Consider the following 1,153,433-nt stretch of genomic DNA (forward strand, 5'->3'; position numbering starts at 1 on the left):
CGCGCATGCACAGCTGTCAGCACCAAGGACAGCAGCCGCTCATCCCGGAGCAACCAACCCGCAACGCATCGGTTGGAGCAGTCCAGACTTGGGCCGCGGAGAGGAGGCTGGACAGAGTCATATAACCCCGGGAGGAGGACATTTAGAAGCTTGGACAATGGTTTAATACGTTTTCATTTATTTTTCTCTCTAACCACACAGAGGTTCGGGCAGTTCTGCTGAGAAAACGCATGAACAAAGCGGTTCGGATGTCTCTGGTTAACTGAGTGCCCCTTTGCGTGAACATGCACATTCCTCCGCATTGCCCATAACCAGCTATTTTTTCACACTTGTCTTTCTTTTTTGGAGAATTCCTCTTCCTTTTCTGGCCTCTCCTCCCGCGCTCACGCCGCCCACCTGGATCGTGTCTGCATTCATCTATCTGTGCCGAGCCGACCCGCCACCGGGGAGAAAAGCGACCGGGCTGCACTGTGCTGTTTGGCGATCCACGCCATGCGTCTGTTTCTGCTGGCGGTGCTCTTCTCGTGCTCCTGCGCGCGGGCCGGCTGCGAGCCGAAGATTGTCAACATTGGGGCCGTTTTGAGCCAGAAGAGATACGAGCAGATCTTCAAAGATGCCGTGACTCAAGCCAACCTGATCTACGGCAGAGATAAGTTCAAGCTGACCGCCATCTCGGTAACGCATAAACCCAACGCCATCCAGATGGCTCTGTCCGTGTGCGAGGACCTCATCTCCAGTCAGGTACAGCACATCGCCACCTCTGCATTTGCGCTACCATACGCACACTGCCTCATTCATCACTGAAACACTATATGACACCAGCTGCATGTGATCCGAGTAAAACTGCCTTTAATTGTTAGTTTTACAGGTCGGATTTAGGATGTTTTGGATGAAAATCAGACTGAAAATATTTGCTCCTCCTCAAATAAAGTTGGAGCTTTCAGGAAAATATCTACCCCATCACTAATAGTGTGTTGTTACCCTATGGCTATTTAGGAGTATAACGAGATGATTAACCTGAGCTCTGAATTTATCCTCAGTAAACCCATATTTCTCCCAAAACCTTAATTACAGACTCTACAGGAAAATGGATTTGAACCTTAGATATACTCTTAATACAAACCTCCACATATTTATCCTCTTTGCATTGAACTCCCCACAGATCTTTCTGTTTACATCCAAAAATAGCCTTTTGGTTTGAGGCATATCTCAGATGATGGGGCAACTGCACATTTCTGGGCACACAGCTGCAGATCTACTGAAGTGCAAAGGAGCAGGTCAAGGGTGAAGAAGCATGATATGTCATTCACGATTAACGGCTGTTTGGGCTGTTTGTGCTGCATGAGGAAATTTTGGCGAGAAGATTCGGAAATGGTTACAACAGAAGGAATAAATTTATGCATGTTTTCCATTGTATACATCAGTTACTTTGGTTGCAATGTGCGAGATGTTATACATAGAGCTGTTTTTGTGTAGTATACTTCTAAAAACTCACACTAAATGTGCTTCAGATGCAATACACCAAACATATCCCATAAGTAATGCATGATGAGTGAGTATGCACCCCTGAGAGTTGGAGCTCTCTGAAATGCACCAACCATCCTCTGATGTGATGCTCAATGCTGTTTTTTAAAATGCACCAACATTATGTCACAGAATGTTGAGGCGTGAAGTGTCTCTTGCTCCTATCTCTCCCACTCACATAATTAAGCTTCATACAAAAAAAAAAAAAAAAACACCCACAGCTTCAGTTCTGCTTTCATGTTCTTGGTCCTCCACTTGTTGTAACGGCTCTAATTGATGCAGCCTTGTAGAATAATACTGTCACATCCAGTCTTAAGCATGCAATCCACCCATAAGGTTGCACAAATGACACCTGCACTAGCTAATACACAAATACACATGCGCCTCTCTTGTAAATAAGACTAAATCCCAACTAAACTAGACAGGAAGTCTATGGGATGTTTAATCAGATACGATAAGCTTGTAGGTGATAGCAGTTGCTGCAAAGGACAGTCTGTGGCAGATGGAGGAATAGCTGCCTGCGAGCAGCCCTTGGAAGATAGACCTCATTTTTGACCCAACCATACGGACTGCTCGTATCCAATAATCCATGCCTGCACAGCCGTGCCAACTTTACTCCCCTTCCTCCTCATCTCTGAGGCATCTCTCAAGTCTGGGCTCGCACACGTTCATTTTTAAAATGGAGTAATTGGCCTGCTTTGGTACTAAACCTAATCTGCAACAAATAATTATTATTCTGCCTGCCCGCACACTAAGCATCATGGGAAAAGAGAATTTTTGTGTGCTCCTCTGCAGCTTTGCCGTGGTTTATATATGTATATATATATATATATATATATATATTACCCAAATTTAAAGTATTTCTATTCTATTCTATATATATATATATATATATATATATATATATATATATATATATATATATATACATATATATATATATATATATATATATATATACATATATATATTTATATATATATTTATATATTAATCTGATGGCTGCAGCTGTTAGAGAAAATTAATAAAGTACTCTATCTATCTATCTATCTATCTATCTATCTATCTATCTATCTATCTATCTATCTATCTATCTATCTATCTATCTATCTATCTATCTATCTATCTATCTATCTATCTATCTATCTATCTATCTATCTATCTATCTATCTATCTATCTATCTATCTATCTATCTATCTATCTATATTTATATGTATCTTTTCTCATCTAGTGTCCGTTGCCGGTGGCTGTGGTTTCTAGATGTTGGACCATCATGGTGTTGCCCTACAGACTAACCTGTCATATGTCTGAACAAATATAAAGTTCTTCACTTACGAGAATGTGTCAGATCATGAGTGGCGGTCATAATGATAACACATACATGCAGATGTCAATTTTGGCCAGTTACACGATGTCCCTTTAAGTAGGAAAGATATAAAGCATATAACAAGTTATCCACCTCCCTTCGAAATGTTATATATTAAAACAATGAAAAATGCAACCTCATATGGACAAATTAGTAATTGTGCTCACTTTTTATTTATTTATTTATTTATTTTTAAACGACAGTTCTATCATTTTCACATTTACCAAATTCATCCCGCAGGCCAGATTGGACCCTCTGGTGGGCCCCAGGCTGTATGTTTGACACCCTTGATTTAAAGCATTTTTTTAAAAAGCTGCAGTAAGAAAAACAATAATGAAATTGTGGAATATGTCTGTGAATCTTGGGTTTACTACTCTGATATCTGCAGACTGTAAGTTCATGCAAAGGCACATTAAGCAATAAACTGCATTTCTTTTGATACATTACAGAGCTTATAACTGCTTTTACCATGTTCTGGAAACTCCTAACATAGCACACATATATGTGATATTCATGACATTTCATATGTATCATTAAATTCCTTGAAACAAGAAGTTTGAGTACACCACATTTTGTTAATCAGTGAGGTATAAGGTCTTTCTGGCTGCTGTAATAATTTTATCCTGTCGCTGTCAGAATGACAGAGTGTTCTTCCTCTGTGTCTCTGCAGGTCTATGCTATCCTGGTGAGTCACCCTCCCCAGTCCAATGACCACCTCACTCCGACGCCTGTCTCTTACACTGCAGGCTTCTACCGCATCCCCGTGGTGGGGCTCACCACCCGCATGTCCATCTACTCTGACAAGGTGACTGATGGATGAGAGAGATGAATACAGAGGGATAGGGAACGATGAAGAGAAAGAATGCATAGTGAGAAAGTGAGAAGCTCTCCTGGGACGGCTTCAAAAGCTTTCTAGATCAAATGTCCCCGTCAGTGTCCATTAGATGAGCTGTGATTAAATGGGTTTCCAGCAGAACTTTGAAAGACCATCATTAATAGTGCTCCGAAGGTGAAATATGAAAACAAAACATTAGATACAAAACTTAAAAGGAATCGCATAAATAAAATGCTAGTGACTTAAACATAAAAACTAAGTAATCAAAGCGATAGAGCTCATAATCATGCTAATTAAGTGAAACCTAGAACATTAAAGATTCAAGGAAGTTTGAAGTGTCTGAGGATAGCTCAATTAGCATGCTTTTTTACATGACAACCACTAAGTTTGATATTTACCAACAAAAATATATATTTATATGTGAAAAAACCTAAATGCACCCAGTAAATTATCTCTAACAAAACAATTATCTCTTTCCGTTAGCTTTGCTGCTAACCTAGACAGCTTTTTAAGCAAATATGTAAATTTTGTATTGCTCATGTCTCTTAACATATTGTAATGGACTGGGTCACACATTACATGTAACTGTCATGTTAAGAGGTTACCGTGTTCCCAAAGTCAGTACAGCTAAAATAAAATCATGGAGCTGCTGTACTGATATTAAGAAAGTACCAGTGAAGATTTTAGAAGCTTGGAGATAACAAAACCTGTCAGTTACTGCAGTAAACTATGACACATCTTGTTTATGATGTCTGACTGGCAGTTGCTCTGTTCTGTTCATTTTTCCCTTTCTGTGACTGTGTGTAGAAAGAGGATGGAATGAGTTGGCACGAAGCTGATGTTGCAGCTGTTTCCTGCTGGCTGCAGAGCTTTCTTTTTTTGGGGGGGGGGGGGGGCTTAGCTACAGCCCACAGAAGGCAAAATAGCTCCATCACTCCTTAACAAGGAAGGCAACACTACAATGATTACAGTGATTTTTCATTTGGCTGAAAATTTTTGGTGCCGCCTTCCTGGCACCCCTTTGTACTTGGTGCCCTATATGCAGTGAGTGATGAGTGTGGGAGCAGTGACTCTGCAGTAAACCTCTCATAGTTATGAATGAATGAATGAATGAAAAATACTTTATTAATCCCAAAGGGAAATTCAATATTGTAGTAGTAGTAATTTTTTAGTAAAACAATCACATTAATTAATTAAGGGCTTTGTTCTTCAGCCTGATAGCTGCTGGAAGGAAGGATCTTCTGTATCTCTCTGTCTTGCATCGGACTTGAACAAGCCTCCCACTGAACACACTCTGTTGTTTCGTCACGGCGTTGTGTAGAGGGTGTGAAGGATCTTCCATTATCTTCGTCAGCTTGTACAGAATTCTTTTTTTGATGATCAACTCCAGCGGCTCCAGAGTTACTCCAAGCACAGAACCAGCTTTCTTGATCAGTTTGTTAATTCTTTTCAAGTCTCTGGTTCTGATGCCGCTGCCCCAGCAGATTGCTGCAAAGCTGATTGCACTTTCAACAACAGACCTGTAGAACATTTGCAACATTTTGGTGCAGACGTTAAAAGATCTCAGCTTCCTTAAGAAGTAGAGTCTGCTCTGACCTTTCTTGTAAATGTACTCAGTGTTGCTTTTCCACTCAAGTCTGTTGTCCAGCTGAACTCCAAGGTACTTGTATTCCTCCACCACCTCCACCTCCTCTCCCATGATGGAAACACTTCTATGTGTGTTCTTGTTCCTCCTGAAGTCAACAATCATCTCCTTTGTTTTCTTGGTATTCAAGATGAGATGATTGTCACCGCACCATTTCACAAACTGACCGACCAGTTCTCTGTACTCTGCTTCTTGTCCATCACTGATACACCCAACAACTGCTGAGTCATCAGAGTATTTCTGCAGATGACAGAACTCAGAGTTGTACTGGAAGTCTGAGGTGTACAGCGTGAATAGAAATGGTGAAAGTACAGTCCCTTGTGGTGTTCCAGTGCAGCTGACCACCATCTCAGACACACAACCTTTCAGTCTCACAAACTGTGGTCTGTTTGTGAGGTAGTCGTAAATCCAGGTGGTTGTGGAGGGATCCACCTGGAATTTCTGCAGCTTCTCACACAGCAGAGCAGGCTGAATCGTATTAAAAGCACTTGAGAAATCAAAGAACATGACCCTCAAAGTGCTGCCTGACTGGTCCAGATGAGAGTGGGCTCTCTGAAGCAGGTATATGATTGCATCTTCAACCCCAAGCTCATTACGGTATGCAAACTGTAATGGGTCCTGAAAGGTGTTTACCTGCTTGCTGAGGTGAGCCAGTAAGAGTCTCTCCAGGACTTTCATGACGTGAGATGTCAGGGCGACTGGTCTGTAGTCTTTTGGTTCAGCTGGTTGTGGTTTTTTAGGCACTGGAACAAGGCAGGATGTTTTCCACAGCACCGGGATAAAAAACATATATATATATACTGTAGTTTAGAAAGAATTGAATCACTAATATTCTACCATGATTTTGTTCAATGTTTTATATCCAGACTCGGAAATCTGACTACTAATTTAATATTTAAAGTCAATAACCACCAATTCTGACTTTAAATTAGTCATTAAATACCAACAATACTTTTTGTTTGATGAATTACCCAGCAAAAATTTTCAACCTCCCCACCGTTTCATCCACCTAACTCAAGACTCTTATGATGCTAAATGTGGTGCATCTCAAAGTGAGTCAAAAGTCCTTAGTTTTTAACAGCGAAGCAAAAACAAACAGCAAAGCAAACTAAAGTATTTGGTATAATTTCTTTTATCCGGATTAAGATAACTTCCCAGCTGGCCTGTGTGTGACTTCAACATTTCTTTATGCAAAGGAAAATGAAGTGTTTTAAATATTAAACTCTCAGTTTGGTGTGTGATAGTCTGAGATCAGTTTGCTGTGTGGTAGTGTGAACTTTTAGACTATTTATAGTACTTTTCAAGGGTTACTGAGTGCAATTTGTTCCCAAATATTACACAGTGAAGCTGCAGGAGAAATCAAAATTAGGGCATGCTTTGAGAAAAAAAGATTGTTGTAAAGAAAAGCGCTAGAAATGAATGGTTTTAAAGGGAACTGTTGTACTGTATGTCTGAGGTATTTTAGACAAAGCATTTCACAGACATTTCGTTTACAGTTCAGGAAAGTATGTCAATTTCCAAAAGGGCAAAAAGTGATCAGGGTTTTGTGGATGTTCAATATATTATGAAGAAAATTAAAGTATTTGCAGTAGAGTTTTGGGACTTTTTAAGGTCCCGTGAACTTAATGAGGTTTTAAACTATTATCTTCAAAGAAAATCCAGAACATTATCTGTGAGGATTAAGACTTTGTGTAGGATGACTCATATGTGAAGGCTGGGCAGTTCTAAAACTATGAGCTTTAATAAGATGCTGTGACAAACCCTGTTCCTCTATTGCATTATCTTCTTAAGCTGACAGAGAATCGAAGCATGAGGGTATAGTTTCCATTTAAGGCTCATTGTCCATCATGAAAGACAGTCCTAAAGGAAAAGATGTCCAAATACTTATAGCTTGATTTTAACAGTTGCCAGTTTGACTGACTTTATGTCCTGCTTGATGCTTCTCAGAGTATCCATTTGTCCTTCCTGCGGACAGTGCCCCCCTACTCCCACCAGGCCCACGTTTGGTTTGACCTGATGCGTGAGTTTAACTGGAACCACATCATCCTGATCGTGAGCGATGACCACGAGGGGAGAGCTGCTCAAAAGAGGCTCGAGACCCTCTTGGAGGAGAGAGAAACAAAGGTGAGACGCTTCGACTACCGGTCATCCCCTCCCTCCTTCTTTTTCCCTCCTTCCCCCGGGTGTATGAGCTTGAGAGTGTGAATGTGCAAGGCTTTTAAACCTCAAAGGTCTCCTCTGTGTGTAAGTGTTTCCCTTTCTGTTGTCTGGACACATCTCTTTCTCACCATTGTGTAAACATTGGCTAACATTCCCAGAGACATCAACAGCGTCTAATGTGGTCTAATCTGACAAAAGTTTGTATGTTTATTTGCTCATCTTCACGTTGCTTTTCACCATAGTCCAAATTATCCTGTGTCTATCCACACTGGGAGCCAAATAGAGGACTTTAACATGGGGCTTTGCAAATCATCACAGACAAAAGTGTTGAGGTGTTTACATCGGGGATGTAATGGAGGTCAGGTGTTTCTTGGCAGGTGTCGTTACTGTACACATGGGGCTTGTTTTTATTGCAAGCTTTTACACCATGTTCACAAGATGTGGAAGCTGTTTTCGCTTGTTCAGGTACCGCTGAGGCATCCATTTTAAGTCTGGCTCTGAGCTGTGTATGTGGGTCAGCGAAATGCTGAACTTTGAGCCAAAACACACCCGAGACTGCGATGATGTGTGCCCTTTAGGAAAATGGATAGAGTTGAAAAACACTGAAAGAAAAGCAAACAAATGCCATCCATTAAATACAATAAAATCATGCTGGGACTTTTTTCCTTTTATTACTCTTTGGTTCTTGGTTCACTCTGGGACTCTTTGCTGTAATTGTGTGGTCAAGTGAAATGAGTCCTGATTATGAGGTTTAATTAAATCAGAAGATGAAGAGTCTGTGAGTATGACACACACCCGAGGCCATTTGCAGAAGGCAGCTACAGTTAAAGTGAAAGCTGCTCAAATTAAGCTTATGAGATCAGCATCAGTCACCGCCAGGAAAACACTTCAACCTTTCAGAAAAATCCTTTTGGATCAATTTAAACAAAAACAGCGACAGTCAAATTGTCTAAATGTGACTCACGTCCCGTATAAGAAAAGAAAAATTTGTATATTAAAAGCCTTTGATGGGAATCTGAGCACTGTTTTTATGCTTCCTTAATGAGCCCATCTGTGCATCCTATTCGGTGCCATAATACACACAGAAGTTACTGCAGCTCTCTCTGCGCTTAGGCTGTAATTATGAATATATTTAGACATGACTGCAGTGCCAGTGTGTGCATTTTTTGGGGTGGTGGTAAGATTTATGAAAATGAGTCCAAGTTTACACGGTGACTCTTACACCAAAGACCTGCAGAAACACAAAAGAAAGAACTGCCATTATACATTTTTTCACCATCATCAAATCCATGATCCCACTGGCCTGCTGAAGGTAATTATATAGATTATAGATAGATATAGATATAGATAGAATTTGTCATTATCCATTGCTGAAAATAGACCAAAACAGATGCATGAAATGGTTTCCAGCTATCCAAAAATAATAATAATAATAATACTAAAAAATCGAAGTAATATACTGCAGTATATTATTGCGAAGGGTGAAATGGGCTGAGACATTTAGACAAGCTAGAGATGTTTTAAATTATTGAGAGATGAACTGTACTGGGTCTAGTTTATATGCTCTGCTAACAGTAAGACAAGTTAGCTTTTTCCTGTACCTAGAAGATGCCCACAACTAGTTTTCCACCTGACATCAAACATCAGAGAGCTCACCTTTATATCACTAGAAAAGAGGAGGGTAAACACAGGAAACAATCCTATCATGAAAAACAACCCCAGTTCTCTTTCCCCAGTTCTCTGACATCTCATCAGAATAACTCATCTGTTGTCAAATTATTTGGATGAAGTCTGTAAAAGACTTTAGCTATACACTCACGTTGTGATTCTTAGATTCAGTATAAACATACACACACGTTCTTTATCGCAGCAGCAAAGGTTCTCTGGACATGGTGGACTCATTCAGAGAGCAAACGTGACCAGCACAGTGTGAAATATTAATGTCTGACAGCACATTTAAAAATAGAGCGCTCAGAAAAGTCATGAAGGAAAAAAGACAAAGCCACTTTTTTCTTTTCCAAAATGCTTTAAGAGCATTGCACAGAAAGTCTATGCTACACTTCATATTGGTGGTTAAATGACATTTACAAACTGTACAAATATTATTTGTTTTAATGAAGAAGTTCGTTTAAACTAAACACAATGTAGTGTTCAGTGATGACCTCTTAACATTTAGAATATCACATACTTAAAAATTTTCAACACATTTGGTCCCTCTATAGTTTAAGGTTGATGTGATTTGTTGAATGTTTTCCCATCAGCTGAATATTACATTGATGTGCAGTCAGCCTCAACTTTGTGAAGGGAAAGAATTGGGCCCAAAGAGCACTGATGTGTGTGCTTTGAAGCCAAGCAGCTGCGCTAGAACCCTGTGATGCAGAAAGATTTAATATTTTCCAACAAAATGACTTCCTGTCTTACCCAGAACACCTCGGCAAGGAAACACAATTTGGCTAGAGTAAAAAATTTTGCGTGAATGTGGTTTAAGCCAGGATAACAACTACTGTAAGGTCTTTCTGTGTCCCACTTTCATCCATACATGAGGTATTGCTGCTGCTTTACAGTAATATGTGCTTTAGGCATCATCATATTGTTACCTCCACTGAAAGCAAAATGTATCTCTAAATATTTTAATACTTCATTTAATAATCATAACTTACATCTTTGCTGTAATGTGCAAGTCCTGTGCAATAAATTGTGTAAACAACAACAGATCTGAAGGTCAGGTGTTTTGAGTGCACAGTATGTTAAATTTAGTCACTCTTCCAGTGTAGCCAAAGATCCTCCCAACCAGCTGGGAACTATGCTGCATGAAACTGGGGCACAGCTTTGGAGGGTTTGTTGGAATTTTCAGGAGAGAATATCAGAACATGTTTTGCTTCTACTTTAATTCGATTTCAACACAAAAATTGTTTGGGCCAATTTTAGACTCTTTTAATTAAAAACCATTTTATGACTTCCTGAATGGGTTTAGTCAAATTTTAATGCTCATTTTAATTTTTTTTCAGCTGAGATCAAGTTATTTTGTGTGGTTGCTCACATAATAATTAAAAGGCGACTGCCACAAGACCCCAGTATGAACAGTCTATGGCTCTGAAATTACCCATATGTGCAGAAGATGTGACGTCGCATGCAGTCAGCTGTATTTACAGATAAATGTGAATGCTACACATGTTAGCATGTCTGTATCAAATGTGAAGTTGGAGTGCATTGGAGCAAATAAAATTATAATATAATGTTGTTTTGCCAGTTGTTTACATTTGATTCTTTCTTCTTCCTCTGGTGCAGTATTTTGATCCGTCTTAAGGCTCTTTAGGATAATCACATGCTTGTGATAATCTGATATGACGAGTCTATATGCACTTCTGAAATACAATATTTGAAAGATTATTGTCTACATTCACCAGTCCATTATGAGATTTGTTTTGGAGTATGTATGTGTGTTGTGACGTCTCTTCCAGTAATTTTGAAAACATTCAGTGTTTGTTGAACATGACAGAGACCACGGTTTTAGCGTTGGCTGCTAATGTGATGCAAAATAAGCTGCTAAATAGTTTACAGGTGAATGTAATCCAATGCAATTACGTTTGACCACTGAAAAGTAACATCATTGGATTAAACACCATACATGACCCAACGGTGAATTAAAAAAAATATGAATTTACCATTATCTCAGCAAGAAAAGCTGATTTTGCATGTATAGGTACCTTGTTGCAGCTGTAAACATAATCCACCAGAAACCATTTATCCTCCTTATTTATGACGTTTCTGATAGTTTTCCAGCCTTACATTTTTATGCCTCCCTACCAGCCTTAGAATTTTTATCATCAGGTGTCCACATAAAAAATTATTATGAGTGTTTTTTTTTTTAAAAAAAAGCGGCTGTAGCTCAGGAGGAAGAGCAGTCGTCTTTCGACCGGAAGGTAGGCGGCTCGATTCCAGGCTTCCACTGACTACATGCCGAAGTGTCCTTGGGCAAGACACTTAACCCCACGTTGCCTCTCGATGTGCCTATCAGGGTGTGAATGTGTGTGTGAATGGGTGAATGTGATAAATAGTGTAAAGCGCTTTGAGTGGTCAAACTGACTGGAAAAGCGCTATATAAGTACAAGTTCATTTACCATTTAAATCCAAATTTGGTATTTCGGTGAGAGAAGCTGATTTTGGATGGAAACAACACAGGAAACCTGTCAATTGTGTAGATATGCTAAGTAGTAGTGGGCTGATCGACCCAAATATCGCTAATGTTGCTGATGTGTGATCAAAACTTTAATGCAAAAACCAGCTTCTCTTGCTGAGGCAGTGTCAAATTCAGGTTTTTATGATATAATTAATAACTTTCTTGTTTATGTGTTGTGTTAAAAATTAATGCATTAATTCCACAGATTAACCCTGTTGCATTAATGCATTATTGTTGACAGCCTTATTAAAATGTATCAGTACTGACTATACCAGCCCTTTATTAACTTGGTATCGGATTTATACCAAATCTTGCAGTATCACCTTTCTAAAGCTAATATGTCCCCAAGCATTGGTAAGTCACGCAAGAGAAGGAAAAAAGTTCTATAAACCGATTTTGGATTAATTGAATATGAATGGATTCCAATCGATTCATTGATTTTTCTTTTATTTTTTTTGCCAATTTGCTAGTTGCCCTTTGTCATACTAACATGTGTTATGATGACACATTTTCACTTTTGGTTAAGTGAAATCAATTTCATCACTTGTTTGGGGTTAGAAATTACATCTACTTGGTAAGGGTTAGGAAGACATCATTGTTAGGACTAAAGTATGCCATTTTGACACTTCACAAGCAGTAGCTCTCAGCACCACAAGATGTCACATATTTTTGTTTAATATAGGCTGTTATTGCTCATATAAACTAATGACCCCTGCGGTAATTTTTGAGTGAAAAACAGTCTTCAAAGGATTAACAGTAAGCGCCTCTAAAGCTGGAACATCAGGTTAAACTTGAAGTTGTGTTTTTGTTTGTTTTTAAATCTCCCTAAATAGGACTCAAAATTTCTTAACATACACAAGGATTTAAAGATGCTTTTAATCACTGATGTTCTTTGCAAGCCCCACTGTTAAAGATCCCAATTTGAAGCAGAAAAGTGGAGATTTGTTGGAATGCTTTACTGCCCTCCATTTTCAACTGTTTATAATATTTTTCTGTGTCTGCATATTTTCTCTGTGCACATTACTCATCAGAATAAAAAAAGGAACTATGAAAACCTCGACCAACTGTCCTATGACAACAAGCGAGGACCTAAGGTATATTTGCATGGTCAATGCACGCCGCCCACCAACTTTTCCAAACGTAGCAACTAGAAACCAGCCCAAACCAGTCACCAGCCGACCCAGAAATGTCCCTCTCTTGGTAGCACGTGTTTTTTTTTTTATTAATTTTTTACTTTGAGACATTCCCCCATGATTTTGAAACAAGAATGATTTTTATTTTTTGTTATGAAAAGTCTATAATTTTCGGTCACTACAGAAAAAAAAAGAAAACAAGATAACTGCGCCCCGCTTTTATCATTTTCATTTTCTCCTTCAATAAAGGAATGCATGTATTCAGAACACACACTCACACACAAAAAGAGTTTGCAAGTTCATTCCTTTGTGGAGAACTGGTAGTGTGGGACTCAAATTTCCCAGATGCTACTTCCTCCTGTTCTGTAGCACTTCCCTAATTTTCAGCAATTTTTTTGTTGAGGGCAAACGTCCCCCTCACTCCCTTTCACCTGTTTTTAGTTATTGGTTGCATTGACCTTCTTCTTCCCCCCTACCTAACACATGCACGTTCTTCTTTGGAGCCTTGACAACCCTCAGTTTGCATGCGAACAAATGCAAAAGTTTTTTTTCCCTTCAAGCTTTTTCTTTTTTTAGTTCAGCCGGTTCCCCTGGATCGCTTTCCTTTTTATCTCTGTCTCTCGTTTTCAAACAAAATCGGCCCAGCTCAAACCAAGCAGGTAAAGAGGCAGCATGGTGTTTGAGGTAGGGAAAAGTAGCTGGCTTGACCTTTCTTATGCCCCAATCACAGGCAGAGAAAGTCCTCCAGTTCAGCCAGGAGACTAACTTAACTGCCCTGTTGCTGGAGGCTAAAGAGCTGGAGGCCCGAGTCATCATCCTGTCTGCCAGGTGAGATTTTCAGCTGCACATACATTTAATTAAATTTTCATGCATGTTCGTGCCACCTGCTGAAATATGCTCAGGAGATTCAGCTACACTAATGTGGATCAGGGCTGCTGCTAACCATTTTAATGACTTAAGCACATTGTAATACTCCCATTTTTCCTAAATCTAAACAGGTATTACGAAATATAATTATGCCTTCTGAAATGTTTGAAGTTTGTTTTTGAGAAAAAATTAATTTGGTAACCACCAAAATCAACGTCATGACAAGACTATGCATAAAATGCTATTAGATAAAATAGAAATTCAATTCTAAAATTGATGGGGAAAAAAGTGTCACATGCAGTAACACAGCCAAAACAATAGCCAGATTTAGAGGAAAAAATTTCCCTAAACTGATAAGAAAATGGTCACCTACCTTGTGGTTACAGAGGTGGGGTTGGGTCTGGAGGAAATGGGTTCAAGGGGTGGCAACTGAAGTGAACCACTCTGGGCCCCTGACCAAGGCTCTTAAACCCCTAGCTGCTCCCTGGGCATTGAAATCTGGCTGGCAGCCCATTGCTCTTCATGTCATTAGGATGGGTTAAATGCAGTGAAGATTTTTTTTTTCAGCGGGAATTGATAAAGTGTGATAAAAAAAAATGATTTATAGCCCATAACCAGTAAAACCAGTATCACAAAATCACCCCATAGAACTGTAAGATGAGAAGATAAAATCTTAATTAATTAACAAAACTACTTTTGCAATGACAATGTCACCAAACATTAAATAGATAAATTAAAAAAACTTAAAGATGCCACAACCATAACAAAACAAAGGAAAAAAGAGAAAGATGTGTGCAATGTCAGAGCACCGTTGTCAACTTTGAATTTGAGGCAAAATCGTAGTGATCATAACAGTTTGGTGGGTGGGACAGGCTCTAGTCGTGTTCATCATGATCAATAATAAACAGTTAATATATTAGTTTTGTTTGGTGAACACAGTTCATTTTGTAACAGACTGTGGCATATTACATAAAACTATCATGTTAAGATAGTTGCCATGCTTACAAAATCAGTTCAGCTGAGATAAATATTTTGTCACTGCTGTTGTGGTGACATTTACAGAGTGTCATTGAACATGTCAGAAGCTCAACCCTAACCCGCAGCAGTCTCTTTGTCCTGTAATAAATCATCAACACTGATCACACTTCATCATTCAGACGGCTGTAAAATTTGTAACTTTGGATACACCGTAATTATTATAATGACTAATCATGGACAACCCCCCCCCCCAAAAAAAAGAAAAAAGATGGAAAAGAAAAGGAGAGTAAAAATGTTCTGTAATGTTTTTCCATTTTAATTAAGCTTTAGAGAAAACATTACAGAGTTTTAGTCACACTAGTTTGAGCTTAAGTCAGATGAAGACTCAGGAGGACTGTCTGAACTGAACTGGATGCCAATTAACTAGAATAAATCAAATATAACTGGATTGAATTGGAATGTATCTTACTGGGTTTATACTGGAAGTGTGTATTCTGTCCTTTAGTGCATTTATTGTGAATTGAATTGAAATTCACTGAATTTTATTGAATTTGATTGAATTGAGTCTAGCGGTTAGCAGTGGTAGCTCACAGTAAGAAGGTTGGGACCTCTACTGGGGCCATTCTGGATTTCTCATGTTCTCCTCCATGCATGCGAGAGTTTTCTCTATGTACAATCCAAAATCATGCTAGGTTGACTAGAGAGTCTAAATTGACCCTAAGAGTAATTGCAAGTGTGAGTGGTTGTTTGTCTCTGTGTTGGCCTTGAAATGGACTGGTGACCTGCACAAGGTACATTCCATTTCACGCCTGATAGCCCCTGAGATAGACTCTAGCACCCCTGTGACCCTGAATTGGATTAAGTGGAAATATAATATTGATGGGTGAATGAATTCAGTCAGTGGCTATAGGAACTTTAGAGCTCCCCGGAGAAAGACATACCTCCAAAGACTGGCAATTAGGAATGCTGAGGTGATGTAATAGGCAGGAGAAGACTTAAATCACACTGTAATTCTGCTGCCATAAAAAGACTGGATAAACTGCTGTTTCACACTGCATTAATTTCCTTGTTTTATCCAGGTTTTTAGAGGCCAGTGTTGAGAACGACTGCTCACGTGGCCAACATTTTACTGATTTTTGCTAGCTTTTGTTTTAATATGTGCAGTGGTAGTGTAAGATGAGATAATTTTTTTCATTACTGTTGAAGTGAGGATTACCTTTAAAGAGAGGGAAGAATGTAACAGATTAATTTTGCTATGTATAAACACAAGCTACACATTTATTCTGCATTGTATTACTGCTGTATTGGAGAGCAGCATACACTCGCTGTATGACTAGAAGGAGAGAGCTGCTTTGCAACCTGGTAAAAACAAATACAATTCTCAAGCTATTTCTTTCAGCCATGGCCCCAGTTGATTCAGTTCATAGTTGAATACTGAATATAGCGATATAACTGGTTCTGGTGTTACATGATAATAATTTAACCATACATCATTTGACCTATTTCATCATGCTAGATCTCCTATTATAAAGTAGGAGCTACACCACACTCAATAAAAGTAGCCTTAGAACTGCAATAAACTGTAGATAATTAGGTACTGACTCAAAAAAAATAAAGGAAACTGTCTTTAATAATTTATAGAGCTCTGAAAAGAGTACTGTGGTCTGAAAACACCTATAAACAGTGACCTAGCTTGTTGCTGCTAGTTGCTAACAAACTATGCTAATACCAGCTCGCTCTCCTTTGCTAGCTTTGGACTGCCATTCACTTTTTATTTTTGTTCTGTACCAACTCTACTGTGATAGTTTAAAGCTCAGAAATTAATAGACATCTTTCCCCTTCACAAAAGAAGTGTGAAAATAGTTCTCCACGGTCGAGAACTACGTACATGAAGTTAATATAGTCCAGATTAGACATTTGGCCTTAAAAGAAAAGTGCATTTTTGGGTAAAAGAAATCTTTTCTTTCAGTTATCTTCTGTCTGTGCTGTACATCAGGGTAAATTTTAAAACAATTTAGAAATGTGTTCAGAAATATTCAAAAGTGTGTGCTGCAGACAGCTTGATTTTCCTCTAAATGTAACCAAGAAGCAGGCCTTTTTTTTTCTTTTTTTTTCATTGTTCAAGACAACAGTTTAATACAAGTAGCAACTGAGGTCTAAATATCATCACCATCATACTATGGTTACTAAATAACATTTAGTCTGTTTTCAACATGGTAAATTTCAGCGAGGAAGATGCTGCTGCAGTGTACAAGGCTGCTCGCATCCTCAACATGACGGGCTCAGGCTACGTGTGGCTGGTGGGCGAGCGGGAGATGACGGGTAAAGCCCTGAGTGAGGCGCCAGATGGTACGTTCATCCAGCATAGATCAACATTAACCCTGGCTTCATTCAGAGGCCAAGTATTACACATACAAGATTAGAGAGATTAACAGTTAATGATGGATATTACACATGATTAACTGTATAACTGTTTGTTGTGTCGATCATTTAAATGTTCAGGCATATCTACTCTCTGATACTGATACTCTGATAAATGTTTTAATGTGGTGTGTGCCTACAATCAATTTTTCTGTTTAAATGTGTAAACCATATATTGATTAAAGCTAAATTCATCGTGTTTTTCTATCATATTAATACCTTGGCTTTTAATGAATTATATTAGGTAATCAACAGATATCTGATAGAATGGTAAGCTGCATCAACCCTCTTTTTTGTCTCTATTTACTCACACGTGTATATTTCATGTCTCTGTCGTCACAAATGTCAAATGTCTTTCCCTTGGGCACTCTAACACAAACAATCCCAGCAGAGCATTTGTTGTCCTTTCCATTTTCAGTGTTCTCCACATCCACTGCAGCTTCTGCTTGGAGTGTGCAACACTGACAAATCTTGTTACAATCATAAAGCTAAGCTAAACTTGGATTGATTTCATCCCGATGGTGTTTTTTTGTTTATTGTTGAAATCTTTGCTGAAAGGGCTGAAAAATACAAATGACTATAAGGGAGTGTTAACGCATAGTGGCAAAGATTAATCACCAGATCCATTTATTTTATTTTTATTACCTTTTTTAACAAATTACATTTTGCGAGGCAGTCCTTTTAAAGTTTTAAAGAAGAAGAATCAAACAACTGGTATCTGAGATTTAGTCTGGATGTGCAAACTGGTTTAGTATTTACTTTAAACATTGGAAATGGGTCCACACAAGCAGCACTTTGCCCAGGTTGGTGATTATCTCTGTTGTCAACCTGGTCACAGGTCTGATCAGCCTCCAGCTCATCAATGGGAAGAATGAATCGGCCCATATCAACGATGCTGTGGCTGTGGTGGCCCAGTCCATTCAAGAGCTCTTTGAGAAGGAGAATATCACAGAACCTCCAAGAGGATGCGTGGGCAACACCAACATATGGAAAACAGGACCCCTTTTCAAACGGTAAGTGTTTTTTAATTGACAATTTGCAATTACTTTTCTTGTAGAGGCTGTGATGGACTGATGACCTGTCCAGGGTGTACCCTCCCTGTCACCTGCTACTTGCTGAGATAGGCTCAAACTTCCCTGCAACCCTGAAATGCTCACCTTTTCTCAAAGAAATGAGGAAGAAGCTGGTGTCGCTCATTTCATTTTCTCAGTGTCTGTTTACCCCTTTGCTTCTTCTGTTCATTGCCAGATCATCGTTGATTCCCTATTATCATCTTTGTCTTTGTGACTTTACTTATTAGTTTTATTTTTGCCTCTCCACCTGCATTTGGGTCCTTATCCTCCACACACAGTGACAGATTCATTAACTTTACCACACACATACTGAATTGAGAGCTGAGTGATTCATGCTGGAATATTATATTCCGAACAGATAACACACAATATGTTTACAAGAACATATTCACTTTTATAGCACACATAATGGCTTTTATTTGCTTGCCACAGGGTGCTGATGTCATCGAAGTATCCAGAGGGCATGACGGGACGTGTCGAGTTCAATGACGATGGAGACAGGAAGTACGCACACTACAGCATACTCAACTACCAGAAGACACGCTTAGTTCAAGTCGGCATTTACAATGGAACACAGGTAATTTACAGACGGGGGCAAGTATTGTATAATGAAAAAATGTAAAGAAACTTAAAGTCACTTCTGCGTGACTTTGTGTGTGACAATGCAGTCAATTTTCTGATTTAAAGTAAGCATGAAAGTATGCAGCTTTCTATCTATAGCACTATGCAGCCAATGTAGGTCAATTTCACGTTCCGGAGTCAGCTGCTCAGCCGAAGCTAACGTGATGCCACAGCTGTCTATCATAGTATAGTTTTTAAAAAAGACATTTTGATCACTGCATCACTTACATATTATATTACTGCATACTGACATACTTACTGCATCACTTACATATCACTTACATATTATTACATATTATATTATTTCATAATGTTTTGAGAGTCATGGTGCATCCTAACTGAGATGATTACAAAAGCCTTCTGGGCCCAGGAGCCCAAGGAGTATAGAGCAAATAAATAGTTTTAATGTATATAGTTTATTTCCCAGAGAGCTGCACAACACTGCTAAACTGAGATGTAAATGAAGGATTTTTAAATGGAGAGATGTAAAATGGTTTAAATGAGGCAGAATGGCTACAAATACATGCAAAAAACAGATTTAATCTCTCTGCTCCAATAAGCAGAGAAAAGGTGTGATTCTGTAAACAAGACAAAGTGTGACACACAACAACCAAGAGTAACAGGATGATTACAACTGAGGCAAAGATGACTCATGTAAGCAGAAAAGCAACCATGAAGTGATGCAAAAGAAGCAGCTCTGATATGACATTGACATGAAATAAACACATATTTACTGAATGAAAAATGTGACACAAAAAATAACCAGGATAAAAATAAAAAACAACAAAATAAAGAACCAAAGTGATGTAGAATGATGCAAGCAAGTGCAAGATGCTCAGCTGAAAAACAAAAGACTGTGCCTGAGAAAACGTTACTCTTAAAATTGCTTAAACTATTTCAGCTTTCTAGAAAAGCCATATGGATGTCCAGAAAGCAGATTGTATGATGTAATCTTGATGTTTTGTTTTTTGCAATAGTTTTTTCCTTGATATTTGAATTTAACTGAAAATTAAAAATTATAAACAGAAATTGTACCAAATCCCTAATTTATATTCAAAATTATTTTGATCTGATCAAGTTAAAATATTATGTTAGGTGTGTCATCGACATGGTATTGGTATTTGATTCTTTTAATATCACAATTATTGTCAATACTAGAATCAATCAAGCAATCAAATCAAAGTCTCTTGTTGTCAGTCTCTGTCTCACATGCCCACACATACAGAAATCCTCTGATTTTAATCTAAAACTAGAGATGATGTAAATAAAATAAAAACATTAAAACAGACAAAAAAGTGAAATAAAATTATTTAATAAAATAAAGTAGTAAGTATAATGAACATAGTATAGTAGTATATTGTGACACATTAACATTTCTCCACCAAATATGCGATTCAGAAGCTCCAAAAAAAAAAAAAAAAATTCATTTAATTTCATTTAATTTTGATGCCTATTGGAAAACATCATTTGTGAACAACTGTTTCTGGCCTTGTTTTACTTTATTCTTTTTATTTTATTTATTCATTTAATAGATTTTTTTTAATTGACTGTTATTTATGCATTTAATTTATTAATATAGTATAATTTATTTACTATTTAACTTAATTTTAGATCAATTTTTTCCTTTTATTTCTTTGCACTTGCTGCTAAGGATTTTATAACTTATCGGACCTCAGAAGACTAAAAGCCCATTTATGCTCCCTTATGTACCTAAATAGTGATGTCCTTTTCAAACGTTGTCATACGTCACCATCCTCATTCTTTTATGTGTCTTTTGGTTTTTATTGTTATGAAGTCAATTCCTCCACTAGTGGGAAGTGTTGAGTTCAGAGTTCAGACCAAATCCGACGTCAGTTTTAGACACCGGTTTTCAGCAATAGTGCTTTGCTATAATTTTCCGCCCAAGATGCTCTAAACACTTGCTTAGCCTTTCTTCAAAAGCTTGCACAATTTCTGAAGTTGTAATTCTCATCTTCTTCTGCTTTTTTGTTCTCTTCCTTATCATCTTCTTCTTCTCTGGTTTGTTTCTTTCACTGGTCACATGTCAGCTGTTCTGCTCAACACTGTCCTCATGATTTCTGGTAGTATTGCTCCGTTTTCTGCGTCAAGCGACGGATAGCTAAGTTGCAGGAAAACGGACAAAATTATGAAGCCGGAGACATTTGAAACTATCCGTCCGTCTGCATATCCATCTTTTGCGTTGTGCATAAGTGGGTCTTAAGAAAGTGAAGAGAAGAAGCCAACAACTACAATCTTGTTATGAAGAGCAATAAGTTTGACTTAAATGCCTTTGTTGAAAATTATATTTAATATTCTGAAATCTGACAATTTCTATTATGCACTCTGCTTCTGTTGATAAAGATGAGAAAATGCAGCTTAAAACTCCAAGAGAAACATTTTGGTTGTCACCATGTCTCACTAATTTTGAAAACCTCTAATTATTGCTCCCTGTTATGGTGGCAGTTTAAATAGGCCAGACAGATTGGTAGGACTGCTAGCATCAGCACTTCAGTTTCCTGCTGGTAAGTGTAATAAGAGTTCCTTAAACCCTCCGGTAACATACATAAGTTAAAGGTTGATGCAGGAGACAAAAGAACCGCTGACTTGTGGTTATATAAAGCTGAGTCATTAACGATGCTCACCCGTGGTGTTGGAGTCTCATCAGCAACATGCCTTCTGTCAGCACTCACCTGTAATACTGCATGTGTTTGGCATCCCTGCAGGTGGTAATGAACAATCAGCGGAAGATCATCTGGCCCGGGGGAGAGACGGAGAAACCTCAAGGCTTCCAGATGTCCACTCGATTAAAGGTGGGGTGCCTTCACAATGCTGCTGCAATGCGACAGACATGTCAACACAGATAGTGTTGACCTGAGCTGATGTACTCTGGCTGGACAGCGTGCTAACATTTCTCCTCCACATGGGAGTAAAGTTAAAATGTGTTCGAGAAGGCAGCACTGATTTATATGCTATGACTTTTATCCCTTCATAGCTGTCATAGGCCTGCAAAGAGCCGCTCATCTGTGACTTCATCAGTAATTCACCTGTCAGTCTTTGTGTGTCCATGTGTATCAGGTTATTGCTGGATATTTCTCAGTATTTTGTTCTCCCTTTGTGTCATTGTGAAGGGTGACACAATGAACCCAGCTCTCTACGATATAAACAGCTTTATGTCCCATCTGTTATAGATAGTGACGATACACCAGGAGCCATTTGTGTACGTGAAACCCACGATGCCGGACGGAACATGCAAGGAGGAAATGACATTAAATGGAGTCTTAATTAAAAAGGTTATCTGCACTGGGCCCAATGAGACCATCCCAGGTAACACATCAGGGACGTTTATAATATCAATGTGCTTTTAGCGCACTCGCCACCACAGGAGATGCATACATATATATGCAGTAGGTATCTATATATGTATGCATGTAGCCATTCAGAATGAGTGATTGTTGGGGGCTGAATGTGCCTTGTCTGTGTGCTGCCTTGAATTTGTGTGGTCTGCAGTGAACCATTGTGTCACGCATTTGTTCAGTCTGCGTGTGCCGCCTTCGGATTTTCAAAGAAAAAAGATCTAACAAATTTCCTCCACAGTGATCGTAACTTGCAACCACTGCTGGTTTTGTTACAGGACGCCCAATTGTACCCCAGTGTTGTTATGGATTCTGTATTGATCTCCTGATCAAGTTGGCTATGACCATGAACTTTACCTATGAGGTACACCTGGTGGCTGATGGAAAATTTGGAACTCAGGAGCGGGTTAGTGTTAACTTGGAATAAATACTATATATTTTATAACTTTGCATGAGACACAAATTATCTTTAAAAAACCTGAATGTTTTTTATTGTTTTTTTATCCTGCTGATGGCACTGCTTTTACTGACTTTATAGAATTAAGCTGACAAGCAGGCTCAGAACACAAATCCGCAGAGATATGAAATGTCTTGAGGAGGGAGTACGCTCTTTGTGATTTATCTTGTCAGTTTTTGAATGTCAGCAGTTGTTATTTGAAAGTCAAATACTACCATATAAAACCAACATTAAACAAAGAAATATATTTCAAACAAAACAAGACGTACCTTATCTTCTCAGTCTCTTTTATCTCTGACTTCAGCCTCACAGATTCCCTGAACAAGAGGAGTATATGAAAAGCTTTATATTGATTAAATATGTAGTGACCACATGTAAACGTGATCAATACTACAAGACAAACAGCAAGTGAAACAATATTACTGTGATAAAAATATAAATGTGATGTAATTCGGTATTTATTTAAGAAGCAAACTCAGATTATGGACAAGTGATATTTAAAATTTCTGTTAATTTATCTTCACTGAAAATTCAGATTTTTGCAAATTTAATTATTTGTAGTATTATTTGTGATTTATTTTATCTGCAAATTAGACTCATCTGGTCTGTCTTGTTTTAAATAAAGACACAAAAGACTGAGATTTGAAGTTAGATATGATCTTGGAATCAGATCGTCTTGAACTTTTTCTTTTTTTAACATGAACGGGCTGTACCACTCCCTGATTGCACTTTTACATCACCGCTGTCTTTGCTGTTCTGTGGTGCATGTAAATGGGGGAGATGCATTCTCACACACCATTTACGTACTGAAGAGTTCTTGTTTTGGCAGGGCTCATTCATTTTCATCAAAGCCCCTGAGAGAGGATTTGTCTTTGTGCAAGTAAAATAGGACAGATGCTAGAATCAGCTAAATATAACCTAACCTTGTGATGCTTAAGTGGGACACCTTTATGAAAGTCTGGAACCAGACTGGCCTTGTTACTCTGTTTAACCATGCAGTGAATTAAAAATGGACTTGCTGACATTGCCCTTTCTTCATTACAGTTTATCTGCACAGTTTGCTAATTTATCTTCCCACAAGAAAATGGGAAATAGTAATAAAAACCTAATCTATCATGATATGTATCCACAGACTAGTTTAGACTTTTTTCCCACATGACTAGAAAAAAACAAAACAAAACAAACAAAAAAAACAAACTCCACAGAGATGCTACATTGTGAAATACACATAAAACAGGCATTATGTCCTATTTAACACCTGACACAAGCCTAGTGCGAACTACATCACGTACATGCAACCTAATTTCACAAGTAGCTTTTTGAGACTAATCAAGTGTTATACCTACACCATTAATCACCAGAAGAGGGTTGATCTACAAGATTGAAAACCAACTAAGCAAATAGAAATAATATGAAAATATGTTTTAAAGATGTTACATGCTAGATATTCTACAAATGCAACTCAAAATATATCTTTGTCATTTGACCCGATGATATGAGTGAAAAACATAATTTAATCATTAGAGAAAATTGCAAGAACATTGCAGAATCCAAAGTGGGTGAGTTGGAGAAGGTGACTGCTTGTAGAAGACAATTTTATGGGCATTTGCCAGGATTTTTCCATAGTTTTTATATGTAATTTTGTTCACAGATGAATTGTTCAAGTTCTTTATTCTTTTCTTTTTTTATTACCTTTATATTGGATTCATGAAACAGCAACAACGTGAGTTCAAGGGGTTTCTGGGTTAATAATACTTGTTAGCAGAGAGGATAGGGCTGAGCATGATGCGTAGCTTATTATTAAATCAAAAAGCTGTGTAGATACAATGTCACTCACAATGAAGAATGAATACATAGTGGACCCAATTTAATGCCTGGCTGGGCCACATGCATTCATTGGTTTAGCTGTAGATTTTCCACTTTGTGCTGCAAGCTGATTTCAGAGTCCAACCACAAAAATCCTCTTGGGTTTTAGTTGGTTTTTAGTGATGAGTGGGATCAAAGTAAAGGGTTTTATAATAAATCTTGAAGGACTTCCTGTCATCCATTTTCTTAAGTGCTCAAAAGAAAATCCAGCTGTGAAAATAAAAACCTTTAGGGACGTTATTCAGACCGACTTTATAAACCTCTTTATATTATGGGCATACATGTTCTTAACCCTACCACTTAGTTGTATGTACAAGCTTTTACGTATTTGTGAATTTTTATTTCTTATTTTAAATGTACTAATCATGCAAACCTTCACAGGATTCTATAAGCTAAAATCCTGTATTGATGGAGCAGACTGTTTATGTCTAACCCCCAAAACAGTGGTCAGTAGTTAAAGCATAACAATACTATTCTACATAATCGGTGTTCTGAAGTGAGCAATTTTAAATACAGCAGGCTTTCTTTTTCCTGTAAAAGACAGACATTTGGCACATTCTTTGCATTTATATCCCATTTTGGCTTAGCCCAAATCCTAAAAGCCTAAACAAAACATTCTGCTGTCTAGACGACAGCCGGGCGATTGCTGATTGTCATGTTAACACATTCGTTTCTGGCCTTCAGGTAAACAACAGTAACAAGAAGGAGTGGAATGGCATGATGGGAGAGCTCTTGGGGGGTCTGGCTGACATGATTGTTGCCCCGCTGACTATAAACAATGAACGAGCCCAGTACATCGAGTTCTCCAAACCCTTTAAATATCAAGGCCTCACTATCCTTGTGAAAAAGGTAAGTGATATTTTAAATTCGTCAGTGGTGCACCCACAAAATCCAAGGTTTGGCCAGCTGCTCTAACTGTGAAAACACAGAGAAATGTGTGTAATAGACTATACAACTGAATACAATTGATGAAAATATACCTCTGGAAGTGGCTTACAAAAAAAACTATTAGCAGTTTTGAGCCCTCGCTTGTAGCCATTTTAATGCAAATTTTATGTATTTCACATCACAACTAAAGAGTTAGCAAATAATATTAGGAGAATATAGATCCACTGGTCCAAATATCCTCTGGATTCCAACCATTTACATGCGTTATTTAACTTTTAGAGTGCACTAATCTGCATTCACACTAAATACTTGTTATTTTGAGGCAATGCAGGCTGTCAGTGTTACTTTGACAATAATGAAAGCCAGTCTCATAAGTTTAAAGAGTTTAAGTTTAGAGTTTTAAGTTTAAAGATAGATTTATGATTTCCATTCCATAGAGTCAAATTAGAATGTTCCTCATTATTTTAAAATATGAACCAAAATAAGCAAAGATTATCAATGGATAATCATCTTTGATGTTTGTGTTTTTAGGAAATCCCTCGCAGTACACTGGACTCGTTTATGCAGCCGTTCCAAAGCACGCTGTGGCTGCTGGTGGGTCTTTCGGTGCATGTGGTGGCGGTGATGCTTTACCTTCTAGACCGGTTCAGGTACAAGAGGGACCTGTTTGTCCATATGTGTGTGTAGATGTGTATTCAGCGTTAAGTGTGTGTGTACATACTATACCCTCCTGAGCACTGCAGATTTTCCTCCAGTGAAGACAACGTGGCAGACAGAGAAGATTGGCTTGGATCATCCCATTGCTCTGTCCGTTTTTAGCCGGTTTCTTTTCTCAGGATATTCTCTGTCTCGCTTTGCTCATTCATGTTCAGTTCCCTTCTTTGGCTGTGGTCGCCAGGGTTTTCCCTTTCTACATGGTCTCAGCAATTTCTCATTATGTCTTCTGCAACCCTCCCAATTTCTTCCCTCTAGTCCATTTGGAAGATTTAAAGTAAATAGTGAAGAAGAAGAAGAAGATGCCCTCACCTTGTCATCTGCCATGTGGTTCTCCTGGGGGGTGTTGCTGAACTCTGGAATAGGAGAAGGTGAGACAGTACCCCTGCAGAGCACTTTGATGTCCCTGGCGAAAATTTTTAAATCAGCACATCTGGAAAATTTACTTTGTTTTACCTAAACTAAAACAATCTAAATATATAAATTTGTCTGCCATCAAAAGAGTGCTTCTACAGCTTAAAGGTGCAGTGTGTGAAAGTAACATCTGGTAAAGATGAGGATAGAAATTACCTCCAATGCCAAAATTTTTCCAGACATAAACGAGTGGATCTAGTAGCTTCAGATGCAGTGACAACTGCACTACAGGTAACTACTTCAAAATTGTGGACATGTGTATTGTCTTCTATGCGCCTTTTAAGGTATTACTTATCCCAAAAGGTGCTCTAGCACCAATTAAAGAAAGCTGGTACTGCAGTTTTAAAGTTCAGAGGGGCTTTATTCACACACAGTTTTTTTTCCATTCGGAGACACCATAGTAAAAATGGTGGCACAAATATGGTAGCTGCCTTGTATGTGGACCCACCACGAGTAGATACAAATGGTTCATTCTAAGAGAATAAAAAACATAACAGTTATTTAAATAAATTGACTAGACATTAGAGTCCTTAAAGAAGGTAATTAAACTCTGACTGTGGCAAAAGATGCTGCTTGTTCCCAGTCAGATGTACAGTGTGGAGCAAGTACAAACAAAATGGGAAGGTTGCAAAAGAGAAACATACAGGTTCACCAAAGAAGACGTCAAATAATCAGGGGGAAAAAAGAAGTATCTTATTCTCATTCACTACACAAGGACATCAGCTTGATGGTTTATTACAAAAAGTGACATCTTAAACAGATATGCATCTCTGTGAGGTCTCCGGCCAATTTTGAGAATCCCCTTGAAAACGTGATGCACCCTTATATACCTTTCAGACAAAGACATTCCTTAGTCCTAAATTGACCAATTCTATGAAAACACATTTGTTTACACAAATGGTGTTGTGTGCTAAATCTAGTCTTCAGGGCATCTAAGACCCTAAGAACCTTATATGGTAAAACCTCTGTCAGCCTTATATCAGCCTGTCTCCACATGGAGTCTAAAATGCCCTACTCTTAGCAAATTGCAGTCTGCTTAAGCTGCATTCCAGAATAATCCTAATCTATGTAATATTACTTAATTCTAATTGTGAAATGTTGAGAATACGATACTTCAAAAACAAAAAAACTCAAAGTATGCCTTGAAAATAAGGAATGCACAACAAAAAGAAAAGAAACTAGCCAAAGGAAATGGGATTACCAGACAGAAAAGCCCAATTTAAACCTCCACTACACCTACAAAAAAAGAAAAGAAAGAAAGAAAGTTACAGTCAGCTAAGAAGAAGAAGTCTTGGATGGAGTGGATGAAAGTAATTTTCATTGGGGAATCTGCACTGAATAACAAAATGAAGCCAGAACTTTTGTTTAGTGCAGGCCCAATGAAGTGTACTGTATAAATATGAAAAAAGCCCAGCTAATTTCCTCAGTCATTGGGGGGTTAATGCCAGGTAAAATAGCAGGGGAGATGGCAATCATTACCTCTACAGGAAATGCACAAGTGGCCATTGAAATGTCTTAAATTTTTTCATTTTGTTAATTGATTATTGATTAATATTATAAATTTTCTTAACAACTAAGTATACTTCTTATAGCCAAAATGTTCACCTATTATTTGTCATATCTGTCATGAATGAACATCCTCCAAATGTGGGGAGTCCATAATCTTTCACAGCGGTTGTATTCTTGTTTCTGTTTTTAAAGGACCAATATCAAGGGGGTTTAAGCTCCTGATGTCATGTTATTCTATGAGGACTGTAAATGAATCCCTTTCAAGTTACTTTTTATATAGACGAGCCTTAGTGAAGTTTGCTTTTAGTTTCTAATTCTTACCTCTGCATGTGTCATTTGTCCTCAAGAATATTTCCTTTTCATGTTTGACTTTGGCTCAAACTAGTTGTTAGAGATATTTAATCAAGGACTAAATTGCTGAAGTAGGAGCTTTGAGATCATATGAGAATTGAAGTCAGGGCAAATCTATAACATTTACTATTCTGAAAGGCTCACAGTTACTAAGGTGAAGACTTGTCAAACAGGTGCCCCGCGTAGCTTCTCAGCGAGAATCCTGGGCATGGTGTGGGCTGGCTTCGCTATGATCATTGTTGCTTCCTATACTGCCAACCTGGCTGCCTTCCTGGTGCTGGACCGGCCTGAGGAGCGCATCACTGGCATCAATGACCCGAGGGTGGGTGATGGAAGCATTATTTTTTCAAATAAATTGACACAAAAGTGATAAAAGTCAAGAGAATTCCTCAACATTTTTCACTCAGTTGTTTGTGTCCTGTCCTTGTCTTTGCACAGCTGAGAAACCCATCAGACAAGTTCATCTACGCCACGGTAAAACAAAGCTCTGTGGACATCTACTTCCGGCGGCAGGTGGAGCTTAGCACTATGTACCGCCACATGGAGAAGCACAACTATGAGAGTGCTGCCGAGGCTATCCAAGCTGTGCGTGACAAGTGAGTCTCGGCCAGGATGGGCCGACCAGAGCAAGTGTCGGCCGGCTGCTTGATCTGCTTTGCGCATAGGCTAGGGCCAATCCCTTTATTTCAGGGGGGAGGGACATGGACCTCTGGACCAGGTGGAAGTGGCAGGTCTTACTGCGATGTTCCCTCTGATTCAGGTCCATCACCTAGCCAAGACAGTTGTTGAGGGATAGTTGAAGATGTGGAAGTGTCAACAAGCAGTGACACCAGTGTGAGGTTGAGCTAACACTGAGTCCAGGAGCACCCTTTTTCAGGTTGTACCCAGAGGAACATCTATGAGATTGAGGGAATCCAATGGGGGACGCGCCCTCACCCATCTGGCATTGGATTTCATTTGGGACATAAGCAGCGGTAGAGATTGCTGGTAAACGCTGAATGACACACACGATTTGGCGTGCGAGAGAGAGAAAGAAGGGTGGGAGCCGTAAATGTGTATGTAAATCATTGTACTGTTGCACCGTAACCCCCTCCTTCCCCTCCTCCTCCTCCTTCCTTCCTCCTCCAACTCCTCCTCCTCCCTCCCTCCCTCCCCCTCCCCCACAGCAAGCTGCATGCTTTCATCTGGGACTCTGCGGTGCTGGAGTTTGAAGCCTCGCAGAAGTGCGACCTGGTGACCACGGGAGAGCTGTTTTTCCGTTCGGGCTTTGGCATAGGCATGCGCAAGGACAGCCCCTGGAAACAGAATGTGTCCCTGGCCATTCTCAGGTCTGTCCCAGCGGAAGCTGCGTTTCTCGTATGAATTTTTTTTTTTTTTTTTTTTTCTTATCAATATGATTTCCTGGTCACCTATTGACCATTTACAGCCATTCAATTCATTGCCTTATGTCACATCTCTCTCTGTATCTCCCCTTTCCTGCTCTGTTTGTCTGTCTGTCTCTGTCAGGTTAATGTCTGTCTGTTAGTCCAACCGTGCAGTTGTCTGTTTCATTAATGTTGCTATCTGGGAGTAAGCGGCTCGACTGTTCAGTCATTCTTCTGCGTTTTTATTAACTTTGTTACTTCTCTCCCCACCACCCCCAACCCCCTGCAGTTCTCATGAGAATGGCTTCATGGAAGACCTAGATAAAACCTGGGTGAGATACCAGGAGTGTGACTCAAGGAGCAATGCCCCAGCCACACTCACCTTTGAAAACATGGCAGGTATGGTCCTTACGGCGTAGATTAAAAGCGTTAAAAGTGATTGGACAAAAACTGCAGTGGTAAGGTACTGTAGCCCTTTTTTGTCCAATACCTTTGCAATATCGTTGTTTTAGTGTCAGCGTGGGTGCTCTGTGGAAGTGTGGCGTACAGTATCATGTGCTGTGATTTTGTGCAGTTGTGGTCTTCTATTAAAGCTGTGTGGTTTGCAGCCGCTGTCGTTAATAGGAGCTGGTTAAGAAAGGAGGGGTGACCACTTAGGATTACAGGCAGACCATGCATTCGTGCTCAGTGGGAGCAGCAAGATACTGAACCAGCCACTCACATATGTCTTTCCTCTGTTTCCGTACGTCTGTCCCTCCCCAACAGGAGTCTTCATGCTGGTCGCTGGAGGCATTGCGGCAGGGATCTTCCTCATTTTCATCGAAATCGCTTATAAGCGCCATAAAGACGCCCGCAGGAAGCAGATGCAGCTGGCCTTTGCGGCCGTCAATGTTTGGAGGAAGAACTTGCAGGTAGGAATGATTGCCTCTACCTGCTTACACCTGGGGTGGAGGGGCCCAAACCAGGTTTCAATAGAGCCCCCCTCTCAAGCTTGTCATCTTCTGCAATCCAAGATCCCTGGGAACTTTCTAAAGAATTAGGAGAAAATGCTCTTTGATACTTGCATATAATTCAAGACTTCTTAGGGTGGCCAGCTTGTGGGTCCGAACAGTTTCCAGAGGCCAACTGCACCCATATCTCTTGTGTGTGCCTGCAGGACAGTAAGGAGACCTCTGGGAGTCAAGCGGTGGCTGGGACACCCTCTTTAGTATGTTGCAGAGCCATTTCCACTCCCATGTCACCGCTTGCTGTTAGAGAACCAATAAAAATAAGTAGTCTTATGACCCTCTTACATGATAAATATCTAGTTTTAAACTTCACCACATTTGTCTATAGCATGATGTAGTAGTTATAAGCTGCTGCTGTGGCACTATATGCTTCATAAGGTCATATGATGCATAGACAGAAAGCCCACAAAATCAATCAAATGCTCTGCCAGGGACATTATATAAACAGTAACAGCAATGATTACAGTGGAGTTGGAACTTTGATCATGCCACTATCGATTGTTTTTTATCTGTTATTGCAGCCAGAAGCCAAACATACAAATAGAGCATAAAGAACAAAATCAATGCCCTGGCACAATCATACTGCAGTGACACTCCCAGTAGCGTTGACACAGTGTGATATTAAGGTGTAACGTTGCAGTGCACAGCATATATTCATATCCACTGCAGTGTCCAGAATATAAATAGTAACATGTATCAGTGAAGCTTGCATCCTTGAGGCTTTGTTTGACTCAGATTTCCTAAAGACATTGACTATTTAAAAGGGTCAGTTCACACAAATTAAGATAAATGCCTCTGTTTTTAAAGCAAAGAGGATTGTAATAACAGTTGTGGCTGAGATTCAGCCAAAATTTTAGAGGTTTCTCTTTGTAATTTGAGTACATATCCTGACTTCGGCTATAATTAAGCATAAGCAATAAGTTCCTTTGCTCAAATCTTGCAAATCCATGAACATGATTTGCCCCTTTACTCATATGCAGTCAATTCAACTGTAAGGTGTCTCAGCACCTCTTTCCCACAAGGCTTTACTCACACCCTGATTGAGAAGCTTGGAGGTACAGGGTTCCCACATTTAATGGTCAATCACACCAGGAGTCTGTGATATGGCCCTGGCAGCATGTCTGCTGTGCCTCTGTAAGCCTTGAACCAAGTGTTTTATCCCTGCTGAATCCGACAGCAGGGCTGGAGGAAGGTACAGTATAAAAATCACAAGTGCCTGTCAGCAAATCTGTGTCCTTCTATTGGGTGTCTGCCATCAAACTGACAACTGTATGTAAATGTTGTGAGTGTCCTCATATGGATGTATGTTCTGTAGGCGGATACAGCAGGCGAATGCATGCAGGGCGGCATTACTCAGAGAGGAGAAGGGTCACATGAAACCGCCTGCAGACCAGTGTAATTTATATCCATGCCAGTGATGATCATGTTGTCTGCACTAGTGAACATGGATGGCTCATGCTTGCTCACCCTGCTTATTGACCGTCACTGTTGGACCTAAAGCTAAAATAACAGACACACATAATCGTCACTGCTCTTAGAATAATGGCGTTCAATTCTTTTGTGTGAATGATATTCTGAATTTAGGCAGGATTGTTTGATTACTTTCCATTATCTAACTTTCATAAATTGAAAAAAGGAACTTGTCATGTTATGCACATGATCATCATGATGGAAAGGCCAAGATCAGAGGTTGTGTGGCCTCCTCCTTTCTGAGTATAGCAAACATTTAAACCTGCAAACTCATTGTTTGTATCATTTTGACTGCTTGTATGTGTGTTATATGTAAATATGTGTTTATACTGCCTCAGGTTGCTGTATCACACAAAACAGTGTGGAGGAATGTGCATGCACATCCCTTCAGGCATAAACATAATTTCAGAGAAGGTGCACATCTGACTAAATCTGTCCATGTAGTAAAGGCCTCATTCTATGCAAAATTATATTATTTCTACATATCATTAATGCTCAAAGCCCTCAAAGCCCATAAGTTTCTTAATTGTTGCACCAACAGCTATTGCTTTAAAGCCTTTTAAAATGGAAGAAACGGGGGAAAAACAAAAAACATGCTGTTAATGCATGCCTACAGTCTGCTTTAAGAAGCTGCAGCAGCACAGATGTAGAGGGGAAAAGTCTACTTGTTTTCTTTTAAAAGTAATATAAATCCTTATTATCCTATTTGGTTTAGTCTTTTTTTTTTTTTTAATTTGCAATTAGCTAAGCTAGTCAGGATGTGCAGTATCGGGAGACACAAATGCAGGCTGACACATGAGTGGCAGGCTAGTGAAGTAAACTAATAAACAAACCAAAAGCCCTGCAGTGGCAGGGTGTCCAAAATCATAAATCCAAAATACAGTGACAAGTGAGGCAGGAACGAGACAAGGCTTGACATCAAAGAACTACACAACAAACAATAATCAGAATTTTACATGGATCAAAGGAAAACTGGTGGTATATAAACAGTGAGCTAAAGACTTAAATGATGCAGGTGTAGCAACCAGTAAAATAGCAGGGATAAGAAATAAAAGGATAACTTGAGTTTATTTAAACATGATTATTTAAGAACGTGGTGAATTGTTGTTCTCCATCTCTACTTGCTGACAGTGGTACATGAGAAACAGGCGATTTTGCTGTAAAAGCAATACCACGCTTAGTAGCTTCTGCAAGTCAAACGCAGCGCTGTAATTTGCCATTATTGTAGTTGTTGATCGGGTTTGCACATGCAGGTTAAGGGAGAGGTGGGGCGATCACTGGATCAGGAAAGATGAGTATGCATTGTAAACAGGGAAACTAAATGGTGATGTTTTCAGATTTATTCATTTTAGGATCCTGTTAAAAATATTAGCATTTTTAGGCATGCAAAATACCGGTTCCATATAGATGAAAATACAAGTAGGTAAAAAGCAGAAACTAACAGAATACGCAAACAATACTAAGAAATCCACATTCACAAACTAGAGCAAATTAAGTACATAATCCAAAACCATGAGTCTTTGAATGTCAGCTTCTCCGTTTCCTCACTTAGAAACAGAAACCAACGCATGTTAATCCAAGATTACACAATGTTCTTGTTAACTCATACACAAGTTATACATCCAAAGACAAATTAAAATAATATCACTGTTGTTGGTCACCAAAACAGAGTTTAAAGAAAAGCTCATATGATTTTTGCTACCTGGCTGAAGGCATGTATTTGAAAGAATGTTAGTTTTTCTTTGTGTCTTTTGCTCACAGATGTTTGGTTCCTTCTGTATCCAAACAACTTTCATGACAATAGTTTTGTCGTCACAGCTTGTTTCCAAGGAATTTAAGAATCCAAATGATCATCAATATTTTTTAATTCACTGCAACTATCTAAAGTCACCATAATCTTTTGGCAACACTCCAAACATAGTTTTACTTGAATTTAGTCATATTCGGCGAGAACTGCACTATACTGTATGTACCATACTAAAGGCAGGCAAGTAAAGGAAACCAATAGCTTTAATAAACAAATCAATCCTTTCAACTTTGATTGTGATGTGTACATTTTGTGTTCTCAGCTTGACTCCACAGGCTTCAAGTATCCAAATAATTAGATATTAATGATTTCAAAATCATTGCAACCATGTCAAGTTGCACAAATGTTATGGTAACACGTCCAACATGAGATGAAGTCATGCTAACAGGGTAGCACAATCATGATTATATTAAAAAATATATGCCTTTTGTGCATCAAATAAGTATTTGCAACTTGTTCCTAAGTAACTATAGTATGTCCTTTTACATTTCTGGTGCTGTGCTGTTAGCTTTGCTGACCACTTTCCTGAGGCTACACATGGTTTATGCTTCTCTTTTCAAGCATATGTTACTCAGAGGTGCGCCGTCTGAACAAAACTGAAATTAGTATCATTTTAGGACGGCAACTAAGGCTCAGAAACCCCACTGAATCATGATAATGATTATGGTGTATAATGATGCCGGACTATGGCAGTTTGCTTCCATTTCCAACATGAAACAGGCGGTTGATTGCTGTGCATTGTGCAACTCCCATCCCTTGCTTCAACTGAAGGTTCAGCATGCCCAGCATGGCCGGGACTGTGCACACGCAGCGCCTCATCAGGGCTCAGAGCGGCCAGGCTGCACTCTTTGCAGTCTCAGATGTGTAAGAAATGGGGGAAAGTAGAGGGAGCTGATGTCACTTGGGCATTGATTTTTCATGAACCAATACCAATACGGTGCATTACTAACCCTTTACTAACATGAGATGTCATCTTCCAACAGGAAAAAAAGATTTAATTCACTTTTTACCTGCAATAAATAAGCAATGTCACTCATCACTCCTCGGCCCACTCTCTTCTATATCTGCTTGCCACCTAATATATGCCGTCGGGAGGGGAGTTTAGAGAAAAGTGCTGGTTGGCAGGATGGTGGTGACTCAAATGTGCCCTGAAAGAGCCAAGTCATGTGACCTGATGAAAACTGATGTACTGCGGGGCCAGTGCTGGCTGGATTGATTTGTCATGCTATTTGTTTTGTGTTTAATTATTCTATGTTTTCCTCCCTTATCCCTCCTCTCCATCCATAAAATGTTTTGGCATGTTGAAATTCACACCACACTGCCCTGCCCATACTAAGGGCCTCCCTTGCTGCTGCTGCTGTGCAGCAATCCACTACATGTTCTTTATCAGCATCCATCTTAATGTTTTTTTAAGTAGCATCTTTTAGCCACCATGTTGCTGATATTATCATGAAATCAGCAACATGGCAACTGCAAAATTTTCCTTTCCTTTCCTTCTTTGTTTTTTATTTATTTATTTATTTATTTATTTTATTTTACTTTTGCACATTAATTACAGTAGAAATATGGGTTTGCTGCTGCAGTAGGCAAACATTCCAGCTCTGTATTTTATATCTTAATGCCATACTTCATGTCATTTCCTTGTGTGTGGGGTGAATTTCCGTTATACCTCTTTAAGGTATAATGATTTTAAATGGGCTTCAATTACTGACTTTTGTCGCTACTGTTTTCCCTCTTTGATATGCACTTTAGTGGCATCCAATACTGTAGCTTCTCAGTTTTTTATACCTGCCTGGCTTTGGATGTGGATGTTTGCTTTGCTAGTTTATTCTTTTTTTTTTTTTTTTTTTTTTTATATATATATATAAATATCTGCCCTTTTTGGTTCCCTTGGCTTTGCTTAAGGATCTTTAAAGTAATAATCAGGTGGATGGAAATTTATTTTATTTTTCTTTTCTTCCCCAATGCAGCCCTCTTCCTCTCTAGAGACTCAGGATGTAAGAATACCTTAATATGAGTTGTTTCTTTTTTTTTTTTTTTTTTTTTTTTTGCACACAAATCATGCAGTCATTGTGAGAGTAGCTGTGGGGCACTCTGAGGGAGGGAGGAAACTTGGTTTGCCTTCTTGGATATGGTAAAGAATATTTATTTTGGGGGGAGGGGTTTATTTCGACAGGTATTGCATTTGGAAATGTTTTCTACAGCTCTGACTTGTAGCAGAACTGAGTGCAGATTAGATTTTGTAGCTCCTTTAAGTTAATATTTAGCATGTTTGGTTGACTCATTTCAAATTTCAGATTGCTTGTGTGTGGAGATGAAGAGTGTGTGATGAGGCGATAGTAAGTATTTTAGATGGTTTAAGACAAGTTTCACAGCCACTGACATCTTTGCTAGTCATCACTCATTCCAGTGCATTTCTAGGGGGCCAAGTGAATGTGTGAGCACATTTCAAAGGGAATACTGTGCTGTCGTGTGCAGAGTGTGATAATGTTGCATAAAATGTAGCCAAACGCCCTCATATCAGACTGAGCAGACTATTTCCACACTCGCATCTAACAAGCTTTATCCCTTTCTTTCTCCCTCTTTTCACATCTTACATTTCCAAATGCTGTAGTTGTTTTTTTCTCACAAGGACCCTCCCTATAATTAGATAATAAAGAATAAGGTAATCTGCCGGGGTGATGGTGGTGGGTAGAGAGAAGGGGGTGAGACTGAAAGCATAGTTATCGCCCCAGCCATAGAGCATGAATAATGTTTCTACATATATTCATTTTAGGATAGGAAAAGTGGTAGAGCAGAGCCCGACCCCAAAAAGAAAGCCTCTTTTAGGTCCATCAGTACCACCCTGGCCTCCAGCATCAAGAGACGTAGGTCCTCCAAAGACACGGTAAGGAGCCAAAGAAGCAACAACTTCCCTTGTTTACTCCTCTTTCTCCTTTCTCTTCTCCGCCTGATCTGTCTCTACTTCCACCTCTCTTCTTTCTGTCCTCTCTGTTTACATCACCATATCCGACCACGAAAGAGCGCCATGTTCAACTCATTCATTTCCACATGGCTCCGCGGCCTCTGCCAAGTGTCTGTCCCTTCACCATCGATCAGCCATCACCATTTAGGGTTTATAGTTCCTCTACAGCCAGGATGTAATCAGTGCAGGATTTCAGGCCAAGAGCTGGGCCCTGATTTTGGGAAGTGTCCAGGGTTTGTTGAGATTCTGGCGGGGTTAGTGTCTTTTAGAGGACGGGGGCGACAAAAGCAAGGAGTCTGCGAATAGTGTTTTGTCTTGGGCTGCTCTTCTTTCCTGCCTCTGGTTTGGACCTATATTCTGGCAGTTGTGTCCTTTTGGTGGTGGAGCTGTGGTGTTTGAGTACCGTATGTGAGCGCGTATCTGTTTATGTATATTTGTGGTCGTGCCCTGTTGTTTTGACTGCCTGATCCTGTGTATATCCATCGTTTCTTTGCACCAATTCCTGCACTTCCTCCGTTTGGGTTTCAGCCGCTGTTGGTTTGCTTATGTTTGGACGAGCATGCGCTGGTGTTCTATCATTTTTCCAAAGGTCCATTTTCAAGGTAGTTGTGATGGCCAACCCTCCTGAGAAGAAAACTAATGCTTTGTTATTTACCAACTATGTCTATTTCAGGATTGCACTCATGGATTTCTATTAATAAGTTTACTTTTTGCTTTGTCATATTTTGTTTGTCATAATTCTTGTTTAATTTCCTTCTTGTCCTTGTGGTCTGAACTATGCATGCATCTTACAGGGTATATTTCCAGGTGGTGACAGTTTTTCTTTTTCATCTTTGAAATATCTTACTTAATGAGGTGATAAACTCTGTAAAGCCTTAGACTCTCACTGTGTTAGAAGGAAATCTTTTTTCCCCCCTTTAATCACATTCCAGCAGTCAGGAATGATCTATAACTCATCTGTGCTCCTCAAAGTTTTGCCATTAACAAAAAAAAAAAAAAAGAAAAAAGAAACTCTAACCCTATAAAGGGCTTGGGTATGATTATTCCTTGTTCAATAAAAGGAGATCTGCAGTATGAATGTCTTAATCTGGCTATACCTGCCTTCCAGATGATGACACTACCTGCTCTGTTTATTCTGTCACTTGCAGAAGCCAAAAGAGTCTAAATTGACCATCCTTACCTGCCATCCAAACCACCACCTGACATTTATTTTACATCAGCCTGAGGTTTAATTAACATAGTCACAAACACCACCACTCTTTAAACACCGGAGGAAGTTATTTTACCCTATAATGCCAAATGTATTATATTTAATTAGCGGTGGGACTTTAACATATTAATTATGATTAATTAATTACAAAGAAATAAATGCCAAGCGTTAGCTTTTTAAACCCCACTGACCCACTTAAGGCATGAAAAGTTACAGACATAATCACAAATTATAGAAAAGTAATAAAACAAAACTGTCATATTTATTTGCTGGTTAAAGAACCTAAATGGTTTAGATCATGTTTACTAAACAAGACCAAAATTGTATTTTAGTGCGAACATTATTTTTTTTTTTATTATTTTAGTTTAAATGTTTATTTCATTCTCTAACCAAACAAAACAATCTTTACATAATGCCATAAATCTCAAATTACTGAAAATGGAAAAATCTTATATAACATGCCCCTCTTACACAAATCATTAATTAAACAAATATATAACAGAATTTAACTAAAACAGCAGCAGGACATGCCACAGATTAAAAAACATATACTTAATTTTTTTTTATACCTCATTCACTATATTCACAACACATCACTCCAACATTAATTCTGAATCTCATTTGTTTTTTCTAAGTATCTTGCATCTTTTTAAATTTTGGATTTTGAATATTGATTAGTAAATTGAGCTTAATACATCACCTTCAGAACACTTTAATAGACTAGACAATTTCAAAATTACCTGCTTACTCTCATGTAGGGTGGCAGGGGGCTGGAGCCTGTCTCAACAGCTACTAGAAGAGAGGCAGGATACATCCTGGACAGGTAGCCAATGTTTAAAGGTTCATTAAAAAGAGAATTACAATAGATTTTTCTCTATTTCTTACCAAATCAAACTTTATTTATATAGCACTTTGCAAAACAAATTATGTAAAATGCTTAAAACAAAGCAACCAGGTGCAAACATATACACACACAGTAAAAAGCATCTTCTCCAAGCAAGGAGAAGCTGCTCCATTATTCCTAATGGAAGGTGTATAAAAACTGAAAGCAGCTTCTCCATGTTTGATCCATGGAAATAGAAAGTAAGCCTGAATATGATGATATAAGCTGCCTGGCGGCTTTATAGTACACCAGGCTTAGCAGGGTTACAAGCTGGTTGTGTTGTAACGCCTTTATCGCATGCCAGGCGTCACTTTGGACAACAGGCATTTCTGTTGAATTGTGACCCTTTTAGCTTTTTATAGGCTTCTTCTTTCTCTCAGTCTGCAGCTTTCCCAGCCTGCAGCTCTTCAGACTCACTCAGCTCCAGACCAAGAAAGCTGCTTGGCCTTGATTTGACTGTCTTCCCCCCTTAGCTTGTCTTAACATAACGTAGCTTGTACTAGCAGCTCATGTCTTTGGTTACTCACAGTACATGCCATAAGTCCCACCAAGAAAGTTGTCAGGATTGGTTCTTCTAGTATAATTGTTGAAGATTTGGGCTGTCTGACTTTACAGAATCAAAGCAGAAATCCTCAGCCTGAACACTGATGGCTAATTTTGCTCATGAAACTGTACATGTGAATAAGATTAAAAAACCTCATTTTTACACAACTTCTTTAACTATGCTTGACTTCTTCTTCTTTTTTATTTTATTTTGCAGCACAATGAGAGTTTAAGGTTTTCTGCACTCCTTCACAGTTGACTTGTAAAGCTCTGCTTGTTGCGAATGGGGGATTGTGCTGCACAAGCTTGCAGTCCTCTAACAAAGCAGTGACCCACAGTAATGTTTAACCAGTTGCACCACTGGACCACATATTGCCTGGGCTTCTATAAAAGAAACAAAAACAAGGCAAATCTCTGGAGTGCAAACACCTTTCCTTGCTAACACTGTATTTTCAATGTGTTTCTCAAGGCAGATGTGGCCTTTGCCAGTGAAGATAACAAGTTGTAAAGTAAAGAAAAAAGAAATTCTGTGTTTTTCTTTGATTTCCTGTCTCTCTTTCTCTTGTGCAAACTGTCTTTTTTCATGGCTTTTTCGCACTGAAGCAAATCACCTTTACTTTTCTCCGGCAGTTTTGCAATAGAGTCGATTTCATTGCAAGAGAAGAAGAGTGGGATCACCATTGTTTATGTCTTTATGAGCGTTTGGATGCTGGTTTGTGAAAGAAAAAGCCTCCCAGAGGAAAATAAAACAGGATTTAGCATGATCACACAAAGATGCTCTAAATGAAAGACCTACCATCTTCAGTCTCTGATCATTATTTTGATTTTATATCAGTGTTCTTTCTTTATATTAATGGATTTCAATGGACTTGAGTGTCAGTGTCCCTCACCCACATGCCACACTGCTCCTCTATCCCTTTTTTCAAAGCATGCTGATAACTTTAACTGTCATAGATGTAGAAACAGTAGAAATAATCTGTAGATGTGCCGTAGTCACATTGAATAATTAGCTTGAAAAGCAATAAGTGTGGTTGTGATGTCAGTAAAGTGTCTCTTCTGCTGGTCCACTTGACCCCAGTAGGGTGTGCTGTTAGCAGACTCTCAAGGTACAAGACATGAGGAGAACCCAAACGGGGGCTGTAAGCTATATGATGATGCAACTCGTGGGTCAAGGGGATGAAGAGCATCCATTCTGATTAAAACAAAATGTATTCAGAATGGATGTTGCCTCATCTTTCAGCATGTTAGTTGCATCATAACAGCTTCTAAATGTGAAACGCTTGAATGTATTGGCTGAATCAGATCAAACCGAGAAGCACAGAAATGGTCTAATCTTGCTTGAATGAGAAAGACAGCGATGACACATTAGATGGGCATGCATTTCTTCTTATGATTAATCTGTAATCTGATGGTTTTTCTGAACATTGGATTTAATTAAAAGATGTTTTTTTTTTCCAAACAGAGCTGTTAGTAAGGTTTATGATTGGTATGTTCAGCTGGAACATAACAGACTGTTTACTCCGCCCAATCTCACTATGTTCCAGACCATGCAACTTTTCCACAGAAAGCTTTTTTTCTTTTTGCTTTAGCTGATAATACCTAAAATATCCAACTACTTATTGTGTCATCAGGTTTTCATACTTTTGCACAAAAGTATAAAATCAGCCACCTCATTGTCAAAAAAATCCAAAATCTGAAATGACTGTCAAAAGCAAATTGCTGTTACCATAGAAACAAAGCACTTGCATGATATTGGGGTCTTGTTTTCCCCTCTCTCCACCGTATAAGCCTATAATTCAATGTAGTTTTATGGAAGCATGGTTAATTAGGACGGAAGGATGCAAGAGTCTCACAACAGCACTTTGAAATCAGTCAGTAATTTATTCTTTTCTCCTGAGCTACTGAAATTAGAGAAGCTCTCTGTCTGCATACACAGAAATCCCTTCACAGGGAAAATGAGATGTGATGGCTAGAAATGATCACAAAGTCATGTTACTGAGTATGAAGAATAAATTAATGCTCCAAAAGTGACATTGTTGAGATTCTGCTTCCGGCTGGCCCCCCTCAGGCACAAACTGCTAATGTAATAGCGACACCATAGGCTGCCTGAGAGGGGTTAGAGCACCTTCCTGCTCCTGCAGAATGAATGTTTAGCTTAAACAAAAGCTGCTGAAACCTCACCTTTTCTCAAGGAATGACCCCATTTTATGTCTCTGGTCGCCCTTCCCTATCCATGTTTCTTGACTTTTGCAGCAGTACCCACCCACTGACATCACAGGTCAACTCAACTTGTCAGACCCGTCTGTCAGCACTGTGGTGTAAAGAGAGGGCGACGCTGAAGGTTCGCTACCCAAGGAGAGAGGAAAGGAGACGAGGAGGGGAAGAGATGAAACAGAGGGGGAAGACTGCCAGCTCCCCTTCATGGCCAAAGCCGAAACCACAGAGGGTTTTGGGAGGAAACTTTGTGCTGAAGAAATGTCCAACAACACTGAACCTGCACATTTTTTTTTTCTTTTTTTAAAGACAGAATCACCTGGTCTTAGATGTCTGTAGGGACCCTGAGCATGCACAGAATAACCCACCTGACTCACATATACAATATTTTCCTTCTGTATATTATTATGTACTTATTTAATCTTCTTTTGTCCTTTTACTGACAAAACCTTAATATTTGATGTTTTTGGAATATCTGAGCAGGTTCCAATATCTTTTTAGTAAGCCAGGTCTAGTTTGGTTAAGTTTAGGGATAAGTTGGTTTTGGTGCACATATTGCACATGACATATCACTTCCAATTAGGGCCTGGATAACGCAGTAAAAGTTAATATTTCTTAAAAACATTTAGTGCAATACATGATGTACTGTAAGCCTCAATGGAGAAGAAATATTTTTATTAGGAACTGTGTTTTTATCTACACTTTAAAGGTTTTTAGATAAAATCTCTTTATTGGGAAGCACTAATAATAGCACTAAAAGTGAACTTATGGCTTAAGTTGAAGAAAGCATGTGCGTGCTTGTATATAAATAAGAGCTTTATGTATCTAAATATTTGTTATTTTGTAAGCTATATAGAAGATTCTGAAAATGTTAAAATCATCTTTCCCCTTTTAATTTGCACTAACAGGCCAAAGGCACTTATTATGAGTAATGACTCAAGTTTCAATTCTTACTAAAGATTTACTTCTTTTGATTGCAAGAGGTAAAGATATATGGAAGATTATATATTATTCAGTAATTTGATTAATTGAAGTGTTTTTTTTTTTTTATATATATACATATATATTTAGCCATGACACAAGGCCTTTGCATTTGGGAAAACTCTCTCTCTCTCTCTCTTCCTCTCTCCTGCAGCAGCAGTCTTTCTCATTTCTACCATTTAAGGGGTTGCATCAAAGGGCCAGGTTTTTCACCCAACCAGCTCTCGGTCTTTCCTGCAAAACCCTCCCAATCCGGAGACTTTTACATGAAGGCACCAGAGTGACTTGAGAGCTCGCCACAGCTTGTGAGCTTGCGTGCAGATCTTGGTTAGTTGCAAAAACAGGCCGTTTCCCATTTTCTGGAGGTGAGAAACCACTGCTGTTTATAAGATCATATCCTCTGTGGTGTCTGGCACTACATTGCACTTTATGCAGAGAGGTCTCCCAAAAAAAAAAAAAAAAACATACTGCATTACCAACGAACTGCGACAAAACGCTGACATATGTTTTCATTGCAAAGTGTTTCACAAATTCTCTTTATTTTACTTTATTATAGGAACAGTAGGATTTACAAAGTCTTTCAAATGTTACATTAAAATGACCACAGAAAAATATTGTTTTTTTTTTTTAGACCAAGAGGCTGCTTAGCATACCCTCATTTAGGCCTGTGCATGCTTAAGTGTTAATTCCAGTGCTTTAGTTTGTTTTGGATGTATGCTATTGACATGTACGGTTAGCTAAGCTGTATGGAGCACTCAAAGAGAATGAAATGTAAATAGAAAACAGTTTTGTGTATGAGGAGTTATACTGCACTTGTACTGCGACTGCAGCTGAGAATGTCTTCGATTATAGTTATAAACCCACACAGTAGTCATGATACACAGGCATGCATCCACACACACAAATTTACACACATGCACATTAAAAAACCCTTAAAGGAGGATTTACTTGTTTTTCTTACCTTTTCCAGTTGAAATCTCGCATTGAATCATTTTGTTTATAAGACTGTAAATAAAATATGCCAACATTGCTGAAATGAACTAAGCTTGTGCTTTATTTTAAAACAGCAAATAACATTTGCGCTCCATATGTGTTAAAGCTGTCTTTGTAAGATACATTTGTGTGTTTGTAGGATTAAAAGACATCAGTAAATGTTGATAATCACTCTAAAATGTCAAATTTATGTTTACTGAATTATGGTTCAAAACTTTATAAAAGAAAAAGAAAAAAGTTGATCAAGATGAAAAAAAACATAAATAAAGGAAATAATTATCTTGCTTAACCATACTAATAATAAACAGTAAGAGAGAAGGAGAGGAAATTAATCATATGAATAAAGAAAAAAACAGGCCTTAGCATCCATATATGCGTGATTGATATTTTTTTATTTAGTTTTTGTGATATATATATATATAATTCAGAATTTTATTGAATTTATTGAATTTGAATGGGAATTACAGGACATTTAACTGAATTCACTGAAATTCAGAGAAATTCATTATTATCACATATCAGTAAGAATGTGATATTTTCTCTAACCCTAACCCAGTTTAAAGACTTTTCATATTTTACATAACAGCTGTAGCAAGTTTTTATGGTACACACATACTACTACTGCCTTCAGGCTACTTTCCTTTCACATGATCTCAAGATTCATGATTAAGACTTGCACAAGTAAACGTTATTGTATTTTAAAGATAGTATGGGACAAGGTAATATATCACATATTTCAAGAGGTGGGTAAGGTGTAATGTGTTACTGATTGACTCACAGTTCTCATTGCAAATACATGTCATGGTCAACAAAATAAAAGCCATAGTATGAATCTGTACACTTACTTGGAGGTAGCATTTGAAATTTGGGCTAGCCTTTATGGAACCACAGATTGAAGCACTGCTGTAATTGGAGATTTCGCTGTGGTTTCCAATTGTTCTGGGAATTTGCTCAAAATGAACAACCACAGATGTCCTTTTATGTTATTTTCTGTTTACTGTAATAACCAAAAAAAATAAAAAGTATAAAACAGCTCTGACCCTTAATTAGCTTATTTCACCTAAATGTCCAAAATCTTTGGACAGCCATTTTGAATACTTGCAAGGTATTCTGGGAAATGAAGTGCTTTCATATCATTTTCCAAAATTTGAACGCTATTACAATTTTGATAATCTGTTTTATGGAGTATGTTTTAAAATTTGATTTGTGGTTAAAAAAAAAGCCCATTTACTATAATAAAGTATTGTGTACATAAAGTCATAAAGTACATAAAATCTCAGTTCATTCAGTGTGTGTGTGTGTGTGTGCGTGTGTGTGTGTGTGTGTGCTGCCCAGCAGGAAGCAGCAGAGAGTTAAAGTAACACACTGTGACGGTAGCTTTTTGAACTGTGAGGCAATCAATGATGAAGTTAAGTGGATAAATGAATCTCAGTTTCTATATTAGTAATGCAGAGAACAGAATAACACTAAGCTGAGTCTAGATATGCTTTCATCCTTACTTCTAATAGTGACCATAAAACATGACACACAGTGGCATCATCAGTGTGAGTATGAAGAAAACCTAACATTAACATTTAGCTCATAGAGCCTTTGGATTACATTGTCACATATCTGTAACTGTAACTAACACTTGTCAATTGATAGGTCCAATTATGTCCCATAAAAAGAGATTCACTATAAAAATAAATTAATTAAAAAGATCTCTGGCAAAAAATATAATTAAATACTACAAAACAATATTGTTATTATTATTATTAGTAGTAGTAGTAGTAGTAGTAGTATGATAATCTTTACTTTAAATATTTAAAGAGTACATGTTACAGCTTCTAGCAATAGCTGGGATAATGACAAGCACAGGACTAACAATATCAGAAAAAGTTTAGACACAGCAAAACAATGTATCATGGCTTCAGCTGTACCTTTACAAAGACATACTTGTCTGTACAGCATATGCGGAAGAAGCTGTAAACAAAGGCTGTCTATTATTAAAAGAGACAGAGAGAAAGAGAGAGGCAGACAGATTTTGAGACATAATTGCTGGTTTAACAGATTACCGTGAATTTGTGCCATAGGTCTGAAGATATTTATTAACCACATAGATTAACATAATTTCATCATCTGAAAATAACTGTGTCAAAAATTTAAAAATAATTTTAAAATATGTGTATTAAAGGTTAGGCAATTAGTAGCTACACTTGGATCATGGCAATCATTGGAAGATCAACGTATTCAAGTATTCGTTATTTAATTTATTAACACCAGTTTCCACAAATAAAAGAAACTGTGTGTTGGCGCATGGCTCATGGCTGCTGCGGCAGGTCGTAAAAGATAAAACTACAATGAAGTTTCACTAACGGGGCACTAAGGGGTCCATATTTGTCAGTGCTGCGTGTTTGTTAACTTAGTCTATTAAATTCTCCAATTGATGCACTTGATCCATTCAGTTTCTCCAGTGGTGTAGTCTGGTTTATTCTAGTGGGTATACTCTGATCCCCCCAAGGTGCATAACAACCATTCCTTTCCTCATGGGGATCCTTCGCCCCAGGAGCTTTGCCTGCTTGGACTGGGGGATGTTGCCATGGGGATTGCCCTTGTCCCAGTGGCTGGGGGTTCTGCACTGTAGTCCTACAGCTGTGATGTGGACTCTGGACTCTGATCTGGGCGGTTGCTGTGCTGGCCTCTGTGGAAATGGGTGGGCTGGCTCTTGGTGTGATCGGATCACCAACATATTGTTTCCTCACAGCGGCGTCAAGCCAGATGTTTATTACTTTTATTATTTTTGTACTAAGAAACAGAAACTGTGGAGTTCTTGTTTGTGTATAATGGAGGGAGGGGGGACTGATCTGTTTGTGCGTGTATGTGGACGTCTGTTTGACTGTGATAGAGTCAATGATGGGTGTGAAATAATTTCATACTCCTTAAATCAATGGGCTTACTGTTCAGTGGAGTACATAATGTCAATGATGTAACAAGCCTCAGATCAAAATAACATGGCTGTAGTAGCTGCAGATGGCAACAGGTGCCTGAGAATGTCTGTAACCAGAAGCTGATGCTGCTGTCAGCTAGCTCCTACTGAGCTAATGTGTGATAAACTTCTAAAAACAACGAGTTGTAACTTCATATCAGCTTCATTTCCATTTCAGAGACACTGAACGCTGAACATTTAACAAAAATTACTCTGAAATCCAGGTCAATGTGGAGGGTAAATGGCTGGTTATGAATAATTTCATCAACACTGACTGGAAACATTTCTCCGCTGCATCCCATATTCCCAGACACGTCAGATGCCTCCTCCTAAAGGAGAACATTAGGGAACATTTTAACTGAGAATATTTACATTTTGTGAAAAAAAGAGTGCTATGGTGGTTAGCATTAACTTCACAGCAAGAAGCAAGAACCTCGCAGTCTTTTCCGAAGCTCTTTTCTTTCACCTTGTTGGAAATCATCACAGGGTTAAAGAGAAGTGCTATGATGAGTTGCCATCCTCAGATCTTTTTTTTTTTTTTTAAAAAAAAAAAAAAAACATCATTACTTAAGTATAACAAGTTAGCAAACCTTGTTATCTAAGATAATCATTTGTGTTTATGGAGGTAAATATGGATGCTACACTTGTTAGCATGTGTGTATCAGTTTCAAAGTTGTTCTGCAATAAGAGCCAGAAAGCAATTATGAAATAATATTGTTCCGTCCATTGTTTCATTCATTCATTTCACCAAATAAAAGCGATATTTCTAAAACTTTGACAAAGTACAGTTGCGATTTGCAGGTGTTTCCATTAGACTAATTCTTGTAAAATCTTGTCCAACTCCACTTTGAGGAGGATAGAGATGTCTAATTCCTTGTAAAACTCTGCTTTCATTGTTGTTTGCCATCAAGGATGGTGGTTAATTTTTTCTCTTTAACTATTTGTAAAAAGATTTCTGTCTCCTCTTCTGCCTAAACATACTGCGCCATCTTTATTTCAAGTGAACTGGGCATGTGACCTTCGTACGGAAGCGTGGAGCTGTCACCCAAATAAAAAAAAAACTGGGACTATTTCACGCTGTAACGTGATAACTTTATTGCAAAAATGTAAAACGTATCACTGTCAGGGAGCTCAGCCTCCTGCAGTCTCCTGCAGTTCCCTGATCTGCCACAGCTGGTCCTGATCAGTTCATCTTCATCAGGACCTATTGGATTCACCTGTCCCACAAGATATACAAGGAGGCTTTCTGCTCTTAGTCATTGTGGGATCTTAATCAACGCTCTCAATGGACTCACCCCTTCTCTGATGCAGATCCTCATCTCCAAACTGACTCATTCAGGTCTGTCTCCATTCAGACCTTTCCTTGTATATGTGTGTTCAAATAAAGAGGGGTAAAGCTGCCTACGTCTCAGTGGAGTCCTGGGTTACAATCACGCTATAATGTGATACGTTTATTGCAAAAACGTGAAACGTATCACGTTATAATGTGATACGTTTATTATAAGAACATAGCCTGTACTGTATGCAGATGTTTTTGCGACCTATATTGGAGAAAAATACATATGGAAAATATACTCATCAAGCAGAAACATTTCAGTTGTTTTTGACAATGATTAATTGTTCTACTCTGGTTTATTGTTGTACACACAGGAATGTGGGACAGTTATGAGAAACACGGTAGGTCACCTGCCTGCGCACAGTGAGACGGTGCGTGCGTGTGTGTCTGAATTGCCATAGAGCAGGCATCCCCAACTTGGGTCCTCCTGAGCCAGTGTCCTGCAGGTTTTCAACATGTCCGTACTGCAGCACACCTGACTCAAATAATGGGTCGGTAAGCGGCTGGTGCAGAGCTGGTTTATTATTGTACACATGACAGTTATGAGCAACATGGTGCGTCACCTGCCTGCGCACAGTGAGACGGTGCGCGCATGTGTCTGAGTTGCAATAGAGTGTGTGCGCTGCTTTTAGTTAATAACATGTTGTCTCCTGAAAATAAAAATGAAAATTATAAAGGCTATATGCACCGCTGAGACTGGGAGAAAAGAGTTGCCGACACAAAGACATGGTCCTGTCTGCTTTAAAGGTGCAACGTCAACAATATTAGTGTCCTCCAAGCTTCATCAAATATCTCCAATGAAGTAAAACTTAATCCCATTTGGTAAATTAGGCATTTCTCTGGACGTAGCATACACAGTTTCCCCATTCAACGACAAATGTAGTTTATAGTCCACGTTTTCACATTTTTACATTAAACTTATCACGTTATAACGTGATAAGTTTCACATTTTCACAATAACTTATCATGTTATAATTTGATAAGGTCCCATTTTTTTATTTTGGTGACAGCTCCATGGTTCCGTACCTACGTCACGTCAGGTGACGTGTAAATGCAGGAAAAGTGCTCCTACGCTTTTGCAATATACGTCTACTGTATATCACCATGTCTGAAAAACTACCTCATGAAAGCATAAAAACTTTTTAGCAATATTTGAGATGTTTTTCAAAATGTTGGTGTTTCTATTACCAGTTTTCTATTGTGATATTTAGGTTTTGCGCAATTCTAGGGGTAATAGAAACTTAGCTTGTCTCACTTCAGTTATGTAAAATTCAGATGAAATACGACATGACTGTTCAGACTGAGACTTATTTGAAAAGATTGGAAAAGTTGGGTGGATTAGAAAAATTTGGATTAGTGCTGTTTAGACTGTAGTAAAAAGAACCGATTTGGGTCACATATGGGCAAAAAAGTCAAATTTGAGTCACCTTTGCCTTCAGAGTAAACGGATCATTTGTCTTTCGGCTGGCCGGACAACACCTCAGGATTCTCTCAGAAGAGCTGGAAGAAGTGAAAAGTGCTCTCCTCTTAAGATCCTGCCCCCAGGACCCAACCTTGGCAAAAGATAAATGGATGATTCATTTGGAAGATTCATAACAATTAAAAAAAATGGACTAACTGTGATTAATTTGCAAGCATAGATTAATTAATGCAGTAAATAGCGATTCAAATTTTCAATTACCTGACAGCCTGAAAACATGTTTTTGATTTGAACATTTGTGTTGTTATGAGCTTGAATTGTTTTCTCTCCCGAGCTATGTTTACGTGGACAAATATTTTATCTGATAAAAATCAGTTGTGTGTTTAAATGGCAAATTTAATTTGATCGAAACGTTTTCGACATGTGTAAAGCGTGCTTTTTCGGAGGAAACCTTTTTTTATTATTCTGAACCTTTTAACCGTTGAAATGCTAAACAATCCTTGACTCTTTCAGTTTCAAACAAAAACATTGTATCTGCCAGGGTCCCGTTTTTCAAGTCTTCTTTGTAACTCATTTCATGGCCTTACCCTGATGTGGTTCAAGCATGCACAGAAACAACATACACCACAGAAACCACGAGTACATGGTTGTTTTTTCGAACAGATCTGATTGTAAAAAGGCTTAAAGCACTCATCTCAATCGGATTGAAAATTTGTTTTTTCTGATTGGATGTTTGATGGGATAAAAAGGGCTCCATGTAAATGCAGCTATGGTCAGATTCATCAGAATTTCCATCACTCCCAACAACCAACTATAGGATTGATGTGTCAAAATGTACTTAAACATCTGAGAGCAGATTCATGATCTATTTAGTTAGAAATGCCTTTTCTTTTAGATCTCTGTTGAAATAAAGGTCAATACACCCGCTGTGTTTTGATGGAAATACAAAGACTGGAAATACAGGCAGGATTGATGAGTACAGAAAAAAACCTGTGGCAGCAAGTTTCATTGTTCTACACAGCCTATGAAAACAGACCTGATGGAGAATATCAGGATTATTCTCCTAAGACTAAAAATTTATTTAACACCGATGTGACGACCTGAAGGGATTCAGTGTGGAAAACATGGAAATTGAATGCTTATCCAACAGGAACTCCACTGGTAATGGGGGATTAAGACATTTGAAGCGAGGCTTTTGGGCCACAGTTTAACATGATTAAGTGGTGACACTCACATGGGATACTTTAAACATCCAAAACATATTTTCAATCATATTGGTGTATTTAATTTCACTTTCAGCTGCTACACTGCTTAATTAAAAAATATATTTCTTCTAGTGGCCACTACTACTGCTGCCATCCAGATTATCTAATGGCCAGTTTACGCTCCAGCACCTGCAGCTGTATTTATTTAGAGCAAAACATCAAAGCTGAGAAGCCACATGGTAATCATTTGCATATTCAACATTTAGGTAATCCCATTCACATTATATGGTGGTCTGATATGATTATTTTTACTCTAAAGATAGCCAAGCCCCGTTTAAAATACAGGGGGAGGGAAAAGATGCATTTCCATGTCTGTAGTTATTAAAGCTTATTTTTGTGGTGTTTAGTGTGCATCTCATATTTTAAGGGGTCATAATTTGTAGCATGAGTGAACAGAGGTATATTTACATATTCCTTCTGTAAAACCTGCTAAATTTAGACATGGCAATGCAGGTTTTAAGCAAAAATAGACATGCACAAAGAAGTTGGCCCCTCGAGAAAATTTATTTCCTTGCTTTTGTCTGTCTTTCAAATGAGGATAATTTGCAAGTTAGGCTTAAAGCTAAGCCCATTCATATGCAAATAGAGGATGAAAACAACAACCATCTTTTCAGAACTTTACTCCACTATAGCTTGGACGTCTTCTAGGTCAACCATTTATGCTGCATCCCTATTATTATCTCAAAATGAGTTTATTGTCATTGCTCATATAAACAAGGAAATGATTAGAAAGTGGTTTAACAGTGGCTCCACCCCAGCCCTGACTCTGAATGTAAAATAGCAGCTCAAGCCATGATAAAGACATTTTTCCCTCCCTGGCACTTGTAGCCTTGGAGCCGTTTCCATTCAAACCAAAGAGAGAAACCTTCAGGCGCACAGGAGGAGACTTTTTACCCTGAACAGAAATTTAAACCAAGCCCTGCTATCTCAAGTGAAATGTCAAACCGGGAAGCAGGCAGCAGGTGAAGCGTGAGCACGAGCGTCCGTGTCAAAGGGAACGCATCAATCACTTCTTCCACTTGGCCGCTGTTAAAGTGCGCGTTCATATTTCCAGGAAGCTCGAGCGCTATTTCTTACTTTCGCTCCATGGCTCAGCGCTGCGCTCTTCCTTGCGCCCCCTTTGCGCTGTTGGCGTTCGGACTTGTTGCAATCCTCCTTCTTACTATCCCCACCGAGGACGTCCAGGAGGTGCCGGGGTTCATGGTAATGTAATTTTTGGATGAGTGCTTATGTTGCGTGAAGTTGCTGGAGACGGTGTGTATTACCGAAACTCTACGGGTGGCAGACGGGACCAAAACGGTATTATCCCGGAAAACTCAGTTACATTAACACCTGGATAAAGGTTACTCTTAGTTGTTTTCGCTGACTTCCTCTATCATGTTATGTCTTTTATTTCATATCTACTCAGCTCATAAACCTTAAATCTAAGGAAGTCAAGTATTGTCAAAATTAAATAAATTAAAAATGATTTTATCTGCCATGTAATTAAGAGTTATTACTTAGCAAATGAGGTGTTCTGAAAAAAAAAAAAAACATTTGTCAAATTAATAATTAGTTTTCTCAATATTTTTGTCCCTTTACTCATTTGATTTGATCAATAGAATAAGGGTTGTCAACGTGTATGCAATTATAACAATGCATGTATATATATAAAAGAAACTAAATATGTTGTACATAGAAGTGAGGGTATGGTTAGACTTTCTGATCAATGACCCACGCTACTGCAAGTTGTATTGTATCAGAGTGGCATATAGTAAAAAATATAATAATACAATAATAATACAATAATAATAATAATAATAATTAAAAGGTTTCTTTGTCTATTTTGAATTTGTGATTTTAGTCATCACATGAGTTCATCCAGCCTATTGTTTCACATGCAAGTCAAGCTTACATTCAACACCAGCAGTGTGACAGTAGGCCTGCAAACATCAGCTTAGGGCATGCATGACTTACAATATTGACTTGAACGCTAGAGGCACGCATGCTAACAGTGAGGTCAACACAATGATGGACAGTTTTGAAGAGCACCTTAGGACCTTGTTTGCAACTTTTGGGATCTTTATGATTTTTCCTCAGTGTGACAAACAGTTGGCAACAGATTTGAAGCGTTTTGGGGGTTGATGCCAAAAAATGCCCCAGAAATTCAATGTGGCCTTTTCGCTATTTCAGAGACCGAGTGTTGTGTCCTGCCCCTAGCGGTGGCTTCCAGTATTGGGCGTTTTAGCTATGTCATGCAGCTCTTGAGCTGCATCAAGAATATACACAGATGGTGATGAATATTGACAAGCATGTTTTCGTATACAGCAAGTATATCCCAGACCTTACTCACATGAGAATTATGTATCTCAGCCTAAAGCTGGGTATGTGGTTTCCATGTCCAGAAATTCTGTGCACAAACCAGTTGGGGCTCCGTTGATGTGCACCTGGTGCCACCATTCAGGTTTCAGGTCAGCTGTGGTCTACAGTATCCCACATCTCTCATCTCGTTTTTGTTGCCTGACAAGTTGTTTATGTGAATGGAAATTAAATCAGGTGCATGAGCTGTCAACTCCATCAGCCCTATTGGTTACTGATATTTTGGATGCAGCAAGTCATTCGCAGAGGGAACTGGATTTCTCCTGTGGACTGCCGGGAATGATAAATTTACACCACTTAGGCCTCACTGCAATGTGGACATCTAAACCATGAATTTCCAATAAGGAGCCTGCTGTTTCTGCCACTGCATGGCACAATGATGACTTGTGCAGGTTGGGGAGGATCTATACCCAAGGCAGCTTAGTGCTTAATTAAATTTTAAGTTAAATTGCATTTTTTGCATAGAAGATAAATAAGTAAGCAAATAAATCAATAAATGAATAAATAATTACAGCATAACGAATGTATACATTCTAATCAACTTCTTAAAACATGACATTACTGTATGTCCATCTTGGACTGAATTGGCAAACCTGTAAACCTTGTAAATTTGCAACTCTTAACCACGGTAGGGATATTTCTGTTTTTAGGATTAATGGCTTTACTCTCACCAAGCTTAAAGCTGGGAGCTTGGTTGAACCAAATGATGTAAGAGGAAAAACTTTATATGTAATTTATGTAATTGACCTATATTATTAGCTCAGTGTTTATTTTTTCCTCATTTCAAGACAAACACACATGTTAGGAGAAAGGAAACATGTGACGTTAAAATAAACTTAAGCTGGTCAAAGATATGACCAATGTCTGTGTCCCTGCACATGCAAATAAAGCTTCATAAATGCAGAGCACTGGAGGCTCTGAAACAAATGAAGACAACACTGAACTTCCATATAAAACTAAGCAGCAGATTCCTGGAACTCTTCATTAAAATATTCTTTATGCCTCATTTGACCCCTTACATTGGTGTGATCAGATCACTTTCACTTTTCAAAGTACCGTGACCAAAAAAAAAAAAAAACTTTACTCAGAAGTGTAGATGTGAAAAACTGTCCCAGTTATTGTTAAATGTCTATAGTCCATGTAAACCTGGAGATATAATGACTTGATAGTACAAATATTTGCTGTGCCCAAAAGTGGGATGTGATGAACTTGGATGACATTTCTTTCAATATTGCCTTCATTTTTTCATCTTTTAGTCAAAGAAAGAAGTGATTGAGTCAGTTGATACTACTCCAAATTTTTCTTTAATTGGGATTTGTTTGTTTTTGTGTATTTTGGGGCTTAATGTATTAAAAAGGTATTTATGTCTTTCCAGATGTTAGTCATCCCTCACAGTATCAATATGGACAGTGTGCTGCTGTAAAAGTTTTATCAGTATCATAACATACTGATAAAATGCCCTTGCTTCATTTCACAGATTATGCTAAACTTCCCCTGACATAACGACCAAGTTAATAAATTACACTTAAATCATTAAAAGATGTTTCACACACTGATGTTGGAACAATGTGACTGTAAAGACTCATAAGAGAAGAAACTGTAGTTCTGTGTTGTTTTGGCATGAAGGGCAGGATTGTTACGCTGGTTGGCTCTAGCTTCAGTTGCCTCTGTTCCTGCAGTTTTTGTGCTGCTAGCTAGATATCCCATGGTTCCTTTTTAGGTATAATGAAACTGCTCTTTCACTCAGTAACAATACAGAGACTGGTCACACACACACACTCACACAAAAGATTTGGCCTCAAGACGAATGCATCAGTTCTTCTGATGCATCAAATGACAGATCAAAACATCACATTAGAAGAGATCATCATGTTTCTGGCTAAATGTCAGTTCTTATACCTGACTGCAGTTATAGTACAAATTAGAAAATATTACCAAAACAGCAAAACAGCACTGTGTTAGGAAGCTGTTTGTTTACAGATGTATGGCTGTGGATGCTTATGTGTGTCTACTTATTTCTACATTTGGATTTACTACTGTAAATTTGTTGTGGAGGAAGGAATGGGTGTGTGGGGAGGTCTCTTTTCTTTTGGATTTCCACCCACATGTTTCGTTGAATGGCTGGGCTTCAACACTGGCTCTCCAGGTTCTTTTTAACGCAAGAATGAAGATTTGTAATCCTACATTGTGTGGCGGGTGGAAGTGCTGACAGGGCTGGAACAGGTCCTTCATTAGGCTGAGCAGGCTTTAAAGAAGAGGAATAAAATAACAGTAGCATACCTCTGCACCTAATTTAAAAGGAAACTTACAATGGTGTCATATTCTTGTAATTATGGCCCCTTATGTTTTAAAAAGCTCAAGCATCCAATTAAAAATATCTTGTAGCATCTAGGGAATTCTTTTTTGATCTGGTACATAAAATTGTGAGGCATGGGCTTTAATTATAAGAAGCTCAAAGAGAGGAAGACATCTTTTTTCACTTGATCAGTGTTTTCTTACCAGCATATAAATGTGACCAGTAAATGACTCCTTTAAATGATTGGGGCTTATTAGTACCAGATTTACATCAAAAACTCTAAAATCTTTGTCCTTGTTTTTATTGTGAGAAGGTGTGGATTTACAAAGAAAAAATTAAGACAAGATGTTAAGATGTGATAAGTTATACCCACATGAAGGAAAAAAAAACAAGAGAAAGAAAAAGAGGAAAATTAATGTATATACACACAGATAATAATGATTGTAATTTGTTGCAATTAGGATAATAGTGACAACGAGATGTTAGTAATATTAATATCAATAATGACAGTAGTAGTAGTAGTAATAATAATAATAATAATAATAATAATAGTGCCACAACAACACAACAGCAACACGTACATGCCACACTTAACCTATGTTTGAATTTGTTTTTGTCTTTTTGCCTGTTTTAAAATAGCATGATGCATTAAAAATGGACCCATTGCCTGTGCCCCGCACCCCGCATGCAGCCAAGTAGCAATGTTCCGACACCATTTTTTTCTGTTTGATACCAGTTCTAATAAACACCGAGGACCGATCTGACACCCGTGTTTTTTTATATACGAGGTATATAAAATTTAACATTGAAATAAATTATATTTAGTATAAATTGTTATTCAATGGCCTAGCATTGGTTAAACTCCAAAATATCAAATAGCACATAAAAACAAAGATTGTTAGAGAACTTTTTAAATTATGGAGTAGATAAACTCAAATCAAAGAATTTATATTAAGAAAATCTTGGAATTGGACTTAGAGGGAATTTTTTTACACGAGGATAGGACCTGGTCATCCAGGACAATGAATTTTAAACCTTTGTCTGTTATTGCGGTGGCTTTCTGGCTGTATTTCACTAATTTCTTGTGTTTTTTTTTTTTTTTTAAAGCATTTGCCAGTGTTGGTTGTTTTTCTGGCTAGTTGCACTATATCTTTAATCCTTTAAAACTAGAGTTGCAACAGAAAATTACTGACATTCTATGAAATACAGTAAAGCTTTGACCATTTACGCTATCAGCGTAATTCCAACAGATTCCGAAAGCTAAGAAGCGCAGCTTTGCATCGAGATAGACAATATGTCTGTGGTACTGCTACCACAAAAGCTTTGTACAGTTGCTGGTTTTAAATTTGGCAGCATTTGTGCTGCCTGTGGAAACTTCAGCCCTGCATATTAGGCATGTTGCTATTTTGCATTATTATCATTAGCTTTTGTAATGAGTAGTAATGCCTAATTGCTGACATAATGCTAATGCTAAATGTTAGCACAACAGTGAGTCATGAGTAGCTGCTTCTCCACCTACCAACTCAAACCAGTCACCACGTAAGATTGCTAAACTTCCAGTGTCTGTGTGTGACAGTGTTTGTCTGGAAAAGAGAATTATGATTTAATTTCAGTGGTATAGGATGATGTTAAGACAGAAATATAAACCAATACCCTTACTTTTGGCAGGATCAGGGAGTATTTCAGATACTAGTATCGGTATTGGCGCAACTCTACAACCAAGCAGGGGCTCTGCCTCAGGGACTACCCATCACTGGATCATTTAATTTATTTTTTTATTTCTAAAGTATGTACCATAGACTGTATATAAAAGACTCCAAGCTGCCTATAGCTAAGAGCTAACTGAGCTAACCCCCAGCAACAGTAGCTAACCAGCTAACGGAGGTAGGCGGGCTAAAGCTAAGGCGCGCTGTTAGCCAGCTAAAAACCGTGGTTGTACTGCACTTTCCCTTCTTTCCGCGGATATTGGATACATGTCAATCTAAAGGACACACCCCTAATTATGCTGAATTTCAAGATTAAATACCATCCAAACTGATGAGGCATTATAATAATTTTTACTGGAGTTTCATTTTAACATTGTCCTTTGTATATCCACAGCCCTAAGTTTTAACAGTGCATACTGCTTCATTTGGACTTGGTCTGCATATTTAAAAAAAAAAAACACTGAAATATGACTTGTTTTAAATAAATACTTCTATATGTTGTTATCTCAGGTGTATTAATACACAGAAGCAAAACTTCTAAATGGAATGCAACCCTGGGTTGAGCTTATTTCATGTCAAAATGTCTTTTAATATTAATACTGTGGATTTTGCGATAACCATAAAGTTTTGATATATTGTGTAGCCCAAATATTGACCAGTATTGCTATGAACAAATCACATTTATTTTCAGGGTTTGCTCAACCCAGAAGGAATATGTAAGTCTTATACAATACAGTTTAGTAAACACAATACCAAAAATATACATACATACATACATACAGATAATTAGCACACAGAGTGCACACATGGAGAAATATTTTGTTCTTTAGTTTCTTCTTCAGTACGATGAATATTAAACACATTTGCAAAGTGAAAATGGTTTTGCCAAAATTTCAGACCAAATATCTTCTGATGGAAAATGCAAACTAAACTCCTGAAAACTACTGAATCCTGAAAGCTGCATTTTCAATTTATATTTAAGAACAAATTGGGGTAATCAAGCTGTGATAAAATGAAAGCTGATGTGCACTTATCTAATCTCACACCCAGAAGGCTGTTTTAGAAGATTGGCAGTACTAATCTGCAACCAAAATGCTGCCCAGATGCTTAAAATTGAGGTCACACACCTCTAATGAGAATTGTCTTTCATGTCCTTATGTCTCATTAACTGGAGTCTTCAAAGCTCTTTTCAGAGTTTTCTTTTGAAGAAGCTCTTTACAACAGTTTTTTTTTTTCTGCATTTTCTCTCTGTAGTATGGTATTGTCCTTGATGCTGGATCTTCACACACAGCTTTGTATATTTATAAGTGGCCTGGAGATAAGCAAAATGGCACCGGCGTGGTCACACAGCACAGAGAATGCCACGTGAATGGTAAGTTTCAGCTCTTTCTCCACTAAAACCAGTGATTTGCATGTCAAATACTACTTGAGTGTACTCCTGTAACTCATGCATGTGACAGCACATCCAACAGCAAACCAAAATTCACCACATTTATTTTACATTCATAAATATTATTAACTAGTGCAAAGACAGCTGCCAGTCTTTCAACAAGTTGATGTACCAGCAAGTTTATCCAAATGTGTCAGACCAAGCAGTGTTAAGAAAACTGCAAAAGGTCAACTTGTGCCCAGATAAAGCTTTTTTCTGAGTGCCAACACAGTTTTTTGTTTTGTTTTATGTTGTTTTCAGTTGTACCCTACATGAACATACTGCCTTACAGAGTTTTCCTTTTTCTAGGGTTTTAAAGTCTTTGAACCTTTCAGCAAGGTACTGGAGTCATCATGTAACCCAGTAACCAAAAAGAAAGAAAGCTTGTTTGTGAAAGCAGATTGGACGGACACTAAATGTCATATTGATAATGTGATAACAAGTTCAGTAACAGTCTCTTATTAATAAAGCAGCACTACTGAGCTTTGACTGATTTTCCAGATTTTCACCCGCTAATTCGGCATCCATCTTGCATCCTTTCTCTTCTCAGACCTCTCTACAGGAATAAAAATCAGTCTAATGTTGACTCTTGACTTATCTTATTGTAATTTCTATGGTGGCCGGGAAGAGCAAAACAATATTACATCGAGTTAAACACTTTTTACGCTTTTGCAATACAAATTTACATAATAGAAACCGTATTTACATTTACAAAACAAAAGTACAATGGCAAAAACATTTTTGCCTACAACTTTACATTTCTGAAAAACAACTGTACAAAACGTGAAACACTTTTACAATCTTTGATGTAAACTTACATGTGTAATTGTAAAACGTTTTTTAGGTATAATAAAGTTCAGAATACATTACTGAAACACTTTTACATACTTTTACATATACATTGACGCGAAACACTTCAACAAGTTTACCAAAACCCTATATATATATATATACATATATATATATATATATATATATATATATATATATATATATATATTTATATATATATATGTGTGTGTGTGTAAAGGGTATTTTGCTGCTTTATTTATTTCTGTAATGTTACTGGAATTTTCCTGTATTAAACAAATACAGGAAAAGAGTTTGAAATATTACAGGAAAAGCTGTAATATTCGAATTTTATGTTGCAGCTAAAGCTTTGCTACAACAGTGTTTTTGCAACAAAAACACAATGATCCCAATCAAAGTAGCAAATTTGCAGAATGAGTGAAAATAAATAAATAATAAGAAAATAAAATAAATAAAAGAATTAAAATGTTGCAGTAGTCCAGACAAAGTTCAGGCCTCGACCCGGCTAAAATGTTGTCAAAGGATCTCTTCCTGCTACCCCCTGCTGAAGCCCTAGGTGTTGTTTGGCCCCCGTCCCTTATGCTTCCTCTTTAGCTACAGCCAGAAGCTGCCTTTCTCTGCCAGCTCTATCACGGCTTTCCAACACCTTGCCCCTATGCATCCCATGTCGCAGAGTAGGCAAGCAGTTGATGAACCAACGAAGCCCCTGCACCACACTTTCACAGGGCATGTAATGACTTTCCAACCAGCTTCCCTGCACTCACACAAACGCAACTAGGTCTCCATACTTGGCTTGCTTCCGCTCGTTAGCAGCCTCCAACTCCCCATGAGTTTGACCAGAAGGACTGTCTTGCAAACCTCTGACCACATGACTAAGTCTGGCTAGAGCAATGTTTCCACAATCTCCCTGGGGAACTGGAGCCAATCCCAGCTGAGGGATTGCAGTGGCAGTACTTGCGCGTTTCTGCCGAAGAGGCCTACGTCTGACAGATATTTTGGCAATCCCTGCCACTTCCTGATAAACGAGTTTGCCAGCCCGTCCACCTTGTTTACCACTGAGGAGGGGATTTCACTCATCTTAAGAGGTTACATCACCTGCTGGTACATTACGGACTGGTAACACCATACTTTGTTCTTTTTGGGGAGCTGAATCTGATTCTGGCCAGGCCTTCTGACAACAGCTTCCTAACCATCTCCCCCATCTGCCTGTCAGAGAGCATTGCTGTGGAGGCTCAACCCAGGCTGCGGACGGGTTGCATTGCCAGTAATGGGATATCCTCACTACCTGCAACAAAGATGGTGTTGTTGCTTCTGTCTCCTTTCCTGGTAAACAGATTGCATGATTTGGAGGGATTGCTCTTCATCCTTGCTCAGCTCATCTGTCCTCTTTAGCAGCCTCGTTGTACATGTTGCTGTATGGAGTATGGTGGTGTTATCATCCATATACCCTCTCACTGCTGGTAGCCTTTGACGTGAAGGCAGTTTCACTCCTCCAACCATCTATGTAGCCCTTATGAGTATTATCTCGAAGGCTGCAATAAACAGGATAGGGAAGATTGAGCATCCCATGGCAATGCCTACTTCCAGCTGTTGCCAGCCCGTTGTGAACGCCTGGTGGACATTGACATCTTGTATGTATCAGTTATCAACGAACCAGTTAAACTCTGTGGTTTGCAACTCCTATTCAGCCACAGTTTAACTCTTTCTAGAAATAAATTAGTTTGAATTCTTTTGAACATAAAAACAAAACATAAACAATAATTTAAACAAAAGAAAAGCCACAACATGATTCACAATAATGTTAACAGCTAACATCAAAATCCATGTAAGTAAACAGATAAAGAAAACCGTTTTTCCCAGTTAGTCATGAAGCCAATGTCCATTTTGATCATAACAGCAATATGACCTCTGACAGAAGGATTGGTTCATTTTCAATATAGGTTTCTTGCCATTTTTAGTCTCATGGGAGTGACTGATTTGCACTATGACACATATTACATATACGTGTCATGACAGCTAATGGATTTTTATGTGAACCTGAGAACATGTTTCAACAGATGAATTATGTAACCAAACATTTTGCTTGTATTACTCTGTTTAATTCCTCCCTCAGGTGGAGGGATCTCTAGCTATGCAGGGCAAACGGGGGCAGCAGGGCAGAGCTTGGAGGCATGTCTGGACCAGGCAGTTAAAGATATTCCTAAAGACAGACACCAGCTTACACCTGTGTACCTGGGAGCCACAGCTGGCATGAGGCTCCTGAAGTGAGTCACTGTGTTTGTGTCTGTGTCACAATATTGTCTGTGTTTTGTTTTGTTTTTATTGCACTGTTTTTGTCTAATCCATATGATTATGTGATTACCTTTGTAACTGTGGAATAGAACTGAGTGTGGATGAAGGAAACTGTGATGGGCAGGCTCAGAAAGAAGGAAGACCGAAGGGTTAGCGTGACTGATGGGATTGATGGCAAGAAGGCTGGAGGCTGTTAGAGGTAGCTGTAAATGTAGTGAGACCTAGGAGTGATAACAACGATAATAATAAGTGGCAACCTAGCTAGAGGGCTGGTGGAGCGGGTGGAGCAGAAAAGAAGAGGGTGAGGAAGAGAGCTCCTCTGGCAGGATGAGTTGTGGGAAAGCTGTTGGCTGTCGAGGCTAAACAGAATGAGTGCAGAGGAAGATGGCTGAGCAGCTGGTAAGCAGTTGGTTAGGCAGGGAAGCAAAGGAAGCAAGTAGGATTGGAAAACTAATCATCTTTTAAAATTATCCAGTCAATTATATTAATACAAAAACTACTGAATGAATTTGAATTTGACCCAGGGTGAGACTGGATGGCTGTGTCAGAATGCATTTTCTACTCCACTGGCTCTCCTCAAAGATGTAGAATAGGATAGGAGGGACATATCTTACTTGTGTAGTTTAAAAACAACTGTCATGGTTCAATTTGCCATGTTGCACATAATGCAAGTTGAAATATTTTTCTTATTCTGCACAAGGAGTGAAAATTGCTGAAAATCATTTTCAGCTTTTTTTTTTTTTGTATGTCTGCATTTGCCAACAAGCCAACATGGAAAAGTCTGCACAATAATACTGTATTTTAATTCACAACAGAGGAAACTACATAAGCTCTGTAATTAGGTTTTGGGGGTAATATTGGTATTGATTATCGGCCAAAAGTCCAGTATCGTGCATCTTACTACTTTCTATACACAAACAACTGTATGAGTCAGCATGAGAACAGGCACATCCTTAAAATTACAGACGACACATTGATTGGCTGTGCAGTGATGAGGACAAGCAGGGGCCTGTGGTGGATGGCCAGTAACATTTCCAGTAACAGGTAATCTAACAAATGACTATTTTTTATCAGCATTGAAATGCCATAACAATAAAATAAACAAGCAAAGAATAAAATGTGGAAAATTACTACTGTAATTAATCATGCTGAAGCTGCCTTCATTTGACTGGAAGCTTAGGGGGCAAAACAACCTTATAAGTGATGATGATTGGCTGAGAAAGAGCAAAATGTCATGAAAGCCAAAACCAAATAAAGGCAGACATGGACATGTGTGCACACCCAACTGCACACACACAAACAAACAATGACTCTGGAAGGAGCAGTGGTGTAGTCTACGTGATACGCAGGTATACGCCGTATACCCACTAGAAAAGGTCACACATTTCCATATAACCACTAAAAAATGCTCAAAGATGCAGATCAACATGTTTCGTGACATAACTTTCACTTTCCCGGTCATAAATTAGCCACGAAGTCGGCGCATTTAGACCATGAGGAATTCCGTCAAAAGTGACATTTAGCTGCCGCAGAGAGAAAGCAGCTTGGATTTAGCTGAACTCTGACGTGTGTCTCGATTTAATTGGTGTACCAGAATTGTTTGTTTGGAATGCAAACTGATTAAATGCATTAATTCCTTTTAATGCGTTATTTTTTTGTAATTGATTAATTGTAATTAGCGTGTATGAGGTACCAGCTCTAGTTGTTTGCATTAATGGGATGAGGAAGTGATTTACAAGGTATGCCAGTCTTAATTGCTAAATTTTTGTCCTGAAAATTAGCTTTTGCACCAGAATTAATCACCTGAGAGGGTTTGGTTAAGAAAAGTTAGGGTCGCATCCATTTTGGGTTTTGGTTGGGGTACCTGAGGATTGGTCTGCCTGGCTCATCAGCACTCCAACACTCACTGACGAGCCCCTTCTTTGGGATTCACGAAAATGGCTCAATATTCCAAAGTAAAGGCACTCACGCATCCTCTGGCGTTCGGCCTCATAGAGATGGGCTTTTCCCAACTGCATGAGCTCATCAGCTGTGGTGGAAGCAGGGGAGAACGTGGAGGTGACAGAGGAAAGAGGGTATGGGGCTGTCTCAGAGCTGGTGAAGAACTGGAACCTTTTCACTCTCTAGGCCTTTCCCTGAGATAACGAGATTAACTCATCCGGGATCTTGGGGAGGTCTCTGGTGGCTAACTCATCCTAAAACCTCAGTATTCCATCTGGAATCTGCATCAAGAGTACGGAACTACACAGAGAACACAGCCACACTAAAGGCTCCCTGATGTAAAGACATAAGTCTTTTAGCTGCCTCTCTACCCCGATCGGAGTTTAATTTCTTCAAAGAATTTGCTATATGTTAGAGTACTAAGAGATTCAGTCTCTAGATATGCCTCTGCCCAAGTTAAGGCCCTGGAATAAAGCCAACTAATCATGTAGGAAATGTTGGATCTGTCCGAAAAGTAGGTCAATGGTTCCTGGTCAAAAACAGGTGAACATTGGATAAGGAAACCTCTGCATTCGCCCAAATCACCAGAGAATGGTTTTGGATCTGGGATGTGAACTTCTAGGTACTGAGAAGACAAGGGTGGTGCAGAAACAGGAGCTGAAGCTGTAGGCAGGGGTCTGTTAAAACTGGTTAAGCAAGGCTGTTATATAATCCAGCTGGGTTTGCATGTCTTGCTGATGAACTCATTCTAAGGTACATACATAAACATGGGAACATACCTGCACCCCATACGAAGTAGAAAAACAAGAACAAAGCAAAAGATAAGAAACGAAACATATGAGTAAGGGGGAAAATAGAAGACAAATTAAAATATTAATTAATTCATAAATGTAATGTAGTAATGTAATTTTATAATGTATTCGGTCATGTATTCAACGGCGTAGGTTTGTCCATCTGTCTGTCTGTTATCAACATAACTGAAAACGTTATGGACGGATTTAGATTACATTTGCAGGAAATTTCAGAAATTGAATAAAGAACAATTAATTATATTTTGGGGGTGATCCGGATCACTGCCTGGATCCAGGAAGTTTTTTAAAGGAATCTTTACTTTGGGGAGTTAGGGATCATTTTGCCATTAGAGCTTCTAACTAAAAAATAATGCCCACAATCATTGGAGAAAAAAAACTTACAATGGCTTGGCGGAGGTCTGCACTCTGAGTTCTTCTAGTTTATGTATTAATCATATGTAGTATTCAGTTTTATTATAAATAACTGACAATTTAAGTAAACTTCTATTAAAGGGAACATATTTTAACAAATAAAGAGGAAAAAGTAATGGAATAGTTACATTCCTTGGTAACTTGTTACTTTTATAGTGCTGTAACTCTGTGCTGTACTTTGATGAGGAGTAAACTAGTAACTATAACTGATTCTTTTTATATATAGTAATGTGCCCAACACTGGTTGCAATTATACAAAAAGACATAAATCATTACATTTGCATCTGAAAGAGCAAAGCAGAGGTAGTGACAATACATTCATGTGGACAAAATCACAAGGAAGCACCAGTGTTGGAAGTGCAAGCCTTTCAAATAAAGAACCAAGGATGAGAAACACTTAGGACTTGATAATGTATTCAAATATACATTATATTAACAAATAAAGGTCTGTGCAGCTTAACTCATGGAACCGACAGGTCTATTTACTCAGTCATGTCTGTGTGTAATTGAGCTACTCAATGCAAACGTATCCTAAAGTCATCTTTCTTCTCAAGTGTTTGATCCTCATCAGTTCTGCTTAAAATGTTAAAGCAGTATTTACTTAAAAATGATAATCACCTTTCTCTATTACTTATCGCTAATTTCAGCTCAGACCTTTCCTTCTACCTCTTAGACATTTTGAGTTGCTGATTTTACAAACATGTTAATGAGATTTGGGTATTTGAGATCTGGGTAAACATCGTTTGAAGAAAGGAAAGTACTTGTCAGGAATTTTCCAGTGATTTAAAAGATGCACATGTAAGATAAAAACCTGCCAGATGTGCACATAAAAAAACTAATTGACAGATTTTGTGTTCAGCTGTTTGTCCTGTCTTGAAGAATTTCATGTAGTCTTCTGGGCTGGTTAAAATCTTTATGAGGTCAGAGCTTCTGGTCCAGCAGGCAAACATGTGTAGCTGATTTCACCATGAAATGTTCAGTGACAGCCCTCAGATCTTGTTACTATAGGTTTTGAAGGCTGGAGTCGTAACACCCTGAGAAAGAAGCAATGTACATTTAAAATTTAGTTTGCTTAAATTTATCTTGCTTCTTGTTTGTTTATATGTATCGATGGGAACTGTAAAGCTATGTAGTAAAATTTCTCTTTTAAGTGTTTCCAGCCCAGAGCTGTCCAGTCAGATTCTGCAGGAAGTGGGTCAAAAAATCCAGTCCTACCCTTTCAACTTCCAAGGAGCAGCAATACTGAGCGGACAAGAGGAGGGAGCATATGGCTGGGTCACCGTCAACTACCTATCAGAGAACTTCATCAAGGTATGTCAACTTGATGAAGTTTTCACATAGAAATCCCTTTTACTTAAATTCTGTTCCACTTTTCCTGGTGGTTTTTCTTTGTAGTATGGTTTTGTGGGGCACTGGTTCAAACCCAGCAGACCAACAGTGGGAGCTCTTGATTTCGGTGGGGCGTCCACACAGATAACGTTTGCTACTCAGGAGCCAGTAGAGGATGGGCGTGACATGAAGAAGCTGCTTCTTTATGGCCAGGAGTACTCTCTGTACACACACAGCTTCCTGTGCTATGGGCAAGACCAGTTCCTCAAGAGACTGTTGGCTCATATCGTCAAGGTATTCACTTTCATCAACAGAAAAATTACACATCCAGTACATAATGACTTTTGTTGTGGTTACAGTCCAAATTACATTTTAATCATGATGCGCAAAGTCAATTCAGTTCAGTCGTATTTATATAGCAGCAAAACACAACAGAGGTCAACTAAAGTGTAATAACAAACAAGCTAATTCAGGCAAAAATCTGCTTCAGTTAAAACCAGTTCAATCCAGTTTAGGCTATACCAGTTTTAAAAAAAAGTAGCCTAGCTAATAAAACCAGTTGATTGGATCAAATCTTACATTTAATTAAATGCTCTACGCTGAGCTGCATTGTGGGTGGTAGGAAAAATGTAAAAAAAAAAAACGGGGAAAGACCAGCAGAACGAGGCCAGACTTCGGCCATCTGCCTCGATCAGATGGGGTTGATAGACAGGGAAGAACAGAGATACAAATAAACACAGAAACATCAGTACAGGGATATCTGCGCCTTTTAAGATGTTTTTTTTAAAGCTACTGATACCTCGTAGAGATTATCTTTAGTCTTTATTTGGCCTTTTAAGAACATTTAATAAATAAATAAAATGCACAAGTAATTTGCATATATGTATGGTTTATTACCATTTGAAATGTGAGAAACATTGCAGTGCATAAGGTATCCACCAGGGGGCATCAGATTGTATACAATTTTTTGAGCCATGTTTTTACCATAAAGTGATGCAAAAGGTCTCCGTCTAAAACAGAATGAATTGCATATAGTACATTAAGTGTTAAAGGGTTAAGAAAAATCTTTAAAATATTTTTTTTAAAGTTGCTTGAAAACTAGATCTTTTCAGTGGCTCTTTCAGAACAGGATGGTAAACTTTTTAAAACCATATTTACACTGTAAATTTTCAGCATATTTATTAACTAACCAATGGCTTTTCTCAGTTATTGTGTTGCACTATTTTACTTCATGGAGGTTTGTGAGACTAAACCAACACACATTTAAAACAAGTTGAATAAAAACGATGGATGAAATCTGCTTGAATGCAGCCAGTGATAACACAACCCCACCAATACTTGCTGTTCTATTATCATTAAAGCTGAATATATCATAACTCCTATTTGTTTTAATTTAAGTGTTTCATTCCTTTAATATTTTTTACAACTGAAACACAAGAAATAACAGTACACTCTGGTGGACAAAACAGACAACACAATCCTTGTCAACATTGACTACAATGTAGTCATCACATCGTGAAAGGCTTGTAATCCTAATTATTGTATTATTACATGATAAGATGTGTCAGCCACTCTCTTTGTCTCTCTCAGTCACAGGGTTACTCGGAGTCAGTCACTCACCCCTGCTACCCTGCAGGCCACAGCACAGAATTAAAAATGGACCATATATTTAACTCTCCGTGCACAGCAAAGCACAAACCCAGCTCCTACAACCCTCAGGCTGCTTTGACAGTACGAGGCAGTGGACAGTATGAGCAGTGTGTGGGCAACGTTTCCGAGATCTTCTACTTTGACAGCTGTCCCTTCTCACAGTGCTCATTTGACAAAGTCTTCCAACCAAATGTCACCGGTAGCTTCATGGTAAGTGCCTGAGACTAAGTTCTAACATCATAATCTAGAGGTCAGCCTTCATGCTAAAGGTACTGATTTGTTAGATTTTCTTAACATTTCACTTTGTAGATATGTCACTGAATGTAATGTATTTTCCTGCACACTAAATATAAATGATAAAAGATGGGCAAATCTAGGCAACTTCAAAATCTGTGCTGCATAAATAAATAAACTGATTAAGTATAGTACATAAAGAAGGAATGGGGTATTATTACAGTTTCTTTTTGGGTTTTAGGAATGTTATGTGGAATATTTTCACAGCATAAACAGGCAGTCATAGCGGAAGAAGTAGTAAGTACTCTGTGTCTAACACTGAGCTTATTATATTGAAGCAGAATTAAAACACTTACATAATACCAAAACTGTTGATAATTATTGTTTCAAAACAGTAAAAAAAATTGATAACCAGTTCATAAGACGCATATTGATAATATCACGAAGTGATGTCAGTTAAGTTAAATAAATAAAATAAAGTATTTCTATTCTATAAATACATAATTAATTCCAAATTGGGTTTTTTGTACAACTTTTTTTTATTATCTTGCTGTTTATTTTTTCTTATTGTAAGTCATATAGTAAAAAAGGTGGCAAAAACAAAAGTAAACATATATATTTTTTCCATTTCTATTACATCTTTTTTGGGAAACCTTTTCATGTAGTTGAAAATTTAATATCATGAGAGCTTAAACCAGTAATCACCTTCAAACTTCCACATACTGTATTTTTTTTCTTTACACTCAAGATGAAAACCAGTAATGTTTAGGCTGTGATGTTAGTCTTAAATCTCGGTTTTAATACAGTCATCTGTCCAATATACTGACTGGGAGGAGTTGCCATTTAACCAGCAAAGACAACCACACGTCACAGGTCCCTTCAAGGAAATAAACCACCACATAGCCCATCATAGACTTGTAAGATGCCATTGGCCTACAAGTCCTACATTAAAAATGTACTAAAGTACATGTATTATGTATACAAGTATTGTAAGAATGAAAGAAATGAAAGGACCGTTCAACCATGCAAGTATAGAAAAATATGGAAGTCTTAGTGGAGCCTAAGTACGTGCTGTATGGTGTTAAAGTGCACAGAAAAACACAAACAGGCTTTGTTGCAGTAATTGTGATCATTTTGTTCTTCGACTGTTTTAAAACATTTTTTTTGTGCTTTGAATTACCCGTGACAGAGTTATATTTCACCCACTTTTCTATATTACCAGGCATTTTCTGCATTCTTCTACATTCACTCCTTCCTGCAGCAAGTTACTGGGATCACTGTGAGAACTCCACTACAACTGGAGGAAGCAGCCAAAACAGTCTGCACCATGACTTTCAGTCAAGTAATGGTCTTTATTTATTTATTATTTATTTATTTAATAACGCCCAATTCTGATTCAGACTTCTTATCACTGCTCAAAGAATTAAAGGAACACTTTTCAATCGGAGTATAGCATCAAGGTAAACTTCTCAGGCATCACTGTGTTCAGTTAAGTAGCAGAGGAGGTTGTTAATCAATTTCAGCTGCTTTGGTGTCAATGAAATCAGCAATGGGGCCTCTAGAGGGGCTGCAATGAGACCATCCTAAAAAATGGTTTGCATTAACAAGGGTATGTCACTACTGGTAGCATGAGGTAATAAATTGGACCATACAGAGGTTGCACAGCAGTCCAACTCCTCCAAGGTGGTACGTGACTATGTGCCATTGCTAGGTTTGTTGTGTCTCTCAGCACAGTCTCGAGAGCATAGAAGAGATTTCATGAGACAGGTAGTTAGTTATTCTAAGAGCGCTGGACTGGGCTGTAGAAGCCGTTAGCCCAACAGCAGGACCAGTATCTGCTCCTTAGTGTGAGGACGAACAGGATGAGGACTGCCAGAGCTCTACAAAATGACCTCCAGCAGGCGACTGGTGTGACTGTTTCTGACCAAACAATCAGAAACAGACTTCATGAGGGTGGCCTGAGGGCTCACTGTCCAGAACCCTGGAGCTTGATTGATATTTGCCGTAGATTACAAGAAATCAACCACCAGTCCACCACTGGCACCCTGAGTTTTTCACAAATGAGAGAAGATTCCTTCTGAGCACATGTGACAGGCATGAAAGGATCTGGATAAGCTTTGGAGAACATTATGCTTCCTGTAACATCATTCAGCATGACCAGTTTGGTGGTGAGTCAATGATCGTCTTTGGGGGTATATCAATGAAAGAACGCACAAACCTGTACAGCCTCGACGTTTCCCTGACTGCTATTAGGTATCAGGGTGATGTCCTTGGTTCCAGGTTCCTCCTTGTGTTTGACAATGCCAGGCCTCATGTGCCAACAGTATGCAGGCGGTTCCCGGAGGATGAAGGAACTGATACCACAGACTGGCCCCCACACTCACATAGACTAAATCCAGCAAAACACCTCTGGGATATTGTGTATTGGTCCATTTTACACCACCAGTTTGCACTACCCAGGGGCTCAGTGATGCCCTGGTTCAGATCTGAGATGAGATACCCAAGGATACTATCTGTCATCTCATTAGTAGCATACCCAGATGTTGTCAGGCATAGAGGCTGATGGCAGCCAAACAGACAACTAAATAAAATGTAGAGTTGCTTCAGTGAAATTTCACTAAAAGGGACAAACCTGCTGCATCTTTTTTTCACATTTGTTTTTTTTTAGTAGAGTACATTTATGGAGCATTATTATTTTAAACATTCATTCATTCATTCTCTTGAGCGCTTATTCCATATGGGTTGCGGGTGAGTTGGAGCCTATCCCAGCATTTCAACAGGTGAGGTTATTTTAAACAATAATCCTTTATTATGTTTTAACTCATTTTGTTGCAGATGATGCTTCAGGCTCCAGATCAAAAGTTGCGTTTACAGGACTACTGTGCTTCCTCTGTGTTTGTCAAGATTCTCATGTTGAGAGGATACGGCTTCGATGATACATCATTCCCACACATTTCCTTCCAGAAAAAGGTACATTACCACTTTCTTAAAAACAAAAAGAGAGCAAAAGAAAGAGAGAGAAAAGACCGGACTGTTTGATGCAAATATTAGAGCAAATCAGATATTTCTAACACATCTGTATGTTTGTGCTGCTCCTGCAGGCTGGGGACACCTCGGTGGGCTGGGCTCTGGGCTACATGCTGAGTTTAAGCAATCTGCTGCCAGCAGAGGAAGTGGGGCTAAGAAAGGCCCTGACCCCAGGAGCATGGGGAATGCTCATCGCTCTCTTTGTTTTGCTCCTCACTGCTGTACTGGTCTTCATTTTCCTTCGAACCCGAAAAGGAAAGACAACTGAAAGTAGTGAAAATGTAATCTAGGTTCAGCAAACGTGCCCAGTGTACATAGGAAACGGGGATGGAGTGGTATGTTTTAATTGGTTTAGATCAGTGCTTCAGACCCTTTAATCAGAGGATGAGTATGTTACAGTTTGGTATGTAAGAATATTCACTTATGATGAGCCCACATGGAGTAAGTTAGCACTTTTTAGCATTTCAGTCCCAGGTCGAAGTGGAAGAACAGTAATCCCAAACATGGACTGTACAGTTTACTCACAGATTTTGATTTTGACACCAAATACATGAAATGATTGTGTAACTTACTTATTTACTTGTCTGTGTAACTTTATAACTTCATCTTCTTTGTGGTTAAGTTTATGTAGAAGTAAAATGCTGTAACCATTAAGGAAAATAACTGATGTTATCATTGTTCATTTTTAATCCAGAGTGCTGAAGAACAGAGGCAACACAATGAAAATGTGTCACTGGCCAAGTCATGAACAGAGCGCAGGGCTTTGAGCCCATTTACACAACCACAAAAATCTGATAAATGGGAGTAAACCGATCATTTTAATAATTGGATCTGATGTGTTTACATACACTGCAGAAATGGGAAAACCCAAAGACATTGTTTACATTTTTCAGTCCATTATCAGATATTTTTTATCCTTTTATGTTTTACGTTTATACACCATGAGAAGAAACAATGGTTCATATCTGTCCTTGGTCTTGGCGCCCTAGGTCTTCCACTTTTTTGTATGTGTTCTGGTTTTTCCTATTTGTTTTTTTTTGTTTGTTTGTTTTGATTTTTTCTTACTTGTGATTTCATGATGTAACTAGAAGCACTCAGAGAGCACAGACCTCCGCTAAGCCATAGGCTCACTAAGAAAAACCCCAAAAGACTGAACAGCCCAATCAGCACCCCCTATATTTATAACCTTCTGGATCAGATCCAGAACATCAACATGATTCTGGTCAAACAATGCAAACATTGCAAGTTATTAAATATAATACAAAAGAGCACAGCTAGTTGTATATTGTATCAGAGATACATTTATGAAATTTTTATTTGATTAATATGAGATTTTTATATTGTCGTTAACTTTTAAGGCAGATTTTGCACAACAGAGATGGTATTTTAAGGCTTTTATATTCTGTAATTATGTTGCATTTATTACTGCCCCCTTCAATTTATGTGCACATGCAGACACACACTGAACTGTAATATAAAACAGAAAAAACATTCAGTATCCCTTAAATTTTGATTGAAACTAAAATTGAAGTTGTCATGAAAATTTTTATTTGTTATTACAACCACAAAGTCTGTTGGCATCATTTGTGTTAAATAAAGAATCAATTAGCATTATTTCAGTGTCTTTTCTGATAATTTTATACATTTAAGATACATTTAAGGCTGACTATCACATACATAAACAAAATAGGAAAAATGAAAGAATACTGCAAAACCATTGCAGTTATTCCACAGTGCAAATCATGGTTGACCAAAGTATGACTGACAACTTTAGTTTTCTTATGGCTCACATTTGACTTTGATAGATGCCATTAACTCAGGGTGACTGTGTGACTGACTACATTTAGTCAAATTTTCACCAGACAAAGCTCAAAGCAGCATTTCTTTTAGGTTTGGGGGCCATGTCTGGCCCATAACCCAAGTCATAACATTTGGGCCAACTCTGGTGAATACAATGTACTGTGTGCTATAAACCAGGTTATGCTGGCTAATATACCACTACACAGTGCCATACACCTGCACAAGCAACAGACAGAAACGCAGTGGTGTGTAGAAATATTACAGCGGGGAAACTGAAAGCAGCTGCTGTACAGGTAACCAACCCACACCCGTTGGTGGAAACTAGGCTAAGCTTTAAGAGGCTGATCGCCCACGATAAAAAAAAAAAAAAAAAAAAAAAGAAAAAGAAAATGGTTTGTTAGATTTTTTTGTCCGACACCTGTGGTTTCTATATCTTTTGTCAGAGGGAAGGAGGCTGAAGAGAGTCTGGCCCGGGTGTGAGACATTGTGAGTGATCACAGCACAGTTTGTGTGTTTTCCTAGTCACATTAAAACGGTTTGTAGTTTTTAACCATACAAAATTTGTCATTTGGACTACAACTACCAGATTGCACTTCCTCCCACAGGTTCCATTAAAATTAAAAGCATAAAAAGTCATCTTTATTTTGACATTTTGTAAAACTGTTTACTGCTGTGTTATTCGCAATATAATTGTCATAACATCTAAATAAACATTATGGTCATTAATGTATACCTCTCAAAAACTGAAAGGCTTTCTAAAACGTTTAAAGTTTTCATGTTTATTTATTTTGGAAGCTTAACCGGAAGTAACGTCGTTAGCAAGCTGCATCATGGCGGAACAGATATGACTATATGGAAGCCGCTTTCTTTTTCATTAATTTAATCATTTTTCATTTACTTTTGCATTACATAAAAAGCCCGTAAGCTGCGTAATAGCTGCACATACCGACACGGAGCTTTCTGAGAAAATACGGGCCTGTGGTTTGTTGGTTTGTTTGCTGGCGTTGTTGTTAAGAAGTTGGGAGATGTGCACGCAGACGAAGGCTGCGGCTCTCATGGCCAACATACCCCAGGCAGATATTGACCCGTCCGGAGTGTTCAAATACGTCCTGATCAGAGTTCATAGCCGAGAAGAGGGAGATGATTCGGAGGTGGATATAGTACGAGGATACGGCTGGGCAGAGTACCACGGTGAGTAGGGGTACCCCATCACAACATGGGACATATAAACAATCACAGCCATAATGCTGTCCTTTACACGACCTCTGTCATATCCACTACTAATATGAAGGTTTGATGTTGAGTGAAACATCTATAAAGAGTAGCTGTAAACCACACTGCATCACCACACATCCAGCAGTTATCAGTTCTGCTCCAGTTAAATGACCCCCTCTTATTTGGCAGTCCACATGATCAATCTACCTTCTTCTACATTTCTCTTCTTTAAAGTTTAGAGCAACTTGTGCTACGTAGGATCAGACCTTACATGCAAGTCTTCTCTCCCTACGCATTTTGGCAACCCTTGGCTGTTCCACATTTATAGTATCATGAGACATTTAGAAGATGTTCTAATTTGGTTGTCCAGCTATTAAGTCTGACCTGTAAGGTTTATTCATGATCTGTTTTATTATTATTTTTATTTTTTTTCTTCCAACACATCAACTTAAAAACCTGGATATTCTCTTCTCTTGTAGCTGATATCTATGAGAAGGTTTCAGAGGAGCTGGAGAAAGATGGCCACCTGGACTGTGAGTGCATTGGAGGAGGGAGGATCAAGCATGATCCACAGACCAAGAAGATTCACGTATACGGGTACTCCATGGTAAGAGAATCCAACTGAATAAAATATTAACTTTCATGAAATGGATAGAGAAATCATCTATTTCCTCAGCTTGAATCAGATATTGTTTTATGACTGATGGAAAGTTGATGTTTTCCTTGTCTGTGCAGGGATTTGGTAGAGCAAACCATGCAGTGACCACTGAGAAACTGAAGGTTCGGTATCCAGACTATGAGGTGACGTGGGACAATGAAGGCTATTGAGATAGACCGAGAAAAACCTCTGCTGGATTTCCTTTTTCCTGGACTGTCTAATATTTTCTGTAGCCCTTCATTAGATGGCAGAACTTCATATTAATTCTGATAAACTAGCTTCTTAAAACCCATCAAATGTCCAAGACCAAGACTAACTCACAGACCATATGCAATACGTTTTTGTTGTTGTTGTTTTTTAATGCAAGAAACTAAGTAGGAAATGGCTTTTTATTATTATTATTATTGCTATTATTTGCATCCCATTTATATTCACTTTAATTTCAAATCAAAACATGTCTGCCATAATAAAATGTCTTATTTGTAAGTATGGTATCTAATTTGGAAACACGTTGGTTACAAAAGTTTAGAGGTGGACATTCAATCTGGTCTGTTTTGAGTCATGTGACCCAGAAATTACCTCTGTTCCCTTTCTACTGTGACGACTACACGTCCAAAGTTGTGTTGAACTTATTCGATCATCATGATAAATCCAAACAGAATGCAATACTTCCTTACTTTGTTTGACATGTGCATTAAGAAAACCACATAAAATCATTTTATGTGTTACAGAATGTTTTAGTTTCCAGGTGCATCTGTAGATACTGAGCAGTTGGATAAATGGTTTATAGTCAGCCAACAGTTTTCTTCATCTATGTGCACTCACTGCTCTTCAATATGAGTTGAATCTACAATTTAACTCTGATATGTTACATAATATAAGCTTTCAGTGTGATTTACGATGCACCCGGAAGGATGAATGCTCAGAAAGTTTAAACCGGATCAGTGATGTGACAATAGAATCTCTGACTTTCAGCTTGTTAAGCCATTGATCTGTCCTTCTGGGTGCATCATAAATCACACTGAAAGGTTATATTATGTAACTTATCAGAGTTAAATAGTTGATTCAACTCGTGTTAAAGAGCTGCAAGTGCACAGATGGAGTAAATTGTTGGCCAACCACAAACTATCAATCCAACTGCTCGATATGAACCGATACAAGTGGAAACAAAAACGTTCTCCAACACATAAAATCATTTTTTCTTTTGTTAATGCACATGTGAAGCAAAGGAAGGAAATATTAAATTCTACATGCGTTTGTGTTTTCATGATAATCAAATGAGTGTAACACAGCTTTGGACGTGCAGTGAACACAGCGTATACTGAGCAGAGATAACTTCAGGGTCAAGTGTTAAAAAACAAAACTAAATAAAATCTATGGGTTCACTTTTCGTTTTTTCCCATTTTTGTTGAGAGCACAAATGGGAAAACAGACAACGGCTCATTATCCAGTTTTTACCTTTTTTTTAAAAAAATGAAAGTAAGAAAAATAATTTTTTTCTGTTTTATGTTTTTCGTTTCAAAGAAAAAAAAAAACACATACCTGAAAGTGTACAGACCCACTCTGGCTTGTGTTAGTCACAGATTCTGATAGATTTGACCCAAGATCTAAGATGTGTTGGAAATGTGTCTTTAGTTTTTTTTTTTTTTTGTGGTGTATGAGTCATAAATTCTTTTACAATTTTTGCTTTGAAGATATGTACCATCCCACCTTTGCAAAGAAATAAGATGAAAACATCCCTGTGTGGTTGTATATCTGTTTTTCCACTCAGACAGCTGATGATTGTAGTGGTCCCAGTTTAATGTGGGTAAATGAGAACTTATTAACTTGATATGACCCTGGAGAAACACATGAATTATTTTATCTGGTGATGCAAACATCACAATATTTTTAAGACATACCATCATATTTTTAACGAAAATGGAAGTGTGAAGGCAAATTTAGTCATTTATAACAGACCTGAGGGTGTAACCTCTCAAATTTATTGATTTTTATTTCTTTTTTGCATATTTCTAATTTCTAAAGATGCTGAGGAGTAAAGTTCTCTAAATGGAGGTTTTCCAGTAAACCAAGACCAGCCTTTGGTCTGAGTGGGTTAACATTGTGGTTAGTAGATACAAATATATTAAAACTATGATCTGCTATATTTTCATTCATATGCACAGATTTATTGTACTGTGCAAGCCAGATTTCAATCAGCACAATAACTGTGAACAGCACTGACCGTGTCACTGTTAGTAGCCCCTATGCTAGCAGGACTTTAATTATTTACAAACATTAAGGTTTTATTTTTATCTACTGTCTAGACTTAAATAATATATTTACTCAGTGTAGTTCTTTTATTCTTTTTCAGCACCTAAGAAACATTTCTTAAGGCATTATTTAGTTCAACAGCTAGTTAGTAACTTTTATGCTAACTTCAGAGCAAACAATAACCTTTTCTAAAGCTTACACAGCTGTAACCTGTAATGAAGTTTCCCTAAAGGTAACAGTTGTGTTGCCAAGTTTAGGCAAATGTTAAAATTGATGTTCAGGGAACATTTTGGCTGGGTTGACTGTTACAGTTTGATGCAGAACAGCTGCTTGCCAAAACTCAAACCATTACAACTAAATTATATGAACCTGGTTCTGGTCATGATCTAATTTAGAAGAAATAGCTTAGTAAGCACAAAAGCCTAAAGCACAAGGACAAGGTTAGCTTAGCTTGGTTAACAGTAGCATGTTATCCTCTGCAATTATTTAAAACTTTAACATTTATGTTATACAGTAGGTAGGTATTAAAAAGAAATAGAAATCCCAGCAGTTTGGTTATTGAGCTACTGAGCAGTGTCTAATATTGGACATAACTCAAAGCTTCAAAAACCATTTGGCAATACATTAGCTGTTAAGGAAAATAGGGAAAATATTTTCAGTCATAGATACACAGTGTATTATTGTAAAATGTACATTTAACATTTGTTAGATGGATTAAGTCGACACATTATTGAGTTTAACTAGTGTGTTTAGTCACTTTAGAAACTAGCTAGCTTAAAACCTAGCTTAAGGACCAGTAAGATTTTCATGATATGCGATACCAGTCATGGATAAATATATCCAATGAACAGAAGTAAAACACAAAAACATAATAAAATAAATAAAATAGTAATTGGATGATATACAGGAAAACTACAAGTTATGATTATATACCATTATTGTGATATTAATTTGGGGCAGAGATGTGATCACCTCCTACACAAGGAAGATTCATTGTAGTGTACAGGGTTATTGTAAATAAAAGGAATGGGGATCATAGACAGTGACACAACTTTATGATTGGTACTGTAAATGTGAGGGTATCATTACTGTAGTTTTACACAAGTTTTCAGAAATAGATGAAGAGAACATCAGGTGGATATCCTGTTTTATTCAAATTAGGTTAAGGATGCTTATCAAGATGCAAATAAAAACTCTTTATATTCTTGAAGGCCTCAGAAATAATTCAGTTTACCATCTAGTGGAAGACGTAATTCTGAGTCGCACCTGGAAAATATCAAAACATGTCAATGATCTGAACCTGAGCAGGAAGTTGGTCATGCAGGAAGACAGCAACCCTAAAGACACAAGATGGTATATAAAAAAGGACATAGACAAAGTTAATGCTTTGGAAAGGCCTAATAAAAGTCCTGTCCTTTCTCTAATGGAAATGTTGCAAAAGGGCCTGAAGCGAGTGGCTCATGCGAGGAGACTCGCAAACATCACAGAGTTGAAGCTCTGCTGTATTAAAGCCAACAGGACTGATAACGATGCTGTGACTGTTGATAAGCCAAGAGACACTGGTAATGTTTACTTGTAGTAAGCACTGTATAAATGATGTGTATTGAATATTTTCCATTAGTATAAGTGACCAAATGGAATATATTTGTCTAATTTATAGTGTGTTTCTCTATCACACTGTATATCTGTCTAATCTAATTTGAAGGAAAAGTTTTAGGAGTGTTGGCTGCAGTTGCATGCTGGCTGATTTTAAAGTCCGTCTGTTATCTCTTGGAAATAGAGTTCAGAGTCAACTCGTAAAGTCTCTCCAGTCTGTGTTCAGACGTTCAGGCTGATACTGTTAACAAAGGAAAAAAGATGTTATATCTGAGGAGCTCAGCCCTCCTTCTGCTGTTGACTCTGCAGTGGGGTAAGAAAACATTATAACACTGTTTATTATAACATATTATAACACGCTAAAAAATGCTTTATTTTTGGTATTATTCTAATCATAAAGAGAAGTTATGGGTTAAATTTTACCTGGCTCCAGATATCTAGAAAAAAACTATTTTAGTAAAATTTTAGTTCTTGGCCTCCTCCCCCCCCGTAAAATTTTACCTGCTGGATACATCTAATGTTTTTCAAGGTCAAGGATAATTCTTGATATGTGTATATGTGCATTACATCTTGTCTACCTTTTCTTGTATGAACCACGGATAATAATTTCCATGCCAAATTTAGAAGTAAATTAAGAAAGGATTTTATAGAGAGAATGTGTATTAACTTAATTTCATAAATAGATGTATATAGATTTACAGTACAGTGCAGTGTTTTAGTACATTCTGCTCCACATTTAACCTAAAAATAAAAACCTATAATATTAATATGAATACAACAAAATGTGTTGTTTTAAAAAGCATGCTTTTTAAACCTCCTAAGACTTAGCCACATTTGTGTTTGTCTGCACCATAATATAAATTCTTTATAACTGAAACTTGGTGTACACAAATGTGGATACTTTGATAGTGTCAGAAAAGCTTTTTTTATTTTAAATTAAATTTATATTTAGTCAAAGTAAAGCTCAGGTCTCAGGGGATTAAAAGATTGTCTTCTATTTTTTTGCACTATGGTCTTGAATTTTATTGGAGGGAAGGAGATTGTGCTTCGGGAGTGTGGAAATATCCGTTGCCAAATGCCATGTCTAATTTCCAGCTGTTTGGCCTTTACAGCAAAATGTCTTGAGTGTTAATCAGAGACCTTTGGCTGGATGGATGACATTTGGCTGGCGTTAACCTGATTATTTCTGTCTGGCCTTTGAGCCTGTTGGTGTAAGTTGGGCCATAAATCTTTGACAGTAATGTGTCCTGATAGTAGAGTTTGGGGCAAAGTCATCTGTGGGGTTTTTGCAGTGTGAAATTCAAATAGAAGCAAAGAAGAAAAATATCTTCTTTAGTTCTACTAGTTCTCTTTCTTTTAATGGAAATATATGTTTTACAGCACTGCAAATGGCTGAAGTTCATCGGGATGTTTGTTTCAAAGCTGAGCATTTTTAAGGCTGACTGTTTTTACCTTTGAATACAGCAGTTTAAAATAAATGTCTAGTCAAGGTCCACCCATGCTCTTATTCTGGGATTCTTGGCCAGATCCTTGCAATGATCAGTAGACAGAATTCGCTCAGTAGTCTGCATCTTTATCTTATTACAGCTGCTGGTTCTCTGGCTCCTCTGTGTCAGACGCCTGAAAGCGAATGTGATTTTATCTGTGACTGTTCAGACTGCAGTGATGAGCAAAATTGTGGTAAGTTAAAGATATTTATCAATTATTGGTAAAACCTCTCTGTTCAGATCTGCTTGCATGGTTAAGTGATGCAGACAGCTGACTATTGTTTCATTTAAACTTTTCAAGGTTATAAAGAAAAAACGTTTGAGTGCGACTTTGAAGATGCAGGAATGTGTGGATGGACTAACCAGTCTACAAGTGAAGCATACACCTGGGAGAGAACTCAGAGAGGGAACACGTTGCCCGACAGTGGGCCATCTTCAGACTACACCACCGGCACAGCTAAAGGTATGGTATAGTGTTACAGGCACTGCAAGCTCTTATTGTTCTCTTTGTTAATGCCAAACAGACAATAATTGCAGGTTTAAAATAAGTAGACAAGAAGCTAAAAGGACTTCTGTAGCCAAATGGAAAATACAAAAAAAATCCTTTAAAAGTCATGCATTCTGAAAAAGATCAATTTTTATTTGTTAGTGTTAGCATCTTTCCTTGCATGTTCTCCAATCCAGTTACAAACATTTTTAATTCAACATGAAGACTTTGCAGCTTAATTCCTTACTTTCCATCATCAGCGTTTGGTTTTATTTGACTATTTAGAGTATGTTGTGTAGATTTAAAATATGCAGACCGAGTGACATTATTGATGTAGGATTGGAATGAAAGCGTACTGTTAAGCATGACACCCAAGCTCTAAATCTGAGGGACAGGGAAATGGAAGTGTTCCCATTTGTGATGAAAAGGTTAGTTCATGAAGACAGTAGGTGAGAGAGGAAGGTGAAAAGATGGAATTGAGTTTACTGGAATGATAGAGGTGGGTGACATCTGTATAACAGTGTAAATCTACATTTACAGAAAATTTCGTCAAAGGCAAAAAGATAGATAACAAAAAGAAAGGGCCTCAGGACAGTTCCCTGGGACACACCAGTGGTAACAGGAGAAGGCTGAGAAGTGAAAGATTTGAATTGGATGAACTACAGCCTGAAGAGGAAAAATTTAACCCAAAACAGTCGAAACAGTAAAGTGGTGAAACAACAGACAGGGAACAGAAGTCATGCAGAGGTCAAACGGTGCCGTGACACAGACACAAGATCTGCACCTGCAAACCATGTAATAACATGTAATAAAATAAACTACAAATGGTGGTGGTAGGGGACTTATACCATGGTAGAAATACATCATGTACAACATGCTCTTTGCCTGATCCTCCAAGAGGAAGAAGAGGCTGATAGTGATTTGGAGGAGGATGTGTAAGAGTATAGACAACATGGAAGAAAAAGAAAACTGTGTTCTTTGTTGGTCTTCGCACAAGAAGTCAACACAAGGGGACAAAGGAGATGTAAACACGGAACATTAAATAATAAGCATTTTATTATTTATTGTTTTGTGTTTAAGTGATACATGTTAAATTAATATTGATAATCATGCCGTGGGGTTAAGCTTAACTGGTTGAACCGCTGCCTCCTGTGTGGAGGCTACAGCTCTTCGACAAGGTGCGTGGTTCCACCTGAGGCCCTTTGGTGCACATCTAGCCCCCTTTCTGACCCCTTTTTCTGTCAACTAACTGTAAAAGAAAGACCACTAGAGCCAAGAAAATGAAAAAAAATATATCATTTTGATTTCTTATGATACAGCAGTGAAAACTGTTTAATGATTGTAATAAGTAAACATGGTCATATTCTAAATTCTAACTTTTCTAAACTAAACCAAAAGTCCATGCCATTATTAAATTAAATTAGGTAAAATATGTACGTATAAGTTTTATAGCTTTTGTGTTTTTATGGAAAACAGGGCATGATATTATGTAATAGTGTATGTTTTTCTCCAAAACCAAGTGTTGTAAAACCTAAAAAATAAATGTGTCCTGCCCTTTGAAACATTTATAAAGATTTAATCATGCATATGACTGTGTGACAAAAGCTGTTTAGACATTCTAAATAGATCTGTAGTTCAAAATTTGGTATAAACACTTATTAGGAAGGAAAGACACAAAATGAAGGTACAAAACATAAACAGTATTTAAGGGTTAAACGACTCTAAAGGGATACATACTAGATATAAAATGAATTTTATTTTATATAAAGTACAGATATTCAACTACTTCCCCAAAGCCAGCTGACTATAAAGGTAGCAAAAAGCTGGTATAAAAGAGAACCAAGTTCGTTTTTTATTTATTCTTTAGTTATTTTTCCTCAATAATTTGTACTTAAACAATCTAATTTCCTTCTGCAGATTAACTCAACTGAATTAATTTAGAGAAAGTGGAGACCAAAATCAGAGTTTGATGTAGCTAATAACACAAAGGATACTGTTACTGTAATATCTGCATGTAACTATGCATAGTGTGCACACAAAAGATGTATTAATATATGCCTTTAGATGCCAATGTTTCCCAAAATTTTGTAAAATTAATTACATACTTTGGCCCTGCTGGACTGGATCAAAGTCAAAAGTCAAAGTCAGCTTTATTGTCAGTTTCTTTCACATGTACAAGACATACAAAGGCATCAAAATTACGTTTCCCACTATCCCACAAGACAGGACATTTAAACACTGAAGTAACCATCAAAATAAAAAGTGCACAGACACAACAAATATCTGACATAACACTGACTGATAATAAATAAAGTACAAAGATTTAATGCATATACTAATCTTGAGGCTAACTTTAACAGTTAGGGGTTTACAGTTTTTTATTTGAAAGTAGCAGCAAAGTTGTATATATAAGTTGTAAGTTCTATATACAAGCAAAGAGTTGTCTGTATATACAGACTGAGATAAAACAGCACCCTGCACTGAGCTGCAGTGTTAATAACTTAAAACATTTATTATTGCTCCACACATAGGTTGGTTCATGGCAGTGAGTGAAGTGAAGGCGGAGTCTCTCCATGCAGCCTTAGTCTCTCCAGAGATGCAACAGTCTTCACCAACGTGCCGCCTGCGCCTCAGATATTTCCTGTGGGACTCAGGTAACGGCACAATAGAAACAGCCTACTCAAAGACAGGATTTTTTTTTTTTTTGTCTTTACACAAAACCATGCTGCTACATTTACTGCTACATTAACTACAGGTCACACCGGTCTGGGCTCTGCACCTCTGTGGATGTCCATCCTTCATCAGGACTCTCAGGAGGCTGTAGTATGGCGGCCTGAGGCCTCCAGCATCCGTGGCTGGAGGGAAGCCACCATCTTTCTGGGCCGCATTCCTTCAAGCTTTCAAATCCGTCTTCACTCACAGCGCTCAGAGGGACAAAGAGCAGATGTGGCCATAGACCAGCTGGAGTTTCTGGACTGTGCTTTGCCCTGTGAGTCCATCTTCATTTTATTGCATCATCTGTCTCATAAGCATAACAAATGAATTTACAGAACAAATTATGATTACTTTGATATCTTTCTTTTCCTCCTTACATTATCAGTACCACTCCCTGAGCAAGAGTGTCTGGCAGGGATGGTGAAGTGTACACGTGGGGGCTGCGTGGAGCAGCGGCAGGTCTGTGATGGCAGCGATGACTGTGGCGATGGGTCTGATGAGGAGCGCTGCGGTAAAAAATCACACATGATCTTATTCGTGACCCCAACTCTACATTTAATAGGAATCTGTTGAAAGATGTAAAACATATGATACTCAAATAAAATTTCCTTGGCCTACAATGGTAATTATACTGGACATAATAGCAGTTTTTTCTTGAAATAGAACTGTATTTCTTTTTTCATGTGGTCAGAGAATGAGACATTCATTTAGTTATGTAGCTGCTGATGAGATTATCAGACAATGTGGGTTTTTGTTGTGTCTCCAGACGGATATCACCATTGTGACTTTGAGGATGACCTGTGTGACTGGGACCTCAGGTCATTTTCTAACCTAAAATGGAACAGAACAAATCAGGAGCAAATCTCCCAAACAGAGCCTCTGAAAGGTCCAGGCAGAGATCACTCCAACAACACTGCATCAGGTATCATCTTCAGAAATATAACAGCACACTTGCAGATGGAAGCAGGCTATTCAGACTGGTGGTCAGCCAGTCTCCCTATGATTTTCTAAATCTTTTAGGAATATCCACATTAATAAATAATAAGAAGAAGAACAAATTTAAATAATCAGAAAATTATCATGGCAGGTCACTTCCTGTATGTCACTGTCCCGGATGAGGGTCTCTCAGATGACTGGGCAGCTTTCCAAAGCCGGTCACTTGAACCCACCAATAGTTCACATCCTTGCAAGGTGAGCTGCAAAATTATCATTATTATTATTATTATTATTATTATTATTATTATTATTATTATTATTTTTTTTTTTTTTTTTTTTTTTTTTTTTAGAGACATTTTTGCTTTTACTCTTTACAATATGGTAAGTTTAACAACAAGAACAAAAAACACATGACAAAATGATTAAACTGAGAACTGAAGCACAAGTTTTGTTTTATTTTATTTTATTTTATTTTATTTCCAATTATTTTATATTTAATATTATTTTATATTTCTAAATATTTTATTTATTTATTCACTCATTCATCGTAGATGGTGATGTACACGCACCAGTTTGGGCCGAGGTCCGGTGGTTTGACGGTGTTGGTGGTAGATCATCAAATCACCCCCGTGTGGGAAAGAGGTGGAGCCCTGGGTGACCTCTGGGTGAAGGCAGAGGTCGAGATTGTAGCCGACTCAGTTTTCCAGGCAAGTTCTTCTCACAGCCTCATAAAAATACTTGTTTAAGAAAACCTACCAAGCCACACGTTTCTTCAGGTGAATCATGTACTGTAAATATTAGGACTAAAGACAGACAGTACGAATTATTCAGACAAATAACCAAAACAATATGATGTTTATGGTGAATGATAATGCTTATTGTTGACAGAATATGATTAATGTTTTAGAACAAACATGCAAGACAAATGAGATGACACAAATTTTCACATAGTGCTGGCAGAGGACAGTTTAACTTATACAGAGTAAAGTCAGCAATTAGTACTTTTGATATGTAGATTTTCCTTCTGTAGATGTGAACAGGCACTAGTGTATATGACTAACTATGTGAACTGATGTATTCAGATATACCATGAGAAAATAATGTATTGCAGTGGGAAAATAGGCTTTTTTTTTATTTAAATAAAAATAGAGCTGCCTTATTCCAGAATTGGAGGACAATTTGAGTATAATACCTTTGGGGAAAAAAAGCTTTTTATATAAGTATTTTTTGAATATAGAACATAGAAAGAGGAAAAATATGAGATGTGCAGTTTGTAATGGGTTGATGTCCAACATTGTGTAGATGTAAACAGCTCTGACTCAATATGGTTTGCTGAAGCACTTCCAATGCATGAAGAGAGTATTTAGGATTGTTCAAGATTGGTTTCAGTTTTACTTAAGCTAAGTACTCAGAGTGGATTCATGTTTGCTTGAGTTACAAAGCATCCAATTTTACTTCAGTTTCTTCAGATTGGTTATCTAATTGAAATCATGCACTTATGCCCAAGTTGATATTATGTGATGAAATCATGCACTTATGACCAAGTTGATATTGTGTGGTGAAATCCTGATCCTGTATTTAAATAAAATTACCAAAAAAAAAAAAAAAAAATTTATATGCACTGCACTAGCACTACATGACAGCACCTGGGTCCAACTGGACTCAAAAGCAGTCTGACTATCACTTAATTATGACGTCCCATCTTGTTTGAATTCATGCTTGTGTTGTTCTTACTCTCAAATGTAAGTCGCTTTGGATAAAAGCGTCTGCTAAATGACTGTAGAATAGAATAGAATAGAATAGAATAGAATAGAATAATTATAGAACTGTGCTTCTTCAGTGGTCCTCAGTACTTGCTGATTGAGCATAAAGACAAAATATCAAAACTAGATGCATCTCAGTTTCCATCCACAACCTACCCAGGGTTAGATCATGTCAGACATTCAGTGTCTGTGGCCGATTTGTTCTGCTACTACTTTTTATGAATACAAAGCAACATTAAATTTTATTTGGGAATTTACAGCATATTATTAGAATGGATGTAATGTTAACAAAATAAGAAAATCTAATCAATATCAGGAAATTTAATATTACTTGGATCTAAATATGAATCTCAGGTATTATAAAATATATTTTATGCTGATCTGTGAGTCTTTTGTGTTTGAAGTGCTATGTTAAAATTACATTAACATTAGTTTACTTCTACTCTGTTGAAATTCCCACAGATCTTGATAATGGCAGCAATCAGAGACTTTGAATATGGAGGTATTGCTGTTGACAGCATCATATTGTCTCCTGGATGCCGTTTGTCAAATGGTATGCTTTTTTTTTTTTTTTTTTTTTTTAATACAAAACAAAGCAATTGCCCCTGTCTAAGAAATGACAAATCAGTAACCTCTCCTGTATCATAACATTCTCCTTTTGAATAGTGAACAATAGCATGGAGGAAATCCCTAAACCTCCGAAGAACCCATGCACTGACCCGGATAAGATGTGTGACTTTCATGTTGACTGTGCAGAAGCAGAGGATGAGAACAAATGTGGTGAGTGTGTCTGTCCTGCTTCAAAGTCAAAAACCAAAGTCAAAAGCAAGTATGTCAAACCCCTTGTGGCAGGCCCAAAAACATGCATCTAAAGTGCTCGGTCTAGTGGGAAAAAATATACAGATGTTGGTCTTAAAAACAGAATATCTGATTTAGCTTGATACTGCTTTTTAAAGAAGCACCTATGAACTTTGGTAGATTTTCTTAGTGAGGTACGCCCAAACAAAGGCTAATTCTGCATCCATCCTGCATCTTGTCTCTTCTCTGAGGTCTCTCTGGCCAGTAAAAGTCAGTCTGGTGTTGACATTTGTCTTAACTCACTTCCTCCGATAATGTCCTCCTGGGGTTTTTTTTTGCTGAATAGGCCATGGTACCTGTTCAAAATGGCCAATGTGTTGATATCTAGGTGCTAGCATGTGATGCCAGCAGCTGTCACATGATCCCTGGGGCTGGTAAAAAAAAAAAAAGAAGAAGCTGTGAAAATGTGATTTTTCAGCCTCAGAATACTGCAGGGCAGCAACGGCTCCAGGAATATAATGAATGTCAGTGTGCCATCAAAATAAGTCAGAAGCATAAAGTTTTATGGTCAGGAACTTACTGTATGTAGTGCTGGTTTAAAGTAGCACTATGTAAATTCTGACCTTAAAAAAGTAACATTCATTATATATATTCCTGCAGCCATCACCACCCTGTGTCACTGAAGTTTTGCTTTATGGCACCACATCACGCGCCAGTCGTTACGGCGCTATGGCTGATTCAGGAAAGAAAGCGAGAAAGTGACTGAGAGTGTGAGATAAGACAAGAACCAACACTGAACTGACTTTTACTGGCTGGGGAGAGCTTTGAAAAGAGACAGGAAAAACAGATGCTGAATAAGCCTTCACTAGGGGGCGCCAAAGTACAAAAATCTGCCAAAATTTAGTAGTGCAGCTTTAACCCTCTGATGCATGAATTATTAAAAAAAGACAATGCCACAATTTTTTCACATGCAATATTTTACTTCTACAAACATGTGCAGTCATGCTGTTCTTTTTTTTTTATCTTATTTGTCTTTTTATTTATTTGATGTATTTTTGGCTGTTCTAGAAAAACATTTATATTTATATATCTGTTGTTATATGACAGCTGTTGCTGTATAATTTTCTTTTCTGTTTTATCACTGAGGCAAACTTGCTATTTACAGTGTGTGTGTGTGTGTGTGTGTGTGTGTGTATGTGTGTGTGTGTGTGTGTGTGTGTGTGTATGTGTGTGTGTGAGAGAGAGAGAGAGAGAGTTGTACTGTATTGCATGACTCACTAATGTCCAGTGAAGTGGCTAATTTGTAAATATACCATCTACACCCATGCATGTACTACTGGAAAACAGCCTTTACTGTAGTTTACTGTATGTAGTGGACAGTATGTATCAAAAACTTAAAAAGAAAATCAAGCTTATTTCTGGTATTAAATTTTGATCAGATTTTTATAGTGTTTTCTTTAACCCATAAGAGCCCGCTATGACATATTTGTCACATGCAGTTTCTGAGACATTTTGCTTCAATTTATGGTATAAACTTTGCTTAAAATCCTGTTGAACACAATCTGATACTTGTCTTCTGGTAATCACATGGTAATAAATGGTAGATACCCCCTCCAAAAAATGTTAATTTTTTGTTAAATTTTGTTAAAGGGCCAAATAAAAACCTCATATTTAAAAAATTGACTTTTCTTGCCATTTGTTCATGGGTCAGGCCTTTATGGGTTAATTTTGAGTGAGATTTCTTGCATCATCTCTCCAGGGGATTTCTCCTACACTAAAGGTAGCTCAGGCTGGACCGACACCAGTACTGGTAGTCAAGGATGGATGCTGCATGAAAACTCCACAACTGAAGGTGCAAACACTTTAATCTATTAATGATTTACTAATAAATAAGGATTACAATAACTTTTTAACGTTTGTCTGTTTCTGTATCTCTTAGAGGTGTACTTGTATGTAGCTGAGGCTCCAGGCCAACAGCTGACAGAGGCCCAGATGAGGACTCCTCTCCTGGGTCCCACTGGTCCGGCCTGTAACATCAGCTTTAATTATATGCTTGCAGGGAGTTCCGATCATATCGGTAACTTATCATCCAAAATGTCCAATGTGTTGTATTTTTTCCAGGACAAACGCACACAGAAATGCTGTCCATGTCTCTGCTTTAGGTGAGCTGTCTGTCAGGGTGATGGACAGCTTGCTGGGCATTGGGCCTAAATTGTGGGAGTTCAGTGGGAGGACGGGAACAGAGCAGGAGGCTTGGCAGCATGCTGATATTCATATTGGAGTCAGAAAATATCGCTTCCAGGTCAGCTGAAGTCTGGGCTTTTCTCCAGTCTTACTTCTTATAAAATCATTATTTTGTATGATAATTTTGTGTTAATGTTTGAATTACTCTTGTTCTGTGAAACTTTGGTGATTGTGCAACTCTCACATCCTAAAATGCTTCTAACCAACTCAAAGAAGATTGCATATCTCTTCACTAAACTCCCACTGGGCATTTTATCAGTTATAGTCGAGTCTTGGATTCAGGAGTAATCTTGGTTATGCAGCACTTGACTCTGTACTCCTGCAAGTATACTGGGGGGTACCTGGAAGTTTTCCAAACCAGTCTTTTTGAAATGAAAGCGTGGTACACATTTCTGCCACCAAACCAGACTGGCTGCCCTGGTCACAGATTCTGTTCACAAACATAACTGTAAAAAGCCAAGGGACGCTTGGTGTTTTCACCCCTTGGCTGTCCTGTTGGCCTGTCGAGCACAGACTGCATGGTCTGGTTGTGTTCTTGAGTCAGGAAAGGGAGGATTAAGTGTAGCCTGACCCAAGAAAATAATGGGCAGATTTTTTTTTAACCAAATTCTTTATTTCTTTAACAAAATGTAAAACAAAACAAAACAATTTGCATGATTTGCAGTTTATTTGATACAACAGAATTTTTGTAATGCAAAAAGTATCCACTAGAGGGCAGAAGACAAACGTCAGATTGTATACAACTGGGTTTTGGGCAAAGTTTGTACCATGAGGTGATGAAATGGGTCTCAGAAACAGTATGTATCAAATATTATTTGCATGGCATTAAAGAGTTAAGTATCTCAGGGCTTTCCTGATGAATGAAAGTAGAAATGGTGTACCATTTTGTCATGTTTAAGAGAGCTAAGCCCAAAGATAAAACTGCTGATTTACCAGTCAGATCATGAACGCTGGGTAGCTATATGAAAAATGATCCCTCTGAATGGTGGCTGGTCTTAGCTTTAGCAATAGGGTGAAGAGTTTAGTTATCTGGAGTAGACTTAAGTGTAGATTTGCAACTCTTCTTCACATCAAAATGAAACAGAATGTCTTCCAGATGCCTGTTTAAGTCAACCAGAGGAGACCTTGGGGCTGACCCAGGACTTATTGGAGAGATTATATTTATCTCTTGACTGGCTTAGAAACACCTCAATGTGCTCCTGGATAATGTCTGATATTATTATTATTTATTTATTATTTTTTTTTAATTTGATGAAGGCTCTTGGACAAAACTGGTTAAAATCTACCTAAAGGTTTCAGGTTGATCTTAACAGAACTTTTCTGTTTTCTTGTTTAATCTTTACCAGCTGATTTTTGAAGCTCAAGCAGAAAAACTTTCTCCACATGCGAGCATCAAAGTGAAGAACGTTCGTTTCATCAGCTGTCACGCTGACTATTTTCAATCATCAGGTGAAGTCCATGACCATTTCTGCATAGTTTAACTTTTAAACACCTTAGAACTTAGAATAAACTTTTTGTTTTTTGGGAACCAGAACTGTCCTGTAACTTTGAGGATGGACTGTGTGGATGGTATCAGGACAACAGTGACAACTTTGACTGGACAGTGCTTAGCGGGTTGGACCACACCATCGGACCTGGTAAGCTCAATTAAAGTCAACATAAATTAAAAAAATTAAATATATATGCCAGTATTATTTTTTTATTATTAAATGTTATTACTTATTTGGTGAAATAAACTCAACCCCACTAATTATTTTATTATGGTGTTTCTAAATTCTGGTCCTTGAGGACCCCTGTCCTGCATGTTTTAGTTCTTTCCAACTCCAGCACACCTGATGCAGATAAATGAACTTGCTCGTCAAGTTCTTTGCAAGCCTACTAATGAGCCATTTATTTGAGTCAGGTATTTCAGGTATGGACACCTCTAAAACCTGCAGGACAGCAGCCCTCAAGGACTGACTTTGAACACCCTTGATTTAGATAGAACAACACTTGTATAACAGATACCATCTATTAAGATTTTCAGGTGTTATTTTCCTGATTTTTGCTCAAAACACAATGTGAAAAGTATAACATGAAGTTGTCCCTATTGCACTTATGACCTCAAAAATTATTTCACACATTCTCTGTGACAAGTCAGGGCTTCATGAAGCCAATCCAGTACCAACACCTGATTTTTTCTTCAGCCTCAAATGTTTAATATATAAATAATTTTTCCCCAAGTATGGCTGGGTGTTAACATTTTTCACTGATTGACAGAGTAATTAATGGAGTAGATTGGCTAAGAATAGCCTATTCCATTGTCATGAGGATTAATGTCCCCAGTATCACAGTATTTCTCCACAGAACCATCCCTTTGTCTGTATGGATTGTGATGGTGTTGCTTTTCTTGTTGCAGCTAATCGCTCATGACATAACTTAAATCTTGTCAGGATTTGCAATAAATAATTGTTTGGTCCAGATTTGACCTTTAAAAAGCTAAGTATCTTTAGACAACAGATATGGCTCCTTATTCTCTCATGCTAAACTTCAGCGCTTTCTACAGTTTCACTTTCTGACCTTACTTTATTCTTTTTCACCTCTCAACACTTCCAATAATTAGGGATAAGCATATCGATATCCTGGTATTGATACTTCAATATCCACCAGTCAAAATATCAGATTTTATGTGAATTTGAAATGCAAAAGCATTATATAAAGTAAATCTAAGAATAATTTTTTTGTGGTTGTATATTTGGGCATGACTGTGACTGCAAAAGAAATTGTATATATCCAGAGTCCATTTTCTCTGGTGATATTAGGCTTAAGTTCAAAACAATTCTATATTATTTGTCTAAAGCATTTAGATATACAGATTTATTTTTATGTCTAGCATTTGTGAATTTCCTCAGCCGTCTCCTCCGATACTAAAACTACTCTGGCAGGTTTATTTTAGGTAAAGCAGACTTGTATCAGTGACAATACTGTTGAATTTTACTGACAAAATTCTTCCTCATCTTTGTGTGGATTTCCAGGTAGAAGCCTTTCTGTGGACATGTGGAATCCCTCCCTCCGTGGGGCATATGGGCGATTGATATCATTTCCACTGTCACCCAGTAATACAGAACACTGCCTCTCCTTCTTCTACAAACTCTACGGACCAAATACAGGTGATCACATATTAATGGAACTGGATACAAATGGCAATGTCTTGATTTGTGTTTTTACATTGTGGGGAAATTTAAATCTTTTCCCAACTAGGTGTTCTGAATGTGAAGCTGACAGATAAGAACGGTTATGAGGTCATCTTGTGGACCCACAGTGGAGCTCACGGCAACATCTGGCATGAAGCCCACTGCCCAGTGCCTCCCCAGCTCACAAGATTTCAGGTTACTACATTCATTTAAGTTTTTGGAGAAATTCTGCCTCCATGTGGTAAAACAAAATATAACAGCAGCTTTGAACATCCACTCAAGGAGAATCTTTATCCTCTAATTACCAAAAAAAAAGGTAAAATGAGTTTTTATCCTCCTTTTAAAGTCACTCTGTTTGAACTCAACAGTTGGTGTTTGAAGCAGTTCGCTCTGGATTTGACGGGCGTGTGGCTATTGATGATGTAACTTTCTTGGCTGGTCCGTGCACCACACCGAGGATGTGTTCCTTTGAAGGCCAGCAGTGTGGGTACAGCAGCTCCGGTAAGGTTAAGTGGCTCCACCGCAGCGGACACAGCAGCCTGATGACTGGACCCAAAACTGATCACACTCTGGAAACTGAACTCGGTCAGAATGTTGTTGGATAGTAGTACTATTTGAATTCATATACAGAAAATTAAGATGGAGAGGACATCATTTTTCTGGTCTGTTTCCAGGTTTCTATATGATGGTTCACACCGGAGCAGACATCCTTCCCCCTGATGCTACATCAGTCCTCACCTCCACCGTTCGCCAGGGAAAAGCCAAAACAGAGTGTGTGCAATTCTGGTATCATATAGGAGGAGAAAATCCTGGTGAGGCTTTACATGTAAAAAAAAAAAAAAAGAACATGGAAAACTACAGTTATGTGAAAACGTTTTAATTTAATGGTTTTACAGGAGACATTAAAAATAATCTGGTTCTTACCTGGGTTTAAGATTAGGGAAATACAATCTCACACACCTAACATGAATCGAGCCTAATTGCTGAAGCAATGTGGGAAAAACTACATATTCCACATTATTTGGTAGTTTCTAGGTTCTCCTACTGCAGCAAAAACTTAAAGTAATTGATTTCTGTATGAGGTTTTTTTTACAACGTTGTTATAGTGCATTGAGGTTTGCAGTACTTTTTTATGCACAGCTCTCTTAAAGTCCTACTAATGCATTTAAATTAGGTTGTGTTCTGGACTTTGACTGGACCACTGTAACATCTTGATTCCTTTATTTTTCAGTAATTGTGTTTTGCTGCTGTGTTTGGAGTCTTGTCATCTTGTCTCTCCAAACAACATTGTTCCTAAAGTCTTATGGTTTGTTTAGATACATCTATGCAAACCTGCACTGCCATGTTCTTTTTTTAGAGATAAGAGGCTTTCTCCTGCAACCCTTCCAAACCTACCATACTTGTTCAGTCTTTTTTCTGATTGTACTGTCATGAACCTTAAGATTTAGCATGCTAACTAAGGCCTAGAGAGTCTGAGACATATGTCTTGGGATATTTTGTACTTATTTTGAACATGACAGTCTGGTGTTGGACTGAAGTTGCTGGGATGTCCACTTCTTGGATAATTGGCTGTCTTTTTCACTGTTTCTCAATTGTAAACAATCTTTCTTACCATAGAATGATGGACTCCAGATAATTTGGAAATTAAATTTTAGGAGATGACCTTCCCAGACTGATGGGCAGCAACAAACTTCCTCTAAGATCATTGCTGAGGTCTTTCCTCCTTGTCGTTGTGTTAACATGTACACGAATGCCCCACACCAGCAAATTGACAGAACATCTGCTCACACTGATGATGATAAACTGATCAAGTACATTTGGTTAGCAACAAGGGTGTACTTATCTGTTCTACATTTTTATTTTTTTCAAATAAATTATGACATAATGCAATATTTTTTGTTGTTTGTTGAGATTGTATTTACATCTTTTTAAAACCACTGCAGATCCTATAAGGAAGATTTATTTTCATTATTTTGTCCTAATATTTAAAACTTTTGAACTGAAAGAGGGAGTACTTACTTTTCACCTGTATGTGTACCTTGCAGGTTCTCTGACAGTGTATATGAAGCCTGTTAAGGGAGAGAGGGTAAAGCTCTTCTCTGATAGCTTGAATCAAGGAGATGTGTGGCGCCATGGCAACGGCAACATCTCCAGCAACCTTTTGGACTGGCAGGTACAGTGTGGAGGCTGGCACAATTATAAAACAATTTCTTTTCACATTCACTTTCATGAAACTATTGTATAAGCTTTGATTTTTAAAAAATAATTATATAAAATATGACTTTAATTAGCATGTTCTGTCTGGAGATACACTTAGTGTTACTCACAGATGTCCAAGCAACCCAAATACTTTTAGATTCTCGTTGTAGAGTCTAATCAAAGCAGCTTTAGAGAGTTGTTACAAATTAACTTTGATAGTATGGATCTCATGTTGGTTATTTAAGCTGATGTTGGTGAAATCTTACTTCACAGTTGGAGTTTGAGGTGATCGGAGCTGGAGGCAAAGATACTCACGTTGCAGTTGATGACATCTTCATTTCAGCTCACCCATGTGAAAGTTTAGGTTTGTATTCATATGAGGTGGGACGTCAGCTTAAATGTTGGATTGTTATTCTAAACTCGTGAAGAATACAATTTACTTCAAATTTCAGATTCCCGTCCAATAAACAACTACACAAAGCATTATATAACATCTTGATCAGTTTTTTTTTTATTTTGTTAAACATCTCAGGTTCCAGGTGCAGCCTGGAGCGAGGGATGTGCAGCTGGAGCAACACTCAAAACGTCAACATGGACAAACTGGACTGGGGCCTTACGAGTTCGGAGATGGAGCGGCACTACCTCATCCCATCTGAGGACCACACTCTGGGCACAGAGAGAGGTGAACCAGAAGACAAACTGCATCAGGACCACTTTGTGATTGTTCATGTAAATAATTACATCCACTTTTCTTCCTCTCAGGCCACTTCCTGTTCCTTCCAAGCAGCAACAGGACAGAAGCCAATCAAAACGCTCAGCTGCTGAGCCCACACCTCCCACCAACTAAAGGCACCTGTCTGAGATTTTGGGCCTATAAACCCGATTCATGTAAGGATAAATATTCAAAATTAAACTTCACACATCTCACATGTATAATCCATCATGCTTTTTTTTTAAATTATGTCCAGCGGACTGCCTGCTGAAGGTGTGGAGGCTCTCAGAAAAGGATCTCCATCAGCTGCTGGTGGTGAGCGAGCTGCGGGCGCCATGGAAACGCTTCGATGTGAACATCACTTCATCTGAGGAGTATAAGGTCAGACACAGAACACGAAACTGTGTTTATACTCTATATACCTCAGCCAAGCTCTGTCTTCTGGACGTCATTGTTCAAAAACATCCCTACCACCATCTGCAACACTGATTGATTGGTTGGTTGGTTGATTGATTGATTGATTGATTGATTGATTGATTGATTGATTGATTGATTGATTGATTGATTGATTGATTGATTGATGTGTTTTATTTCGGACACTGACAAAACACAAAATAAGACATATCCTGTCACATAGAGGAACAACAAAACAAATGTAACAAAAACAAATTAACACAAATAATCAAGCCTTCAAGGTGTTCCATCAGCCCCTTATGCTTCATTTTCTAGTCCTGAAAGGAGTGGGTAGATGAATCCCACCCCCTATCTGTATTCTAATGGGTCAGTCAGTTTATTTGTACAACTCTTCTGTGATCAAAATGCTAAACAAAATAACAATAATGTTAAAGACAACCAATAATTTGCATTGCAAATTGAGTAAAAACATCATCTCATGTTTGTTGTTTATAGATTGTGTTTGAGGGAATTAAAGGAACATCAGGAGTTTTTGCTCTGGATGACATCGAGTACACTGTTGGGATCAGCTGTGCAAATGAAGTCACCGATTTACCAAGTAAGAATGAATATCACAAATTCTCCACTAAATATCACAGCTTGTGTCAGAGAATGTTTTTGATCTTTAAGTTTGGAGTTCATATTTTCAGTTTCTGAAATTTAAAAAAGAAACATCCTGTTTTTATCTGATTTAATTCAATTTAATGCAAAAACTATGCCGTCTTTTTCTGATGTAAGAAAAGAAAAAAAACATTAAAGTTCCATTAAAAATCCTCAAATGATGAAAACAGTAAAAAAATTATTATTTATGGCAATTAAATTCAGACAGAGACTGATAACATCATACAGAAAATTAAATCTTCAAGTTATTACAGTGGGTTGACAGGTTGCTGCACAGTGACGTGCGGTCACCTGTCATGATAAAGAAAAAAAAACATAAAATAAATATTAATATTTTCCACTGATCTGTGTTAAAAATGCCTTTTTAGTATGACTCTAACACGTTTTTGACAGTTTATTAAGTAAAAATCCCCGAATTTGAGTATTTCCTGACCAAATACAATGCAAAAACCCAGGTGAAGGCACGGGCGAGCTGTGCACCCTCTGACTGCGCCACCAAACTGGGTTGCATGACACGTGCCCGTTTCTGTTCCTCAGCATATCGCAAATATGAACTTTACAGAAATATTTGTTATACACCATGACTCTCTACAGTCTGTGTAATGTATTTAATGTATTTGTGAGAGAAACATTCCTGCTTATCGTACAATAAAGTGCAGAGAAAATCAGCAGGTGAGGCAGGCAGTACTCTGCCTCACCTCAAGGGGGCGCACACACCAACACAGTGTGTGAGTGTTGCCAACTTAGCGACCTTTTTTTGTTTGTTTTTTGTTTTTTTTAAGCAACTATCAACAAATCTAGTGATTTTTTCTAGTATTATTGGAGACTTTTGGAGACTGACGTATATGAAGGTAGTTTATTATTTTCAATGAAGAATGGGTGCTGCGCAAAAGCAATCAGAAGAGGCTTCACGCAGCAGCAGCTCCCAGCTGCATTCAGAGCAGGAGATGATCACCTCTGTTTCATGACCAGGCTGAAAAAGAAACATACAAAGCTGCTGCTGGATGATCCCGCGCTGGCTTACCTTCAGATAGTAACGTCTATTAATGAAGAGTGTGGAGGAAAACATTTAGAAAGTTAAAAGTGTTGTGAAATGTTGCATACTCCTAATGAGATACAACCTACACTTAATTAATTTAACCAAAACAAAAGAAAATATTAACCAAAGAATTTGTTTTATTTTTATTAGTTTTGCCTTTTTGAACATTGTTAGCTTGTCTTTTCGTCCATTTTTGCCTTTCCAAAGACATTCCTCTCCATGGCAGCCTTCATTACTATGTATGAATGAATATTGAATTAAGATGCTCTTTTCAGTTCTTACAATTGTAAATAAGCACCTCACCAACCATAAACTTCACCGCACGTCACTGTTGCTGCATCATGGGGTGTTTTTCAAATTCCACACACTGACTGCTTTTTATTGTTAATGTGTTATTCATTTTAGTTTGAATAGATCTCATTTTAAGATCCTCAGAGGAGATTTTTATCCACATACAAAGAGCACTTCCCTGTAGTTACTTAATCAAAATCAAATGCTTTTTTTTCAGAATAAAGTTTTTTAATTGGAAAATCTTTACTTAAAAAGCAACCAAAATGAACAACCGATTTTTTATTGTCTCATCATGCAAAATCAACAAATACATGCTGGACTGCGTTTTTAACTGTGACGTCTACAAATGTTTAATAAATATAGATTATTGATATTGTCATCAAAACATTACTCTACTAAAGCTGAAGACTAAAAGTTTTTTCTCTCCTCTGTAGCTTCACACAAGGGAAGTAACGCAGGAGGCATCGCAGCATCCGTTATCGTGGTCCTGCTGCTGATCGGCACATTGATCGCCCTGCTAATCTACTACCTGAGATCCAAACCAAGAAACAACGCCACATCTCAGTCATTATCTTCCTCAGCTGGTTTCAGTAATGAGACATATGAACCAGGGCTCACAGTGAGTTAAACCAACACCAAACTTTTCCAAAACTCATTTATTGCTGTTTTTCTCATGTCCATGTCCATGAATCATGTCCATTTCAACAGGACCATGTGACTGTTCCTCCGGCACAAAACCATCCAATGGAAACCGGCTTCAATCATGTCTCTGTGAGTTCATACTTTTTAAATTTGGTCTTTTTCTCACATCCTTGAGAAGATTTCCAGAATCTTAAGTAATTATCATTAGAAAAAAACGTGTGACAAAGCTGCACAGTAAAAAGATTCCATCATTGACCACAAGAGGACAGCAAATAAACTTTATCTGACTTTCCTCACACATCCAGCAAAGGAAAAATAATAGGATGCTAATAGCATTAGCTCATGTTCCTATCAAATAAACAGTGTAATTTTTTTTTTTTTTTTTTAGCTAAAAGCCACTGTTAGACACAATATTCACTTTTTAATTTTAGGCTTTAAACTAATGAATTAATCAGGGGAGCTTTGCAGAAAAGTTCCCCCTTTCAATGATAAACTTGCAGTTCTTCTTAAACAGCTTGATGGAAAAATTAAAGTTGCTCTGATGTGTCTTCCTGCAGCTTTCCGATGAGTTCAGAGAGAGGGAGGAGGCGTGACACAGACATACTGGGGTGTCCTGCCACGTAAAGGTGGCTTTGCAAAATTGAGGTGACGCCACAGCAGAAGAACTGCTTGTGTCACCCTGAGATCACACACGCATACACATAAACATGCAACAAAAAATTTAAAAATCCATTCACAGGTCCACAGATCTGGACGAAGCTTTCTAGGGTCTCGGCTCTCAGCCTGTGGATGGTCAGACAGAGGATGCTGCTATGTATCATGGATGGAAATTAGAGTAACTTTGATAACCACATTCTCACAGCAAAACGTGAAGTAGTCAGGCTAACACAGTTTATTTCTTTAGTTCTTTCATGCTACAGGAGATTATATAACATGAACACTTTACCAGTGAAACAGTCGCTAAACAGCAGCTGCATCACATTAAGCGGGTTAGATTGCTGGGTAGTGGAATCACACAGAACCATTAATACAAATGAGAAGAAAACTAAGCACTTTGTTGAATTGATTTGGTGGATTCATATGTGTCATATTCTGTGAGGCAGGGAACTCTGCATCTTGCTGTTATATTTTACATTCCCAGCTGGTATTGGTTTGCTTACATTGTGTCAGAAACCATGGCAACTATTACACAAATAAATGTGTCTTCACCATTTTTGCAGCTTTTCTCCTCATTGTCAAATCTTCATAGTGTCAGGACATTTCCTTCTAAGGTCCTGACCCAAAGAAAGAAAACACAAGTTCTTGTGTTACCACTGGTTTTAGAAATAAAACAATAATTAGTTAATATTAAATTTAGGTTAGGTTGGTTAAGGTTAGTCACATAAAGTGACTTGCATTAAAACAGATACCATAATAACCATGTATCTCATCTTAATATCATTTTCATGGATTTCTGATTGCAGTGTATGCCCCTTGAAACAGAATGCAAAGATTTGCTAAGCTCATAAACCCATATTTAATTCTCAGTCAAACATAAACAATATATCAGATGTTGAAACTGAGTCCTTTTACCATTTATTGAAAATATTAACTTGAATTTGATGGCAGCAACACACCACAAAAAAAGTTGGAACAGAGGTAACAAAAGGCTGAAAATGTAATTAGCACAAATCCAAAACAACTGGAGGATTATTTGACAACTAATTAGCCTAATAAGCAACAGGTCAGTGACTTGACTGGGTATAAAAGGTAAAAGTATTTCAGAACCTCTCAGATGTAAAGTTAGCCAGATGTTCACCAATCTGCTACAAACTGGATCATTAAAATTGTGGAACAGTTTCAGAAAATTTTATATTGTTCCTCAATGTAAATTTGAGAAGACTTTCAAGGTCCCACAGTCTACAGTGTAGAATGTCAAAACATTCAGAGAATCAAGAGGAATCTCTGTGCGCATGGGACAAGGCTGAAGGTCAAAACTAGATGCTCATGATTTTTGGACATTCATGTGGCACAGCATTAAAAACAGGTAACTCAAAATGTTTCGTCCCTTATTGTTACTGAAGTGTTTAACTTTACCCTGTTATTAAAAAAAAATTAATTATGCTCTATTAAATAAGGTTAATGATGGAAATACTAATGTGGGTGTTTTTGTCCATTTCGTTTCATTTGGCCTCACGAACTTCAGTAAATTAGAAATTAGAATATTGAGCAAAACTTCATTCATTTCAGTAATTCTACTTAAAAAGGTCAACTAATATATTACTCATTACATGCAAAAGAAGACATTTCAAGCATTTATTTGTTATAATTTTGCCACTTACAGCTTATGAAAACCCCAAAATTAAAATTTCAGAAAGTTTGAAAATTACGTGAAATCAATACAAAAAAAAAGGATCTTAAATACAGAAATGATGACCATCTGAAGAGTATAGTCATGCACATGAACTCAGTACTTGGTTTTAGCCCCTTTTGCTCCCTCAGTGCGGTGTGGCATGGATGTTATCAGCCTGTAGCACTGCTGGGGTGTAATGGACGATCAATACTGGCTTTCTACTCTTCTGCGTTGCTCAGTCTCGTGTCTCATCTTTCTCTTGGCAATGCTCCATAGATTTTCTGTGGGATTCAGGCCAGGAGCGTTTGCTGACCAATCCAGCACAGTAATTCCTTGGTCATTGAACCAGGTTTTGGTTCTTTTGGCAGTGTGGGCAGGTGCCAAGTCCTACTAGAAGATAAAGTCAGCACCTTCAAAAAGCTTTTCTGCTGAAGGAAGCATGAAGTGCTCTAAAATCTCCTGGTAGACGGTTGTATTGACTCTCGACTTCATTAAGCACAGCGGACCAACACCAGCAGATGACTCCACATCAACACAGACTGTGGAAACTTCACGCTGCACTTTAAGAGTCTTGGATTGTTGTCTCTCCATTCTTCCGCCAGACTCTGGGACCTTGATTTCGAAATGAGATGAAAAATTTGCCTCATCAGAAAAGAGCACTTTGGACCACTGCTCAACAGACCAGTTCACGTTTCCTTTAGCCCAGGTAAGATGCTTCTGATGGTTGACAAGAAGGATACGATATTTGAAGCAAATGTCCAGGATCCATCTGTGTGTGGTAGCTTTCGTAGCACTAACTCCAGCCTCAGCTTATTCCTTGTGAAGCTCCCCCACATTTTTTAAATTGCCTTTTCCTGATGATCCTTCCATATATCAGCCAGCCTGAACCATTGATAGAAGTCAGGATGGATCCATCCTTTCATGTTGTTTCCATCCATTTCTGACCCTACCATCTGCATGTGGAGCTGAAATGGAGACTCATCAGACCCAACAACGTTTTCCATCTTCTATTGTCCAGTTTCGGTGAGTCTGTGTGAATTGTAGCCTCAGTTTTCTGTTCTTAGCTGACAGTTGGTGGTCTGCTGCTGCTGTAGCCCATCTGCTTCAAGGTTGATTGTGCGTTCGGTATGGTATTCCTTAAGCTACACACTGTATTATATGAACTGGCTTGTACAGATATTAGAAACTGAGCTAATTTGGATTTGTTTTAATCTTAAACAACTGGCTTTAGTTGACCATGTTTATAAAGTGCCTTGAGATTACTTTGTTATGAATTGGTACTATATACAAATAAAGCTGAACTGAATTGAATTGAATATTCTGTATAACTTGGTTGGAACCAGTGCTTTTTTGACTACCTATTGCCTTTCTATCATCTACAAACAGTGTGCCCAGTCTCCTCTGACCTCTGACATAAACAAGCCATTTTCATCCAGACAGCTGCTGCTCACTGGATCGTTTCTCTTTTCAGACCATTCTCTGAGATGGTTGTGCCTGCAAATCCCAGTAGATCAGCAGTTTTCTGAAAAACTGAGACCCTTTTTAAATACCTTTTCTTCCTCATTTCGATGCTGAGTTTGAACTTCAGCAAGCCACAGTGACTATGTCTACATGACTAAATGCATTGAGTTGCTGCCACGTAATTGGCTGATTAGCTTTTTGGGTTAACAAGCAACTGAACAAGTGTACCTAATAAAATGGCCAGCGAGTTTCTATCTTCAGGTTAGAAATTTGAGGAATGTCCTTTAAAAGCTGCCAGACTATGAAATGAATATAGTCCTACAGATGTTGCTGGGGATTTGAATTAATCATTCAGCAATAATGTCAGTGATTGCCCCTCATGTCAGTGAATGGATGAAAGACCAAAGCCACGAGGACACACTCATGCGCGTTCCTTTATTGGTAGAAGGGATGATGACATCATGCCCTTAGCAACGGTGGCGTCTCTACGGCAACATCATCCGATGTCCCTCTTATCTGCTGTCTCTGAGGAAGGGTAGAGGGGCGAAAAATCGTGGTTTCACTCAAATGAGTCGATGATTTGGAATAATGGTGCATTGTCATGGATGCAGCGCGAGCGACCAACAGCCATTGGCGTCGCGCGACTTACAGTAAGTGCTTGAAGTTGAAGTGGACACAGGACAACTTGCTGCTGTTTATTGATTATCTGGACCTGTCTTTTGCGCACCAAGACGTCTCTAATCCGGCGGCGCGTGCGCAGCTGAATGGATCCCGCCGTGCTCATCTTCCTGCTGTACGTGATGATCGCGCACGAGCTGGTCTGCGGCTTGATGCAGCACCGCAGACAGAGTGCCAAACCCCGCAAACGTGCCGCCGGACCACTGCTGCGCTCAAGGTGTGTGTAGCTGTCTGCGCGTGCATGCGAGCGGATGAATGGATCATTCAGTGTTTGAATAAAATGTGGTCAATTAAAGTTTGACCTGAATGTGGATTAATTGAGCTTAATTGAACCGTGAAAATTAAATTAGATTATTGCTGTATGTTTTTGACCAAAAGAAAAAATGTAAACTAAAATAAAAAAAAAGAGACCAAAAGATTTGACCATGCAGTCACCATGTTCTCCAGCTCAGATAAACCACCTGTTATCAAATAATTAGGGTTCATCTGGATATAAATGTCCAAAAAAAGTTTAATATTTTCTGTCTAAAACGATTAAACGCATGTTTGATTTAAAAAAAAAGACAATAGATTGTCTTCTGAAAGGGAAAGCAAACTAAATCTGAATGGCAAGCACTTAATAGTGAATGCTTCTTCTGATTGGTTGTGCATTATTTTTACTTTGACCTGTCTCTTCCAAGATATTAATTCACGTTTAGGATTGGGTCAAGGGTCTGCAATGTTTACTAATAAAAGAGCCATTTTTACCACCTTTCCCACCAAATGAACCAGTCACAGAACCTATAACTGAGGATGAAGAAAATTGGTAACATTTTATTGCCTTTTTGTGTCATATAATTACAAGACAGCACTGTCTGTCTAAATTTTTTTCTACATTGCACAAGTGAACACAAGTGATTGAATCTGGAACGGAATCAGTTTTTTTTTAATCGTGATGTTTGTTGTTGGTTCTGTCCTTGACAGTCTTTGCAGACAGACATTTTTCTCTGAAGTCCAAAAATAGATGCACTGACATGTTAAAGAATGATTCTTTTGATCATTCTCCGGTTGTGAAATGCTTTTTGTGTCTTACTATCTCTTAATTTGCCACAAAACCTGAGTTTGGTGTCTTGATCCACTTCTTTGACCCTCCTATTAGCTTCAGATTTTCTAACATCTTTTATCTTTGGGATCAGTTTGACTTCAGTGATTGAAACCTCAAGAAATTTTATATAATTCACCTTTTTACCTAAGTTTATATGTTAAGTACTTCATGTTTGTTTGTTAATAACATCTATTTTGTTGTTTAAGTTACAAGTTATTTATTAGAAATTTTTGATTATCTTTATCATTTGGAATTAAAAAGCTATTTCTGGTATTAACAGCATATTATGTTCAAGGTCAGTTTGACCATAGGGGGAAAAACCCTCAATTTAAAATAAATCATGTCTTCATGCAAACCTAAGTAAGGATTATATAACAGTTCTATATATACAAAAAAGTATATAAAAACAAAATAAAATAAAAAACATTTAAGCATTGCCTTAGGGATTGTTCTAAGCTATGTATGCAAACGTGCATGAGACTGTCCTTTGCAACAGTTATATCAGCTCTTGATGCTCTTGAAAGGCCTTAACTTTTCAGATATTAAGTTTTACCAGATTGTAATCCAGGTCCTCAAATCCTCCATTTTGCACTGTTCTTCCTTATTTCACTCCACATTAAAAAAGCACTTTAGCCACATATTAATGATGTAAGAAAATAACCCCAGGCCAATCCTGAATGCTTCAGACCAGCAAACTGCTGAAACATCTGCTCTTATACAGGTATCAATACTGAGGATGATCAATTGATAAAGTCTGATCAGTAGCACCTGGATGCTAATTCCCATGGAAGCAGTCCTGTGGGAGAACATATTTGGCTTTGCTTACAAGATTATTGTCACATATAAACAGGAAAGGCAGAAAGAAATAGTTTCCATAAAGTTGAAGCACACCCAAAATCAAACTGTAGTAGCACTGAGGTTTCCTATAAAAAAAAAAGAGAACAAAAAATTGTAAGAGGCCACTATCTGCCAGTGTTCTTATGTCCTCTTCCTACCCGAACTTGTGTGGTTTTGGTTTCCTGTTAATCCAGTTGTGCTTCTCCTCAGTGCCCGGGTGTGCCAGGGAGTGTGGGGGACGAGCAGCCTGTCGAGACGGACCAACAGAGGGGAGAGGGACTTGAGGAAAAGCAGCCGCATCGTGAGAAAAGCATAATGAAGAGCTCAGATAGACACTTTGAGTTTGGACATTTGTTGAAGCGTGATCAGACAGTACACTGGTCTGTAGGTCTGATTCCGTTCATCGCAGCTTTGATTCAGCTGCTCTTTTGGGTATTTAAACTGTTTATTTCTATGTTCATAAAGTCTTTGACGTATTCACCTGAAGGGCTTTTTGTCCGGTGTAAAACAGGAAACAGAAGTTCAAACTGCTGATGGGAGAAGCTGAAAAACAACAGAGCATTTTCATGTCAGTCAAATGATGTTATTTTTTTCTATACTTAAATTGTTTTTAGTGTAATACTGTATAAACCCCCAAAAATAACTCATACATGAGTAATAAAGCAAGTTGTAATGGTGAAAGGTGCAACAACATAAAAAGGCTTGATCTTATATGAGTGGAAGGTGGTTTATATGAATCCTTTTTTTCAACATTTTGTGCAGCTGACCACTTATAGTTTAAATATGTGCATAATGAAGATTGTTTGTCAACCTGAAAAGACAAATGAGGCACACTGCAGATCATGCTGATCATATGTGAAGTTTTCAGCTAATAGTATTTTGGAATCACCTTATTCTGCAAAACTACAGTAAATGTATCACAAAAATAAAGACATTTGTGTTTGGTCGATTATTTTTCTCTTTTAATAATACCAACTGGTGTTGCATCATACCTCACTGGACAGCCTGATTAGTCACCGGTACAGTGAGGTAAATTTGCAAGGATTGTGCATCTGTGAAATGAGCAACACAGCTGTGTATGTAGTGCCCCCAAAATAATCTGCAATATCAGTATTCACTTTTGTTATGAGTTTCTTGGTGGATTGGGTGATAGTAATAAGGAAAAACCAACACATATTGGCCATTTTTGTATGATTTATTCATTTTACACTGTCAGGGACCTCAGTGTCATGTAGAAGATTCATACACAGCCTCAACAGCATGGCACCTCCTCCTCATGCGGTCACCTGTCTGGTTACATTTTACCATGAGATGGCATCCCATTCCTCAAGCAGGAGTTGTTGAAGGTCAATCAGTGTGGTTAGTTTGGACACTCTTCCTACAAGTATTCAATTTGGTTGAGGTCTAGACTCATTACAGGTCATCCCCACTCCCAAACTCTGGAGGTACTCTGTTATGATCCTGACTCTGTAAAGGAGAGTGCTGTCATCATGGAGGATGGAGCTAGAATCCAGATTCTGGAGATGTGGGATCAATTTTGGCTCCAGGATCAATCAGGGGCCAGTTGTACATCTGTGACTGACACAAATCTGGCAGCACTTGAATCTCATAATAAGAGTGAATACTAACAGGAGAATATTTTGGGGGATTTTGGCACATTTTCTGGGCATTACTCACATATTTACCTGTGTTGCTCGTTCCACTGAAGTACGATCCTTAAAATTTTACTTAATTTTATTTTGTAAAGGTGACTAATCAGCCTTTCCAATGATGTATAATACAACACCAAATAGTATTATTAACCCTTTAAGTACTGTAATTATGGCAGTCCGCCTGGTTGTTTTTGTTTTTTTTTTCCAATAAAAGTCTCAGTTAGAAAAATGTCCTTACTATAAATTCTTTTGCCCATTTTTTCAGGACAACTGTACCTTTAAAAAATCTGGTAAGAATTTGTCATCTTTATATGTTATAAATGCTTATAACAGTGTGTAATTACAAAAAAGTGGAAAAAAAACAGATTTGAATTTTCATCAGGTTTTGCTTTATAAACAATTCAAATCACATTAACAAAAATTCAGACATCACAGAAATTAAATTTAACATGTTTTACATCATAACCAACAGTTTCGTGTAGGATGTTTTTTTTTATTTTCTGAATGTTTAGCCGTTTTTTAGCTGCAGTGGTAGGTGATGAAGCAGTTCCTGACCAGCTGAAGACAGAGCCCAGCCTTGCACACCGTACACAAGGAGATAATTAGTCAAATAAATATAAATTTTCTTACTTTTATGCTAAGTTTATTATTTTATTTCTGTAAAACTCTGTTATCTTGGGCATTTTACAGAAATTATAATAAACTATATTCTTGCGACAGGATGCTTATACAAAAGTGCTTAGAGTTACAATTTCATATCAATTTTTTGCTCATTTGTCCATTATGTGTAAAAAAACAAACAAACAAAAAAATAGTTAATTACTTCAGGGAAATGCCTTTTTATGCTTGAATGATGAAAAATGAATAAATACATAAATAGACAGAGAACTAAATAAATGAAGAAACAAGTAAATTAATAAATGAAAATTAAAAAAGAAAAAAAGAAGTAATACAAGTGAAATAAAGATAAAACAATTTTTCTGACGTTTTGAGAAGAAAAAAACATTAAGACCTTGAGAAAATCTAAAGAAATATTATTCAAGATCATCTTTAAAGAAAGTCTGGTTGCTTGGAGGAAAATTATAAAGAAATTATTCATTTTTCATGAGTACTGCAGATGATTCTAAATTTGCCCACACGAGACAGTCTTAAACTTGATTTCTGCTTTCTATTTAATTAAGATGTGGAAATCCGTTTTTACCATACAGTTTATATTCACTGCTGTCTTTTGAATGTCATTCCTTATAGAACAGGGTTGTCCAAACCCAGATCTTTCATACTACAGTCCTGCAGTTTTTAGATGTTCCCTCGTCATTAAAGAGCTTGTGGAGAACTTGAGTACAAGTTGGAGACTAGTTTATTTAAATCAGGTGTGGTTGAGGGGGGAAAAATCTACAACCTTTATTTATCTTCATTTTTAAAATACATATTATGGTTTTACTAAATTCACCTTAACACTGAGCAAACCAAAGAAAAACAGGTGTTCACACATGAGCATCAACCCAGGGTCTGTATTTTGCTTATCATGTTGTATTTATCTCTAGCTTCAAAAACACTTCCATATATTCAGTATTCCTGCCTTCTTCTTTGGAGAAACAGCATGTGGAGTCCATCCTAGGTGCCAATGTGTCCATGCGATGCGTACATCTTCAACAGGTCGCCAGTACGTGAAATTAATTGGGAAAAACCCACAGGAAAGAAATGCAATGATGACTTTCCAGCTACTAACCCACTTGGTGGATATTTAATGTAATCTACACTCAGTGGTCACTTTATTAGGTTCACTTGCTTGTCAACACAAATATTTAATTAGCCAATTGATACTGCAGCAACTCAATACATTAAGTAATGTATACATGGTCAAGATGACTTGCTAAAGCTCAAACTGAGCATCAGAATGAGGAAGAAAGGAGATTTAAGTGACTTTGAGCGTGGCATGGTTGTTGGTGTCAGATGGGCTGTGGTTTCTGCTGGGATTCTCACACACAACCATCAGAGGATGGGCAGACTGGTTGGAGATAACAGAAAGGCAACAGGAAGTCAAATAAGCTCTGGTTCCAACAAAGTATGCAGAATAGAAAATTATAAAAAAAAAAAAAAAATGTGTACAGAATAGCATCTCTGAACACACAACATGTCCAACCATGAAGCAGATGGGCTACAGCAGCAGAAGACCACACTGGGTGTCTCCTGTCGGCTAAGAACAGGAAACTGAGGCTACAATTCACACAGACTCACCAACACTGAACAACAGAAGATGGACAGATGTTGTCTGGTCTGATCACCATTTCAGCTACAACAATCAGATGCTAGGGTCAGAATTTGGTGGAAACAATATGAAAACATTGTTCATTCTACACTGCATAAACATTTCAGGCTGCTGGTGGTGTAATGATATGGGGGATATTTTCTTGGCACACTTTGGGCCCCTTAGTACCAACTGACATAATTTTAACACCATATCTGTGTATTGCTGCTGAACATTTTCAAGCCATCTTCTGATGGCTACTTGCAGCAGGATAATGCACAAATAAACATTATTCACAAACATACCCCATCCATAATTAAGGCTAATATTTCAATTTGTTTATTTTAGGAGCCCCTGATGGGTCTTGGTTACCTTGTTTGTATATTTGGCAGCTTCTGTGTCCACAACATTCATCTACACCAGGGATCACGAGGACCGGTGTCCTGCAGATAGTGGAGGTTTACCTGCAGCAACACACCTGATAAAAAATGAAAGGGTCATTAACAGACTTGTGCAGAACTTTACAACAAGCTGTTGGAGATCCATTTTATTTTAAGCAGGTGTGTTGCAGTAGGGAAACGTTCAGTACCTGCAGGACACCGGCCCTTGAGGACCAGAGTTGGTGATCCCTGATCTACACCCTCCCAGTCTGACTCCCATGTCACTGCTCCTTTTTCTGTAGGAGTTGTTGAATTTCTACCCCCCTGCCTGATCTCCGTATAGCTAATATGATGGAAACTGAACATCCAAGCAGCCTTTTGTCTCTTAATTGTGCTTAGTAAGAGTCTCTGTTCAGCAAACATAGAGCAGGTCCCCATCAGCAGATGTCCCCAGCAGCACAGGTGGGTGCTCATTATGACCTCCCGTAGGAGTTTAAAGTTGCCTCAGCTGTTCGTTGGTTTTGCTTGATAGTTTAATGTGAAATAAGCCACAGAATGAGATAATTGATGCCCAGGAAAGTCATTTTATGCTGTGCTTAAAGAGTCTAAAGAAGCTGTAATAAGTTGTAATGAGGCGGCAGCTGCTCATGAAAACAACACACCTTATGCAGCAAACACAAAAACAAATGAAGCAGCAACAACCACGCCTACGCCTCCAGAGAGCCTTTGTTAATCTCGTTAGGTCAGTGGCACGTTTGCGTATCAACAACTTGACTGTTTACATTCTAGTTAAATACCAAAAACAGGTTGGGGATCGTCACTCTAGCAGTTGTTGGACTCTGCTTGAAGCCGCTTTTCACACAGTAAGTCCATTTAAATTAACATTATTTAGGGATTAAAAAATGTTATGATGGAGCTTTAAATCTTTCTGAGCTCTTGTCAGCTCTACTGTTCGAGTTACTTGAACTAACCAGTAAATATGGTCTGAAATCTTCATTTTAGTCAAGCAGCATTGCTTTAAGTATTCAGAAGTTAAAGCTGAAGGAAGGAAAGAAACTTGTATGACACTCTAATAGTTAAAAATACAGGCTAATGAGCACAACTGCACAACAGAAAAAATATATAATGGAGCATAAATCTGACTTAAGTTTGACTTACTGGTTATTTGTGTTTTCGCAACACAAACACAAAGGTGACATTACTACCCATAATAAAGAGAGTCTAGCCTCAGTGACCAGAAAGCTTCTGTAAGAGCACATCCTTTTTTATTTTTTTATTTTTAAAGAAAAACAACCAAATTGGCTTCATCTTCAGTCAATGTTAAAACACAGTTGTTTCTGATGTTCTACATATCATATAATGTACCATCCTTCAGCATTTTGCCCCTATCTGCTGCATCTGACATGTGTCACACTTTTGGTCCACAATAACACAAAGCAGCGCATCTAATTTTCAGCTGTCAAGAGAGATAATATGTGAGACTCAACAGTTAAAATGAATAAGGAAGCACAGAGGTAGCTGAGGATTATGTGAACTGATTGTAAAACAAAAGAAGATTGGAATAAAATGAAAGTGAATGCATTGAACATTAAGGTTAAAATGTCACACGAGGTAATGGAAACATCTCTGACTCGTCTGGCTGCAGGTGAACATGGCATCGCTTTCCCCGAGCTCTCGTCTCAACAAGGTCGTGCGGCAGCAGTACATGAGCCTGCCTCAGGGAAAGAAGTGTCAGGTCACCTACATCTGGATTGACGGCAGCGGAGAGGGTCTCCGGAGCAAGATGAGAACTCTAGATGCAGAACCGACAACTGTCACAGGTAGAAGTCTGACGGGCATGTGTACTGCTGGAGGAAAAAAATCTAGATACTTTTCTATTTATTTAAAGGTATTTCTTAACCCCTTTTACTGTGTAGCTTGACTTTGTCTTCAAATATAGAAACAATAGGTAAAAAAAAATCAAATCCAGAGATTAAAAGTTAATTTGATTCAACTCAGCTTAATTGTAATCCAGCTATAATCTGATTAAAACATATTCATTATATGATCCACATTAGTCCAATTTATAATAACTGTGTTTATGCCAGTTTATTAAAATTGAGGATCTAAGGAAACCAATGGATTGCATGAAATATTCTTTACAATTCAAGAAGGAAAACCTCCAGTAGAACCAGACTTGGGAAGGGCAGTTGGGAAAAAGGGGTCAACACCTGTTAGCTACTGAGAAAGAAAAAGAGAAGCACCAGTTAATGACAACAAGGTCAGATATTCATACATGGATGTCTCTCAGCAGCCTAAGTCTGACAATGTATCTAAAGGGATGGCTTAAGGTCTCCAAAGAAAACTAAGTTTTATAAAAAAAAAAAGTAAAGACGAAGATAATTGCAAAGATTATAAGACATTTTAAAGTTCCTGAAAGTGGCGCCTGTGCATTTTTACACAGTTCAGTTCTCCCTCTAATTCTGCCAACACTGTAGAGTAAATGAGCAAAGCCCAATTTATAAATAAGAATTTAAGCTACATGTTAAGGTTTTGATGATTAAATCTTCCCACTCCAAGTTTGGTCTGTTCATAACTCAAACTACAGTGTAAAGCTAAAGATACCGCCAGAGGATGTTACACTTCAATTAAAATACTAGAAAATTAGCCTAGTACCTCTATAACTCACAAATTCACATTTTACATCATCTTTGTTTAATTTATACAGCATATGACACAAACAGTTTGTAAATTCCAGAAAAGTGAAGACTAGAACAGAAAGAATGTACATTATGGGAAATTGTCTCAACAACATTTGTGTCAGTGAGTCTGATGTGATTTCAGGTGCAGAGATAGTTACAGATCCGGTTTGTGACTTCAGAGACGTTTGCATCCAGTTTAAGGTTCACCTGTTTCCCATCAGATATTCCTGAGTGGAACTTCGATGGCTCGAGCACGTATCAAGCCGAAGGCTCAAACAGTGACATGTACCTCATTCCTGTGTGCATGTTCAGGGATCCGTTCACCCTCGACCCCAACAAACTGGTCCTCTGCGAGGTCTTCAAATACAACCGCTCCCCTGCAGGTAAATTCTTTCTGTTCATGTTTTTACTCTTGGAATCTAGTTCAGTGGGGTCTGGAGAAACGAGCCCGGTGGCTTTTTTTCTCTGCTTTTTAGAAACGAACCACAGAGCGAGTTGCAACGAAGTGATGGAGGAGGTTAAAGAGCACCACTTGTGGTTCGGCATGGAACAGGAGTACACTCTTTTAGGAATAGATGGGCATCCTTTTAGCTGGCCCCCAAATGGATACCCAGCACCCCAAGGTGAATCATCTCTCACTTTTCTCTCCTTTTTGTATACTTAACATGGTTATATAAGGGAATGGTAGCAGTATGATAAAGTATGGCTTATAGTGTTTTAATAGACAAACCGGATCCCTTCACTGACTCCAACTGACTTGACAGTTTATAGCACTATTTCAACAAGTTTTGCATGTACTGTGTCTTACCAGTTTCCTGCCTTTCCCTCTGCTTTAAGGTCCTTATTACTGTGGTGTGGGAGCAGACAATGCATATGGTCGGGACATTGTGGAGTGCCACTACAAGGCCTGCCTCTATGCCGGGATCAAAATCGGTGGCACCAATGCTGAAGTTATGCCATCTCAGGTAGCTTCCCACCACTGCACAGTGTAAAGAAGCATCCCTCATGTTGGCAAAACTCTTAAATTTCTTGTTTTTACCTGTAATACTTTTGTCTTCTGAGCTCAGTGGGAGTTTCAGGTGGGCCCCTGTGAAGGTATTGAAATGGGAGACCATCTCTGGGTCGCTCGCTTCCTGTTGCACCGTGTGTGTGAAGATTTTGGAGTGGTGGCAACACTTGACCCCAAACCAAAAGAAGGCAACTGGAATGGCGCTGGTTGTCACACTAACATCAGTACCAAACAGATGAGGGAACAAGGCGGACTGCAGTGAGTTAAACTTTTTTAAGAGGAGACTCAAAAAAGGGGGTCTCCTCAGGCAGATCCACTGTTTTGAAGTTTTTACTGTAAATCCTGCATCACCTCTGGTCTTAAATGTGTGGAGATTGGCTTCTGAACAATCTGGAGATGACTGTTCTAAGAGGCTAGTTCAATATTTGACACATAAGAGATGAAAGTGTCTTAAATGATTTCTGTCTTCATACTTCAGAAATGTTTATCAGTTGATACTGATATGATTGCTTTAATGTTTTTATGTGCCACTCAATGACTCTAATCAAACCAAAACAGGTGTTCATATTCTCAAAGTCAGCCAACAAACAGCAGGATTTGTTTAACCACTTCCTGGAAAACTACCCGTCTTATTTTCCATTTTGCTTGAAAACTTTAAGGTATTCATATTCTTAATTGTGGTTGATAGCATGCAGGAAACAAAAGATCTGAACTCCTTTGTGCTCGAGGGGGTTCTCTTTTAAAAGTCTCAGTGTGATCTGTTTGATTAAACTCAAACAACATACTTAGCGTTGAATGTTTTTTGCAGTAGAATTTGGACAATTATGATGCTAAAATATTCTACATCTGTCAGGTTTCTTGGGTCGGAGAGTCATCTAGTCTGTCCAGATTTTGTTCAGAAGTCCAGCAACTTCTGCACTCATGCAGCCATTTATCATCACACTCCCACCTCTGTGCTTTGCTGTCAGTATTATGCATTCAGTATGTCAGTCCTGGGCAGGTTTCTTGCAGAGGCTGATAGTAAGTTGTGTCCTTCAGAAAGACAGAGCCGTCACAGAAATTGAGATTTCCACTGACAAAAACCCTTTGCCAAGTATGTGAAAGCAGTATACCAGCTGTAATCAAAGATTTGGAGTGGGCCACTCTACCTGAGAATAACACCACTACAGCTTCATACCTTTAGATTTCTGCTGTAGCTGTGTTGTCACTTTAAATTGGTCTCTAATGTTCCTGCATCCCATGAAGACTTAAAGATAATTTTCTCTCTTTGTCTTGTGATTCTTTGGTGAAGCCAAAACACAGACACACAGAAATACATATTAAAAATCCCAAACTGAGAAAGATCTGATGTCCACAGCTCATTTTTACAAGCACACTCATACAGTTAGACTAATGGGTCACACATCTAACTGTCTCCAGAATGTCTTAGTTCAGGCTCAAAATAATTCAACCAACTCTTTTCTCCTCTGATTGCAGGTATATCAAGCAAGCCATTGATAAACTGAGCAAAAAACACAAAGAGCACATCAGTGTGTACGACCCACATGGAGGCAAAGACAACATGAGGCGTCTAACAGGTCTGCACGAAACCGCCAGCATTAATGACTTCAGTGCTGGAGTGGCTCACCGAGGAGCCAGCATCCGCATCCCACGGCAGGTGGGCCAGGAGGAGAAAGGCTACTTTGAGGACCGCCGGCCCTCAGCAAACTGTGACCCATACGCAGTGACAAAGGCCATTGCACACACCTGCTTGCTTAGTTCAGAAGAAGAAGAAGAAGAAAGCTAATAGATGAAAAAGGTACAGTCATGTCTAGGTGTAAATAGATTAGTGAGCACAGGCCCATGGCTTCAAAAAACCTCTGTGATAGTTAAGACTTCCTGTAGACAGTTTAAAAAACCACAACACAGAAGAGATGCAAAATTTCCCAACACATCTATACGGACCCAAAGAAAAAACAATGATGAAGAGACCAAAAAGAAACAAACAGAAACAAAAAGACCTAAATGATCACATATGTAAAATAACAGCATAAACATCAGAAAGAGATGCTCCAATTCAAGCATATACAAAATGTTAATTTAATTAAAAGCACAAATAGCACAGCTGCTATTATACACAAAAGGATGGTGAAGAAGTATACAATGGGATGCCACATGAACACAAAAAACAGTAAAGAATGATGATGAGGGAGAAATAGGAGACTGGAAGAAAAGAGTATTTAGTACACCAGCACTGACACATCTGGAAACAGATATTTCTTGTTTTAATTGTTTATTTTCTGAGCTTACATGCAAATTGTGAGTCATTAAAACGTAAATCTGTTCATCTTTATTAAACTGTTACATGTGTCTGTTTTGGAGCAAGTTCACATTTATGTAGTCTCTGACACTGTTCACAAAGTGTCTATAATGTAGTAAGAAAATCAAATGACAAAAATAAAACCTTCTAAGTAGACTACAGCTGACAAGATCTCTTCTTCCTAGGAGTGCTGGTTAAGATGAGAGTATTACATAAAAAGGAGATGTTAGTACAATTTAAATTACACAAGGCCTAAAATAAAAACTAAATCCAACACATTCTCCTCCAATTAAAAAAAAGAAATCATCAGCTTTGTTTTAGGCCAGTATCCTAAAATACAACTGAGCTTGAAGGTGATTCCATACATAAAGAGCGCATGCAAAGAAAACAGACATACATCCAAATCTGAGTGGATTTGGTTCAGCTTGCCAGGAAGTGAACAGAATATCACACACTTACCTCAACTTACTGCTATAGATTCTGACCAATCACAACAATTATACACTAGATTGCAACCCCGATTCTTAAAAGACCGAGACTCTGTGTAAAATCTAAATAAAAACAGAATGTAACGATTTGTTAATCTCATCAACCCATATTTTATTCTCAATAGAATATAAATTCTGACATTTTTACCATTTCACAAAAAATTTTAGCACATTGTGAATTTGATGGCTGCAACACATTTTAACGAAGCTGGAACAAGAGCAACAGAAGGCTGGAAAAGTAAATGGCACCAATTAAAATAAACTAATTAGTTTAATAGGCAACAGGTCAGAAACTTGACTGGGTATAAAAGGAGCATTTCAGAGAGGCAGAGTCTCTCAGATGTAAAGAAGAGCTGAGCTTCACCAATCTGTGGAAAACTGCTTTGTGGTCTGATTAATTAAAAGTTGAACTTCTTGTTGGAAACCACAGACGCCGTGTCCTGCAGACTAAAGAGAAGTCACTTCTGTCAAATTTAGTTTAATTGTTGAATCAATTAATCAATCAATGACCTTTTAGTTAGCTCTGACAATTAACAGACCAAACATACTGCAGGAGTGCAACTACGCATTTGTGTAAAGGATGTAAATCTTGCTTTCATTTGTCCACAAGGTGGAGCAATTTCATTAGTTTTCATGTCACAGCAGATCACCTCACTGTGACCCCACTGTACAGAAAAAAAAGAATACAACTGTAATTCACCCTTCACGTATCACATCCCTTCTTACAAAACAATGACACAGTTTGTAATAAAGCATCAAAATCCACAATCAATAGAAATGTTTTAAGATGTTTGCTGGTGAGAAATGAGTGAGGTCATCCAGTCATTATGCCCATACGGGCATTAATTCATGTCAGCATGATGCATAGCATACCTGACATATGGTATTAACTCATCCTCTGTTCTCACCCTGCTACTACCTAATATATGATACCCTCACTGGCAGCTTCTCAGCATCAACATGACTCATTATTCAGAACATCTAAAGAGAGGCCTTTGAAACAGGAGTAAACAAAACCAACAAATACCACAAGAAATAAATAGTGGGATTCTTTGGACCACATAAGATACCCCCCACATACCAGATCCCATGGATACAAACAGTCTCTTGGTTTTTATGAACTGGTGTTTGTCTGTTGTCATGGGAACATTTGTCATGTACTAAGACAGCCTGCAGATGATGAAGTAGAGAAAGAAGAGAGTGAAACACTGTTTGTCTCTGTTTGTATGTTTTGATTTTTGCTTTGTGGTAAAAGGAACTTATTAATATTGCATAATCAACAAGCCACAGTCAAGAAACATTGTTTGTCAGCACTTTATGCTCAACAGCAATCATAATGTGTATACGCACAGTGTAGCTATTGATGCTGCACATTGACAGGAAGTGCAATCATAGACAGGAAGTACCTTCAGAGACAGGATGTATGCAGAAAAGGGGAGGATTTTTAAGGTGCTAAAAAACCTTTGCTGACAAAAGTGGAATTAATGTGAAGCAGAGAAAGTAATGAAGGAAGACTCAGCCACAGAAGAGTGAGAAAGCACGGAACAGCAGGGCAACACATCTGAGACACCAAATTTGTAGTTTTACCCATTTTGAAGTTCAAAAACAAGTTTTTTGGGGGGTAAAGACAACTTTTTCTTCTTGTGCAATACATGCACTTTCAGAAAATGTGCAGGGTTGCTTGGATTTTGCCTGGTTTCTGCTATAATATAGCACTTCAAGTAAGTAGACTGAGCCAATTAGGAAAAATGGAAATTTCTGAGATGGGTTTTCTGAAGTAGATTTGTCATTTCATGCTTTGCAATGACAAAATCTGCACATCTTTTTTGCTGTTCAGCACAACTATCAAAGTACTTAATTTAAATTTGAATGGAACGTGTGTTTCATGTTTACATTATCTTTAGTATATTTAGCTAAGGGGACAGGATGTAGCTGTAATAATCCACGAAAATGATATTTTGATGTGATACCTGATTACTCGATAAGCTATAAAGCAAACTGTAATGTCTTTTTTTTTATAACTGCGGAACATGTTTATATAACAGAACAAGTTATAAGTTTTCGGTTGGAATAGATTCAATAAAAAAAATATGCTCATTTGACACTAAATTTGACAATAAAAACCAAAACACCATTAACAAACATACAGTATGACTATATAATTTTATACTATTTTTTATGTTATTTATGTATGTACTTATTTATTTATTTGTTTCTGTTTAGTCATTAGTTTAAATATGCCCTCAAAATATAAACAAAAAATTATAAATATTAATCCAGATTATACAAAATAAAATAAAACATAACTATGATTAAATGTAATGCTCCACATGGTAAAGTTTTAAAAACTTTCCTACAATAATTCAGATGGTTTTCTCTATGTTTTTATTATTATTCTGATTATTATAAAATATATGGATCTTAAATAAACTATTAGTTAATGTCTTTACATATGTGGTAGCTGAATTTTTGACAGTATGTCCGTTCTCAGACCACAAAGCCTTTGAGCATCTGTAATCCCTGCCACGACTTCCAGCGGTCAAACTGACGTCACAGGTCGCTATGGAGGGAGGGAGGGAAGGAGGGTGAGCTCGCGCGGCGGCAGGTGAGAGCGCAGCAGCACATACGCAGAACGGCAGAGTAGCGGAGCGGAAAGGAGCCATGGGAAAGCTTCAAGAATTTGACATCACTTTTACCAACAACAAGGTCGTTTACAGTCCGGGAGAATCTATAAGCGGAACTGTGAAAATACGAACCGGCCACGCGCTGCAGTATAAAGGTAAGCCTCGCTTGCTTTTAGCACAGTTTCAACAACGGAGGAGAGGAACAGTTGCTTGTGCCAGCGTGTCTCCACCACCGTCGCCGCCACACCGCCTGGCTCAGCGGCGCGCGCGCGCAAGCGGAAGGGATCGACGTAAATAAACTTTTGTGTTGCGATGGAGGATGTTGTGAAGAATTTGGACCTAGCGAGCCACCTTTTATATTTGTTTTCCAGCTGATTTGGCGGCTCGTTTTTCGTGGCTCTTGTTGGGAATTTGGTGCGGACCATAGCGCGTTGTGGCGGTGCTGCGCAGGGAGTGGACGTTGGAAAATAAAAAATAAAAAAAAGAGGGAGAGAAAGAAAAAAACCCGCTCTGCACGAGCAGCCGTCGTTTGCTAAATTGTTGCGCCGTTTTGGCTAGTTATAGACTGCCTGAGTCGGGCCGTTTAAACCCATATCCTTCACCATAACATGTTGCTTCCTGGTCTTGTCTAAACCGTAAGAGGCGCTCGAAAAGCGGATCATAAGGAACAAAATGCTAATTTCTTGATTAATGTACTAAATTCATGTATATTTTCATGTACTGCCCAATATCAGGTAACAACTCCTTGTTACAGTTAAATATGGGTGGGAGAATTAGGTGAAGGGCAGCTTCTGGTTCATACAAAGAACCCATTGTATTTAGTTATCCTTGTGGGATTCTTCTCTGATAATAAAGGACTGCTATGTTTACCTGAAGCGCCTCTTCACTGGGAGTAGTGATACAAAGACATGATAATTGTCAGGGTCGAAAAAATAACATAATGGGCTGCAGGAACACATGCAATGTCGCAGCATCACTGACATTACAAAAGCACGACTTAATATTTTACTGTTTTCTAAGTATCTAATGACAAAATATACATGTGTGATCTGACACAGTTGGGTTAACTTCCCATTATGCATGATCTGACCAGAAGTAGAAGAATACAGCAAAAGTCAAATGTCCTGCTGAGCTTTGTAAACAGGGTAGGGCATCATAGCTGTCACCTCTACTTACAGCAACTCCTAAACTAACTGTGCTTTGGCAAATGTTAAAGCAGATAGACAGCAGACAAGCTTCCTGAAGTTTAATGAACTGCTCAGTTAAATCACAAAAATCATAAAACAAAAGAGTTTGAGCTCAGATTTCATGCCTGCAGCAAAATGGACCGCATTATGCTTTTAGTTGTCTGCACTTAAACCGGTTCAAAGGAGGATTTTTGTTTAAAGCAAATAGTCTTCTGTCATGATCAGTATGTATTGACTAACACGCTGCAGAGTTTGTAAAAAAAAAAAGAAAGCAATTTAAAACTTATTTTTGCCAACTTTTGTTTCCTATTCAGGATGACTGATTGACTTATTTGCAAAACTACTCCATCTTAAGATAGCTGAACCTTCTCTGCACCTGTAATGAACTGTAATGCATTATAGCTGCCCGCTGACATCCACTCTATCAGCAGCAGCAGATGACTCTGCTTTCTTTGAACATGGTAATTTCCTGTTTTTCTGCCCTAAAAAGAGACTCCAGGAGAGTTACTGGCTTCTTCTTAAAAGTCTGTATATATGTTGCCTGGACAGTCAGAATAGGTAGTCCATTTTCTGTATGTGTTTGATCAAGAATTTGTTTTATTGAAGAAGACGATGAGTCATCTAGATAATGCTCTGGCCATTTCCTCAAGCTGTACATGAAATGACAACAGTGATGCTGATTAAGAGCAGAAATAATAATGGGACTATTTGTTTTTGTTTGTTTACTGTTTTACAAAATGAATGGTAACAAAACATTTTTAAATAAAGGGTTTCTATGCTAATTTTTTCATCATGCACAATAGCCTTTACCACCATTGCCTTTGTTGCAGCACATTTTGACCACCGTGCTAATTAGGCTAAAGTTAGTCTGCAGCATTTCTTCAGGTTCAGTCAGCTGTTCCTTTTCTCTTTGTTTCAGTACTCATAAGACCAGCTGCTTCCTGCCACCAAAAAGCACCCACTAAAGAAATAATCCAGTTTTGCCAGTCTTGTTTTTAACACACCGTTAACATGAAGTTAGAATTAACAATATTGTTTTGGTTACTGTGTTTTCTATGTTTGTGCTGAATGGCTACTCATATGTTATCCATCACACAGATAACACTAGCATATGATCTCTATGGATCTTTATCTTTTTTTGTTCTAATAATAGTGCAACAGGAGCTCATTGTGTACAGTTATCAGTCTGTATGAATTATGTTCACAATGACTTTGATAAGCAAATGCATGTTTTCTAAAGTCCTGAATGTTTCTGTGGCCACATTCGGAGCCTCGCTCCATTATTGATGATGGAGTCCATTAGACTGCATTTCTACTTACTACTCCTTTACAAAGATGGTGATCAAAGCAAAGTCAGGTATCTGTGATTCAAATTGCACGAATACACCACATTAATTACAAATAATGTTGAACCTGAACCACAGCCAGTTTTAACCTGCAGCCAAAAATGATTCATAAGTCATGTTATGTTAAATAAGCCTGTTAATATGTAAATATTAACATTAACATGGTACTGACACTGGTAATAAAATGGACTCTTTACAAAAGCTAAATATTGACCACTTATTACCTACTATTGAATAAGATGAAAAAAGTGGAATAAAGTTCATCCCCACTGATTCCAGAGACTGATAGCTTAATTAAAAAATGATAAAACAAAAGAAAAGAATTTAATGTCATATAAGGGGAATTAAGTTTGGCCGTAAAAATGCCGTTTGTGTTGTGAAAAGGTGCAACTATTAATCAGAGTTTTAAAGAGCATAATGAGGACTGTTCATCCAGGTTGCTCTTATTTTCCTGCCTGGCCATAGAACAAGGAAGCATGTGGTATTATTTTTTTATTTGATGAAATATCACTATTTTTGGCAACAGTGCTGTTAATATCACTATTCTAGAATTTAACACAAAATATGCATCCTGTTTCCAAGTCAGAGCATTGAAATAAAACTGAGTGCGAGGCAGGTGGTGCTTCTTTGTGGATTAATGAGTTATAGATCTGAAGTGGAGGGCAGTCGTTCTGTTCAGTTTAGCCTCCACTCTGTCTGTTCCCCTACTTTTAGTAGCATTTACAGTCACCTGATACAGGAGATGCTGATGTATGAGCCTTTTGTATCAGCTTCCATGAACACTTTAATACATTAAAACATTTATTTACCTGGATATTGACTGTTAAAGTCAGGCTCCAACACAAACACACAGCTGAAGGTTTTGTTGCTTCATTACAGAAGCAGTTGTGGAAAAGCACAAATGCTTCAGTAGGACTGGAAAAAAGTCACTTCACATTTAAATTATATTGATATTTTTATTCTCATTGTTTTATATCTTCATGGGCTTAAAACAAAGTACAATAATTCTTAAAAGTGTAAATTTGTAATTATGTATTCAGTTTCAGGTGACACACAGACAAGCTTTAAGCTCCTGTGGGTTTGGATCACATGTTGAGTCGCTTTGTTTATGACTAATGATCTATGACTTCCGCTATTTTTCTGCACACCCGGCAAAATGATTTTCCCAGTCCTGGTTAGTCCTCATTTCAGTCTTTGATTAAGAAGAGTGAGGTTTTCTTCAGTAGATGTGGATTTCAAAGCCACATGCTCTTTCACTTGTCCACAAAGCAGCTATAGGTTGAGTAAAAGTACTCAGTAGGTTGCTAAATAAAAAAGTAAAACTGAACACATAGTGCTTGCTTCACCATTTTATCTGTGATGTTGGGTGTATGTTTATTTTTCTTTTCCATGATTTGCCCTGTCATCCCCCATGAATTATTTTTTGTACTTTAATTGGCTTTAGGAAAGTTGGATATCTTCACACAACAGACCATTTTAAGGTCTAAAATTCAATGAAAAGCACGTATAAGTTTGATTGAACTGAGGTTAAACTGCAGGACAATGCTGAAAGTAAGGTTTACAGTGCACCTAAAACATAAAGTCTGTTCAGGCTTTGGAGCTTGAGGTGCCATCATATGGTAGATAGTGAGATCTAGGAGGGCGATTTACTACAAGGAGCCATTTTTTTAAAATACATACACTTTCTTCTGCTATTATGAATGTTGCCTGAACTGCTGCAACTAGCATTACCTGCTCAAAGCTGTCACTTTTATTGCTCTGCTACTGTTGTCTTTACCTTCAGTAGCATTCTTACAGCACATGGAGAAAACTCAGATTAGAAGAGAGTTTTTCTTGGTTTTCAGAGACTGCCGTAGCCTTTCATCAGACCATTTTGTGCCTGATTATTTTTTTTCTTTTGTCCGTGGTGTTATATGAGACTTGGTTTTTATAAAAGACTGAGTACACGAACTTTACCCAAAGGAACAGGTTTTAATCCCTCTGACTTTGCTGTCTTTTGTCCTGAAATGAGTTACGTGACATGTGATTACACAGTGAGAGTAACAGTGACTCAGAGCGACTGTTCTCTGTGATGCCCTTCAGTGTGGGCGGGTGGCATTGATCCACATTTACTTCATCATTTGCCTGTACTGTGTCTATTGAAGGGGCTCTGTCAGCTGGAAGTCTTGGCACCAGCTGCTCCTCTTCCTCATGGATTTAGTCATGTTAATTATATCTCTCCTTTGACCTCCATAACCAAAGCACTGTCCAGCACCACAGCTGTTTTTTTTTCTGTTCGTAAGAGGATTGTTTGTCTCTTCTCCCAGTCGTCTGTGTCAGACACTTGACCTAACTAGCTGACACGCACCCCTGTCAACAATCAATAACATAGATCCTTACGACCTCAAAGCTAAGGAATGGAGCTTCGATGCTACATTACTACCTCCAACCTCATCGCTGGACATAACAAGCTACCTCGTTTATGGTATCTGTGTTTGGACGTATGAACAGTTCAGAAACTACAAATCTCTGGAAGCTCACGGACATTTCAGGAATGGCTGGATGCAGGATCTGTTCACATTTCCACCGCAGGACTGCACAACACAGTCTCACTGCAAAGGTAAGCTAACCTGCTGTTAAGTGAAGGTTAGGGTTACTTTACTTGTTTTGTCTGATTTCTCTACTTATTTAAACTCCGAGCATAAATGATTAATATACATTACAATATTGCAAAAGAAACAACTTCATATTTATATTACATAACTCAGAAAAAGTTTTAAATGATCTAATAATCCTACCACATGTTCATACAACATAATTACTCAAGCTAACATGTCAGTCTGGCATCAGCCTGTAAACCAGAAACTGTAATAATATAAACATCCTTATAAATGAAGCTAAATATAGCAAATGGTTGAACACTGTTGTAAATGGTTGTTGTCTGTCTGTCAGTGTGTCTGCAGGTCCTGCACTCCCAGCACCTGACTGACTCTTCACTGAAGCCCTGCTCATCATGGAGGTCTACAGCATGCAGCAGATAAAGAAGACTTCTGGATCTGCTCTCATTGTTCTTCTTGTTGACAAAGTTGCACATAATTTGCAGTTTTTTCTTTTTAGCACAATTGCACGTTATATTGTTTCAGTGTTGACATTGCCATGCAAAGATGTAAAATTCACTACATTACTTGAAGATATTTTGCCACAACGTCCGTGTTTTTATTATATCATTTCATTATATCATGTGCATATTCTGTATTTTCTTTAATTGAAATATCTGTTTACCATTGTGCTGATACTATGTATTCTGACTGATAATTTCAGTTAAAAATTATTTTAAAAAGTAAAACTGTTAAGCTTCTCATCTGGTTAACAATCATGTTTTCTATTCAGTGTTTATCTCCACAAGATTTTTTAATGTAATTAAAATTTAATGTAATGTAATTTTCATTATCAAAACTGACACTGGTTATTTATGTGCTTATAAGGCAATGAAAAGTCAAAATACTTCAAAAATGCCTTTGACACACTTTATTATTCACGTTTAAGCTCTGTACAAAAAACAAAAATAATTCACATTTTTGCTGCACAAATAATATAAAAAAAAACTTCCAACTGTCTGACTGTACACATGCATCATCATCCTCTGTGATCAGCTGATCATCATCTTCTCCAGCCTTATGTGTCTCCTCTCTGGTCTGTAGCACTCCAGTGTCTGCATCCTGGTGGACCTCCATCTCTGCTGCTTGCAGCGTCTCTTTCCTCAGATGATCCCATCTACTTCATTTGTGGGTGTAACTGATGTGTCCTAGAAGCAGGGATGGTGCACAATCTGAGCCAACCTCCATCATTTCTTAAGCTGGCTGACCTGCAATCACATGTTTGGTGTTATTAAAAAACTAGTTAATGTTTCTATTACATTTCACAATCTTAACCACTTAACCCAACCAGTTAACATCCCATCAGGTCTCACAGAGCACTCTTGGTATTTACCTGTATCTGTAAAAACATTCACTCTGACATTTTGATATAAGATGATTAAATAAAATAAAAACTGATCAAACACAAACAGATGAACCCATTTCTATTTCCCTCCCTCTTTGCCTGTAGTTTACAAGTGAAGGTAGCCAATGTGAATATAACGACTTTAGAAAGCCAAATAAAGCATATTTATTAACATTACAATAAAAACAACAACAACAAAAGACTCTCCTACTTGCCTTAATGAAAATGCCGAGGGTAAACACGCATGAAGGGAGATGGTGGTGGACGTGATGTTCTTCCCTCACCGCTGCGACCCAGGCTGTCCGACGCCTCAGTTACATCCTAAACCTGCTGTCCAAAGCCTTGTTTACAAGTGGGAAGCTGAAAAAATTTAACGTTGTGGCCGACTTTTCTACCTTTTATAATCATGTGACTTAGTATGGCGGTCTTTCACACAAAACGAGACTCGCATTTTATCAAAGATTATAATGCAGCAAAGACGATGCACAGCTGTTTACAATGAGGATGCAACCAACATGGCGATCGACTGCGGCTATCCCGAGTGTGACGTCAGCTGACACAGACCGATAATCAAGGGCCCACCCCTGATCACTCCCTCTCCTCCTCTCTTGAAAAACGCTGTTCCACTTCCAGTACTTCAAAATTAAAGAAAAAAAAAAAAAGTTAATCATCATGCAAAAAATGTCACTTATATGTGGAACAATATGTCAGCTAGTGCATGGTGATAAAGATAGAAAACCTGGTATCTGGTAGATAAAAAGGTTGTTTGTGGCATATTGGTGTTCACAAAGGCTTCACAATTTTAGTGCTTGGCCACCTTTAGCAACTGTAGCTCTAGACCTGGGATGAACTGATAATCGACATATCATTACCTCTGTTAAGTCCACAAATACAGTAGCAAATAAACCAGATGGAGCAAGCAAAGCCCTGACAGAGTCCTACAGGTCAGCATCTCTGTGGAAGGGATAAATTGGAAACCTTGATTTAATACATCATATGATAAATTTAAATGTCAAGAAAAGTTGATAACTGACCAATTTTTACTTCATTTCAGTCCTATCTTCTCCAGTTATTTCACATTTTTCTTAATAGTTTTAAAAAAACCTGTCACTGTTTATTAGTTTTGAATGAATTCAGAACCACATTTGGAACAGTTTTGTTCCTGAAACTGTGCTGTGAATCAGGTCAATGCAGGACAATACTGATTGTCCTAAGAGAGTAGTAATAGCTTAAATGTAAGTCTCTCCTGACATAGATATCATCAACGGTAATCCTAATCTGACTAAATGCAGCAGCCTCACACGTCAGGCCTAAAACAATGAAAGAAAAGATATACCAGCAGATTGTAGTGCTGGGTGACAAAAGTACACGTCACTGTATTTTTCAAAATTGTACCATTTCACAGTATTAGATTAGTTTTTTTTCATGCATAATTTATTGTTAACCACATTTTCTACCGATTGCCAGAATTACTGCTGTAGATTTGCTCAGAATAACCTGTGAGAACGGCACATTGTTCAAAAATTCCAAGCATTTTGATGTCCACTGTGTCTTGATCACAGCCCAGAATCCATTTCTCACCACAGTAAGCCGAACCATGCCTTTGGCTGTATGGATTGTGGTGGTGTTGCCTTTTTTCGATCCAAAGCTTACTTTTTTGTAGACAGTACCTCAAGCAAGCTTCTGACTTGAGTGTTCTCCAGCTTTTTTTCTGTTTTAGCTGAAGATGATCCGTTCTTAGTTTCATACATTCTTGGTACTCCAAAGCTTGTTTGCAGATTAGGTGGTGTAAGGAGGTGTTGCCACCTCTGCCAACAGTTTATCTAGACAATTTTTTTTTTGTAAATTGTTGGTCCACATTCAACCTTTTAAAACCAAAGTGTCTCCAGACAAAAGATACAGGTTGTTTTTTGGGTGAATGTTCTTCTGTGTCATCATGTTCAACTTCCACATCTGCTACAGGTTTACTTTCTGAACTTTCTCCATCCACTTTCATCCTCTCCTCATCTCCAATGAAACATGTGCTCTGCTACTTGCATGTTATGTGGTGCAGCAGGGTCAAATCTCCCATTTTTTTCTAAACATTCCTAGACCATGTTCATATGTGGTTCTAAATTGGAAATACATCAGATATTTTTCAAAGGAACCTCGTCTGAATAGTGTAGTGTTTCATCCAACTTTCATTTCTCACTGAAGTGAGACAGACGTCACAATTCCACGCCGGATAAGATGGAACTCAGCAAGATTAAATGTAAATAATGAAACCACCAATTATGTCTGCTCTGATTGCACAACAACTTAAAAGTTGATACACACACTCCAATGTGTAGCATCCATATTTACCTCCGTACATAAGTGTGGTGTGTCTGAGGTCGTGCCGTTTTCTGTGCATGTGCTTCACTTCAGCACTGTAGACCGTTCATACCGGAGTCTGATAGAGTTTGCCTTTAAATTTTAATGTCAACAACCATGCAAAAAAAAAGGAATCAGGTATGAGCATTTTTATCTGCAATGTTACTTTAACCGAAGATATTTATTTTCTAAGATTTATAATTACTTCACAACATTATTTTTATTTTTTTATGGAAGCACTTTTTTCCTCAACAAATCTCAGCTGCATGCCATCACCAAAATTTTGTTGAGTCGGTTGCTGCTGAAGTTAGTTGCTAGAATAGCTTGATAAATAAAGAGAAACATAATGCATCAAAACTCCAAAAAGAAAAAAAATAAAATCATAAAATGTACTTCTATTTTTTGTACAATTTTCTCCTTTTTTAAACAGGCAGACTTCTGCAAAATACAATGCAACTACTTATTTTATTTACCAGTATTTGCATTGGAATAAACCTTTATATGTCTAACCTTCTTAGATATAAAACTCTACCCTGCTATCAGGGTTATTCATACTATGTTTGCAAAACCCACTTCATTAAATCAAATATTAATAGTTTTTTTTCTGTATTTAAAAAAATTTTGAATTAAAAATCTAATTGAATAAGTAAAACCTTTAAATCAAATGAGATTCTTGGAAACACCAATCTAAACATGACTCCCAGTCCTGCTGTCTTGGTTTCAGCTTACAGCAGTGAAACGTGGAAAATTTATGTCATGACTAGTAATGTAAGAGCGGATATGCAGAGTACAGATTATGCATCTACTGGTTTTATGATGCAAATGTTGAAGGGGTAAGCTTCTTACACATGCATGCAAACATTTTCAAGGTTGGTGTGTCCTACATGCAGAAATAGTCAAAAGCAAACTTTATAACCTGTAGGGTCATGTACAGTGTGCAAAGCTCGCTTGTATTTCTTCATTTCATTTTAGTTTTTCTCACAGAAGCAGCTCACAAAGCAGCATTTCTGTTTGTAAAAGCTAACAGAGGACATGTTTGAACGAACAGAGCCGGCTCTGTGTAGCTGAAGGGGATTTCCTTACAGTTGGGAGTGATAGATCATGAGATCAGGTGGCTCTGCTTGACATGCCTCACTGAGAGGCATTAAAGAGGGGAGATGCAGGAAAAGTGAGAGGGACTAATTGTTTGAAGTGCTTAAAGATTTAATGAAGGTAGTAAGTGTAGCATTGGATTACTGGGCCACCCTGCAATTAAAAAAAAAGTGTGACTTTTAAAGGAAAACCAAAAGCTTCTTGCTTTATTTTATTTTTTCTTATTTCTTTTACACAAAATCCTTTGCAATAGTTAAGATTTGAACATGCTAGATTGTTTTTTTGTCAGTTTATTGCAATAAACCTGTTTCCAGCTGTAGCCCCTATCAAAGCATTATTTATGGCAGTCCAGTCTTACCACACAAACACTACTGTGGGAGTTTCCATACCTCATTATCCTGGAATGTATCAGTGACGTTCAGCGGGCTTTAAACTGAGGAATGTCAGATCATTTCAGGTAATTCAGACTATTCTCCTGATTCTCTTTGGAAAATAAACCATTGTTGCTGTGAAGACACATTTCCTCCCCAGATTGTTTTGTCTGAAAGGCTGAGAGGGGTTTTCTTTTCAGTTCGCTTTGTTTCTTGTAAAATCCACACCTCAATCAAACCCACTGAGGCTCCTTTGTTCCTCTGACTGTCCACAGAAGCCCTGAACTCAGTCTAATGACTGTAAATGAGGAACTAGCCATCAGCCCAACTTCCCTGCATGTTTCGCCCTCAAGAACTTTTTTCCCATCTATGCTCTTAGTCGTTTTATCCCAAGGTCTGTAAATGCTGTTGCTATTGTTATTTTGTCACTTTTAGCTTGTATGTACGCATAATTTTTTTGTAAAAGTGGATCATTTTCATGTTCCTTGTTTGGAATGCCTACTGGGCAAAGCAAACAGAACTATTCCACAAGTTGTCAATTTCCAGAAAACAATAGCCTGAAGGAAAAAAATCCTGCAGAGGGAGTTTACTGTGAGTCACTGATGGAGACAAAGTTTTCTTATAGGAATATTAAAGACTCTATAGAGTAGTCAGCAAACATTATGGTAATTACAGTAAGTTAATATTTGAGCCACTGGAACTACTTTCTTTTAGATAAGGATCCAGTGACTCTTCTAACCTACATCAGGGCGTGCTTGGGCAGCTAGATTTGGAAACAGTCTATGACGTCTTCTCTGTCTGGCCACATAGTCCAAATCAGTGCAATCCAATGAGTAGTAGCACCGAGATTATCACTTCTCACACTTCTCAACTGTGCAGGAAACCTGGACACAATCCAGCATTGGCAACAGAACCGGGCAGCTGCTGAGTCAGAGCATGCTCTCCTGCTGGTTTCCATCGTACTACTGAACGCTTGCTTCCTTCAGGCTGCCTGTTGTGGGATCGTCTGTGGAGAAATTTCTATACTACCTATTAAAAAATTATTTTTATAATCTTGTGGGCATAGATTTCAAGAAGGCTGTGCAAGAACTTCACATCCTTAAAAATAGCAACTGTTTTCTTTTGTTTAGGACCTGAGACAAACAGGAGCTGCATGGCTTTGAGTGGTGGTGAGAGTAGAGGCTGTATCTTGGCTTCTGAATAGTTACACCCCTGATCCCCACACAGGGAGTTTGTGTGGATGTCTTTCTCTGCACACTGCAGCTCAGTGATCTGTCAGTTACTTGTCTTATTCCTCCCAGTGATAAGAATCTGTATTTCTGTGACACGAATGACATATTTGCTCATTGATATAGGTGCGGCTCACATGTTAGAAAAAAATCTTTATTATAAAGAACAGATGACAATCAGACATTCTTTTCTAAACATAGTTTCTCATCATGGCAGACAGGCAGTGGAGCTAAAACCAGTCAGACTTAACCAGAAATGTCAAGCTTTGGAAATAATACATAAACTTTCTTATCTCTTTCACTACTTTTCTGTCTTGTGTCCCCTTAAAGTTGTACAAGGTATAAAAAGCTTTTATTGATACTTTTACTGATTATCTTTGCTTGGCAGCCATGTTCACCAATCAAAGTCCCTGTTATTGGAAGGTGAAGTGCAGAAACGAGTTCTTAGACATTTAACTCGAAGGGGAGGCAATGCTCAGAGAGGAAATGAAGATGATTATCTGATGTTAACAGCAGCCTCGTCCCACAAAGATGACAGTCATCATCTCCACTGTTGTTTGCTGTGGAAAATAGATAAGATTAGGAAAAAATAAATAAATTCTGTAAATATTTATTGTTTAACTTCTTGGTCTTAGAACTTTTTACTTGTTTTGTCTGTCGTCATAGCAAGCAAAATGATATTCTGGCTGCCATGTCAAGACAAACAGATTTGCTTTGCCAAGAGGAACTTTGTGGATTTGAGTTTCCGCTTGATGCTTAAGTATTGTTCTTTATTTTGATTATTGCTAAGTTATGTGATTCAAGTTACATAATACAATTTTTTTTCTTTTAAATAAAATAAAATCCACACAAAAGTATAACTCAAAGCAAATGGTGGGATGTCATTAAAGGACAAGCTTTGGTTTCGGCTGCTTCCTTTCATCATTTTTGTGGTGGAATGTGATGAAAACATCATCCACTTATCTGGATGCAGGTCTCATCAAACTTACCATCACTGATACTTCTCCATCTGGCTCCATGTTTCTGTGGAGAGGCCTGCCATTATTCAGCTACAGGAAGCCAGCTTCTCTCTTGTGACAGAACTATTCACATTCAGCTCTGCTGCTGCTGCTGCTGCTGCTGCTGGGGATATTAACAGATTACCCCTGCTCTGACCTTTCCTGGGCTGAACTGAGCTCTTTGCTATTCCACAACAGACAGATGTAAACAATGTCTCGATGCAGATATCTGCCTGTCTTTTCCATCTTTCACTGCTTTACATTTTCCCTTTTGCTGCTGCAAAGGTCGGTGACTCCAGAAAGCTCCCACTCTGCAGTCTGTCTAATTCATGGAAAACAATAATACCAGTCTACTCCACATTACTCCACGTTAACGCAAAGTTTAATTAATGACCAAATAAATGAACGTCAGTCTGCACAGGCCAAGGGCTCCGCCTCATTTCGTGAGCAGCAGATTTTTTATTTTTTTTTACCGGCAGAGTAGGCTGGTCCTCTTAGTCGAAACTGTGCCAGCAGCCCTGCTGGTGCAGAGCTCTGCCATCTGCCACATTGAGTGCGTGTCTTTGTGTGTGTGTGTGTGTGTGTGTGTGTCAGTATACCCCGTCATGCCAGCGCAGAACTCTGCATGGGTGTGACTGTGTGCTTGGTCAAACCCAGTCAGTGGCAGGGTTGTTGTTAGATGCATCTGTTTATGGCCCTTTTTTTTTTCTTTTTTTTTTCATCAGACAGGATCTGCTTTTTTGTAGGAAGTGTGTTCAAATTTGCATTGTGTGGCTACTTTTTCATATTTTAAAGAGGTCATCTAATGAATTAAATGATATGAAGTTATATAGAAATGCTTTAAAATTTTAAATGCAATGATAACTTTTATAGCCAAGACCAAGAGCTTACTCAAAGCACCCCTGAGCTGCAAGAAATATTAAGTTTTTGCCAAATCCTTGGCATCATTCTTGGTCCTGTTCAGTTTTAGGATGTTGTTGGGACAACATTTGGCTTTATTGATGTTGAAAACAGAAGAAATCTGAATTAAGCATGAGAAAAAGGACAAAGCCCAAAAAGTCAAGTGCCACCACACGACTGTTGGCATAACATCTACAACAATATTAGTCCTCTCTGTCTTTGTCTGCTTTTCACATAATACAGAGGCTGCACCATCTTTCAGCTTAATCACGTTTTTTAACTTGTGTTTGTGTTTCTGTGTGTTATCATTTCCTCACAGAGATAGAGAGACAAGGGGAGGGGGGATGACAGAGAAAGAGACCAGCGATGTTCACGCTGCAGACTGGATGCTTACTTTAACATTTTTTTTCCTCAGTGTAATGTTGACGTCAGTGGCAGTTTCGGTGTGAAGACTAAAGATGATATCCCATCGAAAGTTTGAGATAAGTGTGAGAAAAAAAGTAGCTGCATGGGAAACCGTTTTTTTGCTTACCTAATCTGAATGAAGGATTGGCTGAAGGAAAAGAGCATGCATGGCAGTCATCTTTGACTTCAGCTTTATCTAATTTGCATCTAGAAAAAATGTAGTCAGAGCATATCCAATGTTGCAGTCCAGCCCAGTTAAGCAAAAAGCATCCATGTTTTTATTCATGTTCTTTAGTCTAACAACAGCTCCTGACCTATTAAGGTTACTCCTCCCATCTGTTGACACACACAAACTCCTTTCACTGCCTGCTGACACAGATTATTTATTACTTCAGTGCTAACAGCAAAGGCCCACAATGATTTAATGTGCTGTTCCTCATAAGATATTTTCATAGTCATAAGTCTGTGTTGTGCTGCTGAGGTGAGTCTTTTTTTGTAGTACCCAAACTAACTGTCGTTCAAAATATAATTTAATGTGAATAACAGGATTTAGAGAAAAAAAAAAATACAATAGGTTTTTGATGTCCATTAAAAAATGTTAATTAAACACATCATTTTAAAGAAGTTCTGTCTCTGATTCAACTCCTTCAAGGACTATGAGTTTAGTTAATGAGTCAATGGTGCTATACATTCACCAGGCCGCTTTACTAGGTACATCTTGCAAGTACTGAGCAGGACCCTCTTTTACCATCAGAACTGTCTTCATTGTTGGTGTCATAGATTTAACAAGGTATTGGAAACATTCCTCAGAGGTTTTGCTTCATATGACAGCATCACACAGTTTCTGCAGGTTTGTCGGCTGCATCCATGATGAGAATCTCCCGTTCCACCACATCCCAAAGCTGCTCTATTGGATTGAGATCTGGTGACTGTGGATGTCATTGGAGTCCAGTGAACTCATTGTCATGTTCAAGAAAGCAGTTGGAGATGATCTGAGCTTTGTGACATAGATCTGTTGGGTACACTGTGGTCATAAAGGGATGGAAATGGTCAGCAACAATACTGCGGCAGGCTGTTGTGTTTAAACATGCTATGTTCATAATAAGAGGCCATGGAAATTATCCACTGGCTGCCGCCAGCCTGAACCATTGATAGAAGTCAGAATGGATCCGTCCTTTCATGTTGTTTCCATCTATTTCTGACCCTACCATCTTTATGTGGAGCTGAAATGGAGACTCATCAGACCCAGCAACTTTTTTCCATCTTCTTTCCAGTGTTGGTGAGTCTGTGTGAGTTGTAGCCTCAGTTTTCTGTTCTTATCTGACAGTTGATGGTCTGCTGCTGTAGCCCATCTGCTTCAAGGTTGGTTAGACGGTATTCCTTAAGCTATTTCATGAATTGGCTTTTATGAACACAGACATTATAAACTGGGCTAATGTGGATTTGTTTTAATTGGAACTGGCCTTACTGGCCTTAGTTGATCATGTCTGTAAAGTGCCTTGAGATTACTTTGTTGTGAACTGGCGCTATACAAATGAAGCTGAATTTAATTGAATACTCTGTATAACTTGGTTGTAACCAGTTCTTATTCGACTTCCTGTTGCCTTTCTATCATCTCCAACCAGTCTGCTCATTTTCCTCTGACCTTTGACATGAACAAGCCATTTTCATCCACACAACTCCAGCCCATCGGATCTTTTCTCTTTTTCAGACCATCTCTGTAAACCCTAGAGATGGTTGTGTGTGTGAGAATCTGAGTTGAAAAACCACAGCCCATCTGGCACCAACTACCATGCCACATTCAAAGTTACTTAAATCCTCTTTCTTCCTCATTCTGGTGCTCAGTTTGAACTTCAGCAAGTTTTTTACATGACTGTCATGTGATTGGCTAATTAAGTGCTCAATTGGTAAATGGACTGTACTTTATAAAGCACTATTTCAGTCATGTTGACTACTCAAAGCGCTTTATAATACATGTCACATTCACCCATTCACATACGCTTTCATAACCCGATGGACACATCGGTAAGCAACGTGGGGTTCAGTGTCTTACCTAACCTTTCTAGTTGGTGGATGACTGCTCTTCCTCTTTAACTACAGCCGTCCTTAACACAAATATCTCAACAGATGTACCTAATACTGTTTTGTCTCTATATCAGAAATCCTCTCATGGTAGCATTAAAGCAGAAAAATAAAATCACTCAGTCATGTTGTTCTGCAGGCTTATCAATAAAGAAAATACTACAAGATAATAACTCATCTCTTTATATGCTTATTGGTTTAGTCATTGTAAATACGACTACACGTCTTAATGTATTTCAGACAGCAGACTGACTCTTCCTGTCTCTTCTCTCCACAGCCATCAAGGTGAACTGTCATGGCTCATGTGGAATCTCCAACAAAATGAACGACACCTCGTGGAGTTTGGAGGAGCAGTATTTCAACAGCATGCTGTCTATTGCAGACAAAGGTGATTGCAATAAATATATTACAAATATTTTCATCTAAAGCCCAACAACAGAAGTGCAACATTATTAGCATTACAGTTTCAGCTATGGGATTGCTAATGCAGAGGACAAATCAGTCCTGTTTGAAAAGAAGTTGTAAATGGATAAGCAGAAATTTATAACTTATACTGGCTGCAGGAAACTTAAAAAAACCTGTGTTTTTTCTGCTATTCTGCTAGCATGCTGATGCAGTTGAAAATAGTCAAAGGGGTTCTTATGCAGCTCAGCTTCTGTTTTTTTTTTTTTTTTTTTTGTGGAAGTGAAAGCAGGTAAATAATATGAATAGACATTGTTTAGATCACACTGTAGCATGCCAAACACTTCAAATCCACCAGCTTAAATTTCCCCCTTATTATCACAACACTACACCACATGATTAAAGCCTCATTGCTTTAACTTTCAGTTAATAGGAAATCTACTGGAACAGGTTTTCAGTCCTCTAGTGAGTGTTTAAAGCCGTAACCAGTCAGTCTAGTAGCTCCCTGCAAGGAGGCGAGACATGGTATCCAGGGGTGGAAACAGCTGGACTTATTCCACATGCCCCACAGAACACAAGCTGATTACAACGCTGATGTCTCACTCAGCTGCAGAAATGCAATATTCCAACATCTTTTACCCTTAATGTGATCTTCCATCTTTTATGCTACTGATACTACCTACCTACAAAAGGTAAAATGGGCAATGATGCATGAAATCTGCTGTAAATGCAATCACTCTGGAACTTACCGGCAATCATTGGAGCATGTAATCCACACTGGATTAAAAACACCATAAAGTGTTTCTTTCACACAAGAACTGTCTTTTAACTTTCAGCCAAGGTGCTTTTAATTGTTTTTATGCTACTTTATGCTTTAAATTTACTACAGCTCCTAATGTAATAATTGCATTTATTTATCATTTTTAGTCCTGGGATTAATCATCTCTTTCTTTGTATCAAATTATTGATTTAACCACCAACTACAACGTGTTCTTGTTTCAGCATACATTTAAATTGTGCTAGTTAAGACCTGATAGTAAAAAGTGTGATTAATCAGCATTGAATAAATGAGCTGAAAGTAGTATACAAGCAAATTTTCCATCAAATTCCTTCATTTTTCCACAATTATATAGGTTATAGAAACATCTGAATACTTTAATACTGATGTATTTTTTACTTTTGGGCTCTTAGGAACATGTGTAGGAACACTACTGTAAAGGACTGATAACATAGGACAAAATTAAACCATCATTATTGTCAGATGGAAATCTTGGAGAAATAGTCTAATTCAACATGTCACTACCCACACAGTGTAATTAAAGGATCAGACACCAAACAAAGTAGGGTGCAGTAGTGATAAAGTACTCACAGCACAGCCCCTGTCTGCTCTCCCCCTTATCCTTGCTGTGTTTTCCACATCCTGTTCTCTTCCCAAAATGGGCTGCTTGGTCCCTAAGGGTGAGTGTGAGACAGAAAGGGTGTCAGAGGATCGCCACACACACACATACTTAAACAAAGCAAGCGACACTCTCTGTGGCTGACTGATAATGTGGTATGCCACAGATGCTCGACGGTTAGAGTGAAGACTGGTGATGTCAGTCTCGGCTCGTCATCCTTTTCACTGGTCTCACTTCATGATCGTCTGCCGCCTGCAGCTACGTCCAGTCGGATTGTGGTTCTACCGGAGGAACCTGATTCAGCTTGATGGGTCATCGGCAGGCTTGTGCAGAACTTAACAACAAGCTGTTGAGATCCATGTAGTCTCAGTCTGTTGTTGGAGCAGAGTTAGCCATCCCTGATTTACACATTTCTGTAATATTCCTGCTTAAATAAATCAATTTAGTTACCAAAAAAGCAACTTGGAAGTAAAACTATTTTAATGTTATTGGTGACTGGTCCAGAATAGGAGTAGTTGCAAGTTTTTAGTGTTTCCGTTTCAACATTGAGTCACTGAGCAGAACCTGATAAGCTGAGCAGGGAAACATCTAAAACCTGCAGAACTGCGGCTCTCTACACCTACCCCTGATCCAGACAGTAGCATAACCGGACGTTTTTTTTTTTTTATATATATATATACGTTTCCTGTGACAACAGTGACCCTGTTGCATGACTTACTGATGCTTGGTGAGATCTTAGCATATATACACAGTTGAAAGTTTGCCTGTGTCACTTTAATTCCAGATCAGTTTCTCTCAGCCAGATATACTCATAACTTCTTTCTGGACACCCGATGATAAAATTCTAAATGTAAGGCTGGAAAACTGTCACAAATTTAATAAATAAGGAAGATAAAAGGTTTTTGGTGGATCATGTTCACAGCTGCAACAAGGCACCTGCAACAAGGCACCTATATGCCCAAAATCTGCTTCTCTAGCTGAGATAAAGCCAACTTCAGATTTTTTCATTCACCACTGGATTATATTCACCTGTAAACTATTTAACAGCTAATTAACTTTCACTTTAGCAGTTAATGCTAATACTGTGGGCTCCGCCATGTCAACAAACACTGGCTGTTTTGAAAATAACAGGAGGAGACGTCGCCACACATGTATACTCTGAATTAAATCCTATAATAGACTGATAAATGTAGACAACAATTTTTTGAATATCTTTGTCTGTTAGCTTAAATGAGGATGTGCAGCAACAGTATGGTGTTAGTTAAAAGTATGACTTCCTTCTTCTACCAGAAAACATGATGCAAATGAACACACACACACATGTAGGCATAGCCGTGTGAGCACTACCCCTCCCCCCAGGAAACTTAAACTAATGGAAAAAGTTGCACCCATCGCTAATGAGGTGAGACATGTTGCTGTCTGGAAGAATTTAATTGGGCTGTCAGTTAATGTAGAGAATTAATTAGCTGGTTGGCTCAAGCTGCTCTGAGTGTGACAGGTACAGAAAGGACCTTACAACATCATCATGCTACGGTTATCAATTTAACTGTAGTAAACAATCCATGAAGCTGAAGCAACTAGAAGCAAAATGTATATATGTATTTTTTACCCTTTTATAGAACTTCTTTGGAAGATCCCATGACCATTTCCAGGTTTTCATAATTGTGTTTGTGAAACAGAATTTGGTGTTTTGGATAAACCAGGAAGCACTCTGTCTTGTATTAAGTTACAAACTCAGCAGAGTAATTTTACATTCTGGGTGTAGTGCTGTAGTCAGCTGTTCTTGTCTTAGACTACTTTAAACAATGTGGGCATCAAACAGCAGTTCAAGTTTAGAAAAATTAGGCTTTCATTTTTGTACCCAAAGATACAGCTCTAAGAAAAATATCCTGTAAGATACAGAAATGTTCCTTCAGGCAAATATTGTGGATCTTTGTTTATTTTCAAAGTTAGAAAATCATCCCTTATATCTAAGTTATCTAAGCTATCTATCTTTGAGGCTTCTTAAATGCATGTCCTCCTTTTTAAGTGCTTTGCTGCCAATAGCGCAGGAATCTCAAACCCTGGTCCCTGAGGGCTTAGATCCTGCAGGTTTTAGATGCTTCCCTGCTCCAACACACTTGATTCAAATTAAATGGATCCAACATCATAATGACCCATTCATTTGAGTCAGGTGCGTTGAAGCAGGGAAGCATCTAAAACCTGAAAGTCAGTGGCCCTCGAGGATAATAGCGGGGTGTCTCAGAAATGTGGAATAATTTGAAGTTTTATCTTCTCTTGGTTGTGTTGGTATGCAGTTGTCAGTCTCTCAGACTGCCTCTGCTGTAGAGGAAAAAACAGAAAAAATCAAAAGTGGACACAGATGTGGACATAATTAAGATTGTACAGCTGTTTTCATAAAGCCCGTGGTTTTGTACAGTGTTGCTGTATTTTGTGTGGAGGAAGTGTCGGATAATGTGTAAAATGCTTCTAATTATGAGTCTGAAGAGAAGCCTGATGTATGATAGGAAGTTCAGAATAAGGAAGGCAAACTCAGAGTTAAAGTTTAGGTTTGATCAAACCGCAAACATTAAGTAAATCTGGCTGTGTTGAACTTGATTCTTAGTACAACCCTCTAGTTTCTTCCAACAGTTCAAAACATCCATGTTAGCTTAACTGTTGATTTTAAAGTGATTGTACTTGTGTTTACTGATTTAAATGAAATTGTTTCTGTAAAGTAATGTAAAGGTATATTTTCTCCTTTTGGGTCCAGAATTGATCATCCAGATATTGAACTTAGAAAAATGCAGTGTTTGTGCAGTGCTCACACCCTACAGATGTACCTTTTTTAAGACCATTCATCCACATTCATTTTTAAGTTTCTACTCTGTGTACTGTATTTACTTTTTATTTTGTCAGTGGTACTTATTAAAAACCTAAAACCTACAATCAAGCAATTGTACTATCAAGTATTTATTGAAAAGCCTGAGGGCAGTGTAGTACTTTGTTGTCTTCTATGCTCTATTGTAGCTACAAATGATTAAAAAGACTTCAGTGAATCACACTGGCACTTGTTGACATTCTGTATAGGCTCAACAAAGCACTTAATGTTTATTAATTTGCATCTGACAATAGTTGTAATCAATTTCACTAGGGGCAAATTGGCCTGAATGACCCAGACAGGATATTAATCTTTTAATCTTTTCACTAGATTTATTGGCAATGAGATAACATAAAACAATGTTGATCCTAACTTGTCTGAATGTAAAGACTTTGCTAAGTGAGGGTGACATGTGGATGCAGTAGCAGTACAGAAGAAAAATTCTTAAGGCCTTATTTCATCAGTTGCGTTTTGCAAATCATTGCTCAACTTTGCAGAGAGAACCCTGAACTTTATCAGCTACTACACACCAAAACCATTTATCACTGTGACGCTGGCTGATTGGTTTTAGTTGCTGGTTTCTCTTACTACAGAGGGTGGCTCAGCTCAGTTAGCTTTGAACAGAAAAGCCTGTTTGTGGCAGAAACTCCATCCACTGGGGAGACAGACGAGCCCCAAAGGCACAGTACCTCACTCTGGATGTCTGATGTTTATGCAGCATGTTTATACAGGTGTGTAGACACAAACCATGGGAAATGTGACAACATGACTGTAAATGGGATTTACATGGCTTTCCTTTTTAGTGTCTGCCACCTGTGTAGCTGACTTAAACCATTCTGTTTTACAGGAACTCTGGCACCAGGCGAACACAGTTTCCCTTTCCAGTTTCTCCTTCCAGGTGAGTGTAACCCTTGCACTCGAGCATGTTGGGTCACGCCCTCTGTTCCTGTAATTGTTGTCTCACATGCTCGGTGATGTCAGTGGAAAAAATGCAGGTGATAACCTCTGCTAACTTGTTAAGCTCATAGACCTTTCACTCTAATGTGGCTGAGTCACATTCACATCTGTGATACCAGAAATGTGTGGAGAAACAAAACTTAGTTAATGTTTAAAAGATCTAGAGGTGGATCAGGCAGATAATGCCTTTTTACTGCATTTACACAAACTTCTAATACAGTTTTATCACATTTGTTGTATGTTAATAAAGTACAAAGCCACAATAAAGCAGAAAATACAAAGACTAGAGCATGACTGGTACCTGTGAGACCACAAACTGTGCAGGGTCTGTCTAGTATCTTACACTCATGTGTGGGCTCAAGCACAGGGGGTTTGGGTTATTTTTAGCCCCCTATCCTGTTGTGCAGCCACTGTTTAATTGGTCTTCATGCCTCCATGCTTCGTCCTTCCCTCCTCACTAGCCCCTAGTTGAGAACATCAGCACAGGGCATGTTAAGTACCATGTAGTGATAAGTTTCTCATTGCAGAACCAAGTGTGTTGCCTGCTGCCCCCTGCTGGCACAGCAACCAGACCTCCTACAGTACTGTGCAAGTATTTCTTTTTACTGTATTACCAGAAAAAAACAGGGAATAGCTGCAGTGATTTATTGAAATGTAAAAAACATAAATAGAAAACAGAGCATCTTTAAAGTCAGTATTTGGTAACCACCTTTATTCTTCAACAGTCTGAACCCTAAGACTTTCTAGTCATTGAAGAACTTTCCAAAGCTCTGCTTTGGCTGCCTTTTGTTCTCTTCTCCATCAAGATGATCCCACACTGCTTCAGTAATGTTGACGTCTGGGTTCTGTGGAGGATTCATCAGTCTGACCTGTTGCCACTGATTTTAAGTCCCGTGTTCTGTCAAAACCTGCCATTGTGTTAAAGCATCCTACCCAAAGGCTGAATTTATAGTTCTATCCGTCAATTTGTGTTAGATAGGACGTCTTTATGGGATAGAACACCGGTCCTTGTGTCATTTAGAATATCTATGTCTTTTCTCCATGTTTCCCCTCCTTATGAATGGCTTCTTATCAGTCATCTTTCAATGGAGACCATTTCTGATGACACCACTTACTCTTTTGTCCTCCACTTGTACAGTTTTCACATTTTTCTTAAAACACCCTGCACACCATACTGAGATATGTAAACATAACAAAATAAATATGTATGTTTGAACCAGGTGTGTTAAAGCAGGGAAACATCTAAAACCTGCAGGACTGTGGCCCTCAAGGACCGACTTTGGACAGCCCTGCCTCAGATGCGAGTCTGCAGGAGGCAGTCTCCCAGTTTGAGAGTTACAGGCCTTAAGCCTCCGTTTAGATCTGGGACCATTTTGAACTCCACTTTCTTTATCTGTCCCAGCCACCTGGACTTCTAGATCTTGTGACTGTCTGGTTTTGTGACTAGCAGTAGCATACCTTTCTGGAGCTCTTTTGTTCCACAAGATGTTATCTTTATTGTTTTCAACCACTTGTAGTATCAGCAAAACTTGGACTTTTCCTTATTTATGTCTTTTCTTAGATGGTCTCTGTTTCATTCCAGAAAGTGACCATTATAGTCATTAATCATCTGGCTCATGTTTGTGTTGGAAGAAACTCAGAATCCTGGACACCATGCATTTTACTAAGTTTTTTAACTTGATGTTATTCGCATCTATCTTATGTTTTGTCTTGCCTACTATCCCAGCTGGCTATCTGCTGACTGCTAGGGTGTATATGTTGATGGTTTAGATCTCATACTTCTACATTGCAGAGAGCAACCTCTTCAAGATGGTTTCTTAACACTTTGGTGTTGAAATTGATTTTCTAATCTTGCTTAAGGTGAAAAATCTTTAAAAATTGTAGCGGTGTAGGGTAACTTCAAACTGTCAACAATTTAATCCATGTAAAATGTTAATCCACAAATGGGGAAGAGCCCCAGGACTCACACCTACACTCACGGTGGCAGAGTTGTTCTGTTGGAGTTGGTGCTAATTTGCATTGATACAATGCAAAATGCTTGTCTATAATGATCAATAAAAGCTGTAAACTACTTCAAAGCTTCACACTGCTGTCACAAAAAATGTACTTTTGATAATTTGTTTGGCTTCATACATGTAGATATTCAAGCCATTTTGAACAGCACTGAACATAAACCTTTGATGAAGTTTAGATTCAAAGACTGTAGCATTGGACAGTTTTTAATGGAATCCATCTATTTAACATGCAGCTATAAGTATGTTTAGTAAAACATTTAATAAACCTATAAATAAATCATGAACCAGTGCAACCAACAGAATATTCTTTAAAAATGTGGTATCTTGGATTAAATAAAGTTATTTTCTATTTTCGTTTACTTTTTATTAAATTCATATTTTAATGAAGTTATGATAGTAAGGGAGTATAACATAATTTCTTGTAATAAGTGCTGCTCAGTCATTTTGAGTGAAGGCATCGGGTATTTTTCCTGCCTATTGTTTCTCACTGAGGGAACAAAGAAATAGCAGAGGAAGAGGAAGGCATGGGTTCAGACACCAAAAAACAAGGACGCTTGCAGGTTGGATGAAATAGCAGATGGCCCTATTCCAAAGGGGACATTTAAGACTGGCAGTCTTTCCTCTTGTCCTCTTTAGGTTAGTCCCTGCACGCTGTCTTTTTGTTTAGTCTCAAATAAAAAGAAAAACCAGTGAGTGTCTGATTATCTGATTCTCTTCCACATGCTGAACCTTAAAAAAGATAAATGATTTGCCCCTATACAATATGTGTCCTCAATATGTATAAAAATTTAGAAGATAACACCATGTTCAGATGATTTTTAAATTTTCTATAGATTTTATCCAAAAGTTGAATATTCAAGGATTCAAGGAACTTTATTGTCATACCAGCTCACATTTACATGTTTATGGTACGAAATTAGAACTGAGGTCCCGGTTTGAGCCATAAAAAGGAGGGCAATATGTGAAATAAAATATCCCTAACTTTTTGTGAATAGTGTATGTCCACTTTTGGTTAGGGGTCTAAAAGGAACGTGTCCTGGACCACGTAGAACCACCTTCTGATCTGATGTGGTCCCAAACGAACAATGGACATGTGGCGCTACAGAAGAGGGCCCTTCACTTTATTGCAACAGAGGTGTTAATCGAACACTAAACAAAAAGAAACTAAATAGTGTAATGTTTGTTTTGATTGTTTTTGGATAGACTGTATCAACTATGGTCAGTATATTGTAAAATGCTTCGGGACCATCAAGTCACAACATTAATACTTGTAGAATCATTGCTAGACATGATATTTGTGTTACTCAGGTAGCTGTGTGATGCAGCCCATGTTTATTTGTGTACTGAACTGGTAGCTGGGATCAGATCATACATGGGACACATGTGGGGGGTGCTTTGTATCGACAGGTGTGAACATGCCTGCTCACTGCTGTCCATGTATAATTAGGACACCCAGGACACATTAGCACCAAATGTGAAGAGACTTTTTTTTGCAGCATATTTGAAAGATGATCATGATAATTTAACATGCACCAAAGAACTGATATATTCTGAAATATGAAATATGCATACATGACAGGCCACATCTATGGAAGAGTAGCAGTCCTGTGTTAAGGTTCCACTGGAAACGTATCAAGTAGGAATGATCGTCATGTTCATCCTATATGTTGTTTGTTGATAATGTGCCGAATGTGTGTTTTATTTGAGTTTTTTTCTCAGCCACTTTCAGCTGACCAGTGTTACGTTTCTCCAGGGAAAGTTAGCCTGCTACATTTGTCCATTCCCTATGTGAGCTGCCAAGACATTTGCAGCGAAACGGCTACAATCCATCTCTCCCAGTTAATTGTTATTGACGGCAGCCAGAGCAGCCGCCATCTTCCTGGAAATTAACATCTGAATGAGGATCAGAGACACAGGGAACCCTTTATAATCCTGAGGGAGACGGAGTTGCTCAGTTGAGATTTTGACAGCACATTAATCACCTTCTTCCACACCTGTCTGTTTATTTCTATGTAGATTACTTGTTTGGAGTACCAGAAGAGGTTTTAAACTTGACATGTTTCCTCTCCTCTGGCTCTAAGCATCTCTCCTGTTGCCTGTTTGGCTGCTTCCTTCCCAAATAGTTATTTTTATCCCACTATTCTTAAATTTCCTACCCCCCAGCCCCACACTTCCACCCTTTCTTTAACAGTGTGTTGTTTGTGCTTTATGCTGTAAAATGAGCATCAATTAAACAAGTTCACATCACCCAGATGCTTCCTTTATGCACTTGAATGTATAATTTATTTATTTATTTTATGCAGGAAAGAATTAAAGGCAATCAGGCTTGACTTGCCAAAGCTGATTATCAGCAGGTTCCTGCTCTGCAGCAACACAGGCAGACAAACAACACATCTTCAAAGACAGAACTATCACACAGTCTTACAGAGGGAGAAAGCAGCAGTTGGAGGAGGCTGTAGGGGCACATCATTGGTCAAAGCAGTAACTATCCACCAAATGGTGGTTGTGAGTGGTTTTAAACAGTCCTGGTGATGTTATAGCCTTGATATGATGCAGAATGTTGTTCCAGGCTTTGATCAGCACATAAAAGAAAGATCTTTGTAAGTGATCAGATCTGGGGTTAAGTCTTTGCACTAAGGCAGCTAATGCTGCAGATGGGCATCTATTGAGCTGATGGAAATACAATTTAGTCCCATGATTAAAACTTTTATATTTTGAGGGGTTATTCTGACCTTGATTTTACATTTCAATATTATAATGGTTTACTGGGTGATATTTATTGGCTAAATAAATCAATAAATGACTTGTAGCAGAGTAATCTGCCGTCTGGTCAGTTTAGATTACTGTGTTGTAATATCCAAGGAATTTAAAACCAATACTTCTGCTTCATCTTACAGCATTTTGTAACAACGCTGATCTTTGGCTTAAACTTACGAGTGTACCTCTCCTCTGAATTACAAAAACCTCTAGAAGAACATGGAAATTTATTCAGATTAGTAAATATTCTTGTATCATACAAAATAACTAAGACTTTTTATTGCTTACCAAAATCCATCTGGACCTACAGTGTTGTAAAAAAAAACTTTTCAAAACTAATATAACTTATGGATGATTTTAGAGAGCAAAACAAAGTTACACACTAGTACACACTTATGCATTCGAAAAACCTTAAAAATCAAATTCAAAGAAAAAAAAGCTTGAAATCACTGTGAGACATGAATGTCCAGATATTTAAATTTATTTAGATCTAATACTTATAGGTCTAATAAATATTTCTAACATTACTAAACACAAACAACTGTTGCTAACATAAATGCTAACATTAGGCAGCAGTGTTACAGTAGGGTGTTGTAGCGGATTGGATGTGGTGCTCTTCTACCAGTATGCTGCTCTTTTATTTGTTTCATGTGTGAAGTTTTCATACCCAAAAAATGTAATGAAAGGCGGGGCAGCAACAGCTGGATCTGTGTTTGTGTAACATTACGTCAGTGTTACATCTGGAGAAAGAATCACTTGCAGTAGGCAGGCGATCAGACAGAGAGGAGATCATGAAGAAACATAAAAAATAAATGTTTACGAGTCTCAAATCGTGAGTCTGAGTCAGGTCTGTAATTATTGTGTAAGCAACTAAAGTGCAGCTCAAGTCCCAAACTCAAGTCCCCATTTCTGACTTGTCCTATTTTTCTTTAATCCTAACCCACCCTGCAGCTGCTGTTCCCACTTCTTTTGAGGGACCCTTTGGGAAGGTTATTTACTGTGTGAAGGCAGCCATTGACACACCGCGTTTTTCTAAGGATTACAAGATCCAGAAGTCCTTCTACATGCTCAACTTGCTCAACCTCAATGAGGTGCCCAACATTGAAGTAGGTGTTTGGTTCCCATTGATGCTCATATTTTATCATTTCTGTTGTGTTTTTGCTGAGTGACACAGGGAAATGATAAATGAAGGGGGAAGAATCTTAAATGCTTTCCATATTCAGCATCTTAACTGTGTTAATTAATCAGCCAGTGTATCCTTCACACTACTAACGTCGCAAATAAACATTTATCCCGTGACTATGTCCCTGCAGGATCAGAGTTATGCTGTGACCACTAAGAAGTTCAGCTACCTCCTGGTGAAGACAGGAACCCTGATGCTGAAAGCTCGTAGTGACCTGAGGGGTTACGTCCCTGGTCAGGTCATTAAATTAGCCACTGAGATCCATAACAAGTCAGGGAAGGACACTGGGTGTGTGCTGGCCAGTCTCATACAGGTGTGTTTGTTTGATCCATTGAAAAGGAATATTTCTTCTTGCCAGCTTCTTATTGGGAGTTCGGGAAGTGGTCACAAATAACTGTCACATATTTTATTGTCTGCATGTTTGTCGCATCAGAAAGTGACCTATAAAACCAAGAGGCCTGTCTTTGACCTGCGGACCATTGCAGAGGTAGAAGGAGCCGGAGTGAAGGCAGGAAAACACGCCGAGTGGAGGGAGCAGATCATCGTCCCTCCTCTTCCTCAGTCAGCACTTGCTGGCTGCAGCCTCATAGACATTGACTATTTCATCCAGGTCAGTGTGTGTGTGTGTGTGTGTGTGTGTGTGTGTGTGTGTAATCTTAGAACATTTTTCAAAGCTTTGTAGGACTATAAATGAAGAGGTTGTTATAAAACACTGGTACTGATACTCTGTGCATTTCCAGCTGCTTCTGGTTTATTTTTTGAGGGATCAGACATCCACGTAGTGGAAAATAAGATCCTTCTGTAGAGTATTGATTTAAACTACTGAATCATTGATGATATACACTCATAAAGTCACTCTAGAGTACTCTGTTATTTATCATACTATTATTATGATTATTTACGACATTCTTTACGTTACTGACTTATTGCCTGATTGCACAAACATTGTACAGTTGCTCTGCATCTCTGCGCTGCATGACTCCCTTCTCTCCTCCTCCTCCTCCTCCTCTTCTCCTGTTGCTCCCAAGCGGCAACCTCTGCCTGTAAAATGTGAATCCTATGCGGAAGTGCAAAAAAACTTGCAGTTCACCCCTCATCCGCTAGGGTCTGGCTCCAAAACAGAGCAAATCCCCATAGACTCCCATGTTAAAAAAGGCCAACTTCACAGCAGAAATAAACATGTTTAAAGCCTGGTACAAAAATCCATTTTAGGATTAATAGGTCAAGTTTACCTTCATGACAACTGAGGGGGGTGAATTTTTTTCTAAGTCATCCGTTCAGATGTTATTTAATCTTGAAATTTGGCATAATTAGGGGCGTGTCTTCTTTATTGACAGGTATCCAATATCCGTGGAAATAAGGGAGATTGCAGCACAACTGCGGTTTTTAACCGGCTAACGGCATACCTTAGCTTTAGCTCGTGGTTAGCTCGGTTAGCTCTTAGCTACAGGCAGCGCGGAGTTTGATGGTTGTCAATCATTAACCTACATGCGCACAGTTCCCCTCTCAGCTTGACCTCTATGCCCATTTTTGGATTTTCCGGGACTAACGACACGCGTGACGCCTCCAAGATGGCGACGGTGGGAACGCCCAACGAGCTTCACTTTTGCTCTTCAGAAACCAACGGGTGACGTCACAGAGGCTCCATCCATCTTTTATATATAGTCTATGGTTGCTCCTTAAATCATGTAAGGACTGTCAGTGCTCAGCTGATCTGCTTTTCTGTCCCAGTGTGTCGGAAGAGGAAACTAGCAGAATGTTGATGCAAAACTGTAGCCTGTTTCAGCTAGATAGCCTTTATTTGCATTATTTTATATTATTATTAACTAACGTTTGCTGGTGACACAGCTATAAAATCTGCCAGATGGATCAGGTTCAGATATCTAGCAAGTGTCAAGATTAAACAAGGGGTGTCTTCTCTAGATCTTAGTAAATAATTAGCTGATAATTAGAACTTAAGTGATCTTCAAATGTTCAATTTGGAAAACCAACCAGCCAATGATATTTTTCAGTGTAGAATGTAGAACAACATATAGAAGTGCATTTTATGCTGCATTCACTGACACTTGGGACATCTGAAGTTTACGTAAGTGAAGGTTAGTTTATACTTAACATTTTTTAGCAATTCATTACCCTCAATTAGGGCTGGGCGATATGGCCATAAATGGTAATAAATGTGGTAAGGTATTATATGGTAATAAATTAACAAAAGTGGCCAACCGTACCACCTTACTAATGTGGTAGGTTCAGAAAAAAAAATTGACTTTGTTCAGCAGTGTGATCATACTGAACCCCCACCCACCCACGCACACACCCTTTGCACCCCCCTGCCCCACCACCACCACCACCCGCCAGTGCCCAAAACAAAACAAACCACATCCCCCACACTTTTTAAAAGCTTGCTACAGCCCTGCAGTCTTCTGTATTTTGAGTTTTTGACTTCTTTAGAATCCAAATTTAACATGTCTAAGCTGAACCAGACCACAAGTAACGAGTCTTTATTTGTGATCTGTTACAGGTGTCGCTAAAATCCCCAGAAGCCGTCGTCACTCTGCCCATCTACATCGGTAACCTTCCTGTGAACTTGTCTCCCTCGAGGCCTATACCCACCAGTCCGGTGGCACCCTGTGCTGCAGGGGTGACACCCAGCGCACCACCAGCAGAGGAGGAGCCAGAAGACGATCTGTGTGCAGGAGGGATTGCTAGTGAGGAGATTCCTACCAAAAGTCACTCTCAGCAGGACTCCACGGGGCAGCCGGTCACGATGTCCCCCAGCGCTTTCAGCCACGCACCGGGCGCAGTGCTGCCTCCCGGCCACAGACGACTCGACGCGTCCGCTCCGCTGTTCTGTGTTTCCACTGGAGCCACCATACCTTTCTTCACCGAGGGAGATGTGACTCCAGTCCCTACTTCCTGTTCGCTCATTCTCCCTCCAGAGTACAGTAGCTGTGACTACCCTCATGGTTAGTGCTCAGAGTTTTCATAGTCAAATATGTAAAAGGGCTGTCTGAGGTTTTGTGTTGGAGTTTAATCGGCAAAACTCCGGCCTATTATGATTATTTTGAAAAGGGTTATAATTGACTGATTTAACAGATTTAATTGTTTGGGTTCTATAAAGAAGAGATGTTAACTGCAGCTCCGTAAAAATGGAGCAAAAGTGAAGCCCCAAGTATATGAAGCGTGCATGTGCTAGAGAAATAACAATGTTACATTCAGTTTTCCCTTCATATGTGTTTGTTTTTATGTCAGTGTTCCTCTCTGGTGTGTGAATGCAAACACAGTGAAATCATGTTGTCATGTTATGGTGTCCTTTGGAAAGCTCCCCTGACCCCATAACCCTCAGATACCCCTTATATGGTCTAAATCTAAGTCTGTCATGCAGCTTTCAACTCCTGCAAATGTCTTTATATCCATGTAAGAACAAATTTGCCATTTATTTATTTATTTATTCTTGTAATTGTAGATTTATTTTCCACAGTGGCCTGTAATCCTGATGGTTCTTCCTCAGTGGGAAACCACATTAAACTCATAAATCAACATGATATGAGTGAATACATAAAATCTGATGCCTCTTTACACTACCAGTCAAAAGTTTGGAAACACTTTCCCATTAAATCTGATTTGAAGCTTTTTGATAATCAAGATTTTATCCTGCCATGAACAAGGTATTTACAGAGTTTCAGTGTGATTTTAGACACATATGTCTTCACTTCCATTAGCCATTCTAATTAAAAGGTCCTCGCTAACTACACATCAGCACCATTTTAGTTAAAAAAAAAGGATAATATATTAAAATCAACTAATTTTCAGCCATGAATTATTTTAAAAAAGTCGATTTGTTGTAAAGGGTCACTGTGGAGGCCACTGGGGGAATTTTGTGATTGACTTTACTCTTACTAAACTTGTATGAGATTCCTGCTGAGAAATGGGAAAATCACAGCAAAACCTTTTAATTTAAAGGGGGTGGCGAGGTAAAACAAAAAGTCTTTATAATGGAAGTATTTGCTAGAAATAACTGTTGTAACTAACAGTCACAACATAACTTTTTGTTCAATCTGGCATAATACAAAAAGTATTAATGCATTAAAATCAGTTCTGTCGTGTATTAATCAGATAGGTCAGCTGGTTAAACTAATAATAAAGTCATATTTGTTTTTAGAATATTGAATATTGAATTATAGTGTAATTTTCTAAATGGAAGCTAGTGATATATGATCAAAATTGGCATATAAAGGGTTAATCTGTATTTGTGATTAATGAAATCATATAAATAAGACAAATCAATGAAAGAAAAACTGGACTCTGCTTGAAATGAAAGCAAATACTGGATGAAAAGAAACAAAAAGTGCTTCCAAACTGTGTAACCGATCAACCAGGGTTGCACACGATTAGCAGATTTAGCTCTGGATTAATGTGTATGAACATTTTCAAACTGAAATCCAGCATATAGACTTCAGGACTCTGTTACTGACCTGTCTGCCTTTGTGTGTTACAGAGCCTCCACCCACTTACGAGGAAAGCTGCAGCAGCGTAAACTCAAGCTTTAACAGCGGACAGTAGAAAGCAGAGAGATCGTGAAGCATTGCACCCACCCACATCTGTCTGCACTCACCTCTCCACAGATCCAGGCGTGCTGGATGAAAAAGGATGAACGAGAACTCTAAAAAGGGATTATTTCTTATTGTTATAAGAATTTTAATTTCACCTCATGTCCCACAGATAATGTCAGACAGAACAGGTGAACATCACTGTGCCTAAAAGGAGTGTTTGGAGTCATTGCACGGCGCTTATGATGTTTGGTTGGACATCTTCGATTATTGGAATAAGGAAAACCTTTTCCTGTGATTCTTTTTTTTCTTTCAACAAATTGTTGCATCTGTGATGCCTTTAAAATAATTTTAGCCACTGATTTCTTTTGAAGATCTTTCAGTCTAGGCTTGTTTTTTTAGTGTAGGTCTAAATATGCCCTTAGTTGTGTTTTCATGTCTCAGCTGTCCTCATTAAAGCCATGTGACTCTATCCATTCATCCATCTCTCTGTCTGATAGCAAGGTGGTGCAACAACAACCAAACTAAACGGCGAAGGGAAGAATCTTTAAAATGAACTTCTATGTGGAGGATATCGCTGATTATTGCATCTTTTAAATAGCATCACAAGTTATTTTTAATTTTTGCAGTTAAACCAACTTTTTCCACTTTGTTTTTTTAAGAGCAACATATTTGTTTGAACAACTTCAAACAGTTCACACACGTTTTGTAACAAACTGCATTGAATAGAAATGGACATATTTTTCTCTGTGCCACCACCTTGTGTTGGTTTTAGGTTTTGCATCAGTTAGTGGTAGCTGGGATAGGCTCCAGCACCCCAGTGATCCTGCATTGGAAAAAAAACACAGGTATAAAAAATTAATGGATGGCTGGTTTTCCATCAATACTACTGTATTCACAGGGTCATTTATCTGCGTATGAGCCTCAGCTTTCCTGCAGCTGGGCAGCGCCCTCTTGTGGTGAAAACTGAAACAAACATTATCTCATCTGGGGGCTTAACACAGTTATCAATCATTCAGACTGATCCCTGTCGTGCACCAGCTGACGTCTGCAATTGATGTTATCAAATTAAGTTCTTGGCTGTTGTGTGTTGTGTTTTGTTTTAGCTCTCTGGATTAAATTGAGGGTTTTCAGGGTTTTTTGTCATTTCTGTTGCCTTAAATTTACAGTAAGTAGTGTCACATTAGTGAGATCAGTGCAGATGATGACAGACGTGCACAACACAGCACTTTTTAACATCGTGAGGTCATGCATTTTGAGCAAACACATCTACTGCATGGGTGTGCATGTATGTCATAGTGTGTGTGAAATCATTTGTACTCTAACATAACTTCAGATCTACTGATTCAGTATGTGTTGAAATGTGTGCTGGATACTCTTAACTTTTTCTTTTTGCCTGTGTACCACAGCTAAGTAAAACCACAGTAACCATGATCTAAACGGACTGTCTCTGCAAACTTCGTACATTATTTATAGACAAAAAAAGATAACTAAAGTTTTTGTTATGCACATATAGTTTATCTAACATAATTCCTTAAAGGGGGGAAAATCAGTTTTTTTGTCTGATTTTTTTTGTTAGATTTTTAACATTTGTTATATTGTGTCATTGATGACCAAAATTATTCTTGTTTATGTTGTGATGATTTCTGCCATATCACCAAGGCCTGCTGTGTTATAAAAGCATTTATTGTCCCCTCGTATGTGGGAAACTACCACTGAGAATCTCAAGCACAACTGCTGTACTGAATGTTCTCATTACTCTTTATGTGTGTCATTTTCTCACCATTAAATTATCAAAATCCATGGTAAAAACAGTCAAATTAGATGCACAGAACGATAAACGATCACAGGCGCGGGCTTCATATGTTGCCACATGTTTCAGGATTTTTTTTAAAATTTGGTTTTCCACAGGCAGACAGCTTTGTCGCCCTACTAACAATGCTGTGTCGCTCCATTAATGTGACAACATGCCTTAAACGACCTGGATTCCTGACGCCTCTTGCATGAGCCTGTTATGGACCTGTTTCTCTAGAGGACATCTGGTTGTGCTCCTCCTCTTTTGTCTTTACCGGACTGTGCCAAGTGCACTTGATGTATACAGATGTAGCTTCTATAAAAAACAGTGAGACACTGGACCTTCAGATCTGTAAAGTTTTTGTATTCTTGTTTTAAAAAAATAATGTGCAATTCCTCTTATTTCCGTGAGCACTGCTGCAGCAGAAGCTCCCTGAACTTTTTTCATGTTGCCTTTTTTTCAGTCCTCATTCAGTTGATTTCTGCACCAAAAGGTACTATAGCTTTATGGAACCTCAGTGTTCTGTTTTTCCCTTCATTCTTTTCCCTTCACATACTGATGAGTGGTGTCTTGATTTGTATTTTTCTACTTGAAACCGTTTACAGGTGTAGTATGCATATACCAATAGTAGGACCTTGACCATTACATGTAATGTTTTAAGTTACAGTGCAGAATCAAAGTTGTACTGTAAAATATGATAATAAATGATATGACATGTTTTTGTGTTTGTGTGTGTTAGCTGGTCGAAAGAGGGTTTAACAAAAAAGGAAAGAGGCTTGGATTTTTTAGAGTGAAGTTGATTAAATAATATAATAATTACATTAAAAAGGCAAATGAAGTGATCATTTCACAGGCATATGTTTCAGGTTGTAGTCTGCAAAGTGCAATAGTGTCCATTGGAGGACTTGTTACAACAATCCAGCTTATAAGAGATGGGACATAACTTTACGGCTTAGACCAGCTGAACAAAAATAGGCAGAAGTTGTTTGAAGATTCTTTTTAATGTGCGGTGGTTATCTACTAAACTTAAATAAGGGCCATACATCAGCATTATTTATCAAGCTGAAACATTTTCTAAGTTTATCTTAAACCCACTCATCAGTGGAAGTGAAACTTTGTAAATCAACACATAAATCCTATAATAACTGGACTTGGCATTCTAAAAATAAACAAGCATAAGGCAAAAACAGTGAAACAGCAACATGCATGAACACTGATTCTGATTAAATCACCTCTTTGTCTGCAGTTGTAATTAATTTGTTAAAGAACTCGCAAAAGCATACTTTCTTTGTTTATTTAGACATACTGTCACTTGAATTGTCTTGCTATGTCGGTTTTATACCGACATAACACCCAAATTGAGGGACACACCTTTAACAGGCTGGGTACGCTCTAGCTGCTGTCTAATCAGTTTCTGGCAGACGATCACTTTTTGGCACGACACCTGTCTAAATAGTCAAAAACTCGCACGGAGTGTGACATAAATAGAGCGGATCCAATGATTCGTTTTAGTTCGCGAAGCCAAAATTGAACGGCCACCCTCGGCCGTCTCCGTCGGTCACGTGACCCAGGTCCTAACAGTAATGGTGTAAACCAAAAAATGGTCATTCAAAATTAACAATGGGTAGCGTCTGTCTGTAACTTTGGCTCCTGATAATTTATTAAGAGAAAAAAATGTAAATTAATCCAAACTTGACGAAAACGTTTAATTTTCCGTACGCCCTGAAGGATAGTCACTGCAACAAAAAAAGACTACATTACCCATCAGCCTCTGCTCATTGACTGAAGTCACGAGGTAACTTTAGCTACCGTTCAGCTGCACTCACTTGTATAGCTGGCTCAGTAGTTGTTGCTGCAGCACATGGAAGCAATGGCATTTTGATAGCACAACCGAACCCCTGTCCGAGCCGTGATGGGAACTGCTTGAACTGTGATGTGAAATTGGTGCTTAGCGTACAGTCAGCAAGGCCACCATGATGTCCGTAAGTGTTCTGTTTGTAGTTGGCTTTGTATTGTTTAGCTTACATCGTACCTGTAATAAAAAAAAATGTATAAAATATATATAAAATATATATAATATTTCTTCATCAATATTTGATATCGAGTTAATCAGTGCGTGACTTTAAAATTGACTTTAAGCAGCTTACCGTGGTGGTTCTGTTCTGACCCACATACATGGTGTGCTGTCTGGGAATAATAAAGTAACTTGTTACAGCTTGCTAAAACTTTTAATGTAGATGTAAAGGGTGTGTTTGATATAAGACACTAAAATCACATATATTACTCCTTAAAAAAGGCCTAGAAAAGATTTCAGGTGTATCTTAAATGCTTTGCCCTCATAAAGAAAAATAAAATGTTATAAAGATCCAGTATAAATCAGTCAAATACAAAAACTATAGTTAGTGTAGTGACCATCAGACAAACGCAGTAAAATCAATGCTTCTTTTGGTATATTTCAAAGCTGAACAATATCATGTGTGTAAAGCTGGATTGTTTATTTTTTTAAGTGTAAAAGAGAAGCTGGTGATGGTGCAGAATACAGCTACTAAAGCACTTGATAACGTAATGAAGAACTTTGCTGACATTTACCACATGCATACATGTAAAATGCTGTGCAGAAGTTTTGAGCCAAATCCTTATATCTTTATATATTGCCAGGGTAACTGGAAATATGTGTTCAGTCATGAATTGTAAAGACATCTATAGCAAAATCAGACTTTCTGATTGTCTTGAAAGTCAGTATTTGTTGTGACCACATTTGTTCTTCAAGAAAGCCAGAACCCTCTGTTGTGTCCCGTCTAGGGGTGGTCAAGACACAACATGAATATGACTCATTATCTTGATGTCTCAATCAGCTACAGAGACAACATTAAGGTAGAACAATATGGTTTAATTTACAAAGAGATATGGAATCACAGAAGTCTAATTGCAGTTGACTTACTTCATTGTGGGCCAGGGCCAAAAATCCAAAGCAAATCTACCTGAACAAAAGAAGAAGTGGTCAATACCAAAACAAAATGTGACTTACTTCCCTTGTGTGACCAAAACCGGTAAAAAGGGAATGGCAAGAAATGGGAAACCTATCCCTACAAACTCCAGGATGACCGTACATGAAAATCGCTGCAAACTGCTGAAGTTTAGACAGGGTGTGGCTGTTTGGGAGGAGGGAGGCATGAGCTCAGGTCTTTACAGGGAAGCCATCTTACATGAACCATTCTCTGACGAACTGCTAGAAGGCACGCCAGTCATAGCACACTAAAATTACTTAAGTAAGAAACCACACTAGTCATAACACCTCTTTTATTCCCTTCCCTGTCAAGATGATCCCACACTGCCTCAGTCATGTCCAGGCTCTAGGGAGGAGTCATCGCTCCAACAGACCTCTTGCAGCTGATTGCAATCTTTAATTAAGAATTGTCTCTTGAAAGTAGGTGGATCAAATGAGTCTCACAGCTTCTGTATCAGGTCTTTACTGGATTTCTTCTATTTTTGGATTTGTTTCTATTTCTAGCCGTTAATTTAGGTCATTCTCTTTACTTTTGGTTTCCTCAAAATTTTAAGGAGTCACCAAACAGCACTCTGAGATATACCAAGTATTCAGCTAATATCGCTTGAGAGTCACCTTGTTTGTACAAAAATAAAGTTTTATGTCTGTCAAAATGTCATCTTTGGTATTAAAAAAAGACCCCAAAACTTAACTATAATTATGTGTCTTTGAAAGACTGATGAAATTGAAAATGAGGCCTTTGCTGTGTTATCTGATATGTGCAGATAGAAATAAATAAATAAAAATAAAAGATGTGTTTATCTCTTGATTTAGGTGCCTTTTTTTTTAAGTGTCTTGCAAAAACAAAAACACATTTCTCTGAGAATAATCAGTGCTGGAGTGAATATCTATGGAAAAGAAGTCAATGTGCAAAGAGTTTCAGAAAGCCTGGAGAACCGTCCCTCATGACCTTTTTAAAAGATTACTAAAGTCTGGCTGCTTGGAGCAAAATATAAAGAAAGGAGGGCTGGCTCAAGACTATTGTGTATCTGAAAAGTTAATCATGAACACATTGGACCGATTTCTCAGCAACAAAATTTTTTACAGGTCATACCTGAAACTTAGTGGCATGCTCAGAAAATCCTCTGTATGAACGCAAGTTTGGGTTTGAAACAACAGATAAAACAGTGTTTGCAGCAGAAACATTAATCTCACAGTTGTTAACTTTGACCTTCACCAGGCAAACAAATTTTCTCAAGCGTCGCCTGGTTCCTCTTTCTAGCTAGCAGTTAACATAAAAATCCTAACCCGGTTAATGTAAAGCCATATTTTTGTGGGATAGATCATCATTTCAGTGGATGTGTCCTCATTTAATTTAAACAAAGCACAAGTTTGATATTTGTATGCACATTGAGGACAGAAGTGTAAGACTCAGACTCAACAGGATCCTTTTAGCTTATCAGTGTGCAGCTGGTGAGAGATCCTCAGCCTGGACAGGTGGTGAATTACTGGGGAAGGGAGGCAGAGAGTTGGCCTGCTGACTGAATAACACGCACTCAAACACACAGTGCATTCCTCTGTCAGTCGCATGTCCACACCAGCAGGGAGAACAAAGTGTCCTTCTGTGGGACAGTCAGTCCTCTAGTTGTGGGACGAGATGTACTGAATAGATATTTGTCCAAAACGGTGTAATTTAAATTCTTTTTGTAATGCCACAGAAACGAGAGTCGAACATTGAGAATTCCAAGTCGAATCTTTTAACCTGTCTGTGTTTTTGTTCTTTTAGAGTATGTTTATTAGAAAAGAAAAGGAAAAAAGCGTGAAGTTAGATCTGTAATCATAGATGCTCTGAGCGTCATTGCATCTACAAATAAGAGCAGAGGCTCTCAGTTTTTGCACATTAATCTTGTGGTTCAGGTGAATAACATCAGTGTTGTTGGGGCTGTTTGCTCCACATGCGCTTAGCAGGATTTTCATTACACTTGCTAGTAGCTTTGTGACATGGTGCATTATCCTGCTGGAAGTAGCCATCAGAAGATGCTACACTGTGGTCATAATGGATATGGTCAGCAACAATAATCAGGTAGGCTGAGTATGATGCTCACTTGGTACTAAGGGGCCCAAATTGTGCCAAGAAAATATCCCCCAACTCATTACAACTCAACAACCAGCCTGTGTCTGTGTGAATTGTAGCCTCAGTTTCCTGTTCTTAGCTGACAGGAAGCACTCGTGTGGTCTTCTGCTGCTGTAGCCCATCTGCTGTAAGGTTGGATGTGTTGTGTTAAGAGATGCATACCTTGGTGTTAACTAGTTATTTGAGTTTGTTTCTTTTTAAACATCTCCGGCCACTTTGTTCATTTTGGTCCAGACAACTGTAGCGCACTGAAATATATATATATATATATATAAATATATATATAAATATATATAAATATATATATATATAAATATATATATAAATATATATATATATATATATATATATATAAATATATATATATATATATATATATATATATATATATATATATATATATATATATATATATATATATATATATATATATAATTGGTAGCAATCCATAGGCTACATACAAAGCAGTTCTTTAGCTAAACACAGACACTATTCATTTGGCTCTGTTAAAAGAAAACCACAAGTTAAATGTTCATGCTGACATGTTAAAGGCTTATTTGAATCCACTAAAGCACCCCTTGTTTTAGTCATAATAAATGGTCAATAAAACAAGTGGCTGCTGCTTTGCATCCCCTTAGCAAGATGATTTGCAAAGTGCCATCAGCACAGCATAAAATCCATCTGTTATTTGCACAAAAGGCCAGAAGCTGCCTGACAATTTTACATATTATGTGTGATCCAGCTCACATAATATGTTTAACAAGTTTTCGAAGTTTGAAGCAATTACTTTTTCTAAGTATTTTAAATCAGATCATCAAATCTGATTTGATTTGACAAGTTCTAAGTCTACTTGTTTTGTATAAGTGTGGCCAGTAAGATGTGTGTGTGTGTGTGTGTGTGTGTGTTTTTTTTAATGTTATGTCGACTGCAAGAAAATGTGAATTGTAAACATTGTAATTTTTGATTTTATTGTTCAAATATTTATCACTAATACAATGAAAATGAAACAAAATGTGAATATTTGCTATGCAAGGTGATTTCAGTGTCTGCCCCTAAATTATCTGCTTGCGCTCCTAAAATTTAAGTTAGGGGCCACTGTGTTCCTCGTAAATAAAGTTAGTCTGGAGCCCTGGTCTGGTATATGTAATAAACTTTACAACAACCCATGGCATGTTACTCAGTATTAAACAACTTTCAACCATTTGGAGAATGTAAAAGTTCTCTTGTTTTTCTTTTAGATGACCTTTGGGGTGTCAAGCAATGTGACGTTGCTGTTTAAGTCCTGGGATGTGCACAGCCCTGCAGGTAAGCCACAGAGGGTTTAAAAGTACCAGCAGAGCAGTACGTCATGTCTGAACCATCCCGTTCAGCAGCTCCTCAGAGCCACTTCATGTGGTAGAAACTATTGTGCTGTAATCAGCGGGCATGTTGGTGCTCTGCTTGCTCAGGAGAGTACTGCCGGGAAATTTTCGACATGTGTAATCTTGAACCTACATTTCAGTCATAGACAGGTGTGAACAGGCTCCCAGGTGGGCAGCTTGGATTCATACTCACATGAAACCTGTCTGACACCTTCTGAACCAAAAGCCACATTTTCACTGCCGTTCACTGTAGACAGAGCTACAGTCGACCCTGACCAAGGAGTTTTGGGGCTATTCAGAGTTTGGTATTTTGTCATGAGGGTCGATAAGTCAGTTTATTCTACAGCAGGGCTACTCAATTCGGTCCTACGAGGGCCGCAATCCAGCAGGTTTTCCATTTATCCCTGCACCAGCACACCTGAGTCAAATTAATGAGTCATTGTGTAGAACCTGATTGGCTGTTAGAGCCCCCTAATTTGACTCAGGTGTGTTGGTGCAGGGATACATGGAAAACCTGCTGGATTGCGGCCCTCGTAGGACCGAATTGAGTAGCCCTGTTCTACAGCTTCATCTTGTTTAGCTTATCACTCCGTGCTCACACCCCAGCTAGAAATCTGTGGTCTGCCAACTGGTTTCTTCTAGTTGTGACCAGAACAAGGTAAAAAATAAAAGGTGATGGAAACTTTGCAGTGTCTGCCCCTGAACTGCCCATCACCTTGCTTATAATCACTTTTGTTTCTTTTTCGTGATCTTTTTTGAGTCACTTTTATCACGTTACAGATTTTATTATTGTTTTTGTAGTTGTGGGACTACTGTTCCCATGATGCTTTGTTCCCCACAATGCTTTGCATGTTGTAATGTTGTATGAGGCTACAGTGAAGGCAGAGTAAAGACTGTTCTTAAAAATTGTATAAGGATGACTCTGTTATCAGTTTTTGTTGATTTCTGTGCCTTGCAACACTTTGATCAACCTTGGTTGCTTTAAAATGTGCCAAACAAATAAAGGTGACTACAAAAACCACAACAAATAGTGTTGCATTAATTATGAATAAGTTTTAAAACTTAAATTAATAACATGTTAAAACTTGTTGCCTTACTTGCAATGTTTACTACGTGACTTTTAGCGTTTCCTCACGTCTAATCAGCGAAGTACATCATGTTTGGCTGGATTCTTTTACCAATTAGTTTACTTCATCATAACTGCAAACACTGCAGACATGCAGGCTTGCAAAATGCACACACATAGGACAACCACTCTTTACCACTGACTACTGCTCTTAAATCCAGTTTCATTTCTCTTACTATGCAGTTTTTTCCTCATAACTCAATAAAAAAGCATTTTGCTGTTGGCACAATCTTAATGGGGGATGGCTGTGCAATCAACCAGCCAATCAGCACTCTGCAGCTGTAGGAAGTTCACCTCTTTCTGTTATTATTGTCTGTGTTTAACTTGTTGGGTGTTGGACTGTTTATAAGAGTAGAGCTGATTTTATCAGACTGGTTTAATAACATTGATGTATTTCTCATATATCTGTGTTATGATAAGAACAACATGTACAAACAACATTTCTAGAAAAGTAAGGCTATTAGTTCCTGGTGAAAGTAAAAAATGCTGCTCAACACTGACAGTATGTGCTGATTGGCCCCTCAGATTAATACTGAACAAAGTTCTACCCAGATTGTATTTCAATCAAATAAACTGGAATTATCCAGCTAGACGTTTAATATAAGTATTTATGTTTTTCACTTGGTTGTTTTTTGTTGTATTTTTTGTTGTTGTCCAGCATCATGACAGCAGAAGGATGGTCTGGCTGCCTTGTTGTCCTGAACAAATTTGCTTTGCCAACAGCAGCTTAATGGATGATACAAGGCTTCCAGTGGTACCTGATGATTATTCTATACTTTGGATATTGCTAAGTTAGATTTTAATGCTGGACCTGACAAAGGGAAACGAGAGAAGGGAAGTCCGAAGAGAAGAAAACTGAGACCGAGATGTAAAACCCAATGGCAACAACACGAATAACATCATAAATAACAGCATAACTGAAAACATAACTGTATTATAACAAAGAAGTTTGGTCATATTCGTTCAATTACATTTAGGTGTTTAGGTGTTTTTTTTTTTTTCAGTCGTTCTGTTGTGAGCATACTTTTTTTTTTTTTTTTTATTAGTCTGTGTTGAACTTTAGCACTTAACATGCTGACTAAGATCTGTAGAATTGGAGATGTCTTGGGGTTTTTGCAGTTCCTCTGAGCATAGCTCAGAACTTATTGTGTCGTCCACTCCTGACAGCTGTCATAATTTCCACTAAATAATCTTTCTCTCTTTAGAATGATGGACTCCAAATAGTTTGTAAATTGACTTATAACCCTTCCCAGATTAATGGGCAATTAAAAGATCTGTTAAATGTCCAGTCTGCTTTTGTTTTGGTCAGTTTTGATAATAAGTTAGAGTCCTTCTGCTTTTTTACATTCTGTATAAATAGGATGTGTCTTCATTTATCTACATAAGGGAACTTCTCATGTTGCAGCTGGAAGAGGGGAAGAATAAAATCAAGAAACAAACATCAGGTTAATGTTCTTGTGCACTTGAGTCTGGATGTGTGTTGATGCTTTCTGTGGTGTTTCTGTTTCCAGGGATGGTGCTGTCGGTGTTTGTCGTCTTGCTGCTGACAGTCTTTTATGAAGTGCTCAAAGTGTGGAGGGTGTGGCTGGGGAGCAGCTCCAAGCTGGCCCAGCCTCCGTCCCCGTACGCCGCCCCCCCGTCCAGCCGCAGCGAGAGCAGCTCTGTGCTGGACAGCAGCCCCTCTGAGTCTTCCCTCACCCCTGTTGAGACACCTCCTCAAACTCCAAGCACCAGGACCAGGTCAGGCCTTCTCATGATTTCTCATTGAAAATACAAATATTGGAATTTAGGTAGAAGAGGTGGAAACATGGGTGATTTTTTATAATCCCAGATAGCATAAACAAGTCTAAGTTGGCAGTATTTAGCTGAATCAGGTGATGTTTTATTAAATCTTCTCCCCCGTCCTCTCCAGCTGGTTGCTGCATGTCATCCAGACGGTCCTCCACGTGCTGCAGGTGTCTCTGGGCTACATGCTGATGCTGTGCGTCATGTCTTACAACACCTGGATCTTTCTGGGGGTCATTGTGGGCTCCGTCCTCGGTTATTTCATCTCTTTCCCTATAGTGGACCAGATGTGACTGTATGGACTGAACATGGATCGTACCAAATGGAAAACCGTTTGACTGGTTTGTGTTTTCTTCCAATGGATTGGCACAGAAGAGTGGATTCATGCGTACTGTGGAATGATCTGCAGAACTGATTGAATGAATTGGATGTGGAAACTAAAGTTTGGATCAGGGTGTCTCCAGAGAGGATGATGTGGTTCTTTTTCATTAAAGGGGTCTGGTTTTTCTCAACTTTCTCAAACAGTTGATTGTGTAAAAAAGTTTTTTTGAGCTCCGGGAAGACGCTGCTGTTGGCTTTAATTTCTCTTTTTTTTTAGTCTAACAAAGTGTAGAGGATTTACAAAAAGAGAAGTGCACTTTGAATCACGCACAACAGAAGTGAAGCAAATATCAGAGACGAGACTCACAGCTCACAAAGCCTTGTGGTTCTTTTAAAAAGTTCATATTTGAGGGACTTTATGATTTTGCTGTTAGCTACTTCTAAATGATCTCAACTTTAAGCAATTGAAAACTGAGGTTTAACATTTCTGTAGGTTTCATTGATGTGAAATCTCAATGTTTATATGGACATGGAGCAGAAATTCAGAAGTTTGAGGAACTGACTGTTATTTTTGGCTCATACAAACAAGATCTACAAACTGATGAGTCATTTTCACGTGTCACAGAGGAAGGTCCTGTGACTAACCATAAAATGAAGAATAAACTGCACTGTCAAGGATTTTACATTTCTTTGTGTTCTCTAGAAACAGAATATTTACAATAAAAGCATCTGATCACTTGACTTGATGTACTGACAAAGAATAAAGCTGATGAACTATTTTTATTCATTCATTTCAACCTATATAAGTCAAGAAGACAATGTTTACACGTAGAAAAACAGAAAGCGGTAACACCTGGAAGTTACTCACCACACAGGTTGTAAAATAAATACACAGGGCAAGGAGACATTTCTCTGGAAATAAGTGTCAGAATGACAGATTTATGAAGGAATAACTTTTCTCAGCATTTATTTGAGGTTCAACTATGAATATAACTCACCGACAGACTGATTACTGCTGATAAGAACATGACTTAATTTACACGAAAGAAGTATAACTGGACCCTTATTTTATAAAAATGTGCTTATTTACAACCTCATATTTTAATCTAATCTTTTAATTATGTAATTTCTTTAATGTAACACATGGTATACATAGACTTGAATGACTGTTCTCCATGTCGTATTTGGTACCAAATTTAACCTCTTAAAAAAAACAAAGACTAAGCCATTGTACAGCTGAGATGAACTCTCAGGCAAAAGTTTCAGACTGATGTAATTCAGTAATTAAAGCTTCATATTTATTTTCCCTTTCATGATTTACAATGAGATCATTGTCTTCAACATGAACACGGATGCAAATCTGTCACTTAGCTATTGGAAATTAATTAAATAAGGAACAAAATGATATAAATAGACATTGTACTATTTGATTCAATATACCTACAATGAAGCTGAAGTAATAGGATGGAGAACAGAAAATCTAGCATGTAATGATAAATACATCAAACCCTCCCACACTTAACGCTTTAAACTAAATGTTTTTGGTTATTTCTGCCAACAGATATAAAAACATGAAGAGCCACTGCCTTTACAAAGATGTATGAATCATTATTAGACTGTTTAAACATAGAGGGAATATGCAAATATGACAAAAGCTTATAAAGTGAGCTAATTAATTTTTATCACTCAAATAGCAGAGACTGAAAATGTGACCATTAAAATAAAGGGAAAAAAGTCAAGTTGTCCTCCAGCGCCCCCTGCTGTTCAGATACAAGAACTGAAATACAGTGTTTCAAACTTTTTAACATAAATGTGAGTCTGACTTCCTGATATATTACAACGCTGACGTAGATGAGTCGTAAATACCTGAATGTACAAATAAAAAGATTTAAATGGAGCATAAACCTATGGTGGGTTTACTGTTGATGCAAAACATGAATAAAACTGAGAACCAATCACTGAACAACAGATAATAGACTTGTTTAATCCCTTAAATAAAACCCTCCTCTTACATTAAATATAATGGGAGGGTGTTCTGCATTCCTACGCTAAAACAACCTCAACTTCAACAGGATCAACAATTTTGTCCTCTCCATTCAGGCCGTTTGTGATTGGCTGAGGCTCACTCTCAATCAGCCCGTCATTGGTCGGCGACTGGAAGCCGCTGTCATAATGAGAGCCAAAATCTGCAGCCAGTGGTGGTAACTCACAATCTGATTCTGCTGCCAAGGCCTCTGCCATCCGCTCACTCTCCTCTTCCTGCACTGCCATCTCCATTTCCTCGATGGCTTTCCGGATGGCTGCCTCCTCCTGATGCTCCTTATCAGCTTCCTGGTTCTTGTTTCCTAGCAGCTCATGCAGGATTGACTCCGGGGACGTCTTGTCTTGCAGTGATTTCCTGGGGACATCCTCTACGACGGTGGTGACGTGCGTCACGTTTTCCTCTAACCCGTCCTCCATGGTGACGGTGCCAGTGGCTAATTGTGTCCCATTTGTCACCTCGCTCAGTTCCTTCTCTGGCACCGGCAACACCATCTCCAGCACCGGGTTGATCAAGTCCCGGATTTCATCAACGCTGTCTGGAGACTTGGGAACCTCAGACGGACCAAAGTCCTCCTTTTCCTCCACTTGGTCTTCCTTTTTGCATTCGCAATCCTCGCTGTCCTCCTCAGGAATAAGCTCCACCCCTGGGACCTCCAGACAAGACTCATAAGGAAATGGCAACCCATCCAGCTGTATCATGGACACCACCTGCTTGCGTCTTCTCCCAGATCCCCTCGCCTCAGCTTCGCCTCTAACAGAACAATCTGGTTCATCACCCCCAAATTTGGAGGCCCAGTCCACCGAGGGTGTTTCCCCGAGCAGATGCAAGTTGGGATCACTGTTAGTCAGAATGATGCTGTCCCTGTAGAGATTGTGTCTCCTCTGCACGGCTGCCTCCTTCACAGCTGGAAAAAACAAGAATCAAACATAATGTTTGCAGGTGAAGCAGATTATGTACTTTAATGATACTTAATCGCCATGGAAACAGCTTCTAATCCTTGGCATTTCTTGCTCTTACCCATCATTATGTCTTTGGTGACAGACTGCAGGACCACCTCTTCGTACATATTTTCCACCAGGAGAAAACGGGAGAAGTCCTCAAAGATGAGCTCCTTAAAGCGAGGCAGCTCCTGGGAAAACAGTGGAACAGTAATTAAAGTTGCAAAACTCTCAGCATTCAGATGTCCAGCAGGTTTTTTAACCCAATCATGAGACATTTAAACATTTCGTGGACAATATGAGCTCATTTTAAATTTCATGGCAGCAGCACATCTAAAAAAGTTGGAACAGGGGCAACAAACAGCTGGAAAAGTAATAAGGACCAATCAAAGAAAACTAGAGAAGTATTTGACGAATAATTAGGTTAACTGGCAACAAGGTCAGTAACATGACTGGGTCTAAAAGGAGCATTTCAGGGAGGCAGAGTCTCTCAGATAGAAAGAGGTTTTCCATAAAATGGTAAAATGTCTCAGTTTCAACATCTGATATGTTGTTTATGTTATAATGGGAATAAAATATGGCTTTATGAGATGTACAAATCATTGTATTCTGTTTTAATTTACATTTTACTTAGTGTCCCAGTGTTTTTGGAATTAGGATTGTAATTCTTCTGTTCCCTTTAGTTTGCACACAAGTTTGACCAACAAGTGAGGAGGGAAATCCTGACAGTGAAACATGCTCTAGGTAGTGTTCTTTAAGGAGTTTTTCCTGCTCCTTGAAGAACATGTCCCTGACTTCATATAAATACAGTGTTACTTACAGGTGTACAGGATGGTGAGAGCTGTTGCAGCATATAGGGGATGATAATCTGCAGCAAAGCTTCTCTGAAGAACTTCTTTCGCACCGTGCTGCTGTCATAATCATATTTCTGACAGAATGAGAACAGAAACATAAACATTATATATATTCAGTCTATCAAGGTACTGTTTAATGAATCTGTCAAGTACAATAAAAGAATTCATACTACTTTGCTGGTTCTGTTATACCTTGATAACCCTGTCCTGGCATCTCTGGATGGTCTTACACATGTTATCTTCCCCCTGAGCCTCTAAAGACTGATGGAGCAGCTGTTCAAATGTGTACACTGCATTGTCCATTTGCTGTCAAAAAAGGATTCACAAAGCTACTCAACAGCACAAAGAATCTGATTAGAAAACATAACCAGACACCACAGCTTAACAATCTTTAGAGCTGCCATACTCTTTTTGTCCAGCAGGTGGAAGTAACAGCTCTATCACATGCAGGGTAGTTTGCTATTTATTTGTTTTGAGTTACTAGGAATTAGGGAGTGTTAATTAGCACAGTGACGATTGTGAGACTTCTGACGCTTTTTGTTTGTCTTATCCAAGAAGAAAGTTGCACCTCACCTCCCTCATGAGGATCTGAGCCCTGCTGATGAACACAGAGGGGCTAGAAACATCGAACCTCTGCTGCAGCCCCTCCAGGTTCAGCTCCTCCATCTTCTCATAACAGCTCTGCATCTTCACAGGGTGAAAGGCCAACATGGACAGCCGCTCCAGTTGCTAAAGGAGAGATGGACATTTAAGCATCATTTAAAGAAAATTAATACCAAAACAGAAAAAAAAGAAAAAAAACTGAGCTGATTGTGGTAGTTTAGCGAGTGACGCTCAGTTCAGGGACACTCCCTGACTTCTAATTTAAGACTTGTACGAATGTGGCCACACATTCCATTTCATGATCTCTATTAATGTCATTAAACCCACAAACAATGCTCTTCACAATGTCACTCACATCTCCCAGTTTTTCCTTGCCCCTGCCGTTAAGTGAATTCTTGCTGATCTCCACCAGCTCCTTGAAGAACACGTCCCTAACTTCAGAGAAACCTCGGCTGGTGGGCTCCATCAGGGCCTCCAGGATGGAGCTGATGTAGGGCTGGATGCTGGTCCGAAGGAGCTGCTCTGCTTTGGGCAACACTAGAGCTGCATGTCAGCAGCAAAACAGAAGAGGAAACATTAAATGGGAAAAATCTAAACATACAGTAGCCTTGATTTTTAATTAGAAAAAAAGCTAGCTAATATACATCAATTTCTGCCTCTCGTGTGCCAAAATGTTGCCTTTCCTTCTAATAACAAGCTTTTCTGGCATTGAGGATACTGAGTGATAGCTTCAAGTGTTGTTTTGTCCAGATTTAAAGCAACACAACATAACTTTCTCAGTTAAAACACCTATATTTATAATACACATTCCTGCAGCCGTCATTGCCCGGCAATATCTGCACTCCAGCCTGAGGCGTCACATGACAACTGCTTTTTCTTTACAGCACCACATCATGTGCCAGCAACTGGATATCAACACACTGACCATTTAGAAAACGTACCATGGCTAACTCAGCCAAGAAACGTACATTATCCGAGAAAGAGAAGAAAAGAAAATGAGAAAGTGACATAGCAAGACATAAGACAAGAGTCAACATAGGACTGACTTTTACTGGCTGGAGAGAGCTCAGAGTAGAAGTAGGATATAAGATGAATTAGCCATGGTTAGGAGTGTGTGAAAATCTGCCTAAGTTCAGTAGTGCAGTTTAAGGTCTCAGTATGGAAACAGCTAAGATTACATACAAGTTCAACACTCTAAGCCTCTTCTTCCTCCGCTACACCTTTTAAATGTGTGCAGTATGTGGCTTTGCATGGTCTTTTTTAAAAATGCATGATGCTATTACAAAAGTGTTAGCTTTGCTAATAGCAGATACAATCTGATGCCTTCACAGAGCCTGGCTTTTCATGTAAGACCTGGAATACTGATTGGTCTGGGACTGTCCCTGAACACCTCAAAAAAAAACTTGGACATGATTGACGTAAGGTTATTCCTTTGCACCATAATGTTTTAAAAGACAATTGTTAATAAAACACTGTTCCGTGCTTTAGAGATGTGCTTTCCTGCAGAAATCCCTCACCCGTGCTGTTATTTCAAGTACTAAAGGATGACGGTTATAAGGCAGGACCCTCCGTGGGGCTGGAAATTACAGGTGTCTGTCATGGTCTATGGGCTAAGGTTTTGGGGTTTTTGTATTCTGGTCTATTTGAGTTCTGTCAAGTTGTATTTTGTAGTATTCCCCTTGTGTCTTCTGTTTGGCCTTCCTATTCGTCAGCTTACCTTGGTTTTCCTACACATGCCTGCCTCGTCACTGTGACAGCGTCCAGCTGGCTGACACCCTTGCTTTGAGAGACCAATGATGTTGTACATCTTAGAGGAAAATTATGCTCATTTCTATCAGTCTTTCTTTGCTTAACATTGTCTTCAAACTCATCACATTTGAGGACACCTCTTCTGTATCAAGTCACAATTACACTCAGCTGTGGTTACTTGTTTGAAATAACTAGCTTTAAATATTCACACTCAAATCATTATAAAAACATGTTGCAGGCCTGAATTGGAAAAAACTGATTTAGATAAAAAATTAACTTAATGTGAAAAAAATGGTAAATATCTTGGGTTAATAAAGTTAATATAAGCCAAAGTAAAAGTAAGAATCAATGTTTCATGCATTTTTCATACACTCAACTCTTCTGACTATTTTTTATCTCCCGGTTTATGGGGGCCATATGTGTTAATAATTAAGTTAAAAATACTTGCTTTCATTGTTGCTCACCAGATTTTACAATAATTACCTCTGTCAAACTCCTGCATTTGCCTTATGTAATGTTATTTACACTGTTCTAACAAGTGACCCATGGGTTTGAAGCTTATCTGTGCCATAGGGTCAGGAATGGTCCACACAGTGCTGGAATGCAGTTTTACCACATCAGCTAGAGAGCCATGAAAAGAATGAGCACCCTGTCCTAACTTAATTATGGAAGAAAAGAAAAAAAAGAAAGAAAGAAAGAAAGCAGGCTCACTGCTTTTTTAAATACAAATGAAAGTTGTGAAGGAGAAAGGTGGTAAAAGAGGAATACAGATGGATGTTTAGTCACAGATGGAGAACTGTTTTCGTGCCAAATATCCAAAGTTCTCAAAACCTTGAGCACTGTTGTTCTATTCAGGCTGAGAGCCTCGCTGTGCCAAATGTTCCTGAACCAGAGAAACTGCAGCCGCATTTCACAGAGGCAAACAGTGGGTGAACAAGGGAAAGTGCACTCAAGGTTGAGGAGATTATGTTGCGTGATGCTCAGAGCAAGAAGTTTTGCATGTAATTGTCACAGGTCATTTTGCATGTAAATGTGTGAGAGATAAAAAAAAAATGTGGGCAACATTTTTAAATGTGTTCCTTAAAAGTTCCTGAATTCTTAAGTTTTCTGTTTCTTTTTCACGTCGCTCTCAGACTGCAGGTTTGCATGTGGTTCCTGGAGTTTCTACAAGTGGAATGGAGGGCAGAGTTTTCAGGTATTAGGCTCCTTTCTGTGGAAGCAGCTCCCAGTTTGCAGTCTAAGAAAAGTCTGTAAAAATATGGCCCGAATGTACCGTAAAAGTTTTTAGGAATTTTCCATTGTAGCTTTTTATAGTAGTTTTACCAGTTTTTTACATTTGTGAATTGCATCTTGGGAACAAGAACTTCTTCTCAAACTTAAACATATCTGGAGTCCTGTGCTCTGGAGTCATGTGAGATAAGGTTTTTACTTTTCTACCAAAGTTCTACCATAATTCAGTTTCCTAATGATGCACTTTTCTCCAGTTTCACAGATCCATAGAAGCAAATGTGCAAAGGCTCAGCAGGAATTTAACCATTTGTAACTGTTATCCTCGAAGTTTGAGTTATGTTTTACTGCCTGTGTCATGTTAACATTTAGACAATGTTGTTGGGATGTTTAGTTTGGTCTAAATGTTGGAACAATGAGTACAGTGGACAGTACAGGAAGTGACACCCACCACTAGCTTTAAGCCATGTGTTTCACAATTTAATGTTAGATGACAGTAAAATGCCCCGGTTGTGTCTAGACTTATTTGGGACATCTTAAGACCAGAAAAAAAACAAAAAAAACAAGGAAAGCTGTCTAACAATTTATTATTTTGGACAAACCAGCTGACCAATTAGAGTAAATGTACCTTTGGGGAGCAGTCCTTAAAGAGACAGGAGTTTGAACTGTGTGTAAGACAGACTTTGACAATGTGCTGTAGTAATGTACACAATGGGGGAAAATGAAGTGTTTCTCTAACATTTAAGTGTGTGAATCTCTTCTACACAACACCCAAAATTATGACCCAGTAAATCAGCATAATATGGACTCTTTTAAAAGCTATTTGTGGTATTGCTGTCTTCACTTTCTCCTACTGTGGCTCATTGCTTTCCAATTTACTGCCACATATTTGCTATTGCCTAAATTATTCATGAAAAACACAACTTCCAGGCAAGTTCATAGAGAAATAATAATAATAATAATAATAATAATAATATCTATTTTACCTGTTTATAAATTGTGTGTACTTATATAACTACAATTACTGTTGACAAACTAACGGTAAATTACAATTTAAAAGTCATGTTGTTGCCCACCTTTTATCTTGCTGATGATATGTTCTTTTGATGTGACAATCTGGTCCATATCAGTCCGCAGTCTGGCGTCTAATGAAACCCTGTGGGCCTCACAGGCTTCCACAAGCGCTTCATACTGACCGGTGGTCTGAGACGACACCTGCCTGTACACTGCATCAGAAATCTGGAGAAGAGATATTCAGGAAGAAAAGTGGCATAAACATGTTTGACTTGGTATTCACACAGCATGTCTGACAGAAACTCACCAACATCCAGTTCCTCTGCTTCTGCTGCATCTTTCCCTTCAGACGGGGGGCGATCACATTTCTTAGCTCAGGGTGGAGAGTCTCCATCACGAGATTAGCTAAAATCTGTACACACACATTATGAGATGCTAAGCTAACAAAGCTTGACAAACACTAGTTAATGTCTACCATTCATAAAACTGAAACCTTAAAATCCTTTACTCAGTGGTTACATGGATTCAGTTGGGTGACTGAACTGATGCACAGCTAGAAACAAAGCAGCTGGATGGCTTGTATTAGTGGCTCTGCCCTCGCAACACATAAAACTAAGCACCTCCACCAGTTTATATAAAAATTCAAATATTTAATAATGTCATCATTAATGTAATTTTACCCTATAATAGTTTGTTAGCTTTTACAGGGAGGCTTCAATTAAAAGCAAAATGTCTTCTTTTATATAATCACTGCAAAGCACCGGGGAAACTAATTTAATTAACTTTGACTCAGATACGTTAAACATCCCAATATACATTTACATACAAGCTTATACAACTGCTAGACATTCAGTAAATAAAATGAAGCCATCAGACTGTGCTTTTACAGTTGTACTCTGTGTTTTAATGCCCAGGGTTTTTAAACAACACCACATTAAGATAGCCTAAGAAGGTGATGCACAGTAGCCTTTCATTACTCTGCCAACAGTCTGTTTTGTTGTCCTGGACTGTGTTAATGAGATTTAATGTCTAGGTTGTGTCTCCTTTCGGATTTAAACAGCAGTTTGAAGTAGTGGCTGGATGGTTTTCTTTTACCCATGTTTGTGTTTGAGACTGCAATCAGCGTTAGCCTCCTGTGTAGTGTATCTAGTGCTAGCATGCACTTGTCGTGATCTCGGTTTATGTTGTTTCATGTTCTGGGTTTTTAGTTTTTTTTTTTTTTTTTTTTTTTTTAAACCTGTCTTGTCCAGCATTGTTGCAAACAGAATGAGATTCCTGTGTGGATGTGTTGGAGAACTCGGCCACACGGCGACGCAAAGACTGTGTGGAGACGTTCAGGAAGGAGTGACCATGCAGAGTGATCATGCAGATGCCACCTCACTTGAACAGAGGCCAGAGTCAGGCCAGCGGTCCCGAGACCCAGGCCACCAGCCCCCCCGCAGGCAACAGATCCCGACCGGTCCACAGAGACGACCACTCGCCCGCCCAGGAAGGCAGCAGCAGGAGAGGGTTAGGGGTTAGGGTTAGGAGTTCTGGGTTTTTAGTATTGTGTTGCTTTCTATTGCCTGCTCGTTAGTTCACCTGGTCTGATTGTTCATTCACCTCACCTGTGTCTAGTTAGTCCTCTGTGTATTTATACCACTTGGTTTCAATTTTCCTTCGTCATATCATCTGTTCAGTTTTTCCCTGTTGTGTGTTTCCCGAGTTTTTTTGAGTTTACAGTTTATGGATTAAACCGTTGTACCTGAATTCCATCTGCCTCCTGCCTCTCCATCTTGCATTTGGGTCTTATTTCCACCAAACCGTGACCGATATATTCTTGGGGTGGTGTTTGTGTAGTTGTTATAAAGTGAAAAGCTTCTGCTACTTGTTTCTGCTAAATTAATCGAGATGTCTTTCACAGAAAAGACATTCAAAGAAATTCAAGTTATATCAAGTAGGGTTAGGGTTAGGGTTAATCCATGACTGTAGCTTTTATAGAAATATGGATCAAGAAAGTGATGACTGATGATAAACAGGTGTGTGCAGTGGGAACAGAACAGTTTTAATCAGCTAAAACCAAAACAGGTGTGTAAAAAAAGCAAAGTAACATTAATAAACAAAAGACAAAAACAGTTCCCAAATAAAACAAAAAACAGACTGTTTTGAGATAAAACAAAACCCAAACCAACACAAAGGAACTCTTTCAAAACTAAACTAATTTAATCTTTGCACAAGCTGGAACCTTATGCTTAAAATAGACCTGCAACATCACATTTAATTGTGATTCACTGTAAATTGTGGGCAGCCTTCTCTGTGTACTTTTTGTGTATTGTTTACGGCAGAATAAAGAATATAACTTTCAGGAAACTAAAGATAAACTGGGCTACAGTCGGGAAGGAAAGAGCTTTATGAAGAAAAGGTGAATGACATAAACACAGAGGAAGTAGTAGGCTTTAACAGAGAGTGAAAGGAACTTATTCAGAGGGGGATTAAGTTATATGGTGGATGGTTTGTGAGATCCTGACCTGTGGTGGCACTCCACACATCATTTCCCAGGTCCCATAGTGTCCTTTTGCTTGTCTGTAAAGTCTTACAGAGTCAGTGAAGGCGGGTGTCTGAACAGTGGAGTCCTCTGGCAGACCTGTTCGACCAAAAAAAGATTCAAGCAGGCCCTTTAGAAACAGTTTCCATAACAACTGTGTCACCCTGTGTTCTAAAAGTATAATTTAGGTTTTACAGTCACAGTTCCTAGGGCAGTGTGATGCATGCACATCATCGCATGCATCATACACAGTTGTGTCATCCCTCAAAACAGGAAGATGGCCTTTTGGAGGACAGATTTAAAATGGTTGCTATAGTTACTGCCTTCCCATCTGACAGGACAATAGAAGCAACTCGGAAGGTGCTCAGCAGTATGTGCACAGTTTTAGGAAGTTTGTTTATATATCTGTAGCTGAAGTCAGCTGTTTGTACTCCTTGAGTGCCAAAAGAAAAATGTACTTTAATAATTTATGAGGAAATAAATGCACCACAAAAACAGATTTCCTAACATTACAGCGATGTTTATGATGTGGGATGACATCATTGATGAGATCCCTATGATGTGGATGGAGGTGGAAATAAATAATAGAAATGCTGATGTTTCCTGTTCTGGAAATGGAAGTTGAATGCCTGAATGGTGATTTGTTTGCTGTATGTAAAGTCGGTCATGCATAAGCACCACTGAGTTTGTGAATGCCTGTGAAGTTGCTCGGTCTGTGGCTGTGAGTGTGTGACTCAGAGGAGGCTGACAAAGACAGGAAGCGAACAAGTACTCTGGAGGGGAAGAACCAGAGCCAGACGGGAAGCCGTCTTTACTCCCAGCTCTCTGCTGAAAAGCAGACATTTGGACATTTTTTGGGCTTGGCACTTGTTTTCAGGGTAATTAAGGGTAATGAAGTTAGAAGATCAACAGTGAGAGTAATAGTACAGGCAGCTGTCATGTTGATAGGTATAATGCCATCAGTGAGAGGTCAAATCAAGTTAAAACCATCCAAAGGATACAGCAGACTTTAAAATTCCACAGTTAATCACTTAATTATCAACACCAGAACAATTGGCTTTCTTAGTGTTTGACAAAGTTTCTCACTCATGAAAGTATTTTTACTTCCTCTGCCAAAACCAAGGCACTGTCTAAAAATGAAATAACTTCTCAGCTTGCATGTCAAATATACATGCACAGGTTTTTTTTTTAATAAGCTTGCAGGACTTTCTGAAAGAAGCCATGCAGAACATCATCACAGTAAAGTTTGTGTTCAGCCCAACATGAAAACATGGATCCATCTTGCTTTGGATTAACGCTCCAGGATGATAGTGGTGTAATGGTGTGGGGGGTATTTTCATGTCACACTTTTGGTCTCTTGGCACCATCTTAACATCAGTGGAAGACCACAGTCTGCCTGAGTATTGTTGCTGACCATGTCCATCCCTTTATGACCACAGTGTAGCATCTTCTGATGGCTACTTCCAGCAGGATAATACACCATGTCACAAAGCTCAAATCGTCTCCAACTGCTTTCTTGAAATGAGTTGACTAGCCTCCAACGGCCTCCACAGTCACCAGATATCAATCCAGTAAAGCAGCTTTGAGATGTGGTGGAACGGGAGATTCTCATCACGAATGTGCAGCCGAAAAAAACTGCAGCAACTGTGTGATGCTGTCACGTCAATATGGAGCAAAATCTCTGAGGAAGGTTTCCAACATCTTGTTGAATCTTTGCCACCAATAATTAAGGCAGTTCAAGGAAAAGGGGGTCAGACTCAGTACTAGCAAGGTAACAAAAAAAACTAAGAAAATCCTTCAGAGCACCATTAAACTCATTTTTTGAAAATACAATAAATATAACACCACAACAAACCTGTAGACCACCAAAGCTAGAGGGGTATTTGGGCTAAAAGAGTGAATGAAGAGACTATAGGTAACAATGAAGGAGCTTCAAAGTTCCACAGCAGATTGCATTATCTGCCCGTAGGACCAGTTTGAGCTGTGGAATTGATAAAAAATGGTCCTATGAAGAAGTGACTATTGCTTGAAAAACAATCCATAAATGGAGTTCAGCTAAAGGCAGAAAATCCTGAATAATTAAATCTAATAAAGAATCTGTAGTATGGCTTAAAGTTTGCTGCAGACCAGTAGAGCCAAGTCCTCTGTGCTGGAGCTGGAACTGTTTGGTGTGAAGGAGTGGACAAAAGAAAAAAAATTCCCATGGGAAAAAATGTACCAAACCTAAAGCCATACCCCAAGAGACTTGCAGTTGGAATTGCTACAAAAGCCTTACAGTCATACCACCCTCAGCATGCCCAAGCTTGTTTGATCTTGGAAGCTACGCAGGGTTGAAACTGGTTAGTAATGAACATAGTTGTTGCAGAAGTAATGTATAAAGAATTCACTTTGTGGAGGTGACTACATATGCATGCTCAGGTTTTCCTTTTTTTTAATGCCTTTTTTCTTCTTTGTTTCATTGTTGACATTGCACCTTCAACAAAGCAGACTAGTTGTGCTGTTCAAAAGATGCAAACGTGCAAAAATCCACATTGATTCCAGATTGTAAGGCAACAAAACAGAAGAAATGCTAATGGGAATGGATACTTTGAAGCTGCAGAGTCCATTCTGTAAAAATTTAGATGAGATTTTTATTTTTTTCTTTTAAAGGACATATTAGTACCAGATCAGCAATGAGATTTTTTCTGCCCTTCTATTCTGCGAGGACTGTAAATGTCGAAACATTCTCCTTCTGTCTGAACCAAGTTAGATCAAAGAGCAGATTATAGTCCCTTTGCTCTGTCTGTGTGTTTGTGTGTGTGCTGTGTATTAATAGAACATGTGGCAACACTTACCACAGTCTTTTTATTTAAGGCATTTCCCTCCCTGCCATTCTCACTGCACTCTGGCTTGTGGGGCTGCAGCATCTGTCAGGGATGAGTTACCAAGACTTCACCTCCGCAAACATTTCACTCTTTGTAGTTTATTGTTACTTTTGGATGTCAAACATATATCTGGTCTAACCTCAGTTTTAGGCCACCTGCTTTTATAATAAAGCAGGTTTTATACACTTCTTCCCCTCTTTCACTCACACTGCTGCTCTCATTGACATGCATGAGAAGGATTTCTCCATATGGTGCAGCCCTATGGAACCAGACCCAAACTTTACCCACTAAAACACACCATCAGCTGCAGACATCACAACCACAACGGAGCAAGTCCTAACATGCAATTTTAGCTCCCCATGTCCAAGAACGAATAAATGCAGTAGACCCTGTCTTTGATTTATGTGGTATACTTGTACTGGATTAAATGTGCTAATGGCACCAGAGAGTGCATGGTGTCAGAATTTTTAATCAAATGGCATGCTGCAAAACACACATGCTGCTCAAGCTTTATATGTAAGATTTATTTCCCTCTGGATTTCTACACCAAAGGTCTCCTCATGTTGAACAGAGCAGGGGGCTGGTTTTAGAGGCTATGGGGGTGGAAATCAGCCATGATTGATAGTTCTGTAGTTTGCTACCAGCAGCTTAGAGCAGTCATTAACTGCAGCTGGGATGCCCTGCAGAAAGAAAAAGACTGGCTGTTAGAAACTTGTCTACTGGGGAAACAGAATCTTCATTCAGTCTCTTTGTTTGTTTAAACTAATTTAGGTTAAACTGCTTGTTAAAACAAGCATCTAATCAGCCAATCACATGGCGGCAATGCATTTAGTCATGTATACATGGTCAAGACTACTTGCTGAAGTTCAAACTGAGGATCTGAATGAGGAAGAAAGGGGATTTAAGTGATTTTGAATGTGGCATGGTTGTTGGTCTGAGTATTTCAGAAACTGCTGATCTACTGGAATTTCCACACACAACCATCTCTAGGGTTTACAGAGAATGGTCTGAAGAAGAGAAAATATCCAGTGAGCAACAGTTGTCTGGACCACAATGCCTTGTTGATGTCAGAGGTCACTGGAGAATGGGCAGACTGGTTGGAGATGATAGAAAGGCAACAGGAACTCAAATAAGCACTGGTTCCAACCAAGGTCTGCAGAATAGCATCTCTGACCACACAACCTGTCCAGCCTTGAAGCAGATGAGCTACAGCAGTGGCTTTCACTTCATGTCACAAAGCTCAAATCATCATGACAATGAGCAATTCATGACTATGTGGTGTGACAGATTGGGAGATTCTCATCATGGATGTGCAGCTGACAAATCTGCAGCAACTGTGTGATGCTATCATGTCAATATGGAGCAAAATCTCTGAGGAATGTTTCCAACACCTTGTTGAATGACAACAAGAATTAAGAGAGTTCTGAAGGAAAAGAGGGTCCAACCCAGTACTAGCAAGGTGGTAGAAAGTAGGAAGCGAGTGGACTTAGAAAAAGTAATTGCTTCAAACTTCAAAAACTTGTTAAACATATTATGTATGCTGGATCACACATAATACGTTACACATCTATAAATTGTCAGGCAGCTTCTGGTCTTTTGTGCAAATTATATATAACAGATGGATTTTATGCTGTGCTGATGGCACTTTGCAAATCATCTTGTTAAGGGGATGCAAAGCAGCAGCCACTTGTTTTATTGGCCAGTTATTATGACTAAAACAAGGGGTGCTTTAGTGGATTCAAATAAGCCTTTAACATGTCAGCATGAACATTTAACTTGTGGTTTTCTCTTATCAGAGCCAGATGAATAGTGTCTGTGTTTAGCTAAAGAACTGCTTTGCATGTAGCCTATGGATTGCTACCAATTTATACCTAATAAGCATGAAGTGCAATGTGTGGCATGTGTGTAAGCTGACTGAAAACAACAGCAGAGAAAGTCCAGGTCAGGTCATAAAGCCATTTATTGCTCTCAGGGGAAAAGGAAAAGCCTCCTGCTGGTTCTGGTTTTCCTACTGTGACTGAGGTGAGACAGGGTGTGTCACCATAGACCAAAAGCATGAATGCCAATTTACAGAGAGTAATGAAGTTTACCTCCACAAGTCATGGTGACAGTAAAACAGCAGCCCAGGCTCTGTTGTTTGCAAAATACTCCTGAGGCCCAACCTCATAGCTGGAATGCACAATGAAGAGTCAGCAGTGTACTGAACATGTCCAAACAGATAGTGATAAGGAGTAATAGGTGAGCTAGACCAGAAAAAGAGAATAGTTATTCAAATCTAATCAAGTTACCTTTGTTTTGTTTACTACAAATTGGCTAAAATTAGCATGCAGGATAATTTCAAATAGCTTGCAGGCTCTCTCATGTACTGTTAAGCACCATGTTTCAATTCATGCAGCATGCTTGGTTGACACAATAGCTTGCAAAGTAAAACCACGGCTAAATCAGGTTGAGCAACTTTGTCAGCTCATCTTAGAGGTGTTTTATTCACTATAAATGAAAAGTCAAAAACAAATATTTGTTCAACTTCAGTGCACAGCTGAGCATCATTTGATTTGTTACAGATGACTTGATGATTACAGTGTGACTGTGGATTACAGTCCACCCCAACACTCATTTAAAGCATATTTACAGATAGTTTAGCCTCCCATTACATATGAGAATGGTTGTCCAAGCCTCAAAGAGTGCATAATTATAATTGCATGTATGTGCACACCCACAGGCGTGTATAGTACAACAGCATAATAGTATCAGCTAGTAAAGTGAAAGTGTTCTCTCTGTGTGTCAAATCTTCTAACTGCCAAACAATATGTGTTTCTAGAATGTCCAACTTGGTATTAAGAGGTAATTTAGCTGACACTTAGAATAAGTAGTTCAAAGCTAAGTGTAAAGCGGTTGGGATGAGAAACAACTCTAAATTCGGGACCATGGTCCTAAACTGGGAGAATGGAGTGTCTTTTCTGGGGCAGGCCCCAGGTGGAGGAATTCATGTATCTCCAGTTGTTGTTCATAGTTGGGGGGGAAAAATGAAGCAGGAGATCAACTGGCGGACCCAGAATGCTATGGTTACTGCATCTGACTGTCTTGGTGAAAAAATAGCTGATCCAAAAAGCAAACCTCCTGCTTTACTGGTCAGTCTGCCCCCACTTATAGTCATGAGCTGTGGCTAGTGACCAAAACAACCAGATCACAGATACAAATTAGGCCAGAATGAGATTCCTCCCCAGGATGTTTGGAATCTCGCTTAGAGATACGGTGAGAAGCTTAGTCATCCTAGAGAAGCCAGATCAGGTAGCTCAGGCATCTAGTTAGGATGCCTCCTGGAAGCCTCCCTGATGAGGTGTTCTGGGCATGTCCCATCAAAAGGAGACCCTGACAAAGGCTCAGTACACACTGGAGGCAAGGCAAGTTTCATTGTATAGCACACTCCAACGACAGGGGGATTCAAAATGCTTTACAGAATACAAGAAGCATAATTTAACATTAAAAACAAAAATAATGACTAAAAAGAATGAGGGACTATGTCTCACAGTTGGCCTGATAACTTTGACTTTTAGAATAATTTATCTATATAACTATATAAGGACTATATAAATATAACTATTCTCCACTTTTCACCACAATTCTGTGCAGTCAGTAACACAAGATCACTCATCATTCAGAGGGAATGAGAAGCACAACTTCCAACCCTACACATAGTAAAGACTTCTGGTTTAGAGTGGTAGAGATGTTAGGGGGGGTGTACCATTTGTAAGGCATGTCATGGAACAACAAACTATAACAATCTAGACTTTGACTGTCTGTTGCATAGGAATGGCAGTACTAGGAGATTATTCCTGTGAGAACCACAGTGATCAAGAAGGAGCATAAGGCTTTTGTATTTGCATGACTTTAGATATGGTGAGTATATATAGCTGGGAACAGACCTCACTGTCTGTTTGTAGGGAATCTCTTGTAACTTGCATTTGATTAGAGAAGTAATGCATAACTAGCGCAGTTCATTGAGTTAAAAGCTGACATTTTCAACTCTTCGTTGGAGAGATCATCTTTAAGGATTTCACCTTATAATGGGGAACACTGAATTTCTCTAAGAGCATTTATGAAAACATATGGCAGATTTGTGAAACTGTGACATTGATTTTATGTTAGATGGACTGATTAGCCAACAGATGTTTATGCACCAAGTTCAACTGGTGGAAATGTAAGGTACAGTTGTGTATCATCTGCATAGCTGTGATACAAAAAGCTTTGCACCCAGGTGAACAAATCTGAGGAAAGTTTTTTCCAAGGATACACACACACACACACACACACACACACACACACACACACACACACACACACACACACACACACACACACACACACACACACACACAAACATTTAGGCACCCTTTACTTTGTTTTTTTTATTAATCAAAACAAGCCATTCTAGCATTTATGTATCTATCAATATGTTAATCAGAAAGGACATGTATATTATAAAGTTGTGAATTATCTATACTTGATCTACAATTCACTTATCAACCAAATAATCCAGCTCATCTCAACCTCAATCACTATGCAATCACAAACAAACATAAGAGATCATTCTACAAAACTGTAACTCTTTACATAAAGTTATACTACAATATTTTACTTTAAAGAAACCTATCAATTAAAACTAGAAGAATTAGTTACAGTTAAAAGTAAATGAGTCATTATACCACATCTATACAACGCCCAAAGATGTCGCACACTGCTATCTTGCCAAGACTGAGGTAAAGTAAGACACATCATGAATGCATCACATTATGTTTGCACATCCTCCAGCAAGTCTCGGCCTTCTGTGTCTCACAACAATGAGACATGAGTCATACAACTACAAGAAGCGACAGATCAAACGTAATTCCTTACCACAATTAGACAAACATCATATAATGTGGGACCAAACCTCCAAACATACCACTAATTCTCAAATTCTCAGACAAAAGCTCTGAAATAAGTCAAATGAAAAGGGGAAGCAGCAGTTGACGTGTGCTGTAATGTTTCAATGGATGGAATTAATTGTCAGTCAAACAGAGGTTTGTCATGTGGAGTCAAACATGTGCATTGAGACTTGGCCAGACTAGACAAGATACAAGTTATATTATCTGTCCTAACTACCAGGTAGCTAGAATCTAAATTTTGAGAATATACAGTATCTTAGAATGTAATTCCTTTAATTATCAAATTGCCTCCTCTTGGAAAAAAAACATTTCCTTTTAAAGTATTTTGACAAAATATTTTGAAAACATAAATTTAACATATGATACTACAAAAGAAATTTTCCCCAGTAGGACTGGTAGAGCTCAAACAAAAGTTTAAATAACATTCCCTTTTTGCATGTAAATGTGCCTCATGTCTACAAAATCCCTATTTTGAATCCTTGGCTATGTAAACAAATTTAGTATTGTGTTGCCTACATATTGGTTTAAGTCAGCTAATGTAACAGCACTTGAGTCCAAGCATCCCATTCTATCCTATCCTATCCTATCCTATCCTATCCTATCCTATCCTATCCTATCCTATCGCTCTGTTTCATATCATATCGCATTGTATCGTAGTGTATCATCAAACTATTCTGTGTATTCATATAGGTGGAGCAAGGCAACTTCTGTAAATTGTTTTCATCTTGGTAGCACTAGAGTCTAAAGTTGTCAGCATGTGAATAAAGCCAGGCTTTTCCACACCTTTATCTTTAGCAATCTCTAACGCGACCAAATCCGTGATCGCTTTCCCCCTTTTCTTATAATACAGGATACACTGTAAGAATGTTTCCCGCTAATGTGGGTCAGCTCTTAGTTTATGGGCTGCTGCTGTCTTGTCCATCTTGTAGAGAGCAGCATTTATTCCTCTCGGGGGCATGCTTCTGGTTGAGGTGTTGAAATAAACTGGTTGTGCTAAATCCTTTGTTTGCAATCACAAATTTTGTTGCCTTAGTGCCCTTTTGGGATCGGGTTTGACTTGACAAAAGTAATTTATTTCCCAGCCCTAATAGAGACTGCACTTACAGCTCAATATTTAATTTTACAAATTATCCAAAACATATATTCTTTTTCATCTGTCCATATATTTTCTGGCATTTATGTTACAGAGGCATAAAAAATACAATCATTTCATTTGAATCAGGTGTGTTGCGGCAGGGTAACATCTAAAACCTGCAGGACACTGTCCCAAGAAGTCCAGAGTTGATGATCCCTGATTTAGAGAAAAACCTAAATGTTGCTGCATTGGTATGTTACCTTGCAACCAATTTATATTTCAACGGGCAATTTATGTAAGTTTGTGTTGACGTCCTAACATCTTTCTATTGTTTATTTAGGGAAACCACAGGTTAAAATGGAGTCTGACAACTTAACCATCAACTTTCACGACCAAATCTTCAAGATGTTTATGCTTACTATCTTTTAAAGTCCACCCACTTAGGTTCTGGTTAAACTGGTGTAAACGTGGGCCAGTTTGCCAGAAAGCACTTAGACTGAGACTCAAAAACGGAGCTGGAGCCAGAACTAGAATTGTGTCTTTGTGAAAGCCCTAAATGAGATACAATCTCTATGGTTGGTTCTGGGTCAGATGACTAGACCACATTTTGATGCAGGTCAAGGTCAAGATAAACTTTACTGTCCACAACTCTAGTCTCCCCCTAGCCTGAGGAGTTTGGCCAGTCTTTCACTTATTACCCAGACTTCATGGACAAAGGTGAGGGTTATATTATAGATCAGCTAAACTATTTCTCTACTCTCTTTTCACAACAGATCTGTCACAACATCAGCTACTATGCAGCCCAGTTTGTCCTGATTTCAACAGAACAAAAAAAATCAAGAATGCAACCTTAAACTAACCGAACTATAGACCTTCTGCCCTCTTTGGAAACTGTGCTCTGCAAACAACAGAAATGTAGAATAGGAAGTAAATACTGCTGATGTGGTACAAATGACCTAACATGTAAAAAGTTTAGCATGCAGCAACTAAAACCTTAAAAACAGAACACACGTCATTCCTGGTGCATCCCATGTTTACAGCTCATTCAGATGGCATTTAACAGTGTGACACACACACCCACATCTGAATCACAACAAAGGTGGAGAAGAAGATCGGTGCACTGAGTGATCAGGGTGCAGCTGTTTAAAATGTGTATATATGTGCTGTGAGCTCCACACCACTCAGTTTATCATCATCTCCTCATGTACTCATCGCAATTTCTTCCTCTTTGCTCTCGGAGGAGACAGTGAGTAATTTCTTATTTGACTTCCGTTTTTTTTATCTGTGTGCATAGTTACCATTGTTGCTGTGTCTGACGCAGTCCTGGAGGACAGCGTGCCACTTCTTCTGCTCCTTCTCGGTCATCACGCAGAAGTAGTGATGGCGAGCGTAGGGATGCCACAGGATGAGGGGAAACTGGGTCGCACACTTGATGAAGGGACTGTTGCTCGCTTTGGCCTTGACACCTGCAAAAAGTCCAATAACAGAGCAAAAACTAAGAAAAGAGACAATTCTAAAAGGGATTTTAGATTCTACAAAGAGAAAAGGGAAAACCTGCTATAAATAATCCCTTCATTAACCTGTTCAAAATGTCTTACCCACAATAAATAGAATATGTCTTCAAAACAAAAAGGGCTGTGGTATGTGGGGGAAATTTATATTGTCCAACACCTCATAAATTTACACATATACACATATTTACAGTAAGATAAGTAGTTAAAATGAATAAAATAAGTATATAAGTAAAGATTAAAGCGATATAAGAGTAACAGTTCCCCATTACAAGTTATGAGGAACATTTTGGAAGTCATTGTTACAGTCTAAAGGCTGTAGGGACAAAAGATCCCCTGAACCTGTCAGTCCTGCAGCATAGTGAGATCAGCCTCTCTTTGCAGAGCTTCTCTGGCTTGTCAGTGTTATAGAGGCAGTTTTGATAATTGTCCAAAATTACTATAGAAGTGTCAGAATGTTGGTGTGTCTGAGGAAATTCACCTGAGACACAGTAGAACATTAAACTTTTATGCACTTCTAAAAAAATAAAAAACACCACATTACTGGGAGTGACAGCCAGGTTCCAAAAAGCAAACCTGAGTAGTATTACAGATGTTTTAATACACATATGTTCAAGCAGAGCCACCAAATGTGCCAAATGTACCCTCCTCAGGTGGCTGGGAAACTAAACTAAAATACATGATACTTATGCAGTCCTCTGTACAAGGTCTCTCATGATGAAGAGGTATCAAATACAGCACTTCATCAAATGTTTGCATAGACAGATTTTTGAACTTTGGGGAACAAGTTATTTCAGCATCTGCCATGCATCATGTATATTCGCTCCAGCCAGTAAAAGTCAGTCCGATGTTGACTCTTGTCTTAGCTCTTGCTCTTTCCCTTTCTCTCTTTTTTTCCTCGCTTCAACCGGTAACGTTCTCTTGGGTTTTCTTTGCCAAGTAAGCTATGTTCAAACCAGTCAGTGTGTTTTGGAGCCATTGTTGCAGGATAATGTGCATATCCACTGCCAGTGCGCCTTCAAAGCAAGTCACAGAATATTGAGGTCAGAATGCTATGAAGTACTGCTTTACATTGGTTATGAGTCAAATTCCAGCAATGCCATGTTCGTCATTGCTCCACATTTGAATACAGAGACACAACAAGGTCCCAGAGGAAAATCATATCTCAAATACAAGAAATTGCTTCTATTATTGCAGCTGGTTATGTTTTATTGACAACGTTTTCCAGACTAAGATGCAAATCACAAGTCTGATCACAATACAATATCAATTTCCTGGATAATAATGTGTTGTACTAACAATCAATATAAGATGATTTCACACACTGATTTAATACAGATCACTTCTATTTATATCAAATTACAAAAATCTACTAAAATATCACAATACTGTTTATTCCTGAGCTCAATCAAACATTTAAATGGAAAATAATTTGATCTTTTACTGACTGACACATTCTTCATGTTGAGCTTTAAAACGTTCACATCACGTAAAAAAACTCAAAGAATAAACCTCTCTTTGTAGACATTAAATTAGGATTTAGTATAAATTTTACATGTATTTAGAGTCAAGCTGAATATTTTTAAAGCTTAGTTATAATAACCAAGGTAGTATAATCTGACTTCATCATAGTTACACATCAGGCGCTGTAAAGTGTGGTTAAGGCTGCTGAAGACATGACTAACAACAGCCTCCCCTCTTTAGAGGACATTTATGTCAGCAGATGCATCAAACATCATATTGGACCCCACCCTACCTTCCCATGAACTCTTCATCCTGTAAGGCTCACAAATTCTGTGCTTTAACCTCTTTTTTTTATGTAATTAAATGAATAAATGAATGAATGAATTAATTAATCCTATTTATTTTTTATATGATTTTAGGTGTTTTAGGTTCATTAATTCTGTTTTATACTGTATTTAGTATGAGATATTTTAATGCTGGGCCTCAGAAACACATTTTGTTCTTTCGTGTTTTACATGTTGAAGGACAATAAAATGAACCTTTACACCACAGCTTTGGATATCAGTAATTTCCATATTAAATTAAATTAAATTAAGAAATTCTAGTTGTTAAAACCAAGCAAACACTTCCACATGTTTTTACTGTAAAAAATCTCTTACAAATTACTACTGTCTTGATGTTTCATCAGTATTTTCAATTTGGATCAATGCTATTGGATCACTGACCACTGAATTATAGATATAAAATTACTGTTCTACCTCTATTAATTTAAACCTTCAGATAAACCAGGTAAATATCCCATCTCTATGACGATAAACAGCTGAAAACCAATACAGAATGGCCATCATTTTTGATCGAAGCTCGTTCAGTGGTGTGCATAACAGTCTAAAAACACAAAAACTTACTTGCCCTTATTCCCTTATGCTCATTATTTCCTTCTTTACTCATTTAATTTTCCCTTTTAGTCAAATTCACCTCATTCTTAAAGTGGCGCCACTGGCCCCATCATTTTTCAGAGCAATCAGCCAGTTCCCCGTTCTTTAAATCTCATTTCTGCTCTGGCATTCACCCTTCAGCCTGACTTTCACACAACTTCCTCCCATTCCTCCACCTCCATCTGATGCCCAGGGGCCTCATAGGAAGTCCCTGCCTCCTCTTATCAGTTCATACACCACCAGCGTCTAGACTCTGTTGTTGGACTTCCATCATTGATTTGTGGTGGGAATCACTTCTTTAAAGCACTGCCGGTCAGCATAGTTTGCAGCTGCATCCATAAATGCACCAATCAAAGAAAGAAACTCATATAAACTCCAACAATGCTGCTACCTTTTCCAATTTTAAATGGAATGACATGAAGCAGGAAACTGGTAAAAATCATCACCATCAGCTCCAATGCTTTTAAAACATGTTACTGGCTTGAAATCATTGCAGTCTGTTTTTATTTACACCACTATGATTTTTCCATTATGCCTTCACCACCATCTGTCTGTTATTTTCCAACCTGGAAGGCTGCCATTGATCAGCTCCAGGTACTCCTCCATGGAAGTCAGGGCCTTGTAGCCGGCACAGTTGATGGTAACCTTCGGGTGAAGCCCTCGTTCATGTGCCTGTAGTCAGAGAGACGACTTTAATACAAGTGTCAAATTCATCATAACAGACAGAAGTTCAGTCTGATCCCACATCCACTCACGGTTTTGCTCTCATAGAGGCTGATGGTGTAGCTGTTTGGCACAGACACGAAGCGATTCCTCCACTTCCGGTTCTCCTCCAAGTACTGGAACAGACTCCCTGAGAAGATGGAGCGGCCAGCCAGGGGGTCCTGAAAAATCACACCCACACTCAACACCAAAATATGACCCCACAATACATAACATCCTCTTTTCCACAACGTACTATAAAACACCCAGTAACAGTGTAGGTGTTATATCAAGGAGACATTTGGGTTTTACTTCTCTCATAGAAGATTTGTTTTGAATTGTGCAAGAGTCTTAGAGTCTAGTTGGAGTCTCCAAACATTCAGGGGAGGAGAGTTTTACCTACAAGTGTTTACACAAGGATACACACCACCCACTTTGTTTTCGGATTTCTGGCCTAAGATCAAATAATCCCTGCTCAGAGAGGAAAAACCGAGCAAGACAAGTTGATAAAGAAGCTTTTAGTACAACATAATGTTTGCTGCAACATGTTAAAATAATTACCTCAGAAGTGTTTGTTTAGCTCATATTTTGACTGCTTCCAGTTCAAATATGAATTAAAAAAATCGGGTGATACATTCTTCATTGTGCAGAAATAAAACCCAAAATACAATTCAGCTTAGTGGACATACAAGTATCCTGGATTTCTGTGCTTTTTCATGCTTGTTCATGTGTGAGATGTGCTCCACTTTCCCTCCAGTAATTAAAAACACAGAAAAAAACACAATTTGTCAGTGCATTCAGTGAATAAAAAGGATGCAGAGAATACAAAGCACACTGAAAGTAGACGACTCCATCATTAGGTAATGATTCATTCATGCATTCTGTGTAACATGATGTTCAAACCACTGCAGCGAGAGGCAGCAGTCGTGTGTGAATGATTCAGTGAATTCTTGTTTGACCAAAAGTTTAATAAAGGACAATAGAATGAATGTTTTGAAGGAATGAACTTTAAATACTTATTCTAGTAGTATCTAGCAGATATTATTTGTATATTATGCTTCCTAAATATACAGGAATGTTCAAAAGTCTTTAAAAGACTTTTAAAGTGGTTGTCAACACAGGGGCGAAGCTAGAGAACACCACCGGTACCATCTCAAGTGATCGAAAGGTTACTGGAGGATGAGGACAGAAAGGTCTGTCCAGACCTGCATGGATCACTAGTATCACACATCAGTTTGAAGCAAATTTTAAAGTAGTTTCCCAACTAGTCATCCTTAAAAAAAATATTCACATTTGGTTGCATACTTCTAAGACAGATTTAGTCCCTGTGCTGCTACAGCTATGTTAAGTAAGGCTGTTAACCTGATGTTAGCATGAAGCTACATAGCGATGCTTATCTAGTTATATGGTAGCACTAGATTAGCTTTGAGATAATGTGGGGAAACCATGTCATCTAGTTTTCAGTAAGTGTATTTAGGGACTACACATCAGCTCGGTTAATCAAGATTTTTACATTGGAGCAGATAATAAACTATAAAGATGCTCAAAGAGTACCCTAGCAGTAGGCCTGTCACGATAACAAATTTAGCTGTACGATAAATTTTCTCAGAAATTATCGGGATAAACGATAATATTGCGCAAAGCGCTAATGTGTCATTTTGAGACCATTCTCAACTAATATAATGACATATGCCATAATAATGCAAGTACACATTTTCAAAGATCAATAAACTAAATAAATAAAAGCGCCTTTTCACATATGCCGGGACGCCGGCCCAAAAGTAATGCGGAAGAATCCTCCCAAACCTCTCGATTAGCCGGCATTGCTCTTAATGTGTATTTTGTCAAATACGCTAGTATATAGGCTGACTCTATTTGCGTAATGTGCCTGCGGATTACAGGGGTTATTACGGTAGACCAGGAAGTGGGGGCTTTGTACTGACGTCGTAAGCTAGAATGTGTGTGTTCTGCTTACATGTGGGGAGCAGCGAAATGATAAAAGAGGAGGTGCTTGCATCTATTATTTCTCCATTCGACTTATTTACATATTTCAGCATGAGAATCGGAGGTTTAGCGCAAGAGCATGAGAAGCCACTTAAATGCGCAAGTCTCACGGCCATTGCGTGTTGGCAGCCCTGCAAAACAAATGCGGCTTACCGGCTCGTGCTGCAACATGCTGCTGTCAAGTATGACACCAGAGAGATCACTCCGCAAGAAACCAGAGCGTTTAGTCGAAATACTCCATAGTGAAACCTATTGTCATACACAGTCTATGGTAAAGGGGGGACTAATAAAAATTATCGCGGCCGGCAAACTTATCGTGCTCTTATTTTCTTATCGTTCAATTAATTGACTTATTGCTTATCGCGACAGGCCTACCTAGCAGTAACTTAGTTCTTTAGCACTGACTTAGCTTGAGCTATCTGATCCAGGTTCATTCAAACAGGAGGCTAGCAAGGCTGAGACTTGATTTTAAAGTAGCCATGGCATGAAACTGTGAAAAAATATGGCCTGTAACCTGTCTTATGTTGTATAGGGAGATATAAGAATAAAGAGAAAAGCAGATATTTCAGAGATTTTTTTGTAAAGAGGAAGGACATAGATCAGGTTGAGAGGACCACGGTCATTTCCTTTCTTGATACATGTCCCCATGACAAAGTCTTGCAAGAGATAAGACAAGACTCAACATCAGACTTTTACTGGCTGGAAAGACTTTAGAGAAGAGACTGGATGCAAGAGAAAAGCTGAATTAGCCGTCGTTAGAGGGGGCCAAAAGTGAAAAAAAAATGTTCAGTAGTGCTGCTTTAAAGCCCCACTTCTGAACTTTAGACGATTTCATTAGTGAGGTACATAATAAATATCACTGTGGCATCAAAACTAGTGAGAAACAAAAAAAAAAAAGAAACAAATATTTTTAAGGTCACAAAGTTACACAGTGCTACTTTAAGAAATATGAACAACTCCAGCAAAGACCTGACACAGGCCCTGAGAAATGTATCTGAACCTTTAGTTGTTGGCTGAGGCCTTATCAGAGATGGTACATGGAAGGCTGGCTGTCAGGAAGCTATTATTAAGGATGGAAAACAGGGAGAAAAGGTTGAAAATCAGTAGCAACATGGAGTGATGAATCCTCCCCAGAGCAGAGACCTCAACATTAATGAAGCGTTAAGGGATCAAAGAACTGAACAAAAAGCAGCCAACATCTAAAGCAGAGCTTTGGTAAGTCACATTTTTCTTTTTGTGTTTGCATGTTTCAATGAATTGATGAATCTCTTTCTAGTGAATGAGGTGTGGCTATGGCACAGTTCTGTAAAAAGGCCAAACTAAAGGGGTCAAGAAACCTGAGCAGCATACATGTAAAGATGTTTACTTTAGTCAAACGTAAGACAAACTTGTCTGTAAAGACTGACTGAGCAGAAACAATGCAGCACTTGCCTTTCTGTGAAGCAGCTGTGACTGCGTTCCTCCTCCTCCTTCTATGTCGAAGCGGACGCTGTTGAAGAGCGCGACAGCGTACTGCTGCTCATACACATCACTGAACTGTTTCATCACATCTCTGGTCCGAGCTGCAGGAGGGGAAACACACACACACACACACACACACATGATCAGGACACAGCTGTACAATTAACACAACATAATACGTGCAGAGGACAGAAAATGCTCTGTTATTTATACCTTTTAGAGTCAGAAAGTTTAGGTTTAAAATGACCAGTTCATTTCAGTTCTCTAATAAGATAAACCTGCTCATGCAGTCATTTCTGTCCTCTCCAGTATTGCTATTTAAATGTCTTCATTAAATATTAACTGGATCCAGATGATTGGCTCCAATCCTCCCGTGAAGACATTTCATCTCTTTCAGGTGCTTAATTTAAAGTCCTTCAGGTGAGCTATCAGCTCTTTATGAAAACTGTCATGTCATAAAATTTAAAAAGGACATTTTATGCAGCAAAGAGATACCTCATATCTTATCAGCTCAAACTGCTCTGTGTGTTGTAATGTTCATAGTTATATACGTGTTTACTGTCAAAATCAGTCCTATTTTAATTTACCAGTAAAAACGAATGATTGTTTCTAAGGATGGACAATATCTACAGTATTTAGCAAAATCACAATATACACCCAGCAACTACTTTGTTAGGTCCACCTGTTCAGCCAATCACATGGCAGCAACTCAATGCATTTAGTGATGTAGACGTGGTCAATATGATTTGCTGAAGTTCAAACTGAGCATCAGAATGAGGAAGAAAGGGCATTTCAGTGACTTTGAACATTCACACACAACCATCTCTAGGGTTTACGGAGAAAGGTCCGAAGAAGAGAAAATGCCCAGTGAGCTGCAGTTGTCTGGACCACAGTGTCTTGTTGAGGAGAATGGGCACACTGGTTGGAGATAACAGAAAGGCAACAGGAAGTCATATAAGAACTGGTTCCAACCAACGTACAATGAATAGCATCTTTGAGGACACAACAAGTCCAGCCTTGAAGCAGATGGGCTACAGCAGCAGAAGACCAGGTTCCACTCCTGTCAGATAAGAACAGGAAACTGAGGCTACACAGACTCACCAAAACTGGACAATAGAAGATGGAAAAATGTTGCCTGATTTCATGAGTCTCCACATTCAGATGGTAGGTTTAGAATTTGGTGGAAACAACGTGAAAGGATGGATTCATGCTTCTTTGTATGAACAGTTTTGGCTGGTGGTGTTGTAATAGGGTGGGGGGTATTTTCATACACACTTTGGTCCCCTTAATACCAACATGGCCTGGTTTAACCACCACAGCCTACCTGAATATTGTTGCTGACCATGTCCATCCCTTTATGACCACAGTGTAGTATCTTCTGATGCTACTTCCAGCAGGATAATGCACCATGTCACAAAGCTCCGATCATCTCAAGCTGCTTTATTGAACATGACAACGAGTTCACTGGACTCCAACGGCCTCCACAGTCACCAGATCTCAGTCCAGTAGAGCAGCTTTGGGATGTGGTGGAACGGGAGATTCTCATCATGGATGCAGCTGACAAACTGGAAGCAACTGTGTGATGCTGTCATGTCAATATGGAGCAGAACCTCTGAGGAATGTTGCCAAGACTTTGTTGAATCTATGACACCAAGAATTAAGAGAGTTCTGGAGGAAAAAGATCATCTGCATTCCACCTACACGTTCTGGTTTTTGTGTCTTTAACACCTTATTAATACAAATGTGTTTATGTATCTCAAATCATATCATAATCTTTAACAATACTGCTTATCTCTTGCTTTCCTCATATTTTTTCCCTGGATAACCTTTCAGCATCCCAGTAAACACTCGTAGGACCTGCTGAAAGAAAAAAAGTAGGTCCTGGAGCCAATCAGTGTAGTTCGGCCCGGTCAGCGTCAGACGGTGTTGACCATGATCTGTTTATGGAAGGAACAGCACAGGAAGGAGGGTGCCTGGCTGCAGTGGGAGAGCAGGAAGGAAAAAGCTGACAGGACAGGAGAGACAGGGAGAGAATGTGGAGGAGACAGAGGACAGGGACACACTTATTAAAAACACCATGCCCCGGCAGGATGAGATGGGAGGACGGATCTTAAGGATGGAAGATTGTGAGTGAAGCAACAGCAGCTTTGCTTTTGCTTCATAGAAACACTGATTGCTTTAGACTAATCATTAGAAGATATTTGCTTTTGAACAGAAACTCTTTGTGTCATGAGTCAATTTCTAGATAAGTGGTGGTTAATGTTGCCTGCAGCCCAAATATGCAGGGAGTTGGTACTTTCCAGCGACCGTCCTGCTGGGGCCAAAGTCAGCAGACTGGGAAACCTAGCTGGCAAAGACTCTTAAAACAAAGGTCAGCAAGTGGGACACACACTCAGCCCTCCATTTTTACTGTATGTGAGCCAGACGGTTATTTTATATATATTCCTCTATCTACTCTGTCACATGCTGAACGCTTTTTTCCTTGTGTTGTGCAAGAGCTGCAGACATGCTATCAGGCAGTGTCCCTTACACTGACCCACAAATTCCTGAGATTGCTGCTCCCATAACGCTGCTATTAACTCAGTCTTGCCATCCATTCTTCTCGTTTATTAAAGTAATTAATACATCATCAGCAAATAACTAAAACACAGATAAAAATGCTAAATAGAAGGTTCAAAGGCACACTTGCACGGTAAAACTTCTGGCTGAAGTGAGGTTTTTCTGCACTGTAATAATACATTCAGTCATGTGGGAAAAACAGTGAACCTTCTTTCAAGTCCCAGGCTTTACATCTAAGGAGTAAATTACATAATGCAATATTATACCGATTCAGTGGATAATGAAGCAATGTGTGACGATATAAATTCTGCATTTTTAGTTTGATTCAATTCAAGAGCCAACCATCAATTAATAATATTACATGACGATTTAACACAACCACTTCAATTCATATGAAATCATAAAAAAGAAAAAAAAAGCTAAAATATCAAAACAGAAGCAATTAATTAAACATTTAACTCTTTAACTGCCTGCTTTATTGTTCTGTTGCAACCATCTTTTTAGACAATCACCTCCTTATCTATCCCTTCAATGACTTCCAGCAGCACCACTTTTAATCTTTTAGAAATTGAGCTCCTCTAATTGGGGGACTTTGAGATTGGATGGAGCCAAAATGGCTATTTTGGAGACTCCACCTGAACTAAAACTTCTCTAACTTTGTTCTGCTTCACTTGATCAGACTTGGCCTTTGTAGGGATAATGTTCATATATTACACTATGTACTTTGATAGAGGTTTAGAGCCACATCTGCGTCATTCCACAGAAATATATTTATATTCATCTTGAAATAGTTTGTTTTTGTAGTCAAGCCTGAAACCATTTTTATTTATGCTAGGTGCCATCTTCATTTGTTCTTCATTAGTAACACATATATTACAATATTATTTACACATTTTAACAAATCTCACAAGTTTTCCTTTTACTATGTTTCCAAAATCATTCAAACACACATTTTGGTTGCTAAAAAATGAAGATTTCATTATGAGGATGCAGTTTTCGAGCAGAGGCTTAAAACCAGGCACATTGTTCAAATGGTTAAAGTACTTGGATTATTTGCATGTAATGCTGTGCCATTGAATAATCACGTTTTTTATCTTGATGGCAAAAATATCTTTGACTCTTCTGTTAATAAGTCTAACATAGAAACATCAACATGGACATTTCAGTCTATAAACAACATATCTAGTGTTGCAATTAGCTAAATGTCTCATTACCGTATCAGTGTTTGTTTGCTATTTCATAGAATATCGACGCTGCATTGACGTAGATCATTATCTATTTTTGAAAAAATGAGCCAAAATACTTGAAAATGTAAATGCACCCTCAACTTCTTCTATAGGAATTCATTAAAATGTGCTATGAAGAGAAAAGTGCTGACAGGTACAATCTCTTTCAAACTGGGAGTTTTTCCAGGAGATGGTGACCTTCTGTCCACTGCGAGGCCAGCTTGTCATGAAGGGGACGAGGAGGCAGGTGGTCCGTCTTATGTAATCCTGTTACGTTTCACATTGGAGTGTCTGCTGAGGTCTGATTGGGTGTAGAATAAAAAGGCTTGACCAGCACCTGGTGCAGATCTGCATGTATATATTGGATTTTGGATGTCAGCTAATATCTGTTATTCCTGCTTCTGTTGCAGCGTGTTGCAAGCTGCATGCATGTTACATGTGGTCCATGTGGGAGGACGTGAGCTTAGAAGAATGTGACCAAGCAGCAGCGATGGAGAAACCACCTCATAGGGAGTTATATACTGTATGTTACTCCTCAAACAAAAAAGGTGAACGCCCACGACTAAGTCAGAGCTTTAATGCTTTTCAAAGCTACTTTAAAGGGCATGCTGCTTGTTTTGCTATTGGTTCCCACATGCAAACCAAGGAAGTTTACAGAGTCAGTAGCAAAGACAACACTAAAGGAGGGTGTGTGAGAGGCAGACAGCAGTTGTAGCTGTTGAAACCCTGTGACATGTTCCTACCTGCTGCACCTCAGCAGCTTTACTCCTATCCTTCTCCTAACTTCTCTCTTCATGAAGTTCTTTTCCTCAGAGCTCAGAATCAGAAAATAAACTGCACTATTGTAGGATTTTTATTCATTTATTACCAGAAAAAACAACATTTTCTTCTTTCTTAAAGAAGTAAAGCATAACCTGTTCTCCAAAATAAGACAAAGTTAAGAGATGACACAAAGGTTTGGATACCCTACATGAATTAGGCCATAGTAATACTGCCTTTCATTTGTTATTTAGGTGGGTTTTGTTTATTTTTTCTGCAAAATGTTTCCATCTTTTAGTGATGTTTAGGTTAGGAGGCTGTGAAGATCACGAACACCTTCAGTTTGCAGCTCTCAGGGCAATCAGATGTAGATTGTAACTGTATTTAGGATTATCATCCTCTTGTAGGAGCCATCCTCTTCTTTTTGAGTTCATAAATGGTGCTTGACTTAATCCAGACTTTCTTCTACCAGAGAAAATGAAATCGCTACCAGTGCAGATAGATGCATCACAAGCCCAAAGCATGATACAACCACTGCCCTGCATCACGCAATGGCAGCTCAAAGCAGAAAATATATTCCATGGGATTTATTTATTTGTTTCCAAAATTCATAAAGTCTATTTAGATGTTAATTTGAACACTTCTGAAGCTGAATTCTGTGGTATTCAAGACAGATTATTCTCCTCAAACGGTTGTCATTTTTACAGTTAAATGTGGACAATTTGCCTTTTTTGCAATCCTAAAAGCATAGTTGAAAGTTTTTTCTGCTCCTCCATCATAAACTGTGAAATCAGCATTTTAAAACACTTCTGTTCCAGCCTGGATCATCATTTTACTGCACGATCACACGTCAGCAACTGGATATGATCACACTGGCCGTTTGTGCACTACAACTGATTCAGCAAAGTAACCCAAGAGGAGCACATCAGTAAGAAGATCTGCCAAAGTTTAGTAGCGGAGCTTTAAATATCTACAGAGCTAGAAGTCCCAGTCTAAGTATATAACTTCACTCTCAATTTCCTAACTAAAATTGTGAAAGAATAAAAATTCTCAGATCTCAAATCTCATAAACTATTTCAACATGTGTATGTCCCATTCCTATTTTTGTCTAAAGCTCATGTTTTGGTTTCCACCACCACCTTCCACAATGTAGATTTTGCTGTGTCAGAGTGGAAAAATCCCTCATATGACGTCACAAGATGATCCAAGTAGGAAGATCATATGTGCCTAAAAACTCCAAAAATCTAAATGGGTATTGTTTTGTTGCACATCTATTCACATGCAACATCTTAACACGTTGAGGAGAATTCATTGCTTCAAGAAGCAACTTCCAACAGGGAGTTTCTTCCCTTTTTTTCCGACTAAATCTAAGAATATTTTCCTCCCTGTTTCGTCTGGACCTCAAATCCTTCCCACATGCAAGCACTGGCACAGAAACAGGCTACAACCCAGAAAAGAATATTCCAGCTGAGGCTAAAATGTCACTTTTTCTAACACAAAGTCTATTTGCATCATCAATCTACTTGTAGCCTTGACATGACTCTTCTGCAGATTGATGGAAGTGATTTCATCTTCAGCTTCCCCCTGCTCCAGGCTTTGTTGAAATAATGGCTCAGACTTGCACAGCTCTCAGTGTGTGACTCTGGAGCAGCCTGAGACTTAAATAGCGTGCAGTCCCAAACTTATGCAAACATGCTCCCATTTGGGAAACCTGCTTATTATCTGAGAAACAGACCCACAGCAGAGCTGGGATTCAGAGGAGCTCCTCAAAGCAAAACTGGTTATATTTGTAGATTCCTTAAATACAGAAATAACGTAATATAATCTTAAAATAAATGAAGATATATTTATTAACTTGTTTTTTTATTATTATTTTAACCTTACCTGTAATCATCCCCCGCCTATTCTCATCCAAGTGAGAGGAAACCACGTCCCCCATGGCTACAGGTCAGCCTCAGAGATCCTGGAGGTCTCCTGGTTATTCTGAAAGTATCTTGGTAATATTTCCAGGAGTCTCCGCCGCGAGGAATAAACTTGTCGGTCCTCCTGAGAGGCGCGCGGCTCTGGCTGTGCTGCCTATCTTCCCTCCAGCTTTCTCCAAAAACCCCAAAGGAGGAGGAGGAGGAGGAGGAGGAGGGGAACTAAAGGCAGGCTGGTGGCAACTCCCCGCCGGAGAGGAGGAGAGAAACACTGCTCTCTTTCACAGCGGCAGGACACACCCACTGGGAGTCATCACCGGTCCAACGTGTTCAGTCGGCACTGCTACGGGTGTGGCCAGAAGCAGGAGCCCGGGAACACGTTTTTAAAACATCAAAATTATTCTCAATTAAAACTTTGTTTTGCTTCATCATTTGAATGAATGGGCCACATGAACTCCATTTACTGAGAAGTTTAGTGACCTACCTTTAGTTTTCACTCTACCTGAGGTTGGTGTTTCTTATACATGGAACAATGCTGCCCTCTTGTGGACGATATGTGTTACTGACACTTCCCTCATTAGTCAGTATAGAAAATACAATTTGTAAAATAAAATGAAATATTAGCCCCATTAATGACTGCAGTGTTCTAACTGGATGTAAAATCTGAAGATTTTGGCTGTCTTTTGTTCTGTTCTCAGTCAACATAATCTCACACTCTTTCAGTAATGTAGAGGTCTGGGCTCTCTGAGGATTCATCCCTTCATCAAACTTGTTGCTACTGTTTTTCAGTTCAGTTCTTGTGTCATTTAGCATACCTCAGCCTTTTCTCCCTGTTTTTCTGCCTTAATAATGGCTTCTTGACAGCCACTCTTCCATGGAGACCATTTCTGATGAGGCCTCAGTGAGCAGATTTGGATCAGGTCTAGAAACATCTCTCAGGTTTTTTATATCAAGTCTTTTTTCCCATAATGTTTAAGGACATCACATGTAGCGAATTTTAGGCCTGACACGCCTTCTTTTGTCCTCCTTGTCATGTCTTCATATTTTTGATAGACACTCCACCATGCTGAGGTGTGACACGTTTACAGCTAATAGCTCCTTGAGAGTCTTATTATTCTTTACTTGTTTAAAATTCTGTTGGTTTAAACATTTTTGAAGATTCAGCTAAACAAATGGGAACAAACTGTATTTTTGTGACAGGCTGCTAATAAAGTGTCTAAAGATACAGTGTAAATGGCTTCTTTGCTAAGCTGTTTGTACACAACACTGGTTCGTTGGTATCTTTTTCATGCTTGAAGGATTCATAGGTCAGAATTAAATGGATTAACATAGAAACTCATTCATTTGAAAAAGGTCAGGTGCTGGAATTGGACTGCAAATAACAATGTCAAAATGTCAATGTAAAAAAAAACTAAAAGATTTTCATAAAACCTTAAAAACTATTACTGTAAAAGTTAAAGGAGAAAATTCCTTTAAATATTTATCGTACATTTGGCCCTATTTTTATGGACTTTTCTTATAGTGTGACCTTTACGTTAGTAATCCTCAGGTGACCAGGTGCAAGTGAATACTGTTTTACATCAACACTACCATGTTCATAATGCAGCATTTTCATGGCATCATCTCACCAACTACTCACGTGGGCAATAATGTTTGTCTGTTGACAGTTTACATTTTATGAAGAGGATGTAAAAGTCATAAAATCACCTGATGTGACGACTGTGCAAAGTTAAATGACCAGTGATGCTGAAGAAACACAGATAAAATAGGATTTGGCTGAAAGAAAGTTTTTTTTTCTCTATCTCTCGTTATCAACAAAATGTTTCTGCAACAGTGGTTAAAATTGTTTTTGATAATTATTCCATTAATTCCTAAAATCTTGACCCTGGTTGTTTATTTTTTAAAGCTCCCATTAACACGTGCCATCCTTTTCCTGGTTTATAACCCTGCCTGGTCTCCCCCCCCCCATAAAAATTTTCTAGACCTGCCCCTGCTTAGAGGATTTTTAACCTTCTTTTTTATTCAAAGCTACAGATATGTGTAATATGACACCCGCACACATGTAAAACGTACCTTTCAGGCATATATTGGTCAATTATTGGCATAAAATTTGGTTTTCCACAGTGAAATATAAGTAGCCTGAGCTGATGAGACGCAGTCCAACACCACCCATTGGGGTAGATGCGGAAGGATACGTAGTGACGTTTCCAACTGGAGGCTCCTCCGCTGCGGTGTGAGATGAACAGTGAGGAGGGAGGAGGCAGAGGGTGATCATTCGGTCCAACACTCAGCAGCATCATGGCACCTATCGGATTAAAGGCGGTGGTCGGTGAAAGTAAGACTTTTTTTTCTTTATTCTTTTTATCAGAAGCTGATCTGGGTCCAAACGCAACTGTGCGTGTGTGACAGAAAGGTTGCGTGTATTTCTGTTGCAGGATGCGGATGGTTTAAAGTGCATCCGATTGATGTTGCTGCCTGTGATGATGATGATGAAGGCGGTGCTATGAGTCTTCCATTGTAGCTCAGTGTAAAGCGCAGAAGTGTAGTGAATGTCCTGCAGAGGCTGGGCTGTCCCTCTGGGCGCCTGCGACGAAGATGCGCAGCCGTATTTCAAGCAAAATCATTTTAACAAGCGATTATGTAGCCAAGTTACACATCACGGAGACATCCTTCTCAAGCAGCAAATCCTGCAGGCAAACATACGCCCTTTTAGCCACAATCAGCATTTAATTTCGGAGTCATCTGCGCTGCATTGGAGCTGCGTTATTGCTCACTGCTCTCACACCCTGTCGTGTAATGTAATATAATTTATTGATAAGTCAACACATAATCATCGGGATTCCCTGATTTGGATCGGCGCCTCACCCTCTGATGGATCAGAAATCAGCTGCGTAAAATCCACCTTTCTCGGATACAAACTGCGCCTTGCTTTGTTTTAACATAAATGGCGCAATATCAAGTCGACAAAGTTATCACCTGGTTATGAGTCACCTTTAATAAACGCCCGCGCTTTTATTCTCATCGTGCCCTTTGGTGATCAAACCCTTAATGTGCCATTCTCCATCACTCTTGACCCCACAACCAAGCATTTTTTTATTTTATTATTTTTTTCCTGCGTTAGTGTGTGTGTTTGCGTTACTCAGGCCTGAATGTGGAGGCGCAGCTTCAATCTCCGCAGGGTCAACAAGGTACAAGTATCTGCGGTCTTTATAATATCAAACAGGCCTTTTTAAGAACCATAATTTCATTTGCTGCCATGTGCCGTCATGTCTTTTTTTCTTTTTTTTTCCCCGTCATGCCATTTTTGGCGACGTGCGCTGACCGTGGTGCAGGATTTGCTTCGTTTGCTCGTCAGTTGCCTGATTGATTCGGTTTCTCATCTTGGAAGCACAAATCCTCACGCATGCACTTTTGTGGTCTTTCTGCTACTCAAACGGCTGATTCCTTACATTTCTCTAAACTGAATTACACCAATTTTGTGTTCGGCATCCAGGTACCTGCTGCAAGATTTTGGCCCACACCCCATCCCATCACACCAAACGTGCAGCCTCGTTTTTATCTGCGTTTTGACAGAGAAGTCAGATCTCTGTCTTGGCTCGCGTTTAGCCCCCTGTGTTTATTTCTAGTAAAGACACATTTTCAGTATTCCTGTTGTAGTATTGTTATTGTTGATGTTCTTCATTATAACTGGGGTATATGGCTAAAAATGCACACCATAGCACATTTTAAGAATAGTTTTATAATAATGATCACCCTAGATGTCACAATATTTAGAACTGAGAGAGTGCAGAAGTCTAACTTAACCATTTCACTGGCAGCTCTACAGTTTGGTTTCAGTTACTGTAATTAATATGTTTTGAGAATTTGTGGAAATAAACCTGCTGTGCTCATCTGGTTTGTGTATCTAATGCTAAAAGAAATGTTTGTTAATCCATTACAGTTTGAAATGGGACCATTTCACTATTGATACTATATTATTAACTGTTATCTCAACAACTTGAAATTGTTTCTCTTTTTTTCTTCATTAAAGGGTAAAATTTTATTTGAAATAATAGCTGTACTATAGAGTTAATCTGTGCACAGGTGATGAGGAAATATAATTTACTTGATGCTTTTTTGTAGCCTAGGTGAGAATTAGCATGTGCACGCAGCCAGTTCCTGCATCTTCTATGAGAATCACATTGATTTGAGGCCACAAAGCTGAAATTAGATGTAAATTCTTCCACCTGAACACCTATAATACACAACACAGGGTCACATGCAGATTATTATCCTTGCACGGTCTGCAGTCTTTAATTATTTAGGCATTGTAACTGTCACTTACATAACCCAGTTTGTAAAACTGAAGGCGGGCCTTTATTCGGGCCCTCAGCGCTTTAGTAAATCATCTTTTCCAGAACAGTGTAAACACGAGCGAGCATGTGTTTGATTTTAAAGGTAACAGCAGGGACGCAGGAGGCAACACCTGCACTGTGTTTGGCTGAGGTGGAGCTGGGATAGGATTGGTGGAGGTAGTGGTGGTGGGGGTAGAGATGAGAATGAGGGGAGGGTGACACCATCATGGGCTCTCTCTGCAGTAGTGTATGTAGCAGCCGGGTTGAAGGGAGAAGAGGGGGGATGGGCAGTAAGCTGAGTTTCACCCTCTGCTTTTCATGCCTGAATGTGAGCATCATTTGCAGGAAGCAGAAGAGGGAAAAATAAAGTCAATGGCAACCGGAGCTGCTAGGTTTTTATTTATAAATTCTTCTACTGCCAAGATTGTCATTGAAACTGAGGAAAACTTCGTTGTGAAGTGTAATTGGAGGTCAATATCAATATGCTTTGCAACTAAAATATGGAATTTTAGCTCTGATTTATTTTTTTAGATCCAAACAAAATTTAATTAATTTATTAATTTAGATGAAGGATAAAGGTGAAATCTTTTTATCACCATATATGCAAGCGAAATGTAGGCTAGCAAACCAAGTGAAATACAAACCCGATAAATAAAGCTACATCTCTGTCCAAAGCCTGTAAATTCAACTGTCATAGGATCTACATTCAATTTTTAGCTTTTTTACTCAGGCTCATACGGGTCATGAAGGTTTGTTAAATTGTCACCAAGCTTTTAAAAAATCCAGCTTGAAAGACGATTTGTATTCACAAAGGTTAGCCGTTCCTCGGCTGAGACAGTGAATCACAATTGTATAAGTTTATGCATAACAGAGAAAATATGCTTCATGTAGAAAAATCATAAAGCTAATTTGCCATTTAAGATTCAATGCAAGCAAATCTCAAGACACTTTTACAGACATGGTCCAATTCAATCCAATTCATTATAATCCATTTATAATCTGATAAAACAAATCCATCGCCTGTCCCATTGCATGCAAATCCACATTATTCTAATTTATAACAGTTTATATTTATAAAAAAAAGAAAGAAGAATGAAATAACTCACCAGAGAACATGTAGGCTAGTTAACATTTACTCTCTTGTAGTGTCACAAATGGCAGTGTATCCCAAGGCTTTTGCTTTCTGTCAATGACTGTGCCTCATAAATATGGAAATATGTAGGTCATAGCCATGTAGATTTTTGTAACTGTCTAACTGTGTATTTCATAACATGTAGATTTAACCATGTAGGCTACATTAACCATCTACAGGTATAACCATGGCAGAAAATTAAGAAAAAAGCATCAACCGTGGAAAAGGTTTTAAATCAAGGGTCTGTTGCATGAAGGTGTTCAGTGTTACAAATTAGCACCTTCTGCTACCTTTCCCCCTCTTTCCTCTTTATATACATTCATAGTTGATTCAACACTAGCAAGATGTGGGACGTAGATATCACTATGTAGAAACAGAGGAAAAAATATGTAATAGGTGTACAACCTTTCAACTTTTGGTTTAACAGTACCTGTCCTTGCATGTTTAGTCATAGCATTTTGTTCAGTAGCTGCTGTCGTAAAGTGCTTTATAAATAAAGTTGGCTTGGCTTGGCATTGTTGTAGAATATACTTCATCATAAGATCAAGTTAAAAAGTGTTTCATTAGTGTTCCTTTATGTCTGCAATGTCCACATTGTGCAGAGTAGCAGCAGCTTTTGAAGCATTAAAATGAGATTTTTATCATTTAATCGGATGAGTGTTTGAAAGCTGACAGTATACCTGAACAGGAAGGTAGAAGATGAAAGGTAGGCCGATTTTTGGCGGAGTTGAGATGGGTGTTTAAATATAACCTTGACTTAAGGTGGGAATGTTGCAGTCATATTTTTGAAGACTAACTGGAAATCCATTGGTAGTTCTGGATCAGGCCTGTGCTGCTATGCTTTTATGAAGATAAACTAAAAATGGTTGCAAAAAATACAACAATGGAAAAAAACTGGAAACTGTGTCCTAAAACTACGAATTGTGAGCACAGATTAGACTAATTAGCAACTGCCTGTTTGATTGTGTACTTTGAACAGAGCCTGATTGTTTACAGCTAGATGTAGTCTTTATGCTAAGCTAGGCTAATATCCCTTCTTTAGGTGTGTATTCCAGGGCAAAGTCATGTGATTGCAGTCTTCTTACTGGTCAAAGCTGAATCATGCACCTCCCAAAAGGTTAGACTAAGTCAGTTCACTCTTGCTTTGAAGTTTCCGAATGCAAGGAAGAGAGGATTTGCACCATCGAGATAGGGGAGTAGGAAAGTGAACAGAAAGGGCATGCATACGCTTTGGTGCACACACACGAAAGCCTCACACTGACCTTGGAAGCATCATTGAACCACAGCATCACACACCCGTCTGGGCTCCAGTGTCTGACGCAGTCCCTGCAGCCCTCCATAAAACAAAGCACAACAACAACAAATACGCATACATGCAGCTCACACACTCACAAAAATAAATTCATGCTAAAATGTCCGGTCAGTTTGGCTGCAGGGCTCTCTGAAATAGAGCTCTCTAATACTGGGTTACAGTCGCTCATAATCTCATTGAATTTGCCTTCTCTCTCACTATGGAAGAGTGCTGTGTCAGAGCTGGCAGACATCCTTTTCTTCCCACTCCTCTCAGCAGCATGTGACTGCTCTCTCAGTCCTCCTTTTGCATGCATACTCTCACACATACAGTGGAGACATATTTAAGGGTTACAGAAGTATCTACTTATGGATGATTGCTGCATTTTCAGAGCCAAGCAGTGCTGGCCAAGAGATCAGTGAAAGGATAGGATGATATATTAGTGATGTATTTAGTTGTTACATTAACAGTGAGAGGATTTAACAGCCAAAATAGTGCTATATTAGCTGCTACTGAGCCAGAAGAGACTGCAAAGCATGATAGACCCAAAGATTGTTGCATCAAAATAATTCCTCATAGTTTCTCCTATTCTGGGTTCATTTAATATATTTTCAAATCTATCTTTATTTTAATTTATATAGCGTCAAATATACCCGCTATGATCATCACATAGCGATGTGGTGGAAGAAAGAAATCCATATGGAGCAACCATTTTGATAAATGATTACATTTTAGAATGTGTGATTGTCTTCAGCTTCTGAATGTGACAGATTTCCAATTAAAATGGTAAATTTGGGGTAATAGTCTCAGGAGAGTCAGTGTAATTTGGAGCTGCAGTGCACAGCTAGTCTCCATCCATGCCTACATCACCCACGTTTTAGATCGACAGGAGGAGGAGGAGGAGAAGGGACATATGAGTACATTTCAATAATATTCCTCTGGGATTATAAACAGGTTGTAGCATATGGCACCCAAACGCACACTTTTAGTCTTCTACTAGATACAGTACTTCATGCAATAAACCACAAGTATAGATGTCCTAAAGTGTGATCATTCAGTTTGTATATTGAATTGTATATTAGATATATCATATTGATGTTTTGACAGTGGGATGCAGCCTCAGACTATTGAAAAACATCATACTATATAAAACCTGAAAAAAATGAAATACAAATATAAAATGATATGAAATAAAATTATTCAAAATGAAAATGTAAATAAAAAGAAAACAAAAGCAACTACTTTATTCCTACTTTAAATATAGTTAAATGGGCCATGTTAAATAAAAAGGTAGTTTTTTTGTCATTTAATGACTAAATTATTTATCGGTTATTAAGATATCTACAAATATCTTTATAATAAAAACACTGCTTGGCCAAAAAAAAAAAAAAAGAAAAAAAGAAAAGAAAGGTCAATGCAATCAAATTCAATTCAGCTTTATTTGATATTATTTTATAAACAGTAGGACATGTGATAACAGATAAACTGGACTATGGCCTACAACACTGAGCATAAAGTGACTTTTCAACAAACTGGTTGTGTGGCTGACAAGGTAAAAAGAAACTTCATTTTGTAAAAGCCTGTCACCATAACGTTTTGTTCTAACATTTAGTTTAGGAGATGAATGATTTGTCATGAACAAGTGTAGCTACATTGATGTTTTTTATTATTTCAGTACAATGTTTCAGTTCAAAGTACATATTTTTGTGTATGAGTGTGTGTATGCATCTGAAGTGTGAGTGTTTGTATGTCAGATGTGTATTAACAATTGCACAAGGTAATATTAAAGTCAAAAGTATTGTGATGGTTAAACAAGTGTCAAATGGTGAAAAAAAACTAGCATGAAAATGGGGGTTTAAAAAATCTAATTTGTATATTTGTGGTTTAAGGAATAAGATGAATGATATCTCAGAAATTTTACAGAACACACTTAGATTCAACTATTTATAGTCCCGTACTGAACATAGATGGCTATCATTTTTATTGGCAGGACAGAAACTTGGAGGGGAAGTAGCTTGTTACGTTCAAATCAATATTCAAGTTAAAGTGAGAAGAGATCTTGCTACACCAGGAGTTGAACTAACATGGCTACAGCTACATTTACCATATGTAAGGCCTGTCCTTATCGGATGCTGCTACAGACCACCCAACGTTATTGTAATGTCTTGGATCAAATATGTGAAATGTTGGATAAAGCATTTTAAATTGGAAATGAAAGTGTAGGGATACACATGTTGTGAAAGCAAGCCTACACGTCAATCTACCGGTCACATTGTATTTCTGGGTCATCAACCCCCAAAACGCTTCCAATTTGTTGCCACCTGTTTAGGGCATGAGTGTTTATCACTGTGCAACGGGGAGGAAAAATCATAAAGATGCTGTTAGTTACGGACAAGGTCCTGAGAGACGTCTTCAGAACTATCCGCCATTGTGTTTACCTTGGATCAGTCGTGTTCATGCTCATGTTTACGTGAGTGCCTCTAGCATTCTAGTTAATATTGCAACTCACGCACACGACACGTTACCTCGAGCGGCCCACATGCCAAACGAACGCTAGGAACGCATGGCAGCCATGATACGTACACAGACGCATCACTAACAGCAAGTATATGAGCCCTTAGGATATTTTATTAGTGACTGGAAGTCTGCAGATTGTACATCAAAGTGTAAATTATTTTCTTTAGCCAATACTTGTTGTCTGCCTTAAATAGTTAGGGGTTATACAAGAGTAAATTTAAAATCTAATGTCACATATTCAGCAGGTTATTTATTTAATTTTTACCAATGCAATAGGCTTGTGTTTTATGTATGCTGCAGTCACCAGATTACACAGCAGCAGAATCCAAGCAGAGCTGTGGCCATCTTCAACAACTTGAGAACTAGGGTTATAGACAAACATGCTCCTATAAGAAAACAAACTGTTCGAAATGTCTCAACTCCATGGCTGGATCAGGAGCTCAAGTAATATATGAAGCAAAGAAATCAAGTCAAAGTGGAAGCAATTAAATATAATGACTTTTGTGGGCTCAGTGGAATAATTATCATAAATTAAGAAATTATCTGACTAAATCAAAGATGCTGGAAAGGACAGTGCAACGGTATGGAGTACACTGAATGAATTAATGGTAAGAACAACAAAAAAAAAAGACATCTTTTGATGCTGATGGGATATATCTGACTAAACCAAAAGAGACTGGCAGCTATTTAAGCAACTGTTTTAAAGATTAAATACAAAAAAATAGACAAACTATAGAGTTGGGACAAGATAAAAAATTTCATCTGAACTGATAACAAACAGTATAATGACAACAAAAGAGTGTACATTTAAATTTAAGATTGTAACAGAGGACATTGTGAAAAAAAATAAGCAAGTGAAGATAAACCCAGTGGAATAGACAATTTAGAGGGTAAGTCGCAGATTTCATTGCTTTGCCCTGTTTTCAAATCATCAATCTGAGTTTAGTGGCATGTGTTTTCCCTTCACTATGAAAAAAAGCAAAAATGATACCTTTAATTAAAAATAATAAAGAACAGTTTTCATGTCAGAATAGCAGATCAGTACATTTGTTACCAGCGGTAAGCAAAGTTATGGAATAAGTTGTTCATGATCAAATACAAAAGTATTTAGAAGTAAATGGGTTAAACACAATATATTAACATACTTAAAAGATGGGTCATTCCACAGCTACAGCACTCACTCAATCACTGATCTTTGACTACAGGAAACTGATAATAAGAACTTGGTGGGCGTAATATTTTTAGACCTAAGTGCGGCCTTTAAAAAAAGCTAGTTTGTTATAGAATTGAACCATCTGTTGTTAAATGCTTTGAAAGCTATCTTATAATTGTGAGTACACAGTCTACTTTAATAGTATCTATTCTGAGGTTGAAGAGATGAGTTGTGGGGTACCCCAGGGCAGTTGTTTAGGACCCCTTTTATTTTCAGTTTTCACAAATGATTTTCCTTTTGTAATTAAACATGCAACCATAGCAATATATATAGATGACACATATTTATTGGCAATGTAGATCAACTTAATAACATCTTGAATAAGGAGTAGGACTTTGTCACATAATGGATTACTGATAACAAATTAGTCATCAATGCAGGTAAAACAAAATGTATGGTAGTCGGGTCAAAATATTTCTTTAAGGTGTCACCAACAACATTTAAGTACAGGACAAAACATGATTCAATAAGTAAAAGTAGCTAACTTACTGGGTGCATTTCTGGATAGCAACTGTCTTGGAACAGTCAAATAATACACACTGCTCAAAAAAATAAAGGGAACACTTAAACAACACAGTGTAACTCCAAGTCAATCACACGTCTGTGAAATCAAACTGTCCACTTAGGAAGCAACACTGATTGACAATCATTTCACATCCTGTTGGACAAATGGAATAGACAACAGGTGGTAATTAAAGGCAATTAGCAAGACACCCCAATAAAGGAGTGGTTCTGCAGGTGGGGACCACAGACCACTTCTCAGTTCCTGCTTTCTGGCTGATGTTTTGGTCACTTTTGAATGCTGGCAGTGTTTTCACTATATGAGACGGAGTCTACAACCCACACAAGTGGCTCAGGTAGTGTAGCTCATCCAGGATGGCGCATCAATGCGAGCTGTGGCAAGAAGGTTTGCTGTGCCTGTCAGCGTAGTGTCCAGAGCATGGAGGCGCTACCAGGAGACAGGCCAGTACATCAGGAGACGTGGAGGAGGCCGTAGGAGCGCAACAACCCAGCAGCAGGATCGCTACCTCCGCCTTTGTGCAAGTAGGAACAGGAGGAGCACTGCCAGAGCCCTGCAACATGACCTCCAGCAGGCCACAAGATGTCTGCTCAAACAGTTAGAAACAGACTCCATGAGGGTGGTATGTGGGCCCGACATCCACAGGCGGGGTTTGTGCTTACAGCCTAACACCGTGCAGGACGTTTGGCATTTGCCAGAAAACACCAAGATTGGCAACTTTGCCACTGGCGCCCTGTGCTCTTCACAAATTAAAGCAGGTTCACACTGAGCACATGTGACAGACGTGACAGAGTCTGGAGCTGCCGTGAAGAGCGTTCTGCTGCCTGCAGCATGACCGGTTTGGCAGTGGGTCAGTAATGGTGTGGGGTGGCATTTCTTTAGGGGGCCGCACAGCGCTCCATGTGCTCACCAGAGATAGCATGACTGCCATTAGGTACCGAGATGAGATCCTCAGACCCCTTGTGAGACCATATACTGGTGCGGTTGGCAAGAAAATTTTCTTAATGCAAGACAATGCTAGACCTCATGTGGCTGGAGTGTGTCACCAGTTTCTGCAAGATGAAGGCATTGATGCTATGGACTGGCCCGCCCGTTCCCCAGACCTGAATCCTATTGAGCACATCTGGGACATCATGTCTCGCTCCATCCACCAGCGCGACGTTGTACCACAGACTGTCCAGGAGTTGGCGGATGCTTTAGTCCAGGTCTGGAAGGAGATCCCTCAGGAGACCATCCGCCACCTCATCAGGAGCATGCCCAGGCGTTGTAGGGAGGTTATACAGACACGTGGAGGCCACACACACTACTGAGCCTCATGCTGACTTGTTTTAAGGACATTACATCAAAGTTGGATCCTGTAGTGTGTTTTTCCACTTTCATTTTGAGTGTGACTCCAAATCCAGACCTTCCATTGATAATTTTTGTGTGATTTTGTTGTCAGCACATTAAACTATGTAAAGAACAAAGTGTTTAATAAGAATATTTCATTCATTCAGATGTAGGATGTGTTGTTTTCGTGTTCTCTTTATTTTTTTGACCAGTGTATATTGCAAAAAAATGGGTTGTAGTATGGAAATAATCAGCCATAGCAAGAAATGAATTCCCCAATGATTGTCCAACCAAATGGCTCAAATATTAGTATTATCTCATCTCTATTATGCATTAGTTGTTGGGTCAAGTACTAATGAAAATAATTTACGCAAATTACAAGTTGCACAGAATAAATCTTTTAGAAACAATCTTTTATTATAATTTATTTGTAATATTATATCAACAAAAAGTACTGAAATTATTTATCTATTGTAAGAGTTAATAAATATTTTACTTGATACAATAAAGAGAGTTTATTATTGTCATTTTTTTGCTGATCAACATAATTATTGCACAAGACAAACCAGTGGAACGTGGTGTTTTCCTGCCATTAGACAGAACAAATAAGTTTCAGCAAGTTTTTTTTTATCGGGTCATGTTTACATGGAATGGATTGCCAAGATTTCTGTTATTGGAATAAAACAGAAAATGTTTTCAAAAGAAATAAAAATAGTTTTTTGTTCATACAATAGACATGATACTGACAGAGGATTAATAATAGTGAATATTGCCATATGATTTGTATCAGAGAGCTAATGTTTAGTAAATGAGTATAAATGAGGAGCAGTTTTTTTCTTTTTTTGTTGTGCGCTGTTGATGTTGTTTAGCTCTGCACACGCTATCCAGCTATGGTACAGAAGTCTGGGGAAGTGCAGGTAAAACAGTTAAACATTCAGTTTTCATTTTACAAAAGAGAGCCATTAGAGTAATTAGAAACCCTTTAAAGAGCCAACAAATCCTTTGTTTTTAACATTAACTTGTTAAAGGTTTGAGAATTAGTGAAATGTTGCATTTTGGGAAACATATTTAAAGCCTATAAAAGAGCACTACCAAACAGACTGCAAAGCAGATTTAAAAATAGGGGAAGTTGTTATAATTTAAAAGGAATAGAGATATTTGAAAACCAATATTTAGGATAAAACTGAGGGAATGCTGTGTTGCAGTGAAAGGGGTCACACTATGGAATAACTTTAATAAGGAAATCAAAACAGTACAAATTGGTGTTGTCTTTAAGAAAGCGATAAAAGAAACTGTACCATGCAGAAATATGAAGAACTGTGTTAGTTTAGTAGCATGTTTACCACCAGTAAGCTGGATTAATGGATGATTTTCTTACAGTTATGTATCTTTGTATGTTGAATATATGATTGATTGTTTATTGATATGATCACATGGTTGATCATGAAAAAGAATGTAGATGTGATAAAAAAAAAGCAGATATCAAGTTTGTTCTTGCTTCTTCTCCTTTGCAGTATTTCACTTTATTGTATTATTTTGTGTAATTAGCTTTTAATTTTGTCAGTTGGCTGAAAACAAAATAAAACAAAGAAAATAAATAAATAGCAACTGATGTTTCAGTTGCTAATGGGGATCTTAATAAATGGAATTAAATTTGTTTAGCGCCAGTTCACAACAATATCATTTCAGGGCCCTTTACAGACAATTAAGTTCGAACCAATTCATAATAAATAATAGCTTGATTAGGGAAAACCAACAGATTGCATTAAATCTTGACTTTGATGCAATGCCCCATCCTGAGCATGGGGCGACCGTAGAATGGAAAAACTCCCTTTTAACAGGAAAGAAAAACCTCCAGCAGAACCCGGCTCAGGGACTGGTTGGTGTAGGGAGGACAGCAAAGAAAGAGATCAGGAAAACGTGCTGAGAGAGAAGAGGAGAAATATATTAATGATGCCAGTAATGTCATAAGTTGACACACATTAATATTTCTTTGGACCGCCTTTAGCTTTGATTCTCTGTGGCATTGTGTTGATAAGCTTCTGCAATGTCATATCACAATGTTTCCATCCAGTGTTGCATTATTTTTTCACCAAGATCTGGTATTGATGATGGGGGAGTCCAACCACTGCTCAAAGCCTTCTCCAGCACATCCAAAAGATTCTCAATGGGGTTCAGGTCTGGTCTCTGTGGTGACCAATTTATATGTGACAGTGATGTCTCATGCTCCCTGAACCACTCTTTCACAATCTGAGTCCAACGGATCCATTAGTGGAATAACCTGGTCATTTAGTATATTCAAACAGTCAGCTGGCCTTTGCATTGTGGGTGTGGAAATGTTCTTACTTTCACCATTAAACATAGCCCTGAGTTCTGCTATTATTTTTCTTTGTTTATCTTTCCTTCCAGTTTTAATAATGTATTGGACAGTTCTTAATCCAGTTTTAGTAGTTTCTGCAATCTCCTTAGATGTTTCCATACTTGATGCATACAAATGATTTGACCCTTCTTAAACAGACTAACATCTTTTCCATGACCATGGAATGTGTCTTTCCACATGGTTGTTAAAGAAATGAGAAGCTACTCATTGCATCAGTTTGGATTAAATAACTTGTTGTCAGCTGATCGATAATGTAATAATAATTATTTAATCGGATATTGGGTAGTAAAGCTGGGATTTATTTTGAAAACAATTCATGTCCCTTCAAGCAAGAATTCTATTGTTATTTTTACACTACATCTTCTGCATCAGGCTACCTGAGAATGTCCATGTAGCCAGGGACCCATTCTAGGAAATTGTCTGATGAGAAAAAACACTGAAATCCACTGTATGATGAAGTTGCTATGAATTTGTTGAGGTTTGAGTTGTTTCAGATTAATGGATAAGGGTTCTTTTACAATTAGTTTTAGTCAATCGAGCTTTACAACCTGGCATCGGGTCTATTTTCACGAGATCATGAGTAAGTGCATGAGAATATTTGCGTATCAGCGGTATTAGTGGTTAAGTAAAGTAAATTAAAATTCAACTCTGAATTTTCAGTATCGCAAAGCTGGTTTCTTACCAGATTGTATCACCATGGAAACACATGCTAAAAATATATAACCTGTACAACCTAAGCAGGTTAGGGTTTTTTTTTGTTTGTTTGTTTGTTTTTTTGCCATCATTAGGAATCCCAGCAGGGATACTTTTATTATCACCCACCAGTTTTTCCATTTGGTTTTGATGTATCAGAACACAAAGACCTACAGCTCACATGTGTTCCAAAATTTCCTTTGCTATTGAAGCCAAATTCTCAAAATTAGTTTGTTACTTGTTTCATCTCCTAAAGCTCCTTTGAAAGGAAGTTAAAAAAGTTTTGAAAGACTAAGACATTCAGCTAGAATCTGAAAGAAAATTATCAATGTTGAATTCACATTCAGATCACTGTGGGTTTCCTAAACCTAACTGATCAGATTTGTACCTAAACCTAAACAAACAAAAGTTGAGAGTGAAGAGTGAAGGTCCTTTTAACTTGCTTTTACCCTCTGTGATGTGTGTGTGTTTGATGGGAAGGGGTGGGGGGTGGGCTTGCTGCTATTGGGTTGGGGTTCTGGGGGATTTTACTCTCTGTAAAGCACCTTGAGTTGCTATTTTTATGTATGAAAGGTGCTATATAAATAAAGTTTGATTTGATTTTGATTTGATTTGATTTGAATGGTTTCAAACTAGACTTAACAGTGCCCCAGATGCATTTTAAAGAAAACAGACTAATGTTTTGCATTTTGAACTTACTTATGTGAGCTTATCCCTTTGACTAACAAGGCTATGCATCTTGCAGATGCATTAAAAAGGCATTCTAGATACTGTATGGTCTCTAGAAACAGAATTAAAACACATTACTTTGACGTGATGGAGATTTCTCAGAAATGGCCACAACTGAGTATTCCTCCAAAGGAACCCTTTACTGTAAGATTAGTAGAAGCTGCAAACAGCTTTATAATGCTGTACACATATGTCTGAGACAACAGAGTTCAGTCCACTGTTAGTGTTTTCAGACAGCAACATTTCTGCAGTCAGGTCTCTTCATTCCTATAGATCACCTCCCACAAACTCCCAAACGACCCTCTCATATACAAGCCTCTGTCCTTTGATTGGATTTCTACTGGAGGCCATAAAGGCTACAAACCCATGATCCCTTTCTGCTTTGCTTTGAACCAGTTTGTGCTGGTTGAGGCTAGTTACTGTGTTATGCAACTCAAGGCAGAACAGCAGGCTGTGTCACTCTAGTGCAGTATTTTCTAGGTTAATATTAATTTAACAGTTTATTTAACAGCAGGAAACCTTTAGGAGTTTTTTTTTTTGTTATTATTTAAGCCCAACAAATTTAAATTTACTTTCAGAGCTTAACAAAAAAAGTTATCATTTATGTTTATTTTAAGACCATTGTAAATTAATTTCCAGGTGTTTTGATCGTCTTGTTTATAAACCTTTGGGACTGAGGAGCAGTGTGGGCCATCCTCACGTTGCAGTATTGCTCTGCTGATATATGCCTGTCTCTTTAAGATCAAAAGTGTCAAACGCTCTCGGGAGTGATGCTGCAGAGAAGCTCAGATCCAGAGAAAAAGTGGGTCATGGACTCATAGGTGTAAGTCCCTAAAGGGGGAGAACCATGAGGCAATGGGAGAAAGTCTTAGCCCTTTACAGCTGGATAGTGTGTGCAGAGTTCTGAATGGGTGGAGAGGATTATCTTGACCTAATGCAATATCGTGTAGCAGCACATCACAATGCTTGTTGATGTGGTTAAATGTTATTACGTGGGTGAAAGGCAAATAGAAGTTTGTGTCTTACATTATTTTTAATCTTATATGTCTATTGTTCATTACTTCAGGAAGGAAAATGCTAGTAATATATGATCAAACCATTTAACTTTGATTATTTATGTGATGTATTATTAAAACGTAACATGTAGTTTCCCGTAAAGTGCAGGATGTAAGACCAAAAGGAGCATTTTTGATGTATTGTCATTTAAATTTAAAACATTTTTGTAGTATAAACTGTCTTCAAGTCTCAACTTTTACTTCTTACACAAACATGAGGATGTTGCATCCTGTTAAACTGGGTGGAAAGGAGCTTATAAAGCTGCTGAGGAGTATGTGTGTGTGTGTGTGTGTGCCTGTTTGGTTGACACAGCTGTTGCGTTGTGTTTGTTCAGGTCCCTTCCTTTCTTTCTGATTGGTCTGTTTCTGTGTTGTTGTACCTCTATCAGGAGGTCAGAGAGGAAAAATCTACACAACTGTTTCCTGATATAGTTTAGGTTTTTATTTTCACTCGTCAGTTACGAGAGCATGCAGCGGCTGTTTCACTTACCTCACTTTTTGTATGGTTTAGAGGAGATAAACATTCACAAGATGAACGAGAAGAGCGAGGAAAAGTGTAATGACAAAAGTAGTTCAGATACTTTTTGTCATTTTCAAACAGTTGTCATGGGAACTCCACACTAAAAACCTGACTAAGCACGAATATCAAAAAGTGTGTTTTTGCTTATTGCAACGCTCCAAGCAGTCAGATTACTCCTAAAAGTCATACAACACGTGCCCATGCATGAAACATTTACATGCTAATGAAGATTTACCATATTTTTTCAGATTACAATGTGTTTTTGTCAAATATCTTAAGGTGACTAACTGACGTGTCACCATCTTCTGACCTTCAGCATAAACAGAACAAAGTTATTTGCCTAAGGAAAACAAGCTCTGCTGCTCCCTGAGTTCATGTAAGTTTGCTTTCAGAGCAGCCATGTTTTTGTTTGTTAGCTTGACTGTTGATATCAAATTTCTGACACATGAAAAATTTGTACATTTTATGCAACACGGTGCTTGAAATCAGTTTGGTCTAAAGTTTGAGCAGAGATTCTGCTAAAGTTATTGTTCCATGGTGCTTTATATAGCTTGTGCTTGCCTGTCAAGAGACTAAAGATAGAAATTAGCTCTGGATGCGATCTGACATAATGTGTTTATATTTTTATGTTCATTGATATGCATCATCACTTTTATAAATAAATAAAGTGAATGAAAAATAACTAATTTGTAAAATTTGGCCCATACAAATTGATGCCGAAATGGCCATTTTAAAGACCTTGCCTGAATTGTCTGAACTAAAATCTCTATTCTGCTGGACCTGATCAGAGTTGGCTTTTGCAGAGTTGGCTTTTTCACATATTTAATAGATGTTTTGAGCTACAGTCGCAATATTGCAAAGGAATATTAATATTCATCCTGAAAGTGTTTATTTGTTTTTTTAAGCACAAAAAAAGCACTTTTTTCATTTGTGGCGTGTGCCATTATCTCCAATATCTATATCGATTTGTCCAGTGAAGGGTTGCGGGGCAGCTGGAGCCTAACCAAGCATTTAGCAGGTCAGAGGCAGGGTACACCCTGGACAGGTCACCAGTCCATAGAGAGACAAACAACCATTCATACTTACACTCACTCTTAGGGAGATTTAGAGTCACCAATTAACCTAACATGCATGTTTTTGGACGGTGGGAGGAAGCCGGAGTATCCGGAGGGAACCTTTGCATACACGGGGAGAACAAGGGTTTATTCTGTTGGTGATGCAAGATTGCAGACATGAATCATGTTGAAGAAAACCAATGTGTGACAAATTAATAAAGAAAACATTTTTTTCCTCTCTGTTTTTTAAAATGTTCACTTGAAGTCTAAGTGGTTGCTATTTACTGGCAACAGAAAAAAAAAGAAAATGATTCATAAGAGGATAAGAAAGAGGTGAGAATAAAACAAATTTTAAAGTTTGATTAAACTCTAATATAAGGTACAAAACCAGAACCATTAAAGGAAAAAAAATTATGATATGTGAAACCGTTATTATAGAGGAAATGGAACAATACATAATGAATTGAATAACAGCTTAAATAAAATCAGGGAATACTTGAAAAACTGTTAAAAGTATGTTTTGAGAAGTGTTGACTGACCTAATTTTCTTGGGTAAGGGATGTCCAGAGCCTCAGAGCCAAGACTGAAAACACTTTATTGCCTGTAGATGTCAGTCGGATGTCCAGGAACCCTAAAAGGCTGCTGCTCAAAGAATGTAAATAGAGAGAAGGACAGTATGATGGCTAGGACAAAAACCAATAAGTGCTTCAAAAGTAGTCAATAAAATCTTATAACCAGCTGAAATGTGTTGGCAGCCTACGTAAGGATGCTAAAACAGGCGTGATGTGAACACATTTTCTGATTATTATCAGCCTGGCAGTGGAATTCTGCACCATCACCATCCTTTGCTTCAGAGAAGTAATAAACAATAATAGAAGGAGAAATGGAGCTACCTATCCGAACATGGCTGCATGTGATCATGATTCACTGAGCGTGGGCTTCTGTCAAAATGACAAATCTAAATTCAACACTCACTGTCCTTTTAGTCAGCTCTTGGAAAATAGATCAGATGATCTGTGAAGCACTGTGTTGGAGCTGAACAGGTCATTTAAAGCTGCAGTTTGCTTCTTCTTCTTCATTGTTTTGTTTTTTGCTACAGGGTCCTTCCAGTTTTAAAAGATAAGTTCATTTTACCCTTTAAACACCATAAATACGTTTTGGGATAATTATACATGTTGACTTGAACTGCTTTTAGAAGAGGAAACGTGTGAACTGCTGCAGAGGAAAAGGGAGAACGAGTCACGGAAATCCTCACCCCTGCTTTGTTTCCAGCAGTGTATCCTCCTGTCCGTGTGCAGGATGAAACAGTTTTTAGAAATGAGTGAAAATAGTTTAATTTCCTTCGAGCATTTTGTCAGCAGCTCTGTGATGATAATATTGGCTCTCTGATAAAATCTGAAGCTCATGTTTTAGTTTTTTTTTGGCCTTGGTTTGTAGAGACTGCTGCTTTGCTGACAGGACAAAGAGGATGCTGGAAATAGACTGAAGCTTTGTCAGGGAATCTCTTTGTCACAACGTTCTTACTATTCCAAGATCTTCTGTCCCACAGGAGGTCAGATGCAGTTCGTCTGATTCACAGGAGGTACAGGCTGAGGTCTGTCTGTGTTTCTGGATTCATTTCGGTCTAATTTCAGTCAGTAACAGAACATTCAGTTTGACAGACCATTTATCTCATCTGTAGTCACATCAAGAGCCATGTAGAAGAAACTGGAAAAATGGATCATTTGCTGTTTTGGAGGCAGAAACCTTCAACTCATCATCCCTGGCCTTTATTCTACGTGCTCTTTGTAATCTTTTGTTTGCATGAGCCCTTTTTAATCTGTGGTAATCCATCAGTATTTGTGTGGTCACAGGTCTTAGTCAGGATTGAGGAGCTTAGCAGTTTATATATTCACAGTGATACAGCGCGATGTTCAACAGGGATTCACCCTAAATGGATTTATTCTAATGCGGCTGGCAGATGGTGGACAAACTGATCAGGCCAATATCAGGGCTGTGGATTAAACATGGCCATCTTTGTTGGTCAGTAACTTTGCTGCAGACCACACCTGCATTTTGGTTATTTTGTCCTCTGTCGCAGTGATCACATTTTAGTAAAGTATTGGCTGTCCTCTGTTGTGATCAAGCTGGATATAGTACAGCTTAAGATGGACAGCAGTTACCAGGAAGGATGCATCTTAATTAAAAGTTCAGACATTTTTAGAAATGATTCACACTGAAGGTGTGCCTCCCACCTAACTGAACATTCTAACAAGGAACAGCTGTTTAAAACTATTAAATTAATTTATATCCAGAAAATTCCCAACTTTTCCAAAATGCCAAAAAGGAATGTAAACATTTTATATCTTCTTATTAATGAGTTTACATATTCATATATAGAGTTATAAATGTCCAAATATCTGTTGGGCTTATTTTCTGAGCCTTTATCTTACTTAACAAAACATTTTCTTAAACTCTAAATTTATTTGAGTGTATAATGTGTTTGAATTTCTCTTTTTTTAAATTCATAACAGCCCTAAAGTGAAAACTGCACAAACTTGACACCTTAAAAAACATATTTTGTACTGAAAACCTGGTAGAGACCAGGAGTGGACTCTAGGACGGTTAACATTTTGTGCCTCACATCTCTACAAGCTGCGTAAAGTCAAGCTTACATATGTCCACCTTGGCTGTCTCCTTAGCAATGGAGCTAACTGCTGTGATTGACCATTACATCATCTTTTGTGCCTTCTTTAAGCTTGCAAGAACAAACAAGTGATTCCTAAAACATAGAATCCCCTTTATTTACTCATTTAGTATTAGTTCTTTTATTTTTTAGCATGTGTGATATGAGGAGGTTAAAGCCTTCAGTTATCAAGGTTTTTCTGTCAGAAAGTAGATCCTTTACCTGTGTTTGTGTGGCTTTCTGTTCATTTTCTGTTATGCATCTGCTCATTCAGTTGTCATAGATACCTCAGATGTCTTACATAGCTTTTTTTATTCCTTTTCAGAGATTATGAATGATGTTATCAAGAAGGTGAAGAAGAAGGGAGAATGGAAGGTGAGAGGTCCATTGCCTTTCAGAGGTCCACACGGACTACAGTGAATCTACTTCTTAGAGAGTTTAGTCTAAATGATTTGATGCACACATTTAAAAATACAAACTGGCAGTAACTCTAGTCATTTTAAGTTATTTTAGGTAGTTGTTAAGAAAATATATAGAACAAATATAAATAAATATGCATTTACAGGATGGATGATGTTATTTTCATGGTGACCTGGTGCAACAATGATTTTTAGTCTTCAGAATAATAAATTTAATGTTTTAGGGTTTTGACATTTTGTTTGATAGAAAAAAAAATTACATGGCATTTGTTGATTTTTTACTATTAAGCTTATTGACCTAGCTGCTAGTATTCCTGGTTCTGGTCATTAGGCAATATTATGAAAAGTGATAGAAACTGAGTACATTAAAATTCATATACTTCCACTCGCATGCAGCCTTTCTATGCACAAGGTATAACTGCAGTGGCTTCTAACCTTGCTAGTATGTTCATAAGGTTTAGAAGGTCCTCCTTCATGAGAATCATACTCTATTTTATATTTGTACAGCTGAATTACCCCATTATTAGCTTAGTGTAGCACAGCCAAAAGGGCAGTCAGTGTTATTTGGTGGATTTCATACTTTCTTTCCTCTTCCTGCCAGGCACTGATTGTGGACCAGCTGAGCATGAGGATGTTGTCGTCCTGCTGCAAGATGACGGACATCATGACAGAGGGCATCACCAGTAAGAGACCACTGCATCTACAGTTGTTCTATGTTGTCAGGAATTCTTTTGATTTATTTGTGTGCATGTGTAACTATCTGTCTCATCTAGTTGTGGAGGACATCAACAAACGGCGAGAGCCTCTCCCCAGCCTGGAGGCCATTTACCTGATTACACCCACAGAGAAGGTAAAATTTGCTTCTGTAGCTGCAGGTCTTTTATTAGAGAACTGAACCACAATGAGGCTGTCTATCCTGTTAGTCAAGGCACATCACACATACACAGTCCTACTGTAGTAACACACTTGCACTTAGATAAACATACTGAATTGAATGCAACTGTTTGACTCCTTTTCTTTAGTCCGTCCACACCCTCATCGGAGACTTCAAAGACCCCCATTCAGCAAAATACAAGGCAGCCCATGTTTTCTTCACTGACTGTGAGTAACGCAAAGACTTCTCTTTGTATTTTGCCTTTTTATCATTTTGTTTGGATTTTTTATTTCTATTTTAAAACATCCTGATTTTGTTCTACAGATGTGATAATTTAATGGACTACAGAGTCATAAGTACCTTTTCTACTGTGTACTCCTTAGCTGTATTGTAAATAGGGCTCAACCGTCTCAGTAAAGTCTGAGTAGAGTGTTAACGAAGGAACAAATTGAAAGGGTTAGTGTCCACCAAAATTAGGAATCTACAGCTAACAGATATAATCTAGTCTTTACAGATTTAATTACACTTTGTCAGGATTTTACAGTTGTGTTGAGTGCAAGCAATGATTTAAAGAAGATATAATTATTATTTCTGTTCTTTCCAGCTTGCCCTGATCCTCTCTTCAATGAGCTGGTTAAGAGCCGAGCTTCCAAAACCACCAAGACTCTAACGGAGATCAACATCGCCTTTTTGCCCTATGAGTCTCAGGTAAACATCAAGCAATACTGTCTGTGATGGTTCTCATTCTTCCAGGTCATGGTGTCCAATGTAGGTTAAGTCAAGTCATCTGGACTGAGTTTAGTTTCTTTAAGACGTTTCGCTCTCATCCAAAAGATCTTTATCGGTTCTAACGGAGAAAGTGGGAGATTTCATGTAAAAAGTCCATGAAACTGCAAAAAGTCGTGGCCTACCCAAAGTCTTATTAAACTGACTTTTGTCTCACGTTAAGGCTGCACGTGTGAATAGATGTCATCAATCTCCTTCGCATAACTGAAAGGTTTGGATTATAGGTGGGGGAGAAGTGATGTGACAGTCCTCAACCACAATGCAATGGTGGAAGAACAAGGTAGTCCTGAACTGTATCAGTCTGAGCCATTAACACTGTTGCCCTGGCATATGTGTGAAAAGCTATGGCAGGCTCTGTCAAGCTGGGGTGATTCGTGACAGGTTGTGGCAGCTGCTGGAAGTTGCCCCTGCCATGATTTGAGCTGCTGTCTGTTGCCAGATGAGGATCAGCAGGTAAAGAATTAAGTTAGTTGGTCTGTTATCAGTTGGAAGCTGCAGGAACACTAGTGTCATTTTACTCAGTATTGTTAGTTTTACATTTTAATTGATTGAGAAGCTGCTTCACCAAAACAGAAACCATTGCACCAAATTCACCATAGACAGACTCTCCCCAACAGAGTCTTACTTAAGCAGCTAAGAAAGTTATGGAGTTCCTCAGAGTTCTGTGCTTGAACCTTTTTATTTTATACATGCTTCCATTTAGTAATATATTATACAATTTTGAGTTGAATTCAATTTAAGCCATAATGAAAATAAATGCTGTGTCACCTAATGACAGTCAGCACATATGAAGCAAACATTAGTGGTCCAAACACAGAACCCTGCAGAACTCCAAAATAATTAGCAGGTGACGCTTAATTATAAAGCTGGATAAAACCATTTAGATGGTAAGTCTACAACGAGGTTTGAACCCAAAGAGTCACCGTCAGCTGAAAGGACATCAGTCTGGATGGTCAGGAACTAGTGAGGTCTTGGTGGGCCATCAGCTGGAAGCTGCTGGAACACCAGTGTCATTGTCCTCAGTAATGTCAGTTTTACATTTTAATTTACTACTGACCTGTGTTCACAAAAAAGAAACTAGATTAACCATCGACTCAGGATTGTTTTCCCCATCTTACTGTAATTTTCCTGTCTTTAGTCTTTAAAGCAGGTCTTAAATAAATAAAATGTGACTCCTTTTATTTCTGAGGCAGAGAAAGAGCCATACAAAGCTTGAGTAACAGCAGCTAGAGATCAATAATAGCAGGTGGGAGGAAAATGAAGATGCAGAGGACATGGACAGGAATAGTAAAGGTGAGAATATTGGTTGTTTTGTTCAATGATGGAAAGAGGGACATAGAGAGAGATGAGAGAGAAACACAAACACACTCAGGTGGTGCTCTGGCACATTGCTGCTGACTCACCAGTCCCTCCGTTCATTGCCAGACTGTTCCAGAAAGACTCACATTTGTCACATTGACCTCACCCTTCCTCATTCTACGCCCTTGCTGCATTTCCACAACATTGCCTCCACCATAACCTTTTCTCCTTCCCCTTTTCATTCTGGTTTCTTACATTATTTTTATTTTTATTTCTCCATCACCTCGACTCTTTTTGTTCACTGCTCTGCTTTTATTTTTTTATTTTTTTGTGGTTTACATTTATTCATCCCTCTGCCCTTCGTCTTCTTTATCTCTCCTTCTGTCCGTCCTTTATTCTCCCACTATCTGAAGATGCTGCATGGTCCACAATGCCTTGCTCCCTTCCTGTCAACTGTGATTAATTCAGACTCAGTGGCTCTCTGCTCCAGGCAAAATGCTGCCTCACTGTCCCGCCTCTTCAAGTGGGTTGCTCCCGTCCCATTGGATGGGCCAGTATCCACACAACAGGCTGTAGCCAATAGTTGCCGGGCCAACGCAGGGACCCTTCTGCGGTACAAGCGTGTGGTCATGTGACTCTATACAGATGGGTTGGGAGGAGGGAGTGGTACAGTAATGCAGAAGAGGAGGGAGAAAGCAGACAAGGACATAGGATGAAAGGAGAGCTGACATGGAAAGAGGAGGAAAACAAGAGGAGCAAGGAAATGAAAGAGGAGATAAGAGAGGAAAAGTGAAAAGTTCGCTGGGATTAAGTTAGGAGGCAGAAAAGCTGGAAAAATGACAAGAAGAGAAGATGGTGATACAAGTGAAACTCTTTCAGGCTTCACATTTGAGATAAGGGAAGAGAATAAAAGCACAAAAGTATATGAAGGCTGTGACACTTAAATCACAAAGAAAAGGAAAACCCTTTTCTTTCTGTTGCCTTTATTCAAGCTCTTAGGATTGCCATGACCTGGATGACTGAGAATCTACTCCAACATAAAACCCTTTTATTTGTAGCCCATTTTACATTTGTGTTTTTGTGTGTGTGTGCAGGTGTACTCTCTGGACAATCCAGATGCCTTTCACAGTTTCTACAGCCCTCATAAGACCCAGCTGAAGAACCCAGTTATGGAGAGGCTTGCTGAGCAGTTGGCCACGCTCTGTGCCACCCTGAAGGAGTACCCTGCTGTCAGATACCGAGGGTGAGCAATAAGGGGTGCTGCAAAGAAAGCAGATTGCTTCTCAAACTAAAGATTGAATTGGTGTTTTTAATGTTTATATTTATATGATTAACAACATTCATGTCCTAAATGGCCCTTCTTGGTTATAAGGGGCATCTAGTTTAGCAAACAGTAAATGAAGCTTTTAGCTTTCAAGAAAACAGCATCACCTCTTGTTTTTTTTTTTTTTTTTTTGTTTTTTTTCTTCATGTGACAACATAAGGAACAGTTAACAGGAGCAGGAGTATCTACCATTAATAACCAACAGAGTCTTCCTCAAACAGTGGAGAAAGTTATGGCATTCCTTAGGGTTATGTAATTAAACTAATACTTTTTTAAACAAAGTTTTGAGCAAATTTTTTACCATAAAGTGATGCAAAAATTCTAAAAAGATAACAACTAATAATAACTGATCAAAATAACTCAGATTAATTGTAGTGCTTTCACAATGCTTTAATCTTATTCTGACATTCATGCAATTTTGGCATTTAATGTATGAATGTGGGTTATATTTTTTTTTTCACTTTGCTTGTGTTGATGTCTTCTCTTTATGAGTGTTTTTCTTCCTTCTCTCCCTCACATTTCTCTGTCCAGAGACTATAAGGACAATGCCACCCTGGCCCAGTTGGTTCAGGACAAACTGGATGCCTACAAGGCTGATGATCCCACCATGGGGGAGGTATGTCTGATAGAAAAATCCCCCACCTACTTTAAACTGTGAAATGTGTGTGACTGTCATATCTCATGTTTATTTCCTTGTTTAATTCTTTTAGTTATATCATTGTATATTTAGATTGAGGGTTAAACATTATTTTCATCTCAAGTTTGGGCAATTTTACAGCTTAATTTATGCATCTCTTCTGCTGCAGGGTCCAGATAAAGCTCGCTCACAGCTCATCATCCTAGACAGGGCCTTTGACCCCGTGTCACCTGTCCTACATGAACTCACCTTCCAGGCCATGGGCTATGACCTGCTGCCCATCGAAAATGATGTCTACACGTATGGGGAAAAATAAACTGAAAACAAACCCTATTTCAATATAATCTCATCAGTTTCAGTAACTTAACAGAACCTAGATGATTATATATTGAGCTAAAATAGTGTGTTGTTTTACAGATATGAGACCAGTGGCATGGGAGACTCTCGTGTGAAAGAGGTCCTTCTGCATGAAGACGATGACCTGTGGGTGAGCCTGCGACACAAACACATAGCTGAGGTGTCCCAGTGAGTACCGTTATAAATATTCACTCAGGCTTTTTATACCCAGATAAGAGTTGCTATTGCTTATTTCTTTTTTGTTTTGTCATCAGGGAAGTGACACGCCAGCTTAAGGACTTCTCTGCCAGCAAGAGGATGAACACAGGAGAGAAGGTGAAGAGAAACCTGCCGAAAAAGCTATAGGGACTAAAATTCACCCAGATTTAGATTTATTTGTGTGTTATCGCTTTCATTATGCAAATGAAGAGAGTCTGGAGAGAGTTTGTAACCAATCCCAATTCCAAAGTAGTTGCAAAGCTGGGCATAATGTTCATAATAATTAGGTTAACTGGCATCAGATCAGTAACATGATAAAAAAGGCACCTTAAAGAGGTAGAGTCATCTAGAAGTCAAGATGGGTAGAGGGTCATCCATCAGCAAACAAAAAAACTGTGACTACAACTTGTGGAGCAAATTTAGATGTTCTTTAGTGTAACCAACTACGTTAATGTTGGATCTGGATTGGTGATCTTTGGGCCCCGACGTGGCCCCACAATAACATATAGCTAAATTAGAAACTTATAAATAAAATCTTGCTAATGGGTTTATATCAAAACAAGCTAATTTTCCCTTTTTGCCAGCAATAAAAACATTTTCTTGATAGGATATCTCAGACTAAGCCAGGCTGTCCAACTGTCAAATACCTCAATTATACACTATATTAAATATGCATATTTAACATTTTACATATTATGTTTTATGATCATATTTCAGCCTGTTTTCAGGGAATTTACAGATGTGTATGTAGATGTAAGAAAAGGACCTGTACCACCAGAAACCGCTGTTGAGCAGCATAGCTCATATGTGACATTTAAAAAGAACAATGAAGATGAAACTGCAATAAATTTAATGTGGGGACAGACCACCACCATCTACTCTGCTCTTTTTATGTCACTTTCTGATAATGTGCATTATCATGATCTCCATCGTCGCCAAGTCGGCTGTTGTCTGAAACTGATGTCAGAACTCAGAAGTGAACTCTGAACTCTGCACTGCCCTCTAGTGGATGTATTGCCTCACAACCAAGCCAACATACAGTATGCATGGGAGTAAATGGGGAGTGACATATAGCAACAACGTGGACATACATTTTTACATACATAAAGGAGCATAAATAAATAATAAATAAAGGAGTACTCCACACACTTGCACCTCCATACCATTAACGATGCAAGGTTTTGAACTGAACAGTGAGAACAAGCCTGAAGCCCGTTCTCCTCCTCAGTCCAGAAACACAGCATCAATGATTCCCAAAAAGAATTTCAAATTCCTATTTGTCCGATCACAAAACAATTTTCCACTTCGACTCCATCCATTTTATGAGCTTTGGTTGGATCATGATGTATTCTTTTTGGATGGTACAACAAGTTGATTGCAGACAATGATTTCTCAAAGTGTTTCAAAATCTTTTCTCATCCCACACTAATGTTGCTGGTGGACCTTTCAGGGGGAATCATTGTGTAATCTAACATTATTTGCTTCTATTTCAACAGACCACAATGAGGGACCTGTCCCAGATGCTGAAGAAGATGCCTCAGTACCAGAAGGAGCTCAGCAAGGTGCGTGCATGTTGGCATATATATGTAAGTGTGTCTTTATGTGGTCATGAGTCTGTATGCTTATTGTGTGTGTTTTGTCTTTTTTCAGTACTCCACTCACCTGCAGCTGGCTGAGGACTGTATGAAGCATTACCAAGGAACAGTGGACAAGCTGTGCCGTGTGGAACAGGTGAGAGGGATGAGAAAAAAGTAACGAGAGGATAAAAAAAAAGGAGATGAGAAGACAAATGAGAGCAATAGAAAAAGAAATAAAGCTAAAGCATCATATTTGGAAACACATTCAGTAAACATAAAATACATTGGGCACTTGAAATGTGTTCGTGTAAAGATGAAATAAGATTATTGGAGCTATTTTAACATCATTCTTTATGTGAGACTTGAGCTTCCTGTTGCAGGATTTGGCTATGGGCACAGACGCTGAGGGAGAGAAGATCAAGGATCCCATGAGAGCCATTGTGCCCATCCTACTGGATGCCAATGTCAGCACATACGACAAGATCCGCATCATCCTGCTGTACATCTTCCTCAAGAATGGTAAGCAGGAGGTTGCGGGTGACATACAGAAATCACAATCTGAAATTCTTCTTTATGGATATTTGATACAGTTTTTACATCTTTGATGTGTGTTTGTAAAATGAAGATGTGGGAATGCATAGAAAAACTAATCTGCAAGCACAAGATCGTGTTCAGAAAATGTAACTTGCTTATTGCTACAGCACAGTGCTGGTAGGTGAAATAAAAAATTCAGTCTCAAAGGTAAAGTTTAAAAAAGGCAAACTTATATATTATTAAACCCAGAGGAAAATAATACAGAATAATGAAACTTTTTGCCTTTAAACAACAAAATAATCTCTCATCTAAGAGCAGCTCATAAACAGAAGATATGAATAGCATACGTGTGTGTGGGTGTCCAGGCATAACGGAGGAGAACCTGAACAAGCTGATCCAGCACGCTCAGATCCCGCCTGAGGACAGTGAGATTATCACCAACATGGCTCATCTGGGCGTCCCCATCGTCACAGATGTAAGATTGTCTCATCTTATTGTTTGGATATTCCTCAGTCTTTCACTTTATGTTCTCATCTGATGTGCTTTTTCAGCCTTTTCACCTCTAGATCAATTTTAACTTGTCTTCTTTGAATACTTTAAATACTCATTTGAAATAATGGGTTGGGTAGCTTTTTTTACCTTGGAGGAATGGTAAGGAGCTTGTGTAAGATATGTATTTTGTCACAGTGACATAACAAACTACATCCGCTTTGTTTTACAGTCCTAACCTTCTTCTGTCTCACCTTCACACAAAACATAAATGCACCACTCTGGGAGTCGTTGTCACTTGATCCAGATTATCTGTTTCCTCACTTTGCTCTTTTTCATTTCCCAAACTCCTCTATCCTTCATCAGTCCACCCTCCGCAGGGGGAAGAAGCTGGACAGGAAGGAGCGTGTGAGTGAGCAGACCTATCAGCTGTCCCGCTGGACACCACTGGTCAAGGACATCATGGAGGTTTGTTTGCTTTGCTTCCTCAGGATTTACGAAGAAGATTCAGTATTTTTTACCCCTGAAGAAAAGCTAACCTGGATTCCAAAAATATCATGCTGCTAAAACATAACTTACCAAGTTCCCACAGCAGCTTCAGTCAAACATCAGCATAGTCGTGAGCAGCTACATCTTCCCCTTATTTGTGGAGAACTTCATACGTGGTTGCTAAGAGATGGAACACAACTCCGAAGTCTCTCTTCCACTGTATGTGTTTTGTTGTTTATTTTTTCTTCCTGCAGGATGCTATTGATGATAAGCTGGACACCAAGCACTACCCTTACATCTCCACCCGCTCCTCTGCCTCCTTCAGCACCACTGCAGTCAGGTAGCAAGACACACATGTAAATACATAAGCACACGGCATCACATGCTGGCTTTTTTAAATAAACAGACTGAAATGGTTGTATTCAATCAGTAGTAATTTTGGAAGGGAGCTATAAAGATACAGTGCAACACATACACTACAGACTTATTCAGTTTACCTGCCTGTATAATTTTCCAACCAAAACATGAGCAAACTGACCAGAAACAGTAATTTTGCACAGCAGGCGGAGTGTGATGACACTGCAGATTTGTATTTATTATACCATTCCTCCTCCACACAGATTCACGCACACCCTGCACAGTGAACCCAGTTAGGTTGCTCACAGGTAACCAGTATGCAGGTTCTGACTTTTTAGTCTGTATTCATACTTTGTGCACCTAAACAGAGTGGTTTTGGTAAACTTTTCTGATCACATGCTACTGTTTCTCTTAGATTCTTAAAGTTACCGGCCAGTCATTGTTTTCACTTGCCAAACTTTTTTTTTTTTTTTAATGGGAGAACAAACCAGATTCTTATTTTTTTTATTCTTATTTTTTAATCATACATGCTATTTATGGGACATGTAGTGATAGCACTGCCAGGAGAAATAACTGAAATGGTTTGCTTAATGCATCACCTGCCAGACTGACCAGTAAGTTTTCATGTATACCTGTTAAAATGAATTTTAATCCATATGTGATGAGTTAGTGAGAGTTTAGAGCCCTTTTTGGGTTAAATTTTAGTAGCAGTCATTCAAAGAACAAAGACTATTTTCTTACCTGGTAATTCTGCTGGGTTACAATGTCTCCAAGTGAGCTTAATTCCCTTCTGTAGTACTTCATCTTTGGTTAGGACAAGAAACCTTACAGAATGCACACTTTTGTGTCTCACAACATTTTCCTCCTAGCTTCTTCTTTACCCAGCATATGCTAACTTCTCCTGTAGCTTTCCCTGGCTTTTGATTTCATTAGCTCTTTCCAGAACATGAACATGTAAAGCCCCACCTAAGTAGTCAGTATTGGTTTTCCAAATAATTACTTTGAATTTTTAGGCTGTTGGTAATGCTCTTCAGATTCAAAGCACAAATCCCCAGCCATAATGTTGATGTTAGTATTGCTCATGTGTCTTGCAACATATAAAAAACATGATATGCACAGATTAACAAAGTTATCACCTTTAAAAGCATTGAAAACCCACAAGACAGACAGACACAGTTAACATCTGGCTGGTAAACAAAGTCAGAAAACAAGCAAGTTATTATCTTTTCATTTGTCACATAAACATTTTTCTTCACAAAATTGTTGCAGCAAGTAGGAAGATAAATAAAAAATAAGTCTTGTTCTCTTTTCTGGCAGTGCTCGGTATGGACACTGGCACAAGAACAAGACACCTGGAGAGTACCGCACAGGCCCACGGGTCATGGTCTTTATTATCGGCGGCGTGTCCTTCAGTGAGATGCGCTGCGCCTACGAAGTCACACAGGCTAATGGGAAGTGGGAAGCCATCATTGGTGAGTGGTGCAACATAAGGTGCCTCAGAGCGCAGATGAGCAGCCTGTAAAAGTGGTTACTCGAAGACACAGCTGCTACAGCCTTAAAGAGGCTGTGTTTCTGAGTGAAGATGAAGGGAAAGTGTTAAAGCTGATTGTACCTGTGTCCTAATCCCAGAGTCACTTCTTCTGAAGTATTTAAAGAGGCGTGTGACCTTCAGATCCCCAGAAGCATCTGTACTAGGACAGAGTTAAACAACAAAGATGGAGAGAAACAACTTTAACAAGTGAACTGAGAGGACAGTTAACAGTTGCACCTTAGTGCATAAAAAAAAAGATAAAACTCTCTCAGGATAGATTGAATCTTATATACTGGTGAGAATCAGCTTTTTTTTAACTTAAGAATGAAATGAAATTCAGTAATGTTTCGTATTATACTAGTTTCTAAGTGTTGCTTTCATAATCACATAATTTTATGAAACAGGTTTATATTATTTTGACAATGAATATCACAAAAGAAAGACATCACAGTTTAGTTTGATGACAGAAGAGCTTTGGTCTGGTTGGCAAAATATGATCCAAGTAGGGCACAGATAAAACACAACAAATGCCATATCACATATCGCAACACAATACCATGACACCATCTTTACGACTATGACAGTGAAGCAGTTTAGATGTTTCTGGAAGATCTGCATTCAGATATTTTTTTTTCCAATCTGTCCCAGGTGGGAGGCGTAGGGGTATGAAGGGGGAAAAATAGATTTACAAATCTAGAAACAAAAATCCAAAATTTTAGAGAGTGAAGCAGAGACTAGAATCACAATAAAACAAACCATGAATCAGTGGTGAAAAACATGCAAAGAAAACAGTGACGTAACAACTAATGACTAATAACAACCAGGTGTGGATTGTAGGAACAGAACAGTGGAGTGACCAACTAAACTCAGCAAGCTAGCGTAGAAAACACTGCATTCTCTTTCACTATCCAAGCAAATTAATCTTTTTTTTCACTTTTTAATTTATTTTAAGCTCTACAAAGTTGCCATGGTGTACATTAAAGGTTTTGAGACCCGGAGCCTGATTCTGTAACAGAAACTGCAGGCTAATGTTAGCTATCTTTCTAGCATCACAACATTAGCATGCTCACATCTTGCTTTACATAAAACAAAAGCATTACAGATCTTAAGAAATAGTAAAAGGCAGCAACACATAGCAAGAATCACAATAAAATAATAAAATTACATTAAAATGATTAAATGCAAGATGAATTAAAAAGTTACCGTGCAGATTTCATGTATAGGTGCATGAGAAAAGAAATGTTTTTAACCTGGATTTAAAAATGTCTACATTTGGTGAAAGTTTAACTCCACTGGCAACAGAATCCACAAATTCTTAAAATCCTGAAAATCTGAAAAACCCAGAACAAGGAATCCAAAAGACACAGTAATACTAAAATACAGCAAGAAAGACTATACAACCCATAAACACATAACAAATCCCATTACACACAACCTACTTTTGAGTGCAATGTGTAATATTATAATCCTTTATGTTATGGCCCTTTGTACTGTTTATTTTATGTCTTTAAGCTTCGCTAATCAGTGGTCCTGTGTAATAAATGGAAAGTGTCATTGTTTTGTTGTGCTCTGCTTTAGCTGTTGTCTTTCAAACAATTGTCTTTAAATTGCAGCCACGCCATGTCTTCTTCTGTCTGTGTGTGCCAAGTTTGTTTTTGTTTCTTCTTTGTGCAACATGGCGATTGTATGTATCTGTGTGGACTGTCAGTGGACGGGTGTGTCTATGTGTGTTTGCTCTGTGCGACAGGTTTGCTTGTTTTTGACCCTTTTGTTTTTGGAGAGAGTGGGGGAGGAGCGTGGCATGTGCTGTGAGACGAGTGGTGAAGCCACCTCTGTTCCTCCACAGGTTCCACCCACTTGCTCACCCCAACCAAATTCTTAGCGGACCTGCAGCACCCCGACTTCCGAGAGTCCACTAGGGTGTCCTTTGAGGACGCAGACGCCTCAGCCGAGTGAGGCAGAGACAGATTGGGAGGGAGGGAGAGAAATCTCACAGAAAAAAGTAAAGGCAGCCGCACAAAGAAGCCCTTTCTGAACCTTCACAGCACAAGGGCTTCCTCCTGGTTCCTCCCTCTTCTTTGAACACTCAGTACTGTGCTATGTTAACACCACCCTCCTCTTCCTCCTTGTGTCCCTCAGGGATGGGCATTCCCGACCCTTCCTCATTGCACGGACTGCTCCATCAGGCTCCACTTCCAGCACAATAATTATCTGAAACTGATTTGAGACTACAAAATTTTTTAATTGTTCACAAATTTAGAATATTACGTTCAGAGCAATAAAATATATATATATATATATTTTGTCAAAGAATTTGTAGGATTATCTGCAGATGAGACAAATTGAGAAAAGCTTAAAAAGTTCTTCATCGTCACAGTCTGTGCTGATTGGCGGCCATGCCTGGGGAAGTGGTGACGCCATCCTTGCTGCCTCCTCCCATCATCTCAGCTGGGTGGATTAAATCACACCTCGATGGCCACCCAAAGGCCCTTTGAGACTGTCTCACACCTTCTGCAGATTTAATCTACCCCAGCATCTTTATCAGTTTTTATTGTTAGATTATTTTCCTAGTTTACTTAGAACGTCACCTTGGTTTGTTTGCGGTTTTTTTCAGGCCAGGTCCTAGAGTTGGTGTTGGATTTTAAAGCTCTGTTCTTCTTTGTGTGTTTTTTCTTTTTCTTTCTTTCTTTTGACCCCTCAGTCTTTTGACTGTGCCCACTCAGCCCACCATCACATGCTTACATGGCTTTTGGCTCATCTGCAGAGGTGGCTCATATTTTAAGAGCACCGACACACAGGGCAAATTTGAGGAGTAGTTTGACAGGAAACACACAACTAAACCAGCAAGGATCCATTTTAATCCAGCTAAAGTTTGCCCTGTGAATCAGTGCCTCTCAATGAGACCTCTCTGCAGACAGAGTTGGACGATGTAGCATCGTTCTACCTGATATGCTTTAGCAACCCAATTACAATGAAGATGTCAAACATGCTAAATAGCAACTTTATTATAGATTTTTTAAATCTTATTTTCAAAAAATTATTATTAATCTCATGATGTAAGAACACAAATTATTTAAATAAATACTTTCAGAGTAGCCTCTTAAGGACAAGGTCTGGGCATACTTACTCCAAGGATAAATTAATTAATTGTAATGAGTTAGTTTTTGAGGTAAGAACGTGCAGTTTTAAAAACAGAAATGGAAAAAGAGCTCAAAATTTATCTTAATTGTTTTGAAACATAAGTTAGATAGAAAAACATGCTTTTTGTTTACATCTTGACTGAGAAGCTCAAAGGTGCAGCGTGTTAACAAATCAAAGGTCAATGGCAGAAAAATGTAATTAAAAACTGTGTTTCATTGGGTATCTAATTACTTTACTAAAATAACTGTTATGTTTTATTCTCTTAGATAAAGCTATTTATATTTACTTGCCATGAGTCCACATACATGGAAGCTGGCATATTTGTGCCACCATTTTCACTATGGTGTCTCTGAATGGACAAACAACTCTGTGTGTGAAGTGATAAGCTTCTGAGCTTTAAAACCACAGTGCCTGCTCTGTTTGAAAGGTGCTAGAACACTGTTTTGGATAAGTAACGCTCAGCATTTGAAGTCATTGCTATGCCCATCTTAACCACTAGATGTCAGTAATTCTTACACACCATACCTTTAAAGGCAAAAGTGCTGCAGAAATGCTTCATAAACTGACTAAAATCCCTGCTAAATCAAAAAATTATTTAAAAAAATTTAAGGTTGCATATTGGTAGTGTTGAAAATTTAACTTTTGGCTGAATTAATAATGACAATATGGAATCGTATGAATATCCAGTGTTTGTCAAATTTTACACACAGTACATTGTACTTTAAAGCTGCACCTGCTAAAGACATAGACGTGTGGGGCATCCATCTCATTCATGACTAACCTGCTAAAGCAATATCGTTTTTTAAACTAGTAAGCAACCCCTGCATACTGCTACATTAAACACTACCCAAGCAAAATGACCATCACTTACTAAAACAAGTCTGTTTTTACTTAATGCAGTCATTTTTAATGATTTCCTGGAGTTGGAAATCAAGATCACAGTGTTGTTTCTGTGGCAAAAAAGGCCCGTGAAGCTGTGTGTTTAGGGAAGCAAAGAGACGGAGGCGAGGTCAGTCTGTTGAGCCACACTAAACCCTCACTCACAATCCCAACACTTACGACTCCCACATCACCATAACGACTGATATTCGAGATGGGCTTGCCTCTTTCTCTTTTGTTTTTTCCCTTCAGCCATTTTCACTTCCTGTCGCAGCCTCTTGTTGGATCAGGTTTTGCTTTAAATAAGGTAAAGAAACTGATCTGGCCAAATTGGTGGAAACATGCAGCTTTGCCATAGAAACAAACCAGTGTAAGTTTGATACTGTTAGTAATGTTGAACAGGTGTGAGGAGTAAATCAAAGCATCTGTTTGCCTCCTGTAAGATTATCCATCAGTAAATCTGGTGAAGCTGGCGAAGAGTTTGCTTTACTCCAGTCAGCACCGTTCAAGGTTGTACAATGTCTGAAATGTGTCTTCAGCTGTTCATCCCTGTGTCATTAGCTTTATAGGGATTCAAATTTTTATTCACTCACATTAAAGACTTAACTTTGCTTTTAAGATTTCCAAAAAACATGTCAAGAGGATATGCTTTAGCTTTTTCTTTCTAGAAATGTTGCATACAGTGTTTAAAAACAGAACCAACAACAACAAAATAAAAAACAGCTTGACAATCAAATAGAGCCATGTGCTTCCTTTATGTTCAGCTGCATGTGATTTAATGCAGCTTAATGACTACATTTATGGGTGAACATGGTCCTTTTTAGGAAGGTCGATCAAAATGAAAATCTAAAGTTTAAAACAAGAAATTAAGTGATTTTTTTTTTACCTTTCTTTTTAAATAATAATGCGCAAAATTCTTATTATTTAAGTAAGTTGTGGCTGTTAAATGTGTTTAATATGGTATAACTCTACCTTTGATTTAAAAATGTTTGCATAGTTATAGCTGTATCTCTGCAGTTAAATGTTATTACTAAGGCAGTATTTATCTATGTAGAATACAACCTCATTTCCAAAAAGTTTTATATAAAAAGGAAATAAAATTTGTTTCAATAATTCAATTCTTTTATTAAAATTATAACCAAGATTATCAATCAAATATTAAAGCCAAGACATTTTCTTTTGTAGATACCCGAATTTAGAATACAAGTTTGTAGTGAATTTGTTGCCAGCGACACCATTACAAAAAAGTAAATCAGTAAATCAGTGAAAGGCACATATTTAAGTGGAGCGCTTAACAGGAGCCCAGACATTCTGTTTTCATTATGCCTGGGTATGTACTGTATATTGGGTTTTATGAGACAGCAGCGCAATAAAAGAATTTATCACAGAATCATATTTGTATTTAACGCAGTGCTGTCTGAGGTTTCCAGACTATGACTATTCCATAAGATTGCGATAGACTGGTGACCTGTCCAGGGTGTACCCTGCCTCTCACCTGTAAATGCTGGGATAGGCTCCAGCTAACCGGCGACCCATAATGGACCAAGCAGTACAGAGAGAATGAGTGAATGACTATTCCATTTTGGTTTCTGATCTTGTCCTTCATGAAGAAACATGTCTCTAGACATTTTGAATCTGGGTTTTTTGGTCCACCTCTGATTATAAAATTTCCATCTTTGCTGCTAAAAAACTTTAAAAACCTCAACTTTTTTTGTTTGAGCCATTTCAACACACCCTAACAATGTGTTGGCGTCATATATTCAAAATGAGTGAATATTATTCAAATAAATTATAATAACATTTCTATAGAAATTTGTCTCACACATTATTGTATTTTCATTTGATTTCCAACTTTTTTGGAAAGGGGATTATATGCAGAGAGATAAAATCAACTTAAAAGTTTAATATACAATATTTTACACGTGAATAGAATAGCACATTTGCTATGTGAAAATACAAAACTGCAGAGCTGTTCGTACCAGAGAGCAGTCTCTTTCTTCCTTCGCATTTATTCTCTGATGTGGCAGCTAGTTCGCCTACATCTTCAGTGCATGTAGTCCATGTCAAGTTGAGCAAAAGATCACTTTCATTTTTTATTCCTCTGATTATAGTCATATTTGTGTAAAAATCATCCTATAAAGAGAACCATACGACCAGAGCCCTTACAATAAGCTAAACAGCGAGTTAGGTTTCAGTTTTGTCCTGAGATGCTGCTCTTCTAGTGCAACATATTGTGGCGTTCTAATGTTGTATATCGGACCTTTACTTGGAAGTACTTCCCACCTTTAGCATTAGTTTCCAAAACTCTTTGATACACTATATATTTCAAATTTGCTGACTAACTGATTATATTTAATAATTCTGGGCTTATATTTTTTCCTGGCTGCCATCGTCTAAAAGTAGGCATTCATAACATGAGCTGAAAACACATTTTTTACAAATTTGTTTCTTTCTCAACGTGCAGATCTGACTGTATGTTTGTGTGTGTGTCTTGTGTATGTGCGTGTCTACAGGATCAACCCACATCTTCACTCCCACCAGCCTGCTGGAGCAGCTCAAGGCCATGAACAAACCAGATGAGGAAGTGACAAGCTAAAATCCTCCAATCACATTTCTCTCATCATATCCTCATCGCCCCGCCCACACATATTACCTCCATATCCTACCCAACCAAATCCAATCCATCAATTGTGTATGCATCTTGCTTGAGAAAAAAGACATCTTAGATGATAAAAAAAATAAATGTTATATGAGAGAAAATCGTTCAAAGTATTCACGTTTTACAATGGATGCAACTAAATAAACTTATTTAAAAAGGATTAAATATCAGAACAGAAGGCCATTTAAAATGGAAAGTAACAAAATGTCATGTTGTATGCTTTGAACCCTGCTAGAGTAAGTAAAGGATAAACATGTTCTCATTTTTTTCCCTACTTTGGGTAACCTATGGTGTGAATTTTACTGGAGGCAGGTGGAGGGGGGATGTGCACTTCAAGGGGTCCACATTGTAAAATATTATCAGTCATCATGCAATATATGTGCACATAGACTTCATCAATGAGGAGCTCCACCGTGCCATTTGAGATGTTATTATTCAGTAGCATGCTTGGACTTGTGTGAATTGTTCTGTGTTTGTATAAAGTGTGGGTGTACTTAGCACAGGAGTTAGCATTTAGCTATTTCCTAAAATGTTGAGGTTGAATACTCCACCAGAAAAATTTGTTTTGAGTATCAAAAAGTAGAAAGGCCTGCTTAGAAACTTTTCTAATCATTTATTTGCTACCCTATGCATTCTCCGTGACTAAATAAAAGCATCATAGCTTTACTGAAATCTAAGTTAGCGTAGTTTGCAAATTAGCTTGAGAGATGGGCATGGCTTTGCCTTGCGGTTAGCTTGCTAAGCTAACTTCCCAAAGATGGTCTTTCAAGCATTTTGTGATGCAAATGTTACTGTTTTGACATGCTAAGCACATAATTGGACAAGCGAGGACAACAATGCAACATAAATGGACTTTAGAAGTTTATATGGATGATTAAATAGATTTTATTAAAGTTGAACCATCATGTTGCTGCTGCTCTCTGCCTATGTTTTCTCTAGTTTGTTAAAGTTTGATACTCAAAACAAGTTTTTGGTTCAAGTATTCAGTTAAACGACTGAATGAGCAGACGAGGAAAATAAGAGAAATTCTGTAAAAGCTAAAATCCTCCCTCCTCTGGCTGCCCTGACTGTATATTCTTGCAACAACCTTTTTCCATTCTTGGAAGGACTTCACGTTTCAATGTTTAAAAGGCCATTGCTTGCTGATATGTAATGAATAATATTAAAAAGGGCCAGTTGTATTTCAGTATTGTATCTTGTCAGATTAAGTCTCATTATTGGTTAGTAATGTTTAATTGGGCCATGCACTGAGTAGTGTTGTGTACGCCATATGTTGCTGTTTTAGCGTCTTACTGTTGAATGGTGATTTTTCTGACTGTGCTGTAGTGATACTTTTCCTTTAAAATGCCAATGTGAAGCCGCCATGTTTGTGATGTTTTAGCTGTAGCTGTTAGTGGTCTACTGGGAAAAATATCAATATTTTCTTTGTCTGTTTCCTCCTCTGGTACAATGTAAAACCCTTCAGTGGTGAATGGCTTTGCAAAGAAAAAAAACAAAAACAAAACAAAACCAAACCTAGATCCACTTCACTTTTATTTCCTTCCACCTCAGCGTCTCTCCTGGCCAAAGTTTGCACTATAATGCGTTTTCTGTGATGCAAATGCTTGAGTTTGTTTTTTAAATTATAATTTGCTGTTGTATAGGGTTTGTCAAATCAGTTGATTTATATCAAGATTATTTATCAAAGAAAAATAATATTGAAATATTAGTGTCCTACAACTGTCTCACTTATTGGGATTGTATGTTTGCGAGTGTTGAAGCACAAACAGTACTTCCATGTGTACCTACTATGAACCAAGGCTGTCTAATAAATTGGCTTCCATTATATTGAATTGTTTCCTAATCGTTTATCATTCCATGCCCCAAAAAAAACCACATCAATTTTCCATCTAAGCTACTACCTTGGACAACTTGTCAGTGCATCACATGACTAGCACAGTGACAAATCAGTCCAGATGCATCCCGAATTATAGCACACATTTTTATTTAAGTTTCCTTCATTTAGCTCATTACGGGTAAACAAAAAGATTACATGCAAAATGTTGCGGTTAAAGAAGTGTATTTTTAAAAAGTAGCAAAAATAAATTCAATAAAACAAATAGACACCATCTACTGGCTTCAACCAAACCCATTGCATGATTTAAATCTGTAAGTATTATTATTATTACACAGTTGATGGTCCACCTGTAAATCCAAATGGCTCCACATTAGCAAAATACAAAATACAATTCAGTTACAGGCTTCACTATTTAAAGGTTCAGTGTGTAGGACATCATTATATATAGCAAACTGCAAAGAGAAAGGGAGAAAAAAAATGCACTTTACTCCCAACAGACAAATATGGACCTTTAAAAGTATAATTTTTGCACAGAAAGGCTTAACACAGCTCAATAAATTATATTTAAACATACAGTACGTGATGGTAAATAATTTAAAACTGAACTCAGCACAGGCCCATTTAATCTACAGCATTAAATTTTACTCTTAAAAAAAAGAAAGAAGAAAACTTTTAAGCAAACTAGTTTTTTGATATCTAAAAACAAGAAAAAAAAAAAGTCATGATCAATAAATATTTGAAAACAGAACTGAGTTATAACACCTACCAAATCAAGACTGTTCATTTCCATGTCATATAAAGTAAATATACCTCGACAGTACCTCAGGAATATGAAAATCAATATGATCTACAGTAGCTCAACACTGAGAAGTGAGTCATTTTGTCAGCACAATTTTCATATAAATATTATGTCAACTCCATGTTCATTAAAACTTAAAACATTTGCATTATAAACATGTAGAAAACCAGCAGCAGCAGTTTTTGTAAAACCACGTGAATTAAAGAAAACTTACAAAGAGGAGGATTTTAGGTCTTTATTCATTTTGGTCCTGCACTCAGTCTTTTTTTTAATCCTGGCAGTGTTTACAGGCTTATTTGCCAGCTGTGCCAGTTGAGCTCCTGATACTGCAGTCCTTGGGCCAGGGAGCGAGCCATGTGTCCGGAGGTGTGTTGCATCTGTTGAGCGGCTCTGATGGCTCTGTCCAGAGAGCCGTCCAAGGAGCGTCGCTTGTCAACCGACAGCGAGTGTCTCCTCCTCCTCTCCACAAGGCGCCTGGCCTCTGAGGATGTCTCTGTGATGTTGTGAGGAGACATGATGACAGGTGATGGGTACAACCTGAGGAGGAAAAAAATAAAAAAATGTAAAAACTTTAAGGTGTAAACTTGGAATGAATAGTTTTGTGGGAGTTTTTGAAATCTGTTTACAACATTTAAATACATTTTTCTATTTCTGCAAAGAGAAAATTAAGGATGTGTACACTAGTAGTTCACTAGCACTTTTATTTACATCTACAGTCAATAAACACTAACTGTTATTTATCAATCATTAATCTACAACTTTGGATTCATGACAAAATGCGCTCACACGTAAAAATATATGGTCTTTCTTGGCCACAGTATCAACAGAAATGTATGCAGGAGGACAGATGAGGCTGTCTGATAATAAAAACATCCATCAATTTGTCAGGAAATGAATTCATTTTACAAGCAGCATTAACATGATTGGCAAAAAGACTTTCAGAGGGGGCTGGAGAAGCCAGCTGTTGGCCCAATAAACTTATCAGACATCTGATCTTTAAGTAAATATGAAGCAGATTCAGTTTTAACAAATAATAAAATTATGCTGCAGTGAAATCATACAGTTTGTTTTGTCTACTTTCTATTGAAGTGGTTGTCAAGTCAGGATAACTGAGCTAAAGCTCAGTAGAGGCTGAGTTAACTAATAATGACCCTCAAAATCCACCACAGCACAGATAGACTTCTCTGTGCAAGCTCTCATACCTCCAGTGAACAGACAAAACAAAATGGTTTGTTATGCATGCAGATGTAAGACAATGTCAGATTATTTAGCTCTTGGTCTAATTTCAAGCACAATAACCTTAACAAGTTATGTGATAGCACAGATACTTTTTTTAAGCTTTGAACTGGAGAAATGTTCATTAATTCTGTTCCCTGACATCTCAAACTATTTGGTGCTTTAGAAAAGCTTCTACAGAGCCAAGCAGAAGAAAGCATGAGAAAGCTTGGAAGCCTAGAACTCCTTTGTGTGTGGATGGATGAAAGCAGTTGGGATTGGGATGAAGAAGAGGTAACAAGATATAAGATGAAGTTCCAAAACAAATTGCTTATAATCAAACCTCGGAAAATAAGACAGGTGGGGGCCGGCAGAGGAGATGCCTCTGGCCAATATTTGGAAACTGGTGCAGCTCACTTACTGGGAGGAGCAGATGACTGGATACCGGGTATGATGCACTAGAACTGACTGCAGAGTAAGGTATGTGACAATAGTTTTTATTAACGAATTAAAACTTTCAGCCCAGGACATATTGATCAAATAAACGTGCCTTCTGTGGCACCTCTCATTACGTATGTGGTGGCCGCTGTGTGCATTAATGGGGGCGCATTGCAGCAGACACTCAGCAGCTGGTCTTTGCTGAATCTGGGTTGACGATGGGAAAATTTAGAACCTGTGAAGTTCCTGAGTGGAATCGGGTTAAAATTCCCATCCCTACTACCACTTCATGTAATATCACGAGAAAGACCCCTGAATGAAATCATTGTACTGGTTTACCATGTGTATACGTACAGGAGCTGAGGTGGACACACTGTCATGCACTGCACAGGTGGAGGTGCCTCTTCAGCTGCAAAGTATGTTCTGCCGGCTCTGTCAGGGGACCCGGCTGCTTGGCAGTTTGGGTGTTTGGGGGGGGCTTGTTTGTAAAGGTCTGTAAAAATCAAAGTGTGTCAGGAGATCTGTTAATATTTCAGATAATTCCATCATATAGAACATAATGAGATTAATGCTACTGAGGCAAACTCAGCTGTCTGTCCTGGAGGAAGCTCTAAAATTTCTGGTGTGTTTTAACTTAGTTACCTGGTTCAGTGCATCTGTGAGGTTCACTGCATCCACAGTGAGGACAGCGATGACAGCAAGGGGAGGGGTGGGTGCTGCTGATGCAAACTGGTTCTAACAGTTCAGACAGACCAAAGACAAACTTGATTAAAGTCAGTCAACAACTCAATTGGTACAGTCGAAGTGGACAAAGACAGGGAAAACACTTTTTTCCATTACATGCTGTATCGTCTCATTGTGGCCGAGACCGGCTGTTGTTAACCAGCTAATGATACGGTACCATGTAAGGGAAAAGCACTAAAGAAAGACATTCATCCCTGAAACACAAACACACACAGAGAAGGTAGAAGAGACATTTGAGGGACAAAACACATTTAAAATGGAAAAAATATATATTTATTTTGTTTTGCTAGAAGGTGAATCAGACAACAGAACGTGAAGTTTTGAGTGACTGATGTTCTTACGGTTCTGTGTTCTCCTGCTGTGGAGGGTGCTTGTGTGGGAACAGCAGCTTTCTGGTGCTGCAGATGTTTGTGTACATCTGGCCACCTGAGACTGAGGCTGAGGTTGTGAAGTTGAGGTCTCCATATTTGACGCTGGCACTAAAGATATGATAATCGGATATATAAGGCAACATTAAAACCACACAAGCTTTCATATGACCAGTGTGACAATCTTTACCTGTGTGTCTAAATCAGACCAGATACATGCTTTATACGGTCAGTAACATGACGTTAAACTGTGTTATGATTGTGTTATGATGATCAACAAGTTTTTGATTTTTTTAGACCAAACCCAACACGTGGAATTTAACAGAAAAATGTTAAAATAATGACATACTATTGCAAATAAAAAAAAACTATTGCGACAGGACAGAAAATGAACAAGAAAAAAAACCCAAAAAAACCTCCCAAAAAGACAATAGTCTTACATCAGCAAACGTGTTTGGGAAAAGGCGCAGATGATACGAATAAAACCATTATAGGTTCTTTTAAAGATATTTCTTATCATCGTTATGCTGATGATATTCATATTTTTATTTCTTTTAAACGTCAGGATGTTTTTAAGATTCAGAGCTTGCTTGGTTGTTTGGATGACGTCAGGAGCTGGATGAATGACAACTTTCTTCAACTTAATGATGCAAAAACTGAGGTCCTTGTTTGTGCCCGATAGATTTTTTCCTAAGATAGCTGAGAGTCTTGGCCCACTTGCCTCATGTATTAAGCCCTCGGTTAGGAACTTTGGTGTAACTCTTGACCCTGCACTGTCTTTAGATGCTCATATAAAATCGCTTGTTCGCTCTTGTTTTTATCATCTCAAAAACATTACCAAGCTGAGTCCAGTTGTCTCACCAACTGAGATGGAGATGATTGTCCAAGCCTTCATCTCATCCAGGCTTGATTATTGTAATTCCATCTTCAGATGCTTAAGCAAAAAATCTCTTGACCATCTCCAAATTGTTCAGAACGCTGCTGCAAGGCTAATAACAAAGTCTGCCCTGGCTTCCCATTTATTACAGAGTTCATTTTAAAATTCTGGTTTTAACTTATCAAGCCCTTCATGACCAAGCACCTGAATATATCAAAGAGCTTCTACAGCCCTACGTGCCCAGCAGGTCCCTGAGATCAAGTGATCAAGATGTGCAGGTTGTTAAGCCAACACAGCTGAAAACAAACGGTGACAGAGCCTTCGCAGCAGTGGCTCCTTCCCTCTGGAACTCCCTTCCTCTCAGCCTGAGATCTGTGGACTCCATGATCTCTTTTAAAAAGCAGCTAAAAACACATCTTTCTAAACTTGCTTTTACTTTATTTTATTTCTTTTTATCTTCTCTGTGTTATTGTGTTATTTTGGGTTCAGGTTTTGTTTTTGTTAAGCACTTTGTGATTTTTATCTTGAAAGGTGCTATATAAATAAACATTTACTTTACTTAGTAAAGGGTCAGGTGTAAATGAAGTTGAACTCACAGAAATCCTGTTGTGCTCTTTGCATTTTTGTAGAAGCAGATCTCTTCCTTGTTGGTCTCAATGCACTTCCCTCTCCAACCTCATCAGCTGTCTGACTTTCTTTTTTTCCCTGACTGGCATCACTCCATTGCTGCCCAGAACTGAGCAGAAGAAACATTAGCCAACATATGAACAGAAAACAAACAAAGTATACATAAACACACTTTGATAAATTTTCATTATGCTTTCTAAGCTCTGAGATTTTCAGTATATTTGTGGTTAAAGATGAAAACTAACCTGATGCGAGGTGTTGGGGTGGTGTAGTGAGAGCAGCTGCTCTGAGCTGAAGGAGTTGCTCTGTTGTTTTTCAGACAGCTTTCCAGTTTCTCCTTCAGCAAGGTTATCTCTGCCTGCAGTGAATGGATCACTTGACTATAAAGAAAAAAACAAAAAAACAAATAAAACAAAAAGAGATGTGTAAAACTCACAAAAAGCAATCAGGTTTGCACTTTTCAGTTCCAGGCCAATGCAAGCACAGTCCAAGAAATGTAAGCAGCAAAGTGCTCCACTGTGAAAAACAGGCAGCTGAATCAAGAGTCTATACAGGTGTCAGTCCCAATAAACACACACACAAACACACACTCTGAAATGAGTCATGCAGCACCACATCATGCAGGGAAACAACAGAGGGTACCTCCTAATGTGTAACCTTATTCAACAGCAGCTGATTCTGTAATAAAATTTAAAACAAAAATAAAAACATGAACATTCAGAAGCCGCTTTTAGTAACTTGTTCCTGTCCATCTGAAAATGTGTGTGTTCTCTGCAAAGTTACAACTCTGTTGGTGTGTTTTCTGTGTGGCAACATGGCCTGTTCAACTCCCATCCCAGAGTCTCTGCAGCAAGACTCTGCCTTGTTTGCACATCCACTGCCATGGCAGCTGCAGACACACACTCACTTTACAGCCTGTGCAGGGCTCTGTGCGCTCAGAGAATCGCCATGGCGACAGCGTGCGACTGGTGAGAAGTTGGAGCAGGAGCTGAGGACAGAATTGATGGAGTTGGCATATTCTGCTTCAGACCCACTGACAGCTGTTAGGAGGAAGAAATCAAAACAAATTAATAAAGTCTTAATGTTATTTTTTACATATTAACACATAAATTGGCAAAAAACCAAAAAAGTTTTTCTTTTGAATCTGAAAACAAATTAAGAGACTCACCGTTGACACTTTCCAGTCTAAACTCACTGGTTCCGCTATCGATTCTGTTCTGTTCTTCCTCAGTGATCCACTCCTGTAGAGAGTAGGATGATCTGGGTCTCCTCTGCTCCTGTCTGGCTCTCCTTGCCTGCTTGGAGCCGACTCTGGGCTCCTGACCCATGTCACTTGGTGATGATGAGGAGAAAGGACATCCTGCAGCAGCTTGGCCTGCCTGAGGTCTCCTGGAGCTTTCCTCGTGAACCCCTGAAATGCTGTTGCACCACAGCAGAACATAGGGTCAAATATACGGTGCAGTAAATGAAGTGTGGAGGTGGAGCAGCAGAGCGGGTCTTCTCACCTCTCTGAGGCCCCCTGGTGGAGAATGCTGGCAGCTGCTGGAGGAGTCAGGTGACTACCCTCTGAACCAACAAAGCCACTGTCCGTCTCTGGAGAGATTATACCATCCTGGTCATCACAAAACGAAAAACGGGTGTTCATCTGTATGAATTCTACTTTGTTTTAAACCTGGAAGCTTTTTATGAAACAAATACATCACCAGTTTAATTGAAAATAGGCTTTATTAATCACTGCTTGGATATCTTTCATTTGGTGGGTGCATTGTACTAGAGCAATAAATTATGATAAATTATTATTATTTCAATAATTCATTTTCAGTTCAATTAAATGCTTTTGAGTGATTAAACCAGTAAACAATCATTTTAGAGAATCAGCTGAAATTTGAATGAGAAGACTGGTTTGCAAATATGATGTTTAACTCTATTTTAGTAGGCTGCTGGGGACTCATTTCCAAATATGAAATTACATCAATGCACCTGTTAATCTAGAGGTTCCAGTTTCAAGAGGGAAAAAATGCTTTATCTACTATTAAATGTGTCATATTCCATGCACAGCCCTAAAAGTCATAAAGGAAATTTATTGCTCTCGGCCCAGCTTTGCTTTCAAATAAATGAATGAAATAAATAAATGAAATAAAAAATTCTCAATTTAATTTATCAAATCTAAACTGTGTCAGAACTCTGGCTGGAGAACATTGAGCTGTGATAAATCACAGTTTTCTGGAAATGGTGGGATAGGAAGTGGTGTTTTTATGAGTTAAATTAAATAAAACTTTCATTTAATAACTCATTTATATATTTTTCATTATTTACTGAAGTTCAGACTTTACCAGATCACATTTTCAAACTGAGTTAACAGAATATTTGCATTTCCATCAAGCTGTTTGTGAGAAACAGTCTGCACAACCTTCAGGAAAATTTAAAGGAAAAAATACATAAAATAAATAAGGTTTCTGCACCAGGCTGATGTTGAATAAGCATTAAAAAAGCAACTAGTCTTTCTGGACTTGTCATATTAATTAATCCCCAGTTTGTCTTCTTTTGTTTGAGATTTGACTATTTCCTATGAACTATATTAACCCTCAGAATTCCTGTTGGTTGCAGAATGAGTATAAACTTATGTCATCTCAGCGTATTGCTTGTGTCCACAGATCTTTTTTCTTTTATAAGAAACAGATCATTTCTTTTTCCCTTTAAGCAGGGTGTATGTAGCACCTTGCAACCACCTTGGGAAAAACAACAACCAAAAACAACTGCACTGCATGTCATTTTCAGTGCACTTTGCCATTTTTATGCAGCTGCTTTGATTCAAGGATTCAAGGATTCAAGGAACTTTATTGTCATACCAGCTCACATTTACATGTTTATGGTACGAAATTAGAACTGAGGTCCCGGTTTGAGCCATAAGAAGGAGGGCAATAAGTGAAATAAAATAAGAGAAAAAAAAAGAAAAAAAATAGAAATATAGGCTAAATATAAATAGAATATAAGCTAAATACAATAGAATATAAACAGCACAATTTTAAATAAAATAAAAATAAAAATAACAGTAAACACTAAAGAGCCCAGTTTGCATGTGCAGCCTAGATACATATGTGCAAGTATGTATGTGCATGAGGTAGTGGTAGTCCAAAGTATAACACTTCTGATATTAATATTAGTGATATTGCACTTATATGGACAGCAGGTAAACATGTAAACATGTGGACAGGAACTCCCCTGGGGGGGGTAAAGTGTTTGCAGTGCAGGTCTGTTTGTCGGAGTGGGGGGGGTGGATTCAGTTTAGGATGGGGATGGGGGCAGGGCAGCAGGGTTTGGGCTGGTGTTCAGAGGTGGGGAAGGGTGGGGTAGGGTGGGGAGGAGTCTACAAGGCATGGCAAGAGTTCAGCAGTCTGACAGCTTCGGGGAAGAAGCTGTTCCTGAACCTGGTGGTCTTGCTCCTTATGCATCTCAGCCGCCTGCCTGAGGGGAGGGGTTGGAAAAGTCCATGTGCTGGATGGGTGGAGTCCTTCATGATGCGGAGGGCCCTCCCCCTGCATCGTGCTGTGTAGAGGTCTGAGGTGGTGGGAAGGCTGCTCCCCATAATCCTCTGTGCAGCCTTTACCACCCTCTGCAGAGCCTTCCTCTCAGCGGCGTGTGTGCAGTCTTATGAGATTTATTTAGATTTAAAGGTCCCATATTATACACTTTATTCCCAATCTGAGACCATTCATTAATATCTAAATGAAATATTTCCGCCATGGTATGGACAAATCGACCCTCAGTTTGAGTGCAGCGGCTTCTCTTCACCTCCCTCTTTTTAGCAGCTTCAGAAATGTGCCGTTTATGGTGGGCGGAACCCTGGTGGAGCAGCTCAGCTGTTGGCTCCGCCCATCGCATCGCCCGTCATGAGGTGATTGACAGGTTAATATATTTTCAAGCTATCAGACTAATAAGGCCGAAACGATAAAATAACTGCCAGCTCTTACCTCTCCAGCTGTGTCACGGACAGTTGGTATTGAACCTGGCTTCAGCTTCAAACGGTTGGCGAAGCCTGCTTTCCATGCCCCCATGTTGTGGAAACAGTCCTCTTTGAAATGCTGGCCACAGACATGCAAAACCTTTGGAAGTTTTCCGGGTACATTTCCTCCAAAAATAAAATTAATCCACTCAGTCCTCGTGGGTTCAGTGGATGGAAGTAAAAAAACGTTTTCGTGCTCATTTATGCAGCCACAAACAGAACAGTGCTTCTGTCGCTTAGCCATGTCCGCTAACGAGGGTTGCCGAAGAGGGAAAAACACTGGGCGCTAGGTGATTTTTAGAGGGCGGGCTTTGAGAGCCGGTAGACGGGTCCATCGCTCTGTGGGGAGTGGTTATTGTCCCTTATGACGTCATAACGTACACGCTTTCAAACAAGCTCATTTCAGCGCTTACTTCCCTAGAGGTGGAGCAGGGGGGAGAGAGAGCGCCTGAAAGAGTTTCACACTTACGGGTCTCCTACACATGCGGGGGGACCAGTATGACTGTTCCAAAACCATTAAAAAGTGAATTTTGCATAATATGGGACCTTTAAATAAACCGTGGGGGCATTATGTTTTGGTAGTCTAGATCATCTAAAATAAAGTGTGAAAATGCTGTGATCTGAACTCGAATTTGCACCAAACATCTGGGCAGAAACACAGAAAAGTTGGTTGCAGTTTGATTGAAATGTGGATGCAACACATACCAAAGGCATGAAATTCATCAGCTTAGTGGGTTAAATGTTCAGTGATTCTTTGAAAATGTGTTTCTTTGTGTTTTTGTCAGTTGGTGATTATAATAGCACTACCCAGAAACGTTATATATTACTTATATTTGGCTTTTTGTATGATGTCACAATGAACCTAAAATGCACCTTTACAGATGAACGTTATTGGACTGTTTAAATGTACAATTGTTCAGTGTTGAAGTATTTACTGCACAACACGCTGTTCTCTAACAGGGTGATTCACCGCAAAAAACAAAAACAAAAAGAGCCTGAAACATGAATCAACCACTAAATGTTCTATCACAATGACAACTTGTATCTAAACAGTCCTCTTCATGATACTGTTCACATTTTAACGCCATCAGACCCAGACGACACCTAAGGCCTGGTACACACATAATGATTTTTGGGCTGTTCTTGTCCCCATTTTGCCTTTTCCTGACCTCGGACGCAAACGCCCGATCATCGTGAGATTTCCCTGTCCAATTATCACGTGGTGTGTGGTGTGTTTCGAGCTGCTTTGTCCCGATAATCTGCTCCGAATCCACCAACAATATTGGGAATTTGAACATGTTCAATATTTCAGAGACGATTTCTGAAATATGCACGACTCGTGCATTGTGACTGTGTGGATGGTGACGTGGCACGGAATGTAGCCAATCAGAGAGCGAGCTGGCTGGGGAACAAGGAAGTAAATAAAGTCTGTGTTCACACCGTCTCCAGTCTGTTATTTTTATTATTTCTGTATTTGTCTGTTAACAATAGTCCCAATACCGCCATCATTCCCTCATCCTATATATCCTCTTCCATGCTGTGGGTTGTGTTTTTCTATTGTTTCTATGTTTCTTCTTCTTCGTTTTTTGCCGGTTGTTGCTATGGTTCTTCTTCTACCTTTCGACGTTTGTCCAGCTCAGAGGACTAGATTGTATATCAGTTGCGGGACAGCATCATTATGTGTGTGTTGTTTTGTGATTACATTTTCGGAGCACACCACACACAATATAATCAAAACTGAATTTTTTTTATCTTCATGTGTGAGGTCTCAACCAAATAAAAAATCTCATAAGATTAAAAAAATCGTTATGTGTGTAACAGGCCTAACAAGTTAGGACAAGTTATGGAGACATTGACATTTTAAGCTGAGGTATATCCAGCACTGTTAGTAGCTTCTGTTTCCTTTAATAGTTTTAGATGAAAGAATTACCATTGCATGATTCTATTTAAATCCTCTATACTTACGATATAACTGTATCGTGAACTTTTTACATTTTCAGTAAATTTCACCTGAAAGTTAGAAAAGATCCTTAACTTTTTGTGTATCTGCAGGAAGAGGTTACCTGGACAACGAATGCCATATGAACACACTCTGACAGCAGTGCATGGAAACACACTTTTCATATTTGACATTATTTCCTTTTTCCTATAAATCCATAGAAACAGACATTGTATTTGAACGGAAACCCTGTTAATAATAGGGAAGCTGGTAACACAACTGACCTGAGAGGGAACTCTCCTGCTCGCTGTTCGAGCCTTGGTGCTCTTTGTCTCTGGTGTATCAAAATCTACGAGGCTGCTCAGACTGCTGCTGTTGGACTTTCCTCTCCTTGAGCTCTTTCTGCTGGGACGAAGAAGCACAGGGAGCATGGTGGACTGGTTGCGTAAAGGAAGACTGGACCTGGTGCTTCGCTGTTTGTTGGTGCCTGCTGGAGGGTCCTGATCTGATTTCACATTCCTGTCAACAAAGAAGTACCAAGAATTTATTTCAGTAGTCATTGAAATTTACTTCATTCTAAAAAAAAAAAACTGTATATGTAACTTATGTTTCATTTCTAATCTTAATCTTATCAAAATGATTAAAATGCATTATTTTTCTTTTTTATTAATATAGGTTTCCAATAAGATCTTTTTAGCTGGTCAGGTATCACACCTTACAGTAGTTCAGTGGTTCCCAAACTCGAGTGCGGATCCTGACCTGAAGTAAATTGCAGAGATTCCTGGTTTAAAACACCTCACACTACAGAAGAGGAGTTGAAAATTCCTTCTGCCACTGACATGGTTTTAACTATAGTTAATAAAGTAGTACCCAATAAACTAAAGACAATTTGTGGCACATTTCTTCATGTTTCTTTGTAAACGCCGGGGTTGTTGTTGTTGATGAAAAGGGGGCCCTGCAGAAAACGTTTGGGAAGCACTGCAGAAGTTACTTTTACCACGGAGCAGACTGGTTTTTCATAATTTCAAGCTTTCCTTCATATTTTGCAAAGAGAGTGCCATTTTTATGTCTTAAATCAGCAGAGATGCACACTTAGAGCTTTCCAACATCAATCAGACATCTGGTATTTACTTTCTTTTCATATCCCATCTGTTTCTCTAAATACCACAATCAACGGCGCTCAGGCAAATCTGGGACACATTTATGTCTAAATCTGCCATAATATTAAATATCCAGAAACAGTAAACATATCACTGGTGGTCTCTTTATAAGCCACAGCTCTGTGATGTAGCCTTGGTGTTTGCATACAGATAAAAAGATCTAAGTAAATGGCAGGTATTAACAGGCACACCTGGAGCTTTTGCCTTGTAGTCAGATCTCCCAAATAATATTTAATCATTTGGTTAAAGTGTTTGTTCAGGATCGGTGCTAAAGCTGGTTTGATTTTCCACAGCCAAAGGCCGTGTAATTATGTTACTTTCATCACATGTTTTTTCTGAATTTCTGTAGCTGACCACGGTGTTGGAAGGCAGTTTTATTTGTGTTTTCCTTGCAAACATCCTTGCATCACCAGTAAAGCTACTGTTAAGATGAAGTCAGTATTTGAATATCAACCAGTGTTTCCAAATGCTGAACAGTAGTTTTAAACAGTACTGTAAGCAGGGTATAAACCGAAGCTATCCAGACTGTCAGTGGTTTGTTTTCTTAGCTTCTCTGAGGACTTACCTCTTTGGGAGAGTATTCTGGACTTCATCCTTTCTTGTTCTTTGACCTTGCCGCTCTTCTTCCTCCCCCCCATGCCGTATGTCAGTTTTTGAAGCTGCAGAGGGAGGAGCTTTGTGACCCTCCTTGATGCTTTGATAGGTAATCAGAGGGAAGAAAACATCACCAAATCAAACTTTGCTAGCAATTGACAATGTTAAAATATTTTGTTTCACTCACTGAAGCACTTTGACACATCTGTGGTTGTTTATCTGAGGTCTGGGGTGGAGTAAATTAAGAGCTTCTTCATCCTCTGCTTCCTCTTCACTGCCCCCTTTACTTGCTGAGCTCATCTTCACTTGTTCTGCGTCACCAGGATCAACCAGCGAAGGCACAGGCGAGCTCTGAAAGGACATGAAGATGAATAATTGAGATCAGAGATAGATGTGACAATAAATGGTCGCATCATGTGGTCAAAAGGATTTTCTGTTGAGTTCAGGGACACAGGAGAGTAAGAAGCAGAATGAAAAGATGGAGGTAGTACCTGTGAATGAGTTGGTGTTTCTCCTTCATCAGACAGGCTGGATAAAGAGGTGGCTTGAGGTGCAGGAGAGTGAGAAGCTTCATAGGTGGGGTGCTCCTTTCGTATATGCTCTATCTGCTCTTTTAGTTCATCCACACGAAGGCCACACTGAAAGATCAGTCCCTCCAACTCTCTGATGCATACACAATGGATGCCCAAATAACAGCTACATCAATCATACATATTAGATTTTCATGTATTTGGTTGAGTTCATCATTCTTACCTTTCAGGGTCAAAGCGGCAAGTTTCTACTCCTCTCTGCTGAAGGAGTTTGTGCTCATCTTGTGCTAATAGGTAGCCCCTCTCTAACGAGTTAAGCCCTTTAGCCAGCTGAGACAGACCCTGGAGAGAAGCATCAGTTCATTTATTTTAAATAAAAAGCAGGCATCAGAGGAAACCATTAGAAAAATATCACATTAAACTCAGTTTCATACCTTTACTTTCTCAAGAGGTTTGAGCTTTCCACTCTTAATGAGATCCTCAAAAGTCTGCAGCTAAATGAAAAATCAAAATCTTTCTCAAAAATCCAGCAAGTAAGTTTTTTTTATTCTTATTAGTTTGTTAGTTACCTGCTGGAGGAACTTGTCGGTCTGACTGAAGAGGATATTGGTTAGCTGCTGTCCCAGCTGAGGGCCAGGGCTTCTACTGGAAGGACCAGGGTCTGCACTCTCTGTTCAGTGGGCAGCAGGTTACACAAGAGATATTTATACTGTGCAAGTTGTAAACAATGATGTGAAACATACAGTAGCTAGAAAATAAAAAGAAAAGCTATACCCTGATGAGAAGTGTGCCCATCTGGACAAGAAGTGGAGTTGATCTCAGCTCTCTGGGACTGAGAAAAATCCAGCTTCAGGTACTTTGAAGCATTAAAGTTCAGTCCTGAATGTACAAAGTGGCCGGCTGCTGGAGGGTCCGAGTACAGGCTTACCTGATGGAAACATGAAAAAAATATAAACACCCATAATTGAAGGCATGAATAATCATTTGTCTGGTTGCTTATGGTTAAACCTCTAATTAAACTTTTTAAAACCTGAGGTCTCCTAAACGGTAAATGTTAAGAACAGATGACCAAACTGTGCCAAAATGGCCGTTATGGAGACCTTGTCAGGACTATCTAAATTAAAACTTGTCTAATTTTGTCCTGCTTCCCTTTATCAGAGTTGCCTCTACCTCTCATCACCTAATTCAAAGACAATAACTTTTCTTTTTTACACACAGAAGCATGGCTGTGTCACTCTGTCTCTACTTTGAAGAATTAGAAAGCAGCTCACAAAACTCCTACTACTGTGACAAAAAGCTTCTAATTCAGATACATCAATCAAACATTGAACAGTTATCTATATCTGTATCACGATCATACTTGTGTTTTACACCCCTAATCCAGATACTTAGATTACATGTGGTCAAAATTAAAACTCATAGAGAAGATACCTTTAGTGAAGACATCAATACACTCAAACCATCCACTGGAACACCAAGTGCCCATCATCACAGCTCAACACCATCAGACTGAAAACTGAGCGCTTCAGACCTGTGGATCCCCAAACTGCCTTGAACCAAAAACCTCCACATTCTCTGTGGTGTTTCCTGTCAAACATCATGGACTTATTTAGTGCTCATATGTGGTTGTACTGTATATGTAATGTATGTTTCGATAAGCCTCCTTTATTTTTAATGTGCTGAGTTTGAACACTGATATTTAAAACATAATTTCTTTGTAGTTTTATTTGACCTGACTAGTAAAACACACAGAAAAATCCAGGAGAAGCATGTTCACCTGGGGAGCCAATTTATTAGACAGTGGATAGGAAAGATATATGACCCAACGTAAAAACCTACACTCACATCATGAATCTCATCACACTCCTTGTTAACAAGATGTGAACAAAGCCACAAAAATGAACTTGCAAGACAACAATTTACCATCATTTTCTGATCAGGGGAAAAAAAGGATAATGAGTCATAAATTTCTGACAGTCAACATTTAGTGCAAACTTCTCCTTCTACCTTGCCTGTACAACTTTTACCATGCAGGAGACAGATGGTGGTGCAGTGTTGTGGTGAGGGGGATGGAGGGGAGGTGGGCAGCTCAGTAAGCTGATTTTAATCAGTGTTGCTGATTGGGCTTTGTGTGATTGAGCTTTGCTGCTTAAAAAATGGACCAACAATTCATTAAAGAGTTGTTGCTTCCAGGACCCCTCTTGCCTTCTTTCTCTCTGATCACACTTCAATCAGGTTCTAATAACTTATTCTGGCATCTTGCTCTTTCTGCAATCTGGACTTTTGGTTCTCTGTAACTCTGCAGAAATGTAAAATTATTTAAAATATAAATAAATTAAATGAAAGTTTTCCTTCACAGTACTGGAGCAGAACAGCAAGTCTTCTCTTATTCAATGAAAGCCAAATTAAAACTTAGAATAAAAGTAATGTTTTTGAAAGAAAATAAAATGTCCATTTTGTTTCAGTGTCTTAAAAGTGAGATCAGTGATAAATCTGTATGACACGGTTTTCTACTATTTGTTTTTAAATCCTGCACCAATACAGGGCATTACAAAGTGATAAATTATGGCTGGATCTCTAGATTAACTACCTTGGCTTCCAGACGCAGACGATCAATGGTGTTCTCTGCCTCCGCGTACTTAGTCAGCAGTCTGTTGTAGTCTTCCTGCAGAGAGAGGAAATAAGGAAACAAGATGAAGTGTATGTGGACCTCCAATGAATATATACAGCACCTCTGTGTACTTTTGTTCTAAACTATTTTTGTTTACGTTTGGGTTCCTTCACTCCTGAACAGACTACTGGGTTTGCCTTGGCACTACAAGACGAATGCAGGAATATAATGATCAACTATGTTTTAAAAATGAATTCTTGCAACTCTAATCATTAAAACTATCTCTTCTAAATATTCAGCTGCATTTCGCATATCCTTTATGGCACAATATTTTCTCCTATGATACAAATGTTGAAATCTCTGCACAGTACTCGTCTGATCTGAGCATTACTTCAGAAGCATGGAGGATGTAAAGTAGGACATCTGATGTAATTGCTGCCTCTGGGAAAACACAGATGGCGGTGAAGTGGCTGCCTGCTGCAAACGGCTCACTGGTTTAGGCATAAGGGCTAAATCTGAAAGTTTTGACAATGAACAGGTGGATTACATGTCAATTTGGAAATGTCTTTTAGTGAAATTCCTATAGAATTTTTGAGGGGATTCACGTTTGGTTTAACAAGCACAATAAAAAGATAAAAGGTAAGGCCCAGACAAGAGGCAAGAAACATATATATATATATATATATATATATATTTTTTTTTAAAAGAGAGTAACACACATATTCTCCACAGAAGGTAATGTTGTATTTTCCTGATTTACACAAAAAATGAATGTTTTTTTTTCCAATCTCCACTAAGTTTCATGACATTAGGCTTGGTAGTTTCTGTGAAATGTTGTCAGATGTTGGAATTTATGACGACCTAGACTGTACCGACAGCAATCCAGGAAAATGGAAAAATCCTGTGCTAAGTGAGTTTAACTTCAGTTTTCTGGGTCCGTGTCTGTCCTGTTGTGAGGACAGACACAGTAAGGTGATTGTTGTTAAAATAGTAAGTTCTCATGAACAGAGTTAATGTTCTCTTTTGTTTTTCAATCATTTGTGCCATGTGCTGATATACCGACCTACACAAACCAAAACAATGTGCTAACCCAGTCTAGTGCCAGACTAAATCCATACAAAACCAGTTAAAACACAGTTTGTAAGTTTAAAGATCCACATTATGCTCTTTCTGTCTGTAAAGATGCCTCTCTTTTAACTGATACCTGAAGCTGTTCGAGCAGCGCGGTGGCCTGCTCCTGGCATCTGAACTCCTGGGGCACAATACAGTTCACAGCATCCGCATGTGGTGTGTTAGAATCTGATGGAAGGGAAGACTCGTCTGTGTTTAGAAGGACTTCTTTCACAATCTCAGCTGGAGATTTAAACACTAATGGGGGCTCAGGTGACAGGGACTTCCTCGTAGATGTTAGTCTGCTCTTGGGAGGCATGTAACCATATTTAGGGAAATTAACTTTGGGCTCCACCTTGGAGAAATCCGGTGTGTGATAACTCAGAGATCCTTTCCTGGAAATGGGAAATATTGACATTTGAAAGAGGAAATAAAGCAAGGCTCAGAAACTCGGACAATAAATGTGGAACACAATGATGCTCACCTGTTGTCGTCCTCTTCTATAGCATCAGTCCTGACTCTAGGGGTCTTCGGCTCTATGTCACAACTCTTGTTCTGCAGCTTGGATTTGGAGACGTTTGTGCTACAGGAAAGAGTCCTTGCACATGCAGATTCGGGAGAGTTCTGCTTTGTCTTCCTTGGTAAGGGAACAGGCAGCTTACTTAACCTGCTGTTGTGATTTGATGCAACAGGTTCAGACAGTGATGCTGCAGGCTGTGGAGAAGCCCCGAGATTCATCTCTGGACAGCGAGGACTGGACTTCAGGCTTGTGTGGCTGCAGTATGACTCAGAACGACTTTCTGTGAAGTCCATTTCTGGAAAGGTTTCTGCTTCAATTCCTGGAGCAGAGGCCAATTCCTCAGCAGTGAAATGAAAAAGATGAGGCCAAGCAGAAGTTAAGGCAGACTGAGGTACTGGGCAGTGATGGTTGGAGACTCCAGCAGATCTGATTGAGCTGACTAGCTTGTTTTGTCCTTTTCTAGATCCAGCCTCTTCCCATGTGAAGCATTTCTCTTCCTCTGTCATGTCCAGGCATTTAACCCCCTCAGAAAAGTGCTCCTGTCTCTGCTCATCCTCTGTTAATGCTTTTAAGCCACTTATGTTATAACCTGCAAAAGATAAAGCTTTAATGAAAAAAAAGAAAGAAAATTGTATACATTTAGTCATACCAACATCTTGGTATGTTTGATCCATAATTATATTTCATGTACAGCAGCGTGCAGAAGTCTACACCCACCCCTCATCTATAAATGTATAGCTTTGGAAATAGTAAATAGGTTTGACAATTTACTGAAATGTGCAAATATAATTAAAGTTCCAGCAAGCTTGTAAGTCAGTATTTATTCTTCAACACAGTCTGAACCCTCTTAGACAAGCTGTCAAGTTATTTCTTTAAGTAGTCTTAAGGAATAGCTCTCCAAGCTTCATTAAGGACTTTTTTAAAGCTCTTCTTCTTGCTTCTTGTTACGTTCTCTATTAAGACACTGTCTCAGTGATGTTGAGGTCCAGGCTCTGGGAGGATTCATCACTCCATCAGTCGTGTTGACACAGATTGCTTTGTCATTCCATTTCTGATCAGGCTTCAGTGAACAGTTCACGGATCAACTGAATTTCCAGATGAATCTCTCGAGTTCTGTGTCAGGGCTTTGCTAGATTGTCTCTTATTCCTTAAAGCCATCTCTTTCAGATAACGTTAAAATATTAAATAGAACAAATACATAGACAAAATAGCTTTAGAAGGCCTGGAGAACTATAAATGAAATCTCTTTAAAAGATTAAAAGAAAGTGTGGCTGCTTGGAATCAAACAATGAAGAACTGAAGGGTAGGTCGACACTTTTGCAAAGCACTGTGTGACATTTTTAACTTTGTTTTTCTAATTTAGGCCAGCACAGACAGTTCCTTAATACTCTATAAACATGAATTCTGAACTCTTGACTCTCATAATCAATCACATTGAGTATGTTTTCAGCTTTACTGGGTGGTTATGTTGTTTTTTTATCAGTGTTCTTTATTTGTGAGTAGCTTGACAGAAATGAGCCAGAAAGAAAAAGACAGATGAGATGCAGGGCCCCAGACTGGGACTTGAACCTGGGTTAGTTGCATTGAGGAACTTCAGCTTCTGTTAATGGGGCAGCAGCCCAACCAGTTAGGCTACCTGTTTAAGAAAGCTTCTTAAACAGGTAGCTTCTGGTTCTGGTTTTATGAACCATTAAAGTTTACTAAATTGTGGGGGCCTTTTTAACAATTCTCTAAGAATCAACTAAAAAAAAAACAATAATTTGATAGGGCAAAGTGTGAACTAAGGACTTACAGGGCAGGAGAACTTGTGAAACCTCTCCTGCTGATTCAGTGTGGTCCAGAGGATCCCTCAGGCTGGAGCTCAGCTCCTCAGCTGGTCTATCCCTCACACATCCACTGCAGTCTCCTTCCTCTGGGGTAAAGGGTCCAGCCCACCCAGGTGGTTTACTTTCAGAAAGAACATCACAAGTCTCCCCCAATTCTGCTTCTTCCAGTGCCTCTGACAGTCCGATGATACCGTTCTCATCCATCTGGCTAACAAAGTCTTGATTGGCTCGCTCTTCATCCTCCTCCTCCCCAGTATCCTCAGGCGTCACAGTGCTTGTAGGTGAGGTGCGGTCTGGGGCAGGGGTCCAGAACATAACCCCTGCTGTGGTGCACCTCCTTCTTTCCATCCACCTTTCTGCCAACTGCTGCCTCCCTCACGTCTCAGCTCTGATCTCAGTAACCTTCTTAATCAGGTACGGGGACCTTCTGCATCATTTCTAGTTTCTCTGGCTCTGAAGTAAGCAGCGCTTGGAAAGCCATGGCAGAGTAAGGTTATAGACTAGAATTCAGCTGGTGACAGTCTGGATGTACAACCACAGATCACTCTTCAGTGGGGAGGAACAGACGCTCTGGGTGTGATACTGGAAACAAGAAAACAGTGGACATAATTACATCCGTTGAATAAACATTACTATTCAAACCACAAAGCTGTCACACACAAATGAACTGAATAGGAACATATGTAACAGCCAAATTAATAAAAAGAAAATGAAAACCTGTGTTTTGGCAAACCAAAAAAATAAGTCTTACATGAAAAAATAAAAAAAAAATGTCAGGGAAAACAAGTCATTTTAAAGAGGCCACTTTATGACGGGAAAAACTATTTTATCCAGGAATCTAGAAATATCAGAGATTTACTTTAATGTCTGATGCACAAACTGCTAAAAAAAACTTTTAGTCATTATGTCAGCTCATAATTTCAATCAGTCTATCACAAACTTCTACAAGATGTCTTTGGAAAAGATGAATAGAAGCTGCTCAGCAGCCAAGAAAGCCGAACACAGCCAGAGACTAAAGGGCCGATAAAGTGATCACTTTACTGGTTCTTCATGCATCGGTAGAGAATCCGGCTGGTTGTTGCCTGTTGGCTCCCCCTACAGTTGCACTAGTCTGAAACTGGACTGAGGTGGCTACCTGAGGCTTCATCTGTGAGACAGAGATGATGAATGATGAAGATATATTTTACATTTCAATCACTGAAAAATTACCTAGAGAAGAAAACAATGTGGATATAATGTTATTTTCCCTTTACTAGCTAGCTTGGATAAAGGAATCAACCACACTAAAGGTGAGCTTGACCCTTGACTTTTTATTTTGTTTCTACCACTTTTAGAGAAAAGTCTTTTCTGGAAGTGTTTCAACCAACAGCAGTCATGAATAAACATCTAACATTTCAAATAAGACTTGGTTACTGAAGGCTTAAGATATTACTGTAGTTGCTGTGAGAACTGCTCTGGACATTTGCTCAGTTTCAGTAAACATATCACTGGTTCAGGAAGACTTTACAAGACTTGCTGAGCAGATGAAAAAGATCCAGGTTAGGAAAACCACAAAACGAAATAATAAACAGTCTTTTCTGTTATTCCTTCACAGTTGTCTCCAAATCCGAACTAAACTGAGAATCCAGGCTGAGCTGTTTGAGTCCCCAGCTGAAGAGACTCCCCAGCTTTTGAGGGGCTGATAAAAACCCAGCAGTGGCTGAATTTCTTTGATACTTAGTTTTAATATTTTTCAGAATGGCCGGCTGTTGAAGGATTACCCCATTCTGTGTGTACAGAGACGCTATCAACAAGCACTTGACAGTCTCATACATAAAAGTCGCAGGTAGATAAGAAGACAAATGAAAAAGTAGCTCAGGCAGACTGGACAGTCAAAAAGACATTAACCAAATTCACTTATAAAAACAATTCTTAAAACAATGTATATATATATATATATATTGTTTGTTAAAAAAAAAAAAGCACTGCAGCAGCCCAATAGAGTGTAATTTCACTCTGCATGTACAGGGACATGTTAGTGGTGGTGTTGGTGGTAGAGGTGAATTACATTTTGTCTGACATCTTGCATGAGGATTTGTTTTCTATCAGTCTGACGTAAACTCTTCTATTAGTCTTGATCACTTACAAGTATTCATTGTGTTTCCCCTTTCTTAAATCCCATGCTGTCATTCAACAGCATTCATCCTCTCCAATTTTATAAACAACCACAGTGTGCATGTAACATAGCTTCCGTTGGCACACTTATCCCCAAAGTATTTGCCTGTTGTTGCGACGCTCACTATGGTAACTCAACAAGATCATTAAGTCTACCAACAAAAAAAAGTGAATAATGTCACAATGATCCAACATGCTTGATACTAGGGGTGCAAATCACAGGTTTGATTGTGATACATTATTTAGATTCAGTGGATAACAATTCATTGTTTGCAATTGACTGCAATTTCCTTTTGGGAGAAATAAGAATCTTCTTCATTTTATTTGCTGACATCACAAGTTCTACCATTAAATGATTTCCATTCAATTAGATTCAGAAGCCAGTAATCAATATGAGGCGATATCATATGCTGATTTAACACAATCATTTCCATTTATATCAAATCCCAACGAGCGACTATATCAAAATATAATTAGATTCTTAAGCTCAATCACACATTTAAAGGAAAAAAACTTTCTGTTCTTTCATTGAAAGTAGATTGTACCATATTCTGTACATTGAGCTTAAAAGTACCACATCATGTAAAATCAAACAAAAAAAAACAGGTTTCTATTTATAGTCATTAAATCAGGATGAAGTTTAACCCTAACTCCTAATTAGAGCCTTAAAACTAAATATTTTACCACTTATTAATAAGAACCATGGTAGTGCACTTTGATTTTATCGTAGTTACACACTACACATCAGATACCTATACTTTCCTCATCAAATTAAGAAAATTTGGATGTTAAAACAAAGTAAATAGAAACAATTCCACATATTTTTCTTAAGCAAGTCTTTTAAATGATTAATGTATAAATGCTTGATTGATATATTCAATTTGGATCAATGATAATAACTAATAAGGGCAATAATACTACAACTACTGCTAACTGACTTGTAAAATATTCATTTATCTTTACATAAAGTGCTAATTTAAGCACCAATCTCAGCAGAAATACCATACCATTGTTGGTATCGTTACACCCCTGCTCAATACTCACGACCTGAAGAAATAATGTATATAAAAAAAGCAGCATATTTCTGGTCAAATCAAAGCTCCTCCTATTTTCAACAGTTAATAGTTTAGTCTCGCTTGAAGTAAAGCAACATCTCACCTGTAGGTCTACGCATAGTCCTGCCTCATTCCCTGGAGAACTAAGGATTTATCTTAGCTGCCAGATGGGGGGGTTAAGCTGCTCTAAATCGCTTACAGGGGGGCTTCAGCGATTGTAAACAGTGACTGTCTGTGTACATCTTCAACATAAGACAGGAGGGCTCTTAACCACCTGACCGTTAGTATGGACAGGTGGGGAGGAAGTAGGAATGAGATAAAAGGAATGGTAGTAGAAGAACTGACTGTCTATTGGCTGTAAGAAAGATCAGTGAGTCTGTACAACAGTAGATGAATTTTGTGCCGGAGCCACCACAGACAGCTCGAACTGTCTATTTAGGATGGCCTAGTGACTAAGATATGACAGCTAATCTTCTTAAGCGTCACAAGGAGAGCTGAGGACACAGGGTGCATACAGGAAAGGCTCTGAAATAAAATAAAATAAAAAAAGAGATAAAATACAGCCTGATGTTCTTGTTGCTTCATGTTGTTGCTGAAGCTGAACTCTGATAAATTCATTGATCACCAAAAGACAAATCAATCACAACTGATAAAGTATGTTATTTATCAAAGAAACAGGCCAAAGGTGCCTCCTGCAACGACTCAGTGAAATATTTCCTCATAAAAATTTGATTGGCCCCAACTGATGCACAGTTTCGGGAAACTGAAGGATCAATATACTTAGTATATTATCCATGCAGGCTCTATTCAAGCTCCAGGAATCTACAGAAAGATAAATTTTTACAACAACATACATAAACGGCATGACCTTCAGTTAAGTCCCAGTCCGAGGGGGAGGGGGGAATCAACACATCTGTCTTTCCAAATGCATACACAGAAATCAAAACACAACTAAAGTGGGGGTAAATTCACCACCAAGAGGGCATGCATGAACAAAATTACAACTTACCTCTGATTAGATGTGCACGTACAAAGCTTTGGTTGTACACAGTGAATGAAAGTGGAAAGATGGTACCAGCAGCAACGAGGGTCGGTTGCCTTGAACACCGCTAAACTAAAAAGAGTAAAGACCCACCCCTGCGTCACCATGGTACTCACACCACAACAAACTGTTTACAGGCGGCCTCCCACGATACTACATTTTTTTAAACTTGTGAAACAAATTAATTTCACTAGCTATTATTTGTCCATAATCAACCTTGGAGTCGCGTGAGAAAAATACGGTTAGAAACTGAACGCTTAGCTCTTTGCTGACATTGCCAGTTCAAAAGTTAAGTTGTAACCATCGCTCACTATACATTTAGATATTAAGCAAACAAAAAAATTCACTATAAAGGGACATTTCAACATCAGAATGTTAGTACCTTGTCTGTGAGCTGTTACAATTGTCCATTTATAAGTAAAGTCCGAGCTCTTGATTATTTAAGAGGCTAACTATCAGTCTTGAGGACTGTGGCACTGATGGAGATGGTAAACTACCGAAGTAAAGTGCTTGGAAAATTTGGTCCTGAATTAGGTATCTCAGGTACATTGTGTGTGTTTTTTAACCAATCCATTATATATTTCCACCCTTTTTTATTATTACCAACTTTGAAACCAATATTTTAGACCTTATCCAAAGTAGTCAATGAATTTGGGAATTTTGTTTGGAGTACTGATACCTGACAGACAGCACAGAGGAATAAATATATATTAAACATGATAGGACGCTTGAAACCAAAATCTGAGTGTTGATTGGTTAAATTGCTGCTCAGGGGGCGGGACGAATCTTAGGTTAACCACTCTGGATTAACGTTAACACTTAAAATGTAGTTTAAATGTTCAACCACAAGAGGGCGATATTTCACCAAGTGGCAGTAAGGACAACTACTGTTTAATGTCCGTCTTTATCGATGTTCAGCCTTTTTTGACATGATGGTGATAATGATGATGATGAAGATTATTATTATTATTATTATTATTATTATTATTATTGTTATTGCTGTTGTTGTTGTGATTATTGCTATTATTATACTAAGCAACAAAGAAATCTTTTTATAGTCAGTTCCCATGAAGCGTTGAGGTATGTACATGGTCACAGAGACTAAATCAGCTAGAAATGACTGCTTTTATGGAAAGACTGTTTTCCCATAACTAAAAAGTAAACTGTGCCATTTCGAGATGCTACCATATAATCATCTTTTTAGTGCTGGCAGATGTGATGACATAATGATTTTCAGTCATATTCAAAACATTCCCTCACTAGCCAAACACAAGCAGATTAGATAAACAGGAAATTAGAGCTGAAAATAACTTTTATTCCCATCCTTTAATACTAAACAGGAGAACTGATAAATCACATTTTAAAGTCTGTATGACATTTGTATTTATAAGCTTGAGTGAGGCTAGTTCCATTTATTTCCAAGGTCATAAACAAATCAGTTTGTCTCAAAAGGGGCTTAAACCACGCAGCACAACATCACTATTATTATCCCAATTGACATGTAAAAATCTGACAAAAAATTTCATATAGGCTACCTAAATTTAGGATTATGGTCAGTTACAAAAGACTTCTCAGAGCTTCACAATCACAAATCTTAGTTGCAAGTTGCTTGCTTTTTTGGTCAGTGCATGCAAGGACAGGCTTCTGTAGTACAGATTCAATACTTTAAAAAGCAAATACAGTTTCTTCTGATATGAAAGCTGTGCTTCTCAATTGAAGAAAAATATCACCTGGGAAAATAAAAAATAAAAGAATAGTTGTAAAAGGGGATTGTGAGCTGAAATGAGTCAACAAAAGATTTAAAACATCTACACAACAAAGAAGATAGCAAATTTACAAAAAGGCCACAGTTCTTAAACTAGGGTCAAGGAAAAGGTGTTGAAATGAGTCGACAGGAATAACATGATGCAGAGCCAGTAATAATGATAGCTACGATTAAACCACGGTGAGTTCTGCCGATGGATTTAACAAAAAAATCAAACATGCACACAAACATGTGGAAATACAAACTTGAACTTTTTAATTTATGTGGAGCATTCTAAAAAATTCCAAACTTTGGAAACTTCCTGCAGTGGTTTTCCTCCAGTTAGTCACACTAACCAATTAATCCAGCATGGTTGATGCTAACCCACATGCTCACCCTAATTAGAACAAAGGGACAGACATTTTATGTTTGATTATCTTTATTGAACAATCATGTATCAATAACAGTAACTCTTAAGTAAAAGACAAAAGATGGGTTGATTGGCTGACACACACACACACACACACACACTCAAAATCAACAGCTAATAAATAAATAAATAATCAAAACCACATTCAGTGAAAAACAAATAAAAACTGTTGCTAAAGTCAAAAGGTGGCGGCTGCTTTATGAGTTTGACATTTCCAGGAAACCTGCGGGTCATGATGGAGGAGGACCTGCTGATTGCTGCTGACGACGATGTTTGTGTTGCTATGGAGATCAGAGGCCTGCACTTCAAGTCAACGGTCACCAAGTTTAGCTGTTTCACGCAGGGTTATTTTCAAAACCAGCAGGGGACGCTGTAATGGTTTGATAAATCATCAACTAAATGTTATATAGAGACAGATTTACAGCAATAAAATAAAGTAAAGCTAAAAATGACTTGTGTAAATAAACAAATAAACAAACAAGTTGTAAAAAAAAATGTGTCACATATTTATTTTATTTTATTATTTTTATTTATTTATTTCCTGGGTCACCTGCTGCAGCACAAGCAACAAGTGTGTGTGTGAGAGCCGTGGTGTCTCAAGTCGCAGCCAAGGCCAGCACCTCACTGTCTTGGCATCTGATTAATGAGACTGTCAGCTGCTGCCATCGTTTCTCTCCATCATCCCTCCCCCTTGCATGGCCCTTTAATATCAGGCCAAAGAGAGGACCGAGCTGCTATCGGCATGTTTCTACCAGATGGGGTCATTATAAAGTTAAGCCATGAAAGGCCTCTGTGATGAGGAGGAATGATACTACAGGTCTGGTTCATACTTTATCAGGAACAAATATATTAGAGTACCCTGTGGAGCTCCATTCATTCATTTCTGTATGTGACATGAATGAATTTTTTTTACCTGATCCAGCAACACTATGGGGCTCAAAGGCTTGTTGAAACAGGGCTCGAAATACTACATGTATGTGCACTCTTGTGTGTCTAATTTTTTTTTTTTTCAACAAATCTAGCCAGTAGCAGAGCTAAATTTTACACACTGGGTGACCAGAAGGTGGACAAGACTTTGTACTGTATGCTGTGATAATGATTTCTTTTTTTTGTGTGTGTGCGTGTGTGTGTGTGTGTGTATCTGTAAATCTGTTATAGATACTTGTTTCTTCTTCTTAAAAGAATTGTGTCAGAAATTGATAAGGGAATCCATAAAGAACCGGGTTAATAACCAGAAATGATAATGGCAATGATATGAATAAAATCATTTCATTTCCTATCCCTACTCCTCTCAATGAGCAGCAGTGCTGCCTAGGCACCTCCCCCTCCCAAAGCAGTCACAGGTCCTCCCAGCTGCAGCCAGAGCAGGAGATATTCACCTCTGCTCTGCAAACACACTGAAAATGAATTACACAAAGCTTGATCCTGCCCAGCTTACAGTCAGATATTAATGTCTATTAATAGACTGCAGCCCAGGGCCAGCTCAAGTCTTTATGGGATCCCCCCACCACTGGTGATGTGCAAATACAAACATATCGATACTACCAAAACCAGCTCTTTATCTTCTAGAATAGATTTTCATGTTAGAATATCAATATTTTATGGATTTGGGGTAAAAATTAAGTCTATCATGAACTGGAATGTAGTAGAAGGTAACTATAATATCAGATCTTCTCTAAATTACACCCAGTTGGAAGAACCTACTATATTCTTCCACCTGCCAAAATATTGTGACATTTATATATTTATTTATGCATTTTATCGGTAATTTCAGTGTGAGTCACACAGTATTCTATAACAATGTAACTATCTCTTCCTTTCCTCTCAGCATAGGCTGCTTTAAAAGTGATTTTCCAAACACATTAAGTTCCTGTACAAAGAATCGTTATCTGATTAGTATCACCGATACTGGCTTGTATTTTACTTCAGAATTCAGAAAAATGGTCTGTTATTAATTTGCACTTTATTTAGAGTGATGTATGAGTGCAATATACTGAACTAGAGTAAACAAGTTAACCAGCTTAATCAGTGCAAACACGCAGTCTTCCACTACAAAATAGTTTAACTGAAATGATGATTTGTTTTTGACTTCATATGTTAGTAAACCTCTGAGATCCTAAAACGCTCTGGTAGAAAAAACTGCGTGTACACCGAATGGCAGAGGCAGTATCCTGCACCAGACATTCATTAAACTGGTATTATTTGCCATGCAGCTGTGATGAAAAGTTTAAGTTTTTGTGTTTTATCATTTTAATTTAAATTATCAATGATATATTTCAGATTGTTTTGTCAACATATCTTAACACTTCTAAACTGAAAACTAAACTAAAAACTTATTATTATTATTATTATTATTATTATTATTATTATTATTTATAAAAGTTTATAAGATGCAATTTAAGGCTAATATTACACACAAATGTGGGTTGTCCATTTATTCTGCCATATGTCCCACCAGTGCACCTTTACTCAAAAAGAGGAAACTTCTGCAATAATCTAAAAATTGATAACATCAGAAATGTAACTTCCATCAGAACAAGAAAGCAATGAGAAATTATTAGCCTAATATAAACACAATTATAAGGAATTGGACTAATTTGGATTATAATGAATTTGATTTAGTTTAATTGTATTAGGACTTGAGGCAACTGAATGGAAATGACATCTTGAAAGTGCTTGAATGTCTTGTGAGTTGGTGATGTATGAATAAACTAATTAATAAAACTAAGTTAACACATGAATACCCCTGGTATTGTTGCATCACTGTCTATGCAAAATCTCTACAATCCGAGCTTCTGTTCCTCTTACTGAGGCTTCTGATCCTTCTGCCCCTCCTGTGAAGATGAGCTGTGGAAAGTGGTCAAACAGCTACAGTAAGACCACCTGAGTGGACTGTCTTCCTCCTGGACTGATGAAGGATGCCTTTGAGGCTGTTGGGCCTTTTGTTCTAAGGATAATTTCTTCTCTTTTTTCAGGTTGTGTTCCTTCTCCCTTTTAACAGGTTGTTGTACAGACTTTAAATAAAAAACACAACCTGGATCCAAATGTCCAATAGGCCCATTTTTAAACTCCCCTCTTATGTTTTGGCTTCCCTCCACTGGCTTCCTGTCACTTACAGGATCCAGTTTATGATTTTATTGTTTGATTTTTAGTGCCTGAATGGTCTGGCACCCCTTTACCTTTAGAGCTTTTAACTGTGCACATCCTGCCCAGAGAAACACGTTCCTCAAATCGACTTAAGACCAAAGGCGACAGAGCCTTTTCTGTAGCAGGTCCATGGCTCTGCAACGCTCTGCCACATCATATCATGTGTTCAGTGCAGAGTATATCTTGTATTTGTTTTTATTTTATTAGTTTTCACAACACATTTAGCATTCTGTACAACACTTAGGGCACTTTGCATTGTTTTAAATGTGCTATATAAATAAACTTGACCTTGACATGAATAGAAAAACATTTTTCATATATAGTTTTCTTGATTTGTATTAAAAATTGTTATTAAATCTGAAAAAAATGCCACAAACCAACAATTATTTGACCCAACTAGGACTGGCTCATTTGATAATCTTTAAAAGAATAACACCTGAAAATGATTCCCAGCAGACCAACCGCTTTTCTCCTCTTGGAGAAACATTTGCTTCAAACAAGGCTCCACATTTCAAAGTGAAACTCAACATTGGTAACCAGCTCTTAAATATTTACATCTTCAGTGGGAACCAAAGAATTCAAACATGTGAGAAATAGAGTGATGAATTATTTACTTGAGTCTTTTCGTGGAATTTATTACTGAAAGGAAACATGCAACGATGACAACCTCCAACATGAACAAATATTTTGAGCAAAAATATATTTTATATGTCAAATTTTGTCCTCTGGGTATTCACAGAAGAGTAGTAATATATAGTTGTCATCTATCAAAACATAGAGATAGACTGCTTTGTATTAATAAATGTGACCTTTATAAAAACTGACTTCACAAATGGCTCTTTTTCATTTTTAAAACATGTGAATTCCCTCGGAGAATTTTTCTATAATTTATTTTATGAACCTCAAAAGGCCAATTTCATTAGAAATGTAAAGTAAGTTATTTTTACTAGTTTCTCATTTCTAGTTTCAATCATTTGAAGAGAAATATAATGGATTAACATAATTAACACTGACCTTTGAATCATTCAAGCCTGATAATGGGTCCAAACTTAAGGTATGAACCAGTAAAATATAAACACGTAACAGACAACTTACACAGTTAAAAATAAATACTGAGCCATTTTTTTAAACTAGTAACCTTTTGCAAAGAAAAGTCATTTGTTAGTCTCCTTTCAGTTTCCTCTGTTAAAACTTCCAACTATAACAGTTTCACAGATAAAAAGCAGCATTAATGCACCAACAAGGTTATTCCTAATGAGATGTTAGCTAAAAACTTGGCACATTTTTATACTGTGTGCAGTATGTTTTTAAAAAAATGAACAAACTGGACAAGTGGAGGACAAAATAAGTAGTGTCAGGCCTATTAAGGACTAACTACAGCAGATGAACATTGTCTGAAAGTGATGATCTTAGCAAATAGATGAAAATCCAGCAATGACCTGACACCGAACCCGAGATCTATCTGTCCATCAGACAGATCCTTTGTCTGATGGACCTACAGATAAAGCCTCACCAGGACTGGTCTCCAGGTTTTGACAAATAATAGGGTACCAGCGGGAACACAACCTGATATGGGTCAGATAACTGGAGGTAGTGCCAAGCTGTAATGCAAACCCTTCTCATGTTTGCCACATCCTGGAATCCACCAAACTTTGGATCAAGCATCTTGAACCACTATTCCCATCAGTATGTTTGTTCTTTAGTTGTTTAATATTTCTTAATAGATGAATTATAAAGATAGACATCCTTTCTGCATCCTCTTCTTCTTTTTCTGTGACTTGTGTGATTTGGTTGTGCAAAGAACAGTCAAAGATCTTAGCCAGGGCAGAATGTTTGTTGTCTTCATTAGAAGGAATGGGAATTTAATTAATTAATATTCACTTGTTTTCTTTTTCTCCTGTTCTGATACTTTATAAACAGGGGTACAAAAAGGCAGCCAAGTACAAAGCCTGTCCAGTGACATTTGTAGAAAAAAACTCAGACTTATGCATCAACAGCTTGTCTGCACCTTCAGCATCCAAATGCAGTGTCTCTTAAAAATGTCTGGCTGTGATTAATGAGGTTGTATCTGTAATGGATCATCTCAGTATGTAATGTTTTTGTTATTTGAGCAGCATATATGTCCCCTCAGGGTTACCAAAGTATAGGCAGACTTTTTGTGGGATTTGTAGTTTTTGGAGAGCAACATCACTGTGGAGCTACTGTTTTCTCGTAAACTATTGAGCTTGGTGAACCCAGTAAACTCGGTTACAATAAGAGTAATTCATCTCAACATTACAATAGAATCTAATTAAATAATATTTGCCCATAAATATGAGCTAACACGTGGCTACAAGTCTTGTTCCATAATGATCCATACCCAACAGCCACAGAAGAAGAAATCACAAGAACGCTTGTCTAACAAGATTCAGACTTTACTTTTGATCATGCTAAACATTAACTTTCAGGCTCATTACATTTTTAAAAAATTTAACTCTACACCGTATTTGCATTTGTTTTTGGATATTTTTCTGGCAATGTACAAACAGAAGAAGGTGGCTCAAGGTTTTTGCTCAGTACAGTATTCCTCCTCTACCTCCTTTTTTCCTCTCCTATCTGATGGGAGGTGTCATATGTATGACTCTTTTTACATAAGGGAGAGCAATTCCTCAGAGAACACACTTATCTAGCTCATTGGCTTTCTCTCTATCCATTCTGTGCCACACATGTACATAGTCATGTAGACACACACATACACAGTCCCACGCCATCTGAATATTAAGTTTGAACCAGAATGTCTTTTATACCTCATGTGCTTTAATCATAATGAAAGGGTTCTGTTAGCTGTTTTGTCCTTGGATACACCAGAGGTGTTTGGGAGGATAAAGTGGATATACTCGTCTTTACCCTCCTTTACATTAACATCTGGTTTAAAAGATGAGACTATCTCAGGTCTTTGTAAATTAATTTTTTGAATACCTTAATGTCTCCCAGCTGTTCTGTATTCAGATAGCAGGTGATTCAACAACACTGCTTCTTTTTCCCAGTTATTGTCTCTTGTTTGCAGCCAGAACTGACTGCATTCCCTTTTTCTGCTTCCAGTAAGAGTTCCTTCTGGACTTATTTGGCTTTAGTTGAAATGAAGCCAATGTCTGTCAGAAAGCACTTGACTAAAAAATCTCATACAGCCTATTTTGTTTGGATTGATTCTTGTGCTCCTATTCTGCTCATGTACTAGTTTACCTGACCACACCATTTTTTATTTATTTATTTTTTTTTTGCAAAGACCACCTTCTGGATATGGTGGTGATATCAGTGGACTACTGCTGTAAAAATTGACACTGACACATCTGTTTACTTAAAAAAATATGTATCTAATGGAGTTTATTGCGCTGTATTCCACAGTCACCAACCATCTCTTGGGTTTACTGAGAATGGTCTGAAAAAGAAAAAAACATCCAGTGAGCAGCACAACCCTGTGTGAGGGTCACATTATGTTAGAAGAGTCCAGACTAAAAGGATGACATTGGTACAGGCAATCTATAGGGGCACCTGTGAGAAAAAAACTGTAAAAAACATGAACAGCAACACTGCAACTAGTATATGTGTGCAGGTGTGTGTCTGCATGTGCGTACAGTATGTGTCTGTGTGCAGGGGTGTAGGTGTATGTATGTAGGTGTATGTACAAAGCATTTGGGGTGACTTGTGTTGAGTAATCATGCAAACGCAACCGTACCCCCTCCAAGGATTAGAGGCAGATCGAGAGGGCCCTCTGTGGGCCGGCACCCATGCCAGTGCCCCCGGCCAGGCACCCCAGAAATCACAATACAGCCCACCCCACCCATCCCTCTAAAATTCACATCCCAGACCCAGCCCAACCCATCCACCACCCCTCCAACCCATTCCACATCTCCAAACCCATACCCATCATTTCCTATTTCCCATTTTACAGTCAGAAGTGACATGGAATGTTCTGTTTTGACCAAGCGGCAACCTCCGGTGGTGAAATGTGAAGCCTATGCAGAAGTGCAAAAAATTGCAGTTCACCTCTCATCCGCTAGGGGCTGGTTCTAAAACAGAGCAAATCCCCATAGACTCCCATGTTAAAAAGACCAACTTCACAGCAGAAATAAACATGTTTAATGCCTGGAACAAAAATCCAATTTAGGATCCATCCATCCATTTTCTGCCGCTTATCCGGAGTCGGGTTGAGGGGGCAGCTGCCTAAGCAGGGAAACCCAGACTTCCCTCTCCCCGGCCACATTCACCAGCTCATCCGGAGGGATCCCGAGGCGTTCCCAGGCCAGATGAGAGATGTAGTCTGTCGAGCGTGTCCTAGGTCTTTCCCGGGGCTTCTTTCGGGTGGGATGTGCCTGTAACACCTCACCAGGGAGGCATCCAGGAGGCATCCTAACCAGATGTCTTGCCACCTCATCTGGCTCCTCTCAATGTGGAGGAGCAGCGGCTCTACTCTGAGCCCCTCCTGGATCACTGAGTTTCTCACCCTATCTCTAAGGGAGAGCCCGGCCACCCTGCGGAGAAAACTCATTTCGGTCGCTTGTATGTGTGATCTCGTTCTTTGGGTCACTACCCTCAGCTCATGACCATAGGTGAGGGTAGGAATGTAGATTGACCGATAAATCGAGAGCTTTGCCTTTTGGCTCAGCTCCCTTTTCACCATGACAGACCGATGCAAAATCCGCATCTCTGCAGACGCCGCACCGATCCGCCTGTCAATCTCCCGCTCATGAACAAGACCCCGAGATACGTGAACTCCTCCACTTGGGTCAGGACCCTGTTGCAGACCCGGAGAGAGCACTCCACCCTTTTCTGGCTGAGGACCATGGTCTCGGACTTGGGGGGTGCTGATACTCATCCCAGCCGCTTCACACTCGGTTGCAAATCGCTCCAGTGAGAGCTGGAGATCACGGCCCGATGAAGCCAACAGAACCACATCATCCGCAAAGTGCAGAGACCCAATCCTGAGGCCACCGAACCGGATCCCCTCAACACCTCGGCTGCATCTAGAAATTCTGTCCATAAAGGTTATGAACAGAATCGGTGACAGAGGAAGGCCTCGGTGGAGTCCAACCCGCAGTGGAAACGATTCTGATTTACTGTCGGCAATGCAGACCAAGCTCTGACACTGGTCGTACAGGGACTGGACAGCTCGTACAAGCGAGTCCGGCACTCCGCACTCCCGGAGTACCCCCCACAGGAGTTCTCAGGGAACACGGTCGAATGTCTTCTCCAAGTCCACAAAACACATGTAGATTGGCTGGGCAAACTCCCATGCCCCCTCAAAGACCCCGAAGAGGGTGTAGAGCTGGTCCACTGTTCCACGACCGGGACGAAAACCACACTGCTCCTCCTCAATCCGAGGTTCGACTAGCCGACGGACCCTCCTCTCAAGCACCCCTGAATAGACCTTACCGGGGATGCTGAGGAGTGTGATCCCCCTGTAGTTGGAGCACACCCTCCGGTCCCCCTTTTTGAAGAGGGGGACCACCACCCCAGTCTGCCAGTACAGGGGAACTGTCCCTGATGTCCACGCGATGCTGCAGAGGCATGTCAACCAAGACAGTCCTACAGCATCCAGAGCCTTAAGGAACTCTGGGCGGACCTCATCCACCCCCGAGGCCTTGCCACCGAAGAGCTTTTTAACCACCTCAGCAACCTCAGCCCCAGAGATAGGAGAACCAGCACCAGCTACCCCAAACTCTGCTTCCTCATCAGAAGACATGTTGGTGGGATTGAGAAGGTCTTCGAAGTATTCCCTCCACAGCCTCACAATGTCCCGAGTCGAGGTTAGCAGCCCCCCATCCCCACTGTAGTTGGGAGCACTGCTTCCCCCTCCTGAGCCTCCGGATGGTGGACCAGAATCTCTTTGAAGCCGTCTGGAAGTCATTCTCCATGGCCTCTCCAAACTCCTCCCATGCCGGAGTTTTTGCCTTAGCGACCGCCGAAGCTGCGCTCTGCTTAGCCCACCAATACCCATCAGCTGCCTCTGGAGTCCCACAGGCCAAAAAGGCCTCCTTCTTCAGCTTGACAGCATCCCTTAATGCCGGTGTCCACCAAAGAGTTCGGGGGTTACCGCCACGACAGGCACCGACGACCTTACGGCCGCCTCGACAATAGAGGCACGGAACACAGCCCATTCGGACTCAATGTTCCCCGCCTCACCCGGTACATGGTTGAAGCTCTGTTGGAGATGGGAGTTGAAACTCTTTCTGACAAGGTACTCTGCCAGACGTTCCCAGCAGACCCTCACAACACACTTGGGTCTGCCAGGACTGACCGGCATCCTCCCCCACCATTTCAGCCAACTCACCACCAGGTCAGTTGACAGCTCCGCCCCTCTCTTCACCCGAGTGTCCAGGACATGCAGCCGCAAGTCCAACAACACGACTACAAAGTCTATCATCGAACTGCCGCCTAGAGCGTCCTGGTGCCAAGTGCACATGTAGACACTCTTATGTCTGAACAAGGTGTTCATTATGGACAGTCCATGATGAGCACAGAAGTCCAACAACAAAGCACCACTCGGATGTAGATTAGGGGTGCCGTTCCTCCCAATCACGCCCCTCCAGGTCTCACTGTCATTGCCCACGTGAGCATTAAAGTCCCCCAGCAGAACGAGGGAGTCCACGGAAGGAGTGCTCTCCAGCACCCCCTCCAAGGACTCCAAAAAAGGTGGTGGTAATTTGGTGCATAAGCACAAACAACAGTCAGGACCCGTCCCCCCACCCAAAGGCGGAGGGAGGCTACCCTTTCGTCCACCGGGGTAAACCCCAACGTACAGGTGCCAAGTCGGGGGGCAATGAGCATGCCCACACCTGCTCGGCAACTCTCACCGGGAGCAACTCCAGAACAGTGGTTCCATTTTAGGATTAATAGGTGAATTTAACCTTCATGACACCTGTGAGGGGGGTGAATTTTTTTCTAACTCATCCGTTCGGATGTTATTTAATCTTGAAATTAGGGGCGTGTCCTTTTGATTGAAAGGTATCTAATATCCGCAGCAAGAAGGGAGCGTCTAGCACAAACATACTTTTTAGCTGGCTAACAGCACGCCTTAGCTTTGGCTCACCTACCTTCATTAGCTGGTTAGCTCACGTTAGATCCGAGTTGGCTCAGTTAGCTCTTAGCCACAGGCAGCTTGGAGTTTTGATAGACGTCAGTCATCCATCCCCACACTCTCAGCCTCCCTCTCAGCTCGGCCACTTTGCCCATTTTTGTATTTTCCTGGAGCAACGGCAGGCATGATGCTGCCAAGATGGTGATTGTAGGAACCGCCCAACGAGCTTCACTTTTGCTCTTCAGAAACCTACTGGTGACGTCGCGGAGGCTCCATCCATCTTTGTCTATGGCTTTAACCAATAATCTATTTATTTTTTATACTGTTGTTTTTTCTGAAATGTAAAGCTGTTTAACCCTCGTTAAAAGTGTTTTGGCATTGTTTTGTTTTGTAAATGTAAACATGGTACATGGTTTCTATGATGTAAATGTGCACTGCGACAATGTGAAAGTGTTGCAGTGGATGTAAATGTGTATAGCGAAAGTGTTTCATTCTATGTAATATTGTTTTGCACTTCCATGCCACCAGTCTCATACCTCAGAAACTGTCTTTCACCACAGTGTAGTAGAGCAATATCTTTGCCTGTATGGATTGTGATGATGTTTGCTTCTAGTGTTGAAGAAGTATCTCTGGCAAAACCATCTGCAATTACATCTGGAGGTAGTGTCCTCAGGTAAAATTAGTTTTACCTGAGGGTGGAGGGTGCCAGTCTTCATACAGTCTTGGTTCTCCAAAGCATGTTTGCCCGATCAACATCTTCAATAACACAACATGCATATTTAGTGTTAAAAAGATCCTCCTCAGTTTCCACTGTACCATTCAAATTAGTGTTGTTGTGTTTGACAAATTCATATCACACAAAAATATAAATGTTTTTCATATGAACTGACAAAATACCTAGCATTAGTTGATTCTACAAATTGCAAATTGTATAATTGATCCACCAATGGATCTAATCAACACCATTTAAAGCAGCAGGAAGTAGTTTTCTGCAGACATGCTCCTTTAAAGCTGTTACACACCAACTCTCCAAGACCAATGACCAAATAAAATTCAAAGTTTTTGCAGAGCAAACAGAGAATTTTTTTTTTATTAAATTGGACTGAAATGTATCTGTTGATAGAATCACCACTCACAATGAGTCAACCAGTTAAAAAATGGACAAAATTTTGGGATTAAAATATATGAAAAACAGAACAGTTTTGTTGTCACTCTTTTGGCCTCAATCAATTCAACGCGTTAAATAAAAAAATTTGTTCAGAATTAAGAAAAATATGATTTTGCTTCAGCTATAAAGAGAAAAAAGTTTTTGCCTGTTAAAAGTTTCTATCTCATAAAATAAAACTGAGCTCAGGCCGACCATTGCAGATTGAAAACACACTGGATGTGAGCGTAACCTTTAAAAAACAACAGACCCTATTACTGCATTTCTAACTATTGTTTTTCATTCATCAAAAGCTGACATTTTCCACAAGACAGCAGCAGGGGTATGTGACGTCCAGAACAAAACATGGCGAGCTTTACTCTCTCAGTTGTCACCAGAATGATTGAGGAGGCTTTGATAGCGATTTCTCTAAAAGCTATGCCATCAGAATTCCTCACAAAGACTGCCAGACCACTGCCTTCTCACTGATAACATTTATATTAGTTTTGACCATATTTTTTATCCCACCGATTAACTGCAGACAGACACACATCTCTCACATAAACACATACAGGACAAACATTTCCGATTATTACACTTGAGATTAATTGAGTCTAATTACTTCACATTTTAACCAGCAGCGTGATGTGAGTCTCAGGAGTGCTTCACGGAGGATGTTTGCTGTGCATCCACGCTGATTCTCTTCCTGAGAGGAAGCCCAACAATCACATCACTTTTTCTTTTTTTCCTTTTAACCTCAGTCATACTCTGGCTGTCACTCTCACTCCTCCACTTTTTCATTCCATCTCTCGCTCTACCTCACTGCTTATCTCTTAATTGCTTTCCTATAAATGGATAAAATGTGAGCCTGCGTGCACACTCATTCCACATGTGAATTAAAAGAAAAAAATTGGCAGTGTCATTCTCTAAATGTCTCATTACTCCCATCTTGGGTGCAATTGCTGCACTGAGAACGGCTTAAGCAGCTCCCACCCCCCCAAGGGTGAACATAATTAAAGCTAGGAAATTACTAAATAAAATCATGAGTTGTCATTTAGTAGGAGAAAAGCTGAGCAGTCTGGGTGGGAAGGACATCCTCTCTGTTTGAGTCTGAGCTGAAAGTGATGAATTGGAACATAATGGCCTGATTGTGTACTGGTTAGATGAATGACAAAAAGTTTTTTTTGTTTGTTTGGTTATTTAGGTTGTGACAATTAAGGTTTTTTGGAGATCAAACCATTCCCATTTTGAAGCATGAGATTAAAACAGCAGAAATATGATCCAACATTAATGTTTACACATCTGTTTATACAGCATCAGAGCTGCTACAGCTTCCAACACTTCCTGCTGCAGATGTTTAAGCTTTCACAAAGAATGGCTTAAAAAGAGAAGCAGTGATTTATCTAATCAAAAGTCTGTAATGTTTTGATAATATATCTTCTTGTTTTTATTGCTCGTAATAACCAACAGGTATTATCTACTGTGCTACCAACAGCACAGTCTTTTTTTTGTGCTCAGAAGTTGAATCACATAAAATATGATGGCTCATAACATGTTAAAAAAAGGGTGTAATTATCAGCTGACCCTGACAGTTGTCCACAGAGCCTGTAGATAATCTGTGACCACGTGTTACTAAATTGTTGCCATAGATTACTAATAGCTGGGAACACAGTGGTTACAGGGTATTAATGCATGGGAATTTCTGGCTTAAAAACTAATGTAACATGGATCATTTAACTTCACCTTCTAAGACCTGGCATCCACATACATGATATTAGATTTTTAGTTATCTGCACCATAATGCATAAGGTACAGTGTGTAAGAATTTCTGATATCTAGTTGTAAAGGCTTATCAATTACTTCAAATGCCAAGCAGTTATGAATGGACAGTGGCCATCAGTGGCCAAAACTCTTCCAGACATACAGTAAACGAGTGGATCCACTAGCTTCAGGAGCAGCGATGAATGAACTTCAACATTGTGTACATGTGTACTGTCTTCTTCTATGTACCTTTTAAAGTGTTACTTATTCTGAAACGAAGCTCTAGCTCCTATCAAACAAAGCTGCTACTGAAGTTTTAAAATTCAGAGGGTTCTTATTTCACACACACGGAGTTGTTTGTCCGTTCACTGACACCATAGTAATAATGGTGGAACAAATTTGGAAGCTACCATGTACATGGACCCACAGCAAGTAGATATAAATGGTTAATTTTATAAGAATAAAAAAAATATTAACTTTAGTGATTAGATACCAATAGAAACAGTTTTTGATGATATATTACATTTCTGTCATTGGGCTTTGGTTTTGTACCATGCTGCACCTTTAATTTTGTGTAACTGGATCTTGTAAACAAATGTGGAGACTTACATCACCATCAGGTGGCGTCAGAAGAGTAGGTTTCTTTCTAAAATGATATATATTTTGTGAAAATGGTATTTATTGATTTGTCCTAACTCAAATGGGTAGAAGTCTAAAATGCAATGCAATAGGCTCTGGTCTTAGGAGGTTTATTTAATTTTATTTTAATTTTAGGATTAATTATAATGATGCAGCTGAGCTTATTGGATTCACCTAACTCAATGCATTGGTGGTGATTCTCAGTCATCCAGATCATAATAATCCTATAAGCTTGAATCAAGGCAGCTAAACTTATTTCATCTGGTGAAGACGTTTTGTCTCTCAGCTTTTCAGGTTTAATCTGACTGGTAAAGCATATGGCTCAGCACAGGAGAGCCAGCACTTCAGCTCAAAATTCAACAGTCCATCTGCATCTCAAGGACAATCGACATTTCTTTGAGGACAGTGATATTTTGGACAGGGAAGACAGATGGTTTGAGGACTGAAAGAAGCTGACTATATTAAAGGGGTAAAAAGAAAACAACATTAAGCAGGGAGGTGGCCTCAGGTTTCATCTGTCCATGACCAACGGTGCAGCCTTGCCTCTTATTCCCAAGGAAAACTCGCAGGTGGCATCTATGCTAATGACCTACAGGATGGTGGGGTGGGTCAACAATACACATCTGACTCTGATGATTCTTAACTGTGAATGGCCAAACAATAGTTTATAAGAACAAGAAACAGAGATGAGACACCAGATACGTCATTCAGTGATGACTCCACTGCTTTATTGTTCCCCAAAAACTAAAAAAACCACAATAGTTGAAAGTCTGCCTACTCTTTGGTTATGCTGGGGAGGAACATAAGTCTTACTCAAAACTCCCAAAATATTCAACAATTCAACAAGGTGATCTGTTAGGACGTCCTGGATCTCCTGTGATTAAACCCAATGTCGTAATTGGTAAGAGACACTAAATTTAGTGGCTTAAGGTGCATGGTTTGAAAAAAAAAACAACAGACAGACATTGGGCAACTTATTGACACATTAATAATGCATGGCCACATTTTATATCCTACATCACTGGGTTGGGTCCAGATTTCACTGGAAGAATTCACGAGTCGGGTTTGGTAATCATCCTAATGGGTTTGTAATGGTGCGGCATGGTAAAATTGGATCCGTGCAGAACTCCAGATTGTCTTGGCTGCATTGCCTGTACATGCCTCTGTACAGAATTAGGAGCTAATGATCCACAAAGGCCATTGTTAACATGTGTGCTCTCCTTTTTCTTAGTGTCCTTTCATTCATCAATTGGGCATAATGTCATCAGTTGAGATTGTGCGTGTACTTCCAAAGTGATAAACAGATGTGAAGCATCAATCCGTAAATACCACGCACTATGTGACATCATGTTAGGCTCTGCGCATGTGTGCCACTTCAGGACCACTATCATTGAAATGATAATGTCAACGATTATGCAAAAAAATCTGATTTAATAAAAAAACTGGATTTGAGCATTGAGACCTGCAGTGTGAATGTAGTCTATGTCATGATCCTGTTATCCTCAGTATGATTACCAGAAAAGGCCGTTCACAGACCAGATATTACCATATATTGACAACTCAACAGTGTTTACAGTTTTTTTTTATTCATGAGTATTTTTTTATGTGTACCATATATATATATATATATATATATATCTGTCTGTATCTACATTTGTCCATTTTTACATATGGTATAAATCCAAACTTGTAAAGTCAAGCATTAATCAGTCTCCGCTGTACAGTTGTGTCTTTGACAGAAGCAAGAAATAAGAAAAGATAAACAGGGTATGTGACAGTGCTATGATAGGATCCACTGGATTTCAGTCCAGAAGTTTTAACACAGATCAAACAAAAGGTAGAGATTCACTAGTTTTCACTGTACTGCATAAAGTTTCACAGTGGGGAGGTAACACGTTGAGGAAATTCCTGGAGAATGTCCAGGGTGAAAGTAATGCCATGTAAATTAGAGTATCGTGTGTTCAGTGACAAGGTCCTTTATGTGAGAGAAGAAGGGCTCAGAGATCAGATGGTGGTTTGTTTTGTTTGTTTCGGTTTATCTAACAGTTGTGCCATTTAATCAATAGATGCTTGGATGTCTCTGTCATCTTTCTGTTGAATTCCTGCCAGGTTGCTACTCTTGCCATCATACTCTCTCCTCCTGCTCTCAGCTATAGAGCCACATTGAACTCAGTCACCAGGAAGTCCACGTAGTCTCTCTCTTTGGTCTTGAAGGCCTCAGCAATGAGGCGTGCTGCGTCCCTGTGTTCGCGGCCCCTCAAGGAAACCCCATTTACCTCCAGGATGACCTGACCCACCTTCAGCTGCCCACAGTTATGAGCTGAGCCACCTCTCTGGGTGAAAGAGAGAGAGAAAAACAAGCAGAGTAAAAAAAATAAAAATCTGATAATAATGTACAGCAAAATGACACTACGCACACTACAGTAAGCATGCAACCAATGGATCCATGATAGGTTATGGAATGGTTTACATGGAAAATGTGATAGCACTAAAAACATTTGCTTCATTCATCACCTGACTGGACAGTAGGTTTTCATTTATAACTCAAAATGAATTTTAACCTATGCTTGGTGGGTTAGTGGGTGTTAATTTAGAGCCCTGAAGAAAATATACGACCACCAGTAACAGTGATGTATAAACACTTCTATAACTCCTGTACTGTTAAATTATGCAACATCATGCCTTTGAAAAGTGTGAGATCAATAAAAAGGAATGTTTTCCTCAGGTCAGTTGAGAGTAGAAAAAAAGAATAAAAAGATGTGAAATGGGAATAATGAAATGATCAAACTTGTCCAAAAAGCCCAACTTCTAATAATTTAATGCTGACACCATAATAACAGTCCCTGTACATTTTAATTTAAACAAAGTTACTGTTAATTGTAAAAATTCTTTCATGTTAAAACTAATCTTTATCAACAAACTTTACAGTCTTCCTGAAAAAAGGTCCCAAAGTATCCCTGTAAATGTTTTAATAGACCTATTTAGATGCTGAAGGCACAGCAATATCCCATTAAACACTGGCAGAGTTTAAAACCTCCATTATAAAGTTAAATCAAATTTTTAGCAAACAACAGCGAAGCGTTGCTCAGTCTACTCCCAGGTAGAAGTGATACAGTTTTTAACGCCTGCTCCAACCCAGCTTCTTACGGAAATCAGTCCAGACTCCCATCCTCAAACTGAACTTGAGCTGTAATTTTCTGGAGTTAAAAAACTGGGAAACTACTTTATCCTTCACTGAGACAGAGGGCCGACACTCTCAGCCCTCCCAGCGAAGGAATCGACGTAGTGAAATGCATCACAGTAACTGCACACACGTTTAACTGATGCAGCAGCGTCTTTATTTAAGCTTCATTTCTTAAAAGCCCAGTGTGTAAGATTTAACAGCAGCGTATGATCAGATTGGAGAATATAAAACCCTCCCGAGCTTGTAGGTAACACAGCACTCCATGAGGGTATGAAGGGATTCATCTTTACTTGCAAGTTACCAAGTAACAGCTACAAGTAATGAAGGTATGATTGCTGTTTTTTCTTGTCTTCAGTCTGAACCCTTTACATTCTAAATTACAGTCTGGACTGCTCAGAAATGTTCTTGTGGAAAGGACTTTGATTATACATCCACTTTGGATGTTTTCTGCAGTCCATAATTTATGTCAATTATCAACATTCAATGCCAGTGGAGGCTGGAGGAGCTGAGAGGCCAAATGTAATGTCCATCTGAGTGCCATTTATTAAGTTTACACACTTCACCACAAACTCATGAATTTTGAGTGAAAATGCCAGTCTAAACATTCGTGGGTGAGCAAACTGAGCACAGCTGTCCAGTGATTGGGTGTACAGCATGCACCAGGACGCTATCAACTGGAATCAATCTGGAAAACCTGTAACCCAACATCCATCTGGACCCAATGATAATTTTAAAATACTAATACTGCAGTTCATAGCATATTTTCCTGAATGCAGAAAGGAGGGGCAATGTGCTTTAGTGCAGGATCACCACCTTTCCTGTAGGTCTTAGATATTTTCCTACTGCAACACACCAGCTCCACATAACAGTGTGTTGTTAAGTTCTGCACAAGCCTCTTAATGACCCATTAATAATTTGACTCAGATGCACTGCAGCAGGTAAACAGGTAAAGTCTTCAAGACAGTAGCTCAACAGGTCCATAGTTGGTGATCCCTATAATACTGCATCAGAAAAATCATAATATTTTTTAAGGCTTGGAATAAATATGAGATGAGTACAGAAAATATCAATTTATAAAACTGAATAAAAAAAAAAACAACAACAACCACCAATTCAATTTACTAATTAATTTTATATCCAATACTTGCAGTTCATTACTAAATCAACAAGAGCTGTACTTTTCCAACAGACCCAGTAAAACTGCATTATTTACACTGATCCCAGTTTGGTCCCAGTTTAATATCATCATGGCAAAGTCAGCAGTTTAAGGAAACTGCCTTCAGTAAATGTCTCATTTTTCTTCTGAGTGGAGTCAATACGATGGAGTTAACATTATTTAGACCAAGCTAATGTTTACGTCGCTGTGGTGCTCGATGCTAACAGAAATGCTAACATTAGCTTTCATATTACAGTGACAGTGAAGATGGATGTGGTGGAGCCAGCATCCTGGAAAATTATAAGACAGACGTTGCAGTTTTTCTCGCTTATATTTATCCTTATTATTAGGTTTTAATACCCAAAAGTTACAACGGTGCTACAGCAACAAATGTATTCACCATTGCTGCCATTGTTTAATTGCCTGTGTGTGTGGATGCATCAGATCAGTGTTACATCTGGGGACAGCAGACAGGAGATGAGACAGAGAGAAAATCATGGGGAAAAAACAAAACAAAACAAAAAAACATAAAAATAACAGATTGTTCACAAGCCTCAAATTACAAGTCCAAGTTGAGTCTTAAGTCACTGGAAATGTGACTTGAATGCAACTCAAGTTCCTGTCCCAGACTCGAGTCCCCATCTCTGATATTGCATATCAATTTTTTTACATTAATTTGATTTATTTCTCAATTAATTATGTATGCATATTTGTAAGTGCTTTTAAATTTACTAACTTAGTATTAATTAAAATGGTATTCCATTGCAACAACAGTTCATCAACCAGTGCAGTAGGATGAAAAATGTATTTTTATTGATTGTGTCAATTTAATGTTAAAACCCTTGTGGCTCTGACTGCTGAAATCAATTTGCATGATTATGATGACTAAAAACATCAACAAAATGTGTACATGTAAAAATGATGAAAGTAGAACATCATCATGTGTTATAAAGGGTAAAAAAAAAAAAAGACTCCTGGCAAGTGGAATCTGTTAATGGCAGTGGTAACAATTTGCTGCTGTAGGAGTGGTGATTGCGACAGATAACAGCCAGCCGACTGAGCAGCAACATTTATACTTCGTCCCTCAGAAGTTTAGATTGAGACAACTTGAGAACAGGCGTCCATGCCAGGAGAGATAGGAAATACAGAAACCAGGGGTCTCTGTATGAAGGCCCTAGTACTTTAAATAATGCAAAGAGACTGTATTGTACACTATCATCATTCCGCCTGGATAGAGCTGCTTCCTAGCGGAAAGCCAAAAACAAAATTAAACATTTTTTTCTTTCTGACTTATCCCCCCAAAGGAAGTTTATCATTCTGATGGTTGGTCCTGACTGTGGCGACGGCTGAAGATGCGCCCTTTTTGCTAAAGGGCCTAATAAGACTCAGTTAGTGTTCCCCAAATGTCAGAGCAGACGCCAAGCTGAATGTGCAGAAATCCTCCTTCCTCTTCTATAAGAGTAACCTTAAGGCTGTCATGTTATTAATGTCTGTAAGTGTATGAGAAATTTCCTTTTTGCTCAGGGATGTAGTGATGCTATCATGTCCTTGAATTATAACAAAGAAGAATGAACGCATAAACAAAGGATTAGAATGGTGGACATCAAGCAGTTTGAGTGCTGTCTTCTTGCCGTCCAGTACTGACCCGTCCTGTACCGACCACCCGTTGGTGGGAACAAAAATTTAGTACCAGCTGAACATTATTTAACCACCACAGCCTGAGCATGCTGAACATGTGTAGCATCTTCTGATGGCTACTTCCAGTAGGATAATGCACCATATCACAAAGCTCAAATCATCTCCAACTGCTTTCTTTAACATGACAATGGCCTCCACAGTCACCAGATCTCAATCCAATTGGAATGTGGGGGGACGGGAGATTCTCATTATGGATGTGCAGCTGACAAACCTGCAGCAACTATGTGATGCTGTCATGTCAATATGGAGCAAAATCTCTAAGGAATATTTCCAACATTTTGTTGAATCTGTGACATAAAAAATAAAGCAGTTCTGAAGAAAAAAAGGGATCCTATTTGGCCCAAGCAAGTTAAATTTAATGAAGTGGCTTGTGAATATATATTAACAAGGTAATAGAATGAATCCACAGAACTGGCTTTATTGAAATATAACAGCATGTCTTTGTTTGACATGTGCATGCGTGGTGTTTTGCTTTGTTCTTGCCAGCTAGAGGCTCTGCCAACTCAGCTCAAATTCGACAAAATTCTTTTAAGCTATACTTCCAATCTGCAGTATTTTAACAATAATTTGCAGCACATGTTACAATCACATCAAGATGACTGACTATCCACTTCTACACCTGTCCTGCCAGAGACAGCTTCCCTTGCAACAGTTCCACATCTACATGACAACCTAGGTTTTCCCATCATTACCATTACAACTAACAGAGCTCCCCATCAGTTTTGTCATCCCAAGAATCCTTAGACACAATCTTAGGCATATAAACTAGACCCCTACCATACCCACAGCCCCTTCAAATTTTGAAGTGAGTATCCAACAAAAGAACTTCCCCTACAAATTTTAACGTTTAAATGTTTTTTTCTTTCTTCTAAACAAATCTTTTATCATCAATTATCTTACTTTAGAAAACAATATCGACTGTCTCTTTTAACTGAAACCTGGGTTGGCACTGATGCATCAGTCATTCTAGTAGAACAGATTACTGTAAAGTCCTGAGTATTTCCAACCTACAATTGCTCCAGAACTCAGCAGCACAAGTTCTGATGAGGACCAGAGGGCGGGAACACATTACACCAGTTTTAAATCGCAGCATTGGCTCCCTGTGTGTTTCAGGATTGATTTTAAGGTCCTTTTACTCATCTATAAATGTCTTAATAGTATTGGGCCTTCTTATTTATCTGACCTTCTTTTAAATCATGAGCCCTCACGGACCCTGAGGTCCTCTGCTATTAGCCTTTTCGTACTCCAAGAGTAAGGGACAAAACCTACGGCGAGGCCTCTTTCCTTTATTACGGCCCTCGTCTGTGGAACAGCCTTCCAGAGAACCTCAGGGCTGCAGAGGCTGTTGATGTTTTTAAAAAAGGACTGATGACCTACCTTTTTAGCTTAGCTTTTAACTAAATCTTCATTGGAATTATTTATTTGTGTTTTAATTTTTATTTACTTTTTATTTATGTAGTTATTTTTATCAATTTATTTGAGTTTTAGTCTCTTTTAATTTTGTTTTAATTTAGTCTCTTTTAATCTGTTTCATTACATTACTTTTATGTATCTGTTAAACTTTATTTGATCTTTGTTTTAACTTTTTAAAATTTTAACATTTTTTAACATTTGACTGCTTGGTCTGCAGGGTTGCTGCTGCAGCGTTTCCCCTGCCTGGATGGCTGGAGGTCCTGCACTGCAGCCCTATGGCTGTGGTGAGGACCCAGGCCAAACGTGATCAGGGTGGTTCCTGTGATGGCGCTTGCTATGGCCATGGGTGGGTGGGCTCTGGGTGTGGATGGATCCCCCAAATATTGTTTCCTCACAGCAGCATCAAGCCGGATGCTTATTTTATTAGTACTTCTTTACCTACATTTGATTAAGAGAAAAAAAGGGTGTTAGAGTTCTTACTTGGGTAGAATAGAGAGGGAGGGAGAAGTGGGCAAAATGGGGAAAATGGGGGGTGGGAGGTGTTCTTGTGTGTGTGTGTGTGTGTGAGGGGGTATCTGTGTGTACGCGTGTGTAAGAAACTAAAATATTTTGAAATTGCTGTGTTATACTTTTTTATTTAAAAGCTTGTTTTATTTTATCATGCATATATTGTTTTTGTTATGTAAAGCACTTTGTGTTGCTTTTTGGCATGAAAAGTGGTTTATAAACAAAATTTTCTCATTTCCTTTAAAGACTTATTCTAAAATTTGTGATGATGATAATAATAATAATAATAATAATAATAATAATGATAATAATAATAATGATAATAATAAAAGTTTTTTCTTTAGTTCCTGCATTGTCCCAAATAGCTGAGACTCACGAAGCTTTGCCTCTTGGAAAATGCCCATGACATATCATGCTTTACTTATATAACATTCATGTTTTTCTTTCAATTTTGGAACTGGTGTGTTCTTGTCTGACTGAACTAAGAAAAGAAACATAGCCTGCTGAGGGACATACCACAATTACACAGGCAAAACACACATTGTGTGGATCGGTTTAAAAGGAACAGAACATATCATTTCATATTCCTGCATTTGTTTGGGGATTTATATCAACAGCACTTTTTCAAGCCCACCCCCTCAATCATCCTCTAACCACCCACACAGCCACCACATACCCAAATAATGCTTCCATGCACAACACCAAAGCTCCACCTAATAATCTGCACAAAGCCCCTCATCCTTCCTCGCCTTATTACCACAGCTCTCTTTTTTGCATCCTTTAGGACATGCTGTCCTTTCCTTTGGTACCCTATTTGATTTTGAATACGTTGATTTTCAATCCTTTTATCCTTCCCCTCGCAATCAACCTCCCCACCCCCCCTTTTTATTTCAATCACCACCTCTGTGGAGTGGGAGGCTGAGAGACAGCATTGAATGGGATGTGGACTGTAGTCTGAAGCTGGTCACTGCTCTGATCTCCAAATTGTAACTCCCTCGTCCTCTGTGTTTTGAGCTTGAGCAGTGAAAGCCAGGGCAGGCTTTGTTGACTTGCAAATGACTATGGAAGGCAGATATATGCACATGTAGTTGCAGTCATATCGACCCTCAGAGGTCAGTAACCTGTCATTTCTAGTTTGGCTTCTAATATTTGAATTTCTTTCCTCAATACGGACACTGCCGCCAATGTAAATGCTGTGCTTTGCATCTCGTTTTACTGGAATCACCGATCTGAGCCAATGCTTTAAATAAAGAGATACACAATTTGCTCTCCTACCTCCTTCCTTTATCCTCAAACATCAACACACACACACACACACAAACACACAATCACACACTTTACCAGCCAAATCATCTTGAATGACTGCCCTAATCACAGGTAGTCCAGGTTTATTTATGTCATGCTGTGATCGTCTAATGTTGAAATTAAGAATAGATTTAGCAGGATTCTGTGTGAGTTCAGCAGCAGTGTGGATCCATAAATCGCCTTAAATGGCATCAAATCCCTCCTGAATAGAGGGTTTGTTGTAGTTTAGAATCCAAAATGCTCTCGTGATTAATGAATTCAGAAAGAAAAACGAAGGAGATTAACACTCATGCCCCGTTAAAGAAAATAAATTTGTGACTGTTTGTATTTTAAATTTAAACGATCAATATTTGTTGACCTTTCTTTCCAATGAAAGGGTTCTTATATAATTTATAACATGAACTGCAATTAAAATTAAACCAGTTTTGATCATTTATGACCAAGGACTATCACCAGCTGACCCGTCTGATTAATAAGCAAGAAGATTTATTTAGTTGCGCTATTACTTTTTTTTCATAATGTCAGATTGAACAAAAATTTAATTAACCCTTCATGTGCCACTTTTGATCATATACTACTAGTGTTTTATTTTTCTTTTTTGTTTCTTTTTTTAATGCTGTAGTTCAATTTTCTAAGGAAAAAAAAAAGGCTTTTGTTGATAGTAGTATCACATTCAGCTCACCCATCTGATTAATAAGTGAGAAGATTATTTGTGGCACATTATACATTTTTTTTAATATCTCAGATTGAACCAAAACGTTATCCTGGGACTGTCAAACTAGATTTAACATGAGGATTTATGGTCAGGACACCTCCTGGACGCCTCCCTGGTGAGGTATTCCAAGAATGTCCCAAAGGAAGGAGACCCCGGGGGAAACCCCTGATATGCTGGAGGGACTACATCTCTCAGCTGGCCTGGGAACACCTTAAGATCCCCCTGGACGAGTTGGAAAATGTGTCTGGGGAGAGGGAAGTCTGGGCTTCTCTGCTTAGACAGCTGCCTCTGCGACCCGACCCCGGATAAGCAGCAAGAAAACGGATGAATAGTTACATAAGGATTTTAGAGTATGTGATTTGATCACACACATTTCTGGAAGGTATTTTTTAGCGACTGCACGTCAAACCCATTTTAGTAATTTTTTTTGCAGCTATGACATAAGGATTTGTTGTTAAGGGTCACCATAGATATGAGTGGAGCAGCGCTTAAAATGGGTTAATTTTCTTGATAACTTTATTTTCACAAAACTTCAATGGGTTTCCTGCAGAAAAATGGGCAATTGCAGCCAAAATGATTATGTGGTTATAATGAAGTCTATGCCCTTCATCTGTCAAATCTCAGACTTCAAAAACAAATTTCATGTCTAGGGAATAAACAGCCAAAATGATCTCAATAAATGCACCTCACACCAACAGAAATTTTCTTTACAGGTCATGAAGGTTAACCAAAATGTCTTTTTCCCCCGACTCACCTGTATTGTGACGATTCGTGGCAGCGGCTGGCGAGTGTTGGCTCCGCCCTCAATGGCTATGCCGAGGGTGCTGGCACTCTTTGGCACCCTCACTAAAGTGGAGGTGGGCTCCAACAGTCCCGGCTAAAAGAAACAAAGAGAAATTACACAAGTTACAACATAAAAACATTATAACTGAGATAACTACTTCTAAACACAAGTGTATTCACACCATCATACTACTTCCCTTGGGGTGGTCTGGCTGCCTTTTGTGCCATGCATACATATTTGTCAGCTCGTGTTTGTTTTTTCTGATCAGAAATAAATTTTTCGTAAAGTTTGTAACTTTTTTATGTACACACAGTTGTGAAGATAAGGGTTAACAGCTTCACAAGTTAGAGGTTAAAAAAAACACTAATTAATTTTTATTTCTTCCTCCTTATCTCCATTTCAGCTCCTGCAAAGCTTCTGTTTTCATATGGGTCTTTCTTTATTCTGTGAATTTTCTGAAAATACTCCCGGGGTTTTATGTCAACAATAAAAGATTTACAAGATTCATAAACCAGGAAACAAGCTTAGAGGTCATTTCATGGGCAGACACAGGACCTTCCCTCTCTTCTAAGTCTAATATGAGACCATTTCTTTTTTTTTTTTTACTGTTATGCTCAGTTAGTGTTTTGTTATGCAATAAATGTATTTATGTTAAACAAAACAACTTGGTTAAATAAATCCTGAGACTCTCTATTTGACCAGAGGGAGCCACGCTGGGCTGTCATGACTTGAAGTAAGAATTGTAAGTATTAGGAGCAGAAAAACATTGAGGTACCTCTGGCTTCTAGATTTACAAATTGAGAACTGTTTATGAAGCAGTAAAAAAGGGCAAAATTGAGACTACTGAGCATATAAGATGATGCCCCTGGATCAGAAAACAGTATGTGGCAGTAATGCATTGGACAATCTGCAACTAAATAGAAAACAAGAAGACGAGCCAACATCAACAGAAGTGATGGGAGGTTTGACGATTTTAAAATATTCAGGTCTTTTGGCTCAACTCCCTACGAAGAGTCACCCCTATAGTTTCCAAGTAGCTCATCAATTAGTGTTTTATTACTTGAAGCTTCTATATTAGCCTAATTTAGGAATTATGAAATGTTGTTTAACACCTTTAATGTTGTTTAACACGTTAATGAAGAACATTTATGCCATCAGTGAAGATGCAAAGGTTACATGCACCAGATAACTAGCACTTGGCACGCAATGCTTCTGTTGTTGCGTTGTGTTTTCTGGTCTTATGAGAATGCAACGCAGGTGTGTCATTGTAAAGTTTCACTGCCTACTAGAAACCTGGTATGTGCACTACATCGTTTCTGGTCCTATTTGTATTTCCACTGCATGGAGACAGTTTTCATTCCTCCTGTTGTGTAAATTTTTTTTTTTTCCTTTTTTCAAATACACAAAGGAACAAGTTTTATGTGGACATTTTATGGCATAAACAGGGTCTTATATGTATGAGTCATTACCCAGATCAAAAGAAAAGATGCCTATTAACACCTTTAGCCGTTAAGTTATCATTGGTGTGCTATGAATGTTTGGATCAGAAATTGGTTTGTATCGCCTCCTGGTACATGTATAAAGCCTCTGCTGAGTGTGTAATATTCTTAGTTTTGGCACTTTGATGTGTCATAACATTTTAACTGCAGCAAATGGGCTCCTCCGGTGAAAAATATCCTGTTCATTAGCAGCTAACTATCCAAACACCAACTTTAGCCATTTACAGGAGCTGCAGCTCTGCAAGGAGCTTAATGTGGCAACGCAAGTGTTTGCCTGGTTTGGTCAGGGATTTTGTAGAATTTGCCCGAACAGATCCCTGGAATTTACTCCCTTGCAGTAAGGTCTGCAGTTTTTCCACTTTTCTGTTGATACTGTGGATATGTGCAGATACATGTAATAATAATATGAAAACTAAAGGGAGCTTCATCATCTTCAGTGAAAACAAATTGCTGTGATTTCCACATCATATTCTTCATCCCGTCCTCTTCACAGCACTCCGTGTTGTAAGGGGGCATCTCCAGAGGAGAATTCCCACTGAAGTGTGAACATGAAACTTTATGGAAAGTCATTGCCAGGTGCTTTCCAGTGCTCATGGGATTAAATGGCTGATTTATCTTATTATAAGGACAGAAAACCCCAAAAGCATGTTTTAGCTTCCCAGAAATTCTAGAGCAAGAGAGAGAGAGAGAGAGAGAGAGAGAAAGAGAGGGAGGGAGAGAAAATTTCCACTACATAAATAGTTTACAAAGGTATTGTTAATTATTCTAGGCCATATTTAAATGCCATGCATGTCATCAGCTGCCTGCAGTTCTGCTGTCTGCTTTATGTTTATCAGGCATACAGATGTAAAGACTTTCCTTATTATTCAGGCAGCTTTTTAGGAGCCTATAATTTTTTTCAGCACCCCCTTTATGACACTCAGTGAGAAGCAGTCAGTGGTAAGAGCTTGATGCATTGTTAGTAAAAAGCATTTTAGGATACACAGTCAATTTAGCCCTCAGTTTCATACATAAGAAATTCACATTGAAGAAAAGAAAACGGTTAAACAGCCTCTCATCATAAACAGTCAAGACTACTCCCATCCTTACTTGTTATTCCTGGCATCAATCAATAAGGACCAGAGAGCGATTTGAGTTTCATTACATTACAGTGGAGCGAGTGGCTGAATAAATGATGGAACATGTGAATGAATGACATAAAGCAACGAGTGAGACAAATATAACACACTGCATGAGCAAACAGGGGGAAGAGAGAAGAAATCACAGTTAGGATTGAGAGCAGACTCTGGAGGAGGATTAGCAATAAAGCAAATTGATTTATCAACCTGTAATTTTTAGCTTGTTTTTACCTACTGCAAAACACACACATCTGTACCTCTGTATCTGTGAAAATCAGTGTTAACATAATACAATCATCACCCTATACATGTAACAATGTGATGTGACCTCAGTACTTTCATGTCCTCATTTAAGTTAACAAAACAAATTACAAAAAGCTGTATTAGAAACTAATGCCAGAGATAAAAATGTCCCTTTATTCTTGAAAAAATTACTTTTTAGGTAGGAAACTTTTAAATGTACCAGGTTTAAAAAACACCCCTGCGTTATAAGTGTACGTCCACACGGAGACGGAACTGGTTTTGTTTTTTAAAGGTTTTCCATAAAGATACTTCAACCCAAGGTATTTAAAATTCTGTCTTTAGAACTTCATTTAAATTATTAAATGTAAATTTCCTTCTATGTTTAAGACCTGCAAGAAATTTCAAGAAAACATAATATTCTGCATTATGAATTCCAAGCAATGGAAATACTCCAAGTGTTTTGCTTTTGTGTTGGGTTTCTACTGTCTGGAAAAATACAAATAAACATTGGGAAACTACAGCTTTTTTTTTCATTTTATCTATATATATATAGCTTGACTATAAATTCCCTGCCACCATGTTTAGCCTATCAGCTGGGCTCAATCACCCTCTCACCGGTTTGGAGGGGTTGTCCCCTCCGCCCCCCTGGTTGTCTCGGGGGTGGCGTGTGCGTGAGGAATGAGGACTACTGTTTTTGCTGACGTGTCCTGTCTCAGCTATGTCCACGCCGCTGTCCTCACTGAGGGTTTGCCCGCTGTCTGACAGCTGAGACAGGGCACCACCTGAGGGGAGGCAGGCAGACACAATGTCAGGAAATATCATGATCTACGTTAAAATCCTCACTTCACCATTCTCCTCTTTTCCTGTACATCATCTGAAAACAGCTTTCTAGACTTATACATGGAAACGAACAGGAATTTTCTTCAGATGAAGCTGTTTTCATTCTGAGCAGACTGTTAGATTTTTTGGGGGAAATGACCTGATTTTATACAATTTCATACAAAATAAAATTCTCATTAGGATTAGTGATGTTTTTAATGCAGTATCCATTAAAGGCAGCGCTCTGGGTAATTGCTCATTTCAGCACATTAAGCACAAGTAAATACATGTTCAGAGACTGCACTCACAATAATTGTACCCTTCATCAGAAAAGATATCTGTGATCATTACAAAGGCTCAGAATCTGGCAAGTATCAGTAATACAGCCATATTGCAGGGTACCTTACCCTTGATATATAGCTCTCTCAAGCAGGATTGATTCTGCTAATCATGCATACTTATTATCTGCTCATCATGTAAACAACTCATGACTCAAGGGACCAAATAAAGTTATTCTAAAATCTAAAAACTGAAAGTGTCTGACATTATGACCCTGGAGTACGTGTCTTACCTCGGGCTTGTGGCAGGGGCCGCACCTCATTGACGTCGGGTTCTGCGTTGGGTCTGTGAACTTCCACCATAACAAACTGCTGTTTGGTTGCTGGAGAGGAAGCTGGGATGGGTTTGGACATGGACACTGGTTTAATGGGAAAAGAAGGAGGTAGGGGTGGAGCAGGGAGTGGTGGTGGCGGTGGGGGTGAAGGGGACCGGACAGGAGTTTTGGTGCCTCTGCCGGGGGACTGTACCCTCGGGAAGGGGCCGATGTTATGCTGTGTGACTGTGGCCAACTGAGCGGATGTGATTTTGTCTTTCTTGGGTGGTGCTGAGGTTTCTTTCTTTATGATGGCAGTGTAGTCCCGAGACGGGTCTTTTGGGCGTTTGTGGTGTAATGAGGGTGAAGCAGGGGCGTGTCCCGGCTCTTTGCTGTGACTGTGAGAGGGTGGGGCTGTGAAGTACAAGCCTGAGTGGGAGGATTCGGATGAGGGGCACTTGTTGAGAAGGTCTCGTCTACTTGGACGCTTCTGCGCCCCCGGAGGGGGAGGAGGCTTGAAGGAAGGGGGGGACTCAGCTGTGGTGGACTGAACATCATCCTAAAGTGAGAGGATATATTCATCATCACTGATTATGGGTGTAACTAAAATGCTGTACAAAGCATGGTGGTACAAAACCTCAAGCTCAAATCATTGGATTATTTGTACTGTAGTGAATTTGCAGCAACAACATTCAAAAGCTTCAACTTTTGCTTCTCAATGGAAAATGAATCATCTTTGGAAAATTGAAACTTAGAAAATATTACTCCAAATAAGCTCAGACTTCAGCTCCTTGTCAGTGGATTTGTTTACATGCACAGAAATAGTCTGACATTTCCCTGATTAAGGAGTGTCTGGATAAGACACTGCTCCATAAACATTTCTGAGTGTCCTAAAGGTACAGTGTGTAAGAGTTACTGACATCTCGTGGTAGAAATTACTTGCAATACAAAGCACAGCTGTGAATGGACGGTGGCCATCAGTGGCCACAATTCTTCAAGAAATAAACATGCTGAGATTTGCGAGTGGATCTCAGACTGAAGCTTAGAGGGTTTTACTTCACTCACAGAGTTGTTTGTCCATTCAGAGACACTGTAGTGAAAATGGTGGCACAGATAAGGCAGCTGTCATGCACGTGGACCCGCAGCAAGTAGATATAAATGGTTCATTATAATCGTATAAAAACATAATAGTTATTTAAGCCAAGTGATTGGATACTAATAGAAACACAGTTTTAATGATACATCAAATTTTCTTATACTGACCACTCATTTTGTTACATTAGTCAAAACATGCTGAATTTTCTTTGTTATTTACTAGGTCAAAGTTTGTTTCCACTATTTATCAGTCTCCTGGGTTCAATTATATCTAATAAAGCTCTAAAATCTCAAAATTCAAAGGAAGTTAATTGAGTCAGCATGCAAAATTTATGTTTAAGTATCTTATGGTAGACACTTGTAGCGCTCTCATTTCAGTAGCTGCCATTTCCTCTTGAAAAGAAATCATTTAGTCAGAAGTCAGGCAATTAAAAGAGCCTTGTTTAGTTTAAAATTTAAAAAAACAAAGTTTGATTATATACGTATTCATGTGCCACATTAGATGAAGATTATTTATAAATATTTATAAAAGTTGTATATATCTCTGATTTGAGGTCTTGTTTAGGTGTTTCTTATTTTCATCTTTAACTCAATACAAAATTATAAGTTTAAAACAAATAATTTAATGAACAATAGTTTTTTTTTTTTTGTTTTTTTTTTTTTAGGGCAAGATGCACGGCCAAAACAAGTTTTATATAGTTTATATTTTGTTCCCAAACAATCTTTTAGATTAGTAGTAAATTTATGTCTATTTAAAATAGACATTCAAATAGCGAGGTTACTTTCATTAGAAATAATGGAGACTTGAGTGTTTTTATTGTTATAACTGGAAGTTAGTCACATAATTGTGTGAAACATTATGTGATGCACACTTCTGCTTTATGGCACATATTAATAAGTTGGGATCTTCCTATCACTGAAGAACAGATAAGAAGATGCACTTTTATAAAGAAGAAACTTTTAAATATGTTTTTTGTAGGGGATGTATTTTCTGGAGATGCTCTTGAAAAGGTTGATGAGATATTGAATTGCATTTGATTTTATTTTAATATTGCAATTTCCCCCTATATTTTATTTCTCCATATAATTTAACACATCACATATGGTCGATTATCATGGTTTTTGGATTTGGATTTGTTTGGGTTAGTCTTGTTTGTTTCTTTAGTAAATTTTCTAATCTGGTTTAGTTTCTATTCTAGGTAGACTTTCCTTCCTTCTTCATCTTGTAAGGGTTATTTTTTCCTTTATGTAGTCTGTTGTGTTTACATCCTGCTTCTCTTTCACACTTGGTGCCTGTTCCAGAAAGCAAGTTCAACTAACTCTGGGAACAGCTGCTTTAAGTTGATTTAATCAACTTTGAGTATCTTTACCCAGTTAGACACATGCACAAACCACAATAAAAAGCCACCATTAATGGAGCTTCGATACCAGGATTCACCATGGCAACCGCTGACAGAAAGTGTGCTACTTATTTCACCCCAGTGGAGCAAGATACCAGCATACAAGGAATACAAAGATGTATTCGGGGAAACAAAAGGGAACACTGCTGCTGCTAAGGAGAGAGAAGCAGTATGGGAGAACATGATTGCTCGAGTCAATGCAGAAGTTGGAGTCCGCTAGTCCTCTGACTTAATATTTAACTTTATTACAACTGTAGCATGTTGGTTAAAACATTAGTGGACAGAATAAAATCTGAGTTTTATTTAGATTCATTCCCATCGGAGAAATCCATACAAGGCGGAAAGTGAAAAGGAAGTATAAGAACATATTTTAGAAAGGTAAGGTATATTGGACTACACTATTTCACACTGGCTGATATACAAAGTGAATATTCAGTGGTTACTATGATGCAGACTGATCACCTGCATCACAGAAGGAGGAAGAGGTTGGCAAAGAGATGCCGTCTGCTGGGAACCAGAGAGGCTGCCAGAGGTGTTTTATTTAATGCACAATTAAAGATCTCTACAACATTCTTGTATGGAATTATGATTTTAGACATGTGCAGGACTTTCCTTGTGGCTCCACATGTTTTTCCAAAATGTTCTGTGTTGCCAATGTTAAGAAAGGTACCATTTACAAAGAAGAAAAAACAAAGAATAGCAGCACAAAGCACAAAACATGCCGTGACAGCACAACACTTCCACACTGTGTAATGTTGGATTTGTAGCCTACAGCTGGAGAATTTGCGTGACTACAAAATGGTACCGTTGCAGGTGCAGGAAATGACAGCACAGATGTTTGAGTTATGAAAATCCTCCTTATGTAAATCATTGTGTATTAATTTAGCTTGTAAACCCCTGGAATCGTGTTGTATGGACAACCCATGTCTGCTTCAGGTGGGAGGAGACTGGTAGAAACTCAGGATCTTTTTTACTTCGTGGATTAAGTTACCACGGTAACAGACTCAGGGTAAGACTCTCTTTCTGGAACCGAAAAACCTGGGTTTTCTCTTAACTCAAGATTAACATGTTTCAACATAACCTGCTTTCTGGAACAGGCCCCTGGTCGTCCTGCTACTGATTACCACTATTACCATTATTTTTTTAGTCCCTCTGCCTGGTTTCCTGTTGTCTTATGGCAGTTCTGTCATGTTTTTTGCCTTTAAGTTTTAGTCCATCCCTCCAAGAATCTTGTCTTTGAAACGTCTTAAGTTTGCTCATACATAATACCGTTAAAGTGTCTCCATCCGCCTGTCTCCTGCCACATGGTCCTGAATTTGTGTCCTTGCTCTATTTAACAATGGATCCTGACATCAGTAGTCAGAACGTTGCTGTGCATGTAAATGGTGCCAAAGCAAGGACATCCAGAAGCTGTTAACTGTTCATTTTAGTTCAGTGTCAAAAAAGATCTGAGTCAGTTCACAACTACCTTTAAAACCTTTGTCAAGGTTTTAAAATTTTGTTGCTTTCTCAGTATGGTACAGAAGAAAAATAATCGAAAGACTTTTTTAAAATGAAGTTTTTCAAAGCAGAAGGAAGTTAATTTAATTCAAATGGAGACAGAAAAAAAAATTGGGGTAATTTGAGTTAAAAATCCACATTAATCCATCTCTCCACAGAAACATACAAATATACAAACATTAACCTCTGGACTTTTTAAAACATCTTTTAATTGTTGCATATAATGATTTTAAACCACCAACTTTGACAGAAATACAAAAAAAGATTGATATTGTTACACCCACGTTGTACCACGTTGTATAGATTAAACGAGATACTTGATTAAGCACTTCACCAGCTTTAGTAGCAACAACAGTTGACTTGAAGACGTCGGTGCTTGCTGGTTTGATGCCGCTGGTTTCCTGCGATTTCAGGTAGGAGTGATCAAACAAACTTAACAGCGGAATGAACAACACTGAGACATGAATGCACTGAGACAAAAATAAGTAACTACATGAAAAAGTAAAAAAACAAATAATAATGATATATGATTTAAGTGGCAGATGACCTTGGAATTAAACAGCCTTTTACTCAAACTCACACTTGTCCTGCTTCTTTTTCCTGGCCTCATGGTACAGCTAGGTTTGAGAGGAGGAGGAAGAGCTGCCGAGGTAATCTATGTAAAGACTTAATATTTCTCTTTTCTTTTGTTTTTATTCAGTGCCAACACCTGTTCCTCTCCAACTCTGTCCACAAAGTCTGAAGGTCAGCCATGCCTCAAGTGCTCCTATTGTATTCTCCTCACTTTTCCCGTAACCTCCCACCCTCTCCCTGCTGCAGTACCCATTTTTGTCAGGCTAGTATCTGCCTGTCGGCCGAACTCACCAGAGAGATGTCAGTCAGCAGCGTGTTCAGGCTCTCTGGAGGATCCTCCTCGTTGCTCTCCGCCACGCTGTCATTCTGAGATGTGCAGGAAAGAAGAGGAGGAAGAGGTAAAAGTAAAAAGGAGAAGAGGGTGCAATCAGAGAGCAAAGAGAGAAAAACAGAGGGGTTTGGGTGTAATTAAACTGAGGGAATGAGTGGGACGCAGCTTTTCAGCAGATGTTAAACACAGATGTGTGTTTTTCACAAAATAAACGCCAAATTAGACTGAATGAACACTCCACGCCTTCTAGAGAGAATGGAAAGACGTCACTTCTGCCCACGTTTGCTTACAAGCTGCAGAGACTGAGAGGATTTGACAAGAGAAGAAGACATGGACACACACACACACACAAGCAGCCATCATGTCTTCTTTCACAAGCAAAACACACACGCTGTGAAATCGATAAAGAACCATCAACTCAGTTCAAAGCAGGATTTGAAGGCCCGATCCCACCGGCGTAGTGAAGAGGAGGTAATTTGCGGCAGATCTGTGAGCCAGTTCAGAGCAGGGGGGTGCAAGACTGGGGACTGAGTTCAGAGAGATGTTGCCCTTCATTTAACTCTGCCACTAAACCAACACAAAAGCCCCATCCATTCAGCTTAATTACCCCTTGTTGCTGCATGCGGAGCACTTCCATCCAGACCATTTATCACAAGAGTCAATCGACTTTTGACATGCTAAGACGCTGCTCAGCAGTCAGAGCATGCTGTCCTGGATGTCCTGTAAATGTGATTGTAGTCAATTCTAATCCACAATGCAAATGCTCAGAGCAGATGCAGGAAGCCTTGGTTTGCCTGTGTGAAGCATGGCAGATTCTGCAACTAAGAGACCAAACATGTTGGATCTATTTCATCTCTTCTCATGTCAGATGTGACAGCAGCTGAAACATGCTCAATGACACTTCAAATGCCTCTCTTGTTGACGTTCCTGCTCTCCCCCCTTGAGAGGCTGCAGCTCTTTTTGTAGTCTGACATGTCTCTCATGGTTGAGTCACAGCAGGAACTGAAGGTATGATTGCATGAAATTGCATCTTTAAAAGGGAAATGTGGAATTTGATCTGATATGGCTGGACCAGTCATGGATTTAGGTTTAAGTTAGAGTAAAGGTTGGGGTTAAGGGAGTTATAGTTGAGTTGATTAAGATAGGGAGAGGACAGGATTACTATATACCTAGATATAAGATTGACTCAGAAATGCAACGTTTTAATGATTCAAAATCCAGTCGGCTCTCTAATCTGCTTTACACAGCAGTGGTAGAAGTCACTCATGAGCCTAAAACAGCACAGACAGACACACATATAGAGGGTGAATCCAGACCAGCACACACATAATAACTAATATGTAAATGTTGCTTCTCAGAAGGGAAAGTGAAAAGGTGGGCGCAATCCATCCGAGGATCTGATTTGAAAGGAGAAGGACTGTTTGGTGGATAAATCTGCAGACAGTCAACAGCTTATCTCTGCTGTCAGCTTAGATACACTATTTATGATCGTGCATGCAAGTGTGTTCATGTGTGCAATCACTGGTCTTCGTCCAACCAAATATTCACATGCTGATGTATTTACCACAACTGACACATTTGTGTTTGAGCTGCTGGTCTGAATGTAAACTCAACTGAATGAAAAGCTCTCTAACAAATACGGCTATAATGAAAAACATACAAAAACATAAACAAATAGAAAGGAGTGTCCAAATTACCATAAACTGCAGCTACGTGAGGTTGGCTCCAAAAGAGGTATCGGTCCCCAAAGACCTTCATGTTGAAATGATCAACTTTACAGTAGTAGAAATAAACGGGTTAAGTCCCCATGAAGCAATGACTATAATAAAAATATATATATATATATAAATATAAATATAAAATTAATTTTGTCCTTTTTCAGTCAAATACAAATGTAAAAGTTATGAAAAAAGCAAAGAAATTTGGGGACTTTATCAGTCAGGTACAAAAATGGGTTGAATTTCCAAATTCACTTGCTCACTACTTATATTTGTATCTGCAGTAATAAATGAAGATTCTGCAGATCAAATATATTGTCTGCTTTATGCCTGATGGACATAAAGCAGCGGCCCAATAACATAGTCAAATGTTTTTCTAAGGTTATTGATGATCTTGCTCCATGCAAACCCTGATGGACTTATCATCAATTCAATTTAATTCAATGCTTTATTTACCCCTGAGGGGCAATTTAAAAGGGATGAGGAACAGCATCATTAAAAGGACAGAGAACGTCAGACAACATAAGGACATACACAGTGCTAAAAGCATACAGAAAGTGCTAAAATCAGAATACAACCATTCCGGCAGCTGTCAATGTAAAAGCGCTGTGAGCTTAAGATAACGTGCTAATGGCATTCAGGGGTAGGAGTGTGATATCTGAACACAGTGGGGTGGACTGCAGTGGGGACAAAGATGGACCTTCTACACTGTGTTCTGAAGTGTGGACAACGCAGCCTGCAGTCTGAAGGGAACCACTCAAAAGCAGAATATAAATTGTGTGATGGGTCCTGTATAATCTTGTGAACTGTGCTGATTGTTTGTTGGCTACAAAAGGCAGCCAGAGAACAAACAGTGGTGATGTTGAGTAAATGTGACTGATCTTGCAAGCTGATTGAGAAAAACCAGGAGATGTTAAGAAGATGTCAGCATGATGTCAATGACGGAATGATAAAAGGTCAAAAGAATGACCTTTTTCACTCCGAAAGAGTTCAGCTTCCTGAGAAGATATTGTCTCTGGTGGCACTTCTTAAGGATCTCCTCTGTGTTTGTGGAAAACCTCAAAAGGCCGTCAAAGACTGTAACCAGATATCTGTACTCCCCATGAATGATGGTGATAACAGCCTCTGCCAGTTGTCTCTGCTTGCTTGAGAAAGTCACAATCACTTCTTTAGTCTTGGTTAAATTTAACGGAAGACAGGCACCCTCACACCAGCTGACAAAGTCCTGAAGGGTGGGACTATGGCGTAAGTTGGGAGCAGAGAGCAGAAGTCCTTCCATTCTCTGCTACTTAGACTGGACTGGGTTGTCTAAGCCCCCTACGCCCCAGAGTCACCTCCTCCAGCGCCTTTAGAGGGACACTGAGATGTTCCCTAAGCCAATGAATAAATAGAATTACTTCAACAAGTCCCAGTGGGACATCTCTAAAGTAGGACAGGGTCTGAAAGAACTCTGGTTTAGACCAGATGTTCAAACTGACTCATGTGATGGTAAAGCAACTTTCTTTTAAGCTAATCACTGTTTCCATGAGAATGACTCCAACTCGTCTTAGATATTTTCCTTGGCCGTTTGTATTAAGGATCTCCTTTTTTTTTTTTTTATCAATGTGAAGAGTTCATGGGTATAGCTACGAGGTGAAACATATATCAACTGGCAAATTGACAACTTCTCCTTTTGACTCAGCTGTCTCATCACAAAGGCAGGTTATGCATTTTCTTCATCAAAGACACTTAACTTCCCCACTTGAGCCAGTGACTCACCCCAAACCCAGAGTGGGCAATCAACCCTTTTCTGACTGAGGTCTATTGGCTCAGTCTTGGTGCTGCTGTCTAAGGACAAACGTAAATACAGTTGTGAGTCATGTTGGCAATAATAATACCTGGTAATCCCAATAAGAGGTTACCAAATGTTATATTGTTGTGTAGCTTTGTCAAAGCAATGTCAGCCGCACCACTTAACTTTCTCACAATAGCTTATTCAGGATCCATCTTGCATCATGCCTCTTCTCTGCGCTCTCTCTAGTGAGAAAAAGTCAGTCTGATGTTGACTCTTGTTTTATCTCTTCTTCTGCCACTTTCTCTTTTTCTTTTCGTTGCTTTCTCTGAAAATGTCCTCTTGGGTTTCTTTGCTGAATCAGCAATTAAACACATTCAAAATCCTTTGATTAACATATATACCAAGTTTCTAGGACTTTTTTGGGACAAAATTAGGACCCGCCTGTCTAAGAATTATGCAGAAAAACTAGTCCACGCATTTTGCAACTTCAAGATTGGATTACTGCAATTCCATATTGGACTGTCCCAAAAATGCTCCAGTAAGATCTTATTTCTCCACTTTTTGCTTCTCTATATCGGTCTCTTCAGCTTCCCTCCCCTCCTTACTCTTCATTTCCTATGGCTCAATGTATGACAGTGTTGTTGTCATTAATTTGTGTTTTTCTTTATTTTTCTCAGCAGGTATCCCCAGCATAGTGTTAGGGTACTTGTTGACCCCCTCCCCCCTTAAAAGGAAGTGTTTCTCCACTGTTGTTAATGCCTCAGGCATGCCCGAGATGGGAGATTGAATCAAAGAGAAAATTCACTGCAATCTGTTGGTTTCCTAAGCTTGGGTATAATTCTTTAGAAACTGGCTTTTATGTCAATACAATTATTATAAATTGAACTAAACTGGATCACATAATTGATTCTTTTGATTAGATTATAATTGCATTGACCAGTCTTGACTCATGAATTGGCGCCATACAAATAAAACTAAACAGAAACTGGTAGTTTCCAAACCAATAGGTGGCACCACAATGGCTACATTCATATTTTCTATCCAGTCTACAGTAAAGTTCTTCGGGAAAATAAAACAAAACAAAACCAACCTATTATCACCCAATCTTTTCTCTTTGTAAAATGGATTCCATTTACATAAAACCAACCAGATAAAACCAGAGCCCAACCAGTCATTATCTGCTCTGTTAGGAGTCTAAAAGCACCACAGTTTTTCTTTCAGTCAAGTCAGAGAAAGAAAAAGAAGCAAAAAGATTAAAGACACGGCACACAAATTCACTGCAAAAGCACAAACTATGGTAAGAGTTTGTCTGTGTTTTTCTCACATTTGCCTACAAGGGACTTAACATCTTTGTTCTTGTGTGTATTCTGTACATGTGGGTTAGTGATGAAAAGCGCTCATCACGTTCACCTGGAAATCCTACCTCCATCATATCTATCAGCCAGAGCAGCCTCTCCTACAAAAGGGGAGAAAGGGAGGTTTTTTTGAGCAGAATGTGAGGGGGTAACTGAAGTAGGAGATAAAACACGACCTATCAAATATGGACCTTTCAGTCTCAACAGGTGAGCGGTGAGATGTGTCAATGTGTCACTCCCTAACAAAGTTGAACTCTGGCAGGATCTTTCTTACAAAAAGTTTCTATGAAAATAAATCAGAATGCGATCGCTAGCTCTGTGTCACGCTCAAAGCTGACAGGAAAAGAGGAATGAGCCGACAGGCAAACTTTACTTGTACTTGTAGGAAACTGACAGCAACATTTATTTTTCTAAAAGGAAAAATGTTGGTTTAAAGACCTCAGCACATAATCCCTGTTGCTACTCTAAACCAGTTTAAGAGTACAAATTAATCAAAGAAGCAGCAGGTAATTGCTCAGCTAACACAGCTAGCTTACCCGCGCAGAGCTGAGGGTGGTGTTGGTCATGAAGCTGGCTGAAGATGATGTTAGTGTGTCTGGATATGACACCATGGACAGGGAATCTGCCTGCATGGCTGCTGCTCCAGCCGCCCCCTGTCGCGCTTTCAGAGCCTGAATTTCACGTCGAAGCACCAGCCCGTCGAAGCGCTCCAGGTCCTGCGGAGTGACCAGACCTCGAACCTCTGATAGCAGAGAAAACTGTGACAAGGATAGTGTAGAGGGAGAAAAAAGAACAGGTTAAGATGGGTTAAGATGAACAAAAGTTAAGCTTAAAGCAAAACAAAGCTTAAAACATTTGCTGTTTATTTCATGTCAACTCAGTTTAATATCTGATCTTCAAGGAGCAAAATAATATGAGCATTATTTAAAATTCAATCACTGTCAATCATGCAGCTTACACAAGTGTGAAAAAGCTTCTTGAAATGTTCAAACTGCAGTGTAAACTGTGAGACATCTCTTTACAAGTAGTTAAATTTTATTGCCAGTGATAAACAGCACCTGGAGCAGTTGGTTCTCTGAAGTCATGGTTCCATTCAGACTTAGTGTTTGATGTTCAGTGTTTGCACAGAACAATGAAAACATCTACTTCTTCAGTTAGATTTCTAAAACCATTTCTTTTTTGATTGTTTTTTGGGTCAATGCTGAAGAGTCATTTTGATAACCCTGACCAAGTAGACCCAACCAGAAAATAACAAAAAAGCTATGTGAAGTCTCCCCGTACTTCCCATGAGGACTTTCTGTCACAATCTATGGGAGAAAAGTAATGAGGAGGAAGAATCCAAACAAAGGAATACAGGCGGGTAGATTTAAGATTAACCATAGGCGCTGCTGAGGCAGAATCATAAATCACTAAACTTAAGATGAATAAAAACCCTGACAATGAGTAACAGACTGAGTGAGGATGTGGTATTGAACAATCAGAAACAAAGGAATATTTATACTCAGGGAGGTAAAAATTAAATAGAGTAGGTGTGAATATAAAAAAAAATACCTGTTGTAAGACAAATAAGACTCACTGGAAACAGAGGAACAGGCTGGCCATATAAAACCAGAACTAAAGCAAACTGGAATATAGAACATGGGAAAAAAGCAATTGACTGCACCTAGAGCAGGAGACAAACACAAAGCAAGCGTGAGACCAACTTTAATTTTATTACAACCAGGGAACAAGAAACCATTAGACAACATCCAAAACAAGCAAAAACCTACAGATCAAGGCACTGTGTGGCTTCTTAAATAAATAACATGGGAATTAACTCTGCTTTGATGTGTAAACACTTGTCTCAGCAGTCACTTTACAGGTCCACCTTACTATCAGGTTAGACTCAATTTCTTTCCTCTAGAACTGCCTTAATACTTAAGCACATATTCCACAAGGTGTTGGAAACATTCCTCAGAGACTTTGCTCCATATTGACATGACAGCATCACACAGTTGCTGCAGATTTGTTGGCTGCATCCATGATAAGAATCTCCTGTTCCACCACATCCCAAAGATGCTCTGTTGGATTGAGATCTGGTGACTATGGAGGCCAATGGAGTCCAGTGTCATGTCCAAGAAAGCAGTTGGAGATGATTTGAGCTTTGTGACGTGGTGCATTATCCTGCTGGAAGTAGCCATCAGAAGACGCTACACTGTGGTCATAAAGAGATGAACATGGTCAGCAACAAGGTCTGGATGTAAGACAGATCAGGCAAAGTTTTTCCAATCTTCCATTGCCCAATTTTGATCATCCTGTTTAATAACAGCCTCAGTTTCCTGTTCTTAGCTGACAGGAGTGGCACCCTGTGTGGTCTTCTGCTCATCTGCTTGGACGTGTTGTGTGTTCAGAGATGCTATTCTGCATACCTTGGTTGGAACCAGTGGTTATTTGAGTTACTGTTTGCCTTTCTATTATCTCCAACCAGTCTGCCCATTCTCCTCTGAACAAGCCGGTTTGGTCCAGACAACTGCTGCTCACTGGACATTTTCTCTTCTTCAGAAAATTCTCTGTAAACCCTAGAGATGGTTGTGTGTGAAAATTCCAGTAGATCAGCAGTTCCTGAAATACTTAGACCAACATCCATGCCATGTTAAAGGTCAGTTAAATCTCCTTTCTTTCTCATTCTGATCCTCAGTTTGAACTTCAGCAAGTTGTCTTGATCACGTCTACATGACTAAATGCATTGAGTCGCTCCCATGTGATTGGCTGATTAGATGTTTGTGTTAACAAGGACCAAACAGGTGTAGCTAATGAAATGGTCAGTGAGTGTATTTTTCTCCTGTAGTGAGGGCAGTACTTTACAGGACATTGCTTGAATAAATGAACAGTATGATTGAAATAAATGGCGGACTAGTTGATATTCTGACACAAGTCTAGACAGAATTGCAGATAATTCTTGGGAGATCATGTACGTGTTATTCTAACAGAGTAGCTGCAGTTTGTTTTCCTGTGATCGAGTTTACTTTGTCTGATAGTGTCACGTCACAAACTAACAATCTAATCTGCAGACAAGCAGATTAATAATGGTTGCTTCACAACATATTTATGAGTGCTTTCAAGCTACACACTCATTTCATTGTCTGAATGCATAAATAGATAAATAAATGCAAATGAGAAGAGCTCCTGATTCAAATTAATTGAATCTCTCCAACAGCTTCTACACAACCCAGTAAATGATTCATTAATTTGAATCAGGTGTGCTAAAACAAGCCTCTAAAACCTGCAGAGCAGTGCAACCTGAGGACCAGGTACCTCATGTACAAACGTTGTGTCTGCATCAAAATGTTTCGTACAGCATGATCCACACACACGTTGGGATGTACAAAAACAATCTTGTGTGAATCTGTGCCTACCCCAAGCAAACTCTTGTCATTTGAGATTCAAAAACTAGTAATGAAACTCATTTTTATGCACTATATCAGGGGTAGCCAACGTTGGTCCTCGAGGGCACCAATCCGGCAGGTTTTCCAGATTTCCCTGCTCCAGCACACCTGACTCAAATTAAATAGATCCAACAGCCTATAAGGATCTTCACAATGACTCGTTAGTTTAAATCAGGTGTGTTGGAGCACGGAAATCTGGAAAACCTGCCGGATTGGTGCCCTCGAGGACCAACGTTGGCTACCCCTGCACTATATGTTCCTGTAAATTTTCTGAAATCAACCTGGATTTGGGGGAAAAAATTAACACATTTGCACTTATAATTTGCTCTTGAATCTAACCACTATTTTCCCCACATATGTTTAAAAAAATCCTGCATCTGAATCTGAGTTGTTTCATCTTGACTTCACATATCTTACTCATCATATTCCCAACATTTCTCTGGGATTCTAGCTCAGCTTTGTTCAGTACACAGTCAGACTGGCATCCCTCAGCAGCTGAGGTCTAAGGTGTCTCAGATCTGTCTCCTGTTGCCCAGCTACAGCAGAAATGCTGTCCTTGTCCGTCTCCAACACCTGACCCATAGATGTGGATGGTGTGTCCATGATACTGCTCTCAGTTTCCACATTCTCTAAAATGAGTTGGCAAGATGTCAGAAAATTTATCTGATGATGGAGGATCTGGACTTCCTTCAGTGGCTGTAACACCCCATTGATGTGCAGCGGTCCATGTTTTTGTATTAACTTTGATGTTGGATCATTTTTTTCTTTATTTCTGTTGTGGTGTGATGATCCAGTTCTGCTGCAGTACATGTGACTGATTCAGAGAGGATGATAGCAATTGATTGCAACAGTTTTGAGTTTTGTTTTGCTTGGCCCACAGCAGTCTGTGAATATTTTCTAAATAAGTCATAAGACTAAATCAGGCTACACAGGTCTTTATATAGCTAACGGAACATTATCAGCACTGGAAAAATGATCATTATATAGAATAGAGATGGTGTCAAAAGCAGGTCCAGACTTATGCTACTTGCTCATTGTAAGGAAACACTTCTGTGTATTTATCCTGCAACTTGTCACGCCTCTCACAACTATAGCAGATGAGTAAAATGTCACTAAGTGTAGTTACCTTCTCATTAATGTTTTCACATCACTTAACATAGTTTTAGTAGTCAAACCCAATACGCACTAAAACAGAGTAACACATAATTCTGCACTATTCCTGCACAAACTATTACATTTGAGCACATTCGAACATATTTAAACTATCACTGAACACATGCAAGGCATGCTGGGAAACTCCACCCACCTATCTTTAAAGCAGTACAAGATTGTGCAGCTGTTTCTTTCCTCCACCTCTGTTTCAACCACATTCTGTGAAATTCTTCTATTTGTTTGGCATTTCTGGTGTGTTTGCAACTGTTATTTGAACAAAAAGTGAAAGAAGCCACATATTTATACTCATTTGCATATTTATTAACGGGACGTGACAAGGTGGTCCAAGACGTCCGTGCAACTGCATTCATTTCCAAGTCAGCTGGGATGTATCTAGGAACGAAGTGCAGGAACAAGCGTATGCACAGATTCAAACATCTTAATATTTCTGGCCATACATACTTCCCCAGTTTTGGCTGTAAACCATCTTTTGCTATGAAAGCTATACCATCCTTTTTACATGAGGCAACAGAACTGGACCTCTTTGGTGTAAGTTATCACAACAGGTCAAACAAAAGGAGGTCTCTTGTTCTTGCTTCCTGCCTGCAAAAGATCTAAATATCTTTGTTTTCCCTTTTGTGTAGAGATTACAAAAGGTTTTGTAGATACCCACAAACTGAAAAGTAGAACTTCAAATATCAATAATTTGAGGGTGTGTGATTACTGGTGCAAAAATAGCATAAAAAAAGAAAGTTTTAAATGAGGTGTAAATCCAAAGTTTGATGATGATACAATATAATATTGATTCAGTGGACAATGAGATATGATGAAGATCTGGGGGTAGTGATTGAAAGAACTAGATCACAGATACAAGCCATTAATGAGTTTCCTCCCAGGATGTCTAGGTTTAGCTCGGTCATTCAGAACTATTTGCAACATAAGCAGCCAGATGAGGGGGCTCAGACATCTGGCTAGGATGCCTCCTGGACGGCTCCCTGGTGAGGTGTTCTGGTCATATCCCACCAGGAGGATGACCCAGGACAAGCTAGAGGCCCTGTGTTAGTTGGCCAAGGAAAGCCTGAGAATCCTCCCAGATGAGCAGGAAGAAAGTGGCCATTGAGAGGAAAGTCTGGGCTTCCCTGCTTGAACTGCTGCCTCTGTGACCCGATCTCAGATAAGAGGATGTTTAGTGTTTTTGTGGTAATTTTAAATAAAATCTATAATTACAACTAAACGTAGCTAAGCCTCTATCTATGCTCTGTGAGTTGCAATAATAAGATGACAATTCTTTTAAATAAAGTTTGTATGAAGGATGGGATGCAGAAGTGTTCATAAAAATGTTAAATGTCACTTCTGAGGAAAATTCAAGTAAAAGCCAGGAAGAAAGAGAAAAGAAGAACCCCCTCAAAACCACCAAACCATTATGCTTGTAAGGGTTCAGAAATCTTCATTTCGAACCTCAAAGCAATCACAGACAGAGTACAAATGTTCAGATTCCCGCTGAGAGAAAACTGACTTGTTGTTGTCATCTTTCTTTGCTTCGCTACTTTGCTTGTACCTCACCTTTGCGTGTGTGTTTAGAAGCTCAAATAGAGCCATGACCAGCTGCTCCACACCGATGTGTCCGTCCCGGTACTCCTCCACGTAGTAGCCCATGGTCTGTCGCTCCGCCTCCGTCAGCAGGTGACGCGCCTGCTCCTCCAGCATGGCACGCGACTGGTTGACCAGACTGGACAGGGTCACTTGTGAGCCCGCCACACCCTTATAAAACCCCGGCTGAAACAGAAGAAAAAAAGACAAAACTTAAATCATTCAATTTCTCAAATTAATTTCCTTAAAATGTGGTAAAATATGACATATTGTGTTTTTATTCTTAATTTAACCTCTGTTCAATCAGGTGATTAGGACTCTTGTACTTTAAAATCCCTTTTGCATGAGTGTTTACCTGAAACAGGCAGTTTAACATCAGTAGGTGCACAATATACAGCAAACACAAGAATCTGACACACACATAAATATACACCTCCTTGAGTTTTTTAAGCAATTGCTGAATAAAAGAAAAGATCATGTTTGAAAGGAGGGTTGAAATGAATTAAATTAGACATTAATGGAAAAGCAGGGGTGGAGATGGACTGTGGAGTAAAAGGTAGAAGTTCTGCAATGCTAAGATTGTGGGAAGCAAAAGGACAAGAAAAAAAAACTGCTAAGGATAGAGAGATTTTGGGGATAGGTAGGCAAAAAATGAGAAAGATCTTCAGGGATTTAGAAGGATAAGAAAGAGAGGAGGGAAACAGAAGTAGGACATGCACATGTTAAATATGACATACAGAAAAGTGTCTGTCAGATAAAAGAGGAGGACCACAAATAAAGAGAATGAGAGAGAACAGATGGGTTAAAGGGAGAAAGGGGAGATAACCGAGAAGGTGACAAGAGGAAGCAGATCAGGGTGAAGAGAAAATGAGCAAGGACATGAAGTGCACCCACATATTCTGACGCAACCATCGGTATCTTTGTCCCAAATGTATAAATTATCACTGTACTCCTGCTTTCCTGCGATCCTCATCCATTATCTTAATGCTTTGCTGCAGGACAGAAGCTGTGAGGTTCACAATGTTTTTTTCTTTTCTAATTTTACAGTTGTCACGGATGAGCCAGCTGGAGCCCCTGCCAATCACAAATTGGCACTTGTGAAACTGATGAGCTGTCAAGATCTCTTCTCAGCTCTATATCTGCTCCTTTTTGCCCCCTCACTGTGTCCCTTTTCCTTTCTCAGTTATGTGCCCGCCTGTGAGCAACTCTTCCTTAATTAACTCCTTAATCAAAGACAAAACTTCAAAGTTACAGCTTCAGGGTCTGCTCCTGCCTCAGTATTTTAGAAACAAAAGAAAGACAACAGGCCCGGTGCACTCCTCTTCCCCTCCATCTTCTCTGCCTTTTTTCACCTCATCCTCAACTCTTGCCCACACTCCTCCGTCTGTATTATCAGCTGTAGTTGTTGCAGCCTGTCTCAGTCTGAGCTGAGCCAACAAATTTTAAGTGGCCAAGGTGAATTGAGCCATTACCCTGCCCGAATCTTAATATCCACTATGCTTACCACCAGAATTTCTTTAAAGCATCCATGTCCCGGTTATTTAGTTCAAGGGCACAGTGGAATAAATCAGTGGACCACACTAGTCAGTCCGTGTAGTTCTGTCGGATTAGAGAGCAGACTGACATTTGAAGGAGTTAATGAAATCACTCGTCACTCAACCGGAGTGGAACACCTGCAGTCACCTGCTAATGAGGCCTGCTGCAATATGATGGACAGGGGCTTTTTTCTCTATAAAACTGTAGTTTTATCGGAAATGGACATCCAGTGGTACATTTGCTGGACTTTGTCCATCACTGCGGTCAATTATTGGCTGTGTTTATGAAATGCCAAATAAACTGATTGGTCTTTTTATTGCAGGGACAAACAATGATGCCCTTAACCACAAAAGACACTGAATCAATAAAAAGTACAGCCATAAAAAGTCAGATGAAAAACTGGTACAGTTAAATGTCACATGCTTTACCTCCAATACTTTTAACAACACAGAGCAGGAAAAATGTAGTAGAGCAGAGACTGTGTGAAGCTTTTCTATGTGTTTTGGTGAATTAAAATTGGTGTAAAACAATTTTTCATTAGACTGCAGATTAAACTACAGTTTGACTGTACGTGATTTATCTGAGAGGATCTCATCAAATCATGTTGATGTGTAACCATCAAGAAGGTTTTAAAATACATATCCAAAAATGAAATGAGAAACAGTGTGGTGAGTACAGTTGTTGACTGACAACTAATTCAATAACACTTATTCCAGAAATTGGGTTGCTGTGTAAAATGTAAATAAAAACAGAACACAACAATAAGAAGATGCTATTATTTAAAGGTGGTGCTGCTGCTGATAGTATTTAGAAGTCTTATGGCCTGTGGTATGAAGCTGTCCCTGAGCCTGGTGGTACGGGCTTGAATGCTGCAAAACCGTCGACCAGGCGGTGGCAGACACAACAGTTTGTGACTGGGGTGGCTGGGGTCCTTAATGATTTTGGCTGCCTTCCTCTAAAGTGTATAACTTTTTATTAGTAATACTTACAGTGATTCTGATTGCTGTGGGTGAAACTAGAGAGTGTTACCTTTACAAAGAGCCTAAGCCTGTACCTACAATCCACAGGGTTCAATTACAGCAGTAATTCTAATTTGGAGAGGTCATAATACAAATTTAAAAAAAAATGAGTCGCTTGATAAGGGGTTAATATGTTGAATTGGCAAGTCAGCAACATCACTAAGTATAAAAGGAGCACTTCACAGCGGCAGAGCCTCTCAGATGTAAAGATGGGTAGAGGTTCACCAAACTGTGATAAACTGTTTCTAACAATTTCAGAAAAATGTTGCAATGGAGCAACTGGTCTCCTACACTTTCAGACGTTTACGGGCAGTTGTTAAAAGAAGAGGGGAGGCTACACAATGATAAACATCAACATGTTGCACAGATGCAAACAGAGCTGTTTAGAAAAGAGCCGGTGAACTAGAATTGCACAAAATTTGGTCAAAAGTAATCTTTCTATCACTTAATAAACAAACCGTAAACGACTGAATTGTCTCATTAATTGTAACAGACCAAGACAAGATGATTCAGGAATCAGATTCCTGTACATTACAAAGGATTTTGTACCATGTGGAAGCACTTTGTGTGAGTTAAAAAGTTAAAATCAAAATGAAAAGGCAGCCCAGGAACTGTCTATAAGTAACAAGCTAATTTTATTCCAAAATTTTATTCCTGCCAAATTCAACCCCACTTTTTTGTCAATTTAATAAACTATAGTGCTTTTAGCTGTGTGTTGATTTAATGGAGTCACAGTAATGTGAACTCTTTTTCTATTCCAGCAAAATGTCCCCAAAACACCTGTCCATGTCATACCAAAAGTCACTCACATTTTAACTTCATAGTTAGGTTAAAGATCTACCAAGATCAAATCCAGTCTGCTTTAACTAATCAGGACACAGAAGGTGCACAGAGAACCAGCTGCAGACATGTTGCTTTACTCAGAGTTTCCCTGGCTCCACATTTAAAATTATAGTGGAAACAGCAAAGCCTTTTTTTATTTCACTATTTGATGAGGTGAAAAGCTCTTTCACAGCTGTCTCTGTGTATGCACAGAAGAAAAGGACCATGCACTTTCTCACTAAATTAACTATCTATGACTATTATACTCTTTGGACGCAACATGGAAGATGTTCTGGTTTTATGTGATGTGCCACTAAAGTCTGACTATATTTCAACATCATGTCAAGGATGCTTACAAGCCAACAGGACTTACAAGAGAAAAGATGAAAAGGATTACTTATTACCACAACTCACTTGAAATGATGCAACAGCAATTTGCGGGGCTAGCTATCAAAGATTTGACTGATTGTTATAACCTTTGCCATGAAAAAAAGAAGAGAAGAAAAACATTTATTTTTTAAAGAAAATATTAATGGATTACCAGGAGGTTTCAGAGGCAATTTCCCTAAAAGCTGTAATTTCTGTACCAGCTGTGGTCATTGTATAATGAAATCCTTTACATCAATCAAATTGCAAGAATCTCAGCTTTCCAACGATATGTCACATTTGCAACCACCAGCGTGTTCACGGTGAAGCTATGCAGACTGACAGCTGACAGGAGGAGAGCTGTCTGTCTTTCAAAGCCATAAAAAAGCTTTATTTTCATTTGCATTGGACAGATACACTCACTGACAACTTTACACTTGTTCACTTGCTTTTTAACACAGACAGTGGAGTAAAAAGGATGACTTTGAACTGAGCATGGTTTTTTTGGTGCCAGACAGGCTGGTCTGAATATTTTAGAAACTGCTGATCTACTGGGATTTTCACAGCTCAAATCATCTCCAACTGGTTTCTTGAACATAAAAAGTTCACTGGACTCCAATGTCCTCCACAGTCACCAGATCTCAAACTCGTAGAGCAGCTTTGGGATGTGGTGTAATGGGAGATTCTCAGCAACTGTGTGATGCTATCCTGTCAATATAGAGCAAAATCTCAGGAATATGTCCAATATCTTGTTGAATCTACGACACCAAGAATAAAAGCAGTTCTAAAGCAAAAAGGGGTCTAACCTTGTACTAGCAAGGTGGACCTGATAGTGACTGGTGAGTGTGTATATGTAATGTTTTCTTTACTAATGTTTATGTCAAGTAGCTTATCAAGTAGAAACAGACAAAATATTCGAGGCTAGCCTTACAGTATTTGCATAAATATGTAAAACTGAAAGGGTCTCGGCATACAAATAAAAGCTTCAGTGCTTCTGGGATCCTTACATTATGGCACGTGAACAAATCCAATTCCCCAAAGTTGCATCATTTTCACATGGTCTATATTGTGTCTTTAGTTCCTCCGTTATTCAGCTTTATCCCGACAATTGGATAATTTAATTCTCACTAAAATAAAGAGACTGATAATTTGTCACTAATGTCGCTAATCTGCATCATCATGATTATGTCCATTTTCCTCACCTCCTGTTTTGCTCTGAAAATTACAAGATGAGGTAAATGACTGGAAAAAAATGGGAGAGGAAAGATTGTTATCTCATTACTAATAAATCCAGCAGTGTATGATTGTGGCACGGATGAGGTCTGACCTTGCAAAGCAGATATTAGTATAACAACTACAGGGTTCTAAATCATGTTTAATAGTATGCATCTAGGCAATTACCTTCCCCTTGACAAAAAAAATGAACTTTTTATGTCGACTTCAAAATCAGGTATATTTCCAAGAACATCCAGCAGCATGCACAGTGAGGCTCACAGATCTTGGCTGTTGTTTGATGACAAGGCTCAAACCAGCCTTATTTTCATTCTGCACACACTGAAGAAGTGAAATCAGCTACTGGGCTCTTAACACAGAACGGGACAGCTAATCGACTGATGGGATAGGTAGCGCAATAGATTTATTTATATATATGTATCTATATATATGTGTGTGTGTGTGTGTCATTTTACTTAGAGAGCTGCAGCATCAGCCAAAGTCTCCCATGCATCAGAAAATAAAATATTAGCAACCTAATCCATATCTGTGATTGTTTCCTTTCTAAGGCTGCTGGCTGATTTATGAAAAGTAGCTGGAAAGTATTTGACCTTTTGATTACTTTAAATCCCAATGCATCTCCGCTTCTAGTGACTGACGCCATTTATTTTACATTGTGCATTTAGTAAACATAAGCAGATATAATGTGCATGCAATTCAAACAACTGCTGGCAGATGGCATTTCGTATGTTCACCCGAGTAGTTTTATGCAGCTTGTATGTCAGAATGAAATTATTAAGTCCTTCAAAGCTTGAGAAACAGTGATTTATATGTGAGCTCTTTTCATCTCTAATGGTGTTTTGATAAAGTATTCTGCCTTATTTCTGACACTTTGATGACAGCTGATGGAGCTGTTTGTTTAAATACTAATCCTACAGATTTATGTAAAGTAACCAAGTAAAAAAACACAATACAAACTAAATCAATAGCTGAGTGGGAAAGTGTTATTTAGGACAAAATCTGTGTTAAATCACTATTAGTGCAATCCAGTTTCCTTGCTTTACAATTCTTTAAGTCATTTTTAACAGTTTTTCTTGGCCAAGCCTGGCCGACTTCAACTTCCTTCACCTTGTTCTGCTGTTCCCAGACTCATGTTGCGTTAAAAATACCTGCTTTTTAGAACTGTCAGAAAAGTGAACTGATGGGTTTCTCCAATTTAAGGCATAAATCTGTTGGATAATGTATAAAGAATTATGCCATCACATAACTCAACCCTATTTGTTGGTATTCAGTGCCTGAACTCACATCTAAACTGTGAAAATACTCAAACATCTTCCTTGCACAACATTAGTTATTTTGGGTGTTTGACCAACACTCTCTTTGCTGCAAGGTCATGTGACTTAATACAAGGATTATGCCGCATTTCCTGTAATATGCATAGGACCAAATTAACCAGCACAGAAATCTATGATAAATAAAAGAAGTAGGACTAAGGAATGTTACCAAAACTCGGTGGTAATTTTGTCAATGAATGTAATAATGTGTGAAGACAATTTGGAGAGTGGAAGTACAGTTGAATCATTTGTTGTCCTGCAGCTACAGAATAAGGCTGGCTGAGTCACAGGCAAAGCAAAAGAAGCTTTTGTATGAGGTTTTTGCTGTTTTTCTTTTTCCTTTTTTCTTTATGGTGTTTAGTATTAAAGGTTACAAAGAAACTGTCACTGGAGTCACTTTCTACACACTGGTGGTTTTTATATGAAAAAACTTCAGTGTCTTTGAAACTGGGACACACCTAAACAGCAGATGTGGTTCTTTCACTTTTGCAGGGCTGATCAGCACGGAGCATAAGCACAGAAAATTATTGAATGGATGGAGCTGCCCTAAATTAACCTGTTTTTTTGTAAAATGCCGATTCCTTGATTTCAAGCGTTTCGATCGGCACTGTCTTGACCTTTCTGGAGCCATAGGTGAGAGTATTTAGGGATGTGAATAGAAATGGAGAATAATGCTTAAAAGCTGTTTAAACCAAAGCATGTTTCTATAAAGAAGCGTAAGGATTAAATCAAGACATGACTTTCAGAAGGACCACTGACAAACCAGCTCAGAAGGAATAAGAGTAGCTTATACTGCCATAATTAGCTAGAAAAATCTATCGATTTGGCATTTCATGAGAGATTTTGATGGTTTTTTAATGTTTGATGTGATGGTCAGTGTAAATGCACTTTAGGGCACTAATGGATTGACTTCATGTCTGGCGGTGAATAGCTACATTTATTTATTTTTTCTTCAGTTGATCTAAATACACACTACTGGAATATTAGCCGCGGGCAGTTCATTGATTATTGAGGAAGCACGGTGTTTACTTGACAAACATGCACATTGTATCCACAGTGTTAACGAGCCTCCAGCCTTATAGATTTCTGACATTTACCTCAGATTTTGGTGACTTCTCTATTGCAAAACAAGTCCAGAAAAACTCATTTAAAGGTGCAGTGTGTCAAACATACATCTACTTGTAAAGATGAGCATAGAAATGACTTCAAACATCAAGCACAGCTGTGATTAGATGGTGGCTGTCATGGCCAAAAATAAACATGTTTTCATCTGTGAGTGGATCCAGTGGCCTCAGATAAAGCGATGATTCCACTACAGGTAACTACTTCAACGTTGTGTGCATGCGTACTTTCTTCTTGTATGTGGCTTTTAAGGTTTTAATTTTCTTAAACTGAGCTCTAGGGTCTATCAAACAAAGCTGGTGCTGCAGTTTTAAAGCTCAGAGGGTTATCCCTTCACACACAGAGTTGTTTATCCATTCAAAGACACGGTAGTAAAAATGGTGGCGCAATATGGCAGCTGCCATGTATGTAAACCCATGGCAAGTAGACATAAATGTTATTTTAGTAAAGTGATTAGATACCAACAGAAACATTTTTTATTAACATAAAGGCAAAACACATGGTCATAAAAAAAACAAAACAAAAAACCAAAAAAAAATAAAAATAAAATAAAAAACAATAAAATAAAATATCCTCGTTCAAAAGAGTTATGAAGATGCTGGAGATTATTAACAAATACCAAGGACACTGCACATTCCATGGTCACAGGCATTATTAGAAATAAACACTAAGCAATACTAAACATAATTTTTATAGTAAATCAATGCTTAGTTCTTCTTTTTGTGTGCATGTGTATTTGAGTGTGTGTGTTTTTTGTATGTGCGTGTTTGTCTAATGATGATATTGATGACATCATTTTGGAAAAGGGGGAAGGAAAGAGAAAACAAAAGAAAAGGATGGAAAAGCAAAAAGAGATGCTATGGAGTGGAATTATCAGAACTTTGTAATTATGAATTTATTTATAAATGTGGACCAAATCCTGTTGGAACAGGATTTACTATGCATGATGTTTTCTTGGCGACAGATGGGGCTGTGAACAGTGCAGTCTTAATGTGACTGTAATTGTATGGATGACTTGTCTCCTAATATGCAGAGCTGTGGGGATAGCGGGATGTGGCAGCCTAATATATGTGATAGGTGACCAGTGGCACTGTACACCAGTTAGATGATTTTGGACTTGCAGAGTTGAACGCATGCATATAACGGTCAGTGGTGTGCTGTGTCCACTAAGTGCATTGATCTGGTGTAGTGATTTTATTTCTTACCTGTGTAATGTACTGAGTTGTAGGTTTGCTGTTTTATAGTGAACTAATTTGTTTTTTACATATTTGTACCAAAATTCTGCATCGGTGGTAATGGAGAGATCCTGTTCCCACTGAGATGTTGGGAGAGGAACTGAATTATATGTGATGTTATGAAATGTGTAACTTTTATGTTTGTCCATTCAGAGACACCGTAGTAAAAGTGTCTGCACAAACATTAATGTGAACCCATGGCAAATCGACATCAATGTTATTTTAGTAAAGTGATTAGATACCAATAGAAACATAGTTTTTAATAATTTTTTTTAGTCATTGATCTTTAATTTTGTTTCACGCTGCACCTTTAAGGGGAAAAAAAGGATGACAGGTGTCACGTGAAAATGTTTTAGTTTATTTCTTATATTAAAACTATAAATTTTTGTATGGCATGTTTTCTGAAATTTTAATGATTAAATATAGAAATGAGTTACTATATAGCCAGAAATATGCACATTTAAAAGCATTTTAAGGAAACAAACCTGAACACCGGATTCAAAGATTCAGATTCAAAGCACTTGCTGCATTTTGTTGACATCTTAGAGTCAAAGATTTTTACTGAGCTCATTTTGGAGATCTGTATCTTTTATTTCTCACATCAGAACAAAACTGTCAAAACCCAGAAAAACCTCAATTTCGCCATGGAATGCCCTTTTTGGGATGAAATGTTCCATAAATCAGACTGTGCATGAGCCATTAAAAGCCCCTGTGGAAAAATTTAGCATAAAATTCTCTTTTTTATTATCACATTTGTATTACTGAGGGAATCACTGAGTTTGAATGAGATGACATCATTCAGGAGAAACAGATTTCAAAGGATAGGACAGGGTGCAGACAACCAGTTAAAAGGCAAACTTCAGGTGAAGCTTGAAAAGATTTGGATGCACATTTAGACAATATATCATGAAATTATCACCTTCAATGTGCATTTTTTAACATTTTCTTTTTATTAGTCACAAAGAAAACATGTTAAGAACAAAAACAAATCTCAAAATTAATCAGGGGATGTTTTTTCATGTCTGTTGTATCTTGTCATAGCATAACTTAAAGAAAATTGAAATGAAGGCCCAGACCTTTTTTCTTTTTTTTGCTTGAGTGACAAGAGAAAATGAAATGAAAGGCATGTATGATAATCCCACACTCACCAGGCCCTTTGTAAAAGACAGGAAGGAGTCATGCTAGTCAACCTCTTGCTTGCCAACGTTAGTTTGAACTGACGTCTCTTAATGTTACTTTTACAAGCTCTATAAATCCTCTGCTATATTATTCATATTGCTCCTATACCCTGTTTAACAGTTAATGTGCTTTCTGATCTTTGGTTGAGTCAGTGATGAGCTGCATAGAGACATATTTAATGTCCGTTTCTCAAACTGTTGCTGCTGTTCTCTTGAATGGGACAGCAGGCATCAGAAGACCTGCTGACAGACTAGATCGACTGGTACTGAAATCACACTCAACAGCTGTGTCCTGTCAACGTGATGGTGCAAGTTTACTGTTTACCACAGCTGAAATTTGGGTTGCATCGATACTATGAGCCACATTTGGTTGATGACTCTGTCATCCTGGTTTTTCTTTTTTTTTTCCTTACTCTGTGGCTACTTCATCCTTTTAAATCCATTCAATATCTAATAATTCAAGGAACCAAACAAACATATCTCCACTTCATCGAATCTACAGGAAAAATGTGCTGGCAAAAGTTAGGAGCAACAAGTGTTCTGTAGGTTTGGCATATTTTGTCAGAATAGCTACCCTTGGTTATTGTGCATGTGTAGCACAAAAACGGCAGATGACCCATCAATTCAGCACCACTGACTGCTCAGAAATTGCGTCGGCATACGACTGTGCAGTCACAAGTTAGTTTAGTGTATTATATTACATATTAACTGCACATTGCTGAAGTGCATCTCTTGTATGACTAACCTTGAGGGAAATGTATTTAAAAACTCAGATGAAGTGTAAGAAACTGTACTTATAACAGTTTTTTCTCTGTTAATAATTTTGCAAGTGAGGACTTAATGTCATTTAAGCGCGTATTGCAGCATTGACTTATTAGCATACAGCACCTTTTCTCAAACTGCGTGAGAATGAACATGTAATACATAACTTTGGAAACAAATATATTTCTAAATCAAATATCATTGTAGCCTATCTATCAAAGATGAATACATAGCCATGCTGTTTTTATAAAGTAGTCTAAACTGACAGACAAGGCAGTGGTAACACCGGAAGCTTCTTCTCCTCCTTCAACCTGAGCAGGAAACACATGAGGTATTAATGTTTGTAGTATTGCTATTATATTTTAATTTGACTTTTAACAACTTATATATAAAGAAATTCTTGTCCAGGCCTTGTCCTTTCTCATGTCCATGAAAAAAGAAAATGCTTACAAATGCTAGCCTCCAAACCCAATGAGCAAATCTCTCGATCTGTAAGGCCTGTTACACACACAACGATTTTTTAAATCTTCTGAGATTTTTTTTATCTGGTCGAGACCTCACACGTAAAGATAAAAAAAATCAGTTTTGATCGTATTGTGTGTGGTGTGCTCCGAAAATGTAATCACAGAACAACACACACATGATAATGCTGTCCCGCAACTGATCTACAATCTAGTCCTCCTAGCCAGACAAACGTTGAAATGTAGAAGAAGAACCATAGCAACAACCAGCAAAAAACATAGAAGAAACATAGCAACAATCGGAAAACACAACACACAGCATGGAAGAGGATATATAGGACGAGGGAATGATGGTGGTCTTGGGACTATTGTTAACAGAAAAAGCCAGAACAGAAAAAATACCAGACTGAAGAAGGAGTGAACACAGACTTTATTTACTTCCTTGCTCCCCAGCCAGCTCGCTCTCTGATTGGCTACATTCCATTCCACATTACAATTCTCAAAGTCACAACTCAGGAGTCGTTGGCTTTCCTCCAAACCGTGAAGATTTTTTGTAGTAAATATTGAACATGTTCAATACTTCTGATTTTCGGCCACGACCCATTTCAGAGCCGATTGTTGGGACGAATTCGGTCTTTACACACCTCAGACCAAATGATCATTTTATAGGAAAATTTTAGAAGACTTAAGATAATCAGGCGTTTGCCTTCCTTGGTCGGGAAGGGACAAAATCAGGACAAAAACAGCCTGATAATCTTTATGTGTGTACCCAGCTTAAGTTTGGAGTGTGATCTGCACACTCAGGCCGTTTACTGCATCCTCTCTTGTCATAGTAACGTAATTCCATTGTTTTTAAGTCCTTCAGTTCTCTAAGGACTTAAGAGGTTCAAGAAAAAGAGGATCAGAGTGAAGATCAGGATCAGAAAAATCCACTTTATGCATCATCTCGCTGTTATTTTGACCAAAACATGTCACAGACATTTCAATAAGACATCAGGACACTGTGTGATCCTGTGAAAAAGGAATAATATGTTTTCTTTAAAATGAATTTTCATTTTTATGATGATTTCTGCTTTGACAACCCATTCCTGCTGTCTGTTCAGCTTATCACTGTGTGCTTCCAACTATTATGATTTTCATATATTTATATCGTCGGGAGCTATTTTTGTGTTGTTTATTTTTCTATTCTTCTACTGAGATAATAATTTCACAGTTTGAGATAAAGTCTGGCAGCTGTAGAAAAATCATTTACAAAGGTCTGCCTTTTCGTAAATGGTGAGCCAGATAAGCTAGACAAATATCCCTCCTCTTCACAAACTGTGTTTGTAGATAAAAACAGTCAATCTGCTGCTGTAGTTACAGGATCAATTGCTCGATCCCCTCCTCCAACCTCAACTGCTCTACTTCACCTTAGATAAGAAATATTGATAGAATAGTTAAAGAAAAAACAACAAAACACAACAGAGTGACCGCTTAACCACATAAAAGGGACTAATACTTTACAGGGAGTGTATCTGCACACACTGATAGAGGGATAAAGGCATTAATAGAGAAATTGTAACATTACTTTTATTTATTTACTCTTTAAGCAATTTTCTTTCTGGGAATTTAATGCATGATTGGAAAAGATCTCTATTATTTCATTTCTTCTCTTTTGCAATCCAATACTCAGAAAACATTCAAGGCCATGGATGTTTTGGCCTAATGATGCCTGTGAACTCTCCAATATTTAGTTTACGCAGCTCTGCAGCTAAGTCCAAGACAGGAATCTTTAATATCCTCATGCTGAGATAATGCTTGTTATGATAAAAATCTCCCTTTGAAAGGGCATCCAAAGAATGCTTAAGTATAGAATCTGTGCTTTACATTCATGTTTAACACTACTAGACCTGAGGGATCTGGAGAGCAACACTATGATGGACTTAATAATTATATTGCATCAATTTCAATCTCTTTCAAAAGAATATCATGCAGTAAACACACTTTATGATATAATCTGGAACATCTCAAAACAAAACACTTAGAATATTAAAAAAAAGAAAAGAAACAATTAAACTAAACATTAGTTTAGTTTAATTGTTAAATTTAGCTATTTAGCTTTTTAGATTTGACCAAACCAAATCTGTTTTGTACTGTATATATATTTGTATACTAGTGTATAAAGTTTTTTAAATTACTTTTGATAATGTGTTTTTAAGGAAATACATTTACTCATCAATAAAACTTTGTATCCTGTCTTCAGTACTTCTATTGAGTTCATCTGCATCTCACCACATTACACATTGAAGCAATAGGACAAATTCTTGTTACGGCATCGTTTCATAACTATACCAGGAAGCTTCTTAATAAAAGGACCAGTGAAGAGTTATTTTTTGTTCATCTTACTTTGTAATATATCTTTAATAAAGTGTGGTCATTGTGGACATAACATGCAAAAGAAATAATGCTTAGTTTTGCTGGAAAATGTGTGTGGGTGATAGATAAGTGTGGGATGGCCTGGCAGTTTTGTTTGTATCTAATCTTCCTTCCTACGCTACCTCCTTCTACACTTTACATCTCACAGGTGTACTGGTCCTTCAAAATAGAAGACACCTCAGCTGACTGACAGCTGCATGCAGCTGTGTGTGTGTGTGTGTGTATGTGTGTGTGTGTGTGCGTGTGCATGAGAAGGTCCTCCCCAAAGTTTCACCCATATTCTTTAAAAGCCTCAGAAAAGAAATGGATGGGGTTCAGACTTCTTGACCTGACCTACGTTCTGTTTGGTTATGTACTCTGAACCCAGAGACTCTATAATTGTATTGCTTTTGATCTGTTATTAAATTGTTAACTTGATCCTCGATGTCACCCTCCTCATTTCTGATTCAACAAGTAGCACTGAATAAGTACAGATTCATTGGAGTCAGATATTGAATGTGAATGTTTAACCTGTTCTGAATTCTCCAGACATTTCCAACACTGTCTCAGACTGGTTACAACACAGCAGGTCAACTAATCTGAAAGTTTCAGATAATATAGCATTTGTAGCATATAAAGAAAGAGTGTATCTAACCAAAAATGACAATATGCACACTCACCACATACCATTTAAACAACATACTCTTCAACCAGAGGCTTCTTCAGCTCCACTTCAACAAGTACAATGTTATTCCTGACCTTTAAATTAAGTTTTCACAAATTATCTGAGCCAGGAGAAAAAGATTTGTCTGCTTATTTTTAAGTTTATTGATATCCTACTATTTTCCACAACTTGTTTTGTTCTATTAATCTATTTTTTTTATTAACATTCCTCATATTTCATTTATTTATTGCTTTTTTAAGTACTTTGATCTGCATTTAGTTTGAAAAAATACACATAGACTGAGACTGAAATTACATGCACAACTTTTCTGCTTAATATCCTCTCATCCTTTCATTAACTTCTTAAAAAAATAAAATAAAGCAACTATATAATTTGCCTTAGGGATTAATGAAATGAAAATGTTTTTTCAACATAACTGCTTGTAAACTTTTATACAATATCCCAAATATAAGGGATTTACAACTAATTAAAACGTAGACTCTTGGTGTCATGAGTTAAAGCCTAAACCGATGTAGTGATAAACAATTGTGTCTAAGAATATACTGTAAAGAACATGAAAATGTTAAAAAATAAAAAAATTCCAAGGCAACTGCAGTTGATTTTGAGGCTAAATCAAATTTTGAGAAGAATCACTTCCAGTTGTCCTAATTAGCTTTTTTTTTTTTTTTTTTTTTTTGAGGTATTTAATTTCATTAAAATATATAAAAACTTTAAATTTTGTGCACTCTAAAAAAAAGCGACTGAAATTAACCAACCAAATAGGTAAGCACCTCCAGTTGAATAATTACTGCATGAATGATGTTTCAACAAGTTATTTAACCATAACTGATGCATTGAGCAGCTTCTGATTTCTTAAACATGTTGAAAGACACATCCTGTGGCCGTGGAAAAGATTAATTTATTATTGCCATTTATCATTTATCAAGCAAAGAAGGAGATGCTGAAACTACTAAAACTGGGTTAAGAGCTGTCCAATGCATTATTAAAACCTGGAAGGATAGTAGGAAACCATAATCGTCCAGGTTGGAAAAGAATAATTATGGCTAAATGTTTGGTGAAATGAAGGGATTGAGACTAAACAGCTGTGAGCAGCCATCATTCCTACTGCCTACTGTACAAGCCTGTGGGGGCAGTCTATGATTTGGGGTTGCTGCAGTTGGTCAGGTCTATGTTCAGTAACATTATGTGTCCAAAAACTTAGGTCAGCTGACTACCTGTATACACTGAATGACCAGATTTTTCCACCTTCCCCAATGGCATGGCTGTATTCCAAGATCACAACGGCAGGATTCATTAGGCTCAGCTTGCGAAAGAGTGGTTTTTATTTGTTTTTGGGATGGGCAGTGTATATCCATCAGGCAGTGTTTGCATCAAACTGCAACAGGGACCATAGGGAGTTCATCCAAAGGACAGTGGAGAAGGTAAAAACCCCTGGTTTATGAATACTGACAGCCTTCACTGTCACACATAATAACAAGGAGAGACAGCTGTGTTAAAAACCAGGTCATGATATTTCCCCAGATGTGTGCTAACAGAGTTCTTATAAATACAAGAGTCCTAATAAATCCTCAGCAATTTATCCTGTCATTATGAGTATTACAAGTTACACTTGTAATACATAAATAAATGTTTTATATATGAGGATATTTTCCACACTATTAGCAAATACATAGTTATTAACCTTAACAGACCAATGGTCTTAAAGTCGCTTCTAACACTGGATGCAATGGTATTGATGGAAGGATCGCCAGTGTGCACAACTTTGAAGTGAAAGAGATCTTGTAGTGAGCACCAGAGCTCAGATCAATCTCAAAGGGTTAATATGCCTAAGTGACCTTAACTTTCATATAAAGCTTTTATATATTTTTAAGGTATGATTAGTTTAAGTTAAGACTACCTAATTTGGATTAACCATTGTCCAGCATCTTATGCTGACAGAGACAGCACATGCACAGCACACAATCTTAAATTGAGAGCTCCATGAATTTTAAAGGGTCAATACCCCAAATGACTTTAAATGTAACCAGAACAATACCATTGCTATTTCACTCACAAACCAACAATGAAATACTGTCCAGCATATTAAAAGGATATCAAGAAGGGTTTCCAGTGGATTTCATCCTATGGTGATATAGACACATCACATGTACAGTACACAATCTTTAAATTGATTATTTAATTCGAAGTCTTTATCTTTAGACCAGCCTCACAGATATATATTCTCATGAGTGAAATAGTTCCTATTTTTAGGTAAAAACTATAACCACCCCCTTCTATACAAACGTGATTTTCTTATTTCTGTCTCGAACTGAATGTTATCATAAAATACTAAAAGTGATAAGCATCCGGCCTGATGCTGCTGTGAGGAAACAATATCAGTGTCATGGGGATCCATCCACACCAGGGGCCAGTCCACCCATGTCTAACAGCGGCAACCATCCCCATCAGGACAGACCGGGGCCCACACCACAGCCAAATGGCTGCAGTGCAGGGCCCCAGCCACCCCTATTGGTGCAATCCCCACAGCAGCAGCCCCCAGACCAAGTAGGCAAAACCCCCGGCGTGGAGGATCCCCACGAGGAAAACACTGGAGTTACAGTTAAAATTAAACAGCCTTAAGAAACAATAAGAACAGTTAAGAATGAATGAATGAATAAGTAAATGAATAAATAAATAAGAAGTAGTACAGTTGAATAAAATGAAAATAAAATAATGTGAAATAAAATTATGTAAAATAAATTAAGATCAAATAAAATTTAACAGATACATAAAAGTAATGTAATGAAACAGACTAAAAGAGACTAAATTAAAACAAAATTAAAAGAGACTAAAACTCAAATAAATTGATAAAAATAACTACATAAATAAAAAGTAAATAAAAATTAAAACACAAATAAATAATTCCAATGAAGATTTAGTTAAAAGCTAAGCTAAAAAGGTAGATTTTAAGCCTCTTTTTAAAAACATCAACGTTCTCTGCAGCCCTGAGGCCCTATGGCAGACTGTTCCACAGACAAGGGCCGTAACAATGGAAAGAAGACTCGCCCTATGTCTTGGTCCTCACCCTTGGAACAACTAACAGGCCAGTACCAGAGGACCTCAGGGTCCGCAAGTGTTCATGACTTAAAAGAAGATCTGATAAATAAGATGGCCCAAGACCATTAAGGCATTTATAAACTACTAAAAGAACCTTAAAATCAACCCTGAAACCTGAATACTTGGGTGTGGTCTTCGACAACAAATTATGTTTTAAGTCTCACATTAGTTTAACCTCAAAAAAGGTTCATAAGAGGTTATTCTTTTTAAGAAAGATGAGGTCTTTTAACGTTTGCACTAAAATGTTGCCTCTTTTTTATAAAAGTGTAATTGAATTGGTTTTATCCTTTTGTATTATTGCTTGGTTCGGGAGCCTTAGTTTGGCAGATAAAAACCACTTAGGTCGCTTAGTGAAAGCTGCTGGCAAAGTTTCTGGATCCCAGCAGGAGAGTCTTTTGGCTAATTTTAATAAAAATGTGTTGAGGAAAGCTCGTTCTATATTAGACTGCCCGAGCCACCCTTTCCAGAATGAGTTCATTTTATTACCTTCTGGCCGTCGCTTCAAGGCCACTTTGGGGAGGACAAAGAGACTTAAAGTGTCATTTGTCCCTACTGCTGTTCAATTACTTAACAGTAATGGCCTAAGGTGACAGAGTTGTTCTATTTTGTTTTTAGTTGTGACTCTGTTTAACTTATTTTAAGCTCATTTAATGTTTTTTAAGCTCATTTAATGTTTTGAATTGTGAGAATCTCTCTTTTTGATATATGCCGTCGGTTCTGATTTTGTTTGCTGATGTTTTGATGTGATGTCTGTCCTATGTGTATGCTTTGGCTGCGAAATCAATTTCCCTTTGGGGACAATAAAGAAATTGAATTGAATTGAAACGGGGAGCCAATGCAGCGATTTTAAAATTGTCATGTTCTAGAAAGCAGCAGTAGATGATCTAAGCTTTGTGACATGGTGTATTATCCTGCTGGAAGTAACCATGAGAAGATGCAACATTGTGGTCATAAAGGGATGGTCATGGTCAGCAACAATACAATACATAATGAACATGATGGTTCTACCTAATTCTGCATCCACCATCTGAATGTTGTCCTGTTGGTACAACCATCATTCTGATGCTCAGTTTGAACTTCAGCGAGTCATCTTGACCTTGTCTACATGACTAAATATATTGAGTTGCTGCTATATGATTGACCGATTAGATATTTGCATTAACAAGCACTAGAATAGGTGTACCTAAATAAGTGGCCAATGAATGTATGTCCATCCAATAAAGGCTCTTATTTTATTATCCATGCTTCGTGAACAACTACACTCTGGATGAACATAAAGAAATCCAGCACTTAGCTTTTAACCCAGTGATAATGATGAACAGGTTCTGCTGCATTATCACAAAATAAACATATGCAGCATTTTCAGAAATTTACATAATTTATTTAGATAGATACTGTTTGTTGTCATTCAGACCTGCATCAGCAGAACACATCAAGTTTCCAGTGTAGCTCATCTACTTTTGAGCCTGATAAAGATGCAAAGACTTCTCAGCGGGGGGATGTAAAGAACTGTAAATAAACACAAGTGTTCTGTCAGAAACACCAGTCACAGAGCTGCACCGTCACAGGCTCAAATCCAGCCTCGATCCTTGTCCCATTACCTCGGTTTCACTTTGAACTGCAAAATCAATCTGAAAAGCCAAACAAACACATTTCCACTGGAGTGGAACAGGCAACCATGAAAATGGAGTTTAAAAAAAAAACGCAGTGATAAAGTTTGTGGCATGAAAAGTTGTCAGTGGAGAAAATGCAGTAAACAAGTTTTACTGAGTGTCGTCTAGTTCAGTTCTACATCACCAGTTAAGGCAAGGCATGTATGCAAACACTGAAATGAGGTGAAGATTTTTCTGCATGATATAACAGAGCTTAAAACTTTAAAAAAAAAACTATTATTCTAGCATAAAATGAGAAAACGAGGCAAGCTGAAGGAAGTATTGTCCCGCAGATCAAGATAAACTCTATGCAACTTTTAAACCCTTATCAGTCACAAACGCTGGACAAAATGTGTTTTTCCTTTTCTCAAAACACTTCTCACCTCCACCATCACTTCACCCGTTCTCCCTTACTGTGGTGCCATGTGGCCTCCCTGCAGGATGGACTGTCCATCAGAGCTTCCATAATGAAAAGTGAACTCTCCCTCTCACCTTCCTCGCCTTCCTCTTTCGCTGTCGTCAGCTTCTGTCTCTTCCAACTTTCCTCTTATTTCGACATTCCCACACCATCCTTTTCTTTGCAAAGTCACAGTCAAAGTCAGTGTTAGAGATAGCGGTGCTACACTTTATAGTGAGTGAATGAATGACAGCTTTATGGTATAAGGTAATTACGCAGCACCCTGTAACTTTCATTATTGTACTCTCCACATTACCCTGAGTAATGTGCACAACTTTGAAGTGAAAAGTAAAAAGTCTTAAGAGATCCTATTAGTACAATCTGATACCTTAAATCCAAAGTGGTCTTATTGGCTCAAAATCTGAACATAAGGTGCTGTTTAACAAATTCATTATAGACCAGCTACCAAGGGAAAACTCTTCAAGTCAGTTTTGATTTTAAAAACAAATCATTTTCTTTATTTAATCCCTTTGCATGAGCATAAAAATATGATATATGTGAATAATCAGATCATTTTAAAGTAGTATGTCATAACTTTTTGACTTTAAAAGTCTGTGCCTTTGACTTGTTTTAATGGTACAGTGATATTTATTGTGTATATAACTGGAGCCATTGTTAGCCTCAAGTATCCCAAGGCTAAGAAACTTCATTTTTATAAGCTTCTTTTTCATCCCAGCGCATCACTTTACAGCAGCATTTTGTATTATGACACTGCATTACACACTAGCAACTGGATATCAACACATTGGCCGTTTTGAATGTGCACCGTAGCTGACTCAGCAAAGAAACACTAGAGGACATTATTGAAGGAAGAGAGAAAAAGGAAGATAAAAAGAGTCAACATTGGACTGACATTTACTGGCTTGAGAGAGCTCAGAGACGAGACAGGGTGAAAGACAGATGCCAAATTAGTCATAGTTAGGGGTTGTCTTGTGGGAAAAAATCTGTTAAAGTTCAGTAGGTGAACCTTACTATCAGATCAAACATGTTTAAATGCACTGTAGAAATGTGACTATCGAAAAGCCATAGTTTACTGTTTTCAGTCTGTTACTGGATTTTCCTTTGGAGTACATATGTTAGTAATGTCGTTAGACTGAAACTTTAAAACATCTGGTCTTGTTTTATTGAACATGGCAACACTCACGGCCGTAGTGTTAGCTGTCCTAACAGGGGAGCTAACTGGTCACATTACTACACACTACTCCTGCCCTTCATTAATACTGTGAGTAGAAAATGGTGGTTGGCTTTCATACAGCAAGAACTTGCCTTGGTCTTGGTGTGATATATCTTTCGCCACTTCACCAATTCAAATCAGAATCAAATAAAACAGATTTACGTGCATACCTACAATATGAGGATAAATCTAGCTATATATATATATATATATATATATATATATATATATGTATGTATATTAAATTACATGCCACATTAAGTTGTTTATATGATCATGTGAATAATCTAATAACTCCAGAATGATGATCAGATTTTTTGTGTGCATGTAAATGAAACAAGTCAACAAGTATTTTTTCTGACGAAAGCAAAACAATAACTAAAAACTAATGGAGGATAAAAACTGTAATTAACTGTGCTGAGGCTTGTCTTAATGATAAAAAACAAACAGACAAACATATTTAGCAGATACCAGATCCAATCAGACAATGCTGACAAAATGAAAACAGTTGAAATACACTATATGTTTGTTTAACTAAGAAATTTTTCCATCACAGGTCCCCAGAGTCTGTGCTAACATCCAAAAATGTCACTGTTAGTCTAAAATACTAAACCATATAATACTAAAAGGCCGTATCTATAAACAACTGACCCCTGCTTTGTTAGCGATGTGACAGGCAAGACAGAAAAATTATGTTTTGTCTGGTAAAAGGCTAAGCACAGCTTGTTCATTCCCAAACAGCCAGAATGAGCAGTTACATCAATACACCAGAAAACTGGCGAGCCAAAGAGATAATTGTGCCGCTTCAGAAACACTCCACAAGCAAACACACCAGACAACAGAGTCCTGAAGTTAGTTCACATTCAGAGATTTGAATCTCACCTTTCCTGCTGCAGAGGCTCCTTGTTCCACAGAGAAGCTGCAGAGACACAGATGAGAATGATAGATTACTCACAATTCACCCATTCAAACATTCATGGACTATTCATCTATATTGCAAGAAATTCACTTTCTAACAAAACAAACTGAACATTGCTGCAGAATGTAATGCATGTTGCATACCTTGAAGTGATAACACAGTTAATAAAAACTTTAATTAATTGGATAAAAAAGATCGAAAGAAAGAAGATGAAAGAAAAAATAAGTTTAATTCTAAGATACACACATTTTAGAGTTTAAAATAAAAGAGGCTTTGATGTATGACTGACGGCTTTCTCGTCTCTCACAGGCTGATAAATGAACAACATTAGACATTTGAGTCTTCATCTGGGTTTGTGTGTTCCAGTGTTAGAAACTGTTGCACAGGCACCCTCACAGGAAATGGACAGCTGATTTATCTTCCAGTCATTCTTTCCAATACCTTTGAAGCACCAGTTTTAAGATGCATGTCACAAAGCCCAACAAGGCAATCTCTGAATGGATAATGTGTCATTTTTAGGCCTCCTGTCCGAATGAAACGAGTTAAATTAGACAAATACAAAGTTTGATAAATATTTTAAAGTCACTGGGAGAATAGAAAATAAAACCTGTTAACTTAGGACTTGTTTTGTCTCTCGTAATAATTCTTCAGTTCATCAGTCTCTGAAATATGAAAAATATGGTGATTGCAGTCAGTCACACTTGAATGAAGGCTTAAGTCTCAAAACTCACCAAGAAGATAAACTTTTAATTTAATTTATTGCCCTTGATGCAATTTTTATTATCTAAAAAAAGATATATGTAAAACCAATCTAAGGAATTATGCATATTCTGCTATGTTTGTGAATCCAACATGAGAAAAATAAAATATAATCACTGAGAAGTTCAAGTTTGTGCCTTTGGACCTTATTTAGTATTCATTATGTGAATATAAAGCAAAACACACAGAAAAATAGATGCAAATTTTGTTATGGAGTCTATAAAAATGTGTGCAACCAACATATTAAAAGAGAAGAACGAGAAGAAAATGTTTTCTTTTACTGCCTCCAGGTACTTAGTCCAGTTTTTATTCTAGATATTGAAAATAAAAAAGAACATTTTGCCAATACATTATATTTAAATCAGAAGGAGCAGTAAAAAAAAAAAAAAAAGTGACAATTAATCAATACAAATAACCACCTGCTGCCATCTTACAGCTGCCTTGTTTTTAGGAAACAGTGTAAGAATCATGTAAAATCTGTGTGGGAGATGTGACCTGAAATAAACTTTGCACAAAAAGAAAGATAATTTGCATTTGGCTGATTATTTCTCTCATTTGACCCATAAAGGCCCGACCCATGAAAAAATGGTAAGAAAAGAATTTTTTTTTTTTTTAAATGAGGTCTTTATTTGGCCCTTTAACAAAATGTAACAAAAAATTTACATTTTTGGGGGGGGGATATCTACCATTCATTACTATGTGATAGTTTAAAAATATTATAATATGGTTTTCTGCTTCTAGGTATCTATTAGGGGACAGAAGACAAGTATCAGATTGTGTTCAACAGGATTTTAAGCAAAGTTTATACCATAAATTGAAGCAAAATGTCTCAGAAACTGTTTATGACAAATGTCATGTTGGGCTCTTATGGGTTAATAATGATAGTTGGTGTTGTATTATATGTCATTAAAAAGCCTGATTAGTCACTTTACAATGAGGTATAACTTCGAAAGATCATGCTTGTGTGGAATGAGTAACACAGCTAAACTTGTGGGTAGTGCATCTCAAAACATCCTCTGCATTCCCTACAAGTTATACCTCATTGTAAAACTGACTAACCAGGGTTTCTAATGATGTATAATACAACAGCAATTAGTGTTTTTAAAGGGAAGAAAAAATTAAACAAACACAAAATTTCTCACTTTCCTTTTTATTTTAGACAATCAGAAACAAATGAGAGGTTCTGACTTGATGGTTCGATATGCTGCTTGTCGTTAGTTTGATAAAAAAAAAAATAAGTCTGCCAATTGCAAGCTTTAAATTGGTTGGTGTTTCGGGTCCTGGGCAGAAGAAGAGTTGGTCAGATGTGGCACTTTGACAGATGCTGAGTACTGCATTTAATTTCCTTCCAAAAGGATTGATACTCCTGCTATGTAGAGAAAAGATGTCGGATCACATCAAACTCCTAAATGTCTGATTTCAGTCAAAGAATGAAAGGATGTCTGTGCTTCAAATATTAATATATTTTACTACAATACCCTTAAGACTAATGCTAATTTTTATATTCAAGTTTACATCGCTGAGATGTAATTACACTGCAGCACAACAACAAAACGCTGACACTTATTTCAAGGCTCTTTGTGCTCTTCATACACTTAGTAATTACAGTTTTTTCTGTTGTTGAAGGATATTTAGTGCTGACATGTTGAAATTAACTAATCACAAGGTGATGGTTTGTGCTGATATTTAGTCTTAAATTGGGTTTCTCTACAAAGAAATACAAAACCCGTTTCCAGAAAATGTTAAATCAAAACTTAAATCTGTATTTTGTTTACGTCTTTAAACTTTTATTTAACCGACACAAGTACAAAGGAAATTATTTGCAGGGTCTTTACTGAAACTCTATTATTCTAAGAAAACATAAATAAATTCAGTTTTGGTTTTTTTACATTTTTTTTTAACAAGAATTAATTAACAAAATTTTGGGGAGGCAGAGAAAGACAGAAAGGCTTAAAGAATACTTCTATAAACTACACTGTTCAGGAAGATTTTTTTAATCAGCAGATTAATTACAGTCAGGCGAGGGTGCCATGATTAAATATAAAAGGATCACCCACCAAAGGCTTAGTATTTTCAAGGAAGTAGTGCCAAATTTATTCTGAGAATAACTGCTTAGTTAAAAATATCAACATTTCTCAGTGTATAATTGAAAACTTCGAATTTTCAATATTTGCATTTTATGAAATAATAATAAAAAAAATGGAGTCTGGCAAAATCTCAGCACATGAAGTCCAGCAACAATAACTAGTGTTGGATGCATGATCCTTGGAATTCTGATGTAGTACTGTATTAAAAGTCACCCGGCTACCAAGATCAGTGTGGGCTCAGGAGTATTAAATATCAAGTTTTCTTGGCACAGGCTCATCTTTAATGGAAGGAAAGACAGAGGACCAATGTTCTGTGGTCAGAAAAGTCCATATTTATGTTGCTTTTGGAAAAAAATTTACTTGTTCTACATGCAAAACCCTTTGTTTAAATAGTATAAGGCTGCCTCTCATATAGGTGATTAATGCGAAGTTGCATTTTGGAGAATTTTGGAGAAACATCTGCTTCCATCTTTTGTTGAAAATGTATGGAGCATTATGAAGAGGAGGTTCTGACAACAGCAAACTTCTAAGCACCATCATTTCTTTATAATTGTATCTTTTAAATGAAGGTTAACTTTTTTGGAGGTTTGTACTACAGATTCTAGATTTCTGCAAGCAGATGTGACAATACCAGAATTTTGGGACCACTCAAAGCTCACCTTGCCATGCTGCTGTTGGCGGAGCTCTCCCCAATTTGTGAGCTAGCTATCCACTTGGTCTCCCCTACCACTGTTCTGGCATGTGGCAGGCGGCCCACGTCTTTCACCGTCATCATCAAGTGCTGTGACGACTTTAGGACCCTGACGGCCTCGTCGTGCGGGATGCTCAGGAAGCTCTGACCATTCACCTCCAAGATCTGATCACCAACCTGCAAGGAAGGAGGGGAAGAGAGAGGAGTGGTGGGAGGGGTTGAGCTTGGCGGCACGGGTGGAGCAGGCAGAGACTGTTTCATGCATAGGTCAGAGAGAGGTAACGTAACAGATGGAGGTGGTAAAAAGAAGTAAAAGACATTTAGTGAATCAAATTAGGTTGTAGACTTGTGTTTCATGTTCTCAAGTCAATAAACAGAAATAATCACAAAAGGATTCAAATGTGTTCCGCTTCCTGACAGGTTCAAGACCAGAACTATTTAATATGCAGTTGAAATGGATTTTATAGGTAATTTCACTTTGTCTCAAAGAGGGCAGCCTGGAGGAAGAGGCTGAAGAAGAGTAACGATGTCCATACTAAGCACCACCCTTGACTGTGCCTTCCATTTCCATTAATGAGCTGATGTAGCAGAAACCCTCCAAGGCAAAGCATGGACCCTCATCTGAGTTGAATAAAAACCACTACCCTTGAATTGCATGTTTACTTTGCTTGCAACAATCTCACTTTTATTGACCATTGTGAGATTTTGTATGAAACTGTTAATGTACTTATGGTACAGGTGTGCACATCTGCAAACACGAAGAGTTATCAAGGAAGTTTTGGAGTGCAAAAAAGAACTTAAACATAGAGCATATCAATATGTATAAGATAGTAGTATAGTGTGAAAAAGAACCTGAAAAGAAGTCAGAATAGTGCAATTCTTTTTTTCAAACTTCAAAATGACAAGAGGCTATGAGGTTTGGTTCCACCAGCTATACCAACTCAGTCGCCATTACTGTGTAACAAATTAGCCACAGAAGACAGGTTTACCATTCCCCCTTTACACAAAAACACAGAATCACTGGTCTTTTAAATTACTCTGTTTTGAAGTACTTAAAGTGTTGTTTAGCATTTTGAAAAGACCCCAAATGTCAGTTTTTGTTTCTTCATTTTATTCTCATTTAACTCTGTTCAGCCAACCAAACCTTGCAATCTTTTTTCCCCCCTGGGAGCAGCAAATAAATCAAACTACAGATTACATTAATTTGTACATTTTAATTCTTGGTGTTTTCCAATGAAGTGAAGTCGTTGAATTCTGAATAAAGGGTTTTTCTGCATTCTTTCTTGCACGTTTTTCCCTGCATTATGATAAAATATCATACACCACTGTGTGTTTTCTGCATCACTTTGCCATAATTTACTCTTGTATGCCTATTTAGATTAAAATTTAAACTATATAGATAACAACCTGGACTTTATAATTGATATGCATTTCTCGTAGATTTCTTCTTGTGTTTAGAACATTTCACATTCAAATATAATTGCTAAGGAAAACGAATCTGTGTCACTTAGCAAACTAGCAAACAACAACACTAAAAGTAAACTCAAATGCTCCCTATAAATAAATTGGTTGTGAGACCTGAGGAAAAAATGTTCTGATATTGGGCTTCCTACTCCTTTTCCCTCTTGGCTGCTGCTGCTTTTAAAGCTGCCTGCATCAGCATGCTACCAAAGGACAAGAGATGCCTTCCCTTGTTCATGTGTGCGTGGAGGGGGTAATTACTTGTCACTAAAGATACAGTTGTTGAAAGAGCTGATAACAAATATTAATTTGCCATAAAAATTAATAAACAAAATGCCAAGTGAAGTTGTGCAAAAGAGCATAACTCAACTGAAAAATGGTTAAAAGGATACTAAAACACCAAACAAACTACAAAAATGTCCTCAAATGAGCTCAAACAGTGCCTTTAGCTGCAAATGAGGGAATCTCGCATCTGGAGCTTCCACTCCAGCTTTATACTGGAAACATGGGCATGGGCAACACCATGACAGTGGTCAGGAAAAAGATTCAAGTTACAATATTAAAATTAAATTCCCCTACTTTTATTTGGGGGGTGGAGCAGTGCACGTGGGCTAAATATTGAGACAATATATCACCTGCGTCCCAGTCAGCATCTGCACGTATGCACAGCTGCATCTCTGTATTACATCTGAGTCAGCTGGGGACTTTCAATTAACCTCTACATGAAATGATTTCAGTGCGGACTTTTCTTTACTAAAGCAAAAGAAAAATAATCTAAACTGTATTTACAAAAGCAATAAGCAATACTAACAAGCACCAGTGCAGAAAGAAGACAGTCTTGGTGCTACAGCAAACACCTAATGTTTGAGCTGCCAGGCTGTGCTAAACCCTCAGGGACAAAAAGGCATATTTTAACTCCAATTACAAGCTGTTTGTTCCAGCTGCTTGCATTTCATAAAGGCTACAAAATGAGTCATCTATCCACTTCTCTTAGACATTTACATGTTTGACAACCTTGCATTTCTTTTCAGTTTGTGAAAAGAGATGACTACTTGAGAGTACATAATTGTATGAAAATGGAGCCAGCATACATCTAATACATATAATATACAGTATACAAATAACTTGTCTTATGCCTAGAGTCTCTAAAATCAGACAGCTTAACTGTAATTAACTGCATTATAAATAAAGTGTGACTTTATTGCCAACTAATTCTACAAAAATTAAACCAGACTAAGCAAATATCTGACTAGAAATGGCAGCAAATTAATCAAAGCTAATTTTAAGTCCCACTGAAAGAGATATTACCCTTATAAAAAAATTACCTTTCTTACTCAAAGTTTTCTATTTCTAAGTTTTGCCATGAAAAAAAAAAAAAAAAAATCGAGTCCTAAAAACAAGCTGCTGCATGACAACACCCTCACCCTCGATTATATGCCAACATGACACCTCAATTTCCACCCGCAGCTGGCATCTGTTCACTTGGCTAGCTTGTGGCTAGCACTAATTAAACTAACTCTTCCAGCTCATGCTTACTTCTTAATGAATGTTTTTCCATACAGTACATACTAAAGATGCACAACGGCACTCATCAAGTAATTTAGAAATAATTTAATTTAATATAACAGAATAACTAAAAAATTATCTCAAGCTAACAACACCAAGAAGAAACTAGAAGCACTCAGAGCGCAGACCTCCGCCAAGCCATAGGGTCACTCACCTGAGAAAAACCCCTCTGGGTCAAACAATGACATCACGGTGGATTATAACATCTACCATGATGTTATCTTGTAATAATTATTTTTTGCCAATAATTCTGGGCACTATCTGATGAATTAGAAGCTGTAATGGCAAAATTATCCCCATCTCTCAATAGTAAAGAATCCTTAAAAAATTCCTGGAACCACACAGTGATCTGGATCACCCCAAAAATGTAATCACTTGTTCCTTTATTTCATTTCTGACATTTCCTGAAAACATAATCAAAATATATCCATAACTTCATGAGTTAGTTTGTTAACAGATCAAAAACATAATTAAACAATGAACAGAAGCAAAAGAATGAATACAGAAAAAGCTTTGGCTATGCTCCAACAAATAAATGAGGAAGACTGAGGAGGGGGGAGAAATTATCAGTTCCTCTTACTAAAACAGGACCAAGTTAGGAGTAGACATTCTTGACCAGATGCTGAGGTGGTGTTCATCTGGAGCTGCAACTAGATGATGGGCTGTTGCGGTGATTTATAATGTTTGGACACGGCTGCACTGAATGCAGGGTCCTCTACCAAAGCTCCATCAATGGCAGAATGACCCAGCATGTGTTCATTATTGAGCTGTCGATGTGCATCTGATAAATCAATATCACCTAACATCCAGTGCTCTGTTTCCTTACATTAGCATTATATGTTTTTTTTTCTAATTGTTTCCCCTTAAATAATCGATAAAAAATATAAATACATTTAAAAATTTGTTTATTTTGGTTATATATTAACTAATAAGTTAATGTTGTAACCTAGTGTTTGACATTTTTTATTTGCCATGCAAACCCAAAGTAATCCCACATGCCTAATTATTAATTTATTGAAGCCTTGTATACTTCTAAATGATAAATAAAAGCTTATGAAAATATGGCCTCTGTAAAAGCCACCTTTATCATTTTCAGTGTTTCCCCCAGGTTCACAGAATTGGTGTGACAGTCTTTTTTGACTTTTTAGTTTATACATGTAACTTGGGTACAAGCCTAATGAACAAGGCGTAAATCTCAACCTTATAATCAACTCTGCTGAATCATGAACTCTGTAGCTGAAACAGGTAACCTGCCCAAAACAGCTCATTACGCCGCTGCTAGAGTTTTCCCCAGGACTAATAGATCTGAACACATCACACCAGTTATAAAGTCTTTACACTGGCTTCCAGTCAGTCACAGAATAGATTTTAAAACCCTTCTGATCGTTTACAAATCTCCGAATGGTTTAGGCCCAGAATACATCTGTGATATGTTCAGAGAATATAAACCTAGCAGAGCTCTTAGATCTAAAGACCTGGTCAACTAGTCCAGACCAGAGTCCAGACTAAAGATGGAGAAGCAGCATTTAGTTGTTATGCTGCAAACAAGTGGAACAAACTGCCAGTGGAGATTAAACTTTCACCAAATGTTCCATCCATCCATCCATTTTCTGCCGCTTATACGGAGTCGGGTCGCGGGGGCAACTGCCTAAGCAGGGAAACCCAGACTTCCCTCTCCCCGGCCACATTCACCAGCTTATCCTTAGGGATCCCGAGGCGTTCCCAGGCCAGCCGAGAGATGTAGTCCGTCCAGCGCGTCCTTGGTCTTCCTTGGTCTTCCCCGGGGCCTCTTCCCGGTGGGACGTGCCCGAAACACCTCACCAGGGAGGCGTCCAGGAGGCATCCTAACCAGATGCCCGAGCCACCTCATCTGGCTCCTCTCGATGTGGAGGAGCAGTGACTCAACTCTGAGCCCCTCCCGGATCACCGAACTTCTCACCCTATCTCTAAGGAAGCGCCCGGCCACCCTGCGGAGAAAACTCATTTCGGCTGCTTGTACTCGCGATCTTGTTCTTTCGGTCACTACCCAACAGCTCATGACCATAGATGAGGGTAGGAACGTAGATCGACCGGTAAATTGAGAGCTTTGCCTTTCGGCTCAGCTCCCTCTTCACCACGACAGACCGATGCAGAGTCTGCATCACTGCAGATACCGCACCGATCCGCCTGTCGATCTCCCGCTCCATCCTTCCCTCACTCGTGAACAAGACCCCGAGATAAGTGAACTCCTCCACTTGGGGCAGGACCCTATTGCAGACCCGAAGAGAGCACGCCACCCTTTTCTGGCTGAGGACCATGGTCTCGGACTTGGAGGTGCTGATTCTCATCCCAGCCGCTTCACACTGCAAATCGCTCCAGTGAGAGCTGAAGATCATGGCCTGATGAAGCCAACAGAACCACATCATCCGCAAAGAGCAGAGACCCAATCCTGAGGCCACCAAACCGGATCCCCTCAACACCTCGGCTGCGCCTAGAAATTCTGTCCATAAAGGTTATGAACAGAATTGGTGACAAAGGGCAGCCTTGGCGGAGTACAACCCGCACTGGAAACAATTCTGATTTACTGCTGGCAATGCAGACCAAGCTCTGACACCGGTCGTACAGCTTGTACAAGCAAGTCTGGCATTTCATACTCCCGGAGTACCCCCCACAGGAGTCCTTGAGGGACACGGTTGAATGCCTTCTCCAAGTCCACAAAGCACATGTAGATTGGTTGGGCAAACTCTCATGCCCCCTCAAAGACCCCGAAGAGGGTGTAGAGCTGGTCCACTGTTCCACGACCGGGACAAAAACCACACTGCTCCTCCTCAATCTGAGATTCGACTATCCGACGGACCCTCCTCTCCAGCACCCCTGAATAGACCTTACAGGGGATGCTGAGGAGTGTGATCCCCCTGTAGTTGGAGCACACCCTCCGGTCCCCCTTTTTGAAGAGGGGGACCACCACCCCAGTCTGCCAGTCCAAGGGAACTGTCCCCGATGTCCACGCGATGCTGCAGAGGCGTGTCAGTCAAGACAGCCCTATAGCATCCAGAGCCTTAAGGAACTCTGGGCAGACTTCATCCACCACGGGGCCTTGCCACTGAGGAGCTTTTTAACCACCTCAGCAACCTCAGCCCCAGAGATAGGAGAACCAGCACCTGCTACCTCAGACTCTGCTTCCTCATCGAAAGACGTTGGTGGGATTGAGAAGGTCTTCGAAGTATTCCTTCCACCGCCTCACAACGTCCTGAGTCGAGGTCAGCAGCCCCCCATCCCCACTGCACGAAGTGTTGATGGAGCACTTCTTTCTCCTCCCGAGCCGCCGGATGGTGAACCAGAATCTCCTCGAAGCTGTCCGGAAGTCATTCTCCATGGCCTCTCCAAACTCCTCCCATGCCCAAGTTTTTGCCTTAGCGACCGCTGAAGCTGCGCTCCGTTTAGCCCGCCGATACTTATCAGCTGCCTCTGGAGTCCCACAGGCCAAAAAGGCCCGATAGGACTCCTTCTTCAGCTTGACAGCATCCCTCATTGCCGGTGTCCACCAATGGGTTTGGGGGTTACCGCCACGACAGGCACTGACGACCTTACGGCCACAGCTGCGGCTGGTTGCCTCGACAAAAGAGGCATGGAACACAGCCCATTCGGACTCAATGTCCCCCGCCTTACCTGGGACATGGTTGAAGCTCTGCCGGAGATGGGAGTTGAAACTCTTTCTGACAGGGGACTCTACCAGATGTTCTGAGCCAACTCACCACCAGGTGGTGATCAGTTGACAGCTCCACCCCTCTCTCCACCCGAGTGTCCAGAACATGCGGCCGCAAGTCCGACGACACGACTACAAAGTCGATCATCGAACTGCAACCTAGAGTGTCCTGGTGCCAAGTGCACATGTTGACACTCTTATGTCTGTACAAGGTGTTCGTTATGGACAGTCCATGACAAGCACAGAAGTCCAACAACAAAACACCACTCTGATTTAGATTAGGGGGGCCGTTCCTCCCAATCACGCCCCTCCAGGTCTCGCTGTCATTGCCCACGTGAGCATTGAAGTCCCCCAGCAGAACGAGGGAGTCCCTGGAGGAAGTGCTCTCCAACACCCCCTCCAAGGACTCCAAAAAGGGTGGGTACTTTGAACTGCTATTTGGTGCATAAGCACAAACAACAGTCAGGACCCATCCCTCCACCTGAAGGCGGAGGGAGGCTACCCTTTCGTCCACTGGGGTAAACCCCAACGTACAGGCGCCAAGTCGGGGGGCAATGAACATGCCCACACCTGCTCAGCGCCTCTCACAGGGAGCAACTCCAGAATGGAAGAGGGTCCAGCCCCTCTCAAGTACAGTGGTTCCAGAGCCCAAGCCGTGCGTCGAGGTGAGTCCAACTATACCTAGCCGGAACACCTCAACCTCGCGCACCAGCTCAGGCTCCTTTCCTGCCAGAGAGGTTACATTCCACGTCCTTAGAGCTAGCTTTTGCAGCCGAGGATCAGACCGCCAGGGTCCCCGCCTCTGGCAGCCGCTCAGCTCACACTGCACCCGACCCCTATGGCCCCTCCTGCAGGTGGTGAGCCCACAGGAGGAGAGGCCCATGTCACCAGGCGCTCGCCTCCGTGCCCCATCTCCAGGCCTGGCTCCGGAGGGGGGCCCCAGTGACCCACGTCAAGGCAAAGGAAACCTTGGTCCTTGCTTTCTCATCATCATAGGGGTGATTTGAGCCGCACTTCGTCTGGTCCCTCCCCTTTACACCTGTTTGCTATTTGTTGCTGCCTTTTACTATTTCTTAATATCTGCAATGCTTTTGTTTTATGTAAAGCGCTTTGAATTGTCCTTTACATGAAATGTGCTATACAAATAAACTGCCTTGCCTTGGCTACAGCATTGCAGTGGGAATATGACACGTGATAATGACAAAATACCCTTCTTTAAACATTGTGTAGTGTCTGGTCCTCTGCATTGCAAAGTAATATACATAAACCACGTGAAAGCTAGACTCAACTGTGGAGTCACGTTAACATTTCAAAATTTCAGTTATGCATTGCATTATGTTTTTGGCTTTGTCATGTTTAAGTCTGTTTCCAGTTTTCTTTTCGTAGCTCCTTCCCTTGTCGGTTCTGTGTTTTCTGTTTCCGGCTTGTTAGTTCACCTGGTCTGATTGCTGACTCACTTTACCTGTTCCTCCCTCTGTGTATTTAAACCCTGTGGTTTTCAGTTTCTGTTGTCAGATCCTTGTAGTTTATTCCTTGTTGTGTGTGGTTTTTCCCTGTGATATGGTTCCGATATCGCCTGTGTTTGGAATTAAAGCACTTGTTCCTGCATTCCTCCTGCCTCTGGGTTCTGCATTTGGGTCCTCACACCTCGGCCACAATGTAACATCCACTCTTAAAGTTCTTATCTCAGATAACGTGTTGACGTTAATAAAAACCTACAAATAATGTTGGATTAATTTTAAGCCGTAATGCGGTTTAGAAATAACTGACTATACTAACTATACTGTAGATTCCGATTGTTCAGCTGATCCCGCGATGGATATGAAGTTCTCAGTGTTGGAGCGGGAGAAATACTTCATCTGTTTCTTGCTGGAGCACGTGTGTTTCAATCTTTACCTCCTGGGTGAGTTTTTTTTAAAAAGGGCAACATTTTTGTCTCAATTTTCAGCTGGTTGATGTGTTTTCAGACACACGCTCCCTGTACGTTGGAGAAAGTGTGCGCACCTGTGAGTGCGCACACTGGTCTATGCCCCCCTGCCGTCATGTAAATCAGTTAAAACAACATCAGACTGTTTAGTTTTTTAATCAAAAGACAAGTATAAACCTGTTCAATAGGAAAGGAATCTTAAACGACCCACCAGTGTAGGGGAAACAGATTTTTATTGTGCGTTCTATCTGGCGGTTCTAGGGGGTATTCAAACGTTGGCGATTCTAGTGTTAAAAAAAAAAAAAAAAAAAATCCTGGATCCAGACAATGATCTGGATAATTTGTTCCATTTCGGGGATTTCCTGAAAATTTAATCAAAATCTGTCCATTACTTTTTGAATTATGTTGCTAACAGACTCCACCTTGGCGGAGATAACTGCTGGCATGGCTGCTTTCAGTTTCCATAATATACATTAGATGTAAATGAAAAAATTCAACCTAAAACAAAGCCAGTCATCACCTAATAGCAGCTGGGACAGGATTCAGCCCACCACGACCCTGTATTGGCCTAAGCAGGTGTAGACAATGGATAGATGGATCACAATGCCAGTTGTCAGTAACTGAGCAAGAAGGATTTCTGAGACTTAATACCAGCTGCCATTTTTTTCTGAAATTATTATTGCATCTATGTTATTTATATATTCTATGAAGTGACTGCTTTGACTCAATGTATTGGAGAGAAATTGGCAAACAAAACTCCAGTGTACTCTTTCTCAGAATAGAGTAAAAAATTACTTTGCAGATAAAACACAGCCAAGAAAATGATGCAGTACTCTTTGGTTAATGCTTTAAATGTCCTTACAAGACCCAAAGCCCGGATTTAAATACCACACAACTGCAGTCAAACTTTAAAACGCTATTAAAGTGGATGGTAGATGATCAACCTAGAGGAATGGAAGAATCTCTTCAAACACCAGTGCATTATGCTTGTAGACACTTACCCAAAAAGACCAAAGTCTGCAAAACATACTCAATTACAGCTCCTGATACAGACAAGAGATTTTATTGAATTACCTGGTACCCCATAGCTGCTTTCCACCCAAGATGGTGGAGGACATGTTGACATGTCACACTGAGGGGAAAGCACAGGTGTAAATGATACAATCAGTGATTCATTTTCTGGCTTTGTGCACGCTGGCTTTCTGTGACATGGCTGTAGCCTACAGGGAGTCTTAGCAAGAACAGATTTCTTGTTAATGTTGCAAGCAGCACCTGGGCTTTTCGTCCGATGACAAGTCAGAATGTGACTGTGGTGGAAAAAGCCTATTAAAGGCGGCGCTGAGAGAGAGCAGGGTTGTACGCTTCAAGGCCTGGATTCAAACTATGGATGCTGTGCTTATAAAAACAAAACACACCTGCTAGTCTCACTACTTATGTTTTGGTTATTGGAGGTAAAGGACTGCAGGCTTTTAAGCATACATACATATCCTGTGACTGTGACAGATACGGTTGTTAGGTCAATCAAGTCAGACTGTTTGCACCTGCTTTATTTGACAAATGAATGCAGCTTTGATTCTGACTCTAATTACACACTGATTAAGTTTTATAACCCTGTACACATAATTAAAATCATTCTGTTAATTACTGGGGAACAAATTTGAATATGCCAATTTACAGTATTAATCATCCCATAAATGTCTTTATTATAATGAGGACATTACACCAGCTGTCATTCATCTCCTCAGGACTTATACTAACCCTCAACCTTAACCTAAATTTACCTTAATACATGTCTTGAGTCTAAAATTAATGAAAATATGATGCAACTGTGGAATGGATTAAAGTCCTCAGAACATGAGTAAACCTGAATGAGACACATAGACAGACATGATGCCTCGTGGTTAAAGGTGAGTCACTTGCTGCTGGCATCATTTAGTTGCTACTGACGTTTTTCCTTTCCCTCGTCTCATTAATCGGCTCCTCCACACTCTCCTCCTCTCTCTCATTATACCTCTATTTGAGAGTAGATGGGCCCTGTCCTGACTTAAAAGCACTTAATTTTTTTGTAACCGTCATTTTCTGCGTATCACCAGAGTAGCTGCTGCAGTGTTGGATTTCTTCAATGACCAGCTGCAGAGTATTTCAGGATTCAGGCTCTCCTCAATGTCACGTTTAATTACAAGGCAGTCTTCATACAGAGAGGAAAACAACTGGGACTGAAGAGCGTAGTTCAATTGATTGTGGTGAAATGCCACAGACAGTTTTACTGGAACTTTCCCAATTACAATAAAACTATATGATCTATACAGGTGCAGGGGAGTGAGGATCCATCAGACCACACAGGAAGAGGAAAGGTGGGTAAAAAAGGAGTCAATTTAAATAAAACTGTCTGGACTACAGTGCCATTGATAGATGATTTTTTTTACAGCATTCTTCTATTCTTGCCAATAAATATGTTTAGTAATATATATGTTGAGGTATTGTTATCAAAGATGACCAAATCTTAGTAGTTAAAACCTAGACAGCTTATTTTTCTGCTCCAGTTAACATTTTTACCTGTAGCCTTCCATGTTGACCAGCTGCACTAATGGTAAATGAATTCTACAATGCTCCCTAATGAACATGTAACATGAATCAATTTATCCATGCATCCATCCATCAATGCATCCATCCATCCATGCATCCATCCATCCATCCATCCACCTCATTCTTTTGGTTACTATCCAGATCTCGTGACCTCTGGTGAACCCTGGAACATGGACCAGTTAATTAAAAGCTTTGCCTTTTGGCTCAGCTCCCTTTTCAATACAACGAATCGATGAAATTCCTTCGTTACTGCTGACAGAGCTCCAATTCATCTGTCCATTTCTCGTTCCATCACTACAGAACAAGAAGCTGAGATATTTAAACCCCCCCCACCTGAGGCAAACACCCATCCACGGGCCTGAGGGAGCACTCTTAACAAAAGATTCACATTGAATTGAACTTAAGCCTGCTGTTTTTCACTTTCTGTACCATCTTCTTTATTTTGACCTTCTTAGTATCTAGGGTTGTCACAATCAACACTTAATCGTGCAATCACAATTGTTTGAGATGGCCAAGATAATGAATGCATTAGCCATATAATCATCCTTTTAAAAGAAATGTGTTTCCACAATAGTTTACAACTTTTAATAGAGTAATAATTAAAAGCTGAATAAATTATTTATTTAATGCAATTGAAACAAAGTTGGTTAATGAGCATGAGTACAAAAATGTATAATGTAAACTTGCTGAATTATCTCAAAGGCAGGTAAGACATAATAAATACCGAAGACCTTGCAGGTACAAATAAAAAACAGATTACATATCAGCATTCAACAGAATAAAAATAATTTATTATTTGATAAATAGAAAATCTTGAAACCTCAAATTATGATAAAATTTGTCTTTTAGGTCATTCTTTGCTCATTAGTCATAAAATTCCCACCAACATTACCCAAGTAAAAAGTTTTCCTCACCCTCAAACTTTCTCCGAAAAAAGCCCCTAGTGGGGGAGCAGGATATATCAGATTCCCTGGAATTCTTCTGGGTTTGTGGCTGAACAAACTTACAGCGTTCCACACCTCTGCACATACAGCAGTGTGGCTGCAAAAATGTTTATCTTCACTCAACTCCATATTGTGATCATTTATGAGATCATTTATCAAATGATGTCAGAGAATCTGCTTTTATTATACATACAGCATCACTGCAATAATATTAGAGTTGATGGAAAGTGCAAGTCATTAATCAGCTTGGAGATTATTCCATAAGCTCTGCAACATTATTGACATTAATAAAACTTTTAAACTTAAAAAACCTTTAATATAAGTTTCACAATGACAAACAAACAGGAATAAAAAAGATTAACCCAAAGAACTGCTAAAACCCTAACAAATCTTGTTTTCCCCCACTGTGCTGCGTTTTAAATATTCTTCAACAGGAAGTTTTTCCTCTTTTGTTGACATAATTAAATGCAAATCAAAGTGCTGTCCTTGGCAAGCTGTAAGTGATGAATCAGATCCCCTGTCCTCCTCAGCTCACACTAATTGCTACAAAAAAATCTGTCCTGGCTGCTTTTCAGTCCTCTTTTCTCTGCTCTTCTGAGGTGATGCTGTGAGCACAGGAACATGCCTCAGCAAACAAAGACAATTCTTGCTTTTTATTTAATGAATTGAGAAACTAGAAAAAAATTACCATTGGCTGATGACATGTTTAAGAACTGATGAAGACTTTTTAGCTAATGACATTTCCTGCACATGATGGATTTATTGACTCTGAAAATAGCGGTAAGAATAGATCTGGTCTAATCTGGGCAACTGAATATGAATTTTAAGTGCTTTCGAAGCAAGGGAAGGGTAAAAAATATATATAATTTAGCCTTTCTGGTCTAGAATTTTCATTACGTTTGAAATGCCCTTAAGACACGGTACTTAAACAGGGACAGTTGGGAGTCAAGACAGGGGCTAAAATATCATAACTAACAGCCTAAAAAGAGGTTCTGAAGGAGCTTTGGGAAAGTATTGCTGACAGCGTAGTAGTGCACTCTTTGGTTGCTTGAGCAGCTCTGATGCACAAACAGGGTCCACACAGAGTGATTACAGGCTAATCTTTTAGCAAAGCCATTGTCTGGTGTCTGCAAAAGCAAAAACTGGATTAGACCATTAGAAAGCAGTTTTGTGCACAGATAAAATTAGAAATGAACTCTGGCTACAAACATTTAGGGCAATGCAAGATCACCTTGGCAACTGTTGAGCTTTGATGTGTTCATACTCTGTATTGGCTTTGTGTGGAAGGCAGTGGTGAAAGAAGCATGGAGTGGTTAAAGTGCATATTAGATTCCTCTTAATATCAGCATATTCTGGATGCAAACGTCATTCAGGAATTAGAGGAACCGAAGTATCCAAAAGCAGTGATGGATATCTACAAATTCACCATAAACTAGTCCAAAAGAAGTAAGTCAAGCTTTGGGAGGGTCTATAATTCCTGAAATGTTAGAATTTGAAGTCTTCGGAGAGGAGAACACCACTCTAATCAAGAATATAAAGAATCAGAAAGTGTTTTGTGAACTGTGACATTCACAATGCGCTGGTGGACGAGAAAAATAGGGTGTCCAAACTTTCATATGCACCTGCAATTTTTAAAAGATAACACCTGACTTTAAAGCAAAGTAATACCAAATGAATGAAAGAGAAGAAAATATATAGTTTAATGATTCTAGTTCACATTCTTATGTTTAAACCATTCTTCTAAAATAAAATACAGTAAGTACCTTAAAATAAATAAAATGTTAGATATGACCTATGGCTTAGAGCTCTATGTCTTGGCTTCTGTAAATGCAGACTTACAGCAGAGCAATAACAGTAGGAAAAAGCAGACTGTTACACCCACACTAAATAATACTAAGACTGTTTGATCAGGATTTGTGTCAGAGATATGTATGATGTTATCAGAGCTTTGTCATAAACAGTCTTGCTCTAACAGCTGAGCGGTGGTGGATATGCCAGGGGCAGACATAAGGATAAAGGGGCAGCACCAGATTACTGATCCCTAAAGCTATCAAAGCATACTGAAGCAGTTTTATTAAATCCTTTGGAACATTTTTTTAACTTAAGAGTCCCCCCCCCCCTCCTTCAAAGGTCTATCTTAAATCTCAGATCCCACTTTAAATCCTTTAGTTCTCATATATAGAGATTCTCTCAGGACTGGATTGAGATAAACTTTATTTAAATATCAGAGTCTGACATTAACAGTGTCAATGAATATTAAACCAAATATTAAAACAAATCTCTGTTCATGTTACATACATACAAATGTATTTTAGTACTAAAATAATCCTTTTATGTCTCAATACATTACTGCATATGTTAGGGTTAGGGTCTCCCGTGTGTGTGTTCCTGGATTGCCCTAGTGGGTGTGTCTGGCTCCCTCTGTCTGTCTTGTGTGTCATGTCTGTTCCCGGCCAGAAGAATTACCAAGGCAGCAATCACCTCACCTGGGCTGATCTCCACACCAGGGTCTCACTCAATAATCAACCACCACAGTATTTAGACCCCGGACCTTTCTACATTCCTCGCTGGATTGTCCAGTTACTTACCTGGTATATCGTGGTCTCTCTAGTTCTCTGCCTTGATTCTACTCGTGTCTCATAACCCTGTCTTATGTCTAGATTCCTGGTTCTTCGGATCAGTCCTGCCTGCCACACCAACCTCCTGGATTGTTTCCCTCCCGCTCTGATTTACTTCCTTCTCCAGCTCTAAACTGCCTGCCTGCCATCCGCTCCGTCCGGTCAGCCGTGAGCCACTGTGGTCCCTGGATCCTGCACTTGGATTAAAACTGTTCTACGGATTCAGCTCAACCCTCCATTAAACCTAATTAACCATTTTCTGTCATCTGGTTGTTCAGTGCCTGCATCTTGGGGTCCAGAAACCATTGCCTCTCTGACTCACCGTAACAGCATATTTGCCTCAAAGGATACCCCCACCTCTTGCAGGTGTCCCCTTCTCATCCCCCCTATCTCTTAGTTTTCATTTCTAAATACTGAGAAGTGTTTGTTTCACCAGATCGACACTTGTTGGGGTGACAGAAAAAAAAAAAACTTTTTGGAAAGATCTTACTTACAATAATGTGTGGAAAATGTTGACAGATTCCACTCAAGGTTTGGATAGGCTGAGCCCACAGATATGGACAAACAAATGCAAAATAAGCAGTTCAGATCAGAGAACAAAATAAAGTAGAGACTCTCACAATGAACTAAAGTAAAATACATCTACTTGCTAGCACGTGATGCGTGTGCAAAGCGAAACTCAGCTGCAATGTCACACAGCATCCTGGATAAAAAAGTTTTAGACACTGCTGAGCGGTGACTGCTTCAGATATGGGCCTAATAGATGTCACTGTGCAATCAAACGATCTGGAATGTGGAGTTTTAAGGTCGAAAGGTTACAAAGTGAGTCTTAAAAAATGTGGTGATGCTTGCAGGGTTGAAGGGGGAGGAGGGGGGTTTTACATTTAGCTTTTTGACAGAAGTCAACTTGGTTACATCTTTTTATTCTCCCATCCACATTTCATCTCTATTTTATCAAGATCCAGCATGTAACACCAGTAAACCCAGTTTATGTGATCAAACTGGATCCGCTAAATGTTTGCATTTGCTCAGCTGTTCATACATAAAGCAAATCCATAGAGCCTGAAAAACAACCAGTCATTTCTAGAAATGTAATATTAGATTTTCCACCTTCAACTATTGCTTCATCCCAGATTTCTATTAACTGTGATATTACTTTTTTTTTAGTAATTTCTCTCTGTTAATAGGATTGTGGAGTGTATGCAGGGCTTTGATGTTTGCTGCTTTAAATCAGCATAGCGCTTGTTTTTAAGGAACATGTTTGTCTTTTTCTGGGATTATTATTATTATTACTGTAATAAATAGTTTTCAGTTTATACAAATGTCAAACAAACATGTTTAAACATTAATATATACGAAGACTGAGAATCTAATGTAACATGTAGGGAGTGTAATGTTTCTCAGTGATGTTATACATTTGGAGTTTTAAGGCAAGTTTCCAGACTGGTTTGCTTTCTGATTCATCTTTGCCACCCTACACATTCATATATTGATCATTTTTTTTTCCTCTGTGGCAGCTCTTTCAATACAAGTTGATCAGTGGAGCAGGAAGGACGTCTTAATGATGAAACTTTACCAGCAGTGAAGTGGAGTGCAACGAGACTCACTCTAAAATCTTGAGTGTACAAACCTAACAAACTGATTCAGTCTAAACATACTGATGCTGGTCACCCAGACATTTAGCAAAAGTTTGGATCAGTGTGAAAAAAAGAGACCACAGCTGTGCGTCAAGTTTTAATGAGGAACTTGTGACCTTCTGTGCCAACAGGAAGACCACATTCATCATTCTGATGGATAGATTGCCATTAAGATTCATCACACATAATACGGTGGCAAATTTTTATTACTTTGTCAATCCTCTGAATATTTACAAGCAATGTCAGTTGGTCATCCTCTTAACATTTATAGGACTGGAGGAACAGCCAAGAAATTTACTATGGTTTAGTATGATGAAATTTCTCCATAACAGATCCTCAGTTAAACTTAGTGTCTGCTGCTAATAAACAGTTTTTAGGGAAACATGCTAAAAGAAAAGATAGGAATCATCAGTTTTCGTCTCATAATACCAACACAGTTTTAAACAGCAAAGTTTACACTATAAACAATTTGAATGGCTTCTAACCAGAAGGTCAGTGGGTCAGTCCCTTGCATGTCCATGCATCAAGGTGTCCTTGGACAAGAACCCCACATTGTCCCTGAAATTTTATAAATGTCTGTTTAATGGATGAAAAAACGCACCGTAATGCGCTTTGAAGAACCACATCAAAAAAAAAATAAAAAAATACATGTATGTTTTCTATTATACATCTCTTACAAAAAGGAATGCAAACAGTTGTCTTATAATGCAAAATACGCCAGTAACTATACTGCGTTCATGACCAGAGGAGCTCTGGTATTTCTCAATCTTGTCTGTTGTGTTTTCACCTACGAGCGAATGCAGATGCTGGACGCAGAAGATGCTTTCATTGTGAAGAATTTCATGTCTCCTGTGATCCTTGTGGGGACTATGAATCCAGAGTTTTTTGGTATTGTGTGTCATCGTTTCTGTGGTATGATTTAACAGTATGAGATGTTTTGTTTTTGCTGTCATGCGATGAGATTCAGCTAAGATAGACTAAGTTTATTTATTTCATATTTAGATAAGTTTAAATATGTGTTAGTTTTTCTGTCAGTTTGTATAAATTCCTTGTTAAACTTTTTTTAATTATTTATATTGATATTAATTTTTCTCTATCTACAGTATAACAGAACACTTTAATGAACCCCCCCCCATGAATTAATGAAGTACAAGTGTGAAACTGTTAACCTTGTTAAGTTTTTTTCTTACATGTTTGCACATATAGGAACAGTAACTTTATTCAGTGCTGAAAAATGGAAATGTCAGAAAACAATAGAGGCCACTGTATCCAACACAGAATCAGCAGCAGCCTTTATTTTCCATCAAAGACCCAACTGGACATCTAGTTGGCATGACAACTCTAAGAATGATGTGGTAGCTGTTGCAGAATAACAAGAGAATAATCTGTCTTTGAGCGAGTTGCTTCATCCACACATTCAGAAGAAGACAACTGTAATGAGATCACCTGTCAGAACTGTCAGAGAAGTTGTGCATGCACTGAACTATTTAACAGGTAAGGAGAGATCTTGCATGAGGAGGACATCTTTGGACTGTCAAGAAGGGGTTTAAAAGATAATAAAGCAAGTATGAACTACTTGTACTCCTGAGAGTGGAGTTACTTCCTGCTTTTGTTTTCAAAGGTTTTTAGTCCTGTTTGTTTAGTACATCACACCAAGCCTGTTCCCGTCTACTCGGTTCTGCAAAATGTAAAAATAATAAATTAATAATAATAATAATAATAAAATAACTGAACAGTTTCTTGTTAAAACAAAAATGATTAAGATTTAGCCCAGGTCATGTACACCAGCTGCTCTCTTCAACTACTTTACAAGCTGCCCCTGAAAGTTACAACACACTGTCTCGAGCGATGGTGACTTACACATGCAGGTCAGTTGTTGCTCATTAGCTTAATCTCATTCTAAAAGAAATATTAGCTTTCTGCACACAGGTTAATTTAGGTCCTGAAAAATCAATGTTCCTAATCAGCCTCTAGCTGTGAGTGCTGAGTATTCTGCATGAATACACTTCTTTTTTTTTTTTTTTAATGTGTCCGAACGGCTCATCCTTGGATATTATGTCTTTGGACCTAAGTGCCCTAGGAAGACAGTGTCTAGATGCGTTACTATTCTGGATGGTATTTTTTTGAGTTCTAGTGCTCGCATATAAAACAAGTTTCTATGACCGCCTTTTTCACCTACATAATAGTATTGCCAAAATTAAAAACATCTTGTCTCTGAGTGATTCAGAAAAACTAATTGATGCATTTTAGGGGTGTTGAATTTTTTGGTTTCTACAATGTATCACAATGCTGATGTGGATGATTCTGCATTGATGCTGCAAAAAAAAAAACAGATTTATATGTAATGTAATGTATATATTCTGCAGCTGCTTGTGTGTGTGTGTGGCGTGATCTAGTCTGCTGCAAGAGCTTGGCAGATCCGAGGCTAAATCCGTTTTGAAATCTTTACTTGAAAAACTGTAAAACTACAGAAAATGCATCAGTATCTTACTGGAAATGCATTGATTGTCTCAGTGAAATCACGTAACATTACACATCACAATGTATAAAAACCATAGACTGTATATAAAAGATGGACAGAGCCTCTGTGACGTCATTCGTAGGTTTCTGAAGAGCAAAAGTGAAGCTCGTTGGGTGTTCCCACCGTTGCCATCTTGGTAGCTTCACGCGTGTTGTTAGTCCCGGAAAATCTAAAAATGGGCAAAGAGGTGGAGCTGAGAGGGGGCTGTGAAGGTGGGGGTGGATGACTGACACCCATCAAACTCTGAGCTGCCTGTAGCTAAGAGCTAACCCTGAGAAACCAGCTAACGGAGGTAGGCGGGCTAAAGCTAAGGCGCGATGTTAGCCGGCTAAAAACCGTTTTTGTGCTGCACTCTCTCTTCTTTCTGCGGATATTGGATACATGTCAATCAAAAGGACACGCCCCTAATTATGCCGAATTTCAAGATTAAATAACATCTAAACAGATGAATTAGAAAAAAATTCACCCCCCTCACAGTTGTCATGAAGGTAAACTTGACCTATTAATCCTAAAAGGGATTTTTGTACCAGGCTTTAAACATGTTTATTTCTGCTGTAAAGTTGGTCTTTTTAACATGGGAGTCTATGGGGATTTGCTCTGTTTTGGAGCCAGCCCCTAGTGGATGAGGGGTGAACTGCAATGTTTTTGCACTTCAGCATAGGCTTCACATTTCACCGCCGGAGGTTGCCGCTTGATAAAAACTGATCATTTAGTTTAAAGCTAACATCTACGGAAAATACCATTGGCAAGCAAGGATTAGCATGCGCGAACAGATTAAAGGGATTTAAACAGATGTGTCCATTAACAAATGTTCACCTCATAGTCTCTGTGTTCAATGATAAATTGACTAGAACAGGAAAATGTTTTTTGGTCATAAAGGAGAACATGAAGAACATCTTATTGATTTCCATATTGGCTGAACTCACTATGGGAAGACTGAAGGGACAAAACACGGGGCTTTACTGCAAAAATCTCGCCACCAGAGGGCTGCTTAACCATTATTGATAACAGAACATCACAGTATAGTAGTGATGTTTCTTGATTTTCCACCAATAGAATAGTAAAGTTCAATAATGACGTTGAAAATAACGTCATTGTTTGCATCTTCATGATATTTGTCAGTATAAGGACATTCAGATACATTTTATTTGATTATAAATAAACAAAGTTCTTAATTATCTGACTGCTTGTATATATTGATGAAGAAAGTAGCAATGAGCAGTAATAACAAAAATAAAAAATAAAAAATAAACTGAGGATGCAACACATAGCGATGCGTCGCTTAATCAAATTGTTACAATCTGTCCTGCCACTCCCCTGATTCTACAGCACTCCCTGTTCTTCTGCTCCTCCATTCACTCCTCACCTCCCTCATCCTCCACACCTGTTCCTGATCCACTCATTATAATCCAGTCAACCTGCCACACCTGTGTTCCTCTGTTCCCCAGTCCTTTATAAACACCAGCCCTTCAGTCACTCATGGTCGGACCTTAATCTACACACAGCGGACTCACCCCTACTCCCTTCCATGGTTCCTGTCACAGTAAGACGTCTTCTGATATATCCTGTCTTGTTAATAAAGAATGTTAACCTGCCCTTGTCTCTGAGGAGTCCAGTGTAACACAAATGAAAATGTTTGAGTCATGAGACCAGTGAAGATGCAAAGCCCTCATGCATGTGTTACTTCAGGTTTGGATTTCTGCAATTCCTGATTATTCTGCCCAAAAATGTTTTGTAAAGTCTCCAGCTGATCAAAAGTGCCACAGCAAAAATTCTGATGAGAATTAGCAGCAGAGATAATATTACATCTACACAGGCTCCCTGTTAAATCCAGAATAGAATTTGAAATGGTTCTACTCAAATTTCTATTAATGGATAAACATGGATATGAAAGATCTCAGAGTTCCAAATTTTTCCAAACAGAGCCCTTCACTCTCAGACTGCAGGTTTACTTGTGGTTCCTAGAGTTTAGATAAGTAAATTGGGATGCGGAGTTTTCAGTTATCAGGACCCTCTTTGTGGAAGCAGCTCCCAGTTGTGCTTCAGGGAGCAGACATCCTCTCCACCTATCAGACCTTAAACATGTCTTTTTGATAAAGTTTATAGCTAGGAATTTACTCTTTCAGTCATTTTTTAGTCTTTTTTTTAAGTCATACCACTACAGGCCAAGGCTTCTGGGTGACGACCCATGATGAACTGAGCTCTAACTTCCATTTATCTCATAATTGCTGGCATTAATTTGTGCTTCTCTTTTTCTTTCCCAGCAGGAATCCTTAGCTTTGAGCTATAGTGCTTGTTGACCCCTCTTTCTGGTCCTCTCTGCCCAGATGGCTGCCTCCTGGTTTTGCCATTTTTCCTTCCTCTTAAAGGGGATCTTTTTTTCTCCACTGCCTCATTCATACTGAAGATGGGAGACTGAACTGAAGAGAAGGGTTGATGCAATCTGTTGGTTTCCTTAACTAGGCAATTAATTGGCTTATATAATTCCTTCATTCATTTTCTATAACGCTTATTCCAATTCAGGGTCACAGCGAAGCTGGAGCCTATCCCAACAATTAGCAGGCGAGAAGCAGGGACATGTTATCAGTCTATCGCAGGACCGACCCCTGGCTTACACTGTATCAATTAATATTTATTTATATAGCACTTTTCATACATAGAGCAGCTCAAATTGTGCTGTACCAAAGCAAAAGAAAAACAAAGAAAACAAAAAGGTTGCTATGCTGTGGATTTAGCTGACTTGCAAGAAATGAATAATGAATAAAGAAATTAATAAGAGCTGAGCTCCCAAATTGTCCGTCTGCAGTCCAAGTGTGCGCAGGACGATCTCCTCTCTTCTCGAACCATCTTGCTGACGTCATCATTAGCAGACAACCAAAAGTAGTATTAAAGGCCCATTCCACAATTACAACTGTTACAACACTCATACACACAGCAGGGGAAGCGCTATCATGAGGAAAAACCAGACCTAAAAATGATATTACTGCAATAAAACATCAAAACCAAACTATGGTGCTATGTGAATAAAGCTGAATTGGATTTAATTAGTTTTCCTAATCTCTGAATAATTCCACATGGATAATCCCAGATTACAACCCATGTATAGTTTGTATAAAACCATAATCAAGCACGGGTGCGTATAAGTTTATAATAATAATAATAATACATTTTATTTTAAAAAAAGCGCCTTATCAAAGCACCCAAGGACACTGTACAAACATAAGACATTAAAAGTAAGCAAAACATTAAAAGCACAAAACAGAATAAGTGATAGGGGAAGGAAACACTGTGGAAAGATGTATATGGACTTAGGGGGGATAAGACTGTCTGAACAGATGAGTTTTGAGTCTGGATTTGAAGAGAAGGAAGGAGTCCACTGTACGGAGATCAGGAGGGAGGGAATTCCAGAGATGAGGAGCCGAGCGACTAAACGCCCTGCTCCCCATTGTTGCCAGACGTGCCGGGGGAACGGAAAGCTGATGGGTATGGGAGGAACGCAGTGTGCGGGAAGGGGTGTGTGGATGAAGGAGATCAGAGATGTAAGATGGAGCCAAGTTATGGAGTGCCTTAAAAGTGATGATCAGTATTTTGTAGATGATCCTTTGTTTGATGGGGAGCCAGTGGAGTTGTTGCAAGATGGGAGTGATATGATGAGCAATGGGGGTCCGAGTGATAACACGTGCGGCAGAGTTTTGGAGGAGCTGCAGCTTCTGGAGGGACTTATTGGGGAGGCCAAAAAGAAGTGAATTGCAGTAGTCAATGCGGGATGTGATCAGGCTGTGAACTAGAATGGCAGTAGTTTGGGAAGTGAGGGAAGGACGGAGACGAGAAATATTACGTAGGTGGAAATAGGCGGACCGGGTGATGTTATTAATGTGAGACTGGAAGGACAATGTGCTGTCGAGGACGACACCCAAGCTCTTAACCTGAGGGGAGGGGAGGACAGTTGAGTTATCAAGAGTAATGAAACATTTATTGGCTTTGGATAGGGTGTGAGGTGTGCCTACCAAGAGGACTTCCGTTTTAGAGCTGTTTAGTTTTAGAAAGTTGGATGAGAACCAAGACTGGATTTCTTCAAGACAGAGGGTGAGGGCGGTTGGCGGGAGCGAGGCAGATGGTTGAGTTGAGAGGTAGAGCTGGGTGTCGTCCGCGTAGCAGTGGAAATTGATATTATATTTACGAAGGATGTGGCCGAGTGGGAGTATGTAGATGATAAAAAGGAGGGGGCCCAGTACAGAACCTTGGGGCACTCCAGCGGAAACGGGGTAGGAAATAGATTTATGAGATTTGAGTTGTATGAACTGTGTTCGATCAGAGAGATATGAAGTAAACCAGGCTATTGGGGTGTGAGTGATGCCAAGAAATGAGAGTCGACTTAGAAGAGTAGCGTGAGAAATGGTATCAAAGGCTGCTGTGAGGTCCAGGAGAATGAGGATGGAAAGCAGTCCAGAGTCGGAAGCCATGAGTAGGTCATCAGAAATTTTGATAAGTGCAGTCTCGGTGCTGTGGAGGGGACGGAAGCCAGATTGAAACTGCTCATAAATATTGTTGGACAGCAGATGATTATGAAGTTGAAAGGCAACAGATTTTTCTAAAATTTTGGAAATGAAGGGGAGATTGGATATGGGACGAAGGTTGATGAAGTTGGTTGGGTCCAGGCCAGGTTTCTTCAGAATGGGCGTGACTGAGGCAGATTTGAGTGAAGAAGGGACCAAACCAAAACTCAATGAAGAGTGGATGATTTTGGTAATGAGAGGCGCAAGTGAGGAGCAGCAGGATTTAACCAGGATGGAGGGAAGTGGATCAAGGTGACATGTGGAAGGTTTGGATTTATGGATAATGTCAGAGATGGTTTGGACTGAGGGAAGGTCAAAACTAGAAAAAGTGGTTGTAAGAGATGGGAAGGAGGTAGTGGGGTCACCTCCAGCGACTGCAGCTCCAGTTGAAGTGAGGTGTGTATGGATATCTGTGATTTTGGAAATGAAAAAAGACATGAGTTTGTTGCAGAAATCGTGAGATTGCATATGGTGGGGAAGAGAATCAGGAGGTTTAGTGATGGAAGTGAGAAGAGAGAAGAGGGTTTTAGAGTTATGACTGTTTGAATGGATTAAATTGGAGTAGTATGCAGATTTGGCTGAGTAGAGAGCGGCCTTGTACACAGTGATGTGGTCCTTGTACATATTATTATGAATAGTGAGTCCAGTTTTGTTGGCAAGGCGTTCCAGCTGACGGCCGCGGGATTTCAGTTGACGTAGGGCAGGAGTAAACCAGGGTGCTGAGCGGGTGAAGGAGACTGATCTAGATCGCAGAGGAGCATGGATGTCCAGGAGAGTGTGAAGACTTTTGTCATAAAAAGAAACCAGGTCATCAGGTGAGCAACAGGAAGATACACTGGGAAAATTATTGATATCAGATGTGAAAGTTTCGATGTTTATGTCCTTTATATTACGAAAGGAGATGATGCGAGGGAGTATAATTTTAGACAGCTGCACCTTGATGTTAAAAGTGATGAGCTGGTGATCAGAAAAAGCAACAGAATGAGATTTACAACCAGTAGGGGCGATACCAGAGCAGCAGACTAAATCCAAAATATGTTTTTTACAGTGGGTTGGAAAATTAATGTATTGATGAAGACCAAAGCTGTCCAGGCAGGACGAGAAGTCCCTGGAAAGAGGAGCACTGTCATTGTCCAAATGAATATTGAAGTCACCTAGAATGATCAAGTTGTGGGAGAGGGAAGAAAGATGGGTAAGGAGGAGGGAGAAATCATTCAAAAAATCCTTGTTATATTTTGGAGGACGGTAGACGGTGGTAACGACTGTGGGAGAGGGACCGGGCAGCAGTGATGCAGAATACTCAAAGGAGGAGAAGACCGGAGCAGCAGGAATCGGCACAACTTTCCAGCTCTCACGATGGAGCAATGCAAGACCTCCACCGCGTCCAGAAGCACGAGGCAGGCAGACGTAAACAAAGCCCGGCGGGACGGACTCATTTAGAGAAATAAAATCATCAGGCAGCTGCCAAGTCTCTGTCAGGCATAAAAACATTGTTGTAAGAGTAAAGTTTGGTTAGCTTAGCTTCCGTGGAGCTGAATTGTGTATAAAAGGTGTTATAAATTGTGACAGAAGAGAGATGAAAATGAGTAAACATTTGTTCCTTCTGTGCTATTGCCTCTTTTACTGAAAGATGTGCTTTTATGCTACCATTCACTTTGCAAACGTGAGCATCAAAGCACATTTACCCACTGTTACTCTCCCAGAAAATGTGTACTTTGAATTAATAATTGGCATTGACATCAAACCCTCAGAACCTTTTCCATTTGTCCTCTGTTCCATTCATATGATGAAACAGTAGCTGTGACTTTGTAGGCTGTGCCAAAAAGATATGAAGCAGTTACCAGCGTTTGGCTCTGTGGGGCCATTAAAATGTGGAGGGAGCTCTGGATGAGTCTCTCTCTCTCTCTCTCTCACACACACACACACACACACACACACACACACACAGGTGGGCTGTTTCCCCACCTGTTCCTTTAGTGTGAGTCTTAATGTAAAGAATTGTGTTTTCTTGTCAGTGTAAATAAAATTTACATTATCCAATAAATCTTAAATGTCACCACTGGAGCTTGTCCTTCATTTTCTATTTCTCTTCTGGTATTTAAGACTTCATTTACATGTGCTCAACCCTCCTCTTTATGACCTAATTCTGGGTCACTTCTTGCACCAAAACAAAACTTTGCAACTGGCTGTAATCAAAATAGCAACGATTTCCTGCCAAACAAGAGAATTCTTTCTAATTAGACAGATGCAACATTTAACTGAAATGTTATTGAACAACACTGCTGCTGGAAGTGTCCAGTTCTGTGGGTGATGAGCTAAAATTACAATTATTTACCAATGGAGGCACAACCATCTCACTTTAAATGACCAAATTAGTCTATCAGGAACCATGTGAACCACAGTAAGATCACAAATAAGCAGATCTGTGTTGCAGGCTCAGGACATTTAAGTATGAACCTGATCAACTATGTCTCCTCTTTAATAATACTAGTTGGGGTTGTATCAATGCAATGGATAGGCTGGAGTGCATTAAGTTTAACCCTCATTTTATAAAGAAAATAAAAACAAAGTGACGATTTGCTAATAATTCAAAATAATTTCAATTCCTTAAAGGGGCAATAAACTGAAAATCATCATTTTTAGATGGAAGGAATTTAAAAAGTCTATGTGAAGAACTGGAGGTGTAATTTCATCTGGAGTATAGCATGACGTTACACGCCGGCCCTTCCTCCTTATAAAAGGCTGGACCAGCGAGCAATGGCAGCTCATGTTTTCAAAGTGAAAGGGCGGAGAGCAGAACGAAGCATTCACCTGAAGATGACCAGCATCTGCTGGTGGAGAAGTTATCGAATAAAGAAAGGAGCATAACCCGGATAAACACTGGGCTTGTATTGCCAATGTAGAGAGAACTGCGAGCTAAGGAGGCTTCAGTTTGACTCGGAGGTAGTTTCTTCTGGATGGTAAGTGGCAGCATAACTCATGTTCAACATGTTGCACAAAATGGTGATATAGTTTTGCTCAGTGTGTTTGCACTTTGCACATTCATTTGGAGACGAAGTGGGAGGGGGGTGTGGGGGAGAAGCATGGCTCATGACTCTTTTCGTCTACAGGCAGTGCACAACACCAAATCTTGCAGTGAAACGATTTTGCTTTTAGCCAACAAACTGAATAATGGATTGCTTTCAAAAGAAATGTTTAACTATTTGAATTTAAGATTTCTTAAAAGATTGTAAAAATTGAGACTTTTGTCAGTAGGAGAGTCTATAAAGACCTACTGTGCATTTATCTTTGAAAGAATCTCACTTTATTCCAAGATAATTACAAACAGGAACAAAACCAAGACATTCTGAATAACAGACTTAATGACATTTGCAAAAAATGATCTCATGTCCTACAAGCAGGATTTAGATTTTCAACATAAACAATGTCAATGCTCATTTTTTACAACTATGTTATTAAAAAAAACTATTATATATATATATATATATATATAATACATATATAATTACCAAAAACAGTTTACAGTTAAGTGCAAAACAAAAAACAGAGATGGGGAGTAAATGTGGAAAGCAGTGACCAACCATACTGGCTTATTTTTCATGAGTCGAGCAGCTTTTGTTATTTACTCCTCTACGGTCCCCGGCTTTTTGGGAAATGAGAAAACACAGCTGCCCGTCCACAGGCCACACTAAGATCAATGGGTGTTTAGGTAGCAGTCTCACTTTTCTCTTGCGTGTACATCCAGCTGTGCATTTTTTATTTGATTTCATATTTTATTAAAGTGGCAAAAAGGCTGCCTCTTCTTTTATCCTGCACAGCAGGGTATCTGTGGGCTTGCAGTCATATATATATATGATGTCAAATAAATGACTTGCTTTGCCTCGACAGTGCTCTCCAGCTGTGCAGCCAAGAATAGTCTAATATGTAGCTCCTTTTGTACCTCGCAGAGAAGACTGTGTACCTGTGACTTGTGAAGGTGCAGAACTACTGCAGCATCAGACTCCGGTACCTTATTCATACAGTGTAGGGATAAACACATTTCTCATGGTGTGAATATTAGTTTATGAATTGGTTACTTTACAGGGACAAACACAAGGGCAAGGACATTGCAAGCAAATGACTGCTGCATTGTTTTAACTTATTTTTAGCTGATGCCAGCTCATTTTTAAAGCTTGTCCCTGGTGCCAGGGCTTACAAAAACATCAAGTTGGGAGGAAGCTGTTGGAAACATTCCTGACATTTTGCTCCATATTGCCATGATAGCATCACACAGTTGCTACAGATTTGTCGGGCAACTGGTTTCTGGTTTGAGAAAGGAGTTGGAGATGGTTAAAGTTTTGTGATGGTGCATTATCCTGAAGTAGCCATCAGAAGATGGTATACTTTGGTCACAAAGGGACATGGTCAGCAACAATATTCAGGTAGGGTGTGGTGTTTAAACCAGGCCATGTTGGTACTAAGGAGCCCAAAGTGTGCCAGGAAAATATCCCCCACACCCTTACACCACCAGCAGCAGCTTAAACCGTTAATACAAGGCAGAATAGATCCATGTTTTCAAGTTGTTTATACCAAATCTTGACCCTATTATCTTTTTTTTTTTTTTTTTTTTTTTTTTTTTTTTTTTAAACCTGTCTTGTCCAGCATCGTTGCAAACAGAATGATTGTCTGGCTGCTGTCTGGTGCTGGGCAATTTTACTCTATCAAGCAGGGATTTATACTACATGTATAAAGTCCCTCTTGATGACATGAAAAACTTTATTAAATCAGACTCTTAATGCTGGACTCGACCGGAGGGGACAGAGAGAGAGAGAGAGAAAAGAAAGTAGAGAGAAGAGGGAGGGGAGAGAGAGGGACAGAAAGGGTGTGGGGAGTGCGGGTGGGGACTTGAAACATCATACAGAAGACCATGTAATCCATACTACTTACAACATATATAGCTAAGATCATCCTAGCCAGTAGGTCATTACACAACTAGTTGATAATAGTAACAATAATAATAATAAGAGTAAGAGTAATAATAATAATAAGAACAGAAATAATAAAAAAAAGAAAAAAAAATATGATAATAGATATAAGTGAAACTGCTGTATTCAAGAACATGCGCAGAGAAACCTGTGTGGATGTGTTGGAGAACTCGGCCACACGGCGACGCAAAGACTGTGTGGAGACGTTCAGGAAGGAGTGACCATGCAGAGTGATCATGCAGATGCCACCTCACTTGAACAGAGGCCAGAGTCAGGCCAGCGGTCCCGAGACCCAGGCCACCAGCCCCCCCGCAGGCAACAGATCCCGACCGGTCCACAGAGACGACCACTCGCCCGCCCAGGAAGGCAGCAGTAGGAGACCCCAGCAGGAGCCGCCCCGCGGACACAGGGCACCGGCCCCGGCGGGCCGAGGCCAGCAGTCCCCGACCCCCCCGGGCACCGGCCGGCCCGGGCCCAGGAGCGCAGGGACACCCCCCCCCCCACAGGCCGAGGGCCAGCACGCCACCCGGGGGGACCCGGCCCGCCCAGACGGCCACCACCAGAGGCCAGCCCCACACCCCAGCGCCCAGCCGCACACCCCGAGAACCAGTCCTGCCCCCCCCCAGACCAACACACACACACACAAACACACACACTCTCCTTCCACTCCTCCATTCATCCTCCCACCCTCACATACTCTGTCCTCCCACACACACACACCATCCTTCCACCATCCATCCTTCCACACACACACCATCCTTCCTCCCACACACTCACCATCCTTCCACCATACACTCTCCCACACCTACCCCATCCTCCCACACACACATCATCCCTCCACCACTCATCCTCCCACACATACACCATCCTCCCTCTCATCCACCATTCATCCACCTTCACACCTCCCACACACACACACACACACCATCCTTCCACTACCCATCCTCCCACACATACATCATTCTCCTACACATACACCGTCCTCCCTCTCCTACACCAAACATCCACCTTCACGTACCCCATCCTCCCACACACACACACCACCCCTCCATCACCCACTCTCCCAAACATACACCACTCCCCCACACACACACCATCCTCCCTCCCATACACCATCCATCCTCCCACACACTCCCCCATCCCTGCACCATACATTCTCCCACACATACCCCATCCTCCCACACATACATCATCCCTCCACCATTCATCCTCCCACACCCACACCACCCCCCCTCCCACACACCACGCATCCACCTCCACACACCCCACCCTCCCACACACCATCCCTCCACCACCCATCCCCCCACACCCACACCACTCTCCCCCCCACACACCACCCCCCCCCCAACACACACACACACAAACACCATCCCCCCACCACCATCCTCCCGCCACCCCACGCCGCGGGGGGACAGCCCCAGCCAGGAGGCGAGGAGACACGAGCCAGGCCCCCACCCCACCACCCCGCCCCCGCCCCCCACTCCCCACCCCCAAAACAGCACCTTCCCCCCAGGGCCAGCAGCCAAAACCCCCCGGGACAGCCCGCCTACGCCCCGGGCCAACGCGACAGGCCACCCGGCCCGCCCCGCCCCCGGGCCATCCATGGAGACAGGGGCGCTTGAAGACCCCATCCCCCCTCCCTCCCCCACTAGTGATGGAATATATTATGTGCTGTTTGCAATTAAAAAAAGAGGGTTAAAATTGGGGGGCAGTAACTGCATTGAGGAGGGGGCGGGGCCACCTGAGCAGTCCCACCCACCTGACCTCGCATGTTCCACCCCCCAAAACGTGTTTGTATGTTGCAAATGTTATTTGTGCTCAGTGACTAAGTGGAATTAAAAGCTGGGAGGCATGCTGCCGCTCGGCGAAGCAACGGGGCCACTATGATGACCCCCCTGCCCCGCCCAGCACAACAAGCACACCCCCCACAGCCCTACCTGTGTATGTAGTGAAGAGTGGGGGAGGGGAGGGGTCAGGAGATGTAGGTCCAGAGGGGAGTAAGCCTCCCCCCTGGAAGACGACCCGCCAGTGGCTTAGGGCGCCCCCGTCCCCCGCCGGCCCCGAAGGGCGTCACAGGCCCGGAGCAGGCACCCCAACCCAGGCACGCCACGAACCCCCCCAGGGGCCAGCCACCAGCCCAAGGGGCCACTTTCCTCTTTCTGAGTGGGAGGGGGGCGAGGCAAAGGAAGGGAACCCCAGGCCCACGCCCCCAACACCCGGCCAGGGCGCCCCCAGAGGACACGTCCTAACCCCCTGCAAACGCACACACACTTTTTTTTTTTTTTTTTTTTTTTTTTTTTTCTCCCCAGCCACTCACACACCCTCTCACACACCTCTATACACCAACACCTCAATACGTGCACATACCTCCACACACACACTTCACGCACATACCTATAAACACACACACCGGTGCCCACATACACACACACTCTCATACCCCTCCATACACATACACCACTACACATGCACTCACATACATACCTGCATATACACACAAGCACCTCCATACATACTCACGCCTCCACCCACTCCTTCACTCCTCCACACACACCTCGACCTCCACGTGCACACACTCATATATACACACCTTCACACACACCCACACACACATCCCACATAGAGCCTCCACACACACACCCGCACACCACTCACACACACATACACGCACACACCTAGACCTTCATACACACCCACACACACATACAGCAAACACATCCCTCTACACCCACCCACACACCAGCATACCTACAGACACACACACACACACACCCACCTATATACAAACACACCCCCACCCAGGTTCCGGGGCTGCGACCAAGCACCAGGGCACGGACCAACCCCCGGCAAGGCACATCCGGACGGGCCCAGCCCCCCCCAGCAGCGGCAGACCCCCCACCCCCAGGAGCGGGGGGAGACCCGACACCCCAGAGCCCGGGGCCCCCACCCGGCCCACCCCGGGCCCGACCGGCCACCCGGCCAGGGGCCGACGGACACCGACCCAGGCACCCCGGCAGCCACCCCCCACCGCCACGAGGCAGCCCCACCCCGGGGCCCACCCAATGCCGCCCGCCCAGACCGGAACCCCCAGCCGACCCAGCAGCGGAGCAGCCGAGATCCCCACCCAGGAGACAACCGGAGACCCGAAGCCACCAGGGACCCCCCACCCATATCCACCCCCATCCCAGCGAAGCCGCAATCCTCCACCTACATTAAGTGATGTAGCCAGTCACAGGGGACCAGAGGGAATGATAGTCATCTGATTGGTTCCTGGAGGAGGCAGACATTGTCTCAATGCTGATGTGATCTAACAGGAGATTTCTAAACTGCTGGATAGACAAATTATTCTTATCTTTCCAGTTCACAAGAATAGTTTTCTTTGCGATGCATAAGACTGCGAGGACCAAGTTTATGGAGTGTATTCCTATGTTAGTGTCACCCAGGTCGCCTAGTAGGCAAAGTGTGGGGTTTGCAGAAAAACTGGTTTTAAACCATTTTGAGAGATCTTCACACACCTTAATCCAGAACCTTTGGACAGGTGTGCAGGACCACAGCGCATGGATGTAGCTATCAGAAGTATTCTCAGAGCAGTGTGGGCAGATATCTGATGGTGAAAGGCCCATCCTGAACATCCTGTGTCCTGTATAATGAGTTCTATGGAGAATTTTGAATTGTATTAGTTGTATATTTGAATTCTGAGTCATTTTAAACGTGTTTAAACATATTTGTGACCATCTTTTCTGATCAAAGTTATTAGATAAATCATCTTCCCATTTTGAAGTTGGGAGAGATATCCTGTCTTCTAGCTTTGCAAGTAATCTATATATTTTTGATAATAATTTTGGAGTATTAAGATTCAAGAATTCTGCTATTCTGACAGGGAGCTGCAAGTCTAACTGTACAGGGGTATACTTCTTACATATAATTGATTTTAGTTGGTGATACTCTAAGAATTTATTGCTGTTGATTCCATACTGTGAGACAATTGTGTTGAAAGATACTATTATCTGAATGTTACAGCTAAAATGGAGACTCATCAGACCAGACTATGTTTTTCCATCTTCTATTGTCCAGTGTTGATGAGTTTGTGTGAATTGTAGCCTCAGTTTCCTGTTCTTAGCTGACAGGAGGCACCCGGTGTGGTCTTCTGCTGCTTTAGCCCATCTGCTTCAAGGTTGGATGTGTTGTGTGTTCAGAGATGCTGTTCTGCATTACCGTTTTTATCAGCAAATATGAATATTTGAACACATAATGAAAACGATGAAATGCTCTGCTCCAGTAACATTAGATTTTTTGAACAGACATTGACTATGTTAACATTCAGAGCAATATTCAGACGACTGACCTTTAAATAGAAAAAGGCAGCACTGTAATCAGTGTTCTTACTTGTAGATGGGATTTTCTATTCATATTCCTCTTAATCACATGTTATTAAAGTATGACTATTTGCATATACTGATTAATGACTTCCCACTGGACTATTTGTCCTCTTTTCCAAACCAGATAAAATGTTTTCATTGTATCCACATCCATTAAAACATGCAGCATTACTTAGTTTCCTCCGTCGCTATTTAGCGTGTTTCTCTGCAGTTCCAGCTAACAGCTGGAGCGTAAGACGTGTTGAAAGACGAGCTAGCAAATTCTGTGGAATGAGAAAAACTGTACAAGTGTAACTAAGTAATATGAAAGTCTACATAATGATGCAAATATTGCAGCAATTGTGTTAAACATACTACAATTAGATTATTATTTTAAATTTCGAATATTGTGTGAAGGTAATCAGACAAAGCCATTTACATGGCAGTGTTTTATCCTGAGTCTTAATTAGGTCACTACCAGAATATTGCTGTCCATGTAATCATACACAGGGGGAATGTTTATACCCACAGCAGATTTTAGCAGCACTTTTAATTGGAACTACTACTCTATGGCTCTGAAATGAGACTTAGAGGATGCAGCTATAACGGCACAGACTTATGTCAGAGGGGCCTGTGGAAGGGCCAGCAAATATCCACATGCAGAAACAAGGGTGTGAAAATGATGACATTTATCCCTGTCTGCTGGGAAATAATTCCCATCTGTTAATCTTCCATTTGCATGACGATGTTCAAACAGAAGTTCCTTGCAATGTTGAAATAATGAAACAGATCAATAAAATGAGAAAAGCTATAAATAGCTGTTTAATAACTGAGTCTGCTTCAGGAGTGAGATTTGTGTCTGAGGAATCATCTCAGATCAAATTAACTTCTCAGCTGTTCTATTCTTCTAAAAGCTCCTGGTGCAGAAACAGTTGTTTTACAGGTAAAACTAAGAATAAGTTATTGACGAACTGTGTCTCATTTGTCCTGACCGACAACACATTTATTTTGCAAAATGCATTTATCTATTTCATTAGCGATTTGTTTTTGACATGCAATTCCATGCAAATAATCTAACTTATTTACCTGTGGACTCTTCTCTCCCACAACAGCTCTAATGGGTGGATTTTGTGATGCCACACACCTGTTTAAAGCTAATACTGCCACGTGTGAGGTGTATTAACTGTATTAACAAAGCAGTAAATCAGAGAAATAGGCCTTTTAATGATTATTTCACTGTGGTTATGTTGTAAAGCACTGTTAAACATGTCCCCACCTCCACACACTCAGTTCTGCTGGAAGGTGCTGCATCAGCAGATTTTGTGAGCGTACCCGTTCTGCTGAGTGAACCCGAACATGAGTGGAGCAAAGAGATGCAGACAGATAAGGAGATTTTTTTTCAGCTGATCGCTTTGTCTTTGTTGTCTTTGAATCAGTCTCAGTTAGACAAAAAATAAATAAATAAATAAAGTTACGTGTGTGTGTTTTGAGACAGAATGGGGATAAAAAATAGGTTAATCTTGTGTTTTTCTACAGTTTTTAGTATCTTAGACAGCCAAGGTTTTGCACAATAGCAGCTAAATCAAACAGACAGAAATTGAAGCCTCAGGGGAACATCAAGCATCTCACTGCGTTTACAATGTCAGGAAACCAGGACAATATGGGATGTGGCCTTTTCTCTCTCTTTATGAGAGGCTTTTTAGCCACAGAAAATAACCTTAATTGGGAGGGAGAACCTTAGTTTACCCGCTTGTTTTGGCCCAGCCAGCAGTGGAGTAGAGGCTGGTTTTTTATCAGACCAGTTGTATAAATTGTACTTAACATCAGGACTCCAAATTAACACCCATCAAACCACAAAAGCTGTATCAAAGTTTTTTAAATGAAAAGAAGTTTTTATAAATGAAAACTTACTGTGCAATTTTGCAGAGAATGAAGGAAGTAAATCATTTCAGTTATTTGTCCTAGCAGTGCTTTCACTACATTTCCCATGAACACTGTTCTAATCCCTTCTAATGGCTCTACTGTGTGATCAAAGTGCAGCTAAATGAGAAGCAAATATTTAAAAAAAAAAGTCAATTAACCCGTTAAAACCAGCCCCATGAAAAAAACGGTAAGAAAAGTAATTTTTTAAAATATAAGGGTCTTTATTTGGCCCTTTAACAAAATGTAACAAAAGAAATTAACATTTTTTGCGGGGATATCTACCATTTATTATCATGTGATATATTAAAAATATTATAATATGGTTTTCTGCTTCTGGGTATCTATTAGGGGACAGAAGACAAGTATCAGATTGTGTTCAACCGGATTTTGAGCAAAGTTTATACCATAAATTGAAGCAAACTGTATGTGACAAATATGTCACGTCGGGCTATTATGGATCAAAACAAGAAACATGTATGATTAAATACAAGCAGCCACATTTGTTTGACGATTCGACTGAATGTATTCAGTTCAATTGTTTGACTTTTTTTTTTCTTTTCAAACATTTCAGCTGATGGAAATTCTGATTGGATGGAACCTTTAGGAATCTACCAGTTTTTGACCAACAGCCAATTTTGAGCCTTGCTTACAATGCCTACAGTATATTTTGAAATAAGTAGTCAATTACATTTTAATTCCAAAGACATAAGATTAATACTCAAATTTAACGACTTACAGACTTCTAGACGAACATATAACTTCTGCAATATGCTTGAAAAGCTGACTCACAAAGATTCAGCATTTGTCTCTTACTTATTTAACATCATGTCACTTTTTGTGTTTTATTGCTGCAGCTCTATAATTAGATTGCCGGCCACCTCTGGCTGCAGCTCATAAGACCAGCTCTGTATTTCACTACCAACAATCTAGGACGAGGTCACATCCCACACAGTCAAAACCATTTTCTTTTGGAGTGCTCTTTTGAAAATTACTTTTATAGCGTTTCGCCTTTATTAGACTACTCAAAGCGCAAAGAGGTATGGGAAAAAGGAAATGTAACAGAGCAACAAAGTGATCCTGGTCAATATCAAATCTATTACAGCAGAGCAGCCAAGACAGCCAAGGAGTTGAAATTTTAGGTCCTATTTCATACTCTTTTATCTTCTTCTGTGAACCTGAAGTAAAGTGAATCAAACAGAATTTTCCTCTGACCTCCCTCCACTTAAAATGCTTGCTGTGTTTTGAAATGCTTTTGAGTGGAGGAAAAGAAAAGCTAACCACTCTTCAACATCAAAGGCCACATATACAGTATATATTATATTTTGATACTGGATGAGAAGAATTGACTTTTATTTCTTTTAATTTTCTCACAAAAAATCAAAAGCTGGTCTTGGTTTTCTTCAGAATATATCACCCACATCAAATAATCTACAGTATATATTGACAAAAAAAAGTAAAATCACTGTTATTTTTCTGCGATGTACTAGAAACCAAAAGAAAGTGATATGTTGTTACATAAAAAAAACACTAAAATTTTAAATTACAGTATTTATTTGACAATGTTTTTTTTTTGTTATATTAAAATTCATGCAGCATAATAATGAAATAAACTAATCAATATCTTGGAATATTCCTTGTACAGATGGTAAAATCTCTCATCCATCTATCATACTGTTATGAGACAAGCACATATGGGCTAATTCCTTAGTCACAGAGGGGGACAAAAAGTCATAAATTATTTTAACATTTATGGTAGAAAACTTTTCGATTTAATCAAGTATCTTGTATCATCAGTGTATGAATTTGGAACAATCACCAGAAACTTGTAAAAATAAAAAATGTGAGCAATTTTTGATATGAACCTCTTGCCTTCAGAGATCTTAGGATATAGAGATTTCTGTGCAGCAGAGACATTAAACTGTTGGCAGTGAGCATGATGTCATGTAACCTGCCACGGGAGTTCACACTGGTTATTGTGATAGCAGTGTATGTGCCTCCTTCTGCCAATGCGGACACACCCTGCTCTGGGTCACCAGCAGGCTGCAGACACAGCACCCTATTCCTCATCGCTGGGGACTTCAATCATGCCGCCGCTCTATCATGTGTTCTGCCAGCATACACACAGTACGTCACCTGTCCCACCAGAGACAATAAAAAACTGGACTTGTTTTATGCCAACACTGAGTAGACATATTTTGCATCCACCCTCTCTCCTCTAGGGAGAGCTGATCACCATATTATATGCAGCCTGTGTACAAACCAGGCAGGCTGTGGTCCCACTTACAGTGAGCCAAAACTGGAGAGGGCTGGGGTGGACCTGCATCTAGCAGAGTGGATTCTGCATTATCTCACAAATCGGCCCCAGTTTGTGAGAGCCTGGGACTGTGTGTCTGACCTGCTGACTTGCACAGTAGGTGTCCCCCAGGGGATGGTCTTGGCCCCGTTTCTCTTCACCCTCTAAACTGCAGACTTCAGACACAACATGGACAGCTGCGTTCTGCAGAAGTTCTCAGACGACTCTACGATTGTTGTACTGATCACTGAGAACGATGACCTGGACAACAGAGGACTGATGCAGAACTTTGTGGACTGGTGTCAGCAAAACCACTTCCTGATTAATGTGGGGAAAACCAAGGAGATGGTGCTGGATTTTCGCAGACGAAGTCCAGCTCTGTCCTGGGTGTTTCTCTGGACTCGGTGCAAAAAGTAGGTGACAAAAGGGTCCTGGCAAAAAGTAAATCTATGTTGGACCATGAATCCCACCCCCTACGTGAGTCCCACTGAAGCTGTTCTGGAAAGCAGACTGATCCATCCTGACTGTGCGAAGGAGAGATACTGCAGGTCTTTCCTCCCTGCTGCTGACAGATTTTACAATGAACACATGGAAACTGTTTGCATATTTACATTTATGTTTATGTACATATTTATATACTGTACATATTTTTTGTGTGTGTTATTTTTTATATCACTTGTGTGCTTCTTCTTACTGCACCTGCACTATTGTAACAAAGCCCTTTCCCCAATAAGGGACTAATAAAGGTTTCTTATTCTTATTATTCTCATTGAATCATCAGTTTACTGAAACATATTTACTACATAGACCAGGTAGTATGCAGCACATACAGTGTAGTTTTTTTTCCCCATTTTACTGAATTAATTCATTATGATTTAAGTTCTGATAATCTATTTATTGAAATGAAATATTTTTATTGAAATAAAAGCACTGGGAGAGTATTTTACCATTTGGCAAAGGTAAGCAGGACCTATTGTTAAAGCAAGCAGAAAAACAAGTAACACTGAATCTTTCAGCATTTGCATATATCTAAATATTGGTGATTTGGCTCATCTATTAATGCACTTCAGACATTTTCTGATGAAGTTCTGCAGTGGGAAAAAAAAAATGTGGTCAAATGTCAACTTTCGATTTTTTTGTCAACAACAAAGTTGCACACGGTGCTGAACAGTTTACTTCCACCTTCATGCCTCACGCTAGGAAAGCATCATGCACAGTCCTTGCTGGGGATTTTAGACAGATGTGACATTTTCTTCTTGCAAGCCTACATGTTCATAATCAAAAACACTCTAGTAAAGCTGATGACGTCTGCATGTTGGCTAAAACAGAAGAGCATCATTACCTGCATTAAAGTAGCAGTTATTGCTGCACTGATCATGAAGACTCAAAACAAATTCCGTGTGCAGCCTTTTTTTTTCATTTTTAACTTATCTATTTTTTTATTCACTTTTTAGCATAAATACAATGCCTATGATAAAAAAAATCAATGGCATTAATTCACACAGTTTACACAGATATATCTCTTTACGATTTTTCTGCCATATATATATATATATATATATATATATATATATATATATATATATATATATATATATATATAAATTTTTTTTTAACTTGTTTGTGGCCATTATGTGCAGTGGAGGTGAGGACCCAAACGCAGACAGATGAGGCAGGAGGCAGAACGGTGTAGGTAAAAGGTTTATCGTTGGAAACTTAGGAACAGGACAAAAGCGCACACTACAGGAATTTAAACCACAAAGATCCGATAAAGACAACTGAAAACCATGGGGTATAAATATACAGAGGGAGTGATAAGGAGCAGGTGAAGTGAATGAGTAATCAAACCAGGTGAACTAACGAGCCAGCAACAGCAAACACAGAACACATTAGAGAAAGCTATGAAACAGGAAACTGAACTAAACATGACAAAACCAAAAACCTAAACCATGATCATAACAGAAACTAAACATGACAAAAACCAGAACTATAAATCAAGATCATGACATAACTAAAAATGACACAAAACACAGACAAAAACACAAGAAACAAGAACAAACTGTAAACTATGATTGTGGCCTTTCAGCCACCCCTCTCATCCATCTTTGTGAGGCACTTCAAGTCTTCCATTAGACACAGTTCAGGTATATACAAAGTAGTCACAGAGGTATCAGGATTTAAGAAAGGCAAACAAAGGAAAGAGCGGGGCTCAATCTTCTTAATTATTTAAAAAGTTTTCCAAATACATCATGGACCAACATCAAGAAAAAGGAGCAGTCACATATGCTCTCCATGATCTGAACAGTGTCGACTTGCCTCTCTTGTTTTCTTCTGGTATCGACATCACAGTTGGCATAACCTTTTCTCCCCAGCTTTAACCGAATTAAACTGATCCAGGCAGATGTCAACAAAAGGCCAGTGGGCAAGGCTGACCTTTCTTCTCCTCAAGTATTCAGTGAGTGACGAGGTGCAATATGGGTGATTTCATATACTAGATAAGCGTGTCCCGTGTTTATATAAACCTACATGCACAAACAGAAATGTGCAAAATGAAGCTGCAGGAGAACACAATATAGAAATATATATACAGATCATTTTTATTTGCCTTTTTCCAGTCTGAAGGTCAAGCCAGTGACATGTTGTTGTTATGATGATTACAAAAGGCTGAATGTGATAGAAGTCATCCATCACAGTCATGCTTGCCAGATGAGAACCAGTAAAGCGCTTAGCTGCAGGGCAAGAAAGCAGCATTGTGAACAATTATGAGGAAGCATCCTCTCCTGGTGAGCCCAGACAATCAGAAACATCTTTAGTCTGCAACCTCAGAAGGCTTAATCACTACTGAGGATGGACACAGCATCATCAGATTTCAGACAAACAACGTATATTAAAAATGAGATTCTTGGATCCTTTTGTAAAAAGTAAAAGCTTATGTGAAGTAAAAAAATTTCACTCCAAGTAACAAGTTAAACAGAGGACTTCTAGCTAACTCTGAATTGTATCTGAACAAGTAGGGCAGAATAGCTTCCTCCTCCTCCTCTAATATTTCATCTTTTTAAGACTTTTATACAAATCATCCAAAAAAGAGCATTCAGCTGAGCCAGTAAGCTGTAAAGAGAACAGCGTAATAATCTAGGTGATAACTGGAAACGTTCCCAGACAAGATAAATTCAAATGAGGTAGAACGAAGAAGCAGATAATGTTGCTGCATAAACACTCTACATTATGAGGTGCAGAAGACGAAATATGTTGACTGTTGCAAACCTGTTAGATGTCTAAATGCCAATTACTGACCATGAATATATATATAATATAAAATAATTTGAAATCAGCAGAGTCTGCAGACATTTCTATAGTCAGTCTTCATCCAGTCATCAGAATCTGCATGCAACTCTTTTTCCAGAATACATCCAATAAGCCAGAATACATAAGCCTAATCTCAGTAAAAGTACAATCAAACAGATTTGCATTGCACATGTAAAAAGAAGCCTCCAGATTGAGAGACAAACTAAAAAAGAACTTTGTGCTGCAGCATTATGGTGCTGCAGGAACATTACAAATCATCCTGCATCCAGTCTGATGTCCTTTTAGGAGAGGATGTGTTTAGTCTGATAGCAGTGTTCTTCCCTGCTGAGGGTTGAAACCTGGTCTTTGGAAACAGCAGGAAACTCATCATCCAAATGTCAACAACGGTGCTGTATGATAACACAAACAGCAACAATGACAGCCTAGAAATGAACACATCTACTTTAAAATATATTTAAGGGAGTGTGTAAAAAACACCAAAGTTTTAAGTTTATGATGACTCATGCTCAGGTCATGAGGATTGGATGTGAAATGTCCGTCACTGTAGACACATTTTCATTTCCTTGCTTTCATCATTCACTGGAGCTACCACATCATGAAATAACAGAATAATTTTTTCACTGTTTTTCTCTCTATATCCTGCCAATCTGTGCAACCATGTGCATACAATTGCAAATGTGTCTGCACGAAAATCTGAAAGCATGTCTCTGCTTTCTCATCTTCTCTTACTCTTTCTTGACCTCCCTTGAAAATCTGCCAAGAGAACGTCTGGCATATGGCCCTGCAAGTAAAACAAGGTGTCCAGTGGAGCATCACAAACAAAAACCTGAGAGAAACACTTTGCAGCAGGCAGGGAAAAGTGCTTTATTTAGAGCAAACTACCACCACAGAGCCCTGGTGTCGAGTACAAATGAGGTTACTTTAAAACACACATCTGCCTCTTCTTTATTTGTGTTTTCAAATCACAAAATTCCAGACTAAAGGCCAAGGTACAAAATATTAAAAAACAATGACGAGGAGAGAAAGCTGAAGCAAAAGACAAAAGGTGTTTGGACACATAGAAATCAGGTTTGACGATATCCTGATACATTTTCTTCAAATAATTAATCCATGTTAAATCAATCTGACTGAATCTGAATAATAGTTTTATTTTAAATTTCTAGTTATTGAAAATTCCCTAACAAGAAGACACCTGTGTGGAATCTTCAGCAGTTGTTTGTGTACTTGGCAGGTTAATGGACTGACCACTAACAGGCATGAGATGAAAGGCTGAGGACAGAGATCATCTGTATTCAGTCTCCGTACACTTACTGGCCTCTTCATTAGGTATGACTGTTCGGGTGCTTATTAACACAAATATCTAATCTAATTACATGGCAGCAACTCAATGCATTTAGTAGCAGTAGTAATGGTTGTTGGTCTGAGTAACCAGAAACGGCTAATTTTTAAAAACACAACCATCTCTTGTTCATCTGTCGCATGTACAACGAACCCAGAAACAATTCTTGTGTTTGCCATTACATCAATATAACAGAAAATAAACAACATACTTTCACTTTTGCCGTGATGCCCTGCAGCATCCCATAATACCTCTGCAGCTCACAAAATCTGTTACCCCATTAATTATTTCAGACACAACTCTCTCGTTACTAAAGTTGAACCTTCTGAGTTTAAAATGTGCAATTTTATGTCCTTTCATTTTAGCTCTGCTTTTATGCTCGAATTAAAGGGTTTTATTTCCAGTCTAAACATACCAAGTCTTTTGAGCAACAGGTTTTGGAACAAGCAGGAAGCAGGAAGTCTGAGAATTGATAGAAAATAAAGAGACGTCTGATAAAAAAGGAAATTTCCCCAGTGAATGAACACAGTATAGACAATGACTCACTGGAAGGGTAGAGTAGGCATAAGTTGCAAGAATATAAAGTTTATATGTATATGTATATGTATATGTATATATATATTTATATGTCTCCAAGGGTATTGTAAAATTGATCCAGATAAACTAAATGAAACAATTTTAAATAATGCAAAAAATAATAGCCTTAGAAATAATTTAAGCAAACTAGAATAAAATAAAAAACAATAGATTAGAATCAACAAAATAATTATGATAACATGATTATGCTAAAATAAAATAAATATAAAATAAAATTGAAAAAATCTAATAAAGTAAAATAAAATAGAATAAAAAAAATGAATACATTAAATAATCATTTAAATCTAATCAAACAAATATAATGGTAAAACAATGAATATAAATCAGGCTAAAAGAACAGTTTCATTTAAAACAGCAGGGATTGCTCTGGGGGCTCTGTGGTTGTTTCCTGAGATGTGTTCTTACAAACGTGCTGCAGTTCTGACATTACTAAGATCTCACCTGAAGAAGCTGTATGCAAGCAGACACAATTTCCAAATCATTTAGACAAGAAATTGTGCAGACCTAATCTAGTTGACAAGTTTGTGCAAAGAGCAGCTAATGGCAGATGGAGCCCAAGTGTGAAAAGAGCAGGTAAATGTCACCAGGAAGAAGAGTAAGCAAGTCTGCATGCTGATCAGGTTTACCACTTCATACTCTTTCTTTCCTGGCAGGGCTATCTTCCACTTTTTCCATCACAATGCAGAAAAATAATAAATGAAGAATGGAGGCGTTCTCATGTGGATTTCCCTGTAAACACTTTGTCAGTGAAGAACAAAGCACAACTGGACCCTAAAATGTCAGATTACATGTGTGGGTCAGATAAAAAAAGACAATAAGTGTGTCACCATGTGATACCTTAAGTCCTCCACACTCTGCTGCTGATCCTTTGTCAACTCCAGTGATGTAGATACCCAGTGCATACTCTGCTCCCCCTCGGATCATCAGACCCAGAGACCGGCCGTCATCCAAAACCAGGTTGACCTGTTTGAGACAGACAGACAGTCAGATAAACAAAGCCGAAGTAATAAAAACTGAAACAGTGTGATCAAAAGATCAATTTTTAAAGGATATATTTGAGTTTCAGCTGTTTGTTTGACAGGTTTGACTTTATTTTATTTCAAATAACAGCCCTGCTCCTGGTTGGGATTGTACAGTAGGTCTATACAGAGGCTGAGGAGCTATTTTTTCTTCCTTCTTTTTCCTCCTGTTATAGCAAGTTAGGGTCAGCTACAAGGAGGCTGGATACCTTCCAATCAGAGAAATAACTTCTTAAATTGGCCTGTTAGTTTGATCATTTTCAAGCCACTTTCTCTGAAAGGCATGAACCAAGTTTCAATTCACCAGATGTCACTACTACATCTAATGGTGGCTACTGTACTCAAATGTTTTCATGAGGAGGATTTTATAGCTATATATACTGGAATCTGTGGCGATATTAGCTATTGATGAGCTACATATCTGTCTTATTAATCAGTAATAACAAGAAAATCATATTTTTTTGCGCTTATATGGTCTACAATAAAAGAAGTCAAAGAAAACCTTCTTATTTAAAACAATTGTTTTATTGTTATATCTATTTTTATTCACTCTTTGTCCATATCATTACAACATTTTGGGATTAAGGCAGGCTTAGTGACCTCAGCAAGGACTTGCTAATGAAGAAATAATTTGGTGACAGTCCATCTATTAGACAAAAGAGTAAAGACATAAACAAATCCACAGATTAATGACGATGTCCACTCTTATTACTCTTCTTTCTGCAAAGATCGGATGTAAATTCATGAAAAAAATGATGATGCATTTCACAGTTGAGCTGACCTGACTCATCTAACTAAATGAACACTACTTAACATGCAGAAGTAGAAATGACCTCCAATAAACAAATAACCTCAGAAATCTGGCACTCGTCGGAGCCCCTCCCTTTATGTTTCAATGCTAAATTACTTCACAGATGCCCACCTCTAAGTCGAAGTCTTCTGGTGAAATTTTCATGGAATTTTAATGATTTTTCTTTTACCAATAGTGAATAACACAGATAATGTATGTAAAATAGTGCAGCTATAAATATTGACCACCCTGCTGCTCTCCAATGCTTTAATCTATTAAATACTTTGAAAAAACTTACACTATTTACACTCTTTGCCACAGGCTACAGAGTTTATGAAGGGTTCATTTGTTTTATAAGACTCTTACTCTTTATTCCAATCCGCTGGCTGGGATTCAAGGAGGTATAATGTGCTTTCTTGGTTTAGGGCCTCTAGGTAACCTCATCAACATCAACAATGTCACTCCATAGCTATCTATTCCAACCCCTGAGTCACTCACTCACTTAATGAAGTAGTTCTCTAATGTTGAAGCTCTTTTTCTTTTTCATGATACACATTATATGCTGATGGTTTGCAAATGTATTCATTTATATATCTTTAAGCAGATTCAGCAACCATTCATGTAAAAAAGGTTTTTAGTATCAAGACAAAATAAAAAAAATCATCTGGTCCTTATCAGGTCTTATCAGCTTTAGTAAAACAACTCTGCTCTATGTGAGTCATAACTCTGGGCCCAGTTGGTGCTGGAAATCAATCCGGAGTCCATCATTCTACATATGTAGAAATATTCAAGACAACTGACAACCTTTCAAGCAGTGGACATTCAATTAGAAAAAGACTGAACCAGTACAGCTTGTTTGAAGGGGCTGAAGAAGAAAGACTCTTCTCTCTAAAAAGAACATGGCAGCACAGCTTAGGTTTGCATAGATGCATCTGAACAAACTGCAAGACTTCTGAAACAATGTCCTTTGGATAGATAAAAGCAATGTGAAGATGTCATAATGCACAGGAGCATGTTAGGAGAAAACTAATTGGAGCCTATCAGCACAAACATCCCATGCCAACTTTAAAGCATGGTGGTGGAGGGCTGATGATCTGGGCTTGCTTTAGAGCCACAGGCTCTGTATAACAGAGAGGACTTTACTAAAATAAAATTGGATGAACTCATTTCAGAAAATTTTAAATATTTACATTTGAAAAGCAAAGACAGCACATTAAATTAATCCTGCACAGCTAAACTATTCCCAACTTCAAGTATAAAACTTTCCTCCACCACAATGATTTATAACCATCCCTTGGCTTGCAAAGAGTGACTGGGGGGATCAGTTGCACCCCAGTGACTACAATAAGGCACATCTGCAAATACATCTGTTGAACAATGTAATTTTCATTCCCTTATATACCCACTGGCAAAGATTCGGCATCTGGTCTTGCTTTCCTCTGGTGCATATTGCTCTGACTTCCTATTTTAATTACAGCTGTCTGGCTATTCAAGACACCTCAGCTCACCTTTGGGAATATAAAGGAGTTCTGGTTCTTTGACATTTGTGCAGGACTTTGAAACCAGCTTTAATTACCAGAACCACACTGATTGGCTCTTCATAGGAGCTCTTAAGGTTAGTAGTGTCCCTCTAATATCAGCCCTTATTAAAGATCAATTCATTGCTTTCTCTGTGAAAAGAAGAACCATTATTCCAGTGTCTATTTTTAAAGCGATGAACTCTGAGATGGCCTTTATTGAGACTTTTTTTGTGGTTGCAAGTGCAGTTTAATTAAATAAAATGTATAAAAAAAAAGAATAAACTGAGTCATTACCCTCTGCATAAAGTTAAAATAGGACAAAAAATCTGTAACTATGCTGTAGTCAGTGAGAAGTTGGTAGATTATTTCAATTTCAAGAAATCCACCAAGCACTGGCTACTTATCAAAAGACTGTTAACAAACCGACTTTAAACCCTTTATTGCATTAATGTGAAGCGTTATGGGCCGGAGCTACAAACCACCCACTAACAAATTAATTCCTGTTTAGCCAAGTGCAAATTTTCCTCATGTGAAGCTGATCTTTCATCGTCAAAGCTGGTGTCTTTCAACAGCACAGCATTTGACTTAGCTTCATGCAGAGCACAGTTAATTAGTCTTCCCTGCAACTACAGACTTAATGAAGTTGATTCCAGTAGGAGGTTGACTTGAAATAATAGGATGAATTTCCTCACAGATTCAACAGATGTCAATCTGAAACCCATCAGATCAGACAGCAGGTTAAACGGAAAATTAGAAAATGAAGTCTGCCATCTTAAAATAATAATAATTTTAAAAAAAAATCAAATGCTGGATTAATATTTTTAAAACCTTATCTGCAAAGTGTTAACTAAAGCTGCTACTAATTTAGGTAGAGAGAATAATGAGCAGCTCTTAGCTGCTGAAAAATTGAAAGTTCTGGTGTATTAAGTCAATTAAATGGCTTTGACAATTTCTTCCCTGCAGGTTACAAAGTGATGGAAGGGTGAGGTTTGGACAGTACAGTTACTGCTTTTTTTTCTTTAGTGTTTCTCCTGCTTTGTCCATACTCTTCTGGAGTATTTCCAGGAGAAATTTATATTTGCTTACGATAAATTTGACTAAATCTGTCTATATTAATCCTACAATGTTGTATTTGTGGATGGTGTCTACAATAATGGTCATGTTTTACCCTCATTTAAATCCTGCACAGGTCAAGACCAGGTGTTAGGTGTTGAATTAAAAAATTAGGGTCACCATTCCTTGAGATGAATTAATCTATTGCTATTCCACAAAATCTTGTACTTTTTGTCTCTAGGGTCTCACATATGACATACAGGGGTCACAGGGTTAGGACATGGAGGTCCTGGTAGTTTCCATGAAGATGAAGGAGGTTTCAACTGTTTTACGGAGCACTGCAATGCAACAGTTTCACTCTGGGATTAGAAATATTTCTGATTCTGATTCTGTCCCTGAATTCTCCTGACTCTGACAATTTATAGAACAACATCGGCTGATATTTACCTGCTTAACACCTCTATTAAAACATTTGTAAAACTGCTTAGGTTTGCTTTTTTAGCTTCCACTTTTGCACAGTTCCTTATCAGACATTACCTTACTCATTCCTAGATGAGCTGGGCTGCTATCATCTGGTTTTTAATGTGGTTTTCTTTAAGAAGATAATTTTATACTGACAAAGTAACACATATATTGATTCTGACACTTCTAGAACAATCTCACGTCTCAGCTGTCTTTTTGTCTTTTGTCCAAGATTATACATACAGTCCCTGTAGCTGTGAAAATATATTTAATTTATTTTGAGTATGACATTTTGGATTAAAGTCAGAAAAATATTTCTCTTGATAAAGAGGTTAACTTCTTTTTCTTCTTTTTAAATGATGGCTGGTAAAACAGATTACAGTGATACTGCCATCTTCTAGATTAGCACATTACTAATCTATGCTGTAGGATTTTTCTTATTATGATGTATTCATGAATACATGAGGCTAATCTTAGGTATTATATTATTGCCAATTTGCTTTGTGCTTCCATTAATCCATTGTTTAACAGTTGCCATAACTTGCAAGTGATTTTGAAAGCTAACAAAAAGTTTTATAGCTTTATAGTTGCGTATAATCGTTGCTTCATGCTAATGCTATGCTACAGTCTCAGTAGACTTAATTATGTTGATATTGATAGTTCTGTGACTTTCTTCATCACTGCTGGATTTTGATGCCATTAATAGGAGCATGCTTGTTGGGTATGGAGTTCTGTAATGACCAGAAGTCCAGTGGGAGCTGAATTAAAATACCAGCCACTGACCAGTGTATGCTTCTACTTTGGCAACACACTACTGATGCAAAGGGGACATATTTAACTTATCTCCTATCATAGTCTTGAACGGCTGTTAGCTCAACTTGCTCCTTATTTTTCCAATTTTAGAGCACTCTGCTTTCTGTCTGTTGCCAGTAAACGTAAGCACTAAATTCCAAAGAAATATTGCTCCAAAAAGGACCTTTTTTTTTTAGTAGAAATGAGTAAAACAGGCAGTTTTCAAACTTTCAAGCTTGTCACTTTATTGTTAGCATGCAGAAGGCTCCATCACTGTATGCCCCCAACATAGAAAATGCCCCTATTTATGCGTACTGTACCACCTACTTTAAAATCACAGCTGAAATCCCAACTTGGATGGAAACCTGTTTCCTAGACCTGACTCCCCCCCCCCCCCAAGTCTCAATACAACTGCCAATTTGTGTCATGCAGTTCAGCGAATTGAAGCATTTTTCCTTCTGTGCTTGGATGAATCCCAGTTGTCTACTGGTTGCAGGGCTGTTAGTCATGACATGTGGTATATCACAGGCTAACTGGCCTAGGTGGTGCATGTCACATGCACTTTGCTAGCACAGCCAATAACTATCTCTGTACAAAAGAGACCATTTAATTAAATGGAGCCATTTTTTCTGAAAGGTCCAGCAGTGTCATTTCACAGCATGACACCGATGCAGAGATAAATGTTGGAAAGTAAGACACAATTGTCTGGAAAATCATACTTTTGCTGCTTTATGTCATTTACCCTACATTTTTTACATTCCTTATATTTGCTTTTCTCATTACATGAAAGTTTTAAGGAATAAAGAAAAAAGAAAAAACAAAATATATACATAGGTTAAGGACACTTGCCCTGAGGCCGCAGTGTTTTGCATGCACAGCCTCTACCTTCTTTTCATCGCCCTCCTGTAGAAGTTGCATATTGCTGCGTCGCTGGCTGTCAGTTCTCCTCAAGGTTGCGCTCCGATGCTCAGGCAGATCAGGAGGAGGGGACACGCTGCGACCCTGGGGGTCCACCCAGGTATAAACATGGTTGGTGACATAACCGCCTGGAATCCTCCCGACTGATCGTACCGAGAGGCAAAGCTTTTTACTGCCCTTCAGCACCTAAGAGGAAAACAGAAGAAGGTGGGTTCAAGATTGTATGAATAAATAAAAAACAACAAACACTTCAAACATGAGTATTTCACAATTTGAAGGAGAAAATTGTTTTCATGAATCGACACTGCAGGTAATTTAGCATGGTTTGATGAGGCCACACACATACATGGGTAAAAACACGAAGATCCATCAGGGAATTCTAAAGTAAAAGGTGGAGAACATTAAAAATTATTGCGAGAAGCAACCAATTTCATGTTTCTCAAAACCCCCCCGAAGCAAATGATCAAATGCCACCACATGTACACATATGCTTTCAAACAAATCCCTGCTGAAAACTGCTGTAGGCTGTGCCTCATTGCTCTCTGATAGCTTTCATATGTGGGATCCCTCTGCAGATCAATGCATTCCCATGTGCCCAGTGGTCTGGAGAAATCAAAGCCAACAGGGCTGAAGCTCTTAATGATCAGTCTCTGTGCCACAAACAGAAACTTGACTGCTTTCATGTCAGACTAAAAATAATCCTGAACAGTGCTGGTTTTAAAACAGGTACGTGAACCGTGTGGCGACTACAGTGCTGCCTGATAGATGTCCAGAAATGTTATCTAATTTTGAGCTGATGAAAAGATATTTTTATTAGTTTGATAAAACTAGTTGTTAAAAAGGCCAATCGAATTGCTGATTGTCTTGTTTTGGTTTTGTAATTGCTCATTTTGTTTTTTTTTACTACATAGAATAGTGAAAAACGTTAAAGCATACACCCAGTACTTTGCATGCAGTGTTCTTTCAGACCCCTTTTTAATGAATAACAAATAATCTTCCTCCATTCGTCCTCTTCCAACACTTCTTGCAAAGAACAGCTAAATGCTGCTGCTGACATACTTATTAAAATATGGTTCATGGAACAACTCAAATTATAACTTGTCAGCGACCGAGAGAAGAAAAAGCCAATCTTCACAATGATCAGCAGAATCAATTTCACCATCTTACTCTGTGCAGAGATAACAACTTCAATTCTGAGGCAGCCCACCCTGTCAGCTAAAAGATCCCTGATTGTACCAAAATGCCTGTCATCTTTGGTGGAATAATTTTACACAGAGCCTTGATGTGGAAGGATCCACTCATGAGCTTTATTAAAAATGTAATGCATAAGGAGAGTCACCACACAGAGTCACAGGACATCTGAATGAAACTGTAACTCATCAGAGGATGCGTCTACCTTTTTATCTACAAAGCCTGAGAACAGGAAGGAAGCTCCAGATGGGAAGATCCACCTCGTCTTCCTCCCTTCATAGGCAGCGACAACTCAAAACCCCAAATCAAAGCATATAACTGATAGATTCCCATGCGCGCACACACAAATAAGAAACACTTGCAACAAAAAAGTCTTTTACACCAGGGGTGTCCAGCTCCGGTCCTCGAGGGCCACAATCCTACAGTTTATCGATGTGTCCCTGCTCCAAAACCACCTGACTCGAATTAATGAGTAATTTTGCAAAACTTAATTGGCTGTTGGATCTATTTCATTTGAGTCAGGTGTGTTGAAGCAGGAAACTTTGAAAACCTGCAGGACAACGGCCCTTGAGGACCAACTTTAGACACCCCTGCTCTACACTTAGAATACACGACCTCTGGTGGTCGTGTAAAAAAAAGTTTGGAAACCACCGCTCCAGTGGATGTATTGCCTAACAACTATGCCAAGGTTCAACACACATGGGAGTACATGGGCAGTGACAGATGTTGGACGTTCCTTACGTACATATCAATGAGGCATAAAGAAAATACACACTTATTTAGTTGTTGTGATTGTAGGACTTGTGATGTTAACAAATGATTTTAAATAAATACTAATGTGATAATAACATGATAAATTATTAAAATATAAATGTATATAAAAAGTATTTTTAAATTCATTTCATGCCAAATACCATCCTCTTGATTTGATCAGTGCATAACACTGGCACATGGCTGCATCACATTTCTCTGAGCCAAAATTTGGAGGTTGTTTATGAAGAAGTGCAAATTTAGAAAAACAGGAAACACGGAAAGTATGTCATGGAAAAAAAAAGTTTCCAAAGTTTTAAAAAATAGGACTTTTATTATGGAACTGGGTCAGACATATTAAAAGAAAAGTTGTTATAGAGGAGGAAATAAATTTCAAAGTCATAACAATGATATTTCTGCAAAGCAACATTTTAAAAAAATTTATTCTAAAAGGCTGAAAATGCCCTGTAGCAGGCAGAGCAGTTATTTAACACAAATTACTGGAATGATGTTTATGTGCTTCTTTTTGTGCTTCTTTATATACATATATATTTTTTTTCTTTTTGGCCCAAGCACAATGGCTTCTCATTAGATACTTTTCCAGCCAACATGTGCAGAACATCCCTTTGATTTATATTATATTGAACACTCGACTGTTGACTTGATTGCATTACAAGGAAATGGAGGAAGAAGGCAAAATGGTTGTTTAGATGCAATGAGAAACTCGAGTGAAGGGAATAACTGTAGGGCAACATGACGTGAAGAAAACAGGAAAAGATGGAGGGTAATGCAGAGAGCGGAGGAAAGGCAGCAGCTTTAATAGGCTCCGGTCCTGTAAATAACAAGTGTAATCATAGCAGCAGCTGGGATTGTGGTCCTGGTGCCTCATTTTAGACGGAAGGTGTTGATTGTGACCCAGGGCTGATGAAGCTCACCACTACTCTGGACAGCAGAACAAACAGTGCTAGGTTAATAATGGAAGATACAGCATATAACAGAGCAAAATGGGAAACGGCAACTGGAGGTGAGCTATTTTCAGACAATGCAACAGAAAACACAGTCCGCTCTCATAAGATATCAGGTGATTAATTTCATTAATCTGTCTTAAATTTACCCAAATCCTTGCAATGATGTTGCTACCCAGACAAACTTAAAATGTTGAACCTCATGTCTTTACAAAGTTGATGTTTTCAGGGTTCTGATGACGTTTTGATTTGGTCAAATGGATTTATGGCAGAAAAAGAAAAACACCCCACCAGCTCTCTGTTAAAAGCATTTTTATACTTTTTCTTCTGGCAGATGGTTTGGCTTCACAGTTAAAACCACTCTATCGCTTGTCCCTCTTAATTTTACCCAAACACACACACAGAACGGACACGTGGACTCAAGTACATTAAAGTGTGCAATCACAGCGCGCCATCTGTCACACACATAAAAAAACACTAAGCAGCAAACACACATATCAGATGTATGAAAGGAATAATGCAAGTATGGGTACAATAGACCAAAGCAGCAGACAGGTAAATTGCCCTTCACCTTGGTTATTTACTACTGTCAGGAAAGATCTGTCAGAAACAGCAGATCAGCTTTACACAACAGCAAACACATTTATGAGCTTGCGATTTTTATATATATATATATAAAAGAAAGTCTACTGAGGTGAATCCAACAGTAAAAAACACAATGTGTAACCAAGATACAATACTATCACCATGTATATGTTTGGACCATTGTCCAAAACATGCAAATTCAGAGATTGGCATAGAAATGTAATAAAAGTTAATCACAAGATGTTAAATGAGTGAGCATTAAATTCTCTATATTGTGGCGTTGGACTATTCTGAATTAAGATGTGTGTCTTTTAATTAATTTTAAATGTCCTTTTTTGTCATTTCTATGGTGACAGAGGGGGGACACTACGAGACTGCTTCAAGACAACAGTCATCATCTGCAGACAGGCTGCCACTGACAATGGTCACACAAACATTCAGGAATATACAGAGAAGGTCAATGCATAAATTACTAAGTACACTGATGATGTCACTCACACAAAAACTATCACTTTTAGAGCCAACCAGAAACTATAGCTGACAGGAGAGGTCCGCAAGCTTCTGTGGGCTAAGGACGTAGCCTTCAGGAGTGGTGACACTGTAGGCCTAGCAGCCAGGGCCAACCTGTCACATGGAATCAGGGAAGCAAAACAAAAGTACAGCAAGAAAATATCAAGAAATTACAAGACAGCAAGGTTACTGGTGTCCCTCTACCCTCCCTCACAGACACTTTCCATACCAGCATCACCCACAAAGCCATTAGGATTGTTGTGGATCCCTCACACTCCTGGCCTCGGGGAGAAGGTTCCACAGCATCTGGGCTGCTCCACAAGACTGTCAAACCACTTCATCCACCAGGCTTAAATACTTTAAGTGTTAAAGTATTTACAGTGTGTCTGGCACTGCCTATTTATTTATTTTTTTATTTATCATTGTTCATGTGTGTCTTTTAATTAATTTTAAATATCCTTGTTATGTCATTTCTATAGTGACAGAGAATAGCATCTCAGTTCCTCTGTACTTCCTGCTTTGCTGCTGTGCGGACGCTTCCTGCTTTGCTCTCCTTTCTGCTTGCATTTTCTTCTTTTTTTTCTTCTTTTTTCTTATCTTTACCGGCAAGAAATTTAGGAACAAGGACTCCTGGTCACTTATAAATCACTGGAACGAATATATTTTTTGATAAATTTAGTTGATTGCCATCGGAGAGCTAGTGGAATGATGTCTCCTAACCCTGCAGTATCAGTGAGCTGCGCTGAGTGTGAGCAACTTTCTTTGAGGATAACACAGCTGGAGAAGAGGATTGAAACACTGCAAGACATTCGTGTGAATGAAGAATTTATTGACTCTGTAGTAGCTTCTGTACAAGCTACTGAGTTGTCAAATGGATTGAGTCAAAGCTTCATACGCGAAGGCATGTCGAATGTGGAGCCTCCCGCTACAGACCTGGCTGATACACTTCCTTGGACGTGTTCAAATGACACTGGAATAGCTGAGGAAAATCCCAAACCGGACCATCAGACTGATCTCTCCTACTGGAACAGTGTTGGTGCCAGACCAAAGTCATCAACCACGGCCAGAACCTGGTCTGATGTTGTTCGTCGCAGAGGTAAATCCAGCAGGAAATTTAAAGCTCCAGCACCACTCCACCACCTGAAGTCTCACTGCATGATAAATATGATGTGTTGACTCATATTAAAATGAATGATGATGAATGTAATGCAAGGATCTATAAAAACTCAAGAAAAAGCCCTAAAACACAGACCAGGGCTAACCAGACCAGGAGGAGAGGCCAAAATTCCACAAACAGGAGGACTAGAGAAGCTATCGGCGCCTCCACACAAAAACAAATAGACACAATTCTGATTGGGGACTCTATAACAGCATGTGAGGATGGCAAAGACGGAAAATCTAACACTTTTTGATTCATCAGTCAGGGAACTGACAGAGATGTTTAGACCATTCTGTCTTCACATCCAGATGGTATTAAGATTATTGTCCACACAGGGTCTTTTGATATTCTGAGAAAGAAAACTGGCTCCGAGATCCTGAAGAAAGACTTTTCTCTGCTGTTGGAGAGACTGTGTCAGTTTGGAGCACACCATGTTTACATTTCAGGACCCATTCCTACAGCGGGTAAAGGAATTGAACTTTTCAGTGGACTTCTTGGCCTGAACACATGGTTATCAAATGCATGTTTCACCCATGGGATAAAGTTCATTGATAACTTCAATATCTTTTGGAACTGTAAGGAGCGATTCAGACCTGATGGTGTTCATCCAAATCTAACTGGATGCAGATTACTTGGTGCACACTTGCGTCATGCTGTTGGGACGGCAAACCCAAACATGAGTGTACAGATAAGAGTGAAGGACACAGCAGAGAAGCGATCAACTCCCAGCTCTCCCCCCTCACCAGACCCTCTTCTCCACATCACCCAAGGTCTTCAAAGGATGTCTCTATCCCGGTCTGAACCCCAGCGACCACCATCTACCAAGAAATACAGGGCTCCCCCCCCTCCCCCTCCTCATCCTCCTCTTAGATCATCTGTCCTGGCAGAGCAGGACATGGGAGGATGTGCAGGAGGTTCCCAGAGCAGCAGCAGAATTCACAACAAAGATAACATGCCATGATGTGTTCAGGGTCCTTGCTGTAGTTTTGCTACTACTGACAGCTGTTCTGAGATCAAGCCTGGACCCAGTAGGATTCCTGTGTTAGTTAGTAAAATAAGGAATCGAACACAGTCAGTTTGTGGGGTGAATCGATCTAATCTGTTAACTATACCTTGTATGGCTCAGAATACAACAGACACAAGTGTAAACCTCATAAAGCTGCTGTACTTAATGTTCGATCTTTGTCCAACAAGTCACTTTTAATGACTTCATCATTTCTCACAGTTTAGATTTTCTTTTTCTGACAGAAACATGGTTAACAGAAGACACAAGTGCTACAGTTCTTAATGAAACAGCACCCCCTCATTTTAGTTTTATGAATAAATGTCGAAACGGGAGGAAAGGGGGAGGAGAAGCTGCCTTATTTAAAGATTCATTCCAGTGTAAAGAAATTTCATTTGGTGATTTTACTTCTTTTGAATATCTTAGTTTTATTTTAAGGGGCATTCCTAAAATCCTATTTCTAATCATCTACAGATGTCCAGGACACTGTGTAAATTTTATTGATGAATTTTCTGAATTATTGTCGGTTATCTCTACTGATTTTAACAATTTCATCTTAACTGGGGATTTTAACATTCACATAGATAACATGACCGATGGTAATGTCAAGGAATTTTCTTCCATATTGCACATGTTTGGTTTGTGGCAGCATGTAAAAGAACCGACCCACATTCGCGGTCACATTCTGGACCTGGTTATTTCAAAGGGTGTTGATATTTTTTCAGTTGTGATCACTGACTTGGCCTTGTCTGACCATTTTTGTATTTTGTTTGATTTACTGATCACTCAGAATGTCCAACCAACCTGCTCCTCGGTTAGGAAGAGGTACATTAATGAAAGAACAAGTGCTAAGTTTCTGGAGGCCATAGCTATGTTACCAACAACCAGTGCAGAGTCAGTTGATGGACTCCTGGATCATTTCAGTCTGAAAGTCTTGAATGTAATGGATGCTGCTGCACCGTTAAGAATCAAAAGCACTTTGAGCAAACAGAAAACACCATGGAGAAACACCACTGTGGTTACCAGCCAAAAAAGAGAATGCAGAAAAACTGAGCAGAAATGGCGGAAAAATAAACTTCAATTTCACTATGAGCTGTACAAACAAAGCCTGTGTAACTATAACAATGAGCTGTGTAAGGCCAGAGAGCTGCATTTATCTGAAATGATTAACAGGAATGTCAACAATTCTCGCACTCTGTTTACTATGACTGAAAAACTTACAAATCCTCCTATAGAGATAAGCCCAGTGCTCTTTTCCACTGAGAAATGCAATCAATTTGCCAACTTTTTTAGACAAAAAATTAAAACAATTAGGCAAAACATTAATTCCACACAGTCACACAAGAAAACTAGTCTGTGTCTAAAACCCGGAAATAATTCTGATGCTATGTCGCAATTTAAAATGGTTGATTTAAAAATCCTACAAGAAACAGTTTGGCATTTGAAATCAACAACATGCACTGTGGACATGATACCATCCGACTTTTTAAAAACAGTTTTTACCTCAGTAGAAAGTGATCTCCTACTGATAGTTAACAGCTCACTGGCATCAGGCATTTTTCCCAAGTCACTAAAAATAGCTGCTATTAAGCCTCCTAAAGAAAAGGACTCTAGATGCCTCTATAATGAACAACTATAGACCTGTCTCTAACCTCTCTTTTATTTCCAAGATTATTGAGAAAGTTGTATTTCACCAGCTTAATGACTATTTAAATGAAAGTGGAAATCTTGATAAATTTCAGTCCAGCTTCCGACCTCATCACAGCACTGAAACAGCTCTGGTCAAAGTGTTAAATGACATTAGGTTGAATACTGATTCTGGTCAAGTATCAGTCCTGGTTCTATTGGATCTCAGTGCTGCGTTTGATACTGTAGATCACAGAATCCTGTTGCACTGGCTGGAAAACTGGGTTGGACTTTCTGGTGCGGTCCTTAACTGGTTCAGGTCCTATTTAGAAGGCTGGAGTTATTTTGTTATGATCGGCAGCTATGAATCTGAGCGAGTGGCCATGACTTGAGGAGTCCCCCAGGGGTCAGTCCTTGGACATCTTCTGTTCAACTTGTATATGCTCCTTTTGGGTCAAATATTACAGAACTGTAGCATTTATTATCAAAGTTATGCAGATGATACACAACTTTATGTGTCTGTGTCACCAGATGACTGCAGCCCAATAGACTTATTGTGTCAGTGTCTGGAACAAATAAACACCTGGATGAAGGAGAATTTTCTACAATTAAATGAAGACAAAACTAAGATTATTCTGTTTGGTAGCAAAGAGAAGAGGGTCAGCATTGGCAAACACCTGGAGACTCGGGCTCTTAAAATCATCGACCAAGTTCGTAACCTTGGAGTGTTGATAAACTCAGACCTGACTTTCAGCAGCCACATCAAAGCTGTCACTAAGAAGCTTTTTACCAGCTCAGAAACATCTACAGAATTAAAAGTTTAGTCTCCCAGAAAGACCAAGAGAAACTCATCCATGCATCCATCTCCAGTAGGCTGGATTACTGTAATGGTCTTTTAACAGGACTTCCTAAAAAGAGCATTAAACATCTGCAGCTCATCCAAAACGCTGCTGCTAGAGTTTTAACCAGGACTAAGAGATCTGAACACATCACACCAGTTTTGAAATCTTCACACTGGCTTCCAGTCAGTCACAGAATAGATTTTAAAACCCTTCTGATTGCTTACAAATCCCAGAATGGTTTAGGCCCAGAATACATCTGTGATATGTTCAGAGAATGTAAACCTAGCAGAGATCTTAGATCCAAAGACCTGGTCAACTAGTCCAAACCAGAGTCCAGACTAAAGATGGAGAAGCAGCATTTACCTGTTTTGCTGCAAACAAGTGGAACAAACTGCCAGTGGAGATTAAACTTTCACCAAATGTAGACATTTTTAAATCCAACTTAAAAACATTTCTTTTCTCATGCGCTTATGCATGAAATCTGCATGTTAACTTTTTAACTTATCTTGCTTTTAATTATTTTAATGTAATTTATTATTTTATTGTGATTACGTGTTGATGCCTTTTACTATTTCTAAATATCTGTAATGCCTTTGTTTTATGTAAAGCACTTTGAATTGTCCTGTACATGAAATGTGCTATACAAATAAACTGCCTTGCCTTGCCTTGCCTATGTTTTGACATATGGTGAACTGACAATGAAAAGTCTTTGAATCTTTGAATCTTAAACTTAAGAGCTTTATGACAGAGTGTTGGTGGAGGGTAGGCAAAAGCCAATGCTGTAAGCCTATTAATAACACTGTAATGTAATTAGACCTAAATCGATGTAGCTGCTTCTGATGAGCCAACTATGCCATTTACTTGTTTATTTGACAACAAGCTAGCTAATTGTTCTGCATAAATTATCATCTGAATGTTCCCTGGATGCCAGGAGTTGCAAAAATAAGGCTACTTACTTAAATTGATAAGAAGTTATAGCAATAAAAAGACAAACTAGATTAATTTTGTCACAAGAAGTCAAAATGCAGATGCTAAAAGCAGTTACAAGAATCAGATTAATGCTTCGGGGATCAAAGGGTCACTCTAGAAGCTGTTATGAGGCATATTTATAGAGGTACATACTGGGTTATTTTTGTAAAGAGCCCGTCCATCATTTCTGGAGTAAATGAGGACTAGATGAATTTTTTGTAGATCATGCTAATAGTCGAGGATCTCCACCGACACCTGCCATATTTTTCATTCTGTAGTTTAGCTAAACTATTAACCACGAGTAGAATTAATGGATAAACCAAACCTCTGCAGGACACTCACCATTAAATTTAATGAGTTGCACAGTTCAACAATGTTGATGACTTGGTCCACAGCTGGAACATAACTTTTAATATCTGTTATAATTATTGTGGAGTTGAAACTGGAGGACCCAGGTGAACCATTGTGGGCCCGTAAGCAATCCTAACCCCCAACTGCTCCCCTGGTGTTGTAATATGGTCGCCCACTGCTCCAGTGTAGGGTGGGCTGAATGCAGAGAAACAATTTTCCAACTTGGATTCATAAAGTATACATTATTACATATCTAATTGTATGCTATGACAGTTTGGTTTGCTTAAAACAAATTCTCAGATATGTAATTCAGCCTCTTCAGTGCATGCTTGCCCAGAGCACAAGATCAGAAAGCACATGACTTTGAAACCTAATTTGGTGGGTGGTTTGATACCCAGCTTCCCCAGACCACATGCCAAAGAGTCCTTGTGCAAGACACTGAACCCCACTGTTATATCCACACCAGTCTCTGCGGTGGACACACACAATTCCTCCCTGCATCCCCATTGTCAATCTCCTGAGTACTAATCATCCACACTTGTGACCAGTTTACCTATCAGGAAGCACCAGCTCCACACTCACTTCTCATTTCAGCATTGATGGACTTTCCTTTTCTCCCCTTCCCGGTGCCGACTCACCTGGTTTTCATCTGGACTCAAGTGTTTTTCGCCTCCTCTGCCTTACTCTGTAAGACCATTGTTTGAGATCAGTTTCCACATTAAAGATCCGTGTTTATCCTATCTGTGTCTGTGAGGTCCTTCATAACTTCATAGAACTGTGACCAGTTTCAGAATGAGTCTATTCTTGTATAACCCTTTGTACCACAAGATGATGTCTTCCATTAGACTCAGCTTTATGGATGTGTTCATTTACACATTTTGAAATTAGTTTTTTGCTTTGTGATTTTCAGTTAGTTTTTTTGGTTTGTTTTTTTTCCCACACACCTGCTTTGAGTTTAGATGTTAACCCCAAACATGTATTCAGTTTTGTAGTCCCTGTCTTCACTATTTAATTTCCATTTTGTCCAGTGGGTCAAGCTTCCCAGCTTCCCAGCCATTTGTTCCACGTGTTTTCAAATCCAACGCTACTTTGCTGCTTTTACACATGTCCTCCAGCCTCAAAATGTTTAAAATGTTTTAAAGGACCTGCAAATTAAAAGATAAATATTCGAAATACTGAGGCAGCTAACTAGTAATAACTATTAGAAAATAGTTGGAGGGAGAATTTAACTGCAATGGACTGCTGACCTGTCCAGGGTCCTGCCTCTCACCTGTTAAATGCGGATTAGGCTCCAGCTTCCCCACAGCCCATATTGGACAAAGCGGTCAGACAATGAATGAATATTGTAAATGTGCATAAATTTGCTATAAACGTCCTGTGAAGTACATTAGAAAGAAAGTTGACAGTTTACTCAAGAAAAGATGACCAACAACCTTACAGTTATAATTTTAGACAGCTGCAGTGGCATAAATAAGAAAATCAATATATATATGAAGAAATACTCTGAAATCCACTTAACCATGCACTGGTACAATGGTAACATTGGGAAATTACAGCCCAGAAATATAAATGACAGGTTCAGTACAAGCATAATCTTTTGAAGTTGTTGGAAATCAACAGGGAGTCTGGTTTAAAGAAGCATGTTTTATGATTTGAAAATATCATGGAGCAAACAAGCAGTTTGCAACATGCTGATTACATCTTGCCTCAAACTCATCTAAGGATATATGAGACACTCTGCAGGGTGCTACAAAAGCAACAACAACAAAAAAAGAAAATTAAATGTTGAGCTGAAGAGCCAGAGATTTAACTTTTATTTATCCTTATTAATTTTTATTCTATTAAAATGTAATTTGTCTTAAAATTTTATTTGTCACACTATGTCACATTTTTTTCTATAAAAATGATTGCTTTTCTTTTTTTTTTTTTTTTTTGAAGTATCATATATATCCTTATCAAATGTAATTTTTGGACAATTATTCTTAATTAATTTTTTGCTATTGTTTATATATTGTTTACTGCCACCATTAAAAGTGGTTTTAAATCTTAGAGTCCTGTCAAATCCTAGTGATCAGATGACAGTGTATACACTTGATACAGTTTTTCTCTTTCCAGTTTTTGATAAAATCAGTCATAATTTGTCCAAAAGTCTGAAAATATTTAAAATAAATCGCTAGATTTATAAAAAAAAAATAAAAATATTGGCATGGTAATGTTTTAGGCTGTATTGGTTTGTCTGTCTGTTAGAAACAAAACTCAAAAAGTTATGGATGGATTTTGATGAAAGGAACAAGTATTTGATTTTGGTGTTGATCTTGGTCACTGCTTGGATCCAGGAATTTTTTAAATGAGTCTTTACTTTGGGGATATAGGGATAATTTTGCCATTAGAGCTTCTAAGTTGTAAATAATGCTCAAAATCATTGGCAATAAACAAACAAAAAAAAAAACAAACAAATATTGTGAAATGAAGAATGACTCAGCATGTCTTCAGTTTGAGTGTATGTTTGCCATGTGTAATGATAGCGACCCAGGCTTGGTTGCATCTGTCATGTTTTTAATTTACGTTGCATTGCTAAAGGTATGCTAACCTAGCTTAAGCTACTTCCTGTCCATTTATGTTAGCAATAACCTAGCATAGTGTTAGCTAGCAGTTTAAAAGCCAGTAAGTAAATGCAGAAATAATGTAAATGTACAAAATATTTGAGAGCATAGAACGAATGTTCATCCCTCCCATCAGCTGCATGTTGAGACGCATTTAAGGAGAAGCGATGTGATCAGAGAGGGGAGGGAAAAAGGTAAAATGATGAACATTACTCTTTCGTCAACAACTCTCATGATGTCCTGTCACTCAGAAAATACTAGAACGCGACTCAGGCTGAAACAGCAACTCACTGTATGTGTTGTTGTGGAGTAACATGAGTGCCAGACTATTTATGACCATTATATGTTTAAAATGCAACTCTGTTAAAGATGACAAGTTTTGACATCTGAGAAAAGTGTCTGGTTTTTATTTTGGTTCATGAGTCATGACATTCAAGGCAGTGAAAATAATGGAGTAGAGAAAATGTGATTTAACGTTAAAGAGCATCAGAGGGCTGCATAAAAAAAATCTAAAGACCTAAAGATTAATTCATCTGTACAACTGGTAGATATATTAATGCATGTAATAACTAGAAAGAATAGTTCAGGATGCAAATTTAACATAAATAGAATAGAAGTTATCTCATTCATACATATTTTTTAAATTAATTGGCTGTTTAATCGGTTATCAGAATATTTTTCTAAAAAAATTTTTAAAATCCATATTGGTCGGGCTTTACTGCGAATGTCACTGAAGTGTTTTCTTGACACTATGCAAGAGAAAAGAACAAACACAGAAGAGTGAAGGCACTTGCTTCCACATCAGTGGCGTCTGCATTTAAGCTGACTGTATAGCCATGGAATAATATATTCCATAGTTGGAAAATTATATATAAAAGGCAATAGGGTATCATGTAAAGTCATAAGAAATTTGTTTGTAGATCACTTTCTGTATATTCGGAGAATCTGCTGATATGGATTATTTTGCAGCTATAACAAACAGAATAGTTTGATAAAATAATTAGCTTTATGAGTGTAGTTAATTTAGCTGTAGTTTACAGTTACGTGCTAGTTTTAGGTATGTAACTATGTCACTTAGCAATGTTTTATTGATAATGTGTTTGGTATTTTATGTTTTTCAGTTTTACATTCTTTCCATTTTTTGAGTGGTAGATTATCTATCTGACTGAGTCTGCGTCAGAAGACAAGAAATAACCCGAAGTTATTGAAGTACGACTGAGAGAACAGGCTAGACTTTGCTCCACTTAGTAACATTTTAATTTCATGCATGTCACAATATTTAACTGCAATGTTTGATAGCTGTCATACTCACAATATGCTGTTATTCACGTTGTATAAGCTTTGACAGGAATGTCTGCTAGATATGGAGAAGAAGTTTAGGCCTCAAACGAAGTAAACACACGGATGGATTAATGAGTAATTGACAAGACCACAAACACAGAGAGTTAATGGAGCCAAGTCATCAATCACAAGAGATTAGCCAGAGGAAAACATCCACAAAGCTCTACCCGAGCCATTGTCGCTAATCCTCCCATTCCCCAATCCACCTCAAACTCTCAGTTTCTCTCTTAAATCGGAATAAATGACCAGGACCACCTGCACAGGCACACATCTCTGCAAGACACATGCAATTTAAAAGCAGGTCTAAGAGAAAAAGTGCAGGGAAAATAAGCTAGATTGAGTGACAGCGTGATGATTAAAAATACTATATAAAGTATTCTTTCCCTGTCTTTCTGCATTCTCTGCTTCATCTAGCTTTGCAGTGTCACTCAGTGAGATATGCATCACAATGCCTACAATGGCATTTCGCATTTTAAGATTAAGACGAAATAAAAAGATTGATGTTGGCCTTAAACAAATGGCCCATGAAAAAAGGGTAAGAAAAGTCCTATTTTTTTAATTGGCCCTTCAACAAAATGTAACCAAAAAATTAACATTTAGTTTAAAAATATCATAATATGGTTTTCTGCTTCTGGGTATTTATTAGGGGACAGAAGACAAGTATCAGATTGTGTTTAACAGGAGTTTGAGCAAAGTTTATACCATAAATTGAAGCAAAATGTCTCAGAAACTGTATGTGACAAATGTGTCACGCCGGGCTCTTTTGGGTTAAGTCCTGTACTGTGGCCCTTTTGCTGCACATTACCCCATCTTTCTCTCTGCCCACCTTTTTGTCAAGCTGCTCTCACAATGAAAAAAAAATTAAAAAAAAATGGCAAGAATGAAAAATATGACTGAAATTTTTACAACCCCCCCATGACTTCCACTGCATGATAAAGGAGGATGTGTTGCATTCAGTTTCAGAGAAGAGAAAGTTTCTTGAGTTAATGCTTGATTTGGAGCAGATGCTGGTACAGGTACAAGATTTAAGCCCTTTTTAGATACTGTATTTGCTAATAACCAAATATAATTAACCTTTCACAATCCATTAGAATGTAGGCAGTGTTCACCAAGTCTAAAGAAAAGAAATCACTGATAAAAAACAAAATCAAAAATAAATAAATAAATAAAATAAAAAACATTAAGCTGGACTTCCAGGCATTAAAACAACTCAGCAACAGAATGAATGAAGGATGTAGGAAGCACTTACAGTAGATTCATGACCAACACAGACACCTAAAGTGTTAGAAACAGTTGCTCCCCCCTCTTGCTCCTTTACACTACTCCATTAATCAAACAGACCTCCTATAACTCCTCTCCACCCTCTCAAAGCTTCTGTATCAGATATTTTATCTCTTGGTAGCTGTTATTTATGATGCCTCTTCCAGGACACATATGCCCAACATTTGTCAGTGATATTCCTTCAAATGAGAAAACAAGAAAAAGGAGAAAACAAATGAGAAGAGCAAAGTTTAAATTCTGCTCAAGTCCATCTTAGTTTCTTTGTTTCTTAGCTGGATCTGAATATAAAGACAGAAATGGAACCATTCAATGTTTCAGACATATTATTATCAGAAGTTATTGGCACTAAACTTTGAGACAAGTATCTGACATTAATTCTTTAATCCAGTGGAGGGCAAATAGACAATCAAACGATAACCTGAATATTTAGTATTAAATGACATTCACTTGGGTAAACATCAGAAATTTAGGGGTCAGTAAATGCATTATGTAATGTATATATTAAGGTTGTCAAATGATTTTAATTAGATTAATCAAAGCTTACAAATTAATTAATCATCATTAATCACCATTCGCCACTATGATGGAAATTTGCCTGATTTTACTGTATTGTATCAAAAGTACAAGCCAATAATTACACATATTTACTCTTAACTTTCCTTTCCTTGGGTAAACGTCAGATGTCCAACAGTCAGGAAATGCAGCATGCAATGTACTTCTAAATGTTTGATCTGCATCATCTCTACCATGTTCTAGATCATAATGCAGAATTCATACAGCATTATCTCACTAACCGTCTCCATGATGATAATATCTGCCATAAAACCACCAGATGCAACGACTGATGAAGAAACTGATAAAACTGATGAGCTGGCGAAAAACACATTTTCCTTTTTATCACTGACATTTAAGTGTTTGTGCAGCAGTGATAAAAGTCCTACAGCAGCATCACCCAAAGTAAACACCTGTTGATAAAAAATAGATCATTGACTGTTTCTTCCATTAAAGGATCACTTTAGTTGTAATAATCAGAAATCTAGATTTAAAAAAGATCTCATTTGTGTCCCTCTTTTCCTGGCCAGTTCTTTTTCCTGGCCCCCTATTGAAACATTTCTATACCTGCAGCTGCACAGCGGAAGTATAAATCCTTTCTACCATTACCTGTCAGAGAAGAGTTTTGTTATAAACAGTAGCTTGTGGTAAATATGTGACAGTGTGAACCATGAACCGCTAGTTTCCTCCTTCTTAGCTGGAAATAAACAAACGCAATAAGAGAGAAAGACCCATCAACTGATCACCAACAGCCAGTGTCATCATTCATGGAACAACAAGAAAGGAAAGTTTTGGCGTGAAAAAATGCAGGAAAAGTGTCGACATTGAAACTTCCTACAGGTTTAAGTGTATGTGTTAAAACACCCTTACCCCCCATGGATGCGACGCCCATGCGTATTATTAATCATGTATTTGTTTTTGGTTTGATTTCTGAACATTTATCTCTCAACACTTCCACTTTCCGGCTGAACTGTACAACAGCTAATTTTGTGCCAGCAGCTGATTGCATCAGCCAATGGTCTTGCCTTTGCCGCTCTCACTAAATTAATTACGGCGCTCACAGGCACATTCGGTGAGTAGACCAGAGTTGTGCCTGGAGCCATCAGAGAAATGTCTGAAATATCTAATGAGAAGGTTCTGAGTAATTATCACTGCTGCAGCTCTGAGCCTTTCGAAAGAATATGCCAAGACAAACTGAGTTACAGCAGTTACAACAGTACATTTAGAGAGTGGAGGGTGCTCAATGTGGAGTGGAAATGTAAATTAGCTAAAAAGCATTCCTTCATTATACATGGTGACAACATGAACTGTTTTTACATGTTTAGATACCAATATGAGGCATGAAAATCGTTTTTGCATGTTATAAGTTTTTTTTTTAAATCTTCCTCCATCTAAAGCATTTGTCCACATGTCCAATATGAAGTAGAATTACACCAAAGATGCAAAAATTGTGCAACATTCAGGCCAAATACAGCCACTAGAAGAAATTATTCAACCCCACCTACTGTATTAGAATTCACATTCAATGGATGCTGAATAATTCTGCAATCATATTTAAGCCTAACCCAATGTGTTTTCAATCCCTAACCCTAAAGATGTATTTACTAAAATCAATTCTTAGCCATGTAGCATAATAATTATATCTATCCTCAATTGTGACGGCAATGTTGGGTGAGCTGTGACTTGAGATCAGTTCTCTGGGATGACTATCTGGGGCGTAGCATTAAATTTAACCTCTTCCTGAATCATTATAAGCAGTTTTGAACATTTTATATTTCTATGATATCATATTTCTGACTAACATTGCAAGGAGCATGTTAGCATGTAATGTTTTTAAAGCTTACAAATTGTTACAATTTTATAGCCCTTTAAAAAAAAACTGCATCTACGAGGAAAATAGCTAAAAAGTGTGAACTTTTTATTTAAGATTAAAACACTTAAACTAGTCTTTTTTACGGTTTATAACTTTGCAGGAAGGCATGAAATATGCAAAATGAATCTAAATAACAGGAAAAAAAACAAAGAAATCCTACAAAACAAGTCAATCCTGCTTTTCTTTTGAACATACTGTACCATAACAAATACAAGCCAAGATAAATTGAAACCAAATCTTTTTCTGGCACAAGTACATATAAAATTCAATAATTGATTCTTTAATGTTCTGGAAACCAAGATACAAATGTCTGAATTATAAGAGTAAAAATACACATACCCAGTGTACTGTAGCCATTTAACTGCTGTGAAAAACAGTAACTGTAAGAGGGTATAATTTGTTGCTGAAGGACATGTTCAATCATTGTATCCATGGATGAAGATCAACTCTTATCGGGGTTCAAACAAATGACAGTCAGTGGGCGGTGTTTTTACCTGGCAGTCTACCTCACTGCCCACCAATGTACCAACAGCCTGTCAGTCTGAGAGCTTTATTCATCTGCCCTCATTTCCTTAAAAGACACTTCTGCTGGTGAGAGCCATGAATAATGGAAACAGCAACTACAGCACCTTGGCTGCAGCCAGTGCATATCTGAATTGTGTACAAGACACATTCATTATGCACCATTAAACTTTGAGTGTGTATGAGTATTTATGTCTGTATGTTTTCCTGTGTCTGTGTGTGCATTTATCTTTGTTGAGGCAAGTTTGCTTTTGTGTGGGAGGATCAAAAGACTGTGGAAGCATAAAAGTTTCTGCTTTGTTAGAGGGGTAAGAACTTTTTTTTTGTGCCTTAAAAGCTGCAGCATTATTGATGAGTGTAGGTACTCACATATTGCATGCATGTGCACGCGTGTAAAGTATTTCTTCACAGACAGCTTTGCACTGGTGCCTTGTGTAGTTTCAAATATTAATGCACTTAAGTAGTGTAATCATTCAAATATCAAAATTATATTTTGTAATTTAACCCATAAAGCCCTGACCCATGAAAAAAATGGTTTAAAAAGGCAAAATTTTTTAATATGAGGTAACCCTAACCCTTTATTTGGCCCTTTAACAAAATGTAATAAAAAATTAACATTTTTGTTGTTTTCTGCTTCTGGGTATCTATTAGGGGACAGAAGCCAAGTATCAGATTGTGTTCAACAGGATTTTAAGCAAAGTTTATACCATAAATTGAAGCAAAATATCTCAGAAACTTTATGTGACAAATATGTCATGTCGGGATTTATGGGTTAAAAGGAAGTTTTAGTCAAAAGTCCATCCTGTCTACATCTACAACTGGACAGCGAGCTAGTTTACCTACTTCAGCAAAGTGAGTACATGATCCTAAATATCACCAGTTTTATTATAACATCCACTTCCTGCACCTCTAATAAAACACAAGCATCCGAGTCAAAGTTTCTTCTGAAGGAGTGTTTACGTTCTTGCCTGTAGACTTTCCAGAGAAGCTGTTACAAGACCTATTGAAAAAAGACAACTTATAAATTTTGATAAATATCTACTGTAAAAAAAATGTTATTATTTCTGAAAAACCACATATTTATTTCCATTTTTAGTTTTTAAAATAAAGGAAAAACAGAAAACAGGAAGACAAACTTTTTTCTATGGTATGTAGTTATTTGTCGAAAACCTAATGATTATATACATATAAATATATACATATGTGACCCGGTGATTAGTATATATATTGCTAGTACTTTTAGTGTCATTATGTTTCATTCAATGCAATTATTCCATGAAAAACAAGTGAAAAATTGCTTTAAATAAACAAAACAAAAGAAAAAAATGCATTTCTTATTATAGCTGTATTTATAAAACATTAGTTAGTTCTTTAGAATTTTTCAGCCATGTATTAAGAGCCACTGTGGAAGGTCCAGACAGCCATTTACGGCTCCAGAGCCACAGGTTGAAGACCCTTGCCCTAACTGGATACATTCCTTGATGGGGAAACAACTGTAGTCACAAAATTGCTCTTAGCTATGCATCATTAAAAAGACAACAGATAATTAAAATAATTTATAATGACAATTTTTTGGGAATCTCGTCAGACAAATTCTAGCACAGTAGTGGTGAACCTTGGCCCTCATCCTGCAAGTTTTCTAACACACTTCTTTTAAATTAATGAGTCACTGTGCAGAACTTGACTGGCTGTTGGATCCATTTGATTTGAATCAGGTGTGTTAGAGCAGGGACACATGGAAATCATGCAGGAATGCGGCCCTCGAGGACCAGGGTTCCCTACCACTCCAGGTCATGAAGTGATCTATGGAGACTTGACTTGCTTCTGCTCTGTATTCCTGCTGTAGAAGCATTTTGGATATCACACAATCGCTTTCATTTGATCGTGGGAAGAAAAAAAATCATGATTGAAATTAAGATTCAACTAATTTAAGGTTTATTTCTTTGTATTGTGTGTTAAGGTTGGACACTGTAGTTGAACAGAATTGTTCTTTGGGTAAATAGTGAAACAGAAAAGTAAATGTTGCTTCAATGTCTCAGGGCTTAGTCATAGAAGCAACAACAAATTTGCCTTAAACCAAACAGTTCAGTGTTTTTAGACAAGTGAGAGACATGAAAGCTGAATTGCCCTTTCAGTTGATCCTACACGGAAAAGATCATGTTTGAAGGTTGCTTGCTTCAGCTGCTGTTATTCCACACAGCAGAGAGGAAATAAGTGGCTGCAGCCGTCTGATCAACATGCCAGTCATACATTCAGACTTTGCAGGGGGTCCCTGGGGTCTGACATCACACACACACAGGCGCATACAAATATAAAAGGTTTGTCTTACAATGTTCTGTTATGCGAACAGACACACACACACACACACAAATGCACTCGGCTTCTACACATGCATACTGTATGCAGCCTTGGTTTTTGTCACCTTTGATGTGCACAGCTGTGTCACTGTGTGACACTTTAAATGCAAAATGGCACATTTGTACAACAAAAGAGCAAACAAACTGTCCTGAACATGGAGCACTATCATTTTGTATCATTTTAAAAGCTGTCTGGTTTAAAATGGATGTTTTTACTAAATTAAATAAACCAAATATTAATACCTTAAAAGGAGCATTTCATTTATCATTTGAGGACAACATCTTCACAGATTGTGTTCATGCTTGTGCTTCTTGGTATGATACTAACATGTATGGAGATGGCTGGAACATAATGCAGCTCATCCAGAACGCTGCTGCTAGAGTTTTAACCAGGACTAAGAGATCTGAACACATCACACCAGTTTTGAAATCTTTACACTGGCTTCCAGTCAGTCACAGAATAGATTTTAAAACCCTTCTGCTTGTTTACAAATCCCAGAATGGTTTAGGCCCAGAATACATCTGTGATATGTTCAGAGAATATAAACCTAGCAGAGCTCTTAGGTCCAAAGACTCTGGTCAACTAGTCCAGACCAGAGTCCAGACTAAACATGGAGAAGCAGCATTTACCTGTTTTGCTGCAAACAAATGGAACAAACTGCCAGTGGAGATTAAACTTTCCCCAAATGTAGATATTTTTAAATCCAGGTTAAAAACATTTCTTTTCTCATGCGCCTATGCATGAAATCTGCACGGTAACTTTTTAACTTATCTTGCTTTAAATCATTTTAATGTAATTTATTATTTTATTGTGATTATGTGTTGATGCCTTTTACTATTCTAAATATCTGTAATGTCTTTGTTTTATGTAAAGCACTTTGAATTGTCCTGTACATGAAATGTGCTATACAAATAAACTGCCTTGCCTTGATAGTTAGGATGGATAAGATTAACAGGGCCTGAATTTAAACTAACCTAATGGAATAATCCTTTTATTTTTTTATTTTTAGTTTTTTTAACTGGCTCTGAATAGGGGGGATTTTTTACACAGTGTCTTGAGCTTCTCGGTGTGTTTGAACTTGCTAATACTTTAGCAACAGTATAAATCTGTCACTTTAAACCCCCACAGATTGGTATTTTTCTAATGCAAACAGACATGCAGTCTAACAGTAACAGTACTTCAGCTTAGAGATGGCAATGATAAACATTCATATTTCCACAACATATGGCACTTAACAGTTATGATCTGGCTAAAAAAAATCTTATTATTCATGACTTGTTCTCTTTAACTGAGTTCATTTTTTAGCTATCTAGTAGCTATTTGTTGTTTTGAATATCTTTTTTTATCTGCTGTTACAGAAAAATACCATCATTTGAGTTACAAAATTTTGTAAAGGTGTAAATCAGAATAGATTTTTCATTCAATCTTTACATTTAGTGAAAAAGAAAGAAAAACTTTCCACATAGACAGACTACTCTAACTAGCTGCAAAGGGCCAATTTGTAGTTTTTGATGAAGCAGCAGCTCTCGCATGACTCATCCGCTGCTGGGCATGCAGCTTGTATGAAACACAATGAAATCAAAATTTTACCTGCAGCTATAGATGCCCACACATAATGAAATTTTAGTCTGCAATTCCTTATCAGTCAGGCAAAACTACACAGCCCTTTTCACATAAGATACTTAACATTAATGGCTTCATGGATCTGTTAAAGCAGCAGCATTCAGTCATTGGTCACTTTTTCATTGTTCATCCTCACGCCTCGCTCATGCACACCAGTGAATGTGACAAAAAGATATTTAGCATTCACGCAAGACCGTAGAGTGTATTAACGGAGGTATAGTACAACAGTTCTGATTAGGGCCCAGGTTACATAAAAAAAAACACAACACATCATGGTGTGTTAAAGAAATGGAAGCAGAAATGTTGATATATGATCAAAGAGCAGAAGCCGTAGCTACAGTTCAAACACTTTTTTCTTGTTCATTTGGATAAAAAGAAGCAAAAAAGTGTGCGTCTGTTACTGCAACTGCATCAGTTTATACTTTTGCATACATGTTACTAGGTCCATCTTAATCAGAATAACGCTGTAAAATGTTGCAGAAAAGAACCTGGTGGTTAGTAAAAAATGTTTATGTTTATGCTACCAAGAGATGCTGCAACGCTGCAAGAACTGCAGCCAAGTCCAGAGAGAAAGAATGAGCATCTCACATATGTTCTCCAGTCAGTTTCAGTCTGTATCGACGAAACATTATTCAGTGATGTTGATGTAAATGTGCATGGGATTTCCTGCATCATAAGGATTAAACTGGGATTTCTTACAGTTTTAGGGTTGAAGTGGGTTCGTCACGTGTGTGCAAAGATGATATAATCTGACTGATAACTTGAGAGAGTGGATATTAAAGAAGTTACACATCATTCTAGATACAGCTAGAAGTTTGCAATTCTGATCAACTCAATCTTTTTGTAAGAGCGCCAGTTGTGTCCACTAGATGAAAGAAGGTATTAAACTTAAAAGGTTTTTAACATTCAACTGGAATTAATTTACATGATACAGTATTAAAAAATAATTTCTGCAAAGACTTTGAGTTTCCATAGCTTTCACTGACTGTTGGGAGTTTCAGTAAAAGAAAATACATTTCTGTGTGAAAAAATATAAAAAAAATGCTTAATTTGCTAATATTGAATAAGGTTGTGTTATTGTGAGGGGAAAGAAAAAAGAAACTGCAAACAAATTCTTTTTCAATCATTAACATTATAGCCAAGAGCTGCCCCAATTATCCTACATAAGCATGGTGTAATTCACAAAGATACAGAGTCGTAATAATTTTGAGTCCAGCTGTTTTTTTTTTCAGCTTATTTTTAACTCACATTCAACAGTTAGGTGCAATCAGCAGATAATGGAAAACCTGCCTAAAATCCAGTTAATTTAAAGTGAAGTTTTAATTCAACTTAATTATTTCTTTAGCACACTGTTATAAATGTATTTTCCAACCCTACTTTTTGTCTACCTGTAACTCAGATGTGAGGCTGTTTGTCTCTCGTGTCTAATTGAACGATGATACTGAAGTTGCCGATGTGCTTGATGAACAGAGAAAAGGGATTATGTAGAGGTGCAGATGTTTTCTTATGTGCTTCAGATTGTAACCACTAAATAAATCTGAAAATAACACCTAATTTCTCTGACTCATGGCTTTGCAATGCTTCAGCACATCTGCTAGGAGATTCTGGGAGCGTCACAGAAAACTGGGGCTTTGCATGCCTGTAAGCTTGAGAAAATCTTCAAATAGATTATGTTGAAGATCTGTGGTCATACATCCCATGCTGATAAAGTATGAGCCTCAGATGGACTTAAACCCTGAAAACAAGTAATTAATTTGTGAGATATAGTGAAATCATACTGGCATTGTGAGCCATGGATGAGAGGATGAGGAGAAACTTCTAAAATGCAGGACAGCAGAGCAGGAGGCAGATGTGAATAGGAGCTGGGATATATGTTGAATGAGTGCAGTCATTAACAAGTACATAAAACAAGCTAAAATCACAAAACTGAACTTGGACAGATTTTTGCACTTTGGTGCCCCCTAACAACGGCTAATTCAGCATCTATCTTCTTCCTGTCTCTTCTCTGAGCCCTCTCCAGTCAGTAAAAGTCAGTCCAAAGCTGACTCTTGTCTTATTGCTTGCTCTATCACCATCTAGCTTTCCTTACCTCCTTTCCTTGGATAATGTCCTCTTGTATTTCTTTGCTGTGTGTGTGGTGCCGTAAAGCAAAAACACAGATGTCATGTGATGGTTTGGGCTGGAACGCACAGTTGTGAAGGTAATTGATCTGCACTGGCACGTTAAAGGGCAATAATGGCTCAAGAAATGTACATATTGAATGTGAATGTACCATCAAAATGAATCGGAAGAATAGACTTTTGAGGTCAGAAATGCATTGTTGCTTTGTCCGACTCAAAGACTGAGAGACAAAGCAAGAGTAGGGGTACAAGAAAAGTTCAGGACAGGATAAACAAGGACCTGGCGATGAACAAAAGAAACCAGGAAGTTTTTATACTGAGGGGGTTAATTACAAATAAAGAGCAAGTTGTGGCATAAACAGGAAGAAAACTTAATGGCACACACAAGAGGAGATAAAACACAGATGACTCAGCCAGGACTACAGATGTTACAATAACTACAACACAAATGGGGGGGATTTCAAGCCCTGATTTCAAATCCAATTTATCGGACAAACTTTTATATGAGATTACTTTAGATTAAAAACAGGATTAACAATGGTCCTACAATTCATCCAAAGTTAATAGCAAACTAGCTGCTGAGACACATCAGTTAAACTTTAACCTGTGATAGAGATTAGGGATTAAAGTCAGTAGGATTCATCCTTTTGGAATCAACTAATTCAGTGTAAAGACTGAATAATGCTGCCATTGTAATCTCAGTACCATGGAGATCAAAGTGACAGTGGAGCAATCAGCTATGTACCAGCAGCATATCTGCCATACTTTAATAAAAAGAGTTTATTATGATGTCCATCACACAAGGATTTTCTTTAATATAACAGAAGAAAAAGTACACTTGTAGACATAGGTAGGACAATTCAAGATGAAGCTTAATTTTTTCAAAAACATTTCTTCAAAATACACAAACAAGTTCATTTATGTTACTTTAAACCAATACACACAAACTCTGTCTTCTACAAATTGTGATTTACAGTTCTGTGTCATTTTGGTTTATTATGTAGCAAGGAATGAGGAGACAAAAAATAAATAAAATGCAAACCAGTACCAGCTAGAAAATAGAGGAAACAGCTTCCGTTATGTAAATGGACTTGTGCTTTTCCAGTCAGTTTGACCACTCAAAGCACTTTACACTACTTATCACATTCACCCATTCACACACACATTCACACCCCGATAGGCACATCGGGAGGTAACGTGGGGTTAAGTGTCTTGCCCAAGGACACTTCGGCATGTAGTCAGTGGAAGCCTGGAATCGACCCGCCTACCTTCCGGTTGAAAGACAACTGCTCTTCCTCCTGAGCTACAGCCGCCCCCTGTACTCCCCTGAAGTATGGCAGACAAAATGACAAGGCACATGGAGGATTCCCAGCCATAAACTGTAAGCTTCTGCATTAAATGCATCCTTACACTGAAATGAGCTGGGAAGAAGCTCTGTGCAGCAGCAAACCTTTCCAGTATGCAAGCTGCTGCACCACACTGACATCATCGGTCAATCATAAAAAGATTACACATTTGTTTGTCAATGAGACATTGATTTCATGTCTTCAATGAAAACATCCATGTGTGACAGGCGTTTTCCCCCTGCACATGTGATTTACAGTAGCATAATCAGCTATGCTATAAATTAATCAATACCTAATGAATGGCAAGGGAGTAGTTTAATTTTCATTTCTTCCTCTAGGTTTCAAGTAGGAAAACCTATAAGCACTGTAAAGACATGCAGAAGTCAATGATGAGTTGAGCTGTAGCTGCATATTCAAAACAAAAAACTGGGAATGACAACTGACAATTCTAAGGATTTCTTTAAATACGCCTTCTTTATGAGCACCCTCCTCCCCACGTGCCTGGTAAGTTAAAAGCCGTTTAGAGCTTTTATTCAATTTGACTTTATGAACACACGCTTTTTATGGGGCCAGTTGTAGGCTGAGCGAGCAGCAGGAATACTACAGTCAGCAGCCATAAATAAGCACCGCTCAGGGCCAAGCAGGAGTGGATGCCACTCAGGTCCATGGAGGACACTTAAGGGTCTCAGCCAATTAAAATATACAGCTAAGTGGGACAGGTGGTCATGAATAATGCTGTGCCAACCAGTGCATATCTTAACAGTTTACACAGGTCTTTCACCTGTGTGTATCACAACTAAGGGGACTGTCAAAGGAAGGCACTGCTGATTCCCTCCTTTTTTTCCTTTTTCTAAGGTAGACAGTGATAATCAGTGTTGGTATCAGTTACCTAACCAAACACTGGCAGATTGAATTATTTCTAATGGTGATACAGCACATTTTGTTGCTAAAGAGCACTGCTAGTGCTGTTTGGATTAAACTGCTAATAAAGAAGTTCATCATTGAATTTGCACAATTTTATTGCTGGTTTGAAATGCAGTGGCATAACTGCTGAACTGTGAGATAAGAAGAATGCTCAAAGGACACGTTCCTCAGCCAGGTTGATGCTGTATTTTGCAGATTAGCCACAAGAGATCAACTCCAAGTTATTGGATTTTTCCCGTTACCATGCTCCATCCCCTCCTGAAGGTTCAAGAAATTTTGACTCGAAGTTATTATTTACTATTGCTTCCAGACAACCATCAACTTAAGCTCAAACACAGCACCTAAGCAAAAAGAGCAAGAAAAGTTAGACAAGACTCAAACATGTTTTGCTGCTGCAGCCTCCCTGTCGGTGTAGCATGACCTGCACTGGGCTCAAGCCTCCCCCAGAAAATCAGCACTGACAGAGCGGCCAGCAGAAACACTCAAGTTCTCCATGAAATTAAGAAATTATTTGCTAGCAGCTCTAGAAAAAAATGAAAAGCTGCATCAGTTTTTGGTGAAGCATTAAAAAGGAGGAGAGATTGATAACCTGTGTGTTTGAGCTGCAACTGGAGGCTGACTAGCAGAGGTTTCAGTAGTTGTTGATTAAACTACTGATTTGATTTTACTGCAGAATATATATATATATATATATATATAAAATAGCATATTTTCCTGTTAAACTATTTACATTTTTTCCATCCACGAAATGAGTGGACACATTCTTCCTGGAAAAAATTTGATTAAATAGGACCTTAAGCTGCAACCTGTAGGGAACACAGAGAGAAAAGATATAGTAATTGTAAAGTTTTTGTACCTTTTGGCATTGGTACACAATGCAAACATATTGTGTACCAATGCAGCTGCAATCTGTCATGAGTTCAGATTGCAGGAAATGTAGAGCAACAGAGATGAATAAATTACTCACAATCAGCCCATAAGTGTTTTATTTAGAATCAATTCCGAACATGTAAATGAATGTTTTTCCTGACAGGTAAAAGTTGAATAAATGCCCTTAAAAATATAAAATACAGCAGAATTTTCAACAAGATTTCCACTCTATCATCCATTTAAGGAAGAATTAGCATTGGAGAAACATTTTAAGTGAATATAATGCATCCTAATAGTGTTGAATTATTAATTCTTCTCTCATCTGTCGATCTGTTAAGATAAAACTCGTGGTCAGCACTGGCATGTATTCATATCTTTACTCCAGCTTAAAGATGAAGCTCTGCGCTTTAATTATTGGCTCTGCAGATTTCAAAGTTAGACTCAGACTTCACTTAAACCACTTTCTGGATCAGGCCCCCAGGCTCTTTGCTCAATATGGACATAAGTGGAATGTTGTGACTGAGACCCAGAACTGTATATTTAACAAAATAATCCATGTCAGCTATTATAATTTCAGACTCTGACTCAGCTTGGCTCATCCTGGTTGTGCCGCTGCATTGCAGTGAGGTTTTCTAAACTGACCTGTAGAGATGCTTTTGGTTTACTGGTTTGATTGGTGCCCTTGGCTATGCGGGAGTTGTTTTCTACACATCTACTGTATATAAGAATATAAAAAATGCTATATAAGAAATGCAGGGAAGGTCTGCAGCATGCTGGCATGGACAGTATTATAGCTCAAGGATACCATGAAGGAGGAACTCTGTGTGCACAAAAAGTAACATCAATAAAGGGAAAATATCAGACTAGGCAAAAATGTTAAGGTGAGGGAGAGGTAGTGCATGATCCATGTGGACCATCACTGGAAGAAGAGACACTTTGTAAGAAAATGAAAGGTTGAATGGACTGTTTCTTTTCTTTACATTAGTTCCACAATTTTGTTTCAATCCTACTTCGCTGACAAAGTTTAAACTTCATGCAGAAAGAAACAGAAAAACCACATGAGACTGGAAACTGGAAGCTTTCAGTTCTTTTTACTGATCCTTTATCCTTTTTAGGGACGTGTATGTTTTTTTAAACTTCCGAATTATACAAGTGTCATTTGTAATGACCAAAATGTCACCAACATCAAACTAACGCTGTTTTCCAAAGGGGCTGTCAGTGACAAAAGGTTGAGCCTTCAGTGATTTTCAAATACTTATCTCAAATATTCAATCAAAACTTCAACGTCTTTCAGACAGTCATCCAATAAAGAGAAAGCTATGCTCGCTGGAATTGGAACAGACATTTCATCATCTCTGTCTCGTTTCCTGACTCCGTCCAATTGTGAATTTTATCAAAAAGACAAAATTCTGTATAGTCCACATCAAATTGCTTTAAAGAGAAAGAAAATATTCTAAATCAATCTCATACCATTTTGAATGTCCTACTTTCCCCTTTGCAGGGGTGCAGGATACACTCCCTAGAGGTCTGTTGAATAGGCAGATACAACCAGGGTGTTGGGACAATTTAGGGGGTTAAGTGAATACTGCTCTTTGATCCCCAAAAAGAAAGAGACCCACATGAATCGCATGAATGAAAATAGGAAAGAAAAGGCCAAAGGCAGGAATTCGAAGCTGCATTTTAACTTGCAATAGTCAGAGAAATGAAAAGTTTGCTTAAAATAAGAAGGTTGATAAGACATTGAAGCATGATAGAGATAGTGAAACAGAATTCCCAATTCTGCAGTTTCTAGACATCATTGCTAAATTTCTTATAACAGCATAGTAGCCACTGCAACATGGCTCAGCATTTGAGACAAAAGATCAAACTAAACTAGTCCAGGATGTACCTTCCATCTCAACCGATGGCAAGTGAGTTTATTTCCAGGCTCCAGCCCCTTCACCAATACCTCAGAGAAGATACAGCAGGTGTGGAAAAATAAATCATGCATGCCATCTTTTTTACCCTAGAATTTCAATCATAATAGAGCAAAACAAATATAATTATGAGAAGCAGGTGATAATTTCACCATGTCACCTCAGAAAATATAAAAAAGGTCAACAAATACATGGACAAAAAGTAACAGTTAAGGATCACTCCAGCCTGCAAATATGAATGCAACACCATAAGCATCAAGGCTAATCCTTCTGAAGATCACCTGAAGCTATTATTATTAAGTATTTCCATTGACTTTTATATATCCTATAAATCCTCTTGCTTCTTGTCAAAGAAAATCATCCAGGATTTAGAAAAGACTTGTTTCAAATTTGCCATGGCATATATCCCAGACAGAAGCTTAAAGGATTAAAACCACCACCAAACATGGGTGGACTGTTTATGCCTAATTTGGTATTTTGCTACTGGACCGTCCCACACACACTGCTTCTGGCTATCACTGCATACATATCTCAAGGGTGATATTTGTATTGGTTGCTGGGCTTGCTCTCCACACACTCAATACAGTCTGATTACTTATGATGTTAACATCAATTTAAATGTGGGGTGCTCCCATGTTATATGCAACAGCATCAGCTTGGCGAGCACTAACTATACACACACCAACCACTTTTTAAATCACATTAACACAAATATCTAATCATGCAATCACATGGCAGCAAGCCAAAGCATTTAGTCATGTAGACATGGTCAAGTCGGCTCGGCGAAGTTCAAACTGAGCATTAGAATTAGGAAGAAAGAAGATTTAAGTGACTTTGAAGGTCTTACTAGTTCAGAAACTGCTGATATACTGGGATTCTCTAGGGTTTACAGAGAATGGCCTGAAAAATAGAAAATATCCAGTGAGCAGCAGTTGTCTGGACCACAATGCCTTGTTGATGTCAGAGGACAGAGGGCAGACTGGTTGGAGATGAACAACAGAAACAGAAACACAAATAACAACCAAGATATGCAGAATACCGTCTCTGAATCTGGGATGTCACAATTACTTAATTTCACAATTAATCACAGTACTAAACACCACGATTAATTAATTGAGAATATCTCTCTGTGTCGTCGCTTTCCAGAAAAGATTATGTCTGAACCATATCCGCACATCAGCACAAGTTGCGCGGAACGAAACCAAAGTTGCACAAAATCCACGTTACTGCTTCTGTTTGCTTTGTTTCCATTTCATGCAAGTCGCATAAGTTTGAGTGTGAAAGTATGAGAGAGGAAGAGCTATGAAATCAGCCTTGTTGGATTTTTGTATTTTGATAACAGAAGAGAAAGACCAAGGTGTCATTGTGGAGGACGTCTCACCAGCTTTTAAAGCAGCCGTAGTAAAGTTGAAGAGGTAATACATGGAATGTGTTTCATCACCAGCAGGATAACCACCCGGCTCTACGTGCTAGAGTAAAGGTAAATATCGGTGCTGCTTTGTGGTGGTGTGGTGGGGCTCCTGGCAGGGCCAGGGTCAGTGGGCACTGGCTCTGGGCTGGGAGGACTCCTTTTTGTGGTATTGGGTCCTGGTGTCCTGGGGCTGCTCCTTCTCTGGATAAATCTGTAGCAACTGTGTGATGCTATCATGTCAATATGGAGCAAAATCTCTAAAGAATGTTTCCAACAACTTGTTGAATCTATGACACCCAGAATTAAGACAGTTCTAAAGGCAGAAGAGGGTCAGACCCAGTACCAGTAAGGTGTATATAGTAAGGTGGCCTGTGAGAAAAGTGTTTAAACCTCCCTCTTATGGTGTAAACTGGGTCCTTCCTGCAGTTTTAGAAATTAGTTCTATTTCTGAAACTTTGATCACATTTCTATATTAACATGCAAACGTACTTTCAAGGAGCACTTTTCTGAGTTGAAGACCCCCCACATGGAGCACTGTTCTGTGTCAGGCTTCAACACAGAAAATAGAAGAAGTTTTCTCCCTGACCCTGTTTGATGCTACAAACTCCACCAAGCTGTCCAGTGAATACAAAAAATCTCTAAGAAGGCAGCACTATAACGTCCTGAAGACATCCAGACCTCGTCAAACCACCTCTCCAGAATTCTGCAGTGCTGCTCTGTCTTGAGAGCCGCTATCTGCCTACAACACACAGCTGTTTTTCATGCTTCCAGTGCTCAGCTATGCAGAAAATTAACTCCAGTGGCTACGGCACATCCACACAAGCCATTCTCCTCACCTCAATCTGCATCTCGCTTTGTCCTTTACACACAATCAAAATGACACATCCTGAGCACCCCTGTACAACCATCACATCAGCAGCAGTCACTCTACTGTACACTCTTATTTGCAGGTCTTCACATATCAGTTTTCTAATACAGTGTATCAGCTCAATATTCACATGGTCTGCTCTCTGAATGTCATTGATTTGTGTTATCAGTCCAGGAGCCGCCTGTTCATCTGGTGTCAGCCAAGTCTGAATTCTTTATTTGCTGCATCATTTTTCACAGAACAACAGATAACAAACGTTTGACAAAAACCTCTTAACACATAGCTGTTGCTGGACTTATAATCTGTCTTGTATCTTTGTTTTCTCCCTTTTATCTTGTCACTTTTCCAACATGAAAAACACTAAGTCCCACAAGTTTGGTCTTGTGTTAAGTCATGCTGCAGTGAACTGTTGTGTAACGAGACAAGGCTGTAAATAATACCACACTTGTTCAACACACGGTCTATTAATTAAATAATTACAAACAGGAAGTAGCACATCTCATTAGATTAAAAAAGGTAAAATATCAGTTGTGCCTTAGGACAAGGATCAGATCAGTCCTCAAACTCATTTCCTCAGCAGGTCTCCACTGACAAAGTGGACATGCACATAAGTGCATGTCCACCACACCCACAAACACATAAACTGAATGTTTCATTCTGCTGTCAGCTGTCTCCATGTCCACCTTCTCCATACACACTCCTTACTACTACTGGCCTAAAACGATGTGGGAGGACAGGAGATGTGGAAACAGATGGGTGCTGGCACCAGCCGAAACATAGAGCCTGACAGTAATGGGCCTGGGGAGAAACAGAAAGGGACAGCACCATCTGGGCCAGATATCTCGCAACCAACCTGCAGGAAAACAGATTTAAAAGCAGACTTTAAAAAATGTCCTGTGGGGTAAACACCGTCAGGCTCCTACATTTTTATTCTGATTTATAGAAAAGGTTTGGCTTCAAGTTTGATTTCTGCCAAGTACAAACCCAAATCTAGACAGTTGGGATGGTACAGAAAATGCTAATTGAAATATATAAGTAAATAATAACTTTTTAAAAAGTCCTGTTGCACTTGTATTTATTGCGGATAGTGTGAAATGCCAGGTCCCAGAGAGGCCCCCAGAGTATTTCAGAGGTAAATGTATCACAAAGGCATGTACAATACCTTGAAAAAGTAATCATAGCCTTTCAGCTTTTCCACATTTTGTCAAGTTACTGCCACAAACTTAAATATATCTTTTTGGGGTATAATGCACACACACACACACACACACACACACACACACACACACACACACACACACACACACACACACACACACACACACACACACACACACACACACACACAGGTTAAGTAATCACCAAAGCTCATTATTCTATATAGACCAACATTCATGTACAACTATATGTCACCAGTCCAGAGCTTTTCTCTGATACTCCATTAGTCATATCATTATATGGTAATCTGAAATATCATGATTGTGTTATTTTATCAGCAAATAATTTAGTGTACCACAAATTAAGGCTGTTAAATTATTAAAATTTTAAATCAGATTAATCACAGCCTACAAATGAATTAATCATGATTAATCATTATTTGCGACTATGCCTGAAATCCTCCCATTTTTACTGTATTGTATCAACAGAAAGAGCCAATGCTTATTTAGGTTTTTCTTTGATTCCTTTTACATTAGATGATCACTTCATTTGTAACAATCAGTTCAATATTTAATAAAATCAAGACTAGAAAAAACTACTGAAAAGTTTTGTTTGTTTTTTTAAGCGAGAAAAGTGCAGAAGTTGAACCCTTTCATGGGGAAAAGTGTGAGTGTTAACACCTTTATCCCCCATAGGTGTGATGCCCTCAAATTCATCCAGAGTTAGTCACTGTTTTTTCCATCATGCCAGACACTTCCATGTCTCGCCATCATAAAAGATGCATGCTGCACATGCATTAAATGGGTTAAAAACTTTAACACAATTAATTACATAAATTAGGGACCAGAGTAATGACGAGGGGGTGCAGCAAGGCTAAAATACAAAGAAAGTTTTTGCACTGCTAGGAAAACATGGACAAATTATTGTTGTCAACAAAATAATTTGCCTGCAGTAAAAGTTTGGGAACCACTGACTTAGACAGGTAAGAGACTGTCCAACCTTAAGAGAGGTTCCCAAACTTTTTCCTGCAGCAGCCCACCTGTGGAGGTATGTTTGGTCCAGTAGGACCCACAGCATATTTCATGCAGTAAAATAAGCCAACAAACATAAAACATTGTAATCACATCATTTATAACCAGATAAACTCACTGACACACTAATGAAGTCACAAAGTTTCCTCATCACCTGGACTATTAAAATGTTCCTCATTGGCCCAGTTTACAGATGTTTGTGAGTTAGACAAGACAGATGTGGACAGCAGCACATAAAATTGACTCATATTTTATCTATGATACTAGAAAATCCCATATAGGAACCCCTGTGTGTCCAAGGTTGGAATAACCAGTAGCTTTTATGTTTGGGCTCATTAGAGATGTAACAGTACAGCAACAACCCACAGAAACACTAACAATAGCATAAAGTTTTGACAATAGTACCAAGATCATTAATACAGCAAGTCATTACTACAGCTACTTAACTAGTGCTCATCATATTATGTTCAAAAAAAAGTTTGCAGCTTGTAACACACCAGCCGTCTCTCGTCCATCACTCACTTATTAAACAGTGAACTCATCTGATGATGCTGCTGCCGATTTGAAAATATCCAAAATTTTCCGACACCTGCCCGCCTCCTCCTCATCTGTCTTCCCACTTTCATTTCGCCACCAAGTTTCTCTGCATCTCAGCTGTCCCACCGTCGCACATTTTGCTCATGTTGATCAATTAAAACAAATATTTTATATATCATTTTGACTAATCACCATTATTAGTGACAGCTGACGAGCTGTCGGGGGTTTTCTTTGGTCTTCATGATGCTGTTGGTTCACTGATGTTCTCTGAAACCTTCACAAAACAGCTGTATAAGCTGTTTAAAACAGCCAAGAATAAAATTACACACAGGTGGATTATTTACTAGTAAGGTGACTTCTGAAGGCAATTAGTTGCACTGGAAGGGTATCGGTGTACTTAAAGGGGTGTCAGAGTACAAGGGGTGGAATATAAATGCATGCTACACTTTTCAGATTTTTATTTAAAAAGAAAAAGTAAAAAAAAATATTTGCTATTGTGTTGATCTGTGACATAAAATGCCAAAAAAAAAAATAAATAAAAAAATCCTAACCCTGAGGAAAATTCAACAGATAATACTTTTTCAATTACTGTATTTGCAAAGGAAAATAAAAGGCGAGGAAGTCTCTAATTTATTGGTTTCTACTCTTTTATATACCCAGTATTTATGAGACACTAAATGGTTACCATGTTTAGTTTTTTGTTTTTTAATTTCTTAAACTAACCTTATATTTTATGTACCTAACCCCACCCAATTCCACGTGACAATAAAATAGAAAAAAATGGAAAAAAAAACTTGTCATGTTGCGTATTCTGCAGACTGCTCCCACCAACCATCCCCCCAAATGCCACCAGCCTCGCCTACTATGAGTGTTTTTGCAAAGTATTAAACATGTAAAACGTGAGAATATTAAGTTATTCAAGGGCAAACATCAATAAGTACATTTTTGAACTGCTGCATACTGTTTACATTTACATTTTTTGTTTGTTGACTGCTGCTTTTAACAAATTACCAATGCTTTATCCTCACAAAGGATTCAATTTAGTCAAGAAATTAAATAAACCAGCAAGTCATTAAAGATCTGTTGAGGCACAGTACTGCTCAGATTAAGTGCCAACAGCTATTTTCCTCACACAGTGTGTTTGTGTGCCAAGAGAGAGAGACAAATACACACCAATGAAAAAAAGGAAAGGGCTGGGAGAAACTGGATAATGAACTAAACACTGATATAAATTGTGTTTGATATGTGATGTAATCACAAGACTTTGATAAATTTCCTCATTAACACACAAAGAAAACTTCTTCTCTTCGGGGTTTCATGTGACAAACAAGATATTGAGAACACTGTTCAGATTATTCCTGTTTAATGATTATAAGTCTGATTGTGGCTCATAAGTAGGACACCTTAGAAGGAATTATTCATCACCTTCTCGATCTGTGAATTGGTGATGAAGCAGCGCACACAGGAAACTGATGAGACATTTGGGCCAAAAACTTGTATTTCCTCTATGTCAGGCGATTTCATCATATTTCTGATTTCGTCAGTCAATAAAAATGCAAAATGACACATTTAAAGCAGTTTTTAATTCTTTCTTAATTCAAATTTACTTTTCAACATGGCAAGAAGGTGAGGACTTTTATTTCTTTTTATATATTAAAACTGTGTTTAGGAACTGTATGTAGGCTAAACGGTACTAGCGCAGCTCAGTTTATGCAAATCTAATTACATTCACATTCTAAGAGGATGTAGTTCATTTAAATCAGATCATTACACTCTGATACTGCAAACCATTAAACAGTGGTTGAGTTTTTAGGCTATTTTCGCAGCAGACATTTCACCTTGTTACAGAGAGAAAATCACAAGAGCAAATAATAAAAAGCTGGCTGAATTCTTTATGATGTCAGAAGTAGTGTTGTTTGCCTTCAGAAGAAGCTATTTTCCATAAAATATTTTATTGGTCATATTCCAAAAATATAAACTCACTGGCCAATTTATTAGGTAGAAAAAAAAGTTCAACTGCTTGTTAACACAAACAGCTAATCAGCTAATCACACGGCAGCAACTCAATAAATTTAGGGGCCGTCCCCACGACCCCGGATTGCAGCAAAGTAGAGATGGGCTTTATGGCTCTTTGAAGGGAGCCGGATCTTGAGGAGCTGTTCCTTCCAAAGAGCCATTCAAAAGACGGGCTCGTTCTCACAATATCTTACAAAATTTCACAATATATAAGAATGACAAAATATCAAAATATGAACCTATATAAAATCTAATATACAAGATTAAAAAATTATAGGAAAAATAAAGATAAAAAAGGATAAACCTGAGCAGTCAGTGCAAATTCTAGTAAATGTTTTGGATAGAACTCAGTATTTGTTTCCAAACAATTCTCTCTGCCCATAGATGCTTCACATGAATGGAGCATGTTGGACATCAGACTTCTATGATGTCACATGTTATTTATTTTATTTTCATTTTACTCAACTGTACTGCTTCTTATTTACTTATTTATTCATTCAGTCATTTAAGCTGAAAGGGGGGTGGGGGGGTGAAAGGATTGGGCTTGGCGTGTGTGTGTATATGTGTGTGTGTGTGAAAGATTTCATTGAGTGTTTTATTCTTATGCTTTTAATCATGTAAAGAACTCTGTGTTGCCTATGGCATGAAAAGCGCTTTATAAATAAAGTTTGATTTGATTTGATTTGATGAAGGCAGTGTCAAAAATTTGTATATAAAAAGAATGGCTCACAAATCAATGGCTCACAGCTGTGAATCGGTTCCCATTGTTCATTTTAAAAAGTTGTTCAAAAGAATCGATTTGTCCATGAACATCACATCTCTACAGCAAAGCCGCAAAAGTATTTTAGCAAACCACCCTTTCATCCCCACAAAGCCAGGGATTAGCCTCCATGAAACCGACCATGTCTGAAGCCAAGTACCAAAATAGATAGGTTTGAGTCCTCTACCGTCTGCGGTACTGTGCGAACAGCGAAGCCACACAACTCGAGGATATGACGTCAATGTGAAGAACACGCGCCGATTCCCAAGCCACCCTTCCTCGAGTTTTTATGCTTTATAGTCAAGCATTTTTTGAAGAAGAAGCTCAACTTCTTCATTAATCAAAAGAAATGTTTCTCTTTTGCTTTGCAGTGATTCCTCAGCTGTATTCTCTTCTCTGCTTCCGATGTGAACTTCCTGCAACACGCAGTGAGTCTTTATATGTCCATTCGCTGTTTTGCTCTAGCTTTGGAGTGTTACTCTCTAGCACCCCCCACAGCCTTGTAGCATGTACTACAGCGGTGTTGTGGGGATGTTGAAGTCTTTCTACTAGTTTTTGCCGCCGTTTTCACATCGTTTTCACACCTGAACCGGCTTCGGTGCCATGTGGACATTGTCTTGGTCCTGTAGACAAGGTGAAGATGACCTGCTGAAGTTCAAACTGAGCATCAGGTTGAGGAAGAAAGGGGATTTAAGTGACTTTGAGGGTGGCATGGTTGTTTGGATGAAAATGTTGAAGACAGAGGAGAATGGGCAGACTAGTTGGAGATGATAGAAAGCCAACAGGAAGTCAAATAATTACTAGTTCCAACCAAGGTATGTAAAATAGCATCTCTAAACGTATGTTTCCAACCTTGAAGTGGACGAACTATGGAAGGAGATCACATTAGGTGTCACTCCTGTCAGCTAAGACCTGGAAACTCACACAGACTCACCAAACCTGAGCAATAGAAGATGGGAGATCTTCCGCATTCAGATGGTAGGGTCAGTTTCTCATTAACAACATGAAAACATGGATCCACCCTGCCTTGGGTCAACAGTTCAGGCTGCTGCTGGTGCAATGGTGTGAAGGATTATTTCTTGGCACACTTTCGGCCCCTTAGTACCAATAGTTTCTGATCATGTCCATCCCTATATATATGACCACAGTGTAGCATCTTCTGATGCTACTTCCAGCAGGATAATGCACCATGTCACAAAGCTCAGATCATTTCCAACTGCTTTCTTGAACATGACAATGAGTTCACTGGACTCCAATAGCTTCCATAATCACCTGATCTCAATCCAGCAGGGATGTAGTGGAACGGGAGAGTCTCTTCTTGTGAGCAGCTGACAAATCTGCAGCAACTGTGTGATGCTGTCATGTCAACATGGAGCAAAATCTCTGAGAAGGTTTCCAACACCTTGTTGAAAATATGAAACAATAAAGACAGTTCTAAAGCAAAAGAGGGTCAATTCAGTGCTACCAAGGAAGACTTAATAATGTGTGTAAAGAATAGATGCAAAATTCTGTGATATAAAAGTGACAGTCTATCTAATACATTTACATACATATACATGTTAATATAACCATTCAAAATCCTCACTATTAAAAACTGTTTAAACTGCTTTTTGTAAAAGAAAAGAAAAACTAAGACAGAAAGTGTGGTGATTTAATCTTGGAAGTGCCTTGTATTTGAACATTTTCTGTGTTTTGCTTTTTAGCAGAGCTTCCAGAAAGAATGGAAAATAAATTGTTTTCATCATTATAACTTTCAGTCATGGCCTTTTAAAATGAGGTGTAGCGTTGTGACTCAACCAGATACAAGTCATCCTGTATGACTCAGCACTGGAGGATCCACACCACATAACACCACACAGCTACCTCTGCGACAGCCAATTACCATCTAAAGTAATATGCTAAATATAAATCAGAGGTCTCTCCATCAGGCACTCAGACAATAACACATATCTTCAACAAATTTACCAAGGTAAGAAAAGAAGGAGGCGATATCCATTAAATATGTATAGCAGAAGAAAAATCTTTGGGCCAAAAATAAAAAAAAAGAGTAAATTCACAATTCTTGTCAAAACAACCCTCGAGAATCAGACAGACTGTGAGAACCCTCAGCCACAGGATCGTTTCAACAGATGGAGCTATAAATGAAGAATTCATACAGTGCAGATGTGTATGCTTAAAATGATGAAGGTAAAATAGAAAGTTTAGAGAATATTTATATAAAACCTGAAGTTCAGGACGTATTCAGCGTTAAAAGTCATTCCTGCAAATATTAATCCCATTAAAACTCATCTGTATTGATTAAAAATGCAGTATTTTAAAGTTTTTGACACAAAAGTTTTTGACCTTTTTTTTATTTCAATTTATTTCTGTTCTTTTATTGAAAGGTAATGCGTGAATATGTTGGCTTTTTCTTTTATTCGACTGTCGTCTATTACTGGGGTAACTCCGCTGTAAATGTTTGAACCAGGACTGATTATCAAGAAGCTAAATTATACAAGATCACATGCAAGTGGAAGGATCAGGATGCTAATGTATTAACTTTCTGTTAATTTCAACAACATTAGAAAGACAGTATTTAACAGTCAGGAGCTACGACAACATGCTTCCAGCAGTGGCAACTTTCTGGTCTCAGTCAGTTGCTTATGAGTTTCGGTCAAGAGCCTGGCTTAGAGTTCCCAGCGCACTCCGCCACTGGCTCAGCTTAGTAATGAGCTTTTGGCTGAGCACTCAGCAAAACTGGTATATTGGCTAGGTATTGAGTTCCCGGAGCCTCCAACTAGACCAGCCAAGAGGTAGCTGAGAATTGACCTGTTAACCAATAGCTGCCCTGCTAGCTCATGACTCTACCGGTTCTTTTCATTCATTCGAATTTCCGCCAAACTAGCTTGGCAGAACTGGTTCAGCTAGCTTCTCATTCTCACAGCTAATAAGCTCCCAGCTTGCTCCCCCAAGATTCAGTTCAGCTAGCTCCTGGGCCTACGGCCAAGCTAAAGGCCTGTACATACTTTGAAAGAACAGGAAAACAGTTCATTTTCTCAAGGTAGCAAGAACGACAACAAAGTTGTCATATTCTGTATTGCTTGTTAGTTCTTCCATATTTCACCTACTGTATCGAGATCTGGGGAAACAATTATAAAAATGAACTTTATCCACTGTCAGTACTGGGAAAAAGGGCACTCCGTATCATTCACAAAGTTGGCTACTTCAAATGCACTTTCAGTGTGAGAGTCTCAACTGTTGTTACCAAATCAAATCTATTCTGCATCACATTAAATAATCATTTATAAATCCCCAAAGGGATGTTCAATTGTCAAGCCATTGAAGTTTTTCTCTTCTTTGTTAAAATACAAAATTCCAAATGGACATACGGAAGATTTCAGGGGTTCAATCAACTCCTGAGAAATAATTTCATAAATCTGTCCAACATTAAAACCTTTGAACAGAGGAAACTAGAGAACCTCTTAAAAGGAAAGTACTGCTCAAATACAGATCATAACAAGCACAAAGACTAAAGCAGTTTATCTTGGCTGGTGGTAGTGCCGAATGCCGATTTCAAACATTTCATTTTATTTCCTGAGATCTCTTGAAATGCTTATTCTAGCATTAAATTACTGTAGCAGGAAAATGGGCTTCCTGTTGCCTGCAAAGCACTGTGATGTGGAAAATTGATGTGTGCGCTTGACAGTTTGATTTCCATCTATGAAAACATTAGACCATGCATGTACTATGAACATTTAAAGCAATTGGTGTAGAGTTGCTGACAGCCCATTTTACTGAGACTAAAAGAAGTCTTCCTGAGAAGGAGAATTAGAGCCACATATGGCTTTGTTTTACACCAAGCCAGCCAATGCAGACACAATCAGTATTTGCTTTTAGCTTAAAATGTACTTTTGAAATTTGCAACAGTAACACCTGTTTGCACCAAACTTCCTAATAAAACCTATAATTTAATAGTAATTAAATCCATCTATTATTTCCTTACACTTATTAGGGATTGTGTCATGGAGGCAACAGGTTGAGATACCTAGACTCCTCCACTTGAGACTCAGCTTTAGAAGATATCATCCACAAAAAGCAGAAAGAAAACCCTAAAACTCCAAACCAGACACCCTTTTCTTTCCTATTATACCTTGAGATCCTGTTCAAGAAGACCATGATCAGTGTCAAGAGGCAACCACTGAGTTAGCCACCACCCACTGTAAGTGATCTTGATGTTGCACCACTACATACCAACTCAGCTCCTCCCTTGGTCAAACAGGGACCTAATAGCCCATAACAGTTGCTCTTCTACTAACAACTTCTACAGCGTACATTACAGATTCCTTCAGGGAACATAACTGTAAACGTTTTCCAGCTCCCACAACACATGAAGACCGGAGGGGCAAATTATGTAATGCCACAAAGATAAAGATCTGATCCAGGCTTAGACCATTTTTCAGCGCCTCCTTTCCAATATCATTATTTTATTAATTTACCTAATTAAATTTTGTATATTTTAATACACCAAAGCTATTTATAATTTTCTCTCATGGACAACTAAAGTATTTTATTTTCATTTAACTAAAAACTTCCATAGATCCATCATGGAAAGACAGTATTTTCATATAATACCTACCTAATTACCTAATTACATTTTGTTTTAAAAAAAGCACCAAATAGAGGCATTATTTTAATAATGAAACAGGTTTAATTCAGTTTAATCTAATAATTCAATAAGCCCTAAATTGAGTAAAACATCACCAGTTATATCACCCTTTGTCAGTGTTATTAAATAAATGGTGGAGATAACAGTTAATATAGTAAAACAGTGATATACTCAAAACTTGAAAAATTAATTGGATAACAAACATTCACTTTTGGGATTACATACCCAAACCATATGGTAAAGATGGCAGATTCATTTCAATAAATTTCAAAGATTCATTATAGTCACTGTAAAATTTGCTCTAGCAAATGGTAGACCAAGCTTTTAAAGAGTTAAGTAAACCAACAAACACCAACGAATACCTTCTTGTGCTTCTCAGAGATCAGTCCCAATAAATGAAATGAAAGGTCTCAGATAATCAGTCTGCCTGCCTTCTCTACATACTGATGTCAGCCTTGCATGAATGATGTGCATCATTTCTCCCTGCAGGAAGCTGTTCAGGAGAAACACTGATGTCTGTCACACATTGTGATAAAACTGTCTGAATGTTCTGCTGTTTTCTGCCTTCCTGTGTTTTGGTTACCATGTCGCTCTACATGAAAGCTAATTAAAATAGCATATTAATTCTCTCATCTCTAGATTAATCAGTAAGCGAGGGTTCAGCACAGAAAAATGAGACGCTTGAGAGGACACGGTTTAATAACTCGCTGACCATGTCAAGATGTTTCCTGCTTTCAACAGTTCAGTGTGGAGAGGAAACAGCTGAGTCACAAATCAGATCAGCAGCATTATTACTGGCAGCATCTGCACCTTCGTCTCTAGGATTTATTTTCTTTTTCATTCAGAATTAGTCCCATGACTCAAATCTGACAGTACGCAAGGTCCAAAGTTTATTTAATATTCTAATCACAATGATTAATGGTTTTAGGAATAACAAGTAAGCTTTTCTGTAACAGAGAAGACTTGATATTTTCCTCTTCCATACTGTTGAACCTTGATTAACAGAAACGAAAGGATGATAAACTTCCAGCTATAAATCCTGATACAATAGGACAGTGAATAATAGAGGCATAATTGAGCTTTACCCTTAAGGAAATGTTTTATTCTGACCTTTCCAGCACACATATTTCATCTTTTGTTGCCTTTTATAATTTGCAATGTCCAGTAAAGAATTTAACATTCATGGTGTTGAGCCCAAGAAATAGGTTTAGTTCTCAAGGACAAAAACTGAAGAGAAATCACTTTGACAATATATTAGACAGAGTTTCAAGTCCCAACCTGGAAGAAGGTCCCCAAGTCTTTGAGTCTAAGGATGTAAACAAAATAGTCCCACTGCTGCAGTGTCAGTGTAAACTGACCTTTAACCTCAGTGTAAGTGAATGTAGCATGTAATGTACTTTTATATGTTCTTATAGCAACACTATCATGTTCTAGATCGTAATGCAGCATCGTCTCACCAACCGAGTCCGATGCTGAGAATGTCATGCCCATCGCGGGAACACGCACAGCTAAACCAGCTGAATGTACCATCACTGCAGTCATTTCTAAGCTGTATTACATCTTAACCCTTAGGCGAGTTTTTGAGGCATAAATGAGAAAAAAATGTTGAACATGAACCAGAGTTTAAGATGGCAGTAAAATTACTAATATAATTTACTATTGTGGCATCACAGGTTGGTACATCATCATCGATATTTATAGTGTTATTTGGACCTATGCTGCTCCCACAGATTTTCCACGCTTGCTTCCTTGACCTCCGTTAGGTAAAGCCTCAGAGTTTTCATCCCCACATGTGCTGCTTCAGGTACGTCAATATTATGGACGGATGTGCTGTGATGAAGCATCACTGTCAATGTTGCTATCAGACCAAGCATCACCCTCAGGAGGCAAATATTCCCGAGAAAGCGTTTCGATATGTTGCGTGCTTTCTCTGTAATCCACTCTATGAGCGTTGCCTCTTCGACTCTGCATGGTGTCTTTCAAATGGGATTTCCTCATAAATTTTGAATAGACCCCTTCCCCTCACCTGTTACATTGAAGATTCACGTGTCTCTCTTTCTGAAGATATGAATTTCGCGACTTTAGCACCTAAAGCGTTAAAATAAATCTAATAATCTTTGTAGGTTTTACTAACATCCACATGTTATCTGAGATAATGTAGGCCCAGAATACATCTGTGAAATGTTCAGAGAAAATAAACCTAGCAGGACTCAGGTCAGCTAGTCCAGACCGGAGTCCAGACTAAAGATGGAGCATTTAGCTGTTATGCTTCAAACAAGTGGAACAAACTGCCAGTAGAGGTTAAACTTTCACTAAATGTAGACACGTTTAAATCCAGATTTCTTTTCCCATGCACCTATGCATGAAATCTGCACAAAATCTTTAGACTGCTGCTTCTTTTAATTTAGTTATTTTACATGAATTAACTGAGTTTTCCACATTTTTGATCATGTCTTAATGTGATTTCTTTTTATGTACTTTTAAATGCTTCTCCTGCACCCCGCTGTAGTGCTTGTAGTGTTTCATGTAAAACACTTGTCCATTTAGAGCAAATCCACTGAATTAAACAGTTTTCATCAGGACATTTAAGCAGCATTTACAGCATTTTAGTCATTTATGGAAAATTAGCATTTGAAGAGGTTTGAAAATGTGCTGTGAATTCACAGCTGAGTGTAGCTGTTAGAGTTCATGAATACATGATTCAGCAGGGCTGATTTTAAGGTTGCTGAGAATCACATCTTGTTTATTAAGCCTGTACGTATGAAATCAATTCCTAAGAGACAAAACAGACTAATTATTACATAGGATGTCTCTTTTTTAGCACGGAGGGGTGACCCTTGAAAGTTCTTTTGAGTGTCTGAGTTGGTTTAAAAAACTGAGCTTCAACCTGGACATGAAGAAAAACATGAGCTCAGTTTTCCTTTAATTTTCCTGCTGTTTAATATTTTAAATCCAGTCAGATCTGTGCATAGAGCTGCTTTAAAATGATTATTTGCAGCTGCATTTATTAAGATTTTGTGGTGTTTTATTAGAGCCAGCCATCATTTATATATCCTAAATGAAACTGTGTGAAACAAATGTTTGTGTCATTTTTCATTGATGCTGCTATCGTTCGGTAACAACAGTCGCATTTACAGAGAGCCTTCATAAACATTAACTGTTGTTTAAAACAGTGTTTTAAAAACAGACTGGAGATATTAAGACCTAATTTCTATGAAAACATGTCAGATACTGTAATTTGTTATTTGTTAAATTGCTTCTCTGCTCTGTGGTCCTTTACAGAAATTCATTAAACACTACACGGAGTGTTTAAAAATGTGTTACAGGAAATGTTTAAAGTGATGTATTGTCTGTTTTCTGTCCTTTCCAATCAGGTCCAGCAATATTATATAAACTCCATAATTCATAATAATAACAACAACAATAACAACAATAATAATAATAATAATAACAATAATAATAATAATAATAATAATAATAACAATAATAATAATAATAATAATAATAATAACAATAACAATAACAATAACAATAACAATAATAATAACAATAATAATAATAATAATAATAATAATAATAATAATAATAATGCTCCCCCTGGCAAAGCAAATTTGTTCAGAACAACACAGAAGCCATCATTCTTCTTGCTACGATGATGGACAGGACAAGTTAGAAAATAAATAAATAAATAAAGTGATTTATTTATGTGGTTCTGTAATTGGGTAACTTCAGAACACCTAGTCGAGACAGAGTTAAAGTGATCTAAAAGCAGAATACTTTTTAGCTGAGCAAATCAAAGGTGTGAACTTTGCAGTTTATCTGTGCAACAACAACATGAAGGCCTGGAGCTATGACTGATTCTGGTTGAATGCATGTGCACGAAAACCAAATAAAACCAAAACAAAAACATATTAAAACCTTGGGTTTGGATTTTGTAATCAATAACCAGTCTATGTTTGACGGCCACTTCGTTCTGTCATGCAAAATAAAAACAAATCGATCTATGAGAAGTGTGACATGGAAAGAAATAAAGTTATAGCAGAAATTTAGAAGGAAAAAAATCCAACAAGTTCTTTGTGAAATCTAACATCATTACGCAATAAATGTGTAACCTCAGGGGGGAAAAACTTAGCTAAATGTAATAGAGGTTTAGTGTGGCTGAAATGATTTGTTGCTTTAGAGTGTCTGTGAATTTGGAACCTTGCCATACACCCTTTTATCCATAAATCAAACCTCAATGGCCCCATTAAAAAGACAGCAAGCTGGCCAAAGCCAGAGGAGGCCTATGATTACCATTTCCCTTGCAGGAAGATGTTACAAGTGTGTAATAAAGTAAGTCTCCAGTAATACAGGTGAGTAAGCCAGGGACATACAAAATTAAATGACAAAGAGGGAAAAAACAACAATAAAGCACTGAGTCAAACTCAGCTTGTAAGCTCAAATGAAAGTTAGGATTCTCTCATATTATTAATAGTGGTCTACTGCCACGTGTGCTGTCCAGTACAGCAAACAGAACTCTAAATGAAGCAAACAAATAAACATTATACAGCTGTGGTTTGTACTAGTGCCTGTCATCTTTTTATGCCAAATTAGTGGCAGCATAATTCCAGCCTCCAAATAAATCTTTACATGTCAAAATATAAGGGAACTGACATGGAATGAGCTCATTAGCTTTTTCTGATTGGTGCACATTATACTTTTTTTAACCTAGGGCATCATGTAACAGCAGAGTTTGACATTAAGGCACCTTGTCACATGTTAGCAACTGGCTATCAACACGCAGGACATTTTGCATGCCCACCATGGTTGATTCAGCTAAGAAACTAAGAGAGGAAAAGAAACAGTGAATCAGACGGAGCACAAGATAAAACACTTGTGAGTATAGGACTGACTTTTACAGGCTGGAAAGGGCTCTGAGAAGAGACAGGATGCAAAACAGATGCTGAATTTGCCTTTGTTAGGTGCATCAAAGTGTAAAGTTTAGTAGTGCTGTTTTAAAAGTATGAATCACCATAAGAGAAGATTGTTACAGGCTTTGTGCTAATGAAGATGACATTATTTTAACCATTAACTTTAACCTGTTTGTTATGAAACTATTTGTTGTCATCCAGAGTTGGATCTTCCCAGCTCAAGTTAACTTTCAGCCAATCAGCATTCGATCAACAAGTAACGTCAGCTACAAGGGCTCTGCAGTGTTAGCTTTTTGGAGGACTGCACATGTTAACTGTTCTAAAATGAGCCAGAATCCATCAGTTGTCAAGCACTGAAAGCCAAACAAACGGGTGCATATGCAAGACTTAAAGTCAAGTTTGGAGATGTCTGAAGAAATGGCAAGTAGTTCACCTAAACATGAAAAGTATAAAATAACAAAAAAAAATAATAAGAAGAAGAAGAAATAAGAAAAACGAAACTGAGCAATATTCCCTTAAACAAATCTTCTAAGTTTCTTATTTCTAATTTAAATTAATTTAAAATCCTTTGATGAGAACCATTTGATGAGCAGCTTTCAGTTGTGTAGATCTGTGATTAAACAACCAAAGATCATTCGCATTATTAAAACAAACTGCATGAGGATGTCACACAGATTTGAAGCCCAAATATAATTAAAAAAAAATGCTCTGAGACTTCACTTAAACTTAAAAATCATTCCCAAAAGATGGCCATCATAAAAAAGCACAAATGCTTAAGCAGATGCAACAACTCAGTTCTTAACATGTCATCTAAAAATGTGAAATCAGTTATAACTGGCTTCACCTGCAGCAGAAATGCAGCTTTAGTTGGGAGCAGATGTGGACCAAATCAAAGGTTTTGATTTTAGGATCATAGCAATAGTAAAGGAGATACTTTTCTGGACTAAAGAATGAGTTGATGAAACCAGATATGGAGGTTGGGAGTTGGATGCTGCTGCAGTGAACTACATGGAGCAGAAACATATTAAAAAGGAATGTTTTGACCTGGGGGAAAAATAAAATAAACAACTACAAAACTTGTGGTTCACTCATCTTTCTTCTTCTCTGCTGACTCCCATTTCCACTGGCAGCTGATTATCTAAAGCTGATTAAGATATAACTGCACTCCCACTGACACAACATAACATTCTGTTACCCACCTGCACTTTAACGTATACACCATCACTGCACTTTGTGCACGTGTGTTCCTACATGTCTAACTGTGCACACGTGAGTATTTGACAGCATTGACAAGTGGCCCTTTCTGCAGTCAGGCAATGATGATTTTATGGCCCCTGCTGCTCCAACCTAATCCATTTATCACTGTGCTTGTGGATCCTAATGGCCCAATGCAGGGTGATCGGTTAGGAGAGGATGTTCTGCCCTGGCACAGATATTGACTTCATTGACAAGCAGTGGCCTCAGAACCTGGCCTACTTCTACTGGTTGCATTTAGAGTAACACTACCCAGCTCAGGGGGCAAGCCGATAAAACCCCAACAAGCCCACTGTGCTAAACAAACAGGCCGATGACGTAAAGATTGGGGCAGAAACAGCTGCACGTGGAATTGGAAGTAAATGTGTATACAGGTTGCATTTCAGTTCCATATCATTGTATGCCAGAGCGTAAAAAATGTATTGAGTAAAAATACCCCACAGTCTGAATTTATGATGCTGACTCAAGCATCTTTTTGAACCTGAACAACTCCAAAGGCTCCCTTCCTGTCTGCAAGCACTTCACTCTTCCATTCACGGCAGGATTTTAATTCACAGGAGTCGAGACCACATCACTGCAGCAGCCTGCACACTCTGATCAAACCCAATTTTTAGACAATATCATGCTCCATGTTTATCAGGCAGAGATGGTGAAGTGGTGTAAACACAGTGCTGTGAATGTGCATGAGCTGGTCTGGGATTCTGATCAAAGTCAATAAGGGAAGTGCAGCAGCACACAGAGGACAGATGTAAAATAATTGCAGCTAATTGTGCCAAATTGGCTGTCAACCCCAAACGCATTGTTCCAATCCATTTTAATCTTCAAGACACGCTGTATCCCAGTACATTCTGTCACTAATTAAGCTGACATGCAAGACAATAGTAATTACTATGATTTAATGGAAACATATAACCTCTTATAATTTTTAATGCAATAAAAGTAAACATAAACAAAAAAGAAGGCATTAGAAATATTAACCTTATTTTAAATGCTAAAAACTGAACATTGTATTATATTATATATGAATAACAACGCAACACACGAAAAAAACAGCAACTATAGAACAATCTTAGAGAAAGAAGCCAAACTACAATGGTTGTCAGATTCAAGGATATGGAGGGCGCTAATCTTAGTTTTATACATTCTGGGTACTCCAAAGCATGTTTTTTGGGAATTTACCTTTGAGATAAATAAATACTTTTTGCCACCATGGGCAATAACTTTAAACTTTACCGTCCCTTTAATGCCCAAACCTGTATGCATCTTCACAAATTCTGCACCGGTTTCAGGATAGTGAAACCTGTGGTATTTTTGGGTCTAACGTTTTGTAAATCACTTTGAAAAATCACATCACAATAAGAAATCCTTAAAAACCAAAAGGCCAACCTATGCAAAGTTGTTTGAGAGGATTAAATAGAGCAACGTGCCAACTTTATTGGTCTGAGATCCGTTTCAGGATCTCTTTCAGGATGAGGTCAGCCTGAACAATTTTCACTTTTACCAGAAGTTTTCTGGGAATCCTCTAACCCATGAGGTCAGAGGCTATATGGACATACCCTGCAGGTGTTTGTGGGACGAGGGGTGTAAAAATGGTGGGGTGGTTAAACGATAAAATAAATTTTGTTTCTGGAGTTAGCTGGCTCAGCCCTTCCTCTGCACCAGAACGGTGTTCGTCTGATAGCGCTAACAGATTTACAGTGAAGTGAGCCGTCACTCACTGCCTGGAACTTAGCTGTGCATATAACCGGCGTAAGAAATGCTGCTCTCTGTGAGATGCAGAAAACAACTTCCGCCCACAAACTCTTGTTAATAGACAACCAACATGAGGGGAATTATTTCCGCCGTGGATCCTGTATGATAAGGATCCAGATGAAAGAGATCATGGATGCAGTTGTGTTACATGTCTCTATGCAAGATAGAAAGCCATTTATACCGTGGTAGTGATGTTACGTACTTTCTTTGCTGTTATTCGTTCATCTAAGTAAATAAATTAACAAATAAAACACATTTTGCATGAAAAGCTTCATGTTTCATTTAGCTTTTAATAAGTTTAATATGTTTTTAAGAAAGAAAAGGGGGGAAAAAAGTACTAAAAAAAGAAACTGGATTTTATTTGGAAAAAATCTGATTTTATTTTTAGACCATATTACCCTGCTCTAGTGTAAAACATATCTTGGTAATCCCTTATGCTAACGCACTACTAGCAGTTATCAGACTCTTTGGGATTTATAATTTATAGAAGAGAAAATAAATCAAATTAAATAACTTAACATTCTCTCCTGCGGATCTCATTGCAGGAACATTAAAATCTACTCCAGACAAAGCTGCTTCCATGACTTTTTTTTTTTTTAAGAGTTAATCTGATTAGCTGCCAGCTGGCGCTGATGATTATGTGTGTCTTTGTATGTACTGTACTTATACATTTATCTCATATGTGCGGGGACCAGTTTGTGTTTTAGACTTTGGAGAGATGTCAGAGTCTAAGTTAATATTAGATTTAGCATTTGGGTAAGAACTGGAGTTTAGCATTTCGTTGACGAGGATTTAAATTAGGGTGAAGGGCATGAAGTCCTAGTCATAAACAATAAAGTCTTGACCCATCTAGTTAAAACCCAGTGCACTGTCTGATAATAAACAGATACTGATTGAAAAATTATGTGGAGAAAGAGAAATGCTTATGAATGTGAGGATTTATCTGCATTCAGCAGGTTGAAAAGCTCCACAGTACTGTAATATAAAGTATAAAAGAAGAGCACAAAGAGATATAAGTAGGTGTGTGACTAAAGAAAGGTCCTGATATAAAGAAGCGCCAGTTTCCTGCTGTACTCTAATCTAGTTTAATTAAATTTAAGTCCACCTGTATTTTATCACAACTGCGGAGAAACAAAGTCAGACTGTTCTCTTTTCTCTGCTTTAATCAAAAACACACCGTAATATGTGAACATATTGTTTTCAAATCTTGCACATTCCTGATCTCTTCCATCCAACCAAAGGACGACCAGCCGCATTGTGTGTGCATGAGGGAGGAAGCCAGACAGGAAGCCAGAAAAGGAAAATACCACTACAGACCCCTCATACCGCATACATATATTTTAGCATATACTAAAACACACACATTGAAGTTATACTTAAGCCACTTGACTGTCCTGTACACCCCAAACCCCCACGGGGTTAGGGTTACTGGCTTCTTTGAATAAGTCGCACCTTCTGTATTATTATACTGAAAATCAATTAGTTTTTACTGGGCTAGTTTCCAAAACACCCCAAACATCAATTAACAACTTAACCCTCAGGCATGAGTTTCATTTACTACCCTTTTAAATACTTAAAGACAAAAATGGCCACTAATTATGGATCAAAGTCAATATTTTGGCTAATACTTGACATGTCCAAGGCCAATGAAATACAAAATTTCTACAGTACTTCAACATTTGTTCTATGCATAAAAAAATATTACCATATAATCAAACTGGCACTTAAGGTGTTAAAACCCTAATTATTATTCAACATTTGATTTTTTTTTATTTTTTTTTTTATTTTTTTTTTACCCAAAAAGGGAGAAAAAATAAATTTGTCATATTTTTATAGCTACGGAAGTCGAGAACGGCCATGCACGCATGTTTTTTTAAACACTGATGAATGAAGCAAATCCTTTCCGTTATTTGTTCTGGTATCGATTCCACTACATGCCCCATGAAGTGAACAAAGTGCAGCTGAATTAGGAGTAAAGTTTAAACAAAGTTAGTGACGTGTGGGACAAGAAAAAATCTGGGCTTGTTGGAAAGTGTAACAAATGAGGCTGGATTCAGTTGAACATAAATATCCAGGAGAAATTTTACTTGAAACCACATTGTTTTGTTGTTCTTGTTGTTGTTTACAGTATTTAGTTCAGTTTCAGTTCAAACGTTCATAATGAAGCATAGACGCAGCCTCATCTAAATTTCAGACTTCTCTTACCCTGGCTTCTCAATCCTCCTGCTTGTGACCCAGATATCATTGATGGCTAAATATTTTAAAGTCTAAAGTCCAGAAAACCTAAAACCTAAAAATAGAAATAAAAGTGTGGTTTTTAAAAAATGACAACAAAGTTCCTATAGTAGATTTTTATCAAAAATTATAAGTTCTTTTTTCAAAAGGTCTCGTTTGTGATTTACTTACTCCAATTTCTTTATAAAAATTTAGAAAAAATTGATAAAAAGAAGTCCCCTTCTTTAGACAGAACATTAACATTTCTTTCATTGTAGCCCAAAAAAATAAATAAAAAAGTTAAAACCAGCAAAAGTAAACTGGTGACATCTAACCAGACAAGAGCCAAGTTGGTTGAGGATTGAAAGGTTAGTGAATCTAAACGAAGGGATTTAAAAACTAAAGATTAAACTGTTTACAATACAGTGACATGAATATTGTAAACAATTCAAGGAAAAAATGGAGCTCAGCACTAAAAAACTGCAGATTAATAAAATAAAAACAAATGATATTGAGCCCTAAATCAAATAAAAATGTTGTTACATAAACTTAAGCCCTTGTTGTCCCACAGGCATTAACATAATACTGCAAACACACAACAGGCTGCTCAGTATAATATTACATTCAGGTAAACGGCTCAGCTTGCATAACCTCATACACAATCTCACAGCTTTCTTATAACAAATAGAAACACCCACAGCTTCTGGTCTTGCATGACTCACATGTAACTCACTCAATGAAAGCTTAAAACTTTGGTTACGTGACTACAGAGACACAAACTGTCACCAGAAAGTGCTGAAAGTGGATGACGATGCAACTGAGTGGCAACAAGGAGCTTTTGTGATTAAATGAAGCAGAAGTCTGCAACACTTTGCATTCATTTGTAACCCCTCGGGTTAATAACAGCAGCCTCCCTGTTGTATTGAAAAACTTACTGTTTTATGAGTCATGTGGAGTATCTGCAAGAGCTTATCAGCTTCCCCCTTTGCTACACATGTATGGGGCTGTATCCATCCATTCTCTTCCGCTTATCCGGAGTCGGGTCGCGGGGGCAGCTGCCTAAGCAGGGAAACCCAGACTTCCCTCTCCCCGGCCACATTCACCAGCTCATCCGAAGGGATCCCGAGGCGTTCCCAGGCCAGCCGAGAGATGTAGTCTGTCCAGCGTGTCCTGGGTCTTCCCCGGGGCCTCCTTCCGGTGGGACGTGCCCGGAACACCTCACCAGGGAGGCGTCCAGGAGGCATCCTAACCAGATGCCCGAGCCACCTCATCTGGCTCCTCTCGATGTGGAGGAGAAGCGGCTCTACTCTGAGCCCCTCCCGGATCACCGAGCTTCTCACCCTATCTCTAAGGGAGAGCCCGGCCACCCTACGGAGGAAACTCATTTCGGCCGCTTGTATTCGAGATCTCGTTCTTTCGGTCATTACCCACAGCTCATGACCATAGGTGAGGGTAGGAACGTAGATCGACCAGTAAATCGAGAGCTTTGCCTTTCGGCTCAGCTCTCTCTTCACCACGACAGACCGATGCAGAGCCCGCATCACTGCGGACGCCGCACCTATCCGCCTGTCGATCTCTCGCTCCATCCTTCCCTCACTCGTGAACAAGACCCCGAGATATGTAAACTCCTCCACTTGGGGCAGGACCCCATCGCAGACCCGGAGAGAGCACTCCACCCTTTTCCGGCTGAGGACCATGGTCTCGGATTTGGAGGTGCTGATTCTTATCCCAGCCGCTTCACACTCGGCTGCGAATCGCTCCAGTGCGAGCTGAAGATCACGTCCCGATGAAGCCAACAGAACCACGTCATCCGCAAAGAGCAGAGACCCAATCCTGAGGCCACCGAACCGGATCCCCTCGACACCTCGGCTGCGCCTAGAAATTCTGTCCATAAAAGTTATGAACAGAATCGGTGACAAAGGACAGCCTTGGCGGAGTCCAACCCGCACTGGAAACGATTCTGATTTACTGCCGGCAATGCGGACCAAGCTCTGACACCGGTCGTACAGGGACCGGACAGCTCTTACAAGCGAGTCCGGCACTCCATACTCCCGGAGTACCCCCCACAGGAGTCCCCGGGGAACACGGTCAAATGCCTTCTCCAAATCCACAAAACACATGTAGATTGGTTGGGCAAACTCCCATGCCCCCTCGAGGACCCCAAAGAGGGTGTAGAGCTGGTCCACTGTTCCACGACTGGGACGAAAACCACACTGCTCCTCCTCAATTCGAGGTTCGACTATCTGACGGACCCTCCTCTGCAGCACCCCTGAATAGACCTTACCGGGGAGGCTGAGGAGTGTGATCCCCCTGTAGTTGGAGAACACCCTCCGGTCCCCCTTTTTGAAGAGGGGGACCACCACCCCAGTCTGCCAGTCCAGGGGGACTGTCCCCGATGTCCACGCGATGCCGCAGAGGCGTGTCAACCAAGACAGCCCTACGGCATCCAGAGCCTTAAGGAACTCTGGGCGGACCTCATCCACCCCCGGGGCCTTGCCACCAAGGAGATTTTTAACCACCTCAGCGACCTCAGCCCCAGAGATAGGCGAGCCAGCACCAGCTACCCCAGACTCTGCTTCCTCATCAGAAGACGTGTTGGTGGGATTGAGGAGGTCTTCGAAGTATTCCCTCCACCGCCTCACAACGTTTCGAGTCGAGGTCAGCAGCCCCCCCATCCTCACTGTACACAGTGTTGACGGAGCACTGCTTTCCCCTCCTGAGCAGCCGGATGGTGGACCAGAATCTCCTCGAAGCCGTCCGGAAGTCATTCTCCATGGCCTCTCCAAACTCCTCCCACGCCCGAGCTTTTGCCTTAGCGACCGCCGAAGCCGCGCTCCGCTTAGCCCGCCGATACCCATCAGCTGCCTCTGGAGTCCCACAGGCCAAAAAGGCCCAATAGGACTCCTTCTTCAGCTTGACGGCATCCCTTACTGTCGGTGTCCACCAACAAGTTCGGGGGTTACCGCCACGACAGGCACCGACGACCTTACGGCCACAGCTGCGGCTGGCCGCCTCGACAATAGAGGCACGGAACACAGCCCATTCAGACTCAATGTCCCCCGCCTCACCCGGGACTTGGTTGAAGCTCTGCCGGAGATGGGAGTTGAAACTCATTCTGACAGGGGACTCTGCCAGACGTTCCCAGCAGACCCTCACAACACGCTTGGGCCTGCCAGGCCTGACCGGCATCCTCCCCCACCATCTGAGCCAACTCACCACCAGGTGGTGATCAGTTGACAGCTCCGCCCCTCTCTTCACCCGAGTGTCCATGACATGCGGCCGCAAGTCCGACGACACGACTACAAAGTCGATCATCGAACTGCGGCCTAGAGTGTCCTGGTGCCAAGTGCACATGTGGACACTCTTATGTCTGAACAAGGTGTTCGTTATGGACAATCCATGACGAGCACAGAAGTCCAACAACAAAACACCACTCGGATTCAGATCAGGGGGGCCGTTCCTCCCAATCACGCCCCTCCAGGTCTCGCTGTCATTGCCCACGTGAGCATTGAAGTCCCCCAGCAGAACGAGGGAGTCCCCAGAAGGAGTGCTCTCCAACACCCCCCCCCAAGGACTCCAAAAAGGGTGGGTACTCTGAACTGCTATTTGGTGCATAGGCACAAACAACAGTCAGGACCCGTCCCCCCACCCGAAGGCGGAGGGAGGCTACCCTTTCGTCCACCGGGGTAAACCCCAACGTACAGGCGCCAAGTTGGGGGGCAATGAGCAGGCCTACACCTGCTCGGCGCCTCTCACCGGGAGCAACTCCAGAATGGAAGAGGGTCCAGCCCCTCTCGAGGGCAGTTGTTCCAGAGCCCAAGCTATGCGTCGAGGTGAGTCCAACTATATCTAGCCGGAACCGCTCAACCTCGCGCACCAGCTCAGGCTCCTTACCCGCCAGAGAGGTGACATTCCACGTCCCTAGAGCTAGCTTTTGCAGCCGAGGATCAGACCGCCAGGGTCCCCGCCTCTGGCAGCCGCCCAGCTCACAATGCACCCGACCCCTATGGCCCCTCCCGTAGGTGGTGAGCCCACGAGAGGATGGGGCTGTATTAGTATCTTAAATCAATAGTAATATTTTTTTCTATTTGAGAATAGGCTTCCCTGTTTTTATGCTCACATAAAAACTCTGCTTACAGTTAAAAAGTCCTGCCTTAAATACATGTTTCAATTCAAACATTTGCTTTCTCTTTTCAAATTTAGTTTAGACTAAAGGCTGATTGATTGCTCTTCCCATCGATATGACGCCATTACCATTACTGCCAAAAATGTGCTGCGTTTCTATTACAGGTTTTAACAGTCATATTTCTAAAATTTCAACAAAGTGCAGTTGCGATTTGCAGGTGTTTCCACTGAATGGTGTTTAGCATATTAGCTGTTTTTCTCGTAAAATCTCGTCCCGTGAGACTCCACTTTGAGGAGGATGGAGATTTCTATTTCTTTGTAAAAATTTTTCTTTAATTATTTGTAAAAAGATTTCCGTCTACTCCTACGTCTACTCATACCACGCCATCTTTACTTGAAATGAACGGGCTGGTATGAGTATTTCAGAAACCACTGATCTACTGGGATTTTCACACACAATCATCTCCAGGGTTCACAGAGAATGGTTCGAAGAGAGAATATGCAGTGAGCAGCAGTCTGGACCACAATGTTTTGTTGATGTAAGAAGGTCCCACTCCTGTCAGGGAGAACAAGGAACTGAGGCTACAACTCACACAGACTTACAAAAACTGGACAATAGAAGATGAAAAAATGTTGCCTGGTCTGATGAGCCTCCATTTCAGCTCCACATTCAGATGGTAGGGTTTAGAATTTGATGGAAACAACATGAAAGCATGGACACATCCTGCCTTTTATTGACAGTTCATGCTGGTGCTGGTAGTGTAACAATGTGGGGGATATTTTCTTGGCACACTGTGGGCCTCTTGGTACCAGCATTGCATGGAATAAATATCCCAGCCTACCTGAGGAATGTTTCCAACACATTGCTGAACAGACAGCACAAACAATTACTGCAGTTCTGAAAGCAAAAGGAGGTCCAACTCAGTAGTAACAAGGTGTACCCAATGAAGCAACAATTTACTCAGTCAGTCATAACTGGTGCTCTGTTGACTGGAGGAATTTTATCAGGATCATCTGATAAAAGATGCAAAAAAAAAAAAAAAGATAAAAAAATGAGAGCACAACATATGCGTGCAAAGGATTTTTAAGAACATTAACAGAGTTTTGAAGGAGAGCAGTATAACTAAGCATGAATTAAAAAATGCCAACTTTTCTGAAATAGAAAAACTATGTTTTTGATTAATGACAACAATATAACTCCATGCAAATGAGTTTATCTGCAATGTGAGTATGAAATTTACTGTATCAATTAGGTGCTTTAAAACAGGTGGGCAAGTTTTATAAAAGTTATATCTAAAAGTGTTTTGATGCCAAATGTTTCCTGTATTTCAGTCTTATTTTAAACTAGATGTCTGGAAATCCTTTACCAGGCATATTTCCAAAATACACGCACACTTCCATGACTTTAAACTATACTATATAAGGTAAGACTATATAAGATTTTAAGCTAGTAAAATCATTACATTCTAATTAATTTAATTATTGTATGAATTCTTGTACAGAGAAGCGTTTGTTACTGAATAACAACCCTAAACATGCAACCACTATTTTCAGAGAAAATTAATATATGGGGCTACAACAGATGGCACGGCCCCCAGAGGGCTCGGATTTAAAAATGATGTAGTGATTGTTAGATCTCATTAAGTAAAAGGACACTGAGTTACGCTAAATTCCCAGAGATGCTAAACTCAGTTCAGCTTTAACGGCAAAAGGTGGTTACACTAACCATGGAATTGAAATATAAAGCACCTGTACATAAGCAGACAAGAGCATGGAATAATGATGGATATGACACACAAACACACACACACCCTTCCCTTTTTACAGTTTTGTTAATGTGTCCTCAACATCCTCTGTCCATCCAATCCTTTCTGAAGCTCTAATCCATCAAGAAATTGTTGCCCAGTTAGTCTTTACAAGAACGTGTGTGAGACAGTGAATGAGGAAGTGTGAAGAAGACAGTAAATGTAACCAGGGACAGACAACATGAGAAATGAGAAGCCACCCAGGGCAGTCACAGAGGAGCTGACTAAATGTGTCCCCATCCATCCCACACCTTTCTCCCAATGGTGTTGTTAACAGCTTCTGGCTGATGTTTCAGACTTCGGTGTGTGTGTGTGCTGCCTGTCTAAAACTATTGAATACACATACATTAAGTCCCCTTGCCTCCTTTTTCGCACCAGTCCTCATGTTCTCAGTGTGACTGGGGAATCTGACCGAAAATAAAAATAAATCTACAGGAATGCAGCAAAGTTTGAGCAGCATTTCTCCAAAAAACCCAAGACTCCAAACAACAGTATGGCAGCATCTAATGACTGAGTAGCTTCACTATATTCTGTATATAAAACTTATCCAGACATGCAAAAGATGTCATTCAAATGACTGTGGCTATAAATGATTAAAAGATGACTTTCAGGTTTTGGTAAAAACTGTTTTTTGTTTTGTTAAATTTTTTGGTTCGTTTTTCCTATGAAAGGCCATTATAGGTCTTTAAAATTATTGAGCCGTTTAGCATTAAATAGATTTTGAAGGTCTACTTTTAGGGTTAAGCAGGGCTTAAACTTCCTGGGTAATTCATTGTATATTTTCAAGTAGGGGAGACCGGGTACAGTTGTAACACGGGTTAAGCCTGGTACACACATAACAATATTTGGGCTGTTTTTGTCCCAATTTTGCCTCTTCCCAACCTCGGACGGCAAACGCTCGATCATTGTGAGATTTCCCTGTCCAATTATCATTTGGTCTGTGGTGTGTTACGAGCCGATTTGCCCAGATAATCCGCTCCGAAACGGGTCGTAGCCGACAATTGGGAACATTGAACAGGTTTAATATTTCAGAAGAACGCCGACGACTCATGCGGTACTTTGTTTGTGGTGGGGAAATAAGAAAATCTTCACATCTTTGGTTTAGTTTGCTTTCACACTGCATTTTACTCAAGCAGACCAAACCAGTGTTAGTGATTAAAATGTTAGTGTAGTTTAAAGATTCATGACAGAACTTTTGCAATGTTCCTAGTGGAGCGACTCCCCATCAATGGCTAATCCAGGATCCATCTTATATCCTATCTGTACTGTGAGCTCTCTTCAGCCAGCAAAAGCCTGTTGCATATTGTATTCTATATTTGTTATTACTGTATTAAGACATGGAAACAGAAAACACTCATATGTTGTGCCTGTTTAGTCCCTTTCTCTCTTTCTTTTCCTCTCTTCCTCCGATAATGTCTTTTTGCATTTCTTTGCTGAATTAGCCACGGCACATGTTCAAAAACAGCCAGTGTGTTTATATCATTTTGCTAGCACATGAAGTGAAACATGCAGCGTCCCGGATTAAAAAGTTGTATAGTGTGTATAGTGTGATTTCTCAGCCTAGGAACCCTGCTGGGCAACGACAGCTCCAGAAATTGGTTGGAAATTCACGTAGTGCGTCTTTAACTTCTATGCTGTCGTCCCCACAACATTGTTGTTTAAAAGTTTTCAATAAAACGCTTTCAGTATCTTCAGTCGTTCTCGTGGTCCTTATCTTATAAAGTTACATTTCACCCCAACGTATTGGAAGGCAGGTAGAGGCATTGTTGTAACATTTCATTCCTTGTGTTTTAGATCAAGCCATAAATTTTCTGTTTGTGCTGCACAGGTAGTTTCCATGCGATTTATTTAAAGCTAGCTTGAATAGCTGTTTGAACTCACTGGGTTAAAAGAGCTTGAAGTTTGAGACAGACATGTCAAAATTGTTACAAGTGTCCCCAGTCTCCCCTATTTTTAGAATTATATTCTTGTAAAAGTTATTATAGTGTTAGGATTTTTTTTTATTTTCATTTGTTTGTATCTTTTTTTTCCACAGGGTTAGGAAGACTTAGGAATTCCTTTCTATCAGATTCACAAGAACAAAGAGCCACGCTTAAAGAAGCAGACATATAAACCCTCTGATGCATGAATTTTTAAAAATAGGTGTCACATTTTACACTGATGCTTTCTTTTATTTTTATTCTTGTCTTAATCTTAACTTTTAATTATAAAAATGTTATTGAAATAATATATTATATCACATTTATACATCTATTCTATAATAAATAGCTGTACTGTATTATATATACATATACATATACATATATATATATATATATATATATATATATATATATATATATATATTCATTCATTCATTATCTTGACCGCTTAGTCCATTACTGGTCGCAGGTAAGCTGGAACCTCTCCCAGCATTTTACCAGGTGACAGGCAGGGTACACCTGGACAGGTCACCAGTCCATCGCAGGGCCAACACAGATATGGACAAACAACCATTATTACAATATCAGCTGGATATTCCCAAAAGTCTTTCGCTTTTTTAGGATGTTTTCTTGTCTTTTTCAGATCTCTATTTGACTTCTACTGTTCCTATTTGCTGTAGTGATCCCGTTAGTTACTGTCGTGCAGCTTTGGAATTTGTATCATCTGGATTTTCAGTGACTGGGCACAAGATACAGCCTCAGATTTCCCATGCAACACACTTTGTGGCCTGGATTTTTAAACATTAAAACATTTTAAAATTTATGTTGAAATGATGTTTCATATTTGTCACAAAGCAAAAACAGGTTTTATCTCTGCAGTTAAATTATATGTTCTATAGATAATTTAACTGCAGAGGTAAAACCTGTTTTTGTTCTATGTTCTATGTATATCAGCACTGATCCTTTATTCCAGCAATGCATGTTCAGTGGGTGAGGAGTTTTAAAAAAGAGGACAAACTGGGTTTTGGTTGATCTTTCAGTGTGTGTTGAAGCAAATATCCATGGGTTACCAAATGTGTGTGTGTAAGATCAAAGTTTACACAGGGTCAGGGCAGAAAGGGTATAATTGGTGGTGAATACTATAATTGCTTCACTAAGGGAGCCAATGATCAGAGGTCCACTAAGCTATTATCAGAGCCCATATGAGAGCGATAGCTCCCATGAAACGCTCTCTCCTGCTCATGCAGAGAACGAGAAGTGACAGAGGCCCCAGCCTCTCAAAGTGTGATGAGTTCTCCACTAAAGCGAGCTCTAATGGCAGATGGCTGAGGTCAAAGCAGAATATCAAGTGTTGATGTATTAAAACCACAGACAAAGCTGAATTCCAGCTGCTTTTGTAACACTCCAACTAAACAGATGTGACCAAAATGAGAAAATGCCCCACAGAGACACAAACACAGCCACTGGAAAGGAAAATTTAGGAATGGTGTGCAGAAGATGGCACAATGATGAGAGTGTATTGTCTGTGTGGTGTCTTTAATGTTTGTGTATGTGCTTGCCTGGACGAGGTGGAATATCTCTCTAGGTGCTGATAGCCTTGGGCCCATAGAATGAAGGTGATAAAGCATAAAGGTACTCGACCAGTTCAGGTAGAGGTAACACAAAGACTGTTGCATCTCTCCAATGTTTGACCGGTACTGAACCTGAATTCCTCCTCCCCACGTTAACAACACAGCACAACTTTATAGCTGCAAGTTCCCCTCAGCTCGCTGACTAAGCTTGACAGCAGACACACACACTCAGCTGAGGTTAATGGGGTGACAAGCTGAGGGCAAGGCCTGCATTGCAGCCATGGTATGAAGTATGGCTCCTAGCCATGTTAGCCCAGCACTCATACCTTGTTATGCTGTATGAAATTTCTGATGGAGGAGACTAAACTTCCTGGCTCCAGGAACTCTGAAGCAGTGCAGTCTAAAGAGAAGACGAAAAATAAATCGCTTTTAAGGCACCCATAATGAATCCATTGTTCATTCATTCCTCATTCATACTTGGTGATGGTAAGCTACATGTGTGGCCACGGCTGTCCTGGGGCAGACTGAAGGAAACGTAGCAGCCAGTCCGCACCAACGGCCTCTCCAACCACCACCAAACATTCATACACCAGCCAAGCCGACACTGGAGGCAAGGAGGGTGAAATGTCTTGCCCAAAGACACAATGATAGAATGACTGAGGGAGCAGGATTCATACTGCCATCCTTCCAGTCACTGGACAACCAGCTCTACCATTTGAGACACATTTCAAGATTTTCCTTTGTTTTGGGGGTAAAGGCAACAGATAAGGTAACCAAATGGCTTTAATACCATAAGAAATTCTATGAAAAACTAAAACTGTTGTTAGTGTCGTTGTTGTTTCAAGCCTTTGTTTATACAGTCAATCCTATTGAAACCCAGTGGCGCATTTTCAAGAGAGACCTGATCCAGATAGAATTAGATTAATAAATTAAAAACAATGTACCAGTGCTTACACCACCAGTCAAAAGCTTGAAGACATTTTCCCATTCTGTGTTCTGTCCCAATCTGTGTGGGATCATCGTGACACGGAACAGAACAAAAACCAGCCAACATCCAAAAAGCAGAATTTAAAGAAATGAAGAATGAGCCAAGAAGCTTACACAGAACTATAAACACCAGCCTTACAAAGCTATCCAATCTGCTTGTTTACAGGCTGGAACAAGGGCATCAGTTATAGCTGATATTTTATTACACTGAATAAGAGTTTTCATTTAATTAAAAAAAAAAACAATCTAAAAGTAACTATTAATAACAATTAGATAGAACAAGGCTTAAGAGGATCAAGCTTCTGTTTTTGCAGCCATCCCATTGACTGGCAATTGCTGGATTTTCCAAGCTACCCTCCAGATTAAAAGATTAGGCCCGAAACACAGCAGCACCGTATAATGAGGAAGGCAAATGCACGTTAAGCCTGTATGGCCAAAGGTACACATGATGCATTTTCACATTTTAACAGGGTAAAGTGTCAGCCAGAAGCCAGCTGTGGAGGTGAGAAGTAGATAATTTACTGCAATATTTTTTCAAATGGGCAGAACTTTGTTGACTAAAGAACTCAACTAAATATCTCAGGTCAGGTCACTTTATTTGTAACATAAATACAGATAGTTAATAAGCTGTCTGGCACTGGCAGAGAAGATTTGGCAAGTTATTTAAAGGCACAACTCACATTCTCAATTCTGCTGTTCATCCCAAAAATGCATTTTCCTTATAAATGTAGCAAAAGGGAAATAAACCGACAATCCAATAGTGAAAGATTTATGGCTAAAAAGCACTGTTACAACAAAGAAAGACTCCACCGAACACAAATTCCCCTTTATGTGTGTTAAATTCTGATGAGAGCTCTGAAAACATCTCATTTAAATGAAGAGTTTGGATGGTCTGTTTAGTTAAGATGACTGTATTTCATTTCTCACTTTGACACATCTTTGACTTCTCTTAAATATTCTTAAATGCTTATATTTCAATTCAGCTTCAAATTTAAGTAATCTTGCAAAAAAAAATCTACTAAAGTAAAAGTAGATCGTTTCAAATGTTTTCAGAGTAAAGGTTACTTTGGAGAAGAGAATGTTGAGACAATGTTGTTTGTTTATCAAATGCATTAAATTCCACATTTATAATCTGGATTATTTTCCCTGAAAAAAAACATTTTGTCTAATGGAAATTTTGATTGGCTGGTGTTTTTATGAATCAACCAATCGCAATTGCTGGTGATCAAAACTGTTCATTTAGATCCTTGTGCTGTGGGTAAAGTAGTTTTTCTACTATTCTAATAATTATGGTAAAACATAAAACAAACCATCTACTGCAACAGTGATACCAAACCCATTTTCCTTCAAGTCTCTATCATACAACTACCAAAAAGCTGTGGACCGTGTCACCTGCCTCATGCTAAAACTATGCTTGGCGTTACGCTTCATTAGCAAGCTTCTAGCCAGAAATGATGCGTTCTGGATGAGTCATGTGATAAAAACCAAAGTTAAATTGTTTTTTAATAAGATCATCTGCACTGTGGCATTTCTCAGATATGTTTGATAAATGAAACAGTGCAGGAAAAATAAAAGTAACATGAGCTACTCGGTCAACATAACTCCACTAACCACTGACCTCAATTACTCACTTGGTATAGATTAAAGTTGATTTGATGCTGAAGGCAGGACCTGCTAAGTGGCTTTTTGATTTTTTTGACTAAGGATTTGTGTTTTGAAATATTGCCATCCTTTGGGGGGTCAGGGACCCCAGGATGGACACCACTGTACTATAACATATTATAGAAAAATCAAACAAACAAATATACACATTAAAATGATTAAAAATGGTCCACAAATTAAATGAAAAATACTTTATTAATCTCAGAGGGGAACTGCATTATAAAATAAAATAATAAAATCAGGACATGTAAAAGAAATAAAAACAAATACACACATATGAGTAGCTTCTTAATTTAAAACAGTATTTAACAATATTCAGGACTTAAATAAGTGAATAAATAAGTAAGTAGTCATGAGTTCTGTTCAGTGATCAGTGTTCAGTGCAGGAGCTAAACTGCTTCTGAAGCACTTTGTTCTGAATCCGGGTCTTTAAACCTCCTTCCGCACAGAAAAAGTGGAAAATCAGTCAGTAAAATTCTGGAAGTCATTGATTTAGTCAAATTGATTTAGTTTATCATAAAACTCTGGAAACTTGAGAATTAAAGGGGTAAAGAAAAAACACGTTGAACAGAGTATTGACCTGTCTTTGTTGTCTGCTCAATAAGACATAATGTTGTTCCTGAACCTTTCTCTCTTTCATTAATTCTTTCCTCTTTTGGGATCAGCAGAGGACACACAGAGGACTGAGGAGGACATGGCTGATAATTGTGTATCGGCTTTTGACTAAACACGCCAGCTGTGGATGGATGTAAAGGTCCAGCTCAATTTCCCGGTGTGTCGCCCCTTAACCCCCCCCCCCTTTTTTTCTCCCCCCTAATTCTCATCTCTCTCATTCCACTTTCCCCACTCATCTGCTTCATCAGATGCCACAATCCCGTAATACAAGCTCATTTCCTTTAGAAATAATCCAAAGATTAAATAATCATCCGCCTTCAATATGGACTCAATTATCCAACCACAGCTGGTCTTTGAACATGACACCTTGTTGGCATCCATAATCTGAACGAAATCGGCGTTTATCATAACTGCAGCTGCCTAGTTCGACCCTGGAAATATCAGAGGAGAATGAATGCTTATCCTGTGATGCCACCCGCATTGTCCTTCAGTCTCGACTCTTCCTAAGACCCTGCAGTCATCCTCCTCTCTCTGGGTAATTGTCTCTTTATCACAGTGCGGGCAGACATCAGCCTCAAATACTACGGCTTAAAAGGGAGGAAAAGATGTGGATTTTAGATGAACTACTACCTGAAATGGATTCTTCTGTAACTGTCTTACTATAATTAACAAGTTGGGTTACATAGAAAAATACCTTTGCTGTGTCTACATTGGAAATAAAACATCAAAGGAGAATTGATTGTTTTTTATCAGACTTCCTTTTTATCTTTATCATTTACGTATATTTCCATTCAAATAAAAAATTAATGGAAAAATCCTTGATAATTACATCACATACACACATACAAAACTTTTCATGACTTCTTGTTACGTGTGACTAAGTTAGAAATAAGCTAGAAATATATAAACCACATTTCCAGTAAAGTCTGGAAATTCTCTTAAATTCCATTTTTCCTCCCCATTTTTCACCTTTTACTAAAACAGCCTGGATGGCCTGTTCTTCCCTTGGTATACGAGCCTGTCATCCTTAATTTTCCCCCCAAAAGCAGCTAAAACCTCAACTCATCTGACCAAAGAAAACATGTCCACCGTCTTTCTGTTCAAAGTTAATCTATGGAGTCTTCATTGCAAAACATAGTTCTAGGTTATGTTTCTGGATGCAGCAGCATATAGGTAGGGTGAAAATGGTTTTCCAAAGTATTCCAGAGTCAATGTTGCTATAGTGATCTTTGTGAGATTTTCATGCAGAGCTGCCTGAGGGCTCAAAGGTCATGCCAATTCAACAGTCTATTTTGTCCTTGGCCTTTATGTACTAAGATCTAAGTACTCAGTACCTGAATTTTGTCACAGTATCATGCACTGTAAATGTTTAAAGATCAAAGAAAAGACTGGAAAGACTTAAGGTCTATTTATGCTGCTTTATGTAACATACCTTACATGCTGGGCATACTGGACAAGGCCAGCCACCCTCTGCACAGTGTCATCAGCAACCAACCAGAAAAGCCTGTTTAGCAACAGGCTGCTGCTTCCAAAGTGCAGGACCAACAGACTGAGGAACTTTTTTGTCCCCCATGCCATCAAACTGTTTAACAGAAGAGCAGAGGAACTAAAGGATTGAAGGTAGTAAGGAGGGATCTGCCCAGTCCTGATAACAGCAAAAACAACAATGACACAAAAACCATGTGCAATATAAATGAGAATTTCAGACACCGTTTAGCAGCGGTAATGCTTCACTATAAAGTTGTTTCCAAACGTCCAACACACCCTAAACACTTGCATATAGTCATTCTTCAAAAGCTCACACAATTTCTACAGTTGTCCTTGTCTTTCTTCTCTCTCTGCTTTTTTATTATTCTTTCTGATCCTTTTCTTCTTCTCTGGTTTGTTTCTTTTGCTGGTTGAATGTCAGCTTTTCTGTTCAGCACTGCCCCCACGTTTTCCAGTGGTTTTGCTCCATTTTCTGTGTCAAGTGACGGATAGCTAAGCTCTGTGAAAATAGACCAAACTACGTCCATAACCGACGTAGGAGATGGACGAAACCGTCTTCTGCGTCCAGCATAAATGGTCCTTAAGCCTTTGGTGGATGCCCCTTTAGTACCCTGTCCTGCCTAAGTTGGCATAGATATGTCTATAATATAATATAATGCTATAAATCAGCCGTTAATATGACAGAAAATATACTGTAATGTGAACATATTTACCTGCAGTTTATTTTCTGAGTTACTGGTTTTGAATTTGCACTCATTTAATCATGTAAAAAACTTTGCATCATTTCTTTTTTTTTTGCCTCTTCTTATGTTTGTCTTTGATTATTTTCAACAATTGCTAATGGATTTCTGTTCTCTGAGGAAATAAAGAACTTTTAGGTTTTAGCCATTTAGGTGTTGAACAAAGAAGATATTTGGATGACACTAATATTGTGTATTTTAAAGACCTCTTCCAATTAAAATCAAGTTTTATACCATGATGTCTTTTGTACATGGCAAAAGAAAAATAATGAATGCATTCCAAAAGACAGATAATAATACTGAATTACTTCAATTGTACAAAACCTGTTGTATGAACAGAGGAGTTTCACAGCGTTTACTTGGGAGTAATTTGCATTTAGTTTGAGAGACAAAGGTGTACAGTTACATCTATGAACTTTTAAACACTGACTAACTATATTACAACAAAACTTTAAGAATGAATAAATGTGATGTAAACGTGTGTTTCAAGTTTCATCAGTGACAGGGAGGAAATCTGAATAACTGCATCTTGCATGATTTAACAGATTTGTAGAGGAAGACTGATACTAAAAAAAAACGTATCCTCAATTTTGTGTTTGCATGTTACTAAACTGTTGCTAAAATCTGTTTTGGGTCTGTCAGTTTTGCAAACTGACAAAGCTTCTTGAGTAGGTTTTATACATTAATATTTAGAGCTCAACTGTCAGCTAAAGACACCAGCCAGCCATGTGAACAATATCCCAGTGTTTGAACACATTCACACACACACACACACACACACACACACACACAATACTCTGCTGTTATCAAGAAGAAGCAGATACTCTGGAGCAGCAGCATCTCTCAGGTTGATAGGAGTGTATTACAGGGGCAGCTGTAGCTCAGGAGGAAGAGCAGTCATCTTCCAACCGGGAGGTAGGTGGATCGACTCCAGGCTTCCCCTGACCACGTCGAAGTGTCCTTGGGCAGGACACTCAACCCCAATACACATACATTCATATGAATGTATGGGTGAATGTGATATGTAGTATAAAGCTTTGAGGGGACTGACTGGAAAAAGCAATATATAACTACAAGTCCATTTACAGGTGAGCTGCAATGAAACCCTCTTTTGTTACACTTAAAAACATAAAATCACCAATTCATCCAAATGTTAGCTCAAACAGGATTTTAAGCCCTATGATCCTTACTGAAGGATTTTGCTTTTGGTTAAGTTATTGTTGATCCTTCAGAGGACAGCGTTTCTAACACAGCTTCTCATCTTTTCTTAGGATTACAGAAACACTGAACTTCACTTTTTATCTAATCCTTGAGGTGCTGTTGTCAGTTACCTAACAATGTGGGAAAATGACTAATTGGACTTATATTTCTAAATATTCAGACCCCACATGGCTCGCTTTTGCAACTCGATCTTGTCAAGTGTAAAGTACTTTGCATGACTTCAGAACTGCTACACTAAATGAAAGATGTGAGCAAAGAGGCTGAAAACCATAATAATAAAAACACACATCAATCAACTAGACATGCAACAAGACCAAGCTCTCTTGAATAATTTACTCGCAGGGACCCTTGTTAGGCTTAGCTGCTGTTCACGTGCCTCCTGCAGATAAGAGCTAAACCTATATTATGCACATAACCCATGTTTGGAGTCAGAACCTTATCAAATATTGAATTAATCACTTAAATGTGCAAAACACAGTAACAGAGCCTTCACACTTCCTTTTTTTTCTTTATATTCTCAGGGTTTTTTGAATGTTTCAAGGTGTTGAAAGGCAGGCATGCAGCAGATGGCACATGTGTGTGTGTGTGTTAGTATTAGATGACCAACAGGACTCCTGTCCCGTTCTCATAAACATAAAGGAGACATCTGCAGCAGCTATCGGATTGTGGTTGGTCAGCACGGTGTGTGTCATGAAGTAAATAATGTTATCTGACAGATGCACAAAAGAGGGTTTAGTTTTTTGTTGGTCTTCATTTGAAAATGTTTTGAACAAAATGACAGAAAAAAAAAATTTAAACAGTTGACAAAATAAATGACAAACCCAGTTTTCCCAGTTGTCTCCATTTTATTCCACCTCGGCTTGACAACTCGCACATCAGAGAGGCTTTACAACCTCCCAGGAAGTCCATTTCTCAGAAGGAGATTATTCAAATCAGTCTTCCTTGCGCTTACATAACTCTATTAAATTCCTCTTTCATTTGAGCAAACGCTGAGTGGCTGCATCCATCAGTCAGAAAAGAAAAAAAGTCCAAATGTGTGTCGCTTTCAATCTGTGTAATTTTACTATAGATGAAAAAGAGCCACAGGAAACCACAGAGATGATATTGTATGTACATAACTGTGCAAACACCATGTTAGATATGCCTTTTATATAACTGTTTTTAAATTGTTACACCATTATCTGCAATACTGGAGTCATGCAGAGTCACCCAGTCAACCTGTTCTCACCCCAGAAGTGCTACATGAGCCCGCTGCGTTAGTAGAATGAAGTTTTCCTGTCTGCATTTGCTCTGGAAGGGGATTCACTTAAAGCTGCTGAACGATAACATGCTGCTGTTGAGCAGTTTTTTCTGCATTGGAATATGATAGTAAAGGCATACCCACCGTGTTGTAAATTATCACAAACTGCTGGACTATGAACAGTACCTAGCAGAGCCACGATGTGATGCCATTGGTTATCCTCTAGCAAACCTGTCTACAAATGAACTCTGACTCGAATCTCCTCCTCCTGAGGATGTGAAGTAAGCTGATCTTAGGCTACAGTCACATTGCAGGCAAAAATGGCCAAATTCAGACTTTGTTGGGGTTTTTTTTGCCCATGTGTGACCCATATCTAGGGATGTTGAATTTAGTCGTTTCTATGATGCCTCGTGATGAGGACGTGGACGACAGAAGCAACAGAACATAATCAATTATAATATAGACTATCTAACCTGTTGCAACAGCTGAGACTGAATCCGTTCTGAAAACTTCACTAAGGAAAACTGTAAGAAAAACATGCTGAAAATACACCAGTATCTTACTGGAAATACATTCAGTGTAAAAAGAAAAAAAAAACAAACAATAATTTAGCTTAAAGTTAATGTCTATGGAAAATACCATTGGCAAGCTAAGCGGTTAGCATACGTGAATGGACTAAAGGGATTTAAACAACTTTGTCCATCAACAAATGCTTACTTCAGCAATATTCTTTTTGTTCAATTACAGATTGACTAGAATGTTTTCTGGCCATAAAGGAGAATATGAAAAACATCTTCTTAACGTCCATATTCTGTCTGAACTGACTCTGGAAAGATTGAAGAGACAAAACACACTGCTTAACTGCAAGAAGTTTTTATAACGTCACATTATAGTAATGTTTCTTTATTTTCCGACCATGGAAAACAAAAGTTCAATATTCAGATTGATTTCTGAAATATTTATAAATAAACAGAGTTCATAATTAACTGCTTGAATTCATTGATGAAGAAAGTAGCAATATGCAGCGATAAAGAAAAGTAACACACAGTGACGCATCACTGAATTAAATCAAATTGTTGACAAGAAAATCATAATCAAATCAAATCGTGACCAGTAAAGATGTACAGCCCTTCACATATCAGATTTTTTAATGACAGTCAATGTGATTTTTAAAACCAAAGTATCTCTATGGCTCCTTTTTCTTCCAAAGTTCTTTTGTGTCATTATATTAAACATCTGCTACAGCTTCACTTTCTGAGCTTTTTTCCATCCATTTTGACTGCTTAACAGTCACAGGTACTCTGCATGTTTAGCAGTGCAGCAGTGAAAAAGGTCCCCCCTCAAACAATTTCCACTGCACTATATTCTAAAACAAACAAGAAAAATTCATATAAGGACCAGCTCTGAAAAAAGAAAAGAATACAGTATACCACCCAGAACTGGTGGTAATGAGAGTGTGTTGTCGCAGCTTGTTATGCTCCATGTAAAAAAGTATGACTGCTTTATCTGCTTTTCTCTAAGCCTATTTACCTTTAAAAACTTCATGAGGCATGGGTAGCTTTTAATGTACAGCCACATACAGTGCCCGTAAACAATATTCACCCCCTTTGATGTTTTACCTTTTTTATTACTTTTATAAATCACGCACAATAAAATTTGGCTTTTGTCACCAAAAAATGTAAAAAAAATCTTCTTTAATGTCAAATGGAAAACTCCTTTCTACAAAGTAATGACAATTAAATAAAAATATGTAACATAAAAATAGTGATTGCATGAAGATTCACCCCTTTAAATGTGACTGATTTAATTTAAACAGAGATTCAGTCAATTGGTGCAGATAAGTAAAAAAAAACAGAAAAAAAACAGACTGAATTCAGGACAGACTTTTGCAGTTTTGCCCACATGTGCAGACATCTGCAAAGAGGTTTTAGTCTGTACTTAATTCACCAGCTTTCCTTCAAACCAAGTAGAGTGTATGTGTGATAGGCAATGTATGCTTCGTGATGATAAACTACAGTTATCTACCATTATGCACAGTGTAAATATTTAAATTAAATTATTATGTCGTTGTAAATGGGAATTTACAGCAATTTATAACAATTCAGGTTAGGTTTGAGTTGAATAAGGAGTCCATAAAGACTAATCAAAAATGTGCAGGAAACAATATGAGACAGCAGGAGCAAAAAAAAAACTAAACAAAAAAAAAGTAATGATAATATAGAAAAACTCGTGTTATTATTGTACTTCTGTTGAAGTAGACATTCTTTAGTAGAAAGGATCACTTAAAAGTGAAAAAATCATTATTTTTATTTATTTATTATTATATTATATTATTTATTATTATCTAATTGTGAGATTTTTTTCTAAAAGAAGCAATGTGGAAACAAAAAGCTGGACTAATATGGAAAAGAATCACATGTTTAGCTGAGTTTTCTTTATTTCTCCTCTAATAATTGACTCTGAACAGGATAATAATCACCTGAAGTTGTACGCGTGAATGACGGCCACGTACGCACTTTTCTGTCCACAGCTAATAATTACAGCTGCCATAGAGACAAAAACAGCAACACCAAAGTAGAAATGCAGCCTTGCAAATCCTCATTGATATTCAAAGCAATCCTCCTGAGTCTCATGACTCCCACGATGGCTGACAAGGAGCGTCAAAGACGTGTACCCAACAAGCTCAATTCAATCATTTCCTCCTGAGGTTAAGCCTGCTGCACGGAAATTAAACCAACTCTGAGAAATGTTATCAGCTAGTGCTGAAATTAGCATATCTTGAAAATATGAGAACTTCATATTTAATGAAGTGTGGTTTGTTTTTGTGGCTAAAATTTGCAGCTTCTTCTCCTTACCTGTTATGTAACATCTGTTTGCTGTCACTTGTTACTGAAGATATACCATCACTGCCTTTCTTTTAACTTTTGGCTCATTCTTGTTGCTGTTGAATTTGCCTCATCAGTCTCAGTCAAGTCTTTTTTTTTTATTTTACATTTGCATACTTCATTGTTTTTTGTTTTGTTTTGTTTGTTTTTTTATATTTTGGATTTCCTACCACTGTAACATCTTTGCTTTCATTGTTGTCAGCAAGAAACGATCATTCCTTCCACTCCTGCCTACTGCCTCTGAGTCATTTGGTTTAAATTTACATCAAAACATGACAAGAAACGATGAGGCTATGGAATCGCACCAGCCATTACACCAAAGATTTCAGAGTTTTTAACGTAGCTTTTTCATACCAGCTTAACGCCAGTTAAGTTTTATAAATATGTTGCTCCATTGTGACATCACAGCACTGACTAGATCTACAGAAATACAGCCAACACCTCTGTGAATAGGTATTTCTAGGTGTTAGGATGACATTCAGAGTGATACAAACATCCTCATAAGCAGTTTTTACGTGAATCAAAACACCTGCCATTGCCTGCTAACGTCTGGCTATTGAGCACAATGTGAAAGTGTGTGTCTGGCATTTAATTACACATTAAATGCTGTATAAATTGGTTTCAATTAGCTCAGCATCAATGGGAACATAAAACCTGGGTGTATGCTAAATTTTCAGCTGGGAAGTTGACATTGAAGCAGAGTTAATTTTTTCTTTACAGAAACACAACTACCAACTACCTCACCTTCACAACTCACATGAAAAAAGAGTTCATTTTTTTTTTTTTTTCCCAGTCAATTGTGGAAAAAGAAAAAAAGATTCTCAAGTCTTTGATTGCTCACTAGTGCCACCTGCTCAGTAGTTTTGAGTTTTGGGAAATCATATATATACATATAAGCTTACACAAACTTATGCATGTATAAGTTGCACAAAAATCTCTTATAGTAATATATCTATAACATCTAATCTGTTATTATTATGTTATTATATTTTAAAATAAAATATTCTTACTTTAGGAATTAAATACCCTTTCAAAATGCAAATATCTTGTTTTTTTCATCTTGTGTAATGTCCTCTACCACCACCAAACAACCACCCATGTATGCAGCTACAGTTCTATTCTTATAGGATGCCGAAGGTAAAAGAGCTTAATGTATCCAGCATAAAAAGCCCCATTGTCCATTTATGGGTTTATTTCCTTTTTTTTTTCAGAAAATTCCAGATGAATTAAAGAGAGTACTACTAAAGATAAAATAGATAAAATATTGATTAACAAAAGTCTGTGGTGGGGGTTGGGGGGGTGGGATTTAAGAGGCTCAAATCATGTGCAATTTGTGGGGCCATGTTGGAAGCTAGGTTTCATCTGTCTTTAATCATGTGATTGAGAATGAGAGCGATGCAAGACTTCAATCAGTACTTGATTGAAAATTGCCCTTCCTGCTAGACGTGAGACTCAGAGCGAGGATCACACAGTCCAGGGCTACATATATGATCTCTAGCCAGAGCACTCATATACAGAACAACACTTATGTCAGTGGAAGTATGTATAACACAATGAATCAACACCTCTCTGCTACAGGATCAAGAAGACTTTACACTCTCTGGCCACTTTATTAGGTATACCTCAATACCATGTTGGACCATCTTTAGCTTTCAGAACTACCTTAATTTCTAAGGGCATAGTTTAAACATGTTGAGAACATTTCTCTGAGATTTTATTAAACTAAAAACACTTAAATTCAAAGATCTAGGTGATCATGCAACAGAATTCATGTACAGTGTAACTCATCACAAAGTACTACCCAGTATCCAGAGGTTGTTTCAGGTGAGAGAAAGCAAATATGCTTTATTACTTTAAAAGAAAAACCCAGTAAGAACAAACTCAAGCTTTTTCCTACAGTCCATTGAGTTCATTTCCGGAAGAAAATGAGCAATGAAATTAAACCATGTAAAACGATGATTACATTTACAAGACTATTTATGAATAATGTACTGAACAAATACAGGATGGGAACATGGACTCCCATTTGTATTTGTTTTGCTGCCGACCATGAATTTCTTGTTCTGTATGGGTGCAGGTATTCATTTAGTTTTTATTTTTGTGATACATTGAAAATTGATTTATAATAACACTCGTCCCAAATACAAACATAAAAACGTAAAACTTAAATTAACATGATAGCAACACACAGCTGCTGCAGAATCTCCCGATTCACAACATCCCTCTGTTGCTGAGGTTCCCAACCTGGGGTCTGGGACCAGGGGGTCCCCTGAAGAGCACAGGGGGTCCCTGAGGTTTTGAACATTCAGAGCAATTTTGATCAATGTCCACACATTATTACTATTAAAAAAAAAAAAAAAGTAAAGCTATATGTTGTTAATTTAAGTTTGGCTCTACTGAAAGACAGGACTCAGCCAGAATACATTATTTATGGTAAGAATCTTACTAATGGAAGCATAAAACCAAGCATGGCTTCAGCACAGGGCGAAGCAGGGGGTCCGTGCATTTTTAGTACAGTATTTGCATGAAGGGAGTCCCCAAGAAAAAATAGGTTGGGAACCACAGCTCTGCTGGATTGAGATCCGGTGACTGTGGAGGCCGTTGGAGTCCAGTGAACTTATTGTCATTTTCAAGAAAGCAGATGGAGATGATCTGAGCTTTGTGACATGGTGCATTATCCTGCTGGAAGTAGCATCAGAAGATGCTACACTGTGGTCGTAAAGGGATGGACATGGTCAGCAACAATTCTCAGGTAGGCTGTGGTGGTTAAACCAGCCCATGTTGGTCCAGAGTCTGCCAAGAAAATATCCTCCACGCCACATGTTGTCTGTTCAGCGATGGTATTTTACCTTATTTGGAACTAGGTGCTCATTTGAGTTTTTGCCTTTCTATCATCTCCAGCCAGTCTGATGATTCCCCTCTGACCTCTAACATTAACGAGGCATTTTTGTCCAGACAACTTCTGCTCACTGGATATTTTCTCTTCTTCAGACCATTCTCTGTAAGAGAAGATGATGGTTGTGTGTAGAAATCCAAGTAGATACTCAGACCAACAACCATGACATGTTCAAAGGATTCACTTAAATCTTGTCTTCATGTATCTTATTCTACCAAATAATCCAAATTCAACTTAACTGTCACACAAAATATAAGTGGCCCCATGTAGGCAGTAATTAAATCAGACATCTGTTTAACTAATAGCACCCTCAGGAATAACAGACTCAGTCATTTCCTGAATGTAGGCAGGAGTCACCAGGAATGAAAGGATTCAGCTCATTGACCGGATATTAATGACTTCTTCTGGTGATTTAGTGCTGAAGAGTCCAGTGGATGGATTGGGGACACCTTCACTGTGAACTGAAGCATTTGGTGGCTTCATTTTAAAGTAATTAGACTGTTGCAATAGAGTCCCTGCGACAGGTCTGATGGACCCCAGGTGGGCCAACTGCAAGAGAATAAAAATGATGAACAAAAGGATGGGATATCTGACTCCAAAGGAAAGGACAGATTTGATATTCATCATTTACTACAGTGTAAGGTCGTGCCACTATAATGTTGGGCTTGTTAAGAGAGAGAGAGGGGCTGCAGGTCAATGTCAACAAGCATACAGCTTTATTAAAAAAACAAATCAAACATAATTTAAACACATAAAGACAGACGAGATAGAAAAAATGTGGACATAATGTCAAACTAGTATAGAAAATTATAGCCTATATACTGCAATGCAAATCATTTTCCACGCAGTTTCACTGTTAGCCATCAAAAGCCTGTAAACACTTCAATATTCATCAAGACAGCATGCCACAACACAAAGCAAGCTGGAATTGTTCCCTGCCTTCCTAATTAAAGCAATTCATAAATATTTCACATTATAATTACAGAGACAAATAGCTCTGAGGGGTGATAAAGAAAAACCTTGAGACACTGTTCTTGCTGGCAGGGATAGACAACACATTTAAAAAGTAGGTCTGCGACATAAGTCTGTTTTATCCTCCCTCTGAATTAAAAGTTTGGGAGACCCTTCTAAGCCTTTAAGTTACTCTTTGCTCTTTTGTATTAAAAATATCCACCTCTCACACATAAAGCTAATGATTGAGAAAGTCAGAACCCTTTTTTAAAGGAGCATTAAACGCTTGCCTTGTGCTAACACTTATTTACAGTATTTCGAGAAAATGTTGCTCTACAGGATTAAAGAAACGCTCTTAGGCCATCTAATATGTTATCTGAATCTGCTGAAAATGCAAAACAGGAAAGTAGGTGCTGCTTAGGGCAAAGTCATGATTTAAGATTTTGGCTGATCTGATGGTGCCTCAGACCACAGGACTGCATGACTGATTGGAAATTTACATCTGTTCCTGAAACAGAGAGTTCAAGCTGCAGCTTGAAAGATTAAGGAGAAGAGGGAGGAGCCACGATCCTCTAAACTTTGATCATGACTCACAGGCTCAGCTGGAAACCAGCCAGCAGTGCAAGCATTTGGCCAGTGGAGCAGTTAGGTGCTAAGTGTCTTGCTCAAGGGTAAAACAAGGGGAGCAGCACCTGTTCATTTAGTTAAATCAAAGTTCTCCTGCCAGTGCAACACCTCAATCTACTGCCCTTCAGCAAAGACAGCTGCTGCACACACTATAACCCAAAACCGTCCTGGCGTAAGAATAATGTCCATGACTTTTGTTTTATTTCTTTTTTGATAACACAATTTTTCTGTCTGTTGTGAGCTTTATACCTCCCATATGGCAGTGTTACTTCCCTACAGCAGCAGCCTCCCTCAGCAGGACAGCAGTGGGCCCCACAAAAGCTGCTTACAAAGGGCTCAAGGAACACAAGAGAATATAAAGATGTTCACCCGGCCTCCACACTTTAGATTCTGACCTGATGGCATCTGTGGCAGGCAAGGCAAATCCTCTATGACCCCACCCATAACCCTCATATCAGTGCTAACATCCAGACACTCAAGGATGCCCTCAGATGTTTGTTTGTTCACACCCTGACGGATCAGAACTATTTTTAGGGACCCCACTCAGGCTCTGTTCACACAACAACACTAAGACAGTAAAAGCCTGATGCCAAGACTTCTGGAAAAGTCTGGCTACAGAGTTTTTGGTAGATGAAACAGCAAAAGTTTGAGAACAGAATCCAGAGTCAAATCTTCTTGAAACATAAGGTATGAACTGGAATCTTTTGGCCACGATGATGTTTGTCACATCATCTACCATTAGCACACTTAGACCCTGTTTACACCTGCAAACAACAACAACAATGGCAGACCTCCATGCTCTGTGGCCAGAGGGTGAGCAAGAATTTGTCATGGGGGCACATATAGTAAGAAAAGAAATTATTGTGCTCCTTTCTTTAACATACACCCACACACACTCACATATACTGCTGTGATAACTGTGGTCACATTAATAATCTGGATCACAAAGTGGAAATATTTATAACAACTTCAAAAAGGTCCATAGAAAAGTATTAAGGCGGGTGCACAGTATGTGGAGCTTGGTGGCTAGCTCCATGTTGGGAGCTGCTGGGCTGCTCATACTGGGACTGGGGTCTGTCTCTGTGTCCTTCCTCTTCACGAAAAAGTCAGAAATATCACCCTTTTTCTTCATTCTTATATGTTTCCAAGGCTAGTTGGTTATATTTCCCCATATTTGAATATGGTAGCTTACTTTAAAATCAACTAACAGACTTGCTAGCCTCATGTTAAATTCTAGCCAGTGGTAAGTAACGAGGATACTGAGGTACTCTTTGAGAATCTTTATAGTTTATTTTAAGCTCCAATTTAAAAATCTTGATTAATTGAGTTGATGTGTAGTCCCTAAATACTCACTGAAAACTAAATATGATGTGGTTTCCCCACATTATCTTAAAATTATGCTAGTGCCAGCGTATAATTAGATTAGCTCCGCTACGTAGCTTCAGGCTACCATTAGGTTAATAACCTTACATATATCAGAAGTTGTACTTGCACAGTAAAAACATACCTTCTAATAATGTGCAACTAAATGTCAATAGTTTTAAAGGATGACTAATTTAAAAAGTACTTTTCCTTTCACTTAAAACTGACACCGGTGATATATGTGTGTGTGAAACTTAATGAAATATATGTGTTGAAAGACATTTCTGTCCTCCTCCTCCAGAGTCCAATAAATTCCCAGAGGTGGTACCTGTGGTGTCCAAACAGATTTCAGAGGTGTCCAGTTCCAGCTCCACCCCTGATCAATACGCTAAACAAGCAAAGGGTTACCAAAAGCTGCCTCTACACAAGACCTGGCAAAGTATTGCCACCCACTAAAGGCCTGGCACGCATAGTTAAATGTTTCCAGTTCTATTTGCATTTTCCATCTACATGGAGATAGTTTTCGTTGCACTGTTACAAAGCAGAGAATCTCAGAGGAAAAGGTGGGCAGAAGTTCTGCTTTATGGCTTCATATTTTGTAGCAAGTTCAAAATTAAGTCTCGCCCAAAATTAAATTTCTGTTCACAAGACAGCGTAACGAGTGAGACTTTAAGCTGAAGGGTGAAGCTTTCCATTTACACATCCATCTTCCCACCTACCCTCATCTATGGTCTTGAGAGTTAGCTAGTGACTAAAAATTAGAAAAAAGGAGATCACAGATATAAGCAGCTGAAATTACTTTCCTTCAGAGGGCGATGGGGCTCAACCTCAGAGACAGGGTAATGAACATCTGGGGGGTACTGGTAGCAGAGTTGCAGCTCCTTCACATTGAAAGGAGACAGCTAAGGCGGTATGAACATGTAATTAGGATGCATTATTTTCACCTTCCTTTAGAGATCCTTCAAGCATGCCCAACTGGGACAAAACCCTGGGATAAAACTCTGTGGGCTGAGAAACACCGGCAGAGATCAAAGTTCTTTGTTACAAGTTCCTCTGGTGCAGTGGTTTCCAACCTTTTATCCTCTGGTACCACATTCATGTATATATGGACCCCCTCTGCCACCCTGTGCTAAAACCATGCTTGGTTTTAGGCTTTCAAAAGTGAGAGCCAAAGTTAAATGAACAACATACAGACTTACATTTTTTTCCTTAAAATAGGGCCAATCTGTAGAAATTAATCACAATGGCTCTAAGCCTCATTGACCCCCTGCGCTCTTTGGGGGACCCCCTTGGGGGGGTCGCAGACCCCAGGTTGGGAACCACTGCTCTGGTGGACAGAAGACATGCAAATATGATCTAAAAATGCTACTGTCGACACCAAAGATGTCCCACTCCAGCAGTCAATTTTCCTGCAGGTTTGAGATGTTTCCCTGCCAATGTTTCATACCTGATTTGAATTAAATGAATCTCACCAACAGTTTGCTGTAAAGTGCTGCATAATCCTGTTATTTAGTCATGTATTCAAGTAAGAAACGTCTAAAACCTGCAAAACAGCAGCCCTCAAGAACTGGAATCATACATCTCTGGTTTACACAGAATCAGAGCTTATTAGAAATGGACTGAGTTGAAATGTAGAGCTGTTCTATGGTCAGACTAATCACAATTGAAATCACAAGGTCCTCCAAAGTCAAGAAGAGGAGGGACTTTCTGGTTTTTCATTGGCACTTAGTATTAAAGCCTGGATCTTCCCATGTAACTGGCAACTTGCAAATTTGGAAAGTCTCAATCAGTAGAAAATATTTTTTAGGGAGGCTGTACGTATTTCAGCAAGACAATGCTAAACCATATGCCTCCATTACAAAATCCTGTCTTTCGTAGTAGAGGAGTCTGGCTGCTGAACTGACCTGCCTGCAACTCAGACCTTTCACCAATTTGTGAAGCGCAAAGTATGACAAAGGAAACTCAGGACTTTGGTGCAGCTAAAGTGCTATATGAGATAACATTCCTCTTCCAAAGGCCCACCAGTTGATTCCCCTAACCCACTGATGCATGAATATTTAAAAAATGGTGCCACATTTTCTTTCACTTACAATATTTTACTTCTGTATGTATAGAGATGCTTTTTATTTTTATTTATGCCATTCTTGTCTATAATTTTTGCAATAGTAGATCATATTTATATATCTGTTCTAAATATTTATATATATATACACATATATATATACATACATATATATATATATATATACACACACACATGTATATGTATATTTGATTTGCAAACATAATTCCCCAAAAGTAGGAATGTGTGTGTGTGTGTGTGTGTGTGTGTGTATATATATATATATATATATACACACACACACACACACATTCCTACTTTTGGGGAATTATGTTTGCAAATCAAACAATTCTCCAGGAGAAAAAAAGGGATAACTGTGCACATACCAGTAAAGCAGTGATAAAGCATTAATGTTTAGGGTTTTTTGGTGTTTTGCTTTGTTTTATGTAACTTACATAAACTTCTTTTTAACATGAGCTGTTTGGTAGCAAGCCAAAAGCTCTTTAATTTCATCATGAACAGAGTGTTCCTGTAGCTGAAATATGTTCACTACTAGAGGGAGGTAACATTCTCTTAAGGTTGCATTATGCCAACCACAGAGGCCCACATTTCATACAAATCCTAGCACAGCACATGCACTCTGATTTGCATACTGATAATAAATGGTAATACACACATTACCAATAAATGATCCTCTTGTGATTTGCAATGCCATCGGAAGCCTTTGCAACATGGTTATGCAAACATGTGGGCTTTTAGAGACATTTTAGAAAGAGGCCAAAAAACAAATTATCGTGTTCGGTCTATTACAAAGCATTTTATCTTTCCTTGGAGGCCTGTCAATGCTGCTGTTTTTAACAACACCAAAGCTCTAAAATGTTCAGTAGCACATATTACATTGCTTACAGTCTGCCACCTGATCAGATGAAGGGTAATTGTTTCTCTTGAGGAAATTTTAGGGGTAGATGTTGATGGTTGGGAGCATTAAGAGAGGAACCTCTTAAGCCCCGGGCTCTGGGGCGTCGGGTCTCCCCCCGCTCCTGGGGGTGGGGGGTCTGCCGCTGCTGGGGGGGGCTGGGCCCGTCCGGATGTGCCGTGCCGGGGGTTGGTCCGTGCCCTGGTGCTTGGTCGCAGCCCCGGAACCTGGGTGGGGGTGTGTTTGTGTGTGGGTGTGTGTGTGTGTGTGTGTCTGTGGGTATGCTGGTGTGTGGGTGGGTGTAGAGGGACGTGTGTGCCGTATGTGTGTGTGGGTGTGTATGAAGGTCTGGGTGTGTGCGTGTATGTGTGTGTGTGAGTAGTGTGCGGGTGTGTGTGTGGAGGTCTATGTGGGATGTGGGTGTGTGTGAAGGTATGTATATATGAGTGTGTGCACGTGGAGGTCGAGGTGTGTGTGGAGGAGTGAAGGAGTGGGTGGAGGCGTGAGTATGTATGGAGGTGCTTGTGTGTATATGCAGGTATGTATGTGAGTGTGTGTGTAGTGGTGTATGTGTATGGAGGGGTATGAGAGTGTGTGTGTATGTGGGCACCGGTGTGTGTGTTTATAGGTATGTGCGTGACGTGTGTGTGTGGAGGTATGTGCACGTATTGAGGTGTTGGTATATAGAGGTGTGTGAGAGTGTGTGTGAGTGGCTGGGGAGAAAAAAAAAAAAAAAAAAAAAAAAAAAGGAGTGTGTGCGTTTGCAGGGGGTTAGGACGTGTCCTCTGGGGGGCGCCCTGGCTGGGTGTTGGGGGCGGGGGCCTGGGGTTCCCTTCCTTCGCCTTGCCCCCCTCCCACTCAGAAAGAGGAAAGTGGCCCCCTGGGCTGGTGGCTGGCCCCTGGGGGGGTTCGTGGCGTGCCTGGGTTGGGGTGCCTGCTCTGGGCCTGTGACGCCCTTCGGGGCCGGCGGGGGACGGGGGCGCCCTAAGCCACTGGCGGGTCGTCTTCCAGGGGGGAGGCTTACCCCCCTCTGGACCTACATCTCCTGACCCCTCCCCTCCCCACTCTTCACTACATACACAGGTAGGGCCGTGGGGGGTGTGCTTGTTGCGCTGGGCGGGGCAGGGGGGTCATCATAGTGGCCCCGTTGCTTCGCCGAGCGGCAGCATGCCTCCCAGCTTTTAATTCCACTTAGTCACTGAGCACAAATAACATTTGCAACATACAAACACGTTTTGGGGGGTGGAACATGCGAGGTCAGGTGGGTGGGACTGCTCAGGTGGCCCCACCCCCTCCTCAATGCAGTTACTGCCCCCCAATTTTAACCCTCTTTTTTTAATTGCAAACAGCACATAATATATTCCCTCACTAGTGGGGGAGGGAGGGGCGATGGGGTCTTCAAGCGCCCCTGTCTCCATGGATGGCCCGGGGGCGGGGCGGGCCGGGTGGCCTGTCGCGTTGGCCCGGGGCGTGGGCGGGCTGTCCCGGGGGGTTTGGCTGCTGGCCCTGGGGGGAAGGTGCTGTTTTGGGGGTGGGGAGTGGGGGACTGGGGCGGGGTGGGGGCCTGGCTCGTGTCTCCTCGCCTCCTGGCTGGGGCTGTCCCCCCACGGCGTGGGGTGGCGGGAGGATGGTGGTGGGGGGATGGTGTTTGTGTGTGTGTGTGTGTATGTGGGGGGGGGGGGGGGGGGGTAGGAGAGTGGTGTGTGTGTGGGGGGATGGGTGGTGGAGGGATGGTGTGTGTGTGTGGGAGGGTGGGGTGTGTGGAGGTGGATGTGTGGTGTGTGGGAGGGGGGGTGGTGTGGGTGTGGGAGGATGAATGGTGGAGGGATGATGTATGTGGGGGAGGATGGGGTATGTGTGGGAGAATGTATGGTGCAGGGATGGGGAGTGTGTGGGAGGATGGATGGTGGAAGAATGGTGTGTGTGCAGGAGGATGGATGGTGTATGGGAGGGAGGATGGTGTGTGTGTGGGGGAGTGGTGTATGTTTGGGAGAGTGGGTGATGGAGGGGTGGTGTGTGTGTGTGTGGGAGGATGGGGTACGTGAAGGTGGATGTTTGGTGTAGGAGAGGGAGGACGGTGTATGTGTAGGAGAATGATGTATGTGTGGGAGGATGGGTAGTGGAAGGATGGTGTGTGTGTGTGTGTGTGTGGGAGGTGTGCAGGTGGAGGATGGTGTATGTGTGGGAGGATGAGTGGTGGAGGGATGATGTGTGTGTGGGAGGATGGGGTAGGTGTGGGAGAGTGTATGGTGGAAGGATGGTGAGTGTGTGGGAGGATGGATGGTGGAAGGATGGTATGTGTGTGGAAGGATGGATGGTGGAAGGATGGTGTGTGTGTGTGGGAGGACAGAGTATGTGAGGGTTGGATGGTGTATGTGTGGGAGGATGAATGGAGGAGTGGAAGGAGAGTGTGTGTGTTTGTGTGTGTTGGTCTGGGGGGGGGGGCAGGACTGGTTCTCGGGGTGTGCGGCTGGGCGCTGGGGTGTGGGGCTGGCCTCTGGCGGTGGCCGTCTGGGCGGGCCGGGTCCCCCCGGGTGTCGTGCTGGCCCTTGGCCTGTGGGGGTGGGGGGTGTCCCTGCGCTCCTGGGCCCGGGCCCTCTGCCCCGTCTGTCCCGGGCGGCCGGTGCCCGGGGGGGTCGGGGACTGCTGGCCTTGGCCTGCCGGGGCCGGTGCCCTGTGTCCGTGGGGCGGCTCCTGCTGGGGTCTCCTGCTGCTGCCTTCCTGGGCGGGCGAGTGGTCGTCTCTGTGGACCGGTCGGGATCTGTAGCCTACGGGGGGGCTGGTGGCCTGGGTCTCAGGACCGCTGGCCTGACTCTGGCCTCTGTTCAAGTGAGGTGGCATCTGCATGATCACTCTGCATGGTCACTCCTTCCTGAACGTCTCCACACAGTCTTTGCGTCGCCGTGTGGCCGAGTTCTCCAACACATCCACACAGGTTTCTCTGCGCGTGTTCTTGAATACAGCAGTTTCACTTATATCTATTATCATATTTTTTTTTCTTTTTTTTTATTATTTCTGTTCTTATTATTATTATTATTACTCTTACTCTTATTATTATTACTACTACTACTATTATTATTACTATTATTGTGATTATTATTATTGTTACTATTATCAACTAGTTGTGTAATGACCTACTGGCCAGGATGATCTTAGCTATATATGTTGCAAGTAGTATGGATTACATGGTTTTCTGTATAATGTTTTAAGTCCCCACCCGCACTCCCCACACCCTTTCTGTCCCTCTCCCTCCCCTCCCTCTTCTCTCTACTTTCTTTTCTCTCTCTCTCTCTCTGTCCCCTCCGGTCGAGTCCAGCATTAAGAGTCTGATTTAATAAAGTTTTTCATGTCATCAAGAGGGACTTTATACATGTAGTATAAATCCCTGCTTGATAGAGTAAAATTGCCCAGCACCAGACAGCAGCCAGACAATCATTCTGTTTGCAACGATGCTGGACAAGACAGGTTAAAAAAAAAAAAAAAAAAAAAAAAGAGAGGAACCTCCTTCCCTTTTGACCCTAGATGTTAAGTATAAAAGAAGTGATAGGTATATACAGTAATTTATTGGCCAACTTATCAGGTGAACCAGGCTGAACCTCGTTTTTCTTCAGAAGTGTTTTCACTTTTCATCTCATAAATTCAACAAGATGTTGGAAACCTTCCTCAGAGGTTTTGCTCCATATAGACATGACAGCATCACACAGTTGCTGCAGGTTTGTCGGCTGCACCCATGATGAGAATCTCCTGTTCCACCATACCTCAAAGCTGCTCTATTGGACTGAGATCTGGTGACTGTGGAGGCCTTTGGAGTCCAGTGAATATATTGTCATGTTCAAGAAAGCAGGTGGAGATGATTTGAGCTTTGTGACATGGTGCATTATCCTGCTGGAAGTAGCATCAGAAGATCCTACACTGTGGTCATGAAGGGATGGATGTGGTCAGCAACAATACTCAGGTAGGCTGTGGTGGGTAAACCATGACACGTTGATACTGAGGGGCCCAGAGAGTGGCAAAAAAATATCTCCCACAACATTAAACCATAAGCAGCCTAAACTACCGATACAAGGCAAGGTGAATCCATGTTTTCATGTCATTTCCCCCTAATTCTGATCCTACCATCTGAATGTGGCAGCTGAATCGAGATCATGCAACATATTTTGTGTGAATTGTAGCCTCAGTTTCGTGTTTTATTTGAGTGGAGTTGCATCTCGTGTGATCTTCTGCTGCAGTAGCCAATCTGCTTCAAGGCTGGACATGTTGTGCATTCAGAGATGGTGTTCTGCATACCTTGGTATGAACCTTTTTAACTTCAACCAGCCATCTAGACTCTAAACAATGTCTGCATGACTAAATGCACTGAGTTACTTTTATGCGATTGGGTGATTAGATATTTGTATTAACAAACAATTTAACCCCTTATTACATCATGTTTTGTATTTGAAAGACACAGTTTGAGATCTTTTGCTTCACCTTATAGTAAAAAAACTTTGCTCAAAACCCTGTTGTATGCTGTGTGGTCCCTGGTGGATATCATTGGTACTACAACAAATCTGACACATCACAGCAATAAATTACTTCGCTTGTTTTACTTTTATTTAAAAAGGTGAAATAAAGATTAGAAATCCGAAATTTCTGTCCACTATTTCTTGGGTTAGGCATAAGGGGTTAACAGGTATACCTAATAAAGTGTTATTGTGACTGGAAACGGTGACGCAATTATGTACACACAGTGGCAGAAGCCACATCTAAAGTCACTCATTTATCCTCTCACTCTCTATCAGGTTTAACAGCCTGACGCTGCCAAACATAACAAGGAGTCTGAGCTGTAAACACTTATGGTAAAAGAAGCTACAATATTATTTAAGGTTAGTCCTGCTGGGAAAGTTTCCCACATACGAGCAGCTTGTCTATCACTCCCACGTTCTCCTGTCAGCCTCTTGAAGCGGTCAGGATTATTTTCTCTGTTATCGTTTTTCAGCTTTCCCTCCCCTCATCATGTCATCCAGAGATTCTTGACAGCTTGACAGATGATTCAGTCCCTGGCATGTCTCAGTGGCGAGGGACGCGCTTTCAACAACTATTTCCTTTTTTTTACAGAAGTTACAGAAACACTCAAACTCCTGGAAGTTAAACAACTCCTACTACTTTCTTCAAGCACACGTTCACAAAAAATACTCCTGAATAAAGTCAGAAAATAACTTGTAATTTAAATCAAAGCTCAGATGCTGCAGAGCCTCAATCACTCAACAGCTTAGTTTGTCTTTACATAAATACTCAGTTACTTTGTCCCATTTGTGCTGCCTGATTAGACCAGTAGTGTTTCTCCCAGATAAAGTGTCAAGGCCTTGATGCTTTATTTCCCTCTGGCTCCATTTTTCCCCTCCTCCCGAGCGCCTACCTTGATCCCTGCTCCTTGTCAGGGTTAGCTGCCACATCAGCATTTAGCTGCCTCTGTGTACCTTTTCATTATCATCTTCTCTTTGGCGTGCTCCTACGGTGAGGAGATGTGACAGGATAAAGGATTGGGACATAAATTATTTTATCTGGACCAGAGCCTTAAAGACAAGCAGAGAGGCAGCCCTGCTTTGCAATCAGCTGCAGACTACCCACCTCTCTTGCCTCTTAATTTGATTGATTTCAAGGCTTAAGAGGGTGTGGGATGGGCAACAAAAGGGCACAAAGACAGACAGTCTATAGACAGAGATGAAAAGATAAAAAAAAAGAAACAAGCGAGCCTTGAAGGAATTTCTTGTGCAACCCAGCATACAGTAACTGTATCTTTCTTTTACCTTTCTTAGTTTGAATCCATGTCTACAGTTATAAGAAGAAATGCTACAAGCCTTTAGTGTCCTTAGAACGGCTGGTTTTATCTGCAAAGGGACTACAAGGTAAAGAGGATTAAAAATAGATGAATAGCTGGCCAGTATAAACTCACCGGGTCAACACCTACTGTAAGCTGCTGCCAGGGACATTGACATGCAGAGGGCTTGGCCACAGGTTAGAGGAGTGGGAGAAGAGTGGCCTGGAGCAGCTCTGTAGACTGCTAATGGTCAGTGTGTTGATTTGATGGTGGGAGGCAGGAAGAAATCTTGTTACATTATAAACTGATTCAAAGCTCGAAGCTGATTCCAGGTTTGTGACAGAGCTCCGTCTTGCTCGATGGCGTTAATGTGCAGACATGCTGCAGAGAATTTGTAGTTGCATAACCTCATTATTATGCAGTGCTCTGGATTTAATGTAAGGACCCCATGCAGTGAGATGTTTAGATTTATAATATGATGAGACTCCTTTAACAGAAATTAGAGAGAACTGTAACGATTTACTGTAGAATTTTGTGGCATAAGGTCTGAAGATTTGTTTCACAGACAGGGTTATCCTTTAGTTTTTATTCTGAGAGCCAGGTGTTGCTTTATATCGGTGGCCTGTTAGGGCTGTGCAATAAAGTTTGGCTTGTAACAATTATAAAAGCAACATCATTAAAATAAGGCCATTATGGAACTGCATTCTCATTTAGACTTGTGTTATAAATACAGTGCACCCCTTTCCTTGCTTAAACTCACTAACTAAAGCATGTTTAGTTCAGCTCACACTAGAATAATGGAAAGAGAGTCTCTGGCTAACAACCACAATAAATACCAGAAAGCAAGAACACATTATTAAATTACTTAGATTATTGTTTAGATTACATATTTGTGTCATTGCTAACCCTTTAATCCCTTAAGCCCTAGGGTTTTTGAAGGTGTAATTCGGCTGAACAGACCTACCCAAATTAAATCAACAATAACTCTGTATTTTTCAGGTCAATATACATAACCGTGGTCTCAATGGATAGGTAAGACCCTATGGAATATAAATCCAGTGTCAGAAACATTGTGAATGTTAATATGCCTGTGCAACTTGTGATAAACCATAGGTAAAAATAAAAAATTATCCTTATTATTGTTTTGTTTTTTTTACACAGATGAAAACTTCATAATAGAAATCAATCTGTGCATAAAGACACCACTGCATGCGGTCAAGCAACTCCTTGACTACAACTGTACAAAGTTTCATGAGAACAGAACAAAGCTCATAGCTTTTATGCAGGTTTTAGTGTGGATAGTACCAGGCGGACTTTCCATTTGGCCACTTGGATACGCAAACTGTGCCAAATTGTGCTGTGTCTGTATTTCCTCCAGAGCTTCTAACACGGTGTATTTGGTTCTTTGTAATTTCTTGGACATGTTTATGGCTTTTATCCTTTGTTCTAAATGGATAAAAAGTCAAGATGAAGCAAAGAAATGAACGCTGTTCGATATTCGCTCTTTCCGGTGCGCCCACGTGCGTAACTGCAGCAAAATGATAATGATGCTCCTTTGTTTACGCGCAAGCATTTATACCTGACAGATAAAGCCCCGTTCAAGTGTAAGATATCATTGGAAAGCTTGTAAGATATAGAATTTGACCGAACTTTATTTACACTGCCAAGACCCACAACAAGACAACAAAATAGCTGTAAATGGGAGCATATGACGTGTTAACGCATGACGCAGTTTCACGATTATGGATTATTACGCTGTGAGTTTTGGTCGAAGAACAGTGTGGATAGACTGAAAATTACCACAAAAAGGTAAGGAAATAAAATATGTGGCTGTTTGTGAGAATGGCTTTGGGATTTGGTGTATTTGGTGATAAACATGCTATCTGATAAGGCTTGCTGTGATATGTGAAGGTTAGCTTTGTGTTTGTTTTGAGACTGACGTGAGGTGCTTGGTATCATATGAAAGTGCAGCTTGTCTAGTTTCATTTGATACCCGATATTTTGGGGTGTAGTGATTGCATTTTGTTTCGACTGTTACTCGTTATGGTGGCGTTGTTGTTTGTGGCATACGTATTTTAAAGTTGTTATTAAACAAATTCTTTGTTGACCAAATGCACTTGAAGAGTTGATTTAGTGGCATTAGGTATTCTTCTTTAAGACACATTATAAATAAAATATCCTTACATCACTAAAGCAACTTTTTTACACACATGAACTTGTGTTTACACCTGTTGGACCCACCGGTGGGTCCGTCGGGCTTAAGAGGTTAACAGTCTACTCTAGTATTTGGTGAATCTTATTAGACATTTGTGGGTGCAAACCTTTCAGAGTCTTTTCTATTCAATTTTTTGGGTCTGTAATATAAAAAAAATAGTGTTTGTTATCCCATTATGACTTCAAGTTGTTCCTATAATATAGTATTTCAAAATTACAGAAGGCTCTGTCTATACAACTTTTTCTTCTAGGACCTGAGTTTCGCTTTACACACCACGTCACAGGCTAGCAAGTGGATATCAACCGTAAGATAGATGCCAAGTTAGCCACCAGTAGGGGCTTACTGAGAAAATCTGCAAAAGTTCTGTAGTGCCTCTTTAATTTTGAGCATAAATAAAGTTTAAATGCAGTGTGAAAGAAAACTCTAGCTGAGTGTTGCAACCCCAAATCATACCAAGTCTAAAATACTATGACATGTAAAAACAACCTAAGAAGTTTGGCCAACATCAAAATGTGTATCCGACCATTAAAAAGGAGGTACTTGTAATGGTTCTGGCTCCGAAACCCTTCTAGGTTGCCTCGGCTCATCTAGTGGTCCAGCTATTGTGCACAGTGACCACAATTCTCTTGTTTTTAATGAGTCAGATGAGTAATTCGGGCAGAAAACTGATGTATAGTTTTTTTTTATTGTTGATTAATTTATCTATTCCTTTTTAAAAATTGTCTGGAAAAGCTCATATGGGCCTGTATAAATCCAGAAGAGACAGTGTCATGGTCTCTGTTTGTTTGGCTCCGGCCACAAACTGTAGCTTTGTTTGTTCTTTGCTTTGTTATTAGTGATACACAGAGCTGAGAGTTAACATCAGACCTGTTTTCAGCTTTGGATTATTTAGGGGAGCAGCCCAGACACAACAGTCCACTGTTGGTTTGTGGTCTACTCTGATTTTGTTTGTTTTGGCCAGGGCTCCCATCTGCCTCTTCTTACTTGTCTTTTTTTTTTTTTAAGTATTTGCTTTTGTATTAAACTTTCTTCAAAATATTACTAACTCATTAGTGGTTTTGGGTCCTTTGAGCCAGAACTTGATTTAGTGACTATAACATTTATTTATTTATTTTCTGAACTAATCATACTGATTTTAGAGCTCTTTGTGGCTCTGTTTGAGTTCAGTTTAAGGTGAGAAGCCTGGATGAGATGGATGGCTGTCACAACTGGATTCATCAGAAGCGCTCAAACAGCAGCTTATTTTCTGGTGACGTTTCATCTGTCAAACATGCCAGAAGCTTACATTCGCTGAGCTCTCGATAGTCTGAGCAGGCAGACTGTAACATGATGCATTTAAGGGGTTAAAAAATTAGTAGAATGAAAATATTTCAAAATGATATTAAAGTAGCTTTCATTTAGCCAATGTAATCTAAAAAAGATGTTTACTTATAACCTTGTGGTTTGTTGACTCCTAGGATACTGATTCAATTACTGACCAAGCGCAGTATTTAGTGTCCAAACAGGGGGTGAGTGCTTTTAAAATCAATCAGCAGCTCGATAGCCTGCCCGCAATTCTCTTAAGTGAAAAGTTTTTGTAACATGCATGAAGCAGGCTGGCTTCCTCCTGCTTTTCATATTCAGACACTTTTCTGACAATTTATGATATTCTGATTAACTCAAATCTTCCAACTCCAGGTTAAAACAACATCCTTTGCTAATCCAACCAGATTATAAAACATACATGTGCAAAGTTTGGCTACACAAATTCAGTTTGTACTGAAAGACTGGAAGAGTTTGAAAGTTTAAAAGGATAACAGCTCTAAGAGAGCCTGGAATAATGTTTTTACAAAACATGAAAATAACCAAGATAAAGCATTAATGACTTCCAGGGGGATTTTGTCTCAGATCAGACTGCTCTCCCACCGCCTTCTAAGTCTGAGAAGAATAACAAACCAAAACCAAGCTGCAGTGGTGGCATTATAACCTAAATCTACTGACAGTGAGGGGAGAATGAAAATATATAAAATAAAGAAAATATAGAAACAAATTAGGAAAAGGGCAAATCCTTACATTTTTGTCATCTTTTGTTTCACTCCCACATAGTCTGAAAATGAGCCACCTAAAAAATTATCCAAAACTATTGATAAACTCTCCAGATGAGAGATGATTCTGAATGTGCAGAAAATAATAGGAAAAAACACAGTTAGATCTGTGCTGCGATGCTCCTCTGTAGTCTCCTGGAGGAATTCAGTTTGCAGAGCAGAATCACAGAAGCCAGACAGACAAACTAGGACAACTGCTGCACTTAACCATATACAAAAACATCTGTTCGAACAAATGGGATCTTTGTGTCTTTCACAAAAACACTTTGAAAGGACGGATTAAGCTTATCCACTACACAATACAACAGCTTATTGTACGGACAGAACAAATAGATGAGGTGAAATCAAGCAGAAGGCCATTTAATAATAGAGAATCTTTTTTTTTTATTAAAAAAAAATAATAACACACACATATATATATATATACAGTCATGGACAAAATTGTTGGTACCCTTCGGTTAATGAAAGAAAATATCACAATGGTCACAGAAATAACTTGAATCTGACAAAAGTAATAATAAATAAAAATTCTATGAAATTTAACCAATGAAAGTCAGACATTGCTTTTCAACCATGTTTCAACAGAATTATTTAAAAAAATAAACTCATGAAACAGGCCTGGACAAAAATGATGGTACCCCTACAAAAGACTGAAAATAATGTGACCAAAGGGACGTGTTAATCCAAGGTGTGTCCACTAATTAGCATTACAGGTGTCTACGATCTTGTAACCAGTCAATGGGCCTATATTTAGGACTACAGGTAGTCACTGTGCTGTTTGGTGACATGGTGTGTACCACACTCAACATGGGCCAGAGGAAGCAAAGGAAAGAGTTGTCTCAGGAGATTAGAAAGAAAATTATAGACAAGCATGTTAAAGGTAAAGGCCATAAGACCATCTCCAAGCAGTTTGATGTTCCTGTGACTACAGTTGCACATATTATTCAGAAATTTAAGATCCATGGGACTGTAGCCAACCTCCCTGGACGTGGCCGCAGGAGGAAAACTGATGACAAATCAAACAGACGGATAATACGAACGGTAACAAAAGAGCCCAGAAAAACTTCTGAAGAGATTAAAGGTGAACTTCAAGCTCAAGGAACATCAGTGTCAGATCGCACCATCCGTCGTCGTTTGAGCCAAAGTGGACTTAATGGGAGACGACCAAGGAGGACACCATTGTTGAAAACAAATCATAAAAAAGCCAAACTACATGTTGACAAGCCACAAAGCTTCTGGGAGAATGTCCTATGGACAGATGAGACAAAAATGGAACTTTTTGCCAAGGCTCATCAGCTCTATGTTTACAGATGGAAAAATGAAGCATATGAAGAAAAGAACACCGTCCCTACTTTGAAACATGGAGGAGGCTCTGTTATGTTCTGGGGCTGCTTTGCTGCATCTGGCACAGGGTGTCTTGAATCTGTGCCGGTACAATGAAATCTCAAGACTATCAAGAGATTCTAGAGAGAAATGTGCTGGCCAGTGTCAGAAAGCTTGGTCTCAGTCGCAGGTTATGGGTCTTGCAACAGGACAATGACCCAAAACACAGCTAAAATCACCCAAGAATGGCTAAGAACGAAACATTGGACTATTCTAAAGTGGCCTTCTATGAGCCCTGACCTAAATCGTATTGAGCATCTTTGGGAGGAGCTGAAACATGCCGTCTGGAAAAGGCTTCCTTCAAACCTGAGACAACTGGAGCAGTTTGCTTATGAGGAGTGGACCAAAATACCTGCTGAGAGGTGCAGAAGTCTCACTGACAGTTACAGGAATTGTTTGATTGCAGTGATTGCCTCAAAAGGTTGTGCAACAAAATATTAAGTTAAGGGTACCATCATTTTTGTCCAGGCCTGTTTCATGAGTTTATTTTTTTAAATAATTCTGTTGAAACATGGTTGAAAAGCAATGTCTGACTTTCATTGGTTAAATTTCATAGAATTTTTATTTATTATTACTTTTGTCAGATTCAAGTTATTTCTGTGACCATTGTGATATTTTCTTTCATTAACCGAAGGGTACCAACAATTTTGTCCATGACTGTATATATATATATATATATATATGTGTGTGTGTGTGTGTGTGTGTGTGTGTGTGTGTGTGTGTGTGTGTACATACACACATGTTGGGGACCTAAACATCAAGCCTTCACCTTCAAGTGACCATCATTAGAAATAAAAGAAAATAAATAAATATAAAAAAGAACAGGCATAAAACTTTATTACCACTAAGCATTAGGATGTAGTGCTTTGGATTAACTGCAGGTTGGGTACTGCTTTATGGCTGAGCCTTATATAAAGTGAATTACAAAAATTTACATTGGGGAAGTGAATTATATTTTCAACATAGTTGAAGGTTAGAAAAGACACATTCCAGGATATAATCCATTGTCATCAGTTGTCTGACCCATCAGCTACATGCAAGCAGGTAATAAATATCTCACACTTTGGGACCGCATTGCTTTTGATCTGTTTGTAGCTGAGTGTGAAGCAGCTGAGAAGCGGATTGGCAACTCCAAACTTGAGAAAAGAGTGAAGTGTCCTCTTCCGGGTCAGGAGTGAAGGAGTTCAAGTATCTCATGGATAAGAATGACGCATCGATGAGTGGGTTGGTGCAGCATCAGCAGTAATGCAAGCTCTACATCGGTCTGCTGTGGAGAAGGAGTTGAGCCAAACGGTGAAACACTTGATTTACTGGTTGATATATGTTCCTACCTTCACCTACAGTCACGGACTTTGGGTAGTAACCAAAAGAACAACATCATGGACAAGCAGCAGAAATGAATTTCCTCCACAGGATGTCTGGGCTCTCCCTTAAAAATAGAATGAGAAGCTCGGTTATCCAGGAGGATGCTCCACCACATCAATAGGAATCGCATAAGGTGGCTCGGGTATCCGGCTGGGATCCCTCCTGGATGCCTCCCTGGTGACATGCTGGAGGGACCACATCTGCCAGCTGCCCTCAGAACACTTCAGGATCCTTCTTAATGAGCTGGGAGAAGTGGTAAGGGAGAGGGAAGTCTGGGTTTCCCTGTTCAAGCTGCTGTTATCATGACCTAACCTCAGATAAGTGGTAGAAAATAGATGGATGGATACACTGGATGCCTAATAATAGTTACTGTCACTGTCATTTGCCGTAAAGCAAAATGCTGCTGTAAAGTTATGCACCAGGACAGAAAAAAATGTAACGTGTGATTTCTCAGCCTCAGGATGCTGCAGGACAACAACAGCTCCAGAAATGTACACAATAAATGTCACTGAGCCATCAAAGCGAGTCAGAAGAACAGAGTCACAAAGTCATGTAGTGCAACTTAAAACAGTCTTATTGCGACCATCACTGTTTACCATAAGACACCTAAATACTAATATAACATCATTCTGAATATAAATACAGCACATATGTAACACCAAAGGAAACTGTTCCAAAGAAAGGAGGAGGTAAACACCACCTCCTTCATATCTGCTCAAACTGACTTGCTCCATTTTTCAAGGAATCGTGAACGTTTGAGATAGGAGTACACCATGGCCAAACAGGTGTGAATGAGTGCAATCACAAAAATCAATCACTAAAGCCAGAGGAAGAGGAGTGAGAAAAGAATCAATAAAAAGTGAGGAAATGGAGGAGAGAAATCTAAAATTATTTTTCAGCACCATGGACAGCTCATGTAACTCCAATCATGGTTGTAACGTTTCACTGTTGTCTTATCGCTTCATTAAATAACACACTGTCTTTACACTTATTATTAGTAGTAATGCTGCGGTAGAATAAAGCAGGTCTTCATAGTGCGTTTAGGGCTTTAGAGGGACAACACACACGCCTCTATGGTAACCATCACCTTCCCTCAAGGTGTCTAATTACCAATCACTTTCCTAGAAGTAGTAATATACAGTTTACACTCTGAGGTTGCTGTAACATCACCACTCTGATGGTATAAATAACCAAAGCTGCTACCAGTCAAGAAAATTAATTTCCACATAAAACATTGTTTATCTCCAAGTCACCGTGGCCAAACTCATAATTTATGAGGACGTGACCATAACGTACACACAAGAGAACAAGGCCGCATCTATATATCCCCTGTTCAACATATTGCTGATTTATATTTCTGTGTAAGCTGCTTTAAATATGCACGAGTGCAAATTCAGAGTGTTTGGCAAAAAGCAAAAGGCTTACCTTCACTGCTTCTGCGTGGGTGACTTTATCGAAGACTTTGTCGTTGACTTTCATGATCTGGTCCCCGATCCGGAGACCCTGCTTCTCCGCTAGGCTCCCCGGCTCCACCAGAGATACATAGATGCCAACCCCGTGCTCCGAGCCACCGCGAATGCTGAACCCCAGGCCCTCGTTGCTCTTGTGTCGCTTCATGGTGACCTGCCGCAGCTCGCCCGGGGGCTCGTGGATAAAGTTCCTCCCGAGCAGAGGCACCAGGGGAGCTGTCCCGTCGCTGCTGGTGCTGAAGCTGTCCGGCGAGCCTCGCAGCGCAACCTGAAACTCAGGCGGGTTGTTCGGCGAGAAATGCCCGGGGGGAGTCGGGCTGGCGCTGGGGTAGTCCCCCGGCGGCGGCTCGGCGGTGCCATTATTTGCAACTAAATCCGACTTTAAATAAAGACCCTCCGAAGTGTACTGCTCGAAGAGGAGCTGGTCGGAGCGGGGAATAACAAGGCGCAGCATGGGGAGAAGTTGCCGCTTGCTAGGAGCGTTGAGGATGACGTTGAGGGTCTGAACCAGGTCATACACGTTGCGTTTGGAGTGGTAGACGTTGAGGCAGTGGATGAACTGCTCCCTCTCGAAGTCGTTGAGCAGAAGGTTGAGCGCGTTGTGGAGCTTCCGCACGTTGGCCGAGAGAGTCCGCGCGCTGGAAGCCACCGAGTTCGCTGAGGAGCTGAGCGACATGCGCTCCAGGTCAGTGCTGCTCATCCTGGTGGTGTGACCGGGACGCGGCGCCACACTGCTGCGGGTTACAGAGCGCGCATTACAGGCTGGTGGTGCTGGATCACACCGGGACTTGGCATCACGACCGCCGTGGAAGTCGCGCTCCTGTTACATCCATGACGTCCAGCTCTGATAGAAGAACTGTTACTTATAAATAAAAAAAATCGATAAAGAAACAAAATAAGTCAAATTAAATCAAATTTTCAGCTCACACAAATTAATATGTAGTTACCACACGTTATATTACTAAGAGAAACTTTACGTGCGAAACTGTGCGTCAACTAAAGCCTCGTGGAAAACTCGCCGCGCTTTGTCAGGGAGCTTAATGCGCCACGTAAGGCTCTCAGCCTGCATGTCATTAGCTGGCGTCTTATTTTCCAGGGAGGGTCAGGTGGCTGCCGAGCCACCGCTTCTCTGGTGTCCGCCTCACAGCCTCAGCTTCACTCCGGGGCACAACACACAACACCGGAGCTGAAAATTATGTCGTCGCCTTGCTGCACAACCAGTTCAACTAAACATTTCCTCCACACTGCAAATAAAAAGTTATTTCCGTGCTTTTAGAGAGTTAGTCTAATAAAATCCCGCTCCGGCCGCGGTTTTACTTCCAAAACGATGATAAACTCACAGGAGTAAAAAAAAAAGTAAATAAATAAACAAATAAATCCAGCTGTGTAAGATGAGCCAAGCAGCGTTTGTTTGCTCTTTTCCTCCTCGGCGTACCTCTTCCGTGGACGCTACTACAGAGACTGAGTGAAGAGTGGCGGCTCGCTCCTCTGAGCGTCCTCTGTCAGGAAATGACGTAAGCTCACCCAGCCAATCACTCGCTTGTGAGGATTAACATACGCGCGTGGCACCAGCATCACCAAACATGTTGAGCTAACCAACTAATTATAGCTAACTGTCATTAGTGGTGGTGCGCGTGAGCTTCACACGTTTTATCTGGTTCGTGTTTCAAGTCTGTTTAGTTTGTTGGTAAACAACGAGTGGCTGTTTAAATAGAGAATTAAGCCGTTTCCACCATCTTTTTCTATCAAACTCCATCAATGCTATGATTTAAGAGCAAAAATTTAGATGGAAAATAAACAACTCACTTAAAAACATTAAACATTATTGCTTAAAGTTTCAAAGATGATCCTATTTGCATTCAAGCTAACATAAACTCTATAGTTACAGTACTTCCATTTTACATGGCTAACAACTTTTGAGGGGATGGTGTGGTTTAAAACGTTCAAAATGATGAATCAAAACAATGATATGGTTTTTCTTCGTCAGTAAAGTTGACTCTTCTGTCATGGGAATTTCCCCCACTCCCCATGCTGAATATTTTTGTGCTAATAATGTATCTATGAGCTGACCAGTCAGGCCAGAATGGTGAGAGGCGTAACCAGACAGGAGAAAAAATTTGATTTTGAAGTAAGAAAATGACTCTGCTTTTATGGAAGCAAAAGGCGGCCATGGCTGCAATTATCTAATTTTGACACCATTATCCAGACTAATTAGTCCATTATGAGGAGATCATGATGATCATTTCTGGGATAACTCAAGCAATAATCAAAGTGAGCCTTATAATCCTTATTAATAAAATTCCCAAAAAGCAGTTAGTAACTAAATTAACTGGTGATTGCTGCATTTCCACAGAAACCAGTTCATTTATTTAAAGTCATTGTCTCAAAATTACAAGCTAACTAGTTAACCTAGCTAGCTACACAACTGTAACTAGCTAACCTAATTTAACTGGTGATTGTTGTTTTTGAGATCCTTATTTCAAGAAAACAAGTAGTACCGAAATTAACTGATAAACTAATAGTTGCAATAAAGAAAAAACTTTTTTATGCTCAGGTTAAAAATGCATCCAGCTCCTCTACTCTGCCTCCTTTAGGAAGAACAGACCATAATCTGGTTCTTCTCATCTCCACTTACAAGTCCATCGATCGGCAGCAAACAGTCATCATACTGACTATTAAAATCTGGTCTAATGAAGCTAAAATATGCACTGAGAGGGTGCTTTGAGGCCACAGGCTGAAATGTCCTCTGTGAACCACATGGAGACATCAATTCCACAACTGAGTCAACTTCTGTGTGGACAGCGCCGTCCCAACAAGAACAGTGAGGTGCTTTCCCACTAAAACCCTGAATCACCAGTGACCTAAAAAAGCTGCTAAACAACAGAAGAAAGCCTTCAGGGGATGAGACAGGGAGTTACTGAAGGAGGCTGAGATCATTTAGTGCCTGAACCAGGGGCAGCTGGTCTAGCCACTGAGCTGACCCCAACCACAGATTTACCAGTAAATTACATCAGAGACTGATATGACGGCATTAGACGGGGAAGACTACCGAATGCAGTAAAATCTCAGAAAATGGCTCTCATTATGATGTGCAACAACTCTTGATGATTATCAGTTATCTTATGGTTAAATTTAACACACCAAAAGAAAAAGGATGTGTATTTGTGTGTGTATCAAATCAAATAGTTTCAGCTTTTTCAGCTTCAGGCTTTAAACTTTAGTGAACACAACTGACTTTGAATAGTTTTTATGCAGCTTTCAATCAGATTATACATTTTTGAGTAATTAAAAATATATATATATTTCCTATTCTGGGCAGAAAATGGGCACCTTTAGGCTTCAAGTTTAACTCCTCAAAGACAACTGAGTGGTTAATTGTGTGTCATACCAAATGGCTCATCCTGCAGCCATCCTCTAAACGTGAGGCTTGAAAACCATTAAAACCTTTATTAATAAAGAGGATAAAGTGATTTTTGGTGAATTCAGTTTACTGCTAAAAGAAAGCACCTAAATGCCCCAAATCAGCTTCTCTTGCCAAGATAATGCCAGGTTCTGATTTTAACCCTCTGAGTCCCAAAGTTGCAAGTATACATATATATATAAAATATGAACCCGTTCATTTCATACACACACACACACACACACAACAGGACCACCAGTTTGGGTGACATAAACCTACTGCTCTTAGAAGAAGGTTTGTGTCATTTTGATTGTAAATGATCACCTGGGGTGATAAACCAAAAAACAAAGAAGATAGCAGCTTGGTATAAAATGTACCAACAGACCTGGATAATGAAAGTGTTGTTCAGAAAATGAATCCATGGACAGAACAGAACAAGAAGGGAGCAAATGAGGTCAAAGCAGAGCTGCCTGAAATCACAAACAGAGGCAGCGCTTGGCAACCTGAAAGTGACACAGCAAAACTGTCAGCAACAACCCAGGCAACCGAGACATGACCAGAGCATCTGACACTGTGTGCAAGACTTTACAAGAGGAGGCTTATCATTTAAAGTTTTCCTTCACGTAAACAACATTCCTACTATGAATAGTAGACATAGTGAGAGTTCATTTTAATTTATGACTAAATTGTTTAATATAATGACTTGAAATAAAGTTATTGTCATTCCAGATTAGTCTGAGCCTTTCAGGTGAATTGAGCATAAACAGTTTTCTAATCATGGTTTGGAAAACCCTTAGCTGACCTGCACAGAGTCCTATCTCAAAATCCACCAAACCCCTTAGGGATAGACCCACCAGTTGGGTCTTATTACCCAGTGTCACTTCCAAACCACTGTGACTCTAATGGGAAAAAAATCCCTGCAGTCAGATTCCATAATCATAGACACAGAGTCTCCCCAGAGGAGCATAGACTGTCCAGCACTTTTAATAGTTTGGTATGTTTGGCCATAAAACTTTAGTTTGCAAGTTATTTTTCTTTTTCTTTTTTTTTTTCTCTCTTTTTTTTTTTAAAGGAGGTGACGGGCGACTAAAAAGCTGTGTCATAAGTGATCGATACCAAAGAGGTTCTTTTTTCAGAGTGAGTGAAGCATCTGCTAAAAACAGCAATAACAACAAAAAGAGCTCTCTGTGCCGTAGAATGAGTCTGTAGGTCCAGCAAGGCTGCAAATTGCCTCTGACCAATAATACCATCTACTTGCACTGACATGCTCAAATGTTCTGGCTCACAATTTTCAAGGTGACAAAAAGAAGAAAAATAGAAATAAATTTTAACTGTGCTTTTGCTATGAATGAGTAGTTAAAGGTTTGAGGTAAAGATCTCTTTGTCACCGTCTCATTTGGTTAATATTATCCAAACTAACAAGTTAAATGCATAAAGCTTTTAATGTTAGTTTAAAATGTTTGTTCAGCCCCTGAAAAATACTTACATGTAATAGTCAAACAAATGGGATTCATTTTTAATCATTTATAGCTACATACAATAATCGGCCACTTTATTAGGGGTTCAGTTATCACAGTTGTCAACACTTTTTGCTTATCAGCCAATCACATGACAGCAACTAGTCATGCAGACGTGAGCAAGATGACTTGTGCCAGACAGGCTGGAGTTTTTCAGAAATTGCTGATTTTCCAGGATTTTCACCCACAACCATTTTTAGGATTTAGAAAGAAGAATCTAAAAACAAAGAAACTAACCAGTGACAGTAATTTTCTGGACCAAAATGCCTTGTTGATGTCAGTACACTTCATACAGACTCACCAAAACAATAGAAGATGGAAAAAAGCTGCCTGGTCTGATGAGTCTCCATTTAAAGCTCCACATTCAGATGGTAGGCTCGGAACTTAATGGAAACATCATGAAAGCATGGATCGATCCTGTCTTTCATCACTGGTTCAGGCAAGTGGTGGTTTAATGGTGTGGAGGATATTTTCTTCTCTCACTTTAGGCCCCTTAGTACCAATAGTTTCTGACCATGTCCATCCCTTGATGTCCACAGTGTAGCATCTTCTGATGCTACTTCCAGCAGGATAAAGCACCACGTCACAAAGCTCAGATCATCTCCACCTGCTTTCTAGAACATGACAATGAGTTCACTGGACTCCAACAGCCTCCACAGTCACCAGATCTCAATCCAGTGGAGCTTCTTTGGGATGTGGTGGATCGGGAGATTCTCATTATGGATGTACAGCAACTGTGTGATGCTGTCATGTTTTAGTTTATTAAGTTGATTTTTGAACACGATAAAAGAAAACAAAGCTTTAAAGCAGGATAGAATCTGGTACCAACAAAGTGTACCTAATGTAGTAACTGGTGAATATAGATGGAACAATTTGGTCTTTCACCTTAATTTTACACTCAATATACACATCTGCATGTTCTTCTAATCTACTCATTGATTGTTCTTGCAAAGGCAAATGACTGATGGGTTTGTATTCTGAACTGCAATTTCTCTGTTTTGATCTATTCTCAGGCTGATACTAGCATGTTATTGTTCATTTTCTGTTTATAAAAACAAAAAGAAAACATAAAACATTTTACTATTTATGCTCAGCCTAAACATCAGCAATTAATTATATGACTATAATGAAGATAATACAGAGCCAGCCAAAGGTTTGGGAACATTTTCCCATTGCATTAATGGGAAAATGTGTTCAAACTTTTGACTGGAACTGTATCTAGCATTTAAAGAAAAAGCTATTTCTCATATATGTTAATGGAGATCATTAATAAACCAAAAAAAAGGAGTGAAAACTGGATATTTAACCATCTGATGAATGATATACTTTTCTATCTAACATGTTTCTGCTGCCTCTGAATGAATACAAGAAATCTGATATTGCAGATTAGAGGTGTTGCATCAAACAGTAATATAATGTACAAAGCCTCGTGTTGCACCACAGGCGGACCAGTGGAAATACAGGCATCAAGAAAGAACAAGCACACAGACAAAGGGAAAGTCAAAAAGCTCTATAAGTTCTTGTGGAACACAATCACAGAGCTAATTATTTGCCACTTGTCACGTTTTTTAATTTGAACAAACTTACTGCAGTCCTGCAGTCCACACGATGAACAAAGCCAGATTCTGTCACGGTGGCTGAACAATTAATATGTTAATCAAAAGGTGACCGCTGTGAGCCGCAGCACTGATTTCCAGATGATGTGAGGGCAACTGTTGGTTGTAGCAAAGAGCAAAGCAGCTGCCTGTTTCCTTCAGAATATTACAGGGATCAGGCCGTTTGGCCCAAGAAAACAATGTTCCCAAAATAAAGCAGGCTCCCTTCTCCTAATTAAATTCCTTGGTTAAGTGTAATCATTCTGAAGGCTTAACAAGGCTTAAATACTTGGCTTAATAGGCTTAGCTACTTATGATCAGATGCTTAACAGTCATCAGTTTTCATTGTGTGCAAGGTAAATTGACTGAAAATGTCCATTATGCCCACGCTGAACTAATCAATAAATAATATTAAGTGATCAAATACCTTGAAAAGGGACACTTACAATAATGAACACAACTGTAGAGCAAAGCCAACCCTAAAATCACTCTTAGCATTACCTTCTTGATGAAGATGTTGGACCATGTGTCCATGGTTTTCTCCTTTTTCTTGTTTGGCACTATCTCCAGATCAATAGTTAATTATTCCATTATCTTGATTCAGTTGTCACAGTGGCTTGGTTCCCGTTTGAGCTGTAAAGCAACAGATAAATGGAGAAACTAGGAGCTAGCTTGGGGCTGTGGAAAATATTCTGCAGGATTAGTAATCGTTGACATAAGGGAAACAAGAACCAAGTGAAAACATGGCCGTCCATTGTCACGTAGTGAGATGTTGGTGACTGTTGCCATCATATAGCAACACTTGGCATTTTGATTGTGGTCACTTTGTGGGCATATGTTAGACAAAGCAAATCAAGCGTATACACTACCATCATGGTTCACAGTTATAACTTCCTTCCCTTGATAGACTATGGAGACCTGCCTCTGTGCAGTCCTCGTGCTCTCTGGACAGTGTGTACCACAGTGCCTTAAGGTTTGTGAAGGGTTGCAAAGCTCTCACTCACCACTGCATCCTTTATGCCATAGTTCAGTGGCCTTCCCTATCCATACGCAGACTATCACATTGGTATTATTTATCTATAAATCCATTCTTAGCATGCTTCCCTCTTTGTAATTAGATTTTATTTAAGTCCAGTAACTGTTGTCTGTGCTCTAATGATTTTCTTTTACTGACAGTCCCCAAAGCTCGCACTGAATTTGGCAACAAGGCTTTTAAATTCTCTGCCCCTGCAGCCTGGAACTGCTTACAAACACTTAAAACTGCAGGAGCTGATCTTAGTCAAAGCTTTTAAAATGACTTATAGAGCAGGGAAGCTGACTCAGTAGGTGTCTGTAACTGCTTGTCCAGCTAACTATGCTTTCTGTATTCTGTTGCCCTCTTAGATTTATGTTTTATATGTTTTATACTGTATGTTTTATGCTGATTGTTTTTTGATTACTGTCTGTAGAGGAATTTGGACTGCTGCTAGTTTGGCCAGGGCTCCCTTGAAAAAGATTTTGTAATCTCAACGGGACTTCCCTGGAAAAATAAAGATTAAATAATAAATAAATAAATAGTTCTGGCATGAAACTGAGTTTTCTCCAGGATAAGGAGTCCAGGATAAAGTAAGCTATGGTCTTTCTGTTGCTACTAATGTGTGAAAATATGAGAATTCTGGAGAAAGGTGAGAAATGAAGCTGTCACCTTAGTAGTCCAATGCGGCAGCTAAAGTGGACAGGGCAAAGTAGAGCAGCCATGCTAACCTGACAGGGATAGTCCTGCATCAGAGAAAAACTGATGCAGGACTACATAATACCTTAAAACTGTAGCCAACTCAGGGAACCTGAAAGATTCTACAATGTTCTGCAGCACAAATAACTGTGTTCCTGGCACATCTCACCGGGACGAGACCCCAGGGAAGACCCAAGACACACTGGAGGGACTATGTCTCTCGGCTGGCCTGGTCGAGCTGGCAAACATGGCCAGGGAGAGGAAAGTCTGGGATTCCCTGTTTAGGCAGCTGCCACCGCGACCCAAACCTGGTTAAGTGGCAAGAAAACGGACAGACAGATGGATAGATGGATGTCTTATTTGTGTAACTTGGATCTGTTTACACACTTTCAGGATGATCTGATATCTTATCCACACAGAAATATAGAAAAATTATTCTCAAATGGCAACTCACCCATAAATGGAACTTAAACTTGTACCTGTAAAGTAAAAGTTAATCCGTTTCTAAGAGACGACCAACTGAACATACGTTTCTGAAAAGGCAAACCGTTCCTGGCCCTTCATGAATCATGCAACACTGAACTTTTCCCACCAATCAGCTTTGAAGTCTGAAGCTCCTGCAGACAGAAAGACAATCAATAACCGTTGTGGCCCATCAACAAGCTCAGTGATGGCATCTTTGACAATCTAAACAGAGACTAAACACTAAAGAGCTCCTGTTTTGAAAAACAGTAGACAGTGTGTGCAGAGGCTGTTTTTATTGTACCCACCTAATTTAACTGAAAGCTTTACATCAATACACAAACCTAGTAATTATTTTCTCTTAAAAACCTGTTGCAGCAGGTGCATTTTCTGCTCCCGAATCAAACTTTTCTTGCTTGCCATATTATTAGCTAAAGCCCAAGTCTGAAAAACAATAAATTACACTCATACCTTCTTCCTGACCTGAAGAAATATATAAACCCTACATCATAAAAAGGAGGTTTATACTATGAGGGTTAAAAGATGAAAAAGAGGCGGGGTTTGTGGATAACTGTCATAATGAGGGGGGTCGCAGTTCAAAAGTGATCTGAAATGCAATTACAAAGTATTTTTATTAGACAGAGATCAACATAAAACCATAAAGTTAATAAAGAGGATTGGAAAAGTCTGGCATTTTTGTTCAAAATGTCTTTTATATACCTTATAAACTTGTACTTATTTACTTCAGGATCAGCTGGAGGTGAAATTGAATAAAAGCGCGTTTTACTGAAGTAATTTTCTAAAGAGCTGCAGAGGCTCTCTGAGGCGATGCTTCATAAGCAAAACTAAAGCCATTTATTTCCGTCCAGGTCATTCGTGATAATCAAACATTGAGATCATGGTGGTTATTGCTTACACCCACTAACCTGCTCAAAACAACAGATCCGCATCTGGACGGCTGCTCCTCCTGAGCTGCTGCAGTAATAAAAAGAAACACAGCGACTCAGGCGGCATGCAGGCCGCGGGGCTTAATGGTGAGATAACTAGAAATTAAATGAGCGTCTATCTTTGATCAGAGCAGTATTGAGCATGTACATTCTGCAGGTTCAGAGCTCTGGTTTACCCTCCTGTGCTTTGACATTGCTGTTGAGCAGATGGAGCCAAACTGCCTGATGTGGCTCTGTAAGCAGAAAGCTGGCAGCTACAGCTCTGCAGCACCATTCATGACCAGACATATCCTGCAGTGTGCAAAGCCAGAGTCAGAGACTAGGTTTTCATTACAGGTTTTGTCCGGTTCAAGTTTGGCAATGCAAATGCTCCATACTGATCAATGGATGACTTTAAAAAGTAATGAGAAACTGACATTAACCGGATTCTAGGACATAGAATATCCCTGTGGAGGCTAAAGTAATGAACTGAGTCTGAAAGGAATTACTTTGTCATTTTGATGAATATACTTGTTTTCTTTCTGCCAACGTAAATCTGCTTTCAACCTGCAGGAGTTTCCTGAATGAATCAGACTCACATTTGCACATTGCACAAAGCTATCATCCAGCTCTATGATCTGAGTGTAGCTTCTCAGTGACATGAGGGAACTTCGGGAAGCTGATTTTATCTTAAATAAGATGATTTTGGCAGACAAAGACAAGAGCTGCTTTCATCCCTCCTCTTGCCTTTCGTGCATGCTTTATTTTTTATTTGTCATCTGGGAGACCACAGGCTTGTGGCTGACATATTCCTGATAGATGACAGCTCACAGCACCGCAAAGTGCCAAGGTCTGTGTCAGCTCAGACGAGTCCAGCTCTCAGAGGAAGAGTTGCTCTGCCATGCAAAGCTGCACCACCAATGGATCATCTTCACTGAGGTGGATGGAGAGCAAAGAAACCAAATCTGCTATTCTTTTGTTATCACGTGATACATTCATGTCATATATTTAAGTGACTGGGTCCTATCCTTTTTAAGTCTTGCATAAACTTTGTGAAAAAAGGAGCTCCAACTCCAGAGCATCACATGTTCATGGAAACTTCTTTCCTCTTGACATGGAGGTGGCAGGCTGAGCTCCAGGAAAGCACTTCCAAAGTGCAAACAAACAAACATTATGATTATATTTGGTCATTTTCATAAAACTGACCACATGCATAATATAGATTAATTATGCATTTTATATGTATGAGATTTCATAAACAGTTTTCTTATTTAATTCAAACTTTACATCATTTTCTCGCAGTTTAGTCTTAGTTTTTACTGCATCGTCATATGTATAACAACATATGCAACAATGAGTAATGTGGAAAATATGCACAAAACAAGTATAAAAAAGGATCATAAAGTTGTTTCTACATAGCGCCAGTCAAAAGAACAAAAAGGTTACACTACCGTTCAAAAGTTTGGGGTCACTTTGCCATGGGATTCAATATGGAAGTGACCCCAAACTTTTGAATGGTAGTGTATATAATATTCTAGATGTAGAATATATAAAAATCTAAAAAAAAAAGAACAAAAACATATGAATGATGCTTGTGTCCTCAGGAGAAAAGGAAAACTATCACCCTGGTTCTCATATCTTTACACTGTAGCTGGTGTACCAGGTTCTGAATGGTTCTGGTCCAGAATATATCTGATCTGCTAATCCCACATGAGCCATCGAGACTTCTAAGATCATCTGGGTCAGGTTTACTTTCCGTCCCAAGAGAGAATCAAAGATTAGTTTTTATGCTCCTAATATTTGGAACAAACAATCAGAAAACTCAAGGTCTGCTCCAAACCGTTTGTTTTTTAATTAGGTCTGAAAACTCTTTTACTTGGTGCCACTTTAATTAAGAGACTGTTTTCCTTTTCTTTCTGAATACTTTTTCTCTCATGTGCACATTGTTAATGATGATGACAATGATGATGACAAAGCTCCCCGGCATCTTAAAAATCTCCCTGCTGACGTCTGTTCTCCTTCCAGTTTCACCCTCTGCTCCGTCCTCAAAGAAGTTCTTGCTCGTGGAAAACGTTTCACAGAATTACTACGGAAAGTGTGAAGTCCAAAAAACCTTTTACAGTGTTTCTTTTTATTTCAAAGACACACTTTCTAACCTTAAACTTGGTGTTCCTCACTTGTTTTGATGGAAAAGTGACATCTGTTATACAATATACAGCTTTTTCAGGAGCTGAGCTTTGGTTTAGTTTAGTTTAGTTTAGTTTAGTTTAGTTTAGTTTAGTTTAGTTTAGTTTAGTTTAGTTTAGTTTAGTTTAGTTTAGTTTAGTTTTGAAACTCATCTGCTGACTTTATTTATTTACCAAATAAATCCTGGATTTTAAACTGCCAATGTTTAAGTTTGGGTACATTGGGAACAAAGTGGAGCCATTTTAATTTATTTTCTTCTCTCTCTGTTCTTAAATCTAATTTGTTGGAGGAAAAAAAACATAATGATTTTGGTAAAAAAAAAAAAAAACTCTGAATTCCCCTTCAGGCAACATTTAGTCTCTGGGAACCTCCTCTTCAGCTTTAAGCCTCTGGTTAATTGTCTGAGCCAATCACAGCACTTCAAGCCAAGGACACAAACATAGACCCGAGAAAAAACCACAAATCTATTCATGCACAGAGAAATGAAAAGATGCCAGATAATATTTGTTGGCTGTACCAGAACAACCTAAAACCTCTGCTGGGGTGTGACTGGTTAGATTCTGCAGCTGTATTGACAGGAGGATTGATTCATGTTCATTTTAATGTGATCCAACAGTATATTTCACTGCTGACTTCATTTCTCATAGAAAGAATATTCCACTTCACCACTCACTCACACACACACACACACACACACACACACAGAGGTCATAATCTCCCAAACTGGTTTTAATAATTCACACAGTAGAAGCAGTAGTAGAAGACAGTAAAACTAAACTTAAAGATGCTAAACGTCCTCTGACTGGGTGATGTGATGTTTGCTGGCTGATAATCCAAACTTTTATATGAAGTGTGAGACTTGGACTGAATACACACATTATAACTAAATATATATCTAATTATGACAGGTCTGCACATGAAATCTCTATGACAAAAGATAAATACATAAAATAAAACAAATAAATAAAAGCATGAATAAAATGTTAATAAATAAAATTAGAAATAACAAAACAAAGATTGTAAACTGAAATTAAAATAAAAAAAATTAAAATGACAACATATAATTAAAAATTAAAAATGCTTATTGAAACAAAAGTAAATATAAAATTAAAATAAATAAAAACTTAAAATAAAAACAAAACAAAAATAAAGTCAAAATGGAAATGAAAACAAAAATAAAATAATAATAAAAAATAGAAATGTTTGATCTTGAAACCTGTTTCAGATTTGTGTCCTGACTCTAAAGTTTTTCTTGTCAGAAATACTTTATAAACTTTTGTAAACAAACAAACAAACAAAAGTTATTTCTGTATTACATAGTAAAGCAGAACAATAGGACAGAATATAAAATATGACACAATTTAAAGGCTGCTTACTTGGATAAGTCATGAAAAAAGGCATAAAAAAGAGAAACCTTGCCACAGGCTGCTCACACTCAGCTTCCTGTCTTCATTTGAAGTTAAAGAAATCCACAGAAGTACAAATGAAAGCAAGTAATCAAACGCTGCATTGGCTGCATCTGTAGGGAATTACCTCCTCTTTTCATAAAGGACAGTCCAGTCTTTTCTAAACAAAAGAAGAAGAAGAACACGGACACTCAACTGTCTTTGCATTAAAAGGATTTAATAGTCTCTGATTAAGGCTAAAGCTTTGATACCTCTAGGACTGTTAGAAACTGTTCTCATTCTTGTCTTTGTTCTTTACGCAGTAAAACTTTAATGCCTCCTAGTCTTTTAAAAACAAATAATAGAATACATGCTTTATTGTTGTTATACATGTATACATATTTATGTTTATAAATCTGCTGATGCCTCTGGACACATCTTTACTGATGCTCCTCATGCTGGGTGGATGTTTCTACATCCAGGTGACCCAGAGTTTGTGTCCAGATGGCTAGCTAGCTACCCTGTCTCCAAGGATCTCCTCTCTGAGATCCACAGCCGGCTTGAAGGCCTCTCTACTGCTTTGGTGGTGTTACGGATGGATCTCCTCTTGCTTTCTCCCTCGATGCCCAAATAGCTGGAGGTTCTGGCTAAAAAACGGACCGCAAGGTATGCACCTCGCTCTCCATCCAGCCTGCTGCTAGTCGCTGATCAATCCCCACAGCTTGTCCTACATTTGTGACCAGAGGCTAAATTATTCTTGCAGACTTTGTAGACTTTATATAAATATGTTTGACATATTTGACAAACATATTTCATTTCATACTTCATGCACAGATTTTTCTACAACACATTCATAGCCTTTCATTTATGATCTTTAGAGCAAGAGCATGTATTTTTCCTTTTAGTTTTGAGGTTATAGTTTAGGTATTTGTGCTTGTGTCACCTGCGTTTCTCCCACCTTTTTGAAATCTGAATGCCATGGCTGTGCAGCCGTCTCAAAATAGAAAACAAAGAAGCTGTCAGGAGGCTGGAAATAAGCCCGCGCGGCGTGATGCAGGGGCCGAGGCTGTCACACACTTTACCAGCAGCCACCCTTTTTAGGCTTACTGTGCCATTATGTGGATTTCTGGCTGCAGAAGACTCCAATAAAACCTCCAACTGAACAAAACACATATAGACTGAATCTTATCAAAGTCAATATTTCTTTTTTCATTCAAGCAGTTGATGGACATTATGACTGAAGCTTTGCAGGGAAAAAAAAAAGCAAAATTCTGTGTCTGCGCATTAGTTAAACTTAGCTGGATGTCTTGTTTCTCTGTCATCAGCCACCCAGTGTACCTGCCATAATGACACCTCGTGTGGCTTCTGTTACTTTAAGATGAAAAACATTTCTTGGTAAAAGGCTGCTTTGTGCTTTAATGGGAAACTGCAAGCCTTGGCACTCATTAGGATCATTAGGAGATGTTCCTGGTGTTTGGAGGACAGTGATGGATGGTTTCTTCTGCCCCCTGGTGTTGGACTACTGAAGCTTTCACTAAGCAACTGCTGGAGCTGCAATACGTATCTGCCTCGTGTGTTTTTCTAAAACTGGCCATCGATATCCTGCAAACTCATTAGCTAGAAGCTAATCCTCTGAACCTGTAAAACTATCACAATAAATGCATGCGGCAAGATTTGATGCTGTTTTACAAGGTTTGTTTTCTATTTTCCAGTTTTTGGGTGCACGACTATTTTTAGCATGTTGGGACTGCAAATGCTCAAGTAGAATTCACAGCAAAGATACATGCAAGTGTGGGCTGTTGATAGAAGAAAAAGAACCTCAAAATATGTAATGAAAACTTTTATTTAAAAATTCTGTGTGCACAAAAAGAGCTGGACTTCAGAGAACTTTGCAATAAGCCACAACTTGAGTTACAAAGTGCAGAATAAGTCATCTGTACAGTGAATGCAGGTTTGATAAATAACAGCGGAAAAAAGAAAGAAAATAAGAAAATCTGCTTTAAAATTTCACAAAAATAAATAGAGAAAAAAGCACTTTTTATGTCAACTGTCTTCAAAACAATAAGCTACAGGGGTGCTTGCCAACACCCGGCCTCTGTTGTCACCGAGAAGTACCGGCTGTGTCAGAGGTGTGTAATTTGTCCTTGCATGGCTCCGTCAATCAGTGAAGCATGGCCTCTGCAGGCAGGAAAACTAAGACGTCGTATCGCCCACATCTCAGTGTAGCTGTCGTCCTCATATGGTTCATCTTCAATAATAATGAGAATCACATCACTGATCATTTTAATTACCACAAGAAAAAGATTTGGCCAACCAGCGAGGTCTCAGTGGGAAGCAGAAAAATTTATTCTAAAAGCTACTTCTGGTTAAGTTTTCTTGGAAATCAAAACAAAACTATGATCACTTATGGGGGGTTTTAATATCCATCTAAATAAGCTATTTATAATTTGTTACCATCATCAATACAAAATAGAAATATGTATATTTATGGCTTTAGGTTTATTTTTGTATTCATGTGTATCATTAAAAGTTTGTAAATGTTTTAATACATATTTATTAAGTGAGGCTTTTCAAAGGGTTAAAGCAGAATAGAAGATATGAATTTTAATAACTTTTCTTATGGGAACATACACAGCAATTATGTTCGGGCTGTGATTCTTTAATCATTATTATTGTAAAACTTTTGTATAGTTGCTCAAAACTAGAGTGGAAAAAAAAAACAATTTTTTTTTTTTCCTGTTAAGTACAAACATGGACGGTTCAAAGTATGAAGCCAGAAGTCCCACTTTTACCTAAAAACAAACTTGGAATTTTTTTAAAATAAAATCTAACATTTTGTTTGTTGATCTGAACCATTATTGTACAGATAAATCCAGAGACTATTTTCAGTGTCTCAAGCAACCAAATTCATTGTATTAAAAAAATATATATACAAGCAAACTTGAAAAGGTGGTTGAAATGGCAGCAGTCAGACAGGTTTAGACAGAGGTCTCTATCTTTCTGCTACAAAACCCTTCTTTTTATTTATGCTTTCATGTTTGGAAAGCTAAAGGTTGCAGTTTTGCAAAATAACTTGTGTTTAAGTTGAATACAAGACTTCATCCTTGGCCTTCACACATTCACTCAGATTTCCTTGAATCCTTGCACTGACTACTAACAAACTGGTTAACTATGACGATCCTTGCTGGGGAAGACAAAGTCTTTTGATGCATGCTCATTTTATACCAAATTCTGGCACCCTAACCCCTTACCAATTAATATGTTTGTATGATCTTCCAGAACGTAGTTACTGTATATTAACTTTTCTTTGTCATGAAGTTTAGTTTACATTTAAATATTTTATAAATGCATTGAAGTTGGTCAAACTTTTGGAAAAAATAGAGATTTAAATTCATATTGCACTTTAGAAAATTTTACTTTTAAAAAATAAATGCAGATTATTAATATAATAAGGGTTTTGGGTAAGAAAATATGGAAGGAGTAATGTTTGTTCAGATGTGAACAAATCCTTTACAGACTCAGTGAGACAGCTGTAAGGGATTGAACTGGTTGTCTACTTAAGAACCAGGTAGAAAACTAGTATTATAATGGCTATAGTAATACTTCTTGGGAAACAGATCTGAAAAAGAGTGCCGTGTCTGTGTTTCTGCAGGTTGATAGATCTTATCTGTGCCAAATGAGCTCAACTGCTGTCCAAAAACCATTAAAAACTCATCAGTGAGCATCAGTGTTGTAGCGGCTGGCAGGTTTCTTCTCCACCATGACCACACAAACACACTGCTGAAAATAGTCCCAAATAAATCTGCAATGCCATCCTATTTGTTCGTCTTATCTGTGGGAAAAAAAAGGAGTTTTGACAAAATGGCACAGGCACTGTCGAGTTTGGCTTTTAGTATGAAAGGATATATGATTATAATTAATCTGAAAATAAACTTTATTTAAAGTCAGAAATCAATTACTTGAATTAAGCTTTATCTAGAGATCATAATGACAAGAAACAGTGGTTTTTACTCTTAAGACATGATTTTGCAGATTTTCACTGGACCACCAAGCCGAGTTTGGCAAGAGAAAGATTTAGAGCTTTATGTTAATAATAATGAATATGTAATCATAGCAGAGTTTCCTGTGCACATGGAATTATAAATGGTTTAAATGTGATTAATATAACTTGGAACCACTAAGGTGTCAAACAGATGGTCAAAAAAATAAATAAAAAAAATCAATGAATGAATTATCCACCATCAGTTTCCATTACAGTTAAACCTTCAGTGTTGCAGGATTGAACCTCAGCTAAGTTCAAGGTGTATAATAAATCTTCATGCCAGTTTTATCCATGCTGCAGCAAGGCTCTTTGGCAACCAGCCTGTCTGCCAATCCTTCGTTTCTACCACTCCAATGCAGACTGAAAGCCACAACTGTTTGATGGATTGCCCCAAAATTGTGTGGCTTTGGTGGTGGCATGGCTCATGAAAAACATTCAACATAGCAGCACAAAAAATAAAAATTTCTGACACCGTGGCAAAGAGCATTAAGACCAGCAAGGGCTCAATAACCAGCAAAAGAAATCAGCAAATCAGCAAATAATCATTTACACAAAAAATAACAAATCTTTTTGTTTTGTTATTTAACATAGAAGCCATAAATTATTTTCACTTCGTAGCACTTCAAATATGCATCCATGGTAATTAGGAAACAGGACCAAACCACTAGAGTACCATTTAAATGGACACAGGCAGAGCAGCACGTTGGTAAATGTAATGCATGTACAAAGATGGGGGTCAGTATGGCTCTCCGCTGGAAGTAATTAACAAGAAGAGATCTAAATTTGTGTATGACTCTAAAACAAGTTGGAGAAAACCATCTTTAAAGCTGAAACTGTGGCTCAACAGATAAGTTTCCAACTGCCCGCGATCGATCATGTGACTTTTGCAGGCTTCCGGTGAATGAAGTGGTGGCCAAACAAACCAAAGTGGCTAAAGTTGTACAGGAAGATACTGAGTATTTCTACAGTTACGCCAGTTCAAGCACAAGATACTTTTAAAAAAAAAGTTGATTTGTTTGATTGTATAGATATTTACTTCAGATTTAGGCTTTAAATTAGAGAAATAACCATCAGTTCAATTCTTGATATGTGTAACTTCATCACATGAAGATATGTGAAAGCACGTTGGAAAAAGACCTGTCTGCACAAATCCTGCAATGTTGCTGCTCATGTAGGAACATATTTTGGTGTTTTTATAGTTGTTTCACATTATCACCACCTTTGAAAAAGCCCAGTCTGCAGTCCTCTTCATGAAGATTGCTTGGACAGTCTGCCGATTAAAGTAAAAACATTAGTTTACGTTAAAACTAGCTCAGCTCACGTCATCGGTTTTTTGTTTAGCAACAGCAATCTTCACAAATAAAAGAAGAAAGCAGTTCCCCATGAGCTTTAATTCACCCACAACAGCAGAATCTAACCATGAAGAATCTAAACCAAGTGATTTACAACCTTAAAGTGGTCCCTGCAAACTTTGACATGCTTTGATTCAGCTCCTTGTAGTCCAAATGAAAGGCTCACAAGCTTCTTTAGTAAAACCATTGGCTTGGAACCCTGAAATAAACTTGATCAGTTTAATAATTTTAATAATTGGAACAATCAAAAACAGGACAAACATGATGAATTTTCTAGAGCATGTTTGCTACAGGAGTATCAGCTAAAGTTTTTTATTGTTTGGACATTTTTCCATATTGGGAGCCCAAAAATACCTTTTGGTGTATTTCTTTATGTATAAGCATCTTCATTATTTTTGTTGACGTATGCATTTCTTAAAATGATCCCGTCTTTATGGAAAACTTTTTAAAAAGGGAAATGTTTTCTTTTCATGTGGATGTAGCCTTAAATTTCTACACTGAGACCTAATCCTCTTAAATTCACCTAACTTCACATTTTCAGGTGTAAGAGACTAAAAGACTCATAAATAATTCATTTACCAGCTGCTGAAGAGGACCGAACATGCATGTTCAGTTGAGATGTTAACAGGAGTATAAATGCAATATCCTTTCTGCAACTCGTGTAAACACTAAAATTAGTCTAATTTAGAAGAAGGTAGCTGGAATTTCTAACACAGCGTTGGTGGAAGCAGATTTATTTGACCTCTCTGCAGCATGAAGATGAAGGCAGTCTGTGAATGATCAGTTGAAATAAAAAAATAAAATAAAAAGAAACTCAACTCTGAAACAAGCAAAAGAGTTTACAGTAATGCAGCACCTCTGACCAGCTTCCAGAACCTGAACCCAGAGCTGAGTGTCATAAGTTAACATACTGAACACAGAAGGAATTGACACTGAAGTATGTGACTGTGTAAAAGCAATAAACATGGCAGCAGGCTAATACAAAGCAATGTTTAAGCAGCTCATCATGATGCTGTCCTGGTCAACGTGAAGTCCAAAGCCTCACTTATTAAAGTTATAAGCAGATAAATTTGTGGCTTTTATTTAAATACTTCATGATTTCTTGAGAAAAAAATAAAAATGGACAGTTGGTAATGGCAGCTATACCTTTGACAATAAGATGATATTGTTTAAAAGAAATATACTTCTGTTTGAGCCCAACATCCTCTATTTTCCCTGACACAGGAAAAGGTAGTGTTGACATAAAACTGCATGGCAGCCTTCGTTAATCCCCCTTAATATGATATAAAACAAAAATCAACATGAGAGAGCACGTTAATCTACTGATATGTGTTTCTATGTAACACAAATATGAAAAGAATAATAAATTATGTCTACATTCAAGAATGGATAAACTTGTTATTTATGTAATCATGACTGAAAATCCAGTAGGACTCGTTTATATATTAAATCTTTGCCCAAAGTAACTGTCACAAACAGTTTTGTTTCCATGACGCTGGAAAAATCAATTAGTGTTAAAATTCATGTAAACACATTAGTCTGACTAAAACTGTACAAAGTCAAATTTATCAAAGTCAGACTAGATAAAGCGACTGGGATTCAAATTACTCCATTAATTAGACTCAAAGTAGCTCAGATGCCCTGCACATGCTCCACAGATCCCATCCCAAGTTCATACCCGGGAACAAGATGCTGCTACACAAAAGAAAAAGAGGCCAGTAACAACAGAAGAGATAACATCCATGTTTTTGTAAAAACAGTAAAGCACTTGGGAAATGTAACAGGCTGTGAAGTGGTCCAATTCATCTCTGGACGTGGTAATAAATGAACACTAGTGTGCTAGTATTGAACCAGCTAGTGTTGCACCAGCTAGTGTTTGCATTGAACCAGCTAGTGTTGCGCCAGCTAGTGTTGAACCAGCTAGGGTTGAACCAGCTAGGGTTGCGCCAGCTAGCATTGAATCAGCTAGCGATGCGCCAGCTAGCGTTGAGCCAGCTAGTGTTGCGCCAGCTAGTGTTGCGCCAGCTAACGTAGAGCCAGCTAGCGTTGAACCAGCTAGTGTTGTGCCAGCTAGCGTTAAATCAGCTAGTGTAGAGCCAGGTAGCGTTGAACCAGCTAGTGTTGCGCCAGCTAGCATTGAACCAACTAGTGTTGTGCCAGCTAGCATTGAACCAGCTAGTGTTGCACCAGCTAGCATTGAACCAGCTAGTGTTACGCCAGCTAGCGTTGAACCAGCTAGTGTTGCCCCAGCTAGCGTTGAACTAGCTAGTGTTGCGCCAGCTAGCATTGAACCAACTAGTGTTGTGCCAGCTAGCATTTAACCAGCTAGCATTGAACCAGCTAGCATTGAAACAGCTGGTGTTACGCCAGCTAGCGTTATACCAGCTAGTGTTGCCCCAGCTAGCGTTGAACCAGCTAGTGTTGCGCCAGCTAGTGTTAAAAAAGCTAGCGTCATGCCATCATACATACTTCAGTCACAGCCTTGATTCCTCTCCTGTGCATGTATACTGGAACAACAGTGGCCTAAATAATCAGCCAGGTTAAACTCCAAAAGCTGCATATTAATGCACGGACTGACCCACCTGATCAACTTTTCTGTCTTCCATTTGAGAATCACTGCTACATATGTAATAAATGCTTACTAGAAATTTAGCCACAGGCCTATGTCTTGTATTGCCAACTAAAATATATAAAGCATAACAAAAATCCGGTAAACTTGAAAATGTCCACTATACAGCAGCTGAGCTAACCTCGGAAATAAATGCTGGTTCAAGCCCCCAATTCTTAACCATTTTGTGAACATTAAACATTATTAAACTGACATGGGTGGACTCATTAGGTGGGAAAGGTTGTAAAAAGAGAATGAGCCATCTCTGTTCACACTAGCCATGTTTTCCTTGCTATTTTTTAATATGAAGAGGTCAAAATGTCTTCTTCTTGAGGTGGTTTTTGACTTGAAGTATATTAAGTGGAATAAAGACAGCTCCTGACCCTGATTACATGACACACAAACTGTTGCCGTCTGCTTCCACTAAACTCCAGTAATATTATATTCCCAATATTCCTGGAGTTTAAAGTCATTCCTGAAGAAGAGTTCTGTCCATTTTCCTCCTGGATGTCTACCTCAGCTGTTTTTTGTTCCCTCCATGAGATCGGTATCCACTTCTACTGAATTGCAGCCACATGTAAGCTTGTCTATATCGCCACCTTCTGGCAACACAATGCAGCTTAGTTTATTCTTTTCAAACTGGAACGGAAACGCATCTGATTTCATTTTATTTTTTGGGGATATTCGAATGATCATTTGCATCACTGCAGAATGAAAACAAGGCTAATCACAACGGCTCTGCTAAAGCAGACGAGAAAACACTTGTGTGCACTATGTAGAAACAAGCAATGTTCCAGTAACTTATACCAAATACAAGATGGCTTTAAATCACTGTACACCAGCTAGCTGTAAGTGCCTTAACAACTCATTTCAAGTCTTAATTTAATAAAAGACATGCATGCTCAGCATAAGGTAAATTCCACCTTAATCTTTAAGGTTTTTCCCTTACAAAATGAATTAAAGCTGACGGTGAAAACATACAAAAATCCTTCCAATCACCCATGTGATAAACTGCTTTTTACAGAGTTTTTACATTAGAGGCCAGCTCTGTCACAAACATTTTCCTTAGGAAAAATAAATGCAATGGAAAAAAAACCAGAGCAAAACAAAAGAAAGTCCTCCCTATATCAAAGTGCATTTGGACAGCACAAATCTCCTTCACTGCTTCCAGCAGTAGTCCAGCTTGGACGGTAGCTCAGAGGCAGCAGACTCTACGGGCTGGATTTTTTCAGACGCCTCCTGTACTGTGACATCACTTAGGTGGAGACGGCCAGATGGGCAGAGGATGAGCCTCCGTGTTGAAGACGTACTTGTCTGGACTGATCAGCTCCATGTCATCAGAGAAGAGCAGATACAAGTATTTCAGCGTCTCACCCAGGAAGAAACTCTCCATCTTGTCCCGGGGCCCGGGGTTGACAGGGTCACAGACGTTGTTAATGGATGTGTAGCCACCACCAGAGACCTGAAGAAGTGGAGACATTTAGTCAGGTAGTTAATACCCCTAATGGAAGGCAGAAAAATTAACCGTGATATGTTAAGCTTCCCCAAACCACCAGAAGTTATATGCATAAAAAAAATACTGGAGGCACTCGGAGAGCACAGACTTCCGCCAAGTCACTGTAATTCTTTTCTTTTTACATAGAATGTGGGCAATATGTTAGAGTTTGAGCTGAAGCTAATGGCAAAAATATCCCTATCCCCCCTAGCTTTGAAAAAATTCCTGGATCCAGGTGATGATCTGGATCACCCACCAAAATCTAATCACTTGTTCCTTATTCTCTTTGTAAGATTTACTGAAAATGTAATCAAAAATCCATACACAAAGTTTTTAGTTATGTTGCTAACAGACAGACAGACAAACCAACAGCACTGAATTCATGACCTCCGCCTCAGCAGAGGTAATAACTCAATCTTCCTACATGCACCAGCAGTGAGCAGACTTTGATATATTCTCATATTTTGTCAACTAAATTTAAAACTTTGGTTACGACAAGGCTGCTGTGTGGATTGCTGTACCTTTGTGTATTTATTGAAGCTCTGCAGTATGTCCCAGCCCCAGTCTCTGTACTTGCTGTCCTTGGTGAATCTGTACATGTAGAAAAGACTCTCCACAGTTTCTGGCCTCAGCAGGTTGTGTCTGTCTGCAGGCTGGAGGATAACAATCAGCATTTACTTTGACCTTAACCAGGCAGTCCCACAGAAACAGAAAATAACTTTAAGACAATTTATAATGAGAACACAATCAGTAAGCTACAATAGACATAAATAAAAATCAAGGAAAGGAGCAGACAGTCCATTTAAAGAAATGGTGAAATCAAAGCCTCATAAAACATTGTCAGTGATACGACTGCAGTTAGATGGACTCACTACAATGAAACATTAATGAATTCAAAAAAAGCTTCATCTGCTGGCTGTATGCGTTTGAAGGGAAGTGTAAATAAGGCTTCATTATCTCATGCAGCTCCCCGTCTCATCCTTGACTCAGTGTTTGATAAAGGAAGTTCTCAACCCGGTGTTACTTTTTCATTTGTCCATGTTTAAGTTATTGTTGAAGCATCCAATATTTGTTTTAATTAGGAAAAGTAGGAAAAAAAAAGGGTGCTTATGCAGCTGAGATAGTAACTGTGTTGTTGTATTTATAAGGCTATATTAAAATTTGTGGCCGGGACACGGAAATTTTCAACTTGTCATCTTGTTTGCAGAAAGTTTAGCAAGTGTTGCTTCTGTTCAATGGCAGAGGGATTGTTTAATTCTATCGGTGTGGTCATGAGTTTATGATGACTAAGTGAAGCAGCTGGTTTCTTCAATATTATACTGGCCACAGTGGATACTATTAGAAGGGTTAGGTCTAACGGAATTAGAAGGGTTAGGTCTGACAGTAGCAAGTCTTAATGAGGACATGCCAAGTAGCCACCTAGCATAACTCGAAGGAACACCTGGACGGCACTGGACAACATACTCTTGTTCGGAGTATTCTCCAGGTTATGACTCACAGTGCTGTCCAGGTCTTCGTTTTACAGCACTTTATATCCCAATGGCCGAGTTATGCTAGGTGGCTAGTTAGCATGTCCTCGTTCAGACTTACTACTGTCGGTTGTCCGGCTGATGTCGTGTTACCCTTTAATAGTTTCTGCTGAGGCCAGAATAGTATTGAAGATGACAGCTGCTTCACTGAGATTACTTCCAGGCAACTGAGCAGATATTAATACAGAATAAGTCTTTGCAAAACATCTGTCACGGTGTTCTCCAACTTCTTCCTCTTCGGCTTGTTTTGAAAATGAGCTCCTGTTTTTTTCTACGTGTATGTATAATAAACCATTTTAGAATAATTTTCAAAATAGCTTAATTGATTTTTTTAATTCAAATAATAATGTTGGACCTTTTTAAAAAATTATTTAATATTAAAATTTTTAACTATTTATTATTATAACTATTATTATTATTATTAAAATATATCTTTTGTATATGTAAAAAACAAAATGTATTGAAACTGTCTTAAGTACAATAATCTGAAATGTAATCACATCATTTTATCTGTCAGAAACAGAAACAGTGGAAAATCCCAAGTTAGATCACAAGACACTATTCTAACGATTAGATGGATGATAATTTATTGTTAGCGTGTATCATAAATTCTCCTTTGATAAGATTTTGATTTGATTCCATTTAGGATCCAGCGATCGATATGAGACGATATCACATGCTGATTTAACAAAAATCACTTCTATTAATATCAAACACAAAAAGCAACTAAAAACATCATTTGATCTCAAATAGATATTTAAATGAAAAATGTTTTTGTTCATTTTCTTTGAAAGACTACAACACATTCTGTATATTGAACGTCAAAAATGTTCACATCATTAGAACAAATCTGGAGGAATAAATTTCTATTTGTAGACATTAAAGCATTAAATTCTTAACATCTTGAAATGATTGCTGTATTGATATTTGAGCAATATGGTTAAGTTGGATCAATGATATTGGCTAGTTGATCACAGAATTGAGATGTTATCCCTCAAACATCTGATGTATGAATTTATTATGATTACAAATGTATTTTTTGACGTTATAATAATTTGGCCAGTGAGTTAAATAAAATTTGTTTATAGAGTTAGAAAAATCTCCTAAATTCTTCTCCTGTCATTCATGATGAGGGCTAAATGGAGTGACATCGAATCAGTAACATAATGACTTCCATATAACCGAGCAAAATACAAGTAGGAACTCTCGACAACCACCAGCTCATGTAACCCTGATGCAGTATGAACTTAATTTCTCCAAGTTTAAGTTCAACCAATTGTTGGTGTTATAATCTGCCAAGACAACTGTTTTCCTGGCATCTCATTACAACTCAATGACTGGTCACACTGGATCAAACAAAAACACTAAACCAGATAATGACTCAATTTCATTGGCCAGACATCTGGTGGGATGTGTGCTGCTGGTCTACATCTCGCCCATAAAGCCAGCTTGTTAACCAGCCAGGCATCCACAAAGTGCCTTTGTGCACATGTCCTTTAATGAAGACCCATTCTAAACGCACTGACATGGATTTAATTGGGCTGATTCATGGAGGTGTGTAGGGAAATGACCTGCTGGTGCACAGTACCAACTGCCGTGTACCATCCACAAACTGACAAGCTGGTTGAACATCCAAATGAGATCCAAAAGTCCATGACTCCTAAATTTGTCCATAAAGATAAACTTAATTGGGTTTTTGAAGAACTTCACAGGATTTTCTCCTCTTAGCTGCTTTTTGGCAGTAAAGTGTCCGAACTTCTGGATCTGCTAAAAGGAAACTGAGAGGAAGGTGCAAGGTGACATTTGAAGAAGACTCGGTGCATTCTGGATCAGAAAACAAAACCCTTATTTGGCTTTTCATTGGCGAATTTGCTCCGTGCAAGGTCATCTTGTCATCACACAGAGATTGTGATGGTCCCTATGTCGGCCTCAGAGTCTGATCTGAGGAATGAACCCAGTGAGAACCTTGTTATAACAACAAAAGCAGTCCATACTTGCTGTGTCAGTTTGGAAAAGCGGAATGAAAAGCAGAGCCTCAGCTATCTTTTCTTCTTTTTTGCAGCTGGTTGACGTTGCTCGTTTCTAGTTGGGTTCTGTCTGAGCTTTCACCCTGTGAACCACCACCAGAGACCACCAGGTTTGTCTAAATCTGGGTTTTTCTTCTTGGTTTGTTGGGGTGTTCTGGACTAGATTTTAAGATGTAAGTCTAAAGAAACCTGGATGTGTGTGGAGCCCCACAAAATTCTACAGCTAGCTAAGTTACCATACGGCCATACATAATCATCATCAGGTGCATGTTTTAAATTAATTTATGTGGTCCGAATTGGCCAAATTAGATAAATTAATTAGGCTTTCATAGGCCAACATGTGTTTCCTTAGTTTTTAAACATCAAACCTCCACAGCTGTGTCAAGCCAGATGTTGTCATTCTACTGATATTTTTATTCCTACTGTCAGTTATGAGACAGTAACTATGGATGGGAGTTCATGTTTGTGGAGAATGGCGTATGGGTGGGGTGTACATGTGCTTTGTATGTGTGCGATTGTGTGTGAAAGAGACTACAGTGTGGTGTGTTTTAATTGCAGTTATATACTCTAGTGTACACAAGCCGATAGGGGCCAGGCTCACATGGTTTTATTTAACACTGTTTTCTAGTGATAATTTATCTCACTGTCTTGAAAAAACAAACTGTTTTCTTGAGATAACAGATTATTCTAAGGCAGAGTTGCGAGGGGCCTGGAGCAGATTCTGGTCCATCAAAGAACCAACAGAGAGAGACAAACATTCAATCAGACTTGAAGTCACTCCTAGCAAGAATTTAGAGACTCAAATCAGCCAAACATGCATGTCTGTAGACTATGGGAGGAAGCTGGAAGAGAATCCACGCATACACGGGGAGAACACACAAACGCCACAGAAACCTATTTTTATGTTAATATATAAAAATAATATATGTTAAGTATGTACATTAATAAATTCTATTTGATTTTATTAAGTGTGTTTGTAGTCTACTAGGAGAATCATGGACCTCCTCCAAGCACTTCTTCACACTTTGGATACAGCAGTCTGGCTCTGAAGGAGCTCTGCAGGGCTGTTGGTGTTTGCAGGGGGAGGGGGAATGGGAGCTTAGCCATTAGGGCTGCAACGATGGGTCGACGTTGTCGACAATAGGCGACAATAAAAAAAGTTGACAATGAATTTGCCCGTCGACACTTGTCGGCAAAAAACAAAAAAAAAAAAACAAACAAACAAACAAACAAAACTAAACAAAACAAAAAAACTACAGAGTGAGACATCGTCTTCTTTTCTTATCTCTGCTGAATCAATAACTTCATGTTCAACTTACAAAACAAATTTAAATACATGTGAGATTTGTAAAGCAGACCTTGTGTACCCCGGAAGTACGTCTGCAATGCTTGAACATTTAAAGAGGAGGCACGTCGGACTTATAAAACAACTTCATGCAAGATTTCAAAGCTGAAAGTGAAATAAGATCCATTTATAATAATCATGAGATACATAATCCGATTGGTCGACTAGTCGTTTTTATAGTGACTATACGGTGACTAATCGACCATCAGAATAGTCATTAGTTGCAGCCCTATTAGCCATTATCTTCTTCTCTTGCAACACCTCAACTGGTGGATCCAAGGAGCATCCCAGTACAGAGCTGTTCTGTACTGGGATGCCTCAGTACAGCAACATCCCAAGATAACGATTAAAAAAATACTAATAGCCAATTACGGCCGCTCTTGGCGGCTGTACTGGTGTGTGAAGGCTTTTTAAATTTGGTGTTTTTAAATTGCAAAATTTGTTATTTTGTAAAGTACTTTGTGTTACTTTGTGCATGAAAAGCTCTTAATAAATAAAATTTGATTTGAGCTTCTGAAATGTTAAATCATTATTTGTGGAGTAATAATGGGAGGAGTGGAGGCTGGAGCAGAGCACGGCAGAAGACGGATACGTAGACGGAACGACAGTTTCGTTCGTCTTCTGCGTCGGTTACGCGCGTAATTTGGTCCATTTCAGGGAGCTTAGCTATCCATCGCTTGACGCAGAAGACGGAGCAATACCACCGGAAATCGTGGGGCCAATGCTGAGAAGAATAGCTGACATGTGACCAGCGAAAGAAACAAACCAGTGAAGAAGAAAAGAATCAGGAAGGAAACAAAAATGCAGAAGAAGAATAAAGACAAGCACAAGACAAGCATTTAGGGCGTGCTGGGCGGTTGGAAATAACTTCATAGCGATACATTACCGCTGCTAAACGGCGTCTGAAATGGATGATCGCAGGAGTAAACTCTGAACTTAGCACTGCCCACTAGTGGAGGAACTGACTTAATAACCATGACAACGCAAAAGATGCAAGGAAGTATGAGGATGGCGACGTATTAAAACGTTCGAAACAGATGTTGCTATTTACATACATAAGGGAGCATAAATGGGCCTTAGCAGATACTATGAAAAACCTAATAAAAAAATTAAATGAGCCCTGAGGAGGGTTAGGATAGTTATAGTCAATAGTCAGTACTCATACAACAAATGTAGGCTGGATGATTAAAATTATTCTAAGGAGAGTCACTAAAGCATCTACCATGTGTTCTCCCTGATTTGGGTTACTTTGCATGGTTTGAAATCAGAAACTGTTATAATTCATCTTGAAATTGCATAAAACATATATTTATGCTGGATATGAGTCAAAAAAAGCTGGAATCATAGCAACCACTATCTACAGCCAACAACCACTAACAGCTTCTACCGCTGCAATGATGACCTTCTCTAAGGCTCACCTTGACAACAACATCGTGGCCATCGCTGACCAGCAGGCTAAAGTGTGCGATCTCTGGACTTAACCCAGTCTCCATTTGTTTGTACATCTGGTGACATGTCTCCATCAGCTGCACAGCCAGATCCATGTGGTCCCCCGGGAGACCGTTGTGGACCCCCAGAGCCAAAGTTCCTGGCAAGAAGCAAACCAGGTGATCCTGGTTTAGAGACAGAAAGAGAGAGGGAATTGAGAAGAATAATGAAGGACAAAAGATAGCGTTGTCAGCTGGAGTGGGTTAGACTTACTGACTAAGAGGACGACTAGCTGTATGAATTAGCACGGCTACAGATTCAGCAAAAGCACAGAAGCAAATTGATCTTACAAGGCAGTCTTTGTCTGCTGAGGACTGAAAGTGGAAGCGTGTATTAGCAAAAGCCTCCGTGACTGTAGAGGCTCAAGCAGAAGCAAGAAGAACAGAACTTGTCAGTGATCATTTTGTTCACTGACTTAAAACTACCATCTTAGGGTTGAAGCGGTTGTGAGACAGCTCTCCAACGAAGGTCAACCTTCCGGGTCCCGTCTGTCTTACAAGGTGTTTTTTCACTCCCTCCACTGCCTGAAGGTAGTCCTCCAACAAACTGGACAAAACACACACAGAAGGAAAAGATGTAACAGTTAAAAACAGTGTTTCACCATTTTTCAATTGAAATATTTTAAATTGTAATATTTCAATTGAAAAATATCAAATTATTTATAAATTAAATATATTTTTAATTTAAATTTATAAATCAAAAAGACAGCTGATTAATCAGGCCAAGAGATCTAGGAAAAATACTTGGATTAATCAGAATTTTGTAAAATGTAATACCATCAAAACAGTTCACAGAAAGTTCCTGTGGTTTTAATCTTGTATTTTACAGAGAGGTAACACTGTCATTACTCGTCTTCTGTCTTGCCTCCCTGGATCCACTGTTTGAGCAGGTATTCGTAGTAGCTGTCTGCTCTGGCACCGAGCGTGTAGACTCCTTTGTGGGTGAACTGGCCGCTGTTGGTGTTGATGAACATGGGCACCAGGCCGTCGTGTTTGCCGGGCAGCTTGTGGACAAGCCTCATTACCTCATTCACAACCTCCTGCAAAAGAAGAAATGATTAAATCAATAAAAAGAAGAAAATTCTCATCAGGATGTGAAATCATGATGTTTGGGTGATATGTTTAAAACACAGCCATAAGCACATGGAAACAAAAGCACAATTCAAACCTTTGATGATGCAACATTAATCCAAAGGATGTGTCACACAGAGCTGCCTCAGAATATGATGGCCATTATTCCAGTTCGATAAACTGAAACTACGGTGGAGAGGAAACATAGTTTGTCTCATGCTAGCCACTGGCCACTTTACTAGGTACACCTTGCTGGTACAAGGTTGTACCCCTTTTCCCGTCACAACTGACTTCATTCTTGTAATCCCACAGCTGCTCTATTAGACTGAGATCTGGTGGCTGTGGAGGCTGTTGGAGTCCAGTGAACTCATTGTCATGTTCAAGAAAGCAGTTGAAAATGATCTGAGCTTTGTGACATGGTGCATTCTCCTGCTGAAGTAGCATCAGAAGATGCTCCACTGTGGTCATGAAGGGATGGACATGGTCAACAACAATACTCAGGTAGGCTGTGGTGGTTACATCATGCCACATTGGTACTAAGGAGCCCAGAACGGGCCAAGAAAATATCCTGACACCACAACATCTTCAGCAGCCTGGACCATTGATACAAGACAGGATGGATCCATGGCTCCATGTTGTTTATGCCAAATTCTGACCCAACTATCTGAATGTGCAGCTGAAATGGAGACTCATCAGACTGGGCAACTTTTTTCCATCTTCTATTGTCCAGTTTTGGGGAGTTTGTGAGAATTGTTGCTTCAGTTTTCTGTTCATAGCCGATACTGTGGTCTTTTGCTGCTGTAGCCCATCTGCTTCAAGGCTGGACGTGTTGTGTGTTTAGAGATGCTATTCTGCAGACCTTAATTTGAACCAGTGGTTCTTTGACTTCCTGTTGTCTTTCTATCACCTCCAACCTGTCTGCTCATTCTCCTCTGACATCAACAAGACAATGTGGTCCAGACAACTGCTGCTCACTGGATATTTTCTCTTCTCTGTAAACACTAGAGATGGTTGTGTGTGAAAATCCCAGTAAATCAGCAGTTTCTGAAATACTCAAACCAACAACCATGCCACGCTCAAAGCTTGTTAAATTCCATTTCTTCCTTATTCTGATACTCAATTTGAACTTTAGCAAGTCATATTGACCATGTCTACATGACTAAATGCACTAAGGTCCTGTCATGTGATTGGTTGATTAGATATTTGTGTTGACAAGTAGGTGACCCTAATAAATTTTCTGGTAAGTCTATAAATATTAAGATAAGCTACCTTCAATACTTTTAAAACCCATTAAAAAATTACATATAAAGCCCGTTTTAGAGTGGCAAAGCTCTCTTGGTGTCCAAACCTGATACTGTGGGTCCTGTGTGAGATGACTCAGCTCTCTGAATTCCAGCTGAATACTCGTAACTTCGGCAAGAGTGCTGTCCGATGTCCATCTCGGTGGGTGAGCTGTTCCTTTCCCAATGTTGACATCTGAGAATGGGATCTTTGAGGGTGTTTTGAAGGCTGGCATCAATCTGGACCCAAGGTCTTTCTTTATGTGAAAAGAAACTGAGTTATAGGGGTGACACTTTAACAGCTCAGTATTACTGAATCCATTTTTTTAAGTTAGCTGTTTTGCAGTATGAAGAAAGCAAGACTCACGGCTTTGTCTAAGAAAAGCTGGTCTCCTGTTAGATGGAAGCTGCTCAGCAGCCCTCCAAGGACACGAATGGTTGTTTCAAAAAGATTCACATCCACGTTCTTGTTGAAGGAGAGCTCTGTCTCTATCCATTCTTTTGCTTCTGCAAATTCTGGGTCGAGAGAAGTGAATTACAATCATATGAGAAAAGGATGAAGAAACAGATGACAAAAAAAAGTTAAATGATTCAGTAGCTGAGTAACAAACTAGAGAATCAGAAGGCTTTCTGGGGGAAAAAAAAGATCAATTAGCAGGTTACCTGGTCCCTTTTGTTTTTTTTCCTCTTCTCTTCCTCTGAACTTATTACAGTATGTTTAATTTAATTTTATTCTTCTTGTTTTGTCACCCCCCACAACCCAACTTACTGCTGTCTGATGCCAGCTCATAGCGGGACACTCTCTTTTTCATACAGAGTTTTGAGCTTTACCTGACCCATCACACTTTTGGCACAGCTCCTCCTGAAGCAACAAAAGGCTCAAACCTTTTTCATACATGCAGCTGCACTCTCCAGCAACTTCAAACATGCTTTGATGTGTTAAACTAGCATTGAGACCAAGCAAAATTTGGCCAAAATCTATATTTAATGGAAGAGAATTGGTTATATTGCAAAGTTATATAAGGTAAGAGCAGCCAAGCTTGCCACAGTTTGACTGCACTCAAGTACTGTTGGTATTTTCTTTAGTTTTACATCTCATAAGTAAATGTTGCCTGTTTGTATTTTAGATAAAGCCAAGAAACTAATGCAAACTAAAGCCAAGTTTTTACCTTCTTTAAGGCCCAGAATCCACATGGTATCCAAAGAGTCAATGAGTGTCAAACCCAGTCCAAACCATTCACCAAAAGACTTTGAAATGGGTTTCAGCTCATCATGACCCCAGGCGTAATCCTTATAGCCTTTCCAAGCGTGTCTGAAGGCATCACGTACCGCCTCCAGTCTGTCCACAGCTCCAGTTGGAACTAAGTGAAGATACACAAATGACAAAGATGTGTTTCTTTTAAGAAGAAATTTCAAGAATGTATGCCTCATTTTCCCACCGTTTTGCAGCAGATGAAAATGTCTGAGCAAAGTAAGTTTAAACTGAGGCCAACTCTTGCCCCCAACCGGAGACCAGAGTTAAGAATAAGCTCTGGCTAAAAACTCTGCGTGGCATCAGCTACAAACTTGTGTGACTATGTACAAATGCAATGTCCCTGTCAAATAATTCAAATAAGTACAAATTCATCCCAGTCTCTTTTTATTTTATTTTGTTACCTTTTTTTTACTGTATTTATTTTGCTTTTATATAACTGTAAATAAAAATTGACATTAGAGGGTCAAAAATCTGGTAATCATTCAAAAATGCTGACAGAACACAGACCATCACCTTTGAAAGAGAACACATTACCACTAGTTTTAGATTCTTGTACTTGCTTACAAGTAAATTTTAGGCCCTGATTATTGTTGATGAGTCTCTAAATGGTCTCGGCTCAGAATACACTCACTGGCCACTTTATTAGGTCCACAATGCCGGACCCTCTTTTGTCTTCAGAACTGCTTTGATCCATGGTGTAATAGATTCAACAAAGTGTTGGAAGAATTCCTGAAAGACTTTGCTCCATATTGACATGACAGCATCACATAATTGCTGCAGGTTTGTCAGCTGCATCCATGATGAGAATCTCCCGTTCCACCACATCCCACAGATGCTCTACTGGAGATCTGGTGACTGTGGAGGTCTTTGGAGTCCAGTGAACTGATCAGTTTGATGCTGATGCTCAACTTCAGCATGTCGTTATGACCATGTCTACTACTCTAAATGCATTGAGTTGTTGCCATGTGATTAGCTGATTAGCTATTTGTGTTAACAAGCAGTTCAATGGGTGCACCAAATATGGTGGCCGGTGACTGCCTTTTAGTGCACAATTTCTTCCATTTTTATTTCAATTTTAATGGCACAGCTATAAAAAAAATCATTCAAAATATATAATGCATGTTTACAAGTCCATTTGAGGGAGAACTTTTTTCAGTGGATAACAGCAATTATTGATGTTCTGTTCATTTTGCTAGTAAATAACCAAAAGTACTGTTAAAAAACAATAAGTCATGGCTCACCTTCCTGTGGGATTGAGGTTGCAGGGTTAGCTGGTGCAGCTTCTTTCTCATTGGCTGAGGGTGAAAGCTCTGTGGCCTGATCAGCTTCAATCATCGCTCCTCTCCAGCTGTGTGGTTAAATCAAAAATCAATTTAAATTATCCATTAAATTCACAGCCATAACATGGCACAATTGTAAGAGAAAAAAACAAAAAAAAAAACACACAGATCACCTGACAAGTTTCTTTTCTTTGTCCTCCTCTTCCTCTCCTGCTTCATCTTGAGCCACCTCTTGCCCCAGTCTTTCTCCAGCGATGGTGTCTGAAACATTTCCATCTTTTTGTAGGCTTGGCGGTCCTCTTTTGTTTACAAATGTTTTTCTCTAGAGTGAAACATATAAGGAACAAAATATTAAAGGGAAGAAATATTTAAAATCCTGTTTCAGAGTTTGGAGGTGGTAAGAAGTTTATTTAGAGGTAATTTCAACAGAATCAAATGTTCCATCCCTAACACCAAACCTTACAAAAAAACTCCACATTGTTTAGCTTTAATGGTGCATTTCTTGCTCCACCGGATGACCTCTCTCATCTTAGACCAGGAGGAAGGGGTGTCAGGGATTTTTCCAAAACAGAATTTCAACTTTTTATCTCTAAGACCTCATGACAGTTTTAAACTTTATATCTCAGTCCACATCAAATGAGCTTGGGTTTAAAGAAGACATGCTGCTTCTGGATCTTACTTATAGAAGGTTTGTTTGTTTATTTAAAAAACAGAGTTTTAGCTTAGAGTTGTTTGCAAGAATGGCAAACCAATGAGCATAAAATCAAAACATTGACAGCACCAGTGAACGCAGCTGTTGCTGCAGCGCCTGTAACTTTTGGGTATTAAAAACTTAATAAAGAGGGACCAAAATAAGAGCACAGACTGGAACGTCTTTGGTATAATGATCCAGGATGCTGGATTCACCACATAAGGCTTCAGACTTGACTTGGACTTGCAAAAGAGGACTTGTGGAACATCTCTGACTAAACCATTTAAGCTTATGAACTTGTATATTAACAGAGTCATCAATTTTCAGCCACCATTCCTTCCTGACTGTTGCTACGGCAATAGTGTAGGCTAAGTGGTTTTCTCCATGTTTGCTATTTGTCAGACGCTCCAGACTCCACACCTTTTATGTGAGTGCGCACTGATCAAGATGGGAGAACCCTGGGTTGAATTACAGAGTTGATGTCCAGCTTCGTAGTACCGCTTATCAGGAATGAAAATGTCTGGATAAGTCAACCAAGGTCCCAGAGAGATATCTTGGGTATGTTAATCCTGATTCATAGTGCAGGCCTCTGGTCTGTTGCTTCAGTTATAGGTGCAAACTATAGGACTAAACAAATGCCTTCTGGGGTTGGTGGCGGCTTGTAGTCTACAGTCGCTGCATGGCCCGGTCATGGGGGGCGGCTGCTCCTGGCCTGTCTTGCCTTGGGGGCCTCCTGGGGAAAGTGGCTGCCTAGTGCTGCTAGCAGCTCACCATCCAGAGGGAATTCAGTTACAAAACCACAAACTACATTACATTAAAGAGCATATGTGAAGGTTGTAAATCAATACAAAAGTTTTATTATGTAACATTAAATATTTGTAATGTAAATGTGAGGCATCTTTACTTAATATGCAAGCCTTATTCCGATTTATGTTATTAATTAATATGGTAGAACCAATTAAAATGCCAGAGGAAAAACAAATAGGTCACCTTGGTCAACAAGTTAGACCATGTTAACCAGGGTTCCCGACATCAATAAATCAAGTTATAAGTCTAACCTTAGTGGGAGGTTTAGCCAGAATTGGGATATTTGGTCCTTTGGGCTCTGCCACAGCATCAAGACCCACAGCTGGCCCCAGATGTGGCCCCACCACAGGAGCTGGAGCTTTAACTACAGCCGGATTTAAGATGGGCTTCAGGCCTGGAGGAATGACATTGGGCTCCATCCAGTCCTCCCTGTCAGATAACCCTACATACACACACAGGACAAGAAACAAGCCAGAACAACATTCACTCTACGCCACACAATAACAGCAAGTAGCCACTATCAAATTATGTCTCTAAAGTTGACTACAGACATAAGTTACAAACTAAAAGTGAAGGCTGCTGACAGCTGAATGTGTGTTTATGAGCTGAGCACTGACAGAGCATTGCTTACCTCTCCACTGCTCTGTGATGCTGGGATATGAGAGCAGTCCTAATATGAGCAGAAGAGCCAGCAGGAACAGGATAAGGCTTCGCTGGAGTCGAGACAGCTGCTTCCATTTCTGTGGGAAGAGAAACAAAATACTAACTACAGGCAAACATGTCTAACAGCTCCAAACTGCAATCACAGATGGCAAATTAGAGCTTCCTCCCAAAACATCTTTTGTAACCACTCTGTGCTTTCTTTAACAGAGAGGAAATGTAAAAGAGAAAAGTCTATTCGCTATTCTTACCGCATACAAAATCACCATCACTCTCCACTTGATGTGCTGCTGTGAGCACTAAGATGGAGCACAAATAAATCATCTTATAGCGGTGCCGGGGGAAAGGCTAAATCAGCATCTCTCAGGAGAAAAGACCTGTTCTAATTAACACCTGTGCGGCCCCATGAAACTATTGAACCATCTTATGTGAGTCATGGTGAACACAAGCAGGCTTTTCTAAGGGGGCATTTTCAGTTTACTTTTGACATAACAACTTAAAAACCCAAACATGAAAAGCCATAGCACATGATCTTCAGGTTAATACTGGTATTATTGCCATCTCTCTGTACTGTTTGTGTAGTTTTTTGCTATAGGTTTATGCAGGTATGTAATAAGTACAGGATGTGCTTCTTACCAATAGCTACTAAACCAATCAGCTTGGTAGCTATTTTTCTGGATGCATGTCCTCAGTGAAGGTGGAGGGTCTTCTCAAAGATCCACTCCCCCTTCATGAAGGTAATTCCCAAGGCTCTATACTTGGTACAACATTATTTGACATTTACATCAATAATATAAACTCTAATATTCACCTGTATGCCGATGATATTACTGTCTATACTTCTGGTTCCTCTCCCAGCTCTGGTCTGTCTGCACTGCAAATTAGCTGCAGTATTATTCAACATACTTTTTCAGACCATGACTTAACATTAAACACAAGCAAAATAAAATGTATGGTCTTCAACAGAACTCTCCCACAACTCGAGTGTCCCAGCAAAATACTTTCAGTGGGCTGCTCCAGATTAAGTTTGTCAACTCTTAAATGTTTCAGCATTTGGCTAGACTGCTCACTCTCATTTATAAAACCCTAGCTGGCAAAATAATATTGTACCTTAGTCATTACTCAGTTTCCATAACATCAGCCATACTTTCTGCTCAAGTAGCTGAATTAATCTGCTTTTCTCTAAAGTCTGCAAAACCTTCCTTCCATTTTTTTGTTTTTTTCTGCTGCATATGACTGGAATCATGTGCAGCAGAAACTCAAGCTCAGTTCTTTAACACCTCTTGCATTTTTAAAAACTGTGGTAGTGGAAACAGTCCATTGTACTATTAGCTACAGCTAGTTATGCATGTCAAATTAAAACCAGTTTTAAATTGGTATGATAATGTATTGTTCGATGTGTATGTATACTCTATCTGTCAACTCTTAACTGCTATACTTTTAGTGGCTCTTTTTTTTTTTTTTTTGATGTTTTGGTTTGTTATGCTGCCACTTACTAGGTTGTCATTTTAAATTAAAATTGTTCTTAATTAACTTATTTTGTTAAATAAAGGTTTATATATTAGATGAATGCAAACCTTGCTTAAGGCTATTCAAAAGGTCATTAAAATGTTTCCATCCCCATTGTTAACACAGTAGCCCATATGATGGTAAGTTGTCTAACCCGTTCTACAAGGACATAACAGCAAACCTCTGAACAAGTATGTGTCCTTCTTTTTAAACCCGGAGCAACGTGCACCAAACATCAGTATGAAGCTTGAAATGACTAAAAGGAAATGCTACTGGGAGACGTGGAGACGATTATATTTTGGAAAACAGAAGCGTAAACTGTCAGAAACTTGACTGAAAAATATCTAAGATACACGATACAAGTGTTAGAGAAATTTACATTCTGATCATTTTCATATACGTTTATGTTCATATATATTTAATACTAAGGTTAAGTTTAATTTGAGTAGTTCCAGAGTGATTGCTCAAGGCAAAGGTTAGTTCAGTCTACCTCTTGAAGGAAGAATAAGATGGACACCCTTGTACACCTGTTGTCCTACTGAGGCAATACATGACATAAAAGAGAACTGGGACTTAACACTTCTTTTTTCTGGTCGCATCTATAGTACTATGAAAAATTGCAAGCTACCCCTCATTTCTTACATTTCTTTCCAGAAAAGCTTTACAATGACCATATTGTAATTTCTCAAAGTAGCCTTTAGGAATAGTTCTCCGGGCTTCTTCAAATACTTTTGAAATATTTTCTTTGGATGTTGGCTGCCTTTAGTTCTGTTCTATGTCAAGATAATTCCACACTGCTTTAATATTATCCCAATAAAAGGGCCTTTGGGAATCACTTGGCGCCAAAAATACTATTTCATGCCAAACAATGTGTCATCTTTAGCATTTTCTTGTAGATGACACTAAAGAAATAAAATTTAAATTAGTTTCTTTTCTAAGTCTTAATTTGCAACTAATGTCCAAACAAAAACTTTAAAAGACCTTCATAAAACCTGTATAGCTACTGCTCAAGACCACTTGTAAAGATTGCAAGAAAATCTGGCTCCATTGAAGCAAATTATGAAGAAATGAAGGTTGGCTCAATAATTTTGGACAGTGCTGTAATTTATGTTGCAGAACCGAAGGAGAGTTTATTGCTTTATGACTTTCTTGACAGTTTCCAGACAATTTATTTCAGCTTCTCCATAAAGATGAAAGATGAACAGAAATGTTTACTCTGATTGTGGACTCAACAGGCCACAACAGCAAGCATCCAACTGGTTGGTTATGTAACTGAAAAGATCGATTACCTCCATCTTTATAAAAATGCATCAGTTTTTCTGACTGTTCCCTACTTAGATCTTCCCCTGTTGTGGAATAGCTCTGTCTTTAAAAAAATATCTTAGTGCTTTACATGTCCAATCACATCAGTGAGATAAAACTGAGGCAGTTTTTCTCACCATCTTTCATCTGATTCCAGAATATGCAACTGGGTGAAATTACATAGCAAGATCAGTGGCATCCTCAAAAACCACAACTTGTGCCAAAAGCCATTTGCAATGACTCACCATCACTTCAAGCCCGAGATCTTTCCAATTTGCCTCTCTACTCTACAACTACTACCCGATTAACTGCATCATAAAGCTTCAGCTTTTGTAAACTTTAATGGTTATGCTTTAATCCATTAAAGCATAAAATTGTTCAATCTTTTCTTGACATTTAAGCTATGACATTAGGATTTTCTAACTTTTATAGTTCTAAGGTTTTTAGCATTTAGTAAATCTTTAAAACACTGAAATGACTGAACGAACCCTGATTTGTGGGTGGAGCAGCAAAGTGCCCAAGTTGCATCATAACTGAAGGTGTGTGCAGGATCAGTGAGCTCCACAGTAACCACAACTTAAACATTCTAATACTGTGAACGGAAATCTGATTATTGGGCACACATGAATTTGTTGCGCATCCAAAGCAGAATCTGTCTGAGTGGCAATCCTCAGTCCTTCACAGCCATTATGTGCACACTGACCACTCACCCTCCAGCAGGACTGTCTTCGGTGTTTGCCGTTGTTGTAGGAGTGACTGTGTGGGTCGCTGAGTGTCAGAGCGATGAAGTCCTTTCTGGGAGGCGAATACATCCTCTGATTGGGTAGGATGGTCGTAGATCATAGAACCTGCACCAGGAAAAAAAAAGTTAAACTAAGACTATTTTTCTATTATGTGAAAAGCTGAATGGTCTATCAACAGAAAATTAAAATGTTTATCATCTCTTAAGATTGACTTTTACTGAAACTTCTTATTTTGTTCTGTAGTTGGTGTGTAGCCTAGTGTATTCTTGATTAACCCCTTTTATTACTTTAAAAATATACATTCATTGGTCATTTTTTATTTATTTTTTGGTACACCTGTGGGCTGCTCGGTTGTGCCAAAAATGATAATCAATGATTATTTGATTGAAATTAAGATTTGAGCCAGTGTGACATTTGAAGCGTTGTCTGTGGCCATACATATATGAAGCAACTTGACCACAGGTCTGTAGCGGTGACGAAACATTGGACGGTAGCCACATCCTTCACAACACCCTCACGACACTCATCATACAGGACAGGGAGAGACACTCCACTAACATGGAGACAAGACGGCAGTGATACCGTTTGTCCAAAGTGTTGATGAGTTTCTTAAATCTTGTCTTGTTCACTGTGTTAACTGAGCACTGGTCTTTGGTGAGAGAAAAAAAGTTATGTTTGTTTATAACATTTGTATTCTCTTCGTGTCTCTGGGAGCTAGTGGATTATTTAGTCGCGACTCTTCAGCCTGACATGAGAGGTGTTGGGAACTCACGTTGAATCAAACCAAAGCGGTTGGGGCTGTGTGAGGAGTCTGCAGCAGAGCGCTGCAATGCCAGTGGTGTTCAATTTGCAGCTGAAAACAGCACAAGAGTAAACTGAGAAGGAGCAAATAATTGGATCATTTAACGTTTATGATTGCTGAAAACCCAGACTGTAAGTGAGATTAAAATATGATTAATCGCCCGGCCCTAGTACACCTGTGCAGTTGCTTGTTAAGACAAATACATTATTAGCCAATCACATGCAACTCAATGCATTTAGTCATGTAGACATGATCACAACAACTTACTGAAGTTAAAACTGAGCAACAGAATGGGGAAGAAATGGGATTTAAGTGACTCTGAACACAGTGTGGTTGTTAGTGCAAAACAAGCTGGTCTTAGTATTTCAAAAACTGCAGATTAACTGGGATTCTCACACACAACCATCTCTAGGCTTTAAATAGAATGATCTGAAAAAAGAAAAGATCCAGTGAGCAGCAGCTGTCTGGACTAAAATGTCTTGTTGTCAGAGGAGAATGGGCAGAGTGGTTGGAGATGATACAAAGGCAACAGTCACTTAAACAGGCACTGGTTCCAACCAAAGTCTGCAGAATATCATCTCTGAACACACAACATGTCCAACCTTGAAGCAGATGGGCTACAGCAGCAGAAGACCACACTGGGTGTCTCCTGTCAGCTAAGAACAGGAAATTGAGGCTACAATTCACACAGACTCACCAGAACTAGACAATAGAAGATGGAAAAATGTTCCCTGGTCTGTTGAACATAACAATGAGTTCACTGTACTCCAGTGGCCTCTATAGTCACCAGGGGCCTCATTTATAAAGTTGGCATATGTACAAAAACGTACATGTTTTCCCCCACCTGTAGCTATTCAGAAAATTGATAGGTGGATTTAAAATGGCACAGATCCAGTGCGTAAAGACGCACAATGGCTTATCCGATACTGCTAAACAATATGGCACAAGACTCCTGAGTGAGTGGATTTTCAGAGACCAGCAAGACTTACTGCATGGCTCGTGAATTAGTTCCAACTGCCGTGTGCTGTGCTCTTGGACCTCTGTGATGCTTCGGGCTCAGCGTTACAGAGAAGAGGAACCACGCCGTGCCAGTCCCTCTGCAAGTGCTGACAACACTGGGTTTTCTGGCAACTGGCACCTTCCAGAGGGAACCGGCTGACAGGTCGGGGATATCTCAGCCAACCTTCACCCGTATTATGCCAGACGTGTTAGAAGGCATCATTGGTTTGTCACAACGTTACATTAACTTTCCTACACTGAGGGAGAACAGGCAAGTGAAACAATGCAATTTGCAGCAACATCGGGTTTCCCCAGTGTGATTGGCACCATTGACCACACTCATTTTGCAATAAGAGCACCAACTGAGAATGAAATAAAATGAAAAAAGAAAAAAACAACTTTAATTCCAGAGGGAATCTGAAAATTTAAAATAAAATCTGCTGTCATTATCCAAAGCATTTTCATTCTCTAAACGTCCAAATCATATGTGATTTAACATGTTGCGGCTCATTGGCCTCGGTCCACAATAACTGAGGCGCGTGAATTTAAGCTGTGTTTTGTCTGGTTTACATGACCATTTCTCGCTTATCTTCTCGTTCAGCACCATGGACAGTGGACTAGAAGTTCTTGCCAGCTGTGATTGTTTGCTTATGTCAGATTCTGGTTGTAATAACTTTATAAACGCTTGAAAAAACTATCTCAACAAACAATAACGCTTTCTACTCTGAACCGTGCCCTAATTAAACTCAAACACAGATGTGTATCCTAAAGAGGTATACGGGATAATGTTTATATGTATAACAGAATACAAATAAAAAGATGCCAAATTAATGAGTTATATTAATGAAAATTTCGACAACACCACCGGCTGCTCAGTATTGTGATTTTACATTTGTTCGTTTTCTGGCTATAATGTTCCTTCGAAAATCTGCTAAATAAAACAAAAATAACATTTTCCTGTGCACAAAAGCTAACGCTACAATTATGAATTAGAACAAAGTGTGTAAGCTAGAAAGGCTAATTAGCCGCAGCTCCTTCTAATGTGACTAATAACCGCTGCAATGATTCCCGTTTAAAGAAAATGTCAAGTCAAACCAGCTCCAGTTTCCTCCTCCTCACCTTTGTGCCTGGTTGGCTGCCTCACGGCGATGGTGCTTTCCTGAAACCCAAGCAGCTGTTAGCTGCGAGAGGCTAGCTTGCCTCCTGGACTCTTTTCCAAAAATAAAATGGACCGTGTTTGGCTGCCAGAAGCACAGACGTGTCACACAGTCGTCTGTCCGACTGTCACGCCAAACGACCAGGTGCTACATGAAATGTCAAACCAACTAAACTGAGAAAAAAAGGATAAAGTTAAAGAACAGCTAGCAAAGCGCAGATGCGGAAAGAGCTAGCAAGAGACTGCGCTGAGTCATGTGACATGTCACGTGGTCCGAGAGTTTACGCTTTAACTCTTTGAGACGTCGAGCATCTTTTAAAAAAAATGTTATTACATAGATTTTAATAACTGGTTAAATTTGTTAGCCTCCAGTTATTTCATTTTAAATGTCTCAAAATTTAAAGAAAGTTAAGTTCACACAATTTACTTTCGGGAGAATGATTTGTCATTTGTATACTTTTTTAGACTTTTACCTTTTTGGGAGAATTAATTAATTTAATTTTCATTCATAATGTGTTTTTCCCCCAAAATATGTATGCCTTACACAGATTTATTTAATTTCATTTTCCTATTTATATTTATATTTATATATTTACTTTAATCCACAGTTTAGAGACTGAGAATGCCCAAACATTAGTTCATGAAAGCAATTTTGAAAGCATGTTCAGTCATGAGAGCTCAGGAGTGCAGGTTTTAGGAGATTTTATAGTTTATTTTGGTGTCTTATGTTAATGTGTACAAGTTTGTTTGTTTTTTACAACACCCCCAACAACATCTACATGGACTTCAGTGGAACTGATCAAACTCTGATCTATGTACCTGCATCTAGCATCATCACTGAAAAAAAAAAGTACAAACTGAGCTCTAATTTGAGGGTATTCACATTTTACATTAGAAAGGGTTGGAAATATTGCTCAGTGACTTAATTAACATAATGAATAAAATGTTCATATTTAATATTTAGCGGACAAACTACCTGAATTCTCTTTGGTTTTACTCTTTTGTGATGCTTTACCAGGCATTTACTTCAGCTGTTTTCAGTCATTAGTAGTATTTATTTCTGCTTTAAGTTTTGTCTTCGGTGAGTAAAATGCAGCTGGATCAGGTTGTCAGGTTCGTTTTCCGACTAATGTTCTTCCATTGATTTTCTAAAGCTGATATGAGATTCACATTTTTCAGTGAATTAAATATCTTCTCCTTCAATTTGATTAACTTTAACTAGAACAGACATCTATTAACCCTTTAAATCAACCATTGGTGCTACGATATACCAAATAGTTACAGCTTTAGTGAGAGAGAAATATATATATATATATATATATATATACATATATATACAGTATATATATGTGTGTGTGTGTGTGTGTGTGTGTGGGAACAGTAGGATTGAAAAATCTTATGACATGAGTGCTAAAATCTGCATTCATACTTGGTCTCTTATGCAAAGAATGTGAACGTAAAAACTTCATTATGCACAAAAATCCAGTCTTTCCTGAGGTGTGTTGCTTTAAAAACAACCTTCATCCCATTTCGTCTCAGATCCCAGAACTCAGAGCAGACTCCTCTTCATTGATAGGGGTGATGTTATTTAGAGGTTGTTCCTGAGAGCCTTTCCAGATCCATTTGGCTGCAGCTACTGGCCTTAGTTAAGTTCTATTTAGTTGTGAACAGACCATTGTTGATTTTGTAGGGTGTATTCTATTTGGTTACATATAATCTATATTTTCCGTCCTTGGTGTTTGATATACCCAGAATCTTCCGAAGCTTAGGCTCAATTTAAAGTGGCTGAGAAGTGTTGTTGCAGTTTAAAACAATTTTTGCATAATTTCAAGTGTGAAAATATTTTTCTTGTTTACGATTAAATACATCAAGTCAACCTTTGAATACATGTTTTTTAATTCAGCCAACACAATTCTTAATACAAACTGATAGAATGATCACACAAGACAGATGTCCAGCATGACATTTATTATTTTTAAAAGTGAGTTTTTTTCATTATTATTTTTACAAAGCACGTAAAGTAACAATGATCAGTCTCAGCCAGCTAAGGCTATCATGTGAAATGATACAACAAATCTAAATGCAAAAACAAAAATACTGAATACTGAACATCAGGTGGATTTGCAGACATATTGCGAAGATCCCATGTAAGTTATGTTTTTAATTCATCTGGCTGACACGCTGTCTCTGTTTTAGGTAGCAGTGGCTCACCTCTGCCCTCAGATTCATTCTCCAATTCAGGATAAATTAGTGTTTGTGTTTTCCAGCTGCAAAGCCACAAACTCCCTGAGATCTTACTCAAATGCATCCTCTTCCTCCCTGCAGACTGTACACCATGCTGCTCATCACTCACTGCTGAGCAGCTAAAGGACACAAACACCAATACTGCTGAGCAGCTACAAGCTTTGCTTCTTTTCCCTGGACCCAAGCAGTTCTCAGATTGAATGAAGCAAAAATTCAGGTTGACAGCATTTACTCAGAGCTAAATGGGCAGTAACAAGCATCTTTTTTTTTGAGGGCAAGATTCCTACAGTTAAACTGATGCATGCACGTCACAGTGAAGCAGAACAAAATACAGTGTTGGTTGGAGAAGAAATTAGTGGATGTGGAAGTTCTGGCTGCCTAACTTCAGACTCAAGTTTACAAGACAATAACACTTCACACTCATGTATACCATTTGAATTTAAGATTTACTTTCATGCACCAGTGGGGCCAGGGTCTTTTCTGTTCAGCATATTTGATAAAATTCTGATAAAAATATGTTTGCTTTATTTTTCTGGATTTTTTAGGGGTAAATTCCTGAGGTATGAAGTGCTGCAGTTTGCTTTAACCATAATTAACAGTTAAAAGTTCAATAATTATAGACCAGTGACAGAACTAGATCCATGGGGTGGGCAGAGGGAGGGCATGACTTTATCAGGGGGGGGTCATAGGATTATAAAGAAAATGATTGTGTTCCTCCTCCGTTAGTTTTCCTACTAGTGGTGCTGTGTTTTGACAACCAAGGCCAATAGCTACAGCATATGACTAACCCCAACCCTGAAAACAAGTTCATCCAAAAAGAGCATTCAGTACCAACTAATTATGTCCAAACTGTGAGTTGTCATTTTATTATTATTTTTTTAATCAGTTTGATGAGATGTAGTCTGAGCTCTGTTGGCTGTGTGTGCTATTGTGAGCTCTTACGTACTATATACTCACTTATACAGAAATAGCATGCTTTTAAAGAGTATTAAGAGGAAACTATGTGTTTTTTTCCAACAGTGTGGTGTGTGGTAGTCTGACTTCTATTTCCTGTGTGTGCTGATGTGAGCTCTCAGATAATATACTGGGTGCTCTTTTATATGGCAATAATGCACTTTTCAAGATTAAGAATAATTCACCTCCAAATGTTACATTTGCACAACAACTACAAGATGTATCAGAGAAATGTAAGCATTTCAGAATGAAGCTGTAATTTTAGTATTATTCTATATGTAGTGTGTGGTTGTCTGAGCTTAGTTGGATGTGTGTGGTAGTGTGAGCTCTCACAAAAGGAACCGTGTGCTATTTTATGTGGCAATAACAGGCTGCTAAAGATTATCAAGAGTAATTAATGTCAAAATTTTACATTTATACAATTGATAAAACCTAACCAACCAATCTAATAAAGGGACACCTCAGAGAGAGAGAGGGGAAGGGAGCCATGAACATCACTGGAGATCCTTGACTGAAGGTAAAGCTCCTGCACTGTATTTCTGTGGTATTTTAACCAAAACATGTTACAAACTGTGTGTTAGCTTGAAAAAACATGGCATGTCTGCTTTAACACCTCGTAAGTATTGTTTTAGAGCTTAATTACAAACTTAAAGCGCTGAGGCAAGAGCGAACAAGCGCCAATGTGTTATAATTTAACTACCATACCTGAGCTTAGAAAAAAAATGTAAAAACTATATAAACTTGTAAAACAAAAAAAAAAAAACAGACGGCCTTGCATTGTTTTTACTATCAAGCAAGGTTGGTTAACAAACAGCACCAAGTTTGTAAGATAACAAGTTTCCCTTCCTGTTAAGTTTAGGGTTAAATAAAATGTTGGTATTTCAGATAAAACTTGAACAGCACCTGAAGTAGAAGTGATACGTCTGGGTTCACTTACAGTGGCGTACTCTGAAAGTGTGGCCTGGTAACAAATGGCCAATGGGACGACAGAAGCCGTGTCCCCGTGCAGAACACATTGTTAAGAGGTCACTTGAGAAAAATCTGACTTTTATATACACAAATCATAGGCTATAACAGAAACCCTAAATACACAAAAAATACAGTAAAAATATTGTATATAAAGGATAAAAACATATAAACTTAAATTATTTCATACAAGATAATTGTCTCTGTAAACAAAACTGACTTCTCAATGAAAAAAAAGACAGTGGTGCCCAGTCAAATTCATTCATACTGAGTCACTTAATTTAAGACTCCCCCAATACAAGAGCAAAAAAAAAAAAAAAGTGAAATTTTCAAAGATTTGAAATGATGCTCAAGTTGTCCTCTTGTCCACGTTTCAAATAAAGGTTTTGCTCCCGGGTTTCTGAGTCCTCTGGGACAGTACAGCTTTCTCCCACCTCTAGCTGAAACACACGGGTCCGACTGTAAAGCCAAACTGATGCGTGATGTTTCCTCCTCCCATCAGTGCTATGTCTCTCAGGGGAAGCAGCTGGAGGTCCTCAAATTCAAACACAGACTCCCGAGGACCAGAAGTGGTCTCCTCTCCAGGCTGACGTGCAGAAAACAGATCATAAAATATTATTTTACTTTTAATGGAATTGTGGACAAAGATATAAAACAGAAAGTATTTCTAATGCCTTCGCTTTTTCTCTTACATACCACACAATCTTTGACTGCTCCGAGGTAACTTTGCTTCCTCGTATCAGTGAGGAATTTGACATCTCTGTCGTTTTGGCCCTGTCTATGTCCTGGATGGCAGGAGTAAGTCACCTTCTGTTCAGCTGTGACACTGTGCAACCTCAGGAAGCGCATTTGCACCACGTTGACACCTGGATAGTAAAACTAAAACAGACAATTATAATAATATTAACAGATGAATTAATGTACAACTGGAAATACAGAATGAATGAATGAATGAATGAATGGATGAATGGAAATACAGAAGAGGGAAGAAGAAGAAAAAAAGATTAACATGTCACAAAAATGGAATATCTGAAAAGCTGATCAATACATAATTAATGTGCAGCAGTTTTGAGACTTGATGCTTGTGTTATATGTAACTCACTGCATTCTTTTGTCTGTTTCTTCCATGTAAAGGACATTGGGTTGCCTCATGTATGACATGCTGTATAAATAAATGTGCCTTTCTTTGCCCTGATTTAATGTAATAATTCTTGTTTTTTTCTCTGAAGTATACATTACAGATCACTTGGGAGGACTGAAGATTAGACTGGAATTTTAAATACAACTCTTTTGCCTCTTGTACGGATTAATTGAATGAAAATATTTTGCTGCAGGCAGAATTACAAGTTAAAGGGTACTTGGAAGTATTTTTTTCCAAAACCATTTTATTGTGGCTCATTCTTCATCTCCCCCACTATATGTGCTCTATGCTTTCAGATTGTTTACTTTTTTTACTTTACGACTCTCTAAATCGCGTAAACACCAGTTAATGCAGATTAGAATGAAATGCAGATTGGTATCTGATTAATTTATGAAAGCTAACAGCCAAAATGAGCTTTGTGTAACTGACGTAGGGGGGACTGGGGTCAGTTGTAACACTTGCAATTGCTCCAGTCCGGGAGAATCTAATTCATTCTGCATATGTTCAGTTTAGTCTGTAGTCTGCATGTGAAAAAGTATTGGCTTGGGGCAAACACAACAAAATTCATGAGGGAAAATATCATTTTGAGATAAGAAAGTATTTTTTTGCCCAAATTTTTGTGATTTGAAAAGCTTGCTTTGTAGTTGAACTTGTCAAACATATATCATGTTGATTATGTGCCTGTTTAGGTTATTTTTGGTAACGTTTTAGTTGTTAGCTGTATGGCAAGCTAGCTCATCAATAATGCACTTGGGGGCAGCTGTAACACACTGACATGGGGTAGGTTGTCACAGTTTAGAAAATGTTAAAAGTGACCATGACTAAATTTAAATGACTATATGAGTAAAACATTTTGTTTTAGTGCACATTCACACCAGGATAGTCAGGGGGGATTTGATTCGATTGGGTGGGGAAATCAGTAAATCTTCACATCTTTGGTTTGACTTTTACTCAAGTGGAATAAACTGCTTTGACAATGTCTAAATCCAGCATCCATCTTCATCCTGCCTGTACTGTGAGCTCTCTCCAGCCAGCAAAAGACAGTCTTATCTTGACTCTTGCATTTTTTTGCTGAATCAGTCATGATGAAGGTTAAAAAATGACCTGCTGGGCAATGATGGCTCCAGAAATGTGCATGATCGATGTCACTGTGCAATCAAACGAGTTTGGAAAGCAGCGTTTTAAGGCAGTAAAGTTACTTAATGCGTCTTTAACTCCCATGCTCTGACAGACCACAGTCATTGTCATGGTCCTCATTTTATGTTACATTTCACCCCAAGGCATGTTCAACTCCCCCAACTGAGGCCTTAGACCTAAAGCTAAACATGGGTCGCTGTTCTTGGAGATATTTCCTCACCTGAAATCCCTGATCGAGTCTGCTAAGCCACTGAAAAGATCCTTCCTCCGAAGCTCCTTCCATCCAAGATTTCATGGGAAGCTGTTGGCAGAGGAAAGAAATCATGAGTTTACAAAGTGAGTAGGAGTCGGCTCTAATAAGATACAATAGTGAAGGTCGGCTGTTCAGACAGCAGTTAATAAATCCTTTGGCATTTGGCAAAAGTATGAATCAGAAGTGGGTATTTTAGTTAGATACACACTTACATGAGTGAGTCAACTACCAACTACCCTGAAAACACAATCCCCAGACTGAAGCATGATGGGAGCAGCATCATGTCATGGAGATGTTTGTCATCAAATTTGAATTCGCAAACAAACACTTTGTATGTCCCTAAGGGACAGTTGGTGGGCTGGGAAATTAAATGAAAAATACTTCATCAGTCCTGGAAGGGAATTATAATATTAGTCTTCCAGGAATGACTCAACATGATAAACACCTGAAGCGTACAGCTACGATATAACTTGAGTGTTTTTATAGGAAACTAGAACATAGAAGAATGGCTTTACCATGAGTCCTCAGAACAAAGATCACTGATGCTGGTTTCTGATGATACAGTGTGTTCCACTTAGATATATGAAGTTAAAACGGTCTGTTCTGTTTATATGATGTACACTTTGACATAATCACGTCGTCATTGCAGAGATGTCCTACTTGTACTCAGGATGATAAACAGCTAGGTTGGCGTGTACCAGATAGAAAAGCCATGTGTAGATAGCAGATGACATCATCAGTGATAACTGTGTGTATGCTAAGACCTTCAATTCTCTCTGCTATAACAGATAATGACAGACAAGGTTCTTTGTGTCTGTGAACTGCCTTCTGTCATTAACGCACCTTGATCGATCAGTTTTATAATAGAACCTATTTAGACAATTGTTTGACTAAAGACTCATTTATATTGTAGGAGCTGGAGTAGCTTTGTTTTGAACAATGAGCAAACATCCCACTAACCTCGATTTGCTACTTGTACTTTGCTAGCAGACTAGCAATAAATAAATAAATAAAAATAGCTAGCTTTGTGTTGTTGTGTTAGCTAAACTGCAGCTGCTTCAGTCAGACTCCAGACTCAAGATCAGGTTACCACTTTAAAACTGTCAATCATTGCAAAAACATTTGAAGGACTAGTTATCAGATCCAGGCTGAGGTGCAACAATGCTTTCCTGCAGTCCTCCTTGAGGGATTTCCTTCTACCTGAGAGTCTTGAGGATGAAGGCAGGTCTGTTTCGATGAGGAAGAGAAGCTGCAGTAGGCCAGCAGAGCGTCGGCTGAGCTGCCCTGGTTTGGGTCGATGTAATACATTCCTGCAGCGGTAAAAGTAGGCAAAACCATGAGATCAGCAGGTACCAGCAGGTTTTTAAATAAGAGTCTATTCATGTGATGCAATATGCTGCTGCTAACATAAAATAAAATATTTTTATTGAATGGTGTTACTGTTGACAGATTTTGTAAATGTTAACATATTTTTAATAGATTTTAATGTTATTATAATAACATCTACATAAATGCAATAAGTAATGGGTATTTATTCTCATACAGTTATTTGCTAATGATATTAAAATAAAGCAAAGCATTATCATGACTGAAATGGAAAAGCAACACAGAAAGTAATATAATGAAATTAAATTTCATGATTTAAATGTGGACCTGAATCATTTGACAAAAACACATCAAAACATCTGAGAGTCAAAATAGAAATGACTGAAATTAGTTACAGACCCGAGCTAGTACATGTAGCACAGATGATTAAAATAATACTTTGAAAATACGTGTTTATTCTTATTTAAATCAACAAAGTTCTTTTTAATTGTTTACTCTGCATGTTTTTCTTTAGAGAATAAAATAAGTCAAATAAATTAGCCAGAGAAGCAAAGTTGTATTAAATTGCTGCTCGTTGACATGGAGAACACAGTCATTGTGTTTGAATATGCAAGAGATGCTGCAGGTATATCTAATCTAAAGGTCTATAGCAAGAAATAGAGCCAGGACTTTGCATATTTAGGTGTCTTAATAAATAAATTGAATTTGACAGTTTCTGACCGCTGCGGTACTCAGGATGGCAGAGCCAGAGCTCCAGACAGGTGGTGGCAGGATGCTCCTTGCTACCATCAGGAGGGTCCAACAGCAGCCGAAGATCCTGCTGCAGGGAGTCCAGCAGCGTCTGGATCAGGGAGTAGTTGGGCTTATCAGAGACGTACAGCAGCTCCTGGACATGGGGACAGATTTTAAAAGGCATGAATTTAATCATTTAATATTTAATCATGTTTGTTCATTTCTGTAGAAATCTTCCAATTTCATTCATTTTTTTCCCAAGTTCTGTTTTTTTTATTTTGATCATATGTTAATTCAAAATAATAAAATGGTTTGAACATTACAATGAAGACACATTATAGATGAAAACTTGCCTTGAGTTGAGACAAGGTCATGTTTAGAGAGGGTCCAGGAGGTCCAGGAGCACCAGGTGGACCCTAAAATACAACAATGCAACATGACTTAAACATTAAACAAAATACAGGTTTCAAATCTAAAAGTAAACAACCTCACGGCTCTGAATATAAGATAATTTAATTAATCTGGTCTGTTGGACTCTAAAACATGTCAAAATGTGTGCATTATAACTCACATTTGTTTATTTTCTTATTAATATTTATATGAAAATGTTTTTGCAGATGTGTCTGCGTGTAACCATTTGAATGTATATAAATTTGACCTTTTTTGCATAATAATAATAATAATAATAATAATAATAATATTAATCTGTAATTTCATTGCAGTTTTGTTGCAATAACAATAAAGTTCTATTCTTTTCTATTTACTTGAGCAAACGGTTTCTTTTTGTTTGCTCTTGTAAACTCACCGGCAGCCCCCTCCTCCCAGGCACTCCAGGCAGACCTTGGTAGCCTTTCAAACCCTGAAGGAAAAACGGAACGTGATCAGCACAGCATGAGACTCTTCACTGTTCTGTACAGAAACATCACCTCTTTAAATGTCAATGTCTGGAAATAAATATTACTGAAGGATCTTAATGTATTACAACAACGTGAGGAGTGGACCATGTCAACAGTTTGTCAGTAATGTGTAAAATCCTTCAGATTATGTTGAGATTAAGCGTGTTTGATGTGCAGGGAGTTGAGGATTTCGTACCTGTAATCCAAACCAACCCTGTAACAGAGGAGAAAACAGAGGAAGAAGAAGACATCTGAATTCTCTGATGAAACATTTAAGGAAAAAGTTCTTACACATCAGGGTGAAATTAATCCTCAGTTCTTGAATTAAAAGCAGCGGCTTGTTTGGTGGCTTTCTTCACTTCTACTTTACTTGTGGAGAGTTTTAAAGCTTATAAGTTGCTGAAGCTTAAGAACCAAAACCAAAACAAGAAATCCTGTTGCTGTTTATATAAGCATTTCTATAAATGCAAAAAATTAAAGAAATAAAAAAGTGGGGTGGTGGGGGGGTAAAGGAAAAATTTGCCTGTAGATAATAATTAAATTGTATATTTGTATTTCTTCTAAATGTAGCTAACACTATGAAAAATAATTTAAAAAAATTACATAAAGAAATGATAAAAATTCCAGACAAAAGCGCAGAAAAAAGAGCAAAAATGCCATTTTAAAATTAACTTTATAAATCCATGCAGACAACACTTAAATGAGGTGGGGTGTGTTTAAACAAATGATTTAGATTAAACAAGTCTGCTGTACTTTAAAGTTTACCGAATATGACAGTAAATGACACGCTGAAATCTCAGAGGAGACTTACGGGCAGTCCCGGCATCCCTAGTGAACCCCTCGGTCCTGATGAACCAATGTTACCCTAAAACAGAAAACAGAAGGAGGCACACTGTGAAACACCAAGAAAAATACACACATAAAAAAGTTTAAGCACATAAAGATAATCCTGTGATTGCTTTCATACATGATCAATGTGAAAATCTCCAAACCAGTCGGCCAGAAAGTCAACCGGAAAGCTTTTTCCTCAGTTGTTCCCCCTTACAGCCCTGACAACCCTCTGAATGTTGTTTAGAAAACAATCCTTTAGAGTCGGTGGTGGGACGGGGTGTGGTTTGTTGTTTAAATAGTTTTTTTGCTTGTGCATTTTGTGCTAGACAAATAAAGATTGATTGATTGACCGACAGAACTTGCATCAACTGCCACAACTAGCACCGATAGCACTGTGGCTGTGGTCAAGTTTGTCATTTTAGTTGTCAGTTTTTCATCAAAAAAGTTGAGAAATGTACGTTTAGATCAGTGATATTATAGCAGAACAAAAGGCATAGCTGGCGGGCTGCCATGTTCCAGTAATTTATGATGAGCCTAAACTGTCATTAACAGTCCTACATTTCACAGTTTATGTCAGATGGTGGTAGTTCTTTATTTAGTGGGATTTAACACAAACTTTAACTGTGAAACACAATAATTTCCATGTTTCTAAAAAGAGCTCAGTCATTTCAGGTGTTTAAAAAGGCAGCTGAACTTCATTTTGCTTTGAAAAGGTTTCCTCTGCTCGGATTTTAATCAACACCTGAGAGCTCAGAAGAAACAGGCTGTTCCTATGGGTGTTTGGTTTCATCCATTCTCTGAATCTTAAGGTTGTTGCCAGTTGATTTTTTTTCTATAACACAATGTTCATATAAGTTTTGGGGTCCAAAGATGAGAATCTTTAGGAACCCCTGCCACTGATAGGTCAGACCTGGAACCTTGACATCCCTCACCAGTATTTAATAACTGAGGAAACTTTTTGGATGAGAGATGAAATGTCTTTGACAGCTAGAAGAAGTTGTCTTTTCTTCTTTGAAAGATTCGGTATGGATACACACACCTAAGAGCAATATTTCTGAAGGGATTTAATAGCTGGATTGTGGGCTGCAGCTGATGAGATTTTGTTATTTCTCAACCTCAATAATCTCTTCACAAATATGTTTGACACATCATGTGTTTCTAAGAGTGGGGAAGAAATAAAAACATTTAAAAATTGATGCAAAGAGGACCTGCTGTGGGATAAGAGCCTAAATGTGCAGGCACTAAGAAAACGTTATTCTCAGGAGCCTGAACACAGACATCCTCCAGTGGTGTGCTACATGTGTGAAAAGGCTTCAGACTCTGGACTCTACAGACTAATGCGTAATGACTGAGCAGCTTTCATTTTGTGTACCTGCTCTCCTTTTATGCCAGGTGGACCTGGTAACCCTACTGGACCACGAATGCCCTGAAAAACACAACAATATATTCACTTCATTCCCAGACTGGAAATTTTCTTTTTCTATATTTCTATATTTCTATATTTCCTAAGAAATCATCAATTTTTTATTTATTTGTTTTTCAGACATCATGATCTTCTTTTAACTAAAAATGAAATGAATAAAATAATAGCAGAACCTACTTTTATGCCCTCACGTCCGGATGATCCTGACAACCCCGTGTCTCCTTTCTCACCCTGAGGACACAAACATTGGAATTATACCTTCATCAAGCAGTCGTAGACCACTGTGAGGACACATTTAAGGAAAAATGGCTTAAAAAGGTCTAGTTCTGGTGATATTAACTCATCTGTTAATGTCCCACTAGGTTAATCTGCTGTTAGATTAGCCAAATATGTCAAAAGTCCCTAAACAATTCACAAAATCTTTTTATTGTCTGTATTTAACACCTGTTACACGTATTACTACGCTGCTGTACCGGCTGCTTGAGAACCGTTTTAATCTACAGTGAAACATAGGCCACAAAGTCTGATGTTAACATGACAAATGGAGAGAGCACGGAGACACGAAAACCAGGAAAGTCTTCATCCTGGTTCAACACGCATAACTGGGTTTAATATAATTGTTAAGATGTGATCAAAGATTTCTGGGGTGAAAAACACAGGGATCCAAGTTCTTATTGTGAGCCAATGCTGAAAACCAACGAGGGCCTGAAACACGTTAAATTCTCACGTCAATCTTTCATCTGAACAGCTGATCAATGTCCGATGTGAACCCTGTGCTGCTGTGTGTGTGTGTGTCTGACTGCGAAGGTGACTGCAGCAGTTCACTGTCTGTTGGACCAAATAAGATTCAGTCTCAAAATGTTATAGAAAAGTTGGTATTTAGAACATGACATGACACATTCAGCTGCCACCAGATTTATAGAAAACAATGCTTGTGTCAAAGCGACTTCAATACGAGTTTTTAATTTTTCTTATGATACTCATAATTCCAGTGTAGACCTTTGTCACAGTTTTATTCAATTCAAAATCATTAGCACTTCATTATTATTACTTTTATAATAATAATTATTTTTTCTTTCTTTGTTTATTAGTTAATGCTCCTTTTCTCATCCCATAATATAGTTGCTGTCTGTAGCACCAAACACAGAATTCTCTCAAGTACCTTTTAATTCCTGAGTGATGATCCTGACTATCTGGGTTACTTCATGTTCATATTGAGAAGAAAGTTCTAGTTACTCGTACTCTTGACGATAACTGAAGTTTTCTAAAATTTTAAATGGTACACTTGTTTATGCAAGAACAACCAAAAGGATTTGTGCTTTAATAAATAGTCTTTTCAGTTTGATGGGTTTGGATTGAAATGCAAAGCAATTATTTTATTTCCTTACCTGTTTCCCCTTTTCACCTTGATCCCCCGGCTCTCCACGTAAGCCAGGGAGTCCCTTGGTGGAAAAACAGACAGAAACACAAAATAAACAAATCAGTGAGGTCTTGATTCATCACTAAAATGCACCTTATTACTGTTCAGAATGATTTTTTTCTATAATTAACTGAAGTGGAAGAAGAAATTTCAGAGCTAGTGGGTGGATATGGTCGGATATGAAACTGTTAACAGATTTACTTACGATGAATCCTGGCCACCCAGGAAGGCCTGGCGGTCCAGTGTCTCCAGCTTCACCCTTAATGACAAAACAGACACTGTTGGATCATGTGTTATACACTAAACACTGTGGCTGCGTTTCTGGATGTCCCACCTTTGGTCCCCCGACTCCCCTGGTCCCTCTGGCTCCGGCCTTCCCCCGTTTTCCCTGTGGATCAGTTTCACATTTGTCAATGCACCAAAACAAAAGAAAAAAGGAACTAAGGTGGAGCTCCTCATGTTTTATCTGAATTTATCTATACTTCCTACTTTTTTTTACATTTATAAAAAAGTTTTTAAGATTTATCAAAAGTTTTTTTCTTACAAAACTGTAAATACAACATTAGAATTACAAACAGAAAAAAACATCTTAATATTAATTTAATTTATAACACTTTGACCTGCTAAAGGTCCTTAAAGCTGAAGCAAAGCAGTCCTACCCTTCGCCCAGCATGACCAGGCTTCCCTGGTGGTCCAACGTCACCATCGTCTCCCTGTTACATTAACATGCGAAGTGATCAAAGACAAAGAAAGCAAAGATCATTCAGGACTGATTCTTTTTGGGGTATTTAGCTTCCTTAAGATTGCTTTTTTGTAAAATACAGTACATACATAAATAAAGGAAAGAAGGTTATTTAAATTAGACGGCTCCACTACCGCTGATGAATAACTTTTATAAAGATAAAATTCTTCCCAAAATGCAAAGTTTTCCAAGGGTCAAACTGGAACATTAAAAAAAGAGAAAGTTTTACAAATTAGCTTAACATGAAAACAGGAAACAGTCAGAACAAGACGACTTCTGCCACTGCAGCTGATTCATGTGTGATATACATCTTCTAATCCACTCACAGTGTACATTTCTCCTTTCCCTCCCCCATTTGTCCTTAATATTTTTAATTAAGTAATAATATTACATTTTCAGGCAATAAAAAAAGTGTGCAGATTATTTTAAAATTGTACAAAAAGTCACTTTCACATGAAAGATTTTACCTTCTCTCCTCTCATGCCCTCTTTCCCTCCAGGTCCTGGTTTTCCATTTGCTCCCTAAAAAGAAAATTTCTATTAATTTTTGCTGAGTTTGTTTTCAGACAATTACATACTATACTTCTATGACTGCTTTTTCTATTTTACAACCAGAAACAACCAGATAAACATATAAAAAGGTCTTGTGAAAGTTTCCCCTCCTTAACATTATTTTCTAATCCAGAAGAAAAGTAGAAATATGTGGCGTTTACAAGACTACATCCACACAACAAGCTTACCACTTTGAGGGTCAAAAAACAAACAAGTCAACAAACAAAATCTTCAGAAAATCAGAATGTGCATAAATATTTACAACCTCCTACAGGGTAAAACCAGGTTTTGTTTATCGTGACAGAGGTAAACTTAGTGTTTCTCTATGTAACATGAACATTTTAAAAACCTCACCCTCCCTCCAGCTGCCAAGCTGCAGTGAACTTGTTATCTGATGTAGATTCACTAGTTTCAGTCTTTTATTTTTCTCAGAGCTTGTGAGAAAATATTGCTGCAGTAAAACGGATTTGTGCTTTTGAGGCTGTAAAAGTAACACTGGACTTTATTCTTTACCTGTTGATCCTCAACTGGCGACAGATCGTGGCAGCGGAAACTTACAGCGGCACTTCCTGCAGCTGCCACAACCTGCCGTGAGTCGCCACAGTTTGCCAGAGATGTTGACTCGGGCCAGCACAACAGCACTAAAAGCTCAGATTGATACGGTTCAGAACCACCTTGTTCTTCCATCACTGCGTTGTGTAGCTGAGGAGATTATGGAGGGGTAAAGGGTTCCTCTTTAAAGACCACTCTGTGGCGTAGGTGTTTTGTAAATCTACATCTTTCCTTCTTGCTAGTGGCCACTTAGCTGCTGTCTGTCATTTAATCATTTGTGCCTGTGTATTTATAACCCACCCAATCTCCGCCCCTGAGCCCCCCCCCAGACCTTGCACCCCAACCCTTGCAGTTTCTGGCATTTTTCAAAATTAGGCAGTGGGTGGAGTCACACAAAAAGTGGAGCGTGTAGTTATACTTTAAGAAAAATGAGGTCCAGCAGGAATATTTCTGCTGGTGTGTATCAATCTTTAAACCATCCATCTATTCATCCAACCATCCACCTGGAGCTGAAGCCTTTCCCAGCAGCTGTTAGTGGAGAGGTGGGGTACACTCTGGACATGTCACCAGTTCAATCTTTACACCCTACGACAGATTTTTAAATGGGTTGAGGTCTGGGATTTGAGGACATATATAGGCGTCACATTAAGCCCCTCTAGTCTAGATTTACATGTAACTCGCGGTCCTTGTCACACTAAGAGATGAATTAAACAGTTTTTCCTAAAACTTGCATGTATAATTAATCACCATAACAAATCTGTACAACTTCACAGGATCTGCTGATGATAAACATCCCCAAAGCAGGCTGTGGGCATGCTGCCAGCACCACAGAGAGGACGCTCATGGGTTTAGTTTTAATTTAGAATACAATATTCCAAATATAGTTTCCTTTTCTCTCTCTTTGCAGGTTTGTTATGATGCTGTATTCTTGTCAATTACTATTAATAGATTTAATAGTGCTCCAATGGATATTCAAAGAAACGACTTGGTTCTCTTTATGCTGGCTACTCTGTGGTGCCCCTTGCTTTTATAGCACTGTGGGAAAAAGGTGGTTTTCTAGGGTGAATTTAAAAATCACCAATTAACACGTATGGTTGTTGGATTGTGGGGATGCACGGCGAGAACAAGCAAGACATACTCTACAGAAAAGGCATGAAGGGCCGAGCTTTTGAACCATAAAGCTTGCTGTGAGGTGACGGTGCTAACCACACCACCATGCAGCCTCTCTCTTCACAGTACACGCTACACTGAACAAAAATATAAACGCCAACAATTTTTACTCCATTTTTCATGAACTGAACTTCATGATCCAGGACTTTTTTCTATGAACACAAACAGGTTATTTCTCTCAAATATTGTTCACACATCTGTCTAAATCTGTGTTAGTGAACACTTCTCCTTCCACATCACAGGTGTGGCATATCAAGATACTGATTAGACAGCATGCAAATTGTACAGCTGTTCCTTAGGCTGCTCACAATAAAGGCCACTCTAAAATGTACAGCTGTAATAAACTGGCGTGGGGTCCGGGGGTGTCAGAAAACCAGTCATTATCTGGTGTGACCATTTGCCTCATGCAATGAAACACATCTGTTAGCATATGATGAGAGATGAGAGATGAGATGAGATGATTTATTTGTCATTATACACAGTGCAGAACACAGGTACAACGAAATTGTTTCCAGTACAACCCGTCCAAGACTAGACAGCAACAACATGTAGACACAACAGGAACAGGCATACTGAGGCAGCAGCCACTGGGGCGGCGAGCCTATGTATTAGAGTAGATATAGAAGGAAAAGATAACATTGGGGGAGTGAGATGTGGCTGGGGAGAAAAAAAGGCATCACCACACTGGGCCTAAGGATGTGGTTGTTGATTGTGGCCTGTTAAAATGTTCAATGGCTGTTCAAAGTTGCTGGACAACACTGGCAGAAATGTGAACATGGTGTCGCATACGTCGATCCAGGGCATCCCAAACATGCTCAGTGGGTGACATGTCCAGTGAGTATTCTGGCCATGCAAGCACTGGGATCTTTTCAGCTTCCAGGAATTGCGTACAGATTGTTGCAACATGGAGCCGTGCATTATCACGGTGCAACACAAGGTGATGGTCGTGGATGAATAGCACAGCAACAGGCGTCAGGATCTAGTCACAGTATCTCTGTGCATTCAAACGCAATCAATAGAATGCCCCCGTGTTTGTTGTCTGCAACATAGCCTGCCCATACCATAATTTCACTTTGGTTATGCAATTGTTGCAGCAGCTGTCCGAGGGGCTGGGCTCAGATGCTCTTGGAGGTGAAGATGTGGGGCGGCGTGGTTACATGTGGTCTGCGGTTGTGAGGCAAGTTAGATGTATACTGTCAAATTCTCTATTATCTAAGACGCCTTTGAAGACGGCTCATGGTAGAGAAATGAACATTAAATTCACAGGCAACAGCTCTGGCAAACATTGCTACAGTCACCATGCCAACTGCACACTCCCTCAAAACTTGAGTCATCTGTGGCATTGTGCCGTGTGATAAAACTGCACGTTTTAGAGTGGCCTTTTATTGTGAGCAGCCTAAGGCACACCTGTGCAATATTAATGCTGTTTAATCAGTAACTTCATATGCCACACCCACACCTGTGAGGTGGGTGGATTTTCTCGGCACTATGACAGATTTAAATATTGTAAACAATATTTGAGAGAAATAGGCCTTTTGCATCCATAGAAAAGTCTTAGACCTTTAAGCTCAGCCCATGAAAAATCAGAGCAAAAACAAAAGTGTTACCATCATATTTTTGTTCAGTGTATATAACCTTATAAACACAATCTAGACTACTCCAGAGATATTCTTTACTTTTCAAATGGTTGCAGTTTCTAACATGCATGGTAGTTTGTGACAAAGAAATGTGGGGATGGTGATGTGATACTGACCAGTTGCTGAAAAGAAATGTGTTGCTAACCATGAGTTTGATATGATTAAATACTAAAAATACTAAAATATGCACTGCCAGTCAAACGTTTGGACTAATTTTCTTATTAAATCTAATGGGAAAGTGTATGTAAACCTCTTATTTAAGTTTTGGGTGATGTTTGAGTTAGTAATACAGTGTTTTAAAACTACAGACAAACCACAAAACATGGAAAAAAATGTCATGGATCATTTAATTTTACAGATGAAATGATAAATGAAAGCAATGGCAGCACAAGACAGCAATTTAGCTACATATGGTGTGAATATATACGGCATGTCATCTATAGTTTATGGGTTTTCTTTTTACATTTCTTTCTTTTAATTTTACTTAATTTAGTAGAGATCCACCATCCAAAACAAAGCTATAGTAACACATGGCAATAGGAAACATGTCAAGTGGCGTGTAGCCTCTGTAAGGCACTGCATTCAAAACAGTAGCTGTTGGAAAAATGTCATTATATTATGTTTTGTGTTTTCCTGCTGTAATCATACGGCCACTTACAGGAGCCCCTATATGACCTCCAGGACCCTGGGGTCCCATCTCTCCAGCAGCCCCCTGGAAATGAGATGTAATAAGCAGGTAAGTCAGACCTGAAAATAAAGTGTAAATCAAATCTGAAGCTTTGTTTTTGGATATAAAAACAGATTTTTTTTTTATGCTACTCAATAGTGAGCAAGCTCTCACCTCAAGCCCTGGCAGACCTGAAGGACCTTGGATTCCTAGAAGACCGTCTTCACCCTGTATACATAATCAGAAATACTGAGGTATATTTGAGATGAATGCATTAAAAATATATACACGTAACACAAATATACTACTAACCTGTTCCCCTTGTGGGCCTAGAGCTCCTGGTTCTCCGTTCTGTCCAAGTTCACCCGGTTTTCCTTTGGCTCCTTGATCACCTTGAGGTCCGACTTGTCCTACTGGACCCTGCCACGCAGGCATAACAAAATTTTGATTTAAATATCTTGAAAAGGGTTCATATATGTTCTTGAAATGTGAATTTATTGACAGTAGAGCCATAAAAAGGAAAACACTACATTTTTGTAATTTAATCTTCTACGAGATGACACTTACAGGTGGTCCCAGCTTTCCGGTGTCTCCTCTGAGTCCATGTGATCCACTTAATCCCTGTTAACAAGGATGGAAAAAGCAGAAATCAAGGCTTTCCTGAAATAGAGCAGTGTTGCACATATGAAGTGGAATCAAACGTTTACCGGAAAACCTTCTGACCCTGGTGGTCCAGGGCTTCCTGCAGGCCCAGACTCCCCCTAAAAAGATGGATGAAAATATTTCATTATCTCACTCTGGACATTGCAGCTAGCCAAAGCAGGCAGTAATTAACTTTAGAGAATGGGAATTGCTTTCCTGTTTATTTACAGAACCCACTTGGAGAATCTCTAAAAACTGCAGACCATGTTTTATGGTGTGAAGAGTTGCTTTGCCAAACAAAAGTAGCTCAAGGATGGAAATTTGGTGAACTAGTGGCAGGTTCATGGCCACCTAACGCTCACTGATGCACAAAGGAAGCAAAACCTGACCTCTGAGGAGTGATCACAAAAAGAAACTGGTAAAAACTAATTTTCTTTTACATAATTTGGAAGGCAGGCCAAGTGAGCATTGTTTAGTTGGTGAAAAGACAGAAGGAATGACAGTTGGTGGAGGCAGAATGACACTGAGCAACTTTGCTGAGTTATATCAGAAAATAACACCACTGCACTGTTAATTTAGGCACAGCAGCGACTCCACTTCCTGACGATCCTCAAGAGGAACGATCGCAGGAAGAAGCTGCTATAGTGTTCTATCGCTGCACCATAGAAAATGTGCTGCATCTCTACATATGTTGCTAGCTACTCGTCTGCAGGCAGGAGGTGAGGTACAGCGGACCATTTCCTCCGCCTAGAGAGTCATCGGATGCCCTCTCCCCACCCTAACAAACATTTACAGATTTTGATTCATGTTACATTTATTTATTTTGTAGACTGCGCTGCCAACAGACTTTCATTTTAGAGCATGAATACTTGTGAATACTTTTTATCTTTCCTTTATGTTGTATAACTTATAAGTACCACGTTGGACCCTTTGTATTATACTGATATACATATGTATATATATATATATATATATATATATATATATATATATATATATATATATAGAGAGAGAGAGAGAGAGAGAGAGAGAGAGAGAGAGAGAGAGAGAGAGAGAGAGAGAGAGAGAGTGTATGAGACAATTTCAGAGGACAGATAAAAAAAAGAAAAAATCGATGTCCAAGATTTAGGAATCGATCTTGGATTTATTAAATTTGAATCGATTCAAAATGATAAAACAATTTTTTTAAACCCAGTCCTACCTGCAGCTACCAGGCTATGAGAGGCAGGGTACACCTTGGACAGGTCACCAGTCCATCACAGCAGGGAAAACTAACATTTTGCAAGGAGTGTATCAGCTGATTTGTGTGGCACCTGTCCAACTTGGTGTCACTAAGTTTGACTTTTGTTTTGGTCTTATTGATGTAGTGACAATGTAAGTCATGCAAACCTCAAACCGCATTCAAAACAGTTACATTGGCTGCAGACCTTGCATGGTCTGCAACTATACCAATTATATTAAAAAAAAGTTCATTGCCAGCTGCTAGTCTAAATTTATTTCACTTACCTTCTGTCCCTGAGGTCCATCAAGTCCTGGAGGTCCCCGAGGACCTGTGTTTCCCTATAACAAACACCACAGATGAAGCTACACATTAATGTCAGAGGAATCGGTCAATGTCAGATACGGTTCAGAAAAAACTAATTCTGAGATTTGCTGATGTTTAAAATCCTGTTAACAAACTCACCTGGAACCCAATGACACCTGCTGGACCCACCTCACCCATCAGTCCTGGTTCACCCTATTATAGAACACAAGGAAGTTTTCCACTGACATGTTAATGTTCTTACTTCTTAGTGGGGTTAGATTATTGTTGATAAGCTTTATCTTTCCGAGGCATGAACATCAAGAAGAAAAACATGAAATATAATTAATTATATATAAACAAATGTTGATATTTGGAAACCTAAAGCTTTTCAGCGATACAGTCTATCAAAAACTGATGAAAACCTGTGCTTACCATTAGTCCAACGTGGCCTTTCCTGCCCATTGGGCCCCTGTTACCATTTTCTCCAATGGCTCCCCAGGGGCCCTCTTGACCAGATAAACCAGGAGGTCCAAACACACCCTGTCCAGAACAGAACCAGTCTTTTCAGAAACTTCAAACATGGAGATCCTCATTTAGAGCTGGATATTCATCTACATTTTCAGACAATACTGCGTTGGTCAAGTTCACCTTCTCCCCTTTGGGTCCAGGATCACCAGTTTCACCTGGAAGCCCAACATCTCCCTGCAGAAGACATGGAAACAAAAGCTGAATGGCTTTTTCATCATTTTTCAGAAAATAAAGAATAGTACCAAACCAACCAAATCAGGTCTTGTACACCCAACACAAATGCAAGGAAAATGTGCATGAAATACACAAAAAAAGGCTGGAAACAAGATGGCAGAGACCCTGGACCCTACATAATCTAGCTAAGGGCTGGGATTTACTCGTTTCGGACGTGTCCGCATACGTATCATGGCTGCCACATGTTTATCTGAGAGTTATTTAATTTATCTGTGTTCACTCTGAATACACTGTATGTGTGATGCCATAAAGTCAGAAGGGTGGAGGTAATGATGTGTTCAAGTCCTTAAATGCGGAGACTGGTACTCTAGGCTGGACTTAATGCAATTTCCCTCAGTCCTAGGTTTATTTTCTATGTGTGGCCCCTGGAACTCTGAGCTGGACTTGAACTCTTGATTTGATTTGTATAAATCACATTCTGTAGAGCTGCGTAGGACTGGTGACCTGTCCAGGGTGTACCCTGCCTCTCACCTGCTAAATGCTGGGTTAGGCTCCAGCTTCCCTGCGACCCTTAGTGGACGAAGCGGTATAGATAATGGATGGATAGATGGACATTCTGCAGAGGAAACTGTGATGAATGTGCTTACCTGTTCACCGACTGGTCCAGGTGGCCCCTGTGCACCTTCACTGCCCCCAAGCCCTCTCTTCCCTGAGGGCCCTTGAGGACCAGGTTTTCCACAAGGACCCACATCTCCCTGTTAATCAATATAGGATAACAAACCAGATACATTTAGTGACTTCAGGATTTTTGGATGCTAAAACATCCAAAAAAAATCATGTTGTAGACTATTTGTGCAGTAATGAGCAAAGCTATCATGGTTGGATCCTGGACAAAACAAACTCTTGAGCCATTCTCTTAAGAATATGGAGGTTAAAATATAGATGCCGTTGTTGCACTGTGTTTCTATTTTTGTCAGATGAAAAAAAGGGGAAATTAAGAACTTTTTAAAAGAGGTTCGATAGAAACAACTGTCAGCAATCTTAAAACGAGGCTGTTTGCATTTTGCAGTTTTTATTAGAGGGGAAAAGATGTCAAAGCTCATTCTGGTGCAGCAATAATAAGACTTATTCTAGTCTACATTCAGAGAGACGAAGTTCTGTTTTTACTTTGGAAATGAAAATAAATAGCTTGGGTCTTTAAAGTCTAGTTTAAGGAGTATTGAGAAGAATATTTGTATTGGAAAATCAATAATACACAAAACCTTGAGTGATGGTGTAATTACAAACCTGATCTGCTTTCCTTCCAGGTGGACCTTCAATTCCAGTTTGACCAGGGAGACCCTGACAAAAAAAACAACTTAGGGTGAAACACTTGCAGCAGCTGTAATATGTCAATCAGCATAAATTAACATTCAGGTGACAGTTTTAATGGTCAAAACCCAAACTGTTCTTATATTAAGTTGGTTTTAGATTGCTTTTTTGTTTTTGTTTTTATTAATCTCATGTGTTCCTCCTATTAAGAGGAGTTAATCAGGGAATTTAATCAATTTAAATTATAACAAACCAAAACAGCTACAGTCACTTAAATAAATAATAAATATACATTTTTCCTTCTATTCATATGGGGACATATATATATATATGTGTATATATATATATAAGTATATATATATATATATATATACACATTTATCTTGCATTTCTACATTTACAAAAATAGACTTGTGCATATGTTTGGGACGTTTCTGACACGCACTGTGGCCATTGTGCACAAAACCACTGACTAAAATAGCCGAGGCGTAGCCATGACATGGTGCACACGCACCCAGTGGAAATTAGCCCTAATTTCTTAATTCCTTCTTTATTTTCAAATCAGAGGTTGAACGTTGGTTTGAAGTCTTCTCTTTGAGCAACTTTCTTAGCAACATCCACTAAAAACAAAGAGAAATGAGCAGTTGGGCTTTACAGAGTCGAAGAGTCAAGAAGAAGTTTCAGTGTGATCTTTGATTAGTGTTTTAACTTGAAAGTTACTGACTTCAGTTTTTGTGTCTGCTGAGTGGTATTTTAAAACCAGTTTAATATGTGATTTGCAATGAGCTGATAAGTTGTGCTTAAAGAAGAATCAGTATCAACTATCTGGGACCAAATTCCAGATGAGGGCTAATGTGAGCTCTGTTGCTAGTCACTTTATGCTCTCTCATATGGTAATACACGTGCATGCTAGCTGAAAGCTGTAGGATAGATCAATAAAGACTCAGTCCCACTGAAGAGAGGGCTTCCCCCCAACTAGAGCCAGTAGCTAGGAAAAGTGCTGTAAATTCATGGATTTGAAGGGAACTCTTGTACTGCAGCTATCCTGTATTTGGACTAAAGCAAATTGTAGACATTTGACCAAGGCTCCAAGAAATTGTGTCAATTTGAAGGCAATGTAAGTGTCTGAGAGTATATAAACCCCTAGTGTGTGTCTTTCAGTTTTTAGCTCAAATGTGACACACATTCATTTTTCCACAGACTCATAGCCATAAATTTTGAGCCTGTCTCAGAACCTGTAGCCTTAAATCAAATATACTGCTGCAGCAAACACCCCTTTCCTTTCAATGCTGTGCATTTTTGCCAGTTTCATGGATATAAAGAAGAAGCCAGACACATGCTGGAGTAACAGCTGGGGAAATTACTTTCACAACTTTAATAAAAACTCACTGCAGCTTGATTTAAGACACTACCTGAAAACGTGGTTTCTGTATTTTACAGTTAGTGTTCTGATTCTTGTGTAATACTAAAATGGTCCTTTGATATTGAATATAAAGAAAAAACATAATTTCTTTTTTTTTTTTTATAAACAGTGTACTGTTATTTCACTTAACACTGAAGGCAACTATAGATTTGTTAGATAGGTAAATACATGTGCACTTTTTTTTAAAATCAGATTTATTGGGAATAAAAATTTATGTAATAATTTTATAGCCATGTAAAGAAAAATATGCCAACCTGTGGTCCATTCTGTCCTGGTGGACCTGAATCACCTGGAGGTCCAGATGAACCCTGCAGGTGTAATCATGAGTTCAGTATCTAATCATAAATGTAGGTACACTGACAGATGTTCATAATACAACCTTCATATCACATGAATATTTTATACAGTATAATTTACCTTTTGGCCTTTGCCTCCTGCTGCTCCTATCAATCCATCCGCACCCTGAGGACCCTGTTCAGATCCAGCAAACACACTTGTGAGTTTTTCATAGCTCCTATTAGAGATGTACTTACGTGCTTTTTTAGGTTTTCCTTTCCAATTTTGATATCTGAAAACTGGATATCAGCCAATACCAATATTTTCCAATACCAAATCATTTTACTTGAACATTATTGTAATTATTGTCGTTACTGCAGGCTGTAGTAAACCACACATCACTTTTAACAAGAGAGCAACTGATAAAAATATTAATTCTATTTAAATGTTTTCCAAAATAATTTATAAGAAAAAAGTCAGTTGAAGACAATACATGTCAATGCTTCATAATGTTAATAAAAATAAAGGTAGTTATAATTTAGCAGTAAGATTTTTTATATATAAGGGCCAAGAGAACGTGTTGAAAAGGAAACAGGATATTTGTGAATAATCTGGGAACACTAGATAGTCTGACAGCGTTGCAGACAGACTGTGGTCTTCATGTGAGCTGCATTGTCACGCAGGACTTTTAGCTAGCAGACTTTTCCAGAATTATCCTTGACAGATAGAGTGACTGGCCAGAACGATGAATTGCAGCAACTTTCTGTGGGCTAATCTCTTCAGTTTTCACCTTGTCTGCTGAAAGTTCACTTCTCCACCGGAACCCTTCAGCCAATGTCTGCTGCACCATTTTCTCTTCCCTTTATAGCCAAACAGTGTTATATCCTGGAAACCTTGGCTGTACACACATTAAAAGTTATCGTCCTGCTTTTTTTATGTTTCCAGACTAAAATATATCCAAATTAATGGCATGCTAAAATAGCAAAGGCAGCTCATTCCCTTTCAGCCCTGGACCTACCGTCCAAACTAAGAAACATGGAATACAAACTCAATCATACACAACTATTTACATATACAAGTTCTACGGGAAATATTTCATGAACTGATTCTGGGTCAAGATATTTTGTTTGTCTTAAACCTGCATAATACTAATTATTTGTAAACACGGGACAACTAGAGGTCCCTCTGTAAGGGAACGGGGACTTCAAACTGATATCTGATCGTGAATCATGTAGATATCAGAGCCCAATATTGATATTGGATCGAATCTGTTCCAACTCTAGTTTATGTTGAGATTCATAAAGATTTCAGAAACTTATGTTGAAGTAAAAATGAAAACGTATTTTTCTGTTAATTTGAAAACCACAAAATGCTACATAAGGGAAAACAGTCGATGGTAGGTACCCACTCACTGGTATTCCTGCTGGCCCCTGTAATCCCTGAGACCCCTGGGGTCCTATACTCCCCCTGGGTCCAGGTTTGCCTGTTGCTCCAGTAGGACCTGGAAAACCAGGAGGGCCCTGAAAAATGAATAATAGAATAAAGTCAGCTGTTATAAACAGGATCAACTGGACGTGGTCTCTGATTTTAGTTATTTTTGATAACTTTGTCTTCTGGATTTTGGGGTATTTTGAATTGTTCTGTGATTTTTAATTAGATTTACCTCCTTTTCTGTTTTTTAATTGTTTAGTTTTTCCTTGTTTATTCAACCTAGAGTTGTCTCGTCCTCGCCTGTGTTCAGTTAGTTGGTTTGGTTACTTTTCACCTGTTTATTATCACTGTTTATTCGACCGCCCAGTTTCTTTTGCTCAGAACTGGATTCTTGTTGTTTTCATTCCCAGTTTCTGTGTCATTTCTTTCTCAGCCTTTGGAATATTTCTGGTTGGTGGAGTTTCTGTAGATAGTTTCTTGTTTTCATACATGCCTGCTTTGGACCTACATTTAAACAACACCGATGATATAAATCATCTTTTTTTTGGCATGTCTGTGCTCAGTTGAAAGATCTGGTCAATTTTAACTCATTCAGGTCCATTTATCTTTAATTTAAAGATATACTGCATTTAGGTGTGAGCAAACTAAAAATAAATGCATAAATAAATACGTGATTGCTCACTCCATTGGTATGCAGATGATACACAAATCTATCTGCTCTTGCATCTTGAAGATTCTACATTCATATCTATGCTAAACTATCTTCAGGAGGGGAAATGCTGGATGGCTAACAACTGTCTTCAGCTAAATGACAATAAGTTAGAGGTGGTTATTTTCAGAGTTTGAAAGCCTCTTAGGTCAAATCTCAGACCCATGCAAGGAATGTGTGGTCCTATACGATACTGAACTAAGATTTGATAGATAATTTCACTGTCAGTTTTCTTTGTCCATTTGAGACCATTTGAGACATATTGTTATATTGGAATAATTTCTATCCGTCAATGTTTTACATTGCTAACGGTACTTTGGTATCAGCTGGTCTCTTGTCACATCTGCAGCAGAATCAATATTCATTTCTTTGTGAATTTGATCATTTGACAACATGATTCAGCACAGAGATAGCAAGTATTTATCTGTATTAGTACATGTAAAAAAGGCAATTTTTTAAGCTTGAAAGAAATGCTTTCAAAGCGGGTTCAGGACTCAGCAGCAAGAACTTCTATTATTAAAAAAAAATAAATCAATTTTTACCCCTGTTCTCGTATCTCTCCACAGGCTCCCATCTTGTATACAGCACCTTGGTTAACTGCGATTGTCTAAATGTGCTTTATAGATAAAATCTGATGCATGATAACACTTCAGTTTGTTTTAGCATCACTGAAGAGCATTGAGCTGAGCGACTGCTGACACTTTACTTATCTTATGATTGGTAAATGGACTGTGAGAAGTGTGTTGTACACTTGCAGGCATTGCATGAACATCTGTTATAATTTATCATTTAAAACTGACTTTATGTAACGTAAAAACAATGCACAAAAAAAGAATATTAAACCTAATCGTTACGATTTGTCACATTGGAAATTCATTTTATGAACAAGGCAGTTGCATAAAATTGGGGAAAAAAATGCTTAAAAGGCAACAATATTATATTTGAATGAAAATACATATAAATTAAAGATTTATTACTATTTCATCATGAGTGTTAACTCACCAGTGGGCCCTGTATCCCTTTAGGTCCTTCATTCCCAGGCCGACCCTGTGAAAAAAAAAATGGCATATTTATGCTGCTTGGACAGCATTTCTATGTCTGTCAGCAAGATTATTTAAAAAATTCTAATGGATGTCATGAAACTTAGTTGGGGAAAAAGCTTTGCTTGTCTTTAAGAGTTTGAAATATGTGGAGGATGCACTTTCTCTGTGCCCCTTAAGCTTATTTGATGTTCAGCTGTTAACTGTCCCAGCGTATAGCTTCATGAGCATCTGTGTAGCAAAGCAGGTGGAAAACTGCATCTCTTTATTCAAGAACAAATAAGCTCATTTTATTTGGTCTTTTTTCTACACTTTCTGTATATTTTGAAATAAACTTAACTCACATTCCCAGTGATGCAGTGAAAAACTGATAATGTTGCATCCCAGAGAGAGAACAGTGACAGACAAGACAGAGCAGCAGTTCAGTTTATCACCCTCATGTCAGTCAGCAGATTTCTTTTATCTCCAGCAGCTGTCAATGAAACACTGCAGATACAGGAAGCTTTTCATGGCTGTTCTGAAACCTTTATATGAGCCAATGCTTACTTGGGTTTTTCTTCACTTTTTTACATTAAATGATTCAGATTCAGATTCAGATTCAGATAACCTTTATTTGTCCCACAGCGGGGAAATTGCAGTCACTTTAGTTGTAATAATCAGTTTAATATTACATAAAATCAAGGCCTTAAAAAAGCATATCAAAGAAGAGAGAGAAGACATTTCCTTGTTTCCATGACAGTGACATGGATCTGATTGACATGAGACTGATAAATGTTGCTTACTTTAGCTAGCGCATCCAAAAAACAATACTTTTGGGTAAATATGTGCCATGTGAACCATGAACCGCTAGTTTCCTTCTCAGCTGAACGATAAACGCAACAAGAGAGACGGTACTAGCGACAAAAGATGATCAGCTGATCACCGACAGCCATCCTGATTCACAACAGGAGAGAGAGGTGGAGAGGAGGCAGCAGGAGTGCAGACAATGACAGCAGTAACGTTTGTGCAAACTACTTGAAAAGTTTTTGTTTTTTTGTTTTTTTTTAAATTTGCAGGAAAAGTGTGGGTGTTAAACCCTCTCACTACTAACATGTGGGTGTGAAACATCCTAATCTCTCACGGGTGAGATGCCCTCAAACTGCACAGAGCCAGTCGACTCACTTCTTCCATGTAGCCTTCAGATACCTCCATGGCTCGCCGTCATTAATGACGGATGCTGCGCATGCCTTAAATGCATTAATTTTTTAACACAGGTAATTACATAGATTAGTTACCTCTGGTAAAGCATTATTTTAGACAGCCTTATTTATTTTTAATCTTATTTATTTATTTTGAATTATGGAATTTTCATAAACTTGCTGGACCGGCCCGGTGGGGACAGAAAAAAGGAGAATAGCGAACAAAAGTAAAAAGGAAAGTAGAAAAATGAAAGAGGAGACAAAGATACAACAGACAACAACCCTTCAATCAGACAACCAACTGCTACACCTGTACAGAAACACAACAGAGAATTTCTTACAGCTTTTACACGAAAGCAGAGCTGACATGGTCCTTAAAACATAATAATGAATGATGTAGTAAGTTGCAATTTACAGGACTGAGTCACTTTTATTCATGGAATAATATAAACATCACTGGTACTGCAGTGCACTGACTACATCCAGAGAATGTGGTTTATTGTGGATACACTTTCAAATAAAAACTTCATCTCACCTGAGGTCCCCGGGGTCCCTGCTCTCCTCGAGGACCTGACAGTCCCTGAGAAAGACAAACAAAGTCACACCACGCTAACTACATATACGTTTGGGCTTCCGAACATTTTCATCTTTTGTCTTGTGAACAATATTATTCCGTCTGCCAGAGAACCTTCATGACATTTTGCCTTAATTATCAGAAGTGATTTTTTACCTGCAGCAGAAAAGGATCTGACAACAAAGATGGCAACTATGCATAAATTATGTGTAAATCTAAATGTAAAAGATATTTATTCATCCCTCCAGAAAACAAGAGATAAAACAAGTTAAAATAAAATAGTAGGTTAAAAAAAAAAAACCTCTATAGACTGACTGTGATGGTTTGGGACATTTATTCTTATCTTCAACCTTCTCCAACCTTTCAAGTCTGCTTTAAAGTTTGAATTTTGACCCATTTTACTTCAGAAATAGTTTCATCTTGCAACTGATGCTGCTTATTCTGATTGATTAAGGTAAAACAGTATATTTCTACAGTATTTAATATCAAACGACTGTTCCTGAAGATTTTCCCCTGGGTCTTAGTATGAGTTGAATTGTGAGCCAAGAGGGCAGTGAGACAGAAACCTGAGTGATTCATTTGTCCTCTATCAGCTGAGCATTCAATCTTGCCTAATTCACTATATTTTCACACAGAGTTCCATTCACTGGAAATCCCTCCACACCGGCTGCACACTTCACTAGATTACTTTTATTTATCGCGACCCTGATCATGACTCCTGTCTCAGTTAAATCTGTTGTACAATACTGAACTTAAAAAAAAAACAATTACCGCAGGCCCTGGCTTTCCTGGAGGGCCGGGTAAACCTCGTAAACCCCGCTCGCCCTGATGAAGAAGAACAAAGAAAATGTTATTGTTGTTTTGTACTTTCATTTACATTCAGTTCATGTTCAAAAATACTAATGACAAGAACAATCATCTCTCTCCTTTTCCTCTTAAAAATCTTGCCTTTACCAGCGCCGTACATGAGATGGATGAGTTATGGTCAGCCTTACCCTTTCTCCTATTAAACCTGGAGGCCCCCGCATGCCTACATTCCCCTGGATACCCTGATGATATATTGAAGACAAAGAAAGAAAGAAAAAAACACAACACAGTATATGTCAGCGAAATTTAACGTCTCAGATATTCATTATTACATTATCCGTTTGTATGCCTTGCAGTCTATAAAGAGTACCATTGTTAATTGTGTTTGCATTAAGGATGGATAAAGCTCTGACATCCAACATAGCAGCTCTGCATTCTGGGAAATATGCTAAATTATTGTCTTACAAAAAATAAATGAGATGATCAACAATTTAGTCATGTTTTATTAGCTTAATATAATAGCCATATACCATTTCATTCTGTGGCCTAATGTTATTGTTACACAAAAGGAATCTATGCAGTAACCAGAACTTATGTTGTTTGCATGACTAAAACCATCATGTTATGCAAATTCCAGTTTCAGAAATAGATATATATATAAAATAAATCTAGCATAATTTAGTGCTCTACTATCCATTTCCAGAATTAATGGTGTGGATTTAAAGTATAGAGCTTTTGAGCTTTTTTAGCAATACATGGAAACTTATAAAATCATAATAATCTGAATACAATGTCCAGAGTTGGGCTTTTTCAAGGTGTTTTTTGAGTAGGGTTGATTGCTGGCCATTTATAACTATACATTTTTTTATTCTTTCATTCAAAGTAGTGAATGTGTCTTGATGTTATCTTCTGATTTTATCATTTTATTTTACAACAACATTGATCACAACCTTCTGCTACAGAGGCTTAAACAAGTATTTCAAATTAAATCGAACCTTATTTATAAAGCACTTTTCATACGTAAGGCCAGTGTTTTACATGATGAAATTAACTGTTTAAATAACAAAAATACAAGCACACTCAAAGTTTATCACAAAACAAATCAAAGCACATACACTTAATCATATTTTCTCACACACCAGCTAAATGGACACGGAGTTCCACCCCCCACCCTTTTGACCCTACACTAAAATAAACAGTCTCTAACTAGAAAATAACTGTAAAAATATGTTTTGGCACCTAGGGGTCCATCCAAACCAAGAGCCAACCCAACCTGCGACCCAAAAGCTGTCACCATGGGAATGACCAAGATCAGGGCAGACCGGACCTACACCAAAGCCATAAGACTTCAGTGCAGGGCCCTGACTACCTCGACAAGTACACTCCCCACGGCAATGACCATGCGGCCCGAGCAGGCATAGCTCCCAATGAGGAGAACCCCTATGAGGAAAACACTGGAGTGGAAAAAATAAATAAATAAAACAAAGCTCAAATCAATCTAAAACTACAACAACAAATAAGACCAATAAAAGCAGAATAAAAAAATAAGTAAATAAATAAAATACAAAGTTTAACTAAAAGGTAAAAATAGATTAATTTAAAGGTGAATAAATGAACTAAAAATTAGTCATAAGCTAAGCTAAAAAGGTAGGTCTTGAGCTTCTTTTTAAAAACATCAAAGGTCTCTGCAGCCCTGAGACCCTCAGGCAGGCTCCAGCCATCCATAGACGAGGGCCATAGTGATGGAACGAGGCCTCAACGTAAGTTTTAGTTCTTACTTTATGAACAACTAACAGGCTGGTACCAGAGGATCTCAGGGTCTGCGAGGGTTTATAATTTAAAAGCAGGCCTGATAGTTAAGAAGGGCCATGACCATTAAAACTTTTATAAACAACTTAAAGAACCTTACAATCTATCCTGAAATGGACAGGAAGCAGTAAAACTGTCATTAACTGATTAATTTGGGTCATCGTGTTTTGTCTACTGAAACAGTACTTTCTTGTAAATGAGACTTCTTGTCTCAAAGGGATTACCTGTGTAAATAAAGGTTAAATTAAAAAAATAATTATCAACACTGACAAATAAGAATTGGTGAGTCTTATTTATTCCTTCCTCACTTTGTGAAACTATATCAATTTGACGTTTTTGCCATTTACTTATAAGAATTTTCTAAATTTTTTAATCCATCATTAATCCGTTACCATAGCAAATGTTTTCACACTAATGCAAAGTCAGCTGAGGAATCACTTACATACATGCCTACTGGGCCCTGAGGTCCCTCCATGCCGGGCTTCCCTGTAAAACCCTGAGAAAACAAACATCTACATCACACATCATGACATATAAAAATGTAACGTGTGTGTGTGTGTTGACATAATGGAGGCCTTGACTGTCATTTGAAGTCTAACCTTGTCTCCCGGAGGTCCTGGTGAGCCTGGTGGCCCTGTCTTTCCCGGTGGTCCCTGTCAAATTTAGAAAAAATAAATAAATAATCTCACCTATGAGCTAATGTGAAAACCGATCAGCCAGTCAGGTTTGCAGGCCTGGATATATTACAATACATTCCAAACACAATATTGCCTACATACTATAAACTTTATGGTAATGACATTTAAAAATTGGATGCTTTAGATGCTGACATCAGTTTAAAGGAATATCTGATAAATTTGCAAATACAACTACACTCCCTGTCCATTTTACTAGATACACCTGTTCAGCCAATCACATGGCAGCAGCTCAACACACTTAGTCATGTAGACTTGGTAAAGACGACTTGCTGAAGTTCAATCTGAGCATCAGAAAACAGAAAATGGTCTGAAGAAAAGAAAATATCCAGTGAGCAGCAGTTGTCTGAACCAAAATGTCTTGTTGATGTCAGACTTAAGAGGAGAATGGGCAGACTGGTTGGAGATAATAAGACAGGCAACAGGAAGTCAAAGAGCCACTGGTTCTGCCAAGGTATGCAGAATACAACCTCTGTACACACAACACGCCCAACCTTGAAGCAGATGGGCTACAGCTGCAGAAGACCACACCGGGTGCCTCATGTCAGCTAAGAACAGGAAACTACAATTCACACAGACCCACCAACACCGGACAACAGAAGATGGAAAAACGTTGCTGGTCTGATGAGTCTCCATTTCAGCTCCAATGTTCTGATGGCAGGATTAGAATTTGGTGGAAACAACGTCAAAACATGGATCCATCCTGCCTTGGATCAGTGGTTCAGGTTGCTGGTGGTGTAGTAGTGTGGGGGATATTTTCTTGCCACATGTTGGGCCCCTTATGTCCAATGTGGCCTGGTTTAACCACCACAGCCTACCTGAGTATTGCTGCTGACCATGTCCATCCCTTTATGACCACAGTGGAGCATCTTCTGACGGCTACCTCCAGCAGGATAATGCACCATGTCACAAAGCTCAGATCATCTCCACCTGCTTTCTAGAACATGACAATGAGTTCACTGGACTCCAACGGCCTCCACAGTCACCAGATCTCAATCCAGTAGAGCAGCTTTGGGATGTGGTGGAACAGGAGATTCTCATCATGGATGCAGCCGACAAACCTGCAGCAACTGTGTGATGCTGTCATGTCAATGTGGAGCAAAACCTCTGAGGAATGTTTTCAACACCTTGTTGAATCTGTAACACCAAGTATGAAGGCAGTTCTGAAAGCAAAGGTGGGTCTGACCCAGTACTAGCAGGAAGTACCAGATAAAGTGGCTGGTGAGTGTATAATTACTGTCTGTATTAAACCACTGGAACCAGCACATGAACTGACCAACAGCAGATTTGTGCAGTGACTAAAGGCATCATTGCAGAAACCTTGTCAGCACAACTAAGTTTTAGAATTTTAATATTTTCTCCATCTTAAATAATTGCTGCTAGCTAAAATATTTGTTCCCATATGGGCTATAATGTGTCTGAGCAATACAGCTTTATTAGTACGTCCTATCTTTTAAATAATACATCCAGAAAATGACAATGAGGCATACCATTGGACCAGGTGGGCCATCTGGTCCTCTCGCCCCAGTGATGCCTTGAAGACCCTGGAAATGCAGGAGGAAAAGCAAAGAAAGAAGGGGTCAAGAAACAGAAAAACTGCTGACTAATTAAAACAATCATGCACATCGAGGTCATTTATTTCTCTAAACTGACCAGGAGCAGTGAGCTGTTAAATCATGGCGATATGACATGACTGACTAATTTACTAATCTTTGTTTAATCTGCCATTTAATTTTTTCTTAGCCATTTCATTAAGTAGAGTTCATGAGGCTTCCACCTAAATGTTATGACAGATAAATTATTGGCCATAATGAGTTTTATTAACAATGTGGTGACTGTAAAACTCCAGCTGGGGCTCTTAGATGGTCAAGACTTTAATGAAACATGTGGTCTGGGTCTGTTTTAAAATGGTTATGTACCCACTGATTTACTGGAAAATCTTTAAAGCTAAAGAATATAATCTTTTTTTAAGGTTTGAGGACAGTCATGTTAGTTTCATGTTAGACTCTCATGAAGAAAAGCAGGTGAATGAAGAAATGCCCATCCAGTGCTGATTAATCGAAACACTGACGCACAGCAGGCCTTGTTTCATCAGTGTTGACCCAATCTGGAGTCTGAATAGCGGCAAATACATGCAGCTGGGTTCATTTGAATGATGCATTTATAAGAGTGGGACATTTTAAAGAAGCAGCTTATTTAGTTGGAAGGTGTTCAGCAGTCACATACTGTTTCCAGAATGTCCAGAAATTACTGGATATGTTAATTACAAATCTGTGATCCACACATACGCACCTACCAGTTAACTTCATGTCAACATGCTCGATACTGTATGGTTAACTGGCTGGTAGCAGACGCTGTTGTCTTGTTAAAACCTTTTTTTTCTTCTTTTTTTCAAGTGTTTGCTGACTGCTTTATTGCCTGCCTACAGATCTATAAAAACCCTCCATTATTTTATCCTGGTCTGCCTTGTAAAACTGTGATAATGTGTTTTTACTCTGTTGAACCCTAAAGCCTGTGGCAAGAAGCCAACAAAAGCAGTGCTGAGGGAATGATGTCATTAACCGCTGGGGTCACCCCGCGGCTAACGGCCTCACCGTCGATCCCTGCAAGCCGGCACTGCCATCAGCACCTGACGGACCCTGAAACAGAGACAGAAAATGGCAGCAATGAGATTTTGCCCAGTAAATAACAGTGATCACAATCTTGTGACTGTTCTTAGTTTTGTTATGTAATTTCTTCCAATATATCTTTTACAAAGTTCTTGCTAAGCTGAAAACACACCAATGCCACCGCATCAGCTGCCACCCGTAAGAGTTGCCATGGGCTGTGCAAACTTAAACCATAAGATCAAGTTCAGAATTGCTTGTTTTGGGGTTATTAGGTTGAAAAATGTATATTTCAAACAGCATTCCTTCTACCAGTTGTTTTCTGACTAGACAGAGCCGGAGCCTAATGAACATTATAGGCTTTTGTAACATTTTACACATTTTCCTTCACAATTTACAGATTATATTGGTGTGGATTTTTAATCAGTTCGGGTACAGCTTTCCTGACAGCTTGAATAAATATCAACTGGACTTCTTTCAACTCTCATTTTAAATGGGTGAAAGATAAAATCTCTCTGATAATATTGGATTGTTGGTTGTATGGTTACTTCATGATCCCAGCCTTTAAACCTCTTTTAAAAAGATCATTTATATGCGGCAGTGCTGCTATAAAAGCAAAGACAACAAATTATTGAAAGTTTATAGAAAATGGGCTGCTATAGGAGACCAGATGTGCAAACAGAGAGCAGGTTGAAGTACAACCCCAATTCCCAAAAAGTTGGAGCATTGCGTAAAATATATATAAAGAAGAAAAAACAAAAAGCAATTATTTGGAAATCTCATAAAATCATATTTTATTCCCAATAGAACATAAACATCATATCAGATGTTAAAACTGAGACATTTTATAATTTCATGGAAAAATATTATTTAATTAATTTAATAGTTCTGGACCATCATTGCTGGATTTCTGTTTCCATGATGCGCCAGATGTTTTGTATTAGTGAAAGGTATGGACCAGGGGTAGCCAACATTGGTCCTTTGAGGGCCCCAATCTGGCAGGTTTTCCAGATTTCCCTGCTCCAGCACACCTGACTCAAATTAAATGGGATCCAACAGCCTATAAGGATCTCCACAATGACTCGTTAGTTTAAGTCAGGTGTGTTGGAGCACGGAAATCTGGAAAACCTGCCGGATTGGGGCCCTCGAGGACCAACGTTGGCTACCCCTGGTCTGGACTGCAGGCAGGCCAGTTCAGCATCCAGATCTCTTCTCCTGTGAAGCCATGCTGCTGTGATGGATGTAGGATGTGGTTCAGCATTGTCTTGCTGAAATCTGCAAGACCTTCCCTGAAAGAGACGTTGTCTGGATGGGAGCAGATGTTGCTCGAAAACCTCCATGTACTTAACAGCGTAGATGAAGCCTTACAGAAGTGGAAGCTGCCCAGGCCATTGGCACTAATGCAACCCCATACCATCAGAGATGCAGGTCTTCAAACTGTCCACTGATAACAAGCTGGATGCTCCCTCTCCTCTTGAGTCTACAAGACATGGCATCCATAGCTTTCCACTTTACTTCAGTTAATTTTAAATGAGCTTTGGTCCAGAAAAGACAACCACGTTTCTGGATCGTGTTCACATATGTGTTCATCTTTGCACTATAAAGGTTCAGCCTGCATTTGTGGATTTCAGAGTGTCTGTTCACAGACAGTGATTTCTGAAAGTGTTTCTGAGTCCATGCATTGATTTCCTGAAGAGAACGCTGTCTGAGGGTCCCACGATCACCAGCATCCAGTTTAGACCGTCGACCTTGTCCCAGCACACAGAGATTCCTCCTGATTATCTGAATTTTTTGATGATATTAGATGGTTGTATCGTCAAAGTCTGAGGAACATTTTTCTTAAATTGTTTCATGTTTAAGACACAGTTTGTTTCAGATTGGTGAACCTCGTCTGTACATCTGAGAGACTCTGCCTCTCTGAAATTCTCCTTTTATATCCAGTCATGTTACTGACCTGTTGCCATTTAACCTAATTAAAAATTAACTCAAATTCTCCTCCAGTTGTATACTTATCCAGCCTTTTTAGAGATGTATTGCAACCATCAATTTATTTTACATTAAATGGTAAAAAATTCACCATCTGATATGTTGTTTATGTTCTATTGGTAATAAAATATGGGTTTATGAGATTTGCAAATCATTGCTTTCTGTTTTTATTAATAATTTATATAGCGTCTCAACTTTATGGAGTTGGGGTATAAACAAAGTATTTCTTCTTGTACACTAATTGTAATCATTTAGTTTGACCATTGCGTTATTACATTCTTTAGTAATCTTATTTTTCTGATTGTATTTGTGGTTCATTTTTAAGAATGTTTTGTTACACTAATTACTGATTTTTATCTGACCATCACTCATCCCTTTAATGACTACTGTAATTAATTATTGTCATATATATATTTAGATAAATATACTTTACATTTGGCAATGAAAATAAAGAAAAAACTATGAAAATTGAAAAAAACTGCTGCAGGGACTTATCATACAAAATAATTGGGGGTAGCTGTTTGATGCTGGTGTTTTCAGGCCTTTAAGTTTGATATAAAATGTCACAGTGTAGTGGTAAACATAAGTTCAACATGACAATACAGCAATGAATAAACGAGACCGAACCACAGCACTGAACAAACACTGCCTCCTGCTGTCTAAGCTGACAACCCCTTCATTATTTAGAATTTACTCTCAGCAGATGTACAGTGAGATTTGAAGCTGGATCGTTTCCCCTCAAAGAGACAAAACCAATGAAACTCCAGCAATAAAAAGTGTGTAATGATTATATAATTAACGGAATAACAACTGCAAGTTTAATACAGTATGAGGCAGGACTAAATGAAAACACACACAGACATGGTATTTTTAGGTGATGGGATTGAAATATGATAGAGAATGGGAACCTGTGTACCAGGCTTTCCTTCTGCTCCCTTTGGTCCAGGTGGCCCTGGAAAACCCTGGAAAAAAGACAATCAGAAAACACACAGATGCACAAACACAAATGTGTATCTCTGCAAGTGAGCAGAAGAAGAGACAGACATATCAATTTGCTTTTAGATGTTTTAAGGCTGTTTATCTACTCAGTATTTTCCCAGTTGTTGCTCTACCCATCACATGGGCAGAGCTTTGAGGAGCTGTAGACTTCCAGCTTACCGGTGGGCCTGGGACACCAGAGTGGCCTCTTTGTCCAGTCAAACCCTGGACAAGAAAAAAAAAACAGACAGGAGAAAATCAGGATGAAATAACGTTACACTGTCATTAAAACAAAAGGTGCAGCTGTAAGTTTTGTGTGTTTTCTACCTTGGACCCTCTGTGTCCTGGCTTTCCAGCTCGTCCATCTGATCCCCTGTCCCCCTTCAAAAGGTTTCAGATGTTAGCAACCAAAGCCGACTATTATTATTAACCTGAAACTGTGCTAGTTCACATTAACTGTGTTCACATGTGTGAGGAGGAAAATCATCACAGGATTTATATAAATTAGTTCTAGATTTACTTAAAATTACAGTACAAAACTAAATGGAACACAATAAAAGTTTTACATTTTATACATGTAAAATGATAAGAGTTCACATGTGATCATTAGTCGTACTTAGTTATCAAAAGTTAGTCTGTATAAATGTGGTGTTTCTTTTGGTTTTAATGCTACTAAATACATTTAATCCAGTTAACTTATAACTGCTGTAAATAACAGACTTTAAAGGAGTGCTGACCTTTAACCCATGGCTGCCCTGTTTTCCCTGTGGTCCGGTTTCACCGTCTGTGCCCTACATGACAAATAATAAAATCAGTCAAGCTCATCTCGTTTTCCACCTACTTTGCACCTTCCTTCACCAGGCTGAAGAACACATAATACAACCTTGTGCATCAAATATAATGGAACAGAGTTCCTCTAGCTTGGTGTTTGTGCATTTCAGCTTGTAGACTTAATATTTCCAGTTGTTATTAACGTTTCTTTAAATTTTGGAAATACTGTAGATTAAAAATATTGATTAAATTAAATTGGACAAATTTTTAAAAACTCAGTTTGTTATAAAATATCCTTTTTGTGTTAAAATCTCCTCTGTGTTGCAGACTACCTCAGCTCCTCCAGGACCAGGTGGGCCAGTGACTCCGGGGAAACCTGGGAAGCCGATAGGACCCCTTTCACCCTGAGAACCCCTAATCCCTGCTGCCCCCTGAGAACCCTGAAAGAAAAGATTTAGTTATTTTAAACCAAACAAGAAAAGTTCTTTATGAATCAGACAGGACACATGATGCTAACAGAGTAGTTTGATATTTTGGGAAATAATGTATCTCACATATACATATATATAAATATATATATATATATATATAAATAAAAAATTGCTTATATATAAGCAATTATTGTATATAATAAACTTATAAACAGTGCATTTTGTCCTGGTTAACATTCACATGACTAAGTACTATTACCTTTACTTAACATGAAATATGGTAGGGAGAATTTTACTGACAGCTACTGAACCCTAAAAAAAAGTGGTCTGACAAATACAGCAATAAAATCTAAAACATTTCCCAGTAAATTTATTATTATTTCAGTTCAAAGGTGCTTGTCCTGTAGGGGCATGTATACTTTATGACTTGTACAACAGGTCTGGACTACTCGTGAACAAGAGGAGTGCAAGAAAACTGACAAATCCCATAATTTATGTTAAATCCATTTGTGTGCACTGAAAGGATCCATATTTACACAAGCGGTTCCTCCATTAGGCAATGAGGTTTTACAGGGGTTTGGAGCTCCACAACTTTTATCTTCTACAGGAGTAACAGTTGTTTTCTCAGCAATATAACACTCATAACAAGAAGATAGCAGTGAACAAATGATGTGATTAGGTCAGATCTAAAAAATCATAGCTACAATTTATTATTTTTATATTCACACCAGTCAATGCTTGGTGCCTAAAAAGGCTGCAGCCAAAAAAAACCTTTTTCAACACAACAAAATAAGAAACTGAATCTCTGGAGAGAAACACTTCATCACATACTTCTAGTCAACAGAAGTGACTAATAGGGACTGGAAGGAATCAATTTGGAAAAGTTGACTTGTAAGACTTGGTGGAACGGGAGATTCTCATCATGGATGTGCAGCAACTGTGTGATGCTATGTCAATATGGAGCAAAATGAGGAATGTTTCCAACACCTTGTTCAATCTATGCCACCAAGACTTAAAGTATTCCTGAAGGCAAAAGGGGGTCCAACCCGGTTCTAGCAAGGTGGATTTAATAAAATGGCCGGTGAGTGTATCAAAGCCTGGACCTTAATACAAACAGAGAATCTATGGCATGCCTTAAAGACTGATGTACACAGACAGGATTTATTCAACTTAAAGGTTTTTTTTTTTTTTTTTTTTTTTTAAATTAGCAAAAATTCCAGCAGCTAGATGTGTGAATACTTTTGCACATCCCTGCCTTTATTGTACAGAGTTTCTGTAATTAGCCTTATCAGTATAACAGCTAAGAAACCAGGCTGCATACTAGATAAAAATAACTGTGTGTTGAATTTATTCTCAATGCTATAGATTTTCTTAAGTATAACTGGGCTATATGACTTCATGATTAAAGGTAATATAGTTGCTAACACAACAGCTATGCAAGTCATTTTGCTTGGAGTAATGTTACTATCTAATACTTGCTGACACTCAATACAAAAACTTACCTAAACAAATGAATATCTACTATATATTTATTTTTATATTTTACCAGCAAATTTTTGTTTCCCTATTTTATTTATGTAAATATGGTGTAATATTCCAACAAAACAATGAAGTTCCTACTTTGTCCCCTTTAGGTCCTGGATCTCCCCTGTCTCCATCTGGCCCTCTGTTACCCTGTCAGGGGGGGAAGAACTGTTAAAAAGTGACAGAGGCTATTAAGTCCTGCAAACCACAAACAGGCCTGAAGGTCTAATTGAACATCTACCATAATTCCTGGAAAGCCTACATGACCCTGTCCCCCTGGTGCACCCTGTAAAAGTGAAAAAGAAAAACAATTACAATCAGTATTACATGAATATGATTAGGCCAGAGAAAGTTAAGAATAAGAAACAGTAGAATGAGGTGATTTCTGTGGAGTACTAATATGAAAACAATGTCAGACAATTCTGAGTCGTCACCCATGGACACACCACAACCAGTAGATGGCACTGTGAGCATGCAGCATGTTCCCTGAAAGCATCCAGTAGTTCTTCAAAAGCAGCGTGGACATTTACAGGATTTTTTGTAGAACTGTGCAGAACAGCTGCTGTACAGCAAAAGTTGACCAGTGAAAAATATCCGAGAGAAGAGGGACAATATTCAGCCTTCTCTCTTCTTGCACACACCTAGTCTGCTCACATGATACAGTAGCGACAAGATGATTTTGCAGAAATTAAGTTATACTCAAGGCAGGTGTTAAAGTGGAACTTACCATGATGCCTTCAAAGCCAGGATCCCCCCGGACACCCATAGGTCCTACAGGCCCCTGATTTAGGAGAAAGAAACAGCACAGTTTGGAAAGCCGTGATAAGATGAAAAGATTTCTGACCTAATATGTCCATGTACATATACACCTATGATAATGCATTTTAAGCACAGATATACCATTAACAGCAGATATTAATTGTATAAAAATATATTAAGATAAATCGATGAGATGAAGGAGTGAATCTTTAAATAAATGCTGTTCTAAAGCATTTTTGAGCAGAATATTAAATCAATCTCATGAATAGGATTTGGTAACATAAAAATGAAGCCACTGAACTTACAGGATCTCCTTTAGGCCCAGGAGCCCCCATCAGTCCTGGGTGTCCCTATAGAGATGCATATAATACCATAAACCTGCATTTCAATTACACTAAAGTAAATAAAGCAAATACACAAACGCATCTGTTGGTAGTCTTGCCTTGAACTGTACTCACCTGGGGCCCTCTGCGTCCTGGAGGTCCCATCTGTCCCTCTAAACCTGGAGGTCCCTGGTCCATAGAAAAAGGATTCATATCTAACATTGTCCCCAAATATTTCCATAATGTTGTATAATTTATACACAAGCAAGTAAAGATTATACCTGAGGGCCTTGGGGGCCACCACTGCCAGCTGGTCCATTCTCCCCCTGGAAGATGCCATTAATGTTTGTACACAAAAAAAGCAACCTGTAAAACTTTTCTGGACACCAAGTTTGATGTATATAAATAGCAATATAGCCACATTCCATTTTTCCAGTCCCTGTTGAACTGACAAAAGGTTCCTGGTTATGGGTTCCTTGTCAGGATTTAGTGTTTATTTGTCTAGATTACCTGTTCTAAATTAGATGGTATAAAGCTTTAATTTGAGTCTTAATGTCTTATTGACATAAGGACTAACCCTAAACCTAACCCTTAGTGGAGATTTATCGTTAACTGACAAAGAAATTATACATCTCAGGCTTGTCAGAAAATCTTGTTTAAACTAAAGGTCAACTCAAGTATAATAAATTTTTTTTAACTGTACTCATACCCTTGAGCCATTAACTCCTTGAGTGCCAACTCGTCCTGTCACACCTGGTGCACCCTGTGACACACATACACAAAATGCATATGTACATATAACACACACATTTGGTATTTGAAGAAGCGGATAAATATTTTTCATCTAAAATTGTCTACTTACTGGATGTCCTGGCAGACCTGGAGGGCCATCCAGTCCACTCTCCCCCTGGTTACATGTAGGAAACAGTATGAATGACACAATGCTCTGCATTTCTTCATTGTCTATAAATTCATTTAAATATATAAACTTAGCTACTAAAAGCGATTGCAGCTAATTTGTAGATGAAATGTATCTCTAGAGATGACAGACATTTGTCAGCTATATAAAAAGAGATGGAGAGGACAAGAAAAGCCTGATGACTAGGCTTTGATGCTTTTACCACCAATTGCTAATTGCAGTAGCATCATGTGTTTGGATGCTGAGAGTGTGTTAGCAAAAAGCTACATGGAATCCAATGATGGCGTCCTCATTTATGCAACATGGCCTTGTATCAGATATATATCCAACCTGTTAATCAGATACTAAGGTGGCATGGGGTGGCGTTTAGCTCAACTGGTTGAGCAAACGTCCAAGGTACACAAGCTACATCTCCTCTTAGCAGCCAGCCCAGGTTAGAGTCCAAGCCTGGGACCCTTTGCTGCATGTCATTCCCCACTCTCTCTGACCCCCTTTCCTGTCAAGCTACTGTTGAAGAAAGGACAGTAGGGCCCAGAAATCCTTTGAAAAAGATACTAAGGTGACATGAATCAGATTTTTTTTAATCAGACCTAATGACTGGCTTTCTGTGTTCACATAACACTGGGGAAAAGTAACTGACACTTAGACTGAGATAAGAGATTGAGACTTTAACCTTAACCAACCAAAACTTTTTACTCCCATTTAACAATACAGTTTTGTTTTTTGTTAGCTGAACTGTTGCTGTTTTGGTCCAAAATCCCAGACCTCTGTTATACCTTTACTGGTCAAATACACGTTAAATACAAAAATGTTACTTACGCAAGCAGTCAATAAATAGTTTTTTCTTCCGTTAGGCCAAAGTTTATAAAAATTTGTGTAACATCCAAGCCTTAACAACTTAAAAGTGCATTGCTAATTGAGTGTTTGGTTGTTGTGCTGTACGGATATGAAGAAATCCTATACAATTTTGGTGCAACAAATTAACATTTGTTTGACATTTGACATCTAAAACAATAACCATACAATGGTTGATTTTCCATTCACAAGCAAAGAAAATCTAAGGCCATCTTTTGAAAAATCACATAAAGAAATGTGAATCTAGGAATTAGACACTTTTTCCATTAAATGGTTCACACCAGAGTGAGAGTGGCAGTGGCTACACTGTAGTAGTTGTACAACTTTAATTACACAGAAGAAATAATTGTCCTAATTCCTCTTGTGAACTTACCACCTGCGTGAGAGGCTTTAGGGGTCGGACGTAGTGCAATCTAAGTGGCGGCAAAAGGGGGGGACTCTGCTGGTCCGATCCTCGGCTGCAGAAGCTAGCTATAGGGACATCGAACGTCACCTCTCTGGCATGGAAGGAGCCTAAGTTGGTGAGCAACGTTGAGTGGTTCCAGTTAGATTTAGTTGAACTCACATCAACACATAACCTAGGCTTTGGAAAAAGTGTTCTCTAGCAACACTGGACCCTTTTTCACACTTCTACGTACTGTTAAGTGGGCCAACCAGAGCTGTGGCCATAAGGTCATTGGTGCCTGTCGTGACAGTAATCCCCAAACTTGTTGGTGGACACCAGCAGTGACAGATGCTGTCAAGTTGGAGAAGGAGTCCTATAGGGCCTTTCTGGACTGTGGAACTCCAGAGACAATTGATGTTTATTGACAGGCTAAGTTGAAAGCGGCTTCTGTGGTGGGAGGAGTTCAGAGAGGCCATGGAGAATGACTTCCAGACAGCTTCAAGGAGATTCTGGTCCACCATCTGGCTGCTCAGGCGGGGGATGCAGTGCACCATCAAAACACTGCGTACGTTCGAAAGAGGGGCTGTTGACCTTGATTCAGGACATTTTGGGTTGATGGAAAGAATACTTTGAAGACCTCCTCAATCCCACCAACACGTCTTTTAATGGGGAAGCAGAGTCAGGGGACCCAGGTGTGGGCTCTCATATCTATGGGGCTAAGGTCAGTGAGGTTGTTAAAAAGCTCCTCAGTGCCAGGGCCCCAAGCGATAGACAAGTGAGGGAAGGATGGAGCGAGAAATTGACAGTTGGATCGGTGCAGCATCTGCAGTGATGTGGACACTACATCATTCTGTCATGGTGGAGAAGAAGCGAAGCCAAAAGGCGGAATTCTCAATTTACCAGATCTATGATCTTTGGTCACGAGTTGTGGGTATTGACTGAAAGAACGAGATCACGAATACAAGCGGCCAAAATGAGTTTCCTCAGGAGGATGGCAGGGCTCTCCCTTAGAGACAGGGTGAGAAGCTCAGCCATCATATCTTCTAAATGGTCTGATGAGGTCGGTTTGGACATCTGGTTAGGATGCCTTCAAGACACTACCCTGGTGAGGTAATCTGGGCACGTCCCACACGGTGGAGACCCAGGGGACGACCCAGGACATGCTAGAGAGACTACATCTCTCAGCTGGCCTGGGAATGCCTCCGGGTAAAGAAGTGGGTGGGTGGGTGGATTTATGGATGTATGGATGGATGGAGTTGTCCTAATTACCAAAAAAATAAATAAATAAACACCTTGAAGGAAACAAACAACTACTGAGGTGGACACCCAAAGAGAAAAATGATTCTTGTGAGGGAATATTGGCATGTTATATTTAGTTTGGTGTTTGCTGGCTTAAGCTAAGTCCATCGTTTCAATGTTTACCAGGTTAAGTGCGATTCACTTCGTTATTTCCATCCTCATAATCTGCTTTAAATGTTCAAAACAAGCTAACAAAATTTTGAGTCTCATATTTTTTCTATTCTAGTTGCCTTATTCACATATTTCATTCATATCTCATATCAATGTGAATTCAAATCAGTGATGGAATCCCTACAAATGAAGCAGGAATTAAACATTTGGGTTTAAAAGCAAAATAACCAAAAAGTCTGACTGATTATCATTGACCATGCTGAGACAGACTACAACTGTAAAAAGCTAGCTGAAACATTTTCTGCAACTGAAGTCAGACATAGCTTTACTCACATCAGGCCCAGGGGACCCCTCTGACCCAGAGCCACCTCGGATCCCTGGAGGTCCCTGCAGAAAAGATTAAAAGATTAAAGAGGTCAACATAGTAGCAATGTATCATTAAAATGCACAGTAAACCCTGAATTCAAAGAGGGGATTAATAATACAATGATATAGATTACTACCCACTGATCAAAGTGCCTATGTTAATGCTACGAGTCAGAGACTATGACTTCTTTTCAGGTAGAATTAAAGTAAAGCTGAGAACTCCAACAAGTAAACTTTGTGGCTGCACCATGTGGCACTCACAGTTCAAAGGGAGCTGGATTAGGGATTAGCAAGGATTCAGGAGTGTCTTTCTTCGACAAGTGTTTGTTTTGTCCCTGTTTGAAAACACCAGTTGGATGAATATGAACTGTATCACACATGACCAGCTCTGTCTATAATCCTTCTTGTTGTAACCTATCCTATAATCTGCTGGCATACTATCCAGCATGCACTTGTAAATTGAAAGGTTCCCAAAGTATATAAAACTTCATGCAAGAGATAAATAAGAAGTGTTTGTGGCTTAAAAGCCAACAATTTTTCTGGTTGAAAATACAGCAATGCTACAAAATCCCCACTAAAAGTTCTTTTCCCATACAGAAAGACTAAACTGACTTTATAATATTACAGAAGCCACTCACTGGTGGTCCAACGGGACCAGGTGGACCAGGTAAACCAAATGAACCCTACAAAAAGAAAAGGAACAGAGTCATTGCAAAATATTTGAAGGTGATTTAAAAAACAAAACAAAAAAAAAACAACAGATTCAAGAGTAACTCACATCACTATTCAGTGAGGAGTTAAAACATTATCGTCACCTTATTAGTATGATGTTGGATTTCTGATCACAAATTCTGAAAGTGCTGTTAGTTTGACTGTTTTCAGTACAGTCCATGATAGTCTGGCTGTCGCTGGTTTATGTCTGCTTAATTCTTACCACCGTTCCAAGGCACTAGGCACCCAACAGGAGTTACTCTTTCTGAGTTTCTCTGGCCCGGTTGTTTGACTAAAGCTATTTCTCCCTCTTATTCAGGTATTTTCATGTCCTCATTTACTTCACTATTATTAATATGAGCCATTTGAATGACTTCCTGAAAGTGGCCCATAATTAATTTGAGGTATTGGTATGATGATAACAAGCCCAAACAACCTAAAGTGCCATCAGACTAAATGCTATTCTACTGTAAACATCAAAGATGGATGATAAATTTTATTAAACAAATTAAATTTTATTTAAAGGGCACTTTTCAATCAGAGAACAGAGACATGAATGCATCCAATATTACCTTCTGACCAGGTTCACCAGTTTCCCCTTTTCGACCCGGTGGACCAATGAGACCCTGGAGAGGTAGAAAACACATTTTAAAATGGATCTTCTTTTCCCTACATACATCTTTAAAATGTGTATCTTAATTATTTCTGTCATGAAAATTGAGCATTTTCTTAAATCACAATATATTATGTGACCACTGTCAGTGACAGAATGCAGGCCTGGACTGGCCGATGAGAAGCGGGATAATTCACCGTGGCCTGGACCCGAAAGTGGCCTAACTGGCCTGTTTGTCAAAAGCAAATAATTTTGCATGCATTAAATAGATGGCTCTGCCTGGCACTGATACCCCTGCACAGACTCAATCATTTGTGTCTGTCAGTTGTCACTAATAATGGCGACTGATCACAACGACAGTAATATTTGTTTTTAAATGATCAAGACAAACAAAGCACGGAGAGGCGGATCAGCTGAAATGCAGAGAAACGTGGTTGCAAAATGGTCACGAAATAAAAAAGAAATGAAAAGATGAAGACAGATGAGGAGGAAACGGGCAAGTGTTGGAAAATTTCAGATATTTTCAAATCAGCAGCGACATCACAGGCGTTAATAAATTAGTGACAGAGGAGGGATGGCTGCTACAAACTTTTATCTAAACATAATATGATGAGTGCTAGTAGAGATTCTCCATGTAGCTGTAGTAATGACCCCAGTACTACCTGCTGTAATAACAATCTTGGTACTATTTGTTGTCAAAACTTCAAAATATTAATGTTGCCGTGGTTTGTTGATGTACGGTTACATCTCTCATTGGGGCCAAACGTAAAGACTTCTGGTTATTCCAACAGGGGGGTCCTATGTGGGATTTCCTACTATCATAGATAAAATATGAGTTAATTTTATGTGATGTGTTAAAGAAACAGGTAGATATTTCAATACTGAGGCTCAGCTAAACTAATCTGTAAACATAGGCTACTGTCCACATCTGTCCACATCTGTCCTTGTCCAGCTGTAAACTGGGCCAATGAAGAACATTTTATTAGTCCAGGGCAAAAACTGATGAGGAAACTTTGACTTCATCAGTGTGTTTATCTGGTTGTAAATGATGTGACTGCAGTGTTTTATGCTTGTTGGCTTATTCTACTGCATGAAATATTTGGTGGGTCCTGCTGGACCAAACATTAGGCTGCTGCATGAAAAAGTTTGGAAACCCTTCTTAAGGTTAGACAGTCTCTTGTCTGTCTAAGCTGAGTTGACATTTTCTAATGTTTGTTTGATCACATCAGGTGAAGCTGCCGTTGACCACTTCTTGTTTTTACTGTTGCAGCAAATATTGATGTTAACGTATTTATGGTGAACTAAATTATTTGCTGTTTAAACAACACAATCATGTTTCAGATTAACATAATATAATGATATGAATAAAGGAGTCCTGTTGTGACTGTTCTATTAGGTCTTTTGATGAGAGAAGGAAAGAAAAGCTGGACAGGTGGCTTATAGTTGTGTGTGTGTGTGTTTGTATATATAGAATATTGAGCTTTGGTGTCTACTTACCCTATATGTGAGTGTGTGTGCACATGCATGCGAGTCTGCATTTGTGTGCAAGTTTATGTGTGCAGTATATAAATCCAGTCTGACCTTACGTCCCAGTCCGGTCCTGACAGAATGGCTCTAATTTACTTTGAATTATTATATTTGCACATATACTGTTGCAAGCGAAAATTCTTTTTACAGCCTTATGTCCAAAACTCTAACCCATCCTACATATTGATTACTTATCATGGTGCTTTTCATTGATATCAGCCCTGATATTTCCCTTTAATAAAGCTCTGAAACTGTGACTCACTTTTGCAGTTGGTAATTGGAGAAAAACTTATTCTGACTTCCCGTCAAGTGTAAATCATGTCAAATCAAGTACAGGCTACTGTGTGTGCAGCATATATTGAAAAACTCACCATGAAAAACTACATACAGGACAGTTAAATATCCAATTAATAGCCTTGAAAAATGACTTGGTGTTGCACCACAGCAACAAAATGTAAGCTGGAAACTGTCAAAACCAAAAAACTAGATCTTCAAGTAGCTTATAAATCTCTGTCTGGGGAAACTCAGATCAAAGTTTGATCTAATTTTCATGTGTTGGTTAATAGTTTTCTGCAGCAGATGTCAACTGTACTATAGGGTGCAATTCATCTCTGAGGTACTTTTTCAAGTCTTGAGGGTTTCCTACTTTTGAAGAACATCTCTTTCAGACAATGTTGTGCAAGAACATGTGAGAGGCATATACATTTACACACAATGTTTTTAACTGACAAATATGTAGTGAGCATGAATGACAATGTCATGAAAAAAACAATACAGACATGTAGAATTGCAGCAGATAGCAAAAACTGAACATAACAAAACTAAAGGAGGTCATTCATAATATCAATGAGTAGAGAAATGTGGAAGCATCTGTTTAGATGCCCAAGGGCCCAATAATTCATAGCACTCCATAACACCATGCAGCATATACTAAAGAGAATTCAAAGGTCAGAAAAGTAAGAAATCAAAGGGAACTATTATATTTTAGGTCTGTGACTGTCATTCAAATTTTCAGATTGTGAACCATGAACACAACTATCAGTTTTCATCTGTGTGAAGTGAACTTTGAACCTTTTCTTGCACAACACGACTTGCAGATGATGTTCATCTGCTGCAAACATTTCTAGGCCTGATTTCTGCTTTTACCCTACACTTGTCAAGTTTCTTCTCATAAATTTAGGACTGTGTTAAAGCTTATTTTTTAGCACACAATGCTAAAAATAAGCTAAAGTTCTCACTATTAGATCTTGGGAATCACTTTTTTGGTGCAAAAATAACATTTTGTCTGCTAAAATGAGTCATTTTTGGCTTTTTTGTAATTAGAGCAAAAGAAATGGGAGCAGATGATGTCTCTTTGAAAAAGATAATAACATGCCTAAAGATTGTAGACAAGTGTATAATTTGAGTAGAAGCTCACAATAGAAGCTTTGCTGCTTTATTCTCACCTCGTCACCCTTTTCCCCTTTGGGCCCCCGTTCTCCCCTGTATCCCCACAGGCCCTGATGTCCATGAGACACAAAATAAGACATTTAAACAGATGGAAAACAAATAGCTTGTCTTGTGATGTGTAGCACAGTCTTGCTTTACAGGTGTAATCTGTGAGCTGCTTTGCTATTAAACAGAATTTGCCTACAGGTGATCCAGGAACACCAGGCAAGCCAGGCAGACCATCTTCTCCATTTTCCCCATCCCTTCCTGGGGTACCAGCTCGTCCCGGAGGGCCCCTGGGGCCTCGTTCACCCTTTCAAACAACATAAAAGTAGTTAGTTTAACAATTAAAAACCACCTATTCAAAGTAAAGTTGCTTTACTTTAGTCTTCATGGATGAGACATATTTTTACAGAACATTCTTTAAATCTTTGATTAGCATGAGATGAGGGAAGTTTAGTGGCCACATAAAAACCATTAATTCTTTGTCATGTTTCTAAAACTATTCATAAACAATTTGTGTGACATTAAAGTGGACGCAGCACGGTAATTTCCACCCATTTAATTTTAATTATTGGAAGCCTCCCTTTAAATTAGCTTATCAGAATGTGGAAGAGCTTGTTCCTGAGTGGTTGTAGAAGCAACAAATGGATATTTTCAGTTGCCTAAAAAGCCTAATAAGCATATGCATAAGTACTTTTGACTCTCACCTGCTTTTACACTGCCCAAAATATTACTTAACATCAAATGAAAATATCTTGCAAGCTACAAGAAGTTAGTAGTTAACAACCACACTCCTGCCTGAGTAAGCAGGTGATAGCAGTGTTACACTCAGGCAAATTTGGGGCTGCTAACAACCCCCTACTCACTCAACCCTGTCCAAGTGGATGGTGGCTAGTGACCCCGGGTCCTCACTCAGCGGGATCCAATCCTGGCAGCAAACAGAACCTGCTCTGTCAGCCATGGAGGCATCTGCTAGCCACTGCTATCCTCCAGCTAATTTCTTTCTTCTCAAACCTTTTGCTAGCTTTTCACCCACTCCGAACAGCACATGCAGAACAGTGGTACAGTCCCAACCTCCATGATACAAAAACTCTGTTTTTAAAATGGTTACTATGGGTAATATACAAGGAAAAAACTATGTGAAACTATGATGTCATAGAAGCCAGGTTGCTAGCCTAACAGAGTACAAGACTACTAAACAAGTTAAGCTCCTTCTGCATAAATTTTATTTTGACCTTCGCATAATTAAACATTGTTTGAATACAACAGATAAACCAGAAAACATTAAAACGCTAACACGGGTTCTTCAAAACTTTGGAGGAAATTCTTGTAATCAGAAAATACTGTTATCTTTGAACGGTATCTGGCCTCCAGCTGTGCTAAGGTACAGTTACAAGCAAACGTTGAAACCCTATTTCATATAATAGGCCTGAATAATTTAGCTGAAAAAGCAAGGTGCAATACTCTGAGTAATCAGACACATTTTTATTATAGCCAGCTTTAAGATTTTTAAGCAGTTTGAGTGAGTTCTTGTGTTTCCTGTGACTTTTCTTTTTAGGTACTAAAAGATACTGCCAACACCCATGGGGTCTGCTGTTTTGGAGATACTCTGAACCAGCCATCTAACCATCACAATCTGGCCCTTGTAAAAGTTGCTGCCTACAAATAAAGTTCCAGTATTTATTCAGGTTCAGGTTCTGTTTAAATTAACTCACAATCTGATCATTTGACAAATTCTTACCTGTCCTGACGAAAAGTTTTAATGTTAAGGTATCACACTCAGAAACAAAGCTTACGGTCCTCAATAACTCTGCCTGATGACAGATGGGAATCATGCACAGCTTCAGTGATTAATGCAGCTAATGTTGATAATATTGTGACATAATCTGGAAGATGAAGCTGATGTGTGGCTGTTTATGTACAAGCAACATGTGTTCTCATTCATATAGTCTATAGAGCCACAAACACAAATACAAATAATGGATCGATGTCCTCTGCCTCATGGGTCAAAGCAGAGCACACAAGGCGGCTGAGTGTCTCTGACTATCCCAAATTACGCTGTTTCTCATTACCCAGCTGAGACCTCACATAAGAGATGCTGTTGGTTTCCATACAGCCACAGAATATACACACTATTTATGTATTTTGAGATGATTTTTCAGTTAGATGTAAAACAGTTTTATGAACCCCCATCTTTTAAAGCTGGTCACAGTTTTTCTAAATTCAGTGTAAATCAGCATCAAAGAATAAGTAAAAAGAGCGAGACCCCACACAGAAACGTGACAAACACTTTGATTTAGTGGTTGAGTTTAATCAAGTTTAGACCTAATTTAACAAAGAACTGCTTTATATAGTTTCAATAATCCAAATGTGAGGGTGGTTACATCATTGCAAGGGTTTCCAAGCAACCACCTTCTTTAATTAAACTCTCCTGCACCAGCTTTATTACACCAGAAAGTTATATTTTAAAATTTAATCAACATGCCAAAATAGCCACTGACATCAAGCACTTTTGATTTATATTAGGATAAATGTGACAAAATGCTTTATTTAAAGCATTTCTAGGAATAGGATTGTGAGAAAAAGCAGGCAAAGACTCGATCTTTATTCAGGGTTGAAAAAAATAACAAAAAAAAAAAATATCTTAAATTTCTTAATATCTTGAATTTAAGATTAAAATGAGAAATATCTCTTACATATTTTGTAGGCCAGTTCCACTTTGGATTTAACATTCAGTTTGTTGCTGTGTACTTACCTCCAGGCATTGCATCGCAACCCATAATGTAATTTTACAGACTAACCTGGGTAATCGGAAACTACTTTGTGGTTTGAAAACATCTTACTTGCACAAAGCTCACTAATAAAAAAATAATACTTGTGGTTCAGGAAACATACCATCTCTCCTGGTATGCCTGGTTGTCCTCGCTGCCCTGGTTCACCAGAAGGTCCCTGAGAAAGAGTATTACAACATAAATATATTCATGTCCATCATGCGCTTCAGTTGTGAATGGAGCCTATATTTGACCTGAATGCCGGGTTTTCCCATCTCTCCAGGTGGTCCTGCAGATCCTTCTTTAGTCTGCAAGCTCACAAAGAAGAAACCAGCCTCAGGTTCACAGAAACTATAAACAACTCCCAAAGAAGAAGAGGAAAAAAAAAGGCTATGAATCATCACAGCATACTTACAGGCCAACCAGCACAAAGTAACTGGTAAAAATTGGTTTGCTGCAAAAAGATCAGAAAGATGGCAGTCATTATGGATTTATGAAAAAAAATATATGGAAAAATAATAATATAAAAGCAAATAAAAGTCTGTAGTTTTTGCAGATATAAATCTGTCTTTGGTTGTCACTGAATCTTTTTTTAAATTAATGTAAGTATGTCAATGACAGGTTGTCCACACAAAGTTCAAAGCACATATGGTAAACCGTCTTCACAAACCACTAACAGACTTGTTTCAGCCAGTTTTGTTCAACAACAGACTTGAAGTTCATTCATCATACATGTGTGTTACACAACTTACAGCTGTGGCAAGCGCAAAGGAAAAACAGATGAGGAATAACACATCAGCTTGGACATACAAATAGGGTCTAATGGTTAAATGTAGTCTGGGGGTCTTATATGCCCAGCTAAGATGGTGGGAATTTTTAAGTCATTTAGATAGGTGATGATAAATTATGCAGTGGCTAAACATTGTAAAACCAACTTCTGTAAATACCTAATGACTTGAAATCAAACACGAGAAATCTTACTAGTTTACTGAGAATTAGATTAAAAATTAAAAGTGAAATTTAAGCTGAACTCAAAAGTTGCTCACAATGTCACCTCTTCTTGTTTGATGATTAAATCAGTATCCTTTTTGTAAGAGTCACAACAGCGAGGGTACAGAATTACTAGCCTGCTTTATTGTATGTGCTGTAAATACTCCTGCTTTTGTAAATATTATTTTTTATTTTTAATAATAGCCAAAAACAAACTGGTTTTGGATGCTGAAGTGCTAACTTTACCTGTGTTCCAACTGGTTTTCTTATAAAAAAAAAAAGATTATAAATAGTGACATTAGCTGATTTTAAACCATGACTTGTGTAATAACTGCAAACACAATATAGTATTTACAGTAAATCTAACCTGAAATGTCTTGGAAAGCACCTGGCAGAATTTTACTAGTATTCCCTCATTGTTAAACTTGAAAGGACATGCTAGTGTACCTCTAGCTGTTTCAAACAAAGATTATAATAACACTAACAAGTTTTTTTGAGAGATATTAAATAGTGATATTAGCTATTTTGAAAATCATATAAATTGTAAATCGCTATGTTTTTAATCTGTATTTACATTTATGGTAAATCTACCTTTAAAGTTGTTGGAAAGCATCCAAAAGAGTTATGCTAGCATTTTCTTCTTTTTAGGCTAAAGAGGACATGTTAGCATAGCTTTGTTAGGCTAAATCTCAATATACAGTATTTCTGTACAAACAATTCTTTTTTTTCTTTTAACTTGTCCTATCCAGCATTGCAGCAAACAGAATGATAGTCTGGTTGCTGTGTTGTGCCAAACAAATTTGTTTTGCAAAGGGAATGTTTATAAGCATTAGGCTCCTCCTGATAATTTTATTCATTTATTTATCTACTGTCATTTATTTACTTTGAATTATTGAATCTAAGTAATCTTGCTGTACCTAACCGGAGGGGACAGAAAAAGAAGGAAGAAGCAAAAAGAAGCAAAAAAGGGAAAGCAGAAAGAAGAAAGAGAAAAAAACACAACAGATAGAAGGCAACTGTCACAGTCTGTCCTGCCATTCCTCCATCACTCCCCTGATCCTCCACACCTGTCCCTGATCCCAGCTCTCCAACCCACCCAACCTGTCACACCTGTTCCCCATTGTCTCACCAGTCCTTATAAGCTCCAGTTCACCTACCAGTCTTCGTCGGACCTCGTTCAAGCAACCTGAACTTCTCCTCTTTCCCGCCCCGGTCCCAATTGACCCAGAGATAACCCTGCTCTTAATAAACCTGTCAATTCAGTCTTGTCTCAGTGAGGTCCGTCATAACAGCAACACTTGTACAGAAAGATCAGAGAATTTCCTACATCTTTTACAGAAAAACAGAGCTGACAGTAGTCAAGAGTTTCTAAATAATTACCAAATCAAAAAGACATATCACAAACGTATCACAACAACAACTAAAGTACTGATAGACACCCACTGTGAAAAAACAAAAATATCTCTTAGTGTATAAACCCACTGGACAACTCAGTGACTGTGTCAGCATGCAGAGTCTGAGGAATGAGGAGTCATCAATGATGAGGAGTGGTGAGTGAGATTGTGCAAATGCAACTATGCCTCTACAGAGGCTAGGGGCAGACTAGGGCAACCCAGAGACCCGGGTCAGCAATCCTGGAGCACGAACCCAAGCCCCCCCACATCAAAGACGACCCCAGTCCCACCCTGAGGGCGGCAGAGAAGGGCCCCAGCCAGAGCCCCCCGAGGTCACGGGGCACAGGCCCCAGCGGGCCAAGATCGGCAGCTGCCAACCCTGCCAGGTACCAGCCACCAAGGGCGGCCAGAGTGAAGGGCCCAGGGCCCAACAGCCCAGATATTCTCCCCCAGGCAGAGGGCTCGCACAATGCCCAGGAGGGGCAGGCCCCCTAGACAACTTCCCGGGCCAGCACCCACCTTGATGTTCCAGCCGCACATCCCGGGAACCAGGGCACCATCAATCACACCCCACCACCTTCCACCAACTCTAAAATCCACCCCATATAACCCCTCACTCATGACCTCCCCTGTGCCATACCCATAGATACCCACTTTCACACAAACACATTACACATAACCCTCCCACCACGCCCTGTGGGGGACGTCCCCGGCAGACCAGAGGACAGCGAGCCCCAAATCCGGTCTCCACCACCACCCCAGTCACCCCCCCATCATATCCCACCCAAATGCGGCATCCCCCAGGCCCAGCAGTCCCCCATCAGCACAGTCAATTCAGGGTTCCAGCTCCTGGTGCAACTCCCCCCAGCACCCCCCAGTGTGAGAGGTCCTCATTGCCCTCTCCTTCCCTGCTCATTATTCTTTTTGAAGTGTGTGTTGTTTGCAATTAACATGGAGAGGCAGTGACCACATTATGCAGGGAGCGAGGCCACATTAGCAGCTCCGCCCACCATGCACCACATGGCACACCCCCCAGAAGTTGTTTGTGTGTTGTGTTTCTCGTGTTTTTATGTCTTAATATAATTAAAACCGAGAGGCGAGTTGCTACAGGGTGCAGCCAAGGAGGCCACTTAGATGGCCCCCTCTGCTCCACCCTGCATGACGGGCGTGCCTCCCAAATCCCTACGTGTGTGTGTGTGTGAGAGAGCGAGAGAGAGAAGAAGAGGGGTCTGGGGATGTAAGTCCAGATGGAAGCGAACTTCCTCCTAGAAGGTGAGCTGCTGGTGGCACTAGGCATCCCCCTTCCCCAGGAGACCCCTCAGGGCAAGACAGGCCAGAAGGAGCTGGCCCTGCCCCAAACCCAACTGCAGACCCCCCACAGCCCCTGACAGGGCCGGACACAGAGCCACCCCCACTGCGGAGCAGCCCAGTCCCCCACCACGGGAAACCTCCAAGAACTCGCAACCACTAGTCACCCCACGCTAATATCCAACCACCAAAGTGACAAGGTCACAATCCACAACCTGCACTAAGTGCTAATCACAGGGGACCAGAGGGAGTTCAAACAATTCTGACACACACAAACAGACCAAAACAAATGCTGGATTCCCTGAAAATGATAATATCTATTTATTACGTAAAAAAAAAAAAAAAAAAAAAGCATGACTGCAAAAATGACAAAACTCTTAAAGCTTTATAAATGCACTCTAATGCTTCTTGAATCAGGATTTCAATATGTTTTTATTCACTTTTACAAGTAAATGTTAATGTTCTGTCTCTTATTTTTCAAGCTCTGAGACTGATAAATTATAGACCAACCAGACAAATTACTTCTGTACTGTAATAATCAATACCTATTATACCTGGAAAGCAGCCCATTCTTCCGCAGTGTTCTTCCAAAGGTAGAGAGTGGGTAAACCTGGTGGTCCAGGAGGTCCTGGAACCCCCTTTTTTCCTGGTCTCCCTTCAAAGCCCATTTTACCCTGTGACCAAATAAAATTGAGGTTGTAAATTTATGCAAATCAAGGCAAATGAATTAATACTTTTTTATGAACTAGCTGCATTATGAACACAGTAACTATAAACTGGACTAATCTGGGTTTGTGTTAAGTGGGTGACAATGAATTGAATTTATTATTTCTCTAAAGTGCCTTGAGATAACATTGCTGTGAATTGGTGCTATAAAAATAAAGCTGAATTGAATTAAATATCACAGAACTGATGATAATAAAAACAGTGGCTCTACGATAAATTAAACTTCATGGAGGACAGGATGAGAGTAGCATTACATATTCAAATGTTGTTGCCTTTAAAATAAGGTATAAGAATGAGCCCAAAGGAAATAAGTGGACAAATTCAACAGTATAAAGCAGCATTTTCACCTGTAAATTAACATATCATGGGTGTTTTTTAACACAATATCATGAGTTAAAAATGTTTTTATTACCTTATTTCCTTTAAACCCAGGAAGGCCAGGCTCACCAGGACAACCCTGAGGAAACAACTCATTAATCTTAACATTTTCTTTTCTCTCTAAACACTGATGCCAATAAGCAATAAGATATAAATACTGAAAAATGGAATATATTGTTTTATGCATTCAGATATTTTGGAACTATGTGTTCCACAAACAATTTTCTCACCTGAAGGATCTGAACAAATTAATGAATTTAATTAATTCTGAAGTCATTATGCTTAGTTAGAAGTACACAATTCACTAATTTTAATAGGTTGGCATATTCAAGGTTATTATTAATAGAATATTATTGTAACTTTTGCATTTTTGCCATCTGATCAATATTATTAGGTAAAATGATCAAAAAACTTATCATGGTATATACTGTGGCCATGTCATTGAAAACGTTCCCCGAACCTGTTTTGCACTGAAATTATATGTAACATTATCTTTAGAGGCTATTTCTATAAGATAAGCTGGCAAGATCTGAGATCATATATTGTCCATAAGGGAAAAGAAACCTGATCCCTAGAACTGGCTCTAATTATCCTGAGTGATCCTGTGGATTTTATGGCACTGTGTCTCCACATGTAACCACGTGTCGTCTGCTTTTGGTTCCGTCTGTCCCTGTAATGACCCATTTCTTACACTGAATAATCCTTCTGACTTGATAGTATCAACAGATTTGACTTGTCTGAAGTTCAGATTGTCATTTTAAGGAATGCTATGAAAAACGGCTGAGAGTCATACGAATGCAGTTCTCACATGACAGCTTCAAAGACATGTGGATCAACATGTGTCTGAGCAGCGTAACTGCCAATGATCAGATTCAGATGGCAGCATAAAAAGAACAGCTCTTGTAAAATGTAAAGCATAAATTTTGATCACGCTTCTTTTACAAAGCTCGGCTTTTCCCACATTCTGTTATTGACTGATAATACATACCACCAGTAAATCGGTGTTAAAAAAATGATATTTTCTTCGCCAGCACTTTGCTAAACATGTACTTGGCATACTCGGATAGATACAACTGCACAAAAACACAAATATCAAGGACACAAGATCCCCAAAAAGCCACTTACTTCCCGTCCTGGAGGACCCATTCGTCCTTGTGAACCTTTCTGGAGCCTATACGTTTTGCCATCTGAGCCTAGGACCAGATCGCCATCTCTGGACACAATGGTCACAATCCCAGGATGGTCTTTGTCCGGTTGTTTGCCTTCACTTTCCTGCTTGGTTCTATTATCAAACACTTTGGTGCTCTGTGTGGTGACAGGGCTCCCGTGAGGTGAAGGAGAAACAGTCCTGGTCTCCTCACCTGATTTGTTGGAATCTGTGGTTGTTCTGGGACTTGAAGGGATCTTGGGAAGTGAAGGAATTCCCAATGAGGGCTTCTTAGAGGTACTTCCTATGTCTAAGTCAATTATGTCTTCTGAGGGTTTTTTAGGGAACAGAGAAGTCCTTCCACTAGAATCTGTCTTCTTCTCTGTCGTGATGTTCTCCTCCGACTTTTTAGATAATACATCAGGTTTCCCCTTTTGATTTCCCTTAAGTCCATTTCTGGAAGGTTTCCACTGAGGGTTTTGGAAGATAGGATCAAATAACTCAGTGTCCTCATCTATCACAAAGGCTTCTCCCCGACCCACTGAGCCTTTTCGATTGGGTCTAGATGGCATGGTCCCATCTCCTCGAGAACTCCCTCGTCGCAGGAAGGAATTCTGTAAAGTGACATAACAAGAATTAGGACTTCTTTAAGACCCATTTTTAGACATTATGCTGTAGTTTTCTGGTTTGTGTCGTAGTCAAATTTTGATAGTTGGATATTGTATAGATCTCTTTTTGTTTAGATCTTCACAGCTGTGTTGAGTCCATAACTGTGCAATAAACATAATTCATTTTCTTTTCTTTTCTTTTCCAAGAAAACAGTACAGTCAGGCAAAACATTACCAAATGAAAAAAGACCAGAAGGAGGACACCGACCATGTATCTGAAGATGAGAAAAATACCGCTAATCAAATTGTAAAGAAATGAAAAATAATGTCATGAACTCTTGATGGTTCAATATTTTTTCTTAGCAATCAATAATTGATTCATATAGAAGCCGAGAGTGGCCATGCCTGCAAGTTTTTTAACAACATTTTCTCGTAATAACAGGATAATTCATTTCGTTATGTCGAGGAAATAAAATTTGTTTTCTTAAGATAACGCATTATTCAAATGCAGGGTTGCGAGTGAGCTGGAGCTGCTCCTGGTTCATCACAGAACCAACCCAGAGAGACAAACATTCAATCAGACTCACACTCACTCCTAGAGAGAATGTAGAGACTCAAATCAAATCAGACTCAAATCAACATGCTTGTCTTCGAACTGTGGGAAGAAGCCAGGAGAGAACCCACGCAAACTCCACTCATGGTTTCCCAGAAACTTCTTACAATATAAGAATTATGAAAAATAGAAATATGTACATTAATAAATTACATTGTCTTTTAATTAGTGTGTTTAAGGTCTATTGGGAGAAGTGCCGGTTTCCAGTCAAACTGCTGCAGGAGTAAAGAACCTGCAACAGCACTCTTTCGCACTTTGGGTGCAGCAGTCTGTCACTGAAGGAGCTCTGCAGGGTTGTCAATGTTTGGCAGGGATGTGGGGCAGTGAGGAAGGGGGAATGTCTTTCAACATGGATATGATTTCGTTATCTCCTTTTCTCCCAACACCTCAACTGGCATCCCAGTACAGAGCAGCTCTGTACTGGGATGCTTCAGTGCAGTCAAGCCAGCCGATGCAAGCTGACGTCAGATCGAGAAGCAACCATTACACAACATGACTGTAGCCCCTCCCACCCCAGCTGTCAGGGGGTCTGTTTTGATCAATAAAATCAGGTGTAAGACACTTATTTTTGAGCCCGCCTTAATCATCTTGTTATCTGGAGAAAACAAACATTGTATTCCCAGATAACAACAGAAATGATCCTGTTTTAACAAGAAAACAGATTATCTCAAGATAATGAGACAATTAACTCATTATCTTAAGAAAACGACTGTAAAAAGAATTATAGCCGAGCACGGCCGCTCTCGACTTCCGTAGATTCACCCCGACATACTATGTTACCTCTTTTCAAAACCCAATCCAAAATTGAGTCAAGGCAACTTGGAATTGTTATGTAATATTTAGTAAGTTGTAAGAGGCAGCATGCTACTGGCAAAAGAAGGTGAATACCTTTCCCATCATGAAGCCTTTACAACGATTTATTCACTATCCTAAACACTTGCTGCCACTTTATTAGGTCCACCACCCCAAAGATGCTCTATTGGATTGAGATCTGGTGACTGTAGAGACCTTACTGTACTAGAGTACTAGAGTGTGCCAAGAAAATATCAGTATTCAGATGGTAGTCTGCCCATTTTTCTCTGACCTCTGACATCAACAAGACATTGTGGTCCAGACAACTGATGCTCACTGGATATTTTCTCTTTTTCAGACCACTCTCTGCAAACCCTAGAAATGTTTGTACATGAAAATCCCAATAGATCAACACTTTCTGAAATACTCAGACCAGCCAGTCTGGTACCAAAAACCATGATACATTCCCAGTCATTCAAACCAAGCTATGCATTGAATTCAAGGACATCTGCTTCTGGAGCTCGACTCCTCTATTCTCATTCAGCTAATATCTGTGCATAGGTTAAAGCTTTCATCTCTGCTCATCTCTTCTTTGAGTTGCTATCATAGTTTTACAGCCATTTTCCTGGTAACCATTCCTATCAACCATTTACTTCCAAGCATGGGTTCAAGTGAAGGGCACCCGTGTGATTAACAATCATTCAATAAACTTCATGCAAGCCCCATTTGCATTACCACAAATCATTCAGCATCAGTTCTGATTTAACTTTTTTACAACCCATCCAAATAGAAATAAGTCATAAGAGGTTATGGGTGCTTTTGGGATTTGAAAACAAACAGAGCAGTCTCCAGAGGTGATCATGCAGCCAGTCCAAACGTAACAGACCACTAAAACCCAGGCATGCTTCCTTGCTGATCATGTCACAAAGCGCACACATGCAAACAACAAAACATCACAATGTTGGGCCTTAGGGAATGGTGAGAGCAAAGGGCTATAAATTTAGTTTGATGACCCTAACCGGCTGAAATGGAGAGCACTTAAGTGGATCAGAGGCATGTGGAGAGCAGGACAACAGCAGGAGGAAAGGCAGGCATGGCTGTACAGGGTTGTTTCTTTTGTTTGCACCACACTTTTAAACAACCACAGTAATGTGTGCTCTCATGGAAAAGGCACTAGTTTAAAAGCTCAACATCCTATCTTGTTTTCTTTAAAAAATAAATAAATAAAATCCTATTTGCTATTCTTCAGTGCGTTTTTGATTATGTGCAGATTTCCCAATCCCAGAAAAGCTGGGACATTGTGTAAAGTTTTATTAAAAACAGAATGCAAAGATTTGCTAATTCAATAAACAAATATTTTGTTTGCATAGAAATGACATAAAATGTAATTTTATGAGGCATCTTTCTGTTATCTCATTGTTAGAAAAGTTAGGCGACTAGCATCCCCTCCTCTTCTAACGGTCTTTAAGATTCAAAACTGGTCTGATGAGTTCAAGGGATGAATCACATTACAGAGCAGAGGTAGAAAATGTTCTTCACTGGAGTGAAGAAAACAACCTTGTTCTAAACACAAAACCTGTGAACTGGTTATTGATTTTAGTTGGTATAAGAACAACGTGCCTATTGTCATTTATGATTCTGAGGTATGAATGGGTGATAAAGTTTTTGGGTGTAACTCTATCCAAAGATCTGAGCTGGCAGTCAAACACTAGTAACATTGCTAAAAAGGCTTGCCAGCGTCTCTTCTTTTCACAGAAATTAAGAGAATTCACAAAAAAAAAAAAACTAATCTCACTGTGAAAGAAAAGAAAACTTTAAACAGAGTGGTTTGCTCTGCTCACAGGACAATAGGCTGTGACCGACCAGTCCTGGAGGACATTTACAAATCTAGACTTTTAACAAGAGCTTTACAGATCATCAGTGATCCCTCTGGCCACCCTGCTGCAGAGATGTTCGACCTCCTGCCCTCAGGGAAATGATATGGTGCTATTAAATGCACTACATCTCATATTAAAAGTTTTTTTTCCACAAGCTGTCATGACTTTGAACAATGCACTTTGAAATACCTCAAACGTGCACCTTTCTGTTTTAGTTTCTCTTTTACTGATATTTATTTATATAGTGTTTTTATTGTTTCTTAGTATTATGCTTTTTTGGGATGTGCCCATGTGTTGTATGTTTTTGTTAGGCTTGTGTTTCGTATGTTATCTGTTAAATGTTGACAGTGCACTCTGAGCTCTTTGCAACTGTTTTCCAAGGTGGTTTCTTACACTGCAAATGGCAAATAAACTGAACTGTGGTCATATTTCATGAAACAGTTAAAATTCTCACATTTAACATTTGATGTGTTTTCTCTCTGTTCCTCTGTGAGTAAAATATTGGTTCAATATTCCAACTTTATATGAACTGGGGTTGTATATCCATGTCTATAATGTTCATGTTTGTAAACTAATCTGGTAAATACTGCAAACCGATTATGTTAATCATGGTGCGGAAACAAACTTATTCATTTAAACAAGAAGCATCTTTGTCTGTATGATTACTCCAGCTCATACCCTCCCAAGAAATACCGTATGAAAAGAAATGGTGGATAACTCCAAAGTAAGTTACAGTTAACATAACATACATGCTAAAAAAACGTAACTGGCTCGTAAAACAAACTTGTGCAAACCTTTAAAACCCATATTATCTTTCTGTCACAAGTTTCTATCATCTAATATAATCAGTGTACAGCAAACAAACATTTCACTCACAATTCAAATCTGTTAACACTCGTTTTATTTCCCTATCTCTAATATATTAATATTGTGTGAAGCTCAGCCAGCAGGACCAGTGACTGTATGAAGTGGGCAGGAGACTAAACACAGTGCCCCAAATGAAAACAAAGGCTCTTTCTCTCCGTCTTGACTCAGGCAACATTTAGGCGACTGGTCCCAGTCGATAAGCTGACACTGGATCTCCTCTGGTCAACACTGTCCCCTCATCTTATCTCCCCTCCAGTCTGTGAGATATCCCTATGAACACCAGCCCAGACCATAATTAGTTAACAGCACTGTGATATGTTGGCCAGTCAGTCAGGAGCCGTCGTTTATCAAACACTGGAAGTTTCCACCAAAGAAATACCAACTGACTAAATATTCTTTTGACTACATACTTCCTGTTTGGGTATTTTCTGGAAGATAAAAAGTGGACGAAGGAAGTACATCCTTTGAGACCTAACTTACTTTAGACCATTAATTAATAAATATTGGAAAAATTTGACTTTGACTATCATTGGAAACCCTACTGTTTTCTGTCTCTGCTGGCAGACCAGCATCAAGGAATGTCACTCGCTTCTAATAAATGGACATAGATGCATTTCCCATCCACACAGCTATTTCAAAAATCTAATTAAAACTGGGTGTTGAATGGCAAAACTGCTGCTGCTAAATAACTTTTGCAAATCCCATGAAAACTTTACTGTCCAAAAACTTTAAACCATCAATGAGTTGCGCATTATTTTTTTAATAAACTGACTCATATTTTCAATATTCTCCATCCTGCTGCTGGAAAGACTGACAAGGGTTTCCACAGTGTAGAAACTAACCACTGAAATAGACCACAACATATACTATTTACGCCAGTATGACTCATTTTTATAAAAAAAAATAAATACATTTAAAAAAGGGCATAGCTACTCTGAAAGGGACACTAAATAAATTGCAGACAGTTATTAAAAACTGGAGTCTTTAATGGGAACCAGTGGGCTTGGGAATGAATTCCACAAACAGAGCGAAGGAGCCTGTTCTGAGATTTGGTTAGGTTGAGTCTTTTTGATGGATTACTGTTGTAACTGACTTGATTGCACCTGAATTTATATCAAATCACAAAGACAGAAAAGCTCTCTTTCACCCTGGCACCCTGATCACACTTACATTAGCAGAAGAAGCTGCTTCTAACTTAAATTCGGTCTGTTAAATGTTGAATTTGTACCAGCCCTACTGAGATGAACCACACCAGATTTTAATAAGGCCATCTGGCTAACAATTGCATTACTCCATAGGTCCATGTTGTACATGGTTACATGCTAAAAGAGAATAACACGTCAATGTAAAAGTACGTATTACTGTAATGCAAACTTCTAATATTGAACAACTAATTCAGGGATTTAGATCATGGGCCTTTGCAAAGTTTATGTCTTTCTAAAGGCTCTTTGGTAACAGGCTCAACCAAGCTAGTAGTAAAGAGTGTGTGTGTATGTTAAGGCCTTTGTATTCTGGCAACACCTTTACTTTTGAAGGGACCAAACAGGAGGCATAGTGTGAATGTCTGATTTTAAATCAAATTTGTAAATAATTTAATTGCAGTCCAGTTTTAAAATGATTTGTAGTAATTTGGTTTCCTCATTTCAATATGACCCCTGAAACCATTACCCTAACAAACCAAAGTAGTCCTCCCAATCAGATTATTATTTTAATAAACAGATTTGTTTGTTTGACCTACATCACACGATTTCTATGATCCACACTGTCATAAGCAAACCCTTTAAATAAGCAAAGCCACATCCACTGACCTTTACTAAACAATTACAATTAGAAGTAACAACAACAGTATCATACTGTGGTGCAGGGAGAGATTTAATGATGTCAGGGCACATCACACACCTTTTCAGGTTACAATGTATGTTTGAAACGTGTACAATTACAACAACATATTCCCAACTACGTTCCCAACAAAGTAAGATTAACTCAAGTTTTGTTACCCCAGCACTTCAAGGTTTCAACTCTGTCTTATGTCATCCACTATTCACATCTCACTGGTGGTTGGTTTTCCAACAATGCTTCTAAAAGATAAAGGATGATGGAGCACAATATTTTTCCAAAGTCTGCATTTTTCTACATCATCTCCCATTTACAATTCACCTGTAAATCTTCAGGATTAGGGACATAATTTGTACAAAAACCAGAAGGTTTTGTATTTATATCATGTCACTGCTTAGTTTTAAATCTGGACCAATGCACCAAATATATTTAGACTAGCTTTCATTGTAGATTGATAGCAAGGTTTTTTTGTTTTGTTTTGTTTTCTATAGACTCATTGATGCTTTAATAGGTAGAAATCTCATTAAAAATAGATTCATGATGAGTTTTAAGACTACTGACTCAACTGATACATCATAACAGGAGCAAGGAATGGACCAAGCAAGGAAAGAAAATAATTTCAAAGATAGTAACAGTGGGGTAGTGTGTTAGCATAATTATATTTCTAGATCTTTGCAGTGGATGTTTTCTGCTTTAATTAACAATCGATCACACTTCTCACCTTTGCACCTACAGTACGAACATAGTATAAAAACATATGCATATGGAACTGAGCAATGAAATTATGTTGTCACCTGCAGGTAATGATTATATCGATCTATCAGGTCCTGCAGTAATCTTTGTTGTGTTGTTTTGGGCCTAATTGTGGCTCAAACATGTTGTTTTGAAATTATTATAAACCTTTTGAAGCTATTACGAGTGCAAAGGAAAACAACAAGGAATGCAGATTAAAACACACACTGTCGTCACTTATCACATCAAAATATCCTTTTCCAGGATTACTAGACGCTATGTTAGGCTAAAAACACAACCCATGTTGAACACACAAACCAGACCACCTACAGAAATACACAACTGTGAAGTGTTGGTACAAGACTTTGTGTTTATTAGCATAAATGCAACTAATACACACATGTTTTTCACAGGCTGAGTATGACAACTTCAGATGTACTTAGGTATAGGTTTTTCAGCGTCCTTCCTCTATCTTTCTAGACAGCTACAGGTCCGACAAGCAAGGACTTGTTTCTTTCTGATTCATCACTTTGTTTTGTATTATTACTCTCTCAGTTACAGTAGCGTTGCTTGGCATGTTGCTGCTGGGATAATATGTGGAATCACATCAGCCTCATTGCGCATTTACAACTGTTTATCATAGAAGCTGTTAGACAATAAAGAACCTAGATGGGGTTTTCAACGGGTTCTGAAAAATACAGTAAATAGGGCAGATGTTGACAGGGCACACCTGGCCAAGATTAATGGTTGTAACTAATCACTGTATCCTTCAATCAGCACAAGTCTCCTCAGGAGTCTCTCTGCATGCAAAGCCGACAGATCCTCTGTTTTGAGCTATGTGAGATCTATGGAGGCCTCGCAGACTGACAAAAGTGCTGCAGGGTGAAGTGCTACCATCAACACACATGTGTGCACACACAGACAATGAACACTCACACCTACAAAGGGCTAATCAAAAGGAAAGGTCTGTAAATCTCACCAAGACACAGGTATGCAGACGCAGACCGGCTGAGTCTTGCAACAGCAGTAGGCAGCTTGGCCTGGAAAATTTCATGACAGGAGCGTTGCCACTATACATGCAATACAGTGAGCAATGGTAAACAAAGAAGCCAGAAATGTTAAGCAAACAAAGCAGAAACTGTTTGATTGCCTGTGTTTGTGTGCATTGAAGTTCCAACCCCACAGACAAAGAACAGCACACCGACTGGCAAATTAATCATGTCACGACATGCAAGTGTTTTTAAATATGTTTATGTAACGTGTGTGTTCGTTGGGCATATCATGTGCACAAGTCAGCTTGCGACTCTACTCTGACTTAGTGGCATTTACTAGCTCAGCAGGTCAAGCCTGGCATTAAAACCATTGTGATCAGGGATTTAATTCCTGGCAGGACCACCCATATTAGCAATGCCACTGCGAGTTGGGATCAAAGCATCCACCAAATCAACTGTGGTGGTCTGTCTTGGGACAGCCATCCAATAAGATCATAAAGCTTTTGGAGAAAGGAGCTAAAGACCTTAACGTTTGTGTGCTGACAAGAAGCAGAAACTGTCGACCGAATTTCTGACATTTTGCTCTGCAGCCTTTATGAACCTGCCACAGAACTTCCAGAGAGAAGCAACTGCCGTGACCAGCTGCAGTCTAAAAGAGGCAAGCTGCAACTGGGATCTATCCTGCAGGTGGGGAACCATGAAGGGGACAGCCAATACATCGACAAAAAAACAAGTGGCATCACTGTACTGAATAATTTTAAAAAGACAAAGGTGGTTACAGGGACAATGTAGATCTGCCGACCCCTTTTACCACCATAAAGCACACTCACATTACTTAGCTACAAACCAAACATCCATTGGTGAGCCTTTGCATCCTCATCCATCCATTGCCATAGTTCTCAAACTACCACTGGCGGTACCGACGCTCCATCTAGTGGTATAGGGAAGAAATTTCCAATATCAACAAACTTGTTAATTACTTCCCTCTCCTGTTTGCAATAACGTATCTCTGCGAGAAGGTTTTCTTAAAAACAAAACACAGAGAGATGGATGCCGAGTCAAATTTGAGACTGAAGCTAACATCCAATTATCCACATAGAACAAAAGCTGCCACATCCTTTTTATTAGGCTAGCTGGTCTCCACTTAGCAACTTTCTTTAGCAGGACGTGTAAGTAACCAGATATTTTTCAAACAAATTAGCTTGTATACATGTTCTCACTTGCAGTACTGTAAATGTGTGAGAGGGCAGAAATATTATAAGGACATTGTCAAGGGATCACCATTTAAGTTGGGTGTAAAAGTTTCAGTGACAGTTCTGGTGATAAACATCTTTAAATCTGTGAAAGTAGCTGCCAACACTTAACAATAAAAAATATTTTCATTTGTAATGAACCTGCCTTTTGTTGTTTTGCCTTGCATAATGGAAAAAATGTAGGTCTATTCCACTATATTCCAATACTAGCCATTAAAATGCTTGGAGAGCCTAATATTTTCTGAGGTGGTACTTGATCTAAGAACCACTTATCTAACCCAGTTTTATTAATAGGGATGCATTTCTCTAATGAATATGCACTGTAGAAATATCAGTGTATTTTCGGTTTCTGATACATATAGATCACACGTCTCTTATTCATTTACTGCTGGTATAAGGTGCAGCTGTTTGCCTCAACTAACTCAAATAAGCGCGATTATTTAACTCCAGTGTTAATCTCAATCAAATTGTTTTCCTTTTTGTTGTTGGATTATTTTTAATGGGGTACCGCCAGCTCACCTAAGGGAGCTTTCTCACCATCATACCATCAAATGCAGAAGATGATTAATCAGATGTGTAGATGTTCCAAGATCAGACAAAAAAGAAAACAAAGCTTGTCTTCCTTTCATCTGTTTAACACCTTATTAATTCACAGACCTTAGAAACGTTCAGGAAAACTTAAGTAGAGGTTGACACCTTTGATTTTAGCCATTGTTTTTAATTAGAATAATATATACTGGTATTTTTCTGTCCTTGGTTTGTGTCATTTGAGTTGTCGAACTGACACTGAAATGTTAGTGGCTCGGTGGAAGTAATGCTATCAGTTGTGTCAGTAGCTAGTTTAAAAGAAGAAACCCTACTTTGTGTCTTTAGCACAGATGTAATCTGCATGAACTGGATGGCCATGAAAACCATCTTCTAACATCTTTAGGAGCTTAATTATCCGTCTTTGTTTCATTCATGTGGTTAAAATTAAGCATGTTCTCAAAGTTGTATCTAGTCCTTCACTTTGTTAGAAAATGTGAAAAAGACTGGATTCAGCTATAAGCCCAAATAAGGGCTGTCCATAGCACTTATTTCAGTTTAATTCAAATCCAAATCAGGTGCAGTTTTTATGTCTTTAAATTCTTCATAATGCAGCCATTAAAACTCTGTATAAACACCTCTGCTATGAAAGCAAATTTAGTACCATGCAGAATCTTGTATGCTTTACTTTGCATTATAAAAAGAATAAAAATCTAAAGGTAAAATCTGTGAATGTGTGTCTGTGGAGTTACAGCAGGGAGTACCTTTCCATTCCGTCGTCTCTGACCTTGCACATGCAGCCTCTTTAAATCCAGCAAAAGGCATCCCAGCAGCAAGTACCATCCAACATGGTGGAGCATGACTGCAGGAGACACTGCAGGTCTGACTCCACTTCAGTGCTGTTCACATTATACCCACAGACAAACCTCTGCACAGGAGGCTGATCCACCTCCCGGCAGACACACCCACACACCTAGCAGTTACACCCCGACACCCGACGATACATCTCTCACAGCTAATATATCTAATCTGGCAACCAGGGAGACTGAAGCCAAGTCCCTCAGGGTGGCCTGGGGGAATGCTGAGAATCTGCAAAACATCAGAGAGCCTGAAACTCATAGTAACAACTTTAATGTAGTTCAATTAAATTTCAAAGCCCAAAAGTCCTCTGAATGACAAATATATTTGACCTGTTCCTTCATACACAGCATGCATCAGACGCTCTGCTGCAAACCCATAAAAATCCTAAACGTTCAAGTTCTTTGGAACCTCTCAGTGAGTAAAAGCTTCTCTGAGGTTGAGAGTCTGAAGACTGAGATTTTGGCATTAAACTTGAAACTTCAGCATAATGGGTAACGGACAATCTGTATGAAGTAAAGGAAGCAGAATAAAAGGACGAGGATGATAGGAGGGAAACCCCCACGGTTTCCACACATGGATGGATTTCTGGTAGGAGGGAAGCCTTCCAACTGGAAGAGACAAACCTTTGGGGGAATTCGAAGCAGGAAAGCCACAGTGCTGAAATCCACTGGAATAACCACAGCTGAGAGAACATTCGAGAGGGGAAATTTTCACCACAGATTTTCTGCGGTTGGTTTGATTTACACAAAAAAAGAGACCTCCTGTGCGTACAAGTGAAAAACAGCAGGGAAGCACCTTGTCATAGGAAACATTGCCTCATGTCTGGTAGGAACAAACGCGCAGGCTGTCTAGCGTAAACAGCAATATAAATAAACGAGAGCAGAGTGGGGTTGATTCGGGGTGAAGGGGACCTCTGTGGATGCTTTGATGCAGCAGGGCAGATGTTCAGAGGCAGAGATCAGTGGTCTCTTTTTGATTTTAAATGACTTTTTGGCACATCTTCGTCCTGCAGGTCACATAATGACTTCCAGAGATCACTGCAGTCTGCAATGAAAACATTACTCGCATTGAACTTTTAACAGTTCGTACCTGTAGAGTACAGATTTCTGTCCTGGCAGATGGTAAAATGCCGATGGAGCACTCCTGTGACAACCCGTTTCATCACCTCATGTTCACCCAAGTCTGATTTCCCTTCTCAGCATAGATACCAGGCTTTAAATTACAGTTTGGAAACGGACAATTATTGAACATGCTGGGACATCTCATGCTGACAAAATCCCTCTTTATAATGAAGACAAAAGAAAACAATGAAGGCAAGATATCTTTTCCTCGTTTCTATACCCTCTTAATCCTGAATCTCCCCCTCCTTCTCTTTTATCCAAGCATCTCAGCTTTTAACACCACAGTTCTCACCACACTTCAAATTTCAGGCCTCCCTGGCTTGTCTTTAATCATGTTATACTGAGAGCATTTCTAAAGCTCACAAAGCAGATGAAAATATGTAAATAAAAGACGAGCTAAACATTGTGCAGGGCTGTCCTGTTGATTTAAATAAATACATATTTACTGTAAATATGGCCTCCAGACATACTTTTACAGCAAACCCCAAAGTGTCTTTCTTTATCCAAGTCTTCTAATTAAATTTTTTTCATTATATGTTCTTTGAGGCGTCTTAGCCAACAGCCAGATGCATCACTGGGGGTCTTTTTCAGTATTTGCTTTTTTTCCTGCTGCTTTTCTGCTGCTCTGACATTGTGTTACATTTTGACTCTTAACATTTGAGACATAAATTTTTTTTTAAAAGACTCTTTTCTTTTTATTCATATATTTACAAAGCAAATTTGTTGAAATACCCACGATAACAAGCACTGAAACCTTCTGCTGCTGGTTTGTGCTATTCTCGGCACATCACTAACGTCAACCAACTTTTCTCTTTTTGTTGCTAAGAAACCAAGCAAATGTGTGTATTCAACAGAGCACCAATTATAAAGAGCATATGCAGAATGATGCGTGCTATATCAACCTTAATGTTGACGTAATGTGACACACTGACAAAAGAATATGTTGATATAGTTAAAGATCATTCTTCAGCATTTCACGGACACATCAGTTCAGTGTCAAAATTCCCAACCAATTCATCATTTTATGTAATAATGTGTGTCAAATAAATTGTGTTAGTGCAGGTTGGACTAAATCCAGCCTTTCAAAGCTGACAGTAGATAGTTTTTTCTGGCTTAAAGAACAGCTAGTATACTTGACTGGGGGTTTTAGTTCTCTGGGGGAAGAGAGAACTTCACTGATGCAACAACGTCCAGCCGTGTGATGCTCATTTTGGTTACATGAGCATATGAGAGACTCTGCCTCTATTGGGGTAAAAGATGTAGAGCAAAAGCTTTGATAGATAGATACTAATAGATAGTGGTTCACCTCATGCAGCTGCTTCCACTGTATGATGCCATCAGCACCAGGCTGCCAAGACACTAGTGTACAAAACTGAGGGATACACAGTGACAAAGGAAAAATGTAATAGATACAAAATGTCCAAAAATGTAGTAAAAGGTGACACAGGACTAGGGATGGGCAATACTGAAATTTCCCCCTTACAATATCAACAGTTTATGGTACTTTTCATCTAAACCAATACTTTTTGCCCCTCGAAGGAAATGATTGGACAGTGTGCATTAATATCTTTATTAAGGGTAATTTGATATACTGTATGAATAAAACCTGTGAACATAAATACTTGAAAGAAATGCTAATAAAATCATCATAAATTATACTGAATCACACCTTGATTCATTTTCCATACCGCTTAGTCCAATTCAGGGGAAGCGGGAGCCTATCCCAGCAATTAGCTGTACCCGAGAGGCAGGGTACACCCTGGACAGGTCGCCAGTCATCGCAGGGCCAACACCACTGACACTCACTGGGAGGAAGCCAGAGCACCCGGAGAGAACCAACGCATACACAGTGAGAACATAAAAAAGTTCAGACAGCAAAGCACCTGATTAAACTGGGAAATCAGTGCTAGCAGATTTTAGCAAATGTTGCTTATGCAGCATCACAATGGCTCACTCCCCTGGTTCTCCTTACACCACAAATTAGTTTTCCAATCTCTGCACTAACATGGAAAATTTCCAAATCAATCAAGAGATTGACCACATCAAAACCCAGGTTTCATTCAGCTTTGTAGCTTTCTGCTAGTTTTTGCTACATGTTCCTACACTTTTATTTACTGCTAGTTTCACTTTAATGACAGCCTTGTAGCAGCAGCTCATGTCCCGTTAGACAAGGGTTGAATCCAGGTTAACCTGTCAATTTCATGCCTTCCAGCACAGCTAGATGAACCTGACCTGGCCCTAACCCCTGACTGTGGCTTCCTCTGGTCAAGTGAGCATCGTTATTAAACAAAAGGGAAGTTATGTTCCACTTTTTCAATCTGTTAATACACCATCAATTGTATATTTTTCACAGAATTGCCGTCTAATGAGTAAAAACATAAGATCTAATGTGTAATTAAATGATTAGCTTTAATGTGGTTTTTGCTAGCATTTAAAGCTATGCTAGCTTTGCTTAAAAAAGATCCAAAATGGATTTTTTTAAGCCAGACTTTGCTTAAAATAAATAAAATAATCTTTTTGTATTAATATGAAAAAAGTGTCAAAATGATTATTCTTTCCACCTTTCGTGTTATTGTCTCAATACGGCACTTAAAAACATATCATTTGACGTGTTTTATAAACAGGAGTCTCCCTGGAGATCCAAGTGAAAACACTCGGTTGTGATAGGATACAGAACATTATGACAATATTTTGGCCACAGGCGTGTGTGCGCATGTGTGTGTATGTCTGCCTCTTTTTCACTGACTGATATAGCTTTAAGGATTAAATGTATTTAGAGAAGTATTTGTCAAATGGAGCCACAGACTCACAGATTGAATTCAATGATCTGCTGACGTTCCACACAAAAAAACAAGCTCAGTCCTGCTCTTTTGCTTTTTAGCATCTGAAACAGCTATCATAAGCTGTCCTGGTGCCCACTGATTACTTAATATCAATTACATGTGTTGTTCAACTAAAACTACACTGATTTAGTTTAGAATTATATCATTCATGAAGAGGAAGCCCATCTAGATTTATGGGAAGCTGCAAATATCAAAAAGAATTTTGACACATTTATGCCACAATGGATAAATATGGGACATGTTAATCATTAGACTTCAAAGCCACCAACATACTCTAAAGTTCATAGTTCTGGCTTTGTAATTATATGCTTAGCTGAGGTCCCTGACCTCTGGGAGTGTTTAACATTTTAGCACACATTTGAGGAGCTCTAGATTAACTGGTCAAGTCCTATGTCTCTGAAGAGAGCACCTGTCAAAGAGAGGCCCCTCACAAGACATGCATCACAGTCAGGAAACCCCAACAATGAGGCACCACTGTGAGAAATGTTGGACTTCAAAGACGGAAGATGCAGTCCTAAACCAAAGAGAAATGGATCTGGTTAATGTACTGCTGTTGTTTTATTTACTTTCTCCTGTAAATGTGGAAACTCTGAGGTGAACCAGGGAGTGATGTAGTAGTCCCTGGAGAAGTCGGTAGACTCTAAATTTAGCCCAGAAAAACACGGTTTTAGAAATAGTGACATGTAAGACTACTCTATTTAGTTTACCCCAAAAATCTATATGCTGTATTTGCTCATCACCACATATTTTCTGCTGTGTGGTCATGGAGAGGAAGAGTGAGAGACAGCAAAGGATTTTAAATAAACTATTGAGTAAACATATATACAGTATCTAACAGAAGTGAGTACACCCTTCACATTTTTGCTAATATTTCATTATATCTTTTCATGGGACAACACTATAGGAATGAAACTTTGATATACAGGACACCAAACTATAAAAACTAAACTGATATAAAATAGGGCCCATTCACCATATCTGACGTCTTCATCAGAAGTTGTGTCAGCGTCTCCATCATCACGGTGGGTTTAGAAGTGTGTATACACAATGCTGACTGAAAAATAAGTGGTTATACCTGTGTATACCCTGGACTACACCACTGGAGCCAGGTGTGGAGCAGCTGTAACTCTGCATGACTGATTTAAATGGAAAAAATAGTTTATTATTTTTACTGCATTATAATACCCTAAAATGTGTTTTTAATTCACAATGGACAAACACAGGAAGTTCAATCATATAAAAAAAAAAGATTGGATCTAAAACTGCTAACTTGCAGTAGACAGACAATTTATGCAGCCAGAAGAGTGATTCAGACACAATAAAAAAAGAAGAAACAAAAAAAGAGAGAAAAAAAAAGTAAAAACAGATGACCAAAAAAGACTGTGGCGCAGGCAGCTGAGCCAAATATCTCTACCACTTATGAAGGATCTGGTGCAGCTTTTTTCCCCCTGTAAACAAACAAACAATCTCTTCACAGAACTGCTGGAGAAGTCTGACAGCTACATCATCACAAAGGCATCCCAATGCCATGCTGTTTCAGAAATGTTCATGCCTAGCTGAGATGGTACAGCAGTCTGCTGTAGAGGCATTTTTATAAAGAGAAACGGATCTTTGTTATCATTCAGACATTTTTCTACAAACAGAAATTCAAACCAGATTTACTTTTCCTTTGTTTAATAAGAATTCACTATGAAACTGAAGCAATTTCTAAAACAAAACTGAGAAAATGTTGTCATCAGAAACGCTTTTGGCCGATTGAAAAGCTAACACGTCTACACCAAGAACTTTGCACAATTATTACTTTAGCCCCACTGGAGACTGCAGGATGCTGGGGGAGGAGGTGATCGCTAAACACAATGAAGTTTACATTGCATGTCGTCTTGTTTAGACCACATATTGTTATTCGCTCTTTGGCCATTTTGTCTGCACAGACTGAGTCTTATCATCAGGAATGTGTTTCTACATGATCAGCCTCCAAAGTGAGTCTTTTTCAAACCTTCATAGCTAAATGTTAAACATTTATGTCCACTGTACTTTAAACACATTTTTCAAAAGTTGCATTATTAAAAACATCTTTATTTTCAATAGAGTGACTCATGAAATCTACTAAATGAGACTTCCCTAAATAAACACATCATTGAGTGTATTTGGAAGAATTATAAAAAGGGTCTGTGCTGTTTAGATCAGAGCACTGCAACAGAGAACAAAAGTATTTAATCCCAGACACTGCTCAACATGCATTCGCAGCCATCTGGGACTCTGTTATATTTCGACACTGAATGGCGGCTTATTTGTTTTTACCCAGTTCTTCCTCCTGCAACCTTTCCAAACAACTAATACTTGTTCTTGTCTTCTTCTAATTATACAGGCAAAAACCTTAAAGCAACACTACATAAGTTTCCAACCAAAAAGCTTTGTGCTTCTTACTCATTTTGACGGAGCTCTGGCATTCATTAAGGACATTCCTGGAGCCGTTGTTGATCTGCGGCATCTCGAGGCTGAGAAACTACACTTTACTGCTTTGAGTTCCAGCCCTGATTATCATGTGATGCATTTCGCTTTATGGCACTGGATGTACCTACAATGGCGGATTCAGTCAATATTTCTTTTTAAGACCAGCCAAGGCTCATTTATGTTTACACAGATGGACACTCGTCTGTCTCCTGTGTCGTGTACGGTTGTAATTCGTTTTTAGAGGCCTTGCGGATCCGTCAGTCAGTGTTGGGCCGTATAGCTGACATGCTTTACTGTGAAAGGAACAAATCAGAGAAGAAGAAGAGGACAGGAGGAAGAAGACGATGATGAGGACTGTAGAGATAGCAAGAGCTTTTGAAGAAAGGGTGGGTGAGTGTGGTGGGTGGTTGCAAACAAATTTATAGCGGTGCATTGCCGCCACCAACCAATGTCCAAAACTGATGTCATAATGCTGGAGTGAACTCTAAACTCAGCACTGCCCACTAGTGGATGAATTGACTTCATAGCCATGGCAACGTAAAAGACGCATGGAAAGTATAAAGAATAGCAACATGACAATGCTTGAAACAGACATACCCATTACGTACATAAGGGAGCATAAATGGGCCTTTAATGTACAAGTATTTATTTTATCAGTCATGCCTTCATTCATAAATACAACAGAGGGTGTCCTTGCTTTTTCCCCCTTCTACAGTGGACCAGTCAGTCAAGGGATAAGAGGTGGGACAGCTGGCCGGGGCCTCTGTCGCCGTAGGCTCTGAACCGCAGCGCTAATTAATAACAGACACCGTTCTGGTGGTTTCGCAGACACAGAAAGTGATGACAAAAAAACATAAAAAGAATCCAGTGAAACCAGACCACTGGCTGGTATACACAACTGGAGCTGCCAGCCGACCCACAGCTGGATATAATTACCCTGACGAGTGGTCAGCTGCCCACACACTCCAAAGCTGGAGCCTTGGGACACGGCTGTAAAAACCAGGCAACTCTGTTTGTTTTTCAACACATAAATGAAAGGGGACTTTTTAGGAGAGTTTAAGTTTATGTTAAGTGTAAAGGCCGAGATATTACTCACTGTTGGGTCAAAGCTCAGAAAGGACTTGTCCTTGGAAACCCCCTGTAGGTCCTCTAGGTCATTTGAGGACAGCAATATATTCTGTGTGGAAACACAGGCGACAGTTTCTAACCTTTTCAAACCACATTCACATTAACTGATCAACAACCACACACTAAATCCACCAGACTGGAGTCAGAGAAGTTTTCATTTTAAATAAGCTGACAATCCATTTTAATGCTTTCATTACAATATACAGCAGGTTCTGTTGTAGCTGCAGGAGTCTGAGTGTCTGCTCGGTGAGCATCAAAGACATCTGGTTTCACCTCAAGCCCCCAGTCACAAGCCACAGCTTTGCTTTCTAAGTGTTAATATCACCCATGCTGCAAGTTTCCTGGGTCTCTTCTCCATTCATCGTTCCTCACCTCTGGGGCGTTGTTGGTACGTGGGGAGCGAGGAGGTTTGGGGGCAGAGTTGCTGCAGCGGGGTGGATGGTGGCTACAGTGCTTCTGGGCACCATCTGGGTCCCCTAACAGGAAGACCAGCTGTCGCAGATGACCCTGCAGAAGGCAACACAATAAACACACTGTAAAAAACGTGCAGTGAATACACACTGCCACTAATAACAACTAAAAATGTATCAGACATGTAATTTGCATACTCAAATTTGGCTAACATTAAATGACCTAATCTCTTAAGAATCCAGTTTGTATTGGTGGCATGACATTCCCTTTGTGTGCATATAAATATCACAGAATATCAGAGCAAGTTTTGACACATATATAGAGAGAGTTTAGTGCAGGTCATACTTTTCACTGCAGCTCCCAGGGTCCCTTTAACTAACCAGTGATTCTGACATCAGGCCAAAAAAGACAGAAAACACACGCAAAACTCTGTCCTCAGGCTGTTTATAAAAGTGTGATGTTGGGGGTTGAGAGCCTCTGTGTGCGATTGTGTGTGTGCTTACAGTCTGGCGCTAGTTTCTTTGTTAAAAGGCAGAAAAGAATGCTTGTCTGCCTCAGACTTAATGAAACTATGCATTAATCCTAAATGAACTGTACACATAATAATGAAAGCCTTTATGCAGATTTCTCAGCCAAATCCAGGCATTCAGGCCCAGTGGGGAAAATCCAAAGCAATCTTAAGAGGCTGTTTGATCTCAGCTGTTTGAAATCAGACAAGTAAAAAGTAGCAGACAGACTGTTCGTGACTTATAGGGAACGCCATCTGATAACCGTTATTGTGTTTTTTTGATGGAGAGTTGTATGGCTATCAATAGAAATATGTCTCAGAAATGTTTCATGTTTTTTGGAAAGGTATCAAACCTTCTTATAGATAAATCTGATTATAACATATAAAAGACCAGAGAACAAGACATTGGAAACACATGCATCGGGTGTTCACTGTCTTGCACGAAAATGACTTCTATTTATTTAATTGTTAATTATATATTCCTATATTAAATAAAGACAGATGCATCTGGTGGATTCTTGCCATGTGCATTGTGCTACTATCTATTGATCCCAATTGATTATAGGACCACTTTGCTCCTAACCAAGGAAACAGATTGATGTTAATACCAATTTTGATTTTACAAGTCAAATGTTATTTAAGAAACTTCTTACACAGTACATATCTCCGTCTACAATGTTTTACATAAATAATACATAACTCGACCAAAGTGATTAATCACAACCAATAATGATTAAATTGCTATAAAAAAAAATTACTTTTCCATTATGAGAAGGAGTCTATAGACTCAACACAGTAATAAAAATAAAAATAATTTGGATTTACTAATAACAGATTAACCCCTTAAGGAATTAATTTATTTACAATCATATAAAAACAAAATAAATACAGAAAAAAAATGAAAAAAACAAAACAAATAGAGAAGACTTGAATAATATGGAGTACAATTAAATGATCTACAATTCTACCAAGTCCATTAATCCCAATTTATCCTGACTAATCATGATAACAAATTTACTGCTTTACTGAGGGAACGACTCCCTTTGTAACAGTAAATTTGGATAAAATGAAAACAAACTTATTGGCATTACATAGACATAAAACCATGCAATGAATTACAATTTAAACTGCTTATTATTTCCAGAACAATTGAGCTTTTAACCAGTGGAAAGAGTCTGTTGTTAATACTAATCATAATAAAGACAACTTTTCACACTATAAACATCTCATTCTATATTTATCATTAATAATTAATAATGCTGCCAAACCAAGTAGCTGCAATCAATCTCAATGACAGTTTAACTACGTGACTGAGGGAAAGACTTGTTTTATAACATTACATTTGATTTGGGTACTTTTACAATAAAAAAACATATTTAAAAAATTTAATTTAAGAAAGTAAATAAATACCATGTCTAACTCTTGACATTTGCTTTTAACCAGTTAGAAAATTGCTTTTTAAAACTGATCACTAGGTAACTGTTACTCAACATAAAGTCTAACATAATAATTTTCTCAGTCTTAATGAGTTGGGTGACCAAAATAAACATGATGAAACCATTTCAAGACGCACTTCTTCCAGTGTTGCTACACAAGTTGCCAGTAACGGTTAACTGTAAGAGCAGAGTAGGGTTAAATACGGTTAAACTGCACCTTATTCAAATGATTAACCAGAGACAAGACTGTCAGCACCTCTGAGTGTGGAAGTGCTTTGTCCTTAGAGCTCAGTAAAAACCCGTCACCACGGGGATAGTTGGACATGGAGAACCCATTTTATTTGATGCTATGAACAAATCCAGATGCTGCTTATGGAACAGCAACACTGCCAACTCCATCCTCAGGCTACATGTTACAGCGTTTGTTGTAACTGAGACAGGATGTCCAAAAACACAAAGCTGTATGCCTTATGGGCCATGGGAATCGTCTGGTAATGGAAGAGTTTCTGCTCGAGATGACAGCATAAATGACCGGAAAGGTTACGCCACAAAACAGCAATGCAGCTAACTAGAATGAATTAGATTCCACTTCTTAGAGATCACACAACTAAAGTAGGTTTTAACATCGTTCACTGCCCACATGTTGCATGGAGCAGATGAAGAAATAACCAGCACAACGTGCACATTTAAAAATCCATCAGAAATAATGTAAAGGAAAGTGAACGCCCAGTCCAAACAATAATCAGTGTTTCCTGTGATGTTAACACCAATGCACTGGTGGAGGTAATCAAAGCAGGGATTTCTTTGCGTACTTAATAAAAACAAACACACGGTTTCGAGGCATCGCTGGCTACATGCCGACGGTGGAACAGGGACACGTGGCTGGTATGACTTTTAGTGTGTTCCTGTCTGTCTACAAGCGTATGTGCGTGCAGGGATGAGCAAACATGCGTGACTTTTCAGAACAAAAAGAAAATGAGCCGGACTTTGCACAGATGGTTCATTACTCTAAAACTGTTGTTTTAAATATCATCTGGCTCTTGTATAACTATCTGGAAAAAGGGAAGAAATGGGCAGTATGTGACAGGGTGTGGAGCTGATAATTATAGAGGAGTGTGTCAGGGAGGGGTTGCTTTTGTGTGTCTCTTTTTATGATCACTGGGAAAATTCTAACAGAGAGAAATGAAAAAGTTGCAAAGCCACTTACTTCAAATGGAGTCTCAAAGCCCTCGATGATGCCTCCTACCATCAGCAGCCCATCTATGCTGATCTCCATGCCATGGTTCACCCAGTCCACACTTTCCAGTAGAGAGCAGTCCACATACAGCGCTAGCTGCTTTGTAGATACACTGACAGCCACATGATGCCACTCTCCGTCACATAGACCACGGACTGGAAACCTGACACAAACACAGACCATAGTGTGATCATAACTACTTGGTTTTAGATTAAAATACTCTCACTGGTTCTGTTTAATCCTGACATTACCATTTGTTTTTTTATTTTTGTATCTAACAACAGAATGAGATCCAATCACTCAAACCACATTCATCAGCACGTTTGGCTAAATTCTGCCCAGAGTGAAACTCATCTATTGTACTGCAGAGGATCTGGCCAGGTTTCTGCAGGGATCTTTTATTGTGCTGTATGTGGGCAAAACTGAATCCAAATGGACAGAAAATCTCATTCTCCACCCTTACTAGTAATTTCTGCAGCAGCAATCATAAATTCTTTAAGGGCAGCACCAACTCTGTAACTGTCTTCTAGGTTTCTGGGCCACTATTACTTCCATTCCCAGAATGTTTAAAGCCCGGCCCTACATGCTTCTGGTCCTTAAAACTTGTGCTTTAATGTGGCATAGTAGAACCTAACGTGGATTGCTGGGTGGAGGGAGGAAACAGAGAAGTTTGTAGGTGTAAGATTATTGCTGATAACATTTGTAGTTCTTACATAGCCACTAAAGAATTTCTCCAACCATCTTTTCTTAACTTTACAATCCTTATGATAATTTGCAACAAGGTCAATGAAAAGTGCTGAATTAAAAAGAGAAACAGTTAAAAGAGTGTAGATGAACCAACTTAAACTAAATGTTTTAACTGATTGAACTATGATTATCTGAAGTTTTAAGTTCATTCAAAGTGAAAGTTATAGGCCAGACTTAAAATAAAGATTCTTAATCATTGTGATTTAACTTCATTGAAAGACAGCTTAAAAAATTCAGTGTTCACAAAAGAAATATTTGACTTTTCCAAAAGTACCTTAATATTAACATTGTAGTTGATAATATAGCAGTAAAATTTAGTATTTCAATTGTATATTTTCACATTTACTGCAAATGTATGAGCCAAAACATAAACAATAGATGCTCATCAACAGCTTTGTTTCTAGCATGAACATGATTGTTAGATGGTGGTGGGTTTCTCTCCCTGTACTGACCTCCACATTCATGGAAAAAAACACAGTAAAACATGCCGACAACAACGTAAAGATAAAAAGGTTTAAAGGTTTAAAGCTGGGGGGACAAACTCATTTTAGTTCACACACAGCACAGTTTGTTCTCAAATGAGCCAGGCCAGTAAATAACAGCAGCATAATATCCCATAAATAATGACAACCTTTTTTTTAGTGCAAAAAAACGTACAAAATACATAGATGAACGGATGGATGGATGGCTAGCTGGCTGGCTGGCTGACTGCCTGCACAGCGCTATCAGTTGGTCGTGGGTGTAAACAATGCTTCCTCCACAGCGCTCCTGTCCCCCAGACACCACAAGCAAAGTTTTAAAACAAATAGCAGCCACATGCTTTTAAAGCATGTCATTTGGCTGGTGTAGAAAAAAAGAAAAACTAGAACAACATAGCAAAACACAAGCCCACTTCAAACCCTAACACCCAAAGATGGCATCCAATAAAAGAGAAACAGATCAATGATTTGAAGGAGGACATGAAAGAGTTAAAATGGGGTAAGAGATGATGGATGAAGAAGATGATGCAGAATGGATAAGGGCAAAAGGAGGATGAGTGAATGATTAAATAAATTAATTAAGGTAAGGAATGATGGATGAAGCATGGAAATTATAGAAAAAGGTGGGTTAGAACTGATCACAAGCAGCCACAAGGAATCTGCTTTCAAGTTTAACATCTCACCTGGACTCTGCACACAACCAAATGTGAAAAGTAGAAGCCATCAATAAGCATGCTTGTCACACATGCAGCTATATAAACAATAAAATCACTCCTGTGCTAACAGCATATAATAAGTCTGGCATCCATCTATCTTTTGGCCCATTTCTTTTCACTGCCTGCCAGTGCTGTGTTGCTTTGAGCCTTCTGGTTCCAGGAGAGGAGAAATCAGCCAAGAGACAGCTATTAAATCATTCTATGGGACAGCCCAATGGAGTCATCTTCAAACAAAAACACATGCTGCAAACAAATATAGTTCTGCGGGGCTTTTCTCTGTCTGCCAGAGACATTTGCATACAATTTTAGATTGGGGAAACACGAGCAGGCATGACCAGTTTTCTATGACCTGGGACGGATGTTGCAAACATTTTACTGGCTGAATTTTTTTTGGAAAGGGACGATGTATAAAAGTCAGAAGCATGCATTTGTTTGGACACGCCTCACTGATATATTTCAAGGAATATCAGCAAATTATTTAAAAATATATATATATATTTAATTTTCCAGAGGTTTCGCTTTACTGAGGAGATAATTTAGTCACTTGACGTTGCTGCAGTTGTTACAAGTTTTCTTGGGAAATGATCTATAGTAGTTATTTTTCTGTACAGAAATGCTTATCAATCCATCTATGAATACTTGAAGATGGTCCAAATTTGCTAAACATGAGCAGGATGTAAATTTTTAAGATCTTTAACAGAGCTGTTCATGTTCTCGTCTAATTTTCCACAAAAGAAAACATAGTGATGGATAAGATTCTCCACTAAAAGAAATAAAGTGGAGACTCCTGGTGAAGTGGACTCACTCGTAATGTCGCTGCTGTGTTCCAATGATGGTGACAGTGTAGGCACTTATCCGTAGCTGAAGCATGACGTGATTGTCGGGACTGAGCATGGTAAAGACGCTATGTTCTTCTCTCTGAGGACTCCGCAGCTGCACCAGTAAGCTGAACTCATCAGCAAACCTGCAGACCAAAAAAGTAAATAAATAAATAAAAGACACATCAAGGTTCTCTGGATTAAGTTGTACAGAGGCCTGAGGTGAGAAAGTAAGAGACAAATGTACCTATCAGTGAAGAGCTGTTGCAGTGGAAGAGCCAAGGTGGAGTACTGGCCCACCTGCAGGACTGGACATCTGCCGTCCTCCACAGTCATGGAGGTGTTACTGCTGTCCGACAGCCGAAGAGAAAGCTCCTGCAGAATATTCACCTCCTCTGCAAATAATATGAATAAAAAACATGCTACATATGAGACAATAAACCCACCATGTACCCAGTGTGATAAATTCTACAGCTTTCACAAATCTTAATGTAAACTGGTGGTGAGCACCATAGCAAGAAAGTTCGAGCCTCGTCTGGGGAGATGTTTGAACAGGGGCCTGTCAGTGTTCTCCCCGTTGCATGCGTGGGTACCCCGGCTTCCTCCCACAGCTCAAAGACATGCATGCTAGGTTAATTGGTCACTCTAAATTCTCCATAGGAGTTTGAGTGGTTGTTTGTCTCTCTGTGTTGGCCCTGCGATGGACTGGTGACCTGTCCTGGTGTACCTGCCTCTTCCCTGCTAATTGCTGGTATAGACTCCAGCTTCCCTGCGACCCTTAATTGGATGAAGCTGTATAGATAATGGATGAATGGATGGATGGATGGATGGAGTTGTCACCTCGATTACTGAAGTGCAGGGGCGGAGCATAAAATTCTGGGTCCTATGTGCAAACCTTCTTGGTGGGCCCCTTGATCAAAAGCTCTCCCACCTATTTTTCTCAGCCTCCTCACTACCTTCAAACTAACTTTCACTTGCCCTTTCTTCCCTTACAGTTTTTTTCTCTCTCTGCTACAAAGAAGACAGAAGCCATTCAAGCAAAATAGATGCTATATTATCTCAACTGGCCTATAGCATAACATAAAGCCATGCAAAGGCTACTTGGTGTAGTTGTTACGAAGATTCGACTAAGAATCAGCTACTTTTTTCAAGGTCAGATATTTTTTAAAAGGTGTTAAATCAAACTCAAATGCACCAACAGTAGGAGTTATAATAATCAGACTGTCTTATCATTCATTATGGTCCTAAAGACGGAATATTATCGTCCTCTGTTTCATTTTATTCATTTCCAAATTATAGTAGATCATTTGTTAATATTACAGTTTTGGGGGTCTGGTGCATTCAGTGTCCAAGATAACGTGATGACAGTGACAACATCACAATCCTGTATTTACAACAATTCAGTGATACCAAATATGTCAACTGATCACTGTTAAGGAACTAAAATATCGATACATAGTTGAACGGCGTTTTTAATCGCCAAATTCGGAAAAGTCAAAGAATTGTCTCAAACTGTGTTAGTTCAGGTGCTGCTCACCTTTTCTCAAAGAAACCAGGAAGAAGCTGCTGGTGCTTGCTTCATTTTCTCTTTCTATGATTTTTCTTTATCTTTTCTTGATATCCAGACTTTACTTTTCACCTAGCTGCACTCTGTGTGTAAAACAATGCAGGTGTGGTATGAAACAATTTGCACAATTTTAGAGGGGGGATGAAGCCTTCAAAGAACATTTATAATTACTGTGAAGGTAAAATTCAGTATCTCAACCCCTTCATTCAACCAGATCAGTTTTCTATATGACATTAATTAATTAGAAAGTTGAAAATGAAATACACAAGAGTTTTATTTTCAGGATTTTCAAGGGCCCTCCCTCTGAAGTCGGCCCTAGATACAGCTGAGGTGCCATGTTGTCTGCAGAAGAGGACCCAGGCTTATGCAAAAAAGCCCTGCACGAGTCCGGGGCCGTGCATGTTGGCTGGTCTGCTGCCACTAGTGTACAAGGACGTTCATTACTGGTTGCAGCTTTTTCTTTAGCACGCCACAGTGCCTTATGTTGTTTTTCCCCTCACCCACTGGTTTGTTTCCTGTCATTGCATATAAGATGTAGGAGAGTCTTTTATTAAAGTACCATTCATTTTGCCCTGCTTGTTGGTGTGTTCTTTCATTACCCTGCAGTTGAACAACTCCTTTTTAGAGATCATAAATGCAGCTCTTTTTCATATCTGGGGAAAATGAGTCACTATTCGTAAAGAAACTGGTATTGTTGTAAGTTGATCTTGAACTGGCCTGAGAACTGACTGGGATCACTCAAACCCAAATAATGCCAATGACATTACGTAAGAGGTGGTTTGAAAAACTAGACATAAGAAGAAAAAAAAATCCATTTAACTAAATATTTTTGTCAAAAAAAAACCTTCATGTGGTGCAGAGTGTCTAAAGAATACAATGGCAACACTTACATATAAAACCCTCTGGGATTTACTCATTACAACACGAACATGTTTCTGACTGCCTCTGGATCTCCTCCAAAGATGTAAGATTGCACAAGCAGATTAAATACAGCTTCTCTCGTGCATTTTTATAACAGAATCCATGTCTGGCAGCCTCTTTAGAGACTCGTTTGCACTGAACACTTGTCCTGACAGTAACGCCAGGAGAAAAAAAAATGTAATCATTGCTCTACCGAGTGCTGTGTGGTCACAGTCTGCTGCCAGGAGGAATTTCACTCAAGGGAACATATCTTGAGTCATATATATATATATATATATATATATATATACATACATATATATGTGTGTGTGTGTGTGTCTGTGTGTGTGTGTTCAAAGGTGTATGGACAAAAGAAATAATACTTGGCCATTTATATTTTTTCTTAGGCACACAACATGACCTATTCAATTCTACAGTCATTTAGCAGATGCTTTAAAAGTGACTTACATCTGAAGGTGGTTAGGCAGCAGTATTAAAGCATCTTGCTTGAAACCACACTGGAACGTGTTAGTATTCGATCCCTGTGGGATTTGACCTCAGGTCATCCGCATGAAAGGTAGATGCCAAGTCAACTGAGCTATGTAGACAATGTAGAAATCTGTTTAACAATAAAGTTTCAGAAGTTACATTTTAAAACTTTACACATAAGTGAGTCAATGATAAAATGTGCCTGTTTCAGCTGTAATTTAATGGATCTAATAGAAGTTAATTCTGTGTTATGTCTCTTTTCAAATAACTGGGTTTTATGAATTTACCATTTATGTGACCAAGATGGTACACTGTGCTCAAAAAGACATGGACATTGTCAACAACAACCATAGGCTCCGGTGTTTAAACCATGTTCAGTTGGTAAGAGGGACAAAGTGTGCAAAGAAAATATCCCCCACACCACCTGCACCCTGAACTGTTGATGCAGTGCAGGATGGGTTCATGCATTCACATTGTTTCCACCTAATTCTGATCCTGCCATCTGAATGTGGCAGCTTCTTCAGACCATTCTCTGTAAACACTAGAGATGGTTGTGTATGAAAATCCCAGTAGATCAGCAGTTTCTGAAATACTCAGACCAACAACCGTGCAACATTCAAAGCCACTTAAATCCCCTTTCTTGATCATTCCGATACTCAGTTTGAACTCCAGCAAGTTATCTTGACCATGTCTACATGAGTAAAGGCACTGAGTTGCTGCCATGTTTAGATGTTTAACAAGCAGTTAAAAAGGCGGCCCTAAGAAAGTGGCCACCTAGTTCTGTTCTATTCTATTCTATTCCACAGTCATTTAGCTGACATTTTTATCTAAAGTGACTTAGATTTGAGAGTAAGAACACAAGTATGAATTAAAACAAGCTGGGACATCATAATTAAGTGGTAGTCAAACTGCTGTGAGTCTAGTTGGACCCAGGTACTGTCATGTAGTGCTAGAGGCGGTGCATATTTATTTATTTTTTTGTTTGTTTGTTTGTTTTTGTAAGTCCTTTGTATAAACACAAGAGCATGATTTCATCGCACAATATCATCTTGGGCATAAGTGCACGTTCCACCACTCAAGGACAACAGACGAAAACAGTCTAGCTACTGATTTTGCGCCACGTTGTGGTGGGAGCACTAGGCGTTTTTCGCTGGCAGAGCGTAACTGTCAAAAGGTAGACAGGAGCCATTTGGGTTATTGTTTAGTAAGCCAGAAGCAGAGCTTTGAATTTGATGCGTGCTGCAACTGGAAGCCAGTGAAGAGCAATTAGCAGCGGAGTGACATGAGCTCTTTTGGGCTGGTTGAAGACCAGACGTGCTGCTGCATTCTGGATCGTCTGCAGAGGTTTAACTGAGCATGCAGGCAGGCCAGCCAGTAAGGAGTTGCAGTAGTCAATGTGTGAAATGACCAGAGCCTGGACCAGGAGCTGTACCGTATGTTCAGTCAGGTAGGGTCTGATCCTCCTGATGTTGTAGAAAGTAAATCGGCAAGATCGAGCAACCGAGGTAACATGGTCCTTAAAGTTCAGCTGGTTGTCTACCATGACACCAAGATTTCTGGCAGAAGACATAGGCACAAGTGTGATAGAGTCAAGCTGCACGCTTATCTGTAGCGGTAAGAAAGGATTGGCTGGAAAGACAATAAGCTCAGTCTTGGACAGATTTAGCTGAAGGTTGCGATCCTTCATCCATGCAGAGATATCAGCAAGGCATGCTGATATTCACATTGAGACGGTTGTGTCATCAGGTGGGAAAGAAAGGAAAAGCTGACTGTCATCTGCATAGCAGTGGTAGGAGAAGCCATGAGAGTTAATGATTGCACAGAGTGAGGAGGTGTATAGTGAAAAGAGAAGAGGGCCAAGCACCGAGCCCTGAGGCACCCTTGTTGTCAGCCCATGTGATCTGGACACTCCCCCATGCCAAGATACTTTGAAGGATCTTCCTGTGAGGTAGGACATAAACCACGAGAGAACAGATCCTGAGATGCCAAGCTCCGAGAGTGTGGAGAACAGTATATGATGGTTGACCGAGTCAAAGGCAGCAGACAGGTCCAGCAGTATAATGACTGAGGATTGACCAGCGGATCTGGCAAGTCGTAGGGAATCAGTAACTGACAGGAGAACAGTTTCAGCAGAGTGGCCTTGCCTATAGCCAGACTGATATGGATATAACAGGTTGCAGCAGAGATACAGTACTTCACTGGGAAACTTTATGAGTGTCTGCATTTTCCTGCAACATCACTTTGTTCGACTAGATGGAAGATGAGTGTCTGCCCTGCAACTAACAGAAGAGAACGTACTAGCGAACAAAAGAACTAGCAGCAAACAAAGAACAGACACCAGCAGAAGTTCGTTAAAAGCAAAGTTATCCCAACGATGATATACAGCACCTGACAAGCAAACATTACCGTCCACATGACATCAAAATTAAGGTATGCTTGTTTTATTTTGAGTTATTTTTTTGCTCGCTTTTTATTGTGTCATTATGAATGATTTTCCTTTTAAGCAAAGAGGGCCTATAAGGCACCAACTTGTTGGTGAAATCAATTTTTAATTTTAAATGAAAGCGTACACCTGATTTGGAAAACTCTGCTTCTTTGTGGTGATGGAAGACCAAAGTTACATAAACCACATAAAATCAGTGTACTGAAGAAATCTCATGTAAAGTGATCATTTTTGCAGTTATGTGTTTAAATAGACAATATGGTAAAGAAGCAGAGCAGCAATTCTACACAATTTCAGGAAAACACACAATGAGATCACCTCTCACTTTAAAAAACATTTTTTTAAATTCTGAACAGACCGTAACTGATCCTTGGTTTTATACTCAGATATATTAAGTAAATAATGTTAGAGGATGCAACAGGAAGTATCTCTGGATTTAGGATATTAGCAAGAGACCCTGACTAAAGAATAAACCTTAATTTAAAACAATGTTTAAATTAATAATAGAAGTAAATAAACCTTTAACTAAAGATCCAAAAACCCAATGCCTTATTTTTGTAATAGCACGTTATCATGTTTAATCATTCTTTCAATTCCTAAATGATTTCAGTAAAAGATGCCATTATACATGATGAAACAAAGATCCCAAAGGCTGGGATCAAATTACTCAGAAACTCCACATACCACAATATCATGCCAAGACTATGACACTGAATACAGTGGCATTCTCCCAGAGTCAATTAATCCCATTTCCAATGTTCACTCTGGGCTCCAAGTAAGGAAATCTCTCATTTACAAGATTCTGTGTTGAGCCAAAGCTTCAAACAATTTACCAATGGAAATGAATCCCAAAAACATCTATCACTTAATCTAAAAGATATCACATTGTAGGAAGTGAGAGACTGCTGATGCTACAGCATCCAAGTCAGTGATAATTCATAGCCACAGGAACTGGAAATGTTCTCACACACTTACTGATCTATTACCCTGATAGTTGTAATTAAGCTTCGCTTGTATGAGATCCTTTATGAAAGAAGCCTGTGCCCTCACGGAAAAGCTAGAAACATTTTACTAGCCCTCAAAACTGTAATCAAAGGATCAAGTCATTATAACAGGGTGAGAGGGGAGGGAGGAAGAGGGGTAGCCAATCATCTTTGTTGTGTTGAGGGTAAAAGGAAAACAGATGTGAAACATGCAAATGTGTGACGAGTGAGGACCTTTAGGGGTAGATCATTCTTTGGGAAATTTGCCATCTGACGTATAGTATAGATCCATACATATAGTATTTTCTAATGAGTTAAAACTTACTGAGTGAAGCTGAACATGGAAAACCTTTTCCAACCTCAGGCGTTTAGGGATCATCACTATTGACCTCTCACTAAGCTAATCCACCCAGTGTTGGGCTTTCCATGACTCCTTCCAGGTGAGGTTAAGCTCTGGCGGGTAAAGGGACGCAGTTTGGAACAACAAAGGGCAGTTGTGGAATTTGCTGGGTGGTCGAACTCCCACCTCTGATGCAAGGCTTCCCACCCTGCATCATGTGTGGTCATTCAGAACAGCTAGAAATGCTTTTTCCCAAAATTACACAATGGTATTATGAGCCAAGCCTAATGCCTTTTACCTGTCACAACAATGACTAAGCAGAGGAAGACGAGGGCAAAGTTGTCACGAGGGCAAAGTTGTCACGACACAACAGGCCAACTGTTAGACAGTTGACTCCACACTGACACCACTGGAGAGTCTTGCAGACATATGAGAGGTTTCTATGCATGGATGGTAATACTGGCTGATAAATGCTTTAAAGTCCTCATAGAAACCATATTCAGTGTTTAGTTATTTTATGATCCTTCCTGTGCAATATGTCAACTAAACCAAAGTCCAAGCAACATGATAAACAACTGTTTTAGATCTTTTTATTTCCTGTAGCAGAACAGCTTAGTTGCAACAATGTCCTTTGAAATGACAAGGCCAAAAGTAGAGATATTTGGTCATAAATGATAGCACCACATTTGATAAAAACCAACACAGCATACAGTATCAGCACAAATACTTCATACCAATGGTCAAGCATGGTGGTGGAAGGCTGATGATTGTGGCTGATTTTGCAGCCACAGGACCTGGACCTTGCAGTCATTGAGTCGACAAGGAACTCCTCTGTATGGCTGCGTGAAACCATATGTTTTACAGTTAAAACCTGGCTCCCTAGACATAGCAACAAATCTACAACAGTGACTGGAAAAAAAAAAAACAATCAAAATGTTGCAATAGTCCAAAGTCCAGACGTCAACTTGACTGAAACTCTATGGTGGGACCTTAAAGACACAATATGCAACTTTCTGACTTTAAAACTTTCTATTGAAACTTGTTTAATGGGACACCTGTTATGTGCATTTCTGGGGCCGTCACTGACCAGTAGCATCCTGAGGCTAAAAAACTGAACTTTAACATTTTTTCCTGCGGGACACAGCCTGACATTGCAGCTAAGTTTTGCTTTACGCATTGCGTCGCATGCTAGCAAGTGGATATAAACAAACTGGCAATTTTGAAAGCACAACGTGGCTGATTCAGCAAAGAAATACAAGAAAACATAAGAGGAAAAAAGGAAAAAAAAAAGAGAAAGGGACAGAGCAGATAAGACAGGAGTAAAGATAAGACGTCTTTTACTGGCTGGAGAGAGCTCACAGCACAGGTAGGATACGGAATTAGCCGACGATAGTAGGCGCATCACTGAGAAAATCTGCAAAAGTTGGTAGTGCATCTTTAAGAGAGCTGTCCAAAAACAAAGTCCCGCAAACCTCAAGGCACTGAGTTACCAAGATTCCCCCACACTGAAGCAAAAGCCTGAAAACGTCACACACACACACACACACACACACACACACAACTTCAAGTTATTGCTACTTTAAAGGTAGTCCCTTAACCTGCTGAATCATACTTCTGCAATTTGACTTAGTTTTTGTTCAATAATAACACGATGCAATGCATCATTATATAACTCATCTTAAAACCTGATGTTTTACCCCTAAAATTGAATGAGGGTGTATTTTTCATTCTTAAGTGTCGAAGTCGGAAAAAAACGAACTGTTATTATCCAGCATAATCATTTGAAATAGACGGCATCAAAAGCCTGCAACAGTGAAGTCACCACATGTTGCACAACAAAGCCAAATAGAGCAAGACAACATCATGGGTAAGCACAATCAGCTCACAGTAGAGAACAAACGAAAAGATCCCAACACCACAAATCCAGACAACAGCTGTCCCTGATCATCATTAAAAGCCTCCTTTAAAGCATTTTGTCGTTTTTGTCGTCATGCCACTCGCTAATCTTCTCCATAAATCTCCAGAGTTGCCTTCTGATGAGGGAAAGTGAAAATCTGTCTCATATTGTACATTGCAGCCTTCATTATCAGCTATCACTGTCAAACAAAAAAATACAAAAGCCTCGAGGGAGAGAGAGAAAAATATAAAACCCTGTTGCTCTGCATTTACTTCAATAGATACTACAACACCCTAACCCTAAAATCAGTTTCAGTTAACTTAAGATTTTACTTACAGAGCGAAATGAATGATTTCTTAGAATATTACCACAGCAAATATACATTTTTACAGAACTATATACTTCAGAGTGCAACAAGCGTCTGAGGCAGCATTTTCCAGGAACTGGGCTCACTCACTTTTTACTCTGCTCCTGAAACTTGGCATCTTTTAACCTTCACAAGTGCATCAATATCAGGCTTCAAAACCTGAAAATGTCATTTGTGTGTAAGCCTCAAAAAGGTAGGTTGTCCCTAACATGCACTTTGCAACCAGTTACCCTGTAAAATGTGTCCAAACCCACCGAGGCTAATTTCTCCATCAAATGTTCATCACACTGCAAGTCAATTATTTCAAGTTGAATGTCAAAAGATCAGAAGTCTTGACAGTGAATGGCGAGTGAAAAACTACAAATTCTGTTTTAAGTTTGCCATGAAACCGATGTTGGAACTCCCGCACTTTTGTCTTTGTACTGATATCAAATACAGTGAAATGTCCAAAAATCCTGCACTCCCTTTCCTGCTTGTACTTGCTCTCTGAATTTAGTCACAACGGCTTTTTTCTCCCATCATTCCCTAAACTTAAACAAGAACAAAACAGAGTATCCATCTTGGACCTCTGGACCACTATAAAAGAAAATTTGAAAAAACATAGCAGTGATTTTTAATGATGTTTAATTTGACAAAACAGATAAATGCAGTTGTCAAAGTCAAACCGGTCTTCCCTTTATCTTACTTCAAGGAAGCGATTCATGCTTTTGTTGCAGAAACTTGATTACTGTAACAGTTTTTATTCGGGTTAAAGAGGCCAATTTGTGCTTACGGATGTGTCCCCCACCACAGCAAATGGAGCTTTAGCACCAGAAACCACAGAGGCAGTGTTGAGCAGTATAGCGGACGTGCGACAAGTGAAGTATTCGGCAGTGACGTAGCGATTTACGTACGTAAAGGGAGCATATTAAATCAGTCTCTGCCGTCTCGTCTAAATGCAGCTGCTGATTCTGTAAAACGTGATCAGTCTATTTTAGAATTTATTTTTTTCGTTCCAACCTTTTATCTGCACCAACTCAGTCCAGATCTCTGAGATTTGCCGATCAGATGCTCCTGGCTATCCTTTGATCCAAGCTAAAACAAGGTGAAGGTGCTTTTTCTACTGTTGACTTTAAACTATGGAACTGCCTTCCCTACTACACCAGCACCTCACCAATAGTGGATAAATTCAATAAAAAAAAAAAAAAGCTTTGTATTCTTTTGCTTCTAATTCAGATTGAATTGTTGACTTTTATGTTTGTACGGCACTTTGAGGTCAATATGCCTATGAATAAACAAAAAAAAAAAGTTTAAGTGACACAAAAGGTATTCTCATGCAGTCTACAGTGTTTTTACACAAAATCATCCCCCCACGTTAAAAAAGTGCTGACAGTTCTCTTCCTGATCATTATTGCATGGTACCTTTCAGGCTTCAGGCAAGTCTATCGCTTTCAAGAGCATCAACATGTTTGCACTTGTTTGAAATTCTTACAACAAAATAAAGCAGAAAAGTAACAAGACCAAGCTAATTTTGTTTTTCAGTGTTTGGATGACGAGTGAAGCTAATTGAGAGCTTATGCGGTGAGAGCCCCTCAAATGACAAAGAAAGCTACTTGCAGGAACAGGCCTCCCAGATGCAAATATGCAAACAGTTAATTCCTGCCTGTGTATGTTTTGGGTATAATTAGTGCACCCATTACACATACACAAATGTTACAGACTAATGTGACCGAGTCTACGTCCTCAATCCCAAAATAGGAAAAGAAAAACAATCAGTGTGTTTTCTGGCCCCTTTATTCTACACACATGCTATAGACTGCATAGCTGCTGCCCATACAACATTTATCAAATCCTCTCTCAGTAAACATGCCATATAAATAATCTGTACACTGTGCCCACCTATATGGTATCAAGGAAAATAAAGGACAAAAGGGGGAAAAAAATAAAAAACTTCCTTTTAATACTGTCAAAAATGACTTTGACAGCAATGAAAAATGACCTGTTGAAACTTTAAACAGATGGAGTAATTAAACACCAGAAATGTTTTACATAAGAAGGAAAAGGAAAAATCTGAACATGTTCAATATTTTGTAGCGTGCAAAAAATCTACAATATTTGCATATTTCTACCCTAGAGGGACGATACAACATCAACACCAGCGCATTTCTTTCCAAGTCAATTCCAATGAAAAACAGAAGCAGCCCAACAAACCACAGCCAAATATTATCAATTCCAAAGTGCTGCCACACATCTCTTAGTCACCGCTTCGCACATCAGGAGCACGTAAAGAACTTATGGTTTTCATGGCAGGTCGTTACTGCGGGCACTAAAACTTTGGTTGACTTCACACTACACACCAGCAACAGAGAATGGCATGAAGCCAGAATAAAGCAAGAAGAACGCCTCGGTTTTTCTTTCTTAATGCAGTTGCAGTAATTACCAAGCTTGATTGGTGCACATATACTTGATCAGGGTGTAACTAAAAGGAAACAAGCAACACTGGAACATAGTTTGTCAGGTAATAATAGACTTTTAAAATATGAACATTTTATAAAATGATTTTTTTTCATGTGTAAAATTATACTATAAAATACAGACGGGGGAGTGGTGGACTAGCAGTTAGAGAGATGGACATGAGGCTGGAGGACCCAGGTTTAAGTCCTTGGACTGGCAATTGAGGAAAACTACTGAGGGCTCGTGGACAAGCTGGCAACCGCAGCAGAAGACCACACCGGGTACCACTCCTGTCAGCTAAGAACAGGAAACCGAGGCTACAATTCACATAGACTCACCAACACTTAACAGAAGATGGAAACATGCCGATGAGTCTCCATTTCAGCTTCATATTCAAATGGTAAGGTTGTGGTTGTGCACTGGGCATCATTTAAACACCACAGACTACCTAAGTACCCCTTTATGACCACAGTGTAGCATCTGCAGATATCTACTTCCAGCAGAATAATGCACCATGTCACAAAGCTCAAATCATCTCCAGCTGCTTTCTTCAACTTGACATTAAGTTTTGTACTCCAATGTCCTCCACAGTACCAGGCGGAACAGGAGATTTACATGGATGTGCAGCTGACATGCCATGTGATTGGCTGAACATTAAATAAAGTGGCTGGTTAGAGTATACAGAATGTCTAGATCATCTGGCCTAACACTATTTAGCCTCAGTCCAAATATTTTATTTTCATATATATTATGAAATATAATAATATATAATATAATAATTTCCACACGTCCCACAGCCTTGAATTGGATTAAGCAGGAATAGAAAATGAATGTTGAATTGTTTTGACTGGTGAAAATTTCAATTTAAGCATTTGTTTTACAAAACATTCTACTTATTTACTTAATTTTATGTCTTTGCAGTTCGGGAGCTTGTTGTTTTTGGCTCAGTTCACACATTGTCCATCAGTGAGGGGTCATGCCTAGTGGACCTGAAGGGCCAACAAGTACATTTCAACCATACACTGTAATGCTGAGGGACAGAGATAGGGAAACTGAACACAGCTGACCAATTGTCTAAACAGTGTGCATTGTTAGCACTTAGCTAGTCAAAGAAGAATAACTGAAAGCAGAAGAAGGATCGTTTTTCTAAGAAGATGCTAGAACTAATTAAAGAAATATCAAGACAACATGATTAACAAAAAAAAAAAAAAAAATGATAATGTTGTAGAATGTTGTCCTGGATGTTCATGGGCCATAATATAATAAAAAGGAGACAGCATGTTAAAGTTGTGCCTGGTGGCTTCTTCCATTCCCCATTTTATAGGTTAAAAATAAGAATAGGCTAATTTAGCTTCAGTTGCGTACTAATAAACAGCATTTAATTCCTGGAGAGTTATTTGTTAATAGTAACTGGTTACAGTTGGAAGAATCACAGGGACATGAAGTGACATCTCTCCCTTCAATCTAATCAAACTTTCTCTGCACGCGGCTGCCTCGTGGTCTGGCGGACTTCCAGCTGCAGTAATCAGGGGAAGCGGAGACGGCTGCCACTCTGTCTATTGTTGAGATCGCATTACTTTAATAGGCCAGGATGGACCAACAGATATCTCAGTGACTCTGCTGGTACAATTACTGGCCTCCACATTGGTAGAATAGGCAGCCCAAATGGGCAAGAGATTAAAGACCTCCACCTGTCCTAGTGGAAAATGATTTGGAGGGTAAGGGGGGGGGGGTTATGGGGCCAGATAAGCAGGAAATGAGAGACGTCAATTTGGACTGAACACAGGAAATGTAAGAAACTCTGTGCTCATAAACATCTCAGTCAGTTGGTCATCAGTAAAGCTTTGAGTGACGAGTGCACCTATCAAACAATGAGTTTCAGTTGAGCAATGTCCTCATTGAATTACATTTTGTTAATGTGGTAGAGTCACTGCTGACTTTATGAGAGGTATCTGTCAGAGATTAATGGATTCAATGTTGGGATACTATTTCAAAATTTGCCCCTTGAAGAAAGATGTGCTGAACTTGTGTAAAATCCTTGTTTGTGTGAGGACAGCCTGTTAAGAGAGCTTGCAGCCCAGTGGAGTAGTGTACCGAATGGATATAACAGTCATGCTGTTAAGCACATGGGACTGGCTCCCCTCACAGCAGATACAGGCTCTTGTCTTTAAAAACTCATATGGAAAAGCAGGAAATGTGTTCACTAGAGGGGGGAATTACGGTACCTCCAGGGGTATGTTTGGCAGTAATGATGATAAAAAGGTACAGCTCAGGGACCCAGAGGGAGCTGGCCACAGATTTAAACCAGAAGTAAGACATTCAGCATGTGTACTTAAATACAGTCCTTACAATTTGAATTTCTGGAACACAGTAAATTTGGTAAAGACCTTTGTTAACTTTGTTCTAATCCAAAATTGGATCCGATAATTTTTCTAAAATATCTTCATAGTTTTTGTTTGTTTTGAGGATAAACATATCTTGTAACATTTGTCCCTTGGACATGATTGCTGCAGAACTCTGCACAGAGTGGTTTTCCAGCACAACTAATTGCATAGTCCTGGAGGGTTAAGAGACATAAAAACTTCCTCTCGCTTAACTGTGGTTGTAATCGTATCAAAGGAGGACGAAAGAACACTGGAGTCAGTCATGAGCTAAGGAAATGAACCCTTACACCCAGTGTCACCAAAAATAAAACATGAAATGGTTATATTGTACACATCACCAGGGCAGTGTTATTTTCCATAAGGCAGTGTCCACTTAACTTGATGTGAATCCATCCATCTATGACTTATTAGCCCCCTAAGACCCTACGTTTTCTATATCTAAAGCAGGGACATGAGCCGGAGCCTATTCCCCAAATTCTCACGCTTGCACTCATCCCTATGGAGAATTTTAGAGTGACCAATTAATTGAGTAAGCATGTATCCTGGTGTGAATTCCCTCTAATATAATGTTTGACTTCATAGTTTTAATTTAAGCTTCAGTGAGAAACTGCCAAACCATGTTCTGCTACACAGCATAGCACTCTGAACTTGGGTATGATTTGAATGAGATGACCTGCTAAGCTATGCTATGTTAGACAGTACTTTTAAGAAGAGAGGGTAAATAATACAAGGGTGTATCCAAGTTGACGTATCAGAATGGTAGTGTATATTACTTTATGCAGTTTTAACATATCTTAATATTAGAAAATGTTCTACTTGAAGGTTGGAGCCAGAGCTGCTGCCATTTAGGTTGGTCAGCTTAGCAACTAGGCTACCCAAGCTAGAAGCTAGGATACTACAGTCACTGGCAACAAGCACTACATCAGGTTGCCCACAACACACCGAAACAAACTTTTAGATTGTGCAGAAATTAACAACACATCACACAACAACAAAGCGGGACAACACCCCTTAGACTGTAGAATGTAATGAAATGATAGTAAGCAATTTTCTAAAGAGTGGAGAGTTAAATCATACAAGGTGATAACCTTGTTTCAGAATGAGAGGGTACTGTATCTACTTCCTAATGACTTTAGCAATATCAGAAATGCTCTTGGCTACTTGAACAGCGATCCCCAACCCAGGGGCCTCATTGATAAAACTGCATAGCAAAGCAAACAACAGGAAGTGTCTGCTGTGCAAAAAGCAAATGCTGTGCACTTCTACTTTTAGATTTATAAAAATGTGTGCATGCACGTCCTACACCTGTTTCTGTTTATAAATCAGAATCAACTCTAAAGCGGGTGCACATGAGGAAACGCCTTCCCACGCCCAAATAGTGGCTTTGCATAAATGCTCGGGAGGGAAAAAGAGTTAAGAAGTTAAATTTTTCCCTCCCAGGCAATCATGCAAATAATGTGATGAATATGCATGAACCAGTTGTACAAGGAGTTGCGGGAAATAAAGACTGGACAGAAATTGGGACAACAATAAAAAAAAAAAAAACATTGCGTAAGAATAAATAAAAGGAAATCCACCTCTTGTGCGTTTCATTAGCATTGCAAAACTTCTTAGACCTCCAGCCTCCAGTCTGCGTCCCGCTCTGCTGGAATGAAGGACCAAAGCTACTTTCACACTGCTACACGCTAGCAGCACTGCCCACCTTATTTAGCTGGATGTATTTTATAACATGCAAGTTTGGTTTCACAATGACAGAACATATTTTAGTGGTTGAGGTTCTTATTATTATAATCTCCCTTTTTACTGAAAATCCTGTGTTTTTTCCCTTGAGCGTGCATTCTTAGGAGAATTAATATAGAATGTGCGTCTTTATTCATTTCTGCAAACAGCTTTAATATATAACATGTGGTTTCCCGTTTTCCCAGATTTTGTGTGTACGCCTGGGTCAGCGTTGCCATGGAGGTAGGAACATTTTCCCGTCATGTTTGGTTTTTATAAAACCCAAAAGTTGACTATATTTAGCGTACGCCGGTTTTTGTACCTATGCCGGCTTTATAAATAAGGCCCCTAGTCCTCAAGGCCCACTGTCCTGCAGGTATGTTTCCCTGCATCACACCTGAATAAAATTAAACGGATCTCTGACAACCTCTGCCCAAGTCTGCAATTAAGCCATTAATTTGAGTCAGGTGTGTTGAAGCAGGGAAACATGGTGCAGGACTGTGGGCCTTGAGGAGATTCCTGTACTTGAAGGTTGGAGCCATAGCTGCTAGCAGTTAGGTTGTTTGGGTTAGCAACTAGGCTAGGCAGCTTAGCATCTAACGTGCTACAGCCACCGACAACAGCAGCAACAAATGGCCATTCATGTGTTCAAACTCATCAGTTTAATTTATTAGCTTATGATTGATCTTATAAGACACATTAAAAACTACTTTTTAAAAAAAACTCTGGAGGATTTTAAGTCAAAATGCTAATTTTCAGTATGGTGAAACAGCAGTCATGCTAATGCAAACTCTGAAGCTGTCAACACCAAGTCCTCCTGAAACAATGTGCTGTCATTTCTCTGAGACAACTAGAGTAGCGGAAACAGAAAAGATCTCCAGTCAACACTTGCCCTGCTCTGCTTTTAGTCTCCAGTGTTTGGAATTTCATCAGAGGACACTGAAGGAAGTGGATGGAGTGAAAAGAAAAATACCCCTGGGTCAAATTCCCTGCTGGAATGAAAAGTGCAAATGACATGGTTTCGGGCCTGTAGAGTCTGAAAGATTTTCTGCTGGTAAAAAAAACATGTTTGATTTACATGCATCAGACCCACGTTGATCTAATAAACTAACATAAACAACTAGCTTTGCAGTGACGCCCTTCATTAGCAATGACTTTTTTTTAACCCTACCACGATGCACTGACTGGCACTGACCTTGAAAATGTTGAAGAGTCAAATTAAATAACTCCAGGGTCTAACATAAGCTTCTCATGTTAAGTGAATGACACAAGGGCAAAGGACAGAAAAGAGAAAATCTGACTATGAGGAATCTAGCCCATTAATCAGAGATTTGTTCCACTGTTTGACACACAGCTCCTCTAAGCATCCTGACCCTCTGGTCACTGATGCTCAGGTCAATGTTAGTGTGACTAAAAGACAACCAAGGACAATTTCAGATTCAATGTTAGAACTTTGAATGGCATGAAAGCTTGATATATATCTAAGATGGGTGTGTTCACCTCAGCTTAAATATGTATGGGCTTTCTAACTTTGAGAAAAGGCTGTGTAAACCAATGATGGGGTCAGATATTTTAAATGAACTATGAGTTGAATATGAAGCCATACACATAATATACAGGTAAATAAAATTGGATAAACAGGAGTTTGTGAACTGTGCTTGAAAACAATTTGATCTGCATGCTAAAATGCTGCAGAATAGACACTGTGGTGAGGAAGTCAGCGGCATGTTTTCACAGATGTGCGTGTTGAGGTAAAGGATGTTTAGTTTCTCAGTGAGCATATGCGGAATGCAAATTCAGCTCCAGGGACAGGTAACATCCCTGGACCCCATCTAGAGTCTTCAAAAGTCCAACTGCAAGCTGGCCTACATCCCACAAGCAATATGAGATGCTCTTTATCCATGTAACGAACCTTATTTAGCAAAATTAAAGGCTGCAGCATGATGCGATTGCATAACCACAGTATTGTTTCTTCGTTTCCATGTTCTGACCTACTTTTTTTAAGTCCCAGAAACCACACAGCCTGATGAGAAATGTGTCAGCTTAACCTGCAAACACATGCAGTGGGGGAGGCTTCGTGGTACATGTGTCTAACATACCAGCAAGAAAAATAAAGCTGCAGAGGGCAAAAAGGGCAGAATGGCCTGTAAATTAGCATTTTACGTGAGATGAGGAAAGCAGAGAAGGGCCTTTTGGGTGGCTAAGGGAGTTGGTGAGTCAAGTAATGAGCCTCTTGAAACAGTGAAGGATAAATGCATCTCAGCCGGAGTGAAACGGAGTGTAAGTTGGAAAGTGGACAGAGTGGCAGATCCCACCAAGAGATTATCAAGGGATGACCAACAAAAAAAATCTTGTCCAAAGGTAAAGAGGCCACTATTTTTCACAGAAAATCTTAATATACTGGCCACCTGCAGCTTCAACAGATTGAAGTTAAATTGGAATTCACAGCCCATGTAAATTGATTTCTTTTTATAGATCTGTTTTTTATTTGCAGCTCATACAGCTAAGAACCACAGTGTAAAAACAAGTTTCCATCTGACATTATTACTGTATCTCCTGTAACTGGGGAACTGTGCATGCAGACTGATCGTAATGAGATCAAGAAGTATACAGTATGGTAATGCCGCAGAAGCAGCTGCTTTAGTACAACTATCTAAAGCAGCTTACAGGTGAGAGAACAACATTCAAACTTCAGTGCAATAAGAAACTCTGGTACACTGAGTGCTAAATTGACATAAATCAATCTGAATGACACAGTACAAAGTACAAAAGTGCAAGTGAGTTCATTTTTCAGTCTCTTACAGAAAGACTGAAAGAGTGGGCTGCACGGTGGTGTGGTAGTTAGTCTTACATGTATGTAAGGTTAGGCACACAGGTCTCTCTTGTAAATGTCAGTGTGTGTCTTAATAGGACAACCTGTATAAATAAAGGTTAATAATAAGAACAAGCTGATGAACTGTAGACAGAGAGATAAAAAAAACATATAATTTTATGAAAAGAATAACTGATTAGTAAGAAGACAATCTAGTATCTAGCCCAACATCACAGAAGGACTAAGCTGTGACACTGAAGTGCTACTTTGATCTCCATTTTACAAAAAAGCCAAAAACCTCCATTTTACAGAAATGACTATGACCTTTCTAAATCTATTAAAAGGTAACTAGAAGGTAAACTGTCTATTAAAAGGTAGTTTTGCAGAAAACTAATCAAATAGACAAATTAAACCAAATGCATTGAAGCCCCAGTCGCTGGAGTGCATTCACACTGGCACTGCTTGGTCCGCTTTAAACTTACCCTGGTCCGCTTTCATGGATGGTATGGTTAGTTTGGAGTACTGTGAATTCTAAATTGCACTCTGGTGTGGCCCAAAGAATCTGGCCCGATTGGGTCTTGGTAACCCTGGTGCGGTTCTCTTACAGTCTGAAAGCAAATGGACCATCCAGTGAACCAAAGAGAGGAAGGGACAAAGAACTTTGTAGCTGTCCTGCTGATCATGCTGGACAGCTTCTTGTGAAAACTGTATTTGGTTTGACCAGCAAAAGTAAAAACAGAAACCCTCCAAGACTGTGTGACCTTGCTGGTGCTCCATTGTTTACTTGCAGTGAATGAGATTGCCAAAGATGAAGGATTTCTGTTTTTGATCTTGGCCAGTCAATGAGCCGGTTAGGCCTGTCGCGATAAGCAATAAGTCAGTTAATTGCATGGTAAGAAAAAATGAGCGTGATGGGTTTCTTGTGGAGTGATCTCTCTGACTTGTCACACTTAACTGCAGCATGTTGCAGCACAAGACCGTGGTGAACCACTTAACCTGTGCGAGCCAGTGTGTCACATTTGTTTTACAGGACTGCCAACTCTCATGCATCAGCCGTGAGACTCGTGCATTTGAGTGGCTTCTCATGCTAAACCTCCGATTTCTCATGCTGAAATACACATCAAGAGCAATGCCGGATAATCAAGAGGTTCAGGATGATTCCCAGTGGGCCGCATTACTTTTGGGCCAGAGTCCGGAGTTTTTTTTTTTAACACTAGGAAACCCAGAGATTTCTATAACCCCCCAGAAAACCCAGAACCTTCCCAAAAGGCCCTTAGTCCAAACCGAACGACTCTGGTAGCCACAATTAGCATCTTTTCATTTGCAAATGCAGCCATTACCTGAGGATTCAGCAGGGGGGCAGGACTCTGCTCAATTCTGTGCACAAACACTCTCCATCAAAACTAAAGGAACTTGAGCTGTTTTGTAAGGATGAAATTTGCATGCAGCCTTTTGTGTTGAGGGGTATATATTGCTGCCTGCTTGCTTCACCTTGAACACACAGAAGGAAAAATGCAGAGACACTATACCACAAAGCAGGCCTTGGAGCTGATCCTGGCGGACACAAGCCCGTGTGACTCAGAAAATGAAGAGATACACCTTCAGGTGGATTCAGACTCTGAGCAGTCTTCAGGAAAGCGTTCCCAAAAATACTATTTTCATCCCACGATTACTCTGTACTCAAACCATGAGACTGTTGTAAACTTTACAGTTAACCAATGAAAAGAGAAACTAACACATAAAAAATGAACATAATGTAAAGGGAGATATAAAGTAAGGATACCTTGAATTGTCTTGTAAAAGAAAATAAATATATTGTCTGCCTCTTCATTGTATATGGTGTTTTCATAGACAAATAAGAAATGTTTTGTCGTGTATACAGTTAGAACTAAAAACAAATTCTTCCTGTTTGAGTGAATCTCCCAAGTTGTAAAATCAATCAATCGACTGAGGAATAGGGTATAGGATCTATAATTTGATTTGGTAATTTAAAAAAAAGATTAACTAATTTCTATGTGTTTACGTGCAGATGAGGAGACTTCCACTCTTCCTCCAGAAAAGAGAGCTCGGTTGGAGGGTGAGCCGACAGAAATCGCTAAAGATGGTACAGAGTGGCGTGAAGAACAGCTGGGGACACATCTCCATTTCACTCCAATAGAAGCATACGACACAGATGGAGAACCAACAGCTAAGGCCAGGAGAAGTATCGGGAGTCGTCTTCAGAGCTTCCTCTGTTTCATTACGCTCGACATGCTTCGAAGGATTCAGCAATGGACAAATCAGCATGCACGGCAAATGGAGCAAGTGGATTGGTTCATGGACCTCCCAGAACTGAAGGCATTTATTGCAGTCATAATCTTGCGGGGGGTGACCCATGTTCCATCCCTACGTGACAGCTGGTCCGCCAATCTGGGAAACCCACACATCATTGCTACTATGGCCCGAAACCGCTTCCAAAACATCATGCAACATCTACGCTTTGATGACATGTTCACACGCAGCCAGAGAGCAGAGATTGATAGGTTTGAGGCAATTTCGGATGTTTGGGGATCTTTCGTCAATAACTGCATCTCATCCTACAACCCTGGTCGACACATCACCATCGACGAACAACTCTTCCCATCAAAGACTCGCTGCACTTTCCTGCAGTACATTGCAAGTAAACCCGACAAGTTTGGCATCAAGTTTTGGGTAGCCTGTGACTTGAAATCGAAGTACATTTGCAACGTCCTCCCATACCTTGGAAAGGACCCCAGTCGTCCAAGTGGAGAGAGACTGTCTGAGAGTGTTGTCATGAAGCTGATGGAGCCATTCATGGATAAGGGCAGAACTGTAACCACAGACAATTTCTTCACATCTCTGTCTCTTGCACAACGCCTGCGTAGCCGTGGAACCTCCATCCTCGGCACCGTCAACAACATTCGCTATTTCCTAATGTAAATATGTACTAATATGTGGAGTTCTTTTATTACGTCCATTTTTCATTTGTTTTGTATTTAAATGACAAAAATAAAATGCTTTGGAAAAAAAAATGACAGGTATCTTTGTACATTTGTCATGTTGACATTTCAGTCCTCGTTACTTAGAAACTAATTTTTCAGGTCATTTTAAGACCCTTGGCTGTAAAACCAGGACACGCTTCCATTTTTAAAATTAAAAATTATTTTAATTTTTTGTGCCATAACATCATGTTATAAAGTTGGCAAAGTTGGTGAAAATTCAGATAAAAACTATTTTTTTTCTTGTGTATGAAACGAAAAGGATTTTTCTTTACAAATATGAATCAATCTTTGTGGTATATCGTTTGAAAACGTAGGCTATACATTTTTTTCTTTTTATTTCAGCAATATATCATGAATGTAAAGAAACAAATGCCATTTCAAGAGCTTTGGAGACTGCCCTGGAATGTGGTCTGACCAGTATGCTAATAATGTGGCAGCTTCTTGCTAAAGGTGTTATGTGCCCCCCAGGGTTCACCAGTAATGGCCTCTTTTACAAAACAAAGGCAGCTATTCGCACCCAAGACAGAATGTTGGCTGAAATCTGTGCTCCCACTTGGCCCCTCTCTGGGCTTTGTCCATCAAAATCCCATTTGGGAAGCCTCTGGGTTTTCTAGTATATTTTTTGAAGGGCAGTTTTGTTTACAGAACAGAAACTTCATTATCTATTGTACTTATTGTTTTTGGTTGAGTTTGGTTTTCATTAATTGTTAATGAGACTGAGAGTCCATTCTATTTATTGTTTTTGTTTTGTTAAAAATTTCTTCCAGTTCCAGTGTAAAATGTTCTTTAGAAATGAAAGTTTATTGATCTTTGAAAGGGTGTACTTGTATTAATATGGCATTGTCATTATATTAGTTGAAAATGGTTTCAAAATGACAACATTATTGCTTTGTGGAATGTTATTGCCTATTGCAATAATTTCTGAGAAAATTTATCGCACAGAAAAATTTGTTATTGCGACAGGCCTAGAGCCGGTTTTCTAATATTTCATCCTCCCCATCGAGATGTCCTACGAATGCCTTGTACACAGGCTCATATCACAAAAAGATCATTTTAATGTGGGGTAAAGACACACCCATAAATTCATGCTACGTTCAAGTCCATGTTTCACAGCTGTACCCCCATGTTGTGAAATTCACTAATAACTTTCATTTAATATTTTTTCATAGAAATTGTATATTAAAACTATTTAGTTTTTTCTTAGTATATAGCCTAATAATAGAAACATTACTCTACCTTCATAAATATATAAGGTAGTTTGATTTTTCAGCACATGTGATGATATTTCTTAAGACCGTACCTAAAGATCTTCAGTTAGTGTAAAGATCATTATCCACACATCCACATTAAATACAACTATGTATATTACATGCAAGACATTTTAGGAGTTACTTTAAATAAACCTATTCTAAGTTTAAGTTTGGGCATGCACTGCAATAAATTCCTAAATATAAAAAGTTTCTGCAGTGCTATACAATTATCTTGGCAAAATCTTATTCGTTGCTTTTGATTGTATAATATATATATATATATATATATATATATATATATATATATATATATATATATATATATATATATATTAGAATTTTATTTGCTTTTAATCTCAGCAGGATAAAAAGTTTAGAGAAAAGTTTAGAAAGTAAAGACAAACACTGACCTCCTGAGATCTCCAAACATTCAAACCATCCTGCACTACTCTGTCATGTTAAGGTCATTATCACCCTGCAGGCGATGGCTAATGGAGTAACAAAATACTACAGTCACATTGATAAAGTCATTAAAGTGCTTGTAAAAATCTTTTGTAAAGAAACACTTCCAAGCTTTTCTTAGTTCTGACAAATGGTCTGCTCTGTATGATTCCTGACCTGGAAGGTCAAGAGCCGATGAGCCGGTTTCTCTGCGTGTCTCGTGTAAACCAGTAACAGGACTGGTATTAAACCAGAAGAACAAAGCACAAGTTGATTCAACAACAACAAAGAATCATCTCACGTTCCTCTTCTAAAACAGCAGATTGTAAATGAAACATTCTGTCATTTATACAAAGACGTCATTGTAGGAAAAAATTTTGTCCTCTCAAACTTCTGGTGAATGGCAACCGCAGTCAGACTTCCAGAGAGGGAAGGGAAGATCTGTTTGTACGTAGCAGCTTCATATTTCTGTCAGCAGCACAAACCATATTTCAGAAATACTTTATTAATCCCTTGCAGGGAAATTCATGTGCAGGGAAATTCATATATTTGATTCATATTTGATTACATCACTCATTTGATCAGCAGAGATGAGAACACAGCTAGGTCACGAGAACTATGGTATTCTTGTTAAACTTTAGGGAAGGGATTCTAAGATAGAAAAAGATCAGAAAAAAGCAACGATGATGATGGATGTCAAGAGGAGGGATCTGCTTTTGAGTGCAGTACAGAGCGGTTATAACACTGAATCAGTTTGTGACACGTGTGTTAAATATCCGCTGCTAGTGATCAAAACAACTGAGCGAAGAAACAAAAATTGACCAGTAAATCCAAACACAAGGTCTGAGCGTTCAACTATGAGTAATTTAAGCTGTAAATTTTCAGCTAGAGTTTTAAACAACTTCATGGTGATAGAAAGTATGTCAATGACTCTAACCAATGAAATGATGACTCTCTGACCAATCAACACTCGCCAGTGTTTCAAGTCACAATATAATATGGGTTTGTTAAGTTTGGAACTACAGCTGAGGTAATATAAAAAACGTAGAGCCTATCGGCTCAAGACAAAGGAAAACATGTAAAAGGCACCACAAGTCAGTGGACTTACAAGCTACACTGATAACACGATGAAAAGGTCAAACATCTGGACTCAGTCGCTGCTCTGGAATGAAAATGAATACTTCAAAGACAGGGCAAAAGTAAGTCCCTAATAATTAATCAATAACCATTTTGGGAAAGTTAAACCCCTTCCACACCAAGAGATAAGATCATAGCCATGACAAAAGTAATGAAAATGTGAGCCCACAGTGATGGACGCCATCGTTCTGTAAATAGTGACAAAACCACCTTCTGACTGCTTCCGCTTCATTCACCCACATTTGATTACCTGCTACAAAAGTGCTGTTCTTGAAGACATATTTTAAAATTAAAAGCTACACTTGGAAATTTCTGCATGTTAATCAACTTTTTACAGTTCAGTCTTAACTTTCATTTGATTCGAAGCAATGCTGCATTTGATATGTAAAAAAAAAAGCTACACCTGAAAATAAACTTTTTTTACATTGAAACTTTGCACAGATGCAGTTAAAATTAATCTGAGAAACATTCCTCAGGCTAACTCATAGGTTTATATGTTATATGCTGTTACGGGGTAATGCTCTTAGTCTGAGACACACATCATTCATGTATCAAATCTCTAAAAGAGATGATATCAGGACTTTCATTGTTAAAGATGTGGGTAACTTTGTCATCCAATTTAAATTTGAATTATTTTAAAACAGTCTTAACTGATAGTTTATTATGATTATTGCCATTAATCATGGCAACCTCCTTGTCCAGTCTTTAGGTCTGTAAATGAAAATGGAGGATAAGATGCATCTATCAGTGATGTGACCGGAAGGCTGGCAGAGCTGTTTTCTTTAACATGTTAGTCTGCACATGTGAAGTCATGTCTCTCTGCACAGCAGGCTGAGAGATTTAGCAGTTTTCTTGTATATTTTGCACCAACAGTATTATGTGTTCACGCTTAACTCTAAATTTCCTTTACAGTTGAAAATGCACATGTTACTTTCCAACCTTAAAAATCTGAGTTTCCAACTTGTTTGATTGGAACAGCACATATCTGGACACATCGCCACCCAGCAGCATCCTGAGGCTGAGAAATGCAACCATGGAGCTGTCATAGATCACAAACCGTAAAGGATGAACATCAGTAATTATACAACTTGTTCTTCTGGGATGTCACGTGACGCTTCACGCACCGTGTCACATGTTAGCATGAAGATATAAACAAATGGGCCGTTTGGAATATACACCATCACTGGTTCAACAAAGAAGCCCAAGAAGATGTTATCTGAGGAAGAGGGAGGATGACAGAAAAAGGGACAGAACACGAGACCAGACAAGAGTCAAGCTAAGACTGTCTTTTAATGTCAGGAGGGTCAGGTAGGATGCCCGATGGATGCCGAATAGGCCGTTGATATGAGGCGTGTCACTGAGAAAATCTGCAAAAGTTCTGTAGTGCATCTTTAAAGTAAAAACTGTAAGTAATGCTACAGTAGCATTAGCTAATGTAACTACATAGGATTATCTAAGGCATGAGTAACATAGCCAATGCTGCTGATGATACTAAAGTAACCATAAATTAATATTTTATTTTCTGAATTCTTGCTTGATATCTGCCTTTTTAAATATTAGGGCTGTTAATGCAACAGAGAAATTATTTCATAATAATGCTACATATTAATAGAAAAATCCACATGAAATATTTTAGGTCACTAAATGTTGGTCTTTGGAGAAATTCCTTTCCATAATTTTTTGAAAATCTAGCGCAACTGAAAGAGACAAGTTTACATTTTACACTTAAAGCCAAAACAACTTCATTTCAATATTCTACTGCACTAAGATTCATGTTAAACTATATAAGTTTTACAGCAAATGTAAAAAATGTGCTTTTTTTAAAAAAAATGTATTTATGTCAGTCTGTTTATCTTCAATTAGTCCTAGTTGATGTTGACAAAACCAAAAAGGTGCATGAATGGCATGTTTATCGCTACCAGGGAACCTGAATGTTGTGCTTATTTTACCTGACTGATGTCACACAGGGCGAAGGAAAGTACAGATGTTACAGAGAGTTTGCTGTGCTGCTATGACAGGGAGTCAACGTAAGAACGAAGGCATCACAACACCCGTAAGTGAGTATGAAACCCTGTGTGTGGCAGCCAAGGACAGAAACTTAAGTGTGTCTGAGGGAGCCCGTGTCCCTCTGGTATGAGACAACATTACATCACCTGGCATCTATTTAGCGTAACAAGCGTTTTAAGGCAGTTACAGATGTCACAGCTGCAGCAGTTAAATATGGCCTCCTGGTTCCACCATGACTTCTTTTTTAATGGTGAATTATAACAATATGACAGTTTAATGTGCCCCATGGGGCAAATGGTTGCCAAATAAAATCAGGCCCTGCTATCAGACACCAATCTGCACCACATTTAGGTGTTTTCCTGAGCTCTCCGTTCAAAGCCGTTGATTTGAAGGAGCAAAAAAGTGTGGTTTTATCAGAACTGGTGGAAAATTACTAAATCAATTGCAGGACCAGGGATAAAAATAATAACAAAGCCCTGAAGCCAAATTAGTGCTAGAAAACATACATTATAGTAATGCCATTTGGCAAATGTATCTTGGTAAATCTTTCCTTATCTTTCTTGCATATATAACTAATTTAATTTATATATTAGTTGAGTGCAAAAAGAAAAACAAGGTGCAAACTGTTTCAATAAAGTTGTTAACAAATGGTTGCTTAACAAATTTAGCATCTGAAGGGGTTTTCATTTAAAGCACTACTACTGATCTTTGGCAGATTTTCACACTGTGGCGCCCCCTAACAGAAGCTAATTCAGAATCTGTCTTGCATCCCGTCTCTTCTCTGAGCTCTCTCCAGCCAATAAAAGTCAGTCCAATGTTGACTCTTGTCATTTTCTCTCTGTTTTTCCTCAATTCCTCCTACAATGTCCCCATATGTTTCTTTGCTGAATCAGTCATAATGTGCATTCAAAATGGTCACTGTGGTGATATCCAGCTGCTGGAGTGTGTGAGGGATTGCCATAAAGCAAAGCACAAAAATACTGAGCTCACTCTGCACAGAGAGCTCCTCCATTCACTCGATGAAGAAAAACACATATAAGATGTTACATGATCCTACTTATGATCATTTAGTACAACTATAAAAATAACTGGTAAATAACTAAAAATGAAAATGATATAAGTATATAAATTAAAATAAAAGGCCGGATGGGAAGGCCTGACTTGTGATTGGATGCAGTATGGCCCCACGAATGTGTACAATGAATGTCAGTGTGTCATTAAAATGAATGTTGCTTTAACCCAAAATACTTAATTTTTAACTATTTTTACTAAGAACAAAACATTTAATGTTGGTACAATGGCTTGAGGTGTGACCTGGATATAACAGATTTTTCCTCATTTAGGGAATGGGGATTTTTGAGTCTGCTAATCTAACCCTAACCAAACCTCCACTGACTTAGCTTTAGCAGCTCTAAGATCAAGGTTGATTCAAACTTAAATGTTTGAATCAGCAATCAGCTCTCTCTAGTTCTGGAAATGCATTGTTTGCTGCTTGGCTGGCTCTCCAGCAGCTCCATATACAGCCTTGTTCCTCTGCACCTTGCACTAAATCTTAACATCACTTACACAAACATTTCTCTTTTCACCAGTTTCTCACATGACATGCATCTCTCATTATGAATCTGGCTTAAAAAAAACACAATGTGCCCACATCGGTGCAATGATGTTTGGCTGTGCTAGCATGATAATAAGATTTCTATAATAAAATTCAGATGGTTAAATTGAAGAATTTAAACACCTCAGGAGTAAGAGTCAACCCCATTAAAGTGCAGAAGACGGAGCTATAAAAGTGGGAAAGAGAGTGAAGACTGGGACGAAAATATGGCATCCATGTTTGCTTTTTGTGGATGTTTTCAAAACTGGTGAATGTTAACGACTAACAATCACCACAGTCAGCTAACAATACCGCAATCAGGCGATTATGTAACAATTCTCACAGACATAGCTGCGAGCCAGACAGCTGAACAGTGGGGTGAAGCATCCAAGATGCTCAGTGTAGCCAAGGAAAGCAGCAGATTCAAGGGGCAATATTGTTTTACAAGTGAATCTTTTTATACCTGATACACCGTTGCTCCAGGTTTGGGAACAAATGCAGCATTTTTCCATTCTAGACCCAGGACCAGTGCTGACACGAGCAGCATCTGTGTCTCTGGTTTCATTTGTTAAAGAATGCAGTATTACAGAAAACAAAGATGTTACTTTCATGAAGGACCTTTTCTTTGGAAATAGACCCTCCATATTCCTGTTGGCAGGTTCAGCATGTACATCTTGCAACACCATGTGCACATTTTAGCTCATTTAGTTAAACACAAGGAAGGTGTTTGACATTTGCAAGTTGAAAAGAAATGTTCTGCACGTGGACTGGACACAGTCATGTGCGTCAGCACGTTAGCTGAACCACAGACAGAACGGCCTGGGACAAAACAACTACATCATTAAGTTGCTGCTTCTATATTAGTTTGTCTTCAGGCTCTATGTGGTGTTTAAGCAATGGGACTCACACTGAGCAGTGCAGCTACAGTCATTACTGAGGTAATGTTGTAAATGTTAAAAAAGTTAGAATAAAAAGACTTTTCTTTTTAGTCATCCCTAACACCAAACATCTGAGGAACTTTGTCTGGACACTTTCAACCCACTCCATCTGCCATCTGGTTCCAGTTGCCTTGTGATGAGATTACAGAGACGATGAGAGGTTCTGGTCCAACATGTGGTCTGCACCTCTCCCTCTCCATTCTTTGTTCACACAAAGCTAACCACAAGTTGCGACCTGATCCGCACCCACAGCCACACCGATGACCCAGTCTCTGTTCACTGTGGGGAATATCGTGCACACCACAGCACATGTGAGCCTCTGTCTGGTTAAAGGCTTGCTAATGGGCTACAGATTAGCTCACCAGGTACTCAGGCCCAAAATCAAGTTTAATTGAGCACATATGGCTGGTTATGTATCTGGCGTTATATTGGCAATGACATCATGAGCTCAACCTGCTGGAAGCACATGAGCATATCGCCAACATGGCTGGTGTAGTTTTGTAGCTTTTGTTCTGGTTTGACTGCAGGGTATCATGATGTGACGTAAGTGCACAGCAAAGCGAGCATGAATAATAATGATTCTCCAACAGAGAGTGTTAAAGACAAAGTAAACAGAGCAATGAACCCTTGTACGAAACATTTCCATCTTTCATATGTTGATCTGATTGAACTGATTGGCACAAGAGAAACGTAAAGGTTCATAATCTTGGAAGCATGATGTGCTAATCCTCTGATCATTTCATGACTGTCTCTAACTTTAGCTTTCATCATCCAAGGACCAAAGACATTGAATACGTTATTTAGCTGAAACGTGTCATTTTGGAGATATCTTCAACTGGTTCTCAATGTGGAAGATGAAAAAGCCTCTGAGGCCTCACTGCAAGCAGGACAATAACTTTTTGAAGTTGGATAATCTAAACCACATGTCATCCATGGTGCATATGACTGAGAAATAAAAAAGGGGTTTTACAACTATTTCTGTACATCCACAGATCCCCCAAATAACCAAGGTGTGCATTAGAAATGCATAAAGGACTCAGTGCCTCTTGATGATTAGACTGCCTTTTGTACTTCTGAAGTGACGAGATTAGAGATGCCGAGTGTCACATCTTTTAGCATCAAAACACTTTTCCAAGCAGCTGTTCTGTATCACCTCAGCGATTACACAAAGCTATTCCAGACACATGGAGAATCACAGCTGGAGATGTTAGTTTGAAGGATAGATGGATGACAGGAATGATAGATGGATGTATTGGAAATGGCAGAAAAGCCTAAATTCAAGCAGCTGTAAAGTTGTTGGTATGAGGGTGCACCCAAAATCTTTTTCTTTTACTGCTTTCACTTTACAGTGAGTTGAAGGAAATTCTAGAGTAAATTTTATTTTGTTAGATATCAAAACCTGGACTAAAATCACTAAAGCCACCTCACAGCTAAAACACGTGCAAAATGTGATCAATAAAAGGTCTACACCCACAGATGTATGACTGTGCTCATGAATTCCATGAATATTCCTATTAGATTAGTTTCTTCAAGTTGATCCTGAGAGCAATGCTAGAGAAAAACACATACAATGGTTCATCCTCTGGGGAGAATGACTGTGCATCAAAATATCTGGTTCTGAGTGCAAGTAAAAGGGTATGATGTTTGGTGGACATTTGACACATTGGAGAGAGTCTAAAATGTAAGGGGGTTATCTTCTAAGGAGCCTGGACGCACAATATTTAGAGCAAGTATGTGGACTTGTTGGTTTGAAAATGACTGATTTTCATCCTTTACGGTTTGTGATCTATGACAGCTCCATGGTAGCTCAAGTCTGATGGAAATCTAACATCCGCAAAACTGAAATTAGATCAAATTGTTAAAATATTTAACAAATTTCAAAGTATCAGCTACATGTTTTTCTAAATTAGCATTCTTGTGTCCTACATAACGGAGTAACAACCTCCAGAGACTCATAAGATGGTAAATGGTCTGTACTTATATAGAGCTTTTATTCAAAGCGCTTTACATGTATGCCACATTCACCCATTCACACACTAATGGTGGAAGCTACCATGCAAGGAGCTCAACCACGACCCATCAGGAGCAATTAGGGGTTCGACGTCTTGTTCAGGGACACCTCAACATGAGCTCTCCGGGCCGGGATAGAACTTGCAACCTTTGGGCTACAGGATGACCCCTCTAGGTGCAGTGTGTAATAAAATTAAAAGGTCAGTGACAGAAAAATTTAAGATATTAAAAACTGTCTTTCTACTGTTTTCTAAATCCCTTTACTAAAACAACCATTACGGTTATATTCTCTCAGAATGAGCCATTTATATCTACTTGTCGTGGGTCCACATACATGGCAGCTGCCATATTTCTGCCACAATTTTTACTATGGTGTCTCTCAATGGACAAATAACTGTATTTGAAATGACAACCCTCTGAGCTTTAAAACTGCAGCACCGGCTTTGTTTGATAGGAGCTAGAGCACATCTGGGATCAGTAATACCTTAAAAAGTTCATAGAATAAGACAATGCTGAAGTAGTTACCTGTAGTCCAGTCATCGCTGCACCTGAGGCCACTGGATCCACTCGCAGATGAAAACATGTTAATGTCTGGAAGAATTTAGCCTACTTTTAATGGTGCAGCCCCATTTTATTTTTCAGAACTTCCAAATCCATATGAACCATCTCGCTCATTTAGGTTGGCTGACCAGAAGCTTTTTTCTATATTTCAAAGACTAAGTCAGAGGTGACGGAGCTTTTCCAGTTGCAGCTCCAGACTCTGACACCACACATATCAGACAGGCTTCTTCAACCCAGAGTGAGCATTGATTGTGATTTGATTTGTTTCTTGGACTCCTTCATTACTTTTGTTGCCATTTTATTGTGTGTTTTTTACTAAATTTTGTCTGTGGCTTGTATTTAGTTTTATGTTTTACAGTGCAGCACTTTGGTGAGCATTGTTGTTTTTAAAGTGCTTTATAAATAAAATGCTATGGTACAATTACAAAATGTGAGTTTCTTCAGTCATATGGAATCATTTTTTTCAAGTAAAACTGGTTGATCTTGCAAAAGATGGTTAGATGGACTGCTGAATAATCCAATTAAGATGTTATGTGTAAGTGTAGGTCACTGGCTGTGGAGCAGATATGTCATCTCCAAAAATCTCAACAATGTAGTCTGCACCCCTTCACATCAAAAGAATCTGACCGGTTAATCTGACCCAGTCTTTCCTGTGATGAGGTGAGTGTGAAAGAAAACACCAGTTCTGATCTGGGCAAGTTGATCCATATCATGTCCAGAATTGTGACAAGTCCAAATGAAAACAACTACGTTTATCAAAACCTTTCATTTGTGTGTCCTTAGGTGCAGGCAGAGAGTACCGGGTTCCCGAAATCCTGCACATTGGTGGCCATTGCCATGTAAAATAACCCATAGCTGAAGGTGCTGGATTCAGGTGTGGGCAGGTTTTCAACTCTTGGAGTTTGTCATTTATAACATACTGTGTCAGAACCTTTTGAGTGAACTGAAACATAACCTCACATCAGATCTTTCATGGTATCAGTAATACCCAAACGAGCCAAGTTACAATCCGGAGCAGGAAAATTTAATCACAGAGAAAAAAAAAAACAGTTTCACTTATAAAAATTCTTTGGATAAACCAATGAAAACATTAAACTTGAGGCAAAATTTGTCTTTACTCTGAACTCTCTTGGCTGGGTTTTCTAGTCTCAAACATCCCATCTTGATTTCCAGTGGAGGATCGAACATAAAGATGACCATCATGGCACATTTCTGGCGTGTGGCTTGGTTCCAATCAGTCTCCACAAGTCTTGGATGCATTAAACAGTTCAGAAACACCATGTAATCCAAGAACATGTGCACTGTCAACAGCACCGTTGAAACCAAGAAGATTTAGACAATGCCAACGCCAACGAGTAAGCAGGTTGTGTCCTGAAAAATGATGCTTTAATTAAATAAGTCTGCTTGGCACAATGAAAGCATTCCATGTGATTTTCTAACTCTGGCAGACTTTTGGATCCCATGTGTGTTTCATGCAAACCAGAGAGGCCAAACAACTCTTTTGGGTCATGTAAAAGATATTTTACATCAAGCAATTCACGTTTCTCTTTAGCTTTTGGACAAAATGACAGTAAAGCATTTCACAGTGTGACCAACAAATTACCAAGAGGAATCAGCTTTTTTTTAGGATAGCGGAGTGTCAAATTTATAATTACGCTTTGTGGATGCTGAATAAATATCTGCAGGCCTTTAATTTGCATTACAAATGTCCTCAGAAACACACTCGCTAATTAGTGTTTTCTTCTTGGAGAAGCTGTGGGAGTAATTTGATAAACACTATTAAATGTAATTGCCCTGAAGAGCAGCCTTATTGCCTCATTGTGGTCTGTTTAAGCCTTCCCGGCCAGCAGAACAAAGCTGTTTGCTCAGTGTTTTGGGTTTGAAGAGTGATGAGAGGAGAAAAGGGCAGCATTACAGGTTGGATGAGAGGAGCTGTTGAGAGTTGGAAAAGTTTTATGTGGATTTAAGCTGCACAGAACAAATTATGTAATGCAGTCCAGCTGATGATGACAAATTAATATCAGTCTGGGGGGATTTCAAGAGTGATGCAGCTTTGCATCAGCAGGTGTGGCGTGATTATGGAAATCCCATCACAGGTACAGGAAACTAGATCTCTATGTCAAATAAGAATGGGTTATGGTAGATATTATATCTTAAAACCATGTTTATTGATTAACATAGTTTTTTATCCATACGAAAGTACCAGAAAGCTTCCTAATTTGAACAACTAATGCCCTAATATTTACCAAGGAGGCCCCCCTGTCGTAAAAAAACACGCTCTGTGAGGCTCCACAGGTGATTTCTCTTACCTGTTTGCAACATCCCGGAACCGGATTCTTCTCCGAAATCCCCGTCAGGTGAGGCAGTGCCCATCCTCATTACCACGATGAGGCAAAAAGTCCATTTTATCAGCCAAATCAACATCTCATTCGTTTAATCGTGTTTGCATTAAAGAATTTAAACGCATGCAAACTTGCGCAAAGTGTTATTAAAGCGGTATCAGGTCCATCTAAAGAGAAATCGAAGTAATTCGCGTTGCTGGTGGCCACTTTTCTGGTGGTTCTGACTAAAAGGGGGTAATTAAGTTATCCTCTTCACCTCCTTTCGTCTCCCTCAGCCGGCGGCAGCTTCTTTCCTCCTGCAGCTGCATCACATCACCGAGCCGCTGAACGGTCCAACAGAAGCCACGCCCCTTTCTTTGCAATGCGGACCAATTAAAACCCAGAAAGTCTTCCACCCATTCATCTCATTCCCAGATTTTTTGATGGGAAAGATGTGCTGATGGGAGAGAGTGTGCATGTCAGAGATCAGAATGCAGGACATGTGTTGGCTTTTAAAAACTGAAAAATGTTAGAATTTGTGAAAATGCTGAGATTTAATCAGTGGAGATGAGGTGACTGTTGGGTAAATGGGAGCAGCCTGGTCGCAAAGGCAGGCTAGCTGATAGGAAAGTTAATTCATTTTGCACGTTTTTTCTAATGATCAATAAAGGCAAAACTGACATAGTGTAGCTAAAGGTCCAGCATGTAATCACACAAAATTTATGTCTCAAACAGCTTCTAAACAAAACGTATCTGTATCTGAGGGGGGAAAAAAGCAAAACAAATTGTGATGAATTTGTCAGTAAATACTTGAAAAAAACAACTAGCACCTGCCTTGTTATATTTACTGTAGTCATTCAAAGTGAAACAGGGGTGGATTTAGATATTCTTGGGCCCAAGACAAAACCCAGCCATGGGGCCCATCTTTATTTTTCACTGCTATTCAGTCCTTATTTATCTTTTATCTAATAAATGTTTGTAGTTTAATTTTTTTCCAGTAGTTGTCACTGCCAAACTAAACCTGTTTTCTTGCCATGGAATGGAAAATCGAAGTCTGACAGATGCTTTACACTCACAGTTAACTTCTTTCAAGACTAAAGTCTTTTTTTTCCATTGTTTTACCCCCACTGGCCTTTTTATTATGTACATCTTGCTAGTACTGGGTTGGACCCTCTTCTGTGCCTCCAGAACTGCCTTAATTCTTGGTGGCACAGATTGAACAAGGCGTTGGAAACATTCCTCAGATATTTTGCTCCATATTGACATGACAGCATCACACAGTTGCTGCAGGTTTGTCGGCTGCATCCATGATGAGAATCTCCCGTTCCACCACATCCCAAAGCTGCTCTATCGGATGGAGATCTGGTGACTGTTGAGGCCATTCACCAGTGAACTCATTGTCATGTTCTAGAAAGCAGGTGGAGATGATCTGAGCTTTGTGACATGGTGGCATTATCCTGCTGGAAGTAGCATCAGAAGATGCTACACTGTGGTCATAAAGGGATGGACATGGTCAGCAGCAATACTCAGGTAGGCTGTGGTGGTTAAAAATGATGGTCAGCTGGTACTAAGGGCCCAAATTCTGCCAACAAATCATCCCCCACACCATTACACCACCAGGAGCCTGAACCATTGATGCAAGGCAGGATGGATTCATGATTTTATGTGCGCTATACCTCGCCTCTCTGTTGGACCACTCTATGCTGGTCCATTAGAGGTCTTGAGACCCATCCACCACCCCTAGCTGTCAGCCTCTTTCCAGATGTTTTGGATCTTTGCTCTATTCTGTCTTTCCCCACATTCGAGATGTGTGAACACTGTGCCTGAGTTATTCCACCTGTGTGTCGGTCTGAACTCTTTCCAGAGTGAAGGGGAGGTCGTGCAGCTCAAGTCTTTCCCTCAACTCCTGGAGGTTGCTCCTGGAACTTGGACTCTCCAAGCTGTAAATCTGCTATTTTGCTTTTCCTGGACATCTACTGCATGTGTTTCCAGGCAGGAAAAAAGGGATCCTTAGCTGCATTTACTATCTTCAGGTTATCACCCCACAACCCCCAGTTCAAGCTTTACTACACTATATTCATGCTCTGTACCACTTGTGCAAATTTTTTATCTTTTTCTTTGAGAAATAAATAAGGATTAGGCTAATCGCTAGCAGCAGCATTCAATATGGAAATGTAAAACAGAATTAAATCCCAGCCAGCAGTTGTAACAGGTTTCCATGCAGTCTTCAGACATCTACTGTACATGGTGCAGTTTCATAATCATACATCTTTATTCAATGACTCATATTCATACAAAACCTATAGATACAGTCTGAATGACTGTGGGAGAGACAGTCAAGTCACAGCTCAGGCAACAAAGGATTCAGTCACTCCAGAACCTCTTTTCTGAGACAGAACCTCATTTTCACTTTGTGGTTCTGAAAGATTTTTTTTTTATTAAATACAGTGTGCATTTAGATAATCAGAAAGTACAACCACAAAATAAATGGTACAAATTCTGGACTTTATAAATAATACAATCCCTCTTTTTTTCTGTTTCTTCCTCTTTTTTTTTCATGTACATGCAATTTTCTTTTCAGAACATGCAGACAGGACATGTCCAGAGAGGGGTGAGGGGGGATGAGGGGGAGGCTGTTGAGAAAAAACTTCATGTTCTGATCATCACAGGCTAATTGGAGGTCCTAGCTTTTAAAAAAAAATGATTCCATTAAATTATGTAGAGATTGTATTTAGTTCTAGAGATCAGCTTGAATTTCTCCAACATGGCTGCTTACAAAGAAATGCCAATCTACTGTTGCCTTGACAACCAACAAATCCAAGCCTACAGTTAAAGCTCATTGCTTTAAAGTCTAACAGGTTTTCTGTTAGATGCATCAAAGAGAAACGGCAAAAGTATGAGCCTTAAATCCAACTTTTAAAAAAAAAACATACTTGTTAAGAAACTTGTAGAGGCACACAATAAGCATGACTTTAAAAAGATACAAAATTAAAAAAAATAAATTAAAAAAATTAAAATCAGTACCAGGAAACATGAACTTTTTCTTTGACTATTTTGTTTTTTTCATTAAGTAATCAAGTTAAGGACCGCAATATTTACCTCCTTACCAGTTATGTTGCTATTAAAACCCATAAAAAGACCAAAATCAACAATTGCGCAATATTAAAAATCACTTCTGTGTAATATGAGCCACTAACTGATTATCAAAGCTAAACAAATGAGTCACATTTGCCTCATTTTTCAACAAAAGCCCAACAGTTACGATGAAAATTTGCTCTTGTTAGGATGCAAAATCCAAAACAAGTTACATAAAATCTACTGTTTCCTTGTTTTGAGTTCTGCATGAGAAAAGCAACACAGAGCTGCTTCAGGGAATAATACACCAGATCATCATTAGTTTTTAATCCTGTTATTTTCACTAAGAACCACAGATAAAGTAGACGTGTGTCTTCATGACCATGAGAACAGTATTGTGTAGTTAGGTTGTCAGTTGTACAAAAAAATATCAAATTTCTGAAGAAATTTTAACGGATACCAAATATCGCTCGTATGATGGAAGAAGTAGGAGGGGAGAGGACCCAATCTTTTAATGGGAAAACTGACAAGGAAACAGGAATTCGATGATACAAGGGCAGCCATGATGGAATTTTTTAAACTTAGACCACCAGCCTTTATAAGGAAGCAGGAGGGAGGAGGCACAAAAGACACATATTTTAGCATGTAATTGTGTGTATCACATGTTCTCACAATGTAATATCGAGCTGTGTGTGTGTGTGTGTGTGTGTACTGTGAAGCTGGTTCATTAAATGTAAACTATGTATCACTACATGCGATAATCTATGAGTAGTGTATTTCAGTCACAAAAATCAACTGATTTCAGACTCGGCACAATCCTCGAATAAACAATTACTGTTCAAAAATTGTAAGTTGTACTAAAAATATTCTTGAACTGTGAGCAGCAGCAGGGTCTGTCGAACACACAGACATCATTTTCATTATTCTGCTGTTTTCTATGTAGGTTTTATGGCAGGTTAAAAAGATCCCTCACATCCTGACTTGAAGAGAAAGACCTGTCAAAAATTAATGGTAGTCAAAAAAGTCAGCGGTGGGTGCACTGTGCTCTGAGGGGATTTGAGAGAAAACCATACGTCCTGTTGCAATGACGTTCATATTGAGTGAAAGAAGAAAAAAATGCCTGTTGATGTATAATCTGCATATGTACAGGAGATATTGTGAAAAAAGCTTGTTTGAGAAATTTTGAGTAATTGTGAAGGGCAAAGACAGAAAAATGCCCTTTCAGACACAAAAAGTTTGACTGTTTGTCAACCAATTGAAAGTATACCTAAGTTACAGGGCTCCAGAGTGGACTTGGTTTTTCATCCATTTTGCCAAAAGCTGTTTAATTTCTATAGGAGAAATTCAGCAGTTACTTTTAGTTTTTATAAACACAGTGCTGTTTATCACGTCTCCTGATTGAGCCAAGATAGAAAGGGACAGAAACATGTCGATTTTGGTCTTTCTTTGGGATTTATTAGTATGTATATAATATATAGATATATAATATATATCTCAAAACAGAAACAGCATACTGTAAGCCTTATATTGTATGGTATTGTAAATCTTCAGCCCCGTGGGAGTTGGTGACCGGTCGGAGCACACCCTGCATGTTATGTTATCCCAGCAGGCTAACTGGCATTTACAATGACATTTGGCACTGTGCAGAATTCTAACAAAGACAACAAGACTTGGTTAGGTCAGCCTTTTACGGGAGACATCACACCTCAACCACTAAATCACTTCATCTGAACAATCTGATCCTCCCACTAAAATGTTTAAAAAAATACAACTTGACCCATTTCAGTGGAACACAGTTTTATATTTAGAGTACGTGTCGTGCAGTCGACCCACCAACCACAAAAATGCCCAGTGTTTCACATAAATCAGCTTCGATATCGTTTTGTGCCCCAGTGTGTGTTGCCAGTTAACTGTACATCTATTATACATGATCATTTACAAGTTTTCATACACAAATGTAAAATTTGGTCACAGTCACACTAAAGCCTGAACCTGGAGATTCCAGACGGTAAAGCTACAGGGCAGATGAAGTGTCGTCTTGTTGCATAGCCCTACATTTTAATCAACAGTCATCTGCACCAGTACAAGTCTTTATTGTACCTGCGATACTACATATTAATGTAACTTTCACCTACAATACTGTTGGATCAAAGAGACGAGAAGGAAGGAAACCTATAAAATACGGCAAATATCAAATAAATACTGCGTGCTTGAGGAGGCAGGGGTTTCTGTGTTTGAGATCTTTTTGTTGTTGGTTATAATCAAAAAGAATGGCACTTTTCCCCAATTTGGAGGCCCTTTTTTATAATAGACTGGCAGTATATCGAAAGAGAAAGGCAAATGCTTACCACACACTCTTTAAAAGTACAGACAAATGTTTTGACAACCCTATCATGCACTACATTGCTTACTTTGGATGAATAGGACTAATTCTGGCTTATCTACCACAAAATTAATTAAATTATTTCCTTTTTTTGCATTCTGTTCTTTCAACCAGATTCAAACAGAAGTTTTGTTTCTTCCACTTTTTTCCGAGCTGTGTTCGTTCTTTGCCGCATATCCACGTCCATTTGACCCACAGCCGGGCTGCATTACATTGCAACACATTGTGGTAAATGAGGCACTTAGTATTCAGCCACTAAAATGTCTAAAAAGAGTCACTCTGGTTCTACGTGCACTCAAACAATTTACATCTTGTACAATTTACAAAACATGTGAACAGTGAAAACTCGGCTCTAGTTCCATTATGTAATTTTTGGATTCTAATTTCTGTGTTCATCAGGTGTATGGCAGTATTTTAAGACCTGAATGAAACTAATTTTGCTCACCTACTCTGGCAACAATAAGATAATTTGAAGAAATGATGCAGAAAAAAAAATGGAAAGAGAAAACTAATTTGTGGGGTGAAACCTTTTTACTTGTCTTTATAGCAAACATAAACAAAATGAGACAAACAAGATTAAAACTGAGTTGTGATCAGCCATAATATCAGAAATGACACAGTTTAGAGCTTCACTTAAAGAAAGATTTGGCTTTTTTCTTCTGCTCCACTGAATTTACTAACCAAGGCAAGATTGTTAAGGGTCTTCAAATGTGCTATAATTTCAGTGCAAATAAAGGGGGTAGAAAAAGTTCTTTTTCCTGTAAAGAGGTTATATTAAAAGAGTAATACTACAAAGCTGGAATGATCTCTAATCCCCTTTCACAGCACTTTTCATAGACTTTTACCTCCCTCAGCATCAGTCGACCGGCCTTCGACTGTACAAGCTCAGTGTAGCTGACACAAGCGCTCAGCAGACCCTCCAAGCGGCTACGCTGGCGCTATTAGCTGACTCTCCCCTAAGGTTTCTGCCGTGTTAGCACCAGTCGTCTTCCTCTCTCTCCCTGAGACTTCCTGTTCCTCTGTTTCCTGGCCCAGAAGCTGAGTTGACCCCGAGGGTGAAGTGATACCCGTTAGGCACGCCTGCTGTCCGCCCCTGTGAGGCGGGTGCTGTGGCGGGTGCAGCAGCAGTTCCCTGTGAGGCTGAGGCTGTGGTGGAAGTGGCGGTTCTGGCAGAGCGTCCCCCTCCATGGCTGCTTACAGCGTCCTGGAAGTCCTCTGTCTCCCCAAGGCGAGCCTGTTGAGTGGAGTCCACCTGGTGCCGGTTTAAATTAGGGTCCGAACCTATGCAGGTAACAGGTATCGGGGACTCATCGTGGCCCACGTGTGTGCGGTCGTGCTCTGAAAGGCCCCGGCTGAAGCGAGTCTGATGTCCTGTTGTAGCGGTGCTGGCACTGGGTGGGACTGCTGAAGAGGTGGCGGTCTTGTAGGCCACGGCGGGTCGAGGTGTGAGGGGCGTCTGCGGGAGCTGCCTGCGACCTCGGCCCGGTGTGTTTGTGCCAGAGGGCAGGCCACTCTTAACCCCACTGATACCCTGCTGGGGAAAACAAACACAACCACGACTTAAAGTCTGTCTTAAAACTATAATTAGTATTTTATAGAGTAAAATTATTTCACCAAGAACTCTTCTTCCAGTCATTTATATTCCAGCATCATCTTTATTTTTTTAACCTTAAAGCTCCTTAAGCTATAAAGCTATAAAGCTCCTCTTAATAATCTCATTTCTTTTTATTTCTTTATTAGTGTCTATATGTTGTCTTGGTGGACCTGACAAGGGCAAAGGTACAGTAAATAGTGGCAACAGCCTTCAGTTCTGAACACAATACAGGTGTCGAATTGATTTTGTAGGCAGACCTGTAAAAACACTGTTACAATAATCAAGCCGACTAAAGATGAAAGCATGGACGAGTTTTTCCAGGTCTTATTGAGACATCAGATATTTTACCCTTGATATAGTCTGAAGGTGATAGTAGGCTGATTTTGTTTTTTGGTGATCAGTTTTTGCATTATTTATTAGTTTTTTGCATATTTTATGTGCAGGGGGAAAAGCAGAACATCTCGTACATTATACCAACAAAAGCAAAACACCGTCTACTCCGATACCTGCCTCCAACTCCCTCCCTACACCCTCACTGTGATGGAGTCAAGGCAAAGAAACACTGGAAAGTAATTATACATAAGCATATACCCACATACACTATCTCACAGAAGTGAGTACACCCTTCACATTTTTGCAAATATTTTATAATATCTTTTCATTTAACAACACTATAGAAGTGAAACTTTGACGAACAGAATATCAAAGTTTAGTTTTTATAGTTTGGTGTTCTGTATAAAAGTTTCATTTCTATAGTGTTGTCATATATATATATATATATATATATATATATATATATATATATATATATATATATATATATATATACACACAAAAGTATGGATGAAATGGACCATAAATATTTACAACATATTAGGAATTTTCTGTAATAGCTTTGACCAGCAATTGATGTTTCATGTTTTCACATAAGGTAAACAGGCTTTGAAAAGCTCCAACTGCGCAATATCCAGGTAGGAGAAAAGCCATTCCCTCACTGACAGTACACATGGTGGTTTCCAGCCTCTAAATTAACATGAATTCTAAACTATTTGAGAGGTGAAAACTTTGGATTTTGTTGTAAACGACTGATGTTGCCTTCATGTTATTCTTTTTTTTTTTTTTAAATAAAATAGCTAGTGTACTCCAGTGCTTGTGGCTTACTAATGAAATTTTCACCATTTGGCTGCATTGTTTACAACCCAACATGCTGGAATACAAAGTGAAAAACAAACAGACTGAAGAGTAATTCAGATGTAACTCACCTGCTTGAGGAAGCAGGAGTCCTGACCTTCTCCTGGAGATGCGGATCGACTGGGTCCGGCTGACCTGGCATGGGACTGCTCCCTGCTGCCATAACGCTCGCAGGAGTAGTAGCGCTGCTTCTCCCCGGCCGAGGAGTGGTGCCTCCTCTCGTGGGGGCGACCGCGATCCCGCTCCCTCGCTCGTTCTCTAGACAGCCCTTCAGCTGAAGGATCTGTGAATGAATCTGTGGGATGTTATCAACATGTTAAATTAGACTGAGCAGGTAGAGATGAAAGAATAAAGTAAAGCTGTCTTAAAAACAAAAATCGCCATTACCTTTAGCAAATAAATTAATAAAAAAAGAAACAAAATGTAGAAACAAAATTTACTTGATTAACTGGAGCAAAATAATTGTGAACTCATCAACTGAAATCCACATTCAGCTTTTTGCTAATAGAGCTGTCATTGATTTTAATCACATTTACAACTACAATATTTAATTTTCGTTCAATTCTAATTCAACATATATAAGATTTAATGGTCAACAATCAAAACTATGAGTGTCTTGCATCTTGTGCATAAATGTGTTGAAATAAGACAGCTTTTAACTGATGTTTCTAAAGTGAGTTGAGCTCTTTCTTACATTGTCTAATTCAAGTGCATTAGTACAATTACAAGCATGTTAAGATATAGTTGTGCACAGACACATTCCCACAGTAGAGGGCAGAACATAAATTGATTAAAAAAGTGTTGCATGAAAGCAAAGGTAAGTTTTAGAAGAGAGCTATAAAAAAACAAGAAAACTGAGGTTTAAAATAAAGGATTAAATGAGGAATACAGTAGAAGTCACAGGAGAAAAGCTATAACACTAGATTTTTATTTATTTATTTTTTGTCCTCATGCGTCATGTCACTAAAGTATGTTTTTATTTATTTTGCTCACTTTTTATTAAAATTCTTTTTATTTTATTTATCATTTTAATACTGATTTTATGTTTTTATGGATTTTTACTGGAAAGCACTTTGTGGTTTTATCACCAAAAAGCACTATTTAAATTCATATTATTTACTCATGATATTGTTACACAGTTTTTTATTCTGTTTATGGTGTATGACAGTTTTCTGTGGTTGTATTGAAGTTGAATCTTTCACCTGCTGCAGAGGTCATAAAAAAAGTGAGAAATAAAAGCTGACTAGTTAATATTAGGGCTGTGAAATAGTCAGGATTTGAGGTGCTGACCTTTCAACCTGAACGTCTTTAGTTGTATTAATGTGAAGTGAACTCTGGACAAGTTCATATAAAGTGCAAACTTACGTAACACCGATGAGCATACTCACTCTTGTCACATAGCCATGTATCTGATATATATCTGACCTAAGACCATTAAGTAAGTGAAACAAACTGCATTTAAAGGTTGGAACTGAAAGTGCCACCACCCTCAAAATATCAGATATGTGCTGCTTTTAGGGGAAAAAAATAATCTGATTGGAATCACTTCAGCCTTCTAATCAAATGAAATAAAAAAAAGTAAAAATTTTATTAATTCAAAAGGGAAATCATAAAAATAAAAACCATATGAGGCAAATTACACACTTTATAAAACTCTCTATAAAACTGCCTCATGTTTCTGTTTACATTGACAGACTATCCCTACTTTTTTTTTGAAGAGTGGCTGTATTTAATTAAATTAATGCAAAATGACTATTTCTGTGTGTAACATTCTCTCTTAATCCTGGGCACATAGAATAAAGGAAAGCACTGTAGTGAAATTATTTCCCTCAGCATTGGAATAATTCCAGTTTTCAGGTTAAAACAGCGTTGACAGAAACACAGAAGCCTATTCATCATGATCTGATGAGTCACATCTGCTACACGCTTTGAGCCATGAAACTCTCTCTGTCTGTCTGTGGTGCTGGTGTTCTTCTATCTCACCATAACGTAACTATAAATCCAGAGTTAGACCTGTCCACTGTGGCCTTTTATCTTAGCAATAAGACCCTGCTGCAACCCCTCATTGTTGACACAAAATCCAGCCTGCCACCAGCTTTCAGGCTCTAATCGCTCTGGCAGATGACCCCAAATGAGAAACAAAGACTGTGACTGTGATCTTCTCAAGGATTTTAGTCTGTCATGTCTCGCATTTAATAATATCTTATGCATAAAGGTTTCTGCAATTGATTTATATGAAAAAGGTGTAAAATGACACTTATTTGATTGGCCTGGAAAATAAGTATCACTTAATGAAAAAAACTGAACACAGGTTTGAATTTTCCCAGAGGGCTTTGGGGGAGACCTCCAACATGTTGAATATGAGTTTAAGATTTAAATCTTTGGCCATTAAGGAAAATCCCTTCTAGAGGTGTAAACCCAGCACCTCTCATCAAATAACACCCTCCCCACAGTGAAGCATGGTGGGGGCAGTATCATAGTGTGGGATTGGTTTTCCTCTACAGGCTTTTTTGACACTCCATCCAACCACCATTTCTTCCTCATGTGGATTTTGCTGCCTCTTAAATGAAAGAGACAAGACATCTACTGCAATTTAGAAACATATGTGGCCCATTTTTCCTAATGCCACTTCTAAGAGGCATAAGGATGGAAGCATGAGTTGTACTTAAGGATATGAATGAATGAATGAAATGAATGAAAAATACTTTATTAATCCCAAAGGGAAATTCAATTATTATGAACAAATGACGTAATATAATTTTTAAAGTGAGAGGACTTATTGTGAAAAGGTAATAATTTATCTAATCCAACTTAAAGGAACTGGAGCTGTTTTTCCATCAAGGGAAGTAGATGTTCCTAAATATACAACCAAGATACATTTTCATGCAGATGACACATTGTTTTGTTCATCTGACTACTACTCCTTTGACAGCCCTGCAGTCTCAAGTTTTTATACAATCCAAATTCTATAAAAAGTTGCAATGCTGTGTAAAATGTAAATTAAACCAGAAATCAATGATTTGCAAATCTCATAAACCGATATTTATCCCCAATGAAACATAAACAATAGATGAGATCTAGAAATGGAGACATTCGACCTGTTTTGTTTTGTTTTTTCTTATCTGGAAAACATTTTTTGGGAGTTAGGGTTTTAAATGCTAACATTAATTATGTGCAACTTTTTAGTTATTTGTTGTTGTTTTTTTAAAGCCCAGAAGTGCAGGTGATACCTCCCTTCTTTCAGTTGAGCATTCAGAACTCAATTAACCAAATATGATGAAACTGAAATTATGTTTCCAATATTTCAAATATGAAATTGTGTTTCTCCTCTGAATAATGGCCAAAACTTAAGAGAACAAACTCGTTGCCTGAGGCTGAAACCAACCAGACTATTAAACATTTAATTATATGGAAAATGTTATTATGAAGTAACATAATATGTTTTACTTAGATGAAAACAAAGTATGTATTTGGAGCACACCTCAAAACGTGCAAATGGAGAAGAAGAATATCCAAGAGTACACAAAGAAACACTATTAGTAATGCAAAAATAAATGATATATGAGATAAAGGAGTGCAGTTAATTTTTACCATAGAAAAAAAAGGGAGCTCTCTTTCTAAAAATAAAAAAATGGCCTGAAACCCAACTTCACAATAAAGGAACCACAAAGACAAGTATAGATTTGCAACTGGAGGAGGATAGAGCACAGCAGAGCATACACCTTTGGACACATCCATAAATCCAGCATCATTGCAGATGCAGCTGTTTACTGTTTGATTTCAGCTTGGTGTTGATTGGTCCAAAGTAACAAAGTATTTTGGGCCCAGAGAAATGACAGCATCCAACACAGATGGCCTAATCCAGCTCAGCGATGGCTGGCAAATGCTCAGTTTCCCATCTCATGCTGGAAAGTGTTGGTGGCCAAAGATCCACTTGGATGTGCACCAAAATAGTTTTTGTGGAGTTAGTATCTCTCTGTAGCACAGGTCCACAACCACGGCATGAATATACCAGGTTCTTTTCTTTTTTTTTTATCATTTTTAGGAAGCACTATCTGATGATGTTCCTACACAAGAGTGCACTATTTGCAAAAACTACCATACCAGATAGCCATGACAGGTTTTTGTAATCAGTCACAGGTGTCTTTTTTAATCACATTGATTACTCTGCATGTCTGTGTCTCATTAAATCAAATTTTTACAGTAAGAAGAAATTGTGAAATTATGAATGTAAGAAAATATTTAATGCTTTCTATTTTTTCTAGTTTCCCTCTTCTATCACTAAATTCTGTGTGTAGGTATACAAATAGGTCAGTAAATTTTATGAGGAATTGCTTTTACATACTCAGATCAGTGTGGGAGCACACTTGATAAAAAGGGAGCCCTGCTTAGCTCACTTTTCATCAGCAATTAGGGAAATTGCCCCTGAAACAGTCAAATGTTGATGGGTGATGACTGCTGAGGCGCCATGTTTGTTCATTAGGTGGAAGTTATAATGTGTATTTGTATGAATATAATAAAAAATAATCTGTCTTTTATTATTTATTTATTTAATTTTTTTGGCACCGGCAGTAAGGGATGCAATCAAGCAGAAAAAGGAGTCCTATTGGGCCTTTTTGGCCTGTGGGATTCCAGATGCAGCTAATGGGTATCGGCGGGCTAAGCGGAGCGCAGCATCAGCGGTTGCTAAGGCAAAAACTCGGGCATGGGAGGAGTTTGAAGAGGCCATGGAGAATGACTTCCGGACCACTTCGAGGAGATTCTGGTCCCCCATCCGGTGGCTCAGGAGGGGAAAGCAGTGCTCCGTCAACACAGTGTGCGGTGAGGATGGGTGTCTGTTGACCTCGACTCGGGACGTTGTGAGGCGGTGGAGGGAATACTTCGAAGACGTTCTCAATGACAACCAACACGTCTTCCGATGAGGACGCAGAGTCTGGGGTAGCTGGTGCTGGCTCTCCCATCTTTGGGGCTGAGGTGGTTAAAAAGCTCCTTGGTGGCAGGGTCCCTGGGGTGGATGAGGTCCACCCAGAGTTCCTTAAGGCTCTGGATGGCAGTAGGGCAGTCTTGGCTGACACCCTGCTGCAGCTCCACGTGGACATCAGAGACAGTTCCCCTGGACTGGCAGACTGGAGTGGTGGTCCCTCTCTTCAAAAAGGGGGACTGGAGGGTGTGCTCCAACTACAGGGGGATCACACTCCTCAGCCTCCCCGGTAAGGTCTATTCAGGGGTGCTGGAGAGGAGGGTCTGTTGGATAGTCAAACCTCAGATTGAGGAGGAGCAGTGTGGTTTTTGTCCCGGTTGGTCCCGGAACAGTGGACCAGCTCTACACCCTCTTCAGGGTCTTTGAGGGGGCATGGGAGTTTGCTCAACCAATCTACATGTGCTTTGTGGACTTGGAGAAGGCATTCAACCGTGTCCCCCGGGGACTCTTGTGGGGGGTACTCCGGGAGTATGGAGTGCTGGGCCCTCTTGTATGAGCTGTCCGGTCCCTGTACGACCGGTGTCAGAGCTTGGTCTGCATTGCCGGAACTAAATCAGAATCGTTTCCAGTGTGGGTTGGACTCCGCCAAGGCTGCCTTTTCTTACTGATTCTGTTCATAACTTTTATGGACAGAATTTCTAGGCGCAGCCGAGGTGTTGAGGGGATCCGGTTCAGTGGCCTCAGGATTGGGTCTCTGCTCTGCAGATGATGTGGTTCTGTTGGCTTCATCGGGCCGTGATCTTCAGCTCTCACTGGAGCGATTCGCAGCCGAGTGTGAAGCGGCTGGGATGAGAATCAGCACCTCGAAGTCCAAGACCATGGTCCTCAGCTGGAAAAGGGTGGAGTGCTCTCTCCCAGTCTGCAATAGGGTCCTGCCCCAAGTGGAGAATTTCATGTATCTCAGAGTCTTGTTCACGAGTGAGGGAAGGATGGAGTGGGAGATCGGCAGGCGGATCGGTGCGGCGTCTGCAGTGATGCGGACGCTGCATCGGTCTGTCGTGGTGAAGAAGGAGCTGAGCCAAAAGGCAAAGCTCTCGATTTACCGGTCGATCTACGTTCCTACCCTCACCTATGGTCACGAGCTGTGGGTAGTGACCGAAAGAACAAGATTGCGAATACAAGCGGCCGAAATGAGTTTTCTCCGCAGGGTGGCCGGGCTCTCCCTTAGAGATAGGGTGAGAAGCTCGGTGATCCGGGAGGAGCTCAGAATAGAGTTGCTGCCCCTCCACATCGAGAGGAGCCAGATGAGGTCGCTCAGGCATCTGGTTGGGATGCCTCCGGGTGAGGTGTTCTGGGCACGTCCCACCAGAAAGAGGCCCTGGGGAAGACCCAGGACACGCTGGATGGACTACATCTCTCGGCTGGCCTGGGAACGTCTCGGGATCCCTCCGGATGAGCTGGTGAATGTGGCTGGAGAGAGGGAAGTCTGGGTTTCCCTGCTTAGGCAGCTACCCCCTCGACCCGACTCCAGATAAGAGGCAGAAAATGGATGGATGGATATTTTTTTCAGACAAAATCATCTAATGACATCAATTTTAAATATTTTGTATCCCAATTGTTGAAAGATTATGTATCGATTGGTATTCCTAGTATTTAAGGTCTGAGAGAAGAAAGAGAGCCAGTCCCTCAGAAAGGCAGATTTTTCTTGAAAACCTCTCAACTCTGTGTAAGATAGAAAGGCCAACATATAAAATCCCTTTCTGCAGGACAGCAGAAACTCCTTCATCTGCAAAACCCAATCATATAACTTTAATTCTCTAAAGAATTTTGGCTACTATGTTAAGACATCTAAGCGATGTAGTAGAATGGATCGGCTCACCATTTGTTGATCTGTTAAAGTGGTACCAAGTTTAAACATGTATTTTATTCACTGCAGATTTATACCAAAGTATTAAAGTTTGTTAGCATCCTAAAATAGCTCCTTGTTATTGAGTTTATGCTATTTTTACAGCAATGTGACAAAAGCCCTGAAATTTTGAAACATGATGAGTAAAAGCTATGTCCAGCTTTTTCACCTTTTTGAAGCACAAGTTATATTTTCCAATGCATTTCCAAGATACGGTCTTTGAATGTGTGAATCCACCTGCGATAATTAGAATAAAAAGGATGTCTCACCGACAGTACTGGAAGGCTGCACTGATGCAGATTTATCCAAAGACTTTTGCTTCTTGTCTCTGTCCTTGTCCCTACGCCGATGGCAGCGGTGGTGGTGATGATGGTGGTGGGCTCTGTCCTGTCCTTGGACCTGTCCTGGCCCCGTAGAAGACTGGGCCTGACCGACACGCTCCAGGTCATACTCTGTTAGCCCGACTTCCTGTTGGTGGCGCTGTGGCGTCAGCGAGGACGCTGAGCGTTTTATAGGACTGAGGTCAACAATAGGCTGAAAGGGGGAAGATAAATGTACAAAAGTGTGATGAAAAAGTAAAGCAGATAGCAGACAGTGGTGGTTTACTTGTACTGGATCACGACGCACAAATGACACAACCAGCGACTAGCAACCTTTTTGTCTAAAGGCTGACGTTCAACCCCTTCTTCTCTAGGCACAGATGTTGGAAAGTTTGAGAAGAATAATCACACAAATCTCTGATATTGCATGAACACTTACCACAACAGAACATGATTTATAAGCAACACACATCTCTGCTTATCAGCAGAGAAAAGGTGGGGGAGTGACATTGAATTTCACTTTGTTCTTTTCCAAATGGTCACAAGTTCACTCATAAGTTTAATTTTGTACTAATGTAACCCCATTTCCTAAAAAGTATGGACACGTTGTGAAATGTAAAATAAAAACGATACAAGAAACCTGTAAATCAGTTAAAACTTGAAAAAAGTTCACAGAAATTTACTAAGACATTTGCACTGGATTTTTTAAACTTGAAACCACCAAAATCAAAAGACTCAGAATGAAAAAACAAAAACAAAGCATGGAGCTTCTTAAAACTATGATAGATGGAAACAGCTTAATAATAGAACTGGATGTAACAAGACCATCCCATTTATAATCACCTGAAATCAAGCTAATGTACACTGGGCACAAACATAGCTTGGAAACTGGGGTTATAATAGCAATCTGGTGTATTCAGCTGGCTGGCTATGTACAATGTCATCCATATAGTCTGTTAAAAGACACTGCTGAAGCCTGCTTTTCCATCTGTTTTTCCAAAGATTCTTGGAATCAAATTTAAAGTGAGCACACTGTAAATTAAATTTTAATGACTAAAACATATAACATGCAAAATCAAAATGATTCTCTAAAAAATACATCTTATGTTTACACTTTACACACTGTCCTAAATATTTTGGAAATGGGATTGCTAATTCATGCATACATATTGATTAGTGGATATTAAAGGAATACTCCACTAAAAACTGTTGTAAATGTTAGATACTAAATGCTAGAAAGCAAACGTGCCATGACACTGCTTCATAAAATAAAATACTTTCGTATTACCTGCAGATCCACCAGAATTAAAATCTGTTTAGTTGTTTTGTTTTGCCCAAAGACAAATGCATTACACTTGCCTTTGCAGTTTAACATGGAAATGCTATTTAATACCAAGAGTGTCTTCTTTTCCAATAATATGCCCATTAGTTGTATGTTCAAGCTGGCATATTACAACTAGAATTTCACTAGAATAATACACAACCTCTAGTGTTCCTAAGAGCAACTGTGTTTGAAGTGTAAAAATTGGGCCCATGAGGGTGATGGTCACATTGAAAAATATGCTGTAACGTTTGTGTTTACATGTAACCTGTGCAACCAACAAGCTAACATTAATGATGGTGACCATCACATTGCAAAAGAATATATTTTAACTCTGACCTGAACCAAATAAAATTATTATCAACCAGAAAGTGTTGTCGTATCACTTACTGAAAGTAATCCAGATGTTGCTATCAAAGTTGTTTCACACAAAGTTCTATAGTTAACAAGGCAGTGAAATGAACCTCTTTCATCCACTAGAGTTGCTATTTTTTCACACTGGCCACATTTTCAGATATGTTGAAATTAAAACAAATATTTGCAAGTTTGCTAATGTTAGTATGTTAACGAGACTAATGTAAACATGATATATAACTCGTCTTTAAACTGGCCTGACCCCACTTTGTATTAGTTATTGGTTTTGCCCGCCATCCTGTTTGAAAGCTTCAGAATGAACTTTTCATACTCCTTTTTTGTGGCTTCTTTTGTACGTTTCATTTAGATAGTAACATATAGCCCACAGGACCAGTAGCTATCTGATGTAGAGTTAATAGAAAAATAAACTTTACAGCATACATATGAAGCTCCATTGTGTCTTAAAGATCTTATAGCTTGATATTTTCCCAAGAGAGCACTTCACTCTCAGACTGTAAATTTACTTGTGGTTCCTTGAGTTTCTAAAAGTAGATTAGGTGGCAGAACCTTAAGTTATCAGACCCCTCTCAGTGGAAACAGCTGCCACTTTGGGTTCAGGAACCAGACAACCTCTCATGAAGTTGTGTTTCTCTTTTTCTTTCTCAGCCGGTATCTCTGATTTTAAGTTGTGGTGTTTGTTGACCCCTCTGTCTTGTCCTCTTTACACCCAAAATGGTTGAACCAGATGGCCATCCTTCCTGAGTCTAGTTTTGGTGGAAGGTTTTCCAGTTTAAGCAGAGGTTCTTCCTCTCCACTGTCCCCATGCAACACCCAGGATGTGGGACTGAATCAAAGAGAAGACTCAATGCACTTTATTGACTTAGGGTCATTTTGTACACTGTAAAGTTGCTGCGTAGTTTGCTTATGCTTTTGTCCAGCTCTGCAGTGGTGTATTCCTTTGATATCTTGTATCGAAGCCTGTTTTTTCTCCATAGTTATTACTGTATATGCTTATAATACTTGTAACTAAAAACCTTTGAAGACAATGGCACTCACCCCACCTGATTCTTACCTTGCTGACCAGTCGAGACACCAGCAACCAAACTCATGAGATAGGAAACTAGAACAGCAGCTAACTGACAGTAAACCCCCTTATCTGCTGGTTATAGTGTAGATTTTGATTTTGAAACCAAAAACATTATATAGTTGAATAAATCATCTATGATATACTTTTATTAAAACATAACTTATGCAGGTATAGGATGGCTGTGCTGTTCCATATGTTCCTACCTCACGGTCTAGCCTGTCATTAAGATCAGAGACAACATCACAAGACAGTAAGAAACAATTATATAAGCAAATTCTTTTATTTAGTAAGCAGTCTTAAAATCTAATCTTTTAAACAAGATTTAACATGCTGATATACTTTGGTATTCCCTATTTCAGTTCACATCACTGATATGAATCGTGATGTGACAAAAATAGTTTGTCCACCTTTTCTTTCAAGACTAAGAGAGACTTGAAATGAGGGGGCAGAAATCTCACTTGTTTACTTTGTGTCTCCATTCAGAGTAGAAGAAAAAGATTTTAAGACTGAACGTTAGAAAAAATGACAAAGGTTAGGCGGGTTTTTAAGTGAGAAATTGGAAGAAGATTTGTTTTAAAGCAGAAGAGCAGCAGTACCGTCTCTACCTTTTTTCAAAACCACTCTCACACACTCAAAAAAAACTCAGTTACACTACAACGTTGCTGCATAGCAACATTAACATGCATACATTCAGCCACATTTTACCAAAGTGTAGTACTGTACTGCTGAAGCTACTGGCTGAAAACAGGAGAAAGTGCTTGAAACACCCCGGATACACAATTTTTTATTTTCCAGGGATGTATGTTTTATGGATTATGTAAATGTGTAAGGTGCACGTATTGTTTTTATGGGGTTTTTTTTATGGAATGATCAGTGTATTAAGTGGAAGTGAAAAGTGGAGGAGTCTATGATGGTGGGAAGGTGCGAACTCTGCACCGTGATGATCAGAGCACATAGAGGCAAACACAGACATGAGAGATTAAAAGAAAACAGAAGATAAAGAAGGAAAGGACAAGAGGAGGATAGAGAAGAAAAGGTAAGAAAGGTGGCACAACAGGTGGTACATACTGCCAGGTGGGTCCCAGGGGCGTGGCGAGGGTGGCTCCGCTATCAGACAGCACGCACAAGAGGAGGTGGGCAAAATATTAGCAGTGAGCATCAAAATTAGGAGAAAGGAAAGACAGAAGTGAAGAGTAGAGCCTGAAGGAGGATTAGGCTGAGGATATTCTGTTTTTTCTGGATGTCAAGAAAACTCGCAAAAATATCAAATGAATAACACACTGACGCAACTGACTGGCTATGTTTCTACAAGCTGATGTGATTGATAAAGACTCAAACATCTGCAACTGCCACTGTTTACCATTAAGATTCCCTGACACACACTTAAATTATTCCAGCAAACTGCCAACACTTCTGCTTTTTATGAAATGATTATTTATTAAAGCCCAACTACTAAAGTTTGGCAGATGTTCTCACTGAGGCACCCCCCTAAAGACTGCTAAGTCAGCATCGGTCTTGCATCCTGTCTCTCCTCTGAGCTCTTTCCAGCTAGTAAAAGTCAGTTTGATGTTGACTCCTATCTCTTGTCACTTTCTATCCATCTTTTGCTCACTTCTTCCAAAAATGTCCTATTGCCTTTCTTAATGAATCAGCCACAATGTGTGTTCAAAATAGCCAGTCTGATGATATCCAGTTGCTAGCATGTGATTTGTGGGGTAAAGCAAAACTCAGCTGTAAAGTGATGCAGCATCCTGGAAGTAAAGGTTCTTAGGTGCAGTATCTTAGCCTCAAGACACTGCAGGGCAACACTGATCCAGTAATGTACAAGATAAATGTCCCTGTGCCATCAAACCAAGTCAGAAACAGTTTATGTCTATGTAGCGTTGCTTTATCATACATTTGACTGCAGCAGCTTCATTCTCTTCATTCCTATAGAAGCTGTAGGGGTAAATTTCCTTTTTACATACCATTTATACCTTGTGAGTGTGCCTGTCCATCTATTTTCTTCCGCTTATCCAATGTTGGGTCATGGAGAGAGATCCAGACACCCCTCATCCCAGTCACACTCAGCTTCTCCCAGGAGATCCCAAGGCATTGCTAGGCCATAAAGAATATAGTCCCTCCAACAAGTCCTGGGTTTGTCATAGGATGTGACTGGAAAATCTTCAAGGAGATGCAATCAGAAAGCATCTTAATCAGATGCCCAAACGATCTTAGCTGACTTCTTTTCATAGAGAGCAGCTGTGGTCCTACTCTGGATGTGTGACCTCCTCATCCAATGTCTCAGACTGAGCACAACCACTGAGGAAGCTTATTTAAGTCACTTGTATCCTTATTCTTATTCTTTCAGTCACTAACCCAAATCTTGTGACTAAAGGTAAGGGTTGTAACGTAGATAAAGCAGTAAATCAAAAGCTTTGCCTTTCAGCTCAGGTCTCTTTTTACTACAACAGGCTGATATAGAGATCTAATTACTTTAACAAAGCCATAATCCATCCATCTCTGGTTCCTTCCTACCATCACTTGCCAACAAGATCTCGGGATATTTAAACTCCTTCTTGAAAAAAGTTTTTTTTCACATAATTATGTAACCAGAGAAAGTCTCCAGAAGTGATAACATGTTATAGGTTTTGGTTTTTCATGTGACTTTTTGACAAATAGTAAAGTAAGAATAAGCCCAGCCTAGATCCTTTAAAGAGAAAGAAAGGGTGGGAGGTCATAATGCAACAGAAATATTTGAAAGCACATGTTAAGAGCAGTGGGTGAGGACAAGGTCACAAAGGAGGGGGGAAACAGACAGAAACACAGAGACAGTGCAGCAGCAAAGCTAAACAGACAAGATCAGACTGGTGGAACAATCCGAAAACACAGAAATGATGGACAGAAAAGTCATCCTAACAAGACGTCCACAGGCTGCAGACGAGAGCAGCTACTGGAACCCAGAAAAGCAAAATTATTAAAAATGAAGAAAAGAAAGTCATTAAAATGAAACACCACTGTAATCATGCAAAACTCAGCAGAATTTACAAGTAAGAAAAACCAAATACAACTTATCACAAACCTAAACAAAGTAAATAAATTAAAGACTTCAAACATATTAAATTAAAATATAATTAAAATAATATAATATAATATAATATAATATAATATTCCTGCTTAAATTTTACATCAGAGATGTAGTACCACCTCTACAGTGGCACAAAACTGTAATTCTGCACTTAATAATAACCAATGATGATCAAAGTACCGAAAAGATTTTAATAATTTATAAAAAAAAACAAAAAGAAAAACATTGCAGTCTCACGCAATAGCTTTTTGCATTTTCTTTGCAACCACGAATACCATTACATTATTAATGAAAAGTTTAACTGTATGCTGTCTACCTTCTCCAGCCTGAATTCACTCCCTTGTAAAATACATAAAACTGTCAGAATGGAGAGGTCAGGGTCAGCAGGCTGACATGATGTGGACTGACAGAGAGCTGTTCTGCCTCCGTCTGCTCACGGCTGGTTTCACTAACTCCAATTCAGCAGCCCATCAGCCTTTTTTCAGTCTTGTCCAATGTTTCCTACTTCAGCCACTGTGTTTCCCAAAACATCTACAGTATCCATACTGTCTCTTTTCTTATATCCCAAGAATGTAGCATAGAGAAAAAAAAATCATGCAAACTTTCTTTTTAGCTTACGTAGTACTCAGCATTTAGTCGGGGCAGAGATGCTGCTCTGCAGTGGCCCTCAAGGCTGGGATATCCGTCTGTCTCTGAGATATTCTCCACCTGTTTCAGTTCTACCACTTCCTGGAAGAGAAACAGGAATATACAGAGACAACACAGGCATCATTGCATGTCAAAACACATTAAGGAGGAATGCCGTAACGCAAGATTAAATATAGATGATAGTGTTTTTGTACCTGGTGTCTAGTGGAATAATGCACATCCTCTGACTGGCCTCTCTGCAGCTTCCTCCGGGCTGTGGGCCTCTGAGCAGCCTGAGAAACATCCCCAGACTGGGAATGTTTTATGGCACTCCTCTGGTTTAGCCTGTGCATTAACAAGCAAGAGCTTTAACTGTTTTTTAAGTGTTCAGAAATTATTTAATGTCAAATGTTATGCTGATGACACCCAGTTATTGTCATCATTCCCCAATCTGACAATCATGGAGGCATAAATCACAGCTCATCTGGAGTAGATGTCATCAAAGTATCAACCTAAACCAGATAAAGATTTCTTTGGGGGAAATAATGTGTATTCATAAAAGTAAGAAGACATGAAAAGTTGTTTGTATACTGCATCTGTTATTTACATGGTGTCCCTGCTGATGGAGCTGTCACTGATGGTGGTTGTGGTGGCGATGGTGGTCGTTGGTGGGACTTCTGGTTTTGTTTCTGGTTCAGGCTGGGTTGGGGGAGGTTTGGAGTTGAAAATGGGCGGCTCTACATCCAGTAGGTGAGTGAAGGGCAGCACAGGACGGAACAACGCTCCCAGTTTATTCTGTAGGATGGAAAAACAACATAAAAAATCTGGAATTCTAAGACCTTCAACTGAGTTTGCCTAACAATAGAAAAATCCCTTAAACATGGCGATAATAAAAATTTTAAAAAGAAAATCATTTAAAATATTACCTACAATTTAGTTACTAAAGAGAAAATGGTTATTTACACATCTGATAGATACAAATAAATATTATTCATTTGGGGTCATGTTTGTGGCCACTTGATTAATTAGATTATAATATACACTCAACAGCCTTTATAAGGTTTAATTGCTGTTAACACAAATATCTAATCAGCCAATCACATGGCAGCAATTCAGATTCAGTAATTCAGACATGGTCAAGATGATTTGCTGGAGTTTAAGCTGAGTATCAGAATGAGAAAAAATTGGGAAAAAAAAACTGGGATTTTCACACATGACCATCTCTAGGGTTTACAGAGAACGGTTTGAAGAAGAGAAAATATCCAGTGAGCAGCAGTTGTCTGGACCAGAATGTCTTGTTGATGTCAGAAGTCAGAGGAGAATGAGCAGACTGGCTGGAGAGGATGGAAAGACAACAAGATATCAAATAAGCACTGGTTCCAACCAAGGAATGCAGAATAGCATCTCTGAACACACAACACGTCCAACCTTGAAGCAGATGGGTTGAACAATAGAAGACAGGAGAAATTGTCTGGTCTAATGAGTCTCTATTTCAGCTCCACATTCAGATGACAGGGGCAGAATTTGGTGGGAACATCGTGAAAACATGGATCCATCCTGCCTTGGATCAACACTCCAGCTACCGGTGGTGTAATGGTTGAGCTCATTTACATCATTACAGTCCTAAATTATTAACAGTATCACTTGAGCACAGTTTAACCCCCACAGCCTACCTGAGTAGTGCTGCTGTCCATCCCTTTATGACCACAGTGTAGCATCATCTGATGATTATCATCATCAGAAGATGCTGATCTTCATGATGCTTCTTATCATGGATGCAGCCGACAAACCTGCAGCAACCGTGTGATGCTGTCATGTCAATATGGAGCAAAACCTCTGAGGAACGTTTCCAGCAACTTGACAGCAAGAATGAAAACAGGTCTGAAGGAAAAAGGGGGCCAACTTGGTACTAGCAAGATGGACCTAATAAAGTGGCTGGTGAGTGTACACTTTTAGATCTGATTTAGTTTTTACCAGCTCCTGATAAAAGAAAGTGGTTGAAGCAACTGTGTGGTCCATTTGTTTTCAGTAGCAGGCAGTATTGTGTCATACATCTGAAATTTTTGGGTGAAAAATTATTTCCAAGAGATGTGAGTTAAATAAAAATCAGTGTTTTAAGTCAAATTTCTCTTTTATTTTGTTTTTCTTCATGAAAGGAGTTTTTATTATTCTAAAAGATTCTTTATCAATTGATTAGGTAATTTCATTAAGTTATTGTCCCAAACTGGAAAAAATGACATAAAAAACAATCATTTATTTGACTTAGATATATAGATATATGGAATATATATATATATATATATATATATATATATATAATTTTATATAATCCTAAAACCTAAGCCTATTATGCTACACTTTAAGACATAGTTGGCTTCTTCTTTGAACGTTTAGCTACCTGGGGGGCTCCTGAAGGATTCTGTTGCTGCAGTTTCTTTGCCCGATTCTGCTTGTAGTAGTCAAAGATCATATGAGCTGCGTAGACTTTCCCCACAGTCAGCTCATTATCTAGAGGACAAGAAAACACAGTGAACAACAGTTCTTCCATGTGGGCAGCAGATGGCACCAGAAGAGCAACAAAGGAAAACAGGAGAAGGAAAAAGGACCAGTTTGGGTGTAACTACTAAATACGAACAGTATGTAAAGGAGGTACTGAAGAAAAAAAATCTTAACCAGTGCATTGTGTGTTATTGTCCTGGGAATTTCATTGTAGTTCAACTTACTCAATGACACATACTTAATTTTCTTGAAAAGACCAAATGAAATAAAATGATCACCAGAATTTCCTCTATAATCTGGAAAATGACTGAAAAATAGAAAAGTGAAAAATTAAGCATTTTCCATTAAGTCATTTTCTTAAACAGGTGAAAAATCCAAGCAGTGAGTTCCCACTGTCCCAATTCCTATAAAAAATGATTAAATAAATAAATAAGTGGATAAAAAAATTAATTCCCTACATCAAAAACAGTCCACAAAACACAATGGAAAAAAATTAAGATAAAGGAAGAAAAACAAAAAGAAAGGACACAGATGGCCGGTAAACATCTGGTTAATGGAGCCTTTTACACCCCAAACGGAGGCTCACATTTATGTGGCGTCACCAGCAGGTCCACAGTCTTCGCCGACAGGTTGGGCCAAACTCGGTTGATCTCCTTCCTCAGGTCGACATCACACAAACGCTGTGCCAGGACCCCTGGGGACAAGCCCACAAACATGCCACATCAAATCTGCAGCAGAGCCATCACTGCCTTCGTGTCAGAGCCTTCAGTGAAGCCGGGAGGAGCTCTGGGTTTTGTAGTTTTTTGTTTCTTACCAGATGCCAGTTTGATCTCAAGAGCCGTGCGAATCAGGGCCATCAGCGTGGAGGTGAAATGGACCGTGTTATCATCCGCGATGGGCATGTTCATCCTCACCAATCGCTGAGAGGAATGAGAGGAGGGGATGAGAATCAGAAGTCAGGAGTTTACAAATAGCTAGATAACAAACATGAGGGGCATGTAAACATAAATGTATTTATTTGGTTCTTAGTCACCTGAATAAATCCAGAATTTTTTTACTTTATATAAAAATTTAAAAACTTAAAATAAAAATGTGACATTGTACTTATTGTAAACAAGGTTCTATTTATTTTTTTTTATCACTTTTTATATATTTATTTAGACATTTTAATTTATTTTCTACATACTTTTTTTTTAATATATTTTACTTTTATTTATTCTTTTATTATAAAGTCTGCACTTAATTATTTCTAACTACCTAATATTTGAAAACTATTAGAAAACATTTTTGCTTCAACAGATAAAAAAGAGATTTGCACAAAATCCTCCCACTGGAAAGCATTAATAAAACATTTCAAAATATTTCTCAATTTCACACTAAACAAATAAATAGATTGATAATAATTAAGCAATTATCCAAATACAGTCCTCAGCTGTTTTGTCTGAGTCCTACCAGCACTGAGCAGACTAGTATTCCTGCTGCCGTTGCTATGAGACCACTGCACAGCACTCTCCTCCTAAAACCTAAAATCTGATTAAGTCATAATGCTCAGCAGCACCGCATAAGCTCTGAATATGCTAACTCTCCACCGCTGCTGGGAACACGCAGCAGCTTGTCTGTCATTCTCAAAACAACATAAGGCCTGAGGAGAAAAGAGAGGTCACCGGTGAGAACTGGACTCCGCAAGAAAACTGTCCATCACAGTGGCCGTCCTTAAGCAGAAGTGAAAAAGAAAAGCCCAAGAAGCCTCTCAGCTGGACTTCTGAGTTCATTTGTGCATTAATTAAGGCCTTGGATTTGGGTCCATGTGGCTTTGAGAGGTGGCTTGGTTTGTTTTTATACTGGCATTTCTTTTAAGGGTTGGACATAGAGATAAGGTAATGTCTTTATCGAGAACTCGTGTAACGTAGCCTGTGTGCTGTTGACAGGAGTCATAAGGTTCTGTATGTCAGGATGAGTGCAGATGGATTTGAGTTGGCTTCACATGTGGATTTTTTTTATTTAATTTTTTGTATCCAGCAGAGATGTCAGAAAGAACATTTGAAATGTAAAGGAGTCAAAACAGCACCAGGAGGTGCAGAGCCGCACACACACAAATAAATGCTGCATGGAAACGATGTTTCCAGCGACTGTATCGAACTTTAATGAGTTTTTAAGCTTCTAGGTTTAGAAAGACAAGTGTGTTTCCATGTCTTTAGTCAGTGCGGCTTTATATTCAGCTGAACTGTACCAGTTTGTTTTTTTCCAGGTCTTATTCTGCTTGTTGGATTCAGACTTAATTCTTCTAATGATCTGTGCAAAGAGGAATTGATTTTGATTTAATTGTGAACACACCACAAGTCCTGATCACGTTCATGTTTCGTAAGAAAAAAGTCATCATTAAAAATAAATATGAATCTAGTATGAGCTTGAGTTACATTCTCAACTGCATATGTGTGCTGTTCTGCTTCCTTATCTGCTGTTGTCAGCATCTTCCAGCCAGTCACTGCTTTGCACTGCCCAGGCGTCTGCAGCCTGCAGCTCCACAGCTGCAAGTGGCTCACTGGACCTTCCACAATACATGGCAAAAATTGCTAAAGAACTAACCAATGCTTAAAACAGGGATGCCCAAGTCTGGTCCTCAAGATCTACTATTCTGCAACTATGAGATGCATCCCTTCTCCAACACACCTGAATCAAATGACTGTCTCGTTACCAGGCCTCTGCACTGATGTGGATGAGGGGAGTCAGCCAGTGGAGACAGGTGTTTTGAAGAAGGGATTGCATTGAATTTTCACAACATAATGACACCAAAAGTACTTGTTTCTTGTCATTAGGTTGGAAACTATGGGATTTTTTTTTTTTTTACATAATTTTCCACAAATATCTACATCTGATGAAAGAAAGTCTATCTATCCTCTTTTTGCAAAAGTTTTATATTTTTTTCTTTATTTTAAAACTTAAAAATAGAAATGTGTTTTTTCAAAAGTGACAAATTTCCTAGATATTTACCAAAAATTATAATTTGTGTTTTTTTTAAAAGGACTGGTAACAGTTGCGTCTCTAAACGGGTTTCATGTAGCTGGGCTGAGGGAAAAATGGCTCTTTGGACTGTAAAGGTTGCGGACGCCTGGACTGGCCTATAAAAGGACAGGAGGTGTCCTTCTGGACCTTCAGGCCAGTTTCTGTGTAGGTCTTAGAGTTTTGGTTCTGTTGGTTTGATCTTTGTATGTGAACTCCTTTCAGAGGAGAGCTTTCATTCTTGTTTTCCTGTCATTCATTTTCTCCTGTTTGTGTTAAAGGAGGTCAGTTGTAGGTTTCTACCTTTTCTTTTGTGGTCATTCTTTCTGTTCATATTTTGGGAAGTTTTGTTTGTTGTGTTGGCCTTGGCTCTCCCTGAAGAAATGATGCCTTTTTATCTTGTTGAAACATGTTAAACAAATGAAAAGTAAACTGTAGAGATTATTTTCCTAACATTCTCCTTCTGGAGCAAAATCGGTCCTTCTAACCAAATCTTACTATCTTATATTCAGCCCAAAAGTCTTTGTGATCTTGTTTTGAGACACTTGGCAAGAGCATAATGTGTGATGTTATTAATCATGTTTTAAGAGTATATGTCTTTTAATTATTACTTAGTTTTTATTTATTTATTACTTAGTTACTAAATCTTAAAATTGGTTATTTTACATGCATATTAAGTTAAATCATCTCATTAAGACACTGTTTTGAAATCAAACTGTAACCCTATCACACCTCATTTTAGCTGTAAACCTTGTGTTAAAACCTCCAGTACCAATTAACACACACAGCAAAAAGGAGTTATCTCAAGATAAGGAATAAACACTTAGTAAGAATTCCTGAAATTGAAGAAGAAAGCATAGTGTATAGACTTTAGACAGGTCACAAACATCTTAAAGTCCTTTAATGCTTCTTTTCACTGTAGTTCCTTTCTCACTTTGGGAGAAAAGATCCAAAAACAAGAGAAACCAAACAAGAATTCAAGAACTGGTAGAGCAGCTGTGGCATAGACGGTGGCAGTGAATCAGGTGGTGGAGCAGGTTGTCTAGTAAGTGAAAGGTTCCCACTCCACCTGGTCATTCTAGCCTTTGGCAAAAAACGACTATCATATAGTAATAGAAATGTTTGGTGGTGGCCTGAGAAGCTGCTGGCAGGGGTTGTGTGGCGCTACCACTGCCCCTTCAACTGGGGCTGTGTTAGTCTAAAAATGACTATTCTTGAATTTATAATCATCTTGTTTGGCTGTTCTTGTTTTAACATCTTGTCTCACAAAGTGAGAAAGAAACAACACTGAAAAGAAGCATTAACAGGATGATTTTAAAGGTTTTTTTTTACTTAATAAGAGACCTGAAATGAGTCTCTCATTTCATTGTCTAAATGAATTTTCAGAATCTTTTCAATTTAACTCATTTTTTCGGTGCATCGGTTTAAGCGTAACGAGTAAAACTTAATAGTTGGCGACAAGAATAAAGAAAAAAACAAACAAACAGAAAAGAAGTAAAGCTGATTTGGTTTTAGAATATCTGCTTAAAATATTTGCTTGAAAGATTTCTTGATTATGAAGAAATAATAAAATAGAACAAATAAAAATGTATGCATGTAGTTAGTAAGTTAGCTGACATCAGTTAGTAGATCTCTGCTCCAGCCTCAGCCTGGTGATGGAGGAGATGGACATTTGAGCTGTGGGAGGGTTGTTTTGATTTTCGCCTTCATCTGGGTTTTTGCCAGAAAGCTGCAGGAGCCGAAGGGCATGAAGCTGAGGCTGGACCCTGGGCAGCAGCAGGAACTGGGACACGGGCCCATCAAGCCAAGCAGTGGCTGAAACCACAGCTGATTACCTGGGCGAGCACAAGAACGACTGGATGCTGGAGAATGATGGATGGGAAGGGTTCTGCTAGTTCTCCCGCAGTGCCAGAGATGCGAGTCAGGACTCGTGCATGAAGACAGCGCTGTTTGCTGCTGCTGGCGTTGGCTCGCTGGACTCACCCTCCCCCTGGTGCGCCAGCTAGCTTTCGACATCTCTAATGGTCTCTATCAAGTTCTCTATTTAGCAGAATAAGTAGACAATTTAATTCTAATATCCGTGCTGTAAAATGTCTTACAACCTGTGGTGAACTCTAGGCTATGATGAGGTTACCAACCACACTGTCACATGCTCCTTAACATTGTAAAATCAGTTTGAATGTAGTGATTGACATTGGTTTTCATTTCTTTTTGATTATTGAATGAAGCACCGGATTCAGTTATGAATGACTTCACTTTACAACATCACTTTTTAGCATTTACCAACTTTTCTCCAGACTTGGGTTTAGTTTTGAAAATGGACTGCATTTTAGTTTTTTCCATGTTTATCAGAGTTGTATGTCATGAATACATTTAGAGTACAATATAGAAATTATTATATTAAAAATGGCCTTTGTGTTTTATTGTACAAGGTCAGCAGAACTGGACAGTGATGATAACCAAACAATGGTGCTATAAATATTCTAAATGATTCATTAACTTACCAAACGAGGGACCAATCTGAAACAGAATTATTACCAAATGTTTTTCGAATGTTCTTTGTTTTTACCTAAAAAAAAATATATATATATAATTTCACATTTAGTTTAATTTATTTGTAAATGTTTTTTGGGGGAAAAAAGTTAGTTAATTAGTTACTTAATTGGATCTTTTTGCTTTCCAAATGTGAGGATTTATGGCAGAATTTCTCAGTTTATTCAATTAAAATCATATTGATGGGTAATAAAAACAAAAATTATATAACAACAGCTGAAATAAAACAATCTTTGAAAAACACTGTTGTCTTTATATTGCAACAGATTTCAAGCACATGAACGTGTAAGCATGCAGCCACGACGTGCAAAGCTTCAGGACCACTGCTCAAGTGATCCCTGCACACATGCATGTTTGAATTAGAACATAGTAATCATGGTAAATAAGAGATAAATAGGGTAAATAGATAAACCCACAATCAATGAGATGGAGCAATGAGATAAAAAAACACAAAAACAAAACAATAAAAAAACAAAGAATAAAGGGGGGCTTAGTGTTATCTACATGTGGAGTTTTGCATTTCGTTCCCAAGAAGCGACAGAAGAAAAATAAAGCTGCAGATTTAGAAAAATATATATATATATATTAAAGCTCTCCTTCAAAGAAAACATTACAGAGGACATTTGCTTGCAGAGAAAGACTTGTACATGCACAGATGCATACAGTGAAGTTATAATGGAGAAGAAATAATGTAAATCCCCAGAGAGGGTACGATAAAGATCATTCAAAAGAGACAGCCAAGTTCAGCCCAGAGACAGAGCGTAGAAAATAAAAACTAGGGGGTAAATAGGGAACACAAATCCCCCTGTGGATTTCAGGGGAATTATGCTGATAGGAATTCAGGCAGGTTAGCAAGAAGCATGAACAATGGTAACTTAACATGGGGGGCGAAGAAGAAAAGGGGATGGGGAGAATAAAACGCTAGCCTTGCTCTCCAGTGGACCCCTGCTCTCTCTTTGTCTTTCCCTGTCGATTCACAATAACAAGAGTTATATTTGGAGATGTGACCACATCAGTTCCAGGCATTTGTAACTGGGGCAAGGGCAGGGCTGCTTCAAATGTGATTCATTTAGACAGCTGTGCACACAGGGACTACTCACATTAAGTCTACATGTTAAGCGGTAAGCAGCTGGCACAGGGAATACCTGAGAATCACGAGATGTGTACTTAACTCCCACTTCACCACGAGTCTTTTACACAGTCACAGAATACAAGAGCTAGGTCCTCTTTTATTTGAGTCAGATCTAATGAGAGCGCAGTAAAAATATTCTGAAATGCCTCATCTCGGTGGAGATGAAAACTGTCGATTGCACCTGAATCTAGATGTGATCCATCAGTTTAATTTCTTCAACAGCTCTGAGTCTGGCTGCTGTAGTTTGTCATGTTTGGATAATTCCCACAGAAACAAACTAAATAGACACGTGACTACAGACATGCTAACGTCCGATTATTAACATGTCTGCAGTGACGAGGAAAACACGCTGCTAAGTCTCTGGAAACCACAGATAATCCCAGTGAACTAGAAACACTCCAACAAGGGCACTCTTTTGTAACCAGCCAACAACAGGAGGTTGGAGGGGTGGTAGAGGATTAAGTCACAGGCTATCATTTTCTTTTCTTGCTCCATATGGTCACAAGTTCCAGTCTACATAACTGGTTAAAATAAGGGGCCAATACTACTGATGGACATCTAGGAAAAAAGAGTATTAACAAAAATAGGCCATATCACATTCTGTATATTGAGCTTAAAATGGATATAAAGGAAAACGGAAAAAATAAATTTCTCTTTGAAGACATTAAAGCAGGATATACAGTAAACATTACTCCTATTTAGTGTCAAACCAAATATTTGTAGAATTCAGTTATAATAACGAATGAACTACAATCTGCCTTTGTTATAGTTCCACATTACACCTCTGGATATCAGCATTTCCTCATCTCCTTGTTTTAGTTGTTAAAACAAAGCAAATGGAAACAATTTTACATCTTCTTTTATAAGTAGAACTTATAAATGATAACTTTATTGATGATTTCAGTTTGGACTGATGCTATTTGATCACTAATCATTGAAATGATTACATTACATGACATTACTATTAATCAGCACCAAATACCCTTTATTACAAGAGAAAAAGTTTTGTTAATCTAAAAATAGAAATGTTCATGGATCACAAAAGCTGTTTTAATAAACTTTTTTTTTTTTTTTTTTTTTTTACTGAAAATGGGAATTGTACAATAGCTTATTATCTGTGTTGCCAAATCTTTGAATTAGTAAAAACAGCTTTTGTAACAGCAATCTCCCTGTGGGGACAAAAAGCATAGTGTATCATAGTGTATCATAGTGTATCATAGTGTATCATATAGCATCAGTCACTTGGAACCAAAAAAAAAAAAAAGACTGTCACCAAACTTGTCAAGATTGATCCTCTAGGACAGGAATGCTCAAGTCAGGTCCTTGAGATCTACTATCCTGCAACTTTTAGACGTAACCCTTCTCCAACACACCAAAATCAAATGAATGTCTTGTTACCAGGCCTCTGCAGAGCTGAATGATATGTGGATGAGGGAATTCAGCCTTTTGACTCAGGTGTTGCATCTAAAAGTTGCAGGTAGTAGGTCTAGAGAACCGGACTTGGTCACTCCTGCTCTAGGACTCTGAATGATAGCAAAGCACTAAACATGATTTTCCACCTGATGTACAGTCATCTGTATCATCAAAGGTGTGATCTCAGTTTTGATTTTACGTCTTTGATGACCAAAATCTCTATAGAATAACAAAAGAATGGCCTGGGTCCAAATCCACCCCTTTTCTTCTTCATCAATAAGTGGGAGCCTTAAAGATTGATTTTAACCACATATACATTATTCATTTATGACTTCTCCACACCTGTTGTCAATAACAACTGTCATCTCTAGTTGTATTTATGGAGTCATTTCTTGTAGTTTTTCTGGGTTTCCTACAGTGCGATTCCATTAGAAAAGAACCTTGGAGTCCAATTTAAACTTTTTAGATTCTATGAAGACAGTTAATGAGCAAAAAAGTGTTTTAAAAGTCACTATAAGTACGCCATAAAAAAAAAAATTTAAAAAAAGGATTCATTTTAAGTTATTCTTAGGGAGGCAGTCTGGAAGTCTTTTTGACATTCAACTTTTTGCTAGCAAATCCAAAGATCACCTTAGATAAATATTATGTTAAATCCAACAAACTTTGCTACACAAACACTTCTTTTGACTCAAAAAACATTGTATTTTAGGATAAATTAATTTTTTTTTTCACTTTTTCACTCTTATTGATCTCATTTTTAATAACTAGAAACTCCCATCTTTAATATTTGCTCATCTCTGATATTTTTTTAGTTCTTTTTAAACTGTGTTACATGAACAGGATATAAAAACAAACCCTCAACAGAGCAGGAAGAGGCCACAGAGCTTCACAGGTAAAGAGAAAGAACAATCACAACAGCAGGCCGAAGATGTCGGCAGCGGCACACTGACAGAAGCCGAAGATGAAGCAGGGGAACTGGAGGAGGGGGGAGGCGGAGACAGGAGGGATTCTACCTTATAGGCGACCCGGGGCGGACATTTCTTTCCCAAACCTAGTGGAGGGGACATGTCGCGGAGCATCTCGTACATATCGCGGTAAACCACGCGGCCGCTTCCGGGGAAAAGGGTTGCCATGGAAGGATCCCAGGTTAGGGTGAGTTGGGGTGAAAGAAGGAGGCATTGGAAGTTAAATCATGACAGAAGATGGCAAAATGTAAAAGAGAGAATGGGAAAGGGGTAAAAGAGGAGAAAACAGAAATCTTTGTTAATAAGATTTCTGGGATATCATGGTTTGGAATTCCATTGCATTTGAATTTACAGATCAAGGAATGGATCCCAGAGGAGGAGGTAAGGGAATATTCTCCAGAAGATTCCCTGCTTAAAGATGTTGGATGAAAGGAACCTGGTGGAAGAGTCTTATTTAAAGTTAGCTTGACTTAAAGGAATACCACACTAAAAACCTAGTTTTTTCCACTTATACTGCTTACAACAATATATTTCTGAATTTACAGTCCAACAATGGTGACCTGAGGGCTTTTTGGGGGGAAGTTGGTAATTGGCAATTCACTTTAATCAAAGGAGGAGTTTTAAACAACTTTTGTATTCATGAATCAAAGACTACATTTTCAGCGGGGTATTCCTTTAAGATGCCCTCACTTTCTGCATGCTAAGAGGCATCAGCAGTAACCAAAGGGGGAAACAAAGCCCACAATGCTCTCTCATTGCTGCTCCGCCCTCCCTCTCTACTCTAAAAGCAGGTGGACATCTCAGGCATCACAACACTTTGCCTTTTGCTTGAGCCTGACTTGTTGCATTGTTTCCTCCCCTCACCATGGTTACATGCCAGCAGGTTAGTAGAAGGCCAATGAGCGTTTGTATGCATGTGTGGTCAAGTCATTCTCTGCCACCGCAGGGAATGAGAACAGACATTTACAGTCTGAAACCATCACAGTCCCTTTAAAAACAAAAGGGCTGTGTGGGAGTGCAAACCTTATAAGCCACCCTGTTGGGGCACTTCTTCCCCAGGCCCAGGGGAGGCGAGATAAAACGCAATAATTTGTACATATCCCGATAGCATATCCTCCCACTGAAAAAGATAAGACACGTTCAAGAGGTTAGATCAAAGATATACTCACTGAATCTGTCCATTATCATCTATTGAGAGTTAATAAGCGTTAATGGTTATATTCAGTGATCAGCCACAACATTATGACCACTGCCAGGACAAGGTAAACACATTGGTTATCTCATTATAATGACAACTGACAGATGCTGAGATTTGTTAGGTGGTAACTAAACACTCTGGCCTTATGATGTTGATGTGCTGGAAGCAGAAAAAAAAGACAAGTGTAAGGATTTTAGGGACTTTTACATTCATAGCATTTCCACAACTGCAGTTGTTGTGGGTCAGACCTACCAAAAGTGATTCAAGGAAGGAACTGGAGTCAGGGTCATGGACAGCCAACACTCCTTTATGCAGGTGGGAAATGAATAAAAGAGCTGCTGTAGCTCAAATTGCAAAAAAGAAGTCACTGCTGGTTCTGACAAAAAGGCGTCAGAAACCACAGAGGTTTGTAGCTTGATTTCACTCGGGGCTGCAGAAACATCAAATATTTCTATTATACTCCGGATGGATTTCTTTTCCCCAACACTGAACTCTAACTGGAATGGGAAATTTGTCAAAAAAAAAAAAAAAAATCACTTGCAAAAAATCATTCCAAGTGAAGGAAATAAATAAATAAATAAATATATTCTATATAACACTGAAGTAAAGTATAGTAAATATAAAATTAAATATACAAGAATTAACTCAAGTAAATAATAAACAAAAAGAAAACAAATAAATCAATGTAAAATAAAAATAAGTAATTAGCTAAAATAAGCCAAATGCATGAAAAATAAACCTCTGCATAGGCTCGATTGCTCTATTAAAAACAGCAATCTTTACATCTTCCCTGACATAATGATGAGTTGAGGCAGTTGGAAACAGGCTGAATGTTATTGAAGGCACTTCAGGGAGCAACTCATTTAAATTCAAATAAAATAAAAAATTCCTCCCCCATAATGTCTGTCAGGTGATGGAAATTTTTTATTTTCCATCTCACACCTCTTCTGGAGTCCTGACTCACTGACAAGGCTCCTGTGAAGCTTTCGTTAACATTTAATGAGCCTTACATAACCTAAGACAGATTATGTTTCACAGTCTCACTCAAAACCTGTTTTGAGCTTTAGTCAAGGTAACAGAGTCAGGTGGTTGTAAAGGGCAGAAAAGGTGCCGACATAAACCCATAGTCCTCTATTACAGGGATGGAAATAGTCACTCTTTACACCACAGCGACAGACTGAGGAGCTTTGGAGCTTATCAGAAGGGCTAAGCGGCCGTCAAGCGTAACACTGGCTTTACACAAACCAGTCCAGCCAGCAAGGGGGGCTCATCACCAGCCAACACGCAGGCTTAATGTCACTGGTCGCTGCTGAGATGAGATTTCCCATTTACACATCACAACCGTCCTGCTGAAACCCAGAAGGCAGTCTGAGAGTTTTCCATTTCCTGGCCTTACTCTTAAAAACAAGCCTCCTTTGAGATTCCAACACAATTTTACACATATCGAAGCCATGCGGATCAACAGAGGCACCTACCAGGCAGCAGGGTCATATTCCGCCCACACACGGATAAATTCATCCAGGTGGTGAGGTCCGAGGATGGAGGCATCCCTCGTCAGGTACTCAAAGTTGTCCATGATGACGGCAACAAAGAGGTTCAACATCTGGGAAAAAAATTTAAAAATGAATAACAGAAAAAGAGTGATGTTCATCATTTAATACATATTCTAACTGCTTTATGCAAACTATAAAGAATGAAAAGCTACCAGATGTCTACAAATTAGCTTAAAACATTGAAATCTGGTCAGTTGGGAGCTCCTGCTGGAGATACTGACCAGAAATGAGCAGAGGAAGATGAAGGAAACAAAGTAGAAGTATGCAAAATCACTGCCACATTCTTTCCCGATTAGTCCTGAGAGCTCATCACACGGTCGGTTACTGAGGCAAGCTAGCATGATCTCATGCCAGGCCTCACCTGTTGCACTCCTGACATAAAGACATACAGTAAAACAAACCATAGTAAAGGTACTGCACCTTCAGAAAGTGATTGTGAATAGTTAGTATCTGGATAACTTAAGCAGATTACCTGAACAGAAGAGTCAAGGCCTGGAAAAAAGTCTGGAAGTTGTTGTGGTGATTTATGGCAGTGTCCTCATTCAGATCGATGTTCCCAAACACCTGAAGAGAGCCAGAGAAGAGAAGCCACATTTAAAACCACACATCATCCATATCATTTTATCTGTTTTATACCGTTTGTTTTATATTGTATGATTTTGGTTTTTGTTGGTTGTTTCAATGACTGCTGTCTGTAATGGCATTTGGACTGCTGCTGTCTTCTTGACCAGGGCTCCTTTGAAAAAGAGATCTTGTAATTTCAGTGGGAATTACCTGGTAAAATAAAGGTTAAATAAAAAAAAAATCTGTTACTACTCCTCTAATCCAGCAAAGACTCAATAATAGACTAATTTATTTCTCATTTACCTTCTTACTTTGAGGGGATGGGTTTCTACCTGCCAGTGCATGTATTTTATGAGTATTGTCTTTGGTTTGAAGTACACAAAGATTGAGCTAAATGCTCTGATCCAATCAGGATATAGTGACATTAAAACATATCGTGACAATACAGAGGTTGTTTTCTAATTTCTGTATTCTGATTGTGAACCCTCTTTCTCTGACAAATGTGGATGTCTGTTGAAGTCAGCAGACTATAACACAATAAAAGGGCCTAAAATAAGACAACCGAGCACCTGGTAGTGGCTACATACTTGTACCAGAATGCTGTTTCAATCAAAGATAAGTTCATATTGGTCACTGAGTGGCCTGTAGTGGAAAACGAAAAGGTGACTACTTACTTTATCTGGGCTATTAGATTGGATTATCTATTGTCCCAGATATGTATTAGCACAGGAGAAGCTAATAGCTAGCTTCTCTAGGTAGGTGACCCACTGGATTGGATACTGTAGTCCATTATCAAAGAGAAGCTGGGTTTATCATTGAAGAAGCTAATGACTAGTTTTCCTAGGATGGTGACCTATTGGATTACATTCTCTCTCTGCTGTACATTAGCAAAGAGATGGTGGTGTTAGCAATGAAAAGGCTAAAAACTAGCTTCTCTCAGATCCTACCTGCAGGATTAGACAATCCCACTGCTGTATATTAGCAAGGAGATGCTGGCGTTAGCATTGGAGAAGCTAACAACTAGTTTCTCTAAGATGAAGTGGATTATACACTGTCTCAGCTGGCATTTGCATTGAGAGGCTAAGAACCAAGACAACGGTATGTGGAAGTAGTAGCATACTGAAAAATCTGTCAGATAATTAAAAAAATCATGTGCTAAGACAGGCGCTTATTCAATTAGCGCCACCATGCTAGTAACAAAAGAAGTTGACATTTTAGTTGTATTACAAAAAGCCTTTCCAAAGCTTTTATGTGTGTTAAACTCTTAGTAGAACAATATCTTACATTAATGGCTATTATGTTGTAGAGTCCATGAAACCACATATTGAACCCATGGACCCAGAGGGATACTGGGAGGACTGAAACCTCAGGTTCTTTTCTGAATGGAATAAAAGACAGGGAGTACCATATCGTATGATTGGACAATCATACGATATGGCACCTGAGTGTCCAATAAAAAAAACCCTAAAGCCTTTCATAAAAGATTTATCTGCCTCTCAGCATGTCCATCCTGCTAGCCTGTGAACACCAGCTGCAGCATCAAAGAGGCTGCTGACAGCAGTCAAATATGCATGTAGCACCTCAACCCTGCACAGAAATCACCCTTTTTTAAAATGCAACTTATGAGACGAATAAGGACTAGGTAATCCTTTAAGTCAGCTACTTCTAAAACTGGTGATTAATCCGCTGCAATATAATCCCATGCAAAAGGCAACATTCCTGCAATATATTCTTAGTTTGTGCTTGGAGGTTTACAATATAGTTTTAAGTCAGACTGCATCAGACATGTTTATGCAGCATTGGAGGCAGATATGTTTGGTGCTGCTGCACAGAAAAAAATAAAAATAAAAGCTCATAGTATATGCAGTCGAATAGCAAACGTCTACCATGTCTACATTCTGTCCCTCCTTATGACAGTAAGACATAATATGATTCTAAGGACAGAATTAGTCCATCCTTTGATCAGTGATTGTGTCATCACAAGTTATAAATAGGCTAAGTGTTGCATAAAGTTAAAGAACTATGGGGAAAATGTAAGTATTGTTAAAAAAATTTATTTAGTATTTAATTAATTGCTAAATAAACTGTTAAGTCTTTTTTCTTTTCCTTAAAATTAACCTTTAAATTTGCTTATCATCCTCCTGCACACAAGGGCAATTTGGGGAAAAAAGTGGTGAATTAGTAGCTGTGGATGCTGCTCTGTCAAAAGTTTTAGGACATTTTGAGAAATGGAGGATCATACCTGTTACCTAAAGTAAAGACAGTATGTAAACTGACCTCATTAAAGAAGCACAAATACAAAAAGGCTAAACAATTTCTAGGTTGAGTTTCTGTTAGACGACCAAAATAAAGCCAAAATGCCACTTTACTAGATCCACCTGTTGCTTTTTAACACAAATAGACAATCAGCCAATCACATGGTCGCAAATGCATGCAATTAGACATCAAGATGACTTGCTCAAGTTTAAATCAGAATGAGGAAAAGAGAGGATTTAAGTGACTTTGAATGTGGTATGGTTGTTCATCTGAGTATTTCAGAAACTGTTGATCTACTGGGATTTTCACACACAAACATCTCTAAGGTTTACAGAGGACGGTACAGCGATGGTAGAGTCAGAACTTGGTGAAAACAACATGAAGGCCTTCGTGCCTTCGATCAACGCTTTAGGTGTTTGTTGCCTCCACAGTCAACAGATCTATGGTGGGATGTGGTGGAACGGGAGATTCTCGTCATGGATCTGCAGCCAACAAACCTGCAGCAACTGTGTGATGCTGTCATGTCAATATGGAGCAAATCTCTGAGGAATGTTTCCAACACCTTGTTGAATCTATGACAGTAAGATTTTGGAGAAAAAAACGGGACTCTAACCGAGTACTTGCAAGACGGACGTAGTAAGTGGCCACTAAATGTATGTAGTCCTACTAAAAACGCATTAACTATGTAACAGAACTGCCAGATGGATATGGTATACTCATAAATCATTCACTTTCAAACTTGCTTTAGAGCAATTGGATGTGATCACTCACCTGCATACCGATGATGGCGTAGATGAAGAACAGCATGGCGATAAGCAGGCAGACATATGGCAGTGCCTGAAAACAGAAAACAGAATAGCAGCTCAGAGATGCCAACAGACACCGTACTAATGCATTTTTCTCTTTTAACACAAACACAGAGTGCACCTCCTTTCTTTGATCTCTCCTTTCTTTCTGCACACACACACACACTTACAAATCTGGTTCTCCACAGACAGCGAGCGCCCTTTTAAGATTTTAGAGTCTTATTTAGAAACCCGAGCAGTTAACCTGACCGGCAGGGTTGATTCCTTTAACCGGCTATTTATGATGCTGCGAAGAGGAGGCGAACATTTGCTGTAATTAAATAGCCACCTTTTCACACTCCGCCGCTACTGTCTATTTTCATTGGGCTTAAAATCTCTCACCACTGACATTAAACCTGCTATAAATTCCCTCAGTTGTGGCCCCAGCACTCCTCATATAACTCAACTTGTCCCAGGGGATTTAGAGAGCGAACTGGCACTGTGTGAAAATCCCAACTGCTGTCTGCTGAGAGCCATTTGCTTCGATTTTAGCTGCAACAGCTTGCCTCTCCCTGTTGTTGAGCCTCTGCTCCAGTACTTGTAAACTGGATAATTACTCCAGTGTTTTCCCCAAATGAAACGTTTTCTTTTTTAATTAAAATGCAAATAGCAGAAAGTGTGCTTTTTCTCACCTTGAAGGACTGAACGAAAGTCCACAGAAGGATGCGGATGGTGTAGCCCTGCCGCAGCAGCTTGATCAGACGAGCCGCTCTGAACAGCCTCAAGAAACTCAGGTTTATCTTCTTGCTCTGGGACAGAAAAACAAGAATTATGCGGGTTCTTTTGCGACTTATTTTCTAGTTTTCCTTTATATAAACACTTGGTTAAGGGTTTTAAATTCTTTTATTTGCTCTGTAAAAGCTACCTAAAAGAGAAGTTTGTGACCTTAAGGATTTATTTTAGCAAAGGCATGCAAATGTCATCACAAAGCAACACAAACTAGCCAATCGGTTGCTCAAAATTGATGCAATTGACTTTATTTCTTCCAGTACTTAGTTTTTATGTTACTGTAATTGTAATTATTTGACTCATTTTACGCATTTTAGAAAATCTCTTAAATCGTTGTGATGTTATGGGTTCAGTTGACAGTTTAAACTAAGACTGTGGGAGACAATAACACTCACGCTGACAGGGGAATTGGAAGGAAAAAAAGAAAAATCAGCAGCCAACAAGAAAAGCCACTTACCGTCTAGAGGTGTCAGATGTGACAAGAGGAGGCAGAGTGAGGGCACAGGCGCCAGGATAGACACAGCAGAGGATGGAAACAGCAAAACAGAAATAAGAAGAAAAAGCAAGAGAGGAGACAGAAAAGAAAGCTGATGATCTCATGAGGAGAAAACACAGCAAACGCCAACTTTGCCACACACAAAGCTGCAGTAACCTGCCTCAGTCCTGCCTTCAAAGTCAGCTACATCAAATCTTTATCTATTTTATATATTTTTGTTGTCTTGTTTTTTGTGTCATCTTTAATCAGCAGTAAGTCAAAACAAGGACTAAATATGCAGTGCTGTAACAGCAGCAAGTCTTTTCCTGTTGCCCTGTGGCTGTTTTCTGTTTTATATTCTGATTTTAAGGCTTATTTTGTTCTCTTTTTGTTTGCTTGGCTGCGCTTATTATTTGAGGACTGAGACTATGAGGCTACAAGGCATGAATCTGCAACCATGACTCTGAAGCTGAAAAGATGTTAGAAAAAACCTTGTTCTGAAAGTCAAACAATAAATGAATTGGTCTGTAAATCCATTTGAATCTGTTGCATCTGCTGGGTAAAATAAGTGGTCTGAAGGTAGTATTCTTAACTGTCTGAATCAGTGATGGATATATTTCATGAATAAATAAAAAACAACCAAAAGGTTATAAACAAATATATACATAAATATATATATGTATATATATATATATATATATATATATATATATATATATATATATAATTGAAATATTACATACCAACTATACTCTAATTATTGTTTGTCCATTATAGTACTATATGGTCTATATAACATGCCATAATTACAAATAAATAAATCAATATATGTATATATTTTCATGTATTCATTCATTCAACTACATCAGGTGTTAAAACTGAAAAATTTTATCATTTCATGGAAAATATTAGCTCATTTCTTGTGAAGTTGGGGTTCTGCTTATTTCTAGATTTATTATTTTTTTCCACATTCATCCATTTATGTAAATCTTTGCTGTACAGTAGTAAGTATTGTGTTTTTAACTTTTAAGATTTAAATCAGCATTGGTCACCTGCTTCCATTTATTTGCATCCATCTCATCTTTATTTCTACTAATTTCTAATTGTGGCTTATTCGGTCCTACATACAGTCAGTTCCTATGACTGGATCATTCTACTTCCAGCGTGGCAGGATGACCCCTCTGCTTCAGCACACCTGAAGCCGTGAGCACTGAAACCCAACACTCACCGATTCAGAGGATCTTACATTTATCTCTGTGAATAGGATGTCTGTAATGCTTCCGATCACAGTCACAAAGTCAAACACGTTCCAGGGTTCCTTCAGGTAGTTCTGAAACACAAAATTCAACATGGACAGTTTCACAAACTCTTCTTTTTAATTTCAAGCCCAAAATGGGAACCAATTTAAATATAAATAATTTTGTAAATTCAAAAGCATTTACTGATTTTAAAAATAGGAATTAGATACAAAAAATACTGACCAAAAATGCACCTTTTCCCTATATTTTATAAACAAATCTACATAGAATATGCAAATACAACAAAGAAACACATGCATTAATCATAAGCTGTGGTCTGCACCCAGAACACCTTCATACAGGTCCGTCATCCAGATCCCGAGGCTGGAGGCCGCTGCTGGGCCCCATCAGCATGCAGCTGCGGGGCCTGGCGTCAGCGTTGTTTATAAAGGCAGATGTGAGCATAACAGCTAAACAGGTGGAGGTAAGTGGTGTGTGAGAAAAGCCATTTATTAAATGGGCCTTGTAAATTGAATAGAGCCATAGATGAAATGGCTCGCTGCGGGCCAGACGGCTCCATGTCGGGAGATTTATTCTTCATGTGCAGTCTTCTGTTTACCCCCCCCCCCCCCCCCCCCCCCCACCAACACCACCACCCCACCACTGTTCATTCCCAAATCTGAGATTATAAAAGTTCCTTAGCTTCTTTTAATTCCTGTTTGGTTGCAGATCCACAAATAATGTTCATCATGTAATTACTAATTGTTTGGTATTTGCTTAGAAAGAGACTTTTATGTTTACATCGACATAATGAGCCCAGATCAGAAAAAAACTACATTGTTTGGAGAAGATTTTTCCCCGTTTTACATCGCTGTGGCAACCAACAATAAGTGTTCTTATATGTTTGAAGAAAAAAGGGTCTCCAGTTGTCTGCAAACTCCAACCTCAGCGCTAGATGCTGCCAATCTGTCCTTTAACATTCCTCCTTGTGTGTAAACAGAGAGACACTGTAAGTGAGTGTTTACACCGGAGCATATGGTCCTAATAGCTCACCAGTGGGTTGAAAGCAATAATCTTGAGGATGCACTCTAGCGTGAAGAGGCCCGTGAAGACGATGTTTAAGTATTTCAGCATCGACTCGTACGCGTCTGGAGCTCCATAGAACTGAGGAAAGAAGGTGAGACATTCTCTGAAAACATAAATCTGGTAACAGATCTAGTCCAGGGTGTGTGAAAATGACATCCTTCACTTCACTTAGCCACATCATCCGTCAAAAAATTATGTGTGTGTGTGATGTTGATAACTGGATGAGCATCCGCCCAGATAATTATGACATTAGGTGACATCATCATCTTAGCTTGAATGCGTAGTTTTTAGTGTTTGGTCAAAATGAACTCAAAATCAAAAGTGGCTTGAGAGACTTTCTCCTCTGAATAATGAGTAATTACAGCGGTGACTGTGGGTATATACTTAATCACCCACCCTGCAGCCTGAGGCCCTGCGACACAGCCAGTCATTTATAAATAACCCATCAGTCCAAATCTGCTCCCAAAATCATTTTGTCAGTGTATTAAGATATGAAACACAATTCAGCCCATGTATAATGGTGATTTATCTAACTACAGCTCCTCATGTACAGAAATAAATTTACAGTGTTACTTAGAAATGTTGCCATAGTTACTGATAAGAGTAATTTTACATTGTTTATACAGCGACAGGAAACATCCATGTGGATAATAATGATACAGCTATCAGTCCCAACAATACTAAGTAGATTTAAGAAGGAAAAACAAAAGATTAAACAGATTTTCCTGTTGCTGAGAGAAATTGTGACTGTAGGTAGGCGGAAACTGTGATTAACAGTTTTCTCTGTGTTGGGGGTGATTAACAGTTATAAATACTCCATTACGTTTCTGTTGTTTTACCCACATGTGTAAACAACACAACTTGCTGCCTTTGAGAAAGCTCATGGTATTCCCTTAAAAACCTCAGGTGGAAACTCAGAGCAAACTAACCGATGTGCGTGACAAATGCAGCTTTAGGTCCTGTTTGTAAACCTGGATCACATCGATCCAAACAGCAGGATTTTGCAAGGTCTTAGTTTAAGTACTCTGAGATCCACATCGTTTGAGCTTTGCAACTTCAACTACACGTCCTCGTATATCCAACTTTTTCAAGATTATGCCTGAAAATCTGGGGAGGAAAATCAGCAGCTTTCCTAAAATTATTATTTTATTATACTTCTAAAGAATAAGAAATTCTGTCCTTCAAGCATGTTGTTGCCTTTTGCTTCAATCTGTCAATGGTTCAGCATTTTGCCTCCATATCAAGGCAGCACTGATAGGTTTATCATTTCTTTTTAATATAATTACATTTACTTATTTGTTTTTTTTGTGGGGACAGATATGTTTTAATGGTAAATTTTCTAAACATAAACAGAAACACCATAATCAGGAATTATTGTAGATGCACTGTTATTAATATTTGGAATGTTTCCTCATAAGATTTATTTTAAGAGAAAATTTTCTTGCTCATTTACAAATGATCTGCATGACTTCTTCTGTCTGAGAAGAACTGTGGTTTTGCCTCATTAGCAGATTAACAGGGGGAATAACTGACCTTCATCATCAGTACGACTGTGTTGAGGGCAATTGAAGTCATGATGGCGTACTCGAAAGGTGACGACACCACAAATTTCCACATCCTGTACTGGAAGGACTGCTTATTCTCTGGCATGTATCTTGTTAGCGGCTTGGCGTTGATGGCAAAGTCAATACAGGCCCTCTGTGAAAAGAAAACACAAAGCAAAGCTAAACTGGATGTAAATGCTGTCTAATGAAAGAGGTTTAATGCCAGAGTTAACATTTAAAAGCAAGGGACAGCTGGCATCAAACCTGAGCGTGCTCTGTGACTGGTAACATCAAAAGATCAGACGGTATACTGAATCTCTGCTCATTCTCTGATTGATCAGCAGGTAACACTTTACTACAAGATGTACTGTTACCAGCCCATGAAAAGAAAAACAGGACTTTAAACGTATGTGATGTAAAACGCTTATTGTTCTATAACTATATTCTTCATGTTAAAAACATGTCTTTTATCTGGAAACTATGGACAAAAATGAGCTTGCCACTAATAATCTGCCATGTTTGCAATGTTCATAGATCATTAACATGCACTGTCACCATCAAATACACTAAAGGAAATAAATGTGAAAAAACAACATCTCAATGTTTAACAATATTTTCTTCTCGTTAAAGCAAATACTCAGTTACTTTATCAGTTCTACCTGTTCAGCTGCTTGTTGACAAATATCTAACCAGCCAATCACATGGCAGCAACTCAATGTACTTAGTCAAGGCGACCTGCTGAAGTTCAAACTGAGCATCAAAATGAAGAAGAAAGGGGATTTTAGGGGCCTTAAACATGACATGGTTGTTGGCCTACTACTGATCTACTGGGATTTTACACACATCCACCTCTAGGGTTTACAGAAAATGGTCTGAAGAAGAGAAAATATCCAGTGAGCAGCAGTTGTCTGAACCACAATGTTCTGTTGTTGTCAGGGGTCAGAGGAGAATGAGCAGACTGGTTAGAGATGATAGAAAGGCCACCAAGGTCTGCAGAATACAACCTCTGAACACACAGCACGTCCAACCTTGAAGCAGATGGGCTACAGCAGCAGAAGACCACACCGGGTGCCTTCTGTCAGGTAACAACAGAAACTGAGGCTACAATTCACACAGACTCACCAAAAAAGGATAACAGAAAATGGAGAAACGTTTCCTGGTCTGATGAGTCTAAATTTTAGCTGACACATTCAGATGCTATGCTCAAAATTCAGTGGAATCATCATTAAAAACATGGATCCATTCTGCCTTGTATCAACAGTTCAGGCTGCTTGTGGTGTAATGATGTGGATGATATTTTCTTGCCACACTTTAGACCCCTTAGTGCCAAGTGAGCATCATTTAACCACCACAGCCTACCTGAGTATTGCTGCTGACCACATCCATCCCTTTATGACCACAGTGGAGCATCTTCTGATGCTACTTCCAGCAGGATAATGCACCATGTCACAAAGCTCAGATCATCTACAACTGCTTTCTAGAACATGACAATGAGTTCACTGGACTCCAATGGCCTCCACAGTCACCAGATCTCACCTTTGGGATGTGGTGGAACAGGAGATTCTCACAAAGCCAACAAACCTGCAGCAACTGTGTGATGCTGTCATGTCAATATGGAGCAAAACCTCTGAAGAATGTTTCCAACACCTAATGTAATATTAATAACGTAATAACATACTAATGTGAATGTTTTTTATGAGGACGCTATGATAAGTACACCCCTCTGTACGCTTCACACAAAAACAAACAAACAGACTAAGAAAAGCATGATTTTCTGAGTCCCTATAATAATGTCAGGCCTAAACATTTGGGATGCAAACTGTGACTGCAAACATTTTCAGAGCCAAATGTTTCTGTTGATAGAAGTGTTTGTTTATGTTGTATGTGGGGAAGATTTGTTCAGCTAGGGAGAAGCCATGAAAGCTCATCCTCTTCTACTCTATCACCTCGTTCTTCTCCAAGCTGCACTCCGACATGGCCTTGTCTCCCTGCTCCTGGAAGGTGATGATGATCAAAGCCACGAATATGTTGACAAAGAAGAAGGGAAACACCACGAAGTAGACCACATAAAAGATGGATGTCTCCATGCGGAAGCCCGGGCTGGGACCCTGGTCCTCATATGTGGCATCCATAGAATGCTTTAGGACCCTGAAAAGATAAAAACATTTAACTGATTAGAGATTTTCAACCATGTAAAAATGCACAGCAGTCGGTGCATTGTACAAGCCTATATAGATTCAACAACTTAAAAGCCATCCTTGTCTCTGTTTCTCATCCTGGCATTCCTCACTTCAAATCTGTGTGATCAGATCTCTGCTAAACTGTCCTTAACAGCTCTGAATACCTCACTAAAGTCCTAAATCACAACTATCTGCTAAGAAACTCTCCAGATTAAATCCTGAGGAGCTGAGGGAGCTCTAAGTTAAAATGTTGAGGGAATCAACCTTTACTGAAGTATCCAAGGAATCCAATCCAATCGGCCATCCTTCAGATGTTTTTAACCATTGTCCCAGAAGACATTTAGAAGTAAATAAATCAGTCAGAATCCCTCTGTGGCTTTATCAGAGGATTAGGCGGTGGTGTGCCCCTTGCATCATCCACCTTCACAGATTTTGAAAAAGTGCTACAAAAACTGATGATAAAATGTCTTCAATTCAACAGAGCTTTTTATGTGACTTACTCGTCTTGTGTTGCAGAAATGATGCAAAGGAGGAGGCCATGAGGAGTGGAGGGTGAACAGGACTTTTAACTTTAAATTGGAAAGTGTTTACAACTGTACTGTTTAAGTGGACCCTGAAATTATGACGTGTTTATGTGCATCACATGTTTGAATGGAATGAATCACGACATGCGTAAATTGTCTGAATTTCAGGGAACAGCAGTAGAAGAATAAAACAGATTTTCGGTGTAAACAAACACTGCTGTTTATATTTATTTACCAGTTTCTCCCCAGTTAACAATTTCAAGTGTTATGTAAAATATCAACCACAGTTTTTGTTTTTCCCCAGGATCTCCTCCTGGTGGGATGTGGCCAGAAAACCTCCCCATGGAGGTGTCTAGAAGGCATCCTCCTCTGCTCCTCTGCAGTTCTGCAAGAGCCCCTCCCGGATGCTCGAGCTTCTCCTCCTGTGTCTAAGGAGAGGGACTATGTCTCTCAGCAGCTTTTGTATGATTAGACTAGTAATAAATATCTCATATTTATCCTAAACTGGTCTGGTTATTATGAACTCCTCCTTTGAGTCATGTTATCGGTCCCTTCGAATTAAGAATTCCTGTTATTAGCGTCCTGAGACTGATTGATAACTGATTGATTTGACTAGCTTAAATTAATTAATTTATTAAACTAATTAATTTAGTACTCTAATAGTGTCCACACAGCCATTAGATTAGTATTAAGCTCTCTGTATGGTGGTGCCCAAGGTGTAGTCAATATTTTGACTAATAATTCAAAATTAATTAAATTATTCAAATTAATACTTTCATTAAACATCTTTAATGTTTAATGACGCTAAGTCACTACAGGTGAGTGGATTAGACGTTTTCATGCACACTGATCATAATTCACGCGTCTTAATCTAAACTAGAAACACTAGAGAGCCATTGTAATTTATTTTTGCAGACGATTGCGGGCTTTATTTTGGAGTTGGAAGCTCTAATGGCAAAATTATCCAAATTTCCTGTGTTACCTGTGTCTGTGTAAACATGGCTAATGATATGTCTTGAGATTTGGATGATTTCTGACTTGTTAATTTTTACCGCTGTCAACCTTTTGACCTCAAATTGGTCCCTACACTCACTGCCTCTACCAATAACTCGCTTGTGAATGCATAGTGCTAATTTCTAAGGCATAATATCTAAGCCAGCTATGATAAACACATGTACACAAAATCAAAAACAAGTACATTCCCTTAAGGCAACCAACCAATTTTAGTGTGGGATAGGATGGAGTTAATGGGACAAAAAGCTCCAATAATGTAGGATGTAATATTTTTTTCATTAAAAAAAAAAAATCATGCCATAGACTAGAGGTTTAAATCCAACTAAGACCCTCCTTGTGGTCATTGTGTTACTGATTTGTTTAATTTTCAACAAGTTTTCCCAGTTTATTAGCTTACTTTCCCCCTGATGGTAAGCAAAATGAATAAAATGAGCAAACAAGCGTCAAAGGCCCTTGAAAAAGGATGATGATGAGTCTGTGCTTCCTAAACTCAGGCGCAGAATATCGCTGTGAAACTGCTCATTCAATGAGCCTTGATTGCATCTGTAGAGAAAGCACAGTAATTAAGCCTGGGAGAAATCAGTTGGGTTTCATCTGCACTGAGTTTTTGCCTCCAGGTGTGCTGTTTGTTCCAGGATAAATCACTGAGACAAGAATGCTTTCAGTACTCATGCACTGCTTATGAGCTGAAGATTGAAGCCATCTTTCCTGTCGTTCCTCATGTCGATCTGATTTAGTAGCCTCATCTTTACGGAGCAAACCACTCTGTGTCAAGGTGCTGTCAAAATAAAAAGATGTGAAGGTTGCGCTGACTTACAATGGCCAGCCCTCTCCGGTGGAGACAGTGAAGAGCGTTAGGAAGGCCCAGAGAACATTATCGTAGTGAAAGTCGTACTTCTTCCACTCTCTGGGCTTTGCCTCCACATCATCTCTGTCATAATCCAAAAACTGGCCCCTGTATCAAAAAAGTTTTGAGGACAAATAAACCACAGTTTTCAGAGGTTGACTTGGAAAAAAAAAAGGTGTGTTTAATTTAGTTTTTAACAAACGTGCAGACACGGCTGTAGATGCATGTGCTCGTTACGTACCTGCAGTCTTTCTCCAGACCCTTCGACTCATCAGAGCAGTAGAAGAATTTACCCTTGAAGAGCTGCACGGCGATGACGGCAAAGATGAACATGAAGAGGATGTAGACGATGAGGATGTTGAGAACATTTTTCAGAGAGTTTACGACGCAGTCAAACACCGCCTGGAAAACACACACACACACACACACACAGTGTAAGGAATCCGTGGATCTTTACTGTTTATAGATGAAGACACTGACTTATTCACACTAGTTCTATTTTTTTTTCTTATTTCTGTAAAAGTACTTGTGAATCATTACTTATATAACACAAGGGAAATATGACTGAAATAAAAAGTAGTACTTTAAAAATGTTTTGAATTTAAGAAGTCAGACACACAAGCTCTATCACATATATTCTCCTGGTTTTCTTTGCTTCTAATAATTTTTTAGTTTAGGTTTTATTTTAGCTTCATCATGACCCTTAACGTGGGATTTAGATCGCGTTAGAATTTTCAAGTTTAAGCATAAACTGACCACATGTCCCGATCACCTTTAACATGTTTGGAAACTGCTTCAAAGTGCTAATGCGTGCTGTGGATGTCTAAAACTCACTTTTCAGACAAATTCTGCAAGTCGGCATCTTTTCACCTGCGAAATATCAAATCAGTGCATGCAGTGTACACGAAGGAGAGCTTGCACAGTGTTTCTTTGTGTCTTCCTGCCCGTCATTCTCCCTCTCCAGCTGCATTTCCCTCAGCCGTGCGCTATGATCTCTCTGTGGGATGAATTGCTTTGCTGATGTATCCTGACATGCAATCTAACCAATGAATATGCTGCTGCATGAGTGAACCCCATCAAGGTTTATGCTTCTGTTCCACAGCGAGGGCAGAGAACATTTTCCCCTCTTCTACCAGCCTATCTGTCAAACCACCTTGTCCGAGTATCCGATGAGCCCTGTGAATTGGCGTCTGACTGCCGACGCTGATCTGTCTCACTCATGTCTCACTCCGATCAGGTCTTGTCTTTTATCAGATCCGTTGAGTGTCTTACTTTGTGAAATCGCCAAATTGATATTTTGTTTTCCTAAATTATGTCGTTACATACTTTATGTCCTTAATTAAAAAACACAATCACGGTCTAAGTCAGGGATCACCAACTCCAGATCTCTTGGGCCAGTTCCCTGCAGGTTTTCAATGTTTCCCTGCTGCAACACGCCTGGTTCAAACTGAATGGTTCTCCAGCAGCTTGTCAGGTTCTGCACAAGCCTCTTAATGACCCATTATTTGAGTCAGGTGTGTTGCAGCAGGAAAACATTGAAAACCTGCAGGACACTAGCTCAAGAAGTCCGGAGTCGGTGATCCCTGATACAAAGTTCTAGCTCTGTTTTTAGTTTAGTTCGTATCAGATTTATGTCCCTAGTCTTTTATTTCCCTTTACCTCTTATTTGTTTTTTTGTTGGACTTTTTGAATTCAGGTAGTGGTTTCTGGGTTTGTATTTTGTTCTAGTTCTTATCAGACCTGGAATCTCTTGTTTGTGGTAATCGTTTTAATCTAATTATTTGACGATTTTATTATGATTTTTTTCAATATTTTAATATAATTTTGTTTCTCTTATTATCCTTTTATGTACTTTTTAATGGTCCTTCTACATCCGGCTGTAATGCTGGTAATGTTTTATGTAAATCACTTTGAATTGTCCTGTACATGAAATGTTTTTGTACAAATAAACTTGTCTTGTTGTGATTACCACACCTGCTCCTTGTTTGGTCATTAGCTCCCTCAGTATAAATACTCCTTGGTTTCCTTTGCTCATCACCAGATCTTCATCCTGTCCAGGTTTGTTCTTCTGGTCATGTGCTTGCTGGTTCTTCTCAGTTTCTGTTGATCCTGTTGTGTCAACATCAGGCTCCTTTTTTTATTTAACTTTTTCTTTTACTCTTCGGCTGTAAAGCAAGTGTCAGTTGTCATCTGTGTCCTAGTATTTACTCTTTGTATGTTTACTTGTGTTATACATTTCTTATAGCTCCTATGTGGTCATCCTTGTTCTTGCTTTGTGCGGTTTTCATGCTTTTTTCTTTTTAATTTATTGTACAGGTCGGCTGTTACGTTGTTTTTAAAGTGCTTTAGAAATAAAATGGTATGGTAAAATGTTCAGTATCAGACTATTACGAAAGAAGCCGAGAGGCAGATTTGGTTTACGTACCTTCAGTTTGGGAAGCCGTTTAATGGTCTTGAGCGGCCGCAGGACCCGGAGGACCCGGAGAGACTTGATGGTATTGATGTCCTTCCCTTTCGTCCCTCTGTGCAGATAAGCACTGCAGTTAGTTTGGGTTATTTGCTGAAGTTGACAGTCAAGTAACTGAGCACGCACAGTCATACCTGTTTATATTGTTAGTGGAGAACATGCATGTGAGCGTAGTGTTATTCTACAGAAACATGCAGCAGTCACTTGATCTTTACTCTCCTTCTCGGTATTGACTCCTTTTAATCATTCCTATCTTATTCTATTCTCTTTGGATAATGTTGTCCTTTGTCACATATGTCCATCTTTCTGTCTTTTTTCCTTCTTTTTGTGGTTCTTCCTTGACTCCAACTTAATTGTAATTAATATTTTAGATTAATCTCCACACTATCATTTCATTTGTTCCCTCTTCATTAGATCATTTTTTCCTTCATCCTTTTCCATTCATTTCTTCCAGTCTTTCCTTTGAGCCGTGTCTTACCCTTCCTTTTTCTCCTGTTTCATTTTTTTTCTATCCTTAGACTCCACATAACTGTTTATTAGAGGTTTTTATTCTGCAGCGAGTCTTAAAGCTGCTCCTCTTCATTACTTGGAGCAACTTCATAGATTTAACTGCATTGTCTAAATTTTTAATGAGCTGCATATTTCTTAAATGTGGTATTTATTCTTTGAACTCTTGTTTCTTTTGAATGACACAAGCATCTCATACTTCTTACAGATAATGCTTAAATAATACGCTTCTGAACCAGGCAGCAGGTTTCTTTGCAAGAACCACTGATGGCATTTGCATGTTTATTGTAACTGATCACTGGGGAGGTGCAGAGGTGTGGAGGGTTTCCCCAACAATATGTGATGCTAATAATGTAAAACCGGGTCACCTCGAAGACAGATTGTGAGTGATTTTTAACCAATCAGTAACAAGTAAAAGCACAAAATTTCATGCTTAACTACAAAATAAAAAAAAAAAAAACAAACAAACCAAAAAAAACTTAAAAGGGTGTGGAGAACTAGGCATGAAATAGCCAAGTTAATCTTTCCTAGATACCCTGCAGCTTCTTCTACCAGAGTGTCTCAGGAGAAGTTACCATCCACTGAATGATTTCATCACAAAGTGCTCCTACGATGCTGCTTTTCTGCAAAGCTTATATATATAAGAGCACATTCAGCCCTCATCCAATAACTTTGAGTGCACTCTCCTGGTAGGGCAGCAAATCATGAATGAAACATCTGCTCATCGTGAGACTAATGCATAAGTGGTACATGCTGTGTTATATTTTAAGTAGTATTTCATTTAACTCATCTCTGGACAATAAAAAACTAAAAAAATTTAACCAACGAGCAAGAAGACTGGGTAAAAGTGTTTCTCTGGTGTGAGCTGGGATCACTAGCAGGACATAGAGGTGAGAATATGTCCTCATTATGCAGGATTACAGATTTTACTGATTAAACAAGCTACACTGCTCAAAAGAATTCAAGAAGCACATTTAATCAGAATATAGCATCAGATCAATTACATGTCTGTAATATTGATCTGGTCAGTTAAGTACAGTAGCAGAGGAGGTTGTTAATCAATGCCAGAGACTTTAATGGAAAATGCAAAACTGTTGCAACCCCCAAAACAGGACTAGTTATAAAGTCTGCATTTGACTAGGGTCAGTGTCACTACTGGTAGCATGCAGTAATACCTGGACCCCACAGAGGTTTCACAGGCAGGCCAAATTCTTCCAAGAGGGTCCATTATTATGTACGATTGCCAGGTGTGTCCCAACACAGTCTCAAGATTTAGGAGATTTCAGGAGACTCAAGGAAAGCTGGAAAAGGCCATAGAAGGTCCTTAAACCATCAGCAGGACCAGTATCTGCTCCTTAGTGTGAAGAGGAGCAGGATGAGGACTGCCAAAGCCCTACAAAATGACCTCCAGTAGACCACTGGTGTGATTGTTTCTGACCAAACAATCAGAAACAGACTTCATGAGAAAGCCTGAGGGCTCACTGCCCAAATCCCTGGAGCTTGATTGGTATTTGCCGTAGATTACCAGAATTAGCAGGTCCACCATTGGACCCTGAGCTTTTCACAAATGAGAGAAGGTTCATCCCGAGCACACATGACAGATGTGGAGAAGATTATGCTTCCTTTAACATGAGCTGGAGGGACGCACAGACCTGTACAGGCTAGATAGCGACTCCCTAACTGCTATTAGGTATCAGGATTATATTCTTGGTTCCAGGTACTAAGGATATCATCTTGGATATGCAGGCAGTTCCTCAAGGATGAAGGAAATGATCTCTGGGACATTATGTTTCTGTCAACTGACTGACACCGTCCAGGAGCTAAGCGATGCCCTGGTCCAGACCTGAGAGGAGATACTGCAGCCATTGTCTCATTAGGAGCATTCCCAGATGTTGTTAGGCATGCATAGATGCATCCAGACCACACCAGTGTAGATAACCAGCATACTTTTACCACCATTGAGATCTGATGCATTTTCAACTGTTCCTTTAATTATTTTCAGCAGAGAAGTTTGAAAACAAAGGAACTAGTAAGATAAACCTTTCTCATAACTCTCTCTTCTCAACTCTACTACATGTGGCTGTTTTGCTTTAAATGTCACAGAACACACTGAAACACATGCACAAACACTCCCACAGTGTATCTGTTTTGTAAATACTGTCATTAAAAAGTGTCCTGGTTGTTTAGTGAAATGTTTTTAGGAATAACGTCACTGTTGAAAACCACCAGAAAGACAACCTTTAAGCCAGCAGTGAAAAAACAATTAGTGGAGCTAAATTATTTTTCAACATGTGCTGGTGGAGGATTGGAGCTCAATTTGAAGAATCACAGTTACAAATATCCTTGTTCAGGACTTATCATTTCACAGTGAAAAACTGTACTGTAAGTCTGATGAAATGGCATGCAGCTCTCATGCTTGGATAACCTGCATATTCATGACATGCAATCTGCAAAGTCTATTCTGGTCCTGCTATTCAAGGGGCCTCAACACATCGAGATGGCAAGAACAGTCTCCCAATAGCTTTCAGAAGCGCCGTGGGCAACAATGATGTAAAGTGTGTGCTCATGGGAGCGGGTGCATGTTTGTGTGTCCACATCAGTGCAGCACAGATCAGCGCTGATGGTTACATGCTCAGTAGCCAGGCGTGGGAGGTCATGACTCCTCGAAGGCACTCCCTCCTGAAAGAGAGGGGCACTTCCTGTTTAGGGTTTGATGTCTAAACTTTACTGCCTCAGCAAAACAGGATGCACAAGGTTTCTATACAGCTGTGGCTCATTTCGTTGGAAATTCAAAAATATCTGAAGCACAATTAGTTGTGGTTCAGTAGTTCGTTTGTAACAATAAGTCATTTATAAAAACACTAGATGGCCATTTCATTATGTACCCATCAGAACTGCCTTAATTCTTGGTGGCACAGATTCCAAAAGGTGTTGGAAACATTCCTCAAAGATTTTTTCCCCTTTACACCACAACCAACCTGAATTATTGATCCAAGGCAGCAGTGTTGTTTTTGGCAGGCATCTCAGTTTTAGTCTTAGTTCTAGTCTTCAGGACGAACATGGTTATTAGTTTCAGTCACATTTTAGTCATTTCTAAGTTTGATAGATTTAGTCCAGTTTTAGTCGATGAAAACTCAAAAAGGTTTTAATCTAGTTTTAGTCAAATAAAAAAAACGCATTAGTCTTTTAGGTCAAAAATACGTATTAAAAAGTGGAATCAAGTTTGACAGGTTATAACAAGTATTGCAATTCATAAAACAAGTTAACCTTAATGCTTTTGAATAATAACCAGATCCTTTACCAGACCGATTGCTTTAGCCTCGACTTTCCCATCAACAGGGATGCAATGCTGCTGTGCTACGTAACTGCTTTACTTCCTGCTCTCGAAGGCGGACGCTTTTTCTTCTCTCCCTCCCCACACTCTGTCTTGCTACTTGTCCTGTAATCTCTGAGCCTCTCCTGCATTTCTGTTCTGAATCTAAAACCATGGATCTGATCAGCTGGTCTCTCGATGCAATTGACCAAATTTATTCGAACCGCAAAACGGGTGTAGGGGAGCCCGCTTGTCCTGGCAGAACATGCGCGGCTGGATACGTGATGGACTCCTGGAGGGTGTGGAAGGTCATGTGTCAGTCGATTCTTTCTGCTGAGGATGCAGAGGACATCTACACATTTGGATTCATGATAACTGGGTTTCTGCTGTTTGGAGTGGGTGGTTTGCTGGTGTGTCGCAAAATTTGGACACTGTCGGCAGCCACTGGCAGAAACTGGAGAAAGGAACTGAGAGAAAGTTTGTTTTTTTTAGGTCGTGAATGTCTGAATTATGTGCCTTTATGTACTGAGCTATGTTTTTCTTGTATCTCAACACTGGGCCCCTCCAGGCCCAGAGTGGGGATGCTTTTTTCTCCCCTCATCCCATTCTATTCCTAATGTTTTCCTTTTCCATCTGCGACATAGGTGCGCCGCTCCTGCAGCTGCTGACTCAGTCTGCCTGATCCTGTTTGTGTTTACATGTTGTTGCTGTCTACTCTTGGACTGGTTGTACTGGAAGACATTTCGTTGTAGTTGTGTACTGCACTTGTATAATGACAATAAAGTTAAGTCTAAGTTGGGCAAAAACCTTTTATTTCTAAATTTCAACTTTTTTCAAGAATTGATGCCCTACTTCATCATTCAAAAATGTCACAGAAGAAAAAAGCAGATCTATAAGTTCAACATATAACAACGCATTGAGAGCTTGTTGTTTGGTTATTTTCATCAATAATTACAAAATTAAAAGGAATGAGAAGGTTTCCCAGCCAACAGCAAATACTTACTGATCTACTTAGGGTTATGCATTGCACAGATAAAGAAATTGTGGAATCAATTACTCCAACAATGCAAAGAGCAACAACATCCTTACTTTGGTAACTGTGGCTTTATTTCTGAGAATTTTCTGAGAAGTGCAACACTCCACCCTGAACATACACATGCCCAAAATATGAGCAAAGGATGAGAAACATTTGCCCAACTTGACCTGGTCTGCCAGTGAAATTATGATGTATTATAGTTAAAATATGTCCATATATCGTTTCGTTGCTTCCGACTACCAAGCCCCTTCGTCGACGCTGCCACCATGATTTACCTATGAATGAATAAACTGCTTGTCTGTGTGCGCGCTGCACGTCAGATGGTGGGCGTGGCCAAGGTGCAGCAGCGTTGCTGGCTGACATGTGCTCACAATAGACAGAAATGTCGTGCAATTTTGAAGTCGGACAATCAGCCTTTAAACATCTTCGTCTCGTCTCCTCAACGAAATCTCACAAACGTTTTGTCATGTTTTGTCATTAGAGAGTGATTTTTAGCTCGTCACTGTCTCATTATTGTCATGAAAGAAAGTGTCATGAAAGAAAGGTCCATCAACTAAATAAATCGTATTTCCACCAAATTCTGACCCTACCATCTGAATGTGGATCTAAAATGGAGACTCATCAGACCAGCAACGTTTCTCCATCTTCTATTGTCCAGTGTTGGTGAGTGTGTGTGAATTTTAGCCTCAGTTTCTTGTTCTTAGCTGACAGGAGGCACCCGGTGTGTCTTCTGCTGCTGTAGCCCATCTGCTTCAAAGCTGGACATGTTGTGTGTTCAGAGATGCTATTCTGCGTATCTTGGTTGGAACTAGTGCTTATTTGCTTTCCTGTTGCTCCAGCCAGTCTGCACGTTGTCCTCTGACATCAACAAGGCATTGTGGTCCAGACAACTGCTGCTCAATGGATGGTTTCTCTTTTTCAGACCATTCTATGTAAACCCTAGAGATGATTGTGTGTGACAGTCCCAGTAGATCAGCAGTTTCTGAAATACTCAGACCAACAACTATTCCATGTTCAGTCACTAAACTCCTTTCGTCCTGATTCTGATGTTTAGTTTGAACTTCAGCAAGTTGTCTTGACCATGTCAACATGAATAAATGTGCTGAGTTGCTGCCATGTGATTGGCTGATTAGATATTTGTGTAAACAAGCAATTGGAGTACCTAATAAAGTGACCAGTGAGTGTGTTCTTTTTAACAAAAGAAAAAGACTGTAGCTGCACACATACACCACAGCCCTAATTTTTGCTCATCATTAATTTTAAAAAAGAAAGAGTGAATTCAGATGAGAGGCTTTCCTCCATGCCTACTGCATTAAGAGATAGACATGTATAGGTGGACGACATCGAGGTGAAGGCTGTAATATCTTCATAAGTGGGCCGATTAAACCTACTTAATCTATGATAGAAAGAATTAGGAATTAAAGCAAAATGATGGATAAAGACTTTGGCTTTAACACAACAGACAACCTGAGTTCAAAGTGGAGAGGCAGTTTGCTGTGAATGGCCTTCTGAAAGCTATGAGGGCAACTTCCCAATATTGTCCTTTGGTTATGACATCCCAATATTGGCACAGGATTTCTAAAAGGGTAGAGAGCAAGGAAAGAGGGGGATCATGGCCATATGCAAAGCACCTCGGGGTAAGGAGTGAAAAGGTTTATCTAGGAGGTTGAAAAGAGGGATGTTCTGTGTTTCACATGTGGAGGGGAGGAGCAGCTCATAAGAGGATCAATAAGCAAAAGATAGATAGGGACAGTTCCCACCTGGCCACACTTTGCTGCGATCTGATGAGGGAAAGAAGCAATAAGCATACGCAAGCAGACAGAACAGAAAAGCGCCGGCATTGAAAGAAGGACAGAGCAACACTTAAAAGCAGAAATCACACAGGCATGAAGATACAGAGAATATACATTCAGATTTCAAACTTATGACATAATGACACATGAAAAGAAAGAAAAAAAAAGAGAGACAACCATTAAATCTTAAAGTAATCACCATTTAAAAGAGGAATTATCAAACACTGCAGTGGGAATAAATTCAATTTCAAAGAAAGAGTAAGTTTTTTAACAAGGAAGATGAGAAGATACCGTTAATGAGAAGCTGTGGCTCTGCATTTACACTGCAGGGGGGGAATAAAGTTCAACTGCACCTCTTCTAAAATGAGGTGCTCCTTAATTTGTCACATAGTGTGAAGCAGAACTGAGGTCCTGACATTACTGCAAACATTTACATTTCCTGCAGCTTTGCTTTCACGAACTTCCACTTACAGTACAAGTTACACTGAAGATTTATGTCATCTACCTCTGAACTGTCAGCAATTAAAGGGGACATATTAAAAAGAAAACCCTTTTCTGCGCATCAGGGCTTATATTTGCATGTCTGAGGTCACTACCAACTCTTACCAGTCTTGCAGTGTTGTGTTTGTAGTCACAGAAATAGAAACTTAAAATTTATGGCTGATTTAATGACACTGAGCCTCATGACATGAGATACGTTTTGGAAGGAGGTTGGTAGCAAAATTTCAGCAAATGTCAAACTCTCTCTGTCGGCTGTCCTGCAGGTTTAAGATGTTTCTCTGCTTCAAATGAAAAGGTATTAGAACTTAACAAGCTGTTGGAGCCATTTGATTTGAATCTGGTGTTGGAGCAGGGAAACGTCTAAAACCTGCAGGACAGCAGCCCTCGAGGACCAGAGTTTAACATCCCTGTTGTAAGAATTGCTTTTGGCTCTTGACTAGGACACATGTCCTCTCAGGGGTACTGCAGCATTGGCTATAACCAAACCAACAAAGCAGCTAACAGATGGAGTTAGCTAAAGCTAATGGAAAAGTACATGTGAAATCCAAGTAGATACACATTTTTATGCAGCTCTGCAGGGTTTCCAACCACAGCTTTGATCACAGAGCTCTGTGACCCCATCAGCAGCTACAAATAAGTTGGTCCCCCTTTTACTTATTAGATTGCCGTTTTTAGTCATAAATTAATCCACTGACATCCGAATAATCTCAGTGCTGATTAGCTGTCATATAAAATTATTAGCTTGAGTTGAAAGGGTTTGTGCATTCACATCCCTGCACATCACCTGATGAAAAAATGCATCTACTGGTGTCTTTTGAGTGGCTTTAAATGTAATTGGCGATCATAATGTGCTCCCTTCACTTTTGGTCTTATTGCATATCAGTATGCTTCAAAGCTTAGTGACTGTTATTTGAGTCCCACATTTATGTCTGTGGGTTAAAATAAGACCAAATTCTGCAGAATAGATGGGGATTGCAGTCAAGTAGATCACTCCACCAAAGAAAACTGGCTGATATGAACAGAGCTGTAAAAACATGACTGAGATTAGAGCTCTCACACTTTGTTTATGTCGGGTTTTGACCAAAGCAATCATAGAGATTGAACTGAGGTATTAAAAATTTGTGGGGGGAACAAAGAAGATAACATGGCTCTACTAAAATATTTAAACAAATTTGTCTTAGAGGTCTTCATAGGTGCTCTGGTTCTAATTGGATAAGACTTGACCAGGGAATGAAGTTAGGCCAGGTAGCATCTTGGACTTGGATCTTGGCTCAAGACTCTGTTTATATTGCAACATAATTTTGGATCTGAACAGATTCAAGTCAATAATCACAAAATTTGAAATTTGATTTTAATTTCATCCACAGATATATCATAGGTTATTCTTAATGACTTTCTTTTGATTTCAATTCCTAACTATCAACAATTAGACATCTAATTGTCTCTTTTCTTACATTATAATGATCCTGAGAGACTGGCTGTTAAATGGCAACCATGTGCTGCTGCCTGTTTTACTCTAACTTTTACACTAACAGACTAATTGTTGTGTACTTATAAACCTGAATTTGATGTAAGCTGTTAGTTGACGTAACACGTCTGAAATGTGCAGATTCTTCAGACATTAAATTTAACAGTCATGTTAAATTTAAGTTGTTGATGTATCATAATCTGTAGATTAAAAACTAAGATCTGTCTGTAATGCATCAAACCCTGCACTGTAAATGCAGCCCGTTACACACTTGCATGGTATGAATGTGAGTGGATGAGGAGGAACAAATGCTGGACAGGAAGTAAATGTGGGAATGAGGGATGAAGGGGAAATAGTTAAATCTAATAACCCCCTGACTCTCTTCGGTGCAAACCAGCACAGGCAGTGTACACTTCTGAGCAGAATAATTACATTATATCTGATCCATGTTTATGTCTTTTCATTTAAATATAAAAAAAATGGCTACCATACTCCCGTTTCATTATTTATAACATTTAAAAAAAACCCTGAACTGTAAAAAATGGAAATATTTCAAACAAGTTGTTCACTACGCTTACATATGCTCTGCTAACGCACATTAAATATAGCAGATAATTGTAAAGCAGGTAATTATGCTTATGTAACCTGAATGCTGCAGCAACACAGTTATATAACAGAAACAGAGTAAATGCCAGTATCTTTAATCATGTCTCTGGCTACGGTGATAAGAACAGAAAATAACAAAATATGACATTTGCTTGAAACATTTAGCTGGAAGAGGAAGGCTGATGCAGACTATGAACTCGAATGACAGCGGCTGACCGACATGAAGGAAAGCAGAGGACACAGACAGGAAGAGATACACGTGGAGAGATAGGCACAAAGAGCAGGCATTACCCCATGAGGCTCCTGAAAGCAATCCCAGCCAGAACACAAAGAAGAAAGAGGACAAAAAAGGTGGCAAAGACATAGTCAGCAACAGATAAAAGACAGAGAGAAGCGTCAATCTAAAGCTGGGGAAAGACAAAAACAAAATTCCAAGTCACAGAAAACATTACAAAGAAAACTACACAACTGAAAGCACATAATTGGAACATGTTTTAAACCCATTTTTTTGCCCCTTCCTTCCAGACATGTAGAAAGAAAAACTGTAAATATTCAAAGCTTAAGTCTGATAAACTGAACTGAGCTGATCTTCATTTAAAGGCCCATTGATGCTCGACTCAGAAGACGGATACACAGGCGGACGGACAGTTTCGGCCATCTCCTGCATCGGTTACGCGCGTAGTTTCTGTTTTCAGGGAGCTCAGCCATCCGATGCTTGACACAGGAGACGGAACAACACCACCATAAATCGCAGGGGCAGTGTTGAGCAGAATAGCTGACATGCGACCAGCAAAAGAAACAAACTAGTGAAGTAAATTCTGATGGGTGGGGAAAAAAAAAAAAAGAAGCAGAAGAGTGAAGACAAGCACAACAATCGGGAAACTACACAAGCTTTTAAAGACACGCTACACAAGTGTTTAGGGTGTGTTGGGCGGTCACCGAACAGTGTCTAAAACTGACGTCAGCTCGTGGGAGTGAACTCTGAACTTACCCACTGGTGGAGGAACTGACTTAGCAACCATGGCAAGGCAAAACACACATGGAAGCATGAGGATGGCAACGTATGACACCGTCTGAAACAGACGCCTCTATTTACGTACGTAAGGGAGCATAAATGGGCCTTTAGATTACAATTAGTTCTTACTGTTTAACACAATTCAAAATGCCATTTGTAGTTAATGGACTGAATAAATTCACATTGTAGCTCTTTCATCATGTTGGGAGAAATACATTTTACACAGTACATTCAAAGGTTTTACAGCTGTAAACAAACTGTGATGCAGTTTAACCACAAATTCAGTCTTTAGCAAAGACCCATGAACCCCTACAAAAATTCACTGGGTATATTTTATGTGGGAATTGCTGCAATGCTGAAATTAAATAGCAGATACAATCCCTCTATCTGATACAAGAAAATCAAGTCGCTGTATTCCCCCATGAACCTTAAACCTATCGGCCAAATTGTGCATGCATCATTAGCTGACTTGTAGGGAAGGTTTCCTGTAACAATGAAAATGTCTGACATGGCTGTGGTGAAAATTTAACTCACAGGCAGCACAAAGGCCCTGAATTTCATGGGAAAATAATTGGATGCCAACATTCAAGCTGTTAGTTAGAGCTAAGATAGTAGAGAGTGGGCTTCATCATCGCTGTGCCTCATGTCAGCCCACTCTGTGGAGGGTGGAGAGGCTGTCAGAGCAAAAACTACTTTAATAAAGCAGATACAATGATTTCACTCAAGAAATAATGGAACAAGTGACTTACGAACAGGCGAAGGCCACCAGGGCTCCACTGACTACAATGAAGTCGAGAATGTTCCACAGGTCACGGAAATATGAGCCAGGGTGGAGAAGCAGTCCCAAGTCAATCATCTAAGTCAAACAACAAATGGTATGGAGAAAAAAACTGAGAAAAACGGTTGAAATATTAGAACAGATATCCCATAAAATTTTGTTAAACTGGGTAACAAAACCAAACTTCAAAAAAGTCGGATAAAATGTAAATAAAACACAATTTATAGATTTATAAATCTTACAAACTCATGTTTTAATTCCAATAAACAACATATCAGATGATTAAAAACTGAGGCATTTGACTATTTTATAGAAAAAATGTGCTTGTTTTCAATTTGATGGCAGCAATTTATCATCCCCTCTTTTTTAACAAACATCTGTAAACATCTGGGAAGTGAGGAGACCAGTTGCTGGAGTTTTAGGAGAGGAATGTTGTCCCATTCTGGTCTGATACAGGATTCTAGCTGCTCTACAGTCCTGGACCTTCGTTTCTGGATTTCTGCTGTTAGGATGCTCCAGATGTTCTCTGTTGGTGAAAGGTCTGGACTGCAGGCAGGCCAGCTCAGCAGCTGGACTGTGATGCCATGCAGCTGTGATGGATGCAGGATGTGGTTCAGCATTGTCTAGCTGAAATCTGAAAGGTCTTCATGAAAGAGACGTTGTCTGGATGGGAGCAGATGTTGCTCTAAAACCTCCATGTTCTTTTCTGCATTGATGCTGTCCGTGCTTTCCAGAAAGAATTTCACATTTTGATCCATCTGACCACAGAAAAGTTTTCCACTTTGCCTCAGATTGTTTTAAATGAGCTTTGGTCCAGAGAAGATGTTAGGCATTACTGGAATGTGTTAAGTTTTAATTATCGGTCCTGAAGGCAAGAGAGACATTATTTTATCAAAATTACATCATTTCAATCCTTCTAAATGTGTGAAAAACCTCGGTGATCCTTTTGACTCTGAGCTGGATTTTATTCCACACATTTGAAATGTCACAAAGACAGGATTTTATCATCTTAAAAACATCGCCAGAGTCCACCATTTCTCTCTCTTGCCAGCAAGGAGGTGCTGATGCAAGCTTTTATTTTTAGTAGATTAGATTACTGTAATGCCCTTCTCTCTGGTCTTCCCATAACCCCATGTTTTAGTTTGTTTATTTATTTATTCATTTATTTATTCATTCATTCATTCATTCATTCTTAGCTGTTCTTATTGTTTCTTAAGATTATTTAATCTTTGTTTTAGCTCCAGTGTTTTCCTCATGGGGATCCTCCATGCTGGGGATTTTGTCTGCTCGGTCTGGGGGTTGTTGCTGCAGTGAACACCCTTGTCTGAGTGGCTGGGCCCAGCACTGCAGCCTTATGGCTGTGGTACGGCCCCGGTCTGCCCTGATCGGGGTTGTTGCCACGGAGATCGCTCTTGTCTGGGTGGCTGCTTTGTGTGTGTGTGTGTGTGTGTAAACGTCTGTGTGTGCGCGACTGTGTGAAAGACTTTGAGCGTTTTTGCTTTTATTATTATTATTATTATTATTATTATTATTATTATGTAATCAATTTCTATATGTGTAAAGGCTTGTTTTATTTTTAATATTCATGAATTCATTTTCTCATGTAAAGCACTTTGTGTTGCCTTTGGCATTAAAAGTGCTTTATTAATAAAGTTTGATTGATTGATGGAACATATGTCATCGACTTCGAAGCGCTTTAACCTCCATTTGTCTATAACTGTGTTCAGAGACAGTGATTTCTGGAAGTGTTCCTGAGCCCATGCAGTGATTTCCAGTAGAGAATCATGTGCTTTTATTTTAAATGCGTTTTGATCGAAGATCACAAGCATCCAGTTTAGACCTTCAGCTTTGTCCTGTTCACACAGAGATTCCTCCTGATTCTCTCAATCTTTTGATCATTGTAGATGTAGATTACATTGTTCCACAATTTTGAGTCACACATTGTCCCAGATTGGCAAACATTTGTCCATCTTCATCTCTGAGAGGCTCTGTCTATCTGAAATGTTTCTTTTATTCCCAGTAATGTCAGTGACCTGTTGACAATTAACCTCATTATTTGTCCAGTTTTTTTTATTTGTGCTATTTACTTTTCCAGCCTTTGTTGGCCCTGTTACAACTTTTGAGATGTGTTGCCATAAAATTAAAAATGAGCTAATATTTACCATGAAATAGTAAAACGTCTCAGTTTCAACATCTGATTTGTTGTTTACGCCCTATCAAAAATAAAATATTTCAAAACCTATTACCCCCAAATTAAAATTATTTACCAAATTATTGCGTAGCAGGCTGCATAACTATTTTCTCACCTTAATCACCATCTCGAAAGTGAAGACTCCAGTAAAGACATAATCTAGATATTTGAGAACCTGTAAGCACATCATAAGAAAAACATAAGAAAAAAGGACTCATTGGCAGATCCAGTCACAGCTGTTTGCAGTGTAATACTCTTCAGAAGTTTGTACGAACATGTGTTCAACATGTCCATCTGTCCTGTCAGTCGTCTCAGACTGTGTTAGCTTCGCATAATAATAATAATAAGATACACAAACAAAACACATAAACACACCATCACTTCAGCTTCCCTCTGCTCCTCTGACTGGATTACTAATTAGCTGTGCTTGTCTATCAAAATTTCATCTTAGGTCACATGTCTGCAAGAATTTCATCCCTGTTCTCAACAAGGGCCAACATGTCACGCACAGATAAATGAAGTACAGGAACATGTAAGTGTTCATGCTCCGTGTTCTCAAAGCATTTTTAAAGTCAACCACCTTAAAATGAACTGTTAGTCCAAAAATTCTTTTCAAAGCTTGTTTTTGTGCTTCCCTACATTAATATGAATAAACTGTCAAGCCCTGTTAGGAAGTTTGTCTCAATCAGTCCGAATGAATCAGCCCGTCAGCCCACTTGAGACATATTTTTATCCTAATGCAAATACATGTATGCGTGTGTTGATCTGTCTGGGAACCAGTGTGCTTTGTTGTGTTCCTCCAGATGTTTATTTATGAAGTCTAGATGTCAGCTTGACTCACGTTGTTCCGCGGTGCGTTGGCCTGGACGGGGTCCTCGGCTGCCAGGGTGATGCTGCTCATGGTAATGACCATCAAGATGCACATTTCAAAGTAGCGTAAGTTGACCACATAGTGACACAGCCGTCGCACCCTGAAAGACCGCATAGAAGCTACAGTCAGTAGAGGCAGCTTACTGGGTACATTCAAGCAACGTCCACTCTAAACAGGCTGTGGACAAACGCATTTCCATCAGTAATGTGCAAGGTGGTCAGGTCTTACCTCTTCATTCAGGGTCATTGCATCTAGATAAATAAATTTGTTAAGTTAACCATATTAAAGCAGACCTGCATCGCTTGTAACTGTTATTCAGTTCCTTTGCACAGTATTTAATGATGCTGTAGTAATTCAAAGCTTTTCAGTCCTGTAGATTTTTCTCTGCAAAACGCAGAAACAGCTGCAGATTTTTACAAGTTTAGTTCCAACTTTAGTTGAAAATGAGCACATCTGTTTTAAGAAAATAGACCAGATATTGTTTTCAGTTATTCTCTCATTAAGGGAAATTATACAAATAACTGCTCTGCTTTAGTAGCAATAATTGTAAATTTGTCATTTTTTAATTGGCATGAACAAATATCAGTTCCTTCCTTGGTATGAAACAGTTTCAGATCTGTGATGTTGGTTGGTTTCCTCCTGTTGAGTTGCTCACACATGGCCCTTCTCGAAGATCTCTATTACATTAATGTCAGGACTTGTAAGTGCAGTCATTGATTTATGCATCTTTACAGGTACTTAATCACTTGCACAGCATAAGTCCATGCATATTTCTGTAAACTGTATCCAGACATGCATTACCAAAGAAGTACTCATTGTATAGAGTTAGTATATAGCCTTCAATAAAGTATCTTAGGCGCAAGGTGTGTGTGCTATATTTAAGAAAATAAATGCTACTGTAGTGCCACTTTTCCCACTGCAGTGTAAAACCCTAATCTTATTTTATCCTATTGTAATTTATTGAATCATCTGTAACCCTATTTCATGTCATCTCATACTAATGTATTCCATCTTATACTGTCATATTCTAGATCATATTGCATTTTATCTTATCAAATGTGCTGTAATGTATCATATCACATCTTTTCTCATCTTATCCTGTTCCATCTTTTCTGTGTTACACAGATGGTGTTAATACTGAGTTGGAGCATTTTTATTTCTTCAAGCATTCTGCTTTATTAAAGAAACATTATGTAACTTTCTTAACTTAAAAATATGTGTTTCTGACTCGTTTCGATGGTAAACTGACATTTATTATGTACATTCCTGGAGCCACTGTTGCCCGGCAGTCCAGAGGCTGAGAAACTGTGCTTTACAACTTTTGTATCCTGGGATGCTGAGTCATTTTACTGCAGTGTTTTGCTTTACGGCACACCAACTACTGGGTATCATCACATTGTTCGTTTTGAATGCACATAATATTTAAAGGGGACAGCAAGAGATGAGACAAGAGTCAACATCAGCCTGACTTTTCCTGGGCAGAGAAAGCTCAGAGAAGAGACAGGATGCAAGGTGAATGCTGAATTAGCCGTCGTTAGGGGCGCAAAAACATGAAAATCTGCTTAGGTTCAGAAGTACAACTTTCATTTTCGTGCAACTATTATAGAATAAACCGACCAATAACTGAATAATTCACAAACTTTAAGGAAATAATTGGGAATGCAAATTGTCAAAATATAAAAATAAAAATGAAAGATGGTATTTTCTTTAATTTCACCAAGCTGTTTTCATTACACAGACATGATAATGATTTTTTTTTAAAATATTTACAGTTATTTGATTAATTATACTGGAACTTGCCCATCAATGTTAGCTTACTTTCAAACAAAACCTGCACAGAATATCAAAGTGATGGAAAAGAGTTAAGTGTTGTGACACATTGATGCTGTATTTTAACTGCTTGAAACGAGGGAAAATTGGCCTTAGACAATCAGCATGTATATCAGTCAGTTTCAGACAAGAAATCAATGTTGAAATCTTGATTGTCGCTCACTGGGGAAGCTTTAAATATAGATCAACTGCTAAAGTTCAGGGATCAACGTAAGCCTCGGCTAATTCTCTGTTAGACTATGCTTTTATGCCATTTAGTCACATATAGACTCAATCTAGGTCACAAGATAGTACTAAAGGGCAAAAGGCCAGTAACTCCTAAACATAACAAAGTGCTCCTGTACTAATACAATCTGAGGGCCTCCACTGGTGGGGGCATGTTGCTTTGGGTAGATGAGACATTAAACATTATCACTCCAATCAGAAAGCATTTGCTTAAATGATGTGTTTGTGAAAATGATGGTGAATCAACATTAACAAAGCATTAACCTGGGTTTTTACTTAAAATAAAAGTTAATTAAATAATTTCAGGTGTTGTGTTTATATATATATAAACATTTTCATATTTAGTGAGACGTTTATGCTTAATGTGCGTCACTCCTCTGAGACACCTTCAAGTTGTGACTTACGGGTTTGTTTGTCCAAAGATGAACATTGAGCTGTAGGGAAGGATCTGCCGAGGCCCATTAGCTGCTTCCTCCTCTTCTAGATCCTTCTTCTCCTCACTGAGTTGGAAGTTGTCGCAGTCAATGTTGTTTACTGGTGTAATAAAAAAAAAAAGAGAGCATTCATTCAGCTCAAATGCACACAAATGTGAACAAGTGAGATGTTGTTTGCAGGCTAAAAGAAAACAGAGAATAATATATTATCAAGGTTAAGTTCATAACAGAAATTCTTGCATAATATGGTTTAATTAAATCTTTATGGTAGCTGTTTAATGACTCTATAATAATCTATAATCAATCATATGATTTATTAGATGTCTCATCAAAGCTAGACTAAACATGACAGTGAAACTTAAGGCAAAAATGCTGAACATTAAAAAATGAAGGCATTGTTATCCCATTGTTGCAGAAAATCAAAAACACTGAGTTCACACTCATCACGTTTGTCAGATTAACTCCTCAAGCCCTACACAAACATCCCTAAATTCAGTCAGTAACAGCTGAGCTACTCAATCTGTTACCACAAAACTAAAGCAAAACAAAAGCTGCCTCTATTTTATTTACAACAGCAAATACAAATTGTATCAGGTGGTTTCTTCAGACAGAGGTTTCAGGGAGCTGGTGCAAACAAGTGTTAGTTGACAGGATTTATTTTATTATGTATAGTTGCAGAAAACGCACCATATATATATTTTTATATATATTTTTTTTTATTTATTTCTTTATTTTTGCTTCCAAGCAGCTAGACTTTGTTTTAATCTTTTAAAGTGGTCTGGAACATTGCTTCTCCAGGCTTTCTGAAAGTCTTTCAAAATTTTTTTTTTACCCATTTTAAGCCCAGCCCTTATATCTGACTTGTTTTTCAAGCCACCTAACACTGACCTATGAATCATTCCACCATCAAATAGCTTCTAACTTAAGGGATGAACTGTGTTGTTTACTCAGAACAGATAAATTATTAAGGAATCCATTCAAGTTGCATCTTAAACTACTTTTCTTCAAGCAGTCTGTTGAAAAGACAAATTCTTTGTTCTCATTTACTGCATCTCTTAAAAACACCAACAATAGCAGTTTGACAGACATAATATAGTATTTTGATAACAACAAAGTGTTTCCCAACAAACTTTTAGCTGAAAACTTGACATATTTCATAATGATGTGTCCTTAAAATAAACTGAGGAAACTGGAGAAGTGGAGAACAAAAGAAGGTAGACCTACAAAACCTTTCTACTTTTTTATCTTTATATTTTAAAAATCCAGCAAAACCTGAAAAAAAGCCTGGTGAAATACATCTGGGCCTTCAGGTCATCTACATTCAACGAAGTCTCATCAGAAACTGTCTCAAAGGAAGGGTAGCTGTACGAAGCCATTTAAAAGGAAAACAGAGAAAAGACTGAGGTATGCCACATGACACAAGAACTGGACTGAGAATCAGTGGCAACCAGTCTGAATTCCCCCAAGAGCCCATTACTGAAACAGTGTGGGATTGTCTTTACTGAGACAAAAGGCAAAAACAAAGAGCTTTGAAAAGACCTTCAAAGAGTCTGGAGAACTATTTCTGAAGATCACTTTAAGAAATTACAAAAGGTTTGTCTAAGATGGTTCAGGCTATGTTTAAAGCTCACTGGAGTTCTATAAACTCTGTTTATTTAACACATGATTGTACATTTCCATATATTGCTGCACCTAAGTCCTGTTTTCCTGAAAATACGGCATTTCTTTAAAAAAGTTTGGGGTGGCTCAAGATTTTTTGTATTTTAGAGTAATTTCTGTTGAGTATGACAAAAGTTTTCTCATCAATTTCCATGCAGAGATCTTGGCATGTGGTGTCTGTCTTAATTATCCTTAATTACCCTTAATGACTTTGCAGCAAACTGATAACTTAAAAAAAGACCCAAGAAAGAATTTAAATCAAAGAAAAAGATGACATGCTGTACTTACTGGGTATGATGGTGGTTTCTCCAGGTGGGGCGGTGATAGTGACAGGGATGTGGATAGCGTTGCTGTTTAGGCCGGCCTGGCTGGCCCTGGTGGAGTTCTTCTGGTTGTCTGCGTCTTCCTGCTTTTCACTGAGAGTCATGCTGCTCCGCATTGGACTGCAGGCGAGGCTGTCTTCCTCAGCATCTGGCTGCCTCTCTCTGCAGAAAAAAACATTTGTATTGTATCGTAACATACATATAACATAAAGAAAATGTACTGTGATACACCTGAACATGTCAAATTATTTTTGTGGCTGCTTTGGCTGTAGAAATCATCATCATCATCATCACCTTTTACAGTTTAAAAAATATTTTTTTTTAGATTTAATAATAAGATTTTTAGATTTAATAATATTTAATTTCAACAATGTAAATAACATGAACAATAGTTCTGGGTTTAAATAATATCCCTGCAGAAAAAGACCATAGACCACATATGAAAAAAAAACAAAAACAATGTGAAACACAGGATGCACATGTGAACCACATTTGTAAAAAAGTTAAATGTAGTTCACATGTGATTAAAATGCAAAAAACATGATAAACATATGTGAACATCATGTGTTTCATGTGTGAACCACATGTAAAACATGTTTTGGACATGTGTATCGCATGAAAATGTTCCAAAACCACATGTTTGCACATGTGGTTTTGGAACATTTTCTTTAAATGTGAATCACATGAAAATATTTAGGCCACATGTGCATGAACATGCGCTTCATATGCAGTCCACAAAATGTAATCCACATATTCTTTACATATACTTCACATGTGGGTCACATGAAAACATTCCAGAACTACATACTGAACAAGTGGTTCACGTGTACATGTAGATGTGGAGCATGTGTGGCTTTTCTGGAAGGGATCAGCAGTCTTACCTGTAACTTCTGGATCCATTCTTGTTCCTCTTACTGTCGTCTCCAGACAGAGTAGACTGAGCTCTGACCATGCGGGAGCAGCGCCCCTTCCTCTCATCACTGCCCTCCCCTACGCCTCCCCCCCTGCCTCTACACTCTCCCTGTGCACCGTTAGCTAAAAGGCCATTTCCCTCTTTTAGTTGCCGACGAGAGTGATGGTGACGGAGCCCCCTCTCTTCTCCTCCTCTTTGTACATCAGCATCGTCTTCCTCAGGGGAGCTGGCCTTGTGGTGGTGTCTGTGTCCCTGTCCACCGTCTCGGCTGTGGCTCTTTTCCCCTGCCCTCTCTTTTGTCTGACTATCTACATTGTGTTCTCTGCTCCTGCTGTGATGTGTGTGATGCCTCCCTCCCCGACTGTCGCCTCCATCGTCATTCCTGTCACGGTGGCGGTGATGCCTCCTGGAGTGTGTGTGGAGGCTGTCTCCCACCCCATCCTGCTGGGGACCCCCTGCTTCCTCTGGACCTCCCTCGGGGTGCCGGCTGGGTTTATCGCCGTTCTTGCCCTCCACCACAAGCGGCCTGTCCATGTGAGTCTTCATGTCAGGATGCAGGTGGAGGGCGGTGGACAGCCGGAGGCGATCTTCGGGGTCGAGCTCGTTGTACAGGGCCTCGCTGCTCGCCCTCATGTTGTGTCTTCTCAGCTGACTCGTCCTTTGCTCCCACACCGACATGGCCTTCGCAGAGCGCTGCTGCTCCTTGCTGCAAGCATCACACCAGATTTACAAAACAATGATACAGAAACTTTTCATTTGTCTCCTTTCAGTTAGTTCTTGTTATGTATGAGAATTGAGTGAACACTGCAACCCAGTTTCATCCATAGCTATAAGATAATGCTTACATTTTAATGACAATCAGCAAGCTTCTGAAAGGGTAAAGATCTATGGATGTGTAAGCACAAATGTTCACCATGGTAAGGTTTTCACTTACCATGCCTCAGTATTATATGGAAAAGCCATAAAATGTGTGTAATGCTGAGCCATGTTAATACGTTCTGATCACAGGTGTTCCCCAACTTATTTTGCTTTAAGAACACTGAAGCATTTCTACGTGGTTTTAACTAAACCACAAAAATTTAAAGGCATTCCTCTAGAGGGAAACTTCTCACTAATAATATTACAAATTAAACCCATCTGGTTCACACAGATGGCATCAAAGAGGTGCAAAACATCTGTATTCATGTGATAATTTCTCTTCTCTCAGCAACTTAATACTTTGTCTGGTTGAGAAAGAAGGCAAAATCATCTCTGCAGTGTTTTCATACAGTGCCATTTAAGGCTTGCTTTGCCAAGCAAATGTTTGAACTGAAAGCAGGCTTTACATGAAAATGCACATTGCTTCCTGAAAACCTTTTTCACACACACAAGGAAGCCTTATTTGAAATAAGAAGTTGATATACAACAACAAATGTGATCCAAATTAAACAGAGGAAAGCTACTCGAGTAAAGCCATTCGAACATAAAATACTGATGCTTTCAATGCTAGACTTTATAAGACTGTGAGGGACTGTAAGGCTTAATTTCAATACATATGCATGGATTATAAAGCCCTTAATAGCCTTTGGGCTCCAGCTAAGGTATTAAATATGAGTGGTACCTATTAGAAATGAGACTAGAAAGAGTTATTAGTTTCTGTTATTACTCCACCTCAGTGACGTGTGGTGAAGTTTATGGTTGGTGAGGCACTGATATACAAATGTAAGAACTGAAAGGAGCATCTTATTTCAATATTCATTCAACAGCATGCAACTACTGGTAATGCTTCATATCCTATCAGCATTCCTCTTTCATTTACACTCACACACCCACTGTTACTAACTCTTCAGTGAGAAAAGTAGCTACTGGTTGTCCTAAAGGTCGCTAGAAATCGGTAAAAGACATCATCTAATGTGCATAATAGCCTGGTACATAGTAATGGAGGCTGCTGTGGAGAGGAATGTCATGGGAAAGGCAAAAATGGACGAAAAGACAAGCTAAAAATGTTTTAAAAGGCAAAACTAATAAAAATAAAGCAAATTCTTTGGTTAATATTTTCTTTTATTCTAGTTTTATTTTATTAAGTGTAGGTTGTTTTCTACTTAGGAGGCTGCAACATTTCACAACACTTGTTTTCCTCCACACTCTTCATTAATAGACATTAATATCTGACGGTAAGCCAGCGCGAGATCACCCTGCAGCAGCTTTGAACGTTTCATTTTCAGCCTGGTCATGAAACAGGTGATCATCTCCAGCTATGAATGCAGCTACTGCTGCTGCCAGAAGCCTCTTCTGTTTGCTTTTGGACAGGAGAGGGGCCTCACAGCAGCACCCACTCCTCATCAAGAACAATAAACTACATATGTCAGTCTACAAAAGTCTCCAATGCTAAAAAAGTCGCTAGATTTGTTGCTAGTCGCTTTAAAAAAAACAAACAAAAAAAGGTCGCTAAGTTGGCAACACTCACACACCGTGTTGGTGTGTGAGTGCGCCCCCTTGAGGTGAGGCAGAGTACTGTTTGCCTCACCTGCTGACTTTTCTCTGCACTTTATTGTACGATAAACGGGAATATTTCTCTCACAAATACATTAAATACATTACACAGACTGTAGAGAGTCATGGTGTGTAACAAATATTTCTGTAAAGTTCATATTGACGATATGCTGAGGAACAGAAAACAGCACGTGTCATGCAACCCAGTTTGTGTTGGATGGTACAGTCAGGGCTGAGGAACAGCTCGCCCGTGCCTCCACCGGGGTTTCTGCACTGGATTTGATCAGGAAATACTCAAATTTGGCAATTTTTACTTAATAAATATTAATATTTATTGTACGTTGTTTTCTTTATCATGACAGGTGAGGCACTGCCCGCACGTCACTGCTCCACCTGCTCATACGGCTGCACAGACATAATTTCAAACCTTTTTTAAACACAAACTCTTGAACATCTTTCCTTCATGTGAAAGTAAACCAGCTCAAGTGTGAATGCGGCAGGCAGGAATAAAAAAAAAAACATGCTATGAGTTATGGCCATTCCCCACATTCACACGATGTATCATCTGTAAGCAAATCGACAAGCTGATTCCACAGCAGAGAAGAAGATGATTAGGAATTATACCAATGGGCTTTTTCAAAGAAGAAAAAGGAACAAAAAAAAAAAAAAAAAAAAAAAGAATAAAAATCCTTTAATGTGTCCGATGCTTCCATTTCTCATGTAAGAACGCACTGCATACTGTTTGTCTGTGTGAACAGTATGATTCATTTACATGGTAACTTATGGGAGAGTTAAGTTAGTTCCATTTGGTCACCTGAAGCTCAAGATACGTCGAGTAGGGGAGCAGTAGACAGTAAAACTCCTAAAAGACACACAGACAGAAAACACAGAGGACACAGGACAGGGACCCACAGACAGGTGAGCTACACATACAGGTAGCGTTTGCATGATTGCTAAAAAGAAAATGAGAGACGTTACACTGACTGGATAGGAGAGTTATTTTCTGATATATGTTAACAAAGCACATGCACACTGAAAAGGAGGGCAGTTCTAGCAATGTATTAGTGTCATAAATAAAAGTATTATGTGTGTGTATCTGGCCCTCTAACTCCACGGTGACCAAATGAGACAGCAGATTCTGTGGCAGACGTTTTCAGTTGCTTCATGTTGTGTTTAAAGCCATGTCCTGAGGTGTAGAACAACAAACACACTGGAAATGTCAAATTATTGAAATCAGAGAGCATAGAGCATTAGTTTTTCTGGAGGCGCCAATGCTAATAGGCTCAATAAACAAAGTAAAGAATGGTCAGTTAAAGGTTGGAAAGGAGTCGTGACTCTTTGAAGACTTAGCAAACACAGCATGAACACCTGCTTAAAACTGAGAACTATATTTTACTGAGTTGTGGATTTTAGGTTCAGGACTTTTAGGTACATAATCAGGGCTACACAATAGACTGGATAGAGGCAAGCAAAGGTTGAGCCTATTCCTAAAATTGTAATAATAAATGAGCCACCTAAGACACATTAGCCTGCAACAAGCTAACTTACCAATTAGCTGGGTTTTAGACAACAAGCTAGCTAACATACCGGACTTAGCAGAATTTAGGTTGCTGGAATAATAACACATAGTTGGAGGATGAGGATCACCACCAATATCTGGCTCATTATCAACCCGGTAATTTTACAAAAGTTTACGAGACTGATTTTTGCTGTTCAGCAGATTCATCACACCAGTGGTTCAACCACACAAGTGAGGACCAAGGTAATTAAAAACTTCTTTATTCCCTGAAGCAATAGCTTCTTTTTTTTCTTAAACAGGATTTTATTTCTTGTTTGGGATTTTATTAAAGGATCATATTCTGGGTAAGTGTTTTTATTTGGCAATTTTATTGGAAAGTCATGTTTTGTCTATGTGGGAGGGGACTTTCTAATTTCTGGTAGTAATGTTTTCTTTTGAGGATCTGTCTGTAAACCAAATTTACCAATAAAGAAAATAAAAGCATGACTTGATTTAATATTTGGGAATACTACTTGCAACAAGCTAGCTAGATATTTGGTCTTTATTATGGAAAAACATGCCAGAACTAGCAGAATTTAGGCTGGAAGATTGGAGTGGTAGAGAGATGAGGATCACCACCAATACCTGCCACAGTTTTTTAACTGGCGGTTTTGTAGAAGTTAACCGGAGATAGATTTTAACTGATAAAAAACTCTGCAACGGCCAAATTGATTTTCTTCCTCCTCTGATGTGCTCATGCTGCTCATTCTGCTGAAACTCTTGCAGGACATTGCCATCATGGGAATATTAGTTGCACAATTTAAGAATGTTGACACCCTGATCCATAGCTGGAAGGTCAGTGAAATGTTTTAAATCTCCAGTGTGCATATGTAATTTTGCATCCAAAGAACTTCAATCTGTTAAAATGAACTCCAGTTTGCCTGGTAATGCGGTTTGTAGGAGCTGATCTGAGATCAATGTTGCACCTTATTGTGGACACACATTTTCTTATTATGAATCTTTTCTTGTTTGACACAAGTTTGACTGTAAGGTTAATGACACATTTCTTCTGATCTAACAAACTCATAACATAGATTTACTTCTGTTTTAATCATTTAGCTGCTTGAATATTACAACTTTATTTTATAAACTTTATTTATTATGTGCTTTTTATGTGATCTATAAGTCATTGCAAAATATTTTTCTTTATTTTTTGTGCTCCATAAAACAACCTTTGAATATGGTCCACTTTACAAGCAATGAAGGGACTGCAGTTAAGTTTTCTGGAGGTCCATGATAAAAGACAGCAAAAGAGGGCATAAGGTAAGAGAAGAGGAGAAATAACCAGAAAGGAGAGTGGGCAAGAATTGCATCACAAGTTGAAAGGAAAAGTAAACAATCACAAAGGCAATGGGATAGACTTAAGAAAAAGAAGGAGAGAGGTGTGAGGAGTTAAGGAGGCCAGGAAGGAAAGAAGGGAGGAGACGAGGATGAGAATATTGTAACAGAGAAATAACTCACGGTGACTGAATGCTGTTGATGGACGACCTGCGAGAGAGTGCATCTCGATTTTGCTTTACAAAACTGTACATGCAGAACAAAAACAAAAGAAAAATAAAATGAGACACAGATGTGAAGGGGACAGGTGGACTGTCTCTCAGTCTGTCCGTCCACCTGTCCCCTCATTTCACAGTGTACGGCTAATCTGTGCGACCACTTAAATAACACAACAGCAACAAAATCCTTTTGGTCAGCAGTGACATTTTAACAACAACAAAAAACTTTTCAGGGGTTTCATTTCAACATGACAAAAGGTTAAAACTTTCTGATCATCTTTTAGTAGTAAAGATTCATTTTTACTCATAATAGTCTAATAGCCCACCCCCCCACCTTGGATTAAAGTCATGTTGTAATACAACCCTGAGTTTCTCTGCACAATACACAAAGCAAATAAATACAGTTCATTTAAAATAAAGCCACTAGCCTGTGACCACATGGTTCAATGACCACATTAAATCATCTTGAGAACACTGACAATGAAAGCATAAAAGTCACATAATTGAGTAATAATAGTGAAAAGGGGGGAAATGGAGATATTAGTGATTTACAGCACTGATCTACAGAATAAAGGACCTCCTTCATAGCGAGGAAGACAGCAATTAAGGAGCAAGTGTAAGTTGAAGATTTTGTCGAATGAATGAAAGACTGAATCTGCATTGTGGCCTATAAATAAAATTGGCTTAGTTACTATGCAGAAATAATTCCACTGAGAAAAAAGCGAATTTTATGTGAGCACTATGTGCAGATGGTCTGTGCTGGTTTTGTTCGATAGCAACTGAGCATATGACAGAAGGTACACTATACTGCCAAAAGTATGGGGACATCTGGGGCATCCCATTCTTAACCTGTAGGGTTTAATATGGAGTTGGCCCACCCTTTGCAGTTATGTATAACAGCTTCAGCTCTCCTGGAGAGGGTTTCCACAAGGTTTAGGAGTGTGTTTATGGGAATTTTAGACCAGTCTTCTAGAGGTGCATTCATGAGGCCCTGATGTTGAGCAAGAAGGCAGAGTTTGCAGTCACCACTCTAATTCATCCCAAAGGTGACCTGTCAGTTGAGGTCAGGACTCTGCAGGTCAGCACCAAAACTCACTCATCCATGTCTTTATGGACCTTGCTTGGGACACTCAAATTCAATTATTTGAAGGGGTGTCCCAGTATTTTTGGTAACATAGGGTATTTTTACCCTGCAACATTGTGTGTGACAGCTGCAGATCACTAAAAAGCTCTGAAAACATGCCAGCCCTGTCCTGACATACTCCAATAGTTCAACACCAAAGACTGACAGGATCATTCTACTCTAATGAAAACATCTATGTGATTTTTAGATTTGAAAAATAAAAAAATCCCTTTTTTCAAACTACATCCTGGAAATCAAGTAATAGATATAAGCAGCTGCATTTACAATATTTTATGAAATCTATAAACAGATGCAAACTTGAAGCCCTAGAATTTGTTCAATGAATTTCATTCCTCATAAAACGTTTTCAAAGTTTTATAAAGTATTTTACAAGCCAGTATGTTGATTATCTGCTGTTATCTTTATGATTTTTTCCCAGTTAATTTTAAGGGTCAATGAGCAGATAAAAACACTACATCTACTATCTGAAAAAAAGATTGAGCCATAAATTGTTTTCTCTGAGGAGCCAAGTGCCAAGTATCATAGGTCATGTTTTCAAGCGTTTTATAACTGGATTTTTCAGACATCGACCAACTGCTTTGAAAATGAAATACCACTTTGGCAGCGTATAGCAAAGCTGAGGGGGAAACCAGCACAAAATAAAAAAAGATCAAATGAAAATCACTGCTGGAAAACTCACATCTTGTAGACTGAAGCTTCCTTAATTGCCTACAGTATTGAAGAAGGTCAACAGTGAGGTGTAATAAACAAGGAAACACAACAAGAGCACTCTCATAATGGGAGTGGATGGGGGAAATCCATGATGGACTGTGATCAACAACACATAAACACACTTTCCAGACTGAGAAGAAAGAGCATACAAAAGGGAGGACACACTGAAAGACAAAGGGAGGTCAATTTCCTGTGTGAGATTGGACAGAGGTGCTGTCTGAGGGTATGGGATACTTGAAAACTTACGCAGCAATCGAAATATTTGCAGCTGACATCGGGCTCACTTCTTTTACTTCCAGTGCCTTCTGCAGGGCGAGCTTCTTATTTGCCGCCTCTTCCTGCTCCTCTTCATCCTTTAGCCAGTCAGAGCCAAAATATGAAGTTGTGCTTTTGAAAAATCGCTCAGTAGAGAATCACATAAGTGGCATTTGATGATTGGCAGAATTCATTGTAACATTTATCAATGCTTCTATAAAAGAAAAGTCTAAAAGGTCTGATGCACTTACCTTAGTCAGTTCCTGTGCATTTGCAAGGTTATCAACAGCAATAGCCAAGAAGACATTCAGGAGAGTGTCTGAACAACAATATCATTCAGGAGAAAATACAAACAGACAGGTAAAACATCAGAGTTGGACCACTCTTAGTTTAACCAGGTTTAAGGAGCTCAAGAGGTCACTTAAGAGGTCAAGAGGTGACATAAAAAGACCAGGTGATCAGCTGATTGGCATTTCTATCTCTAGCTGTAGGACTTTTATCACTGCTGCACAAACACTTACGCTTCAATGATCAAAAGGAAAATGTGTTTTCATTTTTTTGTCTTAGATGCTTTAGAGACTGGACTCAGCACACATCACATATGTAAACATATCTGTCTCCACAGGATTGGCTTATCCAGTACTTAAGGAATGTCTTTGTCTGAAAGGTATGTAAGGATGCCTTACACATGTGGTTTTAGGTTTTATTTTGGTCAGACCTCACAGACTATTTCTGCAGAAATCTGTTTTAGATGTCATGTCTTGTAATAAACCAGCTCTTCTTTTACCTGAAAGTATTTTGCCACATCACCAGCTTAAAGTTATTGCCTACAGAATAGCATGATCCAAAGGAGAAGATCTTATTTGATGAAGTCATCATATCACAGAAACGACTATGAATCACCAAAGACAACAAAAGAAGAAACGACAGTACAGCACCCAGAAGAGAGGGAAAGTTGTCAACCATACGAGAGCTTTACAAAAACTACAGAATGTTATAAAGGACAAGAAACTACAAAATACCATCACAAACTATTTTTCTGCTTCCACAAGATAAACAACATTTGTTGTTTCTGCAAATGCTTAAATCATGTTGAGGTTAGGTGATGTTTTGAGTTTCAGGGAAGACTTGAAAAATAGCAAAACAGAACTGATAGTGGTGGATACCACGTTTTTGTTGGAAACTGAAAGAGTTAAGGATTACTGAGCATCTCCATGGTCAAAAGGATAATATATATATATATATATATATATATATATATATATATATATATATATATATATATATATATATATATATATGTTCTTTATCTTCTTCTGAAATAGTACGCACTGTGCATGTCAAAATGGTTACGGTCGTTTTAAATCTTTACTTACTGCTTAATGCTAAATAAACATTAACAAATTTGTGGAACTTCTGACCCAATTTTACATTTTTATCCAGCTCTTTCTGATTCAACTCTTATTATGTCAAAGAGGATACAGTTTCCAAACAGTGTGAGGACGATGAAGTAGATAGAGGAGAACATGCCACGGCGTACACCTCCTTGAGACTCGATGCCATGGTACATCACAGCGTTCCAGTCTTCACCAGTCAGAATCTGAGTAAGATGTGAGTCAGAATGAGGCTGGGGACTTGGGCAAATCTCCCAGAATGAAGAATTAAATAACTTTACAGAGCGAGAGGTGATGAGCACAGACTAAATGAAGGATTATTACTGAGTACATTAGAGTACAGGAGGCGCACAGACAGCCCATTCTCTCTAATTAAAATCAGAGATGAAGTATATATTCTTCCATTTATTCCTAAGGTGTGAGTCTGTGAGCGTGTCTGTGGGAAAAGTTTACCTGAAACACAGTGAGGATGGCTGCTGGGAAGGTGTCGAAGTTTGTCGATGGTGTCTCATCTTCAAAGTTAAACCTTAAAAAGTCAGGATTAAAATAAGGAAAAGTTAGAAAATAGAAAATACATTTGAAAATAATGTAGTTCCAATCAGGTGTTAACGGGGTCTACCTGCAGGTGAAGAAAAACACTCAGATTAATAATGTTAGTAGCTGAATGGTGAGCTACTGGATCTGGGCAACACGTCACAAACAGCACATGTTTCTCTTTTAAAGAAACATGATCAAAAGCACACATATTCACACCTGGAGTCACACCTGCACCATCTCTTCTTGTTTGCATAACAGTCTCTGTCCTTTTACCTTGTAAATGCACAAACACACACGTGTGCACACACCCACACACACATAAATAGATAATAGGTAATACCTCTATTCTTGTGAGGACCTTCCCTGACCCTATTTCTAATGGAAAAATCTGGTTTATAGCAGCATGGAATTTATTTTAATGTTTCTTACCTGACTTATATTTCTACTTAGTTGTTACATATTTTTCATCTTTACTTAAGATTAGAACAAATAATCAATAACAGATAATGGTATAGATTGGCTTAGAAAATTCTGAACAGTAACTCTCACCAGGTGAGTTAAAGGAATGTGTATAAATGAAAGACGCTAAAGCTGTGGTACTTATTTTCTAAGAAAATATGAGATATATATACTAAAACTCTTTTTAAGTTAAAGTATGTCACTAGAGACAAAAAGTAAAACTCCCATTCTCAGAATAGATCTGAGCCAAGTCATCAGCTGCAGCAGAAAAATGCAGCGATTTCCATGTTTTATGTCTAGAGAAGCAACACTTGCTGAAAGTTGTATAGACAAAGCAACCAATTGTCACATACATACGTGGACAAACATGTTGGTAGCCTTCGGTTAATGAAAGAAAAACTCACAATGGTCACAGAAATAACTTGAATCTGACAAAAGTAATAATAAAAATTCTATGAAATTTAACCAATGAAAGTCAGACATTGCTTTTCAACCATGCTTCAACAGAATTATTTAAAAAAAATAAACTCATGAAACAGGCCTGGACAACAATGATGGTACCCTTAACTTAATATTTTGTTGTATAACCTTTTGAGGCATCACTGCAATCAAACGATTCCTGTAACTGTCAATGAGACTTCTGCACCTCTCAGCAGGTATTTTGGCCCACTCCACATAAGCAAACTGCTCCAGTTGTCTCAGGTTTGAAGGAGCCTTTTCCAGACAGCATGTTTCAGCTCCTTCCAAAGATACTCAGTAGGATTTAGGTCAGGGCTCATAGAAGCCACTTTAGAATAGTTCAATGTTTTCCTCTTAGCCATTCTTGGGTGTTTTTAGCTGTGTTTTGGGTCATTGTCCTGTTGCAAGACCCATTACCTGCGACAGATTCAAGATACCCTGTTCCAGATGCAGCAAAGCAGCACCAGAACATAACAGAACCGTAAGCATTTGTATTTTATTATTATTATATTATTATTATTATTATATTTCTGAATAATATGTGCAACTGTAGTCACAGGAACATCAAGCTGCTTAGAGATGGTCTTATAGCCTTTACCTTTAACATGCTTGTCTATAATTTTCTTTCCAATCTCCTGAGACAACTCTTTCCTTTGTTTCCTCTGGTCCTTGTTGAGTGTGGTACACACCATGTCACCAAACAGCACAGTGACTACCTGTAGCCCTATATCAGGGGTGGCCAACGTCGGTCCTCGAGAGCCACGGTCCTGCATGTTTTCCATGCATCCCTGCACCAACACACCTGACTCAAATTAAATGGATCCAACAGCCTATAAGGATCTGCACAATGACTCATTAGTTTAAGTCAGGTGTGTTGGTGCAGGGATGCATGTAAAACCTGCAGGATTGTGGCCCTCGAGGACCAACATTGGCCACCCCTGCCCTATATATAGACCCACTGACTGATTACAAGATTGTAGACATCTGTGATGCTAATTAGTGGACACACCTTGGATTTTCTAGGGGTACCATAATTTTTGTCCAGGCCTGTTTCATGAGTTTATTTTGAGTTTTATTTAATTAAAGTCTAATTTTATTCTTTCTTCATCTGAACTTTCACATTTTCCCATCCCTGCACAATAGTGTACAAAGGAGGCTAACTAAATGCTTTTCATCTTAAAAGTCCCATATTATCCAAAACTAACAGTCATATGTGTCCTCATAGCCTGTGAGGCCCAAAAATGAGAAAATTCTTTCACCTCTCTTGCTTGCTTGCTCCACTTTCTAGCAAATGTGTGCTCAAATGGGTGAGTTTGACATCTATTCCTTTGTGACATCACGAAGGGAAAAAACACTTCCTTGGGGAGTGGATGCTGCCATTGACCCACCCCCGACTAGCTGAGCCTGCCCTCTAAAATGGACAGGCACCACTCATGGACATTTAAAGGTTCAGACACGGAAACAACCCGTTCTCAGTAGCGCTCACCAAGGCTGAATTTGGGGTAATAAACTTTGAAACCTCTGACACCCATATGAAATTGTTGAAAAAATTTATAATATGGGCCCTTTAACAAATAATGTTTTGTCTACCTGGTTCAGTGTCAGCCAACTTATGAAAAACCCAACAATTAATTTGTTTCAAACTTAAATTCTTTGAGTCCAATGCCAGCTTTAAGTTTTATTTTAACCCCTAAGCTGACCTAAACCTCACATTTATCCTCACAAAGATAGAGGTACAGAAAAAGTGCATTGGGGTTTTCACATTTCATTGCTGCTTCAGGTTGAGGCTATACATCGATGTGAGGGCTGGCTTTGTACGGCAATGGGTGGAACAGAAAGGCAGGGACAGAAACAAGAGTCACCACCACCAAAGCTTCAACATTTAAATCCAAAACACACTGCCTCTGCAGCTTATTGGATGCACCACATTTGTAGTGTGTACAAATGAGCTCAGTGATGCGGCACATCCATAAATCCACAAATCATTTTAGCCTCTAATGTAAAACACATGACATAAATATGAAGAGATGACTTTTCTTCTCCTTTGACATGACTTCTTCTTAACCCAAGAGCTGTTTTGTACCCACTGGAAGAATTATCTTAATAAAACGAGTCTGTCCTTGCCATTTGTGACAGATAAAGCACCACAGAGGAGGTGCTGGATGGTAAGACAGTAAATTTAAAGTAGTATGTTTATGTCAAGCAGGGAAGAAAGGCTGGACCAGTGCTGCTTTACAGGGCTGCTTGTGCTTCATCGTATCTGAAGTACAGCTGTGAAGCAGATTTATTCAATGTTCAAATGGCCAATTTGAAAAGTCTCCTACAGAAATCGTATGTTTTGGCCTCAACACACAGCACATTTGAATGGAAAGTTCTACATGGGACAAAGGAAGTGACACACAACACAAAAATATATGGTATATGTAAATGAATCAAAAATAAAGGCAGTTTTATTCCTTACAACTTTTCCTCTTTAGACAAATCGGTTCACACAAAACTTCAAACTAGTCTGAGATCCAAAGTGGATCCAACCATTTTAACCCAGAACTACTGGGTTTATGCAAAGCTGAAACAAACTGGACATGGAACCACAGTTACTGTATCACACAAATAGCTGCAGGTTTAGTTGGTGTTAACTTGTGACTATCCATGAAAAGTTAACTTCAGGGTCTTGCTTTACATCATAACTACTTCCATCACACATGCAAACTTTCTACACAAAGAGTTCAATATCTTTGCAGAAAGCCCCCAAATGACCCAACAAACCTGCCAAAACCTGTATCCGTGGTCTTGAAACTAAAGAAGACAATGAGAGAATGACACAGATATGCATGAGGATAGGTTGCTCATTCAGCTGAAAATATTCTGCACCACTGGTCAGTCAGCCCTGAGGATCAAAGGCCAGGTGTAAATATCATTTAAGGTTAAACAGAAAAAGAAAGCAAAACGCAAAGCAAGGGACTTATGAAAAAAGAAGGTTACATTAGAAGAAGTGTTTATACAGTTTATCAAATGTGTAAAAAATGAGGCTGGTAACTGGTTTTAAACTGAACAAAAAAGTAAATAGTGATCTAAATAACATTGGGCCTCATTCACCAATATCCTCTCATGAATCTTCTTAAATTTGTTCTTAGGTTGTACTTGAGAAGTTCGTTAAAAAAATCCTCTGTCAGATTCATGAACATGTTTGTAGAGTGCGGAATTATCTCCCTTCTTAAATTGGTGGATAGTTGAAATGAAGTACCAGCAGGCCCTACCTGCATAGGTAAACGCCCCCAAAAATGCCCATAAAAGGTTAAAATATCCAGATTGCAAACAGACACAGACAATGTTGAGACAGACGAGGAAAATGAACATTTATTACATTAATTGCTCCTGAACTTGGACATCAAGTGGATTTGTTCTTTGCTAAGAACAAATCCAAGATACAAAGATTTTGCCACAATTTTCATAAAATCTTCATATGATTTAAGAACAAATTTGTTCAGAAGAATAATCAATGAATGAAGCCCAATGTCCTGAAACTAAAATCTGTTTAAGCCCTTATGGCATTTCTTTTTTTTTTCTATAGAAAGATTGTTGTAGGTAAAATATTAAATTTAAGACAATCATTTAGACTTAATAGCAGAGAGCTCGGTCATTCAGCTTATTTGTTTAATTATTGATAATTAGACACCAGGTAAAAAAAAAGCACAGTGGAAATATTAATTATCATTTATAAATAACAGTCAAATTTCAAATTCAGAAGCAATATGTGAAAAAAAAGTCCACCATCATTGCTTTCATATAGAGCATAGGTAGCAACCACGTGTTAGTAATCAAATGCAGTGAATTTATTTACCATTAAAGAGTGTCACTTTTCTGCTCTGGAGCATTCAGGTGAGTGTTAACACAAAGCCAAGGAGGAAAGACATCAGCATTGTTGTCCGTCAGTCTGAGAAGGGTTAAAAGGACATTTCCAAACTCTTTGGAGTCTATCTTTCTAATCATGAGGAGGATTATTAACATGGCTAGCTTCCCAGGACAGGACATACCACTAAGTTCGAAATGCCGAACTCAAAGAAACTACAAACAACCCAACAGCCTCATCTCAGCTGCACAGACCTTGGTTGTTCACTGTTAAGGGATATGACTGTACAACATGAAAGACTGAGTCCTTGAATACTAAAGTATTTCAGAGTCAGATGTGAGACCGTATGCCTGACACTAAAAACGTGGATGAAACTGAGTCCAGACTAGTGATGGTAAGTTTGACTCTTTTCACTAACCCAGGTCTTTTACTCTCGAACAGTAAAGTGAACGAATCTTGAACGAATCATGTCGTTCATTTTTACAGCAGGTGGCGTTGTAAAAAAGTCCGCGATTCTCAAGCAGTAAATACTGAAGGCAACAAAACTACTGGTAATGCCACAAGCAATTCGAACCATGTGAAAACGTAGGGAAGCAAATACACACCACAATAAAGTGATTTGTGTTCTACATCCTCCCTGCCATTGTTTAACAGCGCAACAGTGACTCGGTAGCTATCAAGTGACAAATGAACAAGAGACCGAGCCGAGAGTGAACGTACTGCTGAGCTTGATACAGCTTGAGCTGTGAACGAACGAAGGAAGACCCGTTCAGTGACAGAGTTGCCTGTCACGTGACAGAGAGACGCACTAGAGAGACCAATCCGAGAGCGAACGTACTGCTCGCAAAACAGCCTGAATGATGAACGAGACCGAGAACGAGACCGTGCCTGAGCCTGAGCAGCCTGGCTGTCACGTGACAAAAGAACAAGGACCTGAGGACGGACCTGAGCGAGTCCTGAACGAATCATTTCTGTTACCTGTTCTGACCTACTGACTGAGTTTATGCAGCTGCCTGCCATGTGGCGAGAGGAGGTACCGCATGAAAATGAACGAATCGCTCACTGAGAGGACCCGTTACTCCCGAGTCATATAAAGGATTAGTTCATACTGAACGAATCGTTCATGACCGACACATCACTAGTCCAGACGTCAAACCCAAACTTACTGCTGTTAAAAGTGGTTCTACAAGCTTTTAAATTGCACTTTGTAGATAATATTTTACACACATTGCTTCTGAATTTTAGTCCTAGTTATTCTGTTAAATAGATCATGGAAATGTGTATATGTCATATGTTCATATGAGATTGGATTTAACTCATTCTGTGACCTAGTTTGTCTTCCTTTTAATTTCCTTATCTGTAAGAAAAAAAAGAGGATGTCCGTTCCAACATGACTGTACCTTCATTTTCTCTAAATATAAACCCAAAGAGCTTCTGCTAAAGTACTGAAAAAATGATATAGCTTGACAGCAAACTACCATTCAAGCATCACTTTTAACACTAAATTTTTAGATACTCTGTCAGTGAAAATGAATGTTTGCAATGATAATGGCAACATTTTTTAATTATGTGCAAAGATTTTAGCAAGTACTTCTGTGTTTTATCATTTACATCTTTCATGAATTAAATCACTTTTTATTTGAAAGTTAGTTGATTAATTAAATTAAAATAATATGTTGTGAGTTTTTGACACTTCCATTTCACAACCATTTAATTTCTCACAGCTAAATCAATTTTTTTTCTTTTTTTAATGGTGTTCTTCTTGTTAAATGCATGTTGTGATTTCAGAGGACAGCAGTGGTTTTTGCAGACTTGACATAAAATGAGACAAAAATTATACTTAAAACAGCATCTAGTGTCCATTGATAAATTTACAAACAAAACATGAACATTTAATTTGACCTTGATTATCTTTTGAAATCAAGGCATACAAGAGTGGCTTTAAATGACAGAACTTGCGAGACAGAATTAAACCAACAATGTTTGCATGCCAGTCAAGCAAGATCCATGCTCAAGAATTACGTGGTTAGATTTTTTAGGCAGTTTCTTTAAGAATTTTACCAGAAAATATTTGTTTGGGTTTAATGTTCATTAAATTGAACTCTCTAGTACTTCTAGAACAGAAGAAATTATTCTACAGTATCAACAGCCATATAATTCCCAGCATGTGGTACACAACACAAACCAGCCTGAGGAGTAAAAGAGGGAGAAAATGTGTTGGAGAATAAGAATGATGGGAAGAAAGAGACGACAAAGGAAGACGGAGGATCTGCAAAAACGAGGACAGGATGTGCAGCACACTGTTACCACAGCGACGGCCTGCACAAATGACAGCTGGCTTCTCCCTCTCAGCGCAGATCCGGTTACATGTGCACAGCCGGGGATGCTTCTGAGCATGTTTACCTGCTTGTGACCAATCACAGATTTTTGAGACTAAAGCCAATAATGTTTTAGAATCATGAAAATGATTCTAAAAAGAAAAACATCCTCAGCTCTATCATATTTGGCATATTACAGAGGTAATCATAGGTGTAACTGTATATGACTATGTTGTGTACAAGTGTTGTTAAATGCATTTTTTTTTTAAAAACAAAGTGGCCCATGACAAAGGATGATATCTCTATTGAGAGGGGACAAAAAAGCAGAAGATTTTTTAGATTAGCTATTTTTAAGCGGGACACACCAAAAATATTGCGTAGTAAATGTTCTGTTGTGTGGACTGGACACTTAATGTGTGAATAAGAGAATAGCCGTAATATGGTGCAAAAAGTTAATCGTCCGTTAAATGATCTATACTGGCATAAAGATTTTTATACTTTAAAATACTCAAAATGTTCACAGGAAAAAAAAAAAATTCTTCATGAAGCAAGATATATGTTATGTAAATTTATAATAATAATAATTATAATGAATTTAATTCTAGACTGGTTATAACTGTAGACATGTTTTTCTTTGTATAAGTAACTAAAAATACTTTACATTTTCCTTAATTTAGCTTTTATGACTGCTATTTACAGCCAAACAAGCTGAAGCAAGCTAAACAAGCAGATGAGCGTCGTGTATACAGAACTAAGATGGGAGCGGTAAATGTATTGCATGGACCAAACCCCTGTGAGAAATCAGTTGTTTTAAAAACTTTGAAACCCAGTTTTTAGGGGGCAGGGAATTAAATGGGTACTTCAGATACAATTATGTTTACAATCATATATTTTGGGGGGTAACTGATTGTTTACCAGAGGGACATGTTGTCCATCCACCTGCTATTTGAACTGTGCCTGCGCCAGAGTATCAGATAGAAAACTTTGAAAAGACACATTTGAATAGAAACTAGCTATTACACAACTGAAACTGCTGTATGTTCAGAGTTCTATAGAACTACTCTAATGCAGTGGTTCTAAAATTGGAAATTGTGAGATAATTTCAGATCATTTCCAAAAATATATCACCGACATTTTTCAAATAAATCAGTGATTTTCACCAGGGCTATCAAATTAAACCATCTTTTTTTAAAAAAAATTAGCACCTTAATTTTTAACACATTAACTCATGAACAACAAAGTTAGTAAACATGCCAAACTAAAAATCTGAATTTGACATTATCGCTGCACCAGAAGCTGATTTGGAGCGTGTAGGTCACAGTGGTAAACCACCAAAACCTACTTTATCCTCATTATTTATGACAGTTTTCCAGTCTTATATTTAGAGAATGGCTGCAAGATGACGTATTTGATATCTGACACAATTTATCACAAAAATGTCGTTGCATGGGGGTGAGGGTTGCGAACACCAGTGCATGTTCTCTTGGGGGTAGTGGCTCAAAAAGTTTGAAAACCACAGTTATAATGTAGTATTTTCATTACTATTTTCATTACTACACAAACTTAAATTTGTTTACAGTAGCAGTTTTTGTGCATGGACACTTTTGGCTACGCAGCTTTTGAGGTGGGCACATTTGACTAAAGTGTTGTTTATTCTATTTGTTTAGTGTTTAGAAAATTTGAGCTGCAGTTTCAAAATCTTGCCATTGAGTTCTCTATTTCCATCTACTGTTAATGATCCCACACATGTTTGATTATGTACATAATCAGCAAAATCCAAATACCTGTTGCTAATTTAAGCTAGCATACAGTACATTGCTCTGGCAGTAAAATGTCTCTTTTCAGCCTCTATATTCTCTCCTTTCCGTCTTTACTTGTGTTCATCACACCCTTCTTTCCTTTCTCCAACACCAATGCTCTTTCCTTCCCTCCTTTCTTGGGGATAAGTGAACATAGTGCAGTTTGCTGCTGTGCTTGTGGTTGTGGACTTCTGTTTGCTCTGTTAATAGGGATTGGGAGCATGCTGCTTGGCTTTCATGAGTCATCCACAGAGACTTCATTAACTCAATCCTGGAAACAGGATTACACAAGCAAGTACCCCTGCTCTCCTCTATTTAATCCTGGTGACAGCAGCAGGTTTACATTTAGGTGAAGACAACATGCGTCTCTCGGCGCACACATGTGGATGAGAGATAACTGTGTGATACTACAGGAATCAGACCACACACTCTGCTGCCTCATAACGAGCCAAAACGTGACACAAGATTTTACTAATTTAATCAAGGGTTGAAAACAAAGAGGCAGCTTAATGTGTGGGCTTGGGTAGCAATTAGTCAGCAGTTCCTGGATCTCACATTGTTTTTCTTTTTGGCAGTCACCATTAAGCCCAAACAACGAACTGCAGCCAAATCACAGGAACACAAACATTTGCAAACATTTTTGTAACTCAGGGCTCAGAGGTCCCCATTTTAAGATTAGACAAATGACTGGCTCCAAATTAGAGTATTTACTTCATTTTAAAGGCAAGCGAGTTTGTTTATAGAGGTACGTCTACACCCGATCATCCTTACAAGAGCTGAAAGAAATGACAGACATAACCTCCTAATATAAAAAGATCATAAAAACCAGGACAAAGGTTGACCAGGTTTTTAGCTGATGCTCAAAGTTTAGACACAAATGTTCACAAAACAAGAGCGAAAGTCTATTTTAGTGCTTAAGATACATGTTAAAAATAAAAATACATAAAAAAAACATATTTTACTAAAGGTGGTCAGTGGCATTTGTGTGCCTAATCATTGTTAGCATGGTGTTGTCCTCTATGAAATAGGGGTGAAAGGAACAGCAAAGAATAGAAATTTCACATTACACCTCTATTTTATTGCACTTTACTCACACTTTTAAAAAGAAAAAAGAACTAATAATAAAGTTTTTGTTATTTCACATGTTTTTATTTTAAAATACAGGGAAAAACTGGTAAGATTACGAACATAGTTGAGGTGGGAATTAATCAATAAAATCAGTTGTTACAAACCCCAGCTTGCCAGGAGTAAGGGGCTGCAAACATTAAAACCCACAAACAAATTCTTAATTAAAGTATTTTATTACTAGGGTTTTTAGTGACAACTTAGGAATAATATATAATAAGAGGTGTTAACAGAGAATAGGTCTTAATTGAACTCAAACCTCTACAAACCAAACAAATATACAAGCAGAGACCTAAAAGCAAATACACAAATTGAATTATACTATGGCAAGCCGTTTTGACATTTATTAGCTCGACAGGATATGTGTTTCAGATATCTATATTTCAATTCCTCAAAGTCAAAATGAACATTTCAGATATCTAAAATGACATTCTTACTAGGACAAATGACGTCACATTCCCCATTCATGTGTTTGGGTTTTTACTTCCAGCTATCCTAAATGACTTTCCTCCTATCTAAAATAAACATTCTGGATATCTGAAACAGAATCCTTACTAGGAAAAAAGAGAGTTTCTGATATCCAGAATCCAATTATTTCTAGTCATAATTACGAAGTTGTTTACTTTGTTTACTTTGTAGGCCGTGGTGCTAACCATCGTGCTAACATTTATCATTAAACATAAAAAAGCTGGTGCCCCAACCTCCAGAATATTTAGTTTATTTTTATTTTATTTGTTTTTATTTGTTTATAGTGCAGGCATATTACCCAAATTTGATGATGGGAAAAAGTCTCTGAGGCCTGAATGATGTCGGTAGACACCAAGAACATGAATATAAACCTTTTAATTTTGGAGCAGATCTTCATTTACTTTTTTATTTAAATATAGTCAGAGCTTAACAGGTTGAAGCACCACAAGCGATGATTTACATTGTAAATTTATTCTCTTCACTCTTCTTCTATTTTGGATTGAATACAGGATCAGCCTACCATCACCTCAGGAATATTTCAAGAATCAAAAGGTTGACGTGTCAGAGTGATTTTAAATTTGGTTCATGCATTTATCTTCAGCAGAGTGGATTGTCCTAACAGCTTATTTACAGGTCTGCGGCAAAATCAATCAGACAGCTGAAGCTAATTCAGAACGCTGCTGCTCCAGTCCTCACCAAGACGAAAAAGTAGATCCTATCACTCCAGGTCTTAGATCTTTACACCAACCTCCCATCCATAGAAGAAAGTGTTTCGACATACTACTGTTGGTCTAAAAGCATTCATTGGTTTAAGGCTGAAATACATTTTAGACCTTCTGGTCTCTTATGGCCCTCCTGGGCAGCTTACATGATCAAGTAAAACTTTGCTTTCTGTCCCCAGATCGGGTCTAATAAAAAAAAAGCTGCTTTTAGTTTCTATGTACCTTTCATGTGGAACATTTCACACAGATCTGCAGACCTGCTGAATCTCTTTGACTTGACATGACATCTTTGACTGATCTTTTTTTTACCACTGCATTTGGTTTTGTTGCACTTGTTATGATCTCATCCTATTTCATTTTATTTATTTATCATACACTTTTTATGTCATATGCTTTACTTGTCTTCTATCTGCTAAAAAATGTCAGTAAATTCAAAGGGTTTGAGTCTGAAAAAGACCAAGGGAAGCTTATCTGCAAGTTTTTCTCCAGTAGCCTCAACTATTGTAATGGTCTGCTAACAAAACTTCCCAAAAAGAGTCGAAACAGCTTTGGCTTATTAAAAATGCTGCTGCCAGAGTTTTAACCAAGATAAAGAGGAGAGAACACATCACCGTGGTCCCGAAGTCTCTACACCGGTTTCCAGTTCACCACAGAATATATTTTAAAGTGCTGCTACTGGTCTACAAATCACTAAATGGTTTGGGTGCAGAATACTTGCTAAAAATACTAACAGAATAAAATCTGAGTCAGACTGCCAAGTTTAGATCAGCTGGTAGAACCCGGAGTCCAGAGTAAATATGGAGAAGCAGCATTTTTAGCTGTTAAGCTGCAAAAAACTGGAACAAACTCACAATAGAGGTTAGGTTAGACCCAAGTGTAGAGACTGTTAAATCCAGGTTAAAAACACATTTCTTTTCCTGTGGTAAATGTTTCGTCTTTCTATGTTAAGCACATCGCCTTTGTGTAAATAAATACCCTTGCTTTGCTTTTCTTACCTGCATTATACGTCCTACCTTGGTTGTAATTTGTATAATTGTTAACTGTCAAACTTTTATAGTATTACAGGACTCAATGATTTATCAAACTAGAGAAAATCTGGTCGGGATACAGAGGAAACATGAAAATGACTATGGTTCAAATTACCGGAGAGTTTAAAAGCAGAGGAGCTTCCTCAGAGACATTCAGCTGATGCTCAGAGGAGGAGCACAAAGTATTCAGTGTTCAGGTTACATTTCATTTTTTCATTATGTTTCCTGAACCTTGTTGGTTGGTTTGTTCAGTGCTTGAGCCATTTAAACAGCGACCACATTCAGTTGTTAAAAGAATTTTCCATCCCTATATGAGGTGTTTCTGACTGTATCAGCTGCATACAATAGAAGCTGAATATTTTTGGCAGTAACCATGTTTTTGACTGCACTACTGTGCACTTCTGTATATGCACATGCACGTGATTTGCAAAGTCGCAGTGCACGCCCGGAAAATAAGGTTACCCGAAAGCCCCTGTGTAATTGGAGCCCTGCACCTGATGCTAGTGCTTTCAGTATTTACACATTATCCTTTAAAGGACTCATCGGATTAAGAACCAGTCGATAAACATGTGGCTTCCGACCTTTTGTAAATTAAGCACGAGCATAAAAAGCATGCACCATCTAAAAGTTTTTTCCAAACCTAGATTTTTTGGCAAAAAATTCTTTATATTGAAAAGATTATGAACTGAGTTGGGATGAGAATATGCTTGCTTTTTAATCTCACGTTTGTGCAGGAATCTGGCTTCATTGGGAGTTTAATTGTTCACATGCTTTCTTGTGCACTTGTAAACAGAAGGGATACATTAGAGATCTCAGACCAGATAAAGCTGTCAAATTTCTAAGGTGTAAACAAAATGATAAACAGAGCAACAGTACGGGAGTTTAGCGTTTGGTTTATGTGGATATCACAGCAACGGTATTGTAGATGGTATTAATGGCCCCTAAACTAAGCACGCTGTGTGTTATTTTTACAACTTTCCTTCATTTTTACTGCACCCAGTCCAATTACACCCTACACTGCCCCTCAAGAAGACAAACTAAATTGACGTTCAGTCCAAACTCTGCCTGGTAAAGCTTGTGTATCATTGGCCACCACGGCTGTGCACGTTCTAACTAAAGGTCCATCCACTAATCAGCAGTTAATGGCAGCTTTTCCACCACATGAACTAAATTTCAAGTTAGACATGAGAGCCAATAGAGAACGATATCTCAGCCACTGCTAAAGATATGATTCCCATCAGTTTTGCTGAAGATTTTCCAAGTTTGATGGGATTTTTTGAGCCTAAGTTTACAGTTCCCTCTCCCCCCAAAAAACAGAAAACATCAGCAAAAGACGGAAGAAACTGTGTGATGATACTGCAGGAGAGCTGGTGAAAAGCTGCCTCCAACCACAGATTCATAGACCGAGCTTACAACTCGTATGTAACCATCATGTGTCATCCTTAATTACTGTCACTGCTTCCCTGGATCACAGGAACAAACCTGCTGTTTATAAAGTCATAGTAATCCAATTAAGAATTAACATCCAATTTTTTTTTTTAAATGTAAAATACAGGACAAAATCTTTTATTATTAGTATATAAAGTAAGATATTAACAGTCATACGGTCACAGCTGTGATTGGAGGTGATATCTGTAAGAAAGTAAAAAGTTTTGTGTGTAAACTGAGTCAGGAGGGGCTAGATGCCGGGCCTTTGATTAACTGCAGCCAGCTCAGGATCATGGGGTGTTCCTGCAATCAGAAGACATGGAGCTCGTGCTGAGAGGGATATCAAAAGGCTGCAGTCAGGGCTGCTGTTATGCCAGCTACCTGCTGCGTCAACATGTCTGTCACCGCTGCCACGGCGGGCCAGGGATCGCACACCGGGAGGAGTGTAGAGCAGATTAGAGGGAAAAGAGAGAAGATCAGTGTGTGTGTGTGTGTTTGTGTGGACTGAGGGGAAAGAGGAGGGAAGAGGAGGAGGCAAGCTGGAAAATGTACTCACTGTCCTCCGAAGAGCTGCATGCCAAGCAAAGCAAAGACCACAATGAAGAGGAAGAGGAGGAAGAGCAAGCTGATGATGGACTTCATGGAGTTAAGGAGGGAAACGACGAGGTTCCTTAATGAGTTCCAATATCTGAAATGAAAGAGGACACACGAAAAAAGTAGAAACATTTACATGCTGGAACAAAGACTAACTTTTCTTAAATGAAACACTCAGCGAGTAAAAAGACAAACACTCTGTGACTGAGTCTGGAAGACTACAGCTAATACATTCTGTGATTTATTAAAAAAATGAAGCTCTAATATGGTCAAATGTCACTGTTCTCTTAAACTTTTTATAGGGTTGACAGTTGAGCAGGGAAATAGTTAAGCATGTCCAGAGGAAAATTAAAAAGAAAGACAACTCTAAGAACCTTCTGCATAATTTTTATCTGTTGGCATGGAGTCTCGTTTACACCTGCAGTGGCTTCATAGAAATATAGGAAATCCAATGTTTCTTCACACAAAGATTCTCAATAAAATAACAGAATATTTAAAAAGGACTAATAATACCACATGATTACCACATTTATCTGTCTAAGAAGAAAAAATCTTCATGTTTATTTATTATTACAAAGTTATGTGGCCTCATTACACCTGCAATCCCTGTGGCCTCACTAGGTCACTGGTCCTGAGGTCAAAATCTGAAGTATAAAACCTTCCCACATTGATAGATGCTGTCAAATGATCAGACAGGGCTTCCAGGCTCAGACGGATTAATGTTAACATGCCTTCACTTTTCAACATGGCAGCCTTTTACAGAAAATGAGGGATGGAGTGGGCTCACGAATGGGCCAAATAAAAACTGTCTTATTCTTTATATCACATCACATAGGATCGTAATAGCTTAATAGTCACTAGTTCCTAAAAATGTCATTAATGCCAATAAAATAAAGACTGAAGTTTAATGACACTTTATTATTATTGTTTATTGTTGACTAGAGTCAGACAAGATTTCTCACTGAACACAGCCAGTCATAATTATCATGTTCACACAGCAAAAATTCAGCTGTGCCTACGTTGTTGGTAAATTACAATCATTATTTTATTAGCAGGCTTGTTTTGGTGTTTTGGTTTGGATGGCCTGCAGAACTTGGAGCTTTCCTGAACTATCAAGTGTTTTCTGACTTACATTATATGGGAAAAGCATTAGTTACTCCAATAGAGAATGGATTATTCTAGAACACACTCATTTTGTTGCCAACTGAAAGGTCTAAATCACAAAATTGTACAAACTGTTGTTTATAAGTAAAAGTTACTGGATGAATGTACAGCTTAATTTGAATGGTGTCATTCAGATCTACTTTGTAATCATTTTGTAATATCGTTAAACACATGAGCTATTATTGTCCTATTAAGCTTTTTATTGTCCTAATATTCATGGCTGGAATAATAATAAAATAAATGTGGCCAAATATTGAACTTAAATGTTCTTTTCCACTACGTCTTCGGCAGTTTTATGAAACATGAAATGTTTTGATGAACTATTGGCTGAAGAATATCACATTTTCTTCATAAATAGTCTTAGTACTAAGGTGTATTTTTTTATTTTTACAAATAATCACTGTAAATTATTGTAAACTATAGAAGTATACACAATATACATTCACCAGCCACTTTATTATGTACACCTTGAAAGTACCATGTTGGACCCTGTGCTTCCTCCAGAACTGTCTTCATTCTTGGTGTTAGAGATTCAACAAGGTGCTGTAAACATTCTCAGAGATTTTGCTCCATATTGACATGACAGCATCACACAGTTGCTGCAGGTTTGTCGGCTGCATCCATGATGAGAATCTCCCATTACACCACATCCCAAAGCTGCTCTACTGGACTGAGATCTGGTGGCTGTGGAGGCCGTTGGACTCCAGTGAACTCATTGTCATTTTCAAGAAAGCAGGTGGAGATGATCTGAGCTTTGTGACATGGTGCATTATCCTGCTGGAAGTAGCATCAGAAGATGCTCCACTGTGGTCATAAAGGGATGGACATGGTCAGCAACAATACTCAGGTAGGCTGTGGTGGTTAAACCAGGTGCTAAGGGGCCCAGAGTGTAAAATATCCCCCACACTATTACACCACCAGCAGCCTGAACCGTTGATCCAAGGCAGGATGGATCCATGCTTTCATGTTGTTTCCACCCAATTCTGAGCCTACCATTTGAATGTGGAGCTGAAATGGAGACTCATCCAACCAAACAACGTTTCTCCATCTTCTATTGTCCAGTTCTGGTGAGTCTGTGGGAATTTTAGCCTCAGTTTCCTGTTCTTAGCTGACAGGAGGCACCCGGTGTGGTAGCCCATCTGCTTCAAGGTTGGACATGTTGTGTGTTCAGAGATGCTATTCTGCAGACCTTGGTTGGAACCTGTTCTTATTTGACTTCCTGTTGCCTTTCTATCATCTCCAACCAGTCTGCTCATTCTCCTCTGACCTTTGACATCAACCAGACATTCTGGTCCAGACAACTGTTGCTCACTGGACATTTTCTCTTCTTCAGACCATTCTCTGTAAACCCTAGAGATGGTTGTGTGTGAAAATCCTAGTAGATCAGCAGTTTTTGAAATTCTCATGCCACGCTAAAGTCACTTAAATCCTCTTTCTTGCTCATTCTGATGCTCAGTTTGAACTTCAGCAAGTCCTCTTGACCATTTCTACATGAATAAATGTGTTGAGTTCCTGCGTTGTGTTAACAAGCAGTTGATGTGATGTACCGCATATAATAATGTGGCTGGTGAGTACATGCAAAAGACAATAAAACAAGGCTTTAGCAGTGGAAGCTTCATTATATATTATTACTATATTTACTATTGTAGTATCTGTTTAAGTAAACTTACTTGGTGACTTTGAAAATCCTTAAAAGTCTCAATGCCCTCAACACACTGATACCAAATGATGCTCCTGGTTTAATCATGTCCCAGATCACCTCAAAAATACTGCCCACGATCACCTGGAGACAAGTACAAGGATATAGTTAAAATATGCTGTATTTCATTTTAAAGGAACAAGCTGTTCAGAAAGATTAAATTAGCCACATTTCTTTCAAATTTATTTATAGTCCAAAAAAACAAGAGGGGCTTTGTTTAACAATAACTTACCCCAAAATCAAAGCAGTTAAAGGAGGAGTGGAAGTAATTTCTTACTCCAAGGCCGTACATTTTCAACGTCATCTCGGTCAAAAACAAACCCAGAAAGACAAACTCTGCCGTGTCTGGTAGTGAGATGGACAGATTAACCAAACAAATAACATGCAAAGTCTCAGAACATCAACAAACATGATCATGCATATGCATCCGCAAACGTTACTTACAGAGAGCTGTCGTGAGCCAGTCGGGTTGGTTATAGTGAACTATGGCCACACACAGTGTGTTGAGGCCCACCAGGCACAGAACAATCCAGTAGAAGCTCTGAGCTTTTACCATACGGCGAATGAAGAAGCGAATCCTCTTTTCTTTGCGACGGAAGTAAGAGGAGTTGTCCATCTTCCCGCTTTTCACGCTGGCCCGACCAAACGGAGAGCCGGGAGGAACTAAAAACGATGAAGAAAAGAGACTTTGCAGATCACATACTATGCAACCTTATTTGTTAAATCTTTACAAAAGAAATAAGAATGAAAATAAATGTGTGGCAAAGAGGAAACTAAAAAAGCAACAATGGCACACAGATCCTCTAGACCAGGGAACATCAGTCTTTGTCTTCGAGGGCCGGTGTCCTGCAGGTTTTCAAAGTCTCGCTGCTGCAAAACACACATGACTCAAATCAACAGGTAATTAGCTTGACATCAATCTCTGCACAATTCTGAGTCTAACTCAGGTGTGTTAAGCAGCGAAACTGTGAAAACCTGCAGGACACTTGTCCTCGAGGACCCAGACTGAGAATCCCTGCTCTGCACACTCATAATTTACCTGCAGCTTCTCATTAAAAAATGTGCAACTCATACCAACCAACTGTGAGCATGGTGTGTGAAACGAGTGAGATGAAAGACGGAGCCTGACATCTATTCCCTGAGCACTTCGTTTTATGGAAAACAGACATTAGATGAGGCTGCAAAACTGACAGCAACAAAAGGGTTTTGATTACCACACTAATGCTTGTTTCCAACCCACACGCAAGCAATTATATGTTGTTTCTGTGAGAGTATAAATTCCATTAACATTAAAAAGAAAAGTCGAACATGCTGCAGGTAACGCTCCTGCTATTTTAGCTTCACAGTCTAATTAGAAAAGTTAATTATACTCTTTCTCCTTCAAGGTGATGTGTCTCAGCAGCCAGGAGAAAAGTCTTTAGGTTGCTGGTTCAAAGTGCAGAGTTAGCTTCTATAATCCACATATAGACCTTTAGCCCCATACTTTATGGTGTTAAGCTGAAGTCAGATCATGACCCACTCCTTTAATAAGCGGCGGCCAGAGAGTCAGGGGACAGCTTGACCTGCTGGTGAATAAAAAGATGAAAAATTTACCAACAGTGGTCATGTCAGCAAAAGGGTCCTCCCCCTCCTCAGCGCCGATTAGGTCATTTTTACCCTTCTTGATTTTGCCTCGCTTCAGGACTGTAAAGAAAAACCAGAAATACCAGAAAATTATATATAAGACATTATAATGATAACTCAATGAACAACTGTTTGGCAGAACTGCCTTAATGATAAATCATTAATGATCCTAGAGCCACATCAAATGGCAAATGGCAAGAAAACAAAGAGTTTTCTTCTTCAATGAAGAGTTGCAGGATTTGTAGGCTTGTGTGTGTGAGGGATGTGCTAATTTGAAACTATGAATAGAGGTCATCAATCACATTTCTCATTTGGAGATTTTCTACCCTCTTGTTTGAAGTCAGCCTTGAATTGAAAAACTGCCAGCACTACATGAATGCCATCGTCACATGACTACCTCCGAGTTGCCTGGCTGGTTTGCTCGTTAATGAGATCGACAACCCTGAATCTCTGCTCCAGAAAGCTGCTTGCAGGCAGAACCAGGGTGGAAACCCAAATGCTGCTTTAAAAGAGGAGGGACCCTCTAAGCCAGATTTCTCTCCCCCACTCTGCTTCAAACTGTTCCCCAAAAATGTTAATTCATTTTAAAAAAGATGAAACAGTCCACCATTGCCTTTAACCTTGTAATAACATCATATGAAGCCTTTTTTTTTTCAAATGAATAACCATTTGGATAAACTCTGGAGGCAACAATTTTGGGTAAAGTGTCATGGCTGCGAGTATCCTGTTGTACCTTAAATATGTAATAGTATGGAGCATGGACAAGTTTTAAAGCTTTTATATTCCTACACAAGATAAAAGCTTGAAACTGTAACAGCAAGTACAGGTACAAATCAAATCTACAAAACAGATTAATTACGCAAGTCTGAAAATACAAGTCAGTTTTACAAGTACTGAATATTTTTCCCACATTTTACACACATACTCAAGAACCAGTCACATTTTTCTAATCCCTAACCGATCAGAGAGAGAGCTGAGCGAGGCCAGTGTCAAAGCTTCCTAAAGATAAGTCGGTTCATGGGCAAATAAAACATTTAAGAGCCTATTAGCTAATAGCAGAGACATGTTTTTCCATTTACAGAAAGAGGAATTTCCTTAAGGAGCTATGAGTGTCATGCTGGCCGTGGTCAGATGGTCGCGGAATTTTTCCACACACCGTAAAGTTTTGCTGTGGACACAAAGAATCTCAGCCCCCCGCTGTCTGTGATTGGTTAGGGATTAGAGAAATTTGATTGGTTCTTGAGTAGGTGTGTAAAATGTGGGACAAATGTGTACTTGTAAAACTTATATGTGTTTTCAGACTTGTATAATATGACTTAATATTTAGTTGTATTTTCTGACTTGCAGAATTAATCAGTATTTGTAAATTGTGATTTGTACCTGTACTTGTTGTTACAGTTTTAAATAGAAAGATAAAAGTTACAAAACTTATGTCCCCTATAGATCCATATATTGAATCATGGCTTTTCCCACAAGGGTCGCAGTCCTGCAGGTTTTCAGTGTGTCCCTGCTACAACACACCTGACTCAAATTAATTAGTAATTTTGCAGAACTTCTGTTCTGTTCTGATCTGTTGGATCACTAGTACATTTAATTGTACATTTTTTTTTATTATTTGTTCTGTGAATAACCTGATTAATGAAGAAAAAGAAAACAATTCTTTAAGGACTGCAGCAACCTTCAAGACATTAGTTGGTATTCCTGTATTTTTAAATATGAAATTCCTGGAAATGAATGTTTAATATTAAGATTGTTAGAAAGATTTTCTGCAATGGATTGTCTTTTTTTTTTTTTTTTTTTAGCTTTTTACCATTTGGAAAGCTGTTGGGGAAGCTTGCATATTTTATTTTATTTTTTTAAGTTTTAAAGTATGTCCTTCTTTCATCTCTTAACATAATACCCAACTTCTTGAAAGTTATTATTAAAAGATCATCTTCTTGGATTCAGGAGGAGCAGTGTGGTTTTTGTCCTGGTTGTGGATGGATGGATGGATGGGTGGAGCTATGACTGACACTTTGCTCCATCCCGTCAATCATCTGACAGCCAAGCCTAATTTCTGCTCCAACAACACCGCTGTATACTCAGATGTTTAAATCCTCCATTTGAAACTAATTGAAAACACAAGGCCGCTGGCTTGTGGTACTTTGCTGCAGTCATCTGCAGGAATGCGTTCACACTGCATGTCCATTTCCTGGCAAATGCATAACAGTGTGTGTGTGTGTGTGCGTGCATGTGCTGGGGAGCATGGCATGTTAAATTGAGTTTAGCAAATCCAATCAGAGCGTGGCTGTAAATCTCACTGATTAACCCCTGCCTTCACACCAGGCCTTGAGGACTGACATCACGGCCAAGACAGACAGAAACAAAGAACTGAATTACAACATGCTGCTCCTGCAGTGAGGACCACATTTAGCCCTGGCTAATTGATGATTGAACTCATAAATGGGCTGCCAAACAGCCAATTCTGCTTTTGTGCGGTAGGACTTAAAGTAAAGGCGAGGAGATGGACATTTTCCACACTTTATACAACATACTGTGGTCAAGTTTGGGGGAAAACTTTTAAAATAAATCTTTTTAATACAAAAGAAAGTCATTAGAATATTAACTACTGAACCCTAAAGTTAAACAACTAATCTATTATTCATTCAATTACACATCTGTTGTGTTTTGTACTTGTCTCCATAGGAGAAACCAATAAACTATTGTCATCTCATCTCTCATTCCATTTATAGAACTCCTGACCCTGACAATTTATAGGTGAGAGTGCAGCAGAAAACATTTTACATGTGATTCTCAAACTAGTGATCACTTGCATGAAAATCCACAGATTAGTGCCTTTTCCCATCCCCCTCTTTCCTCTCAATAAGAGTTTGTGGCCAAATGAAACACTAGCAAAGCACTGAAAGTGGAGTTTATTATGTACGAGCACGTTCAAAGCTAAGCACATCAAAATGCTGGCGAGTTAAAGCTTTGGCTGTATCTGTGTTCTGAAAAGAGTCAGAAATATTTTATAATTGTACAACCCCAGGTCTAAAAAGCGTCGGGTGCTGTGTAAAGTGTAAATAAAACAGAATGGACCGATTAGCAAATCTCATAAAACCATATTTTTTTCCCAAAAGAACATAAACAACATATCAGCTGTTGAAATTTAGACATTTTACTATGTTTTGGAAAGTAATAGGTATGAATCAAACAACTGGAGTAATTGAACAACTAACTGGTTAATTTCGCAACAGGTTGGTGACATGACTGGATATAAAAGGGGGCATTTCAGAAAGGCAGAGTCTCTCTGATGTAAAGATGAAGAAGTTATCCAATCTACAACAAACTTTGTCCAACAATTGTGGAAAAGTTGGAAAAATATACATATGTTTTTGAAAATCCCACCATATACAGTGTACAATATCATTAGAAGATTCAGAAAATCAAGAGGAATCTCTGTGCGCTTGAGACAAGGTTGAGGATAAAAATTGGATTCTGGCGATCTTGCGGCCCTCAGACACCTCTGCATAAAAAAAAAATAAAAATAAAAATAAAAAAACACTACTCTACTGGAAATCACTGCATGGGCCCAGGAAGACTTCCAGAAATCACTATCTATGAACACAGTTCACTATAAAATCCACAAATGTAGGTTAAAGTTCTACTATGCAAAGAAGAAGCCAGATATGAACACATTCCAGAAACTTTTTTCTCTAGGTCAAAGCTCATTTGAAGTGTTCAGATGCCACGTCCTGCAGACATGGCTTCATGGAAAGGGAGCATCCAGCTTGTTATCAGTGGACAGGTGAAAAGCTGCATCTCTTATGGGATGGGGCTGCATTAATGTCTATGGGCGTGGGCAGCTTCCACATCTGTGATGCTCCATCAATGCTGAAAAGTACATGGAGGTTTTAGAGCAACATCTGCTCCCATCCAGACAACGTCTCTTTCAGGGAAGGCCTTGCAGATTTCAGCAAGACGATGCTGAACCACATCCTGCATCCATCACAGCAGCATGGCTTCACAGGAGAAGAGTGCACATGCTGAACTGGCCTGCCTTCAGTCCAGACCTTTCACCAACAGAGAACATCTGGAGCATCATAAAAGCAGAAATCTAACAACCAAGGTCCAGGACTGTAGAGCAGCTAGAATGCTGCATCAGAATGGGACAACATTCCTCTCCTAAAACTCCAGCAACTCCAGATGTTTCCAGACAGTTGTTAAGAGAGGAAGATGTACGACGGTAAACATTGTTCCAACTTTTTAAAGATGTGTTGCTGCCACTAAATTAAAAATGGGCTAAAAATTTCCATGAAATAGGAAAATGTCTCATTTCCAACATCTGATATGTTGTTTATGTTCTGTTGGGAATAAAATATGGGTTTATAAAATTTGCAGATTATTGCATTCTGTTTTCTATTTACATGTTCACAGTGTCCCAACTTTCTGGGAATTGCAGTTGTTCAGCTTAATGAATATTTATTGCAAACTTCACATTTGCACTGTGGACTGACATATTGTAGCTGTTACACACTGAGCTGTGAGACGGGGCTGAGTATTCAGGCTGTTCAGCTCTGATGGATCTTACTTTTATCAACGGTCCCTGTGCTGAACTGCAACTCACTGCATAGTGTACTTCTGTGTACATGAAGTAGATGGTGGAAACCAAGCCATGTGTAAAGAGAACAATGGCAGCATCATTCTGTGGGGATTCTTTTCTGTGACAGGAGCCGAGGGATTAGTCAGGATGAAGAGAATGATGGACATAGACAAACATGACCAAGCCTTGTATGAATCTTTCTAGAGTTGTCAGTATCTTGGGGTGGAGCAAAGGTTGGCAATATGGGACCTAAAACCAGAGCAGCAACTTGACAGAAACCTAAAAATACCTGTGCATTGACATTTCAGTCCAACCTGGATGAGCTTTTAAAAATATGCTAGGAAAAGGGGACAAATTGTGCCAAGACTGTAAAATCTTTTCCAGAGAAAAATTTAGGCTCATTTTAGTCTCCAAAATGTGTTTTTGCCGGTCCCTGTGGAGCATTGTGAGTGGAATGATGAGTCTTGTCTTTAATGTAAGGTCACCAGTCTTTATGTTGTTTAGTTTTCTTGAAGATACTCATCCATATCTGAGTCAGAGGATGTTGTTCACAGGTAAAACACAGACAGCAAATCATATTCATGGCTGATAATTTTGGAATGATTTATGCACAACATTTAAGCTCTGCAAAATCATTCTTTAGGTGGAAGTGATGATGAACTGTACCTCTCTGTGCCTGGTTTACCATCGGCCTCCTGTGGTGATGGACCATGGTAAAGCAGGCAACAGATTCTCAGCTCTGCTTTCACCTGAAAGATTTTGTTTCCTCTTGTACCACGCACCATCCAGTGGGGACTTCTCCTCAGCAATCTCATCCTCCTCCTCCAGCAACACCTCCTCTATAATAGAAGAGAGAGAAAGGGGAAGAAAGAGGGACTTTCTATCAATTTGTCATATTTTTTAACACATCACACACCCACTCTGTTTCAGAGATGAGCCTAACCTGCTTTGCAGATCCACTCCAAGTACCCGGTAAGTTCCCTCTCAATCTGCTGCTGCCGACGAAGCTTCAGGAACTCCTGCCTCTTCTCCACACGCTCTCGCTCTTTGGCAAATTCTCTGTTGAGATTTTTTTCATATGGAAAAGAAGTAGAAATTACATTGACATTTAATCACATACGGTGGTCTTATATTTTTATTTTCATTTACATTATTAGCCACTAACAGAGGACACAACCGAAATAGACATGGGTAACGTAAAAGTTCAAGCATTTGTTGGATGGATTTTTGATTATTTAATGGTATATGAAAGTTGGGCAGTTATTGAGGGTAAACAGCAAAAAGCGAACATCGGTATACTCTACGACATATTTCTGAAATTTCCAGTGGATGAGAAAAGAAACTCACTTCAGTAGACAGTAATGTCTAATTTAGAGGACCTTAGGAAAGTTCCCATTCCATTCCAAACAGTTTGTCCAAAGGATTACATTCAGCTGTAGATGCTATAAAGTTGAGCTTTGAGAACGAGGGACCAGAAAATGCTAATCCAATCACCTAAAGAACATTATCCGCACAGTGAAGCATGGTGGTGGTAGCATCATGGAGTGGGAATGGTTGGTCTTTGCATAGTTCTGCGCAGTATTTACATTGGGGCAATAAATACTTAGACACACTCAGGATTATTTTTATTTTATTTTTTGTTTGTTTCACCTTTTTTCTTACAATCCTCACAGAAAACAAAAAATGGACATTTTTTTTCTTTTTTTTTATTATCATTAAATGTTGTAATATTAAACTGGTCAGCGGTTAATGGTGAAACAGCAGGAAAATTTAATTGGTGCACATTTGTAACAGGATATTTTTGTGGATGGGAAAAGAAAAACCACATGGCACTGATTATAGCTTAGATGCACTTTTACACAGCAATGTCAGTGGACTGTAATGTAAAAAGTAAGGCTATATGTTTATTAAACTTTGGATTTATCAAAGGACAGGACTTAGCCAGAATACTTATTTTATGGTGAGAATCTCCCTTTTGAAAGCATGAAACCAAGCATGGTTTCAGCACGATGTGGGACAGAGGGTCCATGGCATTTTAGTATTTATATTAAGGTCCCCAAGAAAATAGGTTGGGAACCAACGTGAGCAAAACAAAGATCAAAGTGGATTTAGCTTGACAAAGTTTAGGCAAAGTGTGCAAAGCCTAAAAAAAAATGAAAAAGTCTCTCCTCCATCTGTGTCTCTTTCTCATGACTTCCAGACCAAGGTTCCACAAACAAACATTTGCTTTCAAGGTTTGTAGAGGCCAGCGGCTCTGAGTCACAGCAGGTGAGAAGAGGCTCTTTGTGACCGCGGACACAATGAGACTGACAGAGATCAGATCCAGAGACACAAAGGACCAGATGATTAAAGCCACACAGCGAAGCCTTTTCATGACATAAGAGGACGTTAAGGGAAAAGCAATGAGAAGAATAAAAGAAGAAGGACGAGTGTTAGATGATAGAGAGGTGAATAACCTGCTCATTTATTCACTTCACCCTCAATTTAGTGATTTCTAACAAGTCATGAGGCCTTGCTCCCACACTGCAAGTTGGTTTTAACTCAAGCGTCCACCAAAGATTTTCTCAAGAGTTTCTAATCTTCCTTTTCCTCAGATATTACTCAGTCTTATTTCTGCTTGTTTGTTTGCAGATTCCCACAAAAAAAATAACCTTCACTCATTAATCTACAGCTGATTGCTGTAAACATGCTCCCATGCAGTTTTTACCGTGTTTATAAAGAGAAAAATACAGACAAGTTGTTGGTAATGAAGCATGCTTTACTCCTTTTTTTTACTGTTTTGGTTGGGAAACTCAACACAAGCAACTTCTATGATAATTACATTTGCTTTGTAGTCAGATTATTCCATGTAATATGATCCAAGGATTTGCATGCCTTTAATGAGAGGACTTACCCTGAAAGGACACCCAGCACCAGATTGAGCATGAAAAAGGAGCCGATGATGATGAGCGGGATGAAGTACAGCCAGTTCCACGTGTTTCCAACCACATCATTGGTCTGTAAACACAGAAAACACAGAGGGAATACACTTTAAAAACTAATATAGCATTTAGTTCTCGGTGTATCATTCTGAGATACAAATTCTGTACAGTGATTTTTGTTAAAGTAAATGGTGGAAGTATGGAAACATGTCCTTGTAGTATTATTTGCTTGCTTTGATATTAACATTCTGCAAATGCTGAATGGGTGACGTTTAGTTTTGAATCAATCTGCATGAATTGGCTCTTTTCCAATAAAAAGCATTTTTCACTGCCTGTTCTGACTAAAAGAAAACTTTTTTTTTTACCAACTTTTCTCATTAGAAATAGACTGAAAATGCTTCAGTTTTAAACAACTGTCATCTCAGTGAATTGTTTCAGTCCTCTATCGCTCCAAAACAGAAACACTTAGTTCAAATCCCAAACAAAACAGTGGGATAATTCAGGCTTCCCGTACAAGTTATTAAGGTTTTGGAGTCATTTAATGACACTTTACATACAAATACACCAGTGAAAAGTTTGGACACAGTTAACCTCTGGATTTAATGGGAACGTGTGTCAAAACCTTTCTGGTACTGTGCATCATTTTGGAGGAAAAAAAAATGCCTTGGTTTTCTGGTTTAATCGAACTAATGTAAAACTGTTTTATGGCTTTGTGCAGTGCAATCATTGCTATATTTTTGCCACAGAGACACTGTTTTCTACAGCATTACTAAATGCTGAAGACCAGATTTCTCATTGGTTCAGGGTGGGCAGATAAAACATTAGAAATGGAAACTTGATTTTAATTTTAAAACTGATGGTAACATTAACAAGAAAAACCAGCAGATGGCTAAATTCTACAAACTGAAGTTCCTGCAATCTTGCAGGAACACCCAAAACATCCCACCTGCAAACCAATGGAATGCCAAAGGGTTAACTAAGGCTTTTGGTGCAGATGTGCAATATTTCGTCATCGATGTCAATGTAACAGAGCATGGTATACCTGCCCTGGCCACATTACACAAATATTACTTCTTCAGTCCTTCAGAAGGTTACAAGAAGGTAAAAGTAACCCATGTCTAAACCCAAAACACTAAAGGGTTGTGAATTGAATTTAAAACAAACCAAGAACTGAGGAGCTAAATTTAGAGCGGGAGATTCTCATCATGGATGTCCAGCCGATAAATCTGCAGCAACCACGTGATGCTACCATGTTAATATGGAGCAAAATTTCTGAGCAATGTTTGCAACACCTTGTTGAATCTGTGCCACCAAGAATTAAGACAGTTCTGCAAGAACAGTCTTTTGCTTTAGTTGTTTAACATAAAAACACACAAAAAAACCGTGATCGATAGTTAGCTAGGGATGCTTTGTTCTATTTTTAATGTTTAGACAGCTTTGCTAACTTTCAGTAAGAATCACATTGTGTATAAAATGACCTTTATTCATTCTTCATCCTTACAAACATCCGGCTCTTGTTGCTCTGCCACCTAGAGGTGCACTGCATTTCCTTCGTGTCACTAGAAATAAGCCAAAAGCTGCCACCAAGCTCAAATCGCAATTAATGATGAGCCCTGTGTTTTTACTGCTGCTGTCATATTTATCTCATTGTTTGGTTCAGTTTGCTGACAACCAGTTGAAAGAGACCAAAAAGAAAAACCTCCCACTCAATCATAATGATGCTTCATGTAAATAAACAGTTTGCATGTCAACTTTACAAGGTGACAATTCAAAATGTAGCTTGCTGTTATTTATTTAATAGGTTAAAAAAAAAGTGATGACTTTTGTTAATTTTATGAGGCTGATTTTCACTTGTTTTGGCTCAAAATTCAACTGTTTATTCAGTGCATTGATTGTGCTTTGGGCATCCTGATGTAGGGAGTCAGCACCCTCCATGTCGGAGAGTGCTCCTACACAGTGGTCTATTAGCAGGGGGGGGGCAAACCTGACGACTAAAGGGACACATGAAACACACTGACATTTTGCGGGTACGGCCACATGATGGTTGTAGTTCTGATGGTTCGAAGTGGCTGAATCAGTGGGCTGGAGATCCATCACATGAACCCAAGAATGTAAGACGAACACACAGAAATGTGCAGCAAAACACCCTCTGCTGACAGAGAAGCAACCGCCCACTTATGCAGGATAAATGCCTGAAAGGAGCTTTGCTGTTTTTCTTGGCATCAGCTTTTTTTCCCTTTATTTCAAGCATTTCATCACTGTCTCATCACTCCATCTTCTCATGTCTCCCTCTTTTGTTCCACAGACTTTAGTTTAACTCTCTTTGCATGAATGTTACATGGACATCCTAACATCCTCTCCCTCCTCAATTCAGTTTAATTCTGCTAAGCTTTAACTAATAATTAAAACGTTTCATATTTAGACATGCACTTTATATAAAGGCAGTTTGTGGTTGCAACAATAAGTCAGTCTGTCAGTGGGAAAATTATTTCTAACATTAGTTATGATCTGAGGAATCACTGTCTTAGTAAGGTTATGGTCTCAGTCACAAGTTTTACATCTTATCTAAAAGAGCATGACTTAAATATGTGAATTATAGCTAAGAGTAATGTATGAGCTTGTTATGCTTTAGGACAAAGTTTTTGGGGATAGGGAAAGGCAATGATGATATTGACATGGCAATATGGTAAATGCTGGTCAGGCTTTAAGCATCTTTGAGCATTTGAATGCTTAAACATGTTGTCTTCCAAACCATAACCGATAATGTTTAATGTCTAACCTTTGACCAAGTAGTTTTAATGCATAACCGTGTGGCAGTGGGGCAAATAAGTCAAATGAAAGACTAATTATAAGAAGTGGGAAAAAGAAAACATCTCAAGGGTGGTGTTGAGCGTAAGTCCAGTGCTTGGGGGTTGAATAACTCTGTTCTGCCTTCTCACTGGCTTCCTTATGGGGCTTGTTAGAACTTGCTTATAACATTCATTATCAGCACACTCGGTGCATCGGTTACCGTTTTAGGAAAACCAGCAATGGAGCTGCAGTGCAGTTCCCTGTGTGTAAAAAATTAACATGGAATTAAAAAAGTACCCATTGTATTAAAAACTGAATGATAGGACTCCACATGAAGTATAAGATACAAGTTGTAGGTGAGAATCTGTTGGCAGCTTGAGAATCTCATCACTGTCAGCAATGTCTTTTTTTTTTTTTTTTTTTTGTCAAGCATGCTCTGATAAATATACTATCACCCACCAAAAGACTCTCAAAAAAAAGTTAGTAAACACTTTGCTCAAAGATCAAACATGTCCCTCTGGTGCTGGTGGAGAATAAAACCGAATGTTGGATTAGCAGGAATGTGATTATGTGTTGAAGAAAAAACTTTCCAATCTTAAAAAACTTTGTGCTTCTAAATCGTTTTGATGCCACACCGACATTCATTATGCACATTCCTGGAGCTGTTGTTGCCCTGCAGCATCCCAAGGCTGAAGGCTGAAAAAAGCCCGGAGGATTTCTTGGAAGCTGCAATTTGCTTTGCAGCACTTTGTAACACATCAGCAGCTGGATATCAGCACCCTGGCTGTTTCTGAACGTGCACTGTGGCTGATTCAGCCAAGAAAAGGACATTATCGGATGAAACAATAAAAGTAAAGACAGAAAGAGACAAAAAAAATAAACATCAAACTAACTTTTACTGGCTAGAGGGAGCTCAGAAAAGAGACAGAATGGAAGATGGATGCTGAATAAGCCATCGTTAGAGAGAATCAGAGTGAGAAAATCTGCCAAAATTCAATATTGTGATGTTAAAGCCTATTTCTTGAAAATAGGGATGGGAATTGAATACTGGTTCTTGTAGAGAACCGGCTCCCTGTAGTTCAGTTCCTTGCAATCTGCCTGCCTAACGATTAAGCTTATCAGTTCTGCTAGCGTGTGACGCATTTGCGTGATAACGTCATGTATACACTCCGTATTTTGGCTAATAATAATAATATTAATAATAATAAAAATTTATATAGCGCTTTTTGAGGTACCCAAAGCACTTTACGTTGTATCCATTGTATCCAAAACACACTGAAGAAATCTCATCACTAGAGGGCTTAACCACAAAGTCACATTATAGTATTGATGTTTCTTGATTTTCTTCACCAATGGAACAACAAGACACTTTAATTAGAAAAATTCCATCTAAATACTGTTGTATTACTCCAGAATTTTTTTCCAGTAGGGTAATATTGTATCACTGTGGACAACTTCTTATGGTGCCCTCACATTGTTAATAAATTAGTAAAAAAAAAAAAAATTAACAGACTAAATAGTCTCCCTTTTATTTATGTGTGAGTAAATAAAATATGAAGCCGATTTTCAGTCTGTGATGAATGTTTGGACATCTTTCTGTTTGCAGTAGTGGCAGATATTTAAATGCCTTCCTCTCTGGGGGAGCTGGGAGGACTGGTGTGTAGGAGGAAACGAAGAGGTAATGCACATGGTTGCATCAGCTTTCGCTCCCAGAATCAGCCAGTAAAAAGGAAAGACTTTTATTTCCCTTTGACACAGCCTCGAGTTTGGTTGAGCCTGTGAAAATGTTTTGTTGTAACTGAGTTTTCCCACATATCAGGTTTGCCTTGTTTCAGTAAAGGCTTCAGTAAAGATGAAAACAGAGATAAAAATACAGAAACACACTTATGATCATATAAACATAACAAACGCAGTGAAAACACAGATCCTCTTAAAAACAAGCATGTAAAATTAATTACTATACAAATGGCAAGAAAAGTGTATCAAGGGAGTTTTAACAGATTAAAATAAAAAAGGCATTATTAACAGGACAGAAGACAAAAGAAATATCTTTGTATTCATCTATCTGTATGTGTGTGTGTGTAAAAAAATAAATAAAAGAGAAAGAGGGAGGCACACAGAGAGAGAGAGAGAGAGAGATGTGTGCATGTACAGTACACGTTAAAGGTTCAGACACAACCCCCGATTAAATCTCATGAGAAAATGCCTCCAAACCTCCAGCTGGAGGTTGTATGTATCTAGGATGATCTAGGATGATTAACAAGAGCAATGATCAGTAATAATCTGTTGCAATTTCAACTTTAAAGTGGTGAGAGATGTCAAAGATGTGAGTTTGAGGGTATTTATTAAATTATTCCAGTAGTTTGCTGCTGCAAAACAAAATGATTTGTGGCCAGAAATAGTCAAGGTGTTAGGAATGAAGAACTTGATAGTGTCAGTTAACCTGTATGTACTGCAGGCAAGGTGAAGAAGATGTCAGGTGTGGTGGTGTCCTTATCTTTTTATTACCAGATATTTTCTTCCCAGAGGTGCAGACAAGACCTGTGTCAATTATTGTACAGTTACCAGAAGAACAAAGACGATGCATGTCCTTGACAGAGAAAAGTCTCTACCATGAATGGTTCAGTACAGTCACACTGATCTCAGCCTGTTCCTGCAGAAGCCAATCAAAGTGTCATGCAAAATAATTCACTGGGCTGTCTGACGTCAAACACCAGCATGTCAGAGCTTTCATTATTAAATTTTAGCCTCTTTCCCATTATGTTGATTTCCATACCATGGACCTCCTACCCCAAGACCCGTTAATGCCATGTAGGTTGTGAAATGCTGCGAGCTATGAATATGGTGGAGTGCCATCAAATCCAGAAAAAAGCATCTTTATGGCCTTGAGGCATCATAGAAGGACATCCATCACTTAAATTTATCTTATGTCACTTCTGGGTGGAGGGTGTGATCCACATACGCTATATAACGCGAAGCCTCTGGCACCATCAGTCAAACACATCTGTGGTGCCAGTTACATCTGATACAAAGATTGTTTTAACTATTTAAAAAAGCAATTACGCTAATAGATTTGTATGGTTGTTATAGTCTATATATAATTAATTGTTATTATTAAAATAATTTATGGTGTTTCTAAGGTCAAATAAAAATGTTTAATAAGTATGAAAAGGCTGTTTTTGGTGCTACACATCATTGTAACAAAGATTTCTAAATAATTCAAATGATATTGTAACCCACACATGGGTATTGAATTGTGTAGGGGTGTTAGGGACATGTCTCTACCTGGTTCCTGTAACCTTTTCAGGAACCAGGCCGTTTTTTCACGCATTTGGACAGATAGGAACTAGGGATCATGGCCCTGAGTTCCTCAACCCATTTTAGCTCCTACTCCAAGCCAGGGTCTTTTCAGGGTTCCATAGGAACCAAGGTTATTATAGTTAACAAAAACTAACAAAAAAAACAAAAACTAAAATTAAAAAAAAAACAATCTCGTTAACTGAAATAAAAATAACAAACAGGAGTTTTTAAAAAAACGAAAACTGTGTGTGTTTACAAAACTAACTAAACTGAACTAAAATGAAAGCAAAAATGTCTGTTTCTGTTTTTTGTAAATTTATTTCATACATAAACCCTCTGGGTTGATATGAAATCTATTTACTTCACTCTACCGGATTTACGCCAGGTGTCTGCGTCGTACGGCACCTGAAGGTCCGTGACGTCACGTGTCAACAGCGTGTCCACCCGCGCCGCCTAGCGTGATGCTACGGAGAAAGTTAGGAGAAAGCGAGCAGAGCCAGATTTGGGATTTCTTTCATTATGACCATTCCAAAGATAAAAGTGCCTTCTAGAAGAAGCAGGTGGTACAATATGTGGAACAGAAAAAAACACAAATCTAAAAGTCCATTTGAAAAGCTGCAAAAGAAGCATTGCACACATTTTTTTTTACTTAAGGCTGCTATGTTATGGGTGCTGTATTTGATTTGTCGATGGCTCTTCATGTTTCCTCCTGATACAGTTTTTAAATTTTTTTTCTTTTTGAGTTTTTATTATACAGTGCTTATTCTGATTATTTTAAATTTTGCACCTGATAAATACCCTAATTTAGAAAAAACAAACAAAAATCTAAAACTAACACTAAAACTAATAAAAACTAAACTAAAACTAAGCATTTTTTTAAAAAACGAAAACTAATAAAACTAATTAAAACTAACTGAATTTGAAAACAAAAAGTCAAAACAAAACAAAAACTAAAACTAATAAAAAATCCAAAACTATTGATAGGAACCCACATGGTAGCTACACCCCTTGCCTGATTTCCGCTTATTAATTTCCGCTTCTTGTGGTTTCGTCATTTTTAAAAACCACTTTTGCAGCTATGGAAGACAACATATCTTCTTGGTGGTGTTGTTTTCTTCTCTCTTTATTTCTTGGGTGATCTCACGAATTCAGCCACGTGGACTGCACTCACAGGGGGTTCCCGTCTGACACGCTGTAAATAAATCTTTCAATGGCACATTTTCCCTCAAGGTGTCATTAAAGGTACAATGTGTAAAAATGACTGACATCACTTGGTAAACATCGGCATAGAAATTACTTAAAATATCAAGCATAAGTGAGAATGTACGGTGGCCTCAGTGGCCAAAATTCATCCAGACATAAACATGTTTTTATCTGTGAGTGGATCGAGGCGCTACAGGTAACTGCTCCCAAACTGTGTATATGTGATCCTTTAAGGCGTTACTTATCCCAAACATTGCTCTGGCTCCTATCAAAAAAAGCCAATACTTCTTTTTTAAAACTCAAAACGGTTCTTATTCCATGCACAGTGTTGTTTGTCCATTCAGAGACATCATAGTAAAAATGATGGTACAAATATGGCAGCTAAGCTCCTGCCATTCAACGGTTTTCTGATTTTGGTCTAACATGTGGTTTACATTAACCCCCAATCCAGGCTTTTATATTAGCTGAGTAAAGAAATTCAGCTCTCTGTGAGTCATTTACAGCCCGAGTCATTCATTTTAATCATTGCACTGGTGAGGACAAATAAACTTCTGTTCATCCCAGTATATTATGTTATTGTTTGGAAAAAACAAACAGCATAGACAAAGTTGAAATGGACAGAAAAAAAAAGGACAACTGCCATCATTCTCCTCATGACTCAGAAGCACATTTTAACACCTCAAAATAATTTCCAAATCACAACTTTTATCCAAGTAAAAAACACTGAGTCATTTATGATCTGATGCACCATCCCAGGACATTTGGAGCAGCTTACAAATGATAGAGAGTACTGACATACCAAAAAAAAAAAAAAAACTTCCATAAACCTTTTTTTTTTCTTTTTTCTTTTTTTTTGTCACTGTATTTAAAGTAATTAAACTCTGTCACATTTGGGAGCTGGCAGTAGGCTGCTGCAGTTAGACTCTTTATGCTGTATGACAGCACTAAGCGGAAACCTGCTGGTCAGCTGCAGCCTTTCTTAGTGAAATTTGCATTTTCAGCTTGTGCCTTTTTTGTGCGCTGCCTCCAGGTGGTTTAGTTTCAGGCTCCTGCCATCTCAACTGCACCTACATTCCTGTTTCCTTCTACATTCAGTTTCAAACCCTGTACTTTGTTGATATCTAAAATGGACTTTTGGCTAATGTTCATTTGATATTATTATGCTGTTGCTGTTATTCCTGTGAGTCAGCTTGGATTGACAGCTCCGAAATGAAAAGGAAAAAGCAAAAAAGGTGCTTCAAAATTTGGAGTCATGCATCATGCAGTTGTGGGGTGACAGTATACTCCCACTCAGCTTACAGAGCTGCCATCACACAAAAGGAAAGCCTGCTGAAATGAAGACGGAAGCTCAACATCAATCCAGCAGCTCCTGAAACATTCACAACATGCAGAAAGAGGTATGGTGGCCCTAGAGAACCAAACCAAACATCTTGCATAGGCAGCACAAAGAAGTGTCAGTCTTTTTCTCCTGAATAGGGAGATAATTTACTGCAGGCCAATTTTAAAGATACTTAATCAGGCAATCCAAGCTCAAAAGGCTGAAAGCTTTAAGATGAACACCAAGTTCTGCTCACATTAAAGTAGGTTGTTTTTTTTTTGTTTGTTTGTTTGTTTGTTTGTTTTTTCACAAGTTATTTTCTCAGTCTGTTCTCTGGTTTTTGGTTTAGGTTGTCTGAGTTTAGGTTGAAGGAGTCTTAGTCCTGCTTCCTGTTTCATTTAGTAGAGTTTGTAAGTGCAACTCATTGTATTTAATCATATATATATATATATATATATATATATATATATATATATATATATATATATATATATATATATGTAGATAGATAGATAGATAGATAGATAGATAGATAGATTATTTTTATAAAATCTGACACATTCTCTCAATGTTCTTTTTTTCCAGCAAGGAGCAAAGTTATTTTTGCTCATATCACATTTAAATTAACTACTTTAAAGTTTAGTGGAGTTTTTATAACTTTACTTTAAAAACAAGAAGAATTTCAGATATCTAGCATTTAGGATTATTACAACAGAAGTCAGAGGTGTATCAAAATAGCAAAATAGATAAATTATGACAATCATAACTTGGAGAAGTGCTCTTTGGAGAGTCCACTGTGGAGTGCCTTGAGAGTACCAGACCCCCATACTGCAAAAAGGCTGCTTGGTCCCTGTATGGACAGTGTCAGTTTGGTCCTTATTGCTGGTGGTAAGTCCGATCGATTTCCAGTAAGAGTTGGACTCCACCAGGGTTGCCCTTTGTCCCCCATTTTGATAATAACTTTTATGGGCTTTTAGGTGCAGCTGTGTTGTTCCAGATTCTGCTTGGGTAGTTGGGTAGGCTGCAAATGATGTAGTCTTGTGATGGAGCGGCTCACATATGCAGAATCATTGTGTTTTGATGGATGCAGTATGTGGTTTAGTATAGTCTTGCTGAAATCTGCAAGGCCTTTTTTTATGAATTTTTATGAAACCACAGATATAACAGTGGAACTAGTTTAGAGTTTTTACTCTTTGTGAAAAAAATTGATACAATAGAAGTAAAGATCAAGCCCAGCTGAAATACTTAAATACCACACAGACATGATTGAATCACACTATTTGTGTCCCTTGGCGATGCTCTATTAAAAAAAAAAAACATGACAGGCACAGTGACTGTCCTGACAGCACAAGATGCCTCCCTGATGAGGTCAAGGTGCACCTGACTGTGTGCTCTAATGAAGAAGGAGGAAAGGTACCTGGCGACCCTTCGCATCTCACACACATTAAATTACCAAGACCACAATAACAAGATTCTACAGAGTGAAGTTGTACTGAGCGTATTAAAAGATTAAAACACTGTGGAACAACTGGTGAGTGTATTCTCTGAAAATCTACTGCTACAACAGCAGGATAGTTTATTTCAAATTTGTGCACAATAACACATGACAGCCCCTCTTTAAAGCAGTCAAAGAGAGCACGGACAACAATAAACAAATAAAAACCTACAAATGTTTCACATAGTGTGATATAATTCAGTCGTTTTTTTCCTGTGTGAATTTGATGGCAGACATTGGATGGCCAGAAGAGACTTGAGAAAATGTAATAAAACCATGAGCCACAAGATGCAAATTTCCACATTCCGAAAACAAAGAAACCATCAGGATGTCACTTCCTCACTGACCGACACAGAGCTGCAGCAGCGTTCACATAGGGACTCAGTGCTTCGCTGTGGTTTGTACCTACATATGACATAAATGAGCATGTCAGAAAAATCCAGCTTTTTTCTGTTTTTTTTTTTTACCAGATGGCTGCAGAGTAAGCTGGCTCAGGCTTGGATGGGTTTCCTTCACTATCTCCTGTTACAGATGCTCGCTAGATAAGTGTTGGTGATTCTGTTAACAGTTTTAATCAACCTCTGTAGGGCCTGGCAACAAAAGTTATCTTTCAGATCTCTTTGTATTAGGGGTAGGATTTTAACGCGTTAATTACAAATAATCAATTACAAAAAATGAATACTTTTAAAAAGTTTGTGCATTTAATCGCAGTTTGTAATCCAAACAACGACGGACGTTTGTCAGTTCATGACTTCCGATACACCGATGACAGTGACGCTCACATCAGAGCTTGGACACTATATTTAGCGAGTTTCAACCATTGACATATATAAGTAGCCATATTGTTAATGGCAAGTTATCAATTTTCAGTAAATTGAAACTAAACTGAACGGAGGAAAGAAGCCTGGATTTTCTGCAGTTTGGGGCTGAACAAACCGTAACACTCATTTAACATGATCACCAGTTTGTTTGTGTCAGAACTACAGGGTTTGCTATAATACCATTTATTACTGGGATGGTCTTCACAGGTGCTGTGTCTATTTGATTCAGTTGTCCACTAAAATACAGTTAAATTAATAAATTTAGCTTTTTGAGGCAAGAATTAATTGAGATTAATTAATGACAATGTCTTTAATTAATCAGATTTTTTTTTATATAAACCCATATTACCTTGACTATGAACAGGAGTCTCAAACAAAATGACCCACAATAACTTGAGAATTTTTAACTGGCATTATTTACAGACTGTTTCTTTTCCTGTTACTGACCACTTCTTTTTTAATTCTGACCATGATCTGGCATGACAATATCTAAAACATGACAAACAGGTGAACCAAAGTGTAATTTTGCTTTCAGCTATCTTTCTTCTAACATAATTAACTCAGTCGCCACAAGAGAACTTTAACCAATAAAAGGGAGGAGGAAATCTGCAGGAAAAAACAAAAAAAAAAAAAAAAAACAAAATAAAAAAAACAAATGAATGCATCACTTGGAAATATAATGTTCTTTTTTTTCCTCCAAAATCATCTCAACTCGACATGAAGTTAAATTTGTGTGGTTTTGCAAGTACAGATGACACTGATATTTTCCCAAAGCTCTGCAGCAGCTGGCAACATTATGATCATTAGCATAAGCTGAAATCTCTCTTCATTTGCTCCATCCTTTCCTCTCCTCAGTTCACATTCATAACATCAAGGGAAAGCACTGATTCTCCCTCTTAGGCCTTCTTATTGGGTGGAAGAACTTTACTGGATTAAGTCTAACATGAATCCCAACTTTGGTCATGTTTTTGCTCTTTTAGAGCCAACACATACACATGCACATATTCACGCACCCTACAACATATATTCACGCACAACAACCTCAGGGGTTTACATAGAATGATCCAAATAAGAGAAAATATCCAGTGAGCAGCAGTTTTCTGAACCAAAATATCTTGTTGATGTCAGAAGAGGAGAATGAACAGACTGGTGGGAGATGATAGAAAGGCAACAGGAAGTCAAAGAAGCACTGGTTTCAACCAAGGTCTGCAGAATAGCATCTCTGAGTAACACATCGAACCTTGAAGCAGATGGGCTACAGCAGCCGTCTCAGAGGAAATAAATTGCTTCTTTGCATACTTTGAGTCCCATAGACCACCAGTGCCCCAACCTGCATACAGCAGCACCGAACTGACTCTCCAACAGCATGATGTTTGGAGAGAACTACATCAGGTAACCCGAAGGAAAGCCGCCTGGAAATGTACCTGGAAAGGTACTTGCTGCTAATGCTTGTCCGCTCTCAGGGATTCTCTCTACAGTCTTCAACCTCTGACTCAATACCAACCTGCCTGAAAACAGCCGCCGTCATCCTGCTCCCCAAAAATCAGGCAAAAGCGACCTCAACATCAGTGGTTCTGAAATGCTTTTAGAGGCTCGTCCTGCAATATATCACGGCCCCTTTCCCTGCTGCATTTGATCCCCACCAGTTTGCCTGCAGGAGCAACCATTCCACTGAGGACACTATTGTCATCTCCCTTCACATCATGCTGAGCCACCGGGAGCATCCTGGCAACTATGAAAGATTATTCCTCATATACTACAGCTCAGTGTTCAATACCATCACACTGAGCATTCTGATAACAAAACTACTGAACCTGCACCTTCCACCTGTGACTTCTTCACAAACAGACCACAGCGTGTGAAGCTCGGCCCCCACCTTTCCTCCCCCCTCACACTCAGCACAGGCTCTCCACAGGGCTGTGTGCTAAGTCCACTCCTGTACATTGTGCACCCAGGACCGAGTCACGCCACAAATAGCAACATCAGGTTCGCAGACGATACTACAATGATCAGACTCATCTTAAGTAGAGATGAGACTGCCTACAGGGTGGAGGTCCAGTACCTGTTAGAGTGGTGTCAGGTCAACAACATGCTACTAAACACTACTAAAATAAAAGAGGCCATTATGGATTTCAGGAAGAAGCAGGTAGACTATACTCTTCCAAGCATAAATGGAGACCCAGGCTAGAGGGTGTCCATCAGGTTTCTGGGAGTCCACATTCAAAAAGAGCTCTCCTGGTCCACAAACACCACGGCTGTGATAAAGAAGGCCCAGCAGCAACTGCACTGCCGACGGATCCTCAGGAAGTACAGTCTGGAACTGAAGCTGCTGGTGTCCTTCTATCTCAGTGTCATCGAGAGCATGATAAGCACAGTCGCGAACAGAAAGGCTCTGCAGCGGGTGATGAACACAGCTCAAAAAATATTCAGCTATCTCCTGCCCCACCTTGAGAAGATAGCCTCTACCTACTGCCTTAGCCGATCCAGAGCCATCTTCTTTGACCCCTCCCACCCTGAACATCACCTATTCCACTTGCTCAAATCAGGCAGGAGATGCAGGTCGATCAAAGCCCGCCCCGCACCTCGAGGATGACTAACAGTTTCTTCCCTTGAGCTGTGAGAACATTAAGCACCCAGGTGTAATAACTCACTCACTACATGTGCTAAAACTGAACTCTCACACAACATGCAATAACTGGACTCTACACCAACAAGTGAAATCTGTTCTCTGCCATTTATTAATCTATTAATATATGTATCTATATCTTTAATATCTATATATCTATCTATCTAGAAGATGGAAAAACATTGTCTGGTTGGATGAGTCTCCATTTCAGCTCCACAGTGATGGTAGGCTCAGAATTTGGTGGAAACATCACGAAATCAAATCCATCCTGCCTTGTATCAATGGCTCAGGCTGCTGTTGGTATAATGGTGTGGGGAATATTTGTTTGGCCCACTTTGGGCCCCTTAAAACCAACATGGCCTGGTTTAACCACCACAGCCTACCTGAGTATTGTTGCTGACCATGTCCATCCCTTTATGACCACAGTGTAGCATCTTCTGATGCTACTTCCAGCAGGATAATGCACCATGTCCCAAAGCTCAGATCATCTCCAACTGCTTTCTACAACGTGACAATGAGTTCACTGGACTCCAACGGCCTCCACAGTCACTAGATCTCAATCCAAAAGAGCAGCTTTGGGATGTGGTGGAACGGGAGATTCTCATCATGGATGCAGCAACTGTGTGATGCTGTCATGTCAACATGGAGCAAAATCTCTGAGGAATGTTTCCAACACCTTGTTGAATCTATGATAGTGTACATAAAATGAACAGTAAGTCAATGTATACATATATATTTATATTTTCTGATGTTATGACCTATTATGACCACATTCAACCACATAATGGCTACATTTAAATGGAAAGGAATCATCTTTGTCTTTTCCAAAGTTTTACATTTTTACATTTTACAAACGCACATCAGGGGGCCCATCGTATAGTGTGGCTGTATTTTTATTTTTCATTTAGACCCTCACATCCACATTTTATCAGATGTGTTGGCCAGATTAACTCATAAATTCATGCAAATGTCAATACAAAATGTTTTTTCTTTTCCTTCTCTGGTTGCAAAGCAGATGCGAAGTAAATATTAATGTAAGTGTCATTGCTGTACTCTCACTGTCACCCTTCCCTGCAGCCCAGCAGAAACATGGCAGACAGCTGTGCTTCGTTCCATTACATCAGCTGCTGGGACACCACAGGCTCTTGCAACGTGGCTTCACAATGGGAGGTGGATTTATGAGGGAAGTGGAGGGGTGGGTGGATGGCAGCGAGGAAGTGATGAGGAAAGATGAAGTGGAGGGAGCAAGATGGTAATGATGGGGAGAGGCGCTCTGCATTTTCTTTTGCACCATTAAAGAAGAAGGTCTGAGTGATCCCCTCCAGGCAGAGGCAGCGCAGTCATCAATCTGCGAGGTTAACACCGGGTTACGGGAAAGTATAATCTACATAATACAGCCCCTGCTTGAATCCCGAACGCTATTCTGGCTTCACGCTGTTACAGAACAAGCCCCCAATGCTGTAGTTTTTAAGTGCATCTACATTTAAAGGCTGGAGAGAGTGTTAATTTTTCTAAGACCAATCACAGTAGATCAACATAGATGCCTGAATTCCACATCTTTTAAGCTGATGAAGACGAAAAGCAGAACAAAATATGTTCATGGTACAGAGAAAATAAGATAGCATTTTTATCCACTTGTTTGAATGCCATGCACTTTTAATGTAAAAAAACAAGTGGAAGCAATATTTATAGATATTCATACAGTGTTGCATATTAAGACAACACTCAGCAACTGCTTTGTTAAACCAATCAATGGTGCTAATTGATTCAATTATTATTATTATTATTTTTTTTGCATTGAAATTGAGAGCGGCCAAGAAAGTAATTATTTATTTTTGATGCCATTGTCTTATCTATTGTTACCAGTTACAGTAGGTGGTTATCACAAGATAACAAGGTTTGTTTTCTCAGGATCAGGAGATGATTCATGTGAGCTTAAAAATAAGTGGCACCCAATTTAATCAGTAATTCTCAGAATTGGTCATAGCTTATGTAAGCACTTTCAGGCCTAAATGTGTTTTTTTTCCTGGCAGTCTTTCCAGAACTTTAACAAATAAATAATTCCCTATTTTATCATAGCTTGTAAGGATAACTTGTTGTCTTAAGATGATGATTTCAAGATTTTTTTCCAACATGACTGCTCTCAGCTTCCATACTCTTTTTATGTTAAAATGTCAGATAAATGAGTTAATTTTGTGGAGTGGACACAATCAAAGCTCTGGACCCAGGTGAGTCGTAATAAGGCTTACAGTTATCTCCAATCCCTGTCGGAATTGGATTATTGGACCAATAAAACCGATAAAAATTAGGAGAGAAGGTTTTAAGAAGGAAGTAAAGAAAGATTTACAACATAATATTAAACTGAAGGGAAGTGAATTAAAGATATATTATGAGTGGACACAAAATGAGAAAACAAAAAAATACTCTTGGATACACTGGGCCTCAATACCAACAAAAGTCACACGTTTTTTCTAAAGGTCAGATTATCAGGCATCTCATCAGAGGTTGTTATGTAAGCAATGATGCCCTAGAGGTATCCTGATATAAAAAGTAACTGAGGGGAAGGAGGAGGGGGAAGAGGAGGCTAAGTCTGCTTCATCATTCATGGTTAACTTCTGCATTACATTCATGAAACACGGCACCAGAAAAATGGCCACGATGTGACAAGAATAAATTAAACTAAAATGTCCATCCTAAAAGCTGCTTTCATGACAGCAGAGAAAACTCACCCCTACAGCTGGCTCTCTGTCGGTTGAAATGAGCAACCAAGCTGAAGCTATTTGTACATAAAGACACATTTTACCTGTGATTTCTTCTTCCCCACCACAACGCACAGTAACTTTCAGTCTATGGATTTGTTTAACCCTTTAAACCCTAGGGTTTTTGGAGGTGTGGTTTGCCTGAACAGACCTACCTAAATTAAATCAACAATAACTCTGTAATTTTTAGGTCAATATACATAACCTTGGTCTCAATGGATAGGTAAGACCCTATGGAATATAAATCCAGTGTCAGAAACATTGGGAATGTTAATATGTCTGTGCAACTGTCATAAACCATAGGTAAAAAAATATATATATATATATATCCTCGGCAAATTTCTTTTGTTTTTTTTTACACAGATGAAAACATCATAATAGAAATCATTCTGTGCATAAAGATACCACTGCATGCATTCAGCAACTCCTTGACTACAACTGTACAAAGTTTCATGAGAAAGCTCATAGCTTTTATGCAGGTTTTAGTGTGGATAGTACCAGGCAGACTCTCCATTTGGCCACTTGGATACCCAAACTGGGCCAAATTGTGCTGTGTCTGTATTTCCTCCAGAACTTCCAACACGGTGTATTTGGTTCTTTGTAATTTCTTGGACATGTTTATGACTTTTATCCTTTGTTCTAAATGGATAAAAAGTCAAGATGAAGCAAAGAAATGAACTCTGTTCGATATTCGCTCTTTCCGGTGCGCCCACGTGCGTAACTGCAGCAAAATGATAATGATGTTCTTTTGTTTACGCGCAAGCATTTATACCTGACAGATAAAGCCCCGTTCAAGTGTAAGATATCGTTGGAAAGCTTGTAAGATATAGAATTTGACCGAACTTTATTTGCACTGCCAAGACCCACAACAAGACAACAAAATAGCTTTAAATGGGAGCATATGACATGGTAGCGCATGACGCAGTTTCAAGATTATGGATTATTACGCTGTGAGTTTTGGTCGAAGAACAGTGTGGATAGACTGAAAATTACCACAAAAAGGTAAGGAAATAAAATATGTCGCTGTTTGTGAGAATAGCTTTGGGATTCGGTGCTGTATTTGGTGATAAACATGCTATCTGATAAGGGTAGCTGTGATATGTGAAGGTTAGCTTTGTGTTTGTTTTGAGACTGACGTGAGGTGCTTGGTATCATATGAAAGTGCAGCTTTTCTAGTTTCATTTGATACCCGATATTTTGGGGTGGAGTGAACGGATTACGCGTTGTGTTGCATTTTGTTTTGGCTGTTACTCGTTATGGTGGCGTTGTTGTTTGTGGCATACGTATTTAAAAGTTGTTATTAAACAAATTCTTTGTTGACTAAATGCACTTGAAGAGTTGATTTAGTGGCATTAGGTTTTCTTCTTTAAGACACATTATAAATAAAATATCCTTACATCACTAAAGTAACTTTTTTACACACATGAACTTGTGTTTACACCTGTTGGACCCACCGGTGGGTCCGTCGGGCTTAACAGGTTACAGAGTCCTATTAGTAAGAAATGGTGACCCCTTAACTATTATTTTTCATGACATGTGCTCAACTTTTTGTTCTCAAGTTAACTTCAGTCCCAGGAAATCAAATTAAGCAAAAACTCTTCACAAAATCTCCCACAACAATATTAATATAATTTCTTAATGGTTCAGAAACGTAGGAGCAACCCTTAATGCATGTGAATCAGTCTTGTGGAGCAAGAAAAAAATTTAGAATAAATACAGCAGTGAAGACAAAAGGATGAAATTCATCAGTATAAAAGGAGAAAGTCAAGGGGTGTTGTATAAATGATGAAATAATAAAAGGAGAGTGTTTGTGCAATAATGCCTTTGTACATACACTTTTATGGAGAATCTACAGAAAGGTTTATGTGTCTGTCCTCTGGCTGGATATAACATAAGCAATAAAAAATAGACAAAAATGAGAGAGTAGAGTGGAGTAAAAAAAAGTGGATTAAAAGGAATGACTCTGAGCAGAAGGAAAAGAAAATGGGCAAAGTACAAAGAAAAAATTCTAACAAAGAAAAGAAAGTGGTTTTATATCACAGCAGTGTGACACTGCAGTGCTTAGGATAATGAACAATAAAAAGCTACAGGAGGCCGGGTGGTTGGAGTCAAGGTTGAACTTCAGACTGGCTCAAACTAAAGGGCCAGTTAGATACCTGCTCCTGGGGAGACTCACCTCCAAAAGCAAGTCCAAGTGTTGCATGTTCATGCACAGTCTCTAATGATGGTAGAGACCAAGTGAGCAAAGACAGCAACTGCATGTGAGGGTGAAAAAAATTACATTGGTGATGGTACTGCTATAAAGATTGAAATTTAATCCAAATTTTTTATTTACTTTTTTGGTCTACCGATGTGGAAAAAGTCTTCAGTATGCATCTAACCAGTTCATGTTGTGTATATCCCATAGTGCAATGCACAACAGCTGTCTCAAAATTTAACATTTTATTTATTTATTTATTTCTTTTTTATTAATAATCATAATCACACATCATCAGACTGCATCTTGTTTTCTTTTATTAATAAATTTGGCTGCAGGTTACTTTTCTTCTTCTATGTGTTCAGACAGGCATCACCCCTCTTGGTATGTTAATAGAACAGTTGTATTATAAAGATGCACCTTTTAAAATTCATTGTACTACCATCAAACAAGATAAACGCAGCTTTTCAATTGTTTACTTTTGCTTTCCTGAACCGGAAGGAGACTAAACAGCAAAGTTAACTACTTTTAAGCTAGCAAATAGCATGCTAGCATTAAACGCAGTATGCTGTATGTACTGCATACTGCACACCACCTAGCATATGTACTCTGTAGTAGGAGGTTTCTAAAACATCTATAGTCGTGCTGTAAAAAAAAGTATTTTAGCTTAAACTATGCTAATTTTCTGATCCAAGTAATGTAGCTGCTTAAATCTAAACTGGAAGTTAGGAAAGTGCTTTAGGAAAGCTATCGTGTTATTCATGGGGCTTTTTTTTAACTCAAAGTCCCATTATACAAGGCTGCATGGTTAAAGGAACAGCACAGAGAAGCATGTGGCTTGTCGAACGATAAATTTAACAGGTGCTCGGATGTAGAAATGTTTATTTGGCTTGTCTTTTGCTCTTACTGCTTTTAGTGAAGTATTACAGTACATGAGGCTAAAAAGCAATGACTTATATGACTGTATGAAAGAAATAAAAACAGAAAAATGAGTCATGTTTAGAGATTAAAAAGAGACAATTAACATGGATTTAGGGCAAAAGAGGAGAAACAAGAAATAGTGAGCAACACATATAAAACATGTAATAAATATTAAGTGGATTAATGTAGAGCTGATCCATATGGAGGATATAAATCTCTATAGATCTTTGAATGTTTTAGATGCAGATGTAATTTATTGTATTTCAATCCAAACTACATTTGTTATGCAGACAATTAGGGTCATGTGACTGACTACAAAATGAACTTTTCTCTTCATTTCACATGCATTCAGAAGGGAATTACACATATAACAAGAGAACAATGTTAATGGAGGTTGATTATGTATTCCCACTGATTCACTAATGATTTCCTGTTTGTAGCAGTTTTTCAGAGAGAATTGTTTGCTTGTGAAATCAACGGCACAGAAGGGAATTACAGAGCAAGACAGAAGATCACATTAGGAAAGGAAGTATGCTTATATTTTACACTCATGCAAAACTAAACATGATTACATAAAAACAATAAAGTAAGAATATTTTGTATTAATCAAACTTTCATTTGAAACTGATTTTCAATTAATTGCATATTTAAAGTAGGCATAGAGAGACCGACAGCTTCAGTGTGCATCGGATATGCATTGGTAAAACCTTTGGTTTTCGAGGTGCATTGAACGCATCATCACTATCTTTTGGCGTTTTGTTATTAAAACATATGGTAGCCGGGTGGTGCAGCCGCAGTCAGTAAACAGCAGACATGGAGGGAAGCGAGACAACAGGTGAAGGGGACATATTCAGCGTATGCAAGTTTCCTGCAGGTTTTAAATGTTTCCCTGCTGCAACACACCTTATTCAAATTAAATGGTTCTCCAACAGCTGGTTGTGAAGTTCTGGCCAAGCACCTTAATGACCCATTGATCGGAGTCAGGCATGTTGCAGCAGGGAAGCATTGAAAACCTGCAGGACACTGGCCCAAGAGGTCTGGAGTTGGTGATCCCTGATCCCATTTTTATAAGATTTGTAGCTTTTGGCTACTAATAAAACATTGATGAATGGTTTCCCATCTCGTTCAATTATCTCGTTCCCATGTTTAAAGACTCTGGCTATTACTGAAGAACACATTGCCATGGATTGTGTTTTCATCGCTGTCACCAGACAGGCTTTGTACATTTTACATGTGTCTGGATTGCCTTTGTAAAAGACTTTACTCTTGTTGCAGAGATGTTTGTGCTTTATTATTATAGTTTTTTTTCTGCCATGACATCAAAGTTAATCAAATACTAACCTCCACTATTGTTGCAATGTTCATGGTCTTGTTTACCTTTTACATATTCTGCAACTCTATCTGGTCTGAGTTCTCTAATGCGCCCCCAGTGAATCCGGTAACAAGTGTGGTATGAACAATTGCGCTCACAATGGAGGATGCTTGGTTTCCCATGTGAACGTGTTGTTAAACAGCAAATACATTGTCGGCCTTAGAGAGCAGATGGCACTCTTCTTTGCAGGCTAGAGGCAACTTGAACGTATTGCTGCTATCTGCCATTCAGTATTGTTCAGGCCACATTTCTCTAAGTTTGACGAAAAAGACAGAAGTAAATTTGATCATATATTTCTAACAAGTAATGCAGAGGACTGCTGTGATTTGTCCTAATTGGACAAAATTGTAAGGACGTGCAGAATTCATAGGATGTGGCTGAATTGGCTTTCATAGTTGTAATGAAAATATCATGAATAGTTTAGTGTTGCCACCCCGTAATAAATAGGATCCACTGTGATAGGATCACACCCAGGCCCGAACTCTTTTCCTAATCATTACAAATTGATGTGTCATTTTAACAATGCTAAACAACACGACAAAAGCTTGACATGCATACATAAGAAACGCAAATAAGGTCTGAAGTGGCATGCTACATATCCTTATACGTTGTCACTGAGATCAGGTCAGAGGTTTATTTTCAAGAAAAACCCAAGAAAATACTCCATTGCTGACAATGTAATGAACTCTGAGTCATTACATTAAAAGATATTAAACTTTATTTAAAGATTAGTTTAGTTTAGGAGATATTTTGGTAAAAATAATATCACCACCATCACTGTCAATATACCAAGATGCCAAAAAGATAATGAATCAAATGGAATCATTTTGAAAATTGATTTATCTGCATTAACACAAGAGACTATTGGGGATAAAGCTTTACACGCTCACATGAAAGGCCTAAAAGATCAACCTCTGGATTTTATAAATGGATAGAAGGTCCTTCAGTATTTTGGAAAGATGAAAACAAAAGAGTCAGTCTGGGATTGACCTGGACATTTCTGCTTGACTTACGAGTGCTTATCCTTGGGGGAATTTAATTTTTTTTCTTTTTGAGTTCCAGTATTGTGTGTTTTTATAAAGGCACAGTCATGCTTATGTTTGGCCTGAAAAAAACTGAGTGGAACTGCGTTCAGATACAAATTTGTTTGGTGACAAAGGCAAAAAGTAAAAACATATAAGGCTGGGTTGGTGAACCATGCTTGTTAAAAACAAAAGTCATATTATATCATGTGCCCAGAGACTTCTGTATAACATTCAGTTCCCATCTCTTCTAAGTAGTGGACTGTTCAATGGCAATATTAATATAGCCAGTCAACTAAATGCTAATCACAATAAACAATATAGAAATACTATATTTCATCAAAGTAAAATTAAGAATAAAAACATTAGAAAGTGTAGATTTGATTTTGAAAAGGCAAAAATAGTTTACAGTCGATATATTTCTGGCCAGGATCCAATTTTCTATCCATTTTCTACTACTTATCCAGGACTGAAGTAGAAATCCCCAGATCTCCATTGTTCTGGTCTTTCCCGTTTGTTTAATCAGAAAAGGGCATTATTGGGTTAGCTAAAAGATATCATCTTTCCTGTGAATCCCGGTTCAGTCCTAAATCCCTCCCTGGGTGGGACATGCCCAAAACATCTACCCTGATAGGCATCAGAGGGAGAGATCAGTCAAAGCTCATGACCATAGTTGAGTCTTCAAACATAGACTGACAGCCTGGTCTTGCAACTCATTTCTCTCATCATCACGATGGATCAACACAGCATCTGTTGCCCCAGTCTGCCCGTCAGTCTCCCACTCCATCCTACCCTCACACATGAACAGAAACCCAAGATATTTGAACCACTACTTATTCCCAGCACGAAGAGGACAATCCTCTCCTTTCTAACTGAGGACCATGACTATGGATTCGGAGGTGCTAATATTCATAGCACCTTTGACTGTAGTTCTAGGGAACATAACCAAACCAAACAGACACTGTATATCAAGTTATTGCATAGTTATATATATATATGCATAAGTGGGTATTTACCACATTTCCTAGATTTAGAGATTAATTACTGCAGTAGATGCACTTAAAAAATACTAATTTCACTTCACTGTACAAAAAAATAAAATAAAATTTTAATATCCACAGAGTCTTGATAATTAGCCAGAATCCATCTCTCTCCACACTACTAAGTGGAACCATGGCTATATTAATTATGATGGTGTTGCTTTTCTCGATCCACTGCTTGTAATTTTTGTCATGGGCAGCACTTCTAGCAAACAAGTCTTTGAGTGATACCTGACTTAAGTGTCCTCCAGCTATTTCAGCTTTACCTGAAGATCTGGAGAGTACCAGTCTTAGCTGGATACACTCATGGGACTCCATATTTACACCTAAGCTGGTGCAACAGATTGCTGATCATTCCATTTCTGACAACAACTTTAGCTCAACCTTTTAAAGCCAAAGTATATCAGAACAATGAAATGAAAAATACTTTATTTATCCCAGAGGAAAAGCTCAATCACATTAAACTAAACACAAATAAAAAATAAAACAACAGATACAGCTTCTGTTTTCCGTGTCGTCATGTTAAACTTCAGGGTCTGCTATAGTTTTACTTTCTAAATTCTCACTGTCCATTTTCACCATTCAGTAACACAGCTGCTCCACTGCATGTTTAGTGGTGCAGCAGTGAAAAAGGTTCCCCTCAAACAGTTTCCTGCTGTACCACGTTCCAAATGTTAATGCTTTTTAAACTACTGTTTACACTATTAGACAAATTCATATCATAAAAACCTGTTTTTGTTATGAAACCAGCATACCACCAGTACGCTTAGTTATGAGTTAACTGCCCCAAATTGCTGGAGTTAATGAACTTGCTGAAACTAATAGCACCACATCATCTACAAAAGCAAAGATACAGTCCGAAGCTAACTGAACAAGAAAGCCTCTGAGTCTTGGCAGCACCAAGAAAGTCCGTCTATGAGGTTAATGAAGGGAATCAGAGGCAAAAGTTCCTCCCGCTGGAATTTAAACTTAGTTTAGCTCTACAGGGAGTGAATGGTTCATAAAAAAGGACTCGATACCCCACACTCCAAAAGCACCTCCAGCATGAACACCTCCAGTGATGCGATCGTGAGTATCCTTGCCAGGGTAACAACTTATGTTCCACAACTAGGATCTCATATGTGCATGTGTGTCCAAGAGGGCTAGCTGGCCTGGAAATCAAAACATGCACACACACACACACACACACACACCAAAAGAATAACTTTGTTTGACATCCCTTTCAAGAGAAGTCAGCCAGGCTTTTACGTTTATATAGATCAAATACTTGCAGTTGTCTCACTTTAAACATTTGATTTCTCTTGTGTTCCATTGTAAATAAAAATGGTTTCTAAGCTTTGCAAACAATTCTATTTACATTTTCCACAGCCTCCTGACTGTCTTGGAATTGGGGTTGTATAAACAGACATGCTTAGTCATTTTCCTCGGACAGATACCGACACTGAACAGGTACACTGTGGCCACTGTGCCGATGCTGCTACATCATCATCCGTGCAGAACCAAATCTGACATCTGACACAGTGAAGAGGGCTTCTGTTCATCTGGTTACCATTTCTGCTTCAGCACACTGACACTCACAGGACACACAGACAGACATGATTTCAGCTGAGACTGGCTAACAGATTTATGACTGGCGGGTGTCGTGCTGGTATCCAAGAGCCAGTGTGAGAAACCAAAAAAAAAAGGCAAATGAATATGTATTGCAGGGGTGCAGCACAAAATCCTGGGTTTTATGTACAAGCCATAATTAATTAATTCATCAAAATGTTGGTAGATTATGTATTATTAATGTTACAGTTTGGGGGGGGGGGGGGGGGGGGGGGGGGTCTGGTCCATGCATGTTTTTTTTATTTTTTTCTCACTTAATTGTTATTTTTTCTTTTTTGGTGTCTTTCTTAGGAAAAGACGAGACTCTCTCTTTTGGCTCTGTCGGCTACGTAGCTCAGAGAGACCTGCAGATGTGGACTAAACCATTTCGCACGATTTTATAGGGGTGATAAGGCCTTCTAAGAACATGATTATTGTTAATGCAAAATTCAGTTTCTCAGCCCCTTCATTTAGCCAGACTAATTATGACATTAATCAGAAATTTATCAATGAAACCCATATGAAACCTTTCACTCCAGGATTTTCAAGGATCCCCACACTTCAGTACCATTTAACCTCCTGTCTGATACCACTGTGTGTTGCTCTCCAATCCATTAGCTGCAACCTTTAAAGTGCTTTGTGTTTAGCAGCTCCCGGGCGGTAATATTTGTCTATATGAATGTTTCACACTCGCAGTTGTTAAAACTTTTATCAAGTACTTGTGTTCCTTATAAACTTGAAGTTCTGTTAGTGGCTTCCAGCAGAAATAGTAATTAATCTTAAACATGAAACTATGGAAATAAATCAATGCTGCTCAGTAAATGGTGCTTATTTATGACTCACGCTGTAGAGGATGTCCACCCAGCCCTCCATGGTGATGCATTGGAAAACAGTCAGCACTGCAAACAGGATGTTATCAAAGTTGGTGATGCCAAAGTTGGGTCCGGTCCAGTACTCTTTGCACACGGTCCCAATGGGACAAGTCCTGGCTGGTGGATCAAAACCACAAGGCCAGTCAGCTGCTCTTTCATCTGTTCGAAGAATAAATAAAAACAAAAGAGAAATTCATTTTATTCCTGCTATCTTAAATCAAAATATATATGTTGTTGAGGCTACCATCTTAATCTTTCAGATACAACAGATCTCTATGAAACTAGATTTTAAAGAACCAGATTTATTTCAGTGGTGGAAACACAATATTTTACAAATGTTTGAACTCTGGCTGGAGTAATATTATCTAAACTACAAAGTAGTCCATGGTGTCAGTCAATAGTCATGTCTCTAACACCTCAAAAGAAAATTAGACTCATTCCTTGTATAATCATTGTACTTCAGACCTGAAAAAGCAGAATCTAAAAAACTATGAAGAACTCTTGCAGGTTGTTTTTTTTAACCCCAGTCACCTGACTCTCCTAGTTTAAGGCATATATTTGAATTTCCATGTAGAATCCAAAGGCCATTCTCCAAACCATGCTTCAGTTAAACATGTTTGGCCCTTTGAATCATGATAACGCTGCACCCTGACATTTACAGGTTTTTGTGCTCTGCAAGGACGGTTGGTAACAGTGTTAAGTAAATCAGGGTTTGTTGTTTAGTGTGGAACTGCAGGGTCATTTGCAGTATTATATTTATACTGTGGCAAAGTCCTACTCTCACGGCTGCTAATACTAGCAGGGATGCCGTCTTGTTTCACAAGCAGGGTTCAAAGTTTGTATTCCATTGCGCTTTCAATTTTGGTTAACTCCCATAAAAACAAACCTTACCTTGTTTAATTTTTGTCATGCATAGGATGTTTTTAAGAAAGAAAAGACAGAAATATAGCTGAATGTGAAAAAATCTGAGGTTTAATTTTAAACTTTATCATCAGTTCAAGTGGAAAAGTCATTTATGGCTCAGTCATATTGCTCTTTTAAAATGGCATATATCCAGGTGTTGATGTGTGATGCTGTGCCGTAAAGCGAAATGAGGCTCTGGGCTAGACAAAGTTGTGAAACTCAGGAAGCTGCAGGGCACAGACGGGTTCAAGAAATGTCTGTAATGAATATCAACGTACCATCAAAACAAGCCAAAGTCATTGGAAGCTTTAAGTATTATCTCTGGTGGTCAACTTGAATTTAGTTGTAATATATAAGTTTTATACTTTTCGAAGTAGTATGAGGCAAACGTGGTGGAACACATCAGCAGATAGGGATCAGTAAAAGAATACGCTGACCAGAACAGATGCCTTGTGCACCTGGTGTTTCATAGGGATGCTAGCTGCAGGTTGTGCCAAGTTTTAACAATGATTTGCAGAGCCACATTGCACCATCAACGTCCCCCTGGTGTCACTCCAGTAAAATGTGTCCTCACTTTCCCACTGACAGGTGCTGTATAAGCTGGACTCGGCATGTGTGGATGACACAGGAACATCCCAGGTCTTTACATTAGCGATACCAACAAATTCCATGTGGTAATAAAAAATTCATGATTTTGCAGATAAATACTCAATTTATTTTTCTAAATATTGGCACAGAATACTAAGGCTCTTTATGAGAATGCAGTGGATTTGAAAAAAAGAAGTCAATGATTTGAAATTAGTTGTCACAGAAATGTAAATCTGCAAAGGATCGCAGAAGAAAAACTCATTCTAGATTTTTTAAAATAAGCTTATTACACTGACGAGGAAAATTATTCTGCACAATCCTTAAGTGTATTCACTACTGACTCACATAATATGCATCTGAAGTCTTAACAGGCAGAAACTGGTTTCCATAATGCAAAGAACAAAGATGTTGAACATTGAATAAGCCTGTATATACACAGATATGACTGTAATGGATTATACTGCTACGAGGACTGAAATGTACGACAGGTGGGAAACAAACAGATATTACAACTAAAAATTAGGCCAAAATAAGCACTAACACAGAAAAATATCCAAGGAACTTAATCACAAAACATGAAACAAAACTGAGTGGGAAGAGTTACTGATTATTAGCATTAGCATGGTAAACAGAGAAACCTCTGAAACCACGTTGGATAATAATAAAATTTATTTTTAAATTTATTTCTTGGCGCCTTTCTACAGCCAAGGTCTCCGTACATAAAAGGAAAATAAATAAATAAATAAAAATAAATTACATAAGAGTTAAAAACAGTTTAAAAGACACTGAGATAAAAAATTAGATAAAACAGTCAGTTACATGATTTAAAGGGAATAGGCCAGTTTAAACAGGTGGGTTTTGAGTGCAGATGAATGAATCAAGAGAATTGATGTTTTCCAAATCTCGGATGGGAGTGAGTTGCAGAGCCGGGAATCAGAGTGACTGAAGGCTCTGCTCCCCATGGTAGAGAAACGGGCCGGGGGAACAGTAAGGTGAACGGAGGAGGATGACCTAAGAGCACGGGAGAGAGTGGCAATATGGAGGAGATAAGATAGATAAGGAGGGGCCTGATTGTGAATACCTTTGAAAGTGAGGACCAGTAACTTATAGTATATTCTGTATTTTATTGGGAGCCAGTGGAGTTGTTGAAGTACAGGGGAAATATGTTTTAAAGGAAGAGGTGCGAGTCAGAATGTGAGCAGCAGAGTTCTGGAGAAGCTGCAGTTTTTGAAGTGATTTATTGGGAAGACCGAAGAGGGAATGGGTTACAGTAGTCAATGCGGGATGTGACAAACCTGGATAAGGACTGCAGCAGCATGCAGAGTGAGTGATGAGCGCAGACGGTTGATATTACGAAGGTGGAAGTAAGCAGGCCGAGTAATGCTACTGATGTGGGCATGAAAAGATAGAGTGCTGTCGAGAATGACACCGAGAATAATCAGAAGTCTGACAAAAAAAAAGTTACCTTTTTCTGGAAAATCCGAACAAAACTGTCCCAAAGCAGAAAGGCAGAATCTTTTGCATGAATTTATTGTGAATGGAAGAAGAAATAACATCCCATTCTTCAGTACAGTCAGCAACTAAATGTATATTTATATGCAAACATGTAAAATGTTATTTTAATAACATCTTGGCTATGTCTGCCATCGCCATGTAATGCTACACATAATTAAGCCATACAGATTGTGGTTATTTTGATAAACACAGATTTTCTCTGAGTTTGTTCCTTTCATCCACATGCAACACAGTTTTCAGGCGCCGCAAACTGACTTTTAGGAAAACACCTTCCCTGGTAACAACTTTCTGGCTGTGCTCTTTGTGTGGACAGATAACCAGCATTTTGGGCTTGCAGCATAATATTTGTTAATAGCTCCTTTATTTACAAGGCAATGGTGGACATAGCCAGAACAACAAGCACTAATCTTGGTAACAGGTGTTTTTACATGTTTTTACATGTTTGCATATAAGCAGCTTGTCACCAACTGTACTGAAGAACTGTGTGTAAGGATATGTGTGTATAATATATATATATATATATATATATATATATATATATATATATATATATATATATATATATATATAGAGCGAGAGAGAGAGAGAGAGAGAGAGAGAGTTAAAAAATGAACTTTCTTGTGTTATATGTATGAAAACCTATACATTAATGGCCTCCACAGTGTGTATGTGAGTGTGCATGTAGGAATGTATGTGTATGTGTCTGTGCCCACATAATATAAATTTCAATGAATAGTTAATGGAGTTTTTATGCATTATTGTGATGTATTTACGTATATTTATGTTTATATGTAAACATGTACTTGTCCATATATTGGACATGTATTTGTCCAGATGCATGCATGTATTTGTCTCTACAAATTATATGTGCATGTACGTTTAATTGTACTTAACAAATGGACCCCAGGAAGAATAGCAGGAGATGATGGCTGCAGCTAATGGGGATCAAAATAAAAACGAGAAACGAGTAAACAAAGGTTTTGCAACATGAATGGAGGACACTCCATTAGCAAAACATCCATGTTTATGTAGACATGGCTGAAAACAAATGAATAGAAAGAAGACACACAAGAAATTAGCCTCCAGGAAATGAGACAAGAACTAGAGGTAATACCAGTAAACGAACAGCAAGAGATGAACAAATGCAAAGAACACCAGAAAATCAAGAATTATTTATGTCAATAAGGATATGTCACTCATTTTATGACCATTTATTTCACTGAGTGGAGTCACTCAAAACACTTGTTGTTTTGTTGTTGTTTTTATAACCAAGGGTCCTTTGAATAGTGTGCAAAAGAAGCAGAAGACCTTTTAAAAGCCATTCTGCTGACAGAAGAAGACGAAAGAGATCTTAAATTAACTATGTCACATATTACTGAATGCAAGCATGTCATCCTGTCTCAGCACCTGTCAGCTAAAACAGCACATCTTTGATATATTTATCCAAAGAAGAACATTTATCTAAACCCAAACTATGTTATTTATTTAAACCCTCTTTCGTCTAAATGTGATAATAATAAAAAACACACTGACCCAATAAAAGGTTTTTTGATTTAGCAATCACACCAAAGTCACTACTTTTTTTTTTTTTTTTTTAACAAAATCAACAACAGATTGGAAATTGTCTCTTATTTATTTGTTTAAATTATTTAGTATTTTTGTCTTATACTTTAGGAGTTTACTCTCATCACCTTTCATCATCCTCTGCACCAGAAACTTCTTTTCTCTTTTTGTTGTCTATTCAAGTTGTTTCATTTATTGATACTTCTTGTTTTAACAGACATTTAAAGTTTATTTCTCCTGCCCTTCACTGGGATTCCTCACACGAGATATTCGTACACACACTAACTGACAAATAATCACAAGTTAATGGTTGCACCATGTTTTTACACATACGTTAAAGAAACACACACACACCAGCTTTCATGCAGACTCTGTGAGCAGAATAACTCAATAGCATGTGTAATGTACAATAACAGCTCACAGCACAACAAATAAATAAAGCACAAACAGAGATAAACATATTTTAAAACGAGCCCAAACCAATCACCCTGAAGACACGCCTTCACGCTCTGAACAGCAGCATGGAGGAAATAAAGGCTTCTAATAATCTTTATCACTGGATTACACAATGGGTAATTTGAGCCTCACAGCCTGACTGTTGTCTATAATTACTCTAATGCTTCATTTTAATAACAACACTTTCATAATTGCCTGCCTTTATCAGAGATGGATTTTGCTGCTATGCAAATACACAAAGACAACTTCCCCCTTTGTTTTCATTGCATCTTTTTAGCTTCACTAATAATGTCTGTGCTTGTATACATGTTTGATGGCTTCCACTGCTCCACAGCTTACTGTGCTAATGAGCTAATCACTGTGTTGACTTTACTCACCCGATACTTTCATACCATTCACTTTAAAAGGCACAACAGCTGGGAGTAAAGATGTGAATGACACAACTCTTCTATGAACGGACAGTCGGTTAGCGGGGGTGGGGTGGGGGTGGGTATTAATCAGGAATTGGGAAACATCATAAAATGTAATAAAAATACAACTTTTTACATATTTTGTTAATTCAGTTAATCCTTTATCTAATAGACGAAAGTCAAAATAAACTGTTCATTAAACAGTTTTATGATTCTTCTAAACTATAAATAAATTTAAAATACTGGAAGCAGTCATAGAGCGCAGACCTCCACCAAGCCATAGGGTCGCTGTGTACTTAAAACCTTCTGGATTACCAGGTCCACAATATAAACACGATCAATGTTGGATTATAACATCTACTATGATGTCATCTGGTCATTTTTTTTTTTTTTTTTTTTTTGCCAAAAATCCTGGGCATCATCTCATGAGTTAGAAGCTGTAATGACAAAATTATCCCCATCTCTCTTAATAGTAAAAAGTCCTTGAAAACATTCTTGGAACCACACGGTGATTCGTTAGTGTGTTAACAGACAGACAAACCAATGCCACTGAAAACATCATTTAAAAATTGACAGAAGCAGAAGAATGAATACAGAAAAAGCTTTGGCTATGCTGTGACAAATAAATGAGGAAGACTGAGGAGGGGGAAGAAATGATCAGTTCCTCTTAACAAAACAGGACCAAGTTAGGAGTAGACATCCATGACAAGATACTGAGGCGGTGTTCATCTAGAGCTGCAACTAGACGATGGGCTGTTGTGTTGATTTATAATGTTTTGGACACGGCTGCACTGAATGCAGGGTCCTCTACCAAAGCTACATCAATGGCAGAATGACCCAGTATGTGTTCATTATTGAGCTGTCGATGTGCATCTGATAAATCAATATCACCTAACATCCAGTGCTCTGTTTCCTTACTTTAACATTATATGTTTTTTTTTTTATTTTTCCCCCTTAAATAATTGATAAAAAATATAAATACATTTAAAAAATTATTTTATTTGATTATATGTTAACTGATAAGTGAACCTAGTGTTTGACATTTTCTATTTAAAAATACAAACCCAAAGTAATCCCACGTGCTAATCAATAATTATTAATATATTGAAGCTTTGTATGCTTTTAAATGTTCAAAAATATTCAAAGGGAAAAAATAAATAAAATAAAAAAAATAACTACCTGGATGCAGGATTTTTTCTGGATCCAGGAATGAACAAAATAGATAATGATTAGATGATGACCAGAATCATTGGCAAAAAACCAAAAAAAAAAAAACCAAGATGATGTCATGGTAGATGTTATAATCTGACATTGTTTGACTCGGATCAGCTAATTATTCTGGATGTGGTGATCCAGAGATTTAGAAATATAGGAGTTACTGTTTGGGCTTTGGGGTATTTTGTTTCTTTGGGGTCTGCACTCTCCTTTTATTATGTTTTTAAATATTTCTCAACTCTTATGAACTTCTTATCAAAACAACATTTATGTCATGATCAATAGCAATACTGTAACTTCTTTTTAAAAGTCTTTAAGCCAGAAAAACAGTCCAATCTTATCCAGTTTTTAGATGCTGTGGTTGTAAATTGTAAACACAAGTGAAATATAACAAATATAAGAAAAACATTTGAACATCTGTAATAAAATGTTACATACACTTATAAATATAAACCTTGCCAAATGTTTTAAATAGATGGTTTTGGCCAAAACAGCTAATTATCCATACTAGCTTATTCTAGAGAGCTCAGTGAACATGCTATCCGCTAAAAGGAACGGTACTTAGTGAAAATGCACTAAATTAATTTTAACCAATAAGTAGCAACAAAACATTGCTGATTTATTAAATTTTTTCAGAATACGCTAAATCAAGATTTGGAATAAAGAACAATAAGTTTAAAACCTCTGAGCAGAAACATTATTGAAAGTGAATATAATTGTGTCATGGGAGTAAAATAAAAATCATCAGGTCAAAATGGAAATAAAAATGATTTCCATTTCATTGATTCAGACAAAAATCAGTTTCATCGTACAAACAAAGTTGTTGTTCTTACTGGTGTTGTTTTTAAAGCAGGTGTAGTGAAATTTCCCGATGTAAAACTCCACCCCGATGATGGCAAACATGACGATAGCGAAGAAGAGCAGCAAGCCAATCTGAAGCAGCGGGACCATGGCTTTCATTATGGACTTTAACACCACCTGGAGGCCTGGAGATGCACAGAGAGCAGCAGGTGGAGCTTTACGTGTAACTTAGATTCAAGTAACTGCTTTATTACAACCAAAAGTGCCATCAGTTTAATGTCATGTTGTTTCCATTCTAACAGCTTTAATAACAAAACTTTTTTTTTCAGTTATTCAAACAAATTAAATGTTAAGAAAAAAGTCATTCAAATAAAATGAAACTTTAAATTCACGTAGTGAAAACTGGGCAACAACAGCTTTAGTTTATGTGTTTTAAGAGGCCATCAGAAGGACTTACTTGGGATTCCTGACACGAGTTTCAGGGGTCTCAGCACCCTCACAGCTCGCAGTGTTCTCAGGTCAAAGTCTGAACCCACCGTGGCCAGGATTCTGCACAAATACAGACATGTAAATCAGAAACATATATAACACTTATCATTATTAATCTCGAGATGTTGAGGTAAGGGAGGAATGAATCGATCAATCAAATGTCGAGAAACTGTCATGAATGTCTATTAGAAATCCATCATTAACTATGAAAACAATCATTGTCTCTTTTATCAGGCTACACAGGGCTCCAGACTGCAACCAAATGGTCTCATTTTGCGGCTAAAATGTGAGAGTGCGAGTGAATTTTTCATCTACTCGAGCAATGGCGAGCAACACATTCGTCGGTCTTTGTCTTGTAGTACTGAATTTATTGTGTCGCTAACAAACTTCTGCTCCCCTCTCCAGACCAGTAGTTCACAGTAATGCGCAAATTAGCTGCTGGTTTACCGACTCAAACTAACTTCAATACGAGAAAAGGAGACGGACACCAACGAAGAAGACGACAGCCAATGTGTGTGTGAGCGGGAACAAACGACCACCATGACTGGCTAATGTCTGGAAACGGGCGGGTTTTGGGGGAATTTATTATTCCTCAGTGTTGCCAACTTAGCGACCTTGTCGCTTTATTTAGCGAGTTTTCAAGGCAAGGCAAGGCAGTTTATTTGTATAGCACATTTCATGTACAGGACAATTCAAAATGCTTTACATAAAACAAAGGCATTACAGATATATAGAAATAGTAAAAGGCATCAACACGTAATCTCAATAAAATAATAAATTACATTAAAATGATTAAAAGTAAGATAAGTTAAAAAGGTAACATGCAGATTTCATGCATAGGCGCATGAGAAAATAAATGTTTTTAGCCTGGATTTAAAAAATTTCTACATTTGGTGAAAGTTTAATCTCCACTGGCAGTTTGTTCCACTTGTTTGTAGCAGAACAGCTAAATGCTGCTTCTCTATGTTTAGTCTGGACTCTGGTTTGGACTAGTTGACCAGAGTCTTTGGATCTAAGCGCTCTGCTAGGTTTATATTCTCTGAACATATTACAGATGTATTCTGGGCCTAAACCATTCTGGGATTTGTAAACAATCAGAAGGGTTTTAAAATCTATTCTTTGACTGACTGGAAGCCAGTGTAAAGATTTCCAAACTAGTGTGATGTGTTCAGATCTCTTAGTCCTGGTTAAAACTCTAGCAGCAGCATTCTGGATGAGCTGCAGATGTTTAATGCTCTTTTGAGGAAGTCCTATTAAAAGACCATTACAGTATAGAAGGGAAATACTTTATTAATCCCTTTGGAGAGTTCTCAGGGAAATTTGGGTACCAGCAGCAATACAGCACCAACAGTAAAGCAGGACAAGCACAAGACACAATATACACAGGTACAAAGCAAAATAGAGGCAACAAGGTGCAAGAAAAGAAAATAGAATGCAATAAATAACAATAAGATAAGTTAAATAAAATAATATAAACAAGCATTGCACACAGTAGAGGTGGTACAGATTCCCAGTTCACTATTGCACGTATATGTTATTGCAACTGTTTGTATGGGTTATTGTGCATGTGTTGTATCAGGTGGACTGGGTTAGGATTATCAGTAATCCAGCCTACTGTTGATGAATGCATGGATGAGTTTTTCTTGGTCTTTCTGGGAGACTAAACTTTTAATTCTATTGATGTTTCTGAGCTGGTAAAAAGCTGTCTTAGTGACAGCTTTGATGTGGCTGCTGAAAGTCAGATCTGAGTCTATCAACACTCCAAGGTTACCAACTTGGTCGGTGATTTTAAGAGCCCGAGTCTCCAGGTGTTTGCCAATGCTGACCCTCTTCTCTTTGCTACCAAACAGAATAATCTTAGTTTTGTCTTCATTTAATTGTAGAAAATTCTCCTTCATCCAGGTGTTTATTTGCTCCAGACACTGACACAATAAGTCTACTAGACTGCAGTCATCTGGTGACAGAGACACATAAAGTTGTGTATCATCTGCATAACTTTGATAATTAATGCTATAGTTCTGTAATATTTGACCCAAAGGGAGCATATACAGGTTGAACAGAAGAGGTCCAAGGACTAACCCCTGGGGGACTCCACAAGTGGCCACTAGCTCAGATTCATAGCTGCCGATCATAACAAAATAACTCTGGCCTTCTAAATAGGACCTAAACCAGTTAAGGACCGCAGTTTTCCAGCCTGTGCAACAGGATTCTGTGATCTACAGTATCAAACGCAGCACTGAGATCCAACAGAACCAGGACTGATACTTGACCAGAATCAGTATTCAACCTAATGTCATTTGACACTTTGACCAGAGCTGTTTTAGTGCTGTGATGAGGTCGGAAGCCGGACTGAAATTTATCAAGATTTCCACTTTCATTTAAAAAGTCATTAAGGCGGTGAAATACAACTTTCTCAATAATCTTGGAAATAAAAGAGAGGTTAGAGACGGTCTATAGTTGTTCAGACCCCTCTAGCGACTTATAAAAAAGCGACTAGCGACAAATCTAGCAACTTTTCTCTTTTATTATTGGAGACTTTGGAGACTGACGTGAATAAACATAGTTTACTCTTCCCAATGAGGAGCGGGTGCTACGCAGACCCCTCCCCCGTCCAAAAGACCTCATATGAGGCTTGGTCTTCTCGGAGCAGCAGCTGCTCCCAGCTGTATTCAGAGGAGACGTCGTTCACCTCTGTTTCATGACCAGGCTGAAAATGTAACGTTGTAGTAATGTCTATTAATAAATAGTGTGTGGACAAAAATATTTAGAAAGTTAGAAGTGGTGTGACATATTCCAGACTCCTAATTAAAAAAACAAAATACACTTAAAAAAACTGAACTGAAAGATAAAGAAAATATTGACAGAATTATTATTTTATTTATTTATTTTTGCTGTTCTAAACATTTTTAGGTTGTCTTTTTTTTTTATATATAAATTTTTGCCTTTCCCACAACATCCCTCTTTATGGCAGCATCCATTACAACTATATGTACTAGGCTGGTTATGCTGATTACAACTTCTTGCAACTTTTAGGACAGCCAATAGCTACTTTTCTTACTGAGGAGTTGGAACAGTGACTGGAGAGGAGTATCAGTCCCTGCAGCTTCTTGCCAGGAACTCCATGGACAATGGTGGGACGATGGTGACAAAGTCGCCATTCTGCTTCGAAAATAATCAAATAATCCAATTTGATTTGATTTGACAAGTTCTATGTCTACTTCTTTTGTATTAGTGCGGCCAGTAAGATGTTTTTTAAGTCAATTGCTGTACAAATAAATGTGAATTGTAAACATTGTAATTTCTGATTTATTGTTTAAGTATTTATTACTAATACAGTGAAAATGAGAGGAAATGTGAATATTTGCTTTGCAAGTCGATTTCAGTGTGTCTGAAGCCCTGCTACACCTTGCTAGTTTCAGGTTGGACCCCTTTTTCCTCCAGAACTGCCTTCATTCTTGGTTTCGTAGATTCAACAAGGTGTCGGGAACATGCTTCAAAGATTTTGCTTCATTATGACATGACAGTATCACACAGCTGCTGCACATCCATGATGAGAATCTCCCGTTCCACCACATTCCAAAGCTGCTCTACTGAACTGAGATCTGGTGGCTGTGGAGGCCATTGTCATGTTCTAGAAAGCAGGTGGAGATGATCTGAGCTTTGTGACATGGTGCATTATCCTGCTGGAAGTAGCATCAGAAGATGCTCCACTGTGGTCATAAAGGGATGGACATGATCAGCAACAATGGTTGTGTGTGAGCATCCCAGTAACTCAGTAGTTTCTGAAATGCTCAGACTAACTTTACCACATTCAAAGTTGCTAAAATCCCTTCTCATCCTCATGCTCAGTTTGAACCTCAGGAGGTCATCTTGACATTGTCTACATGACTAAATGCATTGAGTTGCTGCCATGTGTTTGACTGATTAGATATTTCTTAATCATGTGACAAACTGACAAATTAGTGCAGCACAAACTGACCCAATAACATATTTTTTTCTTCCAAGAACCCCATTATTGATTTCTTTAAAATGAAGATTTGCTATTTTCCGCTCTGTGAGCAGAAACAATCTCAGGAAACAGTTATGTTCATGGATGTTTAATATATTGACTTTCGTTTTCGTGTTATTATCTATTCCTTGATATATCCATCTTCTAAACCCACAGGTTGGTCACATATTTAGCTCATTACATCATACGCTGCTCACAAATGCTTTTACCTACAAGTGGAGTCGTACTGTGGCTAGTCCTTGTGTGTGCTTGTGTGTGGCACAGCTGGCAGCCTTCATTACAGGCTGCACACAGAGGGGAGGACTTAAGTGCTTCACTGAGACACACACATAAAATAAACACATGCTCTAGGCAAAGAGGACAGAGAGAGAGTGAAAAAGAGAGAGTGAAATAGAGAGGAAGATGAAAATGAAAGATGATGTAAGGTGATGGGGGGTAAGTGAATGCTGGCCAGGAATTATATTAATTTCATCTGTAATCTAACAGAGAAGCATTCCTGCGCATTTTGTTATTGCAGCTTCGTAAGTGTGGGTGAATGCATCTCCACCAACCTTCCATGAAGCTAAAATAGTCAACATTTCAGCTGCAACAGCGCAACATAGACTGCTGCAATGTCAGTTTCTACTGTAAACAGATGTATTCTAATCAAATCTGTTATCCATTAGATTAGTTTTCCCCATACTAATGATCTAAGAGAGCTGTGAGCAATGAAGATGAGGTCAGGCTCTCACTGATGAGAGTTTGGAAATTTTAATGACATGAAGAGGTTTATTACACAAGACAGGCTTGTACAGGGGTGAGGTGATGGGTTTTGAAAAGGAGGAGGAAGTCATGAATATGAGCCTCACTCCAGAATGTATAACAGGAACGTTAAATCTGAAAGCTCAAATTATAACGTGACTACAATTTCAAGGTTCATTAATCATTAGATACCTGCATTTTCTTCTAAAAATTATGTAAAAATGTCATTGCATTTATATTAAGAGCTTTTAAGAGCCACAGAGACAGTTAAAATGAAGTAGGAGGTGATGGCAGGGAGCATTCATTCTCGTACTGTCAGAGAAATGTTCACGTTTAAACCCAACATATTCAGCATTTACCTTTTCTGTCACTCATAACTGGTTAGGTTTTGTTTTTTTTAATAAATACTGCTTCCCTACCCTTGTGGGAATAATAATAATAATAATAATAAAAATAATAATAACAATTCCATTGTCATAAATCAAACTATTTGGAAGGAAAGAATTATAAATTTGTTTAAAAGTTTAATACCATCTTGAACTCATAACACTTTTTTAATCAATATTTTTTACTGTTTACATTGTCATTAGAAAATATACGTGTTCAGTATATAGCCTACTGATAACTAACGTCCATTATAAAGTCAGCAGCCTTGACTTCACACATGACAGATTTGGCAAACCTTGTTTCCACCTTTCTAGTTGAGATTAGATTGTTTTTCAATATTTGACAGCTGTTGTGGTCTGTGCGTTTTTGGTTTAGCTTTTTCTATTGTAGTCCATTTACTGTCTGGTTTTTGTTGTCTCTGAGTCCTCTGTCTTGGTTACTACCAAAAGAAACATCTGCTACTACTGTCTGCAGCCTGTTTAATCAGAAACAGGGACAGAAGACGTTTTCAACAACCATAAAAGTGGTTGTTTAGATGCTAATAGCACACAACACACAAACAATGCTGGTGTCCATGTTGCTGAAGGAAACAAAACATATCACCTGCGTCATTTAAGAAGATTTCATTCAATAAATTAAATAAATCAATAGACACACAAAGCTGAAAAATTAAAGCTACCCTATAAAAAAAAATCTAGAACCTCATTGAAAAAATGAATGTGACCTAAAAGTGGACCATTTGGGGCTCCCCCTTAAAAGTATAAGCTGAATGTCTTAAGGAGAGCTCATCTGCCTTTCAGCAGAGCCGAGCTCCTCTTATAAAGGGTTTATCCCTTTCTCTATTCTGTTTTGTTCACTTCCTGTTCATCTCACCTGGTTTCTTTTGCTGATTGCCTCACCTGCTGATCATTCTGTAATTAGTTTCCTGTGTGTATAGACGCTTGGTTTCCAGTTGACTCTTGTTGGGTAAATGTCGTCTCGCTCCTTGTTCTCTGTGTTTCGGTATTCTTACTGTGGATTATGAGCTCTTTCTTACTTGAGTTTCATCATTTAAAACCCTCAGATATTATTATTTGGCTTCTGCTCCTCTGTTGCTATTCTGCATTTGGCTTCATTTCCTTGCCTCATCCGCTTGGACTATGACAACAGTATCTATAAAATCCAGTTGGGTATATTTGTCATGACTGATTGAAATTAATAACTGTCTCTCTCACACACAAGTGTGTTTACATATAAACACAAGGGAAAACAGATGAAGTAGACAACAACAAAAGTCACTAACTGGTAATTTACTAGAAAGACTTACTGGTCCTTGGATACAAGTTGGTAACCATGGTCACCAACAAAACACATCTGTGCTTAGGGATGTTGTTATTATGGGAGAATCAGTCAACTTTCTTTTTCTGCTTCATCCTAATCAGGGTCACAGGGGGTGGAGCAGGCAGGTTACACCTAGGACAAGTCACCAGTTCATCACCAATGATCCAACATTTATGTTTTTGGATTGTAGAATTAAGCTGGAGTACCTAGAGGACATGCAACTCCATAAAGAAAGGAACCAGCTGAGATATGAACCTGGAATGTTCCTGCTAAAATACCACCCCAGCAGCCCCCTCCTCAAAACCTTTCTGGATAAATTACATATAGAAAAAATTAGGACTGACTTTAAGCAGCACAATGTATCTTTCTGATCTTAAACATACATGTTTCTGACTCATTTTGATGGTACACTGGTATTCATTATGCACATTCCTTGAGCCGTCAATGCCCTGCAACACTTTACAGCAGCATTTCGTAGTAGCACCGCTTCACATGCTAGCAACTGGATATCAACATACGGGCCATTTTGAACATGCATCATAGCTGATTCATCAAAGAAATGCAAGAGGGCATTATTACAGAAAGTGACAAAGAGAAAAAAAGGAAAAAGAAAGTGACAAAGCAAGCGATAAAACAAGAGTCAACATCAGACTGACTTTTACTGGCTAAAGAAGGCTCAGAGTACAGCTAGGACACAAGACTATGATAAATTAGCGGTCGTCACTGAGAAAATCTACCAAATTTCAGCAGTGCTATGTTTAAAAACCATGAATGTGAAAACAAGTCAATACTGTGAGGCAGCTAGCAAACTTTCCAGGTTGAAGTAAAAGATGTTATAAATTAACAGAACATATCTCCAAAATACAGCCTAACCAAATATTATTCATCAACCTGTCTCAAGTCTAAAGGTTTTCTGACAGAGGACCACAAAAAGGCAGCATGTGAAAGAATCTCTGCAGCTTGTTGTAACACAAATAAAAGATCCCCCAAAGTAGAACCAAGCAGTCTTTGCTGATTACAAACATACTTAACAACAGAGGCTTTTCAAAAGGACTGACCGTTGAACCAAATGTGTTTTCCTTTTCTTCTTTTAATCTTGAAACTGAAATAAAGATGGGAAATTAAAAGAGGATGATCTGTAACTTTATGTTTTACTTTTTGGAAATAAAGTTAATTTTAAACAGCTGTCTCACAGTAAGACATTTTGCCCGGGGGGTGCCTAAAGCTTTCGGTTACAATTCAAGGCAACTGAGAAACCTCACAGTCTAAAACTGTTTGAATGAGACTGTAAAAGTCCAAGAGGGGGAGAATAATGGGCATCCCAGGCAGATAAATTACTGGATATCTTAAATCCAAGTCGTGTTTTCTGCTTCATCCCTTTCCTAGTAAGCATGCAGCATAATCGAGTTATCAACCACAGTATCCCCAACACAACAACCAGCATCCTCATACATGATGTAAGTTTAACCAAATTCACTTCACAGACGTGTTATCTTTAAGTTACTGAAATGATCATTTTGTCAGATGATGCTGTGGTACTCTAGTAACCCTAGCAAGTGGGGCTACATGAAAAGACTGTATGACACCTGGATGCTTTGATACCTACAAGCTAACACCGAAGCAACTTGTAGCTCATCAGTGTTCCAGCATCCACAAGCAGCAACTGCTATTACAGCTGGAGATGATACTACTGCAAGGTGGAGTCAGGACAATAGGTCAAAAAGGGGGAGTTAGCATATACAGAGTAGATATACATTTGGTTATTTTATCAACAAAGATGGCATTCCTCTTGATATCAAACCCCATTTTAATAGGCTGCAATCATATCCATCTAATTTTAATACACACCTGTACAAGTTCCCAGGGAGCAGGAGCCAATCCCAGCTGCTATCAGGTGGGAGGCAGGGTACACCTGGACTGGTCAATTTAGTTTACAATAATAATAAAGAAATAACCTTTCTATGGAATATTTGGACAGGAAAATACCTGCCTGTACAAGTAAACTTGACATTGCTGAATTCTTGTTCATTTGTGGTTATAAGTTCCTGCTCAGAGTTACATACTTTACATAAAACCTTATAACCAAGTAAAAAAACTGATGTAGATTGTAAGTGTCTGCTTAAAAGGTAATGTGATGGGGTAATGGAGAATATCTAGAGCCATAGAGACAGAAAGTGTGAGTGTCTGCATGCGTTTGTGGGGATGATCTGATGACTGTGTAGACAGTCAGCTGAAGAAAAAGCTATGGCATTTAATATCATTCCATCATTGCTACAATATATCCATGTAAGTGTCAGATACTAGCTTCAAATATGAAGGGTGATGTTATAGTCTGTCACTAGCTCACACACACACACACACATTCATGTGAACAGGAATCAAATCACAAAACCATAACCAGACTTTGACAACTACAACGGCTGATATTCATGAAAAAGCATTGAAGACACAATCCTAATTTCTTTGTAGATGAATAGAATCTAAAAGACTGACAATAAACATGTGTTAGATCATCAAACGCACATCAAGTTGCTGTGATTCAGCTTTTATCAGTGAATTATATAAACAGAACTACTTTCACACGGAAAACAATACATCAACAAACACAGATAAAAGGCTGCCATTAATAATTTAGAGGTATTCTTTAGTTAATTTAGCAATTTCTTCTTTTCCATGCTAAAAAATGATATAAATAATCATTTTAAAAACTGAAAATTTATAGTAATGATTATAATTTTTGCCTGGTAAATTCACTGGCCGATAACAAGGAAATGACAAAAAATTATAAAAGAATAATAACTTAAAAAGGAAAAACAGATTAAATGTAAATGATGTGTAATGAATGTCTGCAGCTGTATGGAAGATTTTACCTCCTTTTCACGAACTAAGTTCTAACCAGCTATTGATTTTTTTATTTGATTTTATTTTTTTAATTGGGATTGATTGCATGACTGCGTTGTTAATCAAGATTAATCATAACAGTATGATTATTAAGAAGATGTTCATCGCACTGTAAAATGAGTGTATACTTATATTGTAAGATTTCTTTAGGAGCATTTGTGTGAATGGCTGAAAGAGAAAGAAACAAAGTGCTTTGTAGAATCCAGACAAGGTTAAAAAAAAGGTGCTTCATCACTAACAAACATAATCTGATTGTATGAGAAGCAACAATTATAATAAGCCATTAACTATCAAGATAGGCCCAGTTTCATTAATAACTATTATAGAGATGTTGTACGCTGAAACTCAGTCAATGAGATGCTTTTAGAAAGATTTGCAGAGAGTGAAGAGAACTTATTAGCTACAAAACAGGTAAAACAAGATAAACACTGACCCCTGATTTATATTATGGTTGTCAAGGAGCTCATTTTCACAATCAGCTGGAATAGACTGTTGACCACACGGTTTTATTTATTTACCTCAAGCATATATTCAAGAAATTTCTTTTTGTCAGTATTTGGACACAATTGATATCATTTAAAGAAAAGAAAGGATGAAAAAACCTCAGGTGGAAAAAGGAAACAGTTTGGAGAGGTGCAGTTTTCCAGTGAGGCTGACTGATGTAGTTTAATTACTGCGACCCTGCACAGCTGGGGGCCCCGGGCTGTGATTGAGTTTTTCACACGTCTCTGTAAGAGGAGAAGGACGATCTCTGAGGACAGACATGAGAACATGTTGCTGACAACCTGACTGAATAGCTGCTCCTGTCTGTGGGATCACTACCAGCTGGTTGTAGTCTGTCTGCCTGACTCTCTGTCTCTCTCTCGCTACTTGCTCGTCTGCTTCATCACAATTTAAAAGAAAAACAAATGAATCTTACAAATAAACACCTGCTTGTCAAGCTGTGGCTCCCAAAATAGTCATGTTTCTTCAGCTACGACAACTGGTGGATGGTTGTAGGACACAGTCTTAGTTAAAAGACAAAGGGATGATTAAAATCTTAAAATAAAACCTTGAACTGCTTAAATATTATGCTGCATTTATTCAGCATAGCACCCTTTCCATATAGGAGAGCTGGGACACAGGTGCGCTGACAACTGCCTAATCTCTTGCACCGCAGGATGGAAGTACATGTGGGCTGTTCGGACTTCTGCTCAGCACAGAGGCAGCTTTATTTCTCCTGCTCATACAGAAACTATTTCAATAGAGGCTATATTGTCATAGATTAATAAATCGACTCACCGTTCCAGTTGATTGTGTTTCAACTGAGAGTCAGGGGAAGAAAAGGGCACTGAAGTAACTTTGAACATGGCATGGTTGTTGGTGCCAGTGAATGTCCAGTGTGTAATAGTGGTCTGGACCAAAATGCCTTGTTGATGTCAGAGGTCAGAGGAGAATGGGCAGACTGGTTGGAGATGTTAGAAAGGCAACAGGAAGTCAACTAAGCACGGTTTCCAACCAAGGTCTGCAGAATAGCATCTCTGAACACAGAACACGCCCAACCTTGAAGCAGATGGGCTACAGCAGCAGAAGACCACACCGGGTGTCTCCTGTCAGCTAAGAACAGGAAACTGAGGCTACAATTCACACAGACTCACCAACACTGGACAACAGAAGATGGAGAAACGTTGCTGGTCTGATGAGTCTCCATTTCAGCTCCGCATTCAGACGGTAGCATGGATCCATCCTGCCTTGGATCGACGGCTCAGGCTACTGGTGGTGTAATGGGGAATATCTTCTTTGCCCACTTTGGGCTCATTAGTTTTACTTGAGCACACTTTAACCACCACAGTCTACCTGAGTATTGTTGCTGACCATGTCCACCCCTTTATGACCACTGTGTAGCATCTTCTGATGCTACTTCCACCAGGTTAATGCATCATGTCACAAAGCTCAGTATCAGCAAGCTGGACCTAATAAAGTGTCCAATTAGTATATGCACACTAAAAAATGATGTGATGCGGACATGATATGATAGTAACAAAGGAATGTTTTTTCAACAAAGGAATTGTCATGTTCAAGAAAGCAGCTGGAGGTGATGAGTTCACTGGACTCCAACGGCCTCCACAGTCACCTGATCTCAATCCAGTAGAGCAGCTTTAGGATGTGGTGGAACGGAAGATTCTCACCATGGATGCAGCCAACAAACCTGCAGCAACTGTGTGATGCTGTCATGTCAATATGGAGCAAAACCTCAGAGGAATATTTCCAATATCTGTTTAATTCTATGCCACAAAGAATTACGGTATCTGGAGGCAAAAGGAGGTCCTGCTCATTATTAGCAAGCTGTACCCGATTAAGTCGGGTGACTGTATTTCCCTTCTGTTTTTATGTTCATTTACCAGCTTACATGCAGAACAGGCGGCTAAGTTTGATTGTTTAGTTTGCAGGAGTAGCCAAAATTGTGGCATAACCTTCCTTTTAGATCGTCCTTATAGGTATTAGAAATTATTTTTTTATACCTTGTGGTTTATCTACAAATCTGTCTTCAATAACAGATTACCAAACATTATGTCTCTGTTATGTACCTGATGAGACCCCTACTTTAAGCTCCAAAAGAACAATGTTGTTTAACTGGCTTGTGTCTGTGGGAGATATTAAATGATGATTTTGATAAAAGTCCAGCAATTTCTGAAGTCTTCCCCTTTCCAATTTCCTTGATAATTAGGTTGGCTGCCTTTAATACATGATTTATACCTCCTTTTCTACCTTTGTATTATCTTTTATATATTTCCTACTATTGCTTAGTTTTAGCAAACCAACAAAGAAGAGTTTTTGCTGTTATTCAAAGTTGCAGAGTGACCCCAGGCCTTCTGTATTTAAAATAGTCAACAAAATCTGAATAATCAAAGAAATAGTCAGATTTTTAAGAAGTACACATGCATACTTTTCTTTTGTGTACATGTGTCCATGTAAAGGGCTAAAACACACCCCTCTTATCACCTGCTGCTTAGTCAGAAAAGGTTCTGTAGCGAGGAAGAAGAGGAAATTCAGTGTGAGACTGATGTGTTGATCACAGGGGCAGAGGCCAGGAAAAACTGGATTATATTGTTGAGGATCTTCTTGATCAGTGTCAGAGAAGTATACTGTTGTCAAAACAAAACAGAAAACTTTAACAGGTGTTATATTAAATGGAAATATGAGGGTGAATCAGCAGGGTGAAGACACACAAAGAGAGTGTGGCTGCTATTCGGCATGTAAATATTTATGCTCAGTGAGGCTGGACACAGTAAAACAATATGACATAGATGAGACAGAAACTGGGGAGTTCGGTGACAGTAAAAGCCCCCCACTTGCCCATCCCTGTCAAGCAGAGACAGACTAAAAAGAGGGACCACTGAAGGGTGGCCCCTGTCTCCACTGCTGTTGACATTGCACATCCATTGGGTCCCATTGCGTTTTGAGCCCTTATTGTGGTCGACCAGTAATGTGGTCGAGTTCTCACAAAGACTTGACTAAAGTTACACAGGGACATTTAAAAACAAGCTACCATTAAATACATTTACAGTGAGTTAAGGAGGAAGAATGTACTCGTTGGCACAAGTGTACATCACCGTGCTGGTTTTTGAATTTTAAAAAAGTCATTCCTCTCATTTTGCAGCTGTGGTGTCTCAGAACTGGATCCAGAAGGCAGGACTCAAATGCAAACTTCACACCAAAAGAGTGAAATCAAATGGCCTTTAAAAAGTGGGAACCATGTGATAAAACAGGCAGATAAAAATATCAGAGGGTCTAGGCAGAATGCAAATCACATGAGGCATGTTGGATCATAACACCAAAAGTGATTGGAGAGAAAATGCTGGTACACACATAGGACACAGATAAACTGGCACAGAACAGACACTCAGGGGGTCTCTACAGGGGAAGGCAATGAGACACAGGTGGAACACAACTGGATAGGGCAGGTGCTGATTGCAGGAGGGCAAAAGGTGAAGATACTTAAACAAGACAAGACATTAAAACAGGAAATGGAAAACCTTGATGAAAGAAAAACACATAACTCAGCCAGTGGAGCTGGATGTAACATGGTGTTTGAACATGCACCTGTTAGTGATCTGTTAATATCACTGCTTGGTGGCATCAGTTTACCAGGCTGTTTGCCAAGCGTTGAGAAAAAAGCATGTTATGTTTTTGATTCATGATTTTTTTTTTTTTTTTTTTGGTTCCTGGTCTCCTCTTTGAATCCTCTTTATAGTTTTCTGTTTCATTTTGTGGTCTTTCCCCTTGTGTATTGTGTTTGCTTCACGATTCTGGTTGTTAATTGTCACACCTGCTTCTTGTTTGTAATTTATCTCCAATTTCCTCTGGGTGTGTGCGCGCCGCATTGCGGCAGGGTCTGCGGCGGGTCAATCTACACCGGGAGCGTGTCAGGTAAGGAGCGCCCACAAGTGCAGTCTGCCTAGCTAGATCACAAAATGACAGGAGAATTAGAGAATCTTGTGATTCTCCTAGTGATGATGATGAAAACAAAAATACTGTGACACTGACCGATTAATGACGGGATGTTTACATGGTTCAGCAAGCACAAAGCTGCACAGGGGCTTTTATTTTGAAAATTACCGGAAGCTTTTACACCTGATTTGAGTTTGACACGTTCTGGAAACGTCCTCCATCAAAAACAGATTCAGAACGTATGTTTAGCAGAGAGCTAAACAAGAATATCTGCTATGTGTTTGGCCAAAATTGCATTAAGTACTCTCATGCGATATAATAACTATATGAAGAGTAACAGTTCTGTGTCACTTCTGGAAAATGCTATTGGTTTAATTAGGGACATGACAGTAGAAGTGCTCTTTTAAACCAGCACAATGATCTGCATTTCAGGGGAGATTTCATTCATTTTTATTAAGAAAAAAATTGAATTTAGTCACTTTTTCCTCTTTTTTGTGTGGGAGGAACAACTTCTCCAGCCTTTGGAAAACATTCTTTCGTATGCCACAGATGAGACTCTTAGTGAGATCTGAGCCGCTTTTCAAACCAGTCATGTTGTACACAAGGCATCGAGGCTTCGGACGTAATCATCTGTCACTCTTCAGAAATGATACAAGCCCCAATATGTGCTTCAGGGAATTACTCGGTACATGCTCCAAAGACTTTGTGCAGTGAGTCCCATCACTAGTTCTGGTATTCACTGCTTTTTACAGATTCTTTTGTTTTATTAAAGCATTTCACTCTTACGTCCACCTGTCCCTTGTGAGTCCTGCGTTTAGCTCCTACGTTCTTATATCATCTCGTGGATGAACAGTCATTTCTGAGTGAAGCATTCAACAGAGGATCTATCCACATTTCAGCAGTCAATGGTTCGCTTTGTCACCAGATGAAGTTTGATGTCGATGTTAAGATAAAATATCGGGCCTTATCTTAAAGATGGTAACTAAAAACTTCCCATCAGCTTTCCATCAGTTTTCTTAAAGGTAAAGGTTTTCTTAGTTTGATACGTTGAACATGACTTTATCTGTGTTTACAGTCCCATCAAGAAATTAGCACGAGCCTAATGAAACTGTATGATGTATTAATGCACAGCACTTATAGAGTTGTATGGAACCATCACGTTATTAAATAATGAACTGAAAAATGCAAGAGAAGCACACTGCTGTAGGGATATTCAATGAAAGTCTGAATCATTCTCAGTGATACACAGTAGTTTTTGTTTGTTTGTTTTTAAATAACCATTTCTAAAACATATACCCAGCAGAGTCAAAGCCCATTTAACTCTGTATGCCAGTTACATTCATCAAGGGGCTTTCCCCTTTGAAAAGATGGATCTGTGCACCTTACATCAGTGGTTCTCAAACTTTTTACAGTATGCACCACATGAGAAAATATCGAGCTCACCAAGTACCACCATCATGAAAAACCTGAACATACAGTAGCAAACATCTTAAGCTATAACATACATAGCTATTAGCTATGAACAGTTCATAAAGGAACTGGGCTGCACGATGGTGTGGTGGTTAGCACCACAGCCTCACAGCAAGAAGGTCGCTGGTTTGAATCTCAGCTGGAGGGGGAGGTTCGAACTTTGTGGCCTTTCTGTGTGGAGTCTGCATGTTGTCCCCGTGTATGCCTGGGTTCTTTCCAGGTTCTACAGCTTCCTCCCACCGTTGTGGTTGTTTGTCCCCTATGTGTTGGCCCTGCGATGGACAGGTAACCTCTCCAGGTGTACCTGCCTCTCACCGGTAATGCTGGAATAGGCTCCAGCTTACCCGCGACCCTTAATGTTTAATAATTTTATTTAAAAAATATTTATGACTTTCCTCTAAGTACCACCAAGAGGGCTCTTGCATACCACTGGTGGTACACGTACCACAGTTTGCGAATATAGGCCTTACATCATCAATGCCTATGCACCTCTCAAAACTGTGGATGGAATGGCATTTGCATAAAGAAATAAAGTAATGATGACAGCATGCATTTTTTGGAGACAGTGTTTTTTTCGGAACAATGCACACATTTTCACAACAGCTCAAAACTCTGTGGCTCCATCCAGACAATCTCAAACCACATTCATTTTTATGCACCAAATTGTGCGAGAAATCTTTTAATGAAGTCTCTGATGTTCAGGTATTTGAATTAACTGGTTTGTCAAAAACAGACATTGATGCTTCCTTACATGGTTTCAAATATATTTCTGAAAAAGTATAATATAGTTATAGAGCTACGAAATACATTTACAAATGATAGGAATCCATTCATCTACAAGTGCAGTAAAAAAAACTAACCTTATTATTGAAGACATAGCATTTCTTGAACACTTTAATGAAACAATTGTTTTATTATATTATTAAATAGGAAACAAGCCAAGCAATAATATACCAGACTTCAATATGTCACATGCTATTTGTTAATAAAAATTAAGTGTGTGTGTGTGTGTGCATGTGTGTGAAAAGTGGTAGGCTGTGTTGCCATGACGTTATACGATGTGAGTGGACAGCTGTGACAGTCAGGAGAGCAAGCATTTCCCACAATGCACATGAGGACAGAAGGGGGTACTTATGAACTCAATGTGGCTGCCAGAGCAACTCACCATCAAACATGGCTGCTGTGGCTGTAATTTAACACTGCATGCATGCCCGAACATGCATGTAGGCACATAAAATTTTTAACCTATTAGATTCATGTATAAGTTAACGGCATAACATAAACTAAACAAACAGGCACAAGTTGTTGGGCAAGCAGGTACCACTCCTGATAACAGCCAGGCTCTCTTGTCTGCAGTCAAAGTACATGAAAAATGAAAAAATAAAATAAAAAACCTCTGGGTATAATTTTCATTTTGATAACTTCAAAAGGTTTAATCTAGGAAAAAACAAATAAATAAATAAAAGATGGGGCCTATGCAGAAAGTTATAGGAAGTTAAAAAAAATATAATAAATTTAAAAAACACTAACTCCAGAGGAATAATTCGTTCAAATACATTGGACTGACTCTCTTCTAATCTTGAGATGATAGCAAATTGTAAAATGGCAAAGTTTTTATGCTAGCACATGTGCTGCTTTATCACAGATTGGAACTGTTTTGGGTACAAGACTATGCACTAATGCCAGTTGCCTAGCTTAGCTTAGACTTAAGAAAAACATAATTAGCACGACCAAAGATGTTTTGGAAACCCCATATTGACATACTAATACTGCAGTATGCAGTACACAGTGTACCATGTTTGTTGCTAGTACGTAGTCTGAAACCTTATAATGAATTTGATAGCATGCAATGGCATTTTTATCCAGTTTCTGGTTTAGAAAAACAGAAGTGGAGAATGGCTGCATTTAGCTTGTTTAAATACTCATAGGGAAAATTTTGTTCATCTAGAATACCAGAATTTGGCAAAATCATGTACTTGTATAGTAGACAGTTTTGAAAACAGTCCAAGGAATAAAATTGTGATGAGGGGCGTCCCAATTCAGGGTCTGCACACTTCAAAGTGCAAATTCATCGGCCACATACATCATTCACAGAATTTGAAGGACCTCCGAATCCAGCCTTCAAATCCGTACTTCGTTTGGCCCCAAGCAGAGGCTGCTGGTGTTGCATCCTTCGTGGCCTCTTTTCTCCCAGAGTTCATTGTGCACAAGACGGTGGCGAATCAGCAACCGAGGTCAGAAGAGTACGTTTCAGTCTTGTTAAATAAAAAAGTATGTTTTTTTGTTTTAACTACACTTTAGTAGAAATGTTACAAAACCAAGTACAATAAAAACATGTTTGTTAAATGGTGACATTAAAATTCAATAATATTTGATATTAGTGGACTCTTCAGGGGTTAATGAAGTGTGTACCAGCTGGAAAACAACAGAGCCTCAAATCGTGTTTTTTTTGTTTTTTGTTTTTTTTACTGTCGGTGTTACCAGTTGGTTTTAACATCCACTGAAGTGGCCTATGAGTAATTTCTGAGGTTCAAGTGATTCAATGTCCTGTGTTGTTGCTATGGGAAATTCTTGCTGACTAGGTAGCCTGTCCCATTTCACAAACCTTAAGCGGACTTCGAAGTGTGTATACTATGGAGGACACTCTGTATCCAACGTAGTCTGCGCACTTCGAAGTGTGCAGACCCAGAATTAGGACACACCTGTGGTTTGCTCTGTGTGTGTGTGTCTGTGTTTGCAGGTAGGGCTGAGCGGGTTGCCATGGGTACTCAGGGCCAGTCTGGAGCTTCAATTGACACCACCTGCAGCACTTCTTTCTGCTCCTTATCCTGTTCAACACTTTGCTATTTAGGGACAAGCAGGCGCTCCAGTCTTTGCCAGATTGTCTCACATTACTGCGTGGTAATCCGGCCTTCTTACGAATATTCTTGTGGCTCTTTGCAGTTATCACCTGGATGTTTTTGTTTCCTCTCAGCTCTTTTGGATTGCTCCAGAAACTTTTGGATATCCTCCAAGAGCTCTGGATCTGGACTCCATGCCTCTACCAGCCTTGTTTCAGCCGTTAGCCCTGCCTGCAGCCTAACTTGTACACCACAACTGTAGATCATTTCCTGACTCACCCCTCCTCCATCAAACAACCACTGGATCACAGTAAACTACAGATCTTGTCATCATAATTCAGAACCTGTTTGGATCAACATTAACCTTCTACCCTCTCTTAGGAAGAGCCTCCTGTATCTTGACCAAGCCACCCGCATTTAGTGAGAAGTTGTAAATAAAGACTGTTCATTTCCTTCCCTCACCTCTCTTTGTGTTTGTATTTGGGTCCTCCTCCTTGCTACGGTCCCTGACCGTGACAAATTATTGTTTCCTTAGTGGTAAGCTAGCAAGCTAAGTTACTCACCAAGGTAAGCTAGCATGTTGGCTTACAAAAATAAGCTAATCAAACACATAACTGGAATCTAAAATAAATGTAATGCACACAGTAGTCAAGGAAGAGCTACATAACAAATGTTTATTATACAGTAGAGGTAATGCACTGTTCAGGTGAAGACCTGAGTTTTGTTGAACCAGCAGCTTGCTCCTCAGTGTCACGGCCAGATTTCTTCAAACTAGATTATAACTAAAGCGTGCCTAAAGCGAGTAGTAATAGCTGCAGAAAGGTAAAATAAAAAAGGGCTATTACAGAGGTACAGCTTAAGAAAAGATCTGTGTTTCCACATGTCAGAAAGCCACTTCTGTGCTGCACAGAAAATACCAAACCAGCGCTAGAACTGCATCAGTCAAATCATTAAGTGTCCTCCTACAATCTCAGTATATCTGCATTCTGTCACAAACGTGAATAATACATATTAATTATTTTTGTTACAAGAACTTTTAACATAAAAAGTACACAAACCCTCAAAAGTAGAACAATTAAAACATGAAACCCAGTGTTTTCATAATATAACCTGTCAAGAACGAACTGGTTTTCAGGTATGTGACCCAAATGGGAGCCTTTGAAACCGTAGATCTAAAGGATGATTAGATACACTTCAAGATGCAGTACACCCAAACAGACCCAAATAGAGAGAAAACACAAACACTGGCGGCAATGTAACACATCACTAGATAATGAGCAGCTGTGGTGAAAGAGAGAGTGTGCAACAGAAGTCTATGTTGTTTCTCCTGCTCTCAGTTAATACTCACCTAGTACCAAAAAGAGATCCATTTGGGTGCAACACATTAACACATGGAGGGTAGATCTGCTGCAACACAAGACCCTCCCCAACCCAGTTAGAGTTTAGACCAGACCCAAGTCAGACTACTAAACAATTTGACACATGAAGACTTCATTTTGACAGATCTTATCGCCCGTTGCGTGCTTTAAAATGTTCTTCAGTTAATAACTATCACTGGTGTGAAGCAATTAAATATTTTATTTTTTACTCAGTTTACAGTTCTGAAAGTTCAAGTTTCTCCAAAATATACCAGAGAATTTCCTTTTATATTACTTGGTAATTATTCTGCACATTCTGACTCCATTTGCAAATGCTTTCATCATTACTAAAGGTCACATTCATTCGTTATCCATTTTCTTTACCGCTTATTCCAGTTGAGGGTCACGGGAAAGCTGGAGCCTAACTCAGCAATTAGCAGGCGAGAGGTAGGATACATCCTGGACAGGTTGCCTGTCCATCGCACTAAAGGTCTCATATTCTTTGAATTTAATTATACACCAACCTGCCCCTTTATTTAGTAAACTTTACTAGTACCAGGTTGGACTCCCATTTTTCTCTAGGACTGCCTTAATTCTTTATGACATAGATTCAACAAGGTTTTTGGAAATATTTCTCACAGATTTTGCTCTATAATGACATGATAGCATTAAGAAAGTATCCCCCACACCACTGCACCACCAGCAGCCTGAACCATTGATCCAAGGCGGGATGGATCCTTGCTTCCATGTTTTTTCCACAAAATTCTGTCCCCACCATCTGATTATTGCAGCTGAAATGGAGACAGAATGGTTAAACAAATCGTGAAAGCCTTTTGTTTGATGTTTCAGCAGCTGTACTGCAATATCACAATTTAAAGTGAACCATTAAAGGATCAGAGGATGTTTGGAAAACTGTATACTGTCCAGGTGTTCCTATAAAAGCAGAGCAAATCTGATAACCCATCATCACATGTATATCCAGAGAGGAAGAAGTTATACAACATAGAGGCAGTGGGGAGCTTGGCTCTATACATGAGCTGTGTCAGGAGACAGTCTGTTACACTGTATTTGATAATTGCATCCAACTACAAGTGAGGCAGAAATTTTACAGATGAATTAAAGTAAACTTCAAATGGGAAAAGTGTTTCATTCTGAACTTTAATTTTTATTTATCTAAAATAAAATGATATTGCCAATGTTATTGTCAGTTATTACCAGTGCACAGTGTGTACATAAGCTATAGAATTCAATATTTAGCCCCCCTTGAAGAAAACATCCTGACAAGATGCACTGTGATATATGTTTGGGAATGCAATCATGCTGAGCAGGCTGAGCTGAACCATTTCTGGAAAGCTGCATGTCCATGACATCATGATATTAAGGCATGGGTCCGTTGTCAGCAGACGCTGTATAGATCTTGACTTGAAATACATCACTGGGATTGTAGCCCAGGGGGACTGATGAGTTTGGACATCCATATAAAACAATGTTTTCTCTCTGTGTTCTGTTCATACAGTGTACAAGTACAGTATGTCTTAAAGAGAGTAATAGCTTTATCTCTTCATGTTGTTTCTCAAGACCAGTGTTCACCAAGAAGCTAATAAAGAACGACAACGAGAGGAGAACCGCAGACACAAAGACAGAAAAACAACATTAATAAAGAAAGATTAATATAAAGCCAGACAGTAAAGATATTGCTTGAAATATCAGACAGGATTTGTTTATCAAAGCCAGGAGGAGGCCTGCAAGAAATGATGGTACAGTGAGAGTAAACACTGTCCCACAATTCCAGACAAAGATAAAGCTTGGCATAAAGATTGGGAAAATTACATCTTTTTAAAAGGAAATTTCTTCATAAAAACATTCCTTTGTTAGTATCATATCATGTCAGCATCACATCATTTATTAGTGTGCATATACTAATTGGCCACTTTATTAGGGCCACAAAGTGAGCTTTGTGACATGGTGCATTATCCTGCTGGAAGTAGCATCAGAAGATGCTACACTGTGTTCATACAGGGATGGACATGGTCAGCAACAATACTCAGGTTGGCTGTGGTGATTAAAACATGCTACGTTGGTACTAAGGGATCCATCCTTTGTCAAGCAAATATCCCCACACCATTACACTACTAAGATCAGCCTGTCTGGCACCAACAACCGTGCCACGTTTAAATTCACTTCAATCTTCTGTCTTCCTCATTCTGATGCTCAGTTTGAACTTCAGTAAGTCTCCTTCACCATGTCTACATGCCTAATGTATTGAGTTGCTGCTATGTGATTGGCTGATTAGATGTTTGTGTTAACAAGAAACTAAACAAGTGTCACCTAAAAATTGGCCAGTTGAGTGTTTAGTTTTTTATTGTTGTTGTATTTTGTTTTGTTTTATGTTTTTTTTTTTTTTACAACTGTTATGTCCTATGCTGGTTCTAATGATGATTACTTGAAATGATATTTACTTGCATGTGCATTTGTTTCAAATGTCATTTTGCATGACAAACCAGAATTTTTCTTGTGACCAGTAATCTGTTCATTTTGTAAATGCCTCAATTTCACTAAGTTAAAAAACGAAACAAAACACAAACAATGCACTCGCGTTGATGAATTTCAAAATGATGCATACTATATTGATCTATGCCTGTGACAATCAAACTGAAAGCCACTACCAGTTGGCTGGCTGTGTTGACGGTATGAAGCGATGGCTTTATACTATCAAATAACAATAAAATACTGCCAGCAGAGACAGAAATGTGCCCGTCATCCACTGATATGCTATATGAATCTGTCTGCATGTGCTTAGCTGAGTCTGTCCTGCCCCCAAAAAAGCACAGTGTCAGTTTTAGCTGCGATGGTTATGTGGTTGATATCTGTTGAGGAAAGCATATTGCTTTACTCTCTAACAGCACTGACTCAACCTTGTCAGCCATACCTGACACTGAAGGTGAGGTTTACTGAACAGGAGGTACATCTTTGCATCATCAGAAATATTCACTAATATGCTGTAAGTCCATGCAAACTGAATATAGTTTCCATGCAGCAGGTTAGTTAGGAGTTAGACCAACTATGTGATGGAAGCAGAGGTCTGTGAGGACTAGCTGGGGTGGGACAAAGGAAGCACAAGAGATACAAGTTATCTTCATCCCAGTTTTCGGGTCGTTTACAGCGATATCATGGATTAAACAGAGCCATTCAAACTTGTTTTGGAGGGCTGTTAAAAAGAAGCAGATGAACTTAGAAAAGTTGCAAAACAACATAAGTAAACTTTATTTAACAACAGAAGAAAGCTAGGCCCGTGGCTATGGAGCAACTAGCTTGTAGCTTCATCCAAAAAGTACAATTCTGAACTCACTCTGGCACCTCTTTCCCAGACCTCAGTACAATAAAAAACCCACTGACATGAATTATTAATCATACTATGCAGGTAACATTATTATATCAAAACAAAGGAAATAAATATTTCACTTGCTCTCACATAAAAATACCAAAAATGCCTTATATTTAAAGATTTTAAAAGATTACTTAATGGAAACCAGTCAAATGTCCCCTCTGTTTCCAAACCAAATAGTACACTCCAGATTAATTCAAGTGAAGAAAACCATTTGAATGTGCTCTCTTAGAAGTGTAACTATTAAGCATGTACCATAAAAATGTAATAATGAAAACAGCTGCTAAAATCAGCATGTATACCATGTGCCCCTTGTTCCGCTGTGCTGTGCCAAAGTTTAAAGGTCACCTAATGCGTTGTCAAGAACAGTGTGCAGCAACAGCGTGTATTTGATAGGATTTAATTAAGAGAGTTTGAAGTACTCTGTTATCTAAACACTAGAGCAGGGGTGGCCAACGTCGGTCCTCAAGAGCCACAATCCTGCAGGTTTTCCATGCATCCCTGCACCAACACACCTGACTCAAATTAAATGGATCCAACAGCCTATAAGGATCTGCACAATGACTCATTAGTTTAAGTCAGGTGTGTCGGTGCAGGGATGCATGGAAAACCTGCAGGATTGTGACTCTCGAGGACCGACGTTGGCCACCCCTGCACTAGAGGAAACAGGTTACCCCCAAGACAAGATCCAATGGGAGCCTGTAGTTCATCAGCCAGTAGCTCACATTTAAGTTTTTGATAAACCATCTTTCTAATTAAGACTAAAACAGGCAGTTAAAGAAACAAGTTCATCATATAATCACGCTGACTGCGATACTTTTGTTGAAACTCCAGGTTATTCATATTTCAAAAGTACACAGGCTAGGTAACACATGAGATCCATCCATCCACTTGATTATCCAAGGTCGGGTCCTGAGGTGTTCCCAGTCCAACTAAGAAACACATTCCCTTCAGTGTGTTGTCCGTCTTCCACAGGGCCTCCTCCCGGTATGACGTCACTGCAGCATCTCACCAGGTAGGCATCCAGAAGGCCACCAGATGCCTGTATCACCTCTTTTCAGCCATCTGAAATCTTGATCTCATTCTTTCAGTTACTACTCATGTATCATGATCATAATTGAGGGTGGGAACATAATAATAATAATAATGATAATAATAATAATAATGAGAAGAAGAAGAAAAAAATTGCAATAATAATAATCTATTATCTAATAAAAACCAGGTTTTCTGCACACCTTCCAGCAGCATGCAGCTTAATCAGGTGCATCTCAGAAAAGAAAAAACTTTTATTCTGTAGAAGCATTTATGTTATTAGTATGACGAAACAATAACCATCAATGTGGCACCTCTATGTAGGCCCTACAGTGATGGTGTTAACAAGGAAAAATGTTTTCAAAACACACAATCAGTAAAGACTCAGAATACAGACTAAATCACACAAGCTGTCTAGTGCTGGTGATGCTTGAGGTTTTGCTTCTAATATTTGTTTTTGGATTTCCAGAGTGCAATATACTATGTCTGGTCTAGTTTTTCTCCCAGCTTCATTTGTTCATTTGTTTTTTATCACTCGCTGGCCCCTGCAGTCACAAAGGCTGTCTCGAAAGCAGTTCATAATTAAAGCAATCATCATCAGTCCAAGCATAAGCAAAATAACTTCACATTAGTTCCAGGCTTATTAAAGACATCAGCTCCATGTTCTCAAAAAAATTCATGTTCTTTTAAGCATCGTCTTGGTTGGTTTGGTGGCTGGGGCAGTTTGTGTGTTAGTATGTGTGTTAATGTGGGTATCTGTGTGTGTGAAAAGGGTTGGGGGATAGGGGGATGGGATGGGAGGGGGTATTGGATGGTGGGGAGATGGGAAAGGAGGAGTTACTGGAGCAGGGGGGCCCAAGTCTGGTACTCGAGAGCTAATATTCTGCAACTTTTAGATGGTCCCTTCTCCAACACGCCTGAATCAAATGAATGGTTTGTTACCAGACCGTTGAATACTACTACTGTTTGCAGTAGCAGCAAAAAAGTAGAAGTAAAAGCAGAAAAATCTCACATAGGGTTAAAAATTATTAGTGATGCTATTTTAAAAATACAAATTTGGAATCATCTCTGTGATAGAAGCTGATTTTGGGCATGTAGGTGCCTTGTCACAGTGGTGAACCAGATCCACAAAAAATAAATTTATACTACTTATTTATGGAGTTTCTGACAGTTTTTAAACTTTACATTTAGAATATTCATTATCAAGTGTTCAGAAACAAAGTTACGCTGCTACTGGTGCTTTTTGAAATATCTGACTTTGAGTTTTCTGCAAAGAAAACTTTCATTTGGAGATCTGCTTCAGAAGCAAGCCAACAGAAGCCAGAAAAAAAACACTTTATCCTTCTTATTTATGAAGATTCGGATGGTGATCTTATTTAATTTGCTTCGTTATTTACTTTGTAGGCTAGCAAAATGTTGAACTAATCTCAATACGCATGCTTGAAAACTGAATAAGATCAGACAATATGAAAAATGATATTGTAATATTTTTTTTTTTTTTTTTGCCATATCACCCAGCTCTACATGATGTTTTAAAATCAACAACCTTTCCTGGTAAGAGGGTTCAACACCCGAATTTTTTTTTTTTTTTTTTTTTTAACCTTTTCACATAATTTTGCACAAACTCCAGACATCTTGTGATCAATGACCAGTCATACGGGTACTGCCTTGAGGATTCCTTATTTTACTATCTATGGAACTAAAAACAAGTGATTGAAACCAAAAACTTGTCAAAATGTCAAATAAGGTAGTAAATCAAGTGAGATCTTGAGTTGTTTCTCACTGACTTCTGTGCAGTTAGGAGGATGCATGCATGTTTTATTCATTAATAATTCAAAATCTGCAAAACACTTGAGGCTGTATGTTGTTATGTCATCTGACGCCTTTTCAAACAGCACTGTCCTGGCATGGAAACCTTTTTCTTGAGGAAAGAACAGGCCTGAGATATGTTGTTGATAATATTTGTTTGTATTTTTGCTGCAAGTTTACACAGAAAACAGACTGAACTGTTGCAGCGAAATGGCATGTGGGCAAAGGAAGAACCCATTAAATCTGAGCTTCTCATTTAGTCTAACTCTCTGGAAAGCGCAGGCAGAGCACGAGGACGATGTTCAACCACAAACACATCAGAAAAGTTCAACAAGGTCAGCTATCCTGTCTCATTAACTTGTCAAATATTATCTTAGAGACAATTGATTTTTATCTTAGCTTTGCATACAGAGTCAAGACAGAGGGAAAGGCTTTATATATCCCCAAGCTGCTCCTCCCTGCTTGGCTTGAACTTTATATTAAATGGGCAAATATAACTGTGGTATTGATCTTATTATCTAACCCCAGGCAAGGCAGGGAATACATTATTCTCCCAATATACTAAAAGCTTTTTTTAACCTCATGGTTTTTGCTGTTTGAATTCTACTACTCTAGACATCCATTTGTAATAAAAGCATTGCAAATTTGAAAGTTTGAGGCAGCAAATGATAGTGTAGCTGCAACTGTACAACAAATGTCAAATCTCCTCACTATTTGTAGTAATTCTGTCATGTCTTTTAATAGGGTATCGACTTAACCCATAAAGGCCCAACCCATGAAAAAATGGTAAGAAAAGTCAAAAAATTTTTAATATGAGGTCTTTATTTGGCCCTTTAACAAAATGTAACAAAATAATCAACATTTTTTCGGGGGAATATCTACCATTTATTAGCATGTGATAGTTTAAAAAATATTATAATCTGGTTTTCTGCTTCTGGATATCTGTTAGGAGACAGAAGACAAGTATCAGATTGTATTTAACTGGATTTTAAGCAAAGTTTATACCATAAATTGAAGCAAAATGTCTCAGAAACTGTATGTGACAAATATGTCACGTCGGATTTTTATGGGTTAAAGTGTTAGATACAGGAACATCTCAAGTTCATGCAAGCCATGATACATTTTCAACTAAAAAAATGGTTTTCAATTTAAAAATTAAAGGCAAGGTTGCTTGCTGGGGAAATAAAAAAAAGCCTTAATTTCCTTAATATATATGAATTTTCTGCAGTGATGTAAACTCTGCATCAGTCTGTCATGGTCAAGAAGGAGCTGAGCCAAAATGTGAAGCTCTCAATTTACTGGTCGATCTACGTTCCAACCCTCCCCTTAGATCCTGAGCAGCGACCAAAGGAACGAGATTGCGGATACAAGTGTCCGAAATGAGTGTCTACTACAGGGTGTCTGGGCTCTCCCCTAGATACAACTTAGGATGGCAAAACTTTGGATTAGCTGGAAGAAGTTTGTGCCCCCGCAACGCAGCCTCAGATATGCAGTAGTGGGTGGGTGGATGGATGGATGGATGGATGGATGGATGGATGGATGGATGGATGGATGGATGGAGTCATTCGTGCCGTGTAGTTTTACCAGTTAAAAAAATCGAAATGACCTTTCTCTATAGGATATAAAATGTTTTCCATAATTTCAAGGTTTTAACCCCATGAACCCAAAGCCCATCCCTTCAGTGTGTTTCAAAGCAACTTAAAAAGAGATAAAAGGTGAAAACCAGCTGACATTTCATTAACCTTTTAAAATCTGAGGTCCTTTGAGAAAACATGGTGCTAAACTGAGCTAAAATAGTCATTCTGTAAACCTCTTCTGAACTGTAAGTACTAAAACTTCATTCATTTTCTTCTGCTTCATTTGATCAAAGTTCATTTTCATCCTATTTTTTATTTTTATTTATTTATTTATTTTTTTTGGCAAGCCTGAAACTTTTTCATTTGTGCCATTTTTATTTATTCTTCACCACTAACACAGATAGGGATGTTTACACATCTTAAACCCCACATGTTCCCTCAAACGTATGCAAATAGACCTTTTGGTTGCAGAGATATACGTCTTTCATTACAGGCATGTAGTTTTTGAGGAGAGACCTAAAAAATATGCAAAGGACTCAAAGAGTTAAATAAAAGCAGTCATTCTCCACAAATCCATGTAATAGTCAGGAGTGACTTTATGTTTACAGTCAGCTCATATGTGATCTCAACTTGGAGCATAAACACCTCAGAGGTTAAAATACTGATAAGCTTTGTTTACACAGTCACCAGATAGCCTCAAAAATTCATGCTTCCTGGTTACCGGCTATCAGATGTACTTAGTTTCAGTGATCTAAATGGAAAAAAAGGAAGAAAAAGAATAGTGAAGTATAGCCAAATAAAATCAGCTGTGCTGCAGGCATTTAGAGTTTTGTAGGTTTATTTTGATCAGCTTACTCTCCAGAACACTGTGGCCATAAAAACATAAAACTGGTGGTAAAGTCATGTTTGACCCATATTTTACAAAGATTTCAAGACTTTTGCCTAGATTATTTTAAAATATGTTTTTGCTTCTGTGTACCAGTTGTCTGTTACATCCTAATTATGAAACAAAAAACCTCATTTATAACAGGAAATAAACAGGAATTGCTGACATGCAAAACACAAAAGACAATCTTAAATAAGTAACACAGTGAGTTGCGACACTCATGCAATTAAATTCAAGCCTAGTCTGCCTCTGCACACAACTCTCCCTTTCTCCACTTAACTAACATTAACTAAATCAATGAGACTTCTTTGTGCTTGTTAACTACATCATTCGCCTACGCTGTTATGGCTGTGAACAAACTGTGAGTCACGTTTTGGTGCAGGAAATGCACAGGCTGCATAAAGCCAGCAAGACACATCCTGTTTCTTTTCTACCTATCTCTAATCTGTTTACATGCTTTGACATTTTATGTGGAACTGCCATCAGAGTGTTTACACACAGAAAGATTTTATTTACTGCTAGAAGGAAACGATCAAATTTAAAATGAAGAAATTTTTTTCTTTAATTTGATGTGGGAAATTATTTCAGACCAGATATAATCATTCTGAAGTGTTATTCTGATGAAAATATGATGTTATCATTAAAACATTCCTTTTTTTAGCACATGCTACAGGCCGTATGCAGTCCATGTCATGTCAGAGTAAGTGGGATTTAAGCCCCACCCTCCTTCTACAAACACACTGAGTAAAATAAACTTATGGATTGATGTAACAGTTAATCAATGCTGAAAATGAACCTGTGTGGCCAGTTCTGTTCTGAACACCATTTCCCATAAATCACCTTGTCTATACAAGGCCATTACAGAGAGCTATTAACCACACAGTAATCAGCCTTCAAGTCATTAGCAATGAGAAGATAAATCAAAGAAGAGTGACTGTTGCATAATGAAGAGCATTTCACATGCAGGAGCTCCAGTCAGTAATGGAGGACAGCAGAGCTACAACGGGAACTCAGTCCTGCTGCTTTCCAGAAACCAGAACTCAAATATATCAATTATATACTCTTTAAATTCAAAATAAGACCTTATGTGGCTCGTCTTTGTTTAAGTCAACCCAATTCCACTCCCTCCCTGTCCACTAGAGTTGGCCAGAGATTTTCCAACAGTTATTTTATTGTGAGTAATCAAATAGTGTTTGTAAATACCATCTTGATATGTGACTGTCTTATTTTAACCAGCACCTGATAGTAATGGAGTTATTACCACTACAAATTCCAGTCACCAGGAAAAAAACAACAAAAAAATCACTCTCCTACTCTGTATTTTGTACTCTGGTACATAGTGTGGCGCCATACCAGTGTGTGATTTGATGCTAATGGATTACAAACAAAAGGGACATTCAGGGCCTAAGAAAACAAAAAGATGGGGTAGCATGTCATAATACCATGAAAATATAGTCATCTGAGAGTGAAGTATCAGATAAAAGGTCCATCCAAAACTGCAGTAAATGACAAGTTTTGTCATCTGGTGTAGTTTGACATTAAGAGGATATAGCAACCTCATGTCAAAGATGATCGCTAAAGAAGTGGTTCCTCACAGTTTTGATGAAGGTCTTTGATTTTCAGAGCCTGAGTTTACAGTCCCATAAAGAAAATGTTATTACAAGACTAAAGAAACTACGTGATGATACTATCTGGGAGCTGCACACTCAGATTGTGGGTGTTGAAAAGTCTCTCACCACAGACTCATGGACAGAGCTAACAATGGAGTCATATATAACCGTTACTACATGTCAAATGGAAAATTTACTGAACTGTTCTGCAGACTAAAGCCATGACAGAGCAGTATATACTGAAAACCTGGCTACTGAACATTGGAGTCTAAATGAAAAAGAAGCTAACATGCTAACACTGTGTTGCTAGCATGGTGCAGGTACCAAACATCTGCCATGGGTGGGGGGACAGTGGAATTTTGAATAGTATTTTTCCATTAAATTCCCATCTCTACTATCCACCCACGCACACACAGACACACACACACGCACAAAATGCAAGCATGAAAATGGGATCATTGGCAAAAAAAATTCCCATAACATAACATTTAGCAGCCACCGATAATTACTCTAGGTGTGACAACCAACAGAATTTTTCAATCATGATATTTATGGTGGAAAATGAGCATTTCAGACCAAAACCTTTGGTTAATATCAATAAAATGAGACTAGAGACAATAAAACTCATCTTTTGTTTGTTTCTTTGGTCAAATACTATTAAGAAATACCCCAAAAGGCCCAGCAGCCCACCTAGTACCACCTTTATTCAAAACCTTCTGGATCACCAGATTCACAATTTTAACATCATGCAGGTCAAACAATGTCAGATTATAACTTCTAGTATTATGTCATCCTGTAATTTTTATTTAATTTATTTGTTTCTTTATTCCACTTCTGACATTTCCTGAAAATTTCATCAAAATCCGTCCATAACTTTTTAAGTAATGTTAACTAATGCCAAAAAACTCAATTAAAAAGTGAACAGAAGCAGAAGAATGAATGCAGAATAAGCTTTGGCTATGCTTCAACAAATGAATGTGGAAGACACAGATGGGGGAGAAATGATAAGCTCTTCTTACTACAATATGACCAAGTTGGAAGTAGACATTCTTGACAAGACACCGAGGCGGTGTTCATCTAGAGCTGCTACTGGACGATGTCCTGTCGCGGTGTCTTATAACGCTATGGACATAGCTGCACTGAATGCAGGGGCGGACTGGGACAAAAAAATCGGCCCTGGCATTTTGGCCTTGACTAGCCTATAAATACAATCATGTACACCACTAATCTTTGAGCCCCTTAAATGTGAATATCAGCCGTGCAACTCCTTAAAGCCACAAAGATTATGCAGTTTGCAGGAATCAGCCAAAATAGACATGTTAAATATTTATTTGTTAATAAAATAAAAAGCTATACTCCAGCACATTGATGGACACTAACGCAGCATTCTTCCAACTTTTGTGTTTAAAGGAGAAAGAAAATAAAGAGAAATTATGTTTTAGATGAAAACAGTTGAAGTGTAGAAACAGTGTCTGTGTTTACTGCTGCTCTTCTCTTCCACCAGGTTTAACTAAAGATTGAATGAAGATGTTTCTTTTCTTCTTCTTCTTCTTATCTTAACGATGCATTCAAGCCCAGAATTATTGGCGTCTCTGGTAAAGAGGCAAACAGCTGCATCAGTATTAACATATGGACTGTATAAATAAACAAGCTTAAGAAATGTTTTATTACTGTATATTGTCCATAAACACCTACACAGAAGTTCCCTGTAACATATTTTGATCCAAAAGTATCAGACTATCAGTTCGAGAATTGGAAAAACTTCCCATTTAAACTACGGATTATCAAAATTGCATTTTTAGTACTGGAATGGAAGGTTGTTTTGACAATTATAACTGCACTAATGCCTCTTTTATGATTAAAAGGGTCTGAAATGAGGTCCACAGATGCATGAAAACTAATAAAGACAGACATTCAGGTGGCAGCCGCAATATTCTGTATTGAAGTGAATGTAACGTGGGAGATTTCTGACAAATTCACAGTTGCATCATGTTTGTGCTCACAGGTGGTGCCAAGCTGGGGGCCTGGACAAACCACAGAATCAACCCACACACACACACACACATCATGCATAGTAGCCCCTGCTGTGTCAAAATGTATTCAGTATACACTGGTTACAGACCTTTCATGATTAATTACATTCAATATCTTTCTATTATTTACACATCAGCTGCAGCAACGTAGCAATACATCATCCATCTCCACATAGCTGAGAGCGCTTTGTGTCACAAAGAAACAGAAGAAATGGCCATGCCAGATGACATGGACACATGATCATAAGCACATAAGAACATTAACCACACGTGCACAAAAACAACTTGTCAGTGACTGCAGCTCATCTCCTTTTGCCAAACCCTTCCTACCGCCCCCTCCTCTTACACACTGGATGTCTTGCTATTATGTTGGTGAACTGGAGCTGAAGAGAAAGCGGGAAACCTCGACACAGAGCTGAGCTGCTAATGCAGAGCTGCACTAATAAATCGTGAACGCGGTCACAGAGCAGGTCTTAGGGACAGTGGGGGTAGACTGCACTATCAATGCACCCAGCAAATAGTCTTATCTACTGAGAGATCTTTGAATTGACACCAATAATGCAGCACAACACATACTGTAAATGTACCACCTATAGTCCCATTAGTTACATGCTAAGTTAAATTTAAAGGTCCCATATTATACATTTTTTCAACAATTTCATATGGGTTTCAGAGGTTCCAACAGCATTGTTTTTAAAGTGTATTACCCCTAATTCAGCCTAGGTCCTTCATTTCAGCCATTCCAAAAGTAGCTCTAGTGGGCTCTAATGAGAACAGGCTTTATCTGTGTCTGAAACTTTAAATGTTCATGAGTGGTGCCTGTCCACGCCCACTTCTGGGAGAGGATCCGACTTTCACTGGTGCCCGCTTGGTGAGTTTAGAGGACAGGCTCAGTTAGCTGCGAGGTTCAGGTCAATGGCAGTATCCATTACCAGGGCAGTGGTTATTTCTCTTCGTGAGGTCACAGAGGGAAAGATCTCAGACTCACCTGTTTGAGCACACATTTGCTAAAAAGTGGAACAAGCAAGTGAGAGAGGAGACAGAATTTTCTCATTTTTGGACCTCATACACAAGCTATGAGGACACATATGACTGTTAGAAGTTACGTTCTAAAAATAACCTGCAATAGGCAAAATCTGCGAAGTAGTCAGCTTTATTTTTTATAATTATTATAGATGTTTTAAGGCTGTAAAACCCCTCACTACAAACTTTATACACTTTTTTCAGACAGGCATTAACATTTTCACACTTTTCTCTTTTGTTTAAACACACTAAAAGTTCAAACCTTCGTAGAAAAATAAGTCCAGTATTATAGAATGAAACTGCAGGACGCAGAACACAATGTGTTGTTAAAAAAAAAAAAAAAAAAAAGGCATGCAAAATTGCACAAAAAAACAAAAAAAAATCTGCAAAACTGCGAGGTCGCAAAAGGTGAACCACGTCATAGCGAGGGACCACTGTATATGCACCACCACAAAAACATCAAGTAATTTTTTAAATGTTTTTCACTGAATATGAGGCTTAAACACTCATCAGAAACTTCATAAATAATGAGGATAAAGTGTTTTTGGACCACTGTCACAAGGCACCTACATACACAAACTAGGCCTCTCTCACCCATATAAGGCCAAATTTGGATGTTTAATATGGCATAAGTAATAAATGTACACACTAATTCCACATATTATTCTCTCCTTAACACATCCATTATGACAGGCCTAGTTTTTCACATTGCTATCTGGTTCTGTAGCATCAGAACACTTTTATAAATACTGAACACAAGTACACGCACATAGTATCGGACCAATGAAGCGGTATAGGTACATCCCTACTGCATATAATAGCTATATTCATAGAACCTAAAACGCTGTTTAGGTCAGATTATTTTCAGTAGATCATTTTGTTTTCCAAGATTATATAAAACTTAGGTTTTAAATAATAGCAAAACAAGTATCTTGCTCTCAACAAAGGAAACCAAGGAGCTGATATGTGAAGAGAAGTGATGACTGAATTAAAGTCTGAAATAAAAACCTGGTGTGACTCAACAACAGGAAGCAACTCTAGTGATCAAAGGGAGCAATAACTACAGGATAAAACAGGAAGTAACGTTACCCAAAACAGAACGTAAAACAGGGCAAAAACAAACTGAAAACAAAAGGGAATAAACCAAGAAACCCAAAGGACAAACAAAACCCGCACACCATGAAATCAAGATCCATTCAAATGTCATTTTGTAAATTAAAAAAGTCAAGTGCATCACATCAAGCTCCACAGCAGATTCAGATGTTTATAATAAAGTGCATATCCACAGAGATTTCATAGTGCTGCACACTAATTGCAAACAAGAAGAAGCTGGCAGAGAGAAAGGCAGAGTTGAGGGAAGAACTATTGTTCAGATCTGGAATGAATTAACTAGAATAAATCAGATCACTCAGTGGGACTCGTTTACCAACCGTTTCTGTGGCTAAAAGCCAGCGTTGAGCGAGTGTTTCAGTGTGTTAACAAGGCACTTTGAAAACATACAACCACAGATTATGAGGAGTAATACAGTGGAGTTTCACTAATAATGTGATGTTTTGATTAGGAAAAAGAAAAAAGAAAAAAATAAATTGTCACAAATATCTGGATTAAAACAAAAATGATATTTTTCTACACATTTTTTCTCTTAGAACAACTGATAGTAAAGTTCTCATTTAGGTGAAAAAGAGTAATAATCTGCTCGTTGCTACTCTGGTAAGCAACCAAGGGTGATCAGCTGTTTAGCCAAGTGTCAAATCCAGAGTGTTTTTTTTACACTCAGTGGTCACTTTATTAGAACACCTGTCTAATAAATAAAAATAAACCAGACTTATTGTGATCACCAAAGTGAATTGTACCATCATATTGGCTTAAAAAAATCAGACAATGTCCAACAGGTCCAAACAGGACCCCCAAAGAAGCACTGCTCCAGATGAGGTCTGCACTCACACTTCTCACGTTGTGTAATAAAATAGTTTAAAATCAAATAACAGCACCCAGGTTTCCCTTGACCAGATGTGGGTCACCAGGGCCCCCCTCTGGAGCCAGGCCTTGAGGAGGCGAGCATAGGTGGCTGGGCTTTTGCCCATGGGGCTCGGTCGGGCTCAGCCCAAAGGGGTGACATTGCCCCCTCCCGTGGGCTCACCCCCTGCAGGAGGGGCCATACGGGTCGGGTGCAGTGTGAGCTGGGTGGCGGCCAAAGGAGGGGATGCTTAAGGTCTGATCCACTGCTGTGGAATGTCACCTCTCTAGCAGGGAAGGAGCCTGAGCTGGTGCGCGAGGTTGAGCGGTTCCGGATAGATATAGTTGGACTCACCTCAACCCATGGCTTGGGGTCTGGAACCACTGTCCTTGAGAGGGGCTGGACCCTCTTCTATTCTGGAGTTGCTCCCGGTGAGAGGCACCAAGCAGGTGTGGGCATGCTCATTGTCCCCCGACTTAGCGCCTTTACGTTGGGGTTTACCCTGGTGGACGAAAGGGTAGCCTCCCTCCGCCTTCAGGTAGGGGGACGGGTCCTGACTGTTATTTGTGCTTATGCACCAAACAGCAGTTTAGAGTACCCACCCTTTTTGGAGTCCATAGAGGGGGTGTTGGAGAGCACTTCTTCTGAGGACTCCCTCATTCTGCTGAGGGACTTCAATGCTCACGTGGGCAATGACAGTGAGACCTGGAGGGGCGTGATTGGGAGGAATGGCCCCCCTGATCTGAATCCGAGTGGTGTTTTGTTGTTGGACTTCTGTGCTCTTCATGGATTGTCCATAACTAACACCTTGTTCAGGAGTGTCCACATGTGCACTTGGCACCAGGACACTCTAGGCCACAGGTCGATGATCGACCTTGTAGTCGTATCGTTGGACTTGCGGCCGCATGTCTTGGACACTCGGGTGAAGACAGGGGCGGAGCTGTCAAATAATCACCACCTGGTGGTGAGTTGACTCAGATGGTGGGGGAGGATGCCGGTCAGGCCTGGCAGACCCAAGCGTCTTGTAAGGGTCTGCTGGGAGTGTCTTGCGGAGTCCCCTGTCAGAAAGAATTTCAACTCCCATCTCCAGCAGAGCTTTAAACATGTGCCGGGTGAGGCAGGGGACATTGAGTCCAAGTGGGCTGTGTTCCGTGCCTCTACCGTTGAGGTGGCCAGCTGCAGCTGTGGCCCCAAGGTCGTCGGTGCCTGTCGTGGCGGTAACCCCCGAACTGGTTGGTGGACACCAGCAGTAAAGGATGCCGTCAAGCTGAAGAAGGAGTTCTATTGGGCCTTTTTGGCCTGTGGGATTCCAGAGGCAGCTGATGGGTATCGGCAGGCTAAGTGGAACGCAGCTTCGACGATAACTAAGGCAAAAACTCAGGCATGGGAGTTTGGAGAAGCCATGGAGAATGACTTCCGGATGGCTTTGAGGAGATTCTGGTCCACCATCCGGCAGCTCAAGAAGGGAAAGCAGTGCTCCATCAACACTGTGTACGATGGGAATGGGGGGCTTCTGACCTCGAGGGAATACTTCAAAGACCTTCTCAATCCCACCAACACGTCTTCCGATGAGGAAGCAGAGTCTGGGGTAGCTGATGTTGGCTCTCCCATTGCTGGGGCTGAGGTCGCTGAGGTGGTTAAAAAGCTCCTTGGTGGCAGGGCCCTGGGAGTGGATGAGGTCCGCCCAGAGTTCCTTAAGGCTGTGTATGCTATAGGGCTGTCTTGACTGACACGCCTCTGCAGCATCGCGTGGACATCGGGGACAGTTCCCCTGAACTGGCAGATTGGGGTGGTGATCCCCCTCTTCAAAAAGGGGGACCAGAGGGTTTGCTCCAACCTCTTATCCCAAGAGGAGGAAATACTTTGGAAAAAAACCATATCTGGCATCAGATTCAACAGGGCCTCAGCCATAAAAACAGTCTAGGTAGATTCGCAGTCCAGATACACTTTCCTGTATCTTTTATCATATGTTAGTTTTAGTAAAAAACACAATTTAATCTGCAGCATATGAGCTTGCTGGTTTGCAGTTATACCTCAAACTAGTTCTGACATAAACAGAAAAATATGTCAGCTTAAAAAAACAAACACTTTCTTACACAACATAGACAAAAACACATAAAAGAGGACCGTCCAAACTGTCCCTGAAGTAAAGATCCACATATGAAAGTGTGGCTTGCAGTGGATTGTCATTGTATGTTCAAAGAGCCTGCACTTCTAACAACATGAAGGACGACTGTAGTCAGACTGAAGTGCTTATCAGATGTTCAGAAAATGTTTAAAGCATCTCTACCTCACCATTCCTCTTGAGAATGAGGGTACCATCTGTGATAATTTCTCTTCACGGTATGATCGGTCAGCTGTGTGGAGGTGAGAAAGGAATCAGAATTTATATTTCTCCCTTTTCCTTTCTTCTCTGATGCTTATTCATATTTACAAACTAGTTCAATATCATGATGTTGCTGAATAGACTGTCTTTATTATGACTAAAACATACACACCAACATTGTCATTCCCAGTTTATATCAACTCAATCTACAGTCAGGTGAAAAATCAAGAATAAAGTGCATATGCTTTCATTTATAATTCAAGAAAGAAACTCTGGTCCTTCCCAGCTCTTCAAATTAAGTAAATAAAACTTTAAATGAGCAACAAAGTCTGGCATAAACAATACTAAGAAGAGTGTGTGAAAATCTAAATAATAGAGACATAATAAAATGCTAACTGCACATTGTTCACCATCAACTAGTGCAAGAGCTTAAAAAAGCAAGTTTGACAAGACAGGGTTGCAGGAGAAAGTCTTTTTTCTCTGAAAAGAACATGTCAGCAAAGCTTATGAACATCTGAACAAACCACAAGACCTGGAAAAATGTCTTTTGGACAAATGAGGCCAAAATGGAAAAGTTTGGTCATAATCCACTCCACCATGTTTGTTAAGAAACACCGGACTCCAACTGTTCAGCATGGTAGTGGAGGGCTGATGATCTGGGCTGGTTTTGCAGCCACAGGACCTGGACACCTTGCAGTCATTGACTAAACCATGAACTCCTTTGTATACCTCTGCATACAATGTTACTCCAGAGTGAGTTGTGAGACCATATATCTGACTGATACTGTCTTGATTACTTTGTGTTATTGCTGATAAAGTTGGTTCTACAAGCCATTAAAGGATTAATTTTTCATATTCTGTTATTACATTTTGGATTAATTGTTGGTATATAAACAATGGCAAGGTGTAATATAGGATGTATTCTTCATTTGAGGCTTCACTTCATCCAATATCAAGAACTGGTGAAGAGCAGAGAAATTTTAAATCATTATAACAAAATGACAAAAATAATAAAACAGAATTGAAATAGGATAAACTTTCTTCTTCCTATGGATGCATTTTCCCTCAGCACCCTGGTACAAGAACTGGTCCTGGCCCTTACTTCATTTAGAGAAGGAAAGATGACACCTAACTAACTGTGTGCCTGAGAAAATCAGCTATTCAACAAAACACAGAGGACACAAAATGCTTGTCATTTTACTTAGCAAATAATTAATGACATTGTGACCCTGAATTAGTCGCATTAGTCACATTCTGATGAAGAAAAATAGAATATGGCTCAATTTTGTGTGTGTGTGTGTGTATGTGTCTATATGTGTGTTTGTGTTAAAGTGAAAGAGCACAAAAGCCTAATGAATCTGAATGTAATTTAAAGAGAAAGTGGACATTCTTAAAAGTCATTGGGGCAAGTTAGAAGGGCTGAAGAGAGAGACTCACTGGCGACACGTCGCACCTTGTCACCATAGAAACAGAAAGACGACAAGACAATGGCTCCATTGGGCTCCTGGAAGATATACGGCGGCAGTGGGGACTAGGTATGAGAGTGAGATTTTAGAGGGAGATGTGGGTGAAAGGGAAAGAACAGAGGCAGGTGGGTGGGGGGAGTCAGAGGAATGAATCACATCTCTGTTTGTTTTGTTAATTCAACTGTATGCTGCAATGCCTGATGAATACATTTAATGATTATGATATGAGGCAGCTTAGGTAAATTATGCTCACAGGCTCTGTTTACATTCAGGCAGTCCCTGCCCAAATGTTGATTATGAAATGAACACATTCTGCAATGAGTTATTCCATATGTCGTCTGAAATGTCTATAAAATAGTTAGCAACAGGCAGAAAATTTGGGAGTGCAAGGCTGCACATACATACACATTCATACGTACACACAAACAAGCACAAATTGGGAATAATTTGGCATCATAGTGATTACAATCCCAGTCCAAGTAACTCAGAATGTATTGGTTAATTTTTTAATGTTTGTCTCCAGATGTTATTTACACGTAAAGGATTTCTTTCTTTGTTTCCAAGCAGTGATGCTGCTATGGCTCTTAGTAACTGGGTTTTCACAGTGATAAACCAGAGATAAGAAAAAAAAGGAGTAAGACACTCAAAAGATGGAGATGAGAGTAGATAAAAACAAGCACACCAGGAGATGATTTGGGCTAGCAGCGGGCCTGCATCTCCAATTTCCTTACCTCATTTCCTTCACAAGACAGATGAGGAAATTTTAGGCTGTTGAGGCTGTTCAAAGTTTTCAAAAAATAAAAAAAAAGAATAAATAAATAGTCTTGAAAAATTGCATAGTAGTCAGACATAGGTGACATCGAGATGTCTACATCTATTATTATTTTTATTGATTTTTTTTTTTACAATATAGTGGAATGAAAGTGAACTTCAGGAATTTGGAGACATTCAAAGTGGTATTATTTAAATGCTATTTGTTAGGATCTCACATCTTTATCCTGTTTCATATCAGCCCCCAGTTACTTCTGTTTCCCTACCTCTTGCTCTCTTTGCTCACATCCTCTATATTATTATCCAGTCAAATCCCCAATAAAACTGCTGTACCTGTTGTCAAACAGCAAACCCATGTAACCCACTCTCGCTATCAAATCATTTTGAGACTGTTGTTCCGCTTTAATAAAATTCAGATTTGTATAACTGAAGCATCATCATCAAAAAAAAAAGAAAAAAAAAGTTACAGAATATCTCAATTTTTGGAAACAAAAATGAAAAAAGGGCACTGAGGAAGTCTGAAAAGCTTCTCAGTAAAAAGTCTACTTATGACTCATACTTGTGAGTTTGGTATGCTGGCAGCTTAAACAAAGAGCTACAGCAGTCTAAAGAAGTTGTCATTAAATGTGAAGTAAAACAGAAAGCCAACAGCCATGCCACCAACTTCACTTTAAATTATGTTGGCATGCAAACATATAGGCTACACATTATCTTATGACATTCACTGATAATAAACCACACATGTCCTGTGCTGCGTTTTAAGCATTTTACTGTTCACTGATTTTAAGTCCAAAGGGAGACATTTCCTAGGTTTATGAGCAGCAGCCTCACAACAACACCCTATGTTTTAAGCCAAATAGAAAACATTAGCATGCTATCAGTGCAACTAAAACCAATGTTGGAAGACTAATAGTGGCACTAAATAGCCAATGTTAGCATGCTGACAGTGGCACTAAATAGCTAATGCTAGCATGCAAACAATGACACAGAACGGCTAACATTGTCATGCTAATAGTGGCACAAAAGCCAATATTAGCATGTTGACTATTTAAAAGTAAATCCAAATTTAATTTAATGTTGTGTAAATGTCAGTAACTGATTTCAGTTTTAACTAAATTATCCCAGATAAACTACGCCTGCTCTGAGTGTCAGCTCCATTTCATTGATTGGGCACAGCACTTTGAAATTAACTTGTGGAAAATGTAAGCGTTTAAAATAGTTTGAATAAGTCTTTTGAGACTCTTGGGTCTTCAATCTACTTTCACGCATTCACAGTCCTCTGCAGCTCTTAGTAGATGGTTGTGATCCCCTTTGGAATTTAACAATTACCATCCATCTTTATAGGCAATTCATAAAGTTAACCACCCTGTCATCTTTGTTTAGGAGTTGGGCTCTGCTGCTTTCTGACTCCCTACTGCACATACACCCCATTTAAACCAGTTAATTATTTTCCAGGAAAGTCTAAAATACTATTAAGAGTAGAGACCAAACTATTCTTTTTCACTGCTGGGCCAGAAACTGCCATATTGGTAGAGCTGGTCGCTCTCACATCTTACATGATGAAGGCTGGTCTTAGCCCAAATGAGGCCGTGGGAGAAACCTTCGCTTCACAGTGAAAATAACTTTTTTAAATTTCCCCAGTGCATTCATCACCTTCCAGCCTCTGCATCTGGGTGACAAACTGCGGGGGATGGGTTTCTCCACTGTCTCCTGGGTCACTGACTACCTGACAGGTAGACCACAGTTTGTCCAGAACGGCAGTGGTCTGTCTGACAGAACAGTCAGTGATGTGGAGATGTCTCCCTTCCTGTTCACCTTATACACCACAGACTTTTAGTACAAGACCAGTATGTGCCAACTGCAGAAGTTCTCTGATGACTCTGCAGTGGTGGGGTGTATAAATGATGGACAGGAGGAGGAGTACAGGCAGGCGGTGGACAATTTTGTGGAGTGGGCTGGTGAAAACCACCTGATGCTGAAAGTGGATAAGACCAGAGAGATGGTGATTGACTTCAGGGGAAAGAGGACAGCTACACAGCCCCTTTGCATCCTGGGGAGGAATATTGACACAGTGGAGAACCACAAGTACCTGGGTGTGAACATTGACAGCAGACTGGACTGGAAGACCAACAGCCTGGCTGTTCACAAGAAGGTGATGAGGCGACTATTTTTCCTGAGGAAGCTCAGATCCTTCAACCTGCGCAGTAAGATTCTGGAGATGTTCTACAAGTCTGTTGTTGCCAACATTTTGTTCTTCGCCATGGTCTGCTGGGGGAGCAGCATCGAAGCCAGAGACAAGATCAAATTCAACAACATATCAGGAAAGCTGGCTTTGTGATGGGCTGCACGCAGGAAACATTTAAGGCCGTGGTGGAGAGGAGGTCTGCAGACAAACTGTTTTCTATCATGGTTAATCCAGACCACCCTCTCCACCACACAGTGGAATACTAGCTGAGATCTGTCCTGCCACAGGCCATAACACTTTACAACAGTTCATCTCTGTCAGATAGAAACTCCAGACTTACAACTAGTTAACTCTGCTTCTTACTCTATTTCTTCATGCACCACAGTACTTCTGTTTTTAATCTTGTACCCTATATTTTCCCATTATTTCATATCTTTATTTTTACCTGGACACTTATTTGTGAATTGTATATTGTAAATAGTATTTTTATTTACATTTTTATATTTATATATGTATATATATATGTAAGCATATATATAAGCGTATATAATTTTTCCTTTCACATCTCTTTTCTTTTTTATTTCTGTATATAGTATTTTTGCATCTTACAGTTTAGTTTTACTTTTTTTTTCTCTCTGACATTTATGCTGCTGATAAAACTGAAATTTCCCAGTCTGAAGTTAATAAAGTACAGGACAAATCATAAATACTAATGAGGACTTTAACTCCAGTACAATTTGGCACCACTTTAGTCTGGTACACTTCCCAGTGTGTTAATTCTTAAAGTTTACCCTGCCATGTATTCATGGCAAAACATATCCATTTTTACAGAAAACTCAGTATAAAGCTTTGTACCACCGTGTGACATCTTTCTGCAAACAGTCTTTCTGAGAATAATCTGTGAGCAGGGTGGAACTGATTGTGAAGAAAGTAGAGTACTCTGACAAAAGAAATGCAGACAGAAGGATGATGCAAGTATTTCATACCATGTACTGTTGTATAATATCTGAGCCTTTGAGTAAGCTAAAAACCAATAACTTCAGTGGTAGCAATAATCACAGATTCCCCACAGGAGCCATTCTGACATTGTGTGCTGTGATTTATGTCAGAGAATGTAATCAAGTTGGGCCAATAACATCCTCAGAGTGAACATTTCTGCAAGGCCACATGGTCGTCACATTACAGCACACATTTTTATATCCAAGAGGACAGTCTCTATAGACTGTAGCCTGACTGATTGTCTTTACAAAACAAAATCACTAAGAGCAGATGTCAAGGACAGACAAAGAGCAATCCACATTAGGGATGGAGATATTCATTGATTTCAATATGTGGTCCGAGACAGACGTTTGCGATGTGACTGTACTAGTAGCTTCAGTGTGTATCGGATACAGCTGCAAGCTAAATGCTCAAAGTATCTTTCTTAGCATGCCTGCATCGGTAAAACCCATGGTTACATCGATTACTACATAGATTAACTCCTCTGCACCCATGTTTTCGAGGCACCTTGAGCACATCATCACTATCTTTTGACGTTTTGTTATTAAAACAAACGTGAGCCAGGTGGTGGAGCCACAGTTAGTAAACAACAAACATGGAGGGAAGCGAGACAACAACTGAAGAAGAGATATTCCAAGTATGTACGTTTTAGAAGTGGTTTTTAAAATGATGTAAAATTACAGAGAACACTTTTTAGTAAAAGGACTGTTTGTGAATGGTCCATGTGTTTTTTTTTTTTTGTTTGTTTGTTGTTTTTTTTTTATGTTTTTTTACATTACCTAATTACCTAAATAAATGTATTGTATAAGTAGAGAATGAGATTAAAAACAATAGTAATGAAAAAAAGATTCTTCATGAATTAGTGTTTATTAGGAATAAAACAATCCTCTATCTGTATCATACTGAATTGCATATTATTTTTAAATTGGATTTATCTGTTTGCTTAATGGAAAACAATCATCAAACACATCCTTCACAGGGAAAAAGAGAGGACAAAATAATCATGATGTATTTTAGAAACCAAATGTGGGCTTGTAAATTCTTTGTATTGTGCTGAATCATGAATCGTTTCAAACCGGATCACATTGTATAAAGTCAAATCTTTGTCAAATCAATAATGAATTGCATCTCATCATGAACAAGGGTGAATATATATATATATATATATATATATATATATACCATATCTTCAGGGGGCTTCACTGTATTGTTAATGTATCATATTGCTGGCAGTGTATCATAATGCGTATCGAATCTGCCTCAGTGGTCGGGAATTCACATCCCTCGTCCACACCTACTGAAGCTCGGATGCAGATTCCTTGATTCTGACTGGTTTGTTGGAGCAGGGAAACATTGAAAACCTTCAGGACCACAGCCCTCATGGTCACGAATTCAGTAGCCTTGTTGTATACTATGGGAAGTTATACAACCCAACTTTTCACATATCTATCTGTTGCAAAGTATACAATAAACGACGGACGTCACTATTTACGCACGTAAGGGAGCAAAACAGCCTTTTAAACTGACTGTCCCATCCAAGCAGGTTTAAATCACTTTTGGTATTGGGAAAGCACACAGTGATTTAGATAAGTAAATTTATCTAAATGGGAAATAAAAGAACCAATACATGGACATTGAATTTCAGTACAGCAAAGAAACGTTTGTTCTACAGTTGGTTCATAGACATTGAGTGGCCATTTTGCCATTATTTCTTTCAAACAAATCCATTTTTGATCATTTACTTTGATCAAAATCTCATAATTTGGCATCTGACAAGACAGTCACCTTTTTCTATTGATCATAAATGGCCATTTTCCTATTAGTTGATTCTTTGGATAATGAAAATGATGTCATTGTGACTTTTATTTCCTCCTTACACAGGCTACTTGCTCCAGTCTCTCATGACTGTCTTCTCCCTCTCCAATATATCTTTACAGTCTTTCTAAAGTAACACAGACCCACAGCAGTAAATCTGTCATTGTGGTGACATTGTGGTGACTAAAAGGCTCACTCACAACCTCATGTTATCACTAAATATTTCATGTTCATTCTCACAAATACAGGAAGATTTGTATTGAAGGAGTGGGAAGTGACAGGAAGTGTGAGGCAGCAGAGATATATATTGATCAAGAGACAGACAAGGTGTGGTCAACTCATACTGTGAGATCTTTGCTTTACAGAATTGATTGATATGTCAGGGGGAATAAAACATTGTTTGGAAAGCAAATAAAACTTTATTATGCCTTTTGGCATGGAAATGATGAAGATGCTTTATAATAATTACTTGTCTGTGATATTCTGAATGTTCTGAACAGTGTTTGCGTTTTGAAGGTGTTGCAAAATTTCTTTTTTTGCCAACTATGTCAGTATTTTTCTGTATTTTCTGCATTCAACTGCAGGCCATTCAACTTGCACAACACTGACAGAAATGGTTGACAAATGGTAATCTTGTATAGATAAAAATGGTGGCTGTAACTGTATTTCTTGATCTAAGCTTTGCATTTGATGTTGTAGAATACAGTTTATTACTTTTAAAATTAATTGCATATTGGTTTAGTCCAACAACCATTAAGTAGATTAAGCTACTTATCTCATATAATGCAGTGTGTGTTTTTAAATGGCTGTTTTTCTGCTCTTAAAAACTTACAGTGTGGACTGCCCCAGGGAAGTTGCCTTAGACCTTTGCTATTTTTAATATTTACAAATGATGTGCTCTATGTTTTACACAAGTGCAGTGCTACATTATTTGCAGATGATGCAACTGTTTATTTTGCAGCACACAATATTACTGAGTTAAGCAAGACACTTCAAAATGAACTGCATCTTTTACTTAACTGGATGGATGAAAATAGGCTAATTCTGAATGTAGCTGAAACTAAAACTTTATTATGTAGGAGCAAATGTGCTACAAATTATACAAATGAGTGGTACCTTCCACTCAGAGGTTCTGATATTGAGCAGGTTCATGAGGCGAATTTGCTAGGTGTCACATTAGATTGGACATTTATTATGGGATAAACATACTGATAATGTTGCTAATAGAATGGGTGCTGGTATCTAAGGCATTAGTAGATGTTCCTCATATCTTACCCCTATTTGTAGAGTACTTGTAACAAAAGTATTAGTGTTATCACATCTTGATTATTGTTCTTGATAATTGTTGGGGTATTTTGTAACCCTTCGATGTATGCTGACCCCAGCTACCACCTTAGTGGCAACTAATGGGGATCTAATGCATCAATAAATAAACTATTTTGTTTCTGCTGATTCACAGCAGAACTAAACCAGAGGGTTTGCGTAATGTCCGAAGTCACCAAAGGGCCAGCTGCATCAAGGAGCATCAGCCTCTGTTCAAAAGGTGCCCACTCCACCGGCTGAGCTACCCAGCATCCCCACAAACACTTTAATAAAAAGCAACTTTTAGCATGTAAATTTTTAGATGGATTTCCAGTGCTCTTTTATACCGATTTCAAATGTTGAACATGTTTCTTGCTGTTTAGGACATCCTCACAGGATGGGAAAATATCAACAAAATGATCTCCCAGGAAAAGTAAATGAACAGGCTAAAACAGGGTTTTTAAGCATTTGATGCACAGATAATGGAAATGTTAGGTATACTGATTTAAACTAATCTAGTAATCTGGGTGGGATTCATTGTAAAACCAGCGATGCAGCTGTTTGATGTTAGGTAGTGTAAGTAAAAAATAGTGACTATTTAGTTTGCTGTTCTGGTGCTTCCCTTCTCTTTTACACTCCAGTATTGGTGGAACGCTCCAGGAAATAGACTGGGATTTACACAATACACAGCTTACTTGCATCTCTCAGGACTTTTAACTCTTAGGAGACATAAACCACTCACAGCTAATTTTCCTCTTTTTTATTAAAAGTTCTGTCTTTGGGACGGAGCTACCACTGGGCAGGGATGATATCAAGTGGGACAGGAAATGTGTCAGGATGAAGATAATGACACTTTTTTATCTTGGGTTACCTTCTGTTTTTGTTTACATATATTTGCAGAATCATTTTATAATTTAATGTCAACAGGATGGCTTATTCACCCACCTTGTATGATAATATCTATTAAAACAAACACGACATTTCAACATCATGTTTGTTTAACAAATGTTAAGTCTGACTATGTGGAAAAACTAAGCATATATAAATCAATTTTATCAACAGAAATTTGAGGTAATACTTTTCTCCATGATATTATTAGTCTGTTCTGTTTTATGACCCATCCGAAACAGGCAAAACTAAAACCATGGTGCTGTGCAGTTTAACCAAACATCTCCACTGTGCCCTCCTCTGACCAGAGGCCTGTACGACAAAGCCTGGTTAACATACCCCAAATACCTCTCTGTTACCTGGGTTGACTTACCCACACATTCAGAATCTGGATAAGCGGTACGACGAAGCTGGTTATCAACTTTGTAATTCAACCCAGGGTTTTCCAATCATGATCATTGTTAGCTCACAAAAAAGGGTGGTGTCTTCAGCTTCTGACTAATAACAGACATGGAGAAACCCTGCAGAGCCGCCTACTTCTCCATGGAGGAACAGAAAAATTTTATTTAAGAAATATGAAGAATTCAAATTACATCATCATGGCCAAAAGTAACACTGTTGCTGCAGCAACAGCCAAGAAAGACTGCTGGCAGAAAATTGTAGACTGTTAGTGCGTAAATTGGTCAGGTTGTACAATATTAATTCATGGGAAAGTATAAACAGACAGCAATCTGATCACTCAGTTTCACTTTATCACGGCCCAGGCATTCTGGCCAGAGTGCTTCCTCAATGTCCTTCCTTTCCTTTATATTTTCCATCCGGTACTTCTGAGGCTCAGCACCCAGTCTGAGTGCGTTTTGTGCTGGAATATTAATTCCTCACTGTGACGACACAAGTAGATGTGGTTCCATAAATTCATAGTGGTGCAGTTCTGCCATGTCCAACCATTATTATTGACCTCATTATTTCAGATGCAACCTTAGTAGAGCTAAACAGACTTAGGAACAAGTACAAAAACATACTTCAAAGTGGCTTTATTTCGTCATCAAAATTATCCATCTTTCCCTAAAAACTCATTCTCTCCTAACTGCTCCTCTCACGATCCATGCACCAATGTGGAAAGGATGTTCTACAAATGGGCAGGAGGTGGAGCTTTTATACTTGTTGATCTCTTAACCGGAACTTAACCTGCTCCAGAGTAGGTTAGCCGTTCAGCGTAATGGTGTTTTATCTGGTAAGAAGTGAACCAGCTTCATTGTACAGAAAACTCAGGGTTAACTCTGAAGTTGCCTGGATAAGAGAAAATCCAGGTTCCTTGTACAGGCCTCAGAAGTCTTATGGTTGGTTTAGATGCAACTTTGCAGAGCAGAATAGGCTTTTCCTGTACTTTTTCTGCATTGTCTGACCTTAAGAAGAACTTCCAGGGATGTTCTCAAATATTTCTTTTCCATATTAGAGTCTAAACATGTTTATGAACTCAAGAATAATTCTTGTTCCTAGAAACATGGTGTTAATCATGTGTTGATCAACTTGTTGCTGAATCGGCTGTCTCATTTCAAGACCTGGCAAGGACTAGATTATTTTTTTCTTTATTATGCCCTGAAACAGACTCTTCATTGCAAATATTGTGACTGACTTTTATTTTAGAAACCAATGTCAGATAAGTAAAGAGGCCTTAATCTGCTCAATAAAACGAATAAAACCCCAAAGCTCAAAGAGGGTTTGTTATTGTGGATCTCTCCGTCAGCACATGTCTTCAGGTTTGTCTTTTGTTACATACAAGCTTGTCCAATGACCCTGTTTTTTTAAGTTCAATGAGGTACTGAACCATATAATTCTAGCAGCACTATATGTTACAAAATCTCACTTCATGGAAAGAAAAGGTTAGAGAGGCATTTCCATATTTCCATGCTTTCAGCTAGCTAACTCTGCTTGCTACGACTAAAATAAAACTGCAGAAATGTCAACAGGAATGACCTTCATGAGATCCTCAAAGATTCAAAATGTTATTTTTAGACTTGCTGGAAAGCAGCTGCAAAGTTAGTCTTTCAAGTATGTATTGGTTGCAAAGGCATCTGTTGGACCTCAAAGATCAGTTTTTGGTTATTGACTGATGTTCACTCGAGACCACTGTGATCTTCAATATGTGTTGGTGAGCAACTTTTACCACAAAGCACAGAAATGAAACCAGGACGACAAATTAAACTTTTGTTTGGATGTATGGTTTTAAAATGGTGCTTTATGTCAGTGGTTCCCAAACTTTTGAGTCACGACCCCCCCTGCCTCCTGGGATGGTGTTCGCCCCAGTTCAGCACCAACCCCCCTGTGTTTGGGAAGGGCTGCTCTAGGTTACTCCTCTTTGAACCTGTTTAGGTTTGTTTGCCAGTTAAACACAAAATTATCCATCCAAAATTTGGCCGTCAGGTTGTCCTGAAATTTCCTGTAGTTATCCTGTGAAACTCGTACATTTAATTTTTCTCCCTTATAACACTTGTTGACTGCCTACTGGTCCCCTCTCTGGTGTCCTTACATCAGCTTTCAGTTGCTGCTGCCTCAGTGTTTTTTCCCTCGGTTGTTCGAGCACTTTGTTTCTTCATCTGATCTTCTTTACCTTTGTTTCATTATGAATCTATCCATCTTTGGAGCATATCATAATTAGCCAAGCTAGTTTCTACCCTTAAGGAATAAAAAATGCTTAACCCTCAAGACCTCCACGCGGATTTTTGTACATTTTTCTAAACCTTCTTTTATTTGGTGATCATTTTAACTGTCTTGCAGCTAGTGGTAGGAAATTTTGCAAGAACTCTTTTTTTTTTAATCAGTTAAAGTGTCCTTTTTCTCTTGTGTTTTTATATGCTGTTGATACATTTTGCTCTCTTTAACCCCTTTGGGTAAAATAATTTATGATTAATAAAATGTTGACAAGATGCTGATTTAGAAATTATTTCACACATAAAATAGGAAAGTCTCTGTCTCCCTGGTGACACTGCTTCATTATATAATTGGCAAAAATACAAGAATTTCAAGTATTTGCTTGCAGTGGGAAAATGGTTGAATTTGGTGGACACAGTTAAAATGTCCAATATCACTACTTTTCTTCCAAATGCAATGCAGACATTATAGAATAAATGGCTTAAACTTTATTAACAGTGTGGTTAACAAATGTGGTTTTAATAGAAGTTAATGAAGGTGAGAGACTGATGCTACATGAAAAATACTGATGCAGTCAAATAAACTTTCCTGCTAAGCTTCAACATATCCAAGACTCTAATCATGACCAAAACCCCATTCCCCTAATTTTAAATAAACATTTAAAATAATCAAGCAGACATTTAAAGGGTTAAAATTCTAAAAATGATTGAATATTTGGTTATTTTTATGATGATTTTAAAGTATTTTTCCCCATGAAGGTTGCCACAGGGTAGTGGATTTAAAGAGGACACCAAGATTAATGTTTTAAAAGTTAATGCTAAATATTTGCTGACATCAAACACCAACATATCTTGGAGGATGTGTTTCAAAAAGTTCAGGAACCACTTGTCTGGATAATATGCATGATTAATTTCACCTACATTTATTCAGCTGTCAAAAAGCACACTTGGTTTAGAGTTTCTAAAATCCAGCAGCACTGAGCATGACACACACTTCAGTGTTTGTAACCTGTCTTGACATCTTGGGTGTGGACATAGTTGTTTAAAATGTATATTTTTACTAAATCATTAGCTGCCACACTAGCCACAAATTTAAAGTTGGTTTTAGATTCTGACCTTTAGTTTGAGGTAATTTCTCTCTAAATCTAAAAAAAAATAAAATTCAATATTTACTTCAGAATCCAAAGTGATTTAGACTCTTGTACATTATTATCCATCATTTTGTGTAAAATTTCAAGCCTGATCAATCGTTAACATCGTCACTCAGAATGTTAACAGGCTTGTTCAGTCACCCACACAGCTGAGTAGACATTTTGCAGAGGGCCTGCCTGATCACAAAGAACAAAAAATGAAGGAGGATCAGTTGGTAGATTACTTAAAATAACCCATTCTCAATAATACTGACTTACTGTAAATCCACAGTTTGTCTGATGACCACATGGTGTCTGAAGAACCGGCTGTTTGTTCAGTCGGGTTAGATAACAGGTGGGCTGATAAGGTACCACAGAACTGCAAATCAGCAGCACTCAACCTCAACAAATAATTTATTGTTCAAAGCTAGTAACATCCACTGAATGTAAATATGTAAATAAGAGGATACTTTACAGCAGGACCGTCCAAACCAACATTTATTGATATTAATGGCAGCTGAAGACTATGGTTTTGGATGATTTGCACAGATACCAGTAAAGTACCGGTAAAATTGCTTATTGTAAATACAATTTAAAAATCAAATTGAAAATTTTATTCAAACGTTTGACCTGCTGATTCTGATTCAGGGTTTGTTCATACGAAAACCCTGAGTATGAATAACTTTGTACTTTAACTTCACCATGTTGTGCTTTCTGTTTGTCACAGGAAGCCTAAAATTAATCCTTCAAGTTACTTAACAGAGGTATTTGTGTGGATAAAATACAACTGAAAAGAAATTACTTTTTAAAACACTTGATTAGAGGTTAGTAATCATTTTTAATAAAGAAAGAAAGAAATTAAATTATAAAAAATCTAATTGGTGCAAATAGGACTGCTTTCCCCCCAACATTCCAGTGCAATATTTCTTCTTTAGCAAATGAAAACAAATAAATATAACAGTGCATTTGTATCAGAAACTCCATGATTGTTCTCATAATTATTTTCTTTTTTCCTCTGTAGACCCTAGTGAAAATCAGCAGAGGTGTGCAGGTTGGCATCGTCCTCTGTCAACGCTTTAATTTGACCTATTTTGCTTTTGTCATCGTCTTCAGCCTGGGAAGATTTAGAGGGATTCAGATGCTGTTGAAGTTTGTTGTTACAGACTAAACTTCCTGACTCTTGTTGACAAACTCACAGACAAACTCATTGCATGCTCGCTGGTGCTCGCCGGTCAAGCTGAAAATCCAGTCACCAGCTGAGCCATCGGTGGGTCTCCTATCTATTATATTACACGCTAATGTTGCTTAAAATATTAAGGGACCCAAACATCCTCAGTGCTAGTCATTGAGGCATGGGTCAATTACTTTCATAAGAGCAATTATAAGATGAGATAACAGACCACCGGGATCCTGAGTTTAAGATCATGATGGGAAAGAAGCTCACTTCTAAACTCTATATTCAAGTGTGGATTATGTCAGACAAGATGTTAAATAAATAAAGAAGAGATACTTAAAGTGAGGTTTTTGCATCAGAAACCTCTCTGATTGCAGGATTAACTTATGAAAATTTGTAGTGTGCAGATGCCAGGATGTGAAACAGCTCCCACCGGATTGGCTCCTGTAGGGCACATCAACTATCAATCAAAATATCAAACTAGAACAGACACAACCAGGGCAAACAATCTCTTATTTAACTATGTTTGACTGTGCCACATGAAAAATAAATAAATAAATAAATATTTAGTACAATGTAGTACAAATCTCACTTCTATTTAAAGTCTAATACTAAATATTCTAAAACTTAGTCATAAAACACTGTTAGAAAGAGCATAGTAGGATAACACTTCTGTCTCCTAAGGTAAATTATGGACGTCTTTACCCAACAAAGTTCATAAAAGGACCTCAAGGTAAATATTTGCACCTTTTTAAGAACCTGTAAGGTACATTTATGTTCCTAAGTAGTAAATGGAACATGTGTGTTGCTTCTGAAAAGAAGACAATATTAGAAGATTGTGTTTGGAGGGAAGAAGACAGAAAAAAAGACAGAAAGAGTTAAATAAGATAAAGTCTTTGCAGTTCCCTCATACATTCAAAGCAGATGTTAAAGCAGTACTACTAAACGTCAGCAGATTTTCTCACTGAAACATTTAATGACGGCTAATTCAGCATCGGTCTTGCATCCTGTCTCTTCTCTGAGCTCTCTCCAGCCAAAAAAAGTCAGTCAAATGTTGACTTTCGTCTTATCTCTTTTTCTGTCCCTTTCTCTCTTTGTCCTCACATTTTCTGATTAATTCCTCTTGTATTTCTTTGACAAATCAGCCATGTTGCACGATTTAAAAGACTACTCTGTTAATATCCGGTCGCTTGCATGTGACACGAAGCAACAAAACGAAACACTGCTGTCACATGACGCCCGGGCTAGAAAAGAAAGATGATGAAATGCATGTTCTCAGCTTTATGATGCCACAGCACAATGACGGCCCCATGCTGTTTTTTGTGAGGGTGGTGGATGTAGATGAGGACACCTGGTGTTACAAATTTGAATCATACCACTTCAGGTTTTGTTAATATATTTTTTATATATTTAGTTATTCTACCTGTTAATTTGCTTTATAAAATGTTATTCATCTATTTAATTCTTTACTATTTATTATTCATAATCATTATTTATTTATTGTCATTATTTTATTTAATATTAAAGTTTACTTTGTTTTGTTCCAGTTGTTTTCTTGTTGTTTTTTTCCAATTATTCCCATGTATTCATTTAGTTTTTTTTTTTCTTTTTGTAAATAAATTCAGGTTTTAAGGGTATTTAGGTCTTATTGCATCACCGGTGACAAATAATACCACTTATTATCTATACTATGGTTAGGGTTAGGGTTAAATTGGCGTACACAGTGACAACCAGCGGTACAATAATGGCTTTAAGCAGGTGCAAACTACTAGGGTATGAATAAACGCCAATTGTTGGGGGTGAACCTCAGTGACAATCCTAAAGGTCCTAAAGGTACAATTAGGTACAAGAGTGTAATTAAGAGTGATTTTAACATATCTTATCAATGATTTGATTATGAGTGATATCTTAAATTTGAATCAATGCTGTTGATCTTTGAATCAGTGTATCGATGTCGACTAATGTATTGTTACACCCTGTCAAGAAACCCCGGTAAATTAAAATGCTGTAAAAATGTAGCCCGACACTGACATCTAATATTGTCAGCAAAGACTGAAGCTGACAAGGTTGTGTATGCTGTTTATTGTGAGCTAATCTTTCAGCATGTTGATCACAGCATCTCTTATCTCCCTCATTTTCCCTGCTTTCCGTTGTGCCCTTCACCCCTCTGTGTGCGACTCTGTCAGTTACTCCACGGCGACAGAGCTTACACGGGGCCTGGAAGGTGAACAAACAGAGACGGAGAAAAGACGAGGTGGAAGGGAGGAGGTGGTGGCAAGTGCTTCAGCAGTGGCATCAAGCTCCTGGTGGATCTAATGAGACAGAAGGGAGGAAAACTGGAGGAGGAATGTTGTTTCTCTCTCTGTGCAGTGCAAACAAACCTCTCAACTCCCTCTGCTTGGCCCACAGCTGGAGGCAGAGGGCTGCAAGGAGGAGATACTCTGCAACACGATTCACTCCATTACACAGATGTTTGGGAATAGGAGGGGACACCACAAAAAGCCACTTTCCAACCCTTTTAGGTGCTGGTAATACAGCTCAGAGAAATAAAATAAAAACAAGGTGAGCCTGTACATGCAAGTGAAGCCCATTTTGTGGAGCAGATGCTGCGCCTACAGGAGGACACTCAGAGAGGGATGCTGAGGATGTGGTTAGGTAATCGAACATTGAGGTTTCCTGTCGATTTGAGGGGGTGGGTGGGAAGAGGGGGCTGTAGCAAGTTTTTTCTATTAAAGGCATTTTGGTGCATCTTTGTTTTGCCAGAATTGTTTGTGCTGCAAAGTTGAGAATAGTTTTTTCAAGCAGCAGCAGAGGTGTCATGTGAAATTCCTGCAGCTCATTACAAGTAGGAGGAAGAATGCCAACTCATCATAGATTGGATGCTTTTACTAATCAATGAGTTCTCTGGCCTCCAATGGCCTCCAATAGAGCAGCTTTGGGATGTGGTGGATTGGGAGACTCTCATCATGGATGCAGCCGACAAACCTGCAGCAACTGTGTGATGCTGTCATGTATATATGCCCTTGGTTTTCAGTTTGCTGGTGTCAGATCCTTATATATGTTGTATGGTTTATGCCTGTCGTGTGTGGTTCCCTGTCTTGAGTTTTGGGAAAATAAACCTTGTCACTTGCACCGATTCTGCCTCCTGCCTTGACTGCCTGCAACTGAGTCCTCACCACCTCCGCCATTCATGACATAAACTGGAGAAGAGGAGCAGAGTTTTGAAAGAAAGATGATATATTTAAGAGCAAGAAGGGACTTTTTGAGTGTGAGAGCAGAGTTTTGAGAGAGAACAAGCTTATTTTTGAGCATGAAAACAAGAAATCTTAAACAATTATGCTTGATTAAAATAGGGAAACACCCCCATATACAGTATTGTTATACTGCCTATGATAACCAACACTGTCTAACATATTTAGCTTGAGGCTATTTCAGGCTGTGCTGCTGAATTACCTGTCAAGAAGAAAACTGGCAACTTTAGCATCCCTTTTAAAATCAAGTCAACCTTGAGTGTTTTTGTTGCTTGTTTCTATTTGTATTATATGTGCACATCCATGGCAGTACAACACAGCTAAACCTTAAAACTTACATTGATTAGATTAAAGTAAATTAAATAAATAAAGGTCGGAGTAGGTCAAGGGGTTAAAATTTGACTTGGCTAAGGCCTCCACTATAACCAACTTGGTAAAAACCATAATCAGAAGATCACATTTTTACAATTAAAAGAAAAAAAACTGCAATTTTTCTTCATTTCTTTTAGCTTTTTTGGGGGTCTTAACTGTCTTTAAGCAAGTCTCTACAATACACACATTCAGACACACATGGCTGCTCTCTTTCTCCTTACAAAAGGCAGCTGGGGAACCTGTGCAGCCACCGATGCCAAACAACACTGTTTGTAATTAGCTCTGGATGTGAGGGAAGGGAAACCTGCCAGTGTGCCGCATCAGCTGTGGTGAATTGCACTTCCTCTGCCTACAGGAAACGACAAGCATCACTTTCAGCCACGCTCCGCTGGAACTGTGGCGGCAAAGCCATCAGAGACACAAAGATGTGCATGTGTGTTAATAAAAAGAGCGAGAGAGAAGTTACTCATGGTTATTTATGTGGGCTTTCGTGTGTCTAGACATGCATGAGTGCTTGTGTGTTCACTCACACGTGCTGTGGACGTTGGTTCGTCCAACAAATCTATGATTAATGTGTGTTTTACTGCATCTCTGCTTGCCAACTTCCCGCTGAGGCAAACAAAGTCACGTTTTCTTTTTTTCTTCTTCTTAAAAAGCATCTGTATCATGAGCCATGTTCTACCTACTCAGGGCTCTGTGCCACAACTGTAGCAGATGATGCAAAATGCCAATGTCTCGCCAAGAACCTGCCAGATATATGTCATTGGAATAATTGGATTGCATGTAAAGGCATATAGCTAGCAGCTGTTTTAGTCAGACACAAACAGGCATGATGGGGAAAAAAACAGATGCAAGCTGGATTTTTACACCAACACTGTTATTCTGAGTCACCTTGGGCTTACTGTATCTCTGTTGTCATGAATATGGATGAAGTTGGGCTTGCCTGCTAATGGTTTGAGCTGAGATTAGTCAGTTGTAATGTAAAAAGCCTCAACAGTTTTCTTTGCATCCAAATATAGCCGAAAATTGTCCCTAATCTACCACAATGACCTTTCATAAGATACTGCCGGATAATCTTTGTGTTTCTCATGTTTCTATCCCATCATTTTCTGTCTGATATTAGTTTTGTAATAAATGATAATGCTTCCCAAAGGTGATTTGTCAAAATTTATATAGTACTTTAGTGCAAAGTGTTTTACATCTATCCATTTACAAACCAATGACAGCGAGCCACCATATGAGGTGGCAGAGAGTGAATAGTCTACATCTGAATAGCACAGCTCTGCCTTTTCAAATATAGCACTTAAGTGTCTCCTATTCATGTACTTGCATAGCAGCAGAGAAGACATGCAGTGCTTTGCTGCAAATGGGAGAAAATTTGTGCTTGACACATTAAAATAAAGATAAACTGAGGCAAATAGCCCAGAATTAAAGTTAAAGACGAAATCAGTACACAAACTCTGGATCATATAAGCTGACCATTAGCAGACCAGTGATGGATGATTCTACACTGACAGTAAAAGTCCGCTAATTCAGATTTTGCTGCAGCTCAGACACATTTAATGCATTTTATGTTAATCTCAGAGTAAATATAAGCATTTATAAACAGAGCCAGCTCATCAGTTAAAGGTACTCCTTGGAGAAGAGAAAATATTTAAACATTAAAAATTCAATTACATATGTCAACATAATTGGAAAATTAAACACCAATGATGTTATATTAATGTCATGGTACGTGGAGGATGAGGACCTAAATGCAGAGTGAATAGGCAGGAGGAAGACCGATGTAGGAACTGATCACTGAAAAACTCAAGACGCTGCACAGGAAGGATTATTAAAATTAAGAGGGCTGGAAAACCAAAACTAAGATGTAGAATAATACAAACAAAAACCACAAAGACAACGATGATCTGGCAATGAACAAATTAAATTAAGGGGTACACACACACTGAGAGGTTCGCTAACTAAACAAGGAGCAGGTGAAGCACATGAGCAAATGAAACCAGGTGTGTAGAAAACTGGAAGTAAAGCAAAATGTAATACACAAACAAAGGAACTTTAAAATAAAACTGGAAACGAGACTAAAAAGCAACCAATGAGATAAACTAACAAATGGACTAGACACAGGGCGGCTGCAGCTCAGGAGGAAGAGCGGTGGCTCACCAACCGGAAAGCCGGTGGACTGATTCTAACCTTAAAGAATGTTATTAATTAGTGATTACCACTAAGTTAGAGGATTTTGATAACAGCCCTATGATGAACAAGATTGTAAATAAATGGGCACAAGATGGAACACAATTTTAAAATAATTTTTAAATTCTCATTGATGTTGAATTTATGGGTGTTTTGACTTCCTTCTGTCGCCATCTTTGCCGAAGTATCCGGTGCCTTCATTTGGAGGGTTGTGTGGCCTTCACCGTTATCCCTTCATCTACAAGAGAATCCAGATAGCCCTTTCCCTTACGTGACTGCTCAAAACAGAAGGGGATGGCTAAGGTGATGGCATTTCATCATTTTCTTAAAACTATTTTTACCTCTACTGTTTTACTTCCTCCTCATCTCCTTCATTCTATAGGCTACAAGTTAATGAATTAAACAATCCAGCAGATTTATACAATAATAAAAAGCTTGACTGATTTCAGGGCTACTTCTTCACATCCATGTCAGTGTAAACTGGATGAAGCTGACTGGGTTCCCAGCTGCAACTCTGAGCTCCTGTGTGGCCACTGATGGACAGCAGAGCTGGTTTCAAACTGCCACAACATGATATCAGCAGCACTCTGTTGGCCTCTGAGAGTCTGCAGTGTTCAGCAGAGCGCTCACTGAAGAGATCACCAGCTGGCTGGAAGACCAGCCTGCACTGAGCAAACACAAACCAACACGAACCCCGAGCAGATGGGTCACCGACCACATGTGTCAGTACAACAGTCGATAAAATCAAATCAATAACATCAGCTCCAGGATCACACTCAAACACCTCAGAGACAAACAGCTGCACCTGGATTAAAAGTGGCTTAAAAACACATTAAGGTGAGGTGTGAGTCAACAGGCAGTAATGTCAGGGAATCTGTGGATATCTTACTGAAAGAAGCCCAAAATCTTTATAGAGTAAATCTGCACATAAGTAGATAAATACTGTTCATCAACCTTTTTACACTTTGACTAACTGAGGCCTCAGAAAGTAGCTGAGAAGCTTTCCCTTGGTTGCTCAGCTCAGAGGCCAGAGAGTGATAAAAAAAAGAAAGCTGTCACTGAGCATCAAGGTAGTGGCAACAAACTTAATTCTTCCAGCAAAATGTCACCAGATGAAATCATCAGAACTGCAAAACTGGGTCGTGACTTTAAAAGATTCTACCATCTAGCAGGGGTATCCAAAGTTGGTCCTCAAAGGCTGCTGGCCTGCAGGTTTTGGGTGTTTCTTTCTGCAAAACACCTGAATCCGATTAATGGGTCAACATGGTTGGGCAGAACTTAAAAAGCTGTAGAGGAGAGCCATTTAATTTAAACCAGGTGTGTGAGGGTCCAGCGAAACATCTAAAACCTACAGGACTATGGCCCTTGAGGACCAGGGGCCTCATTTATCAACCTGTGCGTAGCAAAGCAAACTACAGGTGATGTTTGCAGCACAACAAGGAAATGCTGTGCACTTCTACTTTTATCAAAGAGTGCGCACGCCTACACCTGTTTCTGTTCATAAATCAGAATCAACTCTAAATTCGGATTTATGGTTGGCGGCGTTTGCGTCTGCATCACCGCCATGGCCTCGGCGTAGCTCCGCAGAGGCTCATGCCGCATATCTACATGTGGTGTAGATGTCAAAATTTATTCTTTACATTACGCATGTGGTGTGAAAGGTAATAGTGGATTATGCACAAATGTCTCACATTTCACAGCATTTCCTTGATTTAATTCTGTACCATTGGTGTCGCAGTTTCCCGCTTCTCTACATTCTGTATGTACGCCTGGGTCAGAGTTGCCGTGGAGGTAGGAACATTTTCCCGTCAAGTTTGGTTTTGATAAATTGTAAAAGTTTACGATTCATCGTAGTGTGTAGACCCTGAATTGGGACACAGCTCTAATCTTTCTTCCAAAGCTCGTGCAATTTAGACAGTTGTGCTCATCTTCATTTTTCTTCTGCTTTTTTGTTTCTTTCCTGATCCTCTTCTTCTTCTCTGGTTGTTTTCTTTTGTTGGTCGCATTTCAGCTATTCTGCCCTCACGATTTCTGGTGGTATTGCTCCATCTTCTGCATCAAGAGGTGGATAGCTAAGCTCCCTGAAAATCAACTTCATTAACCCACGCAGAAGACAAAACTGTCCGTCCACCTGCATATCGGTCTTCTGCATTGAGCATAAATGGGTCTTAAAGAGGAGAGGGAGCATCCAGCTTGTCAATGCTGAAAAGTACATGGAGGTTTTAGAGCAACATCTGCTCCCATCCAAACAACATCTCTCTAAGAGAAGGCCTTGCAGATTTCAGCAAGACAATGCTGAACCACATCCTGCATCAGTCACAACAACATGACATCACAGGAGAAGAGTCAAGTAAATAGAAGTCTTAGAAAGAGAGTATTCAAGCAAAAACCTGAAAACTCAAATTAAAATAAAATAAAATATGACTCAGCTCACAAAAAGTTTAACTGGAAGACACAACAAGGTAATATCTAACCAAACACAGGCAAAAAGTATAACAAAACCACCAAACACAACAAAATCCAGTAACCCTGACACTAAAAACAATTCCCCTGACAATTGCCCCAAAGGGCAGAAACAGGTGATGATGGGATCAAAACAAGCTCAGCTTTACTTTATTGCTGTGAAAACAAAGGTCAAGTGTAATAAAATAGCCTTTACTCTTTAGCTTTACATCATCCCTCAGATGGGTCGTGTGCAGCAGGTGTCAAGATAAAAATCAGTCCACAGAAAACACACAAGAAACTTAAGCAGATATTCATCAGACAGCAGCATTTTGGCAGATGTTCAAAGGCAACATTTATTCACGTCGCAGGCCATGAGCTAAAATGACCCACTCTCTTTAGTCTTTGCAACTGTACTTTGAAGCTTCCTATTGTGCTAACCCGTTGCCCGAGAGACACATGAAAGAACATCACAACTTTGAAGTTGCCACGAGCACCGACTCTCACCCTGACCACTTATGGCCAGGACTTATAAATCAAACATATAGATAAATAAATAATAACTGGTCTGTCTTTGTTTTTCTGGAGCTCACAGAGGGATTATTGTTCTCAACCTGCAGCCTAACATTTGGGCTTCCATAGTATTTGCAGAGGCAGGTGAATGACTATGTGAGACATTCGTTATTACAGCAATGACTAATTATCAAAGGTAAGGAAGGTTAGCAGGTGGTCACTGACACACAATGACAAACTGTACACTTAATGGCCATTTTACTAGGCACACTTGTTCAATTACTTGTTTACACAAATATAATCATCCAATCCCATGGCAGCAACTCAGATGTCAAGATGACTTGATGAAGCATCAGCATGAGACTGAGCATCAGAATGAGGAAGACGGGAGATGTTAAGTGGGTTTGAACGTGACATAGTTGAATGAAAATGCCTTGTTGAAGTCAGAGGAGAATGGGCAGACTGGTTGGAGATGATAGAAAACCAACAGGAAGTCAAGCAATCACTGGTTCCTACCAAGGTATGCAGTACAGCATCTCCAAACAAACAACACATCCAACCTTGAAGCAGATGGGCTACAGCAGCGGAAGACCACACCGGGTGTCTCCTGTCAGCTAAGAACAGGAAACTGAGGCTACAATTCACACAGACTCACCAACACTGGACAACAGAAGATAGAGAAATCCTGTCTGGTCTGATGAGTCTCCATTTTAGATGGCAAGATCAGAATTTGTTGGAAACATCATGAAAACATGGATCCATCCTGTCTTGGATCATTGCTCCAGGCTGGTGGTGGTATAATGGTGTGGGGGAAATTTTCTTGGCCCACTTTGGGCCCCTTCATACCAACATGGCCTGGTTTAACCACCACAGCCTACCTGAGTATTGTTGCTGACCATGTCCATCCCTTTATGACCACAGTGTAGCATCTTCTGATGCTACTTCCAGCAGGATAAAGCACCATGTCACAAAGCTTAGATCATCTCCACCTGCTTTCTAGCACATGACAATGAGTTCACTGAACTCCAACGACCTCCAGAGTCACCAATCCCACAGAGCAGCTTTGGGATGTGGTGGAACGGGAGATTCTCATCATGGATGCAGCCGACAAACCTGCAGCAACTGCGTGATGCTGTCATGTCAATATGGAGCAAAATCTCTGAGGAATGTGTCTAACAGCTTGTTGAATCTATAAAACCAAGAAATAAGGCAGTTTTGAAGGAAAAAGGGGGCCAACTTGGTACCTAATAAAGTAGTTGATAGGTGTGTGTGTGTGTGTGTTTTAGTTATTATGTTATTTTAATGCAAAATTTCCTCCATTCCTTTGTTTGAATGGTACAAGGACAGAAATTAGCTTCAAAAGACACTTTGATCAAAACAGTATTTTTCTTCACTGCCTTTAAATAAACAAAATAAACTAAAAGACTAAAGAAAAATCTTCGTCTGAAACGTTTCATTTAACTACAGCTTTCCAGGATACATGGTCATTTTATGGACATGGAGCATGATGTTATATAATACTAACACTCAGTTCTACACTACACATAATCCAACATGTGTTTTTTTCCACTATGTTACAGTCACATGAGATGAAATGGATGTTACACACAGGCAGGATGCACAAACAAGAGAATACATTCATTATATTTACTGCCATATTGAATAAAAAGCATGATGTTCAAGTCAGAACTATAAATTCAACAAATTATTTTAAGAATATTTACAAGAAATTCAAAACCACATGAAGAAAAACATTTAAAAAATTCTACTTTCCTACCGCTCTCCCCAAACTGTGACACAGGCCAAGAATATCTGGCAAACTTCAGCCATATCCCTGGTGTGAAATTATATAGATGGAGTTGCAGAATCAGAGATGGTAACTGGTGTATATCTGGTTCAGGTCATCTGAAGATTGGGCAAAAAAATCCTACATCTTTCTCAGCTTTCAGAGGAACTGACACATTTAAAAATAAAAATAAATAAATATAATAAAAAAAATTCTCTGCTTTCTGTGCCTAAAATGTTCCTAGAACTGGCTTTCTGTCTGACTTTGTTTTTTTTTTTTTTTTTAATTCATTAAATCTGGATTTTAATAGCTTCAACCTAGAGTCAGTTTACAGTCTAAATCTCTAAATGCCCAGAAAAGAAAATGGTTGTCTCTTCACCCGTTCTCCTCTGAGTGCGTCAGGCCACGTCTGGCTCCTCATCACGGCTTAGTGTTCCTAAGGCAGCCAAGCTTGCTGCTCTATTGATTAAGCCTTTGGCAGCCCAGGCAGATTTATTCTCTTATTAGGGGTTCCTAATGTCTGATCAGGACAGATTAAAGGTCTGCCACTGCCTCCAGCTACACTGTCATTTAGACCCTTCATTAGGACTGGATGGCTATACCAACATAATTATACTAAAGATGGAGCTCTGAAATTGCACCACTGCAAGAGAACCAACATGGATTCTAAGCAAAAGTGAAATATTGTAAGATACCCTGTTACTGAACAGAATGACTGAATGCACAATTAGATTTCTGACCATTAAGATCAATAAAACCACTGCCCAGAGCTTTTGAATGAGTTGTGAGTATTTTTTTAAGATATTTGCTCATCAATAATTAAGTCTGATCTTCTGCTCCAACTTAAAGAAGCATTGTGCTTGGGGATTACACTATTATTGATTTTAACCATCTTTTTATTTTCTATACTGCTCTTAAATACAATTGTGATCCCAAATTCATGCCCGAAGGTTGTTCATTCTTACTCTTGACAACACACAGCAGAGCAGAAATGCTTCCTAACACCCAGGTGTGCTGTAAAAACTACCTGCTGTAATCCTCTTAAATCCATGAAGAGAGGCTGAATGTTTGAGGACGCGCCTTATCATTTGCGATCAGGACCATTCCCCACCCCAGTTCAGACTTATTTTTAATCTGAACTATGCCCTGAGGAGGTCTCTGATGTCAGACTGGACACCTTCGGCCACCTTGATCTCACAAGAGTGTGTCAAGCAAAAATAAAAAGGATTCACAAACATTTACACACAAACATAGAAACCCCCTCCTTGCATCCAGGCATATTATCTTCTGTGGTTGCCTGGCAACCAAACTGCAACGCACACATACAGAATATAATGGTTCATTTGTATCCAGCTGTGTCAGCAATGGGTAGCCAAAGAGCTGAAGAAAAAACTGCAATAAAAAGCTGATTTTTGATCCACTTTAAACAATAATAACAATGTTGATTTGCAGCTCAGTATGTAAACATTTATTAGATTTTATTATTCTGTGGCAACCAAAACACAAAGCAAGTGATGCCGTGTATCAAATAGCAGCGACTTTCATTACCCAACGTGAATTCTTCCACCTCGAGGGAATGTTAAATCCAATCAGATCCAAACAGAATTTCCCTGCCTGTGCATGCTGGCTGAAGGAAAAGGCATCTCTAATGTGTTGGCTATGGTCAAAACACAACCAGAAAAGATTAACTGTTTTAATCCTACAACACAATCCGAGGATGTTTGCCTCACATCTGTAAAATGTGTAGCCTAATGAAGCCTCACCATCATTTTCAGTTTTTACTGATATGTTTTTGTCACCTCGAAGCGCTCATGGTGGCTACCGTTGCAATCTATGGCCCTCCAGGTTGATTCATTTGTTTATTGATGTTTTGAAAAAGCAATTATTTATAGCACAAGTCCAATCTGAGCCTCAAACATCATAGAGAGAGAATATCTCTGCATTTAACACAGCACAACAGGCATTTATCAGCACATAATTATCAGCATTATGTGTTGACTGAGTCCTTTTACATTGTACTGTTCCTTTAACTTCAGTAAAATCATCGTGAATTAACTCGCAGAGAAACATCAAGCCTCTTTGGGTTTAAAAGATTCAGAGTAAGATTCAGAGTTTATTCACCTTCTGAACTTTGGGAGTTAAAGTCAAGAAAACTCTGCAGCTAAAGTCTGAGAAGGAGCACTTATCTGCCTTTTGTGGTGCTGAGGTTGAACTCCCTGCAGAAACCATCGCTCTCATTGAGTTTTCACGACTTCTTTCTGATAATGTGCGACTTCAGCCATCACATGGCCTTTAAAGCCCCAGAGTACAACAGCCTCCCTGCCAAGCAGCCGCTAAGAACTGCTTGAGAAGATGAGGCAACACAAAATCCAGCCATAAAAGCTTCTGTCACAGAAGATCATTTAGCTAATGACTCACACTTCTGACATGTACATATCTCTGCAAGATACAGCAAACATGAAACGCGTCATACAAGTCGATCAAATTTCACTGCAACATCATCAGCTGGATACGTAAATATTCCCAAACGGTGCCACAAAGTGCTACAATTAGCATGTAAAGCCCAAGAAAACAATAAAATGATCACATCATGTTTACTTGTTGAATAAGACACATGCTTGAAGGTGATTTCGCTATGTTTCTATGTCAGAGCACACACAAAAGAAACCACTCTTTTCACTTATGGCCTCCATCTCTGGATGGCTCCCAGCAGGTTGGAGGGGGGGCGGTGGGGGGGGGACTCACCCTGTGAGGACGACCACGAAGTCCATTACATTCCAGCCGTTGCGGAGGTAGGAGCCTTTGTGAAATGCAAAGCCCAGGGCAATGATCTTAATGGCAGCCTCAAAACAGAATATTCCAATAAAGTAGGGCTCTGTGTCGTCCTGCAGGAAGACGGAGAGAATTGGAGAGAGGATGAGATTGACAGAGGGAGATCTGTTTTTGTAAGAGGTAAGAGTGTGTTTAATGAAGCATTAAGTGAAAGAGATGGCGAAGGGGTGGGTGAAATGGAAAGAAATAAATAAAAATGGCTTCTTTCATTTGTTGCAGGAACATCTTAACCCTTTGAGCTCTGTGCCTAGCTGTTAGGCCTTTATTCAAAAACTGGCTACCCATAATGAAATGATTATAAATCTGGTACAATTTATGCTAAAGGGAACACTTGTGAGATTTATTAAGATGTGAAAATGTCAAAGTATAATCTCATTCGGACAGAGAAGTTCTAAGAAGAGTCCGCCTTGGCTTTCGTTCTACGAACTGCCCTTCCTCAGGGGAACTGTTTCATTTTGTTGTGACGCTACTGCCTGCGACAGCGACGTGTTACTTTAGAGCCAAACAACAACAAAAATAAACCCACAAAAAATAAAGAGACGAAAACAACACCACCAAGACGCTAATATTGTTGTCATCCGTAGCTGCAACAGTGGTTTTTAAAAACAAGACCACAAGAAGGGGTGCAGCTACCAATCACCAATCACCTACATAAGGTGGGTTCCTATGGAACCCTGAAAAGACCCTGCCTCGGAGTAGGAACTAAAATGGTTATGGGAACTGAGGGCCGTGATCCCTGGTTCCTATCTGTCCAAATGCATGAAAAATGGCCTGGTTTCTGAAAAGGTTACATGAACTTCAAAATGTTCCTGCAGTGGGAAAGCAGCTTGTGTGTCACTGGTGAAGAATAGATGAAGCATGGTGGTGTGGTGGTTAGCATCACAGCCTCACAGCAAGAAGGTCACTGGTTCAAGCTCCCCATGAGGGAAGGTTTGCATGTTCTCCCCTTGTATGCGTGGGTTCTCTCCGGGTACTCTGGTTTCCTCCCACCATCCAAAGACATGCATGTTCAATACCTTTTTCACTACAATGCATCCACCAAAAACCACTTTATCCTCGTTATTTATGAAGATTCTGACAGTTTTCAAGCCTTACATTTAGAGGGTGCAGCAGGATGACCTATTTGTCATGTCACACAATTAACCACTCAGTCGTCGCATCTGGGATTCTGGTCCACACTCCTAACCAGGTAATGGGATTTATTAGTATATTGATATGTCACACAGTAATAAACAGAACATGCAATTTTTTTTTATTTTTATTTTTTTTTTTTACATTTTGTAAAAGGGCGAAAAAAAATACTCCAGTTTTTTTTTTTTTTTTTGTGCATTTTCTGCTCATTGATTCTTGGGTCAAGGGTTAAACAAGCGTTAAAGTGAAAACAAATCATCACAAATGCAGCATGATCATAGGAGGTTATAGGGATTAAGTGAAGCTCCAAACAGGCACATTTTAAGGTATTCAAACAAATGAAACAACCTGTATAACCTCAAATGAAAGCAAAGATCAGATTAAGGTTAAACTCTACTGAAGCCATGCAAGAGCCCAACAACCCAAGAGGAGATGTTTAAGGGGGTCACTGGACTTCTTATAGTGGCAAAAATAAATATAGTTGGGCCAACAATAAGAAACCATTGTTGGGGGGGGGGTTACTTGTTCTGACATTTGGACCAAATGGAAAGGCTCTTGTACAGTTCAAGCATCCCATTTGTGTGACATAAAAGAATAATGAAGCATAGAATAATAGAATTGGGGGAAGGCACCTAAGGTGCATCTCAAAGACCCCACTAGCGTGACATTTGTTCATATGGGATACACACCACTATCTCAACCTGATGAAGAAAACCCTTTCTGACTGAACATGATTTATTTGAGCTCTGCACTGTTCTCTCAAAGTGTGACAGCCATCCCACAGTGGGTCACAGTTTCATCACGACCTGGGCTGCGTGGCTGAGACTAACCCTGGACCTCGCTGGAAATAAGAGAGCTGGATGAGGCCATGTGTGACTTGATGTTTTTTCCTTTTGTGAGCAAACTAAGAAGGGGATATCTCATGCCAACGCCAACTTCTACCATTCATTTTCTCTCGTTACAATCTGACGGGCATTGCCCCTAACCCCTGGAAGTATCACCAAGCCACCAACATAAATAATCACATAAAAGCAGTGTGACAGGCCTGGGCGCTATGTGAAGCAGATATGGCTGAGAGGAGTGACCTCAACAAGCATTCGTGTGCAATCATTTTAAATTCATAAACACAGTAATGTCTTATGCAATGAGAGCTGGAGGGCTGCGTGAACAAAATTCTTTCTATTATGCATATATATGCCCAAAACACTCCTAAATGAATAAATATGTCTTTGGAAAAACAGCTGAGGAATTCTCCAAGGATCATCCTGCTAAAGACCTACGATGGATGTGAAGTACTCTTAGCCAGAAGCCTCCACTTACCGCACGCCTCCTGGTCTGTTGACAGAGCTTTACAAATAATAGCTGATACTTCCTTTTAATTAAAAGCCATCTTGTCATATTACATCCTCAAGGTGGAGGAGGCAGAGAGAGGATGCTTGTTTTCTCTCTTTGTGTATCAACACTAATCACTTTCTTCTGCGCCTGAATGCTGCTTGTCTAAAAAATATCTGTTCAATTTGCGTCCCTATGGCCGAAAAAAGTCAAAACCAAAGCAAGTGGCTGGATTTGAGAAGAATGTTGAGTGTTGGGAACTCACCCCCGAGCTGCAACACCTTCAAAGCAAAGAGGAGCAAAGTGCTGAACCGTGAAGCTTTTCTCTGCATATGCAACTTGACGTCTCTGACTGTACAGCATTTCCTTTGTTTTATGTCACTGATAAGAGTCACAAAAGTGGTTTAAGCCAGTGGATCCCAAACTGAGGGGCCCGCTTCCTACTGGGGCCCAGAGTTATGTAGCAGGTGGTGCAGCTGATGGGCACATATGAATCATCCTGCGGTCATCCTCTAAATATAAGGCTTGAAAACTCTCAGAATCTTCATAAATAAGGAGGACAAAGTGGTTTTTGTTGGATTTGGTTGCCACGATAATGCCAAATTAAAGGTTTTTAAAATAGCATCCATAATCATTTTGTTTATGTACACCCCATGTTAAAATTTTTAACTGTGCTTGATAGTAACTTCATAAATAATGAGTATAAAGTGTTTTGGGTGGATTCAAATCCTTGTTGTGACATGGCACCTACTTACTAAAAGAATTTCCTCTAACCAAGATAATGCCAAATTCAGATTTTTAATGTAGCAACAACTAACACAACAAATTAACATTAATTCTGCACATTAGTCACTTTCTATTAAAGCATTCATTTTGACAGCCCTAGTTTTCTTCACATTGGCTTTGGATTTTGTATCAAAACACTTATGAATACAGAGTATGAGTACATGCACATAGTATTGGACTGATACCTGATATTGTTATTGATGCATCCTGGAACAACAGGCATTTCAAGAACCACAAGAAAATAAAACAATCCCCTGGTCATGACCAGGTAATGATCAAGTGATGTAATGGTAATGGTGGGTAATAAAGCGAGACCACAGTGTGTTGTATGTCTTGAAGGGCTTCTTCAAGAAAGGGGGGCTTGACATTCTTATTGTGGATGAAAAGGGGGCCCTGCAGAAAAAAATTCGGAACCACTGGTCTAAGGTCAGGGTCTTTGTAAGGAACTGGGGCAGAGCATGGGATCTAAGCTAGCTCATAGAGAGAATAGGACCTGGAAGAAAATATGAACACACCGAATGTGCTGCTGTGATTAGGGTTGCACAGATTGTAGACTTACCAGGCGTTCTGACATGGGTGTCTTGTCACTTGCAGGTAGATGTTGCTCCAAGGCCAGGACGATGCAGTTGGCGATAATCGTTGCCAGGATCATGTATTCAAATGGAGTGTCAAAGTTAAGGAGATGTTGCATACGTTTAATTCAATTTCACAAAAATATTATGTGAAAATTATTTTTTTATCACTGACTTTAGTAAAAACAAAAAAATTTCATTAAATTTAAACTTGTATTTGGTTGCATTTTAGCCACCAAAGCATTAATCTTCCATCATGCTCTAAAAAAAGAAAAAAAGAAAAGAAAAGAAAGAAAGCATCCTATATATGCGGTTATGATTCTTCCAGATGGTTGACCAATTTTCAATGGCAGCCTCATTCTGCAGTCCATTTTCACAGGGTCTTTGCCCATGGGTCAGGGCCTATTGAGGGCCTATGAATCACAAAGGAACAAGGGGCTTATGAAGCAAAGCCACGTTTATCATCCAGTGTTTTTTTCTCATAAATTTATAAGTGGCATGTTTATAATAACAGTTTATCTGCTTCATGTTGATTTTCAGGCTCCTGTGGGTTTTTTAATCATCATCTTGTAATTTTGGTAGGAAGTAGAATAGGAAGTTCAACTCCATCCAGCTCATGGAGGGCACAGATAAATTGATAAGCACCGTTATTTGATTAAAGCTAATGTTGTTCTCACTGTTTCCCACAGAGCAGATCCAGCTGTCTGCTCATGTTTGTTTCACAAGTTCAACCTTCCCCCATTTCACTGCAAAATGACACTAACTATAATCAGCATTTAATCTACAGATAGGAGGTTTTAAACCAATTTTGTAGTCATCATTTGGGTTTTACATCATTCTATTTAAAAAGAGACATAATTTCCAATGCACAGCCACTTTATTGACTTTAAAAAAGAAAACATGCTGTCACTCCACAATCTAGACTTTATATTACTTTGCATTAAACATAGATTATATCAACCCTCTAATAAGATTTAGAACCTCCATAATCTAAGGAGAGGAATCGGGAAGATTTGAGGGGCGACCACTTCTCAAATTTTTGAAGCGTCGAACGTGGGCGAGTTCAGCACCATGGAGAGAGCTCCCAACTAAGACGAAGAGGCGGTGCTGAAGCCGTGGACGTGCCACCCCACCTCCACAACAATCCCCCCCATCTCCTTTTATTTAAAGTAGGAATTGCTTTTTCTAAATAACCTCAACCTGAGTCGACCATCTCTCTTTTTGTTGACTTGAAGCTGCCTTAATCAATGGCCGTGTTGGATCATTATTAACCGCAGCGCGTGAACGGCAGCCAGTTTGACAGCTGACATTTTGACAAAAGAACTCGGACAATATGAATAGATTAGAGCTGGGAATAAAAGAGGAAACAAAGTGTTTGCCTACAGCTCTGTAGCTACGGGTAAAAACATCTTTGTGTCATGTTGAACAAAGATAAGAAGCGCAGCGACAGGTGCCGTCAGCGCTGTGATGGTTGTTCCACCTGTTAATTCAACAGCGGGGACTGGTACTCACAACCCTCAGTATCTAACCCACTTGTAGCAACTATAGTGAAGAAATATAGGCCTACAGCAGGTGGTGTGTTTCCGGGTTTTAACTACTGCTGGATTGACTGATGCACCTGCTGTGTGCCGTGCTGCTTGGTCATGAAAGGATATGGCCACTCTGTTATTCTCTTTGCGTACTTCCTAATGAGATTGTCCTCGCGGAAGATAAAGAGGGAGCGGTTGACGGTGAAGCAGTTTTGTTTGACAGGGTTAGGGTTGTAAATGGCCATTGTCCGGGCTCTCTGGGCCATCGACTGCTTGTACATCCTTTGCCCGCCCGGAGCGCCGCCAGCACCCCGGGCGCCCCCTCTGCCGGCGCCCGGTCCGCCTCTCCCTCCGCCGACTGTGCTTCCTCCATAGCGGGTGGGTAGATCATCTGCGAAGCGAGCCATTCTGGAAACGCACAGATCCAAAAGGGAAAATCCAAAGTGGTGTTAGTGGAAATGAAGGGGAGACGCATCACAACAAAACACGCTTCATCCAAACCGCTGCCTGGTTGGAGAGAAAAGGCGCTGCGTTTTGGAAAAAGGAGAAGGTGGCCTCACTGAAAACCACGCTCTCTTGATCCTTTCCATTTATTCATCTTAAAAGATATTTTTAAAGTTTCCAGCAACGAAGCACTTCAGATGTATCAAAAAGAAAAGAAAAAGGAAAAAATGAGAAAAGGGGCCGTGTTCACTTCATTTGGGCTGTTTAATCCACATCACGCGAGCTCTAAGTAGGAAAAAAATATAATAATAGGCTCAAATCAAATCTGATTACTCTGTCTCAGCCCAAACCCCTGACAGCATCGTGTCATCATCCAGACACCAGTTGAAATGTTCGGTCAGTGAAAAAAAATTAAAATGGCAGAAGCGTCTCAGAAGAGTGGAATCCCTGATCCTCTTTTCCAACAGCAACAAGAAAAAAACCAGCAAAACCAACAGGAGCGGTGGTCCTGCTATTCCTGTTTGATTGCTCGCTGCATGGGGGGCTGTAGGCTATAAAGCGAAACCTCAGTGGAATAAGGAAGAAAGAGCCCATGTGACTAAAATGGACCTATCAGAGGCTGGAGCGCACAGACGCGCGCTCCTAGTCTGTTGGCTGGTTATTAGACCCTAATGAAGTTGAGAAAAGCCCTGCGGGTCAAACATCAACCTCAGTCAGTTTTATTTTAGATATGAGTGAGGTGAAAAGTTATGTTTATACACATAATAACTTAAATCTAATGTACATCCCATTTCTGGCACCAACTGGACCCACGTCTACTGAAAGTAACATAACTCAGTGGCTTTCGCAGGATGATGACAGGACATTAAAATCATGCTAAGATTAAAAAGTTTATTATGATCAGTATAGATTTAATTTGTTTTCTGCTTAATTTTTACATTTGCAAAAGTTGTGAGCCACCCATCATTTCAGGGAAACTGGATATTGGTGCTCAGATTTATTGAAATATGTGCAGTAAACATAGAAATTTAAGGCAAAAACAGAGTTTGTTCAATTCTAACAAGCTTGAAAGTGAATATTTTATCATTTATAGCACAAACACAAATACAAATGTTAAAGTCTTTAATATTAAAAATGAACTATTTTTAGAAAAATGTACCAGAAATGATGGTTTTCATTTTTTTAATTCAGCTGAAAAACATAACAGTTTAAAAGTGTTGTTTTCTACTTCAGAAAATGAGTTGAGCTTCTTGTAGCTCAAAGTTAATCATGTTGTAAGAATAAAAAAATAAGGGATTGGTTGCAATGGGCTTGATTTGACATAAGCGGGGATGTGTACATCAAGCAATAACCTGCAAAGTTTCTCATTTTTACTACATTCACCTGACATCTTGTGGTTCAATGCATTCACTGCAGTTTTTTAGGCAGCAAGTCAACAGGAGAGGGATGTTTAATCCGTCCTGCACACATATAACTGAACATGATACATGGATACGTGCATAAATACATGCATGTATGTCAAGCAAACATATGTGCAAACATCCATAGGTGCATGCATACATAGAAAATTAATAACTATTTTTCTAAATATTCCCTTAGAATGAACTATTTTTCTCTGTGAAGTGATTTTGCAGCCAGAGTTTCATTATAAAAGCCACATACAGATGAAGGAGAGTATTCAAGGAGACAGCTAACAGTGGAGGAATAATAGTTTCTGTTTTATATGAACTTTAAGGGTACACATTAGAAATGAAGATCATGCTTATCATACATAATGCCAAGACATGTAGTGGCATGAAATGTCTCATCAAAGAAAAATATGAGAGATTAAGCTAACTGGAAATAGACACAGGCTGAAAATAAGAATAAATACTGGTGTGACTTTCTCAGAAGGAAAATTCTAAAGAAGATCAAATATCTTTGGAGTGATCCATAACTTTGACAGGTAGCTTTTTTATTTATTAATTCTTCTCTTTTATGTATATATCTCAACAACAACTTTGTTTTATTAATAATTTGTTTTGTGGCTTTTACTGCCAGTCCTTCTGTCTTGCTGCTGTTGCACTAAAATTTCCCCTTCTGGGGACAAATTGTCATGGCCCACGTCTCCTCACATCTCCTGCTTCCGGATGCCCTTATTTGGGAAAGCTATGTGACACCGCTATTAGGACAGCACAGCTGACGGACATCAAGCTCATCATTCATCCCACATATAAACCCCTGACGAACCTCCAGTCATCGCTGGATTATACTACAATCTGTGGTAACCAGTCGTGCTCCAAGTCTTGTCTTTGTCTCTAGCCTGACTGAAACTAATGTGTGCTCTCTCTCCACAAGAACCTGACCCGGACTTCACCTGTGTCTCTGAGGATTCCTGTCTGCCCGCTCCAGCCCTTCCTTCCAGCGTTCCTGTTTCTTTCCACCAGCCAGTCACAATAAACCTTTGTTACCTCTTCCTAAGAGTTCCCGTTTCCTTGGATCAGCACACCATCCGTGACACAAATAAAGGTCTTATCTTATCTTCTTATCTTATCTTATCTTACTTTAAGTCTAAAAAAACTTTTTATTTCTATATATGTTAGATATTGCGTGAATGGCATTTGCTAAGGTTATCTCCAACTTGGCCACTAGATGTCAGTAAGTATTTCTAACCTGTGAGTTAGTGGGTTGCTGTTCAGTGTCTCGTGCTTCCAGACAGCATGACAGACGCCGTCTCTCATTCTCGTTTTTCTTTCTTCATCCAGCTGTAAGACTGTGTCATACTTCTGTTTGGTACTCTCCTTGACGGTTTTCCATGACGGCTCCTCCAACTCTCCGGAGCAGGCCTCTGCCTGCTCGTCATGCTCCGGTTCTCCCTTAGCCCGTTTTTTGGGACCACGTTTCTTATCAGGTGATGGAGCCCAGGTGTCCTCGTACTCTGCCCCCAGGGTGAGCATCCTCCAGGAGCCGAAAGTGGCTGAGCGGACCGCTGGTGGATAAACGTATGAAAAATCTCAGATTTATCAACCAAAACACATGACAGATGACATCTCCAGCACTGCCTAAATATAGAAGTATATAACTGGAAGGTTAATGGCTGGGATGCTGCAAGCCATTAAACGGGCGCTGGGGTGGCTGGATCACCCGTACAATCTGACTGCCTTCCATGGAAAAGTAAGCTAAAGCTAGAAAATGCATGTAGTGATTATGAAACAACAGCAACTAGAGAAGACAGAGCTAATAAAGCTCTGCATAGTTTGCTGCAGGTGTTTGTGCAGATTGTTTGTATTTTATGAAAAGGATGTGGAAGTCATAATGCCACTAGATGTCATGAGCCAAGATAATTGGCCAGTAATACTGATGGATACCGTTTCTAACTGGGCTCACTGTCTTTTTTTTTTTCCATAATCAATGCATCTCCACTCTTTAAAGGCATACAATACAGGATAATCCTTTCCAAGTTGGTGCCTCTGTCTGGCTGCGCCATCAGAAATATTCTAGACACACAGGCTGATAAGTATTATTTCACTTTGAAGTGAAATAAATAAACGTTTTAAACCAGTTATGCATCTAATTTCATGCGTCACTCATCCAAGCTGTTTTTCCATCAGGCTTTAAATGACCACATAGTTAAGCATTGCATGGTTAAACCTCCAGTGATAGACTCTGAGTTCACTGACTGTAAAAAATAATAACTTATCAAAGCAATGCATTTAATTATATTACGACCAACACTGAAGTATTTGCAATATAATATTTGGATGGGAAATGAAGAAGGAAACCATAAAGCTCCACTATTATTTATAAAAGTTGCTGAGTGTAAATATTTTATTTAAATTATTTTCATATGTGAAAGTGCAAATATATATGACAAAAATGGAACAAATTTATTAGAACAGTGTGGGAAAAAGGCATTTACAAAGTCCTAGCCATTTCATGGTGTAGTTAAGAGGATCCTGATGGTGTTCAATTCCAAAAAAAGGACTTAAGTCCAGTCACAGAATAGATTTTAAAACCTTACCGGTCATTTACAAATCCCAAAACGGTTTAGGCCCAGAAAACATTTTTGATATGTTCAGAGAATATAAACCTAGAGCTCTTAGATCCAAAGACTGGTCAACTAGTCCAGACCAGAGCCCAGACTAAACATGGAGAAGCAGTATTTAGCTGTTATCTCATGTTTTCTCATGCGCCTATGCATGAAATCTGCACAGTAACTTTTAACTTGCTTTTCATCATTTAATGTAATTAATGATTTTTTTCTGCCTTTTTGACAGCAGCAACAAACAGTGGTGACAAATAATGAACAAAGGAAACCAGGTGTAAGATAAACTGATGGACTGATGAGAAATGGAGGAAATAAACTTTACTAAATAACACGGACAACGCCAACGGAACTCCTGAACCAACTTTTATTTACTTTAGAACTAAATAAAACTTCATTTTCTTCTTCTTCATTCTCTCATGTTTTCCCATCTAGACTATTGCAATTCTCTTTATAAAGATGTTAAAAAATAAGTCTAGCCATGATCGCTTCCAGCCGCTCCAGAATACACCTGCTCGGCTTTTAATAAAATGTGATATCATTCCAGTCCTCGCCCCCCTGCATTGGCTCCCTGTCATTATTGTTTTTAAATCACTACATGGCTTGGCCTCTTTGTCTTTGACTGGTCTCTTATGTCTTTATGTACCACAAAGATCATCAAGGTCTTCTGACCAGGGTACCAAGAGTCAGGCTGAAGGACGGTCGTTCCTTTGCTGTTGCTCTTAAACTATGGAGCAGACCATCTATCCCAATTCATGGACTATATTTACAGATTACAGTATTTTTTCAACTTTAAAAGATAATGTTTGGGTTTTTTTTTGTAAGAAATGTTGCATATTTGTCTTCATTCTTTTTATGTTGCAACAGATGTGCAGGGCTGACATCTAGTGGTAAAGATGGACATAGAAATTACTATAAATGTGAAGCACAGTTGTGAATGGATGGTGGCTGTCAGTGCCAACATGTTTTCACCTGCGAGTGGATCCAGTGGCCTCAGGTACAGCGATGACTGGACTACAGATTACTACTTTTGGTGTCTTTTAAGGCATTACTTAGCCCAAAAGGTGCACAAATCAAACAAAGCTGGTTCTGCAGTTTTAAAGCTCAAAGGGGTCTCACTTTACACACAAGAGTTAATTGTCCATTCAGAGACACCGTAGTTAAAATGGTGGCTCAAATATGGCCGCTGCCATGTATGTGAACCCACAGCCAACATATGAACGGCTCATTCTGAGAAGATAAAAACACAAGTTATTTTATTAAAGGGATTAGATGAATAGAAACACAGATTTTAATGATATAGTAAATATTTCTGTCATTGACCTTTGGTTTTGTTACATGCTGCACTATTCAGTTTTTATTTTCTTAGATGTAGGAACACAATAAAGTGTTAAAGATTTAGTATTTCTGTGGGAGTAATATGAAAAAACCTCACGTGTGACTGAAGCGAGACTGATAACAAGAGGTCAGTCAGAGTGCACAACAAAACTCGGAGATTGTACACTGACAGCTTTCACTGAATGATTAACTAAACTTTGGTGGTTTTTGTATGTGAAATGCCACAGTATCTCAGGAGACACTTTCTCAAGCAGCACTGTGTAAATGAGCTATAACTATCTCAGCAGGAGAAGCACAGCTGTAATTGATTAATAAATTAAAGGTGACAAAAATCTGGGGGTAAAAAACACACTTTATGAGAAAAGGATGTGACCACACTTAAATTACTTACTGGTAAAAACGTAAAAAAAAAAAAAAAGCTGCTCACCCGTCCGGCTCACACTCAAACTCCTGTCTTCATTGACTTGCTGTATGAGAATAACACACCTTTTTCAAAGAAGACTTTTTAACTCGTTGGACAAGAACAGGTGTATTAATGAGCGCTGCATTCCACTTTAAGGTATTTCTACTTGTATGTATGTTCCACTGCTAACTAGCTCGTGCAGATGAAGAAGTGGGAAATCTCTCATAAATATACAGTAGGCTACCTCTATATACTTTTACTATGACAAGACAAAATGTCTGCCATGAAAACAATCTGTTGAGCAGCAAGGCTGCAAGTTTTTGTGGGACAAATATCCGCTTTTGTTGTTTAATGGATAGCTCCAGTGTATAAACATTACTCTCTACTCTGCTTAGCTAATGTTGGCTAAGCAAGGCTCCTTTTAGTACATTTTTTTCATCTAGATCTCCCTGTAGTATCAGTAATGCAGACAGCACTCCCTTCATGTATCCCTTTGATAAAGCTGTTGTAATCTAACCACAGAGCTTTATGCGTGTCAATTATGCTAGTTATTTATGCTAGCCAGCATTAGCTTTACATTCTGATACACTATTTTAATGTCACTAATTGCTTTTTCCACCTAAAAACATACGAAAACATTCACTTCAAGCTCATAGCTTTAAACATTAATGCTTTAGGTCCTGCATATGAGCACAGGTATTTAGAAATCTACCCATTTCTCTGCGTTAGCACCTTTCATGTACTTAAACCGAACATTTTTTCAGGGTGTACATTCACAAACTGACATTTGTATAGATGAATAGAAATATTTTTGGCATGTGATATCAGATGCCAACCTTGCTAACATTTTTCTAATGTTTAAATGTATAGTTACACGCAACAGTAATAAGAAATACAGTCACCAGAAAACCTAATGGAGACGTCGCTACTTAAAACAAGACTCCAGTGACAAAAAACCTGAACCACCTAACCAGTTTTAAGCCAAAGCCAGCTGGACATGAATTAGTGGGACAACTTTGTGAGCCAGGTGGTTGGTCACTGAAATGAGCTTTTCTGCTTCTATGGGTTTGAATCTTAGTTAACATCATTATATCATGTGCAGTTCTCAGAGTCCATGGTTTGGTATATCTTGTGTAGGGTTACTGTACATCCATAAACCACCAGTTGGCTGTCTGTTCACATCATATTTAAGGGTAAGAACAAGCAACCTGCATTCAGATTATTATGTGCACCTTGCTGGGAATCGGTAGGACCCATTTTTCCTTCAGAACTGCCCTGGTATCATAGATTCAACAAGATATTAGAAACGCTCCTCAGAGATTTCACACAGTTGCTGCAGGTTTGTCGGCTGCATCCATGATGAGAATCTCTCGTTCCACCACATCCCAAAGCTGCTCTACTGGACTGGGATCTGGTGACTGTGGAGGACGTTGTCATGTTCTAGAAAGCAGGTGGAGATGATCTGAGCTTTGTGAGATGGTGCATTATCCTGCTGGAAGTAGCCATCAGAAGATGCTACACTGTGGTCATAAAGGGATGGACTAGATTTCACGACGTTTCTACCTAATTCTGAGCCTAGCATCTGAATGAGGAGCTGAAATGGAGACTCGTCAGACCAGCAACATTTCCTCCATCTTCTATTGTCCAGTGTTGGTGAGTGTGTGTGAATTGTAGCCTCAGTTTCCTGTTCTTAGCTGACAGGAGACACCCGGTGTGTCTTCCACTGCTGTAGCCCATCTGCTTCAAGGTTGGGCTTATTGTGTGTTTAGAGATGCTATTCTTGGTTGGAACAAGCGCTTATATGACTTCCTGTTGTCTTTCCATCATCTCCAACCAGTCTGTCCATTCTCCTCAGACCTCTGACATCAACCAGACATTCTGGTCCAGACAACTGCTGCTTACTGGATATTTTCTCTTCTTCAGACCATTCTCTGTAAACCATAGAAATGGTTGCGTGTGAAAGTGACTAAATCTATTGAGTTGCTGCCATGTGGTTGGTTGATTAGATGTTAGGGTTAGCAAGCAAGTGTACCTAATGAAGTTGTGAGTGTATTTGGTGATTTTGATTGGGTGACTTGAAGCATAAAGCATGGTCCTTAATATTTATAGAGATTTAAACCATCTCTTATCATGGTTGCCATTAGATAATTCTCAGTTAGGAACCTTTCCTTATTTGGGATCAATAAAAGATTAATAAAAGTATCTCTCTCTCTCTCTCTCTCTCTCTCTCTCAAAAAAGAAAAACTACTCAACTGCATCTTGAGTGTTATGCCAGCTGGTCATTGCCCCACAGACAATTAGGACAATTGAATCAGCAAAACTTTAATCATTGTCATTAGGAGCACCTGTTCTTCTCCATGACAACCGCCAGTGTTTATGTTCAGCAGTTTATTTATTTATTTCAGTTTTAATTTTCTATTATGCTGGATAAACTGTCCTAAATTTGAGAGGGAAACATGATAGACGATGTCTCAATTTCTCTAATTTCTCTAAAACTGTAACAAATTTTACTGCAACATTCCCAAATAGATCCTCGGCATGTTCAATAAGAATAAGAATACAGTTCCACTGATGTCTGCAAGACCCAAAATCACTATGAAAATCAGTATGTTTCATCCATGAATCCTAAAATATAACTTTTTTTTGCCACCTTTCTCATGTTGTTAACCATGCTGTGATCACCACGAGGAGAGATCCTTTTCTCCCAGAATCCTTTACTCTGCCATAGTTTATATTGCAGCAAAAGCATAAGAAAAGAGTAAAAAACAGAATAATTTTAACCCTGTAAGCAAACTAAAAGGTGTTAAAAACCAGACTGGACGTACCATAGACCACGGTAGATCTCCTCTCTGCCCATCTGGAGTAAGGAACCATTTTCTTCATAACTGCTCTCCAGCTGAAGTGTGGAGTAAAGCAAATGTTGGGCCCTCATACAGTAAGTCTGCTGATGGGAGTCTGTGCTGCATGGCACCAGGGCAGGGCCACCGAAGACCAAAAAAGAAAAGTTTTTTTCCCACCTTGGAATGCGGAAAGCCTGCTTCCTGTCCTGCCAGTTAAGACCCACATTATCATAGCAGCCATCTTTGATGCTCAGGGAGAAATTTCTCTGATTCAGTTAGCGATCCTGTTCGCTGGTAATCAGGAAGGGAGCAATCATCAGCCAGTTTATGAGTCCTAAAAGGCCTGCACATGCAGAAACGTCGCTTCCTGGTGTTTTTTTTTCTCTATCCTGCTGCTACAGGAGACATTTTCAATCTAAATCCACAGTCTTCTTATAAACATTTTAATTGCTTCTGAAATGATGCAGCGTCAGTGGATTTAGATGGAAAGGTACAGAAATGTAGACCAGTGCATGAGTATTTTGTTTCTTGGCTTCAGTCGCTATCTAAATTATACAAAAATGGATTTAATCTACTTTCTTGGTTACTGTAGCTCTTTAGGTGATGGCTGATAGAAAACAAATACCTGGTGGACTTCATTTAAATGTTGGTAAAGAAGTAATCTTCCTTACTTTGGTAACTTTTTCTACACTGCCAACAAGTAATTTACCTTAAACTCACAACTCTTTTCCAAGGGAAATGGTGAAAGACAGATTTGAAAAAGTGCAAACCTTGTACATTAATATTTTTCCTGACCAGCTTCATTCTTCAACACAGTCTGAACCCTCTGAGTTTTTAAGTGTCTTTAAGTAGTCTTCAGGAGTAGTTCTTCACACTAAAAGCTCTTCTTTGGATGTTTCCTGTCTTTTCTTCTGTTTCCTGTCCAGATAATCCCACACTGCTTCAATAATGTTGGGGTCCAGGTTCTGGGGAGGATTCATCCCTCCATCTGACCTGCTGTCACAGATTTTCATTGTGTCATTTGACATACCTTAGTCTTTTTATTTCCTTTCATGGCTAGATGCATGTCTTTGGCCTTGTGTGAGACCTTATTTGAGGAGTATTTTTTTTTTATCGCTATTCCTTAAGGACACAACTTTCAGCTACTGTAGCAGCGGCTCAAAAATACTATTTTATATTGGTTAAACTATTGTATTCTTTGTCCATCAAAACCAGAGGTTCCCCAATCAGGAGACTCTAAAAACAGATGGTGTCAAACGGTCCCAAAAATGGCCATCTTCACGACCTCACCTGAACCATCCAACCTAAAACCTAAAACCTCTGTAAATTTGTTCTGCTTCACTTTAATGCCCCCATGTTGTCCTATGATCTGATAAAGGTTTAGAGCTACAGCCGCATCATTCCAAAGAGATGTTCATTTATCCTCAAGTGTTTAGGTTTTCTTTTTATAGGCAAGTCTTAAACTTTTTTCATTTTTGCTATGTGCCATCTTCATTAAGTCTTCACCAGTAACACATATACTGGAATTTACACATCTTAACAAATCTCCCTTTGCCCTCGACTCCAAAATTATTCAAACACACCTTGTGATTGCTGAGACACACTTAACTCATTATGGGTATGCAATTCTAAGAGGCCTAAAAATAGGCTTAAAGGGTCAAACTAAAGACATCTGTTAATGCAAAATCTGTTCAAAATAAAGTTAAAAATAAAGAAAGCCTGGAGTAGCTATGGCTCAACCACTTTAAAAGATTACAAGTCCAGCTCCGTGGAAGCAAAATATAAAGAAATGAGGGGTGACCGAGGACTGCAGAGTTCCTTTGTATAAGCATGTCAAGACATGACAGCGGAAAATAGAAAAAATCCTTAATATAAAAAAAAATCACTAATCATCTGTGTAAAAACAGATTGTGTATAAGCCAATATTTCTATTCATCACTGCAAGTATCTTACTTGCTCTTTTGATCCTTAAATTCTAAATAAACAATAAATACTCTGAAACTGCCTCAGCCTGTCTAAAGCCGTCTAAAAATCACAGGATTTAAAATCTGAAACCATTAAAGAGTCCTGGAAAGTGTCAGCTGCTACATTTCAGCCTCAGACCCCTCAGTCTGTCAGTCAAACTGAGCTAGCTGCTCGGTTCCTGCAGGGTCAAACAGCTGCAGCTTGAAGATCCGTCAGTGCTGCGTCTGGTTGACAAGATAAGAAGCTAAAAAGGCTGTAACTCCCTTAATATGAGGATTTCCTGCAATTTAAATCTGCAGCAGTGGTCAGTCTGCATTAAGTCAAGTGTCTCAGGATAACTGCATTAGTATTAAATTTATTGAAAAAGATACAACCGATCAGATGGATGGTTCACGGTCCAGAAATATGTAACAGAACATAATGGAAGTGCATTATTACCCTTTGCCCCCCCCCCATTTTTTTCTTTTAATTCATTTATACCTTTCAAGACTTTGCACACGAGTCACCTGCTTTCCTTACAACACTTAAAATGATGGTTTGGCTTCTGTCAGCAAAATCATGAAAGAAAATAGAAACCTAACTACGATGACTACCATTAGAAAACCAGAGATAAAATTAAACATAAAAAAAAAACTAAAAACAATCCATTATTTTACAAACTATGTTCACATCGTAAAAATGAAGAAAGTAAAAACCTTTGTCAGCACCTTTTTTTTTCCTTTGTAATTGTTTTCATTTTAACCGCTTCAGGACTACAACGAATATCTGACTCCTCAATCAACAAAAGTTCAGCTGATTTATTCAGACTAGAAACGCCTCATTTCTGAGGAATGGTTCAGCTTCTTCTTACCGGACTATAAAAAAAAAAAATAAACGGAAGAAGAAAAAAATTTACTTGTTGTACCACTTCTTTGCCTTATACATTTTTTTTTTCCCCAACAATCCATCTCCAGATGTGGAGGCAGATGTGGGACACGCACATCCTTTCAAATGTTATGAAGATGAAATGACACAAAAAAGTGGCAACATGTTTCATATTTGATAGCTGGAATGGTTTGTGGTAAACAACCGCTAAGTTCAAAACAGTAACGCCCAGCTGAGCGCTGAGGTTGCCTTTGCAAAAGACAACAAATTTCATGATCACAACGATAAAAAAAAAAAAAAAAAAAGTACACAGTTCTCCTTCCCAGCAAAGGTGTGTATGAAATGTACAGACTGGTTTTCTTTATTGTCCCTGTTGTGTTTGCTGTGCGTGTCGTAACGTCCTCCTGTTGTTCATGGTGCACATGGTGGGATTCCAGGGTTTGATTGTGCATCTGTGAGATAAATGTTTTACAGGTTGTCATGTTGGTCACTGGTCCTTTGTTTTGATGAGAAGTGGAGACAGAGTACAAGTCCACTGATAAAGGTTCAAGGTTCAAGGAGAGGGAGGCGGGGATGTGTAACCAAATTTGGCGTGGGGGGAGGGGTTTTAGGAAGGACTGGTGGGGCTGTTGGAAGAGCTGGTGTCAGGAGACGCGCTGGGCTGCTGCTGGTCCTCTGGCGTGCTGTCGGCCTGCAGGGACGCCATGGCGACCGATGAGTACTTGCACTGGGAGGAGCTGCACTCGCAGCTGAACAGCTTGCTTTTGACTTCCCAGAAGTGGTCGCCATAGTTAAACCTGAGCAGAGAGGATGAAGAAGCAAAGGTTAGAGAGGAGCAGATCAAGCTTACAGCTGGCAGCTACACAAACAGCAGTTATTAACAGAATCTCATCTAATCTTAAATGTTTATTCTCGTGAGTCCATTCATGTGGATGTCAGGATGCCGGTTTTGTCAGCAGAACATCTGTGACAAAGACGAGCAGTTTTCCTCACTTTACCTGTCATCCAGAACCTTGAGGTCTGCTGATCAGAGGCTTCTGGACGTCCTGAGGTCCAGGTTAAAACACAGCAGTGACAGAGCTTTACCTGTTGTTGGCCCTAAACTGTGGAATCACCTTCACATCACGACCTCACCTACAGCGGACAGTTTTAAAACTCATTTAAAAAGCCATTTCTATTCTTGACGTTTGGGCCTTTGTGTTGTTTTCTGGTATTTGTTCATATCTGTTTTATGTTTTTTACTTGTTACTTTTTTAAACTGTACAGCATTTTGGTCAACTTTTGGTAAACGTCTTTATACATAAACGTGAAACTAATGACATTTATTGGACTCTCATCTACTGATCTGACACTCTGCTTCCATGTATCATACGTGGATTGTAAAAACTTAATACCCTGACAACACAAACATACCCGAGCTCTTCTCCAGCCTTGATGTTTTCACTGGCAAAAAAGGCAATGTGTGGGAAACGGAGGTCCTGGTGTGTTGTGAACACTCGACAAGCAAACAAGTTAGGCTCACACATGTGGTTTAGGAAGCGGCTGATGTTTCCATAGAAACGGGCATCGATGCAGTAGAGATCTTGAGGCTGGAAGGAAAAGACATAAAAAGAATTATAAGTCGTTTTAAATGGGAGAAAAAACAAAAAATGCAACATAGGTAAGAAGAAAATAAAAGAGGAGATTTTCATTATTTTTCCACATATTTCTGTACTTTACCTTATCATCCAGACTGAACAGGTAAGCATCGTTTTGCCTCATCTCTGCTTCGGCTTCAGAGATGATCTCACCCACATACCTGTTCACAATGTTAACATCAGAAACTTGTACCTTAATTTTGTGTGTTAGCAAACATGTTTTTGAAATGTCACACAGAAACCTAAATATATACTGATGGCAGAACAGCACTGCAGGAATTTGCTAACATCTGCTAACATCTGGCAGCTGCAGGTGTAAAAGTAACAGATTTAGCAAATTAGGCGGAAATGTGTTGAAGCACGTTTATAAATTACAGTGAGAAAGACGCCGTGACTGATTCTGGGTGTGTTTAACTTACTCGCATACAAAAGTCCCCTGTGGTATGTCCTGCAGGGTTCGGACTCCCCAGCCTTTTTTACTGGTCCTGAAAAGCTGGAGTCTGGTTCTGGAGGATGCAACACATCTTTAACAAAGACTTCTCTCAAGGCAAAATATGCATAGTTGAGGCGGTTTCAGACGTGCCTGATCTCATTTTATTAATTCTCTCTGACGTGAGAAATGATTGAACTAAAAATCACCCTATCAGATTAGAGGAGGTGCTTTTAATCAAAGCGCTGCTCCACTGAATGAGCAAAAAAGGTATTTTATTATTTGAAATGTATTCATTCTTATTTTATTTAAACAATATTTACACAAATATTTTAAAATTGATCAATTCTATTTATATAATTTATTTAATATTTAAATGTAAAAACAAATTATGTACATAAATAAGGATTTTTCATTCATTTTAATTTCATGTAGTGATTATTTCTTATAAAATTCTGTCTTCTTTGTTTATCTGTTTATGGTCTTGTTGAACTACTTAAACTGAATTGCTTGTTTGGGATTAATAAAGTCTGAACTGAGATCCTTTTTTCAAATACCTGAGACCATTTTGCACGACACGATTCTTGCAGGTCCTCCAGCAGGAGCAGGCATGGTTGCACTCAAAGATGAGAGGAGGCTCCTCACGACAAAACTCTGGCAGTAAGCAGCCGCTCTATGCATGAAAAAAGATCACATGTAACACACAATGAATGGGCTATAGCTCAACTGCTGCCTCCTTGCAGGGATTTGCTCTTACCTTGTTGTACCAGCAACGCAGGCTGAGCTGGCCACACATGCAGATACTGGAAGAACAGTCTTCCTTACAAACACAGTACTGTTCACCACAGATGAGAGGGAGAAAATAAACACACCGGTCACAGGCTGCTAAATCCTGGATCTCTGTTAGAGTACCTGATGGGATGAGTGTTTCCTCACCTGTAAGTGTGTTATGTTCCGATCAATATTCATTGGGGAAGTGACACAGTTTTCGGAGATGTATTTGTAGTTCTCTGGGTAAGGTTCACTATCGACGGAGTTGACGCAAGGAATGGGAAACCGTTCCTGCCCTAAAGATATGTCACTGTAAACACACACAGATACACGTTGGTTCAGGGATTTCCGTTTTAAGAATCATTGTCACAATAAATTTTCAACGCTGCCGTTTGTGATTTGAAAGCCCAGTGACGGGTTCCAACCTGTGAAGGATTTTTTCTTCTGCTCGACTGAGCCTGGCGTTCCTGGCGTCCTTCTTGTTGGCCTGCAGGACGGCCCAGGCCTTCGAGTTGTGGCTGCAGCAGTCAGGAGGAGTTTCACCCTCACGGTTCTTCAGAAACACATTCGCTCCTCGAGACAAGAAAAGTCTGAGGAAACAAAGATTTTTTTTTCTCCACACAGGACATACAGTTTTAAGTTTTCTACTCTCTTGGAGGCTGTAACGTACGTGACACAATCCAGGCGATTCTCCCGAGCAGCGATGTGCAGAGGAGAGTCTCCGTGGATGTTGACAACCTGCAGGTCACAGTGGGCGTCCAGCAGCAGCTCGGCGATCTCCACGCTGCCAGAGAAAGCTGCCCAATGAAGACAAATGTTTTCTTCCTGAAAACAAAAACAGAAATTGATGATATTCTGTTCAATTATGAATAAATCACACAGCAGACTCATTTTAGAATCTGGTGACATTTTATCCAATATAGTATTTTCTAATGTAAATCACAGACAGATGCAGCACAACTACTACAGAGAGGGAGGTGTGGTTAACAAGGCTGTGACTGAGTCTTTAAAGTGAAGCTAACATGGTACCGTTTATTCACATGTGAAGCTCAAACAGAGTGAAAAGACTTCTGAACCGACCTTATCTCTGATGCTGATGTCAGCTCCTTTGGAAAGAAGCAGTTTCACTTGGTCCACATGTTTGTACTCTGTGGCCCAGATCATGGCCGTCCAGCCTCCATCGTCCTGTTGGAAAACAAAACTCACTTTCTCACTGATCCTCATTCACCTGTTTTTATCTCAGAATTGAAGCATGGTGGTACATCATGTAAGGCCCAATTTAAAATATATATTTTCATCTTCAGTCAAAATTTCATTTAATTTTTTATTAATTTATCAATAATTAAATTGCATTTAATTTTATTTTAATTACTTATAATTTCAGTATTTCAATTTTATTCGCATTATATTAAATTCCATGATGATAGTATGCATGCTTGTGTATACATTACTGAATTTAATGTTAAAGGTCAAAATATATATTTATATAAATGCATTTATTTCTCAAGTAAATCCAACTTTTTCAAGTCTGCAGAATATTATATATTCTGAGCAGACTGATCACGTTTGATCTGAAGAGATAACATGAAGCTGCTGGGTCTCTGAACACAAGATTTTTACACTTTCGTTTCGACTGCACACAAACCAGTAAACCAGTAAAGTCTTCCCTAAAGAAAACAATCTTTTTAGGCTTAAAAATTATCTTTTTAACCAGTTGGGGTTGATTTTTTTTTTAGAGTAAAAGCTTGTTTGTCTTTTTTTTATTAAACAAATGAAGGAAACACATTATGTTTGTGAGCTCTGAGGAAGCTTTAAGTGTAATTTAATTTTTGCTGGTTAGCTGTTTCCTCCGCTTCTTAATGTTACACTGAGCTAAGTAAATCATTAACACAGACACTCCCTTTAGAGAAACAGTCTATCCCTCCAGTTTTAATTTGTTCCCTTTTTAAGGAAGACAACATGAAATTTTACTGACCTGGCAGTTTATGTTGATCAGTCCGGTGGACAGAAGGTACTCAACAATCTTGTAATGGCCAGACTTTGCCGCTAGGTGGAAACATGTGAACCCTTCAACATCCTGAGAGCAGAGACTCTAATTAGTGATCATTTTCTTTTCGCTTAAACATGCCACATATTTCCAAAAGCAAATTATCTGAAAGCTTCTTGAGCAGGAAACCAGTCGAACTTCTATAATGAACCTGTTTTCAGGGAGAAACAGCCACCTGATGGAGGCTTTTTATATCCAGGATAAGGTTGATGGAGGTCTACCTTGTGTGTGGCGCTGGCTCCAGCTCTCAGCAGGTACAGGACCACCTCCATGTGATTGTTCTCACAGGCCTCCATCAGCGGAGTCCGCTGGTCATCATCACAAATGTCCAGGTTTGCTCCAGCCTGAAAAATCACACAGCATCAGACCGCAAATGAGCTAACGTAAAGTGCTTTTAGAAATGAATGAAGGTCTGATTTCCACATCTGGAACTGAAATGTAACCCCACTTGTACGAGCATGTGGCAGATGTCCTTGTGTCCTCCCTCGGCTGCTGCATGCAGCGGCGTGCGTTTGTTCTGAGACTCCATCTTGAAGTTAGGATCGGTACCGTCCACTAGATGGGAAGGAAGGAAAAGATTTTGTCTCTATCGGCTCAGATGAAATCCAAAAATCCAAGAGGTATGGGAAGCTGAAAGGGGCTTCACGTACCCAGCATAAGAAGGACCTTCTTCAGTTCTCCCTGCTTGGCAGAGAGATAAAGTTGCTTGGGGTGGAAACGCAGCTTCTTCGGTCTAAAAACACATAATTAAAAATAATGAGGAGTTTGTCTTTGAGGAAGTTTATATATTTTTTTCTTTTTTTTTTAATATTTGTTGCCCAACTTACTTCTCCATATCAAGAGCAACCAGGATTTCATCTAGAGTTTCTTTAGGAGTTCCTGAGGCGAGTATAGGTGGGGTTGCTGTTTCCATCCCAGCATGCACAGGGGCATTCCTGGAAGCCCCGGGAACAGCAGTGGTGCTGAGTCCATGAGAAGAGCGAAAGGGCAGCGAACTGTCGGCTCTGCCGGTGACTTCGCTACCCGCAGCCGAACAAGAAGAGCTGAAGAGTAAACGAGAAAAGAATCAACTCGTCTGTTTATTCTTGGAAAATAATAAGCCGTGACTTAGAGCCCGTTTGAGTAGGCAGTTTACCTGCCAGTGGTGGTGTCTGCTCGGCCCTCTGGAGCTCCAGGTGTGGCTGGCCCCTGTGTGAGAGCAGGGGGGACCGTGGAGGTGGTGTCAGCCTTAGCGATGGTGACTTCCTTGGCTTTGCTAGCTTCTTCTCCACAGTGAGGACAGAAGCTTTGACCTTTCAGAACTGAGGCGCAAGCCTGATGGAAGCGGTGAGAGATACTGACGTCTGGTTGACACTCCATGAAGGTGCCCTGCATAAGAGAAGAAAGCAGACATTCTTCAAGCAAGATGATCCATGAGGTCTTAACATGAAGTGGTAATACAACCCCAGTTCAATAACAAATGTAAACAATAAAACCACTGCAGATGAGTGAACCTCTGCCCATCTTCTGACAGACCTGTCGACCATTAACCTAATTAGTTGTCAAATGCTCCTCCAGTTGTTTTTGATTTCTACCAATTACATTTCCATCCTTTTGTTGGCCCTGTTCAACCTTTTTAGAGATGTGTTGCTGCCCTCAGATGGTAAAAGGTCTCAGCTTCAACACCTGATATGTTGTTTATGTTCTATTCGGGATAAAATGGGGGTTTATGAGCTTTACAAATCATTGCAACCTGTTTTTACTTACATTTTATACAGTCTCAACTTTTTTGGAATTAGGGTTGAACTTTCTGGCACAGCTGATATTTTTTAAACTGAGGAGAAAAAATAAATCAAAGTGTTGGATTAAAGTTCATGAACGTAGTGCTGCTTTTTGCTTGTTAAGAAATTAGTCTGCAACCTTGTTTATCTAATGTTCCACGCCTCTTGATTTGTCATTTTTCCAAGCACAGAACTGAAAATAGGAAAGTATTTTTTCTTGGTATTATAAGAACTCTAGAAGTTGCTGTTGAATTATATTTACTCGATTCCTCTTGGTTAAGTTGTGTTTGTCTCACGAACACTGGCACCTGAAACAGCTACAGAGTTTTGGCTAGAAGGGTACTTCAGCAAAAAAGTCACTTACTTTGCCACAAAATGATTGATCACAAAAAGCAACTAAAATGTCTAAATATTGAATTCCTGAGCTCAAGCCAACATTTACATGAAAAAGTAGTCAGAGCAGGAGACGTTTACTTCTGCGCTGCACCCAGACTGCAAATGCGAAGCTGCCACTGGCTGATCTGGCTCTAGACCAGAGGTCGCTAACAAGTGGACCGGGGTCCGGATCTGGACCCAGAACCTGTCCTATATAGACCCAGACCCAGGATCTAAAATCTGAAGGTATGCTTTTATTTTAACTTTTGTAGTCTTCATGGTAGTGGTCAGGAAACACACAGACCAATTGCGTCTAAGTTAAGCTGTCACACGTGATGCACCACATTGCCAAAAGTTTTCACTCACCAATCCAAATAATTGAAATCAGGCGGTCTAATCACTTCCATGGCCACTGGTGTATAAAAATCAAGCACAGAGGCAGGCAGAGTGTTTCTACAAACACTTGTGAAGGAATGGGTCACTCTCAGGAGCCCAGTAAATTCCACCATGGTACTGTGATAGGATGCCAGCTGTGCAACAAGTCCTGTTGTGAAATTTGCTCACTCCTAAATATTCCACAGTCAACTGTCAGTGGTATCATAACAAAGTGGAAGTGACTGGGAATGACAGCAACTCAGCTATGAAGAGGTAGGTCCTGTAAATGACTGAGCCAGGTCGGTGGTTGTTGAGGCACATAGTGAACAAAGGTCGGCAACTTTCTGCAGAGTCGATTGCTACAGACCTGGTCTTCAGATCAGCCCAAGAATAGTGCGGAGAGAGCTGAATGGATTGGGTTTCCATGACCGAGCAGCTGCATCCAAGCCATACTCACCAAAAGCAACGTAAAGCGTCAGATGCAGTGGTGTAGGGAACGCCGCCACTGGACTCTGGATCAGTGGAGACACGTTCTCTGGAGTGACGAATTGCACATCACCATCTGGTGATCTAATGGAAGAGTCTGGGTATGGCGGTTGCCAGGGAAACGGTACTTGTCTGACTGTATTGTGCCAAGTGTAAAGTTTGGTGGAGGGAGGATTATGATCTGGGGTTGTTTTTCAGGAGCTGGATTTGGCTGCTTAGTTCCAGTGAAAGGAACTCTGAATGCTTCAGCAAGAGATTTTGGACAATTCCATGCTGGCAACTTTGTGGGAACAGTTTGGGAATGGTCCTTTCCTGTTCCAATATGACTGTGCACCAGTGCACAAAGCAAGGTCCATAAAGACATGGATGAGGAGTTTGGTGTGGATGAACTTTATTGGCCTGCACAGAGTCCTGGCCTCAACCTGACTGAACACCTTTGGGATGAATTAGAGCGAAGGCTGAGAGCCAGGCCTTCTTGTCCAACATTAGTGCCTGACCTCACAAATGCGCTTCTGGAGGAATGGTCAGAAATTCCTATAAACACACTCCTTAACCTTGTGGAAAGCCTTCCTAGAAGAGGTGAAGCTGTTATAGCTCTAAAGTTTGGGCCATTTCATACTGAACTCATTTGATTAAGAATGGGATGTCTAATAAGCTGATATGAGAGTCAAGACAGGTGAGCCAATACTTTCAGCAATATAGAGTACATTCAGCCTATTGGTCTATGAGGCTGCCGGCAGTAAATCTTGCAGCATTGCAGCGCAGACAGATGGGAGTTTAAGAGTCAAGTAACAAGACGATAGAAGGAGAAGGAAAGCTAGCTAGATAAAACAGAGAAACAGGCACCAGAGAAAGGCAGCTGTGTTGCCAAGTATGTCTGTTATCAGCCACTTTGGGCTTGTTTTTCTGTGAAGTAGCTTGCAAATATCATCAGTCGCAGATTTTGGGGCTTGTTTTCTTGAGTGTAGTTCCTTATTTAGGCTTGTCCTGATCCTGTTGTGAAGCCCTCCTGATTTTCTCACAGCTGTCCACAATTAAGCAATAATCCATGGATGTGGAACAGGAAACGTGAACGCAACAATCCTTTTATTTTCCCCATTAAGTAGCGTCCACAGCCCTGTTTCCTTGGCTACTGCGGTCGTCCGAACCGGTACGCCCCTTCCCACATGCACTTCATAGATACAACTTGATTGTCACTTGATAGAACAACAGTGACAATGCCTGCAAATAAATTGGAAATATGTAAAATACACATAATGAAGAGTATGAAAGCAGCCTCTCAAAGACCTTATCTCTGAGGCTGATGGACATCAGTTTCAGTTTCATAACCACACGAGATTGTTGTTATATCCCAGGTTTTGCGATATGAGTCATGTATGTCTTATTATATTAAAGTTTTAAAGTTCAATGGACATGTTTGCAAAGGTTAAACAGGCTAAGATGCAGAATGACAACCACTCACAGCTGGAACCACTTCTGGTTTGTCTGTGCAAGGAGCAATGAACTTTAGAAGAATAAAAAAAAAAAAAAAAAAAAAATGTTAATGTGCGATAAAATAAATGTTGCAGTTACTCAATTAATGCATTAAAACAATTTTAGATGCGTCAACATGCCCAGCCTTATTGTTAATAAAAAGTCTACTGCATGTTACAGTGATGCATTTTTAACTTTTTAAATGTTATTTTCTAGTGCAGGGGTATTCCACTCAATTTTTAAGAAATATATTATATTATATTATATTATAATACCAGAGGTGGTTCCAGCTGTTAATGGTTGTACTTTTGCGTCTCAGCCATTGAGATAATTGTGGTTGGACTGCTGCAGCATCACCTGAACTTGTGTCTGTTGATGTCTTCACAAGTTTTAATTTACTAATTAGATGTCACTGGGTTATATGTCTAAAACAGGAATTTTAAGAGCAAATGTCCAATTGTAGATTACCTGGATATTTACACAAGTTTGAGGTCTTTATCTTTATTTTTCCCTTGAAACATCACTTCCTCCCTCATAATATATCAGTTCTGAGATTGTGATCCTGCTTATTGTCTGTTCCAGCAGCGAAACGCCTTAAATATGTATCCTTCTTTGTCATATATACTTGATTTTATTACAATAATGTTTAAATAGAGATTTACAAGAAATATTTTAATTGTTGGATTGTAAAGGAATTCTGCAGTTAAAGCAGCTTTTTTCTGTTTTTACAAATAAGTGTTTCTAAACCAAGTTACTGAACTTTTGCTTATGTAGAGGTACTTTAATATAAAAGTTAAAAGGGTTTTGAATCATCACTGATTTTTTTGCAAAATGAAATTGTGTTTAAACATTTTAATAGTTGCCCAGCACTAACTTAAAAACCAAACCTGACTTAAGAAACTGAACTAATAAACCCTTTATTTGTATGTTTTTAGCTTTTCTAAGATTTTCCTAAGATTCAAGGTTAATGTTTTCACGTGAAAGTATTTTTTTTCCTGTATGTGCACCTTTGCTCAAAAATGTATTTTGAGCCCAGCTGAGTGACCATGAACTCACCGCTCTGCAGAAGAAGCCACAGCCTGGACAGCACTGGTGCTTCACCATGCCATTGCGGTGATCCTCACAAAGAACCAGCAGCTGAACGGAGTTGGAAGGACGCATCATCTCGTGTTTCAGTACGGCGCTTTGGCAACGACTTAGCTGTCCGTCCACGCTCTCTGTGGCCATGCACTTCCTGTCTGCCAGAATGAGAATCTCTCGACTCTTGGGGGTCTCCATGCGGCAGCTGCAGAGCGGAAGCTCCTGAGCATCTTCGACCACTGACCCTGCAGTGTCTGAAAAGAAACGCAATTAACCTTCTGGAGATAGCACATGATCGGGATGAGGAAATATGTATTTACAGAAAAAGTTAATAAGATTAAGTTTTTATTAAAATATAATCAACAATTGTCCATGTGTTGGGCTTAAATGAATCATGGTTGGTAATGAAAAGGAGGCTCCACTAATGAGAATCACACGAGCATGCTGCTTTGAACAACATAGCTGGTCAGAGACAAACTTCCCCTACATAATACATAATACACAGAAAACTCCTTTCTGTTCACAAATTACACATTATGTGCATTTTAAATCCAAAAGGACAGGTATGGATTTACACATTGCTATTTCTTACACCACACCTTTGTCACCTTGACATGATTTCAAACACTCCTATAGAAGACCTACAATGGAACAACCACTCTACCCATACAGGGGAATTTCTGAGTCCTTTCTGAGCCAAAATGATGAGAAAAGCGGCTCTTCCCACCCATGTTGGGGGAATACCCCAAAGACAGAAACAAAACAATAACAAAAACTAATGCACAAGGACAAACACTGATGAAATGTATTGACATGTATTGAAAATATTTGATTATCCAATCAGAACTAACTTAGTTGTGAGGAAAGGTGGCATGAGTTGGGAAGAGAACCAATCAGATTTGTTCTGTGTCTGGTAAGCAGGACAGCGCCCATGTTTGATCTACCACCGGGAATATGGGAGAGTTATATAGGGACGTCATGTAGGTTTAATCACCAATACCCACAGTTATGTTTTTGTACTGCAGTTGTTGCTACTCATGTTATTCTCAGTTTGTCGTCTTGTAGGTGCTCCTGGTGATTGTCTGCTTTGTTTTCTTACACAGGCTTACTTACAACATCACAGAGGTGAGGGAGATGTAATAAACACATTTACTCGTAAACCAAGAGCAAGATTTCTGCCTCTTTCGTCCCAGTTACCTGTTTCTCCACATCTTTCTCTTTTTCTCCCTTTGATGCGTTCAGTAAACCTGATCTCTGTTCTTCTTCTTCTTTATATTATTTAGCAGTTGGCAAAAACAAATTGGTACATTACTGCCACCAAGTATTTGTTGCTTCGAAGAGACACATCAGTGGCTATGGGGGTAAACTTGATTTATTTCTTTTTGTTAAGCTCACCTTTGTTGTGTGAAGCCTTGCTGAGATCGTCTGACTCAGGCGGGACAACGTGAGTGTAGTCCTTGTCATCACATGCCTGAACGCGATCTGAAGCCTGAGGTCGAACTGCTGTGTCCACTTCTGAGCATAATGACAGAGTCAGAAAACCTCTTTTACAGAAAAATTATTAAAAAAGAACCCAGAGCATAAAGCCTCAATCAATGAATGATATGAGAGTATTTGTGAGACAAAAACAATCTAATCCATCCATCTATCCAATCTATATATCCATCATGAAGGGCAAATTATTCTGTCCCACTCTGACATAATTGGGGAAGAAAATTTGAGATGACCCAGCTTTCAACCAGCACTTAAACGCACCATGTATGCTTGAAGCTGTGAGGCTCCCTGGAAGTGTTAAGGGCAAGTGGAACCTCTGGCGGTGAAATTTGAAGCCTATGCGGAAATGCAAAAAATTGCAGTTCACCCCTCATCCACTAGAGGCTATTCGAAAACAGAGCAAATCCCCAAAGACTCCCATGTTAAAAAGACCAACTTCACAGCAGAAATAAACATGTTTAAAACCTGGTACAAAAATCTATTTTAGGATTAATAGGTCAAGTTTACCTTCATGACAACTGTGAGGGGGGTGAATTTTTTCCTAACTCATCTCTTTTGACATTATTTAATCTTCAAATTCTGCATAATTAGGGGTGTGTCCTTTTGATTGACATGTATCCAATATCCGCAGAAAGAAGGGAGAGTATAGCACAACCACGGTTTTTAGCCGGCCAACAGCGCGCCTTAGCTTTAGCCCGCCTACATCTGTTAGCTACTGTTAGCTATTGGTTAGCTTGGTTAGCTCTTAGCTAGTGGCAGCTCGGAGTTTGATGGGTGTCAATCATCCACCCCCACCTTCACAGCCCCCCTCTCAGCTCCACCTCTTTGCCCATTTTTGTAATTTTCAGGAATGACGACACGCAAGACACTGCCAAGATGGTGACGGTGGGAAAGGCCCAATGAGCTTCAACTCAGCTCTTCAGAAACCGACAGGTGACGTTACAGAGGCTCCGTCCATCTTTTATAAACAGTCTATGGTTAAGAGTCTAAAAACACCTCATGCACTGTAAGCTGATCTGTTTATAAATGTTGTTTACACGTACCACATGATTCGTTCACGCGCATTTACCAATCTGTCTGTGTAGGAGCCTTTTTGACTTTGAAACTGTCACATGTGAGGTTGAAGATAAAAAAAAAAATTGTGTGTAAAACATTGATATTTGTGCATTTTTGTAATTTGTGTGTGTAAATTTATTTTGTGTGTAATTTCTAGATATTTGTGTGCATTAAAATGCAGTTTTGCAAGTATCCAAAGTTACATACAAATTTATTTACATCGTTTACAAAAGTTTTACGTGCACACGACACTGACCCAGTTTTCTTTAGGTAGTTTTGTTAATATCTTATTATCTCTTTGGATGTTTAATGTTTCAAGCTGCCCCACAGCACGATAAAACCTCCACCATGTTTTACTGCAGGCAGGATGTCTCTTACTCTTACTTACATACCTCATGTCATCTACTTGTAAGGAAATTGATGGAATGCATTTCCAAAGAGTCCAGCTTCATTTTGTGTTCCTCTGTGAGTACTGCTGTGGTGTTGGTCTTAAACTTCACTTCTACTGTCCTGGCCAAATGTTCCAGAAGTGACTTAGACTTAGTGTTTCTCTAAATTTTCCATACTTCAGTATTTTAAAGAATATTTGTTTCTTCATATACTGAAAAGCAAGAAAAGCATTTCCTATAAATTAAAGACTCAAATTTATGCAATAAATAATATTTACAGTGTTAAAGTTTAGAAGGACTTTAGAAGTTGAATAATGTAGTGCATTATTATTATAATTGTATCCACTAGGGGGAAGAACACAAGTATCAGATTGTGTGCAACAGGGTTTTGAACCAAGGTTTGTTTTACCATAAAGTGATGCAATAGGTCTCAGAAACTACAATTACACTTTACAATCGTGTTAAATCTTTTCACCATGTAAACACAACTGATCCGATCGTTTTATCTGGCATCAGCTGGCATTTCTGATCAGCTTGATTTAAATTAGAATATTTGTCCATATACATGTAGCTAGTGTTTTTACTCGTCTACCAGCCATTTTGAGAATAGCCCACAGGTTACTACTGGATTAATATCTGGGGAGGTTCCAGCCACATATCCAACATTTTAATGTGATGTGCTGTAAACTGCTTGTGACTTTTGCCTTGTGACATGGTGCACCATCCTGCTTGAAAATGTACTAAACATCATCATATTGGTCCTGAATTAATGGCAGAATTAGCTTTCCTTGTTCATAGCAATGGTTCCAGACAGAGCTGGTACAACACAAGGCTCAAGGTAGTGTTAATCTTTTCTTTTTCAGAAAATCCATTTTTCAAATGTCCCAAACACACAGAAAGGAGCTTCCTCTGAGAATACAAAAACAAATTTCATAGCTGAATCCTCAGGAGATGATTCTGGCACTTGGTTTACACTCTTAAGATTTTATCTTCAAGTTTTTAAAGATGTGGTACACAGTACTCTCTGGTTCAATACCCTCTGCAGCAATTTCCTCAGAGGTAAGGCCATTTTTATGCAATCAATAAAAGCTGTGCAGGTTTCTGATAGGCTGTACAAACCACCACTGGCAGATTAAGACAACTTCAGCTCTCAGTTGACTCTTAACCCATTAACACCTGAGTTTATTTACAATTATATAAAAGCAAAATAACAGTGGAAAATAAGGAAAGGAAAGGAGGAAAGGAAATTAAATATCAAATAAATCAATAACAATATAAATACAAAATATAAATACATTAATAGAAATTTTAAAACTGATTAAATCAATAAACCAAAAATTTAAATAAAATTTAAAAAGAGTGGAAGTGGTTTGTTAAGGGGTTAAATGTGACTGAATGTGTTCATGTGACCAGAGCTGACTTGTATTCACTCACATTTTCTACTGTGATGATGATGATTCCAAAGTTATGTTAGCTAAAAACTTTATCTCATTATAACAATACAGAAGCAACGTAAATTACTAACTTAAAAACCGAAGCAGCTTTTCTACGTCTGTATAACTTGCAGAGAAACTGTATGGTCAAATATGGTCAAGGCTGCTTTCCTCCTCAGTGTTACCATGAGGCAGGGCTCTCGGCTAACACTTGCACTGCATTGGTTTGCCTTACCTTTTAATTTTTCCAGCGTTGCTCTCAGATAAGGCTTTTTACACATAACGATTTTTTTTTAATCTTATTAGATTTTTTATCTGGTCGAGACCTCACACGTGTAGATAAAAAAAATCAGTTTTGATAGTATTGTGTGTGGCGTGTTCCAAAAATGGAATCACGGAACAACACACACATAACAATGCTGTCCAGCAACTTATCTACAATCTAGTCCTCCGAACTGGACAAACGTCGAAACGTAGAAGAACCATAGCAGCAACTTGCAAAAAACGAAGAAGAAAAAAACATAGTAACAAGCGGAAAACACCAACACACAGCATGGAAAAGGATATGTAAGGCGAGGGAATGGTGGTGGTCTTGGGACTATTGTTAACAGAAAAAGCCAGAACTGAAAAAAATAACAGACTGGAGACGGAGTGAACACGGACTTTATTTACTTCCTTGTTCCTCAGCCAGCTCGCTCTCTGATTGGCTACATCATGTCACCATCCACACAGTCACAATACATGAGTCGTCTGTGTTCCTCAGAAATTTTTATATTGAACATGTTCAATATTCCCAATTGTCGGCTACGACTGGTTTCAGAGTGGATTATCAGGACAAAGCGGCTCGTAACACACCACAGACCAAATGATAATTGGACAGGGAAATCTCAAAACGATCAGGTGTTTCCCGTCCGACATCAGGAAGAGGCAAAAACGGGACAAAAACAGCCCAAAAGTCGTTATGTGTGTACCAGGCCTAAGCTAGTTTTTCTTAATCTTGAAATTAAATCCGACATGTCCGTGTTGTTCTGCTCCATACTGGAAGCCTGAAGTGCGCTGGTCACAATACTGAACCGACCAACGCCACCATGTACAGCTATAGCTCAAAGCCAATCAAAGGCAAAGATCCACCATTTTTCTGCCCTTAACTGTTTTATATAATTTGGTCCTGAGCTTGGATAAGGAGGAAATTAACACAGAATACAGAGGACAGACCTTCTCAGAGATAAAAGTCCAACACCTAGACCTGAAAAATGCATCACAGACGCAGCCAAGAGAAAAATGCAGTCGCACTGGTTGGGCCCTTTGAAATCTGTTTTAATTTTTCCAAATTCGGTCTACTCTGTAACCTAATTTTCCCCACGGGGATTTTGTCTAATCATGCGGTGGATTCATAACATGTCGAAAGTTCTATAGGAAAATATTTTCTTCTTAACCCCTTAATGCCTGAATTTATTTACAATTATATAAAAACTAAATAGAGGGAAAAAAATCTGGAAAAACTATAATAAAAAGAAAATACTGGAATAAAATGTATTTAAATTAAATATTAAATAAAAAAAAATACAGAAATATTAGTGAATAAAAGCAAATACATTAGATAAAAATAAAATAAACAAAGACTACAAGTGGGCTGTTGTAAAACTCCAGGCATCAAGGGATTAACGATATTATTCCAGCTCTAGAGATCTTCATGATACAGTTGCTAGGCAACAGGGGTCAGAGACAGAGGAGGTGACCTGCAGCAAAAAGCTTCAGGCCGGGATTCAAACTTGCGGCAGCTCCTTCAACTAGCTAAAGTCTCTGTATACAAAACATTTGCTCGACTAGTTGAGCTTGAAAATAATGCCATATTCAGATTATTAATGACATGAGTAATAGCCGTTGTTTTTAAAACGCAACAGTCCCTCCTCCAAGCAGTTTTGTGGAACTGATATTTTTCCTACAGATCTTCAGAAATGCCTCCAGCTGCGGCTCAAACACTCGGTAAGTGAGTCTGATAGGTGCTGCTCTGGTTATCTGACAACATTCCTCCTTGTTTGCGACACTTCACCAAAAACAGGAAACCTTTTCATTTTTTCTAGACACTTAGGGTAGTTTATTGTTTATTTCTGTTGGTCTCTTAGCCGTTGCTGACTTTCTTGGGGGGACGCGAGTCCTGCCGGTGCTGGTGACGTTGCACAAGAAGCTGCAGCAGTCGAAACAGGTTTGACTATTGTTTCCCTTTTCTTGTTCTCAGCTCAGATGCCATGAAAACCTCAGATTGGTGGGAAAAGCAGATCACACCCTCATACCCAGCAAATTCCACAATATTCCGCGTTTAACAACAGATTCTATTTTTAATGTCAAATTCTGTTTGCGTTATCCACATCGTGGAAATTATAGGGCCCAAGGAGTCCTAAGATAATTTCAGGATGGTTGCCAGATCATTGTAAAAAGTTTGGGAAACACTGTTGTAGAGCTCTGTCAGGGCTACTGATAAGCAACTGAATGACACTGTAGGAGTAAGTGTGATCACCTTTGGTCTTCATCCTCCTTCTTCTCTTCCGGGAAGGTCGGAGCCATGCGCTGTCTGCCTTTTTCTTTTTCAACTTCTTCTTCAGACTGGACTCTGTGCTCTGAGGCAGACAGAAAGACTTAAGTCAGAAATTATTCCAGAAATACTCATAAAGTGAGTAACAATAACAAAATACCCAACTGCACTCACTTCTGCTCTGTCCTCAGTCAACAGAGATGGTATGAGATGAGATTTAAAACTCTGATGAAGTTAGGTAGACTAATGATGCTGAGAGGGTCTTACCAAGTCAGACTCTGTGCCCTCCTCCTCTCCCTCTTCTTCTCCAGATTCTTCAGACTCCTGCTCGTCTTTCACCTCCACCAAAAAGGATAAAAGAATCCATCAGCAGCATTTAACACATAACAAAGTATTATGGATTAGAGTTTTTGTTTCCTGTTGGCAGCACTGATGCTCTTTACTTCCTGCACACAATCACAACAGATTACTCCACAGTTCAACAGATCCTCAAGTTGTCCATTTTGCATGAAATACGCATCACGGAACGGGAACTGACTTGTAATCTCCCACCTGATTGGTTGGTTCAGATGTTTCTTGGACAGCAGTGACAGCTGCTGCTGCTTGCTGTTGTTGCTCCTCCTCCTCCTCAGACTCCAGGTCCTCTGACTCTTCCTCCTCAGATGCGTTTCCCACCTTCTCCCCATTTATGTTGGTCACCTCTTTAGTCTGCAGGAGAAGAAGGAGACATTTATTTGTCTACATCTGGATTGGCTTGGATCCCGACTGAACAATGTCCAGTTGTGACACTTGTCTAACATTTTAGAGCAGTTTTCCAGAGAGAGTTTAGTCTTTTGGGTTCCCTTCTCAGACATGGAGTCAATAAGTTCTGAAAAAACTCTGCTTATTTCCTGAAGGAAGACCAGAGCCACTCCAAGGTTAGTGAAGTTTAGTTTAAACCTCCCAGGAAGCAGGTTTAACTTCTGATTAAGGGTCTAGTAAACTACGTAAATGGAATGTAATGAAACTTTAATCTTGACATTATTTCTACATATTCTAAGAGTATCTTCATTCTCATTCAGCTAGCAGCTCTTCAAATTTATAGACTCGACTTTGTCCTTGAAACAAGGTACCGGCCCATTCTGTACTCCAGTAGCAGATAATACCGCAACAAAAACCGTCCGGTTACATCAGCAAGGGCCCAGAAAAAGTAGTCCAGTAAAATCGTAGGTCCACAGCAAGTCTTTTATCCATAAAAACTAGGGCTGTCCAATGATTAAAACTTTGAATCAGATTAATCACAGCTTACAAATGAATCAATCACCATTCGCAACTATGCCTAAAAAATGCTTGTTTTTACTGAACTGTATCAACAGAAAGAGGCAAAGCTCACATGGGGTTTTTTTTACATTAGATGATCACTTTAGTTGTAATAATCAGTTCAATACTACATAAAATTAAGACCTTAATAATATATATCTCAATTTGTGCCCCCTTTTGCCTTGTCAGTGCCTCTGCCTGGCCCCCCATCTAAACTTTTCTAGACCCGCCCCTGCACAGCTAAAGTATAAATCCATCTACCTTCATAGATGTGTGCATGGCTGTCTTATGACCAGCAGATTTTACAGCTGTGTCACTAGCAAACCTCATTAATACTGAAAAGTAAAGTACAGTAAATTGTCCAAAAACTAACAGCTTTTTGGTAAATATGCGCCAGTATGAACCATGAACCGCTAGTTCCCTCCTTCTCAGCTGAACGATAAACAAACGCAACAACAGAGGCGGTGCTAGCGACAGAAAAGCCGATCAGCTGATCAACGACAGCCATCGTGATTCACAACAGGAGAGGGAGGGGCGAGGAGGAGGCTGCTGTAGACACGGAGATAACCAGAACAGCAACGTTTGCGCAAAACTACTGAAAAGTTTGTTTTGTTTAAAAAATGTGTGAAAAGTTTGGGGGTTGAACCCTCTCAGCAGGAAAAGTGTGAGTGTTAAAACACTCTCATCCCCCACACGAGTGTGATGCCCTCAAAACCATCCACAGAGCCAGCCATCTTTTTCCTTTTTGCCTGTAGATGCCTCCATGTCTCGTTGTCATAAATGACAGATGCTGTGCATGCGTTGGGGCAAATCTGTTTCACCTAAAACGGGCAACTTTTCTTTGTCCTCCAACACAATGTTGCACACTTACCTTATTTCCACTTTCATACTCAACATTGCGATAATAGTTTTAGGATCTGGTGTCTTTATTAGACAGTTGTGTGACAGGAAAGTGTGACATACAGAGAGGGGGTGGCATGAAGCAACATAGTCCCCAGTCTGGGACTCAAACCTGGTTTGGCTGCTTCGAGAAGCTGTAGCATCTGCAAATGAAGCTGCCGCTCAACAAGTTAAACCCTCCCTGAAGGCTGGGGCAGTGTCATGCATGGTGCTCTGCAGCCATGTTAGACAGCAGATGTCACAAATGTCTCCCACACGTTAATAATCACAAACACAGAAGTTGATGACGTCTGTATATCAGGTAGCAGTGGAGGAGCAATGAGATTTATTAAAGTCGCATTGAAGTTGGGGTGATTGTACAAATTTGCAAGGATGTGGAGATTTTGCAAGGACTGGCTAAAAAGTTGTGATTTTAGCATCATAAATTCCTGGAGGGACGGAACCACCATGCATTTTTATTATATATATTAGTTTCTTTTAACCTTTCTAGCATTTACATTAACATCCTGATTACGAATTGTTACTAAAATACATTCACACACACATTATTCTGCCGCATTACCTGTTTGTGTGAACTTATTTTTCCGTTACTACTTTTTTTTTAATCATTTTTCATTTGCTGGCAAACTCAGTCATTCAGATGAATATTGGTGGTTTTAAATTGATGGTGTTTACTTTAGTTCGACAGTTCATAGTCCAGGTGTTGGTAATCTCTACTTAGCCTACTTAAGAAAGCCATGACAACTTTAGATTAAAGGTCAAGTGTCTGGAAAACTGCCCCATTAAGTCAAGCCACAAAGTGTGTTTAACAGGTCCAAAGGAAAAGTGTTAACATTCTTTGAATAAAGACAAACGTCAATGCCGCATCAGAGCATTTCCGGAGCATCAGTTACCTCAAGTCAGCGATCGCAATAGTTTTCCATGCAACCTGATAATGCACAAAAAACTTATTTTAAGGAAACATATGGTTGCATTTTTAGCCATTTTAAGGAACAAAGTTCATTTTGATGATTTCTCACGGCCTTAAAAGAACTTGGGTATGACTTTTTTTGCCCTCAGTGAGGAAGGTGATTTATACGAAGTATCAGAATAGTGATGTAATCATTTTTAGTTCTTAATGACTCGGGGAAATGGTCTGATAAACCCGACCATACTCGTAGTGTTGGCCATATAAAAGAGTGAAGAAGTGTCAAATTTTATAATTGGCTTATTGGACAGACTGCCGTCTTTTCCACTTGGTGCTAATTTCTTTAACTTGAACTAACTTTTTATTCATTGGTTCGTTACAACACAAGCAAATTAGCTGTAAAATGCAAAAATGTGAGGAGCCACAAACCTGTGGGCTCTTTGCAGACTGCTGTATTTCCTTAAACATTTCAAGCACAGTTCTCTGCCTGAGCACTTTGGTTTTCTTCTTGGGAACCAGACTGTATGTTCCCATCCTCCTCTTCTTTTTACGAAACGAAAGGCCTGCAGAGTACGACCCTTCAGAGAGAGAGAGAAAACAAAGATGACGCTCTTTTTAAATGTACAGTTTATTTTTCTCTGAATACCTGAAAACAAAGTCAGTTTTTTCTCACCTAGTTGGAGCTTGGCAGGAGCAGGAGGCTCTGAGGGAGCTGCTGGAGGTGCTGGTGAAGCTGATGGAGCGGTCGGTGTTGACGCTGGCGTGTCTGGTGAACTCTGAGGTAGATGGTTCTTAGCAGATGACTGCGGAGAGGACTTCTGCACATCGGACGCAACATTTGTCTCCATTTTGGCACTTTTTGCTTCTCTTAATTCCCTGTTAAGAAGCTGCAGGCGACAAAAGACACAAACTGTCACTTTACTCAAAGTCCTGGATAGATTTGGGTAAAAGCGTCTGCTAAATGACTGTAGAATAAAATAGATAAAGTCTTTTACCATTATGGTTAATCACTTTGTTTTTTTCAAATACCTATCATAAATAAGATTTGCCGATTTAAAAATAAATAAAAAAAACACAATTACTTATGTCTAAATTATCGTATGTCCTGTATTAAAATGGCAGTTTTACAATAAATAAGGTCCTCTTTTAATGATAAAAATTTTAATCATTAAAAAAAGCATAAATTGATTTTAAAAAACACACACACACACATAAACTGTATTATGTTACATCTCCCAGAAGTCTTGCAGACATTTCAAACTGATTTTGAATAATCTAATTAAACACAATTTTTAACAATTTCTCTGACTACCGATATTTTTTTCTAAAGTGCAACAGTGCATTTTATAAATGTTAAATAATGGTGCTGAAAAAGAAACTCCTGAGAACATTAGTGACCAATGTCCACAGAGTCAGACAAACTCTCTCAATAATTTACATGGGAATATAACAATAGCCTGTTAATTCATTCGACTACATCACGAGTCTCTGGTTACACATATACTGAAGTCAAGTTAATCCATCTCTCCGTTTCTACGTATTAATGAGGATTAGTTGACTAAGAAAAAAAAAACGATCACAACTGTAATAACTCACAAAACATCCACAGCAAAGGATCGCACATGCATTTTTAATGTTAGACCGCCCCATCTGACCACCGTATGTCAAAGAAAAAGACTGGAAAACTGTTTAAAATGCAAATAAAAACAGAATGTGATGATTTACAAAACTCAAAACAAATATTTTTATTTACAACAGATCACAGAAAACATTAAGTGTTAAAAGTAAGAAACAGTATTTTAATATTTCATAAAGAAAATATTGGCTCATTTTAAATTTAATGGCAGCAACACAGTTGGGACTGAAAAGAAACAAGCGATGAAACATTAAATGAACAGAAAACAATCCAATAGCATGACTGGGTATAAAAAGAGCACCTTAGAGAGGCAGAGTCTCTCACAAGTAAAGAGGGCGGCATCTACAAATTGTGTAAGAATTTTAGAATAATGTTTCTTTCCACTCAATCGCAGTGCATAATAATCTCAAAAGAGTCTGATAATCAGATAAGCCTCTGTACAGAAAGTACAAGGCAGAGAATCAACAGTGGAAATCATTGATCTTTGAGCCTTCTGCTGATTCCACATTAAAAACAAGTATAAAAAAATCCATGGGCTGTTGCTGCTTGTGAACGCCGTTCACCGAGCCACAGACAAAAGCTCAGAAAGCTCCGTCATGCAAAGAACAGCCATGATCCAGAAAAGCTGCCGTTTTCTCTGGTTAACAGCTCATTTACAATTAACAAATAGAAAACTGTTTTGCGGTCAGATTATAAAAATTTTAAATGATTTTTGGAAATCATGTCTCTATGGAACTTACAATTTCTATGACTGGAAAGGCCTCACCAATGATGAAAGGTACAGGTTTTAAAGCGGAATATGCCATGTCTTTTTAAAGGAAGGTCTTCTCCAGCAAGATGATGCTAAACCATGTGGTGCATGTAGTACAAAAGTCGGGCTTTGAGGAAGAAGAATCTGGGAGCTGAACTGGCCTGCCTTCAGCCCAGATCTTTCACTAATTGAAACAATTGGAAAGCCAGGACTTCAGAGCAGCAAGAATGCTGCATCAGACCAGAACGGGACAACATGCCTTTCCTAAAACTCCAGAAACTGGCCTTCTCCTTTCCCAGATGTTTACTGACGGTTGTCAGAGGAAGAGGAGACGCTACACAACAGCAAACGTCACCCTGGAACTACTTTTTTAGATGTGTTGCTGCCATCATAAACAAGATGAGCAAAAATTTTATGATGAAAACTAAAATGTTTTATTTTCAACATTTATTATGTTTTACTGTGGATTTTTGGAAACAGAACATTGGTTTATGTGATTTGCAAGTCATTTAATTTTGTTCTTATTTATATTTTCCGTTTTTTTTTTAAGAAGTAGGATTTTATTTAATGGTATAATTAGGACAAAGGTTTTCAACTAATCGATTAATGAAAGCAGGCTTGGCCAACATTCATCAATGATTTGATTATGTAACTTTTTTTTTTTTAATGCTCTTTCAATTGTGGCATTTTCATTTCTTTGTATAGTTGCCTGCATAATGTCAATAAAGCCCTATCTATCTACCTATTGATCATTTTATTCTACCTGCATCAAATCACGCTTAAAACACAGAAACTTGTTCTTAGTTGTTGAGAGCTATTTAAAAATTTAGTTTTTATCTGCTATAAAAAAGAGTCACGTTTTATTCAATGATCCATCTTTTTAGTGATCACTAATCAAATTATTTAAAAACACCAGTTGGAGCACCATTAATCATGGGAAGACCCCTGAGCTTACAGCCATGTGGACAAAGCAGGTGTGAAGCAGAAGTAAGAATCCCTGGCTCCTGGCCATTGTTTACCTTTTGTGCTGGGCTGACAGCAGGTCTGGACATGGTCTTGCGTGCTCTGTGTACAGTGACAGGTGCAGGAGTTGCGGCAGCACATGAAACTGTGCCATTTTTAGTGTCAGATGACTCCTGTCCCGATATAGTCTCTGTACCGGGGGCAGTCCTTAGAGCACCTGAACTCTGCACACACCCTGATGCCGAGGCAGGCGGGAGTTTGGCTGCGTGTCCCTCCGTTGATGAGGCCAAAGGCAACCAGTTAGTCCTATGAGGGGAAACTCCCAAACTCGGCGTCACCGCAACGTTGTCTTCCTGCTGCTGCTTAACCAGAATTAATCCATTGCTTCCAGTAACAGAACCATGCGGCAGCTCCATGTCTGATGTGCCGTTTTCATTCACCAACAGTGCAGTCTTATTGTTGCCAGCTGTCAGGTTTTTGTGCCTCATGTCGTCACATTGGGTGCCGTTAAGCATTGCCTCAGCTGCAGGTGTAGAGGCCAGTCTGGCTGCTACCTCTTTGTCTCCATCTGTGTATTAAAAGCAAAGACATAATACAAATTACAGTGTAAACAAATCATGTGTATAAACAGCTTCCCCTGAAGTGATACCTGACTTCTCCTCTCCATTGCCTCCTGGATCCAGTCCCACTTTCTTTGTGGATGCAGCGTCATCCACGGCTAGACCAGCGGGCTGATGACAGAAGAGAGTTCGTTTGCATTATTTTCTTATTTGTGGATCATTGTTCAACTTCTTGTTCAGCTTTATACTGCATATAAATTTTGTTCTCAAGGAGTTTCCTTTAAGTGCAAGGCATCTAATATCAATACTGAATGTTTTAACAAATTTTCTCAAAGCATTTAAGATCATAAAAAGACAATAATAAATAAATTCCAGGTCCAAGGAGGAATATCTGATTAAAAATATCTTGCATTGATAAACTGAACTTAAAGAATTTCTTTAGGCTTTTTCAGGACTATCTCCATTCACTTTCATTGTCTTTCTTTCAAAGCCACTCTACTGAGAGGCTCAGAAAGACGGCTTCAAAAGAAATCTCCACCACCCATCGCTCATCTTTAGATCACAGAAACAGAACCAGGAAATGTAAAACCGTCTCCTCCTCCCAATGCACACCATCAAACACCCGGAAAACAACTCCAAAGAAAAAGAAGAGGCCTTGGAGACCGCATCAACCCACACTTGTGCTTTTCTCCGAAAGCCATTCTCTTATCCTCTATAAACACTTTATTCTTAAACAGCATTTCTGGTTAAATATCAAAAGGAGAGTAGATCTAAACCAGTTTGACCCTAACAGGCACTAATGACAAGCATTTCTGCTCATCTTAACCACAAAATAGACTAGTTTCAAGCGAGTGAGACATAAACAAACTGATGATGAGTCTGATTTTCAGAAGACAGAAGAGGAAACATTTTCTCTTCAGATGAGCCCAATCAAGAGCCCCGAAAGACACAGAAACTGTTTCACCTTATCAAACTGAGCTGACCACTCCTCAATGGCCCCTCAGATTGACCACAGTGTAAGTCCCCAACTAAACGAACCTGCAAGGACAGACTTCCTCAAATCAGTCTTCAAACACGTGCTCTTGAGTCTCTGAGCACAAACACAAAGAAACAGCAACAAGGTTCGCCCAACACTGAAGCTGTTTTCCAAAGACCATCAAGTCTGGGACAGCCCTGTGTGGTGTATGACCTGCAAGAAGGAACACATGTGAGCGTGAGGAGAGGAAGAACCCTTCAGTTTTCTCTTTTCATGGACAGGAAAGTCATTTGAAAGGAACAAACACCAGCCCCATCCCTCCCCCTAGTGGTGGAAAGTGGAACATACACTGGAAGACAGAAAGCAGAAGGGGGGGAAGGGAGACAGAGACGGCTGTCTGCAGATCTCCGCCATTTTGCAACCGGAGTGTTTGCTGCCACAACGCGGCCATTGCAGCAGTTTTCCACTAGATGGGGACTGAAGGGGTCTGAAAGCTTGTGGATGGGGGGGAAATGGAAGCTGCTGAACGAAGCTCCAAATGTGAAGTCAAAGCTTTGAGGGCTAATCAGGAGTCTCAAATGGCTCATTCAAACATTAAAAAAATGTTTGATTAGGACACAGTTTCAGACCAGTCTGCAAGGATTAACCCCAAATGGTTCAGAGGAGGAATCCACATTTGGTCTTGCATGTTACTGTCATGCAAATTGTGTCTTAACAGATTTATTTCTATCATTCCTGATGCTTTAAAACACTCCTATCATTTAGTGTCCCTTGGTATGTAAAGGCCCTGATGTGACCTATCTTTAGATCTGCTCCAAGACACCTGGAAACAAGTCAGAGCAACAAAAACACAAAGCATAAACATCTTACACAATCAGCTGCTTTGCTTCCAGGGTGGAAAAACAGCAGGAGGCAACACCCAAATGACATAAAAAGATAACATTTTTTTCTTTCATTAAAGCATTAAGCAATGTGGAGCAGCTTGGCAAGCGATGTTACTGTAATAAGTTCAGAAATCAATCTTGCAACCCATTTTACATCAAAACCTGATGAGTGGGGACCATTATCTTACAGAAATATGGCTCAAAACACATTCCACCTCCAGACTGCCATGTCATCCTTCCTTTTCATATCATGTCATATATTAACCAAACCAATAAAAGGAAACAAATTATTATGAGAGAGCACGCTAACCTGTTCTGGGACTCATTTACAAACAAAACTAAACATGCAAGAACAGCTGAACCAATACACTAAGTAGAAAATGACAAATAGAGATGAAAACAGTTACTATGATTTTTATTTTATTTTTAACAACGGGGAAATGATCTTTATGATTATGCAAAACAATCAAGACCAACTCAATACTGACTGTGACAAGTCAAAATCCAGCAGCAGGTAAATGTAGATGCTCGCATTAAGGCGCAATACTCTTCCTGTAAATTAATGAACAGAACATGGAGCCTTATGTTTACATTTATTTCTAAGCCACACATTCATCACCTCCCCAGGGACCTTGTTACAAACAGTAGAACACAGAGAGCAAAGAAGATGACATCAAAGAAAAAGACATGATTTCTGGATCTTCAGGAGATCGGATTCATCGTTTTGTATGAGGACAAACAGGCAGTGCACTGCTACCACACAAAAAACATCCTAGCTCTTCAGTTATTAAGAACCAAGTTGCTGAGAAACCATCTCAAAGAGAAGACAACAGGAACTTAAATCAATTGATAGTGTTGGTTATAACAAAAAAAGGCTAAAAAAAAAAAGGAGCAGGGAAGCTAGACTATGAATCTCCTCAGACCATTTAAAACCAACCAAGGATGAAGAGTATGAAGCTAGCATGTCTTTTCCCTTGTGTGCCTCCAAGAAGCATCATACCTGCTTTCTTCTCATGGCCTCCATTGAGGAGAAGAAGGAGCCAGAGAGGGAGTGAGTGAGGAAGAGTGTGTGGGTTTGAGAGAAAGAGAGGGAAAGGGAAGGGGGGAGGACAGAGAGACAGAGGGAGAGAGAGCGCGAGAACGTGTCGAGCAGATTGTTCCTCTTTGCCTTTTCTTTCCCCGCATGCACATTCACCTCGCTGGTCATGTGACCTGATGGCTCCCTCTGTCGGCCCTATTCTTCACAGGGTCTCCACGGAGCATGCTCAGTCTGTTCAAACAGTGACAACACTCCATTTCATTTTACTGGAAGACTTCGAAGCCACTGTAGGTGTCCACTGGAACCAAGCCACCTTGAAAATGCTCAAGCTCAGCAAGGAAAGAGAAAACCCTGCTTGATCTGGAAAATGTGTTTTTATCTCACACTTCAAAATTCAATAAACATTACATGCATTTTCAATCTTTAATTTTTTCTTTAAAGAAAATATTTCCAGTAATCATTGTCTAGACGCAAGCAGATGAGAACTATGGGAAGCAGTAAAGAAATAAAAAGGCCTATTGTTGATATCAGATCTCAATTTTAACTTCCTAACAGGAGTCCTTTGTCTCCACTGAGCCTTGGGCTAAATTCAAAAAGCAAAACCACTTTGCCTGACCAAGCAACGCATATCAAAACCACAGAAACTAAGCAGCAACTCAATCTGCCATAAAAACAAAAAAAACAAAAACAAAAACAAACAGAGATCTAAGACCAAGTGCAAAAGGAGAAGGCCTCGTTGTCTGAGGGTCAACTTCATAAAGCATCAATGTCGGGTTTTTTATTGTCATCTCTGCAATAATTTTCTCTTTTTCTTACAATAATTTGCTTGTTTTCTGCATTTTATACAGTTTAAAAAGCAGAACTCTGATTACTTGTTATGTTTGCCCAACAGACACATGAGAGGAAAAAGAAAAAAATCCCTAACATTTCCAAAGCAAGCATTTGCAAATGTTCTCCATTTCTGGTCAATTAACAACTAAAAGAATAGCAGATATAATTTCACAAGGTGAGGCAGTTTTTTTTCCCTCAGGGGACATGTCTGGTTGTAGGAATGCAGATCTACAGATGTTGGTAGCTTCTCCTGTTTCGACTTTAGCAATGACAACTTAAACCTGACCTGCAAGTTTAGGTTTGTATACTAAGACCAATACAACAGCTTTAAGCCTAAAACTGAATACCTCACAACATACTCAAGAAAACACAATGTGAACTAATTATAACTCCCAAATCACCAACGTTTGTTTCCTCCCATGTCTCTATATGAGCTGTAATAATATGCTGTACAGGTAACCAAAGCCTTGTATCCATGTCAATAACCTGGACTTTTCAGGCAGCATGGTTCTTAAAGCAGCTTTGTCCATGTTGGAGTGCAACTCTGGGAGAAACTAACTCTTTATCAATCCGATGGATTGATAACACTTAAGCTGGATTTATACTCACGCGGCATCTGTGTAAGGTCGGTTACGTGTTTTTGAATTTCTGGAGTTTCTTTGTACATACAGGTATATATATATATATATATATATATATATATATATATATATATATATATATATATATATATATAGAGTTTTAAAAACATTGGTTTTAAAAACGGCAGTTACTACACAAATTCAGCAGAAATCCAGAAACTCGTAATCCCAAACTGACCAATCATAAGGAAGTACGTCCGCGTAATCGTCTGTGTAGTAGGCTGCACGTCAGGTCTGGAAGAGGTCCGCATCGGGCCTCCGCTGAGCTATGCAGCGTCTACAGCGGAGACGCCATAACCTATATTAAAAAACCTCCACTTGAGTATAAATCCAGCTTTAGCCAGGTAGATGGCAGACTTTCTCTTGGCTAAATAAGTAAGCACTGACCTTTCATCTGAAGAGGAATCATGGACTGGCCTTATCACCACCACCAGCCCATTCAGCCAGGAAAGCAACTGTGAACCGCAACCAACCTCTTCCTGCACTCTTCAAGAGCCCCTCACTACATGCTGAGTGGAGTTTTGGGCTGATAGGTGGTAGGGCTGCTCGATTATGGGAAAAATGATAATCACGATTATTTTGATTGAAATTGAGGTCTCGATTATTTAACACAATTATAGATAAGAGGTTGGGTGGGGGGGGGGACATTTGAAGCGTTTACTGTGGTAATGCCGACTAGTTTTTTTCCACCAGGTCCCCATAGCTATTGTTTGTCTCAGACCAGCAGCTATGTTCCGCCTGGTGTGATCTGGAAAAAAATAGTCTGGAGACATTTCGTTTTCACGTTGAAATACACGTCAATAATATGTAGCGCGACATTTGTATACGGCTCTGGTGCGGCTTTACCACAGGTCCGTAGAGGTGGCGAAACATCGGACTGTCACCACGTCTTTCACAACACCCTCACTACACTCATCATACAGGGAAGAAAGAGACACTCCACTAAAATGGAGACGAGATGGCACTGATACCGTTTGTCCAAAGTGTTGATGAGTTTCTTAAATCCTGGATTGTTCACTGTGTTAATTGTAGGGATGTAATGATATCAAAATCTCACAGTACGATACGATTTCGATATTCATCTCAAGGTACGATATTTATTGCGATATTGTGGAGAGGCTCACGGTATTGTGAAATTGTTCCTGATATTGTGTTTATGAGAATAACAAAAAAACTGACATTTAATCTGCTTTTGCCAGTCACCATGCCATTTATTGTTATATTTATGGATCATGACAACATAAAACACTGATCACTTAATGCTTTTAAAGTGCAAATTTAAGTCAGGAACATTAATACAATGTTTGGTAATACTTGGTCACATAACTGTTTCATCTTGTACCTCGGCTCAAGCTTGGCCACTAACCTTTTAAATCCTTTGCCATCTACTGCAGAAAAGGGCCGTAAATCACACGCTATGTATTCAGCAATGTACCTCGTGATTTCCTGAGCCCTTGCGCTGTTGTGTGGCATAGTTGTTGAAAATGCCTCCTGTAATGTTTTTTGGCCGGACAGGACCTTCTTTGTGAGAGAATCTGTAAACTTTTCGGAATTATGGGTCGTCAAATGACTCCGCATGTTGCTTGTGTTTCCTGTGTTGTATCGCACTGTAGCGTGGCAGTGCTTGCACATGGTCCATTGTCTGTCCGCTACCCTCTCTCCTTTAGAGTTGTGTGACACGGCGAAACCAAAATGATTCCATACATAGGACTTAAAAGCTGCAGGGGCTTGCACCATCTCAACTTGGGGGTTGTTTTCATCATTGTTCACGTGAGTCGCACTGTGTTCGCCGCTATCCGCCATGCTCGTTTGTTGTATGAACAGCGTGCACTCCTATTGGCTCAACAGCGGTTCGTAAGCGCAAAGGATCATGGTCTATGTAGTTTACAGTGCTTTATTCCAAGGGAGCCTGCTTAGTCTTGTTTTTTTGATGGATTCCTGGCCTTTAAATATCGTAACATGACCACGACGACATCGAGACACTGCGATATCGCGATATCGTCAATATCGTTACATCCCTAGTTAATTGAGAAAAAAGTTCTGTTTGTTTATAACGTTTGTCTCTCCGTGACTCTGGGAGCTGGTGGATTATTTAGTTGCAACGCACAAAAATTGAACATTTTTTTATTTTTTTGTGTTGCGTAGCGTAGCACGTCTGCGTGCAAGAACGCAACATTTTACATGCACGACTGTCGCCTGTCGCTTGGCTGGAGGAGGGCAGCGATTTTCGCTTCCTCACACAAGTTTACAAAGAAAATGATGGAGAAGGAGCGACGCCGCCTCCCGTGTGTCCAGGTGTCTGCAACTCGTTCTGAATAAAACTAAAGTGTCAGGGCTGTGGGAGGAGTCTGCAGCAAAGCGCTGCAATAACAGCTGCGCTCAATTTGAAAACAGCACAAATCGAAGGACAAAAAATAATCGGACCATTTCATTTTATGATCGTTGAAAACCCAGATCGTAATTGCGATTAAAATTCGATTAATTGCCCAGCCCTAATAGGTGGTCATACACATGTGAAAGTACACATCTATGGCTAGGTTCACACTGCAGGCTGAAGTGACCCAAATCCGATTTTATTGCCCCTGTGTGACCTGTATCTGATCTTTTCATAACAGTCTGAATGACGCAGATCTGATTTTTTCAAATGCGACTCATGCCACTTGGATATGTGGTCCTAAATCCGATACGTATCTGATCTTTTTGCCATGCGACTTTAGTCTGAACGGCCAGGTTGCATTAATCTGACCTACATGTCATACACAACATTGTTTATAAACTCCTTATTTGTAAAGGCGCTCACATCATTCTCCCACCACTTCTGGCTGCGACTCCTTACCCACACGTTTCTCTGTACAGACGTTGCTGCCACTGCTCCACAAAATGTCATGGCAAAAAATCTGCCTCTCCTCTTTTGCAATCTCCTCCTTAAAACGAAGCCATTGAAAATGTGCTGTCTGTGATTGGACAATAACTTCAAAATTGCAGCATACGCTCAGCTGTTACCGTCCATGTTTACTTCTGCAAACACAAAGACGTCCCACGCACGCTCACTGTCACGTCGTTGTGTCTTCTACACATGCGGGACACTTTTGGTGCGCATAAGGTTCATACAGGAAATCACATACAAGTCGCATTTAACTGGAAATGTGAACGGACTCTCAAAAATTGGATTTCACAAAAAAATCTGAATTGAGCATTATGCCCTGCAGTGTGAACCTAGCCTGTGTCCCTCTGTAAAGCCTATGCAAAGTAAAGCGAGATGGACAGACATACAGTCCTCCAAAAAGGTACCAACAGACCCCTCTGACCTGAGTTCGGGACTATCTGTTTTAGCTTTACAATGCCCCAAGGGGGCAGTGCTCAAAAAAATGGAACAGTTTGAAACATAAGTGCCTCCTGGTTTTGGTTTGTTTTTGGTTTTGGACATGAGAAAAAGCCCATCAGCTTTTGTGGAAAAAGTTCAAAGTTCAGTATTTAAGAGCGTAGCTCACCATCAGATAATGTTGTTGTAAGCGATGTTTATGTTTATATGCTAATAAGGAAGTCATTTCTGGGCCTATTCCCAGAAATCGATCATTGTTGACTGGAGTCGGGCTTTCCTAGCTACAGTCACTTATTTTCTGAATCAATTTGATTCACAACAGCCTATTTCTCGTGCACCTATTTCACCATTTCTGAGAACTATGAGAATGTGTACCTTTACTGTACCTGCATTATAATAAACTCAGACTACAATATAAGTTTATTTCAAGACTTTGCTCATCATCTAAAATGAACCAGCAGAGAAATGTAGACTGTCGCCCCCTGTGGTCAGATTCTGATGGGTCACAGATTTTGGTGTAACACCAGCATTGTGTCGGATCTCCGGCTTGCAGTGTGTTTGCACCAAAAATAAATAAATAAATAAAGAAGTCAATGTGCACTAATGTGGACTTTTGACATGCTGAGTTTATCTACCAATGGTGTGAGATAAACAGTTTTGCTTTCAATTAAACACATTAATAACCGATCAGCAGCTGAGCTGGACCTTGAAAAAAGTGTGGTTGAGAGATCCAGCTGCAGTTTAAATCTACAATAGACCACAGAATGGTACACTAGCGCAGAGACGTTGATGAATAGCTGTAAACGTTAAACAAAACTAGAATCAAACTACACCCCATCAGTTTTATTGATGGTATGGAGGGTAAATTAGTGAAGCCTGGTTATTATGTTATTTACGCCATATGTTTTCCAACACCATCTCTCCTATCTGCTGGTGGGAGTGTGCTCACCTGTGTGTGCAAGTGCATGTATTTTGCACATCATGGTGAAGGATAATTGAGAATGTGCAACTAGGCCGATAATGATAACAAATTTTACTGTGCGATTAATTTTCTCAGAAATTATCGCGATAAACGATAACATTGCGCAAAGTGATAATGTTGTCATTTTGAGACCATTTTCAACTAATATAATGAAAATGCCATAATAACGCAAATACACCCTTTCAAAGATCAATAAACTTTCATTTCTAAAGAACATTTCACACTGGAACTGGAAGAAATTTTAAATAAAACAAAAACAATAAACAGAATGGACTCTCAGTCTCATTAACAATGAATGAAAACCAAACACAACCAAAAACATTAAGTATAATAGAAAATAAAGTCTGTTATGTAAACAAAATTGTCCTTCAAGAAATATAATAAAAAAACATTAAACATGGAGGGAAAACCGGCAAAACTGCCAGTTAGTACCATTGTATAAAAAAAACTAGAAAAAAAAAAAAAATACTGAGCATCGTTGTTTTGTGAAGCTAAAATATACCTTCCCTCATCGCTGCGTGTCAGCCTGATCTATGAGCATACGCCGAGACTCCGGTTCAAAAGTAATGCGGCCCACTGGGAATCCTCCCGAACCTCTCGATTAGCCGGCATTGTTCTTCATGTGTATTTCAGCGTGAGAAATCGGAGGTTTAGCGTGAGAAGCCACTCAAATGCATTAGTCCCACGGCCAATACATGAAAACTGGCAGCCCGGCAAAACAAATGCGGCAAACCGGCTCGCACAGGTTAAGTGGTTCACCACGGTCTCGCACTGCAACATGCTGCTTCAAATATGACACAAGAGAGATCCCTCCGCAAGAAACGAGAACGTTCAGTCGACATACTCCATAGTGAAACCTATTGTCACACACAGCCTATTGTAAAGTAAAAAAAAAAAAACTAATGAAAGTTATCGTGGCCGGCAAACTCATCACGCTCATTTTTTCTTACAGTGCAATTAATTGAGTTATTGCTTATCGCGACAGGCCTACGTGCAACCATGCTGAGTCAGAAAGGACCTGCCATCATTAAAATAAGATAAAAAAACATCAGGATGATTAGTTTTTAAACACCAGTGTTGAGCGTGGATGAAGAAATTATACAATAGCTGATGGCTATAACAGCTAATGGAGATCAAAATAAAAACAAATATAATAATTAATAATTAAACAATTGCACTCAACCAGGGCTACTCAATTCGGTCCTACGAGGGTCGCAATCCAGCAGGTTTTCCATGTATCCCTGCACCAACACACCTGAGTCAAATTAGGTGGCTCTAACAGCCAATCAGGTTCTACACAATGACTCATTAATTTGACTCAGGTGTGTTGGTGCAGGGATACATGGAAAACCTGCTGGATTGCGACCCTCGTAGGACCGAATTGAGTAGCCCTGCACTAAACCATTGTAAAGAGATGATTTCTGTTTATTTTGAATATCTACCAACCAAGCCAGTGGGGCTATTGCTGTTTTTTGATCCTCTATTTCAGATTCTTTATTTATTTTACGTTGGTTTAATACCTAATGGCACTGACTGAACCATTTCAAAGAGATTTTGTCCTTGTTTATTTTTGTTGTTTAATCAAGGCAGTCAAACTATTTCTTTGTTCCTCAGTTTCAGGACTTTATTAGTTTACATTGGGTGTTATACTCCTACTTGCACTGACTGAACCAGGAGCAGTTTTGTTATATTTTTACATGTTTGATTAAGCTTGTGACGCTTAACATTGTTAAGATCGGTGTACTCATGCCAATTGTTAAATGAATAAGTAATTTAGCGCATTTTTATGTCTGTGTGTTTTTAAAAATTAGAAAAAGAAAGACCTGTCTTTTTCACACTATGAGACATAATTTGTGAGGTAATTCAGAGGCTTGACATGCACCGTTTCCCCCAGCTAACCATGATGGTTACGCAGGGGTACTTCCTTGTGATTGGTCAGTTTTCTCACTGAATTTGTGCTGTAACTTAAGGAGAAATTGCAAAACAATGACAGATACGTACGCTCAAGTGCGAGAGCGCATTTCATGCTGCACGAGTATGAATCCAGCTTTAGCTGAAAGTCCGTACGCAGACAGCAACAGGCCATATCTATTAGGTCAAAGTTTATGAAGACAAATATAACAAGTGCCCTCATGCACCAGCAGGACTGTGCTTCTCATACGGGACTGTCCACGCTGAGAGTTTCAGTGGTGTTTAAATCTGAACTGACTGGAAGACAAGTAAGAAGCTCAATATTGCTCACTGCAAGATGTTTTTACAGGATCTGAGCCACCTGTAAATGAATCGCAGCACTGTTTACTGGATAAAGAGTAAAACGATATTTCACTGTAGCATCTGAAAATACTAAAGACCCATCCAGAGATCAGCTCGTTCCATGGAAACAAGCTGCGTCATTGCTCAGACTGCTGTAAGCAAGCACCCTTCCAGGATTTTCTCTACTGCTAAACAAAGCACATCTGTGTAATTAAGTATGTAAACAGGGATAAAAACCTCTTCCTAGTCTGAAATCATACAGATGCAAAATGTAGTAACGTGAAAGAAAATGAAGATTAATTTTATAAAAAGGAACTAAATATATAAAACTAATTAATAGCCTATGTCAAATACAAACAGGTAGAGCTACACCCCAACATGGCTGTGCAGGTATGGAAACTTCCAGTTGCATTGTGAAACAACACTCTTCGAGACTAAACAGTTTTTTAATTTCACCTTTTGACAACACTGTTTTGTTATTGGTGGTGTTTCCGTGTAAAATGACTCAGAAATGTGCACAAACATGATTTTACAGAGGGCAAAGATGACATTAAATGATATCAGGCTGAATGATATCTGCTGTTTTCATGTCTTGTATATTTTAATGCTGGGGGTGTACTACATTTTTATTTTATTGTATGAAATCCCAACACTGGCTTAAATAGTCTCAAATTTCAGAATGTGACGCAGCAGGAACCTGTTTTTTTTTTGGGGGGGGGGGACCCTTTTCAATGCTGAACCACTAAACATGTAGCAGAGCAGCTGGATTAGGACACATTCACACCAGGATAATCTGGGGGAATCGGATCAATTGGCTGGGGAATTCTCAAAAATTCAGCATCTTCTTTTGGTTTGGTTTGCTTCCACGCTGTGTTTTACTCAAGTGAACCAAACCGCCTGGATAATGCCACACAGTTACAACAGCTGCTCAGGAGGGGTGATATTCCCCTTAACAACCACTGAACAAGAAGAAAGAAGAAAATCCAGCTTACTGATTGGCCAGGACTGGAAACGACTTACTCACCACATGTTAACAATGGGGTAACAATAAATTTCTACAGTCTAGGGATTTCCGTTTCTATTTTGGTGTAATGCAGTTTTAACCAGAATGTTTCCAGAATGAGCAGCAGGAGAGGAATTTAACTTTAGTTTGAATGAAGGGATGCAGAGAGCGAGGACACAGGCATAACTATAAAGAAGCATACAAAAAGAAAAATGCCACTTGTAAAAGATCAAATGTAGAGATTCACAAAGACTGATATAAAACAGCTGGAACTAGATCACTTCTGATATTGTAACTATAGTCATGTTGTAGTTTCTGAATAATTTGGTTACTCAAGTTTCAACTACAACAATGACTCCACGATGAGCCTGATTTAAAAAACGAAAAGAATTATTATTGTGGCAAAGGCAACCACTGGAGGCATGCAGAGAGGTGGCTTTTTTTATTTTGTAATCTTTTTTCCTGCAAATATGAGTGAAATGTACCGTGGATGGCCACATGCATCAAATACAACAAAAGTGGCTGCAAAGCTCAGAGACCGACACCTTCCTTTGCAACACCCTGAGTTGATCATGATGCTGTGCTAGCGACCTCTGCCGAACAGAGCTGTATATTATCTCCAAAATCTACTAAAGAAACAAAAAATAAATAAATAAAACAGAGGCTGAGTAGCCGAAGCAAGCAGCTCTGTCACCACAGATTTATAGATAAATTCCTCTTTTAAAAAATAATCAAACGAGAAAAAGTGCAACCTAAAACAGCTAACACTACATTAGCTTAGATGGTCTGAAAGACGTTAACATAATGACAGATCGCTCACAAATGCGAGGCTACAATATAGAATTGGTTCAAGATGTTAATTTAACGCTAAAGAGTAAAAAGTCCAGCCGGTTTGGAAGTGGCGCCTAAACCAGCTGTACTCGTACTGTGTGTAGTAGAAGGCTGGACAAACACTATTGCCTTCATTTGCCTGCATCAGTATCGTGTAGCTAACAGAGCCCAGAGCACACTGATAGAGAACATCTTTAGCCCAGGACTTAGCCATATTACTCCGAATATATTCAAGTGTAGCTGATGTTGTTAACAGCTTAATTACACTGATAAAATATCAGTCTGTGGGTGAAATGGAGAAATCGTGCAGCTTGCTAACTAGCATTTCTGCTAGCTAGCTAAACATCGTTTACACTTAGCCACCAGTCAACCAGCAACAGACCACTTAGACCAAATTATAAATGATGTCCAGTCGAAATGCACGCATATGAATATACATTTTAAGTTTATTTTTTATACACTAAAGCTAGACTCAGCCAGGATAGTGATATGAGGCTGGACCATGAATGATAGAGCCCAACAGAACAGCTCACAACGTGCCAGCACCGACCATTCAGGTTCCGGGGTACAGCATCTTCCTGCACATTCAGTTGCCCTCCGGTCCAGCACAAAAGCACAAGACTCCAGACTGAAAGCGGCAATTTACGACAAAACGACAACTCGACACCGACAATTCGCCGGTAGACACAAGGCACTCTGGCTGGCTAGACGGAACACCTTTTCAAAAACGTGATAAAAAGCCTCAGAGGAAAACAAAATAAGCGTATATAAAGCTCTCATACTCACCTCGGTTCCTACCGAAGCCATGGTGCCTGGACGTTAACTCCGCCTACCCGGGATTACGTCATTTTATTGATTTGCAATCAGTATCGCCACACCTTATCTCGTCAATAATGTTGTCAATAATAATGATATTACGCAGCAAATATTGTGGTAACAGAGAAGTTACAAAAAAACATAAATAAAAATGAGTACAATTAATGGCTTAATGCCATTTAAACTACATTTTTTTCTTTCTTTTAGGTAAAGAAACCATATATAGTTCACATACATTACTTTTAAATACATATTTTTTTTATAGAGCAACAAGGCATATTTTGCCCCCTAAATTGTCCATCAGGCCCAGAACAACTATGACAAGACAGATTTACCATGGGTGCATTCAAGAAGAGGATGGATAATCATTCCAACCCAAGAGTAAAGCAGAAGATCTCCGGTAAAAAAAAAATACAACTCTGGAAAAAAATAAGAGTCCACTGTAATTTTTTTCTACACCTACTCCACTTATTGTTAGACAGAGACTTGGAGAGGCCACAGTGTCTGACACCAGCTGTTAAATATGGATAAGGATCAGTGATGATCCAGGGGGGCTTCAGCAAGGCTGCAACTGGGCAGTCTTTTTGCAGAATGCACAATAGATTTTTTGCAGAAAGAGTGAAAGAAAGTTTCTCCACAGCAATGTGGAAAACTGGTGGATAGATAGACAGACAGACAGACAGACAGACAGACAGACAGACCGACAGACCGACAGACAGATAGATAGATAGATAGATAGATAGATAGATAGATAGATAGATAGATAGATAGATAGATAGATAGATAGATAGATAGATAGATAGATAGATCAACATAAACAAATCAAAAAGATAAAAAAACAAGTGAAATGAAATAAGATATAAAAGTAAATTATAAAAGTTTCAAATAAAATAAAATAAAATGTGTGCATGTTAACACGATGCAGAGGAGGAACAACACCAGCAATGATCTTAGACTAGCAATAGTTGCAGCTTTTGTTGTCTTAGAGGCTGTTAATCATATTTTCAACCTAAGGCACTTTGGTCAACTCCAGTTGTTTTAGTTGTGTTATAAAAATATTAAAATTATTATTGAGTTGACTAAATACAGTTCAAGTGATTGCCAATGAAAACTTTGAACTTTTGTTGAAATTTGAAAAGTCTTCCCTGAAGGAGATGTCTGGATGGGAGCAGATGTTGCTCAACATATGTTTAATATTTTTAGACACAGTTTTTGGCACATTGATGAACCTCTGTCCATCTTTACATCTGAGAGACTCTGCCTCTCTGAATTCCTAATTGCAGTCATGTTACTGACCTGTTGCCAAATAACCTAATTAGTTGTCCAATGCTCCAGCAGTGGTTGTTTTATTTGTGCCAATTACTTTCCAGCCGTTTGTTGCCCCTGTTCCCACTTTTACAGATGTGTTGCTGCTATCAAATTCAATTTGAGCTAATATTTTCCAATAAATGGTAAATTATTTAAGTTTCAACATCTGACATGTTATTTATGTTCTGCTGGAAATATAATGTGGGGGTATGAGATTTGCAAATCATTGCATTCTGTTTTACATTTTACACAGAATCCCAACTTTTTCAGAGTTGGAGCTGTATATATTTGACTTTTTGTGTATGTGTGTGAATCTGTCTTTTGAATCACTATAAATATTTCCAAATATCAGCCTGTATTGTGTAATTCTATACTACATCTTAGTATGTAGAAGAAATTAAAAACCTAACTGCTCTGTCTGTGCATGTGTGTGGATGTCTGTGTAACTACGTGTGAGAGAGATAACAATGAATGTTTTTTTTTAAATTATTATTATCATTATTTTTTTTGTTTTGTTTTTTGCTATACTACTTTGATGTGTGAAGGTTTGTTTTATTTTAAATGCATAAATCGTTTTTATCGTGTAAAGCACTTTGTGTTGCCTTTGGTAGGAAAAGTGCTTTATAAATAAAATAAATTTGATTTGAAAATAATATTCTTGTTTTATTAAACTTGGCTTTAAAGGGTTAAAGTTTTAATCCAACGCTAATTAGAAAACGTTTAGCAGCCTAGGTGCCAGAAGAGGACGCAACCATGCCATGTTACACATTAAACAACTACATTTATCAGTAGAAGAAGAAGCTTTCTAGACTTCCGGTTTAGTTGTCAGGGTAACCTGCCGGGTCTTATTTGAAACCCTTTAGAAGGGCGGTGAAAGTTGGAGCTTTATAATTTGTTTGCCAACCGCCAAGAAACTGCAGAGAAAAAAGAAGAAGAAGTTGGGCTTATTTGGCTTGGATTAATGGGCAACTAGCTTGTGGATCTACTCCGCTAGCATACTGTGGTACTTTTCAACAGTGAACATTTTAGCCTGAAGCGGATATGACTCAACAAGCTGCTGCGCTGCAGACTTATAACAACGAACTTGTTAAGTGTAAGTCACTCGTTTTTTCTCATGTCAATCTTATTTATACCTTTTTTTAAAAAAAAAATGAAGAGCTGGTATGGAAAACAGTTTTTGTGGTTGGTTTTAAAATAAATGTGGACCTATAATACTTCATCCGGACATGAAACAAAACACCTTTGCTGTAGTCTTTCATTGTCCGTTAATGTACAGTTTTGTTAAATTAGCTTCAGTTACGAATACGTAGTCTCTAAATGTAGGTCTAACTTAATCCACGTTTTTCAAGTATCTTCCAAACTGGTATGTGCCAAACACAATCTGATTAACCTCCACAGATTAGAATACTCTGGAAATTAGCATTTAACTCTCTGTTCACTTTAAGGGAAACCACTAAGTGCAGCTGCCTGCTGATAGTAAAATCATTTGAATATTTGTTGATTAAACAAATCTTCTTTTCCTCAATATATTTAGAAACATGGAAGTCAAACATATAATAGCTTTAACACTTGTCACATGTCACGTATCGGTTAATCTGGTCCTGGTCTCGAAGACTCAGTGGCAGGTTACCTGACCTCACCTTTAGGCTAAAATCTTAATGTACCTTTTGGAATTGTGGCCAAAAATAAACCTTCCTCTTATTAGACCAGAACAAATTTTCCCACATGTTTTGGGGAGACGTTGTCTTTCTTTTCTTGTTTTATTTTATTTTAATTTTTTTATTGATCCTTTTAATTCATACATACCAGGGCCGGTTCTAGGAATGCATACATGAGGGGGCAGGCATAAATTTGAAGGGGGCATTATGAGTACATACTTCAGCATTTTCTTGTTGTTGTTTTTTAAGTGTTTCTTTAACGGAACTGTGCTGTTAGTGGAGTCCAACTTCAAAGAAATGGATTGCACTTTGTCAGGCCTCTACTCTAAGACCTGTCCAGCTTGGGTGTCCCACCTGAAACCAAAGCTCCTGCTGGTATAGCTCTTAGAGTCACTGAGGCACGCAAACCCCCTGACCACAATAAGGTGGCAATCCCTCAGGGGGGGAACAGAAAATATCAATAACAAAATGAAGTAAGAAAAAAGAAAAGAATGATCCATTATCAAAGCTTTAACAACCAACAAAATAACAATTGCCCTATTGGACAGCCATTAGATGTCTAAGCATTTTGAATAAATTTGAAACTAATAACAATAAACTCAACTATCTGTGTGTTTGTTTCTGTCTGTATATAGACCATAATGATTAAAGAATCATAACTATCAAGCACAACAACAACAGAGCAAAAAATTAAACCCCCTACCAAAATAAGGCAGTGAATCTTCAGGGGGAAATAATGATAATAATAAATGAAAATGAGTAAAAACTAAATGATCCTTCATCAAAATTTTAAGAACCAACAAGGCATACATGAAGCTCTGAGCTGAACTGCTGAAAGCAGCGGGAATGTAGAGTGAAACTTTCTGTTATTTTTTTCTTCAAACTAGCATGCTGAACTAAAGGCTGGGCGGAGCTTGAGGGGTCTCATATGCGCAGCTCGTTTTCCCTCAGTCTAGTACCGAGGAGGCAGTCACATCTATGGCCCGTGCGTGATTGATCACTGCTCCTACTAACAGGCGTAGACACGTTTAAATAGAACAGAAACAAACCCCAGTTGACAGAATAGATGCAATAAATACGTCTGTTATTATAAGTATTTATTCAGTATCGCTACAACACATTTAACAGAGCTTTACTCTATAAGTTTTACCGCTGGAGCTCAGCAGCCGCTCTCTCTACGAGGGGGAGAAATATGACACCGCAAGATCAGGCTGTATGTCAACTCATTTGCATACTAAACACTGATTGGTTGTTTTCTGTGGTGGTGGGAAGGACTTGTTGAAGACAGTACAATGGATCCTGTGAAGCTCCGACACACAGAGTTCAGTACAGAGGGGAGAGAGCGTTTGGAGAGATTTGCCCATTTCGGCGCATTTGATTGAGGGGGCAGAATGTTTGTTTGAGGGGGCACTGCCCCCTCTTGCCCCTGCGTAAAGCCGGCCTTGATACATACAATAGAAAAAAGAAAAGAGAGGGGAAAAAAACCCAGCAAACAAAATAAAACAATAAAGTACATAAACTGGACAGACACGAATAAAAATGCCTACCGGACTACTTATTTCTCAGGGGACTAGACAATCCTTACGTGTCCAAGTCTATAAGTTACAACTAACCTTAAGTCTTATAGTTATCTAATCTACCCACTGGTCAAACTTCATATTTCAGAAAAAGAAAACTCCATTTAAACTCTAAGCCACTACTTTCATTTTTTATATCTCCCCACATAATTATGCCAAATTTCTCCAGAATCTTTTGCTTTTTTCACTTGTATTTTAAAGAGAGGATGCCATATTTTCCATGAGAAATGTTTCTTGAATTGTCTTTATGAATTTAATGGCAACAGGGATCTCTTTACACAAACCTTCACAGGTTATTACTTTTTTATTGTCCACTAGCAGGATCTGTTGTACATACCTCTTTATTCCTTATTATGTTTTCTGACAGTTTCACCAATAAATAATACCAAAGTCCATATCCACTTCAAAGCTTAAAATTTCCTCTTTCTTATTATGCTTTTGGGAGATTTTGTATTTATTTTGATAAATTGTAGCTAGGCTTGGATGTTTTTCTTTGTCAGAAAAGGCTTCTCTCTTGCAACCCTACCCCGTAGTACAGACATATGGAGAAAACAGGAGATTGTTGTCATACGTAGGCCTCCTGGCAGCCTCCCTGACAAGTTTTTGCCTCGTCATTTCATCATTTGTGTGGGAGACATCTGGTTTCTTTTGCAGTATCACTGTTGTCCCATGTTTTCTCCACTTTTTGATGATGGTCTTTCATGGCATATTCAGTGTTGTGGAAATCTTTCTGTACCCTTCTCCTGACTGATTCCTTTAAACAATGCAATGATTATGAGTCAGAACTGAAGATTTAACATAAGAAAAACCAGAGATTTTTACAGGATTATGTACACTTTTAAATCCACTATATGTTTGTTTTACTTGTAGAAACAGCGCTATAATAACTGAGGTCAGGGTTCATCGTTTGGTGGCAGATCTAGAGGACGTCCACTGTAATTATCTCTCTTTTTGTCTCCATCAGGTATTGAGGACCTGTGCTCAAAGCGGGATGAGCTGAACCATCAGATTAAGCAGGAGGAAGAGGAGAAAGAACGGCTACAGCATGACATCCGGATCCTCTCAGAGAAGCTGAGCCGAGTCAACGAGAGCCTAGCACAAAGACTGGCTGCTCGCGCTACCTTCGACCGAACCATCGCAGAGACGGAGGCTGCGTACACAAAGGTGTGTACCCTTTGCCTTAAGAAGTGTTTAAACTAGGGCTGTCAGATAGGGCCGGTCGGTTATTTGAATTTTAATCTCAATCGCAATCTAGGTTTTCAACAATCATAAAAGTGAAATGATCCAATTTTTTAGCTCCTTCACAGTTTACTCTTGAGCTGTTTTCAGTTGCAAATCAACTGGCACTGCAGCGCCCCAGCAGCTTTGGTTTTATTCAACATGAGTTGCCAACACCTCTCAAGTTAGAGTAAAAAGTTGCCACTAAATAATCCACCAGCTCCCAGAGACACAAAGAAAAAACAAACGTTATAGACAGACAGCCAAACAGACAGATAGATAGACTTTATTACTCCCAAACTGGGAAATGACAGTATAGCAGCAGCATTACACACAGAGACAATAACAATACAATGAAATAAAAAAGAAGAAAAACCTATACATATTAAAGCAATATAATGTATAAATAAGTGGTATTGGTTGTGGTGCAAATAAATATAAGGTGCAGTGAACATATAAGTACAGTGAACAGTGTGTATAAAAATGTTAGAAGGTACTCTGCTGTCTGTCTACTGTGTGATGGAGAGGTTCCTGATTATTGTCCATGATGGATAATGGTCTATTCAGCATTTTCCTCTCCACCACAGTCTCAAAAGATTCCAGCCTGAGACCAAGCACAGAGCAAGCCTTCTTGATGATTTTATTAAATTTGTTAGTGTTGCTGGCTCTGATGCTGCTGCCCCAACACACGGCAGCAAAGAAAATGGCGTTGGCAACAGCAGACTGGTAAAAAAATCCCCAACATCCTGCTACCCATGTTGAAGGATCTCAGCTTCTTAATGAAATAGTCTGCTCATCCCCTTCTTGTACACAACCTTCGTATTAGATTTATAAACAAACATAACGTTTTTTCTCATCCAAGACCAGAGCTCATTTAACACACTGAACAACCCGGGATTTAAGAAACTCATCAACACTTTGACAAACGACATCACTGCCATCTCGTCTCCATGTTAGTGGAGTGTCTCTCCCTGCCCTGATGAGTGTCGTGAGGGTGTTGTGAAGGATGTGGCTACAGTCCAACGTTTTGTCACCACTACAGACCTGTGGTCAAGCCACTCCATAGAGCCTTATATAAATCTTACACTACATTTCACTGACGCAGATTACAACGTGAAAACTAAACGTCTCCATGCTAATTTTCCAGATCACACCTGGCAGAACAAAGCTGCTGGTATGCCTGAAATCTGCCAGTTTTTACTGAATTGTATCAACAGAAAGAGGAAATCAATGCTTGCTTGGGTTTTTCTTCACTTTTTTACATTAGATGATCAAATGAATTTTAATAATCAGTTTAATATTACATAAAATCAACACCTTAAAAAAGTAAATCTCATTTGTGCCAACCTATTTCTGTGTCTCTACCCCATCTAAACTTTTATTAAACCCGCCCCTGCATATCTGAAGTATAAATCCTTTCAACCTGTCCTGTCATCTTTCATCTTGTCAACTACTTCATTGAAGAGGAGAGCTTCCCTGATTTGTATCTCATAACCTGTTTTTAATTTCTCCCACTGATCAGACCTGTCTCTCAGACATCTGCACAGCACCAATGATTTAGAGACAACATTCCCTTGTTTCCATGACAGTTACATGGATCTGATTGACATGTTGCCTACTTTTGCTTGTGCATCCAAAAATAATGCTTCTGGGTAAATATTTGCCGGTGTGAACCATAAACCCCTAGTTTCCTCCTCAGCTGAACGATAAACACAACAAGAGAGACGGTGCTAGAGACAGAAAAGCCGATCAGCTGATCACGACAGCCGTCATAATTCTCAACAGGAGAGGGAGGTGGAGAGGAGGAGGCTGCTGCGATGCGTTGTACAGCTACAGAGACCACCGGAACAGTAACATTTGTGCAAACTACATAAAAAGTTATTTCTCTAATAATGCGTGACAAGTGCGGGTGATGAACCCTCTCACCAGTAAAGTGTGGGTGTTAAAACATCATCATCTCCCACCGGTGTGACGCCCTCAAATCAATGCATAGAGCCAGCCGACTCACCCTTTTCCACATCGCCTCTAGACACCGCCATGTCTCCCCGCTATTAATGACAAATGCCGCGCATGCATTAAATGTGTTAAAAATTTAAAATGCGTTTAAGAATTTTGCCCCAGTTAATTACATAAATTAGTTACCCCCGTTAACGCATTATTTGTGACAGCCTTAATTTAAACTCTTTTAAAAGGACTCTATTGGGGTCCTTATATAAGTTTTAGACATGGCATGATGCATCTTTAAGGGTTCATCTCTTGGTTGTCTTGTCATGAGATTTTTAATAAAGACGTTAACTTTTAAGAACTTTTAAAGACATGACCACTTTACTTTTGGCATCACTGGAGTTTTTTTGTGTGCTAAAAACAGGACCTTTCTACCCTGGAACTCTTTTAAAATAATTTTTCTGAACTCTCATTGTGCAAGGTCGAGCTTGTGTTGCAGTGTTATGATTTAATACCCTGTAAGAGGAGATCCTAGCATCCTTCTGACACATCCTGCTTGCTGATGCTGAACTCCCTGTGTGCTCATTCTTATCACTGCAAACAAATACTCCTAAACTGCTCTGATTGGAAAAGCAAAACATCTACACTAAACAGAGTTTCTCTTCTTCCTTCCTGTAGATCTTGGAGAGTTCCCAGTCTCTCCTGAGCGTCCTGAAACAGGAGGCTGGAAACTTGAGTAAAGCCACAGAGCCTCGAAGAAAGGATCACTAATAACTGTGTATTTCCATCTTACTGTTTGTAATATAGTTTATTTTCTTGTAAATTTTTTAATTAAATAAATGTGTTTCTCAGCTTAAAACTGAATGACTCCTTCATAAGCCTTTTTTTGTTAGTCATCTAATTTATTTTTTCTTTCAAAATATTTTCATTAAATTCAATTTTTTTTCCATGTAAATGCTGCACAGTGTGATATGTAAACATTAAGATCTGAAGCTTTAGAAAGAAAACAAAATTTGATAGCAACTTAAACCAAAGCAAAACCCTAACCCAAATCAGCCGCAGTACTGATTACATAATTATTCATTGTTGCTGGATTACAAAAGAAGTAACCAAACAACTAGAAATAAAATTAAACATTAGAGGGAAGACAAAACATGGATATATCTCAGCTCGCCTGATAATGATGAAAGAAGCTTAGAATAGATCCCCACACAGTAGGAAAATTCTTATCTGAGTTAAAGATTGAGTAGCAAAATTTCTCAAGGGTAAGACATGACATAACATCTCTAAGCCCTTGACTATGGGTGGGCGGGGCAGCTTCCCTCCCATCTTATGAGAATGGGGTGCAGAGCTAGAAAAGAGGTAAAAGACACCTTCATCAGCCTGAAGCCGTATGCAAATAGTACTGTGCTAGTGCTGCCAGGTGATTGGTTATGGAACCTACGGCTGTGGCTCCGCCCTTCTTCACTGGGATTGGTCACCAGCTGCTCCAGACCTCTGTGACTGGCCATTCAGGAAGACTCCCCTCCTTTAAATACCTTGGATTGCCTTCATTTGAGGCAGCTGTGTGTGATTGCTACATAGTTTGTCACTTTGGACTGAACACTGAGGTGTTTGCTGTTGGTTACCCAGTGTGTGTTTTGTTTGCTGTATAGAACAATTTGTATTTTGGGATGATTATTGAGCCTCAGATCTTCGTTCGGCTGAAGCTCTATAGGTCTATGAAAGACACGTAACCCTGAGTTTTATTTATTTTTCCTTTTGTTATTCGTAAGTCACCGTTGGGGAGGGTTAAACCTGTTATAGGACACTTCAAGTTAAGTTTTTGATTACCTGAGTTTTGCCTTAGTGTCGAAGTTTTTTTTTTTATTTCATTGTGTATATATTGTATACTACTGACTTGTTATAAATAAATTTGTTTTATTATTATAAGTATCCTGACTCTGACTCGTGTACCACCCCTAGACTAAAAGGGTTTGTAACACACAACACAACACTGGGTTGGTGAGAGGTGGATACTATCATTACCAATGGTACCAAATTTTCCATTTGATTTTAATCAGGAAACAATATTATAAACATAAGAAACGTTGCTCAAACAACTATAAGCATTGTTGTCATCTGGCCTGAACCAGAGAACACATCTGGACCAGGGCAGGGTGTGATGGTGGTAAATATTTCTATAATGTTCCCATGCTTCATTGACATGGGACATTAGTACGTCAATGTATGTTAGAGTTGAACATTCTAGAAAATGTTTTATGTTCCTCTTTTGAGGCTCCCCCCCCCCCCCCCCTTTCCTTTCAGTGTTTATTTTGGTAGAATATGTGCATCCCAAAATATCAGTGAAATATTTGCATCTGAAAAAACTGTACACAAAAAGTATTTACTTAAAAACACTCAAAAACTACCATAAACTATACTAATCCTACGATTTACCACAGCAAATATTTATAAAAAGAGAGATGCTAAAACACTGCTTTAAAAAAAACCTGCAAAATACATTAAATCACTGTTTCGATATTCTAGAAGTTTCTCTGTCTCAGTTGCTGCCTCCACCGCAGCTGCTCACTTTACCCTGCCCGACACGCTAAAACCCACGAAAACCTGCAAGGTATCATACATCATTGGGAAGCTATGTTTCTCAGCTTTCAGAATCTGTTCGAATAATGTTGATAGCATAAACCATTGAGTTACGCTAATTTGAATCGTGCATGTCACTTTCTATGGGACTAAAAGGGTTAAGGGCTGATTCCTTCACTGGAAGAAGTTTACTTTTACTTAAACTTAGCTTACATCTTTTGGAGAAAACCCTAAAAAATGCATAAGTAGTAAAAAGATCAGGTACTTCTTCCGTCTACTCTAGCTAAGCAGGAACTAATCCTCCCCATTTTCTCAATTAAACAGATACTGTTCCCACCTAATTTCTATTTACCTCTCTTCTTAAGGTCTTCTCCTGCGTGTCTGTTCGATCGAGCATGGAGGACGAAATTACTTCTCATCAGTTAAGAATTTATTGATTACATTAGTATGAGAAATGTGCAACAGAGTCTCTTGGCTCTGCGTTACCTCTCCCTAACAACCAGAGATGAGGTCTGCTGTCCACACACAGTCAGTCAGAACACTCAACTATCGGCCACTGAACCCTTAAATATTACACCCTCCTCCTCCTTATTATTATTAGTTAACCTGTCACATGTCCTTCTGACTCCCCCCCCATATGAAGAGTCTCATTGTTTCACAAGCATTCACAACACACTGTTAGTAAGTATATGAACGACCCTGAATCATTCACTCGCATTTTTAACTGTCTTTCCGACATAAAGGTCTGGATGTCCCAAAATTTTTTAGAACTCAATGAATCAAAAACAGAAATAATTCTATTCGGTCCATCTCAAATCACTCAAAATCTCACTTCTCTTGGTAGTTTATCCAATCTGGTAAAACCATCTGCCCGTAACCTGGGAGTTATTTTAGATTCGCAATTTGATTTTAGCCCTCAGATTACAAAGGTTGTCCAATCTTGTTTTTATCAGATTTGTAATATAGCCAAAATCAAACATTTTATTTCCCAGTCTGACCTGGAAAAGGTGATACACGCACTAGTTTCCTCCCAGTTGGACTATTGTAATGCGCTATACTCAGGTTTAGGTCTGAAGTTGCTCAGTCATCTCCAGCTGGTCCAAAACTCTGCAGCAAGACTTTTAACAGGCACTAAAAAACATGAACACATCACCCCTATCTTAGCTTCCCTACACTGGTTACCAGTCAATTTTAGAATTGATTTTAAAATCTTATTAATTACTTTTAAAGCCCTCCATGGTGTAGCCCCCACCTATATTTGTGACATGCTCTCCCCCTATGTCCCAGGTCGGTGCCTGCGCTCCTCAGGTCAGAGCCTCCTGACTGTGCCCCCCTCCCGTCTCCTCACTAGAGGAGACCGGGCCTTCTCAGTCAGAGCTCCTAAACTTTGGAACTCTCTGCCTGAAGAGCTCAGGGCAGCCAACACTGTTAGCACTTTTAAAACTAAATTAAAAACTTACTTTTATAGAATGGCTTTCTTATTGTGAATTTGTTTTTATTAATTAATTTTATTGTCTCTTTTGAATTCATGTTTTATTGTTTTACCTTTGTGTATGTGTTCTTAAATGCTGTAAAGCACTTTGTAACTTTGTTTCGAAAAGTGCTATACAAATAAAGTTATTATTATTATTATTATTATATGAGCCTAAAGATAAGAAATATTTAATATAAATAATAGAATATAAATGTAAATGAAATAAGCAGCACACCTGAATAATTCCTTGATTAGTATCTAAATAAATTTATTAACACATCCTGAAAACTGGCCAAAATGCTGTACAGGGACAGTAAATGAAGTAGTGAGGTATTGGGCTTTGATGTAAAGAGTAAAAGATCGTCTGCATACAGGGCTACCTTATGTTCTGCTCCTCCATATTCCTGAGATCTCCTTACAACCACAAAAGGAAGCCGCTAGTGGCTCTATAGCAAGATCAAAAAGTAATGGACATAAAGGGCACGCTAAGTGACACCTCGACATTAGCTCTCCAGGCCGGGATCAAACCGGCTACCCTTGGGCTACAGGACAACCACTCTACCAGGGAGTACAATATATTGTTTAAGTGGTGTGTACTAAAATTGGGGTGTCGATTCTTGATAAAGCCATTTGATCAGTTTATAATAAATACTTTGCTATTGAGGGAAACATCTCTGCTCTTTCATCAACCTTGTAAGGATCTTTTTAAATGCCTGGAGGTTTAAGTTACAACTGGAGTGAACCAGTATGCTTGATCCTTTGAGATAGATCCGCTTTCCTAAACACCGGTCATGGCAGTTCTCTGGGAGACAAACTTCAACATGCAGAATCAGCAGACATTAGATATGACTCAAGGGGAGTTTCTGCTCCTCTGACTCTAGCTGATCAAATAGAGTGTGAGGAGATGCTGTTTTGACTTGTTTAGATGATATTTTGGAAATGCTTGGGATGGTAATTGCTGTACAGGAGGATGTTTACATCAATGACAGTATTTTCAACAGTTTGAGAGAAATTGAGCACCAGGAGGAACTGTCTTTGAGTGACAGCCATCCACGACTTGAAATTCTGCATGAGACACTCAGGACTTTAGTGATCTCTGGCATAACCATCCAGAGTATCGCTAACATGCTTGCTGTGTTGCCCAGCACTATTCAGAGGAGAATGGTGGAAGAAGGTTTGCGGTAAGTTACTTTTAACATTTTTATGGAAATGCAGTGAAACTTAGCTCACTACTGTGTTTTCACAACAGCTGTACAGTTGTTGCTGTCAATATAAGGACAAATACTTTTTATGATACGGGTCTTGTACACACATAACGATTTTTTTAATCTTGTGAGATTTTTTTTATCTGGTCGAGACCTCACACATGAAGATAAAAAAAAATCAGTTTTGATCGTACTGTGTGTGGTGTGGTCCGAAAATGTAGTCAAGGAACAACATACAAATGACGATGCTGTCCCGCAACTCAACTACAATCTAGTCCTCCGAGCCGGACAAATGTTGAAATGTAAAAGAAGAACCATAGCAACAACCGGCAAAAGACATAGAAGAAGAGCCATAGCAACAACCGGCAAAAAACGAAGAAGAAGAAACATAGTAACAATCGGAGAACACAACACACAGCATGGAAGGGGATATATAGGACGAGGGAATGATGGTGGTCTTGGGGCTATTGTTAAAAGAAAAAGTCAGAACTGAAAAAAATAACAGACTGGAGACGACATGAACACGGACTTTATTTACCTCCTTGTTCCCCAGCCAGCTCGCTCTCTGATTGGCTACATTCTGTGCCACATCACCACCCACACAGTCACAATGCATGAGTCGTTGACGTTCTTCAGAAATTGGCACTGAAATATTAAACATGTTCAATGTTCCCAATTGTCGGCTACGACTCGTTTCATAGCGGATTATTGGGGCAAATTGGCTCGTAACACACCACAGACCAAATGATGATTGGACAGGGAAATCTCACGATGATTGGGCGTTTGCCATCCAAGGTCGGGAAGAGGCAAAATCGGGACAAAAACAGCCCAAATATCGTTATGTGTGTACCAGACTTCAGTGGCACGACTTATGCAAATGTGTGTGGCTCAATATATTTGTAAAATGTGAGCTCCCCTTTAATAGATAAACTGTGCATTTCTAAACTGCCCCAGAATGAGTTTACATATTGCATCATTATTGCAAAGTTGGCTGACCATTAAGCTGCTAACTGCGCTACCATTCTTAATCTGTGCTGTCGCACTTAAACCTTCTGATATTACGAGTGTTTTTCCCCAAATTCATTTCATCACTAGCTGAAAACAACGGCTTTCTAGGACTTCAGAATTTTGTGTTAGACATAGTATATTTAGTTGATGATTGCTGTAACATTATCATCTGTGTTGCTATGCAGGAAATCTGATTCTTCTGTTGGAGATGAAGAATTGGATGCCATAGCGCTGGATATTCAGTGTTGTCACCCAAATGCTGGCTGGTGAATGATGTTTGGACATCTATGATCCAGAAGAATACACATTCAAAGTAAGGGGATACTGTTTGGATATCCAAACACTATATATAAAAATATATTTTTTGTGAAGATAGTTGAACCTGTCAGTACTAGATTGTACCTTGTCATTACCTCTGTAAACCAACTGAAGCCACAACATCATGACAGTGAAATAACTGAAATTATGTCAATCCAGAAGGGGTCATGATGCGACGCTTACTGCCAGATGCCGTCAGTACAGTGTGCCAGCACCAAATCACATCTGGCATATAGACAGAAATCATGAGCTAATTCTGTCAATATTTTCTATTACTTTTACAAATTAATTTTTTAATTTCATGTTCTATCATCCATGTGTCCAATTCTTAGCACTTTCTCATATACGCTGTAGAGAATCTGACATTCATACTACAACCCCCCACAAACCACCCATCTATCAATCTTCTGTACCACGTAGTCCAATACAGGGTTGTGGGGAGCTGGAGCCTATCCCAGCAATTAGCAGGCGAGAGGCAGGGTACACCTGGACAGGTCACCAGTTTATTACAGGACCAACACAGAGAGACAGACAACCAGTCCCTACGACATACAAATCTAGATAATTTGATCTCTTACAGTAATTAATTTAGTCCTTATTCCACTCAAACGTCTGTTACTGCAGTAGCATTCCTAACATGTAATACACTGCCACCACTTTTAGATGCACATTTGAACTTGTAACTTTTCACATCAAAGTCCCCCCTTTATTATAATTCTTTGAAGTTGCAAGAAAAAAAATCTAATAACTCTCTAGAGATGACAGGGATCTTTCTTGTCTTTAAACCAGATGGAGATTTGTTGTCCATGGAGGGCTAGATGGTTTTTACAGGTCTACCTTAATGCTGCCACTAACAACAAAGCCACAACTGTGTTTGATGGGTTCCTGTCAGGCAATATGGCATACCATCACGAGTTAGGTAAGTAGTCAAAAGCGTATAATGTGCTTGACATTCATCTACTGGGCTCTTCTAGACTGTTGATACAAGCAGAATTTTACTGTCTGATTTCACTGTTTATAGGCATATCAGACCTTCTCTTGCCCCAACCTCAGGTCAGACAAAGGGCTCATTTCATGGTTTAGACATTGGGGGAGAACAGGAGCTCTCACATTTCAGGCAGAAGTGTGCACAACCAGCGGTATGGGATCTGGACTGTTAAAAATTACCCAAGAACAATAAGAAATTAAAATGAACTATTTCTCTCACTGTGTATATCTTTTCAGAACTGAACGCCTGTGGAGGGATGTGTCTGAAAACGTTCTGGACCTTTTCTACACAATGTTCACTCAGCTTGAGATTCAGGGAATCAATCCTGGTGAAGAAATTGACCTAATCTAATTCTAATTCAGCATCATCTTCAGGCAAGCTTGGAATCAGCACAGACTGAGAACAGAAAACTGTTCACCTCGTCACACCTGGTCGTTGTACAGAAAGGAGGGACATGACTTTTCACAGGTACACAAGGATCTAATCAAAATTTGTTATTTCATACATTTTACTGTGTGGATGTGACACGGGTCTACTTCTGCTGGGGTCAAACACCAAATAAAGTTATTACCTGAAAAGAGATAATTGTGACTTTGGATAACCCGAACGCACGTGCACCTGTTGGTTCAGCAAGAGAGTAAAGTGACAAAACAAAACATTTAGAATTATTTTTCAGGTTCATGACAAACAGATCCACCCATCCTCTGACAGAGTGAGTGATATTTGAGGTTTCATTTTAATTCACTGTAGTCTGTTTTCTAGTATGACTTAAAAATGTTCACTTTAGTTTAGGATCATAGTTTATTTTGCTGTTTTTTTGGCTGAGATCAATCAGATCCTGCATTATGATCAAACTACACAAATAGCACATTTTTACATAAACATGCATATCCAGTCAGAAATCCTGTGCCTGGTACCAGGTCCAAATACGTCCTGCGTCTACACGTATTTTATTAACACATATTTAAAAATGTTTTGCCATCTAGACTTTCTGTTATCTATTCTGATCCTCCCATGAAAAATACAGTTGATTGGATCTCTCCTGGATTAGCCGCGTTTTACAGAGAACTACATTCATTTCCATTCATTTTCTAGTGCAGCTCCTTGCGTCATTTTTTCGAACAAACTTAGTACAAGGGATGTTATGCTTGATGTGATCTGCTGGAGCATGTGACAGGAAGTGTTTTTTTTTTTGTTTTTTTTTAAACGACTCCTTAGAAAATACACTCAAAAACAGCAAATACAGAAATGAACAAGACATCCTGATAACATACATAAAGAGAAAAAGTTTGTAATGTAATCAATCAGAATTAACCGTTCAAGTCCTATCCCTAGTTTTTATACTACCAAAAAATGTATTTGTGTTACAATTATGGTTTACTACATATTATGTAGTACATAGATATATAAACCATGATGAGTAGAAAGGGGTTGGATTTCCAAAGAAGTGTAGACTTCTTTCCACTTCTTTATATTATGATTTGATTATGCTATAATTATTATTAATATTCTTTTTTCATTATTTTCTTTATGTGTAGTCTTTCTTTCTATTGTTTGAAATTCATTCATTCATTCAAACATAATATTTATTACCATGGCATCATGACGTTTTAGACATGGCATGATGTATCTTTAAGGATGCATCTCTATCTCAACATGATTTTTTTTTTAAATAAACATATCAACTTTTAGCAACTGTTAAAGACTTTACCACTTACCATATTATTTTAAATAATTAATTCAATAATTGAGAGTTTTTTGTGCTAAAAACAGGACATTTCTACCCTGGAAATCTTTAAAAATTGTTTAGAACTCCTATAGTTCTGGAGCCAGCTTGTGTTGCAGTGTTATGATTTAATACCCTGTAAGAGGAGATCCTAGCATGCTTCAGACAAATCCTGCTTGCTGATGCTGAACTCCCTGTGTGCTCACTCTAATCACTGCAAACAAATACTCCTAAACTGCTCTGATTGGAAAAACAAAACATCTACACTTAAAAGAGTTTCTCCTCTTCTCTCCTGTGGATCAGGAGGCTGGAAACTTGAGTAAAGCCACAGAGCCTCAAAGAGAGGCTGAGTCTTAACCCAGCTTACTGTTTGTAATATACTTTGTTTTTTTGGTCATTTTTTTTTTAATTCAATAAATGTTTCTCAGCATCAAAGTGAACAAATCATTCAGAAACCCTTTGTTTTTTTGTTCAAGTCATCTATTTATTGAGCTTTCATTTGCACAAGTATGACATCTTTTTTTTTTACTTTTCCAGATCATGGACAATAAGTTTACAGTAAGCACATCTGCTGCGATGTAGATTTACAGACGAGGCAGGAGGAGAAAAAAGATGAAGATGGAGCTTCTACCACAACGGCCATCAGGAAAGTTCTTGCTGGTGTCATTTAAGACAATCAGTGGAGGTTTTTTTTCTCTACAACCCAGATCTGCCTGTTTGGTCCCTCTGGTCACAGAAAACACCGACAACCTCTTTGGGATTTTGGTAAACAAAAACAGCAGCCGCCACAGATAAATCCACGTGTCACATGACTACGAGCCCAGGTTTAAATCTAACCCTACAAATCACTACAGACTTAAATTATTACAGCATTATTTCAGATTCAGGCCTTTTCATTCATTGGCTCATGAAATGTTGATGTTATAGCAGGAAATGCTTAGATGTTTAAAAAAAAAAAAGGCTGAATTTAACATGGGAAGGTTCTACTGTAGGAAATATTACTAAACTTTAAATTGTCGCAGTGCTGAACTTTGAATATTTTGTCAGTCTCAGCTGTTTTAGGTTTTAGGATATTTATTTGGCCTAAATGTTTTTAATCATCTAAATACCCCATTGATACATTTATTTCAATTAAATGGCAGTTTTTCCAGATTTAGACTAGAAATCTAGCTTGTTTTTTTTTTCAGATGAAGCATCCGTTTGGCTCGTAATCCAACAATAATCACTGTTGTAAATAATTTATATTGCACCTTCTTGTTGTGACGCATGTTCACCTTATTCTGTCTGCTTTCTGCACTTTATTCTGCAATAAGAGCTGCTGTAACGAGTGAATTTCTCCACTGTGAGATTAAAAAAGTCCAATCTAATCTAATCTACCTGTTAAACTTCATACAAGACTCTATATGTAAATGAGTCTTGCTATAGCTTCTTACTATATATAAGTAGATAAAAGTACAATGAAACTACAAGATTGTGATAATTTGCAGTAAATCTATCACTGGTCCTTTAAAATACAGGACAATGGGATGATAAAGGGTTTTTCCAGACCTGGACCAGTGTCCTGTGGGCTGCAGTTTGTGGTCACAGTGACAAGGCCAACAGTCATGAAACTTTAAGATGCAACGCTGTGGCAAAAGTAGGAAATAAAATAAGAAAAAACCAACACATTGCAATTATCGGCAGTGCATTCATCAGGTACAACTGGAGAGTTGTATTTCACGTTCATTTAAAAAAGGGGGAACAATGCCTCAAGTCCAAAAAGTAAAATAAAGTTAGTGGTTTTTACAACAGGTGTAAGAAGAGGCTGCAGCTCCTGAAACAAAACTCTTCAACTAGGCTTCTTGTTCTTTTAAGTGCACGTTTCCTCTGTCGCCGTCTCTCATGAGGTGCAAAACGCAGCTAAAAGCATGACAGTGCAAAGACATCTAACATCCAAGACTCCACAAAGAATTCCTAAATTCAGGTCTGACAACAGCTAAATCCAGCTTTGAGGACTGAACTAATTTTATCTGATTGGAGAAATAAAGAAAATAAAATGGAAGTAATAGATCTCTGTATTTATCAGCACATGATGGAAACTGTACAGCAATACTGGCCTGAGTGTGTGAAGAATGAATGTGAGGCCATCACAGCAACACTTTTAATCAGTTGGCATTATGAGTAAAAAATAAAAAGAATAAAAATCATCTTGGAAACATTCTTGCATATATATATAAAAAAATCTGAATTAAAAAAAGAGAATTACCACATCTTTCAAACACAATCTTGCATTTGTATGCACAAACATGTCATTTTAATAAACAATGGTAATTCGATGCCTTAAACGGACCTGCTGCTCTCTGGGGAATGTCGAAGTATGATGAGGTCCGACTTGCAGAGACATCTCGTCATCCATTTTTCCAGACATGCAAACTTCAACTTTATGCTGGAATAAATATTCAAGGAGCCAGAAAAGTCAGCGAGTTAGACCGTGTTTGGTTAACGTGATGGATAACTTCAAAAAAGAGGAAAAAATCCAGACACATTCCACAGCGATGACCAAAAGTATGGATGTACAGACATTATTGGCGAAGGTCACTTTTGTCCGAGTGTTTGATAAACGAGAGCTGCTACTGATCGACGGATATCTTCTCCCCCCGGGGTGCATATGTTTTCCGCGGACGCATCCAGCGGCTCGAATACAGCATGATACTCCAGAGAACATATAAAAACTAAAAAGGCATAAAGAAGCTTTACAGTAAAAGAACCAACCGAGCTGTTGGATGAAATCAAAAACATGCAGATACAAAAACAAAACAATTGTGGCACCCTTTCACCTTTTCTCCTCTTTCATTTTCTGAGTTAAATCTGCCATCGATCTACAGTATGCAAGCAGAAATGTCCTCCAGCTTCCTCTGGAGAATGTTCAAATGACATGTTGCCATGCTAACACTGAACTCTGTCACCGTGGCGACGCCTCCGCTTCCTTTTAGCTCCTCTCATTAACATCGTCCAAAAGAGCAGGTGTTGAATTTTAAAACTTGGAGTGAGTGATGCTGACAGATCAACTGTCCCGGGATAAAGAGGGGGGGTAAAAACAAAGACAGCCCAGCTGCTGTTGCTTCATCTTGAGAAAAAAAGCTTATCTGCTCCGATATGCATGAGATAACGTGGCATGAGTTGTACTGTGGCAGGAAATTAGTCCAAATAAACCAAGAAAAATAACACTGTCCTCCTGTGTATTTAGAGCGATGTGCTTTATAGTGGAAGCAGTGGAGAGTCCCGGTGTTTTGACGTCTGGTCCCACAGTGGTGATGCTGATGCTGATGTTCCAGCTGATTGGCTGGAGCGGTCAGAAGTAGAGAGCGGGCTCGCTGCTGTAGTCGGACAGGGAGGAGCTGTCGGCCGGCGTGAGCTGAGGGAAAGAACATCAAACTCTCATTTCAGATTCTGATCTTAGTTAACAAATAAATTTCCACTTAACCCAAAACATCAAGTTAGGAACAAACTAACTGTGAGAAACTGGTTCATGGAAGGGGTTGTACTGCCGGTTCCCAAACTGTGAGCCACGAAACCCAAGATAACATATGTTGATGTTCATGGACCACCAGAAACTTCACAAATAAGGAGGATAAAGTGGTTTTTGGTGGATTTGTTTCAGCGCTGTAACAAAGATCTCACCCATCTAGGGACCCCCAGTTTGGGAAAGGCTGAGTTAGACTACGCTACAGGATTATGTGCAGGATTATTTAATGCAGCACTTCCTATAACCCCAAGAGATCTCAGGTTATCAGACTTCCCTGGAAAAAACTGAGGTCCATCACAACTGTGTCTACATTTGTGTTCCTGTTTCCACATAAACATCTGACTGCTGGCTGTCATGGTGGATAATTGCAATTATCTTATTATTATTATTATTATTATTATATTTTAATGGCAACTCAGTATATTGACTAACTGATGTGGTGATGGTAGAGATCAGGAATGAACTCTTTTTTTCTTGTTAGAAGTTTAATTGAAACAACAATAAAAACAAAAGAATCTAATTAAATAAATATGGCAGAATTAGCTTTTTGGTGAGTTTTGGGGATTTGTTTGTAAGCTCATTAGGGGAGCTTTAGTAGTGAATCTAGGCATTTATTCTCACCATGACGTCCTCTGTCATCTGCTGGGAGGCGGCTTCTTCCTGGTAAACACTGTCCTCATGTTTCTGCTCCTGCCAAGTGCTGAAGTCTACAGAGTGCTTGGGGATGTAGCTGGAAAGATCTGCAAAATATAATTTTACTTTGTTTTAATAAAAAAAAAAAACAACATATGTGAAAAACACACAGGTCATATTAGCGTTTCTTTCAGAAGTCATGCTCAGATAAACACTGTTTAACTCAACAAAGTGGGGTTTATTTAATCTTAACACAGTTTTCATATTTTACATAAGTTTTAAACAACAATTAGGGAAAAAAGTAAATTCAGTGAGAAATGAGGAGCTGATGCAGTGAAACCATGACTGTGCTGCACTCAGATGTAGTTAACACTTTCTCCAGTAGGGGGCTCTGTAATCACATAAATCCCCCTCACAGCAGAAATTAGTGTTTCTTTCATGTTTCTGCTCACTTTAGGATCATAACCTGCATTTTCCAAACAAATTTTTCAACTTAAGCTCTTACTCTTGATTCCCCTAAGTTTCCAGAAGAATGAATAAATTCTTACATCCCTCTGACAGTATTTACTCTCTTTGCCTATTCCTTTGGATACTTGTTTGTTAGGAATAAAATTCTTAAATAGGAAAAAATGGGCAGGTTTATGCACATTTCCCTGACAAAATCCCATAAGAAAGAGATGCCATGGATGCTCTTGGAGACTTAATTAATGAACTAATTTAAAGAAAAAACAAAATCAATTAAAATGTATGTTAAAGGTTTTACAAAGCATCACCTGAAAACTGATCAGAAATGTCCAAAAATCCTGTTCCACCCTCATTTCTTTACATATCGTCAGGAAAAGTGGAAACAGGGGAGGTTTACTGAAACATTTGGCGCTTAAAACAATGTTAAGAATTCAATCTGAACCCTCTTAGACAAGATTTGTTATACTTTTTTTAAGTAGTTGTCAGCAATAGTTTCCAAAAGCTGTTCTTTCTTCTGCTCTCGGTCCAGATGATCCCACACTGCTTCAGTAATGTTGAGATCTGGGCTCTGGGGAGCATTCATCCCTCCATCAGTCCAGTTCTTGTGTCATAACTCAGCCACTTCTCCCGGTTTCCCTTCCTTGGATGTCTCAGGTCTTGTGTCAGGTCTTTGCTGGATTTTCTTCTACTTCTTGAGTTATATTTAGACCCTGTTCATCTGCTGTAGATGGAGAAGTTTTTCCACGTCTCACTTCTTCTGTTGTCCTCTACTCTTCCATTTTGCTCATATTTGTAAGGATGCAAACAGTGCTGAGATTTTCTTTTTTTGTATACAAATATTATTTTATGTCTGTCAAACTTTGGTATTTTTATTAAATGGGATCAAATGATGTTTTAATATAATTAAAAATGGGTTCTTTCCAAGTTGTCTGTTGTGTGACCAACACCGGTTCCTTCCTCGAGTTAGGAGCCTTTTATGCTTGAATGATTCGTAGTTCTGTATTAAGTGGCAAACACACAAAACACTTTACTCTGAAAAAGGACTCTGACGATGAATAAATAAACTTTAAAAGACCTTCAGGAAGCCTGAAGCATTTTAAAAGATTAAAATAAAAGTCTGACTCCTTGGAAGCAAAATATAAGTTTAGATAGTCCTTTTCTACGACAGTTTTCAGCTTTCACAAACAGCTTTTAGCCACTGCATCCTTATAAAGAGCTTGAATTTTCTCTTAGATTAAAAAAATAACATGTTCCAGCTGCCTGTGTAACAACCTTACTGGATCATCAGTGTGTGATGATGGGAAGCTGCTGACAAGAGTGAGAAATGAAGATCTGGACTTCTTTGTTGTGTAAAAGTTAGACAAAAACACCCCTGAGTGCAGCACAAAGCCCCTTTCAAGTCTCAAGTCAGAATTTAATTAGTTTCAGATCCTGAAAACATGGACATTAACTTTCGTATTTAAGTCTAAACATCTTGTGTTTCGCATCATCTCACCGTTGTTGGTGTGCGAGGGCGAGCCGGCAAAACTGGCTCGGGGGATGTGGATGCGTCCCACCATGCTCGGCTGTTCGTCCGCCAGCTTCTCGTCCTCGTCCTCGTCCTCCTCCCCGCTGTCCCACACGCTGCTCTCCGACGGGTACTCGTACGTGCTGTGCAGGCTCGACTCGTTGAAGGAGATCTTGAGGTGAAAAACGATGCAGAAAAACCCAAATGATGAGTCTGGATTTGGAGATTTTAAACCTTTGCTGCTGGATATTGAAGCATTAACTGGGAACCCAAAGATGTCGTCTCATTTCAGAACACAATACTCATTTCTGAAATTTTTGTTGGGATGGGGGGGTATCTGGAGAGCAAGCTACAGTTTTTGTCTTGCAGTGGACCAGGTGGCTGCCTGGCAGGACCAATAAATGACCTGTGGTCGATTACCTTCGATGTGTGTGAGACACTATTGTCTGCATCACAAACTCAAAAAGAGCTTTCCTCCCCTCTCTTGTGTTGCCATGGAGATCGCTGCTGACACACCTACAGAAAACAGCAGGTTTGTCCATATCTTCCCCTCTTGAAGCAGTCAGCTGACTGCTCTTAACTTGCTGTACCAAGCTCCATCCACTCTGCAGGCCCTGATACAAATCTGCCCTAATCTCCATCACAGGGCCTCCAAACCTGCAGCTTCACCAAAGACCAAAGACTTCAGAGCTTAAAGTCATGCTGTCTCCAAACTCATCACATCAAATATGTTGGACATCCTGTTTCCTTATGCAGGCAAAGTTCATATAAGCAGCAACTTGAACTAACTGTGCACAGAGTACTATTTATTTTAAAAAAGGGAGTGTCCAAAACGCTGTCTACCAGGCTCTGACACCATGACTAGAGGATTTGGTTTATGGATTCTGGACAAAGTCTACAGATAAAACAAGATCAGTCCTTCAGACATACAGTAGGACATTGATCTACAGGTAAGATGAAGAACTAAAAACTCTCCAGATTGTTAATGATCAGAGCAAATAATAGTTTGAGCAACACCTAAACTTATGATGAATGGACTTTAAGGTTGACTGTTAAAGCAAAAGGACGATTTTCAGTAGTTTCAGTATGAGGATCGTTTGCTTCAGAGTGAAGGTCTATAGATAAAAACAAAGGAAGAGTCACAAAATAAAGGAATTACTCCATCTTTCAATTTGCATTTCTTAAAATAAGTTAAATACAACCTTAGATGAAGAACAGGTATTACACCATGTCATGATTTCTTTAACAAATATGAAGCAGAAACGTGTTAGATTGCATAAACTAAACTAATATAACCTGTAGAACCAGATGAAATAACTAAAAATAACTTTTCTATGGGACATTATCTGTCTATTTCATCCATTTCTCTCCTCTTTACAATGTTGCTTCAGTTCATTGAGGTTTATTTTTGCACACAGCATTTCATTCAGATTGAGGTCTAGACTTTAACGAGACCATGTCGATTTTCATTTTCAGTCTTTCTGCTGCTTTGTTTGGGATGATTGTCCTTTCATGACCCAGCTCAGACAAGATTTAGTGGTCGGACAGTAGGACCCAGAACTGATTAGAAACCTTTGTATAAGAAGAAGTTCATGGTCCACTCACTGACTGCAACATGGCCCAAATCATCAGCCCTCCACCACCGTGCTTGCTAGTTGGTATGAGCTGTTTGTGCATCGTGATCAAGCATCTCCATTTTGATTTAATGACTGTGGTTTGATCAGATGTAACTATGCAAACCTAAGATGTGATGTCCCGCTCTTTTTAAATAAAGGAAGCTTTCTAATGCAACCCTTCCAAACAAGCCATACTTGTTCCCTCTTTGTCTAATTGTTCTGTCATGAACTTTAACATTTAGCATGCTAACTAAAGCCTGAGTAGTCTAAGATGTAGCTCTTGGACTTTTTGTAGTTTCTCTCAAATGTCTCCCATCTCTGAATAATTTCCCTTTCTGTAGAATGATGGATTCCAAATAGTTTGGAAATGACCTTATAACCCTCCCCAGATCCATGAGCAGCAACAGATGCTTCTCTGAGATCATTGCTGATGTCTTTCCTCCTTGGCATTGTGTTAAAACATACCTGACAACACTTCTGCTTGATATGAAAGTATTCACACTGTCTGATGAACAGTAGTAATCATATGGAAGCAGTAGGGGAGCACATTAAAAAGACAGACTATAAATTACGCACCGAGACAGCAGATTTACCTCCAATATTGAGATGTTGGGGAATACAAAGAGCTCCAAACTGTCCAGACTCCATTTCTAATTATCAATGTGTGGATTTAAGTGGAACAAGTCCAGTACAGGGAGACCCCATCCTGCAACCCAGACAACCTGAATGATCTGCTGCTGGATTCTCTACTGAGTCTTGACAGATTTCACTTTTCCATTTTCCCTCCTGACAATGGAAACCATTAGTATTCAGTATCAGCACAATCTACAATGCCAGTATATACAGAGCCATCAACAATAATTTTCCCCCTGGAAAAGGGCACCTAGTCCAAGATGTATCCTAATTTTAGCCCTTAAACCTCTCACTTCACAAATAGAGCCTTTCTCTGCTGAACTGGCATCCTGTATTAGAGGAAGTGTCTGAATGCCAAAAGCAAGTCCCATCAATAAATTAGGCTGGCCACTGGGCTTGCTTCCTCTTTCAGTCTTTCCCTTTTCTTTTTGTCTGGCCGGCTCTCTCCTCACACAAGACTCCTGTTAGCTGAGACTCTTCAGCTGCGCCTCAGTCCGACTTCCTATGTCCCACTTCACATCTGAGCCACGGCACTGATCCGAGTAAGTGGAACAAGGGGAATGACAAAACTCCTGCAACTTCTTTAGAGGCCTCTCCTGCACTAAAGCTAGCCGTGGGTTCTGTTAGTGTGTTAAAAGCCTGCACGGTGGAGGCAGAAGTGATTTGTCCTCTTTCCTCAGGGTGTGTAGGGGTAGGGGGGTAGATTCAGGCCTGCTTTCATTCTGGTTCATCACAGGGTGCTCAAACAGGATGCTTTTGCATCAGCAGGACACCAGCAAGTGCTTTTTAACATAAACCTAAACATATCAGATGCTGAAACTAAGACATTTTATCATTTCATGGAAATATTAGCTCTAACTATGGAAGCTACTCTCACATTCCTTTATTACATTCTCTTAAATGTAACGTCTACACATTATTTTGTACAAAATGCTCACAGACTAAGGACAGTGCTGAAACTTTCCATCACCTTGGCACATTGTTTTTTTGTCTGCTCTGAAGAGATCATGTGTTTGGGATTTGCTCGTCTGCAGAGTCGAGAGCTGCTGCTGCTTCATCACAACTAAACCCCAACACATAACACACAGTGGCATCAAGCTGAGCACATATTACTTTATTCCACAAGTTCCTTTCACTCCACGTTCCCTTACGCTGTCCTTTTTGTGGTTTGCATGCATTTATGGGGCCCAAACAGTCACAGGGGAAGACTAACAACAGGAGAGGCAGCAAGCCAGCAGATGAGATTATGTCTTCATGAATGTGTCTTGGCCAACAGACGAAATGGGAGCAATGCCAGTAATTTCTTTCCAGTCCACCCAGGATGGCATGTCCTCGTTTGGTGAAAAGTGGTTCCTACTGAATGGACAAGCAGAGCGCCAGCTACCCAACAGGGCTGATCGGGTTTGGATTCAACAGCTCAGGGCTACAGAAAAGCTCCTGACAGCATGTGTGTGTGCGTGTTTGTGTTGTCTTGACTGAGGTATTTAAAATAAACTAGTTTATATACAGTGTGTGTAAATCCAACCTTAAGCGACACGTGTAAGTAAACTAAACAGGCTAACAATGTGTTGCTGCTCAGAGCAGACTGACCAGATGCCCGATTAGAGCTAATCTCCAGCCAGGTAGGTAATATTAGAACAGCATCACAATGAACCGGCTAAAGAGTTGAGCTGCAGCTGCTTGAGGAGAGGGATGTCATGGCCCGCATGCAGCATATCATCTCCACAGATTTATCACTAATGATGAAAGTGAGCATCTGTCCTGCAACCTTGAACAGCTGTAACAATTATTTATCTTTAAGAAAAAAATATAAGGCAAAAAATCAGCTTAATCTATGTATATTAATGTTTACTGTATAGTCAAATAGTCAAAATATAACTATGAGGGAACAGATGGTCTCACAGATCTTCAGATAAATACAATAGGTATAAATAGAATTTTTAAACCTTTATGAGCTGCAATGAAAGTAGGAAACCACACTGGATATGGACCTGATCCACGTGTCATCAGTAGCAGCAGATGACATGTTTTTTCTTTCTTATAAATTTGTTTAAATGCTCTTTCTGCAGTCATTCTCATTGAGATTCTTCTTCTGACTTCCACACGGTTTCTAGACATCTATAACTTCAACATAATTTAGGATATTTAAACCATTCAAAGTCCAAAATAGTCAGTTCATTCAGGAGAAGGGTGATCAGAAAGAACCTTTCCATATCTTTCATAATTTAAGAAATATTTAACTTTTTCACATTTTTTTTTACATTGATTTTAATGGAACCTTCCCAATTCTTTTACACACACTACTTCAAAATGTATCTCCTTCCACAAAAATTCTCCTAAAGACACCGATTAAACTTCAAAATATTCTCAAGACAATGGACTATAGTTCTGACTTCAACCTTTTATCCAAGAAACCTCTGAATCCAAGGAGTACCCTCCAACTGCTACTTAGACTCCCATATGAACTGGCAGCAGGATTTCTCACAAAAAAAAAAACTGAGGTTACTATTTTTACCTCTTTTTAATGTCCACAATTTTTAAGGCAGAGAAACAATTGTTCCTGTGGTGGAACAACTGTGTCAACAGGAGTTAGAGTTTGTTCATAAAATTAGGTTTGAGTGCAAGTTCAAGCTGAGTGAAGATTGAATCCTTCACTTTTATTTAGCCTGGCGATTTCTTCAACAGTTTCAGAAAAAAAACACTGAAATATTTTAAAGAACATCCATCTAAGTCTGCTTTTTGAAAAAAATTGTCAGTATTTCAAGTTTTCAGCAAAGTCGGTCCCCATCATTGAGCTCACACTTTCCTAGAAAAGCATCCTCTTGTTTAAACATTGTGACATTACTCAGTGGCGGATATAATTTGATCAGATAACTTTCTGCTTCAAAAGAGAAACTGGCTTTCTTAAATAAAACCTGATTGTTTAAATAATCTCATAAGTTCATTCAACAACGCAATTCACCTAATCAGTGGTTATGTGTAAATTTGCTGAATGCCAACAGCAACCAGCTGCCAATATGACACACCTTAGCAACACATTACACTGGAGAGGCAACAAACAAAACAAAATAATAGATGATGGACTGATATTAGCTTCAAAACACATGAAATACTTTAATAACAAAGACAAAGCTAAAACCACAGTACTCCCACTGAAACCCCGGCAGCTGTAGTCTGTCAAGTATACTCAGGCCAAACACGCGTGTTGGTGGATTTCTCCATCGCATACAAGGTGGAATCACTTCACTGCTCAGCTGAAGGTGCTTTTAGTGCTACGATATGACAACACTGTTACAACTGTGGGTGCTCAACACATGTAGGTGGCTGATGCTCACAGCTCGGAGCTGAGGTGTGGGATGCAAACAGTCCCAAATAGAAAAATCTGTGTTTTCACTGCCATGCCTGGAGACTCCATGAGTCACTGCTCTAACAGCATGAGCTCCTAAGCCTTCTGTGAGTACACACGAGTGTTTACATCTCCCTGCATCATCAGTGCTGGATTATCTGACTAATAAGAGAAAAGTGGGAGTGGGGAGATGTTTCTATCTTTCCATTTATTCTTATCAATGGGTTTCAGGTCAGAAAAGGCACATCAATTACTTTTTGACCCATCTATAAGCCTTTTTTTTTTCTTTTCGCATTTGTGAACAGGCCTGCTTAAACTAAGATAACTGTCCACTCTAAATGTAAGGCGACACCAGCAGGGTGGAGATCAAAACCTATAAGTAGTCCACTCCCAAAAGAAACACTCATTCACACACGCTTTCATTGCAGAAGCATTGAGTACTTGACTCTCATGCCAAAATGATGACGATGATGATGATGGGGTGTGTCTGAAAAGCCACAATTGAGACAAAAGAAAAGGATCACACACAGGCTTGTGTTGATAGTTATTTCTCTGGGAAAGATCTATATTGGAACAAAAACCTATTCTTCTATTCTTTACATCTTTTAAATTGTGTTTAAATTAAACAATGGCTTTTTTTATTCAAAGGAATTCTGAGTATAATATGCAGAAAGGTCATAATCACAGGACATACTGTATCTGTGGCAGTCTATGATTACAAAGGCCTCCAAGTGGAGGGAACCCAAGGGTGCATCACATAATGACCTTTTGTTGAGTTGGTGCTCGGTGGCTGAACAGTTGATTGGATTTTGGACACGATGAGCCTGGTGTTTCAGTATAGTTGGGCTTTGGAACAGAGATGAGACAATTATGACACAGTTTCGAGGCAGCAAAGAGGAAAGAGGCCAAGAAAAAGTGATCCTATCCAGGTCCAGGACAAAAGATACATGATAAAGAGCTCAAAGATAAAAAAAAAAAAAGAAAAATCTACATAATTAAAAACCATTGTAATTCTGACATTGTTTGTTTATCCTATTTTTTTTTTTTAACCTCAGCCTTGTAAAAACAGCTGCAACTGATGAAATTAATGTGTCTAGCAAGCTAATGTAAGCAAACAGGCTAACACAGCCAAAAAAAAACAAACATCCCTTTTTAAGTTTTTAAAATGAACTACACAGTCTCACCTTTGGGAACTTTTGCAGCTGTTGTATTTAAAAAAAAGAAAAAGAAAAAAGAAAAGAAAAGAAAATCACTGAAAAAATTAATCACTGAGTATTTTCTGCAGAGTATGGGCCTGTTTAAGCTAACAAACAAGTAAGCTAACAACCAAGCTACAATGCTAAAACATAAACCTTTTTTTTTATAAATTATATCAGTCTGACTTTTAGGGAACATTTGCAGCTGTTGTATTAATTAATAAGAACAAAAAAAACTGAATCACAGCATTTTCGGCACAGTATAGTCTGGGCCGACTTAAGCTAACAAACAAGCTTACATGGCTAAACAACAAACCTTTTTTCAAAGTTTTGAAAATAAATTATATAGTGTGATTATTGGAAAACATGCAGCTGTTTTACAAAATCACTTAAAAAAAACATAACTCAGCATTACATTACGGGCATATTAGCTTAGCTTGGCACAAGGACAAGAAGGAGAGGAGTTGACTATCAGGGTTTTCACCATTAGTCACACAGCTGTTGCAGTGATGTTGCACGGTACGCGTCCTGCACCCCTGAGACATTAAAATCTAAAAGAAGGACGCAGTAAACTCACTATTGATGCGTCCTGGGGGCGCACCTCATTTTTCCCAATGAAAATAATACATTGTGAATATCAAATCATGTTTAAAATGACAATAACTAGCTAAAGAAACTTCAATGTTTCCCCTACACTGACTCCATGGCTATATTGTTAGCTCCATGCCTTCAAAATGCAAAGAATTAAATCGTTTTACATGAATGTAAAATTTCTTAGCCTAGCGCAGCAGCGGTAGGCTACTCTGCTTTCAAACATATGCTCTGCATGTGAACACAGCATGCAGAGTGCTATGGTGTTTTATTTTGTTCCAAAGGGGGAGTGCTTAAAACCAAATACGTGTATAAGAAAAACTAACCATGTGCGCGGTAAACACTGGGTGCATGTACGTGATATAAGTGAGTCAACTAGTACCCAGGAGTGAAATGCAATGGCGCAGGGAGGCATTTCTGCACTGCGAGGGAATAACACAGTGTGTGCAATCAGAGAATCACCCTCGTGAGAGCCCATCAATCCACTGTGTGCACATATGTGGACTTATGTCCTTGCACTGGTGACCAACATGCTCTAAATTCTGTCACTGTGCGCTCGGCTAGACAGTCCTCACTCGATCAGTTGCAGGAAGCAACAGCCCCATGTGGTCATTATAGGTATTGCAGTCTTAAGTACATGAGTACTGGCATCACTTTTTCGACCTGATGACTATGTCCATTTTGTTCATGTCTTTTCTTGTGTATGAAAAATGCAGGTTTTTAGTTTCCATAAATTCAAATTTACTGATGGTGAAAATGCCCTGGCCCACATTATCACACATCAGCGCATGCGTACCAGTAAAACCATAAAATTACCAAATATTTGTTTATCCTAACAGTCTGTGTAGCAAAGATCACAATATTTGTATTTTAATTCTTTCACAATGCTCAAAGAAAAGATGCTGCACCATATGAAATGACTGAAAGATAATGAGATGAAAACAGAAACATGTTTGAGAACCGATGCTGGAATAACTGACCTCAGTTACGCTCTGGGCCCCATAAAAAGACACTATCAAAGGGCTGAGCTGTTTGGGTCTCCACCCACAAAAAACTCTGATTTGGGTTTGTTGATTAAAGAACACATTCACCATTCAAACATCTATATTAGACCCTGTTTTAATTCTGTTCCTCTTTGCCTGATAAAAATGCTCCTTGATGCTGCCGCCCATCCACCAATTACAGAACCTACAACCTCTACACTGACGTAAAAGTGTTTGTGTGCAACAGATAGACGAGAGTGTGTCCTTATCCTAGAATCCTAATGACAGGATAGAATGGCCTTGGCTGGTGTTGCCCTGGCGACAGGCGCCATGGATATGTGACAGAGAGAAATGGGAGAGTGGAGGTGAAGACAGAGACAGACACGTCTGCGAGACGGACAGCTTTGGATGGAGGACAGGAAAACAGATTATCAAGAGCTTACACGACTCACATTAGAGCAAATTATGCAACAGCTACATTAATATATTTACATGTTGCACACCTCAGACCTCGGATGCGGATGTAAAAACCAGGAAAACATTCAGGAGATAACGCATGGAAAGATTATTTGAATAAAATTTACATTAGGTTACATCTAGCTGCAGACTCCCAACCCGGTTTTGTGTTTGCAATCGAGGAAGCAGAACTGGATGTTCTCCGAGTTTTACAAAAGATTTAACCTTCCAATTACAATTATAGCCTAAGAAATGAACCCAGAACTGGTGTGTGTGAAAGCAGATTACGGAGAAACAGAAGAGGTAATAAAATCCGTGACCTCCTCCTGCTCTTCGCCCACTCTGTTTCTTTTTATAAACCTTCCAAAAAGCCCCGTTTGTTAGCGTCCTCTGCTTTTAGGCTCTTCAGCTTCTTAGTCATGCACTCTAAAGACACACATGTAGACACACAGACACTAAATTAAACATGACTATGTTAGCGGGGCTTTGCTGACTGAATTCTAATTACACTGACTTTGCTGGGTTGCACATGTGCCCGAGGCCTATGTGGGAAACATGCGAGTGTGCATTCATACAAGAGTGTATATGCAAAAAGAAGAAGAAGAAAAAAAAGTATGTTTCCATGTAGAGCAAACACAAGGAAATGCTTAAGAGGAAACCATATTTGCACCGCATGTGATATCAGTAGTAAAAACAGAAGTAACACCTCTCTCATGTGACAGACTGCCTGACGCCATTAGTTTGTTTTAAAGGTGTTAATGGAATTGTGCTTAAAAACAGCCATGTGTAAATGGCAAATCTATAGAGAAGGAAAGCAGCACAAGTCATTTTTAAGCTAACCTGACTAGGAAAAGCCTCTCTATAGTAAGCAGGTGTCTTGGATGGAGTGCTGGCCTTCTGAGTGATGCATCTGCACCACAGGACGTGAATTTAAAGACATAAAAAGTTGGAGTCGAGCTTCTAAAGCTATTTAAATTTTGACATTAATACTTAATTTTTATCTTATGCTCCACATGTTCATCTGGATGCAAAACAAACTGTATGACCTCTTTCTTTTTATGAAACATGGATTTCTAAAAGCATCATCAGTTCAGTGTTGTGGAGAAAATGACGGAAGCTTCAAATTTTAAGCTCTCAGAGCTCTCATCAGCTTCATAATGAGTTTCATTCCTAGTATATTACACTAAAAGCTGCACTGGTTAAGATTTTATATCAATAACTCTTTTCTGGAGAGCAAAACAGAGGAGGCTTTCTTGTTGATTGAGTGTTTACAAGTTATATATTTAGGCTTCAAAGGCAGGGATGTTCAGCTCTGGTCCTTGAGGGCTGCTGTCCTGCAGGTTTTAGATGTTTCCTGCTTTAACACACCTGAATGAGGATTCAAGCTTGGGCATGACTTGACAATAAGCTGTTCAGAAGATCTATTTAATTTTATTCATGTACGTTGGAGTAGGGAAACATCTAAAATCTCTCTATGGGAATGACACTGTACATCCCTGCTCAAAGGTTTGAGCAAAACTCTGTTTGGTGCTTCTTAAGAGCTCCTTCAAATGCACAGCTCCCTGTTTTAGCTTTCTACTGCCACACGAGGACAGAGTGTAAAATATGAACAACTGTAGGCGAATCTTGGTTTTATTGTTCTTGTTAGTAGTTGTTGACTAACATGTAAAGAGCTCATTAGTGTTTGTGGATAAAGTACACGTAAAACCAAGTATTTAAAAGTATGTATGGCTCCCAGAGATCGTTGTCACAGGCCATGTCTTCGTGCATGAGGGTATGCAAAATTTGGTCCATTTTATGGGCCTTGCAGATGTGTAGCCTAATGGAGTAAACAGAGTAGAAGTACCAGAAACCTTTGGGACAGTGTTAAGCAGTATAACTGAAGTGCGACCTACGAAAGAAACAAAGAAGAAGCTACAATATATTTAATGACGGCGTCTACTGTGCTGTATCTTTTATACCTCTCTAAGAATGTACATCATCATGATCTCCTGCATCATCGCCATGTTTGTTAAGGCCCATTTATGCTCGACACAAGACAGATATGCAGAGGGACAGTTTTGTCCATTCTCTGCGTCAGTTATGCACATAATTTGGTCTGTTTTCAGGGAGCTTAGCTATCCGTCGCTTGACGCAGAAGACGGAGAAATACCACAGGAAATCACAGGATCAGTGCTGAGCAGAATAGCTAGCATGCGACTAGCGGAAAAAACAAACCAGAGAAGAAGAGGATCAGGAAGGGGAAAAAAAGCAGAAGAAGACGAGCACAACTGTAGAAATTGGCCGAGCTTTTGAATAAAGACTGTATGCGAGTGTTTAGGGCTTGTTGAGCTGTTGGAAATAAGTTTATAGCGAAGCATTACTGCCACCAAATGGTGTCTGAAACTGATGTCGGCTCGCGGGAGTGAACTCTGAACTCAGTACTACTCACTAGTGGAAGAACTGACTTACCAACATGGCAACTCAAAAGACGCATTGAAGAATGAGAACAGCGACATATGACAATGTTTGAAATGGACGGACCTGTTTACATATGCATGGGAGCATAAATGGGCCTATACTGTCTGAAACCGACGTAGGAACCCAGAGGTGAACTCTGTACCGCCCTCTGGTGGATGTATCGGCTAATAACCATGCCAACATAAGGGACACATTTAAGTATGAGAGCAGGGAAATTTGAAATAAAGGTACCTATTTACGTACATTAATGGGAGCATAAATAGGCCTGAAGAGGTCTTGGAAAGACTCCTTCCCCTTTCTAAAAAAAATAATAACCTAAAAAGTGGGCAGGGGTCCTTAAAACCCCACAAACACAATAGTTTAAAAATGATCATTGTTAGCTAGCTACCTACCAGAATAGCAATTTACACTTTGCTGTATTTTAGTGGCACCTTTTTTTTAAGCAGAAAACTTAAATGTCCATTGAACCTGCATCGATTCATCTTTCTAAGCACAATCTTTGACATGAGGCAGGCTACTTTGAGAACACCAAGGATACACAATGACATCCTTGAAATTTTAACAGAGGCCAAAGGTTTGCTCGCATTTGCATTCCCACATTTCATGCCACCAGTTACAAAACAAAAACAGAAAGCAGCTGTTCTTTCAGCTTGAAAACCACTATTTGAATTTAAATTCGAAGTCCAGCTCCTTAGAACGGTCAAATTGTCCTTGTCACGTTGTTTTATAAAGGACAACCCAACGAAGAATGCTAATTTTAAAGTATTATACAAGTAATCTAACCAGAGCTCCAGCATTTCATAAGACAAATGAGATAAAGGAAGCACTGAAACACTTTGCCTTACCGAGCAAAGTGTTTGTCCAGCTCCTACAATGATTGCAACAACAGATAATTTCATTTCACTGTCTTTCTTTAAGAAAATATACTATTTGACCGGATGTTTAAACTCCAGATAAAAGGCAGTAGTTCAGGCCAGGGATTAAGTAAGTTAAGTAGAAGACAACAAGACAGATCTTTAAACATATCGACTTTGTTTTCATACATCAGAGCATAGAAAGGTGACAACTGACCAAAAGTTAAACCATCATTCAACTTTGTATTTCTCCTAAAACATAATACAGCAACAAAAAGTACTCGGGACTCTCAGGACTTTTGGCGGCTGATTGTTGCTGTAATTTTGAAATAAAAGGGGGTGAGGTGGTAAGTTATCAGGAAGTGTAAGGGAGGAGAGATGGGGAATGCCTGCTGGGTGGTAAATAATTAAACACAATGGACTTTCACACCTGTACTCCAGGCACACAATGAAAATGTAGGAGGATGCCCTTTCATTGGCCTTCCTGTGTTACACACAGCTTTAAACCATTTACAATTGGGTATTTTTACCCTGCTGCATGCATGACACTTGACCACGAAATGAAAAGTAGTGTGGCTCCTAAACACATATATAGGAGACGTATTTAAAATTCAGAGGAATGAAGTCAATGCAATGAAAACACGACCGCGCCAACAGGAAGAACGGTGGTTAAGTTCTTGTATTGGTACACAGAAATTTAAGCTGTTTTTACTGTTTGGTTCATATGTTCCAGAGAAAAAAGTCTCTTTTGCTCCAGTATTGCTTCTTGTAAACACCACCATGCCAGTGGATGTTAGTCTACATCTACATTTTTATTTGGGGAGAAATGTTTTACCAGCTTCCAGAGAATCAAGTCGTGGTTAAACAAACAAATGTGCTAATGTGCCAGGAAAATGCAGGATGTTGGGTGAGTATATTCACAGTTTAAAAGCAAGTTCAGCCATTACATACTTCTTTGAGATGGTGTAGATCCTTGTATGTTACCCTAAAGATTTACGCTTTAAAATCTGAGAAATGTATCAAGTACTTCTGATGAACTCGTATAGGATGACGCAGATGTACGCAGGGAAATCCTTCTCCGTGTACGAATCTTGGTGTTTATACAGTCATTCATAAGCTACTTTTCATAAAATCCTTGACTCAGGATACTTTTGTACGACTTCAGAAGGAACCCTGACGTAAACTTATAGTTGAGTTGTTGGTTTACTGTAAATGATGGTCGTCCAATATAGTAAATATCGTCCTAAATGACTTTCTGTTTCCGTATTATTCTGTCTTTACTTCCAGCAGGGGAAAGTATGACTGAGAGCTTCCCATTGAACTTTCAAGAACATCATTAGGTCAAAAAAATACAACAAAAAGTGTTTCCAAGAAAACATGCATGATTCATTCAGAAAAAAAGAAAAAAAATCTGTCATTAATTCAGAAGAATACAGGAAAAGAAATTTAAAAAAAAGAATGCAACATTTTGGGAAAAAAAAAGTAAAAATTTTTTCAATAATTTTTTTCCATTACTTTCAAAAAATACTGCAAAAATTTTTCATTATTACACAACACAGAAATTTTTTTCAATATGAATGACAATTTATAAAAATACAGCAAAAGAAATTCCAATAAATAAAGTACACTATTACTTTAGAAAAACACAAAAATATTCCCCCCTTCAATTAAAAAAAAAAACACAAATATTATTTAAGAGAAAATTAACACAGAAATAAGTTAAATATTTAAATTTTTTTAAAAAATAATAAACAGCAGATTTGTTTTCTTTATTTTAAAATAATGTCATTATCTCAAAAAAACAGCAGTTTCATACGTGAACGTGAACGTAACACTCCTCCACATCGCTGAGCTCTCTCTGACATCAACCACTGTAAAATCCTGACATCGGCTTGCTTTGCTTCGACATTACACCGACATCTGCTTGGAACTAGACTCTGGTGGTTCAAAAGTCCTTTAAACTACGAGGCTGGAGCTCCTCACAACTCCAACATCTGAATCCTAACGTCAAACATTAAGCATGATTATCTCATTTTAGTCAGGATTTAGTGGACAAGCTGCACATCAGTGAAAGAACAAGTTTAATCACAGGTTTATGCTGAATTAATACAAAATAAATCTAAACTTACATTCTAATAACATTTAGATTCTACGTCTAACAAACAAGCTTTTCACTAAACCGACAATATCTTGACCATAATGACACTAAATAGGCTGCAGCACTAAGAGTGAATAAAAAAGGCAGGGTGTGCCATAAAACCTCTTTCTTTCTGAAGCTCTTCATGTTTTGCTTAGAAACATGTGGGTCCGGCTTCCTTTTTCCATAATAACTACTGGTAAGGAGCAGCAACTTCAAAAACAAACCCGGGCCCCTCCCATGTCTTGTTACAAGCCACATCTATCAGTCCCCAAAAGCTGCAGCGTTTGCCCAAAAGAGGGCCAATTTGCCTGCATCAAGTCAGAAAAGCCAAATCCAATCAAACTGCAAATGGAAACTCAATCCGGGCTTGTGTTTAGCGAGAAACTCTGAGTGAATATATGCAAATGTAGGAGCGATGCGGTATGAGAAGCTGCACTTGACCTATATAGCTCCTCCACAATTCCTTCCCCAATGGAGAAGATCACAGAAAGCTGGAAGCCAGAGGACAGGCTTATTAACCACCGCTGTGCAAGAAAAAAGCAGAAGATTGTAGCATGAGGAGAAAAAGGAAGCAGGCTGCAGTCAAACATCATGTAAATCAGAAAATGGAAGGAAGGAAAAAGTAAAATACTACTGGAAAATCTAAAACGAAGCGCTGATGATCTGCTTTGGTCAAGCATTCAATTCCTGACGTGCATGTGGAACATTGTTTTTAGGCCAAGTTCCTCTTAAGAAAAAAAAAAGTTAAGTTGGAAAAAGAGTGTTTAAAAAACTTCCCCCCATCCCGGACCAGAACTCGGAGCCATGGCCATTCTTGGAGGCCGCTTTCACACACAAACGGCAACCAAGGAAAAAATCCTCACAAATTATGTGGGTTAGGCCAAACCCTGCCCAGAAAAGAAAAGCGCAGTCAGGAAACAACAGAGAGAAAAATAAAGTGTCTTGGTTTGTGAGTGAGGAGGAAAAAAGGCAGGATGTGTCTGTGTGTCATTGCCGTGGTCTGTGGTAATCATCATACACGCAATAAAAACATATACACCGCAGCAGAGTTGAAAGTCCACAGCCTGATTATCTGCCACTGTGACATAAAATAGCCCAGAGATCCCAAAGATATGAAGCTGGATTCACAGAAAAGTTCTAGGGAACATGTTGCCGAACGGATCCCTGATCTAAAGTAATAAACTAAGCTGCATTCTGGATTTGATTGTTTCTCTTTTACTCGCTGGAGTTGGAAAACTTATAACACTGCTGCCAACATAACAGTTAAAACTCAACACAAACATATTTTTTCAATTAAAGAAAATAGGTCATGTTAACTTTGTCCAATTCTGGTAAAACAGTTATTAAACGCCCATCCATAGCAAACCTAGAACCATATGCAGACGTAGAAAATCCTCATTTTCAGAATTTCATTGTCTATTTTAATCCATCAGTCCTCAAAAAGCCCATTTACAACCATCTCTGGGCTCCAGCTGCATGTCTCAGTCTGTGAACAAACATGGAAGCTAATTTTGAGCTTGTTTGCATGACCATCAAAATCAGATAACTGGGTGGTGTCAGATTATTATAATTAGACACACCTACATGCAGTTCTTTACCGCACTGTTTGAAAAAATCTGGCCTGCATTTTACAGTCCTTTTAAAGTACATTTCTACGTAGGGATGCAAAACTCAAACTTCCTGTTATTTTCAAAACACCTACGTCTTTGCGTTAGATGTGGGAGCCAATAAGCCAATAAAATAGACTACTGGCAATTGCTTTACTTTGATTATATGCTAACAACCTGCTGCTGCACGCCATTGTGTTAACACACAAAGTGTTATGTTTTTGCACATATGCATATGTAAAAATAAAATAAAAAACTTAAATTAATCAAATATACAGGTCTACATGCACAAATATGATGAAGTATTGGGGAAAAATCTTGGCGTTTTAATCCCATTTCTCATAATCCGATCACTACCATTATCTGAAAAAGCATAATCAGATTATGATGTCCATGTGATCAATCTGACAACTCCAGAATTCAGGTAATGATCAGGTTTCTCCGAGTAAAAGGGCTCAGTGTAATAGTTAGATTACGCCACAATGCCTTGTCGTACTGCATGTATACTCAGTTATCTGATCAATTTTGATTTTTACATCTGCACATGTGCAAAAAAGTACTATTAACTAAAGATATTAAAGAGACATAAGAGCGGATTATTATCAGATTATTATTACAATAATCTGATTACTGCCAGTTATTGGATTGTGATGGTCATGTAAACGGACTCATAGATTTGACCAGTGTGTCAATCAAAACTTCAGCAGGCTAATCAGACGTTAAAATCACCGTGTGAATCAATGTCTACTTTAAGGATGTAAATCCCAACTTTGATCATGATGTCATGATACGATTCTGATTCAGTTCAGGAATCAGCGATCAAAGCGAGACGGTATCGGGTTGATTTAACAATCACTTCAAATCACATGACCACATGTTCTTTTTTAAGCACATCTCACAAATAATTATCGTATTGATCTTCGACATTTTCAGTTTGGATCAGCGCTAACGGATCATTGGATCTATGTATTGATGGAGATCAATGTATTGTTACAGCCCTAGTTTACACACTAACTGGACTTCCAGCCATCCATTATCTACACCCGCTTATTCTGATGCAGCGTTGCAGGGGGCTGGGCTGAATCAAAGAGAAGATCTGATGCAATCTCTGATTAGGTTTCCTTCTCTAGGCAACTACTTTTCATGAACTGGTTTGTATAAAGCCAGTTATAAACTGGACTAATGTGGATTTGTTTTAACTGGATCACAATGAAACGGCTTAAATTATGTCTGTAAAGGGCTTTGAGATGACTTTGTTGTGAACTGGTTCTATACAAATGAAGATGAATGTAATTTAACTAAATTGAATTGCTCTGCCTCTCCCCTAGTAGCTGCTGAGATAGGCTCCAGCTCCCCCGCGACCCTGAATTTGAATTAGTGGTATTGAAAATGGATTTAATAGAATTTAACTGAGCCTATTGCACACACTGGACTTATAACAGAGAATGTGTTATATATTAAACACATCTGCTGGCTCATTTGACATGATGCAAAGGTAATTTTGCATGAATCTGAGCTTTCCAATGATGTTTTATAATGTGCACCCAGTTATGTGTGTACACTATTCATATTTATGTTAAGCCAAATATGCAAGGGGTTAATGGTTTCCTCTTTGCTGAAAACTTAGGTTAAAAGCAACAATTAACTAAATGGGATGGTAAAAAAAAACCACGTGGTTACGTTATGAGTGCTGCAGTGTTCCTTGCCCTGCTTGTAAAAGGTGATTTACATGTAGAGCAGAGGATTACGGAGCACCAGGCCAAGGAAACGGAACAGCTGAGAGGTTGTAACCCTGGCCTAGACTGGAAAAAAAAAAACTGCTACAGGCTTCAAAACATTCAGAGTTACAGACCATGCTGTGTTTTGTAGATCAGAAAAGTTAACAACTGAGGTGAAGCTAAATGCAGCGATTACATGCAATCAAGCTTGACTCTTGCTCAGGGTGCAGTGGGTGCATGCAGCTCAACCACAGAGATGTGATGTCAATAAAAATGTGTCACATTATGCACCGATTCAAGCACAGGAGGAGCTGAAAATAATGCTTTGCACGTAGGCTTTTAACCATCGCAGCCCGCAGCACCTTGCAAAGATTAATTAGAAACATTCTGATATTTAATTAATCCCAGATGCACATCAGATATGCAACTTAAACAAGCTCCTTATCTTTTAAGTGCGTTTAGAAGTGGACCTGGAAATAACGCAGCTCTGAGCAAAAACCTCGGACGAATTAAGCCGTTTAAGAAGCAGCACAATTTGCCTCGACGGATCTGAGCTGGCCCGAATTCCCGAGCCAAGCCTGGAGAACCAAATACAGCCTTGATGAGATTGTTGAGTCAATAGGCTTGGAGAGCCACCTAACCCAGGAATAAGCTCTGCGACAAATAACATGGTTTTGTGGGGTGGGGGGCAGCAATCCACAGGAAAAAAGCTTGGAGTGTTGTTCCAAGTGGCTGTGTAAACACATGCTGTTAATCCACTTAGAAACACAGGCTCCAGCAGGTCAAGTGATGGGACAGAGAGATTTAGACACACACACTCGCAACAGTGCTGCATATGAAAATAACCGAGGTAGCTTAGGGAGATCAGTGTGCGCCGGGTGGTAGAGGAACAGTTAGGAGACAGGTGCAGAGATGCAAAGAGAGTGTGACGTCTGATTACTAAATTTAGATCACTAGAAACTTGGATGATCCTTCCAGGATGATTTGGCGTGTGTGATGCATGAAACTATAAAGAAGCAATAACACACACACAAGTTTATCCTGCACATGAACAGTCTGAGCTCTGCCGATGCTTCATTTAAAACAATAAAGGGTTGGGAAAAACATCTTTTCTGCTCCACAAGTTAAATATGTCAATAAAAACAAAAAATGTCTGATTGCACTCACCTTTTTGCCTGTGGAGCCAGTCTTGGAGAGGCAGGACTTTTCTAGGGTCAGGTACCCTCCGATGACTTCGATCTCCTCCACAGCAGGGTAGCGCTTCTTCAGCAGGGTGCCTAGCTGAGAATATGGGGCCAGGGTTGGTGTAGAGACAGGCGGGGCCTCGCTCAAGGTGTCCTGCTGGGGCTCAGGTGAGCTTGACTGGGCATCAGGCTCCACCCTACGTTTGGGCACCACAGTGAAGGTGTTCCCCTTTTTCCTCTGAACCATGGGGCTGGGAAACGGGACACGCTTCGGGGGCTCCACCTCAATGTCGTCTATGTTTGTTACTGGCAGATGATCTGAAGTGGGCTGCTCTGGAGCTGGGGAGGGGGTAGAAGGGAAAGGGGATGAGGAAGGAGAGTGTGACGGGACAGGAGAAAAGGGGGGTGTGGATGGAATAGATGGAGTAGAGGGGGGTGAGGAGAGAGCTGGAGCTGGAGATGAGGGTTCAGGGGTTGGAGGAGAAGCAGGACTTGTGGCAGCTGTAGGAGATGCTTCTGGCTTGGATGGTCTTGCCACCCTTTCCACCTCCTTCTCCTCCTGGAGACTGTCCTCTTCCCTCTTCGTTGACGTTGGAGTGAGCGTTGGGGCGAGGGAGGTTGGCACTCCTGATGTGGACACCTCTGGAGCTCTGTGTGAGGGGGAAGACTTAACAGGACCAGGTGGTATTGGACTGCTTGATCCAGATGAGGCAGGGAGACGCCGCTTGGGGATCACTGTGAAGGAGTTTCGGGACTGCAGGCGAAGGTTCGCCAGGGCCCGAGCCTGAGTGTCCCCATCAGGAATCTGGGAGAGGTCTGGCTTCGGGCAGGGACGGATCTCAAATTCAGGCGAGGAGCGAAACACCTTGGACGAAACGGGACTCAGTGGAGACTCTGCACGGGCACGACGGGTCTCAGGAGAGCATGGCACCTTAGGTTTTGGGGGTGCATCCGCCACCTCCCACTCTCTCTCTCTGGTGAGCTTGGTTTGCCCTCTGTCTGGCTCATCTCTGGGGATGGCAGCTACTCCATGGACGCTGCTTTCCTCAAACCGCAGACGGAAAGATGACACAGACTGTGGGGCACCAGGATGATGCTGGAGGCTGCTCAGCTCAGAGGCAGCAGGCTGTGGCTTTTGTTTGGAAGACCAAGTACCCTGGAAGACTGGTGATGGTGGCTGGCTGCTGACCGATAGGCCTGGTTTGGGTTTTGGCACCAGTTCTGGCTGTGGCTTGGGCCAAAGTCTTGGCCTGCTACTGGCACTACTATCCAGATCCAGCAGATTTTCTGTGCTGTGGGATTTCTTCTGCAGCTTCCCATAGTTGCTGTCAAACTTCTGCAGGATCCTACTAACCCTACCTTGACCCTCACATGACTCATATGAGACTTCATGGTCAGGGCGACCCAAGGTGCTCAAGTTCTCTTCACTCTTGCTTAACGTGGTGTCATAAATGACCACTTCCTTGGCTCTGATCTCAGTTACAGTACTACCTCTCCGGTCAAGGAGGTCGTTCAATGAGCTATAGGTATCGACACCGTTTTGTTGCCAACCGGCCCTGGTTTTAACTCCTCCGGCGTCCGGAAAGTAATCCGGATCCGATTCGATTATGATGATATTCTCCGCGCGGATAGTCCGTATACCTGGGACACTGCCATACAGCTCCAATATGTGCTGAACCGGGCGCGCGGCGTTTTCTCTGTCCTGCCGCCTCCTCCGCTCCTTCTCCAGCTTGATGAACGGGTTCTCCTCCAGCGGCCCCAGACTTTCCTGCAGCACCAAGCTCTCGTGTCGGTCGTCCTCCCTCTGTGTCGTTCTCTCGGTGGACATCGGTTGTGGCTCTTTGTTGTTCACGAAGTGTTGACTGGCTGTGGTGATGGTGTAATTCCGCCCGGACCCACCGGTCGCTCCGTTATCTCTGAGAGCGCCACTGCCGTTCACGTTTCCCGTTAGCTCGCCGTTTACCCGTTGCGAGCACGCACCGCCGGGACTGGTCTCCGGAGTACCGGTTCCTCCAGAACCGCCGCCTTTCGCCTTCCTCCTCTCCAAGATTTCTCGCTTCCAGGCCGGCATCCTCGGGCTCTCTTGCCCGGACTCTTGGCAAAGGACGCGTACCTCTCCCCCGCCAGACATTATGGAGGGTTTCTTGGAAGAAATGCGGAGGGAGGCAGGCTCCGAGGCGGTCTTGCCGCTGTCCGGTGCGGCTGTAAACGCTGTATCCGGCTCTGGCTGTACCTCCACCACTGATCAGCACATACACACACTCATCCCTACCTTCCCTTTTTTCCCTCTCCCGTCGTTATCACACAGCCTGGGTTTCTTTATCCCCCACAGCCCCTGAATGCAGCTTTCCCCTTTTGCAGCGGCCAGAGCGCGTTCGGCTGTCCCACTTACTTTTCGATTGGTCCAAATAATTTTTTAGCCACGCCTCATTGCCTTCCCGATATTACAGCATGTTGAGGCAAACCACTCCCTTTTCAATTGTTAAATCGACAGGGATGATCTGTCAATCAAAAGAGTTGCGTTCAGGTTTAATCCGCCATTTAAGTTTTTCACATAATTAGCACTTTTAGAGAATGATACGATATTCTGTCCTTTAATATAAATCAAATTTAGGTTTACAAACAATTACTAATCGATTAAAGCAGAAAGGTTGCAAGAATTGCAAGATAATCAAATTGGAAAGGTCGCCTCTTTCAATAATTTTAATCACTGAAACGCTTCTTGCAGACTTCCTTTAGCTGTTTATTTAAACACTGTTTCAGAAAAGGGATACATACGACACTTAACCAAGTTGAAGTGTTATATTTTAGTGATTTGGCTGGACGCTGACGCGTAATAATTGAGCATTTCCCCATGATGCCACCTGTCGATAATCCGGGTGCGGCAAACACATGAGAGGAGCCGCTTGCTGCACATGAATCAGCACTAAGTGGGTTATTCTTGGGTACAAGATATTACTGTAACTAATTAAATATTTATCGCCAAACCACCATAATAACGCTCAGTTTCCCTAAAGACCGCCAATAAAGATGATGATCAAGCCGTGATAGAAGGGTCAAATGTGAATTATTTCCTTATTGGCGTATCTTTTACAGGCTATACATAGATAAAAATCAGATATACCTACCTACCTAGAAAAAAAAACAAAAAAACAAAAAAAAACACGCGGAAGTTAATGGCCTACGTTGTATTTTTCTGAGACTTGGTTGATGACACTGCATCGTAGAGATAACATGTTATCTGATTCATATCCAGGTTTATTGATTCCAGGTACTGTGTGGTAAAATAAATAAAAAAATAGAACGTAGCCTATCAGTGGACAGAAGTAAACAGAAACCAAATTGTTAAAAATAATATTTTTTAAGTATTTTACTACTTTAACATACTGTTTATACTGGTAAGATAAATATAGTTAGAAGAACCTCATGGTTGCACACCACGCCCCTTCTCAATAGTAGCAGCAACAGCGACCCCTTGTGGCAACATTTCGTGCACTACTGGTACGCTAACCAAATATTCTTTAAACATTGGTTAAACGTGTTTTATTTACATATATATATACACACAGATGACAAACCCCCCCCCCTCCCCCCCAAAAATTTTTTACATAAATAACTTTTGAACTGCTTATTCAACATATACATATCACACATATTTATACATCAAAATTAAATTAAAACAAAGCCATAAATACATGCGGTACATATACAAGGTAGGATCAAAACTGATCAAGTACATTTTAATTTGTGAAAGTAAACAGCAACTTTTAGGGAAAGATGTGTGCACACAATCTACTGCTCATGGATATCACATTCAGTTATTCTGTACTGAAAAAAAAAGACAGTAACCTGACAGGTTTCAGAAAGTTTCTTTCTGTGCAGGCCATTCTTACTAATGGGAGGGTGATATTGTATGACACTCCCAACAACAGGCAATAAACCTTTTTTTTTGCTCTTTAGCAGCATCTTACTCTGGGCAGAAAATACAAGTAATAAAGCTGCAGCAGCTTTATGGGATTTTTAACTCAAACTGCTGCCCCGATCATTACTGCGTGAAGGTTTCACTAGTTTATTAAAATCATATGTTCTGTTCACATTAAAACATAACTCTAGTATATTTTTTCTTCATGGCTCATTGTCTACCATTGACTGCACAATGTGGAGGCACTGCTATGTTCCAAATCCACGTCTGAATATGACACATTTTGTTATCATTCATCCTCATAAAAGGTACCACAAGTGCTTACAGTGGTAACTCATCTTGATAATAAATAAGAAGGTCCTGGAAAAACTTGCAACAATCCAGTTGTTATTGTTGAATATACAAGTAAAACTACTGCATCTTAACTGAAACATGCAAGAAAACTTCCTGCTGAAGTCAGAATTATGTGAAACTCAAATATTGGAGAACTTGATTGATGTGTAAACTGGAATATTAATTTCTTCCCCTTTCATTTGTCAAGAAAAACAAACAAAAAAAAAAGGTGGTAATGAGCCACAAGAAAAATGACACCAATTTTATGTTTTAAATCTCAAATGGCAGACAGAGACTGCTTTCTGATTCAGTGTTGTTGGTGATGTGAAAGCACTTCTTCTAAAAACAGCCTCCCCTCAGTTGACCCGGCACGCTCGTATCATGAGCAGCTGCAGCAGGATGAAGAGTGGGGAAACAATGAGACCAAACCAGAGGTCTCTGGCTTGCTCCTGCTCTGCCAGCTTCTGGCAAAGCAGAACCTCGCACACCAGCTTCAGGCTGAGCACCGTCAGCACCCAGAGGAGTCGCAGCACTGCCAGCCGCTTCTCGTTCTCTTGGTAAAGTCGGATGGACACGATGGTCGTGAAGTAGGTGCTGAGGCCGTCTGCAGCAAACAGTGGAACAAACACCAGCCACCAGCTCAACTTTGGGGTAAACAGGTCAGCCCGCAGAGCAACCAGCATGCTGAAGACCAACAAAGCTAGCAGGTGGAGAAAAAGTTCAAAGGTAGCAAAGCCCAGCCACTGGACCAGTTCCCTCAAGGAGAACAACATGGCTGTTGTCAGTGGGGTTTTCCTAGGGGGGACGGAGTGACTGAGGACGGCCAAGTCAAGCACTGGGCAGCCCTAGTTAGGAGTCGAGGTGCTCCAGGTTTGGAGAGGCAGAGGGTTCAGTGGAGAGGTCACTGATTATCTTGGGACAGGAGCTTTTGGGTACCACAGAAAAGGCCCACTGTTGGCTACATCTTCACATCCAACCTAAAAATGATAACAGAGGATGTCCATGAGGGGATGAACAATGATAATTAAACAACATTAGAAAACAAGACAGAATGTGCTACGTTGATTCAACACAGTTACACTTATTCCTTTCTCTAATAACCAAAAATATATCTGCAATGATGACGAAGGTTCCAATCAATTCAAAACAGTGTCATTTGAAAGTTTTACGTCTGTAAATCTACAATCACGTCGATGATAGCTTCCCTTTTACAAGAATGCTACTACATGCTAACGGAAGATATTACGCTAAACCCCCTAATTACGAACACAACGCGTGTATACCCAAATTCAAAAGTGGTGTTGCTGTGAAAATATTTTAACTTACACTAAAAACAATCGGGTGTTCTTCTTCTCCATCTAGTTAGTTACGAAACTGTCATGCTACAACGATGCTAAGAAGGTGTTAACATCATAGCTTCTGCCTCAGTTCTCGACTATAAAGATATCGCGAGAAGACTGAACGGTGGCCGATAGGCTCAGTTTGGAGGGTAGTCTTGGCTGGAAATGAGATGTCTGACCGTTGTTAGAATACGCTTATTTTTCCACAACTGATCTTTTAAATTAAATACAACCATGTTATATTTTATTTTGCAGGAATATAATAGCAGCATATTCACATTGAGTCTAACAAAATTCCAGCCAATAGGTGGCAGTAGTAGAATGTCATGGTGAACACCACAGAAGAAGAAACATTTGCACTAACTAAACTGAAGTGTGGAGGAGTAGCTGCTTCCCTTCTTCAGAGGTGAGCACGTTGGCTTATCTTAATGTTTATGAACTTTTTGGTATAGTGTTGTTTGTTTTGTTTGTTTGTTTTTTTATATTAACAGATATATTAGCAACGTAACGTTTGACAGCATTGAGATTTGTTGTTACAGTCCGCATTTGTGCGAATTAATGTATTTGGCAAGGTGACAAAATGTCATGTAATAGGCAATTTTCTGGTTGAATGTCATAGATTCGTTGAGTTAAATTTCACCAGGGCTTTATTGTAATTTCTATTTGTTTCGGACACTTTGATTCTTATTTAGACTTGCGTTGGTCTGAAAATTAAGTGACCAGATCCCGTTAGGGGTGCAAACTTGGTCGTTCTCATTGTTGTGCAATGTTTATCATTACTACTATGTGATAAGTCGTTGATCATTTCCAATTCCTTAAAATGAAATAAACGTAATTAATTTGTAGTATACTTCAGCTTTGTCCTGCCAAGTTTCTTCTGATAGAATCAGCTATAAAACGATCTTGGTTCAGTTAATCCCGAAGCAGTATTTATTTTTATACTTTGGCATAGATAAGCTTTAAAAATACTTAAATGAATCTACTTGAATTTTCTGAATAACTCATTGCATTTTAATTAATCAGAACACATTAGAAAAAACTATTGGTGTGTGTAAAGGAAAAAAAACTTTAATTTGGATAGAAATGCCTTAAATAATTGCAAAATCACATTCATCTGTGTTTTTAAATGCCAAGCAGTATTATTTTTTTCCACAGTCTGCATTATGGGCCCATACAAAGAAAGTGTGTGTGTTCGGTGATGAGAATTGGACTGACTCATTCAATAGAAGACACCTGCAGTGTGTTGACTCTGCAGTGAGACAGTGCCAAGCCGCTGTTTGTAAAAGCAATGCCATGCATGCTTGCTCGCTTTTAAAGCTGACTGAGCTGAAGAAGATTGCGAGTCCCATATTTTGTCTTTGCTTTTGAGGGAAAGACAAAACAAAAATTTGACCTGTTCCCCATGTCACCCTACTTGTTTTGTCTTAGGTAGTTTTTGCACTCAAGGGTAAAGATGCAGACCCCAGCAGAGTCCGTTATCCACAGCGGTTATTTCCACCCAACACTCAGATACTGGCAGACCTGTGCAGCCAATCTGAAACCAGACAATCTCATCTACCCAATCTTTATTACGTGAGTAATTTTTCTGTTCTGATCTGGATTATTCCCTGTCAAAATCTGGAATCAGAATGATTTGTGTTTAATAATGACTTCAATCTTGTTCTGTGTCACTTTCTGTTACAGAGACAGTCCAGATGCTGTGGAGCCTATTGGCAGCCTACCAGGACAGGCAAGGTAAGGGTAACACAGACTGTAGCACAAGAACTAGAGCTGCAACTAAATCTGGTCCCGATGAGATGAATGCTTTAATGCTTGGCCTTAGATGAATGAATTAATGAGAGAGCGATATCCTACAGCTTCATACCCATTCAGGGTGTTGTCTTAAGATTAAAGCAGTCAGGAAGGGCGGATCCAGAGCCAAACACTGAACCTAGACAAAGATAAGAAGAGAATCCGTTAGACCTTTTTCCCAAACAAAGCTGCAAATGTGTGCATATATCTTTTGTCTTTCATGACAACAGAAACAAACTGAAATGCATTCAGATCTTGAAATTTGAAACATTATAAGAGCGTTTCCATTACTTTTCCATAACAGCTCTTGTGTGTGGGTTTTAACTTATAGATATGGGGTGAACAAGCTGGAGGGGATGTTGCAGCCGCTTGTGCAGAATGGCTTGAAATGCGTGCTCATTTTTGGTGTCCCAGCAAAAATAGCAAAGGTACGTCTTACTAAAGGGAGAACCTTGATAAAGAACTTGACTGTATTTCCTTGTAAATGGCTCAATGTGCTTTTTTCTTTCTTATTAAAGATACATTTTACAAAATATTATGCATGCAAGCTGTTGGTTTGCAGCAGGTTTTGCTGCACAAAGCTGTGACTTTAACTCTTGTGTCTGCATGAGAACATATTCCCACAGCTTGGTTTCAGTCAGACAGACCTGAAACCAGCAGAATGGAATCTGTTTTAAAAACAAGTTGGATTAGGAGCCACATATTCTGAGCTGCAACAAACCCGTTTGTTCAAGCTCTTTTGTGTCATCTTGTAAGGATGACAGGGGTTCTGGTGCCGACACGGACGACACGCCTGCTGTACTGGCAGTTAAAAAAATCCGATCTTTGTTCCCGGACCTGCTGGTGGCGTGCGACGTCTGTTTGTGCCCCTACACATCACATGGACATTGTGGTCAGTGTTTCCCTCCTGATGTTTACCTTCAGTTGTTTTACATTTTAAAAAAAGGCAGCATAATGATGTTCAATATTCATACTTTATATTTTATATTTTTTTCTCTTTTTAACCTTTAGGTATCCTGAATGACGACGGCACTCTGAACAATGACGCTAGCTGTCTGCGCTTGGCAGAAGTAGCCCTGGCCTACGCACGGGCTGGTACATTCACTTTGTCCTTTTGTGTAGATGTGACAGATAGAAATGATCGCTTTGCATTCACATATTTCTTTCATTGATTTTTGCACAATAATAGGAAAGCATGCTCTATTTCTTTAATTTAAAATTTAAATTTTTTTTAATTGTGATTTTAACTTGCAATATATTAACAACCCTTAAATGTAAAGTAATAATCTTAAACGCATTACCAAAGGCTGTGTTCCACTTCTGCACCCATGCATGCTAGTCAGTTATAGAACATGCACAAGAGTAGAACTAACAAACTTTAACTGGAATGAAGCCCTCATTAATACACCCGTGCTTGTCCATACAAGCCAAAATGTCTGCAGTATTGATAATGTGCATGTTGTGATTGCAAACAAGGCTCTAAATCAGGGGTGTCCAAAGTCGGTCCTCGAGGGCCGCTGTCATGCAGGTTTTCAGTGTTTGCTGCTTCAACACACCTGACTCAAGGGCCGCTGTCCTGGAGGTTTTCAGTGTTTGCTGCTTCAACACACATGACTCAGATGAAATGGATCCAGCAGCCAGTTAAGTTTTGCACAATTACTCATTAATTTGAGTCAGGTGGTTTTGGAGCAGGGACACATTGAAAACCTGCAGGATTGTGGCCCTCGAGGACCGGAGCTGGACACCCTGCTCTAAATGAACCTTTTGTGAGCACCAGCTAATGTGGCTGGTAGATTCCTAAAGTTCAGTCAGGATTTCTACTCACCAAACTTTTTAAGGGAAAGAAAATCCAGATTCTGAAGGCCATCGAACGCATTTAATCATACATTTTCTCAATGCTCTCTTTTCCACCAAAGAACAAAGGAACTTTTGCTCCAAAACATTTGAAATTATCCACTTAAACTTTAGTTTAGTAGATTTTTTAACAACATCACTTAAGTAACAAGAAGAATTTTACCTGTTCAGTATTTTGGAATATTTGAACAGAAGTAAAAGATGGATCAAAGACGAAATAACAGAAAAGTAATTAAATCATCTTAACTAAAAAGTTGTCTTAACACCTTATTTAATTTACACCGGGTTCAGAGGCTTGTCTGAATCTTAGTTTCATTTATATCCATTCAATTCAGTTTAACCTGTAGGCCAGGGCTACTCAATTTGGTCCTACGAGGGCCCCAATCCAGCAGGTTTTCCATGTATCCCTGCACCAACACACCTGAGTCAAATTAATGAGTCATTGTGTAGAACCTGATTGGCTGTTAGAGCCACCTAATTTGACTCAGGTGTGTTGGTGCAGGGATACATGGAAAACCTGCTGGATTGTGGCCCTCGTAGGACCGAATTGAGTAGCCCTGCTGTAGGCAGATGTTAAGAGTCCTGAATGTGATAAAAAGACAAAAGATCAGAGTACTAGAGATGTGGTGCGTCCATCATCTTGAGCCATACAAAGCGAAGCCCTGAAAGTTTTATCTGGACTGGCTGCATGTGAGAATACACACATGCAATTAAGGGAGTTTGAACAGTTGTGGTGTGTAACAGGTCTTAGAGCAACATTTCATACTGTGGATTATGTGTTATGTCCTGGTAGACTGGATAACTGGGTTGGGCTGTAAGAGATATCTTTGTAGTCAGTATCAGCAATGAAGAATCTGAGAGATGATGGTGTCTCACAAGGGTTGGTTCTTTTTAATATTAACACACTTTACCCCTTTCTTTTGTATATACCAAGACTATACCGCTGTCATCCAGATTTATCTAATAACAATTCTCCTTTAGTTGAGAAAATAAGCAGTTTTAATGGAGCTAGAAGAAAGGCTGCCACTATTATACGCATAAAGAACAAGCAGCGACATCCACACATAGTGGCTGTTTTCAGGCTTTTCACCCCTTTTTTGCTGACTTAAAGTTGGTATTTGGGGAATAAACCAGCAGCTGACCAGCTTGACCAATAACAACACAGATGTTTTGTTTTAGTTCAGAAAATGGTGACAAAGTAAACAACTATCTGTTTAAAAAGTGAAAAGCATTCATAATAAAACCCTATATCATATGAGACATCATATTTGACATCTGTCTTCTGCCCCCTACTGGATATACTGATGTTGTCATCATAGCAAGCAGAAAGAATTTCTGGCTGCCATGTTTTGCCGAACAAATTTGCTTTGCCAAGTTAAGCTTAGTGGAAAAAGAGGAAGACAAATGGAGCGATGAGAAGAAAAAGGAGACAAAGATACAATAGATAGAAAACAACAGCAACAACTGTACAACCAAAACAGAAAACCAGACATCCAGCTGCTACACCTGTAAAGAGACTTAACTGCAAACATCCTACGGCTCCTGTAAGAAAACAAAGCAAGCAATCATAAGGAGCACCTATAAGGAGATGGTCTGCAGTTAAAAAAAATCCTTAAGGAGTCATTTTTAATGGCACAGACAGCCAATAAATGTTTTTTTTTCTTCTCTATTTTACATGTCAGACCTTACAAACATTACAGCCAATCAGGACGAAAAGCTTGTTCTAGGTAATTATGTTTTAAATAAATGCTCCTCCCTTCAATGTCCTGCAGGTTGTCACATCATCGCCCCCTCCGACATGATGGATGGAAGAATCAGAGCCATAAAACAAGCGCTGCTGTCAAATGGTTTAGGAAACAAGGTAGATCTGATTAAACCCTTGCAGTGTGAAGAAAGATGCATGTGATAAAAATGGAAGCAAAACCTTTTTCTTCTCTCCTCATCCAGGTTTCTGTGCTAAGCTACAGCGCAAAGTTTGCCTCATGTTATTATGGTCCTTTCAGGTAGGTAAACGGCCACGATCAGGTGTCGTCAGATGAATGAAACGATGCTTTGATGTAAGAAAAGTCTTCGTTTTACTGCTGTGTTTGCTTATAGGGATGCTGCACAGTCGAAGCCTGCATTCGGAGACAGGCGCTGTTATCAGCTGCCTCCTGGTGCAAGAGGACTGGCCATTCGTGCCGTTGTAAGTTGGTTTGTGTGTGGATGTTTGGTTATCGAGTGTTTTCCGCTGAAGCAGCTTGCTGGAGGTCTTACTGTTGCTCTGCGCTGCAGGAGAGGGATGTGAGAGAGGGAGCAGACATGCTGATGGTGAAACCAGGTCTGCCATATCTGGACGTTGTGAGGGAAGTGAAAGACAAGGTGAGCGAACGGTTATTTTTCTCTGAGAAATCTGGATTGATTGTATTGATACCCGAACACAGAAAGGAAAAAATGATTATAATTTTCCTGATGTGTGTCCCTTCAGTTCCCCTCTCACCCCCTGGCTGTGTACAACGTGTCAGGAGAGTTTGCCATGATGTGGCACGGAGCGCAGGCCGGAGCATTCGACCTGAGGGCCGCGGTGATGGAGGCCATGACGGCCTTCCGCCGGGCAGGTGAGAGGGGACGCAGGAGGAGGAGAAAATTAAGTTTTTAAAAGCTCTAGTAGCAGAGCATGGACGGTGTTTAACGTTTCAGGGCAACAGACAAAGTTACTAATTATGAGTGAGGAAGACATTTTTATTTTCCTCAGCTATTAAAATACAGATGATGTGTTCACAGACATCAGGAGGCAAGATAAACCATTGTCCCATCAGACAGATTAAATAAAACAAAACAAGGAAAACTCTAAGATGTGTTTAGTTTAGCTTCATCATTCGAAAAATACTAATTTGCCATTGAGTATGATAATAATAAGAATACACTTTATTTAAAAAGGTCAGTTGTAATAAAAAATATAAACTTCAAACTAGAATTTTCATTCACTATAACAGTGGGTTAGAGAGGAAGGTGGGATTAAGTTTATTGGAAATATAGAGCTGGGTGAAATCTGTGTAGCTCTGAAAATGTATAATATTACTGTTAAATATTGCCAAGGGAAAGGAAATGGTGAAAAGAAGAGTCCCCACGACAGACCCCTGGACCACACCAGTGGTAATGGGGGAAGTTAAAGATTCGAGTTGGATAATAAGGGTTTATGAACAGATAAGGCAAATAAAACACAGTTTCATACATTTACATTTAGTTAGAATGATCAAATAAAGTGAATGTGTTCATATAGTTTTGCATTTTTGGCAAAACATTAAAAGAGTGTTGGAATTTGGGTCATTTAGGGGATGTAATGAGATTCAAGAAGATAGAGGTTTACATCTATTTACACTAAAGTTTATTATATTATGATGTCAGAATGAACTGAAATCCACTATTACCTTTAATTTGAAATTCTCTAAACTTCATTACTTCATTAAAGCATTCATTACTGGAATTTCCCAAAATGTACTGATTTGGGTTATACTTTATTTTTTCAGCGTGTTTTTATCTGGTTGTGTCACTATAAACATATTAGTTTGGCTCTAGATGTAATCAGATCAGATGTTAACAGATTTTTCTCTGCTTTGTGATGAAGGTGCTGACATCATCATCACCTACTATGCACCCCAACTGCTCACCTGGCTGAAGGAGTAAAGCATCAAGAGCTGCGATGGATGGAGATGGACCAACAAGCACTTCTTTAAAGTTGCAAACGTGTTGTTGAATTAGCCGTGCTAGCTAAGGGAAATTAACTTGGGAGAGTTATGAGTTTAGACTTTGTGTGGAGGTAACGTTTCTGCATCTGAACGCTGAGAATGTAAACGCTGATTGATGATTGGTGGTTTGTTTTTATGACACGTAGCTGAATTCCTGCGTGTCATTGAGGTCAGTATTAAACGGGAAATCTTCACTGAAGTGATTCTAAAATGTATATTTGTTTGAATCATGGCAACACAAGTATTTCATACGGTATGTGATCTCCCTGCCTGAGGTGGGCTTTATATCATCTCTAAATATATCTTGTACAGAATCAACCTGAGGAAATAAAATCATTGATTCAGATCTGTGGTTTCTTTATTATTTAAAGTTGATGCATGATGCTTAATGAGGCTCATTAATGTGCAAGTTTCATAGTATTTGTTAAAAGCTGTCATGCAAAGGAGAAAGTCATTTACTTCATCTTAATGAACTATTTTGTACAATTCTGTGCAATAGTCTTGAGCTACCGCTAATTTCTTTTTGGTATATTGGCATGGTGTGACATGTGACAGACTAACAGTATCTGAAGGGTATGGTCTATAAGAAATAGGAAAAAAAAAAATCCTGATGCAGCGCTACCTTCAATGAATCCATCTACTGTTCACTGAAGCCTCATTAGAAATGGTCTCCATGGAAATGTGGCTGTCAAGAAATCAACCTTAGGGAAGGGAAATAAAGAGAAAAAGGCTGAGGTTTGCCAAATGACACAAGAACTGCACTGAAAATCAGTGGCAACAGTCGGATTGAGTGACAACTTGATTTAAAACAGAACAAAAGGCTGCAAACATCCAAAGAAAAAATCTGTCAAGAAGCCTGGAAAACTATCCTTAAAACTACTGAATAAGGTTCAGGCTTTATTTCTTTATAGCTGCAGCTGTAGGAATAAAGATGACTTTCAAGTTTGTTAATATTGTCCAAACTCTGTTTTCCACTCATATGCTGTACACCTATTCATATTTTGACATATCATTTCATTTATTTAAACTATTCTGGCAAAATATAAAGAAATGAGGGGATGTTTGAGACTGTTGCACAGTACTGTATCAGGTTGAATATTAATACACAGTTTTAAACTTACTGTTTGTATATATTACATATAAAACTTACTCCTCGTCCAAATAAAATGTGCTGTTGAAATTTTATCTGATTTACTAATTACAATAATAATCTGGGGATGGATTTAAATCCAGGAAAAATGTGAAGCTCTGTGTGGCCACAAGAGGGCAGTGCTGCACCTTCATCCTTCTGGTGAGGGATGCCTCATCATCCCCTCACCCCACTAAAGGAGACAGATTCATTCCCAGCCTTTATAACTAAACATCACAATATTAAAGTCTCTTACACATGCTGCTGTTTCCTAAATAAACACTAAGTTATTTTTCTCTGTAGAAAGTAGCGTCATATTGGTAATGTTAAAAGAGAATGTAGTCCAGCCTAAACAAACTTTTAGATCATGTCTCTTAAGCCTAAAAATATGCCTTCAAACTAAAAGATCTCTAAAGTGATTGTTTTCAGTGTGAACACACCAACTTCTAAAGTCACAGAAAGATGTAAAGTGACAAACTATGAATGTCTGAGAATCAAGTATTCTTCATTTGGACAGAAGAAACCTTGTAGTTGTGGATTTAAGCTGCAGCATTCGAGCATGTAAAGCTATTTAAACTGGCTGCATATAAACCAATGAGCTTTAAAAAACACCATTTCTGATCTTTAGATTTTTTTTAACTAAAAGTATGGTTACAGTCTTTCAGCCGAGGGAAGTCATGAGGTTAGTCAGCTTAAAATTAAAAGGAGCTGCAGGTGATCTGGAAGAGGAGATGATGATTTAACTTCCAGCTCTTAGTGAGGAACTGACTCCTATAAACTGACCTCTGTTTTCTGTGAAGAAACACACTTTCAGGTTTAGTGGCGGCTGCGTTCTTAGGGTCAAATGTGAAAATAACTAAACAATGACCTTCGCTTGCAGTTTAAATCACTCAGAGTTATGGCAGAGTTTTAGTTCTCAGTGTCATATCTGGTTGTGAATAAAAGTTTCAAATATTCAGAATTTTAAAACCTAAAATCAGAAAGGAGGAACTTTTTTATTGTAACTTGTTCAATTATCTTGAAATCTTTGCTGCTGTTTTGAAGCCCAAGTCAGAAACTTGTGCCTTAGTCATTTTTTTTAACTTCGACAGAGACTAATTTTTCAGTTAAATGTGAAGCCACTAAATAAAACTAAAGTCTCACATAAAACCTGCAACCAGTCACCAGAACCTATGTATAACCAGACAGTTAATGATATTTTTAATTCTATTCCGTTTAATTCACAAAAAGTCAAATCAGAGCACATTACTGAGAAATTAAACAAGTTCAACTCAGACCCAACAAATACAGTCCAGTTTAACCCAGATCAATCCAGTTAATCATAACTGAGCTCAGTTCAATTTAATTTAGACTAATCTGTAAAAATGTATTTTAGAGGTGACAGTAAAGTAATCCAGTGGATTGCTTCAGATGAACCATCATTGATCAGTGGCGGAGCTAGACTTTCATACATGGGGTTTATAATCTGGATCACCAAGTGGAAATATTTGCAACAAGTTAAAAAAAAAGGTCCATAAAAAGGTGAGCTGGTTGTTTTGAGATGCAGTTGGAGCTTGATGTGGTAACAGAGGGAGCAGTTAGCTTCACTTTGGGAGCAGTTAGCCTGCTGATACTGCAGCTGGGGTCTGATCTGTGTCCTTCCTCTTTACAAAAAAAGTCACAAATATTTCTCTTTCGCTTCAATCTTACGTCTTCCTGTATGAAATTAGACTGGATGCAAGATATATTGCTCCACATTCACGTGGCGTAGCTTAACTAGCAGCCTTGCTAGCCTCCTGTTTAAGTTAAACTGAATCATGTAGCTTTAGCTTAGTCAGCGCTAAGTAACTTGGCTACTGAGGTACTCTGAGTATCTTATAGTTTATTTTCAGCTCTAATGTAAAAAGCTTGATTAACTGAGTTAATGTGTACTCCCTAAATACCCCCACTCAATACTAAATATGACATGGTTTCCCCACATTATCTCAAAACAAATCAAGTGCTGCCATAGAACCAGATTAGCACTGATACATAGCTTCATGCTAGCGTCAGTTTATTTATGACATTAGTCTTACTATAATGTACAGGGACAAAATCTTTTCTAGTAATGTGCAGCAAAATGTCAATGTTTTGAAAGGATGACTAGTTAGGAAACTACTTTAAAATTGACTTCAAACTGGTGTAACGACACTGGTGATCCAAACAGGTCTTCTGTCTAACTCCAGTGACCTTTCCTATCACACTGAAAGTAATTTCAGGGCATCTAAATAGGAACATTATCATATAATTCAAGTTCAGTGAAAAGCAGTCCAGTTTAATCCTATTATTTTAATTATAGTCCATTCTATTAAAACAATTCAGACAAGACTGAAGTTGTTTTTGGACCTGAAAAAAAGCTATGTAATTAATCTGGATGGCCTTCAGTACTACAGTGAGGAAACTTGAAGTTATTTTTGACCAGGATTTGTCCTTTAGCTCACATTAAAACAGGTTTCTAGAACCGCCTTCTTTCAGTATTGCAAGAATTGGGGACATCCTATTACTAAAAACTGCACTTGCCACCCCATTTTCCAGCAGTATTTAGATTCCAATGATTATGAGGTCTCTAGTGTAGCATAAGTGGCAGACAGGTGGCGACTCACCTCTATTTTTTCTTCCTCAAATAAGTTTTTTTTCAATCGCACACTGCAAAAAATTGCATTTCTTTTAACATGTAAATCTCTGAATTTAGCCGAAAGTCGGATTTGTTTGTTTGTGTTTGTTAAACACGAGCATTTTAACTCCTCGTCTTGGCGCATTTCTGATTTTGTTAACTTATGTCTCTGAATTTAGTTCATTTATGTTTCTCTTACAACCAGATGTGAGTCAGGGTTTGACTTGTGTTAAGCAAAAAATAAATACATCTAACCAGGATGGAAACATTTGAATTGACATGAAAGTTTTAATGATATATCCAAGAGTTAATAGATCATTTGACGGTGATTTATGAAGACTTCGAGGAAAAGGCACCTTTTTGCAGTGTGTGACGTGTGGGGGCTGAGCAGAGCGCTGCTCTGATTTAAGTTACAGTCATCTGGATACATGTTATCACTCTCCGACAGGCTGTTACTGCGAGAACCGCCGCTGCTCAGGGAAACTCGCGTTGGGGAGTACAAGAAGTTAATTTAACTTGGATTTACGCAGCAGAGACGCATGGCACAAACGCACCGGCTCCAGAGGATGACTCCTTTACCTACTCCGTGTGACTTTTAAAGGAGAGAAAGAGGGAGACAGATAGGGAGGAGGACGGGTACTTATGGTTTGGAGGAACTGAGCTGTGTCCCCTCCAAACAGTGCGCTCTCCGTGTCCGTGCTTCGCCATCTGTGAGGAGAAATGGGATGCAGAGGCGCGCTGGGATGCTGCTTGTTCGCGGCGCTGTCTTGCTGCCTCCTCCGCGGCTGCAGAAGTAACATAACCGTGGCAGTGATGCTCCCAGACAACCACCTCAAGTACCCGTGGGCTCTGCCGCGCGCCTTTCCGGCCATCCTCATGGCGCACGAGGACCTGCATGTTAAACACAAGCTGCTACTCGGCCGCACTATCAACATCCTCAACTACAGCACAGAGGACCCGGCCGCGGGCTCGTGCGCCGAGAGCCGGGCGCAGGTGTTGGCCGTGGACGCCAAGCTATACGTCCGCCCGGATGTTTTCTTCGGACCCGGTTGTGTGTACCCGCTTGCGTCCGTCGCGCGTTTCGCGTCACATTGGAAGCTGCCGCTGATCACAGCTGGAGGTCCCGCGTACGGCTTCCATCAGGGGATGGAGTACCGGACCATAGTGCGCAGCGGGCCGTCCACCACAAAGCTGGGGGACTTCGCCAACGTCCTGCACACGCACTTCAACTGGACCTCGCGAGCCATGGTCATCTTCTACGACTTGAGGCAGGACGACCGGCCATACTACTTTCTCTCGGAGGGGATTTACTTAAACCTGAAGGAAGAGATGAACATCACGGTGGAGGCCATGCCGTACAACGAAGAGAGGGAATACGCAGAAGTCATCACTTTCATGAGAGACCATGCAAGAAGTAAGTTTTAAACGGTGGAGATAAATAAAAAAACACACATGTTTTACAAACGTTTGTGATGTAGGGCATTTGAATTAATAAATAAACAGATATTATTTTTCTGCATGAGCAAGTTTTACTACTTGTCTTTAAAGCGCGCGAGGTCATCTTGAAGTGCAGCAGATCAGCAGCTGCAAACAATAAAGATGTCCCTGAGTGGAAGAAACTCTTATGACTGCAGTTACCCTGATCTATAATTAAAACCCACGTTTTAGAGGGAAACAAATGAGAAAAAAATAATAGTAAAAAAGTCAACGTGTATCAGCATCAGTTGGAGGAGTTTTTTTTAACTAGCTGAATTGGAGATTCCTCTTTTACTGAATGAGGTCACCGTGAAGTGTTTCCCCAGCAGATAGAAACAAAAGTGGACAGGAATAAGTGCAGGAAAAGCCTGTTTATTACAGAAGAATGTTTAGGCTGTGGGCACTATGCTGCTAGTTTTATAGCCTGTGGAGGACCACCACCTGCGTTTTTCTGTTAACAGAGGGGTTGAAAGTCGTCCCTATACGTAAGCCCTCTGGGCCAAACAGGCTTTCAAGTGTTTTTCACTTCTGCAACATGTTTTCAATTTGATTACTTCTTAAAACACTACTAAAATCCTCAGAGTCTACAGCTTGTGTAGAGTGTGAATTGAAGTGTTGGTCTGACATATTTTACTAGCTGGCATTTGGCTGTTAACAGATCATAATAACATCATCTTCTTATTTGATTAAATAAAAATCACAGACAGCAGGGAGAGGTTGATAAATCTCTCATCACCAGTCTGTCTTTAAGTCTAATTAACAGGTAAAATACTGAGGCAGATGTCATTTTTGTGGTTTTCGTTGTGTGACTGTATGATTGGAGGCTTACATGTGAAGGAGTGCTATTTAGGTTGATTTGTAAAGTTTTTGTAAATTTAGTAAAAGTGCAAAATGGTTTGTTATGTACATGTATAAATGTATATGGGTTTAAATTTCCTATACAACACACAGATAACCTGAAGTATAATATTAATCTTTTGACATAAAATATACATTTTTAAACTTTTACCATAAAATATTAAATTCAATGTATATGTGTGCTGATTAATAAGAATTTTAATATATTTTTGCAAATTAAGACCAGAGTAAACTTTGGATAAAATCAGTGTTACAATTCTCCTGTATGATAGGTTTTTGGGTAATAGTAACACTGATATGTCATCTACACACTCTGACTTTGGTGCACCATGCATGTTCAAATATGCCATATTTCAGCATCTTTTTGTGAATTAATGCATCTAATTTACCTTTAAAACTGCTGTCAATCACATATTTTTTTTAGATTTTTTTGTCTGATTGCTAAATAGTCAGAAGTTGTCACTAAGAAAAGTCCATTGTCATCATCTGGAGGTGATTTAACATCACAGTCCATTATATCATCTCCAGATTGCTGTTTTGCTGTAACAAAACACTGTTTTTTCTAACCTGACAAAATGTCCCTTTAACCAACTCAGATGTCTGTGCAGTAAATTCTGCTATCCTCAAATAAACAATTGTCTACCACAGAGATATTTGGAAGCTGCAGGATGTCTCAAACATTTATTACACAGTCCAGCATCACGGTGTCGGACATGCTTGGTGACTAACTGTGCATGTATGTTAGGACACGGATGGTGGTCTAATTAAACGGCCAGGTCTAACTTTAACCATGCATGTAACCATGTAAAAATGTGCTTTGTCTATGAAAAAATATCAGTTTTAAAACTTAGACTGCTGGACTTTGTGGTTCAGGGGAAATCTTCACAGCATCATCCATTGTGAAATTAAATATTATCTAAACTAAGTTTCTAATCACACAAATTAAGACACATTAGTAACTTCTGAGTTTAGCATGAAGTAAAAGTAAGCATAGCTCTTGTCTGTTTTAACAGTGAGAGAATCATCAACAAAAAGACAGTCATGATAAAATCTGCTGGTTAGCAGCAACTGTTTGTACAAGGTGGCCATGTTAATTTTAAACCAACAAAGTAGATAAAACTTATATAAATTTAATCCTGCAGTCTTTTAAACTTTGGACACCAGAGTAAAAATACTACCTATAGAAAAAGTAATGTCTGAATAAATTTGTTTTGCTAAAACATCCCTGCTGTGGTGAAGGGCCTACTGCGCTGGGATTGAGCTAGCTTAGCAAAACGAATAAGAGCAGTGGGGAGCAGTTGTAGTTTGTTCCAGATGTCTTGTAGGAGTAGGTGACGTCATTACCAGGTAGTTGGCATTCCAGCTGCACCAACTTGGATAAAACAGCCAGTATGTTAGCATTTACACATGCCGTATAAAAACTAGACAATCACGAACCCACTGTAAAAATGTGCATCATGAGAACATCAGCCTGTTTAGGTGATAATGATTAATACATTATACATATGGATGTGATTTTACACAAACAAGATGCTGTAACAATGTAATTATCAATAACAACAACTCGCTGCTGTTTAGACTAGAAACTTAATGGACACAAAATATATTATAAAGAATTTTAATACAGACAATGGACTTAAAGTGGTACTGGGCCCTGAGTTTGCTTGAAAAAACAAAATCACTTCTTCAAAAATTCCTTCAAATTCCATGTTCTGAGGACAACTGGAATGCACAATTAGACTGATTGTACCCATTTGAATATTTGAATTCAATCAAATGAGCATCCTGCCTTTTATTCCTTTTCAGGCTTTTAAGTATCTAACAGCCACAATAAAAATCTTAAATGCTAGCTAGCAGCTAAAACCTTATATGCTAGCTAGCGGCTAATATCTCATATGCTAGCTAGCAGCTAAAACCTTATATGCTAGCTAGCGGCTAATATCTCATATGCTAGCTAGCAGCTAAAATCTTATATGCTAGCTAGCAGCATCTATGTTTCCACAATGTTAATTTTAAACCAACAAGGTAGAAATCAGTTTTATGTAAATTAACCTCCTGAGTCCTGGCGTGCTCAAAAGAGGACATCACATATTTGGTTGTCTGCACCATAGTACTAAATTCTGTGGATATGGAACCTGTTGAACTTTTATATTGCCATTTGGTGGCGTCAGTAGAGACTTTGTTTTTTGTTTAAATTTGTTTTTCCAGCTCATTAAATAACTCACTTTAAGTTTACCATTTCCATAGCAGAAATAAGTGTTTATTAGTGCTTTCAGAGGTGCTTGATAATTTGTAGCTGTGTTAAAAGACACTAACAAAGCTCTGCTGCCAACAGGAAAAACTTGTAATGAGACGGTTTCTTTTAGGAGGGCAGTTATAAATAATCTAGTTACAGCTTGGTGATCACAATGGGTCCTCCGCAAGTTTGGTTAAGTTCCAGAAACACGTTACATAGATAATGAGAGATGTTGGCTCTACTTCAAACGTGTATCTGCTAAGTGAACAGTAACTTCAACCTCTGGAAAGTGGTGGGATCCAAATTTAAAATGTTGGAATAAAATGAAATGTACATCCTATGTTTGTTTCGTTTTCCTTGTTTAGAATTGTTTCAATCTAATGGCTCTATTAAATGCGAATGAGTGTCTTTGTATTTAGTATTCAGAAATGCTGATCCTGATATTGAGCATGTGCGAAATATTATTTCACCAGGAACATTTGGAGGGAATCACTTTTGGAACAAACTAAACATTTCTGTGCACAATCTGCTTCCAACCAGTAAATCTTGTTTTATTATGGTTTCTGGCACAATAAAATAAATCAAGTATTGGATATAATTATTATCAATTGTTACTTTAACAGTGTAAACATAATCAAAGAGTGACACAGCGGCAAGGAAAGGAGGTGAAAGGGGCAGGCCACTCATCCCCACACACTCCCGATGAATTACAGATGTGCCACAGTAAGCTGAAGGTCATGAAAGCTAATGGTTTTGTCAGGGCATGTCCTGGCTCGGCTTTCAGCTCACTTTTTTCCCAGCAGATATTCTACAGACTGTCAACTTTGTTGAGTAACTTGATTGCAGACTGGGTTAAAATAGCAGGAGATTTTAATGTGCAGCCACTCATCACTGAAAGATGATCTGGTTTCAAAGTTTTTATTTTAATAGCTGGAAAAAAAAAAAAAATCAGATTTGGTTTTTGAGAACGTCTAGTATTTTCTACTAGACGAAACTTAAATTTTTGTCTTGAATGAGAACAGTACAGCTTCAGTGGTAAACTGACAACATCAGTGAAAATTAGGACGTCGATAGGCTTCATTTATTGCATGAAATGCATTTCTAACAGGGAGGATATGGACATGAATCCTCTATTATAATTTCTGTCAGTAGTAGCACACAGCAGCAGAATACAATAATTCTTAATGGTATAATTAATTTTAAGAAGAATCTGACCAGTGCCCACCTACGCTGCAGAAAGCGGATAGATGGATTAGCCACCATGAAAGGTTTCATTCATTCAAACTCATTGAGGATGTTGCTAAAATAAATCATCACTTAGCTGTTCCCACTTTATAAGGTTCCACCTTCCTTGTAAAAGCACCAGTGTTCACATTTTAGCAGCTTCCTGAATAGACAAGACAATATAACAGCAGTTACACCAAATGTGTTTATAAATGTGCACATCTCTCAACATCTAACAAGTCGCAAATCATTTTTATCACTAAGATTCCTGCTGAGAGCAGGTGAGAGAAAACAGACCATCATTTATTAGACTTTTCAATACCTAAAAAAAAGAAAGAAATGCAAATGAGAATGATTTCAGGGAGACTGGACTGCTATGCTCGATTAGGACAAAATAAGGATGAACACAGAGTTTGTGTGTATCTGTGTTTTTTAGCCGTAACTTGACAATTAAACTCTAGCCAGGGTAAAAATGTCAAAAATATAGGAAAGTTTGGCACTAAAGTAAAAATAACTTTAGATGTAATAGCATCCAGTAACTCCAAAAGGTTGTTTAACAGCTGATTATGACACAATTTTTATCAATTTAAAAACACCTATATAATCCTTTCCTGTCACCTATCAACAAGATAAAGGGATGTTATACTGTGTCCGGTATGGTTTCTTGGACTGGACCAAGAAAGTTTGCAGAAATTAGCTGCCAGTTGTTTTTCAGAGAAGTAAAACCTTTCAATCTCCTGTATTTTCTATCTCTAAGCTGTTTCTGTCCCCTTCAGAGCCTCTATTGAAGACATCACAGTTGGTAAATGTGCGTTTCTGTAAAGAAAAACTGAACTGTGCCCACTCCTGCAGCTCTGAGTGCAGCTCCCTCACTGGAAATTCGTTCATCCCCCTCCAAGTGATTCCCATCAGGGAAAATAGCTAATAAATACCTGCAAATACAGCAAAATCAATACATGCAGGACTCACATGAAATTGATTAAATACATGTTTGTTGTACTCATAAAGCATCTGTTAGTGGCAATTTTTGACCAAGATGGAGGTTTGAGTCTATTTTTTGTTCAAAGGAGAGGTTGAAATGGTGTAACAACAGAGGCCAAATCGAACCTGGCAAAATCTGAAGTGATAATACCTCGATATTTTAACATATTATTGCTATCAACCCAATGCCATATTTCTCTCTGGAACTTTGTTAAAAGTTTGAAATTTTATTCACCTGCATTCATATAAAAACATTAGGTAATAAAAACCTTTCTGCATTGCTCTTTCTATTTGTAACTGGATGAAAAGAATGTTTTGTGCAACAGTGTCTGAATATGATCCAGCTCCTGTTATGCTTTTCAGTCTGTAGATAGAAGTGGGAAAATCTCAGCTAACACAAGGAAAGACTCCATCAAGCTGCGGTCCCTTTGTTTGGTATGTACACCAGTGGTTCACAGCTCACAGTGAGCGATGAAAAGACTCTTTCAGTAAGGCTCAGGTAATGAATGCTTCAACCTGTTACCTGTGAAAACACCTCAACAACAGGAGAGGAGACAAACTGCATGCTGCTTTTACATATTCTGTTTCTTATGCAAACCAATGCTACAGTGGCGAAGTTGGAAATCACATATTTTACATGCAGAATTGGAAAATCCCTTCAGACAGATTGGGAGATAGTCAAACAAGGCTAATCTCCCTTGAAAAAGACTTAGCGACAAGCCAAACATGACACTTGTTAGAAAATCCAACCCTAATCCTGACAACAAAAACATTTCAGTAATTGATTTGCTTCTTTCTTTTTGTGCTGTGAAGGATAAAAAACAGTGAAATGTTCCAGTTGAAATCAAAGCAAATACAGTGTAGCAAATAATCTACATTGCTTAAAGTTTGAGGGTCTTTTTGTATAAAAAACAGGTTTAAGAGAGCTTGTTTCAAGGTTTCTCTGTATACAGTACACAGTTATATATCTTTTACTACATTCCAAGACACTGATACAAAATAGAAAAAAACAGAAAAGGCAATAGGAAGTGAGTGGTAATTCATTCTGATGTGTACTGAGAGAACATTTTTAGTAAATCAAGGCCATGTTTGAGACTTGAAGCAATAATAACAACAGCCATGACCACGGCGAGGTTATTTTCCTCAGTGAGTTTAAATGACACCATGAAGCTGAATTATTTGGCTAGTTTCAAATACCTTTACTTATGCTCAAGGCTCTGATGGAAATCACTATGTTTATGGAGAAGTGTGCCATACTTGACGTGTGCCAGAAAACGTTTTCAGTTTAGCCTGTATACTAGTGTCTGAGACTTTATCCTTACAGAGTCTTTTTATGGCATTCAGGGATGATGCACAGTGAAAACTCTATTTACAGCTCAGTGTGCCTTGCATATGTGACTGAGGTAGTGATTTCTACATTTTATTACATAATGACACTGTAGCTCAATCTAATCCTGAAACCCTGCAGTCAATACGAGGTTTTCTGCTTTGGTTGTTAGAGTGTACCAGCAAAGGGGGTGTGGATTTGAGTTTTTGGCTATTGTGCTGTTATTGTCGGACTGGCTTGCATTATATTGAGATATGTGTCTTTTATTGTGCCCTCTCTTTTGAGACAGCAAGTTGATCTTATTGATCTTGAATGCATTTTTGTGGTTGGAGTTAGGGATGTTCCGATACCATTTTTTTCTTTTCTTTTTCTTTGATACCAGTTCCGATACCTGGGGTTTAGGTATCTGTCGATACCTGAGGTTTAGGTATCTGTCGATACCGAGTACCGATCCGATACCTGGGGTTTAGGTATCTGTCAATACCGAGTACCGATCCTTTACCTGGGGTTTAGGTATCTGTCGATACCTGGGGTTTAGGCATCTGTCGATACCAAGTACCGATCCCATACCTGGGGTTTAGGTATCTGCTGATACCGAGTACCAATTTGATACCTGTGTTATTTTATTAAGAGGTCTGCTAAATTTATCATATAAATAAATAATATTTATTATAGACTTTGAGGTATGAAATTGTTGCTGCTATCATCAGTGGCCTGGTGTAGGAATGTGGGATTGTGACAAAACACTTTAGTTTTCAAAGACTAATTTATTGAATAACTCAAATATATATTAAAACTGTCCAAACAACTTTCATCACTGAGGTGTGGATCCTGTTAAGATATGTTTCCCCAAAGCAGGTATACAAAACAGTGAGGATTAAATTCAGGATCCAGCGATTGATATGAGACCAGATCACATGCTGATTCAACGCAATCACTTCATTCATAACCCTCGAAACACAAAATGCACCTAAAATATAAAAATCTAATTATTCTCCTGAGCTCAGTCAGACATTTAAATGAAAAACAATCTGCTCTTTAAAAAAAGTAAAATGTATTTCAGGATTTATTTTCCAGTTATTTGTTTTAAAACAGAAAAATAGAAAAACACTGTGAGCAACATGCATATACCTTCTGCCCAACCCTGTCTCTTTATGCAGTTCTGCAATTTACTATTCACTTACATCTGGGGTCTTCAATTTTTCTCAGACCATGGACCCCCGAACAGATGCAGAGATGGAGGTGGGTCCACCACGCAGCGGACTGGCATGTGTCTTGCCAGCTCGTATGTAACTGTTAAGTTTGTTTAGCTCAGTTAAAATGTTGTTAAGATGTGTGAGTTCGGTGATCCAGACACAGTTACTGTGCAGCAGCTCTGTGAGCTTTTGGAGAAGCAAAAACATCCAGACAGATGTGTGTAATTCCAGCACCATGACAACAGTGTTAAAGCCATCGAACCTCAGAGTGGTTCAGTAGCACAGAGAAGAGACATTGACTAATCTCTTTTTGACTATATTGACACTTTTCATGACTGAGTCCGTGACATTTCACAGTTCTTGTCGTTGGCAACAAGTCATGTAGCATGCACATCCTTTACAAGCCATTAGTCCTCTTTTTTAAACCAGCCACTTAGTAATTCAATACAATCTGTGTCCTTAAAGGTAAATCCAAACTCTAGTTTTCTGTATATTTCTGGGTCTTCTTTTGTTTGCATTTATCTTATCAGCTACAAAATCATCAGCAGGTGCTGCCTCACCATTTGCTTTTCCACCGGTGGTTTCTGAGGTGGAGCAGATCTCTTTTGTGCTCAAGGAGTTTTTTTTTTGGTTGAGTTACAAAACTCTCTATTTTTGCTCATGTACTGGTCTCAGTAGTTGGTTGAAGATAAAAGTGGCTGTGTTTTAGCAGGATTATTTTGATCTGATTGCACAAGATTCCTGGGTAAAATTAATTACATTATTTTATCATTAATTTGTCTTGTTTATTTACTGAATTTTAACTGAATAGGGTCTCATGGGAACCTTGAACCCTCCGTTTATCCATTCACTACAGTGTGTTGGATTCATGTTAATGTGAATTTAAATGTGTGTGTGTGTTGGGGGGGGGGGGGGGGGGGGGGGGGGGGTGGGTTAATTAAGTAGTGTCCAATTGCTTTGTGAAATGTTTTATTTTTTACTACTCTAGACTGAGCAGTTATATCTGTTTGCACAGGAAGTCCCTTTACACAAAACGGCCATTTTGCCACTATAATTGGCTTGTAGAAGAAGAGTAGTCTGCAGAGGCCAACAACAAAGAAAAGTAAACTGGAGGTATTAGTAGTTGTGGATGCTGTTTTGTGAGATGTTTGAGGGTACGCATTTGTTAAATGAAGAGTCATAATTATAATTTAATGGGAGAACAGGGAATGGAGAGTGAGTTGACCTTGTCAAAGAGGCAGAGACATAAAGAGGTAAGGAATTTTTAAGGATGGGTAAAACCAGAAAACAAGAAAAAACACTGGGTGGTTCTTCCCAGATATGATTGCTGAACAGAAGTGTCAGGATAATGCACCATGTCACAAATCTCAGATCATCTCTAACTGCTTTCTAGAACATGACAATGAGTTCACTGGACTCCACTGGCCTCCACAGCCACCAGATCTCAGTCCATAGAGCAGCTTTGGGATGTGGTGGAACGTGAGATTCTCATTATGGATGCAGCCGACAAACCTGCAGCAACTGTGTGATGCCGTCATGTCAGTATGGAGCAAAACCTCTGAGGATTGCTTTTAACATTAACAAATACATCAATTTATTCTTTTGTCATCCATGAAAATTCAACTCACAACAAATAACAAAAAAGAGCTAAAAGCAGCAGATTGAGCAGATAAAGATTAAATTTAAAATCCTTGTTGCAGATTAACTTTTATACCCAACATTTGAAGTTGCTTTGTGTGAAGTTAAAGCCAGTGAGACTACTACAACACAGGAGGACATTTTCCCCAGCTGTGTAGCTCATTTATCTTGGGAGTGGTCCAGGAGACTGCAAGACTACTTGGCATGGTGGGCCACGTTGGAAGAGATGAGAGTTAAGGTTTAAGCTGCAGCCGAATTCAGTCTAACACATGAGGAAATGTCTGCTAACTGGGAGCTGTGCCTCGGAGCTGGCAGCAGCTACTCTGACATATGCTATGCATGGAAATAATGCTTCGTTTTTTTATTCATGACTCAACAGCAGCAGGGTGTAGGTGGCAGGGTGAAGGTAGTGGGCAGAGTCTGAAAAAAAGGTCTCGGGTTTGATTCTCATCACTGCAAATACAGATGCGTTTGCAGTGATGCAGTTTCTCATTACTTGCTTCTTACAAAATTTTAAGTCCAAAATGACAAACTTTCCATTCATGCTGGTGAATCCGTGAGACAGAAACATTCCCTGTTTCTAAATGTTATTCACTGAGTATTGGATGTGTAATTTTCATGTTCTAATACTGATTAAAATCAAAATTTTTTAGTTTTAGACTCTCTAAAATAAAGTTGGTCAAACATTTATCAAAATATAACGCAGTAAGAAGTACACACAGCGGCCACTTTATTGTTTGCACCAGTACCAGGTTTGATCCCTTTTGCCTTCAGAACTGCTTTAATTCTTGGTGTCATAGGTTTAACAAGGTGTTGGAAACATTCCTCCGAGATTTTGCACGTTATTGATATGATAGCATCACATCTGTGTTGGCTGAGGCTTTAAAGGTCACACACCTGAAACAGTTTGCCTTTACACACTGAGATTCTTCCAGACTTTCCGAATCTTTTCATAATATGCACTGTAGACATTAAAAGTTCAAAGTTTATTTTATTTTTTCATTTAGTTTTATTTTTGTTTGTTATTTTTCTGCAAGTTTGGATTAGGAAATATTATTTTAGGCCGGATTGATGACTCTTTAATGCTGTTTATCATGAAAGGCATGCCCTTATAGAAAAGCATGTGCTTCACATGTGATTATACATGAGTTTCACATGTTGTTACCATGAAAGTGTTCCAAAACCACATGTTTCCCATGTGCAAAATATGTGTTTCACAATTGCAAAACTGTGTGGGGTCTAATGTAAAACATGTGTGGTTTCTCTGTAAGGGGAAACGCAGTCCTTACTTTAAATCACTTTAAAATACTTCAAGACTTTGGTGGATGATCCTTTTATATCTAATCCAGACACCCTCACCTGTCAATTAACCTGCTTGTTTACATAAATATTCTGACTTTTTTTTTTTTTTTGTCTTTTTTTCCTTTGTCCCGAATTTTTTTTAGCTGCGGTGCCGGCAGCAAATTATGAAATTGCTCTATCTTCTGATCAGTTACTACAAAAATTAATCAGTGAGGAAACTGAAAACCATATTTTTGGACTTTATGGGGTTTTGTAATATTCATATTACAAATATATATATATATATGTTTTTCATCTCCTTCTTGGCTTTCTCATCATTCTTTAGAAATCATTTTGATGAAGCTTGACTTTTATGAGAATCAGGCATTGCAAATTTGAAACATGCACCGACTGATCTTGTCAAAAATGTGCCAGAGAGCTCTGGTCTTAACAGAGATTATTATTATTGTCAGACTGACAGTGAGTTTGTGTGCAGATCAGTGAAATTGCAAGGAAGCTTAAAGAAATTTAATCAAATAGAAGCAAAAAGTCCAGCCTCAGGAAATGTGCTGATTTGGATGAATAGGAATACCTGGCAGCTTTCACATCACTATCACAAACACATTATTACAAGAAGCTGCAGCTGTTTGCTTTAATGCTGCCTCTGTTATATTCTCGGTTTTATATTCCTTCTCTTAGATTTGGTCCATTAGAAATCGCTGGTGACAAAGAATGTACCAATATACATCCAGCCGTGGGGGAAATTTGGCATTTGGATTTGCCATAACGAATCTTAAGTTTGTATATTAGCTTAAAGGGGACATGTAAAGATGATAACATGCCCCGCCCATTCTTTTAACAAGCCCCCCTCTCCCCAAAGCTTTCCAAACTTCTCTTGCTTTTCAGTTAAATTTTTAGGCCTCTCCTGTTGGGGCCTGTTCCAGATGTGAGCTGGCTCTGCATGTTTGCACAGCCTTGCATCTGGAGTTTATCCATGTGTGCACAGCACCTGCAGGCTGTTAAGTCCAGCTATTTAAATATGGTTCAATGCTGGAAGCAAAATTTATCCAAAAAGTGGTGTATGGCTGTTAATAAGTGCTGTAATACCAACAATTAACCCCTTAATGCATATTTGCAATTTTATTTTATTTTACTTTATTTTATTAATTTATTTGTTTTTATTTACTTTTACGTATGTATTACCTTTATTTAGGTTTTAATTAATGCATTTATTTGTTTCTAATTTAATTATTTTTTCCTGTTTTGTTTTTCCTGTACTTATTTTTCTTTTTATGGAAATAAATTCAGACGTTAAGGAGTATTTTAAGTGTAATCATTTTTACTTGTTTAATGAAATCAAATTTTCTTTGACACACTGTTAGGCATAATTATGACAACTTAAGAGCTCATCATCAAGAACATAGCCAAACCTAAAAGATGGAAGGTGTGGATCCAGATAATCAATCCCATTATCCTGTATGATAGCCCGTGGAGCCTTGGAGGCTGTATCACATTCCACAAAACATACAAATTACAAACTTATCATTTATTTGTCTCAGTCAGAATTTTAAAAATGTTTTTCTTGACGTTGACCAAGTAGAGCACAGACCACCCTTCCTTACACAACAAGGCAACATTAAACAGACCAAAGGACAGAAAAACTAACAATTCCTTATATTTGACAACTCCTTTTCAGTGGCGTTTCACAGGCCATGGAAAACTGACAGCTACTGATCTGTGACCAGTCAGAATAAGATTATATCTATGTAAATGTTATTACACAGAAGGGGTCTTTCAAGTGCATTTTACAATTGCTTCTGGTAATTTAAGATTTTTTAATCCTACAAAGTCTATTTTAGGTGATATATATCCTCTTTGAAATGAGTGATTGAGATATGCGTCTTGTTTTTTGCTGTTTTGTCTGCAGTCATTTACATCTGCGGCCCCCTGGAGACATTCCTGATCATCATGAAGCTATTTCAGAGTGAGATCCAGGACCCAGAAAACTATGCTATCTTTTATCTGGACGTGTTTGCAGAGAGCTTGGCTGATCAGAAACCGTGGAAGAACCCTAAGTTTGAATGGGCCAATCCCATTGAGATCTTTAAGGTACTATGAACACATAAATGCTCACATTTTATGTATTGGACTTTTGTAGCCGGAAATTATACAAACCTCCCAATTGGTAGCTGGACTTTTGTGACTGCATTGCCCTCTGCATAGTATTAACAATGTTTTAATGACATTCTATGTCGGCTTGGGAAAACATTAACCAAAGTGTGCCATTTAGAATAGCAAGTGCAGCTGTATGTAAATGACAGACATGTTTAAAAAAAGCTTGCATACACTCTGATGAGCTGAGGAAGTTATGTTCAACCCCTTTGACCACTTTAGGGAGTCAAATTCTTTCATGACATTAATGAATGAGTGGATGTGTTCTCACAGGAAGCCACTTAGCCCTACAAATTGCTGCTCTGAGAAGTAAGACAGTATAGTCACAAATGTATTTTTCTCTTAATTTATCTCCCTAAATGCCAAACAGGCTTTTCTCTATTCTCTTAATTAATTTTTCAGAGCTTTGGGAGAGTGTTTTTTATGCATTCAATTTGTTAAACTGGTTTGATGTTGAGGCTGCACCCATAATCTGACCCTTTAATGCGATACCCAAGGAAATATAATAACAATTGTAATACTTAAAATATTTTTTATAGATGAATGGTTATGAATTACAAATATGTGATCAGATATAATGCAAGTTTATCCTATGGTCATGGTTTATTCTGATTGGCTGTAAGATGTCAATAAACCTCTCTAAAGAAACTAGATTAGCCTGTACCTGATAAACCAACATCTAATAGATGCTCTTCTCATAAAAAAAAACTGACTTAAAACAAATTTCTAAACTTCTTCTGTCACAAACTGTCTGGAAACCTTGACATTAGCTATGAAATATTAATTATATTATCCATCCATGTATACCACATTGTCCATTAAGGGTCTCGGATAAGCTGGAGCCTATTTAGTAGGTGAGAGGCAGGGTACACCCTAGATAGGTCACCAGTCCATTGCAGGGCCAACACAGAGAAACAAACAACCATTCACACTCACTCCACTTGACCTAACATGCATGTCCTTGGACAGTGGGATGCTGGCGTGCCCAGAGAGAACCCACGCATACACGGGGAGAACATGCAAGCTTCACACAGACAGGTCACTGTTGCTTGAACCAGCAACCAAAATATGTCTATGTACATATAATTTTTAAAATTCATATAAAAAATATATATATTTAATTATTATATTATATATATATATTTAATTTGTTAATGTCGATCTCATTTAATTTAAATGCCTTTCCATTTAGGATTTTGATTTGACCACAATTACATTAAAATAGAACCACAATATTAACTCCTTGTTGTTCAGCATACTGTCAAATAATTTTCTTTTGGCTCCAATGTTATTGACTACATTTTGCTAGCATAATGTTAGCTTTCAAGCTTGTAGCGCACGACAGAATATGTAGAAGGTATTATTGTCCACATCCAAAATTCAGTGTCATTAATGTCAAGAAATTGTATGACTACCGTATTTTCTCCTTACAAAACAACAGATAACAACTTCATCACCTTTTGTTGTGTCTTGCTATGTCATGACGTTACTGTTTAGCATCTTGCAGTGTTGCTAATCTATCCCACACCTGCTGTCATGTAAACTTCCTGCCACTCGCCCTATAGCAGCTATGATAGGTTCTAGTGACTTAGAAAGTCCTCCCACTGCCTAATTTCTAATGTTCTTTAGTGTCTTCATTAAAAATGTGAATATTGTTTTAGGTATTCCTGTGTGACCAGGGAAACTGGGCTATGGCTTGTGGCAACCCTCAGATTTTGATCCTGAAACACATGATAGTAAAAACTAATTGTCTTAAATTTGTCTTTAGACATTAAGCATAGTGTACAATAAGTGGTATAATTCCCCTCAATGTGTCCATAGTCTGGTAAATAAACTCTGCAGAGCCAACAGTGAGCCTAGCACATCGTCAATCTGTTCCTGATAAACATCAAACCTTAGCTCTTGCTACTATCGTGATGTGTTTGTTAGTGTTGGATTTTTTTCAAGGAAATGAAAAATGTAATGAATTTAAAATGTCATAAATATTTTTTGTGTTACTTTGTTCAGTTGGTTTATCAGCTGGTGATAAATGACTTTAGCATTAGACATATTTACGTCATTGAATTTTGACCTGCTCATAACCTTGGCTGGAGAGCAAAATTTTAGCTCCAAATGTACCAATCATACAAGGGTTTAATTTGTCGGCAGGCCATAACAAGGCTCATTATGGTAATAAGCTCCTTTTTAGAGCCATTAATCCTTCTGGAAGTCTGTGGTCGATTTTCAATCACTGTTGTAACATGAAAAAGAATCTGGAACTTGTCTAGTTAAGGGTAGCGCTAAAAGACTTCATAGAAATGCCAAAAGCTTGTTTTTGAGACTGCTGGTTCATAGACAGAATCAAAGGTCAGTTGAGGTAAATATTTGCGCTGAAATGTCTGGCTGAAATTGATTGCTCTAAAAGCCTGGCCAAACATTACTGCTCCCTGACTCTATTTGTGATGTTACAGCAATTTGTGAGCAGTATTTTTCAAAACATGAAAGAAGTGGACGTACAGTTTGCTTGAGATGCAGTCAGCCATTTCACATCATATCATTTAATGATTTTGGATGATTTAGATAACATAATTAGGCTGTGTGAAAATATTCTACATCACACACACATGCATTGATTATCTTCTATACTTATGAACCTGGTACATTGCAAAGATAATTCTAATTAACTATTAATTTTAGTTTAAAAATCATTAAGCTCTAAAATGGTTTTCAGATTTAGTTTAGTTAGAATTTTACATTATGCAGCATTGCATTTATTCCATAGATGCCATAAGCTAGCTGTTCCTTGCTAGCAGTTGCCCAGGTGTTTGGAACGTTCATTAATAAGACTCATTTTTACAAACTGTCTCACCAAATAAAAATAGTTATGCTGCAAAACATTTTTGACTAAGTTACATTAAAGAAAACTGCAATTTATGTGTCACAGCACAAGAAAATGCCAAGCCTGTGCACCATTAGAGTTCACACAGAACAGAACAGCGCCGTCTGCTCAGTAATGTCAACATTGCTCGACTCATCTTAAATTGTTGAGTCTGCAGGAGCTAAATCAGTTTGCCTTATCAAGATGATGTTTTTTGTAAAGAGACATGTTTAGTTTCGCTCAAGTCCATGAATAGATGCTCTAATATTATAATGAACTATTTTTTGTGTATTCTCCATTTGTGAACGACCTTACTATCTCCTGAGTTGCAACCCTGCAGCAGTATTGAGTTTGGGGATTTGATCCACTTTTTGTTCTTTTGAGCTTCCTACACAACTTCTGTTCTTCAGCTTGGTACTTTTTCAGCGAATGTTGTGTTTGCTCTGCAGAAGTCTTTCAGTGTTACATTTTTTTTGTTATTTGCTCATTTCTTGGCACAAAGAAGCAGTTGGGTAAGTTAGCATCGTTGGCAGTGATCACAAATAAATCTGTCCACACAGAATTACTCTGGTGCCAGGGAGGAAGGGCTGAAGGGCTGCATGCGGGAAATTAATTGTTACATGGTATAGCAACTCATTAGCTAACACCTTGGAGGATAGACTATTTTAGAACAGAAAGACAATGACAGTAACACCATTTTTTGGTGCCTTTCTCTCTGAAATTCAATTTATGAAGCTATTTTCACATAGTGAAAAATCACAAATTGATTTTTTGTTAACTTTGTCATACCCGATTTAAGCTTTACAAAAAGAATACACCAAGTCAAAGCATAAATGTGCTGTCTTGTTTGCTGAGGTTATCAGTGTAAACAATATCTTCTAGTAATAATAATGAGACGTTGACCGGCTCCCTCTTACCTGTTTCAGTCAGCAGCTGCTCACATTTAATCTCAGATCATGTAATTACTCTGGAGCCATCAGTGTTTGCTCTCGTTATCACAATTCTTCTTTATCTTGTGACAACAAGTTAATTAACTAACAGCATCAAAATATAATTTCCCACATGGTCACACATGCTATTTTATGTCCGTGAGACTCATTTTACATTTCACCATTAAATATATGAATATAACTGTATTATAAAGTGACAGAGAGTTTTCATCAAAACCTAGCTCAGAAACTATGTTGAAGACATTTGGATGGTTTCACAAAGGTTTACAGACTTTAGGGGGGGTTTTGAGAAGGATGGTGTTGTTCCCATTAAGCTCCTGTTTCTTTGTTTCTGATTTCAGTTACATACAAAAAAATGTACCAAAGTGTTTGGTTCGAAAAGCAGCAGCACACTTTGAGCCTTGACTGTCAGGATGCTAAAAGCTAAATGAATGTTAGCTAGTGATTCAATTAGCATATCAAAAAGATGGCAATGAGTTTGGTTAGTGCCCACATAATGTTGTTTTCTGCTTGTCATGCTTTATTTTTTTTTTATTAATTACATGTTTTTATATTATCCCAAATAAATAGAGATAGTCTCTGGTCACATTTGAATGTCTTGAGGAAAGATTGCTGCACCTAGCATCTTTTTCTCAGAGCCTTTTTTGTGCAGCTGCTGGGTTGAAAATGTATGAACTTTTAAAAAGGCATTGGTGCCATCATGGCAGCTTTTTGCTCAAGCAACCAGTCATATGAGCAGAAACTGCCATCCATGTACTCACAGACAAAAACAAAAAAATAAAAAAGAGGAAAAGAAATGTTTGTTTTTGTTTTGTTTCCTAAAACAAAATAAAAAAAAAACCGGATAACAAACATTTATCCTTTTCTGAGCTGTGCTCAGAACAGAAATGAAAAAAACAGATAACGATCACCTAGAATTGATTTCTTTTTTTTTCTGAGGCAAGTGACATGACCTGAAAGTGATCTACCAAGTGCTGTTTTGATCACAATAACTGCAATTTATTGCAATTTCTTTTTGAGATTAAAAATATTTTTCATTCATTCTTTCATTGCCAGTGTCCAGCTAGCACTTTCCTACTAGAGAAAGGCACTATGTGGACACAAGCCCTCATGCATATGATGTTAAACCAGGGGTGCCCAAGTCTAGTCCTAGAGAACTAATAACAAGCATTTTTTATCCACATCCCTTCTCTAACACACCTGAATCAAATAGCTGAACTCCCTCGTGTGCATGTCTTTCAGCACTGCATAGGCCTGGTAACAAGTCATCCATTTGATTCTGATGTGTTGGAGAGGGGAAGCATCTAAAAACTATAGGGTAGTAGCTCTATCTTAAGTGTTAAGAATAAAAACTACAACAAATATTTCAATTCATAATATTTCTATTGTTATTAGAACATAAAACATAAGACAAAAATGCAGGAGATTTTAATATTAGCTCATTATGTGTTTAAGTATATTGTCCATATTGTTGTTAATGCTGTTTTCTTTGTGCTTCCTCCAGTCTGTTTTCGTCATAACATACCGTCCTCCGGATAATCCAGAATACAAGGAATTTCAGAGGAAACTCCATGCCAGAGCTCAAAGGGATTTTGGTGTTCATTTGGAACCATCGTTGGTAAGTAATAAATACTCAAATCCTGAGAAATTTCTACAACTTCCTGAATCTTTTTATTCACATAAATCATGTGCATATGGATACCTAATAATGCTATCTTCTGATTGTTTGCAATGATGCTAACTATTAATTCTCATACTATGGTCATGTTTTTGATTAAACCGAGACCCTAAAATGCCGACTCGGAAAGAACACTTTGACAGAACCTTGAAGAGGATCAAAAAAGTTTTTATTGCTCAGACAATGGTAGCAAAACTGTAAAAGTCCTTAGGGGAATCCATAAACAGCTATCAAAGGCAGCAGTCCTGGGGCCTCATTTATAAAGCTGCCGTACATACAAGAACCGGCATACGCCAGTTATAGTCAACAGAGATGTTTGTTATTAATAAGAACCTCATCCAGTAAAATATGTTCTGTCATTGTGAAACAAAACTTGCATGTTAAAAGATACTCGCTAAATAATAAGGCTGACAGTCTGCTGCCAAAATGAAGTTCTAAATTAATAATAATTGCAATTAAAATGACATGATTGCCGTGCAAAAGTGCTCGTCAGTTAGGCTCCAATCAGGGTATTTCCCCCACCTGTTGCTATTCAGAAAACTGACTGATGGTTGGACATAAAAAGACACCCCAATGCGTAAAGATGCACAATAGCTTATCTGGCACTGCTGGATGATATGGCACATGGGAAACTCCATAATGAGCGGGTTTTCAGAGACCAGAAAGACTTATGGCTCATGAGCTGGTTCCTACTGCTACAGGCTGTGCTCTTGGACCATCTGTGATGCTCTTGGACCTCTGTGATGCTTTAGGCCTGGCGTTACAGAGGCACCAGAAGGAGCTACACTGTGCCAGTCCCTCTGCAAGTTCTGACAACACTGGGTTTTCTGGCAAACGGCACCTTCCAGAGGGAACTGGCTAACAGGTCGGGGATATCACAGCCAACCTTCAGCTGTATTATGCCAGACATGTTAGACGGCATCATTGGTTTTAACTTTCCTACACTGGGGATGAACATACAAGCAACTTGCAGCAATGAGCACCAAGTGAGAATGAAATTTCAAATGAAAAAAAGAGAGAATTTTTTAATCCCAGAGAGAAGTTGCAAATTAGAAATTGAATCTGCTGTCATTAACCAAATCATTTTCATTCTCTAAACATCCAAATCATATGCAATGCAAACATGTTGCTTATCAGTGGCTGGAATACCCAGGAGCTAGAAGGAAATATTATTCATTCTCTGTACCGCTTCGTCCAATGAGGGCCATGGGGAAGCTGGAGCCTATCCCAGCAATTAGCAGGCGAGAGGCAGGTACACCTGGACAGGTCGCCAGTCCATCACAGGGCCAACACAGAGAGACAAACAACCACTCACAGTCACTCCTAGGGAGAATTTAAAGTGACCAATTATAACCTAACATGCATGTCTTTGGACGGTGGGAGGAAGCGAGAGAACATGTAAACTCCACACAGAAAGGCCACTGTTCCACCCTCCCCCTGGCCGAGGCTCAAACCAACGACCTTCTTGCTATGAGGCTGCGGTGCTAACCACCGCAAGAAATATTGTGTGTATATAAAGAAATATTATTGAACATTAAATAAACAGGTACCAGTCTCAGTTTTAGCTGTACATGTTCATTTTATAAATTAAAACAAAGGACCAAATTACCGGCATGCGGTGCCTTTGGCGTGTCTTGCCCTTTGACACAGCGTTGACAGCATCTGCCACCTGCTGCCCTCCTCTGCCTTTCTGACACTGGTAATGCCCACACCGTGCCCACCAAATAAAACCTTTTTACATTTTCTGACTCGGTCCATCAGGATCTCAGTCTAACATCCCGAAAAAATCTGCTTCTTCCCTCTTTTCCCTTCCTGTGCCATCATGGAAATGATATGATAACATTTATTATAAAAGTTTTATAAATGAGGCCCCTGGACATTCAGATCTCCAAGTCAACCACCTGGTACTGAATGTGTGACACCAGTCCTGATGAGTGTAGGTGTGCTGACATCCCCCAGGGCCACTGCTCTGCCTCTGTCTGGAGGAAGGGAAGAAGAGGAAAAAAACTACTTTATAGCAGAGCCCTAACCCTGACAACTATGGCTTCATTGCAGATTTTCCATAATTCAGTTTAACAAAAGTCTAATTGTCTGAAAAAAGTTTAATTTTCATTCCAAACCTTGGGGAATGTTGACTACCTATAGAGCTCTCAGTGGTTTAGACCCATTTTAGTTCAATAATCTTGTTTCCTATCATGCACAGCATCTGTGTTCCCAGCCTCCTTGTGATTTCTAGAATCTGTAGGACCAGAATGGGAGGCAGGGCCTTTGGTTTTTAGGCCCCTCTTTTATGGAACCAGCTGCTGGCTTGTGTGTGGGACACAGAAACTGACAGATTTTAAGACGAGGCTTGAAAGGTTTCTATTTGAGAAAGCTCTTTGTTAATTTATTGTATATATTGTTCTCTAGTACTTTGTTTTATGATTGTTTTTGTTTTCTCTGTAAATCACTTTAGGTTTATCTTACGTGTGATAAAGGGAAATATAAATAAAGTTAGAGCTGATTCAAACTATTTTTCTTACAGATGGACTACATTGCTGGTTGCTTTTACGACGGTTTTGTGCTATATGCTATGGCCTTGGATGAGACTTTGGCAGAGGGTGGGGCACAGAACGACGGTATTAACATCACAATGAGGACGCAGAATCGGTGTTTCTGGGGTGAGTAAATATCAGTCAAAGGCCTGACTGTGAGAAAAGCTTCATAAATCAGAGTGTATCCAAAACTACAACCCCAGTTGGGACACTGTGTAAAATATAAATATAAACAGAATGCAGTGATTTGCAAATCTCATAAATCCATATTTTATCACAGATAGAACATAAACAACATATCAGATGTAGACACTAAGAGATTTTACGCTTTTATTGAAAAATGAGCTTGTTTCTAATCTGAAGGCAGCAACACGTCTGTAAAAAGTAGTTCCAGGGTGGTGTTTAGCATTGTGTAGCATCTCCGCTTCTTTTAACATCTGTCTGTAAACTTCTGGGAAGTGAGGAGACCAGTTGCTGGAGTTTTAGGAGAGGAATGTTGTTCCATTCTAGTCTGATGCAGGATTCTAGCAACTCTACAGTCCTGGACCTTGGTTGCTGGATTTTTGCATCCATGATGCTCCAGATGTTTTGTATTGGTGAAAGGTCTGGACTGCAGACAGGCCAGTTCAGCAGCCAGACTCTTCTCCTGTGAAGCTATGCTGTTGTGATGGATGCAGGATAAGATAAGAAAAGATAACTTTATTAATCCCGAGGGGGGAAACTACATTGCCAAGGACTCTTAACACAAAAACATACAACATCAACACTACATTAATAGACTCTGCTACACACCATTATGATTGCAACACAGAACACAACCATTAAAACATACAGATAAAAAGAAAATCATAAAAGGTGCTCATTATAAAAGCTCACAGCAGCAGGAACAAAAGACTTCCTTAAACGTTCAGTTGAGCACCGAGACATCACCATTCGCCCACTAAAAGAGCTCTTAAGTTTACTTAGAACACTGTGGAGAGGAAGGTCTGTAAAAGACAGAACAGTTCTTAGTTTGGACCTCATCCTCTTGTCCACAATAATGTCCACAGAGTCCAAGCTCAGCCCCACCACTGAGCTGGCCTTTTTTAATCAGTTTGTTCATCCGATTTTTGTCTTCCGAGATGATGCTCCCACCCCAACAAAGTACAGCATAAAACAAGACACTGGCCACTATCCCCTGATAAAAGACAGACAGGAGCCTCCTTCTCACATCAAAAGAATGAAGCTTTCTCAGAAAGAACAGTCTGGACTGGGCCTTTTTGAAGACAGCTTCACTGTTCTTCCTCCAGTTCAATTTATGGTCCAGATGAACTCCAAGATACTTATAACTTTTAACTATTTCAATAGCCTGGCCTTTGGTGACCACTGGAGAGACTGTTTCCCTTTTTCTCCTAAAATCAATAATTAACTCCTGTGTTTTGTTAATATTTAGCTGTAAGAAATTGGCCTCACACTAACCAACAAAAGGGTCAATTTCTTCCCTGTAGACCAGATTATCATCCTGAGAAATCAGGCCTAACAAGGCAGTATCATCAGAGAATTTCTGCATCTGACAAGGATGCATGACTGTGTCTATAATCGGCTGTATACAAAGTGAATAAAAACAGAGATAAAACCGTGCCCTGTGGAGCTCCAGTTTTTGTTAAAATCCTTTGGGAACATTTGTCACCCAGTTTTACAAACTGAGGACGATTTAAAAGATAGTCTAAAACCCAGGCAACAGTCTTATTATGCAAATTAAAATTCAATAACTTATTAGCTAAAATATGTGGTTGTATTGTATTAAAAGCACTAGAAAAATCAAAGAACATGATTCGAATAGAGCTACCAGTTTTCTCAAGGTGCTGATAAACTGTGTTAAGCAAGTACAGTAGAGCATCATCCACACTCATGCCCTTCCTGTATGCAAACTGTAATGGATCCTGAAAAGGTGCTACCTGTCCTCTCAGGTGGCCAAGAACAACCCTCTCAAAGCACTTCATAATGTGTGATGTCAATGCTATAGGCCTGAGATTAGACAAAGTACAGTTCACATTCGCTTTCTTAGGGATGGGTACAAGACAAGAAGTTTTCCATATTGCTGGTATTTTGGCTGTAGACATAGACAGCGAAAAAATAAAATGAAGAACAGACCCAAGTTACTCTGCACAGACTTTCAGGGCACCAGGGTGGACACCATCCGGGCCTGCTGCCTTATTAGGCTTCAGGTGCCTTAGCTGCTGTTGGACATCACTAACACTAAAACTAATTTCTGGAGAGGAGATTTCCACATTTTGTACAGCAAGTGATGATATTATTTGGACATGTTCATGTGTAAAATCAGTATGATCAAATCTAGCAAAATACTGGTTCATCTCATTCACATTTAACCTCATCCCATCTGGAGTGGACTTACCAGCTCCATACCCAGTCATAATTTTCATACTGTCCCAGAGACTTTTGGTGCAACAATCTATCACAGAGCTTTCCAATTTATCCTTATATTTCTTTTTACTCTTCTAATTACTGTTTTGAGCTCCTTTTGTGCTTTCTTGATTGTGTCTTTATCACCACTGAAGAAAGCTAACTTTTTCTTATTAATTGCAGCTTTGACCTCCTTGGTCACCCAGGGCTTATTATTTGCAAAGATTTTGACTTGCTTACAAGGAAGTACCAGATCCACACAGTAGTTAATATGACATGTCGCTTTGTCAACAATGTCATCCACATCATTACGATCGTCCTCTAAAAACATAGAACAATCCGTGCATTCGAAGCACCCTTTTAGCGTCTCACACACCTCCTCCGACCACACGTGCACAGTCTTATATGTGATTGGCTGCTTCTGCACAGCCGGTGTATACTTGGATCTCAGCAGAACAAGGTTATGGTCCGATTGTCCAAGTGGAGGAAGGGGAGAGGAAACAAAACTGTCCTTGATGTTCGTATAAAACAAGTGAATTGTCTTTGCTCCTCCCGTGGGACATTTGACCATCTGTTTAAAGACGGCAGCGTAGAAGAAAGAGAGCAGTGATTAAAGTCCCCCGTTATAATAACCAGGGCATCAGGGGAGGAGCGCTGTAACTCATGCATCACTTTCGATACTGTGTCTGTAGCCAACTTTCCATTATCGGATGGTGGGCTGTAGACAACAGTAACAATAACATGCCTCCCTGGGAAGGTAGTAAGGTCGACAACTTACCACCAGCAGCTCGATGTTCTCATTACACACTCTTTCCCTTACTGTTGAGTGATCCGGATGGCACCAGCGTTCGTTCATGTAGGCACACACACCTCCGCCCTGCTTTTTAGATGTCACTTTCAGGTCTCTGTCCATCTTGTGAAGTGTAAATCCATCTAGCTTCACGTGGGACTCCGGTGTCTTCTCTGTCAGCCAGGTTTCCGTGAAGCACATAAGACTGGTTTGCCGGTATAGACGTTCATAGCGGACACACGCAGACAGTTCATCCACTTTGTTACAAAGTGAGTGAACATTTCCCATAATAACTGAGGGAAGCACGGGCTTGTAACCCCGCCGCCGATTTTTAACTATAATTCCCCCTCTGCAGCCTCGTTTCCTGTTCCTACGTTTGATGTCATGTAGTTCAATGTCCAAATCAGGTTTATAAGTGACAAATGTCCGTAGGTTAAGAAGTTCCTCCCGAGTGTAGGTGAGCACAGGTAGGCCTCCTCCACTCCTGACTCGCAGTGTTTGAGCAGGATGCCAAAAGACCATCGCGCCCACATACAAAAGAAACATTAGGACGTAAATGTCAAACAAGGCCATGATTAAGTTGAGAGCACTTTGATTACAAAAGCAGAGTCTATTAAAAAAAAAAAGATTGCTAAAAAGCAATAAAACAACTTCTCTCTACCTCGCACACACGTCCACGACAGTGTCGCCAGCCAGAGGGGGCGGCGCCATAGGTTGTGGTTCAGCATTGTCTTGCTGAAAATCTGCAAGGCCTTCCCCGGAAAGAGACGTTGTCTGGATGGGAGCAGATGTTGCTCTAAAACCTCCATGTACTTTTCAGCATTGATGGAGCTTCACAGATGTGGAAGCTGCCCACGCCATAGACACTAATGCAGCCCCATCCCATCAGAGATGCAGCTTTTCACCTGTCCGCTGATAACAAGCTGGATGCTCCTTCTTCTCTTTAGTCTGCAGGACACAGCATCCATGTTTTAAAAACAGAGAAAGTCAAATTTTGATTAATCTGACCACAGAATACTTTTCTGCTTTGGCTCTGACCATTTTAAATGAGCTCTGGTAATTTAAAATGACCTGAGCCCATGCAGTTATTTCCAGTAAATGGACTGTACTGATATATAGCACTTTTCTAGTCACATGTTGACCACTCAAAGCACTTTTACACAACATGTTACATTCACTCATTCACACACACTCATACAGCACTTCTGTTGTTATATACTAAGTGCTCTCTACTATCACACACATCGGGAAGCAAAGTGGGGTTCAGTGTTTTGCCCAACGACACTTTAGCATGTAGTCAGGAGAAGGTGGGAATCGATCCACTGACTTTCCGGATGGTAGCCTACTGCTCTTCCTCCTCCGTTTCATGTCGAGGAACATTTTTCTGAAGTTGTTTCAGTTGCAGTTTGTCACAGATTTGAACCTCTGCCCAACCTACATCTGAGAGGCTCTGCCTCTGTGAAATGCTCTTTTATACCCAGACATGTTACTGACCTATAGCCAGTTAACCCAATTAGTTGTCAGATGCTCCTCCAGTTGTTATTAATTTGTGCCAGCAATTTTTCCAGCATTTTGTTGCCCCAGCTGTTCCAACTTTTTTGAGGTGTGGTGTCTCATTTTACATGAAGCATCAGCATCTGGTATGTTGTTAATCTTCCAATGGGCATATATTATGGATTTATGAGATTTGCATTCTGTTTTTATTCATATTTTACACAGTGACACAACTTTTCTGGAACTGGGGTTATATCAGAAGGTTGGCGGTTCGAATCCCGCTCCCCCAGTCATCTGTCCTTGTGTCCTCAAACATCGCTGGTGTATGAATGTGTATGAACGTTTGGTGGTGGTCAGAGAGACCGTTTGGCTTTGCATGGTGCAGATTGGCTGCCATATTTCCGTCAGTCTGCCCCAGGACAGCTGTGGTTACACATGTAGCTTACCATCACCACGTATGAATGAGGAGGGAAGGAATAATAGTTATAGTGAAAATTGTTTCAGGTGCTTTGAAAAGCACCATTTAAATCTAATCCATTATTATTATTATTATTATTTTTATTATTATTATTATTATTATAGTTTTGAATGCGCTCTGATGTATAAAGCTATTCTTACTTTTTGGGAATTGGGATTGTTGATCTAAAATAGATGGGCAACTACAGCAATGAGTTATATTGTGTAATTTCTTTTGTTAATTTTTAGAATTCAAACTTGTATCTATTGATGGACATTGATGTATGTGATCTTATGCAAATTTAATACTCAATTCTATTAAATACCATTTGTCTTTTCCTCAGCATGTCAGAGAACAGGGAACACTACTCTAATAATGTGACACCATCTACAAACAGTACTGGAAAGCCCCACTGCAACCAAAATATCATGATTAAAATTAGCCACATTTAACACTGTAATTAGCCTTGTTGAACATTTATCACTCAAAACTGCAGTTAATAGTGCATTTGTTGATTGATGTGGGTTTCCACACATTTCCTTGTCTGCCTTGCAGGCTGGCAGATTTATGCTCATATCATACTGAGAGAAGCAGCACGATGGGATTTTGTTGCTTCAGATAAAAAAACACACTGAAGGAAAAAACAAAGATAGTGGGGCCAGTGTGGATGATGATGATGGAAAGATTCACCTTTTAACTGCAGATGTTCTGACAATGTTACCTGGTTGAGAAGATACAGGAACTCATTAAATATAGGACAGTAACTTCTTAAAAAAGTGTGAAGAAGTTTAATATTAAGAGTCCAACCTGTTTACACTTGCTATACATGATATATGTTAATACATGTTGGTTTATGATCATAATTTAGAGGCAATAGTCATACTCTTAATGTGTGTATTTTCCATTTTTTCAGGAGTGACAGGACATTTTTCCACAGACGACAAAAATGCCAGAAATATAGATGTTGACCTGTGGGCAATGACCAACCAGGAAACGGGAGAGTTTGGGGTGAGTCAAGGCTTTACTGTTTCATAAAAGGTTCTGATTCCTCCAGCTTATGGGATCCAAGGTAGCTTAAGTCAAGTTAACTGGACTGGGTTTAGTTTCTTGAAGATGTTTCACTAAGTTCTGATGGAGATACTGGGAGGATTTCACTTACGTAACCTGAAACCACTGATGTTTTAGAGTCTACGACCCTTGTCGAGAGTCATGACTCACCCGAGGTCTCGTTCAATGTGAACACTGTCCATATTTTGACTTGTCTCAGTCTTCCTTCTCTAAGATGTCCTCGTTCACTCCCCACTCAAACCACTTGTCCTGTCTGCCCAAGAGATGAAATAATGAAATAAGTGATATGATTCAGATTATTACAAGAATGATTAGAGGTTGAAGTTGGGTGTAGATGAGGATGAGGAAGCGTCATCTGTGGTGTACAAGTTCCTTTTAAATTTGAACAACTCATTGAATGATGTCATTTCAAAACTAGGGGCTCCTGGAGTTTATGATGACATAATAGCTTTAGACAGCTACATATGAAATAGGTCTTTTTGTCAATACATGTCCCCTTTAAAGAGAAAAGTATCAGAGACTTACATGAATTTAACTCCCTAACACACTTCTGTTTGGACTATAATTACAGATCGTACACACCACACACAGACTGGCACAGCGAGCTGTGACTGTAATAAACAGATTTGCCCTGGAGAGGTTGACAAGGACATGAGGAGGATTCAGTAGAGCTTTTCTCTGCATATGTGTGCTGATAAAAGATTTAAATGCATACAAACAAACTCTTTTTCTAAAACCCTTTCAGAAATATGGACCCAAAAGTTAAAAAGCATTTTTTGGAGCACTCTAGTTGTCAGATGATAACCACTAACTACATCCTGCCTGGTGTGTTTCTAATTTAGCACATCTTTCCTTGATTAACATACCTTATTTCTACTCATGTCTCTTAGTTTAACAAATTATTTATTTCTATTTTGGTAAAATAAGAAATAACTGTGGATTAGTTCATTAGTTAAAGATCGTTTTACAGCTTAACTGGCATTGTTGTTAGAAACGATGAGTTGAGGTAAAATGCAGATTATTTCCCATTAACTTTCTTCTATCTGTTACTACATTCTCCAAATATTTAAATGTTCAATTACAACCACTTCTGGTTCAAAACTACCCCAGAAAATGTTGAATTATAACTAATTACAGATACACATAGTATATGTATATTAGGTACATACTAGGTACATTTTGCTGGTACCTGGTTGGACCTCCTTTTGTTTTAAGAACTGCCTTCATTCCTGGTATCGTAGATTGAACAAGGTGTTGGAAACATTCCTCAGAGGTTTTGTTCCATATTAACAGGATAGCATCACATAGTTGCTGCAGGTTTGTCGGTTGCATCCATGACGAGAATCTCCCGTTTAACCACATCCCAAAGCTGCTCTACTGGATTGAGATCAGGTGACTGGAGTCCAGTGAACTCATTGTCATGTTCTGGAAAGCAACTGGAGATGATTTGAGCTTTGTGACATAGAGCGGTTGGGTATACTGTGGTCATAAAGGGATGGAGAGCAACAATTATCAGGTAGGCTGTATTAGGTTAAACCAGGCCACGGTGGTACTAAGGGGTTAAAAGTGGACCAAGAAAACACCACCAGCAGCCTGAACAGTTGATACACAGCAGGATGGATCCATGTTTTTTATGTTTCCACCAAATTCTGACCATACCACCTGAATGTAACACTTATTTCCATCTTCTGTTGTCCAGTGTTGGTGAGTCTGTGTGAATTGTAGCCTCAGTTTCCTGTTCTTAGCTGACAGGAGGCACCCGGTGTGGTCTTCTGCTGCTGTAGCCCATCTGCTTTAAGATTGGACATGCTGTGTGTTCAGAGATGCTGTTCTGCAGACCTTGGTTGGAATCAGTGATTGTTCGAGTTCCTGTTGCCTTCCCATCATCTCCAACCAGTCTGCCCATTCTCTTCTTCAGACCGTTCTCTGTAAACGCTAGAGATTGTTGTGTGTGAAAACTCCAGTAAATCAGCAGTTTCAGAAATACTCAGACTAACAACCATGCTATGTTCAAAGTCACTTAAATCCTCTTTCTTCCTCATTCTGATGCTCAGTTTGAACTTCAGCAAGTCATCTTCACCATGTCTACATGACTAAATGTATAACACATATATATTTGTATTAATTAAACCGGTGGACCTGATAAAGGGGCAGATGAGTACATGCTCATATATCTGTGTTTTTTATAATTAAAATAGTTTTGCATTCTTTGTTTCAGTGATTCCACTGAAGACTTTTTCTTTCGAGTCACCCCTGGCATTTTTTACCGTTTACTGTCAGTGTGAAGCTGCTCCTACAAGATAATTGCAAACAATCAAAGACTAATTTACTTCATGTGCATCTAATTAGAGTGATGAGAATTTTCAAAAATTCTTTTCAGCACCGTTAGTGATGTGTGGTTTAAAAGCCTTTCCTTGTGCAGGGGATGCAATGAAATCAAATGCTGAACATTATGCATGCAAAGTGGATGTTGCCATCTGTGGTATTGAGGTCCTGACTTTTTTAATGATAAGATGTGTAAAACCTCACATTTCCCTCTCACTCTGCGATGAGAATCTTTATGCATGTTGTGCTCTGCAAACACTGCTGTGACCTATTCCAGTGTGTCTGTGTTTCTTGTTTCTCTGATGGTAGAAGAAGTGGGTTAGCTACATTTGACTTCAGTTAGAATTTCATAGCGGTCCTCAGGGTCTGTCAGCAGGACTTCCTGGTCTCATTTATCCTTGGTCTTTAATTGGTTCATTCATACGGCTGATTGACCTGAGTAGCCAGCAGCTTGGTTGAAAAAATCACAGGAAGGGGTTCAGCTTTCAGGATCTCAGTTACAATAGAGAGTTGGCAAAATCTGCGCTATATTTTCATGGTGATAGGGTTCAAAGTGCTCATCTGAAATTAAATTAAACATTTCAGTTCAGGTGATTGAAAATAAAAGAACAATATGGAGAAAATGTGGTATTCAGAAGAGAATTCAACCAGTTTTGCATTGTAACTCAGAGAGATGGACATCAGAGGATTAACTACTAAGGCATTGCAGCCTTTGCCCCTTCACCCACCACGTCCCACTTTGTTTTGATGACTCTTGTGCAGCTAACGACCTCCAGGGTTTTAGCAGAAAGGGCGCAACATGTTGGGAGCAGAGGTGAAAAGCACAAACTTCTGTTGCTAGTTAGAAGCACTGGAGTCATATGTCACAGCAGGACGACAGATGCTGCTCATGGAGCTGCACTGTTGAGAAAAAAGAACTCAGGCCATCTGTTTGTAGGAGAGGTTTTTTCACGTAGTTTATCTTAAATGTTTTAATTATGAATCACAGAAAAAAAAAAACAAAATGCTTATAAAAGACGTGATTATCTAATTGTTTTATGACTTAAGTCATTATTTAAGTGTATGATTATCTAAAGAAACTAAAATTCAGTTTTATTGATGATTTAATTGCACTCAGCGGCTATCCTAACAGTACCCTGTCAGACTCCTTTTTCCTTTTTCTTAACTTACCTATTTTGTTTACGTTACTAAATGCATTGAGCTGCTGCCACGTGATTGGCTGATTAGATATTTGTGTTAACAAGCAATTGAACATTTGTACCAAATAAAATGACTGGTGAGTGTTTAAAGACATATTAAGTCATTTTGAAATTTCTTCACTAATGTTTTACTAATATATTTGCCCTCTCACAGTAAAGTAATTTTACTAATAATTTATGTTTTTTTCTATGTGTTGCTCTTTTAATGCTTTCGTTGTACCATCTATAATACTTTGAATTGTCTTGTATATGAAATGTGCTTTACAAATAAACTTGCATATTAAGGGATTTCCCATAATTCTGTCTTGGGGAGATTAAATAAGTAAAAAATTAGTGGGATTCAAAAGCTTGCTCTACAAAGCTAGCTAATACGTGGTAGAAGGTTAAAATTTCAGTTGAACTTTTGTTTCCCATTTGATTTAATTGAAGTTGAATTGTAGAGAATTAGTTTCCTGTAAGATCTCTTGCCTTACAGAACGAAGGTTCCTGGTTCAAATCTCAGCTGTGGTTTCTCTGTATGGAGTCTCCTTCACTGCATTTTTTAGAAATAACAGATTGCTCTTTGAGTTTGTCTCCTACTTCACACATACAGTATCATTTAGCCCAATCTCTTTTTAACATCGTGGTGTCTCATCAGTATCCTTTAACATTAGATTCCACTACACTGAAGCTGCATTTCTGCATCATTCTTTGATTTTCTAGAATAACTTTGCAATCTTTCTTATTTTAATTTCAACTATTATCTTTACCTTCTGCTAACCTGGTAGTTGGAATTACTTAAACTAACCTAGAAATTGTGTTGCTTAAACCTAACCAAGCTATTAGGAGCATCTCAAATGAAACAACAAATCAATCCAAACATGGAAATAAAACCAGCTCTTGTTTCTATGTCCTGTGTCTTGTGTGTCCAAAACCTGCCTGCTAAAAATATACTTCAGAATGAGGTTGCTAACATTTCCTGCCTATCCCGTCCATAACTACCAAAGTCCTTGCATTAGAAAAATAAGACCTTGTGCTTATCTTAGCGACAGCAGATTTAGTGAAAACAGTCATATGTGATGCCATGGCATTGAGATACTTTGAGCTAAATGCTAATGTCAGTTTGCTGACATGCTAACAATAATCATATCAACACTGTTAAGTTTAGCTTGTGATATTTTCCTGCTCCTATCTCCTAATGTCTTATGTTAGCCTAAAAATGGAGGTTTACATATTACAATATTCCTTATATTTATAGCTTTAGCTATTGTTTTTATTTTTTCTCTGACACGTTTTATTTTAGCTCCTGTCTCTTTAAAAATGGCAGAGCTTGAGGTGGTTGTTCATTCTTTGTTAGATGGTCTGCCAAATTTACCACATGGTTGGTGGTATGCAATCATGTTTTATGCTTAAGACAACAAGTCCAAGTCTTAAGTCCAACAAGACAGGCCATGATGTCAAATGAGAGGTTTCATGCATCAGTAGAGTATTTTCATTGGGACTGAATAAAGTCAGAATTCTCTTTTTGACTGAACAACAAATTATATCAAATATTACTTTTTTGTTACTATGGAAAGTTGTGTGCAGTCTTTTTATAATAATTATTTTGTCTGTTGCTGCAGCTTGTTGCCTACTACAATGGAACCACTAAAGAGATAATTTGGTCCCAGACAGAGAAGATCAATTGGCCTGGTGGTGGCCCGCCACTGGATAACCCACCTTGTGTCTTTTCCAAAGATGACCCATCCTGCAATGATGGTATGCAATAAAAACCTCCTGATCCAACAGAAAAGTAGGGTAGAATCGGTTGATTTATGGGGTCACTGACTGTATGAAAAGAAGTAATCTCCTACCCTGCACTGATATTGAGGGAAGATTTATTAGACTTAATTACATATTTCTTCTCGTATGTGCTATTATCATGGATGCTACAATAATTAATGCCTAGAGTTTCTTATTTTCATCTACCAAAGTGAAAGAGTGAAATGAAAGTGCTGGGTGCGGTGGTGTTGAAAGCTCTGAGTGGCAGTTTTAGAGTGACGGATGATATAGCGAAGGGGAAAACCAGCGCAATTATAAATATATTATGTGATGAATGCAGGGTAATGAGTGAAAAGAGTGAAAGAGCAATAAATCTGATTCCATCCTCGAATCTGGGGCCAAGATTTAATTATTTGCAGAGTTGAGAAACCAGTGCCTTTTCCAGTGTTAACTTAAGGGCAAAGGACAATGATTCTTCAGTTTTCAGAAAAAAATATGAACATTTAGTGCAAATTCATGTTTCACAAATTCAAACTAAAGTTTCATTTAAAAGAAACGGTAAGTTTATTCTATAATTAACACGACAGATAAACCTGTTGAACAAAGCTTTAGCAAGTGTGCTAGCTCTAGTTAAGCATTCTTCAAGATAATGTAGAAACTACTGAAGTGAACAGAATGTTAAAGAACTTATACAACTCTCACATGATCCCAGAACGTGTCATGCTACCTGTAACAGAAATATTTCAGGGATCACTAATTTTCCTTTATCATGTACCTTAGATTTGAATTCTGTTCCAAACAGGCTATGTGGATGTAGCTTTAGCCGCTGCCCATAGCAATATTTAGAAGAGACTATGGTCTGTTTTGAGGAAGAACCAATATGGCTAGTGATGAATTCAAAGGAGTCCATCAGCATAAAAATAGAGCTGAAATTGGCACGGTTCTTAAAACACTTGCTAATGACCATTTCTTCTCATGGCTGTAATTTAAGGAATGCTAGCTAAACTGCCTTGTAGCTGGAATATTTTAGAGTAGTTCAGTGCAGCATCACCGACTGTCCTGCAGGTTTTAGACATTTCCCTGCTGCAACACACATGATCCACATGACCGTTTGTCGTCAAGTTCTGCATAAACCTCTTAATAATCCATTAATAATTTGATTCAAGTGTATTACAGCAGGTAGACATGTAAAATCTGCAGGACAGTGGCACATTTACATGACACTACAAAAAGAAGAAGAAACAAACAAACAAACAAAAAAAAAACAAAAAAAACTGCTGTTTTAATCAAACCAAAACTGGGCTTCAAGAATGCACTTTAACTCATTAGTCCCACTAAAATATTATGAAATCAAAGCTATCAGTTCTGGTTTAATGCACAGAGATAATGTGTTTGGAGACTAAATCACTTCTCTCTACCAGACCAAGATGATCCACGCAAGCTCATCATATCTGACAAAATCTGCTTTAAAGTCATAAAAATTCAATGCCTGTGCAATAAATTTGACTGTAAGCTATTTACAAGATGATCTCCTATAGAGAAAGTTAGAAACAGCAGTATATCTTAAACATTTTCTCACTCAGTCCATACCATCACAATGTTGAAGATATTTGTCAATAACTTGATTTCTCTCCAATGTAATGCAGGTAAACTTATATTATAAGTATCATAAGATCAAACTTTCACCTCAACTGAGGTGTGCATGTAATCTCACTGGGTGGAGGCTGTACTGGGGGTTAAATCATGTCTCCATCTGTACATAATCTTTCCATCAGTGCCAAAGTTAGACCCATTAAATAGACATTACTGCAGAGTCACTTGTCCTAGAAACAAATGTCAATTGTTCTTTCTCACTGAGAACAAAACCCAGATGTTAGTGGGTGTTTTTGTCCACAATTAAAGGGGCTTAACTTCTGTTTGAATAAGTCTGAGTAATAAGGAAGTCAAGATTCAGTATTTTTCTTTTTAAACAGTATTGGTTATGACTTTTACACAAATAATAAGTTCACAGGTATAGGATTGCCCTGAAACACTTTCTGGGGTTGGTTACCGTTCAAATGATATTTTCTTTAATTACAACCATCAGTGATTTACAGCAGGTGGTATGATTGGAGTCCATTTGAGCTTTAAATATACATCAGGGAAGCCAGAGCTGTGTAATTGTGTGAAATTGTTGCTTGTGTTTGGTGGTTTGACAAATAGCTTCAGCAGTGCAGCTGCACACCAGGAAGTCACAGCTGTGATTTTCAAAGCACACTTTTTATTTTCAAAGATATAAATGTGGACATCTGTTGAGCATATGAGACTGTAATCTTTTTTTTTTTCTTCCTCCTCGTGTTTCCAGGTCATCTGCCAGTTCTGGGTATTGTAGCAGTGGGTTCTGGCTTAGCGCTCATCATTTTTGGAATCTCCAGCTTCCTCATTTACAGGTGAGTTTGATCCCATCGCGGTGTCGCTTCCTGTCTGTGCTTCTTTTAGTTCAAACAAGAGAAATGCTGAGATTTCTTTTTGAAATTTGCTCATGGAAGAAAACTAAAGGAGCCGGAGATAGATGTGTTTGAGACAAGATTTATGGATTGTGCTGCTAGATGCTGGTGTGCTGTTTTTGCAGTGGTTGCTACAGCAACAGCTCAGCAGGTGACAACATTGAAGTAGTGGTGAAGTCTGTTGAAGCTGCCAAGTGAGCTCATATACTGGCCATGAATGACTCCCACCCTCTCATACAGATTATTAGTAGGTTCAATAAATTTATTCTCTTTACACTTCATTATAAAAAAAGAGATTTAATTAAATAATTCACACACTAGTCTTCTAGTTAATGTCTGTTTCAGCCACTTAAAACTTTATAAATCCAAGAAAAGATTTTTGAATTGCAAAACTAATTTGCAATTACCACCACCACCTTACATCAATGCTTTCAGTATGAATTCAAGGTTTGGCTGTGTCAGCTTCATTTAATCCATTGTTATACATCTTTCTTTGTGTTTCATGCCTGCAACATGAGCTTGAAATGAGGTAAACAAAGTAATAATGTTATTTCAAACAACAGGTGGCCATAATCAAGATGTGATATAAAAGCAGAAGATCTGCAGTCATTCATTCATCGAAAATCATTGATAAGTTAAGAAAACATTTCCTAAATTAAAATTTTAAATTATTTACATATTTCTTTTCTCCACAATACATAATATTATTAAATGACTTTAGGAATCTGGAGACATTTCAGTGTGTGAAGGAAAAGGATGCCATCTAAGCTGGACATCCAAGCTCTTTGATCCATCAGACATTGATTATAATCATATAGTCAAGCAAACAGTTTGGGAAACTTTTGTCAAGCACATTAATATAGTTATATTCTCTGTCACAAAAAATGTAGCCTCATGTTAACTTTGTCCAGACTAAGTGTTGAGTTCTTTGTGTTTAGAGGCATCAGGGACCGATAAACGTTTATTGTGGTCAGACCAGTCAGCATTCCAGATCGCTTTTGGGGGGTGATGGAAAAAATTAAGCCATGTTCAAAAGACAAAAAGAACAATTTGTGCTGTTCTCAGCAACAAATTTAGCTCACAACAGTCTTTAAGTGGGTTATGGGAGAGACAAGTGGTGCATTTACACTTGTGCAGAAAAATCCTGTAAGATTTTAAGTGGACGTATGCTGCCTTCAAGATTCATCGCCTTCACCTTGCAAAACCAAATTCTGCTAAAGAATGACTGAGGCTTGCAGTCTGAGCTGTACTGTTGCACATGTTGTGATGTTTGCAGGAAAAATGGGACAATATAACACCTGAAACACTGCATGACTCAATGCCAGAACATCGTCAGATATCAGAAATATTACATTATACTAGAGTTGAATACTGAAATACAAAGAATCTTGAGACTCTTATTAGAGCTCACTTGCTCGTCAGTTGAAAAGTGACTGTATTTAGAGATTCTGCAAACTACATGTGCAATATTTATGCAGTTTAATATGCCTTGAATCACAAAATGAAGTGGGCTCCAACATTATGTGAATGCTTAAAGAATTTGCTTTTAATTGCTGCCTTCAAGCTGATTTAAGATGCATTTTCGAATTAAAATAAGGCCCGCTGCTTTTCTAATGGTTTTAACTTTGTGCTCGGCATTCAGCTGTAAAAACAAACCAAAATGAAATAGCTGCAGACTCCCAAGTGGCAAAGTCTACATGTTTATGTTTTACTATTAAGCCTTGTTTAATTACGCAAGAAGTAAATCATGCATGCTCCAAGTAATTAAGCTCCTGGAAGGATTTTTAAACCCTGGTTAATGTCGTGGGTAATATCTGCAAGTAATGAAGGGATATTAATGTTTGTTTCTTTCTTTTTCACTGCTTCCTCAAAGGTGTCTTTACATAAGCAGCTAACGCTACTCTCTACTTACAAAAGCACCGATCTATAAGATAATTTACACATTGCTGCACAACTAACAAATCACACTGGTAATCTGATTACTTGTCTAATACTGATCATTAACACAAACGAGTGTTAATCACCAGCCAATCAGAATGGATTTTGATCAGAGGAGTGGTGGCAGAAAGATGGAGGAGCAGCTATCCACCTGAGGTAATTCCACTAAATCTGAATCTGACTTGATCATGCCCAAAATTAAATAACCACCAGATAATTTGATGCAGACGGTTCATTTTTTACTCAATGAATTAGCTTCTTTGTTTTTTATGTTTGTTTTGTTTTTTCAGCTCACAGTTCAGCAAGCGCTACATGGTTTCCAGACTAGGTAGCTAGTTTTTCTGGACTCTTGGCTGGTAAGTTTTTTTCTTGGCGTTCATTAAAATTAAAGAGTAAATAAATAAAAAGGCTGTTACGAGTATATATTTCTGCTATGTTTAACTGGGAAACTCGGATGTATTTGTGGTTCAGAATGTTCTGCTTTAGTGCAGCTATATTTAGACCCCTTTACTAAAAGTATTGTCCAAAAAACATATTGTGCTTTAGTTGAGTCAGCTTCAGGCTAAATGTAAAGCTTTTAAAATGGATTTGGGCTTTTTATTTTTCCACACCAAAGGCTAACAAATCACTTCCTGTTGTTGCAGACACCAGAGAGGCTTTGCAGATGGACAGAGGGGTGGACAGCAGCGCTTTTAGCAGCCGCCTTAAAGATCGGCCAGCTGCTGAGGGGCTTTTATTTTCAGAACTTGACCTACGAAAACACCACTAAATGTTTGGAATATTTTATCACGATCGGTAGTTACTCAGATCAGAGTTTCTCAAGCTCAAGGTGCAAATTTACCTGTCTGAAACATTTATGTTTAATCTATATTTTTCTTTATAAAAGAAAAAAAATTATAATTTCTGAATATTTAATATTTACTGCTGTTTTTATGCTATTTTTTAAATAATTAACCAGATCAATTAGGTCTTAGGAAATGTAATTTATATGATTTTAGAAGTTTATTGGTGTATTTTTATATAACAAAAGGGTATTTTTGATAATAGACCTGAAAATGTAAGCTAAATTTCACTGAATATTAAACTTAATAAAAATAGACGTGTATTAAATCTTCTGCTTCTTTTTATTGCCTTGCTTTGCAAACCATTTGTGCCTGTGAGCCTCACATCAAGTCAAAATTTCAGTTTTTTCTTTTAGCTGGAGGAAGATTCTTATTTTCTGGGGTTAAAAAACAGAAAAAACTGGTAAAACAAAGGTTTACTATAAAACGACGCGTCACCACAGGTTTTTGGGGCTGTTAGGTGATTCGCATGCCCAGTCTTTACATTTCATGGGGCAGCTGTTAAATTCTTTGCTGCGGAGCTTAAGATTTGAGTGGCTGAGCTGTGGGCTGCTCTGGGTTGGTTTTGGATTCTGCTGGGCAGCAGGAGTGTGAGGGGATGTTAAGCAGAGCAGCAGCGACTCTGTTGTTTTAATGAAGGGGGTTGGTCCAGAGGAGGTATTCACAAATGGGACTCATGAAACAATAGGCCCAGTGTGGAGCCGCACACTTTGCCCCTCTGGCTGCCAGAAGTCTCTAAACGAGGTTCTTTAAATAGAAAGGTTTTAGTTTTTTTTTTTTGTTTTTTTGTGGTGTGTTTTTGGGGACAAGATGCCAGGGGTGCTTAATGCCCTCAAAATGCTAGCAAAGCATCTGAATCTCTGATTTGATTCGACCTGATGATTTTGGGGCCACTTTGGTTGGAGTGGAAAGGATAGCTAAAACACGTGGATATGCAAACGCTGCAATAATGTCCTGCAGCCATCTGGAAGTGTTTTACACCTTTTACATTGCCTTGGAATGCTTGAGCTCTGCTCATTTTTCCTTTCTAAGTGTTTTAAACCGAAAATGAGTCCCCCAACCCATTCACCGACACAAAAAAAGAGAAGAAAAGCAAGCATGTAAAAACAAACTGAGAAACTCTGCTTTCCAAAACTGTGTTTTATTTTTGAACACGTTCTTGCTGTAAATCATTAAATGTCAAGAAACAGCAGCTCCTCTGAGATTTGTCCCAGATGTGTCGATTTGCTGGAATGCCTCCTCTTCTCTGTGAAGCCTGCCTGCCAGACCGACGCTCAGAAATAACACACAAAACGTGTCAAAAATATCACTGACAAGAAAATTAGGGGATGAATTACTCTGGTTCCGCTGTGCAGAACTTTTTATCTGCGCTTGCTGCAATTTATACGCACGTGATACACCATAAGAGACAAAAATGATCAAACTAAGTGAATGATGAATTTCCAAACTTTTTTTCTTAAACAAAGAAAGCTTTTTACTCTATTCTTGTCTGTATTTCTTTCAGACAGCTGCTGTGTGTCGTATATGCTCAGCTCAAAATCTGTTTGACCTCTTTTATGACTGATGATATATGCACACACACTCTGTAACCTCAAACTTCAGTCTGAAGTGTCCCTTATGGGCAGCACACACATTCGTTCATTACTTTTTCACATTTAATCGTAATTCCTCTGCTTGTCCTATCAAATGTGATGTCTTCAGGCAGTAGCTTGTTATGCTTTGACTTGCTGTTAGAGGACATGTGATTGGCTATGAGCTAAAGCTAAAAGGAGGTAAAATGGGTGATAAGAGGGCTGAAGGGACGATCAGTTTAGAATAGGTAGGTTGATTTTTGTTCATGATGACAAAGCAAGAGAACTAAATAATGCAAACTTACTGTTATCATGATATTATCATCTGGATATCAGTCATTTTGAATTTTGCATCATTGATTTTGAGGAAAATGAAGGTATGCCACATATCACTGGGTAAAAAATCCTTAAAATTGAACAGAAACAAAACAGTACAAGGGCTGCACAATAGATGCAAATTATTGCTGTTATCGCAATATCACCATATCAGTATCAAAAAATCAATATCGTATAGACATTTTGATAATAAAGAGAAGCACAAGTGTATTAATTTTATATTTCCTCAGCAAAATGTTCAACGAAGATACTTCAAACTTAATTTTTTTAATATCATGCATTCCTGAATAACACACAGCCCAACCTCATCAATGAGGAATACATATATTTGTAGATATAATAAGGAGGGTATCCCTAGGCCGTTATTTTCTGTTGAATAATTTTAATTTAACTCTACACTGACTTCTGTTTTTAAAACTAGACAAAGGCAAATGTTATTTACTGTAAAAATAACAACAAAAGTTTGTTAAAGGACTCGTAGATGCTATCAAGATTATCCGTCTCCCAGCAATGGCCTCATGGATTATAAGTTCATGCATTTAACAAAGACCTATGATAACATTAAAAGAAATATGCAACCTGTAGTGGTTGTGAGTTCAGGTACATTTGAAGTGCAAAATATCATCAGTAATGCTAAAATGTTGGCAGTTACATAGTAAAAAGAAGGTATTTTAGCCTGCAATACCAAGTTGCTTTAATTTCTCAGCTTAAGCAAGTGCTTAAAACCAAACAGGACATGTTTTAATAGGATGTTGTCATTTTATTGACAAAACGTTACTCAGAAATGAAGAATAATTGACATAAGCGGGATAAAACTTATTGCATACTTCTTCCTCAAAATACTTTTCTGGCTTGCTAAAGCCCCAATACTGAACTTTGGCAGATTTTTTCACTTAGACGTCCTATAGCAAAGGCTAATTTAGCATCCATCCTGCATCCTGTCTCTTCTCTGAGCTCTCTACAGTCAGTAAAAGTTGAGCTGATGTTGACTCTTGCTCTGTTCCTTTCTCTCGTTCCTTTCCTCATTTCCTTTTATAATGTTCTTTGCTGAATCAGGCATGGTGCATGTTTAAAACGGCTGGTGTGTTGATATCCAGTTGCTAGCGTGTGACCCAGTGCTGTAAAGTGATGTGCCAGGATGGGGGAAAAAAAGTTGTGAAGGATGCTTTCTGAGCCTCAGGACGCTGCAGGGCAATGAAGGCTCCAGGAATTTGCATTATAAATGTCGGTCTTCCATCAAAATAAGTCAGAAGCACAGATTTTTAAAGTTGGAAAATTAAGTAGCGCTACTTAAAAGGAAGGATTTGAATGACTTTTAGTTGGAAGTGTAATATTTCTTTCTTGTCTTGTCCAGTAGGAGCAGCACTCAAGGTTTACAGGTTGTACTTAGAGGTCTGAACAAATAATCTTCTTGGTTGTTTGATTGAAAGATTCTGTTTAATTTAGGCACAGAATAAAGTTAGCAGTTTTTAAGGTGGGAATTCTACTAGGGAACCATTCCATGGGAGAAATAACAACGACTGGAGTTCATCTGTTACTGTTCGGACCCAAATGCTGTTTAAAACAGAAAGATATAGGACCTTAATCCAACAGAGAAAGATTTGTGACTTTTCGGCATGACTTTTCTTTCAGATTGTCTTACAGTTAACAAACTATGATTTGCTGTTTCTTCCAATGGCTGAACAGCTGACATTTGCTCTGTTAATCATTTGAGCTCATGATCTTTCCTGCCTAATGTCACGTTCCAATCTTTCTTTGAATGGAGTCTTATTTCCAGGAAAAAAAGAAAAACTGCATTTTTCCACTAAACTAAACTTCTACAAGAAGAACATATTGTTCTGTGAATGTAAAATCTCATTAAAATACACAAAAAGTCAACACAAGCATAGATGTAAGGGATTCTGTTATCTCAGGAAATACCAGCAGGAATGATGGCAATCGAACGGAACTGAGTAAATGGACCAGATTTACCCATTATTTATGGCGATTAGCATGATTAAATCCAAATTGCTTAAGATCTTATCAGTGGACTTTGTATCAACAGACCACCAAGACTGTGGATGATTTTTGGTAATTGAATTCAAGTTAGCGGCGTCGTGACCTTGTGGTAAAAACATCAGCTCAGGACATCTGCAGCAATCCCAACCAAAGCAAACTTTTATGAGATGGTCCCTCTGATGTATTATGCTACTGTGTCTGTGTTGAGCTTACCATGTGGTTTTTCCTTTTCACAGGAAACTAAAGCTGGAGAAGGAGCTGGCTGGAATGCTGTGGAGGATTCGGTGGGAGGACCTTCAGTTTGAGAGCCCCAACAAATACCACAAACGAGCTGGCAGTCGGCTTACTCTCTCACAGGTAGATGATCTCAAACAGCCATGCTACTTTTTAATCATGCAGTATATGCCTTTAATTCCTGAAACACTGGATCCTCAGCTATCATTCAGGTGCCACTGCAGTAAGAAATCCAAAAATGCCACTAGCACAATGGAAATTGTGTTTTTCCCTGCAAAAGCAAAGCAAGTCTAAATCTTTTGTGAGTTTACACATTCCTGAAAGCTTTCCCAGCGGTGGCTGAGTTTACAGCGGCAGGCGTGCATTAAATGATTGTTAAAATAAGCCTTTGTCTGGCCACGCTCTCTATTTGCATTATATAATACTTCATCACGTTCCTTAGGTATCAGGTTATGTTGTCTGGGGGCTAAATGCATCTCCTCTGTGTTTTATCCCACACGTGCAAGCGTTCACAGAAAGCACACACACCTTTTTTATTACTACTCAGCTCAGTTCCTGGGATAGTGTGTGAGTGGAAAAGATGGCGATATTCCAAACCCATGTATTTTCCAGTGCGCCTAGCGCTGCCAATATTTGCATTCTATACAAGCGTGTACTTGACTGTGCTGGTTGTCTTTGTGCAGCTACCCACTTCATTTTCATTCACCCTGTGTGCATTGCAGACATTTGGCCAAGGTCTCTCACTGGAAACAGAATGCTGTACATTTCATTTACAGTATTTTGTCACTAGATGAACCTTAGATTTAATCCTCTTTCCTCTAATCGAAACCTTTTCTTCTCACTTCTTCTTTCCACCTTCTCAGAGAGGCTCCAGCTATGGCTCCTTGATAACTGCTCATGGAAAATATCAGCTATTTGCAAAAACTGGCTATTTTAAGGTAAGGCTTAGTGAGTTCTGACATTTTCAACTCCTGCGCACTCCTTTCCCACCCACACATGTGCACACTCACAGAGAAAGCCGGAGAGCTGGAGAGGCGAGAGAAAGAAAGAGTGTGGGCGAATTTAGGTAGTTGGTTTTAATGTAAGCTGCAGAATGCGTCAGTTTTCTTTTTCCCTCTCTATTTTTTTTTTTTTTCTTTCTGGTTCTACATTCCCGCCTCGCAGTCTGGACATGAGCATCAAATTGTTGCTGTTAATTTATCCGTGTAAGATGGAGGAGGTGTGAGGAAATGTGACAAAAGAGGCAGCTGAATGAAACAATAATTGTTTTTAGCTGAATGATGCAGGTTTTTAATTTTTTTTTTATTTAAATACTGATTTGATCGTACAGATAATCCTCAGAGATTTAATACAAGCCAGAAATGCAGTGATGTAATGTCCTTGACAACCTGCAAATCACCCTGCATCCTTTGTTTACTGCTGTTTACATAGAAAACAAGCAGATACACTTCTTCCTCTGCAGCAAAATGTACCTATAGGCTGAACTCTCTCTGCACAATACTACCTGGCCTTTTCAGCTCCCCTTTCTGCTTCTTATAGAGACTGTTGTCATTTTCTTCTGGTTTAATATTTTAATTTATTTATTTTAATGAATGCTGCATCTGTGCTGTTTCTCTAACTGCTCCTTTTCATACTGCACACAGGGAAACTTGGTGGCCATCAAGCATGTCAATAAGAAAAGGATAGAGCTCACAAGACAGGTTTTAATGGAACTCAAACATGTAAGTATTGAGTGAAAGGTTTTTTTCAGATTTACAGCCCTGATTTGCGTATGAATGAAGTGCATCAGTATTGAGAAGGTTTTTTTTAAAGAAAATAAAAACCCATCTGAGAGTCTCATCTAACAATCAAACAGACTGAAAAGAAACATCTGCAGCTGGCTCAAAATGCAGAGAAAGTAACTCATTACTCCTATTTTGATGCCTCTCTTGGGTTTGATTGCTTAATGAATAAGGTTCTAAATCCTGTTAATCACTCATTCAGCATTACAGTAACTGGATTGGCTGCCAGTAGCTGCTCTGACCTACAAAACTTTTGCTATACAAGACTGGCAGGATCATTCACAGCCTGCTCTGCTGCAGCTGTATTTTCTCTACAAACCACATTCCTAGAAATGCTAGAACGTCTTCTAAGACATAAACTGAAATCTGTGACTTATTCATTTATTGGAACAAATATAAGCCCAAAGGAATCCTTTCAATGTCTTTGCTAACCTGATTCACCGTATTATAAAAACATAAACATATTTAAAATATGACACCAGTCACACAATAAAAAGATGCAATGACAGAAAGTTTGTATTAAATACAAGTTGTGGACGATTCTATAATCCCAATTCCCAAAAAGTTGGGATGTTGTGCAAAATGTAAGTAAAAACACATTTTTATTACTAATTAAATATAAACAACATATCAGATGTTGATGCTGAGACATTTTATCATTTCATGGAAAATATTGGTTCATTTCTAATCTAATGGCAGCAACACGTGTGTAAAAGTAGTTCCAGGGTGGTGTTTATCACTGTGTAGCATTACCTCTTCTTTTAACATCTGTCTGTAAACATCTGGGAAGTGAGGAGAGGAGACCCCAGTTGCTGGAGTTTTAAGAGAGGAATGTTGTCCCGTTCTGGTTTGATGCAGGATTCTAGCTGCTCGACATTCCTGGACCTTGGTTGCTGGATTTCTGCTTCCATGATGCTCCAGATGTTGTGTATTGGTGAAAGGTCTGGACTGCAGACAGGCCAGTTCAGCAGCCAGACTCTTCTCCTGTGAAGCCATGCTGTTGTGATTGATGCAGGATGTGGTTCAGCTCTGTCTTGCTGAAATCTGCAGCAAGACAATGCCCTTTCCCCTTTCAGCATTGATACACAGATGTGGAAGCTGTCCATAGGCACTAATGCAGACCCATACCATCAGAGATGCAGCTTTTCACCTGTCCACTGATAACAAGCTGGATGCTCCCTCTCCTCTTTAGTCTGCAGGACACGCCGTCCATGCTTTCCAAAATGTTTCATATTTTCATCCATCTGACACAGAACAGTTTTCCACTTTTGTTTTGACCATTTAAAATGAGCTTTGGTCCAGAAAAGACAGCAGCATTTCGAAATTAAGTTCACATGTTCTTCCTTACATGATATAGCTTCAATGTGCATTTGTGGATTTCACGTGAACTGCGTTCCCACACAGGGATTTGTGGAAGTCTTCCTGAGCCCATTCAGTGATTTCCAGTAGAGAATCATATCTGTTTTTAATGCATTTAGTTTTGACCTTCAGTTTTGTCTCATGTGCACAGAGATTCCTCCTGATTCTCTGAATCTTTTGATGATATCATACACTATATGGTGTGATAGTTGGATTTTCAAAGTTTTTACAATTTTATAGCTGTAATAATAATAATAATAATAATTTTTTTATAAGATAAATGAACAAGGTAAAAGCAAGGCAAAAACTAGAAAGTTAAAATAAAACACACAAAAAAAAACTCAAATAAAAAGTTAATCTGCTAAAAGTCAAGCGAAACAGGTGAGCTATTAGTTTGGTTTGAAAGGGGGAGGGTCTGTGGTGTCTCAGATGTGTCGTGGGAGAGAGTACCAAAGGTTGGGGCGACAACAGAAAAGGCCTTATGCCCCCTGGTTCGGTGTTTGGTCCTAGGAATGATTAGGAGGTTGGATTAGCAGAGCAGAGGGTACAGGACGGAGTGTAGGGGTGGAGCATGTCCTTTAGATAAAAAGGGGCCTGATTATGGAGTGCTTTATAGGTGAGCAGGGGGATTTTGAATTTGATGCGGTATGAGATAGAAAGCCAGTGAAGGTTTTGGAGGACAGGGGTGATGTGGTCTTGGGAATGGGTGTTAGTACGGAGGTGGATGACAGTGTTTTGAATGAACTGAAGTCTATTGCGGAGGTTGGTGGAGATATTATAAAGGTATGAATGAAGGTTTTAGCTGCAGGGAGAGAGAGGCGGGCAATGTTTTAAATAAGATGGAAAGCTGTTTTAGTGACAAGTGTAATGTGTTGGGTTAAGGTGTGTTTAGGATCAAAGAAAACGCTGAGGTTCCAGCAGTAGGGCGAGGGTAACAGAGTGGAGTTTTCAAATAAGTTGTTGTTGGATTTACTGGAGTTAAGTTTGAGAAAATAATTTTGCATCTAGAGACTAATATCAGAGAGACAGTTTGAAAGAGTAGTAAAGGTAACAGCGTAACAGTGGAAACAGAGATTGTAACGATGAATAATCTGACCGAGGTGGAGGAGGTAGAGGATGAAGAGAAGATGACCAAGCACCGAACCTTGGGGGACACTTTGGGACAGGAGGGGGAATTGAGGAGGAGCAGTTATTGATGGAGATGAACTGTTTCCGGTCTGCAAGATATGAAGTTAGCCAGGTGAGTGCTAACTATCAGTGATCAGAGTGGGATGGAAAGATTGATTGTGTCATAGGTGGCAGTAAGGTCCAGAATAATGAGAACAGAGAGAAGGCCAGCATTAGAGGACAGGAGAAGGTCATTGGTGACTTTAAGGAGGGCTGTTATGGTGAGTACGGAGTCCATATTGAAATTGTTCAAAGAGGTTATTGTTGGTGAGATGGGCTTATATATAAAATATATAAAAGATGGACGGAGCTTAAGTGCCGTCACCCGTAGGTTTCTGAAAAGCAAAAGTGAAGCTTGTTGGGCGGTTCCTACCGTCGCCATCTTGGTAGTGGCATGCCTGTCATTGCTCCCGGAAAATACAAAAATTTGCAAAGTGGCAGAGCTGAGAGGGGGACTGTGAGCGTGGGGGTGGATGATTGACGTCTATCAAACTCTGAGCTGCCTGTAGCTAAGAGCTAACTGAGCCAACTCAGATCTAATGTGAGCTAACCGGCTAATGAAGGTAAGTGGGCTAAAGTTAAGGCACACTGTTAGCCAACTAAAAACTATGGCTGTGCAGCACTCTCCCTTCTTGATATAGGACATGTGTCAGTCAAAAAGACACACCCCTTATTATCCCGAATTTCAAGATTAAATAACATCCAAATGGATGAGTTAGAAAAGAATTCACCCCCCTCACAGTTGTCATGAAGGTAAACTTGACCTTTTAATCCTAAAATGGGTTTTTGTACCAGGCCTTAAACATGTTTATTTCTGCTGTGAAGTTGGTCTATTTAACATGGGAGTCTATGGGGATTACCTCTGTTTTGGAGCCAGACCCTAGCGAATGAGGGGTGAACTGCAATATTTTGCACTTCCCCATAGGCTTCACATTTTACTGCCAGAGGCTGCCGCTTGTTTGGGAGGCAACAGTTCTTTCTAGGATCTTGGTAAGGAAAGGGAGGTTGGAAATGGGATGAAAGTTTCTGATATTGTCAGGATCAAGTCCAGGATTCTTGAGGATGGGGGTGACGCTTTGCCAGTTTGAGAGAATGAGGGACAGTGAAGGAGGTAAGGGAGGAGTTTACAGTTCTAACGATAAGAGGAGATTTTATGTCAAAGAGCATTTTTCTGAAATTCTTTCACAATTATTAAACAGAGTTTGTTGGAAATTGGTGAATTTCTGTCCATCTTTACATCTGAGAGGCTTTACTTCTCTGAAGTACTCTATTTAGACCCAATCATGTTACTGGCCTGTTACTAACCTAATATGTTGTCAAAGGTGCATCCAGTTGTTTTTGATTTGTGCCAGTTACTTTTCCAGCCTTTTGTTGCCCCTGTTCCAACTTTGTAGAGATGTGTTGCTGCCATCAAATTCAAAATGAGCATCGGTCAGCAGATTGCTTGGTAACTGGTGAGGGTGTCAAGATTGGGTATAAAAAGAGCATCCTCCATTTACTTAATCTTTTAAAACAAGGATGGGTCATGGCTGACAATTTTGTGGCTAAATGTCAGAGAATCACCAATAACTTTCAAAAAAATATTTATCAGTGCAAAGTTTCAACATCTAGAGCATTCTGTTGTAAAAAAGAGTCTGGGGAAATGTCAGGGCCTGAAACAGCACAGCTGTTGCATGTTCACCTTCAAGTGTTCAGGCAGCATTGTATGAGAAAGTTCCACGCCACCGTGATCAGTACAGCAACATGAGCTCTGTGAAAAAAAAAAAATAGTGTGTCACTGCATCTAGAAATGCAACCTCAAACTTTATTACAGAAGGAGTAGGCTCTGTATTACCTCTGTTGTCAGATGAACTCAGGCTCCAGCTATTTTTGAGGGAATAAGCTGATGTCTAGTTTATGTCAAAGATTAGAAAGACCATCCAGGCGATGGGATGGTACAGTATAACAAGCATAACTGGCACATGTGTAAAAGTATCACTGATGCAAAGATATATGCTACATAAAGGCAACATCTTTTACTGGGAGGTTGTAGTTATTTCATTAAGACAATACCAGACCTCATTCTGCACAACTTACAATAGGATGATGGTATTGACAGAAATGGGGGTGCTTGAATGTCCTGCCTGCAGTCCAGATCTGTCTCCTATTGAATATATATGGCTCAGGAAGTTAGGATTTTTACCAACATCTGGGGTTCTGGAAAAAGTTCAAATGTTTTAATCAGTCATTTTTCTGACTCAATACTTCAGCAAAAGTATCAGTCACAATCTTTTGTGCCTGCTTACAAGAAATGGAAGCTCACCTCTTTTTAACACCCTCACAGGATGTTGCTTGTTACTCACAGTCAAAGACTTCACATCCTTAAACTGTCTCCTTAACATCAGTAACAGCAGCTGCTGATGAAAAGCTCCCTCTGGCCTGGGAAATATTTACAAGAAAGCGATAAGGAAGCTGGGGCAAAGAAAAAAACTCTCACAATTTAATGTGGTTTGGTGATGGAAACACAGTGTGGCACAGAGGAAAAGCCATAACCTGAAATTACAGCCGGAGTCATGAACAAGATGGATGCTGGCGGAGTTTTGGCCATTCCTTTTCTTACTTAGTCTGCAGCGCTTCTCAGATTAATTCTCTGTCTCAGCTCTGGATTGTGGTGATTTTGTACAAGCTGCAGTTTGTTGGAGAAGAGCAGCCAGTGGCCTTTTGGTCAGCAGGCACACAAGAGGAATGAGGCCGCTGTCTGAGCTGGCAGCCTCTCAGATGCCCCAGGGGCCTGATCGGCTGTCAAACCTCAGCTCATGAAAAGCCAACCAGATGGGGGAGAGACGGGCCTGCCAGTGGAAACTTAACCACTTGTCTTCCAGTGCTCCTCTCCCCTGTAGCTCTGGTCTTCCTCTTACTAAAATGCAGCAGGGGAAATTATATAGGGCAAAGGATGGGCTAACACCTCCCAAGCTGTTAAACAGGAGTGACTAACTCACCAGCTTTGGTGTGAGCACTGCTGTCACTCACCATGCTCAAAGAAAAGAGTATGCCGTTGATATATAGCTCACCATTTTCATGCTGGCTACAAAGGCTTTTTTTAGGTGATCCTTCTGTCAGGGCTCATACGAGTTGGAATAAAAACTATTTGTTTCTACTAAAGAGAATATCATAAATTTGCAGGAATCGGCCAGAAATGTCCCCTCATGTTTTCTTCTTTTCTTTGTAAAACTGCTGTACGAATATAAAATTCACTCATCCCGCTTACTCCACTCTGATTTTCCTGCTCGCACATCCTCTCAACACCTCCACATTTTTATTTTTTCATCACCCTCAGCACAGTGGCTCATTCATAACCTCCAAGGGCAATTCATGCACGTTTCAACCGGGTGCCCTAAGCAGGAATGCTTCTCAACACGTTGAAAAAGACAGTGCCAGCTTGTCGACTGCAAATAGACTATTTTGATGAATTTCTGGCAGCGTTATTCTCAAAACTTTGTGCATAAATAAATCGTCAGTCATCTGTTTCCTTGGGGTTTGGGAATGTGATGTTTGGAAACTCATGGTTGCCGTGTGTTTGTGTGGTCATTTTCAGATGAGAGATGTTCAGTTCAACCATCTAACCCGGTTCATCGGGGCCTGCATCGACCCTCCCAACATCTGTATCATAACGGAGTATTGTCCCAGAGGAAGCCTGCAGGTAACGTTCCTCCACTTAGTAGCTCTGGATGATTTTGGCAGCATTGTACAGCCTGTGTTTAAAATTTCAGTCCAGACGGTTGTTTTTACTGATGGAGAAACATTTTTCTGGGCTAACACTGAAGCTGTATCTATAGAAGGTTTTTGTGACAGCACATGAAGTCTGGAAGCTAGCTATGGTCCAACATGGGACTTACACAAGCAAAGAAATTTGAAACTTTACAGCTTATACACTGAGAATGAAGTAGGGGACTTTTATTTTAAAATAGTTTAAGAGAAAATATTGAAATGTAATAAATTCTGTATTCTGGCAAGAAAACCATGCAAATTTGAATGTGGATAATTTTGTAATAGTCTTCTTTAAGCAGACCTGTGAAAGAAGGGCAACCAGACGAACTTTCCTTTATAAACTTTCACATGTTGGAGAGACAAATCGCAACACTCTACATTATACTGCTGACAGACAACAAGAATTACCTCCAAACAATCGTTGATGTCCATAAATGAAATGTCACAGGCAAAAATTGTTGTTATCTACGGGACAAAAAAAGATGATGTCGTCTTGATTTTGATTGGCCAAATGACAACGCTGATGGGAGAGCACCTATGACACATTTTATTACCAAAAAAAGCTGTGTCATTGCAAAGACGAAAAACACTCTAAGGTCACATTGAGGTCAATAAACTGAAAAAAGTTATGTCTTTGTTCTTCAATATAACTGTATAATTGTATATTTACATGAAAACATGTAAAAATTCCCGTTAGGTAAACAAAGGACATATTGTTGAAAATTGTGTCACAAGCCCCATAAATGGTGTCACACAATCTGATGCTGTGAGCTAAAAACACTGGTTATCCTGGCTAAACATGCCAGCATATTTACTACAGGGTTTTCAGTCTTCACAGGAATCTTTGTATAATTGCATTTGGTTTTGTCTCTGTGTGGATGTCGCTTGGTTTTGTTTACGCTGTTGCTGATTTTTTACCTGAGAAGAGCTCATCAACATATTGTAAAACTAATAAAATATCGATCACTGCCAGAAAATGTTACAGGCACAGAAAAATATGCCTCTTAAATGTTTTTTCTATCAGGGATTAGAAAAACCCATCAAATCAAACATAAACCTACTGATTAACTAAACTGTTGCAGTATTAAAATGGATAGTTTTAATAAAGTAGTCTTAATAAGGGTTGTGGGCTGATTTAACTTAGCCTTGGAAAGTCAGCCCATGGCGGACACTAGCCTTTTAAGTTTGATATATTTTGATCTTTGCCCCAGATGTACTTTTTATGGTTTATCTACTGTGTGAAGCTTTATAGAAACTTGTTCTTGGTCAGGCCTCATGAGATGCCTGGACTTTCTATAAATGGATGATCTGGTAAACGATAACATTAGACTTCATCTCTTTTAATGGCAGAGAGAGACTTCTGTGTTAAAGACAGATAGCTTTAGCTGATGTGATGTAGTTGGATGTCAAAGCTCAGCCCAGATTCCTTCATTGTGGTCAGTGGTGTAGCCTCTGGAGCTTATTCATTTATATCCTGCAAGGATGTGAACATGATCACGAAGATAAGGAAAATATATAAATAAATTTAAGTTGGTTCTGTGTTTCATCCAAAAATAAGCTTCAGGGCTGTTTTGACTAAGGAAATGTTGCACTTTTCATTGTACATAACCATTTCTGATTTATTTATGGTGTTCTGGGATTTCCAGGACATTTTGGAGAACGAGAGCATTAACCTGGACTGGATGTTCCGCTACTCGCTGATCAATGACATAGTGAAGGTACGTGGCCATCAGGCGGAAAGTACAGTAAACACAAAACCTAAGTTGAAGGCAGGTGATTGATTTTTCTCTGTTTTCACATGAATGCTGGCAGAAAGGTTACTTTGGAGTACTAAAGAAGGCTTTGTGTGCCTTAGCTAAGAAAAAAAAATGCCCACGTTGCCATGGTTTCACATGAAGTTATTCAGAGATGAGCGAAGCTTAAAAACTTACAAAAGAATTTATTTTTGTAATATAATGTGTAATGTACAATCAGTACATTATAAACATTGCTGAAGCATAATCAAAACTAATCATGGTTGTAATTGAGGGGATTATTTTTAACCTGCTCACACAAAGAGGCCTTTCTGTCTCAGAGGCAGATTCTGTATTGAACTACATGCAAGACTAAGTGCTTTGGCCAAGTTGCTGCTCTTAGGTAGCAGAAGAGAGATGTTTCTCTCAACCTTTCCACAAAATATTAAACATAAGCATCCCCACAGTCTCTTTTCAGAACCTGCCGCAAACATTGCTTTTGTCAAAGTGTATTATTTCCATATGTCTGGATTTGTGTTTCCATGTAAAGGAAAAATAAAAAGAGAAATGAAGGAGAGAATTGTCCTTAATCCTTGATTTACTGCTTCTCTGCACCACCAGGGAATGAATTATCTTCACAACAGCTACTTTGGCTGCCATGGAAATCTGAAGTCATCTAATTGTGTGGTGGACAGTCGATTTGTTTTAAAAATCACAGATTATGGCTTGGCTAGTTTCCGCTCATCCTGCGAAAATGATGACTCGCACGCACTCTATGCAAGTAAGTCAGTATCTTTCTGTTTTGAGATTTTGCAGATGCTTGTGAATCTTGTCTTTCACAAAAGTATCAGCTGCATTTCCTGAGTACTTCTTTTTTTCTGTTTATCTAATTTTTATTTATTTTCTTAGAGAAGCTTTGGACAGCTCCTGAGCTACTCATATATGACCACCATCCTCCTCAAGGAACTCAGAAGGGTGATGTGTACAGTTTTGGCATCATACTGCAGGAAATTGCTCTGAGGAATGGACCTTTCTATGTGGAAGGCATGGACCTCAGCCCTAAAGGTAAACACAGCGGTCTTTTACAAGACTCGGGGAGGCCAACTGACCCCAGTGGCATGAAATGACCAGGATCCTTACAACGATAACATGAATACCAAATAAAACAATCCCAAGTAAATCCCAAATTTACACATAGATAAACCCCCCCCCCCCCCCCCTTCACCACCACCGACACACACACACACACACGCTTTCCTGTTTAGCTACTGTATAATAAAGGCCATTAAAAACCCATAATATCTTAAAAAAAGAAAATAAAGAAATGAACAAATCTCATATCTGAGACATAATTTGGCTTTTCAATGCCACAGATAGTTTCTTTATTATGATTATCTTTCTGACACCATATCAGTGACTGCATGTTTTACGTGTTTGGTCAGCTGTTAAATGTTAGTTAAAGATGAAGCCAGGCATTTTTGCCACACAATGATTGTTAACAAACACATACACTGTAATTAACCGGTACAGATGGTACCATAACGGTTTTCATTTACTGTTTAATTTAGCTTTATTAACATGCAAAAGTAAAGGAAGAAAACAGTGTCCAGTGACAGATGCACATAAATAGAATTAAGAAGTTTTACTTTAGTAATGTTTTCTTTAAAAACATTTGGCTTTGGACTTCACCTCCTCGGTGATGAAATGCTTTGCAGGAGCATTTTCTTTTTGGAAAGCTCCTCTGCATTATCGTCTTAGATTAAGTAATTTCTGCTGGCACGTTGGCTCATCAGCCTTTTGCACACTTGTTGGCCATTGGGGTTTGAGCAGTCTCTTCACCCGCATCCATTTTTTATTCATTTGCTGTTTTTTGCTTGACAGCAAGAAAAACCTAAACTTCTAAATCAATTCAAGATCCACTCCAGCATGTCCAAAGTGGATGTGTAAAACCCTCCTGGGGTACTTTCTTCATATGATGACTTTTATTGACCTTTTATTAAGAGTCACGCTCTGCTGACTGCACAAGAAGTTGGTACTTTAACAGGATTCGAGCAGTAAAGGCTGCCACGTGTACTCTACTCCTTCTCTATCTTTAAACCAGTGGTGAACTTGTCATTTAAATAACACTAGGTCCCTGAAATTAGGCTCCTTTCATCATGGTGAAAGGTGAAATTATGTCCTAAAAACCTTTAATTTGACCCAAATTACACTTTAAAATATTACGTTGACTATATATAAACACTATCAGAAAGATAAGAGTATTAAAGATTAGCAAAGCTATTAGAAATAGGCCTCTTTGTTTTTCAGGTACAACTGTCTCAGTCCATAATTCAGCTGTTGTAAGTGGCATTTAAAGCCACTTACGACAGCTATACTAAATTGCCAAGTAGCTACTGTTTTGCATTAGCATAATGAGAACTAGCTAAATAAAATTAAAATTATGTCAAAAATAGAAAGAGAAAATTGTGTTTATTACATTAAAACATTGTTAGTCCTACTGCCTTTTTTAAAACAAAAGTTGGCTTTTTTGCCAAACTTAATAAAGCTAACATTTATGCTAAGTTAGCTAACAACTGAAACAGAAACAGGTAGAATTAGTCTGGTTTTAGTCTTAGTCTGGTCCAAAAACTTACTAAATCTTCTTATTTTTAAGAAATATATTTGTGAGATGTACCAGTTCATTTCACTTTAAGGATGATATTTATTCAGCATTTTGAACTGAACTTGACTGTCCAAATGCAATTTTTTTGTTTGTTTTCCATAGTTTAGAGTTTTGTAGGTTTTCATTAATAATATAAAATACATGAACTAAAGAAAGAGAATTTAATTGAACTGACACCCTTATGGAAGCTAAGAGTGGCCATGCCTGCAATTATTTATTTTTGATGCCACTGCCTTAAGATATCTATTAGTATATTATCTTGAGATGAAGCCTAGTTTTCACTTAATAACAAGGATCATTATCTCAAGAAATCAGTGTTTTATTTTCATGAGATAACCACCAACTGTAAATGCAACGTTTTCCCAAGATCACAATAAGAGGCTAGCTCAAAAACGAGTGGGTAGCACCTAATTTAATTGGCAACTGCCACAGTTGTAGGTTCAGTCGTGCATGTTTGCATGCTTTCTTTGCTTCCTGGCAGTGGCTTTCCTGAATGCTAACAAAAAAGAGCTCTTTGTTTATTTAAGAAAACAAGATTATTTTGAGTTAACAGGAGAGTTCATTCATCATCTTGAGAAAATGGTAAAAATGTACTTTTTTTTTGTTTGTTTTTGTACATCTTTGATGTCAACAAAAGCAGAACTTCTGGTACATTATGCTGCTGCAGTTATTGTTGTATTTCCCTTTTACGAGATTAGCTTGATGGGGCAGAACATAAAGTCATCAATCCAGGCTGAACTTCATGAAAAGTGAAAAAATTACACTCTGAAATACAAAGCCTACACTCTCTATGTTGTCCTCCCCAGAGATCGTACAGAAGGTGAGGAATGGTCAGAAGCCGTACTTTCGGCCGACCACAGACAACAGATACCACTCGGAGGAGCTGACCATCCTGATGGAAGGCTGCTGGGCCGAGGACCCTGCAGAGAGGCCCGACTTTGGCCACATCAAGATCTACATGGCCAAACTCAACAAGTGAGACCCACAATTTGCTTACAAGTCAGTTTGTTCAACGAAGCTACATAGAAATACATATTATATAAAGGCAGTTTGTAATATATATCATGATTGTTACAACATTTTCACTTCCATCCTTTCCTTCATCAACTCACAGTTGAGATGAAACTGAGTTTGGCAAGGTCATTTGTTCAGTGCACAGTGCTGAGATCCCTGTTTACTGTTGTGTAAGTTGATATATTTAATTTTTTTCAGAGTTATGTACTGAAAATCACCTGGACAATTATAGATAAAAGGCTGTATTTCATATTATTGATAAGAAAGGCTTTTTGCTTCCCATATATTCGTGAGTGTTTGTGTAAAAAAAGGAGTTTAAGTCTGTGTTATTGGTATTGTTTTCAATGATCTTATGAATCATTCATATGCATATTTTGGGTTTATGTCAATGCAGAGAGGAAGGCATGCTTGTTTTCCCTTGTGTAAGGGAGCTCTGTCAGAGAGAGTTATTGTATGCATCTCTGCTGAAACAAGGTGACACCACAGCACACACAAACACAAAATACACCGTTTGTAGTTTGAATTTGAGCTACAAATATGTTGGCGTGGTTTCAGAAAATATGCAACACCTACACACACATGTATGCACCAATTTATAATTCTTAACGCTATAAAAACACTACCTTTACCAGATGCTGTATTGATAATATTATCAAAATACATTTATACAGAAGTCAATATTAGGGTACCTTTTAAGTACCATCCATAGCAGATCCAGAGATTTCTTAGTATAAAACAGTACTACAAATTAGAAAGCAATTTATCTATTAATGTGCCTCCTTTGGACTGTGTGGGAGAGGTTTGGTCAGATTTTGGCCACAGAGGTGGTGTCCACAACAATTTTAGTTTTTATAGAGCGACTGAACTGTGGGTGTGTATATTTATTCATGACATGGAACTAATTCCTTAATTTAATGAAAATCTTTGTGGAAAAGTTACCTCTTCTCAAATAATTTTGGCAGAAAATTGTGTGTTCAGACCCCATGTTACAGAGCCTTACAAGTTTTAGTCATGATCCCTTAAAAAGTTCCTAAAAAAACAACAAATAGGGTGTGCAACTGATGAAGAAATGTATAAAGATATTTAGTGGACTGAGCCATAGCAGATATGTCAAAGGAAAAACTAAAGGGTAAAATCCTGGTTTGGGAGATTAAGCACAGTGCCTGAGAGCATGCAGCGTGGAGCTGCAAGAGGTTGTGATGCTCTGCCTGCCAGCTGCAATCAATCTTTCTGTTCTGTGAGTTGTGACATGGGCATCAAAACACAGGTCATGGTTCATTACACTGAATGGCAACTTGGAGCTGAGTGAGTCACGGTGTGTAGAAACAACTCTGTTCAACAGACAGGGTTTTAACTGCATGCTGATTTCCACCTGTTGGTATCAGCAGACAGAAAGAGGCAGGACTGTGCTTTATATGTAGATCTGGTCATTTATAAACCCAATTCCAAAAACATTGGGACCCTGCTTGAAATGTTCCGATTGCACAAATCCAGGCTATTCGCTTGTGTTTCTTCACAGGAACAGGTAAAAACGCTTTCCCTGTACGCGTGCCCTTCTGCCTTAATGAAAAACTGGCAACCGGCAGAAGCAGTTAAGAGCATGTGTGACGTATACATAAATTATGAAAAGGGTCTATTTTTAGACCCAGTTTGTCTCAGATTGGTGAACTTCTATCCATCTTTACATCTGAGAGACTCTGCCTCTCTGAAATACTTCTTTTATATCCAGTCACGTTACAGACCTGTTGCCAGTTAACCTAATTAGTTGTGAAATTCTGCTGCGGTTTCCAGCCTTTGGTTGCCCTCTTTTTTTTTCTTCTTCTTCTTTTTTTTTTTAAAGCTGTGTTGCTGGCATCAAATTGAAAATGATCTAATGTATTCCTGAAATGTCTCCGTTGCGGTCTATTGAGAATAATATACAGGTTTATAAGATTATCAAATCATTTCATTCTGTTCTTATTTAAGCTTTAAATAGTGTCCAAAATTGTATGGAATTGTGGTTGTATTGTGATGGATTTTCTTGTCCATCCATCCATTTTCTGCCGCTTATCCGGAGTCGGGTCACGGGGGCAGCTGCCTAAGCAGGGAAACCCAGACTTCCCTCTCCCCGGCCACATTCACCAGCTCATCCGGAGGGATCCCGAGGCGATCCCGAGGCGTTCCCAGGCCAGCCGAGAGATGTCGTCTGTCCAGCGCGTCCTAGGTCTTCCCCAGGGCCTCTTTCCGGTGGGACATGCAAGGAACACCTCACCAGGGAGAAGGCATCCTAACCAGATGCTCAAGCCACCTCATCTGGCTGCTTTCGATGTGGAGGAGCAGCGGCTCTACTCTGAGCCTCCCGGATCACCGAGCTTCTCATCCTATCTCTAAGGGAGAACCCGGCCGCCCTGCGGAGAAAACTCATTTCGGCCACTTATATTCGCGATCTTGTTCTTTCGGTCACTACCCACAGCTCATGACCATAGGTAGATCGTAGATCGACCGGTAAATCGAGAGCTTTGCCTTTTGGCTCAGCTCCCTCTTCACCATGACAGACCGATGCAGAGTCCGCATCACTGCAGACGCCACACCGATCCACCTGTCGATCTCCCGCTCCATCCTTCCCTCACTTGGGAACAAGACCCCGAGATACGTGGACTCCTCCACTTGGGGCAGGACCCTACTGCAGACCCGGAGAGAGCACTCCACCCTTTTCCAGCTGAGGACCATGGTCTCGGATTTGGAGGTGCTGATTCTCATCCCAGCCGTTTCACACTCGGCTGCGAATCGCTCCAGTGAGAGCTGAAGATCACGGCCCGATGAAGCCAACAGAACCACATCATCTGCAAAAAGCAGAGACCCAATCCTGAGGCCACCGAACCGGATCCCCTCAACACCTCGGCTGCGCCTAGACATTCTGTCCATGAAGGTTATGAACACGTCCACGACCTGGACGAAAACCACACTGCGCCTTCTCAATCCGAGGTTCGACTATCCGACGGACCCTCCTTTCAAGCACCCCTGAATAGACCTTACCAGGGAGGCTGATCCCCCTGTAGTTGGAGCACACCCTCCAGTCCCCCTTTTTGAAGAGGGGGACCACCACCCCAGTCTGCCAGTCCAGGGGAACTGTCCCCGATGTCCATGCAATGCTGCAGAGGCGTGTCAGCCAAGACAGCATCAGGAGCCTTAAGGAACTCTGGGCGGACCTCATCCACCCCCGGGGCCCTGCCACCGAGGAGCTTTTTAACCACCTCAGCAACCTCAGCCCCAGAGATAGGAGAGCCAGCACCAGCTACCCCAGACTCTGCTTTCTTATTGGAAGACATGTTGGTGGGATTGAGATGGTCTTCGAAGTATTCCTTCCACCGTCTCACAACGTCCCGAGTTGAGGTCAGCAGCCCCCCCATTCCCACTGTACACAGTGTTGACTGAGCACTGCTTTCCCCTCCTGAGTCGCCGGATGGTGGACCAGAATCTCCTCGAAGCCGTCCAGAAGTCATTCTCCATGGACTCTCCAAACTCCTCCCATGCCCGAGTTTTTGCCTTAGCGACCGCCGACGCTGCGCTCCGCTTAGCCCGCATATACCCATTCGCTGCCTCTGGAGTCCCACAGGCCAAAAAGGCCCGATAGGAATCCTTCTTCAGCTTGACACCATCTCTTACTACCAGTGTCCACCAAGGAGTTCGGGGGTTACCGCCACGACAGGCACCGACGACCTTACAGCCACAGCTGCGGCTGGCCGCCTCGACAATAGAGGCACGGAACACAGCCCATTCGGACTCAATGTCCCCGCCTCACCTGGGACATGGTTGTAGCTCTTTCCCGGAGATGGGAGTTGAAACTCTTTCTGACAGGGGACTCTGCCAGATGGTCCCAGCAGACCCTCACAACACGCTTGGGTCTGCCAGGCCTGACCAGCATCCTCCCCCACCATGAGCATGCCCACACCTGCACAGCGCCTCTCACCGGGAGCAACTCCAGAATGGAAGAGGGTCCAGCCCCTCTCAAGGACAGTGGTTCCAGAGCCCAAGCCGTGCGCCGAGGTGAGTCCAACTATTTCTAGCCGGAACCGCTCAACCTCGCACACCAGCTCAGGCTCCTTCCCTGCCACAAAGGTGACATTCAACGTCCCTAGAGCTAGCTTTTGCAGCCGAGGATCAGACCGCCAGGGTCCCCGCCTCTGGCAGCCGCCCAGCTCACACTGCACCCGACCCCTGTGGCCCCTCCTGCAGGTGGTGAGCCCACGGGAGGAGAGGCCCATGTCACCCTTTCGGGCTGAGCCCGACCGGGCCCCATGGGCAAAGGCCCGGCCACCAGGCGCTCGCCTCTGTGCCCCACCTCCAGGCCTGGCTCCAGAAGGGGGCCAGATTTCCTTGTCCTGCTACTGAATTGGAGATAATTGTATTTAGCTGTGATTTCTATGTTATTTCATTCTTTGCAGTCAGGAGCTACAATCAGTACATGTCATGAAAGTGGCTCTGCCGTCATTACTTCTTTAAAGCCGGTGTATTATTTGCAGACATCCACATAGGATTGCTGCAGTCATTCATGCATCAGGGTGATCCAAACTGAGTTAAGATATTCAGCTTCTTCAACTGTATTTTATCTTGTCTGGTTGCTTCCATGCATTTGTGTTTTATTTTAGACTCAAAAGAAATCTTTAGTGTTTCTTAACTTGACAGCACTGTTAGCTGAGGAGGTAATCGTAGATGACAGTTCAGTATAGTTTAACGGTAGTTTCATTTAGTTTAAGAGAAGTACTTTGCACTGTTGTTTCCTCCATGTCGATTTTTCCTGCTGATCTGTGAACAAATGAATTAATATACAGTCACTGATGACCAAGTATGTCTGACTCATTGATGGATTATCATCTGAATCATCTGTACTTGAGTGTAGACCAGGGGTTTTCAACGAAAATTTAAAGAGGTCCAGTTAGAGAAAAACTTTTGGAGCCAAGGTCTGGGAGAGCATAATGACTATATATATATATATATATAGTAAATACATGTCTCATATAAGATTTTTAGAGGTGCTGCATAAAGAGCCCACCAATGCACTCTTCTTTTCTACTCTTTATTATATATATTATACACATCTCCTATTTATGTCACGCTTTGCCACGTGAAGTTAAACGTACATGCAGGTAGGCGCGTGCCAGGTTCGGACCATAGATATATACACGTAGATGTTGCCTATGACGCGGCCGCCATCTTGGGCCGGGGTAAGCCGCGTCTACTTACTGCATTAGTCAATAGAGGCAGATTTCTATAAACGATTAAAATCACCACAACTCGCTGAATTTTCAACCGATTTTCAAAAGGTTTGGTTTATTAGAAAAGTCACACATATTTATAATACAACAGATCATTATTTTTATTATTATTACTTTATAACATACACTTACACATACTCAGACACACCCATATGCATACTGAATTTTTTCTACAATCCTCAGTGAAATAATAATGGTGATGCTCATATATGGAGTTATATTTATAATATGAATAATATAAAATATAAATAAACAAAAATAAAGTAATGAGTTAAAAAAAAAGAAAAACACTCATTCAAAAAACAAGGATTGCCTAAATTAAACATTTACCAAAAAAAGCCCAAAATGAAAAACCTAAGTTAAAGTTACATCTGTTCCTCTTGTCATTTTGGTACAAAAAAAGAACCCACATTTACCTCTTATGTGACAAGCCCAACAAGTAATGAACCTGATAAAGGTACCAAAGAACACAACACTAATATAAAACAGATGTTTTTTAACACAATGCCAAAGAAAATAAAATAAACATAGAATTCATTAATTCTTATAATCATTTAGAGGGGACTCCTTTGTGTTAGTGAAATATTAGGATTACATGAGAAATTGTCATGATACTAACTTTGCAAAGACGTTCAGGAAAATTAAAAATGGATGGGATCGCTCCTTCCTTTAAACCAGTTGACCATCCAGTCCTGTCAAAGTCCTCTGGGTTAAAATGACGGCTGCAGATGGCTGAACAGTCCTTCGGTACAAATTCTCTCCTGAGTTCTGCTACCCATGCTGCCTCTTCCATTTATCTTCTAGAAACATACAAAACATCCATCTGAACATCGCTTAGTTCTCAGTTCTTCTGTAGCTACAGTTCAGCAGTTAAAGTTCATGTTAGCGCCATGAAACTGATTTAATAGATAATGCTGACATGACCTACTTAGCACAATTATATGAAGTGGCTGATTGCCACTTAAATCATCTGTAATCATTGTCTTACTAACAAAAACATTTTTTGTTTTCTTGTCCTGACATAAGCCGGTTTAATTTCTGTTAGCTTAAGAAATATGTCAAATTAAACAAGTTCATAACAGTTAATAATATAAAACAACTTCTTACTTGTGAAATATTATCTCTTGTTTCATGGTTTTGGTGTTTCTTTCACAGAAACATCCGTATGCAGCACAAAAATCTGGCATTTTGGTTTCACACACACCGGGTCTGAAACCCCGGCCCAAGATGGCGGCCGTGTTGAAGTGCCTGACAAGCCCGAACGCGGCATCTAGTGTATATATCTATGGGTTCGGACGGCCACATTAACCAAGGAAACAGCTGTTGACACTACTCATGAAAAAAAGACTTCACGTTTCCCATTCCGCATCCAAGGACTACTTTATTGTGGGCAGCTGTGGGAGAATCAGGAGGCTTCGAAACAACTACAGTCAGGAAAACGAGCCCAAAAACCCGCAATTGATGATATTTGCAAGAGACCCAGAAGAAAAACAAGCCCAAAGTCGCTGGTAACAGGCAGATTAGGCAACTCTGCTGTCTTTCCTCTGGCGCAGTTGTCTGATCTATCTAACTGGTAATTTACCGTCGCGCCGGGAGCCTCACACACTGATTGGCTGAGTGCATCACGTGGGATGGCATACCTCACATGCGATTGGTCTGCGTGTTTCCTTACCGCTACTGTGAAGATGGGAAAAGTTCCGCCAGTTAAAATAAAAGCGCCCCAACAGATTTTACATTTTAACTTCGGGTCCATATGGGACAGGGTCCGGTCCGCGGTCTGCTTATTAGACACCTCTGGTGCAGACCCTCTTCAACTATTTAAAACATGCAGTCGCATTTTTTAAAATCTATTCTTAATACTGAGTATAGTGATATTATGGGCTGTGTTCAAACGTGTACCATCTTCCAAAGAAGGACAAATTTGCAGTTAAATAACCTTTGCAGACTTTTTAATCAATATAGCCACCCTTTCCTTTCTAAAACTACCCTAAACCTGCCATTTGTGTCAGTGTTTCGAGGTAGTTAGGATCAATTTTCAGTGAAGCAGCAACTGCTGTCCCTCAGCTGCCATTTAAAGAACTGTTCAGTCTTCTTTCTTTGGAAATGTCACATTTCAGAAGGGTCGATAAGTTCTCGACAGGGCTGAAGTCAGATGAGGAAGGGAGCCATTATCCTGTCGTCTGACTGGCTTGCCAAGCTGTGGAGTTGTTCTTGAATGTTGCACACTTCCTTCTGTAATACTGCTTAAAGAAAATATGTCCTCAAAGCTGGAATACGGGTGTAGGAGTTGATTTACAATCCACCTCAAACCAAAAGCCTTCCTTAGTTTTTGACTTGTCTGTCTTAGATGTGTGACGATATCTAATAATTCTGCACACTTAGATATGGTTTTAATCACCACTTTTACACAAATTCATCAACTCTATAAATATGTCCAGAAGGGTTGCACAGTAAGTCGGAAATAGTTTAAGCACAGGGGTGGAATACCAGTTAAATAGCATGCACAGCCCTTCATGTCATTCAAGTCACTTTTAGCTGTAATGTAATCTGCTGTTTGGCCTGCTTAGAACACTGCATTGTAATATAAAAATTATTTAAAATCCATACCCACCCTTTCTCACTCTGTAGTTTTTTTTTTGTTTGTTTGTTTGTTTGTTTTGGTCAACAATTGATGGCTAAATTCATTGTCAACTATTTTTTATTGTCGACAACATCGACTAATCGTTGCAGCCCTAAACATTACATGAAGAGTTCTGGTCTTTGTGATTCTTGGCGCTCACAAAGGCTGGTACAGACATACGTTTTTTCTAAATCTGATGAGATTTTTTTATCTGTTAGAGACCTCACACATGAAAATAAAAAATCAGGCATTTAACAGTTTTATCGTACTGTGTGTGGTGTCCTCCGATAATCTCAGCATAGAACAACACACACATAACGATTCTGTCCTGCAATGGATCTAGAATCTAGTCCTCTGAGCCAGAAATCTTTCGTGATCAAACGTGATCTAATAAAAATGAAGAAGAACCATAATAATAGCTGGAAAACACAACACCCAGCATGAAGAGGATATACAGGAAGAGGGAATGATGGTGGTCTTCGGACTATTGTTAACAGAAAAAGCCAGAACTGAAAAAAATAACAGACTGGAGACGGCGTGAACTCAGACTTTATATCCTTGTTCCTCAGTCATCTCGCCCTCTGATTGGCTACATTCTGCTCCGCGTCACAATCCACAGTCACAACTCCGGAGTCGTCGGCTTTTCCCACACAGAAAGATTTTTGGTCGTGTTTTTTTTTTTTTTTTTTTAACATGTTCAATGCTTTCAGTTGTCGGCCACAACCCATTTTGTAGCTGATTATCTGCACAAATTCAGTCAGACCAAATGATCATTTCATAGGAAAATTTTATAAGATTTAAGCTATTATAAGTTATAAGATATTTGCCGTCCTTGGTTGGGAAGGAGCAAAATCGGGACAAAAGCAGCCCGATTAATCTTTATGTGTGTACCTTGTTTAAGAGAATACACCTTCTTTTCTTCAATTCACGATTCTTTTTCTAGATTAGATTATTTCTTAACTAGCAGCTCGCTGATGAGTGACATTGCATAAGTCTTTCTTCATATATTGCTAGTCACATTGTCATAATGATCAATATATTGCATGTTGCATATTTTTCCAGATGTAGATCAGACCTAATGTCCCATAGGCTTTAAAATTTAGTGTGGAGTTGGAAAGCAAGCATAGAGATGTTCATGAAGCTAGATAACACATTATTGTCTAATCATAACTGTTTAAACACGTAGAGCAGTCAGGAATGAAAGAAACACAATTACTGCAAAACAGGATATGAGAAGCAGTCTCCCGTAGTACAAGCCAACGCTCTGTCAACCCCTGACATCCCCCTACCAGACTTAATTAGACTGTATGTCCATTATAGAGTAGAAACACAGAAATATAACTGGACTGTAATAATCAGTTCATATCAGCTCATTTAAATGATGAATTTGGTTGACGGGACAATCTCTAAAGATCAGCTTGATAGTGAGAATTTTATTCAACATGGTGGCTGTAAAAAAATAAAACAACTACAAACATATACGTGCTGAAAAGGTGCAGATGTGACCTAAAGAACAGGTGTTTTCAAGCGACTGTGTAAAGAGTTTGAGTTGTCTGTATGTTTTTCCTCCCAGCTAGACCTCTCCTGTTAGCTCTGTAATTCTACACAGGATGAGTCTGGTGATGTATAGCTTTCCATTTGGAGTGGCTTGAAGTAGAAAGCTCCATATGATTGATAACATCACAAGCACTCAAGGATGCTCTTGACAGCTACGTGCAAAGTCCCTCTTCATGTGTACGAAGCCTCAGAAGCCTGCGCCTTAATGCACTGTCTGCTGGTTATTTTCATTAAGTAAATGCACGCTGTTGACATGACGTGATGGATGGGCTGTTATTTTTGGCGTGTGAGTGTGAGCTTGGCCTTGAAGGGCACACTAACAAGAGGGGTGTTCAGGAGTAAACGGCTTGGTTTAACCCACACAGGGAGCTGCCACTGAGCTCGCCATGAATAGCTGACCTCTTACCGCGTGCATCTAGTTAACCCCAGTGGCTATACTTAGAGATGATTGTTTATCATCAGTAAAAATAATTATTTTTTACTAATTCGTTCTGTGTGCAATATTAAAATGTCCATTTTTAAAGTGTCATATTTCCTTAATCCCTATCTTTTTCTACATTTACCGACTCAAAAAAAAAAGTAATAATGGTCATAATTTATCAAGTTATAGGAAAATGTCAATTCTTGAGTGTGTATAGTCTTTCTCTGAGAACTGTGTAGTCGTCTCCATTTGTTTTAACAACAAGTGTTCTGCATAAAAAAATACTGGAATAGACAAACACTCCAACTGACTCAAAACCTCATAGTATTAATATCTGTATTAGAGATGTGCACGACTAGTCGACTAAATCACAGGTCTGTAACGTGACTGGGTATAAAAGTCAACGATTTATTTGGAGGAGTTATGTGTCTGTACAGAGACATGAGCCTCGTTTCCACCAACCCATGCATGTCTGGATAGGGCGACTAAGGTGTGGATATGGTTTGTGAACTGTAACCTCATTACGTTTTCTCAGCCAGCCTGAATCTTACCTGAGAGGTGGAGTATCAGCCGCATAGCGATAGATGCCTCAGCTACGTAATAGCAGGAAGCCATCACAGCACGGTGCTTTCCTTAAAGTATAACCAAAACACAACTCAGAAACAAAGGAGGAGAACGGCGGGCATCTAACAGTTTGTGTTCTTTCTTCTTGACGGTGCGTCATAATGCCATTTTAAATAGAGATTTAATCAACAACAAGAAAATATGTTGCTCTAAACAAGGAGCCATTCCTGCTTTGTTTTTATGCCAGGTCACACGTGAAGTGACTTCTTTTTCTTAACCAATCAACAGATCGCAGTGTGTCAAGCTCCACCCTTTTGGGTTGGTTCAATTAGATTGATACCCTATCGGAAGGACCCCAACAAAGTAGGATGGATCTGGTCAGATATTAGGGTACCCTTCCCAGTTTTTACATGTGGAAACACAAAGAAATGCGTCCCGCCCCGACCTGCACCCATTGGTGGAAGCAGGATAATGAACTAGTTCAAAGTTCAGTTCATTTCAGTTTTAGGTTTAGAAATGATAGTGTTTTGTCTTGAAATGAAATCTGTTGTACTAGATCTTAAATTCGATCACACAAAATAGATATGCATGTGGAACAGATGTGTGGACAGATTTTTGTGTGATTTGTGTGTATTTTTTCTTTTATTTGTCTAAAAAACTATTTTCAGTGTAACAGAAGGTCATTCTTTGTCAAACATCTATTTTCAGCTCTTACAAAAAGAGAAATGCTGCAAAGTCTATAAATATTATAAAAAGATCTACTCTCACTGGACAGATGCTTTATCTCCACATCTTTACTAATCAGAAGTTGAAGAAGCTGATGTTACAACCTGTTTTTTAAGTGCATGTGGACATAAGTTGTAAAGAAATGTTAGATTTAATTTTCAGACAGTAATTAATACTTCCATAAATAATGACAAGGAAACAAGGTTTGTGATGTGGACGCTGCATCTGCAGCTTCTCTGCACCCGTGTCGCTGCGAAGCGTTGCTGGTTTGTTATGCTGAAGTGCATCGTGGGTAACTTTGTGTGAATTAGGTGTAGGGCTGGGAAAATGGAGGAAAATGTGACCTCACACAAAATCTGAAGGAGTTCACATTCAAGTTCTTTATTTGTAAATACGTTTTATTCAGTTCAACTTTCCCAGAAAAACAAACATGTTCAATGGTCGCGTTCTTTTGAACTCGTTCTTGCACATGTTAAAGTTGTAGTGCGGCAAATATCGGATCTGTTGCCAAAAATGTGATATGTTTCCTTTCTGTGTTTGAATTAATGCAGAATGCAGTGAAAATAAGAATCATGTCAAATGAGCCATTTATATTTACAGTTACAGACGCCTATGATCAGGCTGGTCGTAACATTTTTACAATTTTTGGTCAATTTACAAAACAGAAAAAAGTGTGTTTATGCTTTTAACTTGTCAGTAGTGTTTACTTTCTTTTGGGATTTGATGATTTTTGTGTTTTAGGTCCAATATGTTAATAAAGAAGTTTAAGTGAAAAAGTTAATTATCAGATCATATATGTGTAATTATGCTGAAACAATGACAAAAATAGTTATTGTAAATAATTTATACACAGTATATAAAGGCTAAAAATATTTGTTTCTGTTGGTTGCTTTCTAGGGTTTTACCACCAGGTATCACAAATTTTACACATTGTTCCTTTAAAGTAAATCTTTAGGGAATTTTACCTGCAGAATTGTTACTCCTTGTTATGTTTGACTTAATTTTCATTTCACCTTTAAGATTTTTAAGAATTTCATTATACAAGCAGTTAGCAGTGATCATACCAGCCTTTCCTGTACAGGTTGACATTAGAGAGGCATTTAAAAGTTTTATTTCTTTAATATTTTTAGCACTATCAATTATTTGTTAAGTTAAAAAAAAAATAAAATGCAAAAGTTTAAGTAGGCATTTAGGCTGGTTATGCTCCTAAAAACACCTCCTTTGGCAAATATCAGAGACTGTGAACACTTTTGTTATCAGACGTCTTTAAATTCTTGTCAAAGGTGTCAAGTAATTATTATTTGTTTATAATACATCATTTAAGACATTCTACTGTTTTTTGTTGTTGTTAATAGTTTGTTTTGGGATGTATTTTAAAGTTAGCATCATCTGGCCTGTTTCCAAACAAGTTGGAAAGCAGAAATAAAGTGAATGTAATCATCTGCAAATAATTCACCCTGGAATTTAAATGGGATGATTTATTAAAAAGTGTTTTGGGGGACAACGTGAAAATAGGTGTGATCTTTTCTGGACAGACGTGTCATAAAGTTGTTTTTAGCATTACTTTTTTGTTACATCTATGTTACAGATATAGATGCCTGTAATATTGGGTTAAGTATGCAGTATGTGGCCTGTGAGCTTACATTCAATGTGTTGATACTCATCAGTCTTTCATGTCTCACTCTGATATTTGTTTCTTTAAACTTAAACAACATGTGGGAGTGTGTAGGTCGTGTGACCCAGTAGAAACCGGCAGGATGCCAGACACTGATGCTTTTAGCTGCCACAGTGTCGTGCATGACTCACCCGTTTGCTCCGATGGAGTAAATGTATTTGTGTACACATAAGCAAATGAATGTAGAAATGCCATGAGACACAAACATTATGCAAAAAACCAATTATATAATATTAAAAACCTGCAGGAAACGCGATTGCAGTAATAATCTTGAAATGAGGCCTGGTAATATGTGTCAAGCCTTTTTTCCATGTGTACCGACGGTTTCTAGACTTGGTATGGAGGGGCTGCAAGTGAGAAAGCAAACATCTGAAGGATTCATTCTACTGTAAAGTCCACACCCAGATCTTTTCTCTAGAGATTCAAATGTTCATATGTATGCAATATACTTTTGTTGTCAAAGAAAAAGAGGTAGCCCATAAACTGCTGGATGGTGCAGAGGACATTTATTTCCTGAACAGTATATATCCTGAAGTAATTCACACTGGTGGTCATGTTGGGACATAAATCGTACGTCTGACACTCTATGAAAGGCCTAAAAAATGATAACTTTTACTTGCTTCATTAATGTACAGCTGAAAGAAGCTGCTAAAACAAGGCCAGTCTCAGCAGAAATGAAGTGAGAATGATTGTCTGCATGTGCAATACGTTATTAGTTTCAAAATTCAGTCTTAAAAGTTGTGATGATTGTGTTTTGTGGCTTTGATGTGAGCCACAACCAATGAGCATTGGTTGTTGAAAGGAAGTGGTTTCACTGATTGTGGAAGTACAAAAAGTGAAAAGACTGTGAGAATGATGGTGTTGGAGAGGATTAGCTAGTATAGCAAGAGGTTTAACTTCAACCCACCAATGCCTCCTTCTCCTTATGGCTGTTGTCGCTGTCAGTGGTCCATGTCCATGTCATCATATCCTGACAAGAGTGGAAACACCATCTTTAGCCCAACATGAGCTCTATCATAGTAGTAATAAAATGTAATTTTTTTAAAACCCTTTATTATAAAACTACTACACATTTTTTCCAGTGTACTAGCTATGTATTTTATGCATGTATCGGCCTTGAGATCATATTGCAAACACAATAGGAAAAAGGAAACGAGACAGAGCTAGAGATAGGAACTTTGGACTGACTTTTACTGGCTGAAGGGGTCCCAGAGAAGAAACAGGATGCAAGACAGATGCTAAATTAGCCTTCATTAAGGGGCACCAAAGTGCAAAAAAGAGTGTATAGTTTACTCTTCAATGAGGAGTGGGTGCTGCAGACCCCTCCCCTGTCCAAAAGCACTCAGAAGAGGCTTGTTCCTCACGCAGCAGAGCTGCGTTCAGAGCAGGAGATGATCGCCTCTGTTTCATGATCAGGCTGAAAATTAAACGTACATAACTGCTGCTGGATGATCCCGTGCTGGCTTACTGTCAGATATTAATGTTTATTAATAAAGAGTGTGGACATAAACATTTAAAAAGTGTTGTGACATGTTGCAGACTCCTAATTAAAAAACAGTTCACTCAATAAATTAAACTTAAAAAAACAAATAAAATATTGACTAAAGAATTGAATTTTATTTATTTATTTGCTGTTCTAAACATTTTTAGGTTGTCTTTTCTTCAATTTTTGTCTTTCTCACAACGTCCCTCTCCATGGTAGCATCCATTAAAACTGCATATACTAGTGATGGGATGTTCGTCTCTTTTCAGATAGTCAGCTCTGTTGGCTCCGAAATGGCTCTTGATTTAGCCTCTTTTGTAGCCCCATAATTTACATTAACTTCTCAAAAATAAATGGTAAATGTATCTGTTGCATTATTTATAATCTATTCTAATTTAAAGTTATATTTTTTACAAAAAATTGTTGCCACATAGTTCGTTTATAATTGGTGCAATAAAAATACGTTTTTCCAAACATGGTGAATAATCGTGATTAATAATCGTGATTACAACATTGATCAAAATAATCATGATTATTATTTTGGTCATAATCGTGCAGCCCTAGTGCTCAGTGTGAACCTGCTTTCATCTGTGAAGAACACACAGGGCGCCAGTGGCGAAGTTGCCAACCTTGGTGTTTTCTGGCAAATGCCAAACGTCCTGCACGGTGTTGGGCTGTAAGCACAACTCCCACCTGTAGGCCCACATACCACCCCCATGGAGTCTGTTTCTGACCATTTGAGCAGACACATGCACATTTGTGGCCTGCTGGAGGTCATGTTGCAGGGCTCTGGCAGTGCCCCTCCTGTTCCTCCTTGCTCAAAGGTGGAGGTAGCGATCCTGCTGCTGGGTTGTTGCCCTCCTGCGGCCTCCTCCACATCTCCTGATGTACTGGCCTGTCTCCTCGTCGCGCCTCCATGCTTTGGACAGACACAGCAAACCTTCTTGCCACAGCTCACATTGATGCGCCATCCTGGATGAGCTGCACTACCTGAACCACTTGTGTGGGTTATAGACTTCGTCTCATGCTACCACTAGAGTAAAAGCACCACCAGCATTCAAAAGTGACCAAAACATCAGCCAGAAAGCAGGAACTGAGAAGTGGTCTGTGGTCACCACCTGCAGAACCACTCCTTTATTGGGGTGTCTTGCTAATTGCCTTTAATTACCACCTGTTGTCTATTCCATTTGCACAACAGCATGTGAAATTGATTGTCAATCAGTGTTGCTTCCTAAGTGGACAGTTTGATTTCACAGAAGTGTGATTGACTTGGAGTTACACTGTGTTGTTTAAGTGTTCCCTTTATTTTTTTGAGCAGTGTATATTAATTGACTCTGAATAGAGATAAACAACAGAGCACCAAAATAGCAAATTCAGATTAATAAAAAGACCGAATAAAACAGTTTTTTTTATTTTTTAAAAAATTAATTTCTAACCTAAAATTTGGGGTTTAGTTTGATCATTTCTATCTTTTTATAGTAACATTAAACTCATTAAAAATAGTACTAACATCAGGAAACAAGGTCGGCAGTTTAGCCAGATCTCACTAATGTGGAGTAAAAGTTTAACACCTGCCTTGCCAAAGCACGTCTAAAGCAGAACTGCGTTGTGTGTGTTTGCATGTGTGTTGCACAGGGAGGGCAGCACCAGTATTCTTAACAACCTGCTGTCCAGGATGGAGCAGTACGCCAACAACCTGGAGAACCTGGTGGAGGAGCGAACACAAGCATACCTGGAGGAGAAACGGAAAGCCGAAAACCTCCTCTATCAAATTCTACCACAGTAAGAAAAACAGACTGTTTTTTGCCACTTTACAGTAGCCCTGCCAACCACAAGCTTAAAAGCTCCAATTAGGTTGAACCCAGCAAGCGGAGTGAATTACCAACACGTCCAAATGATACTGTCAGCTGCTGAGTTTTTGTATTAATTAAAGACCCAGAGTCGCTCTCAACTCGGTGCATTTTATGACTAGAAACACATCTCCCTGTGGTGTGATCCCATGTGGACAAAAAGAGATAAGAGAGCAGAGAGAGCTGTCAGGCAAACTGCTCATTAAGGAGAGACAGCAGAACAGGCATGATAGTGAGTTTAGGCAATCATACCACAGCAGCAAATCCACTCTTTCTCTATCCTTTATCCTCTTTTCCTTCTTCCCCATCCCCCAAAAGAAGAGAGGCCTGAGAGAAAGGACAGATTTAATTTCTCACCACACATGTGAATTAAACAAACTGACCTCCGCCATGCTTCTTTTTGCCTTTGGGATCATTTGATTAAAAGAAAATTAACATGAGCGGAGATAAAACTGACATCTGGGACTAATCAAAGTGGCCAGGCATTCAGCCAAATGTCTGAGAACCTTAAACATCTTGTCTTTGTTTTTATCTTTAGTTTCATAATCCTTCCTTTCCCTTTTTAAATGTTTTTTTTTAGCAGCGTGAATGCCTTGACCTCTCTGTCTGTATGCAGTTCTGTTGCAGAGCAGCTAAAAAGGGGTGAGACGGTGCAGGCAGAGGCATTCGACAGCGTCACCATCTACTTCAGCGACATCGTCGGCTTCACTTCCTTGTCTGCGGAGAGCACGCCGCTACAGGTACACCGCTATCAAAGCGTTTCTGCAAGTGATTGATTATCACTCTGCATCTCACTTTTTCTGCTTATGAAACTTTCGTCGATGTCTCCCGAGGAAAGCCTGTAAAAATCTTTCATCGTGATCTAAGTTGTGGTGAATTTCCCTTCTCTGCTTGTGCATTAAAGTTCTCATGAGTATCGGGTCTCTACCTACAGTGTGGCTCATAGTGTGTGTTTTCCCACACACAGACTGTGACTCAAAATAGTACAGTTGTTAGATGGAAGAGTATGTTGATGCAGAGTTGAGTCACATCATCTTCCTCTCACTCAAATACCAAAGCGAGGTCTTTAGACTTCAGGCATCATCTGGCACCGGGTCTCAGGTGCTGATGGGTAATCTTACACCATCAGATGAAGTGGAATCAGCCTGAATACAAAAGGCTGTTCCTCTCATCTTTGCCACACTTTTTTTCTCAGGCAGTGTGGAAAGATCAGGTATGCTAGGCTACAAAAATGATAGTAAAATAAAAGAAATATGGCAAATACAATATAAATACAACCGCTTATAACCTCATTATCCTGTACATGTAATATGTAACCATTCAGTACGTATAGCTTATAAGAGAAGAGGAAGCCAGAAAACAGTGTTAACACATATAGTATAATAATTTGTTAAACCAACAGTGTCTGTAGCTGTTCTTGTCAAGTCATGGTAAGTACCAAATACCCTCTAGTCAATCAAAAATACCCTGACCTGTAATTGTAGTCACCTCTCTGCACCCAAACAGCCATTTTAAGCATCTCTTGCAGCCATTACTCACTCTAAGTGTAGTTTGTGAACATACAGTATGATAGATGTCAGTCTAAAAATGTGTGAGTGGTCTGCTTCACCCTAAGAAGATTTCTGCTAGGAAGGACCTCCATTAGCCACAGCTCATTGCTACTGCTTTTCTTCCTGGGAGTCCAACACATTATCCATTCACAAAAATTACACAAGTTTGTGAAATATATCCAAAATCCATCAATTTACACACACGCAAAAAAAACTTCAAATTGATCAATATCATGACCATCACTGTATCAATATAATAATAAACATGTTATTAACACTATTTTTAATTACATATTTGCACATAATTACCAATCACTATAGTCATTTTATCTTTAACCCATTTATTTTTTACTAATTTTAACAATGTCAATACCCTAAACATACTTTATATAAGCATTACTATCATGATCATAATAATTTTATAGTTGTTCTAATAGTGCTGTTTTAATGACAGTTTAAACTAAATTTTAGTGTTTGTGAGATAGATTTTGGTAATGAATTTCAGTCTTAGGCAGTGTTAGTATTAGTAAAGTAAAAATACCAGACCAATAGACCAGAATAATAGACTAGCACACAGCAAACTGATGGAAATTCTTGGCTATAGCCTCTTTTTCACACAAATCTACTTGGCTCTACTCAGCTTGACTCAGCTCTACTGAATTTAGGTTGTTTTCCATTGCAGTTGAATACCACCTCTATGTGGATGTGGTCGTCATAGCAAGGCGGCCCAAAAATCTTGTGTTGCCATTTGTATGCGACACAAACACAACAATGGAGGATACTGAGGCGATGGTATACATACTGTTCAGTCTGTGGCTTGTGGTCTGACTGAAGGTTTGAATCGGTGAGACGAAACACTTTGGCGATGTGAAAGAGAGTTTGGCGGGAATCGTTTTCATTACACATCCAGTGACATCACTCCCCAGCCAATCAGAAGCCTCAAGTCTGTTTTCAGCTTAACTCAGCTCACTTTGAAGCCCCTAGTCAGGGCTACAAAGTACCTGGTATCAGGTGATGAAAACCCTATAAACTGAGTTGAGTCGAGGAGGTACTAATGGAACAGGACCACTTACTGATCTCTTGTTGAGACATGATCTCAGTGCGAATCAAACCGCTGAACACGTCCAGGTTCATAAAAACAGTCGAAAACTAAAAAGTCATGTAGTTAGAGTGTTCCTTACATACTGACTTAACAAACCCTTTCAGGTCATTCCTGTATGTTTTAACTTCTTTAAAGCTAACATCAAGAACTTCTGCTTTTATGAGCAGAATTGAAATTTCTGGGGAACTGGGAAAATAAATGAAAAAATGCCAACAAGACATTGGATTTTTTAATTTCTACACAATGATCGGACTTGTACAGCAGTGTGAGCTCATTACGTTCTAAATTACGCAAAATACACAATACTTCCAGCTTATAGACCACTTATAAGACCTAAGCAGCCATAAACAAGATGATAGGGCTGTGTGATGTTGAAGATAACGATTACTATTTATCACTTAACATAACTCATCACTCATATGCTGCACTCATATGTACACACACACTCAGGTTAGTGTAGTTGCTTTTATGTCGTTCATGGTTTTTACAGTTTGTCTTCCTGCAGGTGCTCCTGATGATTGTCTGCTGTGTTTTCTTATAGAGGCTGTAGGATGTGTATGTCAGCAAGTCAGTGGCAATCTTCCAGTGAAAGACATAATGAAATAGACTGTGATGATTTTAAATGGTTAAGTTCTGGTTTGGCTGGCATGTAGGACACGAATAAGCTCTAATATCTAAATCTCTTCTTTCTCTTTCTACAGGTTGTGACGTTGCTAAATGATCTGTACACATGCTTCGATGCCATAATCGATAACTTTGATGTGTACAAGGTGAGTAAGACACAAAGAATGGCTCATTACAGATTTGCACAACAGCAAAATGTCAAGAAGAGGCTTTTCTGATCTTTTTCAATGGGTCCTTTAGGTGGAGACAATCGGTGACGCCTACATGGTGGTGTCCGGGCTGCCGGTGAGGAACGGCAAACTTCACGCCAGAGAGATCGCAGGGATGTCGTTGGCTTTGTTAGAGCAGGTCAAAACGTTCAAGATCCGACACAGACCAAATGACCAGCTGAGACTCAGGATAGGCATACACACAGGTAAGTCTTTGTAGAAGTGTTCATAATCTCTATGAAGGAGACAAATACAGCTTCTTACTGACAGAGATAATGCCATTCGTGTGCTGAATGAAGCACAAATGAACAATCATTTATTTTCTTTCTGAAGCAATTTCTGAAGCTGAGTGGTTTTCACTTTCTGTCTCAAAGATAAAATTATTCACAACAATCATAAATAAGTACGGTTTCTGTGTACAATAGCTGCTCTCCTCCACATCAGACCCACGTCTTGTGTCAATTTGTCTTTTTTTTTTTTTTGTTTATGTCTTTTTTTCTGCTCAGGAAGATGACGGTCGAATTACTAATTGCAAAATATATTTAGTTTCCAGACCAACTGTTAGAAAATCCAGTCAATGTCCATACCTGTTAAAATGAATTACTGCACTGTAATTGATTTCCAGTGCACACTTAATATCTCTCTTCAGCAATAAGCTCTTCTATAATGTACCGCCTTTTGTATAAATAAATAAGTAAATATCAGCAACTAAAACACATTGCTGTGTTTTTGTGTTCTTGACTAATAAAATAAAAATAAATTCATAAATCCAAGCATACATGATTAAAAATATAAAGAATAACAAATAAATACATAATAAATATAATAAAATATATTCAGCTGCCTTAAATTTAGAAAAAAGTCCCGTAATATATATATATATATATATATATATTACATTGTTATGAACTGTATTTATATAAAAAATATAAAAATAAATAAATAAATATAAAGAGACTATAACAGTAATTAATTAAATAATCTGTATCAGTAATGACAGAAATTAATAAAATTCATTGGCTCATTTATAAATAAATACAGAATAGAGAATAAAATAGAGTACAGAAAGTGCAGCCTCCATTATAATAAAGACTACCCATCGTTCTAACCTCAATGGAGGAAGATTCTATTGCGAGACGCTGTATGAAACCATTTTAGTTTTAACTAAATGTTCCCACAGTGAGCATCAAACAAATAGTAGACAGTTGTGATTTGAATATGCTTATACAGAGTGAACATAAACACTTTTAACATCCTGTGTCTGCATCCTGGAGTCTGATGTAATTTTAAGAGGTTTGTTACTGAGTATTTAGCCTGTGTCAGCTCATGGTAAAAGTGTTTGTTATTATTCAGATACTTGACATGCAGAAGTGGTTCATTAGAAGTGGATGGGACTGTATTTTGCCACTTTAAAATGTGACCAAATTTAGCTTGTGTTTTGTAGGTCCAGTATGTGCCGGTGTAGTTGGGCTGAAGATGCCCAGATACTGTTTGTTTGGAGATACTGTCAACACAGCATCCCGAATGGAATCCAATGGAGAGGGTGAGTCTAGCTGTCACTGATGCTGCTGTTTGTTCTATTGTCTTCCTCACTGCAGTACCTGCTGGATGCTGCATGTCTCCACATAGATTTTCAACAGTGAGGATCATGTTTTACACAAACTGCTGTGTGCAGCTCAGGATCATCATCATCGTATTAATATTATTCTGCTATTCTTTCTTAGTCCCTGCTCTGTTTCCTCATTGATGTTTCTAATACATCATTAAACATTTTTCCTAAGTTTTCCTTGTCAGTGGCCAGATAGGGACAAATCTATGACTGTTTGCTTTATAATATTACAGCCATAATTATTCAGGTTTTCATCTTTATTCTAACTCAAACTGAAAGGTTTGTTGAAAAGTAAACACAGCAACAAATATTGGGCAACACACTGTTAAGCACTGTTAAGGAGAGGTGTTAATTTGGGCTTGTATTATTTTTTTTAACCAATGAATCATTAAATTTAATTAAATTGTAAGGAAAACTGGCCCAAAATTTTGCCACAATCATGGGAGTGACTAATAATGTTATAAAAAAATGTATTTAAAATTATTGCTGCTGAAGGTGGTTCTAGCTTCACAATCGCATGCAGTGCTCATTTTTCATTGGCTGCTTCTGCATTCAGGTGTAATTTTATTAAAGCTAAACACTAAATGACTAAGTGTAACATGTTGCCTCATACTAGGACCTGGTAGGCACTAGATTTTCTTTCCAGAACTGGAAAAACTACTGTTTTCACATGATTTTGCCTTGACATTTCTTCTCCTAACTAGCACTGACAGTAGTCAGTCTTATGAAAGCATGGTTGGGTATTTTGTGAGTGAATCATCAGATATATTGATTACTGAGTCCCTTCCTGTATTGTGCATCCTCTGGTAAATAATTGATAGCGCTTACAGCAAAGGGCCCTTAGCCAGCGATAAACAGCACAGCTTACAGCTTCATAGCCAAGAGTCAAGTCTCAAATCCTGCACTGTGTGCATTAATTGAAAAGAACGAGGCAGAATTTTATCACTGTTTGCATTCAACTGAATGCATCGGCTCATCTTATTCTACAGCTGTCTCCCCAGTTTTATGTGCAGATGATGGAACCATTTCGATTTAACACTCTGAAAATGTTGTCTCTAAATTTTTTTTTTTTTCCTGATAGCCTTAAAGATCCATGTGTCCTCAGCTACCAAAGAAGTGCTGGATGAGTTTGGCTACTTTGGCCTTCAGTTACGAGGAGATGTGGAAATGAAGGTAAGATCCCTGCACTTGCTTTAAAAACTACCTACTACCTACTATAATGAAATAGGTCTAAATCTGCAACCACAAGGTCTGTTTGAATACTTTTGGAGTCATAGTAAAGAGAACGTGTGTTAGATTTGTAGGGCGTGTAAATATCAGTATAATTTAAAAATGAAGATGGCACGTAGCACAAATTAAAAGTTTCAGGCTTGCCTAAAAGAACAAAACACATCAGGTAGAGATGTTCACAAATCCTTTATCGCAAGTCCAAGTCAAGTCGCAAGTCACTTTTAGTTGTAATGAAAAATTTTACATTCGACGCCTGCTGTCAGGTCTTTAGAAGACTGCATTCTAATATCTGAGGAATTTAAAATCCATACTCAGCCTTCATTGACCAATATGCTGCACTTTAGTGCAGCATCACCAACAGTCCTGCAGGCTTTAGACATTTTCCTGCTGCAACACACGTGATCCAAATGATAGCTTGTTTTTAAGTTTTGCACAAATGATCCATAAATAATTTGACTCATGTATTGCAGCAGGTAAACATGTAAAATCTGCAGGACAGTGGCTCCACTGGTCCACAGGTAGTGATTCCTGCACTAGTTCATCAGAAAAATCTGATGCAACAAGCCACTGTTTCCACTGCTGTGCCTCTAAGCTAGTTGCTAACATAGATGCTAACATTAGCTTCATATTACAGTGACTAACCTATGTAGGTGTGTTTTAAGGTGGATGACAGTGGATGAAGTGGATCCAGCATTTTGGATTTTTATACCACAGACATTGCAGTTTGCTGCTCAAATTTGGTAACTCTCTAAGTTTTTAATACTTAAAGTTATAAGCGCTGTAGCAACAGTTGTGTTCACCAGCGCTGCAGTTGTTTTGATTGATTGTGTAAGCACTGCAGGCGGTGTGGCGTTATGTCAGTGTTACGTCTGGAGAAATGACAGCAGACAGGAGATCGAAACTGAGAGATAATCATGACAAAAAGATTGTTCACGAGTCTCAAATCACAAGTCTGAGTCGAGTCTCAACACTTTTGAGTGCGAGTCCAAGTTGAGTCTCAAACACTGGAAATGAGACTTAAGTGCGATTTGAGTCTGAGTCCCAAACTCGAGTCCCCACCTTCGCTTTCAGGATAAATCTCAATATCTCTTTAAAATGATGCCGCTGTGGCTCTAAACATTAACATAACATTATCTCTGAAATCACCAACTCTGATAAAGTGAAACAGAACAAAATTAGAGTTTTAGCACAGACAGAAATGAGGTCTCCAAAACAGCCATTTTGGCACAGTTTGGCCATCTGTTCTCAACATCCTCACGTTTGGGAACCTTAGGTTTTAAAAGGTTAAAAAAAACTCTGGGCGGAACTTAAAATGAAAAACAAAAACATTATGCTGTTTCATGGATAAACTTATCATTTAGGCTCCTTATACCGATTAACTGATATAGGCTGCAGCATTAATTAACCCGTCTAAGGCTGGTTTTAACCCCATGATGTCTGGTGTCTGACCTTTGTTCATTTGTTTCTTTTCCTCCAATTTATTACATTTGTTTATTTGCTTTTATTTATTAAACCTTATGTATTTATTTCCACATTACTTATTTATTATTTATCATCATCTATTATTTGTTATAATTTATTTAATATTAAACTGTACTTTATTTGATTCTGGTCTTTTTCTTAATGGTATTATTTGGGTTTTATATAATAGAAAAAGAGAGAGAAAGAATAACTATATTTAAATTAAATTGCCTTTGTTAAATAACACGGATTATTGATGGCTTTGTGCAATATGTGCCACCTGTGCAGACTGGAGGTAGAGGCATGCCATTGAAAATAAGCTTCAGGGTCTTTCATAATAAAGGGCAGTGCAATAGGGGGTGGGGTGGGTTTTATTTACCCCAACCCCTCCCACTCCACCTCCATTGATAAACTTATTGATTTCTGTGTTTTTTTCCAGGGCAAAGGTAAAATGAGAACGTATTGGCTTCTTGGGGAGAAGACTGATGTGTATGTTATTTGAGAGGCCTGCTGATCGCATGGCAGCTGCAGCAGCAGTGGAGGCGACAGCAGAAGCTCCGAGCCACTACTTTATTTGTTCTAGAATAAGTCCTTAACCATGATTTCCCTGCAGAGGAAAGGTGAAAAAAACAAGCCCCTACGACAAAAACAGAGGGAGTTTCAGGTATTTTTATTACCTGCATACTGTAACTGAATATAAGACAAAAAAAAAAGAAAAAGTTGTTTTTGTATGAAGTGGGTGCTTTTCACAGATAAATTCTTATTTTTTGTGCTTTCTATATTAAGATTTGTATGATGTGTTTGGAAGTCAATGATGTATTAGTATTTTCTTGAAACATCCATTGAATTTTGATGGCACAGATATTGTCACTGCAGGGGGTTCATCGATCATGTAACACAGTACAAAACAATATGTATATATGTATATCCAAGATACTGTAAAATATTTTGTTCAATAAACCGAGTTTAAAAAAACTCTTTTTCTATTTACTTTTTCAGGCAGCATTTAATATTTTTATGGATTTCTTCTGTGGTTTGTAATATAAAGATGTAATACAAGAAAGGTAACAAAAAGTCCTAATGACTCATGCATTAACTTTATTTTTATCAGCATGTGAGCTCTCTGAATAAATCTGGGCCACATCCTCCTGACAACACTCAAAACCCAAATGTTTTGATCCGCTTTTAGCCCTGAAAGAATTTATAAATGACCCCTAAAATATTAGATGCCCCTCTAAAATTACACATTTCAATGGCTCAGGCACAAATACAGTAAGGCAACCTTTGGGGAATGTGCACTGAACATTGTGCACATTCAACGTTGCATTTTTCCATTTTTATCTTTAGGTTGTTGCAATTAATTCAGTTTCATCCAACATGTACTGTATCAGCCTTTTTTACTTTTATATGTGATAACACTAGCAGGATTAAATGGCCATAGATTAAGATAATTTAAGGAAACCGGCTTTGTGTATCTTCAGCCTCTTTATCTGCAAGTAATTGTGGATAAATGTGGGAAAGCGTGGAGGAAAGCTGGTTGGCAGCAGGCAGCTGTGTTTTTATGACATCACTGCTCATTAGATGCTCGTTATCAGTTTTGAAACAGGAGCACGGATGCTGTGTGTGGCCGTGTGTTTGTGAGTGTGCGGTTGTGTATTTCCATCTCTGCAGGAGAGCATCATCCCCTCCTGCACGGCTGTTATGACCACCCACTTTCCCTGTGTGACACACCGCCAGCGCCTGTTAGAGCCACAGCGAAGCAAAGGCAAGGTCTCTGGTGAATCCCATGCTGACCTGCCATCTTTTATCAGCTGACCAGGCTGTCACCTGTTGTGTTATGCTCTTTCATACACCCCAAGGCCTTGATGTGACTTCTCAAAAATCACTTCTGAAAACTACTGTATAACTTCAAAACTCTTAAGTGTCTCTACAAACCCCTTCTTTAATTGTCTGTGCAGATTTATTACAGGAAAATATAGAATTCTGAAATGAAATCATGTAAACAAATATATTTTTGGATACAGTATTTTAGAAAAGCAAAGCAATGAATCGTTGTGTGTGTGTATGTGTGGGTGTGTGTTTACAGTTCCAAGATTTGTTACTCGGGCTACAAGCAGTCTAAGGAAAACAACAAAATAACTAAATAAAATAAAATCACTGTTATAAAAAAAAACGCACATGAACATATGCTAATTTTCATATAAACAACGGACCTCATTCACCAGTATCTGCCTAAATCCTCTTAAATTGGTTCCTAATTGTACTTCATTAGATTCCTGAACATGTTCGTAGACTACGGTCCGTGTGCAAACACTAGTGCTGAGTGATACTGCAAATTTTGGTATCAATCTGATACCAACTAAATCCAGGGCAAGTATCGCAAATACCGATACAGATACTTTTTGCTTGAAATTTCAGCATCATTTAGCTACAGCTTATCGTTATCCCTGGATGGGACAACATAGCTTCAGGGAAACATTTAGGGGCTTTTGATGGATTCTTAATGAGTTGCAATGTTTTTATTCATGTATGTGCTACTTAAATGTTATGATTATGGAACATTACACATAATAGAGCTACAGCTGCTGGTAATTTGTTTTGGTAATGTGCAGCTGGGTTTATATGCTAATTAGCCATTTGCCAATGATTTTACATTTAATTGTAAGAAGAGCTGTTGTCTAGGAGAACTGAACATGAATGCAATATTACTTTCAGTTTAAAACTATAACAATGTTTGGCATAGCTGGTTCAAAGGACATGGAGGCGGCTGGAAATGTTGAAGTTTCTGGAAATATCAGAGAAACAGTAAGAGTAAAATTTACTGGATGACAATATTAACTGTAGAGACGTGTGGCGTAAACTGAAGTCTGAGGAACCCTGAAATACTTACTCTTTTTTATTATTTATTTTATTTATTTAACCTTTATTTAATCCCACACAGACACACAGTCTCATTTACAAGAGAGATTTGTTTTGGAGAGACAAGATCGTCCTTCAGTTTGAAGCAGTGTAAGACTTTTAAAAGATAAGTAATGACCTGAGAATGACGCGATGGGTTCACCTGAGGGTTCAGATTGAAGAAACTGCACGTGTGTGTATGGCACAGTTGTGTGAATATTAGCAAAGAGGGGACAAACCTGAAATTAAGGAGATAAAACAAAACTGAAAATTGCTGTATCTCATTTAATTTAAAATGTTAAGCACAAATTTGCTTCGGGATCCTGTGTTTCACAGGCAAATTGCTTTTCCTGTATCATCCTGTGAGATAATGAAATGTTTGGAGAGAAAAGCTGCATAAATAGAAGCTAAAATTACTTGTCGCCATAGCTACCGCCTGCTAATCCCTGCTGAAGGCTCAGAAAGGATCAGCAAAGCCTGAAATCGTCCTCTGATTGACAGAACACATATGAATCTGTAGCATATGTGACGTACTTCCTGGCAAAGTATTGGTTCACATCCGCATGCTGTGGGCCTGTCAGCACACTTCTTTATAGACAGAAAGATCTCCTCTATGCTACTTTTCTTGTTAGTCTGCTCAAGGACAATGGCGAGATATTTATCTTGTGTAGGAGGAAAGTGCAGTTTTTGCACTAATTAAAAGTTGCAAAAGGCAACGGAGAAAATGTAGAAAAAGATAAATAAAGCCTGTAAACAAATCTCTGGCAGGCAGCAGGAAGAAGCAGCACAGTGGAGTACAGGCACAGAAGGTTCTGAGGCTGCTGCCACTTTGAAAGAAATATCAAGCTTTTAGTAACATGACCTGGATTGAGCTTCACCACCAATCCATCAGCCTACCTGCTGCATTCTTTGTAGGGTCACTGGACAAGCAGCATCCCAGCAGGCAGAGGGACGGAGACTTCAAGGTTGGAGTTAAAAAAAAACTGTTTTCAAACAAATGGTTTTTGTCAACAATGTTGCACAACTCAAACGTTTTCCCATTTACTCACGGACACTAATTTCACACATCATACACACGTGGACAAAATTGTTCACGATGATGAAAGTCAGACAACCATGAACCATGCTTCAACAGAATTATTTAAAAAATTAAACTCATAAAACAGGTCTGGACAAAAATTATGGTACCCCTAGAAAAGACTGAAAATAATGTGACCAAAGGGACATGTTACTCCAAGGTGTGTCCACTAATTAGCATCACAGGTGTCTACAATCTTGTAATCAGTCAGTGGGCCAATATATAGGCTACAGGTAGTCACTGTGCTGTTTGGTGACATGGTGTGTACCACACTCAACATGGACCAGAGGAAGCAAAGGAAAGAGTTGTCTCAGGAGATTAGAAAGACAATTATAGACAAGCATGTTAAAGGTAAAGTTAAGACCACCTCCAAGCAGCTTGATGTTCCTGTGACTACAGTTGCACATATTATTTGGAAATTTAAGATTCATGGGACTGTAGCCAACCTCCCTGGACGTGGCCGCAGGAGGAAAATTAATGACAAATCAAAGAGACGGATAATACGAACGCTAACAAAAGAGCCCAGAAAAACTTCTAAAGAGATTAAAGGTGAGCTCAAGCTCAAGGAACATCAGTGTCAGATCTCACCATCTGTCCTTGTTTGAGCCAAAGTGGACTTAATGGGAGACGAACAAGGAGGAACCACTGTTGAAAGCAAATCACTAAAAAGCCAAACTACATGTTGACAAGCCACAAACCTTCTGGGAGAATGTCCTATGGACAGAAGAGATAAAAGTTGAACTTTTTTCCAAGACACATCAGCTCTATGTTTCCAGACGGAAAAATGAAGCATATGAAGACAAGAAAACCGTCCCTACTGTGGAACATGGAGGAGGCTCTGTTATGTTCTGGGGCTGCTTTGCTGCATCTGGCTCAGGGTGTCTTGAATGTGTGCAGGTACAATGGAATCTCAAGACTATCAAGGGATTCTAGAGAGAAATGTGCTGGCCGGTGTCAGAAAGCTTGGTCTCAGTCGCAGGTAATGGGTCTTGCAACAGGACAATGACCCAAAACACAACTAAAAACACCCAAGAATGACTAAGAGGAAAACTATTCTAAAGTGGCTTCTATGAGCCCTGACCTGAATCCTATTGAGCATCTTTGGAAGGAGCTAAAACATGCCGTCTGGAAAAGGCTCCCTTCAAACCTGAGACAACTGGAGCAGTTTGCTTATGAGGAATGGTCCAAAATACCTGCTGAGAGGTGCAGAAGTCTCATTGACAGTTACAGGAATCGTTTGATTGCAGTGATTGCCTCAGAATGTTGTGCTACAAAATATTAAGGGTACCATCATTGTTGTCCAGACCTGTTTCATGAGTTTATTTTTTTAAATAATTCTGTTGAAGCAGGGTTGAAAAGCAGTGTCTGACTTGTCAAGATGGTGCCTGTGTGTGTGGCCTGCTCTCTGACGCCGCAAAACTTGTTTTTAATAATAGTTTTGTCAATCATATTTGCAAAAGCTAACTCTCTACTAGTGTCGCCAAACTCTTTTAAGCCTGCAGCCAGCATTCAAAATCTTGGTCTATGTGAGTCAGAGTGGACAAGAAACCTTCTGCCCCCCTTTCCTCTCAGGTGTCGGGGGAAACGAGGTGGCAGGCTGGTAAAGTTGAAGGCCAGCCTGGCAGGTCCTATGGGCAGGTTCTCTAGAGGAAGTGGATTGGAGTGCAGCCGTTTCATTTCCCAGCGTTTCCCGGCTCCGATTGACTCCTGTTAGGTTCCTTTGGCTGGCTCGAACTCGGGACAACAGACTTGTCGCCTCTCCTTTCCTTACTTCAGTGGACGCGGGGCAAATCTTGCCAACCTGAGACCACTTGATCGGTCCTTGCAGGCAGTTAATGTGTGGGTTCTGCCCCCTGCCAGGATGGCCTTGATGAATGCCAGATCCCTGGCGAACAAGACTTTCATTCTGAAGGATTTCTTTTTATCCCACAACTTAGATTGTATGTGCATCACAGAGACTTGGATGAAGATGGGTTAGTGTAAGCAGGTGGCACCGACATCTCTTTCCTTTGCTTTTGAAGTTAATTTAATTGAGATGTGCTTCACCCCTCGGATGGTGTGCGCTGTCATTTGCAGACCACCTAAGTACTGTAAAGATTTTATCCATGACTTTGGAGAACTTCTGGCTAAAATAATGCCTAAATTTACTTTAAATTTACTTGATAGTTTTAATCTTTCTCAGAATGTGTCGGGTCCAACTCACGAGTGCGGACATACCCTTGATCTTGTACTATCACATGGTTTTGATGTGTTGAATTTGGATCGGATACTTGGTGGTACTTGGTGATGAGTTACTGTACATGAATTGTTTTGTTTGAGGGTTAAAGAGTTTTCAGTTTAATGAAAAGTTGGTTGGTTGTCTGAACTCAGCATTGCATACACTTCTTACTGCTTTTCTGAAAGGTGTATACTGGATCTGTGTTTGTTTTCTATGTGTTCCTCTATATTTCCATACAGCAGATCACATCTGGGAGTAATAAGGAACAGTACAAGGTGAATAGTGAAGCTTGATTGAGGATGTTTTTGGCTCTGTGCAATGATTTATAAACCGTTAATTTAGTATAATTTAACTGTGACTTCTAGTTTAATTTGTCTATTATAATCCCAAGAAATTTTATTTCCGTTGCTCTTTCTACTTTAATATTTAGTCAGTTTATTGCTAGAGTCACACTGAGGACCATTCGTTCGTACGTTCATTCATTCATTCATTCATTCATTCATTCATTCATTCATTCGTTTATTTTCTATACTGCTCAGTCTAATTCGGGTCGCAGCAGAGCTGGAGCCTATCCCAGCAATTAGCAGGCAAAAGGCAGGATACACCCTGGACAGGTCGCCAGTCCATCGCAGGGCTAACATTGAGACAGGACTACAGAAAATTATATTTTTTTCTTTTGCTGTCCAACAAAATGAAGCCACCATAGAAGCTGAAGTACTTCCAGACGCTAGCTTGAAATGCAGAGGTTGCCGGTTAGATTTCACGCTTTCATTGTGTCTGTTATGGGCACGCCACCGACTGTCTGAGCGCTGCAGTGCCACATGTTTGAATTCCACCTTTTGTGTCCCTCAACAGTGTGTTACTAATTAACAGTTTAAAGCACACTGCACATTGATTAAGAATGGTCCACATCCACATCAAAAACAGACTTCTTCCCCCACCCTACTTAAAGAGGCAATACAGAACTTTTCTAGATTACATTGACGTGCTCCCTATCTACTGCATCCTGTCTCTTCTCTGAGACCTCTCCAGCCAATAAAAGTCAGTCTGATGTTGACTCTTTTCTTATCTCTTACTCTCTCTCTTTCTTTTCCTCTCTTCCTCCTCTCCCATTTTTTGCTTAATCAGCCACGGAGCACATTAAAAACGTCCAATGTGTTAATATTCAGTTGCTATCATGTGACGCTGACCGTAGAGTGAAACTTAGCTGCTTAGCTAACCCTAACCCAAATGTCCTGCGGCATCCCAGAAGCAAAAGTTGTGAAGTAGAGTTTCTCCTCCTTAAGATGCTGCTGGGCATCGACGGCTCCAAAAATGTCCCTAACAAAAGTCACTGAGCCATCAAAATAAATCAGAAACACATATTTTAAGATAAGGAATCTGGTGCTTAAGGTCGAAACGTAATATAGTGCAACTTTAAACCTAACTGGGTCATTAGAACCCCGTTTCCACCAAGGTGTCTGGCTCGGGACGAGTATTACGCTTTTTTTTAGTTTCTGCAGGCAAAAAATAGGATGGAGCCAAAATATCTTAGTTGTCCTACTTTTTTGCAACCATTCCAATCTTACCAACCCAACCCTAAAGGAAGTAGTTTGATACACTGCGATCCATTGAAAAAAAATCACCACTTCCTGTGAGACAATGCCATGTTTAAATATACTGTAGATTTTCTGTTGTTTAAAGCCACAAGTAAGAACACAAACTGCTAGATGTTCACCATTCTCCTTTTTTTCTGTGCTGCATTCTTCTTTCTTATAATATAATTGTGCTATTACGTAGCCTACCCACCAGGTAAAGGTACGGTTGGCTGTGGCAACGCATTGTAGAACAGGGTTTATTGACTCAAACCCCCCATCCTGAGCCAGAACCTTTTTTAAACATTGGACTTTAGTCTAACATGAAAAGGTCCTCAACACAGTTAACATTTATGTTAAATTTTCACATGAAATGGGTCATACTGTAATACCTTGTGGAATTAAGTTTCATGAAGTATTATGTAAATATTTCCAGTGTGGAAATGCAGCTATGGTGATTAGCTTTTAAGAAGAAAGGAACAGTTCTCAGTTCTGTTCAGTCAATGAATGCATACTTCTTTTTAGTCATTCAATCTATTTCTGTTTTGTGTGGTATTAAACTTTAAAATAATGGAAATTGTGTGATTGATATTATCAAAAGCAGTAAAATAGGTAAGATGAGGTACAAAAGAAATTCTCCAATAAAAAAGACAGCTAAATCAGGCCTAAAGCAGAGTGAAAATCAAGTTAATGTGAGCAAGAGAATGGATAATAGTATGATAGGAATAAAGTATGAAGAGGAAAAGCAGCTGCATGTTTACAGATTACTACATGCTTTTTACTGGCTGTGCTCAGCAAGGCCACCGTGAACGCTTTGGGTCAGGACTTATGAGAGTCACACAGAGCGCTGACATACTTTTTCAAGAAGTCAAGCTTGGAGGCAAATGGTTTTTATCGAATGCATAAAACATAAACCTGTTAGTGTGTTATTAAGTTGTTTATTTCAGTCTCCTCATGTTGATGTGTTCTATCAGTCAGCCGGGTGTGTGTTTTTGGTTTTGTTTTTCAGGCAAAAATACTGCAAATAAACTAAAGGCTAATTAAACTTGTTTATTCACAAGACAATTTTGCATAAATTTCCTGCATATTGTTTAATGTGGCTTCTTTAAAACAGAACATTTTGTTTGTTCCAACGTGTTGGTCGGTGCACAGATATGAGACATGTTTAAAAGCTAATCCATCAAGAAGATTTCCTATGTAATAAAAGCGAGTAATGAAGAGCTGTAATAATGCTCAGTTGTCAGGTGGGAGCTCAATTTCATCCAGTCGTTCACTGATGGGTGTGCTGAACTGGGCTGATTTCCTGAAGGGTGTCTTTACGTTGCGGACAGCCGTCACACCCTGTCACACAAAACAAAACAAAAACTTTAAAAAAAAAAGCAGATTCAATCATTTCTTCTCTTTTTTTAACATCCCACAGGATGAAGGATTTAGAATAAAAAACCAGAGAAAAAACTAACAGGTATGCTAACAGGTTACACAAAGACAATTATGGGACAGAGATCTGAGCACAGAGTCTATAATCATCTTCCTCTTGACCTTGGAGGATAAGAAACTCTTCTAAGAGCTGCTGCTGCTGTATTCTCTTCGCATACATTATATGGTGGTATTTGTGCAGGCACGGCGCCAGGATTTTTTTTCTCCTGGTGCTAATGAGGGACTTGACCAATACGTGGGGGTGCTAAGAAAATAACAGATTTCCATGACTTAGGTAACTTTATACATAGGTTATCGATTTTTTCAATAAAAGTGGCTAAGATACACAGCAATTTAACTGAATTAGCCAAAGAACATTCAGCAAAATAACCAGGCCTACAACGAGCCACAAAGCAACGGCAAAAATGTTTTCACGTGGAAAGGTGCAAGATTCAGCACCAGACAGCGACCATGTGATAAACAAGCAACACATACAGAATGCAACAAACGCATTTATTCTACATGCATAATTAATGAAATCAACTATGCATTGCTTTTATTGCCTCGGATCACAACATAACTTAAGAAATTAAACTGATTGCGAGATAAATTTAACATACTACACAGTGCAGGCGCAACGAGAAGTGCAAACAATTTGTATCTAATGATTCGGACCACCTCAGCCTAGCGTGAGTTTCAACAAAAAGTTTCCGCCCGCCCTCTGTCCCCTCTTAATCAGTGCACAGAAGAAACATGCAAGCGGAGAATCTCCGCAAACTGTTTTTAAACTAATACATTCCTTTATTATAATATTATATATAAATTCATAATTATATTTTTTATAATCTAATTTCTTGGGGGGGCTTAATGGGGCTACACAGATTTATCACGGGGCTGTAGCACCCCCTAGCCCCGGTGTGGCGCCGTGGATGTATTTGTGTCTAAGTGTTATCAAACGAGAAGAAAAAACAGACTACAAAGGCATTTATAATCAGATAAAAAATGACTCTCTACACAGGATCATATATGCTTTTTGGCCCAAAAGCAAAGATAAAAATGAGGATTTTCATGAAGATTTATTATTAATGCAAAAAATAATTTCACTGACAAATGTAAAAAAAAAACAATTGTTCTTTTATTGGACAGCACAATCTCACATACCTGCACCCGCTGATAATTCTCACTCCAAAATGTAATAGCCTGGTCATTTTTATAATCATGAGTCTGAAAAGGAGACAAAAGGAAAACACGGTGAACACACACACACACACACACACACACACACACACACACACACACACATATATATATATATATATATATACCATATACATACATATAGTTTTGAAAATTAATTAATGTATTCTTCTCTTTATTTCTGAGAAACATAAACCGTTAATGATATTATATATTGACACATACCTCTGTTGTCTCCGGCCTGTGGGGTATAAATCCTTGGACACAGAAATCTCTTTGGGTTGTGGTGACGTAGTCCGGTTTGGGTGTCGGTTGGTTCCGTTCAGCATGAACTCTCTCACTGTGAAAACAAGAGGATAGTAGCTCAGACTCTGTCGGCCTCTTTCTGATCCAGTCATCTCTTTTCTGTGGAGTTACATAAAGTAGTTCAGTGAGGTGATGATGTAAATAAATTAATGCAGCATGAGATTGCCGGAAAGAAAGCAAGTAAAAAACATGATGACGCATTTATATAAACTCTTGCATTCAGGAAATAGTGAATGTGTAAGGTATCTAGCTCGTTGAGGTACAAGAACCTTGCTACATTCAGGTCTGATGTGTGTTCCCACACAGAGCTGCAGAGAGGCCAAACACAGCCAAACAACTGGTACAAAGGACAGATGATATATAAGGTGTACAGTTCTTGTGCAAATGGAAGTCAGTTATATAATTTCATGACAGTAACTTAGTGGACATTATATGAAGTGTGCACTATGCCACAATACACTAAGGTAGTCAAATGAAAAGGAGGAAACATCCATTTACGTCTACGATTTTACACATCAGGGCTTAATTTATAAACCAAACATAGATTTGTGTGTTAAAAACCAAGTACAATGTTCTTGTAAAACCATCTTTAGTGGCAATAACTTGAAGTAATATTTTTCCGTATGTCATCAGCCTGTTATCTTCAAATAACTTCGCTTAACTCACCCTAACAATGGAAATCGTGTGAAGCCGTTCTGTGACACAGGTTATCAACTCATTCAGGCTCCTCACATCTGGATACGTGCATGTTCATGTACACCAGGTGCAGTTGACAGCAAATGATGGATTATAATCATGATGAAAAGCATGTTAGGTTTCCAGCATAAGTTGTCAGGATGCCGGCTTTATGAAAATCCAGAGCTGAACCTCTATAACCCACTAATCCTGCTTTGTAGTGCGGGCCTCTGGAAGGACTACAAAATTTGTGGAGTACAGCAAACTGTTTGTCTTGGTTACACCGCCCTCAGTGTAGGACTTTTACCTTCCTAAGTATCTGTCTGCATGGGCTGTGTTTAATCCTCCCCTTACTCAGGCTCAGGGAAGAATGACTCCGTGATAAAAAAAAGTGAAAGGCAGAGAAGGGGTGGATCTGCTCTGATTGACACTGATCCGCTGCTCTACACCATGTTGTGTGATGGTTTGAAATTGTGGCCTGCAGCAAAGAATGGCACAGATGAGTCAAATTTCATTTCAAGATGAAGAAAAACTGGCTTACATGAAGTTTTTGTTTTAAGATAAATACAGTTCGGTCAAAACCACGTTTCTGATTCCTGCCCTGACAGATGTCATGACTCTGAGGTAACTCAGGCCCTTATGATTTCCATGATGAGGAAAACGCAGATTAAATCACAGAATTTGACAGCAAAACTGAAATCAATTGTAAAACTAGAAATATTGTGGAATTTGAGGAAGCTAGAATAAAAAAAAAACCTGGATGAGAGTTGAATGAATTTTAACCATCTGTGCGACATCATCTTCACTGATGGGGCTCAAGTCTCCCCCCGAAGTTCAGCAGTGTCTAAGAGGCCGGCAGAAGCATAAAAAAATGTAGATCTAGAAAAAATGAAAAAGCTGCACCCGTTTCTAGTGAAGCATCAGACTGGAAGATACTGGCTGAAAAACAAGGAGGAGCCTCCATAAAACTCACTCCGTGTGTTTGAGCTGCACCTGCAGGCTGTTCTGAAGAAGATTCGTGGTAAAAAATATTTATATAAGTGTCTGTTTACACAAAAGACTTCCATGTATTAAAAGAAAAAATAACTTGAGCAGCCATAAACGTGGCACATAATAAAGCCAAAGAGGAACTGATTTACACCAAATTTAAGTCCATGTAGATAAAGCTCATAATAAAGAGGTTATTCATTAGTCCAGCACAGCGTCATGAGCCCTTTCAAAGTTTGACATTTTTAGTTTAATTCATAAAAAAAAACAAAAAAAAAAAAAAAAGCTCTTTTTAGAACTTAACATTAAAAGAAAGATCAACGTTTTCCTATACTTTATTCTTCTTCATAATAATTTAAATAACCATTCATTTCTATGGGTCTATGACCAAGAGGCAATCCTTAACATGTCTCAGAGCGATGCTGTGAAAACTTGAGTTTGCTGGTGCACCCAAATTTAAAAAGTTAGCTGCACCAGTGCAACCCTTTAAAAAGGTTTTCTGAAGCCTTGCCTTTGGTCCAAAAGGCAGATGTCTGGTGATTTGTTTGGGTGAAACTGTGCTAACATGCTGTTTTTAGAAAGAAGAGGCTTACCTAGCAACCCCTTAAAATGAGTCATGTTTGTTCAGCCTTTTTCACGTGGTACTATCATGAACTGGAACATTTAACATGCTAACAGAGGCCTGTAGGATCTGAGATGTAGCTCTTGGGTTTTACAGCACTGTCTGACATTGGGCTGAATTTACTGGGATGTTCTCTGCTGAGACTGGAAGCTGTCTTGAATGTTTTTACACAATTTTAAGGCCCGATAAAGTGTAGGTCATTTTTTATTTCCTTATGATATGTAAAATTTCAGGATAAAAAAAGCTGCACTTTTTTCAAATGATTGTAATTAATTATATATACACCGTATCAATCTGCCATAAGGATACCTCTTTTAATCGGTGGCAAAATCAATGAGCCTAATAAAACTCTGAAGTCTCCACTAGACAGTATCTCACTATGAATCATGCACTACTTATGTGCGCTAATAAAATCAAGGAAGTTTAGAACATGGCATGCTAAAGACTGAGGGCAGAGACTACTACTAGAATATTTGCTGTCACGCTTTGTGTTTTTTATAAACGTCCAACTCATATATGATGTTTATTTCCACATTTGTGGGGTAACAAAGCCCATTAAGATGACTGGCCTCCATATAAAATAACACTATAAAATCTGCTTGAAAAGTGTTAGAGCTGTGACGGAGCGAAACAAAACCCAGGCATGAACATATTACATCACTTTCTTTTAACATGTTGCTCTGAAGACACGTTCAGGCAGTGGTCTTCACTTCTACAAACAAACCCCTTCCAGAAATAATTTATTCAGCATTAAAAGACTTGTTGATTGTTTTACCTTATCATCTGGTATATTTGCTTTTCCAAACGTTCTCTTCTGATGCCTGAAATGTGGAAATAAAAACAATCAGCTGAGCATGCATGGCAAATTATCTGCAACAAGATTGTAACAGACCGAGGTCACGATAGTCATCAGGATCTATGAACAATGTAATCAGATACATATTTAATAAGCACCTGAATAAAAACTTCTCCAATATTCCAAATACTTGTTTAGCCTGTAAACAGCTTATAATGATCTAAGATTGCATAAAATACAAAGACACCTACCACACAGTCTCACTCCGGGACTCTTTGGAGCAACATGAGCTGCTCTTGTCATTGTGAGAGTTTCCATTTTGGACTCTTGGTCTGTTGTGAGAATCCCTTTGTGCCCATGTTTCTGGATCCATCTCCAGTCGTCTGTGTCAGGAGCAGCATCAGATCTCTGAAAAGTATTAATTTATTAGAATATAATCCAAGAATACAAATATAACTTTTGTAATGACCTGTATTTCAACTGGTGAATGTCATCTTTCATTTGTGTTTGGTTGATGACTTCTTCCCTCCAATAAAACCAACTGCTGTTTAATTATACAAGGTTGGAAAGCCTGATCGGTCACCTTCACAATGAGGTATGATTTGTGAAGATCATGCTTCTGTGGAATGAGCAACTCAGCTAAACATGTGGGTGGGTACACTGTCAGAAAAAGGGGTACAGTGGTAGTACATATCTGTCCCCCTGGGTGCAATCTGAACTTACGACTGGACTTCACAGTGACTATATGTACCCATCTGAAGGTCTAAAAGGTACATTTATGTTTTCAAGAAGTAAATGGTGCATATTTTGTACTGTTTCTAGGGTACAATACCAGTCTGTGATGGGAAAAACAAAAGAAAGAAATGGTTAAACAAGCTTTAGATGAAGGCTTTACAGTTCCCTTATACATTCAAAGTAGATATAAATAAATGTCTATATATAGTAGTTGTGCAGTTTTGAGGGAACAAAAAAAAGTTTGTATGTAAATGTAGATTAGTGACTTTCTTTTTTTTTTTGTCTATGACTGAACACACGCATAAAAAAAATTAAACTTATTTTACATAATCCTCATTTTTATTGTCACCCTGGGTGTAGCTCAGGAGGAATTGAGGTTGTCTGCTAGTCAGAAGGTTAGTGGTTTGAGCCCAGGTTTCCTTTGGCAAGACACTGAACCCCACATTGTCTCTGTTGTGGTCATTGGCATATGAATGTGTGTGGTAGAAAAAGGTATTATCTTCCTTTTGGGCTGTGGTGGAAAACATTTTCTACTTTTAATGAGGGTACAATATGTTACCAGAGGTAATACTGCTCTTTATAAGATACAAACTGCAAAGGTACAAATAAGTATCCTCTGTTGAGGGTACAACAGCAGTACCTTTCAAAATATCAACCCAGTGACAAGCCTTTGTACCCCTGAAGATACAATGAGGTACTTTATTTTTTTTTCCTGAGTAAAGTTAAATAGGGATGTCAATACAAGCAGGAGAAAATTGCAGGGGATTTTGGCACATTTTTGACAGGCACTACCCACATGTTTAGCTGTGCTGCTCAATCCACAGAAGCATGATTTTTAGAAATTATAGCTTGTTGCAGATGCCAAGTTTATATGTGTATTAACACTTATTTTAAAAAGGAGTAAGAGGATCAAAAATAATTTTGCAAAAATTATAAAATACTTGCAAGTACGCAGCCCTACAAGTACACTAAAAATAAAACCTTAAAATAAATACCAACTCATAACTGTTTAATAAAACTAGTTTATTTAACTTTGTGCACCATTGCATTGAAACAAAATGAATAGAAAGAAAGAAAGAAAGAAAGAAAGAACCACAATGATATGATAAAACATATATTTTTAGTGTGAGGTGGTCTCCGTAGGGGGGTGCAAACAGTTTCAGAAGTTTCCTGAATACATGTGATAATGTAGATAACTTAAGAACATATATTATGGAGGAATTTGACTCTTTTTCAGAAAGTAAAAAACACCTTATGACAGATTATTTATGTATTTAGAGAATTAATTAAACAACCCTGTAGGGAATAAAACAAAGTTATATATTATCATATTCAGGTATTCACATATTCTGCTAAAGCAAAAGGCTGGATGGTTTCTTTATGGCTTCTTTTTTCTCCAAACGTTATGTGAGGGGAGGCTTACTGTCTCAGACTGAAAACTTTTGCTTTTAAATGAAAGAATATACATTTTTATATAAGCGAGAGGACAAGCAAGTCTCACAAAAAGAGCCAGTTCATCCTGATACGTTAGCAGCTCGACTGGCTCGTTAGCTAACAGCGTGGAAGGAAGCTACGCTCACCTTTTTAATGCTGTGCTGCTCAAGTTTTCCAGCTTCACTTTGGTTGAAAGCGGTTGACTGCTCGGTCATTATAGCAAGAAGAACACAACAATGAAAACAAGAGAACGTGGCGGCAGAAACGTACAAACTCCGTCTCATAGCAACTGGTTATTGTTGACAGAAGTGTCGCCTTGGCAACGAGGCCCCGCTCCCTCCACCCCTTCGGTGAATTATACCTTATTTATTTATTTATTTAATTATTTAAATAAACTATATTAAATTGCAATTTAATAATATATAATTAAATAAATAAATAAATAAGGTATTATTCACCGAAGGGGTGGAGGGAGCGGGGCCTCGTTGCCAAGGCGACACTTCTGTCAACAATAACCAGTTGTATATATATATATATATATATATATATATATATATATCAGATTTTTTGCACATCAGCTAAACATTTTAGAACTACAATGAATGCTTTGCCCAATTTATCTCTGAACAGGAGCAAATTGTTGGTCATCTCTTGCTCTCCCCTAACCTAATGGCCTGGCACCCTTTCTGGACCTCCTGATTAATCACTAGCTCTGTGTAAGAATATGAAAAGGAATAAGAAAGCAATGCCATAGCTGCTGTGTGTTTTTAGGTGAGAAGCCAGGCTGCCTTTAGTGTAAACTTGGACTTTAGAGTATAATCCCAATCTTCTGAGCCCATGCACAGTAACTGTCTCTGCACAAAATAATATACTATAATTTCACTTGTTTTCATTTCTGTCAAAAATGTAACGAAGGGCCATTGTAATGTGCTGCATGATGTGACACTAAGGCATCTACTAAACCGATGTTGAATGTAGTGACTGTGGTTTAATCCTGTTTTCTAACCCTAACAAAGTGATATTAATGTCAAACCCAACCAGGAAGTGGCAAAAAAGTGTTTTAAAGCATTGTTTTTCAAATGGTGGTACACATACCCCTTGATGTATGTGGAGAAAACTAAAAATAACATATAGTGTTCATGTAAAATTTAATAATAGTGTAATAGATATTCAATAAAAACTAGATGCAAGCTTTTAAAGTAATATTTATATTCAATATTAAGTTTAATTCAGTGTAACAAACCCAGGTGACCTACACACCAGGATTTCTGACACATACCAAATGACACTACTTGTCAGCGTGAAAACTAGAAACATGGTTGATTCTGCTGAAAACACAGAGTCAAGTGCCATAGAAGGAGAAGAGAGGGTAAAATTCTGTCAGTATTTAGTTAAAAATGTTTTATTGGAATTTAAGTGCATGAACTACAACTCAGCCACGGCATTGTGTTTCTTATGTGGGGAGAAACTAGCTAACAGCAGCATGAAGCCAGAAAGCACAAATGTCATGTTTCTGGGTTTGAGGAGGGAATTTGCTGGAGTCAGGTCAACACAAGATGTGAAAAGTCTCAATGTCATCTAAAGCCCTGAAGATTTCTTCTGTGCTTCTGCTTGTGGCTAAGGTAAAAAAACAAACCATCAGTGAAAATCTCCTCCAGCCTGGAAATACTAGAAAACTCATATCTGTGCCTTTGTCCATTGACAGTTTGTCACAAGAAAAAATGGGAATAACGTTGCTAATGTAGTTGTTGGAAAAAGCTGGATAAATCTATAGATATGAGTGGAAATCCACAACTTGTTGCTTTTGTTCGATACGTTGATAGTGAATATTTACGAACACGTATTCTGCAAAAGTCTGGAGGGGGAAACAAAAGGAGAGGACATCTTTATGTCAACACATTTACATGGAAATGTCCTGAGCCTTTTAGTGATGAAAAAAGTTTCCCAAAAATTTAGTCATGAAGTATTGACATTAAACATGTTTTAAATATTCTTTGGAAATATTTAAAATATTTTTTTAGCTACAAATTACAGTAGATCAGTTACTGATTGCACAACATTGTATTAGTTAGTGGGTACTTTGCTGATTATTCTACAGTGTGTATGTTACTGAAAAAGTTTGAGAACCACTGCACTAGAACCCTGAACAACGTTATAGACATGCTCCAGAGCAGTGGCTTATTATGACAACACAAATGTCCGCAAGATTCACTCCAGACTTTTTGCATAATTTTCCACTCAGGTGCCCAGAAAAATATCCTAAAAGTGAAACAATAAATCAGTGTTTCAGCAAATATTTTAGAGCATTTGCTGCTGCTGAGTTTGTCCTCTCTGCTGACCTGTATTTTGCTCCCCCCTTTGTGAATATGTACAGATTCATGCTGTATCCATTAACACAAGAAGGATCCCCAACAGTGATTTCCACATTCTAATTTTCTGCATCACATGCTGCCTCCTAGACACCCGTTCCTCTCCTTCTTCATATAGCTGGACAGGCACATCCCCAGCAGGAGGCCTCATGCTGTGATGTGCTTGTGTGAAATGTACCAGTGGAAAAAGACCAGATCAGATTATTTGGATTTGACATGTGACAATAGCTTTAGTCAGCCATTGTTCTGTTATTGATCTGACATGGCTGAAAGTGGCATCTATGGGGGCAGGAGTTAAGAAAAGACCTCATTTGGGTTGTGTTTGAAGCTATGTACAAACTGGCATTTTTTGTGTTGAAGTAACCATGAGAACGCAGGGAAATGTGACATTTAACTTTCTGCCTTGTGGAGGCAATTCCATCTTTTAGTCTCTTGATTGTTGAACATAGGAGAACCTTTGACCAAACTTTCCCAGGTCACTATTTTACTGCCTTTTCTCTTGTCTGTAAAGCCCTAAAAATAAGATTTTCCAGATTGCATGCTAGATCCTGCTATAATGTAGCATGCAAAATCCTCAAAAGTTTTCCTCAGATATAAAGATGGGGAAGACATCTTTCCTGGCAGAGTTTCAGGTGAGCACAGAAGCAGATCCTCTGATCTACAAGAGACAGCTGTGGGTGAAGTAATGTCCCATGAGGCACAATTAAATTGAAGACTCTTGTTATTTGATCATCTGTAAAAATTCATTTGTATCCATCTGTCGACTGACCCATCCAATCATCGTCCTCTCTGGTATCAGTCATGTTTAAAACAGGCTTGTGGCAGCATCGATTTTACTTTGATACATCCAAGTTAAGAATTTTTATTGTGAACAGTCAAATAGTAAAAAGATGCTAGAAAAACACATGACAAAATATGGTTTAGGTTCTTTATAGAGGTTAAAATAATCATTGAAGGAATATAATGTAGATTCAGCCAAATTTAGCTGATATTACTGAAAATCTAATGTTTTAGATTGGATGACACTGTTAAGTCTCCGTTTTTAAATAAGAATATCAATGTGATTTTATACCATAAATGTCTGCTAACGTAAAAATTGTTAAAAGTACATTTTTAGTATTATTTGGTAAATTTTCCTGCCATTTATAAACTACACTGTCATTCTGAGGAGGAGCATCACCAGACATTTTCATCGGCTGTCTTGTAGTACCATATATAATGTAATTTATTGCCAAAATCAAACCACAGTTGCTGGAGGGAAATTTCTTTTATGATTTTAGTATACCTGTTAAATCATGTGTTCTTTAGGATTGAAATTTATTCATATCACTGTAAACCTGCTAAATATAACATTCATTGCCTGTTACCGTGGATATGAACCACAGAAACAAAACACTTGGATTGTTGCTGAGAAACAGCCAGGAGACTTTTCACTGTAAGACAACTAACACTTTACCACCCTAACATGAAGCATGATCAGAAACTGAATCAAAGTTTTATTCGTGGTGGACATTTAAAGTTCACATTGACGTGGCATATGAACTGTGCGGGGTCTCTGATTGTTCAACTGGGATTTCAGTAAGGAGCAAGTTTGGTTTTAAAAGAGCTAATGTTTGACAGCAGAATGTCATATGAAAGATGACAAGAAAGGGCTGGAGTCAAAAAAGATTTAAAACAAATGGAAAATAGGCTGATTGGCTGGGTTAGAGAAGACGTAGGAAGACCACTGGACCAGAGAAGTGGCCTTATAGTTAATGGGGATATTTTGGCACAAGAAGGCAATAAGAGAGTAGAAAAGGAAAAGCATGGATGGCAAGAAAAAAAAAAGAATGAAATGGATTAGATCTAATGAACTTTTAAAGCTTCATTATGTTGCCTGTAAATACCTAATGTATTTCCTGTTTTCGACCCCAGAAGGAATGAGAATGGTGGAATCATTCGGTCATACTGTTGCAAAAAGCAAATTAGTATAACAAACAAACAAACAAAAAAAAAAAAATCCTAATAAACCTGCTGCTGTTCTCCTCCAATCCACACATGCTAAACAGAGGCAGCTCAGGCCCAAAGACAACAAGCTGGCATGGAAACAGCACAGTTAGAACTTGTTCTGCTACACCAGTGACATATTCTGTGTAAATAGCATACCAAAAGTCCGTATTTATACCCTTATCTTTCAGTAAAAGGCCCATTTATGCTCTCTTCACATTTGTAAATTGGTACATTTGTTTCAAATGTCACTGCTCTCATACTTCATGCATCCTTTACATTTGGAAAGTTGTCAGATAATACGTCCACCAGAGGGGCAGTACAGAGTTCAGAGTTCACCTCCGAGTTTCAACATCAGTTTTAGACAATAGCAAACGAGGTGATGGTGGACGAGATCTTAGTAATGTACATTCTCAGAACGAGTCCTAAAAAGGAGGCAGCACAATAACGGTAATGATGGGATGTGTTGAAATTAGTTCCGGCTTTTTCTTCTTCTTTGTTTTTTTTCACATGTCAGCTATATGATAAATCATCAAGATTTCTATCTAATTCAAGAACATGACAAGGTGATAAAAGTCCTAAATCCTTTAAAAACATTGAATCAACAGATTTTGTTGCACTCGTATATTAAATAAAATCACAAGCCACTAAGCATTAATGGTGTCCACTTAAACAGTGTGCTGTTCACTAATTCATTCAAAAGGTTTTAAAGTAGCACCTTATGACTTTCTAAGCTTAAAATATGTGTTTCTGACTCATTTTCGTTGTACATCCCTGGGGTCATTATTGTCCAGCAGGATCTTAAGGCAGAGGAATGGCACTTCATAACTTTTTCTTCTACTGTAGAACGTTGTAGCATTTTACAGCCGAGTTACACTTTACGCACCACATCACATGCTAGTAACTGGGTATCAACACACTGATCTTTTTAAAGGCACACTGTTGCTGATTCAGCAAAGAAATACAAGAGGACATCATTGGAGGATCAATAGAGGAGAGAACAAAACAAAATGAGAACATTTTTGACAAAAGTCAGCTTTGGACTGATTTTTACTCACTGGTTAGAGCTCAGACTACAGGTAGGATGCAAGAAGGATGCCAAATTAGCCAAGAAAAAGTCCATCCAAAGCTGGGCTGTTGGAAGGGGTCCAAAGAAGGGATCAGGACAAAACGAACAGTCTAGGTGACCGGGCTCTAGAAAGCAGCTGGGAGGCTACAACGACAGGAGACCAGGCTCTGGAGGATTATCTGGGGGCCAGGCTGATAAGGACTGGCAAGGAAGGCCTTGCTGGTCCCCAGATAGACCAGCGAGGCAAGGACCTCACTGGTGGATAGGCAAAGATCAAGTGGCGAAGAAGCTGGGACACCAATGGCGAGTCATAGGATGCCCTGGGAGGAAGGAGGAGCAGGCGCAAGGCTTGGTGGAGATGGTGTTGTCGGCGTGGACAAAGGATATGACGCAGGCATCATGGACCAGGGCTGGGACCACTGAAGCATTGGTCAGGACCTGGGCCCCAGCATGACGACAGCACTGGAGACACCACAGGAGGTACTGGAGATGGAGGTCGTTGCCCTGCTTAAGACAGTAGTGCTAGGCAAGGTGTTTTTTAAGCCTTGCCTCTTTCTGGCCACCAGTTCACTGGAGCTAATGCTCTGGTAAGGCTGGTAGCCTGGTGGGTCCATGTGGGCCAAATCATACTATAGTGGACCCAAATACTGGCTGATGAGGCAGGTAGGTGCAGGAATCCTAACACACTGAAATAATTTTCAACCACCTACCACAAGCTAGTGTAACGGAGTCTAGTTGATTCCACTTGGCACTGAACAGGCAATCAGATTTGCCGTTTTATTTGCAGTCTATGTATCGGGGACACCTACTGGTTGGCACGGCTCTCCTCAGGTTATAAATACTGGCTGTGACGTTGCCTCAGCACCAGTAAGAGAGGATTGAGCCCATGGTAGGTCACTCAGCGCACAGTACTGTATTAAAAATGTGAAAAGAATATAATAATAATACAACCAAAGCAATGTTATACTCGAGAACGTGCCGAATACATAGCATGGAACTGAATGGGTTAAAATTTCATTGTTTTGAGATGACGCGATAGTTGGCTACTTAGCTCAAATGCTAAGCTAATCTGTGCTAAACTCTTTTCCACAAAGCTGTGCCGAGTGGGTGATGAGTGTGACCGTGACCGACCAGTGTGTGTCTCATCGTTGTTTTTGCAGGTACATATGTCTTTTGTTAGCTTTAAGTTTGGTTATTATTTATGAAATCTGACCAGTAAGAGAGGATTGAGCCCATGCTGTGCCGAGCGGGTGATGAGTGTGACCGTGACCGACCAGTGTGTGTCTCATCGTTGTTTTTGCAGACAATAAAGCCCGTTCCAAATACTAAGAGTGTCGGCCTTCATCCAGAAAAATCACAACACAACGCAGACAGTGGTTACACTAGCATAGTATGTTTTATTTATTTTTTTCTTTAAAAATCTCATCTTTATGGTCTCACAGTCTTCTTAATATAGTATACACTCAACTGCCATTTCATTAGATTCATGTTGCCAGTACCAGGTAGAACCAATCAGCACAAATACTCAGGTAGGTTGTGGTTTTTAAACCATCCCACATTTTGAACTAAGAGGCCCAAAGTATGCTAATAAAGATCTCATACACCGTTACACCACCAGTAGCCTGAACCACTGATACAATGCAGGATGAATCCACCAAATTCTGACTCTACCATCTGAATGTGAAGCTGAAAGGGAGACTCATCAGACCAGGCAACGTTGTCCCATCTTCTATTGTCCAGTTTTGGTGAGTCTGTGTGAATTTTATTTTCGGTTTCCTGTTCTTAGCTGATAGGAGTGGCACCTCGGTAACCAGTGTTTGATTTACTGTTGCTGTTCTATCATCTCCAACCAGACCGCCCACTCTCTTCTGACCTTTGACATCAACAAGCTTTTTCATCCAGACAACTTGTGTGTGAAAATCCCAGTAGATCAGCAGTTTCTGAAATACTCAGACCAACAACCATGCCACGTTCAAAGTCTCTTAAATCCCCTTTCTTCCTTGTGCTGATGCTCAGTTTGAACTTCGCCATGTCTACATGACTAAATGTACTCAGTTGCTGCCATGTGATTGGCTAATTAGTTATTTGTGTGGTGTTCCTAATGAAGTGGCCGTTGATTTAGGTTCCTGATTTCTGCATATCATAACTTGTGCTTAAAGCAAAACTTTATAAAATTATGTTTTCAGCCCCTTGAAAAACCAACTTAACATAGGTTTTAGTCCAAGCGCATCAAGAGCTTTTCAATCACAGCATGTATAAACACCAACATAGTGCAAATTCCCCCATCCAGCATGAACATTATGACTATAAGTGTGCTCACTGAGGCAAACTGGATGGGGAGCAGATTCTCCAAATCCCAACCCTGTAGTTCACTACTCCATCCATCCATTTAAGAAAATAATGCAATTGTTTCACTCACAAAGCACCAGCATTGCTATTTTTGTGATTATATGTTGACCATCTCCATAGCAACCAATATCTCTGCAGATATATTGATGAGGTATAACATGTAGGTTTGTTTCTCCCTTGCTCAAAGCACATAGCATGTTGCCACTGTGGTGACGCCACTTTCTGTGGGAAGTTTCTACTTCGTGATTTAGTCAAATCACCATAAGACAACATCAGCTTTCATCTTCCCCTGCACTCTCATCCCGACCTTACCACCTCTGCCACAGACTGAACGAGCCTCAATAACTAACGGCATCATTTAGCTTTCATCTTCAGCCTCCCCGAGGAGCATTTGGAGCCATGTTGTGCGACACTATTATCAGACAGAAGATACAACTCGCCTGTTCACATCATGTGAAATTTTAAAGGGAATTCTATCACAATGTAGAAAACTGTTTAGGGCCAGAACATTTAGCAAATCAGCCTCCAAAGGCAAGCGTTACTATGTGATCAATCCAAACTAAATCAGTGAATAGTAGCTCAGTAAAATGTATGATGATTTAGTAGAGAAACAACTGCTTATTTGGCCTAGATAATAGTCCAAGAGCAGGTTAACTTAAAAAGTTAACACATACTTCTGACTGGTAAAGCAGCTGAATATATAACCACACAGATCATTCATTTTGCTATCCTTGCAAAAAAAAGTGGAAATTTTTGGGACTTGTACTTTTTTCTGACAACTTTTGAACTAAAATATCCAATCTTTCTACTCTTTGCATCTTCAGCAGAGGTTTGTGTCTTCTCAGCACCACTGTTTGATCTGCATGGATGGGGATAAGTTAAAATTATGCAACATCAAACCCTTTCAGCATATGACAGAATAGACAACAGCGTAGCTAAAGATCAAGATGGATTTTGCATAAGCAAAACATACATGGTGACTGAAAATGAAAAGTATTCAAATGCAGATGGAAATGTTTCAGATAAGTTTGTTTTTCTCATTTGTTGCCTTACTTAAGTGAACTGGGCTTGTTGGCTTAAAGGAGGGTCCATCATTGTGCCAACCTATAAATGATGAATATGGCCATCAATCAAATCTGAAAAAAAACAACTCTGTATACGTAATGATCCATAACCTTAAAGATACAGTATGTGATATTTTAAACATTACTACAATAAAATATACCTATTATGCTTATATTTGGGGGCATAGAAGAGCATACAGTCTCTTTATGCCTTAAATTTCCTGCACTTAACCCTTAAAACTCCAAGAAATTCCCTGATATGTTTTGTTTGCCCCTTTTTTTATGTAAAATCTATGTAGTTCAACTCTTTTGATTCAAGTCAACATACAGCCTTCAGGACAGCCTTAGTTGTCCGATTATGAGGCTAACTTGATGGAAAATGAAGGTATCAGTAGAAATAGCAGCATAAAGGCCGACCAAAACAAGAAAATAAAACAGAACTTTGTAGAAATAACACACAGATCAACAGTGACCAAGCCTTTTCTCTTCTGCACATCATTCTCTCAAGTCTTGGCTTTCAGGAGAAAAAATATTGGCACTGAAACAAACAGAAACTTTTAAAACTTTTCCTTGAAGTTATCTACAGTTATTTATGTTACTATTTATCTACTTTCTTTACAAAACCAACTTAAACTCACCTGGTTTTTGGTGCTGTCATGTGTCAAAAGTCTTCTTGGCTTGATTCCAGCAATAAAGGACCATTATTTGTGTTTATTTCAGACAGACATAGGACTTATTTTTCACTTATCGCTGCTGTCGGGCACAAACCTCCTATCTCCTATCCATTTTTCAAAAAAATGAAAAAAATAGCTGTATGGTTTTGTAATAACTGGACATAATGTCATCAAACTTGGTAGTGTGTTTCACATCATATATATTTGGTTAAATATTTGTAAAACAACAGACAGACATAAAGGGTGACCAATAGTACTGATTTATGAAGGAAAACAAAAATCACAAATTTTGAACAAAGGAGATTTTTGCCCGACAGCAACGTTATGTATTAACCATTTATAAATGGCAGCTCCTGATTGGACATTACCATCAATTTAAGCCATCTGATTGGTTATAAGTTTGACAGGAAATGGCTTGACTAAAGTTTTGAGGCTTAAGCTCCTTGTTTTATACGTCTGGGATAGAGGTGTGGGAGTCTTCTTGCACAAAAGTGTCTTCAGAGTGAGTAAAATGTTAGCTTTCACCGGTACTGGGGCCAGCTGTGGCTCAACAGGTAGATTATCGTACTGATCCTTTGTCCCTCCACTTGTCAAAGTGTCTTTTTCCAAGACCTAGATCCCTAAACCGCCCACAAAATACTCATCTGCGACTGAGAGAGGAAAAAAGCGTACATATACAGCAGGTACATAATGGATAGCAGTGGTTCAGGGGGTAGAGCGAGTATTTCAATAACTGGAGGGTTGATGGTTTGAATCCCCAGTTCATCCCAGTATTCTGCTGTTTTGTTTTTGGGTGAGACACTTCAGTTCTGGCAACTTGAACGTGTGATGTATGCATGTTTGGTGGTTATTGGTGTGGCAGTCAGGTTCCCATGGCTACATATTCTGTTACATGTGTAGGCGGAGGTAGGAGGCAGGTCAGTGCAGGTAAAAGGGTTTATTGGACATAAACTCAGGAGCAGGGAAACACACAATACAGGGGAATGAACCACATAAGGATCTGACAAGGGCAACCTGAAAACCATGGGTATATACACACAGAGGAACAAACTGAGAACAGGTGAAGTGATTCAAAATCAAACCAGGTGATGTAACGAGCCAGGACCAGAAAACACAGAGCACATGAGGGCAAACTAAAAACTAAACTAAACATGACAAAAACCAGAAAGCCAAACCATGATCAAAACTTAAAACAAACCAACACACCAAAACCCAGGATCCATGGGAACCGTTCACTACAAGCAGTGTGTAAATGAATAATGCATTCAGTGTAAAGCACTTCGAGTGTTCGGAAAAGTGTAAAATAAATCCAATCCATCTTCATCTTCAATATTATTATTATTATTATTATTATTATTATTATTATTATTGACACAATAAACCAGCAAAGGACAGAGAAAAACCAGAAGCTTAAAAACTGATGGAATAAATTCCAAACAAAAAGCCGGTGTAACTGACGATGACCGGAAGTAGAAAACAGGAAATAAAGCAAACAGAATATACAAGGAGGAAAATCTCTTCAAAATAAGACAGGAAACAAGACAGAGAACTCAAACATGACAAAAGATAGAAACTAAACAGGCTGCAATAGAATAACATGAACAAAACTCTGCAGATGCTGACATTCTTGTTACTTTCTCATCGGTAAACATTTCTATGTTAAGCTAGTTTCTAGAACATTTTTATAGCAAATTATGATTTTGTTACTCTTTTTGTTTCATTCAGTATAACAAAACTATTAAATTTAACATAAAATTTAACACAAAATCTACAAGTTTGAATGAAAAAGGAGCAGAAGGAAGAAAAATTTTAAGTGCCCCATTTTATAAAATATCCAACAAAAACACATTTACAATGAAGGAAACATAAATGCAAGAACTTGGAAACAGCTATTGATTACAAAATGAAACCATTCTTATATCTTTACACAGTCCATGTTAAACTATACCTGAGAAAGATCTTATTCCTCAATACAAAAAAACCAACAAAATACAACATGTTTTGCTGTATTTGCTTAACAAAATCGCTTTGAATTTTCTTTTAAACATAATTGTTGTTTATAACTCTTTATTTTCGCTGTTCAGATTGTTTCATAAACTGATTCCTTTTACTGAAATACTCAATCAGTTTGCTTCTGAAACATGTTTTTATTAGAGATCTTTGTTCCTTTTAATTACACGACTTTCTCTTTTATGCCTTTCTCATAAATTTCTAGATCCGTCAACCTCAATGTAAACTGTAGGTGCAATATTAAAGGTCAGTGTTGCAGTGAAAGGCACCTTAAAATACACGAAAGCTTATTTTTCCACTGGGAACATTTGAAGGATAACAAAGGAAGCCCAACACTCGCTGTAAAACTCTGCAAAGATAAACTTGCAGAAGTAAGATGTACAAAATGGTGCAAAACTTACCAAAATGGAAACGCTCAAGTAATTAAATGTCAGTCTACATAATTAATGACTGAGTCTGCTTTTCACTTCTGTCTAGGTTTAAAAGCAGAGCTCTCCAGACACTTGTTTAAGAACAGGGCCAGAACTTCCTTCCCATTGAGACAGTCCTCCGTGGATGTTATGGGACAAAATTCTAGTATGTAGATTTTAATCTGTCAGACCTCAGAACAAGCTGGCAGAACACTCTGCTTTAGGATTTCAAGATAATTTAATTTGAGCTGAGATCTGTGTCCTGTGTTTATCTAGGTGGAGTAGCACTTGAGTTTCGGCCGTGTGGTGCACCGCTCTGTACCTAAGGGTCCGACGTTATGTGGAAGCCACTGTCTTACCCTCGCACACTTCTAATTCCTATTACGGTCCCTTCGTAGTACTCCGCCAAGGCCTCGTGTTCTGGCTGGCGCCCATCATTTCAGTCAGCTGCTTAGCACATCTTAACCTTTTGCTTTTAGAAAACCTTTTTTCTTCTTTTTCTTTCTTTTTGTCGAGTTGTAGCCACTGCCTGTGAAATATATACCCCCCTTTAGCAGACAGCTGCTGCCTCACGCCCAAAGGCAAACATGGAAAATGTTTCCAGCCTCTGCTTTGACAGGAATATTAGCTTATTTTATTAACTCACACGGAACAAAGAGTAAAAGAAAACACTGTGGTTTATATGCATTTCTTCCCCCCCTTCTTTTTTGAACAGACAGTCTCCAAAGTCAGGTTCACTCCTAAAAGATTTGCAAATTAATTTGGAACTTGCACATAAACCTACAGACTTATGGTGTTATTGTTAAGTGCACACAGAACCCTTTAGGGACATTTTCAACATAGAAAGTAGTCTCACAGTCCTCAACAAAAGTCTTTCAGTGTCTGAAATAGATGTCATGAAACCAGTAAATGCAATGCAGAGCGCGTGTCCATTTCCACATAACATCTTTCATAACAATTATACAGTTCACCATCAGACCAGGCTGGAATAAAATGTAAAGAAAAATGTAAAAATAAAAGTAAAGCAATCACATCTCCACATAAGGTTTTATTTAAAATCAAAAGACTTGAATTCAAACTTCCTCTTTAAAGTGATGTTTCTTTGTTCTAATTACATGTCATGATCTTTATCATTAGTTCTGTTACTGACATGTCAAAACCATATGAAATAAAATGTTGGATAAATGAAAAGGATAAAAAAAAGGGGGGGATATGATCTTTTGCTCCATTAACATCTATAAGAGAACTCCACCCACCCCATCTATGAAACACAACACTATCTGACATCTACGGGTAAAAGATCAAATTTAAACAAAATTTCAAAGCTTTTAGGAACTTTAGGTATAGTTGTTTTTAATGAGGAATGGTTTATAGAATATCTAGTGCTACACATTACTGATACTGAAATAATATGGGTTTAATGATAGCCAAATTTAAGTCAAGCTTTGCTTTGCACATCTTTTTAAAGTTCAAACTGAGCATCAGAACGAGCAAGAAATGAGATGTAAGTGACTTTGAATGTGCCATGGTTGTTGGTCTGAGTATTTCAGAAACTGCTGATCTACCAGGATTTTCACACACAACCATCTCTTGTGTTTACACAGAATGGTCTGACGAAGGGAAAATATTTGGTCTAATATCCTGGACCAACATGTCTTGATGATGTCAGAGGTCAGAGGAGAACGGGCAGACTGGTTGGAAATGAATGAAAGGCAACAGGAAGTCAAATAAGCACTGGTTCCAACCATGTTATGCAGAATAGCATCTCTAACACATCCAACCTTGAAGCAGATGGACCACAGCAACAGAAGACCACACCGGGTGCCTCCTGTCAGCTAGGAACAGGAAACTGAGGCTACAATTCACACACACTCACCAACACTGGACAATAGAAGATGGAGAAACTGGTCTGATGAGTCGACATTTCAACTCCACATTCAGATGCTAGACTCATAATTTGGTGGAAACATCATGAAAGCATGGATCCATCCAGCCTTGTTTTAACACTTCAGGCTGCTATGGTGGTGTAATAGTGTGGGGGATATTTGGGCCCCCAGCAAAGTTTAAACTTGCTTGTTGCTGACCATGTCCATCCCTTTATGACCACAGTCAAGCATCTTCTGATGTTACTTCCAGCAGGATAATGCCCAATGCCACAAAGCTCAGATCATCTCCAATTGCTTTCTTGAACATGACACTTCCTCTGTCTATAAGTCCTATAAGATATCTTGATGAATCTATTCCACCAGGATTTAGGGTGGTTCTGAACAGGGAAGGGGTGTCCAACATGGTAGTAACAAGGTGTATCTACTAAACTGGGTAGTGAGTGTGTAACTCTACACCCCTGATTCCAAAAATGAGATGATGTGTAAAATATAAATAAAAATAGAAAAATCCAGTGTTTTAACATGTCAGATGTTTTTAGATTTAATAAGAAATGAGTCGTGTTGAATTTGGTAGGAACACATAGGAAACTGTGGGTTAAAGTTCTACTATGCAAAGAGGTCACATGGAGGAAGGACGCCGTCTTCTCTAGGCCAAATCTCTTTTGAAATGAACTGAGGTAAAGTGGAAACTGTTCTGTGGTCAGATGACTGTTCAATATATTCCCAACAACTCCGTTAGAGCACTTAGGTTTATCAGTGGAAAACCACCATCAATGCACCTATCCAGATTTATTTAGGTTTTTAGTATTTTTCAATGGAAGACCTTGTATATTTCTATGCTGAACTATCTCTCTTTAATGCAACAGCATGCATTTGTAGTAAGAGTCCAGGTGCAGGACTGGCCGCCTGCAGTCCTTGGGACACCGATTCTCTCCAGAAACTATGAGAAATCATAGTTCCCAGATGTTTGTGGACTGTTGTTAAGAGACGAGGAGGTGATAAGTTGTGTAAATGTTTCACTTTTAACATTTTCTATGTGTTCTGTTTTGAATAAAAACTTCAAATCACTGTGTTCTGATTTTACTTACATTCATATTTACATGGTGTCTCAGCTTTGGAGTCTACGTGGTTACATCACCAGTTTATTGTTAATATTATGCAGATGCAGGGGTTCAGCCCTCCTGCAGACCATTTAATAGCTGCTATTAGGCAAAGCTGCAATTACTGTATGTTGTGTAAAGCTAGAGATCAAACAAGATTCCACCCAGCAGATATCCTGGCTAGTCTCCGAAAAGAGGCATTTTCTTCTTTTATCTTTAACACGTCAACAAAGAGTTTCAGCCACGAAGACACAAACACTTCAGAAATCATTTGTTTGCTTTTTTTTCTTCCTCTAAGCCAAGGTTAAATCCCCTCTAGAATACAATGCCCTGGGAAAACTGATTTCATGATCAAGTGTCTGACTCAATAACAGCTTCACAGGTGTGTTATCCGTCCTTGTTGTTTTAAAGGGCAGTCATTTTGGATTAATGTGTCATCTGCTCAATGACTTCCTTCTCTTTTATTGTCAAGTGTCTAATTTGAGCCATGGCAACAGAAGTTTTAATTAACTCTGCCAAAATAACGTACTTGAACGCAGCGAGAGCTCTATCCAACTGTCTCAAACTATCCAACGTGGTCAATTCAAGGAGTTCAAAATGGTATAAAAGCCCATGATAGGCGCTTAAAGTCAGAACAGCAAAGCAAGACTTCAGGAAAGCAATTCATCCCTCCGAGTCAACCTCCTGGAAGATCTTCACGATGAGACAGTCCCTCATGTCGGTCATCTTCGCCTCAGCACTCTTTTTCGAGTGCTACACGCTGCTGGTGGCGTTACCCATGGGGAATGCAGAAGATGGACTCTTGGAGAATGAAGCTATTACCTCACTTCTGAGTGATCAGGTGACAGAAAGCAGCCTTGGCGACGCAGATCTGGCCACCATGACCAAAACCAGAGTGCCGAGGCTAATCGTCATCGCTGCCGATCCGAGTCTTTGGAGGGACCTGCGAGTGCTGCACAACGGCCTATCCGTCTACAAGCGCACAGCCGACGACAGCAACCAGTTCACCGAACACAGAGACGTCGGACAGCAGCTGAGCATCCCCATCCTGAGGAGGGACACCATGAGATGCATGGTGGGAAGGGTGTACCGGCCTTGCTGGGAGGTCTAGGACAGTTAGCGCTGCTTCTCAATGGGACTGAACAAAGGACCAAATCCTTTCCTGTCTCACACTGAGTTGTAACATAATCAAGACATCTGTGTATGTATGTTGAAATAACTGCAGATCTGAGAATAAATATCACTGAATTCTGATTTATGTGTTTTATTTGGAAACTTTTTTCTTATTTCTTACACCCATTGTCAAGCTGCGACATACAACATGCTGTAGTTTAATTATTGACTTAAAGAGGTGTTGGGAGGTTTATTATGGGATTCAGCCAGGTTATTTATATCCTTCTGGTTCCAGGGTTCACTCTAAAAGTTAGTTTAATAGAAACTATGTCTTAACCACAAACATCTGATTACATAAACTGTTTCAAAATGTTTCTTCATGTGCATTATTTAGTATTTCCTGAAGCAAATGTATCATCACATTAGAAATTACCGTAGGTCAGCTTACTCTGGAGGTTTCATCGGTTTGATTCAACAAAACCTCTGATGGGAAGAGAAGCATTTGTACCCTCCTCTTGTTTGGTTGCAGCTGGTCCCGAGACTTCTAAAATCACATGCAGACCTTCACAAAACACTTTCTTAGATCAGATCCTGAATTATGGTAAATGACGAAGGAGAGCTGTTGGGAAGGTGTTTAGCAATCGTACTTGGGCACATTTTCCCACAGATTGGAGTTTTTCACTGTAATGATGCAAGAATATTAGGCTTTAGATATTTCTTAAGAGTTTTACATAAGTTCTGCACATCTAAGTCAGTCAGGATTGTTGTAAGGATTCCTGGTTAGTTTCATTATATGGCTTCTGTTTAATTGATAAAGTTAATATATGTCTTCATCAAAGTTATTCATAATTAATTATTCGACTCCGATCACATAGTGTAGTGTCTATTCATTGATTGGGAAGACTTTACAGTCTTTACAGATTCAGTAATCAATATATCTAATTTATCTAATTTCACTGGAATATGAAGATTAGGTAATCATTAATTGATCATTAACTCCTGATTTGTGATGTGTATAATTAAAACTCAATGGGAAAGACGTCACGTTGTTGTCCTTTGAATCCAAAACGTAAACGTCAGAAGCCTTCTTTCCTTTCCTTTCCTTTCCTTTCCTTTCCTTTCCTTTCCTTTCTTTTCCTTTCCTTTCCTTTCCTTTCCTTTCCTTTCCTTTCTTTTCCTTTCCTTTCCTTTCCTAAGTTTACACTTGTGACATTGAATAGTAGACTCATCATCTCTTCCTTTACCTTTAGTAGCCAGTCTCGTGTTTGTTTGTTCTCTTGGAAAATATCGGGAGCTTCTTACCTTCCGTGTTGAACTTTCAAGGTTTTTCTTGCATCTTTTTAAGTGCTGTTAATGCTACTTCATAGACAAGAAGGAAATTGTTGAACTGTTTGGACTCACCCAACAATCTAACTGCTTCAGGTGGTGGCATCCATCTTATCTAACACAGTTCTGCAGTCATAAATGTAGAAAGGTAAACATCAGCCAGAACGTGGACTCAACTGCTTAGAGGCCTCCTGGAACAGTTCCCCTGTCCTGAGGTTCTTTATGCTTTCATATGCAAGACTCATAAACTACAATCCAGACAGGTTTTAATTTAATCCAATTCAACTTTACGTTAACAGCACAATGTCATCTCAAGGGATGTTTTAAGTCACTGTCTAAACCGATAATTCAATACAATTCACTGTATCCAATTATAATCTAGTTAAAAGAGATCCATCATATGATCCACATTTATCCAGTTTTACAATATTTGTCTTCATATAAAGCCAGTTCATAGAAAATAATTGCCTAACTAAGGAAGCTAAAGGATAACACTGATTCTTTTTTTCAAGATAGTTGCCTGAGTATGAACGATGTGGTGGGCACCGGTGGAGAGAAACAACTCCTTTTTAGGATGGAAAATCTCCAGCAGCTTTGACCAGACGGGGATGGAGAGGGCAGGAAGGAGGGATCAACAAGCACCAGAACACCAAACACAAATATCTATACAAGGAAAACGAAGGGGAAAGAGAGGAACGCACAGGGAACAATGCATCATGGGACGGCCCCCAGAAGTGGCAGCAAAATTTAATTAATGGCTAAGATTCACCAAGCCAGCCATAACTATAAGCTTAATCAAAAAGTTTAAAGCCTAATCTTAACAGTAGAGAGGGGGTCTACTTCCTGAAGCCAAATGGGAGCTGACAACTGAAGGTTCTGCTTCCCTTTCTAGTTTTAGGACCTCTAGGAACCACAAGTAAACCTGCAGTCTGACAGAAAAGTACTGTGTTGGGAAATTATGGAACTACTGAAAGCTATAATATTTCAGAGTTGTTTTCATCTTCATGTACGTGTTTCTAGTTGTACACTGTTTTTGAAGGGGAAAGTTTTTTAATTAATCTTAAAACTTTAAATTGTCTGTATTTTACATATGTTTTATGTGTCTGTAACTTTTTGCTGTTTTTCTTGGCCAGAGTTCAGCTGCAAAAGAGATGCAAATCAGTGTGACTTTTCCCTGGTTAAATAAAGGCCAATAAAAAGTAAATAAATAATATCTAATGGAGCTTGGTGATTAGGGGTTTATAAATGTAGAGATTAAACTTTAAATTAGGTCCTGGATTTATTAGGAAGTTTATTAAAAGGAAGCCAAAATTAAAGAAATATCATCCATCTCTGCAGCATTGTTGGATCAGCTGGAGGCTTTTCAGATCATTTTAAGAGTTTATGAGGTTAGAATATGACATATCAGACCATTATTGAGGCTAAAGATTGCATCAGTATTTCTTGAAATGTCCTAATCACCACCCAGTCATTTTCCCAGCACCACATCCTACAACAGGCTAGGCTGTTTCATTACATGCATAATGCTAATAGACATTACACACCTGCATGCCTTCATATTTTGCCTTCTTCCTTTTTTGTTCTTTCATTTTCTCACTTTTAACTCGCTCAGACAAACCTCCATTAATATGTCTTGTGTAATTTCCCTAGCATGTTATCATGATTGAATAAGTCTGATTAAAGCTGTGTTTTGTGGTTTTTCTGTGGTGTTTGGACTGGCTGTATTGGAGTTAATGTGTGCTGACACCATAAATTAATACACTTTGAATGGGTCTCTAAGCAGTAGTAAGTCCGACCATACTGACCTTACTGCAAAGAAATCATATTGCAATTCCCTCTGGGATAAATAAAGTATTTTTTCTTTTATTTGATACTATTTACCATTTTTAGATCATTGGAGGTCATTGACCCAAACTACATGCCAAATCCCATAAGAGTTGAAAAGGAAATGAAGCAGATGCAGGGCAAAAAGAAAATTCAGAACATTTCTTCCAGTCGCTCTAAAGGGAAATGTGAAGTCGTTAGCTAACAAAATGGACAAGCTCAAAGTCCTAACAAGGACACAGAAGGAATGCAGAGTATGCAGTATCATGTGTTTCACCAAGACATGTCTGTAAGAATTTATCCTGGACTCTAATGTGTTTATGAGGACAAAGTACCTTTCTGATCTAACAAATATTTATTTATGGCTTGTTTTGATGGCACCGTGATGTTAATTATGTACATTCCTGAAGCCATTGTTGCCCAGCAGGGTCCTGACACTGAGAAACCACACTTCAGAACTTTTACTTCTGGTATGTTGAGTCACTTTACAGCGGAGCTTTGCTTTATGCATCCCTTTACACACAGCAAGTGCCTATCAACACACTGGCCATTTTGAATGCACCCCGTGGCTGATTTATCAAAGAATCATAACAGACATTGTCAAAGAAAGAGAGAAAAGAAAGAGAGAGGGACAGAACATGAGATAAGACAAGAATCAACATGACTTTTACTGGCTGGAGAGAGTTCAGAGAAGAGGCAGGATGCAAAATGGAGGCTGAACTAGCTGTTGTTAGGGAGCGCCTCCATGAGAAATTCTGCTGAGTTCAGTGGTGCTTCTTTAGGGCTGTGCAAGCAGAGACAACAAAGTCAGGTGAAAGCTAAAGGGAGGAGATCCTGCAACACTCAGTTTTTAAATCCAGGTTAGAACCACCTGTTCTCTGTTGCATCTTAACAGTTTTTATTTAAAAGTCCAAATCTGTACTGTTTCTTTTAGGCTTGAATTTTAAACTTGATAAAGCTTTTAATATTGTTTTTATCTAATGTTCTTTTTTCTCTCTCTTTTGTTTTTCATTTTAAACCATGCTTCTTATTTTCTGATGTTTCGGTGTAAAGCACTTTGAATCTCCCTGTTGTTGAATTGTGCTGTACAAATAAACATGCATTGCCCTGCAGTGCTTTTTAAGATGGAAAAGGAAAAGATCAGCACACAGGACATCAAACTTTTGACCATGAGTTTTTGTCCATATTACATCTCAAGCAGACCGGCTCTGATCAATCTGGAGCCACTGGAGCTGAATGTCCAGAGAAAAATGCTGCACAAGCTGATAAATATGACAATTCTTCACATCCTCTACACCAGCTTTTCCCTGAATGGAGTCCCATGATAATTTCAAGGGGCTGCCATATCAGAAAAACATAAATACTTACATTAATCAAATAAATTTGGGATTTTTTTAAAGGGCTGTCAAAATTAACATGTTAACACATAAATGACAATGCCAGGTTAAAAATCCGAATTTGCCATAAACTCTGAGAGAAGCAGATTTTGGTGAACTGAATCCACCAAAAAGCATTTTATCCTCCTTATTATGAAGTTTCTGATAGTTTTCCAGCCTTACATTTAAAGGATGGCAGCAGGACAACCCATTTAATACATCACACAATTAACCACTCAGTGGGATGAAAACACTGTGCGTTATCCTGGAGGTCGTGGCTCAAAACGTCCGGGAACCTCTGCACAAGACAGAAAGATGTCGGCCATCATCTCCCTCCAGAACAACATCACCGACAATTAGTCTTTAAAAAACAGAAAAATAAAACAACTTCACAATTTAATAATGAACAACAATCAGATATGTTTCATTTTAATGCTAGTTTGATTCATTTTAATTTAGGTCTTGTTTATATGTGTGTGATCCACACACATGTATGGTTCATAGCTCCCAGTAAAAAAAAAAGACAAAATAAAAGAGAAAAAGAGGAAAATCTAACAACTGGAGAACATTTCTCACAAACGACTGGTTGAGTCAGCAGAAAGGAGGATGTGTTTCTGGGAAATGTCTGCACCTGTTTAGTATTTGGGAGTATGTTTCTGGTTGGAAAAACAATTACACAGAAGACAGCGGCAGATATACAGCAAGTAAAAAATGTAATGCTTACTCTGACAAAACGACCTGTGGGCCATAATTATAAAAACTGTGGTGCTTAAGTGCTATAATTGAGGATTTAACACCCTCTTTCACTACATTAAAAAAAAAAAATTAAAATTTTATGAAGTAAATCCTTTACAGCTCCTAACTTTTGAATAACAACATTGAGGTTTTAGTTATGAGGGCATGAGAAGAGAATCTTTGGTCATGTTAGTCGTGTTTGACTAGAAACATCAGTGCTTAGGTGGGTATGTTTGCAATTTTTTTGTCAAGCCTGAACTATTTCCATGGGGATTTAAAGATTTCTCATATGATTCCATTCATGATCCCTGCAGGATGAATCATAATAAGTTTCAGACCATCCAGATTTTTCTCCCAGCACCACTTGAAGGTCGAGAACCACTCAGCTCTGGAGTTAAGTAAACATAAAACATCTTAATATTCATATTGGGTGCATGTTTGCAATTACACTAAATTAATTTACATTCACACTGGTCTCACAAATGTTAACATAGCTGCAGACATTTTGTAATTTCTACTAAAGGTTTATTTCTAGCAGAAAAAAGTAAACAAACCCTAAGACTGAACATCTAAATTTGTCGGCTTTACCTCAGAACACCACTCAGATAAGCGCTTATGGGATGCAACATCTGGAAACTGTTAAAAGGCTATGCAGCTTTCTTCAATAATACTTTCCTATATGTGGTTTTTAACTGAAAGTAAAAACTGAGTGTTATCGGTTTGATTAATCTGTACTGTAAATAAAAAAGCGCATCCTGAACACTTTTGTGGTTTCATAACTATAAAATGATTACTACCATTTTTATTTAGATCAGGTCACCAAATATGAAACATTTCCTTCTTATAGCTGTGTTTACGTGACTTGATGAGTTTGTGAGTGACAGTTGTAGACTCAGGAGTTGTGTTGAAATGTTCTCTGAAAATAAATTCAGTTTTTATATATGGTTTAGGTGAGGTTGGACGCCTTTTTCCTTCAGAACTGCCTTAATTCTTGTTGTCATAGGTTCAACAAGGTGTTGGAAACGTTCCTCAGAGGTTTTGTTCCATATTGACATAACAGCTTTACACAGTTGGTGCAGGTTTGTCGGTTGCATCCATGATGAGAATATCCTGTTCCACCACATCTCAAAGCTGCTCTGGTGACTGTGGAGGCCGTTGAAGTTCAGTGAACTCATTGTCATGTTCTAGAAAGCAGCTGGAGATGATCCGAGCTTTGTGACATGGTGCATTATCCTGCTGGAAGTAGCCATCAGAAGATGCAGCACTGTGGTCATAAAGGGATGGACATGGTCAGCAACAACACAAGATAGGCTGTGGTGGTTAAATGATGGTACTAAAGCTTTGTTTTCACCAATGGGTTCAGGGTAGTACACATTTTTTTAAAATACTATTTTGCATTTCCATAAGCAAAAACTGGGAACAGAGCCCAACTATCAAATCCAACCCTATTTTTTGAGACCCCTCCACTGAGGTTCCACACCTAACAATTTGCACCTCAAGAGTGGAGCTTGGCACTCTGCAGTTTGCTGATGCGGTGGTTAAATATACCGCCGTTTAAAGCCACATGCCAAGAAGAAAGCAACTGTCCGCCATTCTTCTCCTTAATTGTCACATTCTTCTTCATTAGAATTCCAAGAAAGCATTATGGCACTATGACATGTTATCATGAACCCGATGCACCTATTACATCTATTGCTGTCCTGCATATACAACATTTATCAGATAAGGACAACGCTGGCTGTGGAAACGCAACAGAGATCAGGGTTTACCAAACCACACCGAACCACCACTGGATGTGTTGTGTGTTAAGAGATGCTATTCTGCATAACATGGTTGGAACCAGTGGCTTTTTTGACTTCCTGTTGCCTTTCTATCATCTCCAACCAAGCTGCCCATTCTCCTCTGACTTCAACACATTGTCTGGACATTGTGGTCCAGGCAACTGGTGCTCACTGGATATTTTCTCTTCTTCAGCCCATTCTCTATAAACCCTAGAGATGGTTGTGTGTGAAAATCCCAGTAAATCAAGAAGGTAAAACAACCCGTCTGGCACCAACAACCATGCCACATTCAACGTCCTTTAAATCCTCTTTCTTCCTCATTCTGATGCTCAGCTTGAACTTCAGCAAGTCGTCTTCACCATGTCTACATGACGAGATGCACTGAGTTGCTGCCATGTGACTGGCTCATTAGTGTTAACAAGGAATTGAACAGGACAGGAGAACAAAGTAGCTGAGTGTATATCTACATGTACGTATTTCACTATGTACAATAAATCCCCTTTTACATCCTCTTTTTTTAAAAAGACATTTTGGTAGGTTCCTGACAAATGAACATTGGATGACCACACCCCTGCTATCTGGCACCCTGCGCAGGACCGCATCCAAGGTGTGGGATAAGGTGTATGATCTCTCATCTGTGTTGATGTCCTTGGGGCCTGCTTCTGGATCTTGATGGTGGTCCTTGTTACTGTCAGAGCAGATGAGCTTGCCTTTTGTCCAGTTCGTGATGTGATTTTCCCTTTTGCAGTGATCCGTTCTGGCTGAGTTTAAGTCCTTTTGCTGCTCGTGTGTGTCTTGCTCCTGTCTTTCACATTCTTTTCTGTGCCTCTGAGTGTGTCTCATTACATGAGTGCACTGGAATGTAGTGCGTAGTGCGCACTAAGCACTTTCTTCTGTAGTGCACACTATCATGGATAAGTGCTGAGCTAAGTGGCGCACTGACATTTTGTACTTACCAGTAGTGGCATACCAGCGTTTGGCGGCGATTCTTCTGCCCGCCTAATTTACAGAATAAATTTCCACCTTTTAATTTCACTCTCTTTTGTTTACTCCTTACTTAACCCCACGTGTAAACTACGTCACATCCAACACCTATACAGGATCCTCCTCCTGTTGGCTGAAAATGAGTTGAACCTATTCTTATTTTAATGTATATGACCCTCCTACATGCTGCCTAATGGCAGCGCCACTCTTAATACATTTCTGGGACAGTCCGTTCCGACTAAGTTCTTCCAAAATTACGTTCACATACGTTTTTGCATGTCATCATACTATTAAATGCCTTTAAAAAGACTCATTTGAGTAACAAAGTGCCAAAGTGGCCTGCACCATATTAGTCTACCTCAGCTGATGATGATAGAAAACACCATCAGCACAAGTTCAAGTGTCTTTGCACGTCGCTTGTCACAGATGGACCTCACGGAGACAGAAGAAGGTTTAACAGAACTTTATTTTAACCAGGTACAGAAAGGAATTGTCTTACTTAGACAGACAGCGGGAGGGACTGGACATCCAAGGCGCTGGAAGGGGAGTGAAGACTGGTCCATTCTGGTGCGAACAAGGTCTGACAATGAGAGATGATGAAGCTGGTGAATATAAAGCCCAGTGACAGAATTGGAATCAGGTGTGATTGATCTGGAGATTGAGGAAGGACTGATTGGAGCAGGTGTGATCAATGAGTAATCTGGGTTGGTGGCTGTGAAGCAAGGCTGGACCAGGAGAGGGTAGGACACCGCTCCCATACCTATTAGTATAAAATGCAATTCAAAACACGAGCAAAACAGATTTTAAATATATAAGATATCTTCACTGAATTAATGTATACATATCTGTTTTAATTGGTGTTTTCACTGATACAGTCCACACTTGGTAACAGGAAACCGACTATACTTAGAAATCATGAAGTAAGGAAGAGGCTAAAGCACAGAGATGCAGCATTTTTTTTATTGAAACATTTTATTAAAATATTTCTCTCTTGCCTCCTCCTCTTCTCTAGCATCGTATCCCCAAGCAGTACTGCCACATAAATGCCTCAGTGCCACTGCTGGCTCGGAGGTTTGATACCACAGTGACCTACAGTGAACACACATTGGCAGATTAAATGAAAGCAAACATGATTTATGTTTACATGTTCTTTAAAGGTACTTTGCTGACTATTATCTAAATGGTGTCCTTCTCTGTCCCTGCAACATCAAAAATAGCTCAATATGACTTAAATAAATAAATAAACCAACCAACCTGGCGGAGCCAAGTAGAAGAAAATGACACACCTCAAGCCTTTGCGCGTTAATAATTATACTACTGCGATTTACTAGTTATTAATCAAACAATGCTTGGTCATTGTAAACACTACTTATATATTTTATATCTCTTTTTTTCAGCTCAGTCTGGGCAATTCAGTTCTGACCCCATATCATGTCATAATGTAAACATATGTATTGTACAGGCCTTCATATCAAGCAAATACATTATTTTGTCTAATGATTTTTCATATTTTGCTTCCATGCTACTTAAGGAAACATGTCAGCAGATATGTATGTTATCATATTTGTGTAGAGGGGTTCCTCTGAAATGTGGCAATATGTGTAACTTTATGGTGGGATACTGTATGGTCTCACAAGGACTAGGACATGTGTGGCCTTTCTGCTGAACTGTTTTCTTGAGGTTTTTGAGCACATTAACACCATTCATTACATCTTGTAGACCTTGGCAGCTACGGCTTACTCAGCGAAACCACTGAAACAGGCCAGTTCTCTAACAACTGCCGTTGTTTCCAAATCTGTTTTCAGATCAAGGACCGTTTCGTTTACGTCATGGACAGGTATAACCTATCTACGTCCATGACCCGGCTAAAGAACTGCTAACATTTACGTGTGCTAACTCTACTGAGTCGGTATAACCGCTGCCTTCAATACATGATCAGTTCCATAACTGTCATCAGGGAACAAAGAGATAGGGAGCATGCTGCCGTGTACATTAGAATTATGATCGAATAACTTCTTTACAAAATAGCCCCCGCCTGCATCGGTACCGCTGAGTCATTGAACACCACTATTCAGCCCTGGAAAACTGGCCAAAAGTCCCCTTTTGCTATGTTGGCAAAATGGCTTCCATTTAGTGTGCGCAGTGTTCAGCATTTCACACTAGAGTTTTAATCCATTTAGGGCAGCACAAGGGGACCATCAGTGCACTGAGATTTTGCTTAAATTACAGAGTCATTGTTCGAAGTACGGCAAGTGCGCTGATTGAGACACACCTTATGTCTTCCTTGAAAAAAACGCTCATGATGACCAACAGGGGGTCCCCCATGGCAAAGCCCTCTTGTGTTTGTAGACTGTTCTGTTGTAGATGTTCTAACCTCATTGGAAATGGCATTATTTCTCATCCCGATGGGCTTCCAGTAACATTTAAGGCAACTAAAAAGCTGACAGCCAAATAAATGTCAACGTCGCTTTCAGGGATGTCAGTGAGAGTGAAGGAGAAGAAAGCCTGAATTAACTCACTAAATGTTCTTCTGTCAAAAGTATATTGCAAAAAATGTTCTCTTAAGGAAAACAGCAGCTTTTTGTTCTGCAACAATGACGACTGATGAGAATCTGCTTCATGACAACGCTTTGACTTCAACTGTATTTCTGGAACATCTTTACTTTTCATATTCCGAGCTCAAGGAACTCGTCTGCGAGACTGAGAAAATTGGAGAGAAAAGACTTCAGCAATAGTCTCAAAATATAAGCAATTCCCTGCTGATAATCAAAATCTGAAAGCATGTGAAAAAAAAGCCATGTGTGTTTTCACCGTAGTGTGAGGTATTTCTGCTCTCCTGCTGCTCTCCTTCTGTCTCATTTCTGGGAAGTTCAGTAGTATAAACAGCAAAAAAAACTAAAACGCTGTGGAAAATCACCACAGACAGCAACGTCATGAGATACCAATGCAACCCAAATGCCAAAAGTCATCTTTCTTTTGCTCTCTCTGTCTCCTTGACACTCTCACCGTCTCCCACCATCTGGGTGATGGGCTGTAAAAGGCCTGGAAAGGTCTTCGGATCACTGACACTAGCTAACATGTGGTATGTCACTGCTTGGATGCGTGTGGAACAATGAAACAGGGGGTTAACATGAACACTGAGTCTGTCTGTTGGGGACTTTGTGAAAAGGTTAAATCTTGGTTTATTGAAGACCTGCATGAATTTAAGATAATTAAACTGAGCCCAACAAATGTTTGAGATGTGTCATTAAAAGGAAATATATTCCCACATTATCCATGTGAAAACAGTCAATATTTTAGAGATCTTATAGAAAAAACAAAAACAAAAAACAGAAATTATATTTTTCAAGGATGCATGTGTCTTTTTTTCCAACCTTTTAGTTAAGCACTTTATCTAAGTAGACGCTAAATGGCTCCAACTAAAAATAGTCTCCTAAAAGTGTTTGAGTTTATCTCTCTGACAACCTCCAGAATAGTAATTGACATTTTACTTGATGCCTTTGAACTGTGGTGCCTAAAAACCTAATCAGTTTCGAACATGTTGAGCTGTTACGCTGATTATTTGAAGTGACTGCAACCAATTCAATTAGTGCAGGACATCAGAGTCCTTTGGTGCCTTATGCCATGGAACCAGTTGACAGCACCATCACACTGACCATGTAAGGGAACAAAGAGTTGAAGTGGACCAAATTAGATGTTGGTATCAGATTGCATTCACACAGAGCCACTCATTGACACCACACTTCCTGTAATAAATCTTGAGGCTAAATATTGATGACTTGAGACAGATGGTAGAGCAGATGTTCAAATGGTACAATGAGAGGATGACTGCAGGGTGAGTGGTTCACCGGAGCAAAGAGGCTCATCCATACCCATAATCAGCTCCACATGTCGGGCAGAGGAGCTGAAAAGGTTGTGGGTCCACTAAAAATGTAATAATCATAACTTTTTTTTCTGGACACCTGACCTTATAAATTCCAAATGTGAGGCTTGGCAAACATCCCAAATAAGAAGGATAAAGTGGTTAACTCCTATGGAGCAGCTTTATCTCCCATTTGGCATTCTGTGGCTGAAAAGGAAACAAATTTAGATTTTTCGAAGAGAACCAGTTTGTTTCTGGACATCTGATGATAAAAAATTTAAGTGCAAGGCCCGAGCACTATCAAAAACATCAACTCAGGCATCGCAGACCTCTGCCAAGCCATAGGATCTGAAAAAGACCCTAAAAGGCCCAACAGCCCAACCCCATACAACACTCTTTTGTATACTTAAAGCTAAAATCCCTTCCTATTTCCATCATCAGGATAGATAAGAATCCTTCATCCTGGAAACATACGGTAAGACACCAAGACTAATGGTGGCAATCTGGGTTTGCCGCTGTTACGATCCAGCTCGGCTGGGGAAGAAGAAAGTAAAAGTAAGTAAAGAATGATGTCCAAGTGTAAAATGGAGCAAGCGGGAATTTATTGTCCTATGGCAGGTAAAATATTAACAGAAAACAGAAGGGAGGGGAGGGTGGTGCTGCTCAAATCAAGAAATAAATAAAACAGAAGAAATAGACTAAACAGAAAGAAATTGTTGTAATTAATGTTCAACACAAAGAAATGAAACCTGGCTGACTGCACTAAGTACAAACAAAACCCAACCAGAAGCAGCACTGCTAACTAATAATCTAGCAAAGAAAGCTACTTTAACGTGGTAGCAAAGCTAGCTGGCCGAGTCTCCACACAACAGTTAACAAATCCCTGCAACACAAAACACAGCCTTAAAGCCGCGAGTCTAGACCTCAGCAGCACCAAGAGTTTAGACACAATCCAACAATTTTCACATGAAATTCAAGTCTGTCATAAACAAACAGAATCTCTACAGAACGGGCAAGATGTCTAACAGAGGAACACAGCTGCTGAACTCACTGCTTTCATCTGTGCCATGAGGAAGCAGCAGCGATTGGTGCAGAGGGCAGCGAACCAGAGAGCAGGTGAGGAAGGTGTGGCGGGGTGCAGCCAATCCCAGCCAGGTGATGAGAGATGGTGATTTGCATAGCAGATGAAAAGTTAGCTGTTACTGTATTAATATCTACCATGATGTCACCTTGTAATTTTATTTATTTATTTAACCAGTGATTCTGGGCATTATCTGTAAAGAATCCTTAAAAAAAATTCCTGGATTCAGACAGTGAAATGTAATCACTTGTTCCTTATTTCATTTCTGACTTTTTCTGAAAATGTAATCAAAATCCATCCATAATGTTTTGATTTATGTTGCTAACAGACAGACAAAGAGAAAAACTAACCTAACCTTAACACCACTGAAAAAAAACTCCACCTTGGCGGAAGTAATAATAAGAAGGATGAAGAAGACTTATACCACACCATTAACCACTCACTTGTCACATCTGGCTTCCTGGTCCACACTCATTACCAGTGTACTGTAATGGGATTTATTAGTACCTGTCATGGTTCCTGGGTTTTGGTGTGTGTTAGATGTTGATCATGGTTTATAGTTCTAGGTTTTTGTCATGTTCATGCTTTAGGTTTTCAGTTTTGTCATGTTTAGTTCGGTTTTCCCTCCTGTGTTCCTGTGGTTCCTGTTTCTGGCTCATTAGTTCACCTGGTCTAATTACTCATTCATTTCACCATTTCCTTGTTACTCCCTCTGTGCATATATACCCTGTGGTTTTCAGTTTGCTCTTGTCAGATCCTTATTATGGTTTACTCCCTGTTTTGTGTGGTTCCCTGTCCTGAGTTTTGGTAAATAAACCCTTTACCCTCCTGCCTGATTCTGCCTGCAACTGGGTCCTCACGTCCACCGCCATACGTGACAAGGCAAGTACCCATATGTAAGTACTTGTACTTGTACTCCGTTTGAAAGAATATTGGTGCATCCCTAAATATAATGCATACATTCAAAACTCATGACCAGATTAAGGACCTTTAACTTCCGGCTGGTCTTAAATGATTTTGCTGCACCACAATATTGAAGCTAATGGTTTTTTTCTCCCTGTGTTCTCAGCTCTTATCCTGCATGGCAGGGAGGAGGTTAAGATCCTCCTCAGGGATCAATAAAGGGTATTAGAGGAAAACTCCTCGGTGACTACAGTTTTCCACGTTGACTTGCAGCAATCATCAATCATTAAGCACTCGACTAAATTAAGCTCCAGTTACATCATCTGAAAAATCGTAAACTTTTTCTTTTTTTACTAGAAACTGAAATTTAATGATTAATTCATTTATTTATTAGACTGAAGTTATGAGGATTGTTTAAACATTTTCCTAAGCGTTGCCAGTGCGTAAATGTCAGCTAAACACATCCCTCAAGCAGCATAACCTGCATCTTTGTTTTAATGTAAAATGTGCACAGAGGAGAGGGAATTATAAATGTTTGTGGAGCTGTACATAGCCTGGCGAGGCCACTAAAGCAAGCACATATGTCTTAATGGAGCAACTACTTAATTTCAAGTGTTTACAAGATGTTGAAATAGGCAGTTATTTGCTGTAACCATGGCAAAAAAGAAACAAAAGTGCCTGCATAAGCTCTAAAAGACACAATCCAACCTCAGCAGTGAACGTGTGCTGCACCGGTTAAGATAACCATAAAATATCAATGTGATCACAAATTTTTTCCCTCTAACATCAAACTATTTTCAGAAAAGACAGGCCAGAGGTTTTAACAATCCATGTTTGCATCTCTTTAAGGAAAATTATTCAACATGTATTTGATCTTTGATGCAAAAAGGTAAGCCATATATATTTTATAGGTCATCTGTACACTCTAGAAACTGTTCCCAGTCTTTTCCTGGTGTTAGAAGTGGAATATAATCTATTTAAATGTTATTAAAATCACACATAAGCAAAAATATTTCAGGGGCATGAAAAAATGAATGAAAAAAAATTGCAGCTGCAATTTGGTAAACCACTGCCAAGTGATTGTTATCTTGACAGCCCAGACAGAATAATCACTTCACCATAATGGGTTCCAGATGCTATTTTTATTTTACCCCGAGGTACCCCACTGAGGGCGAACACCATTTGTTGTAAACAGCGCAAAACGGGGACTGTTGAACAAACAAAAATGTGAAAAAAAATATACACAGAGGACTCTGTTGCTGCTATAATTACCCGTCATGGCTTCACCTCTTTTCACTTTGTCAGCTGTTTGAGTCGCTCCAGACATTTGCAAACCCTCATTGTCTCGCCATGAGCAGAGTCTCTCTGTCCAAGACATTAGCATGTTAAAAAACCATCCCTGCTCTCTTGTGTAATAATAAAATACCACCAATTCTGCTTTGTGCATCAGAGAGGAACATCAGGAATTGATTGAAATTCAAAACATGCTTCAGGCATTCAAAGTGATGCTTGCAGTGGTTTGTTTTCTAGTCTGGAACATGTTTTTTGACCATTGTGGCTAATGCATAATATTTAAAATTTGTTTGTTTCAGTGTTTTTTATTTATCTATTTTTTATGCCAAGTCTTTAAGTACATTTATCCTGTGTATAAAAGGCCAGAGATAAGTAATAATAAAATAGTATAAATGTCTAAATAGCTGTCTTTAGTACCCAATACTGCACATGGGTCAATAAAACCTCCTTTTGATAAATATTTGAGATGAAATAAAGTTTATAATGTGAACTTGCAGGTTAAAATTCAGCTCCATGTGTCTTCAGAAGCTGTACCTTCTGTTTAAATGTCTAGACTAACATTTGCAAGATGACTCAGAGGGTCGGCAACCCTTCTCCATTCACGATCTTTTTTCTTGTCAGCCATGGAAAATGTTCTGGGTTTCATCAAGCCGACACATTGCTTAAGTGGGTTTTAGCTGCACCTCTCTTTGTACAGTTGGTAACCTCATTCCGATTAAACATTGCAATAAATCAATCAGTTTTCTCACACTTTAATGTGTCAAATTGCTCTCAATTAAAGCCGGATGTGCTCATTTGATAAAAACGCAGTTTCTTGTTGACACAAATATCTAATTAGCCAATCACATGTCAAGTCAAATTTAAAACCAACCAAAGCAGATAAAATGCCTTGGCCATCATTAAAATAAAATAAAAATAAACCAATATATCTTATAATACAAAATATAACAATAAAATAATATGAAATTGCATAAAAATAACATAAAACACATGAGAAACAACATCAATACAATAAAAACTCAATTAAAATGTTCAAGCTGGAGGAAAGGCCAGTGAGAATAGGTGTGTTTTAATAATGATTTATTGTGCTGATCTAATGTTAAAAGGCAGACTGCTTGCAGAGTTTGGGAGCAGCAACAGAAAAAGTTGTCACCTCTGCCCTTTAACCTGCTTCTAGGAACTTTTAAGAGCAACTGGTTTGTTGATCTCAGCGCTCTGACAGGACTGTGTACGATTAAAAGCTCTGATAAATAAGGTGGTGCTGTGCTATCAAGACTTTTAAAAACAAGTAATAAAATCTTGAACTGGACCCTGTACTGTGCAGGAAGCCAGGGAAGTGAAGCCAGCACCGGAGTGATGTGCTCACATCGTTTTCTCCCTGTCAGAAGACGAGCAGCCGAGTTCTGAACAATTTGTAAATGGCCGAGCAGTGACTGATCAATCCCAAAATAGAGAGTTATATGGCAGCAACTCAGTTCATTGATGTTTCATGTCATGTAGACATGGTCAAGACAACTTGCTGAAGTTTAAACTGAGCTTCGGACTGAGGAAGAAAGGAGATTTTAGAGACTTTGAACGTGGCATGGCTGCTGGTCTGAGTATTTCAGAAACTGCTGATCTACTGGGATTTTCATACACAACCATCTCTAGGGTTTACAAAGAATGGTCTGAAGAAAAGAAAATATCTAGTGAGCAGCACAAGGATGAAAATCTCTTGTTGCAAGAGTTCAGAGGAGAATGGGCAGACTAGTTCAAAATGATAGAAAAGGCAACAGTAAGTCAAATAACCACTGGCCACTGCTGTCAGTTAAAAACAGGAAACTGTGGCCCTGTTCGCACCACAATGATTCTAGCAAAACACAAAACTTTTTACTTTTTTTAAATGCATTTACATAGCAGCAGAATGAAAATTCAACATGCAGGGAAAATGCAAATAGGACCAGAAACGATGTAGTGCACATGCCAGGCCACTAGAAGGCAGTGAAACACTGCAACAACCCACCCAGGTGTACACCACATCCTCGTAAAGGCCCATTTATGCTTATTTACATATGTAAATAGCAACGTCTGTTTTAAGCGTGATCACACGTCGCCGTCCTCATACCTCCATGTGAGTTTTGTGTTGCCATGGTTGTTAAGTCAGTACATCCACTAGTGGGCAGTGCTGGGTTCAGAGTTCACTCTCACAAGCCGACATTAGTTTCAGATGCCGTTTGGCAGCGGTAATGTATCGCTATAAAGTGGTTTCCAACCGCTCAACACGCCCTAAACACTCGCATACAGTCTTTATTCAAAAGCTCGCACAATTTCTGCAGTTGCTGTACTCGTCTTCACTCTTCTGCTTTTTTGTTCCCTTCCTGAGCCTCTTCTTCTCTGGATTGTTTCTTTCCCTGGTCACATGTCAGCTATTTTGCTCAACACTGCCCCCACGATTTCCGGTGGTATTGCTCCATCTTCTGCGTTTAAGCAAGGGATAGCTAAGCTCCCTGAAAACAGACCAAATTACGTACGTAACTGACGCAGAAAACAGTTGAAACTGTCCGTCCGTCTGCGTATCCGACTTTTATGTTGACCATAAAATGGCCTTAAGACTGGAAAACACAAAACAAAAACAGAAGCATTGTGTGTCAACAGCTAGTTACTAGGCACACGTAATTTATGCATCTTTGCTGATGGCATGAGGAATGTTTCCAAGACCTTGTTCAATCTGACACCAAGAATTAAGGCAGTTGTGCAGGGAAAAGGGTCCAACCGGGTACCGGCAAGGTGTAGCCTACCTTTTTACCTATTTGTGTTAACAAGCAACTGAATGAGTGTCCCTCATAAAGTTGTCAGTCATTGTATTAATTAACATTTTTTGTTATGTATTAACTATGTGACTTTTCTAAGACTGTATCAGTTAAAAAGCAGAGGATCATCTGTTGTTAGTTCATGAAATGGTTTGTTGGGTGGTCCTGGGATTCGGTGTGGGGAGTTTTGTCTGTGCTGTCCACAATTCTTAATATGTTGTAAAATCCAACAAGCACAACCTGCTTGAACCTGAACTGTGTTTTATAAGACTGGAAATATTAGGCTTTTTTGTTCATGGGGGGAATTTATCCAGCTTTTTCTTATGTTTAAAAAGGAATAGAGTCATACCCAAGTCTGTTTAAGCTTATAAGAGGTGGAACTTTGAAGAACGTAAATGAGTTTTTAGGGGATTAATAACTGCTGGAGCGAAACGTTCAACTGGTTGACAGGTAGACTTCAAAGTAATGTTTAAGGTGGCATTAGCTTTTATTCTGTCTGCAGTGATTAGTCATTATATACTATGACTGCATTAGCTTGTATTCATTGTTCACATCCCTTTGACTGGTAGGGTCTGCCGGTGAAGGGACTTGCAGAGGCAAAGCACTCGTAGCTTCATATAGACATTTCTCTCGGATTCCTGGTCCTCCACAGCTGTCATCATTCAGTCCCAGGTGCCCTTGTCTGGCTCCATGTGGCTGGGTGACATCATCGTCACCCCCCCTCCCCCCACATCCTCCCCTGCTGCATCTAATGGATGCATGGTGCTGGTGAGGGTCCTTGTGAATAATTTAGGAGCTCTGGTGCACTTTATAACCTGGGCTGCAAGGCAAGCTGGGACATTTGCCCTAAGTGCATTAGTATAATAGCCGGGAAGGAAACTAGCGTTTATTGACTAATATAATCAATAACTGTGCCTCTGTGCACCCTGGAGTCCCTGGAGACTCATGTCTGTGTGGGATGATGGACCAAACTATCAGAAAAAGCTAATAAAAACCTCAAAAAGCAACCTAATCATGCTTTGAGGAAAACTGGTTTATCAGTAATTCTCAAGCAAGCCATGAACAGATGTCTGGAAATGAGCAGCTCATCGAGTACTGGAGTAATTGCGTTCACTTATTAATTAATTTCTTCACATTTTTGAGTGAAGATCCTTCTGTCAAAGTCCAACACAGGATTCCCCAATGGTAAGGGGGAAATAAATTTATATATTACACAAGAAGGGATTTCTAACAAAATAAGTTCAATCATTGTGGAGAAGTGAGCTATTTATATGTGACACAGTGTCTAAATATTCTAGGATTCTTGAGTGAAATGAGTTCCCAAAGTATTTGCTCAGATGAGGAACTTCAATGGATGAAAGCTGAAGAAGAAATAAGAAAAAAGGGAAATTGGAAGACAATTCTTGTTGTCTTATATTAAGTGCCTACGCAGCAGTGTGCACAGAAAGCGTACGGCTGTTAACATGTCTGCATTCGTATTTTTAATTTACAGTCAGAAAACTGCTTACAGAAGATAAACTGTTCTGTTTATTTATCATGAACTCAGAATTAATTAACTGGAGGAGGGCTGGGATTTCTCTTCCAGTTATGCAATATAACTGCATTGTTAAGCCACATAAAATTCCTGTGTGTTTTTTAGTCCAGTAATCTATGACTGTTTTATGGTCGGGGAAAAAATCCTGAATGATGGTGAACAGTGATCACTTAAACGTTTGGTAGAAAGTTAAACACCAGTAGAACTCAGGACTGCCTAACAGTGAAAGTAAAAACATTTCTACATGAACAATGTAAGGGAACTCAAGGGACTGGGACTGAACAGCCGTGTAGCCATAAGAAAACCACTAATGAGTGAGGCTCACTGATAAAAAAAAAGGCTTCAGTTTTCTAGGGAGCATGAAGACTGGACTCTGGAGCAATGGAAGAAGGTCACATGGTCTGATGAGTCCAGATTTACCCTGTTCCAGAGTGATGGGAGCATCAGGGTAAGAAGAGGCAGATGGAGTGATGCAGCCATCATGCCTGGTGCCTACTGTATAAGCCTGTGGGGTTGCTGCAATTGGTCCGTTCTAGGTTCAGGTCTAGTTTTAGGTCTAGGTTCAGTACCATTATGTGTCCAACAATCAGGCTCAGATTGTGAAAGGGTGGTTCAGGAAACAGGAGACATTATTTTCACACATGGATTGGCCACCACAGAGTCTAAACCTGAACCCCATTGAGAATCTTTGGGATGTGCTGGAGAAGGCTTTGAGCAGTGGTTGGACTCCCCCTTCATCAATACAAGACCTTAGTGAAAAATTAATGCAACTCTGGATGGAAACAAATCTTGTGACATTGGAGAAGCTTATCAAAACAAGGCAACGGAGAATACTGCCATAATTAAAGCTATAAGTGGTCCAACAAAATATTAGTGTCTTTTTTTGTGTGTGTGTGTGAGACTTTTTCTTTGGCCAGGCAGTGCATATTAATGTACGGTAGTCAAAAATATGGGTACATTCAAAAACATTCTATATACAATTGTATGCAGCTGATTCAATCGGAAACATCTCGTATTGAGACAGAAAGTTGTTTTACCAACCGTAAAAAGAAGCATATTAAGTGGCTGCAGTTCGGGCGGCTACAAATGCTGTATAAAACTAGAAAAATCACCACCTCATTGTAAAAACGTCACCATGAGAACAGCAGCCAGTTTTGGTGATAATGATTAATAAACCACACACGGTAATGCGTCCATAACAATGTGATTATTATTAACAACAACTCACAGCGGTTTAAACCAGAAACTTGACAAACACAAAATATATTATAAATGGTTTTAATAAAGACAACAACAGACTACAAACAGTACTGGGCGCAGCCATCTTTAAATCTGAATTCGTGTAGTCCTTTGAAACTTACGAGTTTACAAAAACAAGATCACCTCGTCATTTCTGGCAAAAATTCGTCAGAATTACAAGTTCTGAGGACAACTGGAGCTCACCATTAGACCCCCTCACCCCCCATAATTTAAACAATGAATTTGTTTTAATTGGATTATAACTGGACTATAATTAATTGGCTTGAACTGTAAATATCATTAACATCATAGTCTTGAAAGGACCCTGTCATGAATTGGCGCTACACAAAAAAAGCTGAATTAAACTAATTGCGTTGAATAGTTGGAAATCACAGAATAAAGGCGAAAAAGTTTGCTAGGATGTTGATAAAGGAGTATTTTTTATGTGGCATGTGCAGCAAAGACGGCATTATGGTTCATTTAATTTGAGCTAAGAAGTTGAAAATTCTTCGTCCTTTTTTTTTTTTTTTTTTTATGTTGGTATTTACTCAAACCTCAACTTCAAAAATGGCTGGGGCAGTGTATGCAAAACTTACTGGAAAACTATGTGTATGGGCATTAGAAAATTAGAAGGTCCCTCTTTTGGAAATGGGCCCCCTCTGTGGCCCCCTGACTTGGAAAAATCTTAGCTCCACCTCTGCTGCATTGTTTATGCCTCTAGGCTGCATAGGAAGGTGCAAAGGTCCAGTACCGGATGTTCTCTGTCAATCCTACTGTCACATATAGACAACAAAGGAAACAGCCAAATGACCCCAGAGGTTGATTTACAATGTGTCAGCAGGAGCATCGGTGTCTCCCTTTCCCTCATCCAGAAACTCTGGAAGGATTTATCCCAGATCAGAGTTGACGCATGCCAGGCAGCCTGACTCACCAGACAGGTCGGATTACAACACCCCGTAGATCAGGAGACATCATTAAGGCTCATTCATGTTGAGTGTTAACTTCATGCTGAATTAAATGGTGCCACTGCTGGTTTATGTGGAAAAAAAAAACGTCAAAACTGAGAAATTTGTGTAAAAGTTATTTTCAGGATTTTCAAACTAAAAATGTAATAAACAAACTGACACAGAAAAAACAGCAATGCTCCATCACAAGGCTCAAAAACCAGCCTATAAATCTTATTATCACTGAAGTAAATAAAGTGTTTATAACGATAACTAATCACAAGAGAATGTGAACACAGGATTCCTGCTCTCCCTGTTCTCATTATTACTGATCTTGTAAATCAAAACACAAACACTGGCACAGTTCCCCCCACGTAAAACAGTGATATAATCTCTGATAATCATCGTGCATGGCAACTTTAGCTTTATCACCCTCTGGTGATTATTTTCTCACAGTGACGTCAGGCTAAATTGAGGGACAGGCTGTGGGGCCTCTGTCAGGGTGATGAAATGTAAGAGGTTTAGCTGACTCTGGAGATGCAGCCTGAATTAACACTTTATTTAAAAAATTAAAAAGACTTGTTTAGTTTCTGTCACTGAGAGCAGTATCATCATGTAAGTTCACCATTTTCCTTTAAACATGTGCAACAATACTGTTTATTAATGTGTATTCACAGAATAACAACACTGTAACAGGCATTTAATCCTTAAAGACAAAAACCTTTTAAAAATCTCACCTAGCTTGGCAAACACAGTGTCCTGAACTGATATAATTAGCTGTGTTTCCATTTAAAAGAACCTCCCCGGGGACTGAAACCTTCCAGGAACCTTCTTTGCTGGTGTTTCCGTTCAAGTAGCCAAGGTGTAAATGAGCTCCCCAAATTTCTAACTTTATGAGAGGGTCTACCTTCAGATTTTGGGAATAATAAAATAATGAAAGCTTTGGAATCAGTTTTGAGTTCTTCTAAAGTTTTTTTCATTTATTTAGTTGGTCACCATAATCCCACCCTCAGATCCTAACATAAGAAATTCTGTCATGGACCACAATTGAGAGGAAACGAGGAGGAAAGACCCAAATGCAGGACTACTAATTTCACAAAGAGTTCATATTAAGAAACTAAAGGAGCTGCAATGACGGGATTTAGAAACAAAACTAATAACAAACAGACTGACAAAAGTAAAGCCAGGATGAATGGTTGTTTGGCCGTGAGCAAAGGAAACCAAGGAGTATTTAGGATCTAATGACTAAATAAGGATCAGGTGGTAATCAGCATCTGACGACCTGCTGAAACGTTAACTAAACCAGAACACCAGTTTCTCACATACAATGCCAACCCAACTTTATTTATAAAGCACATTAAAGTAAGTACTGACAAAGTGCTGAACAGTAAGAATACATAAAACATTTAAAAAGACATCAAATAAATAAAAAAAAAACATAATAAAACAATGTAAAATAAGACCAAAACTAAAATGATACAAACAAGATAAAAATATATAAAATCAAAAATAGTGTTAAAATAATAATAACATCAACTCTCACGCTGGGTCAAAGGCCATAGAAAAGAAATGGGTTTTAAAAAATGGACGGTGAGGAGTCTAACATGCAGTGGAGCTGCAACTGCAAAAGCTCTGTCCTCTCTGAGCCTACGGCTCATCCACAAGCAGCAGGTCAGCTGACCTGAGCGACCTGGAGGGGGAGTGAACATGCAACCACTCAGAGAGGTTGGTAGGATGGGACAAGACCATTAAAATGAACCCCCCCCCCCCCCCCAAAAAAAAGGCTGCCACTGCAGTGAAGCTGGAGACAGGATAAGGATGGCTGTGAAAGACCAACATAACTTGAGGTGCTGATATCCAGCCGTGTTGTGATGAAAGCATGAATAACCATCTCAAAATCTTTTTTCCAAAGGATATATTTGATCTCAGTTTTCTTAGCTGATAAAAGCCGCTTTTCATCAATGCACTGACTTGCATGTCTAAATTAAAATCACTGTCCACAATGAACAAGGACCACACAGAGAAACGCAGCAAAATACAAATAATGAAACAGAAACCACCACATGAAGAAGGCCCAACAGAAAACCAAAACAGAGGCTGAGGATGATACAAGACAGGAAAATGGAATCTAACAATAACTAAAGTAAAAACAGAACCAATACCCACACATCTTAAGAGGTTATTGTTTTTATAGACAAAGTATTTGTTGATGATGATCAACGCTTTGGCAGTCAAAATGCAACTGGACGGGCCACTTTATTTGGTTCACCTGTTCAATTACTCAGACACACAAATGTCTAATCAGCCAATCAGGCAGCAGCAACTGAATTTATTTATTCATGTAGATGTGATCAAGACGACTTGTTGAAGATCAAACTGAGCATCAGAATGAGGAAGAAAAAGGATTTAAATTAATTTAAACGTGGCATGGTTGTTGGTCTGAGTATTTGATGATCTGGTGATCTACGGGGACTTTCACACACAACCATGTTTAGGGTTTATAGAGACTGGTCTGAAGAAGAGAAAATATCCAGTGACTGAAGGGAAAAATGATTGAAAGGCAGCAGAAGACCACACCAGATGCCTCCTGTTGGTTAAGAACAGGAAACTGAGGATACAATTCACACAGGCTGTGTCTGAATGTGCTCCCTACTCCCTACATAGTGCCCTATATAGGGGACACGCCATTTTGTAGGGGTGTTCGAATGTCCAGAGAGCAAAAAGTATGGCACTCAAAATTACCCACAATGCATCTTGAAAAGTAGTGAGCATTGATGGTCACTAGACGGGTCAATATAGACCACAATGCATTGCAGGCAGAAGCTCAACATGGCGCAAGGAGGCAAAAAAAACATTTTTTATTGAATAGATATGCAACAAAGAATAAAGTACAACATAAGGAATAAAAATAAAAATATTTACACACAACTTTGGATTGGATTTGGAATGACATCTTGACACGTGCTGTGGTTGCTGTGGTGACAGCTGGTAGTCACGTGGTTTGCGAAAAATTAGGCAGCTTTGTGTCCGAATCGCCAAGAGAATGAGTGCACTATGTAGTGTGCTATATAATGCAGCCCTATGTAGTGAATGAAGGGTTAGGGAGTAGGGTGGTCATACGGACACAGCCACAGACTCACCAGAACTGGACAATAGAAGATGGAAGAACATAGTCTAATCTGATGAGTCTCCATTTCAGCTCCACATTCAGATGCTAGGCTCAGAATTTAGCATAAGCAACATGAAAACATGGATCCATTCTGCCTTGGATCAACGCTTCAGGCTGCTGCTGGTGTAACGGTGTGGGGGGATATTTTGCTGGCTCGCTTTGACCCCCTTAGTACCAGCTTGGCCTGGTTTAACCAGCACAGCTAGCTGAGTATTGTTGTTGACCATGGCCATCCCTTTATGACCACAGTGTAGCATCTTCTGATGGCTACCTCCAGCAGGATAATGCACCATGTCCCAAAGCTCAGATCATCTCCACCTGCTTTCTTAAACATGACGATGAGTTCACTGGACTCCAACGGCCTCCACAGTCACCAGATCTCAGTCCAACAGAGCAGCTTTGGGATGTGGTGTAATGGGAGATCCACATCATGGATGCAGCCGACAAACCTGCAACAACTGTGTGATGCTGTCATGTCAATATGGAGCAAAACCTCAGAGGAATGTTTCCAACACCTTGTTGAATCTATCAATAATTAAGACAGTTCTGAAGGAAAAAGGGGTCCAACCTGGAACCATGGTGGACCCTATAAAGTGGACAGGTAGTGTAAGTAAGACTCGTCCGAACTGGAACTGCCTACATTTATTCACATCTGATATGGACATGAAAAAGTAATGTTCATTGTTGATTTCAAGTTTTGTTCTTAATTAAAACATCATCCACAGCAAATCTTTCATTTCTATCATTATTCATCTGTTGCTGTTTCTACGTGTAGCCTGGAAGCTAGCTAGCTAGCTATGTTGGTTGATTGCAAACCTGAGGAAAGGAACAACCAAATATCTGACACATTGCAGATGAGTCACAAATCCTGTTTCCTCAAGTTCTGAATGCATCTGTTAGATAATAAACCCTTCATTGACATGCAAATGGCCTCAGTGCCTCAAATATTGCCAGCAATAAAGTCCTACTTGAAAAAGCATCCAAAAGGCCTTTCTTCCTTATGTTAGAAGGTAAAATCACTGGGAAAAAAACTATTAATCTCCAAAACTTGTGAAGGTCAGTGGAAAACTTTCAGTTGGGGGAGCAAACAAAAGAGACCATGCCTCTCTCTAGCCACACTGCTCTGAGCTGATCCAGAGCGCTGCTCAGATGCCAGGAATGATCTCTGAGGACTGTAACGAGATAATTTTCTTTCTACCCAAAGCAATATGCCAGGCCAAAATGTGTAATAAAGTCTTGGCCTTCCACAGCGGCTTTAATTTGTATTACTTAATGGAAGCTTGACTCTAGTGTATCTGTTGTAGCTGTTCTGGAGGTTTCAATCATATCCACCCATCATCTTTATTCACACTTGTAAGACTTCTTGTTTCATATTGGTTTAAATCTAAACGAGGAGCTTATCTAATGCTGGAAAGTTCAAGACTGATTACTAAATGTACCATGTGGATGGTGTTTATTGAACTGCTGCTTCCAAGGTTCAATAAATGTCAACATGCAAAGAGAAGTGCTCAGAGAAATTATCTAAATGGCTCATGAAGATCATGGAATATGATCCAAAGCTTCACAATAGCTAATTATTGGTATGACTGTTGTTAAATCACGCACAACATACTATGGTATAAATCAAGGACAAACTAGAAAAGACGTCACTTCTCAATTAAAATTTGAGGTAGCTGCAAACAGTATTTTATTTATTATTGCATCAATTTATTAACCAATGGGACCAGGGCCGCTGCTAGCCATTTGGGTGCCCCAAACACAACAGCTTTGTGATGTTTATGGTTCATTTTTGAGAAATATTTGTCATTTTTACTGCTCACCACTAAAATCAGCCCCATGTCAGACCTGAAGAGAAGCTTTCTTATAAAAAAAAATAATAATTAAAGCCGCAAGCGGCATCCATCGGGTCCGAGCTGCCTGGACCCCGCCACCCGATGTTGCCATGACAACAGGTGGTGTAACGCGTTAAGGACCCAACCTGTATGAAACCTGTCAAGTTTGGTGCAGATCCCACGTATTCCTATGGAGATATAAGCAAGCCGTGTTTCATGGCGAGGGCATTTTTCCGTCGGTTGCCACGGTTACACGCTTTTTCCTATTAGAAAGATTTGAGGAGCGTTTGGTCCCCAACTTGTCAGGAAGGTTCCCACCAAGTTTGGAGTCAGTTGCACGAATCCCCTCAGACTAGTTCGTTAAAATGGGAGTGAAATCCAAGATGGCGGGCACCGCGTTGCTATGGCAACAGGTGTTCGATTGACATCAATGGTGGACTTGGGGTGTCACAAGTATGAATCCTGTCAAGTTTGGTGCAGATCCCACTTATTCCTATGGAGATATAAGCAAACCGTGTTTCATGGCGAGAAGGCATTTTTCTGCCGGTTGCCACGGTTACACGCTTTTTCCTATTACAAAGATTTGAGGAGCGTTTGGTCCCCAACCTGTCAGGAAGCTTCCCACCAAGTTTGGAGTCCGTCGCACGAATCCCCTCAGACTAGTTCGTTCAAATACGATGTGTGTAAAGTGCAAAAAATGGCAAAAAAAATGGCCGTACACGCCAAGATGGCGGGCTCGCTGTTGCCATGACAACAGGTGTTACATTGACTTTTTTGGTTGACTTGGGGTGTTACACGTGTGTGCCGAGTTTCGTGTTCCTACGTCGAAGTAGACTTTTGGGGCCCCATTCATTTGGGGGTAATTTTTTTTTTCTAGGTGGCGCTGTTGAGCCACTTTTGCATTGAAGTGTATGCGGACCTTATAATATTGCGATTTTCGCCGGACTTGATGTGTGTGCCAAGTTTCACAACTTTTCATGGGTGTTTAGGGGGTCAAATTTGGCGTCGAAGCGCTTAGAAAAAGGAGAAAAATAATAAACATTTGGAAAACAATAGGGTCTCGCCATACTTTGTATGGCTCGGACCCTAATAAAAAAAACTGTGCTAAATGCTCTAACACAGCCAATAATAATAATAATAATAATAATAATAATAATAATAATAACAGCCAAATTTAGAAGGAAATTTTGTCTAAATGTAAATGGACAAGAAATTGTCCGAAATGATGCGAAGTTTAATGATCTAGTAGAGCTCCAAATCTAGACCAAGACCAGTATAATAAAACCACACCATGAAGCTGTGACATGAGAAGATAAAATCTAAATAAATTAACAAAACTACTTTTGCATTAAAAATGCCACCAAACATTAACGCTTCTTTTGTAGAAAGGGTCTAAATATCAGAAAGTAATTAACTAATTATTATAACTAAAGTGGTCCTCAGTGCAAAAAGTTAAACAGCCAATGATGCGATTTTTCATCAACAGCTGTTTACATGAGATGATGATGCATTAATGGCTAAATTAATCACAACCACATCATAGATAACAAGAAAAGCTTGAACCTTTGAACCATTTATCAGCATACTAGGCCATTTAACTTTGAATAGTTGCTACATCTGGAGGTTTTGTGACAGTGTGGATGAAAATTTTGGTGAGATGTTGCTGTATAAATGCCGCATAATGATCAATAACATGACGGTGGAGATCACAGGTGTCAAACATACGGTCCGCGGGACAAAACTGGCCTGCTAGATTAACCAACCTGGCTTGCGCGATAAATTTGGTAAATATAAAAATGACATAGACGATACTGACTTAATGAAAGTAACTGTAAATTCTAATTTGTCCACATGAGGTTTAATTTTTTATGTTTAAATCTAAAAGATTTCCAAGGTAGCGGGATAACTTGCTCTATCTTTTATCTTTCTTACGCAATAGTTCTGACTTCTCATTGTACTATGAAGTCAGTCTGTTCGGGTATTCGGTCAGGATTACTACACAAATGTGGAAATTTACACATATGTAGATTTAGAATAGCTTCTAAATCTTGAAAACTTACTCTGATCGATGTGAAATACAGTATTTTTTAAATATTTTGTGATTTTGTACATTCATTGTAATATCTAAGTTGTAATGAGTAAATATGTCAAATAAATAAAACTTGTGAATAAATCAAAACAGAACCAAGTATTAATCATAGGAAAAATATACAATACAAAAATAAAATTGTGTCTAATGAAAATAAACATTTATGAAGTTGATAAAATGTACATATTTTTTAATCGATTTTATAATTAAATATTTTTTAATAATAACAATTGTTAAAAAAAAATCTATTTTAAATGTATGCAACTTTAAAAATATACATGTATTTACAATAAATGTAATACATTTATTTATAAAAATATAGAAATCTATATTTACATATACACTTTTATGTATATATGTATATACATGTATAAGAATTTTTGTTTAGTTTTCATATAGTTTTCTATATAAAACACATATCAAGAATATTAAATAAATAATATGTGTAAATGTTTAAATAAGACAAAATATTGCTGATTTTTCCACTTATTTTTCTAATTTCAGTTTGTTCATGATGTTTTCTAAAAAGGGAAAAATGTGGATTTTTTGTTATTCTTAGGTTATTAAGTTGTTATGCTGCTGGTCTTGCCCACTGGAGATTGAACTGGACTGTATGTGGCCCCTAAACTAAAATGAGTTTGACACACTGGGTGTAGATGTAAAACAACATAGAAGTACATTACGTGCTGCATTCACTTCCACTTGAAAATCTGAGATTCATCCAGGTTAACACTGAATATTTGTTGGAATTTGTCTATTCCTGGGTGACACCTGAGGGACCCGTCAGAGTTTAGGGGGGAAAGGTTGTTATGGTCTACCTTTAAAACAACTCTAAGAAGCATCGTGTCGTCTTTTAAATATGGAAGACAAAAACATGAGTCTGTTGTCTCCATGACAGTAAGGAGAAGATCGTCCTGCAGGAGGGAAGCTGAACATGTAGATGTTAAAGTGGTCTGGAGAAAAACCTCACATCTGACTCAAACGCTCCGCTGTTTGAGCCACAATGGGAGCCTTTCTTTCCTTGGTGTGACATTAGCGTCAAAGGTCAATAAAGTTCAGGAAGCACATGATTTTTACTTGAAAATCTATAAATTGTGAAATTGAATGCCCCCGTATTTATTTGTGCTCCACTCCGCTCTCGGGTCTGAAGGCCTCACTCTACTCGCCAGCTGCCAGCCTGTTAGCACCCCACAGAAACCCTAACACTTCTGCCACGGCCGGCTGTTTGTTTGACTTAGTCATTATTGAATTGAGACATGGAGACTTGGTGGATTGGAGGTGAGCATTGGGCATTGATCCTTTTGAAGGGTGCACTTGTTAAATCTCGGTCCATCTTGGACAATGTTTAGACTGCAATAAAGTTCCAAACTTCTGACTTAAACTTCTGGACAGTCTTGGACGAGCTGCTTGCGGGGGAGAGCTGTGTTGCTGGAATAGTTAAGAGGTCTGAAGCCAAGCTTTGCATTCTTTCTGGACCTCAATGCTGACTGGCAAATTTTATAACTGAGAGTGCTTGAATAAACATAGAAAAGGACAAAGTAGTTGAGCCTTAAAGACTCTGAAAGTACATATTTACTGTTGTCACAAAACGTGTTGTCACAGACTTTGTAAGGTCATTGGGTCAAAGTGATTTTACAACATTTTTCTGCTTTTAAAACCCCGAATAAAGCAAAAATGTTGGTATGATATAGAAAATATTTTAAAAAATTAAGTTTTAACTCAATTATTCCTAATTGATTTTAACTTCTATATAATTAAATGCAGTCTGTACCAAAGAAATATTTTTAACCCTATAACTCTGTTCCTCCTGTTAATGTACACAAATTTTTGCATAGATTTTTTTCCTGCAACACATTTAAAAGAAGAGTTGGTACAAGAGTAATTTATGGCTGGATACTGACGTTAAAAGGTGTTCCAATAATTTAATAATTTGTACAAATTTAATTTGTATAAAAGCAGCTCAGAGGAGCAAAGATGAGAAGTTTTCAAGTTTTCCAACAAATGTAGAAGGAAATTACTGATTTTTTTAAATTGCGTTTCTTGGGGAAAGATGAATGAATTTGCCCTGAAGTGGAAATAAACACAAACACACACACACACACACACACACACATCTATCTATCTATCTATCTATCTATCTATCTATCTATCTATCTATCTATCTATCTATCTATCTATCTATCTATCTATGTATATATATATATATATATATATATATATATATATATATATATACACACATATATATGTGTGTGTGTGTGTGTGTGAGTGTGTATATATATGTGTGTGTGTATATATGTGTGTCAACATTTAAGTAGTGAATTTAGTTTGAATAAAATTTGAAATCCTAAGAGCTCATTTCTAAATCTTTTTAAATTATTATATTATTATTATAATTATTTTTTGATGTTTTCTTGTTTTTACAACACGAATCCATTCATTCATTTTCTGTAGTTCCTTGTGGGAATGCAGGGTTGCTAGGGTCCGGAGCCTATCCCAGTGGTTGCTAGGCGACACGCAGAGCACACTCTGGACTGGTCACCAGTCCATTACAGGGTCTTTCAGTGCTCTTGACAAATCTCATTTGCACTCATGTGATCGCAGCATTAATTCTGAAACATACATTGAAACTTTAGAGCAACCTGTCCTGCCTTCAAGATGACATCTGCTGGAGGAATGTCCCATTTTCAACCAAACTATGCAGAATCACGTTCTGCACGCAGTACAAGGACACGGCTACAGAAGACGAGGCTACGGGTCCCGACTTGTTCCAAAGAATGTGTGCAGAATTTTGCAACAATGACTTTACTGTTGCACACCTCAAGATGTGTTTAATGAGAATGGGACTAATAAAAAACACCAAATATGCTTCATGGGTGTTGTGAATATGGAGACATTAGAGCAGTAGAAGCGTTACTGTCTATTTTAATATAATGCAGGTCTGAAATACAAAAGACTTTGACATGTTACACCCCAGATCCAGGTTGCAATCACCATTACCAACCACTTCTGAGAATGGGTCGAATGAATCAAGGCTACTGGCAGTTCATCTTAAGCACCGATTTCAAGATGTTTATCATTCTAATCATTTATTTGATCTCGTTTCACTTGGTATCGGGATTTCAGCTGGTTGATGCTGACATGTTTCAGAAAAAACTGATCAGACTTGCTCACCATTTGGATTTATCTTCTAAGAAATTTGAATCTGTTTATCAAATTGTGCTGCAGCTCATTTCATAGTCAAAATATCCGAATGAAGCATGAGTTTTGTTAGAATTAAATAAGAATAGGGACGCATAGCTGCTTTATTGTGCCTACAGTTATCCACTGGAAGAGAATTCTGGGAAGTTGCCGACTTGAGCCCTTACTCCACTTTTTATATATTTTAATAAAAATCTTTTAGATCATGCTCATAGTTTCAGATTTAAACACAAGCTCTTTGACCTTCCATCACTGGCCCATTATGCAACTATTCAGCAGTTTCATACTCAGTACAAAAGCATAATTACAAAAGGTTTTTGCACAAATGAAACTGCATCCAAGAAAAAACATTTCCCAAATTAAAAATCCCCAGTGTTTTAACTCGTTGTGCCACTGACACACTACGGTCCATTCATGTAAGTCCGAGCTACTTTATAAACCATGAGGCTTTAGTTGTGTTTACATGTGTTTTTGTACTTTGTGTGTAGGAAATTTTAAGGTTATTTGCAAGCGTGAGCTTCAGTTGCTGAGTCGTCTTGAAGTGTAAAGCTACTAGGTTAGATTTTCCATCCTAATAAATGTCACACAGCTGAATTTCTGTCAGAAAGGCCCAGTGCTGTTCCAGGCAGCTGCAAGTGTATGGTTTTGAGCTCCACACAGGAGGAATCTGTCTTGTAAACAGATGTAGCTGCCCAGTCATGACCTCAGCCTTGAAGCATGAATTCTTAGTTTGATCCTGGAGTTTAAAAGCCAGGCTTCACACGGACTAATTAGCATTTGACCTTGTGGAAAAATGTCTTAAGTGTTGCCTTTTCTGCTACCTTAAGTGTAAATTACTTTAATTTGAGCTAAAATAAAGTTGCATACTCACATTTAGTTCTGTATGAAAAGATAAAGGGGAAAAAAAAAAAAAAAAAAAAAAAAAAAAAAAAAATCTGTATTGTATTGAAATTGTTCCCCCACATGCCTTTAAGACTTGAGTGACAGCTATATCTCAATGCACACAATTACTCAGCCTACAGATGGTCTTGCACATCCCAATAAGAGCCCAAGGGTCTCAGCTGTGAGTTTGTACTAATGGCTCCCTACTTTCTGTCCATTAGCTTCAACTACTTCAGGCCTGATGTGATTGTAGTGCAGAAGCTCTACTCCTGCATCTAACATGACCTCTATGATACCTGCCAAGTAACCATTCCGGGGTCTCAGTTAATTTGGAGGTGAAACATTTACCCAAGTCAAATTTACCCTTTATTGCCACTTGGAAATAAAGGTGTCTTGTTTAGCTGCCAAGTCAGGTTTTGTATGGCAGCATAAATGCCATGTTACAGGGATAATCTGGAGGGTAGAATTATGATCTACTTTAAATAGAGTTAGCATATATGAAAGCTGTTTAGTACAAGCAGCAAGGCAAAAACATTTCATGTCTCTGGATTAAAACCAGCCATAACTGAAAGCAACTTTAAGCTGTGTAACAGCACCCTCTAGTGGCAAATAAAATATATGACAGGGCAACTTTATGGTCACGGCCATTTAATAGAAATCTTTGCAAGAGTAAAAAAACCAAACTTGAGCATTGCTATACATCTTGCATATTAAAAATCCCACACATTAAAGCAATCCCATTTACACAAACCCCACTGGCCTGCTGGACTGACCAGTTTGAAAATGTGCCACAAGCTCTGCACCCTCCTGGCAGTTTGTTACATATACTCTAATGTTACCACTAAAGATAGTCAGATTTCAATTAAATTGTGCATTAATCATGTAGATAGTTCAATTAAAAGGATGTGCATCACAAGTCAGTGGCTGATGTTTGAGTAAATGTTCAACCTGACGGGAGGTTTGGTTGACCAATTTTCAGATGCAAAAAACAAACATGTTGGCACATTTTTCAAAGCAGCCCACACAACACTAGTTTAAAAGCCTATACATATGCATTTTATTAAAACATGCAAGCCACCAACAGACCACCCCTCCCCGAAACCACATTTAAAAAGAAAAAAAAAGTTAAGATACATTTGTACAAATGGGCACATGGTGCCAGAGATTGTCCGTCTCACTGGGTGAGCCCGTTTGCAAGATCCTTAACCAATGGTGATTTGAGCTGAGCGATGTTGGCAATCCTCATCTGCTTTGAGGTGGAGTACTTCCCTTTGATGGCCTGTAAAAGAGTCAGAAGTGTCAGCATACCAGCTAAGCATCTGAATTCTCAAAATCTACGAAGACTCTGGCTGGAAAAGCTGAATTAGGCTACACAAAAAATCATTTTAACTTACCATATGCTTGGTCTGTTGATCGTTGACTTTAACGACATTCTTGGCAATGTGCACCATAACAGGAATCAAACTCTCTGCTGTGTAGTCCATGTAGTGTTGCAGCGTCACATCCTGTGTGGGAGCACAATGTAAACAATTTAGGGAGGAAAATTTTAACTGAGGGAACACTCCATTGCACCATGTACACATGTGTACACAAAGTGATCTGGTCTTACTGCCATTTAACAGAAATGAACAAGGACACCAAGATTAATGTTCTACAGCCTTTAAATTCAGAGTTTAACTGCAGTAACAGGAGTGATTAAAACCATAAGACACTCACCCATTCACCGACATCCAAGACCTTGAGGGCAAGCGCTAAAGCAGCACTTGCCACCATAGAAGGGGGGAAATGAATCATCTCGTAGTCCACCATGGTCAGCTCCAGGAGGTATTTTGCCAGGGTGTGTTGCTCAGCAGTTACCTGAGGGAAAGTTATTACAAAGTTGCATAAAAAGCATTTTATGTACTAAGTGAGATTTAAAAAAAAAAAAAAAAAAAAAAAAAACAACACTACAAACCTCATAAATCTTTGAGGCCCTTCTGAGGAACTGCAGAGGAAGAGGACGGCCGAGCTGAAACTTCAGCACCCGCAGAATCGTCATCTCCATGTCTCTGATTTGGGCGGTGGTGTAGGCCTTGTCCGTCACATAGGCGAAGTCGGAGATCTCTGGAGGATACATCTCTTCATATTTTGAGGCAAGAAACATGGCGGTCACTCCAACCAGCTGCAGCTGCTTCTTGGGGACTGGGTGGTCCTGTTGAAGACATATGCACATGCAAATTATTTAAAAAGAAAACACTACAAGAAGCCAAGCACCTTGGTTCCTTTTAATGCAAGACTTACCTGAAGAAAGCGATCGATTAATCCTACGGTCATGTACATGGTCTCCTGCAGCAGGCGGAACTTAATGCTCACTTGTACCAGCCAGTCAATGAGAATAGCCCTCATGTTACCAGTGATCTCTTGACCCTGCAGATAGTTCGGTCTGACGTTCTGCTCGACCTGCATTAAGAAATAGCCTCAATTAAATTAAAATGAACATAAAACCTCAAATTTGTATTTTGGATTAAGCTCGCTCACCTCAAGCTGACGGAGATACTTGTAAATATCCTTCACATATTCACTGCAGAGCATTGGGTTCTCATAGTCATCTGCATCAACATCCCTGATGGCAGTGGTTAGTATGACGTCTGAAAATGCTTGGCATAGATCAGCAGGCTCACAGCCTGAGGTCTCCATTGGAGTGGGGGATGTTGGTTCAGGTTGAGCCTGCAACTGTATAAACAGGTTCAGACAAACCTGACTGAGCACAGAAAAGTTTACTTTTGAGTCTACTCCAAGTTGGTTTACAACTCACCTGCACCTCATCAGGGACAGGTTTAACAGTGACAGTGGTGGCTGGTTTGGGTTCCTCCGTCTTCTCAGCTTTGATAGCAACTTTAGTCTTCTTTGTAGCCTCCGTCTTGACATTCTGAAGAGGAAAAATGTTAAATAAAGTCCATATTAAGCATAAGTTAAATAAGCACAAGTCAATATCTGAAATCAAATTAGTGATTCCTGATATGGATGAATGTCATCCCACCATCTAACTATATTGATACGTTTTAAAAGACAGTTGCATGAAAAAGCTACATGAACCACCAACATGGATGCAGCTGCAGATAACACCTCCGCATTTTAAGACCTAGCATGACCGAACTCGCCATTTTAAACATTTATTGCAACACGAATTTTCAAACCAAGATTAAGTGTTCCTGCCCAACTCGAAATAAACTGGATTTATTGGGAAGGGACAAACTTACCTTCTTCCCAGCTTCTCTGTTTACTGCGATGTTTCCGATTTCTCCAAGAGCAGCTCGAGGTTTTAGTGTAGGCCCTCTCGTCGTGCAGGCCTTTCCACCGAGGTCGGTCTTGGTGGAGGCCAGACGATTCTGAAAAAAAAAAAAAAAGGCATTGAAAAAAGGCACATTAAAATTATTGTTGTATGCCATTTTTAAAAGGATATAATAAGCTTTAACTCCAACTAATGTGGAAAAAGCCCGAAGGAAAGCCCCATCCCCCCCTCATCTCTCTCTCTCTAAAAAGCACGACGGGACTAAACACTAGGAAGTTATAACTCATTTTTTTTTAAAAATCATTGCCTTAAAATCTAAATTAAGTGGAAAATCAGCTAAACAATCTAAAGCTGTAAGTACTTACTCTTGTAATTCTAAGAGCCATTTCGAAATCTGCGCCGCTTTAACAAACACCCGAAGCGTCGTTTTAGCGTGTGGTAAGGTTTGGCTATGAGAGCCGGAGTTTTGGTTTAAATCCTCGGTCGCTGTAAGCTGATTCGCTGCAGCCTGAATCCTCCGAGCACCTGATTGGTCAAACACATCTGCATTTGATGCGTTTCCTAGGCGACTTCTGACCACGTGACTTAGTTTCTCTCCTCACTGCTATTTCCTTTTCCTGTTACTGAGCATGGGCGTCGAATTGGGTAGGGATGATAGTGACTAGCCCTACAAATATCCAGCAACTCCATGGTTGTCCCTACCATTTTCAGTGGCACAGGACAGCTGAGAGTTACTACGCTCTCTCAGCAGCAGCACTGCTTTAAGTCCCTATTAACTATTTAAATTAATCTGATTGGCTCAGCGCTTGTGTTTCTTACTACGCGATTGGCTGTCATCGCTGTCAGTCACTCTGAAAAAAAACTAGCTCTTCTATCTAGGGCTTCTGGCTAGTGTCAGCGGTGCAAACGGTGGTTGTCTTCAGTCATAACTTCAGGAGCGAAGAAAGGAAAGGAAGAAATCAGGAGTTATTTTAGAGTGAGCCGGTGTAAAAGTTTAAGTTACAAAGAATTATTTTCCAACTGCCATTCTGCAATGAATACTGGTAATAATGGAAGCCACTAAGCTAAAAACGTATTTCCTTATCATGAATCAATGTTTTATCTTGTCAGGTGACAGAATCAAAGCTGCAGAAAAATTCAAAGTGCTTTACATAAAACAAAAGCATTACAGATATTAAGAAATAGTAAAATGTAGCAACACATAGCAAGAATCACAATGAAATCATAAAGTACATTAAAATGTTTAAAGCAAGATAAATTAAGAAGGTGAAGAGGAAGGTGAGCTTTAGTTCTAAGAGATGTGACTTGATCTAAATAATTAAAACCTAATAGTAATAATACCACATACTAAAGTGTTTATCTGACCTTCACATAATATTTTACTGACTAAAATATAAAAGTTTTTATTTGATGTGGATCCCTGCAAAAAGGGACCATGATAAGTTTAATATGGGTTGCAGTTAAAATAAGAATAAATGAAAATAATCATGAACATTTCCTCTAACATCACAAATTCTATGCAGTTGCTTGAAGTGATCACACAAGATTTTCTTATTGAAAATGATTAGAGCTATAAGGATGATGATGTGCTGTGTAACAAAGGTTTATCACTTTATAATTCTATCTGGTAATGGTCAAAGTTTCTTTCAATGTTTCATTAAGTTAATTAAAATAAATAGTGAATTGCTTGTACTGTGTGATTAAAGAACATTTCTGTTTATAAAAGTTGATTTTACCACGGTGTGGACAATACTGACATGAAGTAAATCTGCCAACAGATCTCTTCATCTCATAAAATCCCAGAAATCATTAAGTAAAACAGACCCGTATTCAGTTTAACAAAAAGAAAAATAAACATCTATCGTAAGTGCAATAAAACCCTTGTCGTCCAGTTGCACTGTGGATCAATTTTATGTCCCGACCAATATCTAGATCAAAACTATTCCCATGTTACTGACACTATCCGAGTATGAAAACTATATATTTAGTTAAGCTTGTTACATACTCCACAAGAAGCCAGAATTTTACTTTTATTTTCGAGGCTGCAAGAACAAGAAAAAAGTTTGTATTGATCCGGTCATTTCATACTCCACAAGAAGCTTCATCCACGACGGGGCTGGGGATTACTACAGGGGGTGTCTGTGTTTTTATTCAGCCCGGTGATTTAGATTTTTTTAAATTTAAATTTAGATTTAGAAGTTTCTCGTTTAATATGAAATACTTAACGAATATTTTGAGAAGTTTCTCGTTAAGTGAGAAAGGATGGGGTTGTGCATGCACCGGTGTCCCTGTCTTTATTGTGGAGTCCCCCAGGTGTCAGTCCTTGGACCTCTTCTGTTCAACTTGTCTATGCTCCCTTTGGGTCATATATTACAGAACTATAGCATCAATAATCAAAGTTATGCAGATGATCCACAACTTTATGTGTCTCTGTCACCAGATGACTGCAGCACTTATTGTGTCAGTGTCTGGAGCAAATAAACACCTGGATGAGGGAGAATTTTCTACAATTAAATGAAGACAAAACTGAGATTATTCTGTTTGGTAGCAAAGAGAAGAGGGTCAGCATTGGCAAACACCTGGAGACTCGGGCTCTTAAAATCACCGACCAAGTTGGTAACCTTGGAGTGTTGATAGACTCAGACCTGACTTTCAGCAGCCACATCAAAGCTTCACTAAGAAGCTTTTTACCAGCTCAGAAACATCAACAGAATTAAAAGTTTAGTCTCCCAGAAAGACCAAGAGAAACTCATCCATGCATTCATCAACAGTAGACTGGATTACTGTAATGGTCTTTTAACAGGACTTCCTAAAAAGAGCATTGAACATCTGCAGCTCATCCAGAACGCCGCTGCTAGAGTTTTAACCAGGACTAAGAGATCTGAACACATCACACCAGTTTTGAAATCTTTACACTGGCTTCCAGTCAGTCACAGAATAGATTTTAAAACCCTTCTGATTGTTTACAAATCCCAGAATGGTTTAGGCCCAGAATACATCTGTGATATGTTCAGAGAATATAAACCTAGCAGAGCGCTTAGATCCAAAGACTCTGGTCAACTAGTCCAGACCAGAGTCCAGACTAAACATGGAGAAGCAGCATTTAGCTGTTATGCTGCAAACAAGTGGAACAAACTGCCAGTGGAGATTAAACTTTCACCAAATGTAGACATTTTTAAATCCAGGTTAAAAACATTTCTTATAAATAAAGCAAACGGTTGAACACTTTTGTAAACGGTTGCTGTCTGTCTGCCAGTGTGTGTCTACAGGTCCTGCACTCCCAGCACCTGACTGACTCTTCACTGAAGCTCTGGGTCATCACTGAGCTCTACAGCCTGCAGCAGGTAAAGAAGACTTCTGGATCTGCTCTCATTGTTCCTCTTGTTGACAACTTTGCACATAGTTTTTTAGTTGTTATATTGTTTCAGCGTTGAAATTTCCATGCAAAGATGTAAAATTCTCTCACTACATTACTTGAAGATATTATGAAAAACAACTTCAGTGTTTTTATTATATCACATGCACATATTCTGTATTTCCTTTTATTGAAATTTTATTTGTTTACCGTGCTGCTACTGTTTATTCTGACTGAGAATTTCAATAAAAACTACTTATATGAAAAAGTAAATACAGTCAAGCTTCTCATCTGGTAAACAATCATGTTTCATCTATTCAGTGTTTATCTCCACCAGATTTTTTAATGTAAATAAAATTGAATGTAATATAATTTTCATTATCAAAACTGACACTGGTTATTTATGTGCTTAAGAGGCAATGAAAAGTCAAAATAGTTAAAAAATGCCATTGACACACTTTATTATTCATGTTTAGGAACAACAGCAAAAAAAAAAAAAACTTGCACATTTTTGCTGCACAAATAATATAAAAAACAACTTCCAACTGTCTGACTGTACACACACATCATCGTCATCATGTGTCTTATCCTCTGATCAGCTGATCACCATCTTCTCCAGCATCAGGTGTCCTCTTCATGGTCTGTAGCTCTCCAGGGTCTGCATCCTGGTGGACTCCATCTCTGCTGCTTACAGCGTCTCTTTCCTCAGCTGATCCGCCTTAATCGTCTTGCAGAGCGCGCAGCGTTTGTGGGTGTAACTGATGTGTGTCCTAGAAGCAGGGATGGTGCCCAATCTGAGCCAGCCATCATTTCTTAAGCTGGTTGACCTGCAATCACATATTTGTTATTAAAAACTAGTTAACATTAGATGCTTCCATTACATTTCACAATCTTAACCACTTAATCCAACCAGTTAACCTTCCATCAGATCTCTCAGAGCACTCTTGGTATTTACCTGTATCTCTAAAATCATTCACTCTGTGATGTTTTATATAAAGATGATTAAATAAAATAAACACTGATCAAACACAAACAGATGAACCCATTTCTATTTCCCTCCCTCTTTCCCTGTAGTTTACAAGTGAAGTTAGCCAATGTGAATATAGCAACTTTAAAAAGCCAAATAAAGTATATTCATTAGCATTACTTACGCAATAAAAACAACAGCAGCAACAAAAAAAAAACTCTCCAACTTGCCTTTATGAAAATGCAGAGAGCAAACACGCATGAAGGGAGATGTTGTTGAAAGTGATGTCCTTCCTTCACTGCTGCGACCAGGCCATCCAGCGCCTCAGTTACATCCTCAACCTGCTGTCCAAAGCCTCTTGTACAAGTGGGAAACCGAACAAATCTAATGTTGTGGCCTACATTTCTACCTTTTTTAATCGTGTGTCTTAGTATGGCAGTCTTTCACACAACATGAGACTCCCATTTTATCAAAGTTTATAAAGCAGCAAAGACGATGAACAGTCGTTTACAACGAGGATGCAACCAACATGGCGATCGACTGCGGCTATCCCGAGTGTGACGTCAGCTGACACAGACCGATACTTCCCCACAAGAAGAAAGTTCTGCTTGGCTGATGTGCATCAAGAACAAGCCTCAAGATGCCCCCAATTCACCTCCGTGAGAGTAATATAGCATTTTTTGTTCTTGTGGCCTTGAAAACAAGAAAAAAGTTCTCCTTGCCCTTGGATTAACAGCAATGCAGTGGTCGCTAACCTCTCGATTTGTAATCTTAGAAATATTTGCTGTAGCTCTGAAAAATAAAAGAAAAATTCATTCAGATACATCTCTCCCTGATTAATGCTCGGTTTTCAAGAGCCTATCTCTTAATCCAGTTTTTTTTCAGCGTAGTGCTGTGCTACAGTGACCAATGCTTTAAAGTGATATAGCACTCTGCTCACCATATTGTCCTTTGTATATGCTCTTTTATCACTAAAGCATACAAATTTAATATATGCAAAAGAAATGAGAAACATCAGGACTTCTAGACACTGCATAGGGCTGGGAGATGACAGTAGACCTAGGCAGGCAACTCAGGTCCCACAGCATGCTGCCAAGACCGCCCTTATTTTACATATAAAGAACAAAGAAAACAAAGAATGAAGAAGTATGTTGAAAATATAAAATAAACGAAGGAAAGTTGGAGTGCTGTGAAAAATGTAAATATTTAAACTGATAAACTGCGATAGAGTGACGACCCGTCAAGGCTGTACCCTGCTTCTTGCCTGCTAATTGTTATGATGGGCTCCAGCCTTACTGCAACACGTCCATCCAGACTTCAGGCTGCTGCTGGTGTAATGCTGTGAGGGATATTTTCTTGGCACATTTTGGGCCCCTTAGTACCAACATGGCATGGTTTAACCACCACAGCCTAATTAAGTATTGTTGCTGACCATGTCCATCCCTTTATGACCACAGTGGAGCATCTTCTGATGCTACTTCCAGCAGGATAATGCACCATGTCACAAAGCTCAGATCATCTCCACCTGCTTTCTTGAACATGACAATGAGTTCATTGTATGGTGAATGGCCTCCACAGTCACCAGATCTCAATCCAGTAGAGCAGCTTTGGGATGTGGTGGAACAGGAGATTCTCATCACGGAGGTGCAGCTGACAAACCTGCAGCAACTGTTATGCTATTATGTCAATATGGAGCACTTTGTTGAATCTATTCCACCAAGAATTAAGGCAGTTCTGAAAGAATAAACAGTCCAGTTAGGTGATAGCAATGTATAATTCATAAAATGACCAGTAAGTGTACATTTAACTGAAATCAACATAAAGACAAAATGTCAAAGCCTGTAATAGCAACCCTTTAACTTCCTGACAGAATATAGTTATCTAAGTGAGCACTGAGCCTTGATAGTTTGTACAATGACCTTTCTAAGTATTAAAGGTCCATACCTGTGACAACAAGTTATTGAACTGACTTGTGTAACAGGATCAAGAATAGAAAGACTGAATTACAGATCAGAATGCCCTCAATTGAAAAGCAGCAGACTTGGAGCATGTATAAGCAACATGCCTCTCTTATTACAACAGATAAACAATAAAAATATGTGATCAACAAGAAACTCCACCATATGAAATCAGTGGTGTTTTGCAATGCTGTGTAATCTTCAGTGGCTATGTTCCAGTAACCTGCCTTTTAATCACAGGATCACATTATCCATGACGTCCACCGGAAGTGGGACGCGCACGCACCACGTAAAACAAAACAGATGCCATCACACAGCGAGAAAAGACGTTCTCAACGAAGTCAGCTAGCAGTTCTCCGAAGCTGAAAGAAGTCTGCTTTTTCGTGTGAGAGAAGACTGAGAGGAAAATACAAGCAGCAACTTACCTAGACGGCCCTAGTTAGTCAGCATTAGAGAAATCAGATTATTTGGTCGTCAGTCGAGAAACTTGCTTGAACACACCACTTTTCTAACACAAACGGTAAGTTAACGCCACCTAGTTCACCTATCGCCTGCTAGCATTAATGTATAGTAAATCAATACGTCCAAGTTGTTCGGAAGACATAAATTAATCGGTTTTGTATAAAACTTAACTTAATGAGCAGGGGTTTCCAAAATGTTTGGTAAACCTAACACGTGTCACTGTTAACTTTCCCTCTCCAGTTCGTACATTAAAATTATTTCTTCTGTCGTGTCAAGGTACCTTCAAGCGACTGTACATAGCATTTACATATATTATTCTGTTATTTGAATAAAAATTCGCCTGTAAAGAGACGCTATATTTAACTTGGCTAATGTTAATCTGTTGGTAGCTTGTACGTAAGCTGTGGCTAAGTTTTCCGAATTTGGTAATGTTTTTGTGCTCATTGTGTTCCTTTTTTATTAAGTCATTTCCTGTTGTTATAATCTAAAAATCTCTTATTTTTACAGACACTGTAAAGGACCTCGGTTACTATGTGTTTTGGGTGAAAAACAAAGCATACCCCAAAGCTAACAGTTTCTGTTGTAGCAAACCTTTAGCATGCTAACATAATAGAAATCACGAGCTCGGACAGTGTAGCTAACTATCAAAGGGTTACGCACAAGTGAATTAAACTACATAACAATTAATGAATGTCTAATGTTGCTTACTTTTAACCAATGTTACAAACTTATAAGACGAATTTTACTTGATTGTAACTGCTAACAAATGCCATGTGATATGGCTCTTTAATGGTTAGCATCATTAGCTTGCTAGCATGACTCAGTGGATTTGTAGAAAAACGGTTGTGGCCCGGTATCGGCCAGGAAGCAATTCTGGATTGTAGTCGAAGCAAATGATATGCCTTGCTTGAATGACCTTATTAAAATGGAAATAACTGAAGTTGAAGTTGCTATATGTATCTTTGTATGGTGTTAGCTACTCCTGCGTTTGTGTGCTGTAAATATGCACGTTTGTATTGAGGGGTGATATTTTCTTTTGTCTTGGTGTTGTGTACTTAATAATCTACCGATGTTGGTATTAAATAACCAGAACAGACAGCTTTATTCATACTTTCACCAAGTTAGAGGAGCGATACACCATGTGAAATTAAGACGATCTCATACAATAGCCTTGGAGTGAATGATTTTTATTTGTATTAATTAATTCAGGATTCGGTAAACAACCCCTTAAGAATTACTGTAACTTCCAATTAACCCCCTTCTCTTTATTACTTTCGAGTTGTCAAGCACCCTAGACAGTAAACAACTATTGAATTATTAAAAACCAAAGTTACAAATCATCACAGATCCTTTATATAGCCGGCTTCACACGTGCACTGGGGTCTTGAAATGTTCTGAAGATGTTCTGAGCTCAAATGTCTGCAGCACTCACTTCAGAAATTTTACACTCATGGTGGTAGTAAAATACACTGATCATCGTGGGGCATTGAATGAGCTGGTAGACAAATATTTTGAAGCTTTTGCTGTAGCTAAGTTTGTTTGTTTGATAACTTTATTTCAACTAAACAGAGGTGGTGCAAGAGAAAAACACCAGACACAGAAGGAGAACAAGACCATGGAAACCACAATGGTGGCTCGTGTGTTTTATATTTTTGTAGAAGTAACTATTTTTTGAGCTCTCAGCTTTCACAGATGGACATGTTTTCAATGTAGATGGGCAGACTTGAAAGCCTAAAAAAAAGCTTATAACTCAGTCAAATGCTGATGTAAGCTAATGCAAGCTGGAAAGGCCCCAGTTTGCCTCACAGCAACTGGGATAAACGGGTCTAAATTGTCATCCTCGAGCACAAAAGCATCTCCTTTAACAACTTTTGTGGCATCGATTTATGCTGTTGAACTGACTCTTACTATGTGTACAAAGTTTTGCAAAGTTACTTTCCATTGCCAGGGTAAAAATAAAAACAGGAAAAACAAAACCTAAAAGTGCATATGTTTTAAACTGTTCCTTTTTTTGATTTTAGCTCTGCCTCCATGTGGAAATTAAAAGCTAAAACAGATGGTTGCATGATTGCAGAGAAGTCTTTCTTTCCTCACCCCTGTATTATACTGCATTTACTAGTTTTGTCTTAACATTTAGTTATATAAACGAGGAGCTGTGTAGGAAACGGGGTGACCCGTTGATAGGCTCTCTAGCAAAACAACAAACTGAGCTTTTCCATGTAAGACAAATATAGCAGAGAGACTAACTGGAAGGGAAGCTTGAATAACATTTAGAAAACAAGCAACCCATTACTGTAAATGTTTGTAAACAACTTTACAGAAAAAACACCGCTTAAGGTTGTAGCTAAAGCAAAGTTTATCCAATATGTGGCTTTTCTATTTTATCTTCCACCTTGTTTAAAAGGCTGATGGTGTCTTTTTGTTAAACACTGATCAGGATACAAATTTTGGCCTGAAATCAGACCGCAAGGCTACTGAGGTCATCTATAAATAGATGTACTGGAAGCTTTACTCTATTAAGGTAACTCGTGAGTGTGTGACATTGAGATCACATTGCGTTCCTGTGACAGTGGAAAACTGTCGTGCATCAGTAGCTACATGTGAGCCTGGCATCACACGGAGTGCCACACATGTGCCAGTGTGAAAGTCAACGTTGCATGGTGTTGCGCTGACATTTTGATGAGGACGACGATGACTTTTATCTTTGCTTGATTACAGCGCTTTTGCATTAATAAACCAGTTAAAAGTTGACAAATTTTGGATTTTTTTTAAACACCAGCTGCAATATGCACAAGAGCGCAGAGGCAGCTTGCATTCATTGATAAATACCATCTTAAACCAAGACTGGTTCCAACCTTACTCCAAAACCGTGACAATGAGTGACATTCCACACAAGTCCTGTAATCACATTCAAGCTTTTCTTATTGACTTATGGCTTGTGTTCAGTCTGAAATAACTGAGTGTCCCTTCAATAAAGAGTTTTTGCTTATGTTGGCTCCAAATTTAAAAAAAAAATGCCATGGCTGTTGAAATGTGGATTTTGTAGCACCACATCGTAATTTCTCATGGTTATGTCATTGCGTATTAGATTAGTGAGCTGAAGGCTAATAAATGCTGTATGATACTGAGTAACAGGAAGATAAAAGCTGCTTTTGTTTTCATTGACTGAAGAGATAACTGGATGATGAGAATGGCGTATGTCACTGTTGATCAGCATTTGCCTACTTTTCCACTTTGCTATTTCAGGAGCTTGTGATGAAAGTGAATTAGATGCTGCCAGGCAATGGTACAGCAGCTACTGATTATAATTGTCTGAGGACAAAAGACTACTTTAATCTGTAGAGGTCAGAGTATTGTGGCTGTTTTTGAATACTTAATATACAACATAAACAATATTTTTGACTTTAACCTACTTTCATAACATGTTAAGCCCCCAAAACCAGAAATTATTAAATCTGAATAAATAAAAAAGTACTATTTATTATTATATAAGCCACAAACATGCTCAATTAACTGTTTTAGATCTTTGAAACAAAGTACACACATGTTGCAAATATGACTACAAGGATTGAGTTGGAGTCTTTCCAAAAATAATTTGTAAATTTATATAACAGACTGTTTACAAAATTAGTGCTGTAGCAGTGTTGTATATTCCCAAAGTGCCAAATAGTGCAAATATAACATAAGAGTTAAAATTGAAATGTAATTAAGCTTTAAAGAAATATTTCCCTCTTTATCAGCAATGATGTGGCTGGGCTGGTAAAAGTCAGCTTTTTGACTCAGATGGTTGAGATGGTTCAGGTTATTTTTCAGGCACATGATGGACGGGGAAAAAATGTGGGAACTAAATTTTTATCTTTTTTCCCAAATCTCTACAGCTATGTGAATATTCTGTTTACAAAAGAAAAAAAGTATTACTAATATTAGAAGAGGCAAAAGGAAAAGTATATGAAATATAAATTCTAACATAGAATAAAAATCTGCTTGAAATGAGCAAGACAGACAGAGGAAAGAAAAGGCTAAACATTTACCCTCTCTGTATTTATTATTTCACATCAGACCGTCTATTTTTACTATATAAAGTGATTTTGTTTTGGGCTGTGACTGAGGTCATGACAATCTGCTGAATATCTCCATTCACCAGCTGTTCTGAATCCTGGGCCTTTTACTACAATTTCTACAGGTCAGATTTGATCTTTTTCTTTTAAGTTGGTTTTTCTAACAGGTTGCATCTTTGTTTGTCTCCAGGTTACCTCAGCAGGTGGCAGACATTGCTATGGCCCAGGAGACCAATCAGAGCCCAGTTCCTATGCTCTGTGCCACTGGCTGTGGTTTCTATGGCAACCCTAGGACTAATGGCATGTGTTCTGTTTGCCACAAGGAGCACCTATCAAGACAGAACAATGGAGGAGTCGGGTCTTTGAGTGCCGTGGGTACGACTTGCCATGCTTCAGTTTTTCTTTATTTCTCCTCATGCCCATATAGCGGCTTTGCTTTGGTCCACAGTCTCCCACTCATGACTCTTTCTGATGTCTTCTCCTGCAGGCACCAGCAGTAACTCCACAGCTGAGGCTTCTGCCATCCAGAGGTTAGAGGCCACGTTGAACAATGCTGCAGCTGCTGCAGAGGTGGCAGCTGAGGCGGCCGCAGCTGAGGCTGAAGCTGCCGTCTCAGATGCTCTCAGGTGAGGCAACCAAGCAGTTTGTCTGGCCTCAAGCTGAATGTGCAGGAAGCATTTAAAACCTGACACAATAACAATAACATCACAGGGGGGGTCAATGGCAGCATCCACTACCAGGGCTAGTGGTTATTACCTTTTGTGAGGTCACAAAGAGAAAGATCTCAGACTCACCTGTTTGAGCGCACATTTGCTATAAAGTGGAGCAAACCAGTGAGGGAGATGACAGAATTTACTCATTTTTTGGCCTCATACACAGGCTATGAGGACACAAGTGACTGTTTCGAAAACCTTTAGAAAGTGAATTTTGCATAATATGGGACCTTTAACTGTGTGAGGTGTACAGATGTTATGGAACTGAATGGGGCACTCTTATGGTGCTGAAATGATGAAAAAATAATGATGATGATGATGAATAATGAGATCATTCACATACTTTGTTTAAAAAAAGAGAAACAGCTCATGGCAGGGTGTAAATGATAATGGCTGGTTTGTCATGATGGTTAGACAATCTCCACAAGCTGGCAACGTTACAGCTTTGAGGACGTCAGAGAAAAGGTCATTGAACTGAAAAACAGACAGATTCAGACAGAGCTGAGGTGGAAGTGGTGCCCTTCTGCAGTTAAACCAGTTTGATGCTAGTTCTGCACCATTCAGCAGGTAGACATATGTGCTATCTTTACCAGCATTCCAGCCATCAGCATCCACATATTAAATGGTTGATTCCCCTGAAAATAGACAACTATTTCAGCCCTGAGTCTGTTGCTTCCCACACTGAGCTTTAAGGTTCAGTTTAGATAAGAATCTGCAGAGAATTGCTTCACTGTGTCTGTTCTTGACACGCTAACACCCATGACAACCTGGACGTCTATTTCATCTGTACTAAGTCCTGTATTATGTTCCACGTTTTTTTTTTTTTTTTATGTGTCATATCATTAAGAGAAAAGATTTTAATATATTTGCTCAGATTAAGTTGTTTTGCACTGAGAAAATTAAATTTTCACAGCTGTGTTTACTTGTTTTTTCCTTTTTATTTTTTACAGTGGGATATCAAACGCCATCTCTGTAACACAACAGATGACTGAAATGAGCCTCTCTTCGGAGGAGAAAGGAGCATCAGGAATCAAAGTAGAAATCACAGAGCCAGGTAGTTATTACCAGTAGATGCTTAGTGAGTTATTAATGTCAGCATTACATTATAAAGTTGCATAGACTCAATATGAATACTTGAAGGGTTTGCCCTCTTGAGCTGTTTTTCTCATTCAGTTTTGTGCAATAATAGTATACAGGCTTGATTTTACTGTGTTCCCTGTATGTTTCCAGTGGTGAGTCAACCCACTGTTTCAGCCTCCCATCCTTCCACTGCTGGCAGTGAAGAGGACAAAGCCCCCGAGCCCCCCAAACCCAAGAAGAACCGTTGTTTTATGTGCCGTAAAAAGGTTGGCCTTACAGGTAAGAGACTAAATGAGCTGAAACTTAAAGGCGTTTCTTATAAGCGAATACATTTTCTGGAGGTGTGTTGAAGCAGATAATTTTAGGGGCATGGAGTCACCCACTCCACTAATGCTCCTTTCCCACTAGTACCCACTTACCTCAGCCAGACTCCTCCTGATTTGTGGGTGTTCCCATCAGGATTTTCCCAGTGCTAGTAGATGGATTTTTAGCCCCTACTCTGTTGGGGCTCTGAAGGTGTGGAGCTGGGCTGAAAATTGTGATGTGTTGAGTTAGCAGGCCACCATGAGAGCAGTTTACGACCCCCCCCCCCCCCCCAAATCTTTAAAACCCCGAAGCTGCGACTGTGGATAACAACTGTAGTAGTGGCAGCAGAGGAGGCGTTTCAGAAACAATCACCATGGTCCAACACAGAGGTGAAAACCTTTCTGTGTAAATCACAAGCTCAATGGCCTCCATTGTTGTTCTATGTGGGATTTCGCAATACTTACTAACCACCTTGCCAAGACGACCCCGCCCACACTGAATGCAGCCTCACTTTCCCTCTATTCTAATGGGAACAATCGAAACCGGGGTTGTGTGGTGTCAGCCCTGCCTTAATTCAGCTAAGTGGGTACACTAGTGGGAAAGGGCCACAAGGCCATCTCTGTAGGTCTGTAGTACTTTATAACCTTTGGTGTGTACAGTAAATAACTTGAGAGCTCAGACAAGACTCCAGATTGATATGAAAAAACTTTACTTTTAATATTTACATTTCCCTTGTCTGCAGTTTGACCGTGGACAGCTGGTAGGCAGCAGCTCCGTGTAGGGATAGTTGAACCGGTCCAAGTTGTTAAAAAGAGCACAGAGGAACACTACTGCTGGCCGGTTAATAACACCATTAAAAAACTTGTTCCATCAGCTCCATGAACTCCAGACTTCCCTGTCACTTCATTCCTATGTGCTCCCAACTTTCAGCTGGTAGAAAGTTAAAGAGCATCAATAAGAATCAGATTTCCTTGTTAGGATATAAAATGTTTACACTTAGAGGTGTATGATCACATAGTGTGATCAGGTCGCTTTGTTTTCAAATTGCTGTTAAAAAAAAAAAAAAAAAAAAAAAACTAGGTCACCTGGAGGCAGCTGTCCCTTCACTCAAAGTGATGTTAAACTTCAAGCCTCTAGCCCATGCTAACCAGAGATGATCATTTAAATTTAATGGCTCAATAATATGTTCTGTATCTGTAGAAAATTGGGATTGGGAACTGATTTTTTTTTTTTTTAAATTAACAGAAAAAGACATCCTGAACAATGTAAGAGATCTGTAAAGGAAAATAATGATCAAACTGCTTCTCCTTGTGTACACGTACCACAGAGCAGCGTTTCCCTGGTGTAAATGTTCCGTTGTCCTTCTCTCTAAATATTATTTCAGTCTGACAGGTTGTATATCCCAGAATGATGTAGAGTTGTGAGCTTTGATTTTTTTTTAATTTGACTCTGTCCATCCTCTGCTTCGGCCTCCTAGGTTTTGACTGCCGCTGTGGGAATCTGTTCTGTGGAATTCACCGTTACTCCGATAAGCACAACTGCCCGTACGACTACAAATCCGAAGCGGCTGCCAAGATCCGTAAAGAGAACCCTGTGGTAGTCGCTGACAAGATCCAAAGAATATGAAGAGAGCAGTTTGATCCAGCTTTCAGACATGGACCTGAGCCCAGCCTTCTCCCTGACGGGTTTTCTTTTTCTTTTTTTGGTATTTCTTCAGGATTTATTGCCCCCTCCCGGTGCGGAACTGTTCATGTTTTCAGATTATTTTTGGGAGGTGTGTGTAACTTTGAACTTTGCAGCATTGTTTTGAGAAAAAAAATACTGTAAATGCAGATGGGAGTGGGGTATCTACATGTTTGTTGTGACCACAGGAGGTTACAGAAGAACCTTTAAAACTTCGCCTGATAGCGGCACAGTCCGATTCTTCTTTTCCTCCTGAAACTGCTTGAAGTTGGTTTGGAAACGGTTTGGACACTTTTTGGGAATGACTGGGTTCCTGCTGTCGGCTTGCCTCAGCCTGTGCTTGCTCTCTGCTGGCTTGAGTAGCAAAATGGATTTTTTTCTCTTTTTTTTTTTTTGGTGTGGGGGGGTTAGGCCTCCCTTTCATGAGGCCAGGGTTGAACCCCCCTTGCCTTGTTAGACTTTGTGACTCTACAATGCTTCTCTGTGCCACCAGAACCTTGCAGCCCACTCTGACGTGTTTTAAGAGATTTTGCTGGGTGGCTCAAATTCCTCGTTACTGTTTTTTCCCTCCGTTGTTTCACCCCTGATCTGAGAGGCGTCCATTTTCCCTCTCAATCCGTCCACTGAAGTCGCATGAAGAGGATGCAGACCCTGTGACTGTTTCAGTTTACGTTTGTTTTATTTTGCTTTTCAGACACTGTAGCTGTTTGTTGTTTGACATGTAGCTTTTGGAAGGATTTAGCTTCACTAAAATCTTTATCTTTCACTTCACTTTTTTTTTCTTGTGTTTTTAATGTGAGTTGAAGTCAGTGTTGGATGATGGCCTGTCTCATGGGTGAGTATTGTTTGAGGCTAAGTGGTTTAACTGTACTGCATTGGCTTATTGAGACCTGTGGTTGTAGGTTTTAAAAAGATTTTTCTTCACTTTGTTTCTGATTTGGCTGGTTTTTGTTTTTTACCCTCTTAGTTTTACAAGTTTGTACAATCCTTTGTATTTATATACTGCAGTGTGTGTAATCTTCCAATAATAAAACATATAATGTAAATTATGTTCACAAATATAAAATAAGGAATTCGTCCTTCAGTTGTCTGACAGTCGTGTTTGGCTGGTTGGAGATGATAGAAAAGCAACAGGAAGTAATTTAGGGCTGGTTCCAACCAGCAGAACAGCATCTCTGAACACACAACACGTCCAGACTTGAAGCAGTTGGACTACAGCAGCAGAAGACACACCGGGTGTCTCCTGTCAGCTAAGAACAGGAAACTGAGGCTACAATTCACACACACTCACCAACACTGGACAATAGAAGATGGAGAAACGTTGCTGGTCTGGTCAGCTCCACATTTAGATGGTGGTACGGTCACAATTAGGTGTAAGCAACATGAAGCATCTATTGATGGCTACTTCCAGCAGGATAAAGCACCATGTCACAAAGCTCAGATCATCTCCACCTGCTTTCTAGAACATGACGATGAGTTTACTGGACTCCAACGGCCTCCACAGTCACCAGATCTCAGTCCAGTAGAGCAGCTTTGGGATGTGGTGGAACGAGAGATTCTCATCATGGATGCAGCCGACAAACCTGCAGTAACTGTGATGCTGTCATGTCAATATGGAGCAAAACCTCTGAGGAATATTTCCAACACCTAGTTGAATCTGTCAATAATTAAAGGAAGGAAAAAGGGGTCCAACCTGGAACTATGGTGGACCCCATAAAGTGGACAGGGAGTGTAAGTAAGATTCGTCCGAACTGGAACTGCCTACATTTATTCACATCTGATATGCAGCAACTGTGTGATGCTGTCATGTCAATATGGAGCAAAACCTCTGAGGAAGGTGTCCAACACCTTGTTGAATCTATGACGGCAAGTTCTGAATGAAAAACTGGTACTAGCAAGGTGTGTATTATAAAGTGGGCCATTAGCTAAAATGTTTAGCATCCAGCATGTTGTGTCTGTGGTGTTAAACATGTCTGTTGTCTCTGGAGGAAAAACCGGATCCACCACAGCTGGAGTGTCCTTGCTTCTTTTGACACCTGCATCCTTGTCTCACCATGATTGTGCACAGTGTACTCATTACTTAACACGGGGAAGCATCATTAGTCTGCTTAACAGTGTGGCCACATGCCCCAGTATGAATGCTAAGATTATATTTTTGACAAAAAACATTTATAAATTCATATTATTATATTTCAACTCAAACGCGTAACAAGGGTGTTAACTCCAGATGCAGGATCCAGCTCGGGGGCGCATTTTGTCACTGCGTGTCACCGTGCACGAGCAGCAGGTGAACCACACACACGTCACACAGCCAGCGTCTCGCTTAGGGACCATCAACAAATGAAAAGGAATTCTCTTAAAGGACACAAAACAAAATCACCCTGAAAATCAGGTAATAAAAATGACTGTGGAATGTGTATGAAGAGAGTTCTGACATCGTTTGTTATATTTATGCTTTTGCTGCCATGTTGAAAGTGTTCATGTTTGTTAAATATGTTCTTACACTCATTAATATCTCAATTAGTATTTCCATAGGAATGTGGCAGTGGCACAGAGCTGTGTGTGTGTGTGTGTGTGTAGAGGAGACGGGGATATGTGTTAGGGGGCCTGTGCCTTAATAAAGCTTTATGCCTAGCAACACCCCTGGTATCACTCCTACAAGCCTTTACATCCTCCTTTAATAGCAGAGAAGGTAATGACTGGTGAGTAAATTAGCAGCATATAAAATACTTAAAACTAAAAAGTGGATCCAGATCAGGGTAAATGGTTAAAAAAAAAAATGTAGATAAAATAGTTTCATTAAAGCAGAAGGTGCTAAATTGGATATTTCTAAAAAAAAAATTAAACAAAAGTAAAATCTTATACCTTTTTAAAAATTCAAAACCTCAAATGCACTTTTAACATTTAAGTTTAATCATAATTCCTTCTACAGGGAGGATTTGAGTTGTCATTACACCGAATGACCACTAGATGGCATTACAGACATCCCATTCAACTCCGTATTGTGGCATTGATGCAATAGATTCTGGCCTTAAGAGTGACTAAAAATCAGTTGTTGACAAGAATATAGACACCCCTAAATACTTTGATCATTTTAATGTATAAGTTAGACCTAATTTAAACTAATATTTAACTTCAGAGGAAACAATATGATTAATCTGTCATCTTGTAGCATTGCAGCACTGTTCAGACCAGATCTGTTAACTTTAAGTTGCTTGTTTAAGTCGATTATGTGCAAAATATTAATTCGGAAACATCTGCAAATAAGCTATAAGATAAAAATCATAGTTATTGTTGACCATACTCTAATATACTGTCAACATAATGTAATGTGACCATCTTTAAAAGTGCTTGTTTTCCTAAGTTAAAATTAAATTCTGTCATGCCTTGACTTGGTTTGGAAGCCCCACCAACATCACATTTATTGATTCATTTCATGACTGTCTCTAAGCTTAAAATGTTTAAAGAGGTTTTCTAATAAATGCTTGAAATGTTATTAATTTTCTGAATTACATGTCATGGTATAAAATAAATAACTTTTTCATTTATGTTTTGTGTCTCAGGACAGAATAAAAATAAAGTACTTCTTTACAAGACCTATAAGCAGGTAAATACAACCTCAGATGGAAAGTAAGGACCAACATGTCACACTGAATCATTACATCTTTATTCTTGCCATTCTCAGTCATTCGGTTGCAAATCTGCTGCTGTGTTTGGGATTATTTTTGTATGACTCGCTTTTAGCCAAGCAGACAGAAGAGTTCATGGCTGCAGAACGAGCCCATATCAGCAGCCCACCACCACCGTGCTTGGTTTGTGGTTTGTTCAGGTGTAACTTTGCAAACCTAAGCTGTGCTGCCATGTCGTTTTTAGACGTTCACCTGCAATCCTCCCAAACAAGTTATACTTGTTCAGTCTTTTACTAATTGTACTGTCATAAACTTAAATATTTAAGATGCTAACTGAGGCCTGGAGAGTCTGAGATATAGATTTTGGCTGGTTTGCAAGGTTTGACCTTCAGATTATCTTGCTGAGACATTCACAGCTGGGAAGATTGGCAGCTGTCTCAAATGTTTTCCACTTGCCAATGATCTTAAACTAAATAAACATTCACATCATTCATACACTTTATTCTTTCTTAGACTACATAATAGGCAGGAGTTTAGAAGCTTCACCTCATGTAAGACCTTATCCTCAACAAAGGTCCTTAAGTGGTTCATGTCTCACCTGTGGGAACTGACAACCATGTAATGGAATCATTAGAGACAAGAAAAGTGATCTCCACTGTATTATTCAATGAGGCTGAGATGTTACACCACACGGTTTACTGCTTTGCACACGCAGGTCTCTGATGTCAGCGTCTAGTTTTTGGTTGAGTCTGTAAAAGGTTGAATTTTTACTATCAGTCATAGTTAAATGGAAATTTTGCAGTCACAGTCATCTTAGGGTCTTTACAGCTTTCCCTAATGAGCCTCACATAGAGTAACCTAAACCTTCATTAAAGCTTTAGGATGTCTGGCGTTCTCGTGTGTGGTTTCCAATAACAAGACCAGTGAGAGTGTTTTAAGGCTATAAAAAAGCAGAGGACAGTCAACACATTCAGCTAAATACAGCAGAGCTACACTAAATGCTCTCCTGTTTCTTACAGTTTAGGCCTGACTTTTTTACCACTGTGTGATGCTCAGCTGAATATCATCCCCTCTGTGGTTAATAATAAAATACAATAACGTCCCACTTCCTAAAAAAATGACTCAAAATATTTTGATAAGTCATTGGGAGTTACCTTTGCTTTCCAGAATTTACTACACTCATCTAACATGCAGCAGTCACCATAGAAACAACCCTCAGATACCTGAGTTGGGTCCTGGCGGGGAGCCAGACCAGAGCAGATCTGACCACAGACGGGAGGAGAGACATTTTTACTTTTCATCATGCCGAGACGAGGTGCTGCTAAGTCTGACGATGGTAAGCAGAAAGTTATTTTGTTAAATTAAATAATGTGTTTAATTTTTCTGTATGAAACAAAATTTTTTAGTCATTTCTGTTTTAACTTGTTTATATGTTAGCTTTTATGTCGCATTAAACTTCTTAAAGGTTATAAAACCAGAAATTTGGAGTCAAGTCAAGTTAGTTTTTACCACTTCCACTGCAGGAATAAAGATTAACCAACGATGTGGACATCATTATAGGCTCAGTTGCTGTTGCCACTGGTTTCCACTGGGTGTTTAATTTGGGCGTTGCTCAACCAACAACAATAAATGCAAGTTGGAAAACTGATGTTACAACAAGACTGAGGCTACAGCCATAATGGCTGCTCTGTGAAAGCCAGCTGTGCTGGAAGCTAAATGGTAAAGCTAACAAACTAGCATGCTAATGTAACAGGTAAAAGCTGGGGCTTATGGAAATGTCACTGACTTATTTGGTCATGAACAATGGCATTGCGACCTGAAGATTGAGTGAATTGAAAGAGCTCATAGAGAGATTGGTATTTACACCATGACACAGTTTGCATCCAGACAAAAGGAGTATTGAGAACCTGTGGGAAGGGGTGTTAGCAACAAGCCAACAGTGTAATACGTGCAATAGTGAACTGGGAATTTGTACCACCTCTACTGTGTGCAATGCTTGTTTATATTGTTTTATTTAACTTAACTTATCTTATTGTTATTATTGTTATATTTATTGCATTCTATTTGCCTCTATTTTGCTTTGTACCTGTATATATTGTGTCTTGTGTTTGTCCTGCTTTACTGTTGGTGTTGTATTGCTGCTGGTACCCAAATTTCCCTGAGGGCTCTCTGAAGGGATTAATAAAGTATTCTATTCTATTCTATTATAAATAAATAAGATCTAAAATTGTTGTGTGGGAACAGAAAAATCTTATATAATAACACGTCACCAAGTATACCTTTATGGTTAAGGCAAACAGACTTAAAAGCACATTACAGCTAGCTTCCCAAAAGAAAGGAACTGAACACCGCATTAGTAACTTCTGTTCATTCAAATACATTGCTAACATCATCATGCCACCAATGTACCATGTTTTCCTCCAAGAGTGGCTTTAGGTTAGGATTTGGCAAGCCACAGCCTAGTCACTGAGAACATATCTATTTTATTTTTTTCTTTTCAAATGATCTTGTCCACCATCATGACAGCAGAAAAAGGGTCTGGCTGCCTTTTTTTTCATTAACAGATTTGCTTAACAGAGGATATAAAGCTTCCCTTGATCTTTGATCCCTGATTGATGTTCTTTATTTGGGATTTCCTTAAGTAACATGATAGACCTGACATGGGGAAACAAAGGAAAGGGGAGTATGAGGAGAAGAAAAAGGAGACCGAAATACAAAATCCAACAGCAACAAGTACAACCAAAACAGGAAAAACTAGTTGCAACACCTGAAGAAAAACTTAACAGCCTCTGTAAGAACACAAAGCAGCCAATCATAGAGAGCACCTTTAAGAAGCCAAATTGAGAAAAACACGAATAACTACAACACTAACAACAGCAACACCAGCAATAAGACTGAAAAATGGAAGAAACTTCTAGAGGAAAAGCATTCCAAGCTTGTTTGTTGCCAAGAATACTTAAGGATACCCTCACCGTTAGAGATGGTTGTGCCAGTTGCTGAGTGCTAGTGTAAATGGGATATGTAAGTCTTTAAAAAAATCTCTGTTTTATATGACAAAAGTATTAATATGAGTTTGTATGAAAACATTAAAGAACAATGTGTTTGTACATAAAGTTTTTTAATGGTTTACTCACATTTCCACATGATATTAAAATAGGAAAATAAATAAATGTTAACATTTTATATACTGATAGTTCTAAATCCCTGTTTTCTGGGTGGGATGGTTCAGTGGGATATTTATTCCGGTGCAGTAGAGTTTACTTAAATCAGCTGAAACATCTTAGAATTGTGTCTTAGCTTTAGCTCTCATTGTCTGTGCTTGCAAGGGCACTCAATTAAAATTGAGCCATAAATTTAAATTTTTTTTACTTCACCTACCATAGTTGATTAATTCATTTGTCAAAAAAGCAACAACAACAAAAAAGATAAAAATAATAACAAAATTTTAAATGTTCTTTTCTCTTTTTTGTTTACTTCATTACATTAGTGGTTCAAGCTAAATGCTAACTCATAAGCTAATTTCAATAGTTTTTATTTAGAAGTCAAAATCTGCATCTGTTTCTTTTAAGCTTGAATTTTTAAACTTGATCATGTTTTAATGCTGTTTTTCCCACATTGGAACTATATTTCTTGCATTTTATCTATTTTATTTTAGCTTTTTCTTTCCTTTTCTATTTAATTTATTTTATTTCTTTTAATGTTTATTTTTTTAATTCACTTGTTATTGCTTCATGCACCCCGCTGTAATGCTTTTAATGTTTTATGTAAAACACTTTGAATTGTCTTGTACATGAAATGTGCTATACAAATAAATTTGCCTTGCCTTGCCTAACAACGTCATGCTAATGTGCTCAGGACTGCAGTGTTAGCTAGCTAACATTATTTAGCTAGTTTTATCAAGCACTAAACGCTAAGGGCAGTTAAAATGGACAAGATAATGACTTGCAATTTAATAAACTAATTAAAATGTTGACCTTAAGACATAAGAAATTGAGCAATATCAAAGTTTTAACAATGCTGAGAATATGTAGCTTTCACTCCATTTACTAACAAATGCTATGTCAGTCTCAGCCGATTGGCTGATTTACATAAAAAAAATTTTCCATCATTTAAGTTTTGATGTACTGTTGAGCTTTGTTTTCTGTATTTTTCCACAGTTGAGGTAGAGATAGATGATGATAATGTGAGTGATAGTGATGGTAAGTAAATCAAATTATACTCCATGGAAGTTACTCAAAACAGTGAATTATCTAATCGAGAGCTCTGGAATATAAAATATGAGGAATTCTGATTTTATAATGCAGACGGTGCCACCCAGAAGAGAGCAAACAGGAAGCAGGCAGGTGGCAGAGGAGGTGCAAGAGGAAGAGGCAGAGGCAAAAAACCTGCCAGCGATGATGACGAGGAAGAAGATGAAGCTCCTAGAGGACGCAGAGGAGCCAACAACAGAAGGCCAGCTAAGAAACGAGGTGGTGGCAAGAATGATGATGATGATGAGAGTGAGGATGAGGGTCCCAAGAAGAAGAAAGGGGGTGCAGCCAATAAGAAGAAAGGAGGCAAAGCCCAGGATAGTGATGAAGAAGACAGCGATGCTGGGAAAGGAAAAAAAGGAAAGAAAGGAGGAGGAAAGAAAGGAGGGAAGGAGGAAGAGGACAGCAAGGGAAAGAAAGGTGATGCCAAAGGAAAGGACAAGGGAAAAGACAAGGATGATGACAAGAAGAAAAAGAAGAAGAAAGATGACAGGTAGGCAAAAGGAAGAAAAACTGTATATACTGTGCACACAATAAATACTCAGATCCTCTTTAAGTTTTAACCAGTTTTAATGCAGGAGGGTTATGTTAAAATCCTTTAAATTAATCATCAATATAAACTCAATACCTTACAATACCAGCACAAATACAGAAAGATGGTTGTACACTTTGATTTGGAGTCCAGCTGTAAAGAATTAAATTGATTCAGCATAATTTAGAAAGGCACACACTAGCACACTCACAATGCATATTAAAACCAAACCAAATAGTTCTCAGACACAGAATAAATGGCAGTGGGAATAGAAACAGGATGTGTGGATGTTTTGAAACATCTTGAAATTCAATCTTGACATGGTTGAAAACTGAAAAGTAGAATTTGGAAAACTTTGTTGGTATCATAGACTAATACAATCATGGTGCAACTACAGGTGCAAAAGAATGCATTTCTGATCTTATCCAGCAGGGGATGAACTTTTCATACTTGGGCACATTTTTCTATTTGACCTCTATTCTACTTGTGTGTTAATTTCAGTCTTTTGTGATCCCCACTGTGTGTCCTAATTTAAACATAGCAATCTGCACATTTCATTAGTAATGCAGAATTTCAAATATAAATCTCCATGAACTCTTTATCAGTGGGCTTCATTCCTTACTTGGTCCAATCTTCCCTTTCTGCTCCAGTTCATCTGATTCCAACTCAAACTCCGACGAGGAAGAGGATTCCATGTCGGAGGGAGAGATGGCCCGGCTGATGGAGGAGGTAGAGGAGAAGAAGAAACTAATCGCAATTATCAGGAACAAGCCTTGGAGGATGAAGCGGAGGCTCGTACTTCTAAAGTAATGTCTGTCTGTTATAAAGATGTCATTTTTAAATCGAACTAATGAGCTGATATTTGTTATATTTGTTTTAGTTTCTCACACTTTGTTTTTTTTTGTGTGTGTGTAATTTCTTAACAGGGAAGCTCAGCAGTTTGTGGATAAATTTGAGGGGGCTTTGGGAAAAGGAAAAGGCAGGAAGTGGTATGCTTATAAAGTGATGATGACTAAGGTTAGGCAAGACTTAAGAAAACTAATTTTCTTGTGTGTGTTTGCTGTCTATAAGTCTTTTTTTTCCCCTTAATCTTAGAAATGGATCAAGTTTCAGAGGGATTTTGAAAATTTCAGAACCGCCTGTATCCCCTGGGAGAGGAAAATTAAAGAGGTGGAAAGTAAGTTGTAAAAGTTTTTCTAACACAAACTCGCTGGAGGAACAGTCTTTATTTAAAAAAAATCTCTTTGTGTCTTCAGGTCATTTTGGGTCATCTGTGGCGTCTTACTTCATCTTCCTGCGCTGGATGTACGGCATGAACCTCGTCCTTTTTGGTTTGACTTTTGGACTGGTGGTCATCCCAGAGGTAAAATGTCATTGTCCTGTTTCAAAGTTAAAAAAATAAATAAATAAAACAAAGTACATTCAACAGAGTTGAGACATGCTATATGCAAAGACTGTAATAAAAAACTTAGATTAAATAGTTTATTTTTATTTCTTTTAAACTTTCTAGGTGCTAATGGGTCTGCCCTATGGGTCCATCCCAAGAAAGACTGTACCCAGAGCAGAGCAGGACACTGCTCAAGACTATTCTGTCCTCATGGACTTCAATGTGAGTGAGACACAGATAATGCTGCTGAAATTGCATTTGTTATTATTATTATTATGAAATGTTATATAACAGTATTACAGTAAAAAGTACAGCACACCAAAAATTGTAGGAAGGTGCCAATCACTGTAACTAGATCAGAAAAAGAGAGAAACATTGTGAGATACTACAGTTCTATATGTATTTCCCTTTTTAAAATAAGAAGAGACCAAGCAGAGTGAGGTATAATACTTTCTTGGTGAATTAACCCCTTACTGGGAAAATGTTGTACCATTATGGTAGCATATCTTTTTCCAAAATCCCAATATACCACTCTTCATCAGTGGCACTCTAACGATGGACACCACTCAACCCCAACACCATCACAAATTCATTGTAATGTTCTGACTTAATTTAGGACAAAGTATTGAACCATGACCTAACTTTGCTTTGAAAGATTAACCCTTTTTGTAGTTGTTACTTTTATACCCAATCTTGGCACCCCCACCTGTCACCAGTTGAATCTTCCAGAATACTATGATCTCATTTTAAATATATTACAATATTAATACAATACTTAATTAATTAATTAATTAATTTGTTTATTTATTTAAAATCATTATTGTGACCACTTGTGGAACAAAGTAGAGAGCCACAACCCATCTTAACTTGGAAAGACTGGAGTGTTGGTGGATGCTCCTTCTATACCCAATCGTGACACCCTTACCCATCTCAAATTAATCTGCTGATTGTAGAATCTTCCTAAACATTGTTGTGTTTTCTGTAAGTTTCTACCTCTTTCAGTGTTTTTGAGTGTGCTACTAGCATAAACATTTAAATGTGTTTAAACTGTATTTGCTAAATGTAATATTAGTACAGTATTACACAAGTATTGAACTATAAACACATTTTTTTATATTGCCAGAAAATGGGACATTAGTTCAGTGATTTACTGAAATATGCTAACATAAAAAGAAACACATATAAATTTGCTCAGTGAGGACACTGAAAACCATGTCTCTTTCGAAAATTACCAAACTTTTCTGGGAATTAACTTTTTAAAGAAATTTATAATGAATGGCTTACATTTTAAATAGATATTGAGAAACTATTAAAACAAAAGATTTAATGTAATGTGACTTAATTCATATTTGATTTATCCTATGTGGCTGTAATGAATGTCCCACAGAAAGCTAGGAAAAGAATGAATAAAAAGGGAAACATTAAATGCATCTCTTAATTTCTCAGGGTTACTGCAAGTACTCCGTACTCTTTTATGGCTACTACAACGACCAAAGGACAGTCGGCTTGCTAAAGTTCAGGCTTCCTCTGTCCTACCTCTTGGTGGGAATCGGCACCTTTGGCTACAGCCTGATGCTCGTGATCCGCACGTGAGTCTGCTGCACCGCAGCGTCCAGCTCAGACAGGCTTCATGTGTTTGCCGTTTATACATTTATAAATTCAGTCAAATTAAAAGAACAAATAAATGCATAAACACACACCAGACAGCATCAAATACACCAGAGAGGGTTTTTTTTTCTCTATGGCTGAAGAGTGGATTTGTTTGGTAAAAACATAAGTCACTTTGCTTATAAACAATATCATTATTTTAAATTGGATTTGCAATATATTGGTATATATTAAATGATAAAATCCTGATTTGATTTCAGATGATGAAATCAACACTACTGAACTTCCGTGTTTTAGTGTAATTCAGTTGCAAAATGATTTAGTCTAATAGCAAAATATTTATTTTAAGTTAATACTGATAAAGTTTGGGTTTGTTTTCTCATTAAGAGCCGCCTTTTTTCCCCTCTTGTTTGTAAGTATGGCCAAGAACGCTGATGTTGGTGGTGGAGATGGAGAGGAAGGAGAGTTCACCTTTGCCTGGAAGATGTTCACCAGCTGGGATTACCTCATTGGCAACGCAGAGACTGCAGACAACAAGTATGCCTCCATCACCACCAGCTTCAAGGTAACTACAACAAATGTAGCTTAGGGCATTTAAAAGAAATTATCCTTATTTTATTGCTTATTTCAACCATCCAGTCATTGAAATAATGAGTGTTTTACCAGTAGTCAATCCTCCTGCTTTTAAATAAGAACAGGAGTCTATTGTAGATGAGCAGGAGAACCAGAAGGATGAGAACATTCACCTGCGGAGGTTCCTCAGGGTTCTGGCTAACTTCCTTATCACCTGTAGCCTTGGTGGGAGTGGGTACCTCATCTACTTTGTAGTGAAGAGGTCTCAGGAGTTTGCCAACAGGGATGATCTCAGCTGGTACGAGAAGAATGAGGTAATGATGGTACCGTTCTAGTGGAAAAAAAGCTCACCCAGATGTACATAATTATATAACTGCTCTTGCAGCAGGTTTGTAGAGCAGAAACAAACTGGGTTGAACTGAATTTGTTTGTCCAGCTGGAGATCATCATGTCTCTCCTGGGCCTGGTCTGTCCTCCATTGTTTGAGACTATTGCTGAGCTGGAGGACTACCATCCTCGAATCGCCCTCAAGTGGCAGCTGGGACGCATCTTTGCCCTCTTTCTGGGAAACCTCTACACCTTCCTGTTTGCCTTGTTCGATGAGGTCAACTCCAAGGTATGGGTTGCAGTGCCAGTGTGTTTTTCTCTTTTTTACAAAACGGTAGGAAAAAAAGGTGTTTTTGCTGAGTCCTCTTGGACAATCTTTCTTTTAAAAGATTTAAAGAAAAGAACAGAAAAAAGAGGAAACTTGAGCATTTATAAGGATATTTTCTTGTCCTTCTAGACAGCCAAGCCAAGTTTATTTAAAAAAACTTTTTAAAACAGTAAGTACTGACCAAAGGGCTGAACAGTAAGAGAGAGTTGATGTGGTGCAAGACCATAGACTGTATATAAAAGATGGATGGAGCCTCCGTGACGTCACCCGTAGGTTTCTAAAGAGCTGAATTGAAGCTCGTTGGGCGGTTCCTACCGTCGCCATCTTGGCAGCGTCACGCATGTCGTCTTTCCTGGAAAATCCAAAAATGGGCAAAGAGGTGGAGCTGAGAGGCAGACTGTGAAGGTGGGGGTGGATGATTGACAACCATCAAGCTGCCTGTAGCTAAGAGCTAACTGAGCTAACTCGGAGCTAACAGTAGCTAACCAGCTAACGGAGGTAGGTGGGCTAAAGCTAAGGCGCGCTGTTAGCTGCTAAAAACTGTGGTGGTGCTGCACTCTCTATTCTTGCCACGGATATTGGATACCTGTCATTAAAAAGATAGACCCCTAATTATGCCGAATTTCAAGTGTAAATAACATCTAAACGGATGAGTAAGAAAAAAATTCACCCCCTCACAGTTGTCATGAAGGTAAACTTGACCTATTTATCCTGAAATGGATTTTTGTACCAGGCTTTAAACATGTTTATTTCTGCTGTGAAGTTAGTCTATGGGAGTCTATGGGGATTGACTCTGTTTTGGAGCCAGCCCCTAGCGGATGAGGGGTGAACTGCAAGTTTTTGCACTTCCGCAGAGGTTTCACATTTTACCGGCCGAAGTTGCCCCTTGTGCAAGACAGAACTGCTCCAGTTGCTTCTGGGATGGTTTTGCTTGTTTACAACAGTCTTTAATCCTTTAATCACCAAAGTTACAAAATGCGACAAGCACCAGACCACATCACTTTTTATAATTTTCCACCACTAGATGGCAGACATATAAATCTTCAGGGTCGGGGGTCTATTCAAAGAAGAAATCATGGTTGAATGACACCACTGAGGTCACAGTCAGTGATGCAGAGTGAATTACAGAGAAAGCAGAAAGATAGGGTGGGACTTTAACATGTTAATTATGATTAATTAAATTAATAAAAAAAAAACACACATAAAAAAAATGAACGCAGCGTGAATTCCAAACAACGCACGTTTGTCAGTGCACTGGTTTCTGGCATGCAGAATACACTGTACATACGTCAGACTTGAGCTAACAACTTTGCGCCTTTATTTAGCGTGTTTTCATTAGTGATGTGCCATACCACTCATTTTCTTTCGATCCGATACCAAGTAAAATACAAGCCAGTATCATCAAAATCTCACACTTGTGATTTGTACAGAAACTTAATGAAAATCACTTTCAAAGCAGCTACACTGAGAGGAAGGGAGGGGTAAGGTACATTTGCATAGAATACTTTGTGACTCAAACTGAAATTACCAGTAAAATGCATAAATAAATGTATAAATGCCACATATTAAAATATTTAGTTAACCATCAGTCTAAATCTAAGTGAGAGGGATTGATGTTATTCATCTTTCCATCCTATTGAATATTTTCCATTCCTATTTTTGTTTTTAAAACCCCACAATGGCTGTTTTACTGCATATTTTATGACACCCGGCCTCTAATCCTTACAGACTAAATCTAGGCCTGTTGAATTGATGTGAGCTGATCACAGGGACATTTTCTCATTTCATAACCATATTTAATGCTGTATAAAACAAAACAGGATGCAACAGTCCTTAGAATGAGGGGAACTCCTGTTGTTTGAACATCAACAGAAAAACTTGAAGCTAGCAGACAGATGAAAGTCACTTTACCTAAATTCAGCATCAGTGGTCCACAGCTCCACATTTCCTCCCTCTGAATAGTGGTTAGTACCTACTGGCAGCATCAAAGGACTCCAAGACTCTCATGTCTTGCCCTTGCAGCACAAGTCCCTCTCCTCCTCTTTCTCATCATAATTTAATTAGAAACTGTGTTATGATTGACTCTCAGATGTTGAAGGAAGTTTGTGATGTTGCTACAATACCTCTGTCTTCCCTCACACATCATACATCACACCGTTGCTATTCAGCTCCACACATGATGCTACGGCCTGAGTGATTGATCGAGATGCTGCTGCATTGCTACGCTGGGCCATTTCATTTGTGACTATGGCAGGCGGAAGAAAAAGTACTTCATTCCAACTGGGTATAATTTAGAGAGGATCCTGATATTAGAGTTACTTTCCACTGTATTACATTTCGTGATAGTGAGTGTTGGCCAGTGTATTGATATCCAGTTGCTAGGTGTTGTAAAGTTAAATGTTGCTGTGAAGTGATGCACTGGGACAAAAAATAAAATCATGAAGTGTAGTGTCTCAGCCTTGAGATGCCATTAGACAGTTACAGCTTCAGGAATGTTGTTTCTTTACTTAAAAAAAAAAAAAAAAAAAACTTTATCTCTTTATTTCAAACTTATATAAAGTTTAAAAAGGGCATTAGATTAAGTAAAATACTTATCTAGTCCTAATCCTAATTTTATCAGAATATTTAACACATCACAAACCATGATATACAATAATAATAATAATAATAATAATAATATCCAATCATTAATCATAATACTCAATATAAATGGTTTTCAGTAAGCCTCACTGATTGTTTCATATCTCTTAATTTTATAATTTGTTGAAATTTACTTGTTGTTTGACATATTTTCATGTCTTCACTGCAACTTTTCCATAACTGAACCCTCATGTAAAGACACAATGACATTTAGCACTGGTTCATGATGAATCAAAACGAGTCCAAAATATGAAAAGTTTTTTAGTACTACGTTAAAGGCTTTTTAGAATATGCATGGGTGGGGATGGTATATTTGTAAATTAGCCACTTCAGTGGGCAATAAATACACTGCCACACACTATGGAATAAATAAAAAATGATAAAATATCACATATACACATATATTGTAATTACCAAGTTTGCCTCTGATAATCAGGAAAAGAAAATGATATAGTTGTTTTAATAGGATAGATATATCAATATTATGTTATAAATATTTTAATAGAATAGTTTAAATGAAAAGTCAATTACAGTTATTAAAAATAAAGCATTACTGTCATGTCTTTAGAAGTAAAATATTGTTTGTGAAAAAAAGTGGCACTGTTTATTAATAATCCTAGATCAGAGGGTTAAATTAATGTCACTTAATCAGTTTGGGCTATTCTGTGTATATCCACACGTATAAATCACAAAACATTTTCCTTAAATGCAACAAAATAGGAAAATTACCACAAGGGGTGAATACTTTCACAGGGCACTGCAGCCTGTATAACACCACCCACTGGGTTTGTGAATGATTTAAAACTATTTTGAAGTGACAATGTTTTACTTTAATAACTTTTTGTAAATAAGATGAAACCTGATTAGCGTCTTTGTTACGCTCAGCTGGACGAAGAGGAGGTCATTAAGAACCAAACCATCTGGGCTATGAAGGAGTACTACGCTAACTTCTCCCGTCTGAACAACGACACTGAGGCAACCCCGCCCCCCATGAACCCTGCTGATGTCATCAGGGGACCCTGCTGGGAGACGGCCGTTGGCATAGTAATGAAAAATTACACCTGATTTATACACAAAGAAACATATTTTTCAACTGACAAAAATTTTAAGGAGGATAAAGTGAGATACGAGTAAAATGAAATAACTTGATTCTGTGCTGTTGAAGGAGTTTGTAAAGCTGACGGTGTCGGACATCCAGGTGACCTACCTGACCATCTTGATTGGCGACTTTGCCAGAGCTGTCATCGTTCGTTTCCTCAACTACTGCTGGTGCTGGGACCTGGAAGCTGGATTTGTAAGTCTGTTAGCTGCTGAGGTTTTGGTTCATACTGGAATGAAATAGATTATTACCATGGTCGTATCTAAAGGCCCACTTATGCTCGACACAGAAGATGGATACGCAGAAAGATGGACACTTTTGTTCATTTCCTTCCTTATTTACGCACGTTATTTGGTCCGTTCTTGCAGATTGTTGTTTGATAAAGCAAACAAAGCAATACCACCAGAAACAGGGCAGACAGTGTTGAGCAGTATAGCTGACATGTGACTAGTGAAAGGAACAGAGAAGAAGAACAAGAAAAAGATTGGAGGAGAAGAAGAAGAAAACAAGGGCAACAATTGTAGAGATGGAGGGAACTTAAAAAGAAAAGCTGTGTGAGTGTGTCGGGCGTGTTGAGTGGTTGCAAACTTTACAGAGGTGCATTACTGCCACCCACTGGTGTCTGAAATGGACGTCAAAACGTAGAAGTGAACTCTGAACTCAACACTGCCCACTAGTGAAAGGAATTAGCAACCATGGCAACGAAAAAGACGCATGGAAGGGTGGCGATGTATGATGTCGACCTATTTACTTACGTAAGGGAGCATAAATTGTTAAAAACCCAAGTTAAATCAAACTTAAAAGAAAACCGAATTCTTAATAAATCAGAATTAGAGGTATATCTAATGCTGTCATCTGCATAAAAACAAAGAGTAAACATGGTTAAAATAAAAAAATGGTGGTCCCAAACTGCAACCTTGTGGAGAACCATTTTAGTAGTTAGTGTATAGTCATGACAGCAGGCTTATACAATCTTGTCTTTTGTAGCCATTTCACCACTGCTATAAAATCTTGTAATTTATTTCAGATATTTACATAATAATGGTCGATGGTTGTATCATGCTCTGGGTCTTGTTACACAATTTTTTCCCATCTTTGATAAGAAAATAAAAAACATATCAACTATCAACTTACATCTACATCTATCTACATGTCAAATTTTTTCTTTTAGCAGATCCAACCAGCTCTGTTACTCCGTTTTTGAGTAACCTGAGAATTAGTTTTATTGAATATTTATTGGAAAAAACAAAACAACACAATCATTGTGTAACTGTGTCTTATTTCTTTTTAGCCGTCATATGGTGAGTTTGACATCAGTGGAAATGTTCTTGGACTGGTCTTCAATCAAGGGATGATCTGGTACAAAGCGTATTATCATACTGTACATAAACTGTAGATGCTGTTTATCGTATGTGTTTATAAGCATGATTGTGTGTTGCTGCTTGTATCTGGTGTCACTGAGTGGAAAGAGAAAACACAAAGTAACGGCAATCTGGGTGGAAAGTTTGCATTGCATTGTCAACATTACATTATGCTTATTACATATGTTTTTGACAACAGTAATATAGATTTAATACACTATATTTTGTGCAATTTTTCTATTTTATTTAGCTTTTCAAGTGCCCATCTGCAAATCCCATTTCAAGAAAAGATGCCATCCAAAAAAAAAAAAAAAAAACTTAAACCTTCATTTGACACAATTACAGAGTAAATAATTTCAATGTCTTTACTGAACATCATTGTATTTAGAAAATATGAAATAATAAAAAAATTGCTGGCAGCAAATCACTTTAAAATGTGGAATATACGCATATTTATGATTGCATTACATTAATTATTAGGGAAACGAAGACACAATTTGTTGTCGAATCTGTCAGTTCTAATAAAATCTAAGATTTCAGTTGCTCAGTAGTTCATAACTGTTGTCCGAGTTTCCTGGTTCCTTGTTTTTTTTTACTCTTTTTCTGCTTTTAATGTCAGAATTACTTATTTATTGTTGTTTTTGATTGTGCTGTTTGTTGGCTGTATGGTCTGATCCGGTAGCAAAATATTTTCCCCTTGTAGGATTAATAAAGTATTCTATCTTTATGACGCTCTATACATTTTTAATATGAGACTATTCTGGACTGCAGACAGGTCAGTCAAGTGAAAACTGTGACTATGAATCCACTGAGTTTTCATTTGTAACAGTAGATTGTGTTGAGTGAAAATGGTTTTCCAAGATATTCTTCAGCTACTGTGGCTACACGTATTTATCATGGTGAAAACTTTTCCTACAGGTTCCAAAGATCACACACATCCAACAGTGGTTTTTGTCCTTGCTTTTTACACTAAGAGTTCTCAAACTCCTTGAATCTTTTCAATATTACTAATCAGTACTGTATATGCTGAACATCAAAGTTCTTTAGGATTATACATTAAGAGCTATAGTTTTGGAATTTGACGATTTTCTGACAGAATTTAGCACAAAGTAGGGAGCCATGACCCGCCGTGGCTTGGAAAGATTAAGCCTTTTTTGGAGGATCCTTTTATACCCAACCCTGGCGCCCTCACCTGTCACTAGTTAAATTTCCACAACGCCCATTCTTGATCACTCTATTATTTTTCTTTCTTTCTTTGCCTCTTGTCAAACTTTTCTAAAATATGTTTCTGGTATTAAATTCTAATTTTATTTATACTTTCCAAATACAACTGAGCTGGCCAGTGAAGACATTTTTTGTACTCATATCCATAAAAAATAAAAATATAAAAAGTGGCAGATTTTTTTTTTTTTTTTTTTTTGTGGCACTTTAGAACATTTTCCAACGACTTAAGAAATATAGATTTTATTTTATTGCATAAAAGGTTATGAACTGGTATGTCTTTCTATTATTCGGTGTTATATTGTGTTTCACTGGGTCAACTTTCTTACATTTTGGCTCATAACCCATTTTTGGACACCAAATTTTCCAAATAATTGGAACAAAATTTATTTGAATGTATTTGCTTATATGAAACATAATGTACTTGTTAATAAGTTTTGAAAATAGTTAAAAAATGAGCATGAAGCATCAGTCAGAAATGGGTTAAGATGTCTTTGGTGCAGGTTGCTCTTTAGTATTGAAATCTTTTGCAGCAATTATTGACAATCATGCTGCACCACATAAGAAGCCAAACCCTGAAGATGAAAAACTTAATTGCATTTAATAATCATGCCTCTTTTTATCTTTTTGTATTATATCAGGATGGGTGCCTTTTACGCTCCCGGGCTGGTTGGCATCAATGTGCTCCGTCTCCTCAGCTCCATGTACTATCAGTGTTGGGCTGTAATGGCCACAAATGTCCCTCATGAAAGAGTGTTCAAGGCATCCAAGTCTAACAATTTCTACATGGGCCTTCTGCTCCTCATCCTCTTCCTGAGTCTATTACCTGTCGTCTACACCATCATGACCCTGCCACCTTCGTTTGACTGCGGACCTTTCAGGTTATAAAACATCAAACTAATCATGAACTTTTCACTAGAAGCAAACGTGCTAATATGAAATGTATGTGTGACCGAGCAGTGGAAGGGCGAAGATGTTTGACGTGATCATGGAGACGATAGAACTGGACCTGCCAGCGTTCATTGGGACAGTTTTCAGCTACGCAGCCAACCCGGGACTCATCATACCCGCTGTGCTGCTCATGGTGTGAGTGTTGACTTGTAGACAAACACAAAGCATACAGAAAGTCAGCTGATACTTAGATTGTACACTCAGAGGCAACAGAATTGGTTGCCTTTGTAGCCTTTAATAACAACAAATTCTATCATGTCTTACAGACTGGCCATATATTATCTCAACTCTGTGTCTAAGGCTTACCAAAACTCCAATATGGAGCTGAAGAAGAAGATGCAGATGGTAAGTACAGAAGGAAATAAAAGTGTCTAAATGTGAATCAGATGGTGCTAAAAAAGAGCCGCGAAGCATGTAAACCACAGGTGTCAAACCCTGCTCCATCACACCTGACTAAACTGAATGGGTCATTTCAAAGAAGTTGACAACAAGCTGTTGGATCCATATAATTTTAATAATTTCTGTTGGAGCAGGGAAACAACTAAAGCCTGCAGGATAGCGACCCTCGAGGACCAGAGTTTGACACTGCTGAGTTCACTCTGTGGCTTTTCTCTGAAATTCTCAACCACAAACAGTAAAAATTGGTTAAATGTAATTAAACATCATTTTAAAACTTGAGTCCACAGAAACTCGTGGGACAGAATGATCTGGTGTATCCTGTGCTAAAGGAGATCTTACAAGGAACACTGGAGCTCCTTAGTATTTGGAGAATTTGAACAGCTCCTTATTATAAAGTAGGGTTCCTAAGCAAAGTCGGCTTTTCATCCACACTGAACCAGTTCTTGTGAGGTGTAAACTTTCAAAACAAATGAGGTAACTGGGTGATCAGTGTAATAAATGGAGCGAAGGCTGTCTATAGTCAGTCAGAGCAGATGCATCTCTCCACTTCATTTTTTAATTACCAACCATCAGGATGCTCAAAATCAAATTATGGTAAATTTGAAAAAAAGGAAAATATGTTTTAGATGTATTTGATTGTGCTTAAGAGTGCATTTCAGACTGATTTAGCTAATTATTTAGCTAATTATCTTCATGTTAAATGGTAAGTTCAATTCTTCCCTATGCAGGTCATATTTTTCTTTAAACAATGCATTTCTGCTCCGTTGTATTGCGCCCTCTATGATCCATATAAATAAGAATCCAGCTTTTATCCAAAATCCAGCTTAGTTTTTGTTGCCATGCAGTAACCTTTTCTTTCCTTGTCTCCTTCCATCTCTCTGCGATCAGGCTCGGGATGAGGAGAAGAACCGCAGAAACAACAAAGACAGCACCAACCAGGTCATGCAGGATCTGGAAGACCTGCTGCCAAACCGGTCCCTCGCCCCCCCTGCTCCACCAGAGCCTGGTCAGTAACATCCTAAACATGCCACACCACAAAAAGCTGAATGCAGTAAATCATGACATGTTGATAGTCCTGATTTCTGTAACTGTTTCTCTGTCAAAACAGAGAAAAAACCAGAGCCAGAAGCAAAACCTACAAAGACAAAGTCTGGGTCTGCTGGGAAAGGTGTTAATCTGCAGAAAGACGTGGCTCTAGCTTCACCCAATCCCAACGCTCAAGGTCCGGTAAGCCGACCACCTGGGCCAAGAGGACCTGGACAAATGCCAGGTCCGGGACCTGGAGGGGGTCGAGGTCGTGGGAGAGGACCTCCTCCGAGATAACGGTGTGAGACAACAGCGGTCCTCTAAGCTGTGCTCAACCTTCAGACAATCATTGCTCATTTCACAGTAATAAACACAAGAAACGGGTGAGAACATTCAGCTGGGATGAGTAGCAGCAGGAACTGGAGATAGTGGTGCTTTAAAAGGACCTTAATGAGATCTCCGTCATGGTTTCTACAACAGTTTAAAGTTCATGAAAGATCAGTTTCTGAACATTATAACTGTTTAAACTTCCTTTTCGTCTTGTACAACTTAGGATTAATTAAAAAAAAGACTGTGTTTCTGCTCAAAATGTCATAAGGTCATAAGTATTTCAGAGACCTTATTAGATGGTCTGTTAAAATCAGTTTTCACATTACACAAGAGTTTACTTTTCCACGTGAAAAAGAAAGTAAAGTTCACAAAGATCCAGACCTCCACCATGTTGACTGATTGATGTTTTAAGTTTGACAGGTTGATGTCTGTCAAGAAACCCAACAAGATGAAGTTTTTTTGTGTTAGTCAACCTGCTGTTTTACGCTCATGTCAACTTTTCTGTTTAGTTTCCAAGTTATTTATTTATTTTAAAAGGGACAAAACAGCACATAAATGAACATAAGAAGAAATGCACAAATATAACCACGAGTTAGTCTAGCAGCTAATTTGGATCTGATGTTCCTTTTCCAGGTCAGAACAAAACAAATAAAAACGATGTACAAAAAATAAAAGGTAAAACAATCATAGAGTACATAGAGAATATAAAGTGCAAGAATTAAAACTGCATGTTTCCAGTGCGTAAGGTTGGAGTGTAATATTATAAATACAAGATTAAACACAAAATACTAAAATGACTTACCCTTCACTCACGCCATAATAAAGCATATAAACAAAGAGTGTGGCATATGTGTATATATATCCATCCATCCATCCATCCATCCATCCATCCATCCATACATCCATACATACATACATGGTGATAAAGAGGGCAAATGGACCTAAACAGTCCAAGCAGGATCAGTGTTAACTTAATACGTTTTGACATATAGCAAAGCCACAATCTACTCACCATAAACTCCTGCACCAAGACATCAGGATTCTCATCCAGACTGATGCAGAGTCCTTTAATGAAGGACTCCCTTCAATGCCATCCTTAAGAATTTAACTAAAATAGAGATATTTGAACTCAAATTGTCAGCAGCACGAAAGAAAGCGATCAAAGACATGTGACATCAGAATCTACAAAACATTAAAACTGCCTGTTTGGACCGGACCTTTGTGGACTGGAATTTATAAAATCTCAAGAGATGAGATGAAAAAGATCCATTTCTCACAGTGAGGCAGTGAATGCATGATAAAATGGCTGGGTCCTTTCAGTACTCACAGGTAAAGGCTTTGCAATGGAGGTATATAAATCTTTTACTGACCTGTGTTAAAGAGGGGCAGTATTCCACTTCACCTCTCTTTGTTCTCTTAACATCAAAAGCAGGGGAATGTTTCTCAGCTGGTTTATATTTCAAAGAATTCACACTTCAGTACCTCCTACTTTCCTCGGATGTGTGTGGTAGTTTGACAGCTTGTATTTGAGCTTTTTTTAAAACATGGATGCTTCAGGATGAGTGCTTCTGCAACTTCATTCAACTTTATATCTGTGAGATAGACCGTGCTTGACCACTTCCTGGATCAACCCCTCTAATATGTCGGACTTCAGCTTTGGATCAGGGATAAGCAGCATCCCATTTTCTTTGAAAGCTACATGGGCCTTCTGATGCTTAATTTCCGCATCGTATCTGAAACTGGGAGCACAGAACAAATCTGGCCATTAAGACTGTGCCGGCGTAGACTCTGGAGATGACAGAATGAACAGGAAAAGTCACCAGAACAGGATGAGGTGTCATCAGGAGCACTGCTTGATGAAAAGGAGAAACTGTGTTCCCCTCGGTCTAGAGGCTGGCAGGATGTGTATACAGCTTCAATTGTCAGGGTTTCCCATTCACATTAGTTTGAGACAACATTTTTTACAGCCTTCTAGAGATGCCCAACACAGTCCTTCCATTTCTGCATGCATGATGCTGCCAGTCCCATCACCATTTCCCACACAGACCAGGTTAAACACAGAGGTTCAGAGGCTAAGGAAAGCACAGGACAATACCAGAGGAGTGATGAAGTGTGCTCAAAACAGAATTAAACAGGGTTTCAATACATTTGTTTTCAAACTTTTCCATAACATTCCCATAATGGTCAATTTGCTTGATTTATGTATGAATAAAAAATGAAAATCTAAAAAAATAAAAAGATCTTGAGATTCTTATTGGAGCACTAATAGAGGAAGAGGAGATGAGAGGAAGGGAGTGGAAATAAGAAGAGATGATCAGAGAGAAGACAAAAGAAGTATAAAAAGATGTAGAAGGGAAGAGCGGCAAGAGCAGATGGAATGGAGACAGACAGAAGACAACAGGAGGCTGAAGACAGCTGGATAAGTTTGCTATAAATCGTGTAGTTCGCTTTTCCTAGAATTATTATTGAAAAAAAAAATCCTGTTTACCTTTAACACATAAACCTCCAGAATAAAATGTGGACCATCAGGTTCGGTCACGTTACTGTCCAGAAACAACACGTTGTCTCAGGTTAGTAACTGGGTGTGTCCCTCCGGCTTTACTTACTACTGTTTCTGAATGTCTGTGAAATTATGGGATGGAATATTTGCTGATTTAGATCACAAGTCTGAACAGAAGAGTCACTCGACCTGTCAGAGGTGTCGAGCCTGTCTGTCACCTCCCAAGAATACTAGCTTTGAGAGGGAGCAGCTGATTGGCTGGTCCTCTGCAGGTTGAGGTTAAACTACCTGAAAATGATGAAGGTGGGTGGAGACGCTGCAGAGGACATCTGAAAGCTGCAGACTGCGATACGAGGACAGGTGAGCTGGTTTTTTATGTTTAATTAAAACAACAGAGAAGTCTGTAAATAATCTGTAATGGTTTGTGCTTTTTATGTTTTAGTGTTTTATGGGTTAGTCTGTTAATTATGTTCACCTTTTTTTAGTGTTCGCCTTTTCTCCATCTCCTGTATTCCATCTTACTTCCTGCCCTTTCCCTGTTTATTTGATGTAGTTTTGCCCCGCTGCTGTTGTTTCTGCTCAGCTTCTGGTTTAATCTTGGTTTTGTTCATTGCTTTATAAAATCTCCTGCTGTCTTCATTTGCTTTGTTTCTTGCTTCACTTTTGTTCACTGTTTTGTAGAATTAATATTTTGTGTTTGGTTAGTAGTTTTTTTTTTTTTTTTTAATAATTTCATATATGTTGTTTTGGCTCGTTTGTCTTCCTGCCCTCACCGGTTTCACCTGTGTCTTGTTACGCAATCAGCTCTCTGTGATTGATTGTGTCTTTTCAGTCTGTGCTTGCTGACTTTGTCTCTCCATCCTTCCTGTTTACCTTTCCTATATGCTCATTATATAGATCTAGGTTTGTACTTGAGCCTCAGTTTGCTTTAGTTTAGAAGTTTGCCACACCTGCTTTATGTTCTAGATTTGGATCATCACTCACTCTTCACCCACCTTTAAATCTGGTTTTCACCGCCCACTTAAGATGTCGATATTCAGGAAGATCTTTAAAGATGTCATCCCTCACAAAAACCCAGCTGATGACAGCGCTAAGGCGAGTATATGATCTCCTCCAATCTAACGACCATCGTCTCATCATCTTTCCATGAGATGGAAAAGGGACATAATTAAATAAATTAATGTATTTTATTGTTTATAAAGGTGAAGGAAAAGCCAAAGCCTAAGTATTATGGAACCGTCACCCCGTACCCGAATTTTGATGCCAGCAGTGACGCTTCAGTCCTTCAGAGCGCAATTAAAGCTAAAGGTCTGTATGTCTGTTTCAGCTGTCTTATAAATGTTTGTAGCTTAAAGATTAAAAGACTTAAAATGAATCTGAAAATTTGTAATAATAGTCATTGATTACTGTATGAATGACTGGAAACCTTCGTTAATGATCAGTGTTGGTGATGATAAAAGTGCAAGACTCCACATTTTCTACGGCTGTAGAGAAAATGTGATAAGTTCAAGTTGTTTCCAACAGGAGTGGATGAGGATGTGATTGTTTCAGTCCTGGTAAAGAGAAACAATGAGCAGAGGCAAAAAATCAAAGTTGTTTATGAGGCGAAAGCTGGAGGGGTGAGTAAACTTTTTCTTATAAAGACCGAACCAAGAGTGTTAAAATAAATTAATCTGCAACAAGCAGTACAAGCCACTGTCATCCTTTTGACCAAAATTGTTGTTGAGCCTTTTACAGATTTGTCAGATAAAAGAGGTAAAGATTGTCATGGCAACAAGCTATGCAGTCCAGAACATTTTATATTTGCAATGAAGTTTTAATGGCTGTCTTAATCAGCACATTCCCATATGTAATTCTGAATTTTGCTATTTTATTACCTTATTAGTTTCTCTGCTACAACACATCTGCTTCAAATCCATCTGCGGATCTTGTAGGACCGAATTGAGTAGCCCTGATCTAAGGACTGGAAGTGAGCTTTAACGGCTCCCTCAAAAATTCATATACCTAGTTATGCTTTAGAATAGAATAGAATAGAATAGAATAGAATGCCTTTTATTGTCATTATACACATGTACAACGAGATTAAGCCATCCCCAGTGTCAGCGCAGAGAGAGCAGTATAGAAATAAATAATAAATAAAAGATCTAAGGTATAAAATATTTACAGAAATAAAACAGATGTGCACACTCTAGTTATTTGCTTTACACTGCCACATGGGGGCAGAACTCAGACACAGAAGATGAGGCAGATAATATTCAGTTGGTTGTAGTCTGCAGCTTCACCACTAGGTGTCACCACATACTACACACTGCTTCTTTTAAAATGGAGTTTGAAGACAGTGCGGGAAATCCTTAAATATTTACACAATGTTTGGAGGAATAAAATACTGACATTCTACGTAATGCTTGATTATAACGGTGCTGTCCTTCGTGTGGCTGATTTGCTCTGTGCAGAGTCTGGAAAAAGCTCTGAAGTCAGCTCTCAGCTCACATTTTGAGGATGTGTGTCTGGCTTTGATCATGAGGCCGGCACACTTTGACGCCTACCTGCTGGAGAAAGCCATAAAGGTAAATATCAGGGGTTTATTTACCATTTATCACACCATATTAACAATTTGTCCAGACCAGACTAAAAACCTTCCCCAATTCATTGAGCCTTTTACACACATTTTGCTGTTCTTTCATTTCTTTGCCTAATGTGTTTTTGTCTGTTAAAAGGAAATGTGAACTTGTGCACATTTTAAGGATATTTTATTTAAAAAAGCATTGAACAGACAAGAGTTCTTTTCATTGCAGCATTTTGACATACAACTTTAACCTGATCTAAGGCTTTTTACTAGATTCCCCGCACTGATTGCGTGTGATCCCAGCGTCTTAGTGATTTATCCTGAGTCAAATTAGGTGGCTCTATCAGCCAATCAGGTTCTACACAATAACTCATTAATTTGACTCAGGTGTGTTGGTACAGGGATACATGGAAAACCTGCTGGATTGCGGCCCTCGTAGGACCGAACTGAGTAGCCCTGATCTAGGGATTGAACTTGTAACCTCCAGCAACAGTTGCCTTTATAATCTGTAATTCTGTTGTAAAGGGTTCAGTAAAGTCCAGTTTTACCACTGCTTCTTGTATTTCCTTCATTCCAACAGGGTCTGGGTACAGATGAGAGAGTCCTGGTGGAGATTCTAGCAACAAGATCAAACAGAGAGATTCAAGAAATCAAAGAGGTCTTCAAAAAAGGTTTTCAAGACATCCACACTGTTATTTGTTGTTCTGACCTCTGAGTTCTTGAAAGGTTTTCAGCTTTTACATAACATTTTAGCTGATGGTTTTTAATGCTGCCAGCAGCAAAACGGCACTAAAATCCTAGACAGTGATGCTCTCTGATCACCAGGATGTGGATTCTCAGTGTCTACAAAAGGCTGCTACAAACGTTTTTTTATTTTTTATTTTTCCCAGAGTATCAAAGGGACCTGGAGCAGGTTATCAAGGAAGAGACCAGCGGTGACTTCACCAAGGCTCTCCTGGCTATGCTGAGTGCTCAGAAAGATGAAAGCACTGAAGTAGATTCTGAGCTTGCCCGAAAGGATGCAGAGGTAAAGCGGAAATAAATTAGAAATATAACTTTGAGTGTAGTGGTTTTTTTTTTTTTTTCTGTTCCTCAAACAACACAAATGATGAAACCCTGAAAGTAGTTTAACTTTTCTACCGTTACTGTAGCATTTAGTCACAAGTCAACTTGAGATCTGTCACAATTTTGTCGTCTTTATTTGTACAAATAAATCTAAACAAGTCTGGCATTTAAACTTTTAGCAAGTAAAAGAAAAGGGTGCATTTTATTAGGGATAATTTGTCACTTTGGGACTGTTCATGGTAAAGAATGGACTAAATCTTTCACATGATCAAATGGTCCTTAACTTTTAAAATTATTGACAAATTTGCATGAGCAACACAGAACTGATTTCACTGTTTATTATTAGCAAGGACTGCAAAAAGAAAAAAAAAAAAAAAAATGCAGAAGTTTGTGTAAAAACTACGTACATGCCATCATTCAATGACTTGTGGAATCACTAACAGTTACAGTAACTTTTTTTTCGACCGACTTCGACTGACTCTTCCTTACAATGTTATTTAAGTCTATAAAAAATGGCAGATATTTATGCACAGCTCTATTAATGTCCTGCTACAGCGTTTCAGTCAGACTGAGGTCTGAACTTTTTATGTGAATTAGCTTCTGTGTTTGGGATCATTGTTTTGTGTCATTTTCAGCCAAGTTTGATCTGCCAGATAAAATGACATCATATTTAAGTCATGGTAGACTACAAGGTGTCCTGATACTGTGGCTGCAAAACAAGCCCAAACCATCAGTCCTCCACCTCCATCTTTGACACTTGGAATGTGTTTGTGCCGACATGTTTGATTTGCAACCTATTACAAGCAAATCAGTCTTTTTTTTGTTATTATTTCAGTTTCTTAATTTCAGTTCTCTAATTTCTAATGTCGTGAACTTTAAAGCAGCACTACTGAACTACTGCTGAGCAGTTTTTCTGTGAGGCGCCCCCTATCAGTGTTTAATTCAGCATCTCCAGCCAGTAAAAGTCAGGTCAATGTTGACTCTTGTCTTATCACTTTCTTACTTTTCCTCACTTCCTCCACTTATGTCCTCATGTGTTTCTTTGCTAAATCAGCTGCATTTAAACTGCAGGGCAACAACGGCTCCAGGAATGTGCATAATAGATGTTGGTTTATCAACAAAACGTGTTAGAAGCATATTTTTAAACTCATGAAGTGGCATGGTGATACTTTAACATGCTAACTGAGGCCTGTAGCATCTGAGATGTAGCTCTTGGTGTTTTTTTTTTTTTTTTTTTTAAAAACAGTTTCTTTGAGGATTACACAGCCTGATTTAGGCTCTGAACTTACTGGGATGTCCACTTCTGGAAAGACTCTCAGCCAGCTCCAAGTAGTTTTGAGATGCTCTGATAACCTTTTCTAGATTGATGGGCAGCAACAATTTATCCTAAGATCATTGCTGCTGTCTTTCATCCTTGGCACCGTTTTTAAAACACACCAGAAAATTGCTTTTCTTTTTTTTCTTTTTTTTAAATGTCTGAATGTCTGTCTCCAATGGAACATCTACATGTATTTGGGTGTTATTCTCTGGTGTCCTCAGATTCTATTTGAAGCCGCTAAGCATACTTCGGCAGCCGACGTGTCCTCCTTCATTAACATCCTGACAAAGAGGAGCAACGCACAGCTCTGCAAAAGTAAGTGTTTGAAACACTGTAGTTGAATTTACCCTTCATAAACCTTTCATTTAGAGGTGATAACACACCTAGACTAACAGGTTTGACCAACAATCACTGTGGTAACCAATGGATCACACCCAGTAGTGAAGGAACAAAGTCAGTCTAATCTTTTATCATCACGAAGTCCTCAGATTCTGACATATTTACTGTAAAGTTATTTTGTATGTAAATAAATTCAGTATTATGCTTGACCAGAGAGAACAAGCAAAAACAGTCTTACACCCTATTAAAATTCTGTATAAACATAAAAAAACAGACCTTTTTTTTCCTTGTTTCCAACTCTAAAACCTCATTAATCCAGAAATAACACCTTTTTATCTGTTAGCATTCCAGCAATATGCCAGCGTGAGTGACGTGACGTTGCCTAAGGCCTTGGAAATGGAGCTAAAGGGAGACATTGAAAACTGTCTCATTGACATTGGTAGGTGCAATATCAATCTTTTGATGCAATATCAATCTGTGTGTCTGAGAGAGCAGCAAGACCTTGATGCTATGTCACAAAATCTGATAAAGACCTCTGAGGTACATCTGGATCATCAGTTGTTCCATCGTGTCACTGAAACAGGGGCGGAGCTAGAGGGTTTGACAGGGTGGCACTGGTCACTTCTGACCAAGTACCACCTCGGCTGATTGATGGGTTACTGGAGGAGGACAGAAATGTATTGTTGGACCTGTATGGATCACGAGTATCACTACACCAGTTTAAAGTAAATTTTAAAGTAGTTTCCTAATTAGTCATTAGTTCAAAGGAAAAATCAGCATTGACACCATGCTTCAAATCAGAACTGCAGTCGAAAGAGAAAAACATGGAGAGCATTCTCTAATATGAAATCCTTGTTTTAATCCGTTTTTGGTCGTTTGCTTTTTTAGCAGGATGCCAAAGCTTTTTGGGTTTTTCTGAAACTATTTCTGGTCCGCTTATTTTACTAGCTTCCATACCTGCACTGCTGCTGCTCTTTTGCCGACATAAAATACCAAACGTGGCCTTGTTGTTGTTTGGCAACCATAGGAAGTTGCATATGATTGGTTAAGGAACCAGGAAGTTGGAAAGAGTAACACGGTGCACCCAAGTTATTCCGGCATGGAGCTCTTATTTTGGAGGAGAAAAACTTGACAAAGACATTGTTTACAGAGGCAAATTTATTTGTTTGCACATTTCATGTACAAGACAATTCAAAGTGCTTTACATAAATCATTACAGCAGGGTACAGAAAGCAATACAAGTGCATAAAAAAAACAAAATAAAAATAAATAAAGATTAAAAGAAATGCAATTAATAAAATAAAAGCATAAGGAATATGCTAAAACAAAATAGATAAAATGCAAGAAATAAAGTTAAAGACAATATTAAAACATGATTCCAGCTTAAAAGAACCAGATGTAGATTTTGACTCCTAAATAAAAACTATTGAAATGCAGCAGAGATCAGGTGGGTCTTCAACCTTGATTTAAATAAACTGAGTGTTTCAGCTGATCTGAGGCTTTCTGGGAGTTTAGACATTTTTTTATAGGGAAGCTTCCTTTTATCCCTCGCAGCAAATGAGAACATTTTAAATTATTTTTAAGGAAAAAATCCCAATTTTTCAGCCTTTAAAAATATTGACACTTTGGCTGCACATTTCTAGAACATTTTATCCGGTGCAAGTACAACTACTAATATTAGGCTATTAAACTGATGTTAGCATGAAGCTATGTAGCAGTGCTAATCCAGTTGTATTTAGGGACTACACATCAACTTAGTTAATCAACATTTTCACAATGGAGCTGAAAAAGTACAAAGATGCTGAGAGTACCTCGGTAACCATGCTACTTAGCACTGGCTAAGCTACTGCTACATAGTCCAGTTTAATTTTTACTTGAGGCTAGCTAAGCTGCTAGTTGCTTTTAATGTAGTTACAGCATGAAAATGTGGAGAAATATAGCCTGGAACCAGTCTTCCTTAGTAGTAAGAATGAAGAGAGAGGGTGATATTTCTGACTTTTGTGTGAAGAGGAAGGACACAGTTCAGGGCGAGACAGACCCCAACCCCAGCATCAGAAACCAGAGACACCCCCACCCCAGTACCACATCAAGTTCTCCAAAACAACCAACTTACCTTTCTGTGAAGAAAACTTGTTCCAAATATTTCCACTTGGTGATTCAGATTATTAATGTAAAGATATTTTATTTCTCATGTCTCTCTAATGTGACCTATTATCACAGCAGTGTATGTGAGTGTGTGTCTGCTAGAGGAAAACCAATAATTTCCTTTCTCACTATATGGTCCCTCTGATAGTCTTGCCCACCTTCTGGCCACCCCATGTATAAAAGTCTAGCTCTGCCACTGCACTGAAGCCTCATCAGAAATGGTCTTCATGGAGTCTTTATATAGCCCTTTAACAAAAAATGAAGAATGAATAAAAATAATTTTCTGATAATTTATTGCGTGTGATATGTCAAAACAATTTTAGTGCAAACAGTACGGCAGAAGTCAAGTATCAGATTGCGTTCAACAGGGTTATAAGCAATTATTTTTAACCATAAAGTGATGCAAAAGGTCTCAAACTGCATGCATGAAATATGATACATACAGCATTAAAGGGCTGAGGAAGGTAAACGGGAGAAAAAGGCTGACGTATGCCAAATGACACAGGAACTGCACTGAACATCTGTGACAAATCCTCTCCAGAGCAGTGTGGATCATTTTGATAGAGAACAAAACAAAAAGGCAGCCAGTATCCAAAGACAAGCTTTGGAATGTCCTTCAAGAAGCCTAGAGAACTATTCCTAGAACTCCTATTGGGTCTACTGATAACCTGTGAAACAGTGATTAATGTTGCATTGCTCATCTCTGCTGTTTCTGTTACAGTTGTTGCTCAGTGAAGACTAAGCAAAGGATCACTGAGATAGAAGAGAGGAAATAAGATGCTAGGTATACTCCAGCAATAATAAGTTCCAGCCAGTTCCTACAGGGGTCATTTTTGGGAGTAAACCTTTGATTGTCCCCTGATTTATGAAGTGGAAATGGAGAATCAAGGAAAGAACTTTCCAGAAAACTCTTACTAGTCTTTGGAAACGCTTCCTGGAATTAAAATGTATTTTGATTATACTGACTCAGTTTATTTGGGTCATTTGGTTTTAAACTGCTGCCCCAACAGCTTGCCAATAAAACTGCCCCTTCCACTGCCAACATCTTGTTATAGTAAAAGACTTGAAGAAGTAGACCTGCTCTGTCCCTTCCTGTAAACATCAGTTTAATTTCCAGCAAACAATAATGGACTTCAGTCAGTTTTATGTGTGCACATGAGGAACATGACACCACCATGACTCAAAAAGAAAGGGAAGGAAAGGACAGGGATTAATCATCCATGGTGATGTAAATCCAGTTTACTGTCAATGTGTTTAAGTGTATTTTCAGATTATTTATTGAGCTGAATTATTTTCTAGTTTGACCAAAACGTATCTGAATATAACTTTACTGCTGTAACATGTGGTATCCAGAAAGAAAACCTAGGAAAAGTCATCCACAAGAAATCTGACTGCAGATCCAGTTAAACAAAATGATGAAACCAACTTCCAGCTGAACACTGAACTGGTGAATCAGCTGGTTGGACTGATGGGAACTCCTCACACCCTGATCAGGGAGCGTTTAAATCTCTGGATGGACTACATTAACCTAAATCTGGAACTCCTGGGGATAAGCAGCATCTGGACTCTGTTATATTTTGTATAAATTATGTATTTATTTTCCTTTTTTCATATCCAGTGAAATGTGCCTTTAATACCCCGGCTTTCTTCGCTGAGAAGCTCCATCTGGCTATGAAGGTATGTATGAATGCATGTTGGTAGGATCTAAATCAAACCAAAAAAATCTAAACCAAAACTCTATGATGATGATTTATTATAAGTCCGGAAATCACATGACACTGTATCACTGAATGGAAAGTTTACCACATGTGGCATTCCCATACAAACTGTATTTAGGATTGAATTACACTAAAGAGGTTAGACTGTCAATAACTATTTCACAGCAAACAGCTGAATATACAGACAAGCTGTGACTTTCCATTATGGTAGAATATATAATGTATCTGGGGCTAAAACTGCTGGGCTCTTGCAGGGTCTCGGCACATGTGAGAAGACGTTGATTAGGATCCTAGTAAGCCGCTCTGAGGTCGACCTCAAGAAGATTCTGGAGCAATACAAGCTCATGTGTAACCACAGCGCTCAGGAGGACATTCTGGTAAAAGCAAATGATGCGAAATGACAGCTGACATGATGTGTATTGGTGTATTGTAGCTGACCAAAAATGTATCTGTTTTACAGAAAGACACCAAGGGACATTTTCAACAAGCCCTGCTTGGGTTGTGTGGACCTCAATGATATTCTGTTCTCATCACTTTGCAGCTCATTAAGAAAAGAACTTTCTTATCAAGTTGCTGTTAAAATTAATGAGTATCTCAAACTACTTCTAATGATTGATTATCCATTGCATTTTGTGCCTTTTCTTCCTCCAGAAAACATGTTTCACATGGTTGTTTTTATGGAAATTCTTTTCATCTGTAACTTTTTCATCTGCCTCTAATAAAATATCTGAGATGTATTCATGTGTCTTAAACTCTTCTGCTTTATATCTGATATAAGAAATAAAAGTGAAAGATTGGAAGAGCAGGAAGTTATTAAATACAATATGAATGCATCAACATATTTAGATTGAAACAGAACTTGAGAGCTGAAGTTGTGTGGTTTAGACCAAATAAGTCATCTTTGGGTGCTTTTTTGACCACAAAGACAAGTGTAAAACACTGAAAGTTCAAGTGATGGGTCAGCTTTGTGTCTCACAAAATCAAACTTAAATTCTGAATCGTCTTTCTCAGCAGGCGTCCTTGGCTTATTAACCACCCTTTAATTCCACCCCAAACCAGTCAATGTAAATGGTTACCTTTTCTGAGTCTAATCCTGGATATTTTTCCTTCCAGTTAAATGGAGGTTTTTCTCCACTGTCGCACATCACCCAGTGCATGCTCAGGATGGAGGATTGAATCCAAGAGAAAATTAAATGCAGTCTGTTGGCTTTCTTAGCTTGTCAACGATTCTTTACAAATTAGCTTGTATGAACACAGTTAATATAAACTGGGCTAATGTGGATCATATTATCTATTTTTATTGGAAATTTGCTTATTTTAACCCATCTGGC

General features: G+C 38.9%; 26 protein-coding genes and 2 long non-coding RNA genes across 56 annotated transcripts; 16 read left to right on the forward strand and 12 right to left on the reverse strand.

The window, feature by feature from the left end:
* The first annotated feature begins 289 nt into the window (after positions 1-289).
* grin1a (glutamate receptor, ionotropic, N-methyl D-aspartate 1a) lies at positions 290-43,840 on the forward strand. Of its 11 annotated transcripts, none has more exons than XM_041969390.1 (23): positions 290-741; positions 3,562-3,696; positions 7,319-7,495; positions 12,743-12,805; positions 13,575-13,672; positions 16,917-17,038; positions 17,949-18,123; positions 18,616-18,760; positions 21,528-21,614; positions 21,993-22,140; positions 22,436-22,563; positions 25,165-25,329; positions 25,900-26,018; positions 26,341-26,453; positions 28,530-28,678; positions 28,795-28,952; positions 29,523-29,684; positions 30,010-30,119; positions 30,486-30,631; positions 30,877-30,927; positions 35,975-36,001; positions 36,781-36,891; positions 41,859-43,840. In XM_041969390.1, the coding sequence occupies exons 1-23, from the start codon at positions 493-495 to the stop codon at positions 41,925-41,927; spliced, it is 2,907 nt and encodes a 968-aa protein (XP_041825324.1). In that variant the 5' UTR covers positions 290-492; the 3' UTR covers positions 41,928-43,840. The 11 variants fall into 11 exon arrangements, with proteins under 11 accessions (XP_041825324.1, XP_041825325.1, XP_041825326.1 ...); XM_041969391.1 differs by having other exon boundaries at positions 21,993-22,128; XM_041969387.1 differs by lacking the exon at positions 41,859-43,840 and adding an exon at positions 36,619-36,669 and having other exon boundaries at positions 400-741; positions 36,781-36,864.
* A 7,506-nt stretch (positions 43,841-51,346) lies between these two features.
* LOC121629679 (ectonucleoside triphosphate diphosphohydrolase 2) lies at positions 51,347-72,688 on the forward strand. Its single transcript, XM_041969395.1, has 9 exons — positions 51,347-51,982; positions 58,394-58,511; positions 61,492-61,642; positions 65,986-66,145; positions 66,230-66,457; positions 67,754-68,023; positions 69,270-69,389; positions 70,883-71,017; positions 71,149-72,688. The coding sequence occupies exons 1-9, from the start codon at positions 51,866-51,868 to the stop codon at positions 71,362-71,364; spliced, it is 1,515 nt and encodes a 504-aa protein (XP_041825329.1). The 5' UTR covers positions 51,347-51,865; the 3' UTR covers positions 71,365-72,688.
* Positions 72,689-73,693: 1,005 nt separating this feature from the next.
* Positions 73,694-76,483, forward strand: phpt1 (phosphohistidine phosphatase 1). The gene is made up of 3 exons (XM_041969397.1): positions 73,694-74,065; positions 74,569-74,696; positions 74,825-76,483. The coding sequence occupies exons 1-3, from the start codon at positions 73,900-73,902 to the stop codon at positions 74,915-74,917; spliced, it is 387 nt and encodes a 128-aa protein (XP_041825331.1). The 5' UTR covers positions 73,694-73,899; the 3' UTR covers positions 74,918-76,483.
* Positions 76,484-78,842: 2,359 nt separating this feature from the next.
* mamdc4 (MAM domain containing 4) lies at positions 78,843-105,473 on the forward strand. The gene is made up of 29 exons (XM_041969159.1): positions 78,843-78,909; positions 80,184-80,276; positions 80,385-80,546; positions 83,102-83,224; positions 83,326-83,559; positions 83,671-83,796; positions 84,052-84,207; positions 84,373-84,476; positions 84,773-84,928; positions 86,447-86,537; positions 86,651-86,764; positions 88,542-88,634; positions 88,722-88,859; positions 88,945-89,084; positions 90,373-90,475; positions 90,559-90,663; positions 92,041-92,175; positions 92,267-92,394; positions 92,568-92,784; positions 92,874-93,011; positions 94,245-94,372; positions 94,672-94,762; positions 94,931-95,080; positions 95,161-95,286; positions 95,367-95,491; positions 96,020-96,122; positions 97,949-98,133; positions 98,223-98,285; positions 104,759-105,473. The coding sequence occupies exons 1-29, from the start codon at positions 78,858-78,860 to the stop codon at positions 105,080-105,082; spliced, it is 3,903 nt and encodes a 1,300-aa protein (XP_041825093.1). The 5' UTR covers positions 78,843-78,857; the 3' UTR covers positions 105,083-105,473.
* A 3,583-nt stretch (positions 105,474-109,056) lies between these two features.
* On the forward strand, positions 109,057-114,973 carry LOC121629506 (glutamine synthetase-like). Of its 2 annotated transcripts, XM_041969116.1 has the most exons (8): positions 109,057-109,290; positions 109,635-109,691; positions 110,474-110,648; positions 111,731-111,892; positions 111,986-112,132; positions 112,347-112,474; positions 112,577-112,776; positions 113,995-114,973. In XM_041969116.1, exons 1-8 carry the CDS (start codon positions 109,273-109,275, stop codon positions 114,302-114,304), a joined length of 1,197 nt encoding a protein of 398 aa, XP_041825050.1. In that variant the 5' UTR covers positions 109,057-109,272; the 3' UTR covers positions 114,305-114,973. The 2 variants fall into 2 exon arrangements, with proteins under 2 accessions (XP_041825050.1, XP_041825049.1); XM_041969115.1 differs by lacking the exon at positions 109,057-109,290 and having other exon boundaries at positions 109,398-109,691.
* A 2,926-nt stretch (positions 114,974-117,899) lies between these two features.
* On the forward strand, positions 117,900-152,502 carry arrdc1b (arrestin domain containing 1b). The gene is made up of 8 exons (XM_041970434.1): positions 117,900-118,084; positions 134,150-134,260; positions 139,379-139,429; positions 145,212-145,366; positions 145,574-145,756; positions 145,877-146,053; positions 147,962-148,406; positions 149,939-152,502. The coding sequence occupies exons 1-8, from the start codon at positions 117,967-117,969 to the stop codon at positions 150,001-150,003; spliced, it is 1,305 nt and encodes a 434-aa protein (XP_041826368.1). The 5' UTR covers positions 117,900-117,966; the 3' UTR covers positions 150,004-152,502.
* Positions 152,503-153,583: 1,081 nt separating this feature from the next.
* On the forward strand, positions 153,584-162,277 carry slc31a2 (solute carrier family 31 member 2). Its single transcript, XM_041970024.1, has 4 exons — positions 153,584-153,767; positions 158,144-158,210; positions 160,904-161,132; positions 161,305-162,277. The coding sequence occupies exons 1-4, from the start codon at positions 153,759-153,761 to the stop codon at positions 161,468-161,470; spliced, it is 471 nt and encodes a 156-aa protein (XP_041825958.1). The 5' UTR covers positions 153,584-153,758; the 3' UTR covers positions 161,471-162,277.
* Positions 162,260-196,071, reverse strand: niban2a (niban apoptosis regulator 2a). Its single transcript, XM_041970023.1, has 14 exons — positions 195,821-196,071; positions 189,363-189,493; positions 185,981-186,109; positions 185,792-185,897; positions 182,614-182,781; positions 172,435-172,550; positions 170,235-170,339; positions 169,990-170,152; positions 166,293-166,480; positions 165,908-166,063; positions 165,527-165,640; positions 165,301-165,408; positions 164,560-164,671; positions 162,260-164,446 (listed from the first exon to the last, which is right to left on the reverse strand). The coding sequence occupies exons 1-14, from the start codon at positions 195,873-195,875 to the stop codon at positions 163,542-163,544; spliced, it is 2,556 nt and encodes an 851-aa protein (XP_041825957.1). The 5' UTR covers positions 195,876-196,071; the 3' UTR covers positions 162,260-163,541.
* Positions 196,072-198,086: 2,015 nt separating this feature from the next.
* stxbp1a (syntaxin binding protein 1a) lies at positions 198,087-236,665 on the forward strand. Of its 2 annotated transcripts, XM_041970356.1 has the most exons (20): positions 198,087-198,190; positions 217,614-217,663; positions 218,309-218,390; positions 218,481-218,557; positions 218,730-218,808; positions 219,186-219,289; positions 221,761-221,909; positions 222,522-222,606; positions 222,797-222,927; positions 223,045-223,152; positions 223,239-223,299; positions 224,679-224,744; positions 224,833-224,913; positions 225,140-225,278; positions 225,659-225,768; positions 226,149-226,250; positions 226,526-226,611; positions 227,946-228,100; positions 230,006-230,161; positions 234,693-236,665. In XM_041970356.1, the coding sequence occupies exons 1-19, from the start codon at positions 198,154-198,156 to the stop codon at positions 230,113-230,115; spliced, it is 1,812 nt and encodes a 603-aa protein (XP_041826290.1). In that variant the 5' UTR covers positions 198,087-198,153; the 3' UTR covers positions 230,116-230,161; positions 234,693-236,665. The 2 variants fall into 2 exon arrangements, with proteins under 2 accessions (XP_041826290.1, XP_041826292.1); XM_041970358.1 differs by lacking the exon at positions 230,006-230,161 and having other exon boundaries at positions 198,088-198,190.
* LOC121630210 lies at positions 233,460-234,207 on the reverse strand. Its single transcript, XR_006008488.1, has 3 exons — positions 233,753-234,207; positions 233,641-233,647; positions 233,460-233,610 (listed from the first exon to the last, which is right to left on the reverse strand). It is a non-coding gene; the product is annotated as an uncharacterized LOC121630210 (long non-coding RNA).
* A 1,029-nt stretch (positions 236,666-237,694) lies between the features above and the next one.
* akna (AT-hook transcription factor) lies at positions 237,695-260,746 on the reverse strand. 5 transcript variants are annotated; one of them, XM_041969128.1, is made up of 23 exons: positions 260,670-260,746; positions 260,255-260,359; positions 256,003-256,618; positions 254,175-254,799; positions 253,785-254,085; positions 252,560-252,634; positions 250,744-250,897; positions 250,539-250,639; positions 250,404-250,463; positions 250,193-250,311; positions 249,931-250,102; positions 249,627-249,790; positions 249,411-249,539; positions 247,970-248,204; positions 243,249-243,355; positions 242,912-243,162; positions 242,651-242,783; positions 241,989-242,123; positions 241,713-241,852; positions 240,213-240,350; positions 239,770-239,862; positions 239,482-239,620; positions 237,695-238,011 (listed from the first exon to the last, which is right to left on the reverse strand). In XM_041969128.1, exons 3-23 carry the CDS (start codon positions 256,382-256,384, stop codon positions 237,759-237,761), a joined length of 3,906 nt encoding a protein of 1,301 aa, XP_041825062.1. In that variant the 5' UTR covers positions 256,385-256,618; positions 260,255-260,359; positions 260,670-260,746; the 3' UTR covers positions 237,695-237,758. The 5 variants fall into 5 exon arrangements, with proteins under 5 accessions (XP_041825062.1, XP_041825065.1, XP_041825063.1 ...); XM_041969131.1 differs by having other exon boundaries at positions 253,785-253,832; positions 254,046-254,085; positions 260,255-260,737; XM_041969129.1 differs by lacking the exon at positions 260,255-260,359 and having other exon boundaries at positions 260,670-260,737.
* Positions 260,747-277,768: 17,022 nt separating this feature from the next.
* On the reverse strand, positions 277,769-477,697 carry whrna (whirlin a). 3 transcript variants are annotated; one of them, XM_041969776.1, is made up of 13 exons: positions 476,135-477,697; positions 380,919-381,137; positions 375,235-375,360; positions 332,085-332,293; positions 328,543-328,579; positions 307,129-307,341; positions 301,525-301,746; positions 301,057-301,089; positions 296,102-296,176; positions 291,222-291,801; positions 290,447-290,613; positions 286,942-287,064; positions 277,769-278,542 (listed from the first exon to the last, which is right to left on the reverse strand). In XM_041969776.1, the coding sequence occupies exons 1-13, from the start codon at positions 476,876-476,878 to the stop codon at positions 278,360-278,362; spliced, it is 2,931 nt and encodes a 976-aa protein (XP_041825710.1). In that variant the 5' UTR covers positions 476,879-477,697; the 3' UTR covers positions 277,769-278,359. The 3 variants fall into 3 exon arrangements, with proteins under 3 accessions (XP_041825710.1, XP_041825711.1, XP_041825712.1); XM_041969777.1 differs by lacking the exon at positions 301,057-301,089 and having other exon boundaries at positions 277,771-278,542; positions 476,135-477,696; XM_041969778.1 differs by lacking the exons at positions 290,447-290,613; positions 291,222-291,801 and having other exon boundaries at positions 277,771-278,542; positions 476,135-477,696.
* A 14,926-nt stretch (positions 477,698-492,623) lies between these two features.
* On the reverse strand, positions 492,624-519,047 carry man1b1a (mannosidase, alpha, class 1B, member 1a). 2 transcript variants are annotated; one of them, XM_041969779.1, is made up of 14 exons: positions 518,765-519,047; positions 515,812-515,949; positions 512,262-512,370; positions 511,882-512,072; positions 510,306-510,454; positions 510,094-510,200; positions 508,767-508,958; positions 507,965-508,113; positions 507,666-507,854; positions 506,096-506,286; positions 505,673-505,793; positions 505,178-505,372; positions 499,380-499,511; positions 492,624-498,825 (listed from the first exon to the last, which is right to left on the reverse strand). In XM_041969779.1, the coding sequence occupies exons 2-14, from the start codon at positions 515,911-515,913 to the stop codon at positions 498,616-498,618; spliced, it is 2,037 nt and encodes a 678-aa protein (XP_041825713.1). In that variant the 5' UTR covers positions 515,914-515,949; positions 518,765-519,047; the 3' UTR covers positions 492,624-498,615. The 2 variants fall into 2 exon arrangements, with proteins under 2 accessions (XP_041825713.1, XP_041825714.1); XM_041969780.1 differs by lacking the exon at positions 518,765-519,047 and adding an exon at positions 516,617-516,652.
* Positions 519,048-520,754: 1,707 nt separating this feature from the next.
* On the reverse strand, positions 520,755-636,613 carry si:ch211-196i2.1 (collagen alpha-1(I) chain). Of its 2 annotated transcripts, XM_041970730.1 has the most exons (68): positions 636,312-636,613; positions 602,976-603,123; positions 602,716-602,874; positions 599,939-600,131; positions 596,749-596,883; positions 596,345-596,425; positions 577,853-578,488; positions 576,762-576,806; positions 576,178-576,297; positions 572,347-572,385; positions 572,186-572,239; positions 572,056-572,109; positions 569,363-569,470; positions 569,175-569,228; positions 566,162-566,215; positions 565,517-565,561; positions 564,846-564,899; positions 561,806-561,850; positions 561,653-561,706; positions 561,225-561,269; positions 561,079-561,132; positions 560,926-560,970; positions 560,589-560,642; positions 560,103-560,147; positions 559,958-560,011; positions 558,239-558,346; positions 557,873-557,926; positions 557,463-557,516; positions 557,316-557,360; positions 557,066-557,119; positions 554,160-554,204; positions 553,056-553,109; positions 551,470-551,523; positions 551,313-551,366; positions 549,250-549,303; positions 549,026-549,079; positions 548,216-548,260; positions 546,465-546,509; positions 544,735-544,842; positions 543,464-543,517; positions 543,301-543,354; positions 541,600-541,653; positions 540,960-541,067; positions 540,259-540,312; positions 540,043-540,150; positions 539,770-539,823; positions 539,592-539,645; positions 538,151-538,204; positions 538,011-538,064; positions 537,756-537,863; positions 537,618-537,671; positions 537,435-537,488; positions 533,334-533,387; positions 532,784-532,837; positions 532,459-532,512; positions 532,330-532,383; positions 532,093-532,146; positions 530,882-530,935; positions 530,654-530,707; positions 529,262-529,315; positions 528,647-528,664; positions 528,360-528,413; positions 527,908-527,970; positions 527,543-527,708; positions 526,697-526,806; positions 525,464-525,544; positions 523,662-523,844; positions 520,755-523,551 (listed from the first exon to the last, which is right to left on the reverse strand). In XM_041970730.1, exons 1-68 carry the CDS (start codon positions 636,424-636,426, stop codon positions 523,402-523,404), a joined length of 5,439 nt encoding a protein of 1,812 aa, XP_041826664.1. In that variant the 5' UTR covers positions 636,427-636,613; the 3' UTR covers positions 520,755-523,401. The 2 variants fall into 2 exon arrangements, with proteins under 2 accessions (XP_041826664.1, XP_041826665.1); XM_041970731.1 differs by lacking the exons at positions 596,345-596,425; positions 596,749-596,883; positions 599,939-600,131; ... (1 more) ...; positions 602,976-603,123; positions 636,312-636,613 and adding an exon at positions 588,734-588,834.
* Positions 636,614-639,247: 2,634 nt separating this feature from the next.
* Positions 639,248-856,120, reverse strand: cacna1bb (calcium channel, voltage-dependent, N type, alpha 1B subunit, b). Its single transcript, XM_041969681.1, has 53 exons — positions 856,033-856,120; positions 850,095-850,410; positions 847,125-847,406; positions 845,457-845,562; positions 841,562-841,701; positions 776,752-776,843; positions 776,327-776,479; positions 768,815-769,002; positions 743,493-743,596; positions 741,543-741,658; positions 741,382-741,438; positions 735,988-736,077; positions 734,839-735,057; positions 734,627-734,739; positions 734,366-734,478; positions 731,494-731,625; positions 717,198-717,270; positions 716,833-716,950; positions 715,602-715,669; positions 715,342-715,448; positions 713,206-713,268; positions 707,683-708,420; positions 706,767-706,963; positions 704,790-704,919; positions 702,301-702,430; positions 701,575-701,634; positions 699,240-699,346; positions 697,767-697,778; positions 694,868-694,888; positions 688,210-688,306; positions 686,026-686,186; positions 685,755-685,892; positions 683,166-683,367; positions 681,209-681,373; positions 679,643-679,753; positions 678,598-678,681; positions 677,334-677,336; positions 676,780-676,896; positions 676,074-676,139; positions 672,955-673,046; positions 672,704-672,854; positions 672,405-672,532; positions 669,780-669,876; positions 661,483-661,588; positions 661,255-661,362; positions 660,568-660,677; positions 658,777-658,964; positions 658,385-658,514; positions 658,161-658,271; positions 655,544-655,582; positions 651,663-651,927; positions 644,638-644,861; positions 639,248-643,315 (listed from the first exon to the last, which is right to left on the reverse strand). Exons 1-53 carry the CDS (start codon positions 856,088-856,090, stop codon positions 642,755-642,757), a joined length of 7,557 nt encoding a protein of 2,518 aa, XP_041825615.1. The 5' UTR covers positions 856,091-856,120; the 3' UTR covers positions 639,248-642,754.
* Positions 856,121-858,948: 2,828 nt separating this feature from the next.
* ehmt1b (euchromatic histone-lysine N-methyltransferase 1b) lies at positions 858,949-896,844 on the reverse strand. Of its 7 annotated transcripts, none has more exons than XM_041969986.1 (26): positions 896,780-896,844; positions 883,321-883,402; positions 882,728-883,239; positions 879,995-880,208; positions 879,751-879,899; positions 876,768-876,923; positions 876,483-876,554; positions 876,201-876,300; positions 870,706-870,825; positions 869,287-869,564; positions 864,897-865,129; positions 864,589-864,804; positions 864,412-864,494; positions 864,210-864,316; positions 863,983-864,105; positions 863,690-863,791; positions 862,795-862,899; positions 862,385-862,539; positions 862,140-862,304; positions 861,880-862,024; positions 861,701-861,778; positions 861,501-861,616; positions 860,933-861,019; positions 860,596-860,674; positions 860,290-860,465; positions 858,949-859,673 (listed from the first exon to the last, which is right to left on the reverse strand). In XM_041969986.1, exons 1-26 carry the CDS (start codon positions 896,798-896,800, stop codon positions 859,484-859,486), a joined length of 3,864 nt encoding a protein of 1,287 aa, XP_041825920.1. In that variant the 5' UTR covers positions 896,801-896,844; the 3' UTR covers positions 858,949-859,483. The 7 variants fall into 7 exon arrangements, with proteins under 7 accessions (XP_041825920.1, XP_041825916.1, XP_041825921.1 ...); XM_041969982.1 differs by having other exon boundaries at positions 883,309-883,402; XM_041969987.1 differs by lacking the exon at positions 896,780-896,844 and adding an exon at positions 896,544-896,562 and having other exon boundaries at positions 883,309-883,402.
* A 2,072-nt stretch (positions 896,845-898,916) lies between these two features.
* On the forward strand, positions 898,917-906,446 carry ssna1 (Sjogren syndrome nuclear autoantigen 1). Its single transcript, XM_041969185.1, has 3 exons — positions 898,917-899,210; positions 902,317-902,516; positions 905,193-906,446. The coding sequence occupies exons 1-3, from the start codon at positions 899,159-899,161 to the stop codon at positions 905,283-905,285; spliced, it is 345 nt and encodes a 114-aa protein (XP_041825119.1). The 5' UTR covers positions 898,917-899,158; the 3' UTR covers positions 905,286-906,446.
* A 7,845-nt stretch (positions 906,447-914,291) lies between these two features.
* Positions 914,292-941,024, reverse strand: tprn (taperin). The gene is made up of 4 exons (XM_041969988.1): positions 938,694-941,024; positions 919,915-920,098; positions 917,943-918,061; positions 914,292-917,210 (listed from the first exon to the last, which is right to left on the reverse strand). The coding sequence occupies exons 1-4, from the start codon at positions 940,839-940,841 to the stop codon at positions 917,148-917,150; spliced, it is 2,514 nt and encodes an 837-aa protein (XP_041825922.1). The 5' UTR covers positions 940,842-941,024; the 3' UTR covers positions 914,292-917,147.
* Positions 941,025-942,323: 1,299 nt separating this feature from the next.
* Positions 942,324-944,521, reverse strand: tmem203 (transmembrane protein 203). Its single transcript, XM_041969991.1, has 2 exons — positions 944,292-944,521; positions 942,324-943,942 (listed from the first exon to the last, which is right to left on the reverse strand). Exon 2 carries the CDS (start codon positions 943,736-943,738, stop codon positions 943,322-943,324), a length of 417 nt encoding a protein of 138 aa, XP_041825925.1. The 5' UTR covers positions 943,739-943,942; positions 944,292-944,521; the 3' UTR covers positions 942,324-943,321.
* A 112-nt stretch (positions 944,522-944,633) lies between these two features.
* On the forward strand, positions 944,634-952,024 carry alad (aminolevulinate dehydratase). 2 transcript variants are annotated; one of them, XM_041969989.1, is made up of 12 exons: positions 944,634-944,711; positions 945,734-945,877; positions 945,989-946,039; positions 946,428-946,524; positions 946,853-946,988; positions 947,108-947,191; positions 949,723-949,811; positions 949,898-949,953; positions 950,048-950,135; positions 950,225-950,311; positions 950,418-950,547; positions 951,558-952,024. In XM_041969989.1, the coding sequence occupies exons 2-12, from the start codon at positions 945,759-945,761 to the stop codon at positions 951,614-951,616; spliced, it is 996 nt and encodes a 331-aa protein (XP_041825923.1). In that variant the 5' UTR covers positions 944,634-944,711; positions 945,734-945,758; the 3' UTR covers positions 951,617-952,024. The 2 variants fall into 2 exon arrangements, with proteins under 2 accessions (XP_041825923.1, XP_041825924.1); XM_041969990.1 differs by having other exon boundaries at positions 944,655-944,711; positions 945,738-945,877.
* Positions 952,025-955,884: 3,860 nt separating this feature from the next.
* Positions 955,885-1,036,912, forward strand: LOC121629587 (atrial natriuretic peptide receptor 2). Its single transcript, XM_041969244.1, has 22 exons — positions 955,885-956,853; positions 969,584-969,765; positions 975,140-975,253; positions 977,838-977,973; positions 983,905-983,999; positions 989,185-989,320; positions 991,668-991,752; positions 998,731-998,851; positions 999,592-999,666; positions 1,000,372-1,000,449; positions 1,006,610-1,006,714; positions 1,008,429-1,008,500; positions 1,009,137-1,009,296; positions 1,009,425-1,009,580; positions 1,011,984-1,012,152; positions 1,028,128-1,028,274; positions 1,028,959-1,029,082; positions 1,031,696-1,031,764; positions 1,031,859-1,032,033; positions 1,033,272-1,033,370; positions 1,034,518-1,034,609; positions 1,036,567-1,036,912. The coding sequence occupies exons 1-22, from the start codon at positions 956,160-956,162 to the stop codon at positions 1,036,627-1,036,629; spliced, it is 3,147 nt and encodes a 1,048-aa protein (XP_041825178.1). The 5' UTR covers positions 955,885-956,159; the 3' UTR covers positions 1,036,630-1,036,912.
* On the forward strand, positions 992,608-994,857 carry LOC121629588. The gene is made up of 3 exons (XR_006008393.1): positions 992,608-993,903; positions 994,038-994,103; positions 994,392-994,857. It is a non-coding gene; the product is annotated as an uncharacterized LOC121629588 (long non-coding RNA).
* An 8,013-nt stretch (positions 1,036,913-1,044,925) lies between the features above and the next one.
* On the reverse strand, positions 1,044,926-1,076,687 carry spag8 (sperm associated antigen 8). Of its 2 annotated transcripts, none has more exons than XM_041970204.1 (6): positions 1,076,619-1,076,687; positions 1,050,146-1,050,302; positions 1,049,874-1,049,919; positions 1,046,734-1,046,848; positions 1,046,473-1,046,535; positions 1,044,926-1,045,236 (listed from the first exon to the last, which is right to left on the reverse strand). In XM_041970204.1, the coding sequence occupies exons 2-6, from the start codon at positions 1,050,210-1,050,212 to the stop codon at positions 1,045,129-1,045,131; spliced, it is 399 nt and encodes a 132-aa protein (XP_041826138.1). In that variant the 5' UTR covers positions 1,050,213-1,050,302; positions 1,076,619-1,076,687; the 3' UTR covers positions 1,044,926-1,045,128. The 2 variants fall into 2 exon arrangements, with proteins under 2 accessions (XP_041826138.1, XP_041826136.1); XM_041970202.1 differs by lacking the exon at positions 1,076,619-1,076,687 and adding an exon at positions 1,052,210-1,052,377.
* pmchl (pro-melanin-concentrating hormone, like) lies at positions 1,067,625-1,068,234 on the forward strand. Its single transcript, XM_041970205.1, has one exon. The coding sequence runs from the start codon at positions 1,067,681-1,067,683 to the stop codon at positions 1,068,089-1,068,091; it is 411 nt and encodes a 136-aa protein (XP_041826139.1). The 5' UTR covers positions 1,067,625-1,067,680; the 3' UTR covers positions 1,068,092-1,068,234.
* Positions 1,076,688-1,101,970: 25,283 nt separating the features above from the next.
* On the reverse strand, positions 1,101,971-1,104,676 carry ccnb1 (cyclin B1). The gene is made up of 9 exons (XM_041971014.1): positions 1,104,574-1,104,676; positions 1,104,177-1,104,305; positions 1,103,732-1,103,845; positions 1,103,455-1,103,649; positions 1,103,218-1,103,376; positions 1,102,892-1,103,128; positions 1,102,654-1,102,794; positions 1,102,332-1,102,442; positions 1,101,971-1,102,216 (listed from the first exon to the last, which is right to left on the reverse strand). Exons 1-9 carry the CDS (start codon positions 1,104,592-1,104,594, stop codon positions 1,102,112-1,102,114), a joined length of 1,212 nt encoding a protein of 403 aa, XP_041826948.1. The 5' UTR covers positions 1,104,595-1,104,676; the 3' UTR covers positions 1,101,971-1,102,111.
* Positions 1,104,677-1,110,769: 6,093 nt separating this feature from the next.
* On the forward strand, positions 1,110,770-1,119,836 carry zfand5b (zinc finger, AN1-type domain 5b). The gene is made up of 6 exons (XM_041970621.1): positions 1,110,770-1,111,008; positions 1,115,199-1,115,383; positions 1,115,496-1,115,634; positions 1,116,672-1,116,775; positions 1,116,952-1,117,080; positions 1,118,585-1,119,836. Exons 2-6 carry the CDS (start codon positions 1,115,227-1,115,229, stop codon positions 1,118,731-1,118,733), a joined length of 678 nt encoding a protein of 225 aa, XP_041826555.1. The 5' UTR covers positions 1,110,770-1,111,008; positions 1,115,199-1,115,226; the 3' UTR covers positions 1,118,734-1,119,836.
* A 3,871-nt stretch (positions 1,119,837-1,123,707) lies between these two features.
* Positions 1,123,708-1,141,006, forward strand: tmc2a (transmembrane channel-like 2a). The gene is made up of 20 exons (XM_041970318.1): positions 1,123,708-1,123,755; positions 1,126,577-1,126,618; positions 1,126,724-1,127,162; positions 1,127,852-1,128,007; positions 1,128,128-1,128,218; positions 1,128,297-1,128,378; positions 1,128,458-1,128,564; positions 1,128,712-1,128,810; positions 1,130,035-1,130,177; positions 1,130,614-1,130,761; positions 1,130,895-1,131,083; positions 1,131,206-1,131,385; positions 1,134,950-1,135,108; positions 1,135,230-1,135,358; positions 1,136,455-1,136,522; positions 1,138,387-1,138,626; positions 1,138,706-1,138,831; positions 1,138,963-1,139,041; positions 1,139,984-1,140,101; positions 1,140,204-1,141,006. The coding sequence occupies exons 1-20, from the start codon at positions 1,123,722-1,123,724 to the stop codon at positions 1,140,416-1,140,418; spliced, it is 2,844 nt and encodes a 947-aa protein (XP_041826252.1). The 5' UTR covers positions 1,123,708-1,123,721; the 3' UTR covers positions 1,140,419-1,141,006.
* Positions 1,141,007-1,143,157: 2,151 nt separating this feature from the next.
* On the forward strand, positions 1,143,158-1,152,864 carry LOC121629984 (annexin A1-like). Its single transcript, XM_041969979.1, has 12 exons — positions 1,143,158-1,143,311; positions 1,143,918-1,144,046; positions 1,144,154-1,144,259; positions 1,144,476-1,144,570; positions 1,145,405-1,145,518; positions 1,146,098-1,146,188; positions 1,146,408-1,146,544; positions 1,148,122-1,148,215; positions 1,148,583-1,148,678; positions 1,152,003-1,152,061; positions 1,152,357-1,152,479; positions 1,152,563-1,152,864. Exons 2-12 carry the CDS (start codon positions 1,143,978-1,143,980, stop codon positions 1,152,617-1,152,619), a joined length of 1,041 nt encoding a protein of 346 aa, XP_041825913.1. The 5' UTR covers positions 1,143,158-1,143,311; positions 1,143,918-1,143,977; the 3' UTR covers positions 1,152,620-1,152,864.
* Positions 1,152,865-1,153,433: the final 569 nt, after the last annotated feature.

Source organism: Melanotaenia boesemani, chromosome 19 (assembly GCF_017639745.1).
Source record: "Melanotaenia boesemani isolate fMelBoe1 chromosome 19, fMelBoe1.pri, whole genome shotgun sequence".
Classification (NCBI taxonomy): domain Eukaryota; kingdom Metazoa; phylum Chordata; class Actinopteri; order Atheriniformes; family Melanotaeniidae; genus Melanotaenia; species Melanotaenia boesemani.

Coding starts and splice junctions, on each gene's coding strand:
- LOC121629679 (XM_041969395.1), top strand. CDS start 51,866: ATGGCTCAGCGCTGCGCTCTTCCTTGCGCCCCCTTTGCGCTGTTGGCG. Junction 69,390..70,882: donor GCACCATGACTTTCAGTCAA/GTAATGGTCTTT, acceptor ATTTTGTTGCAG/ATGATGCTTCAGGCTCCAGA. Junction 71,018..71,148: donor ACATTTCCTTCCAGAAAAAG/GTACATTACCAC, acceptor CTGCTCCTGCAG/GCTGGGGACACCTCGGTGGG.
- ehmt1b (XM_041969981.1), bottom strand. CDS start 886,115: ATGGAGGCCATGAGAAGAAAGCAG. Junction 865,130..869,286: donor GTGGCTTCTTCTGCAGAGCG/GTGAGTTCATGG, acceptor TCTCTTATGCAG/GGCACCTTCATGGAGTGTCA. Junction 864,495..864,588: donor GTTGCTCTTGATATGGAGAA/GTAAGTTGGGCA, acceptor ATGTGTTTTTAG/ACCGAAGAAGCTGCGTTTCC.
- tprn (XM_041969988.1), bottom strand. CDS start 940,841: ATGTCTGGCGGGGGAGAGGTACGCGTCCTTTGCCAAGAGTCCGGGCAA. Junction 920,099..938,693: donor CTGGCTCCACAGGCAAAAAG/GTGAGTGCAATC, acceptor TTTCACCTCAAG/ATCTCCTTCAACGAGTCGAG. Junction 918,062..919,914: donor GCCCTCGCACACCAACAACG/GTGAGATGATGC, acceptor TATATTTTGCAG/ATCTTTCCAGCTACATCCCC.
- niban2a (XM_041970023.1), bottom strand. CDS start 195,875: ATGGGGGACGTGGTTTCCTCTCACTTGGATGAGAATAGGCGGGGGATG. Junction 189,494..195,820: donor TAGGCGGGGGATGATTACAG/GTAAGGTTAAAA, acceptor CCCCTCCTGCAG/CTCGGACCAGAGATGTGATG. Junction 182,782..185,791: donor GATCAATGGCAGCCTTCCAG/GTTGGAAAATAA, acceptor GACTTTTTGCAG/GTGTCAAGGCCAAAGCGAGC.
- akna (XM_041969128.1), bottom strand. CDS start 256,384: ATGGAAAGAAGGAGGTGCACCACAGCAGGGGTTATGTTCTGGACCCCT. Junction 252,635..253,784: donor CGCTGCTCGAACAGCTTCAG/GTATCAGTTAAA, acceptor CTCTCTCTGCAG/GAAGACTACAACAGACTGCT. Junction 240,351..241,712: donor AAGAGCACAACAGGATTTCT/GTGAGTTCAACT, acceptor TCATATCTTTAG/TGCCAGCGTCAAATATGGAG.
- grin1a (XM_041969390.1), top strand. CDS start 493: ATGCGTCTGTTTCTGCTGGCGGTGCTCTTCTCGTGCTCCTGCGCGCGG. Junction 18,761..21,527: donor GCATTTACAATGGAACACAG/GTAATTTACAGA, acceptor GCATCCCTGCAG/GTGGTAATGAACAATCAGCG. Junction 28,679..28,794: donor CTGGCATCAATGACCCGAGG/GTGGGTGATGGA, acceptor GTCTTTGCACAG/CTGAGAAACCCATCAGACAA.
- zfand5b (XM_041970621.1), top strand. CDS start 1,115,227: ATGGCCCAGGAGACCAATCAGAGCCCAGTTCCTATGCTCTGTGCCACT. Junction 1,115,384..1,115,495: donor CGGGTCTTTGAGTGCCGTGG/GTACGACTTGCC, acceptor CTTCTCCTGCAG/GCACCAGCAGTAACTCCACA. Junction 1,117,081..1,118,584: donor TAAAAAGGTTGGCCTTACAG/GTAAGAGACTAA, acceptor TCGGCCTCCTAG/GTTTTGACTGCCGCTGTGGG.
- arrdc1b (XM_041970434.1), top strand. CDS start 117,967: ATGGGAAAGCTTCAAGAATTTGACATCACTTTTACCAACAACAAGGTC. Junction 145,367..145,573: donor ATGAGGTGCCCAACATTGAA/GTAGGTGTTTGG, acceptor ATGTCCCTGCAG/GATCAGAGTTATGCTGTGAC. Junction 146,054..147,961: donor ACATTGACTATTTCATCCAG/GTCAGTGTGTGT, acceptor GATCTGTTACAG/GTGTCGCTAAAATCCCCAGA.
- slc31a2 (XM_041970024.1), top strand. Junction 158,211..160,903: donor GGATGTGCACAGCCCTGCAG/GTAAGCCACAGA, acceptor TTCTGTTTCCAG/GGATGGTGCTGTCGGTGTTT. Junction 161,133..161,304: donor ACTCCAAGCACCAGGACCAG/GTCAGGCCTTCT, acceptor CGTCCTCTCCAG/CTGGTTGCTGCATGTCATCC.
- pmchl (XM_041970205.1), top strand. CDS start 1,067,681: ATGAGACAGTCCCTCATGTCGGTCATCTTCGCCTCAGCACTCTTTTTC.
- whrna (XM_041969776.1), bottom strand. CDS start 476,878: ATGAGCAGCACTGACCTGGAGCGCATGTCGCTCAGCTCCTCAGCGAAC. Junction 381,138..476,134: donor CCCACGCAGAAGCAGTGAAG/GTAAGCCTTTTG, acceptor TTTTCCTCTTAG/GTGCTGAAGGGCAGTAAAAA. Junction 307,342..328,542: donor GAGCCTCTGCAGCAGGAAAG/GTGAGATTCAAA, acceptor CTTCTGTTTCAG/CCGGGGTTTTATAAGGGTGT.
- LOC121629984 (XM_041969979.1), top strand. CDS start 1,143,978: ATGTCGATATTCAGGAAGATCTTTAAAGATGTCATCCCTCACAAAAAC. Junction 1,144,260..1,144,475: donor GAGCGCAATTAAAGCTAAAG/GTCTGTATGTCT, acceptor TGTTTCCAACAG/GAGTGGATGAGGATGTGATT. Junction 1,152,062..1,152,356: donor AGCTCCATCTGGCTATGAAG/GTATGTATGAAT, acceptor GGGCTCTTGCAG/GGTCTCGGCACATGTGAGAA.
- mamdc4 (XM_041969159.1), top strand. CDS start 78,858: ATGTTATATCTGAGGAGCTCAGCCCTCCTTCTGCTGTTGACTCTGCAG. Junction 84,477..84,772: donor ATAGTTCACATCCTTGCAAG/GTGAGCTGCAAA, acceptor CATTCATCGTAG/ATGGTGATGTACACGCACCA. Junction 93,012..94,244: donor TATAGGAGGAGAAAATCCTG/GTGAGGCTTTAC, acceptor TGTACCTTGCAG/GTTCTCTGACAGTGTATATG.
- LOC121629587 (XM_041969244.1), top strand. CDS start 956,160: ATGGGATGCAGAGGCGCGCTGGGATGCTGCTTGTTCGCGGCGCTGTCT. Junction 975,254..977,837: donor TTCATTTGGAACCATCGTTG/GTAAGTAATAAA, acceptor TTTTTCTTACAG/ATGGACTACATTGCTGGTTG. Junction 1,012,153..1,028,127: donor TACATGGCCAAACTCAACAA/GTGAGACCCACA, acceptor TGTGTTGCACAG/GGAGGGCAGCACCAGTATTC.
- spag8 (XM_041970202.1), bottom strand. CDS start 1,052,347: ATGAGACGGAGTTTGTACGTTTCTGCCGCCACGTTCTCTTGTTTTCAT. Junction 1,046,849..1,049,873: donor CAAATATACCAGATGATAAG/GTAAAACAATCA, acceptor TTGTTTTCACAG/TGAGAGAGTTCATGCTGAAC. Junction 1,045,237..1,046,472: donor AGAATTATCAGCGGGTGCAG/GTATGTGAGATT, acceptor TTTGTGTGACAG/GGTGTGACGGCTGTCCGCAA.
- cacna1bb (XM_041969681.1), bottom strand. CDS start 856,090: ATGAAGAAAATGGTTCCTTACTCCAGATGGGCAGAGAGGAGATCTACC. Junction 841,702..845,456: donor CACCCATGTCAGAACGCCTG/GTAAGTCTACAA, acceptor GTCTTCCTGCAG/GACGACACAGAGCCCTACTT. Junction 717,271..731,493: donor ATGCAGCTCTTCGGAGGACA/GTGAGTACATTT, acceptor TGACTTTTTAAG/GTTTAACTTTGAAGATGAGA.
- ssna1 (XM_041969185.1), top strand. CDS start 899,159: ATGACTCAACAAGCTGCTGCGCTGCAGACTTATAACAACGAACTTGTT. Junction 899,211..902,316: donor TAACAACGAACTTGTTAAGT/GTAAGTCACTCG, acceptor TGTCTCCATCAG/GTATTGAGGACCTGTGCTCA. Junction 902,517..905,192: donor CGGAGGCTGCGTACACAAAG/GTGTGTACCCTT, acceptor TCCTTCCTGTAG/ATCTTGGAGAGTTCCCAGTC.
- tmc2a (XM_041970318.1), top strand. CDS start 1,123,722: ATGCCGAGACGAGGTGCTGCTAAGTCTGACGATG. Junction 1,130,762..1,130,894: donor CCATCACCACCAGCTTCAAG/GTAACTACAACA, acceptor AAATAAGAACAG/GAGTCTATTGTAGATGAGCA. Junction 1,139,042..1,139,983: donor TGAAGAAGAAGATGCAGATG/GTAAGTACAGAA, acceptor CTCTGCGATCAG/GCTCGGGATGAGGAGAAGAA.
- alad (XM_041969989.1), top strand. CDS start 945,759: ATGCAGACCCCAGCAGAGTCCGTTATCCACAGCGGTTATTTCCACCCA. Junction 947,192..949,722: donor CCTGGCCTACGCACGGGCTG/GTACATTCACTT, acceptor AATGTCCTGCAG/GTTGTCACATCATCGCCCCC. Junction 949,812..949,897: donor CAAATGGTTTAGGAAACAAG/GTAGATCTGATT, acceptor CTCCTCATCCAG/GTTTCTGTGCTAAGCTACAG.
- ccnb1 (XM_041971014.1), bottom strand. CDS start 1,104,594: ATGGCTCTTAGAATTACAAGA. Junction 1,103,650..1,103,731: donor CTGTCCCTGATGAGGTGCAG/GTGAGTTGTAAA, acceptor CTGTTTATACAG/TTGCAGGCTCAACCTGAACC. Junction 1,102,443..1,102,653: donor TCTTGGATGTCGGTGAATGG/GTGAGTGTCTTA, acceptor GCTCCCACACAG/GATGTGACGCTGCAACACTA.
- phpt1 (XM_041969397.1), top strand. CDS start 73,900: ATGTGCACGCAGACGAAGGCTGCGGCTCTCATGGCCAACATACCCCAG. Junction 74,066..74,568: donor CGGCTGGGCAGAGTACCACG/GTGAGTAGGGGT, acceptor CTTCTCTTGTAG/CTGATATCTATGAGAAGGTT. Junction 74,697..74,824: donor ACGTATACGGGTACTCCATG/GTAAGAGAATCC, acceptor TTGTCTGTGCAG/GGATTTGGTAGAGCAAACCA.
- LOC121629506 (XM_041969115.1), top strand. CDS start 109,458: ATGAGGCGGCAGCTGCTCATGAAAACAACACACCTTATGCAGCAAACA. Junction 112,133..112,346: donor TGGATACCCAGCACCCCAAG/GTGAATCATCTC, acceptor CTCTGCTTTAAG/GTCCTTATTACTGTGGTGTG. Junction 112,475..112,576: donor CTGAAGTTATGCCATCTCAG/GTAGCTTCCCAC, acceptor TTCTGAGCTCAG/TGGGAGTTTCAGGTGGGCCC.
- si:ch211-196i2.1 (XM_041970730.1), bottom strand. CDS start 636,426: ATGTTGATTTGGCTGATAAAATGGACTTTTTGCCTCATCGTGGTAATG. Junction 560,971..561,078: donor CAGGACGCAGAGGGCCCCAG/GTGAGTACAGTT, acceptor GCATCTCTATAG/GGACACCCAGGACTGATGGG. Junction 527,709..527,907: donor TGACCTTGTCTCAACTCAAG/GCAAGTTTTCAT, acceptor CCCCATGTCCAG/GAGCTGCTGTACGTCTCTGA.
- stxbp1a (XM_041970356.1), top strand. CDS start 198,154: ATGGCACCTATCGGATTAAAGGCGGTGGTCGGTGAAA. Junction 218,391..218,480: donor CATGACAGAGGGCATCACCA/GTAAGAGACCAC, acceptor TGTCTCATCTAG/TTGTGGAGGACATCAACAAA. Junction 225,279..225,658: donor GTACATCTTCCTCAAGAATG/GTAAGCAGGAGG, acceptor GTGGGTGTCCAG/GCATAACGGAGGAGAACCTG.
- man1b1a (XM_041969779.1), bottom strand. CDS start 515,913: ATGTATTCGCCTCCCAGAAAGGACTTCATCGCTCTGACACTCAGCGAC. Junction 510,201..510,305: donor AAAGAAAAGAAACTTGTCAG/GTGATCTGTGTG, acceptor TTAACCACACAG/CTGGAGAGGAGCGATGATTG. Junction 505,373..505,672: donor ACCGCTTCAACCCTAAGATG/GTAGTTTTAAGT, acceptor TCTCTAAACCAG/GATCACCTGGTTTGCTTCTT.
- tmem203 (XM_041969991.1), bottom strand. CDS start 943,738: ATGTTGTTCTCCTTGAGGGAACTGGTCCAGTGGCTGGGCTTTGCTACC.